Source organism: Fringilla coelebs (assembly GCF_963513975.1).
Source record: "Fringilla coelebs genome assembly, chromosome: 3".
Lineage (NCBI taxonomy): Eukaryota > Metazoa > Chordata > Aves > Passeriformes > Fringillidae > Fringilla > Fringilla coelebs.
Genome location: NC_140030.1, coordinates 76,771,711 through 77,760,809, shown reverse-complemented (window position 1 = coordinate 77,760,809; position 989,099 = coordinate 76,771,711). Strand labels below are relative to the sequence as shown.

At 36.8% G+C, this 989,099-nt stretch overlaps 3 protein-coding genes across 4 annotated transcripts in view; 1 reads left to right on the top strand and 2 right to left on the bottom strand.

The window, feature by feature from the left end:
* The window catches only part of AGPAT4 (1-acylglycerol-3-phosphate O-acyltransferase 4), a 69,304-nt gene extending 37,908 nt beyond the window's left edge, over window positions 1-31,396 (bottom strand). For both annotated transcript variants that reach the window (XM_084202326.1, XM_084202327.1), the window contains exons 1-3: window positions 31,290-31,396; window positions 21,572-21,690; window positions 17,173-17,402 (exon numbers count right to left, since the gene is read on the bottom strand). In XM_084202326.1, the coding sequence (XP_084058452.1) occupies window positions 17,173-17,350 (178 nt within the window). In that variant the 5' untranslated portion in view covers window positions 17,351-17,402; window positions 21,572-21,690; window positions 31,290-31,396. The remainder of the gene's footprint in view (window positions 1-17,172; window positions 17,403-21,571; window positions 21,691-31,289) is intronic.
* A 23,630-nt stretch (window positions 31,397-55,026) lies between these two features.
* Window positions 55,027-734,676, bottom strand: PRKN (parkin RBR E3 ubiquitin protein ligase). The gene is made up of 12 exons (XM_084202932.1): window positions 734,542-734,676; window positions 611,373-611,536; window positions 520,603-520,843; window positions 500,286-500,404; window positions 432,078-432,161; window positions 402,931-403,046; window positions 324,661-324,797; window positions 176,762-176,823; window positions 165,252-165,401; window positions 71,087-71,173; window positions 59,246-59,363; window positions 55,027-56,251 (listed from the first exon to the last, which is right to left on the bottom strand). The coding sequence occupies exons 1-12, from the start codon at window positions 734,546-734,548 to the stop codon at window positions 56,142-56,144; spliced, it is 1,395 nt and encodes a 464-aa protein (XP_084059058.1). The 5' UTR covers window positions 734,549-734,676; the 3' UTR covers window positions 55,027-56,141.
* A 137-nt stretch (window positions 734,677-734,813) lies between these two features.
* PACRG (parkin coregulated) lies at window positions 734,814-948,711 on the top strand (the record flags this gene model as incomplete). The annotated part of the gene is given in 7 exon segments (XM_084203053.1): window positions 734,814-734,843; window positions 734,845-734,865; window positions 735,324-735,509; window positions 782,915-783,049; window positions 843,371-843,542; window positions 855,881-856,030; window positions 948,336-948,711. Coding segments are annotated over 7 exon segments (849 nt in total). The 3' UTR covers window positions 948,491-948,711.
* Window positions 948,712-989,099: the final 40,388 nt, after the last annotated feature.

Below are 989,099 nucleotides of genomic sequence, written 5' to 3'. Positions count from 1 at the left end.
TTAAAATAAGGTGTTAATAAGTGTTCTGCAGTCATCAGTAATGCAGCATTTGACAGACCTTATCTGATTAGTTTGGGCTTGCACAGCAACCACTTTCTAAAGAGATAAACAACTTTCTTATTGTGGCACACAGACTCACCTGGGACAAAGCAAAACATCACCTGATCCATCACACATGCCTCTCCTGTCATGCCCTCATTAAATATGACCCCCACATCATGCCTTACCCCAGGGGTAACTTCTGTGTCCCACTGACAGAGATGCTGAAGTAATGAAGCTTAAATGAACATTACAAAACTATGTTACTCCAGTTCTCATTTGTATGGTTAGGGTGGCATATTGCTGTCTAAATCCCAAAACAGAAGCTTAAATGAAAGCAGGATGACCTACATTAAGCTTAAGTAAGGGTCATCTTAAAATGATTGAATCAAAAAATCAAATCTAGTAAGTACAGAGTGGTTACAAATCTGGTCTCATAAAATACCAAATAAAGTACTTGCCATCAGGTATTCAAGTTTCTACAGTTTCTTTTCAAGCATTTTGTTGATGCCAGAAAGGCCAGCAAAAAAAAAAAGGACTTCAAATCTACCACTTCTAGGCAATGTTAAGCCATTCACGTAGTACAATAAAAGAAATTTCTATTAATAAACTTTGTGGATGATAAAAAGTCAGAACAGAGTTTAAGAATCAGATGACCTTGAGAGGTAAGGTAATATAAATGGAATTAATTTTGATAGGATGCATCATTGCATCATATCTTGCAGAACTAATAAAAATAGAGCCTCATGATTTGGAAATGACAGAGAATTATCTGCGGACATTATTTTGCCACTGAACATTTCTGCTCCATTCATATTATGCAGTCAAAGACTGAAAAAGATGGCATAAGGATGTTTGCTCCTGGAGAGAAGGGAATCGTGCATTGCACCACTGAGAGAATTTCTGGGCCAGCACACCAGTACCAGACATCCATGCCCAGGAAGGAAACACTGAAACAAAGCAGATGCAGACCAGGTCTATCAGGATTCCTGAAAGCAGAAAAGTCTGGCCCACTGGAGCTTTAGAACAAATGCTAGAAGAGGACTGTGTGGGCTCCCCACAAATATGGTTTATGGATAAGGAAATTAACAGTACAGAAAAAGTGGTATTAAGCTAAATACCACTAGCACAAGAACATCCATTTGTAAAGTGACTGAAATTACAGGCATCCAATATTCTGAAGACTGTTCTGATTACTTTGTCAGATAAAAATGTATAGCAGCTTTGTAAATTGAGTAAGAATCATCTGAAAAACACTACATTGTACCACTGCTAGAAATTCAATGGCTCACTAACTCCTTTCTAGTCCTATTCTCTGTAACTAGGAAAGAAAGTGAGGTTTTTCCAAACAGACTGCCTTACAGACCTCGCTCCTCTCTTCCATCACTGCTTGAGAAACACACTGCATACTGAGAAACACTGCTACCCCAGGCTGCAATGAGTATTCACTGGACCAAGGGGAAGACAGGTCCTTGCAGCAATCAGCAAAGGCTTCTGTTTAAGCAGGGTAGCACCAGACAGAAACCTTTCCCAAGGGAGTTCTCTGCTGAAAATCACCTGCCAGGAGGCCAGGACCTCAAAATCTGGGCATCCCAATAAGCAAACATGAACCAAGTTAATAGATGTCAGTCTTAACTTGCATTCATTCAATCGCAATTGACTTCTTTGACATGAATCATTAGCAGGTCCTTAATTATAGGGCGATCAGCATTGTCCACACTCAGGTCTCATGCTTTCATTCAGAACAAAAGCACAAACACTCATGTGACTGGGTTTATCTTGCCATATGCATTATTTGACTGGAGTGAATCATGTTTAACTCATGTATTTAGAAAAAAGACTTTTCTCACACAATCTTTCGCTTTCTTGCATGCATTCTTTATACAGCCTTTATGTCTATATATACAAATTTATCCTCCTTAGTTTCAAATGAAAAATGAAAAATTTGGGCTTTAGAAGGAAAGCATTTCAGAACAAGAGAAAAAATCCCATTATTTTGATGCTCTAAATCCCTGCCATCATCACATTTAACCTGCATTTTCAGCTACTGATAAGAACTGACGTGACTTTATCTCTGAGAAAAATGACTGATGACTGACAAAAAAAACCTATGAGCTGCCAAAGCAAGCAATCTTCAGCACAAATAGGAAAAGTGAATTAGGAAACTCAACAAAAGGTAAATTAAATCCTAAGAAAATCTGCAGTGTTTTTAAATAAAGCCTCTAGTTATCAAGAATTACATTTCATAGAGGTGTAAACACATAAAAAGAAGGAACTACAGTGTCTGTAGAATGGCAGAACAAGAAAACCAGGGCTAATGGCTTCCATGGTTTCTACACTTTTCCAGTAACATTTAAATCTGGATTTTGATTTTAGATAACTGGTGCACTCAGGAGAACATAGACACACTTCCAGATATAATATGCTATTAATTATATTAAAACCAAATTATAATTATATTAGTTATATTAATAGCATTAATATTAAAACTAATTTTTAGACTCAAGTCAAGGCATATAACTTCTACTTAGCCTTCTTCTGTGCAAGATTTTCTACCTGAATTTCAATAATGGAAGAAAAAATTGACAAAGCACCTGTGCTACATAATCAGATTTAACGGTGAATAACCACAGAACCTCTATCACGGAGAACACTGTTCAGAACAAAACCATTATTCATTTTTCACTTGCATTCTATGAATTTCCTCTCTCTGCCTGTAATCTTACAGCATCTCATCACGTGAGGTCTTGAGAGACAAGAACTATGTCCCAGTGCTTATTTTAGCTTCTTAATCCCTATCAGTGACTTTCACAAAATGTTCTTTAAAGGGACAATAAGGTCAGAAACTACAAATCAAACAAATGGCTTTCATGAATTAAAAATAAAGTACTACAGATCAAATACACCTATCAAGTATCAAGCAGTGATTTTTGTCCTGGGTGCAGCCTGTAACCCTTCAAGATGATTGAAAAATATCCAAATATATACATATACGAAAATCCCCATTTTTTCTCACTGAAGAATATAATGCACATGAGAAAGTGCACATTCTGTTAAGACAAACATATACCCAAAGTAACAACAATATTACACCACACTTAAGGACACTAGTGCCTCTCAATTCACATTTAGCTTGATTGTGCTTGCATTTCTCTTTCCTCAAAGGTTTTACAAAACTAATCCACTGCTGGAACATCACAACCTGCTCAGACAGCCTGGAGATCATCCAGCAGATGAGGATGCAAATGAGCCATTTGCTTGTTTAACCTCTCACTGCTTACATGGTCCACTGAAATCCTGCATAATCAACAAGCTCCAAGTTTACCCTTGTCTATTCATTTTCCAGAAAGAGAACCTCTGGAAGTTACAAAAGTCAGGCCACTTTCCTATTCAGTGCTTTGCAAAAGATGAACAGTACCAGCCAGACCCACCATTTCAGGTCGGTACAGGAGAAGCAGTTTAAAAGGCCCAATCTGACACGTAGCAGTGGTAAAATAAAGACCTGTCATACAAACAAGTCATGCACATGTCAGGAGTAGAGAAGTATCATAAAATCATATGCATATGTACTACTGATATTTCTGTCAACTTTATCATGAGTATTTCTGGCACCACAGAAAAAAGAAAGAAGGAGATTTTTCAAGATTTAACAAGGGCATACAACATTACATAAAGTACACCAGGTACCAAAATATTATCCCATGACAGACCGACCAAAACTGTAGAGGAGTCCCAGGAAAAAAACCTGTAGCCTATTGCAAGTCTGTTATTTCCTTGAACTTAGCTTTATTCCTTTCTGAGTTACCTTTACCACCTTTGTTGCCTCAGCTTTCTCAAAATGAAAGACACACAGGATCCATGTGACTCACCCACTTGGATGCAGCATTTGCCAGCTTGTAAAACAACAGGGGCTTCCCACCTTTCAGGCTGTACACACTCCTGATTTACCGTGGATCAGAACACTCAGCTTTAACTCATGCAGGCTCACACTTCCTCTTTGATAAGGAAGACCTAGAGATTTTTAGAAACAACTCTTCTTGAAGGCCATCCAGACTTCTCACAAGATTTCAGACATGCAAAATTAAGAGAAGCACAGTAACAGCATCAGCTCTATCAGACCTATCAAGAGCAGACTGCACCTTTTAGGCTGCCAGGCACTGTGCCAGAAGTCTTTGTGGTTGCGTGCAGGCCATTTGGATCTCCTCTAGAGTCTCGCCTAAAAATCTGAAAAGCAAAAAGCCAATGCAAATAAACACTATTTAGCATTTGAGTTTATTGAGCTGTATTTAAAGGCGTAGACAAGAACCTCCTCTGGTATCAATACTGCTGATTAATGTCTTTGCAACATCTTGCACCACAGTAGAACTAAGAAAAAGGAACAGGAAGAGCCTTGAGGTCCTGTTAATTAGGGGCTTGTTACTTGAAAATGGTGTAATTTCTACCAGTTCAAATCTTTCTCCAAGTGGAATTGCCAAGTAATGCAATTGTAGTGAAAGAAACATCAGCTTGTTCAGCCGAAGGACAGAAATCACTCATGTTCTAGGCTGCTGTAAGCATCATTCTTTTCAGCTTTTTTTCTGACTGCCAAGGGTGTGACTGAGAAGCTTGTAAGACAAGCTTCCAGCTTCAGCTAGATGTCATGCACAGGTTTTTCCAACAGCTTGCCTCTGTGGGACAGAGCTTGCATGGAGGGGTCCACAAGGAAAAACTCAACCCACAGTCTTCCAAATCTAAATGTTGCAGCATTATCATACCACTTCTTGACATAGTAAAGCAGTGAGCAAGTGAGCAGATTTCAAGGTTCAACATGGAAGACTTTGATTTATGAATTTTATGCAAGAGCTACATACTTTTGAAGAGAAAGTACAGCTTCTTCTACTGAGGGTCCAGCATCAAATCTAAAGAGCAAGTCTCTCTCCACTCTTACTGAAGAAAAAAAATAGCTGAGCAGCAAAGAAAAAATAAATCTAAAAGAAGATTCAAAATGCTGTTTTAAAATAGACTTTGTTTTTGCAAATCAGAGTTGGCCATTTATCAAAAAGCCGACACAACAAGGCATGCGGACAGGAAGGAGCGTTTCACCCGCCACCTGCCATTCCTGGGAGGGGGGACAGAGGGAGCCCCAGGCTGGCCAGAGCCCACTGCTCACCCCTCAGATGTAGAGAGCTAAGGCAGGGTATGCAGTGCACAGAACCAGTCTTCAGGTAAGCATGCAAGGCAGTGCTCTTTTATAGAAGGTTGCTGAAAGCGGAGCTCACAGGTAATTGCTCAAAGGTATGCACTACTCAGAGGCAGCCTGTGACTAGAATGATATGCTAAAGGAACATTTCATAAAGTGTGTCATTTTGAGTATTAAAGTACAAACAAAGCTTTCACTTTAAAGTGGTAACAAATCACGTCAACCCAACACTTATTAATTTGACAACATAACTTCAAGATAAAAATCAGAGATAGGGAGAGAGACCAAATATATTGCACTGTTAAAAACCAACCAAAATCAAATCAAACCAAACCAAAGACTGATGATACACAGATTTTTTCACCTCCACTTTTCCTTATTTCCCTCAAACACACATGACATTTACTTAAGATGGCCAGATTCTCAACTGGCATAAAAATAATCTTTATTTATGCTCTAGTTAGTGTTAATACCATGCTGAGTTACACAAAATAAGGATTAGACTTATCAACACCTACTACCAAGCTAAAGCTTTATCTGTGCTTTGATCTTCCTAGCAATTTCACCTCAGTGCTTGTTAGTTGTAGAATTAAAACCTGCATATACATGTGCATAAAGTAGCTAATGTATTAAGTGAAAAATACGTTGCTTTATTAAAACATTATGACTGTATTACACAATGATAGTTCTGGTGCTTGCTGTGTCTCAGCTTCATGACCAAGATCCATTTGATTTTCTTATAAAATTAAGACAATAAAACACTATTGATAAAAAGAGGATTCACCTTTTTGATGGGCTGTCATCGGTGGTTTGTTAGATGAAACGTACAAAACAAAATAAACTACAAACAGTTTAATATGGCCAAGCCAGCATTCCTGTAACGCAGCCAAGCTGAAATTGCTTTGGGAAGATCAGAATCAGATTTAATGCAAGATGTTAAACGCACAAGTCTTCATGGTATACAGAAAGCCAGAGTGGGCTTTCCTCCCAGGGTCTATGAAAGGAACCAAAAACTTGTGCTTAAGACCTGTAAAATAAGGCATGTCTCCAGTATATGAACCAGCATTTGATCTGGGCACAAGCCTTGCACAGGACCCTTCCAGTTACTGCATGTGTTCTGGCACACCACCTCACTTCCTAGCTTCACTCCAGTTCCCATTCCCATATTGTCTTCCCTCTCAAAACACATACACATCATTCAAGTTTAATCTAATAGATTCTCTCCTTCTAACCTAACATCCATGAAATGTAAAATCCAGTATTTCTTCAGGTAAGGAAGAAATTAAGCTGGCATATGTACTCTTGAAAAAACTTTCAAGTGATCCTTCCTTCTCTAGTGCAGTTCTGAGCTAGAGGAGTGGAGAAATATGGAAACAAGTTTTGTTCATTTCTTTAGTCACTGTTCCTTTTAAACTATCTCTGTGCTGCAAGTTATAAAGCAACCATCCCTTCAGAAAAAAACAAAAAATAGCTGCATACTTCAAACATTTAACTTCACAGCTTTTTTCTGTCTTTTATCCTGACACAATCTGCCTACAAAACAGCTTCTTCTCTCCAAGTTACACAGGGTGTGGAACAAAGCCAGCCTCACAAGTACAATGGGTTTAACACACACACAGATCTGCAATAGTCACTGTTTTGAAATGCTCTTTTCAAACCCTTTGGGAAAATTAATTATTTAACAGCCACGTGTCAGAGATATTTGTCTCACATCTGAAGGCTCCTCTTATCCTTCTTCCCCAAGGAATTCAGCAGTACTCCCACTTTTCAACAAACCAGCAGCTCCTGGCTTGGCAACAGGCCCAGTAAGTGCAGATAACAATCAACCAGGCATTTCCTCCTGCTGCTCTGTCCACCAGGACAGCGCACTAAAGTCAGCACAAAGCCCGTTTTTGAAGGCCTAAGGAAGCAGTGAAGGGAGCAGCAGGAATGACCCTCCAAACATAATACCAGTCATGTAATGCTGCCCTTCCAGACACACAAGTTGGTCTCAGAGGTTTCTTCTCAAGGAAAGACATCCTACAGAAGTACTTACCTGCAACAGGCACTGCTCATATATGGAAGCAGAAAACCTGCCTCTTCCTTTTTTAAGACTTCCTTGCTTAAAAATGCAATCATGATTACAGGAATTTTACCCAGCAAGAAATCAATGACACAAGTTGGAAATAAAGGAGAGACTCCAGCATCCTGACTCTATATGGAGGTCAAAGACAGCATTATCATTCCCACACTATTTAGGGTAAACTACTCCACATTATTTTCCACTTTCTAATACTGTTCACAGGAACCACCTTTGAAAAACAGTCCTGAAGATTCCTATGGCACTCCAATATCATATGCAACACAGGAAGAACCACTGCTCTTAAAAGAGGTCCAATTCCCATCCCCGCCCTTCCAACACAGAAGAAGACCTTTTCAATGACTTATTTACACTGAGCACATACACTATGCAACAACAGCATAGGACCGCTCTTCCCCAAAAATATTAAGTCACTAAATCCAACAGTGTAACCCATACATCTTGGGCTGCTTCTGGGACATTGTTTGCTGTTCTGCTCACCTGCACTTGCATAATTATCTGTTTCTCAACCATAATTTGATTTCCATGTGAAGAAATCTATCACATCTCAAAGATTCATGGATATGCCATTCAAGTTTTTTTAATTCTCACCTAACAACTGCATGTACCAAAAAGAAGCTACAAGCTATCACTGTGCAACCCCAAATTTTAAGCACAAATTAATGAAGAGCCTGTGAACACATAGGTGAGACAAGCTTCATGGTATGTTTTAATCCAAGGAGAAATTTTGTGAACTCTTTATATTAAAAAAAACCACCATTAAAAATATACTGTACTACTAAAAGGAAAATGCACTATGGTCTCAATTTCAAACTAGATAAATTAAGTACATAAAGAGGTATGTCAGCTATTTTGCCTGTATCTCCCTCCTTCATGAGCACTAAAGGCAATACATGCTCAAATAATAAAGTTTTAATTGATATATTTTGGTGGGTAAAAATATAACCAAATCCATACAATGCAAGTATTTTTCTGAATACTGTAAGCTTAACGTATCTCTCCCTATTTTTTGTCTTTGTACAAAGAATAGCAAAAGTCTGTCATATAGGCTTTAGAAATAAATAGCAGAAGTCTGTCATATAGGCCTTAGAAACAAATGATATGAGTTTGAAGGAAGTAACAGTGTTTAGTTTTCTACAGTTAGATTTCCAGTACAGGGTCCTCAGCAAACTGCAGAGGATTAGCACATTGCACATCTTTAGAAGAGATACTCTATTGGCAAAGGGAAATACCTGCAAAATGTCAGAGAATGGTATGAGACTCCTAGGAAAAAAAAGAAAATTCAGAAGGACAGGAGAGTAGCTCCTTTACAGCAGCAAAGCTGTACTAATGAGAGCTCCTGACAAAAGCCTCCCAGCTGCAGTTTTCCAAAAAACAAGTGTAAGCTTCTTTAGAAGTGCTATCAAGAAATTGAGTTGGTACAATCACTATTTCTATTTCCTTACCTAACACAGGCAAACACATTCATTCATCAAAATCTTTCATTAGCAGTACATATTGATCTGGGGATCATTTAAACAGGGACATGTAAGTACATCATAAGAGCAGTACAAAATTTATGCACAATGAAAAATATCTCATGTTTTAGGAAACCCACGTGCTTTTAACTCTCAAAGAAAGCCCACGCCTGGAGATGCAATATACAGGAGATTCAATTTAGAAACATAGCTAAGTGAACTTAGAATCATGAAAGAATGTTAGTTATTGACACTAGTGCAATTTGCTTGAGTACAGAAAAAGCACACATAAATAACATACTAATAAAAGTGTGCTAACTGAAGAGCAAAACCATCTGTACACATACAATTGCATTGTAATCTCTTTCTGGTTCCTTGTTTTGTTTCAAATGATATTTTGGGAAGGAAGAAAGTGGAAACAGATAACTGCCTTTCTGAAACCAAGCAGATGAAAAAATTGTTCAGCACACATTTTTATTTGGCTTCTTGTTCACAGCTAAAGGATTCCTCCTTCTGAATGTTGTGTTGGATGAAACATGTTTAAGCATGTACTACTCCAAGACGGATGTAAAGGAAATTCAGTTTCAGAAATGAGAAAACAATACAATTCTCAAGTAAGAAGCCTTAATCTGAAGATTGCAAGCAAGTCACAGGAAACAAACACCTAGCCACAGAGAATGCCAAGCATGTGCACTCAGAAGCTGTTTCATCTCAAGTGTCACACTGAAAAACCTCAAGTATCTGCTGAAAGGACATACTGGCTCCTCCTGGCTTGGAAATCCTCCTGCAAAAAAGTAGTCAGATATCAGATACTTTCACTGGCCCAGCTGCTGCAATTCTTGTTACAGAATTCTTGCAATTCTTTAGGATGAGCCTAAAAACCTACTCCATGAAAACTTGCTGGTATGTGACTATGATCTGGATGAGGAAGAATCACTTGGACATACACCTTCAGGGGCACACATTGCCCAAAGTTGAGTGGGAGGGGGTAGAGGACATAGCAAACCAACAGCAAATGAGACAAGACAATGCACCTCACTTGGACATTAGAGCAGCAGATCTCTTCCCTGACTGAACACAGGAGAATTCAGAGTTCCCACAGCAGCCCTTCCTGTGGAGGTACAGTGCTTCCCTGGAGAGGGCTGGATTACTGCTAGTTTATACTTGCTTGTAACTGCTGATGACTGAGCTACTCTCTGCTTCTTTGCATGAAGTTTCCACATCATCAAGGGACTATCCTTCAGTTTCAGTATCATTTCAGCAATAAAATACAGCCTATAGCTTACATGGGGTTTCTACAAATATGAAATGATCTTTTGATTGTGATATTCACTCTTAATGAATAAACAACTGTAGCACCAGAATGTCTTCAGTGCTACGTCATAGATCATTAGATATCATGTTCCTGAGTTATGCTGTGTCAGACAGAAAAACTTTTGTGTAAACACTCCAAAATTTACCCCAGTTCAGGAATCTAGGAAGCTTGCTGACCAGGTCTAATGTTTAACAAAATGTGCTATAACTTTTGTTATGTGTGATGCCAGACAGCGAACAGAATGCAGTTCACCTATTGCTTCCCTGCCACCTCTCTTTCCAGTCTGCAGACTATCAGCATCACACTTCTTCAAGAATCTGATGCAAAAATAAAAAAAAAAAAAAAAGAAAAGAAAAAGAAAGAAAATGAAAACTAGTGACCTCTACAAAGGCTCCAGCAATAACAAAATAGCAAAATAGTATCAGTAACAGTGAAGATGCCCTTTTCATCAAAGATCAGACTAAATGCCTCTCTGGCTCTTCATGAGTTTTGTATAGAAAGGATCAGTAACAAAAGTTTTTTTCACATTAATTTTCACAGAAAGTAGTCCCTTTCTCATGAACAGAGAGCTGAGCAAAACATATCACATCCCTTGTAGGCTGAACTAGGAAAGGAACTCTGGTAAAGGTCATGCACAGATGTCATTCCAGTGCTCACACAGCATGCCTGCAACCAGCATACAGTCTTGTGTGATCCATTCAAGCTCACTGACAATACTTGAACACCTAAGAAAACTGAGTAACAACACCTGCAAGGGGCACAAAATGAGAAGGACTGAAATGTTATTAGTTGATACAGCAAGTTAATGACAGTAGGGAAAATATGGAGACATATGTTAGGCACTATAGAGGACTTATTCATAACAATTAATGCAATTCCACAAACACAATCTGGAAAAAAAGTCCAGGCTGTGATGGATGTGGCAAACATACACACACACATTTCATCTTACTCTACCAGTAAAAGAATCTGGAGAATCTGGTGCAGTAATTGCTCCTTATGTCTTTCCAAATTGAAGTAGAGAAAATCAAGGTTTGGTCTCAATGGAGAATTGTTCAGAAAACTAGAAGCACGGTCGTAAGTCCAAAACAGGTATAAAACGGTATTAGAAAATAGGCTGAAGGAAGACATTAATGAATTAGAGTAGATGACACTTCAGGGTAGATGATTTCCACTAAAGTTTATTTTTTCTAGAGTTTATCTACATTAAAATTAACATGGGCATTTTCTTAGTACACTCTATTTCCACAGTTATTGCCATGGCTTGACTTGAGAGAAGAGAGAAGGCTAAGGTGATGGTCTAGTTTTCTAACAGTTCAAATCAACACCTTCCCTTTGTAAGACTATAAAATCTGGCCTCCAAATTTCCCTCAGTAGTTGTTGTAAACCTTCCATAGTCTTCACCAGTGGCTTTGTACGGACATGGTGTGTGGAACTAAGATAACAAAGGCTTGTGTAGACAAGTAGCTCTTGAGAAAAATACATTTTGCACAGATTACTCAAAACAACATTTTAGAGAGGCTAAGAAAGCAGTCCTAAGTGTCCTATGAAAACTCTCTGCTATACCAACATAGGCAAGCATAACTCAGGCTGCTTTATAAATAAAATACAATAGGACTGGGTTAAGGACACTGTGCCATACTTTGAAAACAGCAGTCTGCTTTCTCTGCAGCATAAGATGGTGGTAAAGGAAGAAGAAAGTCCTACTTCTCTGGGTACCTCTTGCTTCCCAGCTCTTCCCAACTACATAACTGCACCAGAGACAAGAATTCACCTCCCTGCCTCAGCACCACCTTCATACAAAGAAATAAAATAGCTGAGGGCTCCTCTAAACTCCAAGAAACAAAGGACTGAGGATTAGCATGGCCCTGATAGTACCACAAAGCCTTGTTCAGATATTCAGTCCTCACACTGCAAATCCTATAGTTGTACATGGAAGGAATTAGCTTTACTGTGTTGTAACAGACAAGATGATGAAACTTGAAGCAGCTCCCAATTTCCTCTGGTTTTGTTTCTAGGAAGCTCAGTCATAAGAAGAATCAATTTCCATCTTGCTTTTGCTGCAGTTAATGAACAGGCATCAGGGTGACTCTTTCTATGCAAACAAGGGCCTTCTCCTCAGCAGGATCTACAAACTGCAGCCTACATAGCGTAACTTTACCCAGAGGTGTAATAACACCCCTTTCATGGCATAACAATAGGTATTAGAACTACTATAATTTATTTATGAAGGCAGATTAGAAGCCAAGCTGGTTGCTTTTAAGGCCCTTGTGCACATGTCCACACGACCGTGTCATTACTGCCAGGTGTTCTGTTTATGCAACGTTCACCTGGTGCAGAGTCTGCAGGAGGCCAGTTTGCCACTCACCCTGGGAGCACAGGAAGCTCATTTCCTCCCAGTACAGTGGCAGCAAGTGGACAAGATAACAACACTGCTCTACTCACAGGCAAATACCTCCACTCAGCACCTCTAAGGAAGCCACGTACCCAGTACGTGTATGTCCCATTCTCACAGTCTAGGCACGTGTCCTGAACAGTCCACAGGATTCCAGCACACTCTTGTGCTTGACCTGGGGTTGCACTTCAACTGCCAAGCAAGCACAAACTGATTTGTGAAGTATAAACCACTTTCCCACTGCCCAGCAAGCTGTGCAGCCATGTGCATATATGGCATGAATCCCAAGACAACCTGTTCCCTCTATGTGTTTGGCCAATGGTACAAGCTACTGCAGAAAAGCTGCGTGCACCCCCTGTGGTGGTTTGGTATGACATAAGAGGGAGGAGTAAGGTGTATTCCCAGCTCGTCCAATTCAGGCACAAACAGCATCTATGAGAACTGTGATGTATTCCACACTAAGTGCTTCCTACCTTGGTTCGCTGTCTTTTAGAAGAAGAGACTGAGGACAAAATGTTCCTAAATTATTTAAAAATAAAACCCAAGATTGATTGCTTGCCCAACCTTTGCTTCCAAGCACACTTATGCTTGAAATTTTTATTGTTATTACCCTACTGAGGTTTGCAGTGCTCAATTTCCTTAATAGGGTGCACTCTGTTGATTTCAGTATGAGGGAGTCTATCCAGGTTGTCATTTTAGCAAAGGGGGAGTGGAATAACAGGCAGCTGAACCCATCCATGAATATATATCTGAAGCCAGAAAATATTTTCTGCAATTTAGAAGCCCTAAGATTTTGGTGTCCTATTTTTATTTTGGGAGGGTTATTAGGTTCTTGTGTGTGTGGTTTCTTTTGCTCTTTGTTTGTTTTGGGGTTTTTTTTCTTTGTTTGTTTAAACATGAAAGAGGGTGCATAACCCTTACCAGTCTTTTGGCTCATTTCAAGACCAACACAGACAAAAGTTTGTTCTTTTGAAGCTGGATGTCCACTCTTTGCAACAACACTTCTCAGTAAAGATGAAGACATACAGAGGACATAGCACTGGAACTAACCATTGCTCTGTACGTATTTGTCAAACAGGATAACAGGATCAAACAGGACAAGTTTACTCATAGTAAAGTATGAGAAGTATCTTGGAAATATAAAAGCAACCCAAACTGCAATGTGGGGAATGGATAACACATCCTTTGGAGAGCATCCCAATGCTCTCACATATTGGGGCAGGTCAGTAGAGAAGCTAAGCTCACCCTGTTGACTCACAACTGGTTTCAAGAATGGCAATAACTTCTCATCACCAGTTGATGAAGGCAACTTGGTTTATGCCATTACACCTGTTCTGCTTCATTAAAAGCAAATTGTTGCTCTAGTTAATCCTTCTGTCAATTCAAACTGGAAACCAGATTTTTAGCTCTTTAACTTACATTGCTGAGAGGTTTGATGTCTGTGGATTTAGCCTTCTGGGCTGTCAGCAGTTATGGGGAGAAGCTGTAGTGCAGGTGCCAAACTCACGAGAGAGAAGCAGCAGCCTGCACAGCTACCTGTGCTCAACTACCACACCACAGCTACTCCATGCAGCCAGTTCATGGCATGAAGCTGCTGAAGGGTCTGGGGCACAAGTCTTATGAGGAGCAACTAAGGGAGAAAAGGAGGATCGGGGAGACCTCATCATTCGCTACAGCTACCTGAAAGGAGGCTGTAAAGTGGGGGTCGCCCTCTTTTCCCAAGTAAAAAGTGACAGGACAAGAGGAAACAGATTCAAATTGCACCCAGAAAGGTTTAGAATGGGTATTTGGGAAATATTCTTCATGGAAAGGGTTGTCAAGCACTGGAACAGGCTGCCCAGGATTTGAGTCATCTTTGGAGATATTTATGTGTCGATGTGGCTCTTAGGGACATGGTTTAGTGGCGGATTTGGCAGTCAGACTCAATCATAAGGGTCTTTTCCAACCTTAATGATTCCATGATTCTGTGTATACTTTAGCTCAAGCTAGTCTGGTTTGATCCATGTGAACCGGGAAGCACCCCAACTCATGCTGTACTACTCAAGTGAGGACAAGTCATTAATGACAAGAAAACTTTAGCTTCCATATGCATTATGACAGCACACAGTGTATGAGCGGAAGTGAGAATATTACATTCTTATATTAGGAAGAAGATAGGAAGAAAAGGGGTGCAAGAAAATACCACTACTTGAAATACAAAAACCCCCAACTTGCCCAAAGAGCACAGCAACAAAGACAAAATAATGCCCCAATTTAATGGAGCCATTTATCTCTACCTATGACATCAAATGGAAAACAACTGAACTTGCAGGATCTAAAGACAACTGCTGCTTTCATTTAATTTTTCAATTAAACCATGCCTGCTCTATTTCACTCTTTGGTTGACTTGGTGACTCAGGCTGTATCAGGCTCTCAAAGCAACATGATTCTTGTCACCACCACAAAAGCACACACCTCTTTATATTCTCCAATGCTGAACCTCATTGTCTCCAACTGTAGGCTGTTTCCATGACTTTCATCAGACCCATACAGACCTAACTTATTAGTCACCACATCAGTGGGCCCCAAAAACACATCTATTTTGATTAATTGGTCTTTAGTTCTTTGAAATAGTTTTTCAAATTAACAATCATTTACCACTTTCCAAATATCACTCAGATAACGGTGACTCATCAAATGCTAGCTTGCTCTGTTGTAAAGCTAAAATAAATGGCTTTAACCTAGACATACTTGCAAAAACTTCACAACACAATCTATTCCAGTGGCATCAACACTGAAGACTAGATCACCAACACTGAGTACAAAGCCGTCTGCCCCACCAAGGACAAGCATTCAGGATTACTCCCTCTTCCATTCTGTCCATCCCCTAGATCAGACTAGACAGAGCTAAACTGAAGGATTCAGCCTGAAGACTGTAGAATAGCTAACATCTCTGCACTAGGTAGCCAAAAGCAAGAATGGGCCAGAAGGCATTGATGAAAAATAATAATATATACCTATATACAGCTGTACAGTATCTTCTACATGCCATGGCTTCAAACATACACTATGCTGCCAGGCAAAGGGTAAAAACCTGGCCAGATTCAATACTGCTCTTTGTACATGCAAATGAATAGCACTTGCAAACTCAATACTTCAGGGATATACACACAGACAGCAAAAAAGAAAATTTTCAGAAAGAACATCTTCTCTCCATTACAGAAATAATAAAACAGCATCCCCAATTTATTTGGGACAATGCGCACTTGAAATTTAAGTCAAAAGTATATTTTTAAAATATGCTTTGAATTGTTACTCATCAGAGTCACTGATGAAAGAGAAATAATCCCTAGTGGCCGCCAAATTGAGGCATATGACAGATTTCTACCTCACAGCTGATTTTGAATACTAAAAACGTTTTTCTGTTTTAGACTCCTAGTAGCAAAAAAGGTTACTTGAAAGAAACCATTTTGCTGCATTTCTACAGCACAATTGTTAAATGCTGTACTGGAAGGTTGTTTTCCCCAGTACAAAAACATCCCTAAGTCACTCAGCATTGACAGTGACATCACACTTGGATAATCTTTAGGGAGCAACAAAAAGCATGCATTTTTCAACAGTTTTCTTCTAAGAAAGTACTTTTAAGGTTCAGAAAGGCCCAGGGAAATCTCTCTGGAAGGTGGACACATTTAACAGCACATTCCTAAATACTGAATGTGGGTACATTAGCATTTCTATAACAGTTTCTATGAAGAATTCTCTCTGCTGTACGTTAATGCAGTTATGTGGAAGTCAGAAGCAGCAGTACAATAAAATTACTGAAACTGCAGCTGCAGCTCTTTAAAAGCAAATATATAAGCAAACTGATTATAACAAGAAAACTGCAAATGCTCTGATATATCACGGTTGTCAGGTGAAGCTTCCACTAAACTCCCTCTAATAGAACAAACAAATGGGTACAGCTGTCACTCATTCCACTGGAATCACCTTTTTCGTCAAGTGCTAGTAAACTGTCACATCTCAGGAGTCAAAGGTCTGCTCTTTCTACAACATCCTTAGCTCATGCTCCCATCTCTTCCAGAAAAATCAATATCATTTCAATCCCTGATTCTTTCAAATGATTACAGGCTACCTGTTGTACTCTGCATTATAACTACATGCATATGCTGAATACATACAGATGCAGCTGAACATCTGAAATCCCATTCAAAGAAAAAAACAAGTTTATAACTGGCCTAAGAAAAAAGCACATTAAATCAAACTTTTTTCCTTTTTTTTACTGTTATTTCCCAGTCCTGAACAGGATTTGCATGTGGAACATTTAAACCAAGATCATAAACAAAATCATGGGTGATAAAAAGATCGGAAGCATTATTGGAAGTGACTTGCTAACACTGTAAGCCTACAGATAATAGCTGAACTAGCTGAGATGCATTATTTGGTCAATATTTCTCATTTGGTTTAATGAAAAATGATGGACAGCCAAATGAGAGGCAATCTTACTTCAACATACGGAGTCAAGCAAGTATCCCACTATAAAAGAGCAAAACATTTCAGCACAAGAAGACATTTCAACAAGGCATACATCTCTTCATACAAGTGCAGGTGCTGTAGGAAGCAGACATGACCTTTATATAGGCTTTGAAATCCAGAACTTTTCTACCAATTCCCTCAAGACAAAATATGAAAATACTTAAACCAAAAAAAAAAAAAGAAAAGAAATCTTACGGCTTGAAATGCAGTAAGCCAGCCTGCAGTTGATCTTCCTGAACAGTTGCTTGTTGATTGGCCAAAGTATAAGTGTAAAGAGTTGAATGAAGTTAATGATCAGTCCTGACACTATAAATATGTAGCAGATCAGAAGGTGGCAAATGAATTGCGACTTCAGAAAGCCAACGATGTCCATGATTTCTGAGAAAGCAAGAGGATACCTTCAGACACAAAATTCAGAAGACAACCTGCAAAACCAAATAGTATCAGCAGTTACAGAGTGCATTTATTTCTACAGACAGACTTTAAAAAAACTTAATGCTTACACTTAAAGTTAAGTCTATTGTAGGTAAAGACCTGATGTCAGTATTTGCAAAATAACAGCAAAACCAGAATACTGTATTTGTGAGCCAATTTACATTTGGCTTTGGAAACAAATTCTTAAATTTCAATCTTAACTCTGCAAAACCTGTGAGCATATGACTCCATTCCACATGGCTCCATAATCTTCTATAAGGTTTTCATTGATAAAATATGAGCAAATATTTTGGTTTGAACTATATGACAGTTTTGATATGAACTTGTATTTTTATTTGAATTGTCCATACTTCATGAGACATATACTGTCACCTCTGTAATCTTCAAGAGCAGCTCCAAAGTAAATGCAAGCTTTAGAGCTTGGTTAGGAGATCTTCTTTTCTCTACAAGCTGTGGTCCCAAACAAGAAGCAGCAGCCCCTTAATTCTAGCTTTGTCTTCTTCCCCTCTCATACTCAAATAACAGTCGATTTTGGCAAGAGAATAAAAGCTTGGCTATGCACAATACACACAATTTGTTCAATTATTCCTTGACACTGATTCTGTCAGTTATAATCCATAAACCCAGAAATGAAACGTCAATAACAGTACTAACCCATGACCCAGAAATGTTTCCAGAAAGTAATCAATTCTAAGGTTACTTATGAAATGTTTGTATAATTTTGGAAAGGTCCAGTCCAACCTTAGCAATTGAGCAGAGGAAATGTCCTCTGCAAAGTGTTCTGACCTATCAAATATTGCGCTGACCTCCCCCCACCATCACTACCACTACCGCTAGAATGAACACACATCTCAGTAAACACAACCCCCAGCAGTCTGAATACAGTTAGACAGGGGGTGCTTCTGCTATCCTGTTCTACTCCTCCACTGCTCCCTGCTCTGAGGCATGAAAGAGTTTTCCCAGGGAGGAGGCCCTGAGACAGTATTTCTGAATGTGCCAGTCACATGCAATAACAAAACAGCAGCTGTCAGCAGCCTAGGGAATTAACTGATAAAAAAAATCTTTATGCCTATCCTTTTAGTTTATATGAGACCCTATTATGTGAGGCACTGAGTCTAGATCAGTGACCTGAAACATTTCTGTTACTGCCCTTTGCTGACTCTGCTCGCCACAGCAAAGAGCACACACAAGAACTGCTGCAGAGCCTTCGGAAGTTATTTAGCCAGTTTTTCAACCGCAAGGAAGATGAGGAAAAATTTAAGAAAGAGAATCTGTATTGTTGCATAATTTATATAAAGAGTTTATGGCAGTCCCAAGCCTATTATTAGCAGAGAAAATGTGCCCTTCTGTTCTCTTTATCTTGCTGTACTATTCAGTACCACAGCTGACACCAGCTGTAGCCCAGAATGACAGAACAGGCCTCTATTCATTGAAGTAAACCACTGTCACGATACTCGCAAAAAGCTTTTCCAACTTTAACAAACCTTCCTATTAAAGATATGATTCTTAGGGTGGCAGACAATTTAGTAGTTTGGGCTTTGACCAAAGGCTTTGTTTTTGAAGGCTAAGCAGAATGAGAAATGTTGTCTAGTAGGAACCACGCACCACTGTTGTGTTTCTTCTCCAATCCGTCTAATGAACACTCAGAGGACAAAGCCAAACAATTAAAAAGAAAAAGGCAGCAACTTTCTTTAAAACAGTCACAACAGAAGCAACCAGCTACCTGCAAGTGGATGGTTTCAAAGACTCTACAATGTCCAAAACCCTGATGACTGGGTTTATCCTACTGTCCTTGGCTAAAAGTGATCAGAAAGTTTTTTTGTGCTAGTCTGCCTGTTTAATTCTATCCCACAGAATCACACTAAGGAAATTCCCAGAGATCAGTAAGCCAGGGGATAAAACATAAAAACAGCAGCCACAAATAAAGACCAGAGCACTGCTTCTTAGTGAAGACCTGAAAACTCACTATTTGATATAATCAACACAAATCTACCATAGAAAGCAGATGACAGAGAGACTTACTAACAAAAAATAATTAGTCTTTTTGTCCACCAATTAATCCAGTAATTTTTTGTTACCTATTTGTTAAAACAGATGCCAAACTTTATTAAAATGTTACATTTATGTGAATCATTTACTTCCTGCTGTGTCTTTAAAATAAAACTTCACAGAAATAAAATAAACAAATATGAGATAACCATGATAAAACATAATTATTGTCTTATAATTTTGTTAAGCCACAATGGAATGCTTGAAAGTAATTAATTCCTCACTTTCCTACTTCAGCCATCACATTTCAATTTAGTGATGCTTCAGAGAGCTGTTTTAAGGCAAACTAAATCTACTTAAGCAGTACCATCCAAAGGCATCTAACCTAACTTCCTTGCAAAAGAAAGTTGATGAAATTCTTTTTTTTCCAAAAACTGGGAACTACACCGAGAAATTCTCTCTTTTGACTACCTATAAAATATGCAACCTAAACATTGTATATGGAATGGTAGCTAAGTTTCTGTTTCTCAGACACAAACTCATAAGATTTTTTTTTACTGTTTTCTTTACCCACACTCCACGAACGCAATTTATTCTTGGTAAAAGTAACGAAAAGAATCAGTTCTGATCTTATGAATGAAGACTAGAAACATGCGTTTAAGAGTCCACTGGAACACCTTACACTTAGTCTAATAGTCCTCCTGGGTAACATCAACATTGCACCAGTTTAAGTGATAAAAGAGTCAGGTCTTTAATTCTTAATCCATGATGCTGGTTTAATAAATTAGTGATTTCCTTACAGATAATGACTGAAAATTACAGCAATCTTTTAAAAACAAAAGGGCCAATCAATGCATTTTCTCAGAAGCTATTAAGATCAGAATGCTGCCAAGAAGCTCTCTTCTATCAAACACCCCTTAAAATTAATTAGGAGAAAATGGCTAGCTAGAGAATCTAACCCAGATAGGGATATTCTTTATAACAGTTTTTCTTTGGATACAGAACAGAATACTCAAACCTCAAATGTCTGTTTAGGGACCAAGTCAGCAAGCATCTATTCATGTGACTAAGAGGTCACATGTTCAGGTTTAAAAGCAAATTACATGACTATTCATTCTAACTCTTTTCTCTCCAACTACCATTGTTCAGAAAGATCCACTGTGTTTTCCACTTCAGCTACTCTCAGCATTTCCTTCTGCTTAGACTAACTGACCAGAAGGCCATAGAAGTGATATGCCTAGCAAAGAACTCTACGCCAGCAGAGGCTGCTGCCAATGAACAGCTCTATTTCATACTTCCAAGTCAGCAAGTGTTTTGAGACTACAACTAGAGATTTCACAACAAACACAACTGTTTCCACTTTTAGAAAAAGCACACAAATGAAGCAAAGAAGTGCCATGCACTGTTTCCAAAGTTCATGTAGTATAAAGGGTTACTGGAGTGTGGAAAGCAACATGGTATGTATCTGACAGCATCTAGATTGAGATGAAGAGAGGCAAGTCAGTACTATACCTCTCTTTTTTTCAGTACATACTTGAAGCTTACATGAAAGGTTTCACTTTTATCTAGTCTTTGATTCAGTCTTCAAACGCTTTGTTGCAAGTTAAAAACAACCAACCAGATAATGACACCTATTCTTGCATTTTATCATCTAAACCAGATTCTTGGACGGACGAGTTAAAAAGACTATTATGAAAACATGCTCAGATTCAGATTAAGCAGTTTCAGTAGTGCCTTTTAAGTCAGCATCAGTTGCCACCAAAACGCCTGTATTTGGCACTGGTGAGGCCACAATTGAGTACTGCATCCACTTCTGAGCCCCTCACTGCAAGAAGGACATTGAGGCGCCGGAGCACATCCAGAGAGGGGCAATAGAGCTGGTGAAGGGTCAGGAGCCCAAGTCCTGTAAGGAGTGGCTGAGGGAGCTGGGGGTTTTTAGCCTGGAGAAAAGGAGACTTAGGAGTGACCTCATTGCTCTCTACAACTCCCTAAAGGAGGGTGCAGCCAGGTGGGGCCAGCCTCCTCCCCCAGGCAACCAGAGACAGGACGGAGGACACAGTCTGCAGCTGTGAGAGGGGAGGTTCAGGTTGGACATCACGAGGGATTTCTTCACAGAAAGGGTGATTAGACATTAGAATGGGCTGCCCAGAGAGGTGGTGGAGTCACTCACCTTGGAGGTGTTTAAAGGAAAGTCTCGACCTGTCACTCAGTGCCACGGTCTGGTTGACATGGTGGTGTTCTGTCACAGGTTGGACTCGATCTCTGAGGTCTTTTCCAACCTCACTGATTCTGTGAAAAGAGCACAGACAGCAGCACTGCATATACATCAGTGTATTTTAACAGTGCTGCTGTACATGAAATACATAGGCAAGCAAGTCACAGGAAGCACCTGTGCTCTTCTCTGTCTGATAGTAAGCACCAAGCTAGCAAAAGTGAGTTGCATCCATGTGTGTATTCATCTGCAAGGAGACTATATCTGTACATGTCACACCAAAAAAAATCCAAATCTGGAGAAGAATTATTTATTTGTCTCATGCTTAATTAGGGTTTGAATCACTTTCCACCTCCCCCAAAGGCACCTACTAGAGCATTTTTTCACTGCCCATCTTTGTTATCAGCTGATGATAAGTTGCATTAAACTTCCCCAAGTAAAGTCTGTTTTGACCATGATGGTAACTGGTGAATGACCCCTCTGTCCTTACCTCAACACCCAAACCTTTTAGTCCTATTTTCTTTCCTTGTCCTGCTGAGGAAGGGGAGTGAGAGAACAGTTTGATGCAAACCAAGTCAGCCAAGGTCAACCTACCACAATTTCTCCAAAAATTCCCAAAGTGGGGAAAAATTTGAGCATATCTTAAGACTTTTCCTTGAAGTTAAGAGAATTTAGGAATGCATTTAGATTTTTATAAGGAGTCCTGCATTCCTGAGCTGCACATCGTTAAAATGGAGACATCAGTCAGTCTGGCTGTTTCAAAAGCTGAAGAATGCATACCATCTACCAGCAAGATTGAGAATTTCAAATTTTTATACTTGCTATAAAACTGACTTACTGTTTATCTTCTAGTCAGCAGAGAGGTAATTTGCATAACAGTGTCAACTGAAGAAATAGAAATATTAATCTGGGAGTTTTCAAATGGTTATTGCAGCATAATGCTTTTCCCTTCTCCCTTTTAAATTTTCTTCCTGCTGTGATCTAATGTAGGGAAAACAGCTACACAAACTCTGCATGCCTACCAGGACACAAGTCCTCTGTGTACACATACCTTACTAGCAAAATGCATAGCAGAGCTCCTGCTAGACTCAATGTTTATACAGCAAGGTGAGGAGGATGACAGCAGTTTGAGAGAGGCATGCATAGTCTGGGAAGGAGTGGGAAAGATGGGGAGCAACTGCCCAAGTTCTGGTGAGAAGCAGTTCAGTCTTGCTCCCTTTTCCAGAAGCATGAAATATTCAGGGAGGAGGGAGATGAACTTAAACACATATCAATACAAAACTCCTTGGAGATGCAACATTTAGAGACTGCAGCACTTGATGCTGAGAGGAGGTATTTATTTGGAAAGAATAAACCCCTTGAAGTTAAGCACTTCTGCTCCAAGCTCCTAAAGAGATCCTCAAGAAATACGTGAAGGTGAAGTATATCAGTTATCTCGGGTGCAGAACATGAAGTTCACAAAAATAGCACTGGAAGGCAAGTTGCTTCTTTCCAAAATGCCGAGTGTTGCTGTTCAACTGTTTCCCACACAGATTTCTGTACTTTAATACATTCATATATATACATATAAATATATATAAAGCACAATTATCTGCAATTTGCTTGGGAAAAAATAAACTAAAGAGCTGCATTAAGATACTCAAGATGTAGACGAGTTTCTCAGAGTTCAGTCCAAGAGTTCAGTCCTGGGGACCACTGAATCCCTCTGTTTCCTTTTTTACTTCATTACTTTAACTGGGTCCATTAACCTAAAAAGTCACTTGCACTGACAACAAGGGCAGCACCACACAAAAATAAAATTTAGAGACTAAGCAAGACAGCAGGACTGAACAATAAAAAAAGACAAAAAAGTATACTAAGAATATAAGCAGGATGTGGGCTATGCTGTCACATTAACAAAAGCAACCTGGATGGTTCCTCAAAAATGATTGAGGTGAATAACCACAAAGTGTAGGACATTCAACTACATCACATGCTCACAGACAATTTAATATTTGTTTTCATGGACAACATTAAGTGCTTAATCAAAGGCAACCAGACCCACGTGTTACTGTCATCTGGCACCCTATAAAAAACAACCCCCCTACAAACATGCTTGCACAAAGTCATTTCAGTGACTTATGGCATTCTGCAAAAGTGCAGGTGGCTTGTTAAATTACCAATTCTGAATGTTTGCAACAAACAAAGCCTTAGCAAATATAAACACACCTATGTATGTCAGTAAGCAGACATACATTTTGAAATTTTGTACAGAACCGTCACGGACCAATTGGGGCAACTGTTCATTTGAAGAACAGAGATCAGAGTCAGTCTAGTTAGGATACTGATCCTCAATGCACAGCCCAAGAAAAATCTCTCAAGGGTGAGATGCACACCATCACTCCTCACACAGGAAATTAACACATTAAAAACTGCAGAGGCAGCAGGAGCAGTACAGCAGGATGCTGCCACCTGCATTGTAATACTTATCCAGCAACAAGGGCACACTGATCACCTCTACACTTTAGGAACAGATTTTAGGAACAGATCCAACACAAGAGTAGCTACTGAGTTCTTCAGTGGTTATTATAGAAACATTTATTTTAAAAGAGCCCAAATAAATGGCGGTAGGGAAGAAGGCTGACAAAGGATTATTCAGGAGCTAGTACAGAAACAGGGCTGCTTTTTAAAATTGGGCTGGGAGTCCAAATATTCTCTTGATAAGAGATAAGCTTTAGAAAAAAGGCCGCTCCTATGAAGGCTCATAGCTCATGCCACTGATTACCCTCACCTTGTTTTAAGAACTATAAATTACATTCACAGCAACACAAAGAGCACAAGGTACAGGAACTGCTTATACAGTCTCAACAGACAAAATACTTCCCCTGCATCCAAACCACGTTTACATGTGAGGCAACACAGAAACATGGATCACATTTACTTCAAAGCTTCAAATATTTAATCCTCCATTCTTACCCACAATGAGCTGCAAAGTTAGACTATAAAAGTATCACCTCCCAACTCCAGTTCTGCAACAGACAAACACACCTCTAACACATAAGCAGTTGTATCCAGGCAGAGGAGTTTTATATCCTCTCAGCAGACTTAGTAACATGAGCACATTCATTTCTCTGCAAGATCAAATCCTTCATATATATAAGATTAGAAAGCAGTTATGGATTTTGTTCATTTTTTGCCTGTACTTATCCATCTCATTTGATAGGAAAAGCTGGAAAGATCCCTGTTGCTACTCCCCTCTTACCTCCCCTAAAGAGCTTGCGAAAGTTACACAGTAAATCCATGGAACAGCCAACAGCAGAACCACAACCTGCCGCTTCCCTAGACTCCAGCTTTCAAGACAAAATGGTTCTTTATATACTCCTTTATCTGCCTTCTTGCCCACCCTCACATTTGCCTTGCAACACCTTTTTAAAGGCCACACATTGAGAGCAGAGATGGAATGGACACATCCCACAAGGACCTACAGCAGAAGCAGATGATGCAATAGGCATAAATGCTCCTCTACAACCCAGGATGTATGTGCTGATCTAACACACTCTGCTTTCCCTTCCTTTCTCCATTCCTCAAGAAATGCAAGTCAAGTATTCAGCAACTTGGATGGTTCTGTGCCATAAAGTACAACTTTAGCAGCAAGTGGGCAGTACTATGTGCGTGTGCACACAAATATACATCTTTCCTATTATTCTTACCCTCAGAAGGAATTAAAAACATTAATAGATGCTACAAAGACATCAATTGGAAGACAAAAATCATCAGCACTGGGAAAAGGGTAACTTTCTTTCCTCACTTCCATATAAAGACCTCTTTATATTTTCTGATATTGTGATTTATATTTTAGTAGTTTTGGGTAAGGTCTTTAAGCCTATTTCTAGGAGTCTAATTCCTAACTCCTGTGGCTTTGTTGTTTTGTTTATTTAAAAAAAATAGACAGTGCAACTACAGTATAACATAGAATTTGTGGCAGCAAAAATCTTAAAAAATTGTGGCACAGATTGGGCTTTAAGTTACTGAGCTGAGAAATACACCACGGTGACGGTGCTGCTGGTTTCAAGTGCGACTTCCACCACTGAGCTATGGGCTGGTCACAAATTTTCTGTTGTCCCCAAAACCCCAGTAGGACAACTTCAAACGTGGTGCCTCTCTCTGAGCAGCTGTATGGCCCCTGCTGGAGACAACCATGTTCTCCTGCCTGGCAGGTCTGCTGCCCACACTGCCACAGATGCAACAGGTACATGGCACAGACCACATTCTTTGTGCTTCCAAGTCACACAGTATGAGCCAACAGCACTGACCTTCTCCATGAGGGAATCCAAAAGCTTCCAGTACAAATCACAAGACATTGTTAACTGTGCTAGAAACAAGAAGTGCCATTACCTGATTACAGCTCCAAGTGAGCTGTTAGGTTTTTGTATCTTCTGTGACAGGAGACAGTCTCCTTCAGCTAAGCCATTTGCATATTTTTAATTAATATGAAGCAACATTAGTATGCTCTTTGAATACTAAGGAAACAAACAGAAAAATACTCACAAGACCTTTTTTTAACCTTTAAGTATTGATTTAATTTGTCTGGATTCTATCATATGATGCTGAAGAGTATAAAGTAGCTGAATCTCTCCTTTATGAAAATCACATCCCAAAACTGGAAATGACAATGCAAACAAAAGATGCAGCCACACTAAGACAGAGATACACAGGATATTAGCACTTATTCATCAAATACTGTTTAATGATTCTTGTTGTAAAAAGTAGTTTAATTGAAGAATGAAGCTTCCAGATCTATTATTCAAATAAAACCAACTCTGGCCCCAAAGAGCTAACATCCAATACTTAAAACATCTTACAGCTGAGATGTGGGTGGCATGGTTCCAAAAAATAAGATGCCAGCTTCAGTGAAAGGCTCAGATGCACCTACACAGGAAACATCCAAACACCAGACATCCAAATGCCAGGTAAAAACCCAAATAAACATGGTAACAGCTTTACCCACATATCAGCAGTCACATTCTATATCAGTTTTTGCTCACCTCTGCCTCATGAGTGTTCAGAACTATTTTGCCACAGCATGAACTAGGAATACTTTCAGCCTCCTCATTCTGCCTGACCATCAGTCCCTTAACAGCCTGATTTAATTTGAGAACTTCAGAGAATAAAAGCCTTTATCACAGGCACCAGTAATAAAGGAAGGTTTCATTTTGGACCGGATTCAAACTCTGTTGAAGCCAGAAGAAATCTCTCAACAAGTTTAAATTGTCCTTGTTTAGCAAACATTATGACTCCAAAACAGCTAAATGTGATGTAACCAATTAATGATCCTGTATTCTCAGCACCTACAACCAGAGCTAATCGAAATCACCTTAAGCATCCAGCAAGATCATTCAGAGAGTGTTTGATCTGACTGCATTTACTTTACTGGATGGCAAGTGTGCAGATGTTAACAGCTTCTAAACATGCAGCTAGAAATCCAGGAACATTTTTATAAATTTTGCACTCAACTAAGCATTAGATACATCAACACCTACGTGGATTTTCTGCAACATCACTGAACAACTGCAGGTCCTTTTAAAAGCCTGGCTTTGAGCATTTCTCCTGCTTACTTTAAGTATTTTTGAGATACTTTTACAGGGCTTAACTACTAAATGAAGCTTTTTTCTGTCTCCTTGGGTGAAATGCAGTATTTATGCATACATTCAGAGGCACAGGCATGTAAAAAACATACAGTGAGACAGAATCACAGAATTAGCCCCTGACAAATCACCTGTGACTTGAAGGGGGGACCCCATAAATGATTCAAAGGCAATTGTAGTCTGCTGCAGGCAGAATGCTTCAAGATCTTCCAAAAGTGCAAAGCAGTATCTGCAGTAATACTATTTTCCAAAATGCTCAAAAACATGGTTAGAAGAAGCAACCTACAATGTGTGAAGACACAGATAAAGTGGAGACAGTGAGAGAAGCTATTTAACTTTCACAAAGTAGCTGTTACCTGAAATCATGTGCCATTTTCACATATAGACTCCCCACAAATATGTTTCTTTCCCTGTTTTTAACAGCAGGTATTGAGTCTTATCCTTTTTCCAACAGGTGAAAAAACCTGCATTATCTGCCAACTGAACCAGCATGGACAAATCTTTACATCCACCTGGATCCTGCTGGGAAACCATGACTGAAATTTAAGTTTGTTGGTCCAATTAAAAGGAAATCTAGTGCACATCAGAGATTTTTCAGATTTAACAGTCCCACATGCAACTGAAAGCAGTGTGCTTGTCTTTGCCTGCAACTCCTAACCTTCTGGCAAGTAAGCCCTCTCTCAGTGATCTCTATCTCTGACTCCTTTCCAGCCTAGGACTGGTTAATTACCTATCCCTGCTTCTGTTAGTTATGCTACAGTAGAAACCTCAAGCTGGGTCAGCCCTTTTGCAAGAAGCAGAAAATTATTTGAGTGTAAAGCTCTTTGTGGCAGAATATAACACGACAGACAGAAGAGTAGAAAGTCAAGAGTGGCCTAAGAAGTAAAAAGGCTTTAAGTTCAAGTTAAAGAACAGACCATTAGCAGGACCATAACCCAGCATCTCCTGGTGGGCTCACTACAGTTGCTACACTGCTCTGCTCACTTCCTAACACATAGCTTATGTGCCTTTTCAGCAAACCCATTGCAGCTATCATATTTTTCTCACATTATCAAGGAGGGGTCTTCGCAGCATTTTCATCCTTGCCACAATACAGTTACTCATTCATTTTCATTTCATCCTTCTCTGACCTTACCTTGGACCCTATCTCCTTTCTAGTTCGAGTCACTGGAGGAAGACAGGGGGAAAGCATAAAAACGAAGTGAGTCAGCAGTTTCTGAGCAGCACACAAGCATTAGTCAGAGCTGATCAGGGTACTCACCACAGTCAGATGTTAATTAGCCCAAGACCACCAAACAACAGACTGGTGAGCAAACCTTCCCAAACACCTCAAAATGAATCACTGGGCAAGGCCACCCCTCAAATAAAGCACTTCAGGGAAAAAACACACTCTCAGTTGCCACGTACCAGTGCTGAAAGGTAACAAAGCACACAGAGTACTGTTCTGTCACATTTCTACTTCCCTTACAAAATGCTCACTGCATTCAGTACAGCTGAATCAAACACACCTGATGAGACAGTTGCCTTGAGTGGTATAATGTTCTTCTTAATAGCAAGGCCCACAGCTGCAAAAGCTTTTCCTGAGTAAAGTACATGCACAGTGCCTTACTATGTACTGCTGCCCTCCTGCTCCCTTACCAGGACACACTGACAGCAGTAGTAGTGATATTAGTTAGGGAAGTGGTGCTCCACATCATGCAGTGGCAATTTGAATTCTGAAAATTTAAGACCAAATTAATAATACAGGGTCTAAGGGCCACAAGTGCTCATTTGAAACACAAGAATAGTACCTTGCTACTCTCAGCACAGCTGTGACAGTGTCTTCCTGCAAAAAGAGATTTGAAGGGGTATTGTTCCCAGTCTTCACCTTCCAGCAACAAAATCAAGGGTACACAACAGAAAAAACAATCCACCCCTTTTAGCAGGGCAGAGTATAGCTGTAGGATTCTCATCCATCATCTGCAAGAGACCCTTTCTCCTACAAAACTCCTGTCTGTTACAGTACAGTAAGTCCATTAAAATGTGAGGGATGCACAACCATCACTCCAGGAGAGCACACCTCAGTCAAGAGAGATGAACACTGCTTCAGCACCTCTGCATTTGTGCTGGACAGAGCAAGACTTACTGTAAAAACAACCTCCCACCAAAATGACAGCTAGTGAGTTTCAAGAAACAGAGTTAATTACTGTACTCTGGGCACAGCATTCTCTGTTCTGTGACTCCGAGCAAGTGCTAACCTCTCTGTACAATTTCTCCACTCCTAAAATATGTTACTTCCACCTTGTTGTGAGGCACTTACTAAAATCTGTTAAAGTCTTTGCCAACAATACAACTAAACTTTACTCAAGAGCAACCTTTATCCATAAGCAGCTTGCAATATGTTCTCTCTTCTCTGCAGGCTTCCCAATACATTTTTCCACATGAAACCTGGCCCTGTCATCCATAAAACACAGTTAAAGTTTCATTTTTTGATACAGCTGATTCAGGCATTGTTAATGCAAAACATTTACAGGGAAGAGGAAAGCTACACACAATATTTACACAAATTTCTAAAGTGAATAAATATGTGTTTCAATCCACAGTGTTTGGAAAACCACTGCATTGTATCAGATACAAGCAGCTAGAAAAAGAAAATGACAGCAAACATTTAGAGCACATCAACTTTTCTACTGATCCATGCAGTCAGTCTTTAAACAGAAGCAGTCCTGGCATATATTAACAGACCTCTGTAGCTCTACACCAATCTTATCCTTCACATGAGAAGTTAGAGGAAAGAAAAACCTGCAAATTTCAGCTTAAGTTGTTTCACAACAGTTTCTCTACTCCAGCCGTTTTTAATTCTTTTGCTACTCACTCTAGTGTGAAGTCATTATCAGTACAAGCTGAGGCTACAGTCGCCTGGTACCACAACTTCCTGGGCTGGAGACATCATTGTTTTTAAATATATGCTTGGGTTTTTTTTGGTTTTTTTTTTTTTTTTGAGAGTTTCTGGCATCTTTCTACCTTATTGTACAGCATTTTCAGTTTTCACGTAGCAGCAAGCTTGCCCTCTCCCACACAAGCACCTGCATAAGGTACATCATTCTTAGATGACTGCGCAGGGACTTAAACCACGACTTCTAGAAATGTGTAACAAAGATAAGGACCAGAAGTCTTCGTGTGACATTGCTGAAAAAGACTCTTTCGTGGGTTGTCTTTTCAGCCATTCGAGTGATTGCTCACTTGTTGAAATAAATGCTATGAAGCACTACTTGTTTAAATAATGTTCACCACACGGTATCAGCCGACACACCTTAACTCAGTTCGCGGCCATTATTTAATTCGGCTTAAACATCTTTATGAACAGACGCCGACAGGTGAAAGGCAGAGCTCCTACAACACGTGAGCACGTCACCAGGGAGGCACACTGCCCCTCTCCCCGCCTCAGCTCACGGACTCCCGGCTACGGCGGACGGAGCAGCCGCCACGACCGACCCGAGCCCGAGCCCGGCCCGCTCCGGACCCCGCCGCGCCCGCTCGCTGTGGGGCGGCGCCTTCGGGGAGGCGGCGGCGAGCGAGCGATGGCACCCGCCCGTTCCCGGGGCAACCGCACCGCCCGCCCCATCCCCGGCCACCGCCAGCCGCGCCGAGCGGCCAGCACCGAAGGGAAAGTGGAAGGGGCGGCACGCCCGCCCGGCGCGGCAGAGTGGGGCTCGGCGGGGCTGGGCCGCCGTAGCTCCGCCGTTTCCACGGAAACCCCGGCGCGGGCAGAGCTCGCCACACAAAGGGGGCCCGCAGGCGGCAGGAAAATTCTCGGCGGCCGCGGGAGAAACGGCGCGGGTCCGGGCGGCGGGGGAGACCCAGCCCGGCGGGGCATAAATCAGGGAACTTGTACGCGCAGCCCACCGCCCGCCTCTCCCGCCCGCCACGCCGGCGGCTACCGGGGGGCGGCAGCGCCAGGGAGGGGCTGTCTCGGGGCTGGTTTGTCCGCCCGGGGCAGCGAAGCCGGGCGGAGAAGAGGGGGCGGCCCCGCACCTGCGGAGCGCGGAGGGCGCCAGGGGGAGAGCACGTACCTGGCGCCGGCGGGCCTGGGCACGCGTGCCGCGCTGGGGCGCCGGGAGCGGGCGGCGGCCGAGCCGCACCGGCTGCCACCACTTTGCACGCGGCGGGCGGCTCGGGCGGGGCCGCCAGGCTCCACCCGCCGGGCGGCTCCACTCCGGGAACGGGGCCCCCCTCGCCTTCCCTTCCCGCCGTCATCATGTCACTTCCTCCGGGGGCGGTGGGAAGGGGCGACCCCTCCCCGCACCGGCCTCGCCCGACCTTCGGGGCGCCGCCGGAGCGGAGAAGGAGAGCTCCCGGTGCCGCGCCGCGGCTGAGGAAGGGCCGCGGGCTCCGAGGAGGGACGGGGAGCCGGGGAAGCGGCGGCCCAAGGGAAGGGGCGCGGCGTAGCGCCCGTCCCCTGAGCGTCCCCGGCGCTGATCGGAGCTGAGTGCTCGTCATTCCTTGTCGGGGCAAACGCGGGGTGATGCGCACCTGTGACTGTCTGACCCTTAAAGTAGAAACCAGGCAACAAAAAGGAGCTCCACGGCCTGGATGCTGTGGAAGAAGAGAAATGCCGTGGCAGCCATCCAAGCGCCGAGTACCCTGACACACAGTATTCACTCTAGGTGACAACGCAAACATTTGCTGCCAGACTCTGATTGTGGGGTGAAAGGCAGCTTCCATGAATAGAGAACGGCAGGAACCGAGTCTATTATAAGCACCCAAAGCATTGGAAGGTGATGGTGACAGGGATGACACATCTCTGGGACAGCACTGTCAGCTGCTGGATATCTGGTTATAGCGGGGCTGGAGGGCTCCCGAGGCTGGGGGCTGGCAGGCCATGAGCTGGACAAAGCAAAGCCCTGTTACAGTCCCGGTCCATACCAGCCACGTAGAATCCCTGTTTACCTTCAACGTAAGATGAACACAAATGAAACACTTGTCGTGGTTTAACTCCAGTCGGCAACTACTGGCTAGGCATCAGTCACTGTCTGCTGAGCACTCTACTGTGCACCACTTGTTTTTCCGGGGTTTTATTCCTCTCTTTCCTTTTCATTACATTTAGCGATATTGTTGCGATTATCGTTAGCACTATTGCTCTTAGGGAGCAGCAATGGCAAGGCTGCTGCTCGGGGGAGGAAAAGCCTGGAGCTGAGGGTAGCCATGCCACAGGCAGTGTACTCGCTGGCCAGAGCCCTTAGCCACGATGCCTGAGCAGAGCAGAGTGCAGCTGCACTGACAGTCTAGACAAGATGAAGCAACAAAACAGGTCTAAAGATTGTACAGAGAGCAGCAGAAAATAAGGCCACAGCTAGAAACAGAGCTACAATAGGGTTGGGAAACAAGGCAGGAGGCCAAACCAAACGTATATGTATCTACTAGAAAGCTCCAACAGGGACTAAAGGCCCAGACCTGGGCTTAAGTGGAGCTCTGGCCCATGGGCCATATGTATGTGGGTCCCAGGTGAGGCTGGTCAGGGCTATCAAGATGTAGCTGTGCTATCAGTGCCCTGACAAGTTCCTGCTGATGGGGTGTGTTGAGTGTACTGTTCAGGAGGTCAAGATATAGTCACCTTCTTCCCATTTGGTTATGGAGGAGTTGAATCTAGGTCACTAGATGCTGAATTGCTATGTGGTGAGAGATTGGTAAAGGGAGTTTCTCCAGCCATGTTTTAAAAGTCTGACCCAGTGGCTGCATTTTGAAAAAGGGCTAATTTCAGGCAGAGGGAAAAAAATTAAAATCCATGAATGAGGCACTTAATTATGGAGAATGGCTGGGTTTGTAGCACAGCCATGTCCAAAGCATCCCCAACCACCTGCCTGAAGCAGCTTTGTCTACTACACGTACAGATTCTTGGGATGTTACTCCAAGGTATCTAACTCAGCATCTAGGTAATATCCTGAGAGCCAAGACTCCAAAAATCAGGCACTCTGATGCTGAGTGTGATAGTTTCTCAACATGTTTTACCTAGTTTTTCTTGAAACCAAACTCTCTGCAGCTGGTTATTTGTATGTTCTGATTTTCTGTGAAGCCATAATAAAAATCTGTCTTCTTGCTTTCATTAGTGTTAAGCTGCAGCTGAATGTAATAGGCTTTATGGACACTTTACACCTGAGAAAACCTTCCAAATTCTAGTTTTGATACAGTACATCTATTTTTCAAAAGACTAACCAGAAATATATGAATAATAAACCCCTCATTTAAATTGGGGATTAAAAGCTAAGTCTTATGAAGCTATTAGATACCATGGTAATGACTGAGACTGAAAAGCACATAATAAAAACTGCTGTACTAAGAGCAGGCCTTGTCATGTTCTCACTGAGTATTTTCTAAGTGGTGGAGCAAGGAGGACAAAAAGAAATCAGATTCTCTTTCTGTAAGCTCTGCCCTCCAGAGCACTGAATGGAATATGTCTCAGTTTTGGCATTCTTTGTACTGAGTGCTTGGTTTGCACCCTCAGTGCAGTTTTTTTCCTTTTTGTTGGTGGGTATGCAAATACTTTATTTGCATTGAGCAAGATTCAAGAGTTGAATCAGGAACTTACACCAGGCAATGATGCCCTCCTAGCTATCCACCACTGTGTGAAACAGATGATTGTCAGTGAGTTTCTGTGTAAGAAATAAACATAACAAAAATGTGATAACAACAACAATAACAAACCAAAACCACAAAAAAACCCCACCCTCATCTTCCCCAGTCCCGCTGGGCAAAGTGTGCACTCCAAATGGTGCGGAAGACAGGTGTCTGTCATGGCTGAAGCAAAATTACCTGCTTGCTGGTTCTCACAGCTGCACCCCAACACTGCTTACCACATGCACTTTTAATTCACTTGTGAATTTGACTTCAGAAATTTCATTGCAGACAAAAGCTTGTCTGTCCTGGAAAGTTCTGCAGTGCTACTTATGCCATCTGCTTTGGATGCTGCCAAACTGATAGGGTGGATACTAACATAGGGATATACTGGGATACACTGCCATGAGCAGCTGGACTCAAGAGGTCCAGTTTGCTCTTGCTGCATGACCTGTGGTTAGAATCTCCAATATCTAATAAGATGTGGGTTATAAAAGGCTCGTTTCTTTCATTTAAAAGCATTCATAATGGTCCTCTTCTGAGTGTAATAAAGGCTGAACTGCAGGCTGTCTGTCCCTCATGCCAGCAATAACAGGAAGTCTTTCCTGTACTTGGCTTATCTGTCTTTATGAAAACTGTGGGAAAGTAATTGTGTCTGAGATCTCTGCTGCTTTTTGGGGATTGATTAAAATCAGCTAACAAGGTCAGGCAGGAATTACAGTAAGGATTGATGTGTATAGTATGACTGCATAATCCTTTCCCACTAGGAAACCACATGAAAATATTTATACATAGGTTAATATAAGCTGACAGTTTATTTAAGTATGGAAACCAAAACTGATGCTATGCATTGTAGTAATGATAGAAGTCGTAATGCGGCTGCAGGTGGACCAGTTTAAATAGGCCAGTGGGGGAGTGGTATTGAAAATCACACCCACTCCCTGTGTAATTAATTTTTCTGGGCAAGCTTTTCTAGTGTGGACTAACCCCAACTGTGACACCTGCCATCTTCTCCTCTACCTCAGCTGTACAGTGGATCCACTGGTTTCATACAGAAACTCCTATTTCCCTTCAAAGAAGCCACACAGTACTCACAAATGGAAACATCCTGTTAAAACTAGACCCTGTGGCCACAGTTAATTTTAGAATAGACTCATTCTTTAATTGAACAGGCATTAGCAAAAGACCTGTGTGAGATGAGTTACAGGAATTTAAGCTCCAGACTGTCCAATTTGACCCTTTGCAAAGTCTAGTCCATACAGAAAGAGTACTGACTGAGATTCCAAAATCTGTCGCTTTGAACATGTTTATTTTTTCAGCATGCTTTATTTTCTGCAACAAGTCTACGATTACTAATCAGTTATGTAAATTCTTTACAATTTTTAAAGAATACAATTCCTTTAGTAAATACCAAGGATCTTACCATACAAAATGTTTTCCAAATTACTCTTTTCAGAATTACACCAAATATTTTCATATCTGCTGACATCCACAAAATAAATACTTCTTACTCACGCATAAATATTATTTCTGTAGCTGTTTTAAGTATTTAACTTGAGTCTTCCTATGAGGAGGAGAGGATCCTTTGTTTCTCTTTACATATGGGTCTACTACAAATGTCACAGATTTGTTTTCCTTGTTTTCTTAAAACTTGATTAAAGTGAAGATTTCTGCATGGACCACTTTGGGCTGAAACTTTGTGACTTAGGTGACTGGCTTTAGATATACCTGCATGTACAGGTGACAGAGCAGATGTTCTAGACACACACAGACATACGTGCACACACAGTCACACACATACAAACACCTACCCTATGACAGGAGGAAACCTTGCAGCTCTTATTAAATGTGGTTCAGAGTGTGACAAAACAGTGAGGGCTTCAACAGCACCTTGGAAATGCAGAGATAAAACATCTGTTACTGGCACGGTCATGAGTGCACCTGGGTGGAATTCCTCTCAGATCCTAGAGGGAAGGTCTCTTTGGAGCTGCAAAGGTAAGGGTTGTTTAGAGGGTACTCAGGAAACTGCAGAAAAGCTCAGATAAGGAATTGCAGAAGAAAAATCTTGGTCTGAACACTTGGAAGCTGGAGTAGCACAGACCCTGTAAAAAGAAATGCTGTTTATGCATAACTGTTTACATCAAGGAAGCACGGCACATTGGCCGCTCTCCAGTTCTTCAAGGGCAATACCTAGTTTGCATATGTAGTTACAGAGACATTTACAGTCAGAAACAAATCCCACTATTATTCTTGTTGCTTGCATATGTACATTTCCTCACCTAGAAGAGGAAATAACTACTTCAGTATGATGAGAGCAAGGCTGCTTTATGCCACATTAGTGTGTAGAAATGTGAGCTATGTGAGCCTGCCATTTTGAGCTTTGTACAAATTTACATAAAATGGCAGTCCCTGCAATAAGTGGGGTCTTCTTGATCTAGCTTGTAATTAATTCTGTAGCAGTGTCCTCACCCTGCAAATGGCTGTATCCTCACCTCACCCATAAAAGACAGCAGCTTTAAGCCACACTTAGAGCATTCATCTTCATTCTGCCAGGTAACAAATCTAGTTCCATTGTCAAATTTACATTGAAGTTAGTGTTTGATTATCTGTTCAATCACACGGAATTGGAAAGGTCATTTTAAAAAACCTTGAAGAAGAGCCAGGAAAAAGACTCATCCTCATACAGTGCTCACTGAAGAACACATTACCTGCTGCATATCCTCTCACCAACCCCACACCATGCTGTCCATACTGGAAATAAAGATAGGACTCAACTCTTGTCTTACCAGCTGTAGCTGTTTCCACCCTGTGTTCTCCTACACGCTGCTTTTGTAAAGACAGCTTTATCTGACGAGATAAAAAGAGCTATTTCCCAAGAAGAGTCTACTTCCCAAGAAAATTATGGGATAAACCATGGTTTGAGTGGTAGGAAATAATCGCTAAGCAACCGTCTTTGTACAGGGTCTTCATATGGATAGTAGATACAGCTTTTTCAGTTTCTGTGTAGTCTTATGTATTTGAAGAGCAGATTTGGGTCAATTTTTAATCTCTCTACTTTAGTAGAGCCCACTAATGATTCATAAAGGTCCTACACTTTAGAGACATTGTGTGAAGTATGGTTATTGATTGCTCAAGGGTTAAATTTAGTAGTACACCTTATAGACTAATTCTCTGTGTCAGCAAATTCAACAAAAATTGAGCTAAGTGACATACTGTACTGTTGCTTTCTTTCTCTTAATGAGCCACAGGTTGATGAAATAGATTTTTAAATAAAAAAGGCATTAGCTAAAAGCTAATTGGATAAAAGCTGGATATTTACAGTTTTTATAAATGTCTGTTACACACATTAAGGAATGAAAAAATTTGAAACATCATTTTTGGTACTGAATTACAGAAAGAGATTGCATGATGCTTGATAACAGGAAATACAAACAGCATTAGCAGCTCAGGACTTAGAAAAAATGAGTAAAAGAGCCAGGTAAGATCTTTTACTGGTCTTGTCTCGGGCTGTCAAATATTTGTGATGTGAAAAATACAAGTGAAAAAATATAGTACACTACAGACTGCTTTATCCCACTAAATGGAGCAAATCTGTGTTCTGTGAGAAGAGTACAGGACACTGTATTTCCTCTAATTTCTTCCTGTTGACCTTTCTTCTCCACTGAAGTGATGGAACCTATGTATTTCCAGAGTCCCAAAAGGTCTTAGCTCTTCATTTTCTATATAATTTGGCCTGATCTTGCTCCCAGTGGCATTTCCTTATTTCAGATGCAGACACAGGTTCAGAAGTAGCTATTGAATAAGGATACTGTATTGAAAAAATTACTAACTTCCAGAGAAAAGGAAAATAGTTCCTGAATCTAAAACTCTTAAGTGAGTATGGAAACCTTAGAACAGAAATGTTTTTGCATAAAATAGTTGAAAATCTCTGGCTATTACTAATCATTTACCTGTGAATACTAATAATAGTGTTTTATGCATGCTTGGTTCCAGTTCTGTATCATGTCATGCTATCCCTCAGCCTGTTCATGGGGCAAAATTTAAATGGATTTGCCAGGGATCTAAGAAAGGCATGTAGTCCAGGGATACATTTTGGTAGAAGCAAACTAGGTGATATTGCCACATCACTTCAGAGGTTCTCTGTAAGCATTATAAGACACACAAGACCAGGCCATTACTGTAAGAGCTTGCTTTTGCCTCTAGCTGCTCCCGTGTGATGTTTGTGTTCTTGACTGCCTCAGTCCTAAGTGTGGGTGGCTTCCAGTACAAATGACAGCACCCCCTAGGAGTGTTTCAGTGTAAGGGCCCTGGTTCTCTGGGTATGCTAGAAATCAGCCCTTCCATCATTTTGGTTTGAGTTGGAAAGGACCTTAAAGATCATTAATTCCAACACCCCTGCCATGGACAGGGGCACCTTCCACTAGACAGGGTTGCTCAAAGCCCCATCCAGTCTGGCCTTGAACACCTCCAGGGGTAAGGCATCCACAGATTCTCTGGTCATCCTCTGGCAGTGCCTCACCACCCTCTGAGAAAGAACTTCTTCCTGGTATCTAATCTAACCCTACCCTCTTTCAGCTTAAGGCCATTCCCTCTTGTTTTATCACTACGTGCCTTGTAAAAGTCTCTCCCCAGTTTTTTGTATGCCATTTCTGATACTGAAAGACCACAATGAGGTCCCCCTGGAGCCTTCCCTTTTCCAGGCTGAACAACCACAACTTTCTTGGCCTGACTCCATAGGAGAGGTGCTGCAGCCCCCTGATCATTTTTTTTGCCCTCTTCTGGACTGGCTCCAGCAAGTTCACATCATTTCTTTGCTGGGGGTTCCAGAACTGGATGCTGTACTCCATGTGAGGTCTCCTCAGAGTGGAGTAGAGGAGGAGAATCACTTCCTTTGGCCTGCTGGCCATGCTGCTTTGGATAGAGCCCAGGGTCCAGCTTCATGGCACAAGCTTCCCCATGGTATCTTTTTCTCTTCTGTTCTTTGATTCTATGAAAACCAAGCTGAAGCTAAGGGTATGAATGACAACAGGCCATGGAAGTAGTCAGCAGTCTGAATCCAGCAAAAGAAGGTGGCAAATTAGAGTCTGTTTATTCAGGCAACTCCTTTGTAGTCAATGTGAAACTGCATTGTGAATTTGAAACTACAATCCACTTCCTTTGGGAAAAAAACCACTGCAATAGATAGTAGATAGCAAGCTCTTACAAACCATTGGTGGGCTCTTTTGAAAGCAATCCTCAGGTTCCTTGAGCATCACACTGCTTGAAACTGCTGGGTCCCTTGTCACCAATTTAATACATTCATCAAACCTGAGGCAAAGGCCTTGCTCCAAATACCTCTCCTACAGGAAACTGTGCTAAGTGACCTTTTGGTTAATGCCCAAATAGCTCAGCCAGCAATTGGGCAGTACTCCCACTTGGCCCTGGAGGAGTGAACCCCCATGAGATGGCCATCTAAACCTGGTAGTAAGATACTAAGGTGGTACCTTAGAACAGTTAACTGAGTGTGGCCTTATCAGAGGGCAGCCTGCTTCACAAATCCTTCCTGGAAAATTGTTGGATACAGTACACAAATGGAATGGACTGTTTTCTGAGGAAGATTTACTTTACAGCTCAACATCAGAATTACTTAACAGGGCATGTGTTTGTATCAGATGGTACAGTGAAGTTTTACAGACAATGCAGTAGGAAACGCAGAAGTACCAAAGCTGGGTGCAGTACATGTCAGATCATTTATGTGTGATGTATTAAAAACTCATAGGGACAAAGGATCTGTGTTGCTGTTAGGGGCAATTCTTGCTCTATGGAGAATCCTTGTATCATCTTACACGTATCACAGGAGTTCAGGTGCCCCAACCTCAAGCCATCAATGTTATTAAAAAAACCAGCTTGTTGTGCACATCCTGGTGAGCACATCAGCTCCTGAGCTCAGCCCCAGCTGTTTGGTGGAGGTTTAGCACAACCATGCTCAGAGTGATTTGATACTGTTTGATTTGCATGCTCACTTCTATGCTAGCAGTATGTTATTAATCCTACAAACCACACTGATTTATAGTTTTTTTCCCAACATGAATAACATAGCCAATATAATTTCCTACTCATCAACTGCCAGATGACTAAGAATCACTGGTCCAGGAATCTGAGCAATGGGATCTGTCAGTCAGTCAGTCACCTGGCAATTCAACCATAAAACAGTCTACAGAAGCACTCTATATCTACTGCTTTTTACAAATTTATTTAATCACAGGTGCCTCAAGTATTAACAATAAAACCAACAAAGCCTGCTGACTCCTAGGCTTGGTATCCATAATGGTAGCATGAATCAGAATTGGCTACACTAACTCCAGTAAATCAACAGCACTGAGCAATCCCATTTCATTTATAAGAGCATCTCATCACCAGCTGCTCCTTGAAGACAAATGGCTGCATCTGGCTTCCTAAACATTGCTTTCTCTTGCCACCCCCAGGGACTAGTAGCATTTGAGACAACAGTGACCTCATAGTCTGAGTTTTTTGAACACTGGAGATGTCTCTTCTATCTTGACGTCTGATTTTCCTGTTATTTTTCTTCACAAGGGGAATCACAAACAGTAAAATAAAATAAAATAAAATAAAATAAAATAAAAAATAAATAAAATGGATGTTTTTCCCAACACAGATAGAATGCCAAAACCCATGGCTGAAAAATCTCCACCTCATACTAGCACTTTTCCAGGACCTACATCAGGCAGTGTGATATCATCCTGACAAGTATTTTAAAAGTCTGGTGCCAGAGGGACAACTTACTACTTGGCAGGTATGAAATGCTTTTTCCTCTCTCATTTCAAATACCTTATTTAGGCAAAGAATTTAACCCTGAAACCAAATCCCATGCACTAGCACTTGTCAAATGATTGCAATCCTAAGTGGACCTTCCCTCCTGCATTGATTTGTGCCTCAGAGTCTTTCCCCAAATCCACTTGAAATTATTAAAGGCAAGGAGTTTTGCCAGTTCTCAATTTAGGATCAGTTGGTGTTACATTCACTTACCAAGACAAGTGGACTTTCAAACAGCAATTCCCTGCATGTGCAGGAGCCTCCATCATGTGACAAAACAAGTGATGTCTGCACAACCTTATGGTGAGAACTTCTGCATGGAGCAGGCTTCATCCAGCTGCCAAAAGAGATTCCTGGGCTCCTGTGCTGAATCCCTGTGTATCACAGATGAAGGGGTCCAGCTGCTCTCATAACACTTTGTGGATCTTGCCACTGAGTTTCAGGTCTTCTGTAAAGGGAACAGGACCTTGTGAGAATATGATGTCTCTGAGAGTAACTTGCCCTCTGACTGTGTCTGTTACTACAACACAGCTCACAAAAGTGAGGTGGGAGGGAAGAAACAGCAGCCACCTGGCACAGGACACCTTAAAAGTATGAACAGTCTTCTCCTAAACACTGGACAATATGAAGTACAATAAGGCTTTGTAAGAACTGTTAAAATATTGCTAATAATAATATTTCACAGCAAAATGGAGGCAACCAGTTACAGGTTTCGGCAGCAGCAGTTGTTTCATTCTGTGGGTGAACTGTTTTATTCTGGATATCTCTGGGAACCTAAAAGCCATTTCTGAACCAGGAAATGGAGGCAAACAAATAGATAACATGCATCTTCCCACAAGAAAGTAGTTCTTGAAAGCCTTCGCCAAGTTTTTTTATTTAAAAGCAATTCAAGTTTGTTTCACTTTAGTTTTCTGTACCCTAAAATTATGCCTAGGAGCTGGTTATGAAGAGTGCATTTTTGGAAGCAGAATCATCAGTACTTTAAAGTAATTTAAAGAAAATTACCTTATATTGGTTGCAAATGGAAGCCAGCTCAGAAGTGGCAGGGGGAGTGGGTTACCAGAGAGCAAATTCTTAGGAGGGTAAACACAGTAAGGTAAAACTTTCCTGAATTCAGGTATCAGCCCTGATGATTACCTTGCACGACTGTGTGTGGCACTCAAGCTGATAAAAATAGAGTTATTAAGAAGATCCCTAAGTGTTTGTGGAACAGTTGATTGCATCATCCTAATTAGACAAGAGCAGAATTCCTTAATGTTGTGCTCTTCTCACTCCCTAGGTGACTGCAAATCACTTTGGGGAAGGTGGTGGCTGCTCTCTTTGGGGTGATTTGGGGCAGGTGGGAATGGGATGAACCTGCAGCTCTGGAGGGAGGAAGCTATGGACTGGCCTGCCCTGTATTTAGTCAATGTATAATGTAGGAGTTTTGCCTTCTGATGGCTAAATATTTATCAGGCTGGGAACTATAAATGGGTATAGCTGTTTAAATTATGTCAGCCTGGTGTAGCACCATGAATTTCTGTGACACTTGGTGCTGGCTTACACTAGAGGAGACTGTGGCCCCTGATCTGTGCTTTGCCAACACAGCTGAGGGGCTTTTGAGCAGACAGACTCTGGGAAATTTCACAGGGGCACTTTCAGATGTTATTGGTCTCCTGTCTGTCTTTCTTACCCTCTTGGGTTATTGATCCTGTGGAAGAAAAAGGAGCAACATGTGCCTGTGTCTTACCTGTCCCAAGGCATAGGCCAAATTTTCAAGAAAATCACCCCTGAAGGTGAAGTGCTCACTGCTCACCATTCATTGGAAAAAGGCAAGTAACAGAAGAAGGGCAGGGCACTCAGACAGGCCCAGGAGTGTCTTCAGCCGCTTCAGCAAAATTCTTCAGAGGACATTTGCCAAGGTCCTTGCTGACATTGGATCTATGCAGAGAAGTATAGAAGGTACAGTGACTGGCTTCCCACAGTTAGCTCTCCCAAGGAGACAGGAGAAGGCACAGATGTGCACCAGATCTTGAAATGATTCTGAGAAGTAAAACATGGCTACAGCATGAGATTTCAAGCTCTGTAGAACTAAAAGTGTTTTAATGCAGTGTTTCTATTTTGATTTATATGTGTGCTACACACACACACACATAAACAGCTCAATGGATGCTGCAAAGTCAGCCACTCAAAGATGGAAATGCCAGAATTCAAGTGACCTTTGCAAATTTACTGCCTCCTCTGTGGGTCATCACAGGTTACATAGGTTTCAGTTCACATGGCTGCCCAATCCTTTTTCTACAGACTCTGTCACAAATTCAGAGCAAAGACCAAACCAAAGATTAATTTAATGAGGAGTTGTTTAAGACTGTTTTATCATCCCTGTTCAATGTTTGTGGCAGCAACACTAGCTAATATTTATGGTGTGCTGTTTGAACCCTCATGGGCATTTTTAATAATACTCTTATAGTGTTCAAGTCTATATTCACAAACTGTCTGTGAATTGAAGCCAGGGGCATGAGTCTGATCCTGCCATTGTTACCCCAAGTGGTGAGTAACTTCCTTCATGTACTGGTGCTGCTCTTCAGGAAAAGGAAAGAGAATTCAGGTCTGACTCACAGCTGGTGTTTTGTGCTGCTTCTAAATGCCCCCCACTTCTTGCACCAAAAGGGTATGTGGGAACGTGACAGTCATCATCTGGGATGAGTTAGTTCTCACCAGAGATATTGAATGAACTTAAAATCAAGTGCAAAGAGGAGGAATCAGGATTGTCAGTGAGAGAGGGGTGTGTCACCAAGTCCAGATATTGTTCTGCAAGTTCAGTTTTTCCATTACCTTTTTTACAGTGTCCAGTCACATAAGTGCTCATGTGCAGTTCCTTTTTGTCGAAATGCTTGGCCATCCTGGCTGGCAGAGGCAGCCTGAACAGCAGCAGAGGAAAGAGATGACAAAAGTGTTTTATCATTCTACTTAACAGCTTCCTCTGTACTATACAGCAATTTGATAACCCAGCCATTTGTGTGTTCAGGGTCAAAACATTGTCCCTTAGCTACAATAGCTACCAGCGCAATTAATGAAAATTACAGTCAGGATCTAAGAGATTGTAATGGCAAAAGGAAAAAGCATGCCTAATACTTTCCTTTATAGCAAAGCTCTTCCAAATGTGTATAATCCTAGAAAATTTTCAGCTTCCAAACTGAAATTTCCTACTGCTGCTCACTCTTCAAGCAATTCTTGGTGAAACAAAGAGATTCTTTCTTTGTTTATTTGAGGTGATAAGAAGCTAAAACTGAAGGAAAAGCAGCTCCTGAGGTTGGTTTGTTTGCTGTTGGTTTTGGTTTTTTTTGTGTTTTTTTTGCTATTAAATGACAAATTTTGAATAATATTTGGAGCAATTGTTGCTCCTCAGCAATTTACTACAGCAGGAGCTATTTTGTCACAGAATAATTCTGCCAGAGGTTTCTACAAGTACACATTCATGCATTTTGCTCAAGGCCAGACAAGTCATCAGATGTGGGTAGAATGCAGATTCCAGTGTTCTTAATTTTTTGTGTTGGTTGACGTGTCTGTAACATTCATTGTTGATGCAAAGACATCAACATTTTTGATTCAAAGAATGAAACCTGACTGAAGTTGCTCCTGTATTTGTGTTAGTTCAGCGGGTTTTTGGTACCACCACTTAGGAAGTTTGCAATTCAAGATTTGCAACAAAAGGAAAAAGTTGTTCATAAAAAGCTTATTTTTTCCTTTCTCACAAAAGTAGGACATGATCAAACTGCACAGAATTTATAGATACATAAGAAGATTTTAATATTATTATATTTGCTGTCAGACTATGGAAGTCTTAGAGTCTCCAGGAACAGTAAACCGTATTTTGGAGAAATGGTTTCTGACAAGCCATTGCTGTCTGCAGAGCAGCGGCTTCAGGTGCACTGAACCCACTAACCTGGTGGTACTGGCATTTGTTAAAATGTTATATGTGTTTTTGAATAATTTCCTGATCAGTGAAGTAGTTTTGTTGTCTTTCTGGAAAAAAAATCTGTAAAAAAGCTTTGGAGGTTTTTTAAAATTCCTTTCTTTCCTTTACCCATGCTATAGAGTAGTGTATATTCCAAGAATCATATAGAGGGGATAAAATCATACCTGCTATACCTCCTTAATATTCTCCTCAATGGCTATAGAATGCACTTTATTTTGGCCCTATTCAGTGGTGTAAGACAGAATACTTAAAAGTGCATAAATGACAGAAAAGTCAAAACACTATTTTAACTTAAGGTTTCTTAGGTATTGCAATAAAGACTGGCAAAAAGTTCTTTCAAAATGCTTCTCATTTAAATTTTTTTAAAAAGTTATTATCTAGCAATATACTTTATATTCTACCAATCACCATACTACAATGATTTCAATAAAAATGAAGCAAAACACACTTTTAAAAATCCCCTATGAGATGTTAAACTAAATAGGACAATACAAGGCTGTGATTATGTGGCAGTATTTCAAACACTGGCACTTACTGATAAAAAGCCATTATAATCCCCTCTGGAAACTCTTCCTATTCCCTCCTTGCTGATAAATGGGCCCAGCCTGCAATCTGGCAGACTGAAGAACAAAATCACTGAAAGCCACCTTTATGTCTTTCCTTCTCTCATCTTTCCCCTGGGTGTTACATTCTTTGAAACTGCACAAAGTGATAAAGTGGTTCTATAACCCCTGTTTCACTGGGCTACTGGCACTGCAGAAAACAGTTTGACTGTAGTCAGCTGTGACTCAGATGTCTTCCCTGGTGAGCTGGGAGGTGCACTGCCTTTGTCCTGATGATCTTTAAATAGTAGCCAAAAGCAGGCAGGCTGCTGCTGGTGTCATCCCACCAACTCGAGATATTTAATGGAGATGCCAGAGTTAAGGACTGTGGTTGCTCCAAACTTCATCAGTAGTCAAGAGAGAGGCAGGCAGACACTTGGTGAAAATGAATCAGATAATTTATATAATTTTCATCACTGATGTGTTTTAATTAATGCCAACCTTACTCTTCCCATGAGTCAGTTGAAACATAACTCAATAACACCACAGAAAAGGCCCAGCTTTTGGGTTGAATCCAACAAACTTCTTCATGCTTCCTATACAGCCCCAAAAGAGGGGGTTTAGTGGGTGTGTCTTAATCCATTTACCAGAACCACCTATCCAAATTTTTGCAACAATTTTCCCCTTAAATTAATGGGGAACGTCTGATCTCAATTTGAAGCATAAATTAGGACTGGACTGGGAATGCTCTAATGCTTTGTGTTGCCATCATTTAATGATAAAATGAGGTTCTTTAGCCTCCTCAGCTTCTTCTCTCTGATTCTATGCCAGACGCTCCAGTAGCTCAGTGAGAATTTCATGTATCTGGGGTTTGGCCTACCTTCCTTGCCGTCTCCATCTGTCTGTCTGTACAACGGTCTGTCAGTCAGCCCACAGAGGCTTTTCAAAGTTCGCCAATTTTTGCTAAGTAATTTATAAAGTAGCCTGCCAGTCAAGTGCAGAAAACCTGTTAATGCTTGCACTGAGAAGAACAGCCCTTCATCCTTAGTTCAAGCCATGTTTGGCTGAGAGCATTAGGGACCCAAGGCAGGAGGGATGTGTGGTGCTGTGAGCCCAGGTGTAGCAGCACCCTGCACTGGCTGGTAAAGCAAGCTCCTTGCACTGGGTCTGGCTGGTACAGATCTGATTCTCCTCCTGGCAGTTGGTGTGGTGCTGGGTTTTGGATTTGTGACTAAAACTGTTGATAACATGCAAGTGTTTTATCTGATGCTGAGCAGTGCTTGCACAGCATCAAGGCTCTCTGTTTTTCCCACTCGGGTACCTCACTGACTAGGTTGGGGCTGAGAAAGAGGCTGGAAGGAGACACAGCTGAGCTGAATTGAGCAAGGCAATATTCCAAACCATATGACATCATGCCCATCACTAAAACCTGGAATGCTGTCTTTCTAAAGCAGCCATTGCTCAGGGACTGCCTGGGCATCCATCTGCTTGTGGGAGGTGGTTAGTGATTGCTTTTGTATTATTATTTTTTTCATACCTTTAGTTATTAAACTGTCTGTATCTTGACCCATGAGGTTTTCTTGCTTTTGCTCTGCCTGCCTGCTCTCTCCCCCATCCTGCTGGATGTGGGAGTGAGTGAGCATTTGAGTGGGTACTTAGTTGCTGGACAGCGTCAACCCACTACAGTAATCTACATCTACACGAGTTCTACCAATAGCAGCAGAGATGAACCTTCAGGATAAAAAGCTGAAACACATTTGGCAAAAAATTAAATAACTTGCCACACTGGAGGTATTCAAGCCCAGAAACATTGAACATAGCAGATTTACACAGATTTACAGTACTTTAAAGTAGTAAAAAAAAATGCTCATGTAGCACATGAAAAAAACATTTAGAATACAAACACACATCGGGTGATTATCAAAGGATAGTTCTGTGCTTGCTCACTTTGCATTAACTTGCCTATATCCTGAGATGCACAGCAGCAGCCATCTAGAGCTGCATAAATGCAGAAACTGAGAAAAGGAAAGCCATAAAGAAAGTGTAGACACCTCATAAACCAGAAGGACATCACTTGGAAACAAGGTGAAGAAGGCTTTGGGTGAGGTAGACTATTGTAGGATGATTATGAACTGCCAGCATGATGTCTCAATGAACAGCTCAGTGTTATGATCTGGCACATGTCAGGAGTGGTTCCACTAGAGACACAGAGGCATGAATGCCACAGAAGGTGGTGTTGCAACCACACCTGCTTTTTTTGCCAAAGTCCATCACTCATACTTGATTCTAGGATGTTTACAAAAATGTTTATTCAAGCTTTTAAGCTTGGCATATTAAGCCTAATAAAATGAGTGAGGTGGAAGTATGATTGCTGTCTACTCCACCCAATCAGGGAACAAAGGGAATAGGAAACATTACCAGGAAAACAAAAACATTAAACTTACCATTGATATTGATATACATAATTATAAGGTGATTATTAATACCTTGGCATGAAAAGGTTGCTCATCACTGGCAGCTGGGATCACGTTGCAGAATTGCTTTGCTGTGAAAGCAAATGGGACTTAAAAATGCTTGCCATGGCACTCTGAAATTCATGGAAAGACTTGCATAATAGTAGGTACTTGCCCATGATTATAGGACACAACAAACCAGTAAGACCTTTATACTGCTGAAATCTTAATAGCTTGAAAGGGAAAGAAATTAGGAGATGTTAAATATCAGGAAAACCTCCTCGTATGGAGATGTCTCTGGCAGTGACTAGTAAAGGAAGCTGCTGGACCTGAGACAATAGCTGCAGTAATAGGAAATGTTTCTGGATCTCTCTTTTTCTTTCAAGCAATTAAATAATTCATTGAATACTTCTCAAAGATGGACTTTTCATTTGGGAATAGGTGAACACAGTGCTGTAGGAACATACATGAAGGGACCTCACATCTTATCTGTGAAGGCTTAACTGCTTGTAAAAAAAGTTCTCTCTTCTATAATGGAGTGAAGGCAGCAAAAACCATTATTTCTTTGGGCCAAGCAGTGCTACATAATAATAAGTATTCGTCATTTATCTGAGACTTGCTAAAGTTTTGCTAAGGCCTTTTACAACCTAATACAAATGTCTAAATAAACACAACTAGCAAAATACTCTGACATTTATACTGTTTGCTAGAAACATAACAGGAAAGTGACACTGGGTTCAGTCATTACAAAGGGGTCTGGATCATGGACATCTTTGTTATTTGAAGAAGCAAATATATTGATGTAAAGTTTCTCAGGGCCAGATTTTTCCATCCTGCACAGTATTCAGAATCAGAGAAAAAGTTCAACTGTTCTCTTTTTTGTATGTGCACTACCTTTGCTTAGACACTCAAAGAAGGTATTTTTTTTAAAAGTACATGTGATTGTAACCTTTGACTACCTGGCCTTTTTTGGAAGCCCAAGTGGGAGCTGAGCATTTCCAAATATCAAGCATGGCAGCAATCTGTGCGCCAGCTCACCTAGATGATGGCACAGTTGATGTGTAAGCAGTTGGACTGCCCCAGCCATCACTTATTGCAGAGATCTTTTAGAAGGAGTCCTTCATGAGGAGGGAAGGGGCTTATGAGTTTTCTAGACTGGCAAAAGCCTTAAAAAATACTCCAATATAATGGCATGAGTAAATATGTACATTTGCTGATGTACAGCTGATTTTCTATAATGCACTTATCCACCAAGCCTAGTGTCAGGTAGGTCTGTGGCACAGCTGCACTGGAACAGCTGAAAAAGAAGGCTTTCTGTTGTGTCAACTTCACTTTGTATTTTTATTTGTTCAGTTCTACCCCAGAGCTCGCACAATAAAGAGGACTAAAAATGAAATGCCACTGATCGTTTTTAATTTGTGCACAGTAAATGTCACTGAGAAGAGATCACTACTTCAGGAGAAGATATTCTACCATGCAGGAGCTTATTGCTCACACTGGTTTGAAGCCCATGTTTGCTTTCTGTAAAATCCAACAGAATGAGGCAACAGAAAGAGCCTTTATCATTGTACTTTTGAAAGAAAGTAAGGACCTGAGTGACTGCCACTCAGTTAATTAGCACCTTGGTATTTGCTAAGCAAATACTGATTAATATTTTGGTAAAACGTTAGATTCAGTTACATCGCCGCTTAAACTTAGAAGCTTGATTCAAAACTGATTTCAGCTTCATTAAGTGACTGAATTTAGCGTAAATATCACAGTCTTATCTGTGGCCTTTGAGAAACAGATTTAAAAAAAAAAAGCAAACCTGGCATTTGTTGTTTCACTGAGTACTTGAAAAATGTCAGTGTAGCTGAGTGTGGTAGTTTGTTTTTTCTAACTCCATCAGCTGTGGAACACATGGACTTCAGCTTTTCATTAAAAAAAATTCAAACCCTTTGATCATATTGTGATCTCTGTACTTTGGAAAAGCACAGTGCAGAGCTTTCCAGGTTTTGCTTCCAGGCATAAACAAACTCAGTTGGCTGAACCTATTCAGGAGTACTTAGCATCCATTCCAAGTAAAACATTATCTTGGCCCCAGCAGTAATGTCTGAATACTATTTCATTGTACTGACTGCTCCTTTCCATTTTAGCATTATCTTTTGGGCATTACTTAAGGCCATCATTCAACCAGCTTTTGGCCTGGTAACCAGCAGCTGAAGTTGGCAGGCTGTCAGGATTACTGCTTATGAGGCAGACAATACAATCACGTACCAAGTAAGAATGCGTGTACAGTGCGTTGCTTCAGATGTACCTAACTAAAGGTTTTTAAAAGCAGTGTGACATCACTGCTTGATGGATTTTAGTTTGGACCAAAATGAGGTGGAGAGAATATGAAGTGGGCATGAGAATGTCTTTTAGATTAAAAATTTAACTAACAAACAGACAAAATGAAACTGGGACATCAAGTTCTCCCACAGATCTACACACTGCTAAAATGCCAAAGTAAGTAGTGTTTTCAAAGTCTAATTTAGTCTTCCCCCAGTGAAGCCAGCAGTAAAATTCCCAGTGGTTGCAAAGGATGTCAGGTTAGATCATCATTCTTTAGGCCACAGAAAATCCTATCTTTAAAAAAATTATTTTTTTGTGTCCCTAATATCACACTGGTGTTCTCTGGACCTTGAGCTTCAAACTTGCTTCCTGCATCCCTAAGCCTGTGTCAGCACTATCCCAGCACACAGGTGGCCTCTACTTTGGTGCAGCCAGATTTTCCCAGTTGTGAGGAAAGGGATGATGTGCATTTGAGCTGTTGTTTTGCCTCCATGTAGTCTGGCTGTCCTTTCTGGACTGAATTCCCCAACTGTACAATACATAATGGCACTTCCCTGCCTACATAGATTATGTGAATTCCTCAAGCTTTCTAAGGATGAAAGCCAGAAAGTAATGTAACAGGTGATGTCTTGCTGCATATTTTATCTACTGGCATAGAACCATGACTCCATTATTCAGAAAAATGGGGACAGAGACAAGAAAAACAAATTAAAAGCAAAGAAAAAAGCACTATTAATAATAATGAAGAAAAATGAAATAGCATATGGCCTGATTTCTAAAAAAAGATATTCCTGCAGATGCACAAAACACTACATGAAATATGATTCTCCATATGATTAAATGAGCTTCTCTCATCTTACCTACCTTTCTGCTTCCTTAAAGCCACTGACATTTTTTCTGGCAGCACATACTTACCCAGAATATGAGAAGACACAATTGACAGCACGTACTTCAGTAGTTCCAAGACAATCAAGCCAACTTCTAGAGTATTAAACTGTCTGCAGATGTGACACACAAGGGGAGCCACATGGGCAAACACATAAAACACATATACAAATAAACATAATAGGAATCAGTAGACAAACATGTTTGAAAAGAAGGGAGAGATGCTTTTCTAAATTTGCTAATTTGAGATAGAAATGTTCTTTAAAATCTGTAAGTAAATCAGATAAAATGTAAAGCAGTATATTTGTCTCTTTTTGTTGAATCATTGTTAATTCTGTGCTGTCAGATACATCTGGGTGAAGCTACTGAAAGACCATCAGGAACCATTGGACATGGAGTTTCCTTCTCCTGGAAACTTTCATTCAGTGTTGTCTTCTTCAGGCTTTTCGGCTGCTTAAGGAGGAACTGAAGGAAGAATGAGAATTTTGCAGCCTGGAAACAAAACCTACCTGTTAAGAGCTACTGCAGCTCTCTATCACTGTGTAGGGTTTCTCTCCATCAGCCTTCACCATATGTCCTGTTTTCAGCTGGGATATTGGGATAAGTTTTTTCCTAGCAGCTGGTACAGTGCTTGTGTTTGGATTTAGTATAAGAATAATGTTGACAACACACTGATGTTTCAGTTGTTGCTAAATAATGCTTAAGTCAGGGACTTCTCAGTTTTCCATGCTCTGCTAGTGAGGAAGTGCACAAAAAGCTGGGAGGGAGCCTGGCCAGGGCAGCTGACCTGGCCTGGCCAAAGGGATATCCCAGAGCACAGAAGAACATGCTCAGTATATAAGCTAGGGGAGTCAGCTGAGAGGGGCTGATCCCTACTCAGGGCAGGGCTGGGCATCAGTCAGTGGTAGTGACCAATAATGCTGTGCAGCACTCATTCATCTTGGGTTTTATTCCTTTTTCTCTTTTGGTCATCTCCATTTTCCTTACTATGATTCCATGATGATGGTGATGATAAAGATGATGATGATGTTTTACTTTACTTCAATTATTACACTTTTCTTATCTCAACCCACAGGTTTTACCTTTTCCAGGTTCTCCTCCCCATCCCCGAGCAGGGTTGGGGAGGTACAGTGCACGAGTGGCTGCGTGGTACACAGTTTGCTGGCTGGTTAAAGCACCACACTCCCGTACTCATCAAACACTGTATCGGACAAAGTAGGTCAGCATGGGGCCAACCAATCTTCAGAGTTGATTTTATGCTTTATCCTTCCAGTCTTGCTGCAAGTGTTGCTTCCTGAGCTTCCCACACATGATGATTTACTTGTGTAAAGGTTTCAGCAGCACATGAGGAACATAACAGTGGTTGTTACTCAAAGTGTGAGAAAGTTCGTCACAAAGGGCTGAATTTTCCCAGTCTTCCAGGCCAGCAGAATCTGTTGGAATCTGGCCTCTCACCTCCAAGTGCCTCATGTTACCCTCCACAAATTCATATTTCACTCCAGCTTACCTGATCAACAGCATCTGCAGGCAAAAATACACTGGTTTACAATAGAGATGGTACCTCACTATTGATATGCACATAGCATTTCGCACTGCTCGCTGTTCTTTCAGAGCTTGACTGTTACTTCCCATCAGCAATATAATGTTTCTTCTGGAGTGCCATTTACTGAGTTTTTTCTTTAAAGTGTACCCTTTAAAATGAAATAATTTGGCTTGTGTTTTGTGACCAGATAAGACAGACATTAAAATGATATTTTAGTCAAAGTCACAGCTTCCAAAGTATTATTTACTTTAAACTTTGAGATAAGTTTTTTCCTGAGGAACCCAAACTGTTACGTATTTTCTTCCTAATATACTTGGTATTTGTATTTCATTTCTAGCTGGAATTAAATATTAGAGATTTTCATTGTAGATATAGAGCTGAATTATTATAATGATAATTATTGACTATTTAAGCATACATCCTGTACTTAATCCACTTAGCATGCACTAAAGGATCCCAGATTGCAGTACCAAGAACAAGTCTATAATTGTTTTGATCTGAAAGATGAAGAAGGTTCAAGGTAAAGAGAATTCAATTAACAAAGCCAAACCTTGATGTGAAAAGGTACAGCCTTCTCTTTTTTGCTTTATAGCTCCACAATAAATCACCTTCTTAGAACATACAGTTAAATGTAATTGTTTTCAGAGTGTATTGCTAGGAGAGAACATAAACCCACAAGCTCTTTAAAACTTTTCATCTGCTTAAGCCCTCAGGTTTGTTATCTTCTTTCATGCTTGAGTGCTGTTAGTCTTCATTAACCCTCCATGGCTGCCCAGGATCACTTCCAGAGATGTGCATGCCAACCCTGACGAAGTGTTTGCCAAGGTTGGCTTCATGAATGCCAGCAAATAATGCCGGTGTTCTGTTTTAAAAAAAGAAGATTCCCCTCCTCATGAAGCGACTGAGCCAAGAGTGTGCAGGAGCAGCAGAACAGGTCCTGTGCATCCTGTCTGGAGCTGTGCCTTGTCTCTGGCAGGGGCGTTGCCATCACACCTCTGGCCATGAGCAATTGTACTAAAAACTCAGCAGGCTCCACCGTGCACATGCACAACAAGCTTCAGAAGCTACTGGACCAACCAGAGAGCTAAAGTTGGAGTGAGGTGTATTTCACTCTGATATTTCAAAGCTGAAATAAGAGGAGCAGTCTGAATAGACATTGAAAATTTGTTTTGTTCTGTCCTGTTCTGTTTTGCATCAAATTGCAAAATAAATGGTATTTTTTCAAAACATTTTAAATTTATTTTTTAAATGGCACTTTCCATGCAAAAAAAAGTTTACCAGTATAGGAGATTTTAGGTTCAATTCACACATCTTTATAGGAATTCCAGAATTCTTATAGAGTCAGCAGAGCCTTAATCCTGAATTTTCATGCCCTTTAAATTGTGAAAACTATGAGAACCTTAAAGAGAAATGAGATTAACACCCTGTACCATCTCAAAGTTTGTGCATGTATGCATGGAGACATATAGTGTTACCACAGAGAAGATCAGGACACGTCCTGTTAAATTCCTCCGAATACACATTTGTTCTGGCAGAGTGCAAAATCTGGACTGTGTAACACAACCTTGAGTCAATGCTGGAACTCCTTTCTTTATTCTCCTTTCCTGCCCTTGCTTATGTCTCAGATGAATGCTCATAACCCTGTTCTCTGACAAGTTCTTCCAAGAAGGAGGTGTTTCTATTCTAGCCTTATGACTCATGCCTGGCATGTCCTTCCCAGGCCAGAAGGAAATACAGGAGCTGGCCTGCAGTCCATTGAATTCAATGGATCCTGATCCAGGGACATAAATCACGTGTTTCTATGAAATCTGCCTTATAGTGAATAACTTCGTCCGATGTGAGAAAGACACCAAAAAAAAAAAAATTTGATTCTGAATGTTTTTGAATAGGATGATGAATCAGTGATGAACTCCCATGTAACACATGATAAAAGTAAAATTAAGCATTGTTACTTTTCCCTTAGCCTGTTGGAAACTAGCCATATTAATTAGAAAATAGACCCAGGTATAGGAAAATTCAAATAATGAGATAATCAGAACTCATAGTAAAATACGCCTGTTAAGGCAAAATACTTAAATGAGCTACATTGCCACATTCAAATGCATTCCTACCCTTCATTGTAGTTACTCCTGCATAAATTTTAGTTCAGCAGTGCCAAACAGGAAAATTACCTTAAGGAAATGTCCATTGTCTTCTCATTGCCACTTCTTTTCTTTCTTACTTTTTTAATTCTACCAGTTTACGCTCTCATTTTTGGTACTTCATGCCTTCATTCTTTTGTTTCCACACATTTTTAGTGTCACTTCCAGTTTAGACAGATGAATATTCCACTGGTTGTAGCAACTGGACATTTTTTCTAGTGAGCCTGGGATTTTTTTCATGCCTCAAGCTTCATGCTCTGCACTGATTTGAGGCGCACCCATATTTTCAGGACTCTGCAGTCATGCCATACAAAATATTAGTTCAAACTTGATCAAAGAAGACCATGGTTGTGGAACTTATTTTGTGCTAACATTATGTCTTGATCAAAGGGCTTGCCTCTCAGCTGGGAGTTTGAATCAGTCAAGGCAACACATGACCCACCCAATATTTTTGTACTCACTTTGTATTAAAAAAAAAAGGAAATAAAGTTTAAAATTTTGACCACTTTATTTATTGTGCGTTCTTTTTCTCCAGAACTAAATTGTGCAAATCCTTACATGGTGTGTTGGATGTGGACATTACCCATTTCATTTCAGAGTAAAACATCACTGTAAAGATCACAAACGGTAAAATTGTTCAGACTTGGAAATGCTATTAAACTTTACATACTGTGCTAACATTGTAAAATGAAGCTGTCCCTCTGCCCCCACCATTAGAGCAGTAAATATATTTTCAGAATCATACCCATATTCTAATTCAATTTAGAAGAATCATGGTTGAGAAAAGCCCTGAGAAGTCTCCTCTTGCTTCACTTTGCCACGTCCAAAGCATTCCAAGAGTACAAGGAAAATGAAGCCTGTGAGTGTAGCTTGCACAACACATAATTGGATCCAGTCACCACTGCACCAACAGCCATGGACAGGGCTGAAACTGCATCCTTAGCTAATCTTCCCATGGTAACAAAGTCTGTAATGATTAGGGAGGCTGGCTTTGTGTTGTATATCACAAATACACAAGCACAAGTATGGCATAAAGCTGGGTGTTTCCATGAAAATTTCATTTAAAAGCAAAAGCCCTGCAGAAAGCCTGTTAGGAAGAAACCCTGAGAAAACACTAAGGAGGCATAGCCTTCCCTCTGCCAAAAATGCTGTTAAGAAATACTGCCTTGAAATCAAAAATTGTGCTGAATGAGCGAAGAAGTGGTCAAAGAAAAAAAGCAGATGATGCAGGAAACATCTTCCACCCCCCTTGGTCCTCGCACACTCAGACACACACACATATGCAGAATGCTCCCTCTTGCAAGAGTTATGGATTCCTGACTGTAAATGTCAAGTAAGGCTCCTCATGGTAACCCTGCCAGCTGTGCATGTTGATAGACTGCACAAGTTCAAAAAGTTGTAATTTACCCCTCTTTGTACCACGATGAGCAAGTCTGTCCATTAAAACAATTATTCTTTTAACTTAGTGGATTTAAAAGCCTTGGCATAACTTCAATGTGATTTTGGTATGATTGCATATGCAATAAAGCAAAAAGCCTACAAACTAGGCCAGCTTCTGAACTCTGTGTCCCTAAAACCACTGGGATTTTTGTTTAAGCAAGTGGTTCAGAATTTGACCCTGATAAAAACAAGCTTTAGCAGCAACATGGCCTGGCCTCAGCCCTGCTACTCAAACCAGTGATCTCCCATGCAGGTCCTGTTCCACTCCAGGCCACAGTTCCAGCACCACTCAAACCTGCACTGAGGGCGAGGACATTTCATGTGCATGCAGCCACCTGCAAAATAGCAACAAGAATGGCTTTGGTACTTGGAAAACACTTAGAGATGTTAATCAACAATTAAGAGCATTAAAATCAACTTTCTTAGACACTAATTTACCAACTAAATAAATTATTTAATAAAAGAAAAGTACAAACCCAAAGAATATCTCCCTAGGCTCTCTAAAACCTGCTACTCCTCTCTTATTGGACTTTAATGTGCATTTCTCACTTGAGGGACTGCAGGGGTAGGAGGAAATTAAAAAAGACTATGCTAGGGATAGGGAAAAGAGATGATAGTCTGTGGCCTTCCCAAACAGTCCTGGAGGTACCTCCTCAAGGTTACTCTACACTAGTCCAGCTGTGAGCCAGAAGATGAACAACATTAAATCCTTTTTTGAATTTGGATTCAAAGATTTGCAAGACTTGCAAAGCTGGTAAATCAGGAGATACAGACTTTGGTTGCTGACTGCTGATCACACAAAAAAGACATTAGGAATTTAAGTGGATTTGACCTTTGTAGTATCTGAAGCAGCCTTTTGATCATATAAACGTTTTTTGCATGTTGGGTTTCTTACTTCTCCATACCACGAGAGCAGCTTTAATTTCTCTGCTCATAACCTTGATCAAAAGTTTATTTTGTAATATATAAACATTAACATTGTCAAAGGTCATTACAGAAATACACTTCAAATGGAAATTATGTTGCTTACCACACAAAGAGATCTTTTGTGTAATTCAAACTGAGAGAAAAGCATGAAGAAATGCTGAAATGTCATCTTCGTTTGACTCCAAATGGTGATGGGAGGTACAGGGAGTGTGTGTTCCCTACTGTACGAGCTGCTGCCCTTACACCATGCTTTTAAAAATGCCACTCCAGAATGTTTCTCAGAAGGCAAAAAATAAACAAGAGTTGGTTTGTTAAAATAGGCCTGTCTGCTTCACCTGACAAAGAGAGAAAACCGCTTGTGATAGCAAGCTCTGTTTGTCAGTTTATATCTTTGTGTAAGAAATGCAATGTGCCAGAAAGATTTTTATCTTATTTAAATGTAAACATACAAATGGCCAGCCTCCATGTTCCAGTTTATTTAAAGTTTAGATCCAGTCCTCTCTTACAGTTTGTATTAAGCCATCACTGGGCAAAACTCATCTCAGTCCTGATGCAGGACCCAAACCCATTGGATGTCCCCTGTAAAATGTGTGCTCCCCCCTGCTAAGCTGCATAAATCTTGTTATTCTCTGCTGCATGGCAGCTGAGATCAGCAGTCGAGAGTGGAGAGTGCCTCAAGCAATGGGTCCTACAGCTCTGTGAGTGCAGCAGCTCTCTGAGAGACATGGATGTGTGTCTAAACTCACTCAGACTGGGGCCTTCCCTGTGGGAAAGTGTTTCTCTCTCTCACTTCAGCTGTTACAGGAAAGTTACTGGCGCCCAGAAATATTCTACAATGCCTGTGGTTTATGTGGGCTATTGGCATTGTCACTGTCCCTTGTAAAAGACACTGGGGAAGGAAAGCAGAATTATTCTCCTGTGTGGAGTCAGTGCACTCCTCCCAAATGAGGACTGCTGGCAGACATCAGGATACAGTTGTCAGTCTCTTGACAGCAGCTGTACTTTGGCAGCTCTGAAGTGCTTCTTTAAGTTTACAAATGGCAGCCTAGAAGCTGGCATGTGCAGTACCCATGACCAAAGAAGAAGGCAAACACTGCACTTTTTAAGCTTCATGATTTTATTAGCAAAATGACAGAGTCACTGAGGTGGGAAGGTCCCTTAAGAGAACATCCATTCCAAAACTCTGCTCAAAGCAGGGCAACTAAAGTAGGGTGCTCAGAGTCTAAGAGAAAAGGTCTTACCCCTCATTCAAGCCTAACCAGAAGGGGTTTTTTTTTGGCTGTGCACAAACTCCTGAATATAAATAGTCACCATTATAATTTGTCTATTTCTAATCAGATGAAAACTTCTGTTTTTCAGTCTGTTCTACAAATCCATAAATAATTTTTGACCTGGGCCTCTGTTATCTCTCTGCTGCCCACCTTGCTCTCCATGCTTTGCCAAATCTTGTCTCACCTTCCCACTCTTCAATTCAAGCTTTCTTTCCTTCTGCTTCTTGTGCTTGAAGGTGTCTCCCACTTTCCATCTGCCAACTCCCTTTTCTTTCATCAAACCCCAGATTTCAGGATTTTGTCCTATTTCTTCCCCAGTAATATTTCTGCAGTGTCACTGCTCAAAGTGTTCTCCCCTTGCAGTTCATAGTGCCTTATTTGGTGTTTTCAGTGTCCCATGTGAATGCCACGAGACTGGGAAGCACCCTCTAAGTATTTGTATAATATTTAGGCAATCATGTTAACATATTTTTATTAATTAACATAAATACAATTAAGTCTTGGAACAGTATTAACATATAAAGTACAGCCTATTTACCATTCCTGTTCTTCATTTTAACCATCCCAGTGCCAGCAGATTACTTTTCTTCCTACATGGTAAGCCCTGATTAATGCAAACTGTTTGTCAGGACTCATGTTCCTTCCTCTAACTTGCTTTTCTCCTGTGGGCATGTGGCTGGGTTGGGAATAATCTCACCCAAATTCAGCCTTATACTGTGTAGACATCTACAGCAGGACTAATTCTTCACACCCCACTTTTAGGTGTGATTTTCTGGCCTACATGCTTCATCAGGGGATGAGTTTTACCCTACAAATGTCTATTTTTCCCAGTGACAATGGAAAGTCTGGATAACTAGCTAGATATCCAGTCATATGAATGCTTCATCCAATGCCCCATTTCCCCTGTCTAAAAAATAGCTGGACTTTTTGTGAGGCTTAGTTAGTGGTTTTAGAACTGAGTGATTTAGTTAGTGTTTTTAAGATAAATGTGAGACAGGGAATTATTCAAAATTTTTGTGCTTTCCTCCTTTTGGAATAATATCATGCATATGTACACCTGCCCATTCATATGTTTATACTGTAAAATGAATTTTAAGAGACAGGTAAGTACAAGACATCTAATAAACTTACCATTTTTTTCTACTGGAATATTGCAGTTGGGGCATGGCTTGGTTGTCTTCTTGATTGTTTCTCTAGATGCTTCTTCCCATCGAGCTTGCATGGCTGCATGTTCATCAACTACATACCCCTGCAAGGAGAGAGAGAGAGAGAGAGAGAGCACTTGTTGGGGCAAAGGAGGAGTCAGGTGAACCTGGCTGACAACATCACCTGTTAAACACCACAGGCTTGATTCTGCTTCAGAGATTAAAGCCCTTCTTGCAAGAAAGGCAAAAACACCAGGGAAGTGCAACACTTGGTAATGCAGGATGGTGGGGTGCCTGGAAGGAAATTGTTTCTCTTAATAAAGTGTATTCTTTTGTGTTGGAGGTCTGAGTTTCATTCCAATGTAACCCTACACAAATAGAACATGCACAAAGAATAAACAAAAATTTTAGAAAAAAGTAAAAAAAAACACTTCTGAGTGATGAAATGCTCAGAATGACACAGAAGGAAAAAGTCATCATGAGGAGTATAAAAGGGACTCCTGTGTTTGTCCTATTTATGACTGGGACAAAATTACATAATCTACACAAGTGGCCTATTTGGCTGTTTCCTACCTAAAATGATAGTGCAAGGACAAAAGAGATGGCAGTGCCTTGAGTCATTTCCATCACACAAGGTTGGCAACCATGAATAGTGAATAGTGAATAGTGCCTATAAACAATGCATGTAGGTTCCAACCTTGAAGCTCTGCTCTCTCCATTCATAATATGGTTTTATTCAAGCATGTGGCAAAATGATGAACTTAAACAAAGCTATTTAATTTATAACAATTCCTGCATCTTAGTGTATACCTACTAAATACTTGTAGGCTTTTATGTTGATAGACTTTTATATTTATTTATATGGATAATTTTTAATATATATATTTCTAATAAGACAGAAAAAGGAAATTGGCCCAACTTTAAGCAATGCAACAAAGCCATACTCCACTTGAATTCTGGTCATCTAGTATTGATAAAATATATAAGTTCTGTCAGCAAATAGTGCCCCAATTTTCATTCTTGGCTGAAATGACCTCTGTTAAAATGGAATAACACAGACCAACATCTGCAGAAATTTACTTCCGGCTCATCTAGTGGCCATCGCAATATGCATTTAAGAAAAACCAACCAAAACACAAAACAACAAAAAAACCCTGCACTGTCTTCTTTTAATCAGGAAACATCAAAAATATGTTTGCCAGTATTTGTTTTACAACTTACATCAGCCTCCTCAGTCTGTGAATTTCTTTTGTTTCTCCTTAAGATTCTCCAATCTGCTTTTTGATGTAGAGGTGACAAAAGACAATGAAGTCTTCTTATCTGTATCCTAGAAATGACTTTTACTTTTGTCTCTCTGCTTGTGGAGAGGGAACTCGGCCCTGCACCCTGCTGGATTATTCAGCAATTCGCCAGAAAGACGACCTCTATACAACAGCACATTAGTAAGTTCTGGGAAATAGAAAAAGCTGCTCAGGCTAATAGCAAAGAACATAATCTAGTATTGATTTTTCAACACCTACATCCTTAAGGAAGGATGACTTTTGCAAGCAATCTCAGCTAGCTCAGAGAGGCAGAGTGGGAGAGCGGGGAACACTTGGCCTGGGACTCAGTTTCCCCTGTGACAGAAATAAGATGATATCTCATTTTAATGGGAACTCATTGCTTAACATGCATACAGTTGAAAATCACTACAGCAGTGACAAAACATTGCTATTCTTCTCAGAAGCACTAAATGAGAAGACCAGAAGTATTTTAAGTTTTTGTAATCATTCCAGATGAGCTTCACACTGGCTCTGTTTTCTCAAATAGTCCAAATCCAATGTTTTCGTACTTGCAAACATACATTTTCTTCATCTTTGTGTCTTTGGACACAAGGATGTGGACAAAGGACACTGAGATAAAATTTCACATACCAAATTGCTAACTTTATTTGTATAAACATTTTTGGTCCTAGTTCTGCAAACAAAATTGGGAGAACTTAGGAATAACTAAAAGAAACAACTTCTAGCCACGCACATGCAGTTCACCAGGAACAAACTGTTGAAAACAGCAGTGAATTATTATTTTTAGTATTTTCCATTGCAAAACTTCTAGCATGACTAGATGCAGCAGCATGATATTTCAGCCCATTACAGCTGAAACAGCCCTCCTATGCCCAGTCTTGCTGAATGCTGTGTTAAAAACTTCCTGCTGCATGAACCAAATGCAGAGAAATGGCACAGTGATGGAGTCCCTCTGATTCAGGGAAGAAATGATACCATCCAGATCATAAGCCTTCAGTGCTCATGTGCTTTTAGTGCTCCACACACAGTGATGGCAAGCACACATATATTTGTCTGCATTTTTTCTTCCAACAATAAAGAAAAGGTATATGGCAATTCTTCATTACCAGTGTCTATTTAAATAATGATCTTACATCCTAAACTAGCAAACCTGATCTCCTTGAAAGTGGCCTAGGTCTGTCAAGCAGAGGGGTCTCTAACTTTGCTTGTTCTGCCTGGTCTTGGATAGGAAATTCAGAGATGCTCCAGGTGTGCATCACATGTCAGTTTGCTGAGGACAGGAGACTTGGATCTCTTCTGATGTTCACTCAACACAATCTGCTCTAGTTCCTCAGTTAGTATGGAACATTTGTCCCAGCACTATGGAAAAGCTACTAGATTTCATCCATGCCACTTTATGTATATTTTTTTTTTGATTCTCAACTGTGCTGCATATTATGACCAGGAATGAATACCCATAAATAACAGCAAGCTACAGAAAGAGCTGTTGTAAGCACTATTCAATATCCCTCCTTCAGTATTTCCTTGGGAGCAAAAGGATGTCTTATTATCTCTGGGTCATCCTGAAGGACATAGATTTACTTCTGTTCCTATGCTGAGTCTTTTGGAAAAACTGACAGGGATAAAGAGACCACAGAGACTGCCGAGGACCACACAACAATACAAAAAACACGTACATGGGATGCTTTCTTTGCAGTTAATCAATATCATGCAGTACTGGAAAGAGATCTACGGGGACAGAAAGTATCTTGAAATAGAAATAAAGTGTCCTTCTTAGAGCAGCATCTCATTCAGGTGACAGAGTACACATCGACCTGTCAGTACAACTACACTGAAGCAAATGAAGAAGGTGCTCACAGACCTGAACAGTACCATCTAAATTAAAAACATTCATGGCAAAGCTCCTTGTTCAAAATACGGGAGGTCTTAGATACATCATGTTAAATTTTGACATCCACCAAATTATATACTGCCTTATGTTAGCACACTTCTTTAATGATCGTGCCTTTTTTGCTGGGTACCTCAAAACTGAAGACCCTTAATTCAGAATAGAATATGCAACTGTTAACCTTCTTTGTGCTTTGCTTTAAGTGGATGCAATTTCTGTATTCCTGTTTGTTTGCCCTTGGTGCTGTGCTTCGTCTCTCCCCAATAAACAAAAGAGCTGGTCATGCATAACTTCAAAAAAATGTTTCTTAGTGAAGCTTTCTTTAAATCCAAAATGCATTTACTTTTGATCAGAAATGCTTGGTTTTAAGCGAATTTTACTTGCAAAAATAAGCTTTTTATTTAGGGTAATAGAAATAAGTAAAATTATTTCACTTCATGTGAAATACAGAATTTTAAAAAGGTTTAGATGTCTCAAAACAGGAAGTATTACTCATTTTCTAACAAGAATGTGAGAAAACCTATGTATACTTGAAAGCATTTGAAAGGAAGACAAAGAATAATTCATTGTGCATGAGCAATGTTCATCCCACCATAATATTTAGGTTAACACAGCCCACTCGAGCTAGAGCTCTGAGCAAAAGCAGCCTCAGCTGTTGAAGCCTAATCCACAATGGATGGTGACAGTCCAACTAAAATTTATTGTGTCTTCTTGGCTACAACAGGGCTGTTTTATGAACATGATCACATGAATTAACATACTGCCATGTTTATTGGTGCCTTTTACTGCAGGGGGTAAAAATAGCAGGTGTCTAGGGCATTAGATAGGCTAGAGGGTTTTGGAAGAAAATGGATTATTTGAGCCATTTAAGAGTAAAAATCTCACTAAGAGAGGTGTGCATAGCTATGGGACTATTGCTCTACTTTAGAGACAGATTTAGGCTAATTCAAAACACTAAAATGTGGCTATAGATAAGGAATAGAAAAGATATTCATTCAATGAGATTATGTTTCACACACAGGAAAAATAGAGGTGCCAGCACTACAATGATCCCGTTAAATCCACATGAAGCAGCTTTGTGTGAGCCAATTTGTCTAGTGTGCCTAGGGAATTCTGACACGAAATGAAAGAGCTGCTTTGTGATGAGAGCAACTAGTTAAAATCAAATTGATATACATAGGGTATTATATTGGATACAAGATGAAAGAGTGCTCTAGTTTGGTGACACTGCACATCAATGTTGAAACTCTGCGTGTTGCAGCCATTCATATAATGAATTAAATTCAGGGAGATGGTGAATATTGAATTTGCACTGATCTAAAGCAGAAAATCTAATCTAATACAGGTCATTCTTATATAACTGTTTTCCATGAGTAGAATAAAGAACATGCCTTCTCTCATAAGTGGCAACACTGCTGAAAATGACAGCTTAACCTCATAAACGAAAGCAGTCTGTCACATCTTTTTTACTTTATTGCTGTCCAAAATAGGAAAGCTAAAATTCTCTCTATATAGTTATCATCTCTTTCTCATTAGGCAGAAAGTTAACACCTATTCTCAGATTTCCTCTGGTGCATCTTTATTTATAACACAGAAATTAATTTTACAGGACATTTCCCGGTTATAGTTATTTTTCTTGCTTCTTTAATTAGGCACCTATGGGTTGAAATGTCCTGAGCTTGACATTGTGAGTATACCAAATACTAAAACCCTGAGCCTCAGTTTGTTTTTCAGTTGTTTAAGATATTTTAGAAATTAGGCTAAGTGTGCCATTCCTTGTACAGTCATATTTTATTTAACTTTTAAGAATTACCTGATTGGAAAAAAACCCCAACCTACAATGGCCTAATAATAGATGTTCTGCATTTCAAACTGTGACTCAGGACTCATTGAAAGATACTATGTACGATGAACCTTTTCAGTGGCTTTTCCTTTCACTAAAATGTAGGGAAATAATTAATGATTTTTGTGGTCAGCATTTACTATTTATCATCGTCATTAGCTGCTTAGAGACCAGGCTTCACAACCCTACATGCTTGCTGGAAATCTTCAGCATGGGAGGTTAGCATCTGTCATTCCAGGATGGAGAAGGAAGCGTGGCAGGCAATACCTGTGCATTTCCTACCCCCTGCTGTCAACTCCGAGCCCTGCACACAGGAGGCAATGGGAGGAAAAAGATGGGCTGGAGGCTCACCTGCAGGTGAGCTGGGAGCTTTTCCAGGAGCTGCATTCCAACAGCCTTCAGCAGCAGCAGGTGCTGTGACAGGCTTTCCTGGATGTGTGTGCACAAGCACATGAATGTGCCTTTATGTTTGCACCTGTGCAGCAAAAAACACGGCGGGGAAGTGACCCTATGGGTCTGCTTGGAGCCAATCGTTTGCCTGAGACATCATGTCTGAGTCAGGTTTGAGTCCTGAAACTCTGGTTAGAGGGCAGCCAGGGCCCTGGAAGTGTGTGCTGATGAAGAGGGTCAGGTTTGCCCTGACTCAGCTGAGGCACTGACTGCTCTGCTTTTGGTTAGGTCTGATGGGCTTCTGGGCTGACAGAGGTGCTGGATAAATATTATACTGCCAGTTGCAGAACAATAAAGCTATTACCTGGATCCTACCTACATTAGCTACTTGAGGACTGTGAGGGATGAGTTCCAAACAAGGAACAGCTGAGGTTTGATTTAAAGGTGATGGGTCTGATTTAAAGGGAAGGGCTTTGGGATTTGGTGACAAAGGCCTCCAGCTTAGTGCTACGGGCAGTGTCCCACAGGCTTAGTACAGGCAGTGTCCCACAGGTTAAAGTGGAGTTGAAGTCAAGTTTTACAGCACTAGCTCTAAATTTACACTGGAAGAGTTGAAAGTTTAGAACATGCCTCAGTAAAAATGGTGTTGCTGTTTATTGTAGGAGACCACAGCCTTTGTGCCAAGCCAGCACCATGAGCCTCAGGACCCATCAGGCTTTATCTGAACTTGTTTTGGCATGCCCAGAGATTTGGTTCAGCCTGTGACAGCAGTTATTGAATGATCTGGTGACTATTCCCCTGTTCTGCTTTTGTACAATTTGTATTATTGCATGGTTCAACAGTTAATGTACTTTTGTAACTAACAGGCAGGAATGACCTTTATAGGTACTATCGGTCAGAACAAACTGTCTCTGATCCTACAATAAAATGCTGTGCAGAGGACTAATGGCATGGGACGACAGAAGAAGCCTTCAAAGCAGAGGCACAGGATGATATGGGAGGCCCCACGATTATAAACCACACTCAAGTGGTCATTTACCCAAATACAGCCTTGAAGGATGGGTAAAAACAGTCTTGAGGACAACAAAGAGGAGAAAGGCATAACTAACTTGGCTAAAACACATCAACACTGGCTTGTGCGTCAGAGAAGTCTGCTAACAAAGAAATAAGACTGATTCCAAGCAGATTATAGAATAAGAAGGAAAAAAAAAATCCTTTAATATCCACATCATGCTCCTTCTGGTAAAGGATTCACTATACCAGCCCATTCCAGACTGCAGCTATTGAGCCTAGAACCCAGAGAAGCAGTGGAAGGTTAAAATAACACCAGGGAAATGGGTGCTACCAGAAAGTTTGTATATCCTTTATTTTAACTGTAATTTGAACTGTAAGTCCTAGTGTTATTGTAAATGGCCTAAAAATACGTCACTGATGAGCTAAGACTTTGATCAAACCAGCAATACATTTTTTACTTTGCATATACAGTGAACATGGTCTGAAATGAACACCTTTAGCAGGTAATGAGATTTTCAATGTAACAAAATGGCAGAAATTTACACCACTTAGTCTCTCTAACCTGTGTGCAAAAAATGGGTAAGAATTCTTAGCTGCATCAGCTAAAAGAGAAGGATTTTACTGGATTGCATGGATTGCAGGGCCTTGCTAGAACAGACTCCTTCTCTGACTAGCTGGAATAAAGGCATGGACTAAGACTGGGTGTGTTTAGACAGGATTTTTAAGGAGTTTGGTAGGACAAGATAATCAGCAGCTTCTTGGAGAAAGTTTGTCCACAGAACCAACTCTAAAACATACTTTTAAATAACACATTTCATCCAGGTTGTGTTACCTTTTTTCCCCCCAAACACTTATGACTCAGTGGCCCATATTCTGCTCACCTATTTACATAGGCACCACTTTTACATCAGAATCATTGCTATTACAGTTTACCTTGCCAGTGTCTCATCAACATGCCCAGCACCAAAACCATCCTGGGAGCTGCTCTGAAAAAGTTCAAATCCAATATGTGGCCATATTTTATTGTCCAGTTGCTAGTGAGCAAGAAGGTGCATTGCTTATCCTTGTAACAGGAAAACCATCTAGGAAGGTTTTGTGCTAGGAAAGCTAGGCTAGCTTTAAGGTGGGGACTTACAGAGGAAGCTGGTTTATGGCTAGATTCCCCACCAGCACAGACTGTCTATGTGTGAGGTTAGAAGAGGCCAGGAAGCTTGGTTTTGTGGTGTACATTGCAGGGACTCTGTGGTTATTTCTAAACCTAAATCTGGCTGGAGTCACCTTTACCATGTCATTGATTCCATCATGCACGCTGTGCCTTTTAATTCATCAAATATGATTTTTTCTGTCATCCCAAAGTTCAAATGGCTCCAGGAGGCTGCAACGGTTTTAAAACAAAGCTTCTCAACTGATATTGCCACAGATAAATATTATTTTTCCTGAAATAACGTAATTTACACACAAAGATGGGAAATAATGAGTCCTGCACCAGTAAGTAAATGTTTAAGACAAGCTTCCAATGGCCTATCTGGGCTAAAAGCAGACATTTCAGCGGAAAGAGAACAGCTTATCCTTCCCAATGGGCCATGCAAAATCTGTGCACAGATCGGAAAGGTCACGATATGCCAGTAGTTAAAGCTGGGCTGCTCTCTGCATGCTTGCTGCAGTTTGCCTTTTACCCCAAGCAGCAAGTAATGCCATTTAGCTTCCCTAAAGCTTCCAACTCCTTCATTTGGAATAGGCTTTCAGAGATGCACATGTGGCACCTGTTTTATCCCTCCTATGTCCTCTGTCATGGTTGCTCTCTTCCTTCCTCCTGCCAACTTACCCCATTGCCCCTTCCATCCTTCTCTGCCCTCCTTCCCAGTCCCACCAGCTACACTCCCCTCACTCCCCTCTCTTTACCTCAGGCCTCCTCCTCCCTCCTTTTGACATCTGCCCAAGCACAGGCCCATTTCACCCCCACCATTTATGTCTCTTGCACCCTCAGAGCTGTGCCATGTCATTTCACATCTCTCTTCCTCTTTCTGGAGCTTCCGCTCCATCTGACAGGTTACAGTCCCTCAGTCAGCCAAGGCTTTCATGGACTCTCAAATTCTTCTGTTTCAGGCTCTCTCTCTGCTTCTGAGGGATCTCTTTCTTCAAGTCTTCCCAAACTGGTGTCAGGCTCCGAGGGTACCATCAGACCTTGCTGTCCCCGTCCCCTGCCAATCCCAGCATCCTGCTCACAGCCCAGGAACCCGTGCCACTGCCTGGTGCGCTGCAGCAGAGCCTGTCTCCAGCTCCCCACATCCCTGCCCAGCCCAGTCATGGGCCACCTCTGGACCCACCTTCCACCATTTTGGCTCATCCCTGTCCTCTGGCCCTGCCCTGACACATGGAAAGTCCCTAGGAAGCAGACAGCTCTTGCAGTGCCCTGACACACCTTAGGAGAGCAGCTCTTCCTGCTCTCCATGCTGCCATCCACACGGGTCACCCAACTCCTCTGCAACAACCCTCCTTCTTGGCTTTCCTTTCACCTCTGCCACGCTCCTTGACTCCACCATGTTCATCTCTGCCACGCCGACTTAGGCCTGAGCCTGTCCAGAGTGTTTCAGACTGTTGAACATCAGAGACCTGCAGGCGTTTGCAGAAACGTGAAGGCAAGAGAAGGTCCTTTCACTACTACTAGAGGCTAAGGCAAACCCTACATTCTTCTTATTGGAAGTATTCCCCCGAATACTCCCTGAAACTGGCTGTGTATCCTGCACCTCTTCTGGAGAGGAACAGTTTAGTGGCAGTGTGTTTGTTTGATCCTTAAATTTGACTGGCAGAAGTCGTGGCAATAAGGCGTCCTGATAAAATAATGCCATGGAAAGGATCCAGACAGGAGTCAAATTGCATGGACTGGAGAGGAATTATTCCTGGAAGTGTATTATTCCTACCTTCAAACAGACCACGGACAAAATTAAAACAAACCTTCTTGCTGCCTCACCAAGCCCTACAATCACATCAAGTTCGGTCTGACACACGGCCCGGCGCACCTGGCAGGTGATGCCAAGTGGAACCGACGGCCTGAAAGCACAGGTGGATAAATGTTTACACGGATTTCAGGGAGAGAGATGGGAACAGTCCCACGGGCCCTCTCTGCATGCCTGCCCCCCGACTGGTCTGTGTGCCCGGCCCGGAGCCCTGGGCTCAGGGCGGGGATAGCGGCATCTCTGCCGCCCCTGCGCTCGCCCTGCTCCTGCCGCCGCCGGGTTTGCTCGCCCGGCTGGGGAAAATGAGGGAAAACATTTCTTCGGTGGCACAGCACCGCCTCGTGGGGATGTTTCATCAGTGCCGCTCTCATTTCTTAGGGGAAGAGGAGGCGGACAAAAGTCAATTAACTTCAGCTTAGACTGGAGTCTCAATGAATCCTGCCCAGTCTGTGCAGAGGACCTGATTTGTACAGGTGCAAGAATTTTTCTGGTACCATCATTTAGCTATTCTGGAACAGTTCCTTGAGAGTACAGAACGTTTTTCAGGAACAGCAAGAACATCCGCATGACACTAGAACTGCAACATTGCTAAATTGACAGGTCTAATTGGGTGCAATTCATGTGCTGTGAGATTGAATCAGATGGGTGAAGTGCTCCCATTGTTATAAGGAAAAGCAACGAAAATATTCAAATATTTAAAATAAATCACTTCTTCCTATGGTATTCTGATTCTTCCTGGCATACCTTAATCTCTCCCTTAGAAAATAAAAATTACATAAACTCTAGCTTTCACAGAGCCAACATTGTTGAGTCCACTTTTTACATGCCATGACAACTTTCAGTACTCAAGGCAAAATTCTAAGCCTAAGTAACTTAATGAATATAGAGCTCTCTGTTCATGTTGAGATGTATTCAAGTTATAGCTCAGTTCAGTTCAGGTAAGACATTGAGCCTTGGTCTCCTGCTTTACTAAGCTGCTGAATGCTTTAAGCATCTCAATGTCTCTGTTGAAGTTGCTTTGTTTTTTACATAAATGGGAATGGGAACCAGAAGACTTCTGTAAGGCTATTGCAAATAAAATTAAACTGTTCTTCATATAGGGCCACTAAGCTGCAAATCTCCTTATTATATATGCATATGGGTTCAAAAATGGGTTGCACAAATTCATGGAAAAAAATTGCTGATAGCTACTAAACATAAAATACCACATGTACATCACAAATCACTAGAGGCTGGGAAAGCAGATGGATTTTGGGTCTGATACAACACACTGGTAGAGACACACTACAACACAGCAGAACAGGTAGAGACCCTGACTGACTAGGAGGATACAGGCTGTTTCATTCTCTCTCAACTAGTGCTAATTCTTTTTATAAATTAGAAGACCTTCACTAAGAAAGGTTAAAGAGAAGAATCTCTACACATGACCTAGTGCAAGATCTGCAAAGTATGGCATATGAACCATCTCCAAGTAGCACATGGCAAAGACTCCGAGTAGAATTTCAGCTCCTTGTCAGTCTGTGAGTCCCAAAAAGCCAGCCTCAGGCAGAGCCTGCCTGCAGGCATTAACAGGAGCTTGGCACACCTCCCTGAGAGCTGGCTGGATGCAAGCCCTCATCAGTACCTGCCTACAAACCTTTATCTGCCACACTGGACTGTGTGGAGGCTTAGGGTTTGAGTTTCTTCTTATCATCAAATCTGCCAGATATCTGAATACCAGTTTTCTGCTTCCTAGGAGTGCAGCTTGGGCATCAAGCTGGGAGATATTTAGGGAATATGTTTTCTGTTCTTTCACCCTCTCTCTCCACCTCTTTTTTTCTTCCTTTCTTTTTTATTTTTTTTTTAAGTTGGAAAGACTGTGGTTTACATGGTGTATTTATTTCAAGGAAAACTTGAATCTCAAACAAAGAGAAATGCCAGGAGAGAAAAACTATTTCCTCTCCAGGTCTATAGCTACAATAGCTACAAAATGATAGAGCAACATAGAATAATTATCATCTAACAGCTTCCAGCCTAGACAATCTATTTTTTTATTTCTGTAAGCTAAAACATAAATTACCAATAGGCTGCATAGGCTGTATAAAAGCCCTGTTATTCGGCCCAAACCCACATGATTTCCTGACTGGTGCACTGAAAATAAGCTGAAAGGCAGAAAGACTATACAAAGCCTTTCAAAAGTGTTCACATTGAATAGAGACAACCCTAGAAGCCCACTGGGAAGGCCTTTTCTTTATCAACTGGTGGCAGAGCCCTGTGTGTTCCTGACAGAACTCGGCTACTCTATCAATCAAAGAGACTGAAATCCACCGCAACGCCAATTCGGCAACTCCGACAGCTGGAGTAATTCAGCATGAACATAATTGCTTTTACTTAGGATTACAATTAAGACCCATTTGACAAATGTCACTCTGGCTGGGCCAGGGATAACGATCAGGAGTTGTGAGATCCATACCTTCTGGGCCATGGCTCCTGGTGGGCTGAGGAGAGAGCTGCATTCCCCTTCATGGAATTCTTCTTTACAGTCACGGCAGAACACGAACTGGGAAACAAACCAAAGCATGCCAGTCATAAAAACACATTAGAGACATAGACAGCAGGTTACAATCATGAAGAGTCATACAATAGATGATCCCTTGCCCTTCTCTTCCCATTAAATTCCTATAATCCTCCTAATTGTGCATCTTATTATACACTCTGATCCGTAACACAACAATTTTGCTGTAATTATTATACATTTCATCAGTGAAGTAACGTAAATGCCATTATTAAAAAATGAGATTTTGCAATATGGTTCCTTTAGGGACATAAAGTCATACTAGATAGTTTATGGGTGTGCTTTTCCTCCTGTGAAATCTATTTATAGAAGAAGGGTGATAGCTGAAAAAAGCTGTTCTGCTGTATAGTGTTTGCTAATGGAAATAGTCTATTCATAGTTCTGAATCAAATGCTTTCTCTATAGAAAACTATTGCTGACTTTGCTAGGGGATGACCACTTTATAAAAGGCCATATGAAATACCATTTTCTAGGAAATTATATCCTTGCCATAGACCTTTATAGGATGGTTTAAAAAATCATAGAAAGAACACAATGATAGGATACTTAATGCAGGGTTTAGGGATCTACCTCTAGACCTTTATTGCATTTTTAGCAGTTGTTCTGGTTTTATCTTCCTTAAATAACATTTTTCTTTACATAAGGCTTCATTGAAAGTAATGTATTTTGCAGATAAGTGAAACAATTCTCCCTAGCTCAGCCTGACTGCCTCTGCCACCTAAAGTGGTTCATATGTATCAGGTTTGATGCCTTTTCTAAACTCTAAAATGAAGATATCTGACTTGACATGTGTCAAATCTTTGACCCATCAATGCTGCATTAAATTCTGTGTCCTTGCAGGTAAGGGGAAAAGTCAATAATGTAGAATGGGTCTCTCTTATGCTGTTTTAAAGCTATGCTGTCTTGATACAACTTCAGACTCTGAAAGATCTCTCGGTGGTAAGCCACTCTGGCTGGCATTATAAGCAAGACTTATAAAACAGCCTTGATTTTTAGATATAGAGCTGCATTCACATATAATGAAAGAAGGATATCAGGAGGACATGACACTAGAACGTTTGTCTGCCAGTAATTCCAGCTTTTGTATTTTCATTTTGAACTCTTTCAAGCTGTATTTCCAAGAAGCACTGGAAATCATATTTTATTGTCATGCTAAAGAAACTGCCCTTTTTGAAAAGAAGCATGGTCATAGTGCAAGTCCAAAAGGATTGATCCTGTTATTTAAAAAGGCAGGGAAATTTTGAGCAGTGGAGTGGAGTGAGTGTTCCAATTTTCAGAGATATCAAACCTAATCACTTGTTTGCTTTTGCGTCACTTCTCCCTCTATTTTGTCAATGATCTAAAATGTTTTGTTTTGCTTCAACCAACACTGATTTGTTAATTCACTCATGGTTGTTAGCGAGCAGCTTCACAATGGAGGCACTTTTTTGTGGGGAATGTTGTATGGGAGGCTGCATTGTTGTAATAGAGCATCATTTAAATACAACAACGATTTGCAGGGCATTAGTGGTCAAAAGTTTCAGGTGTGTTAGCTCTGCTCAAACATGTACAGAGTTTCCATCTGGATACCTAAGGTCTTAAAGAGTTGTTATTCCTTAACATTTAAGGTTATGTCTGGGTTTAATTGAATTTCCTACTGTGTATCCTACTCTCTTTTTCCTTTGTGACTTTATTTCCTTATAAGCACATCTTACTGACATTTGTGTGGTAGTGTTTTGTATACACTTGCTTTATCACTGCCTTATCACACAATGCCTCAGCTTGCTTTCCTTTCTCCAATCTCTTTTCTCATGCAAGCACAATTTTAAACCTTTCATAAACATTGTAAAGGGAGAAATAATGAAGAAAGAGAAGAAAAATAACCAGGGCATATATTTTGCAGAGACATTCTGGCTGGCTAGTTTATATGGCATTGGTGTTTATTACAATAATAAAATTCATAAGCTCCTGCAGTACTATTTAAGACGTGAAATGCATTTTCTCATTATAGAGGCCATATTTTATCCTTGCCTTTGAAATAAATGATCCTCAGTGCCAATGTTAGCAATGTTTTCCCCACAGGCCTATTGGAAACATTCATGAGTGTATAACTGGGCCTTTCACTAACAATTGTATATCCTGCAAGTAAGTCTGTGAGTGGGCCTGCCACATCCTTGTAAGGAAACAAAGCCTGATTTTTTTTTGTGAGACAGGATACTGCTTTCACATCCTATTAGATAATGGATGAGATGTAGAATCAGTTCTGTGGCAAAGAAACACCCTGGAGGCTGATCGGTTTGTCAGAATAAATAGGCATCTCCCAACAGAAATGCATTAAGCACTCCCTTTTTATGGCAAAGCATGCATCATAAAGAAAAGGCATGTCACTTACAACAAAGAGCAGTTTGTGATAGTTTTTTTCATTTTTTACTTTCAAACATGAAAAATATGACAAATTTTCAGTAACAAAATACAGTTGCAGTAAGCAACTGCAAAAATGCTGTCAGTTAACTTGTATTTTATGGCTTCATTAATATTAAAACAGTTCCTTTGCCCTTGGAAAGGAAAGGATTTGATGTTCAGTCAGGATTTAATACTTTTGCATAAATTTAATATTAGTAAGTGTTTAAAATTACTATAAGTACTGTAATTACTAATTATAGTTACACTTTCTTTTCCTTCTTGTGCCAAAAAAAGACTGGCAGATTACTGTGTTAATATAAACAGCAGATAAACTTTCTATTTCTTTACACATTTAGCACTTGCTGTTGTTACCCTTGAAAGTTTTTTTGGTTGGAAAACAACCAACTCAAAGCATAAATCCCAAAGGTTCAAACCTACCCCTGCATTAAAAAGAGGATTAGCAGGGAAATCCCCAAAGCACTTAAGGGATTTAGGCACTGGAAATTAATATAACCTGTGTGTGGGCTATTACAGGCTTTTGAATATCTGTAAAAACGTATGAGATAGACCCAAACAGAAATCCTAAATCCAGTGACCTCAGAATAGGGGGTATTAAAAACCTCAACAGGGATTCAGATCCTGTTCTTAAAATCCTCCTATCGTTATGATTATTCAAACAAAAGGTAAAATCAGACCAATCTCCAGTCAGTTCTAGAGAATTCAAACACCACAGATGATGTCTGCAGTGATGCTGAATAAAACCTAGGGTGATAAAAATGAAGCTTCAGTCTCATTTACTCCTGACTGGGTCATTTATAGTGTTTTAAGTTTGGAAGTGGGAGCAGAATGTAGCTCTTTTTTTTTTTTTTTTTTTTTTTTTGTATGAAAGGAAAATGAGTTTGTCACTTGCACTATGCTACTTGGTTTTTCAGATGTAGCGATTTTACCCTTTCCTTTTTTGCAACATTTCAAAGAATTGCTTTCCCTTGGATTAAGCACCACATCTCTCATTCTCTCCCTTGCCTACTGCAAATGCCTTTTCTTTAGTCTCTGATAATATCTCCCTATAGAGCTTATAAGTAATACCATTAAAATCATCTTGCTTCCAACTTCAATAAAATACTCCCATTCCCTGCACAAAGCTTCAAGTTCGAGCTCCCTTCTTTTATTTTAAAGTTACTCCTCAACTCAGATATTCCTTTTTCACCCTTACCTCCCTCCATGTGTCTACACAGAAGAATGCAGGGAAGTTTGCAGTGAGGCAGTCATAGACAAGGCTCAATCTGCAGCACTGTAGGTGCACTGCTAGGTACTTCTTGCAAAATTCAAGCACACACCCACATTTCTTACCAGCCTTCTACAATCCATGTTGAAATCTGAACTATCATTTCTTCCCTCCTATAGTTATCACTCTTGGCTCTGTACTGAAGACAGACCGTGTTTTGGTCTAAGTGTGCCTTCCCAAGCCAACATTTACATCCAGATTAAAGACATCAGGTGAGGAAAGATGCACTCATACTTCTAGTACAGTGTTTCATTGGGTCTTCAAAATCACTTTTAAAATTTGTATCTAATGTCTACTTTGACTCTTCCTAGCTTCAGCTAGGTTTGCATCTCTCTGCTAAAATAGAGAGTCTTTCAGTATTCCATACGTTCTTCCTGCGAAGGTGCTTAGGTACTCTAATTAAGATACCTCTGAAGATTGTTTAACCTAAACACAGAAACTCCTAAGCTTCTCACTGGTTAAACCATTCATCCTCCCTCTTTCCTCCAGCTCCAAATCATATTCATTGCACTTTTCTGAGGATTGTCTTGTTTTTGTCACTAGTTGTCTTTGACTAATCTGTGTCATTGCTGTGCTGCATCAGCAAAGTTTCTTTTATATACTTCTGAATCACTGTTGAGTATTGAATCATGACAGGTTTGATGACAGTCCCTGTCAAATGCTGCTACCAATACCCTGCTTTGCACAGATTCTACACAGAAAACACTGCTTTCTGTGATCTGCCAGTTCTTAAATCCTCATGACCAAAGCACGATGAGGCATCCATACTGCATCACCTGGCAGTGGTGAGACAATGCTGCTGGCTGCTCAGACCCCAACCACATCAATTGGAACCCAGCCCACTGAAAGCTCTTATTGATATAATATGGTGATGAATTCCTTATCAGAATATTCTCTAGCCTGAAGTCTTACAAAAAGACTTGAAGAAATTGATTTTGTTCAATCACTTTTTCTTATCAAACCTGTAATTTCATCATAGAATGAATCAGTTTCTTCTGTTAGGACCTGTTGTCACTGAGAATATATTGACTTGTAAAATCTCAAAAAGATCAATTCTTCTACCTTTTCTCTTTTCATCATCCCTCATTCAGTGGTGGCTGTCTGGACCCTCCACTGCTGATAAGAATTGTGAAAATTAAAAGCTACTGAATGCAGGCAGGATCAACATCATCAACATCATGGAGTAAAACTAGTATGCAAGCAGTGCAAAGATTCTTAAAAACCATAGCTATATGAACAAATAAAACCACCACAGATCTCCTTTCATTTTTTCCACTTTTCATTTAAAATACAACAAAAGTGCTTACAACTTTTACCATCTTTTTCAGGAAAAAGCAAGTACATCAAGAAAACAACCTTCAACGCATCTACCTCACTGTTTCTTCTAAAATCAAGCTTGAAACCAAACCAAAAGAGTGCTATATTATAACTCATGCTAAGGCTGAAATAAACCACAGCTGACAAGTGTTAATTCTATTATTTATTGGGCTGCCAGAAAATGCACTTTAAGTGCTCCTGTAATGTGAGAAGTCTATAGTATAGTCTAAAGAGAATCCCAGAGAAGCCATGCATAATCTAAGATACACATGGAACTAAACAGATGTTTTTATGTCTTCAAAACCAGTTTGGTTATGTATTACACATCAAAGCAAAATAAGCATTCTAAAAGACTTGCACAGCTTTGATCATTGCAGCATCAGAACATCTTGGAACTGTAAGAAAAACTCCTTCATTGCATGCCACTGAAGCAACAGAGGACTGCTATTACTGTTTAGTGACTGAAGCCTGATTTGTAGAAAACCTGGGCCACAGATCTCTAAAATCTGAGGATATTAATTCAGTTGTTATGTGTACCTAAATGCCACTGAGGATCCACACTAAAGGTACTTGTCCAAGATCACATAGCAGCATGGAAAGAAGAAGATTTCCAGTTTTTAGACATTGGACTTTCCCAATAGCCATCTCAGATTATTCCTCTAAAGAACCACATTCTGGTTTTAGGATTTAAAAAAATCCTGTTATTCTGATAAAGAGCAAACAACTATACATTTTTTCTATACCATATATTTATTTGATGGTTGGAACTCAGGATATTCTGTGTGATTGGTGACTACATAGTTACACTCCAGTCAAAACTTTGCCTAACACGCCTAACAGAGGTAATCAGTGAAGTATTTCCCTGCTTCCCCCTCCCCCTGCCCTTTGTAAATGAAAATATAATGGAGGAGTGTAACTGTGTAGTCACCAATCACACAGAATATCCTGAGTTCCAACCATCAAATAATCATATGGTACAGAAAAAATGTATAGTTGTTTGCTCTTTATCAGAATAACAGGATTTTTTTTAAACCAGACTTTTTTAACCTGAAGAATGTTTTATTAAATAGTAGTACAAACAAAACACTGGATAGGTAAAAATTAATTATCTTCACTGGACAACATCAACATCTGGTTAAAAAACTTGAAAATGTAAAATATTATAGGGCACCAAGTTTCAATTCTAAATGAGCTTTTGTAGTCAAATTATAGGCTGCTGACTGGAGCAAACATTTATATTGAAAATATGAGCATGCCTTATGGGAAATCAAAGCAATCAGAAAGTGACAAATGGAATGACCCAAGTTGTCTCTCTGTAGGTTTCCATTTATAAAAATATGGTTTCCAAATGCACTTTCCAAAGTACAAATGATGTTATAAGGATTGAGAAGTACACACAGATTATTTTTTTCTTCTGAAAAGCCTGCAAACCCCAGATTTCACAGAATATGATTTTACCAGGGCACATGACTTTCAAGTAAGAGAGGACTTAGATCTTGGTGAGAGTTCAGACCTCCATAAACACACTGAGTATTTTTCACTCTGAAACTATGAACTTTGTTATTTATTTCCACCCAAAGTCAATTAAAACCACCCCCTGCCCTCTGTGAAGGTCACAGTCCTTGTCTGCTGCTGTGAACCAGACATCTCAGGTATTGGATTGACTTTGCCTCCGGCACTTTGTTATGTCCAGAACCAAGTGTGAGACCATCATCCACACACCCTGTCTTTTGATATTTCTTGTCCTTACAGCAGGAAACTTTAAAAGCAGAGTATTTACCATCTGGAGAAGCTATGTTTACTCAGAATTTGTGGCTTTGCCAATTGCCAGTTACAGAAAAACCTGCAAATACTACAAAGAAGATAAATGCCACAGTACAAAAAGCATTCATTTCTAATGACACCAGTTTTATCAGGTATGAGGCAATTGCAAAGCATAGTAGTACTTGCAGAGCAATTTTGGTCTTTTTCCTTATAATAAAGTACACACATTTACTATGCATATTTCAGCTAAAATCAAACTTTTGTGAGAAGTGTGACAATCTGTCAAAACATGGTTTCAAAAATACAGCTGCATTCTCTGAGCAGCTTTTGCAATCTAAGGGCAATTTGCCATCAATACTGTAAGAGGCAATTTTCTATAAACATAAAAAGCTTTAAGCATAGGACTGCATCAAGATTTCAATGTTTCCCTTTTGAATCTGGAAGTAAAAGTCTCCTTTCTGACTCCTGCAAAACAGCCCATGGGCTCATTTCCTAAGATCTAGCTGATGGCATTTACATCTGAAGTCTCTTCAGGGAGTGCTGGTGAGTTCATGCAAACAGCCAAACACACTGTCCTGGAGCTTGCCTTACATCAGGCAGCATTAACCTAAAAGGTGTGCTGGTTAAACTGACAGCATAAGCTCAAAAAACCTGTCCTAGACCACCTCAAGCCTGATTTGCTGATTTGTGTAGAATGGCAATCTAATTTCTGCTTCCCAGCCCCCTTCTTTGTTGCCTTGTAGTCTAAGCACTGCAAGGGATAGAAGAGAAGACAAAAGCAGGGTCAGACCCAGGTACTTCTCTCAGAAGTGACTTCAGGCCTCTGTGGGAGAAGACAGAATGCTCTTTCCAGATTTCTCTACCCATACCTACACACAATCTCGTTCTTAGCATGTTGGCTAGGATGTGAGACTTATTAGCCCATCCCAGAAAATAAGAAGGAACGCCTATAGGGCAGAGTAAGTAACAAGATTATGTGGTATACTGAAAGTGTGAAAAACTGTTGGTTGTGCTATTATGTGCACATTAGAGAGTCACATCTTGTTATCACTGAACAAACTACCTGATAGCTGACTACCCAAGCAGATGTGAGTTCAAACACTGCACAATTTTGAAAGCAGACCACGGCTTTGGTTGTTGAAACAGGCATAGATGGCCCTGGCAGAGGTGCACAGCTTTAACAGAACAATATTGTGCCCTGAAGCACTAGGAAGGGAAGCCCAGTTAGGTGCCAACCAAACTACTGCTGTTAAAGGAAGCCAAACAAGCTTAAACCAAGTAAGCAGCTGCCTAGAGCAGCAGGCTGCTAAACCCTGCAAGGCATTCGTGTCTCTGTTACTTACCTGTGCCAGAGCTGTGGACAGAAAGCAGAGAGAGCAAGGCTTCTAGCTTGTCAGGCTACAGGGACTCTGACAAGATCTCAGATGTTAAACATTACTACTTTGAGGAGTTCTTCCTAGCCCCAGAAACAGCTGCTGCCATGGAGCCTGACCCCTCCTTCAGGACCAGCTGTCACAGCTACTCATCCTCCTCTGCTCTTAATTCCTTTGTACCCGCTTCTCCTCTCTGCCTTCTCATTTCTGTGCAGCAGTAGCCTAGATCTTTTCCAAAGTAGATCTTTTCCACTCTTCTTCAGGTGGAAAAATGGAGTTTTACTTGCAGGTTGCACTGCTGAGAAGCTTGGGGGTATCCCTGCTGGAAGTCTCACAGCCATCCCCACAATCTGTAGCTAATGCAGCTGTAGCATATTTGGGACCTGGATTACTCTCTCTACGTGGTGCTGTGTTATGCTGGGTGGAGGTTTCAGCATTGCTTGGGGATGCAGAACTGCAGAGATCTCTTACTTCCCTCTGCAGTACAGACATGACAAAGGAATTTAATTAAGTATTAGGTTCTTTCTGGCCCCACTGGAGAGAGAAAACAATTGTGTATTGACTTAAATCTGTTCCATTTAAGTAACTTTAGTAAGTAGTAGAGACACCTAATCACGTCTATCTAGTGTATAATGTTTAGCAATTTCATGCCTGAATGACTAATAAAATGCAAAGTGGATGCAGGTTAATGTAAGATTTCTACAAATGATTTCCATAATAAATTACAAAGTATTTATATGAGGAAACATTGAAAAAAACCCAGTATCATTGCCACCTTATAATTTAATGGAATGTCTTAGAGAGTAGATACAAGGGATAAGGAGGTGAGTAATTTCTGAATAAGAGGAAGACTTTTAAAATAGTTGGAGATGTAAAATGAAAAATGTAAAGTGGAGATTTTTAAAAGACTTTTTGTAATCTAGTGCCTATCTTTCCCTATTTTATATCATAAAAGAATGCAGCATTCCACTTAAAACTGATAAAAAGGAAAAATAAAAGTAAAATAAAACCCTAGCTGTGTAATATATATATATAGGAACATATTAAAACACAAACTATGTGCCTCTTCCACTTATGGTAGTAGAAATCCTCTGTCACTTAGTGGAATGATATAGTAAATATAGTATTTACTCCAGATCAGATAAAGTCAGAGCATGAGTCACATTGGAAAGAAAATAAAGCTCGAGTGTGTGTTGTCATCACTCAGAAACAAAGAAGTAGTGAAATTTTACATGGAAGAAAGCATTATTTTTAGGAACTGGGATGCAAAGAGGGAAAATGACAGTTTTCTTGAGATGCCTTCAGAAAGGGTGAGACAATGCATTTGATAACAAGTATAAGCGAGTGACTATTTTTTCCTGCAGAACATGCAGCACTACAACTGTGATGTAAAAACTTGATTTTTTTTTTCAACAAAGTGGTTGAATGCTACATTAAAATATCACTTCTCCCAGGTTTGAAAAAGATGTTTTGTTGCTGAATGCATATATCAGTTCATAAGGAATGTCATGAGGAATGAATTTTACTGCCTGTGGCTTTAGCTTCTGCTTTAGCAGCTTTAGAGTTCTATTAATATGTCCTTAAAAAGTACAACAAACCTATTTCCATATGATAATACTGCTGCTCTGCATGCATGCCCTGGGCATTTGAGCATCTAGCTGCACATTTATATGTGCAAACAGACCTGGAAATCTGACAGGTTCATTAATGTGGTTCTTGGCATGAACTACTGAACGTGCAGGCTGGGAAGCTGATGAGAGCTAGGCAATTACCCAGTGCTTAATTCACACCAAATTGCAATAGAAATCAAGACACTCCTTTCCTTGAAGGCTTTTTAAAATATCCCTAACAGAATGAAGGCATCCCACATAGAACCTTTTATTCTGTGCCATTCAGACTGTGTTCTTGTAACAATGTGTGAGATGTACGTTTTGTTCATCTCCCGGTTGCCGGAATTCATCTCCATTAAAAAAAGCCCACCCGGCAATATTGAAAACTTCCCTAAGATGGCAGCAGTGACACAGGAATCGACACAAGCTGGCTTGGCTAAGTTTTGCAGTTGAAAAAGATTCTTAAAAAAAATCATAGTCAACAGCTATGATCCAGTCCAGGGTTACTAACAGCTGATACACGCGAAACCAGTCCTGACAAGACAGTCTCATAAAGAAGAAATGGTGTTCAGATGCACTGAAACACACAAAAAGGAGCAAGGGCATTGCATCTTCTCTTGAATCTGGTAACACATGAAGCCCTGTAAAAAAAACACCCTTCTGAATATGACCATTGAGCAAATTAAATAGCATAAATAATGTATCTGGGATAACTGTGGTGCTGTTTTAAGTGTTTTATTGGGTTCATGCTATCTCCTATTTGTAGCACTTGCTTTTTAGAACTGTAAACACACATCTAATTTACGTACTAGGGTGAGCATAAAATAATGAACAGATTTGTGTGTCTCTGTGTTCTCAGGAAATGCCTAGCTTCTGCACAAGGATCCTTCCCTCTTAGTGACCAGATTAAGGGCTTTAAGATTTCTCTGAGAGAAATTCTGTTTATTTGTTTGGTTTTTTTTTTTTTTTGGAGGAGGGGTGGGGAAAGAATGACCTCAAGTCTTTATTCTACTTCTAATTTATGTTTGTCTTATGAAGAAGTGAATCTTTTAAAATTAGGGCATAATCTACAATCATCAAACCCAATCCATGTGCTTGCCAAAGACCAGCGCCACTCAGTTCAATAGCTGCTTCTTTCAAATTCTGAGTGTGAATAGTACTTTATTGGAAATACTGCAAAAAACCACAAAAGCAAACCAACCAACCAACAACAACAAAAAAACCAAACCAAAACCCCAAACCAAAAGCAACAACAACAATCCAACCAAAAAAACCCTTGCATGAAAGGATTCTAATTGGAGGTATCTCTAAGTCTGAATATTGACACTGAAAAACACAGAGAAACTTTGGATAAATTTCAAAGACAGAAGAAGACTTGGTGTTACTCAGTCTAAAATTAGATGTAGACAGACCTTGGAACTCCACCAACTCCAAGTTCTGAAGGATGGATTTAGACCAAGGATCTACAATTTCAATTACTCTGAAAGGGGAATAAACTAAAATAAATATTGTTTAGAAGTGAGAAAGAAGTTGCAAGTATTTTTTAAAACCATGATATTTTGTTTTTCTGAATGGAGGATCATCTTTGCAAAATGTTCTATAAGCACTGCTGGAGAAAGCATTGGAATAATGATGAAAATACCATGCTTCACCTTTCAAGGAACACAAGCAGATGCTTCCTGAAGAAAAAATAGCCTAATCAAAAAACAATGATAGCTGGATTGGTTTATGCCAGGAATACCCTGTCACAATGCAGAACTCCCATTAAGGATACCTCAATTTCTGTACCTTCTTTATAATGCAAAGCTCAGCTGTGTGGTTTCAAGTTCTTTTCTTTTGAAGCAAGTTCTTTTCTTTTCTTTTTCAAACTTACAGAATCTGTGCTAATTGTATTCACAATGTATATACCAAGTCAATAATGTGACTTCTTGTCTGACCTTTCAAACTAATCCTTTTCTGGTTTCTTGATCCTAGACATTACTGTAAAGCAATTATACAAACTACCAAAAAATGATCCCTGAAATGTGAGCTCTGAACATTGTCTGGTTTACAGGAACTACAATTTGGCATTTGTCTCAGCACTGTTTTTAAGAACCACACAATAAACATTTTATTGTAAGAGAACCTCCATTCAGATTCTGAATACATATACATGTGTATAAAACCCACAGATATTGTCATGGATCTTGCTCCCTATACTGACAGGTAGTAAGATCCATACAAAAAATACGCTCCACAAATATTTTATGTTTATCAAGATAATTTTACCACTCAGCAATTTTCTTACTTTTCTTTAGATTTCTGACATCTACAAATCACCCAAGAAGCACTACCTATCTCTGGTTGTCTGGGAGGCAGCAGAGCAAGGCAGCAATCTAGAAGGTTTCTGGAGTGCCTTGATGACAACTCCTTGACACAAAGGATGGAAGGGCCAACAAGGGGCCATGGTCTGCTGCGCTTCCATCACAGAAGAACTAGGGGCTTATGTGAAGACTGGAGCAGCCTAGGCTGCAGCAACCCTGAACTGATGGAGTTTGGAATCTTGAGAGGAGGGAACAAGGCAAAAAGCAGGACCATAAATCTGGACTCAGGAGAACCTACTTTGGCCCATTTAGTGCCAAGGAGTGCCACGGTAGCTGGCCCTGGAGAAAATCAGGGTCGTGGACAGCAGCTGATGTTCAAGGATCACCTCCTCCAGCTCAACAGTGGTCCATCCTCACCATCAGAAAGTCAACTAAAAATAGTAAGAGATCCACTTGATGAAAAAGAAGCACCTGACAAAATTCTGACATAAAAATGAAGCATGCAAGAGGTTGGAGCAAGGATCTAGAAGAACTATAAATACTCAATTGTGGGCTTAGAAAAGCCAAAACCCACCTGGACTTAAATCTGGTAAGGGACACAAAAGGCATCAAGGATTTCTGCAAGTACATCAGCAACAAAAGGAAGACCAAGGAAAGTGTGGGCCTGATGATGAATTGGGCATGGAATTTGGTAAGGAAGTACATGGAAAAAGCCAGTGCAGTCCTAGGACCCACAAGTAGTATATTTCACTGCTACTAAACATATGATATGCATTTACACTCTGGATGGCACAACAAATAATACTAAACCAAAGTGCAGATCTTCACCCTTTCCTCAGCGCAGTCTGAAAAGCAGATGCAATCCTTAAATCCCAAGGAAATGTGTATCTGCACGTGTGTGAGTACAGAAGGATGACTCCCACCTGGAACTTCTGAATAACATGGGAGTGTATCAGTGTATATCAGTATAGAGTATATCTGTATAAAAACAGTTTATTATTGACTGAAAAAACATGCATTAAAACAGTCTTGGTTCAAAAGATCCACTGCAAGAAGGCAAATCTAACAGAATGCATTCGAATAGCAGCTGGAATGGAACAATTTGCCTGAAATCTAGGAAAGCATGAACCAGGCCCGCCAAGTACCTCTAGGACATCCCTGTGCCTACCAACAGGTCTTGATCTCAGAACTTTGAACTGGTATTTTTTTTAGCTTCTGGAATTAGTGACTGCAATGCAAATTATCTACGCCTTTAGAATAAGTGCTCATGGCTGAAGAATTCCTCATTCATGTAGGGCTTCTAAGAAACCAGTATGATGGGGCTTATAGTTTGTTTTTAATAAGAAAGGGAGTTCAAGAATTCATCTTATGTGATAATTAGATTGTGGTCTGGTGATCTGATTATACGTGAAATTTCTTTCTTTCATGGACAGTTCTTGGGCTTATGCAAATGGCCATAACTCCATTTTCTCCAGTGGAGCTACATTAATTTACAGCTGCTCAGGATCAGAGCCTACCTGCCTGTTTCTGACACCTAGGACATGAATTCATATGGCTGTATGGCATCAAGATTCACTAGTCAAGCACAGCACATACCTAAATATTTCTCATTTGAGATATTCTGCTGCAGTAAAGTACCTCCTCCTGGGCTCTCCCCCTCTCACTACTCTTCTTGTTCACTCCATCTAAAGTCACTTTTTCCTTCCATTTCTCTAGCTACATTTACATCTTGGCTCTCTTGATTTCATTTCTGAAACAAAATTCAAGCTAATCACTCTCTTTTTTATTTTTTCCCCAAGCCTTTAAAAACCTTTTGTCTTAAAGCTATTGAAATTGCTCTCTCTCTTTTTTTTTTTTTTTCCCCTCCCTCTCTCCCAGTACTTTAATTTTCCTTTTGTTAATACCTGGAAGCATTACTCTTCTCACATTGCTTCTGAAGATAGAAAGAACCTCATACTTGCTGTTAGAACTCCATAAAAGCAATTACAACTCTAACAATGCTAACAATACCAGTATACCAACAACAAAGAACAATACCAGTGTCAAACACAAGGTGTATCATCCTTCCCTCTCATCCCCTTCCCTGCTCTCAAAAGACATGGAAGTAGCCACACCTGGAAGCCTTCCAGCCACGGAGGCACATGACTCTGGTGGATTCATGTGATAGGAACAAAAAGGAATATGTTTGGAGACACTCACCCTTTCTACCTCCCCAGGTACATCCTTCAGGCATTCTATGCAAATGAGCCAATGGTAATTGGGTAGCATGAGCCAAATTCTGTATTCAGGACCCGCATAGAAAGCAGATAATTAATCAAGAGGGAAAAAAGGAAGAATATTTTAAAAATATATTATTCAGATATAACTGATCCTGAGGAAATTATTAATGTGTGTCTAATCCCCACTACTTAAGCATACATGTGGTTCTATTCTGTTGCTAATCATGGTATTTTAGGTCTTTTTGGGGGGGTTATTTTTGCACAAATCAAAGGAAAAAGTAACCTACCCCTGGGTCTCTCATAAACAGAAATGTATCATTATCCTTGAAATAATTATAATCTGAGGGGAAAATGTTGTAATTTTTTACCTTTTCCCCTCAAAATTCAAATTACGTTGCTATTGGGAGTTTAATGCAAAGACAGGAGAAAATAGCCACAATTAGTGTATGACTCCACTGTATTTTTTCCTTTGGCTTCAAAGATAACCTACCAGCTCGCACAGAAAACAAAATAAAAGTTACTTTTGCAAACTGTCTTAAAAGCACTCAACAATAATGACCCCAAACCACTACAGCTCTGTCGTCTTACTGCTGTATTTGGAGGCTATTACTGTAGCTTGTTGATAAATAAAGATCAATAAGAAAACTTTGCTTGGAGTCTTCTGATGTCTTACCTTTGTGTAATAGATTTACTTCTACTGTGTGCCACGATCTCTTTTTGATTTCAATCTCATTTTTGGATACATAGGAGGTTGGAATTTTTCTATAAGCAGCAAATCAAAAAGAGGCAGAGCATGCCTGCTTGTACTGAAGTGGCAAAATCACATTTGTCAAATAGAGATGGACTTTAATTTGCTCCTGTAAATTGTGATATCTGTTATTTTCCCACTGAAGAACCAAGTGTGCAGCATTTTTCTCAGTTGCTTTATGAGAAAATTGTAGTTCATGAAAACCTGGGAGGCATTAACAGAAAAAGGATGCAATTTGACTTACAGTTCAAGTTATCTCTATTTTCCATTAACAGAGAGTGCTATGGTTTAAATAAAAAAATGGTCCAAAGCTACAAAATTCAAGGTTTGTATCAACATTTTGTTCAGTCTCATGTTTGAGGAACAAGTTGGAAGTTAATCCTACATTTAGGTTCAGCTCATGTTGTACAGCCTCTGCTTGTGGACTCTTGCTCTTGAAGACCCAGTGTCCACTTTCAGGAGTTTGTTAAATGCTCATCACTTGTAAAGATAAGATTCAAAACTCAGAATTAACAACTATTTGCTCCAGCCTCGTGGATAAGCTTGAACTATCTACCTGTCTGCTCAGTACACACATACACACACACCCCCCCAGCAGAATTACATGACAGCACTTGCTCTTGATGAGACACATACAAGCTTCCAAGGGGAAACAACTTTATGAGATGCAAACCCACGTTTTTCTGTATTTATAGTATGCATATAGCACCAAAACTATTAATATGGGAATAGATTAAAAAAGAGGAATATTAAGTCAAGGAATAATGCACACATTTGCTATTTTTCTTAAAGCCTTCCTCCAAAGAAAAGGAATTTGGCTGATTTTTGACAGATGCCACTGCTGCTGTGGGATCCAATAAGACGTTTTGTCTTGCATAATGAGTGCTAAAGATATATGCACATGGCATTACACAAGGAATTAAGATGTATAATTGCATAATGGCTGCTAGGGATGCATACACGTGGCATTACACAAGGAATTAAGATGCATAATTCTTAATGAGAGCGATGTCTGATGCCTGAGAGCAGCAGGCTAGACATTAGGTCCCCATTAAGAATAGGCCTAATTTAAAGCATTTGAATAGTCTCACTCAAATTGATCTCAAGTGTAAGCGGATGTTTAAGCAAATTTTTTCATTAGGACTTTACTCCTAATGCACAGAACATTTATTTCATTCAGATTTTCTAAGAGCTTGTATTAGAAGTATATAAAGCCAAGCAACTAAAACACATGATTACCTATATGAAGCCTTCCCAATACATCATTTTGTACGCCTGAAAACTGATGAGTCAACCTACAGCAAATCGTTGCAAATCTTGTTTTATTCATGCCTTCTCTACTGAATTTCTTTCTTAAACAAGAAAATACTTCAACATATTGGCAGTGCTCTTTGTGTTCCTGTTGGGCCATCTCAGCCCACTTGCACCTCTGCACTCAAAATGTGCCCACACACAGGGCACAGGGTTTTTCAAATGAAACTGCTGCTTTGCTTATGCCTCTCTTGACTTTGTGTGAGCGCCTTCCCACTGTCCACAGCCGAGGTAGGATGGATGCACATCTCAGCGCTGAACTGTAGGCAGTGGGAGAGCCATAAACAGGGCAGCAGGACTTCTGTTAAGACCCTGTAAGGACAGCATCCTTGTCCATCAGTCACACAAACTGTAAGGCTTAACAGGACGTGTGCTGCTCTGAGATAACACCTGCCTTGCGGGTGCTGGGAGTGTGAGGCAGAGGCAAAATGCTTTTAGTGACCTGCCAGTGTTATCTTGCAGCAACATACAGACCTTAGGATATCCTACAAAATTACAAAATAGCCCCAAACTCACAGAAAATTATTATTTTCTTTAAATTTAACAACCAAACAAAAGAAGTAAGGTGTGTAATAATTAAATGGACAGTAAAGAGCAAATAGCTCATGAAAAGTTTCATTTCTGGACTGCTGAGGAGAACAATAGGGACACAGATGAATGAAATAAAATGTCACGTACATTCTACATGCTATTCAAGCATAGCAATTTCCCCAAAAAGGTCCTTCATTAAAACAAGAATAAAATAGTGGAAGAGATAGTTTGGAAAGATTTTTTTCTTTTTTTCATGCACCCTAATATTTCTCAAGACACAGTTCTATTTATAATTCTGATTGGCATTTGAAATGCTGTAGTTACTCTACTGGATCATACCACAGCCCTGTATAGACATAAATTTTGCAGCCTGCAATTTAATAAATATATCCATATCTATCTATACATATCTGTAACTAGAATAATTCAGTGTTTTGAATGAAACAAAATTCAAGCTTTTTAGAAATATGGAATCTTTTTCTAAAGGATTCTTACAAACCAATAATCATCAATATTCATTTATCAAAGAACAGAAAGTAATGTATCAATTTCCTTAGAAATACTGAAACTGTACATGATGTTTTAGCAAGAATCAGGTCATATTCTGAATTTACAGTGTTTTGTCCTTTCCACTTAAGGAAAAAAAAAGCCAGTTCAGCTATATGGGATTAAATATTAAGAGATAGTAAACCAGCAAATTCCACTTCCCTCTTGAAGAAACCTTTCAATAATGACATTAGCAAAGTTTCTGAATTTTACTCTTTGAAAACAGAAAAAGCTTTCTAATTTTGTTGGACATTCAATTACAGATAAGATAGATGGGAAACTCGTGCAGACCATCGCAAAGAACAACCAGCACTTGTCCTCTCTGTCCTGTGAGTACATATTGGTCTTGTCTGGCATAACAGTCCAAATATTGATTGAAATCAACTTTTAAAAATATCTCAGCAGAGAATTGTCTTAGTGTCTCGAAGCAGTGGGTCCACAGTAGTGAAGTGCTTCACATTCAAGAGTGAGTGTCTCTTGTGGTTTGTTTTTTTTCCCTGTGAATAATTGTCATTTAAAACCCATATGTGGGACTAAAATACAGCTTTGATACAAAAGCGGATGAATGAACAAATACCTCAAAATTCCAGCAGCATAACATCAAGACTGTACATTGTAAGAATTTCCAAATATGTTATTTTAGCTGTGAAGATACATTATAAATCCACATCTGATATTTTCTCCAGTTATTTCACATGCTATTACTTATAAATATGATATAAATAAATATGACATATGCTGAGATGTAGTATCCTGTTCAAGAGCAAGATCTTTGGAGACAGTTAATATCTTTTGCTGGACCAGTTGGTGCAGGTAGAATATTGAGCAAGGCTGTTGGATATATACTGGCTTATTCAGTTTGATCCAAACCCAAAAACTTCTCCATTTTAAGAGTTCCCTGGAATAAAAGAAATTAAGGAAGCTTTTCTATGAGCATTTGTAATCAAGAAGAAAGTTTTGCAGACATTAGTATAATGAGTTTCAGAGATGATATGGATTTTCTGATGTTTAATCAGGCTTGAGGTTATAATGCAACTCAGGACACTTTAAAATTCTCTTTTCCTCTTCTATCCCACTACCTAGTCATGAAATTTGTGGAAATTTATCTGATAACATACAGGTAAAATTGGCCCCACAGGTTACCATGTTCCTGAGGAGGTGTGAAAGATCAGCAAAGACACAGAAAGAGGGCAGTTCCATGAGACTAATTTCCATACAAAAACAGGATAAAAAAAGTGAGCTCATCTCACACTGACAGGCAAAGTCTGCTGATAAAGAGGGAATAGGAACATGGAACAGATACACAGTTATGAAAACAGGGTAAGCTCTCACAGAGAACAGAGTGACATGTCCCATTGTTATATCTGCTCCTCTTTGTGCTCTACATATCATTTTCCTTCGTGCTCCTGTAAGTCTCCATCCCTTTTTCTGCTGTGTATTCTGAAAGGAAGAGAGATATCTTTTAAAGGCCTTCAATAGGTTTTTGGTAACCTATTTTATGTGATCATTACCCTTCATTATGTTTCCATCATCTGATTTTCACATTACTGAGCTTCATTTTTGGCTCTCTCTGACTGTGAAAAAAGAAATGCACCTATTCCCAGGTTAGCTTTTTGTATGCTAAACCCAAACACTTTCAACAGATTACTCTAAAGGTGTTCTTTTCTTTTTTTTTTTTTTCCACTGAAAGAAAACTTCATATTTTCCAACATTTCAGCACTTAACTGTTTGAAACTTGTCATCATTTTGGTTCTGCTTTGTTCCTTTGTTTCAAGAGCAATTACACCCAGAGGAGCAGGACACAATAGGAGTTACAGCATTTTTGATGCAATGTAAGTGGTGTCTTATGTAACAAGACCATCCCCTCCTAGGCTTTGCTTCACTTTGTTTACCCCAGTAATACAATCCAGCATCTGATTTGCTTGCAGCACTGCAGCTGTGTTTAGTCCAAAGGCTTTAGGGACTTTTCTATAAACAACTCCCAAATCTCTCTCATATCAAATAATCCCCATTCTGTTCTGGGAAGGATTTTTTTTTTCTGTAACTGCTGATTAACAAGGTAGCTGAGTAGAAGTTGTTTCCTTTCAACCTTCCTACCAATTCATTCATGATAAGACCCCAACACAGTGCTTGCAACACTACTGCTATTTCCAAGAGAGAGAATTTTGATGTCATAAGCAAATATGAGCTCATGGGCAAAACCTATCAAGGAAAAGCCAGAAGAAAGCGTAATACAGGCTCATTCTCATGCCATTATCAGCTAGTGGTAATTCATGAATCATCTATGTCTATTTAATACTATGAGAGCTCATAACTTACATTGATCCTCCCCCAGAGATGACAAAACAATAACATTTTAAAGGTATTTGTTTTATGGTTTCTTGATTAATGAGGCTTTGAGCTGATTCACTGCTACACTCACTGCAGCAGAGGGCATTGGCAAGTGTACATGATGCAAGGGCAAACAGATTGAGACATCAAACATAACCCATTTACCACACACATGAAATGCACAGCAAATAAATATCTTAGGACAGAACTATAGAATGATTTCCATATTACGTGCACAACAGAGGGCACAAACATGTGCATTATTTGTAGTTGTCTCTGCAGTCACAGCAGGGTCATGCTTTTGTTAAGAAAGTTCAGAATGGAGAAGAGGAAAGCTACATTCTGCCTTGTCATGGTTGCTGCCCTCTGGGTCCTGTGCTGCACTCCCAGGGGAGCAGGAACTTGCTTGCTCCCCTGAGCACATGGATGCAGGGCAAACTCTGGGAGCAGGGAGTGGGACAGGGAATGAGACCTGGCAGCTAAGACATGAATATAGGGTGGGAATCTCCCTGGAGGCACTGGAGACTTATATGAAGAAGGGAGCAAATCCACAGCTAAGCCCTCACAGAGAGCTGATGAGTTCTTAAAGATCTGGAGGGCTCTCCACGAGGTTGTTGCAGCCTAAAAAGCCACTAACACTTGATGGGCTGGAAAGCAAAATGGAAGTAATGGCACACATGTTGAAAGATTTATCTTATCCCAGATATATTTATTTAATGTCTTGGCCACTGACTTTTGTATGTTTAAAATTATTGCATCATTCTAGTTCAGTATATGAGACATAAATAGGCATATATAGTTCCGAGTGTATGTGTGTGTATACATAAATATAAAAAGAGTATATCTATTTGGTTTGATATGTTTTAAATAAAATCCCTCCAAGAGTGGGAAATTCTTTCCTGATTTATTTTTAAGCATGCTTTTCCTTTTAAGAAAAAGTGGGCCAGTTCAGCTTTATAGCTTCTGGATAGTTCTGGATAGTTGGAGGTCCTGCTGTAATTGACAGTAAGAATTCATTACCGTCCAGTTAGGGCAAATACCTGTAGGGTTCAGAAGATAAGTCAATTAGGACTCTTTCCTGTAATTACTATTTTATAATGATTAATCTTCACTGTGTTTGTCTTTCAGTCTCTTTATGTGAATCATCTTTAAGTAAATAAATGAGTTATATTGAAACAAAGTCTAGTCATGGGGGAGAGGTTTTCATATCAACTGAACAACATGAAGCCATTTATTAAACTGACTTAACCCCTAGGATTATGCAATCCATTTTGATTTATATTTGGAAAGGGGTTTGTGAAAGGAATCCTGTGGCTTAAAGCACAGCAGACACAGCTGAGATCCCCCTGCAAAAACCTGAGAGTGAGATGCCCTGCAGCAAGTCTCACCCAGGGTCCAAAGCCTGTCTAATTCTGTCTCCCACGTAAGCTTCCCCATTCAGTGATACATGTCTTCAGAGACCCAAAGAGTTACTGATGAGAGAGAAATATGAGAGGAACTCCAGGCAAAAGAAAGGCTTCAGCCTCCTGACTGTGCAGACATCCTCAGCCCAACATTTATCAGTCTTTCAGAAGTGTAGCTGGGTTCCCAGTAAAGGACTGTAAAAAGGTAGTATCTTCAAATGCTTTTCTAGTCTGCTTTTTCTGTACAAAGGAACAGTGTTGGTGTGTACTTCAGGCTAGATCCAATAAAGGATGTAGGTGCACAGAAGTTAAATAATGCAGTATTTAATGTCCTAGAATGAAATACAGACCCTTGTAGAGCACAGGTACAGCAATCTGATATAGGTGTTTAAGAGCAGCACAGAGAAGCCTACAGAGAAACAAAAAGGTGTTATTTTGCAGGCAGACACAACACAGAAAAAACCCAAAACCAATAGACAGCCAGTTTTTGCACTGCAAGTGTGGTGTGAGTGGAGCTCCCTGGCAATGCTTGCCAGGAGCTGCTGTTTGTCACACCCTGCCAGGAGTCTGCAGCAAGGTGAAAGTTTGCAAATGACAGTGCATTGTTTAGAGGCAGAGATGAAAGCTGATTGTAAAGACCTGGAGAAGAACCTTACAAGATGAGATGATAAAGCAGTGAGTTAAATTCATTGTATGTTTTTGTGGCTATGTATACTCTGATTCAGTACCAGACTTAGGAGGTATCAAACAGAAATAGTAGGAGTGAAATTCAAGGCAGCTGCCTGGAAGGAAGCGGTTCCTCATGCCATGCACAATATGCTCATGGACCTAAGTGCCAAAGGATGCTACACAAGCTGAAAATCTACACCTTTCCTAGAGAACCTGGTAAAATGCACAGCAGACAAATCCAAATGAAATAATTACAAACACATCTGTAATTATTAGCATCCCAGAGACATCTGGGAAGTAGCCTTAGCTAATTAGAGCCTGAGAAATGTGAAAGTATCCCACTTGCTTCTTACCCTACTCTGTTCTAGGGACCTGTGTGCAGCCTCTCCTGGTGACACCAGAGCTGGCACAGCGTGGCCATTGTGCCTCTGCCCAGGTGCAGAGCCCAGGTGTGTGCCAGAGCTTGGCCTGGGACAGGGGTGGGTGCTGCAGGGCCAGCTGGGACTCAGTGAGGATGAACTGCCCAGGGTGGCACAGGCAGGAGCACAGTAACACTGGCTGCCAGTCACTGTCACACTGATTTAGAGTTGGGAATTATTGTGGTACTGGTACCAGGGCAGTGGTGCTGGCACTGGTACCACCCACAGCTGCTGCCAACAAGTTCTGGCAGTAGGAACTTGTTGGGCAGCAGAGCCAAAAAGAAGGTCCTGTGACAGCTATGCCAGGTGACTGCAGGAGCTACAGCGAGCTGATCCGCCCTTCATGTGTTGAGGGTTGTGTCAATGGCAGAAGTAACTCAAAATGAGAAAGCCTCACTCCTTTACACTTTGCACTAAACTGCATTTTCTGTGATGCCCCTACTGGAGGAGCAACTCAGAAGCTCATTCCTTGTAGGTGAGATGCTGACTCCATAAAAATAGATCTGGCACTACATTAAGCAATGAAAAACTATATATGGAATGAGAATTTAAAATCAAATTTAAAATACAGGGCTTCAAAACCAATTCTTCTCCCCAGTCTGTTATAAATTATACAGCCTTCAATGTAAGCTTAAAGAAACAGCAATTCTTGACAGCAGGTAACCTCTTTTTTTCATTACTGGTACTCTTCCAGTTCCTTCAGATCAATAACATTCCTATGTATCTTTATAAATTTCAGTAGCAGAAGTTGAGCCCATCTTGCTTTTCTGCTGAAAAGTAGAAGCAAAAAATATTTCAATGGATATTTGAAACAGGGAGATTAAATTCTCTCTTATTTATACCATGAACAAAAGGCAAGAGAGAATGCTACATAACTTGGGACATTTTTTACCCTTGAACTTTTTCAGATCACAGTTATTTTTGTAAATTCTTTTTACATTGCTTTTTGCAATCCTGAGAGTTTTATAATGTGAACTGACTAGGTTAAAAGGTCTATATTTCATAACCTGTTAAAAAAACCACCCTTCTCTACTTTATAAAACTGACATTGCTTTTGCATTTTGCCATTTACTTTTAGAAACAGCTGGGGTAATTAGATGAGGCAATCCGCATCTACTCTCCTATCCACTATGTTTCAAACCAAAATTTAATTCAAGATCTTTTATACCAACACTGAACCTTTTCTTCAGTGCTATAAGGACTAATGTGGAAGTTAAAGCAAAAAGATTGTTCACTGATCAATGGATATTTTAAAAGAACAAAAGCACAAGGGAAAATGTATATTGATTTTAAGATACTTCACATATTGACTTTACATTTATAATCTGAGCAAATTTAATCTGAAAATTTTCTTTTAAAATTAAGTTATACTTTATATTAGTATTTTCTATGTAGATACTTCTCAAATGGAGGAAACCAGGCTAGTTATGTATGTATGCCCTCATCTTTTTAAGGGTTTTGTAGAAACTTTGTCACAGTGGATAGAATTATAAAAAGCCTATTTCCCAAGCTAGCTAACACTTGTATACATCATTAACTATAAATATAGGTAAATACACACCAGCTGAATTTTTTGACTACTCAGCCAAGTAAAAATGCAAGTTGCTACTGAATAATTTACCACTTGATTACTTTTTAGATGATGACAAGAAAACAAATGCAATGCTTTGGTCTCCTTTTACTAGGAACATCAGAAAAACCCAGCATATCTTTCCAAAGACAACAGAGGAGTTTTTGACAAAATGCTGAAACAGTCAGACCGCATACACAGATTTGCAAGTAAATTTGGTTTACTAGCAGGGATTCTTTTATGTGTGGAAGCCATTCTGACTCCTACATCTGTTTTTGGAGCTCGGTGTTTCCTCCTGCAAGTAACATATCCCTGGAATTATTGTTGTTATTGCTTATTATTATTACTATTATTAATTCTGTTGAAATTATAGTGCTCTAACATCAGTTGTTGAGCTAATACCTTCATCACAATTTCCAGGGTAGCTAACAGTAGCCTGAAACACTCATACCATTGCTGCCTGAGAAGTGGAAACTGAAGGAACATTGACTTCTGGTTCTGGTTTTTGCTATCTCTGGCAAGTCACAACTCCTGAATCTTATCCCTTGCACTTTTGAACAACTCTGGGAAGTACTTCAGAAACTTCTGAAATGTGCAAACTGGTATCCCTCATGTGGTGTGTCAGAGGATAGATCCCTTTAACTTCTACCCATGGCAGTGGTTTTCAGTTTTCCTTTTCCAGGAATTCCTACCACTCTGCCTGTAAGAATTTGTAAATTCCAGTGAAGGACTCATGCATTGAAGCACTTCCTAAAGCCTGAGAGATGGAGCTGAGCACTGCAGATTTTGGGAAGCCCGTGTGAGCATCTGCACCCTGCTGAGAGCAGAACCTCCCTCTGCTCGGTGCAGCTCGGTCACTCTGGGGCTGCCTGAGGCACCTCCCGCTTGAGGTGACACGGAGGGGGGGATCACTTGGCAGCTTTTATAAGGAACTTGTCACTAGCACCAAAATGGAGCCAAATGTAACCAAGGAAACTGCTGTGAAATAACCACAGAGCAGCTGAACACACCTGCTGCACATCAGCACAGACATCAACATCTGGAAACTGCCCTTTAAGCCACCAAAAACCCCAGGGTTTCCCATCAATGAGCTTTAAAAGGGGCCATCTAAGAGCCAGGAGCTTGGCCCATGGCTGCTCAGCGAGAGCAGGAGCTGTTCTCTGTGTGGCAGAAATCAGAGCCTTCGCTGTCTTTCAAAAGTGGGGCTCCAAAGCAAACATGACAGCAGCTCTAATTCAGGGCCTTGGACATATTTTCATCTACCTGTGAGGTTTACAAGCAGGTTTTCAAAATTCTTATTAAAAGGTATGCATTCCATAAAACCTTAGAAAAAGCCCTTGACCCAGAAAGAACATGTAAAACAAAAGAGCTGTAAGAGAAAGAATGGGATATGCAGGCTGCATGCAAAGGAAATGCCTGTGTTACAGTTTGTACACCTTTAAGCAAATTTGCCCCTGTTCAGACAGCTGGGGTGTGGTTTTCTTTGTTGTTTTGTTTGTTTGGATTATTTTTTTTGGCTGTTTGCTTTGTTTTCCCAAATGCAATTAGTTCTGAATTTCAAAGCTCTAGGATGTTCCCTAGGAGCACACTATCCACGCCCCCAGTTTCAGACTCCCCCACCTGCTACTCATCTCAGTGGTCCTGTTAAACTTAACAGAATCTTAAAAAAAAAATCAGAAGTGCTTCCCAGCACTAAGGATGACTGAGTCCCTTTTGGATAGAAATATCCCAATGCCCAAGATCAGAAAGCCTGTAAATTCTTCAATGTCATCAAGCAATTATGAACCCATTTCGAGCCACCTTTGCCACATGCAACCTCTATTCCACAGTTAATCTTAATTTGACTTCTGTGTTTCCTAACCAGCAAAGGCCTTTTGTAAGCATATAAAGTTCTGGCAACTTATGAATGTGATTATTTTTTTCTATTCAATCATGAGGAGCATATCCTATGATTGCCATCACACAATGATAGAGCAGAAAACTAAATCTGTATTTTCATTTGAAGGGTTACTCCTTTTACATCTTTCTCAGTCTACCTTCTTCCCAAAGTGAAAAGTACCAGTGTTCTGTGTACATATTTATTTGAAATATATAAAACACAGAAATTCTGAGTTACAATGACTGCAACCAGAAAATCAGACATTGAAGATATCTCACAACCCAGTGAAGCACAGGCTTTTATAAGACTCTCAGTAACAGCAAGAGAAATTGAGCAAAGTTTGGATCTGGTTTTAAACTCCTGCCCACTGATTTTATAATACTTAGTAATACAATAAACTGTGGAATTTCACTTCAAAGACCCATATTTATACTGAATGTTGTTAGAAAAACAAAGTACATATGAACTTGGCACATTACCATTATCAGGAATAAAAGGCTCAGGGATACATAGGGCGTTATTTACTGTCCTTCCTGAACTTTTTGAACTGTGGTAGGAAAACAGATCAAAAAACAGGCAGAAGACATTGGGTTTTTAAGAATATTTTCTTAAACTACTTTTACACTGCAATACAAGAGAACAGGGACTTGTTTGAATAAGGATTTTATTTACATATATAGTATCCTCTATTTTTTTTCAGATGAAGCTCAGGGCTGATTATGTATGAAAGGCAAATTATTCTCTCAAGCAACAGAGGATGGTCTCTGTAGATCAGAATATCAACAGAGAACTGTGGTAAAATTCTTTAGTTGTCACAGACTACATTATACATGGGCTGTAAATGAATGGATTTCAGTTCTAAATTCAGCCACTCTTCCATTCACAGAAAATTAAACTTATTCTAAAAAGAAGAAATGTTGAGTATTCACTCTCTTTCTAAAATTATCTGACAGCTTCACTGGTTAATGACATACAGCCTATCATTCCTCCAAAAACCTGTGAAAACCACAGGTGCTAGCAGTGAATGGAGTCACTAATGCACCCTTCTCATAATTAATAAAACCACAGGGATGGACCAGGCTTTATCAGAAACAACATCAGCGTACTGAAGGCCTTGTATCCTGCTCACTCATGATACACTGCCAGTGACCATGGCTAAGAAGATAAGTGCATGTATTAATGAGGCCAGTGCAGCTGAGTCAAGGCTGTATATGCTAATACGACATTTTCTTAACTTTTGACTTCCAAGCTCATCATCCATAATATTTTTGTAACAGATTTTGAAAAGGAACTTATTTATCTTTGGAAAAGCTAATGTCCTTTCCAGGTCTTGGTTATGATTACTTACTCTTCTGAGGCTATACAGTGTCAAGAGAGCTTAGCTGTGAGTGTTGATGATCCCAGATAAAATAATATGTAAAAATAATCCCTAAAATGAATTTTCTTCTGCGTACAAAGAAAATGATTGTCTTGCTTAGTTTATCAAGGTGTATTTTTGACTAGAAGTACCTCATGGATTCAACACTCTATTGCCTCTATTCAGTGCCATGTACCAGCTACATTTGTCATGAGCATCTTTCAAATATAGTTTGATCAAAGGCTTTTAAGAAATTCAGTACAAACGTGGTTCCTCTCAAAATGCCCATGTCTTTCCACTGCTGTAGCCAGATACAAAACAAATCCCGCCCATTGGTCCAAATGAAGCAAAGAAGAAAGCACATAGAAACTTCCTGCTTTGCTTTGTGAAATTCATACATCTATTACAATGGATACTTCAGACTGCTTACAATTTAGATGCAAAATCTGACGTGCCAGCCACAAGCCATGCAAGGAACATCCTCATCTTCCAATGCTCTAAATGTGGGTCAGCTTTCATAGGAAAATTCTATTCTATTGAACGTCAGATTATGCAAAATGCAGATTGAAGAATAAATAATAGCAGCTTATCTGAATGAAAAGGAAGAGATTCTCTTTCATGACACTCATTTCTATTTCTGCTTATCAGTTTATGTCTCTGTTCTGAGCGATGCATTTGTCCACATGCTGGACTGATTCTGAAGCACTTCCTAAGCCTGGCAGGGACATACCAAGGTGACCCTGTCTAGACAGGGCTGTTGGGCAGCACGGAGCTGCTGTCTTCCCACAAGATTTGGTCAAACTGCCTTACAAGACATTTAATAAGGGTGAAAGCAGATGACAAGAACTTTTCCTTTAGCCTCTGGCTTTTCTTGGCCTAGGGCAGCCCTTGAATTTACAAGGGCACCAGCTGCTAGAAAGGCTTAAAGAGAGGCAGAGCTGCATAAAGAATGTCCCCAGAAGGTGAATGCAGCCCTGGGCACGCTGGGGAACAGACATGTTGCTGAGCATATGTCTAGGTCGCAAATTTGAAATACCAGGATTTCAGTTTCCCTTGGGGAAGCTATAGACCCAGAGGGAAAAATCTCCAGCTGAACTACCAGGCCCTTCTCTCTCCCTTCCACCCCAAAAAACAAAAAACCCCAATACTTCCCCTGCCAAGGGCAAGAGGAAAAAAAAGAAAAATGAAGGCGATGACGTTTGTCCCTAGCTGCTTAACAGACAGTATATTCCTGCCCCCCCACCCGACTAAAGACAAAGTCCAGGTATCTTTGAATGGCAAAACTTACTTTAAGAATGGCCTAATTCAAAGTCCTTCCCTTTTGTGGCACATTTAGACCGACACAGACAGGAAAACCCAACTCCAAGTATGACTAAAGTAAAGAATTTTGTTCTGAAAAGGTTGTGTTGGCTCACAGGATGTCTGCTGAGGGAGCGTGCAATCTGTGTGTCTCTTTTTATACTCTTGACACCAGAGGAGAATGGAATGAGGGAAATTACATCTGAAATAGCAAATGTAGGGGTTTTGAGTCACCACCCAGAAGCGTCTTTTTATAGATGAAAACTGCAATTGTTTTGACAAGCAAAGTGTAGTTGGGTGTTCTTTGTATAATTTGACTTATCTGGGTATTCTTTTTATAGATCCCTTTCCTGCCCACAATGGCAATTTCCTGTTTACTGCCTTTTCCAAGTACCACATTCATTTGTTTTCATTTGTAATTAAGACATTAAAAATTACAGCAGTGTTCAGTCATAAAAGCTGAATACTGTTACATGCTTTACTAGTAGAATTGTTTTGTCCTTACAGACAATGGAGGAGAAGAGAGAGAGAAGGTAAAAATACGTATTTTTTGCATCACAGCAAGTATGTTCTCCAGAATGAAAATAACCATGAATTTCTCAGTTCTGACTTTTCTATTAGAGGTCAATTCTATTTACAAGGGAATGGGAATTGTAATTTGTGACTCTTTATTGCTAACAAGTTTAATGTGTTCTGCAAATATTACTGTGAAGTATGACATGCAATTTATTTTTGTGAACATTAGCACAAATAAAACTTGATGGAATTGTATGTTTGCAATGGGAAGTGAGCAAGTCCAACCATACTTAAGAATAAACCCTATTTATTTTTAAATTGAGTTACTACTCTAGAGAAAAAGCATTGTATAACATTACAGCTCCAAAAAGAAACATCCAACCAAAAGAAAAAAAAATTGTCTTCCAAATTCAGCAATAATTAACTAACTGTAATATGGAATATTTTCAATATTTAAATGCTCTTATATGTCTCAGCATTCATTCAGAGAAAATAAGATCGTAGGGAGAGCAATGAGACTGTACCTGCAGTGATTTGCTAAGCTCAGTATATTGTGTCTAATACTACTGGTTATGTAAATGCAATGTTTGTATCATCATTTGTAAAAACATTTGATTCACTAATTGTGCAAATTTAATAACTGGGTTTTTGAAAAGCTATAGTGTGCACAAGGTCTTCCAGTCTTAGTACAATTCAGTTTTGTTTGGCTTCAGTTTTTATACACTGGTTCTTGTTAAACACATTATTAGTTTTAAAATTCTCTGATGGATTATAAAATCCATTAGTACAGTCCCCAGGAAGAGGATCAGTCATCCCTCAGTATCTTCTGCTTACTTAAAAGAATTGAGCAGCCTCAATTTTTAAGGCATTTTTTCCAGATTTAAAATAAATGCTACCAGATCCTCCTCAAATTTTCAGCTGTTCCCTTAGGTATTCTCACATCCAAGATTCACCTGTTTCTGTTGCATCATTCTGGGAGTGCATGGGTGGTTGAATGTCCCTTACAACCCAGAGATCCATGTCAAGGTCACCTCTTACTTAAATGTAATATATTTGGGAGGTAATTGTACAGCTGTGTAGGTGTATTAAAGTACATTTGGTTTGTGATCTCAGTGGCTGAGAATGAGTGCATCTGTGTCTACAGTTCCTATCAATCTTTGTGCCATCCACCAGTTCCCTGATGGGTCATTTCCAGTTATCTCCAGATCACTGATTAAAACATGGCTTTGTACCAATGTCTAGGAAAGTCCAATGAAATCACTCCCATCCAGGATAATTTCTCATTGGCAACAGATTTTTGACATCTGTTCAGTACATTAGAATGTCATAAGTCACAAAGTCAGACCCCTTGCAATAAATCATAATGTAGCGTTTCTATCCAATTACATTCATCAACCAAATCTGCCATGACGTCTGAGATTTAAATCAAGTTTGTTGACAAGAGTTTCTCTTTAGAAAGTCATGCTGTCTGAAAGTGATTACTTTCTTGTCCTTTGAGTCTTTATTAATTTAATTTCATTGGCACTTTCTTGTTTTTGTCAGGAATAGGTGTCAGCCTAACCAGCACTTGGGACATCCTTCTTGACATTTTTAATAGGGAAAAGACACTATATACTGCAACAACAGCTGGCACTTCATCACTGCTGCTATTTCATTTTACCAGTCCACAATTAACCAGAAAGAGCACCAACAGACTTTAGATCTCCTTATCTAGGACTTTTGAGCATGTATTATAGAAATGACCTGTTAATGCCCAGCACAAACTTATGCTGTCCTTCCAAGTTAGTAAAAGACTGGAAAGTCTGTGTGTGAAATGAAATGCCTTTTGTCCAAATACAGAGCTAAAATATTTATGGTGCACTACTGATAATTTTGCTGACTAGATCTAAAGATCAGACTGCTAAACTGAGGTTTCTCTAACATTGGCTGTACTCATCTCAGTTATTCTTATCTTTCAAATTTTTCATATCTCTAGAGACCATACATATTTGTTTAGCTCAATCTCTAATGTCTTTTATTGATTTTCCACTCTTGACAAATTCTAATTGATATTAACAATAACCTATTTTTTTTCATCCCATTGTCCCATACTGCTCTCTAGCTCTGTTTAATGTCTGCTTCAGATAAACTGTAAGCCAAAGCTGCCTTTACCCTACTATGGTCAATAAAGAATTATGTTTCTTGAATAATGGATCATTACTATATATTAATCCATTTTTAATAGTTCATTCTACATTTCAAGAACAGTTTATGTAATATTTATATTTATATTTGAAAACATGTAACACCTCTACTCCAAATTTAGCAATCATATTTTGTGAAAATATTCCTTCTTCATTGTGCTCCAGTGAACACATGATACATTCTGTACCATTTAATATTTATGTAAGCAGTCATGCTTGCAAAACCTACAGAATAAAGTGCTTTAGAAGGCAAGAACAAGCCTGATGGGTTTGGCCTGTGCATTTCAATATTATAATCACTTTATGACTGCCTGCTGACATTTTGAAGACATTCATAAACTGGTTTCCTTACTAAAATCTCTAACAATTCAATAACAGGTTTTCTTCTGTATCTTCCTCATTCAGCCTTTTTGTAACTTCCATTAAGAATTTATGACCAGCTCTTGTCTGGACAACAGGCTGAGAAATTTAGTTAATTCATTTTTCCCAGTTAAGGAAAATATGTGGAATTTATTAAGAATGCTGGGAAGTTGCTTATTATAATTGGTGAGATACAATTTAATCTATATCTCTATATATTAATCTATCTCACTATATATATTTTATAAAGAATTTATCTGTATCTTCTGGACATTGTCAGGGTTTGAGATAGACCTAGATCTGGATTTTCAACTGAGAGTAGTGTAACATTGAGTTTGGGCTTCCTGAGATTAGACAGAGCACACACATAAATTGCTACCTCCAGAAATGAGTTTAAAGCTAATGCTTAGTGTAGGGAAATGTGGCTGCCATTACTCCTCTGTGCTAAACCCTATCCTTTGATGGAGAGAAAAAGTGCAGCTGCATATTTCCTACTCGATACACTATTTCTTACATGGCAAGAAAATATGAATTCTGGTAAAAGGCTTCTCTTAATTCTATGGTTGACCATAGGGCCAGATACTGAAGCTTTTCCCTATTTCTACAGATGGCTGATGGTCTTCAGTAGAATTTTTTCCTCATTGATCCTCTTTCCAGCTGTCTGTGACCGCAGAGAAATCAATGAGACAGGATTGCAACTGCTCAGCAAATCCTTGCAGGTCCTTGGTGACTAAGTGCCACTTTTCAAAACTTTCCTTGAATGGACTACAAAGAACCACACAATAATGTAAGTGTAGCTCCTGAAGCTTTTTGAACTCAGTCTGGATGAAGTACAGGGATCAGTAAGGAGCAGTCTGCACTGGCAGAAGGGTGAAGTGGATGGCATTTCCCAACTCTGTCATTTCAGAGCCTCAGAAACTTATAAAATCAATCAGTGTTCAAAAAAAAAAAAAATCAGTCATTGAGAGTTGGATCTCACAAGTGCTTACGCATACCTAACAGGACTCATCTACCAAGAAATGAGAAAATTTTTCTTGATTTTATAAGGCATTTGGATATGCAGGGTTTCTAGTCATGCTCATCCATGACCAAAAGCCATCTACCTCAGAATCAATGCAGCTTCAGAACAGCTTTGCTTACATTTTGCTGTTTGAGGTATCATGTACAGCGAGAGATACTTCATGACAGCATATTTCAATAGAGTGTCATAAATGTTGGTCTGCTTTGGGACAGCACACTATGAAATTAACTGCTAATTATTAAAAGAAGAAATGCTTGCCATGGTTCTACTACAGTGCCATGCATGAGGGAAGGTACTGAGAATGGCATTGTGTTGCTGAACTTCATTAACCTATCCCATTTCTTAATCCAGACTGAAATAAACAAGTGGCTATTGCTTTCTACCAACCAGGCTAATTTGTGCAGTGAGCAATTGGTGCAGCTCTCCAGCACTGCTGCTTTAGAGATGGAATGTGATCCAGTAACTCAGATTTCCTACTCCCATTGTTATGCAAGGCCCACACAGCAAGCACAGAGAATCAAGCAGGGCAGGTTATTTCTCTTTTAATCAATTAGAATGGCACATAGGACAGAAAATAATCTTCCTGCACACTGCGTTTAAAGGAAATTAAAACTTTCTGAAGGATGAAAAACATATACACTTGCCATCTGAACTTCAGGGATTATAATTATTCACAGTTATATGCAAGTGAGATAAAAAAGAATCTTCCTTTAGTTTTAACAAGATTTAAAGGTGAAAACAAACTGATCTGCCTGGAACTGTAAAATATAACTGAGATCAATAACAATCTGACTGATAGCAAACAGGTGAAAACGAAAGAAGAAAGATAAAAGAAAATTTGGTCGTTTCAGTTTTGAACCAATTCAAACTACATGGAAGGTCCCCAAAATAAGTTTCACAAGCTAACTACTTTCACATGTGGAATCTGAGTTTAAAAATTCTCAAGTTTGAGCTCTGTTTGGATGAGATCCTATCTCAAATTAAACTAAAACCACAGACTTTTGTCACTTTTTGAGAGAAAACAACAAAAGCCCTTAAAGGTACTGACTTGTGCACCTTGGGATAAAACAATTTTACAGAGCCACTGTCCCCACATTAATGCAACTAGACTTTTGTGAGCTATCCATTTGTTCTCTAGAAAGAAACAAACTTTTGAAAGCATAGGACAGATTAATGCTTGAACTTGCAGGTACTTGAACTATTGGATTTTGCCTATGATGCTATTTAAATTTAGCATCTTATTAATTCTCTGAGAGATGATGTGACAACTAGAAAGTCAGTGATGCATCAGAAGCAGTGGCACAGCATGAAAAGAGTCGACAGCACTGATGTCCTTGGCAGTAGGAGAGCCCTTCATCTACAGACACCTTTCAAAGTTGGGTTCAGTTTGATGCCCTCAACCAAGAAAAGATGTCCCCAAAAATGCAATCTCATTTTATTAAATTCACAGTTTTCAGAGTTCACTGCCATGCTAGAATTTTCTTAAGACATTTGAAGACTTGTCAGATGTATTATCTTAGCCTTGCTGTACTGTCCTATACACCAAGATGACCATCCTAAAGCTGGTACTATAAGAAAACTTCTGCTTACATATGTAATCACAAAGAATGTGCAAATTTTTACTTCAAAAGGTCCCTTAAAGGTGATCAGTATTGCTGCAGAGATGTGAGGTCTTGGAAATAACTTTGGGAGGAGATACTGTACTACAAAAAATTACATATATTTTTTAGGTATTGCTAAAGTAATTAAAATAAAGCTGAAGCCAAGGACGTCTTTCATTTATTCTCAAAACTGTTTTTTCCCAAGTTTTCTCTTCAGTCTCATTTTTGTTTTCCTTCTTAATAAAAGATACAGATATTGGTTTTGCAGTTTTCTCAGTTTTCAGAGCCACTTAAGAATATTCTTTTGCACAATAACAGAGTTTCATGTCCCTCCCTCTATTTTGGCTTTCATTAGTTGTAAGGTAAAATTATCCTTTTCCTTTAGCATAGTCCAGAATTGTGTGTGGGTAGGTAAGAATGAATGAAACACTGGTTTAATATTGTCTTAGCTGTAACAGGGTTTAATAAAGACCTCTTTGTGGTTTAAAGTGATTTATTTGTATGCCTTACGGAGAGGACCTTTCTTTGCGAGTTGCTCCTAATGAGGACGAAGAGAAGGAGAAAAAGTTGAAATGGGCTCAGTGAAGCCCCTTAACACACTAGGAATTAGAAGTCATCCAACATTTATAAGAACAATTTATCCATTCAAATGTTTTCTTATTTTTGGGCTCTATTATGTACATGCTACCACATGGTCAATGCTACCACATTTTTTCTTAATTGTAGTAAAAATGAGCACTAAAGAATTCTAGAATAAACACTAACCTGAGCTATTTGTTTACTTTTTCTAGCAAAATGAATCTACATCTGCAAGCTGTTTGTTTATGTTTTCCTAGCAAAATGGATCCACATCTGCCACTTCTTCCACAGCAATGTCAGTTTGCAGGCTGACAGGTTTGCTAATGACACTATTCTGCTATACAGGAGAAGAAAACAAAAGATGTCCTGCCCAAACATGTAAAAGTTTATCACCACTATGTGTCATTTTGCAGGTTTGTATACATTGGACTTCAGTGATTTTCATTTAGCAGACATACAGTTATCTTTGAATTTTATATGGATATAAAAATAGCTGCAATATTCATATAAAATTTACCTACCCAAGCAAGTGACTAACTGAAGTCTCAAAAGTTCTTGAAGACTTTTTGAGATGTTTTCTCTGTACAGCACTTTTAAGTGAATGTGACAAACAAATTACCTCTCAGTTGAGTTTGGGATTTTTGATAGTAGATTTCCAGTTTCATAGAGGCCTTGCAGGTCCCAACAAGTAGCAAAGCTCATCCATCATTCTAAAGGGTTACTGCTGGAAGCTCCTAATTCCTCTCTTTCAAATTCAGTGTCTTGACATGGGCTAAATCCATGAGTAATGCCTTGCAATCATTCCAGTCTTGCATGGTTGAATCAGGTAGCATTTCCTAAGTGTCCTGAACTTTGGTCCCAGCACAATAGAGAATGGACTTCTCTCTCCTTTTAAATCAAATATATTATAAACAACTAAGACTTTCTCAAAGCAATCTCTTGTTTTCTTCCCAAATAGTGCACTAAGTTCTCAGCATCTGACAAGTCAAGAATGCCAAAAACATAAAAGCCTGACACTTTTCCCAGCATATCTAAGAAAAGCAGACAGAAAATATAGCTGGAGGGTTTGAGTGGAGGAGACATACCCTGTGTGATTCTGTCTGACTTTAATATTGAACAGATGGGGCTCTATATCAGTAGCTGTTTCTATTGTTCAGCATTGATTCTGAAAGTATATGCTTCTTACTGTAGGCTTGAAGGTTTAATTTGCTGTAGTTTTTTGAGTGTGTTGAACTATAACTCCATTAGATTGTTTACAGGTACTTTTCCACAGGTGTGAAGGGCTGTCTTTTAATTTCCAATAGTTAATTTTCTAGCCACAGGCTCAGTATACACTATAATAATTGTTTTTATTAGTAAACAACAACAACAACAACAACAACAATAATAATAATAAAATAATAAATCTCTGAAGATGCACTGTAACACTCACCTCTGTTTCTAAGCCAAAAGAACACCATGAAATTACTGCTCATGCTATTCAGTCATCAAAGCCTCCCACCACAAATAGTCCTTAAAAGGTGACAAACAGAAAAGAAGCCATTCTGTGGGTCTGGCATTTCCCCTACATAGTTTAAAAGAGATCTCTTCTGAAATTTAAGGCTCTTGCTTCCTCAAAACCTGGTTTAAGACAGACAGCCTTGCAGAGCTAAAGGAGGCATCAGGTTTTCCATAGAAGTGTTTTCCATGTCCCTAAAGATTAGGGATGGAGTAGTGCTCTTCATGCCTGACACTGCACGTTATGACATGCAAAAGGCTACTCCTGCTAATATTGACCTGTAATCTGATAGCAAACATGGAAAAAAGTGATCTATCTCTGATCCACGTGGCCACATGTCTGTGGACATCTGGGGTCTCAGATTATTGCAACAGTTATATATTTTGCCTTGAAAAAATGTCAGAATATTTACATTCAGAAGTATTTGTTGTATCTGCACTGACATATATCTAATTATTGCATAGTGGAAATATAAAAACAGTGTTTCACTCCAAACTGTGTGAAAGCAACAATAAAGTTGGTCTATTCCAAAAGGTTAAAAAAAAAAAAATTATACAATGATTCTTCCAAGGCACAAAGCTGAAAAAATATCCTCCTTCAACTAGTCATATTGCTCCAAACATTCTTTTAAACATACAGATCACTTTTTAATGTTTAATGCCTTATCCCAGAGATAATTATTTAGCTACTCAGGTTGGTTTTCTGATGGACTTAAAGCAGCACCCAACTATAAGAAAAATAAATACAAGAATGATTTTTCTTTGGGTGTTTTATCAGGCTCTTTTTCACGCTAGTGAGACCCTTAAAAAATCCCAGACTAGTCCATTAGTGCTAAAATGATTTCTTCCTTGATCTTCACCAATTGTATGCAGAAAAACTTAGAAGTCATTGTTCAGTCCCCAGCTGGGTAATGAACTGAGCTCCTCATTTCTTCCCACCAGAATCAACCTTCCTGACTCTACTCTTTTTCTGAGGTACACTGGGTGACAAAAGGATATTAGCATTTTTGTAGTCTTCTTTCTCAAAGGTATAATATGTGTTCTCATCCACCAAAGAACTTTTCTCCTAATAAGCAGATGGGAAGAGTTTCAGTAGAACTCTTTTATGTTAAAAGACCAACTCACGAAGTCACTCTCTGTGTTTTCTTACTAAAAATTGAATGGGTATGTGAACACTGCAAGTGCTACTAGCAGGAGTTGCAGCTTACCCTAAAGATACCACCTTGTTAATTTAAAAACTGGGTGACTTATAGTTTCAAAACCATATCTATAAATTCATACATATGCTGAGCTGAAATCTGAAAAGAGGAGCAAGAATTTCCTAAGCTACAAAGCATCTTCTGCACCTCTCTTTTTAGAGTTTCCTTAGTGGGAAAGTCTGCATTCCTATAGTCATGGAAACAGGCTTGTGAGGTCAGTGACCGTCATTGTTGACAGATTAACTGAGAAATAATGAATTTCTACCATATCAGAAGATGCTTAAAAAGGCCTTTCAAGCTTAAATTGACCCAATTAAATAGACCTACTTTACATATATATACACATAACTTATTTAAAAGCATCATATTTGAGTAACATATCTATTTAATTCAGATTTTGTTCTTTAATGCAACCTCTTTGGGGCACTGCAAGATCAACCTAAAACACCCTGAGCATTTTCTGAATTCTTGAAAATACCCAAGTCGAAAACTGTTTTCTTTGTCTCTTTATCACAATAACATCTTAAAATAATTATGACATCTCTATATATCTTAGCAAAAGAAGTACTTGGCAGGGGTAGCAGGGACTCATTTGTTATTTCCAGCTAAAGCTTCCTCCTGATACAATTCCACCATTTCGATAGGAACAATAGTATTCTATCTAGAATAACTTATTTCTCCCATTGCATTACAGCCAAGAAATTAAACTTTCTCTCTGCTATATCTAAACAGATGTGATATAGCTTGTCTGGGTATTACACACAGAAATAAACACTTAGTATTGTTCAACAGCCTATTACAGAGATAAAATGGTGCAATCCTGATAAAGATATAGAAAAGGAAAAGAAACATTACTTCATTGTGAGAGTTTTGTGGATAACAAGCAATAAAGCAACATTTATTTTATGTGCTATAATTACTGGACAGTGCAGGCTGCAGCTTTATATTTTTTAAGTCTGTGCCATCTCTAACTGTCCTTTGTGGGATTTTTGTTCTTGTTTTTGTTTTCTTTTCTCTGCAAGCTCCTTTCTTGAAATTCCATTTTATAACCAAGTTTGGTTTCAGATTTTTGGCCTCTACTTTTCTTTGGAAACCTCTACTGTGCTCAGTGCAAGTAGCATTTTTACAGAGGTAACTCCTAAAATGGTTACATAGTGCAATCATGCATCTAAGCCACGCTTCAAACTATCCACACATATTTAAAAATACCATGACTTGGAAAGGCACTCCTTGAGAAACTATAAAAAAAGGAGGAGCAAAGAGGGCTGAGTAGAGGAACAAAGTTCTGGGAGATCAGTAAACATGAAGACATGGAAAAAGACAGAGCTCAAGGCTAACTTTCCACTGTATGAGTGGCACTGGTGGTGAATGACAGGGTTTTCTTTTTTTATTGCTTGTTTTTAGAGGACAGCACAGAGTGAATATCTAGGAAATAGTAATGTTTGATGAATTTTTCATAACTGCAATACTTTAGGCTCATTTAAAGATGCTGTTTAGAAATGCCTTTAAAAATTTGTATTTTGAAGAATTATTTCAAAGATTTAGTAAACAGGTAGAAATATGTACACTTTCCTCTTTTGCTTCTCTTGACCAGCTTGTGAGATAGATTGAATGAGACAGGTTTATATGTTCCAGTCTCAAAATAAATTTGCTACTGCAGGAAAAACCCAAATGTCTGGGATACCTTAGGAGTTTAGGCTTCAGGTGAACACAAACTAGATAATCAGTTGAAAATTAATCACATACATAGAGCTATGAATATTTAACCTAGGGAGAATGTGCCCCAGGATTGGAAGGAAAATATTTCAGAGTGTGGGGTTCAGATAGAAAGAGTGCCCTATTTCACACTGTGGCAACACTGGCCACTGCTGAGGATCTGCATAATCCTGAGCTCACAGCTGAAAACTCCACACTTATGGACAATGATGACAACCTCTGGCATTCTTATCTGAATTAATAACAGCAGCAACAGCTTTTTCTCCTAGATGCTCTTCTAACAGACAAAAGTGGAGATGACAGCTTAGGTACAAAACCTGTTAAACTCACTGTATTGGACACATTAAAAAAATAGCTGATACATCAATATTTTCATCAGAATATCCTGCTAATATGGCAAAGCATGAAAACACATATATCTTTTCTAACTTAGCACTGACTACTTCTTCTTCTTATTCCTACTTGCTGCTCATTTCAAATGTGTGGTGCTAGGTGATTGCAATATATGTGTAGCATGCAATCTGAATCTCATCACATCACATTTCTTCACTTTTAGTCATCCTGCATGTAATCCACTAAACCAGCTTTCTCTACTCTTACCACAACTGAAATTTGAAGCCCCATTTTTTATCTATTAATACAATCAATACAATCAGGTGTGTTTTTAAACAACTTTTTCATATATTTAAGGCAATAAGAATACTGCTGATAGGGAGACTGAATTTTTTTTTCCAGGCCTGACTATACCCTGAACTCATCTTACTGATACTTGGAGAGCAAGGTTTATAACCAGACTCTACTATTTGCATTAATGACTCACCACTGCAATGAATGCTCTGTAAACATTTAGAAGTTATCTAAGACCTTTGGTATTAATTTCTTGATATCTCTTTTTCACAGATCCAGAGTTGATTTCCAGTAAGGTTGTAATATCAGGTATTCCTTTCATAATTCATGGCATAAATAGGTAGCATTTAAAATAGGTAAGATTAAGGCATTTGAAAATAATTTTGCTGATACCTCATACATGTATTTAAAGAATGTAATGTGTAAAGATAATAAGAAAAAAACCCTCTTAACAAAATTCATGGCCCTTACAAGCATTTTAAGCTCTGATTTGACAGATAAAATGAGGTATAGGTTATCTAAGGCTAAATATTTAAACATGGGCTCCTGATACTGAATACCTGTTTCCACATTTAAATTTCAGGGCTATGTGAATTCATATTTCCCAAAAAAAGATGTTTTTGAAATTAAATAACTCTGGGGATCCTAAATATCTTATTTTTGTTTCCATTTCTCTTGGAGAATTTTTTTTTTTTTGCTAATTTTTTTGCTATTCCACAGTTCCCAGTGGTGCTGTTTTACCACACAGGTCGGGGAGAAGCCATCTAATGTGAAAAATGCATCGTAAGCCAAAGTGACAGCCACCACCAAGAAGCTATTGACAAATACCTACTTATTACAATAGTGAATAACACACTGTCATTTTATTGTGCCACCATTTGGTTTTTGGTAACTATTTTAGACAGGAAAGTGAAAATATGTCCCTTAGCTACTTGTCAGTTATATTTGTTAACTGTAGTAGTAGCAGATGCCATAAACCTTAAATCAGTGCCTTCGTCTTGAAAACTAAACCCTATTTATTCGTAACAATTTTCCTCTTGTGGTGAAAAAATTCAACATTTAAAAGTATTAAAGAAGCACAGAAGAAAAGAACTACTATGAACTCTTGATTCTAAACTAATTAATGATTCAGTTAACTACACTAATAATCTGAAACTATCAATGGCTTAGATAATGAAATGGTATTCATGCATTCTGAAGGAATACAATGGGTATGCAGTTTTCTTATTTTTCTGGTGTCACTATCAAAATGGACAAAAAATGTATAGCTATATTTATTCTACCCCCAGGCAGCTTTAACGTGGTATGAAAAAGAAATCACGTATGGTAATAAGTATCAAACAAATGGTACCATAAAAGCCTATCCATTTATATTAAAATCCTTTCTGTGATCTGAAAGAAAGTAATGAAAACCCCAGCAAATACCGTTTACAAGCCTACGTGAGGCTGGAGACTATTTGTCACAGAAGCTCAGACTCATCTATCATTAGAGGTCAGCAGTGAAAAAGAAAACAGATTCCCAGAAGCCCCAGAGAAAAATGTTCTTGAAACAGCAAGGTCATGCAGCAGTGTGCACTTGAGAAACACTAAGGTCTACCATATCCAACAATGGCAATGTGCCACTGAAACCTGAACGATGGTGGTGGATAGCCGCAGTGAGGAGTGCTGAACTTCCTCTGGCTACATATTGACAGCTTTTCCTTTGGTCACTCATGCTGAAGGCAAATCTAATTCCTTTCCTAGTTTGGCTGGTTCAGTTTTATCCTCACAGGAGGCAGCACAATTCCAGTGGCTGAACAATTTGCTCAGCAACACAAAAAAAGCATGCATTACGAACTCCCCCCGCAAAAATCATGAAATGACAACATCTGCTAATTATGAAGAGTCCAGCTAAAAGTCTTTGTACCACTTAAATTCCCCTAAATCTTCATGCTAGACATCCTTTTCAGAAGTGAGTTACATGGAACGCCTTAGCAAAAGCACGAGAAAACAACGGTGTAATTCACAGAAATTCTGAAATATATTTATTTATTATTAGTAATAGTTCAGCATGACTAAGGTTAATGGTGGGTTTATCTCTGTGTATTAATCAAAGGCCTGATTCAGGTTCCTTCACTGAGAACTGCTGAGCTGCTGTACAGGCATGGCCATGGCCTTGGCTGCTGCCTTGGTTAGGGTTCCATTCTTTACGCCTAGGTGATTGCCTCTGCAATGTGAAATCACTGAAGGACTGAGGCTCCTGGTTTACTGTTTAGCTCTGTAAAAATGTGCAGAGAATTTGTGGAAGGTACTAACTCAGTTACTTTTTACTAAATACTTGACATGCAAAAAAAGCCTACAGATAATTGAGAAGAAGAAAATTCTTTTAGCAATGGTATTTGCTCTTGCAGCCCCCTTCCTTTAAAGCTGAATGATTCGCTTGTGATGAAATTGCAAGGACTTCCTCTGCCTCAATAGGGTCCTAAAACACATTCTCTCTATTTCCACTGAAGAAAATGATCAGAGGCATAGAACTGTCTGTGCTTTTATAGCCTTTCACTTTTCTGTGACATAGACTCCTGATCCACTTTGACAGGTTAATACACATCACTTATAGGCAACGTCACCCCTGCAAAGCTAACTGTCTTGCACAGAAGCCAACCTATTGCCCTGAATCAATTCTTTTCAGGGACAGAAGACCTGAAATTGAAGACTCATTCTTGTCAATTCTGTGCCCATGCTTCCTGAGGCTCTTATCCCACACAATTAAAACAGGGAAAAAAAAAAACAAAACAAGAAAGTAAAAATGCTCTCAGGTTCACATGAGAGAAATAATCCTCAACATAATTCAGAACTCGGAAACTGATTGTAAAGAGATTATACGAGTCATCACACTTTCCATGAGCCATGAATTTCTTTTGGGTTTTCTGTTCTTGTTTTTTAGATGTGTAAATTCCAAAATAAGGGTCTCATAAATCTTTTTTTGGCGAGATTTCAGCCACGATCAGCCTCTTAATGATAATTTGCTATTCCATATTGCGATCAAATATTCCTTTTCACTTTTCTTCTGTGTTACATACTTCTACTGATACTTGATTTACAGCTATTTATTACTATCACTTGTCCATGTCAAACTGCCTTATTTTGGTGATTCCTAACTAAGCAGGGTCAGGCAGTTGGAGTCTCTTAGATAACAATCAATAATGCAAAATAAAGTATGTGATAGAAATAAGTGAAACTAGATCTAAATATATTGACATATGCATTAAGTGCTCGGCATCAGCATTAGCATGGCAGCACACAAAGCAGCGCACAGTTATATTACCATAAGTAGCAAAGGGGATTAATGTGTTTTATCTCTTTATGTCATCATGCAGAAAATCACATCTTAATCCTGCTTTCTACATGGGCAAGAATATACTGTCAATTACTAGTGCTTCTATTCCATTTCTTGCACATTTGCTGGATTGCTATCAACAGTAATACTGCAATGCTTATTTAAGATTTTCTCCCATAGAAAAGCTGTTCATTCAACCTTCTCTCATTACAATAAATGCACTGTGCTTTCCCCTCACTTTCACCATCATACCACTCCTTTCTCTTCCCCTGTTAATCCTAGGTTTAATCAGATGTTGTCCTCTTCCGAGCCTTCATTAAATCTTTTCCCTAGCCTTCCTGACTGCCGCCATACTCATTCTCCTCCCTCTTTCCATTTTCATTCCCTTTGATGTGTTTGGGCTTTAGTTTTTGCTCACTCTTCTCTAATCTGCTGTCATTTCTTTTTTTCCATAACTCTGTCCTCTCCATGCTCTCTAGAAAAGCACAAGTTGCTCCTTCAGCTTAAGTGACTTCTTGACCCTGTTTTACTATTTTTGGGTGTAACAGTTCTAAGGATTCTGTTCCTTATTTCCTTCTCTTTGTATAATATATTTTCGGGTATTCAATCTGTAGATGCATATTTAACTTGACAATAGGCCTCCTTCTCTACTAAATACTTCCCTTTTCCATCCACGCTAAATTTTCTGTGTATCTCCAGTCTTCTAATTCGTAGCCAGGTTATAAAGATAAATATGTTTAAATTGGAAGTCTTTATTTTTCTCCCTACTGTATCTTTTGACTTCCATGGGAAAGAGAACTGTATTTACATGTGTAACTTGGTAGTCACTGTTCATTTTTACCTCTTTCTTTTCTTTCTGATGCTTTGAGGTGTTTTTCCTATTCATACATGCATCTGGAAACATTTGATGAGAGCTGTGCTGGCTTGTGTTCTGGTTAATAAAATATCCCCTTTTCTTGCTTGCATTCTGATTGCTATTGCAGAGATCATCTACCTAACCAGTACCTTTAGTTATGTCCCTCTCCCTCTGCATCCTCCTTCATCTTTTTTTTCTTTATATATTTAAGCAAAAGTTATCCAGTGTATTTGCAAGACCATTCACAGACTATTGTTTCTTTACATACCATTTGTCATTCGCCAACAAAAAATATTGATTCCCATCCTTATCAGTCCACTGTGATAATGTCATCCTCAAAGATCTAACTGCTTTCTACCTCAGCACACTTCCAGCTCAGAAAAGCTCCCCAGAAATAGCTGCAAAGAATTTCTTCCTCCAGTTTCACATCCTCCACAGAGAAGCATCTGCTTGCTTTAATGTCTACCTACAAAAATACTTGAGAACAATTAGGACACTCATCTACTGAAATTCCTGTTTGCAGACCTGTCATATAATTCCCCAAATACCTTCACTTCTGTCTCTGTTGTCTTGTGTCTTGTCTTTTTATTGTTGTTACCTTTGTTTAATTTATTATTTTTATTTGTTTCATAGTGGGATTGGTTCCTTGGCAATTCCAAATAAATTACACAGCAAAAAACTGCCCTGCATGCCTGAATAGGTATGAGCAGGTAGCAAGACCATATTTAAGGCCTAAGGGAGAACAGAATTAGATTAATGAAGTTAAGAGTTTCAAACTCAATATTACACTTAGTTTTTTCTTAATTCTACTTAATGTTTAAAGCTCCTTTCAAAACAGTTTAAAACTGCAACCACTCCAAAAAGATTTATTATAAAATGCACAGAAATAAAATTTTACATTAAGATATAGACTACATTCAACAAATTCAGTTTTAAGAGAGACAGACAGGTTATGGGGTAAAAAAACAACCTAAAAATTCTCTGTTCCTTTTCCCATCCATTCTTGCAAAATCCTACAGAAGATACAAAGTAGTTATGAGTAACTTCCAAAAAAAAGACGATTCCAATACTAGCATCACGTCAATTGCCTATCACTATCCTTAGAAACCCTAGAAGAGACATTGTTTAAAATCTATAGCTGTATTCTTAGAGAAATCAAAAACTTTCAAAACCATCTTGACACACATTGGTTCTTTGCCCTGAATGACCACGTTGAGATGCCCAAGATACACTCCAACCAGACAACAGAACAAAAAGCACACAGATCTATAATTAGGTATAAATCCTTTGGCTGAATGAAAGGCTATTATTGAGCCTGAAAATGGAGTTTGGAAATCTGGAGGGCTGTATGTGCAATGCTACACATTATAACCAAGAACATTAGGGAGTCTATTATACAGAGGCAACCACACGCCCACACAATAAAAGCAGTGTGCTCGTGTTGTCTTCCCTTTGTAAAGCTTTTTGGAAAAAATGATAATAACAAAAACATATAGAGCAATTTTGAGTCAGGAATTCAAAGGCTGAAAAATCATTATCTGACAGAGGGAGAACTATCATATGGAAAATTACTACCTTTAGTATTACCTTGAATGCTTGAAATGCTTTATAGAAAAATGAGAAACATTTTTTTCTTATTACTAAGCTTTCAAAAAAAATTTTGTACGTGCGGTACCATCCTACTAGAAAGAGGTGCACTTAGCTCTATGGTGTGCCAAGCACTCAGATGCTCAGATACATCCCAGTATTAGCCATTCACAAAAGTCCTGGGAGTCTGGGCTTACTCTTGGCAACTTCTGATATAGAATTTAGAATTTCTCCAGAATTTAGAAATGGCCTTTTGTTTTTATCATCTTTGTGAAAAAGGAAGACTGAAATTTTATTTAGTAGAGTAAAAAGAAATGTAAAACAACCTTTCCACTTTGCTGACTAACCCACCAGTCAGCAAGACAATATCTAGCTGTACTTCCTACAGTCTTTGTGATCCTGTCATGTTACCAGGGTGATACAACAAGTACCACAAAACAGCAGCCTGCCTATTCACACCCACAGCATCTTCTTAAACATATGTCAGTTGCCCTAGGACTTCACGAAGTCTAAATCAGAAGAAATTATCATTTTATTCTCCTCTATTTGACTTAAATCACACTGGCTAGACTTAGTGACAGGAAACAGGACTGTCATGGCCCCACAGTGTCACTGGGCATGTTGCCCCCTTTTAAATTTAAGTCACAGTTTTTCACTAGCAAAACAAAATTTTCTCTCCGAAACATTGTGACAAGGCCATGCTGTCATTTCAGTAGTGGGCCACATGTTTTGAAGTTTTTAGAGGCACTCTCTTCTCTACAAGTCACTTTTGAGCCATGAAGACTGAACAAGCATCAGAAAAGGAATAGGGGAAAAAAACAGACCTATTTCAGTTCAAAAATTTGTTTTAGTGACAGAGAAAGGTCTATGTGAGATTTTACTTTCTTTGTTTCTGGCTTATAACCTTAAGAAAATTATTTCTAATTCAGCTTTTCCTTTTAGCTCTAAGGCAGCAACTACAGGACAGGTAGAATAAGAATCTCTCTCCATTAAGAGATCAGATTACACTTTAACTGACAATTCACAGATGAAATTATAAAATGAGGATCTTTGACTATTTACTCAGGTATTATCTTTCAGCTATAGTAACAAGTTAGCAAAAAAAAAAAAAAGGATAAAAGAGTATGAGATCACTATCCATACTGGAGCTGGATGTTTGGATTCACAAACTATCACTAGCTTTAAGTTAAGCAAATTCATGTATCATGTTTTCCTTGTAGTGGCGGTGTGCCACTTCTGAGTGAGTGAAAGGAAGCTGGTGGGGGCAACAGAATGTTTGGGACACTGCAGCAGGAAATACCATCTTTACTGTAACACACTCCTCCATCCCTTTACGATACCTTGAGGGCTCCTCCTTTGGTTGGGGTTGAGTTCTCACAGGCACAAGGCTGTGAGATTTTACCGCAGAAACCAAGGCCCTTCCTGTGTTGTTGTTTTTTTTTTTGTTTACTTGTTTTGTTCAGGCTTTCATTTGTTTCTGTTTATTTGTTTGCTTGGTTTTAGTTTTAAATATTAAATACTTAGAATGTTTTAATATGGGGAGCGGCATGTTGCTCAGCAGGTCTGAAATCTCAGTGCTGTCCTGCATTTCTGGAGCCAGATCTTCAGCTGTTAAAAACTGATATAGATGTTCTGTTTTCAGTGAAGCAAAGCCAATTTACATCAACTGGGAATTGAAACTGCATCTGGTAAAGCATTCTTGGATCTTGGATACGTAATAAAAATTAACATTCATTCAACAGATAGTTACTGTAGATAATTAATAACTGAAACACTTACTAAATTTTCATCTGTCAAGTGGGGAAGAATCTATTTCAGTCCTAGATCAAATAAGCAACCAGTTTCAAACAAAAAGTATTTCTCCTTGAATAAATTCTTCATTCATTTTTGCTAAGACTCTTGAAAAAAATGTTTGAGAATGCTCTACCAAACAAGATGTGGGAGGGTAAATTAAAGTACTAAGTGGTGGATAATTTTTAACATGGTTTTCCTTCCTTTTGCTCATGCATACTCCTCTGTGATTATACAGTTGACATTTTTCATGAAACATGCTGAGGCCAGAGGGAGTGAGGCTTTATGAAATTAAACAGAAAGGCTGTGTGCTATCACTTTCTCATTCAGTCCACAGGAAACCTCAAGTTGGATAGCAAGCAATGGTAAAAGACAGCACTAAATCTGATCAGATTCACAGGCAGCTTCAGAATGGAAAGATTGGTTTGAACTCATGAGGAAGATGCAAATATAGACATTTTTTAATTCACAGAAAAGTAAAAGGAAGGACAGTCTCTGTGACTTGGCAATGTGTAAGGTACTGTGAAAAGTGCATTCTTGCTGAATGTATCAAATCATCAGCAAGACTGGACATCTCCCACCATGAATTTTATTTTTTATATATATATATATGAATGAGCCAAACGAAGAGACGCACAGTTTTGCTTTATGGATGCTGCAGCCTCACATTCACAGGATACAGTGTTCCTTTAGGACTAATTATTTATTAATTTTGCATTTCCAAAGGTAGAGTAGAATTTCTTATCTGATTTTGCATGCACTGCATGGATACTATGGCATATGCTTTCCTATTAGGGAATGGTTAATGGCTTTCTGAATCATTCTGAAGGCCTAAGGCAGGGAGTGGATGGGTAGCACATTTGACCAGTCATTAAAGTGGCTTCTGCTGCAAAGAAAACCCTCTAAGCCAAAATGTTTCTTGGGTTTCACATTAGCAGGCTTATGTGACCCCTATACCAAAGTTTTTATGCAATAAGTAGCTTTTGATTAGTTTGGTTAAAATTGGAGAAGGAGGTGGAAAATCCTCTCTTCACCTTGTTGCAAGCAGGTGACATACCCTAAAATTCAGATTGTATGCTAAGGACTGCTGCAAGGATGTTTCCAGTAAAAAAAGGGGGTAGCCCTATTTTCTGTAGATAGAGGTAAACTTTATATTTATCAAAATAAATGTTTATAATGGCCATTTAATTCAACAGGATAAGCTCAAAATCTTGAGTTTTTTCTTATAACCTTTTACTTTTTTTCTGTTCATTCAGAGTGGACTTCTTCAGTGGTGCAATCTAACAGATTTGAAAAATTCAGCAGTTGGTATGGGAGACACAATGTCCACACTATTAATGTTTCAGGAGCTTTATTTCAGACCAGCTTTAGTCTGTCTTGTGGACTGAGTGCTCATTAGCATCAGGAATGCATGATATAAGCTCCTGGACCTCATCCTTCAGTTTAATTTCTTCAGGACAAAAGGCCAGTTGATGTACCCTGAGACCACATGATGACGTGAATCAAAGTGCAGTGAGTGGGAAAAGAAATTTACTTAAAATTGACTCTTCTGAGATGAGAATGCTAAGGCCAACACACATTACGATATTTGGAGATATTATTACTTTTAAACAATATTATTTCTACTCTGAAGTTTGTAACTCTTTAAAAGAAGAATGTTCCCCCTGCTGCTCCTTTCCACCATTATTCATCCTAACACTTTGTGCACAGCTTTAAATTGAACAAATATTTAACTAAATGAAAGAAATAAAGAAAACATATTTTGGTATTACCATGATAGTCAAAAGAGTACCTTTTAAAATCTTTCTGATACAAAAAAATTAGATGAGGACAAAGAAAATGATGAAAATTGTTTGTATGAAGCACCTGAAAATCTGAAAGGAAAACAGTCTAGTTCTTATCTTTTGATAATGGATTAAATTTGTTTGTTCAAATAGTTTGTCATCTACATGAGCCAGGGGACCTACATTATTATTACTAAGTGCTGCCCAGAACACTGGAGAGCTGGGAAGGATTAGCTGGCACTACATAAAACACCTGCAAATAAGAATTTGAACACTTGGATACATAATTTTCTCACTACTTACTACTCCATAATCAATGATAAAATAGGAAATGATGCATATATTCTATGAGATCAAACTCCATTTAGTTTCATAACTCAGTTGCCTAAACTGTACCTAACTTCAGTGTTTAGAGCTTCCATTTAGCTAGTTTCAGGTCCATTGATTTAGGCTGGCTTTAGATAGAGATCCCAGCAGATTTAGCTAATGACTAATCTTCACTTAATCCTTATCAGTTGTGTTCAAGTTATTGTCTACTTTGTTTCAGAGTTATACGAGGCAAGGGTATGTCCATTGTTCTACCAAAATGAGAAAACTGCAAAGGAACCCATACTGCTGTGCGGATATTTTGCAAAATGGCTCGCCCAGGAGCTGTGCAAGGAGGTGTCCAGTTACGGCCAATATCAGCTGCTTCGTAAGAGACAAGACTTCCCATGACACATTTTCCTTTGGCTCTGACTTATCCTGGCAATTTCTCTTTTGGCTTCTGATCCCATCTTTTAATCTCAGATATTTTTTCAAAGCAATCATCGATCAAACTTCCCTGATGCTAGCAGTCTTCTTCAAAGACAAAGTGAAATCTTTCTGGCAGACAAGTTCTATCTTCTTGTATATCTGTGTATATCTGCTCACCACTCCTGTTTTTAACAGCTAGTTTAATTTATTTCCTCTCCCACTGCTTGTTAAAGCATCAGGGTGCTGCCTGGTCTATGCTGGAAGTTTCATTGAAGTCCATGCAGTTCTGCTAACTTTCACCTTCTCAGAATCAGGCACACAACAAGTCCTTAAATTCAGGACAAAGAGCTGGAGCTCTGGCTTGCACAGGAAAGGCAACTCCCCCATGTGTGTTAAAAGCTTTTCTTTCACAAGGATGTGTGAATGTCACAAACATAAATTTTACTGCTGAAATGTTGATCTTGATTGTATACTAGAGATGTCTAAAACAGCTTTGGACTTTGCTTTGCTATTCAAACCCCTAAAACAACCTCATGTATTTCATATTCTCACTAACTGCTTTGACAGATAACAATGGGGATCTTTTCAGCAGAATTACTCATGTAATTTGTTCTAGAACAGAAGGACTGGGATGATTTCGCTTCCTCAGCTATCTGAAAAAGGAAAAGTGTCAGAAACTGATTCTTTCTCTTGACTTGCCACAGCACCAGGTCTGTGCTGCAGGGTCAAGTTGTCTACATCTACAGAGGGGCTATACTATGAAAAGCAATTTAACCAAAAAATAGATTATCAATCACATAGCATTTTAGGTCTCAGTATATGATACAGGAGCAGACAGCTGTTTGGAAGCTCCTTTTTGGCTTGAAACCCTATTATCTACAGCACCACTTGATGCTCCTAGATGGATGATCTCTTGGCTGACTCTGGGTGGAGCTGTGCCATCTGAACACATGTGCCATCTAAATTACTTGGACTGTATCACCAGAGATTCAGTGCCAAGTGACTGTAAGTTTAGACAGGCAGCATATCTAATATTGGAAGTGCTGGCTCCTTCATAAAAAATCCTGTTCTCTCTGACAATGCTGAAAAACTGGCTTTACTTTCCATCCAATATGTGATTGCACCTGTTGGTGCTAACAGAGATTCTCTCCCTCCAGCCAAATCCTTGTAGCAATACATGACCATTCAAATGGTTTAAGCAAGGAGGCTCCTCATTGACCTAGGAAATTAAAATCCCCTTTATTTAGATATTAGAAAAATAAGCAGTTGTGTTCAAAACTGAAAGTTCTCTAGGGACTCCCCAATACAATCACAAATTCTCTTTTGGTGTGCCTGACCTCATTGTGGCAAGTCCAATTAAATTAAACATCTTTTAAAAAACACTGCGGAGTATGGTATCAGGATGCCATTTAAGGAGCCACAGCTAACATGCTGCCTACCTGTGTTTATATCCATACTCACCCATAAAATCTGGACAGCTACCCAAATTATGTTTCATTAGAAAAGCTGCCCAGAAGAGCTGAAAAATTGCCAACAATTCTGAAAATGTTTGACTGCAGAGAGTGCTGATGGAAAGAAATACTGGCCAAATTGCTTATGAAGGCACAGTTCTGGGAATTTTCTGCTCTACAAAATAATTAGCTTATTAAATCACTTACTGGAAGGCAATCAAATACCAAACCCTAGCTTCCAGGGAAGACACAACAAAGCTAACTGGAGTGGCTACTATCACTTTGTTACCAAGGTTGTATATGTTGTAGATGAATTTAGATGCAGATTTGCAGGAAGAAAATCTTACAATATAAAAAAGAACTGCACTGCTAGGAAATCTTTACCTCTCCATCAAAGTTACAGATGTATCCAGCCTTGGATGATTTACAAACTCAGTCAACTACTGGAGTCTTTGAGTAGTTCTGCTTGGATGTGGAATAAAAGACCCTAACTAATGATCAATCAGATTAATATCTGAGGGACTTATTCAGGAAGAGAACAACCCTGTATTGATGAATATGGTACAAACCCAACCTCTTCAGACAACAGATTTTTTCTGTTTCTTAGGAAAGTTGCTGAAGAATAAGACAACAGAGAAGATCTATGATTTTAAATCCCTGTGACTATTAGTAAAAGTGAAATTGCTAAAGACGAATCCCTTCTACTTTTCACTAGTGAAGGATGTGTTTAAAATCAGTGCAAAAAGAGACAAAACCATTCCCACGTATGAAGGTGCTGCAGTCCCTCGCAGGACACTGAGTGGTGCCACTGCCATGGCACAGGGATCACTGGTGAGACACGAGTGCCAGAGATAAACCGCAGCCACCGTGACCTCACCGCATGAGTCCTGGCTGCCGGTGGGACGCACCATCCCACGAAAACAGCACCATCCCATGAGAACTGCACCATTCCACGAAAACAGCACCATCCCATGAGAACAGTGCCATCCCACAAGAATGGCACCATCCCATGAGAATGGCGCCATCCCATTAGAACGGTGCCATCCCATGAGAACGGCGCCATCCCACAGAACAACGGCATCCCACGAGAACAGCACCATCCCATGAGAACAGTGCCATCCCACAAGAATAGCACCATCCCATGAGAACAGTGCCATCCCACAAGAATGGCACCATCCCATGAGAACGGCGCCATCCCAGAAGAACGGCGCCATCCCACGAGAACGGCGCCATCCCACAAAAACAGCACCATCCCATGAGAACAGTGCCATCCCACAAGAACGGCGCCATCCCACGAAAACAGCACCATCCCATGAGACCAGTGCCATCCCTCAAGAACTGCACTGTTCCACAAGAACAGTGCCATCCCACAAGAGCAGTGCCCTTCCAGGAGAACGGTGCCGTCCCACGAGAACAGCAGAACGAACTCCTGCCCCACGGTTGTGCACCACCACCCGGCGCACGCAGGACAGACAAAAAGACAAAAACCAGATGTCAGCTGACATGTTATTAACTGAAAAACTACTGGGTGAGCTGAGGTGAACTTCAATTCAATACAAACTGACATACATTACCCTAATTAAACAGTAGGACTCTCAAGGAAGCAAGGAGGTTCTTTAATTAACTTAGATGATGCTTTTCCTGAGGAAAAGCCAGAAGCACTTAATATTGCAATGCAGTTAATTTTCAGAAAGATGTATTCTTTTTATTTTCAAAACTATAAAGTATGATTTTTAACCACATACAGAAAAATAGCAGTTCTGGGTTTTTTTTTTTTTTTTGGGAGGATTTTAAGTCACACTTGTTGATTTAAACAACATTGTTTACATCCAGACACTCGAAGGCAGTTAAAGGACTGATCATCAGATATTCCATTATGCACTAAAAATTCATTAGAAGTTTATTTTCTGTGTGTTGGTGGAATTTAAATATTACTACAATTAAATATAATTTCTTCAGTGCACAACAATACAATTTCAAGCAATTCTGTTCCACTTTGCTACGTTTTTATTCAGTGTTCAACAACAGTGCCTTTTCATACATTTCAGGAATTCAAGGCCCAATGCAGTTAATCTTTTGTACCTATTTGTTTTCCTGGGGTATCTCCACAGGGAACTGGGTACATGGCATTGTTCCAGTAGGAATTTTTGTTTTGCTGTTTAGATTAACAGAAATTTATATATGGACCAGGGGAAACAAGGTCAGAAAACTGTCCCTCTGGAGGAATGGTAAGTAGTATGGTAGTTGCTTATTCCTTCTAAAATGAGCATCACAAAGGAATATTTTTAGAAGTGATGAATAAAAAACATTTTAATCTGTTTACACACACAAACAGACATCCAGACTCACATTTTATGTATGAAAAACTGCCATCTTTGAAACAGCCACAGTGGAATCATTTCCCAAGATGAGGATACTTCAAACATCTTCAGCTTAACATCTAAATACTGTCAATTTCTATAATGTTCTACAGAAAGGAACCTTGATACACAAGTAAAGAATCTGCTTTGCTTCTTCCTTAACTCTCTGTGTTTTGCCCATAACCAAACAATAATCACCAGAAAGACAAACTGACCACCTAGAAAGAGGCAATGTGTCATGGGAGAGCAACTTCTGCAGCACCAAAGTAATTAAGGGACACAAGGCACATTTAGGTTCAGAAGGATACGTGCTTTTAAAACTCTTTGATGCTTTTAAAAATTCCCTGCTGTTTTGGTTTTATTGTCTCAGAGCTACCCAGGCAATTCCTCTCACTGTAATGGAATTGTTTGTGATTCACAGTGGAGTACATAAGAGGAATATGATACCCTTCATCTCTGCATGACAAAAGAACTTCATCTTTTTCCAAGGGAGAGTTTTTTAATTTAAATGGTTAGACTCGGAAACGGGAGTATGGAACCCCTGAGGCTTTGAACAAGTTTCTTAATCTTGCAATTCCAGGCCTTCCATCTATATCATCTGGAGTAATACTTTCCCTCACAGTAACAAATAGCCATTAATGAGAATGCCTGCTGCCTCCTGCCATGGGAGGGGTGTCTTATTGACAGGGCCAAGAAAAGAAAAGGGATTTCTTACCAAAGCATTTGCTCATAATGCCTACAACAAATGCTGTAATTCAAATATGTAATGTATTCACAAAATGTGGGCTGAATAGAAATACTGTTTTGGGGTGTAAAACCACTGCACTACCTGTCATTCTGTTTTAATATAATTTTCCAGTTATTAATGTTTTAGGACATATGTATATTTTCATATTTTTCCATTAAGAATTATATTCTTACTAAAACATTCCTGGCCTGCACCAGTGGGAAATGTATTTAGTAGCTCCTAACCCAAAGCAGATTCTTGTGTTACTTCAAGTTTGTGATGCTGAAGTAATGTGATAAGTCTCACAGATCATCTCCTACACCATGTTCAGCAAAAACTACCTTGGCACTGTGCCCTGGTGAGCACATTGAGTTGGCTTTTGACCTGCTGGCCTTCCAGCTTGTATCCCTCCCTAGCATTGTCTCATTGATGCATCCCTGAGAGGGATTTCTACTTAGACATCATAGCCATCATGTATACCCTGGAGATGCAAAGCATCACCGATGTGAAAAGAGCCCCATTAACTCAGCAGTTACTATCAAGCAACTGGTACTGTCAAGCTCTCTTCACAGTTCTCTTTTTCTTCCAGAGTGGTGTGGTAAACCCAACTCATTGCCTCCGACAAGGAAGATACTTTCCTGCATGTCTGGCAACACCACGGGAGCAGAAGCTTGAAGTACTCTCTGCTGTCTCTCCCTCCCAGAGCCAGAAGAAACTGTAGGGTAAATACAGCAGCCTGCCAGCATAAAAGGAGTACAGCATTGCACTACAATATTGAATTGAGTTCTTTAGCAAAGCAAACTGATAACAATTGAAACTTTATATCTTGAGTATTCAAAAACTTTTTAACTTTATATTCAAAAACTTTTTCAGACTTCCTATCAAGATTCAAGATGACCAAATGGAAGTTATTTTGAAACACAGATGTTTAAAAAAATCTTATACTCCTGAATTAAAATTTTTTAAACTGGGGAAAAAAGTTTCATGTTTGGATGTAAATGAAGCCATGAAGTAGGAGCAGAAATAGCAGCAGAAAATCAGTCTACCAGCAGAAGCTGGATCCTTTCTTTGGGAACTCTTCTAGTTAATCTTATAATTCAATAACTTTCACCTACATCAGTGAACCATCATTCTGCTATTTATTAAATTCCTCTGCAGTCACAAAATCCTATCAAGGTTCTCCTTTCATTTTAAATCTGTCAGGCTTCATTCCTAGTTCCCACAGACCATTTTTATGATGATAATGCTGAGAAGTCTACATTAAGCGAGATAGAAAGAAAATGGAGAAATCCTTGAAATCAAGCAGAGTTCATCTTTCCTAAACTACTGCAATAACCTACTGTACATTTCAGCTGAATATTGTTTGTAATATCTTCCCTTGAGTACTGCAGTAGTATTGGAAACTTGTACTTTAGCAAATTGAGCAGAAAATGTAGCATTTCTTTTGGCTCTACTTTCTACTGATAAATGAAGTCTTATTTGTCTTTTTAATTTAGCTTTTTAAAAGGAAACACCACACAAGGCATATTTTCTACATTGCCAGATCCAGTATATATCCACAGATTGTGACACAGAAATTGCACCTAGCTGCTCTGGAACCATCTTAAAAAAGCAGCTCCTCTCCTAGAATATAATGGTGGTGTAGTAATGGTGGTCTCTCCCAGAGATCTAGGGCAAGGAACAAGAGCTCTTACAAAAATTGTTTTGTTGGAGGGATGAAGACATGTCAAAACACACTTTATGCCCTATTAAGAAAAAAATATCTTCCAGTCTTCTCAGATAATGGAGTGAAACTGATGTTAAAAAGTACCTTCCTACTGTCCAACCTAGGTTCTCAAAATTCCTAAACATTGCATCTGACCACTCTTCTTTCTTGACTTTTCCCTTCCTTTCCAACAATCCAACCCTGGGGCCAGTACTGTGCTCTGCTGTTCATGTGAAAGGGAAGTTGGGCCATGGTCATACTTGTCACCATTTTCCCAGCTGATCTTGATACCTCTAGCAGGTCTTTCATGTCTAGCCTTGTGCATGTTCCTATCATTAACATTAATTTGAAAATAAAGGCAATATTGAAAAAATAGATAAAATATAAATATGTGCAGGGACAGCTTTTTTATTTCCTCAGTAATATGGCTTTCAATACTTTTTTGAAAGCAAAATTTTGAACTATACCTTGTTTAACAAAGAAACTGTAAAATTGAATCGAACTGATTCTTGACCAAACAAATTCTTCCAAGAAAATATGTAGAAATCCCTGAATGAACTCTTTATGGTTCAACTAACAAAACTATATTTTCCCAAGGGTTTTTGTGTACTTCAAAGACACTGTAGAAGAGACTAATGCCTGTTGTCATCCTTGCACCACAATGTGGTAAATAATGGTCAAAAACATTTTTTCTGTAGGCTGAGGTACAGGCAAGGGAGAAAATGTCATACTTCATTAATCCTCTGGGGAGCTGTAGTAGGTTCTTATGGGAATTTAAATACAAAAACAATGAGATGAACCTTGAAAAAATATGCATGACTGTTAAATAATGTACACAAAATGGGATGTCTTGAATGTGTAATGCTGAAAGAAGTGTGTTTACTTGATAGAGCCAAGAAATGTTTCAATATAATTTCATCCTTGTGTAATTTTTCACTGTTTATGACTACTAAAAATTACTGCTTTGACTAGAACAGACAACTTTTCAGGGAAAAAGCTAAACACTTTGCATTCATGGATTGGAAGATTTCACTCTTTCAAGTTGTCCCATCATTGTAATCACCTGCTTTACAGTGTGCAAATTACCAGACTTGATGAATCCTTGTTGGCTTCCCTTTGCATATGACAATTTGGTGTAAATATTTCAAATAACTTATATAAAAACCACTAAGTCATTCAAAACCATTGCCCTATATGTTTGCAGTGAATTTATAGATCAATGACTCCATGAGCAAGAGCTCTTTGCTGAGAAGAAAGCTCAGCTTTGGTATATGCCACAGTTTGACAATGAATAAACAGACATGCAAATGAATTCCTGACACTGAAGTCTTGAAGCTTTTGTACAAATTAATCCACCAACAAAGCTGAATCTACAAAAGAATATAAACACATCAAACGGAGGGAAAAAAATCAAGGATCCATCAACATGAGCATGATAATTAGGAGCAAAAATGCTCTTTCAAAGCAGAACTCCTAGCCACCTTGACCTACCACACATTGGTTCACATTTTGATTTTCCTACTACACTGAACTGAAAGAAGCCCTCCAAGAGGTCACTTCATGCCATAATATGCTGCTTGTGGACATTATGTCTATAGGATGGATTAGACCTAACCTGAGGCAGAAGTCCTACAATGTGAGTAGTACGGTATTTCATTTTGCAGATCCATTAGGGTGACTCCCTTTGCTAACACAGAGAGAATCTGTGCTAGCAGCACTGTGAACTATTGAATACTCCAGTAAGAAATGATCCTCTGCAGGTTCTGAGCAGATTCAGACCTCAAATTTGTATGTGTTGCAGTCTGCAGATTAAACTTCAGTTTTGTGTACTTACAGCTGCAAATAGAAATTACTTCAGGTTGAGTCATAATGCTGCCACCTGAAGAACTTTAAATGTGAGCTGGAATCACATTTTTGTCTTGGAGTCTCCTCTGCTCTTTCACTATCCTGTCCTGCATGAAATGAGAGATAAAATCTTGACCCTACTCAACTTAATGACAATTTTGCCACTGACATCAGTGGAGCAGGGGTGTCATTATTAAAATGCATTTCAATGCAATCCCTATAGACCATTTTACAAAGCTCCTACTGAACTAGAGTTGAGCTAAGTGAAAGCACAACACACAGTCATCTAAGAACACACCAAACAGCAATTTTAGGAAATTCCCCCTTAAGATTGTTAAGGTTCTAAGTGTCCTTTGCACCATGAACATTTGAATGCCTAGTACACTGAAACACCTCCCCTTGCAGACCTCAAATTAGGATATCACGTATATTAAATTAGTAATTTCAGGCGCAGTCATATTAGTTCCAAAAAGGAAAATTTGAAAGCTTCTCATCAGCTACTGATGGCAAAATACATTCAGACTTCAGGTTCTCTCCCACCAAAATACGAGACTCTGAAAGAATTTCTTAGGCTGCAAACTCTCATTTCTTGCATTTATACACATTACTATTTTCACAAGCAAGAAAGTTGAAATAATGTTTTAGAAGAACCTTCTCTTAAGCACTGAGATAACATGGTATAATATATAACGCCTGGCTGCTAAATCCAATATCATTGATGGATTAACCACCAAACATTAATAACTATAAGTAAAAATGGAATAAGAAAACCACTTTCATTTAGAAGGGGCTATTAATAATCCAGCAAAAAAGCAAAGATGTTTTCTATATGCTGCATAAATATGGAAAAATGACATTTTACAGGCTACAAACATAAATTTATAGGAAAAGCCAACCCAAACCCACTTTTTTTGTCCTATATTTTGTCATAAAACATATTTTTGAATTACAGAAATCTGTAATTCACAGAAATTCTATTCACAGAATTCTATTTACAGAAATCTATGGCCTAGAGGTGTTGGATCTAGATGGTTCATAGAACTGTCCTATCATCATTAGATCATTAACGCAGCCCTAGCCAAAACTCTCAAATCTGATTTTTGCTCAGTAGGTTGCATGGACTGCTACCCTGATTAGTTTCCAGAGGACAAGGGTTCATGTTATGAGCCAAGCACACAGCAGATAGACCAAGAAATAAGAAAAGAGATTTGTGACTCAGCTAATTTGCTCATTCTAGAGACAGTCTTCAGGTGGAAGCACTAGCAGGCAGACATGGCACAGCCTACTATTTTGTGCTTGACTCTTGCTTTCCAGAGCTCTCTACTGACAGTGATTGCAATGGCTGCAACTAATTTATTAGGAAGAAACAAATTTAGAGAGACAATAATTCATTACCTTTAAACCAGATATTTAAAAAGGGACTGGGATTAATTTGTAATTTATATAGAAAGGAATACAAGTTCCAGTGATGTGACAGCATTTCTCTACTACAAAACACAATTACAAAACCCACTACTAAATAATTTTCATTTGATTGAAATTCTGCTTTTTACTGACCGTTATTTATGACAAGATTGCTTCAAGAGAAGCACAAAATTAACCAGCTGGCATCAAAGATGCAAGTATCCACTTTTGTTCATCAACATCAACATCTAAACCATCATGAAAAGCAAAGCATACTCTTTACTAATTAAAACCTTGCCACTATACAATGTATCATGATTTGTTAGAAATCACCAACTCAGTTTACTTTGTGACTTTTATTCTTCCCTTCTTTTTTTTCTTTCCCTGAAAGCAGAGAATCCATGAAAAGATCACTGTCAGCAGAACATTTCATAAGGAAGCCTGGGTTTATGTAGAAGACTAATATAAATAGCATAAATATACAACAGTATATTTATTTTAGGATCAAAGGACAGTTTCTTTAAAGGGTTTATTTCAAATAGGTATGCTCTGAATTTGTCCCTATAACATTTAATTTAGTATTTCACTTTAGTGACAGGGTAATGAAAAATATTAGGTACTCTTCTCTCCTTCCACTATTTTTTCCAATGCCAAAACTGCCTTATAAAAAGAATGCTCATTTCACAACTTAACTAGCTTTTTTCTTTCATGATAATTAGAATTAAGTCTTAGGTGTTTTTTGATTTTTTTCCATTTATATATGGTTTATTATATCTCAGTATATTTAGAGGCCACTGAAAAACCACTCTTATTGCTCTAACATGATTTTCTCATCTTTAATACATTATTATCCATAAGAATAATATATTTATTTTTAACTTCAGTTTAACAGAAGAGCATTTTGATTTCTTATTCTTTAGCAACTAAAAGAAGCAGCCTTTTTTTTAAGGGATCAAAGACCAATGATCAGATTCTGAGTTTTTGTATAAAAAGATCCATTTAATGACATTCCTTTCTCTACTGTTCACCTAACTTCCCTTCCATATGCTCCCAATGATGGCAGCATTAATCTTCACATTACATTGAAATTTAGCCTAAGCACATCTGAAGAATCTTTTTCTACAGCATTTTTGTGAAGCAAAGTTTCCAGCAAATTAATACATATGCATGCTTCTTCGTGTCTTTGTCCCTAGCTGGTTGGGGGTTGACAGAATTTATTTTTAGCCTGTACTTCTGCTTATCCAACATCTCTGTCCATTTTCTTGGAAAAAAGTATGGATAAGTATACCTTCACCCACAGACAGACACGAGCTGTAAGCAACTCACAGAATTACTGTAATTATGCTACCAAATAAAGATCCGTTTTCTGGGCTACAAATACGTCAGAGAAACTTAGAGAGAAGAAAGTGGTTTGACAAAGCCTTTTTTTTTTTCCAAGTGATAATGCCAGTAAATCAACATTCATTTAATACAGAGATACTTTTAATGCAACTCTTTATACTAATAGAAGGAACATATAACTAATCTTTGCTTTTTAAAAAATGTGTGATCTAAAAGTCCATTAAAGCACATTAAAAATGTGAGGAGTACCAAAAACATGTTCAGTTAAGACTCCAAAATATAAGTCAAGTTTGGATGTTAATGTAAGTGGGAACAAGCTCCTTTTTATTATTTGTTAAGATTTAAGAAAACTGACTGAAAGTTTTAATATTTTAATACATTCTAAAACATCCAAAATAATTTTTCTCCTGTCAGCTTATTGATGTATGTCCATGGCACTCCATGCTAGTTGCCAGCAGTGTTTTTTATACAAACTTCCTTTATTTTTGATGTTTTGTCTACTACTCTGTTTTCTGCTGGTATGCTGGATGAGTAAATACTTTAATACTCTGCCTGAGAACTGAACCACTCTCTGAGGATGCTCAGTCATATCAACAGCCTTCAGTGGAAAAAAGTAACAACTGTTGCTTCCTGCTGTTCGAGTTTTAGGGGGCAACACAGCTACTGGTAATAATACTTATATACTAGATAATAGCTGTGGTGGTCCTGGTTCTAATTCTCCTGGTGCATAAATGAAATTGTTCAATGACTTCCTACTGATAAATGACATTTGAGGGAAAGGCTTGCACGATAGGGCTGCCTGGTCTTTCCAAGACAAACTTCATCACAAGGCATGGCCTGTGGTAGCACATTCATGGGGATATTTTGAGTCCAGGAGGAGTTAGCAACACACACAGACTCCTCAGTTCAGGTGTTTGCTTCTTGGATGAGTATCAGTGGTAGGGCAGTGGATGAACAGGAGCACTGGGAGGTCAGGCTTGCATTCTAAGAGGTGCCTTACAGACAGGAAATAGAAAGGCAGTTCCTTGCTTCAGTAAGCTTAATGCAGTACCAAGCATGGACTCCCACAGTGCCATTTTTGCAAACTGCTCAGAGTTTATCTACGGTGTAAGGAGCTTTATTGTTAATTCACCTTTTAAGAGTGCTGGGCATTAGGCATACATTTTACACACACACCTGAAAATCGGGGCAGACAAGAAAACAGGTCATTCAATTAATTAAATTTAAGTGCCTATAGTGACAACAGGACAGGCAACCAGGCTTGAATAAAGCTGATTGCCAAAGAGTTTTGGCTGCTTTGCAAATGCATTTCTTTAATAGATAGTAGAATGAATTGATGAGTAGAATTACTAGTGTGAGTGTAACAAGTGGAAAGTTTTCTACTTGGGTATTACTTTTGAATTTCCAAAGGGTTTTGAATAATTTCTGTGATTTCATTCAGGGCTGCTAAATCTGTTACTAACTAGGAATCTAATAACAGCAAAGTTTACCTAGATGTTTTAGCACCAGGAGCCAGCTGATTAGTTTTGAGTTAAAACAAATATGTCTTTGAAAAGCTTGGGGACATGATTTATCTGTAGTCTAAGGAATCAAAACTCATCTTGTCAATAGAAGTACCTGATCACTCATTACCAAAATACCATGATCAAAGCAGAAAATATTCTTTTAAACTATTCAGCAGTATAATAGTAGCTTCCTAATTAAAAGTAAATTAACTGCTGAAGACGGTACTAAGTCACATCCAGAATAACAAACCGTTTTTTCAACAGGAAAGATTTTTTTTCAATTATCTTCAGAAGCTCCTTACAGAATTTGTGCATGATGAGTAGACAATTATCACTAAATGTTGAGAAACAGACTTGCATAATTTCCCCTGGACTCCTGACACTTCTTGTTGATTGAAGTTAATTGCTTGTATGACCTCCTGCAAGCCAAAAACCAATTTTAGTTTTATAAAGGGCACTCTTAATAAACCTGTTCTTTTCCTGACCACATAAAATGGGAAACTGGTTACGTTCATAAAACACAAAAAACCAGAGCCCAGAAAGCTTTATAAAATAGTTTCTCACATATAAATAGTTAAAGTCCAAGTTCTCATCACTGAAATTTCTTTTCATTAATTCTTTTAGAAGCAGAGAATATTTCCACTACAGAAAGTAGAACTGGGTTGTGAAAACTTTCTGAAGGCACAGAATGTATGTCTGTTTATTTCCCTCTGCTCTATGGGAGCTGCACTACTCTGTGCCAGTGCTGACAACTGGAATGCTTTCCCCAGTCTCATAGAGGGTGACAATTGCAAGAACTAAATATTCAGAGAAATCCAAGCAAGTTTACAGCAACTTAGTGATATAATTAACTTGATTTTACAATTACTGTGTCATGATGCAGTGTGTTCCAGCTGAAGAAGGGATGCAGTTCTAAAAGATGAAGTAAAAATCAGTTCAGTGGGTGTCTGACATGGAAATATGTGACTCTCCCAATGATAAGGGAGTAAGTTTTTGCATGATCTATAACCCTGTCCAGAATACCATTGGTACTGCAGGTGGCGACTGTTTAACGTGCCCCTATGTGGTATTCACATGCCCTCTGAACAGAGAGAAGCAGTGAGACAAGCAGAGAAGAAGGAAAACACAATTCTTATCTTGCTTGCTGTGCCTGTGTAGTGCTAAAGTAGAATGCAATTTGGAGATTGCTTACCCACAGTGAGGATGTTTTGTTCCCTTGGCCTATCACGTTCAAGAAGTGTGTGTGTGTGGGACTGTCACGGGACAGTCACGAGAGAATCAGGGATGAGTGCAGCTCTGTGCAGTTGTGAGCAAGAGTGGGTGTCTGGCAGATTCAATTTAGATGAAATGCACACTGTATAGTATAATAAAGTAATTAATTAGCCTTCTGATGATGGAGTCAGGTGCATCATTCTCTCTCCCCCGCCAACGTCAGAGTCATAATTGATTTACAATACCCCTACTTTCTTGTTATGAGATTTACTAGGGGCTTCTTTTAGACAGCCTTACAGACATTCTCTGTATACCTGTACCAGGCTGCCAAGCTGAAAGAGGAATGCTTTATTAGTACACAGAGACAGGACATCTAACAATGGAAAAATAGCCTAAGGATACTCTGCAGGACTCTGATTGACTCAGATTGCACTGAGGTTGAATACCTACTCTTAACCATTAGCAGTTGGAGTTTCATTAATCTTCTTACCTTAGAAACCGCAGGCAACTCCCCTGGAATACAGTAACATTAGCAATTTACTATTCTTTTATCATGGTTTAAAGTATTCCGACTTTGACAGCTATTCCTGTGGCTGATTTTTTTTCTGAACGATGTTACATTAAAGGCTAAAATTTATGACTCCTCATTTTTGCCTCTCCAGAGGAGTGAACCAGTATGGAGTATTTTTTTCCTGATCCTTGATTATTACATAATTTCTGCATATTCTTTTCTATTCAGACACTCTTGCTATTCTGTAAACTTTAATTTATCTGATAAACTAATAGCTGTGACTTTCCAACCTGTAAAGTTCTATACATAGAATTTCTGAAGCATGGATTAATAAGCAGCAGAAAATTCAGCAAAGTAGTTAAAATAGCAAAATCTCTAAAATTCCCAGTTAAGGATGCAATAGCATTGTTAGCTCAGCCAGCTCGTCAAGTCTGTATATTTTACAATGTATACTGCAGATTCAATTATGATCTCTAAATTAAATGTTGAAAGAAAGACCATAATAGATAATACTTTCTATAGATAGTATCAGTTATTATCTTGGGAATGGATAGAATCTATCTTTATGGATAGATACATTCATCTACTTTCTTCCTCTTTTGAGTTCTTCTCTGCTACCACCCTTCAACTATTCATTATGCAGCTTTTGTGAATCATTTATTGGTCTTTGAATCTAATTTCTTATGTTGGAATGAAGAAAACATTTGCAAACCACTCTCTAATTTTCTTGGTATCTTCAGGAGCTACAGGGTTGACCCAGCTCAAAATGAACCTTAATAATCTAGGAGGGACCATTATATAAGCAAGAATCAGCCAAAATGCAGAAGCACGTCAAAAGTCCTCCTCAGGGCATTTCCCAGTTGTTTTACACTGCACAAATACTGCAAAGCAGCAAAAAGTTGAGGATCTGGTTCTTAGCTATTAAAAACCTGATCTCCTAAAAACTGGTATGACAGTTAAAACATTTACCAGAGTAAATCCCCTAGGAAACCTGTCCTGCACAGTGCAAGTCTTGAAAGAAAAGGAAATAACTAAGCAGAAAGGAAAATAACTTAGATAATTAGAATAACATTCTGCTGTAACCCTCTTGTTTCCTTCCCCTCTCTATTCCTCCTTTGGCCAACACAGATTCTAACTTTTCCATGGTATTAGTAATAGAGACAGTCTGTAAAAAGGGGACTATTGCAATGCAGAGTATAGAACTGCACATTGGAATTATGAAGATGCTACTCCAACACCTGCAGAGTGACAGAGGCCCAGTGATGTTCAGGTATCTCCTAAACCACTCTGCCTAAACTCAGTTCAGATCCAATTGTGCAATGAAATTGAAGCTCCACCAGTGAGACATGTATTTGTACCTATGTAAATGTTGGCCAGATTAGATAATGAACTATCTAACAAAAAATTATCACTCCATCCTTTGTGCTTTTTATCTGACTGGTTTAGGTTTTTTTTTTTTGACTGATAAGTGCTTTATAACCTTTTTTTTTAATGAAAGCAGCCAGTCTGATGCTATTTGTGATAGGAGATGTCTTGTTAGATTATGTTCATTCATTGAACAACAAATTAGGCCCACAGTTTGCTTTATCATACTGTTTTATCTGAATTAGGAAGAGAATTATCAATCTTCCATGTGAAAGAGCATGTGTTCAGCTCTTTCTGGTAAGCAAGGCTGGGTACAAGTTGATGTGAACAAACGCGACAACAACTTAAAATACGAGACCCTGCTGAAGTGTAACCTTGGGAAAAGCTGATGCAGGTACTATATAATTCAGGGACTGTATAATTCTGGTAGCTGTGCTCCCAGCTCCTCCCTGTTTCTGGTTTTGATGCAATTATTGTTTTAAAATGTGCCCAGGGTAGGCAGAAAATTGGAGGACCAAGAACATGAACAGTTAGCACTCTATGGCACAAACTGTGCCAACCAGGCTGCACTCTTCAAATAACAAGTAAAAATTACCAGGTGCATTAGACAGACATACTCAGCAGTTTGGAAGATTTAACAATTTTTAGCATTAGTTTAGTATAACTTTTCTCCTTGTGGTGTAAGACAGATTTCAGTAAAAAACCCAAAACTATTTAGCTTTCCTGATAGGTTTTATTCCCTTGACTACTAGATTTAAAGATTAATATGCTGATATATTAACTCACCAACTCAACAAATTGAGAGATCTTTATTCCAACACTATTAGCACCTCAGGATATTACTAAATGTATTCTCTAATAATAGTGATTCTTGTTCAAATGCGCAGGGTTCAATTTGTTGCCCCGCATGAGATTTAAAAAAGAGCAACCTAATGACTTTGTTTCTGTTTCTGTCTCTAGATTGCTGAACAGTGATTATGCAGAGCAGTCATGTTAATTTTCTCTGCTCATGAAACATAGAAATGGCAATATTCGATTATGTTCACCATTTGGAAGTACCAATGAAGAAAAATGTACCAAAACCTTCAAGTATGCGTCAATTTTATCACAAAAGCAAATTCCTAATGAAATAAATAGGAATAACTACTAATTTAAAAAATAAGCAGTGATTTTTTTTTTGTCTTTGAAGAGCTCACATTTTTTGGGTTAGGAAGGTTTCTAATCTTAGTCAGATATGTCAGTACAATAGCATCAAAGATAATTTAAAATTAGAAAAATCTTAGCAATTCTAGTGAAGAGAGTTTTGACCACCTTCACATACTAAATCACATTCTGTAATAGTTCTACTGGAGTGAATACAGTTCCTGCTATTGTATATTAGTGAAAACATAAAATAATTTATGGTAGTGAAGTCAAGGAACCCCATTCATGAGCAGGTTCATGATGTAGCAGCAACTGAACTAACAAAAGACTTGCCACACATTTGACACTCGTAAGTAAAAGGATGACTCAAGATATCATCACTGTAAATAATGCCACCATAGCATCATGGTGGGAATATATTCCCTAACTCTTGGGAATATAATTATGCCCTTGAGAACACTCAGCCCAACCTGTTTATGTCACTTTATCCCCATATAAACTCCAAAATTATTAGATGTAAAAACATGGGGGTCTCAATCCCTTGAGGTCAGACCACCAGCAGCCCCCAAAGCGTCCAAGCACTGGACTCTGCTCCAGCTGTTCCAGCAACACTGACAGTCCACAACTGACTGCCCACAGCTTAAGCTATGCACCTCCTTATTGAAACACAGCAGCTTCTAAAAATTCCTTCTTAGTGAAGGAGTGACATGGAAGCCTGTTGCATGACTTTTTGGGATCCTGGAAACTAAATCATTGTCTTCATAAGGCTTCCTCCACAGTCCTCAAGATACATTGAAAAATTGCTAGATTTCTTTGTTCTTAATGTCTCAGGGACAATTTGTCTTTACCAAGGGTGTGTGATTCTAAAGGTCTTTTACTCTATTATTAGCCTCATAATATTCTTAGTTTAGTTTTTGACAGCTTTTAGTGAATTCAGGAGGAAAAAAAGGCTGACGTTATTATTTCTTTGACCCAACAAATTTAAAAATTGGTTAGATAAACCCATTATACCGCACCATATGCTTCACAAAAGTGGGTGTTTAACACTTGTGCCAAAGTTCTCAAAAAATATTTAGAATAATCCCCAGTCAGTTGACTAACAGGAAATAAAACCAAACAGGTTTTATTTCCTGATAGATTTTATCCCATCCTGTGATGAATATCTTTTCCAAATAAAAGGCAGAGGCTGCAGCTCCCAGCATGTGGAGGGCCTTCAAATAATACCAAGATAATTCTTGTTTATAACTCTGTGCCAGACTGGCTTTGTTGATATGCTGCTAGTTATCTGAAGATCCTATTATCTCTTCTCATGCTTATCCTTTCAACAGAGACCCTTGCTGAGAACATTACAGTTGAGGGAGAGAATATGCTATCTTTTTGTTCAAGCCATCTGTCTGTTTAAACAAATTTAGCATGGCCTCTTTCAAGTTTTGTAGACACCTTTGGGATATTTACTGGATAGACAGAACTGCCTGAAAGGCTTTTTGTTGGTGTGTTTTTTGATTTTTGTTTAGGTTTTTATTTGGAGGGGTGGGGATGGAACTATTGTATAGTTCTGAAACGATAGAATAAACAGTTTTGCCATTCAGGGTTACTTGATGATATCAGAGAAGGCAAAATCCTTTCCCACATGCTCAATAAGGAAAGCAAATTTAGCAGGTGTGAGTTATATTCACTTACAGTTGATTCAACCCCACCAACACTATTTGTGAATTTGGCATGGGTTTAGGCAGATAGATTCTCCTTTTCTGGCTATATTCACCAAAATCAAACAAGCATGGCAGCAGCTGACCAGGAGACAGCAGTTCTCTCTTCTGTCTGAGGAGCCCTGAACCCTCATCTCTCAGAGGAAATTCCTGAGCACCACTGTATGTTAGGATAAATTTCCTTGAAAGTACTTCAAAGATCATCAGATGAACAGCGTTGGAAAAGTGTTTCCTACCTCCTGGAGAGAGGGGGAGCCAAGTTCCTTTTCCTTCTTTGTTGATTTAACTTAAATCTAGCCCATAATTTCTGCTGCTTTGTTTATAACAGAAATGCTCTACAGAAGTGAAACAGAGTAGTTTGGGCCAAGAAAGCCTTTTTATATGATATGATGCTGTTTTCCTTTGGTGAATTGAAGTCTTTTTCATTAGATGGCCGAACCAGAAGATCAGTCATTGATGTGTTTCCTTTACTGATCAAAGTATGAAAGTAAGAAATTCAGACTCAGAACACACTTTACAAAGATGATCTACCCCTCTCCTCTGTGATTCTCTGAGCAAACTGAGCTCCTTGACTGAAAAGAGAAAGCAAGGAAGCAAAGGGCTACAAAGGATAGAGTTGACTCTACTGTTTTTCAAATTCAGTAGTATTTCAAGGAAAGCTGTCAATTTGTGCTTTTGTTCTTTATGCAAAGAGAACTACATTTACCAGCCAGAACTGCGAGACTGAAAAATGCCCATTGCTTTATAAGTTATGCTAAGAAATATTATCACAAGAAAAGAACATAATCTATCTCAAATAGAAAATAATCTCAATAAAATCAAAAGCAATCTCAGTAATCTCATTATTTTCGGTTTCAGTGCTCCAACTCTAACGATAAAATAATGAACATTTTGGATAACTATTCCTTTAAAACTGTCACAGAAGTGCTGTAGGAATTGCTGTTAGAAAGAACAAAGAATAAATTGCGTTAAGAGGGAATAGTTTTGGGGGGAACACTAATTTCTAGGAGACCCTGAAACCTTTGATGTCTACAAGTATCATCAGTTGCCACATACCATGCTCTGAAAAGAAATATATGCAATTATTTTCTGTATTGTGTTTCCTTCAAGTCCTCTGACTTTATTGCTTAGCTGCAATATCACTGAAGCACAAGTACCTTTGATCATAGGTCAAGATGAGAAAAACAGTACAAGCAGTGAGTTGCAAAGTTACTGTGTGGTTCAAGGAGCAGATGGCTTGCTTTCTGAAAAAAAAATCTGCCAAAAAAAAAAATCTGCCATTTCTGCCAGAGAAATGTTAGACTGAGAAAACAATATCTCAGTTTTGCAGAGACAGCTTCTATAGTGGCAGTAATTTTTATCATGAGATAGACTTTGTCTCACTGTGAGCTTTCAGCTGCAGTACAGGTGAGAATTTTTAAAATTCACTCTCGTTTTCACACACACCATGAATGCCACTATAAAAATTCTCTAACATTAAATCTTCTATTAATATGAGTTTGTTTACAGCCTCTAAGTTTAATAAATCTGCACCAAAGCTTTAAGTTACAGGTTCTCAAATAAGTTTTAACAAAGAGGTACATTTTAGTGATCCAGAGACCTGCAGTGTCCTAAGTGTGGTTAGTGATGAGATTCACTGTTCAAAAGTCAACTATTGGGAGAGCATTCTGCTGTCATTTTAATAGGAATTTACAAGGAAGAAGAATGAAAGAAGAGAAAATGTACATGCATTACTACATTTATTGTAGGAACTATTATTGTCTTTCAATGATAAAGATTTACATAAGGAAATGTCCCATCTCAGAGACTGACATATCTTGCTCTGCACATCTGCTTATCTCTGGTCTACTGTTTAAACATAGCCCATACCCCTTGTTGCTGTATAGGAGACTAGAAATAAAAGAACAATAAGAAAGGTGTAGGAAAGCGAGAAGATTCATCTGAGAATACTGAGAATATTATTAATGCCATACAACATGTTCATAATGAGCCCATTTAAAAAGAGCAGCAGTTAAACTCTGAAAAATCAAATGTCTAAATATGAAAACCTTAACAAATTAAAAAAAAAAAAGTCTGTCACTTGCATAATATGTGTGAATCAGCAGAATTATCACCATCAGTAGGTCTACAGAAAATGAGATTTCCAGAAAAATGGGAATTCTGTGAAAGGGTACCTTTTGCGTACAAGGTATGCAAGAGGATTTATGAAAAACCTGAAAAATTCCTAAATTTTTCCCTTTTTTTCACTTTCAGACTCTAAACTTCCAATTGTTTGACAAATATCTCTATGCTACTTCTCCTCACATACATTCTCACATCACTTCAGTTTGGAAACTCAGTTGTCCCCAGATTAAAAATTAAGAAACTAAACTAAGATTTCCTACTTCCATTATTCTCTATTTCATCCCTTCAAAAGCAAAACACCTTAAAGTTGACTTAAAGTTTTTTCTGTTTACATGAATAACAAGCCTATGCTCAGCTCTATACTGCCTTCTCCTTAAGCATTTCTAAAGACAAGAGCAAGAAGCTCCACCAGAGAAGCAATTAAGCAGAGAACTTTCTTAATTCTTATCCAGCTTCTGAGCAGGGTTGATATAGCTGTGGACGAGGTGAAAAGGTGATTTTATGTTTTACCAAACCATGACCCAGTCACTTCTGGGCCAATCTCAGACATACTAAACTTTCAGTGAGGCTATTTTATCTTAAATTGACTTTCCTTAATGCTAATCTGATTAATCCAGTTTTACTGCTGTGAACGGATGGATTAGTATAAAGAGATCAGCAGGGGAGTTAAGAAGATAGCCTGGACTATTTCAGATTCTCTTCTATTCCATTCATTTGTAAAGGCAAACATAAAATCAAGTCAGGAGTAATTTCCATTAAAAGCTACAGAGTACTCAAAGTCAAAGTAGTCATATGCAGTTGCTGAGTTCTTTGTATTGTGATCATTTTTTAGGTATATGTGGTATGTAAAGTTTGATCTAAACACAGCAAGTAAATAAGAGCATGCACATTGGAAATATCTACAGACTAACCCATATGCATCCCACCCCCTCAAGTCGTTATCTCCAAGAATTTCTCCTTTATGTTACTGTCACCTCGACACCTTTAAATTAATCCCATTCTGTTCCCTCTCAATAGAGTTTCATTGCCAATACATTAATGAAAAATGCATGAAACAACATAATTATCACAGGACAAAATACATAGAAAGTGTATTTCAAATAATGGTATGCATCTTTCATGTTCATATGGATTCAGTGTGTTTCCAATATGGAATTGTTTGTCAGATATTCCAATAAGATGTAAGATATAAATAATGGTCTGGATGGTATAAAGTCCTCTATCTAGAACTTGAATAATATTTATAATAAAATACAAAAATGATGAAAAATATGCAACATGTTGTGGTGCAGGAACATCAGTTAGGGAGTAAATGTAATTCAGGGTGGAACTCTAAACTGGCAACCCGCTGGAGACTTAGAGTTCTTGTTTATTTTTCCTTGTGACTAAAATATGCACATATGTCTGCAATTCAATATTCACCTCAGTTCATGGAGAAAAAAACCTCCCTCACAATATTTACATTAAACTATTTACATTAAACTATTTCTGGTGTGTTTTATTTTTCTGATTGGCTTATGAGTAAAATCATTTATGTCCTAGTAGGTAAAGGCCCAAAACTCCCTGATATTTTTGTCACATTAAAAAACTTAAATTATTGTTTGATTTTTTCTCTTTCTGTAAAGTTTGCTGCTTTATTAGTGCATCTACTGGAAAATCTTACATGTAAGAGGGAAATATAAACTTACATATATTCAGATACATATTCACATATCCTATAATACTTAATTCATTAAGCAAAACTTTTAGGTTAGGAGCCATAGTGTTCTGAGCATTATACAAATAATGACACGAAGATGATGTCTGGTCAAGTAATACAGATGAAAATCGGAAATTGTAGGAAAAATTATATAGTCAACAGTACTACATCACAGCTTCTATAGGCAGAGAGAAGAAAAAAACCCATCTGCCAGTATTTGAGAAACAACTCCAAAAAGATACCTGTAAAAAATTATTTTGAGATAGCTGTGAGTCAGCTAAACCTGAAATCAAGCCCTGTCAAAATATTAATCCTAGATCCAGACCATGGAGATGACAGGATTCCCTCAAGGGACAGCAGGTAAACGCTGGCAAAAACTCAGTCTTATAATGTCCATATCAACATCCAAAATAAAGTGCTTAAAAATATAACAACCTATAGATTAAATGATATATTAGGTAATGTTTGGCTTCTTCTATTTTTATAATAACCCTACTATGGAAAATACGTGGCAAATTAAGAAAAAAGACACTGCTGTGAAAAAATGCCTGTTAAAATGAACCAAAAAAATCTCAAAATTATCTCAAAAAAAAGTTAAAACACAAAAAAACCCCACATTAAAATCCATTTTTCTGTGGTTCAAAAATTAACTATCACAGCCTTTCACATGCAAAAATTGCATTTTATGGATTAAATAATGATGAATTGGTGCTAGGGGACTTTGGGGAGATGACATGGCGCTTTTCCAGAGTTTCTTAATCTGATTAGAATAAATAGTAAAATTAACTTTTCATTCTTCTTTGCCAAAATAAAGGTCCTTCCTATCTTGCACAACATTATCCATTTTGCTGAGCTATAGGCTGAAGGTCTGTGATAGTTTCACATGATGATATCAGTGATAAACTAAGTAAAATCAAGCAAACCTTTCTCACTGATATCAGGAAAAAGGGTATTTAGGTCAATATGAGCATTCACAATTTCAATGAACATGTCAACCCTGGAAGTTAAAATTTAATCATTTTTTTGAACTTCCAATTTCAAAACCTTCAGAAGGACACTGAGAAGGGAAACAGGTAGCAGGGAAGTATTTAGAAGTCTCACTGGTGCATTTAAAAATCCATATATTGCAAGTGGCTGTTTAAAGTAAAAAAAAATTGTCATATCCTGGGCAAATCCTAGTGGGTTTAATTCCTACTAAAACTGCCAACCCATTTAATGTTTATAAACTATTTCTCAGCAGCTTCCTTCTGAAAAATGATGCAGCTTTTGCAGTTCTCAGAGACGTCTGGAAGCACCGAGGCACAATTAAGTAAGTTAAGGTTAAGGCTGTTTTCTTTACTGAATCTCATTACGTTGAGAGTTCAAACTACTTTGTTGCATCTTATAAAGGAAATGATTTTAGCTCTCACTGACCATTTACATGCTCCTTATTCCAAAATTTGTTGACAGAACTTCTGATGTTTTTTCTGTGGCATAACAATCATGGTCTCTAAGGGAGGTTTGCTACAGTTCGGTGTAGCCCTTGGGACCTTTTAAAGAAGACCTAATTAATAAGTATGCTTTACCATGCAGACCCCTTATTTATTAGCAAATTGTATCACACACCTCAAGTTGTACTTACCTATATCGTGGTGCAACTACAGACATAAAGATATGGGCTGTCACACCCTACTGGCACTCTGCTTCCTCTTAAGATCGCCAGAAAATTATTTCTGCCATAACCGTAGTCTAACTTCATAAATGTAGTCAGCACCATAATAATTCTCTCAAACAAAAGCTAACATACATTAATAAGCCACTGAATGAGAAAACTCACATTTCTCTTTCATTAGTTGCCTTAAAATCTAATTTAGAATATAAATGAAAAAAAAGGCAAACTGATAAAAGCTGTTCAAGAGGTTAAACGTATTTTATGGTATGTGTGCAAAAAGAGAAGAGGGACAAAAATAAACCTCAGTTTGTGAGAGTCTCTCTCTCCAAGTGGAGGTTTAAAAACTGGTACTTAGCAAGAATTTTCTGAAATTGTGGCTCTGTAGGGCATTAAAAAAAAATCCATTAATAACATGTCTTCTGTTGTCGAAGTGTCTATTATGAGGCTCAGGCTGTGTGAAAGCCTGTCTCTCCACAAGAGAGTTATGACAGGCTTGTAGGGAGGGAAAGGAGATGGCTGAAGATGGATATGTGCTGCCCTGTTGACAAGTTGTGGGGACAGGCAAGGAGATGGATCAGTAAAAATTTCCATTAAATCAAGAAAAAACACAACTTGCCCCTAAGATCACCTCTGATAGTTTCTTAGACCAGCTGCTTTCCTGACACCCTACTGAGGAACAAATTGCTTTCCTAGCAGGACATTTGGACACTCCTGCATTAATAGATATGGATCCCAGCATGCCAAGCCAAGCAAGAAGGCAATTTAATATGAGCAACACTGTCATCTCAATTTAGGACAACAGTTAGGATGCCCTACAGGGCATTGGAACAGCTTCTAGAAGTACACAGTGTAAGACATTCTTTCTGTCTTAAGGCTATAGAAAGCTGGTATTTCTAGTAAATAGCCAAGCCAAGGAGAATGGAAAATGTAAATGCATAGATGACAACAGCATTGCACTGTCTAGGAGCATCAGTTTCAATTCAAAGGCCTTTCAATTCTCTAGAGAACTGCAGCAAAATTTGCAGGGAAAGAAGAGAGGTAAAACCTTGAGGAGACAGGAATAACAATAGGCAGGCCTTTCATTTTCAGGTGGAGGCAAATTTCAGATCAAAAATTTAGCCAGTTTAGACAGCTGTCTAGCATAAAAGGATAACAGTGTTAATAAACAGGGAGAGCACAGAAACTTTTAGTATGTACTTTCTAATCATGAATGCTTTTAAAATCTGTAAATCATGCTTTTATTTTGCAGAATCCAGTCTTCATTGCAATCTGTAGCAAATTTTTAGGAGAGAATAATGTGAACCTGTCATACTTAGAAAACAGCATGTGCTATAGTGGGGCAAGGTCTCCACAACTATCTGGAAACAAGGATTGGGAATTCCCTGGGTACCAGCACCTGCTTTCCTGAAAGTCTTAATTAGCTTTGTGAAGCAATGATTGTTTGAATGGATTTGGGAAGAGAAGGATGAATAGTGGAATCATCTGATGAAGAGGAAAACAAGACTTTTTCTGAATCTATTTCTTTAGGAAGAAAACATCCTCAAAGTCTGAAGATGATGTTTCAGGATGAAGTGGCATTACAGTCAGACTGCCTTAAAAGGCAGTTTCAGAAGGAAGTCAAAAACGTAGAGTGGTTGGAACTTAAGGGTGACTTTAAGAGAAAGGGAGTGAACAAATGTGTGTCTTGAATGGAAAACCTAAGTGTTTCCTCTATGATAAAGCAAAGTTATGACCCCTTATCTAGATATCTTGATCAAGGATGCTTTAGAAAAAGTGTTCCCTGATCAACTATCTATCACAAGTACTCTGATATTCAAAACACTTCCATCAGCAGTGCAGGCCCAATGTTCTGAAAATGTTCCCCTGTGCACAGCAGTGCATGTGGAGTTACATCATATGTCCAGACATCTGACCAGGATCAGGAGGACATGACAGGGAGATTTGCTCCCTGAGAAAGACTTAATCAACACTAGATATACCACTTCAAATTTTCTCAGTGGGCGTGGGGTTTGACAGAAGTGGTAAGGGTAAATTTTGTCCTCTGTCTTCAGGGGACCTGCTCCAGGGTAGCTCCTCTGACTGGTGCCTCTGTGCTCCATATGCAGGTGGTACGGACAGAAACAGCATCATTATTTGATTTACAACTCGCCAGTTCCAGAATCAACTCTAGGATATCTTGATAACCCCTACTCTGACATAACCAGCAGCTGTAGGGGAGGGTCAAACACTTCTGTCAGGAGTATAATTGGACAGGGGACCCTTTTGACTACAATTCTCTAGAGTTCTTACAATTTTCTTATTTAAAACAACAAGAAAATAGAAGGCTGGATGTTCTGGTGGCTTTGTACATTGCAAGCCCATTGCACAGCCAAGACATCATGCAAGAGACCTGTGCTGTCTCTTGAGAAGAAGGAGGATGTAGATAATTATTGACTGCAATGCTAAAAATGTGATTCCCTGGCTTGGCTGGCTGCAGGAAGCTGTTTCTGGTCTCCCATGTGTCACGTGTGTTAGTCGGATGGTGCCATTCAGGGCTCTATAACTTTAAATTGATGCTGGGTAGAGTGAGAATACAGGTTTGTGGAAGCAGTGACTGGAAGAAACCCCCTTCTCCCAAGGCCCCAAAGCATTATGAAGAATATGAGAGCAATAATAATTAAAAAAACTCCATCCAAATATTAGAAGCTACACAGTTAACCACCTGTGAAATTATGTCATAAAACCTAACAACTTCCTTCTTGGTAGGGAAATGTCTAGACATTTGCTTTATATTCTCTGAGCTCTGCTCAGTTCTTCTTCAAATTGTCTTTTTGTATAACAAACCCAAGCAGTTGCTTGTTAAAACATTCTAGAATAAGCAGCAACAACCATTTTCCTGAATCTTGATTAATCTTCACATTCAAAATGACACTATATATGACAGACAACTCCACACAGCTGATACTGCCAGGTTTTTTTCACCCTTGCTTCAAAGCACATGGAATGAAACAGCTCTCTGAGTAAACAAATCAAAGTGGTACTCACTTACTCCAAATGTGTGATGGAGCAAGTCACGACATCAGAAAAAAAATCTTGCACTTTCCTTTGCTGACAGGCCCACATTGAAAAGTGAAATAATTCAGAAAATTTTTAAGAAACACAGAATTTTTCTAATAATGTAAATCAGGAATTTTAAATTTAATGAATAGTATTTTAGTGGAATGATCTTGTGCCATTCTTATCTCTGTAGCTGTTTACAGAGCTTGCTTGTATGCATAAAACCAGAATGTTAACTTGGGAAGTTATTCCAGTCCTGTCCTTTAATCTCATTGACTACACACTTAACTGGTCACTGATTTCAATTCCTTGATCCACAATCCAATGCTAAGCAGTTCAGTACAAGTTCTGAAGACACAACAGCTGCAGCTAAACTGTGCTACATGCTGGTGTAATTGAACTAGATAACCTACTTGCTTCATCTGACTCTGCCTGTTATGGTCAGAAAGGGTAGGCTTTGCTACTGTGAAAAAATTATTAGCTTTAAATCAAAATGCAAGCTAGAAATTTGAATTGCTGGCTTTTTAATGTCCATTTTCACCTTTCTTCACCGTATGATATTTTCAGGTTTAAAAAGAGTACAAAGGGATGACGTTTTCCAAGACTTGCTCTGAGATATCAGATCTAAAGAAGGCCATCTATGAACAGTTAATCAGTCCCTAGAAAAGATGCTGCTCAGCTGAGTCAAAAAATACCTGCCAGGAGGTGCTGTCATTATTAAGAAGTTGGAACTACCATGAACTGCTTAGAATATCAAACAAAACAGACAGCCAGAAGAATAAAAGTAGCCAATGCTAAAAGTGATCTTAGGGGAAAAGATAACTCCCAGCAAAGATTCCCATTAGCTTTTGCCATCTGCCTGATGATTCAGGTTTAAATACCAATCACAACTACTACACAAGAAATAATCATAACGTGACATAGCAATGCCATTAAATATTGATAACATTTATTTTCAGAAGCTAAGTTTATATTCTAGGCACATTACTTGCAAGCCACACAACTATCCTTTCAATACCAAATGAAAATATTTGCAGATTTTTGAGAAAATTACATGCTTTAATATGCTTTTCAAGGCATAGCCAAATGTATGAGTCAATACAAAACCTAAGAATTTTACTCAACTCCTAAATACATTTATAATGAGATCAGTTGTTCTGGTATCAGTAAGATAAAGGGGTTTTTCTGCTCTCAATATTTCTGTACAATTTATATCGACTGTTTACAAGTATCATGTATGCATATGTGCAAAACCACCTTCTTAAATTCTTGAAGAAACTTTGAAAAATTACATTTCCTATTCTGAATGCTGTCATTCAAATATTTCTTCAACTTCCATTTATGATAAATTCCCTTTTGGCTATGGCATAAACTCCTATACTTAATAGAAAACAGATTAAATAAATGGTATGACTGAACTTGTTTGTCAAATTTGTTTTATCTGGTTTAAGTGACTATTTTGAATAAGCCTCACATGAGAAGGAATCTCAGATATGAACACCGTTCTAAAAGCCTAATACTTTTTCTTACTCATCTTTCCCACATATTCAAATAGAAAGGTTTAGCTACAGAAGTCTGAAAAGCAGCAATACATAAAAAAATAAAAAGGAAAAAATGTCATTGCAACTGTTCATTGAATTCCAAAATAAAAGGAGGTTCTATGAAAAAGATTATGTGATTCACAAAATAAAAATATCACTGGTAAAATGCCATTGAGAAAACAGTTATACTACAGGAGTTCCCTTAAATGAAAAAGACTTCTCTGCTGCTTGCAATTATTCCAAAATGCAACTTCTGCTGAATTGTGTGTGTGCAGGTATTGTTCTCCATGTATATTCATGGGTAAATCTTAACAAAGAGATAAAATGGGGAAAATGTGGAAAAAAAGTCTTCTAGAAATTAATGCAGCAGGAACAGAGTTATTTAAAAACAGGAATAAGACTTGAGGTAAGTGCTGCATTTGAGAGGATTGTACCAGGTGAGAAAATAAACCGTACACAAAGAAAGTTAAAGAACGCATACACACAAGAAATAGAAATGCTACTTGAATAGCTAAGTGCTGAAGAACCAATATACTACAAATAAAATACTGAGGGAATTAAATGAATCTAACTGTTCTCAAAAGAGTTAAGATAAATACGAAATTTTTCTAAAAAATGGAGAGTATTTTTCTGTTTAAAAATAGAATTAGTTGAAAATACCTGAAAAAGACAAACTGAAATACTTGCTTGATATCAGCTCTGAAGGCTTTACCTCAAATGTGTTTTTTATAGAATTTGGTAAGGAAGGAGGGAAGGGGTGAAACCACAAGAAAAATGATAGAATTCAAGGCATAGAAAACCCACATGCACCTACACACACACCAGAGCACAGCTATGCATCTTTACATCTGAGAAAGACGCCTACAAGTAACAAGTTGGTCCAAAGGACAGAGGAGAAATTAGCAGTGAAGAACTATCATGCATAAAAAAGTTTGTGGAGCTCAGTGATGATGACTTGCTTCCATACTTTAATATGCAGTCAAGGGGAAATACAATAAAATAATTGCGAGATTTATGTGGCACAAAATGGGAATGACCTTTGTTATGAGAAAAAAGAACAGGCAGATGGACAATTTCCTGCCTTTTACACAATGCTATGCCTCAAATCCCACAATTTCCATGAACATTTTCAACCAAATCAGTTCCTGAATGGGACCAGTTAGAGTGCAGACTTTCCTGTGTCATTTTCAGACTGTTCAAAGAACTGGGATATGGATCAAACATTTCAGAGCTCTGAAACTGTGGGCTGTATGAGCTAGATAGATTTCTTTTATAAAGGTTAAATTCAATGTTTCTTTCCTCATAAAATGTCTACAGTGATTTTATACACGGCGGCTAGTTTATTCTGTGTTATCATAAAGCATCAGCAGTGCCATTTCATGAGCAGCTAGCTATTGGAAGGAAAAAAGATTATCTAATCAAATGGTGGCAGTGAGAACTCACAGGAGAGGTGAAAGAACTGATGTGACTCTGAGCTAGGACTGGCTTTCTGTAAAGCAGTATTTAGAAAGACTCCGTGGGTATGAACTCTCCTTAGGTTTATGTGTGTTAGCGGCTGACAGCATGCAGGCATTCCGCAATATTGCGCTTATTAGATTTTATCTGTTTCAGCTGGCTTTTATTTGGGACTCAGTACTTCTAGAGCAAAGCCTGCTACAGACTGGAATGAGCAGAAAGCCAAGCAGCCATAGAGAAGTTGTTGATGGCACATCTCAGCAATTTATCTTCCAAACCAAGTGGAATGGGAAGAGGCCAGAAAAAAAGGCCCTTTTTTGGGTAAGAAGCGTGGACATCTTCCTTCCTCCACTGAACAATAACGTCAGAAAAGACAACAGGGCTGTTGTTCTTGTTCCCTTGCTGTGTTATTTTGGATTAGGAGAAAAAATTACTCTGATTTATGTATTTCAGGCCAGCATTTTTCTTTTCTACACTACCACACTGCTGATGTGAGATCAGGTTGTGCTCCCAGATCATCTCTTGCCCTGTTGCTGTTTCTCTATGCATTTTTTTCTCTTAACATACAGTTGTTAGTACCTTTCTACATAAGAAACTTTACATTTATTCTTACTGAGTTGCTATTGAATTCCAAACTGTTTTCTGTCCCCCTGCTACATATCCTATGCAAATTTAATAACCTTACTCTATAATCACTCTTCAAGGCATCAGAGAAAATATTAAAATCTATCAACCTCAGGACAGATTTGAAGCAAGTCTCTGCTTTAATTGTGAAATGCTGATAAATCACCTATACACAGCTTTCCAAGCAATTATATGTACACCTAATGAAGTGATCATTTAGTCTTGCATTCCTAGTTCCCCTTTCTGAATTTTATATGAAAAAATGTGAGAAGCTTCAATGAATTCAATACAGAAAACATCACCTACCTCTCTCCTACCCACAAGTCCTGTTAGTCTGGCAAAGTAAATTAGATTGATGTGATAAACTCTTGCAAAGCCCATGCTTCCTGACACTTCATCTTCCTGTCCTCTTTCTTATTACTAGTAGTTAAATTATTTGCCACATTTTCTCCCCAGGAATTCAAGTTAAAACCACTTGTCTGTAAATCTCAGATTATGGGTTTTTATTTTTCTTTTTATACATAGATTTCATGCTTTTGCCTTTTGCAAAATCTTTCCTACCCTATTCTTAGAGGTGATGATTAATATTCTGTATTTTCTTCAGACATTCCCAGCAGAAAAAAAATCACCAAGTGAAGTGCATTTGAAAACTTATCTGTATGCTGTCCTTTCTCTGCTATAGTTGGTATTTTTAATTCTGTTTTACTGATTTTAGCTCTGCTAACCATCTAAGCAGGCATGACCTTTTAAATTTAGATTTAAACATATAAGTAAACACTTTTGCCTTCTTGAAGCATTTTAATGATACAGATTCCTCTCAACTAGAAGCCAACTAAAAGCTTCCTTATCTTTCATGTTACTGTTTCTCTTACTTCTTTATGGAGAGCCTTCTGAGCACTATTTGGTAGACTTTCTATTAAAAATATTTTATTTCATACCTTGCACTTTCTGACTGCCCCTGTGTTTCTTCTGTTTTTCTGGCTGTTCAAAATGATACAACCTGCTTACATTTTACATTCATTTCTTTCTTGCTTTTCAGGTTGTAAAAAGATTAATTGTTCAAGCAAGTTGGTCTATCCTTACCCTTCCTAATCCTCCTTTACATTGAGATAATTTACCATTGTGACTTTATGATTTCTGTACTGACTTATCAGCTCCCTTTTTCTTAGAACTGATTTCTTATTAGTTAGACAAGAATGCTTGCTCCTGCCTTTCAGGAGTCACCGTTTTCCTCTTGTCTATCTTCCAGAAGTATGCTTCGTTTGACTGATTTTTTGTTTGCTTTTGTCTAGGGAACTTATTCTAAAAAAAAAATCTATCTCTAAAAGATTCAACCTTTTTGTATTTCAGGAGTTGACCACTGGTCATTCATATGAAAGAATTTAAATACAGTTTTTTTCCTAAAGTGTAATGAAGGGGAATATGTTTGAATTGCACTGATAACATTTTTGCAATCCCAAAACTTTTGCAAATGTTATTAGAGCAATTTATTTCTGCCATGTGTCGCCTCTTCAGCAGGAATACTCTGCATGGGTTAAATGGTTTTTAATGCAGTTTTGAATTGTTATATGTCACACTTTGAAAATAAAGACTCAACTGCTCATTCTGTGTGGACTGAAATCATGCAAGAGATCTTTTGCTAATAATTAATGTCACACCCCACTGGGACAAACACTATTTGCATGGCTTATAATAAAAACAATTCAAAAACACTAATGTGTTTCCCTGAACGCTGAGAGCTTGTGATGCATTTTATGAAAACATCACTGGTGAGAACCACAGCAGCATATAAAAGCTATTATTGCATTGTACATTTATTGTACAGTTTATTTCCTCTTTGATTTATCTAACTCACCAATTACCAGTTGTTGTCACTCCTCTCCTAGCAGGATATGGTGGGTTTCTAGCTCAGACCAATGCCGGTGTTTGGCAGCCACATTTCTTTCTATCTCCAAATCCAAAACATTTTCCCAAATAAATTTAGGTAAATACTTCAAGCCCAGAAAAAGCTTCCTGTGAGCATAAAAGGATTTTAAAATATGATACCTGTAGATACTGGCAAACACAAAATTTGGTATCCAATCAATATACATTAAAAAAAAAAATCTGCAATGACCAGGAACTCATGTAAAATATCATGGTCATGTGGCTAGGCCACTCTTTATACAATTGATGTTCACACATCTTTGTAGTTTTCACCCACTTAGCAGACCCCTCCCTCTGTACACAGCTGCAGTCACCCCCTGCTCCTTTCACACCTGTGTACCACAACTTCCACACACAGCTCATGGTATCAGAGGATGGGGAGGCTTGGGGGGATACTGAAGATCACCTAGTTGCAATCCCCCTGCCATGGGCAGGGCTGTCACCCACTAGCTCAGGTTACTGTAACCATCCCAATTCCCTGTTCCTTTCTACAAAGGTGTGGCAGGTAGTTTCCCATAATTCTGAATACACACAGCCAAGGCACACATACTCATCTAAGCTTTTATTCCTTTATGCCAGAGCCACCCAGCCAAGGATGTAATAAATTCTAGGTTTTCCTCATAGAATATGCATTTTTCAGACCCTGCTTGGGATCTCTGGAGAACCCATCCCCCTTACTATCTGGTATTCTCCATCTCAACCTGCTAGGGAACAAAACCAACCAGAGGTGTGGTACCACCTCACATAAAGTCACAGCTCTCAGCAGAGGAGGCAATGTTCCTGTTAATATTCCTCTTTTCTTCCAGGCTCTTCCCACAAACAAGTAAAAGAAGTGAATATATTGGGGTGTTGGTGAGAGTTTTGAGTAATCAGTGAGTTCCCACCTTGTCTTCTCAGACCTCACCTAAAGGCTGCCCTCACTTTCCCGTTTACTCCTCCTCTATCTCCAGAGGGAAGTTGGCATTTCAGTTTTGATCTTCTGGTAGTTTTTAAGTTTTCAGCTTTCTGATTTCGGTCAAATCTCACAGAAAATCTATGCCAACAATGGGTATATCCAACTATTCACCTATTTTGTTTTTTTCAGAATGATGTTGCTCAATTAGATTTTAACAAAAGTATCCTTGCATAAAAATGAAGGAATTTCAAAAAGCGTGTTTAAGAGACCTACAAGAAGCTCCCTAGGTAAAACAAAGGAATAAAATTTACATTACCTTTCATTTGAAGATAAAAGTAAGTAGAAAACAAAGCTTTCTTTATATATGAGAATGTTGTAGAACATGCCTCATACCTTTTTTTTTGTTTGCAGACTACATTGACTATATTTAATAACAAACACTGGCTTTAGACTGGTGGTCTGAAATTCAATATTTTTGAGTACAACAATTTCAGGTGTGCATAAGAGACTTATCAATGTCATTATTTGATTTGATTATTTGACAGTGAGCATTTTCACTGTCATAAAAATGACAGAGCTATATACAAAACTTATTACTGCTATTTGATATTTCTTAAGGAAAACAAGGCCCAGTTTCACCAGCCTATTTTACTGCTCATTTAATTTAGTCTCAATAAGTGAGCCATCAGTACCTTTAAGCCTTTCTCTTTATCCCTTCACTTATTCCTTATAATTGTCAGTAGAATAGATTTGCTATCATGGTAGTGATTGTCAGCCAATATAATGGGAGAGCTTTTGGAGAAAAAAAAAATCAGTGGCATGAATTATGTAATTTTTGTGAAATATAAGGATAAAATGGAGTTAACTGAGTCTTGGCTATCCACCTGTGATTTTCTGCCCTTAGTCAAGGCCTCCAATCAAAGACATATTTTATTATCCTTATCAGAATTTTTACTTCTCTCTCATGAGGATTTTATGGGCACATACTGCATTCTGGTTTTCTATTATTTCTCACTGTATAAGAAATCATCACTGTTCTCCAAATCTGTGTCCTTGCTTTTCATTCAGAATGTTATTACTGTGTAAGGGATATATTTTATTTAATTTGGTCATTATATTTTCATTTTATTTTATTTTCATACTTTGCCCTTGACTTTGCAACATTCTCTTTACTCCCTTTTTTATACCTTAGTGACCTTAATACAATTGTTAAAGTTGAGATGCCACTTCTATTCTAAACTCACTTTCAGAAGCTTATAACTTTACCCAGATATTCTCTTTCAGGCTGAGTGTTTTTTATGCTTTGTTAGAAGGGGGTTTTTGTTTGAAACTTCATAAGCATTATCTATTTGTTTTGAGTTATCCAACTTAAAAAGACAGCAGCTTTGCAGCAATCAGGACAGTTTTTTAGATGCTTTTTTTTTTACTCTGATAATTGAAAATCAGCTTTGTTTCAGCACTTCAAAATCAGCTTTGATTGTGGATTGGTGACTTTGCTTTCTCTTTGAAATGGTTTTGAAATAATTAAGTTTTGCATGTGACATCATTATTAAATACCTTACTGAAATGCTAATGGTGAGGGAATTGATCTCAGAATAACTCTGTTCTACTTAATTTTATTTTAAAAAGGTATTAATTTTTTGTATGAGAACTACATTTAGCTATATTTTAAATATTTTTAATGCCAGTTTCATCCCACTCTTCATGGACCATAGCCCAAAGAGATGCATTACAGTATCCAGTCAATCTGGATTCTCTATAGTACAAGAAGTAATGCAACATGGGCAATGAAAAATAAACATTTCTCTTGTACTGGTGAAATGACAAGGAGTGGCTTTGCTTCATTCCACCAACATACTATTGTGACTGCAATGTGTTTGAAAAAGCTTTTCCTTAAAGATCCAGTGAGAAACCCTGTTTAACTGTAAACCCAAGAGGAACACTGGGAAGCTTTGCACAGTATCTTGTTTGTCATCACAAAAGAAATTTTCTTCGGGAAAATGTCAGCGCACAATACCATCCCTATGGCATTGCTTGTACTCTGCATTTTCTGCAGCTCCTTTTTTTATCACAAAGACTTTCATAGTACTGGTAAGCTACCATTTTATGCCCTCCCCATGAAAAATGGTGCCGTAGTTTTACAAAAATGAACCAAGAGCATGACTGACCAGCAGAGATTTTATGTATTTGAAGAGTCAAAGTAAAGTTGAGAAAGACACTCTTTGGGCATTTCTTCAATCAGCTAATAAAGAAATAGAAAAAATTGCAAACATTTTTAATTGGGGGTACTCCTTTTAGTAAAAAACCAATGTCATTATTTGCAAGCTCTAAACTGACACAAACTACCGTTTTTCACGTTTGTACTTACACCAAATGGATTTAAACCCCAAATCTCTATTACACTTTTTACTCTGACATCCAACAGCATGAAGACTATAAGTGCCACAAAAGCAGTAGAAATACCTGGTTTTTCAGCATCTGTGTGAGCTGCTTACTTTATGAATTTTGTGATTTACTTCTGAGTTGGGCTAGAGGCTAGAATTATACCAGCCACATAATGAGGAGAATTCTTCTTTAGCATTCAGAACTTTGAATTTTTATCCTGGTTAAGTTAAAAATGCCAGTCAATAGATTCGTTTTAATCTAAGTCTTATTGTTCCGGTCCTAGCTTTTTACTCCATCATTTTGCATTGATTAAGCATCTCCTGCTTTTTTACAATAATATAATAATACAATCCTAAAGTGCCTCAGGAGGCCTTCATATGAAGCTTCACATAAAAGGCAATAAATAGGCTTCTTTGATTCATATTTATTTTCCTTTTCATTTATAAGTGATTTCCTGCATTCAGCCCATGTTTCTCTTTCCTGTTCAAATACAGAAATCTTTGAGAAGATTGCTGAAATAAGCCTCTTGCACAATTAGAATCCTGCCCTTGGTGGCTGCCATTCTCAAGCAGCATATCCTGTCCTGATTGCATTATTGTTCCCTCTCCAGTGATAGATCTGTTTATTCATACCAAATCTTCCAGTAACAGCTAGTTTTGATAATTTACAAATTCATTTGCACTTGTCTTACTGATTATGAAACTGCAGTCAGTATTTATCAGCAAGAAAGATCAGGCACCTCTTGTGGTCTGGGACAGTCTACTATAACCAGGACTTGTTCATCTACTAGCTGAAGCAAATCCAGGTTGATTTAAAATGGCTACACTTTTCTATCATGTGCAAAGTGTTTCTTTCTATCAAATGAGGGACAATAATCTTATCCTGTATGTCACTGAAATATGAAGACAGAATACAGAGCTCTGTTTTTTGTACATGCAGAATTAATTGGCAAATCCCATTAACAGTTTATTTTTCCTCCTTTCTGATTTTTGCACTCCATGTCTTTTCTGATGGGCCTCATGATAATACATTGTCCCCTGACTGTCACACATATTTCTAGGCACTTCCCTAAAGAGGAGAGGAGTAGTAACAAAAAAGTAGTTGCAAGTTCTCTCCAGTCATAAACTTCCATTATACTTAAGACTAGATAGAATTATGAGTTCATCTAATATAATCTCCTGAGCATCATAAGCCATTAAACATCACCCAGATACTGCTACATGGAGCCCAATTACCTTAATTAGACAAGAGCACTTCAGTCATCAAGAGATTAAACTGTGCTTGTGCCACAGGCATAGTCCAAAATAGACAAAGATGTCATCAAAGCCCATGCCCTTCAAATAACAAAGAATTTCTAGATGAGAAACGCCCCCTAAATTCCTAAAGATGGTATTTATCTTGTCCACCAACTCTGGCACAGACTATCAAGTCTCTGACAATAAGCCCTGAGAGAAAATTTTGATTTTCCTTCAAATTCAGTGATCAATTTATCATGACCTGAACATGACAGCATGACACACTCAATGGGCTCCTAAAAGCAGGAATCTCTCCAGAGAAGGTACTTTTTTGGAAGGTCTTTTTCCACATCTATGTGCTAAAATCAGTTTAGGGTAAGCTGTGGATATTAAATTATGCACATTTCTGCATTGGATCTATTGTAAAGTGCTGTTCTCTTTCCACACGTGAAGAAAATGGAAGCCCAGGCATCTTTGGTGCTGGAATCTAAGTACTGAACAAGTGACAAAGTTGAGTATCTCTAATTTGTATCCCAAATCCCACTTTGGTATCCCTAATATGAAATTCCCTAGCACCCTTCTAGGGGATTGTTTGATCTAACAGTTTACAAGGACTAAGAGTTAGCTGATAAATCCTAAAATCAACTACTGATGTGACTTTTAAACCCACCTGCTATTTTATGTCACCTTCCAATTTAAAATGGGTCTCAAATACTTACAACTCTAGCTCATTCCTATTTCAGACAAATTGGTTAAATTGGGAGCATTTATCTTCTGGAAAACAATTGTTACAATTCCCAGTCCGAGCTGATTTGCATTCACCAACATCAGTTTCATCCTCTCTAGTTCCTAGGTCTGTGTGTCCAGTTTTGACTTATCTTTACAAGCAAGAACTTGATTTTATCCTAGTTTTCTCTAATACAATTTCCCTGACTCAAATACAGTGTTATTCTTACTGTGATATCTCTAGATTACAAAGAACATAATCTTCCAGCCTCCTTTGGGTAACTACCGCTTTTCTCTGCTTCCTTGATCCTGTCTTAGAATACACATGATAGATTTTAAATTATTTTAAATTTTACCAGGTAGGCCACAAAATAATAAGTCAAGCAAAAACAACTGAAGGCACTGCACTTTCAATTTGCAATGTGTAAGTACAAAGCCATCTTCCAGATGTCTGCATGATTCAGAAGTCAGGTAAAAGCTATACCCTATATAAATCAAGGGATACAAAATTTTATCACATGATATGAGTCGCCCTGTAATATTCTGGACATCTAGCAGATGAAACTAATGAAATTTCAGTTTTAGCTCACATAGAATGGAAGTGACTTGCATATTTTCTAACTGTATTTTTCTAGCTATTATTTCATGATTTGGGATATAAAGGAAAAAGCAGTTATTCTACTAGTAAACCAAGTGCAAGCAATTGATTGGTTTTCTGCATAAAAAGTATTTATTTTCTTTTGCTAGTCCTGTGAACTAATGTGATTTATAATATTAAAAATGGAAACATTCTCTGGATTGCTTTAGCCACTCAGTGCTAACAGCTGAGTTTCATATTAGATCAATGAATTGCCATGTGCTGTAAGACATGGGAAATAATGCACCTTGGCAGCAATACATAGTTGGTTAATTGCACAGTGCAATTCTGGGGTAAACACTTTATTAAAACATTAACATTCTACATCTTAAAAAGCACCATGCTTTTACAGTTAATTTTAACCAATGTAAAATAGTACCAAAAAAAAGCCTCCACAAATCCAAAAAGAATTCTGGTCAGCCTGTCATATTTTAGCAATTGAACTACTTGCTCAGCTACTGAAGCATAATGTGTCAACAAGATGGAATTCCACTTTCTAAAGGCTAGAGTGCCCACTCAATAGAAGAAAGCAATACATGATTGCTGCTAAGAGCTCGTGGCACAGTGCTAGCAACTCAACATTTCGCAATAATGGAAAATGTCTGTCTCATTTTCATTCCCATTGAAAACACTCCCTATACAATATTATGAAACACTCCTGCTGTGAGTTGGTTTCTTAATCGCAGCAATATCTTCAGCTGTTACCTTTTCCATGGTCACACCTTTCTGGTGAATTCTCTTAAAAGCAAAAATTTAATGACATACGGAACAAGGACAGATACCTGAAATGTAATAACAAGGAGTAACCCTTCAATTTTGCGACGGATACTAGATAGCAGCAATCTCCTATTTCCATTTTAGTGTTTTGCAAATGACATAGGGGTCTCAAGGTCTTTTGTTTTCTGAATTATTCCTCTGTTTTTAAAAATTGTGGAGTCTCTATTTTCTGCTTCTGCTTCAACTTCCATTTCCATCTTAAAACTAAGGGGAAAATCCATATCATTGTACAAACAGCCCCTTTTCACCCATGACCTTTTATTCATCTGATTATAAAATGGAAAAGATTTTTTTCAGTGCAAGTACCTTCAAAGGTTGTCTTGAATTACCACTACTCATCTTGACTATCTTTATATCTCAAATTATTTTAAAAGTTGCCTATTTTGTCTTTAGATACATTGAACATTCTCCTGGTACTACTAACAGAGAAACAAAGTACAAGTCCTGAACTACACACTTATACCTACATCTTTGCTTGAAAATAAAGTCTTTGAGGTGAGTCAGATTTTTAAACATTCTGATCAGATACTATATATGGAGTAACATGATAAAATCAGACTCAAGAGGAAGAGGTCCATGTTGATCATGACAATGCATTGCATCAAAACTGAACTTTTCATTAAAAGATTTATAATTTCCAGATGCTTTTTACTTCAAAAACTCTTGTGCACTTTCACATATATGAAACAGTATTTGCAAGCTGGTTCAGATCCCAGAGGAAGTATAGGTGTGTTCACATAGCACTTAAACTGGCATATAAAAGCCTAAATTAACTCTACTCCAGGAGTTTAGAAGGGCATGCACAACTAACAAAATCATCATTTGAATTATCAGAAGTGGGTAAGAACTCGTTGCTTGGAATATTTATGATTCAGATTTGTCTCCTCAAAACAAAAGATTTTCCCCAGTTTGGGGTTTGCCTACCTGTGAGTCACTGGGTTTTACAAAGGCGTAACTGACGATGAAACGCGTCTGCTAGGACATGCATGAGTGCACGATGATGAATCACAAAAAACCCCAACTTTGCAAACAACAGGAATATGTATTGCACTCCTCATGTAACTATTTTAGTGTCCTCTATTCTATTAAGCTTACTGAAAAGGCAGACAATTATTAATCCTACAAATATGGTGCAATTGCTTTTGACATGTGCTTCCTTAGCCATGGAAGAAGAATGCAAGAAGAAATCAATGAGAAAAAATTGCTGGGGAGAGTGAAATTGCCTTAGGGATTTTGTTTTATGTAATACAACAGCCTAGGAATTCTATTTATAAGGAAGACATGGTATTTATATCTATTGATTTTTTTCAGGGACCTCTTGTAGTCTGCAGCCATAAAATTTCACCTGTCCTAGATGGGAACACATCTCTTGATGTTCTTCAATGCACTCTGTTTATGGAACCGTAAATACTGTGTAAAAGAGATAAAAAACCCCCAAATTTTGTGCTCCCTTTGCAAAAATAGAAAATTTACTTTATCATCGCATATTTAATACACTCCATTTGAGTACCCACTTCCAGACTGAAGTTTCACATTAAGGGATCTCAAAAAAGAGCAATAAAAAACATGAATTAGGATGGCCTATTAAAATTGTCACCCAGAATTTAGCATAGCTTAGAGTGGTCTCAGGATCTCAATGGACCTTCAAGAGTCTGGTGTCTTAGCCAGGGATCATCAAACAACAGCCAATCTGTGGAAATACATTCTTCTTCATGCTTATATATGCTATGCTAGGAATGAATAAACTCAATGGGAAAAGACCAACAGAGGCTCTGTCTCCACTATCCTGTATCTCCCTTCTCACCCCATTTCAGGGTCAACTGATATTGGATACTGCAAAACATTTACCACTGTTGCTGCACAACATACCATTGTGGAGCAAAATCTGGGATGCAGTTACACATCAATCAGTTATCGTCCCACTGAAAGATATTGACGAGGAATGTTTTGCAGGGCAACTGAGCTGTATGTGTAGAAACCAAGGCACACTTCTTAACAAACAACTTGTATAGTCCTTTCGAAGATCCATTCTAACCTGTTTTTAACTCCAAGTTTCTTTAATGTGTAGTAAATAATATGCCAGTATAATATAAAACAAGACAAAAATGTTTTATTCATAAAGCTTTTCTATGTCTTGTTTACCATAGATTTCCCTCTGCCTAGGCCAGCTGGTACAATATGTACTATCTGCTAGGTTTTGTTGCTGTTTTCTAGTATTAAATATGTCAGAATTTTATAGCTGAGCAATAGAAGTTAGTAACATAAGTCTGATGCATAGTAATGAAGGTAGAATAGTGTATAATGGTAATATTTTCGTAAATCAATTAATAAGTTTATGGTGAATAATAAAAAATATGAAATATTAGACATCAGTAGAGTCAGTCAGTGGTACCACAATATGGCTTTAGGTGGTGAGGACTATCCATAATCATTAAAAGTATATCTGCATGCTTCTATTCAGTCAAAATAAACCTTTTGTCTTGTGTTTTTTGTTTTTGGTTTTTTTTTCCCTGAAAGCCTGAATAGACAGCAGTGCCTGACTGCAGAGGGTACATATGGGGATGCTTACATTTAAACCTCTTTCCTTGTCTTTTTGGTACAGTTCTGTGTAGGCATTTACCAGACTGTTTCTAGGCCCTGCGTGTTGCTGTTTCCAAAATTCCTCACACAAAGCAAAATCCATCTTTTAACTTTACCAAAGGCCCTTTTAGCAAATTATAAGCACTCTCCTGGAGATTCACATTTACCTTTGCAAACAAAGGTAGCAGTTCTTCTGCAAAAGAGATTCTAGTTTCTCATTCCATGTAACAGACTAAGAATCCAAAATGTCTGCATCCTAGCCTGGCTCGGTCACCTGTTCATTTCTCATTATTCCTTCAGTTTTGGTCATAGTCCTTATATGTCTGGGACTGCCTCAGAAGGTTATCTCTCTGAATATTGGAATATTTATTTTGCTTCATTCCCTGGTGGCTACCTTATTCTCTTTTTGGTTCCTTTACTTTTCTAAAATGGCTGATGAAACCCATTCTCACTCACTGTCTTGACTTTCTCTTGACCACCTGCCCTTCCTCTCTCCCCTGAGTAATTTCATCAGCAAATCAAAATCCTCAGATACCTGACAGTTGTTAGCTACCCTAACAGGCCAACACAGACCTGAACAACCAATTTGTTCTGTTCAATAGGCACCTATTTCTCTGCAAGGGCTTTTGGGTGAATAACAGACCAGTGATGTTGGAAATAACTTCTGCTGTTATCAATACGAAATTTAACCAAAAACAGAGGTTCAAACACCCCAAAAGAGACTCTACATAACTGAAGTACAGCTTAAAGAATGATGTAGATATTCAAAAAGAATCTCCAGATTCACAGTACTTTCATTACTTCTTTGCTTACCAGCTTCAGCAAGGAATGTATTTCTAATCTAAGCTGTACAGGTTAAGTAGTGCAAGACATCTTTTGCAGTCTTTTTTTGGATGGGTAATAGGGACATTCTCATCTCAGGCCTTTCTTTGAGCTTGTAAATCATGTGCATGCTCATGAGGCAATACTGAGCTCTAAAATGGATCTTCCTGGATTCCATAAAAATTAGTGGAAGGCCTTCACACTGAAAAAGGTCAGGTTTTGACTGGGAAAAACCACATCACAGTTCAAGAATAGAAAACACTGAACATGACTTCATAAAACAGACTAAAAACAAATAGATTTTCAAACTGTCTTGGTGTCCTTGCAGATGGATCTTTACCTTCAGCCAAATATATTACCAGCATTTAACTTCAGTGCTAGGACCCTCACCACAGGAAGTCTGTGACAAAGCCTCCTTGAGGTTACCATTTTTTAGGGTGCAAAGAAAGATTCAAAGGCATATACTTTTACTCTGTTCCATTATGGATTCTGAGGAAGGACCTTAATATTGCCAAAATTTGGCTTCCAGACCAGCCTCCTGCTTCTCATTTCAGCCTAAGTGAATTGTACTCTGTAATGCTGAAGACGTCACATAATTCAAAACAAAGGGTGAGCTTACACTCAAGGCTGCAGATCTGATCACTACCAAACACATCATGGAGTCCTCAGAAGGAAACAGAGCAGTTTGCTAAACCAGGCAATATATCAATCCTTTATGCTACGTACCCTTTATTTACACAGCGTTTGCAGATTCAGAATGATGATGAATGAAGCTGAAAAATACAGTGTGATTTTCAGCACTTCCAGGCAGAGACCAGAATAAAAATTATATGTGATTTTATCTTTTTTAACCAATCCCTAATAGTTAATCCAGAGGCATTCCCTGTTGTTTATGGAGTCATGTTTCTTATTACTTTCCCAGATTCTGCTTTATTTTATAGCCCCATGTCTGCTCAGTAAATTCGGGCAGTTCTCTGTTTTACATGCACCACTGCACGGACAGATAGGAAGTCTTACCAAGGTCGACAGATGCTAACCTACTCAAAGAAGACAAGTTACTGCGACTTCCTAGTTCACCAAACTATTATTCTTCCACGGTATCAGTTTGGGCAGTATCAAAACTGCAATAAAAAGTGCATTTTCCACAAGAAAGACAGCAGAAAGAGCACCCTAGTATTTTACAAATATAGATATTTTATCTTCTCTTGTAGCGTTTGTGGAATTCTGCTGTAATGCCAGCTACGGAAAGACTAACACAGTGCAAACACCAGTTAGTCACTCTGAACATTTAATATGTTATTTTATATATAGATTTACCTCTATGTAGATCTATTTCCTCCAAAGCTTGATTTTCATCAAGTACTTGCTTTTTCTACTGCCAGAAGTGTTGATGGCCCATATGATGTGATTTCTTAGCAAAAGTTATTTTCAAGTTTCATCTGATTTTGATTTCCATAAATCCACCATTAATTGTTCATTCCCCTTGCTTAAAACAAACTTTAATGAGTAAACACATATATTTCTATACTTCTTTTCATCATGTATTTTAATGTGCACAAGCAATATCACTACAGTGTCACAAACAGGCTATTCCATCGCTCCTTTTTCTGTAAAAAAAATTAATATGATAATGAATGGTTTGCTTAAGATCCTGTTCATTTCTGCTGAGTTCTAGAAGAAGAAAGTCAGAGTGCATTTGGATTTTCATTTGCATGTTTCAATTTCTTACCATAATTATTCAGCAACTTAAACCAAATAAAGCAAAGAATTATGGAACGGACACATTCTACATGATGAAGTCATCATTCCTAAGCCATTGCACTATTTTTAAATTGTTCAGCGAGCTGCATTATTCCACTCTGGTGGGAAGGGCAATTCAGAGTCACTGAAAAGGGTAAAAAAGCCAACCACATTTTCCTGTTTTGTCTTAGCGTTCATTGTACGGCATCAATTATTTCCCACACCACCAGGAGGAAAATGTAGGTTCTTACCCCACAGCCTATTCTGTTGCCTGGCTCACACAGGATTCTCCTCTGCCCTGGCTCAGGAAGCAGACCGGCCCCACAGCCGGGGGTTGGACACAGCACTCCTCCCATCTGCAGCACGCACTCCTCGGCCCCGTAGCGCTGGTAGCGGTTGTACTGCAACACAACACAACACACTGGTCTTAAACTCCTGGCAGCATGCAAAGAAAACACCCAGATCTTTGAGTTTGTCTCAATCCCACATAATCCAGTCAATTGTCTGAATGTCTCACATGCTAAGTTCAGGTTACTTATCAAAAGTCTAAAATTTTGCGGCGTTATTAAATGGGGTGTCACTCTGCTCCAGCTCACGTCATGTGCTCATTTTCTGGCTCACAGCCGTTTGCACCACCAGAAGACCATGTGGGATATTAAAATCAAGAAACCAGCAGACTGCTTCTGTAAGTAACATCAAATACACTGATATTACTATTAAAAAATTATTGTAAACATAATAAAAATAGTCCAACAGAGAAATGAGAAATATTTGAAGAGATTGAAGAGAACACACAAAAAAAAACCCTTTAGGGATCTATAGATAGAAGTAGTGTAATGTTTTAGACCTTAAGGGCTGTAAAAATTTGCCTAGGCAACTTTATTTTAAAAGCAAGCTGATCATTAAATTGATCAGCAGAATAAGTCTCTTATATGCATTCCTTTCAATGCTAGGTGTATTTTTTCCTGTGTCTCCCATGAAATTTTCTTTAGTTTTTTCACTTTTTATTTAATTCCATCCTGATAGCCTAAAAGGCCGTGGAAATGCCTTAATTTTAATGATAGGGACACTGACACACAGCAATATTAAGTAACATGCCCAGTGTATGCTCACTGACAAAAATGCCTGCTCTAAAGTCACTGATGTCACTGCAATAACTTTCCCATGTCTAATTTACCCTGCTTTCAGCCAGAGATAAGCTGAGCTAGTACAAATCATGCTGGGTACATGTAAATCACATCCACTCCAGGGTTCTGTGTTGGTGCAGTTCCACACCAGTGGCTGTATAACCACTGTAAACCAGGCTTCAGATTCACCTATAAATCTGCTCTAGGGTGGAGGGAAATAAATGAAGGCATTTGGTCCTAACAACCCCAAAGAAAACAGGCAAATCCAAAAGGCCAAAGAGGAAGGGAGTAGGTATGAATTTTCTCTGTGAGTAGACTTTATGGTGTGCTAAAAAAACAAAACAGAACTTTATGTTACAGCACTCACAACAATATTTAGTGCTTCATAAGATTTTATCCCATAATGGCTCATGAAAATCCTGTTCCCTTTTTTGGGAGGATAGCAAACAAACAATTCTTTCTCCAATCTGCATCCCTCTCCAAATAAATCTTTTGAGGAAAATGGAAACTTTAGGCCCAACACCTCATATACCCAGCACAAAAATAAGAATTTTAAATTACAGAGGAGGCTCTAGGACTTTTGGGTACATTTCAGAAGATTCTTCTGCAAATACTGTCACAACATGTCTTGTTAAACTGGCTTCTTAAAATAATATTAGAGCTCTTAAAAGACTATAATATATAGACACAACAGTTTGCATCACAGAAAAAAAATCAACCCAAACTTAAAGTATCCAAATTTGTTAATGAACGAATTAACAATAATAATAAACAACCTCTGAAAAGAAAAGCAAAATCTAAAAGGACAATAAGACTTCAAAATATCTTTCAGTGTATGAACAGCAGCCAGAAATTCTGACTTAAGAATCTCGTATTTGGAAAATAGTATTTTGAGAAATGTGCAAGACATTTCCTTGCACATTCAAGTCTCCTTGAATGCAGGGGCTCAAAAAGCCAAGTGGTGTTTTCCTATGTTATTATTATGCTTGATCCCAGACTAATGCCATAAATATTTAATGTTGGATGATCTCAATTTTCAGAAAAGTTTGTGATCCTTCCCCTATATACATGTTGAGTGCTCTGAGTCATTTGGCTGGCCTTTATAGAAATATAGGTAACCATAGCTCCAAAACACTCTAGCAGCCTAATTTTTCTTCAGGGCACAGGCTGGACCTGAAGGTGAGGATGGTGATTGTCTTACCCTATGAAAAGGGAACTTTGTGCTGCATGTGGGATCGTTAACAGCTTCTCATTAAGAAGGCAAACACCAGCGACACTGTAGGCGAGGTTCTGTCAGCATTTACATAAAAAATTCTCAGCTGGAAAAAAAAGAATATACTTTCCAGCCATTAACTTAGCCTAAAAGGGCATGAAGAGATTCCTCTCATTTCCCTTTTTTTTTTTTTTCTTTAAAAAATTTATCTTGTTAGGGAAAGATACAGAATATAAATGTCCAGTTTACCTACTGGCAAGATGGACAGCAACATTGTTATCTTTCCAACAAATTGAACATTTTTATACTGGTTCAGCACAGGACTCATTCCAAATCAGTATGGCACCCTCCCCAGTGATTTTCATACTCTAACAGCCAAAAAAATGATCCAGAAAAGATCCTGCTAAATTCATTTGCATTCTTGATATCTAGTTACCAGCCTGTTTTCTACCTTCCAAGTCCAGCTATATTTATGTCATTTTCCAATTTATTTTTCCTTGTGTCCTGCTCAGTTAAAACCCAGCAACCAATTGAAACACAAAGCAGCAGAACATATACATGTTTGCTGCCATAGCAAAATCTACACAACATATGTGGATTTATATTCTTTATTCAGTGACGTGAAACAAAATGACTCACTTTACATTAAGGGTGCATTTATAAAAAACTTGTACAGGAACAAAACTATTATAATGAATTATTTATTGACTATTTGCATATAGTGACAGACCATATCTATTAAAGACATTTTTTCCTATACACCACAGCCATACATATTGTACTGGACTCATGTAACCAACCAATGTAATCCATTAATCAAGTCAGTTTTCAGGAGCCCTTAAATGTCTTTGGAGCCTATGATGTGTTTTGATCATACATCTGGATGAGATACTTTAGAATATTACAGCATACAACATCCACTGGTTTACTTCACCTCTTAACTGGAGACCTAATGTAGAATTCATTTAATTTAGTTTGAATTTCAACAGTGATGACGCCTGTAGCTGGAGAGGTTGTGAAGACTTCTTTTATAATTAACAGGAGAGATGAGAAGAAATTCATCTTTACTCCTTATATTTGTACATCTGCATAAGAACTGAGACCTCAAGTGCCCTGTTTTTTTTAAGAATAATGAGAGATCAGACAACTTCTGAGATAATGGCACCTGAAATTAGGTGACTCTTACAATAGCTGATTTATTTCCAATAATTCTGATCCTAACTCACCTGTCCTAAGCTATTTCTAAAACCAAGGATTAGGTATCTAAATAGCTTAGACTGTGAACCACCTCACAGAATTTTAGCTCATCTAAAATTAAACATCTAGCCCAAACAAGGCTTCAGGTGAATGAGCAGAAATAAGATTTCAAGGAGGGCATTTATCGCGACTTAGACATGATATCTAAGATAGGTAAGATCAATCACCCTATGGAAGCACTATGGTTGAAGTTGAGAAAACTAACGTAGGCTAGATATCTAACACATGAAGAGCTGTCAATGAAAGATTAATCTAGCTCTTCTGTCCATTCAAAGTATTTCACAGAATCTATTACTCAATTTTTATCAGTGTGCCTCCTATTTAGAGATGCACTCATCATGTGCAAAGCTGCTCTGCATGCTACAAGGAGGAAAGTATCTCCAATTATTTTTAGGAAAAACCTCTCACAAATTATAATATATGGGAAACTTGATGGAACTGGCATTCATGGCACCTGATTTCATTCCTGGCAGCAGCACAGCCATCCTGTGGCTTTCACATAAGTCATTTAATCTATGCTTCTCATCATTTGTAAAGAGGAAGACTGATACTTGCTGATTTCAATGGACTGTTAAGAGGCAAAATCCATTAATAGTCATGAGGACGTCAAATGCTATGGTAATGAGTGGCATAAAATTACACAGAAATCACCAGCCATCTACTGCTGCTAGAAAGCAGCTTCCAGACAAAGCATGTCAGGCATTTATGTGCTACTGTAATAAGGCCTTCAGAAATACAGGCTGTTAAATAGTTGCTGGATTCCCCCAGAACTCCATATTTCAATGCCTATTTGGAAAAACCCCCAAAGCTTCATAAATAGAATTTACTCTAGAAAACTGATGCTAAGGCAGCTAAAGGTATATGAATAACAGTTGTAAAGCATTCTGTTTGTTCTCTGAAAACTACATCCCTTTGTGAACCTTCCCCTCAAATTGTGAATTGTCCCAGTCTGCCCAAATCCATACTTTCCAAGGAATAAAATTTGGAATGGAAAAAGCTCTACTTATAAGCTCTACTTACGGTATTTCAACCATAGAATGAAGTTCTTTTGTGCAACCTTTGTTAGTAAACACTTGTCAGGGCCCTTGGGTTATAAATCACAGTAAGACTTAGACACCGAGGCTGGATAATTGTAACCATTTAGTCCTTGCTCGGCGCTTTCCAGGTTGGGATGGTTTCCCTTGAGTCTTAGAATGATACTGGGTTTTCAAGCAGTGGAAATTCAATCATTTGATGTTGTAAATCAAGGGTAATATAAATGAAGTCTTTGGGTTGACACAGGAATAACAGGTTAATTACAGATTGCAGACTTTTCAGTTATATTGAGATTCAGATACTAAAACAAAACTGAAGTGCACCTGAATGCACAAAACTCCTGCAAAACACACGTCATGAACACAGTGATTCCTGGCTGTGTCAATTTACAAATTATGATTTAATATCACAGAATCATGGAATGGTTTGAGTTGGACGGAATCTTAAAGGTCATTAATTCCAATCCTCCTGCCACACCACAAATGACCTGAGCTGTTTTAATTTTGCTTTTACACTTTGGGTATTGTTTTCTTTATTTTCCTTCCCCCCCCCACCCCATCTAAAAGCATCTCCTCAGTAGCAGCCTTTCAGAAAACTTTGGACAAAAGTATAACAGTAGATGTAAAGCCCAAATCTCTGAAATGTAATTCAATTACTTGTTTCTTTAACTGCATGTAAGAGTCTCAGAGGAAAGCAAATCTACTTTCTGGAGTCAGATTGTTTTTACTGCTCCTATAAATCAAATAACCATCTGTGTGTTTCAAAATTAGATTGTGGAGGCTATTAGTCCATAGTGTAGACTAAGCACTTTATTTATATGTATTATGCACGTACAAAAACTCCAAGAATTAGTTCCATAATGTAATTAGGCAACTTACACTACAAAACCAGTAGTACTCCTTAGACTAGTAAAAATACTTACAAATATGTCATATAAAATACAGATTAAAAAGTGATGGACTGACATGGCTCTCCTTGGAGCACCCATAATTTACTTTTCCTGAGTTTTTGGGCTTCTCTGCTGGCCCCTGATCAAATTGAAAGAGCAGGTTCAGAGGATCAGCTCCTTGTTACCACAGGAGCACCCAAGGAGACAAGAAAGACAACCACCTCTAGAGGATTGGAGTTTGCCTCACTTGAGAGTCATGGAAAACTGGGTACAAACAGTAGTTTGAAGAAAATATTTAGCTAAGAAACCTCTTATTGGATCAGTGCACCACAATTCACAGACAAAATTAAACTGGAGTAGAGATGGGGAGAAAAAAAAGAAAGATTGCAGTTAGTGGAATGATATGAAAGCAAGCACAATATGATACAACAAAGAAAGGTGAACGAGCACAGTGTAGGGCTTAGCACTGTATTTACAAACTACTGAAAGTCTGTGATCTTCCAGCAGGCATTTGGGGATCAGTGTGGATAGACTGGATGCCAGAGATAAACATTCGGTTTCTTCTGACCCTTGTGGAGCACAAATGCACACTCCTCCTCTTGCTAAAGGAACAGCCATCAAGGCTGTAAGTGATGCAAGGAAATCTGTTCAGCTGATGCTGTTCCAAACTGTGGAACTGCATTTCAGTGCAGTAGATACTGGCTCCCAGTTCTCAGGTCACCAGAGCGAGCACATGCATCTCTCCTGAAAGCAGATCAAAGCTATCCGAGGGAAGGAAGAAGTCCTAACTTCCACATGTACCTGAGATCCTGAACACTGGGCTTCAAATCTTTCCTCTGAATTAAATAAAAGCTGGGTGGAAGAGAAATTTAAATTCTATGTAAAATGACACTTTTTTTTTTTTGTTATGACAGAAAAAAAATCCTTTAAATTTGTTTTGACCAAGTACCTTCTATTTTCTTTCTCTTCATTCTTTATTTCAGCTGTTGGCCAAAAAGAAATGACTTTCACTTGCCTACTGTACAGTAAATTCAAAAACTGTAAGAATGTAGAGATATTCTGCTTATGAAAGCACTTAAAGGCTAAAGTTATTATAATCCAGAAGAGACAAAACCGAGGAATTTTCATCAATCCAAATTACCTCTGAGTTAGGGAAGAAAGTGGTTAGGAGACAGTCCAGGCAGGTATAGCATAGGAAGGAAAGAGAGGCATATCACTCTACATATGAAGTTGCAAGATAATAAAGTTTGTTTTGAAGTTTCAGCTATTAAAAAAAAAGGTGGTATAAAGAGGATCAAGAGTTAAATGCAGTAGCTCAGTCTTAGAGCAAGTGATGAGACTGGGGTGACAAATCCAAAAGGTGAGCCAAATGAGATGGAGAGAAAAGAGATATTAGATGGAAAAATAGCAGAAACTGAGAGATGCGTGTAGGTATCACTAACATGGAATAGTAGCTGAAGCCAGGGGACTGGGTGGGAAACAGCAGGGGTGTAAGAACTACTCCTGTAAAGATAAAGGTTTTGGAATGCTAACAAAATAGCTTTGGCCTAATTATGAATGGGAGAAATAATCCAGTAAAAATTTATTTTGTTTAACTGATTAGAATTACTGAGATGTAGCTTATATTTCTTCCAAGTGTAGTTATCAAAAATCTTAACCCAGAAATACTTCAGAAGCACTTTGTTGATCATATTTGACAGTTTCCTGTACTAAACTCAGCTGGATAATTAGAATTGTCATATGGCATTACTTTTGCCTGAATGGGTAAATATATATCAATTACTTTAAGATTGACTTTTCATGAATATTCAGTAGCATGCATTTGAATAAAAATATTCCTCTGGCAAGTATTGCAATTGAAAAAAAAAATCAACCTTGTCATACCCACACATTGTATATAAAATCCTTCCAGACCTCAACTAATGTTAAATGATCTCTAACCATGCTGTGCTCATTTCATACTTGATTTCTGTATCTCCTAAAGTTACAGCTCACTGTGAAAACTAGCACAAGCCCACATTATCTTTGAGGAGCATGGGGACATGCATCTGCAGATTTTCAAAACAGGGTATTCTAAGGTATCCCTTCTCATAAGTTTTCCCTAATTGACAAGGAAAAAAAACCCCAATGTGGGAAAAAAAACCCCAACCCCACAAAAACCAAACCAAAATCCCACAAAAATCTCCAAACAAACAAACAAACCCCTCCCCCCAAAATGGTCCCTGTTCAGGCTTGCTCAGATTCCAGGGATATAAACACTCACAACAGTTTAAAAAAAAGTGAGCAATGATATGAGTTTCAGTAGCAGCTGATAGGAGAGATCTGTTAAAATTGATCGTTCCCCTGTCAAAATATCAAGGAACTGGCCAATACATTCTGCGAAGTTGTCACAGCAGATGATGTAACAGAGAAGCACAGCTATACATTACTGAGCAGCTTCCTTTCCTGCCACTAGAAGTCATCTGCTTCATCTGTGCTGTGACCTGTTGGGGGCACTCAGGTATAGCAGCAGATTGCTTGCTCTCGGGTTATTTGTTTTCCCTTCCAGCCTTCAGATGTAGCTGTTATTTTATTCATGAATCACAATATTCCATTTAAACAATTAAACAAGATTTTTTTTATCACTTTGGGGACAAGAGGGAAGTTTCTCATAGAGTCATTAGGGAGACTCCATAACAGTTCACTGCAAGTCATCTTGCTATGCTGGGTTACTGTGGTGTTTATGCTTGGAGTGTTTTCTCTGCTGTTTCTGGCATTGACTTGTAGAATTACCTGCCTTCCACTGTATTTGAACAGAGCCCATATTTGGTGCATTTTTAGCATATATTTGTAAGCAGCTTGTACTACCACTACTTGTAAAAACATTTACTTGCAGAGACAGCCAGCCTGACAGGGCAAATGGCTACTGCAGGAGACTTTCTTACATTTTGATATTTTTCAACAGCTCCCCACTTGCTAAATCATTCAATCTGATCCTGGCTATATCTCAAATACTTAAGAAAGGGAGGAGTTAGCCAGGAGATTTGGCTGCACCCACTAAACTAGGGGAAATAGATGGATTATGAAAAGCCAGAGCAAATTGCAACAGAAAGCTCAGCAGAGCAATGGGCAATTAAAAAGCTTCACCCTTCACCTGGGACTCCATGAGCAGGAGACTCTTTTTTGTCTTGTACAGACCTTAGAGGACTGTGAGAGTCTGTGACAAGGGTCTCCAAAAGTAACCAGACAAAGCTGATTCTGGAGACTCTTCCTGGGCCAGACTCTCTGGCACCACCTCAAAGAGTCAAGCATCAAGTGGGACAGCAATCTGTGGCTGTGTTTGTGTGCCAATCACTCTGGAAGCTGGTTTTATGTGGTAGGTGAGGTACCCACCATGCATATCATGCACCAGGGAAGCTTGCACTCTTCTATTTCAGCATGCAGACTGCAATTGCATCTTTCCATAAAGTCCAAAACTGATTTCCTCTTTAAAAAATATCTTATTGCCAGTGGCTAAGCCTTGAAAGATAAACTTTCCACCTAGAATAAATTTCCCATAATGTATGTTCCTAACAGAATAGAAGACACAGAAATTTTACATGTCCAGGAGACTACCAAGTTTGATTTTTGGAACAAGAGCCTTATTATTATACAACTCCTTCAAGAAAATATTAATCATCAGCTCTTCACACTTCTATTTCTCAGCATTAGTTTTTCATTAATGCTTACATTTATATAAAGATATTTCAGATATACACATGTTTTCAAGAAGTTTGATCCTGAAAGCCACTCAAAACCTTTCTTTCCTAATGACATCAAAAAATGTTACATATGGTAAGTATTTCCATTTATAGGAGCATTTATATGGTCAGTTTATTTTTATTTTTATTTACAGGAAACAAATGCTCAGTGAAGAAAAGAGGGACCCAAGGGTTTTTTTGCTTAAACTCTGAGGAATGGGAGTTTCATGCAACATAGGAAACATGCTGGTGCTGGTGGAGTGCTGCAATGGAAAGAGGCTGGGAATATTTTGTCTTTCACTACTGAGAAGTATAATAGGATCTAAAGTCTGCAAGTGATTTGTAAACAAAGAATAGATACTTTTCTAGGCAATATACTGCAGTTTAAACAAGAATTAATCCAAAAAAGTCATGTAATGTGTATTCTAAAGTAGATCAGAACAGATTATCACAATAGTCCATTCTGCTTTTATAATCTGGCCTTAAATACATAAGCACTTTAAAAATAAATCAAGACTGGATATGAAGCAGGAACATGTCCCTATTTTTATTTGGCTATTGATTGGAATGGAAGAAAATATATGATGGTTTATAATACTGAAATTGCAAGGAGTCTGAATAAAAGAGTCTTATAATTCATTATGAATTTTTTCTATCTAGTAGGCATAACAGAAAAATAAACATCCTAGATATTTTTAGAAAGCAAATATCTAACTAAATAAATATAAGAAATAAATAGATAGTCACATGAATAAGGACTTTGCCTCTAATTCCTTCCTTTCTTCACTTAGATCTATTTTACTATCTTTTTTCTCTTGGTTTTGCCCCAGTTTATTTCCTGACTATCAATGTGTGTTCTGACTTTGAACAAAAGCTACTGTGGTCTTCAGTAGACTCAAGATAACAATGCTTTTGTATGACAGAAAATACTTGCAACAATCCTTATAAATGTATGGGCTAATGGAATAATTCAAGCCTCATGACAATGATCACTATTTGCAAAGGAAGTCCATCAGTTAAATACTGCTCTGTCAGTGGTCATTAGCCAGGCTAAGGTCCACAACTCCATTTTAGGGCTTTTCCAGGGGAGCTGTCAGGTCTGTCTGATTCAGTCCTCTCTCTCACACTTGCAGCCTTTTGGTTTAGCTGTTCTTTACTTTGCCTTTAAATTTCTCCTTATGTCCAGCTCTTCCTAGACTGCTTAGCTTCACCTATTCACACAGCTTAAGTGCAGATCTTCCTTTATTTACCAGCCACTTCAGCAAGCTTCTGCATTTGGTCATTCCCTCCAGCCCTTGGTCCAGGCTCCTTGTCCGACCCTTATCCTTATCATTCTGGTTTCTACTCCCAACCCCTTCAATAAAACAACCCCATCTCTTCATTCTACCCAAGCTTCATCTCACTCTGCCCTCCTTTTGTCAGGTAGCTCTAATCAGTCTCTTGAGCCCATCAATCCTGGTCATAACGTCTTTTATTTCCTCTTCCTAAGTCCTCAATCTCACCAGATTCCTGCTTCTATATCTCTTGCTAAGGAAAAGCTGAATTCCTGAGAAACATGACTTGTGACTCTCTATAAAAGCTGAAGTGGGGGGCTGGTGGAAGAAAATTGGAAGACCAGAAATTGTAACAGCAGCCACAATTGTAAAAAAAAAAAAAGAGAGTGACAGGGAAAGGAGAAGCAACAGGGTGTTCTTGACAATACAATCTAATTTAAAAATGATGAAACAAGACTTTGAATTAACACCTCAGGAGTCGCTCCTACCTTTGTCACAGCCCTCATACACCTTGGTGCCAGGTTCATTAAAAGATGTGGATAGTGTCATGTACAACACACTAATGCTGGGCTTCCAGCCCCTGGGTCCCTAGCACCTGCAGCTCTGTGTCATGCACTCAGGCTTTGTAACCACTACCTTAGGAGGGATACTTCAGAGGAAAAGACAACTTGAATTTCAGAAGAATTGAGTGTATGAAAATTCAACTTGTCTTGCCTCTCAAAATTTAAGGCCATTTCTCGATACCTCTGTATGTTAATTTCATTATTGACAAAATAATATCTGACCTTCTTGTGAGTGTTGTAAAGCATACTTCATTTATGCTTTCCTAAGGTTCCTCTACAGAAATAATTTTCTGCAAAGCACAGCTATAATTAAAAAAACCCTCTTTTAAAAGAGAAAAAAGGACACACAAAGGGATGAATAATACCATGAGTAGCTGGAAGTACCAGTCCTGTAGTCAGATTGTTTGTCTGTCTGCTGCTTTAGAGAGTCTGTTTATTGCTGAAGTCAAAAGCTGAAAAACTGTGGCAGGTAGCAGATGTACCAATTAATAACCTGTCAAGGCTGATGGATAGAATGAAAAAAACCCCCAACTCTCACATATAACTCCTGTGTGGTTTTCCCCCCACATTTCAGGTCTTTGGGGGTCATGAGATACACTCTGTTTCCCTGGAGAGAGATGAAACTGTCTCATTAGCGTCTATCTTTCATGACATTAAGATGCTGCCTTTGAGATGCTAACTCACCTGTTCTTCTCCCAGAATCCTGAAGTGATGAAGCTCTTTAATCAAGGAATCTGGACAGCCAGCTGTTGGAAAGAAACAAAAGTAGGCGTTTTAGAGTTTCCTGTCAGTGCAGTTTCAGCATTAGACACATAGATGCAGAGATGATAGAATATACAGATTAACTTAGATAAAGAAGATTAGAAAGATTAGCCACGGCTCTGCAGGCACCAGAATACTGAAAACCATCTATCAAATAATCCCTCCACATTTCTGAGCATGCTACCAAGAACACTTAGAAAGGTTATATTCCAAATATTTTAGCCCTTTCCCCAAAGGACTACAAACAAAACAAGATGAAAAGGGCAGCACTGTCTGCCAGATACCGCCAACCCTTTGTATAAGCCAAAAAGCCTGTTAAAAGAGGATCTCACATCAAAACGTGGGAGCTGCCCAAAGCTGAATTCTGATTCACACAACAGGTTTGGACTAATTTCTAAGAATAATACACAATTTCCCTGATTCCCTGAAGGATTTAATAGGCCCCACAGATAGCTTAATTTTGGCTGTCACAAGGATAACCCATTTCACAGATATGTGGCTGTAACCCCCCAGTGTTAACACACAAACCCAGAACACAGGCAGTGATTTACCAGAATTTTGCAATGAGGCTAATTTTCAATCTCTACAAACTTTCCCATCTGTACCAGCCAGTAAGAAAGAATATGTCTTGCTAGCTGCCATGCACTTTAGTCACCCGTTCAGACTGTGGTTCCCTTCCTGGCAATGAAGTCCAAGGGTGCTGTAATTTCTTTTGTAAATGACTTTTGTACACTACCAGACTAATTCCTGACAAGGGATTAAAGAGCAGACTGTGAGAACTATCTGGGCTTTACTCTTTTTACTATAAATTGGAGCATCTCTTTGTGAACAGAGAAAATTCCTTAATAGGAATTAAGAGCATAGTTCCTCTCAGAAAATGGGAGGAACCATGGTCTTTATCAACCTGATTTTCTGCTGATGCTACTACAAATAGTTACCTTTCACTCTTAATGACTGCCATGAAAAGAATACAAATGAATTTGGGCCTAACTATCAGGAAGTCTCCACCAGCACCATGGTTTTACTCAAGGCCAATGAGACATGGCCTACACTCACACTTTCTGTTGGCATAGCTGTCTTAGGGATGCAGAAGGAAAAGACTACGTTTGAAAGGAACGTAACTAAAAAGGCGAAAAATGAACAATAGACATGTTCTAACAAGAACAATAGACATTGTCATGCTCAAAAAATGAGCAATTACACCATTAAAAGTCTTGTGTTCACATAATTTTTCCACTTCGGGAACTGGTTTAAATGTTACTCAAGTCAACCTTTTACTGGTAAATGTTTTATCTTCATTCCAAAGAGGAGAAGGTGAAAAATGCACCATCTACACAACTTCATCAGCAAACCCTTAGAAAAGCAAGACAAGGTTTGAAGTTGGCCCAGGTTTAAGCATATAGTAAGAATTGTCTATTAGTGAATTGTCTCTTCCTAAATATTAGTATTTATTCCCATTTAATGAAACCTATGATATTCTTACAAGCTTCTTTTCATCCACCTCTTCCTCATGCACAAGGGTATTCACATATTTGAACATGTGTTTTAGCTCTAAGCGATTATTTCTTAATCAGATTTTATTCTCCTCAACTTCTAGAACCACAACCTGTGTATCACTTTTAAATTTCTTTTCTCATTTTCTCAATGCTGTTTATTCTTTCACTTTCTCAATGCACTTAATTGTTCTTGCTACTCCTACCAGATAATCTCTGCCATGCAGCACTTTCTTGTATTCTCACTGGGATTTACATCTCCATCCAACTCTGTCTCAATAACTCCTTGACCTGAGCCCTGAGTTGTAGTCCAGAGCTGTTGTCTTTGTGTTTCAAATCAAAACTTATTGTATAAAAAATGGTTCCTCTCTCTTAGCCTCAAGTTCTTACATAATTAGCAATATCTTTTCTTGCACATGATTTTCCCTGAAAATATCTGCATTGATTGCATGCTGCCATAGGAATTTCTAAATGTGGATGATAATTACGATTTCATGTAATACTGCCTGTTAATCTTTGACAGATGTTAGCTTTAGAACACCAACTAAACTGCATTCTTCCTTTTGGAGTCCTTACAGCTTCTACTTCAATCAAGTATTTCTTTCTTCCCTCTTATCCTTTCATATTTACTATTCACTAATCTCCTTAAAATTGGAAGGTTTCCTTTTTCTTCCCTAGCAAGAACTTTTTCCTCTCCATTTTCCTTGAAATCATATTTCCTAAGTACCCTTTTCTTCCCCAGAAATCCATCCCATTCTGCCCCCCACACATAAATTATATAATCTCCCCTTTATGAATAACTTTCATGCATCCTCTCTTTCTTCCATACAAGCTGGGGATGAACGGATTAAGAGCAGCCCTGCCAAGAAGAACTTGGAGGTGAGAGGCTGGACATGAGCTGGCAAGGAGAACTTGCAGCCCAGAAACCAAACGTGTCCTGAACTGCATCCAAAGCAGCGTGGGCATCAGGGCCAGGTGTGCCCAGACTGTGCCCCTCTGCTCTGGTGAGATCCCACCTGCAGTGCTGGATCAGCTCTGGGGTCCCCAGAACATCAGAAGGATGTGGATATGTTGGAGTGGGTCCAGAGCAAGGTCCCCAAAATCAGAGGGCTGGAGCACCTGCTCTATTAGGAAATGGGATTGTTCAGCCTGGAAAACAGAAGGCTCAGGGGAGACATTATAGCAGGTTTCCAGAACTTGGTGGGGGCTTATAAGAAAGATGGGGACAAACTATTTAGCAGGGTCTATGTTGAAAGGACAAGGGGCTATGGTTTTAAGTTGCAGAAGGGTTGATTTAGATTAGATATAAGAAATAAGTGGTTTTGTGGTGAGGGCGGTGAAACACTGGAATGGGTTGCCCCCTTCAAGGTAAGGCTGGCCAGGTCTCTGAAAAACCTGACCTAGATGAAGGTGTTGCTGCTTATTGTAGGGGGGCTGGACTAGGTAACATTTAAAAGTCCCTTCCGACTCAAACCGTTCTACGATTCTGTGACAAACATGCATGTTTAAGTGTTACTAGTCATCCACTGCTGCATCCTCTCCCAAATGCAATATTTTGTATTATCTGTTTTTCAGAGACTTGCCCAACCTAGTTTTAAATCTTTTCATAGTTCAGATTTTCACTGGATCTTGCTTAGCTGATTATACAACAGATCCTGACGTTACTAGTAAAGAGAGAGAGCTTAAAACCTATGTCACTGTTGGCATGATTCTTCCCAGCAATGAGTTCAGAAATGTCAAACACATACAATATTGAATTATACTGACACATCTTAACAGTCTGCTGTCTGTAAGAAGTCATCTCAGATTGTCACATTTCAGAAGCAATAATTTCATGAAAAAAAAGAAATCTCCCTTTTCCTTTTTTCTTTTTAGATATTTCTGGGCATATTTCTGATGCTTCCTATTTCTATTTTTAATTTCTTCTTTTCCGTAAGTGGACCTTTGTAAAACATGTCCTAACACTGTAACCTATTTTTACCAGATATCTGTGAGTTTTGGAAAAAGTCTTGGATTATGTTAAATTCCTGCACTGTGACTAGAGACAATCGTTATGGCAAATAACTATCCCATAAATAAAACATAAAGAGACTTTAAAAAGTCCCTCCCTGCTCAAAATGATTAAGAACTATCTTTTATCTCACCCAAAAATTCCTCCATATATCCACCAACATATTAATGTGCATGAAAACACACATGGGACCTTGTTAATTATTAGCAGTTAAGCACAGCACCTGATGGGTTCACTGGCCAAGTGTACACACCAAACATTTATAGAAAAGTGCATTTTCTAAGTCTTTGATGTGAAACTAGCACATGTCAAATGACATAAATAAACTGTGCTTTAGAGATTTCTGCTATTTTCTAGAGAATATGTTGAGGATTAGTTTTTATGCCCTCTGTCCTACAGAACCAATTAATGGTCTCAACAATTACCAAAAATTTTCACTTCCCTTTTCCCAATTATTACTTGAAAAGCACAAGCCTTCATGAAATTTCCACAGACATAAACCAAACAATGGGAATATAAAAAAAAAAAATCAATAATAATTACACCTAGGAGTGTTGAAAGGATAAAGTGCAAAAGCATGGACAACTGGCTTCAGTCAGGAGACAAAACTCAGGACTGAGGACGCTGCAGACTGATAAAATGGCAGCTTAATGGCTTTTCTGTTGCCTCTTTCAGCTCACATTCAAACCTATGTGTTTCATATGTTCTCAGCTGCAGTGACTGTTACAGGTTCTTGCTAACTATGAAGGTAGAGCAAGATATCAGAGATATAAAACTGATGCAAATATTTAATACTTTTAACTCTGTCATAGTTCCACTGACCTTAGAGCAATCAGATAATTTGATGCTTTAGGAATGAGCCCAAGTCTAAGCAGGAAAATAATGAAAGGATGATGCTCAGTTCAAAGGACCAGAAGTTTTATAAAGTCACAAGTAAATTCTTTGCCTCTATTTAAAGTTTTATTACTGAAATTAAATTTAGGAATTCATTTGCTTCAACACATTCCATCATACACCAGTTTACTCAGTTTACTTGTTTGAATAATTTTGTTGTTACTTGATTCCCGTATTGCTTTATAATTTAACTCCAAATGTTGTACTTATGAATGAAAGGTGCATTTAAAGCTGCAGATATGTGTAACTGTAAACTTGCAATTTACATTGTGGTATTCTCTTCATAAACATATTTTAATCTGTTCACAGAAGTATCTCCAAGAGAAGAATAAAGAAGCAAGATTTAGGAAGGATGGTTTGATGTCTCCTAACATCATAAATTCCCTGATTTCAATTGGTCTGAACACACACTTTCAGCTACACTTGTAATTAAACTATGATTCTAACTACTACCAATTTAATTACCCAAATCTTCACATATTTTTTCTCAGACAGAATTAGCTTTTGCTTTTTTTCTTTAAATTATCCCTCTGTATGACTTATGTTCTTCAGAGAGAAGGCAAAGGAAAAATTAAACCAAGCCTTTAACGTTGCATAAAATAGCAAAATGGAAGCCAAATACGACAGCTGCTCCAAACAGAGCCATCTGAGAAGCAACGTGAGCGTCAGCGCCCTGATGGCACCTCCAGCCCTGCCTGTCCCAGCCAGACCCCATGTCAGCCCTGCCTCACCCGCCTGTGGCCGGGCTGCTGTCCAGCTGGCATCCCCAGAGCCCTGCCCTGCCCAGCCAAGGGCAATCCTGCAGCTCAGAGGTGCCCAGGTCCATCCATCCCCAGGGAGGTGCCCCGTGCCCGCAGCGGGGCTGTCCCAGCGCTCCGGTCTGCCAGCACTTGGATGGAGGCACTCAGCCTGAATCACTCTGAGGGCCAAAGAAAATCCCAAAACGCCCTCACAGGTACAACCAAATGTATCTCTGCTGCAGGGTTGTGTGCTGCACCTTCTACCATAAGTTTGCAGCATTATTTCATGCTTTGCATTTTGAATTTCATCTTTCCTCAAATGGTATAGTTGTGTGAGATTCATTTCAATGCATTTAAGCATCAAAATGTTGGCTCTATAAATCTAATATATTCCTTGCATGCTTCCACAGGGTAATTCCCACCACCCAAGACAGGCACACAAAAAAAAAATCCCCTTATTTCCATTCAGTGAGGCGCTTAAGGCGACTTGGCAAGATTTACACAAGTAAATTTTAGACTTTTTAAGTTAAAATATTTGAATTTCACTCAAAAGCTGCAATTCCAATAATTTCTACACATGCTTAACATTGGAGCATATACATTGTAAATTTCCCCCTCACATTTAGCTCCATGCAAGCTAAGCATTTACATTATGAGCACAGTGCAACTTCCATTTCTCTCACTTAGAATTTATGTCTGCATCAACACTTGTTAATTCTGAAAAGTACATCCCTTTTGTGGGCTCTGAACATAACCATGCATGAATATCTATCAGTGTCCTTCAAAGGATATCTTTTCATAGCGCTAATTCCTTAACCAAGTTTGCTACTGGAAAACGTTTTAGATACTCGAGAATAACCACTTCATGCTTAGAAAATTAATGGATATGTTGGCTTCTTTTTTCCCCTGACTTTAGTATAGGCATAAAAAATGTTCAGTATTCAAAAACACAATCCTAAAAATCTGGCAGTGCAGCGCTGTAACAGCAGGACTCGCAATACAGCAAGAGTTATAGAAATACAGGGAAGTGCAAGCTGGCCTGTGGTGAATGTACAGGAAGGAAAGGTGGCTGGGGAGCCCTGCAGCTCAGAGATCCTTGTTACAGCAGCGTGCATCCAGAGCACAGCCAGCCTTAGCTGCAGTGGGACAGTGACTGGGACTCCTGGAGTGAGTGCAACCTGCTCAGCACAGCACAGACATCACTGTCGGGTGAGCAGCAATGGCAGGAAGAGCAGAGCCCTGCACTGAGGATAACAGCAATGGGAGTGCAAACAGGGCAGTAGGGAAGCTGGGCTCAGACTAGACTTTCACACAGAACTCAACAGGTTTGGAGTCCCACAACTTGTGCCCAATAATTCATTACACCACTTTCCCAGTCTCCCCCAAACTGTCCAACTAACAGGAATTTTGCTGTGAACCCCACACCTTTCTGCTGCCTGCATCTCCTCCAGGGATAAGCACCCCTGTGCTGGTGACAGTGCAGCCTTGCCATGGGAACTGACCGGGATTTCAAAGTATGGAGTGACTTCACTGTGCTTGTGTTAATTAAATGTTTAGATGTTACAGGTGACCTTTGCTTCTTTTTGATGTTATGTGAATGTGAACAAAGACAAAACTGAGAGTGTCTGGAATGCATAAATATTTTACTGAAAAGAGAAAAAGATATTATGAAAAATATGAAGTAGGTAATTTATAGAATATAAGCCTATAAGGATATATTTGGAATACTGCTTGTGCATTGTGAAAAGATGTTGAACTATTTTCTCACAGATCCTACAGAAGTGATATACTTACTATATCATATTATAGCCATTTTCACTATTTTTCTTACAACACTCATGAGCAATACTTTGGTAAACAGTAAGTTATTGAATTTTTTCCTTGATGCCCACACAATTTCTTAAGGTAGACAAACTTAGAACTTTGTTCATTTGTATATGTACACTTACATTTACATACCTCTTCCTTGGTATAAAAAGATTTAATTTTTAAAAAAAGAAAGGTCATAAAATAGATCTGTGAACAACTTGTCATCTCAAGTCCCATGCAGACGTCTGCAAGTCTGAAAATGCAGAGGATTCACAGGGGCACACAGCTTCATCTGGAGCATCAGTTATTACTAACCACCATTAATCATAAAATCACATGTCAGATTCAAAACCCTCTCATGAAATCTGTCAGCCATATGTCTGAAAACTGGGGGCCAACCCTTTAGTACCCAAATTTCCTGTATTGGCCACCTTACAATTGGTGTAAAAAACTACCTATCCAGCAAAAACAAATAAAGTAAGCCACATGGGATTCTTTACTTGTACTCATGCCATTTTAATAATCATCAGTGTGCAGATGTTATTTTTCTGTACCATAATCTAGATGAGAAGATACACAAATATATGCCCAAAACAAGACACATTAGAGTGCTTCAATATTATAGATTGGTTTGGGGAAAAAAGAAAATTAAAAAAGCTTATTTCAAAAGCAAAAAATATTGAATTCTGTCCTTTTAAAGTCAGCAGGCCTTTATCTAGACTGCAGAGCTCAGCTCTGCACTTGGGCAATGTTGAACCAGAGAAGATGACAAGCAACACTTGTGTGTGGTTTCTGTACCCAGAGGTTTCTGACCCTACTAAGGTCATGGTGAAAATCTTCCCATGGAAAAGAGCTTTCCTCTAAGTCTTGAAAAATCTCTCTAAAACTACAAATGGTGGAGCAGTTTTTCAGCTCAAGCAAGCTATCACAGCAGCAATTAAGGGAATGGTGCTTAGAGGTATCTGTACCAACAAAAAAATTGACTGTGTACAGAAAATGTAATATTTTGTTTAAAAGACCATGTGCCAGTAAAGGACATATTTAATTTCTACTTTTGCTAAGGTCAATATGCAAGAAAAAACCTATTATCTTAGGAAAAATCAGAATTGAAATGTCATTTTCTATTCATTAATGACATCATCAAACAGTGTCATGTTAATTTGCTTTTTTTTAATTGACTTCTCACAGCTGAAGCCAGTAAAAAGACATTGTTCTGCTATCAAAAAAGCTGCTGAAGACATTCATCAAGAAAATTTCATGAAAGCTGGATTGTCAGGACACAACACCTGTGCTGTTCTAACCAATCACTAGAGATGTTAGATGTTAGTTACCCAGCTGAATAAGTTACATCTTTGTCTGCTTTAAATTCAAACCCCTCCAAAGACACAGAGCATATTTTCTACCCTCATGAAGTGCTTGTGAAAGAATTGTTCAAATGGACTGCATCAGAGTTGGGAAAGGATCACATAAAGTGATTGTAGCAAATTCTGCTGGTCTGGCTTTCTCACATTGCACACAGCTCTGGCTTTCACTGTGCTGTTACTCACTGCTATTTTAATGATGCTTTAAAACCAAATGACTAGAAGTAATGAACCACATGAACCATTTTCTGCTAAGGTCTTCCTTTTAATCCTTGCTACAAAAAATATCAGCAGGAATATTGACCCGTCATTTCAGTTTAGAACCTACTTCCTTGCTTCCTTTTTGCACATTTAAAACAACATTTAAAACACACTTGAACAAGTAATGTTTAGTTGCATCAGCATTCAAACCCGGAATTGCATTGAATCCTGCAATGCCAGCAAGCCACTGCTTGTTATTTTTGGGAGTTTTTTGTGTATTCTGCATTGCTATGTGACAAAGTGTGGAAAGAGCCTTTCAGAGGGGGGAAATTTTCTAAGAAATAATATTCAGTATTGCCCAAGAGACTGAGACTTCAGGGCAACCATGCAATAGTGCAAACATATTTGATGAATAGTCTGTACCATCTGCTTGCTCAATATTCCAGTTTAAATTATAGGTGTAAATTCACCCACACAATTCTCAGTAAAGTCAGTGAATACCAAACTCATGTAACACAATAAATTCCATGCTATCTGTAATGAGAAATTGAGCTATGACCTTTACTGCTCACATACAGAAGCTCCAGAAGCAAAAAACAAAAAAGGAAACTCCCTTCTTCCCACGCAAGTGGGAAGATTTGATTATTGCCAAATTAAATTTTGCAGAAAACCCATATTCTTTATGCTTCCTAATTAACAGAAGAATTCTACAGTTTCTTTACATCAAAGAGGACAAGTCTAGGGCTCCTACCATAACCAGGTGATTTTATTTTATTTTTAGTTGAGATACAAGAGCACTCTTTTAAACTTCTTTTGGAAGACTCACACCTTCTAGCATAAAAACCGTGGAAGTGAAAATCTCATTGCAGGGATCTGGCCTGAAAGGAGCTCTTCACTCTCAGTTTGCTAGGTTTTTAGCTCTATCAGCTCAATTCATGAAAGGTTTTCTCATCTTTTATTCAAAAAGTAGTTGAAATCTCTAAAGAAAACTCTGTTCTCTCAAATTCCCACCTTCATGCTGGCACTGGCCTTTGATGAGGATCAGTACCGTTGAGAAGGGAAGTGAGAGGTCAGGAGCTTTCAGCATGTGGTGGAGACTTTATGAGAGAGGAGATTGTCTTCTCAGGGAAATTCCAACTATCCCTGAATAAAAGTCAACACAAGGCAAAAACAACTGTAGAAGAATTTCATTTGCTAGTTACTGAAGGGCAAATCCTTAAAAGATTCCAATTTCTGAATACAGAACTAAGCAAGTGTAATACAGAACTGCTAAAAGGTTTCTAAGCTGAAATTGAGCTTAAGTTCACACAGATATTTTCCAGCTGATGGCTCAATAACAGAAATATATTTGTCACAGTAAACAATATTGTAAAGAACAAACCCTAAGAATCATATTTTGAAAGTAGATATTTATCCATTTTCCTTTTAAAAGTTGAATTAAGGAAAACGTTCTCCTATAATTTTGGGGTTATAGACAGAATCCCAGTCTCTTGTTGCAATAAATTTCCATCTCATTTGTATTTATCACATGAGGTTATTACACTGACTATGTAATATAGAATAAGCCACTGCAACATCAAGAAAGATGTGGCCAGGTGCCAGAGAACAAACACAGCTTTCCATCTTTTTAATTCCAAAACTACTGTTTAAGGATATTAAAATACAATTTATAAAGGTTATTTTCTGTCCACAGTACAGAAAAATCAATATGCCAAACTGAAAAAATCAGCAGGAAACCAAGATGCACACATGCAGGTCTCATTCTCTTACTCACACACGCGTAAGCACGCACAAAATTAGTGTTGGAGAAAGGAAAATGGCAAACAATATCCAGTGACCCAGAAACAGCAATGTTTTTCTTTCGAATTTTGCATTTCTTTTGTTTTTTTCATGGGATATGACATCATTCTGTATAAACAGTATATAAAAAATGTTATTTCTTTAATCTATGAAGCTTTTATAAATCTTCAACATGAGCCTTTCACTGAGAACTTAGACAAATATTTAAATTGCTACATAAATGACTCAGACTACAAGGCAAGCCCAGGCTACTCTAAAAATAAATGTTCATGGACAATAAGCCCATCCAACCAAAAGAGAATTTTAAAAAGCCACAGAATATATAATGTCTCTCAGAATAGTACAGACATATCTGGATGAATGGCTATGATTTTCTCTTTTTCATGGAGATTTTAAGACAGAAAATAATTTTCACAACTCTAAAGAATTGTCTAAAAGTGACCTGTACTCTGGTAAAGGGGTTCAAATCTTAATTGATACCTAACTGTAATATTTTTCTTTCTCCTTTGCAGCAGCAATACATGTGTGCATATCTTGCTGTTCTCTGCGAGGGAACATGGAAAAGTTCCACTTATGAAATGAGAACAGTTTTGCATTTCACCATAATCAGATCAAATTAGGGCAGGTGGCAACTCTGCAGGCAACATGATTATGAAAAATGCCTGTGTTCAATACAAACTGTCCTTCCAGTCTTGAGGTCTAATAGGACATCAGAGTGCAATCGTTTTACATTTTACTGTCAGCTCAGAATACAGAAGACCACTGAGGGGGGACTACATACTGCTCTCATTTTTTGTCTGTGCAAATCCAGACAAATAATACATATGTTCTTCAATATTTGCTCCAACATAAGAAGAGTGTTCCTGGGAGTGCAAAAGCTGGTGTGGGGTGAAAACTAAAGTTAAATACAGAAGAAAAAGTAATTAAGTGACTAGGCAGGTCTAATTCTAATAACATTGTGTGAGACAGGCTAATCCTGCATTGCAAACAGTGATTCGTGTTTCTACTGTAAAAAACCTGACAGGCAGGCATAAATACAAGAGATCATACTGTCTGTTCATCTAACAGAAAAGAATTGAAACGACCTGAGAGATTCCCCAAAGAGAAAGCGTTAAGGATTTTTCTGATTTTATATTGATATACTGGCCCTATACTTGAACAGATCGCTCCTGATGAATAGCTGGCAAAACACATTTGAAATAAGCTGAAAATTTAATGCAAAATTCTACTCTACATTAAAGGGATGATACAGCCAGGTTCATTTAGAATATTACTCCTCTGAAGACACCCCAAGCACTACAATAACAAATGTTATATCAAAGAGGTACTCGGCAACAAATGCAATATGAGTCTCTGTGAGGCAATTTTTCAGTATGTCAGAATTATAATATCACTCCAAGGAAACAAATTAAGCAGCACAAACTTGGCTGTTGGGATCACTTTATTAGCAATACAGTGTTTTCTCATAAAGAATGCTTTTCTTTGGATCTGTCACTGAAATAGTTTGTTTTATTGGTGCACAACTTCATATTTGCCTATGAAATATAAGAAGCGCTCTTTCTGCCACATTAAAAAAAAATTGAGGAAACAAAAAAAAATCCTGATAATTTTTACTTTACAACTGATGTCCAGCTCAGTGTGGGTTTTCTTAATCAGCAGGGATAAACACTTTAATCACAAGGCATAAAACTAGTACCAACGAAGAAATACTGAATGATTTCTACCTGGTGGAGGAATATCTATTTTTAAAAACCCATAGGTTTCTAAAAATATTGGCAAAAAATTGAAAAAAATTCTGCTCTGGTTATTCATCATGTTGATGTAAGAATTGAATAAATTTTTTCCCTCGTGCATAAAAGAGAAAACAGCCCTTGCCAGGTGGACAGGCCACATGCCCTTTCAATGAGTCAGAGGAGGCTGTACTTGTGCTGCAGTGATAAAATTCCAAGGCTGTCACAATTTACCTAAAGCTCAGTGGCTGCAGTGGACCAGGAGCACAGTGGGAGATGGATATGCTTCACTATGGGCAGGGCAGGAGAGAACCCCCACAGCTCAGCATTATGCCATCAGACTCATCGCTACGCTGAAGTGAATTAGTGCAAGCAATTTCATGAGATTACAGCAGCAATTTTGTACACAACAGCTGCCACACCACGCTACAGGATTCTCCCTCTGGTTTTTACTTACATGACCACAAATAACTTCTGAGTTAATCCAGAGCAACAGAATCCATCCTTGACCTTTACCACCTTACACAGATATATGCTATGCTTTATAATTAATTGGACTTGAAAATTTTTTTAAACTAAAAATAATTCCATTATCACAAATCCAATATATCTTCATTAAATCAGCCACTCTATACAGTGCTATTTGTTCTGATATTTGAATTACTTTCCCTGTCTAGACCATGCCCATGATTTCCCTCACCTACACTTTATTGTCTGTATTCTTTTAACAGCGTAGGGTTTTGAAGCTGTGAGCCTGAAGACAGAACAGACAGATAGGTGTAGGACCAAATCTCCAACCTTAGTTACTGCATATATGAAACCCCATAGGGTACACAGTCCAAATACAGAGGGCTGTAGGGGTGTGCACGTGTTTTTTCCCCCCTCCCCTTGCTAATAAGTATTGTTGCAGCAATCATTTCCAATCACCAAAAAAAAAAATTGAAAATTTATACTAGTGGGATTCTAAACTGACAGAGTTTGTCACTGTGAATGCTGATGCAGACACTAGAAATCAAGACTGCAATGTCTCTGAACTGAGTGCTAACATTTAATCAGGTTGATAAGCCAAGTAAGCAAGGACTGGTGTCCCCCAGGAATGCCCTCTGCCTCCCACATGTAGGACTCCTCTGTTCCCAGCAATAGAGAAACAGAGCTCAGACATGAGTGTCTACTGTTCCTTCTTTTCTTTTACAAAATGGAAAGTCAAATTATTGAAAGTAATGATAAGGTTAAGCTTTTTTTTTTTTTTTCCTTTTTTCTCATGCCATTAAAATGCTCCCTTGACTTTGCTTCGTTTCAGGAGATCACTGAGCTGCAGTTGTAAAAAATAACAACACTAGGTCTCATTGCTTGTACATTTACCTTTTGACACCACATTAACTATTTTTTCCAGTTAAGTACTTCTAAGCAGTCATTTATATGTTAAGTATTGAACTTTGTATCCCTTCTGCCTCTCAATATTAGACTGCTTGCTATGTATTTTCCACTTGTTCCTGTTGTGTCATGGATCAGAAATTCATTCCTTGTACTTATGTGTGGCTCCAGAATACCATCAGGCATGACATTCCAGAGACACTTTCTTCCTGACTGAGAATTATTGGATATACAGCTATAAAAGCACACATAAAAGCTAAAAGCCCTTAGAAATACTTGGAGGGGAAACAAAACATCCCTTAAGCATCAAATGAGTTGGAAATTCTTCATATTGCTCTTCTATACCAATTCCTGCAGGATTTGCTTTGTATTGTAGTTTAGGTCTGGTCTGCTTCAGGAAAAAGATTGTCAATTATGATAAATGATTCTGTATGGCAGGATTTAGACTCACACCACAGAAAACTGTATCTATTAAGATTATCTGATTCTTTCTTAAGGATCAATAATTTATTTATAGGCAGGGGCCTCAAAGGTTAATTTTTAGTGCTTTACTCACCAAGCTATCCAGCACTCAAATGACTTGTAAGAGACATACAATCAGGACTGGCTAATCCACATCAGCTTGTTTAAAAAAATTGTCAGATTAACAAATCAATGATACTTACACACTAGGAAATTGGTTTCCACTTAAAAGCTGACCGGATTTACACAGTTTACATGCGGCACAAATCCTGTTTTCATGTAATTTAGCAAGGATTCTGGGCAAAGTGATTCTCCCCTCTCTTGTCAATTTCCAAGACACAAACTGGCCAGCAGAAATCCTATTGCAGTTTGATGGATGTGTATTGAGGGAAACTGGAGGAGGGGAAAAAAGAGAAATGTAGGATTTTTGATCTTTGGCTATAGGTTGCTGCCACTGATCAATTTCCTATCTCTGCTTCCACAGATACCTGTGACTTTCCATTTTGAGAGTTTTCCCCTGTTTTACAGGTTTTACCAAGTATGCCATGCCTAACTTGTGACACATTGATGCTACATCCATTCAACAGCCCATTGCAGGCGTTGCATGAATGTAATAGCAATGAGCACTACATTCATGGTTATTTTACCCATTTCAGCATTTAATTCTGAAATTTAACCCATTTTAATTCTGCTCACACTTCTTGCACTCATTATAACAGAGTCAAACACATGGCTGCCATCAAGCATTCTCTGGCCTTGAATGCGAAGTAAACTTTGCTGCCACAAATTCTTTGCACATGCTCTTTCTCTTTTTCCCTTTTTAGCTATGTATTTATAGTTCTCCTTTGAAGGTTGTGGAGCATTATCTAGTTTTATTTGTTACTTTTGGATTTTGATGGAAAGTGGTTTTTGGGAGTACTTCAGATCATTAGGACTATATCCACCTTCACTGGGACAATAACAAATCAAGGTGGCAAACATCTGCAAGCTACAATGATATTTTTTGTGCAATGGTCACTGAATGAGAGCAGTTGTGATATAAAACTGATTCAGATGACAGGTGCTTAATCAACTGAAACTCCAGCAACTCTAGTAATAGTTTCCTAACTCCTTTCTATACCTGGAAAATATAATCAGAAGACAAATGTGAATATTTGCTATGAAAAAATATAACACAGTGTCAGTTTGCATTTTTTTCAGTCTTGTATCTATAGATCCCACTGAACTGAAGGTTAATGCTAACATTCAAAGACAGACTGTGCATAATCTAAGAGGACATGCGACATTTTTATGTTTCAGGCTAATGCTTTGTGTTTTCATTCTTCAGGAGAGTCTCATATAGGAAAGTAAGCTAATGTCATTGACTATCTCAGTACTAAATAGACAAACAAATACATAGAGACAAAGCAAAACACAACGGAAGTGGCTGAAATAAGTGGCATGTACACAGTACAGTAAGCAATTTTGCTGAGCAGCCTACTAATTTGTCCCAATCTACCACAACCAATTACTCCTGCCTCAGAGACTCCTTATCTCAGATTTTCCAAGCCAGCTACCCACTATTTCTTGATAAAAGACATAGCAGTATTTCAGAAAAATTGCAGATTAGATAAAGAAGAAACCCAGTGTTAGAAGTAATTGCCTGCATTTTTCCCCTCAGCTATCCAATCCTCAATCCAAATAGTTGAAAAGCTACCTTCCAAGTTAGGTCTTGGTAATCCAACTGTATTGGCTACAAAATAATAGGCTTGACAATATTATAGAATTGTTGTGCTTAGCATTACTGTCTGCTAGCAGAGGATGGGAAAATAATCTTTGAAAGGTCAGCAAGAGCAAAAAAGGACTGTGTTGAATTGGACCCTCACAATACTGGCTGGACATAACACACACACTCATGATGGAGTTGCAAAGCTAGGCTCCACAATGCACAAAAAGTAGAAACCATTCAACCCTGCTTCTTCTTCCTTCCTCCTCCTTCTCATCCCTCTCCTGGGAAAGAAAAGGTATCTTTGGTTTGGGAGAAGCTGGAGCCGGCTGTAAGTACTACAGATTAACAAATGAACTGAACCTAACATAAAATCCATCTCTTGGTACCGTGTCTCTGGCACAAGTCAGTAACAGATGCCACGAGAAATGCATAACAAGAAAAGGGTTAAATATGTCTGTATTTCATCCTTATCTGCACACTGCCATTTAGGGACATTCTGTGATAGAGGATACAGTCAGATCCCCTTCCTCCCTCTTGGGAATTCTCCATTAATGCATCTAGTCACTTTGAGAACCCTGGATACTTTTGGTGTCTACAATATACTTAAGCATTAAGTTCCATAATTTTAATTTGCAGCATGTGAGCTGCCTCCTTTTGCCTTACACGTGCTACCTGATAGTATGGCTATCTCCAGTTCTCACATAATAAGGATGGGCAAATTCCTACTACATTTTTCCATTCCCCTTATGATTTTAGAAAACTTCATCACATCTTTATCCAAATGACTCTTGTCAGAACAGAAAATATAAGCATTTCATCACACACAAACTATTCCTCACCTCCAGCCATCCTTGCTGCTCTATGTTTAAATGATAGCTAGCACTTTATTTTCAGAGACAATAATCAAAACTACTCTTGGAATGTGTAGAGTAGGCTGCACTCTTGATTTTGTCATTCCTAAAGTTCCTAAGATCTGAATTGCCCTTTTGAAATCTGATCTGCCCTTTTGATTTTTGTGTAGCACTCAGATGATATTTTCACTGAGCCACCAAAACAAAAGGCCAAACAAATGAGGAAGAAGATGAGAGACCAGTGTCTCTCTGTCTGCTTTTGACTTGGACACTCCAAATGATGCCACATCTGCTTCCTAAGATGGCTTACTGGAAAGCCTGTTCAAAACACCAGTGGTGTCATGCTGACAATCAGCTCTGCAAACTGAATTGCTTTGTTACTCCATCCTTGCACCTGGGCAGTGCAGCAGCACCCTTGCAGCCAGCTCAGGACGTGGCCATGAACTCCATCAGCCTACATCACCTTCATGGCTTCACTTAGCTTGCCCCAGCACTGGGACTTGCCCAGTGATCACAGGGCTGTGGCCAGCCCTGCCTGGCACACCCCATTGGCATGGCATGGCACAGCTGGCCTCCCTACTGCCCCAGAACTGCTGTGCTACAACATGTGCTGCCAGCAAGCAGTCTCTAGACAAGGCTGCAGAACACCTTACCTAGTCTCTAAGGAGTTAAGAACTTGGGAGCTAAGCTGTGGTGTGAGGTATGAGGGCAGGAAACAAAATGGGCATAAGTCTGATAATGCAAAACTAACACACGAAAATGAAAAACTAAATGCTTTTATCTGAAAGTTGAAACCAAGGGACAAAAGAGCAAACAAATAGAAAGAACAAAGAAAATTATCATCAGCCTCCTTCTTTTCATCATTTAGAGAACAAAGATTTCACTAAGAGTACTATATTTAGCCTGTATTAAGTAGCCTTGTAATTTTCCTTATACAGATCAGGTAATAACAAGAAAATTGCAAGGATCGTTTCATTTTCTGACAGATGAAATGGCACAGGGTTGGAAATTCAACACTAGGAAATAACTAATGTTCATTGGAATTTCTCCACTGTCCCCAAAGCATGTTATTAAGCTATATAAGAAAAGACTTAGGGTAATAACCCTTAACCACACAACACTCACAAAGGCACTGTATGCTGTATAGGATCTGTCAGCTTCTTGTCTTTCCATCAATGCAAAGAGAAATGGAGACAGAAAGCGCTTTTGCATATGTGCCTTATAGATTTGAATTTCTAAACTCTAAAGAATGATCTCTCTAAACCCCAGATGTGAAATCCTGGAGCTTCACAAAGAGACAAAGTTCCTTGCAAGCCAACCTGTGCATGCACCATGCTGGAGAATTTGCTCTTTAGTAGAGCCTGTATTGAGCTCATGCAGCAAATTCCTGAGAATGACACAAAAAATTTACATGGTGCCCTCAGTTTTCTTCTCTGTGCTAAGAGAAACAAGGACTTCAAACCTAGACAGCATTTGACCTATAATAATTGGAAAATGAAATCTCTATTTGTAGCTTAGTCTTTCATCTGCAGATCCCTCTGCAGGTTTAGTTTGTGGGGTTTTTTTCACCTGTTGTCTTCTGAGGACAAGCTCTTTTTCGATTACAAATCCTGGTTATGTAAAGTATGCTGCATCTAGCTGTGCAAAGGTGATACATTAATTTTTATTTATATTACAGCTGATCTAAAAGCCTGCTTCCTGTTAATAACCCCACTGTGCTAAATAGTGGGTGAACATGTCACATTAAACAGATGATACAGTTGTTTGTGCATTTACAAGAGGATGCCATGTGTGACAGAAAGTGAGATGCAGAATGCATGGCAGATTTTCCAAGGGAGGGGCCCAAAGCAGAACAAGAAACTGCCCATTCTTTTGTGCTGTGAATATAATCATCAATGCAAAACTGGGATTTTAACTTTGTCTCTCAGCATTTTTAGCTGTGAGTTTGGCCTCACTTGCTGATCTTACATAAAAAAATATTACCCTGCCAAAGATCATTCTCCAACTACTCTTTAGAGAAAACCATAAATCCTATGTCTTGAACTTATGGAATATATATACCAACAACCTTTAGCTGACTCAAAGCTGTGTCTGACAATGATAAGTCAGTGCTGCCACGTGATTACCTTGGGAACCTCAACTGAAGGCAATGACAATTCAAAGTTAAAACATCTGGCTCTGAATCCTCACTTGTGACTTTGTGGAAAAAGAACAGCCACACCACAGCTGCACAACAAAACATCAGTTCCACGTTTTCTGACTTTTCTCTTGAAGTCTCTGCGGCATTTAAATATGGCTCACTCCACATTAATGTATGGATTATATAGGATTAAAAAACCACAAGATCTGCCTCCCACAAAGTCTTTTATGGAATATATTAATGTACATGCTACTCAAGAGATTGAAGTGCTATCCTCAAGAACAGTTTAAATTAGAAATTTAAATAAACAGTTTAAAACAGTTTAAATTAGTAATTTCCATTTGCTAGATACAGCCTGTTTCTTTTTCCTTTTCTTTAATTAACCTGGCTTATTTACCTGGCTTGCTGGAAAAGGAGTTATTAGAGTCCACCCATTAATAGCCCTGAAGGTTGCACAAAAAGCCAGAGGATGCCATTTAGGTACCAGCTCTCACATAATTATTCTGCTTTAACAATACAACTAGTTTTAAAGCAAACTTTAGGACCTGGAGCTCTATTTTAGACATAATTGTGTTAAAAATTGCTTCATTGTTAGCATGCAATCTGCAGTTTATTTGGTCTGTAATATTCTCCTGTTATCATAAAGATAAATCTGAGTTCAGTGCTCAGAAATGAACTCTCTCAATTTTGAAGGAAATAGGGCTTTGCTAGTCAGGAGGGCAGATCATAACCCCGGCAGCCAAAATAATCATTTGTAGCTAGTGTACAGAGAAGACCAAATGGGGATAGCTTCAGCAGGAAATTTGATGGTAGTTGCACAGGATGAGGAGACAGGGATTGAAGCTTATAAAAAAAAACAGAGAACACTGAAGACACACATTTGCAACATAGCTATTTTTCATGTCAGGTTTTCCTTAACCTGCAGCCTCTCAGGCCAGACCTATTAGCACACTGATCCTGACACCTTGAACCAGGCACTGGATTACATTTGTGGGACTGTGGCCAATATTTTCCTGAGAAACAAGGCCAGAAAGCAGATGGGTTGCACTGAGGCAGCTGCAGCTACCAGCATCCCACTGCCACAAGGAATGATGCAGAAAAGGGAGAGACAGAGCTGTGATCAGAGAGACCCCACTGAGACCCCACATTCATACTGTGGGTGGGGAGGCATCCAAAGACAGGAGAGATGAGTGCACATCTCCCAGGTGTAAATGGCCCCTCCACAGGGAATAAACATGGTCACTTTGCTGGTAGAGGGCTGTACTCCTTAGTAGGAACAGATATGTGAAAAAAAACTAGTAACAGACAAAAATTTAACCAAGAATTGGTGGCAAGCATGAAAGTGACAAAAGCAGCCCTTGCCACACATGCTAGACACACAGCTCATGTGCTGCTTCTCAGAAGCAGGAGACCACTGAGACATTGCTAGAGCGCATACAGATGAGCTCTGTCCTTGCTATGTTGGCCTGCAAGGACATGAGCTGTCCAATATGTGCAGTCTTGGGAATATCAACAGGGTTGGAGGGTCTGTAAGCACACATGAAGAGATGGCAGTTCTGGGGCTATTCCCATTAATCCTTTTGGAGAAGTGTCAAAGATCAGATAAAGACAGATATGATCCAGAGGTAAGTATAGGTGGTTTTGACAGGAATATTAGCCCTCTCAACCATGGAGTGGTGTTCCATGAGCACAGCTTCCCAAACATCATCTCAGGATAGTTAAAGAAGCAGATAAAGCAAACTCCCAACTTGCTGCAGTGTCCTTTGAGGACTCAGGGAGAACAGGTTTGCCTAAGTAAAACCAATGAAAAACATCTTCAAGTTCTTGACTTATGAGAAAGAATAATAAACTTAAATAGCTGGACTGACAGTACACTTGATGTCGACAGGATCCTTGCCTCTAAGAAGAATTTTGGCTGACCTATCACTCAAGATCTTCTGTGGAATCCAACTGACAGCGATAGCTGCAGGGTCTGCGTTCAGTGTTTTTTATTTCTCCATATTTCACATGCAATTTTTCTAACAGTGACATACATTAACATTTGTGCATCACACAACGTACAGTTCCACTCAGGAGGACTGGAAATGAAGAGAGGTATTAAGAAGTAGGGGCCTTGCCCCTTCCACCCCTAACCTCTACAGCCAAACAGAGGCTAATTTATCTTATGGTGTGATTCACAGCAGCCCATGGAGCATTTTCATTTCTGCCAAGTGCAGTGTTTTAAATATGTTTTGGCATTGAGAGACTGCTCAGCGTGCCTTTAACAGACACCCCTTTTCTACTCATCACTCCCTAGAGTCTCTGACGGCGGTTCCACAGCTCTGTGCCATCGGCCAGCAAGGGAAATCTTGGCTGACTACATGATGTCACCTCAATTTGGCACCCTGATGAGGGGCCTGGATGTGCTCCATGACAGCATGACAACATTTAAAAAGATAAAGAAGCTGCAGTTGTAGAAAAAGGTAAATGGAGATCACCAAATACAAATGTGAGCCGCATAGTATTTCTGAATCTCTTATCTGTACAAAACACACAGGTTTACCTATCACTGAGGAAAGCACTTCAGTCTCTGCAGAAAAGGCTGTGCAAACATTTCTTTGTATGTCTACATTCCCTTTCATGAGTATCATATATGATTTTTTAAATGAAATCACATTTGTCTCACCACAAGGTAATACACTAATAAATATTTAAAAGGAAATTTTTTTGGAAGATCACATCACTGACCTAAAGCCAATCAGTAATGATAAACTCATAATGGATTTAAAATAAACGCGTGGAATGAAAACACAGCAAAAGGAAAATTGAATATTCATCCCCCCAAAAAAGAAATAAAAAAACCCCTATCAATATACAGCAAGGTGAGTACCCCAAGACTTCAACTAAGCAAATCCTAGCCCTTATATTCAGAAGTATGATTCTAATCAATAATCCACAGCATTTATGTGTAAAGAAGTCCAGGGGGCTGTGGCTGCCTCGCAAGAGCTCTGGACAGAAATAAATCAGGACTTTGCCTTATGTGAACTGGGATTTGATGTGACCTTCATGCTGCAGACCTGTCAAGCTGCAGCAATGATGAATGCAATCAGACAGCTATTAGACACTGTTCTAATTTAGACATAGCAAAACCTATTGAGTAATGTCAAATGAAACAAAAAAGCAAGACTGGAGTGTGAAAGGGCTTTAGTTCCCTTTAGGTAAAATTCAAAGGACTTTGTAACATCAAGGCCTTGCTGAGCTGGGCATGAAGGCCTTGGAAGTGATGAGGCAAACTATTGACTGAATATGACATAATACTGTCACAATCCTCAGAGAAAGCTTGAAATTTCTACAGGGATGCTGTGTTTTTGCAAAGTTTTGAGCTAGGCAGTTAAAATAGTTTTGAAAGTTTGCCTTTCTTTTGTTCCCTTGTCAACAATACCTTAAAGATTCCTTCTTAAGCAAGAAACATGTGAAACAAGGCAGAATTTATTTCAATAGTGTTTAATCATCTCAGTCAAGACCATTCCTACGAAGAATACTAGAATAATTTTATGTGCATCAATATCTAAATAAAGCAAAAAGAAATGGGACTGAAACCTTCTCCCCAGATCTAAACTATTTTCAATATTTTAACACATGGCTGAATATGGTCTCCAAGCCCCTTCAAATTCTTATGTGGAAAGTTCAGGATATAGTCAAGAGTGAAAGATCTGAAATATTTTAAGAAACTATGAAACTGTTACTATAATTGTCTTTTCACCTACACACTGGCTCAGTGTAGTAGAAATTCAATTTCACTCCTTCAGAATTTTTAGGGAAATAGAGGTTGTTTTAGGCTTGGAAACAAACTTCTGCTGATCAGATGTGATCAGTTTTTCAGCCTGTGCCAGACTGGAGAAAGTCTATAGAAGAGTTCAGGTCTAATAGAGGGATTAAATGGAGGTTGGAAATAATTTTAAGGACAAATTCTGTCTGGGACTTAGAAGTGACTTATTGGTTTTAAAATCAAATGCCTGTTGGACTCACCACGACACTTAAATTGTCCTTGTCCTAAGTCATAATAGCATAGCTCTTAGGATGGAGTAAATAACACCATGCCAAATGCACAAAATAAGATCCAACAAACGATGAGATCCCAATAGGTCAGAAGGGGAGGAAACAGGAGTTGTAATCCTAGGAGGATTACCTCCTGCTGGTTATGACAATTCACTGGAGTGCAGAGCAGGTCTGCACACAGCTGATCCAGCTGCACACCTGATATCGAGGGGGACTCATTCAGCCTGTTACAGACATCAGGTAACCTAAACCAGTTGAGTCAGTCTCTGTAGAAAGGAGACAGCATTGTGAGCAATTTGGGCTTAAAATTGCTTGAATGGTCTTTGTAATGTTTGATAAATGCTGCCAAACTAGTCAGAACCTCAGGTTTACTAAAAGAAAGTGCAAATCTGGACACAAACGTTTCCTTGCCTTTGTCAGAAGTTATTCCTCAGCAAAGGCCTAATCTACCTGAGGACAAGCCTACCAAAGGGAGCTTCAGCAGGTCTAACAATCTCTTGGTGCTACATCAATATTATAAGGACTACCAATATAGACAATTTTGCTGGGCCAAAAAAAGTGAGACAAAACCCCTGGAAATTTAAGACAAATTCTAGAAGATCAAGAAATAGAAACTGCTTTTTGTCTGCGAAACAGGTTGAAGTCCTCCTATAGAAGGATAGGTGACACACTGGCTACTTTTCCACCCTTAAAAAAAATACAGTGGTAATTTATATAAATTATCAGAATGGGTCCTGGTGTATTTATGACCCTAAGACTGTACTAAAATAGTACTTGAGAATAATTTCAGAGAAATGACATGTCAGGAACCATTTCCCAGGCTTTCTGCATTCAGATGCCCAGATTAGAGGTTTGAAACTCCCCAGCATAGTGATAGGCAGCCTTCATGTGCCTGGCTCCCTCACTTTTCACTTTTAATTCACTGCTCTAGATACCAAGGCCAAATCTGTGGAAAAAACTTCTTACTTCTGCCCAACACCACTCATACAAAGTTCCCTTAGTTCAGGAAAAAGTTCCTAGTTAGGAACCAAAAGTTCCTAAATGTTCCCTTATGGATCTCAAGTGTTATAACCCAAGAACAAACCTGGACTAGAAAGTGATCAATTGCTCCCCTGGAGTTAGTACTAACTCACTATTTAACTCAGTGAAAGCAAAGTTTAAGCTCTCATTGTCCTGAAACAGAAGAAGAGTTAGGTCTTTTTAAAAGACAATATAGATGTGGTGCTTATGGCAAAAGGTAAATGCTTTTCAAAGAAAATTTCAGTCCAAGCAAAGAATGGAAACATAATTTGCTACCTGCCAAGTCCTATTAGTGAAATTTTGTACAACCTTACTTGCTGGGGCGAAAATTTCAGAAATCTAGGTTTTGATTTATGTTATGTCCTGAGGATTAAAACACTGAAGATTTACAATAATTGTGAGAGCTGGAGGAAAGAGAATCATTTGATATGCTAAATCTTCTTGTGTATGAACGGCTCTATTAGCTTACCATTCAATTGTTTTAATGACTAAACTCAAAGGCTTCTATCAAAGAAATTACCAGTCTTAATAACAGTATGAATTACTAGTAGTTTGTGAATTATTCATTTCAGTGGCCATAAGTTCCCTTTCCTTTGAGACCTTATGAACTTCAACTGCAGTAGATTTATGGCTCTACTTTGGAAATCATTACTTAAATTTAGTTAGGACTTATTATCTTCTCTTACAAATTGTTACCATTAAGTTGCCTATAGTGAAAGGTTTTAATATAGAGAAAAAGTTTGTAAGTTTAGATTTAATAACGGCTTCATTTCCCCTGGACAGATATGCAGCAGTATCAAGTCTTAGAAGCAGTTGAAATGCCTGCTAATTTCCTAAAAGAGAAAAAAGTTAAACTTAGACTTTTTATTTTAGAGCTTTCTGTTCTGTTCCAGAATGTTTAAATGTATAAACCTCACATAATTACCAGTGTAAAAGCAGGGTAAATTTGTATGCTTCACTGAGTATTTCAGTACCTGTGGAGGACTATGGCAGCTCCAGCACAGAGCTCCTTAACTCTGCCCTGAGGGCGTGGAAGATTATCATTAGACACACTCAAGGGGTTCAGCTCTCATTCCCTTTCTAAAAAGAAGAAAATATTCAAAAAGGTAAATAATAACACAAGGAGTTAGAGTGAAGGAAATGCACACAGCACACATAGCTGGAAAGCAGTGATGTACTGCTAGCCAAGGGTACTGCAGAAATGTTTAATGCTCAGTAATCGTGTGAATGCTCGTGCTGATGTACTTGTGAGTAAAACAGCAGATCTGGCCACTTTCCAAACAGAATAAGCAACATCATATTAGAAATACTCATTTTCCCAGCAGGTGAACTCATATACCTTTTCTGAAAAGCAGGAAGTCAAGGGGCAGCATATGAACCTGTTTAAAATTGTATATTTAAAAATGATGTTAACTTCTGTTCTACATGCATGCTTTCACAATGACACAACCTTTACATGACCTATGCTGCCTATAAAAACCTGCTCTCTTACTCAAGCCTGTTGCTTTGTTTTCAGATTTGTTTTTGTGGTGGGGAGGGGAATTGGGCAATGTAATTATTTATGACACTGCCAGAACTGTATGTTTTCCAGGATTATTTGAAAATTTTAAATGGAATGGCCACTGCACTATGAAACCAAGTGACTGCATAAAGGTTACTTTTAGATGCCTTAGCTTTGTTTCTCATGCTTTGGTTTAAACATATATTTACTGCTGAATTTTTCTAGTTTGCAATGCTTGATTTTGGAAGAAAAGAGATCATCTCCATAATTCAGGAGAGTGTACTTACTAGTAAAGGACCTTGAAAAGCCAGACCTTTTAAAATAAATATTTTAGATATACAATGAAAAATATATTAAATTGTTAGTGTCAGCAATTGAATTCAAAGTTCCATTGTAAAATTTTTGCTATACAATTGGACAAAAATATATATCATGTAAACCATCAAAACTCTTCAAACTTTAAATAAAAAATACTACCACAATACTACTTATAAAGCCTACAAAGAATAAAGTTGGCAAAAGCAGTTGTCTAAAAATTCAAAAAACAAAGGGTCTTAGTAGTTTTTAGACAATTCACAATCATGGAAGGGAGAAAATTTAAAAAAGGAAATAAAATTATACATATATATATATTTTTTTTTTTCAATGATTGAGCTTAGACCACAACAGAAAAGCAACAGATTTAACTCTGAGGAGAAAGTTTCCTAAATTCATACCTCACCTGGTTCTATTATACCTATAGTGTTAGGATAGCTTAGAAATGTCATTGGGTGCATAACTGTATAATTAGAATTGAATGTTAAATACATTACCATTATTATAACACTAAAATTTTAAAAATCTGAAAACTGAGCATATTCAAAATAGAAATATTATCCTTAGAATCTACAGAGCAAGCTATGCTTACCAATGAGCAAAAAATCTGCATTACCTTACTCTTTTTATTTCAATACTAATCACAATGCCCGCATGTGAAAACCCCTTCACTTCAGTAAAACTATCCACATATTCATCTGATGTTTTTATAGAACATTCATTTGTCATTCCAAAGCTCCCTAATCAAATGTTGGAATGCTACCAAAACAGTTCCAAATGTCAGTGTATTTTCCAAATTCTGATGATTATTTCAAAATGATACTTGACTGATCTTTAAGCTATTTTTAGAGGGAAAGTTCTCATTATGTATCGCGACCTTGAGTTCTCTTTTAGCTACTCATGGAAAAACAATAATTCTCTGCTTTAACCCCCACAGGTCAGACCATGAAACAGGTCTTTGCAGATGTTGCCTCTTTCCCCAGTAGTTCCTCTCCCTTTTCCCCTACTCCACCCTGTAGATAGGTTATGAAATCATGATACTATATATATTGAATTTCCTTTTTGTACAATGCTGGATAATGCAGTAATCCAGCACAGAAACTTCACAAAGACCTCAGATTGGCAAGTTAAAGCAGTTTTGCTAATATTTCCCAAATATAATTACCTGTTCTTAAAGGGAATACAGTGTACAGCTGCTTGCTCGCCATAGCACACTACACCTGCATTGTTTTCACTCCCAACGATGCTATCAACACAAAATGGTGAGTATTCCAATGGCCATTTCAAATAATCCATGTTTTCTTTTATAATTTTAAATGTTAATAGCACTCCAAAACCTGTATTCCTCAAATTGGCCACTGGAAAATTTCAGTTTAATGGAGATAATAATTAAGAATGAATTTATAATGCAATTAGGGTTTGGAGGACCTAATTAAAATTGGGTGCCATTAAGTTCATCATTATCTTGTCAAAATACACAATAAAAAGAAATTAAATTCCTTTCCTTCTGGCCATTTTTCTAAAAGACAGGTTTTTAAAGATCATCCAAAATTTGAAGGACAATTGAGTTTCATCATATCCTTAATGGCCTAAAAAGATATGAGAAAAATTTTCTCTCCCTTTGTCCCCTTAATGTTATCCTCACAATAAAGTTAATAGATTGTGAAAATATCCACTTTTTAGAGGGGTGTAAGAAAAAATTTGTTCATTTCTGAAGGAGCTACTGACACAGTACTGGTCTCCCACCCAAACAAAGCAGAGAGGACTGTGCGAAGCAGAAGCAACTCCACAGCAGGTGTCAGTGGAGGAGCTTTCCTGTTTACTGTTCTCTGAAGGGTTGGGTATGGAACAGACAACTGGGAAAAGTGAAAAACACCATCCCACACAACATCTTTTCCCTGCTGTGAGCAGACATCATGAATTACATAAGACAACTGTCCATATTAAAAAGAACATTGCAAATCTGTCATCACAACCCTGTTGGAGTCAAGCCAGCAAATTCCTCTGATTTACAGTTCAATGCAGCCCCAAAAATGCTGTGTTGCTCCACTTCTGGAGGTGGCTTGGAGTTGGGACCTGGGATCCAGAGGCAAATACTTCAGGCATACCCAAAACTGGCTCTGCATTCAAAAAATGGTGCATATAAATGCAATGTGAGAGAGGGGCAGCAAGGTAAGTCTATGGAATACAGTTTTGGCAATAGGAAAATTCATAGAATTACAGCCTTGAGTGAAGGAATATTCTTAGAAAGGAATATTTTGGGATGAATGCTCCCCAAAAGGTACTAAGCACAATGAAAAGCAAACAAGCCAAAACACATCCTCTTCTTCTGTGTCTGAATAAAGAGAGATTTTTTTCCATAAATTGATGAACTCTCCCAAGATAACACCTCAAGCTTTAAGCATTCTTCTATCCAGAAAACTCACAGGAGCAGTCAAGGCAGGGGCTCTCCAACTGGCTTTTCAGTGAAGTGCTATAAAATATTTCCAATGATAATACTGATTAAATCTCCTTGTACATATGTATCCCAAAAGAGAAATTCATTCAATAGTTGGTTCTGATTGGTACCAATACAATTGGTGTGTATGATTTTGTAGTCTAGACTTCTCTAAGGACTGACTGCCTAAAGCAATGGCAGTAGCAAGGCTAAAAGAATGGGTTTCTCCAGTCCATTATCCTTCTCAGCCATGCCAGTCCAACCACTTGTAAACCTGATTATGGAAACATTCAGATCCCATATGCTTTCTTGCTTTGCTTAAGTAAAATAGTGATTTGCTTTCCTTCCTGAACTCAGAAAGAATTGTACCAACGCAGCTGAAGAGGTAGTAAAAAAATGTGCAAGGGTAAGAGGGGCTGATGTGAAAGAAGAGGGTGCATATGAATGACTTGGGATGGTTTTACTACTGAACACATCACTCCCATCTAAACATTCCCTTAAACTTTGGTGTCACAGGAGAAGTAAAATAAAGCACTTAACAAAGAGTTGCTGTAAAAGTCATCATGGATAAAGGAAGGCAGAGAAACAGAGGTCAGATTTAATTTAAGGAATGCAATAAACCAAATCTAGAATGAAAATATGACTCTCCCCTGCTGGGAGAATCAACTTCTTGTCCCAAACCATGCTTTTCAATCATGCATTTCAAAAGGAACTTTCATATGCATTTAAATTCTAATCTCAGAGTATTCTTCACTCCAGATTTAGTGTATTTGAAAATAAAAAAAAACACCAATGAAAGAATGTTTGAGGAAAGTGTGATCAGCAAGAAGCAGTGAAAAGACTTACTGTCTCAAGAAATAAGGGGAATCAGAAGTAGAGGTGTGCCATATGAAGACCGTAATACCAGAACAATAACAACACTAATTGAAATGGTAGTATTTAAAAACCATAAAAGGTGGAAGACTAGGAATGTTCAGGCAACTTCTGTCTGCATGTAGTTCTTTGGCTCATGACTGGAAACCTCCAGTGATGTGGAGGTTTCTAGGTCTCATGTCAGGAGGGCAGCTGGCAAAGAGAAAGCTTGTTGGAGTCATGAGGATAACTTTAAAAAATTGAATCATGAAACTTAAGAGATAGATTAGCATTGACTCTGCCCCACTCCTACATAGAATGAAAGACTTATTTGAGAGACTGTGTCTTGTAAATTCTTTGGCTGCTGTAAGGATATCCGCTGTAAGGATACCTTCTTAGAAGGTATTTGTTCTACTTAAAAGTCATTAGAATGAAGAAAGAAACTGACTATTTGCCCCTAAATCTGAATACTGTGTAAAATATTGCATCACACTTGATTGGGTCATTTTATTGCCATGTCAGCTTGTGAAGGAATATTTCAAAATATTTTGAGACATCACTGCAGCAAAGAGAGCCTTCCATTTTCTACATTCCACTCGTAAATACCTCAGCTTCACCTCTTTTCTCAAATACTGTAGTGTGTAAAGGCAAACGGTAGGGGAGAAGCTCAAATTTAAGAGGTGTCATTAAAGCAGTTAGATGATTTGTCAATACTCATGTTGAGCTTCTTGAGCATGAAATACTGCACTGGAGAAGCACTGCCCAGCACAAATTTCCCTCCCTCCACCAACTTGATTTTTTTTTAATGCTTCCTTCCCTTCCCCCAAAGGAAAAGCTGCATTATAGGCTTACACTCTGTTTATAACTTAACCCTACCTACAAACTATACATCAATACAGAACTAATTGTGCATAAAATTTAAATTCTATTGCACTGCAACATAAAAATACAAAATGCTCCAGCAGTATAATGACTGGTGCTGAGTTCAATCCAATAAGGATTGCCCAAGGCAAGTCATACAATGCAATTACCTCTCACATACTCAAACTACTTTCTTTCACAACATTACTTTTATTATGCAAATGTATAAATCTAATTTTAATCCGCAAGACCATCTAGAATATTAAAACAGCACTCATGTCTTACCTTCACTAAGTGTAATTAAAGATATTTAAAAATTTAGTTTGGAGGAATGAGTCTAGTGCAAGAAAGACCTAAATATTGCCCTCAACCTAGAATATAAAATAGATATCAGAGGGAAGGAAAAAAAAAGACTTTGATTCAATATGCTCACTTGTTCTCTCTTTTTTTCCTTCCCCTTTCCTCCTGGAGCAAGAGGTGTTTATTTTCCAGATGAAGGTAATGTGGAAATGGGCCTGTGGACAAGGAGATGTCCCTGTTTCAATATGGGAGGCAGAAGTGCTGAATATTCATTGCTCTGCACCCTGTGCATTCATTTGGATGACTCTAGTGTTGCATTCTGCCTAGCAGTGTTTATACTCACCCTGCACAGCTGTGACTGATGATGGAAAGTGCTGAAACAATGAGTGAGCCAGACTGGCTGTGTCAGCAAGAAACCAGAGCTGAGTAAAAATCTCTGCAGGAAAGTGCTGGGATAAAAGACAAAAAGGAAAGTGCCACTCACAATGAAGTGGGATGTGGAACTGAAGAGACTTCTGCTTTGATCTGGCACGCCTCTGTATGATGCCATGATTTTTTATGACCTGCCTGGAGAGAGGGTTTATTCCAGTGCCAAATGGACCTGCTCCTTCAGCAGTAGCAAGGGATTTTAGAGCCTCTTCTATCAAGCACTGACTCTTGACTGGTGACAAGACATCATGGATAACAACTGCTATCCTAATAATTGATACTGAATATTAACAGTTTTTAATGAACCCATACAAAATGCACTCTGATCTTCTGGCTGTTGTTTTAGGTTCTCTGGTGCATAACTGTTATATATGTGCAAGGCAATAACTGGTACAATTCAAGTTTCAGGAACACAGAAAAATGAAATAACAGAAATTTCATTCCTGCTGTTTCAGCTGAAATACTGAAGAATCAATTTTTCAATAATAAATAGGAAAAAAATCTCCAGGAAAGGCTGTGATAATTCCAGGAAGGACCCAGAATAAAAAGTGCTGTGGCCCTCTTCCAAGAAATCACCTATTTTCTTTCCTGCAAAGATTTTTTTTCTGAGTATTTTCTGAATTTTAAAGAGGTGTCTAAATGCTTCTGAATTGACGTAGCTACATTTTGTCTGGGTTAGGTTGGCAGATTTATAAAGGCTTCTCCCAGTTTTCTTTATTCTCCAACCTTGTTTATTAAAGTAATGCTAATACCTGAAATTCTCCCTTTGTTAATCTACCAAGTGATAACTTGATGCAAATAAACAGGGCTCTCGCCTCAAATCTCCTCTCATCTCCCATGTAAAAGACAGTTTAAAGTTCAAAAACTTAAACATAAATAGTTACACAAAATATACTGTCATTTACTAGTTCAAATGTGGATATATTTCAGATTAAATGCTTCTTGAACAAGCAACTACACAAAGACCAAATAATGAAATATATATGTGACTAATATATCATTATGTTTTCTGACAATTTTTCTATTACAATTGTGAAAATAAGGATTACACAGAATTTTTTAATTCCATTTTTTTCCCTATAGTTTCCACTGTAAATTAATAAAACTTTAATATATTTTCTGGTCTATAATATTTTTTTGCTTCCATCAAATATAGCTATTTAGGCTTGTATCTTTCTACCCTAATTTAAAGAAAATGGAATAAATTATAATAAAATATCAGTCAAATTACAGTGACAATCAGAAAGGGACCAAACTGTTTTGCAATATATCCTGTATAACATATATTTCTTGATCCCTAACTCTAATGGAAGAGCTAGCAAATGCAAGCTGGTACTCCATTCCATTAGTATGCATTAGGTAGTTAAGTTCCTTACTCCTTGTCCCAAACCTCACAACCTCATGCAGGAAAGAATCTTTCCCAACATGCTCACAGAGCATGAAATTCATTAGAACTAGGATTTTTATCCTTTTGTCTACTTCCCTGCAAACTTCTGTAGTCATCTCACTCCCTTCTTCTTCACATGGTTTGGAAAATCTTCCCCACAGCAAGGACTGCTGTGCTTTTCAACTTCCCCCCATTTTTTGGTGTCACTTTATATCATCTTTATTATTTTATAGTTTTTAGTTGTTAAACTTCCTCAGTCAAAGAGGGAGTAGGGTAACTGCAAAATACAGAAAACTCATAAAGGGCTGTAAATCCTTGTAAACTGAGACAATGTAATTTACCTTGTGCTATGTTATGGCATATCTGATCTCTGGCCTAATCCTATAAACATTTAATCGGGTTAGATCTAGATACATCATCCCAGTGGCTTAACTATAAGATTTCTGGTGAAGAAATGACACTTCTAAGAGGCATTTTATGGAAATACATCTTAGATACAACTTTAGACATGAAAAGATACCATGAAGTGAAAAAACCAGAGACTTAGGAATTTTAAGGTCACCTTGAAGCATTAGGGGCAGTACATTAGCTGAAATAATTTGAGTAAGAAAATGTGAAAATTTGTTTCCCTTGCCATCCAATAGAAAATAATTACATTTTGAGAAGATGGTCCCAGTGGTTCCTAAATATTAATAGTGGCCTAATACTGGTGGGTTTACTGGTCAATAGAACACAGAGCGTGATGGCTGGCTTGGATCTAGAGCTATAAGCATCCCTTCTTTTCCAATACAAAATCATTCAGATCTACCCTGATATTCTCTTGGCACTATCATTAAATCCTTGAAGATCCTGCCCTTTCTAGGCAAGAGTTTATCATTCTGTTACACCTTTGGTCTGAAAATGGGTAGAAAAAAACAGATGGTAAAAACTACAGCTGTATGGGTCCTCTGTGAGGTTCTTGTTTCAGTCAGGGTCCTCAGGGAATCATAATAAACAATGTGGGTCACCTAATAAAAAAGATCTCAGAAGGTTGGTTTTTTTTCAAGCAATGAAAGAACATCTGGGCCCAAAGCCATATGTTATACAAGAGGTAAACATGAACTCTTAGCTGCAAAAAAATGCACTATTATGGGTATTTAAATTTGCAGAAATGAACGTAGTGATCCTGGAAAAACACAGCTATTTCATCTTTGTATACAACAGCTCCAAAACTGACACTGAAAATCCACATCTGTGTAGTGTCCTTAGTCATAAAGGCATGTTAAGAAACTGGATGGGGGGAGAAAAGATCTACAAGAGAGATTGAGGCCTGAAGAAAATCTTACAGTGATGAATCAAAGAGCTTAATCTGTTACTCTTATTGAAAAAGAAGATTGAGAACTGACTTGATTTCAAAGGATAAGCATTGTCATCAGAAAAAAACGCAAACAAATGCATGGATAGTACATGATACTATAATCTAGTGGAGAAACACTTAATGAGAACTATTGCTGGAAGCTGAGGCCAGTCAAATCCAAATAAGGATGAAACAACTAAGCACCATTTCTTTTCTAAGAAGATGGCTGATTAACCTCCCAGAACTAGCTAGAAAGAAAAATGGCAGCTCCTTCATGACTTCCCAACACAAATCCAGTGTCTTTCTTAAAGTTTTGATTTTGCCAAATAGGTATGCTTTACCAGATTATGGGATTTCAGGAGCAATACACACGCAAATGTGCAAAATACAATGGTCTTTGACACATATGATATCAGACTAAATTACTGAACTATGCATCCTAAACTTAAAATTAACAAATCTATTAAATCAGAATACTGATTTGTGTGGCTACAGTCCAAACAATGTGATTCAGAGGCTGATGGGCAGAGGAACCATTGTGACTCAGCTATGTAAAAAGGGCTGAAAGATACGAGAAGCCCTTGAAAGATGCCTCTGAGGAGCATTCACCTGGCACTGACAAAAGTACTGCATGACCTATCATTAGAGGCATGATCCTATATGCTTAAAGGTCCCATTCATGCTTAGGGTGATTCAAAACTGCCAAGTAAACCAACAGTGAACGCTTCCCTCCTTTGTCCATCTTCTATTCCTAAAATTTACTTGGATACTCATATTTTAAACAATTTGAACAGACATTGAACAGGCCAGGGGAGCAAAAAGGGAGCCTAAACAAAAATCATATAATATATAATCTGATGGACTTGTGAAATCAAAACAAAGCAAATAAAATATAAAATAATTTGCTGAAATAGTTAGCTAAAGAAATAAATTTATCAGGATAAACCTGACGGTCTGTGTTTATTCTTAGAGATGAAAACATACTTCACCACATGGAAGAACGTAGTGCTATAAAGTTAATATAAAATGTAACATAAATGTTCAATCTCCGCCTTGTATGTTTTAATGATTTAAAAATCACTTCTTTCCAAGCTTCCTGGATTATAGACAACTCTATCTTCCAAATTAAAACTTTAACATTAACGTGTTAGTCGCAAGTAGGTAGCAAAGGTTCAGTGGACCACCTGAGCGGCTGCTGTCCAGCGGGGTCACTGCTTGCCTGTTTACAGAATAAGAAACACCATCCAAGAACAAAGTTACCTCCAGGCCTACAGCCTCAGAAAGGCAGATACCCCCTACACTAAAAATTGGGGCGTTTGAAACTATTGGTGCAATGAAGCAATTTTCACTCTTCATGACACAGAGGAATAAAATAGAACAATTAGTCATCCTTCTCATTGTCAATATTTTAGCCTTCAGACTGGGTTTTACACACAGATTTCTCTGATAAACACTGATAAAATTATGCAGTTGATTATATAAAGGATTTTTGTTTTACAGTAGTATGAGACAGAGAAAAATAGGACTTGCCATACTCTGCTGATTGGAAATCTAGTTGGTTGGTATGACAGAAATATGCATGGTTTGTAGTTCAAACAATAGAAATAATTTTTAATTGGCTAAAAGATGACAAAACACACTGCCATGTTATGTGCTAATCTGTCAGACTGAAAAGTCTTAGAACTGCTGTGGAATTGTAATAATGATATTCTAACAAGGTATTTGGAGGCTAGGATGTTGTTACACTGAAGATTTTGATAAGATATGAGTCGATGTATCCACAGAGGATTTCAATAAAATATTGAATTAAATAGGCCACTGTGTACTAAATGAAGCTAAACATGCAGAAAGAAAGAATATGTAAACATGTTCCTTTTAACTGATAAAATAAAGCACACAGTGTATTTTGAAACATCTCTCATTTAGATACAACTGTATGTGAAAGGATGTGATTAAAAACAGCTTTAAAAAAAAAGTAATTTTAGTAGTTAAAAATTGCTATCAGTAATAGTTAAAAAATACTATTTTTTAGCCCTTTCATACAGCTTTCTTGCCCAGGCACCTTGTTGTGCCAGGGCAAGAAAACTGTCTGAAAGGGCTAAAAAATGAGTAGTGAGATCTGACTTTATAGAAATGCTTCTTGGGCTTTATAAATAGAGAACATTAATTCCTCATTTCGTGTTGAGTTTGCTGGTGGCTCTCTGCATTAATTTTAGTGTGCCTAACACGAGTTGAGTCTCAAAAAATTAGCAAGTGGGAGCTACATTTTACCATTCTCAGGATAATATGATGGTAAGCAGTCTATTTTACTAACATCCAAACTGGACAAAAATCATCTTTATGCCAATGATGCTCCTGACTCTGCCAGACAATCTATATGGGATAATTTGTCATTACTGCTAATACATCATCTGTAAAATATAACATACAAAGAAAACACATGCACATACACAAGCATCTCTAAAGACTTGCTTACAAAAGAAATAACTGAAAAATAGTGATATTTTGCTTAAGTTCAAAATTAGAGTTTAAGTAACAAAATACGGTGCAAAACTATTTACATTAATTATTCTGAAAAACACAGAGAAAAGGCACAACTTTAGACATTAAGATGTGGGGTTTTTTTCCTTTAATGAATTCAATTCAAACTTTAAACTATACTTTTTTTTCCCTCTTTCCTGTTTTCAGTTAAGTTTAGTAATTGCTTTCTTTAATGTGTTTCCATGAAGAAGTGGGCCCAGTAAGGATCCACTGCCTCCAAACATACTTGCCATGATTTGGAAGTCCTGAAAGTAGAGGAAAGGTTGACAAAAATGCAAGACAGATAAAATACCAAGCAATTGTGTCTTATACATAAGTATTTGAGTAAGTTTGCTCAAAGTATTCACAGTAGCCTTCACGCATAAGCAATATCACCCTCCACTATTCATGGACTGCGTTTACTTTTTACCCCCCTCAAATCTGCAGCAATTTCTGCCTTGTTTGCATGTCACAGAAACCTTCTGGCTTTCTCCTGTGTTGCAGTCTGTACTGCAGTGGTATGTAAGAATGCATTTCTAAAAGCATTTCTTAAAAATTAATGGGAAGCAATGTCATATATTGTAGAGCCTAAAACAATACAACCTCTTTCAGGGATTTAGATTATAAGCTCATTATTGATGACTTTGGGTTAATTTTTCTCAGTGCTATTGCCCAGCATAATCAGAGCTAAAAAATACACTTACTGGACAAAAAAAATTGGCATGGAACATATTGATTTGGTTGATTTGGTTGGAGAAAATAGAATTTTAATCGAACATTTGCTGTGTTTACTCTAATTTCTGCAATGGTCTTGTGTACAATCACATTTTTCACCGCTGCATGAGCTGGAAAGCCATTTTCTTTCTTCATCAATTACTGTAACACCTGCATATTCACTCAAAGCTGATGGAACAACCATTCATTATTTTCCTAATACTTCAGTAAGTCTATTTATGTGGAAAGCCAAAGAGCTTCATGAATGAAAAATACACGAGACCGCTTGTTAAACATGAAGGAATTGCATAATTTCCATAACCACGTAGACAGTCCTAAAGTTTTCTGGGCACAACCTAGACTATTTAGCTACTAAACTTCTTGACTTGCTGGAACAGTAACACATGCCCCAAATGGGGCTCTTTCCTGTTGTGCTTTATCCCAGTTCTGCTGCTTAGTATGGGTATTATGACAGTGAAGACAATTTCCACAGAGGGAAATTGTGTCAAATCTCGATCTGCTACAGTACATTAAATTTCATAGGTTTAATGCTGAGTCCTGTAGACACCAGCACAATTTTCTTTGGGTTGTTATTTAATAGGACATAAAAGTGTTAATATTTTGACTTGATGAACTTGCTTTTTCCTTTCAGGAACAGACAGTTATGAAAAGTTACGGTGGTACATTAGTTACAGTAATTTGGTCTTGGGACACAAGCAGTAACAAATAAAATTCATTAACAGAGCCAATAGCTATAGCCAAAGCTAATAAAAAGGGCTAAAGGCAATTTATAAAAAGGAGTCTTAAATGACTGCGAAAGATAGAAAATTTAAAGTGATCTTAGGAGTAACTGAAACAATATTGTTTTTCCAATACATTGGCTAATGCTTTTAATTTGAAAACACTTAGCAATATATAAAAATAGGGGGTAATGCAGAAATGCCATTTGTTTTCCTTAGTTCCCTACATTTATTTACTTAAAATGTTTTTAAGACATTTCTTAACAGGCGTCCAACATGACAAATAAACCCGTCCAGAAAAACTGACACCCCCCACCATAATTCTGGGTCTGTATCCAGTTCTGAATTCTGTTTTCTTGTTAATGGTGGAATAACCAGTGATGGATTATTTTTAAAAAGCAATGCTATGTTATTATGGATGATTTTCTGTACCATTTTCTTTTTTTTTTTTCCCAATCATCTCCAGATAGAGCTGAATCATGAATCTAACCTCAATAATATATTTAAATTTTTCTGAAATGAGGTCCTTTGAGTGATACTTCTAGCTAACAGATCCCAAGGAACAATGCTGAGGACACTATGGTAAAAAAAGAAAAAGAGGGATTCTGGAAAAGGCAGAGAGGACTAATAATAGTAGCAGTAATCAGTATTATTTTAAGGCAGAATGAGATAACCTTATTAATAAATCAGTATGCTACATGCCAGATTTTTTTTCTTGAATCAGGAAAGCAAAATACTATACTGTTTTCACTAGACCTCATGCAAAAAAAGCATGACAGGTGACCTGGAAATGGACTCAGGGACATCATTTGGTACCTATCATTAGTGATAAGACATACAGCTTTGTGTTCCTTGCATTATCTGGAAAAGATTCAAGACACTAGGTTACAGAAAGCATTCCAATGACATGATGTGTGTAGTCAGTGGAACCAAGCCCATTAGGAAAACCAGCCACCACACAAATTTATGTGCCACTTACACAGCTTCTTGGCGGTGGGTGGGATACTTTATTTCCTAAGGGAAATAAGAGTAACATTTTATTGCTCAAGGGACTGAAACCTGCAGCATAAAAATCAAAAACAGTTATAACTAGAAGCAGGCTCTAGCACAGGGACTTTTCTCCATTAAACAACAGATAAATTTAGTTCTCTCCTCTTAATTGTCAGAATGCTAAAAATGCCTGTGCAGGCTTATCTAGACAAAGATGATAAATCCCACTAAGACACACCACAAAGGTGCAGCAGAACTATAAACACTCTTATTTCACCTTGGCCACTTAGCATGTTCTCCTTTTGGAAACTGCTGTAATGTGCCTCATGCAGATGTAATTTTAGGGTATGGGACAAATTTCCACAGGAAAAGCTGGCAAGGAACACACAGGTTGCTAGCTGTCAGGCAGGTAACTGCCTACTCCCTCTGCTCTTACATGAGATTAAAGGCAGCTAAACCATACAACCATAGTCCATGAATATTCCTAATATTTCATCATTACAAGCCAGGAATGTTTCCCATGCCATTCAGTAAATGGAGCAGATTCATAATGTCCAACAGGGTTCAGGAAACTGGCAGCCCATCACCTTTCTAGTGAGTGGGTTACTGAGAGCACACTTGAGGAAGACCCCAATAACAAGCTTTTCAACTTTTAACGGCCCAAGGAGAGAAACACAGTATGTCACAGTTCCTACCCATTTTCACAGTACAAAATGGACTCTTTGAGTCAGTCTGTTGCTCTAAAAGGAGCAGAAATTTCTGAGAGCAGAAACTGAACATGACAGCAGCACTTAAGACAATAACAGTACTCCTTTACACATATTACCATGAGTGAAGGCTGTCATCTTCAGACTCTATCTTATCATTTACAACTCTGCTCCTTATCAAGAGGTATTTGTCCTTTACCATAGCAAGACACAGGCAAAAAGCAAGGGGCAAAACACTCACTTTTAAAGTAACATATTTAAATTTGATGCTGCATTAAAAAAAGCCTTCATTTGATGATCCAAGCAATTAAATCAGAAAAATCTGCCATGGGAATACTAAAATGTCTACAATTTTCATCTATTACTACATGATGATACTGTGTTTTTGGTTCAGAGATCCAACACTTAAAGAAGACCCCTATATCTATGCTCACACAGATTTTCAATTACTAGCTTCTAGATGAGCTAACACTTCTGGAGTACCTTCCTTCAGAAAGGTGAGAAGGCTACAAAAAACCAGCAACTAAAGCTCAGCTTCCAAATTCAGTGCAATTCTATTTTCATTTTCACAACAATGGCAGATTCAAAGGGAAGTGAAGGTAGATTCCCTAGTCAGGGTGCCCTAAGATGCAGGTGGCTGGAGAACCATCTTCCAGCCACAGATTGGAAGCTGTAGAGGAGGAGGCACTCCTATAGGCTTGCTCTCACACCCTGATATGATTTTGTCATAGTCTTTCTCTTACTGTTCCTTGAGGGAAGAATGTGCCCAGTTGCCTAGGAGAACATGATAAGAGACAAGAACTTTGGTTTGGCTCAGTCAAAAAAAGAATAAAAGGTGAAAATAAAAAGAAAAGAGAGAGAGAAAGACCCCAGTAACTTGATAGTTCCCACTGTACAGTTTGGGAGAACACAGAACATTTCCCTTTTGCTTTCTGTCACTAGCAAGAGAGTTATATGAAGTGAACCTAGAAATCATGCATAGTTTTGTAGAATTGAACCTGAAAGGTACTGCAAAGAATTAGTGACTCTTCTCCAGTTAAGGGATTTGCTAATCTAATCTAAAAAGATGCTCTTCAAGTTGGAATTACACTGAAAATCCTAACCCATACCATTACATTTTCTGCCTCTCAGGGTGTAAATGGTCAAGTTAGCTTTAAGATTTGTCTTCTCTGAGTCAGAGAGATCAAGGATTACACAGATTTTGCTTTGGTACTATTCAGGAGGCTATCAATAAATAAATACAGGTAAGGTAAAAGATTTCACACTAAATAATAGGCACACTTTGCAGTACTGTAGGGTCAAAAGAACTCAAAGAGAGGAGAACACTGAGATGAATTGAGCAATTCACAGCTGCTGGAGCTTTGTTTCAAACCATATTTATCTCCACTAGGTGTTTTCAGCTAGAAACATCAAGGTATGATTAAGAGACTGCTTCGTGTCTTCTGGCACCTTCTATGCTGCAGAGACTGGGTCTCATTTTGAATCAGAACAGTGGATATCTCATGTCCTAATCCTTGTCCAACGCTGGCGTGCGCACTTACCACCATTCTGTGTGCTTTGTAAGTTTACTGCAGGTGTGGGATAACAAGAAACTGGCTGGCCATTTTCTGCCTTAAAACAGCTTGAAAACCCAGAGAGAAGAGGTGTGAATGGAGTCCTTCTCTGAGTTCCTGCCAGCATACAGCTGGTACAACCATCCTTCCCTTTACTCCATTAAAACCTTTTCCTCTTTATTCTGTTTGAAGACACTTGGACAGAGGGGCTTTGACTTACACTTGCCCCTTTAGTGAGTAAACAAAAAGGTCATGCAAGTAATAATGAATTAACCTAATTAGCTCCTCCACTGCTCAGTTCAAAAGAGCTCTTGGAGGAAATGGGGAAAACTAGGATCTGGTAAAGGTGAAAAAGCCAGGCAATTAAAAATGAGAATGAGAATGTTAGAGGGAAGTGCACCTGGTAAAATCTGCAGCCTTTTAAAAGGAAATGTGTCCAGAAATTCAGATGTGGAATTATAGACAAATATCTGCAATACATCCTTTCAGATCTGTTTGTTCAGAGCAATGACAAAGGAAAATATTCATTTAGAAGAAACCAAGTTGCAACCTGTCAGCAGACTGTCAGAAAAAGAACAGAGAGAAAGGATCCCATCCCAACATTTTTCTGCTGGTATTAAAAATAAAGGTCTCACTCACTAGCCTTTCACAAGACCCAAATAGATCATAGATAATCAGGGAATCAGACAAATGGCTAACAAATTTGGAAGAAGACAGTGTCATAAGGGCAAAGTAAAAGTAGAGGAGCTAAAAATCAAGAAAAAGACTAGAGAAGATCTCAAAAGCTGTTTCTGCTTGCCTGTCTCACATGTTTCCCACAACAGGGTTGAAAACCCCCCATTTTTTTTTGTCTTCCCATGTATCTTGTACCTCTGTTACTACAAAATTCCACTGCTTACTCATGTATTAATGAAACTGTTGTGCTATTACACAAAAGGTGAAGTTAAATTCATTTGTTCATATATCGTTACTGCAAAGTAATTTACAAAACAGCAACAAGCCTAAGGAAAGGACATGATTTACACACAATATTTGATGCAGTCACCAATTTATAGATAATTTGGACTTCATTTGCTTGACTTTGTTATGTTAATCATATTAACACAATATTATTTAATATATTAGGTAACTTTTTATGTTTTATGTAAAATTATGTACTATATATGAACTTATCTATCATTATGTCACTCTGCTGAACTTCTCATGAGAGCAAAATCTCATTGTTGCTTAAATGGACTGAATTTCTTGAAAAGGAAGAGAATTGATGAGTAAACAGGCTGCAATATTCTAATAAAATAGGTGCTGAGGGAGCACCTGCAAGAAATCAAAGCAGTAACCTGGCATTCTTTTGCTAAACAGAATATTAGTACTAGGAGAAAAGGAAGAGCCAAGGAACTCCTGGGATCTACAGTAGCATTTGGGTTATTGCAAATGGAAAAATGATCTATTTTTCTGCATTAGGAAGGGTTATCTTTATTTTCAATAAATAAGTGTTTCAATGTGCAGTGAATGTGATTAATGTTTCCTTTCTCTATGTGGTGGAAAAGAAAATATGTCTCCTAACAAGGGGAAAGGAGAAAGTAATTTTAACAACTATCACTTGACTTTGCCCTTAGAATTAATTTGGCCACATAACCTTCAGTCACCCCTCACAAGAGTCCATAAACAATAGTCATGTTGCCATCAGACTGTTGATAAATCCCATCTGCGCACCGGCCCTGAAATACTATCTAGAATTCAGGACTAAAATTAGATATATTTTGTCCTTCAAGAGGTACACACACTGTTTATTGTCTCAGAACAAAAACTTTGCCCCAGTCTGCTCCAGAGCATCTCCTTCCATCATTGAGAAACAAGGAGATACAGAGTCAGAACTAGGATGACACAGAGAAGAAGGCACACACCACGTTTCCTGATTTTCAGTTTCAGTTTGCATCATTTAACTCCAATTTATTTTATTTTCTCTATGTGTTATAAGCTCTTCATTTCTGTTCTACAGAGTTTTGAATACAGGTCCCACTTTTGGCAGAACTCAAGGTAGCAGTGGTGACTTCAGCTTTCAGCAGCTTATCTCAGCCAAACCCAGATCTCAGGTGAGATTCTGGCAATTGTAAGCAACAGCTAATCTGGTAACTAACATATTTTCCTTCAGAAACAGAGAATGTTCTCATCAGGCTGGCGGCACAAACCTTTGACTACTATTAAATGAAAGCAGCCTGTGTGTTTATAGGAGCATGGGAGCTGTATTACCAATTCAGAGTAATAGATGCACCTTCACAATACCATGACTTTCAAGCTGACAGTGAGAAGACCATTGGAAAAAAAACCCCACAAACACTGCAGGTTCAGTTTAACAATGCTTCTCCATCTTTACACCATCCTGTCATTAATATAGATGAGGCCTAAAGTCATGAAAGCAGAGGAAGAAGTAAAACTTGATTGTGCCTGGGCAATATGAGTTGGAAAACACAGTATAAAAAGAAATACAATCAGCTCATTAACTTTCAGATGCACACTAGGTGCCCAAATTCTGTAAGGTTTTGTCATGAAGAATCTTTATGCTTCTAACTATTGGATCAAATTGTTGGTTAGTCCAAAAGCTATTCTGGACTTCATTTTTTTTCTGGCGCCCACAGAAGTACATCCGACAAGGAAAGCCCTCTACAATTTTCTCCAAGGACATCCTGATTTTCTTCCTCAATCTCTTCTGCGGCCAAATGCTAGAACTTAAGATGGCCAAACAGATTATTGTTTTAAAAGAGTAAGGCAAGCCTCTTACAGGAGACTAAAGCCAGCAGTTTTCAAGTTAGAGGCCTATAGACCAGCAACATTATCCATTAACAGGCCTGAGTTTCTAATCCTTTATGAAGGGGTCTAAGGGCTCGACAAAGCAGTGAAAATAAAGTATTTGAAATTAAATTAATTTTACATACAAGTATTTTGATGCAAGATATAATGTATATTTTTTTTCTCTTTTATTAACTGTAATAGCTTTATGAACAGTCACACAAAACCAGAATATGCTTTTAAAGGGCTCATGTGCTCCTGCCTATCATTAAATACTTGGAATTACAATAATGTTCTTATGGCATAATCTTGCCACAGCAGCCAATTATTTGTATCAATTGCATTTTGCCAAATAATAAGATGAACACTTAAAATTCCAACTCATGTAAGAAATATTATAATTTAAAGCAGGAGGTACAAAACTACAGAAAACATTTGTTTGTACAATCAGAAGAGTCAGTAAATACACAGACTGTTTTCCTGCCATGAAATGCTAGTATGTTAAGAAGTGAATTGACTTTCTGTATTATAAATGGCTGCATAGACTGGGAGGAAAACTCCTTCCATCTCAACTCCACTCTTCAATATTCAATTGCTGCACTGTAACTTTTCAGCTTAATGGGAACAAAACTTAAAACTCTGCACTACTTTAATGTTTCAAACAGAAAAATGAAGGAGGAGTAAAAGAATAGAAAATAACTGGACAAGATTCCTTTCCCTCTTTTTTTACTCCTTACATAATGAAAAGTAGCTTGTGCACATGCATTTTACCAAAATGTACTTTCCAGTACCTCTGTATTTGATCACCCTAAACAGTGTGCTGTAAATTACTTTCTTTACTTTTACCATCTTCCAACTCTCTCAAATCCTTATCTCTCTTTTAAAGAGCAACACTCTAATCCTGTATGGATACAAAATCTGGGTGGATTTAAACCCTACATCCCAATCAGAAAGTATTGTGATGTTACTGCTGCTGAATTGATCTGCTGTTTTTGATGCCATTCCCACATTTTCCCTCCAGGATGTATCAACAATTATCCTCGTGGCAGCCCTTGAAATATTTTCATTTGGAGCCTTTTAAGAGATGTCCTCAGCCATTATCAGAGTGACATTTGCAGCAAGTGATCTAGGTGTCTCAGACTTTTCCTTTGAAAGTGCTGAGAGACTTAAATAGCTGACACTACAAAACAAATGAGACCCTCTAGATATTAGTTAAAAACAAACTATTATCATTTTAGCTAAATCCACAGTTCATAGCCCTTTATGAGAGTACCTATAGAATGAAGCTTTAAAATTGCTTAGCCCATTGTAACTAAAATTCAGCTTCTAAAAGACTATTGCAATTCTTGCACTATTCCCCTAAGTAGCATTTGCTATTTTAAACATCTGTTAAAAATCAGTAGCATTAACTTAATGGGATAATCTGTCTGGGCTCTTTCAAAATTAATCAAACAAATTAGCATTATGGACTTTTAACAGAGACTGAAAAGAGCTGATTAGAATGCCACACATTAAAGTAACAAGCACATCTGTACTGGGGCAAAGAATTCTCAGCAAGGAAGTTTCCTTGGTGCAAAGCACATTTAGGATGTTATGGCTGATGTGTGTTCATGAAGTGATAAAGGAAGATCCTACGACATCAGCTGAAATATACTTCAAATAAATAATCGGTAAAATAAAAGCATTTCCGTCCTTCCTGCACCTTCCCCTGTCAATGAGGAAGTCAAATAATTGCATAATGATAAATGACTGAGATTCTCTGTTCCCAGACATTCATAATGGCTCATATAACACTGAGATGTGCTGCTATAAGATTCACCCAGTGGAAAAAAACCAGCAGGGCAATCTTAGTTGAATCCAACTGTAGAGAATATCTACCTTACACATTTGTCCTCGACTGAAAATAAAAAATAATATATATATATGGCAGTTATACTCAAAGAGTGTCAAAGTGTGCTTAGTTATGCAAATTCACAAACCACAAAGCTTCAGACGTGGTGTGTAATATTGATTAGACAAACAGTGACAAGAAATTTTAAAATGTCATCAGATTCAATATGGATCAGCAATCAAAATTCCAGTCTGCCTGCAAATATCTCCCAAATGGGAAATGCAGAAGCATAATCTCTTCTGAAATTTCCAGTTCTTCCAAGTTAGTAATATGTAGAGGTACCATGAGTTAAAGGCTCTCTCTACATGACATGTGAAATTCCCTTAATTCTGGGACCTTCTTATAAGTAGAAAAAATAAAGGAAAATAAATATAAAACCCGGGGGGGGGGGGGGGGGGGGAGGGAGTAGAGTTAATGAATTTATTTTAAAATTGGTTTTAATGTAACAAAAAATAAAAAATTTATAATTAAGAGCAGAAAAAAAGATGAATGAAAATTCATAATTATGCATTCACTGCTCTCCTCTAGTTTTTTTCTATTTGCCTTGCTATTTCTCTTTCTCTTTTGAGGATGGCATTACGGAAGGAGATTTAATATGGCCTGTGTTATGTAGGAGATGAGATATTTATGATGGTATATTTCTGATCCTCAAGTTTATTCCCCTACCAGGATACTGAGGTTTGCACTGTTTCCCATGTACTGGCAGGCATATGCTGCTTCTTCCCTAATTGCCTCGAAGGCTTTTGTACCTGTTGGTCTTACAGCGTTACAGTCCTCTTTTGCCATCATCCACTTTTCTTTCAGACTTCTCACTTAGCTTTGTCTTTCCCTTTTAATCCATCCAGATTCAAATCCAATCTTCTGGATTTGACTGCACTGTTTGTGCTGATTATGTGTCCTTTCCTTTTTTGCCTCAATTCGGATCTGTTTGCTACTCTCCTCAGCAGGGGCCAGCACGGCAGGTCCCAGCTTTCACTGGCTATGGCACAGGACAGAAATAAACAAGACTAATGACAGCATTGGAACAAAGTGGAGTTTGCTTTGCATCAAAACATGTTAGAGGCCACAATGCACCACACAACTGAATGCTAATCCCGTCACCGAGTGTGCTGGAAAGCCATGGCCAAGCGCTGCATGAGCAGTTGAGCCCAGATAAGGAAGTTGAACAAGAGAGGATGCTACTTTGCTGAAGGACTGTTGAAGGAGTTTCATAAAGGTTAGAGCCATCACTGCTTTTGGCAGGTGCTTTATGAACAGGTTTTGTCCAAAGTGTCCCTAGTTACCTAGCAAGGAAGAATATAAAGCAGAAGAGCTGAACATATCAGGTCAGAAGGACAAAGTTCAGAACAGAGCAGAACTGTGAAACTGTGCAAGTATTTACACATTTGAATGTCAGACACCAATCCTGATGCTGGCCTGTCAGGCTGTTAATAGTAATGCTACAACTCACAGTGGTATCTGACAGCTGGAGCAAATTCTGAAAACCTGGGACACACCTCAGTATTTTTGACTGTGCAGATTTGTATCAGAAAAGTTCCAGTAACGTTCAATATAGACAAGTAATATTAAACAAACAAAGTTGCAAAGCATAGGGATATTTAATCACTTCACTGAACTCTTTAAGCATTTGTGTTTATTTATGATCTTTCTCCATTATTTTAGATTAGATTGCACGCAGAATTAACAGCCTTTACTGAATATGCTGCGTCATCTCACACAAGCATCTTATCTGAAAGAAATAGCAACTGGTGGAGTATGAGACCTCTCATCAGAGTTAATAGAGCATAACCAAGAACAGGATTGGAAATGGGATTCTAGAATAAATGAGACTTATTGAATTATAGCATGAATGAGTTTTACAAACTTGCAACTTTGTGGCATGTTTTGCTGCTTGATCATTTCTGTTTTGTAGGTATACTTCTGCAAGCTAGGTCCATGACATTCTTTTTATCTTGCTAATATTACTTCCCCCAGTTGTCCACTTAAATTTACTACATATAAAAGCCGAAAGCACATTACCTCCAAGAGCTTTGGGAAGTTACATAATCTGAATCAATTTCATTACCATAAATAAATGTCAAATGGCTGAAATACATTTTCTCTGATTAAACTGTCAAGGGCAAGAACATACAGGAAAAATGCGCCATTGTTTCATTCCTCTTACAGTAAAAAAGAGAAAAAAGTGTGAAAAAAAGGAGTATCTAATGAGTGATCTTTGCATAACAAAAAAAGTGAAGCAATACTTTCCAAAGACAAAGAAATGACCTAGTAATCCACTTCATTAGTAACTAATGAGTTCTGATCATGGAAAAAGAAATCTGAATGCTTGAATCATACTGCTCTACCTTCAAAAACCTTGTTTTAAATTTTTATGTGCTCAGTTTATGAAGAAAACACACAGATGTTTCAATTTTCTACTCATCTAAAATAAAACATAGAGAAGTCCAACATGCTTGCTCAAATAATCCCCCCTCTAAAAGTGGATAAAATATTTTTGAGAACTGTTTCCTAATGCTTTATACCTTGAAGACCTCTAAAACATCTATTTTTCACCTTTGAGGGTAAGGAAATTTGAAATGACAGGTCCAGTTGTCAATGACCGCTTTTCTTGACTGAGGTTTCAACTGAAAGGCAATCCTTCCTCTGGTAGCAGGTGCACAGATTCACAGGTTCAGTAAAAAACAGCACCTTTCAAAAACCCTTGGATTTCAAAACAGTCACTTTCAACTAACCTTTACATATAGTACAATGAATAAAGAATAGTAGAATGTGATTAAGTTGTAATGTTGATTTTGAAATTTGTTATATAATTTCAAAGACTTGATTTCTAGTAGCAATAGAGCCCTTGTGACTCAGACATTTATATCCTGTACATGTACCTCTTCCCAAAACCATTATTCCTTCCTGCAGCTTTAGCTGCTACAAAATACATATACTATTGAGCACTGTTCATTAGTGTCAAAACACAAGCATACTTTAAATATTCTTCTCATGCATTATGTATAGGAAAGGGCAGGCTGAAAGAATGTCAAAAATAAATGGATTGAAAATAACAGTTAAATGTTACCTAAAGAAGATGCAATTCCTCAAACTGGAAGTATCACTAATTTATATGTTCTCTTAATCAAAACTGCCTAAGGAAAAGCACGGCTACATTAGCCAACAAATGTAGTAATTTGGGTTATTTCCAATATACCATCTCTGAGCTAAAGCTTAATAAATTTGCTTTGAAAAAAAACCTTTTTGGAACAAATTCAACCTTGTTTTTATGGAGTTAAAATCAGGAAAAGGGTGAAAATATGCAGTTTGGAAGACCAGCGATCAGGAATTGACTACTGCTCCTTTGTATTATATTTCATTAACAAAGCAAGAATCAGCAACCACCTCAGAAGAAGCAGCACAGGATGGTTTAATGCCCCACTAGGGGTGTGAGATGTGGATTTTGAATAGCAGGAGTGGCAGCTCTCACTTGTGATCTTGACCCCAGGTCAGCCCTCTAATGACCCAGAGGAAATTATCAAGGAAGAGCACTACAAAAAGCAGCTTCCAGAGTTGTGCTACCTGCGACCAGGCACCTTTTCTGTCCCAGATACACAAATCCCTGATTTTTCTAACTTTCAAGAGGTTAGAGATAGCTGCACACCATTCTTGCATTAACTTTGCTTTGGGCTCAGTTTAAAGAATGTTCAATGTAAACAAATGTGGATTTTGTTTAGTTAGACTAATGTAGACACTGAACTACTTTTGAGATAGCAACAATTGATATAGCTGTATTGATTTTACAGATTTGTCTTCTAGGCGATTTCCTTTGGGTTTGCAATCTTTATTTTGCTTCCTGTTTTATTATTCATCTTGTGCTGGGTCCCTGCTGTTCACTTCTTTCTCTGTTAACAACTGTGTATAATATAAGGCACAATGAGTTTTTAACTGCAGCATGAAAAATTGGCCCCATGGAAACTGAGGAATTACCTCACCGATGCACTACCTGCCTCCAGCAGTGCTCCACATAGAACACAGCAAACAATAGTGAAGAGAAAACTAAAATCCTCTCTGTACTAGGCCTGTCCTATAACACTGAATGGGAGAGGCAAGAGCAAGCTTCCCTTTGTACTTAAGATTGCTGCAATCTCTATCATCAATACAGCACAGTTACCGCACCTATTAAAAAAAATTAAAAGCACTAGAAAAAATAGATTTCCTTGAACTGACTGAGGCATTTGAAAAGAAGTAGATGTGAAAAAGAAAATGTTAAAAAAAAAAAAAAAAAAGGAAGAAAAAAGGGTCTCCTCTCCTTCAGAGAGAACTTCAGCTTGTTCATTTGCTCAGCATCTCTTAGCTGACCTCACTGGGTGAGAATCTGGCTGTTAGTTAGCTCACAGCCTGGTCAGGTGTGGCATCAAATCTGAACTTGTAAGTCCTACTGGATATTCAGTGAGTCAGGGGAGAGAAATGCAGATCTCTCCACTGCAGTCCACAGCTTATTCTGCCATACATCCAGTACTTGAACTCTGATTGTCCAGTGCCTCAGTCACCAGGAGGCCAACTGTGCAATGAAGGCAAAAAGCCCCAAATCCCAGAAACCTACATGGAATCCCTCAAACTACCCTAGTAGTATATTCTGAAAAGAAAATAGTTTATGAATTTTACATGTTTTATGTTTTCAAGATTACGACAGAATGAAGTGTAATATTAGAAATATTGTTGTGCTCATTTTGTAAGCCTGCAACAAAGTGTTAACTTTTCTATAGCTCTAAGGAATTTAATGAAGAAATAACTAGAAACTAAGCCTTTTCCAAAATCCTGATAAGAGAAATAAAAAGTGATCTTCCTTCCCCTTAAACAACCAACTAGTATTGCAGTCACTATTGCCACTGGCCATTGTTAACACCATATTTTGCTAAAAAACTTCCATCAAGGCAAAATTCAGCATAATCCTGGCATAAAAAGAAGAATTGTATCAGTGTATAAAACTTAAAGTGCATTAGAAAATTGAGTTGCAATTTTTAAGACAGAAAAAAATATGTGCTAACTCCAAAGGCTGAGATGAACTTTACATGCCATCAGTAAGTGCTGAGAACACATTTGTCTCATGAAGATTAGTTTAAATATCCTTAGGGCAAGTTATTACACATTCTGTATAGGTGAAATTTATGACAAGTAAAAAATAAGTGTCTAGAATAGATGCTGCATACATAAGACTGCATCACTTCTTTGTTATTGTGAAGAAATTATCATAGAAGTTTGCTAATACAACTGAAAATGGTGCCACCTATTTAGTTTCTGAAAGGTTAGTTCATACTGCCTTAGATATCTGCATAAGCCATACATCAGAGAATGTGGGGAAGAAATAACAGTAGGCTAAAAAACTACAAGTGATTACTAAATGCAACATATTCTGAAAATATTGATTAGAAAAATGAAAAAAACCCTAGAAAATAAGACTTAAAGGCAGTTCTCTAGGCAAGCTTTCTGTTTACAAAATCAGTGCACTACTAATTCAGCTTCTTAAGTTTTTGGCAATGGAAGGTTAACAAAGAAAGTAAGATAAGCCATTGTACTTTGAACAACTTGGATTTTAGCAGCATTACCTCTTTTTCTGCTTCTCAAAAACATTCAAGAAAAAACAACTTACAAAATTTGATACTAAAGTCTGAAAGCCCGTATGGGCCATTCTAATTGCATATGATTATGAAGGAATATATTGGAATGGCCATAGAGACATGTGCAGATGATGCAGAAAGTAATTTTATACTCAGCAACGCTGAAAAACCAGATGTGATTATTAGTGCCAATTTGACAATATCAGTTCTAAAGGAGTTGGCCTCTCTAATGATATCACTTTTCAGCTGTGGAATAAAAAAAATGCAGATTCCAACAATTACATGGATTAATACTGAATGTGCACCACACTTTTAAGGATCTTAATTTTAAATGTTTTAAAACCCCCTGAGCTTTTAGCAATAGAACAGTCTTTTTGTGATTAAGCAGTTATCACAATCATTGAGATTTCTCATCCCTGAGCTCAAAAAGAGAAGACAAATGTTCAGTATTAGGTGACAGTGGTACTTAATGATTAATAGTTCATATTTTAGTAAAGCCCTCCTATTGGAATATTATATTTGTGTGTGTGGCAAAGTAAGATTGCACAAGACCTATTATCTGCGTCTAAGGCAATAATTTCTTGTGTAAGTACATAGCTGTATGTTTTTATTTTAATGTATATTTGTATTTTTATACAGAGAATAATATATACCCTCTTATGCAAAATTATTAGAGTCTGTTTAAATATCAAGAATATTTAAAGGAGCTCAAGGAAAATTATTTTAGTAGAATGCATCTATAAAAAAATTTCATCTACTAAGAGAGGCATATAGTCATGAAGTTCTTATAAACTATACCAGGGTCTGTTTTTGACAAAAATCTTCCAACCATGAAGAACTGACACTCAGTTCAGTGAAATTTAGGCTAAAACATCTGAATGGTGAGAAACTTTCTATGTAGCTAAGGCACAGGGCATAGAGGTTGATTACCTGGTACCATTTCGTGGAAGATCTTTCTATCTGGAGGCATTTTGTGTGATGCTGTTGCCCAGCGCAAAAATGCTATGCTGTCATGCAGAACCTGAAAATTAAGCCCAATTAGGATGCAATGCCAGATGACAAAAGCCATAATCCATGTTCAGTGTAATGTGGCACTTACATCACTGCTGCTGTAAGAGCTTTTTAATTGTGTGGCAGAACTCAGACTTAGCAGTGTTTTTCTACTAATTGAGATGGGAATGGCAAGGTTCAGTCCAGCAGCAAAGAGCAAGAACCTGTGGGCAGTCTGTGAATGTAAACACAATTATTGGACTTGAGGGAAAAGCCTGCATGCTGAATAGTTACTACGATTAGCCAAACCCTATGTCTGCAAGAGATCTCACTGCTCACCCAACACTCTTAATGGGCTCCCCTGGCAATGCTCCTTGTTAGTACTCTCTAGAATACAGATAGACATGAGGAGAGAGGTCATGGAAACATGTACTGTACCAGACCAGAAGTTGAAGAGAAAAAGATATCAAGAAAGTCTTCATCTCCAAGGATAAATGGAAGAAATTAATAGCAATTTCTGTAGATAATTTTGTCAGACTTCAAGCTGCCTCTTTAGACAACCATTTATCTGCAAGTCTCTGTGGCAAAATACGTAAGCCAACAGACACGAGAAAATTGACAGTTCACAATCAATAATATTTGACCACAGATACCTTTGTCAAAGAAACTTACATGGAAAGATGAGGAGCCCTCTAGTAGATAGAAAAAGATAAGACATGTCTAACAACCACAGTAAACAAGACTGTCTCAGTAGACATATGGGGGATATATGCCTGCTCTTAGGGAAATTTTCTGACAGTCAGTGTATTTGTGAAACAAGACTCTTCCACCCTAAACAGAACATGCTGTTATTAAATTAACTGGATTTTGAATTATAGAAATCAGTACAAGATCAAGACCTCATTGAATAACACAACTCCTGACAGGTAAAATAAGTCTAATAAAAGACCTCAAAAACTACCAGCAGAAAAATTAATAAAATGGGTAAAAGATTTATTTCAGGATGCAGAAGACACCTCAAGAAAACTTGAGGAAACCAATAAAGATAAAAATTCTTTAGCTCCAGTGAACAATCAAGAATTTTTAGAAAATAATTTCTAGGGATTTTGTGAATGGTACAAGGGCCACAAATTGTCTTGAAAATTTTGCTTCATTGGCTTGTAGTTGGGGTTATCTATAGTTGGCTACTCAGTTCTGTATTGCCAAATGCACTAATTCAGGAAGGAAGGTAAGTGAAGGAAACATGTACATCACCTCTTGCAACAACAAAATCAAGAATCCATCCTGGATGCCCAAGAGAAAGTTGGATTTCAGAGCAGGAATTGGTTGTGTCTTTATTGATTCTTGAATCAAAGAGAGAGTAGTTTTATAGTAGACCCAGATGAAAAAGCTTATTGTTGAAATGATTTAATCCATCTTTTTAACATTTTACTCATAATCTAGCATCAGCAAATAACTGAAATTTGCTTTTGCAATTTTCATCCTTGAGTGGTGATGGCCAAGGAGTTGAATCTGATGGCCTGTGCACCAAGTCCAGAGACAAAATGCATAACAAAAGTATAGTTAAAGGAATCTAACAGTAGCATCTTTTGAAGCAGGAAAATGATAGTAATATTCCCTATCACCTTACAGATTTTCTGTTCTGCAAAATGTAGTATAAAGCTGGACTTCAATATCTTCAGGGACATTGAACTTGCTCCCAGCATATAATGTTTGAGCTCTTGGTCCAGTCAAATGGGTTCTTAGGTATCAAATAAAATTGTTATCATCCTATACAAAGTAAGAAAACAAAATTATATTTTCCTGCAGATGTGATTTAGTATCTTTGAGGAGCATGTGAAACTGTGAATATTACAGTAATTACTGTGGTTTGTATCAAGCAAGTTATGGACTGATAGATCCAGCTTTTTTCATTAAGAGATGCCTGACAAAAAGATATGGTGCTTACAAAAACCGTATTGAAAGTCTGGTATTCATGAGCTTCACCAGTACAATCATATGGCCCATCCAAGGGAGGCAAGACTTTAATGCTAGCTAGAGTTAAAAGATTCAACACAGACTGCAAACACAGGAAAAAAGCTCCTTCTACTGATGAGTTACTAAAGAGAGGCTACAATCAAGTCCAGTTTTGCTACTGTAAATGTCAAGCAGTGATAATGAACCGACTGGTAGTTCACACTTCAGCTCAGCAAACTTGAGACATTAAGAACGAGCTTGGCAGATTTCATCATTTCATGAAAAAAATTATTCTGCATCAGTCAGATAGGATGATCACAGCTTTCTTTGAACAGTCAGAGATAAAGTCCTTGTGAAGATACTAGTTGCTAAGACCTCAAGGAAGACTCTAATTTGTTAGCAATCCAATTCTCCTTCCAGGATTAGGTATAATCCAATGTAACGACTCGATAGCTTCTTGCTGGTCAAAAGGTGCAATCCCCACCCCCCCTTCTGGAGCAATAGAATAAGTCATTGGCATCATCTTCAGCATGTTAATTTTCTAATAAAATGAGCTAAGTTTTCAGCACCTGGGCATGCTCTCCAGCCTCTCCTCTTTTCTGCAAAAGGAAATATTTACTGTGGAGCCATTTGCCCTGCGAAATGAACTCTCACCATTTTTTATTTTAGAGATGCAAGCAGGTCTGACACTTCTCAGAGTGTCCACTGGAGAAGGTAAGAAGGTTCAGACAGTGGCAATGCCAAAAATCACAGAAATTTTCATCTGTTTCATATGATAGATAACATAATTTGGTTAAAAAATATGTCAGTCTGCTAACCAGGGGTTACTAGCTTGAGATACACAAGGGTTTTATAAAAGGGAACAATACTCTGTGCCACTCTGATGTGACTTCAGGTGTGTCTCATTACTCCTGAATCCATCCCTAGTGAGCAGCAACAATTGAAACATTTAGTGAATTTTTGCAGACTGTTGGTGCATTAATTGTCAGAAAAATGATACACCAGAATATTGACATCTGACTCAATTGTAATATTGTCAGTTAAATCTCCTCTTTCTGTGTGGTTTTAAATAGCTAAGGTCCCTGGAGGGATCAAAAATATCCATGTGAATGAAGTGTCTCAACATGCAAGTAATAGGAAAGTCTTTGCTCTTCTACTAAACACTGGAAACCCCTTGCATTCATTGCTAGAAATGTCTTCTAAGAATCACTTCTATTTATGGATTTTGGAAAACAGCTGCAATTACAGCTGTTAAAAAAAATCAACTCAGTACTTTTCTAAATTCCTGCACTAGAAACCCCACAAAAGGCAGTAAGGGCAGGAATTTTTTGGAATAACAGTCAGCTCACTACATGCAGCTTAAAATTGCAGCACAGCCACAGATACCTGTCTGCCCTATGTCCCCCAAACCCAAGAAACAATATGTGAAGTCTTTGTTTCCTTGCTCTTCCCAGTGGAAGCAGCCACTGACAGAGAGGAAGGGCGACAAGAAATTTACCATCTTATCCTAGAATGCAGAACCCTCCTCCTTCTCACCTAGACATTTTTCTCCTGCTCATCTTTCCCTAAGACTGTATTGTGTCAAATTACACATGCTGGAACTCAAGCCCTGCAGTAACAGAGAAAAAAAACAGAAACTGAATAATGGTGGAGGTTCAAGACCACGCGTTATGCAGGAGCTTATTCAAGGGGAATAGTCAAAGAGGAAGCTAATCAATTTAAAAGCTACAGGAATGACTAATCGTATCATATGCCACTATAAGAAAAACTGCAGCTCCTACTGGCAATTGAAGGGGGCTTTCCTAGAAAAAAAGAATCTGAGGGCTTTGAGGCTAGTGAGCAGATAGTCCAGAACTCCCTTTGTAGTGCTGCTACAATGAGAGGAGGTGCCATGAAGCACAGGAGCATAGTGTGATTTTTCATCAAGATAAAAACTCAGAGGACAATCTGAATAAAATAGGGTCATGATACATGGTAAAAAGGCAGAATTAGAGCTTCACCTGTAGTACTGCCAGAGACAGACCATTTTAATGGTTGTACTGGTCTATGAGGAACAAAAATACATCCTCAAGGAAGCAATAAGTGGGTTTCAACAATAATGGAACTACTGAGGGCACTCTGCCTTAGGCAAGAACAGAAGGATTATTTCCACTCGGCAGAATTTTGGAAGAAATAGAGAGGAAACAGTATTCCTCACTCTTTTAAAAACTACAGAGGAATACACAAAGACAAGAGGCTTAGCTCACAGCCCTAGTAACACTTGCAGATGCAGTGTGGGTATGCACACAGATAAACACCCAGAGAAACTCTATTATATTTTCTTTCTCTGCCTTAAACTAGCTTTGCTTGATGTGTTTCTAAAGCCAGTGAGTGAACTTAAGTCTGTCTGAAACAGCTTTTTGAGACACATCATCTGAAAAGCACAGCATTTGTTAATGTTTTACTCACAGTACACAAGTAACCTGTCCCTGCCACACACACACATCCCAAAGTAAAAAGAGATGATGGGTTAAAAAAAAATAATTATAAGAAATGTTAAATTAAACACCCAGGATTATACTGATGTTTGGCAGACAGACCACAAAGCACAGCATAAAATATCAGGAGACATGCAGAACAAAGGCAGAACATCATAGTATTCCTGGTGTCCTGGTGCAAAAAGAAAAATGCTTATTAAAAAAAAACCCAACAAAACCAAACAAGCCTTCCTGTATATTCTGGATGAAGCATTCAAAAGAAAAATATCTTAATCATAAGCTAACTAACCATGCACTCCTTTCACATATGATGTAGAACATAAGAATTCAAACAGAAGCTGCAACATGATTCAGACTTTATCTTAAGAAGTCCAATAAATGAATAAAATCACATCTTTGAAATTAAAAGTTATCCACACATTTCAAAGTGGGCTGGAGAGGTCATTAGTAATTATGTTACTTTGTTGGAGTGTTTTTATAAAAAAATTTACTGTGGTTTAATACTTTTAACTGGTGCTTGTTAAAACTTGGAAATCTTTTACAAGCGCTAAGGCCTATAGAATTAAGGTTTGTTTTCTTTTCTTGTTGTTGTTGTTTTTTTAAATATCAATGTGAATATTGCAGGGTATCTAAGGTGAGGTAACTAATAGCTGCTGCTGTTTTCTACTTGCTATTGCAAGCACCATTTTATCAATTAGTTTTGGACAGTTATATCCGTCATCTGTTAGCAGCAAACAAAAATCAATGAATACTTGGCAAAAAAAAAAAAGTGAATACAGATGACAATGAGAGCCAAAAAGACAATCCAGGAAATTAAATCTACCCCTCCCTTGAAAATTAATCACTTCAGTTTATAATGGGTGTGGGAGTAGTAAGGGAGTAGAATGAAAAAATAAGTGCCAGAAGTAAATAGATTTTTCCTTAAATCAGTATAAAACCTGAAGGTTTTAAAATATTTGAAATGCTGATGCAAGCATCTCTTTTATCATTTCCAGGAATAGATATTAATCTACTATTGATGAGTGACTTGCTTAATGCTTTTAATATCTCAACTACAGCAAAAAAACTGTTTACTTACTTGAGTGTTAAGCATATTTTAAAGCAAAAACATATCTTGGAAATTTTGTGTATTTTGAGCCTATTTTCAGTCTTGTGTTTTTAGCCTTTTGGTACTCTTTATTTTTAAAGCAGAGTTAGCACGAAAAAAGCATAATTTAATTGAGCAATAAAGATCATAATATTTTCATGCATCTAAGAAATTTAATATGCTCTGTAGTTCACTGAAATAACAAATTCAATAAGGCTTTGCTATTCCCCAATGATTGTTTAGTTATGCTTTCATTACCAGTGTGGTTCTCATGATGGTTAAGGAAATGACAACACAGAAGCCTGAGTCCTCTACATATGCAGCAGCTAGGAATAGTTCAAGTGGAAGCAACAAAAAGTTGTTCCACCAGAGCAGATCCACATCTGTCTTAGAATGCCATCTCTTCTAAAGCAAATTCGCCAGTCAGATTTCATATTCACCCAATTTTTTTACCCTCATGTGGACTTCCAACTGTGCCAAACTGTGTATGATGGTTCTATAATGTTCTTTCCGACATACCAACAACCAACACTTCAGAAGGATTTAAATAAAAGTTTCCAAATCTGCATATCAGGTATTTTCCTCAGGGAAAACAGTAGAGATGAAGAGATAATAAAGGTCTAGACAAATAAACACTAGTCTGACATTTAAATATCTATCTGGCAACGTGTAATTTAAATTTCAGACTTTGATTCAGATATCTACATTACTTACAAGGCATAATCCTTTATATTTAATTTAAAATCCCAGCAATGGACTCTTGCAGCATAGTTTGTAGTGCAATATTATGTCCCAAAGCAAAAATCAAATCTACCATGCAATGTATGGCTCTTTGCAAATTATCCATGACCAGTGGATAACAATTATTTATGGTATTATTGCTATTGATATTATTACTACTACCATCAGCATAACATCTAGGTACAGATCAAGGGATTCATGCTGAACAAACACTGAAGAAAAAATAGTCTATGTACTATGGGTCTTGCAATCTAATTCACAGAAGAAATCCCTACCAAACAAACCCCAAAACACAACAACAGAGCAACAACAAGGGAATAAACAGCAGGAAAGACAAATTGACTAGCATGATAGCCAGTAATATTGAAGAGGAGTTGTATAAACTAGCTAAACAGTTCTACAAGCTGTATTGACTTCAAGGACCTGTGCCAATGCCATGTTCAATGCCATTTCTTTTGGCATCGAAGCTACAGCTGCTTCCTCCTCCATTTCCATTTCTGACTGCTCAGAAAATTAAATTACCCACTTGCCATAGCCTATTCTTAAGGATTTACCATGTCAAAAACTACTGAAATGAAAACACGAGTAATGCAAATCATATTGATTTTTCTGCATGTAAAAAGGAATATATATTAATGAGACATCTCTATCAGCTATGTTGAGAAATCTGATACATTCATATGTTACAGATGAAAGTTCATAAAGGAAGTGCACTAAGACTAATTACCACAAAGAATTGAGCTCTAAAATCTACCAAACCCAGCTCAGTGAAGGAATCTGACCAGAATGTTTGGCTCTTGCTAACAAGGAAATCAGCCCAGGGGCAAAAATTTGGTGACAACACAAAGAAAAAAACCTCATTAGTTCTATAAGGAAATGAACATCAATAAGAATAACCCACTCCTGCTTTCAAGTACCCCAAGTGAGGCCCCTGCTGGAGAGATTTTCTGTATCTTGCCTTTCCACGGAGTTTCTGAAATATAACACTTTTGCTGGATGTGAGTCAAAGACTATGGGAGTCTTATTCTGTCTGAAGTCCTCTGCAGGTATCCATGGCATAACTCAATTATGAAATGTAAAGGAAAACCCTCAAAAAAGGTGATGTATGATGAGCCCCTCCATGCCAAAAATGGTGTTTTCATTGCTATAGTAAATCAGGGCAACCTGGACTTCCAGGAGAAATGATGCATCTGACTCCATCTTTTTAAACACTTTATTATACTATATTATGATTAAAATAGTATAATATTTATTATACTATTAATTACTGATTAATTAATTAATTTTTATACTATATTATTCTTTTCTGTATTACACTATATTACATTACATCTAAACAAGCACTGAACTGCACAGAATCTCGTGCCTGTCAGCCTACAGTCCTGACACATACATGCATTCAACTGGTCAACGAACCAAAACACTCACACCAGTATCCAATCAAGCAAATTCCTTCAGGTAAATAATCTTCCTCAATGCATTCCACTTGTTCCAAAACACAGGAGCAGTAAATGAGATAAGAATTGTTTTTTCTTTCTCTGAGGTTCAGGGAATGTGAATCCCAGAAATATCCTTGGGAAGTTGTAGTGGTGCCTTGCTTTTCTCTGTGAAGACAGGTGTGGCCACACATTGCACTCTGATTGTTGACTCCTCTTCAGAAAGCACTTGAAACTTCTGTCTACTCACTAATGCATGACAATGGAATTGACATTGGAATTTTGACATTAAGGTGCACAGAAGAAAGATGGCTCTTGCCATGTAACAGCCATGTAGCACAAGTGAACCTATAACTCTACATAATCTCCTCCCATGTCATATTTTGATTCACCAGGTTACAAAAAAAACCCAGAAGGAATGATTGAAATAAAATTTTCATTTTTTAAATGTATTCAAGCTCCTTGTTTCTGTGCAATCAATTTACAAATACAGTGGGCAATACTTTAACTACCAAAATAAGAAAGTCACACTGAAAAAAAGACTTGGGGAAAAAAAAGAGAAAGTGTTAAAAGGAAAAAAAACCATCATCATCTTCTCCTAAAATATGCTTAGGAAGAAAATGCTCACAACTCAAAACCAGAGAAATAACCAGTTAAAAATAGATTCTGTCTGCATGCATCCATCATCCTTTCCCCTGTTTGTCAAGACTCTATGGCCTTGAGCTGTGCTTTAATTCATAATGGTAAATTAAGTTCATCCTTATTTAATCTCAGTTTAATAGATTACTGCTAAACGGTCCTTCTGGTAATTTATTACCATAAAATAATGGCTTTACAGGAGGTCACTCAAAGCTATTCTGAGCTAGCTGGAGAAGAGCTAGTCCACACCATTATAAGGTTTTCAATCAGTAAATATGGATCTACCTCTCCATGAATTTTGGGGGTTTGGTTAACACTTCTATAAGATGATATTTTCTAGGAACAAAATTTCTGCTAATTTCATGAGAAAATTAAAATTCAGCACTAGATATTTTGTTTTATTACAGGTCATGTTTATACTCTTATTCAACTGTTGTTCTGTAGAAATGTAGTATTAGATAAGAGAACTTCCCCTTTGGTCTCTTGGTGTCCTTAAAAAAATCAAAACAAAAGTAGCATCCAACAGGTCTGTTAAAGAAGTCTAGATCTTACTAAAATACCAACCTGTAGCTTAATATAAATCAGTCTCAAAAGGCAGGTTGGAAAACTATATTTTAATGCTCTGGAAAAAAGCTTTCTGTTAGTCCATTCAGCTGGTGTGAGATCAGAGCTATTCAGGTTAGTAATGTGCAATACTATCTAAAAATTCTTCTGTTTTAGACTTTGATTTGGATGCAGTTGTGAAATATTTGGAGCAAGCAAGAGTCAAACTGTCTTGATGTGCCTGTTTTCTCAAAATCATGGCAAATGAAAAATGAATAATGCTGATGAATAAAAGCCTCTATACAGATAGCAGAGATAGAATCAAAGTGTACATTTTTTTCAAGAGCATTTGATTTTTTTGATTTTTTTTTTTTGAAAGAACCTTAATTCCCAATACCAGTACTTTGGTAATAGCGATGTGTTTAACCATGGACAAGTAAGCACCCTGTCTCTAATGTCATTAGTTAAGCCTACACTAAATTCCCATGCAAAAAGTTTAATAAGATGTAAACTAAGAGTTAAATGTAAAGACAGCTGTAATGTCCCAGACTTCAGCTAACCATATTAGATTTTTTTTGCTTCATCTTGAATATCTTGTTAAAGATAAAAATCTTAGCAGCTATTGGAACAAAAGAGTTTAAAGAGCTATACCCTCCAGCATCCCAAGATAAGATGAGAAGTTTAGACCACGAGAAATACCTACAAGTGAAAGATATCTCAGAACTCCTCCTGCCCAAATTTGAAGTTCTGTTTGGTCTGTCTGATATTAGGATGCAGAAAAAGTATTTTCTCTTCCCTTCACCTTGATTCAGTTTGTCCACCACCAAAACAACGGATGCAAGACCTTAGACATATCAGATGGTAAAAATCACAGTCCTTAAAAATCTTCCTCCCTGCTCTGATGGGAAATGAAATAAAGGCATCAGAATGAATGATAGGCATTAACTGGAAATTTGGCCAGTTACTGCACATTATAACTTCATATCTCAATCAAAGGTACACCATATGCTTTCTGGGTTTGGTTTTTAAATTTTTGCTTCAGCAAAAACTTGTACTAATCCCAAATATTTGGTTTATAGTTTTATAAAAAAGTTGTCTTCTAAAACATTTGAAAAGGAAATTGGGAGACATATTCTTAAAAACAATAACAACTCAAAATTTCCTCTTTAGAGGAAATTCTAGGTGTGCGACTTTATCTAAAGGTCATATTTTAAATTATAATAGTTATGCATTTTTAAAATCACAGATTCTCTTTGTCATTAGAATTAACATAGAAAATGAACTAAGGCAGGGGGTTTTGTGTTGTTGAGACCTCTAACATTATTAAATTTATAGAATTTATTAGTAGAGTAAATTTTGATTGATTGACCCTGTCAGTGTTAAATACATAGCAATGATCACTTCTAAGGCTTATAATCTTTGCCAGATTGGTCAAATCGGAGAATGAAACTTCAAGCTTTGACATCTTCTGTCAAATGGTCAGAACTCAGAAAGAAGCAGTTTGTGGGCAGTCTGTGCTTTATAGCCCTCAATTACCCCTGACAGTCAATGTTACAATATGCACCAGACAGGCTGTGGTGAAAATAAAAAGATTAAGTAGCTAAAAGGCAGACCGCAGAAAAAAAGAAAAAAGTAAAAAAAGAGAATGTTATGCTTTTTAAAGTGGAAAAGGAAACGAAATTCTGTGATAATGAACAAACAAGAAATATCAGAAAAGTTTCTCCTAAGTTATATGAGATGTCATTCTAGCACCTATTAATCAGCTTTTCTGACAGAGAGAAGTATTTGACCTGGACATTCACAAAGTCAAATCTCCTTTTTGGGTGTCCTGCAATTATGCACTTCTAACTCCCATAGTGTTCATAGGAGAGAATATTTTTCTCCTGTCAATATAGTATCTTCTCTGCTCTCTGTTTCAATCACCCCACCCTCCTCAACACAACAACAAAATATTTGAAATGGAGTAAATTGAAAAGCAGTGGCACATGGTACTTTCTTCTTAATACAAATGAAGTTTATCGTGTTTGAACTGTAACAAGCCAGGAACTAATGCAGAGGGCAGAATCCAAGAGAGAACCATTTTCCATGGTTTGAATACATCACAGTAAGATCAAAAGGAGACAACTTCTAACATTTAAAAATATGTCTGAAAACCATACCCAACAACTACAACCTTATTTATTATTGCTTAAGTTCTGTGAGCTTTCTTCCAATTACCGTTCACTCAGCTTCCTTTCTAGCTCACTCCAGGTCATTCACTCAGTGCGTGTGCTTCCAAGAGCAATCCAGTAGACAAATAAAAACCACTTCTACTTTACATCAAATATTATTGGATTCTTCCTGATGTCCACACAAGGTTTTTCAGTTGCAGGTCTACACAAGATATAGGCAAATATTAAAATACTCTATAAATGTCTGCTATACCTTAAATATTTTCTTGCAAGTCTTCTGGAAGACACATGAAGTTCAAATCAATATTGAATGACTTTTATTAGCTGGGATAGTCCCTGTATTCACTTCACTCAATAAAATCTATTTACATTGAAAGGAAAGGAATTGTATAGGATTGAGCTAGTGCTTCTGTTTTGGTAGGTATCATATTCTGGTGGAAGTTTTTTTCTCTTCTAGTGAAGCCGGCAGTCCAATGCTCATCCTTTGTGACTTAGTTATGAAGACCAGCAACAACAACTGCCTGGGCACATTGCACAACCACTTTTTGAATGCAAAGAGGTGGTTACTACAGCTGATGGCAGCTGTGTTCTCACAGTACTGTGCATTTGAAGATCACATAACCACAAAGTGAGTTAGTAGAACAACCTATGCTGTAAGGGACACTGACAGTCAGAGATCACACCCTTGCAAAACTGAAATGTGTATTTCCAGCCCAGCCATTTGCTGAAGGAAAAGAAAGAAAAATCAAGTTACTGGATGAAGGTAAATGGTAAAATAGCTTAGTGTCATGGGGTGTGGTGAGAAAATTCCCAGCCAAACCCTGTACACCTAGCTAGTATTGAATAAACAAACGAAAGGAATTTTCTATATAGTTGAAGGAATTCCACTGAAATTGCTTTTGCTACAAGAACAGCTTGAGAAAAAAACCTGCTCAGAAACAGAGGAGATGCATTATGTTCCATGTGTTCAAATGAATGAGACTTTATTAAAAAAATAAAAGCCAGGAAATAACAAATACAGCTGCAGGATCAAAGAGTGTATTTAGCAAAATGGGCAACAAAGCTCACAAAAACTTCTGGGTTCTAGTTGTAGCCATAAGAAAACCTTCAACAGCCCAGGGCCAGGTCAGGACTGTTCTTCAAGCCACAAAAACAGATAAGGACTAACAAGAAAACTCTCTCTTGGCATTATGGCTCTTAGTGCTGCTGCTGATCTCAGTCATGAACAAATTTCTTGATTCGTCTACACATCAGTTTCCCTCACAGGTAAAATGTGAAGAAAAGCACTAGTTTTCTTTGCCACAAATTTTTGGATTTACAAAGCACTCTACAATAACGTGAAATACCATGCAGTTCACTTTTAAGGACTTCAAAGACTGAACTGATCTGGGTGAAAGAAAATAACATCCTTATCATGTCTTGTTCCAAAAGCTTCTTTGTCATACACTGAGATAACAAATTAGGTTTCAATTGCAAGTCTTCCAAAATGTATAATTTCGTCAAAAGTAATAAGAATGAAATGATGAATGAAAGTACCAAATATTGCAACTCAGGATAATCAGGACAACATCATGGACGAAACTGAAGCTGAGATTTTTGTAACTGTGTTTGTTGTCATTCTCAGGATGTCTTATATTAATATGGACCTATCTGGTAAGCAAACCAGTCAAATAAAATTTTTCAGTCATTGATTCTCTTCTAGTTTAGAAAATCAGGTATATTGAATACATTCATCCATACAGAACAAGCAGAATGTCTTAGCATGAGAAAATCCATGCTATTAGCTATTATAGTTGGCAGGCAGGCAGTTTTTGCAACTTAGCTTGCACATACATTGTAGCTGACATCAGCACAATATAAAAGGGATTTTCTATTACCACTCCCAATCATTTATATAGATCACAACACTAGGATTAGTCCTTATTTTGATTTTCCAGGTTTAAATCCTTTTCTAAATCTTGTTGTTTCTGTAAGATAACACTTGTCTCTTAACTGATCTGACTTATAGATCTACATTTTAAATTGGAAGAATAAAGTAATGAGGATATTTTCAAGAAATATTTTAAAAACTTGCTTCAACCCTCACAGTTACATCTCAATTACTGTTCATCTTCCTGAGAAAACAACCTGTAACAAATATGCTAACATTTCTCACAGGCAAAAAAACGATGGGTGTGTCTCTCCAGGATGAAATTTGCAGCAGGGCTAGAGCACATCCTTGGCCAGAGCAAGGAAAAGACACAAAACGGAGCTGCCTCAACAGTTGATACTGTGACTTTGTCCAATTCATGGTCACAAAATCTAAATTTCTTTTTTACCTGGAATTCTTAAATGGGAATAATCAGAGTAGAGCCATTGATGTATACGCAGAAGTATTACACAGATCAGTGCAGCCTAAGATGCCTGCCTCCTATTTAGACTCCTAAATAATGAGTGGATTCAACACACTGGTAGGATCCCCAGTATTTCTTTGATTCACTCCTAAGAACTGAAAAATGCCAGCCAAAATTCCAGTCAGTAACAACACTCTTCTCTCTTGTTCTGAGATAGTAAACAAATTTGAGAAAGCTGTAATCACATCTGATTTTTAACTTAAAAAGAAATTTACTGCATCAACATACAGTGAACTTTACTGGATTATGCACAGGCACATTAAAGTAGCTCCTAAATCACTTCAATATCAAGGCTGTTAATGCTGTGACAATTGGTGCAATGAAGATGTTGTGACACAAAAATTAACTGTATATATACACCAGTATTCCAGTTTAAAAACTGCCATATATTTTTGTTTCAGGAGCCTTAAATTATGCACGGAAAAATGAGATTTTTTGTGTAACATTTGACATCAGTTTGCTTTGCTGTCATAGCTGTCAATTTATAAAATGTTGCTGTCTCTGGTGCTTAAACAATACGTGATCTGGTAAAATGGAACCTAGGCCATTTTGTGGAAGGCAGAGGAAGAGAAATGGAAGGGATAATTCCTAGGCACAGTGTCAAGCCTGTATACTGACAAAAAAACTACAGGAGTTTTCAAGGAAGGTTAGGGTTAGTTTCAAGCCATCATCTTCTCTCGGCTCTCCACCTTCTTCCTCAATGGAGTAACTTGTCCAGCCTTTAGTCACAGAAGAGCTTCTTGCTATTTTTAACTCTTTAGTTTTACAAAGTACAGTTCATAGTGCTTGTCTCTCTGTTCATAGTTCTGACTGTCCTCATGGCAGGCGACACTGGCCATTTATATGAGGTTACTCAAATTGAAACTCTCAAGTATTAATTTTTGAACCAATCTCTGTCTCTTGATTCATTTGAAATACAAAGAAACCTCCAAATGTATTTCTCTTGGACTGATATCTCTCTTCAATGCTATTATTTAAACTTAGGTCACTTTATGAAATAGTTTTTACTGATGAAATTTCTTTGGCTTTTATTAAATTTCTCCTCTTATTGGGGCCAAGTAAAATGTTGATGCTTACTCTTTGCAGCCACTGATTTACCAATATGAGTATAGTAATAATGAACAAATATCAAACAAAAAATAAAAACTTACCTCTATATACATATTGAAAAAATCCTCATAAATCTGTAAAAATGCAATATCTTTGACAATGGTTCATTGGCTGAAGGGGTAAACAGTGAGACAGAGTCATCTTCACCTCCATGGAGACTCTCTAAATACACTCTTTACTGGGAACAAACCAATCTCATGACAAGCCATAAGACACAAACCAAGCCTCAGACCATATAAAATGAGACCATGCCTAGTCCAACTGCTGTCCTCAAAGTGCTCCATGCTTCTGTCTGTCAGTGTTGGGGAAGGCCATGGATTACAAGACAGTGGGTGACAGCCAGACCCTTTTTTCAGATCTGAACAGAGGTGTCCTGGCCAACATGGAAAATGTTACAATATGTAGTACCCAATTGGTACACCTAAAATTAGCAACAGAGAACTCCAGTTTACAGTATTTTCAATTTGTCATGTAGGAAACACTCCCTAACAGGTAAAGCAACACCCTGGATTTTAATGCCAACATTACTTGATTCTTTCTACTGGAAATTTTGATAGTCAGTGTTTTATCTGATGATTTATCTATGATGCTTTTGGCATCATAAAAAATGAAACCAGCTATTATGCTCTCTACAGTAACATGCAGCAAACAGATTACATAAATAATTCTGATAATTTTACAGAAAAAAATACCTCATTACATTTACATAACAAAGCAAGTGACACATGCTGAGTGTAGCATAAATCTGCTGAGAGTAAATGCCCAACTTTGACAAAATCCACTGAACCCATCAGCCCCAAAGCCAACACTATGGAGTTCTAATGACATTTTCTGCTACAAACAGCAACACTGAGCCATGTTGGTAAACAGCACATTTCATGTTAGCATTAAAAACTTCTCTGTGTCTGTACAGAGAGGTCCTGGAACAGAACCTTCCTTGTGGGTGGATTAAGGATATTATTGCTCCCCAGATACAAATTGCCTCCCAGACAGATCTATCTTGTTAAGAATTATATTAGTTTTCTGTTTCAAATAATTACATAAATATAATTTGGTACATCATCTTAGTTTACCAGTTTGGAAATTACTTGTGTTTTCTGAATACCATGAGTTCTCCCTCTCTTGGTTAGTTTATACACACATCCTACACTACTTTTTTCCTGCCTTTTCCCCTCTGACACACACAGTACATTAAATCTGTATATTTTTCCACTATTAAAAACCTGTTGCCTTCTGCTGTTCTAGTTTCAGTGTAGCTAGCTCATCCACCCAACATATTCAGTCATCCATCTACTCTAAAATTTGTTCTTTCAGTTGAGAATAATACTTAAGTACAGCAAACTGGCATTTTTCATACCTTTATATTATTATGAAGGAAAGGTGTTAAATTACGTTCTTGTCTGTAATTTCTAAAAGACTGCTGAGAATATTTCTAAATTTAAAATTGGAGTTAAAAAACCCACACTCACTTGATGATCTAAAAGAAACAGAGAGGAAGAAAATAATAAAGCTAGAAGAACGATCAAATAGCAAGCAGGTTTATCTACATTTTTTCCCCCAACACAGCTATATCTAAATTTTAAAATGTCTATATTTGCTGCCCATTAAAATTAAACATAAACATACTGTTCAGAGCCCTGCTGCTTGTCAAACTGCTACCCACAAAGTACTTCATACTTCACCCCTCTCTGCCAGTGTTGGGGAAGGCCAAAAATTAGAAGATAGTGGGAGACAGCCAGACCCTTTTTTCAGATGAGAACAGAGGTGTCCTGGCCAACATGGGAAGTGTTACAATCTTCAGCCTACTTCCAGTATGTACAATCTCATATTTGGCATGTTGAATTTAATTCACTTTCATGCTGCCTAATCCTCTATCTGCATTAGAAGTCCGCAGAGTTCTTTGAGATTTTCTCTGGCCTGAACTTTTAAATTTCATTTGAAAATTTAAATAACCAATATTCAGAGTATTTGAATATCTACAGTGCCTCATAATTTTAGTCATGGAATAGATGTTCTGTATTTGTGAAGACCAATTCTACAGTATCTGATATCATGCTGTAGCCAAAAAGTATTATGAAATAAGTTAAGGCAAAGAGAAATGTCATGCATGGAGAATGCAAAGTAATTCTTCCAGTCTACTTAGCCAGAATAAGATTGACTCTGATGGACTATGTTATGTTTTGCATAATTCAGTCCAGGATGGCAGACTGGGGAAGCAACAAATGTTTATTTGTTCATAGATTTTTTTTTTGGTTTTTTTTTTTTTTTATTTTAGCCTAAAAAACAATACTGAAGAAAAGGAAGATAAAACTACAAATGTGGATAAAGGAACTTCAGGGAGGTGAGAAATACTGCTCTCCATGAGCACGGCCAGAAGAGGACAATGCAAATGAATCATAGCCAAAGAGATACAGTTCATCTGTTCCAGGAAGCCTGTAAAGGACAGGTGAACACTGGAGAAAAGGTGACGCTTGTGTCACTGGAATTTTTTGAGAACAAACCTTTGAGGCATGGCATGACATGACTGACTTGCCTTTGGGAAGGTAGGTGGACAGGTGAGCCTCTAGAAGTTCTTCCAGAATATAGATTCCAACTCTGCATGTAAGGCTGTGAATTCTTTGGAGTTTTCATGCTCATCACCCTTTTAACAGTTTTACCACTCAGATGCCTGACAAGGCAAGCCAGTCTGCTAGAGGCACATCAACAATGCAGTGGCAACAATTGTCATGTTAATTCTCCAAGAGGGAAAGAAGGCAGCAAATGGACAAGGATGGATTGCTATTATTAAAATTCCTTTAGAAATGCAATGCTAAAAGAGGATTACCAAACTGGAAGCACATGAGGGCATGTTTGAACAGTCACTAGGAGGCATTAGGTTTTCACAAACTCCTATATGGGGAGAAAATTCTGCTGCTGTACCAAAGTTTTATTCTCAAAGTACCAATATTTATTTTAAGAAGGAATAGGAAGTTATGTTCATTGCTAAAAATACTTATATTCCTATTTATTTATGTATTTAAGAGATATCAGTTATCAGTTTAACTGGGCAGACACTAGGCACAGCTTCCTTTATATTCCTAGTTGAAGATAGTGCTACTGCATATTTTCAACAAAAAATCAGGGTATCACAAATACAGGATCTCATAGATGTTCTTCCCCTACCCATAGTCCTACTGGGTATATAAACTCTAACAAACAGAAAATTTTGTTTCTAACATTTGCATAACTCACAGATTTAGCCACCCAACATAAACATTACCTCTTGACACAAATGGAAGAGATGCAAATACCGTGGAAAATTTGTCTGTACCCTAATTAACAAGACGTGAACCAGGACATGGCAGTTGCTTCTTATCAATCATTAAATACTTCACTAAGAAATACTACAGCATAAAAATATATTCAGATATAGCATTATTCTGCTTAGCCCAGAAGCATTTGCACTATAATAAAAGAAATCACTATATAGATTGTGAAACATCAGCTTTGGCTATTTTGCAAACAGTAAATATCATTACAAGGGAGATGAACTGGTAGAAAAGGCTACCTGGTATGGCTGGAAATCCCTTTAACTCTTCTACTTTTCCTCATCTCTTACACTTTCCATCCCTCCTTACTTTTCCCACCTGTCTTGACCTGTCTAAAAAAAATGTGGAAGTAAAATCCAAGTTGTGATAATAAGTGGGAAGCCAATTACTATCTTCCCTGCTGGGTACAATGGCAATTGAATTTGCAAATTTCTAAAAGTTTAAAAAGTAGTTTTAAATTACTAAAACATGCTTGGAAGAGTTTAACTATGTATCCTGATGTTTCCATTGCAGCTCAGGCCCACACAGGGACATTAGGGAGTCATACAATTCACACTTACAAAGGAACTAGAAGGAAAAAAGTAATGTAGGTTGATTTTAAAAACAACTAGGTGGTTTTCAAATAAGAAAACAGTTTCCTTCTCTCTGCTAAGATGAGAACAATGGAATTAGAATTTTAAATTTAATTTTTAAATAAAGACTTTCGACCCCTTATTATTTCCCCTGCCAATACTCTGGAAAATAATATCTGAATTGAAAAAGCTAATATGTGCAGGTTTTGGACAAATTTTATCTTCCCCTGGAACACCAGTTTTTCCTAAAGTTACTATGCTAAATGACCAGATCAGACATTTTGACTGCTTTTCATTTCTATAGTGATGATCACATCTCTGTGTTCATTACGTTATGCAAAGCATTATAAATGAGAGACAGCAATTCTGCTTTTGTCCTGTCCCTTTGTTTTTACAATCAGTCTCTGATTATAAATGAAGTTACAGTTTAAACTTGTATAAGACCTCAGTTTGAATAAACTTACAAATAAATACATTTCTAGCTCTACATGCAAAACACTTTTCAAAAAGCCTTTATATTAAAATTCAAAAGGCTGTCAGAACGACAGTAAGCTGTGGGTGCACCATTTTCCATTTCCATTATAATTACCATCATAGGTACAGATTCAACCTACTGCATTATTCTCTCCTGTTGCAACCCATGGCAGAAGAACAAGCTATTAGATTTTTAATGCTTCATATATCCTATAAGTTAAGTACAGTCCTGTATGGCTTTGACCTTTTCAATATTCTATAATTTGACTGACTGGCTACTCTAATTTTCCCCCTGTTTACAGTCTCAGAAACCTGTGGGGAAGGAGCAAAATGTTCAGCCAATCAAAATACTGAACACTGAAAAGATCAAAGTAGTAAAACATACTACAGTCTCTCACAGAATATATTAGACATTAAAATTTTCATATCGCACTATAAAAAGATAACATTTTCCCCTGAAACTCTAGATGCTATTAAAGTGGATCACTAGTGCAGCAAAGGTGGTATCACTAAACCAAATAACACAATTTATACTACTCATACATTCTTGGTTTAGGTTGTTATACATTTCCTTAAGTAATGAGCTCTTCTTAGCATTGAATTTAAATCACATTTAACTGTAGTTTCATAACTTTGATACAAACTCATGACTTTCCAGAATGTCTTCCAGTTTTGGACACTGCAGGGTTAGATGCTTCTAAACAACAATCAACATTTCTGACCTAGCACTGCATGAAAGTTTTTCATTTTCTTTGCAACACCGGGTAGGTCCAGTAAACATAAAGGTAATTTTATATTAATTTTGTTTACATGACTCATTTGCACGCCTCCAGTAGTGAGCAAATAGCAGTAGGAACAGGTGACACACACAAAAAAATCCATTGCTTTGCCAATACAACTGGAAACAAACCAAACCAAGGCATCTTAGTATGTCAAAGATGCTAATGGTCTACAATGAACACAAGAGATTAAAAATCAAATGTAAACATTGAGATGATATAATCTGAATCCTTTATGGATTCATTTTCATGTAATCAGGGCAGTTTAATTGGGTTATGGAACTATAATGCATTACTCTGTTATCACAATGCCTATTTCTTTATGCACTTGCTAATAAAACAGATGCAAACAAGATGAAGAACACTAATAAGATTTGATTTGTAATTCTTTCTTTGAAAATGCCCAAAGAACAGACACTCTCATTTTTTATATTCTTATCAAAAAAGGTTGTCCTATTTGATACCTTCTGAATGCAAATTGCTAATGTGTGTCCTTAACAAGTTTTGAAAACAATTCACAGTTAATTAAAAAAGCTGTCCCTATAATCGAGATTTATCAGAATCTTGGCCCCCTCTTTAGCAGCAGGCCACTATTGTTAACAAATATTACACATAAGTTGCTCATCCTGCTTGCAAGTCTGCATTTGGTGGTATGATCAGACAGCAGCTGCAGTCACCAAGGAAACAAAAAGAAGTTATTTCAATATCAATCTTCACACTGAAACAGTAAATAAGTCGTATAGGACAATAAGAAGTTATAATATTTGCAAGTAGGATAATATTTAGTGCTATAAAATTTATAACTGAATAATTCTAGTTGGAAAAAAGCAGAAAAGGATGTCATCTAATTTACTGTACTGTGCTGGTGTGCGATGTTTACAGGCAATGGTGCAGAGCAGCAAGAGTGAATCTTCCTCACCTACTCATCACTTGGTTATATCATCTCATGCCGTGTGCTCTGCTGCTCTTTCTCCCTTCCTTTTGCATTACAGATCCCATGTATCCCATTCTGATATTTTTTGTATCTCTCATGATTGCTTCATTCATTGTCTCATTGAAATGGTTTGAGAGAACTACAAGTGTTACATCCCTAAGAAAAACCCTATCCTGAAAATTGTCCTAATGTGAACTGGAAAGAAGTACCTATAACAAGATGTACACTAGGACTCCACTGAGCAAGGCTAGTAATTTGAGTGGGATCAGGAAGAAATAACCCAAGTGCTTCTACATCAGCACCTCTACAATGACCTCAAGGGAGGTTGAAATCAGGTGGGCGTTGGTCTCTTCTGCCAGGAAACAAGCGATGACAAGAGGAAATGACCTCCTGTTGCACCAGAGGATGTCTAGATGGGATATCAAAAAAAATTTCTTCACCAAAAGGGTTGTCAGGCATTGGAACAGGTTGCCCAGGGAAGTGGTTAACTCACCATGCCTGGAGGTACTGACAAGTAGCATTTGTAAGTAGTAGATGTGGCATTTAAGGACATGGTTTGGTGGTGGCCTCAGCATTGTTGGGTTAACAGTTGGACTCAATGATCTTAGAGGTCTTTTCCAAGCTAAAATACTCTATGATTCTATGATTATCAACACACAGTCCAGGCAAGCAGATAGAAAGTTTGGCAATTTGTGCAGGATGTGGTAAGACATGATAGAGGTAAATGCCTGGCAGGAAAAGGAAAAATTAAATCAACGTATCTTTTGTAAGCTGGCTATGAATAAACTTAGATTGGGAGTTGAATGATAGTTTTTGACAATCAGAGGAATATGTTTCTGCAGAAAGATCCAAAAAGTAGCAAATGAAAAAAAAAAATCTCTCTACCTTGAAAAACAAAGGGAAAGGAGAATGTCAAGTGTTTTTATTGCAAATAATTTTTCTGCATCACTTTTTACAGCTTTGGTGAATAGAAGAATTATTTTTATTCCTGACATCACAAAAGGAGGATAATTGCTCCTATTTTCCAGGTATATTTGGTAAAATTTAAGAAGGCATAGATATAGAGAGATTTCTCATTGACTTACACAACGCAAAATTAAGCCTGATATTGTGTGAGACAATCCCTTTCCAAAGCAATTGCAGTTGTTAAGAGAAATATGGACTGGAAAAGAGACTATTTCCCATTTGAAAGCATTCATAGTTGCTCAACAGATAATAAAGGACATATAATTTCTTCTGTCTCAGATGCTGATCAGAAGAAAGTCTACACCTACCACTGACAGCCTGCTTGGAAACATATGTCTAAAAACCCTGGGAACATCCTCCAAAATACCACCAGAACATTTAGGCTACCATTTATAAAAATGCTAACAGGAAATTTAGAGTTCCTAAATTATAAGCACAGCTCATGGAACAGCTGAAAAATGAAGATGCCAAATCTCAAGCATTACTATCTGGCAGGTAGCCTAACAGAAATCAATCCAGTCATAAAGGCAAAGCTCCTCCACACTAAGTGGAGATATAAAGAGAGATGGCAAGTAGAAATGGGGTTCAGTTCCAAGTCAAGTTGTTACTGCAATCAAAAAATATCTGTTTGTCACTATGCCATAAAATTAGTTGCTTGCTGACTTGTTGATAATGTACAAGACACTGGTAAGAGGGACCCTTTAATCACTTCTACAACTGAAAGTGTCCCTTGCAGCTGGGAGGATGGAAACACGGTGAGTTCTCCAGCTGCGTCTTTCATCCAGTACCCCAAGCTGTCCTCACAACCACAAGCTTACAATTTGCTTGTCTTACTGTTTAACTGAATGTGAAGGAGGCTGTCCTCAAACATGTTTTGATTTAATATGTTAATAACTTTACATGTGGAAGATTAGTCTATTGAGTTTTTTGAGTTTTTCTCTGTGGCTGATGCTGAAAGATTCATTTCTCTAGGGTCCAGTTCAAAACATAGGCCTAATTTTGGTGCTCAGGGGCATATTTAGGAGAGCTTGCTGTCCTTAGTTATACTGGAAAATAAAGGCACCTGGATCCACAAAGCCAGGACTATCCTCTGTAGGTACCCACTATATTTTTGTGGAAGAATATTCTCATAAATGAAGACTAGGAAAAAAAAACCAACTAAAGATGGAGGAAGAAAATTACTTCTAAAAATTATTACTATTACTATACATATCCAATAAATAATAAAAAATAATTTAATAATAATTAAATTATTATTTATTATTAAATTATTATTATGCAATGAAAACCATGAATATTAATTTCTCAAAATAGTCTGATTTGTGAGACAACATGTAAAAAACCTCCAAAAAAACCCCAAAATACACACCTTTTTCCCTGAATCACTCTTAGGTCATATAAATATCAGGTCATTAAAAAAAATATTTGAATGCAGAAAAAACTATAACAGGAAGAGAGGTGGGGTGGGTGGAATTCATAACAACCTTCTCTTGTATCATCTGCTTTTACAAAAGGCTTTTACTAAATTTTATGATCCCTCCCTTTTCCATTTTGGACCTGCAGGCTTAGTGAGATATTCTGAAACATTTTTCTTGTGAGAAAGGCTATTTTCATGGTGCTTTGCTTGTACAAGATGGAGAATTAATGGCTTTCTCTCAAAAGCCTCTTGTAGAGAGATTTCCAATGCCATTTAGTAAACTCAAGAGGTCTGAATAAACACCTAGATCTTTGTTTTCAAACTAGCTAAGCAGCTTTTAAAGCTTACTGAATTGATGCCACAGGGACAAGGTAGCATTAAATAACCTTAGTGGATTAGCTGACCTGGGAATTACTGTGAAATGCGAGTGAGAAAAATGTTCACAAGGATAAGTTTAGGCAAAGGCAGTTTTCTGGTGCTCCTTGTCCAGTCAGTGAATGCAGACACAGAGCCCTTCCAACCTAAGCAGGAGCCTGGCTACACAATTCCACATCTCCCTGAATGTCCAGGATAACACCTGCTCTGCTGCTGGTTGTCTGCTCTGTTCTTGCCATCCTTTCAGCAATATGCAGGTGGAAGAAAAATACAAGGCAAGAGTTAAGAAATAAAATAGCTTATTTCAGAGTATAATTATCAGAATGAATTACATGTGTATAACTAATAATAAATTCCAAACATTTATCTACAGTGTGTGTTTTCCACATAATTCCAGTGAGGATTCAATGATATCTATGAGCTTTTCAGATGGTTCATAAAATGGCATATCAAAATGAAGCTGTATTTGAAAACAAGACCGCAACTGAGCACAAATGAGCAAAGAATTTAAGGACACAACAAGTGGGTGGATACACGCAAAGGAATAGCATATGTCAGCACTACCAATTAACAAGTATCAAGTGTGTAGCTGGCAGTTTAATTACTTGCTGAAATAACTCTATTTTTGTTCCTCTTTTTGCCTGTTTTCCATGAATATTTCCTTTTCTGTGACACACTAATATTTTTCTCAAAACTTTTCCTCTTACCCCTCGTACCCTGGGATGATGATTTCCCCCACTTACTGGGAAGGGGAAGAAAGGAAAAAGTGGAACTTGAAAAGAATACTGGAAATACAGATTTTTAATATCATAATAGTGTGAGGGGTATTACAAATTCTGATATATTGAGACATTCACTAATGTTCTGATGCAGATTTGGCATAGATATTTTTGTCCCTTTACAGAGACACCTCACAGCTAAATTGCTTCACTGGCTTCTACATTCTGCCTCTCCAGATTTCCTTTGCCATTTCTAGTGAATTCCCATGTATTTCCTGTTCTATTTGCTTTATAAAAGTCCTGTTTAAAACATGGTTAATTTGTCTCCTGATAATGAGCATACAGTCATATGATACCAAGCTGTTCAAAATCTCTCTGTAGGAAGTAAGCACACAGCATGAAGTTGATCTCAGATCTCCTCTGCTCTTTCGCTTTTGTCTCATATAGCAGATGCAGAAAAAGAACACAGGTTCAAGAAAACAAATTAAATTTCAACTGCTGGGCATTATCTTTGACAGCATTACCAGTCAGAACCCTGGAATATAAACCATGCTTTCTTGATAATGATGCTATTGCTAGTCGCTGAAAGAGACCAGAGAAGATATTGTCGCACAAGAGGGAATGACTGTGGTGAAATCAACTGAAACAGGCATAAGAAAAAGCATTACACAACTGTTCCTGAAAAGCTATACCTACCAACTCTTCTCATTAATCAATTCATCATTGTTCATAAAATATTTGAGTATTCTATGAGTAAGTCTGAGTATTATTATAAGGATTTACTTATATCTCAATATAACAATAAACATTCATTATGTCCTCAAATTAAATCTGCATAAACACAGTTCCATTTTTAACTGTTACTCTCAAACAAACAAACAGAGAAAAGTCACGCTGATCTTATACATGATGAATGCAAATTGAAAGATTTATATAGTAGCTTTGCTTTGGTTTTTATGCTGTTAAAGACAGACTTAAATTCAGACTGAATGAAGAACAAAATTCAGCGTAGGCGGGCCTATGCAAGAAAATGTCATAGTCACATTAACTGTATCACCAAGGAATAGTTATAGGTACAAGTAAGATGTTATTACTGAACTCATGGTAAAACATTTGGTAACTTCCAAGATGAAAATAATTAATCATAGGATGAATTATTTTAACTGGTTTTACACTTATCACCCAAGCTGCCTAGGCTGGTAGGTATCACAATCCTTCCTAAATTTCCTCTCCCTCATTTTGTCCCCTTTTCATTCTCTTCCCTTTTGTCTTACAAGACACAGGCTATCTCTTTGAGGCATGAAAGATGGGGAAATGGGATCACAGGGACATACAAATACTCCCATGTTGATATGCTGGGAAGATAACACCAACCATTTCGCATCTGTTGACTGGACCTTCCAGGGAACCAACAGCACTGCTGTCCAAGGGAAGTGGAACACAGCCTTCTGCTTTCTGTTTAATTCTAATTACTAAAACTTGTACTATTTTAGAGAAGGCCAGGAAAGAACATATTATCTTCCCCTTTCCATTTTCAAATTGTAGAAAATGTCAATGTGTGTTACAATAGGGGTAGAACCCTATGAACTGACCATGAAACTCGAAGGGCTGGGTAAATTGCACGGCTGTAGCAGTCTGTCAATACCTAGCTGTTCCAATACAGCTGTTCCTATACCTGCCAAATAAAGAGATGCCCCTCTGATCAAAGATAAGGTAATACTGTGATTAGCACTGTGAACATGCTTCAGAATGCACCCATATTACACAATTTCAAAATCTTGGATGCCATCAGACTTGAATGAAGACGTGAGCTATTTTGTCCCTCTGAGTTAACTGCATCTTGGAGAAACAAAAAGATGTCATAGCCTAATAAAGATGTTTAAGTTTACCATAAACTGGAATACTATGACTTGCAGAACTAGAAGGGACAAGTATTACAAGGTATATTTAAAAGACAATACTTCCTTTCCTGCTGAAAAAACCCAAACAAACAACTACAAAAATATTTTTTTATCACCATATGTTAACTGTATATGGGAAATCTTAGCAGCTTTGGAAAACAAAGAAATATCAAAATAAGTCAGGGAAAAATCTTGATGCCCCATGAAACTCAAAAATAAAACTGGAAGTAAATAAAGAAGATTAAAGAGCAAAAGTGTAGCATTTCACTTATGAATCACTTTTTTCTATCCCCCTTTTTTTTTCCCCTTATAAAAGGCAATGAATAGTACGATTAATCTTCTATACTCCATGGAAGTCAGTCAAAATATTTCTACTGATTTTAGTGGAGTTCAGAACAGTTCAGTTCCTGTGCCATGCAGGTTTATGTGCAGCAAGTCAGGGTAAATGTACTGCAAAATCACTGCACAATTTACGCAGCTAAAAAGGGGATGGGAAAGGCGATGACCTCACTGCTGAGAAGACCATAGGAGTAAAGAGCCATATCTGACTTGTTATCTGCTGCAAAGGCAAAAGGATTGGTACACAATGGGTGGTGCTATGCTGTAAACATTGTATGTACAACACAGTAACCTTTCCATATGAAAAGTTGTGCACCAAACCTGCAGGAACAATTTCTCTTTCCTTTATTGATTAGGAAATGGTATAATTATCTATATGCATCTACTGCTCTGTCTGAGGAAATGATCAAAGCCAAAATTAATTTGTGCTTGCTTATTTATCAAAGAATTCCATAAACAGGAATTAAATGTAGGACTACCCCAAATAATGAAGAGCCATTAGAGAGGAGCTGACTACATGTCAGTAAGAGATTTCTGACATTCAGGAAAAAAAAACAAACAAGTCATTCACTAGAAGTCCAGAGAAACACGTGCTACAACTATAACTCATGCTGAAATAAGATGCATGGGAGGAAAATGGACTAAAAGCCAGGACCCCCTAAGCAACTCACAGTTCACAGTAAACCTGGAGAATCAATGCACAATTCAGAAATTAGCATATGGGAATCAATTTAAAAATGAATATTCACTAATTCAAAGATTGAAGCACAGAAACATTTGAGTTCTTTGCTGTGATTTATTGGATTTCTTTGGCTTCCTCAACTACAAATTAAATCAATGCATCATCTGAAAACATAAAGAACTAAAACTAACCTAAATATCTGATTTCTAATACTTAGGCTTTCCAATTTTGCAGACAGCCAGTAAATTTTCAGCTGGGTTAAATGATAGGAATGTTAGGCTTCAAATATGAACAACACTCAGACTTTAGCAATTCACAATTAATGCTTTTCTTTGTAATTCAGATCACTAAACACTGTGTTATTTTTTAAATTTGTTGTATTTTCTTATTGAAAAATACCACAATTGCCTAATGTTCTAAATAGGTGTACCACCATTTTTAACAATAACTCAACCTGCTGTCACCACATGTTGAAGCAGTCATTATGCCGCATTCTGGCCATGTACATTACAAAATTTATATTCCTACTCTGTCACATAGCACTTACTGAAAACATCATAACACTCTGTTAATGATTTAACAAGAAAATTGACAAATATAGATTCTGAATATGAACAGCTTGAGCCTGTCTCCACAGACATGGCTTTATATGTCACACGGCTTTTTATTCACCTATGATTCCTCCTCTTTTTCATCCAAAGATTTTGAATACAATTGGATTATTTTTGTTATTGCTTTGTGTGCTACTAAAAGAAACCTGTATACCTTGTTTCATTCCTTTTTATCAATTGTCTATCATGCATATGTATTTGGGTGCTGGTTAGCAATGAAACAGAGTGGAGATAGTACCTATAGACTCAGTGACACAGCTCGTAGGCGGAGAAAATACGATGGAAATTTACATTGCAGTAGTGGATGACATCAGCTATAGATGTTCTTTCTAGTGGTTTTACTATTTGAAGCTTTTGACTGTTTAATTTAAGGCTTTGCAGGCTGCTTGGATGAACCTTAACATTCCAGAAATACACTGCAAACAGGATCAAGCCTAAAGCTGAAAGACCTGCAGCTCATTTTCAAGAAACAACTCAAGCAAAGATACCCTTAGGGTCAGTATTAGAAGTCAACCACAGGTCAACCAGGTATTAGAAATACACCTGCAGGAAAACGGAAGACAAATCTCAGTTATTCAGCAAATTTCCCATGCTGAAAACACAACAAATATGTTTCATTCTGCTTTAGCCTGCATTGGGAAATAGCTCCTTCTGCTTATAGAAAGTATTTTTTTAAACTAATTTTGCTCCAGTTTATGAACCAGTTTCATAAACATGCAAAACTTAATGCAATACACTCAAGCCAATGTGTGATTCTGCAGAGAAAGGAATAGGTGACCAAGCTGAATTCCAAGTTGCAATGACCCAGGAAGTATGTGACAGGGAAAAACAGGAACAAAAAAGCAGAGATGAACCAACCATCTTTGGACATTCGATACATTTGGAAGGCTTCTATAGTATGAATCCAAAGCTACTACTTGTATGCAAATAATCTCATTTCTTTTCTTTGCCATGTGCTATTTCAGGGACTCCCATAAATGTTTTGTAGTACAGCAACAATATTTCATAGTTTCCAATAATTTACAGCCACAGTGTTCCAGAAAGCACCATCATTGGAAACCTACAATGAGATCAGGCAACAAAATTTTCCTATGTTTTTTCCCCCTTGCCATTTAATTTCTCTAAGCTACTTACTGAATTAAATGAAAACCTGAAAAACATTATGTAAAGCTGGTTTTTTGGCCACATAACCACTTTTCTTAGCGATCTAAACTGCAACTGTATGGAATTAAACAGACTTCATAGCCCCTCAAAACTCCAGTCTTTTACACCGAATAGTGACAAACATATCCTGCTCCTGAGCAGGAGGCCATACATGGCAGTACAGGATCTTCATTCAGATGGTTCACAAGTGAGTTAGAAGCAACCATACAACTTAAAGATCTTCACTAGACTTCAAAGTGCCCTGGAAATGAGAATCACTCACTGTTCCCTAAATTTAGAGTAACACAGATTCTGAGATAAATGAACGGCTGGGTTGTTCTGTCTTCAAAACCATTCATCAAGGTAAACTTTTGTACAAAGGCAATTTTAAGCTTTTTGTCTTGTATTTGTCACCCTTCATTCAGAGGCCAATTTTTTTTTTGGAATTGCTCCAGATGCAGTCCCTAATGAATATTCCTATCTTTGTCATAATGGGACTTGCAAAATCCAGAGAAAAATTGCCTTTATACTGCAGGAGAAGAAAAACCTACTACTTTCCAAGTGTAGGACGAACAACTAGACTAAGTGGAAGAGACCCAAAGAAATAAGAATATTTCAGTGGGAATGCATGAAAGGACCTTTATACTGCCCATAGTAGATGTCTCAAGGGAGTCACAGGGCACGTGACAGAAAAACAGCAACAGAACAAAGGTGTTTCCACTGCCTTTAGTAATGGGGAAACAAAAGCCTAGGCCTCACTGCCTGAAAGGTAGTTTTAAAGATATCCCAAGATGAATTCCTCTTTTCTCTACAAAGTATTTTCTGCTTGGAAATAGTAGCTTACTCTGGTCCTGGTGGCTACTTTTCAAGGACAGCAGTTTTCTTCTCTGCTTGTGCCTCACAGGGGAAGGAGAGAGAGCACATCTAGGGGTGGGGTGGAAAGGAAGGTGGCATTTTCACAAAAATTGTGATGGATAAGGAAACAGCCTTTCATAAAGCAGGGTGTTTTCTTTAGTTATCCCATTTGCTGCAGGTGTACAGTAATGTCAGGTTATAATCAGGACAGCGTGCAGTGTAAAGGGTTCATAGGACATACCACAGCTTCAGCTCAGCCTGAGACAAAAGCCAAAATAGTAAAAATAGCCATGCATTTTCATATAGATCGGTGGACTCAGCTCCCTGCTTCGTTTTCACTGAATCACTGGCTGTAGAGTTATGACTAATGAACCCATAATACTGCAGAGGGGTGATTAAACTTCAGCATGACAAATGTTTATGTGTTTCTGTATGTTCTATAACATCTGCAAGTACTGGCTTCACTCATTAAAAGAAAAACAGACCCTAATTTCTAGAAAATAAAAGTTGCAAAATCAAAATCATCACTCATAGCATTAATAAATTGAGAGAGGTATTTCAAAATAAAGGTAATTTTTGCAGGAATTTCCGAGTCACCCTCCGATGGCATTCATCTATTTGAAAAGTAACATTATTTGTGACACCAGCTACACAATTGCAAGACATAAGCTACTTTAAGAAGTGTCTATCCTGATTTAATACTGGTTGATGAATCCCAGAAAAATAAAATATTCTACTCTTTAAATATTTATCATATTGTTTAAATATTAAAGATTAAACTTTTCGTCTTGACTGCCAAATCAGTATTATACAGGCTGGAAGTTTGTTTACAGTCTCTTCCAGCAGGAGCACTACCTGTCAGTGTCAGAAGACAGCGTTTTCAAGCCTCTGGCTGAAAGTGACAGCTTTCTTCCTGTAACATGACAAGTGTAATTAAAACTGTTTTCAGATACATTTGAATTTTGTTCCTGCTGAAAAGTGTTTTATGAATCTTCAGACTGACCCGCAAAAATACTAATTTTCCCCATGACTTTGGATTAGGATTTGCAGGCTGAAGTGAACAATAAGTGTTGAAAGACCTTCAGAATAACAAGGTTACTATTTTGTCAAAGACCAAAGCAGAAAAAGTAATGAACTTATGCCAGAGTAAAATGAAGATGAGAAGAACCTATTTTCCTCTGACTATGGTCAGTACTTTCCACAAATATTGGGAAACTCAGAAGAAATACTTCAAAATAACATTTGCTAAATAATAGTAAACATGAAGATGTGTGGAAAAGAAAAAGGTAAAATCAATCTATTAGTTAAGCTAATGAACAAAGCAAACTCCACCTTACCAGCAGATTGAAATAAATTGCATACTTCTGAAGATACCAGAATTAACCTAAACCACACCTTTAGTGCTAAATAAACAAATTACTATGAAATTTCACATCTGCATCAAAGCTCCAAAGCCAAAAGCTACAGACCCAGACATTTGCAAAAGATGCAGGTATTCCATTGTAAATCAGAGACACAAAGCTCAGCCTGTTGTAGTGCAGGATGTTTTAGGAGACTTAACACTAGAGTAACTTTTAGCAGGCAAGTAGGGCAGAAGTTATGTTGCTGAGGAATGAGGATACATTAGTTATCACTGAGAAAGGCACATTTGAAGCTGTCATGACTGCAGGTAGAAAAAGGAAGGTATTTTCAGTTGATAGTTCAGTGGAATTAACATATGAAAGAGCTGAAGAAAAGTGGGCCTCTATCTAAACTTCCCAAGTAATTCTAATCAAAACCTTTCACAGAGCTTTTCATTAGCAAATTATTTCAGCCAAACATCAACCCACAGATTATATTTCTAGAGAAAAATGACAGATCCTCCACTCTTCTCTAAAACACAAATATGCAGAAGCATATTTCCAGTATTTCTGCAAGAGAAACAGGTACTGTTCAATCAACATAAATGATTAGTCATGTTTTCATATTCAGCAACGACTGCATTCTTGTGCTCAGGAGTTCTCAGTATTAGGGGATTTTATGTGATATTTATAATTTAAACACTGACCAGTTTTGATTCTAAATATGTATATTTATCATAAACATATAAATCATCCTCTGAAAAAGCATTATTTTCTACATGAAATTGCTCAATGATTCTAACCACATATTTTTATAATTATTTTTCTTAATTTCTATTTTATTGAGTTATAAAATTTATTTAGGCAGTTTTGATTTTAGGACACTGATACCTTGTTTTGCAAATCCCTAATTTACCTGTAATTAAGACAGCTCATGGCTGAAAGTCTTTAACTGCATATGAATCTCTGAGAATCAGTACTTAGGACTACCACTACCCTTTTTACTCACAATACAAGCAACCTGCGATTTATTGGAGGAAGATAGGGTGAACCATGCCAGGTGAGACAACTTGTCCAGAGGAGTTTGGAGTTAATGAAGGCTCAACACTTTATCTGTTCAGAAGTGCAAATAGTTATACACTTCTTGACTCTTTCCTGAACCATTGATGGTGGCTCTTGGAGAGCCTGGCATTCACAGCAGGTGGACTTTATGTCCACACCACTCTAATGGCTCTGTGTTCTATGATGTAGACATGGAGTTTTCAGGATTTATAGATTATTTCTAAACCTAACAATTACTTCAGGGGAAAATAATAATGTATACTGCGAGTGTATCATATTGCTTCAAGATTCTCTTATATTCAGTCAGCATCTTCTGTTGCATTTTTAATCCAAGAGATAAAACAGGACATCTGCACATTCATTTCCCTTGACTTCACAAATTTTATTAGTAAATTAAGAAGAAGCAACAGGTGAGAAGTCTCATATACTGAGCAAGGTTATTTTACAGCTTCCTTATCCAAGGAGACGTAGTTTTTCTTACATTCCTTGTTTTACCATGGGGAAATGAGAATGTGAAGGTATTCAAGAGAGAAGGTCAGACAAAACTGAAGGAAAGTTTTATAAAATCTTTGTTACCCGGAAGGTACAGCTGAATTATTTTAGATAATAATTTGTAGCATTAATGAAAAATACCGAGGTTAACATATGAAAAGAATCAATTTTGATTTACATTTTAAATTATGGTAACCTATAAATTACAGAACTTTCCAGACTTTCCACAACATTATCTTCCCTGTGTTTCCTTCCCAGTCCCCTCACATCAGGGTTGCAGATGACTACTTGGTATGAAACTTAGTTGGTCTTGGAGCCCATTGTCCCTACAGAACCCCCTTTTTGCAGGAATGGGAGCCCTTTCCAACACTGCAGCATGTCCAGCTGGGATAAGGGACCAGCGAGAGGTGAGACTGATCCCTGTCTGATGGGAGCTCTGCCAGTGACAGCAAATCACCCCTCACACCCAGGGCTTAGCACCCCTGCCTCTAAGACAGTGATGGTGGCAGAAGAAGGTGGCACATGCTTTATCAAGTTTAGGGGAGGCACAGGTGTAAGGCAGCTGACAACAACTCATTTTTCAGCATAAAAGACTCTTTCAGTTAAAAAAAAAGAAAAAAAAAAAGCCCTGATCATAATGTGACCCACATTTTATAGGCATACTCTGTATTCTATAGTTATGGCCACAAAATCATACTAATAACATTTTCAGAATTATTTTGGAAAGCAGACCTGCACTTTAAACAATAATATGAAGAGTGTCTAGACTCTAAAAAGTATTAAAATCAATTGTGGGACTATAGATCATTCTATCATGCACTAGCCAAAGATGGTAATTGTAAGTTAGCATTCTATCTACATCTAAGGATAACGAGATAAAATTGCAAAAAAGTTAAGTTATTGTCTGACATCTCTGTAGGTAATAAATAACATATATCCTCCATTTCATAAGGGAATTGAAAGGGTATACATTTATTGTACATGTACCAACCTCTGATGCAGTTCCATGGAATTAGACAGAGTGTCACTTGGCCAAATAGCACACGCAAAGGAAGCAGGTCAGATTTTAAGGCTAGTGTCTAAGCAGATTGAAAAGCTAATGGGATCAGCCTATGCCTTCATTTCCTGAATATCATTTATAGTCTTTATAGTGGTGCCAGTGAAATCACACTAACTTCATGCAACTGCAAAAACTTAATATTTCAGCAAAAAAAAATACTGTATGGCTTTGCTTTGTTCTTTCACAACAATGTCATGGCAGGAACTAAAGCTAATTTGAAAATTAAAAAGGTCTTTTTAATACTTGACACCAAACTTGAAGGCACTGCCTGTCATTCATGACTGAAGCAAACTCATAATATAAACTCCAAATTTTCATTCCATAGAGACCATCAGAATTTGATCCTCTGATCTTAAAAAAAATACAGACTGTGTCATAAATGCATGCCCATTTGAAAAACTGCTCATCTAAATAAATGCCCATCAGAAAAAACCTAGCCCCAAAGATCCCAAGGAAGTCTGCATTTCTCCTTTCTTTAGTGTTTTTGTTTGCTTGTTTTTGGCTTTTTGTTTTGTTTTCATTATTTTTGTTTGTTTGTTTGTGTTGGTTTTGGGGGTTTTTAGTGAGATGAAATTGGAATGGTAGAGCTCTCCAACTAATCCTGTACTAGGTCCTTGGCTTGAAGAGCAAGAGAAAACAATGTGTGGCAACACTGAAGACAAAAGGTAGTGGTAATTGTTTAGAAGGAAGAGAGTAAGGAAATGTTCATTAGGAAGAAGTTGAGGTCTTGAGAACTCAGAGATCACACTGGCTGAGGAACCCCTTCAAGCACAAACAAAAGGGATAAACATTACTAAGAACTGACTCCATAATGATAAAGATTTGGAACAATGTGAACTTTGCACAGAGAGAAGCCTCTGGAACAAACAAATGCACCCTGCTGCAGCAAGAAGCCTGAAGGCCACATTCCTGAGGCTCGAAAATGCCATTAAATCCATAAATATTAGTGCTCCTATTTATATGTAGTGCTCAGAGAGCCGTGCACCTTCTGAAATTAATAAGCAGTGTTTCAAACTACTCTAGCTTCCCCAGATTTAATCACCATTAAAATATCTATGATGGTTCCTCCACAAGGGACTTAATATTCCTTGATATTCTTACGTATAATTACTTCTTATAATCAGTACATAGCTATTAAGTGATGTACTGCTAAACCTCCAGGTTTCAAATGGATAAATATTAGCCTAATGTGCTCAATCAATGCATAGAAATAACTTTAAGCACTTTTCCTGCAAGGGAAAATATTTACCATATATCATAGTTAGATTAGCTTGAGGCACTAAGCAGCTGATAGAGGAGGATTGAAAGCCTGGAAATCACTTTGAAAGTCCTTGCATTTCTGTGAAGGACACCTTCAACAGAGAGGGAGAAAAGAAGCACTGAGATCTGTTACCTGGAGCTTCCTATAAAATAGAGTACTTAGGATCAGAACCATGTCAGAATATTTGCTTCATGAGACAGAAAATTATCCTTTCCATAGGAAAAAAATCACTAAAGGATACAAAGGGCTTCTCATCTTATCAGTTTACTGAATTTTTCAACCTAAATGACTCCAGCAGCTCTTGGGTAGGACTTTACACTGTAACTAAGGTCATGCCCAGCGAGATACACAATTAATATTAGAGTTAGCACAATTAGTTGTACAATTCTTAAAAAATATTATTGTTACTTCTAATACTATTAATAATACTTGAAAGAGAACCTTCTGTACTTCTCAGAAGATGAGGGGCAGTTGGAATAATTTCTATATAACTTAGAGTGCAAATAAAAAAGTGCAATACTGTATTCAAACTGAGCTGTTCTATTTTTTCTTTATCCCCATGTGATGAAATGCAAATAATGTTTTTCAGGTTCTTTCCATCCCAATAAAAATTCAAAGGTAGTGTTGTAATCCAGATAATGCTAAGTTTTGCTAAAGCTGCAGGTGCATTTGGATACAAAACTAGAAAATGATACACTTTCTTTTCTGCTGCATAGATGTAAAGCTTCCTTTATCAAATATATCACATGTAAATAATAGTCTTAACATTTTTTGTTACTTTTTGCTTAATTATCAAATTAAGTCTTATTTCTACAAATATAGCAAAAGCGAGATGATTGGTAATAGGATATGTTAAGTAGACTAAAGATATAATTTTCCAAATTACACACTGTTCAACATCTGGTTACTTTTCTTCCCTTTGTCATTTATTATTCAAGTTGAATATTTTCTTACATATGGGAACAAAAATAACAGGATCTACAAATCTTATCAAAATGGTCAGTAGCTCTGTTACAATTCTTTTGCCATTGCTGTTCTTACTCCAAACACTCAAAGCTGCTTCTGCCACAGATGATTTAGCATTCTGAACCCTGCTCATTTTGTTCCTCTGCTTTTTACCTCATGATATAGCACCTAAGTGATCATCTTCAGGTAAAACACTAAAATATGAACTAATTTAAAATAAAATACCCATTTGTTTGCCCTCCTTTTGAATTAGTTCATGGCTAAGTTGTGAGCAATTATACTTTACAAATTACCCATATTATAGATTATTGAAAAGAAATTATATTTTTGAAAGAAGTATATTGTCCTTTCATGAAAGGAGTGTCCTTCATGAAAGAAAAGTATACTTTCTTGGGAGCTTGATTTAACTCAAATTCAACACTATTCTTCTAAGAAAAAACAGTTGGTATTGAATAACATTAATAAAACTGAGCAATTCATTAAAAGCAGAGTGCAAAAGGGTAAAACAAAAGTTTTGAAAAGAAAGTTTTCTCAGCTTTTGAAAGGTAGCTACACAATGTGAAGACAGTATTACGTTTCTTTTACCTCAGACTCTTTCTTTATACATTATTTCTCATTTCACATACAGTGGAATTGCTGTGACTCCTAGTCAATCAGGGTATTTATTCCTTTTCTTTAACTCTTTTTCAGTGCTTTCTTAATGAATTTGATGAGAAGCTCAAATCAGCAAGTACAGAAATTGCATGTTCCTGTCATCTTAGCAAAGATAAAGGACAAAAAAAGCTGCAAGAAAAGCTCCTAACATTTCTATGGATCAGGCTCAGAAATCAATGGAAGGAGTAGGACAAAATCAGAGTTTTGGTGCCTTAGTTGAAAGCAAGATCAACAAATGCCAATTTTCCAGCACAGTTTTTGCCAAATTTGAATGTGACTGAGTACTCTCTTCATTTTTCAGAATAAAACAGAAGGGTCATTTTAAGCCAGAATTGCAAATACAGATAACAAAATTTCACATCACTGGATCATGAAAGCTGGGATCACTATTTCCTGAAGGCATTCTTCATCTTTCAGTAGCCAAGAAAATTTCTCCAACCCTGATATCTGCCAGCTCACTGAAGAAACCAGCCAGTGACTGTAAATAGACTAATTTCTTTTATTGCAGTAGACAGTTCTTGTTCAGAGTTGAAACACATTGGCTCACTAATGTAGGAAATTACTGGGATTCATGGTCATCTCTTTTCTCTTAATGGATACAAATCTTTATCCTCCAGGTTTTCTGACTGTATTTTCTAATGCAAGATTTACATGATAAATACCTAATTTCCCCAACCAGCAGAATTGCTGCAAGGTTTTGAAAAGTGTATGTACATGCACTGAGCTAAATTATGCACATCTGCAAAAAAAAAAAAAAAGGGAATAAAAACTATTGTAGAACTTGTACAACTTCATCTAAAGAGCAGATCCAGCATACATATGCAAAAGCAGAACAGGAGAACAGGACAGGAAAGAGCTTCTGGTGAAATAATCAGTTTTCTTCCATTTTCTGTGCTAGGTATACAACAGTTATTTCACCTCCTCCTGCCCCATCCGCTACACTAGTTAGTTACTTCTTCAAATAGAAAAGAATCAGGTTCACAGCTGTAACACTTGAAATAATGCATCTCTTGGAAGAAGTGGTTTTGCACAGAAGACAACATAGACTTTTCTTTGAAAATAGAGTTTAAATTCAATTGATATGAGCAAGAGGCTGGAGTGTCAAAAATGCTTACTACTCATCAGCTCTCACTGTTCACAGTGGGAACTGCTCGGTGCTGAGTGCTTTTGAAAATAATTTTCTCTCTACTTAATGTCTGAGAGGGAGCTGCAGCATTAGGAAGCAATTTTTAAAGCCTGACCCAATGTTTTATTATAAGGCACAATAGAAAGGATAAGATCCTTTGTTTAGGACTACATACTCTACTGTTGTACAGTACTATCAAGAATTAGAGGAACAAGTAGCACAGATAAAATGTGCATTCATGAATGTGGTTAACATAACCAATTAACATTATGCAAGTAAATGAGCTATTTGTTATTGCATTTCAAAAGAAATAATATTTGCATGCTCAATTTACCTCATACAAAAGGATCTAATCTGCTGATTCCCAAATACATTATGAAAAGAAATGTGCATGTGAAATCAGTGGCTAATTGCACACGTAAACCCTATACTGGCTTAATTGTAATAGTTCCTTCTTCCCATAAAAGTGCAAAAATTCAGTTTATGCATTCAAATAACCTAATTTTGCCAGGTGTCTATTAAACTGAATTTGCCATTGCAAGATGCAGTTAAGGACATTAAAAAAACTTGCAAACTGCAGCTCCATAATACAGAAGAGACTCCATGTGAATTTTATACTGTTCTATAACCAAGTTATTCGGATTCTACTATTTTTATTAGAGTTTAGTTCTTAACTCATTATTGAAGCACAGTTCAAGGGTGAGTGAAATACCTTATGTTCATTATTTGTACTCAGAATTACTTGATAAAACCTTGCTACACGTCTACCATTGCATTAGTCACTGATCAAACAAAGAATTTTGCAGTGAGTATCATCACTCAATAGTAAGATTATTTACCTATGTGTCCTAGAAATTAAAACTTTGCAAGATCAGCCTTGTGTACTGGGGAATTGGGGGGGTACTATTGAATATAAACATCTCTTTCCCAGTCTCATTATTTCAATAGTCTCACTGCAGGTATTTTCCTGATTATTCTTCAAATAACACAGAATAAAAAAGAATTCTGTAAGAATGTTAATTTAATTTTTCTTGTAATAAATTGTATAACTCATGACTGTGAATCTTTATAGGAAGAAACACGACGATCAGAAACATCTATTAAAAGAATCTCGTGGAAGGGACAAGAGGAAAACGGTTGGAGCAAGTTTGTGACAGCAGCAATAATAACAAAAAAGGCATCCAACAAACATCTATTTTCGTATTGTGGGCTAACTCTTGAAGTTTCAATGTTCTAAAGAAAATGTTTGGTTTAGTTGCAGACACAGTATATTTAGTAGTACTCAAAACCACAATAAAGACTGCAAATCAGTGCCATTGCTTCATTCATTATTCAGAGAGCCAATATAATATATAGGGTGCTACACAAATGCCACATTCATGGTAGCTGTTTCATGATCACAAACTCCTTAGTGACTCCATGTGAAGGAATCATAGAACAGCATTTGGAATGAGGCAACTGTATGACAAATTCTGCACCTGGCATGACACATGACCTGTCTATCGAGGGAACTGGCAGCTTTGTGATTTGCAAGCATGACCTCATTATGCAGTGATGAGCTAATGATGGTGTCAGCTGCCACTGCCAGCTCCCTGGACAGATAAGAGCCAGCAGCACCATAGAATGCACACATTAAAATCCTTGTTCCTGCTGAATGCAGAGGTGTAAACTGCAATTTGTTTTTCTGAGGCCTATGCCAAGGATGGAGCACATGAAAAAGCTTTGCAGTACCCTGTTGTTACCTTACTGTGAAACCTTCACACCTCCTCTGTGAGTTCTCACGGGCAGCTCCTCGCAAAGCAGGCTCCTTCCTGCCCCTTGCCTAACCCCTGCTGTCCCTCACACAACTGCCTGACCCTTCCTCCTTGCAGCACAGCCTCCAGCTCCTCTCAACCAGCTATCCCACTCTTTTCTAGCACCCATCCTTACTGGACACAGCTGTGGCCTGCTCCTAATCCTTGGTAATTAGTACAGCTGCAACTCCTCAGGGGCGAGATTGCCTTCAGCACCATCTCCATTCTCCTGCATTCCATCCTCCCACAGTACACCATTACATCTCCATCTGCTAAGAACCCAAAAACTTAAGAAATATTAGCCCTGTTTTAAAGCTTTCTCCTACATCCCTGAAATCAATGCTCTTCTTCCTCACTTGATGAAAGCAAAAATGATCCAAAGCGCATTCAGATCATCACTGGCACTCTGGGCAACAATAAACCTCCAGGATTTAGCAATAATCTTTTCCAACCTGTCTAATCAGGACGAAACTTCTACTCTTCTTCTAGTCTACTCAAGAAAATTTACTTCTGCAATGAAAACCTGAGATTCTAGAGGAAAACTCAAAAATCCTTAATTCCCTGTAAACATGGGAGAATTTACCATGCTGAACCATTGAGGAAATGTTTCCAAGGAAACCTCAGCGGAAAGAGAGCTTCATCTGATTTCCTTTTTTATATCAGATATCAATTAAAATAAGGGGTGTCCTAATGTGACAGCAATCATGAGGGTCCCAGGATGAGGGAAGAGATGAGAAAGTTTAGTCTATGTTTCAGAAGGCTTGACTTCTTATTTTATGATATATATTATGTTAAAACTATACTAAAAGAATAGAAGAAAGGATTTCATCAGCAGGCTTAGCTAAAAATAGAAAAGGAATGAATAACAAAGGCTCGGACTGACTGAACATTCCGAGACAGGTGGACTGTGACTGGCCATTAATTAGAAACAACCACTTGAGACCATTCACAGATCCACCTGTTGCATTCCACAGCAGCAGATAATAATTGCTTACATTTTGTTCCTGAGGCTTCTCAGCTTCTCAGGAGGAAAAATCCTAAGGAAAGGATTTTTCATAAAACATGTCTGTGACATCCTAGGGCTTGCAAACCTCTTCTACTAAACTTTGGCCAATTCATGACTTCACATGACTTTCACAGAAACTGCAGCTACAACTGGAAACTGTGTCAGACTCTTGTTTGATTGAGTTTGTGCACATGCTACAATTTTTAGAGCTAGGTTTACAAGTAAACCTAACAAGAGTACTTGGGAGTTTGGTAATCCTAAATGCATGTAAATTGATATTAAAGTTAAGCCCAGATCTACCCTTTTGTGCGCATGTAATTGAAGATGTTACTTAGTGATTCTGGTTTCAGTGAATTACTTTTGGAAGGTATCACATATGGATCCAACTTCAAATGAACTGCTACGAACCAGGTTCTGCAAAGCCTTATTACAAGGATTTTCTAATACATCATACATAACTTTATTAACCAAATTCCATAATGCTCCCTCTTCACTGGCCTGGAGTCTTTATGAGCAATAGCATCTGGGAAACCAGCCACTGGGTTTTCACTTGCTCTGATAATTTTAAGCAGCTAGCTGTAAGGTTCATTTTAATTTCTTTCCCATGTCTATCTTTCTTCATTACCAGCTAGATATTTCAGAATTAAATATGCATTGGAATAATGTCTAGAATTTCTAAGTCCGCCCTCCTGGTCAGACTTAAATAGCTTTTCTAGAGCAAACACCTTTCATCTTCTCAGGAGAAATGCGAGTCTCTTCTGAATAAGTTTATGAGGTCCCTTAAGGTGCCAGAAAACACAGTTCCAACAGTAAGGTGTAGTGTCCATACAAACTGCACACATAGATAGCTTTGAAAATCCCATCATGACAAGGAAATAAGGAAACAAGCTAGGATCTCCCAGAAACCAGAGAATACAGAATTAATAGACTACAGCATTTCATAATTAGTAGCAATTCCACTGATAATGTTTCACATGATATTTAGCCTATTAAAGCATGATCTGGATTTCCTGTGAGGAATGTAAAAGACTAGGAACTAATAAGAGTGGGGAGGGAGCGCTGTTCTACTCCGTACAAAACTCTCCCCATAGAGGCCAGGTCTGGTTTCTTTGATAAAGACTAAGTTGACTAGGATTTGTGGTTTCAGTAAAAGAATTGCTTTTGTGAAAAGTAAGCCATAGAGATACTAAGGACTTTATAGGAGGCCATAAGTAACACTGGAAAGCAAAGATTTTATGCTGGACACCCTACAGACATTTAACTTGCTTTAACAGTTCACTTGGAATTCACATAGAAGTTGGAGACAGGAAGCTGCCTATGTACCAAGGACTTCTGCTACAGAAAATGACCTTTTGTGATATGGGGCACTATTTGGTCCATATTTCTTGGTACACTTACACCCCTCTGAAACTCAGAAAGAGTCCAAGCATATATATGAATACACACACATATATATATATATAAGAATAAATGATTCAGTATGCATCGTTCTTTTCTTCCCTAGTCATTCACACCAGTAACAATCACTTTAAAATACATTTCACATGTCCATTATCTGCAGAAAACCTCAATTTGACATGACCTTCAAATTGCCTAGGCATTTAATTCAAATTGCCCATATGCTTTAATTAAATATCAGCTAGGGACAGCAATTAAGGGAATGTCCGTAATTTTAAAAGTGAAATATAGTTTTCCATTGTAGGGTCTACATGCTTGTAAACTTTGCTCTATCTCCCCCTTTTTTTTTGCTGTTCAGACAATATTGCTATCAACAATGATAACAATAACTACATAAACTGCAACAAAATCCTCTAAAACAGCTTGGTTACAGACATGGTTCCATATTTAGCACCTTGATTACAATTCCTTGTCTGAAACAGGAATCTAAGCAGATAGACGTCCTAGAACCTGGCCAATTGGAATGCATAGGTGGTTTCTTTGAGACTCACAGAGATTAATAGAAGCAAATAAGAAGCATATTTAAAAATATATAATGAAATTATATTCTGTAAAGTGTATGTGCATGCAGGCTGGAAAAAGCCTTGTCAGCAATCTATTATATAAATGTTTTTGTCTTCTTTACCAGCTAAGTATCTTTCCAGGAACTCTTGGGTGCAAAGCAGAACAGAATGCCTTTTTTGACATTCCTCACAAGAAAAAAAATGGAGAAATAAGGAGACTGGAAAAAAAAAACCCAAAACAAAACCCCAGGCCTTATCTGAAAGATATTTAGTTGAGGAGAAATGCTGTTGTGTGCCAATAATAATTATGAAAAAGAGAAATGGTGAGGAAAACCACAAGCAAATAGAAACTTCTGTGACAACACTAGCATGACCCAAGCTTTGAGAAGATAGCAAAATTTACTGTGGAAAATTTCTAAGCATCTTCTAAAACATTATTTAACATAATCAAAGTTGGGCACAACTAAATCCCACTTTAAAATAAGTAACCAGATAATTTAGAAATTTATCTCTGAATAGACTAAACTTCTATTTATTTGAAACCAGAGATGTTCAGAAAAAAATTGATAAACTTATGCCTGTCAGGTGAGAAATATGAAGCGCAAAATGGTTAACAGGCAGTGGTTTTGCTTTTGTGCAAGGAGTACTTGGGGGTCTTAAAGACCAAGGAAGTGCTTTAGGAGTGCTGTTTCAGTCTGCATGATTACCACTAGTGCCAAAGGTAGCAATCACTGAGTGGGATCAATAAAGAGTCCTTGGCAGGTAAATACTGCTTCTGCAAATTGTGCAGTTTACTTTGTGAAAGGATAACAGCACAGTTAAAGATTGCCAGTGTCTTCTAACAGTATTCCATGGAAAGCCAGTGGATTACATGAGCAGTACTACACAAAGACAGATTCTTGGCAATGACATGAAGAGATTAAAAAGGCCAGTAAAGGACAGGCACAGAACTCAACAAATGAGGAATAAGTGTGATTATGCCTATCAGCATTGCTAAAATAAGATAGAGTTATCACACAATTTTCCTTTTACACAGAAGATTTACTCCCATGAGCTAAATTACTGCACTATTCAATAGTATGCAGGAAAAAATGCTTGACTACTTTAGAAAGACATCAATTGCACTGAATCCTTGAAATGGTCCATGTATTTTACCTCCTTATGTTTTTGGGTTTTTTTTATTTCAATGGTGAAGAAAAGGACAGCAGGACAAGATTTTCACTTGTTAATCTTGTCTGTGATTTTCTGCCACTCAATGCATGCAATAGCATGTCTTTAATCAACTTACATCTCAAATAAGTATACAATGTCCATTCAAATAATTTCTCTTCAATCAAAGGTATTTGCCAAAAAACCATAAATGCCTGATTCCTCTGAGGAATATGACTTCCTACAGAAATGATATGACTTGTGATACTTTGGAAACAGGGTGCTGTAGGAAACTGTCCTGGGAATAAAGAGAGCTGTATTTTATCAGCCAAGTGATTTCACCTCTCCATACCTAAATGGAAAGTGAGACTAGAAAACACTATCTACTTCAAAAAGAGGGAAAAATGAAGAAAGCATTTTAGAAAAATGTACATAAACTTTTAAAATAGGGCTATAAATATGCCTTTTTAGAGAGCCCATGAAGTAATCAGAAATAGTTATGTTTAACTGACGGACATATTGGAAAATAGAAAGAACCTCTATGCACATGTCACTTGCTACACCTTCCAAAAAACTAACTCTGCTTCAAATCAAACACAATTTTGTCCCCAAAGAAAACATTCTGCTTTTTTTTTAAAAGATGCTTGTGATAAAGAATCCATCACAAGCCTTGATAAGGTGAAATAACATTTAACTTCCCGCACTCTTAAAAATGCTGTATTTTCTTGTCTTCAGTGCCACTGCAAAACCCGCTGCAGTCAAAATTCTGTGTCTCAAACATGTAGTTTGACTCATTAAGTCATGTATTGAGATTTTCACAGTTACACTAAGAAGACTTGGCCACTTACTTCTTTGTACTCCATGAAACTATTTCTCCTTATATCTTGTCATCCATTATCCCATTATCCCTTCTGATGAAATTTATGGGACTCTTTACTGAATCCTCCACAGGATTCAGTAAATTCAGATATTCAACTTCTTCAAGCACTGAATTCAGAACTGCAGAAATTCTGCAGAACTGCTGAAACTCTTAGCATGCTGCCAAAAATGGGAGTAAAGGTCCTTTTTTACTTTATGTGATATCTACCTGATTATGTAGGATCACTTCAGCTCTACATAACATAGAATTGCACTGGGATCAGTGTCAGATTGATTGTTCAGTATGACCCATTGAATCTTTACCAGACTAAGCACTTTTGAGGAATGGATTCCTTGTTTTTATGAATACAATTAATGTTAATTTCCAGATGTATTTCCCTAATGAAATGCCTGCTTTTTCTTTTCCTAATTTGTCAACTTAGCAAGGTTGTTCTGCATCACTGATATTTTCTCTCTTTATTTAGTTACTCAATCTATAATTTTCCTTCAATTGCTTGTTTCATAAAATTTAAGAACAACTGAGAACATTTTCTTAAACATCATATTTCTGTTATAATCAAGCAGTTTAATCCCTCATTTGACATTTGAGACCTTCCACATAACCAAAAAACTATGCCATTTACTTTGTGCTCTTCAAGAACATTAAGATCTCTCACCTTATTAAACTATGTTGCAAATCTGTTTTTTCCAAAATTTTAAATTTTCTAACAAACTCTTTAATGTCATGAAAATGATAAACATAATGCTTAAAATAGATTTTCCACAAATAATTTTCAGTTTATAATAATGTTTTTAACATTATTTCTCTCTAGGTCTCCATTACTTGAGTCTGAAAGCAAAATTAGAGACCTTCAGCTACCTGAGTTTTCTGGTTTCTCCTTAGTTACCTGAGTTTTCTGGTTTCTCCTTTCTGAAACATTAATTAGCTTCCTTCTCCTTCTAAAATTGTTGCCCAAACATTCTTTCGTATGAACATTAAGAGTCTGCAAGGCTTCTCAGCTAGTTCCTTTTAAGTAAAGCTGAGACATAAGGGGCTCCACCTGTACCACCTGACACCATTCCAAAAGAAAAATATCAAAATATAATAAAAATGCTTTTGTTGTTTTAATAAGTGGAAGATGTTAGTAAACTTAAAAGCCAACTCTGCATTAGAAAATGAACTAGAAAACAGCAGAAATACATTTTAACACTTGTCTAGCAGAATCTGGTTCATCTCATTGGGAAACTCCAGAAAAACAAATTCAAAATGCTTGTACAGGGAGTCTTGACCAAAGACCTGCATGTGCCAGGAAGCCTATTTATTTACAGCCTTGTCACTCCACTTCAGGAGTGTCAGAAGATAGAAAACACCACCCCCTCCCCCAGTCTCCTTGAATGTGGAAATTGTAGTGGTTTACAGAAGAAGGACAGCCTGTTTTTGAAGCCAGTAGCCATCCCCTCAAAACATGCTTCCTGCACAAAATGCAGCTCTCCCCTGAGTGGGAGGCTCTCAGGGAAGTGCTCAGCAGCAGGGAGATTTTGGGGGCCATGCCAGCACGGGCTGGGGGTGGCTGCAGTTCCCAGGCACTGCTGCATGGGGCCACCTGCCTGTCCCCAGCGCTCTGCGGGCTGGGGCAGCGGCAGCCTCCGAGACACCTTTGAGAAGCCACTGCTAAAACATTTCCCACCACTGCAGGTACACTGCATGCTGGGTGTTATGGGTGATCAAACAGCCTCCACACAGTTTATAAAACAGCATTTTGTAGGGCTGAGTCAGATTTAACACTGATGAAGCACGTTTGGGATAAACCACGACACTATGTTCAACCTGTCCAACAAACCTTATGGTTCTGGCCCTCTTTTAAAGACCCTTCTATCTACACTTTCTAAGCTTCAATGCAATTGCACTCCTCAGCCAAGGCCTCTCTTTTTGTTTTAGTTATCGTTACTCGAGGTTTCTTGTGTGGAAATTATCTCTATGAATCAGTAGCATCTGTTTTTTATTATTTGCAGCAAATATATTACAACTGTGGTAGTTAACAGGTTTCCTTCCCTAAGATTTGACACCTTTTACTGGTACAGATCTGTTTTGTTAACACGTTCTGAACTGTAAGTATTAATTATACCTTATAAAGATTGCAGAAGAGGATATATTTTAGCACACTGTCCATTTCTCAAAAGTGTGTTTAACTAGGAAACTAAAAAGAAATACTTCCTAATAGATTAGCAATCAGTGATGTATTACTAATATAGCCAAAGATGACTAAACAGCTTACAAACAATATTTTTGGTTCATGTTTTTCTACATATTCAAAAGTACTTAAGTAAAAAAAAAAGTTCTCAGATAAGAATGGCAGACAAGTTAAATCAACAGAAAATATTAGCTTAGGTAATAAAAAGCTAACAAATCCCTGATATAACAGAGAAGATTTCTAGATCAATGCAAGACATATTGGCAACAATTATTTTCTAGAAGAAAAGCCTGAGACTAATTTCTTAAAGAATTAATATTTAAGAACTTTGCATTTGCACCGGGTTAGCCTGCTACTTCCAAATTAAATTGGCTTATAAGTTTTTATAAGAATCGCTGGTCTGACAGACACTTAAAGGTACATTTTCAGCACAGTGCCTAGGAATTAACATTAATGGGATTTATGCAGCACAGTCCTTCAGCAACACTTTAAATATTAATCTGCTGAGTTACTAATTCAGCATGGTTGCATAAGTGTAAACGAAAGGAGAATTTTGATCTAATAGTCGTATACTATGAGCTTAATATGTGTAAGTTTGATTCTCCCCAATATAAAAAAACATAGTTGCATTAAAGCAGTGACTTGAAAAAATTCAATTCCCATTTGAAGATTTATGTTGGAAAACAAATTTCTTTGTACAGCTAATTAAAATGGCCAAATTCACCAAACAATATACCTACCAGTACAAAAAATTGGTCTTTTGGAGCTTAGTAGTTCTTAAGAGCTGCTATGTAAAAATTATCTGGACACACAAAGTTCAAGTCTTGGACCAAACTTCTTCCTATCTTTTGAACACTTTGAACATTTTTTATTTATCCCATCTCACTTGCATTTTTAACAGAGAAAATAGCATTAACTTCATCAAATACAGGGTATAAAAATGACTGAATATTGTATTAATTTGGTACTGGCCTTTTAATAATCGAATTATATCTTATATTTTATTTACTTTTATTTTGATATAGTGTTGATATCTTGATTTATTTAAGATGGAACACCATTTATCAACAAAGCAAAAAGTTTTAAAAAATAACCTCCAGTAAATCCCAAGCATACAGGAAAATCTAATTCTGTGCCTCTTCTAAAACAGAATTAATAAATCTCAGGATTGCTTTCCATACATTTTTTATCTCTTTACTCTGTTTGCTTTGACTACTGGGAAGAAAACCCAGAAACTAGAAAAAATAATTATTAAAAAAAATAAATAACAACAACAAAAAACCACTAAAGTTAAATCACATCATATAAATGTACTTCCTAAGTCACCAAATATGGGTATTTGCATCTATAGGCAGCTACTTTTAAAATCCTTATCTGAAATTTATCATGCTCTATCATAAAAGTGTTAAGGCTGTTAACACCCACAAAACTTGTTCTAGAAAAGCTGCTTTCAATTGTTTGAAGAGTTACATTTTGAAGTCTTAACTGATCTTTGGACAGTTTATACCCATTTGTTTTTATGTCAACATAGTTTAGATTTTCTCATGTTCTAAGATTAATCATATCTGCAACATTTGTAAGCAGGAATTATATTCCCTCTTAGATCTTCATTTTTCTAGGTTAAAGGAAGCAAATTCTTTTGGCTTCACTCCCACTCTCCTTTCAACCTCACAATATGTTGTTTTCATCAGATTTCCTGAGCCAGAAACCAGAACATGTGGTATGGTGTGAGCACCTGCACAGACAATAATGAAATAAAAGTTCACCCATGAATTTGCACAACTTCTTACATTTATTTTTAATTGCTTTAGCATTTGACAGTGTAATTGTCAGTTACTGTACTAGGCTTCATATATATCACAAAGTTAGTACACGTAGGTGTGAAATTGTCAGCTGATACTCAGCTGATCAGTGAGAGCAGTGCTGAGATAACTGGTGGCCCATACAGCATTTGCAAAATGGTGCTGCACACCTCAAAACGGTTAAACAAAGTGTCTTCACTGCTCTGGGCAAAGAGCACACACAGGGCACTGATCATAGCTCAGGTGATGCGCTGCAATTCATAGAAAAAAGTGCAAACCTGAAATTCTTCAAATTTTACCATGTTTTATCCCTTACTGCTAACTTCCACAGAATTATTAAGCCAGACAGTAAAAAAGTTTGATGGAATGGCCAGCCACCAGCAGCAGCTTTATTGCCAACTGCTCAGCCAAAGGCACTAAGAGTTCACTGAGTCAGCTGAGTCATCAGGCACAGTGGTGATTGGTTTTGAATAGTTTGCTGCTGTTACAATTTCTGGTAAATAATAGCACACTGAGACAAAGCCAGCACCTCTAGTCCTGTTCTAAAGTGGGACATGAGAGTAAGCATTCCCCTAGGAGCTAATGAAATTGTTTTTTCTGCAGTTTGGAACACAGGTATACACATCCTTGAATTTGTAATTTCACTCAGGCATAGGAACACACAGGTACCTAACCAGTGCTCTACAGAAGAATCGTGATTTTCAAATATTGTTTGTGACAAATACATCAAAATGATTCTGAATGTCATGATTTGACCAATAATAATTTCACTGACATAACAAATTCACTGCCCAACATAATGTTCCTGAAACCTTAGTAGTAAAGGCAAGAAAGACCTCTGACATGCCTTGGATATTCCTTTCTGAGGAGTTCTTCATCCTCTTGTCTTGAAAATATCCTTTGAATTTCATATATGCAAACCCACGGCTTTTCTCTTAACCACTCTTAGCTATGGCATTAATTTCCAATTCTGAAATTTTTATATTTGTACTGCAGAGTCATGAATTCACTCTCTTTTCATTCTTTCCATGCTCTGTATTGTGCTGATGTGCAAGACCTCGTCTGGAACACAGAGGTTCTTTACATCACACCACATGCACATAAATATCCATGTAGCAGTTTTTCACTTGTATTTGCTTTAGGAGACTGAGAAACAGAGAACAATGAACATGGTGTTACACATATTAAAAAGTTTTGCTGTCCCTTAAATATTTCCTAAAATCAAATCTAATGAACTGTAAATTGGAAAATAAAGCGTGATTAATTATATAATTTAACTTGAACGTTTACTTGTATAAGAAAAATAAATCAGCAGATAAAAACCACTTGAACATGTATATTTTCACACTCTTTGTTACTTGACATATCAGAGAAATATTTACCAGTAACTTGTGTAGTAGAATCATTGTGCACTCAATATGAGAACATTTTATCTATTGCTACCAACACAGCAAAGATTTTCAACTTTACTGTCAGAGAGGAAAAAGTAATTTCCCTTGGAAAAGTGCTTGTTTGGGCTGCTGCTGCTGAAATACTATAATTTCCCAGCCTAGATACCTTTAATAAGTTTGGTTATGCTTTATCTCTCTTTGAGGCGATATAAGTATTCATTATTTTTTTTCTGTGTATGTACTTCATATGCAATACATGGAAACAACAAAGGGCAATCCATAATATATATAATAATGCAACACATGAAATAAGTCTCAAAGAAAGTCTTACACAGGCCTCATAGAAACCATACTATGACATGCTTGAGTTCCACCTGGTAGCAGCCTTGGAAACGCCTAAGTTGTCTGTGGTAATTATTTCCAATGGGAAATTAATAATTCAGAGGCCATGAAATGGTGATTCCAGATTTGGGAATTACAAAAATATTCCTCAGGGGATCTGCTCAGCTGATAACTTCCTATGTGACTTTGGGCTAGGCAAAGACTTGATGCTTCAATTTCCTATCAGTAAAGTACGAATATTGATATTGCCCTCTTTTTTATGAGTGCAATTTAAGAGCAGTAATGGAAGCTGTACAAAAACACAAAATAGTAAATATGTCTGGAAAAAAATACCATTCCTATTATCAATTATTATCAATTAATAGGTAGAAGCAACCCTAAACCTGTGGCTTACGTGTCTCTCTCTGTTGGGTCATGTCTATTAAGTAAGATTTTAGACCTTGTACTTGCTATTCAAGTATTTGTCTGAGATAAAGGAACACAAATCTCTTTTGCTGTGAAGTTTGAGGCAAAAAAGTAAGTATTCCTCCACTGCAACTTCAAATGTATGAAATATTGATGAAAGAAAGCAGGAATTTATGATCAGCCACAAGGCAGGTATGAAATGCACCAAACCTGACATTTTGGGCAGAATCCTTACTAATAGTTATGAGGAGAGACAGAATTAGGAAAAAAATACTTTAAAATTACATGTTTTAAAATCATTACAGCAATGTAACTGGAGTCTAATTTTTTACTTAGCTTACCTGAAAACTGAGCTTGTGTAACATATTAAAATAATAACTATACGACGTGTGAAGTGTCCGAGATATTGACAGCCTCATGAGCATATGAATGAAGAAGTTAAGAAGGACATCAGGCTTCCAACTGCTTCTCAACATGTTCTTGTTTACTAACAAAGAGTGATACAAGGATCAAACAAATAAAAAAGATAGAATTGCTGTACTGATCTGTGTAACCCTTCCATTTTTAAATGACGGATATTTCTATCCTAAACTTATTCTTCTTCAGCAAACATGATGGTATCCACTGATTGATTTTAGATAAAGCTATATTAACACATAGTGTATTTCTACTTATGTCATACCCTATAGATGGGACTGATTTAATAAAAAGTAACGAATGCAGAATGAATAATTTGAATTTTTCTCCACATAAAAGAATCATTCTTCACAGGCAAAAATTTTCATTTTATAAAATTTTTCCCTCTTTTTGCCCTTCTCCAACAAATGGAATTACAGGAAACATGTTCAAAAATGCAATTCTGCATACATTATGGTAGAGAGTTAATGGAATATGCTAAGAATCCCTGGAAGAAAACTAAAAGGATCCAAACTTTATGGGACAAAAAAGAAACCTGACATCCTTACAGTAGGCGTGGATCTACCTTAGGTCTGAATGTCTGCAGATGACTGTGAAGAACATGGAAGTGCTCACACTTGAAGTAAATCCCTGTCCTACACACCCTGTCCCAAGAATAATGAATATAAGCCAACATGTGTAAGGACTGATAGCAGCATATTCTATCACAACACAGTAGAGCCAATAGTGCTGCCAAGTCTCCCCTGATGAAATGAGGAATACAAGTACAGAAGTACATAGAATATACACACATAACATATATACAACCTGCACTAATATCTCATAAAGTGAAGCAGAACAACTATGGGCATGAAAGAATAGTGAAGAAAACCAAAAAACCTCTTCTACATGGAATCAATAGCTGACAGAAACAATACTGTAGCCAAGTGAGCAATAAGGGAAAGCTACAGAGGATCTCAGTGTGTAATGTCTCCTCCTGTTCAAGAACAGGGCAGTTTTCACTTTTATCTAAAAAATAATAATTTTAATCATCCAAGCATTTTTTACTGAAACTAAGTAGCATCAACTAGATGGCTCCATAGGACCCCCCCTCAAAACACACCTTACAACAGCACAAATTTGCCAATTAACATTTTAACTATTTATTCCAGAATACCTTGAACAGAACAGTAATAGACACAAAACCAGAATGGCAGCTGCTTAGTGCTGGCTGAAAATTTCAGCAAGAACGTAAGCATTGTTTCAACTGTGTGATGGTTTTGGCTGGGGTAGAGCTAGTGTTCCTCACAGTAGCTGGTAAGAGGCTGTCATTTGGATTTTGTTGGAATCAGTGCTGCTAACACAGGTTTTTGTTATTGTTGAGCACTGCTTACACAGCATTAAGGGCCTTTCCCGTTTGTCGCTCCACCAGTGAGTGGGCTGGGGGTGCACAAGTAGATGTGAGGGGTCATGGCCAGGAGGACTGGTCCCTACTGATCAAAGGGATATCCCAGACTATGTGGGGTCCTGCTCAGCATATGCAGCTGGGGGGAAGCTTGGTGGAGGGAGCTGCTTCTTAGGGATGGCCCAGGCATTGGTCATTTTGTGGTGAACAATCATTTTCATTTGCATGACTTGTTGTTCTTGGGTTTTATTTCTCTCTGTTTGTTATTTGCCTTTCATTAAAATTTCTTATTATCATAACTATTATTGTATTTTATTTAAATTATGAAACTGTTCTTATCTGAACCCATGAGTTTACTCACTTTTATCCTGCTAATTCTCTCCCCAGCCCCACTGCTGGGAGACAGTGAATGAGCAGCTGTGTGGTACTTATTTGCCGTCTGGGGTTAAACCACGACAAATAGCTTTTAATTTCTGGATACAATACAATAGAACGTGTGCTCATATGATATCAATCTCAGCCGAGGGCTTCAGAGACATGCCAGCTGAATGCACCTGGCAACACTCCTTGAGCTTTTCTGTTATTCCAGATATTAAATTTACAGGATTTGCCTTCCCACAGAGCTGAGTCTCTGAATGCCAAGACTGAAGCATTTACTTTTTAAAAATAGTAACCTCTGTCTCTCAGAGCAATTTCTACTTTTTCATGAAGCCACCTAATAACTGAGTCTAGGCAGAAACTAGTATTGGTCCCATAAGCAGTTTTACATCTGCTCACTTTAATGTCAAAGTCCATCAATCACAAACACAAACAAAATTTAGACACTTTATGGGCTTTAATTTAAGCCTGCATGATTTCTCATGAATAATGTTAGGCTTTGTGCTATACCTAGATTCTATACCTGATCTCAGCAGCAGGAACCACAACTGTTTTAACAATATTTGTAATGAGATGATTTCATGAAACACTAGTCTTCGTTTTCACAAAAGAACTGACACAAAGCATCACTTTGTTGTTTTGATACTACTGGTCCAGATATTTGATAGATAGCAGAAGTGCAGCCAAGGTATCAGTACTTAGCAGCACAGACATCAGGTGCCAGGACAACAGAGTGCCAAAGATACTGGCAAGCTCAGTTTTGAAATATTGGCCTGATTTGGGGAAAGTGACAGCAGCAAGCCAAAATACATTGGTAATACATTCTTTCAAACATACACTTCATCCAATACTAAAATTGCAAACATTAAGCATCAGGAATTAGTCTGTTCTGCAAATGAGGGAATGCTGTTAATTTTATGAACTTTTTGAAAAATAACTTAAAGTTCCTGGACACAGAAAGCAAACCACTGAGAAAGAATTTGCTCAACAGCAGGTTTAACTAAACTCAGAGTCACATATGATGGTATCTTGATGTGCTTGGCAATAAGTAAAACCTTTGTTCCATCAAACAAACAAATATAAAAATAACTGAAAGGCATTTGAAGGTATGCTACAATGAAACTAAATTAAACCCCATATCAATGACTGAAATGACAGATTTACCCAAAGATAGAATGCTGTTCTTAAAAATAATGTCCTTAAGAATGATGTCCATAAAAAAAATTCAGAAGTGAATGGTGATTAAGTCTCAAGGTAAGTTGGCTTCTTTTCTCCTGAATTTAAAGTTTTGAGATCCACTCTTGAAAGTGAATACATGGTTATGCTCCCTGAGCATTATCTTTCTTGGTGTCCCTGATGAAGGTGACAACATGCATGCCAAATAAGATGGTTGATTAACAATCAGCAGCATTTTTCAGAATATTTATATCAGAGAAGCATAGAAAAAGAAAATGAGTACCAAGTACAAATTGCTGATATTCATGCTGGAATGCAATTTCATGCTAGTAACATGGTAACTATTAACTGTGGAGAACTTCTTCTCCAGAACAAATCTGGAGTGTTAAGCCCACCACAGCCAAGAGGACAGTAAGTATGCTATGTTCCCGGACAGATTCTAGTGCACCAGACTACTAAAAACTATTTCTGAAGTAGTACATTTTTCACACCATTTTCATGGCTTTTGAAAAGGCTTCTTTTCCTAAAGGGCTTATATTCTTGTCCTGGTTTTGGAATGGTATTCCCCAATTTAATACTCCCAATAAAAAATCCACGAGCAACAATATTAATAACAAAAGTATACGAGAGAGACAGTGATCCACATACAAAAATGCTCAACACGGAGGACCTTGAGCCAATGAACAATGTCTGAAAATGCCCCACATTTTTAGGACCAGAAATCATGCCCTTCTTCGTGGAAGCCAGAGTCCCTTTCTCCTCACTCCTGGCAATGATGTGAGGTGGTACAGAGTAACCTCAGGGTCCTGGACAAATCTAGGAAACATTCCCATTGTAATATGTCAACATGGAAATAAAGGAAATGCAAAGCTAAAGCAAGGATCGTGCTAAAATGAAGGAAAATAAGCAGTTTATATCACAAGCAAACAGTAAAGATATAAACATTAATAAGGCATCAGATTTAGTGTGGAAACATAAAAAGGCAGTGGATGCACAGGGAAAAGAGAGGAGGTAAGAATAAACAGGAAGATCTGTTTGGGAGGGTGCAGAAGTTCACATGAAGTAGAGTTCAACAGTACAGATGTAGGAGGCTGGAACTTGTGAAGTCTGACAGCAAGATCTGATGCCTCAGAACAGTATGCTGACACCAGACTGATATTGTTTGACTCCAGCTGCACACATGTGGTAAAGTCTAAATGGCACTACCTTGTGCTACATGGCCTTAAAAAATATCTAGGGCACTGTCTGGAAGCACATCTTAGTAGCATTCTAATGTATTGGCTGATTCAAATATCCTGCCCCATGGCCTCAGAAGCATTGTATGCTGTAAGAGTTGTCAAAAGTTATGGTTTTACATAAGAAAATATTTTGACTTTGTTTATGGAAAGGCTTGTTTCCCCTAGTGCTGCATTTTTCATTATTACATGGCATCTAGGACAGGCATGCTCCTGAGGATGGATAAATCAGTGAGTAAATACGCTGTGCCAAGCTGTAAGTTTTGTCACTAAACCTCAGGCCAGTGAAATCACAGAATAGGGCCTGCTTGTGACAGTCAGTTCAGACCCCTTGGTTGCAAATGCAGGGCACTGTGGTCAGGATTCTTCCATGACCCAGTTTCTTTAAGAAAAACTGACAATTTCCACCTGGGTGCACAGAAGGTAGGATTCACAGAAATGCCAGTAGCCTTTCAGAAGAGAAGGCAGATGTTGTTCAGATTAAAAGGCTGATACAGAAAAGTCTGATGACATAAATATGGTCTTCATGAGGAGATAACTTTCAGAACTCTGAGTACAGGCTAAAAGATGAGAGGTGCTCTTTCACTCACTCTTTGAGAGGACTGGTTTTTATTACAGCTTCTCTGATAAGGTGAACTCTCTACCTTTAAGAAAATTGGGATCTGGAAAGACTGTATTCAGATGAAGATGCACCATGTTCACTTTGGCATACTTTGCTCAGTACTTTTAAAATTATGTCTTTATTTTCAGGAGAGCATAAATTTTCTCTAATTCAAATTAATTAGAAGTTTGTGTAATGGACTCCTCCTTTCCATAATTTTAGAAACAGTTATTCCCTCCCTTTCAAGAGCAAATAATACATATCTCTTTTCAGCCTTCTCATTCAAACTAGAAAATCCAAATTTTTGCAATAACTCCCACACAATGTTTATGGATCCCAAACACTTCCACAGGTGTTGAAAAGGCACAGGAAAAAGCTTCTGTTCCTTCCTTAGATAAGCATGTTCTATCTGGCAGTTGAGAAAAATTACCTAATCTTTTGTCATCAGAGAATCCTTCAGAAAAGATTAATGTTGCAATAGCAGGACATTTTCTCTTCTGTTGTTTTGGCTGATACTAAATTTGCAGCAAGAGGAAGGAGCTGTGGGCACATAAGGACGTGTGGACAGGGAGAAATGTCCATCTGCTATTGACATAGTCAATTAACAAGCTGAACACACTTTGAGAACCTTTGTTAATTTATCCTTGATGTACTTGTGCTCCTACCATAAATTCATCAGAACATTCACAAAATAATTTTAATGAAGACAGAAACAATTTTATCCAAAATAAAAAAAAAAAAATCAAAAAACTCAGAAAGAATTTCCCTTAAGGAAAGCAAAAAATTCTTTACATAGCTGCAAGAAATGATCATATTCAACTCTCTACAAAGTTCAAATGCTAATTTTGCAGCCATATGCCACCTGTGCAATTTCTCTCTAATATCTCAGAAACAATCATACTACTAAAAATTGCTGTTGTGGCTACAGTCTAAATCCACTCCAACCCCAAAGGGCTGGAATGGATACCAAGTTTAGTAGACCACAGTTTAAGCTCGGCAAACATAAAAATAGTGTTACTCAATCTGTAGCTGCTGCTTGAGGGTCTCTGGAGCCTGTTCCTAGTGCCTTGTGTACCTGGGAGATTGCCTCCTTACACATGCCAGGGCTCGTGCTTATGATAGTGCTTCAAGTCAGTAGAGATTAATGGCATCAAAATTTTGGCAGAAAACAGAAATGAAATTCTGTTCCAAATCAATTTACAGCAGCACTAAAAGTCATTTCAAACCTGATTCAAGAAGGGCTGGCAATGTCTATTCCAAAGAGGTTCATTCTGTTCTGCAGCAAGAATAAACAAAATGCTATAGGAGCTTATGGAGGCTCCATACCAAACTGGCTGGCAACAACTATTTTGGGATCCAACAGAAATTTTCTCTATCTCAAGGTAAGCTGCTCATAGAAGTATTTGAATCACCTGCAAAACAAAGCCATGCCTTACTGTACAATGAAAAATTAGACTGCAAAAGCAGCTAAAGCAGATTAATACTACACTGTTCAGAGAAGCCCACTTTAAGCTTTCATTTCATTTTAAAGCCATATTCATTTGATCCCCAAAGGCACACATTGGAAGGCAACTAAAATCTCTTGTGATATTTTTCATTCTTAGAGAAATTTAGGAACTACTTGAGAAAGCAGTGACCATGACAGTAACAATCACGGTCTGTGACATCTTTCCATAAGCTGGTTATCTCACATCTGGGGACATGGTTTAGGTATCCCCAGTGGCAGCAGTGTGCATCATCTATAAGCAAAAAAAAAAAAAAAAAGTGAGAGCAACACACATGACAAAAAGAAGGAAAAGCAGGAAAAAAATATTTTCAGTTCTGGTTTGGGATTTACGCATGCCGAGCACTGGTTTGTACTCTGGATTCAATCTGTGCTGGACAGAACTTAGTGCTCCAAGTCAGCAAAAGATGTTCAGCATCAGAGGACTTCATAAAAGGACAGGTCCCTATATATATAAGCTTCCAAATTTTGCTGTAAAACCAAGGGGGTTACCCCTTGCTCTACAGGGAAAGGCCTACTTAACAGAGATGGGGTGGGAGATTAAATGTGCTGGGTTTCATCATAAATCTGTCAGTTTTAATAACTAAAGATCATACAGCATCATAGACCACAAAGCTAGGGAGAGGCCAGAATTTGATCTTTAGAATTTGCTCAAATCTCAGTTGAAGGGTAGGATCATTGGCTTTATAATAAAATTTCCAGGTTCCTCCTCTCTTTCCTCTTTAGCCTTGAACAGACACATAGATGCACATACACTTCCTGAACAGGTCTATTCCAAAAACTATTCATTATATAGCAGCACTGATATTATGTAGCATATCTGAACAAAGATAAAAAACACTAGAGACCAAGAAAAGCCCGCATTTTGATGCTTAGTTTACTGTGGTCTAGATCAGTGTGTTAGTAACACCATATCATAAAAATATAGAGTGAGGGACGATTAAAGCAGAATACTACAGTTGTCTGTAATGTTTCATGCACAATTTTCAATATTATTTTACTTAATATGAACCCATACTTAGTAGCAATAAAGAAAGAGAATAAAGGAGAGTGCACCAGCACATGTACTTCTAACAGAGGGGCTGAAACAAACAGTGAGGTGACCAAACCTAGAGAGAAATAGTCCCATACATACCATACTATAATGTTACTAAATGGGACTCTGAAACACCGTCATAAATAAACCACATTTCTTTCCAGTTTGAAAAAATAGACTGGTATTCTTTCCTAAATGGAGCATTTCAATGCCTGTTCTTTGTTCAGTCCTTCATGGAACAGTGTGGTGTGTAAAATCTGTCTAAAAAAGCAGTCCCTCTCTCTCCTTTTGTCTTTCTGCTACCATGGATATGACATCATTTTTGCCAACCGTTGCTAAGTCATGAACAGAAGGAGCATTTCCTTTTCCCACATAGAGGGTAGGGTATGAGCCAGAGCTTCCAAGAGACACAATGTTCTCTTTATGCAGCCAGGGAAAACAGTAAGAGAGAGCTGCTGATGGTCTGGGAAATGGCGGGCAGCCATGGAGCACACAAAGCTCACAGCACTGCCTGGCCAGACTCAGTTCCCACTAAATTGGTGGCCTATTTTCTCATTTCAAAGAAGGGAAAGGGAGGGAGAGAGGGCAGCAAAGAAAAAAGCCCTATATCTTTGCTACTCAAGCTTTGCTGAGGCAACCACTGGACCATTGCCCTTGCCAATGAGAGCTGCATCCACTGCTGGAGAACAGGAGAGGGAGCGCTCGGGGTGGATCCAGGAGCTGCTTCTCCCAACCCCACTCCTAACCTGCTGCAACTGTGAAGTGCTCCTGCTATGGCTGGGGAAAATAGAAGATTCCAAAATAAAAATATATTTGATCTAAAAAGGATCCAGAACTCAATTATGGTCAAATAAGGAACCGCTGTAAGAAATATATTTTCTGGATGCTTGCAGACTTAAATGAAGGTCCTGAAGTCCTAAGTTTTTTTCCTAGCAAGTAAAACTACTGTTACCATTCATACAAATATCCTGAAAGGATTTTCAGGATACAAGCTCTGGTTATTTCACACACTTGCATAGTGATAGTAATGAAGATTACAGTGCTGCAATTTACAAAGTTCAACACATTAAGCATTTTGGTAATTGAAAAAATTCTAGATATTTATTTTTCCGAAAATCAATCAATGAAGCCTATTCTCTGCAACACTTAGGAAAATCTTACAATGGAAAACATAGCTAACTTTCTTCCAGGTCTGAAAATTTTCATAGGTCACATTGTGTGACTTAGAGTGAGGAAAGGCAAATCTTCACATTTTCTTTAACAGAAGAGATGATTTTTTTTCCTTATTGAAGCCATTCATCACTTCCTAATTTAACTTACAAAAGACAGACTACAGTTACTTTTGCTTAGCTGTGTCCTAGAGAAAAAATAGAATTTCCTGCATCTCAGATAATGACACCAACCAGAGAAATCAATTGTCTTTTGCCTTTTGAAGAATCTGAGTGCAATGGAAAAGGGATGACATTTCTAAAAGAAAGTGGGGAGGGTGGGGGAGAAGAAGAAAAAAGATGCTGCTTCCATAAGACAGAGGATGTATTTAGATTCAATCTAAAGTACTACTTTTCCAGTCTACTCTATGTAAGGTTTTCATAGGCTGCCATCTTCCCTTGGGATAAAAAGTTACTTGAGCTAAGTTACCTCAGGAATAGGTAAAGATTTTAAATACCTGCTCCTATTTTATCATAATTCCTAATTTGTGCAAGAAAAGAAGAAACACAAATACACATCGATTTGAACACTGCTTTGAACTGGCTGCTCCTGTGAAAAAACACCAGAAGGGGACACTGAATGAAAGATTTTTATACTTATTTATAGACATGAAAGTTTGCTCTTAACATGGTTAATAGTAGCAAGTTCATACATTAAGAAGCAAAATCTCTCCAATGTGAAGCTCCCCTTCAATACTTCCAATATTTTTGGCCTTCCTACAGAAATAATTTTAAATAAATGAATTTCATCAACATTGGCAGCCCTGTGACACAGGCATGTTTTGCTGACTCATGAAAGAGTTGATATGTGGTGCCATACTGTGTAAGTTTGAAGACACTCAGTGTGTGTTTGCATTTCTGATGCTTGTGTAAGTTCTGAGAAGTTGTTTTACGTGTGAACTTTTCCAAAGAACTGTCATCAATTCATTAAAAATTGAGTCAAGTAGTTTGACTGCATGGGATTAGTATATAGGACTACCCTGTGGCATGAGACTAAACTTCTAGCTCTGTTCACACTTAGACACAGCACCATGAATAAGAAGAGCGCTTCTGCCCTCAGTCACCAAGGCAGGGCTTGATCCTGCCCTCAAATATTACAGCAGGTGCCTTGTAAAATCTGCTACTCTGCTAGGACTGCATCTGATATTACAAGACACCGAGTGATGTGTGCTTGCTTTCAGAGTGCATAAAATAACCCTTCTACAATAACACTTTCTTCAAAAACAACAAAAAAAGAGATGAGAGGTGAATGTAGGCATACAGTGCCCCCATCCTCAGTGAAAGGAGGAAAAAAAATGGCAGCAGAATACACATATAAATTCCCAGAGTTCAAGTGAATCACAGCATCAGAAGCAAGGAATTTATGTTAAGCCTTTTAGAACACTTTGGAATCAACTGATGGCATTTGTTATGAGTTCACTCGCGCCTGAATGCCCAGGAAGGAAATGAAGTGAATGTGCAATGTTGAGCTTGCAGGATATGTTGCTTGATAGGGTGCTGGCATCAGCAGGGTTCATTTTCTTCTCAGACCCCAGAGCTGCACAAGTGTATTATTGTGTGCTTTTGTGCAGCACCAGGGAAGCTGGAACAATTCCACAAACTATATGGATGAAAAGATGGAATGCATCATCCCACAAAAATGCACTCTTTTTTCCTCCTTCCCTCCCAAGAGATTGCTTAAAAAGGGGAAAACGTGATCTCCTTTGTAAATGTCTCTCAGTTCTCTATTTTTTGTTTGCACTGAGTTTCCTTTAAGCAAACATAAAGTTGGAACTCAAATATTACAGTAATGTAAGGAAACTGCTCTTGCTGTGAGAGTTCCCAGCACTGTACATTCATGTTCTATTCCACATGCAAACACAATGCCTTAGAGTTTTGCAGAAGAGTTTTAACTCAGTCTAGCTTTCTGTTGCATTGGTATTCATTTGTTAATAAACTTAAACTTTGTGTTCCCCTCCTCCTCAACAGACTAAGGCAAAATCAGATTTACATGAATCAACACAAAAACCAGTGGATTAGCAGGGAAAATATCTAAATCAAATAATTAATCTTTGAGAGTAACTTCTCATCAAAATTCACAACCCTGGAAGTCTATTTGCATTAATTATTTAGGACAGTTTACTAAGGAGAATATTAATAACATGTCTGCTTCTTTTTTACCAGATGAACAACTTTTTGTTAATTAGCTACAGAATAACTAGCATCATCAGGACAGAAACGTACCACCAGGGGAAAGAATGCTACTACTGCAATGAAACATTAAAAGAGATAATGAACCTAGTTAATAAATAATCAGGGGGGTTTTTGTAAACGAAAAGTATGATTTTTCATATTTGATGAGGCTGAAGCTTATGGACTCTCTGAAAAATTGCCATAAACCATCAAAAAAAAGTTCCATAATGGACATAGACTGAACTGGTTTATAAATGGATTTAAAAGAATGGAAACAGGAATTGGGCTGCTTCCTCTCTATTTCAGCTGACATATATGGTGGCAATGTAAAAAATGAGCAGAAAGGGTTTGATGTATTTGCAGCATGATTATATCACATTCATGGAATAGAAAAAGTTAAAGCTAATGAATCTTTTCAAGTGAATTAAATGGGCTCTATTAAATACTCAATCATTTTCTAAAATGAGTACAGTGCAGTATCTGGAACACCTCAAAAGTATTAGCGACTTTAAAAAAGAAAGGGAGAAAACTGACTAGCTCTGTGCAGAAGTCTATACTCACTGAGAGTACTAATAACTTCAATAGTTCTATCAACAAGCAAAAAATAATTAATAATTTTATAATAAATGTAGAAAATTTGATCTTTAGACTATTCAGGATGACAAAAATGTATCCTTATATCCATGTTAGAAACTTACAGTCTGTCATTTTAAAGAATCATTAATCCCTAGTGTTAAGTGCTGGATAATTCAAAGATGAAAAATCATAAAAAATAAATGAATTATGAAGGATTGTTTGAGGCTTTTAAATACAGTGGTAACTTTTTTAATACAGCAGTAATTTCAAGAAGCTTTGTATGTAGAAAGTGTTTCAGTATTCATCTAGACATTTAAAAAGCAATTTGAATATAAAAGCAGTGAATTGTATCTCCCTTTCCAGACCTTTCTGGGACAGTGACCAATCTCCCCAAATTAAACAAGATGCAACAAGATTTGTTATATATATGGCCTAGGAGATTTTTTTTTTTCCCCCACAGATTTACTTCTCTTTTATTAAGCCATGTTGAAGTGGCTGTGACTGGCTCCATTTCTTATGCCAAATAAACTGAGTTTCAGACATCCATTCATGTCCTTTCCAAACAGCAGGGGCTGCTGTGTAGTCAGCTACTTTGCCTAAAGGGTAAATAAAAGGAAATGGAAATCACCTAGACAATAAATAAATTAAATCTTGTAGTATGGCCCATGTATTAGAAAGGGCTGAGAATAATGAGACATCTCATCAGTGTAAGAGTAAAAGGAAAAGTCATATTAATATCAAATCCTCTTGGAAATGATCCATCATAGATAGCCTGCTACAGAATTTTTAGAAGAAGCTCCTCCACTATTACTTCTTGGACATTTTTCATTACTGCATACTGCAAGGAATACCTGAATGACAGATTTTATGAGTTATGATGGCACAGATTTAGAACAGCGGATGATACCACACATGCCCATCTTATCCCCTAGTAAAGTCAGACTTATCACAAGATGAAAAAACCCATGTTAGTATTTTTTGAACCTATAACTGCATCTCCATTCAAAAAGCAAAGTTTTGCTTCCAAAGAAACCCTCAAACATATATCAATAGGGAGGAATTTACCCCATAAAACAACCAAAATTTTAGGCCTAGAGAACAAAGGGTGTTTTCCAGGAAAAAGAATTGTGCAACAAATAAAAAATTACATAGCTTCTCATACAGGTGAAACAGAATATGGACCACAAATCAACATTACTTACGCATTTTTCCATTCAAACACCTTTCTCTTTCCTAGCCTTAAACAAAAGTGGAGAAGAAAGTGTTTATTAAATAAACATGACCATACCTCAACTGAGAGACGGAAAAAAGTTTTGAAATCCCATTTCCAAAACAATCCAGTTTAGTTATATATTTTTCCTGAACAGCTCTCCCCATGAGTGTTTAATTTTCCAATTATTGTGGCTTTTGTTTCCAAAAATTTTTAATGATGAGGAACTTTTTCATTTTCTTTCCTCATTATTCAAAGTTCTGGTGGACTGCTTATCCTTTCTTTAAACATTTATATCCATATAAAACCATACACTCATGCTGCTGGATTATGAGTGCAAAAACAGTTATCTTAAACTCAGTTAAGTAAGGAAATACTTATTCATACATATAACTCAATGTTATACTTATTCATACATATAACTCAATGTTATATGGCTGCTGCTGGTGATGCTGAGAAGTCATGTGGTATCTGGGCTATCTTTAATATATTTATAAGAAGGACTGGATTGGATTCCAAAAAAATAGACATTCACAATACTTTTAAACCATAACTTTAGATAGAACTTTTTGGCGTTAGTTTCTCTTTACAAAATCTCTGTTGACAAGTCTGTATAATGTGACATGTGAAAAACAAAATAGAGCTCCAGGTTACAACCTGGACAAAGAAAAATTAATCCAAGGAGAAATATTATTTCTGGTAGAAAGTTATTATTATTTGGTTTAACTTAAGGATCAATTCAATAGAATTTCTCTCTACTGTTAAAGAACACGTCACAGAAGAAATGCAAACTGGAACATGTAAGCAAATCAGCCTTCTTTCTCTGGCTTATACTAGCATCATGTACCATTGCGATTAAATTATCAATGGCCTTCTGAAATGGAAGAAGATACATTAGCCAATTCATTGTTGATAAAAAAGAAATATCACTGGAACTAATCTGGTCTAACTAGAGATAACTTGCACTTGTTTTCTTTAAGTTATAGTAGTAGTAACCTCATATAAACTTAATCACCATAAAACTAAGTTAAGTGCCTTCATCCCTGAACCACAAGTTACATTTCTGTAGAATTATTGATTGGATCACACTACTATTGTAAAAACAGAACAAGTTGCTGTTTGAAATCCATGGATGGTGCAGTTTTATTTTGCACAGAAATGAAAGGGAAGCTCTTCTGTAACTAATGGACCCAAACATATAGGTGAGGGATGTAAGGTCAAAAGGGGCACCTCAATAGACTGCAACAGTATCAAGAGCTCATCTGGAGAACTCTACTTATCAGTGAACACATGACCCACGTAGTAGTGTCCAAAATGGCAGAAAGTAGTCATTTTTGTAATTTATTCATGTCAGCTACATGCAAATTCATATAGATACAACATACATGGTTGCAAAAAGGTATGAAAATGTGTGTATAAATGAGTACAGATACTGTATGTGCAGTCCTAGAAAAAGAAAACAAACTTTTTCTGGTCTGCTGATACTGGTCACCTCCTGATGGCCTCTGGTTTATTTAGGGATTATGTTTGTACAGAACTGGAAATTTCCATCCATTTTTCTCTAAGTTAAATATCCACCACTAACCTAAAAGCTGCCCCCTGATCACAGCTGCGACCTCCAGGCTGTGAGGAGATATTTTATCTTTAAGGAGTGACCTTAGTCCTCTGACTGCAGTGAACCCAATGGGTGACCTAATAGTTGCAACAGATTCTAGTGCTCAAGTGGAAATATCTGCACATCGGTGAAAAAAAAGTCTGAATCAAAACAAAACCAGAAACAATGAAACCCCACAAGCCAACAAAACCCACGGAAATCCACAAGTAGAATGCTATTTGTAACTACATTAAAAAACCAGTTTTCCCTTGGGATCCCACATGACTGTTTTATGTGCTAATTTTACTGAAAACATGGTCTGGCTTGTTTTCATAGATAAGGGACTGATTTGTAGCAAGTAAGTTGTGGTTTTAGCTTACTGCAGTGCACACTCTTCAATATCTAATCATGACACAGAGTTTAAAATGAAGTTCCATGCCTTGCTTCTCAAAGGTTGTGCCCACTCTTTACTGCAACCTGAATCCTCTTCTTGATTTAGTATGTGATATAACATACAGACCCGCAGGCACAATATTATGCCCTTGTACTCTGAGAATTGTGAGTCTCAGAAAGCAGAAGGACTCTTATCAGAAGACCTAATAGGGAATCTAATTCTGGAGATAAGAATATTATGGAGTGGGGACATGGAGAAGGGAAGAGGTAGTGCTGAATCCCTTTAAACTCCTGAATGATGCTGTAAGCTCTTCAATTTATTACATTTATCTACTTTTCACATCCGGTTTACATGACTAGATAAACATCTTGCTTTGGCATTTTGATGGAATCATACAAAGGGAGGACCTTTTAAAAAAGATAAAATCCTAAAGACCTCCATAGTGTTGTACTGAGATTTCCAATGTCTTTTCTGTTTTAATTAAAACCCATAAATAAGGAACCATAGTGTGGCATGGATTTATATGCAGGACTCCCAATTGATTTCAGTGGGGTTTGCTTTGAAAAATCAATGGTGTGACACATCAAAAAGATAGAGATTAATTTTTTCCTACTTTAAAAAAACAAAATACATTAATTATAACAAACTGCAAAATAGTTTTTAACATTCATTTTCTTGGATTATGGCACGTTCTACTTAGAAGTCAAATAAAAATACACCCAGAGATAATGGATCATATTTCCTACTTTGCAAAAGCAAAATGGTATTTAGAAGGCAAGCAGTAGAAGAACAAGGTAAAAACAAAGGTAGTGAAGGCATCAAAACATTAAGTAGATTAAAACATCACTAATGCCTTAAAGAAGTGAAATGGGAGTTCATATAGAAAATCATACATATCAAAGAAAAATATTAAAAAATATAAAGCCAAAACCAGAGTGAATTTTGCAAAGTTCATTTGCTTATTATTAGCTATGACAAAACCTAAAGTAATATATTCATGACAACAAACTGCCAAACTTTCCACTCGGACAGTTATCAGAAGTTCAAAGATCAGCCTCTGGTGTATTTTCTGCTATAGCACAGGCGCAGAATTATTATGAACTTGGAAACAAATCCTGTACTACAAATATTGAAAGCTATGACAATTGAATTCATCTGATGGAGGCTGATATAGTATACTAGAATGTTTAGCTTCAAAAAACGAGAGCAACAACAACAATAAATATTTAAAAAATAATAATTATACAAAACTACAACAGATACTTCACCCTTTCCTTTTTTTGGTCTCTTTTTAATCACATAAGGAAACGCTGAATTATTCTAGGATATAAAAAATAGGATACGCAGTAGACGCAGTAGATAGCCTTCAAAAGAGCACTTCATTTTTTTTGTTTTCAAATCTAAATGAAAAGCATTGCACCAAATTCAGCTACAAGTCGTATTTCAATGTTTGAATGCCTGAATTCCTTGAATACTTTAAGGGGTTCTCAATACCTGTTTCACTTAGAGATTTTCTGCTGAGCCACACAAACAGGTGGCTCGTTAGTGCTAGATGCGTATGTTTGGTGATAATCCAACCTAATCATTTGGCAGTAATAGAGAGGAATGACGTAACTTCTTTATTCACTATTTTTGATCCAACAAATCAATGTTATTTGGGGAAAAATTAATTGATTTTCTTTTTTTAAACACTTCTATTACTTCAGCTTATTGAAGGAAACAAAATTCAGGATTCCCTTGTCAAGAAAAGCGAAAGACATTAAGGGCTATCTATATAAATTTTTTTTAATATTTATATAAAAATTTTTTTTTGGTTTAAAGCCACCAAATTTTAAATACTTCTAAAAATAGCATTCTATATAAGTTACATGAAATTTGCCTGAAGTTGTTATGGCAACTCTATTTTTTAACAAAAGGAAATAACAGAAGAATCTACCTAGGCAGAACTGATGGAACACCATCCTGTTGAGGATCTTAATAAAATATAGAACCATTTATGCAAAATTTTCTTGTAATTATTATATGTTAGTGCTATCAGCATACTCTTTTGGGAAAAGATACAATGTCCCCAGAAAATACATCTTTATGATCACCTGTTAAGTGATCTCTCTCCTTTTCCTAGTTTTTATAAGCCATAAATTGAACTTTCCAAAAGTATTGGATATGGTTGGTTGCCACATTTTAATTTCACAATATCAGGAGCAAAAATGAATCAACTCAACTTATCTCTAATGGCTAATGGCTTTGCTGACATAGGATCATGGGTGTAGATTATAATGGTGCCTTAGAAATACCTACTTAATAGCATAAAATTTGTTTTAAAATGACAGATTTAATTCCAGTATCAATGGTACAATACAAATGATAGCATTATAAACTTGGTATTTCTGTACAAAAAGGTTTCCATAACTTTAATGAAGACCACAGTCAATGGATACCCATGTTCTTTATTCATTCTAGCACAGAAAATGCATACATTCATACTTCAGGCACTGGGTTGGGGGAATGGTTAATAGAAAAGGAAGGCTGTGTTGCATATTGCTGAAGATCTCCATTTTAGCACACATTCAAAACCAGCAAAATCCTATCTACATTTTTTCCCTTTCCTTTGTTCTCTTACATCATCATCATGGTTTTCACAAAGTCCACTTAATCTTCAGGAGAACAAATGTCACCTGTGAGTCCCTTTGCTTCGCTTCATTAATTATGCTTTGTATAGCTTTTTACATAATACAGCCAAGAAGCAGGTCTTTCTGGTAGCCACATACAATTGTAATAGAAATGGTATGTTACAAGCAGAACTGATGTATAGCAATAACAGAACTAAAAAATAAAAAAAGAGCAGGGAAAATAAAAAAAAGAAAAGTGGCATTTTCCTCCTGAAGTTTAAAAGAATAAGCTCCAAAAAAAAAAAAAGATGGAGCAAAGAAAAACTGTGAGCCAACTCTGTTTTAATGTAGACAAAAAAAAAAAAAAAAAAAGAGGAAGAATAAATCAGTCAGAGCCTGCATTCCATTGATATTTCTAAGCTGTACTGAGGACTACTTTGCTCAAGATTGTGCCCAGCAGACAAAGACCCAAGTTAAGGGCAGAGCAAAGACAAACTGGCCAAAGGGAACTCCAGGAGGTACTGTGCCTCACTGCTTCTGTTTTACAGACTCAGGGGCAACCCTTTATTCAAGCTATTCAAAAAGCATTAACTCAGAGTCTCACCACTTCGTTTGAAAACTGTGACATCTTCTTAGAAGTGCAAATTCACAAAAAAAAAATCTTCCTTTTGGTGTAAGCTGAACAGTGATTTCATTGAGTAACTGCCAATTTTTCTACAACACATTGTTAAAAGTAACAAAGAAGTATGAGGAGGAAAGGAGAAAAGAAAAGAGTTCATTGAGCTCAGCAAATTGTACAAAGCTGGGTCTAGAGAGTAGTTCATTTAGCCCTTGCAAAAACATTGGATTGCCTCCAAAGCGGAGACTCTACAGACTTTCTTCATAGCAGAGTGTCAATACATCCAGGGAGGTTTGCCTTCCCTGGGAAGAAATGGGCATTTGTCTACCCATTTTGCAGCCTATGAAGAACTACTGTTCAGGCTTGTGACTGAGCTGGCATGGGTTATATGCATGGGCTGCCCGGGACCACCAAAACTAGAATGGATCCATGAAAGGGATCAACAGTGTGCGTCTATTCACCAGCACCCTCCCACCCCACCCCCAGCGTTAAGGAATGGCAGGTATGTAATCTCTGTTTGCTGTTAAACAGAACTATGAGAAAATGAGGAAATTTCAAAGTTCTGTCCTGGAGAAATAAGAATTCACACGGAAGGCAAATCCCTTCTGTGTGCATAATGCATACACTCACTTTTGCTATGCCAAAAAGCCCTGCTTTGTTATTAGTTGTGGCAATTTTAAGTCTATGTCATAGGAGAACAAGCTGTACACATATAAAAAAAGCATGTATCTTCAGCTAAGATTTTTTGGAGGTTCAGAGAATATTATATCTTTCACACCTAGAATTGAATTTATCTTCCAGATTTGTTTGGAGAAAAACAGAATAGTTAGCATTTAATGGGAATGGTTTATCTGCAAAGACTACAAATAAAAAAATTAAAAATTAAGAAAGAAGCAAAGGGAAAAAAAAATCTGATCCAAAAGAACTAATTCAGCAATACAGCAGCAGGTGACTGTGTCCTTGTTTTGAGTTGTACAAATATACAGAATCCTATCCTGTGAAAGCATGTAAATTCTGCTTCCTTTGCTGCTGGCATCACTAAATCTGAGTTTTACCCACACTGTGTGGCAGACAGTAAATTTTCTTTTGTTCAAGAAGAAACAGAAGCCACAGCCCATTCACTAAGAATAGTGATTTGTATGGACATTATTCAAGCATTCGGCACCATAAAGGGATTCTTTTGGTGATGTATTTTCTCTCTGACAGCATTTTGTACTACCTCTCTGAGAATGTACTGAGAATTTTTACATGGTGATTGTCTATTTTCATGGCAAAACTACGTGTGGTTCTCCATGTGCACACACCTACTCGCTTATGCACTTGCTTTTCTCTTAGACGTACCATCAGGAAAACATAGTCCCTTCTCAAAGCGGTACAAACAAGAAATCACATAAATATAGATCTATTATTCTTACAGTTTTATGCTTGTTATAATGCATTCTATTTGGAAACTTTGCCACATAAATTAAACTAAATTCTTAACTTGGTAATAGATAGAAGACCATTAAGGAAAGACTGTATTTACTAGGGTTCATAGGTCACATTCAAAGAAACAGCTAGTTTTATTTTAATCAAATCTAACTTATAATTTTGGCTGCAGAACAACAGAATTAACTGGCAGAATAGGGGCAATTTATGATATTTTAGGGAAGCATCATGCTCTGATTTAAAAATGCACAGAGGTTCAGTGGACACAATTTCACATTTAATTAAGGTGACTTCCAGATTGGACTTTTAAATTTAATAATCATCTAAACAAATGACTTTTTATTTTGTGCTAAAGTTCTTAATTTCAGTAATCTACTCTGAAGCCTAAAGCGACTCACACTGATATAGCAAAAAATTGTTTAATCAAAGGTTACGTATGATGATAAATTGGAATGGCATTTGTTCTTCTGCCCTTTTAATGCAAGAAAAATAAGTGACCTTCTAATCAACCTGTCCAATGACTTCTTCCAGACCTCTCCTTATTTCACAGGATATTACAGTTAAATAAAAATTACAATTACACAGAAAGCAGAAAACAGCCAAGAACAAAACCCTGAGATTTTAAGACTAAAAGGGTACGGCAAACAGCGATAAAATGTAGTCATTATCTTACCAACAGTAAAGTAATAAATTGTAGTCATTACCCTACTGGGAACTAACTAATGAGACAGGTTGGAACCTATGATGAGACATGCAGATTTGGAGAGCATTAGGTCTTTCTGTCCCACACAGAGATACACTTAACAATGTGGAAAGGGCAGCATGGAAAGGAAACCAATTTTGGGCACAAAGGGAAGAAATGCACCTACCCTCATCATGCCCACTCTCTCTTGTTGGTCTTTCTTGGGCTGCTGCTTCTACCCTGGTGTCAGAATAACTGGGTGTGTCTGAGGCCACTCCAAAGAGGTGGAGATCCCCTAGGAAGCATCAAAGTGAGGGTGCAGGAGGATTGCTCAAAGGCTGAGGGGACAGGAAGCAGGGAGGAGTAACATGTGCCTTTGGGATCCAAGCTGTTTCCCACATCGCAGTGTACTTCATGAATGATGAAGTAATTTTCTTGCACAGATGACACTGTCATAAATCTATAGAAATACCATTGGCCGAACACCAACTGAAAAGGGGTGAAGAATCAGAATAATTAGTAAGGACAGTAAATAGTATTTAGAGCCTACAGTGCCAGTGTGAGCAGCATGTGCAGTGTACACAGGGCCTTAACAGCTGCATAAGATGTGGTATCTTTAACTGAAAGGTAAAACAAAGGGAAGGTGAGACTGAAGTGAAATAAAGACACCCAGAATCAAGGAAACATCTCAACAGCTCTCTCTACTAGTCTCTATCATCAAAGACATGTCTGTAGAAGAGTACCAAAGTGTACTCACCACGCTTTTTAACTCACACAGTACTTTTCATCTACAACGACTTGGTAAAAATTCCAAGGAAAGAAAAAAGAATTTACCCAAACACTACAGTCTTAAAGGAATGCAGCAAGTTAAGGCATCTCTTCTAGTAGTAATATGAAAATCTGCTGTTGCAATATGTTGATGTGCCAGGAATTTAATTTTTTCTAAAATGCCCTGCTTCTTTAAGTGACCACAGCTACAAATCATTTGCCTTAAAAGTTTCCTGAGAATTGTCTGTTTATGAACCTCTATGAATTTCTTCATTGCTGCCAAATATTAATTGAAACAATTAACTGTGAAGAACGCGTGGGTGCAAAAATATTAGTACCACATAATTCTTTCTACTTAAGAGGTCCTTACTGGATTATTGCAGAAATGCTCTGGAGTTCTAATTACCTATGGAAGTCCCACAAGGTTACTGCAGAACATGGTAATTAGACAGTTGTAATATAAGGTGTTAGCGGGGGATTGAGGATTTGTGCTAAGAAGCACGGTGCTTTCATGGCTATTTACTTTGCAGAGTACCAGAATTTAATGGAATTTGGTGGAAATCTACAATGACAAATGTAGTTAAAAGGTGGGAGAAACATCTTAACAGGGATTCAGCCGATGGTGAGCATAGACTAGCTCTACTACACCATGATCTTTATATGAATAAAATTTATTCAAGTGTTAAGATTTTTATAGAATTTTCAAAAACTCTGATGAAATATTCAATGGAAAATACTTTCAGTTTTGTGCACAAAACGTTTCATACAAACAAGAGGTCGTTTGACCATTTCTCTGTCACTGGTAAAAAAAAAAAAAAAAATAGGCCACTTTCTGTCGCTGATAGTATACAAAAAAATGATGTGGTTGATGTTGTGTGCAGAAGCCTTTGATTTCCTAGCTCAAAGGACATGGTCCCCAGTGACAGAGTAGTGTTAAAGCAAAAGCTCAAGACGAGGTTCAAGCTTGGCACCACAGCAAGGCACTTGAACTATTCTGCTGTGGCATCCCATTCAGTAGAAGCACTTCAGTGTTACTAGCTTTTAACTACATCTGAATGTATGGATAAAACAGAAGTAGAAGGCTGATCAAAAAAAATATAGAGGAGAATGTAATTTAATTATATTAAGATAAAGGGTAAATTTGGAATACATTAAATTGAATTAATTAGTAGTATGACAAATTAAGACTGACAAGCAGGAGAGAAAAATTAGTTCCCAGGTGTTTCTGTTCTATAGGGCTCAGGCATTGTAAACCCAACTTTGTAGGTCTGCAGCCATTCACATACCCTGCTACTGAGGGAGAAGGGGAGTGAGAAAACTTGACAAAGCTTCAGCCTGTTTCCATCTTTACAGCTCTGTGAAGTGCATATACAACTGTACAGATGGAAATTACTGGACAAAGTAGAAGGTAGTGGAGAATCCAGCTATAAATATCTTCTCAACATTTTACATGACCGTTATTTTAACTCATTTGCTCATAATGGCTAAAATTCAATCAAAAAACCCAGTCTCCCACAATGCTATAGGAACAGTCTTCCACAAGACTGTAAAAAGGTGAAATTCACCTTTCTTAGCTAAGCATACACCAAGGTTAGATCACCTTCATTATAAGAATGATAATATTGCCATTTAATCTTCTTTATCCTCTCCTGTCAGTAAAATAGATATCTCAGCTTTGTATGTCAGGCTGAATAATAGAAAGTTTACATAATTCTGAAGAACATCTAATACTTAATTTTTTAATTTAAACCCTCCCACATTCCTATCTAGGTATGAGTATTTAAAAACCATATATTCTATAGCTATTATTTCACTTAAGCAAAAACCACAGAGATGCACAAACATCACAAGCTTCTTCCATCACACATACAAATTCATGTAAAAGCAAAAATATATAAGAACACTCTGGATAAAACTTTCCTTAGTATTTTTCACCTGCTTTTTTAAATTACTGAAATAATTCTTGTTACTCTGATTCTGAGTACATGACCTGTTTCGATTTGTGATAACAGAATAACAATGGCTACTTGAATTTTTTCATGATGGTGAGTCATATCTGTGGAAGCTAAATCCTGGCTCCTAAGATCCTGGCCCAATTAAAGCAAATAAGCAAATTTATTCTGCCATTTTTAATTCAATGTTAATCAAGAGCTTTCTACTGTCTGCAGGTTTTTCCAATGGGATTGCTGTGGAGCTGCTGAAATATGAAAATTCATGTGTGTCTATTTTTCTATGGATTGAGAAGAGATTATTCTCCTTAACAGAACTTAACAAAAAAAAAAAAAAAAAAAAAAAAAAAAAAAAAAAAGGAAAAAAAAAAAGAAAAAGGGAGATGAGGGGAGAGAGAAATTCACCCTCAACAGCTGTTTCCATTCAGAAAAGCCAAGGTCTTTGCAAACATTAAGGAGTTAAAAGCAAAGACAGAAGAAAATGCTCTGTTGACATTTTTTACCAGAGGACTTATTCTGAAAAGCTGATCTTTTAATTTGATATAAAAGAATGGCGAAAGGACCAAAGGAATAAGAAGCCAGAAGGAATGATGAAACTGCATGAAAGCAGGAACCAGGTTGAAAGCACATGTGTCCTCTAATACAACAGAAGAATGAGATGGTTAGAAGTTTTGTGCTAACTTCCCTGGTGCAGTTAGCAATCTCAGTAAAGTAGGGGTTTTCTCCTCTCCAGGGACTAAATATCTCACTTTATGAAGGTTAGAAAATACTAACACATTAATTGAAAGTCACTCCTTCCATCCACTCAATATAGGTGTGTAAAAGTTTCACAAGTTTTATAGTATCCACCTCTTAATAGAAGAGAGGTTGTAATGGGAGAGAGAGCACAGTGTATCCCTGTATCTTTTTTTTTACAGCTTTCCAATGGATGCTGGGAAGTTTTGCTTATTGACTTATTGCAGCATGTGAAGTGTAAACTGATTTTCTCATTATTTAGATGCATCTGAAGCTTTCACATTCTGGGTACTGACAAGATGTAACTGGCTAGCAGTCTTACTAAGTAACACATTTACACCTTGGGGAAATATCTTTTCATGGTATATACTGGAAGTGCTAATTGACTTTTATTTCCTAATAACTGTTGAAACTAATAAGTTTGGAAAAGCTGGTGATTTCAAAGAATTAGACATCAAGACATCTGTAAATTAGACATTAAGACATGTTTCAGAGTGTCAAGCCTATATGTGAAAATCTTGAAGAAGTAATTTTTAAGCTCTTGTCCTCTGAAATGAATTAATGAAGTCATCAATAAGTCAATCATAACTGTCCTAATGCTGGATGTGGAGAATCTAGTAACATCATATGTGTAATTACTACTACTTTAAGTCATCAGGAAAGTAATGCAATTGCCTTTTCCTGCATCAGCAGAATGGCAGTATGGAAAAAAAAAAATCAGAGCTGCAGCTAAGACATTTAGGACATTTGACATTATGCCTCAGGAGATGCATTTTAAAAATGATCTGATAGTCTCTTTCCTCACCTTCCCATACCACACACTCACACAGTTTTTTTAACACAATGACTGATTATGCACAGAAGTACAAATTAAAATAATCACACATCCTAAAAAAATAAGCAGATGGACAGAAAAAAGGTGCCTGGTAAGTATCAAAGAGAAAAATGAATATAAGAATTCATAATATATTAGACAGCAGAGGGTCCACCAAGACGACCAACCGTAAAATGATTCTTTGTTTTAGTGAGTTCTTGTGTGTTTGCCAGATATCACAACCAATTGACCAGGTATCACACAAATCCCTGGGAAAGCACTCTATGATTTCCAGCAATTGAGAGAAATCACTGCAACACCAAGCCTGCCTTGCAGAGTCAAAACAGATTCCTTCTTCAAAAGTTCACAGAAAAACAGATTATGCCGAGTTGGGAGGGACCCACAGGGGTCATCAAGTCAAACTCCTTACCCTGCACAGAACCATCCCCAAGAGTCACACCATTTGCCCCAGAGCATTGTGCAAATGCTTCCTGATCTCTGTCAGGCTGGTGCTGTGACCACTTCCCTGGGGAGCTGCTCCAGGGCCCAACCATCTGGGTGAAGAACCTTTTCCTAACATCCAACCTAAACCTCCCCTGACACAACTTCAGGCTGTTCCCTAGGGTGCTGTCACTGGCACCACAGAGAAGAGATCAGTGCCTGCCCCTCCTCTTCCTCTCATGAGGAAACTGTAACTGCAGTGAGGTCTCCCCTCAGTCTCATGTTCAAATTGCCATCAACCAGGATCCCCAGGTCCCTTTCTGTGGCACTGCTCTCCAGCATCTCATTCCCCAGCCTGTCTGTACATCCAGGGTTGTCCCATCCCAGGTGCAGAATCCAGCACTTTCCCTCGTTGAACTTCATACTGTTGGTGATTGCCCAGCTCTCTGATTTGTGAGGTCTCTCTGCAGGTTCTCTCTGCCCTCAAGGGACTCAACAGCTCCTCCCAGTTTTGTATCCTCTGTGAATTTGCTCTGTATCCCTTCCAGTCCTGTGTCCAAGTCAGTTATGAACATTTTGAGGAGCACAGGGCGGAGAAAGGAGCCCTGTGGAACCCCGCTAGTGACAGGTCCCCAGTCTGATGTCACCCCATTCACTGTAACCCTTTGTGCCTGGCCCATGAGCCAGTTGCTCCCCCATCCCATGATGTGTTTATCCAGCTGTGGGCTGGACATTTTGTCCAGAAAGATCCTGTGAGAGACAATATCAAAAGCTTTCCTGAGATAAAAAAGATTACATCAGTTGGCTTCCCTTGATAGCTAGGTGGGATACTTTGTCAGAAAAGGAAATCAAGTTTGATAAGCAGGACTTCCCTGTTCTTGCCTCAGAGGTCATAAAAGTTTTTTTAAAAAAAGGCATTAGAAAGAGAATAAAGAAATTTAGGAATGGGAATTAAAAGAATAGAGAAAAAACAAAGAGAAGGTAAGACTCCCTTACTGCACCCCACTCTTCCAAAGAAAACCCAACCCAAACCCTGAAATGTAAAGATGACACTATCTCTGCCAAGTAACAGTGTTGGAAACTTTCATGTCCCACAAGGCCACTGCAAATGGTGACATCAGGAAATATGATTGGGACCCATGCACTTGTAGAAAGGACAGCTTGACCATATGTAATGGGGCTGCATTTCATTCACTCCAGAGGTCTGACTCATTCAAACGACTTCAGCCCTGACAAAGCCGACTGCCGACTGTTTCCTTATTCAGAGATTCTAATAAGAGTGGAGGTGGTAGACGATAAAAGCAGGGAAGAAGCATAACAAGACCAAAGAACAGAGTAAAATGTAAAGCTGGCCAATGGAATTAAAGAAAGTGGATGGAAAGCAAATTAGGCACTTCATACTGCCAAAGCAATAAAACAGTAAGAGTCTGGAAAAGAAGAGAGAAAAGAAAATTGGTGAAGTTCAATCAGGAACGGAAAGGAAATGACCCAGTAAGAATAAAATGAGGCACAGAGCACAGATAAAGAGAGGTATATAGGAGGGAATTAAAGAGTGTCCCTGCACGGAGGACATCAGGAGATCTCAGCTGACTTAAAGTTAACAGTAAAAACACAAAGGAGTGGAAGAGAGAAATGAGGAGAACAATTAGATGTTAAAATTGAAGAACTGAAAGAACACCTGCCATTTAAATATTCCAGTAAACTTGAGAGGAAATACTGAAACAGAGAAAGCTGAATTGGCAAGATCTGAATGTGCACAGAAAGGATGCCAAGTAGTGAGACCAAGGGACTCCAGGATGTGTGTACATTGGCGTGATGGCACGACTTGTAAGATGATCTACTCAGTGCTGGATATAGCAGCACACACGCCTTTGGGTTTTCCACTAAGTAACACTGACTATAAAGTATATTAAAAAAGCCAAGCAAGGTACAATTTGTCAAAGTGCACCAAAATCCTGTAGAGTGATCAGATGCCAGCAAGCAGTAAAGTAACAGAATTAAATCAATTTTCAGTTTATGCTCTTAAGTCTACAGGTCCGATATTACATCTAATGTGTAAATGCAAGTTTCAAAGTATTTTCAGGAGAAAGCAGAAGTACATTTAACTAATATTTCATTAATGGTCTATGCTGTTGACCTGAAGCAAATGGGCATACAGAACCAAAATATGCCAGAATCACTTTTGACCGCATTTTTTGAAACAGTATTTCTTTCCCAATGTGCAACTCTTTCAGGACTACATCTCTCATCGATGCTTCCATCTATCACTAATGTTCTTTCTCCCAGCAAGACCCCTATTTAGAGGTGTCCTACTTCACAACTAAGCCAGACATCCAAACTTCTAGCTTATAAAACTATGTTTAAGAGTCAACTATGTTTAATATGTGTTGTAAGCCTTAGATCCATTCTGGGCACTGTAGCACCATATACATCAGGATCTGTTACATATGTATGCTATTTTCCCCTAGAACAGACATCCAAGGTAACAAAAGCCCTTTCCCAGCCACCAAGGATTTTATAAGCATTATCAGTAATGTAGTTGATTGCACTATTTGCAGAGAATATTCACCCATTTACAGAGAAGAAATAGACAGATGCCATGCTGACCGCTTCAGAGAGCAGGAAAGGACTATTAGAAATGGGGGCTCTAATAGAGCTATCGTGTCCCATTTCACTTCTAATAACTGTGATGTCTTCGTGTCCTTCAGCAGGGTTTCCAAGATGCTAACCACTCACAGCTTAATAGGCATATAGATTCTCACTAGCCAGCAAAATTAGATGACAGAATAATTTTCTCCCAACTTTTTCTTGCGCTTATATTTATCTCAATGTAATTCCCACAATATCTAATGGCATTGCAGTTTTGCTTCTGTTTTTCACAGATGTTTAGTGACTCATCCAGTCATCTTTAAGTCTTGCAACCCTATGCATTGTTTGATTCATCTCCCTTTGCATATTTTAATATTGTTCTCACCAAATCTTCGTCTTTTAAAATGTTTTCTACAGTCTTATAAATTGCATCTTTTTTTTCCCCCTTAGGATTTCCTTTAATTGCCTTTTCAATTTCTTGTGGAGATTCAAGAATACAATAGTAAGGACCAATAAACCTCCCCTTGAGCTAGACTGAAAAAGAAATCCTTGCTCTATGTTAACTGCATAGCTTCTAAGTAAAGCAGACACACATGTGAAGAAGCTATGAACACTAGTGTCAAAAAAAAGAGAACAGAATATTTTAGGAGGGGAAGGAATGTAAGAATAAGACGTAAAAATCTTCTGAAAAATAGAGGCAGAAACTCTTACCACAACTGACCCCTTGCAAAGTAGGAGTGCTTAACATTATGATGTTAATTGTTTATAGTTTCTTAATAGTCAGTGGTTCAGGTCTTTGAACATAACATAAAGAATCATACCCAAATTACTTCACTGGAAGTTGTGAAGAAACACTTTAAAGGAAAATATTACTTCATTAAATGAAACAGTAAAAACAGTATGACAATTTCTGAGATTTTTTGACTTCTAACCCAAAAGCTATACTTTTCTATCTATAATTGTGTGCATGTGTATGTACACATATGTATTGTGTTTGAATATATATGCATACTAGTCCCTCACATATACAAATATTTATGTTTATATAAAATGCATAACATGAGTTTGTAATGGATAAAATAAACAGTGGCAAAACCATGAGGGAGATATGCAAGCCATCTTGAGTAATATTAAGCCATAAAATGGCATCATTCATCCTGTATTCTATATATATTTTACAAATATATTCCTATAAAAATGTTAAAAAGAGTTTTACAAATTTTATTAGCATTATTTTTCATATCCATCTGCCTGTAGAAACAGGCTCCTTTAGTACTAAGATTCCAACTGTAGAGGGCCCTAAGGGAGAGGAGTAGTATAATATTTTTTTAAAACATTTCAAATTATGCAAAGAAGATTTCCAACATATAAAAAGTGTCATAAGCTTAAAGTCTGCTGTGAGCTAAAAGCGTGTGCCAATGGAAATCAAGGATTCTTCCTTTAGAGCATAAAGTTTCTATTTTCATTCCTTAGATTTGCAAGATATCTCTAATCGGCACCAGCGCTGAACTGTGCCCAGACCTGCCCTCAACAAATCTAACTTTTAACAGTGCTTGTGCTCATTCTGAGAAGACAAAATGAGAAAAACTAAAAAAAAAAAGTTTCTCTTCCAAGTTGTACTAAAAAATGGCACAACTTGATATTCTTTAGAGATCTAGGGTGTAAATTCACTCCAGTCCCTCTGGGACAAGAGCAGGGGAGTTGATTAAAGTGGCTGCAGATGAACACAACTTGTAAATGATCACATGCACACATAATACTTTCCACAATGTGACACACAAATACACTAAGTGACTATTCCAGGAGCCAGGCTGGCAGAGCAGGCACACAAGGGAAACTGCATACAGTGGTATTTGGGAGAAGCCCCACAGGAAGCATATAGCACAAGCTGAGTTTAAACTTGCCCTCCCGCATATAGGCTATCAATACCTCTTATAAATAACATAAACAAATCCAGAGTTTTATTTTGTACACATGGAAATGGAAACAAGTGTTTTGGCAATACATTTTGCAACTCAGGCTTTGAAAAAATTAGTTAAGTCTGTTACAGAAGGGCAGTTTCTGAGTGATGATTGTCTCAAATAACCTGGAAAATCTCATTTCCCCATGGGTAGGGAAAAAATAATTCTAAGCCTAATACCCAAAGTTACTTTTCTCGAGCTGCTTAGAAGAAATAGAGGACTTCTAAAACAAGGGGAAAGCCTCATGTGGCAGAATTTAAGAATATACAACATGCACTTAAGAGAATTGTCTTTCAATAATATGTGTTTAAACATGAATGACTGTGGTAATAATTCACCCTTAAAAAGCAATCAGTTTGATTATAATAATACTTTACTTTCAGCTGTAATAATTTTATTTCATAAGATATTCTCTATCCATAGGGTGGCAAGATTTGAACTGCCATGTAAAGCCATTCACTAGCAGATTGAAAAATTCAGAAAAGTTCGCTGATTTATATTTTAAACAAGGTCAGAAAAATATTTAGTAAATGCAGTCAAATTTACCTGATGAAGCTAAATTATGTATGTCCCTAATGAAAAATATATTAAAAAAATTAATGCAAAGCTAAATAAAGATGTACTTGTGCATTTGAATTGCACTATCCTCCCAATATAACATTTTTTCCACAATGAAGTTATGATGACATTAAGTGAAAGCAAAGTACAGATATTTGCACACATATCAAACTTTATAAACAAGGATCAGAAATGTATATCTAGAGTAATTTTAGTTACTTTTATAAGTACTCAAAGCAAGTTAAGTCAGTGTCATGGGTTGACCCTGGCACAGTGCCAGCGCCCCCATGAAAGGTGGATTTTCCAAAATGGTTACCGTGAGATGTGACCCAGGAACAGAACAAAACAGGCTCCAACTTGGGAATGGAGGGAAAAAAAGACAACATTTTATTAATCTACATAGACACAAAAGGGAAAAGGAAAAAACTACACACAACAATCCACAATGGAACATCTTCAAAAACACTTCTCCTCCCCCCACCTCTCCAACAAACAAATCCCCTCTAACACATCAATTCTCAGTCCAATACCCTCCTTCACACACGCTCTCCCCAGTTCATCAGGAGAGAGGAGTCTTCCTCTCACACCATGGGCCTCCCCAGGGAAACACTGCAAAGTCCCCAGTGCTTCCATGTCACACGCTGCAGCCGCCCGAAGAAAATCTGTAGCGGTGACCATCTTCCTTCCATGTTCAGCGCTCTCACCACTGTCCATGGATCCAAACTGCTCCTTAGGTCCTTTTAAGAATGCTTTGCCCAGTTCCAAGAAGTGGCCGCCTCTCACCATTTGGGACGCCTGTCCCCCCCATATTATTTCCCCTGGGGCCTGGGGCTCTCAGGAACAGAGATCCTTCGCTGGAGGCAGAGGGCTCCACCACACCCTCCCCCTCAGTCTCTGTTCTCTCCGCTTCTCCTCACGGCCTTGTCACTCCTGGCTTCTAGCCAACCGCCTCCCCCAAGGAGCAGTCTCTGTATTATCAGAAGAACTTGGTTTCGCCCGTGGCTGTGTAAGAGAAAAGTCCAGCCAAAGCCACTCCACTCATCTCCTCCACCTAGGGCACTCTCATCTGCAAGCATTCCTTCACCTAGTCAAACTTCTTCTTCTTTCCCATCCTCTTTCCCCTCTCACTCCTCAGCTGGGGAGGATCAGTGTTTTTACAGCTTCCAAAAATTCACAAAAAGGTTAAAAGCTCGGCCCGGTCTGCTGGCAGCTGGGCACCTGCCGCCCCCCCCACTTTCTCCTCCTGGCTGTGCTCCCAGCACAAGATAACAAATTTCCAGCCTGCACAGTCTCTATCATCCTCTCTCCCAGGGGGGGCTGCCCAAACCATCCCAGGACTCCTCCACCCCTGCACCTTGCCGGGGCTCCGGCCTTCCTTCCCAGGCCGCATGGCCTCCCCTCCCCCGCCCAGACGCCGCTGGGCAGGGGAGAGGTCAGAGCAACTCACCGGCCGGACTCCAAAGAGGAAGGTCTTCTCTAAATCCTCTGCTTTTTAACCCACTGAGTGTGTTCTCGGAGGCGTACCCAAATCCTCAGTGGCCACACCAAATGCCAATTTCACATCTGGCCACTGATTGGTTTGACCATAACTTTCCAAAAAAAAAACTCTCTTCCGGGTCAAACCATGACAGTCAGCTACTTTTTGCAGCTACAAATCATTGCTTTACATTTTGCTTAGATTTGGCAAATTTCTGGGTGTAAGTCTATGTCTACATGCTGCCAGATCAGCAGTTGTAAGTGGGAGGCTGAAGCAAGCCAAGATTTCAGTGTTATCTCTTCCAAATTTTTCTGGTGGGTTAGCAACCATTTTCTGGCTGCAAACAATACCATACTGTATGTGTCATACTGTTAATACTATGCCTTAATTTCAGATGGAAAACTGCCTCTCAAAATAGAGCAGAGAGTGAATTAAAAAAGAACGTCATCATACCAGAACTGTGAGAAACTAGAAAAGACAGAGGACTATATTTTCAGGTTCCTTGGATATATCACAGCATATGGTCAAGAGAACATTTTATATTTAAAATCTCTCCAAAATACTGAATTGTCATTCATAAGAAGACTCTTCTGTGCTTCTGAATTCTGAGAACTAGAATTTAATCTCATTTTGTCTTTATTGTTGGCATAAATCCACATTTTCCAGTAGTAGCTAGGGTAAGAAATTTATCTAAGAAGTATCCTTTGTTTTCTGATCTCTCTTGAAATGGCCAGGAAGCTTCCTACATACAAGTCCCAACATTTTGAACTTGGGGGAAATTGTGTTACTGGGAAGAATTGATTGTACAGAATTTCCATGTTTCAATTAAAACCAAACAGTTTTCCTCATCCAGGATACTTTTCAATTTCAAGATTCAAATGACTACCTTTTTAACCCTGGGGAAGAAGGATTTTAAACCATGAGTACTTTGGTTTTTTATTTTCAAATACCAAAATCTACCCCAAACTCACATTAGTTACACTGGGAGCCATTCATCATAACCCTGCCATTTTAAAAATATGCAACTCAGGTAATTGTAGGATAAGAAGTTATACTTTAGAGCGCTGTTCTAAAAGGACTATATGGATTTCTAGTACAAACAAGCTCTCTCAGCTGCAACTTAATGTTACTTTAAAATATTTAACTATCAGATAACATGAATTACATGGTACTTTTAATTACCATGCAAAGCAGTAATAATCTTTGAGAAAAATCTTGGTCGCGCACCAGTCCTGATTTCTGGAATACCAAAACTGAAATATAAATCTCTTTCTATTCCACGTAATATCACTCCAATTATCCTACTTTCGTATCAATCTGTACAAACTGATTATCAACTCCCTTTTTCTGCTTTGTGAGAGACACAGAAAGTGGCCTTAACCCACCCATAGCAGCCACATAAGGATCATGCTAAAGTAAGGAAACTGTCCCAGCGCAACAGGAGCAAAGCCTACCCTGAATTTCATTGCCAGAGTCTGTCTGCTGAATGACGTCACTTACACAACTTGTTTGGCACCTAGAGAACTAACCCAGCACAGAGGTATCCCATTCTAAAGGAATACCTTTCCCTTACCAACTTTTAGTTTATGTCCAGGTTCCAGTAAGGCTGAAACAAATGCTCGAGTTAAACCATCTTACATTTGCTCTAAGGTTGGACCTTGCTATCTGCACTAAATCCCAATGCTGCACTGCTTCAGTCTGTAATCAATCCACTGCGTTATACATTTTTTAGTTCTACAAATGCTGTAAATGCCTACTATTTTGTAAACAAAATTAGAATAATACATGAACTGGAGGTTGTTTTCTTGAAAGGGTTTTAAATGTCAAATCTATTATAGAGTGCTGCTTAACTGGGACTTATTATAAAAGCAGTGTAACGATAGAGGGAAAACACTTTCATGAGCTCCATCCAGTACATAAAATTCACTATTATGCTTTCTGCACATTTGGATAGTCATACAATGCATGAGGGGTTGAAATTACTTTTGAATACAATGTGTTTTGAAATAAAGTGTTTTTCAGGTGAGGATGTATTTCCATATATGCTATAAAAATAAAAGGAAAATTGGTTGACTTAGAAATAATAAACCAGTTCACTGAATCAGTCCATCTTGATGACATTGATGCTATCCAGCAATGAGGTTGATATATGAAAATTTCTTTATCCAGAAAAGTATTCAGGTCCATGCATAAACATAAGCATTTCGATATGAACCAACCAGGTTAAGCATGGACTAATTACGCATGTTCCTGTGCAGCAGAGCAATATTCCTTTCACTGGTGAAGGACCTAATCTAATAAACAGAAATGCCAGAACTTTATGAAAGGAGAGAAACAGAGGAGTGAGCTGCAGGTTACCTGCAATAAGAGAAATTAGTAAAAGATGTGTGAGTTGGAAGTTACCCTGGAATGAAACACATAAATGGGTACAGAATGATGTTAAGAACTCTCTTTTAGAATTTCTTGCTCTTATTGTGGAAGACATCCAACTCAGTAGAAGAGCTTTGGCCCTTTAGAGGAGGTGTTCAATTATAGGCATAATGTGACTGTTCTGTCCTGAGCTTTGATATTTCTGTGATGGGAAAAGGGTTTAATGTAACATCCCCATAAATCCTGATGAAGTCAGGAGCAGATACAGAGGTCATGAGCAAACAATAAACTAAGTTTTTTTATTGAACAATATTTTTCATTTGTTCTGATAAAGAAAATATTCTAAATGCTGATAGGATTTTGCTTATTTAGCAGGACACCATATTTACTTTGTAAGAAAACACAATGTCAAGAAATTGATTCTTCAGATAATTCCTCTTGGCTATATTTTTTACAATGAAAATTGAATTTATCATTAAGTAGGGTAAATATATGACTTGTAAATACTTCTGCCTTGATGCATTCTCTGCCAAAAATGATTTCTAAAATTTTAGAAAAATAAAAACTTATTTCTCAAGTGGACTTCCAGAGCACTTAAAAATGCACAGTAAATACAGAGTCACACCAAGTAAATTCAGGACATTGTTAATGATAGTCTATGGAAACTAGTCTATAAATTCTTGATTAATGAAAAACCCAGAGTAAAAGGCACAACTGAGAGTGGGAAGAATGTATTCTAGTGGAATAATAACTCCCTGTGGACTGGCATGCACACTGAACAAAATTACTTATTTTAATTCTGACATATATTAGACATTCAGTTCTCTTGCAAGTAACTAGTTATGGCCAAAGTATGCAATTCATTATTCATACCATCATAAGAAAAAACCATCACGTCCACTGCAAGGATGCTGTGGAATTTCAGACCTGAAATGTGCTCTAGCTTTTAATAACTGCTGACTAGACTTAGCTTGATTCATTAGTGGCCTCAAAACTCCCTGTTCAGACAGTATGCCACATAGAAATATGGCTGCTTGCACTGCTCATCTTTCTATTGAGAATACTGAGAAGACGGCTGTTTTAAAGCAGAATAAAGTTTGAAGCCTTTGTAGAAATACCAGAGGACCGGATGCAAAAGCTAAAATAACCCCACCCCACTGCATTAATAACATTTTTGCATTGTCTTGGTTTGGTATTTTGAGAGGGCGGGGTGTCTTTTTTTTAAAAATACATTCTCCAGCATATCAGATCTGCACAAAAAAATCAAAAAATTCACACTCCATACCCCAGAGGCTAGAATTACTTCCTTCTCAAATAAATAATTAGGCAGATTTACAAAATGCACATTATTTTCCCAAGTGAGTGGAAGGGCTCCAAGCGATTAAATACGTAATTAGGTTGTTTTTCTAAAATGCTTATTATTTACCTGAGAGTCTCATCACAGACTCCTGGTAAATACTGTCTCCCTGCTAGCAGTTTTTACCAGAACGCCTCCATAATTCCCAGCCTGCCTCCAGCAGTGATATTAACAGCAGATATTACTTGAGGACAGGGATCATGAAAAGCAAAATCTGGCTTTGCCAGGTAGCCCATTTAACCGACAAGCTGAGCTTCCTTCATACCTGGCATTGTACTCTTTCATTTTCCAAACACAGTAGAAGACAAACAAAATAACTTTTAGTAGTTTAGTTCATGTTTTAGCTGGCCAGAATTTCTGCTGAAGGCTGTGCCTATGTGTGCTTATTTGCTTGCAAAGCTACAGAGAAAAAAAGAGGAAAAAAAAGTCCCAGATTCTTACTAGCTGTTTTCTACCTGGTATGGATAATGAAGGGAACATGGTTTTAATAACCAACCCTTTGAGCCCCACCCTCTTTTTGACACAAGGCTCTCTTTCCCAAGCAGCTGTCTTGAGCCAGGTTATCAGAGCACTCCAGTCTTCACTTCTAACTACTGCCATTGCCTCTCTCCAGGGGACACACAAGCCACAGTGCCAGGCATTCAACACGTGAATGCGAATATTCCTGGGAAAGAAAAGGTCAGGGAATTAGACCTAGCTGGTTCTCCTATGCAGCTGAGGGACAATACCAAACGGCCTTTTTCTAGTGATCACAGACAAAAAATTGACCCTCAGAAGCGACCCCTTTTCATTACTCCACCTTCAGAGTCAGTTTTCCTCATGCTTTCATCTGCCCAGAGGCCTCACTGCTTTGTGGTCCTTACAGAAGAGATCAAGAGTGACTGGAATCTCAATCAGAACAAAAGAGGGCAGGAGATGGAAAGCATGACAAGGTGACGGAGAGAAAAGAAAGACAAAATGAGAAATGAAGAGCAAGAGAAAAATGGGGAAAAGAATCCGGGGGTGTGCTAGCAATATTTAGGGTTTAGCAAATAAAGCAACAGAGATGGCCAGACAACAAAGGGAATGGCAGTGAAGGACAGAATAGAAAATATATTTTACTTCCCAGAAACCAAGAAATAAATAAATCATGAAAAGAAATAATGCAGACTCAAGAGAGGCATATTCTTAGGGAAAAATAAAGAAAGGGAACAAATAGAGGAAGAAATCAGAACAACTAAGCAGGAGAATTTTAAGGGGCAGACCTTTGTCACTGTCCTTCCCAGTTGTGTCATTTGTCTGGTTTTTAACACCTTCAGCTAAGCTATTTACATTTTACATATAGCTATGTTTTATATGTTTTATACAGAATTCACAGTCACAACCAAATATCTTAAATGGGGATGAGAACTTCAGATTTCCAGTTTGGTATTAATACAGTAAAACTCTGCCATGGATATTTTGGTTGTTTCTGTAAAAGCCTAACAGTAAAAGCATTCCTGAAGCACTGGTATCTCCTGCAGTGTTAGCCACAAAGCTGAAGGTGGAGTAGCTGAGGTGTGCACCAAGTGGCAAGAACTGCACACTTTGCCAGGTCATTGCTTTTATAGCAGTACCTCATTTTTTATGGTGTTTAAAAAGAGACATCTAGGGCAAAGGGTAACACAGAAGAGAAGAAAACAGGTACTGACTGACAGGCAGGTAGTGTGCTTGCAGTCACCCACTAGGATGCTGAGAGATGGTCTCAGTTTCAAATAGGACTGTTTCCTAACATTCTGATCTCTGGTACAAACAAATAGATTATAGGATGCATCTTCAGTCTAGGCCCGCTCAAGGCACTAAAGGCTTAACATTCCACACATTATGTAATCTTATGAATATGGTTGTATTACAGCTTATTATTTACTGTTAAAATTTATCCATGAGCATTTCTGTGAACAAGGTATGCAAAGGTATTAACAGGAAAAGTGTGAATATTCAAACTTAAATTGTTAGCGAAGGACATGACTAACAAGGGTCAGTCAAGTTTCACTTCCATAGGTGTTTCAGAAATGGGCAAGTCTTGTAAGAACTTCACTCACCCTTATTTAAACAATGTATAAGTAAAATACACATTTCATTGTCATTCTCAACTGACTGTTATTTCATGTCCCTTTATTCCTGCCTCGGCTATGAATCAGATTGAACGGTGTACTAGGAAAGTCCTTTCTTAGAAGGTGTCCCTGATTCTGCCCAGCTGTGCTCAACAGAATCACCATACTCTGCAAACTCCAGTGTTAGTTTCCTTACAGATATTTATATGTTTATATTTTTTAAAAATGCAGTAAATATAGGAATACTAACTTGTTCTGGCAAATCCTATTGTCCTATTAGTTTCACTGAAATAATGAGGCTACATTGGTTTTGAAAAGAGAAAATGAAACATAAAAATTTCTAACTAGCCCAAATTTATCAGGCATCAAAGGAAAAAAAGCTAACTGCAAGCATCTTAGTAATTCATTTGTAAGAGCACATTAAAACTCATCATATGATTAAGCACAAATATTTTCTATCTTAAAGAATCCCGAATTATTTCCAAATAAGACTACTCTGTTATCATATGGTGGCAAGTTTCTATAAGCAACAGATAATCATAGTTAATAATTTCCATGCTTATAAGAAGGGAAGGAAACAAAGCTACCAAATGACACTAGGCGACATGATGGCTTTTTTAATGTGAAAAAGGATTCCCCATGGGCCAGAATGAGAATATTGTTATTGCATGCAGACCTTTCATCCATCAACAGTTTCATTCACCATTATATTGGACTGTATATGACTCAGATATACAATCAAAACCTCTTTCCTAAATTACACACCTTATCTCCTTTCCCCCGTTTATTTGTTGTCTGGAAATACATTTCTGGGGAGATAGAATTTATTGAGAAGCAGTTTGAACAATGTTACTTTTTATAACCTACTTGCATCTACATTGTGCAATCATTTCACACATCTGCTATATGAAGAACAAATCTGATTTAAGAGTTTTAATAAGACCTTGCATCAATAAATTATAATAGATTGGTGATTAGTAGTATTATTTATATGCAATATTTTTGTATCTCTTATAATGCTGATGTCTGCTTCACAGGGATTAATTATTTTCATAATTTTGTCTAAGTAGTAATATAGAAAATGTCAAAAAGAAAATTAGATTTTCACTTCCCAGACACAGAAATTTAATTAAAGCCAACTTCTTGTTGAAGGGGAATGTCTTTAGCTGGTTCTGTGATATGGCAGCAGCTCTATGTGCTGCCATGTGGGAGACCAAGGCTCAGAAAGTGACTCAGGGAATATTAATCACTAGGCTTTGGAGACTAAACACATGCTGCATGTGCCACAGTTGGTCCCAGCAGGTTATTTATGGAGTATATAGGTTAGCAGACAGCAATGATTTCTTATAAAGCCTGCTGCTTGCACAGCCCACCTCAGGGATGGCATTATACTGAAAGAAACTCTTTGCTTGCATAAAAACTGATCCATTAGGAAATCTCTAATTATCCAAACATGAAAGGTCAGCTTCCCCTCACGCTGCATGAGTGTAAGATAAAGACCTCAAACAAATTCTGGCTGTAAAAATCAACATCATCTTCAGTCTCTTGGACATTTTTAGGACAAATGTATTTCCAGTCTGTTGAAGAACAGTCTACATATAAACTAATGAACTACTGTCATGGAAAGGTAAATTCCTAGCTTTATGAGAGAAACTGGAGGCATTATTTAATCACTTTACCTACCCTCACCCTTTAGATCTTTCCTGTTTCATGCCTTGAATAGTCACCAACACTTCTCCTTTATTCCCAGCCATTTGGTCTCTCAGTTCCTTCCCTTCATGACTCTTCTTTCCACTATTCCCTATATTATTATTCCTTCCTTCTATTCATCTCAACTGTTCCCATATTTCACCCAGACGTCCTCATGAACATTAACTGCCTATGAGCTAGAACGGGAGCACCGAGCAAAGCCATTCAGGACTTGGAACACCATCCATGGACAACTCAATGTAGTCCTGCTTGAAAATGCATCTGCAGCCATGAATGAACACAAAAGTTCCTTTTGCAGAAGCTGACCCTTCTTTCTTAAAAATATATATTTTCCTGGAGAAAATTGGCATTAAAGAGGTACAGTCCAAGTCGTTGTACTTGCTATAACAGCAGCTACATAAGATGAATTAGGAAATAGCTTGAGTTAAAAACCCATCCAAGAAGTTCAGTGTAAAGCTGGTGACTAATAAAACTGTATGACTTGATTTTACTGTCCATGTATGTGATGATTTTTCTCAATCAGATGGCAACTTAAAAGTTACTTATCAACCAAATACCTACATCAACTAATCATTGTAAGGTAAACAATTATGGGCTGAAGTACTTTCAGTCAGAACAAACACCATGAGTTTCCAAAGGCAAAGTCACAGGTTTCACTGACTCCAGCTGAGACAAAAATTCTGCTCTGTTTCAGCTGGACACAGAAATAGTGAAAGACAGATAGACCCCTCTGCACACACTTCTGCCTCTGCTCCAGTATGTTTGTTTTGTGTTGACACAACTACCTCATTTCACAGGACAAGAAGTGTGCTTTCAAAGTTCATTTCTAGTTTCTTTTAAAGTTAATTAATTTCCATGCAAGATTTTTTCATTATCTCTTGTCCTTCATTATTGCTAACCAGATTAAGCCTATGTGCAATGTCATCTCTATGCAATTTGCAAATGAAATATATTGCAATAGAAGGACTAGTGAGAGATAAGGGCGAAAAACACCTATGGATAAGACGACTCATGCAGAATTTAATTATGGCCACTCAGATTTCTGTAAGTATCCCATTGTATGATTTCACTGTAGTTGTTCCCAGAAAATAATCCAATGCCTGCTTCAAATATACCATGGGATCAAGCTCTGCTTGTTTTGTAGATTTGAAGGCTGTTTAGATAAGAAGCTGGCAATCTGTAGCCACAGAAACAGCACAAAGACTTGAGGGAACAAACCTCAGATGTCACTGCTTGAACTTCAGTCAACAGTGAAAATGGAAATGAAAGAGCTGCTGTGACTTCTAACTATGTCCTTTGAGCTAGTCTCATGAGCTTGTGCTAGTAAAGGAACACAAAAAAGCACTTGATACACTGTTAGTTCATGTTTATTTTATGACCACAGTGAGAGGAGAATGCAGAAGACCATAAAAAGATTTTTCAGGAAGCTACTTCAGGAAACTTCTGCAAATTCAACTAATCCTTGAGAATAAAAATCCGGTTTATTTATAGGTTTTTGGCTCCCTTCTCTGTCAAAGTCTGCTTCTGTATGCTCAGATATTTCATACCAACAAGAAATTACAAAAAGTTGACTGCTGCCAAGAATTTACCAGCTCCTAAATATTAAACTTGAAGAGTACTTTTCATTAATTCCTAAATCCGCAAATGTGTGTGTTTTAATCCCTTTTATTTTATTCCTCTAATAATCACTCCCATTTTCCAAATTTTGCAATTTCCTAATGTATCTCAAATATGTTTAAGCAGTGTTATTGGAGAACACAGACTTCAGAGACTGTTGACATATTGAGGCTTCACACCAGGAAACTCTTATTTCTTGTACCTGTTCTTGTAACTGGCTCACTTTAGGCCCCACCAAACTATGCATGCTGTTCCTAGAACATTGACCTTCACTTTAAACCCCCTTGCATACTTGCACCTTCTGAAATTGGTTGGAGCTTTTGTCCAGAACAGAAAAGACTCAAACACACTATTGGGTGTGGTCAAATCACAGTTTTCCTCCTCCCTTCTACTTGCAAACTTTGCTTAAGCTGTTCATTCTCCCCTTTTCTACAAGGGTACTTGGATTTTGAAAGATTCAGAGATTCATGACTGCATTGCCATACTGTTATTATACAAATAGCATGTAATGTGAATAAAAAATTTAATCTAACCCCTAGAAGCTTTCCTTCAGTGGAACGTGGTTCTTGAGGCAATTTATTATACTTTAAAGCTTTAGTCCTTTTTATTAGCAGTTCCATGCACAAACTGGGGCAATTCTCCTTATTTATTTATATATCTGAGGTAAAATCAGATTACTTCCAGATAAAATAGTGTTTTACAGTCATCAGGAGAACTGCATCTTTTATCTGGTTTCTTTTAAAATATATCATGCATATGATTACTCATAAGAAATAAAGTGATGCAAAGATGTTTTTGCAAAGTGCCTACAGCAGCATAAAACCTTGCCTTTCCTTGGTATCACCAACTTTTCTACTACCAAAGAACTGTGGAAGTCTATTTTACGTTGGAGACCAAGATTCATAAAGCGCTAATGCTATTTTAAAAGGACAACAGTGTTCATAGGAAAAGAAAGTGCTTAAAAGAGGTAATACATTGTATATTTGTATATAATTCCTTCTTTGAGGTAATGCTATAAGATTCTTTGCCCTGCACAGTAACTAAATAACCATAAATGATCTTTCATGCATATGCAAATCCATCCCTCTAAGCACCTTATTAATTATTTCAAAGATACTTGGAGGTCACCACTCATGGAAATTTCTATGCATGAAGCCTCATTAATACAAGACGCCACACAGAGAGATGGGATAGATTTTTGTTGCTATTTAACAAGGGCAGAGAGTATAATCTGTAACATTTACTTTTTTTTTTTATTTTTAATGACCAATGGAATTTGTCCAGCTCCTATCTGCAGGCGCTTGCTCTGAGTGGATGCAGTGGGTTGGAGTGGTGGGGCTGCTGCCGCACTCCTGTGAGCAGCTAATCCCATCAATGCACTGCTACTGTGCTCGGAGCTCTGGTCCTCAAGGCTGGCTCTTCTCAGCTGGAGTTCTGCTGCCTGCCACTCGATTAGCAGCTGAACACTAAGGAATTAATGTTGTTCTTCCAAAAATTACAGCAATGACACATTTTGTTTTGGAACAAAGTGAAGCTATGGCACTATTGAGGTGATATATCATAGCTCATCAGCTCAGATGATAGCTTTCTTTTGAAACCTTCTTATCTCCTGCTTAATTAGGCCCCATAACAGAAATCAAAGCAAAGCAAGGAGATAACCACACAAAATACCTGAATGAAATGAAAAAATGCATCCTCTGGCACATGTGTGCCAGGAAGCAAGAAATTAAATCTACTTGAGAAGCCCTGTTTATCTGAAATCCCTAGATCCTTTCCAGCTCAAGTTATCATACACTTGTGATGATAACACTGATCTCGTCTGTCACAGTGACCCTTTGCTGTAGCAGCTGCTGTTTATTTTTATTCTGTTGTGTGTATGGTGCTTTCACCTCTAGGTTGATCCAATAAAAGATATAAAAAACTTGCTATGTTGGTACATTCCCTTGATAAAAATCAGGAACAGTGAGTCAAATGTTAATGGAAACTCCAGGCTATGTTCATTATGTTATCTCTATTTTTGAAAAACACCAGAATGAACACAACTAATTGGAAGTGCCAGCTATTTAACTATGCTTAATTACAAAATCAAGCCCTCCCGTAGAATTTGAGGGCAATGTGTGCACGAATACCTTGAAGAAATGTGCCAGTTTTTAAGTAAATCTACTCTTACATGAAAATGATCAAATTACTTTTAAAAATACAAACCTCAAACTTCAAGACATCACAAACACTATTTCAGCATTAGTCTGTGGTGTTTAAAAATACATGTTTAAATGCAGACTCTTTTGAGCTGTCTGTGCAGCCTGGTCAGCTACCATAACATAAATCTCATCAGAGTGAATATGATTCTGTTTTGTATTCCTTTTAGAAGAAGGCTCAAACAAACCTCTATCTTTTCAGTAAAGCTCAGACATAATGGTTGTTTTTTTTTTTTTTACTTTGAGTCATTCTCTATTAGATACAACATGTATTAAACCCACATTGCCAGAATAAGAAAGGTCTTTTCTTGGTATGTCCCATGGTGTTCATTCCTGTCAAGGAGAATTCATTTGAGGCTTCATTGAAGTAATTAGAAAAAGCTGTGTCAAATAGTGCTTTATCATACCTACCTGTAAATACAAACTGAAAATTGCATTGCAAAATTAAGATTGTGAACTGTAGACTGTAAAAATGCCATCTTATGCTATTCAGTAGAAGTATCATGGTAAGTGGAAAAGAAAATCACGTGACACTGTTGTGTAAGTTTCTTAAATGAATTCATTGATGAGAGCTGCTGCATCCATAGCTATGAAGGAGGATAAAACCCCTTGGGTCTGAACAGTAGGAAGAGGTTGGCAATGAAGGCATGCCTCCTTCCCACAGGTATGATGAAACAGTCTCATGACTTTCTCAAAGAATAAAAAAATATCATTAGTTCCTAACTCAAGTATAACTTAATACTAGAGACAATCAAATGACCTGTCTATCAGAAAGTCAGGTTCAGACAGCTGCAGAAATGAACCATGAAGTTACAACAGCTCTGCTTACAGAATACTCCCAAGAGCTTCTTTTTTTTTATGCAAAACTGCTAACATAACAGAGATAACTGACAGAGGTAGCAATCAATGGGAGAGAAAAAATATTGCAATTGCATTACTATTACTTCTGCTATTAGAACTGTTTTAAGGTTTAGTATTTTAAAAACAACTTTCCAATTTGGGGAGTTCTGAAACTTTGAGATTAGCAATATTTTAGTCTTGCCATATATAGCTGTTACAACACTTGGAGTACAACACAGCTGAGGCTAGACTGGCAGCAATAGCTTCTTTCCCATTTCCTCAGCTGAACTCTACCTCACTTGAACAGCAGAAGTACACCATACTTTCTGCATCCTCTACAGCATGCCTTTCTTAAGCCAAACCTATGCCTTCCTCACCACTCCAAGACTGAAATTGCAACCCTGAGCATCCCAGCACCATCTTTTTGTGTATTCGTCTCATCTCTACTCTGCTTCCACTGTTCAATTCCCATAATGTTCAACTTCAGCAAACAGAAAAGAGAAAAAGACTGCCTGACAACTGCCAGTCAGGGGTAAAAACTTCTGAAAACTTCTTAGTCTCCTCTCAGAGAAAAAAGAACTTCTGAACTGAGCAACTGGAGTTGAAAATATATGGAAAAATCCTAATACAAGTTTAGTGCAGCATGACTAGCAATGGGTTTACAGACAGAAGAGGCAGACGGGTCATTAGTTTGACATATCAGCCTGAACTGGAGGAAGCTCTCTGACACCAGCCACAGCAGCCAGAAGGCCCACAAGTGAGGAGAAAGATGAGCTGCCTGCTGCACCACTGGCATAACTGATTAACCTAAGGAGCTAACAGAAGAAAATGGAAGAAATCAATAAAACAGGGGGAAAAAGGAAGGATTCTACTCAAGCAGCTTATTAATTTGTGTGGGAGCAGCAAATGGATTAACTTCTGGAATAGCAAGGAAGGAGGCTGAGAGTACAGACTGACCACACTGTACTGTGCTAATGTAAAGCTCAAGGAAAGAACACTGGGTAAAAAGTTCCTGTTCAGTTTCTCATGACAAGTTTTCATACAAAACATTAAATATTATTTTGTGTAGGATGACATCAGTGTGTAAATGCAGTAGCTGTTTAGGGGGAAGTAAAATAAGACCTGGCAACACAGCACATCAACAGCAATTCTAGTGAAATGTGAAGAAACATTGCTTGCTTGTTCTTGAAGCAATTAAAAAGAAATAATTTTAATTATTTCTTACTACTGTATTTTCAATATCATCAAGGCATGTTATCAGATTAAATAGATGCCACTCTACTAAGAACTTTGGTTAATTTTTCTCCCATCTAATGGGGTTTGAAACTTATTTATCAGCCATCCAGGTACCCAGACAAACCTATCTTCTATGCAACTTCTAATATGCTGTAAAATTATTCTCATACCATGATACAACACTTAAGACAAACATATATGCTCCCATTTTAATTTAACACCAAGAGAAAAAAATGCTCTGTATAGGATATACTTCTTCATAGCAAAATTTTTGACAGTTTTGCAGTCCACATGCCAGTGCAATTGAATCAATTCTCAAAACAAGTCTTCTATATTCTATTTAACTCTTTGTTTAGTTAAGTCAAACCTTGTTTCCTACTCAAGTAAAACACGTAACTACATTTCATTCAAAGAGGTTATAATTAGCAATAATAACTTCACGAAAAGGAAGAGTAATTAAAATTCCTGTTGCAGTCCATTTTCATTAGTGCTTGAAGACAGACCAAGAAAGTCAATAATTTGCTTAATTTGAAATTGAAAATTTGTAAGGTCAAGGTGTTTTGTTTGTTTGTTTTTAAATGGAGTGTAATGCTACCATCTCCTTGTACTTCATGATTATAAAATACTAATGTGAAGAAAGTAAACATTTGATTTTAAAAGAAATGCTCTTTAAAATCCAGTTAATTCTCCAGTTCACATGCTTAGCAAAAGCCACTTCAATATTCAAATATTTTCTCCAACAAATTAAACAACTTCTATGAATGCAGTATAATTCCACTGATTTACACAAAACGAATGTGTTTAAAAAAAAATCTTACCCTGAAATCAAAATTACATTAAAAAAATATATATATAAAAACATCACCAGAAACATACCTACACAGGGGAGGGAATAGCCAAGCTCTGGGTGATGGATGAACTGGCGGTCATTCAGCATGGTCACACAGTACAGATGGAAGCAGTCCAGGCAGATGACATGGCGATGCACACATTGGAACACAAGCACAGGACTCCTGTTAAAGACAAAGCAGTGAGGGTGATGAACAAGGACTCTACTGAACTCCACAGAAAGCTTCATTTCAAACTTCTCATTCAATAATAATTTTTAATTCACAGTACACAGGATTATTATATATGTAAAAATAGAATTTATCCTGGCATATTGCAGCACTTTTTAAAAGAGATGGTTTCTAAAATGAATCAGATATGAAGAAATGGAAGTAAAGTTTTACTGAAAGTTGAAACTTTACTGAAAACTGAAACCTAAACCAAGAAAAGTCATTTAGTAACAGATATCCTTTATACGAGGTGAAGAAAGATCATATATGGTAAAAGATCAAATGGTGATAGGTAGAATAAAATAGGTATGTGACTATCTAGGAAAGTAAAGATTTTGTGAAAATCACCATGTGCCTTCAGCCTCTCAAGGCAGTCATTTGAACTCTGCAACAAAGGCATTCTCTTAGTACTAAGGAGTAAAGTATTTCAGCTTCTGGTCAGAGGTGTGGGATTCAATTTGGGAGTGGGACACCTAAATTTAAGTGCTGGGCTAAATTTAAGTGAGAAATTCCATATGTAAGTGAGATATTCCTGCTATGGTCAATACACTTAGCGGAGGCTGGAGCTGATCATCCTCCAGGTGCCTGCAGAAGGGTGGGCTGAGTGATCAATTAGGCTCCACTGCCTGTGTGGGCTAAGCCTCCATGGACCACGACAGGAGTGCAGACACCCCTCATACATGCAGAGACTAAACATGGCTATCCCAAGCCTGACAGAACACTGCTTGTGGAGATGCAGAGAGGAAACACTTGAAATAAGTGAGGGCAAAGAGTTTTACTCCTGAGATGGTCTGCACTCAGACTCTCCAGTGATAGTAAAAGCAAGGAATGCCAGAGAGCCAGTGGTTTCCAAAAGCCTGTCCAGGAGCAGCACACTGAAGGGGAAAGAAAAATTGAGTAACACAGAAAATGTTACACACACATGAAATGTGCCTTCACTGCAGGAACATGCTGATCAAACTTAATGGTTTTGCTCAACTCTAGGGTAAATTCTGCTAACTTCTGATGGACATAACACAACTGTCTGTTCCAAAGTAAAGTATTCTATACAGCATTTTGTATCTTTCAGAGCTATTACCAAACTCAAGTCTCAAAATGGCAAAAAAAAAAAAGAGATTAAATGTGTTAAATTAAATACAACAGTGAGATTCCCATTCAAATGCTGAATTACTTTATTCCTTTAATTTGCTTGTGAGTGAACACAGGCAGAAATTCACCCCAAATTTAAATTTTTTTAGTAACTAGGAAGAAGTATAATTTATTTTTAAAAATAAAATTATGAATTCTCACACATTTATGGTACTCCAGGAGACAAGTATTGAAATACTAAATGAAATACAGCAAGACTTCTGAAAAAATCATTAGGGTTAGAAATACTGCTACATTTTCTCTAAAACTTGGGAGGATGCTTTGAAAATCCCCTGAAACAGTAAAACACAAAGACTTCAAGTGTGGGAATACAGCTTCAAAATGCAATCAGTCATTTCACATACTGTACACAAGCATTTAATCTTCCATGAAAATATGTTTTAGTATTGTACATACTATAGAATTCATGGCAGTGTGTTAGCATCTCCAAAAATATAATCTCTGTGTTTTAAGGATTTTCTTGAATAAAGCAGCTTAAAACTGAATTAAATAAAACCTCCCCGTTACTAATCCTTATTAGGTGCCCACTTGCTGTTCTGAATGTACCAAATAATAATTTAAAAAAACCAAAAAACAGCTGTAAGGCAAAATGAGAAGCTGATCTCTATGAATTTAGCTCTGGACAGTCCCCAAATCATTATGGAGAAGTAGAGGAGTAGTCACCTTGTCCCTATGGTCACCAGTCAAATGCAACCTTCAGAAAAACTAGAAACACTTTAGAAAAACCCCTAATATTTCTTCTTAAATTGCAGATATAATAAAATTTGCCTATAGTTTTAATGCCTATCTCACTTTAAGGGTTAATTGCTCTTTTTTATTACTACACTGAGTATCTTTTCTAGTTTCATAGGAAGCTCCCTGTTTCTAAATTCACACTTCTCTGACCTCACTTCAAAGACAAAATACATGTGTGTGGTGAGATGCAGAAGAGAAGGCCAACAAAAGTGGAGCTTCTTAAAGCCAGGCTAGAAATGAAAATAGTGTTAACATTTCCACATAAACTTGTATGAAATCAGTAGTAACAGCACTTCATTATGCAAATTAACTACTATGCTCAGTTTCTGCCATAAATTATTTTGTGATAATTGATTTTGCCTCTTAATGTATCACTGTTTAAAATCAAAACTAAAGCCTCCAGAAGGGGCAGAGCAATACATGTACATATTTAAACTTGCATCTTTATCTACCTTAAATTTTTCTTAAATAAATAAACTGCATCTTTATTTTATCTTTAAAAATGCTATCTTTTAACGCCATCAGACTCCAAGCAATGTGTACAAGAGAGATATAAATCTGGGTTCTGACTGTGTCAGAAAAAACAAGCTTAGCTCTCACAGCTCTTACACTGCCCGTTAATTTTTCAGCCCAGGCTATCTGTGTCATAAGGCTTTGAGAAACTCAATCTCTGTGCAAGGCAGATTGGTCCAAATTCATTTGGCATTGGAACAATTGCTGCAGTCCAACATTTGCAGATTTTGTATCAAAAGAATGCAATTCTAGTTTAAAAGGGGCATAAAAGCTTGTTCTTAAGATCAGTAAAGATGAAGATGTAGAGACTATGATCACAATGCCCAGGTGAAGTTAGTGAATACTCATTTACAACACACCCAAGAGTTACTGATAGAAGCCTCACTTGTACCAAATGCAATTTATTTTAGAAAGGAGTATTATGAATGTTAAAAAAATTGCCACAGTGTAACAAGGTCCCTTCCTCAATCTAACACAACAGGCTAGTAATGTAAATCTGACATATATTTTAGAAAGTGTTTCATAGGTTCCATTTACATAATGTGTTTGGCTGAATTAGAGGCTTCATGAGAATAATATATAAGAAAAATGTTTCTCACAGCAAGGGATAAATTGGTCCTTTTTGTTCACCAATTAGGAATGTAACCACTTTTTAAAAATTGAAAATCTAACATTACAATGCATCACTGGAAATTTCCATAATAAGTAACTCACTCCTGTGCTTGGATTCCTTTTCAATAGAATTTTATCATTGTGCATTGACTTAAATGAAAAAGAAAGGGGACCTTAAATCTTTCTGCTTCGTGTTAATACTGTTGGATAACTGTGGCCCAACAGCAGGGGTGGAAGTGATTTCTGGTCCATAAGCCCTTTCCTCCTTCCCTTAAGAGCAGCAAGGTGCAGGTAATTCCCAGACAGACTACCACAGGATACTGGCTAAGGAAAGATACAAAGACTTGATCTTGTTTAGATAAGAAGCATTCTGAGAAATTGATTGTTCTAGTACACCCTAAAAATCTCATGCTGGTTATTATTGTACAGAGATTGAGTCCAATGGCTGTGAGGGGCTATTTAGCATGAGGAATTATTTGTTGACGTAACAGTGGATCAGTTGATATATCTTGCAATGCCTACTGGAAAATATACGGGGCAATTTCTCTCTTGCTTGGTCCTTACTCTAAATGTTGTGAAAAAAGCTAGACTGAATAAAGGTTAAACAGCACACCACATATATGAGACCATTATTTTTTAGAAAATGTGAGTAGCCAGAGTCTGAAGTACTTTAGGGCAAGGAATACATCTAAGCCTGTAGATGTATGTGAAAATCATGTTGGACAAATCTGTGAAACCTCCTTGAGGTCATTTCTAGGTGACAGTTGGATTTTTCTCACCTCAATCTCAAAATCTTAACCAAATAATAACAAAAACCTTAGCAGATGTCTATAAGGCTGCCTTGATGGGATCACAGTCAGCAAAGCAAAAATAGCCATGTGGAGTTCCTTTCTCTGAAGTAAATAAATATGAATGCACACAGCTATATCAGAGCCTTTAACCCCATCTATGAGTACTATATTTATCATAAAACACTTCTGCATTAATAGCACATTTTTCCATTTTGTCAATCTTCCTGTACTTCAAAAAGCTTGCTATATGAGCACTGTGAAATAATTTAATTTCTGAATGGATCTCCATGTCATTCCAAAGCAGATCTATTTTAGGTTTTTTAAGTTTCAGGTCAGCACCATCAAGAAAAGGTGAATCACTGATAAAAATGTGTAAAGGGGAAAAAAAAAAAAAGAAAAATATAAACTTTGGTGACCCGGACACTACAGGCACTTGCCTGCTTCATAAACAATCAAATGAAAAACAGAAATAATATCTTTGAGCAGCAGTCAATTCTTTTTGGCTCTATCCTCATAGCAGAACAAAATTACAATGCCTAAATAAGCCAAATTCTTCATCCATTGTGTGGCTTCCTCATATGAGTGTATGTAGGAGAATATAGTCTTCTAATTCCTACAAAACTGGTGACACTTTAGGCTTTCCTGTCTATCACACACACTCCACACTCTTATTCAAAACTATTGAAAGAATTGCCTATTTATGACCCCTAAAGTGCATGGTTTTCTTACCATGAAAATATTTCCAGGTACTTTCTGATTGAATATGTTATTACAATATATTAGGATGACAATATTTCTATAAAATGTAAATATAGAAAGTATAGAAAAATTGCCACAATCATTTGTGGTTTAGAATTTATACAGTTTGGAGGAAAGTAGAGCAGCTAATCCTGCTTTCTAATGAGGAATATGCCATTATGGATTAGTAAAAACAGTGACCTATCAATTACAGGCAACTTATGAGTAACAATGCAGGCCCCAAATATTCAGACAGGGTAGGCATTTGAAATGGGTATAAAGACCTTACCTGAGAAAAGAAAAAGTACTCAGAAAAGTACTAAGAAAGTAATATCAGATGTATATACCTTTGCAGACATGAATCCATCCTTCATGGACTTTTATGAACCAAAAAAATACATCCCTACATTTCCTTTCCTAAGAGATGAAAATATATCTTTACATAGGGTGTTCTAATTAAAAAACCCAGTACAGATAAATATAGTATTACCAGAAAACTAAAATATTAAATCCCTTAAAACAGTAACAAAAACACAACCCTGGTTTTTTGTCTTTGATCACTTGCCACACAATGCATCAAAGGTCATGAAATGAAGGTTATGAACACCATGAGACATCAGTGCACAAGCTTAAATTTTCTGGCTGTGCTTCTGTATAAAAATGTATTCTGACCCACAGCTGTTAACTTAAAGAAGCACTGGCAAGTGAAATCTGACCTATTTTCTCCTCTGTTACATGTTTTCCTCTAAAATGTGCTTTCATGTTTCTTATTTCTACTGGAAAGCAGCGCCAAGAGGCTAGAACCCAGAAACAGCCTGACTGTGCTAAACCAGAATATAGAGGAGAAAACAGGCATGCTTAAAATTAGTGTGCATGATGGCAAGTACTCCTTTCAGCACTGTTCCTGTTAGCTGTGCTGTTAAGGGTTTTCTCAGGGCATGGAAATGACACACATTATTGCCTGTAAAATCTCTGCTCTCTCTGACAGGCAACAGCATCTGCTGCCTGAGGACATGGGCAAGGGGACTCTTTGTTACATGCACTGGTACATTCAAATTAGTACCTGAGACTGTGTGTTTGCTCTGGCTGCTTGCTCAGACCTGCCTTGGATGAGCTCTGTGTTCAGACACAATAACCGCCCTTGCCACTAGCGGCGGAATCCTACGATATCAAGGGGGAGAAGGTGATCAGGCTGGAGGAGAAACATCCTGTGATCCATCAGATTCAGTTCACAGTGCTCCTCTGCACAGCAAATAACGAACAAATCAGATGTGATTTGAAAAGAGATGGGTAGAACCTGTTCCTTTTCCTCCATCTATGCTTGTAAAACCTCACTAACACTCCACTGGAGAGAAAAGGAAAATACCTTGGTAACAGAAGGAAAAGACAACAGAAGTGAACAAAGGCAGCAGCCCATAAACCACCCCAACCCAAACCCTGGTTTGCTTGCTGGTTACCCTTTGTAGCTTGCTGAGCTCCAGCTTGCTGTGAGCTGATTCCTCTATACTGACTCTTTGGCATGCATGACCTCCCAAACCTGTACTCTCAGCTTTTGCCAGCAAAGGGTGGCAAATGCTTCTTTTACCCCTCCCCAGATTTAAGCAAGCTCACAGCAGACTTTCCTCTCCTCTGAGGCAGCACCTAGCCCTTAGCAGCACAAGCAAAACTGCTCATCTCTGACAGTCCACAGCAGTCACACACTCCTGATAGCCCAAGAAGCCTTCCTTTCACAGACTCATAGCTTTCTGACCAGAGACACACAGGAAGAAATCAGTATGGTTTGTTTTTCAGGGAAAAAAACCCCATCAAGGTAACCAGTGAAGTTGGGGAAAATGATGGGATATCACAATAAGAGGAAGAACCAATTTCATCTGTACCATATTCAGCACCAAACAGTCCTTCAGTAATTAAGGAAGAAAAAATAAAAAAAGTCAAAATGCCTTCATACCCTAATGGCAGTTTGTTCTCTTGATTGGTCTCCCTGGGCCTACTGAGGTCCTGTTGATTCCTTTCAAGAATTTAAACCTTATATAGTAATCTTATTTTAGTTTTACTCATGACATTTATGCTAGTAAAATTAATATTGTCAGAAAATGTTCTTATGCCACTGGAATGCAACTGTCTGTGGTGTTAAATTGTTAGAATGGGACCTGACATGGTTTTTAGGCTTGCCAAATAGCAAAGTCCCTAACAGTTCTTGGGCATAGTCCAGGGGTTACTGTGTGCTGTCTTCAACAGGCAACAGCAGTGTGCATGTGGACACTCAGGTTTAAAAACTAAGAGTCCTGTAATACAGATTTATGACAACAGAGCTTTAGTTTGGGACTCTTTTCTTATTACATCTTACCATTTTTTTTTTCTTATTTTCTGTTCCCAGAATCAAGCCTTTTGAGATAGCCTGTAAAAATCAATGTTTCTGTAAACACATTATACGGAAGAATGTTTCTAACACAAAAGAGAAGACACAATCAGGAGCTCTTTTTGCCTTCTTGGGGATGCTTAAATCCCTGGAAAAGGCACAGGAGGAAAAGAATATTGGACATTATCTTAAGGGGTGCTATCATATTATACTTTTCATTTCCCTGGGACTCCAGGAGGGAATAGAACTTTTGGATAAAGCACGTCTCCACTGTGTAAATTTCAGTTATTCCCTTCCAGTTAGCTTTGAAAATACACCTGGTGCATGAACTTTAGGACTGTATTTCTTAACATATAGAAGAAAAAAAAAAGACTGGAAAACAAAGAAAGGTAGAGAAGCAGGGAAGAGGAAAGAAAGATGGAAGAAGGAACAGAAGGTAGAAGGGATACATTAAGTGCATTTACTCTTAGAGAATTATCTTTCACCACCTTAATATTATGTTTTATGCTTTTTCTCATCTTTCTTTTCAAATAAGGATATTCAATTTATATGTTGATCCAAACAATAACTTGAGGGTGCTTGCCATTAAATGAGTCTTCTGTCTGAGCCAAAGACATGATTATCTTACCAAAAAACTACCCTAAAGCTATTGTTATAACAAGACATTTCTTTATAGAAATCCTGTTTTTTTAGCTCCTCACTGTCTTTAAAATATACAGATAATATTTTATCCTTTTCTCCTCAAGGCAAATACCTTAGCACAAATGTCTAGATGCAGTTATCTGAGAACACCTTCTACATCAGCACCTCCACTCAAAGGGAAGAACAAGCCTTGGGCTAGCAAGTCTCACAGAAGGCATTCTGACTTGGCAGATTTTAAGTGTTCAAAGCAGTCAATTATCTTCAGTAATCTGAAGAAAATAGTTTGCAACATCCAGCAGAAAATTGTACTAGCAGTGAAAGTGGCTTCTTTATGTCTTATTCATATTGTGAATTTCTGTTTCTGATTTTATTACAGCCCTGTGTCACAGCTGTAGAATTTAAATGCCCAACATGCACTCAACTCTATGCTTAAATATAATTTTCCTCTTCCTCCTTCTACCTTATATGCCAACTTCTAGCACTTAAGAGAGTAAATGGAATCAACTTTCCAACTGGGAAAAAACCAACAAACACCACTACCACAACACCCTCCCCACCCAAAGGAACTTGTAAACTCAAATTATTTTCGTCTGGAAAGTGTAATTTCTGAATTTGTAACTGGGACAATAAAAACACGCAGAAAATTCTAAGGATGTATAGTTATTGAACCCAATTCCATAGAAGATTCTGGAAGCTCAAACAATTTTAGGTGTCTGTTTCCTATTTAATCTCCACATCCATTTTCATTAGTTTTATACTGCCCAATTGGAGGCTGCCTGGCTGGTCATCTTTCAAGGAATGTATCTACGTATGAGGCCTCAGGTAACGTACTGCTCTTTGTACAGGAGTACAAATCCTGTACTAAGGATCTTTGCCCACCTGACCTAATCATCTGTGTATCTCTAAGGAAGACTGACATCAATCTGAATAGAACTTTGCATTCCCATAAGAATACCAGATCTTGATACCCAAACAATATGCAGAGTACAGTGAAAGTAAATAGCAAATAGACCCATGAGATTTATCCGTCTCCTACACTTACTGAATATTGCAGGAATGGAAGAAAGGGAATTCACAATACTGCTTTATAATATTATCTCTGAAAATCATGTGGAAGCTGTTTGTGATGCTAACAAGAACTGACTTATGACAGAAGACACACTGTAGGAAAAAAAAATTGTGGTGGCCATTCCCTCTGTTCTTCAAGCAGAACAGATTTTCAGGTAATGAAATAATGATATACTGTTCATATAAATGTCACAGAACTTATATGAAGACTCTTACTGGAAAATGATAGTGCCTGAAAGGGCACGTATCTCAGGGATCTCACTAAAACTTCACTGCTGTCCAGCTTTCCCTTGTTTTGCTAAAGCAGCTTACCTCCCACCTCACACACAGCTGGTTATGGGGGCTGACACAGAGTGGGAGAAGGCATATGGCTTTTTGATCTCACCCCCTCCTTGTCCTCCCTGACCATTTGCTTAAAGGAAAGGATGTAGCAAGCAAACTCTGAACTTTCTCATAGGGGACATAATAGCTACAATTATCAGCACTAATGAATAGTTTTGACTCCTCTGGTCTATCTACAGCTTTCCCAGAACACGTGGATCATTCCCACATTTCATACTGACTCTTCTGTTACACACCCTCTCTGCTGGAAGAAGTAACCTGGCCTTGGGAGAGAACCTTGGGAGGTTATAGGTAGGAATTTGACATATATCCCAGTAATTTCTAAGGGGAAAGAAAAAAGGGGAAAAAAAAAAAGGAAGATAAATTCAAAACATAATAAAAGCCATTCACTAAGGTAAGGTATCTTCTGACTTCAACTTCCTTTTGGCAACTCCCTGAACACACCATACTTAACTACATATGGGCTGGGGTCTGAATTATAGTCTAGCTATCAGGAAAAAAAAAGGAGGGATAAAAAACAAGGGAATAGAATGGAAAACAAGGAAACCCACAATTTGACATAACAATAAATAAAAATTGTTTGATATGTGAAAAAATAACCTGGAGATGCCCTGCAACCAGTATGGATAGTAGCACTACTTAACTTCATAATCTACCTATATTTATTCATAGGCTGATCAAACCATATACAATATACAGAAATCTTTCACTACAAATTGTGGATTTCTTCCATACCCATGGCAAAGACTGTATATTTCCACATGGATTCTAAGAGCTGGCTCAGCCCTAGGAATCTGTACACCACTAAAATGTGTCCAAGGAATACATTTGGACTCTGTGACAAAACACTTTCTGCTCCTTTTCTTGTTCAGTGAGCAGAGATACTCTATTATGCAAAACATACTGACAAAACAAACAAATAGAGCATCATTTAATTCAAAATGCAGCCCAAAACAACAAAGATTTCCCAATACAAAAAATTATGGAACTCTTGTATTTTCTCTTTTCCAAATTATAGGACAACAACTGAAAAAAATGACAACTCCACCTTGGTATTTACCAGTGATCATTGGAAATTAGATCATTCATCGATCCCTATCCTCTACTTTTAACAGAAGCATTCAGACTGTTGTACTTTCTCTAATCAGTTGAAACCTTAGATATGAAAGCTGTACTCCAAGATATAGTTTTTACCTTTAAAGTTTTTAAATTCATAAGTTCCTAAAAATATCAGTGCAGCTTTTACCTACTTTGTTTCAGAAAAAAATGTCAAACCAATCAGAATATATAGACATGACTTGACTAGATTTTGTTTTTACTTTAGATGCCATGCAAAAATAACCTCTGAGATTAAGACTGTATGTGTGTTAGCAATCAAGCAAAAGTACTTTTGGTAAACTGTAGCCTGTAGATTGCTCCAGATAAAATAAGGAAAAAAACTAAACTGAAAATTTACAGATTTTCTGCCTTGAAACCCTAAAAGATGCTTAGAAAAAAGCTATTCTTAATCTAGGGGAGTCTTGCTTCTTTATTATGTTTCAAAATAATCAAAAATGCCACATGGTATATGGCTCCATTCACAGAATAGACTGCAGAAGTTCCATGGGATATTAAATTCCATATCCTAAGTTACAACTCATGTACCTGACACATGTAAAACATTATTCAGTTACACTATTGTCAAGTTTACATGTAACAATACTGAGAAATAAAATGCCAACAGATGCTTGATATTTAATTTTAAAATAATTCTAATTCATGTATTTTCTACCACATATATCATACGCTATCAAACTCTAATCTCTCAATGACAGAACCTTTTCTGGTAATAATGAAGAGAACCTTGAAATTCACTGATGAGAATTGGAGGGCACATGGAAAATGCAGCTGTGTGAATTATGTTAACAAGTAAAGACAGGCAGAGAACAAACTTGTCTGAAATCATACATCCTCCTCTCAGCACCATTTAATGTCTAAGAAAGCAGTTCATACACAGGATTTATGCTTTCTTCAAGAGAAAGGGTACTGTCTTGGGCCCAACCATCACACTAATTTCTACACAGATGGACACAGCCTAGACTTTGATTAGCACAAAAACAATGAGTGAATCTGGTAGGAATTTGTTGTTGCTTCTCTGCAGTTAAAACAGAAATGCACTGCATTTCTGCAAAAGAACAATTACATCACAGCAACGAAAAATTACACAGAACACTGGCATTTAAGTTTCCAAAAGGACTAACAGAAAAGTTAAGACATGTCGCTTCTTTCCTCCATCTGATTCTGTTTGAATTATAACCAATTGCTAAATTGTTATTTGCTTTATCTGACCACAATTTGGCTTTACACTTCTTTGAATAACTACAAGGATATAATTCAATGTGAAAAATAACATCTTATATTGACAAGGGCAGACCAGGTGTTTTAATCACATCTAAAAAATTTAATTGCACAGCAGCTGCATACAGAAAACATGTTTGCACCTGTACATCTGCTTAATTTTAGCTGAAAACATTCTGCTTTAGCATTCATTGGACATCTTTGCATTTTTAAGTGGAGGGTGACAGAAAGTTCATTTCTGAAATAAAACTGACTAAGAAAAGTTTTACCAAAACTTCTTTGTCTGTCAAAAAGGTATCTTTCTCCCTCCACCCCAAATACTATAATCAACCTGTTTTTCATATCACTTATTCAGGAGTTTGGAGCACTGGTTAAGGCCCTAAATCTCACTGCTGCACTTTGCCTGACCCGATTTAGAGCTCAGAATGAGTTCAGAAAAAAAATGTGTCGACCAAGTTAGATCGCTAAGAGCAATAAGGCATCATTTTTTAGGATGTTCACAGTACTACTATTTGCACCAGGCTTCCTAGCAGTTACATCTTTGGCTATATAGGTACTGGGGCAGACTCTGCCTCACTCCTCCTCTGTGGCAGCTTCTCAAACTGGAAGCAATGTGCAGTCTGAGAAGGAAAAAGAAAAAAGAAGTGACCAAAACAAATATAACCCTTGAAATGACAACTACTAAGAACAGTCAGCAATCCAATTGTACGGATTCAAGAAAAAGTTCTTACAGAAACTGCCAAACCCTGTGAGCATGGTTGATCCCCCAAAGAAGGCTCAGGCCAATTTTTATGAAAACTGACTCACACATTCCCCATTATATAAGGTACAAATTACGTTTCCCACTCTGTGGAACATCAGCTACCCTGACAGTGATCTGTTCAGCCATGTGTGATTCATTAGGTTTCCCTTCTGTTTCTGAACATGAGCTGTAGAAGAGAGCAGCCCTTGAACCCCAGCCTGCTTTGGCAAAGTGTGAGGACTCGGTGACATTTCCCTGTCTCGCGGCACCAGGAAGGCGCAGCCCCCGGCGCTCTGAATCACCAGCCCACCGTGCCCGGCTGTGTGCCGGGCTAGCACAGCCTTTATAAATAGTGCCTGCACAGAGTTCAGTGCACTTGGGCAAAGGACATTTTTATTGGAGGACTGGCCGCACTACAGACAGCCTTGTTACAAGGGGTGAGGTTTATCGGATTAGAAGCAACGCTGTTAGTATTCAGGACACATTTCCAAGCGCATATGACATGTCAGCTGCTTACATATCTTCCAATTCTGCTTCACATATTCCTTTTAAAGTTAAACATGAAGTGACAGAAGTGTAGAAATATCTGTGTCCTGCACTCTGTGAACATAACAGCTAAAAAAATCACCTTGACACGTCAGCTGACAACAGAAAAAATATCCCTGATCTCTGTTGAGACATTGTGATTCCTAATATCAACTACTTGTAACAGAGAGAAGAATTGAAAGTACAGAATCATGAACTGCACAATTAAATACATATATAAAAAAGCACAAAGAAATTTCTTTCCTTCCCCCCAGTCAGAGTTTCAACCTTTGCTTCTCTTTGTGTCTGTACATCCACCGATTATACCTTATAGAGACATTCCAGAGATCTAAACATATGACTAGCTACTTGTTTATTTCAGGCCTTTGTAGCTATTTTCTTTTTAAAGATATTTTCCCGCATTTTCCATTGACAGATACAACAGTTTCAGCAGCTAGTTCTTTAATCATTTGAATAATGAAGCACTCCCTGCAGCAACTCACATTCCTTCAACATTAATTCCTTAATACTTTGCGTTTTTTCTCTCTTTTCTCCAGGTTCCTCCTTCAACATCTCTCTAATTCTATCTTCAGCTATAATTTTCAAATCAAGGCCAGTTTATTGTACAAATTCCAACTTCTAGGAACACAGGGGCAACAGGTATGGCTTCATTTACGATAAACACGGCACATTGTACATTGCCAAAGGATTTCTTAGTGTTATTCGTATTTAATTTTACATTCAAGTAACAACTAAGAAAACTTTGACCTTTTAGTATTCATTTTTGAGTAGCCATATGATGAAATAAGACCTTTTCCTTTACCTAATAGTTGGATGGTAGGGTTGGTTAGGTTGGCAAGGAGTAGGAGTGGGGGTGGAATGGAACTGCACCTCTTTAAAAGCCACACATGCCCACATGACCTTCAACATCCTGCACATGCTGTACATTCCATGGGAGACGTTTCTTATGTACTTTGAAAGGTGAAGAGCTTCAGTAACCTTGTCAAGATTCTTATCTGTACTCAGAGGATGGGGCCTAAATTTAATCTTGCTTAGTTCTGCATTAATCAGAACTGACTACACACTGAGGACAGTGAAACAGTCAGCTGTAAAACCAGTGGGAGATGAAAATTTTCTGGTAAACAAAGTACTCACAGCTCTCTCTCATGGTGTTTCTCAGATAATGGGTCACAAATGGAACAATTGGGAAATTGCAGCAAAAATGTCACATAATGTCACATAATGTAACAACCTTAAAGAGGTCAAAATCTTCAGTCAGGTCTCATAGGTAACAACAGTGCATATTTTAAAGATGAGATGAAAGGAGGCCTGTTACAAAAATACTTGTCTTCAAAGTGGGAAAAGTGGCCACCTGAGAAGTTTAAGGAAATCTTAGCCATTTTATCCAATTTACTTGTTTTTTTATTTATTATTCACTATAGTTATTTGTATAAGCATCTTATATTCTAAACTGTCACTATTCTTATCTATCACGGGTATTGCAAAAAAGTCTAGCTGAGGTAAAACTAATGCACCTGTTTCTGGGAAGCAAGTACCTTCCAATGTTTTCTGATGGCAATATTAATGCTCCACAGTAGAGGCGATACTTAATCGCCCTAGAAACCGTGTTAGTGCAACATGTAGTTGCTAAGTGAAGTGTATAAATGTGTGACTTGCTGATGCAAGTGACAGAGGAGCGACAAGAAAAGGTGCTCTGCTAGCTTTCATGCTTTTAAAAATGAGGGGCTTCTTGGATATGTGAGGGCTGAAGACAGCAGGATTCTGAAAGGAAGAGGCAGAACAAAATGCAAGACTACAACCCTGGGCTTTAGGAGAGCAGACTTCGGCTTCTTCAAGGACACCGAGTTGAATGTGAGTCAGCAATAAGCTCTTGCCACAGAAAGAGCTAATGGTGTCACAGGCTGAGTTAGGAGGGGGTTGATCCTCCTGCTCTGCTCAGCACTGATAAAGCACACCTGGTGTGCGGGGTCCAGGTCTGTGCTCCCCAGTACAAAAGGAGCAGGGAGCTACAGGAGAGATTCCAGCACAGAGCCATTAAAATGATTAATGGACAGAAGCACCTCCCACATAAGGAAAGGCTGAGGGAGCTGGGGCTGTTCAGCCTGGGGAAGAAAAGCCTCAGTGGAACCTCACCAAAATAAAGACTTCTGAAGGGAAGGTGTAAAGAGAACAGTCTTTTTTCTGTGGTATTTGGTGACAGAACCAGAGACAAAGGGCATAAACTGAAATGCAGGAGCTTTTACATAAAGACATACGGAGAAACATTTATGCTGTGAATTTGACCAAGAGTTGACACAAGTTTGCCACAGGTTGTGGGGTCTCCATCTTTGGAGATACTCCAAAGCATCTGGAAATGGTGTGAGCTCTAGGTGATCCTGCTTCAGCAGGGGCCTGGAACAGAGGACCTCCAGATGTTCCACAACTGATTTTTGAGTCTGTGATTTTGTGAATGAATTATTACCATACAGTAGAACAAACAAAGCTAAAAATTACTGTGTTTCATAAAAGCTATGCAGAGTTGCACTCTTGTTCATAAATAAAAGGTGACTAACTTCAACTGACTATTGCAACCCCAAACTGAAGAGTGTACAACAAAAGGGGTTCTGGGCAATATAATTTTTAAAAGGAAGAGAGTTATGAGAGCAGATGATTTTATTTTGGTCGTGGTGGGATCACACGTACTAACTTTAGCAAGCACAGTACCCTTTCACTCCCGTGAGAAACAAAACTGCTTGCAGGGCTCCTCTGTACCCTTGTTTAATCTGTGACACTGCAATTGGAATTTGTCACTCTAGGAGCTACATCTGATGTTACAGCCTGAAGCAGAGCTCAACCAAAATAAACAATCTGCTCTATTCTGCTTAGACTAATACGACAGTGATGTAAGCCCCAGCACAGTGGAAAATGCATAAATGGGCTGCCACACAGAACATGCATGCATAAAAACAGCAACAGAGCTCACAAGTTTTATTACTAACGCACATCATGTGTAAGAAACCTTGCTTGGACTTTGGCTTTGCTACCCAATGGTAATTTTTGTGTGCGTTAATGTGGAAAAGATGCTTATTATTTCAAAAGAGCCAAGGAACTTTGTGCTGCACAGAGAAAACATCTTTTTCTTAAAAAAAAAATAAAAATAGTTGAGTCAAGAATTTGTTTCATCACAACTTGTGCACAATCATTAGGGTAGGAGAGCTGAATAGGATTATTTTACCATAAACATCCCACAGTGACTCAGCTGTGCAATATTTGTCTCAATATCTTGTGTTTGAATACAGTATATTCCCTTCCCTCTCTGTATTTCTCTCTCTCTCTGGTATTTGATTTAGGGTCTCTGGAGCTTTGCCAGCACTAGGCTGTTCGTTCCAGTTGCACATACTGGCTCATTTATGCAAATAGTCACGTCAAAACCCTAATCTGGTTATTCCTTCTACTCAGGATCACTCCATCAGAAGGAGGGTAGGGAGGAAAATGCTGTACATAATTCTGTTAAATTCATCAGCCAGAATGGCTGACCTTAAATCTAAAGCCTTACATGCAGTCATTTTTCCTTTTCTCTGTCCCCAAGCTAAGAGAGCCCTGCAAGAGCAACTGACTGAGCAGGTCACATTTTTCAATAAAGTTACAAGAGGTTATCCTGTTCAAATAATTTTATTTCAGGGAAAAAAAAAAAAAAAAGAAGAGGATGCAGTGAAAAAGAAAGCAACAAGGTCACTTCAATAACATCACAGAATATTTTGTAACTGCCTTGCTATTTATATATTTTTATCTTCAAAGATGAATTTTCACACAGAGCATTTTTATATGAAAAGGCAAGAAAAACCAGCAGCAACAACAAGGATAATTACGTAAATAAAGTAACTCATGAAAGTTAAGGGCTAAAGAGCAAAATCCTTCTCTCTCGACATCAGACACAATTTATATGGCCCCAGTGCAAGCTTTCCCATGTTGTCCTGCCAGTGACCTCGGCCCTCATCTGTAATATCATTTTCTCAAAGGACACGAGGTTATCTGTCCTGGGAGAGACCTCAGCTCCTGTGTTCCATCTCATCACAGGCCTCTACATGAGCCCAGCTAGAGCGTAGCCACTGAAATGTAAAATGAATGCTGTGCAGGACGCTTCAAAAGCAGCGGCCATCCACTGGCATGCTGCAGAGGCAGAGGCGGCCTTGTCCGAGCACCCTGCCCTGCTCCCTGTATCCCTGCATTCCTGTATCCCTGCATTCCTGTATCCCTGCATCCCTGTATTCCTGCCCCGCGGGCAGCCCAGCCCGGGCGCTGCTGGTCCCGCCCGGGCTCACCCAGCGCCTCCGCAGCTCTGCAGCACCAGCAACCTTCGAAACCCTCGTGGTTTTTCCGATTCTTACTCTAAGCAGCTTCTTCCACTACATCCTGCTGCTAAAGGCACCGTGCTGTGCGTGCGCTGGTTTGTATTCCCGAGCCGTGTCTCGGCCGGGATGTGGGTATTTCCCAAAGCTTCCCTTCCCCCTCCAGCTGGCTCCCAGCGACAGCCGAGACAGATTCTCACAGCCGCCCCTAGATGGGGATACTGTCCGCGAATCGCCGCGCTGGGATTACAAATTCCATGCTCCCAGCGCAAGAAAATAAAATTAAGTACTGACTATTTATTAATCTCTGGCCCATTTATGAACCCCCTCATCCTTCTTACATACTTCTCTGGCCAGGGCGGGTACACGCCAGGGATCACATTAAAGCCTTTAACTCTCTCTCATCCCTTTTCTACACTGCAATAAGAGAAATTTTCCAATCACGTAAGACTAGACAGAGAAAGGAAGAGCTAACGGCTGGTCTGAGAAAACTCTGGATGCTCTCTAGATGAGCAGCAGCCAGTAAGTGATGTAGGGACAATTCTGTCATAAGAACTGACATATTTCAACAAGATATAATACACCTTGGTGTTGAAAACACCAAGGGGATGTATGTGTTAATTTTTTGGTTTAATTCATATGGCACATAGTATCCATCACACTTATTGCCAAGCGAGTTATCTTCTTCATATTAATTTCTATTTTCAGCTTGACACTTTCCTCAGCTAGTTGCAACTAACTAGCACTATATTGAAAAATCAAAGCAGATCCCTAGAAAACATGTTTGTTACCCAAATAAAATAATTCCATTATTTTCCCCCATGTTTTTTGCAAGATATCAAGAGTGATTTCACATAGCAGAATGAACAGTGAGGATATAAACAGATCAAATAATTTAGCTGGCATACTCACGTGTCCCTTTCCACTTCATTGCATCACAAACCTGTTCTAGGCTGGCCTGCCCCTCTTAAAGTCATTTCCACTTACACTTAGAGTGCAACTCACTGTCATATAAATTGGAGATATTTTATATGCACTATGTGCTAGAATTAATGGACAAAGGCATGAAGCAAAGAATTCATTCCTCTGTGATTACTACTCTCTGCCAAACTGATTATTATGGTACTTTTTCCTACTCTTACTTGAGAGATTCTGCGTTTGTTTCCTAGAATTTTTTCTAGAAAGTCTGTATTTTCCACTTTATGTAAAATAAATTTATAGAAGAGATGATTTGTTGGTACTTCTGTATGAAAAAATGAAGTGATTCCATGATAAGTAAAGAAAAAAAAAAGGAAAGAAAAAATTGAAAAGAAATAAAGAGCATGCATAGTGAAACAAAGCAGACAATCAAATAGAAGTAGACAGAATAATTATAGATGTCTGAATAACACTCCAGATGGCATTTTGGGCATCACAGTTAATAAGCAGCCTGTTTCAGGGGACCAGCATGTTAGCACATTATTGCAACAACTGGAAACCAGCAGCTGAAGCATGTCTGCCTGATTATCCAGGGAGCAGGCTACATGCAGAAGCTAAACCCAAAAAAATACTGTGCCTGAATGCTTATTGGTATGACAGGTTCAGGAGCCCATTTTTCTTAACAGTAATGTGCTTAAAAGAAGTTACCAGAGACATAACTACCACTCACTTAATGAAGAAGAGGTCTCCACCCAGTTAATTTGGTCTAAGTTTGAGCATTTAGAAAAGATTTCTTTCTGGCATTAATTACCCAACTCTATATATTTAAATTAAAATTTTTGTACTTCTGCTCAGATGAAAATCAAGCTGGTCCCTATGCTCCTCTCTCTCTGTGCAAATTAACTTTAGTAAAAGCCACAATTACAGCTGAAAGGGAGTTTACGGTATGATTTCATTTCATTCCTTTTTTCACCATTGGAATCCAAAAACCACTTCTGCAGTTGCAACTGTTGGGGTTGAATGTTAAATTGCATGCCAAAATAAGCTTGATATCTTGTCAGTTATCTTCTCAAATGAAATACATCATCTTCAGTACAGCAAAGAGTCCCATTGCTGATATGAACCCTCAGGAAATGTATTTCAGGGATGGAAGGTCTGATATTTCCATCAAGTAGAAAGACTCTCAGCAACACCCATACCACAGTAAGTCCTGAATCTATTCTAAAATGGCAATTCTGTGAAAATATAATATATTATATTCTCCCAAATGTCAGAAATAATGTCCCTTTTTATTTTCAATTTCAAATCAAGGTCACACCATAGAGCTCTTACTGATCCAAAATCAGAGAACAACTCCACGGTTTTAGCTCTGGAATCAGAAGCTTCAGCACTGAGTATCTTCATTTTTTTTCTTTGATTTCTGTGCTTAGGTTTCCCCATTAATGACTCCTCAAGTCTCTTGAACAGATCTACACATAAAAATCCTAACCAAAAAGCCCAAAGCAAACAAACTAACCAAACCCCTAACATGAATCCTGGAGATATTAAAAAAATTATTACAGGTTATTTTTCATAATTTCTATAGCTCATGGTATGTTCTTAACTGTTTACACTAAAAATACAGATCTTGACTGGTACTGGGTTTGCAAAAAATCCCCTTCTAAGCGCTGTACATTTGTCAATTGAGGCATTTGCAGAGCTCTCCTACCTCCCCAAGGGCACCGGACACTTGATCTGAAAAGATAAAATAACATGGGGTGGCTTTTTTTTTGGTGTTTTTCTTTTTTTTATTGTTGGTGGAGGTGTTATTGCTGCTGCTGATTTGGTTTGGTTTTTTTTTTTTTTGCCTGGGATCATTATTATGTCACCATTTCAGAATGCACATACTTATGTATATCCTGGGTGCAAAATCTGGCATTGTCTTTGTTAAACTTCATACAATTGGCAATTGATCAGCCCTGTCAATGTCCAGGTCTCTATGCAGGGCCTCTCTCCTTTCAAGGGAGTCAACAGCTCCTGCCAATTTATTATCATTGCAGACTTAGTACACTTTTGAGTAGCTTGTCTACATTTCTGCTAAAAGAAAGTAACTACAAAAAATGTAGAAAGACTGTCATGAAAAAAGCACAGATAGGGGCTTTGCTTGGTAATTTATACTGGATAAAATGTGCATCCTGATTTGACAGGGTTCTGGGGATGGCAAGATCTTGTCATTTTTCTTCACACTCCATAATTTATATTGGCAGAGAAAAACAAACAAAAAATTCAAATTAAAGCAAAATGTAACCTGAAAAGCTAAGAAATTCAACAGAAAGTCAGAAAGTAGAAAAAGGTATTTGTTCTCAAAATGTAAGTTTACATTACACACACTTTGAGCATAATTAATTAAGAAGTAAATTCAACAAGGAAAATCAGAGTACTGAGTATTATTTATGCCCAGCTTGATTAAGTAAACTTTGTGGTAGAGGTTTTAGCATTTCTTGGACTAACTCTGAAACACTGCATGCCAGATAAGCCACAAGGGAAAGAAAAGGCATAAAAAAAGCTCGAATATTCAAAGGCTGCCAAGTTCTCTATTGTCAGTTCCAGAGTTCCCATCCACCCTGCACACAGAAATCTCCTTGAGCAGCATCTAGACTGTGGAAGTAAATGACGGAAACGTTAAAAAAACAGAAAAGAAGCGTAACAGAAGTTTCATTTGCCAGCATCAGAGCAATGTCTCACACACTTGCTCTGGAGGAGAAGTAAATAAGAAATGGCCCACCTCTGCCAGACAGGATTTTAATGGAATTTGGATCCTAATATGCTTTGGCATTTTTCCGACCTCCTTTATATTATGAGCACCTTGTTCCTCTTCTCTCTTTATCTTATCTCCCTTTACATGCTGTTAAAACATTTGATGAAGCTTCCAGAGACTTCTGCCATTCTATTGTTAATCTCACTATCAATAAATTAGTGAGTTAAATTGATATCCCTTAAAAAATTGCAAGAGATACACAAGGCTTTTCCCAAAGATGAAGAACTCAAAAAAATGCTCTCAAAATTATGATTCAAATCTTGTCCCAATTATTCTGCTTTTCCTTTCATTTGTTATTTGTCCTAAATGTCTTCCCCCCCCCCCTCCCCCCCCAAAGTCCACAACATAATTTCTAGAACAGTTAAAAACATATAACAAAGAGAAGAAAGCAGGGGAAAGGTTATCCTCATAAAGGGTATTTTCACACAGACTGTATCACCAAAAAATCAGCACAATCCAGAAAGCCATATCATGGATTCTGCTTAGGCACAGCAATAGGCTGCCTGTAGGCCATCTTCAGTGGAAATTTAAGATTTAATTCAGAAACATTTCTTTGAATGGATTCAGTAATCCTCAACATTAAGACCACTTAGGAACCACTAGCAAAGATGGCTTCTGAGTTCCAGAGTTTTTCAGGATTTTTCAGTGTGAATCCCTTGCAGTAAAATAAATCAAAATGTTTACAACAGAAGGAAGATACTCACGGAGCTTCTATGAATTATCAGTTCATGGAGATGCTACTGTTTTACTAGATGTAGTTAGATAAAGGTGACTACTATTCCTTATTTGAATTATAGACATACCCAAACACACAGGGAAGAATGATGCCTCATCATGCTGGGCACAATATAAAATAGAGAACTAAAGACAATTCCTAACATGAGATAGATAAGAATCTGAATAAACAAAAGAGGTAAGAAGTCATTGGGAAATAAAACGACTTGTCTGGAGTAATAGGCACCTTTCTTACCAGATGAACAACAGAGAGAGCACATAGGGGGCCAGAATCAGGAGGAGTGTCTGATACCTGTGGTTCACAGCATCACAGTGGGAGCAGGATGAGTGTCTTTCACAAACAATCTAAATCAAGACATTTATCTCAAACAGAGAAAAATAACCAGAGCCTACAATTACTATGATTGCCATGGTCACAGGCCCAGGGAATGGAATGTCCTTCTTACATTCTCAGGAAAATTCAAACTGTGAAAAATTGACTCATTTCTTGGAAAGACGGGCAAAAGAAAAAGCAATTAGGCAGCCCCCGTTCTCTTTGGAGAGATCTGCATCATTACCATACAGTGATGGTGGATGAAGAAAGATCCTACAGAAGCTTCCACTGAATGGTTGCTGGGACCAACAATAGGAGAACAGAATATCAAAAACTCAAGGGAAACTGAAACTTTGAATAAGATTGTTTTGCTGAGGAAAGTAGCATTTACAAACAGACAACAAGATTAATCATCTGTTAGAGTAAAAAACAGAAAGGAAATAAGATGGTAGCTTAGGTTACTAATGAAAACAGTTTATTAATGGTTAATCTTTTCCCTTGTGAGGCACAGTAAAACCCCACAATTTACTATGATTAGAGGCCTTTTTTGTTTGTGTTTCACATTGAGAACCTTGATTTTGAATAGGGGAAGTTGCTCAGGATAAAAGAGCCTGTCAGAGTGCAGGTGAAAACCTTTCAAGTTCACAATTGCTCTACATGTCTCTTTGGGCTCCATGTCCCTCATTTTCAACATATTCAAATCATTGTGGCATCAGGATTTTTGTTAGCATAATGCTTTAGAAAAGTGAGCCTGTAAAATGAAACTGCTAAATCCCAGCTTTATTCTCTAATGACTGCCCATCAAAAATGTTCAGATTACCTGTCAAAGAAAAGATGCTTTTAGATTTCTAGTTCTTCATGCCATGTGGGAACCCAAAAATCCCAGCACTGCTGCCTTTGATAATCACACCACTAAGAAAAAATAAGCAATCAGAAGGTAGCTGACAATCACAATAATTATGCAAGCAAAGGCATAATAACTTGCACTTTTATAGCAATTCTGTGTTTCCCAGATAGGAAAAAACCCCTACATTTCTCAATAAACTAAGTAAATTGAAATATGTTACATAGTTAATAGTTATATAAAATGGTCTTTTTGTCAAAGCATTATAAGAACTCAAGAATTTGTAACATATATTTTCATAAATGGTTTCATGTTTCCTGCAAATTATACAGAAGTGTCAGGTTTGGAAGAAGTATATTGAGGTTCTTTTGTCAGAGATATGCTGGGCACACACAGAGAGATCTTTTCTATAAGTCAGCTGACTAAAACAGATATTGAGGAAAAATTGCCTCACAATAAAAATCCTTATATAGTTACCAGGTTTGTAGTCACTGTATTATGCAGATATTCTTCTCCAGAATAATAAACTCTAATTTAGAAATATAGCAAGACATACAGACTGCAACACTTCTTATGAGAATAGTTTTTCCATTTAAATCCCTTCTTGAAAATAAGCCTGTAACATCATTTATCCATGTTTTACTGATAAACAGCTGAATAAATATATTTTTCTACCTCAAAAGGAGGGTAATTAAAGAAAGAAAAAACCCATTTGTGAGTATTTTTTAAACTCCCTTAGTAATGAACCCAATATAAAGGATTTTGAGTAATAAAGTCAATAGTGACGTAAAGGATATTAGATGCATAACTTATGCTGCTTACTTAGAATCAGTGGAAATGTAAAGAATAAAACCCTCAGCTTTTTGCTCCTAAAAAATAAATTGCTGTGTTGAACTGCACAGGATACATTATACTTCATTATATCACTGCACTATTTCAGAAGCTAGGGACTGAAAGCTTCTAGGAGGACAAATATAAAAATATTTGCCAATGGAATTTGCTGTAGTGCAGGGGTGATCCTTATGAAACCCAAAAGAATGTGATCATGACTTGTTTTGTTAAAACCATAGTTGTACCTTCTTTTTATGACAAAGATTCCTTTTTATTTATATAAGCATCCTTTCTCAGAGGCCATTTTACTGAATATGACTTTCTGCTCAGAGATAGAAGCTTCCAGGGCTCTGATATCCATAAAGGTAACAAACAGCCTGGTAGCACTGTCAGCTGCATCAGAAATCTGACAGGAAGAGGGAAGGGAATAGGAAGGATCAATTCTAACCAGTTCAGACTTTGAAATTTTCTAATGTAGATTAGTTTTTAATATTATATTTCTACTGAAGTCATACAAAATACACCAAATACTTTTGCCAACATTTGTCATCTTTCCTCTTTTATGCCTCAACTCTGCTTCACTGGTTCCTCTGAATTTGACTCTTTATACAAGGCATTAAATTACAATATTACAGGTATTTCTGGCTGCAGTTCAGGTAACCAAAAATACTGCTGATTTTCAAAAGCAAATGAACCTGCATTTTTAAAATTTTTCTTCTTCTTTTTAGAGGGGATAATTTTAATTTGTTTGGTTTTGGAGTAAAAGCTTCCAAATTACTTCCTCTGGATTATTAATATTCTGGATGGCAATACAGATAATTTTCTAACACTTGTGCATTTCCAGATGAAATTAGAGAAAATTAATAGGAAAGATGATAACTGGATTACTGATATTCCTCAGGTAGTTACATAGGATGCCTTCATTTTTTTCCCCAGAAGAGAGAAAACAGAGCAGAGTCCTGTGCACGGAGGGGAATTTCTCTGACCTCCACTGCATATCTGCTATAGAACTAAAGCAGTCAGAATGCTTTCAGGGACAGTCCTTAAGTGTGTCTTAATTTAAAAAACACTGTAGGGTATTGATGCCTTAGAGGGGCTACCAAGAACAGAGGGTAGCCAAGATTGAGAGAACAAAAGTGAGTATTTATTGAAGGATTCAATGGGTGCCCCTTGGGCAGCCAGAAGCCTCCGAGGGGCTGCACCCAAGCCGGGCGATGGTCACGAGTTTTTCACAGTTATAGGTTTGGTTCTTTTGTATATCAGGGCTTAATCCTCCAATGACAGCTTCAGGTAATGAAGTCATTTACTCAAGTTTGCACCCCGATTCACTTTTTACCTCTCTCAGGGCCTGAGACAATAAAGTGTCTTTGAGTTTCAGGCCTAGAGAGGAATTGTTTTGTCTGAATAAAATGGGAGAACAGCAGCTGCCAGGCTATGGGGTTTTACAGTTATACATTAAACCAGTACAGGATCTGAAAAATATAAAAGCTAAATCCTAAGGCATCAGTATAGAAAGTCCCTTAAGAACATGCAATAAACTGCCCTCCATCATGACAGACAGGCCTTAGACAAGTATCTTTCTAAAAATTCAGAGAGCACTGTATTTGTATACATGATAAAGACATCCACTACAGTGCTGAAAATACACAGGAGCCAAACACTACCCTAATGTTCAAGTTAAGTACATTATATGTTTAACTGGACAGAATTTGGGAGCAATACTGCAAAAGTAGCTGAGGCTTTGTCTCTGTACAACGCAATACAGAATTTTCTCATAGAAGGAACTCAGCTAGCTTCAACCCTCATAGATACATGCTGGAAAACTAATGACCTGGGATAAGACCACAGTCACCATGCAAAAAATTAAATTGTACTTATTACTGTTGCTTTTTTTCAATTTCTCAGCTTTCAAAAAGTAAAGTACTTTGAACATGGTCCAACAATTCCATTGAAATTTTTAACCAAACAAGCCTGTACTTTTTTTTTCCCTTAATCAATATTTCCAATCTGTAGGTGCAAAATATAATTAAATAAGAAATTAAGTAATGCATACAGAATAGTACCTGTTGAGGAACAGTGCTCTCCCTTAAGTACTCCTCTTCACTACATTGTGTTCTGTATAATGATTTTGTCACGGTAGTTTTCTAAAAGATGCTATATATGTCATATCAAGAATGTGAAGATAATACTTGAGTCTTTTTAAATGAAACAAGAACTGGCATAAGGTTAACTTTACTGTTGTTACAGGATAAAGTTGTAAAGACAAGCCAGTGACTTTAAACCATTCACAGTATTTATTATCTGAATGCTGCTGCAAAATGCATTTTTATAGCCTCAGCACTTGGTAGGCATTAAATAGCTGTCAGAAGAGATTCAAGAGTAACCTTGTTAAGTTTTAACACAGATTTTGCAGCACAGCCAGCCTCACCAAAATTGCCTAGCTCAGGTATAAGCAACTAAACACAGTCCTACATAAGTTTAGTGCGTCCTTCCCTGTCTTTACAGGGCTGCAGAACTGTCTGCCAAGCTGGGTCTCCAGAGGAGACACATCACCCAATCCTTTGTGCTTCAGCACACTGAACTGCCCTCTCCATGCACATGGAGAAGTGAAGGAGGTCACTGGGGAACTACCAGACCTTGGGTGGTTTAATTACCATCCTGGATATAAATTGTCCAGGTCCTCACTCCAAGTGAATGAGAAATTATCCATCTGGCTGTTTAGCACCCCAGGTCATACCAGCTAAAAGCATTTGGAACATGGACACACTACACCTGGGAAAAAGCCCAGTCCAATTCTTCATTTGAGGAATAACCTGACACTTAAAAAAAAAGAAAAAAAACCCCAGATATATACTATATTTATAGTCCAGTACTTTCAGAACATAAATAGCAGATATGTGCAAACCAGGGGTAAAAAAAAAACAAAACCACACAACAAAAGGGAGATAAATAAAGAGAGAGTGTGAACATGTGCATTTCCCTCCCTCTACCAATACTGTTATATGTAACAGGCATGGAGGAAAAAAAAAATTTGTCTGAATTATGAAAATTCCTTGTCTAGAGTTAATTGGTTTGCAGTTCATGGGAACTCACTATGTATGCTTTTCATTGGTTGTAAATCACCAGGCTGAAGAACTTGATCACCATGATCAATTACACTTTAAGTGACAAAAGGAAAATTCAGAATAAGTATAATCAGAATTACAGGGAAAATAAGCAGACATTCATACAACTTGGCCTTCATCATGCTTTGAGTTTGTAAATGTATTGCTAAGGAATCCTGCAGCATCTGCAATCGGTTCTCATAACTACATTGATGTATGGAGAACTTAAAGGAAAACCATTTCCTCTAATACCAATATGTTACTGTAAAACAGTTGATCAAGCTTCTTTGACAACTATATATAGCTTAGGTTTAATTTTGAGACCCTAAACACACTGCCCAACAGAATGCTAGGAGAGGAGGGCTACTTATGAGCAATACTTTAGAAATATTTGCTGTTAAGGAAAGAATAAGAAAATTGGAGAGAAGGAGATTGCAGTTGCTAGCACTGGTGATTTAGAAACTAAAACAGAAAGGTGCTGACAGATGTTTTCTCTAATGAGGAAGAATGAGAGAAAGGACTAAGTCTTAAGTAGTGTGAAATAGTCCCTTAAATAGAGCAAAATATTCAGAATTTAGAAAACTACATAATTTTCAATTTTTGTACGTAATAGAATACAGAAAAACAAAAATCGGCAAAACTGAAGCTCTGTCTTGTGAGAAAAGCAGGTCTGAGTGTGTAGAAATTTGGAGGCACCAGCTGCAGCTCTCAAGACCTGGGACCCAAGCAGACAGTGCTCAATGAGATTAGTTATTTTTTAAAATTAATTGAAAAAACAAAGCTATGTGTTATGCTTCCTTTTTCAGAGTACTGAATTTCCCTACTACAGTGTCCTGAGTGAAACTTTTGACATTTTTTTATTTTAACTCCAGTTTTGGGCAAGTCTCTCTATTGGGCAAGGCTGACTGATTCAGGCACAGGGTGTTGGAGTGGAAACTCAGTTGGTAAGGCTAGTGAGGGGATACCAGGTGGACAATTTGGAAAGCAAAAATCTGCATTACTTTTGATCCATGTTACATATGAGAAAAAGAAAATTTCTGGGTAAGTTAGGGAGGGCACTGTGGACTTCTCCCATGGGAGACAGAATGAAGAAGCAGGTATAGAAATAATCAGCAACGAAATAATTAAAGAGGCAAAAGTAGAACATGAGGCGACAAAAGTGGTCAAGGGCAAAATCTTAAAGCATGCTAAAATAGAGGACTTACGCAAGAGAATTTTCAAGAACAGGCGCTAAAGAGAGAGGGGAGCGGGAGCAGAGCTGAGTGAGTGCTCTCATGAGAGCTTAGAGGATAAAGGTGCTGAGGAAGGGAAAAAGGGAGTAACCCAGAACAAGAAAGCCAGGACAAAGTTTTTATGGAGTTAGGGTAGACTTAAAATACCGACAACTGAGCCAGATGCATTGCTCTGTGGCTGCATTGCAAGCAGATTCTCTGGAGTGGAGAGTGTGGCATCTGTTGAAAACACACAGGGCAGCATGGTCTAATCTGCTCTGTACAGGTACTTACACCATGCTCACCACCAAAATGCAAATGCCCTCCAGCAGTGCATTAAGCTACATGATTAACATCTGCTAGTAGTTGTGCTAATTTCCATCATTCTAAACCAGTGAGAGTTAAGCAAGCTCTTAAAAACAGGCCTTTTCAAGGCAGGAAGGCACTTAATGGATAGTCAGGTTAATATACATCCCACTGAGATCTGTCAAGACTGTAAATCATCATCCTAGGATAGATTTCTATTTATCCAGAGACTACAGTGTTCCTTGCAGGTAGCATCATGACATAGTCCTTGAAAGGCTAAGAGTTACAGGAAATCATTTTCCAAGTAGGCTGCCTACAGTTTACAGAAGAATTTTACAATGAACACATTTAAGGGAAGGGTCCCAGTTAAATCCCTGAGGCCTGACTTTTTTCATTTACAACAATTTGATCCCTATGTGATGCTCAGTATTTTCAGTACTTTTCCCTTAACCTTGCATAAGGGAGAAGAAAAACAGGTTTTCAAAATCATGGCTAACTTCTTCCGAATTGATCAAATTCACAAACCAACGATAGTGATCCATGTATTTTGAACTATATAAAGGAATATTTCCATGATATCTAGGACCTGAATAATGCCAACTCAGGTTTTTCTTATTAATGCCATGCAGATTGGACTATTCTAATGTGAAATAAGCCTATATTCTGGGCTGACCCTAAAAAGAGTCAATATATGCATTGAGAATTCTAAATATGACAAGAGGAACAGTAATGTCATGAAGGCTATACTTGTTTTTCTCACTAAATTTCTCAAGGAAATATACCTAGATCACACTCTTATGTTGTTTCTGTAGAACTGCCACAGAAAGATTTATAAAGGTAGATGTGGAGATTGACTGTCTACCACCCACGAGGCATATTCCAGTGTTTCAAAAACTGATTATATCCTTTACATTGGGTTAGAGACCTATACTCCTCCTAAGCTGTCAAAATTGAAGATATATTCTGCTTTGAAAAGTTCTATTAATCAATGTTACAGTCTAAATAAAAATATTTTCAACAGGTAAGTACTTTGTAAATCCTTCTACTGTATGTCTTTACAGGTGGAAAGATGCCTAATTCTAAGTTACAGCACTGACTTCTAAGCCTTTTGATATCTTCATTATCTGATTCAATAACCATGACTGCATTTCTCCTTTTAAAGCACTGGATAACAAGACCTCCCCCTAATATTTCGTTTCAACTTACTGAACACAAGTCAAACCCTGGATCATTGGATCCCAGACTGTGATAAATATGCCACTGCTGGTTTGTTTACCCACCACTTTACTTTGCAGTATCTTTTTGAATAGTACCTGAATCAACCAGAAATCCAGCTTAGACATTTTTCTGCTACCATTTACTCCTAAAGTCATCTGAAATCCTTGTATCATCTCCAGCAAGTTAGCACAGAAAAGGATTAAGAGAGGGACCATCCAGTCTAAAAAACAGCTACATAATTTACTGAACAGTCACTTAATCACTGTGGCCATTCACTTTCTGTCTATTAAGTTATTGTTTCAAGTATTGCAAAGAATTGAAAGTAAGCCTGTCAGTTTTCCTACAAGGTGCCTGCCTACAACAGAACAAATAATTGTTCCTGTCCATCACAATCCAGATGATGTTTTTATGATTCAAGGATGTCGACATAAGGGTTCTTTGAGCAGCATATTATTTTTCTGATGAGGTGGCTCCACAAAGCTATACTTCTAAAAGGCTTCTCTTTACTCCTTTCAAAAGGAGATAGAACAGCATCATTATTGTCCTCGGGATGAGTAGAATGTGTGGGTGGCAGCATGGAAACAGTATTATCCAGTGTGGGTAATTGCTTAGTCCTGCCTCTCAGTTAACTAAGCTTAGGCTTGTTTATTTGTCTTGATTAGCCACGCAAGTCAGCTTGAATGTTTCACTTCTGCAAGAAATTTCCCAAGCACCTCAGTCTTCATTTTGTTGTCTGAACAGAAAATTGATATTGATAAAGAACCCTTTTTGACAGTATATAACTTTACTACAAAACCTTATTATATGAATTTTACATCTCTAAGAGAAGGAAAACCCCATAACATTATTGTACATCGTGTGTACACTAGTCTTTATAATAAATTTATTTTTGCAAACTAACTGGAGGCAAAACTCTTCAAGAAAGAAAAAAAATCAAATAAAGCTTATATACATAAAGAAAAATCAAAAGGTTTTCTCTTCCATGGGATGACACTAACATTTTTGGCACAGAATATCCTAATACACTAGGAAAAACAAAAAGAAAATAAAACAAATTGTTTTCCAAAATAAAAACCGTTTCCAGCATTAAAAACTAGCTCTATTTCCCCCAGCTGTCACCTGTGCTAAGGAAAAGAAAGACTGAAGTTCTTTTTCTTTTCTCCTGACGGCTTCTATGCCACAACAGGCTTGCTATCCTGCTGTGGGCTGACACCTCTTTGTCAAGCAGGTTGTTTCCTAATGCTGCAAAGACTGAAGGACTAGCTGAACTGGCAACACAGCCGTGATGATGACTGAGGTTAAGATTTTCAAAATGTCCAAGTCATTTATGATCACCAATCCCACTGACAGCTAATGAAGTTTGGTATATGCTTTTAAGAAGAATCAAATAAACAAATGCTTTTAAAACAAAGACACAAATCTGCCTTCAAAAATTCACTATAAGATTTTCTCTAGCTTAAGTGAATAGAGTTTAAAGAAGAGCACAGATAGAAGATGGGGTAGTGTTTTGTAACTATAACATTAAGTTCCTTGTTTCTATACCTTGCATCCTTTTCTTCTGTAAAGAAAAGTGTGTTAGGTGACTTCTTGTTGTAGTTAAAAATATATTGAAAATTTTACTTAACTGTATTTGATACTATTTTTTTCATCCTTCCTCTGTAGTTGAATTTGAGCATGTAAGCTGCTTGTCCAAATAGAGGACAGTAAGGATAAAGGAGAACTGTCCCACTAAAACATCTGTAAGTCTTTTTATTAGTAGGGAATGCAAAATGATGGGCTTGTCTCTAAAAACTCTTATAAAAGACATTTCACTCTATAGAGCACATATGAAGATTTAGAAGTATTTTAAAAATTCTGGAAGTTTGGATTATGGGTAATGATAGACATCTTTAGAACATCCTACATTTGATTCCCAAGCTCAAACCATAGGAAATACAAGAAGTAAAACTATGGAGAGAGGACTTGCTTTCATGGCATGCAGACTGCTTCAGTCCTGTTCTTACAGCCACAGATTCAAGAAGCTTTAAAACTTTTTGGAAAAATGCCAAAAGACTGAGCACCACAGGCAGCTGGGAACTTCTGCATCCTGGCCATGTCTCCTCTGATGGTAGCTTGATAAGGTGAGGCTAAAAAGGACCACTAGCTGTAGGTTGCCCTTACATGAAAGAAGAAAGTGAAAAGTCTAGTTAGACTTGGACATGCAGTTAATGCTACTGGGACAGCAAATGCAAATGGCAGAACATAACGTCCACTGGGATTCAGGGTAACTTGTACAACTTCCCTTCAGAAAACTGTGAAAGTGCTTGCTGTGCTGGTTTGTGCCTTCCTCTGGAATGTCAAATGCACTAGAGAGCACAGGAAAAGGTCAGAAAGAGTTTGGGGCAAAAGCACTGAAGATTTAATCCTGCTATGCTAAAAGATATAGTATGCACTGTGGAGTTCAATATGCCAGTCTGTATTTCTTGCCCCTGGTTAGCGAACAGCACAACTTAACCATATCTCAATTTATGACTGTGTGATAGCCAGCTTCAGTTGCTGTCAGTCATGCATTCCCCTAAGGAAATTAATCATAATCACAATTTTGCACTGTGACTCTGCAAAGACTTTGTCATTAGAAAGCTTGATTATCCTTGTTAGTAAGGTTTTTAAACTTTTACGTATAACAGCTTGCTCTCAAAGCCTGGTATTGGGAAACACTTGTTAAGGATAACTAAGCAACACACTAACTCACACTATTTTTCCTCTGCTAGAATAGCTTCTTTATTCTAATTAATGTGAGAAGCCATTGCAGCTGCCACAAAGATATTATCTATCATAGATTTTTTAATAAAGGGGAAAACTCTGAGTCATCTTGCCATGAAAAAGGAGTTTTTCTATTTAGATATCAGCGCTATGCAACAAGTTTTGAGACCTCCTTTTCTACTGTTTGGCATTTTGGATGAAGTGATGTGGAAAGGGTAAACTGATTTATACCCTAAGGTGGCATTACTAGTATATAGCTCAGACCAAGCCACTGTCAGAAAAGTAAGGTTAAAAGAAAAAAAAGTCAGCGAGTTAATGCACTATCTCAAATGCAATGGAAGAGTCAGCTGGACATGCCAGCTCCTGTCTCAGGCAAAGCAGTGTGAGGATGCTGCATACCCAGTGTGCAGACAGACCATAGCAAAGTGGCACAGGGAGAAGCAGTCTCCAAAATCAGAGCAGCACAAAAACATCCCTGGGCCCTGCAGCCCACAAGTAAAGTACAAAAGCAATTGTTTGTTTTTCCTTGTTTCCAACAAGTACAGAGGTTATCTTTTCAGACCTCAGAGTCAACAAAAAGTAACTAAAATCAGCCTCAGATTTTTCTGGTGATATAATGCTAACTGGGCTGGAGGGGCTGGAACACAGGTACACTGATCCAAACAAGAAGGACAGCAAGGCAGTCCAGTCAAGCCCCATGCTGGAGAGAAATTAAACTTAAATATCCTTTCCTTGATGGTGCATACAAGTTGCTATTCCTTAATCTGTGGAGAAAGATGCAAAAATGCCAGAATGATGAAACAGGGAGTAATTTGGAAGGTGTGAAGGAAGTATCTGTATGCCTGCTTTAAACCTGTGATCTTGTCAGGGCCATTTTACACTTAAGTGAAATTGTCCCTGATCAGAATTTCCTGCAATTCCTTAGGGGGGAACAATACATGCAAAACCACTTCAACAAATGTTTCTGAAGACAAAGGTCAGAGAAGAACCAAACTGCTTTCAAGATTATATTATCAGGAAAGATTCCCAGAGTGAGTGGAGCATCAATAAAAATAAGAGACCTGAGAACACAAGCTGAAAATTGTTTGCTTGCAATTATTCCATTTATTTTTGTGATGTGCCTTTCTCTTGACCCATTCATCCCAAAAAGATACTCAATTTTCATGGTAGAAATATCATACAAAGAATATGGAATTCTCTTCTAATGAAAACTACAGAAACACATGCTAAAAATACCAAAAATAAATTTTCAATGCTCAAACCACTGAATCTTTACTTCCCTGGTTATCTCTGCTATTCAATGATTGAACATCAGACAAAGATACACTATTTTGAAAAAATAGTGCCATGAGTAACCTAACCAATGGAAAGGGGGAAATCTATTAAAAATTCACTAATGTACTTATTCACTAATACACAGGTGTTTTATTTTGCAGCCTGTACAATTGTCTTAAGGAATGATTTCAAACTATTCAAATATATATTCATGCCTTTGTCTTGAAGACCTATTTGTACATATTTCATGTGAACATGGGCAAGAATTTAGGTTACTATTCAAATAATCTTGTCCAAATGTGCACTCATTTAGAATGTCTATCTACATATGCAGATCAGGTAACTCCGTGACCTTTTTCCATATTTAACTACCCAATTTTCTCAGCAAAATATTAATTTTTAGATTTCTGGTAGAAACAGGCCATAGACAATACTTCAGCCTAAACCTAACAGAGCAACCCCAGCACCCACAAATTATTTCAGGCACAAGAGAAGAGCTTTTAACAAAAAAAGTTACTGACACTGTGATGCTTTGCCAGGCAAGTTGTTACACCAAGAAAGTATAACCTAGAAAGTGTCTAATCTTAAAAGGTGTTGGTCTCAACTTTTTTCTCACAGTCACACCCAGAATTTTAAGGAAATAAACTGCCAAGCATTTTATTAATACTGCATATTAAGATGAATATTTTATCACTTCTGCAGATTTTTAAACAAAAATAAGACATTACAGATGAAGACAGATGCCTGGACTAATAAACAATACATTAACTATTTTTCACTGTTTTCAACTATGAAAAGTAATCTTTATTTTTTTTCAGAAATTAGGTGGTGATTTTGAATGATTTTAAATGTGCTGCTCTTGGTAGCACTCAAATAGTCCCTTTTCAAGGATTCTGAGGGCTGAAATCAAGGCTTTCCTTGCACAACAAGAGTTTCTAGTATTTTCTGAGGATGCTCATGTCAGTCTCTTTACCAGCCCAACACTTTCAAACATAAACTGTATACAGGGAACAAATAGGGCTGCTCTGTAAGAAACTCTGATCCTTCTCTACTTAGTACCACCAAAGAGAACTGTTAGTGGTTTCTAATATTTTTACATGAAACACTAAAAGGTCTCTTTCCTCACTATTCACAAGTATCAATGACTGCTGAAAAACAAAGTGAGGATGCAGAGCTATTTGTGATCTGCACACCACTGAAAAGCAGCTGCCTAGTGCCTTCTTCCATCTAACATGGAAAGTGCTGCCAAATATGTTACAGAGCATCTGGTCAAGACTGAAGCATACTGCTGAAGACTAGCTGGTAAAACTGGATCTCAGGGAAATGGATGCGATACCAGCAGAGTGACAGAAGCTGTAAGAATTAATGTCAAGTTTATACATGGCCCTCTTTTTGAGACTTTGCCTACTTTTTACTCAATTTTGCAATTTGGGAGTACTCTGTCTCTTGTTGCTAACACAGAATCAAACTGTTAGGTGTTGTAGCAGAGATTTTAGTAGCTGCATGACCAGAAGAATGAAATCACCCTATTGCTTCCATCTGTTTGCATTGAATTTCCATTCCTTTCCAGTGAGGTATCCAAGCCACAGGTTTACACATTCCTTTAGTTATAACGCCACACCTGCTTTAGGTGCCTTTAGGTACCTAAATATCAGGTAAATCCTGAATGATAAATGACTTCCATTAATGAGTGCTTTGTGGCAAATATGACTTACTATTTGCATTACAGTTGTGCCTAAGAATTTTCCCTAACACCAAGGCTCAGTTTTTCTAGGTAGCAGATAAAACATTATTCCTCCAAAACCTCTATAATGTTAAAGATGACTAAAAAAAATAGATTAACTTAGGGACATGACATTGTTTACATGATAACATGCAGAAGAGCAATAGCAAGAAGCATTTTGCGCCAGTCTTGTCCTCTTGTCTTGTAACCAGTACTTCATCCAGTGGATTAAGCTGCATTGCTGAGCAATTCTCCTGATGCAGTTTGCAAGGTATGATTAATTTTGCATAAGCCATTTACAAATACCACCCTAAATCTTATAAAGCAGGGACTGCAAGGTAATTAGTGCAATTTAGTTCTTCTTTGAAGGCATACAGAGTCTATATTTAAGAACAGATCCTGAATTTCATCAATGATTTGTGGGACATGATTATCATATCTAGAATTTGAAAACACTTAAAGACAGAAAATGAAAGTAGAATATAAATTATCTATCATCAGAGCTGCACTATAAGAACATATATTTAGAAAGGAACTGATGATGCATGAGATTCACACTGATTTAGCCTTTAACAGGCTAGCAGGCTTTATTTTATGGTATAATAGAATCACAGTAGCACTTTTTTATTGTTCAACTGTTTTGTATCTTGTAAATGGCATTAGGTAAGTCTATAAATAATAATGTGGTAGCTAATTGGGCCATAAACCTTTTTTTTTTTTTTTTGCTTCCTTAATGCATTCGATGCTTTAAAACCAGAGTGAGGCTGGTAACACTAGGAAAAATAAGCATGATTAGACTTCCCAGTGTGTAATTGCACATTTGAATAGCTGGTTAAGGGGGTGTGTGTTATACTTAACTGCCACAAGTTCAGGAAATACAGATCAGTTGCATAAACCAAAAATGAACAGTAGAAAAATTTTCATATAATACTATAGCAATTTGCATTCCATACTTATAAAGAGACTTCCAGTCTTTATAAGATGTTTTAGTGGCACAGTTTTCCTTTATCCTTACTGTCCTCTATTTGGACAAGCAGCTTACACACTCAAATTCAACTACAGAGGAAGGATTAAAAATATCAAATACAGTTGAAAATACTGTATCCAATACAGTTAAGCAAAACTTGCAAATATATTTTTAAAGCATAACAGCGTAAAAATACCTATGATAAATCTCTCAGAGTCTTCTAGGACAGAAGGTAAGTGCTAATGACAGACTGTATTAGCTGGCATTCCTCTTTCCTATCCCCATGTCAAGAAGAAAGGCATTTTTTTCAGAAGGCCTAAGATAGGTGCTGTGGCAGTAAGACCAAGTGACGTGTCCTACTTTTAAGAAAAATACTACCAGTTTGAACATATATGGACTGCTGCAGTGCCTCAAGAAGGATTCTCAAACTAATCACTCAGAATATTACTTAACCAACATTTCCCCTGTGCTCTAGCCCTGATTTTCTGAATGAGAAGACAGAAAACTCAGCTGATTCATAGGTACAGCCCTGTAGGCTTATATGGGCAGAGGTGAGGAAACTGTATGGTGACCATGACATCACTCTGGTGATCTTTATTCTTGCTTCAGGTGGTTTGTTTTCCACACCATTTTTTTTCTAACTACCTCTGATGGGTAAGTAATCCTTTGGTGATTGTAATTTACAGGCTGTCATTATAAAACCTCCTGTTTCCTTTATATCTTCTTATATATAATTCTATATCTATAAAGTTTTTCTTGCAGTCAGGCAAAGAAAGAAGCTGACCAACCTCTATGAGCTTGTCAATGACATGAATCTCCAAGGATACAACAGTAAACACAGAATACTCGGACATAGCCAGAACCAGAGGAAGGCAGCAAGCTATCTAAACAACCCAGAACAGTGTTTCCTTGGTCTCATTTAGGATGGAATCTCAATATTCATTCTTTCAACTGTTACTCATATGGTTTATCATCTTCATTCCTTAAAAATAAATTAATGATAATTTTTTTTCTGTGTTTTGTTTCTTACTTAGCCCTGAAGTCACATCCTGCTTAGCTACGGTACCTGTCTAGTATGTCACACACTTTAAGAATTGACCAAAGTATAAACTGACTGCAAGAAAATATTGCCTGTTCAATTCAAATTTAATCTGGGTACCTTAGCAATTAGGTCTTTTTTTTTGACAGGGTCCTCAACAACAGTTGCACAAGCAACATGGGGAAACAGAGTTCACACAACATTTCTATGATGATACACACACATCATTTAATGCTTCTCAGAGTAATTATCTCTATCAGGCCTTGAGTCTTCATCAATCCAAAGTTTACAACATCCTGTAGGACTCACCAGAGAAAACACCTTTCACCTCTAGCACTAGTCTTGGAAAGATAATAGAGGAAAAGACTTGAAGAGATAGCCTCCAGATGAACCAGACAAAGGAAAAAGAGCAACTTGAAAGAAACAAGTGCGAAAAAAATGCAGAATAAGTTACTAGGCTGCACTAAGGCATAAATTAAAAAAAAAATTTGAGTACCTTCTTAAGTAAGTACAAATTATGTAGAACAAGAGAGCACGTTCAGACGTACTTCAACACGGCATGTACATGACATATGTAATACACCAAGGGCAATTATTGTCCTCTATCCACTGCTGAAGAATACTCTGCCTGGTTTTGAGCACCCCAATTTAAGGAAAATATGGCTAAATGAGCTTTTTCAAAAGAAAACAACAGACCATTAAGTCTTTTGGTAAACATAGAGAGACTGAAGGGATTAACTTTGTGCAAATTAGCAAAGAGATAAAGGGGATAGAATGGAGGGTTTCCAATAAGCAAACAGACAGAAGAACACAGTGACCATCTGCTCTGAATGTCCACAGACAGGAAGACTTATAAACATCAGCTTGCCTACCAGAGCAGAAGACACAAGACACACTTTCTTGTGGTAAAGAACAGGCATTCCATGGAACAGACTGCTTGGAAGAGACAGCATCTCCATCCTCAGAGGTTTTTAGGAACAAGCTAGACAAGTATCAGTCTGGATTAATTTCAGCATATTTGATCCTGCTATGGATGACAGGTTTGATTAAGTGGCCTCCTGAGGTCTATCTACGTCTACATTTCCATGACAGTCTTCATTCTGACTTTTCTTAATCAAATGAAGTCTTAAGCGTTTGAGTTCTCACCTCCCTGTGGACTCAAACAGGTTTTACTCTATTTTCCCCTTTCTAATGATAATATGCTAAAAATCCCCTGTGCTAACCTCAAGTTAAACAACTTCTTTGGAATCCTCAAGTAATCTGAGCATCGAACGAGTTCTCCCTATTCTAGTTCTCTCTGTAATAGTGGAAGTAAATAAACCGGTTGTTGGGAGACAGAAAATGAACTAATGCATCTAGCATTAAGGACAAACAGTTAATTCAGCAAAACAGAAAGATTATTAACAAAAAAAATAAATTCTACACCAGCAGGGTGCAAAAATTTTTGTATATTAATTGACCTTGAAATTATGTTCCAGAAACCTGAAATTTTGACTCCTAAAAAGTTGCCTTTAAAAAAAAAGACAAAAAATGATACGAAGCTGCCTATGAAAAGATCCCCCTTATAGCTACTTATTAATTTTTAATATTATTTCAATCACTTTATGAAATATGCCTCTTTTTCACATGAACTTGCCAAACTGTATAGTGATGCAATTTGGAGGCAAATAGTAGATAACTACTTGTATAGAAATTGAGGTAGAAGATGTTTTCATTAGGCTAGAAGATTCTATTCTATCATCCATCTTTTGTTCTTTTGTCATCCAGAGGTCTTCATTATATGGACAGAATATTTTGCATACCATAAACAGTTTAGAACATTAACTGGAAGTGAAAACTTCAGCAACTAAAGAAGCACTGAAATTATTTTTTCAAAATTTATCTCAACAATTTTCTCCAATCTAACTAAGAACACTAAATAAATTTTACTAACACATGGTATTTTGCAGCTACATTTCAAAAAGGACTGAATATATGGCAGGAACCAGAGCTGGTCTGATACAATGAACACACAAACCCTGTAACTCCTACTAAATTTGACCATGAAATTTTTGCAAGGATAAATAGAACCAAACCAAATACATGAGGAATAATAATAGGAAGAAGTGACAATAGCAGAAGTTTACCTAATTCTTTCAGCTATAAATTTTGTTTGGATTAAGTTTGAAACCAGCATATTTTGATTCAGTGTTTGCTCAGGCTTTGGCAACTTCTCAAGAGTTTTTTCAAACACAGAGAAATCTGTGTCTGTATGTGTTTGATACTAAAATATAAATGGAGAAGAGACAATATTTTTTTAATGATATTAAACTATGATGTTTTGAGGGCATTATCAAAGAAGATGTGTATACCATTGAATAGGTAATAAAAATGATGTAATTTTCTCTTTATTTGTAAAGTTTAATAAAAATATTGACATGATTGAATGATTGACTCAAAGCTCCACTTTCTGAAATGCAAATACTTTCAACTTTGCTAAAAGGAGTTACTTATTTGAGCTAATAGAAAGATGCAATCTGTGTTATGAGTGAACAGAGAAGTACATGACTGAAGTTCATTCTTGCATGCATGACTTCTCCGTATGATTCCTTAAACAACTTTTTCTCCAGGGTAATTATAGTGGGCAGCAAAAATCAGGAGTCAGCACAATTCACATATTACATATTTAAAAGTCATCCTTGCTATAAAAGTACTCTTTATTTCACTAACCTAAATACAACTACTTTTCACCTTCTCTTCATATAAACTTGCAATCCAGGTGTATGTTAGCACCCTGCAAAAAGAAATTGAAGGTATTCTTTGGGCTTTCTCAAAGAGTGGAAATGGACAAATTCTGTCTCAGCACAGACACTGTTTATTAACACAGTCCCTTCCCAGCAGGGCCCATCAATTCTGTGTGACTGCTCCTGGAGCCCTAAGTTCATGGATTTACCAATACCCTCGTGTTGCTCAGAAGACCACATAGCAAACCATAAAAAGGATCTTTATCAACACAGAGTTAACAAATACAATCTCACAATCTCTCACAATCTCTCCCTGTACAGCACCTAGTTTATTCATCTAGGCTTTTAGACAGTTGACTTTAGAAGGCAGTCAAAATCCATCTTTTATTGTATAAAACACATATTATCCCACTAGTAATAAATCGGATATTTACGATTAGTTAAGGGTGGGGTGGGGGGTTCCCCAGCACCATTCTTACTTAGAAGCTCTCCTCTCATGACTGGAAGCTTCTCAGTTCTTCATTTGAACTTATTCATGGCCAAGCTCCAGGAATTTCCTTATTTCTGCCCATTACTAAATTTTTATGGGTTTTATTTGTTGTTTTTTGTGTTGTTGTTTTTTTTTTTTTTTTAATTTCAGAGTTATCAAAGAAAAAATTTCTCTTATTTCCTGGAATTCATTTCAATAAAATATACCATAAATATTATTCCAGTGCGATCTTGATCTTCTAGGAAATCTTGAAGATCAGTTCTAAATTAAATAAATTAGAAAGAATTCATAGAGAATCAAGGAGAAGGTCCACAGACCACAGTAGTAGGTCTTTCATGAATGGTCCTAGGCTAAGTGAGGAAGTTCCTGCTCAACTTTGAATCCAACAGAAACTAAAGGAATTATTAGCAAATAAAATCTGCTGTTTCTGCTTGTATCAAGGGTTAAGGAAAACACTGAGGACATCTTTCCGTACTCCTGGGGCTTCTTCGAGTGTTAATTTTTGGTTTTCCTTTCCCTATGATTCAGAATCTGCCACAAGTGTAGTAAAAAAGGGTAGCACAAATGATACAGATATCCATGCATTATTATGACTGGTGGGAGGACTAATGTAGAGAAGCAAGATGGATATTAATTAGGTATTACTGCATACTATCAGGAAACAACACAAAATAGATGTACATATCATATGTGACTGAGCAGGAAAAAATGGTAGAATTTTTTAAAATAGGACACCTGCTGAAAGTTTGTTATGATGGTCATACCTCTGGCTTATACTACTGTAGAGGTAATTTCAATACTACAGAAGTGGTGATAAAGTAGCAAAGGTAAACAATTCAAAGCTGGGGTTTGAAAGCAGTGCAAGTAATAGGGACTTCAGGTGTCCTGTTCCAGATTTACATCTGAGTGAAAGATCACTGGGTGCATGGATATCAACAGGAAACATATAACCAGGTCCAAAAGAACAGGAAATGAGAATATTCAAAGTTCTTATCAAGTACTCTCAGCTGCTTGACTGAACACGGTTCAGTAGAAGTAATTTCTGAGTAATACTGTGACGAATGGAGGGAGGAGTGCAGGAGTGATAGGACAGCTTCTTTGCTCTTATCAACACTTTCATGTATTTACTGACAAGGTTTCCTGGAAGTATTTGGCTAAAAAAAAACCCACGGAGAACTGGGAAAGGAAGAAGAATCACTGGAATCAGGAAAGATGAAATAAAATTATTAAACTAAATGATTCCCCTAATTTTAAGTTTAATTCTCTTGTTGACTCCTATGAATTGATAGGACACAAGAAAATGGGCAGGTATGGTAGTGAATGCAGATATATCCACAGAGGCAAACAGCTGTGCACAGCTGGCACAGATGTTTTAGTTTTATTTTTGTTAGCTCTCAGTCAGATTTTAGGCGGAGATTACTCACAGCTGTTGCACACAGAAAAATAATGTACTGGCACTAATCCTCCTCTGCAGTGGCACTCACAGCACCCATCCTAGAGGTAGGGCTACTTGCTGCTCTAGGCAAAGAGATAAATGCCTATTTCCCCTCCTCTTTCAGACAACAGTCATTAACTGTTGAAGCCCTAGGTGAATGTTTTCACAGTGCTGTACTTATCCCTAGGAGGTACTGCAATGACACTTTAGATGAGTAAGAGCAGTATCTGCAGTTGCATTCAGGAGGATGATAATTATAGGTCAGAAAGAAATTTCTACCTGTGGTCCAATATTACAGAATGTAGTGTTTCATGGGTTTTTGCAGCTTTCTTTCAAACATCCTTCACTACTCATTTCTGGAAAATAACATTACATGAAATGCAGGTACTGTCATATACAATGAAACCTACATTCTTCTGATGTTCTGTTATCCCTATCATCTTTTAGCTCAAATTAATATCAGGTAGTCAAACTTCTCAAAAACTAGACAAAAAGAAGGTGTACTGGATTCAGTTGAATTAGCATACATGATATCTAGATATGTTTTTCCCTTGGTGTTCAGGATATGCCACAACACTTCCCTGTCCATATTGTCTGCTGAATAAAAAAAAAGAAAATAATACATTATTACATTCCCACAGTCAAAACTACAATTTTATTTTTGAATTTAAAATGCAACCTAGCAAAAATGTTCTGCTCTAAAAATAACTGGCCTTGCTTACTGCCTAAGAAATTATCATAAAATATCTGCTATTTTACATGTTTGGGCAGAGTTCTTCATAGGTACCATAACAGCGCTACTAGAAAGTGCTACTAGACTCAATTAATGTGATTTAATTGTACAGGAATTGATATGGTTTAATGTTAATTGATGTAGCACATCACTACAGAGCTCAAGTCTATGATAACTGCTGAACGGGTGAATTCTGGTGTGTAAACCCATCCCATCTACTCATCTCCTTATGCCCCCTATATGGAAAAAAAAAATCATGTCTATTCTCCAACAGGTACCAATAGTCAAGTAATAGTCAAGCTGCAGTGGTCCAGATTCCAACAATTTCCCAATTCTTCAAAAGTTAACAGTTATGCATAGTATGAGATCTCCAAATGCATAGTATGAGATCACCAACTTCCACGTATGTGTACATATGTGCTCTGAAGTCAGGCATGCAATTCTCCACCTGCCCCTTCTACCATTCCACTACTTTTGCATTCTTTTAATTGATAACACTTTTGGGATGGCACCTCTGTCTTCTTAAAAGCCATTCCAAACCAAAATCAAAAACTCTTCTCCCAGATGAACTGCTTCCATCATGAATGAACTGTCGTCTGTTCTTCCACTAACAGCACATAAGGGCCAATTAACTTTTGAGCATTTGCAGATCTGCCTTCTCTTTGCCTTGGTCTGGTTCTTAAGCTCTTTGTGACTGAATTTTTGGGTGAGCAATAAGAACAACTGCTAATACCTGCTCCTGTGTTCTACAGTGAGTTTCAAAGTAGGAAAGTGCCCCAGTACAACAGGTGCTACAGCCAACCAACAAACAAACCCCTGTTCCTGCAGTGTCCTTTCAGGGATTGCGGGTTTAATGGTTGCTGCTGGCCACAAACCATCAGAACACATTGGTTCTGCTGTGTCCTTTATGCAGGATGGTGCTCATAAGAGAGAAGAGCTTTATAAAATCCAGTGTGAAACATGAGAGAGCGCCACCAGTACACAGGATTCCTACAGAGATCATTTAGGGAAAAACATAAAAGCAAATCTAGAGGGAAAATGAAGTGAAGCTGAAGGCTGACACAGGCATGTTTGGCCACATACCAGAACTACAGGTTTTTCCAGCAGAACAGTAGTCCTCCTACAAACTTGTAAGAAAGTAAAGCTCATAACTGTGTTATTAAAAAAAACCAAAAAAACAACCCAACCTGTTTCAAAGAAACTTGTTTTCCACAATGTCATTTCCAGAAATTGCTAAGCTATGCTTGTGAGATTGCTGCGAAAAAGACTGAAAAGAAAAATGGGAACTTTTATATGGATGTCATCTACCTTGACTTCAGAAAGGCCTTTGACACTTTCTCCCATAACAGCCTTGTAGGTAATCGCAGGAAATGTGGGTTGGATGAATGGACAATGAGGTGGATCAAGAACTGGCTGAATGGCTGAGCTCAGAGGATTGTGATGAGGGGAGCAGAATTCATTTGGAGGCCTGTAGTCAGTGGGGTTGCCCAGGGGTCAATACTGGGTCCAGTCTTACTGAACTTAAATTTATCAGCCTGAAGGATGAAGGGATAGGAAGCACCCTAAGCAAGTTGGCTGTTGACACAAATCTGGGGGTGTGAATGGCTGATCCACCTGAAGGCTGTGCTGCCATTCAGTGGGACCTTGATAGGCTGGAGCTGGACAGAGAACAGCCTGATGTGGTTCAACAAGGACAATGCAGGGTCCTGCACCTGGGCAGGAACAGCACCAAGCACCAGCACAGGCTGGGCACTGAGCTCCAGGGAGCAGCTCTGCTGAGGAGCACCTGGGGCAGTGTTGGATGGCAAGCTGACCGTGAGCCAGCAGCGCTCTCATGGCCAGGAGGGTAAATGGGATCCTGGGGTGCATCAGGAAGAGTGTGGCCAGCAGGTCAAGGGAGCTGATAGTTGGAGGGAGCCCTTCTAGTTGGCCTTGATGTGGCCACATCAGTAATATATTGTGTACAGTTCTGGGCTCCTTAGTACAAGCAAGAGAAGGAGCTACCAGAGGGGGTCTGCTGGAAGTCCACAAATATGATGATGGGGAGTCGGGAGCAGCTCTGTCCTTAGGACAGACTGCAGGAGCTGGGCCTGTTCAGTTTAGAGAAGACTGAGAGATCCCAGACCTCATCAATACATACAAGTATCTTAAAGGTGGGTGCCCAGAACATGGTGCCAGGCTCTCCTGCATGGTGCCACCTGTTCTAAGTGAGCCTGCCTTGGCAGTGGAGTTGAACTGGATGATTTTCAGAGGTCCCTTCTAACCCAGACTATCCTGTGATTCTGTGAAATGGACAAAACCTTATAGTTCTGTATTACCTGAATGCAGTGTTTGTAAAGCAAGTTGCACAAAGCAGCCAGAGTGAAGGTTTATGAAAAGGACAGCAGGAATCAAGAACTCTGTTCCTATAAGATAGTCATGATAGATTTTAGAAAGAAGTAATGTACATGTAGAAGTAATTAGTACACTGAAAATGTTATTTTAGTCTTCCGCATAAAAGACCAACATCCAAAATTTTAAATAGCATTTACTGCATACATTTAAAGTCAAAAATCTTTCAATCAAAACTATGTTAGAAGTAATAATTTTCTAAGTCATCAAGGCTACGATCCAACTCTTGCATATATATATATATATATATATATATATTTAAATTAATTTGTTAGATTTTTTCCCAGCAGAATTCCAAAAGAGATTAAACTTCAGTATTATAGTTTGCTTCTTTCATTTAGACATTACTGAAAGCCTTCCTAATGATGATGAGCTTCTGTGGCAAGGTAAATTTTATGGAGAACTGATGTGTCCTTTTTCTTTCACAGAATAGTCTACAAAGCAGCAAGGTTTAGGGAAAAACTTAAATAACTGTATTTCCTTCAGCATGTTAGTAGAAAATAAACTCTACAGGAGTTTGTGTCTAAAGGAGACAAAATGTGCAGCTACTGAACTCACAGATCCAAAGCAAAAGACAACCCACTAAGGTTCTGTCTTTATTTTGTTATTTTCTCAGTATTCTAACATTTCACTTAAAAGGAGTTTGACAACAGTTTCTTGTCACCTCAATGGCTAGACTTAATTACTTGATAGTGAGATGCTGTGGCCGTCTATATAGGAAGGCATGTATGATGAAAATAAGGCCTAAAGATTGAAGTCCTCAAAGCAATCTCAAGGAAACTTTGCTTTTATGAGATATTCTTTTCAGAAAGGAAATTGGTCATTGTAAAATTCCCTTTCATTTGCCAAAACACGCTATCTCACCACACAATTCAATGATACATTTTTATTCCCTATTATTTTTATTATGTTATTTTACTCCCTGCTTTATCATGAAGACTTCATCTTTTCCGTATTAAATCAGTGGAAGAATACCTATTGAACTGAATGGTAAAGACAGTGAGCAGCCCTACCACCAAAGTAAGTATTAATTCTGATTTAACATTCGCAGGGAAGCCCCTTACAACTTACTGTATGATCACAGAGAGAGAAATCATTGCCTTAGTGAAGGCAGCAAAGGCAAAAGTTTTCTGTGATGTGCCATTCAAAAAGCTGCATATTAAGTGAACACAACAAATTCTAAGAACAGCATGCATAGTTTCTGGTGATTCAATTCCTTTTTGAACATTTACCTAAGAGGAAATCCTGGTGGCACTGTTTTACAATTTCTGAATGGACTATATCCCCTGTAATACAGACTTTTTAGGGAGTTCAGAGAGGAAAATGTTATTGGATTTCTTTCCCTGCATTCTCACACTGACCTTCAGCCTCTATCTAGACTCATACATGTAACCCCATGGTGTGATTACACACCACTGTACCACAGAAGGAATATTCCATTGCATGTATGAAAGCTGTCCTGTAGATACCGTTTGAGTCATACAGATTAGGATCCAAAAAGAAGTTACAAGGCAGCTGTGAGGTCTTTTCTCTTGCAGTAAGAAGTACAGATGTTTCTCCCAGAGAGCACGATCAAAATTTAAGTTTCAGATGCGGTAATATTTATTTCTATTCAGTCCCAATCACATTTGCTGACTAGAGACACAAAAATCACTGTCACTACAACAAAATCACCACAAGTGTTATGAGAATGCAACTGTTTCTAGGTGTTTGTTATCTGTCAACTGTTCTGGAGTACCTACTTCCCTAGAAAAATCAGCTCATCCAATCAAGCAAAGGAAGCAAAATGTAAGCAGGCCAAATGGAATAGACAAAGACAGTGGATCTGCAAGCATACTGAAGGGCTCGGGTCTGTTTGGATCAGACAACTGCATCAGTCCATGTTCAAACTGAATACTTTTAATGGAATTTAGAAACACATATACATTTCAGACACAGACAGGAGCCCTAAAGACACAATAGGAAATACAACCCACCAGGTATTTCACATCCTGCACTGAGATAGTACTTCAGTGACAAAGCTGGATTAAAAATACATATTTGAAAGGCTGCTTTTATTGTATATGTTTCATAAATGTTGACATGTGAAACACAGTTTAACATGTAACATGGCTCTAACTGTCACATGAGTAACGTAACAGTAAGTTACATGTTACTTCTGAGAGACAGTGTTACTCTAGAAATTTTAAAGGAAGTTATTTTTCAGGGAGGATTCACAATTCAAAATGTTTATTTGTCTAAAGATTGTGAATCAAATCTCTGACAGCATTGAAATGCTTTTCATTTATGTGTTGAACAGGTTACCATAAAGAGCTTCAGAATATAAGTTGTCCTTCCTTTATCTTTACTGACATCTAGTTCATGTATTTTCTAACAATAAAATTGGTGTTGGTAGGTGTTAAGACAAATTTATGAGATACAAGTCATTCAGGGATGACTAGGATTTTAAACACAGGGCTATTGTGACAAGGCAGATTTTGGGTGTAATGCAGTTAAAATAGTGAAATGCTGCCTATTGTAGGTAGTAATCACAATGGAAAAGCTTTATCCAAGATGTCTAATATTGAAGACTCTATCAGATGAAAGATTTAGTGATGTGAGACACTGAACAGGTAAAACCTGTATGGGGGTATGAAACCATTAAAAAGAATGAGTGATGGCCTTGGGTGAAGTATTTTGCAATCTTTGTTGAGAAAACTACTGACTTAATCTGTACAGAATAATCACACTAAGAGAGTAGATATGCATAGCTGCTCTAATTGAGGTGGAATAGCCTGCATACTTGTCCCAGATGACTTGCTACGAGTGAACTACATTTAGATTCAGAAAAATCTGAATATATTTTAAAGCATTTGAAACTAAATACATACAAACTAGATAAAGGTCTCTAGAATTTCTTGCAATGTATTGTGATATTGTGTTCATATGCAAGTTCAAGGTGTAGTGTTATCTTAAAAATTGGGGGTTTTTAGTTACAATTTATTCTCAATTTCCATTTTTGGCAGTTTGGAATGCACTGTGAGTTCACTGAGGCAAGCATTAAGTGCCCAGCTTGCATTAGTAACTCCATGACTCTTAAAATGCATGTAAAAAAAGAAAGTGTAAAGCACTATCATTATGTTGTGCAGCTAAACAGCTGTTCGCTTTTTTCTCCTACACTGACTTTTCTATTTCTAGATGAGCGCCAAATGCCATTGCAAGAGTTCATGCAATATAAAGGTTTATTTATTCTTTCCTAGAGACAGCATTTTCCCCCTTCTTTTCTTTTTTTTTTTCCCAGTAATTTTCCGTATTTTTCTAAGATAAATGCCGCTAAAACTACTAACACGCCTTTGCTTTTAATTTTTAAAAAAACCCAGGAGATATCAATATTAAGGCTGGTACCAGGTCTTCTGCTTAACAAATTAACCCAATGGAACTTCACTAATGCCTTCCATTTAAGAAGTTAAATAACAAAAGTAGCCAAAAAACCCTACTTCAAATAGAACCCAAAGTCCAGATGTCAACTAAGCAACAGTGAAGTCTAATACTTTCATCCAGATCAAATGTGCCAATATACTGGCATGATTTTCACTGTAAACAACTGTTTTGCTACCACAACACACTCAACTGTTATTTTCCAGAAGGGCATTCACCATCACACTGATTCTTCCACGATGGACCACAGCCCCTTGCTAAAACAATAGAGAACAGCAAGGATATTAGACAAATAGACTTCCTGCTGCCACAAGGCTTTGCATCAGCATTCCTTAATAAAATATTTTGGATCCTTCATTTTTAATGAAAAGAAAAATAGTCACTTTAAACCTTTTGAAAACTGAAACTATTTTGAAAGGATTTTGAGGGAAAAAAACCATGGTCAACCTCCTTTAAGATTTCTTATTTTCCAGTTTTGGAGTGCTTGAATTTTCTAATCTCATAGTCATATGATGAAAACAAGAAGACATAATCTATATAGTACCTCAGAAATTGTGAGGCATCTCAGGATATTCTTTTTAAGATAGTATGTAAATTATTGTAATTGCACCCTATCTCAAATATTTGATCTATCTCCTTAATTATTTGAAATTATATACATATACACACGTGTATTATAATTGAGTTCTAAAATTCTAGAGGGCAATGACTTCATTGTACAACAGCTGTAGTCCTGTGGCAGCTATAGAACAGCTGTAGCCAAGCACTGAAAGACAGAGAAAGAGCCACTCAGTGAAGCTGCTGATCATTACTGAGCATTCAGAAATCTGCAGCTGTTGAAGCAGTATTTGTGTTAAGTCTGCTTCCAACAGGGATGACAGGTGAGAAAGATCTGGAAGATGACAATAATTGCCAAGGTCAGCCCCCAGATACCAACATGAAGGGATGCAACAAGACTCAGAACTACCTCTGCTTGTGAAAGCAGTCACTGAGGATGGCCACTGTAGTTTCTGCTTGGGAAATGAATGGAGCTGGAGCAGCCAGTGCTAATACTGGCATAATCCTGGGAATGCAACAGCCTCCCAGAAGAAAGGGCAGACTTGGAAAGCATTAAAATAGTTTGCTTTTTAAAGTGTTGTCTGCCATACCAAAGCACTTCTCCCCATCATTGCTTTAAATAGCTTCAGCCCATTCATCCTGCCTTTCAAACACATATCTGCATTTGTTTTTAATTCTCCACATGAATCCAACCACTGTTTCTGAAAGTGTGCCCTTCTCTTTCCAGCCAGATCTCAGGAGTAAGCTAAACATGTGACAATGAGAAAAATGTTTGTCTGCAGCAACAGGCAAATACTCTTTATCTGAAGAGCAGCAAGCATTATGAAGAGGAATTGTGACAGATTCTTGCCTTTGTTAATTAAATATTTATTTTAATTGGCAACAAACTAGGTTAATTTTCTCCAAATTGAAGCTCATTTTCCCCATGACAGTAACTGGCAAAGGATCCTTCTGTCTTTATCTTGACCCATGAGTTTTCTTCCTCTGGTTCTTCCTTCACAGCAGAGAGGGAGTAAGCAAGCAGCTGGGTGGGACTGTGGCTTTTAGCCAAGTCTAACCCACCACAGAGGGATATCTACAGGGATGACTTTTAGTATGTTCTGGTTGTGTGATAGGGGCCACAGCAAAACACCAAGATTTTCTCATGCCCAAGGAGAGTTACAGTTGGTGTAATTACACAGGTATGTTTTACACTAGGCCACACAAAGGGAGTAATTCATTCTTTACAGACTTGGGATAACTAGCATCCCTTAAGCTTAATATGTCTTATTATTTGTTCTCCCTCTTATTGCAACCATCTTAGTGTTTTTCTGAAGCTCACAATATATAAAATCCAAGTATCGGTATCTTTTTTGTTCCACAACTTAAACCTTTCTCCTCATTTTGTGTTGCCACAACTTTCTGCCTTAAGTCCATTCCTTAGCTTGTGACCATAAGTTTGGACAAGAATTCAAACAGCAGATTAGCTTGACCACATGTCAGGAAATAAAACAAAAATATTTTCTGGAACAGAAATCTCATTATGCTCCCAGCCCAGACTCACTTGGACACTATGGTGCTTACAATTTAGTGTCAATAATTAATAAAGCTACATTTTTTTTTAAAATTCATGCTGTTTTTAAAAGGGATGATTGTCATGGCTACCCTACACTCAGACATAGAACTCATTGCTGAGAAAAGTCAGCAGCTGCCACTCCAGTGCTGCATCAGTCCACATACAGATGAACAACAGCAGTGCATTCACTTGCTATGCTTTCTTTCCTTTGTTGACAACATCACAACTGTGTTTCTGAAAGCCCCAAGGGAATACTAGGAGCTGCTTCAGCTGCTGAAAAGAATAATATAAGTCACTTTCCCCCCTTTCCTTTATTTATTGAAAGACAGTTCGCTTGTGTTAAAAGAGCCGGGCGCAAAGGGACCAGGATGTATTGCCACTTGCTCTTTACTCCCACCTATCTCCAGTCATTCAGTGTGTACAGGCTGAAAAAACCAGCATAAAAACAATCCTAGAAGAGGCAAAGATGAGATCAGACATCGTGATGCCAGAAAAGAGATCTTCCCACGCAGACTAAAAGAGATGCTGAAGACCTCTGGTAAAGGCAAAGTCTGAAATGTCTCAAGTGGCCTTTCTTTTTTCTACCCTACCCTTATCTTCCTCTAGCATTGCAAGGGTTCAGTGCAGCGCCCTGCATTCCAGGACCAGATCCAGGATACCACACTGCCACTTGTGCCACACTGTCACGGTTGTGACACATATTTAGCCATAAGAACTACAATTATAAAAGGTATGTACACTTTGCAATACAGACCAATATAAAATCAATTTTTTATAGGGCTTAATCAATAATAATACACTAATATCCTTGAAGAAAAAAACCCTATAATACAGACCTTTATGTTTTAATCTAGGTTGCAATATCAGCCTTTCATATTAACACCACTTTACTTACCCTAGTAAATTGCTACTTTAGTAAATGGCTAAAATTTCATTGATGACTGTTATAATTTCTCTGCATTTTTAAAGAGTTTACAGGGAGGCACTAAGAACATTATATGATAAGTCTGTAGGCTAAGTAGATAGTACCAGTAATCTAATTAGTGATCTGTTAAAGGATAGTTTAATATTTACTACTGTGATTTTAAAAATGTTATGTTTAATTTCAAAGTGTTTGCAAAGTTTAACTTTCAAGATTTTTTTAGTCTCTGACAGATACATTGGAAGTGAAGGAATACATTAAAATTACATTAACATGCAATCTCTTTTTTTTCAAAGAGCAGAAGATAAACTATTCTTTCTTCTGCAGTATTAATTATTTTTTAAAGTATTTATTTAAGTTTTATTTTTATATATCTCCTGAGTCTTGCTTGATATGAGGGGTAAACAATGAAACTTCATCTGCTCTTTGCACATTGCTGTTGAAGAAGCTGAACAGATACTCTGTAAAACACACAAAATATACCAGATACCAAGATGCTTTTTGGGAAAATTACTTTAAAACTGTTGTGCCAGAAAGTAGATAAAGATGGCTGCTCTCAGGAAAGTTTGATCTAATCACATGAAGAGCTGAAAGCCAATTTACAACAAAACACAAAAATAAAAAGCAGAAAGAATTGTTTTAAAGTACAGTTTTACAAATTATGCTCACTGATATCTTGCACTGAAAGTAACACATTCCCCCTGAGAACAGACATGCTAAGTGTTCACCTGGGAATACACAGCCTTTTTGCAGTGGAAGAATTCACTTTCCTCATATGAATACCTGCTATTTTGGCATGGTGAAAAAATTAGCTAATTTGATTTCAAATTAACTTTTTTTAGTTCCATTCAATGGATATGGAAAAAAAAAGAAAGGAAAAATCCTATTTTGAGAATGACCTCTTGCTGCATATGTGGCCACACTGGCCAACATTTCACAATTATGAAGGAGACTTTTACATGCCATTTCCAATTGACAGTTGTTTTGGTTTTTTTTTAAACTATTCCGTCTACTTATATGCTATTACAGAAATACCACAGAACATATAACACACTTTTGTGTAGCCCTAACTTTAACCAGAAATGTCTTTTCACAATCTGTAGGGCACCCACGACAGACTGTCATTGCTCTTCTAATGATGGGCACCTCCAGCTCAGCCGAGACAGTGAAAGTTTTTGAAGACCACAGAGGAAGTCAGAGAGAGAACATGAATGCAAGCCTACCCAGATCTAGACTGGACACTTGGCATCATCTTTTCTTTAACTCTTGCTGACATTGTTTATAACCCTGTGGCAGTAGGCCACAGATGGGCTTTAGTTTACACAGACATTTGTGATAAAGAGAGGGGTTAAAGGAGCAGATCTGCACTTCCAAGCTAAGAGAACCACCCTTTCTCAGTAAATGCCAAAAGATCCCTGCTCATGTTGTGTAGGTTTATTCTGATAGCATCCATATAAAATAAATAATTTAGAAAAAAGAAAAGGAGATGCATCATTCCTACTTTGCAATTGATAAGGGATAACAGTGCCTCCAAAGTCTGTTTGGATTTATCCATTTCCTCTCTCTTGATTTTTGCGCTTTGTCCCTATCCTTAACCTATGCCCAAGAGAAAGAGTAAACAGCTGCTCACAGTGCCAATAACATTCAGCAGTTCATGTTCCTTTACTCTTTACCCAGGCTGAAGTAACCACATTTGGTATGCATTCCACTCTGCAGCATCCTGGAAACCTGCAGCTTGAACCCGTTTTTCAATTTAGCAGTAATGCACTCTGAACAGTAATATGTTACTGAGCCAGCTGGTCTTCCTTAGCCTTTTACCCTGCTTTAATCTTTTAGTGTTCCATGGACACCTCATCTACTCTGGGCTGCTGCTACCTTCAATCACTTATCATATTGGTTGCATTCTTTTGCATAGCCTTGACCTTCCTATTTTGAAAGGCAAAGGCACTGCTAATAGCATTAAAAACCAAAGAAATCTGTCAATTAGTTCAGATTTGAAATAAATATACCAGCAAAAGAATGTGAATCATCATTGGTATGTCTTTAAAAACAAAACAAAATCAAAGAAAAACAGATCTAACCAGTTTATATTTTTAGCTCCTTATAAAAGAATTTCATTCATAAGTACATGAATTAATATGCATATATAAATGCAAGTATTTATACCTCTACTTGCTTTTACTGTACATCCACACACCTGCACAAATGGGCAAATGCACATGCACTTGTTCACAAAAACACATGTACTCTGTATATGCAGTCACAGAAGAGGAAAACTCATTTTTTACAGAATAGTTTGGCCATTAGCACAGCAAGAAATTAACAATAATAATAGAGAGGAAAGCAAACACTATTTAGAAATTTAGACAAATTGGCCTCAAAGTGTAGAAACAAAACCAACTACTTTTGCAGCTACTCAACATAACTCAGAAAAATGTGGTAAAGTACATAGGTTGATATGCATTAAAGATCTCAAACTTCTCAGGTCTTGGGACACAGGAAATAGTCAGGCTTCATTCTATAAAGTGTCTTTGCTGTTCTTTTGGTCTAGCAAAGATGGAGAATCATACAGATTTCTCTACACACATTAAAACTTTTAGGAACAGTAGAAATGATATTAGCACTGGTCAAATATCTGGTTTTACTTAGCAGCATACTTTAAATGCAGCTCTCCTAACCAACTCTTCAGCAATGTATCTGAAGGAAAGGATTTCAAAAGAAAGCAGAATTTGTACTGTTGTACTGAGCTAGCAATAATAATTCCACTGCAAGGGAGTATGGTTACACTGCAGCAAAGAAGGCACAAAATTTGATTTTGTGTAAGCATGTTTGTGATTTGCTGGAGAAAAAAACAACTTTTAAATAAACACAAATGTTTGTGGGGTTTTTTTAATATTTAGCAAATATTTACATTTTTAAAATTCAGAGAGTGGTCCTTTTTCTCCTAAGAATTAAAATGATAAAACGTTATTTGCAGGTTTCCCATTATTACGGTTTGAAGCAACTTGTGAGGATTCAAGAAGCACAATGGGAACTGAAGGGAAAGTATGTCTCTTCAGCATCTACTTAATTGGCAAAAAGTGACCAGAACATTGCCCATTAATGAAGAATCAGGTGATGCTGTTTAAGTCCCAGCATTGTTAGTTTATACTCTTAGACAAAGTTCTCAACCCTTCAGACTTAGAGCACAAATGTGATCATAAGTACACGTACGATAGAACAGTTTTGAGCCTGACTATTATATATAAAATTTAATATTCTAATAAACACTAGTCTCAGAGACAAGCTATATAGTATATTTTTGAATTAAATTCTAGCAGTAAAACCCATGCAATTTGTGTCCCAATAACGTCTCTTTCTATTTCTTATTTTAGCCTAACATCTGGTATCACAGCAGACTTCTGCCACCTGCAAGGTCAGGAAAATGCAGACATCTCAATGTTTACTGACTATAGCATTATTGGAAAATTTCTATATGAATAGGATGGCTTCTATTTCTTTACCAGTGTCTTCCATATACAAAATAATAACTGAGAAAAAGGCAATCCTAAAAAGGTACAAAACTGGAAGCAAGCATTAAAATGGTGCTCTTGGTTAATGAAAGAAACAATTACGGCACACAATCCTCAATATGTAACTAAGTCAGAAAGCCCCATAAACCCAGATATAATGATTCCCCAAGTTAGTCATTCTGCCATGGTATACACTGGCCTATACCTGCAGAGGAAGCTGTGTGCCAAGTGCAGCTGTAGCAGCCTGGCAGCATTTTTCACCCAACCTCTGTGTCAAGCACAGATCCCATCAGCCTAAAGCCTCACATGCAGCTTCAACTCCCCAACTTGTAAGAAAACACAACATCACTCTGCTACCAGCTATCTCAAAAAAACCCAACAAACTCACACACTTCTGAGCAAAGAGGCTTCTGGGTTCATTAAGCTTAAAAAGGCAATTGTTTCCTTTGCCATCTGCTAACCTATCCTGAGAACTTGTTTCAGTCTCATCCACCACGGTTATCAGAATAGCATCTGTCCGCCTGCAATCCTGACAGGTTGGAATATTTTTAGATACTAATTAGTAAAAAGTCATGTCCAAGAGAACTTCCCTGACCTTGTGCTGCCATTTAAAACACTTCAGCACTGAGCCACCAGAGAAGCCAGCTCCACTGAAGCAGCAGACACAGGAACAAGCATGATGATGGGGTAGGCAGCCACGCCTGACCTGGCACGCCCACTGATGAACAGCCGATATGCTACGGTCACTTGAGACTTCTTCTCAGAATACTGTTTTCCTTCCTGGTAGGGCAGCAAATTCCCTGACCTCCATTTCAACATGATATGTAGCTCTTTGAAAGAGTATAAACAACAGAAATAATTTCTCTTGTTTCTCTTTTAAAAATGTGTTTTTCTTCCCAATGAAATTCAATAATCATGTATTTTTAAAGTGTACTAAAATCCCCTTTCCAACACCAAAGTAATTTTTCAACCAGTATAGTCACTTTTTTTGTTTTCTCATGCAAAACTGAATTTTAGTTCATATAGTCTCCACAGGCCAAACTAATCCTTGCCTTTTCACTGGAGCTTGGCAAAATTATAAGAATCAGTAACCAAACGTTACTGTCTAAGATACAGCAGTTGGAAGATATCCAAACACTGTAATTTATCCCATATATTATTCTAGAATTGAAATCTTAAAAAACCTGTTTCTACACAACCAGTTTGACTCTAAATATGTATTTAAGCCTCTAACAATTATCAAAACCTTTTGAAAAGCAAGTAGTTGATGATACTACTGGAATAAAAGGCACTGATGAGTAAGTCTTGTGATCATCCTGGCCAAAGCCTAAGGTAATTCAGCTACAGAAAATATATCTGAAGTAAACTTAGTTTCATTTGATGAGTTATTTTGGGTTACATTTTTTCCATTCTCTGTTCCTGCTGTTTGATATTTAGCTGTAGCAAAACTTCTACGCATCCAGATGGACTAAACACCCTTAGATTTTTAGTATTTTTTGGTTTTAAATTCATGTTAGTCCTTGCTTGGCCACAAGAGGCATATAAGAAAACAACAGCACAACTCCTATGTTAATAACATTTGTTATTTGTTTTGAAATAACCAGATGCCTCAGTCAGGGAGTTACACTGCCGCTGTAGATAAAATCAAAGGCAGAGGCACAGATGATATTTCTCTTGAGGAGCTAAGTACTAAACTAAAGCAGGATGACAAAATTGAGCATTCCGAAGTTCGCCCAGAGCTTGGGGTGGATCTCTTTGCCATCTGCTGCCTGCAGGAGCTGCCCTGCAGCTGCCTGCCAGCACACCACTGCGGGAGCCCCGCACTGCACCATGGCAGGAGGAGTTCCTGAGTCTGCTTGCCAGCAGAAGCAGCGGCGCAGAGAAGACTTTTGTCCCTGCTCTTCAATTCCCTGTGTTACCTGGAGAAATTCTCTACACTAGTAGAAATGCCTGAGGATTAGCATTTTGTTAACTCAGCAAATAATCTCACTGATAAAGGTTGTGAAGATATCTAAGTCCCTGGAGAGTAAACAAGATCCCCAAGGGCTCAGCAGTTATCAAACACAAGTTGCTTATTTCAGCATCCCCTTGCAAGCTTTGATGTGTTGGTTCTGGCTCCTGCTACACAATTTTTTAGCCTACAAAATGGATTTAGCCTACTAAATGCTGGACTAGTTGGTTTGTGTCAACTACCACAAAGTGTTTGAGAAAACCAAATGCAGTATAACACAATACAGCATACTCTTACCTACTAAATCTTGCCATTGCTTACTTTGCAAAAGTAAAAGCAAGCACAAAAGCCTTCCACATTTAGAACAGAAACCTGGGACCTGTGATTCAGGATGGTTACAATTAATCTTTTAAAAGGCAATGAGCAAACTGACTTGGCTCACTTGCCCATGGAAAGCCCTGCCATGGAATGGTATGAGTATTTTCATTGAAAAAAGCCAATAATTCAGCAGAGACTGCATCTGGAAAAGTATCTACAGAGGGCATGACTGTGCATCCTCCTATAGCAGAGATAAGCAGTTAGCCAGTTAAAGCCACTGGAGACTACTTGCAGTATTGTTGCTAACATATGCTTGTGGAATCAGGATCTAATTTCTCACAATTTCAATGTTCCAGTATCTCAGACTTCTACTCTGTGGGAACATGATTGTTTAGGGCAGAATTTCCCCTTGGGGCATGTGTCCTTAATTTATTGCTGCAGGGTTGAGTAATGTACCGATCACAGAATCATTCATGTTTTATTAAAATTAATTTCAAGGGATTGTTGGTTTTAGGAAGCATGTATAGGACTGTTCAGATGCTTTGGCAAAACAATACCAGGAACAAAGAATAGTGAAAATGTTTTCTTTTTTCATTCCTTTCACTGTAAGATAAATGAATTCTAGCCTCACAGCATACCAAGGAAGGGGAAAAAACAGAAGAAAACTCCTGCTATTTTGTCCCAGTTCCACTGATTTCTCATGTCTGTCTTGTATTGCTTCTTCTGGAAGGAGTTCCCCTTGGCTAACATGTATCTTTAAGCTCTATCTGCACATCTGGGTCAGCACAATAAAAAGCTGTTTGTGAGACCTGGCTCTCCCTACCAAATGTAGATGGGTTTTCTTTATTCTCATCTCTGATCTTCATAGGAATGTTTCTTTTCAAGTGCCTGTTTTCAGATATTTTCTAGGCATGTGAAGACAGTAGAACACAATTGCTTTGTCTGGTAGATAATTTATTGTCTGAGACTATTTTAAGGTGAAGAGACACCACATGCTATAAAGAGGCCTCGTTTGCTAAGTGATAATTACAGGCTGAACCTAAAAAGAAAGAAATGTTGATGGCTTCTTGGAATATTTCAGCCACTGTAAAGTGAAGCTAAACCAGAAATTCCTATTTTACAAGGAAAAGGCTAAAAGAGGTGGGAGAGGAGAGCAGTCCTACCGCAAGAACTAGAAGAGAGCAGGGGTTTTCTGTTGCACAGCCAGCACTGTGCAGATGTACACAAGACAGAGCTCACACCTCACCATGTACAAGTGCATACCAATACTGTGGGCACCACACATGCACCAGATGTGGCATCAAGGTGGTCTGTACAGAAGCCTCACTTGTCAGTGCTGCATTTTCTGAAACCAACTTTTAGTGTGATCAACAGCTTTGCCTATAAGGAGAGCAAAACCATTAATTTTGCTACTGTGTCACAAATCAGAGAAAAAGGAATAAAATTAAAGTCCAAAATGACTAATCAAATTTGCTTGACAAGTGCTAATTCACTTTGATCTATCCCTCACCATAATTTCATTGGCAGGTAAACGATACATATTTATAAAAGTGGCAGCAGGCTGCTGCTGTTCTGCTTGTAATTTACAGTAACAAAGAATTCATTTAGATTACCATACTTGAAGTCCCAAGGTGACTCTGCCGTGGTTACAGGCCCCCTGCTATGCAGGATACCTAACACAATAAAGAACAAAGGAAAACAATGCTACACTGAGACCAGGGCTCCTGGGTAATCAATTCAGGTATTTACAGCTGAAACAATAGCTCTGTGCAAATCAGCATCATTACTACAGTTTGCTGATAGAAACCCCAGGGAACTCAGGAAGTGTCTGCCTGCAAAGCAGCTGATTACTCTGAGTTACTTATGGTTTTTTTTAAGCATTATTGTTTCCCATCATAATAAACAGTAAATGTTTGTTTAAAAAGAGGGCATGAGAGGTGCAACCAAATGTGCAAGGTGCGCCTCTCTTCCAGAATTGTGGCTTGCCATATGGGTCAGCAAACGCACCTGTCAAGAAAAGGACTCCAGTCTCAGCCTTGCCCTTGTGAAGCACCATTACCAGAGTCACTTGTTTGGGTTTTTTAAAAATGCTTGTTTCTAATCTTACAGACTTTAAAAAAAAATGCAAGCACGGACTCAGGGTGAGCCCATTTAATCAATCTACTGATGCTTACAGTTTTTGCACCTAGATAGGGTTGCTTGTCTCCCTATTTTGCTCTTGCTGTTGGAAGACCAAAGCAAAGAAAAAGCAACCTCATTGGCACTGTCTCCTCCAGTGCTTTGCCTCATGAAGGCAAGGTGTCCCACAAGACCACATCTTTCACAGTGAAAGAGACCCTAATTCTTCATATCCTCACATTTACTAATACATTTCCTTAATATTTTACTAATACAAAGAAAATTACATTTCGGCGCATTTTAGAATGTTTCTTTGAACTAGAAATTAATCTTTTAGAAAGGATGAATTAGGCTGACTTACCTTGTCCGTCCATGAAAATCCCTGCCATAAAATGGAGAGCTATGATTTTTCACATTGAGTGTGAAATGTGCCTTGCACTGATTTGTGAGTTGTTCAGAAAAAAAACTGAAGCAGAAATTACTTCTTCAGTGAGGGATGTTTTCAACACTTCCCAAAATAAAATGATACACTAGTTAATTAAAAATATGTTCCTACCTATAGAAAAATTAGACTGTCTAGTTGATACATCATTGGCTGTGGCATCATCAAAGTAATGGTTGTTTAAACCTGCTTTTGTCTCCAACTGTTCCCCAATGCCTTCTGCAGGCTGCTGCTGAAACATGCAACAGTGACCAAAAATCTCTGAATTTCATCTCAGCTACAAGAACATTGCCTTTTACAGTGACACACATCCTATATCTCAGTGACTACCTTGTTTACATGAAGAATATCTGAGCCGCTTCTGCTGTATTTTTTCACAAACGCGTCTTCTGCGTTAGTTGGCTGACTGATCAAAATTATGAGACCAAAACAATAGGAAAGACAGGATTGTCACCCTAAACCGAAATTTCTGTAATACAGCATTTGCAGTATGGATACATTCCAAGAAACAGGACTCTAAGGAAGTCAAGGAGACAGTCTGGAAACGTCATTGCAAATTGGTAATTCTTTAGTTTTCAAAAAAGAATGCCCAGGATCAGCTCATATGGACTTGGCATCTGAGAAACCTTTCTATATCCTGGATGGAACTGCAAAATAGTGCAAAATGCAGGGGGAGTCACTTCACATCTGAGTAGTCAGATTCCTTGGTGAGAAGCACAAACATTTTTCCTTATGCTGAGACTCTTAGTGCTTCTTTATGAGATACCTGTACACATGCCCAACAACTTGGACACTGCAAGAGTGATACAAAAATGATCTTTCTTCAGACACTGCCAGCAACAGCAAAGTTCTTTAGTCAGTGACATTCTCCCCACACACAACACATCACTGACTGATTATGGACTGATTATGAACTGAAGTGTGATTGCTAAGTTTCTGGAAGAACACTTATCTGAAAAGTATTATGGAAAAGAACAATAAGAATAGTACATCCCTAACAATAATCTAAGATAAGAAAGAAAATGAGATTTTGATTATTTTTAAGCCTAACAATAGTTTAGCTTGAAATCAATTACTGGAGAAAGTAAGGCACTTAACTTCTAAAATACAGGTGACAGTGGTAACATTTTAGAAGACTACTGCTATTGTTTGAGCCCAAACTTTGAATGGAGTACTGCTGTGGGATGTGCAGTAAGAAAAAATGAAAATAGAAAAGATATACATGGTAGTTTTGTCTCTAAAAAATATACATGGTTGTTTTTCCTGCTGTCTACTAAACTAAAAGTGCATATATTCAGCTCAATCACCCACAAAATTACAATGGTTATGAAGTCCCTTGTATTTTAATTTTGAAACACTAAGTTAAAAGTTGAAAAAGAAGTATGCTATTTCATTTAGTCATACTCCAAATATGAAATTGTCATGGAACTGGGTTTTCAGAATTGCTATCCAACACCTAGAAGTGCCAACTATTTAGAGAAACAGATTCTTGTAGAAATTTGGAAGCAGTGAAGAACAGAACTCAGTTCAGTTCAGAGAGGACATATGGTAATTTTAAGTTAATTTTTCAAATGAACGGTCAGTCACTGCAATGAATTTGAAATGAAGACAGGGCAGAAGAAATCTGTCATGGATGGAAAAAAAAAAAGAAGACATAATGAAGTATCAAAAGTGAAAAGCCAAATGTGCACAACCTCCAAGAAGATATTTACTGGAGAAAAGTAAATTATTTTTGTGGCTCAAAAATGAAATATGAATAATTTTTTTTTGTCAAAAGTAGTTACCTAGTAGTTAGCCCCAAATCCAAATGCTACATGCAAAAGAAGATTCACATAGAAATAATTTTCATGTGCTCAGGGTAAATAGAGTTCTAGACAGTAAATAAACCTCAAATGAGATGCAATTCTTGATTCAAAGCATTTCACTTAGTTCAAATCAAACAATGTAAGCTCATCTAAAATTCAGAGAATGAAGGGCAGAAAATAGAGAAAAAAAGTCTAGTATGACAATAAATAAAAAAACATCAATCCAGTCCAGAGAAGCAGAGCAAATGAGAGATTTAAAGAAAAAAAAAAAAAAGCTACAGTTTTTAAAGAAAGCATGCCTATTGTTTTGGGATTCAGAATCAACAACTGCAAAATATATCCTTCTATAGCCAACTGATAGTGGGAAACAACTAAATTACATATTGTTTACTGAGAAACACTTAAGTAAAATGGAGTATCAGAAACTTTAGGGTAAAAAATGAAAAGAATTCTTCAAGGTAAAACTTACAAAGATGCAGAATACAAACTTCAGAAAGATATTCTACAGGTCCTTTTCTAATGGGTCTTTCAATCTAGACAAAACTTCAGGGACTTTCTAACAGAATAATCCTACACTGGAAAGGTAATCTTGATAAGGTTTTGTTGTTTGGGTTTTTTTGTTGTTGTTGTTTTTGTTTCTTCATTTTTCTGTTTTTTTTTTCTTTTTTCTGAGCACATGTATCTAAACCTGGTATATGTGGCATTATGAAAAGCTAAATTTTGGGATATAAAGAAGCACAAAGCAAGTGGTGCAATTCGGTATTTAGCACCAAGCTGGATGTGATTCTGGTCACTAGAATGGTCTGTCCAGATAAAATGCAAAGAAGTACACAAATGCAGGAGATCAACCTGCTTTTGTGGTGTACCTTGGCAAGTTATCTTCACTGCTGCAGCATCCCACAGCTATGAGAATTGCAGCTTTATATTTGACTCAATTATTAGGCATTTAATTTAATGAGCCTTTACATTCCAAGGTAAATATATCTCTGTTTTGGTATTTGGTTAAAATATGCTTTGTGAATTATTTATTTTACTCTTTTGAAGGGCAAAAGTATTTCAACAACCTTGATTGTCAAAATATACATGTAGGTCACAAAGCAAAGCTTCAGCCACAAAGCTCTGTTTTCAGAAGTTCCCATGAAATTATCTCTTTACCTAGAAGGCATCATTAAAAGAGATTTAGAAAAGCAGAATAAAATAAAATTTAAAAAAAAAAAGATCATTCTGAAGGCAGGAGTTCAGAAGTTGTTAATAACTCACCCAGCAGAGAAAATTCATGTCATTGCCATTTAAGATTATGACAATAAAGCTCTACTCATAAAATCAGCACATAAAATATTTCACTCCATAAAACTTTCTAATTGCCTTGGTTTTTTTTTTAATCAGACAAACAAAACTGGAAGTTGCCAATCAAATACAAATACACTAGAACTCTGGGGTGGTTTATAAAAAGGAAAAACTTACAAATGTAAGAAGAAATTAAGTCAGGGCTTTCATGGTAGAATGAGTTGGAGAGGTAGGTACTTGGCAGAGACAGGGAGAACATACTCAAGCATAAGCACACAAGCCACAAAGCATCAAGAATCTGATAGCAGCGAAGCAGGCTAAGGAAATAATGTCACTTGAATTAAAACTTATGAAGGTCCAAAATTTATTTTTCTTTAGATCGCTCAATGTTGAATCCATGAACTGTCAATTGTGTATAAAAACATAGTTGAATACAACTTTCCACTATCTTTAAAATTCTTTGTCTTGGAATGAATAAGGATGGTGGTGTTGACTGGTTTGTTTTTGGTTTTTATCTCCTTTTCTGTCATTGTAAGCAATTTTGTCCAAGAAGCCAGTTTTTCTGACAAATATTTTCTGAATCCTTCCTGGAAAAAACATAATACAGAAAAAAAAAACAAAACAAAGCAACCAATACTCCCTACAGGACTCTCTGCACTGGGCTTCCAACCCAGAACCAAAATCCCACCCGTGGCAGCAGTTAACATTCTCACCAGGATTTGATACTTAACCCCTAGTCTCACACCGGTGAGAAATTCTTTAAATCTTTTAAAGCAAGGGATAAAATCATTTACTTGCAATTTGCTCCGTGCATACTTTGATTGGTTTAACAACTTTTGACCAAATATTAATTTTCACCATGAAACAATTTGCCAAGAATGAACAGTGACAAATCTTATTTTAAAATCTAAAAATTTTTCTGGAACCTGAATGCATACCATATTCTTGGCTGTGCAACAGCCCTTGCTGGCTGCTTGCCTCTTCCAACAATTTGCAAGCAGCCAGCCACCTATGTTAGCTGATTCAGTCAAGTCATGCCAATTTTATGCTAACCCCACTTAGCTGAGCAAAACAGCAAAGTTGCATAAACGAAAAAGAGCACATAATGACTGCAACCATACAGACAAACTTCTCACATCTGCAAAATGTTGAAAAAAAAAAGGCTGTTCTGCATGGGAAAATTATAATTTATCATGGTCCCACAGTTAGAAAATGTAGGCTACCTCACTTTGCTGTGCTGTAAGTCAAACCTTGAAGAAGGCAAGCAAGCAAGCCTTCCAATATTTCTTTCAGCACATGAGGGAAGCAGCTGGCATAATCAGACCAAACCTGATAGCACATCCTTCTGCAAGAAAAAGTTTGGAATGTTTAGAGCATCAGTCAAGCTACAGTATATGATAACCTTTAATGTGCTAAAGGTACTCATTCCACCTCACAGTATTCAACGCACCATTGCTGAATGATTGCTCAATTTTCACAAGCAATAACAGAGTATCTGAAGAAACCTCATACAGGTGTAGTGGTTCCACGCATTTGTGCTCTTCAGCACTGGCCAAATTTTGTAAAAATTGTTGTTGTTGTGGCCCCAATATTTTTTTTCTCTGATAGGCAATGAACACTCAAAAAATGTTAGTATAGGTCTGAGTTTGGAAAGTCTTCACTCATTTATTTTCCTTTCCACATGCAGCCATTGCGATGCCAGTTACACAAGCAGCATTTCAGAAATCCAAGGCAGAAAGTGGACTGTGTGTCAATACATACAGAATATTTCACCTACAGGCAACTGAGTGTAGATCAAGTTGTTACTTCTCTGATTTCTGCTGATAGTTAACTAAGCTTTTTTTTCCTACAAAACATTGACTTCATGCTTATTGTACTAACTGGAACTGTAACCCCACTCTAAGTAATTTTAAGAAAAGTATAGTCCCATTAAAGTAGAAAAGAAGTTTAAATATCAGAGAAACATGATAGTATATGGAGACCAAGAGTTATTTTTTAAAAAAGAATCCACAAGAGAACCTCCAATACCCAAACAAGGGAGGAATGTTCCAATTTTTAGTTCCCAAATCAGTTTTGTATTTTAAGCTTATTACCACTAAAAATGTAAATTTTTATATGCCTCAGGTCTTGAAACTCATCTACCTTGAGACAGACTGTTATTCCCACTGAGATTTTGCAAATATCTCCTCTTATGGTATCCGTGTACCTTTGCTCTAAAAATTTTCATTTTGTGATGTAACCTTGACAAGACAAGCTATTAGAGAAGAAAAAACTTGTAAGAGGTAACTGGGAAAAAAAAAGCTTATGAAAATAATAATTCTTCTCTTGGAATATTTAGCCACGACTCACACGTTCAAAGTCAAGCATATGTTTAAATAACATCCTGTTCTAGAACTTGAGTACTCACAGCTTTGCAGAATCAATCTTTCATTGGCATATGATTATATGCACAGTAGGAAAAGCCATACTAAAATACAATAAATAAAACTGCAATGCAATGTTAAAAATGCTACTGAATGTTAAAAAAAAAAATAAAATTCAGAAAATAAACCTTTTTACCTGTAGGATGTTTTTCAATCTGGCATATGGTAAACAATAAGACAGATATCAATAAATGCTAAATGGAAAAAACTTTTTACAGATAGCCATTTTAATGGAATACTCTACCCAAGTGTCAAAAACTATTACTCAACATTAGCACTTAAAATCAAGGTCAATGCAATACTGCCCAATCAGCTTCATACTGCATTTTAAAAAAATCTTAAAAATTCAACTACATGACTGTGTACTGCTTGTATAAAACAATTAGAAAACAAATTTCTTTTAAAATAAAAAAAGAATTAAAGATGCTTGCTGGTATCAAAAATGATCTCTTGAACATTCTTGGCAGATATAATGTAAAGCCTTCATTCCCTTTTCCTCCCCCTTTCCTTTTTTCCTTCAACTAAAAAAAAAAAAAATTTTTTTTTTCCTTGCAGAATCTATTAAACACAGCAGGGAGAAGGAAAGAGACAAGGGAAGAAAAGAATTCAAAGGATATTCTCCTGACTTCCTTAGGAGCTTAATACAATTTTATGAATCTTGTAGAAAAAGAAGAAATAACATTTTCAAACATTTGGAAAAGAAAAAACAAACTCAAAGAAAACAAACACAAACACAGAGTAATAGCATCCTATTTCTTGATCAGCAACTAGAACCCAAAGGAATGCTCACTTTTCTGTAACACATTTTGAAAGGCCAAGAATATTGTTCAACATGCTAAGAAAAATAATCATTTTCTAAGAAACACTTCTAACATGCTTTAGCATTAATGCTTTAACCCTGAGATAAATACGATATGAGCTACAAATACAGATAACGTATATTCTAGAAAGAAGGAAGATCTGAGACAGTATGATCAAAACCATAAATATCTCTCTGAAAACAGAGGGTCATTACAAGGCATCAGGACACCCAGAAAAGTGGAAGATAAATCATACAAACCACATTTTTCATATGCATACAGATTAGATCGGATAATCAGAAAAGACAGCAAAGGCTTGAGACAAGAGCTCTTTCCAGTGAAATTCATTCTCATGACAGCAGACATTTCCAGAACTGTCCTATTCTAAAAAGAAAAAAAACCAATCCCCACCCTTGAATATTCACTCTGCTTCCTGTGACGAAAAGCATTATAAAGCCTACCTCACACTGAGAGGCTCATTAAAGACATTCCATGACTACTTCTTGGAGGATATCACTCAAAAAGTGCAGGATGATTACATTGGATGAGTCTGGGCCCTGACCAAGAGAAGCACATACACCTGCATTTATATCCTTTTGGTATTGATGGGATTAATCAGATGCAGCAAGCACAGGTTTAACTACTTACTGATGTGAGGTCACAGTTTGGTTCTAAGTCTTCGGCAGAACTGAAACCACCATTGAGACCCTAACGCCACAGTAGGACACCTTTATAGAAATATTTTATTCCTTGCTATTATAAACACCACATTATATTAAATGAAAGAAATTAGAGAAGAAAAACAAAAATTCTCAGGAGATTCAATTTCTTTGCCCCAGATAGGGAAGCGCACTACAACCAGAGCAGAAGTTGTCAAGTGGCCAGCTAATATCTGTATGTTATCCCGATTCTTTCTAGCTTCAGAAACTGGAATTCCTTAACTTTGGGAGACTATAAACCAAACAAAACTCTACTTTGGTACCAGATTTTTTAACAAGGAACACGAAAAGCAGAGGTGCAGGGAATGCTACATTTTATACTTCCGTACCTTGGCACATTACAGATGTTTAAGACTAGCTACTATTCAGTCTTGCCTTCTGGTTCTTTTTTTTCACTAGCAACAATTCTTTCAATACTTTCTACTAGTTTAGTGACTTAATAAACAATACCTTATATCCCTGTTCATGTAATATAAATTTGATTTTAAACACACAAAAATTGGCAGCAAGATTGAGAGGGATGTGTAGGATGCTTTAAATTGTATTTTATTTCTCAATTCTGACTTCCAGAAGGTCATGTTTCATTAATGAAAACATAATTCAAGTACAAACATAGAGTGAGAAAGTCAAAAGTACAATAATCTACAAGTCTCTAATTAATTAATAAATTATGTTTTGAAATCAGGTTTTCAAAGCTTGCCAATGTTACTAAATAACAATAAATGTACTACATTTTGGAATGTAGAAAACGGCATATTTTCAAATAGTCCTTCTTCCTGTTGAAGGAAATGAGGTCTTAAATGCAGGGCACTCTACATGCTTTGCACAAGCACCACTTTGTTTTCAGGCATAGACAATCATAACACAACTTTTCATCTTCTTACTGTGCCAAAGTTTATGCCATGTAAAATCAATAAAACAACCCAAAATATCTGAGTGACTGGAGAAGACACTTAGACATATAGACACCAGACATACATATAGACACCAGACACATACACATAGATCCCAGACATACAGACAAAGACATACTTTGTCTTTAAAACATCAAACAGGGGTTGTAATAAGATAATTCATAAAATCTGTAGCACAAAAATTAAATAAAGAGAAAAGTACTATGGATTGCCTCAAGTCAGAATCACCTAATAGCTTTAAAAGAGAAAGGAATTACCATTAGAGTCTATGAGATACTCTAAGCACCCCTCAAGGGCCTGTACATGCTTCACTTGCTTTATGTGAAGCCCTGCATCCCTCAGAGTACTATTTTGTTAATCAGTTTTCAAGGTCACAGCTGAATGCAAGAGGGACAAGCTGTGCATCTGTAGAAGATACTTATTTCTGGAAAAGTCATAGTTCTATTTATGTGAAAATGATCTGCAGTTATGCAGCACACAAGTCTTAACCTGTAAACACTTATATATTAAAAAAATACTCAAAACACAAAATTGTTTGCATAATCAAAGTCTAGAGGGTCAAGGTGAAAGAAAGGTCTTTTTAATTAAAATGAATTTAGCAGATACATGCATAATTATGTCCTCACAAAACAATAATGACTATTTTGCCTGAAATTATGGATATATTTGAAGGACAAGAGAGAAAAAGAGCTATTTCTCAAATTTCAATGATAAAGGTCTTTAAAATGCTCTCTTTTGTTTTAGTATTTTACTTTAAAAACAAGATTAAATTACAAATGCATTGAACTGAATAATCAATTTGTGAAGCTGTTTTCTATTTTATATAACCAGACTGAACCATACTGCAGCATCACTGTCACCACCTGCTTTCTGATCAGGACATGCTCTGACACCTTTTGAGGCACATATAGCAGAAGTGAATAAATATAACTTTTGTCAAGAAATCCAATAAACTCCAGCAAGGTTAGAGAATCCATAGGGAGCAAAGGCATAGTCTTGCTCCTAAGTGCAGTTCAAGATTGACATCAGCATTGTCAGCCTGTTTCCAAAGAGGTTGGACAGATTCATAGAGGTGACATCTGAGTGCAGTCATCTTTCCTGCACTGTGCACATCAGTAGGCTGGTCCTGTTTTCTTGGCAGCTGTTAGGTTGACACTGCCTTTAGTGGTTACACAGAACATACCTTTTGGGAAGTGGCATGAATGTTCTATTTGTTGCTTCAAACAAAAGAAAAAGAAAGAGTAATTTGTAAAATACAGATGGAATTTGCATGCCAAAAGAGTACTGTCTGGTTCCTACTTGCACCAGAAATATGGGCAGATTTGTCTCCTTTGTAAAGTGAAATAAGAATAGTGAGGGGGGAAGACATTCATAACTGTAATGCACTTCAAATAACTGAAGATTGCTTGCAGAGAAGAAAGACAAAGAAATAAGTCCATAAGAATGTATATATGTATACACACACGTATGTATTATTTATAAATATGCATGAAATAGTAATCACAACTCCATTTTACTTAGTAAACAGGTAGGTGCACATACCCTTTAATGAAAGCAAAACTGAAAGTGAGTCAGAGGAGGGCTTTGTCAAAGCTTGCTGTGGTAGAAAACCTCTGAAATCTCTGCACAGAAAAGCAACACTTATGCTATCTCCCTCAGCAGAGTAGTCTTCAGTAGAGTAGATATCATTGCTTCCTTATCTTGCTATCCAGCAACACATTTTCTCTTCTATTTTACTCACTTTTCACTACCACTGAACTCTTTCAGGACCAGGTCCAACCACAGTAAGAGTTGATCTTTAGAGATCAGCTGTAAGACATTCTCTCGGCAAGAAAGTTATGTCAGTGTAACTGAAAAAATATAAAGAAATAATTCAAACACTTTTGATGGGCAATGTACTTATTTTCATCCTGCTTGTTGCATTTCAATGTACAGTGATATAGAATTACTTGAACATAAACTAAAACAAACATGTCAAATGAAAGTTCAAGTCTTAGGAGTTTGTAACAATATAAAAATGTGTTCTTATAAAAATATAACTTTCTAGTAGTATTCTTACATTCACATGGTATTGCAGTATCACTATAATTTACAAACTTGTACAGGGAAAATTATTGATACTTGTACACAATTATTAATTGTGTACATTTTCAACCATTTTCAAATGTCTGCACACAGCTCCCTTACTATGTCATAGATATTAACAGAACTTAACAGATTTTGATTGACTTTGATTATGATGCATTTCCTATAAATTTCAAACCACACTGCAAATTAGTAATTTTGCCGGGATCAAAAGAGTTATGTATTAAGAATTTAACTTGACTTTTGTCTATTTTCCACAATGGAACTGAAATTACTTTCTATGCCCCTGCCTAAAACATTCCCTGGATTTTCCCTTTATAAGCAAACTTTAATTGTGCTGGCAACTTAGTTGATAAAGAACTTAGTGCATCACAGCACAATTTACACTAAAATTTCTACTATAATTTATCAGTATACAACAACTATTGCAATAATTTACTATTCCAAAAATGCTATATTTTAAAGTAAACATATAATTAAGTTTACTAAATGAAGTTTTATACAAATACATTCATCAGGAGGAAGAAGGAATTTCTCTGAAGATCTAAAAAATCTAGATCCTTACTGGTTTCTCTTACAGAACAAAATAAGTAACAGACTCTTTCTAAGACTGCCTTCAGAAAGAGTTTTGTTTCCTGAAGCAACTTTTAACAACATCCAAATAATTAACAAGTGGGAAGAGAGCTATCAAGGATCATGAGTTGATAAGTAAAAAGCAAAAAAAGTAATTCTAATTAATAAATTCTCTTACAGTTCCATCAAGGCTGCAATGTACTAAGAGCTTTGCATGCTCAGTGCAGACTGTCAGTAGAAAATGTGTGAATTATTTTCCTTATGCTGTTGTCAGTCAGTACACTGCTATGACAATTCATTCTACACAATGGTTTGTAGAGAAATATAGCAGGCGTCCCTATTTATTATATGTACACAAATGAACATATTTCTCCAACATATTCCTCAATCCGTCCCTTGCATTCCCAAAATTTTGTACCCATAAGCCCCCGAATGTGTTACACATCAAAAATATAGTTATATTATTTGAGAGTAATACCTTTCCCCAGACATCAATTGGAACCAGTGAGTAAACACGTGCCATCCAATTCCATCATGTTTACCTGAATTATGCATTTTTGAAATCTCATAACAATTCCTATAGAGCTATTTGACTGAGAAACTGAATAGCTCTCCAAAACACTACCCAGGACAGCAGACAGTGTTCCATACAGGATCATTAGGTGACTCTATGAAGGATCAAGTAAGATTTCATAAAGTTCTCTACATATTATGATAGGTTCTCTGTCTTATGAATAGTCCTTCACATATTTGATTTCAGAAATTATGTCCTGGCATATTTGCTCAATACTGCTATTTTCAATTTTTCCTAAGTTTCTGCAAATGAAATTATTCTGTTGGGTGCATATTTGGGTTTTTGCGGCTGGGCAGCTTCATTCTTTCTTGGATATTTTCACTCTTGTTTTCTTATTTTGTTGTAAAAGCCAACCACATCCTTCACAAACGCTTTCCATTCCTTCCCCTTACTCAAGCGCATGATGCCAAACCATTGGCTGCTCAGCAGAGAGCAACAGCTGAATTCCTCCCAAAACCATTCCCTCAATGCCTCAGTTGAGGCCTGAAAGGAACATCTCTGCAATCTGTTCACCTTGTTCCTTTAGACCTCAGGTCTCTGCTGAAAGGCTGAGGCTTGCTAATTAGAATTACTTATGATGGTGCCTTTGCAATATAGATATCTCTCCAAAGACAGCTAGATTGTGACCTCAAATAACAATTCTCATAGGTCACTACACCACTATCAGATGGTGAAAATATTCAGCTATTACTAACCTTGCCTGAAGCAAAACTAACCAGAGATGAAAATGTTTTGTCTTTCATGTTAAGGAATTCATTTTAAAAAGGAGGAAAAGAAAGTCCCAGACATCTGAACCTGCAAATATCTATGGGAGAAAAGGCACACTGTGGGCATGCAAAAGAGTCTCTTTGAAAAAGGTTTTAAAAACATTTGCTACTCTGCTTTTCTTGGACATTGCAAATAAATTCTGACTTTCCCATTTAAATTTACGCTACTTGAACAGAATAACATTCATTAGCTATCATTTTTCATTGATTATATGCAAGTATTCATGCTCAGGTTTCTTCAGAATATTTTGGAAGTGAGGTCCATGAAATCTTGGATGTGGTTACACTTGGATGCCTGACACAATAAAGCTACTGACTAGTCCCAAATAATTTAAACTTCCAAGTCGTTGTGTCTCATGACATGAATGAAATACATAAGTGAAGAAATCCACAAAAACACTTCACTGTAGTAATCACCACAAATTAGAACAGCAGAGAACATACAACATATAATATAGACCCTTTTGGTAATATTCTGGAATCTGCAGGCTTCAGGTGAAATGTCAAATGCAAAATTAAATTCATGACATTTATTTTATCCCAGGTGTATCAGGAAATGCACTTTATTGAAATAAATTCAAATCAGAAATTAATTTCATTTGTGACATAAAAATCCTCACTCATGGCTGTTTCAAACACTCGGACATACCACACACCATTATACTTATGTTCACAAACATGTGGGCAAATTTAAAAAAAAAAAAAAAATCAGCAAGCAGTCAAAGCATTCTTTTCCATTTATCCTCTCTGTCAACTGTACACTAAGATATATGCCAAGCAAAGGAATGACATAGAAAAAAACCTCAGTCTCATAAAGAAGGAAAAGGTAGGTAGGCTTTATTCTCCCAGATGAAGAGAAATTTGTGCTTTATGTCCAGCATAGGACACAAGTGAGGTTGTATAAAATCCTCCTCACTTGTCCCCTGCTGGCAAAGGGTATGTGCAATGTGACAGTGCAACAGCTGTGCCAATGCACTCTTCTGTTCCCAGATGTGCTGATGCTGGAAGCTGTCTCGCTGAGATGCAGCTGCAGTGCAGAACGTAAGAGATTCAGAGGCAGAGCAGTAAGAACTGCACTGTTGTCCTGTCATTGCCATAGGGGGCTGCTCTATTCTAGTGATTATAACTCAAGAGAAAGACTAAGGCAACTGAATTTCATGCACAAGGCACATCTTCCAGTAGCTCATGGTACAAGTCTTTGAGTCTCAAATCTGCAGTGTGCACCTCAGAGGAAATGAAGGCCACTTACTGGCATTATCAGACTTGATTCACATTTCAAAAAATCACCTGAATTCTCAACAAAAGGTTTTCTCTGCATGGTTTTGCTTGTATCAGAACTTAAATATTACAGCTGTAACAAGAGTATTCTATAAGTTGCCTTATTGGGTAAAAGAAAAAAAAAAGCTCTCAATCAATTAGTAACAGTTCTTAGTTTTATATCTAATTTCCTGCTTTAAATAAGTGATTCTTAAGAAATCTCATTAATTTCGAGAACATTAGGGAATAAAGCAGTAGACATTGTCCCTGATGGTCATAGTGCTTAGACAAAGTAGATTTAATTCTTAGCACAATCTTTTTCCACTGCTCTTTGAACTACTCAAGGTATATAAAGACAACAGAATTTAACAGAGATTTGGAGCAGAGACCACATTATCAAGACGAGTCACAAAGAGGGGAAAAGTACTTCAAAAAAGAAGAGCCAAATATAGATTTAATAACTTGCTTGGATTATAATAGCTCAAAAGGGTAAATTTAGAATCTTATGTCCCAGAAGCAAAGAGAAATAGTAGTTATAAGTGTAGATTATGTTGCTATTTACTCTTCTGAAAACATCCTATGGGTAATGTCTTTTAATGGGCATGGTCTGCATCTTCATCTCAGAAAACAACAGAAGGTCAAACTCTCAAACAACTGAAGATAAAACTCACTCCAAATAACAGCAAAATTGACCTGAATCAAACTTGCACAGCTTCCTCACTAAGAAAATGTTAACAGTTCTCAAACAAATCTCAGAATATTCTGAGTCAAAAGAGACTTACAAGAATCATTAAGTCCAACTTTTATGTGAATGCCTGTACAGGGATCAAACTCACAACATTGGCATTAGCACCACACTCTAACCAACTGAGCTAATTGGTGGATCTCTATCAAAAGCTGAATTTTGCAAATTGTCTCTTCAGTTGTAGCATTGGATTAAAATAATCAACTAAAGATTCTGGAATTGTTCATAGTGTAAAGGTTTTGAATACCATGGCTGACCTGCTGCCTCATCTACTTCTTGTCATAGTCACTACTATATTCCTCCTCTGACACTCTTTCCACTTTTTTTTTTTTTAAACCTGCATTAATACCATATATCTTTTACAAGAAGAAAGAAAGACAAAGCAAATTATTTCAGGTGTCTTTAACAAATATTTAAACTGCAATTTAACAAATATTTTACTTCAAAGCAAAGTACAACATTTATGCACAAAACAGTACAAAATGTAGGTCAATAAGGACCACAGCACACCTGTATCAACAATAACATCATAAAGATGAAAATCCAAAATAGGAAATTAGAAAAACCCTAATCCCCATAATATACCTGGGGAGATGGTCTTCTTTTGGTATACAAAACCTATAGGTAAAAGCCACTACAGGAAATCATTTACATATGTATTTATTGAGAAGCAAACAATTTTATCCCTTACCAATTTAGGAACACTATCTAATGTAAAAAAACCCAACAACAACAACACACAAAAAAACACACAAACAAAAAAACAAAACAAAACAAACCCCTCCATCTGTCTCAATTCTGACTCTACAAGTGAGGAAATGAGCAAGCAGGAGTGAGAGGAAAATGTCACAAACTGCTGCTGGAAGGAAAACATTTCTAACTTGTATTTTGACTTCGGGGAAAAAAAAAAAAGACAGAAAAAGATGGCTGACTAAGAGCTAGTGAGAAGCTTAGGAGGCCCAAAGTAACCCCATGCAAACCAGATTAACACACTGTTATTCCCAACAACATGCAGCCATTCATTCTTTATTGTCGGAAGAAGAAGAGAGCTGCCCATTGAATTTCCAACATGACTTCCTATAGTACACTCACTTTTTTCCCCTCTTAGTACTGACCTTCTCCATTACTCTCCTGCCCATGGAATTTAATGTGATCACAGTCCAAATTGATTTGCCTGAAAAGAACTATGACAAAGACATGACACCACAGTTACCCTTGAAGGGTAACCAGCATATGAGCTACCATCACCGCTAGCAGAAGTTCTCACTCCCAGCTCCAGTATTAGAAAGTCCAAGGAGCAGAAAAGCATATAAATATAAAAGATTCCAATGTTTAAACAAAGCAAAGCATTTCTTTGTTCAAGACTATGTAGCAGGGTTTTATTAGATTAGAAAAAAAAAAAATATCTGATAACACAACACCAAATTCTGCTCCTTCTGGAGAATTCTTTCTACCTATTAAGTGACAGTATGTCCTATATATCTTTTACACTTATCTGTATCTGCTGAAAGCTAAAAATAATGGTGCCTTTAGGAATTGTACCCTACCGAGTTCGTGAAAGATGACGTGAGGCATTTCTGTTCTACACATTTTATTTTTACACTGCTTAAAACTGCTGTTATTCCTGAGCCTGATTTATGGGTACCCTGGGGTACTCCTAACCCCTTTTGATGTTATTTCTACTGGAAACAGTTGACAAAAGCAGACCTTCCCTTGAGGACTGCACAGTTTTAGTATTTGTTTCAACTTCCAGCCATTTGCTCAACCTATTAAAGCTTCTTCAAAGACATAGAATACCAACCCATCACCTTGAATGCTACAGAAAAAAAATGCATAAAGGCTGCCAATTCACTCTAACTCTGCTGTAGATAAGCAGAATACATTGGAAGGCATTACACTACATGGAATACTGCCTATGGATTTAGCTCAGCCCTAACAAGGGTGTTTGGCTTTCAACTATTTCACTCCAGGGGTCAGACTTGCATGAAAATATTTATATAAAATAAAAACCTAAGGCAAACTAAGTGTATCTAATGTAAACTTAAGAATAAAAACTGGCAATAGATTATCATTGCTTCCACTTTGTATTTTTTCTATATAGCAGAGTAGACTACTGCATTATATAAGATTTTTATAAGCTTTGCTAACCTTGCTAAAACTATGCAAATGCTGTGCCAAGAATCTTGGAACTTAATCTCTCTGCCTGTGGTGGACTAACTGTCAATGATAAATTGATGGAAACACCTAGAGATACGGTGTATGTTGCTGAAAACAAAAATACTTAAAAATGCAAACAGTACCTCGTTGTCATCTTTTCCTGTTTGGTGTCTTGTTGTTGGTTTGGGGTTTTATCCAGAAAAAAAGAAGAAAAATCTACTCTGAAGAACAGACACAAATTTCTTATTTTACTTTAGTGAAGCTAATACAAAGTACTAGCTAATGTACCAAATACAGTTAATCCTCTTTTTCCCATGAATACTACAGAAGGATGAAGGTAGGTTTCACAAAATACTCTAAGCTGCAGAGTGCCCTAAATGCTACTTTTCAACTTCATAAGCGTATTATCAAGTAATTTCCAGTACAATCACTTAAATATTTAACTGAAGTAAAAAGATTACGGCTGTTTATGTAATTTCTTGGAATTACATACAAATATTACATGAATTTTAAGTTGGAGAAAGGAATTGGATAGTTAAAAAAACCCCCAAAAATTAAATTGAGTGGAGATTTTTTAAGTAGCTCAAGATTTTACAATGACCTTTTCATAACTGATAAAAGTTTTTATTGTACGATCTTGCTCTTTCCGATGGTCAAAACTTACATTTGGCCCTTCTTAAAACTGGTAAAAGACAAAATCAGAAACTAAACCAATTTCTTGTACAGCTTTAATTGGAAAATTAATTCATCCACCCAAAGATACATGTGAAATTCTATTTTAACAACTTGCAGAATTTGCCATAAAAAAAAATAAAATAGGGTTTTGGTATCACTTACAAATGTCTAGTATTACACAGAAGTGCATGGGAGGCTTTTATAGCTCTAAAAAAAAAATCTAAATTCTGAAAGATAATCAGAATTTCATGTATGAATACATTCTCAAAAATTTAGAGTTATCATAGAAATGTGTATCAATATTTTGACATGATGAGACAGAACAAATTTCTTATATTTTGCTTTTTTTAATGTTACGCAGAAAGGGGATTTTATACAAGTTTTTTCCCTTCTGTTTTCTTAGGTTTTTCTTGATTTTTTCTTTGTTTTTTTTTTTCGTTTGGGTTTTTTTTTTTTTTTTTGATGCTTTTTGTGGTTTTTTTTTTTCTGTTAAATAAGTACTTAACAAAAACACAGTAAATTCTCAGGAACAGACAACTTTTCCTGCAGTCTAGAAATACTTTGAGTCCTTGGGAACCCTGTGGACACAGGTCCAGAGATAGGTACTGTTTATCCCAAAAAGCTCAGCTATTCAGCAAATTTTACCCCTTTGCTGCCCTTCAGTGAGCTCTTCTGAAAACTTCCTGGGCCCCACACAGGTGGAAATATGGGGGCAAGAATAACCCTTTTCCATTCCATCTCACTGCTAGGATAAAAGGTGGATTTTCACTGCAGATCTACAATGGTTGGGTTGCAGCTCCACAACCAACCCAAGGCATTTCCATCTGGCTTGGGATTGGGGATTGGCCTTTGGCCCTCTTGCATTTAGCAGCACAAACATGCACTAGGGGTCTGCACTACAGTAAGCCAAACCATTCTCTTGCCCAGGGAATTTTTAGAAGGGACAGGAGAACCAGCCACTTTTGAGTACCTGAGTCTGCACCCTTGCTGCAAAATGCTGACGTACCAATTCCACAGAGACTGATATTTGGTCTTTGTTTAATCTGTACCTAAGAGCCAGTTCTGTAAATACACCACAAAGGATGCTTCTGAAACCAGCTCTTTCAAGAAGACACACACCATATGAATCAGTACAGAGTCAGAGTTCAAGTGTCCTTTCCCATTTCTCCCTTCTGACCAAAACCTACCATTTCACAATTCTCTTCACATTTTCATATAAAATATCTCCTAATCAGTAGATAAATGTGCTTCAGGTAATTCTTCACTACAATGGTGGCTGTCTTTTTCGGGCAATTGGTTTTTAATCCATGCATTTTCAGGTAATGGATATTCTTGAATGTATGTGCTCAAATACCACATGCAAAGATGGATTACAGTATTTCAAACTACAATAAACACAAACATGGGAACAGATGAATTTCACTTTGATTTATAGAACAAACACCAAGAAGTTAATTTCTTCAGGAGCAGCCTGTCCCCCTCAAAAATCCAGCTCTTTCCCTGGCTCTTGAATACATATTAGTAGAAAATATCTACACACTTATGCCACTATCTTGAGCTCTTGAGGTTTTAGTTAGAACTAAAGCAGTCGGATTTCCACCTGCAACATGACTAAGGTACAAAAATATGAACTGCAATTTTACCAACTAAACAAATAACACACTTGAAAACATGACCCATTTTTCACCATGCTACCAGGGGAAAAAAACTCCAGCCTTTAAAAAGGAAAATGAGCAAAGAAAAAGAGGCTCTTTAGAAGTGATAAGTACTCTGAAGCACTGAGACTGTACATCTCTGACAATTTTTGTTGTACTTACCTAATATCTGTGCATGTTATACATGTGATACGGCGGCTGTTTGTTGTAACGAGGTTCAAAGCCACAGATGTTTCACTGTCAGCGGTTGGGTGTGCTCCACATTTAAAGTAAAACTCCTGAAATATTGAAGGAGAGATAAAGAGAAGATTACATACCTGCTGCTCAGGTCCTTCCTTTATCTTTGGTTAACTGACATTTGAGAGAACAGACAAATCACCACTGCCAACAGCAAAGGAGGACAGTCATTAGGAAAGGTGTACAAGGCATCCCTTGCGAAAATACCAGTCTAGATGTGTATTTTGTTTAGCACCTTTCCTAGCAAAGAAGATATCAGTGTGACACATTCTGTGATCTTCTGGATTTATAAGAAAAACAAAACCATTTCATCTAGACTTTCTCTAATCAAAGGCAAAATACCAACCAATTTCAATATGTATTAATATTGTCGCTAACATTTCTTGTTACAGACGTTACCATTTTCTGAACTCTATAACATAGAATTTTGGCTCTAAAATAGTAAAGTCTGGCCTTGCTGGGACAGGATGTAGGAAAAAACAATTACAGCTACTGTCAACTTTTTCAGAGTGAAAAAGTCACATCCAGGCCTCAGCATCAGGAACAATCCAAAAGCCACAAAAAAGACGTGCTAAGTGTTTGTTAGTTTCACTCCCAGCTCCTGCCTAAACAATGGGGACAAAAATTGCAGCACCCACTAATACATGAATAAAAGAGAACGTGTGGGTGAATGAGAATGAAAAAAAAAATCATTTTTTTAAAACATAAAATCCCCTTTGTGATTTTGGAAATCTTTAAGATACAATTTTAACATCTTAATAAAGGAAAGCTCTACCTCTCTTGTTGCCCATATTATGTTTGTAATTGTACAGTGTTTCAATCAAGTTGCTTTAGCCTCTTAGCCTGCCTTCATTAGCATAATATTTTTCACAAAAATGTGTGTTTTCTTCTCTTTTCTACTGCACCCCAGGAAAGGCCATATGAAGTACGCAATTCTTTGATAAGATTTCGTTACAAGAAATTGTTCTAAGCGTCCAAATCACTCTAAGCACCCGTAAATAAAAGCAGTCTGAAGACATGTGCTTTGCAATTGGAGCCGCAGATTAAAGTTTGTAATTTCTTTGTTGCTCTGAGACCTTCTTTCCAGTAACAAATTGTGGAGGTTTGTAATGAAAACAAGGTATAAATAAATGTGAATTGGAACTTAAGGGTATAAAATATTGGAAGAAAGGATAAGAAAGCATAAAAGAATGACAATTGTTGGTGACATCAAGATACTGACATCACAGTTTATTCTCAAGAAACCTGGCCTTGGTAAAAAAATACGTAGAAAACAAGGAAAAAATCCCAAACAAACTGCAGCAAGGGAAGAAAAAAAAAGGCAGGGAAAAAATCAGCAGCAGTTGCTAATGACTTTCAAAAGTGGGAGAGGATGAAGGAAAAAAAAAATACAGCTACTGTCAACTTCTTTAGAGTGAAAAAGTCACATCCAGGCCTCAGCATCAGGAACAATCCAAAAGCCATGAAAAAGTTGTGCTAGGTGTTTGCTAGTGTCACTCCCAGCTCCTACCTAGACAATGTGGGCACAAATTGCAGCACCCACTAATACATGAGTAAAAGAGAACGTGTGGGTGAACGTGAATGAAAAAAATCAGGTTTTAAAATACATAATCCCCTTTCCCTCTCTACAACTCTGCACGATTTCCTGCAATACTGTACTAAAAGCAATCCAGACAGACTCTTCCTTTCTCAATGCCTACAGCCTTGTAGTATGGAGTTCTTTGATTGCAAAACAGCTGTCATTTACCAGTTTGTTTTTTTTTTTCTCAGTGGTGATGATCATTTAGCCATGTTGTGTATTTCTACATAAGAAAAATATAGTACTGCAACACCATGCCACTCTAAGGTGGACTCTGGTAACTGGGATATGAGAAGTATTAATGTAACCTTCCTTCTAGGTTAGTCACTCCTGTTTGTCACAGAAGTGCTGATATATGCAACAGATTCACCAACATATTCATACCCCACAATAGGTGAAGGGCACAATATCTGATGCATGCCTTAGTAGCAGTTTAAGAGAGCCATGTGGCAAGAGTACAGTTTAAAAGCAACGCTATTCTTTAAAGTAATTGTTCACAAGTCTTTTGAAATAAGTCACCAGTACGCATTTCTACACAGCTAAACTTTGTGTCCTGTTTCATAAGGAAGGAAGTAGTCCCAGTCAAGAAAACATGCCTAAAGTCATCCTTAGACAAGGCTTCATACTTCCCAAGATTTTGCCCTTGTTCAAGACACAGATATACACACAACTTTTAAATATCAGCTTAACTTGAAGCATTTCAGTTTCAAATGAGTCAATGGAAGTACACATTCATCCCGAATAGATGATAACCTTAACCAATCTGTAACTTCAATTTATTTTCAACCTTTATAAATGTATCCATTGATCTTTGCATTATTTGCTAATAGGTTTTGGAGCTTAAGTTTCTTTGCCCTTTAATTTGAATTTATTTTGTTTGAATTAAATGTTAAGAAGGATTTATTTCAGTGCAGAAGATATATATTTCTTTGCTTCAGTACATCTTCTGCATACAACTAAAAGAGTATTGACAAATCACAATTCCAGAACAGGTAAACTATGGGCAAGGAAACACACAAAAAAATTTGATAAAAACACTTACCCAAGATTATCAAAACTTATTTGAATCACAAACAAAAAGAGGAATAAAGTTATTAAACTCTGAACCAATTGAAATAGATTTAGATGTCTTTTTGTCCCTAATGAGCATCTGTTTAGTGATTCTAATTTCTTTTGATAATACCTCATGATGGTTCTTGCCATGAAAGGTACTTAATTAAGAAGGTAAATAAAATTACGTAATTCTTATTCCAGGGAAAGACAGACAGAAAGTGAAAAATAGTCAAGATTCTTGTGCTTGTCTTGTCCCAAAATACTTCTGCTATATCATTAGGAAAATTACTTCTCAATATTTCTATTTATCAGCCCAAACACTGCTTTAAGAAAACCCCTCTAATTAAATTTATTATGTGCTTCAGTGTTGCTGAATTGAGAACATTATGGAATGTGAAAACACTGTTTAATATAACAAAAGAAAATTTTGCCAATTTACAAAGCTATCCATTAAAAGACTTCCTGCTTGACTAAACCGCAATTAAAGAAATAGTAAATCTTAACATTAAATACAAACAGAACAGAGGGCTCATTAAAAACATGGGAAAAAAATCCCACAAGACTATGTGTCAAGTATTTTTTCAGAAGTAATCCTGAAGATTAAAGAATAAAAGAGTTATTCACAACAGATATGTTGAGACTAGCAGTATGCTCTTGGAAAATCAAGCACTATCAACCCACACAAAACACAGTTCTACACAATCAATGCAATAGTCTGTCTCTGTTGATCTGAAGCCTCAGTGCTGTGCTGGGAGTTCACAAGTACAGGGAAAGTTTGGAAGCAAATATGTATTATGCTTTGAGTGCCTGCAGTAGTGTGGACTTTATTTCCAGATTTTTTTAATATTTCTTTTTCTCTGCAGTAATACACATTCCATCTGTTTAAAAGCTTTTAAAAGTCACGAAACCAATTAAGTTTCCAGCTGCTTATGAAAGTTTATGTTGCCTGGTTTTGCACATTGCATAAATACACAATCCACAAGTATTTATTTGTTCAATCTACCAGATTTTTGAGAGACTTAACACATTTTTTTTTTTATGCCAGGGCATATACCTATGAAGTTAACGCTACAGATAACCCATCAGCACAAGTTGCTTTTTAATTGCTTCCAGCAATGAAATTGCCAAAAGCAAAACACAAGATGGAAGAGTGCAGCCACTTCTCACTCTTTAGCTTTGCATTTCACCAGGCATGTAAATGTAGCTATTCTTTTATTTAGTCTTTCACACAGTGTATGGAAGCCTAAGGAGGGAAATTTCCCAGATTTTTTAATCCAAATAATTTCTGGTCCAATGTTATTCTCTGAACAGGCATAGCGACCAAGGAACCAGCCAATTTAAGACTAACATTCTAAATTAGCCTCAAACTGTAAAATTCATACAAGCAGTAGTTACTTCTTAAAGGTTGATATCAAAATGTCTCTAAGCTTATGCTATATGAGCCAGTATTTTCACAATGTTGACTCTATAATAAAAAAAACTACAAACCTTACAAAAAACGCAGAAGGAACTAGCAAAAATTCATGCAGTCTACACTAGTATCTGACTAGTTCTAAAATATTTTAAAATAGAAGAAATCACATTATTCCTCCTTTCGGCACATATGGTTTCAGGTACAAAAAACTTTCTGACAATTTTAAGTATTGCTGTCCAGCAATGAGTAAGGATGTCAAGGAATTACTACAAAAGCAGAGACAAAATTTAGTGTTTTTCTTAGTTGTAAAAGTGAGCAGTTTTATGGTCACCTTCTACTGCAGTGAATACCTTTAGATCATTTTCTTGCCTAAAGGCATAGGTCCCATGAAATTGTGAACACTCTATTTAACACTATAAATGTCTTCCTTTTGGCAGTGTATCTGATAGATTGTTATTCAGAGAAGGGAGCAGGCATCACTCTTACATACTCTGTCATATTCTTCACTCCTGTTATCGCTTTTGTGTCACACAACATCATAAAAAGTGCACGAGGGAAGAAAAGGTTCAAAGATACATGGTCAATGTTAGCTCCTTTTTATGAAACTCAAGAACAAATTGCTCAAATTTTTCAAACCCCTCCAAATCTTCTTTGATAGTTTACTAAAAGTGTTTCTCTGTAAACTCTGTCTTTTCAAACAAACCAGGTGTTTACATACATCTAACTGCTGATGATAACTGAACTGTCTTCTATACAGTCAAGTAATCAACATAGGTAAGATCAAAGTCATACACAGACCATCGGGGGAAGGCAGTCTGAAAAAGGCCCAGAAGAAACTTTACCCTTTTGGTCTATGTTCTCAAGTCCAGTTTACTCCACTGTCAGAAAAAAACCCCTCTAGTCTTGGCTAAGTACCACCAAGACAGCCTGCACCTTGGCTGATGTACAACATATACACATAAAAATACATGTTCCTCCTCTTGCTTCTCATTCTGTGCTGTGTAAGTTGGCTAAACTAAGGAAACTCGGGTAGATTTCTTATTTACAGTTCTTAATAAGCTACAAAAGAACATGAGAGCCTTATGGTACTTTTTCCCTCAATTGTCCACGCAGGTTTATTTAGGATTGATAGGCAAAGCCATTTATGGATCTGTTTTATTGAAGGTGTGGTTTTCATTTTTTAAAATTATTGGTAAACTCAAATCTCATTTCAACTATATCATCATAATTATCCCCAGGAAAGAGAGAAAACTTCAATGCTATTGTGGCTCACCCCTGTGATAATTGTTCATTTGCTTTTGAAACTGAAAAATTTAGTAGATATTCAGTAGATCTAGGCACAGATTGAAGGAGACTCACTTCAGAACAGATGTGAAATTAAATATTTCTTCCGGGATGTTCTGGGAAAGACTGAGCTTAACTCTGCTTAGAGATATTTTCAGGTTCCCACATCTCAGAATAACTACAGGCAGTAGTTTTCCAAGCCATAGAAGTATCTCTGTGACAATAAACAGATCTAAAACATCACTGTTCACAAATGGAACAGGCCCTGCTTTTAATGTTATATAAGTAAAAAACATCAGAACTACACTGGCTAACTACTGTGAGGAAGGTTGCAGAGCCAAAGAGCAATTCTTCAAGACTCAAGTCCTAAATGACTTTGTGATAGACTCATGAATGCATTACATACACAAGACTGCTCCACTTTCTCCTGTGAGCAAACAGCATTCTGACTGTCTCTGCCTACTGGAAGGTATCTTGCTCAAAAAGTGGCAGTTCCCCCATGCACCTCACCAAATACTACCAAGAACCTCAAATCAGGTACTGAGCATGGTAAGCATCACCTAGTACCATTTAATTGGTGACTGCTACTCTGTATGGCTTAGCTTTGCTACGCAAACACTGCGACCTAAAGGGTTGTTAAGATCAAAGGGAGAAACTTATTACCCAAATATCAAATATTTGCAATAGAGTTGGGTTTATGGTAAAAAGCTACATAAATAAAACAAAAGCATTCCTATAGCTACCTGCATTTTAAACAAGCAAATTCTTCTGTCTCCTCTATGGTTGGAATTCACCTGGAACTGTTTATAATGCTTGTAGATGAGAAGTTAACCTTAGGCTCTGCTCCTGTCATCAGCGCTATTTCATTTTAAGATACTCTCCTTTCAAGAATATTTTTCTCCTACTTGAGATTCCAATCAAAATCAAACCTTTTCTCTGTGGATATCCTGTGACTCTTAAACTTGATGATTGATCATGATACCATTGATGTAAACGTTATTCCCAAGGGCAGCTGTCTTCCCTAAACTGAAAAATGCAGCTTCCCCTGGGCAGCTAAGTGGATCCCCTCCTAGGCAAACAAGGGATAAATACAGCTCTCATGGCTCAGTGGTTAAGGACAAATAAACAGTTAACTCATTTTAAAGTGAAAAGATTTATGCAAATTATCAAATCAGCATTTAAATTGAATCAGGTAGATCCTTAAGTCTGTTTCAATATTAAAAGAAATACATGAATTGATCACTATAAGCAGTATAATAATGTATGTGATTAGTTGCTAATGTTCTATTAAGATTTAGCAGAAAAGTATTCAAGGTTATTAAGTGACAGTGGATTTGAAGTTCCTTAGCATAGATTTTAGGAATAGTTCAATGTAATTATTAAATATGTTGATCACTTTAATAATTTATATACAAAAATAATACCAATCTCTAAAAAGCATAATCATTACACTCAGACAGCATTTCCTCACCATAAAAAAAATCCCAACAAACTTAAAGTAATTTTTCCTGCTAGAAAGAGAAGACCCTGTGAAAAACTCAATACCTGATCTCAGACCTAAACATTCAGAATGGAATCAGAAAAATCAGCAAGAATGAAAAAAGAAGCATGCCACCAATAACAGCATACTTTATATACATTTCTACAGAAATTTCCCCAACCCAACCACTTTCAAATTCACAGAACCCCTGTTGTTGAACATGCCAGAGATGTCAATTCATAGTCAAAAGTGTGGACTTCAAAAGAAATGCCTTTATGGCAAGTAAGGAGAAAAAATGATATTCCAAGAGAGATCAAATGTTATATAATAAGCCTTGCTAAAATCCTGCCAGTAACTAAATGACCTCAAAGATAAGTTGAAGGGTATTCTGATGCAAAGAAAGACAATAAAGTGCTAATATATTAAATTTAAATGCCTGTAAGTGCTATGTACTTATTTAATTTGGCAAGAAACAAAAGCAGCATAAAAATGTAGAAGAATTATGAGCATTTCTCTAATATCTGCTTTCTGACTGAACCCCTTTGCCCTTCTCAAAATGCCTCTGGCTAAGAAGATCTGTTATTCATAATAAAAGTTCTTTAGGATGAGTACCTTTTGTCAACTCTTTGCTCAGGCTTGGTCTTGGTGAAAACATCAACTTTGACTTGTGTGAAGGATGGAGGAAGTGAACTTTCAAAATTATTATTACATTTTTGAGACGAGTGGCATTCAGGAGCAGAAATGCTATCCCTCCTGCATTTTTAAAGACATTCTCTTCCTTTCAATTATAACACTTGCAATCCAAATGTGTCCAAGTGCCTAAAAGACACATATTTTAGAGAAAGAAGTGTCAGTATCTTTTACAATATCTCCTTTTAATTCTTGGTTGACTTTAATTGAGCTCTTATAAGAAAAACACTAAAAATACACAGTTCCACTTTGTTTCAGAACTTAACATATTCACCATGCCTTTCATTCAGTTGAGTATATTAAAAACAATTTGTTGCATAATAATTATTTGAACAGAAAGCCTTTGATATGGAAAGTATTTGAGTGTAGCAGGATTATGGAACAGGAAATATACATACCACTCATGAATCTTTACAAGACCTAGCATTTCAGTTCTGACCAAGTCACTTAAAACCAAGGTTTAGAAAAATAAAAATGCATCTAAAACTCATCATAAATAGTTTTCATGAGACATTTTTAGGGATAGAAAATAGTAATAAACTATTGTCATCCTACCCAAATCCCGCTTTTATCCACATTCTTAAAAAAAAGGAGCAAAAATCAAGATAAAACCAAATCTGTTTATGCATTTATTACCCTTGCCAAGGAAAAAGATTTCCATCTTTTGTTTTCCACAATTTATTGGAAGAGCAGGGGTATTGTTCAAAAATTTTTAACAGGACAGTTATAGTACCCTTCAGTTGTATTCAGACATTTGAAGTGATAGAAACAAGATTATTGAGGATTGAAAAAATGCTTGCTTTTCTATTTTCCACACGAAAACCCTGTCAACTAATTGATTTGTTTTAAAATCTAAAGAGAGGAGACAGATATATTTAAGATTAAAATCACCGGCTTGATAGGTTGTTAACTGTAAAAGTTTATAATGTCACCTGGTCCCTGAATAGACCATGAAACTATAGTTTTCTAGGAACTTTCTGTATAAGGAAAGCAATAAGAAATGTAGCACCTATCATGCAATTTTCTTTTCTTGTCTACTAGAGACAACTCAGTAGAAAAATAGAACACAAGTGCCTTGGGAATCCCTTAGCTGCCCACACAATACTACTTCAAGCACATAGGAAAATACTCTGTGGGAAAGTGACTTTTCACATTTTTATCAGCAACAATTCTTATTTGCTTTGCTCATCTAAAGGCAAGCTCATAACATATGCTTTATTTCTCTGCAAGTGGTGACTCAAGCTCAAACAATTCTGTCCATAATTCTGCTGTCTTTCCTTCAAGCAGCAGTATTTCCATGACACAAATGCAGAACAACCCAGTTCTTTTATCACCCATTTTCTCAAAGTATAGACAAAGAAATGAAGGCTGTAGGGCATTGTGTGTCCTTATAATTCCTTTGCCTGGAATGTTACCTTGTAGTGGAATCAAAGGTCCTACAGACAGCCAATCCAAAAAAAAATGCCTAACTAATAGGTCACAGCTACTGCAGTGCCTGAGGCATGTAAAAATACAGTAAGATATTTTAAGTAAATAACTTTTCAATTAGAACAGCTATGCTTTCATATAGAATCATATGAAAGCTTTACACATTCCTTTCTCTGAAAGAATGCAAACTCTTCCCCTTCCCTTCTCCTAACTTTTTTCATCCATACATCTATCCAATGCAATCTCTGATCAACACTAACTTTTGGGGTGAACCAAGACTGCAGGTGCCAGGATGATGAAATTACCTTGACCAGACTCCAGAGCCCAACCCAAATGGTTCTACTGAATTTGTTCACCAGCATGTATGAAACAGAATATTTTGGAAAAATTCCTTTGAATTACTTGAGCCATAGAAAAAGTCTCAGTTTCAGAGTAGCCTTCTTACAGCATGTTATAACCATCACAGCCTAAACACTAGTGCTGATTCCTAGGACTAAAACTTTCCCATCAGCCTCTTTTAAAGTAGAATCCAACTGTCTAAATACGTTATCAAGTGTTTCCTGTAGAGAATAAACCCTTTACTTTGAGCTTAATTTCCTCTGGCAATCTGATTTGAATTTTTATGTGAACAAAAACCATGAAAAGGGCTCAAGGAGAGAAGAAACTAAGAATACCACATGATAGCGGATCCTCAGGCTCTGCTTCTTATAGCACAAAAAGTTGCTTTCAATTACAGGTTTGAGTGATTTGTTTATTTTCCAACCGTGTTAGCAAGCACTTAGGGTAAAGACAGTGATCAAAGCTTAAAAATAACTACAGAAAAAAATCTAACAAGTTACAAGAAACAGGACTCCTATACTATAAATATTGCACAGGGGACATTTGATTGTAAGATCTCTCAAAGAAGCTTCAGAACCCACAGAGTTAGTAAATCATAACACCTCAGTAATCCACATAATTTCTTTAATTGACTATTACTTTTTCTTAAGTATTCTATACAACAGGAGTAATTCCATAGTCTAGTCTGTTAATACTGATGATTTTTCTGCAACATATACAGTAGATTCCCGCCCATCCGATCATGTCTCAACTGAAAAAATTGTTATCCATGCCTTGATATCAAAGGAACTGGAGAGGTTTGAAGCTTCAAAAAAAGGTATTTTTAACCCAATTGGCATTTAAAAAATGACTGTTATTTTTGGGTTTAGGTTTCCAGCCTTTAACTAATATCACCTATGTCCTAGAGCCTCACATCCATCCATTAAACACACAGATGATCTACAAGTCTCTAACACAGCTGAAAGACAGTACTAAGACACCTTTCATTTAGCACTATGGCTGCCTCAGGGGGAGCATCAGTATTTATGTGATGACACTGGGCAGACAGAATTAGGCTGTAATACTACAGGAGTGGCTCTTTACCTCATCTCTGTGTCTTCAGCTTTGAAAAATTGGACAGTTTGTTCTGTCATCTTCCCAAAGCCTGCCATAGATCAGGATATGAATGAGAACAAACCAGCCAAGACTGCCCAGTTACAATGGAAACAATGAGAGGAGGAGAGGGAGGAAATTGCAGAAATATTAGTCTCTCCCTCTGTACATGGTATATTTTCCTTCTCAGAATATCCAAAAATGCTTGGCATCTCCCGCATGTTCTTTGAATAGACAGTGGGGGATTTTTTAGTTCTATTTGCCACCCAGAATTTTGTGGCTTTTCTTCTGATGCATGTTTTTCATCATGACATTACATAGCTAGCACAACTACAGCTATGCTGTCTTTAAGTCTTAACTGAGTTCTACTAAACTATTTGGGTTAATATTCTCCTTTCTACAAAAATGCTAAGGAGCAGGTCTTGTTTTCTACCAACAGAGGTAATGTCTAACCCACATAGAACAAGACACATTAAACTCTAATATTTCAGAAAATTTTATGAAGTTTTTCCTATAGTTATTTTTTTCAGGTTTGTTCAATTGCCAAAGTTGATGGGGTTGCAATTAATTTTAGTAAATTTAGAATTTTTTCCTTTCCCCTGGTTTCCTAGTTTAAATATTTTCTTCTGCATGGATTGAGAAGACAGATGGAATATTTGTGCAGTACCACACAAACTGAGACTTTCTTAAAACAAAAAGCAACCAAAATACTCTGTACAATAGCCAAAATATATGATATACAGAAAAAGGGGCAATGATGCCAAAGATAATCACATGAACACACTTACGCTAATAGCTGACTCATATTGCCATCTTCCAAGGAGGGGAGAGGACTATGCATATATTAAGCTAATTTTATTCATTTCAGCTAAGTAAAACCTGCATATAACCCTACACAAGGAACAACTATTTCTTCCACTTCTGTGCAAAGAGAAAAAGATGTTTTATTGGCAAGATAAGTATTTTAGTCAGTATTTTAAATAGCAAAATTTGAACTATAATATCTAGCATAAACACTCAAAAACTTAAGAAATACAAATATATGTCCAGTGTTTTACATGACTCGCACACTAAAAAATTCAAATGTACACAGTGTTGCTCTGGAGATGAATAAATCCCTATCTAAGAAAATGGCACTATAGCCTAAATGCTTGAAAAAGCTTTCCCCAGAGGTTCTTACAGGCTACTAGAAGCTCTTGAAAGTTACAGAGGGCTGCTGGAAATGTAGTGGGTAGAAGGGACAAACAAACAACAAGTTCACAAAAAAATCCCACCAAAATCCACCCTTCTCTTTGGCTAATCTTGTACTGCAAAATCTCTAAAGTCTCTGCAGCAAACTGACAGTTTTCTGGCATTTAGTTTTATGCTGTCATCATCCTTTTTTCAAATATATTTCCTATATGCAATATATACATATAAGCTAGATGCTATATATATGCAAGATGAACTAGAAAACATAAGTCACAGTGGGAAATTAAATAGCTCCTGTATAATCTTGTTGGGAAAAAAAAAATGTTTGCATACTGTTACCTATAGTTTCTAGCATAAGAAATCTGAAAAAATGCAGTAAGTTAAACAAGCATTTAACAGAAAAGCCATATTTCATGTACATACCAGTACAGAAGAAGGCAACATTTCTCAGTAGATGACAGCACAGTGCCATATTTGAAAAGGCATTTTGCACTATTAAGGCCAGAAAGATGTGGACATTCTTCCTTTAGGATAATTTAATGCATAGATAACATGATCTAGTGTAGATGGCTGTTTGCATAACTTTAGTATAATGCTGATGAAGTCTTGATAGACGATTTTTACTAATGAGACTTAATTTGCTTTTTCTAACAAACTATTGTCTATTTACATTGCCTTCACTGTAAAAACAAGCACAAAAAAAACCCTTTTTTTTTTCTAAATTAAAAAATCCAGCAGATAATAAAGCTACATCTACACTAGCAAACAGCTTGTCAAAGACTATCCAAGGGCATTTTAGAGTGACTGAACAGAGTCATCCATACAGTCACAGGACCAGCAAGGTCCCTCACACATTTTAGATGGTGCCAACCAGCACATCACCCAGGCAGAGCTAAGGAGCAGGCACACCCAGGAAGGTCAGTGGCTTCCATCCCTGTTTTAGGGACTGAGAAAACTTACTAACTATAGATAAGCTATGGCCTTCAGGCTTGAGGAATTCTCCCAGCAGTATCTGACCTTGTAGACCACCGAGGAGCACTAAATGGAGCGTGGTTTTGCATATCTCTCTACTTCTGGAAACATATTATCTTCCTAACTGCTGCTAATTCCCAGTCCAATTTCCTCTAGTCTTCTGACCAGCCAGGCAACTGATGGCAAGAGCCTTTTACCCTTCTCCATTGCAAAACAGTTTCTGCTCCACAATTCTTTTAAATAGATTTCTACCCACAGAAATAGCATGTAAATACATTCTTAGTCAAAAGAATTTATTTTAATAGAAATTAATGCCCTCACTCCAAAAGAACAGTGATTTGGTTTGAAAATGTGACTAAAAATCAGTTTACACAACATCAGAATCTTTAAAAGAGCATAAACAGCTATTGAATGATTTTCCCAAACAACATACATTGAGTTCTGCATTTGACATTTCAAAAATTATTTTTATTGTAAAATCTGTCTTACAAACTAAAACAGTAAAAGTTCCCAGTTGAAAATTACCTTAAAAATCTATTTAAGACAAACAAAAGAAAAGAGTTCCCACAACTTTTAAATGTGTTTATTACTAAACATTTTTACTTCAATCTTATGTAAGGAGAAGGGAAAATTTGAAAGATACAGATGCATGACTAAAATCATTGTCTTGTAATGGGATACCAGAAAAATAAAAAAGGACACATTACTAAAGACATTAAACAAAAACAATTGTCTACATGCATTGTCTTAGTCACAGAATTTCAAAGACACCATGTTGAGTCCCCAAGGTTGTGAGTACATGGATTGCAAGCTGACCCTGACTTAAAGGTGTGTGGTGGCAGAGCCAGACACAGAAATACTGATCTGTTTCACTCCACTTTCAAGGTAGAGCTTGCAGAGGTAGCTGAGCCAACTGCACAAATTTGGTCTCACAATGTTGTGTTCGTGCAAACATAATACGTCTATTATAACATTTATGACACATCTTTATTCAGGCTCCAAAATTCTCCCATAGATGGCATAAGAAATTAATCAGCAGTGTCCACCAAACACTGCCCTCTGCTTACCTCTCCCTTCAGTTTCCTCACTGCTGTTCTTTCTGCACAGACATTATCTCATTTAATAGCAGCAAGCTCACAACTTGGAAACAAACTTTCCATCACACTGCCTACATATTCATGAATATGTAGTAGAGAGGTAGGAAGACCTTGGACAAGTACATCACATAAAATAATCCCTCTGGGGCAATTAGTAGTCAAAATGAGAATTACAATTGTCTGTAAAACACACACTTCATTCTAATGTTCAGGCCTGCAAATTATAAAAAAATGTGTCCTTTAAATTTCAGAGAGAAGTTATAGCGGGATATCAGGTGTGGTTTTGCCTTGTCTTCTCTACACGTTCACAGTTTTAACTTCTTATTTAGCCACTATCACACTATGATCCAGTCTGAGGAAATTACCCTCACCACTTAAAGAGGCCCTACCATAGAAAAGATGGTCCAGCCCATACAATGATAAGTAGTCTGCCCAGTCACTTGTTTTCCATTCCATAATAGGATCTGCCTCAGCAACACCTTGGAAAACACACACATTTATACAGAAAGTAGAAAACCTGTATTTAGCTCTTTTCATGAGCACACAGAAGTCTTCACTCAGCTCCAAGCAGGATAGGTATGCAACTGCATTCCTACAGACAAAAATACCTAGCTTATGTGGCCAATATTTTATCCAGCCTGACACACCAAATGCTTCATTAGTGCTGAACTCAAGAGACTGGAACACAGGACAGTACAGCCCTGTAGCCATATTTCTCTTCACAGAGAAAAGCAAGGCACAACTTCCCAAGGATATTTTATGGGATTCACATTCTCTGAACCTCAGAGAAAGAAAAAAACAATTTTTATCTCATTTACTGCTCTTTTGAAGAACAGAAAGATGAAATAGAAAAACACTACCTGCAGATTGTTTATACTAACAAGTTATCACATCCTTCCAACTCCCTGAAAGCTCTCACAAGCTGCTGTGAGAAAGGCTTGCCGTTTCTCTCTGTCCCACGACATCCACACAGCCCAGGCACAATCCACTCAAGATTGCCACCTGCAAAAGAGGCTAAGTCCTAAAGAAGATCCCCTGTGCTGCTCCCATTGGTGATTCTGATCTATTTCAGACAAAAGGCACAGAAGTCACAACTGCTCTCAGTCACAAGCCAGTAGTGATGGTGGTAACAGTGATTTTGCAGTAACTTAGCGGTTAAAGCACCTTTTTCTCCGTGGACCACATGAAACAAGCAGCAAACTTATCTCAAAAGACCACCCTCAACAGAAATTAATTCCAAAGAAGCAGACACTCCCTCCAAACTAAATTGGTTCAGATCCCTGCATGGACTGTTATCAAGAACAAGATGTGGGCTGTGGCTTTACCTTGTTGAGAGCTGGGAGACCAGAAACACTGAGTGCAATTTTTCCAATGGATATTTCTCTTGCTCTTGAAGAACATAAGCAAAGAGAAAAGAAATTCATGGACAATAGGATACCACAGATATAACACATCAATATTTTCATGAAACTGAAAGTTCCATCTGTGCAGTTCTCACTGAACCAGGCTGTAACTGAGATTCCCGACAGGCACCCTAAATTATCATGGTCCAAAACTGGGCAGGCAGCAAGTCCATCTTAATGCTAAGAAAAACAATCTAACCTTCTCTAGATGCATGAAAAATAAGAAAAAAACCTAATACAGAACAATAAATGTTGTTGCTACAGTATGCCCTCTCCTAGGTAACCCACACTGTTCATTCTGATCTTCTGCCAGTCACAGGAGCTTTCTCAAAACCAAATTGAGAAACAGGCCTTCAAGGTAGCTCTGCTCATGGCAGGAAGTTGGAACTAGAAAATCTTTAAGGTCCCTTCCAACCCAAACCATTCTACAAGTCATTCAAGCATGTTCCAAGATGCTAGCTAAAATATTCAAAATTCACTCAATATCTGATATATGTGACATTTTATAATCTCTAAAATTTGAAAAAAAAACCTGAGGAAATAATGTTACTTTAAATACAGTTGCAAACATTATGTTAATGTATATGGTTTATTTGATTTTAAGAGATTTCAACCTTGCAATTTTGACCACTTTAACTTGTGGATGCTTTTTTGGGGTGGTTAGGGTTTTTTTTGAGGGGGGGGTGAGAGGAGAGGATAATATGGGTCAAATGTTTTCCATCATGGCTCTTCTTTTGTTGACATACTTTGCATATATATTCCTATATATCTTCAAGGAGTGCTTATGACTCTTACAGTTACTTACAAAAACACATACTTTAAACCAAAGTTTAAATAAACTGTACAAATTTATTAGGTCAGGTTTCTCTGAGCTAAAAAAAAGGTTAAAAGACTCTCACAGAATAAAAATGTTCCAGCAAAATCTGTAAATTACAAGAATTAAGTTATCACAACAAATCCTTATTGACAGGTTAGTGATCCTGCAAGCAATGCACTACTGCCTACCAGTATTTAAGAATAAGATTCCAGAAATCAATTTGTTTGTGTTGCCACCTCTAATACACATAAAAGTCACAGCACCTTTAATAGGTATCTCCACAGCAAATTTCATTACTTTTCCCCATTTAAAAGCTCAAATTCATGTGGGGTTAATATTTTTGTTTGTAAAGAATGAGATATACACAATTACAGCTCCTCCTAATGGGACTGTAACAGCAGTATTTGGTGAAAAGTTACTTAGTAATTAGTCCATAAGCACTAGAAATATCCTTTTATTCTGTGCAGCAGATGACTATAAAACACACTGATGTAACTTGAAGAATTCTGTGCCATTTCTGATGTTGCAATGGTGGGGTAGCAGGAGAGTGAAGCAGGTTTATGCATCAAATGGAAAGAACATACTTTTCACTAGAACATTCTTTCCCTCATTTCCTGGCAGCAGTTTAACCGTCTGTAGCTTCTAAGAATAATTAATAAACACATTTTGTTTGTCCACATACATTTTAGTGCCACAGTGGAAAAACTCAGAGATTTCATTTTGGAATGCCTCAAACATTTACCAAAGTCCCAAAGAGCTGCTGTGATGTACAGTACAACTGAACAGGAGATGTAAGTACCACGAAACACAGTATTTCACAACTATTTGAAAGCAAACTGTTGCAATCCTTACTGTCAAAAATTGTGGATAACGTGCTCTTAAAAATTCTTGAGTTTTTTTAACCACATGTTTCTAACCATTCATTGTGCTAAAGCAAGGAAAACACTTCACTTCTGAGCATCCTCCCAAAAAACAGGCCAAAATACCGAGTATTTCTAATGACAATTGCAAGACCTTCACTGAAGGATTTTTAAGTGTTTATCCAATCAATTATTTACATATTCAAATTGATGTCTCAAATTGGGCAGGTGCTTAAAACATAGAGCGTTGTTAACCTCAGCAGAGTATTTGTATATTTAAAGCTGGGTATATATTCTAAGTCTCTCAGCTAGGCCATAAGGCAGAAGATAGGATCCAGAAAACATTTTTTATTACAACATAAGCCTTCTATACTCAAAATAACATAAATTTTCCTTATACTTGACTTCTCTGAGCTAGAGATACATATTGTAAATTGAATACAACCCCTTAGGCCTTGCCCTAGGTAGCTATACTATGAGAATTCAGGCACTTCTGACAGCAGCTATTTGATAATTACCCATCACATTAGCATGAACCATGCGAGACAGAGCCCATAATGTGTTGCAGCAGTTCAGATATGAATTACCTTGCAGCCCCTGGTGAGAGAAGCTCACAAATAATGCCATTGGCTGCATTATCTCACACCAGCACATCCTATAAATAGTGCATGCCTATTTTAAACTCAGTTCTGATTTGTAAAAAAATCAGCTAATTTCATAAGGTGCACGCACAGAAGCGGACAACATAAATTCAAGTTTACAAACTGGTCCTAAATTAGTTACAGGCACAATTTCTTACAGATAGCTAGACCAAAAATATAGTAGACAATTGTTAATCAAAATCTAATGCCTTCACATTTTAGAATCCCAGACCAGAACATTAAGCATGAAAACTATAGGTGGGAAACAGATTTAATGCCAAGGTAAATTTTACGGTAGCTTTTAGATCTAACAGAATGTCTCACACAGTGTGTCAGCCTGCAAATTGACACAGTTATTAAACAATCAGTAACAGCACTTGCCACATGTGAATGAAGAAATTGTGTTCTTGCATTGTAAATGCTGCCTGACATTTGAGGAGAGACTCCTCTGTAACCATACTGTACCCTAACAAAATCACCTTCATCTGATTAGATTGCTGAGAGATGATTGCAGGAACATGCTGCATGCTTGAATGGAAATCCAAGGCTTCAATCATCAGCACTGAATTTGCAACAGCTGCAGACAGTAACATACTGTTTAAATGTCATGTGCAGTGAGCAACAAAAAATTCCAAGTGTTACTGAAATCCATTGAATTACAAAAAACTGTCCCTGAACACGTTAGACACATTGACAGAGTACATGCAAAAATATGTATCAAACAAGCTTCATTTGAAAGAAAATGTGGGTCTGATTTGTGAAACAAGCGACAGAGCAAATATGATGTTAGGGTTTGGATCTGACTCTACTGGGTCTTCTTCAGTTCCTTTCTTTGGTTTTCATGTAGTTCTGTTTGGTCCATAGTTTTCAATTACTGCTTCCCAATTTGTTCAGGTCCCCAAATACCCACATGTTTCCTAAAACTTGAATAGACAAAATACATGAATGGCGTAATGGCCTCCAAATAATAGGTGAAAACGACTTGGTCAACATCCAACAAAAATAGAATAACTGCAATGCTGCTCTCACTACCAGGCTCAAGAGCATCTAATGGCAACAACACATGCCAGCAACAGTGTCTCACACCTCCTTGCCATGGCAGCAGAATACAACACATTGAATTTGAATTCTAATTGCCTATTGTGTTCATGCTAGGTGTAGCTAAGACTTGGGATGGATGGATGAACGTAAATTGAAAAAATTACATGGATTATAAGAAATATATTGGTCTTATTTATCCTATCTCAATCTGATGATAACCATCTTCCATAAGAGAACTGTTGGTTACACACGTTTCACCACATGAAATCACAGAGCAGTACATTCAACCTCAGATCTTGTCTCTAGTAGGAAATTAACATTAGATGTCTAGAATGCGTGGTAAAAACAATAAAAAATTGAAAATAGCATTTACCAAAAACCTGTTCCTAATCTCCACTAATTTGTTGTTCAGAGACTTCATAAACCAGAAGGATTTTTTTTTCACATTTAATAGTTCTCAATGGCTTCTTCTTCCATTAGTTTGTCACTTTTTGAACACATAGCAACTTCCACACTATATCATGGCAGAGTGTGCTGAAGTTTAATTATGTAATGGGAAAAGAGGAATCTCCCTGTTGTTGATTTGAACATTACAATAACAGGAAAAGGACACTGCATCAGGCTGAAATAGGACGTTATAATCATACCACATTAAGTTTTTATGACAGCCAACACAGCATCACTACAGAATAAGTTCCTTGCTGCAGTGCATCATCAGCATGTTTTTCAGACATTTCTAGAAGTAAAATACCTTTAAAACATTAAAGGTGAATTTACATTCAGTTTTGGTTTGCAAATACAAAATCTACCTTTCAGCACAGTCAAAGGAATTATTACAAGAATGATCCAGGATTTGGTCAGATGAACACAAGCTGTGCTCTGCTCACTGTCTCTAACACCAGGCTCTTGATACTACCAGTCTCAAGGAGGATAGAGAAATGTTAATTTATAAAAACTTTTTCAGTGAAACCAGGGGCATTGAACAAATTGAAGAAAAGCTGTTGGCTTGTTAGTACACAGTTATCAGCCTTTCCAATGGTCTTGCTGATTCCTACTACAGGACAAATTTTCAACTCACCTGAAACCGCCTCTCATCAAATGATGAAGCCTCTACACTATCTGAAGAATTTTTCAAGAGCTCTATCATTGATGAAAATGCCAAGTTCTGTTCAAAACAACTGCTTATTTTTTAAAGGCAGTGGTGAAGGGCAATGAGAACTGAGCAGCTGAGCACAATCACATAAATTGCTCATGTAAGACAGAATAAAACACTGAAAGCATGCTTAATGCTCATGTTTTCAAGCTAAGGTTTTCTGGAATGGAACTACAGATGCAAAAACAAAACAAGCAACAAAGATAGAGGTGGTGATGGTGTTGTTCTCTGTTTGACAGTGTTAACAACTGAAGAATGACATCCAAAAGAGCAGAGGATTTGTTTGAAAAAAAGCATTATAACAGTCAACGTTTTTTGTTCCATCTCTTACAAAATTATGGCATTTCCACACATGCAAATAAAAATGATGGTATAAATACAGGAAAGATGAGCTAAATTTCCTGAGACCATTCAGCACAGAACAAAAATAACTGAGTTCCTTTGGGTTTGCCAGAACATGCATGAAAATTTCAGCTCAGAAAAACTATTAGCAATTTTTAATTATTAGTGAGATGTGAAAACAGCTGCAAAGAGCTGGCTTGTCTCAGTTTTAAGACTTTTATGGTGAAAAAAAAGAAAAAATATAATTAATAAATATAATTAACAGATCTAATTCATACCTGTTATGAGCACCAGTAATGGGTTTTGATACAGACACAGTCTGTGGCCCACAAAAAAGCCAGTCAATATACTGTAGAAATATTGTGTTTACACTGATGAGGAGTGAATAAGTATTCACGTTTTTTTTAAAAAAAAAAGGACAGATCTTAATTATTAAAGCTTTAACTTATATTTCAAGATAAATTATTTAGCTTTCTGTCCCTGTATAGAATTAATTCTATTTTATAATTCAGTATTTCACCTATCATTGATTTTTCTAAACTGAGAAGTAGAATAATAGAATTTCTTTATAAAGGAAAAATTGATCTACTCCAGAATGAGGTTACTTTGAGAATAACTGTAAAAAATCTAGTTATAGTTTCCTAAAGAAGAATCTGAAAAGAAAAATAGAGTCTACATAATTTGGAGGAAGAATGGAAAGAACCTCAAAACATATTAAAAACCAATGTTTTGTTTAAAACGTTTAAATACCACAGTAATACCATGTGTAAATACCATGGTAAATCACCTGCTGTGTGTCTTTCTTTGTAATCAAGCATTTGAAGTAAATATTTTTATTCTCTATTTGCTATTAGGTATATCAATTTAAAGGCCTAACCGAAATCAGCAAAATACAATCACAGCACTTTCACAGGTTATTCCAAAGTCCCAAGGTGTTGTTTTCAGTACTATTCATCTCTTTTTTACTCCTCAGAAAATGCACCGATGGCTAAAAAAAACCCACCCACATTCAGAGAGGGTATAAAATACAGAGCTTTACAGGAACACAACCACATCATGGCATCATTTAGGGTAACTTTGTATGAGGTAATCTAGGCAATTATCAGCATGGTAACCTGACACCAGCCCTACATACAATACATAGTTAATATGGTGCTTGATTAATAAAAGAGAGATCTGTAATTAATGCCAATCAATGTGGATTATAGTAACCCAACTCTATCAAACTAACCTGACACTTTTATGAGATTATAAACTTAGCAGAACATCATCATAGCAATGTGGGAATTTACCCAGATTTATGTGTAGCATTTGATATGGCACTGACATTTTGATTAAGATGCTAGAACACTATGAGACCAATGTTAGAGACATTTAACTGATACATTTCAAAATATCATTTCCCACAGCGAATCATCCAGTATCTGTTTTTCAAGGTGACTTGCAGTGATCATCTCCTAGTCCTATGCTATTCAAAACATTTCTTAATGATCTGGATGAAGGCATAAAGTAATTACTCATAAATATTACAGATGGCCCAAAATCTAAAGGAGTGGGAGCAATGAAACCTAAAAATCACTGACAAAGCCACATAAACAGCTCATCTGAGATCAAAAGCGTGATATGGCCTTTTAAAACAGCCAGAAATCAAGTAGTAACGGTCATTCTGTGCAGTGAGGCAGCAACTTGGAAAGACTGAGATTTTTGGTAGGTGATCAGCCAAACTGGAAACCTCAGGATGACATCATAGTTAAATTAGTCTAATTAAACAGCTGAATATCAACACATGCAAGCAGAGTATCACTCTTGTGGTTTGCACCGGTGGCATCGCTACTACTGCGCCATGTTTTTATTTCATCTGGTGAATGGATAGGTTTGTGAAGAGAAACAGCTTTAAAAATAAATAAAAAATCTCTGAAATTTTTGCTTGCCCTCCTTGTATCACAAAATATAAAAGAAAAACTACATGAATGGGTCTGGTCTGCTTGTTTATTTAACATGCATTTATGCTTTAATTCTTTCACTTGCCACAGTACTGAGCATAAAATAATAAAACAGTTCTTAAATAGAAAAAGCAATGGCCAGAGAATCTGGTAAATAGAAAAGATTCTCAAATTTGTCTTGTATGGTATTTGAATAAATCTCCTCTTAAGACAGTATCTCTCATATATGAAAAACTATGAGGAGTTAAGGAATATTTTTGTCTTCACTGGTAATTCTCCAGCCACCCCACCCAAATCACAGAAGGCAAAGGAAAGGACTGGGAGAATGAAGAACTACCCACTGAGGGATATCAGATTTGAGACCATTTAAGGAACCAGAAGTTGCACAAGTCCATGGGACCTAAGGTGAATAAAGATCCTAAGCCATTATTCATCTTATTTGAGAAGTCATGGTAGTCCAGTGAAGCTCCCACTGACTGGACAAGGGCAAATACAACCCCCATTTTTAAAAAGAAAAAAAATGAACTGCAGGCCAGTCAGTCACACCACTGCCCCCAGCAGGGTTAGGGAGTTGATCCTCCTGGAAACTATGCTAAGGCACATGGAAAATAAGGTGATTGATGACAGTCAACACTAATAGATGCCTTCACTAATAGAAAATTGTGCCTGACAAACTTGGTGGCCTTCTGTGAAGAGGCCACGGTGCTGGTAGGTGAGGGAAGAGTAACTGATGAGCTACTACATAGACCTGTGCAGAACACTCGATGCTGTCACACACAACATCCTTGTCTCTTAACTAGAGAGGCATGGATCTGATGGATGGACCACTCAGCAGATAAGGAGCTGGCTGGATGGTTGCACTCAAAGAGCTGTTTTTGAGGTCTCAATGCCCAAGTGGAGACCAGCAATGAGTGGCTTTCCTCACAGATTTGCACTAGCACTGGCACTATTTATTATCTTTATTGGCAACACAGGCAGTGGGATTGAGCACACCTTTAGCAAGCTTGCTGGTGACACCAAATTACGTGATGCTGTTGACAGGCTGGAGGAAAGGGATGCCATCCAGAGGGGACAGGTCAGGCTTGAGAAAGGGGGTCCATACACACCTCATTAAGCTCAACAAGGCCAGGTGCAAGATCCTACACTTTGCAACCCCAAGTACAAGCGCAGGCTGGGAGGAGAATGGATTGAGAAGAGCCCTGGTGAGGAGGACTTTGCAGTGAAAAGATAACCTGGCAGTGTGTGCTCACAGTCCAGAAAGCCACCTCTATCCTGGGCTGCATCCAAAGCAGCATAAAAAAGAAGATTCTCCCCCTCTACTCTGCCTTTGTGATACCCCACTTGGAGCACTGCACAGGACCCCAGAACAGGAAGGTCATGGACCTGTTGGAGCAGATCCAGGGCAGAGTCAGTAAGATGATCAGCACCTCTCCTATGAAGACAAGCTAAGAAATTTGTTCAGCCTGGAGAAGAGAAGGCACTGGGGTGACATTAGAGCAGCCTTCCAGCTTGTGAAGGCAGCCTACAAGAAGGCTGAAAAGAGACTTTGCCCAAGGGAATGTAGTGACAGAACACTTAAACTCAGAGAACATAGGTTTAGATTAGAAATTAGGAACAAATTCTCCACTCTGAGGGTGGTGAGGAACTGGCACAGGTTGAAGAATCTGTGGATATCCCATCTCTAGAAGCGTTCAAGGCCAGACTGGATGAGGCTTTGAGCAACCTGGTCTGGTGGAAGGTGTCCCTGCTCACAGTGAGGGGGTTGGAACGAGATGAACAGCGCTTTCCAACCAAGGCCACACAGAATTCTATGGAGACTGAATAAAGAAGGTGCCACAATGGCTGAGGGAACTGAGATTGTTCAGCCTGAAAAAAAGGCTTGAGGTAACTGCAATCTCTCTACAATTCCCTGAAAGGATGTTGAAGCCACGTGGAGGGTCAGCCTCTTCTCCCAGGCAACTGGTTACAGGACAAGGGAAGCTGTGCCAGAGGCAGCTCAAGTCAGACATTGGGAAGAATTCCTTCATGGAAAAGGTTGTTAAGCATTGGAACAGGCTGTTGTGGCACTTAATGCTATGGCCTAGTTGACAAGGCAGTGATTGGTCAAAGTTAGACTGAATGATTTGGAAGTCTTTTCCAACTTAAATCATTCTGTGAAAAGAACCCTTTTATTGATTTAATATTTCTGAAGTAAGATTATCTGGTATTTTAGTTAGCACTCCTACTCCATCATACTCATTGGGATCTTTTTTAATAGCATATATTATCTGGACCACTCTCTTCAGCATAAGGCCAACTAACATAGCACTGAAAAAAATTAAAAATGCTAAGTCAAGAGGCTTTTTGGTATTAAGAAACATTCCAGAATTTTAAAAATTAGTCATAGTAATATTATGACATTGAAAATATTATAATGGCTCCAGGGATGGACAGACATAGTACCTCTAACAATAATATAGCAATGTAGCAGATCCTATAATGATATGATAGTACTTAGCTATATTCATATTTTGATAACATAATTAAATTTACTACTTTGCTCATGAGACTAACTGCTACAGGATTTTTTTCTGTTAGCTGAAACGGAGGTCTGAGCTAATCAAAGCAAAATGAGATGAAAAATGAAACATATTTCATCTGAACAGTGATGTTTGAAAAGAATAGCTTTAGACACTTGAAAGAAAAAAAATCATTTGGTAAGCTGTGTATTTAAAGCATACAAGCTGAACACTGTTCCCTTGATTTATTAGTCCAAACTATTTCAGATGAGCACAGGTTCCCTGTGGAACAGACTATGAAAGGAACACATAATATTGCTGTTCTCAGTGCCAAACCTAATGACAATGAACAAACAGGGAAGGAAAAAGATGAGAAGTGTTTAAAAATTTCAATACAGTAAAAATAAAATTGCAAGATTCAAAAATCACACAATAAGAATGGTAATAACAATAAGAAAATCTACATAATTTTAAAAAACAAACATGCTTCCTAGGGCAATCTCTTTGCTCTCAAACATACCCTATAACAGTGAGACTATTGTATAGTGGAATTGAATTGTTCAAAATCACATATAATGGCCAATACTAAACATTAAAAAAAAAAAAAGTGACCAAACTTGGAATATAAATCTTTGCCTTGGGCAAGGGAGATGACTATAGAGTTTGATAAGAAGGGTGTACTGATTTTTAAGAAAATCCAGTACTTAGAAATAGTTCCAAAAGTTCACAGAAGTCCTGGTGCTTCTTTTAGAAATGCTTTGTTGAATCCTAGCATGTTTCAGTAACTGGAGCAGAGATAAATATGCTATTCAGTTATGATGACAGCTGATGCAGTCTTCATCAAAAACAAAGAATTCAAGGTAACAGTAGTGATATATATCAGACGGGAAGAGAAGTACATTTATATTTCTATTACAGTGATTTTCATTTTTCCTATTCCCAATAGTTTAAGCCATATCTGACCTATAATCCTCTTTAACCCTTTCATTATTTCTGAGATTTTCAAGTCTACAGCAACCCTTTTTTGCACATCAAATGAGAAACCCAAGAACACATGCAGAACATTAATACTTTTTCCACAGGTTTCTAAAGTTCAAAAAGGTTTCCCTTACATTTTGCCCTGGGGACATGGAAATGTCTTTCAGAAACTGATGCATATTCACTGGAATGAGGAACTAACGTGGAGCTGATTCCTATGAAATCACCACTTCAGTGGTTTATGGTGGTATTAAGCTCTGTCTCACCATGAAAAGACACATTATTTCTGTGGTTCTTGATGACTTTTAAAAAGCATGAGCCTACATGAGAAAGCAAATATAGTAGCATTTTTACATACAGAAGTAGAAAAAGTCCTTAATCAAAAATTCACTTCAATGGATGATAAACAGAAAATATTCTGTCTGAAAGACAGAGAGCTCTAAAAGTCTAACAAGAACACTCCTTCAGTAATATTTCATTTGAATAAGGAAAGGCTAAATAAAAAGTTTAGTATTACATGTATTCTGGTCACTTGTAAAGATGAGCATGAATCCTCAAAAATTATATCAGAAATACCCTTGGGACCTGTTTTAGTGGTGGGCTTGGCAATGCTAGACTAACAGCTGGACTTGATTATCTTAAAGGATTTTTCCAACCTAAATAATTCTGTTCTAGGCAGTAACAAAAATGCTCATATAAGAAGAGCATCTGTAAGTTCATAGAACCACACCTGTTTCCAAGCACACCTGCACAGCTACATACAGTATTTCCGGCTGAAAGTGTTTTGAGACAGACACCAAAAGTACAAGGTTCTCTTTCATTTAATGAATGGTCCTAACCTGTGAAACAGTTTGAAAGACTGATTTAAATCTGCATTTAAAACAGCTAAAGTTGACTCATCCATTTTCAAATTATTATAATTAAAGTTTGTTATAAAAGTGGCTTTTCTACAATTGCAGCAACATAAGTGTTCACAGGAGCTTTATTTCTTTGAGGTTGTAGAAGTTCAGACTGATTTTGATAGACTGTAATTAATGTGAAAAACCCCACAGTGACCTCTGCCTGGGAGCACATTGTAGCACATATTGAATCACAGTGCACTTAACATTAGGATAATCATTATATCTTCCACAAATCATTAGAAATTTTATTTAACTGAAATGAAATTTGATTTCATTATTTTCTCATATAGTCAATTATTTTATTTACGTTTTTGCAACCAAAAGAATTAAAGTCTGTCAATCTCTCAAGAGACTAATTTCATACCAAAATAAATGCAAACTAGTATTTTGGGGGAAAACACATTACCTTGTGGTTTTTTATGTTGCAAATTGGTGCTTACAAAAACTGAAAATTGACAAAAAATCAATTTTTAACTGAACCACGCCTTGGGGGAGAAATAATGGAGGAATTTTTTTTCCCCTTAAACAGAAGTATTTGCAGTTTGTTGGTAACTTACAAGCAACAGCCTTGAAGCTTTGCTGCACATCATGGTAAAGAAGCACATACACTGTGGAGCTATTTAAGAAACATAACTCCACAAACTTTGTCATAACAATGCAAAAATGAATAGTTAATGATAAAACGTGACTTAATCTTCCAAAAATTGTAACAGGCAAGAAAAGCCTAGAGGTTTTAACCCATGATTTAGTTAAGGTTATTTTCATTCTGTTCCAAACAGTTAGTCTGTTTTACCAGAGCAGAAAAGAACAGCAAATCCTTGGAAACACATCTGTAGGATCTCCATTATTTCACACTTGGAGCAAGACACAGAACAAAAATCTTAGTGATTTAAGCCTTTGAAATGGAAGATTTCCCAGAAAGTAAAGATGTGTTTTCACAGGGATTGAGGCCAAAGAAAAACAAACCAACCCAAAACACAAGAAAGATGCCTTTCAGCAACCAGAGGATCTCAACAAGCCATCAATTCAAATATTTGATCAGGGTTACTTATCTACTGGATAGTTAGGTAAAAAAAGAATTAAATGCACTCAAGTGCTTACTTTTTCTTGACTAGATTGATATTGCTGGAAATTCTGGTTGAAAAATCATAAAAATCAGGAGTGTTCTTGCACCTCAGTCTGGTTCAGTTCTAACACTATTGGATAGAGTGGTTTGTCGCTGATAAAGGGAAAACCTGTCAGTTTGGAAATAACAGACTCATGCCTGTAGTCCAGGTTGTCTCAAGCTGCATTAGCAACATGTCTGTCTAATATAGGGTGTCTTCTGAAATTTGTTCAGTGCTGCCTTACTGGAAGATAACACTGATCCTTGGCTCTGCTAAGTATGCAGCTTGCCAGAGGAGTTGACAGTAACTGGAGTCATGGGGCTTAGTTGACTGTGTATTGGTTGTTTGCCACTGCCTTAGATTTAATATTATGGTCAGTGATTTTTTTTTTTTCTTCTCTCTCCACAAATATGGCATTCTGTTTCATTTTCTACTTTTAAAAAATAAGAACTGATTCAATGAGGGAATGGGTTGTAGTTCAGGAGGCAGGGTTGCCAAAAGTGTCATTATTTCACTACCTTTTCCACAAATGCAGTGAGTAACAAAAGCTGTTAGTTGGCAGGTGCAAGTCAGTCAGGTATATTCTGCCAATTGGTGACAAAACTGGGAATTGTGCTGCCCAGAGAATAGCATTTGAATGTCTAACACCTGCCACTTTCAAGGTCTTTGTGGAGCCCTTCCAGCCCAGGACAGGAGTGATTCCTGGGTGGCTCAAGCACTGCTACAAGGTGCACATGAAGAAGCAGAAGACCAAAGGCTGTCAGGCCTCAGTTTCTGTTGGCTGCACATGGACTCAGCCATACATCCCATGCTATTAAAGCAACCATTTGGTATCTAAAGTAAAATAAAAATATTTTCTGGCACCAATTGCGGCCAAGCAGGAGACACCTATGGAACTGTAAGGACACACCACTTCACAACTGTCTTGCTAGAGAAGACAAAGTTACACCAGAGCAGGTGAGCAGCTCTGGAAAAAGCAGTTTGTGTAGCTCCAATCTGCAAATCATTGATGAATAGAATCTTTTCATATGTAGGAAATTCAAGTTTACCTTTAAAACCTCTGTCCTGAAGGAAGACTTAAACTAAGCTTTTTCCTGAGAAGGAATTACATCTAAGACTTTAATATTAGATGCTATAAATATCTAATACATATGAAGATACAAGTATACATAAACAATGTTTTGAAAAATCTTTATTAATAATTTGATAAACCTATGTTCCTTCATACTCGGTCTTTTAGTTAATGTCACTTTAAGAAACAGAGGAAACAACAAGATGTGGGAGAGAAACTGGAAATGATCAGTATGAAAAATGTACTCCTGTGGACAAAGCCCAATATGCAAGTTCTGATGTGCAATATGACATGGAAATTTGAAGCTTTTAAGGCAAAGGTATACATAACAATTATAAAACAAATATATAACAAAAACAAAACATAAACAAAAACATAGCAATCATAAAATAAAATGACAGAAACATTTAATTATTACATCCCAAATTTAACCTTTGCATAATTGAAAATCAAAGAGTTATACTTCAGTGCAAAAAATGAAATAATTTTATTTCCTCCTTCATTCCAAATAGCATCTGACCAAAGTTCCTCCCTTTTGCAAGACATCAGAGGTTAATTATCTAATGCTGAACAGCTCTATTGAAATGTACCATAGCTGTCTCTTCAGTCATTACTGAAATTCTAACATGGTTAGCATAGTTACAAAGGACTATTTTATGAGTGCCACAGTACTTGGAGAAACATGACAAAATCTTACCGCTACATTTCCATCGCACCCTTGGGACTGGCAAACACCTCCTATTCTGTTGGGAATTAGCACATCATCCCAGCAAGATGGGCCCTTCAAAATAAAACCAAAGCATACAAAGATTATCATTTACTTCATAAATAAATATATCAAACTTGGTTTTGTTGCTGCTTTTCCCACTCTTGTTTCTTTTAGATTGTAGCTAGACAGTCTTATCATGATTACACTGAGAGATCATTTAGATTATATAACAATATTCACCAGTAAAGTCCAGTCACAAACAGGACATGTGGTCCCTCCACCCTAAGGACAGTGCTGTGAACAGGCATCATTAGTAGGTTACATTTTCTCAGCTAAAGACAGGTACTGAGTTAATCACAATTAAAAAGCTACAAAGCCTCATTGTCTGGTTTAACACTGTTTACACATGAGCCTGCAGCTGACTAAGGGGAAAAGGGAAAAAAGATAAGAGTTGGAAGTAGAATAGACAATTAGAAAAACTGTAAATAAAATTTATTGGCGGTAGAAAAAGCCTTTACTTAACTGTAATACAACATAATGAAAATATTAAGTGAGAATTGTTATTAGATTTCTGGATATTTACATTAACGTCAATATTTATCAGTCATTATTAAAGAAAGTTAAAAATCCCCCACAACAAAACAATATAAAACCCAGAAACAGACAAAAAAATCCTTATCAAACTTTACAGTGACTTTTTGAATATACACAGTTCATTTATGATTATATTACCAATCAGAAAAAAATAAGGATTGCAAATCATCAATATTTCAGAACTGCAAAATAATATGATTAACAGGATGATCTATCAAAGAAGAAAATTTATATATATATACACCACATATCAGAACACTTATAAAAATATTTTGCATCACAAACTATTGACACTTGTATGCTTTCTCTTTTTATATTAATTTTACGCTAATTAATATTTAATTAACAGACAACAAAATGGATCTGAGCAATGGATTTGAAGTTTACAGGTATCCACATACATAGTAGAAACAAACAACTAAGGTATAAAAAATGAAAACATTTGGTAGTTGGATTACTCAGTGTTTGGGATAGAAACAGTGCCCAGGAAATAGCAGAAAATCTTCATCCAGAGGATAAATTATGGCAGTCAAGACACTGACCACATTAGCGAAATTAGTGCGTACTTAAAACATAGTTCAATTACAAAGTAATCCAGTGTCACATCTAGATCCAATTCCTTTTAATTCTGTATCAGGCACTTCAGCATTGTGTGGGCACAGCTGAAATGATTTTAGAATTCTCTTAGTTGTGTGAACTTAGTTATAAAATGTTGATCCAGGCTATCTAGAAAGCTGAGTAAAACAACTCGCTCTTCTCTGAGCTCCACTCTCATGTGTCATCCCGCTGAAGTGCTGGCATTTGGTACAGGTAAAAAAAAGAGCTTTAACACATGTAAATTGAATTGCAGGCAGACCCAGGGGTGACAAATCATAGTTTTGAGTCCTTGGGTGAATACAACTGGAGTGGAGTTAGTATAAAGTAATAATACTTGATATTGGGAGGGGAGGGGGCACTACCTTGATTTAATGATTTAAAATACTTCAAAAATAAAGTTTGCCACCAATTGTTCCAGTGAATTTTGACCTCTCATTAAGTTTTAGCATTCCAGAAAATTTGCAGGAAGAACAGTAAGACCACCTTGAGATGCTGCACAAAGAACTACCTTCTTTTAATTGCTTTCAGCTCAGTTGATAAAAACTTTTATTTGATGCCCCCCATTTATTTATTTTTCACCATTCCACCAAAGATTGAACAGGTCTCTAACATTCCTTCCACAGCAGTTTACTTTTCAGGGAAGAAAGTAATCTACCTTCCCATCCCTCATATAGATACTGTTCCTTATATTTTACTTTTTATCTTTTAGTAGCTCTTTCAACTCTATCATTTAGGAATATAATGAACATCACACAGTACACAACTTATGTGTTGGATCAGTGAATAGGAAGATGATGTCTACAAATTTGTTCAAGTCCTCCTAAATACTTATTAAAATGGAATTTACTTTGCTGATGGTTACTAAGCACCAAGGCAGTATTTTGGTGGAGTTATTTATCAGAGCTCCTAGATCTCATTGCTACTTATAAAATATGTCAAAATCCATTTAACATATATTATAAATCTGGAGGGTTTTTTCCCCCAGTGCAAATGCCTTAATAGTGATATATATTAAATTTCAACTGCCATTTCAACAGCAGTTGTAATGTGCATCCCAAGTTCCACAGAGAGGCTTCTAGCAGGTACTTGCTAAGTTCTCCCATACCAAACCTATCTGCTTGCTTCCAAGGATGTACCAGCTATATACCTCGCTCCAAGTCTATGGCAATCACCTAATGGACCTTCTGCTCCTGTTATAGCTTAAATGGACTCAGCAACAGTTTTTTCTGCTGTTTGCAGGTTAGATACTTCAGCAGTTTTGCCCACCAAATTGTATTATTTGAAGCGCAGGAATAATTTTTTTTTTTGCTTTCTAGTAGTTTAGTTATCACTGTTAAAGACCTGATCTTCATTAGTAACATTATAAACCAAGTCCTCCTTCTCTTGGCAGTTCTTTGATCAACTTTTCCATAACATAAGCTGATAGCATCCAGAAGTTTACTCTTGGGATAGTGATTTGACATAATACTTACACAATTTACATTAAAGTAATTTAAATATCCCATTATGACAGTTTTTCTTCCACGTTCAAACTTTTGCTTGCTGTCATTATCGGGTCACACAGTTGTTATAGGGAGTCATATTTTTTCGCCTTGTGAGGGCTGGAACTTTAATTCATAAGGATGACATCTAACTCACTGACTTGATAGAGACAACTAAGACTAACACATTAATGTTTGATTAACACCTATACCTCTTCGATCATACTCATATTTATTACACACTTTTATTAAAATACTTTTTTTCCAAACTTGAGGAATTCAATAGGTTTTTTTTAGCTTTGGTTAATCCTTAACATGATTTCCATTTGGGAAGAGGATACTAAAAAAAAAAAAAAAGGATAAGAAATCAGAAACGAGTAAACGAGTGTGCTTTATAAAACTTGGATCTAAGAAGGGATGGGGATAGGGGAGAACACTCATTTAATAAAAAAACCCAGAAAAATATTCACTAAAATCCCATGAAAAGCCTTTTAAATTTTTTATAATTTTTTTTTAATCTGGTACTGGTAACATGGGGCAATGATTTTTCCTGTTTCCTCATCCCTGTGTGATTAATAGGAGAATCTCAAAGTTAATGATGCTACACCAGCATATACACAAAAAATAGTCACACCAAGATGCACACCAAGTTAATTTAAGCCAGTGTCTAGAAGCAGTTCCACAGGTATGCTATCAACTCTGGTACTAATTATCTTTATTTTTTAAGAACAAAATATTTAAAACTAAACTTCTTAGACAAATTGATGTTTTACTTCACTAAAGTTATTTCAGGTGAAAACTTCCCAAATATATATTAGTTTTCAGATCTGGGTATATAGTCACAAAAAGGTAAGAAGGTATATTAATTCTCAAGCCAGGAAAAAACCCCAAAATATCCACAGGATCATTTATAAGGTTGAGGTTCCAGAAAAATGCCTTTTTAAAAGAAACCAAAAAGGGATGAATTGATGCAATGTTGACTACCATTAGAATTAACCACTACAAGAAGCACTATATCAAGTCCAAATATGCTTAGTATGAAAATGCATTTTATTAATTAACAGTAACAATAATAATAGGAAGTTTGCAGTCACCTTTAAGTTCTTATTTCCAATAGAAAGCTAATGTACTACATGGCTTGATATGAACTTGCAATGCTCTCTGTCTCTGCAATCATTTCCTCATGACGTTTCTCAAGCACACAAGACTACTTTGCACACAAAGCACCTCACTACTTGAAATAAAAATGTTGTCATTTACTAAAAGCATGTTAGATCATATACACAGGGAACTAGGAGCACAGTTCCACATTAGCAGCAACTATCAACTGTTCACTCACACTGTAGCTAAGAACTTCCTATTTTTCCCTTCATGAAAACCCCCACAATATTCATCACCTCTTTAACTCTTATGGTGGACATAAGACCTGTAAAAAAGTCAGATGCATTTAACTCTTTTGGCAACGTTAACCAAACCCAGCTTTAAGTCAACAGTGGTTTCTTTTCCTTCTGTTTTAGCAAAAATTACATCAAGTTCTTAAGGCACAAGATGGCATTGATCCAGCAGGAATTGTAGACTGACAGAATATAATGGGTTTCAGCCTGTTTAGCATTGATGAGTGGAGAGAAAAAAAGTAATAAAACAATAAACCCCAATCAACCAGAGAGCCCCTATTCCACACCTCATTTTCCAAATTAGTAAGAGGAAAAATCTCCTTTTCCACATCTGTTCTTGGCATTCTTCATGGCCATATTTCATTATTAATGCTAGTCTAACGCACTTTCAAAAGATTTAGCGTGCTTGAAAGTTTTAGTTTTCCACCTTCAAAACAAAAATAGAAGAAAAGACATTTGTCCTTGAAAAACACTGCACATTCAAAATGTTAATGTTTCTGTAGCGACAGTACTACTAAATGTCATTGCTACAATTGCGTCAAAACACAATTAGGAATTCTGGCAAGATAAACACTTTGAAATGCAATTTTTGTATCGTTCTTTCTTGAGTCTAAGAAAAGCTTGTCAACCTGCAGGCTAGCCAATCACTTGTGGTGTTATAACACTGCAGGCTCTAGTGTTTGTAATTATTAGTTCGCATTAATCAAGAACATACTGTGAGAGGAACAAAGCCTTCTGATTGCAAGATTAAAGCAACTGCCCCTCTTGTACCCAGCCAAATGGCTCACAGAGGAAGCTGTGCATTAAAATAAACACATCAGAGAAGGCTTTTCCGGTGTATAAGTGGGAAAATGACAGAATAAAGAAAGAAATAGAAAGAACATCACTGAATAGAAAAAGTCATACCAAATGTACTTGAGTATTTCCCAAATAAGCAGGTATGGAAATTTCTCTGCCTTTAGCATACGGCAGTTGTTCCTTTCCTTTTTGAGGGGCAAGGCAGGAAAAAAAGTTGCTGAATGGTATATTAAGCTTGAAGTGAAACTCCTATGCAACATATGAAGAGCAGGGGCTGAGATGCTTTTTCAATGTACTGGAAGTCTATGTATATTCCAGTAGTATATCATACTGATGCCCAGTACAGGGGGCAGTACAGTACACTCTACTCTCAGCATCCCTTTATGCTGTAGTCCAGTTTTTTATTGCAGAACCAAAACTAAATTTTCATCAGAAACCTCTCAAAAAAAAAAAAAAAAAAAAAAAAAAAACTTTAAAAAAATCCCCCAAACCAGAAATACCATCTAGAGATCTTGGATGACAAATTATTCAAAACATGGTTGCTGACAGAACTGTTGACCTGTGAAGTCAGGGAAAGGTCAGAAGCAGAGGTCAGCAATAGAAACCAGTGATTCATCAAAGACTCTGAATCACTTAAAAGGCTGGAAACTATCCATGTATTCAATACTTTGTATTTTCCCCACTTTATATTCCCCTCTAGTGAACAATATGCAGCAGAATATCATTAAAACACAGAAGCTTTGTACCTTCTACTATCTACATAAGAAACATAAATCATTAAAATGTTGAGCAAATGACCCAACCAAGGAAAAACTATTAATGCAGAAGGATTTTTAAAGCTATGTAAGAAATAATTTCAGGTCTTGAGGGAATTTAAAAATCAGCATTCGGGACGCAGGAGAAGTGCTAAATCTGATGCAAATCATGCAAACATTCAGGCTTCTCTGCAAAGTTATGGCTACTGACTTGTCTGCGTGAGAGTATTTGAAGAGCTAGACATTGTATATGGAACCTCAGCATGATTTCAGGATCTTGAGACAGTAAGACAGAAAAAAAATCTCCTAAAATACAAGGCTTACTAATAAAATTTATTTCATTTTTGTCACTGTAACAGCAATGTCCACACCAAGTTACCACAATTCACTGCTTCCAGTGCCAGAACAGGTGGACAACTCTGCTTCCCAGACATAGCAGGAACCATGACATATCGTAATAGTAAGCATGCATCTCTCCTATGAGAAAAAACTTAAAGAATTAGAGTTTTTTCAGGCTGGAGAAGTGAAGACTTATGGGTGATCTAAATACAGCCTTTTGCCACCTTAAGGGAACTTACAGAAAAGATGGATGGGGACTTTTTACAAGAGCATGTAGTGACAGGACAAGGGGGAATGGCTTCAAGCTAAAAGAGTGTAGGTTTAGATTCAGTATGAGAAAATAGTTCTTTACTAGGAGGGTAGTGAGGCACTGAAATAGGTTGTCTATAGAGATTGTGGATGTCCCTTTCCTGGAAATGTTCAAGGCCAGGTTGGAAGGGACACTGAGGGGCACTGGTTTAGTGCCCCTCAGTGTCCCTTGATGATCTTTAAGGTCCCTTCCAACTGAACTTATTATACAATTTCTACTAAATGCTTAAATATATACAGATATCAGTTTTTCCCTAGGTAAAACTATGAACTATGGATGCTAAACACAGCATCCAATCTAGCACAAAATACATTTCTCCAAATTCCCAAAGCCCAGCCTATCAGCATCCCTCATAAGAAAGAGAAGATAAAAATAGCTTATAAACGAGGTTACTATTGAACAAGCCAGGAAGTTCTTGCTGGCCTTCTACAGATGTTCTACTTAAAACCCTTGAAAATTTATTATGGTAGATAATCTATTGAATGGAAAAACTGTCAGATTGGCAACTTTGAGGACCAAAATCATCTGTTTAACAAAAAGGCAGAGGTAATTAAAGTTTACCTACAATTTACGCAGATCTACAAGGACCATTACCAGCAGGGAGAGATTAATTTTGGTTCCAAAGCTATGTATTTTTTTAATATAAACTGACTAGCACAGGGGAACACATTTTTGCAGATAAAGCTAACCAGCTTACTGTGGACTGACTTTGACAAGCAATCACCCATACAGCAGGGAGCAAAGTATAGAAAAAGACTACTAAATGAATCTTTGGGTTGGTTTTAAAGAAGTTTGTGATATAGGACTGGGAGGACTGGAGTTAACTGCTCAGTCTAAAAGCATATTAAAGAATCCATCAGAAGGAATGTTCTTATTATTATTGACTTTGGTTATTAGACCAAATCAATAAGGCACATGGATAGCTTTGTTTAGATGAGTAACTACTGAAGTCAATCACATGCTTTAAGTCTTTGTGGGGACTGAACCTACTGGTTTGATTTATAGTAGGATATTAGAGATGAAATTTTCCTTTAAGAGTGACCAGCCTAATTATTAAATTGACAGTTCTATGTCAATAGTTATAACTCTTCCAAAATTAAGTAGCAGACAATTAGCTGAACTGCTCACAGGCATGTAATTATGAACATTTCCTGCATGATAGTTATTTCAAATGAAACATGAGAGGATCACATCTGTAAATGAAAATGTAGGTAAGTATAGTAAAAATAATCATGTTGTTTTAATGATCATTGCTTCTTCTTAGCACAGGTTTCTTTGTTAAAAATAAAAAAAATTAAAAAAAGCACATGAATGAGATGCTTTTAATAAGTTCTGGTCTTTTCTTTCATACTATTTATAGTACAATAATTGACACGAGTCATCCTGCTGGACCTCAAGGAAATAACGAAGGCTCAAAAAAGACACCCAAGATAAAGGGCTGCAGATTCATCTCTTCATTGATAATATTTTATAGCATGCATTGTGTTGCTAGCACGAACACTTTCTTATATAAGCAAAATAAAATTATTCAAAGTGTGCCTTTGGTTGGTCCTTCCCAGCAAAAAGGGGCAAAAAAAAAAAGAATAAAGATAGTACAAATACAACTGCAGCTGAAAAACTGAACAACATAGTCCCACTGCTGCTCTAAAATTTAGTCATGAATGACAGAAATAGAGCCATAAGAAAGAATGGATATAAAGCCTCCTAAACAAAAAAACAAACTTAATTCAAATAATCTGTCAGACTAATGATTTCTAATCTAGAAATGCTTTCTATCTAGATGGTATTAAATACTTTTTCAAGGCTGAAAGAAGAAAAGAGAACCAGAGAAAACACCTCTACTTCTCCAAACATGCCATGTACTTACTGTGTCCATTGAAATGATAACATTACAAAAATAAACTAAAATCCACAGTTACAGGTGTTAACACCAGCAGATCTCTCTGAGGTCAGTGTAACCAGGAACAGACTAAAGCCCTCTGGCTTCAGTTGCTGTTTCTGCTGTGGTGACTTTTCAGGGATTCTTCCACAGGGGAGCAGGCAGAGCTCATGGACAGGAGAAATCAAAACTTCTAAGACCCACCCCTGTTTTTCCTCCAGCTGGGATGTGCTCACAGTTATTTGAACCACAACTGTCAACATACAAAAATAGCACATTTTGTCTGGGATCAGAAAGTGCAAAGGCTGTTTTGTTTCTCTACCTAAAACACTCCTCTCCTGTTCTCATGCTTTCCCCTTCCAAGTCACAGTTACAAGCTGTAAAAGCTGACAGAACTTGGATTAAACTTACTGTGTACCTCAGCTTTTCCTCAAGTGGCAGCTGCCTGCAGCAGATGGATTTTGTCCTGCAGGACTCTCTGGGCAGAGAAGAGCAGCCCAGCACCACTGGGTGCTCCATGCAGGGTGAGAGGGGGGTGCTGGGGCCTGATCAGAGCCCTTGGGGTGCTGACAGACTTGGCGCAATTTTGAAAGAGAAGTGGTTAGTGTAAGGATAGATTATCAGTTACCTTCAAGTCAGAGAGCTCTAGAGGAACTGCAGAGGAGTGTCAGCTCAGCCATTCAGAGGTGAAGCACTTTCAGGATCAGGCAGGAAACCCTCATATCATTCAGTTCTCCAGAAATGGGTGGTAGTGTTAACATTTAGTAAAAATATTTTAAATTCAGTATGAAACCATGCTGCTGATTCTGGAGTTCATAATAAACCAGGATTGCACTGAACTTTCTATTTCTTAAGGCAAATCGCTCAGAGTAGGTGAAGGAACATTTTCTGTGTGAAGGTATTTTTTTTACCATTCACAGCTCTAATCACATGTCAGATATGAAGCCATTAAATCTAAAAGCTTTGGACTACAGAAACATTTAAGCAACTCCATACATTTTAGGCAGAAAAGATTATGCCAGTCCTGCAATTTGGATACTTCATAAGCTACATGTGCATGGGAAATATATGGACTAAATGAAGTAGTACACAAAAATAAAATCTAAGCTAAGCCAATATACAAGTCAAGGTCTGCAGTTAACATATTGCTAATAATGCCAACTAGACGCCCTGCAATTCAACTAATATGAGTTGAAGTTAAACAAAGGCAATAAACCAAAGATGTAAAATAAAAATCCAAGACTCATGAATATTCCACAGTAATAATTTAATGCAGATGTAATAATTGCATGCCAGATTGTTACATTTTAAATATATTTTTTGACTAGGATGAAAAAGCTAAAAATCTTTTGGCAGAGAGACAAAGAGCATTTCCACTGTAGGCAATACTCAGAGCAGCCCTCAGCCCATTGATTCACATCTGCAAGGCACCATCAGACAACAAGTGCAGAGACAGCCATTCAACTACCTGGGCTATGGTAAATCCACATGGAATGAATGCTGCCCTTAGCTACAGGTTCCTGCCATTCCCTTTCCTTGTCTGAGCTATCATCTACTGCTTCCTTATTTCTGATTTTTTTACTTTGTCCAAAGGGTCTCTCTCCCATTCCTGGGGTAAGACACACACCCACCCCAAGGATACCACATACATCTTAAAAATACCCCAACAAATCAACCACAAAACCAAAAAAAGCCCAAAATGCCAAACAAAAAAAACCAGCCCCATACCCCAGAATTCATTCCACATTTTTACTAAGAACAAATTTCTCAACTAATCACTAAAGCTAAAGGGCCCCTAGGAAGAAACTCACTTCATAGGGTGTTCAGATATTTTTTCCACTTACTGTGGTTATATAAAACTGTAAAATCAAGATTACACACTACAGTATGTGAGGAAAATAGATTGCTATATCATCAATTTTTGATTTTACACATAATCAGAAACCCTGAAAGACAAAACCACATCCATTTCAGCACAAATATTTCAATCTTCCAAAAGGAAAGGTTATAGGATACCAAAGACTCTTTTGTTTCTAAAAAGAAGAACTAAACAATATTGTCTTCGATTTTTTTTTCTGAATTCTACAATTACTGTAAACTTTACATATGCATCAATGTATTCACAAACAAAAATATCTTTATTTTAGCTATTAAGAAATACAGTCAATCCTGTATCAAGAACATTGTTCAGATTCATTTGAGAACCACTTAAGATTACTTTGCATGCATGGTGGTTTTAGAGTTTGTTTTTTTCCCCTAAAACATGATCCTGCTACCACACCTAAAAGAAAATATGATTCTTTAAGCATTTTACATGAGAACATAACTAAAGTTAAAGAATTAAGATTGTTCCAGGCAGTTCAGGATCCTGCCCTTGCCATCAAGATACTGCACATATCTTGTTGAAGGAGTTGATCCAAGCCCCTCACTGAATCATGGCATTGTTTTAATGCCCTTTTAATGCCTAATGCCCTTTTAATGCCTAATGGCATTGTTTTAATCATGGCCCTTTTAAGCCCATCTCCTCCAACCTCCCTGCAATAAACAGTGACAACTGCAACTGGATCAGGTTGCTCAGAGCCCCATCCCATCTGACCTTGAATGTTTCCAGGGATGGGGCATCCATCACCTCTCTGGCAGCCTGTTCCAGCATCTCACCACCTTCCTTATTTCCAATCTAAGTGTGCTCTCTCTTCTAGGTAAAACCATTACCCTTGCCCTGTCACAACAGGCTCTTCTAGAAGGTCTGTCCACATGCTACTTATGAGCCCCCTTTAAGCATTGAAAGGCCACAACCCTGTCTCCCTGGAGCCTTCTCATCTTCAGGCTGAAAAACCTCAACTCTCAGCCTGTCTTTCAAGAAGAGATGCTCTAGCCCTCACACCATTTTTGTGGCATAACCTGTCTAATTAACACAGAGATATGTTCCTATAATCTAGTATCAATTTTCTCAACTTTTTCTTCTCCTAAAGCAGTGCTTTAAAAACACTTCAGTCATTTTATCTCTCTCTCCGTGCATGAATCTTGAATTATTTTGAGTTATTCCTGACTTATTTTCTACATGTTGGCACAACCAGAAAATAAATTAAGCCCATCTTTATGGTTTTCACAAAATTCAGTGAAAAGGTGAATGAACTCAGGCTAAAGGACATTTGAAATGAACTCTCCCATTTTCTAACAGAAGCTCTTGAGACCCCTGCATAACAGTAGAGGGTGTCCCAACACCTGCATTTGGTAAGAGCTTTGTCTAGTTTGTGCATATAAGGTGATCTCTGAAGATGTCTTGCCCAATAAGCCTTTGAAGGATATCAAGCTGGAGAAATGCCTCATTTCTTTTTACCTGCTCTGAATAATTTATATAATTCTAGGAGCTGATTTTCTTAACTAAGAGGGATTTGGGGCATAAGCATTGACTTTCCCTGTGCTCCAGTGTTCTGAAGAGACGCCCACAAGGCTCAAAGGGCAACACAGCAGGACATCACTGGGTTTACTCCACCCCACATTCCCCCTGTTCCAGGCTCAGCTGGGTGTTTCTAGGTCTAGCTTTTGATTTCCTTCCACACAAGAGTCAGATACACTCTGCTACAAAATGACTAACTCTCTAGACACAGATGGTACAGTGGAATCCACTTCAGAAGCATTAGAAAGTACAGATATAAGTTATTTTAAAAGGTGACTGCTATCAGGATATTTTGAAATGCACAATTCAGGACAGATCAGCTAGAAGCTACATAAGACATCATTTAATTTCACAGTGAAGTTCAGATTTCCACTGAATTCTGAACAGCCTGAGTAGAAGATTTTAGTTTTGTAGACAAGATATCTGTATTTAATTTACAAAGGTTATGACTTGCATTCAAATTACTGAATCCATTTCAGGCTAAGACCACCTGTAAAACCAAGTATGCTAATCATTTCAGAAAAGAGTAGGCTCTCAGACATGAAATCAGGGTACTTCTACAGTGGAATGACAGTAATTTCAAACTTATTTGCATTTCCAAAGACTTTAATACATTTCATTCTGAAGACAGAGTTCCCTTTTATTGCAATCTCACTCAGTATCTCTTTTGTCACATGGAAGGAAAACAGATATATTATTTAAATGTTTGGCATTTTATAATAACATTTTAACTATCAAAGTGATGTTTTCCTTGCTTATGGCTCAGTGTAAACCGTGACAACAGATAAAATTGATTAACTGGAATTAATATTATGATTAATTCACAGTTCAGTGCCTATGGCAGTGGCCTAATCAGTACTTTTTATTTATTTGTCATCATCAGGCTTAGCTATAACAAATTCAGTTATGATAATGAAATGGATCTAGAACTGGCACTTGAATCAGAACATGGATGTGGAGTACAATATATATTAGTAAACCAGGCAGAACTTCCTCAGATACACACACACCAGCACAACTATTCTTCATAGCTCTGTTCCACTATTCCAGGTCTCACATATTTCTCTGAGACTCAGTCTCTATATGAGGCACAAGCTGTTCATCTTTATTTAAAGTTTTGATCTGGTCTGAACAGACACTACATCTCCAGGGCAACTAATAGAATTGCAACTCTGTAAACAAGATAATTATAATTTAAGGCAGTGCCTTTTCTTCACAAACATAAACCATTTGTAAGCCCATCACCTTTACAGAGTGCAGTCTGTACACAAGAAATCTTAGGGGATTATCTCCTTGTTGCAAAAGTTGATACCAGATACTGCAGAGTGAACAACTCTGATGAAAGCCAAAAGGGTCAAATGCATCGAATCTGTTATGGATAAGAGGGAAATTAAGTAATTCATCATCTTGGTACAACTTTTTTACTTTCATCCCCTAAGTTAGGAGGTCTTTTACTTGCCTATACCTAGAATTTATAAAAAAAGCTACCAAAAAGGATGCCACTCAATGTTTGAGTCTGTTAGGGGGAGGGAGGGATAAGGGGAGCAGCAAATTAAAAAAGGATCTAATGTCTCTTTTCAAAGCTTCATGGATGAGAATGCCAGTAAGAGTCAAAAATCAGGAAAGTAGTACATAATAAATACAAAAACTCTAATATACACAAATAAGAGTGCTATTTTACACATCACTGTTATGCTACCCTCCTTTTAATTCATGCCAATATTCTTCCATCAATTCCATTTGACCAATCTGCAAATTATCAATAGAAGAGCACAAGGCTTCCCTCATAAAATTTCTACAATTTTCCACAGTGATGAAAACAAAAAAAAAGGTTTCAAGTTACTGTGTATTTAGGCAATACACTTAGATTTGAAAAAGGAAAAAAAAAAAAACCAGAACAAATCCAAAACAATTCACACCTTAAAATTTTAAGCAAAATAAAAAACACAAACTAATGCTCTCCATTTTCTGAGCTCTTTCCTGCTAAACTCTTTCGAGCTTCCTTAGGCAAAAGAAAAAAAAAATTAGATAAGCTTTATTCTCTAGAGCATTGGTGCTCCCACCACATGGACTATAGATGGACATTTATGCATGCTATCTATTCACAGGCATTTAATTACACTCTGCAAATATCCATGTGCTGCACTGGACAAACTCCCATCGGGTATAACTCCTTTGAGGTAAAGGGTTGCAAAAGCAGAGAAGAAAATTCTATTACAAACAGGAAAGAGAAGACTGCAATTTTGTAGTAATCAAATAATTGTATTGGAGAAAGTGTTTGTAGTGGAATATCTGACAGGAATAGTTGGGATTTGAAAAAAGAGGTTTCTATTCAGAGTTCTCACTTGCCCACTGAGTGGCTGTAGGAATGAGACTTTCTCTCATGGCCCACCATCTTCTAAATCCATAATATACTAATCTTTGTCATATTGACTCAGAGTTATTGAGAAATCTTTACTTTTAAATTTAGCATAACTTATAATTTAGCATTAAGCTAAAAAAATTATTACTAAGAGCATTGATTTAGAAATAAAAGTTATTACAGCAACGAAACTTTGAAGTAGTCCTACTGGCTCCGGTTACAAAATTGTATTTTCCAATGAAATTGGAAGAAGAACTTGTTCTCCACTCAGATCTTAAAAAAAATTCCTCAATCAGTGCTGTCTGGTAATTTAATTTTTAATTTTAGTTCTCTTCAGCAGACCTAGAGATTGTTTTTCTGAGCTTAAAAGGAAGCGGTTTCTCCTTGTGTAATAGGAAATATAATCTCCTCTTTTACAATCATGGTTTGCAATTAACTTCTCATCTTTAATGTAAGAATAGAATTTATCAACTCATGCATTGTCACTTTTGTCTAAACGTGCTGTATGATCACAGAAAATACACTGCATTACAAAAATATGCACATGTTGGTAAGTGCCCACGCCTCCACCTTTTAAAGTATTTCCTTGGAAAGCCTTTTCAAGGTGGGAGGGGAAACAACAGCAGCAACAACAAAAAACACACCAAAATCCCCAGCCCTTAATAGCTTATTTATAGATGTTTTATGTTTTTCCATTATAGCAATCTCCATTATCTCATATTGATATGCATATGTCAGCTATATTCAGCCTTGTCTCATTTGTCATAAAAGCAATGACCTTTCAAACACTTTCCTAGCATTCCTTTAAAAAAAATAACCACAAACATGCATGTGAGTGTCAGTGAAGTGGAAAATTAGCCTTTTGAAACAAGTAAACCATCCTCCCCACCGTATTAAGGATACTGTAAGTCTGAACAACAACAACAAGGATGCTGAGCTACATAAGGCTGATTTCACTGTGCACGCTCCTAAAAAAAAGTCCTTGACATTGCGAACGTTTGTCTTGCCTACAGGTCCCAGAGCCAAACCACCATCTGGAAGAGATTTGAACTACCATCCAGAGGCATTTCAGGATCTGAACCAAAAGGTTTACAGCACTACAATCCAGCTAATTCTATTGCTTCTAATTCCAGCTGGACTTAAAGTCTTATCTCTGCACTCCAGGCCTTCAGATACGGCCTATCACAGTAACACCAATTCCCAGAGAATTCAACTCCATGACCCAAGTGAGATTAAATCCCTGCAGATAGCCCAAGTAAATGGCTCATAACTCGTTTCTGTCACTTTCACTAATGCCTTTGTACCGTGAAAGAAACCAGCAAAGGTGTAAATATCTACAAATTATTAACTGCACTTTTTCTCTTGACTCCTATCAGCGATTCCAGCCCTCTGGTTCCTGCTGAGAACATCACAGATATTTACTGGCTGAACTTTCCCTTTAAATACTGCACTAATCAGCTACTGAATATTTGTACTCTATACCTGAGTGTTGCTATTTTTGTTTAAACACACACACACAGACATGGAAATATAAATAAATAGAGAAGCATCAAGAAGAAGAACTACATCTTTGATGTAAGCTGGATTTAAACACCCTCAAGTCAGGTAATCCTGCAGCACATCTTGTGTTAAGTAGTTTTACCCAAAAGAAAGCAGATGTAAGCTGAAAGGAAGCATTTCAAGACGTGACGTATTTAGTTTCTATTTATGAGGACACATTTATTTTAATGAACTGAAGACACAATTCCCAAATACTCCTTTAGGATAAATAAAATAAAAAGGCAATTATCTTCTTAAAATACTGTAGATTAATAAAGAGATATTCCTGGGCAAAGCAAAGACTGTATAAAATCCTGCAGCACAAACCTGGATGCTACTCAGAGATAGCTGTTGTTGAATAAAGGTACCAGTTCTGTTTATTTTTATTTCATGTTTTCCTTTTGTTTTTTTTTGTTTTGGCTTTTTTTTTCAGAGAAGTATTTTGGAGGTACACAAGAAGGAGGAAATAAGGAAGGGATAAAAAAGAGAATTGCTTCCCAAAGCAACTTTCAGAATTAGAAAGAAATATGTTCTAATAGGACATTTCTAAAGATTCCAGTAGGAAAAAAAAACCAGAAACATTCAAGCATCTGGATTTTGCAATTCCAGGCTTATGAAGTTCTATCTGTCCGGAACACTGAAGAGAAATATGTAAGACAGAGGGAAGGGGGAAAAAAAAAATTTAAAAAAATCACCTACCAGAAGCATTGCCATTTTCTTTCCAGGATAAGAAAGGGACCCTAAAAAGCCTTTGGACGCAGTAGATGTCCACCACCACACTTCATCACTGCACAAGACTAAGAAAGCTCTCCCTCAGTACTTCCTCCAGCACTTTCCCTTCAGTACTGAGGCAGAACAAGGCCCAAGAGCACGCCGTAGCAGGTGAGCAGCATTATCACTGACAGTCCTATATCAGACACAGCCGAGCCCCAAATCAGAAGGGTGGCTGCCAGCTGGGGGCACTGGGCAGGGCTGCTGGTGAACCCTTGCTGAGTGCTAAAGCTACGGGACAAAGGCTTGGCCCTAAGTGCTGAGACAGCACCTGGATCCACTTGCAGACTAGGCAGAAGTCATCTTCAGGTTAATGCAGGGAACAGCTGAGGCAACCAAGAGCTGGGGACAGAAGCTCTGGACTCTGTAAATGTGAATGGCTACACGTAGGTGACATCCTTACTGGTGACTGGGAACGTGGGCAACAGACACACTGGTTAGTCACATCTGCATTTTAAATCAGATACTGCGGGGTGCCAGCATTATTGCTGGGAAGATGCACACAAAAACTCTTTTCTGGTAGTAAATCCAGACAACACTATGTCCTCAGCTGTTCTCAGGGTGCTCTCTCCTAAATTGGTAAAAGTAGTTACATGAAAATTACTCAGAATTAAAAAAAAAAACAAAAAGGAAGCACTTTCTGTTTAACAGTTAAAGCAGCCAAGGAAGACAAAACTGTTAATGGCTCATTTGAGTACCTTTAAGTAGAAAAGGACATTGTGCCTATGCAATCCCAAGGAAGTTAGATCTGCAGCTTTGCTCAGCAAAAGGGAAACTACTTGGTGTCAGCGAGGCAGGTTATTTGGTTAAAACAAAATAAAACAAATTCATATTTGGTTTTAATATGAAAATGAGGAGAAATCCTAGCCAGCACAGCTCAATAAGTTTACCAATTGTAAGACTGTGACCATATGCTAAAAGACAGAAAGCCTTGATAATCTTCTTTGTGGCACATAATAAATTACCATAATAAAGGTACAAAACTGGCCCCCATTTTTAATAATCTCCATATTATAACTCACAATACACACCTCCTAAGAAAACCCTGAACATCCATCAGCATTCTACATATTTTGCTACCTGAAGCAAGCTTTGTAATTTGGAACAAGGTAAATGACATGAAGGATTCACCCAGCTGAGACTGTCTTTTTTTAACTTCAATAATATTTATGCAAACTGGCAACTTTTTTATTGGTATTTATCCAAAATACTGAAGCTGCTAAGCATGTTAAGGATATTCCTACTCCTTGTTTACCCTTTTTAAGTGACACCAATGAATGACACATTTTTTTTTCCTACATTAACACAGATTGTCTATATTGAGACAAGAGGTTCAGGCTCTAAATATTTTAGACATTCCACCAGTTAGTCTGGGATGGGTTATGCAACTATGATGGCAAAGACCCACTATGGAAATTGTGATGCACCAGTAAATCACAGCTCCACTGACATTCTGACTCCTATTCTATCTTTGAAAGCCTGGTCCAGAGACACTTTCAGTGGCATTTATTTAACTAAATATAGACATTCATGTGTGAGCAAGATTGGCTATGTTCTCTTTATAAAGGAGAAAAATACATAGTTTCAGAGTTGGATCACCTTATCCTCAAGTAAATGTCTAGTACAGGTCAGATGATTTGTGTCCTGAAATTGTCTATTCCTTTTTACCACAACATAGAGTGAATCCAACATGACAGTATCTGCGTGATAAATGTTTAAGTTTAGGTGAGGGAAACCTATTTCTTACTGATACTCAGATGGAAGAAAACTAGTTTTGCTTTGCTGGTTTTGATGTAATAATTATTGAAGAGGTTTTTTTTTTTTCATTAAAATGACTGCTGATATTAAGTGTTTGCACCTCTTCAGGAGATATGAAGTCAGGGAAAATGGGATTCATAATAAAAGGGGCAGTGATAAGTCTTTAGCACATGATCAAACAGCAAATAAAGAAATAATTGTTTGAATTGTAATAGAGGCTTATTAAATGAGGCATAATAATGGGAATGAAAAGTGACATTACCAACACAGAGGACAACATCTGATGTGTCTAGACTTGCCCAAATCCCCTTGGCCACAATGTGAAGTACAGAGATTAGGTGACCAATATGTATCTGAAGACAGAAGTAAGCAGGGGTAGGCAAGAATCTCAAATCAGATATGTTTTCAAACCTGAATAAAAAGTATGTTTGTGTGGGTCAGAATTACATGCTTACATGTCTGCTAATGTTCAACTTGAAAAATAACCAGTAATTACCATTTTTTCTGCCTCAAGGATGAATAAGTGAAATTGACAGCTAAAAGAGAATATTGCTTCCTGGTTTTTTGCTTCATGAAAATGCTGGAAATATTGATCTGAAATCAGACTGATCAAATCATTACAACTACATTATTGAACATCTAGTTAAGGCTGAAATAACCTTTATTTTTTAACATTTCAGTTAGATGTGGTATCTTAAAGAGAAGCCTGAAATTTTATTACCTGTAGATGGTTTCCATTCTTACTTTGCTACCTAGCTTACATTTTCATTTGATGATGCTTTTTTTTTTTTTTTTTTTAATTTAAGATGACAAAACTCTTGCCTTCTAATTCATGACAAGAGCTTGAACAAAATTAAAAAGGGATATAATGTTTGGGCTTTCTTGCATGTGATTACATGCCAGAATACTATAAGCCAAATTGATGAATACATCAAATGCCAGGGTAGCATGACCATCAATCAATCTCTAGATTACTAACACACTTAGATTCATTGATAATGTGCATTATAAATGCACATGAATCAGCATTGAAATAAGCAACAAGCAGATCCTAGTACATCTTGGACAACAGTAATTGTCTCAAGCAAAGCTGAGTTTTCCTCTTTTACCTAGATTTATATGCTTCTCACAGCTGAAGGTGGGGAGCCACAGTGAATTTTTGTTGTTGATAAGTACTACGTACAAAACAAGTATACATCCTGTTTTTCTTGAGCCTTAATTACACCTCTGTAATGACATGAGAATCTCCCTTTATTTGAGCAGGTGTATGTATTTAATTCCTGGAAGAGGTCACACTAGCTCAGCAACCCGCTGTCACAGCAGTGCAGCTGCTTAGCCAAGGCAGAATGTATTGCTGTGGCAAGGCAGAGAAGGATTTAAGCTTTCAGAGGAGAAGAGGAAAGCTGAGTCCAGCCTCATTAGACTTTATCTCAAATAGGAAGCAAAGAAATAAAGGGCCTTCATAAAAGGACACTTTAGGTATCCTAGGGAAAAAACTTCTCATGAGAAAAATTAAATTTGGAGATTTGTACTTTTTATCTTTTGCTTTTAGCAAAGCTGGCAGTGATTCTAACAATACCAAAGGCTTAAGATTATGCTCTACACAAAAGAAGGACACGAGTTTAATTTTACTCTTTTTTAGTCTGTAATAAAAAGTACCAGGATCTTTGGTGTTTTTGACAACAAAGATAGGAGTGTCACCTTGCACTTTCAAAACAGCTTGCCATTTTCAACAGCAGAACATATTTTATCCCAAAGTACATTTTTCTAGAAATGAATCTGGTATATTGCTTAAGTATCATACCGAACAGCTCATCTATGATTGATATACTTTTTTATTATTTTTAATATTATTAAACTATTTTTTTTTAGAGAAACATTTTGTGTTTTTATCCCTGTAATTTTTGGCTCTAGTCTTCACTCCTTAATCACTAGTATAAACCATTATGATTTGACACAAACGAAATGAAAACCAGAGTTATACACAAAGCTCAGAATAAATGTTAAAATGTACTGCCAGTTCACAGACTGGATATGAATTGTGTCTTTGCAGAGCTTTGTATTTCAAAGCCTTGTAAAAAAAGCAATTCTGAGACCTTGCTGAGTGCAGATCACATTTTTAGATACCTAACCTAAAAGAGGACTTAAAGGTCATCAAGCCTGATTACATTCTGTTCAATACAATAAAGTGCAGCCATGTGTAAATTCTTATTGAGCAAATTATGAGTGATTCATGGCAGACTTTTCATTAGAATGTAATGTCTCCTTTGCTGTAAAGTCAACATTATGATCTACAGTTACTTCTTAGAGATATTTCTATTAAAGTAAACAGGAGGAGAGATGTTTTTATCTGCACCATTTTTATCTGCATGCAGTAAATCTGATAGCAAAGTTACATCCAAAACAGCCTATCCCTCTGCCATTTCAAAGCTTTCAGTCACAAATTTTACAGGAAGGCTTGTTTTTTACAGTACCTAAAAACTTTGCTATTATCCCTAGCATTTGTTTTGTCAAGGTAGGATTCTCATAAACAAATACAACTTCTTATAACTTACTTAAGCACTACTTTCTGTCAATCTGCATCCATGTTTTTCACTCTGTGATCATCACAGCCTTCTATTTGCTTCTTAAAGGTTACAGAAAAATATCCTTGCCTGCTTTTTAGAAGATAGCCACTTCAAAGACTCTTTTGAAAATGAACAGCCTTTAACAATGTTTGATACTAAGCCAGAAAAGGGCATGGACTAAGTAACAGAGAGGGAATGCTTTAGTTAGCACTGTGGGAAATAAATGCCAAAAATTCAGTTTATCACACAAGTGAAATTCTCTTTTCCCCAAATAACTCTCTGCTCCACACATGCATACAGCCAAAACTGATAGCCACAAAAATTCATGTTTGAAACCCTGTTCTCAACATATCAACTACTTCTTGCTTCAGTACTCAGACATTGTACTGCTCAGGGTCAGATGGGGACTGGAGCTTATGATGAGCTGCTGGATCTGGGTTTTGGCATTGAAACTGCCTGGGTGTTTGGTTCACAGATCTGAATGAGCAAGCTAAGCTTCTCTTCAGAAGAAAGAGAGCAGATGCTGCACCCAGTCATCCTCTGTTGGTTGAGCAGCAGGCAAGAACATAGCACTATGTTTCTATATTTGAGTGTGACTTGGATTAGAAGAAAATTGAAAGCTTAAATTACAAGAGGAAAAATTTAAAAAAGTTAATTCCTTTTTTTGTTTTCAAAAGACTGCCATTAACAGAAGAGGGAAAATTACTTAAGATCATTCTAGTATAACTACCATGAAAACAAGCTTTTTAAGAAAATAAGGCAATATAAGAGAATTAAATGGGATAGCTTGATGTTCCCATTGGGTTTTGGGATAACTATATTCTGTAAATTAAATAGATTGTAAATATTTACCTCAAGAGCAACATAAATTCAAATTATTTATTTGAAAAAAAAGCGCAATTAAGAAATTTCATACATTACATACAAAGAATCTCATACAAGACAGTTATCAAGAGGCTATAATTATAAATTTCAAAATTAAATATTTCAAGGGTTTCAAGAGACAATTTTGGCTTTGTTTGCATGCTGGAGGAAGTATGACAGTAACAAACTGTGTCTGAAAACATTTATGTCACACATTATCATACTAGATGAGAATGTGAGATGACTAAAGTGAGAATCCCAAGTGGAATAGTTCCAGATCTTTCTGGTTCTGCCATAGAGCAATGGACAGGATTGTAAGAACTGTAAAAACTTCCAATTTGTACACCCAACTTTGTAGCTAATGTCCTCCCTGGTACTTCGGAAATTTTTAAATCTAAAACAAAATTTTGTAAAGCTTTATACTACAAAACAAGGTAATTATAAGTAGTTATTCATCAATAATTGTGATCACCTGACTATAGAAAATATACTTTGCATACTGAACACTAAGAGTTTACAAAATATTTACTTCAAAAAAAGGATCTTATTTTGCAGATGGTAAATCAGTGGGTGAGTGGATAACCTGCAAAAGTTTATTTTGGACTGTTTGTTTACCTAACTAGAAACTTTGTTGTAATCTGCTCCCCTCTCCCATACTGAAATTCCTAAAGACTCTAAGTAATATTACTTACCACCAAGAAATTGGAGGAACTTTATCAGCTCATGTTTCCTCTATCTTTTAAGTTACTTGAGTGGAAGAAAAATAGTCCATCTGTGAAGAATTATTATTAGAACTATCCTGTGAGTAATGTGGAAGAAAGCCATTTCACAGTAATGTATGCCCTGAAAATGGCCCTGATTCAGCAAGGTATTCAACTGAAGGCTTGAAATTTACATATAGTGCCACTGACCTGGACAGCTGTATGGTAAAAATTGAATAATATTTAAAATGGATATATGTAAAGGAAAAGACTGAAACCTCTATAAGTGGCTTTATTTCCCCAGTCTGATTCTAATTCAACCTCTGACTAACTCTAAGCTCAATAAAAAATAATGCACAATCCAGAATCTTGGTTTCTGGAAATAAGCAAACAGTATTTCATAAACTTCTGTTTCACGAAATTGAAATGTCAATTATTCAATGAGCCTTTTTGTAATGTATTCCAAAATTAATCTTCTAAAAATCCACCTATCTAGTTTTTCTAATGAAAAACTAATCAGATAAATAAAAAAGTAAACAGATCTAAATTATGAAGTTAATATAGCCTTGAGAATAAGGTTTGTGATCATAATATCATATCTCAGCTTTCTCTCTCCAGCACTGCCAGCCTCCTTGTTACTTAATAAAAGTTTCTGTTTCAGTTTTCCAGGGGCATTTGTAACATCTAAAATTGATCTCTAGCTCCATAGTTTTAAAAATAATATACACAAAATCGTTGACAATAACTTGCTCTGTCAGCTCCTAATATATTAATGTTAATGTAAGTTACTCTTTATGTAACCAGTGTATCCTTAAAAGCCCTAACCCAGCAACTCAGGCACAGGGTTAACTTTCAAACATGAAAACACTCCCCATTGAAATACTGAGCTTGGCTGCCCCTGAACTTGAGACAATCATGTTTCATAGTCTTATTCAGCTCCCTGAACTTACATAGTTGCTGTACATTTCAAGCTATGACTGAAGTAAGAAACAGGCACAGCAAACTTTGTTATGGATCCTAACACCCCCAGCATTGTGCTTTCAGGAATTTCTGTGAACCTGCAAAGTATGTTAGCTCCCTCAAGGTCATGAGAAGTCCGTGTAGCTTAAATGTGAGATGCATTTCTGAGGTATTTAACAAAGTTAAGAGAATTTGCAGAAAAACAATGGGTTATGATGCATTAAAAAGCAGTGACAACAGTGAACAGTATCTGATCTGCAATGAGCTGGATATCTTGTCAGAAGATCAAACTCTGACTCAACAAATTTATTGAAATTTGCATGATCTACTTTGTTGTTTATGGTTTTCTCCCCCATTAAACTCTTTTGCTATTGTTTATAATAATTTGTCTCAGGAAGCTTTCATTAATTTTTCAATATTTATATTTTCTATGGATAACAACTGAGAGTCATAGCAGAGGCTAGTCAAAAATAGAATCTATTTTTAGGTTTGTTTTATCTGTAATTGCATTGCAATAACTTTCTACTTGGCCATGAGAGTAATTAAAATAAAGCTGAAGTATTCTATAACATAGAAACTTCCACCTAAACAGTATTTTAATGGAAAAACTTGTGTAGCTTCTCAGATATTGTAGAAAGGAATGTCATGAATAAAAAAAAAGAGGTATTTAAACTCAGTAACCCTCTAAAGCAAACATCTTGACAATTAATACTGCTGATATCTTGGGTAATGTTTAATGGAGACAGCTTGAAATTTGTGGAAGAAATTTATCACCACAATCAGTGTTATTTTCTTACTACACAGATGAAACGTGTTTCCAAAAATGGTTCTATGTGTCCATACATTTGTATTTTTCCCTTACAAATCACAAGGATTACTTCCTATTGACTTCCATCTTCCTGAAATAAAAGCATAGGGTGGCAGAGGAACCAAATGAATTACAGTTTTATGCAACTGCACATCTCCATAAAAAGTTGTCACGTTCAAAGTTGCCTATAAAATATCTACACACTATCACACCATGACCACAACATTTCTTTGGTGTCCTAAAAACAAACTGAAGATGTGCAGTTAAAAAAAAAAAATAAAAAGGAAAAAGCCACAGCCATATTGTTTCACAGGGGCTGGAAATTAGTTTAACTCCGAACTCATTTGTGGATTTTATGACAGGCAAAATGAGAGAGTTTTATTGTAATAGAAAGCAACTGCATACATTTTTTATCTACCTGTGGCTTTTCCCATTACTTCTGAATAGGAGGAAAACCTCAAACCCAACAATTCAAGCCAAATTACGTGTCTAGGTATTGAAGTATCCTTCCAGGCCCTTACAAATTATTAGCAGAAACCCTGAAATCATTGCATAAGAAAACTCAACATGTGGAAGGAAAACTATAATTCCATCCTCATAACCCCTTGAAAATGCCCACACAATTACAGACATGATAAAGAAAGAAGTAACCTTTAGAGATCATCTAGACCAAGCACCCTGCTCTAAGTAGGATCAGCTGGAGCCTGTTGCCCAGACCTGTTTCCAGGTGGGTTTTGAATATCTCTAAGGGTGGAGACTCCACAACCTCTTTGGACAACCTGTTTCACAGTATACCCATGCCTCTTCTGCTATCACTGAGCACCATTGGGAAGACAAAGTCTCCTTCATCTCCTCCCACCAGGTGTTTACACAATTATTTGGACGTTAAACACTAAAATTTAAGTCAGTTTTATTATGGTGTTTTCATATTCATCTCTGAGTTCGTAATGCTCTTCTATTTTACTTTTATTTCACTTCCTCCTTATAATTTTTTTTACAGTGTTGTCCTTTTCCCACAGTTTCCTATTTACTTCTCTACCTCACTGCCTACCCTTCTTCTCCATTTCCTTGCCCAATGGCCTTTTTTCAGTAGCCTGTTAGTTTCCCACATACCCCCTTATTTCTATTCATTACCTTCTGTCTTGGATGGCCCTGTACCAACTTTCCTTGCCTCTGTTTCCTTCTCACTTTCTTACTCTCCTCTCCACTCCCAAATTTCACTTACTGCTTTCCTTTTTTCTCCCTAAAACAAGACCATTACTTTCCACAGTTCCACCAGCTCCTGTCAATCCCTTTTTGGGACAGAAGAGAGAAACTGCATGCCAGAAACCTTTCTGTGTAATGAGCTCTGTCATGATTGAGACTCACTTGCTGCATAAAGCAAAGTAAACCTATAAAATAACCACATACTCATCTCCTGCAGAAATACAGGGTTTCTCCTCAAAAGAGGATATGTGAGGGTTTACTGGCAGGTGAGCAGCGTGCGGTGCAGGGGCTGCTTGGTGGTGGCAGCAAAGAAGCATGAGTGTGGCAGCTGGCTAATTATGCTGCAAAGAACTTGGCTGGTTTTCAGTTTCCTTTCTGCATTTTATCAGAAGATGTATTGGAATGTGTGGAATAGGGTGTAGATGATCCTCGGTGATATTTTTTTGCTGTTCCTTCAAGTGAAGAGTTTGTTACAAGAGCTAGCTCTTGCTGCTTGCTCTGGAAGCTGCCTTCATCACTGAAGGTCTAGCCAAGGAATTCTGAAAGGAAAGGCTTAAGGACAGCCAGAAGACACGGGTTAAATCTCAGATAACCTTTTAGGAAACTATTATAATCAATAGCTAAAGAATTAGAGAGTAAATTACATGCAGAGAGAATGACCCTATAAAAAATTTCCTAACTAATATGATGATGTGCTATGACATCCAAATAATTCCTTTGCATGTGGTACAACAAATATAATAAAACCATTTATTACATGGAAAAATTCTGGAAATGTATGTCACTTGGAAACATTTTACATCAACTTTTCCTCAACTCACATTCACATTTAACATGTGAAATTTCATCAGGAAAGTCTCAGCCCATTATACTTCTAAGGTAAAATGTGTTCCATGCAATTTGCTACAGGAAGCACCTTTCAGATAAAATATTAAAAGCTAGTAATGATCAGGAGCACTGAGGACCAGAAATTCTAATAGACCTAAAAAGAATTGTACTTGCTCAGCACCTTTGAAATAGATGAGTTGGTCCAGCTTTGCATTAGTGTGCACACCAAGACAACACTGCACAATTTGAGTGTACATATTTATTATCTTAGGCCTTTATAAAGTCATTCATGTGAGTGACTTTAGAAGTCAAAGTGATGTGGAGTCAGAGGTATTTGGAGCATCTTAAATTTTATGATTAACACTTTAAAAAGCCCCCCAAAACAATGAAGTGCAGTTGCACCAGTTTCTCTGTGCAACTCCTCCTCTGTCCCCAGTGTAGAGTTTCATGCACCATTTCTCTGTCTGCTTGCAGCTCTCTGACCTACGAATCAGACACTTCTCTAAGATGAGAAAACTCAGACCTGAAAGTCCTCCAGTCAAGGCTCTTTATTTCTCTGCACCTTAGTTTGACTATCTGTCAAACACACAGAATAAAAATTTCTCTTTCATGGCATGACCACAATTTGAATTAACTACTGAGCAATGATTTAAAAAAAATCAAAATATCTTGGAAGATATTTGAGATATCTGAAATTAAGATGCAAAGGTCAATGCAACAAGTAAAGAAATACAAGAAAATAATGTGTATATCAAAAAATCAGCTTTAATTTTTGCACTTCCTTCTTGTCAAGAAAGAAGGAGATAGAAAAAAATTATGAACAAAAAAAGAAAGCAAATCCAGTATTTCACTTCAAATTTCAATATATACATGCAAAAGATATTTTTGTGGTGTCTTTGGATGGCAAAAATTGTCCTTTAACCCAGCAAATCTTAAAAGATTTTCCTAGGAGCTGGTAAGTTCATTTTAAAGAAAGCTTCTCTCCATGCTGGCATTTCCTAAATACAGTATTTTTTTAAATGTTTGTAAGAACAAGTGAGTTCAGACAGTGTGTTAGTTTAAAATCTCAAAAGAGCCGGAATAGTTTAAATTTTCTTTAATTAAAAAAACAAATCAGTATATAAGTTTTTTAATTTTGAGAAAAGTTACTCTGTAACTTTACTTAGCCTATTTCTGATCCTGCTTTTCATCTGTGGGGAATGGGAGAAATGTCTCAGTTTAGACGTGATCCACAGAAATAAAACATTCTCAAACTGTGATATTTTTGAACAAATAGGAAATAGAAACTTCTCAATAAAATATTCTGGTTCATTTCACAATGCAATTTGTACTCTATTTTTTACCAAATAATGGTGTTTTAAATGAGACCTGTTCTTCAATTTTGCATCTATTTTTTGAGTTAAAGCTCTTTCAAGGGAGTCTGAAATGTATGAACTACATGCACCTTCCCATATTCATTAATAAATAATTCAGTAAAGTATGATGATGCATAATTCCAACCCACTTTCTGTAAAAACCTCCGTGGATTTGAGCATGATTAAGATCATGTTGTCATATTACTGACAGGGGCATGTAACCTGCAATGCTCTGAATGGAAGCTGCTCCTCACAGATAATCCCTGAACTGCTCCCACAGAAGTACAGCATGCACACTGAATATCCAAACAGTACAGAACCTACGCCTCAAGGTGTGTGACATCAGCTGTGGATCAAGCACCCTTCCCATGCTGCTCCCTAGTGATTGACACAAACATTCCCACTGACTTGAAAAGACTTTGGATCAGATCCTAAATATTCACCTATCTCTTTTTTTTTTCCAAGCTGCTACAGCAGTGAGGATATTGATGGAGCAATTTTCTTTCTCCTGGTCTGAAGCCCCAGGACTGCAGGCACAGTTCTCTGTTCTTTGCCATGCACCCGGGGTCCACAAATCCTCCCTCAGTTTTGGTATGGGAGGGGGCAGAGGCTGGGGCAGGGAGAGAAGAAAATCTGCATTTGATCCTCAGCCTTTAAGGAGCACCTGCCAGGATTTTGTTCCCTGTAGAAATGCAGCACAAAGACTTCTCAGGGCTGGAGCTGAAAGTGAATAATTGTTACAGTTTTGACTAGTTGCTCAAGGCATGTTTATGCAAGAATCACTTCTCCTAAAAGTGCCACATGCCCATTGTTATGAGAGAAATATCATAGAGGGTACTTAAGGAGACTTGAGAGACATATCATAGAGGATTCTTTTGTTACTTAAAAAAACAATAAGGAAAAATCAACACAAGTGACAGTAGGAAAAATTATCTGCCTCTCTTGATAGAAATTTAGGTGTTTAAAAAAGGACAGTGAATGAGATAAGTAGGGAATGACATGAGATGGAGTAAAATAGAGGTTTATTATTTCTCCCACTTATCTGTGACATAGCTAAGTCAGCCCCTTGTTGACTCTGGCAGATTTATACAGATGGTGCTTTTTAAGCATATGAACTGCCCTTGAGTGGTGCCTCCAGTTCATAAGACATTTATTTTACTATAACATCGAGCATCAGTTTCTTGTTTTCCCACCTTTCCCTCTCCCACACATCCTTGTGGAGCAAAGGGCATGTTTTACTGACCTTTTATATCAGTAGCTTTCTCTTTGGGGGATTGAAATTGATGTTTCAGAGGATTGTCCTTGCTTTGTTATTTAAGAGTATGAAGTGCTGTGACTATACAAGATGCTGAGGTTACAATTTACTACATATGGCACTGTGTAGCAATGTCATGACAATGTGAACAAAGTCAATGTGAACAAAGCCTTGCAAGGTGTTTCTTCCATCATTGATTTGCCATCTTATTTTTCAAAACTGTAACCTTATCAATCAGCCACTTGCGTCTGTACTATGTTGTTATTTTGCAGTGAGAGTTAACAGAAATGCAGGTAAATTTGTACATCTGAGATAAGGTATTTACTGGCAGCTAAGACTAAGAGGAAGTACCAGGAGTACTTCATACTGAAGAATAAATATGTTAAAAAGATGTTACAGTTATCCCAAACTATATCTTATGGACAGGCGATTTTTAGAATTACATAGCTGTGCCTAAATTTCATTTAGGTTTTCCCAATATAAAATTACACATCCTATTATTGCAGTCTTATATTGCCACAAAATCACACCAATAATGTTACAGTATGCTCATCTCCATGGACTCAGTTTAATGAAGCAAAGTTTAGATCTCAGAGTTATGCTTGGGTGTATTATTTCAAAATATTTCATCAGGAAGATAAAGTCATTTGTAGTTTTCACCCAAATCCAAAAATCAAGGGATTGCTAGGATTACCCATTGCTGCTACCTTAACTGTCTGAAAAATATGGAAACAAATTAGTTTATCTTCCTTAAATTCTGTTTCATGCTAATTAACTAAGAAATTAGGATGTCTTTTTTTCTGTCCATGTTGAAGTTTAACTTTTACCTGCAATTTAATATTGCTGAGTCAGATATGAAGCATGGTGGTAGAGCAGATGAGATGTCTCACCACAGCTCCCAGGCTTTCTTCAAAATTCTGCTGAAATTCACTGTGTGTAATTATGATGCTGTTAATTTCAATTGAGAAGTCCTGTGTTTGTGGACACACCATTAAATGAATTCAATTTCTTTTATCAGTTACAAAAACTAGTTCACTCTCAGAACATCCTTCAGGATGATCAGGCCTTAGAGATCTTTGCCTTTCTTTTTGCCTTTTCATTTTTATTATCATCACCCATCACCATAACTAATAACTAAGCTTTCAATAGTTTAATGAAACGCTGCCCCTTTGTTCTAACTTAATATATTCAGCAAGACAACTCTGAAATATCTGGAACTTGCCTATAATAGTTTAAAAATGTTGTAAAATACATTAATTTCTTTGATCATTATGATGATATTTGCTATGCAACTGAAAGGTGATCATTCCAACAAGAGATAATTGCTGGCAGTCAGGAGAGCAGATTAATACTTTCTAAAGCCCCATTCTCTCACCTTCAGTAAATTGTGCAGGTGTTATTTGCTCAGGCCATGTTGAGATCAATACTGCAATTGTGCAAGACAGAGAGAAGGCAGGTAGGAAATTATGGGTGAAAAAAACCCATGAAGAATCCAGAGATCCTGAGAATGGCATGGAAAAAGGGTCTCAAAACAAGAGAAAGAGGGAGAAAGTCAGAAGCTGTCTGGAAGCTGACTGAAGCCCATTTAAAAGAAATGGAGTGTTCGGATTAGAACTGACAAGTATGGATACTTGCTTGCATTAAAATAGCCTTGTCTGGATATACATTGTTCCCACTATTACATTAAACAGCAGTTTGTTTCAAATAAGCTGGTTTGGGTCACAAAATTCATCTCTTCCAAAAGATACTTCAGGAATAACTGTAACACAAACAGACACTTTGAACAATTACAACTGGCAGAAAAGCTGCAGTAAATTGGTGAGGGAGTCATACAGACTGGGGCAGGGACTATTAGATTGAAGGCTGACATGAAACGTCTTTAAAAAGTACCTGTAATGACACAAACAAATAAATAAAACTGCCTTTGTGCAGTGGAGACCTGAAGTTTCAGGTTTGATCTGAAAAACATACCCATGTTCTCTAAAACTCAAAATGAGCCAACATTACATTTCTACATTTTATGTTGAGAAGATAGCACAATTAAAGAGAAGGAAATCCAGTGTGGAGCTTCTTGGCCAACCCTATCTTTGGAAAATGTTGTTTTCCACAAGAATATCGACTAAACAGTGAAAAAGCAAAAATAACTCCTTCCTAAAAGTCTTTCATCTTTCAGACTTTCAAAGTATAAACAAGAACATTAAGAAAAGCCATTACCTGACCTGAGACATTTACCAGAAAAAAAAAAAAAAAAAAGGAAAAACAAAAAACCCAAAAAGGCCAAATACGAACAAAGCAAAGAAAAACAAAAATACCAAACAAGATTATGGACTTGGAAGTTCTGCTGGCAAATAATTATCTGCAGAGACTCAAACCACAGATATTTAAGAGGCAAAAGCTCTAGTTCCCTAAGCTAGCTACACTCACAGGAAGATTGAGAGCTCTTTGCAGAAGGCCTACTAAACATCCTGAGCTAAATGGAAACATTTAGGACAGCGAGTCCTAACACATAAATGCTGCCTGGCCTGTCCATCCATCCTGCCTCCCAGATTCACAACCAGCTGAGCTAAATGGCTGTCACTCATATGCATGGACTTTGCCAGAAGCTCTAAGGACAGCAACTGAGGAACTTAGGGTTTCAACAGGCTTGGGATTGCATTGTGGTGGACATAAGGATCAAACCCAGGTTTAAAAAGGGGTTTTTTATTTCCCCTATTTCCCCTATCCAGCCTTTTCTTCTGGCAGCACAGACTCCTCGGTGCAGCACATCATTCTCACAGCTCAAATGTTTGACTTCGCAAAGCTTCATTACATGTCTCCTACCTCCCACTCCACATAGCACTCCATATAGGAACAATTAATTTTATTATATAATTTTTAAAGCTGTTAAGTATAGCAAATACAAGAGGAGATTCTCAAAATAATTAATAAGCTATGTGATACAAATCTATTTCTAAAATATCTATTCTTTCACATTGATGGTGGTACAAAGTAGGAATTATGCAGATTATTTTAACTAATAAGCTTGGAATTGAAAGGAAATGGGGTGATAAAAACCCTGTGCAGTGAGCTTCACAGCCAGGCAAGGACATTTGGGTTTTCAAGCAGGTATTTTGGTCACAAAGACCAGAAAGGTGTCAGTTCTGCAATGCCTATACTACTACTAACTTCCTCAAATCTATCTTTGTGCAGTGTGCTCTAAGCATGCAACAAAAATAATGCACACAGGTCTTATCTGCCAGATGTAACACTGAAATTACTTATATATTCTTTTTTGTGTGTGTGCATGTACACTCTGCTCCCTGGCTTGTTTTTCCTTAACCTCAGTTGCTCCTCTACCCATATCTATTCTTTGTTGTACAGATACAATTTATAGCACTGTTCTCTCTGCTGAAAAGTACTTTCTTTCAAGTCAGTTATACTTTGATATCTATGTTGTAAGAGACACTCTGCATTCACATCATTCATCTTCCCCCGAGAAGAATCACAATATATGTGAATGTAAGCAAGCTCTAGAAAGCAGCCAGCTACGAACTGACACCAGTCATGCATCCACATGGCACAGACAACACAAGGCCAGCTGGACCTAGCACCATCTGGGATGACTGAGTGCATCACTTTTCCTGGAGATAAAATTTGTCACCCCAGGGAATCCCACAAAATAAAATCTTTTCCAAAATTATTTTTCTAACTTTTTTCCCTAGCTATTTAAAATACAGTTGCTTAATGCTTTGCTTATAGTAAGTTCCCCCTGGGAAAACTACCAAAAGAGGAAAGACACAGTATTGGTATTTTTGCATTTCTTCTTTTGCAATGTTAAATTGCTCATCAAATTTTTCATTGAAGCCATTTCATAGACAATAGAACAATATTCCTGGTTGAACTTAATATGAGGTAGCTAGCATTAATAAAATTGATTTTCCAGTTTCTCTCCCCCATAACAGTTGGCAAAGTCAGATGCAAATTGCATCCACCTGTATCAAGGAGATATTGACTTCCAGGAGAGCACAGAAAAAGTTACTGACAGGAGAAATGCCTTACTGTCAAGGAGACTCTGGAGGCTGCATGGATTTTACAGAAAGCCAGCCTCCTCAAGTCTTCCTATTCTCTTAGGAAAATCATCTGTTTCTGAGGATGATGCAAATGTGGAGTTTTGGTTTTAGTTCCCAGATTGTAACATTTCTCTGAACAGACTTTCCACCATCAAGAGAATATCAGACACTGTAAAGTACAGGTTCCTGAGTATTCATTGCTCATGGTATTTCAAAAGAAAACACCCAACTGAATTGCAAAACAGATCACTGAACAATTTAAATCAAATCCTTTTTCTGAAAAATATTTTCAATGAACCTTTAAATGTCTCAAACTAAAATAAAAATTCAGACTAATGTCATCTCCCACTTGTTTAGACTTTGAAATTGAAAACAGTTGCCGTGACAAAAATTCTTCTGTCTTTTTATTCTGTGAAACTTTCAGAAACAGGTTTCTGTTTCAGCAAAATTAAAAATTAAAGAGCTTTTTCTAATAAGTTACTGTTTTAGCTTATGCAATAGAAGGGTCTATAATGATAATTTCAGATTGCCACCTTGATTTTGTCTATCAAACCTTCAGAGTCACTTTCATTTACTCTAAGGAATCAAAGAAGATTTTTATTCAAAGTTGTGAAATATTTTTCATTGTGTTTGTTGTCAACATGTTATTCAGAATTAAGTTATGATGCCAGCTATTTCTTCTAGTCTGAGGGAGAGCAGCTAAACTCTTCCTCTTCCTTGGCATCAAATCAAGTTCTGAAAGACCAGGCCACCTTGTTTTCTTTTCTAGTCCAGAGTTTCAGAAAAAAAAAAAGAATCAGAAAAACATATCATGACAGCTAATCATTTGCAAACATACAACTCTTTCAACATCTGCTATGTTCAGCTTCATTTTATAGGATCTGTCTTGGCAATATAAATTGTGCTTGGCTTCAGAGGTGCTTTGTGCCACACAGTGAAGAAAAACAATCATGACAACTGAAAAATAAAGCACAGGATGGGGGCAGGGAGAGAGCTAAGAATGTAGAAACTGTTCACTTTTCTAGATTTATTTTTAAAGAGTTTTATATTAGCTTCCCTAACTTAAAGTTAGTATTCTTTAAGCAGCACAGTTTTGCCAATGGAAGAAAAGTGACAACTATTGCATTCATGAAAGGTGCCAAACAACCTCAAGCATTTCCAAAAGAATCCCCTGAAACAGCTGCACAAAAATAAAGCAATTTATTCCAGCACACACAGATGAATTATGTCACTAGAAATTTATTGCTACAAGAAGTTTTTGGGGTTTTTAGACACAGAGGCTATATTGTAAACATTCCAAGAAATACAGCGATTGGGAAATATGAATTTCACGTGAACTATGAAGGAGAGAATTAATACATTAAAAATAAGCTTGGCATCTTACCACATACCATATAATATACACACAAAAAAATTTTAATCACTCTATTTCATTCAACCATATTTTCCATAAATGAATAGACACATAAAAATGTTAACAATGTTAACACATATGGTCCATGAGAGGCTAGGTGCTTTTCTGATTTTGAAAATAGGTTAATCAAGGAATAAAATAATGTATTTATAATAAATTCTTACATAATAGATTATAATAATGTATTTATTATAAATTTTTATTTATAATAAATTCTTGCAATTCAAAAATTCAAAAACTGTGCAATTCAAAATACTAGAAAAATTGTCTAAAAGCAGCAGTGGCACTTTTCTTGATTGTAATGGTCTACATATGTACAATATTCTACAGAGCAATTCCTCCATGAGTCCCAACAAGCTCTTGATGCAAAGCACTGGGGTTCCTCAGTGGTGAATTGGTAAATATTGAAAATACAATGTAAGAACAAACATTTCTTTGCAATTTGAAAAGACAAAAGACTTTACCTAAAGCTAAAAAATAAAAAACAACCCTTCATAGCAATGAAAATAAAGGGAAAAAAGACATTGTTTCAAAAGTCTAGTAGTAAAACAATGTTAAAGCACATAAAAAATGTTTGGTTTGTGCTTGAACATAGTCTATTCAACAATATCTTTGAATGTGTGCTTATGTCGTAGATGATTTAATGAGATGTCCATAAGCAAAGACAATAATTTGCAAATGTTCAACCAAACATCTTTAAGATATCTAAATATTGTCATACAATACTCCATTTAATCATGTTGAGCAAGACATTGGTGTCTATTCTGTCACGATAAACAATCTTATGAAAATTACTAAATAATTCTCTTTTTTTCTCCACGTATATTTCTTTCATTAAAGCATTTTAATATTTAATGTAATTGAAGAAACATGGAAAAGAAGGTGTTCCAGAGGATAGGATGCAATCCTATCCTCTGGAACCACTAATCCTTGCACCTTTTCAGCTCTGTTATGAGTTCCAGGCTGAAAGGTCCATAGGGATCTGTAAGGATCCAGATACATTTCCAACAACAGTGGTGTTAAAATAAAGCAGTTTCTTCCTTGTTTCATTCAGCTGACTTCCTCTAATTTACTAAGGAGCCCCCAGACTTTTCTCTGAAACACTAGGATGCCTCCTGAAGCTCCCTGGAATTGCTGTTTAAACAAAAGTCTCAGAAAGTCTGTTTCTGGTTATGTGGCAGCTCATGAGCGCCGGCTCTAACAGATGCAGAAAGCAGAGCATGGTGTTTCTTTCCAAGTGAGCTCCTGGAGCCACCACCGAGGTAAAGCCCCTAATACAGCCTTACACACACTTGGGATCTGGCCAAACACTGGCTTGCAGGTGTTGGGGAAGGCATAAGCAGTCCAGAAAAAGTGCAAACAGCCTATTTTTGAGCCTAAGAGCTAAATTTGTGCTAGCAAATAAAGTATACATTACTGAACTCAGAAACAGATGGATATTAAGAAAATAACCGAAGTATGCTGGAAATTAAAATACCCATCCAAGTTAGAACTGAAGTGTATAATCTCCAATATACACATTTATCTTAGAAGGATCCTGTCAAGCTGTTCCTCACAACTTTTTCAGCATTTGTTACCAAGCTGTAAGATTGTGGAAACTTTTGCTTTGATAGAGAACTGAGTTATTGATGAGCTAGAAGAAGTTCTTCCAGCCTCTGGGGAAGCTTTTCCCCCTGTCCTGGGTTCAGCTGGGATAGAGCTAATTTCTTCTCAGCAGCTGGTGCAGTGCAGTGTTTTGGATTCTATATAAGAATAATGTTGGTAAGACACTGATGTGTCTTAGGAACAACTTAGGTTGTTCCTAAGTCATGTTCATCCTAAATTAAGGACTTTTCTGTGTCTCATGCTCTACCAGTGAGGAGGTACACAAAAAAGCTGGGAGGTAGCATAGCCATGACAGGTGATCCAAACTGGCCAGGGGGATATCCCACACCACAGAAAATCCTGCCCAGAATATGAACTAGACAAGCTACCCAGGTGGGATCTGGCATCAGTCAGCAGGTGGTGAGCAATCGTATTGTGCATTACTTGTTTTTTTCTTTTTATTATCTTTATTTACTACTGTTTCCATATTTTACAGCTTTTCAATTATTCAACTGTTCCTATCTTATCATAAAAGTTTTACTTTTGCTCCTCCTCCCCTTTCCACCAGGATGGGGGGAGGTCAGTGAGCAGCTGTGTGGTTGCCAGCTGGGGTTAAATCAGGACTCATGGGGACAGTGCTGCAGCTCACACCTGTGACACAGGGACCCCTCTGCTCTGAAACGCAGGGTACATTTTTTTCATCTTGCTTTCCCTTTTTGTAGCTTCAAAGAGCTACAATCACAGAACAAAATGAATCAAAGGGATACAGCTCTTCATCATTCTACTTGTGCTTTGCCAATCCTTGAAGTAAAATCTGTTTCCCGAACAGGAAAAATAACCCTAAACAAGGTTTGGTTTTTCTTTTTCTTTTTGTCAGCATAAGACCATCAGGAAGATATTCAGAAATTTGGGAAAAAAAAAGATAAAAAACACAGACCCTGTTAATTTTCTTCCAAGTTGCAAAACAAATAACTAAAAGCTTTTGAAAATGTAAAACTAGTGACTGAAGTACATCTTACTATGATGACATCTGGCCAAAGCAAGTCCTTGTAACTCTACTGATACAATCATGTTTTTGTAGCACACCTAACCGAGCTCTAATTAATGTGGTACAAGTATGCTTATCAAACTGCTTTCTCCCAAGCAAATTAAGCCATTGCTGTACTTCCAAAATTTCTCATTAATTGTGTTTATGGGGGAATTTAGAATACCTTATGGCTCAACATGAGACTGAGTCCAGGGAAAATGCATGCGGGATGGCAGCAGATTAATAAAGTACCAACCTATTCTGGTTGGCTTTTTAATTACTGAGTAAATAGGAAAGCAAATAACGTGCACAAGCAAGAAAAAATAAATGCATAAATTCAAGTGACAGATTATGTTTCTAATAACAACAAAACATGGTTCCTTGCCAAGGCTATTAATATAGTTTAATTATGTCACAGGTAAGATTTGCGTATAAATAATATCTAAAGTATCGCACACCAAAAGTAAAATAATTTGCTGAAATGCATTTGGACAGACACTTTATCTTCTTTTGCAGAGCAATTATTTTTGGAAATCCAAAGAAACATGCCTATGCCTCCAAAGGCACTTACCTTACAAATTTATACATAACTTTAAATCTTTTATCCTCGTGTAAATACAGAAATTACTTCCTTTCTAGGACCAGGAGGGCTGAAAAATTAATGCTTGGATATTTTATACAACTAAAAGGTATTCACAGTTGCTATAAGCAAGATGGATGAGTCAGGAGGGGAGAAGGATGGGATGCATAAGCCAGAGTTGAAAAGTGGATTATTGATTTTAACCATCAGGCAGACATCAAACTGTGGCAGTCACACATAATAAGCAACATATGATTCAAATTTCCCTTTAATTTCATGGATGCTCTGCCTAAGAGGGCTCATTGCTTTTGATTGTTTTTGTATTCAGGATGATTTGACAAAATTATCTTTTGCTGTTCTTTCCTTTATTGCTGATGTTTTATTTTCCACAGCATTTTAAGAGAGAAAATGGACTAGTAAATACTACTGATAAAAAAAGAAAAAACAAATTGCTAAGAAAACAAAAATTACATCCTAAGCTAGGATTTCCACTGTTTGTCCAAGCAGTCTGAATCAAAGGGATGAAATTAAACCAATGCTTTCTGTTAAATGCCACTTGTACTACACATATGTGTGTGTATATATGTTTGCCTTGTTTTAAATAATAATTGTAATTTTTTAAATTGCCACATAACTTAATCAAATGCTGACTTAGTCTTTTACAATGAATTTTATGTGAGGAATGAGAAAGTATTTATGTTGGGATTCCTTTTACATCCCATCAACACATTATATCACTACATCATGCAGAGGAAAAAAGATCTTTGGGACTGCTGTGCTGCAGAAAGTACACTTCAAACATCCAAGCTATATAAATGTGAACTGATCTGATTCTTCTGCACAATATTATTGTTGAGAATTTTGTCCTTCACTATATATGATAATACTGAACTGTAGCCTATGAATCTCTCCATATGATTTTAGCATGCAATGCAGAGAAGAATTTGCTTCAGTTTTAAAATAATAACATACATTTTGAGCAACTTTTAATTCACCTCTTATAATAATTTGCATTTTATGATCCCCTTAAAGTATCTCAGACTATTTGTCAGAAGGAATATTTGGTTAATGCCTAAAACCATCTAGAATAAAAATGGATACAATAGTGTAGCCATAAACTCCAAGTCTCACCAAAGTTTGTACTTAAGTGCATACTATTAAGAAATAGTAGGTGCTAAGCATCTCAAAGGATTAAAACAATTCCATATTCAGGGAAGCAGCTTTTATCTGAGTCTTGAGGAGCAATTATAAGAACATAGCAAAACGTACAAGCAGAGCACAAAAACAAGACAGAACAAGGACTCAACAAATCCTTAAGAAAAATAAAATAGAAGAGAATATATATGTGAATGCAAGAAAAACAAAACCCTAAAACCATAAACAAAATATGATCAAAACTGCTTAGGAAAAGATCTGGAAAGAAATCCACAAACAAGAAAAATCAGATAAACCTACAAAACTATAGATAGTAATTTTGGCTAGGTCTGACACTACCAGGCAGTATTTCAGGAATAAACATGCAACAAAAGAAACTTCCCTTTACTTCCCTAAGAAGTATGATTTTCTTTCCTAGACTAGTAGTACAGTTACTATTAAAAATACAGTACATGCATTTAACAACTAAAAAGCATTGAATTCTTTACTCTGAATACTACTAGGACAGAAGAATAAGAAGTATAACAAATTTCTTAACCTTCCTGCCTAAACAGATTTAATTTTTAAATGGATCTACTTATAGACTTGCATGAAATTTATTCTCTGCTCAAGAAAAGATGCAATTTTTTGAGGACAGAATATGTTTAGAACAGAATTATGAATGGAACAATGAATATGGCTTAACTGCAAAAGTATTGTGAAACCTTGATAAGAATGAGAAAAAAAAAATTGAAAAAATTTTGGTGGACTGCCCTGTGGTGGGCACAACTGAGGAACTGCTTCCAATTTCCAGCAGACCATAGAGGATGATTCACTTTATTACAATCATGAGCCATTTTAAGACCTGCTCCAAACCAGATGACTCCATGGCAGTATCACTGTCTGCTTATAGATTGATAGGTTAAAACAATGACACCACCTTGAAGAATGTTGCCTCAGAATGATAAGTAGGTCCAGAAACCATGTCTTAGTGTAAGAAAGAAGTAATGTGATTCTTAAGTGAGCATAGCAAGGGAAGTGACTAAAATTTGCGGTTGATTCACTGATTCAATATTAGAGTTTTAATGAAACAGCATCTACCTTCCCACATCATTTAGAAAAAGATTTGAAGGCAGATCCCACCATGACAGAAACTAAATATTTTTGATCTCTCAGAACTTGAGAAATAATAGGGAGAATTACTATTATTGCAATGATTAAATGAAGGGAAAAATATAAACATACAATGAACAATTTAAGTGTCTGGCATTTGGTAAATGAATAAGATCTTGATTCCCCCTAACCTACAAGTACAGTAGGACAATGTCGACATACTGCTATATGTACCAACTGTAGTATAGGTATAAAATAGCATAAATATTTAGTTAATTCAGGTGAAACAAAACCATTCCTGAGGAGGCCTTTTTTTTTTTTTTCCAATTTTTATATATAATACAACTCATTTATCTTACCAGCTTTTGTAAGGCATGAAGGATCATCTTTGGATGTCACAGTGGACACAGTTTCAGAAGCTGTTATATGTGACTCCCTGAAATTACCCTCAGGTGAAATTACACTCAGCTGGCCTAATTTTAGCCAACGGCTTTTCTTTGCATTAGGCTTTTTGGTTTTTTTTTTGTCTGGAATTGTTGCTTGAAAGTTACAAGCTATTATTTCAATGCTCCATCAGCCGCCTGCCTTGGAACTTGTTGTAATTGCTTGATTAGTTGTAATAAACTTACTTTCCTATCTGCAACACACTGCAGCACAGAGAGGTGCAACTTAGATGACTAACACAATGCATTATTGAAGAGCCCAAATTAAAAGGGAATACAATTAGGGCTGCTATCTGTCTGGATGATGGATGCTCTTTGTTTTCCTCTTTTTAAATCATGAATCTAGTTTTCTGTCTCACCAGTTCAGCTTGCAAATCTTCCACAGATTTTTAACATACTGTGTTTCAAGGGAAGTGGCAACTCTCTCCATCCCAATGACCTCTGATATTTGACATCCTCTCCCCCACTCCGTTTTCCCATATCTGATTACATAGAGGGAAAGGTCAGAATTTTTACTTCAGATACCAGTGTGCTCACAGGACCTGACAATCAAAGAAAAAACTTGGTATGGAGGAAAATACACAAAAGCAATCCCTTATCCTCAGTCCCACAAGCTCTTTGGGATGTCCGACTCTTTCTTGTACTAAAACCCCTCAAAATAAGCAATGTAAATTAATAAGCTACGAATAATTTGACCCTCCCAAAAGCTGACAGTCATGGCAGGAAAAACAGGAGGTAGCTCAAGAAGGAATAATTTAAAAACAGATAAAGCAGCAATGAAGTTTTCTAACATAACTGGAAAACCTGCAGATTTTCCTGAGAATTAGCTGCAGATTCTATGATCTATCTTGTCATTGTGCCAAAAAAACTGCCCACGAAGAAATCCTAAATACTATAATTGTTCAAAATCAAGGGGTATCAAATACAGCAGTAGCTTTCAATACTTTTAATGTTTTCCCTTATTGCATAAATAACACACTTTTGCTATACCAATTCTCAAGAAAAGATGGTAATGTTCAGAGGCTTGATAACTCCATACAGCTTTTCTAAATAAACAGATCCCATCACATTAAACAATAAAGTTCTGACACAATGTCTCAGAAAATCTCCATGTAAATCCAGATATGCTTGGCCTTCTTACTGGCATGTCTGGAAACCAGCTGTAAGACTGGTTACACAAGTTATAAGTGATGTGTGTACTGAAAGGTATGTAGAGAAGGTGCCAGTATGCTAAGGAGATGTGACTTCAGGCTGGCCTTATTTCAATGTATTATAAACTATTGCCATAGTCAGGTTGAGAATTTCTCTTTAAAGATCTCTACTTTAAATGTCCCAAAATTGGAATTCTTGTGCATAGCAAACTGAATGGAATAGCTAATATATAAATCAAGTGGGAAATTCACAAGGAAGTCTGGTCATAAAACAAAAAAATGTCATGGAACTTGAAACGTATCTAAAGGTAAAGAAATAATTCTGGGGAATATATTCTGAGACCTCCCCTTTTCAGAGACAAAGATAATTCTGAAAGACATGATGTGGTGTGATGTCACAGCTGTTGGTGATATAGAGATGAGCACATAATGGAAAGGAACAGGGCCAATATACATTTCCTCTATGCGCATCAAAGATACTCCATCCCTGGAAAGAATGATCAAATGCATTTCCTACCTATATCTTGCATTAAGGCACATTTGTTTAATCCTCCTTCCAGAAAATTCACATATACGCATACAACAACTAGGGGAACAAATTCCTACACATTTTACCTTGTTAAAGAAAGAATAAATGATTAAGTATATAAAAAGGAAGCACATAAGAATAAACTGTCAGGCAAGAGAAATGCAAAATATGAAAAAAAATTCCCTGAAAAATTATTTAAAAGTTTTATTCTTGTTATTATAAAATATGTGCATTTAACAACTATTAATGTATTATTCCTAAAATACCCTAGTGAAATAAGAATGCATTATTTATCTTTTTTTTTTCTTTTAGACAGTAGATATCAGTTTGCAGTTCATTGAAGTATTTACTGGAGTATTACATTTAAGCACTTGACTAATTTCACCTTTCTAACCGAACTGAAAGTATCTTACTTATTCAGGACCCATTATTATAGAGTCCTTAAATATCCAAACTTATGAATAAAATGCCAGAAAAGCCAAAATTTGAACTTCTTTGAGGTTCTAACCCAAAAAAACAGCAGAAGCCAAAGGCACTCATAAACGTAACCAGGAGAATAGCAACAGTGGTAAACACTGAATATTGAGCTATATCAAGCATTATCATAGAGATAAAGCAGCAGACTGTTATGCTTTTTTCTTGCCAATATTTCTTTGATGTAACAGTAAACACTCTTGTGTTGTTCAGTAAATTCACAATGGCATCTATAGTATTAAACATAGATCAGAAAACATAAAGCTTAACCTGTGTGCATGGATCTGAATTTATAATGCATGCTGAACTGTCTTCCTTTTGCTCTTGTCTATTATTTACTCAATAATTCAAAAAAACAAGCCCAGTAAAAAACAGGACCAAATACCAAGTTTCTCATATTATTATTTGTTAGGAAAAAACTTATTGAGAAAAACTGAACAGTTGTATATTTAAAATACTGAAATTTAACCACCATCTGTTAGCCTCTAAGGCAGCTTTCATTAAGGCCATCACCTCTTCATGAGTCACTACAGGGAGCTATCATTAACATTAGCCATGATTAATGAGGATGTTGCCAATTAAAATTATTCCACTCTAAAGCTTAGCAACATTCTGACAGTGTCACATAGCCTAACTACCACCTCCATCCTCTGTTGCCTCATTAAAAAAATCCCTGTTGCAGTTTACTTTAGATTATAATGCAAATTCTGAGAGGTTCTCCTTGGTTACTGGGACAGGTTGGTCCTTTCAGGCTGCCTCTGGAAAGTAACAAGATGCAATCACTGAAAGAAGAGTCTGCACCCTCTGTAACATAGGAGATTAAAAAAATGTCAGGTAAATGGTAAAAAACCCCTTTATCTTATCACTGTAAATCTACAGGAACTTCTCAACAGTATGTTTCAATATGCTGCTGTTGATAATACTACCATTAAATGTCATTATAAAGAAAAGAGACTTTGAGAGCCTATTTTCCCCTTTCCTCTGAACACCCCATGCCTTATTTCTTTTCCATTTGTTTATTGAAGCTAAGTAGCAGGGTGATTTATGTTTGGGTCTTAGAGTGGATTCAAATGAAAAAAACCTGTCTTTTCTGTTTGGTTCTTCCAAAAACTCTCTCTTCTGTCAAGTGGGAACAGTTCAACCAGAAATAAGCATGACAAACTACAAACTCATTTTTTTCAGGAAGAAAAGCAGTTTCCTGCTTTGGTCTTACCATACTACACTGGCCATATTTCCACTCTTACAGCCTGTTCAACATTTGAGCTCTGTCAGATTTGTGCAGCATGGAACTGCAGTAAAACAATGGACTATTTTAATCACACAAAATGCATGTTAGGTAAAGGAAATAAGTTTTAGTTTGATGCATGGCTAACATAAAACCAGAACACATTAAAGGATGTGGAAGTAACCATGAAGGAACCGAAGCCCTCATGAAAAAACTGATGAAAATGATGTGACCTGGTCCTAAAGCATTTCTGTTGTTTAAATTATATTTTAACCTTATTAAATAATGGTTCAGAATGTTGACATAAATAAGTAGTGCAGGAAAGCCAAATGACTAGGTGAAGGAGTCTTATTAAATACATTACAATAGCCTATTTTGTAGTAGATAAATATCATGGCCAAAATAGCAAAAGAACTCCAAGATAATTTTTTTTTAAGGTCTATTTGTTTAGGCATTTCTGCTCTGAGGCTTTCCAAAAATAAAATTATAGCAGTTATGCTAAAAGCAATCTTTTATTTCCTGCTACTATAAATACAAAAGGAAGAAAAAAAGTTAAAACATCATTAAAGCTTAGCATCACAAAGGAAACTTATATCACTAAATCCACGGTATCCATCACGGAAGGACTTCCTAACAGCATTGGTCTGTCCTTGTGCTTGTTCCTTTCTCTCACAGCTGCCCTTTCTGGAAAGCACAGTGCCCCTAGAACATACTGCTTCTGCAGGGTTTGGTGCTTCTCCTCCACAGAGAGACAGTCCCTCCCTGCCGAGGAACGAGACACTGTAAATACAGCCAGCAGACCGACCCTTAGTCCAGCTCCACAGGCTCCTGCTTACTTTGGGCTTTTGGTCAGCTCAAGCACTCCCAGCAAAAAACTAATCTTTCTGAATTTATTCCATCATTTCAAAAGGGAATTGTGAAATCCTGGGTATCTATCAAGATTGTATCCCAAATTTAATTTACCATTTTTGTTCCTTATTTATAAACTTTACTTTGTTTACCTAAAACAATTAGGCTTGGCTGGCTGGTTGTGTAAACTAATATTAACCAGACATTTGATAAATCCTTTTTTATTAAGATAGGGAAAAAATAACATTCCTAATGCCAGTGATGTTACATATAAATTTTATTTAAGAACTATTTAGAAGGTAGGAAATATTACCAAGAAATAATTCTTCATTTTCTAAGTTTCATATAGACTCCTGTGTGAGTAAAAACCCCAAAGGAAACATCTCACCGTTTTTATTTACCAACAAACATCAATGTATTCTCTAGTACTGTTGAAAATACTTCAAGCAGGTGTCCTCCTCCTTTATAGTCTATGCTGTGCTTGAGATTGAAATTCTAAAAAACTTTGTTTTGCTTTGCCAGCAGCTGAATGTACTGTCAAAAATCAATCATAACGTCTCTGCTGAAAGTTTTGATTGGAAGACAAATCGACTCAGACCTAACTATTCATCTTTAACAGGGCCCATTTCTGTTGTACTGAACACTGCACACACTGAGAAATAGACACAGAAATGGCTACCACTCTTTTGCTTCCTTCTATGCTTAGGAGAAAATGTTGCACTTTGTTTCTAGACTCATTTAAATTAGTATGAGAAAGACAGATAGAAGGGAAATTGCCAGAAGAGTTGCTTTAAGAAATTTGTATTGTATTTAATTCTGAATTGTTCCCATATGATAGTTTCCTCTACAACTCTGTTTAATCAGCTATCTCCTATTCAGACAGCTTAAACCAGTTCCAGTTTTCCATAAAGGGTCCTTTGTATCCTTACAAAGGAATCCTTAGCTCCCTTGAAACTTGGATTTCAGAGCCAATCTGAACCTTGGGGAGCATGTATCCTCATGAAACACATGGCGTGGGCACACAAGGAACGGCCAAATGGACAAAATTTGTAAAGAGCAAAGCTGGAGGAATGTCTGTGGTTTCATATATCCTAAAATCTTCCATCAAAGCTATTGTGTTCAAACCAATAGAAAGATTACCCCTTAATGATTTTTTATCTGCCTGTTACTAATTTTATGCTTATCAGTACCCATTTTCTACCTATTTAGCTGATCAAAGTGGAGCCCAAGAACATAAGTATCATTTGCTTCCAGAATCTTGTTAAGTAGAAGCACACAGAATCACAGAATCCTTCCGAATTAAACAACTGGAATTTTCTAACTCATTGGACATTGTTAAAACTGCTGTGGGGCAACTAAGCAAAATAAGATTAATAAGAACTACTCAGCATCTACTGGAAAGACAGTGCAATATCTGCATGACACTAATGTTCCCTTAAAATCCAGTACAAAAATAATCAAATGTAGCAAGAAAGGAATATAAAGGATATCACTTAAAGTTTAAAAAGTCATCCAAATAACTTGTTTTCAGTGTCTAGGAAATTTAGGGGGTACAACAGACCACTTGCTTCTTGACAGAGAAAAAGGTGGTCAGCCAGCTGGGCTTTGCAGAGGACTGTGTGTAAGTGCAGTAGATGCAGATCTGTTTCTACAACTGGAAAATGTTCATCTGTGTCCCAGCTGGCTTGTAGCAAGATAAACTATACCTTGAGTCTGCGTATTTCACACATTCTTAATAAGTGAAGTGAAGGTCTGCAGGGTATGTTCACACACGTGAGACCTCAGTGTTATGAAAGGTGGAATCCCAACAGTTTGTTAGGTAAACACTAATTAGTGACTGTCTATTAGAGAATCCAAACATTCTCTATGGTAAAAGAAAAGTCAATGAGAAAAAGCAGAGTTCCAACTCTTTCTGTTCAAAGGTATTTGTATTTCCAGAGCTGAGCGCTTTGCACCTGTCATTTCCCGTCTCCAGGGTGCACAAATGTTAAACTGGGGTTTTTTTTGTGGGCAATGAAAGTGAAAAAAACTTGTACTTATTGCATGCTAGTAGTAGGGGAAGGAAAAGGCAAAGATCCAAACACATACTAAGCATCTCAGAATTGGCACAGGCAATGAGGAAATGCATGGACTGACATGAAAGCAAAGAAGCTTGTGCTAAGGTATATTTAGTGATGAAAGTTAGTAGAGTATTTTCCAGTTTTAAAAAGCCTCCTTTTATCTTTATGTGAAGAAAGAATTTGCTAAAACTTTTCTGTGGTAAATGTTGCTCACTTGATTTCATTACTCAAATTCAATATTTAAAACTGCCACAAGTCCCTACAACATTTTCCTAATACTGTCACTTTTTGACTATACATCCCACTGTATTTCTGTAGCCTAAGTAACCGCCTTAAAATTCATCCCCTGTAGCAGATACAGAAACAACTTAAATGACAGATCTCCAGGCTGAGAGAAGTGAGGTGGAAGGAAAACAGCAAAGTTGGTATCTTCTGCGGTTTTGAAGACTGATAAAATCCTGAAATCATGATTCAGTTGACTACACAAATAGGGTATGAAAAATTCTAGTGGTTTTAAGCCAGACAGTAACCCAGAAAATGAACACAGCGCATTTTGAAATCTAAGCAGCTCTGTAAAACAGTGTGACACTTCCAAAAAACACATTTAGTCCAACAGGCTGTCACCACACAACCCTCTTTGAATGAGAGTACTACTAAACAACATCACTTCTGGTTATTGCTGTCACCCACAGTGAGCTGCACATCTTACTAATCTTACTAACCAGAAAATGCATCTTTCTAACTATTAACACAGACACACACTTAAATATTTCCAAAGCAAATTGTGTAGAAAATGAGCAGACAAGATGCACAAGTGAATGGGAATGTGCACACACAAAGGAATGCATCAGTCAAAGGATCTCTGTGAGCATGCAGTCACATGTTGCTCTAGAAGAGTCATGCTGACACATTTCTAACTTCACATCTGTAGGACTTCCACAAATGGTTTTCCAAGCATATTTTTGAGGGTGTATGCATTCATATTCTGATTTTACACTGAACAACCTATGGGGAGAGTAAGGTTCATTCCACAGTCCTATTTAGATCCCAAAGTGCATGTACCTGGGACAAATACGAAAGACTTTTGTGTCCCTCAGCCATAGTTTCTTCAGTTGATTTCTTGCTTATATTACTTACTTATTACTAGTGACATTCAGCCCTCTGGTTAGACACCTGGTAGTCAAGATATGCTAGATGCTTGTGGGGAGTTGGCAGAAAATGGGAGGTTTGCCATCAGAGATGAGTTTATGCAACCTTTCTGAAGTTGCTAAGAGAGGATGCCTCCAACCACATCTTCTAAAGACAAGTTTTCCACAAGGAAGTTTAAACTGAGTTACATTCTGCCTAGAACAGCCATAAGAAAAGCTCTCATACATTGGAAGATGAAGACAGCACTTTCAGATGGCAATAATTTACTTAATTCATGTGTATTTAATTCTAAATAATAAAATAAGAATCTGTTCAGCAAGTCCTGTAGTGGTGCTGCAGGAGTGGCTTCTCCAGTTGGAAATGCCTCCACGATGAATCTTTTGACAGGGAACTTTTTGCTGCCTCTGTTTCCAAACTGGAAGAATGCTCTAGTCAGCTTAAGCTGAGAAGGAATATATTTATTTGCCATGCTGCCTGCTGGAGCAGCTATATCCTATCCTCAGAAAACTGTACATGTTCTTGAATGCTGATGATTGCAGAGAGATTTTTTTTTTCTCTCATATCTTTGAAAAGCAATGCCAGATGTTAAGCAGTGAATTACCCAGTTTTTGTGACACCTAGTAGGTATCACTGGAAAAAGAATTCTAATGGGTGACTTAGAGTTTTATGGTATACATTGCCAGGGAGGAACTGGAGAACCGCATTTGCTGCAGCACTATATTGCAAATGATTCCAAGTATCAGTGGTATAAAAAAGAAATTACTCAGTTTAGCATTAAAAATTTTGCCCAGTCTCTCTGGTGACCCTGAATATCTACTAAAAAACCAAAAATTAAAACATTTTAAACTTAAATTTTTTAAGAAAACATTAAAGTGATAGCAAGCATCTAGTCTAAATCAGGTGTATTTCTGCAGTTTTCAGGCAACATTAGCAATATTACATATGCTCTGCTATATCTTGAAGGCTCTGTATATATCTTTGTGACAATTCTTAGCTAAGTTCTACACTTTCATGCATCGTCTACCAGGTATTAATGTCCAAATTTCTCAACATCCTTCCACTGCACCCTGTGGGGTGACCAGCTTAAAAGGCCCTTTGCAAAAAAGGTAGTCCTGATGGACAATGAACAAGATACATGCCCTCGTGGCAATGAAGAGATTGTGGACAATCCTTGGAGATACAGACCAATCAGACATGGCCCTAGACAAGTGCAATTTGTTTGAGGCTAAATTTGCTTTCCTCTGAGCTTTTGCAGAAAGTCTTTACAGAAGGATGAACCTGGATCCCTGAGAGAGACAGTTCCAATATTACCATTTTCACTGGAGTAATTATTTAGGACAGGCTGCTTGTTTCTTTGTTTATTTTAAAGACATCACTGGAAACAGGAACACTCAACAACTTGAATATGAGTCAGAGCGTGGTTTCCATATTACACAACGGATTTCATTGCACAACAGAGAATGTCAGGATTGTAAATTAAGGGATGAGAGTCTCTGGAAGCTGTCCTGAGCTGGAAATCAGAAAGATTGATATCTATAGATTCTACAGCTCACCAGGGCATTGCACAGGGATCCATCAGGATAGTACCTTAGGTACAGCAAAAGATCAAAGAACAAAATACATTTAAAGTGCAATAGTTAGAATTCAAACACCACAGTGTTACAGGGAGCTGCATATTGTTAGGCACTTTCCGAAGTGCTCAGAAAGAAGCAAAAATGTACAACTGGAAAACACAACATACCCCTTCTCTAATAAATGCTATGTACTCCACAACATTGCCTACATTTTCTGAAGATCCTTCCCCCAGGTTAAGCAGATCTATATTAATAAACACAGTTATTAATAAAAAAGTAACCTTTGTGTGCTGTGTGACAAATTCTGCCATGGTTTAAAAACCTTTAGGACTTGATGACATTCGTCAAAATATATTGTTGAGAACTCATTTATTTCTCTCAAGCAGTTTTCATAAAAGATGAAAGCAGCTTTTACAGAACTTACAGAGTCACACAAAAGCAGCAGAAGGATATAAGTAATTAATAGTTCTGGCAACACAGAACTAATATGAACACATCACTTTACCTTTTTCAATACCAGGCCCTAACTATTAATGATGCCATAGTTAGTGATCCATGAGAATTTCATTCCCAAAACAGCATTTTCAGAGGTAATATACAAAACAAGCTCTCTTCCTGAGCCTTTGTACCTCAGCTCAAATGCCAAGATTTTATTAACCCTCTGCCTGCAGACGTAAAACCTAAATATTTCTCTGCAATTAAAGAAGCCTTGTCAGTCATGAACACTTTTTTTTAATTTTCCACTTTTAAGAAATATGTTATTCAGAATAAAAAGAAAGGGGGATTAAAAATCATCTTTTTCAAATGTATGGCATAAGACTTTAAAATGTAAGACTATTTCCCTGAAGTACTTGATTAATGTACCTTACCCTTGGCTTGGAGATTTAAAAGATTCCTTACATTCCTTTAGTATCACTCTGTTATAATAATGCAGGGGTTAAAATGTGTACCTTGGAAAAGCCTTAAGTATTGCGCATTTAAAAAAATTTACAATCTTCACTTGAGGAGATTAAACTAACTCAAAAGGCTAATAGAGTGATGGTTGGTCAAAACCTATACTGTAGAGAATACTTCCATTAGAAAGGACATATAAAATATACCAGCATCAGTCCACAGAGATTTTAAATATATGAACAGACCTCTCCTGGCATATATTTAGACAAATGATCAGAGTAGGGCTTTGTGGCTAAATAAAATTTAATTACAAACACTCTGAGAGGACCATACTGTTTCATACATTCTGCACTCTACACTGAAGAGATGGAGAAAACATACTTGTCAGAAAAACCATGGTGGTGGTCAGCATTTTCTCCCCCGTGCATTTGGGTCCATGTAGTGCCTTCACTTGAAAATCTTCATTAAAGAAATGAGATCAATGCTGTGTCATGACAATGACAAAGGAGCATGAGTTATTTTGGATTCCTGGTTTTCAAGAACTGAATTTAATTGCCGTGGTTAGGAATAAAAAGACATTGCTAGAATCTATCATATGTTACAATGCAGCAAGGTAGAAACAATATTTTCAAAGAACGTGACTGCAGTTTAAGCTAAAAGACATAAATCAAGACTACACACTTGACTTGACAGGCTACAGCTACTTTACACGCCTAAGATACAAGGCAGGGTTTTTTCACATTTTGCAAGTTGTCTTATTTCAGCAACAAGAAACTGAAAAATACTTTGGTAAGCAAACAGCTGACTTATTTTGAAGTGAAATCAGTGTTATACTGATGACTTTTGTCCAAACTCACCAACATAAAACATTAAACTCTTTTTTTACTAGTAACTTCATTCTCTATTAGAAAACCCTCCATGTTTACTTCTACACAAAACCTTAAAGAATTTATCAATTTATTTATCTATATTTTTTATTTGTATAAGACAAATTCAGAGAGAATATCCTACTTTCTCAATAGTTTAATCTGCTTTTCATACAAGATTTAAGATTATCTTTGGAAATTCAGTTGGGTGAACAGGCAAACTAAGTTAGCAGTAGCCAAGCACAAACCTAGTAAGACTTTCCAAAATAGCTCCTGAGCAAACAGCTGTCAACCTGCAACTGCTTCTGTTTTCTTGCACCAAGAAGTTTGAAGTGACTTCAACCAACTGTAAGATATTGACTTCTTTATTTTAGGTCAATGTCTTTACCAGCAGCTGCTCCGCCGTAAAACTTCTCATTTACCAGGAAGTACAAGGGGGAAAATTATAATACCAACGAAGGTGAGAATGACACTCTGGTACCTGAGAGTAGTTAAATGCAAAAGCAAAGAACCCAGCAGTGTCCCAGAGAAAGCAAATGATTTAACCGCATGGCTGCCTACCTCATTACGCAGAGAAATATAGTCTTGCAAGTTTTGCCTTCATCCTGTGCTGTGTGGAGTAGCAAATCCCAGCATTTCATAGAACAGCTGTTACAGTGAATTTATGAAGTACATACTCTTCATCTTCCTCTGTACCTTCCCTCTTTTTTTCCCCCCTGATCAGGCATCAGCAAAACAGGCATGACTGATTCCTACCTTTTCCATTACTTATTTATGTATGTCTGCTCTGGGGCTATACGAGATGGTGGGAGAAGTGGGAAACATTTTGCACATCACTGTTGCAAGATAGTACTAGTATAAATGGCACTGATACAGCAAAGTATCTTCCCACAGGCACTAATTAAAAAGCAGTAAGCTCACTTGAGAAGCATTTGCTTCCGTTTTTTCCTTCAGTACTCAATGCACTGAAGTTTTTCTCCTTTCTTTCCTGATTACAACTACACATTAAAACCTGAGACAAATGAAAGTAGGAGATAGAATATTTTTTTTAACAAAAAAAACATAACCCAAATCTCCCTTGCTGCTCTCCTGTGCATGCTTTTGTATAATGTGCTGCAGCTGAAATTTTCTGACTAGACTAGAGAGTCTTATTTTAAGAATTCTGGCTTTGAAAGAGCTGCTTATTAACAAAAGCCCGGGTTCTAAAAACAAGCTTCTGTCTTGACTACTAGTTTGTTGTGAAATAACAATATTTGCATATTTTCTCAAAAATTTTACCTTCTTTAATAGTATCTGTCACTGTTTAGGACAAGAATTACAACATGTGCATAAATTGTATATTCCTGTGTGAACATATAAGGTTAGCCAGGTTATACTATGACACCAGAGCAAAAGTAAAATCAGTGCAAGTAAATGAAGATGGTTTACTTTGCCTGTAAATAATATGCAGACAGCTGAGAGAGCAAAAATTGGGAACAAACAAAATGAGACCTCAGAAGTCACCAATGGGTAAAGAAGGGAATGGGGGAGAGGAAAGGAGAAATGAAGGCATTTCAATTTATCTAGGCCTATCAGCAGCTATCCTATTACTTCCTACAATTCCATATTCTCTGTTGTCCCTTTGCTTTTACACCTGGTCATTATATAAAGACATCAAATAAACAAGCATCAGTAAAAAAATTTGGTGCCTAAATAGGGAGCAAAACAGATTTTAATACTGAGCAACCAAGGACTCAATCCAAATTTTCTGCTGAAGGAGGTAGATGAAGAGTCTAAGCTGAAGGACCGAGTCATAAACTGTAATTCTACTCCCTATAAGTCTGTAAGCCTCCTTGGTCTCCATCTCTCTGAGACAATGCAACTGAATTCAATAAAGTGAGTTTAATTAATTGATCAATCTCTAATTGAGACTTTAAACAGGAAAGAACTGTCTGCTCATCCTGTGTAATGGGATGCTGAAATTCCTACTCTGTTTCTCATAAAAAATAGGCTTTATTTCTGCAATAGAACTGTAGCAGTAAGAGCTAAAGGTAGGTTAGGTACTGGTAGAAGTCCAGACAGGGAAAATTGGAGTTCACCAGGGCTTGCAAACATACCAGAGAAGTGGGGTCAGCTGGCCAGTACTGAGCTCCTGATCTGTCTATGGGGTCCAAGTTAGCAAGTTTAAAGCCCACTTCAGTTTATTTGCAGGTCTACAGTCAAACTACTGCAGTCTGCAATGAAGAAGTTTATGGAATGTGGTTAAGATTTCTCTCCCTCATCCCACAATGCATTTCAATATTTGAATTTATGTCATTCCCTCCCCATGAATACACCCAGAGTGTAAAATGTTTTACTTTAGAAAGAAAAATACGGTGCAAATAAAAGACTATGTAAAATGCCTATAAAGAATTATCCTTTTATCTCACCAAGAGCGAAGAAGAATCTTCTTGGAGAAATACATATTTTTTCCCCTTAGGTCTTTAAATCATGAACAGGGGAAACAAAAGTTCCTGGTGTGTTGAAGAGCAGAAGTAGTAATACAGAAAGAACAGGAGTAACTTTGGCATTATGGTATTTTATCTGTTGAAGGAAACCACATGTTCTGAAAGTGATATGCTTAGGCCTGGGGCCAGGGGAGAAGAATGAAAATAATTGCAATACCATTGACAGATGTACTTTACACTGGGATTTACAGCCTCTTAAGGAAGTGTTGAACAGCTGACCCTTCAGCTCCAAGGTTGGTGCGTCACAGGGGTTGGGAAGCTCCACTGGTAACCACCAACATGGGTTGAAGTTCTGCTCTGTTCTAAAATTCAGGAGGACCATCTCACTGGCAAACAACAGGCTAGAAAATTAAAATGAATCCCCAAATTCAAGTGCAAACAGGTGGTGACAGGAATCTAAATCTGGGAAACTAAATTACCATCTTTGTAAATCTCTTAGCATAGTTAATGACAAGTTAATTACTTTTCTCACAAGAGGAATTTTCAATTCCACCCTTCCTACTGGCATCTGAACTGAAAACACTTGTGTATGAAACAGGTCAATTGAACAAATGGGATTTTCTCTTTAGCCAGTCCACATAAGATTTTATCTTACAGCAGCCCCAAAATAGTAATCTGTAGTTTTTGTCTTTGATATGATGCTGAGCAACTGCTGCAGCAAATACTATTATTTTCTAAACCCTATTACAAAGATAGAAAATCATGATGGAAAGTTTCTAGCACAACACAAAGGCAGGAAAGGTTTACTTCAGCCATAAAAATTTCCAAAGGTGATGAAAGGGAGTGTAAAACTTTTGAAGATTAATTTTTCACAGAGACTTAATTTTGGTTTGACTTTTAGGAGTGACAGTTAAGCATAACTTCACTCAAGTCAGATATGGTAGGTCTTAAAGTTTTGCTTCAATATAGAACAGTTGTAAGTGACAGAATACACCACCTGCTTTTTATGAACTTTCAAAGTCTGTACATAACTGTGCTTGGTTACTGAACACTAGAACAAATGTATTACTCTAATATTTTTACAGGATAAATTAATAAATCATGAAGAAATTATTATATTGATGAATGAATACATAAAAAGACCCTGTCTACAATGGCACTGTGATTTTCACACCATGAGTAGGCTTAATATAATGTTAAAATAAAGAGAGAACTGTATTCTTGTTTCTTATACAACACCCCTGTAAGAAGTTGTGAGTCTCTGCATATCAGTGTCAGTCAGGCATCCACACACAGAGATTGGTGCCTGAGGAGAGCCTCAGCCAGGGACTTCCTGCAAAGTTACACTGCATGGATCTTGTTGTTTACTTGATTTTACACTATACTGAAACTAGACAAAAATTGTAAAACAACATAGTTGGAGCCAAGAAAATGCTGGTTAAAATTCAATTTACCTATCAGTTGCTATTTCTCTAAAAGAGACCAATGACTCTCTTCACTTATACCCAAACTGAAATGATATTCTGATGTAGATGAGCTGCATCTGGTGGTGACAAACAGAGAAGCCTCTTCCCTTGTGATTCCCATTTGAAAGGTATTTTACACACACACAAAACTATGTTCCTGTGTCCTTCCTCATCTGTGTCTGCATTATCCCTCCTCTCCTGAGTCTTGTTTGCCAACTGAGAGCAGGAGGACAGCCAAGGAGTTGCTACAGACAGCCATGCCCTTCTACATTTCAAATGGAGACCTCCTGCCAGTAAATTCATCAAAATTTTAGCTGTATAGTTGAGGTGATATCAGGTTGTGATGGACCACAAAATGACTTCTTATTTCACCTGTGGTCTCCCAATTTTTGTATAAATATGAGATTCCTTGTTAATAGGTTTGTTACATTCTGTTTTAGCCATGTATGAAGTAAGTAGAAAAAAACTTGTCATTTCATCTTAAATGTAAAGGCATTTAGAGATTTCACCTCATATATTTCAAGAATAAAGATAATAACTGAGTCAAATATCAAGTAACAGATATAGATTCCACAACATATCAGAGCTATTGACAATAAATCATATTAAATATTGCATAACAGCAAGAATTAATAAAATAAATCCTTTCCTTTTCCCACTTTATTCTACTATATTTTGTTGTCAGGAGGCTAACTAGGGTTTTCATATCATCCCACTAGATTTTGCAACCATATGGTCAAATGGAGAACACAGTGACTAAGTGGTAGACTTCCAGCCTCAACAATCTGCATTTGAAAAGGAGCAGATCCATATGTTTTAATTCTTCTCTATCTCTCTCTTTTCTTTTTCTCTTCTTTTTTGTTGAATTTTTTTTTTGGTGCATCCTGTGCCAGTTGCTACAAAACTTGTCCTTTTTTTGCCTAAGGCACAGGATTTGTACACTGAGACAGTTTAAATTCTTAAATTCCTAACAATACAATAAGCTTAGAGTTTGCTCATTAAAAAGAGCCTTTCCCAGAAGTTAATCTACTGCTTTGGGTTTCACCAGCAGCTTTTGGATTTATGTATAATTGGAGAACATTTATGTATAATTAAAGCACATACAGACAGGTATGTCTACTGCAAATTGTTTTCTAAGTGGGATGCATCTATTTACTGTAAACTAGTGCCAAGATTGTTGCTGCCTAGCTCCTTACGGGTCTACTTTTCAAAATCACTAGCTACACATTGTTCAGACTCATTAAAAGTCAGTATTAATGGCATGAAGGTTTTTGATCTTTATCATTAACCTCAATGCCACTTAAAATACTGGCATAGATCAGATTCTGGACCAGCTGTTTTCAGGTGAAATCTGTTTTCTTCAGTTAAAATAATAAAAAATACAGGATCCACCATTTTAGGCATTTAGTTATTTTATACATACTCCATACACAGAAAATCCTCGCTGCAAGACAAAAAATTCCAGATGAGAGGTGAGGCTGCTCACAGAATATGCTCTAATAAATAAAGTGCATCACTCCTAATATTCTTGATCATATTCAGTTTTAATCAGACTATTTAGAGATGAATCTTTAAAGAGGAGGGAAAGTATTCAGCTACATTTATTCTCACTTGTGTATTGTTTATGGGTCTCACATAACCCTATTACTGAAAAGGGAGTAAAATCAGGCACTGATTTGGCTCACTAGCCACAGTAGCCCTTTTTTGAGAGAAGCCCCCGATTCAATTTCTCGCTGGAATGGATTTTTCACAAATAAGGATAATCCTTCATTTAGTGTTCACACACTTGGTTGCCTCTTAGCATTCCTGCCTGTCATATCAAGTTTTAAAATTTTATTGAAAGTTGCCAGAATTCATTTATGCATTAGTTGGTTTTATTATAGTTATGGACGAGCTGGCATTCAACAAATTTTGCATGAGGAAGTAATAATCATGATTTTATCAGACTATAACAGGAGCCATACCAAATTTTGCTTAATTTTCTTGCTACATGCTACTGTCCATGCACGCCCAACATATGCAGCCAGCACAAAATGAGTATCTGTACTGGCAAAAAGTAAACTATTTTTCACTCTCCTGCCTTCTTTCTCCCCTTGTCACCTAAGATAGACAAAAAACACTAAGGCCTCCTAATTTATTTTATCAGAGAATACAGGGCAAAATGGATCGTATCTACCCATGTCACCTCCCTGAAGTATACAGGAAGACTTTGCTCATCACACAAAGTTAAAGCTCAAATAAGAAAGCTACAAAGTGCCAATTCTTTTTATAATCAACAGAATATATAAATTGAAATATGCTAGAAAAACTAAAAGCAGAAGAGAAACATCAAGAGTCAAACTGAAGAAAACTTTTTCCAGTAGAGTACTAACATTTTAAATAAAACTACAAAATTTGTAGAGTTACATGAACCTTAATCTAGCAACTTCATTCTAGTTGAAGTAAAAAAAGCTTATGAATTCTATTTTCCTTTTTAAATTATTGTTTTGTCAAAATGCCAAAGTCAGCAATCTTAGCCCTCATTGCTGGGCCTGAATTTCAGGAGATAGCTTCTTAATAAAGCAACACTGAGACAGAAGGGGACAGAGAACCAAAGAGGGAACCTGCTGGCTCTTGTTTCTGATCCCAGTTCAGCCTGGAATCCGAACTGCCCCATCCTGCATTCCCCTCAATTAGGTTGGCCACGGGCATAGGAGGAGATCAGGTTTAACATATGACAACATCAACTGAATGATTATAAATACACTTTAGTTATAAATACACATTATCTTCATGATATCAAGACCTGTTGGGAAATTAAGAGAAAAAAAAAAAAAGTCTTGGACACTGTTCCAAGCCAGAGAGGGAGGAAAGATTTGTTTATTTTTAAAGTCCATCCTCAATAAATAAATCTATACATCACCATCAAGAACTGATGCTATATTATGACATGGTCTTATACCAAAAAGCCCACCATGAATAACACCGCATAAACACACTACCTAAAATGCAAGCAAAAAAAAAAAAGTGAAAGAAAAAATAAATAAAACTGTTGCATAGTGAAAGCACCCTTGGTTCCATAAATTGGTATTGTGGCTTTTGTTTGTTTTTCCTTTTAAGAATATTTAAAGAATTTTTAGTACTGTACAAAACCACAGAGTGTCCTTTTCTAGTACTCCAGAATAAAAACAACTCTCAATTTGTCACCTTACAAATGACGGAATCAATTTATCTCCTACAAGACAGGAGATGTAGATAGAAGCTGTTTATTCTGATGGCACCTGACTGCACTATTTAAAATCCATTTTGCTTCTCACCAAAATACTGTCAACACTTCCTTCAGGCAGAGACTCAAGCTGGTGATTTGACCTCAACAGAAAGGTCCATGAGGCTCAAGATTTATGCAAACAACCAGAAAGCCTTTCATTTCAGTGATTGTTTTTTGAAAAAATTGTACAAAATTATTTCTAACCACATCTAGAAGAAGCTTGGAAGTTTTGGACCTGAACTAAAGCACATATAACTACAGACTGAGAAGAGATTGCATATTAAAAGAAAATTATTCTCCCATTCTTAAGCATCACCTAAAACACCAGGAAAACCTTAGGTTAAACACGTTCCTGCCTATTTGCCCAAGTTTGTTAGTTCAAAACAAAAAATGCAATTAGACCTGACTGAAATGGAAAATCTAACTTCAAGGGAATTAATTTTATCCATCTGCAACTTAATTTTTCAAATTAAGCAAGTCCAAATATGCGCAGATAGTAAGATTATCCAGAAAGCACATGTTGCTCAGATGAGGACAGTGCAAAATAGTACATTCTCCTAGACACACAGGATGGAGGGTATGAGAAGACAGGCAATCTGTGATGTGAGTGAGAACAAACACACTGCAGGGAAATATGGGTTTAATGTTTTGAGAATAGGCCCTACCATCTACATTGTTAACAGACAAATAATACCATCTCTGGTCATTTTTTCAAAGCTACAGATGTTCCTCTGCAACACTCCTGAGTCAGAGTGAGGCAGCAGTGTTTTCATCTGGCAAGATATGTGTGGAGCTAAGCAGAAGAAAGCCAGCAAAAACATCTCTTGGTGCTCTTCACAGGAACCTGAGACATCAGCTAAAATGCATTGCCTTACTCTGAAAAAGGTAACTTCTGCCAGCTGAACTGACTTTTTTGACTGCACTTATGGAAATAAGGACATGTAGAACATAATAATTTTTATTATTAAAAACTGAATCCATTTTTTTTTTAAATCAATAAAATCTAGAACTATGTACATAAATATCTGAAACAAATGTGAAGTGCTTCCACCACCATGAGATCATAAAAAGCTGATCTGCACATGCAGGTCAAACCTAAGTAAATATACCACTGATTCTCTCTTCACTCATCTTTTATGTGTGCAAACAAAGCCTAGAAAATGTTCAGGGTTCAATGTTATATGTCTATTTATTAAAAAATAAAAACTACCTGGACTCCTAGGATAATCAAGTTCTTAGCACCGAATCATTTATGATATTTGAAAACTACCCCAAAACAAACATAACCCCTTCTACATTCAAGATATACCACTAAACCCTTTCCTCTCCATGATGTAGCAAGTTTTAAACTGCAATTACTACAGGGGACCAAGGATGTTTGCTCTATCCAGTTGCTTGCAGCAGACAAACTTAAACAAAAACTAAGAATTTATTTGTGGATTGTCATCACCCCCAAGAAGAAGGGGAAAACCCCCATTAGAAGACCACATACCTCTGCCAAGAAAGTGAAATCAATATAACTACCCTGGTTTGGCTCCATCATATTAATAGATATTTTATAGTAATGAAGCTCTTAAGAAAGGTCTAAGGAATTTGACCTTAATACCTTTAGATCACAAACCTATCCAAACAAGTCTAATCAATGTAACTTTAAATTAGCTGATTTTTTTTTAGTTAGAGATGTCTAAGTTTTACTTATATAATGTTTAAGTACCCCAAGCCCTTCTTATTGAATAATTCAGTCCAAAACTAGGAAACACAGCACAAGCTGAGACATTCCAAATGTAAAGATTTGGAATGATTTCCTCCACACTGACTTAGAAAAAATACCTGTTTATAGTTCTTTTTGAGGTAAACAGTCCCTTTACTGTGCTTTAAATTAACCACTAAAAGTTATCAATAATTTTAATAATAATCATCATAATTATTATTATAACAATAATTATTGTTATTAAGAAAATACACCAGCTTATTAATGGAGATGAAGGTACACTTGCAAGAAAGAAGTTTGACTTTTGCTACTTCTGCTACTACAATACCTTAAGAAAATATACTTATTTTTTTCCTCCTGAGCCAGCTGGTGCCTTAGATATTCCAGTATTTTAAAAACTAGGATGAAAGTTACCGACCCTTTAGATTTGTTTAATATTCATCATTATCAAAAATGTTAAAGTAATGTAGTGTGAGCATGATCTCTTTGCACCCACAGCTACCCAAGGAATAATACTGGGTAGACAGAAGTCTGGCTGTTCTTTAATAAAGAAAGCAAATTAGGAGAGTTATGCACAGGGACATCTGAATTGCAGTGGCAGCTGCCACATCAAAAAAAAAAAAAAAGAAAAAAAGGCCCACTATCACATCCCATGATTTGCTTGTATTGTAATACATTCCAGCAGCACATCCACAGCATAATTTGGTCTTATTGAGCAGAAAAGGGGATCCAGGAGGGATCAAGAAGGATTTACCAACATATGCAACTATGGCTCTAATATCTAGAATGCTGATGAATATTCATTGTATCTCCTTTCTACATAAAAGGCCAAGAAACTTTAGAAAGAGGGCCCTTCTCACTTCCCTGGGGAACAATACATGTTTGTGGGTACAATATGCAAGCAGAGGGAAACAGCATTGCCTTTCTCCTTAAATTTCTGCCCCCAAGAAGAGGGGCCCCCAAACTGCCCCCCAAACTAAAGCTGAATAAGGCTTACTTATCACATTTGTTGGTACTCGTTTTTTTGGTTTTTTTTTCCCAAAAGGTATACATCTAAACAAAAAGATATAACAACATTAATACAAATAGCACAAGACCTGTAAGAGTGAAAGAGTTTAAAGTCCACATCTGATCTACATTTATACATTCAGAGAATGTGCAATATTGCATGGAAAAAATTCAAAAGCAACTAATATTTTTGACAAAACAAGTGTTCCTCTGAGCATGGTATTTCTTACTAGTCCCACACCTCCCTTGATATACTGAAACAGATATTAGTGATGATCTCCCCTCCTTGTATAAATAACTGGAGGGAGAATACAAAGAAGACAGAGGCAGTCTCTCTTCAGAGGTGTCTAGCTACAGGACCAGATGCAAGGGGACCAGACTGAAACACAGGAGGTGCTGCCTGAGCCTAAGGAGCAACTGTGGTACTGCGAGGGGTACTGAGGGCTGGCACAGGTTGACAGAGAGCCTGTGGAGTCTCTGTCTTTGGAGATATTCAAAAGGAAATGGTCTTGGGCAAATGGCTCCAAGTGGCCCTGCTGGAGCAGGGAGGGTTGGACCAGATGACTTTCAGAGCTCCCTTCCGACCTCAACCATTCTGTGAGTCTGTGCTTCCTGATATCACAGCAACTGCAAGGACAAGATACACTGAACACCATCTGTATTACTAAGCATAAATCTATCCTCTCTGGCAAAAGAGTTTATTAGACATTTGAACCAGAAACTCATGTAAAAGTCTTATCTGAAAGTAAATTTGGTAACTGTTTTCCTTTTCATTTATGACTGTTGTCACCCAGGCTGGAGAAACTCACTCTAGGCTTCACATTAAAAGGCAGTTTTATTTCACAGCATGACTTGAAGCAGTACATAATACTGAAGTCATTTTCCTTCTTTCCAATGGTATTTTTTTCTAGCTTTTAAGACACTTTATAACGTGTAGCCTCACTGAAAACACATACTGCAATAAATATTATAAATCATGCATAGATATCTTAGAGCTTCTAATAGAATTGAGTTAAAATATACTTTCTTATCCTATTAAAAGAAAAGAACTTTCATCATTTTTTCAATATAGAGGCCAAACTGTTTCCCTAGCCAAGTTTATTTTGCATGAATGAATTGCCATTCCTGTCTTTTGAAATGGATGAGGTTTTTTTTTTTCATAAATCAAGTATGTGTTTTCATTTACTGTATATTACAATTTTGTCCAATGTAATGAAATTTTTCTTAAGGGATATTTAAAAATAAATGAAAGAGGTAGCTAAAAGCCTGAATAAAACCACGTCAAGTCTTCTGAATCCTCCCAACTGTTCTCTTCAGATGGAGCTGAGCATTTTGGAAGCTGTCCCTAATGGCATTGTGACTATGTGAGACAGGTGCAAAAGTGAGGCTGTTTTTTAAGAGGTTCAGAATGAAGAAAGATTTAGAGCCAAAGAGAAAAGTGCAGAAGAAAGAATAAAAATTGTTGTAAAATAATAATTTTCAGCCACCCAGTGCTGAGCTTTCTTATTTCTGTTAGTGCCATGGTATCTTAAACAGGGCCCAAGAATATCTGTTGGAGCAGCCTCCCCAGGGTGTATCTGGATTTGGGAAAATCTAATGTATCATCAAAGAAAAGAGACTTTTAAAGATAGAATGCAAGCATTATCCTGTTTGTAGGGTTTGTTTGGTTGGTTTTTTTTTCCTGATATCCATGTTATTAAAAGCAATGAAGACACTTGATGAGCAATGGCAGAATCAGACCTGCAGATGCCCTGCCATCATCCTTAGGGAAGTTCCATCAGTAATTCCAAATTTGGAGTCAGCTCAGTACTAAATTTATCTAATGCTGCTGCTGTGCTCCAAATCACTGCAAGCAATGTGAGAACAGTAAGGAAGAGTGGATGACACAAACTCCTTGTGTGAATGGCAGTCCCAGCAGCTCTCATTCAGCATCCCTGTTACCATCAGATCACTTCATAAGAGAAATGATTGCATGAAAGAGTACATTTCCCTTTGCAGCAGATAGGGAGAAGATCAAAATATGCCTGATTACTCTCTGGAATCCTGGCATGGCTGGGCTTGGCCTAAACAACAGAATAACTCATTGGTATTTAAGAAGTTCCCTCTCTCTCAAAAAACACTGGTTCATTAGAAAAAAACATTAGGCTTACAATTTAGAGTGCTGTCTTAATATAACTAATGCAGAAGGATTTCCTGATTCTGTGGAAACCCTGGGAAAAATTGTTCCAAGAGCTTATTTTCTCTGGCCTAGTCTTCTCAAGGCAGCATTAATATCAGTGCCTAGTGGTGGCAATTTAGATGTCAGAATTGAGGCATTTTCCATTATTTATGCAGAAAGAAGCACATATACTGAATATGTGTAATTTCCTGTAAATGCTACTTCTGTCAGCCAAATGGAGGGAAATTAGGCTATTTTTGTACTTACACATTCATTAGCAGGAACCCAACAATAAGTGGTTGCTTCAGGTTTGTTAGTTTGACCAAGGAGTCACACATTAGAGTGGTAACTTTTTTCTGCACAGTATTCAATAGAAGCATTTTAACACATATTGTTTGTCATGTGTAAGCTAGAATATATATCAAAAACATTTGTATCCTCCCAGAACACATGTAATTTTGGAGAGACAAACACCTAAGTTACCCATTCTCAAGAATCCAATCACATTTTTAATATCTTCCCAGCCTGTAAATGAGATCACACTTTTTCACATAGGCTTCTGTGGCTGTTTATTTTGCAGTTTACCTTTAAAGGACAAATTGATTTTTTGTAATCTGTTTGTCATATTACTCCAGTAGTGAAACCATCAGAGGGGAGAAGCTGACTCAGCAGCAGTGAGGACTACATTATTTCAGAGGTGCTACTTGTCCCTTTTTTTTTCAGTCAGCCTTGCTCAGGTGCAGTGAGCAGTACTCTTTCCTTTCTCTGTTACTGAGGGAGGACACAAGTAATTAATTCCAGGAAAAAAGAGGTGACTTCAAATGAGCAGTGGTGAAAGGTTATGCACTGTGAAATGGAGTTTTACTATGATATATTAAAAAAAAAAAAAATCAGATATAAAAGGTAAACTGCCTTTTTATTTTATATTATTGTAAAATAAGTTTACATTAATCAAAAAGAAAATACCTTATTAAAATAGCTTAAATGGAGATAGGAAATAAGAACTCAAAGAAAATTACTGTTACGGATCTTTCTCTTCCTAGGAAATATGAAAGTATCAAATTCCAAACACTGTACTATAATCTGTTAGGAAGACCACTAACACCATTTATGACCTGGTATTTATCAGTCACTGAAAGGCCCTCAGAAGACACTTGTCCCAAACTGTGATGTACCACGCAGCCTATGCTGACAAACCACCCAAATCACAAGCCTTTCATGGTTCCAAAGAAACAAAATTAAGTAAATGTCCATTTCTTTGTTAGGTTTAAGATGAAAAGAAATAGATGTAATCACCATCCTTAATTTGATAAACAAAGAGGAGCAGTTCTGGGGCAGAGACAGTTTAACAAAACCTGTGATGCCAGGAGGCTCCTCTGGAGCACAGGGGGCAGGAACTGCAATGGGGAAGTACACACCAGATGTGCTCAAAGTGACAGAAACGAAATCTCATCTCAGCTGTAGGGAGTTACATCTGAATATAACTCCTCATGTCTGAAAAGATCTGACATAATGATGTGAACGCTTGCAAAGTATAGAGGGGCTGTGGCAAACTCCTTTGGTGCTTGTGCTGGATGATACACTGAAAACTCAGTACTAACTAGCAAGGACACAAGAAGAAGATGAAGATGAAGATGAAGATGAAGATGAAGATGAAGATGAAGATGAAGATGAAGATGAAGATGAAGATGAAGAAGAAGAAGAAGAAGAGGAAGAAGAGGAAGAAGAAGAAGAAGAAGAAGAAGAAGAAGAAGAAGAAGAGGAAGAAGAAGGAGGAGAAGAAGGAGGAGAAGAAGAAGGAGAAGGAGAAGAAGGAGGAGAAGGAGGAGAAGGACCAAGTAGTAATGAGTGCCCACACTAAAAGTGGCCTCACCATAACACCTGTGCCTGAATAGGGAGCCCCAAAGTCTGTGTCATACTTCAATCCAGACTCTTACTCTGGTTGAATTCTGAATTATGACAGATACCAAATCACATGTTCCTGTCTTTTTTTACCAGGAGTACACACACAGAGTCAGATACATTGGAAAAGTGTGGGTTTGCATCAGGTTTTCTTAGCCTGATGCATATCAGTTCTCAGAATCTAGCCTTCCATTCACAGATACACATTTTTCTTTTCACTAGAGAACTAACACTGTGAATGTTAACACTGATACAGCTCCAAAAGAAGAACTGCAAATGTGACTGCTCCAATCAGACCTTTTTGTGCGGGTTTTTGTTTGTTTGTTCAATCTGAGTTTTCTGTTCCTTTGTTGTTTGGTTCGTTGTTGGGTTTTTTTGTTTTGTTATTGTGGAGTTTTTTTGTTTTGGCGTTGTTGTTGTTTGCTTGTTTTTGTTTTCTGGAAAGAGGAATGTACTAATTTTCTGAATCATGGCTACTAAAGTTTTCAAGATATATGAAAAAACTTCCTGGTGGGCCTGTATGTGGCTGTTTAATTTCATAGAAATATTGTATCATAAATCTAATCTGAGCATCATATATTAAAAAAATGCTATGCAAATAGCCATGACTGCTAAATATGGTTTAAGAATAAGATTACTTATTGGAATAAGTAATATTTTAAATGTCAGCCCACACACCATGAAAAAAGAAAGCTCAATTTAATTAGGCTGGTCATTTGTATCTTAGGTAGTCAAAGGATTAGCATGTAGAGTAAGTGAAGGCTGCACAAAGCTTTGTGCAGGTTTTACACAGGTATTCACTTTCATCTCAATAAAAGATTTAGTGTAACAAATGTTGGCTTACAGAGTGCTTTGGTGCTTATGGCACAAAAGAGCTTCTGTGCTTCTGAGCACAAAAGAAACTTCCTGTGTTGCCATGTAAAGGTCAGGCACAGTTTTCCAAGACTGGGGGGAAAAAAGAGACCTAAAAAAAGGAGTGGCTTTGGTGACAGATCTGAAGTATAGTGGTACAGACAAGTTTTTTAAATAGTTTGTTTATGTCAAATTTATTTTGACTAATTTCTCTATAAAATGAGAATAACTGTAGCACCAGTAGAGAGATTGTCTAGTGGTAATCACTGGTAAAGCCCTGTGGGATTGAAGGGGAAAGACAGAGGGCTTGGAATAATATACTAATTTGAACTTCTTTTAACCTTTTCAGCAGACTTTGCCCAATGTAGACTGCAATGCACCGAGGAAAGCAGGGCTAATACAGCTCACTTGCTGTGAGAGACACACTTTTGCCTGGCCTTAACACAGAGTGGTCTCTCTACAGTAGGAAATAAGTCTTAGTACATATTAGAAGCCACTCCAACTGGAATTGTTTTCTGTCTCCTTGGAAAGTGGAGCAGAAAAGAAGGTGGGGCAGGCACATGCAAAATCTGTACCTACTCTTTATTACTACAGGACTGAGATAGATGCTGTGTGTTTATAAAACAAACTGATTTGCATAGCACATTCATGACTTTAGGAGTGCCCATATTGCAAACACTGTGCTTTGGAAACCCATAGGACTGCCAGCCCAAACTGCAGGAACAGCGTGCTCACTGTTCCTAACTACTGTGCTGTTGCTGTGCTCTGCTTCAATTCAAGAGGAAAAGAATGATTTTCTCTGTTTTGGGAAGAAAGTAACAAGAATCTCAAGTGCAAATTATTTTCACAGCCAAGCATTATTTGAAAACTAAAACAGAATAAAATTATCATTTTAAACTTTCCAGAAGATATCTCCCTTTCCTGTTCTGTACTTTTATGCTGAAGTATCTTTTCAAATCTTCTAAAAGCTGGGATTTTTGAATCAACCTTGAAAATTGGAACAGCTTCCACTACAAGTTTCCAGCCACTTTCTTTTCATATGTACTGTAAAATATGCTAATAGAAAGAAGCAGCAGCTGTAATCTGCTCATTCAATTGAATTTATCAGCCTGCATATATTCATTGTGTCATTGAACCTGTATTTGCCAAAAGAATGTAGGCCCACATACATTCCAGGCAATCAGAAGTTATTTATAGGTGAACACTACTGAAACTTCTTTTAATAGCATTTCCATGATGGTGTTATAGTGAATTCCTGGGAGACAATACATACTTGATGGTTTTTGTTTTTTTTTTTTAACTCCCCAAAACCAACAGTGTAGATTCTATAAAAGCTGAAAAGTTTGGAAATGTATTTAGGTTTATTTAATACAAGGAATGCAACGATCCCAAATCAAACAGCACAAGTGTGAAAGTCATCATTTCCAAAAGCGGACCTGCTGAAGAAAGCCTCTGAGTCTAGCAAAGGACTCATGTTGTGTGATGTCAATGGAATCTATAAGATTCAGACTCATCTAGTGATATAAGCAATGCCTTTCAGCAGCACTGACTTCATGTATACAAGCTGAATACAATATTGTCTGTGTTTTCATCCATTGGAAATTTACATTAATAGTGTCTTCTCTTCTGTCTTGATTTATATATGATTCAAGCCTATGCTAACCAGCATTATTTAAATACAAATTTTGAGAGAAAAAGGATCCCCTTAGATGTGTTCATCTGGAACACCACAAAATGCAGCCCTTTGAAGCCTCTGAAATAAATCAGAGATAGTTGGTTAATTCAGGAATAGCACACAAAGCTTGAAGGGCATTGTAATTGTGGCTTTTGAATTAGTTGCATATAAGTATAGTCTGGTTTATTCTTTTCAAGGAGAATATAAAACCTGGGCTTTTAATTGCTATTTTTTTACAGTTCTATGACATGTAAAGATATTGACGTACCATGCTACATTGAGAACACAAAACTGAAACTTTAAATCACAGCAAAAGACAAATTTAAACACTAGAACATGGGCTGAATATGGAAGTTCCTTATAACCAAGCTATAGCATGGTATGGCTCAGTCTTCTTCAAGACCTAAGCCTCTCCCATAACAAACCTGCTTGACTAACACTGATTTAGGAGAGAGGAAGAACTCTCATTCAACAGTAACACAACCAGTGCCATTTAGCAGCACTCAGATAGAAGAAAAAACCCTTCAAAACTTTACACAACTGCACATTCAACTCACTCCCCAACACTCTCTCATTTTAGGGTGAAAACCAAGCTTGAGAGATCTCTTACTAGTTTTCTGTCCAAGAACAATAATTTTCCTTGACTTTACAAGCTGCAGTAGGGCTGGAAGGATTAATATTCTCAACTACACATCTGTCTTCTGGCCTCAGCCCATAATGAGCACAATCTAGATCTGGATTCAGGTGTTTCTGAGGCCTTAACAACAGCTCCAAGCTTTGAATAAACATCTGTCATCCTATCCTTTTAGCACATATGTAGTTGCACAGCTTGTGCATACAATCAGGTTAATCATTAGTCCTTTAAAAAAAGATCTAAGTATGTCTTTCAAGGACCGGAGCTCTAGTCTGCACCGTGTTCCTTATATATGCTCCAAATAATAGAAACAAGCGAGTGAAATTTTCAACATCCTTTGAACTACTCTTCTCAGCTATAAACAGCAAAAAAAAAAAAGTAAGACTACATATATACATAGCCATATGTATGCAAATAGAAAAGACTAAATATGTCATTTCCATATACCCCAAAACCTTGAAACAAATCCAAAAAATCTTACCCTTGCCAACGTCAGGGTTCCTTGTTTACATACACTGCAGCGGACCCTCAGTTTTCCAGGCTTCACAGCTTGGCAGAAATTTTTGCAAAAAACATAAAAACTGTTGTAACTTGCTGCACCTGTCAAGAGGAAAAACAAACAAACATGAAAAAAACACATTTGATGTAGACTGAAAATCAGCAGCAAACTGTCATGAAGGTTTTCTGTTTTACTCTATAAGTGATAAAATAATTTTAATTTCTGAAGACAGCTTTGCAATCATCTTTTCTTGCCAGGTCTAGTTCCTAACACCTTCCAGTAACTCCTGCTTCTTGATCAATATATACAGGTGAACTACACTATAACTCCTTGAAAATGCATCCAGAGCTTACCACTGATCAGCACCAACTGAAATCTTTGGCAAGTGATGTACGAGATTAATTACCCCAACAGTCCATAATTTGCATCTCCCTTCTACTCTAAAATTGTCTAGCTGCAATTTTTATGAGGTCAAATTGCATGAAAATTTCTTTAGATGAAGTTTAAAAGATGAGTTTGACTGATATCACAACAAGAAAACAATTTAGCAAATTTACTCCTATTCATGGAAGGCTGGAAGCCAGTTCTTTATTCTTGCTGGCAGCCTTATAACTTAGCAAAGTTTGCAAACTGCTGCCAAGATATTGGGCCAAGTAAATTTTCAAGGAAAATGAAATGAAACGCATTCTGTTCTGTGAAACTAGGGAACAGAATGTGATATGCAGAGAATTGTGAAAGCCCAGAGCAATGCTAATGAATTTGATTTTACAGGCAATGCTGATCACTGAGTGAAGCACTTTTTAGAATAGCTGTGGATATTCCTTACAAAATGTTGGAATATCTCTGGCATGGTTTTAATATGGACTGGACATCTCCAAGGTCAGAGACTCAAGGTTACTATCAGAAGTTGAAATGAGACGAGAATAAAGTTTCAAACAAAAATTTCTCTATATCAAGAGGAGATTTGACCCATTAAGAGTGGTGAACTTCAGAATGAATAGCAATCACAATCACTTAGAGATGAAAAGATTTTTCATTGTCTTTCTTCCTATTCTCTTATTTCTACCTAAATTCATCAGAAATATATGTTTGATGTACATGTGAACCCTAGCACATCACCACAGTAAACATGACCTGGAATAATATTTTTAAACATGGCTGACTTCCTTTATTTTTACATGTCCTTCACACAGTTAAGGGTCAGACCCTGTGTTCTGCCAATGCAAAATGTCAATCAATTACATTTTATACCTATTCATGGCTGTCTGGGTTTAAATGTTCTCAAATATAATATAAATGTAACTCAAATATAATTTCAGTTACCAAAACTCAACCTCAGAGTACTCTGTCATACAAAAAATCTTTTTTTTTCTAAGAAAAAGAATGCAGATGTCTACAAAGAAGATGTGCACTGCTGAAAAAAAAAAATTAACTCTTCAATTTTTTAGAAACATTAGTTACACAAGAGTATTTCAGTGATGTATCCAAAACTAATTTTACTCAACTGATCTATCAAGTGTTTTCCCTATGCTTCCTTGGAAAGTATTAACCACCATGGCAGGACATAAAGTATTACAGAATTTAAATGGAATTCAGTTTTTGTGGAAAACAACACCCCCACCCCCCCCCCCCCCATATATTCACACACCTACACACTTTTCATATGAATAACTCAAAAGGCTGAGAGCACATTTCTCAAATAAGTCTAAAACACAGTTCTGGGATTAAAATAGTTAAATTAAAGGAAAAAAAGGCTTATTCAATGTTGTGAAACTTAACAAGACAAAGTTTTGGACATCTATCCATTCATTGGTACTTTGCTGGAGGCTCTGATTACTGGTACGGATACCACGTCTGGATTTGACTTGATTTGATCTAAAATCCACATCAAAAATCTAAACTATGGCATTGCATATGAGAAGAAGCACATTTGCAAGTGATTTAATTTACTTTTGGCAGTTCCTCTATGCAGGATCAGCAGATCAATCAGTAAGAGTAAAGGCCAGTGCCTTTAGCACAATTCAAAGGGGATGCTCCATGACTTAAGAAAGCAGGAATGTGATTGCTAGTAGAGGTCCACAATAAACAAGATGATTTCAGCCACTTATTCCTGACTTGGTTTCAACAGCAGGAAGTGAGACCAGAGCCTGTTATCTATTCTGTTATCACCAGTCCTCTCCCAGTGTTCCATTTTCCTATGTGGGCTGTCTAATGGGACTACTGAAACTGCTGCTTCTATTCACACTCATCTTGAATAATTCTGTGGTGCCAGTGCTCACAGTCCTAGTTCAGTTCTACACTCCAAACTGATTCCTGGTGTGACTCTAATGAAATCCTTCCAGTTAAACAGAACCATCTTATTGAGTACATGAGCCCTTACAGAATAAAGTAATTTGTTAATTGGCTGATGCCTTTCCTGATCCAGTCCTCCACTCCCTGCTGTCTTGAGTCCCTGTCTCACATTTTTTGCCAAGGATTAAAATTTATTTCAAGGATTAAAACACTTGAGGCAGGAAGCATGCTCTCTGTCTGCTTTGTGTTCTAAGCTCATTCCATCTGGACCGAAAGATAAAATTATTTTATTGATAATAGTCTGCAAAATATTCACAGGATAGTATGGCATAAATCAGCATGACTGAATACTGCAGTAAAAAATAGTAGTCATAGGAGAGGCCTAAAATGAGACATATTGCTGATTTACTATAGAGGATAAATCTTATGCATTAGCTTGATATTTGCTCTGTGCAAAAATAGACTACATTAGCTCAATATTCATTTTTCTTAGCACTTTCAATTTTGTTTTCAGTTTTCATGAATATAAAAAGTCCCCCCAAACACATTCCCTGTGCACAAATTTGAAACAGAAGAAACAAATTTATAATATAATGGGTTGGAGCAGTTAAGCAGCACAGATCTATTCAGAGACACAGAATAACTTTAGAAATATCTGCTATAGCAAGGAAGCTGGAAAGGCCCAACGTGACAAGAGGAATGCACTGATTTTAGAAGGAATGTGTGGAGATTTTCAGCAACATATTCACCATTTTATGCAGATGGGCTGATCATATTCTCACAAAGTGCAGTTACCTCATTAGGGGCAGGTGCTGAGTAGCATCAGCAGGCAAAACAAAGACTTAATTAAAAATGCAAATGCTGCAAGTCTGCTTACAGTACAACACTGATGGCCAGCATTAAGCTCTTTACTGACTATATTACCATGGCCCTTGGCTGAGACTGCATCCCCTTGGACCCCTTTATAAAGAGAAACTGAAAGACACAGGAACAAGGAAATCTGTCATGCACCAGCTCTGATGCATCAATATTAATAAAGAATGTAATTATGGCACAGTGCCAGGAATCACTAAAATTGCTGCAGAACCTACCACATAAGTGAATGTATCAGGCACGCAACTTTTGGGTGTACAACTTTAATGAGAATTGAGGAAACAATCTCTATTTTGCAGTTTTCACTTACAAATATCATATAAAGCCACTTATTACATGCTAGTTTAGGAAATGCTTCATGGTTTTCTCTGTGGAGTTTATTTAAGTTGCCTTTAAGGGCCAAAAAAAAGAAAAAAAAGTTAGGATGACATGAATACAAGAGGCCTCTCATTCACGATCTGTGTCAGGGCCTGTCCTGTCACCCCAATGAGACGCACTCTCTCTTTTCTACCTCTTCAAAGCTAATGTCCTCACAAATATAACATCACCAAAAAAAAAAAAAAAAAGTCTTAAAACTGTTTTCCTCTTTAGTATTTTATATAAAAAGAAGAAGTAGGTTTCTCTGATGTGTATCCCAGTGCTTTTATAGTGTCTCCCCATTTAGGTTTTTAAGCTCCTTAGGACCTGAATTACTTCCTCATTTCTGTGTTGTTAATGGTGACCATGCGGTGGGAGCTTTGTACAGGTTAGTGATAGCACAGACCAATTATTTTGATATGCATGGCTAGTTAATGAGAAAACATTAGTCATTATGACTATAGACTGGATCCTGAAATCTCTAATCAGTCAAAACACCCATTATCATCTCTATGACTGTTTAAGTGAATAAAATCTAAATAGGGACATTAGTAGCAAACCTACTGTTTTCATTTGAACTGCATTTTCATATAGATTATACTGAGTCTTTCCTATAATCACCCGTTTAAAACAAGACACATCTACAGGAAATCTTTCAACAGATTGAAAACTACATAAAGTTAGCATTGTTTCAGACTCCATTGTATTTACATTTAGACTAGCTGTAATTTTTAAAATGTAGACTGACTGTCAGTGACCTCAGATTCTTTTAGCAATTTGCACCTACATAATGAAAAATACAGTTAGAAGAGAAAGAAAAGAAGTATTCCTCCAGCTGTGTTCACCTTAAGGACTTTGTTTGATTCAACACAGTAGGAGGAAAAATGCCTGAAATACAACCCAGAAGGCTCAAACTAGTGAAAATTTCCACATAAAGCTAAGTTTAAAAATTTAGCAAAAAACCTCAAAAAAGTGTAGGTTCCATTTCTGGACCCAAAGTAAGAGAAATTACTTACAAGACCTCATTCATTTTGCAAAAATACAACTGGTATTTAAAATTTTGTTCTTTAACCACTTTTATTTGTCTGCAAATACTTCACAGAGTACATAGTTTTCCTCCCCAGACCCATGTAATGTGGATGCAGACATTTATAAACTTTTCTAGCTGTTCTAGATGATAACTATTCTTTATAAGGCCTATCAAATTTAGAACATGAAAATGGTATTTATTTAACAGCTAAATTCATCTAAACTGGTTGTGATATATTCTAGTGAGAAAAATTGACTTTCATGGTTTGATTCAATTCATCCTAAAGTAGATATAAAAACATACAAACATGTCAGATAAATTGTGCCTAAAAGGTTCTGTTTCTCTCTTTTGTGGGGATTTAGAACCACTAGGTGTGGTAGAAATATCTACTTTGCAAACCTCTAAAATTAGGGAAGATGAACCCTATATGGTGATGCCATGCAAAAGAACTTATGACTAAGAGCTAAAGAATTCTGCAGTATGGATAAGAATATGAAACAGAATAAATCAGGAAAAAACCCCAATAAATCAATCACTACTCCTTGATTCTCAAACAGGACTTGCAGAATGTCTATGGATCTCAGGTAATTAAAGTATATGGAATACACAGCTATTTAGAAAAAAAAATGGACTTATCATTGTTAGAAGGACTAACAGTTTAAGAGTTGAAATTTGGCTGAAGAGTGTATAATGCCTAAGAGGTGGAGTATCAGAAGCTACTTGACAAAGACAATGAGGCACACTTATCTTTTTAATGCCTTTTCAGTGAAAAATTTTGTGTGCGAAAAAGCAACCAGGAGACATCTACGAATTTAAAAAACACAAAAAGCACAGCATTTGATCTATCTTAAATTACTGGAATTCAGGACATTAGTAGATTAGGCTTTCTCTTCCAATCATTATCATGAAAGAATCATCTGCTTCACTTTTCTGAGCCCCAGTATCATTTACCTCCACTTTCTTTTATATTTCACCGAAATCCCTCATTATCTTTTTACCCATCTAACTTCTATAATTACCTTTTCCCTGTCTTATTCCCTTTCTTGACCTCTATATAAGGTCACCTTTCTCTTACCTCTCACAATATATCTTCCTCGCCTTCAGCTTGTTCTCTGATTTTCAGACAAAGGAGCAAAATTCAAGATTATTGCTCATATTAACAATAAGGAGTGAAGGATTCAAAAAGAGGAAAAAATAATACCCACCAAAAACCAATTGTGATGAATCTGCCAGACAGCAAAACACGGAATTAAAAAAAAAAAACAAAACAAAACAAAGCAAAACAACAAACCAGAAATTTCATGAAACTGCTGAAAGCTTGGCAAATAATACATGGGAGAAAAACAGTGCTACGACAACAAAGTGTTCAAGACTTAAGAGTGTCAAAAGGTCTCCCATAAAATGAATTTCTTGTGCATGAGGAAACCACTATGTAGCAATCATAATATTCCCCACAAAGCTCCACTTGAGCTGCTTTTTACATCAGTGAGGGGACTGAATGTGACCTGTGGTGATGACAGCTGGCTGGGCCTGGCTTATTTGCAGCTGAAGGCAGCGACTTCTGAGTTTAAGCCTGAGCACGTGAAGGGAAGTGAAGATGCTCCAGAAGTCTGCCTTGGTTGCACAGATCATGTAGGGCAGGCTTCAGTAGGAGCAGCAGACCCAGTTGGTTACAGATTCAGCAAATAAACTAAGAAATGCTTAAAAATTAAACCAGTGGTCATCAAGAAATTCCATAAGGACAAGGCTGGTCCCACGTCAGGCCAGGAAAACAAGAATATACAAGATATACATCCAGACACAGCACATTTGAAAACATAGCCCAGTGATGCAACAAAGGAAAGGACCCGAGCTTAAATGTAACTCCTGGGCCAGTGGGCTCACTGAGGATGTGCGAGGTGAAACCTCTGACAAGGCTTCCAGCAGCTCTTTCTCACACAGCTCCTTTAGTAAAAGTCTGACCCAATTTACACAACTGCGCATTTCTCAATTTTGACACAACTAGCTAAACACCCATGCAGGCACAAGGTTGAAAAAGTCAAAACAATGTCTATTCCTACTGCCCTCTTCTCTGTATTAGCTCCCTAATTACTTCCTGTGTCCCAAAAACCCCAGCTCTACTCAACTGCAATTACAACTCAATCAATTCCAACTATGAAAGGCTGGAAACCAGCAGCAACATTCTTGCTGTTAGCTGTCACCCCAATATATGACATTCTGGAAAAGTTTGTTTTTCAGAGCACCCAAGTAACACATAAAGACGTATCAAGGCTTATATGGAAGGTAATTGATTTATTCAAGGTACTAAAACTTTATCCTTGGAAGTGGTCAAGGCCTTCTTGGCTGGAGCTTTGACCAGACTGGCCTGAGGGAAGCACCACTGCTCATGGAAGGGGATTGGAACTAGATTATTTCTATGGACCTTTCCAACCCAAGTAATTCTATGATTCTGTGATTAAAAAAACCCTTTATCAGCAGTTTTTAAATAAAATTATATTGTTACTAAATGAAATGCAAAATTCTCTTGTGTTCAAATACATAGTTAAAATACAGGAAAGAAAGTTCAGGATAAATGATCAGTTTTCACAGTACAGTCCCCAAAAAAATGGTTCCAGGACTTGAGTATTCACCATCAGTAAAACGGAAATGAACAGTGAACTGACAATGTTTGCTAGTGATACGATTTTTTCAGGGTAGTAAAAATTAAGGTCAACCAGAAAAAACACATTGAAGACTGCAGGATGCTGAGTGACAGTAAAATGAAAAATTAAATTCCTTGTCGATAAATGTGAGGTGATATACATAGGAAAAATAATTTTACCCAAACAGTGATCGTTTTGACTAGTTATTATCACACAAAAACAGGAACTTGGGGGCTATAATAGCTAGTTGTATGAAAATGTCAGCTCGATGCTCAGTAGCAATCAAAAAAGTAAATTGAGTGCTAGGAATTATTGAGAGGAATCGAGAAGGAAATCCAACCAAACAAAAAAACCCCATCCCAGAAAACAAGGCTGTACAAAATCTGTAAAAATCTATTACGTGCTCCACTTTCATGTAGCATGTACAATTCTATCTTTGCTTTGCATTCATAAGTTCTACAGATACAACTTTCACAGGACTGTTCATTAATATACTAAATAACTTGTTAGTGGTTTTATTCTGACATTTCAGTGTGTCACAAAACATTCCACAATAAAAGTGTATACCACAGAAACGGTCTTTTCAAATTACCTGTGATACTTTTTTTCATCTTCAATGCCCTGCATGTCAGGCTCCACACTCTGAAGATCCCACAGAAGTAGAAATTTATTGACAATTTACTTCTCTTAGGAGTGAAAGAGAGATGGAAAATGGCTCAGGAAAGATGTATCTAAAACTTAGTTGATACAACGTTTTTCAATGAAGGCAGAAATACCACTACTGGCCCTTTTAAAATTGAACTATTTAGTTTCTGAAATGTGCTATTTAATGACATAAGTAACTTCTTATTTCAATAAAAGTAATATTTTGAGGAAGTTCCTTAGCTGGTTTTACAAGTGAAAAGACATATATTGGCAACCATTCTCTTAAAGGCTTGTGCAGAAAAATGGAAAAGATTGAGTGAAAATGGCACTTTACCATGCTCTCTTATCTCAACATAATTGCATGATCATTGCATCACTTTTATATAATGCAATTCCAGAACTATACTGCAAAGAATAGGAATGATTTTAAGAAAAAGGTCAGCTTAGAATTTCACACACTCTCTTCACACATACTCTAAACTGGAATGTTGGATATGCAGCAACACCCTTTTGCATTTAGAAGACAGTTTTTGAAAATACAAACCTACGTCAAGAAGTTTCTTTATCTCTTTAAGGGTTTGGGAAGAAGGGATACAGTTTTTCCAGGCTATTAAAACCAGCCTAGATATTTAAGCAATGAGCAGTAAACAACAGCTTTTTAAAGCAATTCTGTTGTGACGCATGCTAAGAGCTAACTTCCTTCTGTAGAGGAAGAAAAACATGGAACTAAGTATTTCAGAAAAAGAAGGAAAGACAGGCAAAGGGAAAGACAAAGAGAAAGACAATACGCACTCAAAGCTCAGAGCTTAAACCTCAAAGAACCTCTAGCTCTGCATTAACTAACAGAATTCCCCATCCACAGATTAGCTGAAAGGCAGCAAGATTCATCACATTAAAGTTAAATGTGCAGAAAATGGAATCATAGTAATCCTCACTGACATGTTTACACGTACAGTCTGCTGAGCATCTACGTCTGTTATTTGATAAGAAGCATGGAAATAATAGTCTCAGACTTTGAAACAGCGATACCAACTAATCTTCTCCTTGCAACTCTTACAGATGCCTCAATACATCTAAAAATTTCTCACAGAGGGGTGATGGTACCTATGGTCTAGTGACCCCGCCATGCTATGCCAAGATGCATAATTCTACACAGGAAAGCTTTGAGCTTCAGCTCATGACCTTTCCCCACTTACACTTTGAAGAGACCCTTTGGGGGGGCTGCAGCCCGATAAACCTGTTGGCTTGATTACCTTCATACAAAACACACTTTATTATCGAAAAGGAATCAAATGGCTTCTCTATCAGAATGAATTAGGCTAATGTTGAAGTTTCTAAGTTGATATGCGTCACTTTAACTCTTAATTACTCTTTTTCCTTTAATGCAAACACATGATGAAGTGAGAATGCAGTAATTTGTAGGCCCTGAGAACCTTCTCAGTAAGAGATATTATCAATATACATATGGTTCATTCACCAACATGTTCTTTGTTTCATCAGTTATATATGTGTTATATATGTTTTATACATATTATATGTATATATAAATACATACATGCATATATAATATATATACGTACATATATATGTTTTATTCTATATGTACATTGTCTTCAAATGGATATCAGTATGAAATTTTCATTGCAGTTTAGAGACTAGATTGCATAGCAATTTTCTGCTGGATTAATTTAAATCAAGTCCTGCTATCATTCTTCAACCTGTCAGTTTGTGAAACCACCCTCTGCCCCGTGTTAGCTTTCCTGCCTCATGACCTGTAGAGCCTCCACTCCTCACCACCTTATCTATGAACAGCAGAGAGCTTTAGCAGCTGCTCGTTACCCAACTCCCAATTAGTGTGACAGCAAACCAGAGGCTGCCAGCTGAACTCCCAGTTACTCCCTGGGGTGCCACGCCAATCAATTAAACAAATTGATTTTGTAGAATGGTTTTGTTGAAGTTAAACAGAAATGCTTAAAGACGATTTTGTACATTCAACTTGAGATGTACTTCATACCTCTTAATCTCTACAAAAGCCCCTTCCCCTCCTGCCATCTCACATAAACCTAAGAAAGATTGTTGTTTTTCTTTCCATACAATGCTTTTCACAGTTTGACAAAGTTATGTGCTGGAGGGGTTCTCCTTTCTAGTGTTGATTCCCAATTCACACTATAAAGTAGAAGACATTCCTGCAGATTCTAAAGAGAAAAGATTTCATCCCAATGCCTCCCTACCTCCTTCATCAGTAAGCATTTGATCTCTAGCTGATTCTCTTGAAGAATTATGATAATCTAGAAGACAATAAAGGTATTATAGCTACATCTCCAGTACCTAATGCGGATTCCTGTTCTACTACATATTTGTGCTAGAGGTAATCAACATTGCAGTTCTGCCCTATTTATAGTATATTTATAAGCCATTTAGCCAGGGAAAGAGACTCCAGAGGGGGCTACAGGAGAATAAGGATAGCAAAGTGAAATATGAAAGAGATTGTGCAGAAAAGAGAATGTTAGATGTTTTTAGATATGGCAATGTTTCATGAGGATGTTTTATTTATCTACATATTACTGGTCAAACACAAATCTTTCTGCCTGGCTAGCAGATACAAAATGTGTTTGTTCACATTACACTGCTAGATTTAGTGTACCTGAAAAATTTCTATTACAGATTAGGGGGAAAATGTTGAGGACTAGTAACATTTCTGTTTGAAACAGATTTTTTGCATTTCTATCCTAAATACTTCACAATGGTTAGAGTTATAAAGAAGATATAGCTCAAGATGAGTCAAATACTAGCTCAGCTACAGCCCTTGTAACGTTCCCTCACTATGTTTTTAACAAGTTAAAAATTACTGTGAACAATGCTGTGGGGTTTAGAAACCAGGATATATAGCTATTCATCACACTTTGGGTATCAAGAGGGATTAAAGAGCAATATCCATAATCACTAATCTGCATCAAATCAGGAATTTAGATCTTAACCTTTCACAGCTGAAGATAGTGGAGATTTTGCTATTTACTTAATTTTTATTAGAATAAACACAAGATTCTTTTGAAGAGAACTAAAATTTGCTTGGGAGAAGTCCCTGATAATGTTAATCATGATCTTCACCTGGCCATATTTCCAGCACAGACTTTATTTAAAACATTACTGATATTTGATTCAGCTACCCCAAAAATAATTAGTGGAAGCTAATTATTTGGGAAGAGTTGAAGTAGAAAAAATTCTGTTGCCAAGTGATATACCTTTAAATCAGAAACCTTTAAATCAGGAACCAATTGCTGCCAGTTAGAATTTCCTTCCAGTAATATATGCTGAGTATTTATTCTGTGACAAAGCTAAAGAGCAAACTGTGGTGAACAAAGGAGGAGCTGTGTTTCCTGCTACTTTAGTTGCTCAAGTGAACTTTTGATCTTTTTCACATTTTTGGTTAAACCACCTTCAGAGCAAAAATGCAGTAAGATAATGTCAGCCAGGACTGAAAACCAGAAGCTTGTAATAAAACCAGGGGCTTATAATGAAATCACTGACAAGTTCTACAGCATTGCAGAAAGCTGTTCATCAGTGTATGATGGACAGGCTCAGCTTGGAGCATGATGTCCTTCTGTTCCCTCACCCTGCACCCAAAGACCCATCTCCTTACCCATATGCTTCTTTTTCTCTATTCCTGTCTTTTGACAAGTAAATGTCAAGACCCACAGAACTGACTGTTGCACCAACAGGGCATCATGAAAGCTTGTAAGCAACTGATGGTGCTTAGCAAACATGGTGGCTTTCAAGGACACCCCCACACAAGAAAAACCCCAAAACACCAAACCAAAACCAGACAATGTGTCTTCCCCTGCCAAATAGAATGATCTTTTTCTTTCACACAAGTTCAAATTTAGTCCCATTGAAATTATTTGTATTTATAAGGAGAAAGCAGGGTGTGTTTTGTGAAGCTATTTTCACCTTCTACTATCAACAGAATTTTTTAATCTCTTCCATGTAATCACTTTCTGTAGATCAAGCCTTTTTAATAGGTCCTGATGTCCTTGCTGTGTGCACAGAGCTCCAATGACATTAATGAATGTTGAGCACATGACTTGAGCACAGACTGATTCCTGCCATTTCGAGTGCTAAGAGCTCGTACAGAAACCATGCAGTGCATGGTGAGGCGCTGGAACAAGTTGCCCAGAAAAGCTGTGGATGCCCCAACCCTGGTAGGTTGGATGGGGCTTTGAGAAACCTGGTGTAGTGACAGGTGCCCATGGCAGAGGGGTTGGAACTAGATGACCTTTAAGATCTCTCCTAACTCAAACCATTCTATGATTTTATGACTTTTACTTGTGCCTCATAATTGGACTCTTCCTGTCAAAAAAGAATCACCCTAAAATGCTTCCTAAGTATTACTTTCCTATTTTTCCTAGTAGCATCAGTAATAAATTATTGTCAACAATCATTCTGGAAAGCATACAATGCATAGTTTTATCAGTACAGAACATTTTCCATCTACAAATGTCACCTCCAGCTGGAGGTGTAAAGGCATAAGCGATGCACTTGCAAAAGCAAGTCCATCCATGTTGTCCCTCATAATCAATCAAAATAAGAACATTATTACATTCTAAGAACACAACTCTGTTCCACCTCACCACTTGACACAGGGGAGTCAGCAAATGCCACTGTTCAATTAACATGGAAGGGCCTTTAAAAACCATAAAGTAATTAGACACGTTCATGAGAGACAATTATGTCATGTAAAGATAAGCATTCCCGGAAGAGCTTTAGCCTCTATTAGAAAAGAGCATTTTTTACATTTTTCCTCTCAAATTAATTTCACAGACATGCAAGGTGTGATGGGAAAACGGCACCATTCCCATCAGCGTTAAAAGCATATCATATGAATGAGGTCTCCAGCATGGCACTGGCTGCAATAAATTATCAAGTGTGCGTTCTGTTTTCTGAAATGGCCTCAATTTATCATTTTATTGAAAAGGTTCCATTATGCTAATGTCTTATAAAATCACTTTCTGCTGTTGCTAGAAGGTGAAGAGAGGATATCAATTTTTATATATAGAATTTGGAAGTATTGCTGCAGTGAATTGTCAAGGGTTAATAACCCTAAAAGAAGATAAAATATACATAAGAGCAAACTTCCAAGGACTTTGTAATGACAAATTTTCATAACCCTTCTGAAAGTAAAATAGTTTTCTTAAGCTTAACTCTCTTAAAAGAAATGTTGAAAGAATTAGAAATAGTTAATTTTTGGGCTGAAAACTCTCCTTCTCTTCTCCAATCAAGCCCTGAATTGACACTGGAGACTGGTTTTTTCCAATGAAGATCAGAATAGAAATACCATTACCAATCTTGTCAACTTGCCCAGATGACAAATATAAAGGATAATCAGATAGGGGTACATAGGTGATTATTTGAAAAGGGGAATACTCCTTCTCTAAATAAAACTTTCTGTAATAAGAACATATTTTTATTTGAATTATTGTATACAAAATAGGAAACTATTAAAAGAAGAGAACTAGATTTAGACTGGCAATATATTTGAGCTCACATAATAGTAATTCAGTGGTTTCTTTTTTGCTGTGCATCAAAAAAAGAGTACTGTTTCAGAAACATTAACCTATTTTTAACAGGAAGCATTTTCCTAGGGGAAAATGAGCACATTCCTCTGAACATAATCACAGAGCATAATCCAAGAAAGTACAGAATCAGGAGGGATAATTTAATATATACTGACACTAACAAGCTGCCCAGGGAAGGAGTTGAGTCACCATTCCTGGTGGCATTTAAAGTTCAGATGTGGCACTTAGGAACGTAGTTCAGTGGTGGACTTGGTAGAGTGATGTGTTAACCTTTGGACTCAATGACCTTAAGGTCTCTTCCAACTGAAACAATTCCTTGACTCTAGCACTGCAATATATTTTAGCAGTCAAAAACAAGTGGAACTAGAGCACTCTAACCATCATTTCAATGGATAATCAATAAAAATCCTTCTGGACCTCACAGCTTCAAACATGGATCGCAGTTCAACAACTTCTGTCATACAACATTTACCAAACAGCTTGAGAACTTAAAATTTTTTTTAAAATTCTCATTCAATATGTAGGAAATAATTCGTGCAATTGAGCTAAAATGAAATCCAATGTCTCTTTACACTATGAAAAGGATATTGCCATACTCTTCTATTAATACACATGGATTTTTAGACCTGAGATGCACATACTTAAAAGATGGTTACTGCTGAAAAACATGTTCTAACACTGTGACAATCTAGTCAGGGACAATGTGTAAACACTTTGCATCAAGTATGTGAGCAATGTGACTACCAAATCAACAAAGAGGTGTGTAGTTGCACACATTTTTGTCTTAGGAGGCATCCACATCACAAAAGTTTGTAAAACAAAACAAAACAGAGCAAAACAAAACAAAACATGCATGAGGGACTGCAAATGGGTAGAACATCTCCTAGTTATGGAACACCTATGAAAGGTAGCTGGCAAAACAAAAACAATGGAAGCAGTGAAGAGCACAAAGGAGATTCAGGACTGGGAGAAGAAATATAAAACTATCAAATAAGAAAGGAAAAACCGAGAGGAAAGAAGACAAGTGCTTTAGTTCCAGTTTCTCTTTTAAAAGAGCTCTCAGGCCCAATGAACTCAACTTTTGTGACTACAACACATCACTGCAATGAACATGGCATCATGTTATGGCATGTACATTGACAGCAAATTTAAGACAAAAAGCCTAACAGTGAAAGTCTAACAGTTTAATGTATGCAATGAAGGCACAGTGATAGCAATTAACAACGTGCCAGACTTAACCACTGGCACACAGAGAGCTGTCCAGGAATTCACTGCAGGAATTTTGTAAAAATTTGTTTTGAACTTTAAAATAGAATTGTACATACAGTAAATTTACAGTGTGTAATGAAGACAAATGCAGCCTTAATTCCCAGAAACTATTTGTTAAAATCAGGACTAGTGTATTATTTCTGAGTTGGTATTTTGTTCTGCATTTCTTAAAAAGGTAAATTAATACCTTCCCTTTTCTGGGTGTAGATTGATCCTCAAATTAGTATTGTATTTAATAGTTAGAAGTTTTGAAAATAATATATTGTAAAAATCTGAATCAAATATAGGCTAAATCACAATGAGCTGCTTGATGCATTTTCATTTAAATTAAAAGTAGTTTAATCCTAATACAAAAGTAAACTGTCAGGGCACCAAATCCAAAAATAAATAGTAACCTAACTAGTTACTTGAATATGTCTACTGAAAGAATACATTGGTTGCATATTAAGTAATTTATTACTTTTTCTTGTCCAGCAATATGAATCTTATTCAAATGGATGCCTGTAAAAGAGGACTATCATAAGAATCATGTAATCACCAGGAAGGACTGTATTAATATTTCAAGAAATTTAAGAAAGGTCAGTATAAGCACTCTGGTAATTTGTTTTCAAAACAAAATGTTGACAACTCTAGAAAAAAAAGGCCTAACTACTAAATGTAAATTGCATAGAATACTGATTTTCCTTGTTCAAATGACTGATTTACAATACCATGGACCTAAGGTATATTTAATTAATTAATTAATGTTATAATTAAGCCACAAATTATTTGTACACATGCCAAAGGAAAAAAAATCTTTATACTGATTAGTTTCCTTTTTAAAGAAATGCAGTTAAATGACACGAGAAATTTTAGGAATCCTTCTTTATCTCTTTTAAGGGGATAGTAAATTCTTAGCTATTTTGAGTTGTAACAGAGAAAAGCAATATTAGGTCAGAGCCTCACGTTTCTGAATGTCAATGAAAATGTTCTTTCCACGCTGGAAGCCATCCTGAAAGGATGAGTGCTCACAATTTGCTGAAATCCTTGAAAAGGCATAAGAAATAGCTGCAGTTGTTCTCAGCTCGGCACTGGGCAGTGGTACTCAGCCTAGCACCACATGCAAATGGGGAGGTAGATGTACACCATAACCCTGCCCAACCTGGATCTAATTTGGGATTATAAGGTCTATAAAACTGTGAAGTAATTTTACAGTACTTCAGGAGTTCAGACTACTCATTTACTTCAAACAGATTTGACACAAAAATTCTTATCCTTTTAGGCTTTTTGAGCGAAATAATTATAATAAAGTGTAAGATCAATTACAGGGCACAGGAATTTTTAACACATAGCCATCAGAATACTATTCAAAAACTATTTTTAAATGTCAGCAATTTAAATTGTTAAATTGATATGGGCTTTTTTCCTCACCAGGGCTTACCTCAGAAGCATGAACAGATCTGACTAGCCACACCTGAAATGGTGGCTTTTCCTACTAAGTGTTTTTTACTGTCTCTTTCATGGAATCAGACTCTTACATGGAATGGGCACCAGTTCATCACTTCATGCATCACTAAAAATACTGAGGTTTTGGTAACGACAGTTTCATCTGCCTTAACTGATACTTGTATTATTGGGAAAGCCAAGAAGTTCAAACATATATAAAGTTTTGGTAAAGCATTTCCCAGCTAGACAATCAATCCCTCTTTCTGCTAGAATTTACAAGTTGGCACATATAAGTCAGTATATACCAGTACTTTATTAACTCTTCTGAGAACAGAAGAACATGAAAAGATAGGGAATTAGAGGTGCCTTGAAATCAAGCATTTGTAAAAGTTTACCTACAGAACACCAGGATTTTTATTTGGAACTGATTAGATGAACATTTATTTAGAAGTTGAAAGTAAAAAAAAACCCTAAGTAATGATGATCACATCCACTTGATTCAGACAAAATAATAAACCATAATGAATAATGGATTAAACTGGAAATTACATAAGTAACAACATTCATGTCAGCTTACAGAAAACATTCTATTGAACTAACTCTTTTTTTTCATATTACAAATTTGCTTGACATCATTTAAAAAGGGGAGAGAATGGGATTCTGCAGTCTGACTTCCTGTCTAGAACCATCCATAATACTTCTAGGTTGAAGTCCTATCTTCATGTTTCAGAAAAAAATGTTCTACATTTTTTAAAAATGGACAAATGTGGAGAATTCTTGTAAGCTAGGATAGCTTGCATTGGTGGTTGATTTCCTGGCAAGTTAAAATCCATGTGTGGTATTTGTATTTGCTGGCTTGCACTTTCTAGACAATGAGAGCTAAAATCCTAAAACAGCTGGTAAAACCTAATATTCCCAGAATACCAAACTTTCACTCCACAGATGCCAAAACAAATATAAACCAATCATGATGTGCACTTTTGTAGGATTCTCATGACTCTTCTCCTGAACCTTCTATGAGTTAGTCATCAAAACAGTGAGTTATACTGGTTTTAGTTATGCAAGCGTCAAAAGCAGAGAAAACATTTTCTGCAATCCACTCTGTTTTCTGTTTATACTTCCAAATATTCCATTGGCTTTCTTGAATTTGAAGTCATGATGCATTCTCATATTCAGCAGATGAGTCACACAAACCCTTATGTTTTACAGATTCATTGTTTTTCAGGTGGAAATCGGAGAATCATGGAATTGTTAAGGTTAGAAAAGACCTCTAAGGTCATCGAGTCCAACCATTATCTCTTCATCTTACACATGTACCTGCTGATATGCAACCATTATGGAACATAGTTTCATTTACTTATATTGTGTTTATTAAAGCACTTTGTTCCAGACATTGGACAGATGCAAATTAGAAGGGGGTGAAGTAGAATGAAAATCCTATGCTGAGATTTTTTACATGTCCTCTAGGAATCACACAAAGTTTTCAGAGCAAAGAAACAACAACAAAACAAACAAACAAACAACCCCCAAAACAACAACAACAACAACAAAAACTGAGAAGAAAAGGCATTTCTATTACTTTTGTCTGCAAAGACAGGAAACCTGGAATTCTTTGATGAGAGAATTCTCTTTGAAGAGATTATTTGGATCCATTTTCATATTTTTTTCCACTTATTAGTGACTTTCAAACTTCTGAATTTCTCATAGAGAAACACACTGTAGTCTAAAAAACACAGTGGCACAGTGGAAGTAAGATACACATCCAGACCAGTCAGGAGCTGGTTTCATTACTCACACAAGAGTGGAGGTGAGCTGGGAGGAGGATGTCCTGTTACATGCTTCTGCAAGGAGCAAACAATATCCTTGGGGACACACTGCCAGGCCATAAGGGTTTTTTGTCTCATCAAGTGCAGCAGTTCATACTACCTAAATATATTGCCTATATATTAGCAGTACAGCGTAACAAGAGTTACCTCTCTCCTGGTTTGTCTGGTGAAATTTTGTTTTCTAAGCATTCACGTAAATACTTCAAAAATACTATTTTAGCAGTCAAACACTGCAAAAGATTCTGGGAGACGCTCTTGTGAAAAGTACCACAAACCTTTTTCTCAGAATTCAAAGGAGGGCAAATAAAATCAGGGCAGGAACATGGGGCCAGCATAACAAATAAAAATAACTTAGGCTTCATAAAAACTTAAGTCTCAGTGTTTACTGCTGCAATTATGAAATAGCTGTGTAGCACATTAGACTAAACAATATTAATTTAATCAATTAATGAAACGTTTGCCTCTAAATTTTATGTTTAAATTTATCATGTACACGTGGAACAATAAAGATTACCCTTCATTCTCCTGTCGAGGTTGCTGCTGTAGACTGATCACTGCAACCATTCATCTCCAAGGACAATAGCTTGGTAAATATAATTTCAGCTATCAATGATAGCACCTACTTTCTTAAGCCACTCATTCCCACTGCTATTAGTCATTTCATTTATTACTCATTTCATTTATGCCAAAGGAAATCCTTGCTACACAGTAAAGTTTACTGCAAAACTGATAAACTCATCTTTGGAATAATATTTTTTTTAAGTGACTACAAATTAACTCACCCGAAATCCATAAGGAAAAATATAGTTCCCCATATTGAACAAAGGGATGGAGCTGAACAGACAAAAAGAAGTTAACAGGCCTTTAAAAAGACATTATTATTAACATCCTTTCACAAAGAACTATCAGTCATTAGAGTGGGTCTTCTTTTTCTTTTTTCTCTTTTATGATAAAAAGCCTTTATAATTTAATCACAGATAAAACTAGCCCACATATTTTATCAATACATTTTTCCCTCATGCATTCTGCCATGAAAATATTTGCTGCAATAGAAGACCTATCAGTTAATGCTTAGCTTCCCAGAGTTTGTAGTCTGTGGACAAATATGTCACATTACACATTTTCGAAGTCCTTGCACATGCATAAGCTATTCTGTAAAGTCAAGCACAGCTATTAAATCCCCCTACATATGTACAGTAATGAAAAAATATGTGGTAATGTTTAAAAGCTCACACTTTTGCCTTTCATCTGACAGTAAGCCCAGGCTGAAGCCCTGTCCCTAGTTTACCAGATTTAAATCAGCATGCACCCCTCTTATCTCATTACTCATTCAGATTGGGAGATGTGGATCATTAAGCTGGGTACTAATTTGCTCCTAAACCACACTCATTCATCATTAGCTGGCAGTGAGAGGTTGACCAAGTCAGTTGTGGAATACTTCTGTGACCCTCCCATGGATTGTATATTTTCTGCATGAGCTACTTAATAAATTCTTTAGAAGTTATTTTAACAGTTATAGTAGCCATGTTTTTAAGCAAGATGAGTTCTGTGTCCAGGTTAGTCACAGAGGTATCTCTGTCATATTCATAATTTATCTTCTGTACTCTGGATATATATGTTTGCTGTTACCTTCTGTACTGTGCAAAAAGGGTATCTGTGCACTGTTCTTTATAAAAAGACATCTCTGATGGACTATTATGACAAATCACAACAGTATCTGTTATTGCACAGAATGATGTATCTTCACGGGGGCAAGAGTGTCCGTAAGATCATTTTGCAGCAACCTGTGCCTCAGATTATTTTTCACAATGAAGATATTCTTAGTAACCATTTGGTGGATGAAGAACTTCAAATGTCCATAGTAACAATCACCACCATCATGTGTTGGCCAGGAAAGCTATAATAAATCTTAAAGAGATTGTAAATATTTTCTTATAAAATGTATGGGTATGAAAACATCCCAACAGATTGGGAATTAAGCACATTTGCAAAGCATAAACTGCCCAACATTCTAGTTAAGGAAACTTCCATAATGGAAATTTTGCAGAGACTATATTTTGCCTTCTCATAGGCCTTTGGGGGTTTTGCTGTCTTATAATAATTTATAAAAATATGAGCTTAATACAACTTAGATACAGGAGCAACACAAGAAATCACTAATTTTATCCACAAAGCAAAATTATTTTTCTAGAAGACACATTAGATGCTTATCATCTTAATATTGTTGTATTTTTTTGTTAAATAAATAAAATAAACCATATATTTTGGGGGCTTTTTCCCCATGGTATGGAACTAGAACTGTTCACCTAAGAAAGAAAAAGACACATTTAGAAATGTATATTGAAATGTACTAAGTCACTGAATTACCTGATTTTTCAACAGGAGGTGAAACACTGTTTTTTCCAGGATCCAGAATAACTGCCAACCCTGCAGAGACTGATGGGAGGATGCTTGTACTGAGATCTATGCGAGTTAAACTCTCAGGTTCTCTGTTCAAGGCTTTTAGAACACCTCCAACACAGCTATCTTCTGTCTTCTCCTTGTTCTGACTGTTGTTCTGTGGACTCTGAACAATATGAACAATGCTCTGCTGGGCCAGATCACAATTCTGTAACACAAAACCAAAATCATGATAAAGAATTAATTGTGACATAATGGACAAAATCCCTCTATCTCCAATTTATTTGTTAAATGGTCTCCAAACCATTTTGTGGAGAATTTCAGTGTGCAGTAATGGAGTTTAAAGCAAAGTGACAAGTGTAAATTGCTGGAATTAGGATTACTTGCATTGCCAAAAGGGTCACAACACTTACAAGCGCTAGACATTTAACAAAGAAACAGTGGATCAGAGCCAACAGCTCTAAATAAGTCAGGTTTATTGGCACAAAGTAAAAAATCTCCGGAGGGAGCATTACTAAATCAAGCACTAAGAATATTCAACACTTAAAGGCACTTGCACAGATAATGCTGAAACACACTCTTCATGTAGCAATTTAGGGTCAAAGTTGATGATCACAGAGAGTTCATGAACAAGCTTCTCTAAAATATATTTATAATCAGGGACAGGAAAGATGATGCTGCTGATGAAGAGTGATACTATTTCTTCTCTGTAGTGTAATTTTTAGTTTAAATCTGGTTTTAGATGTAGACTCAGTATGAGTTTTCCATTCTTTCCAAAAAAGACATTTAACTGTTGACTTTAGATAGACTTGAGAGAAAGCCTGTGGAAGATCTCATGACTGCTGTGGTCTTTCATGATAAAACAAAAGAACTGCTAGCCATTTTAGCCCAAAATGAGACCATTTTATGATCTCACATATTTAGAAGCTTCTCCTCCTATTCCCTCCTCACCAGAGGTGATTCTTAGACAGTCTTTCTAGACTGTGCATCTTAGAAAATAGCAGGATAAATAAGGATCTCATGAAAGGTTTATACATGATAAATCAGAATGTCTTTCACAACTTGTTCAGCATTTTAACAATAAAGAACAGAAAAGCAAAATATTATGCCAGAAATAGAAATTACAAAGATTTTGGAAGACCTATCATTAACAAAGTTCTTTCAAGAAAAACTTGTATTGATCTTTCCACAACACACCTTGAAAGAAAAATTATTTTTTATTCGGTGATACCTTCTGGAGACCCACACCTAATTCTTCAGTGTCACGAATGAACATAAGCATCAGCCTACACAGAAAATGTGGAGTCTGTCTAAAATTAATTTCCTAACTCTCTGCAGCATCATTAGGTTGGCCATCTCTGCTGTGAAGTGTCAAGACAGACTGTTGAATCCATTTGGGAGAAACAGAAAGAGTTCTGATGCATTTGTTTCTACATTTGTGTCTACATTCATACCTTCTGATCTCTGTAGCTACACAATATTTAAATATTGTCATGTTTCTGTGCAACAACTATGCACACTTTAATTGGAAAAGATTCCTTTACAGATATTTTAGTGCTCTTTATACCCTCATTTTCTCATGCTCTCTTCTACCACTTCTGTTCTGGTCTCTTTTACGTTGAGTGGTTTTCCTTCATTCTCTTACATTATTTCTCAGTACTTCTCCCTCCACACTTTCTTTTTATGCAATGTAATTTAAAGGACAAAAATCTGGCTTTTGTTTTGTTTTAATTGAATTTTCAGCAATACACTCTCTCCTTAGTGAAAGAGTAATCAGGCAGCAGATATTTGTTAGAGCAAGGACACTGCAGTCTTAATATTCAATCAAAGCAATTATTAGATTACAACCTTAAAAGATCATGTTGACATTAAAGGTCTCTCCTTTTTGGTTTTTTTTTTACATCTTGTTGCCCCTAGCATTTTAACAAGATCCATTTAAATAGCTCAATCATTTCATTCATTAACACAATATTCAAAACCTGTCTGTCACTCTTAAACTTCTTCTGCTAAGAATACCACGCAGCACTAAAAAAATTAATAATCTAAGAGAAATTAATAATGAAATTAATAACTAGGCAAATGAGGAGCTCAAAAGTGATTTGCTCAGTTACAGTGAGAGCTTAAAAGAGAAATAAGCATTTATGTAAAAACTCACAACCTTAGAAACCCCTAATAAATTGTCAATTAGTCATATTCTATTTTAATGATCACCTCTTCTGGCAGTTTTGCTTGCTTAAGCAGCCAATGTTCTGCCTTTCATTTTTTTCTCAATATTTACTGTCCTTTTCAGTAGGTTGTTTTTTATTTTTTAAAGCTTGCATCAGTTCCTGGTTCAGCTCACTGCCTGATGCTGTGCCATAATCACACTGAGGGGATAGTGCATACGAGAGAATAAAAGGGATCGAAAGAGCATACACAAAACAAAATTACTCCCCAACTCCACCACAATCATTTCCAACCATTCTTGCATGATCTTGGCTGCTGTACATGTTTATTTGCCTAGGTATGTCAACTGGTCTTTTAAAAGTATAGGTCCTTTTCAGGTTCCTTTTGCAACCTGGAGGCTTTGTGGTTAGCTCAGAAACAATGGAAGGGCTGACAAAATAGAACTCTATCTGACCTACTGTTCTCTCTTCAGCAATATCAGGAACTTCATACTTCAGAAAAAGCTGCAAAATTTGCAGTTTAGGCAGTTTTACAGGCTGCCTCATCTGGTTAGAGCGCAGAGCTAATAACGCCAAGGTTGTGGATTTGATCTCTGCATGGGCCATTCACTTCAGAGTTGGACTCAATGATCCTTGTGGGTCTCCTCCAACTCAGAATATTCTGTGATTCTGTATATGACCATAGCAATAGTGGTTTTTGGTTTTTCCCTTAATAAAATTTTAAGAGGACAGATGAACATGTTGTATCTGAGCTTTCTTCCATCTCTTTATCTAAAACAAAAACAAGCTTTGACAGATTGAACATCACTACTGATGATGACAGTGTAGATAAGGTCTCAGGAAAGCTTAATTAGTGGATCTCAGGATAACTTTCAAAGAGCAGGTAGGAGAAAGACACAACATCCTTTGATATTTACCCTGTGTAGATTTCACATAGAAGCCACTGAACAATAACAAACACAGAATCCTAAAGCATCAGTTTTGTAATGTTTTTCTGAGTATATTTGAACTGAATTTGGCTTGTGTTTAAAGGAGGAAAATAATCCTTGACCTTTGTAAGAAAAGTGATAAAACAGTACAAGAAGAAAATAAAAAGAGTTGTCATCATACATTAATTGTGGAGAGATCTGGATGGGAACATAATCAAGCATTTTCCAGAATATGGGTGATTAATGCTTTATAGCAGATTACGTTTCATGGACAATAGATGGGCTAAGTCTGCAGCTTCTTCTTTGAGAAAAGAGGTGGACTTCTAGTTGTTTCTGTGAGAGTTTAGGTTGTGCCTTAGGTTACTATTGTAAGATACAATTATTTATGTCAATGTCACTTTTGTTTCCTTCATGTATTTGTTTCGCCGCAGGAAACATGCTTTTAAGTACATCTATTATTAATGATTCTAGAGATATTGTCTTGTCTTATCTGTTGATTCAAATTAATGCCTGTGTGCCCTATTCCAATGGGAAAAACTACAAGTGTATAAAAAGTAAAGTAGATTGTGAAGTATCTTCTTTCACTAGAGCAAAGGGAACTGAGATGATCAAAAAATTATGAAACTCAGTAATAAGGACTGTTTTTTTAGAGAAAATAGGTTTTGGCCAGCTTGGGAAAATTAATTCATAGCAGAGAAAATAAAATTAAAACTTTTTTTTCATTCAAGTCTTTTGCCTGTTTTTTTCTTAATTCTCAAGTTGAATTTCACAAGGCTGAATCAGCACATCCTGAATGAACAACATAATATCCTTTGTTGCTGAGAGCAATGGGCTAACTAGAAGGTCGGCTGGGAAGACTGAAATAAATTATGAAAAGGGAAAAGATGACTGTGTTTAAGTTACTCTGAAGTCCTCTTGTTAGGCTCTGGGGAGACCTCACTGCAGCCTTTCAGTACTTGAAGCAGACTTAGGAAAAAAAAAAAAGAGGGACTTTTTACATGGGCGGATAGTTACAGGCCAATGGGGAACATTTTTAAACAAAAATATTAGATCCCAGGAAGAAATTTTTCACTGAAAGGGTGGTGGGGCATTGGGACAGGTTGCCCAGAGAAGCTGTAGATGTTCCATACCTGGAAGTGTTCAAGGCCAGGAGGGCTGGGCCCACCTGATCTAGTGGGTGGCATCCCTGTCCACAGTGAGGGGGTGGGAACTACGTAATCTTTATTGTCCTTTCCAACCCAAACCATTCTGTGGTTCTGCAGATTTCTGTTTGATATCTTCTTCACAGCATATTTGGATAGGAACACCAATACCGAAAAGAATTTTCTCAGTCTAACAAGTATAAAGCCCACTAGAGAAGTCATATTTTCTGAAGTGCAATACACTTCATTTTGTAACTTTTTATTTAAAGAAACATTAGCACAGAAAATAGCTTGAATCTGAAGTTTTGTATCTGAATATAAAAAAGCTTGTGGTGTTTTGTCTGAAAATGAATATGATAAATTTCCATTTCCTGATAACCATGAGTTGGGAGTTTCAAGGTGTTGAGGTATTTTCTTATTGCGTATCAATCACACAGAAAAATTCTTCCCACTCCACTATCTATGATTCAGTTAGAAAATCGAACTTATATACTACCTGGAGATTCACACCTTTACCCAGGAATTCCTGGGGCCTATTTTGGATACAATAACAGTGGAATTGTCTAATTCCTGCCTATTTAGATCAAGCAGATCTAAATAGACTGCCTGATGACATTCCCTAAGAGATTCACATAAGGCCAATGCTCAAGAGAAGGTATTTTCTATGAATGATCAACAAAACCCAAGAAGCTGGCTTTCCAGCTGTTTTTTTGTTGTTGTTGGTTTTGGTTTTGTTCCTTAAAACTAGCACAACACATGTCTTCAAACCGATGGGACCCCATGTAAAAGTGTAGATGACACACTAATTTTATCGGGAAAATATTTTTTCAAGGATAATGTACAGAGACACTAAAGATGACCTTCAAAACAGACAAATAAGCATATGAAGTTCCCAGAAGAGAGAGAAAAAAAAGCTCAGCAAGCCTTACTCAACTGTTGCTGTAACCCTTTCACAAGGACAGAGTTCAGGTCTCAAAGGCAGCAGAAACAGAAAGGAAATCAATTGGAAGAGGAACACTGTTTCATCCCCTGATCACAATGAATGCAAAAGAGCAAGAAGAAGAAAGCAACACCATGATAATACACTTAATTATATAGGAAGCTAAAGCTGGTATATTAGTGAATGGTATATTAGCAGGTATATAATGAATTTGAGAGTGGAGACTACCTGAAGTAGAAACCACAGATATGGCAATAATATTCTGTTAAGCCATGTCGGTTTAAGAAACTGGAAGCAAGATTTGCAAGAAGACTTAACATCCTTTATTTGATCAGCTAATATAGAAAGAAAAATCAGCTTCTGGGCTCAGAGAATCTTATGCAGGTCATGGCAAGGGGAAACCTGAAGGGAAAATTAAGCACTGTTAAAATAATGAAGCAAATCAGCACTCTGATCTGATATCACCATCCATTTGTGTGAATACTGACTGCTCAGTGGCAGTGAACTAAAGATTGCTCCACATGGGGCAAGGGAAAAAAGCCAGTGCACCACCAGGCCTAAATTACATGGACCACTTAGCAGTTAAATTCCAGCAATCAGGAACTACTTGCTCTTTTATGATGCTTTGGAATACATCTATATTTGATTTCAGTTCACCTTTTCAACATTACTAGAGTTATACACTACTGTTCTAGTTTAACATTCAGAATATTGTGGGTGCTAAGCAACACCTAAAAGTAGAAAGAAAAATAGATATATTACTGAAAGCACCACACATTCAAATAAATGTGATGAAAAGGCAGAAAACCCTTCACTTAGCAGAAGAGTTAACTCAGACACATTCAAATTTAGATTTTATTATTTTTAAGCAAAGAGAACAGTTGATGCTGAACAAGAAGAAATAAGTGGGAATAGTGTGGGATTTACAACAGTCCTTTCAGCCAGTGGTCCCTGTGTGTAGCAACAAGCCCTGACTAGCATTTACAAAAATAAAATCCCCTGTTTTACAGTCAAAGACAATAGTTCATATATTACAATGGTTCTGCTCTGAATGATACTCTTTAAAGAGAAGTAAAAGACTTAGGATTTTATACTGTCTAGTCCCTTAATGAGTTAATAATTTGCTGGAAATGGAAATGTATTCAACTAAGTCAGAATTCCCCCTCTTCCTTCACTTACAAATCACTTCATGCTTCATTTCCATCTTTTTCACATTATAACACAAAAATTTAATGCTAATTTCTAGCTCAGTGGAGGGAATGCAGAGTTAATGCTCAGTTAGGAATGTTGCAGGGTTATTACTTTTTGTACACAATCTAAGACCTTAGCAATGCTATATACATATTTCTAAATGGCATTACTAATAAAATGACACCATTAATATGATAACTTTTCTTGAATGTAGATCTTTTAGCACGAATTCCCAAAAGATATATGAACCCTTCTAACAAATAAAAATGTTTTATTGGCAGCACGAGACAGTTTGCAACATTAAAATACCTGCTTAGATTATTGTTATTCCCTTCAAAACTCTGCATAATGATCTACAAAAGACACAGAAGGCAGCCAGATTTTTTGATATTATGTTTACAAAGCTATTAGTATCTCCACAGTGACATTAAGAACATATCATGCAATATAAAATGGAAGAGAAATAGCCAAATGAACACTAAATTCATATAAAACTTTTCTTAGTAAATGAAAAACTTTTCCCTTCTTGTAATTTCATATATTGTGCACAAAGAAAAACCTATAAACCCGCCATTTATTATAATACCTGTATAGAAAGCAATAAGACAATGAGAAGCTTATAATGCTATATTAAAAATGAATACAATTAAGTTCTCATGACCATTTGCTTTCCTCCTAAACACATTTGAGTGCATCTCATTATTATTCCATCTTCCACACTGAACTACCTGAAAGAATTTATATTCTCTGAACATGTTATCTCCAGCTGTAAACATAAAACCAGAAAGCTTATTATTTATAAGGTATGGGTTGCATTTGCCATTGCTCTAATTTCTTCTCAAGCCACACTGAAACAGAACAAGTGTATTCTGTAAAATGCTTGAATGAATTACATTTAGGCACATTTTGGTCTGGGTTAAATGCTAATAAAAGGTACTGTGCACTGAAAAGGTCTCATAAGGAAGTCCTGTTCACAGTGAGCAAGAGCAGCATGGCCTCAGGACTGTGGGCTATGTGTTATTTGACTACCATAAGATCTAATTTGTATTTCCTTTTTCCCCTTAATTTTTTCTTTGAGAAGATTTATCTCAGCAAGGCAGACACTGCCAATCTACTTACACTTCTGTGTCTTCACTGAAGGCATACATTAAGTATCAGTGAGGATGTGAGGAACAGGCATAAAAGTGGCCTCACACTGACACTTAATAAGTGTCAGGACATTACTGAGACATAAATTCTACTTGAAAAACTGGAGAGTCACTTATTACCAGAACTCTGAAAATATTTAAAGACTTCAGTAGTCTCTCATGCTGATGGGGCACTTCTCTGGCAGCTAGAGAGCTGCAGAAATGAATTTGGAAAATTCCCTTCTCCAAAGATCTCTGAAAGAATTCCTATGTGTTGTAAATACTCCACTGTAGAAAGCAAATTTTTCCTGTGAATTTATTGTCTAGAGCATCAAAAGTTTAATAGCTATAAATATTTATTTCAATTACTTCAACGAGTCATTCACAGATGCCTTTTTCATGCTTTATGGCCAGCACCTGGTATACATCCCAACCAAGGAACATTTTGGTCTTCTACTTGTCCCACTTCATGCATCTATAAATCAGTTTGAGCAGCTGCTGTGAGAACAGCTGTAAATAAAGCCTAGTGAGCACCCTATGTGGCCCTTCTTGGTAACTTTAACTTCCTAGTATAAATACAGACAAGACATCAAATATTTTCCAGAGCTTTCCCTGATTTTACTTGAAGACTTGCTTTTAAAGTAGCTGTTTCTGTGCCAGGTGAAAATGGTCTTAGATTTGATTTTTGAGCTATGCCTACCAAAATATCCCAGCAGGATAATGCTAGAAAATCTATGCAGTACAATATTGTGCAGCACAGCTACATATCCAACCGGACTTTACTTTAGGACTGGTTTACCAGACATAGAGTTAGGTTTGTTACAAAAGACACAGTTTATAGATTCATCCCAATCCCTAACGGGGGACCCGTGCCATATCAGAAAACACAACAAGTTAATCCCTGTGCCCAGCACATATGGGCATAGTTTGTCACCTCATTTTTTCCCACACCTTATGAAATCGTGCCTAATTTTAAAAGGGAGAACGCTCATATTGTGGTTTGACCTGGTAGGCAGCTAAATATCCCACAGCCACTCCCTCAATTCTCTGCACTCACCCTACTCCTCAGTGGGATGGAGGGAGGGAGATTGGAGAAGAAAAGTAAAAAGTAAAAGATTGGGGAAGAAAAATAAAACTTGTGAGTTGAGATAAAGATAGTCTACAAGAACAGAAAAGAAAGGGGAAAACCCCCAATAATAGCAAATCAAGTGATACACAACACAATTGCTCACCACCCACCAATGGATGCAGCTCAGTTCCTGAGCAGCAGCCCTGGGCCAGCTTTCCCCCTTGTTTATTTACTGGTGGAGGCAAGAGGCCACATCGTGTGTGGAATATCCCTTTCATCAGCTGGGGACAGCTTTTGTGGCTGTGTCTCCTCACAACTACTTCTGCCCCTGCAGCCTGCTCACTGCTGGGGTGGGGTGAGGAGCTGAAAAGCCCTTTACACTGTATAAACATTGATTAGCAAGAACTAAAATGTCAACGTGTTAACAACATTATTCTCATCCTAAATCCAAAACACATCACTGTACCAGCTACTAGGAAGAAAATTAACACCATCCCAGCCAAAATCATAATTATACACTAATACAAACAAGGTGAATGCTATGAAGATAGAATAGAAATAATTAAAATTTGATATTCAAATGAAAAGATCGTTTCTATACTTCTATGTAACCTGTGTGATTTTTTTCAAAAAACATCTAGCATAAATGGAAGACATGACAACAAATGAATTCAGACTGATTCTGCTAAATAACCAACATATATATTAAACACAGCATTATAAAAGGGAGATGAAAACACATTGTTGAGTCAAAGATGAATGATGTCTTTGAACATCACAACCAGAGAATATGACCCATTAAAAAGATTAAAATAAAAAAACCTGCTTTAAGAGTGTATTTTTACTTATCCCTGAGGAAAAAAACGTTCAGTTTTCCCTGAGGCAATTCAATTCTAATATAGAAATCTCCAATGATATAGCATCAAGTGCTGATAGAGAGGTTCAGCATTCTGATTTAGTTAGAAAAACATAGCTTATTAAGACTAAAAGGTTCCTGAAAATTATTTTGAAGATTTTTGTATCATGGCATTCTCCTGCATACATTCAGTTTACAACATGTCATATGCTTTTCATAGGCATGTTGCCTGTAAGTCCAAACTCTTTGCTAAAAATCTAGAATATTAAGACCTTTCCATTTGGATGAGAAATTATGTCATTTCAATTCAGATCAAGATATGGATGCTGAAAACACATGCAGGAGGAATGTCTATGAGAATTCATGGAGAAGGAAAAAATGCTGTAGAACTGAGAAGCGACAAGGTTTCAAAAATTTTAAGTTTTACTGAGATGGAATTTCTCCAAGCCTGTTAGTCTTGTCTCAGTAAACAAACAAGCAACTTAATTTGTACTACCAACTACTGCAGACCAAAAGAAGTAGCTCTCCACAGCAAAATGGTTTGTGTCAAGAACCTGACATACACACTATAAAGTTTGGAGATGCTTGGGGATGTTTTGAGTTTAGTCTACCTCTAGTCTTGGCTCTCTTTCTTTCTGAAGAACTCTCTAAAATTCTTCAGAACTTTAATAAGTAAAGTACTGAAATTCATCTCCCTGTTTAGTTTCAATCAAAAGGCATCTACTATATTTGCTCTGAGGATACTCCACAATGCAATCAAAACATGGTAAATGGGGATGATATGGAGATCTATTCCAAAAGTTGACCACTATTCCAAACTAAGAAACTGGTCCAGACACATGTTCATTTTCTGACTCTGAGCTCTCATCAAAGGCACCAGCAGACACATTTCAGATTATCTGACAGGGTTGTATTACTGCTGATTAAAGATAATAGCTTTATTAAAACAGCCACAACTGCAGTCTAGTTGCATACCTTTGGGCAGTGATTTGCTGGAAGTTACATTTATCTACATTTACAGAGAGAAAGGAAATATATAAAGTACCATAAAATGACTAAACGAAGATCAGCAATTGCATGCTGTCCTCTCTTCAAAACGAAACCACTTCTATTTAAAAGGTCAATAGACCATTTTTTCAACAGGTTTACAACTGTTAACTTTCTGCTGGTGTATCAGGTAAAACCACCAGAGGGATTTCCCCAGAGAATCAGACCTGGTTTGCTTGGCTAGCTCCCCTAAAAATCAATTTTAAAAATCTATTATTTAAAAAACAAATGTCTTGTTAACAGTTGTGCCAAGAAAGCATATAAACTCCTGTGAACTTTCCTTAGCAATGGGAATTAAGCTTTGTAAGTCCAGACTTTTAAATCATCTCTGTCTTAAAGATGCACAAGCTGTACAGTACAGACATATTTTAAAGCCACAAAATGGGTTTTCAGCCTTGCAATAAAGGGCAGAAAAAAAATCCAAGACAAAGCCAATGACTGCCACATTTCAATAAGAGAAAGTAGAGAGAGGACCAGCACAGATTCTAGTTCTGTGTGTCATGAGACACAGGCAGCATCGTCCCTCGTAGCACACTTTTTATCAGACTGGATGCGTGCTCCAATGGGCAAGATGCAACCCTTACCTTCAGAGCACCTCTTAGCATTAATTATGGTTTCATGGTCTGAGAACATTTTCTGAATTCAGCCAGGGACCAGCTTTAACAGTCCTGGAATTCTCACTTTACTGAGAAGTAAAAAGGAACTATCCTCTTATTCCTGCAAGGATCAACATTCAATTTGTAGTACGGATGCTACAAATTCATCTTCCTAAAACTCTTTGATCTTGTCCAGTCTCAACTTAGGTCCCTCTTAAAAAGGGACTAAAAACATCCATGCCAATTATAAAACACAGTCACATTTCTTTTTTTTTTAAATTTTCTTTGTTTTCATCCTTATTGCCTTGAGTGACAAAAGCCCTGAAATTCAATGTCAGCATGTGTGTCTTTACAAGCACACATATAAGAGTGATCTGGAGCTTATATTTGCATGCTTTTATCAGTCTCCACTTGAATGATGCTAAACTTGGCTGGCTGCAATTAACAGGATAGAAAGCTGAAACCCCCTATAGGTATAGCAAAAAATTATCCTTTCTTCAAAAAAGCTGCCATTGGAATTGAAAGGACAAACTATGCAGGGGTAACAGTGATGGGCTGGTTTCAGTGGATATGGAGGGCAACAGATCTGGGAGCTTCCTTGTTTTTCTACAAAATGAAGGAATTTTCCTTATTCAAGGCTGGTATATTTCTGTAAGTTAAACACAAAGGAGAGCAGCTAAAAATGTGCACATTTAAATACATTATTTCTTTTTCTATCTCTAAAATGTTTAGAAATATTTTTTAATTTAAGTAGGGGACTCAAACTGATTTTACTTGGGTTCTACTCACAGTTCTTCAGAGCACCCAGGGCTTTCATGCCTCTAGGTAAATTTTAACCAGAAAGAATTCTTTTATTTTGCTCTTTTTTTTTTTGCTTCTTTCACTTGTCTTGTAATTGAGAAGGGGAGGGAGAAACAAGTTGGGTCAAAGTTTGTAATATTATCTGCAAATAAGTAGAATCCATGTTCAGGCTTTGGATGCTGGTTGTCACAAGGCACTGCCAGTTCAATATTGTTTTCTAGGTATGGAGGGATGGGGCTTTCACACAAAACAAGCAGGATGGGAGATTCCTCTGCTGGGCTAGAGCGTCATCTCTTCAGATTTTATACTATTTCAGCTGCTTCTGGAGATGCAGCACCCAAGCTATGTATTCAAGTTCCAGCAAGCTGCACACTCACACCCAGAATGCAAGCTGCCTCAGGGCACTTGTTGCTATTTATCACCTTCTAAGATACAGGCATAAGGCACTCATAAAAATTGTGGAATGTTGCACCATAAAGCTTCATGTAAAAAACCCAAAAGTCCTGAAAAATCATACAGGTTCTACTGCAGGAGTTTAGTGCTCTCAAAGACGATAGTGCAACACTTGTAAATCTGTGCTGTCATTTTCTGACAGCAATGACAAATGACAACTCCCCACTTAGCCAGGGCGCAAAAAGAAACAAAGAAGAAATTTTAAAAAAGTATATTTCCAAATCACATACTTAATCCTTAAACACCCGCCATTCGGTGTTTGTATAAATCATAATTTATCACTATTTGAGGAGCTGTGGTACCACAGACACCTTGTGGGATGAGCAATCCTCTGCCCACCTCTGACACCCAGGACATGTGCAGAACATAAAGGCACAGAGAGCAGACTCAGCTTGGCTTAGGACAAACACCAATGCACCACTTATGCAGGCAGTACTGCATACAAAGTATGCACACAAAAACAAAATGATGCAAAGCACCCACAAAGACAAAATGATGCAATTCACAACTAAAAGCTGCCTTGTCATTATTAAAATAAAGAGCTAATTTTATTCTGCGCTCCACAAGCTGCACAAATCAGTGAGTGATAAAGATGAAAACATCGTTATACATATTTAAGTTACACTTGAAGGTTTTTCTAAATGAACATATGCAAATGTTTGAAGCCCAGGGGCAGCTTTTTCTTTTACTCAGGACATTCACTTAGTTTTCTGAGATAATATTTAATCTAGTATTCAGTAAAACATCATTAATTACTTTCATAAATTCCTAACATCCTGTGAGATGCCTTTTCCCTCTGAGCTGCAAAACAGAATCTTCAAATCCCTTCCTCAATGAAGTGCAACAATTTTCACTCTGCAGTCCTTTTAACTGTAAGAAAAGATAATTTTTAGTTTTCAGCTTACTGCGTAATGGCGATATTTGTAGTTTTAAAGAACACTAAAATATATTTTGGTAGGAAGAATTTTGGGGCAGCAAGAAATAGGAGGATTACAATACAAAGCTCAGTTAAAGAACTGGTGTGGTCTAGAAGAGTAATTTGATAACAAGGAAGAGTAAAAGGCACAGTGAATGACTCAAAAGGGTCTCCATCTCACCCACCAGCAGTAACTTTAAAGGAATTTATAAGAGACTGCAGGAGGCGGTTACAGCCAAATCTTATACCTAAATTTAGTGTTAGCACCCATTAATTTCCTAGCCTTTCTATATATTTTTATTATTTGTACATAGATACACGGTTTTAGAACACAAATGGAAAAATTTGAGGAAATCCACTGCATTAATCTCAATGGGGCTGTCACCACAGTAGCTGTATTGACATTTGTGCTGAAACTACAGCACTCCAACTCCCACTACATCACACACATAAAACAGATGAATGAAAATTTCTTATATCTAGTCTCTTTATAGCCAATATTTTAGATATGCTTATCATTTTATTCACTGATTTGCTCTCTCACATCAGCAGTTCAAGTATTTTCAAGTATTTCTAGTATCCTCTTCTAGAAAAGTTTTCTCTGGTACTAGCAATTGTATATGACTCACAATCCTTTCTACAGATGCTCTTCTGATCTGACCTCAAGCATTTGATTATTGTAGCAGCCCTGCAATGTTCCAGGAGAAATAGTGAAAAAAAACCCTGCTAAGAAGTGTGGCAGCATCTGCACAGCTAGTGTCTAGACTGAACTGTAACAGTGTGGTGCAGTTTTAATGGATGATGCTCCTCTGCTTCATGGAATCCTTTACTTCCCCTGCTCTTGAATTCTGCATTTATTTTCCTATTTTGTATTTAAATTAGGGATAAAATCTAGTCCCACAAGAAACAAGAATTCTACAAGAATATTGCAGAATACCTGCAAAATAATTTCTTTTATTGATTTAAACCCTCAAGGTCTATTTAATGGATTTAGAAAACAAACAAACAAACAACAATAAAAAAATCACCAAACAAAAAAAATAAATAGGGCAGACTGCTCTGGCAGCAGTCAATGTTATTTAACCCAAATCCATACAAGAAGATTGATCTTACTGAGCTTATCTCTAATATGGTTTACAAATACTGACTCTTAGTGTGTTAACTTAGGCACTCTTTGCTCTGAAAAATATTTTTATACCTACTTTCATACCAGATGGGCACCCAAGTATTTTATAAAAGATGACAGAAAAAATACATTATATAAAGCTGTGAAGAGGCAAACTAATATCAAAACCAGAAAAAATAGTAATGAATTTGCCTGAACCAATCTCTTATTTCATGACCTCATCATGCTGAAGCTGCCTATCTATTTCAGAACAAGTGATAAATATTAAAATGAAATTTTTTTTTGCGTGTCTTATCAAAAGCCTCCAGTATCAATTGTTTTCACAAATGTTTTCTCCTGCAAGCAGTGAATGCCTCTTCATCAATCTTTTATCAAAAGCAATCTTGTTCTGATTTCAGTCTTATCAGACAAAGTTTTCTCTCTCTCTGTTGTTTTTTTTTTCCCTTTCTTGGCAGAAGGTACATGAATATCATTTTACACATGACTGTGGCTGCATCTCCATCAATCAGGAAATAACAAGTAACTGTGAAGGATATATCATGGCCCTGCAGAGTTCCAAACAGCAAAAATATTTGTGCCTGATAGTGACAAAGTAGGAAAACAAGCGTGCACATCTTTTTGCACATGCGCAACTTTTGCACATGAATGTGGAAATTTTTCTTCCTACAGGGTATTCTTGCATTTCCAAATATTTCTAAACAAGAAGATGGTCTGCAGTGGGGAGCTTTGCGGGGAGAGGCCACAACCTGCCACATGCCAGTCACAGCTGACTGGGTGACAAAACACACAGAATGCCAGCCCTGCAGCCAGGCAGGTGAGCTGGCAGCACCCCAGCTCCAGCCCAGTCAAGAAATACCTGCAGCTATCAGGGTGAGGAAGATGCACACGGAGACCATGGCTGAAGGCACGTGACTGAGGGGACAGATGGAGATGTGGTGCTGCTCCAAGTGCTGTGGAGGTAACACAGCCATTCTTGTCCCCATGCCAAAAGGGGTTATTTGTACAGAACTTCAGCCCACAGGGGCAAGCTGTCCCAGGATGGGGAGACCTCTGAAGGACTGAAATTCACAGTGAACCTTGTCAGGCAGGGACATAAAGAACAAAGGAAAACCAGAAAGGAGTGTCAGACAGAAACCATTATGTACTTTACTCCAATAATGTGCATCACCTGTGCTGCCCATTACATCACCAATGAGACTGTGAGGCACAGACCACAACAGCAGTGAAAACAAGGGGACTTCAGATTAGGAAGGGGAACACAAGGTTTTTATTTAGGTTTTCTTCTTTTGACTCAATACCCAACTCAGTGTTCTGAAGTTTTTGTTAATTGTCAATAAATTAAACCTAGTAACATTCCAAGTCCATAATATTTGCCCCACAAGACTTGCTTGGTCTCCTCAAGCCCAAAATGCAATGAGAACTATTCAGTCTGAAGGCTCATTTTAAAGGCCACCTAGGACTGCAGGAGAAGAAAACATTCTGAGGAAATACAACGTTTTCTGCTGCTAAAGCTGGACAGCAACCAAGGTTTCAATATATTTGAACAAGATCCTCATTTTGTACAAATAAATGTCATTCCAAAATTCTCACAGCACACTGGGGCCAACGCACAGTGACAGAGCTCCAGAACACAGCAAGCTGCTGCAGCAACAAGAGATTGAATATATAAGGATTTCCTTAGGAGAGACAGAGACTGCAAAATTCCCATTTTTGACTCAGGGGAAAAAAACCACAATAAACATAAATAAAACCACCTTAAGAGAAAAGGGAAAAAAGTTAAAAATTAAATTAAATTTATGTGCAAATAACTGGAGCCTTATGCTCCCCACACAAAGGGCTATGCCTGTGTTTGCTTCAAAAGTATGCATCAGGTTGTTCCTGCCACTCAGAGCAAGAATCTTGCCTTGAATATCCCAGGCAGAGGAGAACTAAAGAGACAAAGAGCTTCATTTAGATAAATCTATAAATGAAATTTTTAGCTCTATGGGCAGAATCCACCTAAGCTGCTTGACCAGGTTCTCAGCTCCTGGGCTGCTAAGGAGAGAAGTTTCATGGCAGGAACGTGTTCAGGTGAATCCCAGGAGAACTAAGTGCCAGGATCATCTCAGATCCCCACCTTGCCATGATGCCTTCTCACATGGGCAATATATGTGAGCACAGATGAAGACAGGCAGGAAGACTCAATTGTTAGGGACTCAGAGTGCTGGGTTTTAGGAGGAGGTTTTGACTTGATCCTACTCAGTACAAAAGTGGCAGAGTTTAGTGTGTTAGGAGAATGCTGGAGACAAGCTGCTGATTAGTCAGTGCTGACTTGGGGGGTAAAGGATTCCAGGGTGGGGGGAGCTATATAGTCATGAATGGTATACAGAAGATGATGAAAGAATGATTATTCACCTTTAAATACTAAGGAAGCATCTGATAAAAATGCCAGGTATAACATAGGATAAAAGCCTTTATTTTTCATACAAAATTTTCTTTTTTATTTCTATGCTGCTTCCTTGTCTTAAGGTGCAGGTAGGTTGAGGGGGATGTGTTTGAGGATTAGAAAATCACCATCAGACAGGGAAGCAGAAAATTTATCTCTTAAAGCCAGCACTGTGTAAGAACTCTTTCCCATTATGCTCTTTATTTTTATCCCTAGTGTTGTTTTTGGTTTTTTTCACTACTTTTATATCTGACACGATGTCTACAGGACAGATTGGCAGATTTGGTAAAGACTTTCCTTCCTACATGAGGTGTTAGTAAGACAAAGAACCGGAAAATTCTCTTTTTAGAGAACACTTAAGTATGATAAATGCAAACATTTAACATTTTCATCAAGTTCCTGATGAAAAGAGGCAAAATTTTGCTAACTGGAGGCTGGAGAGAAAGTATATATGATGCTTTCTCATCTGGAAGTTACCAGTAGCTATCAGGTAAAGGCTCAGGCTAAAGTTTTGCACCATTTCCTCCTAAGGCAAATCTCTCAAAATGTCTTTCTTTTTGATTTTTCTCCTCTAACATGGCCTCAATAGCAGATTTTGCAACTAATAATAAAGGTCTTGAAGATGTGAGCCATGAAAGTAAATATGCTAATCTTTTAAGAAACCAATAACTTTGTGTCATTATGAAGAGAAGATTAGTCACTAAAACACTATTCCATTTTTCTGCTGACAGTAAGTAAAAGAAAACTAATTTCATATTATGTTTCACTTCAAATCACATTAAGAATTTAGAAGTTGCATATTTATAATGATCCTTAAATTACTGCGAGATACAAAATTGCAAAGCCTTGTTCCTAAGAAGATTTTAGTGTTTTAAACTAGTACTAGAAAGATAGTGCCTGATTTTATACAAAACTGACAGAATGGTAGAGCCTACTGTTATTATCTTGAGGTTTGTATATGAGAATTGTCATGGTAAATATGCTTTGCCATATTGAAAGGCACGATGACATCTTTTACTAAGGAAGAAAATTTGCTAAATCCCTGGAATTCTGGAATGTTGATGTATGGATATGCAGAGGAGGACAGTAATTGTACTCTGGTGAAGAACTTCAGCAAATTTTTGTCATGCTTTGTTTCAGCTCAATTATTTCAAACAATCTTGAGATACCAGCTTACAAATACATATAAAGGTCTTAGAATATATACACAAATGTGCTTCATAAGTATGTGGAATTAATATAATTTTCAGTAATAATTACTGAACCTGGGGAGAAACTAAAAATGAAAATTCCTATTACCTGCTGTGAAAACTTAATAAACAAATTCCTATTAGACATTAATTTACATTTGTTTTGAGGGGTTTTGTTTGGGGTTTTTCTTCACAGGGATGAGGTACAAAACATACAAAAGCATTTGCATTTAATGAAAATGTCCTGTAGGCTGAGGGTTTAATTGTGGCAGTTCCTCAACATCAGTCATTACTTTGCTCTGGTTTACATTTTCCATAATAGAATGCTACATTTTAAGTATCTGCAATCCTTTTTTTTTTTTCTTTTTTCCAGCAGAATTCTGTGTAAGGGTCAATGTTCAGGGGAAAAATCTCAGCTTAAAGATTTCAGATCCTTGTAAGAATGAGACTAAAGAAAAATGCAATGTTTTTACCTTATTAAAAATACTTTTGATGATAATGAACTTGGTGGTGATGGAACAAAAGGTCAGTAACTGGAACAGGATATTGGACTACAAATGTGAGAAATGGGCTCAGAGCTTAATGATACATGAAGTTCAATAAACAAGTTGTCAGACAAGGACAACGGGGTTTAAAGAAAAAGCCTGGGCAAATGGCCACAGGGAGAAGAAATTCCACAAGTAGACAGGGACTAGACACCAAATAAGAGAAAAGGGAGAATGATGCCAAAGTCAGACTGAAAAAGAAATATGAGAAATAGTCATGATCAAAGAAAATAAAAAAGTCAAAGGCCACAAGAGCACATTTCTTTCTCTAAACCACAATAGAACCTGGAAGCTACAATCTCTGTTAGAAAATATAAATGAAACTAGATGGCAAAGTGCTTCCCAAGTACTTCACTTCCTCCCTGAGTTTGACAAGGGATGATTGTAACATAGTGCAACATTGGTTACCCTGTTATTTGATGTGGCAAAGGTCTGTGAGATGTATTGGGATATATAAGTGATTTCAAATCTGTTACTGATTTCCAAAATTTTTTCAGTTTTCGGCCCATTAAGGGCTTTAATTATTGATTTAATAAATTACCTAATTAATTTTTCCTCTATAGGATCGCTGCTTCATTCAGTAACAGAACCATCTGCAAGACTGTGATGGAAGCTCTTTTTCAAAAGATGAAAGAAATATCTTTTGTTTCCACAAATACAAGGGGATTGAGCAAACAAGTGTATGAACTCCCAAAGTGCTCTTTAAAAAGATTAAAGAATGCATCCTTAAAAAGTTGTGTTTTAGTAAGCAAGTTAACTTATGTTTTAGATTTGTGTTATTTACTTGATTGTATCAATTTTCTGTATATTTTTCTTAAAACATAAACACTGTGCAATAAAAAATCTTGGAAGTAAATCTTTTGTGAAACAAGTTAGAAAAAATTGAGACCCCCACCTTTATAAGATCCTGACTATTCTGATAAAAACAGGAGTCTGGCTGTGTCATTAAAGGTTATAGCATAAACCATGTGGAACACCTGTAAGAAGATGTAAAAATCTATTTTTCCTCTAAACCATACCAGGTTATAGTATATTTTTCTGTTCTTTTTTTTTTTTTTTTTTTTTTTTTTTATTCCAAGACAAATGCATCTTGGCAGAAATGATGTCTTCTTTTCTTTTTTGCATTACTTGGCTGTCCCTTAACGAGAACAGACAAGCTAGGGTGTTTTTAAAACTTGTATGAAGGAGAGCAAAAGCCAGCTCATATAGGGGAATGGCTATGATGAACACATTCCTACTTGTGCTTAAAAGTGATTCCTGTTTGTGTTTAGAAGTGATTAAGACAGTGGCAATTTCATCTATTTTACTCAGAGGTCTGAAAAAATTGATAACTTGAACTATTTTACCAGACATAAGAGAAAGTTAGAATTTGCTGTGTCATAATCATCTGAGATTTATTATTGATGCTATTCTATTTGCTAGATGGTCATATTTAGAAGGATGTTCCTTTTACAGGGTCTCAGCTGTTACCAGACTGGTATGGAATTGGACACAGATGAACGGACAAATTGTCATTACCACAGACCTCATTAGCAGATAAGATGGTCATATGTCCATATATCCAGAGTAAACAAAAGAGACAAGATGCAGTTGGCTCAATCCATCATGGGAAAATGCAGAATGTTACAAAATTAAAATCTGGTTCTGAACTATCTGAAGTCATCTCAGAACTAAGTCTAAATAGTCAAATGACAGCACTTTGTGTTATAATGGCTGGGTGTCTTAATATTTTATGTCAAGTGTCTGTTAGTTTTCTAATTGGTACACCATGCTCCACAATGTGAGACTCATATATTTTTATGATATTCCCCAAACTTAAAACATCTTATAGGGTAATCTATAATCAGTTAATAAATAGTAAATAAATAAAACTAATTTTGAAGATTAAAGGGTGCGAGGCCTCCGGCTTTGGGCTTTCTTTTTTTTAATAACAATCTAGCTCTTGTGCTGAAGCCTAATATATGATAATATAGTCCAGAAAATACAAAATCAAGTCTGGTAAATCCCAGAGCTAGTGGACACTGCTTAGAATGTTAATATGAGAACTTGGGGAATATATGAGAGCTTGGGGAATTTATGCAAACACTCTCTGGGATGGAGAAGAGAACTGAAAGAAAAATACAGGGGAGAACACGGCAGAATTTCAGAATATTCTGTGAGAATGTCAGCTTTATTGTGTCTGCCCTTGGAAGCCATAAGGGGCACTTTGAACGTCATAGCTGGCCACAAGTCCTCCCTCTAGCCCAAATGCTACCACGTCCAGAGCATGGGAATGCATCCTTGTGTTGAGGACGCAGGAGCTGCCCAGGGATGAGCTGACGTGCTGGGGATCCTGTCTGCACACACCTCGTATGGCAAAGCTCATGGGGAGCTGTGGTCATGCAGCAGTCATGTAGCACCCCAGATGACATTTGCTTTTATGGTAACATCAGATGGCCTCGCCATTGTTCCTATGGACACACCTCTGCAGAGTCTGTGCTCATCTCAGAACAAAGTCTGAGTACCTCTTGGAGATGAACACTGTGTTCTGTAAGCAGCAGACCAGATTTAGTCACCATACGTCCACCCCTCTACCAACACACATTTCTTAATACCTCCTGGTCATTTTCTAGGTATTATGATCCAATCTGGGGACAGAAGAGTTGGGTTTGCTGCCAGATGTTTGTAGGCACTAATTCCTGCTGTTCCAGCCCTCTACACAGGGTTTGTTCCTGTCACTTGTCTAAAGCAAGTATTAGTTCAGATTGGAAACAAGACACTTCAACATAAGGGATCATATCTGTTTTTTCATATCTTGATTTATGAAATTGCACATAGTAACATTTGTTCTTTTTTCTTCTCCCTGACCCAAGTTATTGTTTCTCTATTTGAAAGGCATACTTAGCAAAACTATGTTATTTTCACATTTTTACTGTAATACTCTTTATAGAGAGATCTAATAAAAAGAGAGTTCTTAGCTCAAGATGTGATTTCTTTCAACTAAAGTAAAAAAAAGAAATTAATCCCAAAGTTGCAGTAGCAATTTTCAGCAATAACAAAGTAGCACATGGCTGACATGATATACAGAGGGAGGGAGAAGGACAAAACATGCCTGAAAAACACTTAAGAGCTTTTCATTATAATCTAAGCTGGTAAAAAATGTGGAAGGTTACTAGAGGCATTTGCATGGGCTAACTTATCTTTTAGATATTTTCATGAAGAGCTGTTGAAGTCTTTAGTTATTTCACTGAGCAATTATCTGAACTTTACACACAAGGACAGCAGATTTTTGTCCCAGCAAAGAAAGATACAACTGGATAAACATGTATTTCTGTATGCTTAAGATTTTTTTTAAATAGCTTTGCTGCCTTCCTGTTCACACAATTCTGTTTACTGAAGTAAAAGTATTACACGGAGAATACAAAACCTAAGCCGGGAAAAGTAATTCTGGATCACTTTTTTACTAGGAAGGAAAGTGATAGCATTGAAGAAATTATTCAGTTCAATAGTCAGTTTTGCTGCCCATTTTTGGCAGTACTTGAATCTAAGGAACAGATTTGTTGAGAGAACAATGCATTTTTTTAAATGAGTAAGGATTAAAGAGTCATGAATGCTAGTGCATAAAGGAAAAGAAAATGGAATATTAAGAAATAGTAATGAACATTCAAGAAATCATAAACAGATGTTACAAATAATTGATACAGATGTTAAAAACCAGGAAAACTCACAAAGATCAATGAGCGGAAAATGCAGTAAGAGATAAGGAATAAAAGATTCATAGGAATGTAATGTAAATAGGAAATGAAGGGGTAAGTAGAAAGAAGTGTGACTAAATGGAAATCCAGAAAGTCCATAGGTGCTGTGCTAAAAATCACTACTTTGTAAGGGCATGACATAGCCTTTTATTATTTGAGGGCCTCTGATGTACCAAGCTGCCAAAAGATTTCAATTATTCCACAGAGACAGAGGGCAGAAGCCAAGTGCCAGCAGATGTTCAGGCTGAGCCGTGTTCAGGGTGGCTGCACCCAGGTTCCTGCCCTGACACATCAGCATCCTGGCTCTGTGTGAATTTGCACAACTGACTCCGGGCCCAGCACCAACTCCTGTATAAAGAGCACAGATCTACCCAGTCCCACACTTAAGTAAACATAAAAATTCTCCTCTTTGGAAATGGCATTCCCATTCTTCTTTAATTCCCAGAAGAATGGCTCACCTACTTCCCATATCTTCTTTTCACTGATGAAGATCTGAATTTTGCCTTCTTTATTCATTCCCGTAGTTATAATATATAGCATCACATAAAATTTAAACAGCTTTCTGACCTTTGTAGAGTTTTTTTTGGTGTGGATCTGTATTTTAGGCACCATGAATTTTGCTGATATGCATACCTAGAAGTTTGTGCAAGTGTAGCACTAGTCAAGTTGTCATCTCCATCTGAATTTATCCCTCTTATTTTTTTTTGAGCAAGCAAAACACTTCCTTCTTAGTTAGTGTTCTTGAGTTTTCCTTGTGCTTCAAGCCTGTTTGCCTTCTGCTCTACATGTTCCAGTACAGGATCCTCAAAGAGGAATGTAATTTAATTGGAATATTTGTTGATAAACAGGATACACATACTTCTACCTACCAAATGTTCCTGCAACACAAACAATATAACCTAGTACTGGTAGTAGTTGAAATAACCTCTTTGTGCATTTCTATGTAGAAATAGAGGCACTTAAGAGATTTAGGAACTTTTCCAGTTTCCAGTGTAAATTAAGCACCTAAATGTTTAATCAACTGCTCAAGGAAAATCAAGCAAATTTATAGCAGCAACAGAGGAATTTTTGATGCCTGGACCAATTAATAGGCTTTTCTCAGCTATATCCAGGGCTGTATAAGTGACATATATTCTTTTTTATTTTAATACATTATTTCTTTCATTTATAATCAGACTAAATATAACTGAATACAACGTGAAGACACTAGATCAAAATGTACTTCCCCTTCATAAATTCTTATTCCAAATTGCGCTGACAAAAATATCAGACAAGGAAATCCTGAAATAGAGTATTGAAAATGATTGGCCAAAGTATCCGGTTTCTCAGTCAAATCTGCTGTGAAAATAATATAATCATGAAGAGGATATAGGGAGATAATTTCTATTTCAAAATCTGCATTCTAGTCCAGAATCAGTTAATTTATAGATTTTGATGTAATGATTTACGTTTGTTTTTTTAAAAAAAGAATTAAAGTTTGGAATCCATTGCATATATTAATGACATGGTTTGACACTGGCCAAATGTCCACAAAAGCCACTCATTCATCCTTCCCTACTACAGCTGGACAGAGGAGAGAAAAATTTAAACCAAGGGTTCATGAATTGAGATAAGCACCAGGAGAAAACACTCCAAGGGCAAAACAGGCTCAACGTAGAGGTACAAAGTGAATTTATTACTAACAAAATCAGAGCAGGATAATGAGAAGTAAAAAAAAGTCCTTAAAACACCCTTTCTTCTTCCAACCCCTCCCTCCTCCCCACTGACAGCACAGGGAGACAGGGCGCGTGAGTTTTGGCAGTTTGTCACCTGAAATTCCCTTCCACTGCTCAGGAAGAGGATTCCTTCCCCTGTGAGGCTGTGGGGTCCCTCCCACAGGACACAGCTCTCTGGGAACTTCTCCAGCACGGCTCCAATCTCACGAGCAGCAGTCCTCCCAAAACTGCTGCAACATGGGGATGCTCCAGCCTGGAAGCAGGGCCCTCTCTCTCTCCCGAGTCTCCCTCTGGATCACAGCCTCTTCCAGGCATCCACCCTCTCCAGCATGGGCACGTCCCCATGGGCTGTGGGTGGATCTCTGCATCCCCCAGGGACCCCCATGGGTTGCAGGGGCACAGCTGTTTCACCATGGTCTGCGCCATGGCCTGAAAAGGAATCTGGGCTCTGGTGCCTGGAGCATCTCCTCCCCTTCTTCTGTTCTGACCTTGGCAGTGCCATGTTGTTTCCCTCAAATGTTCTCACTCCTACTCTGGCTGAAAGATTAAAATTGCACCTTCTCCTTTGCTTTGATTTCTTCTTAAATATGTCATCACATGTACCAGCCTCTCTCACTGGTCCATCCTTGGCCAGCAGCATGTCCATGTCCAGAGCCAGCAGGGATGGGCTCTGCCAGACATGCGGGAAGCTTTCAGCAGCGTCTCACAGAAGTCACTTCTGTGCCTCCCTGCTACCCAAGACAAGGCCAGGCAAACCCAACACAGTTATTCCTAATCATTTTGTACCTTCTTTACATAGAAGCATACTTTAGAGGTGTATAATGCTATTCCAGCAACATAGTGAGGCTTTAGTATTCAATTACAATTTCCTTGATGCCTCTTCTGACTTCTGATCTAATATATTTGAAAACCTGTGTCCAAAAATAAGTGAGAGGAGATTTTCAACTGTACATACTGAAACGATAATCAGTAAATATTATCAAATGAATACATCTGTCATGCAGTGGCAAACAAGCACAGATTTCAGATGTTGTGACTGTTTATCATAGGCTTTCATAGTCAAGAGAAATGATCACTTTGTTTAAAATATACTCTCTTGCTCAATGATGAAATGACAACAGAACATGAAAAGAAATGGGTGACAAACTTAAAGTAATATCACTTTATAATGATGCAAAAATTATTGAGAAAATTATGAAAAAGACATAAAATTAAATTTATTTTATTGGTAAATAAGCAGGCTTTAAAAAGCATTCTGGAATAAAAAAGGGATTTGAAGAGTGGCATAGCCAACTGATAAAGGTAGAAAAAAAATATTGATAATGCAAAAGAATTGCACAAAATATTTTTACTCTCCATTTGTAGAGAGGAGTGAAAGAGTAACTATATCCTATAAGGGTGAAGAAAAAGTTTCCATCCTAATAGCATCCAGTGAGGATGCTGAAACATATATAAGCAGTTTTAAATCAAAAGACTGGGTAGGCTAAGGGAAGATCTCTGACCTGTTATTTTAATTTCTACTAAAGTGTGAGACACTATTTTTAATATCAAAAATGAGCAAGATAACCTGCTTGTTTCAGAATAAGACAAGTAGCTGGATGAAAATATGAAGAAAATCAAAACTTTACAAATAATGCACCTTAATTTAAAGCTTTAAAAATATATGTGTTATCCTTTTGTGTCAACAAGACTGTATGGAAAGGTAGATAATGCAAAAAAAAAAGTTTCATTTTTTAATATGGAAATGAGCAGCTTGGCTGAGAAAGATAACTTCCTTTGCCAATAAGGCTAACTTAAGTAGTTGCCTCTCCTTCCCCCTCAGCCTGTTGCAGAGCTGTTCCAGCATTTCAGCTGCTGTTGCAGCAAGTCTGTGGAACTGCCCTGCAAAAGAATGAGACTTAAACTACATTTGAAACAATACCTTTCCTCACATTTTTAAACTTTTCCACACTTCCTTAGCCAGTTCAGTCATGGTTACATAAATCTTAATGAAAGGCATGAAGCTGCATGGCATAGGTAGGAATAAGAGATTGAATGTGAAAAGGTTCATTCCTAGGAGCTAAAATTGCTACCAAGTGTCCCATTTCATAGAACTATCATCTGCTGTTGAAAGGATTCATTCGCAAATGGGGCTCTTCTAAGGAGATTTCCACAGTCATTGCTGCAACACTTTCTTATCAATAATATAGATGAATAAATAAACAATTGCAGCTGATGTGTACAGCATTAATCTTAATTATTCCTATGATCTTGAAATATAGGAAGGATGCAGGGAAGAGAGAAAAAAGCTTCAACTGGTGGGAAAAAATTCATAACTTAAGACAAGAAACTCAATGTGTTGAACATTTCAAAATAAAAATGATATCTGACTTGGTTGCATAAGCTAGAAATAGCATATGCAGATTACATTGAGAAGTCATTCAAAGCATAGAGCTTAACAACAGAAAGAGAAAACCAATGGTTCTTACAATAACTGGTTTCATATCTTAAAAGACACTTTGTAAGGGAATTAACATTCAGACTATAAAAATGAAAGACTCCTTCAAATGTTATTCACATTAGATTTACACTAGTGTTTGCTTCAGTGTCTTCTATGGATTTTTCAACACTAGAAAATGCCAGATAATCCAAATGTTCAAAAACAGGTCTATAGGAATTCCTGCTAAGATGTCAAGCAGAAAAGATACAAATGCCATCACAGCGTGATGAACTGTTTTTCTTTTAAAGGAAAGATTGCTCCTAAACGTGCAAGGGAATTGCACAGGTTATTTACAGGGGCAACCAAAGCTTGTGTAATCTTTTTCACTATTACAGATCATAATAAAGCCAGAAACATGTCAATATTTTCTAATTTCCAATATGCTGGTAATTACCACTGAACATTAAATAGGTAGATGCCTCTCTATAAGTGTCAGAGTTTGGTGTTTTCAGTTAGTGCTGCACAGCTCTGACTTTCTTACTTCCCGATTTGCAGCAATTATCATTCTGTTGATCCCTCAATATGACCAAACTCTTGTAATTTGACAATCAAAATCTCATTAATCATAGCCATAATTTACTGAATGATCAGACCAACATAGTACTAGGGGGAATCCTTATCCACAGATGCCTGTTGGGCCCTCTGAACCCACCCTTCCTGACACAGCAGCGGTCCTGTATGGACTCCATGTTGAGGATATGCAAAAAATGAACCTGATGATAAAAGCAGTACTTTTTGCCGGATTAGGGAGTTACACAACACCAGAAAAGAGCTCCACTTGCCTGAGAGGTGAGCAGTGGGAGCTAGTGGCTTCAAGCAGGGACAACAGGGGGAAAACAGGGTGAAGGGAAGGGTCCCAGGAAGTCACAACGAGCTCGACTGGCTCAGCCAAGCATTGAAGTGCTTTTCTTACACAATGTTATCCAGCTTTCTCTTTCTCACACTCTCTCACCTGCCAAGCTACCTCTCTTGGGTCTGTAAACAGGCAACTCCTTGATGTGTCTGGCTCAGCTTCTGCTCAGGTCAGCCACGCATACGTGGTCACTGCACTGGAGAGGAATGTTTCACCAATCTCGCCAAAGAAAACAGACTTTTGTAGCTTCTTCTGTTAAACTACATACTGGTGCTTAATAAATACATATCCTTTAACTAAATTTACAATTGTGTAAAGATCAGAGAACAATCTGATGAGAGCAATTAAATAATTGCTTGTCTGAGCTCTTTAAACCAGCATCTGTTGACCACTACTGACAGAAGAAGCAGGATAGAAATAGAAAGTCTCCTATTTGAGAAACTTCTGAGATTTTTTTATTAGCTGTATTTCAATCAGAAAAATTAAAAAAGCTAATACAGAAATAAAATCAGATGATTTTCCAGTATCAGATGATAGACAATTATTTTAAATTGGGGGTATAAACTAGGGGCTGGTTACAAAGTATAAGAGTAATTCAAAGTATTAAAGTAAGTTACAGATGACCTCAAAACAAATAAACAAGAAAAATATAATTCTGGAATTTAATTTTCTTATAATTTAAGACTCCCTCTGTATGAGAAACCAATATTTTTGTCCCTATTAACACTGGACTGATTAGACAGGACACATATCTTTATTTTCTTCTTCCTAACTCATTCAGCGTCACCTACCTCTCTATCCTAATACTTTCAATTCTTTTCTTTAAATTAAATTATCTGTATATTTTATGTAAGTGAAACATATAAATAGGTCTTTGTACATTCAAAACACTTCCACACTTCTGGAATAATCCCCTGATATTTGCACTCAGCATGATTCAGCAACAGGAGACCACACCTACCCTCAATTTGCTCCCCATATACATAATTATACTAGCACATGGTGATTTAACACTGTGAGACAAAATGATCCCAGGAGTTTTCTCAAGCTGGAAGTCTCCAAGCCTGTAAAAGAGCAGAAGGCTCTCACTGTGCTTTTATTTACAGTGTATGCTCTTACTGATGGCCTTATAAGCAAGGTAGTCCCCATACTAAGCTCCATCCACGCGGACAGATCTGTACTATTTCTCCCACCCAAAAAAGTTTAAAGCATGTACCTTCCTGACTAAACTGCAATGGTTCCCTAATATTTTTGGACACAATTTAATTAGGATATCAAAGGCTGTTCTACCTCTTTAACATGGTAGGATCTTTTTCTTGACCGGCACTGTTAGTTTAAAGCAGAGACAACTCAGCTGCTCCGGAACAAAGCATAGAAAATAGATGAGAGAGTAAAATGTCAAAGAAAAAAAAAAAAAAAAAGCAAAACAAGAAACCAGACCAAAACAGCAGAAAGACAGAAAGAAAGCTAGGGGTTTACCTCCTGATTTTTAATTTAATTTAACACTTTCTTCTTCCTTTCAACAATGCCATGGTAGGAAATATTATACATATTTTTCTCTTAGGCTACAGTGCTCTTACCACAATGGGATCCTGAATAGTGCTTACTAAAAACCCACATACATCTACAGACATCTATATACATAACTCTTCAGCTACTGTAAACATAGAACTATTCATCCTTTTGAATTCAGGAGACATCTGACAGAAAAGCCAAAGAGCAGTCTGAGAGGGGCTTAGAGTCTGTCCTGTCCTTGGGTATCAAGAGGACAATTTTGAGTCATGTCATGATAAGAGACATCCAACTCTGTGTGGTCTCACTGGGGCCCTTGCTGGGGTATCTAAATTCAGAATATACAAACACTATAGGTACAAATCACTTCTTTTCACCATTGAAACACTGTGAAACCTGAGCTATGATCTCACAACTGCTGTGATAGACTCAGCATGTCAGGGGGAAAAAAAAAGGATAAACCCTAATCCAGGTAGAAATACAGAAAACTAAAGTCAACACAGAGCACAATTACTCTGTCTAGAACTCAGGCAGGGTGTGGAAACAGGTTCTCAAAGATGTAAAAAAACCCTTAATCATCATACCTTTCAGGTTTCTTCTTTTCTGTCTGCTTGAATTAAAAGGTAACATTGAAGGCTGAACAACAACATAAATAAGGATTATGGCATACATTGCAAAAAAAGAAAACTCTCCCTCCAATATGTCAGAGGTTCAGTTCAACCTTTCAACAACACCTGCAAGAACAGTGAAGATGATTTGGATTTCATTCTCAGGACCTACTAAAGTGAACCTTTAATTATTTATTTTGGCGTCCATAATAGTGTGTTTCCTCAGCATCAGCATGAAACAGGGTTTATGACTCTAAGATGCCAAATTTCATAGCCTATTCAATGTTAGCATATTTCACAGCACATCTATGGAAGGCAGAAATGCTTCAGAAATGGCAGCATTTAATTTTGCAGTAATCATCCTTTATCATTTCAACCATGCTTCCAAGGAAAATTCCAGTCTACGCAAAAAATTGACTTGCATGACTTACATCATACCAATTGATATAAACAAAATGGTATTTCATTCAACTCTCATCTCCTTTGTTGTCCCTCCACTTCACACTTGGCCTCCACAGAAAGAAACCCAAATTCCTTCACAGCCCCACTTGCCTGGGGAAATGAATGGGCAAGTTTACAAGTTTTTTTTAATGTTGTGGCCATGAACCCATTCATTTAAGAAAAGGACTCTGAAATTTCTTTTTGTTCATTTATTAAACAAAAGTCTAATAAAAACTTGTGAATTTGGTCTGTGAGACAAATCACCACCTGGAGGGCACTGAGATAAAAAGAGAGAAAGCTTCCTTTCATCAAGGGCCATACTGAGAGTCACAGTGAAGAGCTAGCAATAATCTGCTGCTTCAGAGACTGCCTTAAAATCTTACACCCTTTGCAAAAGAAAAATCAAGACATATATTATCTTCCTGGTGATACTGAAGATTAGAAGAAATACTTATGATAAGTCTTTTTTTGGAAGCATTAGCAGAATTTAGATGGTTTCCTAATTCCTTTGAGGAAACAACACCGCTAAACTGGGAAATAAAAATCAAATACAATTAAACAAAGAATATTTTGATAGGCTGTTATGTTAAGGGATACTACCCAAAGGCAAATTCTAAAGTTGTCCTTTTATTAATTGCCTAAGGACTAAAAAATATTAATGATACTTACAATGACGTACACCTTTTACATTATGCAAATCTTATACCTCAGCTTTAATCTCCTACTTAAGAGTGAGAATTGTTCTTGCCTGAGGTCCCTACTACTCAAATTTCAAGAGATTAAAAATAGCTCTCCAAACCATATAACTTTTCTTTGATTTAAAACAACCTAAGCCTTTATGAAATGGAAAAATGGCAGTAAGGAACTTAAAAAGTAACTATGTTCCTCTGCTAAAATACGCCCTCATTTGATATATCAGCCATTTTCTGTATGGCATTAGATTAAGAAACTGACTGTGGAGCTCTGCTGAAGCCCAGCAGTCTGTCAGCTGAGCAGAGACTCCTGTGTACAAAAGCACATTTGTATGGATAGCAGAATAAGTACCCTAATACACAGAATGGAGAGTTTTTGTTTAAGCAAGAGATGTGCCCGCCTATTTCTGCTTTGTCCAAGACCCTCATTAAACCAATAATGTATGGGATAACACAGGGTAGACCAGCACCTTCTTTGTACTTTGGCAGGCTACACTAACATTGGAAGATGCCATCTTCAGCTACTGTTTAAGTCTAAAAGTCTTGCTCAGAATTGAAGGTTGAGCCAGGTTGTTGTCTAAGAAATACTATTTCCTTTGAAGTTGAAGGAGGAAAGCCAAAAGTTATTCCATAAATTAAGCCCAAAGAAAACAGTATGATTTTTTTCAGTACCTTTACCAAAAGTGAACTTTTATCCACAAGTTCTATTTTACAAGATATGTTGTGAATCAGCACAATGTACACTGAAAAATAAATGTTGGTCATAACTGGTTTGAAACTTGATCAAAAATGCTGAGGAACTGATTAAAACCAGACAGAAATAATTTATAGTTTAATTAATTTTGGAATGTGCCTGAATACTGATTTTTTTTGCAAACTATGCGTGTTGTCGGGTCAGAAGATGCAAAGAGTCAAGATGTGATTGGAAAATGAGGTAATACAGGCAGAGTAGTTCTGGAAATTATTATCACTTGTGGGATTTCACACCACAGAAATAACACCTCAAGAGATTAAAACACCCAATAAAGAAACAATTCTGACCTTGTTGAGAGAGAGAACAAGTTCAGCAGACAGAGAATTTCACTGAATTAAGCACATTACTGAAAGAAAAGTAGCTTGAATTTCCCTATACATAAGAACTGTAGGCATTTATTACAAGGTGGTCTGTAGTCAAGAGCAAGCAGCTCCCACCCATGGGTATAACTGGTGCTTGACTGGTCCCAAAATCACAGCTATAGGTACCTCTCTGTTTAGGCTCTCACTGGAGACTTAACTCTCAAAGGTTTGTAGTCCCTTCTTTCAACAGATGAGTATCTTCCAGGTCCCGTCCTCTGAACAGTGCAAACACCTTGTATTTCAGTCATAAGACTGCAATGGTCCAAACTAAATCACTCTTGTAAAGAACTCTCCTCATCTTACCAATTCACTTTTCAGAATGGTTTCAGAAGTAATTGCACAGCTACAACTGAGCAGGAGGTTAGTGAGAGTAGGACTTCCTGGACATGTCATACAGACTGTGTTTGTGCCACAACTCAAGATGCCAGCCCCTAAACCACTCAGGTACCTGCCTTCCTTAAACCACCACATGACCTCCATCAGATAGATGAGTAAGAAGAATGCTCCAGCTTTGAGGGAAACTTGGTTTGCTCCAGAAGGAAAGCTCCAAGCAACTAGACTATAGAGTGTGTCAGGGACAGGAAAGATTGAGAGAAAAAAAAGAACTCAGTAGTGGAAGAGACGCTTAAGAGAAGGAAGCTGAAAAGGTGAGCTTTAGAGCTAATGGAGAAAAGCCCAGTGTTTTATCACTCAGAGGTGGCTGACAATAATTGAACCCATCCTGAATGACACATCCAGAAGAGCAAAGATGCTAATAAATTGCTTTCATTTCTATTACTTTCTATGAAATCACTTTTGAGTTTTCCTAATTTAAAACACTATAAGCTGAGGAAAACCTGTAGTGAGGAGAAGTTGTTGAGTAAGGGTTACTGAGTGAGTTTAAAAGGCATTCCCATTCACACACTTCACTGTAGAAATAGAGCTAGGTAAATCCTAGAACAACCTTTTCAACCAAGCTGGGTGTCATCACATATTTCAGGAATAAGCACAGTAACATTTGCAAAGAAAAACCTATGATTTCCTGGTGGACTCTGAGTATTAGGAGTAATTCCCATTTTTACAGATTCCAGCATGAGAGTAGACTTTAAATCTTCAGTGAAGTAGTGCTAGGATTCTCTAGGGCACATTTGCTGTGATTCAATGCAGTAAATATAACTACAATAAAACTAACTTGTCATAAGAAAAAAAATTATATAAGGTCTTTGATTTTGTTAATATTAAAAAACTGCATATTCCACGGCGAGTTTCCAATTCATAATTAACTAGTCATTTTTATTGAGCTTACTTTTACAAATATTTTGTTTTAAACAAAACCCCAAGAGGGGGTAGGTTTCATTTGCATTTTGTTCCATTTTTTCCACTGTCATGAAAGGCAACTCACTCCTTGGCTCTGATAACTATTCAAAGAATGTCATCAAAGTTGTGAATTATATTTGGAGCCTATTTATGATAATTGGGAAACCATTTAGCCTTACATATTGGATCAATAAACATGCAAAAAATGCCATGCAGGTAGGCTTCACTAAAGAATGAGTGAAAGACTTTTTGAAATTAAGTATTCAGCAAAATCTGACTATTCTGCAAAATCTTTTTTTAAAAATTATTGCCATGGCTAGCCTGGTTTTCCACATTTATTTCCTATATGTTGTGAAGGCTATTATTTCATTTTGACATATTTATTTTTTCCTATGCCAGATCTGTATTCAACAGACAGATTCAATGAGTATGCACGTGTTTGACTTAGAAATATTTTAAACATTTCTTCACTGAACATGGATATATATATGTATTCTCCACAAAGAAGTAAAAGAATCAGTCAGGTCACAGTAAAGCCCCAAACTGCTTGATCTTTAAATAATAAAGGAACAAAAAAGTTCGCACTGCCACTGTTTATGCTTTACAGGTTATGAGAAGAGACAAATATTTCACATCACCACAATACACTTACATTCAATTTTGCTGAAAATATTTTTTAAAAAATGATAGATATAAAAACTAAAGATGACAAAAAAGAATCACAAGAGTTTCCCTGATAGATTTAGACTTATCATTTTCATAATCCTAAGGGAATTTAAACTGCAGATTTGCTGCTAAGTTATCAGTAGACAGAAAAAGATGGTGAGAATATTTCCAGTGGAGAACCAACACATTTTATGAGAATCAAAGATGACAAGCTCACAAGTTGCAAAGAAGCATAACTTGTACTGTGAATATTATTCATCAGGTTGAAGCCTTTTTCAAAATATGCCAGGGGAGAGTATAAGGTTGGCAGCTACTCTCTGGGAAGTTTTATTTTGTCAAGAATTTCACAGATGTGATTATGCTGTGTAATTTTAATATATTTTACCAGAGTCCTTCAGGCATGGTTAACACTCTCCTGAAAAATATATCAACAAAATTGGTGAAGTACTTCAACATACTCAGTGTCACTTACATTAGGCTGGCTGAATTAATTGCAGGAAAATTAAAACTTCCTACTGAGTTATTTGGCTCTATTTGCTTATTTGTTATTTGGTGCTACCTGATTATTAAATGCAAGTCCTCACTATAACAGATGACCATATATTTATCTAGAAGGGTACACAAGAAAAAGTGTTCTTTGCCCTTCACAGTTGACAAGTGAGAATTCTACTTCAATGTGTTATAGCACAAACAAATTTAAAACATAAGTACCAAAGTTTATATACTAAAAAAAAAAAATTGAGTGCCAGGAAAGAATGGAAAATATATGTGTTCTATGTTTGCAGTGGAAGGGAATTTAGGAATTGATCAGGCACAGCAAGTTCAGTAATTCAAAGAAAAAAAACTAAACCGTGCTACGAACAAACACCACAAAATCTCTTCAGTTTATTCTAAGTTAACGTGAAGGAAAATCCATCTCAGTCATCTCTTTAAGGGCTGTACTGGGCTGGTATGGCAAGGTTTGGTAGCAGGGGAGCTACAGAAGTGGTTTCTGTGTGAAGCTGCCAGAAGCTTCTGGCACCTTCCCCTGTGTCTGGCAGACCCAATGCCAGCCGGCTCCAGGATGGACCTGATGCCAGCCAAGGCCAAAACCATCAGTGACAGCATTTGGGATAATGTTTAAGAAAGAGGTGAGAATATGTGAGAGGAACATCCCTGCAGACACTCAGATCAGTAAAGAAGGAATGGGAGAAGGTGCTGGAGACGATTCCTCTGCAGCCCGTGGTTCAGATCATAGTGATGGAGCTGTGTCCCTGATGGCCAAGAAGGTCCACGGTGGTGCAGAGGTCCACCTGCAGCCCATGGAGGAGCCCCATCTCAGTGCAGGTGGATGCCCAAAGGAGGCTGGGACACTGTGGAAAACCTGTGCTGGAACAGGCTCTTGGCAGGACTCATGGATTTGTGAAGACAGAAGCCCATGCAGAAGCAGGCTTGCTGGCAGGATTTGTGATTCCACGGGGGAAACATGCTGTTTCAAAAGCATTACACCCCATGGAAGAGACCTTCCCTGGAGCTGTCCTGAAGAACTGCAGCTCATGGGAAGGATTCGTGATGTGTGGAGGACTGCCTCCCATGAGGTGAATCTCAGGCTGGAGCCTGGAAGGACTGTGGGGAATAGAGTGGCAATGGTGAGACAAGTCAATAACTCGTCCAGAGAAGCTGTCACCAGTGGAAGATTACAAAGACAGCTTGGAGGGAGCTCTGAGAAACCTGACCTAATGAAAGATATCCCTGCCCATGGCATTGGGCTGAATGGTCTTTGAAGGTCCCTTCCAAAACAAACCATTTTGTGATTCAATAATTCTAAGCCCTTCTCCTGAGGAGAAAGTAACAACAGAGACAAGGTTTATGAACTGATTGCAACTTCCCTGTCCCCTTACAGTACTGCAGGGAGAAGGTAATAGGAATCAGGGGAAAAGTTAAATACAGGAAGAAGGGAGGGCTAGAGAGAAGGTGGTTTTAAGATTTCTCATTATCCTACTCTACTTTAATTCATAATACTTTTTCTTTCCCCAAGTTGAGTCTGTTCTGCCTGTGATAGTTATTGATGAGTGATGTTTCCCTGCCTCTATTTCAACCCATGAGCCTTTTGTTCTATTTTCTATTCCCTGCCCAGCTGAGGAGGGAAGTGATGGAGCAGCTTTGGTGGGTCAGCCTATCACAAATACCTAATAAGACACACCAAACAAGCACTTTTCCTGAGATATTTTAGAGAGCAACTGAAGCTTTCTTGAGCAGTATCCCATCTCTGTCTGTGGCCAAAAGAAAATGAAAAATGCTCAGAATCTGTAGCACATGTAAAAATAAAATGCATTTTTCCTATTGTCTGCAGCAGACCAGCAAAAACATCGAACCATGAAATTATTTAAATGAAATACAAATATGTTACACAGGCACAATGATTGATATTTTCTTTAGCTATGTCTAAGGAATATTTATAAATTCATCAGATGCAGCTGCACATCTAATGCTCATATGTCTAATTTCAGGACTGCACCTATCCTGTCATAAAGACATTTTGATTCATCCTTTTTGTTCCATCATGAGATAATTTTCCTTCTTTTCCTCCACAACTCTTCAAAAAACAATTTCCACAACCTCATTATGTTTTTAAAAATGCTTCTATAATTACACAAGAAATAATATTGCACGTCTCTTTTCTTGATTTTCATTACTTGAGTGATCACAGAAAGAAAAAAATTGTTCACAGACAAATTCTTGCAACTGTGTGGAAAGAGGAATTTATAATTATAATTCTATTAGGTTTTACATTTGCAATAATTATACATTTCTTAAAGTGTGAAAACCAGCTCAGAGAAATTTGAATTACAATAATACATAAAAACAAAGGAGCTCTACATAAATTTCTTCAAGACAAATTGCTGTGCTCTTGAATCAGGTTTTTTAAAATATTACATCCTAGGCCCTGTCTCTTGGAGTATTCATTATATTCCAAAAGCTCAATGTAGGTGAAACCACTATCTCATCAAAGTCAAAAGATATTTTGACATTTGCTTCAATATGGCCTCGACCCATTGTAAGATACAAACATTCAGAGAAAAAAAGCAGAAACATACATAAAGCCAGTGTTCTTTCTGAATTTTCTTTAAAAAGCAATTTATGGTCCCTCCTTTTATAAACAACTTTACAATTAGACCAATTTCTCATTGCAGTAGGGATAGTTGGCTGAAAAATAATGCATCACCAAACCCCAAACACTCAGATGAGGTTTACAGATTTGTGGGTGTGTTTCAATGCATTCTTTTTCTTGACCCATGTATGTACTTCAATTCTTGAACAGCTCAAGTCCTCTGATGTTTCAGTTGTGTGTTTACATAATGCAGGACAGTTTATCCAAATAGCCATTCCTGTTCTAAAAGTTAAAACCACCCATCTGGCACATAACTTGATGCCAACTGTTAAGCACTGAACTGACAGAGGATCATGAAAAAATGCTAATTCTCTTCATGTTTTGCATGAGAACAGTAGAATGAATATGGAGGCTATTATATGAAAATGATTGAGGCATGCCTCATTAACAGCATCTCCTACTCTTACCTCCAGTCAATGATTCAAATAATGTCAAGCCAACATTTTCAGTAAATGTGTAAGGAATTTGGCAGGTAGTTCAGCTTTCTGGCTCATTTTATGAGTACTTCCACAAAACCCAAGTCAAATTATCATCTTCTTCAAAGACTGTTCTCTAAAATGATATTGGACTGGTGTTAAAGAGGAGATATGGAAACTTGCTTCTGCTTTAGCAGTGGTAAGCTAGACTAAGTGCAAAGGGAGCAATAGGGATTTGAATCTCTACCTTATGATATTAATTTTAAAGAGATATTTCAGAGGCCTTCCTGATGTCTCATGGATTAAATCTATAAATATGTCAGTGCCCTGGTGGCACCACCAGCTCTGACTGCCCTTTCCCCACCCCACTGTGTTCTCCTATGGCCCAGGACCCCACATCAGCTCCTGCTCCAGTGATTCTGCAGCAGGGCTGGTCTCCAGCTCCCCACAGACCTGCCTGGACTTTTCCCAGGGAGGTGCCCAATGCCTGGCACCAGGGCTGCCCATGCCTGGACAGGGTGGGGACTGACCCTGGTCCCTGATACCCCCATTCTCCAGGAAAAACTGACACTTGAGTAGCGTATTCTTTAATCAGTTATTTATTCTACCTAATGGATTAAGATAATGAAGCATTATATTCAAACCATTAACTTGTTATAATAACTGCCCTTATTAACCATACATTCAATGGAGTACTTTCTCTAGTCAGCCCTGAAAAAGGATGGTTTAGTGGTGATAAAGTGCTTGAGATGGCCAAGTTAAAACAACCCTTCAAGAAGGTACCATAAGACTAAATACTTAACAACCTTTAATAACACAGCAGATCCTGTAGGCATAGAGTCCCTGTTAGAAAAAGAACAGAGGTCTAGGGCCAAAAGACATGAAGCATGCTGGTAGGCCCTGAGGAAGATGGTTACAGGTGCAGAACAGTCATTGCTGCTCTTGCTCCCTCCTCTTGTCCACTAAAATACCACCAATTTTCATTATTTGGTGTCAGTTATGATCCAATGTGCTTTTTCATTTCAGTCTTAATGTGACAAAAAGCATTGGTAGATAATTTTCAAAGCCACAGTAATTCATGTCAAAAGCAATGAGAATTTTTGCAAATGCAAATTAGCAAATAGGCTGCCTGCTGTGTTTCTATCTTCCAAGTATGCTGGAGTAGTCCTTAATGCAAACATTAAGACTCAGTCTCAAAATTTTGTACTCTGGTATGTAGTGGCCTAGTATTTCTTTGAAAAAAAAATAAATAAACAAACTCAGCTGGCCAAAGAGACATCTATCCTAGCAATCCTATTTTCAATTGTGGCTATGAACAGCAGATGGGAGAAACACAATAGGTCAAGCATATATGACACTTCCCTTTCACTCTTCAAATCTCCATTTATTTTCAGCTCAAAGATTTCCAAAGACGTATAAGGACTGTGTGAATTATCTCCTGGTACAGCAACACTCTGTCTGGATCATGGCACTACTTTTCAGCTTTGGTGCTGCAAAAGATAGTCATTATAACTGATAATAAAACCTGAAATAAAACTAAAAACAAAGCTTAAAGAAAGGGGCTAGCTGTTTTTAAAAGATACTCCAGCTCATTAAAATTTGAAAATCATTTTTAAAATCCCTCTCAGAATAAAACCTAATAATTTCAAAGGGCACCAAGGAATTCCATTGCAGAGAATGAGACTAAAAAAGTCCAATGTATCAAGAATTGGGTGAGACACAGCAGTCTTTGCATAGGAACCCAGGAAAGAATATACTGCTACAAAAGCCTCCTTGCTCAGGTCTTCTCAGTGCAGTCAAAGCTCAGCTCTATGGAGATGTATTCACATGTACTTTTTTCAAAGATTCACATCTCTTTCTAACACCCCAATTTCTTCTTCAGTTTCAATAACTAGTTTGTGGCCCTGCTATCATAAAACCATGGGTGAGAAAACAGCATCATTTTCAAAAATAATAACTTTCTTCCAGATCAAAATCTATGTTTCTCTCTCCACTCAATTTTAGGATGGCACAAGGTCAATACTTCAAAGCAAAAGATTCCATTAAGTTTCAATACTTTTTCTTAACGTAATTCAAGAGATGACATACTATATTTAATAAATATGTATTTTCAAAATTCCCAAGGGGAGACCAGAAATGTTACTGAAACTGTCTGAAGCAGGGCTCTGTTTCTCTGCCCATGTCAGTTGCTAAAAATCCCAATTTCTGCTCCGGGTTTATGAAAGCCATTGAAATTCCACAATGCCACAGACTCCTGCCAGCACAAATTGAGTCTTAACATCGTTCCACAATTTATGTGACTAAATGAATAACTTTTATTTTTTTTAATCAAATATAGATGACAGCAAAAGAACTAGAGTTTTTAGGTTTTCAAATATCTGCTGAGAAAACTAAAGCTTTAAAAAAATCACAAAACATTATAAAAATTTTTCTAAGGGTTAATTTTTGATGGTATACTATATGAAAACTTCTCTTCATTATGGATTTTTTAGAGAAATAATTTATATAATTTATTTCAATGTATGGAATTTTTATACATAAATTAAATATGGGTAAGATTATTTTATTTTATTTTTTTCATAACCAAAGCTGGGAAAAGCTGCCACGATAATATTCATATTCCAATGCCGTCTTAAACAAATAAATTGCTACTCTGCCTCCATAATATCTCTCTCATTGTCAGTGGCAGCTGGAAGACCAGCAGGTTTTCATCTATTATCATTACTTACTGGGCTTGATGATGATTACTGTGCCAGTTGAATCTGGGATCAAGTAATTAGTACTTGTAACTGAGAATGTGAGCCTTATCACAGCTTCTTCCACTCTCATGGTAAATATAAAAACAAAATCATGTTCTGTATGACTGTATTTAGTGTGAAGTTTATATTCTAATGGAGAACCGTGGCATGATCCCTGAAATATTAGTGAATTGTTACTAAAAGTGACCAGTTTTTAAAATTAGTCTTCTGAGTAGAATTAATACTTTCATAACCTGTAAAAAACACCTTATGCTGAATGCTCCAAAACCTGCATAGAAGAAAGGGTTTTCTAGGATTGTGTTTTTCCTATGGGATTTAGACACATTAGTCCTTTACACTGACATAGCATACTATGATCTCCACAAGATCAGCATCATCCTCACCTTACAGTCCCCTGCAGAAGGGCACATGGAGTGTTTTTTTCATTTCAGACTTAATGAGACAAAAAGCATTGGTAGATAATTTTCAAAACCACAGTAATTCATGTCAAAAGCAATGAGAATTTTTCCAAATGCAAATCACCAAATAGGCTGCCTGCTGGGTTTCTATCTTCCAAGTCTGCTGGGGTAGTCCTTAATGCAAGCATTAAGACCCACCAGGGCTACTTTGGCCATGCTTCACTGGATGGGTGCCCTCCATGCCCTGCTGAGTGTCCATCCTGGAAATGCCCAGGGAGAGAAGACCCAGAGGGAGAACGACACTAAATGCACCACACTGAGTTTGCCAAGTGCCCTTGCTCCTTATGTTGCCTCTCATACTCTTTCTAGGAATGCTCATGAATGTCTATGAATGATGCTAGAAGTAACCCAAATTTCAACTGCTCCATGCTATTGTAATAAAGTTATGTTATTATTCACACAAGAAGATTGCAGTGCTATAAAACATGAGAAAAATACTATGAACAACTTTGAAATAAAGGCAAGCTGTAGCTAAAAAGATCCTGTATACAAGAGATGTATAAGATGATGATACTTCCCTGAAAAACTAAAAATACTAAGGGACAAGAGAGGAAGTATATTTCTTCTGGGAAAATAACATACTATGTAATGAAGAAACACAGAAACAAATATGGATAGTGTAAATACCTTGAATCAAAAGCTGGTAAAAAAACCCTACAATAATTCTTTAGAAGAAGAAAACAGATTTAAAACTGAAAGAAAATAAAATTATGCAAAATTTACAATGAAAAAACTTTTCCAGTATAGTTAAAATGTGAGAATTTTATTCCATGTTATAAAGATTAAAGCAAGTTTATATTATAATATGTTACTATTTTTAGAATACTTTCACCCAACTTGTAGCTCTCTATCAGTAAGCAGAGATTTCTTTAAATTAAGTACGGTAAATTTCAGCTAACTTTAAAATATTGATAATTTCAACTTTTATTCTGGTCACAGGCTTAAGGAACATTTTAATAACTAGCATAAAACAATTATTCTTTGGTTTATACAGCAATACTAAGCAATATTTATCACATCTACATTGAACAACTTTTTCCAATACAGAAAAATTACTGAACTGTGGCCACTTCAGTTTTATAAATTGGAACACAGCCAGTGTGCCACAGTTCTGAGAGTTACATTGTGGAAGGTAATAATCACTGAATAGGAAAGCTTCTGGTAAAAAAAATCTATTAAAAATACTTAATCCACTGGACTATGAAATTTTGATATGGTTGTCACTTTTATGGCTCCAAATTTTCAGGAAAGAGGAGGGAAGGAATAAAAATAAAAAAGATTTTATATAAAAATTTAAAATATCTTCATTTTGAAATTACAACTTTTTCTTTGAGTCAGATAAGATAAAAGTTTTTCTTGTGACAGAACCATATTATTAAAATATCTATAAATAAAATAAGTAAAGTCCTGCCTTGGATTATAAAGTGTAAAATTAAAAAAAGACAAAACTTTTTTTTTTTTTTCCAAATTATGAAAATGAGGATATGTATAATGACGGGAAGCCGGAGCCTGAAGTTTAAGACCATTCCTGCAGTTGCTAAAGGATAAAAAAAACATTGAGTCTTGGACTGGACAATGGCTTATCAAAGAGGCGATGCATCAGGGAAAGGATAATAATAATTTTTGTGACCCTCACAGCGTGACTACTAATCTACCTTTTTTCTTTTAAGATGGAAGTTTATACAGCATTAGAAAACATAAGAATGCTGCGCAAGCAAAAGTTTATTCCTCAAAAAACTTAAAAAGAGATGGAAGAGGACTGAGCCTGACCCTCTCCAAGTAAGCCTTTAGCTGCTATTAGGGCTCTCCTGAAAAATATGGAAGACTGACTCTGGCACCACATCAAACCTTACAGAGATGTAATTCTGTCTCTCAAATACTGTGCTGTTTTTTTCATGAAGACACTTGAATGTCATCAGATCTGAAATAGATTTCCAAACACCCAAATGTTTTGCAAAATGGCATTCCTCTTTTTTTGGCTATTACTATTGATTGCATGACTTCCACTGACATTTTTGACAGAACTGACAGTTTTGAGAAACATTTTTATTGTGTGAATTGAACATTTCCAAGGGAAAATTACTTCACCAGATATAATTAATTTGTTTTAACATATTCCCATACATTTTGCTTTTTACAAGAAAGCACAAGATACTCAATTCTGTTGTTAGAACAAGCAGCAACTTCATTTAGAAACAAAGAATGATGTATTTGAATTTCTACACAGTCCCTTCTAAACTAAGAATACTTGCCTTGACAAAACTGCCTTATAAAGAAAGGCACATTGTAATTTAAGTGCCTTGGATCAAATGAAGCTAGTGACAGTGCCATCCTTATTACATTGCTCCCATTCTATCCTAATCTGATTCTAAATAGTGATGAATTTATTAATCTCATCCAAATAGTTCTCACTTCCAAGATATGACCATGTCTTAGTGTCAAATACCAATAAAGCCAAATTTCCATGCTAAGACCAAAGCTGTTAAAGTACCACACAATAGCGTATGTGCAGGTGGAGATTTGATGCAGAATCTCATTTGCCACAGTTTTCTCAGAAATAATCCTTCGTATTCAAGGGCTGCCAAAGTTGGATCATTCTCTAGTACATTTTTTAAAATTCCTTGGCACAGCAGTACTACCAAATATTTGGAATTTAAACACATTTGTATAGATACATTCAGGTCATGTCAGTTTTAATCACCACAGTTTCTAGGTACCATTAAAATCTCTACTATATCAGTGTTTTGCTATTATTAGTCTTTCAAGTTAAAAGCAATTTACACTTCATTATTCTTAGATTCCTTAGGGCATACTTGGCAAATGTAGCATTCTGTATAAATATTTTATATGCATTATATAAAAATTAAAGGGAAATATCTGATTTCATAACATGTTGTTGAATACAGGATACAAGTGCTTGACAGCAGGGTGTTTACTTCCAGTTTATGAGCTCAAATTCAAAGTGAGGCTGAAAACACAAAGGCAGGTACCAAACCATCTATGACTTTATTAAATGAAAGTCACAGATTTTAGAGTCGGTGGCAACTATTACGATTTTCAGGTCTGGGTCCAGATTCAGTTTTTGTCACAAAAGTGCAGAGTAATTTTTTCATAAAAACCTATGAATTGTATGATGTAAAAAAATTCTTTTCTAAATACATCCTTCTTGGCTTATACTTCACTTGATGAAGAATCTACTCTACTGTAATATCCACTTCACTATCAAGAATGTGCCAGTGTCCACTTAGGTAACAGACTGTTACAAAACAGATTAAAAAAATAGAAGACAAAAGCCTTTCAGTATAGGTGGCTATGTAAAGGAAGGTCCTTTTCCAGCACAGATGGAATAGCATCCAAAGGGAAGAAAAACAAAAATAAAACCAAAAAAAACCCCAAACCAGTACTATTTTTGAGTAAAATAAATAAAACGAAAAATACATAAGAAAAGGGGTGTGCAACCAAGTAAATTGCACAGGACCAGATTAATGGGCTTTATTCAATTTGTTTAGACCTACCTCTTCCCATCAGATCTTTTTAAAAAGAATATATTTATTTTGATTTAGTGTTCTTTGGTTTTGACTGTTTTTCTTTTTAAAGACACAGCATTGAATTTTTTATTTAAAAAAATACATTTCAACTTGTATAGCTGAATCCCAGCATATTAATCAACCATGTAGAATGCTTCCCTTTAACTGCAAAATAGAGCACAAACTGCTTGAAGTGTTTTACTTTAATGCTTTATAAATAGTGGCTAATACTTCAGCTATATAAAATGAGTTATTGATATTTCAGTGCATTCCCGTTTGGAGTGCAGAAAGCTTCAATTTTTTTCATTTGTATATAATTAAGCTCTAAATTTCAATTATTTTCTCTACAAAGAAGGTAGAAAGTAGAGATACAAACATAAACTTTCTTCCATAGCTACGTCATTTAATCACCACCATTTCACAGTCTAAAGTACAAAGCCTTTCTCAGTCACCTAATGAATGAAGTTCTTGTGTTATTGAATATAGGAACATGATTGAAGAGCACTAACTTTTGCATCATTTAAAAATATCAGTGGAAAACAAAGTATGCAAGCTTTAAAGACTAGGTAAGACTAGTGAGTGGAATATTTAAAACTTCTTTCAGGATAAAAAAACAAATTTAAAAAAAATCTTTTTACTCAGTAAATTTGATGTATGCCTACCCACAAAACTTGTTTGTCTTCCAGAATAAAATTGTAAAGGTCCTCCCCTAAATTTTTAAAGTTTTGGAAGTACTTAATTCCAGCACAGGAAGAAAAGAATAAAAAAATTTTCACTGTCCTTTGTACCTTATGGTTTTGATTGATCACTTGCTCATAAATTAACACTATACAAGCCAGTGGGTAGCAAAGGGGTTGCATATGTGACATTGAAGGTAGACTTTAAAAGTGGTGTCTTTTGTCTCCCCAGCATTCTGAATACAAATATATAGAAAACAAAATCTTGGTTTAAAGCTCCAGCCTTAGGCTGTGCCTTCAGAAACAACAATTAGAGTCTCCCTGTTAATTGAAAAAATTCAAATACAATTTAGAAGGAAAACAGAGAAAATGCAGAAGCACAGTTCAAAGCTTAAAAAATATCTTGTTCAGATAAGATACTTTAAACATATTTATTACTTTGGGGAGGAACTAATCTATTTGTTTTAAAATTTTCAAGCATGATGTCCTAGTTTCCTACATGATTTCCTTTTTTTTCTGCCAGGGAACCAAAAGAAATCCATGTGTTTTTTTACATTTTAGGCTTCATTGTACTGCAAACAAATGCTACCAGTTATCCTCTCTATTCAGATGGTCTATTATCCTGTTCTATATTCCTATTATGGAGTCTTACAGACAATAGACCAACATCCCTACTCACCCTGCCCTTACTCTTACTTTACAGTGCTAGTGCATCTGAATGAAAATATTTCAAAAAACCATATTTTTGACATGCCAAGTAATTCTTAGAAAAAAATATAAATTCTCAGAACAGCCATTGATCCCAAAATTTGTATTTTAAAAAAATTAAAAAGGAGTCATCTGATAAGTTACTAGAACTCATATAACAAAATGAGTTCCCATGCATTTGGAAATTAAAAAAACACACCTCTTTGCTAAAAATAGGCATGCTGAAAGAATTTTTCGGAAGTCATGTGTGCCTGTAAAGTGGTGCTTATAATAAAAGTGCCTCTCAGCTACAGTGGTATTGTGTACTTAAGCACATCTTCTACTTTGTTTGATCTGCAGCCAATACTCTGATATAAAACCAATCATCCTTCTATGTTTTTCTTCTACTGAGCTGTTTGTTTGTTTTGCTGACTGCAGAGTAGTGCACATGACAGGGCTGATAAGGAATCCAAATTTATGCCAGCCCGTGCCTGTGCCTACATCTTGTCTAGTTCCATGGAAGCTGACACAGCTGCAAGAAAGATACTACATAGTTCATTATGTCCTAAAAGAGCTGGTCTGACTAGATCAGTTCATCCTGGCAGTGCTTCTGAAAAACACCTTTATGGATAAGGACTTCACAGTCAAGTCCTCGTGAACGTTCTCATTTCAGGAACCTTAATGAGGCATCACAATTACAGCAGTTTGGATGTTTCTGTTCCACCATTTCATTTTTCCACACTTGATGACTGGCTACTTGAGAAACCACGGTGCATTTAAAATTCATAAATGGATGTTAACATAATACTAGCAATGAAGGGTTTTTTGCATGACATTGAGGACAGAAGACAGAAGAGGAAAAAGGCTTTTCAGGTACAAGATGTGTTATTAAATCCTGAAGTACATTTTTTAGTGACTTTTCCTTGCTGTCACTTCAGAAATACTCTCTAAGTTTAAACCACACATGGTTTTGCATTCCCACCTTGCTTTACTGTATCAGAAACTGAACAAACTTGACATTAACACTAATGGAAGGAATATATCATTGTAGTCTGTCTATAATTTGCTTCTGTTGAACTTCAGTTAGGTGTTGACTTTGCTTTGATATTTTTATTTCTGTTTGTTTTCATTAACAATTATTTTAATTTTGAATTCCCCCAAAAGCTTGATCAGCAACTTGCACTTTAATGGGAAAAATGACAACCTTTTTGCCTTGCAAGATTTAGAAATGGGAGTTATAGAAAGTTCCTGTTACAGCTTTTGCTCTGAAGCCAAATCTTTGAAACAAAACTAATACTGCCTAACTTCAGCAATATTGTTTTGTGAGCTCTCTAGCAAGCCATCTTTTATAAAATTCACAGTAAGGCTGACATTTTTTGCTTTGTATCCATAGAGAGACACTAATTTCTTTTCAAAATCTCCACATCTTCAGAGATTTTAGACTAATTTCAGGCCGCCTGACTGCCACAGTCTGTGTGCTGCCTGATCTCTTGCATCTGCTGCCAAATCCATTGTTCATCTACACTTACACTTCTCAGCAGTGTTCTTCATTAGGACACATTGCAGAGGATGAGAAACCTTATACTCAGCATTACCACTATCAGGCATATCCATCCTTAGATTCTTTATAATCACACAGTACCTGCAGACATGCCAATAATCCTATATATTTTTTCCTTTTTATAGCATCATTTTATCAGATGAAGAACATTTTCTTCCAATTATGACATTTTTAGCACTCCTTAATGTGTGTGTTGCTTTCTGCTCTCTTCTAAACATCTTCATGCTTTTTATTTGCATCTCCTGATATTTTACATTTTCTTGAGCTTGTTTTCAGTCATAGTTTGAAAGTAAGGTTTTAAAAAACATCGTATCTTGTAATATCTTTCTTGAACAGGAACTTGATCTCAGGGAGGAGAAATGGATCGACTCTCCAGGAAGATGCAGAAGGTGCATCTCCTGCAATAGGTTAAGTCCAGTTGGACCCAAAGGGATATTGTAAGGATAGGGATTCTAATATGGTATGCTCAGTCTTGAAACCTCCATATGACCTAAATGGATCTAGATTTCAAATAAATTCCTATTACATAGAAATGTTAATATGAGAATACTCTCAGTGAGGCATCTCTGGTCAGTGAACACAGTTAAGGTAAAGAACACCACTTGGCCTTAAGAACAACCTGTAAGGGATACCAAGCCACCAGAGATGGCTAGTCTCAAAAAACTAAATGGACAAAGGTTATGTCCTGCATATACCACACAGATACCAGATGGAAAAAACCCTGCAGTCACACTGTGTAGCTTCCAAAAAATCCCTGATACTTTTGAGTTTGACACTGCTCTAGAGAAGGAAAACATTAAATAAAATGTGCTAAAGACTAATCTCTGCTTTTCAGGCTGGCAACACAGCAGTTTTTATTCACTTGCCAGAATTACTCAAAATGGAACAGAAGCATCTAAAGTGCCTGTTGGGAACAGATCCCAGCATATGCTGTTGACTCAAGCTACTCCTGAGAGCTGTCTGGGAAATTGCTAGGTTGGAGCGCATCAAAGCTACAACAGAGAGTATCCTGGTAATAAAAATGCATGGATGGCTGCTCAGCAGTGCTTGAGCCCTTGCCACTGCCTAGTTCCATTCTCTCATAAACACACAAGCCAGGTGACCAGTGCTGATGCCCTGAAGTCGTTATACTGCAAACAGCAGTACCAGAACTGACCCTGCTTTTCTAACATACTGCACAGTCCTTGTACACCTGCAGTGATGCATGGCCTTACACAACACTCTGAAGGACTCAGCTGCAGTAGCAAAGTCAGACTGAGAAGTCTTTAGAAAAGTATTTCTTGGCATAAATTTCACCCTTTTAATAGAAGCAGTAGCTCAGGACCTACTTTTCACATATCAAGACAAGTGTGACTTTTTACATGAGGATTTAAGTCATACAGATCTGGCATAGAAACTATAACTATAAAGACCCGAGAACTGATGAAACTGAGGTTATCATGGAACATCCTAGATAGAACATTATCCACAGGATTGCTGAAGTTGTATTTGAAGCTGATCCTAGTCTATAATTTAAAAAAAATAAGACAACCCACCCAGGAGAGCAGACAGGGTACAAGCTTTTATAGTGCTATCATTTACCTTCAAGAGTTTACTATTAAAAAATTAACCAAGGACAAGGAGTTTCCTTAGAAAAAAAGATTTGTAGCATATCATGTAAGGACATCAGCTATTCTACCTTAAAGATCTCACTGAACTTCATTTAAGAGTGAAGTTGTAGCAAGGTTTCTCCCACAGCAGAAGCTTCCATGAATACATGCACAGGATCACGACATTTACCTGGGAAGTGCGAGCACAGGAGGTATCAGAGGCCTGAAAGATTATAGCACCAATTGCAAATGGAAAATTACAGCCTCTTAGGATTTAAAGCCAATGGAAAAGACCAAGAAATATTATATCCAACACAGAAGAACTATACAATACACAATCTGAATACAAAGGACCTAACAAGGAAAATCATCAACACAGTTTCCTAAGGTGGACAAGTCTTCTTTTGGAAGCACCAAATATTCCCTATTGAATAGAAACAGAACTTAGGCAATTTTATCAGGCTAGACACCCAGTTTTTAAATGGCTACAATGTGGAAAAATGTAGCATGGTCTTTATATGGCCTTAATTTACAGATACAGCAGCTTTCCAAGCCAGAAATTACTTCCACCCAAAAGGACATACAAGGAGAGAAAAATTTGATAAAGGAGTTCAAACTTAGAGGAAAATTCCCAAATAAATGCAGTAAAAACTATACTGATGAACAAAATCCAATGATATTGAGGAGATACCTACTACTAAACAAAAATACTATAAAAATATCAAGAACATCTCCTGTGCCTTGAAAAGAATGTGACTGCTCTGGTGTTTTTTAGTCCTTCATTCTTTCAGGAGGGAAGGATAAAGGCATGAATGATTGTGACCTAATATTCCCTGAGAATTATTAGGTCACAGACAGATTGTTTCAGATGTGAAACTGAGTGTCCCATGACTCCAGGAACTGGAAAAAAAAAAACACCTACTCTCTACCCAGTTCCTTCTCTGAGTGCTGTCTGAAAGCTAGTTTGGCCTTGGTTTCACTTTCCCCAAAATTATGTCACTCATTTTCTTAGAACCTCACCTTACTATTTTAGGTCAGATCTAACATGGCAAGAGTAGTCAGGCAAGTAGTGGAGGTTTTGGACCCTAAAACAATAGAAGAAAATATCTGTGGCAGCTGAGACCATCATTTGAGTGAATTCAGTGTTTTGCTACAGATGGGTGGAACTGCTGCTCTACATATTTTCCAGGCTTCCTAATTTATACTGTGTATATTATTACCAGTGGCAAAATTGTAGCAGCAGAGCTTTCCCCATACAAAACAGTGTCACAGTATCAAAACACAGCCACATCTTTTCATTTTTAAAAGTATTTTGACTCTGCTCATCTCAGCTGCATCATTTATATAACAGATCTGTTAAAATTTATGACCCTTCTAGCAATAAATAATGGAGGTAGTATGAAATTATTTCAGTCAGAAACTGAAGGGAAATTCAATACTGTAAACTCAGTCAACTGGAAACCTGAATTTCAAATCATATGGCAAAATTTATTACAATGAGATCTGCAGCAGTTCTACTATTCATTTTTACCACTTCTATGCAAGTACCCTCTTCAATCAATGCAAGAATTTGACTTCGCCATTTTCAGGAACAGAACATTTTTTGTTCTTAGGAAACTTCCTTGCCATACTCAGTATTTTTATTCTAATTTCCACCACACGTGCCCTTTGGAAATTTCTGGAGTGTCTCTAATTTTATTGGCTTCCCTGTAAATAAGGTATTGGTTGTATTTCTCCAACTTTTATAACCAGATAGTGAGAATTAAGAACTGTTGCTGGGAAAGATAACGTGTGTTAGCTTTAACACGTGTTTGCCATGGAATGAAAATATGTATCTGGGAAAATTGGGAAAATTTTTAGACCTACTGAGTGCACAGTTTGCATCATTTTGGGACATGTTTTCCACACATAGATCCTCATTTCTTGTCTGTTACCTTTGCTTATTTTTTCTCATATAGTCACACAGCTACAATAATATTGAGTGTTTAATATAGTACTCAGTAACTTTTCAGCAGTTATTGGAAACGTTTTAGGGAAAAGCTCGCAGCTGTTAACCTAAACAGAAGTCACTCCTTATCTTGTTAAGACTTGTGAGTAACAAATCCCTAAAATAAAACAATAATTAAATGATCTTTTTTGAGGGTTTGGGTCTTGAATTTTGTGTGCAACTATAAGCTGGTGCAGACTCAACATGAAACACGGATTTTGTGACATTTCTTCTGCCCATACTTCACATCTGAATCTATTTTTAAAGCACTGACTTTTGAGCTTACATTTTTAGTAATGTCTTCGGGCTATTTATTCCCACAGTGTTAGAGAATACATTTAAGAAAATTGTTATCCAGCCACAGGTACTATTCTATGGTCTAGGCATGCACACTGAATGAAAACAGGGCTGAAAGCGTGCCAGGATATTTTTCCTGTGCTTGTAGTCATTTCTGATGCTGCATAATTTTCTTTACCAACTTTTTTTTTTTAATCCCAGATTAGTGATATAATATTGCTAAATATGTTACCTGGGAAAGACAGAAATATGTTTTTCCAGGAACTATGTCATTTAGGAGCCTGACTTTTCATCATAATATCAAAAGTAAATTATTAGTTGCATTACTAATGCAGATTTTTCTTCATTTAAAAGCCAGGAGAGTTCTTCTCCAAGCATGCATGGATTCAATAAAAAAGAGAAGCTATTTTCAATCTGCCTTTGATGAGGAGTTATGCTAATTTGGAAGAGGACACTAACCATAGGCTGGCATTATTATACAGTTTTGAGTTTATTCTTTCTTAGTTAAATATAATAGCCAAAAAATAACTCTAAGTTGTTAGGTACTTAAACTAAACAATTTTGTGTCTCTTTTTCCTCTTACTAAATAAATATATTTAGCTTACACATGGAATTCTTAGAAAGTTATAATTTAGTTAAACATTGTTCTTGCCAGTTTTTACTTTGAAAGTTAATGAAAGCAAACAGGAAAGGTTGAATACTTTTGAAAATTTTGCCTTAGTTGTGCACATACATCCCAGCATTTTGTGGTAGAGGAAAGAATAGAAATAAAAGCCTGTTTTCATATCACTTGCTTTTTAAAACCCTTACTGTATTAGTTGGAGGTAACTTAATCTTCCTGCATGTATGGAAAAATACCAGGCTGGAAAAGCAGCAGGAAAAAAAAGAACTACACAACAAAATGCTTGACCTAGTGCACCAGGTATCACAGGTGTGTTAGCAATTTTAACCAGTACACAACATGAGAGCTTTGGGGAGCACAGAGGGTACTTTTATGTACAAAAAGAGTGAGAAATAGGTCAGTGAAAGTTGGATGAGAACTCTGCCTTGATTAGGAGCATTAATATCACAGAATTAGCATGAAAAGGAGGAGTACAGTTAAGTGCAAATCCTACCATAGAAAGGGTTTCTAAATCATGAGAAACCCTGTCCCCCCAGCTTTGCCATTTAACAATCCCTACAATCTCAATGCAAAGCAGCTTCTTCTTACTTTTATGATTCCTATTGCAGAGCATAAAATGGCTAAAAAAACTGTTTTGGAATCAAAATATACCTGCTTAACAAGTTACTGAATGCAAAACAAAACTCAGAAAATTGAAATAAATTATAAAATCTGGATGCTGTGGCATCAACCATGAGACACATATTTCAACACTGTGAGGCCAACCACTATGTAAGCAAGAATGAAAGTAGAATTTTAAGAATACAGCACAGAAAACAAAGACTAATTTGTACCAATTATATTGGTTTTATTTCTCAGGATGTCTCTCCCTTCCTCCCATTTTTCAACTCTATCTGAGAAATAAATGGAAAGCCAATTATTGTGATCAATATAATGCCTTCTTCAGAATTCATGAAGTAAAAATGAAACTATATTTTATAATTATCAGAGTTGCTAGGAAGAGCTGTGATAGTGAAAGCCATCAAGAATCATTTTATGTTTCACTCCTTTCCCTTGGCTTAGAATAAATATTTTGGAATCCTACTACAGCAAACCAGATTTTTGTGTTGGACCTTCATCCTTAATTTCATGGAAGCAGGGTACCCTTTTCTTTGATGTCATTACCCTAAAAGATTGCTGCTTGTATTAGATTCTATTCCTTTTTTTTTTATTTAAAAAGTTACATTTTATCAAATGACAGTAAATCTAATTCAGAAGACACTGAGCCGACATCAAAATGCTCTGATTAGAAATTGCCTATTATAGAACTAAGAAAACATCAAGGATTAACAGTTATTTGGTTACATACTCTGAAAGTAGTTTTAATCCTCTATTCAACACTGAATTTACTCTTTACAAATGAAGATGAGAAGCTTCCTATTCAAGGAAGTTTTAAAATTCAATAGGATTTTCATGCCCAATTATAGAAAGAGTTCTGCATTTGTATTTTATCTGGCTATAGGATGGATCTTCAATCACTCTAGTATATTTGGGAGCCGTGTTCTCAAGGTTATCATCTATCCTAACAGTAAGTACACAAGCACTATCAAATGAACAAAGAATAAAACTGGATTTACAGAGTTCCATAAGAGGAAGGAAAGAGAAACACAAGCAACAAATCTCAGAAATACAGAAGAAATTTTTAGTTTAACTAGAACAAAAATAATATTTTATTAGTATGAAAACACTTTTGGTTGGTTTTGTGGTTGGATTGTGCTTTTGGCATAAAGCTGAATACCAACATTCCTAGATCAAATTTTCTGTATGAAGACTAAAATACTATAAAATAACCCTTGCTACTATCATTTTGAATAATTTTACAGTTTCTCTTCTATTTAATATTTAGTTTGTATCATAGTGCATCTTTCTACTCTCCTAGATTTTCATTATTTAGATTTTCTATAAAGTGGTAAAGCATTGAAATATTTTCTGTTCGTATCATGCATGAGCATTCACCTTACAGAGCTCAACTAATTTTTTTCAAAGTGATGAAAAATACAAGGGATTAGTAAGCAATAGGCTGAACATAAAAGAATACAAATATAGAAAAAAACCCCCAACAATCATCTGCACATATATTGAAGAACTAACCTGTTTTAAATGCTGAAGAAATCACCATCACAGTAACTGTCAAAGACATTTATCAACTGGAACCTTAAATCAAGGTCTTAAGTATTACTTATAAACAACTGTATATCAGATTAGCCTCTATCCTCCCTTAATTCAATCACAAAACTAATAACTTTCCTTAGTTCTCTGTGTTCACTGAAAACCTAAAAGTGTATTTAAAAGTTTTTCTTACAGTTTATGTTTTATTTTCTTTTATGTTCCTTTATTTTTGTGCAGACTTACAGAAAATGCAGTTTGGCTATCATTTTTTAAGTATCTATAGTTTAGAAATTTATAAAAAGAGGGGAAAAAAGTATTGCTTTCACAGCCTAGTATTATATATAAATGGAAAAGAAGTGTCAAGTCAACATTTTTATCACTTATGTATTTTCTCAAGCTATGAAGAAGGAGCTCTTTAAATAAAATTACTAAAAGAACAAAATCATACTGTGGGCAATAGCAAAGCTTTCCAGAAGTGCTCAGCCCCTAATTCTATCACTTGACCATCTGGTAATGCCACCTCATGCTCTGTAAAATCATTCAGCAGTGAAGTACCTGGACATTGTCTCATCTAATTCCCCAGAATGAGATGAATGACAAAATTCTGGTTTTGCTTGATCCTGCAGTACAGCATATAAATCTAGTTGGTGGAAAGTCACTTCATTGCTATGTCACCATATGCTTCCCAGCAGGAGAGGTTGGAGAAATTAATCCATGTAAGAACAGATTCAAGCCTTCTCTTTTACCTAAGGGTTCACTCTCTGAAAAAGGGTAGGGTTTCTTTGAAAATGATTCTCTGAGGGCAGCCAAAGAAAGATATAAACAAAACTGTACATCTTTTCTGATGCAAAGTTAATGAAATAGAAAACAAAGCAAAACAAAACCAAGAAAAAGCAAAACTTTTACTTTTTGAAAGTATCTTTAACTAACTTTGCTGTTTGCTGTCAGCATATAACAGCTGAAATTATGATACCTGCCACTCATCAGCATCTCAGGATATGGGTGATATACAGTCCATTTGTGTGTGTAAAATTATAAAACACTGTTGCACACGGAATGAAAGATGCTTCCAGCCATCCCATCTTCAAATATACTAGTACAAAGAAAAAAGTATTAAGAAAAAAAGTCTCAGGAAATTTATGTGAAATGAAAAATTCAAGCACTTAAGAATCCTTCTTTTATTCATTTAGATGGGTAAGTAATTGAATTTCACGCTGCCACAAATTTTCAAAAGGTCATAGATTTAAAAAACCAAACCAGTGAATAACTATAGAAGTTGTCAGGTTAGAAGCTGGAAATTTTGGCAGCCAGGATGGGTGCAGTTGTAGCTCTGGCTACCTAACAAGTTGTGATAAATAACTTAGACACTTGGGAGACTAAGGCTTTCAAGAGAAAATGGGTCTTTTTCTTTCCAATATGAAGTCTGGAAAGGGAGCTCTGAATGGGAGCCAGCTTTTCTACTGTATCCTTCTGAAAAGCCTAACCATAATTTTGCCTAACCTACTCAGTTTAATTTAAATTATTATTCTTCATAGCTCAGCATGATTGGAGCTCTCAGCTGAAATTTGGGCTACTTTTTACTAGGCTCCTCAAAGAAAAAAAAAATGAGCAAAGAGGCCGGAATAGATAGGACTCTTGTGAAAACACAAGGCCCAAGATAAGTCCCCAAAAGGCAAATGGAAGCACAAGTTTCTAGGCATCCTAGATAACATTACTATTCTTATGCATATGCTACTTCTCCCATTTCAAAACGAATTACGTTGACATTTCAAAGCTAACAGTTTGGATTCAAACTTCCTATGACTACATATAAATGAGGAATTTCTCATCCCACCATCTCAAATAATATTTCAAGCTGCCTGAATGATCAGAAGTTCAGCAATATTCAACCCCAGCTCCTGCTTACATTCTTCCCCACAGTTGGGAAAGTTATCTTTGGAACAGTAGGAAATTTTGAAATGAATCCTTAAAGCTGACTGCACCCTGCCACGATGGGTGATCAGTATGGCAGATCTGCAGCTTTGCTGTCACAGACTGTGTGGACAGAGAGATGCATATATCTTTTTAAAATAAAGAATGAAATCAATGCTGTTAGGGAATAAGGCTGAAAACAATTCTACAGAATGTCAAATACACAGAGTAGTCTGCCAAGAAAAACACAATGGAAAATAAAAGGAACAAGAATGATTGAATTAGTTATTGAGTCCACAGACTCACATTTAGCAAAGGGCTTGAGTGGCCAGAACAATATTATTAATAAAAAAATGATTGGAAGGGAAGTCACTCATAGTAATAATGTTTTTAGCATGTGGTGAACTAAAAGAGGAAGATAAAAGTACTCTTTGCTTTTGCATTTTGCATTAATTTTCCCCCATTTTTGACAATTTCTCTTAGAATGACTATCATTGCCTTTTACAAAATTAGACATTTTGCAGTGTTAAGAGAAAATTGCCCCCCCTCAAAAATTATCAGCACCTGTACTTATTTATCAAAAGCAAAAGGAAAAGCATTATATAGAACTGTAGCTTCCCTTTTAAGACCAGAGAAAGACTCATAAGATCATTATAAAATAGTGGTTTATAACATGGCAGTTATAACTATCTTTTTCATAATCCCAGGCCAGTACATAATACTAACATTCATTTGGAGAAAGGAGGATAGAATTCATTTTCTCTCTGTAATTATCTGACATTTTGTAAATCAACAAACTTCAAACGTCAACATCCATTTAGATCAGTGTGAAAGGAGCGATGCCATGAAAATCACAAGGAATCTCAGGAGGCACTACAGTAAAACACACTGCAGGAAAAAAAATCAAACCATGAAAAATTCAATTTTTTTTTGCTTTTTCAACTTTACTTTCTTCAACCTTTGCTTATGAATATCATCAAAGCTAACTCTCAAAGCATAAAATAAGCCTGGTAGGACAGATATTCTGATTCTAATCATTACCAGCACTTTCATCCTTCCTCTTTCCACTCCTAAGCGATTCCACTGATACTTTAAAACACTTTTCGTCATGAATGGAAGTTGGTCTTCGCGACAAAGTTGATAAATGCTGACTTATAGAGTGAAATACTGTGACATCTTTAAGCTCTAGTGAAAATTAGAAGGGGAAAGAAACTCCAACATATTAAAAGAGCCTTTCATCTCAACTGAAATATTTTTGTAAGAAACTTTGGCATCCCACTCAGTACCTTTGAAGCTGGCTGCAAAGCAAGACCATCCATTGTATTAGGTATGTGGAAATGCCTTTCAAAGAGTGGTGAAACCATGGCTTGTAAACATCAGTCAGCTTGGAAATGGCTGCACTTTCACTATGTGAAATTTCACTAGCCAATTTTCACATCCGCTTTGTACTTATTATTTCTAAGGTTTTAGAAGCATACAGAAGTTGTCTAAAGACATTAAAAAACATTCTTTCCTTAATTCCACCTTTTTAGCCAGCTGTCATGAATTGATGACACACATTGAGAATTTGTAGAGGAATCAGTCAAAAAGTATTCTACCAAATTTTAGACCAAATGTATACAACAGATTAAGACTACTATATGAAAATTTACTATTTTCTTCTGCTGTTCATGTCTATGTTAGTAATTATGGTTAAATATCAAAGTCACACTTTCAAGGCAAACAGAACATAAACACGTAAAAAGAAATTTAAATGCAAACTAATATAAAAATAGGGTTCAAGTTTCACTTTTATATAGAAAAGGTATTACTGAATCAATTTAAGAAATCACATCCAAAGCTTATGTTACAGTTTTCTGTGAAAACACTAAAGACTTGGAAAAAGAATCAAAATATGCCAAGAAATTTTTCAGAAAATACTATTAAAAATTACATTTTTTCTTAAAATTTAGTTTTATTGAAAATTTATTATTTATTAAATACATACCTGCCATTTTAGGTCTTAAAAAGGAATATGTAATTCTATGGGACTGTGTCCAATGATAATATCACTACTAGTCAATGCCATTCAATTCTTACATGCTATCTCTTTTAAATATGTTCCAAAATATTTTATAGGATTTGAATTTCTGTACCTGCACTGTTAAACTACATTAAAATTTTGTTCTTTTGCAGTATTTTTACAAGCAGATTGTGATGTCACCTCTGAATAAATTTTAATTCAGTGCCTATGAAAACCATTTGTTCAGTTTATTGATGAGAAAATCAAACACTATTGAAGGTACCACGATTCAAGACAAATGGGGCCTTTTTCTAATTGGGATTCAGTTGGAAAGACACTTAAACATTAATGGGAGCTCCAAGCATTTCCATTGCTTTTCTATTTTGCTTTTTTCTGGAGCACTGACTAAGAAAGGAAAAAAAAAAAGAAGGCTGCAGAAAAAAGTTTACTCAGATCAACTAAACATGCTGGATGGAAATTTTCATTTACAACCAAATTAACTTCTCACAGTATTTCAGCAGAGTCAGTAGTAGAGGCAATGAAGAGTCTTATCTTGCACCTGAAAGTCCAATTAGCATGAATATTTACAGTGCCAGGTGCTCTGAAAGAGAGGAAAGGATTTTTGCATACATCATCTGAAAACAATACTGAATTTAACGTGTATTTTGTGATTATAGGCTGCAACAGAAGTTTGTAAAAAAAGACCACCTTGTTCACCTTCAAAATTCATGCAGAGTTGTGGAGTTGTCGACAACAGTTTTTCCTGTTAATTTGGTAGGTGATTTACTGTCTCTTTTTCTTCACTTTCTTTTTTCCCCACAAACCTCAGACACACAGCATCTTCTATTACAGATTTGAGAACAGATTCCAGACTGGTTTTTTGACCAGGGAATTGATGTCAAAATCAATTTGATAAGCAAAGTTTTTCTTTCTTCCACTGCTAAGTAATAGCTAATGAATAGATAGGTGGGGACCACATGCAGAATACTTGGCCAATGTGCCAAAAAGTTAAGAGAAAAGAAGCCTCAAAGATCAATAGATACAGTGTCAATTGCCTGTAAATTAAAATAGGAAGTGAGAAAGACACAGAGAAATACATTTAAAGAATCCTTTCCTTCTAAATCTCCAGGGTACAGAAAATAAACACAGAGCAAGAAAAATGCCAGCTGTTCAAATAAATTACAGATCAACACAAAGGAATCAAGTAAGCCCTGCCAGAGCACACTGCGGCTATCTGCAGACACCAGGTAAGGAGAACAAACTGCTTCCCAGCAGCCAAGAGTCTCTGGAGCAATTTCTGTAAAAGGCACCAACAGGAAACTGATGTACGAGCTCGCTTTTCACTTAAGAAATGAGAAACCAACATAATTCATGCTCTTTATCCCTATTCAGTTCAGAAAGTCGTGTAACAAAGCCAAATCCACACCTTTATTGGCTTACAATCTTAAGTGCTGTAAGGAGAACGTAAATCCCAGCAAAGCCTGGTAACTCCACTGGCCTCTTAGAAAACATAAAGAGCAGCCATTCACTTGTCAGATAAACAGCCACATCTGAAATATTCAAAGCAATCAACCTTCCTCTCAGATTTTAGACTAATGTCTGACCAAGAGACAACTAGCTTATGCAGCTCATTCCAGTACTTCTGTAATTAAAACAAGCTTCCAAGTTACCAGCCATACGCTATTAGGTCAGCTCTGGCAAGCTGGAAACCAGCTGGCAAAGGAATTGCAAACTTCAAAGAAAGCTCTCAAATATCCAATCACAGAATACAAAAATACCCGCTCTTAGTACCTTATCTTGGAAGCTCACACTGGTTAGACGGTGACCTTTACAGGATTACCCTAACATGGAAGGAAATCAGCCCCTCTCTGAAGTGTTCTCAAATCTGTAATAGAAGATGGCTGTGTGTCTGATGTTTGCGGGGAAAAATGAAAGTGAAGAAAAAGGCTTAAATGTCTCCCAACATAAGCTGAAGCTCTGATTTACTTTCAAAGGAATAATGGTAGCCGACTGCCAATTTACTGTATGCAAACAACACCCTCAGTCCATCAACTAGGCCAGGGCAGAATGCATCTTCCAGCTTCCTAATATTTTTTTCCCCTCATGAATTTGCTCATTTTAACAATATGAACGGGCTGATTCTTTCAAATATTTCCTTTGTTCCCCCCTTTCTCCAAACATCCTGTTCAGTCTGGCAACAAAAAGAAGTTTAGAGAAAATGACAGGTTTTTGACAGAGATTCAAAAGACATGTTTAAAAGCATAACTGTCATTATCCTCTATTTATCAAGCACAGGTAGAGAGTAGAGAGAGATCTGCCAGACAGTTTTTCTGTCTTTTTATAGAACTAAAATATTTTTTACACTGAAAACATCTAGCTATCAGCCATTTATGTATTATTATACTTCCTAGTCCTCAACAGGTGTGGAAAATTTTGAGCTGTTCTACAGAATTAAGGAAAAAAAAAAAAAAAAACGCTTCTATCTAAGGATATTCAACATATACTATTCTGCTTCCTAATGTCAGCTTCTGTTCCTGTGATTCAAAAGCCCAATTTCTCCTCTTACTGCTGATATATTTCTTTTTGCTGTTTCATCACCACAGCCTGGAATATCAAATTCAGTTTAGAAAGCCACAGAGTCCATATACAGACCAGCTAGTATGATACTCTAAAATCAAAATAACTTACCTGGGGGAGGGTGGGGGGAAGCATGAATAATGTGTCACCAGTTAATTAATTTTTTTTTCTGAAGACTTTTAATTAAACCAAGTAGCCCCGCCAGTTGTTTTCGATTCCCCCTGGATACTGAGTATAGAACAACAAGAAAAAAAAAAGCCACTGCATTAAAACGTGAATCAGTTACATCCTGAAAAATAAAATTTGTCTTGGGCTTGGATAATATGTTATTTGAAAGCAGTCTCACAGTTTCTACCATTACTGCAGTGCAACCATTAAACACAGGTCTTATTGTGTAATAGAAGATGATCCATTTCAGTTTTCAAACATTTAGCTATACAGACTACATAAGCTGTATTTACATTGGCATTCTTGCTCAGAGTACTAAAGTTAGTTTTGAGACTCCCTGAACTACATATACTAAAGATGTTGATGTTTCAATGCAAAATTCTTGATCTACTGATCCCTTCCTATCCCAGTCAATTATTTGTTAATGCAGACAACAGCTGTGGAAGACTACAGAAAACATGCCAGCATGTTGCAGAACATAGACTGAAATCAAACCTCACCCAAACAATCCTGAACTAAGAATGTTCTGAATGTCGTTAGTCAAGCCACGATGGCACTCTTAACAACATCGTAACATTCCCATTTGCCTTCTAGGAATTGTTTCACTCACATATTTAGCTTAAAAATCCCTATGTGGTACTTTGCATTTTCAGCAATCTTAAATTTAGGTAGCATTTTAGAATATACAGCAGATGCCTGTAAAATATTCTTGTATTACTCCTACTAGCATCAAGGGTGACATTTATTTACTGCATTTCACCACTGTTCAAAATAACTAGATGTATCAGGCCTATTTATTTTTGACCGATGAGATATAAACAAAGCTCCTGGGATGTTGTGGCACTTCAGGGCCAATTTGCAGCAAGGATCAGAGAATTTTGCAGCTCATCTATGACAGCGAGAGCTTGAAGATGCGGAGACAGCCCAGGCTGCACACATGGGGAAGCTGTGCAAAAACATCATGCCCTCTTCAATCATTATTGCCGGTACAGTGAAAATTTTATATCCCCTTCTGCTAAGAAAGCTTTTCCTTTGAGACTGCAATCACAGCTCCTTGCAGATGAAAAATCACCAGACAGTAATGAGGACTCTGGAGGGCCAGAATGAGTGACAAACATCTGGCTCTGTGCACACGGCTGGCCCCGCTGCGGGGCAGTGTGGCAGGACCAGGCTGCTGCGATGGGGCTGTGAGTGGTGGGGCCAGGCCCCTGGAATGAGAGCTGCCTTGCACCCATGCCTGAGGGGCTGCAGCTATTGGGAGATGCCTGGCCATGCATCTCCTCACCCTGACTCAGTCCCAGGTGTGCTCCAACCTGCCGCACGCTGTGCCTTGCCCGGAGCGTCGCGCTCGGACTCCCTGCGCATGGAGCTCGGCACAGCGCGGCACGGCGTGGGACAGCTGCCTCACCACACCCCGACACGGATCACTGACACAGCAGCTATTACATGTCACCTGCCTGGGCTAAACAGCAGGCAAAGAGGGATGGACAGACTTCTGGAGTGAATTAAACAATCCTCACGTAATAAAGGCCAAGCTGTTCCTGTCGGGGGTATAAATCTCATCCTGTGACATCTCAGGCTAAAATCTCCTGAGATTAACAATCCTGAAATTTGTAAACTGATGAAGATTTATGGTGTTTACAAATAACCAATAAGGCTGTTTGAGCAGAGCTTAGGTGTCAGATACAGCTGTGGGTGGCAGGCAGAGAGTGGATGGATCTGGATTCCCAGCACAGGTGAAGCTCAGGAGGATTGCCTTCAGAGAGTACCAGGGACTCTGCCCTCCATCCCTCCAGACCTCTGGTCTCACAGCTGGGTGCAAGCTGAGATGCACTGAGATGGAAAATAGTATGGATTGGTTTGACCTTCATCTTGTAGGTAGGGCAAGTTGAGGAGTACCATAATATTTTTGAATTATCCATAACAAGAAAACTATATAGAAAAAAGAAATTATTCCCTTTGCTAAATTAAGGACATAGATGGAATAAAAACACAAAGAAGCTGTTTCTGGTGAAAAAGGCAGCAAGACAGAATTGTTTGCCAAAGAAACATTTAAAACAGTCTCTCTCACCACTGCCTGGAAGATGTGGCTCTCAGGTAGAAACCAGAGAGTTCCCTTTCTAAACTTGTTTACTACTACTCCTCTTGTATTATATTTTCTCTTTGAAAAAGTATTTTCAATTCACCTGGAGCAATTGTCAGGAGAATTCTTTCATTCCTTATCTTTTACTCTTCCTATCTTTATTCTGTAAACTGTTGATACTTGAATGTACTGTGATTTGTTCCTTGCTTCTCATTTTCATTACCATTTTCCTTCTAGCACTTAATGCGTTTCAACTACCATTTCTGTGAGTAATACAAAGGGCAAAAGGCATCTTTTATTTTGCTTTGCCACTGTCACTACACAAACCAGCTTATTACCTTCTTTTCAATTACAAACACTGTTTTAATGCCCACTACGCTTTATAGTGCATTCCTAGAGCCTTGCTTTCCACACTTACACCCTTCTTAAAGACTTCAACCAAAGAGGACATTGATACACTGACTTTATTTTTTTAAAAAAGATTATTTTTTGGTTCTATTTCTCCAGACATTTTATAGTTTTCAGCCCTTCCCCACGTCAGCGCCTCTGAGAATTTCAAATTTATATCCAGAAAAGGGTAACAGATGTAGGCGTGCCTCCAACATAACTTAATTGCACCTACCTCAGGTAAGTCACAACAGAAATGTAGGATGCATATGATTTTACACAGCCTGTTTGCTCAGAGAAGCTCCTTCAGTCCACACTCAGCCCATGTAGAGCTGACACTGCAACCATCACCTGGGCTAGCCAGACACATGGGCTGCTTGCCCCAGATGCTGCCTGCACAGCACCCCAAATAATATGCAAACATACGCCTAATTTCTTTACAGTGGAGCTTTAGTAAAACTACCAAAATGAAGCTGTTAGTTGATGACTCCATTTCCAAATAGTCTGCCAGGAGAAGAAGCTGACTTCTCTGATTTGAAATGCCAGGTCAATTAAACATTTCATAAAAGGATCAATACATTCATAAAGTTTGGAGGGGTTTTTTGGGTATATTTTCAGTTCAGTAGCTGTGGTCTAATTTTGACTGAATTACCAGCTAGGTAGTAAAAAACTGGAGAGCTAAAAATGAAATGAATGAAAGATGAGCAAAGTAAAAGCACAACACTAAAACCAAACCATGCTAGTTGAAATTATTATTTCAGACATTAAATCAACCAATACACAAAACACATTGGCTATTATGATTTAATGCCTTATCAACTGAAATCCATCTCTGCAACTATATGTGATTGGCAAACATTATGCAGTCAAAAAATTATACAAAAGCAGAAAAAAACCCAACCATGATTCTGAAATGTACTGAAAAGATAGTGCAAAGAAAGCCTGGTGCCAACAGTTATTCATCTACTAATCAATACAAACAGTGCTAGAAAACACTATGAAAAGTGAAAAACAAGATGTTAACACCTTGAGTAAAGATACAAAGACTAGCCAAAATCTATAGACGTAGCCTAGTACACTGATTAAACTAATTTTGGTAGCATTTGCTCCCTATAAGGATCTAAAATAAAGAAGTAAATCTCAGAACATGCACACAATGACTTAAATACAAAATGAGTTTCAGAGAAAAAATATACTTTTTACCTTTTCTATTTACATTTTAAAGAGTTTAAGTTTATATATTTCATTGAACAGACAACCAACTTAAAAATCCATTACAATCTAATGTGAAATTTCATGAAAACATCTCAGTTCAGTCTAACAACACTTCAAAGAGAGATTTAGTTAAATCCGATAAGCAGGATTACATGCAGATGTCAATCAATAGGTGCTCCATATCTATCTGCATTTATAAAAAATTTGAAATGTCATGCTTAATAATTACTTTCTAAATGTCCTTCTTATCTAACACAGCTTGAAAAAAATTGTGCAGGAACATGTTACAGTATGCCTGTGTTCTGCAGATTCACACTGACATTAAGATATCACCTTTGGTTTCGCAGTGCACTTGTGTTTGGTAAGGAAACCAAATTTTTGCCTTGAAATTTTGGATATCTTGTATAAGAAAAAATGCAAAAAGATTAAAAAAAAAAAATTGCCCAGGCAGATCTAGGAGTAAAAAAAAGAAAGAAAAGAAAAACTATAGAACTACTATAAATTTATCTTAAAAAATTTCCTTGAATTGGAAAGTTAAAGAAATCTAGACACCCTTTCCTTTCAGAGATGTCTACTTGAATAGACTTTTCTTCAAGGTAAATAAGAAAAGATCCAAATGAAAGGCTAAAAACACTTCAAAGTTTACAGTTAAAAGTGTTTTTGGGAGTTGGTGTATGAAATGGTTATCTGGTATTTAAAGTCAATGCAGTATAATTGAGTCTTTTCTTGTAAAAATATTGGCAAAATAACAAAGAAAATAAATCCTATGCAATCCACCGAGCTTAGGTTTTTCAGGAGCCTACAGTGAATTGCAGCACTACAGTTGTAAATAAGCAAGCAAGAAAGCAACTGCTCACTTCTGCCTCCTTTGTGCAAACCAATTAAACTGATTGATCAGTAAATCCTTTCAATGCAAGTAGTATTTCTCTCAACCAGTCAAAGGGTCACACTAGTAGGCTTCTGGCCAATATGTTTCACGCTGGTGACACAGCCAAATTTCCATGGCTGTATGTTTGTCATTGACAAATGCCAGAGGCACCTTGCTCCTGTGATTTGACTGTAAAGGTACCATTGTGCATCAGGAACTCATCCTCAAGGTGTAATGGGAAAGCCAGCAAAGTGGCTAATTTGCAGCTTTGCCCTTCTGTTTTTCTCCAGGATGTAATTCAGTTAAATACATTCTCCAGCAAAATTCAGCAAGGACTTGTTGTGGGCTGTGTATGCTTGATCAATGTGCAGCATGAATGGAAAGTTAAAAAATAAAATCCTAAAAGACAATATCAATGGAAAACGAGACTCATGTGTTACTTATAAACCCAGGATGCTATGGGATATTTAGCTGTCCCAATGAAAAGAAGGGAAATGAGTACAAAAGGCTTTTCTTTTCCTTTGTAGTGGCCAGGTATAGTCACGTCTCAGGTATCTCCCTGCTCAGTATCTGAGGGAAGCAGCACTAGAGAAACCAAATGGCAAAGGAGCTGACAGTGCCCAGATCCGTGGGTGCCCCAGAGATGATCACAATGCCCAGGCTCCCTTGAGCACCACAGCCACAGGCGGATTCCTTTATGCCCATGGAATATCTCCCTCCAACAGACCTGCTGAACAAACAGATGCTTTTATAACACTACAAACAGCAAGGTGAAAAAAGATTGTGGATTCAGCCAAACAAGCAGCATTTCTTGGAGCCCCCTCATACCTTCCTTATCTGCCCTTCCCAGGAAGCTCATTGCCTGATGAGCCCCTGCTCTATCAATCCCATATTGAGGGACAGTGAAACAAGCATTCCCTTAAAATTTGTTCAAATTAAGAAAACACAGAAAGCTAACTAAAGTCTATCAAACACGGATAGAAAGACTGTGTCCACTGCCCAGATAACAGCTGACAGCAAAACGTCCCAGCTCTGCATCATCCATACATGTACCTTTTAGGGAATAGTTCTATAAGAGTGATTTACTCTAGGAGAATTATCAAAAGTTTCCACCAGTGCTGGTATAGCTTCAGCAGAACCTTATAACTTACTCTGGAGCCCAAAGTGTCTTTTTATATGTCTCACTTTCAACTCAGGTTACTGAAGTGAGGCTCAGGAGCCTTTAGGATTCTGTTGCTTTGAAGAAGTATAACTGCTGTGTACTACTATGAGAATTTGAACTTAGTCTTTGCCTGAGTTGTAACTACTGTATTTTTTAATAGAATTGATATTTTTTCCCCTATTTAAATTTTACATCCCCATGTCCCAAAATTACAGGGGTATAACATTGTGCAAGGCACATTTTTTCATTCATTCATGTCACATTTTCAAACTTCCAGTGACCTATGACTTCCTCTGCTAGCTGCTGGTAAATGACTGAAAGGGACTCAAGAAACACTTCTGTTAGGTCTCCCAGATGCTTGGGTGCATCCGGTCTGGCTCCATAACCTTGGGGGTGTTGAGGGGTGCAGTCAGCCACTGACCATCTCTCCTCATATTACAGGGGCTGCATTTTGTGGCACCTTTGCCCTCTCACAGCTCAGGGGGCTTAAGCCCTGAGAACAAGTGATTTTACTGCCCAAGACTGAGGCAAAGGCCTTCAGTATCTCAGCCTCTTCCTCATTTTTTGTCATGAAGACTCTTCTTCAGCCTCCTTTTGTTGCTGACCATATTTATAAAAGCATTTTCATTGTCTTTCATGCAGAAGCCAGATTAAGTCCTCCTTGGGTTTTGGCCCTTCTAATTTTCTTCCTGCATAACCTAAGACAGCACCAGAGGTATTTAATTAACATCTATTTTATTCTATTATATCTTACTTGAAGCTGAAAACCATGCATGAAGAATTTTTTTTTGAATCCTCTTAGTTTTAAGCTAATCAAGTGTTTAATGCTTGATAGCTGAAAAAAATTAAATTGCAAATGTGTTCTGAAACAGAAAAAACTAATTAATTTATAATGAAAATCACTGGAAGAAAATAACAACAGAAAAACACAGTTATAGTACACGTATTTTTAATCTCAGTTTTACATTTCAGGATCTAAATTCACAGTGGCTTCTGATGCTGCTGCAAATTAATTACTGTTTTTTGAAGGACAGAATGAAAGGCAAGATCTTTTCCTTTTATTAGATACATATATATATATAAGCCTCAAGTAAATAATATCATCCAGATTCATTAAATGCTTAGGCTGGTTAAAGAACACATGTAGGACAATGAAAGCTGCAAAACTGGAAGATAAAAACCAAGAAAACAGGGTCTACACAGGGCTGCCCAGGCATTTTTCAGCTACACATTTCATCATCAGATGTTAATTTGTTAAATTAACCGTAGAACCATGCTATTTCTGATGATTTGTTTGTAGGGAAAGGTTTCTTCAGCCATGAATGACATTTCTGGTGTGAGATCCATCCACAGTCCATCCTGGAAGCCCAGGTTCTCACATAACCCCTGAATCAGAGCCTGTGCTTGGGTGCAGGTTCCAGCCAGCTGCCTCTGTGCTGTGCTGGGGCAATTCACAATCAATACCTGAATTTTAACATACCTGTTTCATGATCCTTTCCACAGCTCAGTCAAGTATAAAGGAAGATTCAGATTCAGGCCCTGCTTTGAATCCCCTTACACTTAATATTTCTACCCCACTTTGAATTACCGAGAAAAAAAGGAAACATGAAAATATTGTAGCACATTTTAAACAAAACTAACTTTTTAGTGGAGAAGCCACACTGGAAACAGTGAATCCCAGTTGGAGGAAAGAGTGGTAGTTTGCATGCATATGGAAACTGCTTTGTGGAATTTGTACAGTAAAAAGAGGAGAGTTTTCTCACATATACTTCTGAATGTTTCAAGTTTCTTTCAAAAGTCTGTTGTTCGGACCTCAAGTAAATGGAAGAGACAATTCTGTCTTTGTCAACATTGATAAATAATTCTTCACAGCATTTTAGTAAATACCCAGGAGTGTATTATGCTGGTGAAAATACTCCTAATGATACAGCATTGAAACAATTCTCTGAATGAAACATCAATAAAAGAAAGATTTTCTCTTCTACCCCAAGACCCATGTCTGCATCAAGATTTTATCAGCACTACTGAATCACTTGTGCTTTTATTCACTTCTTAAGCTACACAGCTATCCATGCAACTTCCTAAAAGCAGAGCAAGCCTCAGTGCATGCCTATTAACCCATTATTTTGTGGGTTAGTTATGGGCTGAAAAACCCCTACAAAATGACAACAGAATTAAAAAAGACAATTCAGAAGAAAACGTAAGGCCAAGTCAAGGCAGTATGAGGATTTGTAAGGGAAAATTACAACAGAGATATTTATTCAATAATATTTTTAACCATTACTGATCAGCCTCCTTAGATATCTGGATCATGCAACAACTCCAGTAGGCTTCCCTGGTGTTTATGAAGCAAACAGCTCTCTGTTTTCCTCTAAGAAAGAAATAAATATCTCAATTTTTCATGTGAATGTAAATGTATGGACTGTTATTTCTGATACAGAAGTCATACTTTTCCTCAGTGACACAATTTCTGATGCTTCCAGCTTAATGTATTATTTTAGACTTCAGAAAAAAGTAACCACAATAATACCAAATGACCAAGCAACAGCAACTTATTATGCTTATTATGCAGACAGAAATGTTGTCCTTTGTTAGTTTCCCTAACTTATAAACCAGCAATTGACCCTTCTCGATATTATGAAGCTTATGAAAAAAAAATATATAGTATGCAAGTAGAGAATGAGTTTTTCAGATTAGGCGTCAAATTCAAAAGGAACATGAAACTCAAATGAATACTGGCAAAAAACTAACATACGCATCCAAAACCCAGTGTCACTATGCTCTCTTTACATATCTCTTTTTTCCCCTCAGCTGTCTTCAGTGTGTTTCTTCATTTTGTGCCTAAAACTATCTTTAAGCTCCCTTTATACAGAAGGAAAGAATTTGATTTCTCTGTGTTTTGCATTTATTGGTTTCTGCATTAAAAATATTCCTGACACGTATTATGTAAGTGGAGATACAACCTAATTAAGCCTGCCAGTTAGATGATCCCATTTTCAGCTGATGATAACTCAGCACTTACTCCAACCCTCCAACACACAGAAATCCATACCTCTGGAAACTAGACTAGAGTCTCATTAGTCAATAAGAAATCTGTATCAATAGACTCTCTCCCCCTTTGGCATTAGCAGCAAACTAACACATGGAGAGTCTGGTAGCTTGGGGGGAACAACTGTTTAAGAACTCAAGTCTCCAAAATTTTGAGTTACACTGTCAGGCAAGAGGTTTTCAGTAGTCCAGTCAGGAAATTAGGTATTGTCCACAATAGCACACTTCACAAGCACACTGGGGTTGCAAAGCCAAGCACTTGAGAGCTGGGAAATGCCAGACTTACAGTTGACAGTGTAAATTTAATTCTCTCCTTGCTGCACACATGTCTACACATTGTGGTATAATTTTAATTACCCCATTGGGTGCTATTTTTTCCACAGGACATCACTCAGGCCCCCAGCTTAATGCAGAAAGGAGCTGAATTAATATTGTACCGACTGCCACAAAAATGGTGTTTTCCACTTGCAGGTGCTTGAAATGCAACAAAGTTACATTCTTTTGACACAAATCTGAATAAAATTTAAATTATATAAAAACACACAGATTTGAAGGAACAATGCAGCAAGAAGGGGATGAATTATTTATATATGACCAACATCAATGTGATTAATAAAAATAGCAGGAAGTGTTAATATCTACATGGTTGAACATGCTTTACAAACACAAAGTCATCATTGTAATTCAGATATTTGAAAACATTTCACAAACCTACAACATTATTATTTGTGACCTTAACCCTTCCAAGATAATCTGCAGAAGCTGCTGTATGAGATAATGAAGACCAAAACAGAAAGCTGGTACACACTAAAATGTGCTGATTATTCTTCAAGTGTAGAAAAATCTGAAAAGGGAAAATATCTGTCCTTTTGTAAAAAGTGAGTGGATGTCTTTCTAAGATGCACTGGGGTTTTTCTGTCATTAGTTTTACAAAAATATATGTACATAAAAGATGCAACTGAAAAAGAACCAGAAACTGACCCAGGAGACACACTAATGTCAAAAGCTCCAGCCCTATGGCATAGTCAGTCATCTGGAAAATTGAGGCTATATTTAGTTCACATTTTCATGCTTTTATTAGCAAAAATCAGCTATGGCTAAAACAATCCAGGGTAAATTTGTTATTTCAGATTAAATGAGTTTTTAACACAATATTTGCTTGTTTATGCACAGAAGTGAGTCCAATGTTTTCCCCAATTTACAAATCTCCTCTGAATTCAAAGCCACATACTTGATGTCACATCACAGAGGTAGTTCCTTTTGTCTCATTACTTTGCTATAATGCATCACGTTGTTATTAACTGCACTACCGTATTATAAAAGCATGAAAATGTAAATAAAAAGGCTCTCATTTGGAAAACAAATCCTCACTGTTCTGTTGTAATACAGAGTGCTGAATTAAAACATTTCCCTTCAGACAGAGAATAGAACTCAGTAACCAAGATATATTTTTTCTTTTTTCTCTTGCAGTGGATACTTTTAATCTCACAGGTTCTGCTACAAACAAAAAACAATTAAGAATAAATATGCATCAAGTAGCTAAAGATATAATCACGTGATTATATCAGTTCTTTGTTTCTCATAACACAAAACTCTGGGGTTTTTTTCTGTCTAGCTGCTCTGAAGGAAGTTTTCCAACAGTCTCTACAAAGACAGCAGGAATTTCTAAAGAAATAGCTGGCTTTTTTACTAGAAATAGAACCAAATTATTTGGGAAGTCTTATGTCACATTCTACTTATTTTTTAAAATTAATTGTCCCATCTTCTAAGCCTCATTTAAAAAAAAAATCAATCTGAAGTACTGGAGACTGAATTCAGTCTTCATTAATGTTTCTACACACTGTTGCTCCCTGGATTCACAAATTTGTCCTGTCACCACCAAATCTGGAATATTTCTTCTCAGCCAGCCCTGTTGCTTCTCCTTCCATTTCCCACCAGCAATAAGCCACATAGTTACAAGGCTGGATCTTTCTCTGTTTCTGAAAACACAAGTAGCAAATTCACACTCCTTTTGAAAAAGGATAACTCTATGGGAAGCAAATTTAATGCAGGACATTAAGTAAACTGATGCTGTCATTAGTGCAAATGTCAAGTTCATTATAGCAGATGTTTCAGCTGAAGATTGCTACACATTAAAAGCTCAAAACAAATGTGCAGAGCATTCACCATTTGATTTAGTGTGTTTGTTTCCAAGCCTACATGACTGGGCCAGAAGTGGCTACAGGCAGCATTGCCTTGTCTGTAGCAGGAGCGGGGTTCTGGCTGGGCGTTCCTGAAACACATCCTGCACCCAGACTGACAAGGATCATTGTTATCAGCACTTGGACATGTAAGTCCGTGGTGAAGTACAGAAGGCAAAAGCCACAGCTAGTACAGATAGAGGCTGAAAAGGGATCTAGCGAGACAAGAGCGAGGAGCCCCTTGCAACTGCACTGCACATGTTGTGACAGAAACATCTTTTGGAGGGATCAGGTGGTGTGATTCTTGTAAATTGTATTGCTTTCCACAAGCTTTACAGTTCTGGAATGGACTTACCTTTTTTGTCTTCACACAGGGAACAGCAGGTGAAGCCAATTATCAGGAACAGTGATTTCTGAGGCTTTTCTAATTCTCTACCCCTAGATAGAGGACAAAATACTTTCCTGCCTTTCAGGTCCAAAGTAATTGACTAGAATAATAAATGCCAACCGTGATTTAAAAAATACAAAGGACAAAATGTGTTCTAAAAAAATAAAAATAAAAAATTCACACGTGTTTTGAAAAACTTCTAAACCTTTTTCCTAACACTATATTTCAGTTTTTCAATGGCAGTCTTAGTCGGATTTATAGGAACTTACAAACTGCAGCTGAGTCTTCTAAAAGCACTAACAGTCTGAAAGAGATTAATAAAATTTTTAAAACACAACCTCTAGATGAATGTAAGGAAGCCACTCTTCATGATCTTCCTCAATCAAGCATAGGGCATGGTATAAGGGAGTCCAACAAATACTGCTTTTGAGAGACAAAGATTTCATCATTGCTGTATTCCCATGATTTAGATGTAAGGTTGTTTTTTGTTCTTAAAAAGCCCTTCCTCTCCCTTTCCCAGCCAGAAACCACTTCAGACAGTGATCAAACAAAGAAAATGTTTTCTTTCAAAGTTCCATGTATGAATAAGGGATTTAGGACAAAGTAACAAACACTTATACAGAAAATGTAACTCAGCATCAAATACGTGTTCAGTGAAAAAGGCTAAAGTAAAAAGCATGAGAGGTGCAAGGAAAGGTAAGGGAAAGAAGCTGTAACACAAACTTGGAGAACAGAGTTAAAGCAACAGTTCAAAAGCAATCTGCACCTAAAAAACCAAACCAAACCAAAAAATCCCTTTAGCAATTTCATTTAACATATAATTTCAGCTGACTGAAAAGATCTGTGAAGTCTAGTAATTATTCTTGCGCAAGTCTGAACATGTACTTGGCTCTGGTGAGACCAGCCTCACATGAAACCGTAAAATATAGCTCCATGTTCTTGCAGACCCACTTGCAGCACCAAAGCAGTTAACAAGTGACAGGTGAATACACTTGCTACAGGAATTTCTTGCTATCTAAAGCTTCACTGTTGTCAGATGTATACTTAATTGTTTCTGTTCTGCTAAGTCCATTACATTGTTCACAACACAGCATCACTTAACAATTTACTCCAACTGATGATTTTTTTCATGCACCAGTCCAATAAAAATAAGTACTTTACATTTATCAGTATAAGAATGTCTCAAAATTAATCCATCCAGAATGGAGTCAAGGATTTGATGTGCAAAATTCAGTTCTGGGAGAGTAAGAAAGTATGGCTGGATTTTTGTTTTACAATGTGTATGCATTTATAGCATTGTAAAAAAAGAAGCAATCTAATTTTATTTTCATAACTGAAAACAAGTTCTCAATTGAGCAGCTTCATCGAGCCAGCACATATAAGATCTTATTGATGAAAATACGAATACCCCATAAGCAAACCTTTTCTTTTTCTCCTGAATTCTAAGATTTCATACTTTATAGCTGTATGAATAGACATTTATCATGAAGAAAAAAAAAAAAATCCAAAATCCCACTTCCTTTGCTTCTGCTACAGAGATGACCTGCAAAGAATAAACACTTAGGATTCTATTGAAATTTTTAATTTTAGATAGAGATGGGTTCCCTTGGAAGCTGCTCAAGATCCATTGATACCTTTTTGTTTCCAACAGTATTGACCTGTTCATTCTTTCCCTGGAAATCACAATTGATTTACTTTGGATGCTGAAATTATTCAAATCATATTAACAGTAAAATATAATTTAGAATATTGAATACTTCAATGCTTCTCATTTGAATGAAAAACCACTCCATGAGAATAACAGACTCCATAATTTCAAGCTCTCCTCTCTTAAAGAAATCCACCACAGACAACAAAACCCTACTTAGTTAAATGTGAAATTCAAACATGAAAAGAATTGGGTTACCTTTAAGGTGAAGTGGTTTAGGGTCATACTTTTTTCTGAACTGAGAAAAAGAATAAATGAAGGTTGGTTTATCACTTATAGTGTGTGTGTGTATTTTTTTATTGCATTTTTATTTACTCTGTTCATACTTTCCTTCAACCTTGCAGGTTAAAACTTTCTCTTAACCTTGCTGGGTCTGCCCTCTGTGTTCAGTTCTCACTGAAATAAAAAGGGCAGGGTATGCTACAACCTTTCTCTGCTTTAGACTTCCCTGAGTGTAAAGATCCCAGTACTAGCTCTGCAGCTCTAGGGAAAGTGCTTCTCCGAATAAAATAATCCCCCTTCTGCTAGAAGGCCACAGAAAGAGGTATGGTAGCCACAAACAGAACAATCTTGATAGCTTTACAACTATTTTTTAGAACACTTAGACAGGAAACTATCACCTATGGGTAAAATGCTTCTTGAATTAAGGATGAGAACAGAAGTCTTCCAGAAGGGATTCTTCTGTCAATGAATGAAAAGAGAGCTTTTCTTGTACCTTAATTAACACCTTAGGAAAACAATAGCCTGGCAGTTAATTTTCAAACTTAAATGAATATCAGGTAACACTCTGGGGGTCCATAGGAGACTGTATTAGAGACCCTGTGCTGAAAAACAAAACAGGAAAGGCAGAAGGGTGGGAAGTATTTGAAAGATCACCTAGGAGCAAAGGCTTTCTCCTCCTATCGTGCTGGAGGCCATGACCATAGATTCAAACAGCTGGTACATTAAGAATGTAAGGACTAGATTAATGTGCTACAGCAGAACTAGGTCTTTTATTACCAGGGCAGGGAAGAAATGCACAGAAGAGGAGCCTCCAAATAAATCCTTAATGGAGCTTAGTCTTAAAAAATAATAAATTCTCCATGTATACAAGTTATCTAGATACAGCTGGAAAATTGCCAGCCTACTTTCCAGACTATTCCAATTTGAGTTGTCCTGTATTTGGATTTGTGCAAAACACAGGGTTAATAATAAAGAGATGTTTTCGTTATTGCTGAGCAGGGCTTACACAGCACCTATCAGCTATCCCATTCCCTGCTTCTTTCCAAGAGTTTTCTCATGAGAGCCTGCTTCACTGGAATGGCTACTTGGAAGTAGCCATCACTTCAAATGTCCCTCACCTTCTCCTTCTTCTCTCCCGTTGCTTTGCTGAGCATGATGCCACATGGTCAGGAATATCCCTTTGGCTGGTTTGGGTCACCCATCCTGTCTGTGTGTCCTCCCAACCTCCCATGCACCCCCAACCTCATCACCAGTGTAGCAGAAAAGCAGAGAAGGCTTTGGCTCTGTGTAAGTCCTGCTCAGCAACAACAAAAACACCTCTATATTATTAATCCTGTGTTCAGCACAAATCCAAAACATGGGATAATTAAAACTGGAATAGTCTGGAAAGTAGGCTGGCAATTTTCCAGTGGCTGTTTCTTCATCTGCTGTTTCTGAAGCTGAAGATTATCCATTGGCAGCTCATAACTGCAGTACCTCGGGTACAGGGCACAGCTGCCTTTAGCCTCTCACCTAACATGGATACTCAGCTGCTAGCTGAAGACATCCTTAAGCTGTTTGCTCACTGAGAGAGCCCTAACTGCTCTGGCAAAAGCAGGATGCTGCTCTATGCTCTCATCACGTGAAGATGCCGAGTGACATCCACTGCATATTGGAGTCACACTGTAAACAAGGAGTGCTAGTCCTTGAAATCAGCAAGACACCCAAGGGTGTGCCAGCCTGAGTGATAATGCATGTCTTCCATGTGTAACACCAGACTCTAGCATGGGATGGAAACTCATAATGAAAATAACCAGATATATCATCAAAAGATGTTTAGCTTAAAATATATTCGGAAATTGTAAATTCTTTGTATAAGAGTGTTTTTGCATGCATTAGAACGTGTTTTACTGGGAAACACTAAGGAATATGTTTCTATTTCCTGACATTTGCTAATAATGAAGAAATAATTGATACTAATCAGAGTTAAAGCTTGCTATTAGAAATCTAAATAACCACTTAATGCCATACAAACAATAGCCAACACTGGTACAGAAGGACATTTAGCACTTAAACTAAAAAAATTATGTGTACTTTCTAATGATTGTCTAATGAGGGATAGTTTACACTGAATCAAAAAAAGTAAGCAATTTCATAATTACAGAGTATAAACACATTCATTGTAACATGATAAAACTGATATAATATTTGGCAGACATCTACAAACTGCAGGGACCAGAACAGTGAAGGCATAAGAACAGCAAGTGTTGATTGACCAGGTTGAAGTTGGAAGAGACAGCAGAGAATGAAACCATCTACCAAAGCAAGCCTGGAGAATGAGGGTCCACAGAAAAGAGGCAACACGAGCTCTAGAGACCAGAGCTCAGTGCGGGAATTTGGAAGAGCAAACTCTGTAGACGTGGGTCAAAGTGTCTCCGGTATAGTTACAATAAATCATTTTAATCTATATTTAACTCTTGCATTTACTTGACCTACTTAAAAGAACAAGAGCACATGTTAGTTTACTAAAATTTTAGCTTGTATTTTATCTTGCTGGGCCTGGGGATTGAAGTCTGAGAATTTTTTTTTTTATTGCTGTCATTCTTCTATCGATTGAAAAGAGAAGAAGCTCTGAAGAGAAGTTACTTAAGAAATTAGACTTTAATGCTGGATAAAGAAAATGCTTTCCAATAATGAATATCAACATTAAATACTTCTTTATTAATTTTTAATTAGCAGAGGGCAAATTTTAAGAGTGATCACTATATGCCCCAGAAGTGGACAAAGTAAGCAGATAACTACCACGATCCTCTCAAAAAACACTGCAGCATTTGATTCTTTTTTTTTCCTCTGGATTTAACAAAGGCACTGAATAGGATCACAGGAAGGAGTATGAATTCCAGTTTTCTTCCATCCTCCACATCACTTTAAATTCAAGTCTGAGTTTGGTCTTTCCCCCAGATCCTGAGCTTTGGTAGCTTGCTCTAAGATTCATATTTTGATAATACTGCCTGAGAGTCTCTCTCTACTCAGAAAAAAAAAAATCTACCAAATATGCTAATAGCAAGTCAAGTTCCCACATTATTTTTTTAAAATTAAGATGTTATAGTTATGCTTCAACCACCTCAAAAGTGAGACAAGCAAACAAAACAACACTTCCTTATAATGGAAGATGACTATCCATGTAGCATGTGGCAGCAGTAGGTGTGCAGCCTATTGAATTCCATTGACTTTCATTCATATCCAAATATAAATTAATATCTAAGTATATAATTTTTTCCTGAAATACTTAACAGCTCAAATATGGTAGCAGAATTTAAAAAATTTGACATTTTTTCTTTCTGCAGAGAAATACCCAATGGAGAAAATGCCAGATGTGTTCAGTGACTGTGAGATATTTATAAAAAAACCCTGAATATTTTCATAAAGAATAAGACTTTTCAGCTGTTTTCAAAAAGTCACTTGAATATTTTGACATGAAGGTCCCTGCTATCTAACCTGAAGAGAAATAGCAAAGTTTTCACAAGGAATGACACACCTTTATCTGAAAAGATAACATCCAGATAAAACCTATTGTATATGTATTTTGCAACAGGACATCATATTACTATAGCTGTTGCAGTTATCCTGATGGTTTAATATGCCCTTCAAAGGCTTCCTGAAGTCTGCATGTTCTTCATATTTCCTCTTGTCTATATGAATTGAGAAAAAAGTCACCCAACACTTCCAACACAGGCAGCAGTAAAATAAATAGTGTGAATTATGTAGGTTTTCTGCCAAGATGAAGGTGAGACAATATTTGTTTGAAATCAATAAGTTCAATGAACTAGTAGCTAAGTGAACAGAAACACATCACATGCTGAAAATGAAGACAAAGTAGTATGAGTACTGAAGAGTGCCTTTGCGTGGAGGGTGGTTGGATTATGAAACAAACTACTGAGGCCAGCAATTTAGCTGATGTTCATTAGTTTAGGAAAGAATTAGCAACAAACATTCAGCAACAAATTATATACTTGTTTGCTTATAACAGAGGCATATAAATCTCATTTATAGTTCATAAATTTCAGTATTTTCTGAACTAGTCTTTTCTCAGCATTTACCAAGTCTTGGTTCTTATGCATTAGAGATTTGCAGCAAAATATGCTAAAATAGTATTAGCCTGCAATACCCTGAAATTGGCTAAAAATACACATTTACATCCAGAAACTGTCAATTAATTGAGTCTTATTTGGGAAAAAAAAAAAGGATGTTTCAAGCTAAATTAGCATACATTTTTGTCAGCTCAATTCTATTTAAAGCTATTGAAAGTTCATTAAATTAAAATTTATTTTGGATTTTATGGTTGTAGTTAGGAAGGAAAATCTACTACTGTCAGCTATTACCTCTCATTGCAAGACAACCACGCTATCAAAAAAAACCCAAAAACCAGAAGGGGTAAATTGGCTATGCTTTGAGGTTTCCTCCTCCTGCACATCTAGCAACAATTATCTCCATAAGATGTATCTCTTAGAGGTTCCAAGGGTTTCCAGAGCATGGAAGGGAGATGCCACTGTGACATGATGACTTTCTGCTGCTATTTTGGTATGACAGAAGCATGAACTGCCTCATGTCTCAGGTGTTAAGCACTTTCAATTCCAGATATTCCTAAATAATTCTCTGTCTGAATACACTTATTGTGAACAATTGCTCTTTTCTGTTAAAATCATATTTCAAAGAAACAGTTGAGCAAATATAGCTGCTTCCAGATTAATTCCACATTACTTTTGCCTGTAAAATACAGAGATTGTGTTCATTTGGTGCTCAGTTACGTGACAAACCCTAGAAAAAGCCAGGGTATTATATTCTACAGCTTGATTCCATGTCTTCTCTTGAAAACTGTTAGCAATTGAAAACCAGCGTAAAATGAAAGGATGGGGAAATGATTGCTTCCAATCTAAAGCAATGCAACTCCTACCTAATGGCTTCAGGTTGTTTCTGTTCATCTAGAATTTGAACACCATTAGTTTCTGAAGCATGAAAAGAAATTGAAACAGCTAGGCTTTCTATTATCAGAACCTGTAATATATAAAAAGCTTTTAGAACCAGAATATTTTAAACAAATATCAAGCAATCACAGAATTGTTGGAAAGAACCTTTGGGGACCTAGTCCAACTCCACTGCCAAGGCAGAGTAACCTTATGGGCATCCTAATGTACGTGTTCATCATTAACATATGCCTTTGCTTTCCAGTTCTGTTGTTTCCAAACCAGCTGCTGAAAATTAACTGGGAGCAAGCTTTATGCATTAACCAGCCACATATTGCATAACAAAATGCACATCTTCCCAGTGAACTGAAAGGAAGACTGCTCTAGGCAGGAGGGGAGAATGTAGCAGCACAGCTCTTCTGCACTCCGTGCAAAATGGGAACATTCCTTTACGTGCAGCATTTGACCTTTCTTACGTAAAAGTGAATAAATTGAGGAAGATGCAAAGCATAGAAGTAACAAAAACATCAAAGCCCAGAAGTTTAAATGGAAGTTTGATAAAAAGGATTGCAAGTTTGACTCATACATTTTCAGCCCCGGGATAGAAAGTCTGCAAAAAGCTGGTCTGTGAGACCTCAGATCATCAACCTGAACTCTGCATTGGAGAAAATCTTGACTACAGCAAACTCAATTGAAAACAACAACAAACAAACAAACAAACAAGAAGTTTGAATAAGAAGTGAATGAAGTAGAGTGTGTAGGAAGAGCACTTCTAACAGAGTCAGTGTACCTTGACTACATAGGAAGAACTGAAAAGGACCTCTCACATAGTCTGCATAAGGGTAGACTTAAATTCGAAAGCAGCAATATTGGCAGGCCACACTGTAGCACACTTGGAGTCAAAGCAGCAGGTTGTAGCACCTCGTTCAGCTCAAAATAAGCAGTCCACATTCCAGAATGAGGGGCGGCAAATTAATTAATGCATTCCAATAAAATCAAATCACATGGATATAAATTACTAATACAACGAAAAATGGTCAAAAAATAATTAGTATGAAAACATTTCTATGAGAAATATGAGTGAATGTCACAAGTTTTTTCTGACTCTTGCAGGAAGCTTCCAGCCTAACATAGCCAAATAAGTCATGTTGTCTTTAAATAACATTTTCCTCAATAAAATGGAAAGAAAAAACAACAAAAAGTTACAGAACTATGAGAATTACTGAGGCATAAGGGCATTAAAAAGCATATTTCAGCTTCCTTCCTGTAATGTAATGAAGTCAGGACATGACATACAATTTTTCAGCAACAGGACCTCTCATGCTGTCCCCAGTATGTGTCTTTTAAAAAGGCATTGGCATGCTGACAATTTCAAAAGGGACCAAACAAACCTACCTCAAAGAGATTTCAAAGTGGGCAATGGCAAAACAAGCCTCCAAAGCAAACCTCATCCTTCTTTCACTTTAGGAAGGTGATTTCCTTCTCAAATATTCTTTTTTTTTTGACTCTAACGCAACTTCTCTTATGCTAGCAGCACTAAAAACTCTGGTGTTGACTAATAGTTTCCAGTACAGCGCAACTTTACAACAGCAGATAGTGGCCAAATCAGGGAGCTGTTGTATATCCTGCAGGGTTGTTACAGTTCTTTGTGGCTAGAAAAATTTGATTTTTAGTTTTAAGTATAAATACACAATACATCACACTAAATTACATTACAATGGAAGCAGCATGTCTCTAATGCAGTGAAAAAACAGAACATATGCAAGTTTCCATAAATGTGAACAAAATGAACTCTCTCTCTGGTTTTATATTTCATTTATTTATTGATAGAAATTTTTTCAATATTTACTATAGGCCACTGGGGCCTTGCAAAGCCAATCCTTCTTTTTAATAGGAAAATAACATTTCTGAGAGATTTGAATTATGTCAGGAGATAAGTAATTCAAAAACTGCTTTTTGACTGACACATAGACACCCAGAGATGCGAGGAGATTAAATCCTGTGGCTACTTGAGGCATGAATCCGTTCTGTGTCAATCTTCCTCCATTTGTTTCTGGAGAATGACACTGAGCATTGCTCACGAGTCAGAAATGCATCAATCCTTCAGAGAAACAGGAGAGAGAGCTTTCATTTGCATTCACTTAAATAGATGAGATCAGCAATGAATTCCATCGGAAATGAACACTTCTGGGGATGCTGTTTTTATTACCTCTGCAGTGATAAAGGATGGCATTTACAGAATGGTCCTCTGAAGAGCAAGTGCACAAATCATTGCAAGACTACAGTGTAGGTACTAACACTGTTATGTGCTACTGCACCCAGTTTCTCCACTCTTCTGAAATCAGAATTCATAGCTCTAATTCATAATTAGGCTAAATGCTTACTTGGCTGAACAGTGCTTATATGGCCAACATTTGTGGTTGAAAATACCAAAAAAATCAACAGCTACTGGTTCAACCTCCTCTAAGCTTGTTTGCTCTAACGCACTTAGAATTGCAGGCACTTCAGCCCTACATAATTCCTCAGCTGTCTTGATGGATTATAGGATAAAAATTTCCAGTATCTGCCTTCAATAAAAATGGTAATAAACATTAAGTATGCTGAGCAAGTTTAATATTTTTTTTTAACTTATTGTTGTAAGCAATGCATTCACTACATAGCTCAAGTCAGGTAAATGAGCTGGAGTAGTTCCTAAATTGGTTTCCTGGACAATAGACCTGCATGGATTACTGCTCTTCAATGTGGATTTTTATTTTAATCTCTTTAAAAACATACTGAATAAATTTCTAGTCTTTTTAATTTTTAAAAAATTATGATTTTGCAAGGTAAAAGTGTTCAATCTTATCTGATGATAGGCTTAAAGAATCACATGATTCTGATGACCACTAAGTGGGTCTACCACGTAATGTAGGCACACCTCTTTTAAAAGTGATAACATTTTCATCTCTGCTATTTTAGGTGTCAGACCTCAAATGCACTTTTTTATCCTTTACAAATAGCCTTACACTGAAAATTATATTAACACATTGAAAGTTTACCATTTGGTTTTGTTTGTTTGCTTTAGATATGGCCTTACCAGTGGTAGCTGTCAATTAATATATTTTTGCAATTCAATTCTTTGAGTTTCCATATTTTTGCAGTCATCTGTAGTCTATCTCACCCTTTATCTTATCTCTTGCTTTCCTCCCTGGTAGGACAAAGTACTCAGGTACTTCATGAGCCCTGCCAAATAATATTATTTTCTGTGGCTGCTCTTCTAATCACCACCACATTTAGTAAATACCATATAAAGAAGCATAATCTTCTTTGTCAAACTGTTTAGGTCTACCTGAAACATTTTTATCTGAAATTCCCACAATTCTTCTAGACTTCTGATAAGCAGCAGGGTATACATTTGTTCATGTATCCTTTCTTCCCTTTGTTACCACCACTGTGCTTTGTTGTTGCATAACTTACTCGCTTCCTTTACTTTTCATAACACAAAAAAATGATAAAATTATTTTTAGAAAACTAACAGATGTTTCCACTACTACTTGGTGACCAGAAACAAAAATTACATTAGTATTATAAAGCTAAACACTGTACATTCAGAAGAAAGGCACTGCAATTTTCACTGTTTAGGGGAAGAAGAAGAGATGGAGGATAGACGATGGAGATAGGAGAGGAAGAATAATTTTTTGAATGATATATATTTGATTGGTCACTTTAACTTATTTATTGCCATTTATGGTCTTTGAGACATTTTTACTACAAAATTCCGACAGTAGAAACATTAAGACACTTTAAAATTGGATTTTTCTTCCTTTCCTAAAGCTCTGACACTTTAAATTAGATGTGCTTAAACTGTATCACTAAACACACTCTTGCAAGATAAATAGTAAACAAAGAGCTAAAATTACCACCTAGGGTAATGAAAATAAGGCAGGAATAAAGGTTATATGATATTGGTTAAAGAGGTGAGCAGCTACTGTTTTCTTTCTTTAAACACACTTGCATACATTTTTTTGTTTTGTGCACACAATTTGCTGCATACCATGAAAGATACAAATGAATAGATTGCTATGTTAAAGATGGCAAGGTAGCACAGTAAAAATATTTTATAGGATAATTTGGGATGAGCTGCATAAGAAACAAATCATGAAGTCAGAGCTCTGGTATATCACGCATACCAAATACATGACAATAAAACTTTTATATGCTTCCATCGTACTATTTTATGTCAAATAGTTAATAGGGAAAAACTGTATTAGAAATGTTTTTACAGTTTAAAGATGTTTCATTGTTGGTATCTCTTTTTTGGTATTAATTCTACCATAAAACTAAAATATTTGGGTTGTTTTTATGTCTTTTCATGAGACGTGTAACCTCATCACCCAAAATCTGCTAACATTTACACAACTTTTTCAAAATTACCTAAAATAAGGTGGTGACCTTTGATACATTAGCACACAGATATCTTGGTATCATACAAAGAGATCAGGAAACAAGGAGGTCACCAGATGATACAAAAGCATATCACCCAACAAAAGACAGAAACCATGGGTAGAAGGAAATTTCCCCTCACTGGCAGATAGAGTAGATCCAAAAGGCAACTTTGTTTTGTCATTCTCTCCCCATTATTTCTTAGGCTGTGTAAGAAAGGACAAATTTCCCTAAGCTGGTTTAATGGGCAACAAATTTTGGGTGGAAATGGGATTTGAAAGTCCTGGAATTGATTGGTAAAAGCAGAAATGGAAGCAGGAAAAGTGGCCTGAATTGTGGGAAACTAATAGTAAGAAAAGCAATACAAGTGAAGAAAACACTGATCAATTCATTCAGGAACAACACTGAAAACTGGACTCCACAGGAATGGGAATCACTCCCATAAACTCTGTGGATGGATGGTATATCATGTCACGCTAGCTGAGAAGCTTCCCCAGGACAGTATGGATTTTATGTGCTTGTAAGAGAAAAATGGAGAGAGAAGAAAGGGGAAAGAATAAGTGAGAGGGAAAATGAAAGGGAGAGAAAATGAGAGGGAGAATAGTGGCTCATGGAAAATCAGTGGTATAATTTTGACTAAATCAAAGGAGCCAATGTTTTACCTGAGAAAAATGAAATAACAACCTGGTCTGTGTATGAGGAAAATTATTCATTTGAGGAACAGGTACTTTTGCTTCTTTATTTAGTCTAAATAAGGAGGCAAAATTGCATTGCTCTACTGCATTCCTTATTACAGACTTTTTTTTTTTTAAACACTTTACTTTTATTTCTTCAACAGGCTATTAGAGTGCATAAGAAAGCTTCTAGGAATTGTAAACGCATTGAGTGTTGCTCCAAGGACAGATAAGGAATTACATATGTACTTTGGCTTCAATAACTCCTAAAATTGTCTTCTTTCTCTTTGAGCCTGTACTGGTATAATTTTCCTTAGGATGACCAATTTTATTTATTTTAATTGGGCCTTTACTGTCATAATGCACCTCTGTTTTTTTTTTTTAATCCCATCACCCATAAAAGCCATGCCTCACAGGAATAATTCTGCGTCACCTAGAGTGCGGAGGTTCATCTGTGATAAAAACTGTAACCAGATATGAAACATTCAAGTTTCCCTCCAACATTTTCAACTATGATTAAAAGCTTGAAAAAGAAAATAGGGAAACACAAAATGGTTTATTAAATAGCTCACTGACCTTGATAAATACAAATATAAATGTACTGCAGATGACATTTCAGTGAATTACAGCTGTAAAGATTAAGATAAGTAAAACTATAACAAAAATTGCTGAGTATCAAAGAAATAATGGCAAGGAACTACATCCCACCTTTCCACTGTGGAGGTACATTTGTTATGCTACCTGCTACTTAAAAAAAATTTTCAACACCTTCCATTCTTCCTTTACAATTTTGTTTTCCTGAGACAACATTTTCATTGTTAAAGAAGAATTCACAGATAATCTGCCACAATTTCCCATTTCTTAATCCAGTAATTTCACTATGTAAAGCATTAATCCAATCGTAATTTTTGCTTCTTTTTTGAGACAATACAAATATTTGCAAATTCTTGTTCTATTTCAGTTCTGAATTATTAAGTACAGAGTCTCTAGCTATATTTCCTTACAAATGTAGTCTAGTAGAGCAATGAATACCATGTTTTTCCTTTGAGGGAAAGGAAGGAATAAGGCAGAAAATATCCCTACCATCCTTCACCCTCTGCTTATTCAACTACAGTTTTTGGTAATGATGTTCTGTATGCTAAACATTTTTTCACCAAAGCAATTTAGAAAGGTGATGAATGAAAGATGTGGGCTGACCTTTCTTTTACTGTCATGATTTAGAGACTCATAAAGGTTATTACTCACTGCCATCACTTTAACAACTTCTGCTTTTTAAAGTTTTTGCTTACACATTTTCGATCCTGCAACCTAAAGATGGATCCCAATGATAAAATGGACAGCATTATAACATATGAATTGAGTTATACTCATGAAAAGGGGAAAAGACTCAACAAATGTCTGCCTAATGCAAGTATGTAGGTGGAAAACAAAAGGCACATCTAATACTGGGGCAATTTTCAAGATAATTTTGTTCTGAAATGCTATATATGTCCTTAAAAGAACTAGAGTTTTTTGTCAGAGGAGTTTCTTATCAGCATAATATATTTCATGCAATCAGTATTGCAGTTTCTCTATAAGACCTACACAAAGCAACAGCTCATTCAAAAATATATTTCACAAAATTCACTTAATGGCCTCAATACAGTGAATTTCAACAGCCTAAGAGAAATTAATTTTAAGTAAAACTCATCTGGTTGCCTGAACCTGTTTGCACATAAAGAAAATAACAACAACCATCCATGGAATAAAAATTAATTCAATAGAATGACAACTTAAACTGTCAGCAAAGGGGAAAACAAAATAAAATCATATTTAGAAATTTGGAAATCAATCTAAAAGAGCAGCATAAGTCATACAGAAATATTATGAGTCAGTAAGACTCCTATATGAACACTGCCACCAGCCCCCCCTATTCCAGGCACCCTCAAACCAGACTCACCAGACAACAGAGAATTCCTCTAGGTACCAAAACCTAGATACATCTAGAAATTAAGATCACATTTTTACTGAGTGCACACTGAAGAAAGTTTGCAAAGAAAGCCCTGTCCCAGTTTAATCAATCATCAGCAGGCCAACAAAAACACATTAAGAAATGTCAGAAGAATCAAGAAGGACCCAGAAAATTTCAAGGCCATATTAGACGCTGTAGCCCTCAACACAAATGGCTCATTCACTTTTTGAAATTTTTAAACTACTTTAAAAGAATTTACCCCTCATTTAGATATAATTTAATATTTTTCACAGTCTTCTAAATCCAGGAAAAACTTAGCATAAAAATAATAGAACATAAGTGCATTTAAAAGCAGAACAGAACTACATTTCTGGGAATTAAGGTGTCGTCGATAAATGCAATTAGGTCTTGATCTGGCAGAACAATTAACGAGCAATGTATCCTCTCTTTTAATTTTACACAATTTTACAGGATGATCTTTTCATTATTCCATACCCACAACAACCTTCTGAAAGAATTCCTATTTTTGGGTCTATATTAATTAATTACTGCTACTCATTCAAAGTGAACTGTAATCAGCAGGGAGCTCTCAACATTCTTCAGAACATTGAAATATGTAAAATACTTTGGAAAGCAACAATATAGAAAATCTGGAGAGTCGAGTTAGCCCTTACTTAGTATCACGGTAAATATGGCTCTGTGGTACTTTCCACATGCATTGTGAGTGTGTAATACCATCAGGCCCAACACAAGTCTTGGAAACATTTAGTCAACACATCTCTTGTCTCAGTGAGCCTGCAGCTGTCAAAAGAACCACAGATGAACAGTCCTGCCACCCTCTCTTTTAGCCAAATCCACATTACCTGGCAACACAGACGTAGCATCTCTAGATATAACATACCTGAGTATAACTCAGCTTGCTTTTCCTGTTTTTAAGAAGTACAACATAAATCTCTTCCAGCTTTACAAGAAAAAAGAAGACCCACGGATCAATCAAATATTGACCAAAAATACTGATTTAAACACGCACATACATAAAATTATTTTTTCTCTTTGAATTTCACATATGATGATTGATTTAGTCAGTTTGTCTATGGGCAATTCTCTACAAACAGCATTTAAGTATGTAAATGTTGGCTCAACAGTATTCTGTAACTCACAAAATTGCTGAGTATCAAAGTTGGTTCTGAGAGGGATTTGGTATCCTATATATAAAACTGTAGCACAAAGCAGTAACTATGTAAAAAGACCCAAAATAATCTTAGTATTCAGTACTTTATAATTACATGTGGGGCTTTTTCCTGGTTAGGGACACATTTCACATTGTGTCACCTGGTTTCTTCTTTGAACCCTCATTAAAATGAAACAAGGCAATATAAGAACTGCTGGAAGCTCTATTTTACTGGGCTGTGCTTAGAGAGCAAGAAGGTTGCCATGCATTTATGTACACAAGGTCCTTCTTTGATGAAATGCAATATTCCATTGTAACAAGTACCTGTTCCTGTTAAAACACAGCACCATTTCTCTCCATCACTTCTCTTTTCCCTCTGCTGCAAAGATGATCACCTATGTTGCTACTGCAGTTGTGCCATTCCTTTTTACTCATTTTCAGTTGTGTTTATGAGCTCATAGTATTTAACAATAACTTCTAGTCATTCTTTGTTGTTTTTTTGAATTATTGCAAAAATTATTTTAGGCAAGCACCCGTATGGATGGATGCAAAGCCAAATTAATGTGAAATCTATGCTCCAAGCCTCAAGCCTATGCTGCAGTCAAATGCAAGCGAACACTGACTCAGAAGCTGTCTCAGGGGAGCACAGCTGTTAGCACAAAGCTAACAAGTCCTGCTACTTAACACATGCTTAGTCTTTTTCTGTTTCAAAAACCAGTATTTTCTAGCTTTACCTTATAGAGGAAACACTGTCAATAAGAAATGGCACAGAACTGGGAAACAAAACTTAATTCTATCTCTGTTTTGCTACTGACTGAGGACAAGCTAAGCTACTGATTCTCATCACATCATTTGTCTGCTTTATTCATTTACACTATAAGGTCTGCAAGGAAGGGAATCTCTCCTGCAAACTGTTTGCAAAGAACTCCATCACACAAGGGGACTCTGAGTTCTCCAAGAAAGAGGAAGTCTGTACTAATACAATACTACTGCTATTATCAGTAGTAACTTTTAAATTGCTTGCATTGAGCAAAATTGTTTATCAATACATACTACAGACTTTACTACCAGAAGCTCTGTTAACTAATTTTGCCATTCTCTGAGGCAATGACAAAACTATAAGAAGTCACCTCCTGTTAGAACACTGATATGCAGCTACCTCCTCTTTATTCTGTTGGTGACCCTGTTATAGTTCTATTCTTTTCATCCTAGGATTGCTACAGGAAGATCTTTCTACTATTCTTCCATACACATGACAATCTTTTGAAAGAGTTCCTATTTTTGGGTCTATATTAATTAATTATTCTACTCATTCCAAAGTGAACTGTCATCAGCAGGGAGCTCTTCATCATTCTTTGGAATTCTTAGCACACTTAAGTGACGCTGTTTGCTAGGCTTTTAGGAATCAGCTTATTGCTCTAATTCCTTCTTATGAGATTCAAATTTACAGGTCTCATTCTTCATCCAGTCATTACCAATCTTTGCTTACCATGGCTCTAATTTCACTACTTGTCCCTTAGTCACTAGCTCAGATACTGATCTCCCCTGTGTACAGTGGAATCAGTGTCTAATCTTCTTTTCTTTTTTCAGGGAAAAAACACATATCTGTGGTACCAAATTAAATGCCTCCACACATATTTCTATCCCTCCTACAATTTTTTTTTACTGCTGTTGTTGATATTAAATTACTTATTTAAGATCTTGACTTGGCACTTTCTTTCTAATAATAATTTCTCTTAAACATCTGTCTATTTCAGCTTCATTTATTTTTTACAAGTCTCAGCTACCAAGAACGACTTTTTTTCTTCTCTCCAAACAGGAAAACAAACACAGCTTTCACATTCTCAGTTATGTTTTGTATCAGCTGCCTGAGATTCTAAGGTAGCTGTCAAGCCAAATCTAGTTGTTCTGTGAGCTGTGAAACCAGTAAAATTCACTGTCCTGGAGTATTTCCTATATCTCTGCCCCATACTCCTGCAATTACTGCAGCTTTTCTCATGTCCTCTATAATCTCATTATCTGTAATACCATCAGTTCTTTTTCCTGACCTCTAGATTCTTCCACAATAGTTCAAAAGTAATTTACAAAAAACAAAAGGACAAAATTATTTTACTGGAAATTCTATGCTATTGTAAAATGAAATAATTTAAAGCATCAGCTGAATAGAATTTTTTTAATTTTGCATCCAAATCCACAGATCTAGAAAACAAGAGTTAGTTAATTTGCTCATATTTGATGTCAATTCTGAAACTACAGATGCAACATAAATGCCAGCAGTTAGTATTTCGCTAGCACATAAGTTTTCATTAGCTTCTGCAAAAAACCCAGACCACAGGAACCCAAACACCTCAAATACTCAACTCTTCTTCTTGTGTTGACAAATTTCCAAGATAAATAAATATACACAATTAAAAGAAAAAAAAAAAAGGAAACTCAGATGCATTCAAACATCTAGAATAAAAGTGAAGTTGATACTTGGTGATGATATTAATCAATGCAATATTTAAGAGACCTAAACACAGAAGTATGAATTGTACCATCTCAAACAGCTTTTGAATTTCCTGATTTAGCACCAAGAGTGTAAGCAATGAATCTAGATCCAGTTTACTAAATAATCGGAAGTCTTGACTAGACATGATAATTATGACAAAACAAGGAAATTACATCATCAGGAGGCTGGAACACCATTTTTAATTTACCCTAGCAACAGACTGTATGCTGTAGCCAACAACAAACTTGGTTTCAAGTGTCAAACTGGGCTGAAAATCTGTGTTTCATGCTGTCACAAAATGGCAGTAATACCAACATCTGCAGCTTGCCAGGAAAAGTGAAGTGGTTCAGAAGCTTCTGACAGAACAACTAATCTAGCAACTGGCAACTGACAGCCTCTACAATTCACATGACTTTCTTTTACTCTTACACTTTTATATATATGTTTTCACATGTATGTGGAGCACACTGCAGGTATGCATCAACACTATTCACAGCTGATGTGCTGGAGACTGGCAGCAATTCACATTTCTACACCTTCCTTTGTGTGCTGGAATTCCCTAAAGCCCTTTGCAAAGCAATAAATACCATACCCAAGGAGAAACAGTGATAGGTCATCAATACTGTAGTGACTTTCTGTACTCAGACTTTGCAGCCATTCTGAGTACAATAATATGTCTGAAATATGAGTACAATTTAATCTGAATAGTTGTACATGTGAGGGATCTTTTATGCAATCACCTGCACTACTGCAGGGTGTATCTGCAGCTGTTTGATTCCACTGTAGAAGGATGGAAATTTCATTAAATCAGTATTTGCACTATGGTGAAAGGCCAGCTAGGTTTCCCCAAGTTTCCCAATTGTCTTAAATGTGTGATTTTATGCTAAATCCTGGCTTTTAGAGTGAACTGCCAAATGCACACCCAGGGAATACAAAACTATTTATAAAAGCAGCTGCACTGGTAGCAGTAGCATAGAGCAACTTGCAGTGCTTCTTACTGCTCACTACAGATGAACACTCTCTGCATTCATTGAAGAGAACGGCTCGCTAACCTTCAGGAGCTGCAATTTAGATACCTACTCATAGCTGCTCTTCTGTGCTCCCTGCTCCTCTTTTAGCTTCACACATCTACGAGTTCAGTGGTTTGAAGAACACTTTTGTGGGCTTTCTGATCTGGAACCACCCCTCCAGCATCACACACCTGTGCAGGCACAACAGCACACGGTGCAGCAGCAGCCGTGTAGCTATCCTCCAGGGGTCACAATTGGGTTACAAATCCTATAAAATGTGATGACTGTGCAGCCTGATTTAGAGCAATTTATTCACATCCTTCTTCATTAAGATTCAAATGGAATAAGTAAGATAGAAATTGAACAGATACAGAAATTGTGCATGGCTTGCTTCTGTAGTCAGTAAACATTTATTCACTAGGCACAGCTCTCTCTCGTATTCTCTCTCCCTACCCTTCCTGCTTGCTGTTTTAATGCATAATTAAGAAGGTCAGAATTAATGAAGCAGTGTGGAGTAAAGTTCAAGGAATCCCCAGGCACTATTTATTTTATTAGATCTCAGGCATGAACATCAGATTGGCAGCATTAGAGGCAGAGGCAGTGTAGCTGGCAGCAGTCCAGGCAAGAAGCTACCAAGGAATTCTTACCTGCAGTGTCAAGTCATTGCTGAGCTCCCTCCCTGCAAAAATCACCCGCAGCTGGTCAGCTGGAACTCCCTGTCGCTGGGCAACTGCCTCCTTCAGCTGGAGGATGCTGGAATCTGAACCAACCTCCACGGGGAAGCCATGGCTGGAGTTGAACCTGACAAACACTGAACAAGAGCAAAATATGTTTTTAAGCAAGGATTTATCATGACATGTTTATTCTAGAATGACAGCAAGAGGCTTACTCTTCAATTACAGGAAGCATTTGCTATTTTCAGAGAAAAGCTATTAATACTCCTGTGGGGTATTTTAACCCCCCCCCCCCCCCAGAATAGTTAGTGACCAATACATTAAACCCATGTGCTTCCCTTGGCAGTATTAGAAATGACATAGAGCATTCAGAATCAAAAGAAACCCAGATACAGCTGTCCAAGTAGCTGCTGCCTGGCACAACAGATTTTAAGTGCAGTCCTAACCTTCACAGGCACAGGGCACATGCATTTTCTGTGTCCCTTCTGCACTTCCCCAACACATAAATAAATGCAGGAAACTGAGGTATCCTCTGGAGCCAAAATATATTAAGCAAGGGAAAACTATTCCTTGTTACAAGGCAAAGCACAGTCATACAGATTGGTTTCCCACAAATATAATGCTACAGAAGATAAAGATAAAGAGGAAAGCACACGCTAGAAGAAATCAGAACGACAGAATTCTGTATCTGGGAGTGTTGTATTACAGCACAGTCTTTTCAGAGTTCACTAAAATATCTGCAGTACATAACTCCTGTCAGCATCCACCTTCAGTGCAGAAAATCACTACTGCACCAGTCATCTCATTTTTAGAGCTGCAGCAACTGGTTTATACACCCAGAGAAGCCTGGCAAACCAACTCATAAGCTTCCTGCCATTCAGCTGGAAGAGCTGTTTTTCATAAGCCTGAATGTGCTTGTTGAGCCCTTGGTCGGGACTGCAAGACCTATGAAACAAGGAAAAAACCTCATTACATCATAACAGTCATAACCTCATAACAGTCACAGAGGTTCTATGTAGAGTAGACATGTTCTCAGTGGACTGCTTCGACCAATACCTTCACAGGCAGGAAGCAAAGGAATTAGCAAAACTCAATATAAAACAAAAAATCATTTATATCAATTATACCTGCCACCTAAACTACCTGGGTATTGATTGCAAGAACCAGTCTTTTTAAAGATTTATTTCCTATTCCCTCTACAATGCTTTAGCTGAAGATGTTACTCTTTTGCATTTTTCTTGACTGACAGCATGAGTTCAAAAGTACTTAGAGCGTTTAAAGAAATAACTATTTTTAAAACTAAAAATAGGAGTTTTATTAATTTTCCAATGTACAGTCTACCAGACAACTCCAAAGGTGTCAGATCCTTTAAGAACACGTTGTAAGTTGTGCAATTTCACATCTTCAATTCAGATCTAGCTTTAAGGGATAAGGCCATATTCCAATAAAATTATATGCAACATTTTAAGTTTTGTACTTGAAGATACCCTCATAAGGTACTAAAATTCAGTACTAAGATTTCACAATACAGTGTTAGGCAAGTGCCCTGCAGTGTGTTATGCAGCTTCCTGCAGTACATCTCGTTATGGGGTTTGATTTCTATTAAAGGGTGTTCTGGAGATAACTGTGCAAGTTGTATATTCAGACTGTTCAGAAGAATCAGGGGAATTTGAATTTTATTTTGATTCTGGCTTAGAGACCAAAAGAGGATGTAAATGACAAAAAGTAGTTACAGCCAATAGCAATTGAACATTTCCCATCTTTCCAGGAACGCACAATGCTCAACTGTCAATAAAATTATCCATGCCAATAGGAAATATATAGTTAAATCAATGGGGATTATACTTTCTTAGTATGCTACACTGTGACTATATATACATCTATATATATTTTAAGATATAGATATGCTTACATACGCACATAAAATGCATATATGTGTATCTCCAAAGAGCTCTTCCTGACAAATACATAACCCTCTTTCTCTTTAGTCTTGCAAATGCCAATGTTATTTGTTTTGGAAATTTAAAAAAAAAAAAAAGTCAGCTGATACAATGATCACAATTCAAATGTGGTGGTAAAAGGAAAATACTTGATAAAAGAAGTATAAAAACAGCACCATTTAAAATAATTGCACAGTGGTATTTACGTATTTATTTTTAAAGGCAGTATAAACCAAACACACTTACTGGAAGTGTAAGTCAAGTTTGACATCATGAATTGCAAATCCTTCTCTCAAATAAATTTATTTTTATTTAATTACAACAGGTAAGTCCTCCTCCCAATGTGTATGAGGTATCAGAAATATAGTCTCACAATTCTTATCACAAGCAAACATGGGAAATGAGTGTGAGTGCATTATTTTGCACATCGCAGCACAGAAGTCTGAAGGGTTAACTTGAAAAAAAATGTTAAAATGCCAAATTTGCTTGCTGGAAAAATCTAAGCCACAAATATTTTGCCCTTAAGCACTTTTATTCTATTATATAGTCTGTTATCCAACAACTCTTTTTAATGCAAAAGAAGAAAAGAGACCTTTGCTCACTTGCACAGAGCAAAAAAAGATTGAATACAAACCTTCAGTCTGTGGAATAAAAACAGACTTTCATTAATATAATATTTCAAGCTGTCTTTTTAGGAAAAATAAACTTTTTTTTGTTTTTGACATTTCACCTCCATAAACAAATAACAATACCAAGTTGATAGTCTTAACAACACACATTATTCAAGAGACTGCAGGTGAAATTGTGCAGATACTCCAGACCTCTTCTAAACAATACATGTGTCGAAAAGACTTAGAATATAAAGTTTGTCCACTGGAATTTAAATAAATGTTGACTTAACAGGAGATAAGAGAATTTACCTGAGGCCTAAACTGCTGGCAGAAATCCAAAAGAAATAAACAGAGTTACTCAGACACAAGCACATGGGGCAGGCGTGTAGGGGAGTTGCAGAATTTCAGTGAAGGTTAGAAGAAACCTTGGCGGCAGGGACCTCTGCTGGAATCTCAACAGGGCACATTCCAGAGTCCTGGGATTCAGCAGCCTGTCTTCCTTGGCAAGTCATATCAAAAGTTCCAAAGCTGTAATCCCCATTGTTATTAATCCAACAGGTTTTCCAGTTGTTAATGGAGAAGACAAATGTAAAATATTGGAGAAGCTTAGGCACTGCCTGTGAACAAACTGTGAAGGCACAGCCTTGATACAGAGAAGCAAAGCAACAGAAGGAACTGTGGCAAGAATGAAGTTGTAGACAGCTTTACATTGCTGTGCGTACAACACAAATTTCCTTCTTAATTTTGACATAAAATAACAAATTCCTTTTCTTCCTAAAGTAGTGAATCACACAATCCTGCTTTGCAGCACACCAAAAAAAAAAGCTATAATATAAATGCATCATTCATGGCAAAAGAGTGCACATATTTAAAATTTAAGATCTTAAGTTCTAATTCCTATTCTTCCCATGGACAAAAAAAAAAAAAAAAGAATGTCACAAAAGTTTAACCTAAAGACAGTGTAAAGTATGGGAAACTTTTTTTTTATTTTTAAAAGCCCTTTCTCTACTGAGGTCAGGCAAGAAGACCTTTGACATGTTATTTTCCTAAGACTAGGGGAAAAAAACATCTTGTGACCATATCTGTCTGTGGTGATCAGATCCTCTTTGCCTCAGCACATGACTTGAGAACACAACTCTTCTAAACCTACATCTAGACTACTTCACACTTGAAAGTATTATCCCTTCCTTTTCAGTATTAAATTTCTCTCATAAACTGTGATTAATAAAGTATCCAGTATAGCTAACCAGCTATACAGAATAAAGCCAGGAAAATTCACAGAAAGGATAAGTAAAACAAGAGAAGGTAGGAACTGAGACAACATAAAATCCTTGCCTCCTGATAAAGTAGCACAGAAATTTTCTGGAAGTCCCTCAGGAAGACCACACAACTGTGTATCACCTCTCAAGGCACAGGATGAAGACAGTTGTTCCAAGTATCTCTTTTATTACAGTGAATAAAATAAAAACATATATAACATATTTTTCCTATCCCTGGGGCTTCTGCATCTTCAATCATACAAGATATTGTTCTAGTCTTTTAATCTTTATACTCAATTAGATTAGATACATTTGTGGACACTCTATAAATCCCAGTCAATATCAGTTGCTGCCTGGAATTTCTACAACCTAAATTGTAGAAATGCAACTGTAAGATTTATGGAGTTTCAGAAATTAGCAGCAGAGCACAAGATAATGGGATGGCACTAAATCTTATTCTACAACTTTTTATTGTTACTTCCTGGTGCTACGGGAACTGAAAAAGGAGAAAGAAGTAAAGCAAAAGACTGAAGAGAAACAAAAAAGGGAAAAATGTGGGTTGAAGATACTCTGCAAGATGAGGTCAGGACTGGAAAGGAATAACTCAGATTTGTGTTGGGCTTGTATTACACAATCAGTTCGTACATGCTAATGAAAGTCCAATCAAATGGTTAAACAACTTAGTGCAAAGTTCTTTGAACTGTGATTTTCCACAGCAACTTAAGCAGCTTGGAAGTGATGTGGTATCTTTTCTTCACATATCTGTGCATTTAGGTTCTGCACTGGAATAGGAGACTTTCCTAACCTTTAGTTCCCAAGAGCACTCGAGAGCAGGGTGGTTCAGTCACCTCCGCTTTAGTTTCTGCCCTACTTCCACTACATCAAGTCTCACTTTGGAGGCTGTCACTGTCACAAATCTCTGGCCAGCTGGCTTGCCTTTTTCCTTGACATAAATACATGATAAAATCTCATAGTCATTGGAATAACCAGTCCCATAGTAATTCATGTATCCCTTTCATCAATTAGCAAAAATATCCTTAGCACTCTCCAAAAAAACTCTCAAAAGATGTCTTGATGTTTTTTTCATCAAAAAGTTGCCAAATTCTGACAATTTGGAGCCAAGTTAAGATAGTAGGATCCCGAGTCTTGATGCCCTTGCACTGAACATTCTGCCAAAAATTTCCCTTCTTTAGAGAAGGAAATCCAACTACAGAACCTCTGCTGTCTACACAAGGAGGGAGATAGTGTCTCAGAAATAAATGATTTCACACATTTCAGTCTGTATGGCTAAAAAGCAACAGCTTGAACACTACCTCAAGATGAGTGGGTTGCCATTGCAGCTATTGATGCATTGGTATGACATTTTCCTGGAAAAATGCCTTGGTGTGTGTTTTGCACCAGGTCCAGAGTGACAGGTCTATGCAATGAAGTTAACCCTGACTTAATGCATTCCCACTCACTGCTGAGCCACGATAACTGGAAGGATTAGGTCTCCTCCATCACTGCATTTGTGAAATAAAATTAATGCACATTAATGTAAGCCAACTTCACAGCCACAGCAGAAAAAGAGCCTACACAGGCAATAAGTGGCAACTCATTAAGCTGGAGTAATTTGGTTGCTTCTGATCATTTGTAAATTACCTTCACTTAACGAATGATTTTATGATGTAGTCACACAGAGCGATGTAGTAATCTAAAATAAACAACGTCTATAAAACCTTGCCCTTGGTGAAAGGAATAGACTCTCAGGAAAACATCTTTAGTGCTGGCTAACACCAAATGAATATCATTAAAAAACATTCCTTGATCTTTAACTCATAAGATTGAGATTTCTGATGGTTTTATTTACTTTTAAAATAAAAATAACAAGTGGGTTTTATTCAAACTACTGTTTAGGGAAAGCAAGACATTATTATTCATAAATTCTAAATATATACTGCATGACAGTTTTCTACAAAGTCATGAGCAGCACAGAAAGGGTGAGTAGGGACAGGAGTTTCACCTCCCTGACAAGATTTAGGGCGCATCATAATCAATTTAGATGAACCATGTTCAAAAGAGGCAAAAGCACTATGTTTGCCCACACTACAAGCAGCAGCCCTTCTGGAAAACTCTGCCAGAAAAGTGGTAGATGCATGATGTATGAATTTGGCTCAAAGGGAGAAAAGAAATGGGCAGCTCAGTAATCTCTATACTGGAAACAGAAGAATAATATTCACAAGTATGTAATAAAAAGTTCATATGTAGGTTTTGAGCTCAGAAAAGCAACACCTTTCAGTCAGATGCTGAGTCAAAGAGGAACTTATAACTACAAGGAAAGTAAAAAATAACAGATACCATCAGACAATTTGCCCCCATCCCCCCTTCATTTTTACGAAAATACATTTTAAAGCTCCTATCATTTGAGTTAAAAATAGTTGAAGGACATCAGGGAGGAATGTCCTCTATCCCTGCCCTATGATCTTTCTTCAGAAGGGTCTCTACTTACAGTTGCTGCTGGGGACAATACATTTACAACTGCTTTTTTTGGTTTTTTTTAATAGGGGTTTAACAGTCTCTTCTGAAGAAGAGCGCTCTTCTGTAGATGTCCCGGGTTTGTATTTCCATACACATACTCCAATAGAATGCAATACTGAGTAATAACAAGCAGGCAGGCTAACAGTTTCCTCCTGACTCTTCATGCTAGCTAGTAATCCAAACCAAGAACAGAGGCAAATAAAAAAGACAAGAGCTCAGCACTAGTCTCTTTTTTTCCTCCAGAGCTATGTGTGCACATGCACTTGCTTTCTTCTATTGCAGCAAGGCAATGTTTAAACTCAGCAATTCTCACAGTAACCTAATTTTGTTCTAGGAAGCATGCCTTTTAATCCAAGACATGCTAAATTTGCCCAGTAAATTATTTCCTGTGATTAATTCACTCAGTTTTACTATTCTCTTTAAGCTGGAGGAATTCACAGCTAGCTAACTCAACTCTACAATTATGTTGGCATTTCCTTTATAAGTCTCTTTAAAAATGCTATTTTCCTAGCTATTTTCACCCTGATTTACTGGCTGCTTATGTCAGCACCAAGCTGCCATGAACTTCCTTGATACAGAATCAACCTAAATTCATGTTTCATTTTAAATAGATGCATACTGTTCTTTAATGTGCTTGGATATGGATAAGAGTCTTTCAATTCCACATATTTCAAGCCATATGCTACAGCTTTCTATATTAATAGGAAGTATTACACTTAAAAATAAAATGTATACTCTTGCAGCTTTTAAATTACTCCTGTCCTGTGAAAGAATGGGTCAATATTTTTGCAAAGACAGCATGAGTTCAATGAAATTCATAGGAGGGTCAGAAAATCTGAAGTAGGACATACTGCAATAGCTTTAAGGCTGTAAAAGGAACTATCAAGGTGAAGACTTCAATAGGGAGATTCCATCATTTTAACAGTTACACTTATTTGCAGTTCCGTGTGAAATTTAATATAATTTTTTTGTAGCACCTACATGCATCTAAATGCCAGAAACATCGTTGGACAGCTGAAGTTCCAGTCAAACAAATGTATGATAAATATGGCAGCTATCACACTTGACTAAGGAAGGAGATTTCTCACCTTGTGAAGTACCCTAGATGTTCAGTATAGAACAAAGCAAGTATTAAAATTTATAAAATCCATATTATAATGTGGATTAAAATGGCATGCATATCATCAAAATGGCTATGTAGAAAAAGATTAGTCCCACACATTAAAAAAAAGTCCCAGAGAAAACATATCTACGTACCTATCTATTAACACAGAAACCTTTTGTTTCACTTCATTTAATTTTTACAAGAACTAGGACAAGTGACACCAAGCCCAATCTCCAGGGAATAAAAAATGGTTACAGCTCTGTTAAGCCCAGGACAGTGGGCTGTGCAACCACTACATGGCTGGATGCTGTACAGCCAAATGCATTGCTTGAAGGGAGAGGAAGAGGCTGGCTGCTCTGGAGAACAGAAAACTAACAGAGCTTCTTGCCTTGGTGTTTGCAGATCCAATGTCAGCTTTTGAATGTCAACATTTCTAAGTTTTTACTCATCCCATTAGAGGGGACCCAGTATCATTACAATCATGTCCTGATTAGTTTTAAAAAGCACAATAGGCAAATGAAATTGATTTTCTTTATTGAAAACTCAATTTAAGGCTACGTTTTGCCAACTCTTTTTTTCTTAAGTATCTCCATTTTACCAATTTACTGATAAATAGTTCTTGACTAGCAGGAAAATCAGCTTTGATATTCTGGGACAGTCCAATCCCTGCCCTTCACCTTTAAATGCTAACCTCACCCTACTCCTTTTAAACTGTGACCACCATTTTTGCTCTCCCAAGACCTATTTCTCACAAGTAGAACTAGGGCAGTGGCAGAGCAGACTGAAGAGACACTACCAGGGAGGCCACTGGGGACACCACCAGCCCTGACTGTCCCTGCCTGGCTTCCCCAGGGGCTCCACGCTGCACCCAGGGCCTCTGGGGTTACAGTCTTTAACTCAGCCACACCATTTCTGCAGCTACTTGGAGTATGCCCTGATGGGTTCAAGTTAAATTCTTAAGGCAAAATTGCATCTGCTAAGGATGTAATGTAAAGATGAGTTAAAGATCATAAGTAATTACGCTAGCTTTAGTAAAACTAACTTAGCTGGCAGTTTAACCCCTTAAATCAAGAGAGAACTGCAAAATGATTGGTAGCCAAAGAAGTTTACAATTGTGTCATAGGAATGCATACCCAGCTTTTCTTCTGAGCTTGCAAAAATAGAAGTTCTTGTATCTAAGCTTAAAGATTTACCATATAGAGAAGACAATTTTCTCCCTCTTGAGCTTTTCAAAGCTCTCCCCACCCTTGTTTGGTTTTGTTGTTTTGTTTTAACATCTACTTTTCCTATCTATCTCACAGCCAAATAATAAGAACCTCTAAGTCCTTGACACAACAAAATACCCAGCAGCTACTTTTGAGAGAAAAAAACATATGGCCCAAACTGACTGCCAAAAATAGTCTGGCATTCCTACTATAAAACTGCTAGTTAGAGGAAAAAAGAAACACCATTTCAAACATCTCAGTGCCACACAAGAATCCTAAAAACTCACTATGCTGTCTGAATGCACACATGCAGAAATGTATTGGGCCTGTTTAAAATTTACACAGTATAGTCATTTACACTCACCCCTTAAATATATTAAATGTATTAATAGATATATATATATTTATGTTTCAACCCCTCAACTCAGATGCTATCATTTCAGTACAGAGCCAAATTCCATTCACTGAAAAGAAGTAGACATCAGCTTACTAAGTAAGAGTATGGGGCTCCAATACACAAAAATGCTCACTGGGAACATGACTCAAATACTGCTACAAAAATGAAAAGTTAAAAATCCCAAATAATGAATGCCAAAACACAGCAGGAGGTCTCTCAAGAGACTGAAAAATTGTGATTTACACAGTATACCAATTTAATATGATGGGATGAAAACTGTGAGACTTTTCACAGACAAGCAATTTTGCTTCTGTTTTGTTGCTTAGGTTTTTTTCAAACCAACTCTAAGCAGACTGAAAGCATGTGTAAATTACAGATAAGCACAGCAAATACTGAAGACCATGTGCACCTATGATGTGCCATAAATGTATTGAATAAGTTTGTTGCCGATATACCAATTCTCTGCTAATCTGTTTTTCTGGATTTACCTTTACTGTCCAACACATCAGCAACTTTGAGGAAGATAAAATAACGATTTCTCTCTTGGTTACATCTAAGTACATAGATGATGTGAACTTAGATATTTCAAGGCTTTCAGGTTTATAATTTTGAGGTATATTTCACAAAAAAAGCTAAGAAACTATAAGTTTTTTTAAATTAAAGACTAAGATATCCATATAAAGTAATTCCATAAATTTTAAAATGGAGGCTTCATAATCTGAAGTTTTAGCTTATTGTCATGCTAGATTAATATGTCTTAAATATCAGAATATGAAAACTGTTTATCTAGCTAGGTCATAATTCCCTGGAAGAACAGTTTCCTTTGCCACATGTACTGAAGCCAAAGATTTTCTGGGCATCTATAATTTTGAGAATGCCAAATAAAAAAAATTATTCAAAAGATTTACTATGTCAAAAGCAAGATACACATAAATCAAAATGTGAAATAACAGCTGAATTGATGATGACAGGATGAATCTGTTCCTTCTTACTTGTTTTAAAACAGTTTTTTAAGTTAAAATATTCATTTAATTAAATCAAAATTAACACTTTTCCCCCCCAAAAAAATTTCCCAGGAGCTCAGAATGAAAGTTCAAAGAATTCTGGCCAAGGAATGAAGTTAAAATTTTCTGAACATGGAGAAAAATAAACCTGTTTTTAATGTAATGTAATTCTCTATACATGGGCTATTTTTCATTGGAAAAGCTGAAGTGTTGTGAGAGGCCGCTAGTACAGATGGCACCTAACATCCAACCTTTGTGAATGGGTCACTGCTGACAAAACAGATCTCCATTGCACTGTTCCACAAATTCTCACGCAAAAATGCTGGTTGGCACACCTTATAACGGTGGGTGGAAAACAAAAATGCACCATCATTTCTGTGAGGCATGTGAGGTACAATACATTTTGAAAGAGAAGAGTTCTTAACTTTGGTTTTAAAGGCTGACTGTGCTGATCAATTTCAGCTTGCTGAAGAAAATGTGGTAGACCAGTGTTAGATTATTATTTTGGGCTGTGTGCTGTGTTCCCAGTCTCTTGGTAGAAGGAATGATGCTAGAAGCATGAGTTAGTTTTCCATGTGATTTTCTCTTTTTCAAAACATATTTAAAAGCCTGAAAGAATGGACAGCCCTTTTTGCTAAAAAAACGACAAGTTCTTCATTCTGACTATGAATATTTCCAGAAGAAGATGCATCTCAATGTCACGAACACCTCAGTACTTCTCAAGATTTCCTTTCCTTCTGTCATTCTGACAAACCACAGGCAGCTGCAGCCCATCTCTCCCTGTGCCAGTGCATTTGTCAATTAGTTTGAAGGAAATCACCCAGCACAAAAAGCAGAGCTTATGATCAGACAGGAAATTATAGTCTATTATACAATTTTATTCTTGTCTGTGATTGACTGCACATCAAAGGGCCACTCAGTGGCAGCCACTGATACTTGTTAAGGTAAAAATAGTTCTGCAAAAGCAGATGGTGGAAGCAGACACCAGTAGATCAGAAATGCTGAGTCTGAGTATAGTATACTTTAGATGAGCCTTTTAGAAATGTACCAAAAGGATTTTAACACATCATGTTCCTTTACAGTATACTGGCATTACAAACTGTATGGTGTTTTCAGATACAGTGGAAGTCTGCCAAATTCTGATCACAGTTTTCCCTCACACCCTATGGATATCAGCACCTGTAAATAGGTAAATTTTTTTCACAGCACATGCCCCATACACAGACTTTATCAGTATATGAATTTAAGAGTATTAATAAGTCTACATGCAAATAACCTCACTGAACTCAATATGACTTTATAAATTTTTTACACTTATTAGGAATAAAATGATTGTGATGTATAATGCCAACACGTCCATCCAGTAAGACACTTTTAACACCTAATGAGCCCAATTGTGTCAGCTTAGGCAAATGATAAATGTGAGACAAGAACAAAATCAGAACAAGATTTATTTAAACAAAGCTGTTAAATATTTTAAGCCAATCATCCAACTGAAACCACACCTTTTTAATGGCATGTGGTAGCTCTGAATAGTGACTGAAACTAAAAATTAAATACCATGGAAAGCTAAAGGGTCAAAAAATTACAGAAATAGCTAATTTGATCAGATCTTTAGAAAAGTATTTGGAGGAAATTAGCATCAAAATTAAATTAGTATAAGAAGAATATGAATTATGAACAAAAATTGCTGGTTTAAACTGTGTACATCAGGTATTAGATATAAATGTGTGACAATGTTTTTGTAATCCTCATTGTAGACAAGAGGAGTAAAATTTGGGCACATTTACTCTTATAAATTATTGACTGCTACAAAAAAACTCCCACTGCTTTTCTTTAGGTTCTCTTCCCTCCAGTGAATTGAACATAAATTATACAGCTGGATCACAACTGAACAGCTAATATATCTCAGATAAGAAAAAATGATGCTCATTATGGAAGAAGAAAGATATATTAGTAACAAAAATATATTCAAAGACTTTGAGCTATTATGTATTTATGATATTGTATGCTGGTAATTGCAAAATGGCAAATATTTATCATCACATAGATGAAATCCTTATTTTCTTTCTTGAAAAAACCCAGAAGACCTAGTACATGTCTCATGATTTCCATGAGAATTAACACAGGTCATTTTTATGGGGAGGTTTCGTTAAATTTGCCAAAGACACTGTTATTAACAGTGTATCCCAAGCAAGATTTTTTTGTGTGATTAATGTGGCTGAAACAGCAACAGCAATTAACTGTTACACTGTGTTAGTGAAATTGTTTCCCTTCCCTGATAAACAACTTCTATAAGGATATTATTTACAATAAGCAGAGAAACCAAGAATTGTATTAAATCAGATTTAAAAGGGAGTGTTAACCTTCCCCAGCAGCCAGTTTTTCTGAAGCCAACTTTTTAATGTGCTTTTCATTCCCAAGCCTTACTGGGCTAGTAAGAGGCAAGAAGAACTAGAATCCTAGAAGTTTCTGCCTTTCACAAGGAAAACAGAACAATGGAAAAGAAACAGAATAATGAAGTTAAGAGAGAAAAAATTGGAAGCATAAAAGAAATAGATCAGATAGTGAAGAAAAGGCTTTTCCAGAATTGGAATCAGAATCAAAAATTATTTGATTTGGAAAGGACCTTAAAGATCATTTAGTTATAACCCTCCTGCCATGGCCAGGGACACCTTCCACTAGACCAGGTTGCTCAGAGCCCCATCCAGCCTGGCCCTGAACACTTTCATGGATGGGGCATCCACAGCTTCTCTGGACAACCTATTCCAGTGTCTCACCACCTTTGCAGTAAAAAATTTCTTTTTAACATCTAATCCAAACCTACTCTCGTTGTAAGACCATTTTCCCCTGTTCTGTCCCTAAATGTCCTTGTAAAAAATCCCTCTCCATGAGTGCTGTAGGCTCCCTTCAGGTACCTGAAGATTGCAATTAGGGCACCATAAAGCTTTCCCTTCTCTAGGCTGGACAAATCAAATTATATCAGACTCTCCTCACAGGAAAGGATTCCTCTAATCACCTTGGTGTCCCTCCTTCTGTTCTCACTCATCAATAGACTGATGTCCTGGCGACCCCTGAGCTGGATGCAGCACTGCAGGTGGGACCTCACTAGGGCAGAGGGGCAGGATCCCCTCTTTCACCCTGCTGGCCACACTGCTCTGGATGCAGACCAGGGTACAAGTGAGTTTCAGGGCTGCAAGTGCCCATTGCTGGGTGCCTCTCATGAACCAGCACCCCCCAGTCCTTCTCCCCAGGGCTGCTCTCCATCTGTTCATGCCCCAGCCTGTGTTGATACCAGGTGTTGACCCAACCCAAGTATAGCACCTTGCACTGGATTAAACAGCAAGAGGTCCCCAAGAGCCCACTTCTCCAGCTTGTCCAGGTCCCTCTGTACAGCATCCCCATGCTTCAGGCCTGTCAATAGCACCACTCAGCTTGGGGTAATCTGAAAACTTGCTGAGGGTTCTAGAAAGAATCTACAGTCAGTGCATTATTTGGGGAATAAAACTGAGTGGTCTCCATTTTCTTGTGTAATATAGGTAACTCCTGAAGCAGCATGAAGTTTGTCTTTACACCAGGCTGCATCAAAACAGAAGCTTGAAAATAACCCCTAACTCACACTGCAACTAAGGATATAGGATAAATATCTATAGAAAAGGATACATTCCAACATTTTTCCTTTTAATGCTTTTCTTAGCTATTCGATGAATAGTTTATATTGGTTTTTTTTAAGAACACAGAATAGAAGGAAAATAAAAAATAACACAGGTGGGAGATTGCAATCACTTCAGTGGAAGACAATGTGCAAAACTGAGCCCATTTTTCACTGTCTATCTGCTAAAACCTTTCCATTCCCTGCCTCAAGCCATATATTTTAAAAGGTTAAATATTGATATTAATTGCTCATACAAAAGTTCCACAGGAAATAGTTAGTACTAAATTTACGAGATGCAGATATCAATTTGATTTAAAAACTTTCACAAAATTATTCAATCAAAGTTGTATAAAGTAATAAAAAGCTTTAAAATGTAGTTCTACAAAAGACGCCTGTATCACTGGCGAAAGCACTGAACAAAAAATTAGTCCTTCAAAACTTGCAGGAATCCTAAAATTAAGAGCTGGACAAAAGGACATTGATACAAATATTAGTTCGAAACACTCTGGCAACATCAACATGGCTTCAACAGCCCTCCTGAAAATTCATGAGCTTAGGTAGAAACACACTAGAAATGGCTAAATACTGAGAAAAGACTATCTGGTAGCTCCTTTAGGAGTCATTTACCCTATGCAAACACTGCCCTTATATACATGCACTGTAGACAGATATACACATATAACATGCACATTGTGCATGCATATATATGTTCTTAAGAAATGGGAAAGTTTCAAGGGTGTGATTATATGAGAAAGGCTGAAAGCAAAAACAATCATTACAAAAAGAGCTGACAAAAACTTGTTTTCTGGATTTCGAAAACTTCCCATCCATAATTCAGCTACAAAGCATATCACACCATATATGTAGACTGGCTTCCTTATTCTACACTGACAGAAACTGAAGGAGACCTGGGCACTCAGTCTGACTGTATCAAATCTAGACCTAACTGTTAAGGGATTGTTGAACCACTCCTCACTGTTGGGAGCAACAGCAGTGGCTGCGCAGAGCAAGATGGAACACCCGAGGCTAAACTCCAAATGACAAATTTTCCTGACTTTTGGGTGATATGGAGAGGGACCAGATTAGTCTAGCCCCATATGCTGTTCACACCAGTACTAAATGTTTATATGACACTAAGTAACATAAAGAGGAAAATGTTTGGATCATTTTGACATACCCATTAAATCGCTATTTCATCACACAGTTTAAGAACCAATATATGATAGAAAAACTACGTGAGAAATCTTTTTATTTTAAAACTGGAGCTAAAAGCAATAGAGCTGATGAATCACCCTCCAAGAATAGCTGGGGATCAAGAGCCACAAGATTCATTTTACATGCTAGAAACAGACATGGAGGCTGCACAAGGTGTGCTGTAGTCCAACAGCAGGATTTCCTTGCATATAGTATTAATCTCAAAAAATCACCATCTCTTTTTTTATCTGATCTGTCTTAGACTTACAGATCCACAGTGATTGCTGTAATCCTAAGAATTGAGACCAGTTAGCCTGGAGAGGTTTTAATCCAGTGAAGTGTCACTGTAGTTCACTAGATGAGAGACCTGTGTAGTGTTTATATGTGCTGAGAACTCTAGCTGCACTAGGGATACAGCTTGACTTACTTGTAGAAAAAAGGATGTCTTGCAAAGATCCCAGTAAGACTTGTCTAAGGTTGTGGACAGATATTAAATTATCATTGTGCATTGTTTTGAGAAACTGTGATCAACCACTGAAGCCCTACAACGGAGGAAGACTGAGAGAAGATGGCCAAGGGCAGTGCGCTCCCAAGGCTCACGGTAGGATGCAGGGAGTCAGTGGTGACAGCTGCTACAAAAACAGCTGAGCTTGGCTCCAGACAAACAGGCCCACAGGGGGACTTTGATCTAGATAAATATATCAGCTTAGTGGATCAGCAGCTGGTTGTTGTTATTAAATAAACCAACCAATGCTCATCCCCAAGTTAATCCAAGAGACCAAATGTCTTCCTGTGTGTGCCGGACTGGCATGGGGGTGTAGTCACACTTCCACCTAACAGAGTATTAAATAACACAACTGTGAACAAAAAGACCTTTGGATACCAATGGACTTGGGCTGACTTTACACTCCTTGTATTCCATCCTGGCGACACCCAGTGTCACAACAACAAGAATATTATACAGACTGGCAATAGGAATCACATTTACACTGTGATTCAACTATGTACAGAAACTGAAAAGTATAATTTCTCCAGGCATTGTGAATTACATGTATTGTTGTACTGCTCTACTAATTCAGAATCCTATGCAACATCATACAACTGGGCTCCAAAAGGAATATTCCCCTATGCTTGACATAAAAATACCAATTTATTTACTCATACTGAACCAACTTTGAAGATCTAGAAGACTACGATCCAGCAGGGAGAAACAGACAATAACAAAGTGTGTATAAAGGACGATTCTTAATACAGCAAATAAGACACAAGGGGTGCCTGTGTTTTCTCAGCATTTTGAACTAACAGAACCTTTCCTAATCAATATACCAAACATACTAAATAACAAAGTCAGAAGTTCATAAGCTAGAGATAACACAAGTAAAAACAAGCTCAGTATTGAAATGTGACCCTATGACCTTCATTTGGTTCTGCAGCTGTGTTATGAGGGGAATTTACTCTCCCCTGCCTCCTCACTGAATGGGTGATACTTCAGCAGGTCATTTTCAGTAAATTATTTTCAGTGTTAGAATTCATCAAGTTAACGGTGGTGATAACTGCAACAGGGCTTGTTCCCTAAATAGTGTTACTTTGTTCAACATGTCATATCAGAGTAAGTTAAAGCCCTTTAAGCAGGCTTTTATGCTGAGGCAAAGCATACAGTAAAGTGATGAATCGGTGGGAATCCTGATCTGAGAGAGGTAAATTTGTATTTCTTGCTTGAATAAATTTTACTGTCTTACATTTGGTTTGTAGATTAGAGGAGCACACATTTGTTGACAACACAGGCCTACTCAAGGAGGTGGATGCTCAACCAGCTCTCAATCATACTGTCACAACTCAGGGAGTAACTATGGTTTTTTCTATTGTTTGCAGAAATAAATCATAGCAATACAAAAATAACATAGGGGAAATGACATGCTATATTTCTGTTAATTTTATCTGCATATATAATGCATTTGACATCTTAAAAATTAATTTTTGCAATAGCCCCTTCTAGCTGAGGAATAAGTCATCTCATTATCTACTGGCCTCTGGCACCAATATCCAGCTTCTTTTACAAAACCCTAAAACCCGTACTGGGGGGAGGCTAAATACAATAAATAATAAGCACAGTTCTTCAATAATAGATTTGGTTTGTGCTAGGAATTTCTGAATATGATTACATTCAGAAATATTGAATTAACTTTAAAAATACTAAACTTATGTTGTCAAAAGGGATTACAGATGTTTTCTTCAGCTGTCATACCAAATCATTCCCAGGCTTCTGATTATTTTAGGACTAATGTATATCCTTGGGAAGGGGAATTGAAGCTTGATCACAAAAAAACCCAATCAACTACATACTAAAAAATCCCATTCTACAATTTTCCCTAATTAAAAATACATATTAAATTACATATAAAAAATAATATATAATAGATATTCTATTATATATATAATATTACATACAATATTATACATATAATATACAGTGATATGTAAACTAAATATTATATTTATATCATATATAAAAATGGATAATATATTCTGATAATACACACAGTGATGGTAACATTTCAACACCAGATCCCTCTTGAAGGGGATCTTGAATACTTATTTTATGTGACCTTTCTCTGAAAATATATCTGCACACTGGCCTCTGAGTAAGGTCAATCCGAATACAGCACCCAGCAATAACCTTCGTCTACAATTTTAATTCTTGCATTTTGAAATATTTCTATTAATGCTGAACCTGAAAGAAGAGAAGCAAGTATGTACAAGAGAAACAAAAGCTTCAGGAGCTTCACTGAGACCTGAAAATAATGCCTAAAGGTAGAATCAATCTTCATGTTAACAGAAATGTTGGGGCAGCAATTGTCTCTGTCAGAACGATCATTCTCTCAGATAACAACAGGGTGACAGCAATCACTGGGAGTTTTTCCTTAGGCAATCTGCATAAATATGAAGACAACTTGTTCAGGCCTCACTTCTCACTATCTACTGACTCCTCTTTGGGAGTACACGCAACTACCTTGGGGAAAGAAAGGCAAAACCAGAACTTTTGAAGCAACTTACCCTTTCTCAAAGCAGATACAAATACTGGGCACAAACTAATCACACCTGATTTTTTTTTTTTCTTTTTTTTTTTCTTTCTTTTTTGAGACACTAAAACTTATCCAATCCTAAGAAAATAAATTTCATATTCACAACATTAAATAAATACAGCAGCTGGATTTTCCAGTTTTCAGCATTGACTTTCATCAATATGGTGCGAGGCAGAACAAGGACTGCATGACAAAGAAGAATACCCCCAAAAGCTTACATGAATACTATCAAAATTATCATGTCAAAGAATCTGACTTTAGTCACAGATTTCATGGCTTTATTAATCAGAAGCTGAAGCACATAAATCTGCATTTTGGGAGATATAACTCTTTTTCAGAAACTTAAGATTTAACATCCACATTTTCACAGAAAAAACTTGAAGAAAAATAAGGAGAATGGGGAGCACTGCTTTCATTTTCACAACATATGTAAATTCAAATTTCTTTGATCTTGAAGCTTATGTGATACTGATCTTTACAGTGCAGGAAACATGATTTATCATCCTAAAACACAACATGCAAGGACTGTAAGTACTCAAATTGCATGGACTTTTAGCACTACACCTAGACTGACAAAAGAGATACTCCCAAAAATCTCTTGAGCCCCAATCTGTAAACAAAGAAAGTGCAACTGAGGCGACCATAATCACTTTTAGGGTCCATTAGAAGATAAATTGTCTTTCTAATTAAGACTATTCACAAACATATCTTGGAAATACTGTGCATACTTCTGTGAAAAGGATTATGGAAATAACACATATTTGTAAAATTGTTGACTTTGCCAAGACTTCTATTTATTCAGTGGAGCAGTCTAGCAGGTCTATGCAGTAATTAACACAGGTTTGAAAAATCATCATCCATGTGACAATATAAATTTAGCCAAAAGCCGAGTTTAAAGTTTTTTTGTATGAATAATGTGTACAAGAAAAAAGGAAAATGCATAATTAACATCTGACCAGAGATATAATCTGTATTTTCAGGTGAGTAGTGTGTACATACAGAATGCAGCTGATGTAAATTTTTATATGCAATTACTATTGCAGGTAAACACTGCATATTTTATGAGTTTGAATTAGTGGAGGGACACCATAGTTAAACTGAGATGAGCTTTTAACTTAACAGATATTTTTTGAGTGCTCTAAAAATCAACCCACATGCTCATATTGTCTGGAAAATTGCTGTCCTTAAATGGTGTAGAAACTAAGTTTACTACTAAAATATATCGTATTTTGTAACTGGATTTTTATCTCTTCACCTATTTAAAAGTGAAACATGTAACCAAAATGAGTTTTCTCGGGATTCTCTTTTGGAACAGCAAAGCATCTGTCCTCCTAATTGTAGAAGGAACCCAGATGAACTGGTTGGCCCCATAACAGCAGTTGTGTTTTGCTTAGCCAAATATGTGATTGTGATATAGTTTTAAGGAGAAGAGATGCCTAAAGGGTGCTATAAAGAGATAAAAAGGAGACAGGCTTGAAGACTCTTCCTAATATCTGAAATAAAAACTACAGATTTCAAAGTGACATGGAAGTTAACAATGATGAATCTGTTTTGATGACCTTGGGCCACCTAAAAGGGATAGGTACACACTACAGTAAATTGTATGAGCAGTAGAAAGGTTTTTGGCAAAAGCGACAGCTGATGAGGTGCTAAGTAGTTGATTAGTTTTAGCCATGCAAAACCCTACTTTTTTATCCAGGAGAGTATTTGAGACTATATATAAACTATCACAGACACAGAAGTCACACATGCTATAGTCAATGGAGATAAACTGGTAGGATAAATGGCTCTGTCAAAAATAACTCATTTTTTTCAATTTGAAAAACTGATCTTATATCAATCCTACCCTTAGTAAGCATTTCCTGAAACACTGCATGCTATTCCCTCACCTGATTCATGCCTATTTATCCATTAAGTCTAGCCACAGGTATATGTTGTACATCCTCCAATCTGGGAAGCAATGCTTGAAGAAAACATTAAAGATCATTTATACAAAGCATCTTCAGATTGTGTGACACATTACAGCAATTACTTGTGAACTCTGAAACAAGGTCTCACTCATCTTAAACCCCTAATGTATAAACCACGATGTTTGGGTTAATGGCACCTCCCTAAATGTATCCATTTAAATATGATAACCCTTGTGGCCATGAATCTGCTGCATATGTTTGTTATCAGTCTCCATCCCCAAGCTACTAAGCAAGATATTGTCCACAGCCTAAAAAACAACTAAATGAATCTGATGCTTCATTTAGTTGTTCAATAAAAAGTATAAGGCATTTACAAACCATGTAGTTCAGTAGAAAGATAATCCTCTAGTAAGCTTCAATAAAAGAAGTTGATGACACTTGCTGATCTTTCTACAGCCTTTCCCAGGAAAAGAGCTCCAACGTTAATGTAAGCATTTTACCATTAGATGGATGTACTAGACAGTATTCCAACAACAAATTAAATGTGCAGAGTTATATTTTCTATAGTAATATCCTTTCTTCTTTCATTCCAGCATAGTCTGCTATTTATGTATAGCCCTCAGCTATCAGCAGTCCTTACTCCCACAAAACGACAATGATTTCTTTACAGCATAAATGCCAACTTCATGTAGCAGAGAAAGAAGAGAAACATTGAACAAATTATACGATTATAAATGATCCTTTAGGAAGTCTATTTGCAGTCAGTGTGAAAATAAAACTTCTGCGCCCCAGATCACAGCTTCACTCAAGTGGACCATAATTTTCATTGAAAAAATAAAATTTTAAAAAAAGGTGGGGGAATGTTACAAAATGAGCTGACTTATCCAATTGAAGTTTGTGACATGCTCACTTTATGGATAACTAAAATTCAGTGCTGGCTCATACTTTTTTTTTTCTGAAACTAGCTACAATTAGTTCTATCTCTTGGTAAATTTATTAAATCTTTTGGGAATTATTTAGCTGAAGTGTGTTAAATAAATATAAATCAATCATTACTAAACCAGTGGTGATGTTTACCGAAAACAAATTAGCAAGGTTCTAACTGGAAAGAAGTACTCTGCCTCTAAGCAAAATTAAAATAAATTCCTCCTCTGCATTCCTCTGCCCTTCCCTCCAAAATATTCCTTCTTCCTCTGAAGTTCCTAAACAAATGCTTATAAGAAGACCTTTACTTAAAGATAGAAATTATTTTATGTGTATAAAGGCCTGACTTTGATGTAAAGGTTTCAAATTAATAGATATAAAACACATCTATTGACTATCTTCCAGGATTGAACCAAGTCAAAGAGATGTTAAATGGCCAAATTTAAAGCAAGAGTCTAAATATTCTTTGTGTTTCTAGTGGTTATGAGCCTGCACTTTCTTATATGGGCAAGGTTATTTGAGTATTTCAGTACCTTTGTTGTAACCTATCTTTTTTCTTTGCTAGAAATACTATGTTTCTGATGAATGTAGTGTCTCTTTTTCCTATAACTTTCTTGCTAAAAATATCATTATATGCTCTTGAAATCATATAACAAGTTCTCTCATAAAATGAAAGCTATTAGGGAAAGTAACTGTCTTGGAGAAAGAATGAGCTCTCTGTCAGTCTGTCAAAAAGCTCCCAAAATCACACTGCAGCTCCCTCACAGACTCCATGCTGATGACACAAGAGAGCACCTTAAAGGAGAAGTGCAATTAGCTGAAAAGGGGGAGCAAAACAACAAGTGGGACCTTCCCCTTCAATGATTGCTTCATATCATCCTGCAGCTAGTACCCCCCTGGGAAGCTGGAATCTCAAACAATAGGAAAAGGCCACTCAATGTATAAGTGGGTATATAATGCCTGTGGTCTGACTGCTAGAGATGAAAGCAATCAAACAGCAGAAACAGGACAGGGGGAAAAGTTAAGTTGTTCTTGAAGAGATGGTAGTATTTTCTGAAATGAATTGGAGGACTTCTAGAAACTCATATAGAAAGGATGGACTTGAGGTGAACCAAACAGGAAGCCAAGCCATTGGCAAGTATACCACAGGAGAGATAAGTAATATAAACAAAGGGAAACAAAAACTGGTACTGAAGAGACAAGCTTGGAATAACAGGTCTTCCAGGGCACAGAGCAATAAAGCATCTTCAAGAAAAGAGAAGGCAGAATGGCTAACAATATTCAGGCCTTAAATAGCAATCCTACCAACAAAAGTTCAGTTGAAATACCAATCAAAACATCTGAGAAGACCAAGGGCAAAAAACAGTGTATTTCTACTTAGACACCAAATAGATATGTAAATAAAATGGAACACTCATCTCTAATTGACAACATTAACTGAACAGGCATGTCTGGCACAACTCAAAGGTGGTCAGCAGGAGATTTATGAACATGGGAATAACTTAGATTAAAACAGACTGCAAGAAGAGCCTATGAAAAATTGTTAATGAATGCTCAAGAAAATCTTGAGACTAATAAAGCTAATTGAATGAACATGCACCACAGAATTTCTACAGGTTTAAAGCTATGGCTAAAAAAGAGAAATATAGATTGGCAATATAGATACCGATACTGTATCTGTCTTTTGAACTAACATAGCAACAGTGACTGAATATATAAAATAAAGTCATTGAGAGGTAAGAAGAATTTCTAAATTCTTCTTATTGAAGTGAATTCTTAAGAATTCACTAAATTTTCAGATACCTTTAGTGACCTTCTCTATTCCTCAGTGTAAAGGATACCTCCTTGTTGAAATAAAAACTGTGATCTTAGCATTCTAAAATTAAACAAGAAACCGCTTTACTGCTAAATAATAAACATAATAAGTCCAAAGAAATACAGGAAAGGAAAATTAAAGGAAATTAAAAGGAGGAGCTAAATGGGTGAAGCACTCATATCAGTGAAATAAGTGTTCAAAGACTCAAGCTCAGAGTAAATGTAAACCAGTTCTCATGAAAACTTAAATCATACATTACAGAGTCAGGAAATTTACATGGCAAAATAAAAGGCTGTTTAAATTAAATAAAAGATGAAGGGTTGTTCACATGATGGAAACATTAAAAGATGTGCCCTCTTAAGTTATATATATTTGGGCTACAACAGGATTTTGAGAAATAACTTGCAAAAGATTAAAAAAAAATCAGTAAATTTTTTTTCAGATACATTTTAGGCAAGAAAACTGCTATAAGGTCTGTACAGTTATTCAATGATAAAAGCATAACAGAATCTCTCAGGAATGACTCAGCTATTACAGAGAAAAACTCAGATCTCAGGGTAATTTGCAGCCCATGTTCAGGAGCTTAAGTAGATCTATCCTTGCTAAAAAAGAAACACAGGAACCTTATTAAATGGAAAAGATGAGTGATACTAAGACATAACCATAACCACCAGCCAAAGTCTTCTGAAAAAACTTAAATATATAATTATAAGCCTACCAACTATTAGATGCAAGACACAATTTAAGTCAGGCTCAAGCCAAAAGTGTCCCCACATTTGTACCAGTGGCAGAATATGAGGGAAGAGAAGAACACAAAGAAATTACAGGTCCCCTGGTAAAATGAATAAGCATCTATAGAGTATTGGTGGAAGGAATTATAACAAAGATATCCTTCACTGATGAAAAAAATGCAATCTGATGAGAAAAAAATGCAATCTGGACAAAAATGTGCATTTGGCTAAAAAAATTCACTATGTCCCTTAAAAGATACTTAAAGAAACTAAGCCTATAATAAAGAAACATACTCCTGCATGGATTATTGACGGATTTAAAAACAAGAGGGAAAGGACACAAATAAGAACTAGGTTTTTGTAACACAGGAGATTACTAGTGGAATTCTGCAGTAGTTCATGTTGAACCCTCTGCCGTTCATGGCAGTAATGAATGAGCAGGGAAAGAGTTGAAAGGTAAAGAGACAAAATAATATATAACAAAAAATTTCTGATATAAAACTAAACAATTTACCAAAATCACAATACTGAGAGATTTTTTGATACTATGATACTAAAGCCTGTAACAGACTGACAAATATAGGAATAAATGTGAACAATGGGCTCTAAATCCCCTCTGTGCCTGAGGATAAAGATTATATGTAGTTCACTGGAATCATCAAATTAATTGCAGTTTAAAAGGCAAATTAATATTACTGCTGGGGTCACTAATTATCACCGACAGGGTATTGAGACAGACAAAGGTGATAGAGAGACTCCATCACCAGAAGGCATGAAAAGGCACTTTATTATTAGAAATACACAGTTCTTATAGAAACAATGGTGGACCTAAGACCTGACTGGCCTTTAGGAATCTTCTCTCACCTATTGGTCAAGAAGGGACAAACAACTCCTTCTTGTAAACATCTTTGACAAACAGAGATTTCCTGCTAGGTGCAGAGATTGAGATAATAATTGTTTTAATTCCTTCTCTGAGCTTTCTCACAGCTTCCCAGGAAAATCCTGGGAGAGAGAGCTATGTCTCTCTCTGTTCAGAGGATATGTGATTACCACAAATTACAAGAAAGATTTAAAAAAAAAGGGAGGTATAAAGACTAGAACCAAAACAAAAAACTTCAATTTGCTACTGTATCATTATAGCATTCTTTCATAATTTGAGCAGCTGAACAAAAGTTTTACCCCTCCATTTCATAAAGTAAAACAAGAAAAGTCACTGAAAATTGAGATAGGAATACTCAGAGTTTTATTATCTATTGAGGGAGAAATTAAACTGACTGTAACTTTTCACAAGAGAAAAATTCAAAGATCCAGGGCTACCTCGTATCTTTTGGAAGTAAATATGGGATTGCTGTATTTATGGAGAGGAAATTGGCAAAAGGATCATTTGGCACTCTACTTGCTATCGTCTTTTCCTTGTTATCTACTACAAGCCACCATTGGAGATAAAGTTCTGGTACAGATTGACCGTGGTGGGAATCAGAATAATCACCTCTGATTTTTATATTACTGCCTTTGTAACTTATGACTTTAAGAAGCTTAAATTTTAGTCCCATTGAAAGTGGGGAAAAAAGAAAAAAAAAATGTTCAGAAGTTGCCTAAAACCAGTACAATTTGAGAATATACAAAAGCAAAGAAAAATAGCTGACTTATTGACAAGTTGAAAGTGGGAATTTGAAATTAGATGTGGATATGATAATCAAAAACACAATTGGAAGAAAGAGGCTCTGAGGGACTATTGGATGACCAAAAGTGGAAGCAAGAGATGGCAAGAGAAATAGAAGGATGTGAGTGCCTTAAAGCTAATTTGGGTTAATATGATCAACAAAATCAAAACCAGATGGAAGGCAAGAAAAATTACTTGGAGGTTGTGAGAAATTTTGAAGACCATATTGAGATTCTAGCCTTATATTTAGATCAGGAAGATGGAAAGCATAAATGTTGGTCTGAACTGGATGTAGCTGGAGTGGGAAAGCAGAAAATCAGACAGGTGCTCAAGGAGATAACTGACCAAATGGGGAAGAGATGGAGAACTAATTCATAGATTCTGAAAAAAAAGGATGTATATAGTAAATGGAAACAAGAAAAAGACAGGAAAAATTTTGTGAAGGAGAAAAGAAGAAATACAAAGTGGACTGTAAAGAATGACAGGTGAGTTATGGTTGGTCACACTGACAAGTAATCACTTATCTAGAAAGCAATTGCCTTAGAATTGCTCAATATTGCAATGTATCAAGCTGTGAAGTGATTTTATGATTACTCATCTACTGCATTAGGTAAATATGAAGAGAAATAAAGTATTGTGAATCAATAACAGATAATCAGCAATGGAGAGAACAAATTAGTCAATAAGTACATATGCAATTAATCAATTATAGGATTAAATAATTATTTGGAAAACAAATATATCAATAATTAATTAGTATGTCTAATATTCAAAGAATATAGCCACTAAGAAAAAAAGCATGCTGAAAATATTAGTCTGGTCTTCCCTTTCACACATTCCTTATCCAGAGATAAGGAAGTACATTCAACTGTGAACTTCCCTTCATTGTACTCTTCAGACAACTTCTTATCTTGTGTCTATGGTAGAATTTGTTCAATTCTCAACCATATCTAGGGCTTAAGAAGAAACCTAACCATTGCCATCAGAGGTCGTAGTTACTGCCAAGCACATACATTACATTTGGAGACTTTTAAAGAACAGAGATGAAAAAGCCATACAGTCTGTGCACTGCAGACTAGAGGCAGACATCTCCTAATATTATGGCATATAGCCCAAACCATAGTAATGTTACTGAAATTTCCTTCCTTTCCTTCAGACTATGTGTCCTGTGTCATCTGAGGTGCACCCATGGGGGAGCTTCCATGTGGGGCTGGCAAATAGGGCACAGAACACAAGGGAGAGCATTCACATCAGCAGGTGATGACATCTGGAGGCCAGGTAGGTAGGAAATAGGATTAGGTCACAGGTGTGTGTTTTTAGGGTAGAGGTCACCATCGCTTTGCTGCTCTCTCAGCTCACAACACTGCAGTGTCTGTAAAGACCGCGTGTCTATTGATCCAAATGGGAGTACAAATAGTCAACAGCAAACATGCCTAAATTAATCCAGCTTCCCTTAGTCCTTAAGTGACCTTAAAAAACTCATTCAGGACAACTTCAGTATTTGAATCTTCCCAAAGTTGTGAGACACCTGAACTGGATCTGCCTCAGTCTTACTTAGCAATCCAGAAATGTCCCAAAAGCTTTTCTTTCTTGTTTCATTTTCCATTAGTCTTTCTTGAATGAGGATGATCTCAATGATGCCTACATGGATGGTATTTGTCAACATTCTTTATAAGGAATACTCTACCTTGGTCTCTCGATTATATTATGTGATATGTTGATAAAAATAATAATCAAAACCATATAAGGAAACACAGAAGGCTAATGGGAATAACAGTACAGAACAGATCATGTCAGCATGAAGCACCATTCAAAGAGTTTTATATCCCAATATGACTGGATCACCTCCAGTCTCTAGAAAACAAGAATGTGACAGCATAATTCCAAGAACAAGTATTGCTAATAAATCTAACAAACCCAGGAAAACAGTATGTAACTGGAGCATAGCAAGTGCCATGTGCATATTTAACTGATAAAAGTGATTTTGGTAATTACAGAGTCATTAATCTTACCTTAAGGACTGAAAGGCTATAGAAGAAATATTGAAGGAAAATATAATTAAACTCATAAAGGTAAAGGAAAAATGAAATAAAAGGTAATTTAAGTTTACAAAGTTGTAAAGCTGTGTGCCAAGCTAAATATGTTTTTTTTTTTCTTTTAAGGCTAGAAAATGAAGATTTAATTGGTCCAGAGTTCAATAGAGCTAACAAATGGCAGTGAAAGTGTAATACCCTCTCTCTATGGTAATATCTTAAAATTAAAAAGGAAAAAAACCAATGTGTATTGCCAGAATAATTTTGTTATTACAATTCCATAAGTATTGGCTTTGGGATTAGTAATTCTTTTTATTCTTTGACTTTATGGATACTTAATTAAGTTGTACTTTGCAATGTCGGAAGGTATCATCAGCACAGCATATAATTAAAGAGATGGATGATATAGAAATTTGAAACAAGAGGAGAGGGAAATTTACAGTATTTAAGGGATAGTAGATCATTCTGGCTATAAACTGGTGGCTTATTATGCAGGCACAACCAGAATTCATGCAGTAATTAACCACAGAAAGGCAACGAGGCTTTCCAAAGGACAGGTTTCCCTAATTACTTATACTTCTTTACTAATTATCAATATTCTTCTGAACATATGGACATCAGAAAAGGCTATCGTGTCCAGTGACACTTCTGTTAATATCATATATAGGTGCAATTCCAACTGATAGTCCTCAGCTTGTTTACAGGAATTACATTTATTCTGTCAGCCACCACATCATGCTGAAACTCATCTTCAATTAAACAGCATCTTTGATGACCCTTACATTACTTACTTGTCATTCCCAATGACCATTCTGTAAAGGTGGCACAAACTTTGCATTATTTTTTCTTTAAACCAATGCTGGTCAGATTTACCAGTGTGAATGTATCACCCAAATCACCTTGTAGAACTGAGGTACTACAGCTGTGTTACAAGTATACCTTCTCCCCCCACCAATGTCAATGTTTAAAGGTTTTACACACTGTGATTTTATCTCTCATCCTCACTTAACAATACTCTAGTGTATAGCTTTATGTTGGAACTTTAACTCTTGCTATTCAAAGATATGTGTATCAATAATTAACTCCTTAACATGTGAGTCATTGGCCTAGAAAGTCACACAACGGAAGAACAATTCCCACCCCTGTAGCAGTACTCTAGCCCCAGGAGTAGGCAACACTACTAATGAGTGGATTGTGGTTTTGGCTGTGAGTTAACATGCTGCAGACCCCTAAAGACTATTTCTCCTGGAATCGTCTTTCCTTGAAATGAAGATTCTTAGCTTCAGGCTAAATTCCTTGCACATACGTGAGCATGCAGACTAGTCAGCTCAAGGCTATACATTGTCTTCAAAATCATATCCTTAGACCTTGCAAACTCTGAATGTCTGTACTATCTTTGGAACCATTAGCTTAGAATTCAGTTATTCCTTTATCTGCAGTGTTTGCTGACATAACTTTTTAAAAAGCCCTATTTCTAGAAAATTACTTCCTTCTACCTTTTACCACTCAGATTTTTAAATAAAAAACCCCTAATGCTCTTAAAGAGAGATTAAGGATGTCAAAATCACCCTGATCCAATGGTTTGAAGCCAAGAAATCTTTTCATACTGCTAAAATACCAGAGGCATTGCACAAATGAGCATGAAAATGTTTAATCTAGGTTGCTCTTAAATTCTGACTACTTAGCAAACTATTTTCAGCTTATAATGTAAATATTTAGTGATACACCAGTGGAAAAATATAGGTCAGATTTTTCTTTTAACTGATTTTGTGAATTTTATTTCTATTTTTAAAAAATGAAATAAATGATGCTGTAAAACTATGAAAAACTTTGGTACTACCATCTTCCTGACCACCTGCCCAGTTAGATTCCACCTGCCCAGTTAGATTTTTGTTTCTCTTCACTTTGACTGTTTCTCTTTCATTAGACATGTTTCTGTTTAGAGAAAAAAATTAACATTTATAATAGAATCTTTCTTAAACAACAGTGGCTTGTACTTATAATTGAGGATTTGTTCTTGTCATCACTACTACCTGCAGGAAAATGACCATTTGCTTTAATGGACACAAGGTTTAGAGAAAATTTTAGTTGAAGTCCTTTAATTTTGTTGCATGAATTAGGACTTGTTGTGTTTGACATTAAAAAACCCACAAATATAAAGAACTGCTGTTATCCAGAAGAACACACAATCTAATTATTAATTCACAACCTATTACAAGTCCTTACCTGCATGGTAACAGAATTGTTTCCTTCCTAGATTTAAATTGCTACTTGCACTGAATTGCTGGATGGGGAATTAAACTATTGATATCCACACACTAATGAATTCCTATATCTGAATTCTGTATATTGAGATGAGCCATATACCCGCAACATGGAACACACTCGAACACAATAGCCACAGCTACATGACTTCAAGTCAGAAAAGTCACATTAAAAAGTAGAGGCAACAGCCTAAGTGCAACTTCACAAAAAAAACCAATCAAATCACAGAATAAAAAATACCACAGATTAGAAGTGGAAGAAAATTTCCTAGATTGCAGAACTTTGCTTTGATTTGAAATTGAATCATACCATGATTTTTTACCTTTTAAGTGGTTTGCAGGATTTTCCCATGGTACCCTGTTTATTTGTTCACAGACAATGTCAGGTTAAACAAGCAAAAGGGGCAAAAAAGTCCTGATATTTGCTCTATGCCTAAGTTTATTGAAAATGTTTATCTAGTTTTCTGTTGTCATATATAAATTTATACTGTTTTACACAAGAGGGAAATTCTTCTTACAGGTAGCTACGTATTTTCTATGTGGTGTTTTACAATATAGATTCTGAAGCAAGGTTCAAGCATTATTTTTTTAAATTAAGCATGCCATGTGTTTAGAGTACAAAACTGGGAAAGTGATATTTGGAAAACCAATTATACATATTTAGATTACTGTATTCACTGACCTGCCAAATTATTTCTATATGACACTAGGAAAGAAAGGAATATTTAGCTTTATTCAGTACTGCTAATTGCAGTAGAATCCTTGGTAATGAAATCAGCTGCTGCTATTTTGCATATTTATATATGCAAGACACACAAAACAATCGCCCTCTTCATAATAAGCATTTATATGTTTACCTGAAGACCAACAAAAGTACCTAGCATTAGTGAAGATTTGGCATACAGAGAACCCAAAGAGTCTATCAGTTTGGAGCTGAGCTTCCTTGTTCTGGAACATGGTTAATTGAGAACAGGGGTTAAGTGAATTTGAGAGACAGTATTGATGAAAATTCTTTATTGCCCAAAATATTCAAAGACAGGATTTAACCATACTGAAATAATTTTAGAAAATGTGCTTTTGTCAAAAGAAAAGGACAAGTACTTTTTCATATCTTACTGTCTACAGGTCAAAAGACAATGTAGAAATATTTTTCAGCATGTTTAAATGATAAGGCTATATATTTTTCTGATTAGCTTACATTAATGAGATATACATTTAGGGTAAAATATTTTCAACTAGCTAAACTCCACAAAAAAGATTAAATGTCAAAACGTATTGTCTTTAACACAAACTGAATCTTTCCAATTAAAAGTGCTGCTATCCTTCTTTGATTTTAATTTCATTACATACTTTCTGAGTAATGACTTCCATTACACTATGGGACACTTTCAATTCAAACCCAGCTATAAATTTAGGTATTTGAAGATTCAGATTTCATGAAATCACAGATTAATTAAAATGTTTCAGTAATAATTTGGAAGTTGAAAATATTCTTTTTATGATTTTACTCTGTAATTGATAGAGTTTTTGCTATTTTGTAAAAAGTAATTTCTGTTTTCTCTTTCAGTGAGCAGGTAGCAAAACCAATCACATTTACTGTAACAGAAAAATATGGGCCAACAAACAGAGGATCTCTCCTCTTTCTATGTCATATAGGACTTATTGGACTGTCATTGTGTAGGACTTGAAGCATCAGGAGACAGAGATTACTTTTCTTCAACAAATAGACTCTTACTCTGCATATTATTCCCTTTGTCTCTCTGCAATACAGGATATAAATAAAAGCAGTGAACTGGCTCTGCTTTCATACACAAAAATGAAAAATGAATATATATACCAGATATTTACTTTTAAATGTGTGTGTGTGTATTAGTGTCCTAAATTGTAAATTACAAGGCCTATTGCAAATGCAGTAAAGACCATTGTATTTACCAATGGAGAATTTCAGATGTAAATCTGCTATGGGGCTAAGCCTTTTTCTTTTTTGGCTTCTTTTCAGCTGCACTTGGATGCATGAGTGCAATGTACAAATCAAACAAAAAAAACCAAAAAAAAAGAGCAAGCAAATCACAGGTGTTGTTCTTGAGCTAAAACGGCATGATTAGACTTTTGAGAAAGCAGAAATAAGGATATTGGTATTTTATATACATTTTATTCTGGCTTTTTCAAGCATTTTCTCAATCCAATGAAGATCTGAAGTAATTGATTCTTAAAGTATAAGTCAATAAGGGAAGACTTTTGTGAGATTACTTATAAAGATTTCTAGCCCACATTCTTGTAATCCAAGGTTATTGCTTGTATCATCATACTGACAGGTTTATCTTAATAAGAAGTGTTTTGTGCTAGGAGAACTTATGGTTTTATGCTCAATTACAGTTTTATGTTGGAGGTATTAAGCAGGCAATAAAAACAGCCTACCTTACATCTATTATTCATTTTTCACATCCATGGTCATGAAGGTATGATACCCTTGGAAATGTATTTCTCTTGTCCTTATTAAGCAAACAATTTGTATTAATTTTGCTTATCTCAAGCCTTACCATTTTCAGATGGGAAAATAGTAGGTCATAAATTACATAACCTTGATGCCTTCAGTTAGAACTGGATTCTCATGACATGACACACTGCATAAATTGAAAAGGAAATAGTCTCTGCCACAGAGTTCTAGAGTCAACAAAACATAAAAACAGGAAAACTGATAATCCAAGAATCTGCATGTGAGAGGGTCTCATATGGAAAAAAAGCAACATTTCTTTCTATGCAAAATGAAGAGTATAGCATCCAAGCATAATATCCTAACTGTAAACTTAAGAATTCATACAAAAACAATCACAAACATTTGAAAGGTACCAGGATCTAAATTTTCTTTCCTCTTTTCCCTTCCAGTGTAGTACTGTACATGCTGCCAATGCAGAATAATAATCTGAAACAAAGCTCTATAACCATAGTTCGCTGCAGGTTAAAAAACCAGCCTCAATAATTATGTTAATTAACATGACAGGTTAGTTAGAGACCAGTAAAAGCTCTAAATGTCCTCTGTGATCTCAATTAAGTTGTTACTAAGAAGAATGCCTAAGGAGAAATTCCAATGTTAACTTTTACTTCTGTATAACACACTGAAATGCTCTAATGCAAAAACTCCATAGGTCCCTATCCTTTACTTCAAGCGACAGACTGAATGAACTACACCCTAACATTTTAACTTATTGGGCTAACATACAGGAGTCACAGGAGAGAGCCTACTACTGATCATTAGCTAGGCTTGAATTTTCCCATCTTTTAGGTTTTTTGTCCAAAGTGTTCATTAATAGGAAACATGGAATCTTTCAGCAGTGTGGTGATACGTGTGGTCACTAAGCCCTGATGAGACAGCACAGTGAGACCTGAAGCCTGAGATAGGAGCATTTAGAGAAATAGAGTAATTAATCCATTTCTAACTCACCAGCAAACTATACCGCTTGGATTCCTTAAAGATGTAGCCAGTAACTAGGCTGGATTAAGGTAAGAGCAAAGAAAATATACTTAGAAAAATCTGGTTTTTGAATGCTCATAATGTTACAGCCTCATTATTTTTCTAGATTCTCATTGATCACAGGACATTCTCTCACAATGAACTAACTATTGAGTATATTCTCATGGCTACAATGACATCCAGGGAGGGAGGAACTCCACCTTCAGCATTCAGAAAGACAAAAATCCAAAAGCTCATCACACACTAATCGTCTATGAGACTGAAGATGTATTCAGTTGTAAATGTACTTAAAAGCCACAAGTAGGTATTAACTAACAAACCTGGAAGGTTATATTCTGTAGCCAGGAAGCCCATCTTAAAATCTGGGAATGATATTATGTCTTTAAATCCATATTTTCCAGTCCTATATTTATATAGTCATTATTTGGCCACTGTATGATTTTTTTTCCAGATTTATTTCTGTAAAATAATGCAAAATACTGCACCAATATATTTAGGAAACGGCATGGAGGAATCTGAGTAGTATGCTCCTGTTAACATGACCTGATAACAGCAAGGGATGTGAGAACAATTTGTGTGTACATGGGGTGTGTGAACAGATTTTCCAAAACGGCCTCTACTGATAGGGTATTTGCCCCAAACATGAAAATGAAGAAATTAAGAGTCGTGGTCTGCTTAATGTGACCACCAGCTAGATTAAATAGTAGCAAGGCTTACAAGAGAATAAAAGTGAGTTTGAAAGGAAGTATTTTAAAAAGAGGAAAAATCTCTGCCTGGGTGGAGCCCAGCAGCTGCCACACAGGGTTTGATACTGCCAAAAGTTGCCACACTGGCACTGCCACCCCACCTGCCAAAGGCTGTCCCTCCCTGCCCTACAGCGAGGGAGGGGACAGCTCAGGTGCAACATGCAGGTCCCCCAGCAGGATGTTGGTCAGTGCATCATGTGGAGCAGCGCAGGCGGGGGGGAGGTGTGTGGGAAAGGTGTAAATAAGGGAATTGCCCACACAGGAAAGTGGGTACTTGTAACCCACCCTGCGTGTCCCCGTGGGCAGGATGCATCCAGCTGTGTGAGGCATTTGCAAGTGGTGAGATGAGAACTCCCTGGAAAAGAGTACAAAATGGCGTTCAGCAAATTCTAAGAATGTGTTTACAGTCTATAGGTGTCTCATGTTGTAGTTTATCTGTTGTGTAGCTGACTTTGATTCTGTAAGTGTAGTTCACTGATTGCCAGTTAATTACATCTTGTTAATAAATCAATAAATCTCTTCGATCCCTATCCGATTTGTAAAAAAAAAAAATACAGCTGTTCCTTGCCGTGAGGCTATTCCATTTTGCTCTTATTCCTATGAAAGCAAACATGATCTGTTTTAAGAAAGCCAAGTGCCTGCCTTTCTTACTAAATCATAACTCACTTCTGAAATGGACGTAAGCATCAGGGCCAGACGGTGTAATGCATCACTATCTACATGGTGGTAGATCACAGAGAAATGGGGAGAGGTATTGTGGGAAGTTTTCTGAAGGTGAAAAAACAATCCTCTCTAGCCTGTATGCCTGAAGTTAGAAATAAATCATTTTCTGTGCCCAGCAACAATGCGTTCTGCAGAAAATACTGCCTGGGGAACAGCCAGGGTCACTGCTAGCTTTGCTTAGCTACACAGGTGGTGTTCAGGAAAATTTCATCTGGGCCATACTGATCATTTTACTTAAATCAGCCTTCAAAGTTGCTACTCATAGAGGAAACATTGCAAAGAACTTTATGTAATTTTGAATGCATCTTCCTGATCTCAAACACTGTTTTTCTCTATATTACTGTTCTTCTGAATACACATTGTTTAGGACAGGTACTGATTACAGACACTGTGTGCAACATGTGAATTCATTGTATGTGAACTATATAGAACTGAAAATAAATAACCAGAATTTTCAATCTGTAATTATCTATTTTTTTAGCATATTTGTGTGCCACTAATATAATTAGAATTCCGACAAACTGCATTGAGAATAATGTACCTAATGGGACAACTTGTATGCCTGGATTTGATCTCTTAAATTTGGAAAGGGGAAGAAAAAAAATTGAATTTTCAATACCTTGTTATAATAATTAGAGCTTAAAAAATACAGGGGGAAAAACCCACATATGATATTAAAAAATCCACAATGCCTCACTCCACCCCCTGCACAAAGCTAAAGGGGCTATAAAAAAAAACCCTTTGTGCCCCCCCAAAATTACAAGGGCTATGTTTCCCATGCAGTTTCTTTTCTTTAATCTTTCAACATTTTCTATGAAGTTGGGGGAAAAGTATTTAAATCAAAATAGCCCTTTCAAGAGGCTAAAAACCAGTAAATGCCTGTAATGCACTACCATATTGCTAAGTGTTCCCTCATGAGGTTCACATAACCATCCTCAGGACAGATTCATTTCCTAAAGTACTACTTTGTGAGTTCACACATCAACCCATAAAACCCCCCATGTTTCAGGCTTTGAGAAACACATTAATATTATCGACATTAAACTGTTTTGCATCATGCAGGACCACTACCAAAGCTCAGTCTCTGGTGTAGCTGCATGAGTACTTATGCTCTCAGATTCAACAGCTGCCAGAGTTCAGTAAGGTGTGGATAGTCAAACAACAGAGTTCCCTATAATCTTTTCTGACCCTGTCCTACACTTTCTATAAAAGAAGTTTCTACAGATGTAAATATGGCCAAATTTTGGTCTCAGATTTGTACAGATGTTCTTTGTCCAGGAGTCTTAATTGTTAAGTCTTTCAATTTTGGAAGCAGGAAGAAATTAGGATTCTAAAAGCCAAACTCCGTCCTTACTAATACCATTCCTAAAGACCCAGAGAGGGAAATGCCACTCTGCAAAAGACAGTCCTTGAAGTTCCACAATGCAATTTAGACATGATGATTTCCATCACATACTAGGCATAGAAACTAGGTGTTCACACAGTATCCATGGCTGCAAGTTCTTATCCCTTCTTCCTCTCATAGAGTTCAGGCAGAAACGAGTAGATTTTAAAACTGCAGGTATTTAGAGATGGAAGAAATTCTAGATATGTCATTCAGTCTGGAAGTGAACTCTCTCTGATAAAAGACACAAACCATAAAAAAAACAATTACTATAAACCATATCCATTATGATCTCTTTAGGCTTGCCCCCCTATTTGAATGCAAAGTGCTGCATTATGTGCTGAACACCAAACTGTGACAGTATGACAGATGTGGCAAGGCCAGGGTGTCCTCATACATCCTGCAGTGGGACCCTCTGTTCTCAGGGCCAGACCTCTGGTAAGAGAGCAGGGATTCACAAGGCTCTGCTGCCTTGGACAACCTCACAAAAATTCTAGAAGTTGCTTCAGGAGCAAAGACTCCTCTGAGCAGCTAGGTTAAGGAGCCTCAGTAGAGGCTCCACACTTCTGAAGATTCTTTTAAGCCAAGCCTCACAGCCCCAGTCCCTGCCTAAGCTGTGCTTCTGCACCTCACCTCTGACCCAGTCACAGATATTCCTGGCTTGACCTGAACTCTCCTCATTGCTGCGGACTTCTCTGGTGATGTGGTCTGCTGGTTCAGCCCTGGCTGCTGTCACCCTTCCCTTGGCAGTGAGGCCACAGCTTCTGCTCCTGCTGCTCCCTGACAAGATGTACACAGAGCATGTTAATTAGATTGGGATTTTCAGGGAACACAGGTAGGGAACATATACCAGTTCATGACTTCCAAAACTGATTGGGAAGAAAAACAGTTACAAAAGCACTTTCTGCAGCTCCTAACGAGCAGCCCATCTCAAAGATGAGAAGAAAAGAACAGAAGTCAATCTGCACCACCCAGAAATTCAGTCAGCATCTTAATTTTTCAACCAACAACTTTAGCTATATATTTTTTGGGGGGTGAGAGCAACTGTAGGTAAACGGAGGCAGTGAACTCTTTACCAGGAAAACTAGAAAAGTTAAATGATAGCAGATTGTTCTTTTTTTCAGCAGGAAAAAGATTAGGTCTCTGTACCAGCAAACAAGACTGTGAAACCCTGTTTCTGAGAAATCCTTTTCCTTGCTTCTCAGAGAAGACATGCTTCACAGCTGACAGTGCAAGAGAGCATGGCCCTTGAGCCTCACTCCTGGAAAGCCCAGCAGAGAGTTTGGCAGTTTGTGAAAGGCTGTTGCAAAGCAATAGGACTAATCAGTTGTCCATATCCATGGGGTATAAAACAAGGTGTAAAGGAGTTTAATTGCAACAAGAAAGACAGGTTAGACATCAGGGAAAGCAAATGGAAATGGCAAGGGCAGAGGAGCTCTGCTGGAACAGATAATCTTAGGTGATTGTGGAATCTCAATTGAGAGATCAAAGAAACATCAGTGAAGAAACATTTGTACAGTTAACTGAAAAGAGAGCAGGGGAAAGGAAATTAGATGACACGATGAAGTCTCTTTCAGTCTGTTTTTTATGATTCATGATCTCTTGATTCTTACTTTGGAGCTGATAATACTTATGTGATGAGCAATCATCCTGTCTGAATTACCTTTGGGGGAAAAAAAAGAGTCCTGGTAATCGAAACCTGCTGATAGTGCATCCAGCTGATGAGTTTTTTATTCGAATATTCATAAAAATATTCATATTCATGTGCAATAGAAATACATATAGTGCTCTCTGCACATAAATACATTCAAAGGAGAACCAAAGAGGAAAATAACATACTCCCTTCCTACAACTCAGAGAAACTGGTCAGTAATTAAAACAAAATAGGTGACAGAAGGGGAGAAAACCCCTCCAAGAGACACACCTTCAGAAAACAATGATGTAGCAATTAAGAGACTACTAGATCATCCATTACTGATAAACTAAAATCTCTGGTCCAACCTTCCAAGCACGATGAAGGATTGGCTGTTGGCTACAAAGCAGTGTGACATAGTGAAATGAAAGCACTTATCATCTGTTTTGAAAGACTCGAGTTTAACAATTATTTTTAACATCAGAATTACTAAAAACAGTTTTAACTCTCCAAAGTACATAATACGTGATTTTCCTAGTTCACCTGCTAAAAACAAGGGCATGCATAGGGTACATAAAACAAATGCAGATGTTAGAAATGGAAGAATTGAGTTCTACATCAAGATTATTTACATGAGGGTGAGAAACGCTATCATAAGATGAGAGAAAAGGGACAAGATCAAAGAAAGCACATCTGAAGATTTCCTTCATCCTATATCTAGCCTGCTATCAAAACTGCCAGTTGTGGCTCTCTGTCAGACACTGAGTACCATCACAAGGCATGAGCTGCACCCTCAGCCACACTACTGTTTCCTTGGTTTAGATGAAGACCTAGTGAATGATTGTACACAGTTATCTATATTTAACTGCTATTTTAAATATTGCAGGAGAACTGAATGAAGTTCATTTGTTCTTTGAGACAAAAAGAAATGAGCCTTGCAGTCAAAAAAGGTGTTACAATTATTGACGCAGTACAATGTTGAAGCTGGCAAATATTCTGATTTAAATATACCTGCCAATACCAGGCATGCAAGGATACATAAAACTAGGTCCTAGCTGGCACTTGCCTTTCACAGCCAGCTACAACCTGGCTCTCTGATATTTGCTATCGTCAGCCTTCTTGTTTTGGCAGTTCTGGCTTTAAATTTTGAATTCCACAACCAGCTCCTTAGGATGCAGTAGCTTGTCTAAAGACTTGCTCACTTGACACATCCTGCTGAATTTAGGACATGTTGGTCTTTTATTTGATAACTGTAACAAGCCACCAAACATTATGTCCTCAAATAGAGTAAAGGACATAGTCAAGAAATTAAATACAGTTTTTAAAAAATCAAAGCTAAACATAAATATGCACAACTTGATCTATCTAAAAATAAAGGAAGGAATATCCTGCTCAGAATTTTGAAGGTGCAATTGCTCTATCTCTGGAATTTTATTTTGCCTCAAACCAACCGTAAATTCCTGACCTTCAGACATATTCTGAATTTTTCCATACAAAGTTACTGAATTGTTACCATCTCAAACAGATGCAATATTCCAAGAGACATCTGTTTATTAAAATAGCTGATGGATCAAGTCAGTATTTCACAGTAAACAGATCCAGAAATATTCTTGATGTTTTCTAAAGCGACATATTGGCCATATCCTAAATCCTGGAGATACATTCCCTATCAGTATTACCAGTGGATTAACACTACAGCACTGCAGTAGCACAGTGAAGATGTACTATTCTAAAATAAGTACAGGTAGCTCCAAATCTGTCAGAAAAGAAGGAAATATGCATCCTAGGAATACCATATATCTTCCTGTCTTAAAAAGTCTTTGCTCCTGTTACAGTGCCCTCGGCCATGGAAGAGTGTTTCCAGCAGCAAGTAACACAAAGGACCAGACTGAGCTTTGTGGGAGAGCTGCAGGAGCTCCACCACTGTCCACATGCCTTCAGAGGCGTGCTGGCCTTGCCTGAGCTCTGCTGTAGCTGTATGGGGCATCTCCCTTACTCCCTCCTCACTTGCCCTTTCAACTCCACCTCAACCCTTTTTTCCCCCTCTATTTTTATTTCAGTAGCAGTGTTGGGCAGGAGAGGGGGGCACGTGTATGATGAGCTGTCTAGCCCTTGGAAAACAGAAGGGTTTAGTTAATGGCGCAGGGGACACATTCAGCACAACTGGTCACTCCCACCTCCCCTCACTCTGTCCAGATGGCACAGAGCACCAGGATTATGGACCCAACTTTTACAACAGAAGTCTCCCCATCTGCTTCTCTGGTTGTTTAAAAAGGCTTCACAGATGAACTACATTAAACTAAGAAACTACCAGCTCAGCTGCTTGAATGTAGAGGCAAGCTTGAGTGAAAACAGGGAAAATGCCTAATCTTCACTATAGAACACATATGGCACCCTCTTCTTAGAAGTGGTTTTTGTCATGTGAGAAGTCATGCATTTCAGGCACTTGTAGACACCCATTAAAATTTTTTTCCCCCATATATTTAATCCATCTGTAGAGCTGTTCAGAAATCAGGACAAGTGATATAGCCACTTTTTTAAATAGAGTTTTGACAGCTACAACTTCAAAACCTACTGGATCATTAGAAAAATCAAGGTGGAGCTTATTTAAAATAAAAAGTTGCCAAATACATATTTCTGTATATTTTCAGAAGTGTACAGTTTCTATAAAAGCACAAATTCTGCTTCCTTAGTAAGGGCTTAGTAAGAATGATTTCTTTTTTTAACATCCCTAACAGATTTTAGGGAAAAAAAATTGAAAGTAAAATTAAAATCATATTATTTTTACATGCCATTATTAGCTATTTTAAGAATTAGAATGTAAATAATATATTTGCTTTGCAGTATTACATTAGCTTCCTGATAAAGGACATTTTCTTTTGGTTTGAGGGAGATGGAAATACTGTATTCTAGACAGATTCTTTTTAGCCTCACTTCAAAGAAAGAAGACTGTATGGTCAACAGCAATTCCCAGACTTTCAAGCTAAGTAACATTTTCCTGCCAAAAGAATGCATCAAATGTATTGACATGCTTCTGCCCTCCATTATGAGGGATATTTTGGAAGATCCTCTGGTATTGAGAATATGCTGCTCATTCAGCGATACTGCATATAAAACCACCATTTCAATACAGTTAAGTCAATGTGCTTCAGATTTCATATCCTAAATAACTCTGTGATCAATACCAAAGGACATTTTTGTGTCCACTGTCAATTACTTTTAATTGTAATTTTCAATTACACTGTCAATTTTTCCTCAGTATAAGAAACTAAAACACTTGATTTAACCTGCTAAACCAAGTATATTTCCTTTATTCAGGTTTTACATTGAAAGCCGGTTTTGATTAAAGGATTTCAAGTCTTTGTGCAAAGCACTTTAAAATGGGCACATTGTTTTCCTGTATATTTCTAGGTTTTGGTTCATTTCTATATTTTCATTTGTTTGTTTTTGTTTTGTTTGTGGTACTTTCTTGGTGGGGTGTTCTTTCTTTGCTGGTTTTGTTGCTTGTTGTTTTGGGTTTTTTTAACAGATGCATAGATGATTTTTATAGCTTGTTTTCTTTTACAGGTTATGACATCAGACAAATTCAAAGAATAAATATTACCTGCTATAATAATTCACAATGGAAAACATACTTGATGTGACCCAAGAGGAACAGCTCTTGCTATAAAGCTTCTTAGATAATTTATAGTAAAAATTAAAAAAATATGGGCTTCTTCTAGGCAAAGAAGGACATACAATAGTCTGTAACAATATTTTTTCCATTGTACAGTAAATACAATCATTTACACAGAAGGCACTCAAGAAAAATCTCACATCAGGATGCTCTCAGCTCTCATCTGAGCTGAATGCCTGAAAGCAACCTTGCAACTTTTGAAATGCTATTTTCTTAGAGGAATACAGTTTTTCAGATTACATATTAAGGATTTGATAAATGATGGCAAACCTTGAACTGATTAACAAATCAATTTCTCTTACTCACTGTTTTTCCTTAAAAGAAAAAAAAATAACCCAAACCTGAGAACTAGACACTAATACTTTCCTTCAAAACTCCACAGAAATTTCTGAGAAAATCTGAAAATATCAGCTTTATGATTGCAGATCAAGAGGGTAATTAGTGAATAGTGTTTCTTTTTGAGAAAGATCAAGTTTTTATCCATGGCTGCCAATTACAGACAATACTACAAAAAACTACTATGGAGATGCTTACCACCAATACTCTTAAGTAGAGCACCTTGTCATCTTTACATAAGAAATAAACACATTAAGAGTAATTTTTTATTGCTGGTTCTTTCACTGTATTTCTTTTTTGTGATATAAAACAACCATACAAACTCATTGAAGAAGAGTTGGAAGCAGAGGTTCCACAGAGGACCTAGGAACTTCCAGCTGCACTCACTGCTGCTATGGAAGCAATGTCTGCCTTTATGATAATATGGCCGTTCAGCTCTGACATTTGCTTGACCAAATATATCATGCTATCTATCCTGTGTAATAACCCAAAACTTAAAAAAGGTAATATTTTTCAAAATCAGTACTATTTTCATGATCATTCAGTTTCTGTATACAAAGAAGCTGCATTTCCTAGAAAGATGCAACAAGTGGGATATGCACCATCCCAATTTCTTAGCAATACTGTCACTGTGAATGTGTCTCATGTCACTCCATCTACCCTTTCACATAGTCCAGCTTTTTATAGCAATCCTTTGTTCCATGAAGGAACATCATATTACCTGCTCAGGTATTCAAAGTTTCCATGTCAATCTGCCATGGGTACCTCTGAGATGGGTCATGCCCCACAGCAGATGCATCCAACAGAACCCCTTTACCAGCAGGCCAGTGAGTACTGAAGGGACAATTGTTAGAGAGTGATCAGTCTGCAGCATAAACAAACTTATTGTAAAAAATTATTGGGCCCAGTCTTCTTTAATAAATATGATGTACATTTAAAGCTAAATTTAAATGTGGCATATAAGTTGAAAACAATAGCTCTGATGGAAAACTACCTTTAAGGCACTATGACAAAAATCCAGTAAAGTCAGTAGCTCTCTCTGACTCCTGTAAGTTGAGAAGGCTTCTTTAAAAATTCCTTGAATGATGGGATTTGTTTCCTATCTTACTCTGAGCAAGCCCAAATCTTTCACATCCAGAAAAAAAAAAAAAAAAAAAAAAAGTATGCATTTTAGTGATGCACTGTTTTCTGGAACATAACTTCTGCTACTGAAATTATTTATTTATGTTGGTTTTAAACAAAATGGATAGTAAAAAGATGGTTTCAGATGCAATCCTGTAACAACTGTTTTGTCTTTGATTTTTTGCAGTACTAATTCCCAAACTATGCTGACAAGGTCCACTGTGAGCTTCTAGAAGATGTTTGTGCATTAAGTGACTCTATTTAGCATAATGTTGCTGGCAGTGGGACTTTGCTGTTTATTGACAGCAGATTATTCATTACCAAAATAATTATTTCTTAGAACAGAATTGAAAACAGTACACAAGCCATCCAAATAGTTTGTCCTCTCCCAGGCAAATCACAAATGGGTAGGTGCAACTTGAACCGAACACAGTGTTTACTTTACCGCTACTAATAATACACGGGCTGTAAAGCCCATTTCCCTCAGTTTGTTAGATGGTATAACACACACAGCTTCCTCTAAATGCAAACTTAACAGATGTTTTCCAGCTTTAGGGTTTTTTTCCTAAGAATCACTTTCAAGGTTTGCACTCTTTTCAGCAGAACTGATGAAAATATGATTGCTTTTCATGACTCCTCCTCTGCTGCTGGGTAGGCACATTAAAAAGACATAGCTGTCTATCTCAATGTACCCATGCCATAGTAAAATGTGTGTTATTTACTGATAAAAACCACATGACAGCAGTTTAAAAACAGGATTTATTCTGTCAGTCAAATTAGGGAGGCAGAATATCCTCTATGCCAAGTGATTACTGTCTGGGTCTAAGTGTGGCAAACTGCCAGATCAATTATAATGGTAGAGAAGAGGAAATATGAAGACAGATTGGCTCAATTCTAAGCAGAAGCATCACTAAAAAAGAAACCCAGGGACACTTTAATGCAACATCCAATTACTTAAAAGTGCATCTTTGGCCTACAGTGCAGTTTTTGTTTATATGGTTTCTTTCTACATAAAGTATTAAAAGGAATATCAGCATAGAGCTGGACAAATCAGGTGTAAATAAAAACCACACTGACACAACCTGCACCTCGATGCTTCTGAGATGTAAATTTCTGAATGTCATTTTATACAACAAAAGCCTAGAAATACCATGGGAAGACAGAAGAAGATGTCCAATAACATTTCAGATGTAATCCTGTCAAAATAGTGTTGCTTAACCTTTCGATCCACAATTGATTTCAAAGGGAAAGAAAATGGCAAGATTACTTTTCATACCAAATTTTCTCCTCTACTATTCATTATTTTATGGATAATTTACCTTTCCCAATTCTGCAGGAAAAAGGATGGTAGTAGAGCTGTTCAGATTAAAGCAACCTAAAATTGATCTATGATGCTAGCTCCCTTATCATAAGAGGAAATTAGAAAAATGCAGATTAACGTGTTTTGTCTTTTCTTACTATTATTATTATTATTATTATTATTATTATTATTATTATTATTATTATTATTAACTGTGGAATTCATCTTCTCAGTTGCACACCTTTTTTTCAGGTTCTTACAGTTGATGAGGGAACATGCATGGGGAATGTGAATTTCCAAGAAAAGACCAAAAATTTAGTATTCTGGAGGACAAATTAATCACATTTCTTTGGTATGGTATGATCAGTCTTTAGATGAAGCCTGAAAGAAATTGATTCTTATAAAAGTTGCTAAGGTTAATGTTCCACAAGTGGTGCAACTTAGCGTCTGATCATTATTTCATAGCAAAATGACATTGTTTTGAATGACATACATCTAAAAACCTGTGGCCCTGAGCATCATAAATATTATAGGGCAAAATAAAAAATTAGTACCTAGAAATAAAAAAAATACAGTAATATGAAATAATGAAGAAACATTCAGGATTTCATCAGGGGATAATGACATGATGTTGTTTATACATGAAACTACTAGATCTCTATGTTACAAAACTTTGGAATGCATTAAAATTCAGAGATGTGCAGAAATGGGAAACTGTCAAGTTCAGGATATTTGCACCAAAGCAAGAGGAAAACTAGACCTATTATTTGAAGCTAGCTGCATGAGGACTATTAAAAAGATGCACAATATATTAGGGCTTAAAGCTATTTTTGCTAGACTGAAGAAGGTTTATGAAAAAACAAGGAATGAAACAAGTGTTTTACTGAGACTCAGAAACTGTAAAAAGGCAAAAAAATATAATAGTATAAGAGCCTTAATGTTTTTTGAATCATTAGGAAGAATTCTTCATCTTTAACAGAAGAGAGATTTAAAATGAGAATTATTGCTAGAAGAATTTGAAAATAAGCACAGGAGAAACTAATGCTAAGCACTGTCAGTTTGTACTCCATTTGCCATTTTTTAACACACTAATATGAAAAAGTATTTATAGTCCATAAATCTATTTTATGAATACAAAGTATTTAAGAGAAAACTACAATTTTATGCAATATATAAAACGGTTTAACTGATGGCTTTAACTCAGGAATCATCATGCCCCAAAGTACTCATTGTTTGGGGTCCATTTAATATAACATAAGAAACTGGAGGCAAAATACCATTCAGTTAACTGCAGCTCTGAGTAACTGTTCAGTTTCAATCCAGCCTGTCAATGTGCAGAAATTGTATTTCCATCTTGAATGTGTAAGCAGGTGAATAGCACTCCCTCTCTTTCCACTTTATAAATGTAGTACACGAAACAAGAAAGATCAGTGCTGGAATGGTGTCATTTTTTCTGGTGTCATTCCTTTCAAAAGGATACTGAAAAAAGATGAGGAGAATGAGCTGTGTGAATGTTGTCATCTTATTGCAGGGGTTCCATACTGTTGTCTCCTTATCACAAAACTTTCATACCTTCTTGGTGTTTCTCATGGGCAGCTCCTCAGAGCTCTGACTCCTTCTTCACCAAGTAGCCAACTGACTCCCATCTCAACCAGCCAACCCACTCTTTTATAGCACTCTTCTTCTCATTGGTTACAGATGTGGCCTGGTAAAGTCAGGCCTGTTCCTAATCTCTGCTAATTGGCCCAGCTGCACCTCCTTAGGGCTAAGAATACTTTCTACACTATCTTTATTTTCTTATATTCTATCCCCATACATATGAATGACTAAAAATTACAAGTCCATTATAATTAGACAACAAAACTGTAATCTGTGGCGTTTTGTTTTTTTTAACCACAAAGAGGTTAAAATTGATGTAACTGCCAATAAATGGAGACTAGAATATAATTATATATGTATAAGTATTTTTCTGCAGACGACAATTAATTATGGAAATAGTTTACCCAGGTACAGAAGGGAGACTTCATGATTTGAAGCTCTTTAAGGGTAACCAGACCTCTTTCTTGAAGAGATTTTATAGTCCAGACAGAAGTTTTGATCATAAACCAGAAACAAGTAAGCAACATTTTTTGACCTCTGCTCAACAGATCAAACCTGGTGATTGCTAGTGGTCCTATGCTGCTATAACACTGTATGCATTTTAAATGGTTCTCCACATTACCACTTACTCTTTCTAATGTATCTCAGGACCCAGAGTGATGACTTTCCTTCATGACTGCCTTATCATTATCACTTATCACTAAGTCATTTCATTTCCCTTTGTCAAGAAAATTCAAGATACATTTCTCAGAGAATACAACTTAGCTGATCCAGTAATTAAGTTGAGTCAGGCAGAGCAACTTCTGAAACTCTAATGCTTAAGAAAGTTGTCTCACACTTTAGGCCAATAGCAGAATACACATGTGCAGAAGCTGAGGATGGCCATCTGCTTTCTAAGGCAAGTGGGAATAGACAACAGTCCAAAGCACCTGACAAGGTCCACAGCTCCCGCTCCTGTGAGCCAGGAGTACTCTCTCATTGATGTTTTTTGTCACAGGGGAAACCTTAAATGGCTCTAAACCTAACCATGGAATCTGTCTGCACCTTGTTCACAGATTGAAAAAAAAATCTGTATTTTCTATGTTACTTGTCTGACTCCCTTGGTTCTGCCTCTACCTAAACCACTTGGAAAGTCCAGTCAGGCATACTGCTGGTATATATATATCCCAGTGGATAACTAGGCCAGCAGAGCCCTTCCTGAACGTACAGATGAGGCATGCTTGAAACATTAAGGATATGTAGTTAAATATTCACACAGGGATGCTGTAATTAAGGTCACATGTATTTTTTTTCTATGCCAAATTTATAGGCTAGATAAGCTATTTAATGATAAGATCACATCAGAGTTCAAATAGCAGTCAAATTACTCATCACTAATGTTGCATCCCTACTTTCCTGAAATTTACTTTATGTAGCACTACGATTTATATGACAGTTTTATGAAGTCTTGTACATTATGGTCAACAGTTCAGTCTTCCATGTTAACAAACACAAAAAGAAATTATCTGAGGAACAGCAGTGGCTTTTCATGCAAGAACTCAAACTGTACTTAATACAATAATTCAAATATCTAGACATCTGCTCTAATTCTACTTTGGATTTCTTTTACAGCACTAAGTTGCTCACTAACTTACTACAGTCAATCAGTTGTCCTTCAAGTGCTGCAGTGCAAACCATACCAATAGCTGAAATTAAATGTACTGCTGTGGACAGTAAGCATATTTCTGTCTAATCGAAACAAGTAATGTCATTGTCAAGTAGTAATAAGTAAAATACTGAGGAGGGGATGTTTGGAGTGATGATGTTTCTCTTCCTAAGTCACTGTTATGTGTGATAGCAGGGGCCCTTCTATCCAGGAGGTGGCTAAACACCTGCCTGCCAATGGAAAGCAGGGAATTAATTCCTGGTTTTGCTTTGCTCGCATACACAGCCTTGGCTTTATCTGTTAACTGTCTTTAGCTCAACACACAACTTCTCTCACTTATACTCTTCTGATTCTTTCCCCCATCCCACTATGGAAGGGGAGTGAATGAGCGAGCAACTGTGTGGGGATAGTTGCCAGCTGGGATTAAACCACAACAGTAATATAAAGATTTAACAGTGAATGTTTAACTATGTCACCTGGAAGATCTACAGAAACATGTCACCAGGCTAATTCCTTAGCAGATGAACAAATAAATCAACATTGTTTATAATTACATCCATTCACTCTGAGCTATGATTTATTCCAGCTCCAGGAACAGCTGCTCTTCCTTGTGTACTACCTTGTAATTTGGACATTTACATTCTAGTGACCCTTCTTGAGGCAAAATGGACCTTCTACTTTACCAGCTGTTTACCAAAAGGATAGTCTACTTTTCAAGCTGTGCAGTGATCCAAAAAGGATTTCACTAAAGGTCCAGTTGTTATAAGGGAAACATGAACTTACTAGTACTGAAAAATGAATACTTGCATGACTGCCAGCATTTGAATGAAGTGACATCTGGTCAAGCTGTCCTCAATATACATAGATTCACAGACCTGTCAGTCACGGTGCTAAGCAAGTTATTTGGAAGACTTCCAGGAAATCTTAAGGACACAAACTACACTATAGAAGGCATGTAATTCCAAAGATTACATACTAGGGCACAAAACAACTTAATTTAAAAAATATGTGAGCAATTGCCAGGTAATACATGTTGAATGGATTCGAGTTCTTCTGAAGTAATATTACTACAAAGCCAAATCTCTGGGGATTCATTTAGGAAAACTTATCATAGGTATAATGAGTGCATGCTAAGTGCATTATTCTAGCTAATATATCCAACTCTCTTCCTTTAGTACCAAAATTAGTCTTCTTGCTATCATTCAGAAAAAAAAAATATGATACTTACTTCCTTTGAAAAAAAAAAATATTTCTAAGTAAACTGTCAATGGTATCAGCTCCTCTTGTCTTCTCCATAAAGGTGTGTTTGGGTACTTTCATAAAGAGAACCATTGAGCGCAGTACAAATATAGCCGATAATTAAGCACAGGAAGAGAACTTCTACTAAAACCAATGTACTTGCATGACTTCATATCAAGTAAGATCATGTTTCAGCAGCATGGAATCCTTGTGTACTAGGAAAGCAGAACTTGATTTTCTGCATTATTTTGAAGTCTGAAGGTAGAAGTATGAAAGACTGTATAAGGGACGTCAATACCTTGGTGTCTTTTTCAAATTACATCGTTCAGCATTCAAAACTACTCTTGGTTCAGTTACTTTACTCTTCCATTTACCAACCTAGATGCAGTAAAAGGACATCCTTTTTTTAAATTCCATCTGCAGTAATTGAACTAATTCATCAGTCTTAACGCAAATAGCTTTGTCCTCCAATCTGTTTCCACTCAAACCCATCAACCATGCCATAAATGAACATAGCTCAGTGATCATGGAACTCTGAACATATTTTTCTTACTGTATAATTGAAGTTACATGTTTTGTTTTCTACTGCTTTGTGTGTGTGTGTTTTGTTTTACTTTATATCCTCTCTATCATTTGCAGTTATAAATGACTAAGAAGGAAGTCTGGACTTCACAAAGCACAAACTTCCTTGCCAGCTTCAACAATTATTTTGAAGATTGATACGCAGGTTCAGTAATGCCTTGTCATTCAAAATAACTCTATTTATTGTCTCCCTCTCTACAGGGAAGCCATTCTTCAGTATTATGCCTCACTGCATATGTCAAGGTCTATGGGCACTGTGAAAAAAATTCCATTTTTTAACCCAAAACATATATTCATTATATAAACAATCTTCTTAAAATAGGAAAGGAAAACAAAATAACCCCAAAACATTACAGTTTGCTACTTCACTCCTGACTGAATAGGGAGTAACTCTGTTCATAGATCTCAAGGAGAATGGCTTCCACCTTCCTCTATTTTTCACACTGATCATCTCTTCATTCTGGAGCTTTAGGTGACCAGATTTCTCCTCTTTGTGTGAATTGGGTAATGTTCTTCTAGATTTGCCTTTTTCCTTAACTTGCTAAAAGAAAGTGTTTCTTTCCTCACATGGAGTTCTGTTTTCCAATTGCATCCACGAGTGGTTGAAAAGTAACAATGAAAAAAAGAAGCCTACGTCAGTTGTATGAAAGAAACCTCCATAATTCCAGTAGAACAGAGCTGTTGATTATTGTATACAGACAAATCTATTTAACTTCTTTAACTTTTTCTGAACTTCAGAAGTTCACACAAAGTTTTTACATACTAAATGTAGATTTTTTCATCTGAGGAGATGACACAAAAATGTTCTACTACAGCTCTATGATTAGCTGATTTAGGTATTTTGTGCAATGTTCAAGAACAGAGCTAGGCTGGAGTTACAGATTTAAGATATTCACTATTATTTATAATAAAAAATAGCTGCTTTTTTTTTTTCCAAATTGTATACATGTTAAAAATAACAAAACCAGTATTTGCCAATGCTACCATGGGTACCTTTCCTTTGGTGATATTAACTAGAAAATCCAAATTGTGAATACAAATAAGGCACTGAGAATGATATCAAGTATCTGTAAAAATGCAGGTTTAGTTTGGTTTCTGAGATAATCTGACTAAAACAATTTCTGCCCTTTCTTTCCTCTAGCAACTTTTGAGTTAATTGATTTTCAAACTAATTCCAAAAGAGGAGTAGAAGTACCAAAACTTATAATTCCTAAAGTTTAGAGAAACCTCAGAGTTGTATAGATCAGAAGACATGAAATCATTACTTTCTGATCACAAAAATCAAACAGAAGATGGATATTATGCATTCCACTGAGTAGAATGCCTACTTGTACAAGTAGTCTGTGGAAACTACCAGGGCAAAATATGACAAGAGGTACCATAAACATGGTAGAATTAAGGAATATGTTCTGAATCTCAAAACAGTTGCCATAGATCTGTTATATCACAGAAAAAACTCCCTAAAATCCACAGTACATAAAAGAACTAGGAAAGAGAAGACCTTAACTAAGTAATCTGAGAGCAAATTCCATGGTGGTGGGCTGTGGTTGCATCTGAATTTCAACTACCAACTAACATTGCCGCAGCTCCTTTCCTTGTCCTTATTCCCATTCATTCCTGGAAGACCTTTTCTAGAAGGCATACACAACTATCAACCACACAAGACTAGATCAAAAACTGCTAAAATTATCACTTAGTTATGACTGAGAACGCAAATGTACTTCAGTGTAAGTTGGGCAGGTTAACTGCAGTGTCTTTGAAAGTGGGTTAAGGGCTACACTGCAACTTCAGTTGACATATGGTAAATAACATCCATTGTCTCAGGCCCCAGACAATTTTTATGTAGCTCCACTCATCAAAGCACTGTCTACTCTATAACATTTTGTGGGCGGAGGGGGGAAGTAGTCTAGGAGCTTTTCCATTGGCAATTCTGATCCAAAAACTTTTTACATGAATGGCACATTTGAGTGTCATTCATTACAATATTAATTAATTTGTCCCGAGTGATTCCTTGCATGGTGTGTAAAGGAAACAGCCATGGCAGATGAGCAGCTTGCCGAACTGAAGTCATAATAAAAACATCAGGCTGTTAGGGGATGACACTGAGCATATAACCCTCTTATCATTTCTATGCTGGCTTTTCTTTTTGATCCTAGGCCATCATATCTCCAAATGCCAACACTTGTTGCTCTGCAGGGTGTTGGGAGGCAAGTGATTTCATTACATGAGGCAGAGAACAAAATTAAATGAGTTGATAATGGTACATCAGCAATTAATGTAGTAGGGTGATTTTAGTGTGATTCAAATTTCACCATGACTTTATATATCCATTTACAAATGTCTTGTCATGCAAGTTATAGTTTCTGACTATCATTAAAAGGAACACTTTTTAAAATTAGAAAAAAGAATCCCTGAAAAATACAAATACCTAAAGATGTGCTGAATGCTAAATGTTTGTAAACATCTAACATATGAGAGAATGAGCTGATAACAGATAGAGAGATGAAATTTTAAAGTGGACAAAATTGAGATCCAATTTAGGTAAGCATTTATGCTGGTATTTAATTGGGATGCATTTGACTTGCATAAGGCTCAGGCCTATGTTGACCTGTTTAGCCATATTTGCCTGGAGTCCTATTTTATATCTGAATTACAGAAGATCAAATAAACAAAATCTTAAGAATCCCATACCTGCATTATTTAATCATAGTGAAAAGAAGTACTTTAGGTGCTCCGATGCTCTGCACATTTAATCCAGCTTCTGAGAAGATGATGACTGCAATAAGCACTGGGTCAGGTCATGGATCAGCAATACATGACAAATACTATTTCCTCCTAACTTGTTCTTAAGCACCTACAGTTATGGAGTAGAATCATGCTTTTCAGTAAGCTATTCTACTCCTCAGCTATTAAGCATCTACTCTTAATAACTCACCTAAACTTTCATTTCTTAGCTTCAGGCTACTGCTTGACTTCAGAAAAAGCTTAATTAACTTTTGAGATTTTTATGTGCTCAACTCTCTCCTAGACAATTTTAGCTTAGCTACTTTGGTCACACATGCATCTTTTTTGAAAAAGCTTGTATAAATTTTGTATGCTTCCTTTGGTGTTTTCTTCAGCTTTACTTTATTCTCTCAAAGCTGCGGATACCATGGAATCAATATAATGCAATTAATATGCAGTATGTTATCTGTTTTATATCTTCATCTGACTCCTTGTGCTCTTTATTGTCTTTTACCTCTAGTTCTGTAATTATGGAATTTTTCTGAGGTGTAAGAATTGCACTCTTTTAATCAGAATGGAAACCCCTTGATAATTCATTCTGAAATGTAACATCTTAACATCTTTCTCTTTAAAGAATAAAGACAGTTTTTAAATAGCATAAAAGAACAGTACTACATAGCAGATCACATCAAGTAGACATTACCCTATCCAACTTCAAGAAAATCTGTTCAAATTACTTTGCACTGTGGAAGCCCATATGGCAAAAGCCAGTACATTCTTATTAAGATGTCTGTCACAATGATGCAAAGTATCTCTTAGAAGGGAGCTCACTGTTACTCAAACTGCTAAAAATATTAAAAGGACATATTTTAAATACTGGCAACAACAAATGCTACTTCATTTAAGAAGGTGCTACAAGATTTCTGAATATCAAAAATACTAAGAAATGTGGCCTATTATATAAAATATTAGTTTTCTTAACCCAGTTATTTTAAACCTTCTGTAAGACAATCCGCACAAGAAAGTAAGTTATTCTATTCAATTTTTCAAAGGTTAGTGGCATCTCATGCAAAATGTTCTCCTTTATGAGGGGAGACTGCAGGAGCTGGGCCTGCTTGGTCTACAGCATAGATGACTGAAAGAGGATCTCATCAATACAAATATCTCAAAGGTGGATACCAAGAGAATGGTGCCAGGCTATTTTTAGTGGTGCACAGTGAAAGGATGAGGATCAATGTCCATTCTGTTTACTAGGAAAATACCGTATGGAAAGTTTAAAGACCATGCTTACAAAATCAATTTTCAAAGCATTTGCTGGTCTTGATGACAGCCTTTTCACTCTTATTTTCTATCTACACTTATTTTGTCCAAATCAAGATAAAAATAATTTTCTTTGCTTTAGGTGCTTGTTCCAGATTGCAAGGCAAAGATGTATTCTATTATCATCAGTATGGCAGTTGTATTTTGTCAAGTGGGCAATTCTCCTTATCTCTCTCTCTCTGAGTGATCACAATCACTCCTCCCTCAGCAGGGGACATCTGCTGATAACAGGCTATTGAATGTCACTGCACTGCTGATAAGAACTATAACATCCCATTGTGAGATGCTCCGCCCAGAGGGAGGAGCCAAGCATCGCTACCCAGATATAATCTGGAGGTTCTGAAACACCAGCACGACTTGCCACTGGATTCCCCAGAGGAACAGCAGCTGCTTCTTCCTCCACGGATCTGCGGAGAAAGAATACATCTTTTTCTACAGGATCCTCTGCTCCAACAGAACCACATCTGACACTTCAGGAGCACTGCAGCCACATTTCTAACTGCACTGCTACCAACAGGGTGTCAGGTTGAGTTCTGACTCTGTCAGTGTTATTCTAGTGTATTGCAGTGTTCTATTTTATCCTTTTTTTTTTCTCCCCTATTAACTGTTATTTTCTACTCCCATATTTTTACCTGAGAGCCCCTTAATTTAAAATTCATAGCAATTTGTAGAGGTGAGGAGGGTTTACATTCTCCATTTCAGGGGAGGTTCCTGCCTTCCTTAGCAGGCACCTGTCTTTTGAAACCAAGACAGTGCTTTTAAAAGAAAATAGGTATTATATTAAAAGATACAATATCTATTATTTTAAAAGAAAATATTTACCTTTTCCAAAAAAAAACCTGTCAGGTTTGATCCTGAAAGTCTTCTATTTAAAAAACAAATAGGGACTGTAAGGAAAAATGCAGGATTATGCTGAAAGCATACACTGAAATGGAAAGACAAGCCACTGGAAGTGCTCTATGACATCTCAAAACTAAAAGAAACACTTATTAAGTTGAAAAGGTACAATTTTTAATGCAAAATCAAATCAGGTTAATGCCAATCAATTAAAATCCCTCAGGTTCAAGAATTGTAATAAGAAATACTAAAGCATTTTTCCAAGATAAACACATTATCAAGCAACAAGGATAAGGGAAATCAAATACAATAAAATACAACAAATTGCCAAAGGTGTTGTGAAGTGTATGCAATAGTGAAGAAATTATAATTTCAATGCAACAGGATACCTAAATTCCTCATGTCCAGATCACCACCTACTACTGTAGGAAGTAAATTTTTTTAACAGTTTTCAATTCCATGTGCACTCGGCACTGAGTTTTTTTTTACATGAAGGGATAACAGTTTGGTACTTACATATATTTGGCCTTAAAACAGAAATTTTCAGTGCTATGAGAAGTTTTACTCACAAAAAAAATTGACATATTTCCTACTGCTTGTAAGGAAGAGGTTTTATATGAAACAATTTTCTACTGTGGGATGAAAGAGATTAACATGTATTCATTAAGATATAGTTACATGCTTCAAATGCTGCTCGTCAAAATGTGCAGTTTTCCCTGCCAAGACTTATTTATATATTTAGCATCTCATATTACTTCTGTGTATGAAGCATATATCAAATAGACATTTAAGTAGAGATTTTAAAAGCTTTTTGAGTTCAAAAGTCAAGTTTGATGTTCAAAACCATACGTCACCTAGGTATATAATTGAAAGGGCCAGACTTCCAAAAATATTGAATATATCTTCAGTAGACTTTCCAACACAGTTCTCTGCTGAGATCACAAATTATGCCAAAGCATTTTGCACTAATTAAATGTAGGTTTGCCTGTTCTACTGATGCAGTAGCACAGAGGAATTAGATAAACTACAAAACAGAAGTCAGAATCCCAGCCAAGAAAAGGTCCCAAAACACCTGACTTCCACTAAAATATTTTTCTCCACACCATGCTCAAACACAAAGGAGAACAGTCTGTTTTTCAATATTGCTGCAAATGTAAGCATCTAAAAATGACTTTGTCTACTTCATTTTTGCATTTCCTAAATTATATAAAAAACATTATTGGGTTCCATATAATGTAATCTAGGTTTCTTTCTAGTAATAAAATGAAACACTTTTAAATATTTTAAATGTAAACTGTGCTTTTAGCTTTCAGGCACTAGAACCTGTTAGAAGCACAAATTAAACTTTAATTAAATTACTTTTAACAGGAATTTTGAGTGTTCTGCATGCATAGTTTAGGATTGTACAATTTTATAACAAGGCTGATGTGTTCAGATGGCTTGACTTTAATAGTTACCATCACATTAAGTAGATTTCTAATTACAATATGAGTTCCAGAGAGAAAACCACAATTAATGAACATATGACCCAAAGTCTTTCAAATTTAGTGAACTGTGCAAAGTCTGACACATAACATGCCAAAAGCAAGTGGGACAGAGAATGAGGAGGGTGAAGTGGAGCATGCTGTGAATTCATGTAAAATTTTATTTAGGCTGTTAATTCAGTGCCAGTATGGGTCAATCATGAGGAAAACTGCTGCAATTGAAATCGAGAGAAGCTGCTCTTTGAATACCTGTGGCATGATACATACTAGACCACTCCAGTGCCTCACCTCATTATCTAGGATGGTGAAGTACATGTGAAACCAAGAAACCCCTGACAATATTGAAAGCCCACAGGGCAGAAGAACACAATATAATAGAATAATTATACAATTTCCTCAAATTCACTAACATGAGCTCAGATATTGTGAAAGCAGATGGGTTTCTAACTTTCCGCAGCTAACGAGAAATTTCATAATGGCTGACACTTTTCCTTCTTGAAAAAATTCTAATCAGCTTTCTAGTTTTTTTTTAATGCTTGGATCTTAATCTTACAATTACACAAGTGCTTGTCTTATATGAATACTTTCAGCCAAGAGTGTGTCAGAAGAAAAAGTCCTTAATTTTTTACAAAAACCAATATTCTCCTTTCTACTTGCTTTAATTGCTTCTTTTCATCTAGGTAATTTCAGTTTTCAAATGTTCCTGTGCTGGCTTTCCCAAGTAACCATTACAAGGGCCTTTCAACTGTGTGTGCAGAACACTAGAACACACTAGAAAAAAAAAATGCTGAGTTTGTTTTGGTGTGGTTTTTTTGTTGTTGTTTTTGCTGCTTGGTGGGTTGGTTTTTCTGTTTTGGCTTTTTTGTTGTTGTTGTTTTGGTTTTGTTTTGCTTGTGCTTTGTTTGGTGGTTTTTTTAAAGAACCAGGCATTGTACTACAAATAAAACCAGGAAAGTGGATATAAAATAAGTTAATTATACAGCTTTCACCATAAAGTTAAGAGATAACAAAACAAAAAGTTTCTAAGATGTACATTACTAGACCCAACCCTAAAGAAATAGATTTTGAAAAAGTGAAACTGATGCAATATTTCCTTTGCTAACCTGTAGCTACATTTCCTTAAGTTTATACTTTCCACTTGAGAAGATCCAGGAGAATAATTTCTTTCCTCTTGGGGAGATCAGAACATTTTATCTTCAGTGTCATGAAATTACAAAACACATGCAACATCAAAAGTAAAACTTTGTGTCTTTGATCTCAGAATCAGAACAGACATACTGCCTGTAATACTAATATACACTGCCTTTTCACTTTCTTTAATGCTCAGAGTAGAGTTGTGTGGCCAGAGAAATGCATTTATGGTTTTGTGAGCTTCTGATTTTAATGGAGAGACCCAATGCAGATGTACAGTTTTAAAGGAACCCTGCAGTGTACAAGAAACTGGAATGCTACAGAGTTCTCTCTTGCTGTGCAGTCTATTCAGAAGAAGGTAGGAAGGGATAAGTATTGGGTGAACGGAAGAAGCTCACAAAATTCTGCAACATGATAGCTTAGGTCTTCTGGGGAAAAAAATGGACTTCTCTCCTTGGAAATAAATACTTATGCAGTGGAACTCATATAGGTCAATTCTATTATTTTTTTTTCCTGGAACATTAATGGTAGGACTGTTAAGGATTTATTAAACTTTATTTAAAAATCACATATATGTTAGAGGAAAATTATTTTTTTCACCTACTGTGTCCTACTTTGAATAAACTGCTCTTCTAAAAATTATTTTCAGTTAATAGAAAGTATTATATATAACAGAAAGAACCAGAGCAGCATCAAATGCACTCCTTTGCACTAGATTTGGTTCTATGGAACAGGAGTCAAACAATATATTATTAGGTCATTTTTAATTTATTAGTCTAAATGAAAAACCTACTAGCACCTGTTGAGAGCTGCAGTCCTAAGACCTGAATAGTTTTATCAGTTACATGGAACTTTTTATTTTTTACAGAAAGATCCAAGGTTACTGGCTCTCTTGTAATAAAATAGTAAGCTATATGAACTGCAAAATCAATTGTGGTATATTCATAAGCTGTGAATTTTTTTCAGGGGGCCAGCTGCCAATATAGGAAAAATCAATGATATTTCCAAGTAGCATCAAGTGCATGTTGTTAGTTAATGAACCTGTGAAAATGGAATTTTCACTCAACATATGTAAATCCAAAACAATCTACAACCTAATATCTACTCTGTATAGTGGACACACATTAAAAATATTTTGTGCTTATCAAATTAATTTCTTTTAATTATTGCCAAATGTTATGCTGCTGTCCTGGTAACCTGTAAATTGGTTTAATTTCACAGTCAGGTGGGCTGAATCCTGGTGTTGCAATTCCTCAGCAGGTCCCTGTAGTGGCAGCAGCAGTACTTGCTTTTTCCAATACAGCAGCAGGTGCAAACTCTGATCTAGAAATATGCAAAAGGAACTGGATAGCTATTCCTGAACTTCTCCAACAAGTTTTTTGTATTTCTTCCAGACCACAGGTAGCAGACCATAGGTAAGGACTTTGTGAGATTATTCAACAAGCCATCAGCTGGCTGGTGACTCTGCTGACTTAAGAAAATTAATAAACATAGCAAATAAAACAGTTTTTTAAGACTTGGTTATAGACTATATCTCTCTTTCTTCTCCGTCTCAACATTTTATCATTTGGAATCATCCTTTTTATCCAGGTGAGTCGTAAGTTACAGAAGTAAGACTGTAATAGCCACCCTACTGCCAAATAAGATGACAGAATACTGATCCAAGTTGGAAGGGACCCACAAGGATTGTCAAGTCCAACTCTTAAGTGAATGGCCCATGTGGGGATCAACTGCAAAACCTTGGCATTGTGAGCACCATGCACTGGTGATAGTTTGGGCTGCAACACATCCGTGAAAAGAGCCCAAATCAACTGTCACAAAAGCGCAATTAATTTAACCATATAATAAATCAGAGTGGAAGAGACCCCGGAAGTCATCCATTCTGACCTCATGCACACCTACATGGCCTTTTCAGGAGATATCTCTGCCCCTTGGGTGGCTTGTTAGACATGGAGAGAGAGAATACAAATCTTCCTCCCAGGAAAGCAGAAAGACCCATTGGGCTTGTAAGGGATATTGAGAAAACAGCTGACGACACAGCGTTACATGGCAGGGGAACGGTCACAACGATACCGTGGTCTTGACTAGCCAGTCTATTCAACATTAACTCCCCTTAAAATCTTCTAGAGGTATTGTGAATCAGGCACAAAGGTGTCCAGTAATTTCCACTTAGGTGAGCAAGTGGAAATTACTGGACACCTTTGTGTCCACTCATACATTGCTGTGCTTCAAATCACTATTCCAGCCCTATGTAATTCTGTCTTCATTAAATATTCATGTCTAAATTGGACTTTAATTTCATCTCCATTGCTCACCAAGATCTTCATCACGCAACTCGCAAAGATTCAAATAGATCAACAATGCAACATTAATGTCCATGAAAATACACTAACAAGTACTTTTCATTGTACTTCCAAGCTGATGACCTTGCAAGGCACTTTTCAATCTTATTTTCAATAGTTCTTATTTCCTTAATTACGTTTTCATTCCACTGTACTGCCTCTTTTAACCTCTCCTCTAAACATGATTTAAATGGAGACACAAACTTCATTAGGTGACACCCCCACAAAAAAAATTGAATCTTTTTTTTTCAAAAGTAGCAGGGTGAGGATATTACACTCAGAAACAGTGTAGAAAGGACTAAATGGAATAATAAAATTATTTCCTTTAAAGGAGGAAATAAAAGTTTCTAAAAATCTGAAAAAGTACAAGCATTTCCTACACATAAGTTCTAAAGTTCAAGTGTTAGAAAAAGGCCTACCAGAACTGATATTCATGCTTTGAAGCACTAATATAATTTATATTGATCCAGTCAATAAAATCTATTAATGAAATGGAAGGTTCACATGACTAATTAAATTAAGAGAAGCAGTAATATTAATCCAGATTTTCATCAGTATCTTGAAGCCAGTATCATCATCCAAGCCCAGACAGAAGTAGCCAATAAAATGGGTTTTTTGCCAGCACTACACCTTGATGATTTAAACTACAATTATCTTTGCTTCCCCTTTGTGTGATTTTTCACTATTATAGTTAAGTGAACTGAAAATCAAAAGCACAATAGCTTCCCATCAATTAATATTGGTAACAATAAACTTGTTTTCAGTATACCTCACCTTGAAAGTAACTACTGAAGTGAGAGCAATTTATTTGTAGCAATGTGAATTCTGTATTTGTGATGTTTGCACAGAGGCTGGTGTGGGACTAGTAAAAACTGGCACTTATGTACTACTTCAATCACTAACAAAACTCAGGGCTTTCCAACAGGAATCAAAAGTATGAATTAATAAACAGTAAATGTACTCACATATGCTCACAGAAAACAACTGCCTGCTTCAGACACCACTATCAAACAGCAGCTTATTATCAAATTTCACATGTAAGATATGTAAATGAAAAACAGTTCTTGTTTACAAACAAATGTAATGACCCTACATTTGCAGATGTACATTCTATATCAAATAAACCTCCATTAGGTTTTGAGATTAGGTAGGAGAAAAATTATTTGGATATTTAAAAATTATAATATTACCAAAGTGGAAAGAGCAAAGACTGCCATTGGAGGTTATGAAACTTAGGCGCTAGCAGCTATGAAAAAAATTCATAGCAACCTGTGAGAATAAAATTTCCAGGATTAGTGTTCTGGCAAAATTCCAAGGATGTAATTGTTTGCTTGCTACTTGAAAATCCTTCAGTGTTCATCTTGGATTATTTATTCTCCTAATTCTGCACAATTCAAATGTTTAATGTATTCCGATATCTCTTCAAAAAAACCAGAGTTCATTGTCAGTAGTGTTCTTACAAACTTTACTTTCTGTTCTGATTTTGCAAAGTGTCCTGCAATTAATGAAAATATTGAGTAGAAATCCTTGTTATGCTACAAACAATACATGTAATTACCTAGTTTGTATCTACCATACTTAGCTTTATTGAAACATATCTCAGGAACTACATCAGCTTCCAGCTTCTTCAACTACTACAAGATTGTTTCTCTGAAATTGAAATAAATCACTGAAACCTACATCAGAAAAACCCACCTACTTCTGTCCTGTCTCTCTGCCTTAGTGAATCCTCATTAAAGGCAGGAAAGGTAGTGAAATCATAGCCATTACTCTGTGGCAAAACTCCCACTCATTTCATAGAGACTGGGTTTTTGCTTACAGGTAAGATGTTTTCCAGGACTAAAAAAAAAGATGAATCATGTGGAAAAATTATCTTAGAAAGTAGAATACCTGAAAAGTTCCTGAAAACCTGATATAATGAAATATCATAGCAAAAACCTCAACCCAGTCTGGAAGCTATTTGCAGGAAAGAAGGAGAGCCTGAAGTGTGAAGGTCAGTACAACCAGTACAATACTGGCTACTCATGCTGGCAGAATGCTGATATAGTATCAGATACAAGACCCCATTCATTTTGGGTGATGGACAGACTCAGATGTTTGCACGGCATTCTAAACATCACCATTTCCATTTTTTAAATGCTTTGAATGATGCTAGCAAGAAGATGTCATAATATGTAGCTAAGATATATAGATTGTAAAGAACTTTCCTGACCAGATATATTTCTATTGTATTTGCTGAGTCTGAAAGAAATTAATTTGTTTGTATGCAGAGACACAGTATTTCAAAAACTTGGGAAACTTTGGATAAGGAAGTGAAATTAGAACTATGAGTCCCTGAATTCTCTTGTCAGCTAACTTATTCATGATGTGAGATGAAGCTGAGGCAGCATCTGAAGGCTGCAGTACGGACACACTCTGTACCACTGGGAAACAGTTGCTCAGCTTGTTAGAAGTGTAATTCACTCGCGTCTTGCTCAAAAATGCCCTTGTGTTTCAACCAAGTGGTATGATGTGACAAAGTAATGAAAATGGTGATGGCTGAGGTAGAATGTGTGTGCCTTCAGTCCATTTAGCTGTGGCCTATGGAATAGGATGAGCTTTTATGTTTTGACAAGGGAGAAAAAAAAAATTTATTTCTTCTAGTATATTTTAACTGCAAAGTTAAAACTCTTCATTTCTGATCCTCAGAAATTCTTAGACACTGTGTTAAATACATTCCAACTCAAAACACTAACATGTATTCTCTCAGGTACTCCTTGTAATCCATATTTGTTGAATAAAAGCCTTCCAAGTTGAACAGCTGAGTCTACATTCACAGCTTTTTCTTCCTCTCCTGGTGCCCTACATGACCAAGCTAGCATGAAGTACAGAATATCGATTAGAAGTGTACTATGGATTCCTTGCACTGCAAGTTAAATTACCATATACTGTATATTTTTAATTTCTCACATATAACAATAAACATGATTGATTCCTCAATTTCAGAGCATCGTTTTGGCAATTAAGAAAATAAATACTCTTTCCATGTACAGATCGCTTTTTTCCTAAATAAATGTCTGCAGTGTATTAGCTCATGTGTGACAGAAAAATAACTACCTACCCTCTCCCTGTAGGCCTCATTCCATCTCTATTTCTTTTTTTTTTAAATTTATTTAGGACCTGCCATTCATTTTCACACCTAACAGTAAAAACCTCTGGACGTGGTTGTTGTGAAGAGGATTATCTTTCAGATCAATGCTGAAATTGATTCCAAACCATGCTATTTATCAGCCTGAAGCTAAAGCACTAGAAGTCAGGAAATATTTCCTCTCTTTCAAATCCGTTCTTATTCTGCTGCTGGAAAATCACAATACTATAGTCTTCATTAATACACAGTACTTCTGTTCCTTGTGCACGCGGAATATTAATGTCAAATAGACTTTGAGGTTAGTTGCATTATCTAATCTGGTTCAGAAAGAAACAGAATAAGGAAACAACAACATGATTAAGTTTTGCACCACTGCCGAACAGTTGCTGATGCTAACTAGGAATACAGCCTTACTAGGACATCTGACATTAATGACTCTCCTCTCTATTTCACATAAAATACACTGTAGACTTTTATTAGCATCATATAATGATACAAGAGATACACATTAAATGTCTTTTTACAAAGCCACACTTACATACTTGCTTTTTGCCTCTGAAAAAGAAAAAAGGCCGGCCACATTTCATGCTACACAAACTACAGAAAAGTAAAACTAAAAGATTCACCAAACTATCTAGGCATAATAGAGCAGCCATGCAGATAGGCAAGGTCAAATCTGTTAAATCTTATCCCGCTTCTCTGATTAACAATCTTTGTGATGAACAGTTAGGGACAATCTGATGAATGGTGAAAGTTAATGAGAGTCTTTTAATTTATTTCAGGAACTATATTAGGCCTTTATTTGTTTGAGACTGTGGCGACACTGTTAGTTCATTATGACATTCCTTTTATTGTCATTTAATATTGTCTGAAAGGATGGGACAAAGCCTGTGGTGAAGCTTAAACTAATATAGTACATAAACTTATAATATAATATAGTACATATAAAATAATATATATATAAATAATATATATATATAAATAAAATAATATATGTAAAATAATATAGTACATAAAGTAAATAAAAATCATAGTGTGATTTACAATATGCAAAGGCACAAAAAGAGTACAGGAATTTAAAGTAATGCCAAATAACATTAATGTATGGTGAATATAAGGATGATAATAAGTAGTTAGACCAAGCAACACTGGTTTCTTCTCACATGGTTCTATTTATAGGAGAAAGCCTGCAGTTCGTGACTAAGAATTTAGAGTTTCAATGGCCCTGCCAAATGCCTCAATGACAGAATGGGGATGTTTCGGATTCCACTAGAGATGCAATCTGAAAAAATTTAATTAATGAAAGCTTAATATTTAAAAAATTGGCTAAGTTTAAAGTGGGTAATAAATTCATATTTTTCAAATTCAGACAGTAAATTTAATAGCCATTGCCAAAGACCTCAGACATATATATAGGAGTCCTTCTGAGAGCAGAGACCTTACTCAAAGTTTGTTGAAATAATGAAAGCAAACAATAGCTAATTTTGATCATTCAAGATATAATATTTAACATTTTTCTGGCAGATTTAAACTTTGAGTTTATCTCCGAATTAGTTTTTAGGATTTTCACCAATTGCAGGGTGATTATAGATGTGGTTTGATAACAAAAGATACCCATACACCATTCTTGGAAAGGGTAACTGGTAAAATGAATCCCTTACCTTCTTGCTTGAACTTTGACACTAATTAAAAGATGTAACTTTAAAGATGTGCCCCTAATGAAGCAAGATGACCACTGCTGCTCTCCTCTGATGCTAGAGGTGAACCTTGTGGCTTATATCACTGCTGTGCTCTCTTCCTAATTTTACAGGAACCAATGCACCTCTTTTACATAAAAACCCAAGTTCACCCAAATAAATTACTGACATGTCTAGAAAAAAAAATAACAACCTGCAAGGACACAAATATAGCTAGTGCATGTACTTTTTACAATCTATTATCAAGATTCATATTGAGCTTGTAAAAGCAGCAAAGACTACTTAATTAAGAAATTTGAACTATTTAGTAATCAAATCACTTCATGGGTACACCAAGGGAATATGAAACCTCTTACTATTAGCCAACCCAGTAAATTTCTCAGGATGATCACATTTTTCTTTATATTATAATTATTTTTCTTTATCTTTTTAATTTAAATTGCTCTAAGCTTCCAAACAAAATGTGCAGAAAAGTAAATCTATAAAAACAAGCCCTTCGGCTTTGGCCTTTCCACCTTCATATCAGCTTTTTGTATGTAGTATTGATCCCAAAACAGAAAGAAAAAGGAAGCCATACTTTTCAAAAATTTTATTCTTCCAGAACTATATGCAGCAAATGCAGCCTGGTGCATTTACTCATATTTAGAACAGCAAAGCACTCAAAATGGTGGAAGTTTGTAAATTTTTTATGATCAGTGTTGAATGCACAGGGTACTTATTTTAAGCATGATCAGTACAACACAAAATTCCTAACAACGCTGTTATTTATGAATTATTTTGACTTCTTCATAGAGAAAGGAAAAAACCAATGTTTTCAGAGTTCACAGAAATTCATTTATATCAATGAGAAGAAAATCATATTTAAAGGGCTTTTGTTTCTAGTCAAAGTGAAAAATTATACACCATGTCTCCTAATAGGAAGTAAACCCAACTAAAATAAGTCTTATCACACATATACAGAGAGTGATTGGAAATTCATATTGAGAATTGTAGCATTTCATTTCTAAAACAATACTCTTAAAAGCACCTCACAACATTTCACCAAACCCCTAAAAATAAACATATTTATGTTAAAAATACAAAATGAGTGTTTTGCACAGATGAGTTTGCTTTGGAAACCGCATTTTAAGTAACTTGATTATGTCCTGAGCATATAAGTAAAGAGCTAGCACTAAACCATACTTGTTAGTGGGTATATGTTGGACAAAATGGCATTATTATTATTATACAGTAGATTCTTAGCAACAAAATCACTTAGAAAATTATTCTACTGACTTAGACACCTGTGACTAGAAAGTGAGACTTTTACTTTTGGAATAATATACTACTATTGGTTACTTTTTATCCAATTAAGCAATTACTTCCCACTGTAATTCATGACTTATTGGTCTGCCTACTTATTTCTAATGCAGATATAAAGAAACATTACCCAGATAAATGTGATCTTACAGCTACATATCACATTTAATAAAATCCCATTAGCAAGGAAAATGCATCAGTTAAGAAATTTTCAGAGACCCACAATATCTCAGTAACTTTACAGCTTAATTTGAGTTTGTCGAATCCTTTACTCCAGCTTTCAGGGAACAGCTGAAGGGTGAAACTGACTCTTAATGAAATTTTATGCAAAAAATCGTCCTTGGCATTCACAGATATTTTCTGTATCTGTATCTACAGCCAGACATACTTCTGAATTATGATGCAAATCACTGCTCAAGACCCTAGACTTTGGGTATTTGGGTTCTACACTTTACAACAGTCCTGCTTTGTGATCTCTGAGCAATGTTTAACCATTGATACTGAAAGCCCTGATCCCACTAGATGTGGTAACATAGAGGAGTATCACCATATCTAACTTTAAGGCACCTGATCCCACCATGGAATTTATAACCTAGGTAAATATGCAAATGATCTATATAAGGGAAGCTTATAGGGTCTGAAAACACGATTCACAACCAGGCTGCAAAGCAGAAATTCATCTGCAAGACACTGCGAGATATTGTTCTTGCGTAATCCTGTGCAGATGCAAGAGCTACTAGTGAATAAAAGGTTTCCAGCCTTGAAACCAAACAAAACTGTGTCAGCGTATCAATCCACCAGAACAGAGTAGTTCTGCAAAGTGCATGTTTAATCGGCCTAAGCATTGAGATGAGCTACTGAAGACATGCAATTTTCACAATATGAGCTAGAATACCTGTGCTCAGTGCTGCCCTTGAGCAAGTGGAGTAGCTTTGCACAGCGCTGCACTACATGACATAGGCAGGTTTAGCAAAAGGGGGAGAGGGTATACTTCAGTGTTTAGGTTTCTACAACCTGCAGACAAATGATTAAAAGATATTTGGCTTGTTGCCTTATTTTTATTCAAAAAACTGAAAAATATCCTTCTAGATATAGACAACCGCTTAGTCTGCTTTGCAGATGAATATGAAAAATGTAGCCAATTAATACCTTGAAATACTGATGAAAGTTCTAGGATACTGTGATTAAATCTCCATTCACCTAAATTAATTTTAATTTATGTTTCTCATATCCCACGGTTCCTTAATCACTTTAGGCTTGGTTCCTCAACCACCAAGTAAAAAATTCACGCCATTCTTAGTCTGTTTACCTCAGATGTACCCTTGTGAGTGAAGAGATAAAAGTCTGCAGAGATACGGAAAAAAGACATTGTCATTAGTTATCTCAGTGAATGAGGTCATGCACCTGAGAAAACAGGCAAATGGAGGCCAGCATTATTGTACACCTTTGGTTTTAACATTTATCAAATGTTAAAATACACAAATGGCACTTAGAACAGGAAACAGAAGTCAGGGTTATCACTTTAAGGAAAATACGAAAGCTGGGTGTCTCACAAAGGCAAATCTGATCACACTGCTTCCAGCCCCACAAATCTGCTATTTCTGGTTGTGCTGTGTCCTTTCTTCTTCAAGAGAAGGGAGGCAAGATGAGTCTCTGCCACGACAACCTCATCTCTACTTCAGTGGACGAGAAGCGGCCAATCGGCTAAAAGGTTAGAGATTCCATTACCACAGGCTAAGCATGTTTACAACCTTGGTTATTGATTAAATGCTGTAACCTCCATGTTACAATATAAATGGTGGACAGAACAATTACTGAGACTGACATACTGGAATCTGATATGTTACTACATGCATTAGGCATGGTCTAAGGATTTCTGCTGCTCTAGAATGGACTATCTGGTTTATGAACTACAAAACAGGTTTAGGTATGACATAGAGGCATATACAAAATGACCCTACAGCATCCCTAGACAGAGAGTACTTTGAGTAGGTTGAATTGCAGGTGTGTAAGCATGTAAAAAAATGTAACTGTCAGAATACAAGATACTAGTCCACATTTGATGGATCACATACCTAGATTTGACATCAAGTTTGTCCTTTGTCCCAGAACAGATCTAATACCATGGCTGCTCATGGGTGGTATTGTTTGAATTTTTTAAGACAGTGATTAGATAGATACAGAGAGCTAGAGATGTTGACAACACAGTGCTGTTAAGAGCAGTTGATGCTCACCCTGCTCCTCTCACTTCTCCTGTGCCAAACTCTTCACTGCAAAAACTCGTCTTCTGCCTGTGTTTAAGGCAGCTGATTCTGCTCCAGTTATCTGGAAACACAACCCCTTCATTAAGTGCTGCTCTCTCTCTTATCCTGCTGTATTCCTAAAATATCTTACATCTTTTTAAGAACACAAATAGACAGTGTCCTTTATAAATCAGAAAAAGAAGTAACCTATAAATATATTCTTGTTTAACCAATGAAAGTACAAATCTATCCTCACTATGATGAAAAAGGGCTTGCCTTTTGACACTGAACAATTTGTACCATCTGTTTTAAAATGGCTATCCACACATACATTCATTCAGCTTATGATAGGCAACTCAATAGTAAAAGTCAAACTTACAATTAATGCTGAAAGAAGTTACATTAAACGTGTTTCTTTCTTAAATTGACTGTCTCAGCATAGTGGTGATCACACCAAAAATTATTCAAGTATAATTTACTGCACTAAACCACTTTCCTTAGTGCAGATGCTGCTTCTCTTCTCAATGACCAAAACAAAGTAAAAAGATTAATTTCCCTAGTGCATTACTATACCTATTTAGTTGTATCTTTCAGTTGTTTTCAGTGGGGTTACACTAGAGTGAAACTGAAGCAATGCAGTGCTTAATCAACCCTAATACATGGCCCTGATAGCTTTATGTTTTATTCTAGCCCATTAACAGGCTATCTGCTATGACAGTGCAAGAAGATCATTATGTCTTAATGAGGTGATTAAAACCAAAAAATATTCAGTTGTTGCAAAATATTAGAATGGACTCCAAGAAACCCCACCAATAGCTAATGTACTAATTTAATACTTTATCTGTTACTACATATAAAGTCTTCAAATCTCAATTATGTAGTTGTAAATAATCTATGATATAAATATTCTTCATGTAAAAGCACTCACTGATCCTTCCTAAGGTAGGAACTAATTTTAGAATTAATTACAGATGTTGTTCTGACAGTATTTTTATGGTGTAATGCTACATATTTATGTATTAATCTGTGTTTCCCAATGTATAACATTACAGGAAGCTCTATAAATAAGGTTATGCTCAAATTTAACCTCGGTACAATTTTATACTGGGTAGCAGATATACTAGAGGTCTCAAAAACATTTCAAAACCTATGCTTAAAATGACACAGATTTTGAAAGTATTAACCTGAAAGACCACATATCCAAAATCACTCAGGTACCTACCTGAGTTGTGGAGCTATCATTAGTCATCTGCTCAACAACCTGTCTCCCTGCCCCCTAAAATTTGATAGACTGCATTAATTAATTATTCTGTAAGCATATGAAAAACTTGAAACTAAAGTATGTAGTACTTTTTAAATTTAGACACCACACTCAGCAATATGTAAAAAAGAAAAGACAAAAATAAGTTTGTGGCAGAATGAAACCAATTGAAGGTACTTTCTAACTATTTGTAAAGTAACCAACATAATTTTGTATATTGAAAACTGTGTACATGTAGGTGTATATATATAACTCTATGCACATATGCCTCATCAATCAGTCTGCTTACTTTCAGGTGTAGACTGACCTTGAATAATACTCCAAAGAGATACTGTATGACCTATTTTCTCAATATCTTTGGATTGAGCTCTCTGCAGAGATAGGAGGGACCACTTTTTTGCCTGAAGAATAATGTCCTTACAGACCTGACACTGCTTACTTCATTTACCCTTCAGAGCTGCTTCCCACAGGACCCAAACTACAGTTTCCTGAATAAAGATCTTCACTCTGCTGTTCTCTTTCTTCACTCCTCCCAGGACTTTGAACTCCATTTCATTGTCACAGTATCCAAGGCTGTTACCCATTACCAAATTTTTCCGCAGCTGTTTTTTATTGTTTACTAAAGAATAGTGGATCCAGCTATGCCTCACTCCAGCTTGACCCATTCAATAACATGCCAAGTTATCGCCAAAACTTATCAGAAGCCTTTATGGCCACAATGTTATAAATCTATAAGGAGAGGTGAGGAGGAAAGAGTGAGGACTCACAAATGAACTGAAAGGGATTTTGAACAAGCCTCACTTCCACAGAAAATGGGTTTAAATATCCATACAGAGAAATTTTACCTATTGCTACCAATGGAAGAGTAAAGCATAGGAACTTTCAGCTCTACCAAGTACCACAAGGTTCAAATACTAAACAGATAATATACTGTATGCTTTACACAATTGCAACATTAAATGGAAACTTATAAGCACTAAACCACAAATGAAAGGGGCATAAATATAAACTCAGTATTTCAAAATGAAGTTCAACAGGCAAGCTATTAAGCTGTCACTTTGGTTTATGTCCATATATAGACCATAACCCAATGTTTTACTGTACAAGCACACAATTCATGACACTCTTTCAGGAATGACCTCAGAAACTATTCTGCAGATATACTGGGTAACCATATGACCCAAAATAAAAGGGAAGGAAAAAGAATGTCTAATTAACCAGGATCTAGTGGCCCAGACAAAACTTTCCCATCCTGCTCCTAGTGTTACGTATATAGAACTTACTGCTCTTTCTTCTTTACCCCTGTAGCATTTACATTTGAAAAATCCCGTGTTCACAAACTGAAAACTGTCTACACAATAATTAAAAGATGGTATGCAAACATGAAATATATTTTAAATAATACAGAAGAAATTAAATTTTCTTTTTCTATGGTTAAATAAATGTTCCCCTAGAGTTGGAAATCTAAGCAAAAACAAGTCATTCTGGAGGGAAATTTTACTGCAGATGTATATATCCCCAATTTCATTACAAAATCTTTGGCATCATGAACACAAGGCTGTATTGTTTATATATTTCCAAAAATCTTGATAGATATTTTTATTTCTCTTTACCTTCCTCTCCCCTCAAAGAAAAACTAATAACTTGTCTAGCACTAAGATATGTATCTTTTTTATTTTTTGTGACTACTATATTCTAATATGTTAAGAACTACAGAATGTTGAACAGCCAATGTTTGCCTGAAAAAAACAGTATAATAATTTTTCAACAACTCTTCAAATTTATATGAATCAACATGGTAGAACTTTCAGTGGGATAAAAGCAGACTGACATTAGAAAATGTTTAACTTTTTTTTTTTTTTTGTCTTGAATGTAATATACCACAATAGGGAAGGACCTAGAAAGTGTATGTATTTATTGCCAGCTAAGCTTAACAGTATACATACCAACACAGCTGATGTGAGCATTTTTTTTGATGTGAATACAAATAAAAAAAGAAGTAGTTCTTCAGGAAAAACTGCTTGCAGCTGGACTATACACACCCTGAGACTATCAGTGGGGAGGATCCCCACTGATTTCAGCTAGAGATAAAATTCTGACAGATGATGGAATATCATCAGTCTGAAAAGTCCCAGATCACTCCATGTTATAACAAAACCATGAACTCTATTCAGAAAGCTCAATCACCAAATACTAAGAACATAGGTTAGCTATACTGACTTTGTCAAATTGTTATTTTCAGTATTGTGTATAGCTCAGGGCAAGCACTCAGTACAATTTCAAAGAAATGTGCAGTCTGTATTAAAATGCCATGACTGCAATATACTGACTTAATACCTCTTCCTTACTGCTACTACCTGGTTACTGTTTGAGCCAACTATTAAACCAGTTATGTGGCAATTCAAGTCAGGAAGAAAAAGAGCAATTGAAAGTTGGCAGGTGCAAGATAGTATTTATGCTTTTGAAAAGTTCCCTCAGTGTTAGAGACATATCATTATAGACAGAATCAATTTGCACATTGCTGGTTTGCCTAATTGAAATTTGAGGAGTCAGCTGAAGAGTCATGTTTTCATCTGTGCCCAGTGATGCCCTGACACTGAAAAAGGTACATCTCTGAATTTCAGCCAACAAAACAGAAAAAATACTATAATTTCATTTTTATTTTCCCCATGACTTAAGAAAATACACATAGATTTGGGAACTAGTTAAAATCTCTAACACCTATTTGCTGTTGCCAGATGGCACAGTTATGAAGCAAACAAACTGCTGGATTTACAGAAGCTGAGAGCAATCTGTTTCTGCTAGAAGGTATCTCTTTCATTGATAAAGGGTTATCAATTTTCTCAGCTCTCTATACCCAATATAATCATAACCAAGCACACTTAAAAACTAACATGTTAGAAGAAGTAAATAAACCCCCAAAACCAGCAAAACAAACAACTCCAATTCCTTCCCTTCCTTGTTTATGTAGAGATTTGTTTATTTTTTCCAGAAAACACTGCTGATACCTGAATGGCTCTAATGATGTATGCTGGCATTAAAATGCTGTTGCTAGTAACAGCTATCACAGCAACAGACCTTAGAACATTTAAACTCTGAAACTTTTTGACCACAAACAAGATTTCAATGTAAGCTTAATGAATGTACACTTAATGAATGTTAAGGCACATTTAATAGAAATATAATGAATGAAAATGAAACAAGGACTGGTTTATTATTTTTTAAAAGGCTACAGTAATTTATTAACTGTAATATGTTCATCAGAGCCAGGATTTGACAGATCTATAGATATTTTCACCCCTAATAGCTCAAATTGATCATAAACACATTCTATTGTCTGCCCAGCTCCCTTCTGTTAATCTATTTGTCAGTCAAATCCTAAATATCAATGCTAATTCTAAGCATGTAGGACCCATAAAAATTATTAACCTGATCTGACATCTTTGCTTACTTACTTTTTCTATTTAGCTAAACACAAAGATTATATTTATGAAAAAAGGTTCCAAGGCAGTGACAATTTCAGATAAATTGCTGAAAACGATGAGTGATTTAATACTTAACTACATTATAGATCTAAATGGAATAACTCTCAAGAGCAAACAACAGTTGCTGAATTTAACTGATTCAGGACACAAATACTGGTAAACTAGGCAGTCTGACTGCATTACCTTTAAATAAGAGAACATAATTGCAGTGCAAGTGTGGATGAAAAGAAATAATGCAATGTGGGAGCATTGATAAACTCCCATTTCAGCCCACTTACTTTAAAGGGAAAGTGACTTCACCAAAACTGAAGTCTAGACTTCAATTTTCCTACAGGTTTTGCAGGCAGCATTTCTTCATAGTTTTCTAAGACTAGGTTTTAGTGGCATCTATGATCATATCTGATTCATAATAAAGTAACATGGATACTATCACAGACAGGTGACGAGGACAGGAAACAGGTGGTACAAAGTACCCAGTCATCATTTTCACTGGCATCATGAACTTAGATCAAGTTAGATCGACTATAGCTTTTTGCATGAGAGCTTTGGCTCCAAAGGAAAGAGGAAAGCTGAAGAGATCCAAGATGTGCCTGCTATTGGATTGTGTTAGCATATGTAGTTCATTTGAATCAATAAATTTTGTTTTCTATCTGTTTACTTTTCCTGTTAATTTGTTAGCACTCAGTATGTTTAGTTAAATCATTATTGCACTGCATTGCATGAAAAATCTGGATGTGTGATCATTTACCAGTCTCTATTCTCAAAGAAAACACAGAGCAAGAGGAGACCACTTAAGTTTGCTTTCATTAAAGCATAGCTCTTGGTATTTTTTACTTAATCTATAGCAAAATCACAGCCTGGTCATACTCATAGAATGAGACCACTTGATCCAAAGTAAGAATTAGGCACACTAATCTATACACAAATTAAATAGGTAGGTACTCTGTTGTCTCACCTACAGAAAAAAAATCTTTTGGAAATATGAGCAGAAGTACCTTTACAAACAGAAATACAGGATATAAATGCTATCTCTAAGAAAAGGGATGCCAGTCTTCCATAGAATTTACAGCAATAATAATGGTAGCAAACTTTTCTTCTTTTAAAAAAAGGGTAAGCAGCACAGAGTTGAGATTTGGGCTGTACTGTACATCAAACCAGCTAGCCTCATAAAATTAAGAATTCTTACATTTGATCTTGGGTGGAACAAAAATTCACATTTTTACTAAGTGCTCAGTAATGAGCTAAGTGCTCATGAATGTAAAAGAATGTGACTTCAAATAACTAGTAAGAAATTAATGCTAGCATTTTTCATGAAAAAGAGAGTAGTTTTTCCTTTATTGGAAGAAGCCTTCTGTCAAAAGAAGAAGATTTGGAATTTTAACAATGAAATGATAGATCTAAAAAATCAACTGACCACAATGATTTATGAGGAGCATTATTTACCATTTAGACATCTACAATTTACATAACATTCTGTTTTGAACACTAAGAATATTAAAAAGCATACTTCCAAAAAAACCAGACTTTCTGAGTGAAATATTTCATGTTTGGTTTTATGATTCTTTAATGTCAAGCAACCTTTGAAACTGCAAACAGCATTTTATTGGTAATTATATCTGCCTAGCATTAAACCTTTGAGAAAAACATGTTGGGAAAAACTGGTAAATTCTGAATTCCAAATAGCAACTTGAAAAAATAACCTATGAAAATAAGCACTGGCTGCTAGCATATTTATAAACTGAGTAGATTTATGCTGTGTTTTAATTTTGTTGTTGCTTTTCTTGCTCTCTTTGTTCCTCAAGCCATTCAGACATATTTTACCCTCTTATGGGGCAGAACACAGTGCCCAATAGTAATATATTGCTCCCTGACCTGCCTGCTATTCAAAATATCATTTTGTCTGTGGTCTACTAAACAAAAAGTAAATATTATCAACAGGTAAAATAAGTTTCTATTAGGTTTTTTTCTTATTTGTATTGTTGGCTATGAAAGATATATATATTTTTTTTTTTTAATCTGCAGACTTGCCTACAGGATGACAGCTAAGTTTTTTCACCTTTATTTTGTTTTAGTAAAGGAAGCTATTAAATAACTGCATCTGTTAAACTATGGATGCCTTGCTTTTAGTGTCACTGAACAGAATGAAAACTTTGCATCAGAGATTAAGTAGTGGATTGCAACTTTGGCCGCTTCTAATCCAAGCCAAACTAGAAGTAATGGACTGAAAACAAAAATTTCAGTAAACTGACTATACTACATCAAGTTTTAGTATTAAGAAGAATATTGTTATGAAGTAGGAGCACCAATGGAGCAACAGCATTTCCACTGTAACACTTATTTCATTTACCTGCTCCTCTGATTAAAAGACAGGTCTCTGGCCATAATTCAGTAAATAATTTAATTTAATAACCTCTACATGCCTTTTTTGCCTAAGAGTGATATAAGTTTTCAAAGACAGCTTTTCAAAACCCAGACAAAGGCAAGCCAGAACGCGCTTTTCCATTTTCAATGTTTTTTGTATTCTGAGAATACTCATCTACCTTTACTGTTCTCAAAGCAATTCAAACAATTGATTAGATTTGAAGAAGAAATGGGTATTATAAAAACCATGCTTTCAAAATAATGAAGTACATCACTTCAGAGATATTTCAATACTTATAAAACATAAAGAGCATCGATGCACTGTTTTGGCAGCTCCAATACATTGGCTGTCATATTCAGATCAATGTGCTTTGTATTTGACAATGCTATACAGAAGATTTGTTTTAGCCTTTCTTACTAAGAATTGCAAATACCAAAACCAGGAAGAGACTCTGAAGAAAAGAGAAAGCAGTATTTACATATAATGTAGGGAACTTTTATTTCACAGATTTTTTTTTCAATAAGTTATTAAATTACTAGGCTACTTGCATCCAGAGTTCCATAAATCTTATGATGAAGACTGTAAGTAAGAAGTTAAGAATTTCAGACATGGCATATTGGTCAACATCGTACTGTGATGCTGTTATGTTTGACTGATTCCTCTGTGATGCCTATTTGTGGAAAATATTTCTGCTGTAGCATCATCCATAATAACTACTGTCCAAAAGATATTCAATTAAATTTGGCAATCAAATCTATCTGACTTAGATTCTTAAACTGTTATGGTTGCCTTCTGTACCCCAAACTTGTAAGAAGAAAGGCACATCTACGCTAAAGAGTGAAATGAAATCCGAAGCATTTTTTTCAGGCAAGGACCTCATGCTGCATCTCAAATAAAGGATTCCACAGTATATTTTAGAAGAAAGATATCTAATTATAAATAGTATATTTTCATAAGATAAAATACTATGCAAACTCAATTGTCAAAGTAACATCACAGTCAGATAATTGTATTATCTTAAATACATTAGTCATAGACACAACAACAAAACTATATTTTAATTTATGTACTTTTGAGAAACTGAAGACCTGTACTTTATAGAAAGACATGCCTCAATTTAAACATCATTCACCATATTCACCTACAATTTTGATCAGTGCAGCACTGCAAACACATCTGCTGTGTGTACAGTAACTAATCATCATCTCTTATTTGTAGGTGTAAACACCCAAAGACATTGTTAATAGTTTTCTCATGATGTACCTATTGCACTGTGATATCAAAGTATTTGAAACTATGGAATAAAGAAAAGCAAACACTATAATGAAGTATTACCCTTTCTTGTGATCTCTGATAATTAGGAGGAACAGATAGTGCCTCCAGAGACCCAGAAATAGTTTCTGCAATTGTGTCATAACTTGCTCTAGATAAAGTTTGGTTACAGTTTTTCAACAACTGTCTTCTTCTATATCCTTATGGATTATATTTTTTATGAGGAATCTTCAGTATTTCCTTAAAATCAATTTGTCACTTCTAGTAAAAGTATTAGGTTTATCTCTTGTCCTGGTTTCAGCCAGGGCAGCAATGATTTTTTCCTCAGTAGGCATGAGGGGGCCAAGCCTGGAGTCTTGTGTGGATGTGGCTAGCTTGTTATTCTATACCACCCACCTCATGTCATTGTGGGGGTGCAAGGAAGGGACTCTTCATTCCAAGAAGAAGGGCATGGCTCTTTGTACACTTTGTTATTAATATTGTTGCTGTTACTGTTCATTTTCTTATCTCATTGCTATTTCCAGTAAATTGTTCTTAGCTCAATCCTGGATCTCTGCTTTTTGTCTCCCACTGGAGGCAGGGAGGGGAATGGCTCACGGTTTTCTTTTTAGTAGTAGTACTAATTTCGGGAGAGCCCTTCATAAGACATGACACTTCCTTTTATTATACCTAGTATATAGTGTACACTTCTTAAATATTGTAGCATTTTCACCTGGTTTTGAGGTGCTAAAACCAGTTAAAGACAGAGCTAAATTACCAGTTGGACTCAATGATATCAGAGGGTCTTTTCCAATCTAGACAATTCTATTATTCTATGTAAACAGCAAAAGTTCACAGCTGATAGTGAAGGAAGTAAATATTTTGAATTAAAGCTCTCCCATTAGTGAGGTTGCTATTCTACTACTAGCACAAAAGTCATAGAAATGGAATAATTACACAAACACAAAATACCATTCTTGTTTTTTCTTCCAAGAGGCTTAACTGAAAATGTTCAATGAAACATAGGATTCCAGACTGTATCAAGTGTCCCTGTATTATTTTGTTAGAAATTTTATTGAATTGTAGGTAGTACTATGACAGCGTAATTTAAGTTCAGTGTGCCACTCCACATATTTTGGGGACTTTTTCTTGCACAGAAAACAGAGGGCTCATTGTACTTGTTTGTAACTAAACAGTAATTCTCTTTAAACAAAGTTCAAACTTTTCCTAATGTCTAAGGAATGCTACTTTATGCAAGTTTGGGTTTTTCCTATACAACAATCTTATTGCCCATAAAAAAAATTCCATTGTTTCAAAGATTTTATTGCCTGAGACCTGATAAATTACTTATCTCCTCTCAATAAATATGGAAAAAGATGTATTTTGATACAATGGTAGTGTTCAGAGGGGCCATAAAAAGAAAACATTCCTTAAAATAAATTACTATGGGGTCTCTAATTTAGAGCATACTGCTTTTAAACAGAACTGTTTAGAAAATTAAATTTAAAACATGAAACACTTCATTTGACATCTAAAGGTTTCTATTTTATTACATTTTTCATTCACAGCAAGTTGCAAATCCTTCAGACATCCACCAGAATCTAATGACCATCTGGAAATGCTGCATAACTGAAACTTCAAAAAAAATCACTCAGAGCCTGTCCTTCCTTGGCAAAGTACAAAGGCTTTTTTCAACAAGTATTTCTATCATGACAAATGCTTTAAATTCTTTTTCAGTCAGTTATGTCAGTGTTTCTCCAGGTATAAGATTAACAAAGCAAAAGGGTAGCTGCCATCAAGCATTAAAGTAGCTTTTTAAAGATACTGGTAGGTGAACCCCATCAGCACAAAATGGTCTCATACACTTGAAATACTTATATTTACACAAGGAAAATATAACTCTTGGAAGTTTAATCAGACGGAGATCCCAACTGGGCATCTGCTGACAGTAGAGAACTAGAGACCTTTCTGTTTGGGCCTAGCTAAATGAAAGAGGAAACAGGGTGGAAGCTCATGCGTTGAAAATAAGTTGGAGCCGATGCCTTAAAATAGGGATTAAAAAACAGAATAACATTTCAAAAAGTATATTCTGAAAACTGGTAATCCAAAAAGTCTCTATTACATGAGTAGCATAAAATAAGCAAGTTTGTTTTATCTGAAAAATTCTTTATTTTCTGTGAAGTTTGAATTTAAATTCCTATTTTTTCTTTGATTTCTTCTGTTTGTTATTTAGCTGTTCCTTATTCTCCAATCCATACTTCATATTTTATTACATCTTTTGCTGACAGTCTCACTTTTTAACCTCTCTTACATTAGCTTCCATGCTTTTTGTTCCTCATGCTATTCATTACATTAATTGATCTTTCCTCTTATGCCTGCAAAGAGCTTCAGGACAGTGCTTGCACAGCATTTGAATCCAGCTAAATCTAATAATAGATAATAAATGTTATTGCAACAGTAACTAGACCTAGTGATGCCCACCTCCACAAAGATGAGCACTGCCCCACGTCTTCAACTCCTCTAGTGAATTATCCTTCTGTGTGATTACTAGAAATCCTGCCCAACAAGTGCTGCTGCCCTAGGAGAGCAAGATAAGCAAAACCTGAGCTACACTTTTACTTGCTGCTTCAGAGAACGTTACCAGCTAGCAGGTCAAGTGCTCCTGGACTCTGTAAGGTGTCAACAACACATGGGAAGAGCAAACCAGCTCCAAGACATGAAAGAGTACAGTCTTATTAACAGGATGTTGGCACCCAAGGTGTTTACTCCTAGTGAGAACACTGTGCAATGCAGCTCAGCAGCTCACTGGGGCTCTTCGGGCCTCACAACCACTCCATGATGGAGATAAGCCTAGAAGTGTTTCCCCAACTGGCTATGTGATAGGATGTCTTGAAATCTCATGTAAAGCAGGGAAGTGGGGTTTTTTTATGTATGGCAACATCTGATGATGTGAAAGAGACCTGGTCCTGCAGTTATACATGCATAGTTCATCTACAGCTCCCATTCCAGCTCAGCTAAACTATGGCTTCCAATATAACAATCCTGCAGATTTTGCAACAGCAAGGCTGAGAAACACTCAAATGCCCCCAGAGACTGCATAAATCAAAGGCCATATGAAATGCACATAACAAGTACATTTTTGAGACACACTTCTTTCTTCCTGCCATTATGGCAACACATTATCTGGCAGGGATCTCTTCCCGTACTTTCATTATCTCAATTCAAAGCATATATATTTTCTTGAAATTACACTTCTGCATTCCTCTTTAGCCACAAACTGTAATATTGCAATTGCCTAAAACTCTAAAATACAATTGTAAAATTTTGAATAATTGTATAATTAAAATTTTGAAATTCTCATAGTATATGCAGATTTATGTGTCTGGTCAGTGCCAATATACAAGAAACAAATGTAAAATTATACTTCTACAGCAATCAGAAGCAACAATTAAATAACACGAGTTTTTCCCCTTCAGATTAAAACAACAAAAATAACCAAAGCATATTTATGTACTTATATTAATTTATAGTTATATAAATTACATGCTATTTTAGTATCAAATATCCTGCATAAACAAAATAGTAATAATAATAGGAATAATAAGTGATAAGTAAAAGGCCTATTCTGTAACAACTTTTTGCAGAAAAGTAAGTAATGCATAATGCCTGGCCATATCTCTTTTCCGTCCTGTTGGCTAATTACCTACAAATTGCTGTACCACTTTTACTGCTGATGGTTATTATTAACTGAAGTATGTTTTCTCCTGAGTATTGTTACTCTTTTTCACATCTTTTCAACCTCACCAGAGAAAATGCATTTAAGATTCATGACACTGAGATGGATTGAATTGCAAAGGACACCTACAACTGAATTCTGTAGAGAAGAGACACCTCCCAAACAAAAAGCTGACTGAACAAAAGCTGCAGCCATACACATTGTGCTGCTTTAAAACTGGAAGATGAAAGGACTGAAAACAGTTATATTTGCATCAGAATCTTCTTTGGCTATGTAACAACAATGTAGCCCTGGGCATTTACTCTGACATGCATTAAAGCGATGCAAAAATGATTTTTTTATACAGAAAGTAAATTAGTATTTTTTAAATGATTCATGCTGTAGAAGCCATGTCTAATTTGGGGCATTTGCTTCCAACAATAATTCCCCACCCATGTACTAGAGTTTAAATCTTAATTATTGCTTTTGCAATATAAGAACTTTAACATAACTATAGATTATGGAAACTATGATCATTCGTAGGACATGATTCAGGCATCCTTGCCAACTAGATAAAACGAAAAGAACATGTAAAATTCTTTTTTAAGCAACCTGCAGCCCAGAAAAGCCTTGAAGTTCCACCCTTTAATTAACAGCCAATTAGACAAATTCAGATCTAAAATTTCAACAGCTAAGAATAAATAACTGCCTGGCTTATTTATATTCTGCATTCACTTAATTTTTCTCCTTAATACGTTTATACTATTTAAGAAAAAAAAAATCACATTTCCAAGATCAATAATTAGTATATTCTTCCAGTAGAAATCTTGAGAAAATCAACACAGCTTAGGGAAAAAAAAAAACAACCAAACAAACCGTCTTGAATGCACTGTTCAACAAATGCTTATCAGTTGAACTTCCAAGTTTAGCTTGCCAAAACTGCTAACCAGAAGATAATGATTGAAAGTTTGCGTTAAATGATTCCCTTAAAGAAGCATCTCCATACTTTGTAACAGACTTTGCATTTCTACAGAGATAAATGCATTAGTCTTTTCCTGCAGATATGTGAATGCATCAAAATGATTCTCTACTGTTACACACATCACCCTTAACTGTATAACTAATGAATATTTATTACACAAATTCTTGATGCACAGAAAAATATAAGTAGCAATTTAAACTAACTTTTCGTCGTTTCCACAATTTGTGCTAATTGAAAAGTTTCAAATAAATTTAAAAGCCAGCAATATCTTATTTTTACACTATTTCTTTTGTTTAGTTGTTTCAAGCTATTGGTTGTCTGATATGAAATTCTGTATCTGGAAATATTTCTTGAGTTTTATTTCTAGTAAGGAACTTATAAATACCAGGGTTAAATAAGGAATTCAAACGATTGTTATACTTTACAGCCATCAAGGTAAAAGTCTTCCTTCATCTTTACTATTCTTTTTTATTTCCTATATGTCTGCAATATCTGCTATGTGATAGAGACTACCAAAAGACAGATTTTGCATCTCAGATTTCACAAATGCTCTGCTTGAAATTTTCAGACAACACAAAGAGGGAAGGAGGAAAGAAAGACAAATACTAATCTGAGAGTTAACACATGCATTTCATATGGGAAATTCTAACAGTATGTTTGCAAGTCTGCAAGAGGTAAAGGGAACATTATGCTCATGTTTTTTTTCTCTGACAGGGTTATTTTTTACCTTTATATTTTGACAAAAAAATTCCAACAAAGTCAAGGAAAAGTCTATGACAAAATTGTTATTCATATTCAACTAGCAAATTATTTCTGATAAAAAGACATCTGCTCAGAATATTCCCAACCAGCTGTTCTCTAATCTTTTCTTCACCAATATTACAGTCTTTAAGTCAGTGTTCTGTTTCCTGTTTCTAAACAGATTTCTTTTTCCCTAGCAATGCTTAATGTTGGTGATTGGTATATTTTGTTCCTATTGTTTTTTCACAGCAATTGATAAAATGTATTTATAAACCTGGAACCTCTTCCTGATGCCTATCCCATTTCTTATTTACATGTCTCCCACTCCCAAAATATGGAGCACCAAAGTATTAAGTAGCTTTTCCCCACTACTTCTGGTATCAGTTGTTAAGGTGGCAGGAAACTGCTTTGAAATAAGAACCTATTTCCAGTGAGAGAAAAAAATTCTAAGAAATCCAAAAAACCTCAAATCTGTGGTTGAATAGTACAAAGAACCAAATGAGACATTTCTATTGGTAGCCCCCTAGCCCAAGGGTGGTTACTGCCTTCTTTCTTTGACTCACTTTTTTGCCTGTTCCTTCAGAGTCTTTGAAGGGGTCAGCAGTGCCAGTCTCAAACGGTCAAATCCACTGCAACAAGCCCTTCTGTGGCATGAGCCAATTAATGAAGAAGCACTATCTTTTTTCTATCTGCTTTACTTCTTTCCCACAACATGACCAAAATTAGGTTAATTAGCAATGTGCTGGGGGAAATAAAATCACTTTATTTAGATTAAGAGTTTTGAGCTGGCCTCATTATGAAGTGTGGGACAATTAATAAAAAGTAAAAATGGAATCATGATTCTGACTTATGTTTTCAAATAAATTTCCTCTCAAAGAGTTAGCAAACAACTTAGAAAGATTTTTTTCTATTAAAAAATATAAATTATAAGATGACAATAAAGATAAAATACTTTTTTTTTTGTTCAGAGACATGTTCATACAAAATATAGCTATATTTTCTTAAGATTAACATGCACAATACAAGATGCTTTAAAAGTGGAAGAAAATGAGGACCTACCAGCCACCTGGAAGCTAAAAAAACACTGTATGAGCAGAATAAAAAGACTATGTATGTAGTTTCACTACAACTACCTGAAATAATTTCCATGAGAGTTATCCCTTCTTGAGTTAACCTAGCTCAGAAGAGAGCAGGCGCAGTGAAAAAACACAGTACAGATTGATTGTATTAGCAGCACTAAGTAGCTATTGTATTCCTAATTCAATCCACACTACTCAAACTCAAATTTAAAGCATCACTAATCCCAAGCTTTTGGAATTAAACCAGATGTATATAATTGGTAAATTACACCTTAAATTAGCAATGTGCTGAATAGCAGCCTTAGAAATTAAACCATAATTTTATTAAGTGCTTTAAAACAGCAGAAGTCCCTTCCTACCAGCACTGCTATGTCGTTTTACAGTATTTTAAGATCTGCCTTAAGGTATAAAGAGAACAAACACACTTACACTTATTGACCTTATGAGAAGGGATTTAAACTAGGTAAACTGGAGAAAGTTTATTATCACCTAAAGCACCAATGCAAGGGCTGTGAGAAATAGACCAGGGTGTAATAGGATGAGAGAAGCTCTCACACTGCTTCCTCTTTTGAAAGCCAGGTGATAGTGGGTTCATCTCAAGCACCACTACAATGGATATACATAGCATGGGATAAAACCAGGAAGAATGAGAAACGGGCGCACAGTTGTAGAGCTATGATCTCATTGAAATTAGAGGGATATGGAAGCACAGCTTGTATGCCTGGAGTACAGAAGCAGACAGGAACAAGCTCTCCAGGAAACAGAGGCCAGAAAGCTGAGGATAGGCATTGTAATCTGTGCAAGGGGGTTTCTCACAAGCACAGAGCTTTGTCTTTGGAAAAGCTCCGATCCTGCTGCAGAGAGCTGCCAATGTGCTGCAGGGTCAGCCTTGAGAAGCAGGTGGAGAACTGGTCTGACAAGAACCTCCTAAGGTCCAACAAAGGTAAACTAGCCCTGTATCTGGGATGGAATAACCCAATTACAGCACAGTCTGTGAGCTGGCCAGGAAGGACCTGCAGTTCCTGATGCACAGTAAATTGAATATGAGTCAGCTGTGTGCTCTTGCAGCCGAAAAACCCAGTGACCTAGTGGACTGCATTTGCAACACAAACCAGAATGTGGAAAAGAGATTATTCCCCTCTCCTGAGCAAGTGTGAAAGTGTATCTGAAGTCCTGAGACCAGATTTAGGGTTTTCAGCCTTGGATAAGACTTGATGTACAGGACCAAGCCCAGCAGAAGTCACTTTGTAAAGGTAAAGTTGAAAGCACTAACTCTCTTCAGCTTTAGAGGCTCAGGAGAGATCTTCCTGCTGTTTTCAGCTTCTTGATGGGAGGGCACAGAGACAATGCAACCAGACTCTTCACATTGGCACCCAGAGATGGAACAAAAGGCAACAAATTGAGAGACAGAAAGCTCTAATTAGATAAAGAGAGGGGAAAACTACACCACAAGGGTGCTGAAACAATGGAATAAGTTTAGCAAGAGGGGTTGTGCAGTGTCTATCCTCTGAGCATTTCAAAACTCTGAGCAACCTGGCTGACTCTAGTTTAAGCAGGGTGTTGGACTATCTCCAAATGCCTTAACTTAAAACATGAGCTAATATTTGTTTCACTGAGTAACCTACAAATTTACAATGTGATAAAGTTTTTGTTAACTAGCTGTTTTGTTGTTTTTTCCCTTCCTCCTGTCCTTCTTTTGTGCTTATTCCGTGAGGAGGAAAATAAACTTTTATAAGAGTGAAATTGAGTGTAGCTATATCAGCCCTCTAGGGACCAACCTGTCAATACAATTACCAATGCATTTCTTGAAAGCATAAACATGGCTACCAAAATAAACTTGTGAGTTTACAGACCACTGTTGTCCAGCAGCAATGTCATTTTCATGCTATATCTCAAATGCATTCTGACACAACCACTTTCTATCATTCTTTTTTATTATTATTTTACTTAAAATATTCTCCATTACTTTATGGTGGAGATGTTTCGATCCTATTTGGCTGGCATTCAGTGCATTCTGCTGTCTTTGTGATTTATGAGTTGCTGATTTTCACTTGTTTAAAAAAAAAAAAAAAATCCTCCACAAGAAGAAATAATTTGGAATTGCTTAATATGCCCTGACAAATGTGCTAATTATTTCGGAGAAGCAGATTTGCTGTCACCTTTCATTGTTGAAAGCAACACACTCATGGCAGGCTCTAGTGCTAGAGAAATAAATACTGCAACCGCTTAATGTATGAAAATGTTATTGGCCATGCACAATGAGTGATTTAATTTGTTCACCATCCAATGAATTTGAACAAGACTTTTCCATGATTTATAGCAGAGACTGTTATGGCTTGCAATGTCATACTCTAAAGGGTCTTAGGACACAATTTTATGCAAAGTAATACATTAGTCTTTATTGTAAAATGCTAGAAAACACATCCTCATTGTGTCATATCATGACCCTGGAGCCCTATAATCAGATTTCATGGGAGGAAATGAAAAACAGAAAGCAAAAAAGAAAAAAAAATAGGGAAACTCAAAGTCTAAGACAAAAAATAGTAAAAACTGATTTTATTTTCATATACTGCACAAACTAGCTTGAGAACGAACATAAAAAATATTCAATTTTTATTTATTCAAATCTTGGGGCATGTTACCTTTGCATTATGTTTCTAAATAGGTTATTTCAGAGGCCTGGAGATAGAGCACAGTATTTTAGCCGTTGATAACATTTGAGTCCATATCTTAGAAAGCATAATATATTCCAGACAGAAGCTTTGTCTGTCAGCTAGACCTCTGATGCCAGTAAGTCTGGTTTCTGAATGTTTTCAAAGTAAAGCTTAATTGACCAATAATCAGTATTGAAAGGCAAATACCTGAAATATGATTTCCATCACTTGTTTCCTTGATTTCTTTTAGACAATGAAAAAACCCTATCCTTTTATTTGCTAAAATACAATCACTTGTCAGAAGTGGCATCTCAGCTGTCTTAATTTATACCTGCAGACTTAGATATAATGTTTGCAGCTCTAGCACTGCTTAACACATCCCCACTTAAAACCAAAGGGGTTTCTAGTGAAAAAAGAGACATATTCTACGACACTAGGTGATTGCTATAAAATCTGTAAAGTACATCATTATGGGGATGCTAGCTTTTAAGTTTTGGACTGTATTTGCTTTCTGTATTCATTTGCAGAATTTTTAGGAGAATTAACATTATTTTTCATGTTTAGATAGAAGTTAAAAATGTAGTGTACCTCTGTACTGGAAACCAAATCAATTAATTCAGAACCTCTGGTGACCCAAGTGCTAGATATTAATTTCAGCTCAATTTTTAATATACCGGATACTAAATATATTTGAAATACAGCACTTCTATCTCTGACCAAGTTCTTTACAAACATCTAGCCTGTATGGCATTGTTTCTACATATTGTTTAGTAAGACATGTCTACTTAGGACATGCTATAAACATACACATAAAAACTCTCCTGTTATTATGCAGTTTTTGTGAATTAAGAAGTCATCCCAGTAACTCAGAGAAAAAGAAGAAAGGCACGGAAGTCTGAAACACCCATGATTTGCAATAAAAGTGTCCTGCAGAAACATTAGACAAAGTTTTAGGGTGCTGCATTATTCGTCTGAAGTTTCAAAATGACTTTTCAAGAGTTCCTTGCAGCTATACTGCCAAAAAACGGAAACTCATATTCACTGTGAATGTTGTAAGACTTCTGGTACTTGAAGGCACCTTCAAATACAGCTCCTGTTCATCTCACTAGGAAAGCACAAGTTTGGTCAGTGTTCCCAATTTCCTAATCTACTGAAGTGTCTCTGCGAACAAGCTGACAACAACCCCTACCCCCTTTCCTGTTTTTTCTTTGTAGTACAATAATTTGCTCTCGGTCTTGAGCAGCAACTGAGGAATGTGGGGAGAAAACATGCAACAAATGAAGTAATTATGGGGTGTTCTTACTGTCTTTAGTCTTTATTGCCTCAAATGCAGACAATCATTTGAAACAAGCAAACACGCAAAAATTTAAAGAATTGAGAACTGCAGGTATGGAGGGGGGAAAAAAAAAATCAAAATCTGTGCCAAAGCAGTAAATGGGATAATTTAGCAACAATCTGCAAACCAGTTTATTGTATGGGAAATAACACTGTGACAGTAAATTTCAATGCCTGCTCCTAGCTCTTGCTAGCTGTAGTATGAATTACTTTATATTTCAGTGTGGCCATAAGCAAAGGGCTTGCTAACATTAAGATTAGCCTCTGCCTCTGTAAATGTTAACTACAGCTCTTTACTCAGTTTCACTATTTAATGTTTTACATGTGGTACAAGAATAATCTAAGAAATTTTCAGTAATTCCATTCCAAATATTTCAAATTTTGAATTCCCTGAGTAATACAGAAGGATTCCTTTCACCCTCAAACAGTTTCCAGGCCAGAATGACAACAGGGATATTGCAACATTGAAAACTGGTATTCAAATGCATTATCTGCAACCTACTTTTGAATTACAAGTTACAGTTTGATCACTTTTCTTATTACCTAGTTTAAAGAAAAAAAAAAATAAACTATGCAAATTATATGGAAAAAGATTTGACAAAGCATTTTTAGAAAACAAAGAAGTCAGAAATGAACCCAGGTCCTTCATTACGTCTTCAGACACCAAATTTGGATACAAAGTAAAAACGTTGCCATATGAAAATCTTGTACAAATACTTAAATATATTAGCTCTAGAAAACGAAGACGAAAGAAGTGAGATTGAGAAAAGAAATGTGTTTTCTTCAGAACCGTTTTCATTGTTTTAAAGTGTGTAAATGTAGGGTGCTATTCACAAAATACTTTCTGACAGAGATCCAGTAGACTCCTGAGTTATTTTCCAAGTAAGCAGCTGAAAACCTTTAGCAGTAGACAAAAAACTTGAAATATTTTCTTAGAATATAGTATGGAAGCAACATCTATGTAGAATTCTTTTTGCAGCACTGTTTTCTAATAATCTTAATAGCAGTAGCCATGTAACAATGTAATGTCAAGAGGCATTTCCCCCTTGTATACACTTCTTCATTTCTCAATTCTTTAATTGTTTAATTATTTGTCACCAGATTACTTTCTAGCCACTGCTTCTACAAAAGATGATAAAAAATTTATGTTTGCCCTCATTTCATACCATAAATGTTTCACAGTTTCATGAATATTCATTTTGTTTGTTTCAAAAGTTATTTAAAGACAGAGGTGTTTTCAGGGCGGCCTTTCTGAACCTTGTTACTCTATATAGTTTGATTTGTTTTGCTTGAATGATTTTGCATTATTGTAGTTGATTGGTTCTCATGTACACATCTCTGACATCTACATTGAAACGGCAGACTTTTTTTTTGTTCGTGGCAACATTTCACCAAGTGCAAAGTATCTCACAGCACAGTAACTGACCCTGTAGCCTCTAAGCCAGCTTTCTTAGTAAGATTTGCAGTAGTCAGCTTTGCTAACATGCCAGTCTCAACACAGAAGTTATTTCATTTTGTAAAAGACAAATGGAAAGTCTGGATGAAGTAACCAAACAAGAAAACATTTGTTTGCCAATTCCTCCCTGACAACATTACAGTCATCAGTTAGAAAAAGAAATGGTACATCATTTTATTACTTACCAGCAGTCATTATTTTTAGCACATAAGATTATCTACTGACTTAACTATTTATATTTGTGAGACAAATTCTCTACAGAGATGGAAGCCGAGAAACAATATTTGAACAGCTGCTGCCAGGAGGTTATAATCAGATTGTGTTCTGATTTTGTTCCTCACACTGCACAAACATTCCATGGCTACTGTTCAAAGTCATCACCCTTCTGGGACAATACTTTCATACTTCAATTAGGAAACCTGCAGTTATAAAGACTATTTATAAACCCCCAATCTTGCAAATATTTTCTAAAGAGTATGGTGCTTGAGAGCATCAATAGCCTTCTGACTTCAAAGAAATTCATGTGGCAAAGCACTCCAAGCCAAATGTTCACTGTTACAGATAAGTGTTTGAAAACTACATTTATAAGCACTAAGTCCCAATGGCTTTTGAGAATGTGAATGATTCTGTGGTGCAAGACTTTTTTTTTGTCTTATTCTCCCATATTCCAGCCTTTCCATTCACAAAAGATGTACTTTTCCAGGTTAATCAATTTAGAAACCAGCAGAAGGTAGTTTCTCTGAATGAAAAATTTTCTAAAATTATTTCCTTATATTGATGCCACTTTCACCTGTAGACATTGCCATAAGTCTTGTTACCAACAGCATTTGTCTGACTATCGGGTGATTTTAGTTTTCACAAAGGCAAACATTAAAACAGAAGGGTCCCAGAGTGTGTTATGTTTGCCTTCAGAATGTTTGGGCTTTGACACAGGGCTCCCCTCTCCCAGTTGAGCTTGTGCAGCCTCTTACAGAGCTTACATGTGCTGTACACACCAGCCAGCCACACACCTGGCTCAGCCCCTGGGCCAGCACAAGCACCATGTGTGGGGGTGGATGCACGCTGGCAGATCCAGCTCCCACATGCCATTCAGCTTCCTCAGCTGAGCATGCAGAACCAGGCAATTTGCATTCATGTTGCCAATGAGCTTCCATCCTAAAGAATGCTGCCTGAATGGACACCTTGACAAAGACAGCTGTCCCTTAAATATACAAGGTGGAGCCACATATAAGGCCTTAATTTTGCTTTTTTCTACAGCAGCCTCACTGCACCTGCTTCTTCAAAAAACAGTTATTGCAGCCAGGCATCTGGCTGACAAAGCCGCGGTCCAGAATAAATTATTCTTTCCAAGATATGGACACAAGTGTTATCAACAGCTAAAATAGCACACTGGATGCCTGGTCCTCTGAAACAGATTTGTCCATCAATAAGATTGAACTACCACACAGTCTTGCTTCCATTAAATTTCCAGTTCCTTTCCATTTGAATTTTAGGTATGAACTAATGGATTAGTCCTGCCACTTCCTGCACTATTCTCTCAGCTGTCTTTCTGAAATGCAGGGGAGGCCAATACCAGAGACAGATGAGGAGAAAAAGGAGTCTGACAGCATGACAGACACTTAGTACCAGGATGACTGATGGGAAGACTGGGCTGAACCACAGAGCTATTAAGGCTGGAAGAGACCTTTCTATGTAGGTCATCTAGTCCACACTGTTGCCTTAAGCACACACAATTATATCAGAGTGCTTAGGGCTGTGTCCAGTCAAGATACAAGTACCAAGGAAGGAGATTCCACAGCCTCCCTACACAGCCTGCTCCAATGTTTTAGTACTCTCGTGATTACTTTTTCCCTAATATATTACTTTCTATTTTAGAACTTGTGCCTGTTGCCTCCTGTCCTATCACAGTGCACCTGTGAAAAGAGCATCTCTTCACTGTGCATCATCCAATTAGACAGTGCTAGACAGCAACAACACCTCTTCTCAGTGTTTTCTTCCTAAGACCAAATACAGCGTGTTCTGTCCTCTACAGAACTGTGGCCTCTACAGAGCCATGCCTCACACTGACACCTGACTGGATTCACCCGTGTGTCTGGAAGGTGGCTGTGCTACCACTCTTGCACATTATAATATCTTGTCCCCAGACTGAAGACCCCTGTGCATGGTATGATTATGAAGCACACCCATGGACTACCAGCCAGCCGTGCCCTTCTTATGCATCAGCTCCTACAGAAGGATGGCAGTGGTGACAATCAGCCAGCGCAAAAGCCATCAGGATGATAACAGAGGAATAAGAGGTGAAAAGGCACAAAGTTGGTTTTTACAGTATTAAAGTTTACAAAAATCCTTGATCTTTTCTTTTCAAAGGAAGATATTCCAAAGCAACTCAAAAGGCAGCTTTGCAACTTTGAGGCTCTTAGTCTTCATGGGACAAACTGGAAGAAATCTGAATAATCAAACTCCAACTTTGAAAATGCTCCTATAAGCTGAACATGACTATGAAAGATGCCCAATAATTATTATTCTCTCTGATTACTCCCTTCGGATGTATACACATCATTTGACTGCGCATATTCTTGCACCTGCCACATTTCATTACAGGACTGAATTTTAAAAGAACCAGTTAACTTGAACTGTTGAGTATCATGTTGCCAAGTTAATGCCCAGTTCAATACCTGGCATGGCTTACTTCGTCCAACAGATGATTAAAATCTCAAATCTCATCCTTGAACTGAAAGGTCAGAAGGGGAGCATACATACATACATATATATGACATGACAATAACACAGTAGTCAGTAGTCTGAATCAACCTTAGTATCCCAGTTACCATATCCTGGAACTGACATCCAACATCTACTTTTAATGTAAGAATAATTATGCAAAACAAGAAGCTAGTGTGGCTTCTACATTAACTTGGGGAGAATCAGGAGTTCATCATATAGTTGAGGAATAATGTTGATGTAGTACGCTTTTGAAATACAATTTCAGAAGCCCATTAAAAAAATAAATCTAAAATTCAAAATATATGAAGGAAAATTTGTGAAGTTGAAAAGAAAGTGCATTAATTAGTATACCTCAGTTGTTCAAAGTACAACTTTATTATAATAGTTGTTCTAAAATTGAAAAAGTACTACAAAAATGAACTCGTGTATAATGTCATCATTGAAACTTTTTTCAGGATTATTTATATAATCCAGCTGAAGAAAGGTCTCAATGGTCTTGTGCCACTTGTTCTGTCATAATTCTGTCAATAAACTGATTTCTATCAAATAAGGGCTTTGTATAAATCAGCTATCAAGGTTTTAATAGCCTGTTCAATTCTGTCTTTTGCCCATCAAGAACTCAGTTTAAGACAGCAAAGCTGTTTCTCCTTTCTTCCAAATACTCCTTCCTTGTTTTCTAACACCAATAGACAAGATTTGCAGATCTTATTTCCAACTGGTTTCTGTCCAATGAACCCATACCATGACTTGTGGTGAGCAGTGCTGCAGTTGCACAAGGCATTTGAGCTGGGAGAACTCACGAAGAAAGTCATGCAACGTTGTCTCCTATCCTGCTTCTGACAGAGCGAATTAGACACCGGTTTTAAAATTTGAAGAATATGATTCAGAAAACACATTACAGTTCAGAACGGAGTTGCCTCTGAGGTTAAAAAAAATATTAAAAATCCTACTAGCCTTGAAGAGCAGATCAATTGGATAGCTCTATAAAACCTTCAGGACCTTTAAACGAGATGTCACTTCAAGAAATGCAAGTATACAGAGTACTCCTGTTGATGCTCCCAGTAATTTGAACTGTAATGCTTTTATCTTGTTGTGGATTTGTTTGGTTTTTTAATAGCAGGCCCACAAATGTATTTCCTTGCCTATAATTTTATAAAAGCTGTTTTTTATCAGAATAGATTAGTAAAGAGAATGTAAATCTCCTTTCTTCCCAGTTAGAAGACTTTCATATTTAATTTTTATCTACAGAAATTTTACTAACACAGAAGCCTTGGGATAAAAAATTTAATTTTATGTCTATAAAAGACAACAGGGGAATTGAAAAACCCCTTTGGAGTTCAGTCACAAAAAGGAAAGATTCAATTACTTTGAAAATCTTTAGAACCACAAGACAGAAATATTACAAGTGATGAGCCAGACTGGGGGTCATCATCAGCTGTAATCCCAAATGGCATTTATTCCACAGCTTGTGTTATTCTTCATTTAGAAACATAATGAATGGCAAACCACTAAAAACATAAGGAGATAACTGCACTTAAGGAAAGTAAGCTCTCCCATAATTATTCATTAATTGAATAAAAGTAAATGTTAACCACAGTAATATTCTCATTGTCTGTTTAGTTTTCAGTGCCAAAACTGAAATTGATGGAAAATTACAGTTTCTGAATATGTCTATTTATGTAAGATTCCTAATGGCAGCATATTATTATAGGGCAAATACAAAAAATAACATAAGTATGTGCTTAAAACACATTTTAATTCCATAAAGGTTAATAAATATATAGCAAAATACTCTGATGATATTTAAAGTTAACTAGACTTTGACAGAGAGGATCTAACTCACACTGTTTTACTCTATTAATTTTAGTCATCTGCTCCTAAGATACACTATACAAATATGTCACATTAAGCTGTTTATGTGCACACTCCTTCAAAATGCATATCTGGTTTCAGCATTGAAAGAAAACTGAATTAACAGGCAGACACTTTCAAATATTTATCTGAATTATTGCTATCACATACACTAAAGAAAGTGTGACAAAATGAATTAGAAACATTTTAAATCAATCTTGTACAATCGACTGATTCCTTTGAAGTGATATGTAGTTGGACCCACAACCGACATTGAAGTCTAAATCAATTTATCTTTTGCGTAGATTTCATCTCCCCAAAAGATAAAAATGATCATCTAACATTGCCTTGAATAAAGCTCCTACAGAAATTATTGATATCAAAGTACCGATCATTCCTTGATAAAACACTACCTTCTGTAACTGAATTCTCTGTTTATCAATGAAATACATTTAGCATATATAAAAATCTCTTTCTTTATGTTTTAGGTTGGATTACTTTTTCATTTAAAGTCTTCACTATCTTAAATGACCTATTATTTCTTTTTATGATCCTACTTGTTATATCCAAACAAACAGTAATTCTTTGTTACTTTTCCAGATGCTTAAGTATGCCTGTGTGTGCAAACTTTAAAACTTAGCCCCAGACATCTGAGGCTGTAATTATGTCTGACTGCCATCAGACTGCAAAAAGGCAGTAGTAACATGCAATATATATTAACACAATAAAATAAAAGACTTTTAACTATGTGTGCAAGGATGACTGATTTGATGTCATATCATGACTCAAAACTGAAAACTTAGCAAATAAGAACAATGCTGGTATTTAATTTCTGTACCTATTGTTCAATGCTTGTAATCACCATATCTTGTACTTCACTGACCAATAAACCATCAATAAAATTGAACTCTCCTTATGTATGGAGCAATATTCTATTTCAAATAGATGGAGAAAAAGTAACAATAACTCAAAGAACATCACAGTGCTGTCATTTAATGCACTGTATTCTAGGAATCATTTAAAGGATTACCCTAGGCTATTTAATTAGTCCATTAATAAGTAGTGATTTATCTGTTAGAAATTGATTTCTCCCCTCTGCACTTAACTGATCTCGCCATTGATCTGTCATTCTGCCCTCAAATGATTTCAAATTAAGTTTTCAATGCTTAGGAGTCTTAGTACAGAATTTCAAGACCCTTAACATAACAAGAGTCCTAGAATTCACTAGACCTAAGTCTCTGAATGAAGGCTTACTAGTAACTAGGAAAATACTATGCAAAGCAAATATGAGATCTGTATCATAGCACATGAACTCTCTTTCTTTTACACTATTTTGAATTGTGTAATAAAACAGCAGGCTTTGTTAACAAAGGATAGTCTTTAGATCCTCCGAGCTGCTTTGCCTGAATTGATGTAATTGCTCTATTTTCAAGAACTCAGTAGTAATAACATTTTGGGTGGTAAATACTGACTTATGCTCTGCAGCAGTCAGTGAGCAGACAAAACTATCCACCTCCACTGAATGCCATGGTTTTTTTTTTGTTTTTTTTTTAAAGTCTAATACGACTTAAACATCAGGAAAACTGACCAGGATTTCAGTTCCGTAATGTGCTGTACTACTGCCCTGAGCTGCTGGGCACTCCCAAAAGCCATGTATTGAAAAGGAATTGATGACATTGCTCATTTTATATGGCTTATTCTGACTGGGGTTTAAGAACAGATTAATTTTCATATTAAACATATCTTCCTGAAATAGCTAAAGGGGTAAGAAATCTTAATTTTTGCAAGTTGAGTTTACTTTAAATTGGAAAAACAACCAAAAACAACTGAAGTGACACAGTGTTGTTTTCACACACTGATCAAATAAATGCTCCCAATGATAATTACTATCAGACACTCATAAGACATTACTTCACTTCTACCTTTGTTCAATAAGCTAAAGAGGATTATTTTAACAGATTTTAATATTTTACTAAGTTTCATCTGTCTCTATTATTTCCCCTATTTAATTCACAAAATAGCTCTTACCTCTCTCTTCCGAATTACATAGGTACTTTAAAACTACCTATATTACCTTCATTGTTAGGTAGTATACCAGTCATTCACTCCTTTTCAATATTACACACTTTCCTGCTTTGCAGAAAAATAGTTAAGGACATCCATGCCCAAATTTCAGAAAAGGGATTTTAACTTGCTGGATTTGCTGCTGATCACAAATCAAGCTAATGAAAACCTGAATGTTATAATAATTATACACTAACCTTGATTCATACATAAAACGTTGCTTAATTTCCCAAGGTTTCATTACAGAGTTCAGACGCACAAACTGTGGGATGCTACATGCCTCTTCTTAACTGTTTATACCCAACATTCATTTTCATGGGACTAAACTGTTACATTGGTAAACACTAATAGTTTGTGACATTTGAAGACTCTACACTTCTACAAATTTCTCCTGAATTTCATTGCCTGCCTTTTTTTTCTCTTTGACATCATTCTTTCCTCAAGTGTCCTGCTGCCACTTACGCGGAACAGGTTCCCCCAGTCAATGCTTTCTTTATCTATAGATGGGTTCAAAAGGTAATGGATAAGTACAAATAAAAATTGTTACCAACACCTAGTAAATAAGTGCAACTTCACACTTTGGTTCAGAAAAAGCCTAAACCACAGAGAATGACTGAGGAATAATTTATCCCTAAACATATGTCTTGTTCATAAGTCTGTCCAAAATTATGTGCAGCTGTAGTCTGTCCTGAAATAAGCAAACTTTATTGCAAAGGGGCAAGGGAGTGGACTAATAAGATAACCATAGTGGATTAAGACCTGAAAATGGTGACTAGAACGGGACATTGGGAAGAATGCCCTCAAAGTGTTCACTGACTTCTGAAAACTCTATCAAACTTAACTAGATACAGGACATTGGAAAATATGGCTGCTGTTATACTCACAAAATATTTTCTCCTCTCATACCAAAATTCCAGACTAAGCACACAAAACCCTTTCTGAAATTCTGCACATCAGAGGACATGTCTCTAAACCCCTCTTAAAGGATTTAAAGTTGTTATAAATCTAATAAGTTAGCTTTATTAATTTATCAAAGAAAATGACTACCATAATACAGATATTATATATTATACTGTAATGATTCTACATGGAAGCGTAGCATAGCTTTCCATCAGCGCCATCATTTTCTGCATTTTTATAATGAGTTATTTCTGTTTGTAAATATAAAGGCAAAATGAGCAATAGACAGTATGTTTGCAGTACATAGCAACACTGGAATCATTAAAAAAGAAAAAAAAAACAGATGGAAGTGGCTTTAAAAGTATTAATATCACATTTTAAAGGACAACCACAACAATGTTCAAATATCAGTTTGCCAAAAACTGTGGTGGCAGAACGAAACTTAGTCAGCCCTATCTTCTTAGCGCACATTTCAGCCACATTTAACAATCTGCCTTGAACTGCAGGGAGTTAAACAATCTACAAAGATCAGCAGCAGAATGTTCTGTCTCCTAAGTCATTGCATCAAGAAAAAATGCTTCAGTGGAAAGATTTCCCAAAGCTCTTTCAAAAGCTTTATCAACTCCCACAAGTAGCCCATAAAGTTGTCTTCTACTGCCCATATTGAAACTCATGACCTGAATTTCCAGGTCATCTTTATCAGAGAGCAACAGCGAAACCAATTTCACTGACAGTGTTGTCCAAGATCTATAGACCAAGACAATTACTCAGAATAAAACTTCTATTGAAAGTCCTCATTTAAAAGCATTTTCAACATTTTCTTTCAGTTTTAACAAGTTATGATTCATTCTCAGTTACTTTTTTTCCATATGCAATTAAACTACTTCCAAGAGAATAATGTGATCATGGAGGAATTTATATTAAAACTGGGAGTTAAAATAATCCATCAGTGCACAGTGAATACACTCCAAAAAGATATATTGGTATTTACAATACCCTAATAAATTGTAAATATAATTCTAACTTTTCAGGATAGTTCAGAGCTCTAAAAATTGCTTTTTTTCCTCCACTTTATTTATACTCTTAAATCTATGCTACATTACTTTCTATACATTATACTGAGACTGTCAGAAATCATATCCCAGCATTAAATTATGCAGGATATATTCTTGTCCTTAAGTTAGGAAAAATAGGCAACTGTGCTATAAATTGAAGTACTTGATATCCAAAACAATCTGCATGTCACAATTCCATGCCTGTTAGATGAAGCATCCACACTTTATATGCAACTACAGACATGGGTTAAATTACAGCCCTAACGTACACTTAGTGCTGTAGGTTTCTGAAGACAGCTCTACAGGTGCAATTCACATGCACAAAGGAGGTGAAATGAGCACTGGCTGACAGCAACTGCTGGAGCAAAGAAGTAAATCCCCACAGAAATAGCAAGAGAACATGAGAACTACAAGACAGAAGATTAGAGAAAGGGGATCCACAGAGAACAGCATTACAGGGTCATCAAATATGGTAGAAATTAGTAAGGAAAGAAAACATATGTAAGAGGAAGACCTGGCAATGGAAAATACTGCAAGGAGGAAGGGTGAAAGAGATACTAGAAAATATTCAAGAATTACACGGTTTGGGGAGAAAGGAGAAAGTAAGCAAGCAAGCATCCATGCAAACCACAAGAAAGCAAAATAAACAACACAAAAATACAAAGAATTTAAGAAAGATCAGAGGGCATGCACTGGCACAAAAAGTAAAGAAAGAAGGATTCTATCTGCTGACATATAAAGTCATTAAGAGCTTCAGTTACATAGCTTTAAATGTATCTCTGCTTACTGTGAATAGGGGTGGATGGAAATCCCAGAAGTTCTTGTCTGCTGCAACAGAAATGTTTCTGTCCTACAGCACAATCAATAAAAATCAATTGCCTGATAATTGCTTTGCATCAAATTAAATTATGGAGGGCTACATAGCTCAGAGGGTTGGAAATGAGATGTGGAGCCTTTCACCTCTGGGTCACTGCTACAAACACAATGCAAGTCAATAATGACTAAGAGTTGTTACTTTTGTGTTAGTGAAACACCTGATTTTAAGCTCTACTAAACCACACCTTTGCTACTTTATAACCTTAGAATTTTATTTTGCCAATCCCTGAACAAAGCTGGATGAAGCTCCCATGTCACCTTTGTGCTGCCTGTGATTTTAATCGACATAATTCGTTATCCCTTCAATAGATTACAACCCAAATCCAAAGAGTCTGGTTACTTTCAAAACAAGTTTGAAAAATGAAGAAGATTACAAGTTAGATTTAAAATATTTATCAAGACCTCAAAATCATGTATAATATTTCTTCTTTTAGCCAGGATCATAAATACTCAAAAATACTTTTTGAACATTTTGATTCTCACCAAAAAAAAAAAAATAAATCCCAAACCCAAGGAAGAAACCAAACCAAACCCCCACACACACACACAAAAAAAAAACAAACCAGAAGACAATCCAAAACATTACTAAGTTTTGCATCCCTCTATCCCTCTCGAGGGAAGCAAGAAGAAGATAATACAACTTTCTGAAAACACTAGGTGGTGTTGCATAAAAGGTAGCTGGTTTTATTGTGAAAGTGACATCTGGACAGTACCTGTGATACTGCTGACAGCTAAACTGCAAACAGGCATCTTTGAAGCCAATTATCTGGTAGTGGCATTCTGACTTTTACTAAAATACATCCTGTTTTCCATAATCTATGGGGTTTTTTTTCAATTATATACAGGAAATTATTATTATTACTATTATTTACTTATGCATTTTAGACTCTAGATTCAACTTCAGTTCTAATTTAAGCTTCAGCAGTCAAATACTTTAAGTCTGTTCTTATCAGCTCTGTGATATTCATGACTATCTCTAGCATAATTAGCAGATTGACACAGACAGCCACATGCAGATGAATTTGCTGCAGGAATTGAAAGACTATAACTGAATCTGCATGTTCAGGAGTTCCACAAAAAATATGAATTCTTTTTCCCTGCAATCCTATTTTTACAATTTATTGTTCTAAGAATTGGACAGCAATTAAATACCTTTACCAGGACCACGGTAACTGGGGGGAGGGGGAGGGGAGGGGCATTTGCAAAAAAAAAAAAAAAATTAGTGAACAAAATTATTTGTTTCTATTTCCCTTTTTCTTCACATATCCTGGCAGTAAAAAATGCACACCACATGATGTGCTCTGGACAGTCAGGCACTTCATTAAACAATAAACCAAAGATCCACATCAGTATTTGTAGTATCCTTCAGCTAGTATTTACTCAAGTATACCAAATATCTGTTTTCTAGAAAGAAAAACAGCATGCTTAGTAGAGAAGCAGACAAGTTAGAAATAATGAACCTCATTGTAAAAAACTCCCTGTAACTTCATGATACAAACATTCTGGCTTATATACCATATATATTTATGAAATTGCTCCTCTCCCCACACTGCAGCAGAAGATTGTCTTTTGGGTAGGACATGAGGAACTGAGCAAATTTAAAAAAAAAAAAAAAGAAAAGAAAAGAAAAAATTGCCAACTTGGTCTCAAAACCACGATCAGAGTCTCAGTGCAGCTTATGTAGCACACTTGTAAACCCTTTAAAACAGTGTGCAGACCACCACAGGGGTAAGAAGCAAGAAGCAGCAAGATCGCAAGCAAGTACCTCCCATCACAAATCATGCCGTAAGGACCATCACCCTTTCTTCAAGAAGGTACAGCCCTCACAGCTCAGCTTAAAAAGGACTGCAAAACTGTGCTAGCAGCACACTGATACTTATTTTACTTCAGTTAGAGGAAACATAAGAGTACTCCTCTTATACAATGGTGTAGTCATCAGAGCACTCACCTGACTGCTGATTTCCAGACCATGGTCACCCTGAAGCCACAATTTCTTTCCAGTAAAAAACTCTAAGCTGTAAAGAGGACCAGGGAGAGGATTCTTCCACTCTCACCACAGTGGCTGAGTCTCTGTGTGCACAGAGGAATCAGAGCCTACAATTTACACCAGCCTAGGCATTTAGCTATATCTAACACCTCACAAATCTGGTATATCTACAAAACATCCCAGCTTCAGCTGTAGGATGACCAACTTCCCTGTCCTAGCTCAGGATACATCTATGCAAGCAGAGAACTCTAGTTGCAAATGGTATCCAGGGCGCTCAGTTTGTGCTCTCTCACCACCCACACAGCCTGTGTGAAAGAGTCCTGTCCCACATGTGTTTTGAATCAAAACTGATGCTAACTATGTGAATCACCTGTGTTCAGGCCCTGAACAAGAAGGCCTGATTAATTATTCCAGGAACTCTTCAAAAATTTAGCTAATTTATTATCTACCTACTCCATGTAGAATTTCCTATGGATAGTAAGGGGCTATACATCTTGGAAAATACAGTTACTGCTGAGTATTTACCGTTCTTAAGAATTTATCATTGCCACAAAAACCAAGGCTATTAGTATATAATGTAGATTCATCATAGACAATCTTCAAATTAATGCAGGTAAAAAATATGCTTTATGAATCTTGATCTGAAAACTTGAATGAAAGATGTTGCAACTTATTCCACTATAAAACTTATTCCGCTATTGTTCTAATTTCTCACAATACTTGAAAGCTTAATTGTTTACACTTGTTTCCTACACAGTTTTTCCTCTAGCAGAGTAACTACTAAATAATTTTTCAGCAATCTTTGAAACAATTTGTCATAATTTTTAAGCATACTTTTTATTGGCATAAACCAGTTTGATTTCAGCTTGATTTATAATGAACATTTAATTGTGTGTTATTTTCCTAGTGGAACTCTTAAAAAGCTGTTTCCATTCACAAGTGCACTGAAAAGAACAAAAAACTTATACATAAAAAGTAATGTGCCACTATAATTTGAAAATATTCACCTCATTCACATTCACCTACCTCCACTAAAAGATTTATAATGCGTCTAAACCAGAAACTGATGAATTCATCAGCGTCTGTGACATTTTGATCATAATCAATAATATAATTTTACCCCTTAAATGGGTTTTCAATTAAAGTACGTTTTTTTCAAAGCAATTTTATTTTTGTCATAAAAAGTTTCTCTGCAGACTTACAGCATTAACTAATTTCACACCAGGTGCTCTGTTGTGCAGGACAATAACCTGCACAGCCAAAGATAATACTGTACTTAATGAAAGACATATAAAATTCATTGTGCTGTTTCACAGGTTAAATATTACAAAGTAAAACATTTCTTAGATAAATAAGTAAAAGTGTAAAGATCAAGCACCATTACACAAGTTTAGAAGTTCATTATCCAACAATGAAGAATCTAAGGACAGCAAGAGAACATCAGTGTTAGAATTCAGGCTGACCTGGCTCCCACAAAATCACTTTTAAACTTTCTCTTAGCTCTCAAGAAAACCCAGGATGAGACAGCCCAGAAGCTTCCACAGAAAGTTAGCTGTAAAAGGTTTCTTGGATGGAAGAGTATGCCAGGAGCAGCAGAAATGGAGCAGACCATCACCAGCCTCTCATAAGATGATATTAAATGACACTATCAGGGCTTCCTTTAAGTTTTATTTCTCTGGAAAGCTGGTGCTTACTAGGCTAGGACTTGCTGTAGGAAGCTAAAGTAGAGAATGTTTTAAAGGAAAACTTATTTGTACAACTATACAGCAAGACCTTTTGGATATAAGAAACAGAAACAAAATTTAATAGTGTGGAGTAAGACGAATGAGCAAATATATATGAAATCATGCTAAACCAGAGGGGTTTGTGGTCCATTGAACAAATACTCCTGCTGTAGAAAGTGAATTACATCAAGTGGTGTGATCTGATTATCTTCAAGGATTATTTGTCATGGGCAAACTACTGGTTTAGGTAGGAACAGACTGTTACCCTTCAACTAAGTGGCAGCTATTGATCTTTGCTGGCACAGCCTCATTGTTACATGGCTTCACTGTTATGGAGAGGCTGCTGGCTTAATGTCTGTCAGTCTGGGAAATACAAGTAGCCCTTTCTTAGGAAAGATAAAGGGAGGTAATTTCAGGGTCTTTCATCTTTCACAGAGCTCTGCTGCTCAGAAGCCAGTAAGTGTATTTTCTTTGTCTATGGCAATTAACTAAATCTTGAACTTCACACAATTTTTATGGGTGGATAATATGCATACCTAGAAATAGGAGAAAATTTCTAGCACTGCTGTTAGCAATGGAAATACAACTTCACCCAGACCCACCATCCTCTACCTGAGAGTTAAGAAAGGAGAGGGTGCTTAGGGGAGATTATGGAGAACTCTTTGAAACTCTTTGAGTTTTGGTGCCACTTCTGAGAACTTTCTTAATTGAATGGAAAAACAATTGCATACAATTTGAAAAGAAACAAAAAACGGTTCTGTAGCTTTACAAACAGAAAAAAGCCTTGCACTTTTGTTCAGGGGACTGCTTTACATAAATCTTCAGGAAGTCTCTGACAGGCAGTATCCTGGACAGAAATCAGATAGCTATTTCTCAGGCTCTAGTATCCCACTTGTTTTGAGGCAAATCTCAAGACAAATACGCCAAGAGCTATAAATCAGAGAACTATACCAGATGCAAGCAAAAATGAGGCTACAGAAGCTGAGAAACAAGTATACAATCCCACTCCTCTTTCTACTGCTTTTGTCAAAAAATGTTTGCTAGTTTCACAGTTCTACACATGATTTGAAAACTGAAAGTTACAATTGGTAGACGTCTTAGAAATTTCACTCCATTCGGCTTTCATGTGGGAGGGAGCTGCAGCTTAGAATCAATAAGCTTCTCTTTATTTATATTTGGAAGCTGGTCCTGAAAAGCTCCTTCACACAAGAAATTTCTCTTCCCACGGTAAACAGCCAAATAGGTATGAATGCAGTCATAAATTACCATTGCAGAAAAGCAAACACACAAATGTTGATCAATTAATGTAGAGTGAAATCTTGTTTTATGTCCCCCTTAGTGGAGCAGGTTAATTCCTGGGATTCACCATTCTGAATACCCTCCATCACTACTTTACACATCCACCTAGGCTCATTGGTGCTGTGCATTTAAGGCCCAGCTGGGAGATCCAAACGTACAAGGACATGCGAGTGAGTTTGTGAGACTCAGCAGATGTGGCAGAGGAGTCAGGCTCCTCGGAGAGGAGTGACAGCAGATGCCCTCCAGGGGAGCTACAAACCGCGCGTCGTCCCGGACTGCCACGCCGGGAACATGCTCTGGACTCAAGGAAAAGAGCTGACAGGCAGCAGCCATAGTTTCAGCTGTTTCCTTCAGATCTCTCCCAGCAGGTGTCACTGCGATGTAGCACTGCTATAAAATCTTCAAGTAACAAACTTTAAGTAGCGGGTTCCTTTTTCCCCCAACTGGCAAAGTACTTCTGTAGACTAATTATGTAAAACGTGAATAGCCGGCAACAACGAGCTTTGTGATGAGAGAGTGGGGAAAACTGTTAGCTGTGTATAATTTCCACTTCCATACAGCTGATTTTCTTCTTATAAATTGTTACATCTCTGAAAGAAATATCTTTAATGAAGTGGTTAATTTAATGCAACGCTCAGCATTCTCTTCTTTACAGTAATGTACACAGATGGCCGTATTCCAAACTCCATTCATCTACTTCAAATTGTTATAAAATGGCTGTTGAATTCTATTCTTTGGAGAGATAAAATATATTTGTAATAAACAACAAATTTTTCTAGCAGCTGGTTCTGAAAATTAAGAAAGAACCAAACCAACACAATGGGGGGAAAAGATTTCCAAAGCAGTCTCCATGCAGACTCTGACTGTCCTACCACCCAGCGATTCTGCAGGCATTCAGACACCTCACTGTAATGTCTCAAAAATCAATAGCAATTTATTCTCTCTTTGGACCCCAAGCAACAAAAGTAAATAATACTGTCACCTGCGGTCTCCCTTCAGAACATGGTCACAAAACAGTCTTGCTACTATACCACAACCCTCCAGGGCTCTTTATCTATGCTGGCTTTGCAGATTGTATTGGCTTCCACAAGGGAGAAACACACAAGACAGCAACAAAAAGGGGTCAAGTTCCTGTACTCTGACCACCCAGGCTGCTGAAGTGGAATTAAGAAAAAGGTTTGGCACCTGTCTTACTTCAGTTTCAACTACATTAATTTTATTAAAAGGGAAAAAGAAAAAAATAAAAGAATCTGCAAACAGAAAAAGGAATATTAGAATGATGTTTTCTCATGCAATAAAAGGGAAATCCTAGAGGAAAAAGTTGAAACGTTTGCATCATTCCTAAATTAATTTCTTAATAATTGAAGGCTTTGAAATTCACATTCCTTACAATGCTACTGAACATATGTCAGAATATTCAAAGTGATCCAGAATACTGAGAGGGTTTTCAAAATCATCATAATTTGTAACCAATATTAAGGAATCAACTCCCATCTCACTATAAGACAACCAGTTTCTTTTGACTGCTCACAGCATGAGGTATATCATCATCACAGGGACCTTACAAAATTTCAAACACATGAGATGAAGATATGCTCACTTAACTTCTAGTGAGCCTGTGTATGTATGTACAATGGACTCTTGCCTTTCCAAGGAACATTCTTTAAATATGCTTGTATTTTTTGCATATTAAATTGTCTTTGTTGCTGCATGTGTGTAAAGCCTATAGGACATAGAAATTCTCTCCATCACTACCAATTCTGTTACTTCTTAGAAATACTGATTGTTGTGGGTTCGTATATAATAAGTTCAGGATACATCGCTGGCTCATACAGGCATCACATCCTGATTTAAAGCAGTCCATCCTGTCTTTTGTGGCCGTTTATATCAATGAGCACAAAGACAGGGCATGGGCTGAATGCAAAGAAGGAAGTGGAACTTAAGAGAAAAAAATTGACCTTCTATTCCAGTTTTCAACATGGACAGTAATTCCATGAAGTAATTTCCCACTATAAAATGCCAAAACTTAAAAGCACAATACAAATACATCTATTTAATGGGTCTCATAATAACTCCCATTACAAGCCAGGGCAGAATTATAATTTCTATCAATAGGGGAAAATTAGTCAAGAAAATGGAAAATTCCAAAATATTTTAGGTTAATATCCTTGGGGAAAAAAAATCTGCATGGATTTTTACATGAACATGTGAGAAGAAATGAGGAGATGCTAAGACTGTTTATTTACACAAGATATAAACACTTGTCTAATGACAGGCATTCTGAAAAATGTTACAAGAAACTCTGTTAAAACATAAGAAGATTAATGTATTAATTATTTTAGAAATCAGGTTCAAAGTGAAGAAAACCCAATAGCCACTAATGTCAAAGAAAAGCAACAAAATAAACTGAATTTTATATGGAGTTGTAAACTGAATGAAAAGGGAAAAAGGCTACAAAGATTTAATTAATTACTTCTACTATAAGCCACAGCCACAATGAATGGAAAGTCTACCATTTTAAGAACCAAATTTAGGGTAGAGCAAAGACTGCCTCAACAGCAGATTAATATTCAATCATTTCATTAAAAACTGTAGAACTTTTAAATGAATATTTAACAATGACATCAGTATCTGAAGTCAGACTGCTGCATGGCTGGATACTCATTCAATCCTATGCCGACTCTTACTAGACCCTTATTTTAAAAAAAAATACTTACAGGTTAAAAAGATATTTTTAATTTTACAAGAGCTAAACAGCATATGACTCAATAAGGCAACAGCAAAAACCAGGAGTGCTTCTCTGCTGTTGCATTTGTATCTCCCAAGAAGAGCATTTAATTTAATCTACTATTTACTCATTTTTTAATTGCAATTCTTTGCAGGCATTTGTAAATCCAGTGTAAACTGCAGCTAGTACTGGGAACACAAAATAGAAATTTCTGAAACAGGCTCGAATAATTTCAGAAATTCTTCTGTGGCTTTGAAGCATCTCCCAGAAAAGCTCTGACAAGTGATACAGGATTCTATTGTGTTTAAAGGAACAACTCCAAGCTTGCCACAGAGGTGATTCTCCCCATCTACTCCACTCTGAAGAGATCCCTCCTGGAGTACTGCATTCAGTTTCTGGGTTTTCCAACATTGGAAGAACGTGACCTGCCAGAGCAAAAGAGAGCCATGAAGATGATTAAGAGGCTGGAGCACCTCTCCCAGGAGGACAGGCTGAGAGTTGGAAATGCTCAGACTGGAACACAGAAGGCTCCAAGGAGATTTTACAGCACCTTCCGTTATCTAAAGGGAGCCTACAAGAGAGATAGAGGGTCACTTTTTACAAGGCAGTATAGTGACAGGACAAGGGGGAATAGCTTTAAACTGAAAAACAGAAGAGTTAGACCAGGCCTTAGGGAGAAATCCTTCACTAGGTGAGCAGTGAGGCACTGGAACACATTGCCCAGTTCATGGAGCTAAAACTCACCACAACTAGGACAAAAGGGAAAATATAAACACCTGAATCAGCTTAGCACTGAATGAGACAAGTGAGAGTACTGGTATGTGCAAGGTGCTGGAAGAGATGACTTAGATTTTTTTTTTTTGTTTTCCTACCCATTTGAACAGGTTAGTTATATTGTGAAACTGCAAATTGAGTTGCAGACCAAATCAACTAACATGAATGCTCAGTCACCCTAATATATCAACTTCTGACACTGCTAAATGAAATTAGATATTTTGTTGATTTTATAAAAAAATTTTAACGGACAAACCAACTTTGAGTTAAAAACTGGGGAGATGTTTAAAAATTTTGCTAATATCATGGTGAAAGCAATACACTAGCCATCATGTGTTATAAACTGTTAACTACAGGTCTGTCAGTCTCACTTCAGTGCCTGGTAAAGTTATAGATACTGAAGGTATTGAAAAACATATGGAGGACAATACAGTCATTGGTCATAGCCAGCACAGCTTCATGAAATGGAAGTCCTGCTTATCAAACCCGATTTCCTTTTATCATCATGCTTAGCTGATATGAGGAATCCAGCCGATGTAGTATTTGTTATCTCAGTAAAGCTTTTGACATTGTCTCTCACAGGATCTTTCTGGACAAAATGTCCAGCACACAGCTGGATAAACACATCATGGGACGGGTGAGCAACTGGCTCACAGGCCAGGCACAAAGGGTTACAGTGAATGGGGTGACATCAGACTGGGGACCTGTCACTAGGGGGGTTCCACAGGGCTCCAGTCTCGGTTCTGTGCTCTTCCAACATCTTCATAAATGACTTGGACACAGGACCGGAAGGGATACAGAGCAAGTTCGCAGAGGATACAAAACTGGGAGGAGCTGTTGAGTCCCTTGAAGACAGGGAGGCCCTGCAAAGAGACCTCACAAATCAGAGAGCTGGGCAATCACCAACGGTATGAAGTTCAACAAGGGAAGGTGCTGGATTCTGCACCTGGGATGGGACAACCCTGGATATACGGACAGGCTGGGAAATGAGATGCTGGAGAGCAGTGCCACAGAAAGGGACCCGAGGATCCTGGTCACTGGCAAGTTTAACAAGAGTCAGCAATGCCCTGGCAGCCAGGAGGGCCAGCCCTGTCCTGGGGGGCATCAGGCACAGCATCGCCAGCCGGGCAAGGGAGGGCACTGTTCCCTCTGCTCTGCCCTGGGGCAGCCTCACCTTGAGTGCTGGGGGCGGTTTTGGGTGACACAATGTAAAAAAGACATTAAGCTCTAAGAGTGTCCAGAGCACAGCAACAAGGATGAAGAAGAGCCTTGAGGAGCAGCTGTAGAGGAGCAGCTGAGGTCATTTGGTCTGTTCAGCCTGGAGGAGACTGAGGGGAGACCTCATTGCACCTACAACTTCCTCATGAGGAGAAGAGGAGGGGCAGACACTGATCTCTGCTCTGTGGTGACCAGTGAGAGGACCCAAGGGAATGGCCTGAAGTTGTGTCAGGGGAGGTTTACATTGCATATTAGGAAAAGGTTCTTCACCCAGAAGGTGGCTGGGCACTGGATCAGGCTCCCCAGTGAAGTGGTCACAGCACCAAACCTGACAGTTCAAGAAGCATTTGGACAACGATCTTGGGCAAATGGTGTGACTCTTTAGGGATGGTGCTGTGGAGTTAAGACTTGATGATCCCATCCAACTCAGCATGTTTTGTGATAAACAGATAGATACAGTCACACACGTGTGTGCATGTGTGTGTATTTCTAATAATTAACTATCATTCTCTCTCTGAAATGCTTGGGAAAAAAGTTAACTCAGGACCTTTGCTGACATAAAGTGCTCTCATTTCACTTGTATTCAGGCAGGAATTTCTGTCACCATAATGCAGGTGAGCCGTAGCCTAACATTTACCACCTTCCGTTTATAAGGAACTAGAGTTAACAAGAATATTTACTTAGTTACAATGGGTTGAGCTCTCCCCTTCTAAAGAAATCTCTACAATTTGCTTCAACTACTAAGAGCTACCCACACAAAGAATTAAGAAAGCAAACCATTTTAATCACTACTTTTCTAATAGTACTAATAAGGTTACTGCTAATGTAATTTTTCTTTAGGATGTAAGTAGAAATTGTTAAGTAGATCATATCTCTTAGATAACGTGTTTTGACTGCTTATCAGTTTACACCAAAAAAATATTTGCAATCTAAACACAAAAATTTTTAGAAGACATTACTTTGCACTTTCATTAAAAAGTGAAATTGACTGGATAGGACAGCATGCTTGCTTCCAGGCTTCCCATCCCTTTTCTTAAAATCTTGGTATATGAATTTTTCTCCAAATGAGAGCAAATCACATAATTGGGAAGCCTGAAAATACAGGATAAAATTATTGAGAGAAGGCAGCATTTCATCACAAATTTGAGCGCTCAATGAGAATTTTTAAAAATGCAATACACTCTAAAAGCTCTATATTTTTATAATCCGGGAGCATGTTAACCAGCATAACTTATAAATTTAGGGAAACATTAGTTTGAAGGCTAATACTCCAAACTCAAGACTCACCAACTGAGGTCCCCTCAGCAAGGTGCAACGCATACAGAGAAACCAAAATTCTCTGCTTGTACTTTTGGCACTGTTGGTGTATATCCTTCTGAACGGCACTTCAGACTTCATTATACACTTCTGATAGTTTAAAACTACTTTTGTCCTGAAGTTTGACACACAGCTCCATAACCATTCCTGTGACAAAAAAAGAGCTCACAGACAGAATTCTTAGAGTAGGGGAAATTTTTTTATTTTTCAAGTTTAAAAAAAGAAAAAATGTTTTAAATCCAGCTACTTATGACTCTCTTTGCATGACACTAAAATGATGCTTACAGGACAGATGTAGTTTTGCGGCTTATGGCTGAGTATAAGCAAGCTGTGTAGGACAGTTCATTATTTAGATTGCCTGTTGTTTTCTATTGAACCTTGATTCAATTCCTTTTCTCTCTTTTGGGTTTTAAATATAAAGAAAGAAATATTCCAATAATTATATATTAAAAGGAAATAAAGTCAGTTTCAAGGAGTGATGGAATGATTAGGGAGACATTCCAGTACCATGGTGTTTATCATCAAAGACAAGATCATATACACCGATTTCAAATCAAATTTCAACAGGACACAACAAGGCAGGCACAGTCAGACAAAAAGGAGAAATTACAGTGGCACGTTGAATGCAAACTGAATGAGACAGAAGCTCTGCAGAAATTTATTCTAAGTCTATCCTGGAATTATAGTAGAATACACAAAAATTAATATATTCATGTTCTTAAAAATAGCTTTTTCTTCCCTTATTTGCCATCATACATACTTACCCATTCAAAAGCAGGTAACTGTTTTTAAGTGATCCAGATGTCATCAAAGAGGCTAGTAATGAACTCATTTACACTTACATTCTTACAACTTAACACAATTAAGGAAATTTAAATAAAGATGTCTACCTACATGCACCATGCTTAAGAAAAAGTGTCATTGGTTGTAACATGTTCTGCAACTTATATTCACTTATATATTTCACACTGCACATTCAATTCAATTTTCTAGATTTACCCTCACCAGTGTGTGAAGATGTTCCAATCAATTCCAAATTAATAGATTCTGTTTCAAATAAGCAGGGTATATTTAACCAATATATTATGAAAGGTAACCCAGACTGATTTTATTTGCTGAAGTACATTAATTTCTTTGACCTCACTGTGTTGATTTCTCTCAGACCTTACTCTGAGGCTGTAACAGATTTGTTTCAGCAAAAAGACAAAGGTACAATTTAATTCACTTTCCAGATTGTGAACATGACTGTCCAAAGCACACATGTAATTAAATTCTTTCCTTGCAACAACACATTTTAGAAACACTTTTTCTAGTAGAAACCTATGATTTGATATGAAGAGTGCTTTTTTCTTAAAAAGAAAGTGAAATTAATATATGCCCTTAAACACTGCTATTTTACAAACTTATTCAATTAAAACAACATTTGCCTATAAAAACAATGCCCCATTTTAATGTGCTCTTTGTTTTTAATACACTTACACCAAATGTTACGGCAACTAAGATGTTTCAGCATTTTTCACCTCTTTGAAAATCTGAAAACTGTTTATATTTGTATCATTCCAGCGTTTCCCCTCACTGAAATCAACACAACTACTCAAGAAAAGCATGAAGATACATCAACATGTTAGCTGGATTAGAAAGAATGCAATTTTATAATCATAAATTATTCTTCAGTGCTTTGGCATACAGAAACAAACATACCTAATTTTGTAGTTCTTCTCAAATCTATTGACTATGAAACCCATGACACAAAAGAGATCTGCCATCCTGAACCCAAAGGAAACCATATAATAAAAAGAGCCATGACAAAATAAATACCTAGTCTTAATAGTTATCGAAGAAGGAAACAAAATTTACAAACCAAAAGACTCTCCAGCTGGACAATTCCATCTCTCCTGCCATCATGGCAAACAAACACTTTTAAGATTAGTCCCTTAACAAAGGTGAGGGTGTTGAGCTATTCCAGCCCATCTCTGAGCTCGTCTTTGGCCAGAAGCTCCCTGCCTACTTAGGGCCTGGGCAACAGAGATGAGCATGTGCCAGCTTTACAACTACTGTATTTCAGTGTAACAGATCACCTACAAACCAATTTTTAATGTTCTAACTGAAATGTTAGACTCTGAACTTCAAAAGAATCTAAACAGTTGGAGCTTAAGTAACACAGTTTTCTGCTGTAACTGAGAAATATACACAACCTCAGAAACAACTCAAACTAAACCAAACAGCAACTTGTGAAAAAAGCAAATGTACATGTTAAGAATACAAAAGCAGAGTTGTATAGAAATAGTTAATGTACTTGAAAGTTCATGTATCTTTATTGAAAGAAAATTTTAGTACAATGAAAAGAAAATCCTAAAAAGTGTCCAAAAGGGAAACACTAAAGTTTTCCTTAGCACTAACATAGGGCAACTTTTTTTCTTAAATGAGAGTTTTTTCTGTTTGAAGTATTGTCAGTTTATGTGTTAGAAGCTCCAGAATATTTGTAAATGGAGGAGTAATGTGAAAAAATTAAAACCTCGAAGCTGTCATATACTGTAAAAACAGACAGAACAGAGATCCCAGCAAGGCTAAATATATTATAAAATAACTGCTCACTCTGTAAGAAATATACCTGGTTTTAATATATGTATAAACTACACCATATTATCAAAATTTAAGTAGCTTAAGTAGAAATGTAAGTTTTTGCTGCAGTAAAACCAAAATTTGATTCACAACATTTATGTAAGAACAATAGCTTACAGTCAAGAGCCATTAAAAATGATATTAACTAATGCACACAATGTGAAACATTCAGCATCTTATGAGAAAACTAAACAGATTTTGTACAAACTTGCACTGCTAAGATGGTTACTGCCCAGTACCAACTCTACTGCAAGTGAGGCAGCATCCACTAAGAGGTAGATCGTGCGGAACACACAAACTCTTTAATTATACTTTTTAGTGACCAGCCAAATTGAAGTTGGATATTAAAGATCATTATGCTTTTAAGTTAAACAGTAAAGTGACAAATCATTAAAAAGAAATTGAAAAATATAGAAATATTGCCAAATATTAATAAAGGTGAAAAAGCTAATTTTATTAAACAGCCATTTCAAAAGTAATATTCTAGAGATAAAAATTCATTATTAGGTCTTTAAAATGGCAACAAATTTTGTGCATTTCACCAATTCTACAATTCTTCATGCATTTACTGTTTTTGGTTAGAGTTAAGACATTAGTGGTTTTTAAAAATTATTGAGGGCTAAACAGTGACGCACAAAATGACACATTCCCAAGTCACCTTTTTCCCCCTTTAGTGTAAACAGGTAGGAATATGTTTTTGATGCTTCCAGTGTCAAGATCAGGTGAACTGAATGGTTTTACAGAGTACATTACTCCAATTCCTTAAGGGGCTATAAAATCACATTCAACTCGGCATGTTATTAATAATTCATGGCAACTTCCTTAGTTCACTAAAGGGGCATCACTCTTAGGGCATCATTCTTATTGAAATAACTTAACAGGGAAAGTCAGATAAACAGTGCTACCATCAAAATGAGAAGCCACCTACCATGAACCCAGGGACTCTAAAAGCCCTAAAGAATTTAAATCCTTATAATTTTCAGGCTAAATCCAGAATTCCACATTCCTTCCTGAAAGTTGATGTTAATTTAATAGATAAGTAAAACCAGCAAAATTTTGTCTATCTAATGCAATTTGGTTTATCTGCAGATTTGAAGTGTCACATTTCCATTCATTTAGCTATACAGCAAAAGAGCTATTTATGCTTTCATTACTCTGAAATAGACCCTTTTAACAAGAATATTTTACTTCAATTAAGGATTAAACTAAGTATATCCCATTAAACATATCTATGATGCAAAAATATTATGATTTGGAAGTGGAACACTTTTAACTATAGTAAAAAATACCTACTAATAAAGCAGTTACTGAAACCAATTATGATACATAAAGACCACAAGACTTCATTCTTCATAGTCACATAATAAATGGTTCTTACAGAATTATGTCATGTATTAGCAACATTTTGATTTCAATGCACATGGCTAAGTAGATGGACAGATTCAGGAAAAAATGGCCTTCAATATAAACACATTAGGATAGGGACTAGACACTCATTTTGTAATTTACTCAATGGAACAAAATTAGCTTTGATGCATCAGTAAACCACCATGGAAAAATCAGCTTTAACCTTACACACTTAATTAATTCTGGCGTCAAAAGAAAGCAAGTCCCCTTCAAAAGCTTAGTCTGCTCTCTGAGTAAAATAATGCCCAATGCAGAAAAAATGCTAGTTGTATGAAAATTCAAAATTCATCTTTAAGTTTTTAAAGTAACAAGAGAACACAGTTAGTGTTTTAACTGCTTTTTCCACCCCCCCAACCACATTTTGGAATCAAGAATAAAATATTAGTGAGTGGCTTGTTGTAATTTGCAGTTTCCAACACAGAGAAAAAACTTGAAAAGGCAAAGTCTCAGAGGTGCATGGGCCTAAGTGATTCACTGCTGTACTTTCAAAATAGAAGGAAGGAAGGAGGCTGTCTTTGTGGCTGTATCATCATTCCATAGATACATTATCTACATATTTTTAAGACAAATTTTAGATTAATTGGTCCTGATAATGGTGGGGAAAACAAAAGAAAGTCAGGCTTTGGGTACCGATTCTGTATCATCTACATGGTAACTAATCCCTGCTCTCTCTCTCTGTTTCCTGACATAAACACCAAGGACAAACAGAATATTGTTAGTAACTTATGGAAAAAACAGTTGAGAAGCCTTGTCAAAAAGTCACTTGTTTCTTCTAAGATAGCTGATTTTTAAATCCAGCTGGAAACCAATAGAAGTGATCCAAACTTTCCTTCTGAACAAATCAGCATTGTCTTATTTGACTTATTTAACATCAGTGTTAACTGAATCTGATTCTTTAGCAACAAAACACAGCAAACAGATATGCACAACAGTCTCATGTAGATGAAACGAACAAGAAACCCAAACATTTTGACTTTTTATCCTAATGCCCACTTTGCACAATTGGAAAAGAATTAAAAGCGTCCCTGTGCACAGTCCTTTGTCCTCAAAGGGCTGCCTATTTTAATTAATGTCTAGAACTGAACTAAATTTCTAAACATGTATTCACATGAACTCAACTATCTCATTTCTTTGTGTTGCAATTGTATCCTAAATTGGTGTATAGCCCACTCTCTGCTTTCCTAGTTCAGGAAACTGATTATATGAACAGTTCTAAAATAACACATGTGAAATGACACAACGCAGTGTCGGGAATTGACACTGAATGCTCATTGCACACAGTGTTACACATGGATATCTTAGGTTCGTACCAGAATTACCAGCAAGAGTTCTACTATTACCCATTGAGAGTGCTTAATTTCTTTTATTTTATTTACATTAAAAAGAACTACTAAGTTCTTAATATTGAAAAATCAGGAATGGACAACATATGTTGCAACTGTTGTCACTGACAGATCAAAGTAGGGAAATGCCAGGCTTTCAGAAATGAAGTACAACATGAGAAACATTTTAAGTCTGTCACCAAATAGAATTTATACCACAAACAAGGATTATCCGTAGTATTTGAGTATTACTTGGCATTTTTAATGCAAAACTCTACACAACTGAGAAGAAAAAAAAAAATCACAGCTATATTCATGACACAATTTCAAGAAGCCAATGTCCCAAAGGAGCGTGCTCACTTCAATGCAAGTTACATGACTTTCCATCAGGATATTACCCAAGAATTCAAAACCTCTGCAAAAGAGACCGTATGTTAATACAGCAAATGTTCATTTATTGACGTAATATTACAATAACTGTGTAGTTTTAAATACAATTTTAAAGTATCTGATGCTTATTTTTAAATGTGGAATTATTTTTGTCGGCATATCTATAACAAAAACCAGCAAATTTAATCCTGAGCCTAATTCAGAGATACAACTTCAACACTCTTAAGCAGAGTCGCATACACCCACACTAAAATCAGCTGATGTTAAGTATAGGTGACTCAATAATTCCTAGGTACAAATGGGCACATAAAGATATGGGCTGAAGTAGGTGAATTTGGACAGCACAGGTAAACTTTAGGAGCAGTGCTAGGATCAACTGTAGGACTCTAACTGATTTTAGTATATGTTATTTAAGTCTTGTATTTATTTGAGGAACAAGACAACAGAAAAAGCTCCAGAAGCACTTCTCCTGAGCTTCAGGTGTTTTATGTGATTGATGTGGCCATAGCACCATGCCATACTTGAAAATTTTGAGTTTTAATGTTATTTCAGCACTTTTATAAGGCTGTAATGCTTTTTCATTTTACCTTTACTGAAAAGAAAAAAAAAAAGGATAACAGCAGGAAAGCAGCTATTCTAAGAAAGGGAGGCATAAAATGTAAACATAATGCAACAAAGAAGCAAATGAAAAAATTCTCCTTTTACTTTATTAGAAATTAGGGAAACAGATTGTGCTCATCTTGCTTAGGGCCAAGAGTCTCGCTGTATGGAATTCAGCCAGGCTCCAGCACACAGCTCACTATGGAGTTTTGCTGTGTTAAAAAGTAAACCAGATGGGATATTTGCTTCCAACATGATAATTCTAACGTAAATTGTTAGAAGCACTGTAAAAGAAACTTTTCAGCTTCATCTGCTATTTCATTGTCTATAATAAGGGCAGGTAGAATAAAAAGTAGACAATGAAAACAAACCCACAAAAATTTAAAAATTCAAAACATTAATCATTAACCAAGTTTTGAATTTATGTGCCTCAGAACACCAACTGCTTACATAAAGTACATACCAGGCTAAAGCCAAATCTCAAACAGTAGCAGAGTTAGTGTGAATAAAATATTCTAAAATTATGTAAAGTGAGTAAAAAAGAATCAACTTAAAGGTTAGCCTATAGCTTCATACAGCTTGAAGAAAAAATATGAAGCAAGTCAACAGACCAATACACCAGGGCCTTGTGAGACCTGAGACTCAGTGGTTTTGTTCAGGATCATTAAGATAACATCTCCTGTTCTTAAAAGACCCCATATTTTCCAGATGAGCTACCAAAAAAAAAAAAAAAAAAAAAAAAAAGGTTGATGAGGTATAGTTCTACAGTTACAGTTCTTGTACATCTGACTAAATATTTTTAAAGTACTGTGCCCAAACTATGCTAGAGCAAAATGAAAGAACTAGGTATTTTTGTTGTTGGGTTGTTGTTTTTTTTTTGTTGCTGTTGTTGCATCAATATCTTAGACTGTAGCCCTGAACTGTTCCTGGCCGTAAACAGCTTTTTTCAACACAAGCTACACCCATTTCATCACAACAAAAAATTCACTCTTAAAGAAAGATAACAGGCAATCAGGGCAATATTTTGTAAACAAAGTAGCTTAGACACAAACTGGACCCATTACTTCTGAGAAATAGGGTCAGTTATCATAGAGAGACAAGCTCATGCCTGAATTATCCCAATCCAGTTTGCCAAGTAGAGGTACCTACCACTAAAATTTTACTGTTAAAATGGCAATATATGTTTTCTTTTTTTTTAATCTTGCTCTCAGATGAAACACTGCTCTAAGCTCCCTTTTCTTCTTCAGGAACTGGTCTAAGCCAGACTTAAGAAATTCTACTCAGGCTTTGACTTTGTCCTACCATGTTGCTTCAATCAGCCAGAAAGCAGATTGGAATGAAATTGATATGACTGGATAAAAGAAAATCAAATTTTTTCAACATTTAGTTTCAGTAATCTAATTATGAAGCTCTTAGTAATAGCGTAATTACTTTGAAGTTCTGAACATATGTTTCCATTGAGAGTATTCCACAGAGGACACTGTATCAGAAAAGGGAAAAAATGTAAACATAAATGTATCAAAATATTTCAGCTCATCAAAAAAAATTAAAATTGAAAGGAGAACCATATGCCAGAGATGCAATATGATGTCCAATATAAACCACTTTTATTTCCATCATGAACAGTTCTTTAGTTCAATACCAATGAAGAAAATGAAAAATAATTTTTCCATGGCATCAAAGTACATTACCAAAATGTTACTGGATTGGCACACTTTAAAAAAATTAAAATACACATGTAAAATTATTATGACAAAAAGCAGCTGAACATTACTCCTTGAACTTTGAGGGTCTAAATGTTTCTTCTGACAGAAAGGATGTCTTAGAGAAATAGCTCAAACAATGGGCCTAAAAAAGCCCAAGCATCTCAGTTTTTTGTGATTCTTATTCCTGTGAAGTTAGCTAAATATCCTCAGCTCCATACACTGAAAGTTATTAAATCTGAAATATTAGATCTGACACAAGACAGTTCTATTGGATAAATTTAATTTAAAAAAAAAAGGAATCAATGAACTAAGAGGGGAAATTCACCACTGAGCAAGACATTTAGAAATGCTAAACAAAATATATAGAAAACAGTAGCACAGACAGGAAGACACTGAAAAAAACAAAACAAAACAAAACAAAAAACCTCACAAAACAAATAAAAGGAAGTAGGGAAACTACATCATAATATAGAAAAGTTTTACTTTTAATAAAACAATACTCACACTGTCCATCACAACGGTGGTGAACAAAGCAAGAACATTTTTGTTACTGGAAAGACCACTTTGCTTTTTTTGTTTGTGCTTTTTACATATCGCAAACAATTTACAAATGCAAATGAATTTGCATCAGTGCCCTTCAATGTCACCAACAGCAAGGTTAGTGCACAAGCCTACTTTGACATAATACACAAAACCCCACTCTCAGCAGGTAAACTAAAGCAAAGGAAGATGTCCAACTTTTGTGGCAACAAACACATTGTTCTTAACACCTTCACAAAAAACAGCACAACCAACAGCTTTTGATTGCAACTGCTCTCTAAAAAGCTGTACTTTCACTTTCTGCACATTAATACATTATAACCTTGCTGTCCTTTAAACTGCCATGTAATGACAAGCTCTTTCCTCAATTAGGATCTTCATTCATCTTTATCAGCTTCAGAAATCCTTAAACAGTAAATCAACTTCTTAATGCTTTTCTGTTTTCTTTTCTTGGCTGAGGGGTCTAGGCTTAGAGCTTCGAGGTAAAAACAAACTGTGCCTGCAAATCATAAGGGAATGTCAAAAGAAGAATAAAGCCCATGGAATAAAACAAGGCACAAACAATATTTTTCTTGTTTTCTTACCAACAGATTTATGCTATAGGGACAAATAATGCATAACGAAAGAACTTTTGACATATTCAGAAAAAAAACACACAATCCCATAGGTCAGATTTCCAAAATCAGGGTTAAAAAGGGAAGACACTAATAGCAAGGCACTTGTTGAAAGAAAAGGTTCATTTGGTAACCACCTTCCTTTCATAATTTCAACTTAGCTCAAACCAGCCAAGGATAGAAAATCAAGTCTTTGTCAATAATCAGAACAGGAATACAGCCAAGAGGTAAAAACTGCAGGACCCAGACAATTTATTTTGGACATGTTTAATGGGCAATGACCCATCACACTTTTTAGATATGTGTATATAATTTTCATTGTTTTCCCTCTTCCAAAAGTAAATGGAGAAGAAAATACTGACATATAATAATATAAATTCAGAGATTATCAGAGGTCATGAAAGGTTTTGAACATCTTTAGAGTCATAGTTTTAAAATGTCTATCATGGAAATTGCTAGCATGAATAGAGGTGTTATATTCTGCAAACAGCCTCAAACAGCTCTTAAGTCCAAGAGCAAACTTTTGCCATTAAAAAAAAAAAAACTACTGAGAAATAAAAACCAAGGAAAACAGTTAGCAGAGTAAATTTCTCTGAAGCATATAATTTATGATGCCACTGTTTTGGAAGGCGTTGTGATATATGGAGAAGAAATTGCTGATGACTTTATGGCTTATCCATTATAGGCATGTAGCCACTGTAAAAAAGACACCACATAAAGCTACCATGTGTACTTAATGCATCATAATTGTGACAAGTTATTTATGCAATCTTTTGTCTGAATTAATGAAAAATCATTAATAAAACTGCCTTGTTTAAGAAAATATGTATGTTTGCCAGCACAAATATCAGCTACCACTGTACAAATTGCTCAAGGGCATGAAATAAAAGGCAATTTCGTGATTAATTCTTCATTTATTTCTACCCTTAAGATTGCTATCATCAAATTTAATTTTTGAGTGATAGCTGGAGAACTTAAATTATTCTTTGTCTCTTGTCATCTTAAGAGAATTTGTAATATCATGGCAAATATTTCAGTTATTTCCATATGCCTCAAAAAACAACTTTGATGCCACAATTTCTCCTGGGTCAAGCTATAACAATATTAATGTAGACATGAACAAGCTGATTAAGAAAAGTGATGCAACATAAGAGCTACTGCTTAAAAGCCAGTTTAGTACAATCAGGCAGGTTTCAGTCTGCTTAAAAAAAGTGCACAATAATTCTTTCTCCATCTTGTCCAGCCTCAAGAATAAAACAGGCAAAAGGGTAGTGATACATTTTTATACATAAGATAAACCTGATGGATTTTTATCCCTATTTTGTAAGGTCATCTATTGTTCCACTCCTTTAGCACTGATCAAAATACAAAAGGACTGGGAGAGGCCTGAACTACAACATGTGGAAACTGAAGTATAATTACAGGGCAAAACACGGGTTTTAAGATTTTGGTACAGGGGGGTTATGGAGACAAGATGGAGGAAGTTGGGCCTGCCTTGTGGTTCTTCTTCCTTCTTCATGTCTTCCATTTTCTGTGTGACGCAGATATTTCTTGATAGGTTCTTGGTGAAAGTACACTTGCTAATAAGAATGACAAGTACTGGGGACAAAAGGTAAATAAGATTTACGTAGTTTTTGTTACAAAAAGACACGACTGCCCTGTGGGCGGTCAGAGTGCCTTTGGCTGCCTTGCTGGTCAGATCCCGGCTGGGAAGAGGGAAAACTCTGTAGATAAGAAATAACAAACAACCTTGAAGACCAAACCTGAGAGTCCAGCCTCGTTCTTTGAAGCCCGATTGGAGCGAACCCATCTCACGTGTGTCTGGGGAGAGACAGACAACAGCCAACCCAGAGACGCCAGAATTCTTCACTTTGGCAGGGACTCTTAAGCAGTAGTGTTTGCTGTTATGCTTTCCAAAATATTTTTTCTTTCAATTTCCACATTTTGTTAGCAAAGGCCTTTTCCTAGCTGTTTCTCAAAATGAGTGTAATTTTTACTCTTAACTCTTTTTGCACAGATAGGCTGGACCAAAGCATTGGGCAATGGATACTCTATTTACACATAACATGCAAGTAAGCATGGGCAATAATCCAAAGAAACTGCCAGATCAATTTTCTATATGGCCCTATCTGAAAAATTCAAAACACTGCATGAGAATATCCTCAGCCCCTACTTAGTCTCCAGCATCTTGGTATTAGAATACTGTTATTTTGCTGTCATTAAAAGAAAAAAACAACCAAAAATATCAAACAAACAAAAAAACACACTCCAATTTTTCTCCCCCTTGTCTTTCAAAAAGAAACCCAAGCAAAAATTCTTCCAATCTCCTTTAATGGAAACAACAAAATCCAGAATGCTTATGTATATCTAGCAAAACTTGGCTGTCATTTGAAGATATCCTACTTCAAATGATACTAACTTTATAACACCTTGCTCACAGAATAATAACAAAGCATTTTGTAGGAAAATAATCATTAAAATATAGTTCCAGTAAAACACAAAGTGTTTCATGATGCAATTCTCTACATGCAGTCCGATAAAGTGACCCTAGGAGAAAGGAAATAGGCTCAAAACAATCTGAACAAAAAAGATCATGTATATGAAATACAAGTAGCCTTTGCTATTCTGAGGTTTAGGTTTCATTTAATCAACCTATCAGCCAGATTATTCCACATGCTCGTGAACTACAACTTGAGCTGTAAGTCCAGTACTGTAGTCCAACTATCCATAGCATTAGAACACGAAAATGCCAACGGAAGAAAAAAAAACCCCAAATTGCAGCATGGGATCAAAATATCTAAGTAGAAAACTTCTAAACTATTTTTCCTTTGGTTGCTAAATTAGTACCATTATTATAATAGCACCATGTATATAAATATATTCTGGGAGATTCTGAAAGGGTTTATTCTTATTTTGCTTCCTCAAGGTTATTTTCATACCAATGAGAAATATTTATGTAGAAAGTAGACTACCAACACACTGAAAAAGGGTGCAACACAGAGGAATGATCGGTCATCCAGATAGCTAAAACCTTCACCCAGGCTCCCATCCTCCCTTAACTTGATTACTGCTGGATGAATCATATTTCACTGTCAAAGCCCTTCGCAACCTGTCGCTACTACCACCTTCATCTCTCATTCACCACAGAAATGCTGAACTGCCACTGTTAACTATATAGAGCCCATCTTCTAGATTTTTAAAACATCTTAGGGCCTTCTCCTGGGTTTTTTGCTTTTTGAGAGATATTTTCTGAAAAATTCCACAAAGCTTTCCCAGGCTCTTCCTTCAAAATCAGTTTTATTTTTTTTATTTTTTCCCCCAGAACAGGTATTCAAGAATGTGATGTTATTGCCAGGGCTGCTGACTAAGAAATAGATCAGCCAACCCAACTGCAGGTTGTCACTTCCATTCCAGTAACACCAGTTTTCAGCTGATCCAATGTAAGCAAATAATTTAAATAAATAAACTTTAAAAACCCACCTCAAACAACTCCCCAAACCTACCATGCCCCTAAGTAAGTAGAGCTATGACAAGCTATGTCAAATAAGTAGCTCAGTTCAGATTCAAATTACCATTTAAAGAACCTGAATGCTTACAAGTCTATCGACCTGGTCTGTGAGAAATGAAGAGAAAAAAGAAAGGAGATAGAAAATAAAAAAATCAATTAAAGGAATTGTCATGTATACAAGTATATTATGGCATTTACTTATGAGGATGTAAGACATTTCCAGAGATATGAAACTGTGAAGCGTTTTGGAAAATATACCATGTGTTTCATAGGAAAATTCTTTTGAATACTCAGGTTAAAAAAAATGGGCAGATGATTATCTCACCCTTGCCTTCCTGCCCCCAATTTTTGCTACGGCATTCCCAACGCACAAATGTTTAGAGGAGAGTTTTCAGAAATTCTCAAAGTGGGATATTAGACTAGGTCTCCACATCATATACTCTGAAGAAAATTCTTTTATTGTTGGGGGGTGGGGGAGGGTGTCATGATTTTGGCTGGGATAGAGTCAATTTGACTTAGAAGCTAGTACAACGCTGCATCTTGAATTTAGTATGAGAATAATGTTGGTAACACACTGATGTTTCAGTTGTTGCTAAACAGTGCTTAGCCCAAATCAAGGACTTTGCAGTTTTCCATGCCCTATCAGTAAGGAAGTGCATAAGAAACTGGGAGAGTGTGGCCAGGAGAAAGCTGACTCACAACTGGCTGCAGGGATATTCCACAGCACAGATCATGCCCAGTAGATAAACTGGTGGGAGTTGGTCTGAGGATGGGCTGGGCATTGGTCAGTGGCCAGTGAGCAATTTTATTCTGCATCCTTTGTTTCTCTTGGGTTTTATTCCTCTTTCTCCTTTTCATTACTATTATCATCATCATTAGCATTATCAATATTTTTATTACTCTGTTTCAATTATTAAACTGTTCTTATTTTGGCTGCAATTCTCCTCCCCACCCTGCTGCTAGGCAGGGGAGGAGGGGGTGAGCCAGTGGCTGTCTGATACTCGGTTGCTTGCTGGGGTTAAACCAGGGCAGGTTGCAACTCGTGTAAAGCTGTGTTTTTAAATTTGCAACTAATTGGTCTGTACATTTCATAATCAATATTCACAAACGTTTCCGTCTGCCACAGTGAAAATAAAATTATCATTCCTCAGTCGTATAACATTTATATTCATGAGCAGTAAGTAAATATTTAGATTTCAGCGTGAAGCTAGAGGCATCAGCTCTGTAACCACATGGGCAGTCCCTTAGGTACACTCAACTTACTTTTCTGAAGCATTCAAAAACAAACACACACTGCAGTTCTACAAACACATGTATTTTATATACTACAGCAATACATCAGATCAGCAGATAACATTGCAAAATAAAAACACTGAAATACCTGACCCTCTGCACTTTTCTTAAGCCAAGCCTTCAATATAAAATGTTCTCTACTACATAAGAAAAAAGTAGCTGAAATGACAAAATCCTGTAAGAAAAAATCGACAACTAGGAAGAGATCATTTGCATTAATATGTGTAGAGAGTGAAAATACTGGACAACTGTCTATAATCTTCTTTTAAGCTTTAGCAAAGGTGATAGAGCATTAGCTATACACCTACAATCATATACTGCTAAGAAAAAAATGAATGCCTGAAAGACCCATAGCATTCTTGGAAACTTTTGAGATGTTCAATTTAAAAACAATATATAATATTTTCACAACAAAATGCATGGTTTTCAACTTGATCAGATCTTAAGTAGACAGCAACTATGACATGAAGAGTGATGATGAAACAGTAAGCCTGAGGACAGCAGAGTTGCTAAAAGACATGTGCATCCACTATATTTTATAGGTTCCACTTTAGATAATTCTCAAAACTGAGAGTCAAAGCAAGATGACATGTGTAATAAACAGGAAGGCTAAAAAACGGGTCCTGTAATTTTGAACTCTGCAGGTATGGACTAATCTTTAACAGAAGAGCAGGAAACCCACTGATGAAACAACCGAGTCACGCTTTGCACCAGCACTGGATGGGTACAGAAAGCAGCTCAAGGACCAAAGGGTCACACTCCCAACACCATGAGGTGCCAAAAGTTTCTTCTTTTACAGGTCGCCAGCAGGTACCGCGCCAGACTAATAACACGTATATATACTAGCAAGGACAAAATAAGTTCGCAGATCCCCCAAACCTTGCCGAGAAGCATTTTACAATCGATATACTGAGAAAGAATAAAAGGCGATTTAAAAATGACCTCAGTCACAAGGCCTGGCCAGACTTTTTACCCCTCTCCCACGGGGGTAAAACAGGAGGCCAGTGACACCTCCCAGCACTCCGGCCCCCGCGGGTCCTGCACAGCCCCGACGCGGTTTAACCAGCGGGCGCACACCGAGGGCGGCCCCAGCTCGGCCCCGCCGCGGGGTCCGAGCCGTCCCCGCCCTGCCGAGGCACCGGGGGAGACGGGCGGGGACCGAGGGGAAGCGAAGGGAGCCGGGGCAGCCCCCGCTACCGCTAGGGCCGCAGACGCGACAGGAGAAGCGACGACAGCAGCGGCGGCAGCGCAGAGGCCGGAAGGGAAGGGGCGGGGAGGAAAGGGCGGATCCGCATCCGGGCTCGCCCCGCTCCCTGACGCGCTCACTCACCGATCATGGCGGCGGCCACGCGGGAGGAGAGCGGCGACGCGTGCACGCGCGCGCACGTGCCGGCCGCCCCTGCCGCTCGAGCACTTCCCCCGTAGCCGCCCTGGGGGGTCGCGCGACTGCGAGTGCGGTGGGCCGGCCCCGAACGCGCATGCGCCTCAGTGAGCGAGGTGGAGGCGCACGCTGGGCTCTCTGGGTAGCGTAGTTCTTGACCAGTTCACACCCGCACATGCTCTTCTCGCGTCATCGCTTCACATTTCCACCACACACCGCTAATGACTTTCTCGTTAATTGCTGTCCGCCGCCCCGGTGTACGGTGCACCGGGGGTAGGTACAGCTGTGCGGGACCGGGCGGTGCCGACGGGGTTATCTGCGATTCCCGTCCCGCTTCCCCGGCGGGTTGTTGACGCGTTGCCTGGCGACGGTCGCGTGGCCGGGGGACCGCGCGTGGCGGCAGGTGCCCAACGGAGCCCGAGAGGGACCGGCAGGGCCGGCGCCGCAGGGGAGACAGCGGCGGGCGGGCGGGGGCGAGGACTCCCCGGGGGACAAGGACATCAGGTGGTGATGAAGGGCTGGACACGGCGGAGTTGGGGGGACGAGCTGGGCTGATGCAGAAGGGGACTGGGGGCGGGGGCGAGGGGCAGGCAGAGGGGGCCCGTGAGGGGCAGGGAAGGCGCGGGACGGCTGTGTGAGGCTGTCGCTGGATGTGGAGGGAGCCAAGCTGCACCTGCTGCCTACTCTAACTCGCTGGGCACGGGACGCTGATGTTCGCTTTTTTTTTCCAGTCCGTTATTTGCATCTGCTCCGTCGTGGGCGCCGGTGGGGAAATGGTCATGGAGGAGGGGCGTCCGGGCCCTTCAAAACCCGCCGGTGACAGGCGGCCCCAGCAACGGGAGAAGAAGGACAAGCAGCAGGACAAGCAACAGCCCTGCGAGGGTTTCAGTATTAAAGCCATGATGAAAAACAGCGTGGTATGTTCGCTGCTAGCATAGAGGTGATAGTAATTAACTCAACTTGTCCAAGAGGCATAGCAAGTTAGAGCTGTGGATAAAACATGTCCGGAAGGTGTGCAAGTTGCTAATACCTTATCTGGAGTTTGCTGGTTGCTGAAATTATCTTCAGGCTTTGCAGAAGTATTACTGCAAGGTAGCTCTCTGTGCCTGTGGGAGCTGTGATGCTTTCACCGAGTGCTTTAATTTGGTGGTGCCACAAGTTTTTTTGGTTTTGGTTTTGTTTTTTTTTGTACAGTTTTGTATTGGCAGTGCACATCCTGTTAAACTGACAGCCTATGGAATTGTGTGTGAGGCTTACTGCCTCCCACTTAACAGAATGCTGTCAAGTGGTAGTGCAGTAAATCTCAAAAGTTTTAATACACTGGCATAGTGTATGAAATTGATGTGAATGTTACATACGATGCTGGAGATCTGGAAATTAGATTAATAGATTTTTTTAAACCAGCTTGGAAAATAACGAATAGCTTCCACATTTTCTAGGAGAATACTAAACAAACATTAGTTCTCCAACTTGTAGTTCAAAGACAGAGAAATTGATCCAACAAGTAACAGTCACAATTTCTAATGAACTTGGAGGCTTGGGAGTTAAAATAGTATTATAAAGGCCCTTCAAATCACTTTATACTGTTTTATTTGTATAGCTTTATCAGAATTTAGGAGTTAAAAAGCTTCAACTAGTACAGAGTGCAGATGTTCAACATGTGAGTGGATGAGGTAGTATTACTATACGTCTCTGCCTAAACTCCTGAATTGTATTCATCATTTGGACACAGTTCAGGGTGTTAGCAAAGGCTTGAGTCCTCAAGGGTTTTTTTAAATCTATAGAGTATTCTGACAGCTGTTATGAAATACATTATTTCCCTTTGTATTGCTGAAGTGGTCTTCCTGGTGCAGTCTCTCTGATCATGTTGACTGCAAAAACATCCTCTTAAAAACCGAAACAAGAATGTCTTTAAAGGAATTTTAAAAGAGTAAAAGTTGTCTACCTGAAAAGCTTTCTCCTAATTTGTAAAGCTACAACATATTTTGCCTTACTTGGAAAAACACAAGGTGAACACAACCAAATAATCCCTTTGTTTTAAAGACTGTTTGATTTGTTCGTTTTTATTCTAGAGATGCGTGGAATGAACTATAATACATCAGCAACCTTTAGGAATAATTTTTAAAATATGTTTCCTGTTCTCTGGAAAAAATTCAAGTAATGGATATTTGCACATGGTTGTTTACACCTAGATATGTAAAAGACAATTTTGTCTGGAAGAATCAGCCCTTTCAGTGGAGTTTGAGAAATACATATTTAATTTTAAAAAAGAAGCTGTGACTTTTGAAAATAACTATGAGTTTAATTAGAATTCAGGTTTGCTTTTAAATATTTAGAAACTATTAATTTTTATGGCTGCATTTCTAACTTCCTAAACATGAACAGACCATCAAATCATGTGATACTGTCATTAAGCAACTGCATACATAAATCTGCTGCCTTTGCAGCTACTCAGAGAATAACAGAATTTTCTTTGGCATGGACTTCTAGAAATCATCTAATTCTACTTCCCACTTGAAGTGGGCCTGTCACCAGCACCCAGATCAGGTCAGTGATGGGTTTTCCTAGCTTAACTGTGAAACCTCCTAACATCAGGGATTGTCTGACCTCTCTGAGCAACCTGTTTCATTTCTGCCCTGCTTGTCTGCCCCCTTGCCCTCTCAGCCTGTCAGAGCTCAGATTTACAGTGTTCTGACCTGCTGCACACATTCTACTCATAACTGGGTTGGAAGCTCTGAAACTCTTAGTGGTCTTGGGAGATTCATAGTGCCAGGGCTATGTTTTGCAAAAGCCCCATGTGCAGTCAGGCAGCCACCGGAACGTTTTCCAGTCGATATGCAAAAAAAGGAATATCTTACTACTTTGCTGTCTTTGCAGAAGTGGGACTTCCTTTTTACTTTTCCAACTACTTTTTAAATGGAGCTTTAGATTTATTAAGTACTCACTTGTCAGAGGTTGACATCTTTGATGAAGTTCTCATAGAAGGCTTGGGAGTTGACTAGAGGGTTGAAAGCACAGCAGGAATATCTAGTTACAGCATGGTAATTCTTTTTGTTAACAGCATGATAAGGCATAGGGTTTAACGTGTTTGGCATCTCCAGGTCAAACAATGAGGTATTGATTAATAGCCTTTGGTGCAAGCATGTAGTTAGTCTTAAACTCTTAGTGCAGAGTCTTAACAGATTACCATTATGCATATATGACTGTAAATATTGTAGAAAGTGTTCCAGAATTCTTTTATGTTGCTTGGGCAAAGAGTGTTGTACTAAGCTGTTTTTCATGAATATTTCTGAATAAAGTCTACTTTCATAGTCAGTAGTAAGTGCAGAAATTAGGTAGATACAGTATTTAAGGCTTTTCTCAGCTCTCACTAAATCCAAAACTCGCGTAGTGAAGTACAAGGCTTAAATATTCACCTAAAAATGTTCCTGAACTGAATAAAGGGTTTAAGTTATTCCAAAACTGTAAATTTATATCGCTGTTTACTTTAAAAGCAAGGTTCAATAAAGGTCTTCTATAATAACAAGCTACCTTTACATTTTAATTGTTTTGTTCTCCAGTGGAATCAAGAATGTTATGTGCTCTTACTTCAGAGGTACTGCATGTAGAATTAGGAACCCAATTAAACATTAATGGACAGACTAGCCACTATAGAAGTGTCTGAATGGGGATGTGGACCGCAGGAAGATAGCTTGGTTCACTTCTGATCCTCTCTAGATGATATTTTCCTATTTTCTGCAATGAAAGAGAAGAGAATAAATTGTTAGTGTCCCACTTTTCTGTCATGCGCCAGTGGTAAAAGCACTTTTTCAAGGACAGAATTAATTTTAGTACTTAAAGGAAACAGTAGAAAGATAATTCCTATCTATCTCCCAGCTTTTACCAGATTGCTATTACATTCTTGTGTTCCATGACATCAGTCAGAAATTGCCTTCAGGAACAGGCCATAGGGATAGAATTAGAACATTTACTTGATGGCCTTAGAAAGGAAGGGATGCTAAAAATTTTTTCTGGATTTCTAAAACCAAAGCAGCTATTCAGCCTTAGAAAGTCTTAGCTATGTATAGGGCACAGCTTTCATCTCCTAAAAAAGGAGATGCTCTTGCTCTTTAGCAGAAAAATGGTTATTGGTATTGCAGCTCTGGATTTTCATTCTTCTGTTCTGCCTTTAGGAGTCTGCAGTCTGTATGTATGAGGATGAGTTCTCAATCTTTGTACTTTAAACGCTTCTCTCAAGCCATTTTCAATAATGTGTGTTGTAAAGGGCTTTCTTACCCTTTACCCTTTGATTATAACTCATAGCAAAAGTTTAATTTTAACCATGATGTGATTTGTTTATGTTCTGAAATTTGTGATTTTTCATTATATTTATATTCATCCACACTGTGTAACCAAGACTACTTTTGTTATTTACCTTGTAGCAGTCAAAGTTTCTGATTTGATTTTGAGGCTATAGGAGAGAATAGGAGAAAGAAGTGGTATCTTTTGATTATAACAGCTAATTTATTGGAAAAAGCAGAGTGTTTTGGGGCATATAGATGTCAAGTTAAAGGAGTGTTTTGATAAATATATATTGAGAAGTAGCACATCTGTCTTGGAGGAACTTCTCCATTTTAACAATAGCAATTGTGTACAATCTACGAGTACACTTCAGTGAACACTGTGAGACAATTTAAACTGTCAGTGCTCTGGAAGGCAATCCTATCTTCTTCCTCTCTGAGGCTGTTTAGTGCTTCTGCCCGTTGTTGTGTCCTCATTTGTACAATGTTTGCTGCTCAGAGAACTGATCCTGCTGAAAATACTCCAGCCTGTTAAAGCTCACAGTGTTGAACTACTGTCTGTGGGATTGAGGCAAGCAAGGCTTCTACTTTAACAAGGTTCATCTGTTTTGCCCTTGTCCCTGTCCTGACTGCATGCTTCCATCTCTCCTTTTGCACTGATACTGTTTTTTCTTGTAAGTATCTTGGATCAGCTGTAACGGCTCTTAAAGAGTTAATATATGCAATGAGAAGGGAAGCAGGAGAATGTCAGCACAAGCTGTGTGTGGGGGAATGTACCCTCTTGGCAACATTGCAATCTGAATTCATTTAAAACCAGTATGACACCAGGTTCTAGCAGAGTAATTCCACAAGCATTTACAGCAGCATAAACTTGCACCACAATTGAAAGGTGTTGTTTTCATCCCTGAACATTTATTCTTTGTGCAATATGAACTTTTGTATGGCTTTGCAGTGAACTGAACAGGGGCCCTGGTTAAACCTAGATAAAAAGCAGCTCAAAATTTTTTTTAAACATTTAATAGCATTTTAATAGACTTGACATACACTTTGATAACAGTATAAGCTCACAAAAGTTGTCACTGTTACAGCCCTGCTGGTGTCTGCTGCCTGTTTGTACCTTCTCCTTTGTGCCAGTACACAATCATCCCGCTGGATTGATGAGGCACTTCAGTTGCATTAGGTTCAAACATGAAAAGCTTCAACACAAGGAGGTTTTTATTTCCTCTCATAAGGTTAGATCCTTTCCAATTCCATGCTCATATTTACTGTAATGACCTCTTTGATAGTATAACGTAAAAGCAGAATATACAGAAAAAATACGAATGCTTAAGACTGTAATTTCCTCAGAAAGCTTCCATTTCATATTATGTTTTCAGCTATAACCTAGATGGCTTAATCATACTGCTCTTATTTTAAAATACTTCAAAGTCAGCACTTTATTTTTGTGAATGTGGCGTAAGGTATTGTTCATAGTTGCAGTGAGGATGAAAAGATCAGTTTCTTACCATAATCATTAAGAAATCATGTTGCTTCATTTATGAAAATTTGTTAGACATTTGAATCTCTAGTAAATCGTCTCTTCTAATTCAGTCATATGAGTTAAAATAGTTAATAAGTAAATTATCAGTTAGACTCTGTTTTGTGGTCTGATTGACAATTCTTGTCTTAAATCACTTCATGTGATTCATGATATTTTACATGGAATAAGACCTTGGGAAGTTTTAAGCTTCATGTTTAGAGAAGGTAAAAGTAAATTGATTTTAAAACATTATGGCAGTGCTTTTTCAAAACTCCTCTACTAAGTACTTTTTTATGAATTAATTAGTAAAATATTTTAACTGGAAATGATTACAGAGATAGTCGTCAAATTCTGTTAATTCTTCCATAGGAATTAAACTATTTTAAACTTTGCAAACTGTTTACAGAATTCATACAAGTTAAAATCCTGTAGTGCTCTGAGTGTATGGGTATTTTCATCTGTTGTTTCTCTGAATGAAGACAGCATTTTTCAGTTCCAAATTTTTTTTACTGCAAATGTAGCAATTTGGAACAAATTTTTAAACTATAGTTAATTAGAATTTTCTCCAAACATGATTTTAAGCTGTCAATTCGCTGTGTAGGGAATTATCTAAAGTCAGCACTTACTACATGTAGCTGAGTATTCCTCTGGAGCCAACCAATTGAAAATGTGAAAGAGATGAGTTAGAATGCACTACCATACGCCCTTCTCAGCACTCTGTCTCCAGAACAGTTTCCAAAGAAATGGACACGTATGTGCATATTCTTTCTTTTAACTTGGTATCTTCAATTTCATTCAAGAAAGATCCTGTACTCTGTGTAGGTTTCAGCCTTTGTCTTAGTCTTCTCCCTCTTAGTTGACTGGGAGAATGCTCTAGAATGCTACTTGAAGTGAATTGAGTGAAGAGCCATCAAGGCAGGGTTCTGGAGTTCATGTTGCAGAAGGAGAGGCTGAAGGGAAAAGTATTTCAGCCTGGAAAAGAGAAAGCTACCAGTATATCTCATAGTATTAGGTCTTAACAGACCTAGTGACCAAAGAGCTGTAAGAAAGCTGTCAGGAAGAAAAAGCCAATCTGTTCTCTCCAGTGATGGGAGGACAAGACGCATGTGTTGAAATAAGGTGTTCCTGGTGGTGAAAAGGTTTTTCACAATGAGGATAGTCAAGCAGTACATCCGGTTTCCCAGAGCTGTGCAGTCTTCTTGGAGATTTTCAAGACTCAAATGGAAAAAAGCCCTAAGCAACCTGTTCTAAGATAACCATGCTTGGAGAAAGAGATTAAATTGGAAACTTCTTGGGGTAATTTTCCACCTGAATTTTCCCATGATTCTACATCTTATATATTATGGTTGATTGTGGTCACTCCATGGCTTTGCTGCTGCTAAGGTCAGACAAATTAGTGATGACTGATTTACTTTCTATTTGGACAAGAAAAAAGGCCTTTGAAGGTTTTTGCTTTAATAAATCTGCTGCTTTTCTGACTATATGGAGGAGGTAATAAACACATCTCCCTTCTGACCCTCAGAAAAACTATATAACACCATATTGTTCCAGTTATAATAGTGAACTGCATCATAAACCTGAGGCTGGCTTCCCAAATACACTTGAGCAAGCCTGCATCATCAGTGTTTGGGTAGCAGCAACACATGCTTATTAGATTATTTCAGCTGCAGCTAATTCTTCTTGTGTAGTCTGCTGCAAGTGTGCAGGGAAGGCTGCTGCCAAGTATGCAATGAATGCTTCAAGGAGTTGGAGCAGCTGGCCATGTCTGTAGCTGTCAGCTTCTGGATGCTGTCCCTTGTCTCACAGTCTCCTCTTGTCACTGCTAAAACTTAAATTACACTGGAAGCTTTAAGTGGGTGAAGGAGACAGGAGATGTAGCTCAATGGCAAGTGCATTAGGAAAAGGAGTGGGGAAACAGAAAAAGATCTGAATGTGACTCCCTAAAGCAGGGACATAGGTGATCACTAACACAGTATGACTTTTCCTGTGGCTGTGTTCCCAGACTTTACAGGCAGAGTGTGCTGGAGTCTGCACCATGGAAAGGAAATTTTTCCTTCTTTTTGTAACTGATACTTCAGGTAATATATATGCATAGGCTGTGTTTAACTGAAATTGCCTGATAAGACGTTTAAGGGCTCAGAAAGGTTTTGGTTTTTTCACAAAGTTTTCCTAACCATTTTGAAATGAAAATTATCGTGAAGTCAAAAAACATTGTAGCAAACAATACTACTGGTACATAGATAAAATTTCTAGACAGTGTTATAGACAAACTACTATGAAAGACCAACTGGTTCCTCTAGCAGTAGCTGATTCTTCTATATACTTTACATTCATATAAGAAGTTTGGCATAGATTTTCATTTTTGTAAGATAGTTAAATAATTTTTGCTGGAAAATTTAATGGTCTCTGATGACTTCTTTTCATAGATAAAATACATGTCAGATAAGCTAAAATTATAAATTCCTTCATAGGGTCACAATGTACTGAAGGCTAAATTATGGAATCTTGTGTTTAATAGTTACACTCGGATTCTGTACATACATTACAAATATAATGTTTCTTATAGTTGCAATTTTTGGACATTTATGAGTTTGAGTTGAGGGGATGCCAGCAAATAGAAGAATTGCTCCTGAGAGCAATTTAATTCTAGTCAGACTTTCCATGAAATTTCTGTTGGGCCTCTTGCCTGAAAAAACAGGATTCTGATGTGATAATAAAACCTACCTTAATTATGATAGGATGATTTCACACATCTTTCTGTAAGGGATGATGCCAAGACATTGATATCAAGAGTAAATACTGATTTGTTTTCATTTTCATAATAGAAGTATGTCATTAACTTGACTAGGATCCAGACTAGCTTTGTTTGGTGGGGTTTGGTTGTTGGTTGATTGAATTTTTTGTGTAATGACAGACTTTTTAAGCAAATGTATACTGCAGTAAGTGCAAAAATTTTGCACAACATGACAAAGCTAAAACATAAAATAGATCATAGAAATATCTGTGCAATGAAAACTCTTGAAGCAAGCAAGGCATAGTGCTAACATTCTGTGTAACAACCAGCTGAAGGCAGAACACATCTTGAAAGTTATGTTCAAGGCCTGTTTTATTGGTCAGAAGCATATTAATGTTTTGTGTGGTTAGTAGGCAATACATAGTATTCTACACCAAAAACTGACCTAAATCCAGATCAGAGGGTACAGTGTTTTCTTGCCTGTCTTATGCACGCAGGACATCCATTGGTTTGCCATCATCACATGAGAGTTTTTGATAATTTTTGTCTTGCTCTGCATCTCATTATAATATGAAAGAACTACTTCTGCATAAGTTGTTTGGACTTACTAGGTATTCTTGAAAATATATGTAGGTATTAAGTCTTCTAGGTTTAGCAGATTTTTCATTGTTTCAGTAATTGTTAGATAGAAATTCTTTTCTGTTATTTCTATGCAAGATTTTTCTTAATGACAGCTATATTATTAAGCCCATGATTTATGGAATGAAATGTTCTCTCCTGAATTTTTATTTTGCATTTTTCACTTAAGGAAGTGAGGAAAGCCCCATGGAAGGAGAATTTCTGCAAGGGAGTGAGTGTGCAAGGGCTTGTGGGCAAGGAATGTCCTGGCTAAGGAGTTAGGGTGCAAGGATCTCTGCAAGACTAGGATTGTGCAAAATCATCTATTTGAGCCTGGTGTGTGCCTCTGTGCATTCTCCCACTCCTGGATGCTCCACTGAATGTGGCCATCACAGACCCCTTTTTAAAACAGTATTTAAGAGGTCTTCTGAAAAATCTGAAAGCTTTGGATTTAGTTTTCTTTTTCATAAGTCTTGGTGCCTAGAATTAGGGGACAAACCCAATGATCGAAGTTTTTTGTTTCAAGGGTAGTAATTATATACTTACTAGATAAGACTGGTGGTCTACATTTAAATCTTTGGAAAAAATAAATTATTCCCTAGATTTTTTTACTGTCCTATTGATGATGTTTTAATGTCACATTATTGTTTTGTATTGGATATCTTCTCAGATAAAACTGTTTAGGAAAAGGTGCATGCATACTTCTACTGACATTGTAGCCAGAATTTGATAAACTTTTTATTTTTTTTTCCACAGAAGTTGAAAACTTACATTCTTACTTCCCAAAGTAGGTCTATTGATCTCTCTGTTCCTGCACTCATCTGCTATTTGTGCAGACCTTTTCTCTGGCTTTATTTACTTCTCCTCCATTTGATGTCTTTTTTATATCACAGGATTTCCCTTGTGGTAATGCTCATCAGCTGGGTGTTTGGGGGGAGGGCATTTCCACATGGGAAGAAACTTCTGGAGAACATAAAGCTTATACCCAGACCTTATTTGAACACCCCATATGATAATTTGTACTGGACAAAAAAAAAAAAAAATCTCAAAGGAATGAGCTTATTATGATTTTAAATTGAAGTTTTGTAAGGCATGACTGGGAAATATCTTTCATGGAAAGTATATGTGTATTAGCTGATTTTTTAATATTTTTATACAGTGTTTTACTAACTCTCATGCCCCTCTAATTTGCGTGTCTTCATTTAATTCATCAGGTTTTGTTTTAATAGTTAAAGGTCAGGGAAACAATTACTAGAACTTGATTTCATCTCCTGTGTAATGCAGTCTGTCAAACTCAGAAAGTGATTTCTGTATATAATGTGTAACCTCTGGTTGAGCTAGGAGATACGTTGGGTTTTTTTAGAAACTAAAGCAACCTAAAGGCAATAGTGGTGTCAGAGTCTGTTTTACCTTCAAATTATGCCAATGCTTAACGTATCCAATGCAATGCTATTAGGAATTTGCAGTTCATACCTATATGAATTTGTCACACATTAGTCAAATTTCACTGTGCAAGTACTGTAGAGTGAAACAACTACTTAGAGAGATATACTACCCTGAAAAATCCACAAAACTAACATTTTAGCATGCTTCTGCCTTCTACTTAAAATCTGTTCAAGTCATGATTATTTTATGAGCGTCTAGTGTGCCTTTGGACATACTCAAGATGTCTAACAATATTATGATTCAGGACAACAATCAAGTTTTAAGATTTTATTTGATAGCTTCTGAAGACTTTCTAGTCATCCAGTTGTTCATCTTGTATGAAGAATTCATAGGCAGTGCACTGAAATTGTTTAACATCCGTCACTTTAATTTAAAAAAGTAAAGTTCAACTGTATCAATAAGAAATCAATGAGTTGTGCATTTAAGATTGCAGGTGATTTCACAAACTCCTCTGTCTGCTGTTATCTGACAAAAGAACCTTTATAATAGAAATGTTAACAGAGTGCCAACCATTGACAATGCTGTGCCTGTCAATAGTATACAGTGTTCAGATCTTTGGGTGTAAATTTAATTGAAGAAATTACTGAGTTTTAACACATTTGGTTTCGTTTGGATTGTCATTTTTCCTTTTTCCTGACACCAGATAGAATTGAAATATTTTTCAGCTTAAGTGAGAAAACAAACGACCCTTTACTAGCAATAGAACAATTCTGCCTCTATTGTACAGTGTTCCATTAGACAGTAATAACAAAATGTATATTGGTTGGAAATGATAAAATATATTTGCAGAGCTAATTACAAAATTGCCATTAACAAATAAGTTAACTCTAGATTTCTTCCCTCCATTTGATATTTGTTTAATTGTTCTTTATCAGGTCACTGTTTGGTAGTATCTAGCTGATTATTCTCCTTATTTTATCATATTTATTCTTTTGCTTCTGACAAGTGGAACACTTTGAGCTCTTGTTCCTTTATAGCATTAAATATTCTTCAGTTTTATTAGTTTTTAGTTAATCTCTTCAAAGATCGATAAAAAAAATCTTGCCTAAGGGTGTTTGGCACAAATGTTTAATCAACGACAAGTCTAAGCATTTCTGAGCAAAATGTTTGTTCTGATTTCTGAAACAGTTCCTCTGAGAGCTCCTGTAGCCGAGATATTCATATGACCTTTTTCTTCTTGAAGTCACAGTTTAGAGTTCATACTTAGACTGAATGCAGATCAGCTGACTCCTAACTGAATGCTCTTCCCAGTGGGCTGGAGGTAGACTCCCTTGTGTCAGTAGCTCTTTTGAAGCCTTCACTGTGTTCTTAACACAGAAATTAACAACATCATCGCCTCTTGAGCTTGTATTCTAACTCCTAAATAAATGTGCAAAAGAAGGCAATATTGTTTAAGGCAAGCTTGCTGAAAGCAGGTTTCATCTTCAGAAAATAATTTCACGGTCTGCATTTTCAGTAGTCTGATACATCACTTTTTGAGTCTTGATTCAAGTGTCTGGACTCCAAAGAAGAAAGGAAATTCACATACATCCCTATATTCAGGGTTGTGTAGGTATTCAGCATGTCTTCCAGCACCTAAACATGCTGAAGTGTCTCATTCTCTTTACCAACAATGGAGGAGCCTGACCTTAAAGCCTAATTTAGGCTCTTTGAATTTAGCCCCACTGACAGTGGAGGCTAGTGTTCAAACCAGTTGTGGGTTTGTTCTGGGCCAAAAACTTTTCATTAAGCATCTAGACAATGCTATAATGTAAATATTGGTTATTACCTGTTGGGCATTTAAAAAACATTCCACTTAATGTAATATGCTCATTATATGAAGGGATTCTGTAATCCTCTATAGTATACTGTTTCCTTAGCCTGTATTTTTAAGTTTCTTTATGCTTTGTTTTTCCAGTCTGTTTTCCTGTTTTCTTGATCCCTGTCTAACTGACAACTTTATATGTATATTAACTTTACTTCAGGGTCCCATAGACCCACTGTAAGAGACAGAGTAGTTCACAAGGTATCCATTAAGGAGCTATTACTGTGTCTTGTTTTCTTGCAAGTTACAAACTGTCTGATCAAAATTATCATTTTGGATCATGTTTTTCCAAAGAAAGGAAATAAGGTGTGTTTTTAAGGGAGATCTTCATAAATATTGTCTTGGTTCTTGTGTTTTCAAACGGACTCTCTAGAGCCATATAAAATCTGCCGCCTAACCACAGAAGATTATGCTACTATATGAAAAAAAACCCACAAAGTGAAAATAAGCTATTGCACTTGGTGCCAATTATTCAAACTAACAAATCTTGCAAGGCTTTGTTTTTGGTTTTTTTAGGGTTTTTTCCTGGTCGATTAGTATAAAAATTAAACTTCTTTTGCTTTTTAATGCAATATTTGGTGTCTAGTAACATGCAAAATAAGTCCCTTGTTTGGATCACCCTTGTCTGTTCACCATTATTTCCAAAAAACATGAAGTCAGCTGTTCATATGTGAAACTGCCATTTCCTCCTATGTGGTTTAAAATGACCAACAGATGCACATATTTAGGAGTGCAGGCAGGCAAATGCACACACAGCATGGATGTGTAAGCCTTGTTTCCTCATGAAGGTGTTTTAGAAATGGTATGAATAAGCATTCACCATGAAAAGAGATGGAATTACAAAGAAACTAAATAAAATGGCAATATCACAAATGAATCAAGCAATCAAGAAAAATATTGAGTTGTTTTCAGTCAGAAGTAATTTCTTGAAGATGAAAACCTAATAACTGAGTTACATAATTTCATTGTGAAAATGAACAGTCTCTCTCAGAGCCTGGACTTCCGTATTTGAACTACAAGAACGTTAGCGACTTTGGTGCTTTTCCAATGAAGTGACTGATACCAGCAAAGTTGATGACAGGGGGCTCAGCAGCACATAAGACAACTTCTTGTAGAATCAGAATATCTGAAGCAGATCCTTTTTGAACTTCACTAGTAAGCAGAAGATATTTTCACATAGTGGCAGAGGAGAAACCTCTCACTTCCTCATTGGTTCCCATGTTTAGCCTATAGGGGTAATTTCATATGACTAAGGGTTCAAGAATCTGTCACAAAGTTTTGCAGTTAACCAGGAAATATATTGTTGTTTATTAGGTCCCATTGTTGAACCTCCTGATTTTATTGTTATAGAAACATGAATTTAGTGAACGGTATAGCATTTAAGAAACAATTCTCAAATTTTACTAAATGTTTTCTGATACACAGTTAAAACACAGAAAGGGTAATCATAGTTACCCTTCTAGTTTTCAAAGATTCCAGCTGCGAAGTTACCAGTAAGTCTAAGCATTGTAATGTACCTCAAAGATTTTATTAGATAAAAAATTTGTGTAGTATGAATGAAAAATGGCCTTGAGGTAATAATTTTTTAAAATAGAATTAAGTTCTAGATAAAAGGCAGATAGAGGGAATAATTGCTTTGTATAAGGCAAATATCTGTGTTCCCATGTGAGAAAAAGACCAAAATAATTTTAGCAATGCTCAGTAATATAAAATAGGTTTTGTAATTTATGTTTATTATGAGTAAACATGTGTGATTAATGTGGGTTTGCTCCTTATGTAAGTGGAGGACAATTAATAAAATGAAAATAGCACTTCATTTCCCAGATCTTATTCATTATTATTTTGGGAAGGGTAATAAAATGAATTCTTCCAAGGATAGGCATTTTATGGAAAATTGTCATTAGTTAATTTTGTTTTAGAAATAAAATGGCATGAATTACAGAGGTAGGATGCTATCATGGGATTATAAATTCTTAACATATTCATAAAGATCTATTTTACATTTTTATAAAAAACCATCTATTTAGTGATTGTGTGTTCAGTTAATAGACTGGGACTTAAGTACTGGATATACTTAATTTACTGCTCAGAATATATAATTATTTTACTGTTCTAAGTAGATTCACAACCTACATTAAAATGTTACTTTTTAATGACTAGTTATGCTTTCAGTAACTACCAAAAATTGAAAGGAAACTGATAGCTGAGAACATTCTATGTTAAGGGTATAGAAGGTGGAACAAGTATCAGTAATTTTTTTTTTTTGCTATAAGCCCTCTATGTATACTGGGGTTTTTTCTCAAAAGAGTATGATTTACTGTACATGTGCTGCAACAAAAATTCAGCTATCAAAATTTAACTTTTTAACCTGAAAAAAATAATGCTTTTGCTTAAGACATGAGAAAAAGAAGTTATGATATTTTCAGAATTGGTATGCATAAATCTTAATGGAATGCAAAAAAGACAAAAATTTCCTATTTTCACTTCACAAGTAAGGATTTGGTTTTTTTGATATTTAAATAATCCTGCTAAGAAGAACTTCTGTTTAGTTGTTCTCTAATATATATGCTTATCCTTTAAACTCCAAATTTCTGAAGTGTAATATAAAAATTTTGAGAAGGATTTTTTTGAGTCCATTATTGTTAGCTGCAGTTGTCTGCATAACAGATTGAAAATGAAGATGTAGATAATAACATCAATGTACAACTGGAAGATAGGAAAACAAACATGGTAAAGACAGTGGCAGTGTGTGTGTATGGATGGCTGGTGGCACTGTTTGTGCAGCGATGCTGCCTGAAGAAGCAGGAGGGCCTGAGTGACTTAGTTTTGGCCATCTCCTCCGTCTTTCATTGAGAGTGTACTCATGTTCCTGATAAAGTGTTCCTTTCTAGCACAGCCACAACTAAGACATACATGAACCTCATCAAGCCTCACAGCAGTTTTTGGTCCTCAGCATCTTTTGTACTTTTCACACCATACCTCACCTTTCTTCATTCATTCCAGGTTTTTTTTGTTTTTTTTTTTAATTTTTAAATGCATCCCTTTTTTTTTTCCCCCGTCAAGTCCATCTGTGTTGGCAGGAATGAAATAAAATACGGAATCTGATAGTTTCTGTTGCCACTGAAGAAATCTGCTGTCTCAAAGCTTCTCATGAAGTTTTGTGTTAAATGAAACGAGGTAGAACCAATCCTTGTAGCATCACACAAATGAAAGTTTTCAGGGCTGGAAAGAAACCACCCATCAGGATTGTCTTGAAATCTGACTGATAGGAGTTGACCTATGCAGTTCAGGGTGACTGACTCATTTTTGCCAGTCTCCCAGGCAAGTCAGCAGCACATGGTGATCTTCAGTGTCAAACACTGCTGATAGATTTAATGAAGTAAGCATGGATATCTTCCTCTGAGCTTTGCCAGAGAGGAAATTGCTTGCAAGCAACACTAATGCACTCTGAAAGCTGTTACCAAGTTTGAAAGCCTGACTGCGCTGATTTAGGTTCTTGGCATAGAAGTCAAGTTCTGTAGGAGAGTATGTTGTTTAGTTGTGGATTTTTAATTATTTATTTAATCATCTTTCCCAAAAATAAAAAGCTGGGCAGAACATTCAGACTAAGAGGAGTTTTGAAGCCTGGGCATTTACACTTCATTTTTCGTGTAGTTTAAAAACTGTGATTTACATTCAGATTACATTGAGATTACATTGGGTTGCTCAGAACTTCGTCCAGCTGGGTTTTGGTTGTCTTAAGGATGGAGATTCTATATCATCTTTGGATAACCTTCCAATGACCTTTCATTCTGAAAAAAAGATTTTCTACAGTCAAGTCAGAATTTCCTTTATTGCAGTTTATGACCATTGCCTCTTTTTTTTTTTGTTGTTGTTGTGTAACACTGCAAAGAGCTTGACTCATATCTACTGTGCTCTCATGCTTGTAACTGAAAGCAGCAATGAGATTGCTGTTCATATTTCTCTTTTTAAGGCAGAAAAGTTTCTCTCACCCTCTCCTCATGTGTCATGTACTCCAGTCCTCTCTTCATACTGGTGGCCTTCAGCAGTCTTGTTTCCAGATATCAATGTCTTTCTTGTACTGGGTAGTCTGAATCGTGACCTTATTCTTGAATACAGTCTCACAAACACCATATAAAGGAGAATGTTGAATTCCCTCAGCACTCTAATGTACCCCAGAACAGTTACCTCATCTTTGCCACACGGGTTCCACTTGCTGTTCATAGAGATCTCCCAAGATCTTTCCCACAAATCTGTGTTCTAGCTGGTCAGTGCCTGGTCTGAACTGTTCCAGTAAAGAACTTTGCTTTCACTGTTGCTGAACTTTATGAAATTCCTGTCAAGTCCTTTTGCCAACCTGTCAAGATGTTTCTGAATACCTTCCTTGAAATTTGATGTAGACTGCTGAGTGGCATTAGATGCTGAATATCACATTTGTGAATATCTCCACCTCATCAAGATCATGGGTCAGTTGGTGAACTCATTTCTACTTCAATTCACTGCTCCTTGAGAGTGACAATCAAGCGACGTAGTTCTTTTAAACTCCATAATTTTAAAATTTAATTCTCTACCATTTCTTGAAGGAATTATTTGTTTAACTTGTACCTTATGTGATGAATATAAGACTATAAATCTGATTTTTTAAATCACACCTATTATAGCTCTGTAAACAGTGGATCTTATATCCATCATTTTCTCTGATAGCCTGCAGACTATATTTACTATATAAAATTTCTATATTTACAATATAAAATTTTAGTTAAAAATATATGCAATTACATTTTCATGATGCAAGAAGGAGCAGCAATATGATTTGTCTTGACAGGGCCACATGATCTTACTATTCATTTCTGGATTATGTAGATTTCTGGTTATGTAATGCAAGTAAAATTTTAGCATCTTCATGGCACTACTAAGTATTACAATGCAGTGTTTTAAGTGCTTTCTGAATTTTGTACCATTTGAATACTGGTTATTTTTCAGTTACACTTCTAGGACTAAATTGGCAGAAGTTTGTTAATGACTAGGTTTTCTATGTGGAGAAATACATATGGCTAGCTTCTACTTAGCTATATTGTTGTAATTGTATTTGATGGAGATTGGAATAAATGTGGGCTGAATACACAGTTGTATTTGGTAGGTTAGAGCAAAGCTAGATGTATAAATCAACCAACATAATTGGGAAATGCAGTTTTTAAATACTGAGTTAACCAGACCTACTTTATTAAATTCTGTGGAAGGAAAATAGCACTAGAAGTTTAATTTTTCTTAATGAAAGCATGCTTATAGTTTTATATGTAACCTTTGAAGCTTCATGTAGTATTATGTATCTTGGGTTTTGTTTATTTTCCTTTGGAAGTCAGTATTTTGAATTTTTGTAATGTTTTTGAACATGATTTCATTAGTATGTTATAAAATCTGTTAGGAACATAAGTAGATAAAACATGCTGAAAAGGTTGGTAACCAATATTTATTCTGTATCTAGCCTTAGTGGAGATTTATTTACTCTTTCTTTACTTTCTTCTAACACTCTTTGTTATAGCCTTGTTCTAATCATCTCTTTTGCTGAGGTCTAAAGGGTAATCTAAAGTATCCAGTCTTCTGCATGGCACTTAGCCACAGTGTAATCATATTAGCACTCTTTCATTGCTATTTCAGTGGTTATGGTAGGGTGGTGATGGTGTAAAAACAAACATCTGTATATTCCATAGCGCAGTCAGCTGACAGTCTGCACTGCAAGTAAAAATTTTGCTTGCTTTTGACCAAAAGGATTGCAGTCACAAGTGATCAGAGGTATAATTGAGCAACAAATTACAGTGAATGTGAATTAAACAAAGCATCCTTAGGGCTGCATGGCAGAAGGTGTGTTACTAATTCTTCAAGTTATTACCTCGTAATGACTGGCATCCTGAAGATGGTTTGTTCTGTTACAAAATTCTTGCAGAGTGAGGTAGTTCTATGAAATACTGAACAACATTTTTCATAGTGTGTGATTCGTACTGAGACATTTATCTCTGGTCATCAGATCACATTGCACAACATAAATGTGTATGCGGTTGAATCAGGAAGAATTTAGAGGAAAATGTTTTAATATTTTAGTTTAATTTGAACTAATATTTAGAAAAAAAATAATTCATTAAGTAATTTTCCTGCGTGTGGTTAATGTATCACATCTTACAGACTTCTGGATTTGTGTGGTTGTCTTAAATCATTCAGTAAAGGGAGAGGCCAATGGTGGATAATTTTCAGTTTTATTGTTTCTCCAAAACACTAGTTTTTATTAAAAAATGTATTTTTATGTTCAAATTTCTAATGGAATTTGAAAATTATCTCTCAGGCAGTAAAACATTAATGATTAAAAACTATAGTTTTCAGTTTCTATGATAAAATACCATTGCATTTAAGCAGATATATAGCTAGGGATCCATTGCACTGTTCTCTTGGTTAATTTATCAGAATTATGTCTAAAAACCTGATAAAACATTTAAGGAAAATCAAAGGTTTTCAAGTATTGTAGATTGACTGAAGTTAAGTATTTTGCTTGGTCTTGAAATTCATTATACTTAACCAATGTATTTATCTAGGCAGCTGGAAAGAGTCCCATTTGATGTAAAAATGAAAACTAGTTTTGCTGGCTTGTTCAGTTCTTAGCATGTCTGCTAATAGTAATTCCATACTGTCAGTTCTAATGATGGTTTGTGTGGTAGCTCAAAACTAAATAGAGCCACCAACCTAACTCAGCCAACAGTAATCATATATAAGCAACTTTCTCTCACTGTTGTGGTTAAGGTAAAATGTAAATAAAGGTGAAAAAGCTTAATATTCCATGACAAAATGTTAGGATGTCAGCTTCTCTCTCTGTTTTCTCCAAATGTTGTGAAGGTCTTTTCTGCCAATCATAAAAATTATTTGCTTTTTTGTTTGTTTTTTTTTTTAATCAGCATGTCAAATAAAAATGTCTCCTTTTCATCAGAATGTATTATTTAATTATACCCAGTGTAGCCTATGAATAAGTACTATATTTACTATAATGCTCTTACAGTAACATTTGCTTGATTACTGACTGTGCTTTTCCAGGATTAAAGTGATGAGTGTAGATTACCATCAAAGTTTACTTTTGTTAGGCTTTTCCTAACAAGTATTTTATGAAAAAAGAAAGTAAGAAAGTACATAGAACCTGATATTTTCTTGTACTTTATTAATTCATTATTGAAATAATGAATTAAGTTCATTATTTAATTAAACTAAATTCTTTAATTTAGTTATTATTTTATGCAAAGCTATTTATGTTTCTTAGAATGCTTTTATTGTTATTTTCTAAGATCACTTTCTTTGTATTGAGCTAGCAAAATCATAGAATCATAAAGGTTGGAAAAGACCTCCAAGATTATTGAGTCCAACCTTTGACCAATCACCACCATGTCACCTCAACCATAGCACTAAGTGCCTTATCCAGTTGTTTCTTGAACACTTCCAGAAATGGTGACTTCACCACCTCCTGTGAAGCCATTCCAATGTCTGATCATCCTTTCAGTGAAGAAATTTTTCTTGATGTCCAAACTGACTCTCCCTTTGCAAAGATTGAGGCTGTGTCCTCTCATCCTGTCACTGGCTGGCTGGAGAAGAGGCCAATTCCCACCTAGTTCCACCCTTCTTTCAGGCAGCTGTAGAATGATAAGGTTACCCTGAGCCTCTTTTTCTCCAGGCCAAATAGCTCTAGTTCCCTCAGCCACTCCTCTTAGGACTTAACTTACACTCTACACCTTTCAGCAGCTTCGTTGCCCTTCTCTGGACTTGCTCCAGCACCTCAATGTCTTTCTTGAAGTAGGAGTCCAGAACTCAGCAAAAGACTTTTTAGTGCAGCCTCACCAGTGTCAAGTACAGATTACAGTACCAAATATGATCACTTCCCTCATCCTGCCATCCACACTATTGCTGATACAGGCCAGGATGCCTTTGGACTTCTTGGCCCTCTTGGCACACACTGGCTCATATCTAGTCATCTGTCAATCAACACTTTCACATCCTTTTCTGCCAGGCAGTTTTCCAGCCACTCTGCCCCCAGCCTGTAGCACTGCATGGGGCTGTTGTGACACAACACCAGGACCAACCACTTCTTATTGAACCTCATATGGCCCATTGATCCAGCCTGTCCAGATCCCTCTGCAGAGCCTTCCCACATTCTAGCAGACCAACACTCCTACCCAACTTTGTGTCATCTTCTGACTTACTGAGAGTGCACTCAATCAGCATGTCCAGATCATCAGCTACGGTGTTAAACAGAACTGGCCCCATTACTGAGCCCTGGAGACCACCACTTAGTGACCAGCTGCCAGCTGGACTTTATTCCATTGACCTCCACTCTCAGGACCTGGCCATCCAGCCAGTTTTAAATACAGTGAACCATGCACCTGTCCAAGCCATGGGCTGCCAGTTTTCCCAGGAGAATGCCATGGGAGACTGTAAAGGCTTTATTAAAGTCCAGGTAGACAACATCCACCTCAACCACTAGTCAGGATGTCTGATCATAAAGGATCAGGTAGGTCAGGCAGGAGCTGCCTTTTCTAAACCTGTCGCGCCGGCTGGGTGTGATCCCTTGTTTGTTGTGTATGTGCCATGTGAATGCACCCAAGATGTTCCCTAATCATCCCTGGTACCAGGTCAGGCTGACAGGCTTATAGTTTCCTGATCCTCCTTCCAATCCTTCTTGTAGGTGGGCATCACACTGGCCAACCTCCAGTCATGAGGTAACCAGAACTGATGATAAATGATGGAGAGTGGTTTGGTGAACTCTTCTGCCAGATTCCTCAGTACTCTGGGGTGAATCCACCCAGCCCCACAGACTTGTAGATATGTAAACTTCTAAGCCCATGAACATCTTCATTTTCCTTGCAGAAGTGTGTACAATCATAGGTGTCCCTTTGAACCCGGATCAAAGATCTTGATATAAATTAAAAATTGTTTGGGATATTAAGGATTTGACTGTAAACATGGTATATGTCTGGTTTCAGCATGAGCAGCTGTGTGCTGCTGTGGCATTAAGTTCAGTACAGGGAAGCTGCTGTGGTTAGTAATGGGGAATGTGGATGAACACTTTTGTGCCCGAAACTGCAGAATTACTGGTAGTTCCATCTCAGTGGCAGCTCAGGGAAAGCTGGTAGAAGGGTGTGCTAATATGTGCTGTGATAATCCTTCTGCTCACAGTGAAGGATGTTCATAGCATAGGTCTATCAAATTTTTAACATGTTTAGTTGTGTTTAATATTATGTATGTATATATATTACTGAATTGTATATACATGTAGTTACACAGTTACTTGATACAGACATCTGTACAGACATAAATGTGTTCTTGTATTTTCACAAAGAGATAGGTGATTCACAGTTAAGTTACTGTAATGCATTTCTCAAATTCTGTTTTTATACCATTTGGATATGTCATAATTAAAAAAAAAACTCTCTAAGACATTTTCATAAACATGAGAAAATGTATATGCAATATTAAAGCAAATTTATCATTGTTTTTTACCATGCAGACATAACTCATTATTTTATATGGATCTGCAGGGATCACTTGTAAGTATTTTTATAGAGCTTAACCTTTTAGCATAGAATTAGTATAAAAAATAGTATTCCAAAGATTGCTTTTACCAGCTAGCAATATTTGAAAGTGAGAGTTAATAATGGCAGTATTTCTTACATTCTCTCTCCTTCCAGCCTTCATAGCATAGCTTGGTAGCTAATAGGGGTGTTGCTAGCAGCCCTAGTACTTAGAAGGCATAGCTTTTACCATTTTAATAGATTTTTGCATTCTTTTTTTTTTGATAAGTTGTCACATATACGGTGTTTGCAGCACTTCTTTAATTTGGTGTAAACTCCATAGGCTATAGTGTGGGTTTTGTAACATGAAATTCTCTTCAGCTTTGGCTGATATATAAACTTGAATTTTGGAATTTCCTTTCTTAGTTCCAGAGTAACTGTGGCGAACTACCAGAATAACACTGCATCAAAATTTTGAGTCAGACAGACCCTTCAGCCAAAGTGAATGCTTGAGAGCTCTTTCATCTCCCTATATCGGGAGGGGTGGGGCGGGATCCAAAAAAAACCCCAAGCTGTCCTGTTTTCAGAACTTGGCTTTATCCTACCCCTGACAAAGCAGCAGAATGTCTGCAGAAGGCATAAAGTTTGATTCTTACTCCTGGTAAATGTTGCCCAATGTCCAGACATTTATTTCTGGCATGCAGTTTCCCTTCTTTTCTTCCTCCTTCTCTCCCTCTAACACAAGCACCACATGGACATTTTGAAGGTATCTTAATATTTCAACACAGATAATGAGTGGTAGAGGAGAAGAAGAGACTGGAGTGAGTTGTTCCGTTTGCCAGAGGTCAGGAGTCAGGAGCTATCTGTTTGCTTGTTCCTTTAAAAGAGCACATAGGAACAAATACTGTGTTAGTTGTAAAGCATACCAAAATTAGGAAATTTCAGATTCTACATTGCCTCTGGTATCCTAATTACTGCTTCTTTGTGTGTTCATAGTGTGCTATAATTTTTAATAATGTTAGAGTAGCTTTTATTATTTAGTCTTAAGGATAAACTCAGAAGAGATAGAAATGAGATTGCATGCACACTATTAAATCTGCTGGGTTTACATTACTGTTTCATTTTGCAACATTAAAATCTTTTGCTCTATCACTGTGTTGACAAATGTGATGAAATCTAAACAGCAAATATCTGGGAAAATAATATTTTTAAAATTTTATATATTATGTTAGACGCATTTTATTTCAATTATTTCAATTAGGAATGCTAAAATTTATTTGATCAGAAAATACTGTTGGTTGCAGGAAATAACCAATAATGTTTAATATAGTGTATATCTATCTTTATCATTGTTGTGTCCATGCAAAGTGCTATGAACAAAAGAAAATTTAGATAATATAATAGAATTCCTTCTATCTAAAACCAGTGTAACTCCCAACTCATTATGGTGATGCCTACCCTTATATTTGCATCCTTTACTGTGTGCAAATTGGACTTACAATTATCACATGATAATAGTTGTCAAATTTGCATGTTCACTGCATCAAAGATTGCAGATTTCTTTGTAGCGTAAAGAATTTTTCCATTTTTTCTAATTCTCTTCGTGATTCATACTATTTTCGCTATAAATTCTCCTGGCTAATCCTGTTCACAGATCATGTTCTGTTTCTGTTTAGTAGGTCTAAAGAGGCAAACTGAGGAGAGAAAAGCTTCTGTGAGTTACTTGTCCTTTCTTATGACTTAAGCCCTTCTGACAGTTTTTAATATTGTCGCATTTTCCTTCAGCCTCTTCAATTTGCAGGATGTTTGACTTCCATCTTACTCTGTATGCAAAAGGGACTCCTTTAGCACATACTTAAAGAATATGACATGCATCCTTGCTTATGCTCTCTTAAATGCTTCCAAATTACTTCTTTGTTGTTCCAGCTTTCTTTCTGCAAAAATATTTTGTGTTTTTAAACCTAGTTTCTAAAGCGGGAGAGAGAAAGCCAAAGAAACTGTGAGCAAGGCAAGGTCATAAGAAATGTTAAAGGAGCTGAGATTATTGTGGTGTTGGGTACTATGGAGGAGAATACAAAACAGTAGGAAACTCCAACTGGGAATTCTCCATGTTATTAGAGCAATTTGTTTTGCTATATTGCCACTGTAAAAGTGTTTAAACTTGCCCTTAAAGGACTCTGTAACATACCAAAGGGCTAACTAATCAGGAAAACTAGGGTGCTGAAGCTCTATCTGTGGTTAAAATACAGAGTTGTAAGATTTCTAGCTAAATTTGTTAAGGCTGGAGTATATTTAATTGTTTTAAATGCATTTGTTTTTTGAAGCTCTATCCAGAAGTAATGCACATAGGATGCATTTATACTTTGCTCTTTACTGTACTCTTTTTATAGCTATCAAAAAGCAATAAGTAATTACTGTTAAAATCAACAGGTTTTTTCCTTCTGTTGCTTCTCTGTAAATTGAAAACTATGTGATGTATATTTATATTACAGCTTGAATGAGAAAAAGCAGTTGTTGAAATCCTCACTTACAAAATTAAATTATGTGGGTTTTACAAATGTTGATTTTTGAAAATCTCATATGCAGTCTATATGGTGAGAGTTCATAGGGTCTTAAATATAGCTATGATGAATTCTTATGTAAACTTTTGATTGACTGAATTGCTAACTAAATGATAAAATAAATTTTCTCTAAAAATACTACTTCTAAAAAGAGGCTACTGAAATGAAAAATAAGCAATAACATTTCTTTTTAGAAAAGCTATGTTATATTTTGAAAAAACTGAGCCTTGACTAAACTTTCATTAGTTATATCTTTATCCTCCAAATGTAGATAATTTCAGTCTTTGATCCACTTATTTTGAGAATTCTGACTTCAACTTCTATTTTTTACCTCATCAGACACATTGGAATGTTTTAATAAAAAAAAAATTGTTGATGTCTTGAGCTATTGTTCCAAGATTAGTTAATAGCCCTGAATAACTTTTAAAATATAAGTGTGAGCTTGTATTTAGGGCGGATTCCCCCAGGGTCTCCACAAATCCTCACAAGAACCCCAATGTTGGATTGTTTTTCACTGTTCAGAGCTGAAGAGAATTGGAGGCTTTCAGAACTGGCTATCATGAGTAAGAGCAATAAACTTGTTCATATATATCTGTAGATAAGCTGGATTTTTTTTTTGAGCTATATCCTTTCAATTTTCATCCTCATTTCTTTAAATTAAGATGTTAACCACATAAATTACTGTCAAAAAGGAATATAATTGAGCCAAATATGTATTTATATTTGTGTAGTTCTTAATTCTATGTGATATTTTTATTGTAAGACTACAAGTTAAGTATATATGTATATATCTGATTTTCCAAGAAGGCAAACATGTACATCTCTGTGTTTGAATATATGGTATTGCCTTAATTTATAAAGGTTACAAAAGTTAACAAAACGCACAATGACAACTACACAACTCAAGGCTTGAGACATATGATTGTATCTGGTTTTGAATCACTGGTTTGGTTATATTATTGCTTTGTTATGAATAATGATTTTTTTAAAAATGAAATGTTCTTCTCATATTTCACCGTCTCTAAAAAATTCAAAATAAGTCTTGCAAGCATCCTTAAATTAATATTTTTCACTTTCATAAATACTTGTTATCTTGAGGGTGCTAAACAATTGACTGTTGAATAGCTTTTTCTTTTGATGTAACATTCTTAGGTGAAAAAATAAGGATTATTTAATTAATTCTGAATTTTGCTACTTCTAATATCTTAGTGTAACTATTCTCTTAGCTCTCCATGAGAAAGAATAAACTTCAGTAACTCTGTAAATGTTATTTCAACTTGCTGTTTTATAGCAATTCTTCAGATAGTCATCCAGACAAATCTGTTCTTGAAAGTGTCTTGAAGGCTAATTATATCCTATATTGAGATGCATGATATGTCAATGAAAAAATTGTAAATCAGGACATAATTATGAAGTTTAGTAGATCTAGAAAAGTACAAAGAAGAAAATTGAGCATTTTTTCCCTAATGCAGTTACTGTTCTTCTTCAAGTTCTGAGGTTAGTTTAACTGGGGTAACCCTGGTAGATTCATACAAACCTATGAAAGATTAATGCTGATTTCTATAGAATATTTTATTTGGTAAGCTGCCAAAAATATACAATTCACTAAAACATTTCCTGTTAATTTGGTGTGGCATGACATGACTTATTCTCACATATAAAATGTCATTGTAATCATATGTTACTGGGATTTATTCTTCCCAATCCAGTCACAGGAGAAATATAACTGATTGGCACTTTTCCAACAATGAAGCCCTGGCCTTGAGTCAGGTTTACCCTGTGATGATGATTGTACAGCATTTCTCTTTCAAAACCCCTGTGGTTTTGCATTGCCTCTTGAGCCTGGTGCCAGCTGTTTGATTAGGCATTTAATCATCAAGAGGCTTTGCAAATCTCAATAATGGGTGTGGAATGCAGCCCTGAATTTTAGGCTCTTGTTCCCCAAGGAGGAACATAGAATCCACAGCTTAGTCACTAAGCTCCCTGTATAGCATCTTGAGGATAGCTGCCATAAAAGGATGAAACTTCTGTTCTGACTAGGTGCCTCCTGCAATAGGAAATGTGAAACATATGGTGTCATACACTATCACATCAACTTATTTTTGTCATCTTTGGCTTACAAGTGCAGGAAGGTACCCTCATTCACTTGGAGTTGAAAGATTGAAGGGTCTTCTTCAGAGAATAATCAGTTATCAGTATTCTTTGAACAAATGAAGTTGGGACTTGCTCATGTGCCAGTGCTAAGCTGACATCCTATAACTAGTTAAGCTAGTGTTTAGAGGCTTTTGGCTTAGACGTGTTAAGTCTAGGTTGGATTCTCCAGAAGAGATTCAGGTTTACTTCTCACAAGAGCCTCCATATGTACATATATATCCTTAACCTTTTATACTGCATTCATGTCAAATGGGAAAGTGACAAGAATGGAAAGATTTCACCTTTTACATTTGTGAGGAGCTGTTTTAGCATGACAAATCACCAAAAATGTAATCCTTCTTTTGGGGGAATGAATATGATCCCTCTTTTGTGAACACTAATATAATTTTTTGATTACATAGTACATGAAAACAGTTTAGCATATCTAGATCGAAGGCAAGGGAGGAAAAGGAAACATTGCAGCAGGAATAAGGCTGTTGTGGCCATGCAGCTTTGAACATGCTAAAATACATTTTTGTTAGAAGAGTGGTGACATTCTGAAATGGGTGCAAACAAATTTACTCGCTTTATTACTTGAGTGTATTTCAAAGTAGGTTTCTTTTATCTCATCTCAAAGCCATGTTAATATTTATTTGCCACTCAGTAAAATTCGAACTTATAACTTGTAGTTGAAAAAACAGGCCAAATTTTTGCAGCAGGTTTACTATGGTATTTTCAGCCCCAAAATGTATTCTATCATTCTCAATTTGTTAGATACTTAATACTGCAAGAAAAAATGTCAAAATATAATTTAAGTACAGTGTATGTTTTTATTGTTCTTTAATTTGAAAATATACTAATAAATAATTCTCACAGCAAAATTACTTGTGAACACTTACATTATCAGTTATTAAAATAAATTACGGTAGTGTTTTCTATTGATTGCAAACAGAAATGTCATTGAGAATATATACCATTTTAGAGCTTGGTTGGATGTCATGTCAGGAGAGTCAGCAGTGACTACTGCATTTCCCATGTAATTAATTTTTATGAATTTCAAGTACATATTTGAAGGTAGTTTAGTAAACTTTTTGCAGTAGGAAGATGCAATGTGATGCTAAAAGAATTGTAATTATTTTTTAAAAAACCAACCCAAACAGCATGCTCTGTATAAGGTAGATTTTAAATATTATTGCAGCTATGTAAGCCAAGTAAGGAAGTCTACAAAACAGAGTAGAAAGAAGATTCTGTAATGATGAGCTCTCAGTTTTCTGAGCACTTTTTTTCCTTTCATCCATGTTGTATTATAGAGCAGTATCATCAGCAAACTGATGCCAGTAGCCTTCAAGAGATCATGATCAATCAAGTTTAATAATACCTACAAAACAGTCTTTCTCCAGCATGAGTGGACTTATGAAACATTATCATTTTATTTAAAAAACATTATCATTAGGCTTGGAGTAATCAGCATAGCAAAGAAATTAATGAGGTGTTTGTTTTTGTTTTGCAGTTATCAGTAACACTGAGAAATCAACCATTCCTCCTGAATTTTGATGTTTGCCCTAGAGGCTATAGAAAAATCAATTGTATTTTAATTTATATTATTTTCCCAAACCTTAAATGCCCTTGATTAATAACAATATATGCAACAACAAAGAATACCTCTGCTTTCAATCTGTTTCAAAGATCATAGAAGCAGTACATGTTAGGACTCTAGGATGTTTCCTAGGGATCAAGAAATCTGTACATTTCAAAGACTGACCCATCACCTTGAAAAGCAGCCATGAAGGAGAGCTGCAAATGCAAGACCACTGTCAGGTAGACCTGTTGTGGTGCTGACAGGTCTCTGATATAAAACCCAATTTACAGTTTAAGAAGCACATCCGTTGTCCTTCTGATTTTAAAATATAACGTACATCAGCAAAATTATAAAAGACAGTGGTTAAGAATTATGAAAGTCAAGGGCTATTTCATATAAGAAAGTCACAACCTTTTTTGCATATTACTGATTAAAATTACAGTGAATTTTAATATTCATTTGCATCTTTATTTCTTCCAGAAAGTTGAGAGTTCGCATAAATTGAACTTTAATCATTGTATTTCGACTTGTATTACATTGTTTGGATTAGTCAGACATTCTGTTACGTTACTATGTTACGTTACTCCTTCGTTTAAAGGAGTTGAAGAGGTTTTTGAAAGTGTGGATAATTTTACACAAAGTGGTGTGTCAGATAACACTACCAGCCCCCCCCCCCCCAGAAAACTAAGCCAAAACCAACCAACCAAAACTACAAAAAAAAAAAACAACAAAAAAAAAAACCAAAAAACAAACAAAAAAAACCCAAGCCATATTTTTCCTAGCATTAGGTTTAAGCTTCATCTCTATTTGTAATTTGGAATAGAAGAAAAATTTTAAGTTTTCTGTGTGAAGAGGATCTACTGTAGGGCCTTCTACTTAAGAAAGTTTCAGTTCTTGAAAAATGATAGTTTAAGGCATTACTGAATAGTCAATAAAAAGGAAAAGCTTTTTTTTTTTTACTTGATTATTGTAATGGACTTTAATGTTACGTTAGATAACCTAAACAAAACACTGATTATTTTACTGTCATATCCACCAAGGCTGATGGAGAAATAATATTATGGATTTCTAGTGTGAAGGCAGCTTTTACTCTTTAGAACAGTTTCCAATGTTGTCTTACTTACAAAATTTTAAAATAGATGTTTTAACTTTGCCTGTATTTGATCATACTTTTTTCTTTATTGCTAGGTAGAGTTGCTTACTATATAACTCTCATTCTGCAGAAATACTGGGCATAAGATTGCCTGAGTACCTTTTTAAAACTTAGAAGTTCCTTAGGAATAAATATACTGTTAGTTTCATATTTTTCATGTGCTTTTGGTATTTCAAGCATTTGCTCAGTCTGTTTGTAAAGTATTTGCATTTCTTTAAACCATTAGGCCTGTAAATTCCAGAAGGGCTCTAAAATCTTGTCTGCAGTTTGGTTTAGTTTACCTTCTACCGGTAAGCATTTTAAAATCATTAATCTGTGCTCTGATCAGTGAACTTAAATTGTTTTTGTTTTGAGATTCCATATAAGATAAGAGACAGCAATCCAATTTTTAAAGTTGAGATACATTTCATTGGTATTTCTAAATTCTCAGAAGAGCTTCATATGAAATAATTTATGAAGACACAAAATAATTGTGATTTCAACCGATTGGCTCAAAATCAGTATGTTCACTTAATATGTGTTTGCTATTATGGTTTGTATTTTCACTTAACATTTTCTTGTTCCTTGAAGACAGGGAGATATTATCTCATCTAGTTGATGTATAAACAAAATTAAGTATGTTTAAAAGAACCGAGAAAAACACTTCTTAGCTATGTAATCTAAATCACATTTCAAGTATGTAGTCTCTGGTGAGATTCTTCTTTAACTCATGATACATATAACTGTATCAGTTTTAATAAGAACACTATAAAAATTTTTATATAGGCTTATGTACAACGTACTTATCTTTAGGTTAATTGCTCTCTAAGAACTGCTCTAAAAAAGTAAAAGGAGCCTTGTACCTGCGTCTGAATTTAGCTATCAGTAGGCAGGCCCATGTAGTTAGCCATTTTTGGAAGTAATTATTGTGATGGTGAAAGAAGGTCATCAAGCCCAGATAGCCCTTAATTTGAATTTTACTAAGAATTACAATAAAACAGATATTCTTTTGAGGTAGGTTTTCTTTGTTGTTGTTGTTGTTTTTGCTTGTTTAGTGTGTTTTGTATTTTTATTTCTGTGAAGGTTAAATATAATAGAGCGATTTCAGAATTAATGTACAAGATTTCTATTAAAAAAAGTTTAATTTGGAACATTTTTAATTTCATGGAAATTTTTAAAAATCTTTTTTTTCTAATAATTTTTTGCAAGGAAAAACACTTTGAGTGAGTAAAAAATTCTTATAGCTTTTAGATTCAAAGGATTTTAATGCTAAAAAATAACATTTTCTTTGAAATTTCCCAAACAAACTGTTCCTATAAAGCAAAGTTTGTAATTTTCAGTTAGTTATAGGCTGTTTCCTGGTGATAAAGTTACTTAGTTTTGTGATTTCCCAAGGCTTCCATACATGGCTTGTTTGAACTATTGCAAATGTTCCAGAAAATGTATTTTCTTATAGCTCAATGTAAGGTTATAAAGTCTGCAAGCATAAAATGCAGGCCAAATGTGCCAAGTAGGGTCTATATGATGTAAAGCAGGGATGGAAAAAAATTATCTATCATGAAAGTGGTAACAGCAGTGGTAAGCAGTAGTGAGCTCTGGTCTTGTATATAATGGACTAAACAAGGCCTGTAGAGATTGTATGTAAAGTCTTTTGTTTATATGTAATGTCAACAGTTGGGAAAAGGTCATGAAGATAAACTCTTGCATTACATGTAAATCCATTATACTGCAAGGCATATTTAAAGGGAATATTTACCTGGTTTTGTTTTCATTTGGATTTTTCCAAAGTATAATTATTCTAGAGTAATTATCTTTATGTGAATGCTCCCCTCCTAGGTGTGTTTCCATATGGACCTAAGGTGAAAAAACTTAAAAGAAAAAATTGTTCTAGACTAATTAGTGCATAATGAAATATTTTGGAAAATTTCCAACTCTAGATGGGTGTTAATGATGTACCCTGCAGACTTGGTCCAGAGCCCATTGGATTTAATTCCCCTTGCTTCAATGAAATTTCTTTCAAAACTACTGAGCCAGCTTTTAATATTTACTGGAGTAGATAGAGTTCAGGCAATTAGCAATTTTGAATAGGATTTAATGGGGCATTCAGATGATTTATCGAGCTTTCCAAAGTGTTACATAGATTGAGTTCCTTTGTAGTTGTCTTGTTCCAGAGAGGAGGGAGACATCCCTGTCATTAATGTGTGTGTGCCCTGCAGGAAGCATTTCCACCAGCTTCCAAAAGCAGCAGTAAATCCTCCTTTCTGCAGATAGGGTTCTATGAGCAGGTGAACTTTGCTGCTGCCTAGAAATCTTTACTGTTTATCTTTTTTTTTTCTCCACTGGTCTTCATTTTGCAGCCTCTCTGCTTGTGCCATGTCTCCTGTTCATGTGACACTAGAGTAAGGTGATTTGGCTTTCTAAGCCAGCAAAAAAATATTAACGTTTTTCCCCTAGGTTAGTTTTCTATTAAGTTATTCAGATGTATTAGTTCAGGGAGCACTCACAGGCACATCACCCTGTAAAAGTCAGATGTTGGGGATGTATGTCAGGCACTGGGGAGTGGAGGAGAAGGAAACTACCTTTAAGCAGTGGTGAGATCTTAGATCAACTTGTTGCTTAGGAATGTTGTGATAGCAAAGCCACTATTGAAGCTTGCACTTGATAGAAATCCCTCAGAAATATACTGGGAGTCATGATTTCCTACTTCAGGCAATAGAGCTAAGGCTCCAAAGTGTAGGCTTTTCTATAATCACATCTAAGAATTTAAAAAAAAGGCCTGTTAGGATTAGTTCTTTATTAAACCCATTATATTTAGAATGAATTTTTTATCCTCCAGAGGGTTCTTGATTATTTTTTCCTTCTTTGTGATAAATTCAGTTTTTACTTGGTGAACTATTCAGGTGTATTGGGCAAAAATGTTCAGGTTGTGTGTGCATGCACTCTCTCCCTTTTTCTTTCTCACTAAGTTTTACATTCATCATAGTTCCTTTGTGATGTAGTTTAGAATATGATTTATACTGCACATAATATCTCTCTTTTATTCTCTGTTTTCATTATCTAGTTAAATACTTACTTTTTTATTTTTCCATTCCTAAAGCACTAGGATACGTAGACCAGTGTGTTCAACATCGTATAGTATTTTCAATGTCATTAACTAAAAGTAGGAAAACTATTACACTGATAAGCATTTAATTTATTTTGTATCTCTTCCCTATATTTACTGTTTCATGGATAATCAATTTTTTTTTTCACTTTTGTCTCTATTTCTCAGAAGGTTAACATTCTCAGTATTTTCTCTTTTATTACTATCAGATTATTTAAGGTTCTCATATTTTCTTTAGAAATAGCTTTTTCAGAAGAATGTTAATCTAGTTATTGTGTTAGTTTTTACTGTTATCTCCCAGTCATGATTGGATTTTTGGGAATAACCCCAGGTTAGATATTCTTCCTTTCTAGCATAATAGTACCGTTCTTTTTCTGAGCTGTTTTCAAAAAATCACTGTGAACATTTCCAGTTCTTGTATTTTTCCTGTGAAAATGTAATTTATTGTTCATTAATTAAAATGTCTTTAAGCTGTTCTACTAAACAGGTGTATATTGCAGTACTATTTCAGTACTCCATATTTCCTTCCTGCTTTGACTACAGCAAGCCCCATGGAACTAATGAATCAATGAAGATGTAGGTGGAGAAGACAAGGCATGGATCAATCATACCACAGTTCTCCAGTCTTGAGTGTTTTTCAGAACACCACATTTCAGGAAGTTTCAGTCATATGGCATCAATAATAATTACTGCAATATTTCTGATTCTAAAAAAATCATTGCTTTTGCAGTGTTAGGGGAAGATATTCTTCCAATTTGAGCACTGGAATTTTCTTCAAGGAAGTGGTCACAGCACCAAGCCTGACAGAGTTCAAGAAGTGTTTGGACAATGCTCTTAGGCACATGGTGTGATTCTTGGGAATTGTTCTGGCTGGACTTGATGATCCTTACAGGTCCCTTCCAACTCAGCATAATCTGTCATTCTCTAAATTTAGTTGCAACTTTATACTGCATTTGCATTGGAGCAAAGATTTGTAATAACATATTTGATTTTCGCAATAATTTGTTTCTCAGCATCAAATATTCTGTGCAGTCATGTTCCTGAGTTTATTCCTTAGCATGCAGAAATGCTAAGGTGTTAAATGCCATAAAATTTTACTAATACTTGCCTTCTGGATCAGTTTCTTCCTCTAAGTGAAAAGAAAGCAAGCCAGAGAAGGGGAAACTTCTTTGTTTTCTGAGATTGCCTTATCTATATGGCTTTAGAATCTTTGAAAATTGTGCATTACTGTACTATTCTTAATGGTGTAACTTTAAATTCATAGCACATTATCACTAGACGCCATAGTAAAAGTACAGGATCTGCTGATGACATTGTACAACACCCTTTCTAAATGAGAAGCTCAAGGTTATTGTATGTCTACCTTTAAAAATCTTAAATCTTAAAAATCTTATCTTTTGCACATGATAGAAATATTTGAATATAATTATTTCACTGAAAAAGAAGACTACAGAGCTTGGTGGAATATTCTGGCAGAATATTCTGAGAAAGCTATAGAAATGGTATGGAAATATCCATCATATAGTGATAATTGCTAAAATGTGACAGTGATCACAAGGGTCCCAGGATGAGGGAAGAGACGAGGAAGTTGACTCCATGTTTCAGAAGGCTTGATTTATTATTTTATGATATATAATATATTAAAAACTATACTAAAAGAATAGAAGAAAAGATTTCATCAGAAGGCTTACTAAGAATAGAAAAAGAATGAATAACGAGGCTCAGACTGACTGAAACACTCCGAGACACTAACATTTTATTTTCTTGTTGTCTTTGTCCCTATGTGAGAATATTTTACTCTGATTCAATTTTTCTACAGTTTCATTATGTTTAATCCAGTTCATAGGTTGACATGATACATAATGACCCTCCTGGGGCTGAAAGAGAAAACACATGAGAAAAAAGAATGCAAATGTATCATTAGAGTTACTGAGGGGTAATTTCTCTTTGCATAACTTTTAAGCAAACTGAAATAACTTTTGGTCTTTATTTGACCAAAAGTTGTTATGTCTGTATGAGGTGTAGTTAAGATTTTAGATGTCAACACTTTCAGTAGTTTTGAAAATAAGTTTTACCTGTCATCTACTTCTGTCATTGCTCTAATTTTGCTTTCCTGAATTCGCTATGCAGTTACTCAGTATGGTTTTGATCTTCACAGGACCTTTAGCTTTATGAGTGCATTCTCTCTTTTTCTTCTTATCTGTTGAAACTGGCAAATTCACTAAAAAAGTGTCCAAAGAACCATATTTTTTGGCATTGGCTTTTTACAATTCGTTTGGCTAATTGCACCTTTTTTGCCTTTTTAATTTTTTTTTTTAATATACGTAAACTTTGAAGTTTCTTCCATATTCTTTCAGTGGTAGATTATGTTCCTCGAGTGTTTAAAGAAAACTGGTTTGGAGTTTTTATGTAAGTGCTCTTGATTTTGCTTATCTGGTTGCCTGCTAATGATCCTTGGGATGGTACTTGTTCTGCAACCCATCTGGGGATGCCGGGAGAGCATTTATGGTTTTTTTCTGCATCTCAGTAAGAAAGGCCTGACAACAAAAGATATGCTAAAATAGCTATTTTATTAGGACAGAATAAAATGATGAATACAGATAGAAAATAAATTTTATGTCCTTTCAGATGCTTGGAACCCTCCTTTTATTCAGCATTGAACTGTCCTCAAAGTGGATTTTCTAATAGCAGTTTACTAGGTTTTCAAAATGCTGATTTTTATTATGTACATGCATTTTTCTGTTTATTTTTTTGAGCAATTAGGACTTCATGTTTCTAATGAAGACATATCTAAAGATTTTAATATATGGCATCTGATATCTGATTTGTGCCGATATCAGCTGTGATTAGTTTGATAATCTCTTATAGCTTCTTTAATCCTTTCAAAGACCCTTTATTGCAAACTCCAGCATCTGATATCAATGTTTTTACTAAGCCAGTTACAATCTGGCTTAATTTTGCAAATTAGTTTTTTTCTGATAGCATGCTCCGCCTGTGCATCTTTGCAGTTTCTTTTTATGGCAACACTGTATAATCCTAAGCATCTTTTGTTGAGATTTTTTGAAGCTGTGATTTTTACCAATAACCATATGATTAATTTCTTTCTTCTTTTATTACTCACTGAAAGTATTTTGATTGATAAATATAAAGCAAAAAGTGACTGATTGCATAAACGTGAAATTTTAGAGCCTTGTTTTTTTCAGGAATAAAGGAAATAATTCATAGCAAGGAATTTGCTCAATGAGTTTAAATGAGTTTACCTTCTTGTTGTTTCAAAATTGTTTATGAGACTATCTGAATTCCCTCACTTTTTTCTATTGTACTGATTTGTTGTGTAAATATTTGCAGCAATTCGGCAGTGTATTTTTAAAGTGGGCATTTGGTTTATAATAAAAGACAGTTTCAATTAGATAAACCTTCTAAGTAGTCTCTTCAATCCATCTAAGTTAACCATCTATTGGAAGACCATCTTTTGTTTTGAAAAAGAAAGTATAATTGGGAGCAGAATCACTACATTCAGGACTTTGAAGAGTAAGTTACAACTATGACTATTTTGAAATGGAAAATAAAACGGGAGATTGCAAGTACTTGGGCACATAAAATGCAAAATGAAATATTGCTGGAGATTTTAATTGTTGCATAATTTTCATCTACAACAGTCTCTTTGTTGATCCTCAGGTCTGCAAAGAACTCACTCCTGTGCTTATCTTGTTGTAAGCTGAGTGAGTTCAAGAAGAAAAGATGGATGAAGCCTAATGTCTTACTACTAATTTCCAATTGTCACTCTTCTGGGGTTTCAACTTCCTTTTTACTCTTTACTGGAAAGAGCATTTTTTCTAACCAGAAAAAAGGAGAAAACTATGAAAATTAAAATAAATTTTGCCATGTAGAAAATGATGTTCAAATTTCCAGTTGTCTTTCACTATCCATGTTGGCTTACTGGAAACTGGATTCTCTGACAGAAAAAAAATGGCATATGTAGCCTTGTGACAGCAAACTATGCAGTGTTGTTCAGAATAGCCAGATGCCTTGCAGTCTTTATTCTAGTGTCCATATTTATATCTAGCAGCAAGATGGACATTGAATGATGATTTGTTCAAATGACCACCAGGAAAATTTCTGAGTATGTTGAAAAAGTAAAAAGATTCTAAACTGAGGGGGAACGTCACATCTATTGGAAATCTGTTTTCAATGCTTCTTCAAACAGTTCTTCATTTTTCTATATTGGAAAAGCTTTTTTCATAATCATGAAGGCTTTTTTCTTTTTCTTTTTTCCTTTTTTTTTCTTTTGTTTTTTTCAGTTGTAGGTGGAAAAATGATATGGTGAGATCGAAGGAAAATAATTTTAAAAACTTCCATGTCTCAGAGCCATAGTTCTTGTTCACTTATGTTCATGGAAGAACTGCTTTCTGACACGCTTTTATGGTTTTTTTGATTGATTCGCTTAAAACTTATGTGGAGTAAAATTATTCATATTTCTGTTCTGCCACTTAAAAAGCTACCTCCTTTTCCCTTAACTCCATCTTACAACTAGATTATGTTAACTGTGGTTTTTTCTATCTTTTCTATCTTACCTCAAGAGTCTACTAGGTTCCAATGGAATTATGCTTCGTGATACTGAAAATTGAAACTTTTTCTGGAATTTTGTTTTTCCTAACTATTGGTTGATTACTTTAAAAATATTTTCCTTTATGATGAAAACAACAGAAATGTTTTTCCTTTGGTTGGCATAGTCTTTAAAGAATGATTTCTATGTCTTGAATTTCAAACTGGGAGTTTAATTATCTAAGAGATGCTGTTCTGAGAGGGTGCGAAGATATACAGAATTTGAGTAGACATAAGTAGCCATGTTAGGAAATCAAGCCCCAAACAAATAATTGAAGCAATTGATAGTCCAAGTGTGTCTCAGGAAAAGAGAGTCTGAACTTTCTGGCAAAATGTAAATTTGAATAAAAAAGTACTTAAATCTCTTAAAGAAAAAAGCTTTATAACCAAGGATTGCATCTAGTAGCACAATAAATAAATGCTGTTTAATCTGAATTACAGCCTAGGTCACTTGCATTCTCCATCACTTGCTGCACTGAGATTTAATAGCAAAGCCTCTAGGGCAAAGTTACTAGATTAAGCAGCCTGTGAAATTTCTTTGAGCCATAGAAAAATACTGTGTGTGAAACCAAGAATTTGTGCTATGTTTAATTAAAGTCCTAGCAGTCTGATAAAAAAAAAATCGGTCTAGATAAGAAGATATTTGCACATAAGCAAATTACCCAATTATTGATGCTTATGCCCAATAGGAAAACTATTGAAATTCATACACACAAGCTTTGTAGTATCCGTGCCTTAAAGTGATGTTGTGCTCACCCTTCTAATGCATTTCTGGGTTCTGAAGTCAATGGGGCTGTTCCTCCTTGGAAGAAACAGATCTTCATCCCAGCTTTTTTGATGGGAGGAATGTGATGTTTTGCTGATGACCTTTTCCCCATAACCAGAAGGTTCCCCCTGGGTATGTTTGGCATCACATTCATATGTTAGCTAACACAGTTGACTGTTTCTTCATTGTTGCATTATATCCAAATTTACTATAAATTACACGGTTTGCAAATTTTATGTACTTGTTCTTGTCTGATTGGGAGGTGTTTAAATCTATCAATATATAATCTTTTCTATTCTTTATTGTCCTTACAAAGTGGGGATAGTGATTCTGTAATTATAATGTAATTATAATGCTAATGATATTAAGCATACAAAGAGTATGATTACTTGAGACTCTGCCTACTTTCTAAGAAGTTTAGTGAAAATAAAAAAAGATTTTTTTTTTTTTCTGGATTGCATTGTTCCGTGTAATTGTAGCAGTTTGTTGCTCACGGGACTAGATTTTCTGATGCACTCTCGTCCTCCTTAAGGAGCTGGTAGTCAATAAACAAAAAATGTCCAGTGAAAGTTTCATATTGCTAATTACCAACATTAGTAAGTAACTTGTTTATCACTCTAGTCTAGAATGTATACTTTTCAACTCTTAATGTGCATAGTTGTGAGTTGTGACGTTTTTAGAACAATTACTTTTGAATAATGTATGAAGACAGTAATATTTTACTTCGAGGTACCTGTACAGTATTGATACAAATTTGCATTTGGGAGTTTTATTAATATTTTTATTATTAATGCCCTTTCCTAGATGCTATATTGAGCAGTTTTATCATTAATTTATTTTGATTTTTAAATTTTTAAAAATTTTTTTTATAAATTTCAGAAATACATTTCCCAATAACTTGTGTCCTGTTTGGTACCCTGGGTGTCAAGACACTCATCTTTACTATAAAAATCTTAGATTTTTTCAGTTATAGGACTGAAATATATGCATTTGGGATATGGTTTTAACTAAAACAATGTTTTCAAGGGTTCTAGAACCACATATGAGAAATAAGATTTAAATAAATTGATTAGAGCAGTCCCATTGGAACTAGATACCTTCATTCTAATCCCTGCTCAGAATACCATATCTACCAAGTAAAACTGCATCAGAATATGCTAGGAAATAGCATCCCAATATATTGAAGTCCCATATATAAGGAATTCTCTTTTTTCTGCCACACCACTTCTGTAAGGAGTCTGTACATAGTAAATTAGGGGTGTCAGTTTAAACTGAATTGAGTATAAATGTGTAGGTTACAACACAAGAAAATTGGATAAATTAGACATAATTTGACTGAGAAATGCCATAATGTCTAAAAGAATAATTTTTATTCTGCGCATTATGGATACTTTTCAGTTTCTTCTTAGTAAAAATGATCCTTGTTAATTTTTTAGAATCTTCAAATTATGAAGAAATTGAAATTTTCATTAAGTTTTATGATCACTATCTAGGTAGTTAAGATGAAGTCTACTTTGCTAATAATATATGCTGAAGATGCCCTGTTTCTGTCCTTCGAGTTTTACCCAGGAGTATCTTCATGCTTCCTGCTAAGCTCTAAACTGGGGAAGGAGGGGATTCTGCTCCTGTTAGCACCCTAGCAGTCAGCTGTGGAGATTGAGGAGTATAAGAAGAGGAAATAATCATGATGAGGAAAAGAAAATATGTAGTTGGTCATATTTTCTGGCAGAGGAAGAAAAAAACTCTGCATCTGCTGTGGAGATGCTTTGAGTGTAAAGAATCGAATGAGCTCTCAAACTTTTAAAAACCATGTTTTGACTAGCTAGATAGAATATGCCTTCCTGTGCAAAAAAATATTCCTGTGAACCATAGAAAAACTTAGGTCAATCTTCTGTATTATTTCAAGTCTAAGTGGAATAAAAGATGTATGCAATAATGAAAGATGATGCCTAGCTGAATCTCTAATCACATAAATATATAGGACAAGAAGGCTAGCAGGAAAGCTGCTGAAGTGACATTTTAAGATATAATTATCTTATGTCGAAAGAAACTGAGGAAATTACAGCTGAAGCAGTTGGACAGCCTATGGCCGTGAATGATCACAATGCTAAAAGGAATCTGTGTCTCAGATTCCTTTCCAAAATGGAAAAAAAAAAAAGCCCCCAAACCCCTGTCAGTACTCTCCAGTCTAATCAGCTTACTGAAAAGAGAGAGATTTGTAATATTTTAAGACATTTTTTGGTAGCATGACAGAAAAAATGGAGCACAAAAAACAATAGTAAGATTTTAAAAAAAGGGGCAGGCTTTGACATTTAACAAGAGTTAATCTAGCTGTACTTCACTATACACCTGAGACATCATGATGTCCAAAGAGTTATTATCAACTCCTTCCCAAACAGTCTATTAAAGAATCGTGGTAAAATTCACAGTACATTACTTTCTGATACTTCTGAAGAAAGCAGTTTCAGGAAAAACAAAGAGGGGGCAGGGCTTCAGGACGGTCTTAAGGAAAAAAGCTATTAAATAGAGTTTATGCCATTTCTTAAGTCACAGCACACATAAATGGAACAATTCTAAAAGAAAAGCTTAGGACATGACACTGGATAGTTTATTTAAAACTTTTCACTGATGATTAACAAATGTCAGTGTATGATTGCCAAGCTAAAGAATATGAAGATGATAACTTTATGTAAGGATTTTTTTTAACTTAACAAAATGGTCCCCTGTATCTTCCAGACCTCAAAGAGACCACAGAATCCTCACTGCCCTGAATATGCAGCAGATTGTTTTAGCCTACAGTAACAATGCTGTATGGATTAAAGATGCTGCATAAGAGCTTCAGTATGAGGAACAGATATAGTCAATAAATAGAAATGGCAATAGGATCATACAGAGTAATTTTTTTTTTAATATTTCATATATTCTGGTCCAGATTAATATATTTCCATGCAAATTTAGTAGACTTCAATAACAGTATAACTTCCAACTGTTCTGAAATTATTAACATCAATAATATCAATTAACATCAATTAACATCAATTAATAACATCAATAAAACTTTATCATTACTTTTAGGCATGAATAATTATATTTCAGGTAAAAGGGTTGCAAACAAACAGTCTTAGGTAGTTTTGGAGATTGACACAAAATATTTGGGGAATATATGTTACTACAGAAAGTGATTAATCCTGCGTTTGCCAATATGAAAAGCATTTAAAATAACAAAATTATGAAAGTAAGAGCATTGTGACTTTTAAAAGATACATTTGTGCCTTCACAGTCACAACCCAGCTACTGTCAGCATCTGTGAAGAAATAGTCTATGAGAGCTCCTTTTCACTTGCATCCTACAAATCTGACTTCTTATATGAGACAAAATTGACTCTTTCACCAAGGAAAATTTAACTCTTCTTGGGAGATTTTTTTGTGCCTATATGCCAAGCAGACAAGCAGAGATTGTTAAAACGTTTTCAACTGCATACAATATGAATTAAAAACTATTTGTTTCCTACTAGTGTTCTTCTTGTGACGGAATGATTTGAACTTAACATCAAAGAAATCAATTGATCAGTTGTCCCTGCAAAAAGGACAGATATCTTTGCAGGTTAATAAATACTTTTGTGAGCAACGGTAGCACTGAAAGTAAAGGAACCTGCCCTACATTTAAAAAGCTATCAGTGAAAGTTTAGAAGGCTTCCAGATCTGGTGCAATTGATACACTAGAAAGCTTTGTGAAACTAACAGAGCAAGACAATATTCATCTGGACTGGAAGGAAAGAAATATATTAGTAGAGAAATATAGTAGCAGTTGTCACTCTTCTCCCTTCGCATCAAAGGAATTGTTTGGCAAAGATCAGGAGAGAAATTTGAATTATATTAAATAATTACATTTTATTCCAGTAGAGAATAAGAGATGAAGGACCTTCCAAGTACAAAGTGTTGTAGAGCAGTTTATAACATAGGCACATCTGTCTTATTGAAACAGCTTATCTCTTCCCCCGTCAAAAATAACATTTCTTGAGGTGGTGAAAGTAATTGTGCATGCAGCTTATGTCTTACTTTCCATAGTGTCTCAAGGCAATAACAAGATATAGTATCTTTGTACAAAATCACGTGTTTAATTTTTCTTTCAAGTGGTAGTGCTTTGGAAGCATTTGTAATGTTTGCTGACCTATCAGTAGTTTCATTTGGGGGTCGTAAAATTGATTTTTCTCAATTTGACTTTTGAAGTTATGAGATGGGCTTTGATCTGCTGTCCAGATTTGTGGAATAGCCCCAGAAGCAGCTTCTAAGCATTAGATGTGGCACCATTTAAAGCATATCAAGAGTGGCACATTTGAAGAATAATCTCCCTGTTTTTGGATATAAAAAGCTTTTATCTGATACATGTTAAGGGATCGTGTTCTTTTGATATTGAATGCTTGTGATATTGATGTTAAATAAAAAGAATTAATGTGGAACTCAGCAGTACCTACTGGGACATCTCACTATGCCTCTCCTGTCATTTGAAGTTTCTCATTCAGTTTTTGGTATGACTGCATAACAAAATCAAAACATGATTGCAGAATGTATTAACCACCTAAGTCAGTTTAATCAAATTAGGATCAGTAAATTAAGAAGAGCAGGACAGGCTTTGCTGTTTATTACCAGTCAGAGCAGATTCTCTTGGGGTTGCCTTGATGAGGTTCTGATTGTTAACACTTGCTAAAATTCGTGTTTCCAAATCTTTAGTACTGCTACTGTTTATTTGAAACTCTGTGGATATTTCCAAAGACTATTACCATCCTCTTGTTCTGTTGGTAGGTAACTGCCAAAATCTTGATGTTTTCTCATGGGTTATTTATGAGATTGTTTTGATGATGGGATTGCCTGTGTTACCAATGTAGAAACAAGTAAGGTACTTTTGTGTGGGCTGACACCAAAAGCAGAAACTGTGGTTCATAGCTTTTGCACCTCCACCTGTTTATTGGGCATGAGTTGTACCTAGGCAGTGTTTTCTCAGTGCCTGTCCAGCCAAGATAAGAGCTTTATCACACTATGAGGATGAGGACGCTACGGTTGACAGTTCAAGAAAAGTTTTCGGTGTCAACATGGCCCTGAATAGTGCTAGGTATATTATTTGGTCTTTATTTTTGAAAACTCCTTCTAGCTTGAGTATTCTTAAACTATTGCATAGTTTGACTTATTTCATATATTGCATTTTGCTTGACATTGACATTAGGATTTGGCCACAGCTTCTGGCACCAGTACACAAGGAAATGAATGCTGATCTTTCCCATGGCAAAGAAAGTGGATTGCCAGATGAACCATGCTGCATTAGCCAAGTTTAACACCAGTACAAGAGGAGGATGAGACAAAGAGTTTGTCAGTGGTTATACAAACATTTCCTTAATGCTATGACCTTTACATCCCCCTGAAACAGAAGAAATTAGTAAATTCTATTCTGTGGATACAGTGCAATTTTGTACACATAATTTTTTCTTTTAGTTTGAATACAAATGGGAATTTATGGTTTTATTTTGAAAATTTCATTCTTCAAGGTGATAATATGGCATTATATTTTCAAGGAAGCCTTTTTTAGGTAAGATAGTTGAATGGTCATATAACTTTTGATTCCTGTAGCTTCAAAAATAAATTTAATGAAATATTTTTTGTGACGAGAAAATATAAAAGGCTAGGGTTGAATTCTAATTTTCCTGTAAGAATCTTGGCAGACAAAAAGTGGAAATAATTTCTTTCTTCTAAATGCATTAGTCTGGGTTAATAAGAATAATCTTACTAAATTTTATTGCATCACTTGTCTTTTTTTAAAATACAATACATAAATTGTTATATAAGAACAGTAGGATCTTAGTCCAGTTTTTGTTTGGTGCAAATTGCTCATGAAACTAGTGTTAGCTTTCACAAAAATTGCCAGTTGTCCTATGTGGTATTCACATGCCCTCTGAACAGAGAGAAGCTGTGAGAGAAGAAGAAAAGAAGGGAAAACAGTTCTTATCTCTGCTTGCTGCTCCTGTTGTTGTGCTCATGTGGAATGTGTCCTGGAGATTGTTTACCCAAGGTGATTGCTTGATTGGATTCTGGTGATGGTGTTTTGACTCATTGACCAATTGGATCCATGTGTGTGTGTGGGGGGACTGTCGGCAGACAGTCACAAGTTTTCAGTGGTTAGTTAGAAGTAAGTATGATGTAGTAAAGTTACAGTATAATATAGTATAATAAAGTCATTAATTTGCCCTCTGATATCATGGAGTCAGATGCGCATCGTTCTTCCCAGACGTTGGGTTGCCCTGTAAATCCGATAGCCCTACACAGACATGTTTATGTCCCTGAGTGTGCATGGAGTTTGACGCTCAGAAAATGAACAAAATTCAATCTTCAAATATTAATCACTATTTAAATCTGGCTTAAAAAATTTTTCTTAGTCATTTTACTAATGTGCCAACACTGAAAAGTTTAAGAATGCAACCTGGTAAATGGCTTTCAATGCCCATGAATCAATGAAAGAAATATGGTCTTTCTCTCTTTTTTGCTTAATGTCTTGCATCTTTTATCTTGTCAGATAGTTCAATGGCATAGAATTACAATAAATTAGTTTTGCAATTATCAAACTCTTCAACTTCTCTTTGGCATTTAACGAACCTTAGAATCTGTTTATTGCTTCATATACTTCGCCATCATGAATATTAGCCTTTAATTAACTGGAACTCTAATCTTAATCTTTCTCACTATATTGCAATGAAACATTTTTATTAACTTGAAGAAGATGGTATTTGTTACTATTTTTCCAATAAATGGAATACTTTCAGAATGACCTTTTTATCAGTAATTATAACAATATAAAATGTAAGAAGGCAAAACTCATTATACCAAAGAAAAGCATTATCTGATTAGTTTTTGTGTATTTCACTTAGCTACATAAAATCACTGAGAAGCTTCAGCTGAGAGAGGCCTATAGAGATCATGTGGTCCAGGCTTAGATCAGGAATTGCAAAAAAGGGAAAGAGGAAATAATGCACATGAACTTTTCCTCAAGCAGATTGTGCACAGCTAGAATGATCCAAAGCAGTGTTTGCATTAGAGAATAGTGAGTGCTCCATGGTGGTCTCCCTAGTAATGAAGGCTGGAAGGAAAAGAAACTGTTTGCAAAAGGTAAGCAGTAGTGGCTCAGTGCAGCCACTCTAGCAAAGGTCTCATAAGCTAGGTTTGTCAGATACAAATGAAACAAGTTGTCTTCATTAAACAAAGGAGAGCACAAAAGTACTCTTCAATCATGCATTACTGTAAGGACAGTTCCATTGTCTTCCTCATTGCTGATACTTCTTTGTTCTAGACAGATGTTAGGCTCATTTCTGTCATTATCATTTCATTGCTTTGAAGTCAGTTGCTCTTACAGGTATTTAGAGGTTTCAGTATCTATTGTAGACCAATCTGACAAGAAAAGCATCTCTAAGACAAAGGGAAAAACAACAGCTCTCTCTGTTGACACTATTTTCAAGTATTCGGTACAGTGCTTCTTCTCCAGCTGTACACAGTACTTTGGTAGTTATACAGTGCAAGAGGTAGAGAGGGTAAAATAGTTCATATGCAAGTGGAGACAATAATGGCATGTAATACTGAAATGAGAGATATGATAATAGATGAAATTTATTAATGGAACCTCTTAATATTTGGGTTTAGGAATAATTATTTTTTTATTTTTTCATTGAAAAAATCACTATTGCATAATGAAATTTATAGTTGACATAATGTTTGGAGTTGTTATTAAAATAGATTTTAATCATGGTGTGACAGATACAAGTAGAAGCCTTTGAGAACTGATGTAATAGAAATGTAATTAAATATTATAGTAAAAAGTACAATATAATGTAACTAAAAGTAATGACAGAAATTATATTAATAACATTGAGCTAATAATCTGAAAAAAATACTTGCTGTGGCAGTTAATAACTATAAGATGCCAATGTGATGTCACCATGAGACTAAATGTAAGGCTGAGAGATCTACCAAACGGAATGTATCACATGAAAAATAATACTCACTGTATTTATGATTCCTGATAATAACGATTTAGTCAAGTTGAATGGATTCCTTTTTCATCAGCTTTTCCAGTCACAGCTTGAATGTACAGAAACTTTTAGTATTTTCAACATTGACTTTGGGCCAGGAGTTCCATAAATCCACTATTTTCTGCATGAATACATAAATACTTTTGTTTGTTCCAAACTTCTTACTGACTAGATGCTTTCTTTATGTCCCATGCTTTTACTGGAGGAGATAGTGGAAAATCTGCCCATATCACTCTCTCCATAATGTCATGATTTTATAGTTCTTTATTTTCTTCTTCCATTGTAATAATTTCTCACTTTAGTCTGTTATTTACCTTCAGTCATTGTCCTCTTCTGGACCTTTTCTAATTCTACCAGTACCTTTTTTGAGATGGCAGATCAGAGAAGGTTAAGATGGAGCTTCTAAGCCTTCATGTAAGGACAATGCACAACAAAGGGGTTTGATACCAACATACCTATAGTTCTTCTAGTATCTTTGTTCCTGGATAAAGAATAGGAAGAAACTTAATTAACATAAACATATTTTCTAGAAAATTTGTAAAGTGTGCTAGGAAAAGGCTTATAGCAAATTTACTAACATGAGTTGGGAAGAAGACAATGTCTGGTATCAAAGATGTAATTTGAGAGTGCATTAGCTACCTCTAATTATGGTAGTGTGGTAGAAAGAATTCAGATTGTATCTTATGTAATCAAGACAACATATTCTTTATCAATAATTTAAGTTAAAATCTAACAGTGACCTCTGATACTATACAGAAAATAATGCTTTAGAGGATGTATGTAAAACCTATTTGTAAATAATATACAAAAGAACAGAGGTGCTTTTCCAGTGGCCTCAAAGTTCAGTGACTGAGACTTGCTTAAATAAGAAAAGAAAAAGAAAAACACAAAAAAAACAAGTGAAAGTACTTACATTGGAGGCATAGGACAAACTGTTCCTCTGCAGAACAGCAAGTGGAGGTTTATTTACATTGGTTAGAAATGCTTTTCTTTGAGTATTACTCTCAACTGCTGCAGATGTGTTTACTAAACAGAGTTACAGCTGTGACTATCAAATTTATTTTCACTGGACATGGTCTATCAGGAACAGCCATATGCAACAATAGGTCACAGTTTAGTAGCCCTAGTTGAAGGAATTAATAGGAAAGTACAGTGTAGGCATATCAATAGTGGACTCCTCTACCTAGGCCAGTGGCAAATTATGTGAAAAGACTTTGGGGGTAAAAAGTGCCAAGTCAAATTTAGAGCTGAAGTTAGCAGAGTTAAATTACAGAATAGCCCAAATGAAAAAGAGGATGTTACAAATTTACATTCTGTTCACTGGAAAGCTGGATGTCTGCTAGAAACCAATGTAGGGGTCACTGAAGACAAAGAGAACAATACCAAATACTGGGTATGGTTTACAATCATTGAAGCTCTCAACTTTTTTTTTTTTTTGAAAATGACACATTCTAGCATTTTTAACAAAAGAAACATGCAGAGAATTGTAGGAAGTTCTTATCCCAGATGTACAGCTATGGAGTTTCACAGCAAAGAATCAGTTGTCAAGGGCATTTGAGATTAGTTTAGCTCTCTTAGACTCTCTTAGCATTTGAGATTAGCTTTGTTAATTAGCTTAAACAATAGATTTCTTTTAAGTACTTGAAATTCTATTATCATAGTGCCAATTGTTAGCTGCTGTTACTACCATGTCTGAGAAAAAGGTTCCAGCGTGAGCATTTTGGAATTGGACTGTCATTCAGACTATGCCATATGCTAAACCAGCAATAGCTCACATAGGGAACTAAGTGGAGGTAAATCAAATTTCCTCACAGGCAGATGAGAGAGGTCTGAGCAAAAGACCTTCATTCTTTCCAGTGCTTCAGCCATCAATACTGAAGGACTGGAAGTCTTATGAAAGCCAAATCCATAGCATTTAGGGAAGGGATATGCTAAAAGAGATTACCTAATCTTGTTACCTAATGACTAGCAAAAGATAGTGGAAGGTGCAAACAGTAATATTAGTTGGAAAGCAAGTCAAATTACTTCTAGAAAGAAACAGAAAAGGAGAAATAGTTTCCCAACAACTTCTACTATGTAATGTCACTACCTTCTTGGTGTTTTGGTTTTGCTTAAAAATGCTGTGATACTAGAAAGGTCTACTTTAAAATTTTGCCAATTTTTATGGGATAATCTGAAAGTGGCAAAAAAAAAAAAAAGAAAAAAGCAGTTAACAAAACCTGTAGATCATTACCAATGTGTACTTTCAAAGAAGTGAAGTTGAGTATGTAAAGAAGAAAGCAAACTATAATTTGGGAGATCACTATTATTCTTCTTTTATATCTATTTAAAAGCCTATTAAAGCTAGGCTTTAGGCTTTTTCTAAAAATATATTACCACTAAACTGTGTTTTGTTGGTTTTTTTTTTTTTTTGGTTGGTTTTTTTTCTTTTTAAGGTAAGAGGGCCCCCACCTGCAGGATCAGTAAAACGAAGACCAGCAAAACACACAGCTTTTCGCAAGTTTTATGACAGAGGAGACTTTCCAATTGCTGTTCAGCATGAGTGTGTAGGAAACAAAATCGCCTGGAAGGTAAGTCCTGGCACAGCTGTGACAACCAGCTGAGCTTATTGAAATGACATCTCTCATTGTCCAACAAAGTTAGCTTGCAAGTAAATACACTGAAATAATTTCTTAGCAAATGGAAGATGGTGGGAAAGTCATTAGAGAAAGGCCCCTGAGTCAGCTGTCTGCCTTGGCTAACAATTAAATTATATGCTGCAAAAAGGAAGATGACAGAGTTGCTTTGCCTTAGAGAATTGTCTCCTGCCCAATTCATCTCTATTTTTATGAGGACTTGGCAATGCAGCCTGTTTCAGGCAGTCCATCAAATGATGGAAGTGGCTGGATACAGTGAGCAGCAGCCATTTATCTCCCCCAGATTTCACCTTCCTGCAGGACACTTCCAAATAGAAGCTTTAATTACCTAAATGGATAGGTCAAGATTGTCTGCTCCCTGAAAATGCAGAGCAGAATACAAACGAAGGCAGATTCTCATTCCACGGCTGTACTCTCAGTCTCCAGCATATGTCAGACAGCGTAATCGCTGTCATACGTGCCTCTGTTACAGGCTGACCTCCACTGCTGAAACCATTACAGCTCCGACATTTCTCTGACAAAAGGTTAATTGGCTTCAAAATAAATGTATTGCCTAATGACTCTATTCTAATGCTGCTGTGTTTCTCTCTAAAATGCTTGGTGACGTTATTTGTAAAACTTGCCAATCTTCTAAGTAACTACTGCAGACTTCTAAATTTAATTTCAAAAATGAATGCTGATCTTTAACCTGCTCCTACTATTTAATTATTTTGGTTATTGCAAATTGCTTTATTTTTTGTCTCATTGGACTAGAAAAAGATTTTGCTGGAAGCCATGTTAGTTACAGAAAATGAACACGATATGCATGAACAAAATGTGTCAGATTTGTAGAATGTCTTAAATTTTTCATGTCAAAAACATGATACTAAATTTAAATGTAAAGCTATGTTAAGTCAACACTAAAAGGAAGAATTTTGCAATCCTATAATTGATTCTGCTTGTAATGAAGCAAACAGGATTGGCTCTGCAGTGTGGTAAGTAGTACAATATTTGATAATAACTAAATTTTTTGAGTAGCTATTTTATTTATTGAAATACAGAAGAAAGATTTTGCTACTATTTTGTGCCTTTAGAGGTTTCGAATCAGCACAAAGAATAATTAATAGTTCTTGCAGCAAAGGGAATCTCTGTCCCAAAATACTTTACCCACAATTGAGGTGAGATTCCAGTGCAATTGGGCTTCAGGCAACACTACAAATTCCCTTGTTGGACTAGAACTCACAGGCTTACAACTTAAGCCTGCAGTCTGATCTTTCATCACCAGGTAAGACCCAAAGGTGATTTTCAAATAACTGCAAAAAAAATCTGCACCATTTATTTTTCATCTTGATGTTTTTTTTAATTTCTAATTTCTCAAAATCAAACTGAGAGGTACAGAAATACTGCTGGACTGGTATTCCACTAGATGATGCTAGTGACTGCTTAGTTGACTTAGGAATCGGGAAATTAAATGGAGCTGCATAAGCAGTTCAGATGGGACATTAGCAAAAGGTTTTTCATTGAGAGGGTGGTTGATCACTGGAACAAATTCCCCAGGGAAGTGCTTGTTAGTTTCTGGACAAAGCTCTTCGTCATATGATTTAGGTTTAGGTAGTCCTGTGAGGAGAAAGGAGTTGTATTTGATGATCCTTATGGGTCACTTTACCTTGCTAACTTATCTGCAAGCCTTCCAACCACAGATGCATGCTAAAGTGTTTGATTTCTATATCTGGCAGTTTTAATTGTTTGAAATCATACTGCTTTAAACAGTCACAACAGCAGAGTCTCTAGTCAAAGATTCAGCATGTATTTTTCCTCAACACACTTTGCAGTCTTCTAGACCTAATGTCCACCTACTGCAGTAAAACACTGGCTTTTAGATAGTGCAATGTAGGACTGAGATGTCATCCAAGACTTATTTTTGCTATTCTGCTAATCCTTTCTTTTGGGAAAAAATATCATAACTTAAGCATGAATGCAAGTAAGTAGCACAGTACTGGACTGTTCCATTCCTGTATTAGTGCATGTTCAGATTTAACCTTATTTCCATTATTTCATGCCACTCAGTTTAGTCACAAATCAATCCTGAGGCAGGCACTCAACAACACTGAGGTAGTAGAGTTACTTGAGGCTATTGTTTAGTTTGACATGCAACTGTCATTGATTACTGTGCAGTTTAAGTACATGAAACAGGCAAACTGGCATTTTCCAGTTCAAACTTTGCATTAGATACCTTCTGAAGTCTTAGAAGCTATCCAGAGCTGCAAAAGGGTGAGAATGTTGTTCATCATTAGCTGATACTTAAAGGTACAGATAAAGTAAGGTCTCTATTTTTCACTTGTTTTAAGGACATAGTTGCACTACCCAAAAGACATCTAATGGCTAATTTTACTCAGTTCATTAGTTGTATATCTAATTAAAGTTAATTTTAGTAATATATTTTACTCAATACTGCTAAATTTTACTAAATAGTGCTAAATTCATGACAAGTGAAAAGATATTTTACTTATGAAATGTGTCGAGGCAAATATTCTATAAAAGCTTGGCTAAAGTACACTTTTTTGCATGAATCATGATCAAGTGGAAGGATAAAAAGAAGGAAACAATGATATTTTAATCCTGCTGTAATTACCCAATATCAGTGTTTTATGTTGAGAGCGGTTTTTTGCTCTGTTTAGTTATAATGTATATTGTAGAGTTCATTTCACTCTTGTTAGTTTGTCTATCAAATGGTGCCTGAGAGAAAATGCAGGAGGTTCTCAAAACCCTGATTTTTTTACTGGGAAAGGAAAATGCTACAGGATTTTGTTCTTTCCTGCAAAATACACAGCTGTATTTTATTTGCTTTTTTGTTTGTTTTTACAATTACTGAATCAAAACTGTAATTGTCAGACATTAGTTATTTTTTTTCAACACTTCAAACACTTGTTCATTATGCTGTAATTCTGTGGACAGAATACAGTAATTTTTAGCCAGAACAGGGAAATCTGAAATGCTTTAATATACATTCATTGTGTTGGGTAATATGTACCAAAAAATTTACACAAATGACTCTTGATATTGTGACAGTTCTGCATATCTACTCTTTTAAGCCCATGATTAATTACCTGTAAGGGCTGGCTATGCATAACTGTGGTCATAGACCTAGATGAAATATAAATTTAAACCTCAGGAAATGTATAGAACTGTTTCTGAGTAACTTCATGTGTTGAATATTTAATTATGAAATAATAGTGCTTTTCTGTTGTTACATAGGTTAATGGTTTCCAAAATGTGCTAAATTTAGAAAGAGGCATTCTTGCTCCAAATTAATCCTAAGCATAGACTAGATTAAACTGTGCAGATAAATCCTGGTGTTTGCCGTGGTGTCTTTTCTTAAAAAAAGGGACCAAAGCAAATTAGATCTCACTAGATCATTTTAGGAAGATGTGTGCTCATGGTGAATTTTCAGACTAAGTCTTTATGTGTAGACAGGCATCTCTTTGAATACTACTGTAATGCTGTCATTCTTGCTGGTAAGTTTTACTAGTGTTGCAAGTTTAAAAAAACCTGTTTCAACCTAATGGAAGAAAAAAATGTAAAAAGATAATACACACTTACGAGAACAGGACATTGAAACTGGTTGTATTATAGACAAGAACAGGAAATTGAAGCTGGTTTTAAAGAATACCATTTTTTCCCAGAAGGAAAAAAATAAGGATCAAAAAACCTCTGATAATGCCAAAGCAAAATTATGTGGTTCTAGAGGATATAATCACATTTATTTCTGAAAGAAGAACACATTGATTGTCTTGGGGTTCCTAATGTTTGTTTTCAAATCTGGAGAGAAGTTGTCCTTTTGTCATTTTGAAAAAGTGAATACAGAGAATGATAATAATTTGCTAATTATGTCTGTGAAAACAAGACATAACTCGCTACACAAATTTCTGGCTTTGATTGCAATTAAATTAACAAAACAATTTCAAAATTAATTCCAGACTTTTCATCCCCTTTCAGGGGATGTACTAGCAGTCAGTGAATTCTTTGCTAAATAGCATATGCTCAATGTAACATTTTAATATCTAATTTGAAGCCTTTGTTTTTATCCTTCCTTGGTAATCAAAAAGAGAACTGTATATATACCAGTGTCTTAAAATTTATGCAAATATTTAATGTCTATGTTTCTTTTGTAAAGTAGTTTTTAAGATCTGGAAATAAACCACTTCTTTGGTTGAGTTACTGAACAAATGTTCTAGGATCTTTCCAAAGAGGAAGCATTTGAATTTTTCCACTAAGAGAGAATGAATAATAATGGCATGGTTTGAAAAAGTATTTCTAATGTGTATTAAATATAAAACTTGGGAACATAAATTATTGTTAATTTAGAATTAGATAATATTAGAAAGTGATCTTTATATCGAAAGAATGTACTAAAGTATTTATAAGTCTTTTGACTACTTTTGTGGGATCCCACAGTTCTTTTTCAGCTTATGTATATTGCAATTTTATTTCAAAATGTATTAATACATTCTTTTGCACAATCTCATACCAAGCTATGAATAATAAAAGCTCATAGTTCAGGTCTGAAAAGGACTTCCATTTTTAAATATACGATACTGAATTAAAAAAGGTCAGAATGCAATTAAACCTTTGACTAAGAAAGTTGATAAAATCAAGGAAGTATTTCTGAATTATAAAGTATATGTTTGAAATTCAGTCTCTCTGTATTAAATGGAAAGTCATCAGAATGTTTGAAATTTTTTTTTTTTAGGGAGTGGAGTTAATTATGCAAGTTATTATGCAGGAGTAAAAAAAGCTTCTATTCTTCAAAAGAATTGTAGCAATTTCAGGGAAATGAAAGCCAAATTCAGAAACTCAAACTTTTTAAGCAAAATGTCAACATGAACATGATTTCCATTTTTGGGGCTTTTTTCCCAGAGTATCTGTATTCACTAAGGGTATGACTTCTACCATTTTAGTTTCTCTTCATCTCCTCTTTCCTACACAGTTTTGTTTGTTTGTTTGTTTTTTTTTCAGGATCTAGTATAAGCTATGGTAGCAAATTTATTTCTTTGCGATATAAACTAAATGCCGGGCTGAAAGAAAGCGATCTGCCTTCAACATAATGAATTTCAAATGCACATATACTTTCTCTTTTCACCTATTACTGAAAGTTGTACTCCCTACTACTGAAAGTAGTAGGTAGTACAAATAATTTGAACTTTCCATAGTACAGTTTTTATTAGTATGCTGTATACTAGTTTACATAGAACTCTGAACTATGATTAAGCTGGTACCTATATCCAGCACTAAAAGTTTTTGTTTATTTGTTGTGGTAGTGGCTGTGGTTTTGTTTTGGTTGGTTGGTTTGGGTGTTGGACCTTGTTTTGGGATTTTCTCTATAAAATAACATGGTTTTAAATTTTGTTCTATTTCTTGGAAATGCAGTCTTTTTTGCTTGCTTGAGGGATAAGTTTTAAAAGAGAGAAAATACTTTTTTTATATCAACCAATATAGTCAGAGGGGAGACAAGCTTTCATTTGCAGACCTTTCAATTAATGTCTTTGTATTTTTCATTTTTGTAGCATTGTTTTGTCATTAAACCAGATAAATAAATACTGTAGGTTATTCACTATCTAGTATCAAGTAAACTTAGGTAATACTTTCCAAAGTTCAAATCTCCAAATAAATTAAAAGTAATTGAACGGAGCTCATTTACCCTAAAGAATGACCCCATTATTATACTGTCATCTTCCGATTTATGTAATTCAAGATGTAATTCAAGAAGTTGAGGGGTTTTAAGCTTGTTGCTATCTAAGGGGGAGGTTCAACTTTGCTTCACCTCTTCTACTTTCTATTTCTGAAGCATACTTGACACTGGCACTGACATTTATCAGAGCCCACTTTGGGTAATTTTATCTCACTAACCAGGAAAAGGAGGTGGGTGTGTTTTTTCTTGATAAGCAACATGTTCATAGTCCTGGAAACTTTGATTATATGGCAATCCATGAGTGCTAATGCTGAGTGTTTGTGAAGAAGAGAGAAACAGTAGCAAAGTGCGATGAAAGTGAGAGAGTTGAGGACTTTCAAAACTGTTGTTTTCAGGAGGCATGATCTGCTAGATTACTTAAGCTGTTTGTAGAATTTCAAATACCTGAAAGCAAAGAGAGCAAACTGCTGTGAAAGTTAATACTTCTTTAAAAATTATTTTCAGATAGAGACAGATTTTTTTCTGCTTCCACTTTTTGTTAAACTGTATTTAAGATCTTGTTAGTAAAAGATGTTGAGAGCACACTGTAAAAAAAAAAAAACAGCAATTGTCCACAAGTGTTGTCCTGAAGAATGAAATCTTTTTGCAAGGTTATGTAGAAAGAGGAATGGTCATGTATCATGTGGAGACACAGCTGGTGCAGCACAGAATGGTGTTAGTTCATATTTTATTTAATGTCTTCATTCGTGTTTTAAGCAATAGTTCAGTTTTCTGCTGCAATTGACCTCTGTTTATCTTTCCCAGAGGGCTCCTTTTTTAAAATCATTTCAGTGATCATTAATAAGCCTGTCTCCAATACAAGTGTGTTGGTATAACAGAAAATTGCAGTGTGGATCCAAAAAAAGGCAACGGAAAGCAAGAATTTATTAAACCAGAAATAATACATAGTAATTTAGAGAAATTAGAAGTATGAATTGATTTAAAGAAGTAAAGACTTGAAAAAGAAAATTTCAAGTGCTGTTTGTGGGAAAAAACTCCACTATTATATTAACAGATATTGTGTAAACTAATATTTTGGATACTATTTTTTTTTTAAAGGATAGTAAAATCCTCAGTTTTCTATGAAGACAGTAATGCAGCAAACTGTGTGGCATGGTAGCAAGAAAGAAGTATTCAGCTTTAAACTAAAAATAGCAATGCTCAGTTGCATCATCTTAATTTGGTAGTTACTAATAATCTGTATACTATGGCTTACTGAAGCAAGCATAAGCCAGCACTTTGCATAAACAGTCATGTTTAGACAAATGTCATTCATCATTCTTTATGACTGTTGTACAAATCACTACCAGAAGTGTTGTCTTGGCTGATATGCATGTGACTTTTTCTTACAGACTGCTAAAAATTTCCATCACAAGACTGTTCTTGTTTTGTTTTTTAAATGCAGAATACAAAGAAATAGCCACATCTTAATGACTATGACCTGGTTTTCGTTTAATGAAAACTCCTTTAAATTTCTTGAACAATGTTATATAGTGCTATACATATATCCTCTCTATCACCCTAGGTCATAAAAAGAGAGAATGCAAAGTATTTTCTAGCAAATAAAACAACAAAATTTCCATTGACTGCAAAAGAATGGCATAATTATTGCCAGATGTAAATATTATTCATCATCCTGTCCCTTCTTCTCCCTATGATATTACAAATTATCCTGTGATCTATTCAGTTTTTACTTGATAATGGTCGCAGGATTCTATTTTTGATGAACTGCCATAGATTGATAGATTCATGGAATCATACAGTTCTAGGTTTGAAGGGGACCTCAATGATGATCTGATCCAACCTTTCTTGGCAAAAGCATCGTCTAGCCAAGATGGCCCAGCCACCTTTCCATCTATAAATTACAAAGGCTAAGACAGTTAGGATTTTTCAGCCTGGAAAAGAGGTTTCAGGATGACATAATTGTAGCCTTTCAGTACCTAAAGGGAGCCTACAAGAGAGATGGAGAGAGATTTTGCAAGGTCACGTAGTGACAGGGCAAGGGAGAATGGCTTTAAACGGACAGAGAGAAAGTGTAAATTAGATAATGGGAAGAAATTCTTTACTGTGAGGCTGGTGAGGCACTGCAACAGGTTGTCCAGAGAATTTGTGGTTGCCATATCCCTGAAAGTGTTCTTGGCCAGACTGAGCTACCTGTGGCTTGAACTGGTGGAAGGTGTCCCTGCTTGCAGTGAAGGGGTTGGAACCAGCTGATCTTTAAGGTCCTTTCTCACATAGATCATTCTGTGATTCTATGATAGTGTCCCAAGTTATGAAAGTTCCAGAACTTAAAATCATCCTTTTTAACAACTGCCAATTCAAATTTCTGTCTTAAATCTTAAGACAGGCGGCATTTGTTTTGATCTAATTACATTTATATTTAACAATGTGTTAATTTTATATTTATATGCAATACATTTGTGGTTGGATTTTTTCAAAAGTCACTATTTATATTGACTGTAGCATTTTATGTGACATGGCTAAGTTTAATAATCTTTCAGTTTAATCATTTACAGACTAAAATAGGGTACCAAGCTGATGTCCTTTAATTAAGGCAACATTTTTTAAGTTGTTGAGTAATTCTGTGTACTTCCAGTTTCCATTCCATGGGACATATGGTCACAGAAAGTATTGCAATAGTAGGTTTCTTAAATTTGAAATTTCTTTGTTGATTTGATTTGACATTTCTTTGTTGATTTGATCCCACCACTAATAACGCTAATTCCAAATAACTTTATCATATTCAATTCTTACTTTTCAAAAGCACTATCTAGATTTAATTTTCTGTCAAAAAAAATCATAATAATAGTGCAGGTCTTAGAAGAAATGTGAGATGTTAGAAATTAAAAAAGAATCTTATAAAAATGTTACTGCAAAACTCTGTTGCAAAATGCTATGTTTTTATGAAATCCCATAAAAATCATTGTGACTATTTCAGTACGTACCACCATTCTCATTGGTTGATTTTATTTTGTACATTTAAACTAGTATTTTTAGCGAAACTCCAAGTTAATGTCACATTATATATTAGAGGTTACTCAATGCAATCCCTCTTTTTTGCCACTTGTGGGTCACAAGTAATGTCATTGTAAAGTGTAATTCTTTCTGGAGTTAGATTTTTACAGTCCTCTAGTCCTTTCCATTTCTTTCATAATTATAATTTATTAATTTAATGAAATGTCTCTTTTCTCTGTGATCAGAAAATGTGCCATATTTTTTTAAAAATATGGCATGCCCGTTTACTTACTGGCTGAATAATGTTTTTCTTAAGAAGTAAAGGTTTTCCTATAAATGTGTAAGATCTCCTTTCTTTTAACAACATCAGTGCTGAATCTGGGGACTAGTGTTGAGAAGGAGTTTAAAAAAGCCCTGCAAAGAATAGTGACAGGTTACCTGATTCCTATAGTACACAGAAGACATATTTCATCAGTGACTCCTCTGTGGCTAATTAATAGTTGCAACTCATCCCAGGATTCTAGAAAACAGTCGTGTTGTGGCAGTTAATTTACTGTTCCTTTCCCCCGATTATACAATTTAAGCCATTCCTTTATTTGATATAATTTGCCATCTCTTGAAAGTGTATGGAGTGAAAACTCAGCCATGTATCAGAAATAACTTTAATTTAAATTTGCTAAATGACCTCTGAAAGCTATATGAAAGATTTTCTTCTGAATGGCCTGGTGCTCCCTGCCTGTATAATGTACGTGAGAAATTAGTGTGAATGGTTCACTTTTATGGAGTAGTGCTGCTTATAGTAAGCCTGCAGAAACAATTTTCCCCCAAGCCTCCATCTGTTCTTCAAACCAGGGCATATGCCATCTCATGGAGCTTGAAAGTCAACTGATTTATAACTCCTGAAAAGTGCATAGATTGAAAAGAAAGGTCGACTGCTGCTATTTGACAATGATTTGCTAGGTACTTGGATAAAGACAATTCACGTTACTATGGTCTCCAGAGGACACAAGAGGTGGTGTAAGCTTTGGAAATTGGTAAATTGACATTTAGGACAAAAACAAATTGCTCCTCCTCCTACAGGTAAGCAGATACCTTTCTTCTTAAAGATGGAAGCATTTAGAAAGTAAGTAGGTAATACAGCCAAGACTTCTTGTTATACTTGTTATATTCAGACAGAGTAAGCTTTTCCTAGCTACAAAGGTTGCCATCTAGAAGTGCCATGCCTTGTTCCACTTTAATCTTTAAGGTACAAGCAGAAACATCTGTCTTTGAAAGTGCATCTTGTTTTGTCAGAAAGTTTTGTTCAGTGCCACAAACATAGCGCTGATGAATTTTCTCTATCTACCCTGAAGGTGATTTCTGAGCCATATCCAATTAATGGATGACTTGTTCTCTGGCCATTAGTTATCAGCCTTCCTACTTCTACCTAAATATTGCAGAGTTCTCTGGCAAGTGACAAAACAAATGGAATTGACAACATAAAAATCAATGTGTATTTGATGTTTTCATTTCTAGTAGTCATTTACTGTGACCATTCTGCTCTGTCTCATATTGAATAATTTCTTCAACTACTATTTCTTACCAATTCTGATTTTTTAAATAACATCTCAGGTAAAACATGGCATGGAGTTAAGTGTATTTTTTATTTAAGAAAGAAATGTAGAAATTATACCATCTTTCAATATGAAAATATGGAGCAGTTTTTGCCTTGACAAGCACAAAGGTGACGTATAAAAAGTTCGCGTGAACAGCTGGAAGAGTCATCCTCTACAATTATGAACTTTTTGCTTCTTAAGGTGTCTGTAGCATATGTTAGGAAAAAAATGCTGCTGTAGCTTTCCACAATCATCTGATTTTGTGTAGCCATGGATATCCCGACCTAGCTCACACAGACAAGTATACTTTCTGAACATAAAATTCAGTAAAGAAAAGCAGAGCACTGCAGATTAACTAGATAGTTGTTATCAATTATTTATTTTGTATAAATATAAGTCACTACCCAACATAGGTACTGGTTATTCATATACTGTATATACTATTGACTGATTAAAGATGATGAAAATGTTGAGCTAAGAAACCATGACAATTACATTCAAATGTAAGTACCTTATTTTGCTGTGAGAGTGTTGAAGAGATATGTAAATACTTATAATGCAGCTTATAAAATCATAAGATTTTATAAGGACAATGTGAGGTATTTAAAAAAACTTCATACTGTATGTCTATAAATTTACAGAGAAAAGTTCACTATCACTCGAAGCATATATTCTAAAACCATATTCAAGGAATGTGTCTACTTTGGAAATGTTCTTTTTTTGTGGATAGCTTGTCTCAGTTTTGTGAAAAACACTCTATATTTTGTTAATTTTTCATTGTTTAATTTTTGTTGCCCACTATGTATTAGGCATGTGTGTGACAAATTTATCTGCCTCAGTTCTATTTAATTTCTTATACTACTTTCAAAGCATGAATTAATTCATCAGCATTTCAGTATAATCTTCTCATCACTAGCCTTGATGAACATTTCACATCCAATTCATGTTCACATCTGCTATGCTACTGAGTTCTGATCTGGCCTAAGCACTGGTCTTATTTCTCACATTGTTATTCTGCAAAAGAATAGGATCTCTTTGCTTATAATACCTATTGTATTGCCCTTTTTCTTCCTTCCATCTTGGTTTTTTCATCTGTATTTCCTCTTGCTTAACTATGGTTTGTTTACATGGGAAGTTATTCACCAGGATAACTCAGCAGGATCTGCTTTAAGTAAAGAATGCCTTTTACATATTTTTTAATGAAGTAAGTGTGTCCTTGTTCAGAAATCATTTAGATTAAGATTGATGAAAACTTCCTAAAACAGCAAGACCTAAATTTTAGACCTCTTTTTTTCTTTCCCTAAATTCCCTCATCCTTTGAAAGTTGTTGACAACTTGTTTTGATGAAATATAAATTTGGCATGAAGGAGATCTGTTCCTGAAAATATTTAAGCATGCACTTAATGTCTTGTGATTAAACACACCAAAGTCAAATTTTTGCTTGCAGTATGTAGAATTGGTGTGAGATGTATCTACCTCTACAATGAGAAAAAGATATTTCCATTTGTTTTTTTTCAATCATAAAAATTTAACTTCCTTAAGAGGTGCTAGTTTCAAATTAATATTATTGCATCTTTAAAACATTAAAGATCTTAAAACTTCAGCTCATTTAAAAGTGTCTGATAAAATCTCTATTAAGGTGATTGAATTATGTGTTTTATGAAAAAAAAGACTGAGTCTATATTAACATTTCAAATAGCACTGTGAATTTTTGACAGGAGCAATAGCATGTGGTAGTTTATCAGAGCAAAAATAACATATCTTAAATATTTTAATGAGGTAGTTCCTCTTGGCTTTCAGCTTTGCACATTAACACTCAGGAAACAGACAATTGTGGGGAATTGTAAGAACTGCAGTTACACTAAGTGACAGAATCTGTGAGTTGCTAGTATACTGTACTGTGGCTTCCTTCAATACCATGAAAAAAAAAGTCTTAATTAGGTTTTAAAGCTACATAGTTTCCCTATACTGAAAAAATCTAAATAACTGTAGGACCTGGTAGAATTCTATATTTAGAATATCAGCGTTAAAACCCTCAATAACCTAACTGGCACATTAGACTTAAAAATAATTAATTTAAATCTCATTGCATCTCATTTTCAAATTAATGTTATATTCATAAATGCAGGTAAATCCGTGCCTTATTTAAAGAACTATTACCGAAAGATAGGCAAATGAAAATTACAAATGACAGTCTTTAAAGAGATACAGATATTCAGATTAATATCTTCTCAGGCTATAGTGTGCCTAAAAAAGGATGCTGCTTCCAGTGTAATCAAAACTTCAGTCGGAATGCAGATCTCCTTAGAAATAAGAGTTCTATTATAATGTACTGGATCTTGTCTTACAGTGAAGACCATGTGCACTGAAGTACAGTTCTGCTTTCAAGAAATAACACAGTCAATATTGATCTGTTCTCTTCATATCCAAACAAATTCTGCTAGGGTCAGAAGCCCATGGTGGTACACTTCAGAATCATAAATACCTATATGAGCCTGTACCATAAGTGATGTTCCCATTCTGTGCTTATCTTGTCCTTTCAGGCTCTTAAAAAGGCCAGTTCAGATGGGAAACCCCTACTTTGCTTTGCCATTTAATAACAGCATTGGAACATTGCTACACTTATTATTCCTAGAGTGGTAGACAGGGGCTCTGGATAAAGCCCATATCTGAGGCAGAAACATTCATTTTAACAAAGCTTGGGATAGAATGTCAATTTTGCACTTGAACTCAGGTGAATTTAAGTTTCCTTTGAGCTGTTGCTTACCTTGTGCTTCTACAGAGTGAAAGACAAAATGAATTGCCTTACCTTAATATTATTTTTTGCTTAATATGTTCACAGATCAGTTCAAATGCTTGCTAAAAAAATCCCCCAAAAACAGCAAAAGCCAAAACACATATTAATCAGGTGAAAATTGCATTCCTTTTTATATCTGTTCCAAAATCTAACCTGTTCCTATGCAGCACTTTGGGTGAAACCACAAATCACTGTAAATGGATACAAAAGGGCATAGTGTTTATTTGTTGGGAAATTTCTAGTCCATCATTATTAAGACTACTTTACTCCTTTGAGAGTTAAAACAAACTTTCCTGTTTAAAACTGTTGCTGTCATACAGCTCTCAGGGGTTGTTTCATTTTGAGCTCAAATAATAGTTGCCAATTTTCTAATTTAGGTGAAAATTTCTAGCTTAAGCTGGAGATGAGGAAAGCTGCATTTTTGTTTTCTAGGATTAGGTCTGTATTTTATGTCTGCTTTCTGCTTTACTGTTTTTCATTCCTTATATGATTTGATGCTTTTCTGAAGAGGTTGGGAAAATAAGCTATCTAAAACTCTTCAGTAATATCACTGAATTTTGTCCTATTCTTTTTTGATGAACTATAAGAAGCATATAGCCAGAGTCATGATACTACAAACCTTTTCCAGAATGGGGAAAAAATATTTTTTTTTTTAGATAAATAAGGAAAAAACCTTGATCTTTTTTTTAATTTATACTTGGATTTTTATTAATCTTTTACCTTGAACTTATTAAAAACAATTCCTTCACAAATTAGATTGGAAATGCATAGCATATTATTTGCAATGTATTTATCATCAACTGTGATTAATTTGATCTATTATTTCTGTGAGATAATAAAAGAAGGTCATAAAATTCAGTTCACCTTCAATAGAAGTTCTTAGGCTACGTGTAACAAGTGTGGAAAGACAAATTGAATACAACTTCCTGTTCACATAGCTCCTGACATCAGTCCATCAATGATTTCTTGTCTCCAGACATTCATGACAGCAGAAAACAAGGTTATGTGATGTGTTCTTAGGTAGAGAGTTGCAGCTAATTAGGACAATAGTTTGTTTTCAAGGGTATGGAAAGTCAGACTTATATGGATTGAACACCTCAGAGTTGATTTAAACCATCTGACTGACATTGCATGAAGTTGATTTCAAATGCTGAATAGAATAGAATAGAATAGAATAGAATAGAATAGAATAGAATAGAATAGAATAGAATAGAATAGAATAGAATAGAATATTTCAGTTGAAAGTTGACATGCCGTGATAATCTAGTCCACTGCCTGATCCCTTTCTGATGCACTGGTTTGATAAAATCAGAAACCATCAGTAATAACAATCACAGAGATCAGCAGCTTCAGCCTTTTCTCCAGGTATATGTTTTTTTATGCATCAGGAATCCTAGACTATTCATCTAGGTTTTTTAAACATAACCTAATGTAGTGATATCATCTAATATGTTGACTATCAGGTTAGAATAATGTTTCAAAAATATCTTTCAAGAAGTGACTTAATTTTTAGCTTTGCACTAGCTGTAATTCAAAATTCTAGTTACTGGTTAGCATTGGGTTATTCTATGAAAATTTAAAGGTAGCAAATACTCATTGGAACTGCTAGAATTATGCTCTTTCTCTTAATCTTTTATTTTATCAAAGAGGTTTGCTGATAAGCCTTAGAATGTAAAACTGAGTTCTCTCTAAGAGTGAAGCATGTTTTCTCTGCTTTAATAATTAATTCTATGCCCATGTATATTTCATTATAGAGTGGCAGCCTTTTATACTGCTGTTATTTTTGTAAGGAAGTCAAAACTATTCCATCCTTGTACAGAGTAACAGATAATGTGCACAAACACATTAGAATGGTTCTTCTAAGTTTTTATGTTTAAAACAATATTTTCATAACAGCTAAGAAATGTCTTTGCTTATACCCATGTTCTCACCTGCAGGTTATGAAACTGGTGGTATAACAGGTTAAGCCTCTAAGATATTATCTAGCTAAAAATTACTGCCTTTTATTTTCAAAAGCGTTTTTTAAAGTAGTTGCATCTGATCTGATCTAATGTTATATGAAAATAATTTGATTCAGGTCTTCCATTTCATAGCATGCATATAACATTTCACTAAACCAGTAGAAACTTCCATGGCCTCCCTAGGAGCTACCAAGAAGTACTGCGTACCTGCGTGGAAATATTTACAGTTGCTCAGCAGTAAATAGTACCTGAGTCACATTTGGTGAGTATTTGTTTCAGAATATTTTTAAATAGTTGCTGAAGTTTTTAAATAGCGAAGCTTTTTGTTTGAAAATTCCTATTTAAGTTAATCTATCTAAGTCACAGATGGGCCAAATGGTGGGCCAAACATTTTGTTCTATTATTTTATATCTAATATCTAATATTTTAAATGTGTGTGAGGTTTTTTCTCATAGAAATCTTTAACCTGTTTTCCAATAAATGCTACTTTTTTTGAAGAACCACAAAAAAGTCATTTTCCAGAGCTCCTAAAGAAATACCTTCCAGAAATACCTATCACATACTTCCCCGGCTGCCACACCTTTATTGTTATATCAAGAATTTAAATAATTTCAAACTGTTCATTCCTTTGTAGCAAAAAGTGTTATATCTATATCCTGTCCAATGCTCATCTTGGCTTTTTGGTTTGGTATGAGGTTTTTTTTAAGTTTCAATGTTGTTGCCAACTAGGGATGTAATAACTATTGTTCTATAATTTCTGGAATGTTATTCCTTTTCCTAGTCATCAGATCTTTGGGCCAGTGGTTACTATTAATCACTGCATGAGTGGTTTCTGTACCATTAACCACTCTGCAGTCCTTTTAAACTCCCACCATCTCATTTAGTTTGTGAGTTTATTCCAGAATCTCCTGTTTATTTTATTGGTTGGGTTAGTCTAGGAAGGAGAAAGCTAATTGAGATCTAACTGCAGTCTTCCAGTGCCTAAAGCGGTGTTGTAGAGGAGAAAGAGCCAAACACTTTTCAGTGGCATGCAACAGAAAGCAAAAAGGGAGCAGTCACAATTTGCAATAAAGAAAATTTCAGCTGGATAGTAGAAAAATAGTCATCCATGTTTGGGGCAGGGAATTCAATGAGATGATCTCCAGGGGTCTCTTGCAAATTAAATTATTCTGTGATAGATGAGCCTATTATTTTGTATTTCTGCATTATCTTTCTTTTGAAAAAATCGTAACATACTGCTGCTTAATGAATAAGACTTCCCTGTGCTTCTGAAACATAGGTTTTTTACTGGCAAAGCAAGTGAGGCACAAATATAATGGTACAACTTCAAATGTGTTAACAGGCTTAATTCTATTATAGTTTTAACATTCCTTTAACTTAAAACCACATCTTTACCTTGTACAGTATTTATACATACGTGTGTATTTTTCAGTACATACTTGTTATTGCTCTCTGGCTGTAGCAGGTAAATTTACAGCTGTATTCATAAGATGTCTGAGATTTATGTTCATGTTTGGTTTACCATAACTAATTGATAAATGTAAAAACACCTCCAGCTTTAGATCCTATAGTCAACACACTAAAACCTCTCTAAACTTGGGTCAGTTTAATTCTTCTTGAAGGCTTTGATACTGATGTTGCTTACTGAGGAATATCCCTTTTTCATACAGGAAAGCCAGAAATGTTCAAAATTAGTATGATTAGTATGATTAGAATAATTATAATTAGTATGATTAGTCTACTGACAATGTACAAAGTAGTTTGGGCCACTAGATTTCATGTGATTCAAATGAGTAGAAGACTTTTAACAGTACTTGTCATGTAGAATCAGGTTCTAAAAGTGACTGAAGAGGACAGGCTTATCTGTTTACTCTTTAGCTTGAAGAAACTAATGAGGAGAAAAAGTATCTAATATCTAACAAATCTCCTGCCAAGCTACTGAATGCCAGAACCTAGAGGCAATATATGGAATAGTAATTAATTTATCTGACAACTATTTTGGTAACCATCAAATGGAACATCTTTCCAGCTTCTCAATGTATTTCTTAAGGTGTGGTGAGGAAACAGGACCTTGTATTTTACATTAGCCTCACCATTTCTTATTAAAGGACAATATTTTTCCTTTAATTGCTGGCCACATTCTTTTTAACACAGCCCAGGATGCAATTCTGCTTTCCTTGTGACAGGAGCCCTGCTGGCTGTACTACAACTTGGCACTCACCATAAACCTCAGGGGAGCAGGACTGTTACTCAGCCGGTCACTTCCCAGCCTCAACTGGTACAGGGGGGTGTTCTATCCCAGCTGCAGGGCTTTGCACTTCTTGCTAAATGCCACAATGTTTCTTCACTTTTCTAAAGGTTCCTTGAAATTTAAGCTCTAGTATACATTTACTCATCATTCTTAATGTTGGGCTTTGCCTTTCACATTTTGGGGGGGTGTAAAATTGAAATATAAAATCCACGTGTTCTAGGAAAGTCCATAGTGACTTAAGTCTTGCAACAAAAAAGTCTTTTCCAAGGTCTGGTGTGGGAGTGCACACATGTTCTTGCACCAATAATACCAGAAAGGTAATATGTCATTTTGTAGTTAAAGAAACAAAAGACTGATTCTTTGAACTCCCAATTTCTTAATTTCTTTGTGTTTGCCGTTTTACTGTCTCTGAGTGCTTAAATATATCTATGTTATTTCCTCCTATTAACATTTGGTTTATTTTGGTAATTTAAAATGGTCAACGTGAAGAGGAGTTTCAAGCATTGTAGAAATTACACAACCATAGAAATCTCGAGAAAGCCATAAAGATGTAATATTGGAAAAACAGATAAAGATGTAATATTGGACAAACAGATAACATCTAACATTAGCGATTCAAAAACCTTTCTAAGCCCTTGGATCTGCCTGCACTCCTTTGACTGCTGTTTCTTTCTCTTCTAAGGCAAGACCAGGGTAACAAATATAAATCCAAGTGCCCTTTAAGAAGGATACCTGAGCATAATTATTAAAGCTGGTAACATTTTGGCTCTTTTTAATTGTGCGTAGTGTTATTTGCAAGAATAACTTGTGTTTTTAAAAACAGACTTCTCAAATGGAGTTACTGGGCCAAAAATACTAGGATAAAGTAATGGTGGTATTCAGGATTTTTGAGTCTGTATGTCCTGATGATACCACTGGATTTGTGGGAAAATTTCTGTGTTTGGATACTGTTCTGTTCTTCCATTCCCAAGAATGGTGACCAACAGCATATCCTTATTAATGATGAAATTTTCATAGCTTTGGATTATCTGTTCTGTCTCTGCCAATAAATGTTCTTCATGCTAGTATGATGACATACAAATCTTAAATTTTCATTTGCTTTTTAACAGAATAGGAAATGGCATACATCCCAATCAACAAAAACTAAACTTTGATTCATGATTATGATCTTTTACTACAGAATTATATATTTTTCCTCAGGATCTGATTTGATCAAATATGCAGGATGGACATATTCAAATAGAACTACATGAACATTTGGTGTTGCATCAAAACCAAATTAAAGAAGTTCCATCTGTTTGTTCATGTCCTATGCCACAGTTCAATGTTGCCTCAGTTGCACTTTGGTTTCATTTCATTAATCAGATCACTATAATGGTAGATATTAAAACCAATAAAAAATGCATTTGAGGTGGCTTTGGTTTTGGTTTGGTTTGATGGGTTTTTTTCCTCTTAGTTTTATTTGTATTTAGGTCATCACAATAAGCTCAGCAGCCACAGAGACATTTGTACTTGTACAACTGAAAGGAGTGTAAGACCTGGCAGTAGATGAGGAATCAGAGGGAAGGAGGAGGGGAAGATATCTTAAATCCATTTTATACATGTCTACAATTTTAAAAGGTAAAATATCTAATCAGTGGTCTCTAGGGACATTTAATGAAGAGTATTTTGGTTTATATCTTTATAATCTGTGCTTTTTTATAGAGGCCTCATGTTATATCAGGTCATGTCATAAATGTCCATCAGTTTATTTTACACAGTTTATGCTATTAAACCTGTCTTACAGATAAAGAGAAAGGTCACAGAGGGAGATTTTGTATTAGATTTCTAACTGTAACCTAATCCTGATAATTATTTTAATAATTTAGTGATTAATTAGAAGCTGGTAATTTTATTTTAAGGCCTGACCGTTCAGATTACCTAATTTTATTTATTTTTTTCTGTTCAGCTCCTGCTGACTTAGACAATTTTTATGAGGGGTCTAATTTAAAGACTTTAGAAACTGTTCTTCAAATCTTTAAATTAGATGCTTTAAAATTGCCTAGAATCAAAGTACACTCTTTCAGTAAAATAAAACAAATATTTCAGTTAAAAATACAGAAAACGTAGTTTCCAGACAGAAATCAAACCAAACCAAACTCTCTTTATTCTTCTGCTTGTCAATTCTACAAATCAAATCCAGGTCTCTGAAGTATGGTTCTTGGAAAACAAGGAGTAGACATACAAAAATTTTAAAGTAAAATACTCTATGGCTGTAGATTTTTCAAGAGGCAGAAAGAGGGCATCCAGATCCCTCCAATGCATCTTTCAATTATTCTTTATTTTCCTGAAGTTCTTCTTTCTTAGCAAGAACATGTCTTTCAGCCTCTTTAATCAAAGAATCAAAGGTTTGGTAGACACCAAACTGCTAAACTATTTGCACTATATATCTTCTCTGATAGAACCTTTCTATAGAATGTGTAAATGATCCCTGTTGAGAGGAGGAAGGTTGATTCTATAGCTAAAACTATATGACATCTTTGCAGAAAACAAAAATATCACATTTTAGATTGTATAGCAAATGTAACAAGTACTCAGTGATGCAACTTCAGAACTGTCCTGTAGTTTTTGATTACAGTATTTATATCCCTGCCTGTATTTTTGCAATCCTAAAGATAAATACATATTTTCCATCCCACTCTGTGCAGCAACAAACTGAAAGTCCTCTAGAATGAAAGTGGAACAAGTTTCTTTTGTAATGCCATATTTAACTCTTTGTAACTTCATTCTAGCATCCTGAAATGTATGGGTAAGTTTTGAAGGAAAAATAATATTTCTGCAGAGTTATCTTATTTAAAGAAAAGAAAAAAAAATAAAACCTCCTATCTCTTAATAATTAAAAAATCAAACCCCAAAATTGAATGTTTCCATCTTTATTAAAAGACTGTTTGTTATATCTTAAACTTTTCATAGAGCTGTGAAACCTTATGCATCAACATGTATTGAATAACATACCTTTCAGTATGCAGCTGTTATTCATACTTTTTACTATTTTGAAGTCTAATCTTATTCTGATGATAACAGTAGGAATATTTTGCTTTTTTAATTCAATGAGTCAAGAACCAGTACATCTGTTTATGACTAGTTATTCTTTGCATAGCTAAATGCAACTGCTTGCATTTTAGTAAAAAATGGAAATATGTTATGTACATGATTTCTGCTTTGAATCATACTAGATGTGGCCAACTTAAAATCAAGTATTCTGCGCTAGCAAGAACTCTGTGTGACACCAATCTAAGATTAATCACTATTCCTTGTATACACAGGTCAGTGGAGTGCATTGCTGTGTGGAGACCCCAAGGAAAATGAGCTATTAAAATTTTGATATTAGTATATGACAAAAAATAACATTGGTACAAAATCTTCTTTCTATGGAACACAGAGTACAAAGTAAACAGTTTAGTATTGTGTATATGCAACCAGAGGGCTACTCAAAGTATGGGTCATAAATATAATCCCATTACATCTGGGGTTTGAGGGAACAGTTTGTCTGGAATGCTTGCAGCTGAGAAGAAACTCAAATAATTAATCATACATATCAATACTTAGGTAAATGTATGTATTTATATTAAAATACATTTTTATATATTTATTAAAATATAGATAATTATCTAAAAATACATGTTTTATAGCTAGCTCAGAATATCATCTCTACCTTCTGTTTTTCAGACAAGGCTGCATGCTTTCAGTTGGCTGGACGTATATAAGAAATATTACAGAATAATGAAGTGAATTTATCTAAATTTTATTTTACTTTTGTCTTTGTTAACAAACTTTATAGAAAAGCTTTTAATAACAACTGAAACATTAAATTGCACAAATGTTCAGTTGCCACACAGGGGTGGGGAAAAAAAGCAGTAGAGTAAAAGTGAATGTAAAGACACATTAAAAAAAAATATTGAGACAGTAGAAACTTTCTTAACAAGCTGACATCCATTGCAGCAGAATTTCAAAATTTGGTGAGAAAGGATGTATAACTTATAACAAGTATCTTGTCTTTCTGAGCAAAGTTAAGCATAGGACATATGCAGGAAGAATCCTTTCACTTCACATAATTTTAAGGCATAAATTTAAGATGCTCTTTTTCAAAGTGTTCACAAACAGTGCCAAGATTTTTTGTTTAATGGTCACTGTTTGAATGGAATATGCAAACCCCACCCCACACTTTGTGCGTAGATTACATGGGAGAGGTGCAATTATTCATTCTTCATAATTTGATGGCTTTTGATGCAGAAAATGGTTAAAATATTTTGGTGGCATCTTGTAAATATTTTGGTGAAATATTATTTGGTGGAAAAATCTATATGGAACCGTTTATAATAAAATGATTATTCATCAGTACTTTATATCTTATTCCATACTGCTATAATTGAACAAGTTATGTATTATGCAATGAGCTAAAAGATTTTCTTCCACTTACCACGTTTTTAGTGGAATATGTTCTTACATGCACTGATATAAAGAATTTAAAGAGTTTTTTCTCTAGTGATTTGACAAAACATCAGTCAAATATGGAGGATAAAGTCCTAAAATCTAAATTAAATATTAATGAGTGATAAGTCTCAGTGAACTGAGAATGATCTCCTTCCTCTATTTCCTTTACAAAAAAGTTACTGAAGAGCCATGCTGTAGAAGTATCAGAAACTTGTTTCCTTCCACTGATCAGCAAAAATGAACCCAAAGAAAGTAGCAACATTCCTCTGTACTGCCTGTCTCAATTGTTAAATGTTTTGCATATTAACATAAGGGGTTTATTCAGCATGGTTCTTTGCTGAAGGCAAGAGATAATCCTGCAATCTCCTTAAGTTTCCAGTGATGATGACAGAATACAAATACCCATACAGAGTGCTTGTGGCATCACACCAAGATGTACCCAAAGGGATGAAAAAGGGATGAAATGGGAGTGCACCAGCTGCCAGCACAAAACTTTACATTTGTCCTGTTTGTTTCCCTGATTGCCATTTGTTCTAAAGTAATGGGGAATCCTGAGAGGACAAAAACTTCCATCTTACTAGATGCCTTTATGTTGCAGCCTGCTGAATATTGTTATTTTAAAAGTATTTGCTATTCTGATTGCAACAATACTGTTTTTTCAGCATCTGGGAAAGCTTCTTCAGCATGGACTGTAAGGGTTGACACGGAAATGGTTGCTATGGAACTATTTTCTGAGTTGGCAGGGCAGAGCAACATTTGGCAGGATTTAATTTGCATCTCTTCCATGCTGCAATTTCTTCAGTAGGATCTGAAGTAGACTTCACCACTCACCCAGAAAACAGAGCTCCACACTGAGAATATTTGTTTCCCCAGAAATAGTACAAGTGTCAACCCTCCCACCCCCCCCATTTAGCAAGGTTTCTAAATCAGTGAAGATCGATCTACAAAATTATTTGTGATCTAGTAATTATCCCATTTATTAGTTACAGCAAATCCTGAGCTAATTTTTTTTTTCATGAAGGTGTTAGAGTGATTAAGAAGAAAAGCTGTTATGTTAATTGCAAGAATTAACAATTGCTGACTCAAGACTGTAAGTGTGAAGCACTTGGACTTGCCACTTCTCCTACATCTGTAGAGACCTATATATAATAAATATTTTGTCTTTATGTTCCATTGAAATTAAGTTTAATATTGTGGAATTAGTTCTATGATCATTTGAAGGGACTTTCCTCTTAATTTTTAGCTAATCTATAGTTTATTATTATGATTAATATTTTTTACTAATAGTGCTAGTTGAATAAAATATTTGCATGAATAAAATACCATTGCATAGCTTCCCTATTAAACTGAAGGCTCTGGAAACAAGAAATTGCAGCCAGAAAAACTATTGACTATTGTAACATATTGCATAAAAGGATTATAATTTCAAAATTAAATATTAACAAAATATTTTTGTTATAATATTTATAATTTCTATTTATGAAAATATATTTATATAAATATATTTATATGAATATATTTATAATTAAATATTAACAAAATGTAAATATTAACGAACCTGCAGTCTTGTATGCTATGCCATGCTCTATATACATGTTATTAGTTCCTCAATAAGCAAAACAAACAAAAAAGAAAACAAGAAAACAAACCAACCAAACAAACAAACAAACAAAAAACCCAAAAAAAACCAAACAATAAGCCCAAAAAACCAATTCATAATCATTTAACAAGAAGGGCTGGTTTGGGGATCGCACAAGTCAGAATTTCATTCGAGGCCAGAAGTATGTGGCAACTTAAGTAATAAGTCTTGTTATTCGACACTTAGAGTGCCTCTGAGACTTCTTTCTCACCGAAATATTGCTAAATATGTTAAAAACTTAACTAGATCATCGTGCCAGAGCTGCGCTCGTCACAGTGTCTGTTTTCCCCCCAAGCGTGTCTGTGCTTTGGCGGCCCCGGCTGCGCCCCGCGGCTGCCCGGGCTGCGCGTCGCGGGCTCGGGCGGCCGGAGCGGCGGCCGCGCCGCCACCATCAGGGGGCTCGCTGGGAATGCGGGGCTGGGCGAGCCGTTTACGGGAATGCCGGCAAAAAGAGCCCGTCTTTGAGTTCCAGAATAGGCGAGACCTGGGTCTGCTCTGGGGAAAGTGCTCCCGAAGTGCAGCGTGAGGAGAGGTCTATTTGCCTGGCGTTACTGCCTGCCCCTTTGTTCCCTGTGTCCTTGGCAAGGGCTGAAAGAGCTGGGCCTGTAATACTTGGGCCCTGCTGTGCCACTTAAAGAAATAATAAGCCATTGTCTTCATTAAGCAAGCCTTGTTTTAGCAAACAGAATTCAACTACCAAAAAGGGAACATTTTTAAGGGGGGAAAATCAGAGACAGGGATGCTTTACAAAATTCCCTAGAGAAGCTGCTTTGTTTCCACTATTTTATTGCTACTCGCTGAGAAGATTCATATTCAAATAGGTTGGGGTTGTGAATCGGTCGTTTGCACATTCTCATGCACCCAGGAAGGCTATGATTATGGCTAATTACAATGACGAATGGAATCCTAACAGGAGTGCTCAATCAGATTGCTGTTCATGCATGAAGCAGAGCAGACCAGCCAATGGAGGTGTTATTTTGGTAATTACAAACAATGGGGGCTAAGTTGAAAAAACCTCAGTAAATCTGCTTGAGACAAAATAAGGTCTAATTAATCACTTTAAGTTTTGAATTCTCCAGATGATCTGCATGCTCAGTTTTCTGTAGCATTCTTTTAATAGACTTAGTCTAAAGAGTAAGAATGCATCCCCATTCGCTCATATTTTCACTGGATAAAATGCAACTGTTTCAAAATATTCTGACTTTCCTTTTGTGTTGATCGTGTTGCAACCTGTTTTTCAGACAAGTAGATGGAATGTTAGAAAAATAAACATACTGTTGTTTGCCTTGCTAGCAATGCTATTATGTATGTTGAGAAAAGCAATGAAGTTTCTTTGAGGTTTCTTGCTATTATTATTGACCTCATTCCCAAACTTAATTTTATAAAAGTAAATGAGAATTTTCACATTACCTCCAAAGACTGCAGATTTTAAATCTGACTTTATAAAGTTGTACTTGGGCTAATGTAAATAAGTGACTAAAAATTCATACATTTTTATTATCTTATTTTTTTAATGAATAAATATTAGCAACATATACATAAAGTCAAATGAAGGCTAATCTTTTGACAATGAAACTTTGAGGACAGGTCAGTTTTTCTTTGTGTAAAAACATTCATTCCAGATTTTATTTTGGACATTTTATTACACGAGCCAATATTTTCATAGTATAAAATCCTTAGGTTAATTTATCCACAAATGAGTGCTATACTGAATGTAATAGCCTGGTTTCAGTACTCTAGGGAATATTTGAGGAACTATTTTTTTCTTGTTGTTTCAGTTGGTGTGAAGGGATCACATGTCCATGTGACTCAGTGAAACCTTGCATTGGCGTAGACATATTTTAAGTATAAAGGTATTACATATAGCAAACCTATTGTATAAATCCCTTTTATTGAGCTGACATGTGTGAAAACACAAACCATAAAGTAAACAGCAATGGTTTTGGACCACTGATGTTTGTATGCATGTTTTCTCTAGTTTTATTGGGTCTTCTTCTGTCATTTAAACAAGTCAGCACTTTGTCCAAAGGCCCTTTTCTTATTAGAAGGATATTTCAATATACAAAATATATCATTGTTGCCAAAAATTTTGTTGAAGTTGATGGACAAAGGCATTTATTTACTGGATATATCAGGTTTTGGCTGTTCACTTTTAAGCACTGGCATTTTATGAGATCTCAGTGTTAGACTAAGGGTTGTGTTGGTGCTTATTTGGCATGATCTTATAGTTTGTCACTAATAGTAAACTTTGATTCTTCAGTCATCTTTATACCATAAAATGATGCATTGCCCAAGTTGCTGTACATCTTCCATTATCAGTTGGGTAAAATACGTGATTATATTTGTGTGTGTTTTGGCTGTTTGGAGGCCTTGGTGGCAATTAATAGGAACTTTTTGGTGTGCCCTTTAACTAGTCCGGTAGGGATTCTTTCATGCTATGGCTTATGTAGGATCCAGCTCTGCACAAGCCTCTCATTAAGGTTCATGGAACAACTACTTTGAACCATGTCCAGATTTGTGGGCTTCTCTGGAGAAAGCATGATCCATAGTATTTCATTAAATGATTGAGCCAAGAAAATAGCTTGCTGCCAAAATGATAATTTGTCCCTGCTGGCTCCTGCAGTTTCCCTTATGTAAGTCCAGCTAGACCTGAGGTGTGTGTTGCTCCCCTCACTATATTGGTGGATGGTGTTCTGTTGGTTTGGTGAGCTGAATTGTTCAGTGAGGGATGAGAGAAGACCAGAGCAAACAGAGAGAAAGATCATTCAAATTCAAGCACGGAGATGGAGAGAGAAAGGAAGTGAGACCTCATTGAATGTGTCACACAGCCAGATTGTTTTAGTCGTCCTTTGAAATTATTTTCTTGCAGGCCTTGATTATATTCAGTCCTTTTGCTTCAGTTCCCTCCATTAACAAAATTGTTCAGGGAGTGTCTCAAAAGCATTTTACCTTCTTTGATTGCATCTAATGTGTCTTAAATACTTGTGCTTTTGTGTGGAAAGCCTTTGTCTAACCTTTTGCTTTGATTTTACAGTACTCCATCAAAGCCATCTAGGTCATATGCAAAACACCTGGATATTTTAAACTTCATTAGATAACCCAATTGATAGCTCAGTCTGTGCACTGTATTTCTCTGACAAAAAGTGAAAGTAATCACTTTGTCTAGCTGAAGTTTCTCATTTGATATAATGTAAATGAGGAACTTCCTTAAATATGGCCATGATTTTAACTTGAAAATCTTGTGAAAAGCTCTGCATGTGATGCCCATGCAGTAACCTCATCTGTGAATTTACCCACTGGTGAGACCAGTTACTTTTGTCCCTGCTTCTGTGCATCTTTAAATCATTACTTCTCATTTTGAGAAAAATACAGGACTAGGAGTAAAAGGAGTATTAAAAACTTTTCTCTCTGTGAAAGATATCTCTGTCCTTCGCTGACAGGATGTCTTCACCAAGACAGGAAGAAAGAATTTCTACATCAAAAAGCCCAACAATTAAGGCAGGTAGGAATAAGGGGTTTCTGCTGTTAGATAGACATAGCTATATTCCAATGGATTAATATATTTTCTAGCCTTAATAGATTGTGACATTTATAATAAAAACATATACAAAAAATATTTTAAATGCATGTGACTTAGTTTATGGAAGATCATTACTTTTTTTGAAGACATCAGTAGTCATAAAGGATATTACAATTGGAGAGATGATAAAAGTAAGACTAGTGTGTTTGCATTACTAGTCTGTTAATTAGAATTTATTTAATGTAAGAAACATTTATAAAGTACATAGTGGTATGGTGGAATATAGATCTTTATTTGTCATTAATTTCTGGTGATTTATGTATCACCTATAAGACCTTATTTTCTTAGTGTAATCTTTTTTCACTGAGCTGTAGTAGGGCAAGCTCAATAGTTCTTTATATTAGCAATAAATGAATTTAGCAAAAAAACTTGAAGTAAGCATAAAGAAAATTGATTTTATTTGTTTTAACAGTCTATTGCTACAACACGAAAGAGAGACATATTCTGCTATATGAAGTTTCTTCAGATATGAACTAGACTACAGGAAAGATAAAAATCTACAGATTGCTTTAACCAGGCACTCTTAGTTTATTCTCCATGTCAGAAACTTTTGAGATATATGAAACTCAGCTGGTTTTATGGCATCTCTGACAACTTATTCCCACAAGAATCAGCTGGCATATTTCCTTTTGTAACAGGAGGCACTTAATTGTCAGAGTATCATGAAAAACATACTGAGATTAGAACAGTATCCCGTGTCTTCAATGGCAGAATTACTTATGCATCAGGGAGCAGGATCAGTTTGCTATCTGCCTGTCTCTATGAGCTTTAGGGTACAAGGAATAAGGGACCCTGATATCTCTGTAGGTTAGTGAGTATTGTTCATATATTATGTAAAGCAGCTTATGAAAGATATTCTACAGGCAATGAAAGAGTCATTACATGTTTGATGTTGCCAATCATTTACTTAATAATTTTCTCACTGTTACAGTAACATTGTTTTTGCTATTCATTTCAGTCTAATATGAATGCCACCTTTTTTGGTTTTGCTGAGACCTATTATGCTTTTGTTTCCTTATTTTTGAGGTATTTGCAAGTCTTAGTGAGAGTAAAAGTATTATAAAGTTGGAAGGTATTGCTAATGCAAAAAAACCTTAGATAAGAAAAGTTAGACAAGTTTCTCAGCTGGAATATAAGAAATTGATTAAATCAAATTTAACACCAGAAAGTTATGGAGAGTAATAGTAAAAGGCACTCATGGTGATATTAACTTGATCCTTGAGGATTTCTTTTTCTGTGATGTTGGTGGGAATTTGTACTTATCTTACATAAAACTTTTTTTAAAATGTCTGACAATGTCAGTTGAGTGGAAGATGGTTATGGGATACTGGTATGATGGAAATATAATGCAGTTTTGCTATGCATTGGTGAATTTAGTGGAGACAGGAAATGTAGCTTTGTGCAAGGCATTGAAAAGATGTAATTTTATTATTCTGTAGTTCTAGTCACCTGTGTTCAAGAAAGATTAATTTAAACAAGCGTAGAGAATCCCGAGGATGACTAGAAGGATAAAGTATCAGTTATAGAGAGGACAGTGGTGTATTTAGTTGAGGCAAGCAAAACTTGAGAAGGAAATATGGCTACTCAGAATAAATGCATGGTTATAAATTATGACCAGAAACTGTGCCAGTAGTGAAAGTCTGGAATAATTTTCAAAACCATGTGGCAGCAGTCACTTGAAAGGTTTGTAGAACAATTATATGTCAAAATTGTAATTCCTGGAGATAACAAATTCTGGTATATAATAAATTATTTTGTATATGTTTCCATAAGTATTATTTTCTCAAAGGGGTACTAAAATTAAAAAGAAACCAAAACCTTTACTTCTTATTTGCACTGTATTTATTCAGTTCTTCAGAGTTTGTTTTTCTTGACAGTAGGAATGCAAAACGAAAAGCTTTTGGACTAGAAATATTTTTTTCTCATTTTCTTTTTTTTTTTTTTTTTTTTTTTTTTTTTTTTTTTTTTTTTTTTTTGTTGTTTATTCATGTGAAGTACTCAGAATTCCTATAATTAAAAATAAGTTATTAGGAAAATTCTTCTCCCAAAGTCCAACCTTTGTTTGTAACATTGAAAGAACTTGTAGCCATGAGTGTGTTTTGCCTTCATGAAGCAAGCTAAAAGTACTTGCAAGATACAAAGCAAGGCAGATATTTGGAATTATTGTCAGTAGTCTTATTCTGTAGATTTTTTGTAAAGGGGGATTCTTTTAATAATTTCCAGCTTTACTCAGTGGTCTGTATGGTATGGCAAAAATCATTCTACTCCAACTATATTTTCACATTTACAGGCTCTTTAGAAATATTTTTGAAACAAATGTAATAATAAAATATTAATATGGTGGTTGCAGAGTAAGGTGATATCACGATTCCTCATTTTACTCATGTAAATTATTCAAAGCTGCACAACAATCACAATGTATTCAGACTTTTAAATCACAAACCTGCTTTTATAGTTAATATTATATTGTGCTTGGGGTTTTTTTCTTCATCCTATTCAATATCTCTTGCTGAAACTTCTGAGAAAATCTTGCATGAGAATTAGCTTTTTAACTAGAGTCAGGTTTTACTGACTGGTGAGTGAGAAGAAGAAAGCAGGTCTCTACTAGGAAAATATCTTTGTACTTCACTTTTAAAGTAGGAATTTTCCAGAAGTAGCTACCAAACACTTTACATGCAACTTGGATGAAGTTTGTAGTACAAGTCTGATAGTGTATTCAGGCGTTAAGCCAATAGATTAAGGTAATTGGCATTATAATAATGATCATAACATAGAGAATTATACTATTCTGAAAGAAGGCTTAAATAGAGACACTTTGAAACAAAGTGCACAATTAATTTTATAATGTCTATATAATTATTTCTAAAATGTTTGTTATTTAGTGGAAACTGAGGAGGCTAGAGTGCTTTTAATCAAATATAAAATAGTGAAGGGGTTAATATCTGACAGGAGAACAGATTTTGAAAAGTAATGGCATACAGAAACAGAAGAATCCTTCACTACCTACTCTTCATGATACCACCTTTAGAAAGTTAGCAATACAAAAAAAACCTCTCTTGAACTGAGACTGAGCATTGTAGGGATGCTTCTAATGCCTTTCTCTGATAAATATAGCTGTGTAGAACAAGACTTGCTTCCTATTGCAGTGCATGAGGAAGTAATAGTTCATTATGAAGTGAGAGATTTTTTGTTGCATACCTGAATATTTCCCTTAAGCGATATTGCTTTTTTTTTTTGAAAAGTCTTACTGTTCTTACAAAATAAGTTTTATTTATCTTAAAGTAGGGGTATTCTTAATGGCTAAAACAGTTTCCAATCATACTTCTACCTTGAGATAATGTTATTTATAATAATAAAAGCTATCTTCTAGAAATTAATAAAACCATCTATTAAGTACTGCTGTTAATGAATTTTGCAGTAAGTTCAGTGCTCCAACATCATTAATTTCTCCATTATTTTTTCCATAATTTCTTTTCTAGTATTTTTCTTTCATTTTATGATTAGTTTCAGAGTGTATGGTAATGAAGAGATGCTTGTGTTTTCTATTAGGGAGAGGGATAAGTAAGTTTCCTTAGAAGTCTGATTCTACAGTCACTATTTGGTATACTGTATCGTAAAGATATTTTGACATGTAAATAGATGTAATTTGCCTAGTTGCAGGGGTAGTACCTAATTTATTTCTGCTACTAAATTATATGGAGGAAGAATTGACCTTCTCTTTTTAATTTTTGACATTCAATTAATATATTTGACTGACAATTATATGTCACTTCAAACTGAATTTCAGAACTTTTACTGAAATTGATAAAAAGCTGTCTATTAATTTTTAATAAGCACAATCCCAGTCCTGAATGAGAACAAAAAGATTACACTTGAATTCAGTGAATCTTAAAAATATAGATTCAGGGTTGTTACCCAAAATAGTTTTTAAATTCCAGTGATCATATTCTCCTTTCAAATCAGAGTCCAAGAAAACTTAAAATACCTTATTATTTATAAAAACAAGACCCTATTATGCTTAGTCAAAGGTCTATTTGTCTCATTTCTAAAGGGGATTGGCATGCAACAGTTGGAGAAAGTATAATCAACAAGGTAAATATTTCATCTGTATTCTCCAGTGTACCCTCCCAGTTTCCAACTCTCAGTAGCTTAACAGATTCCCAATTGGGACATTGAATAAAAAATTTTGCATTTAGGAAGACTGGACCTTTCCTAATCCTCTTAAATGTATTTATTAATTGATCTCCACAATAGAATTTGTCAATTAACTCTGCTGTTTCCTTATTCATTTTATGAAAAAAAAAATCTTACTTTGATCTTAAATTTATTACTGATTGGGGTTTTTTTGCTTTTATTATGAAAAAGAAAGCTGAAGAGTGTTATCAATTCACACCTCTACTGTTCATGGTTCTGATGTATGCTGTTCAGTCATCACTTTATCTGAACAGAACAGTTCTAGCCTACTTTGTTTTTTTCCACTATGGATAAAATGTTCTGTACATTGGGTGATCCATGCTGCCCTTTTCTTTATCTTCTCAGCTGGTTTTATACCCTCTCTAGAGTCATGTGAGTACAAAATTTTGCAGCAGCCAAGCATGGTGAATTTGTTGTCTGACGTAATGAAGCTTTATGACCATTACTTAATGTTTACTAATAATTGCAACCAGTTGATTTGCCTTTATTGCTGTTTCCAAATTCTGTTCCTACATTTTCAGTTAACTATCTGCAGGGGCTTTGACATCTCTTTCCTGAGTAGTACTCTCAGAATTGTATAATTAGGATTTTTTATTGTTTTCTCTCATGTGTATTACTCTGCCTTTACCAATAATGAACTTAATCTATCATGCCCTTTTCTTGTTATTTTTAAAATAGAGTTAACAGTACAGGCTAGCACATAACCCTGTAGAATCATGCTAGTAACTTCTCCATATTACAGGAACTGAATACTCAGTTTCATCCCTTGTTACTGTACTTCAGCAAGTTACTACTATATTAGAGGACTTTCCTTTTCATCCTGTTGCTCTTTAGTCTCAATAAGAATCTTCTGATGGATTTGGTGCTCTGTGTCTGCAATTTCAGATACCTAACTCCGCTAAATATCCTTTGGAAGCATCTTCTGTAGACAATGGAGTAAGAGGAAACTTTCCCTGGAACAAACTCAAGCTATCATCACTTTAGCAAACAGTAAGGTGCAATAGAAGCAGGTCTGTAAAACAGTCAGTCATGATAACTTTGCATCCATACCATATGGGTTATGGGAGATTTGTGTCTGGGTTTCTCTGCTTTGATTTTGTGCATTGAATACCCACTGGCAGTTGGAATAGGCTAAGTTAGCCCTTGGAGCACATTTTTTGATTGAGCTTTATCCAAATGGAATCCAATTCAAGCACTCCAAGATCACTTTTTGATATTAGTGAGGATGGTAGGGAGATTTGTTTCAAAAGAATACTTCCCCTAACTAATGCACTAACACAGACCTTTCTCACATGGAATAAGCTCGACTGCCATTCAGAATCACCCTCAGAATCACACCCCTGTCTCTTCTGTAGCTGTTCACTCCAGAGATATTAAAGTAGGAATATTTCAGAGGTATTTCATAGGTAGGAATGTACCATTTTATTGAAGGTTTCTAAAAGTGCCAATACAAGCACAGAACCATCCTTGTCCTTGCAGTAAATGCCTGCTATATGGCTTTTAAGGTTTTTTGAATCCTTCCAAGTAAATCATATTTGTGCATGCATTAATTTTGTGATCCATTTTACCCATTTGAGTGTTATCATATCTGCTGTGGTCTGTTCTGTTGCTCTCAGTATTTGCTTGCAGGATAGGATACACCCTACAGGAGCAGATGCAGAAATTTCATAGCTATATTTACTTTACAATAAATTGTTGTCAGTAGCTTTGATACAAAAAAATTATTATTAAATGTAACATTTAAACCTTTTGAACTTCTGGTGTATCTTTATACAGTTACCATCTACTTCAAGTATTTTTTCCTTTAATATTTAACAGAAGCCCTCAAACTGTGGGGCTCAGCTATAGTTTGTACTTTGATAATACCTCTCACTGATTTTCTTCCTTCCACCACATTTCCATGGAATCTACTTTTCAATCTCCCACTCATCCCAATAGTTTGGAAGAATGTAAGTTTCAAGCAGAGACAAAAACTTTCAAGTTCAGTACTTAAAATCTCTAGTGCTTCTGAAGAGCTTCCCCTAGCAAAAGCAACAAACAAGCCAAAGAAAACACTGGTTTATGTTTCTATGCTGCTTTATTTCTTTGAATAAGCATGGTTACTAAACATACAGGAGCTTCATGAGCCTGTGAAATGCTTTCACCCCTCCTACATCTGCATCCTCTACATTCCACCATTCTGCAGTAATTTTATCTCTCTATTTGTATTATTTTGAACATGACTTTAACCTAAGAGGAATATATGATCTTCAGCTTAAATATTAAAACTTGTATTATAATGGTGAAACACATACTGTATTTAAGTAGCATGTCTTCAACACTTATGAAAATATTTAAGTAAATAGAATATCTTTGTCTGGCATTTTTGTGCAGAATATAATGTTCCAAAATACCCATACAGTAGGTGACTGCTAGTCACGACTACAAGGAGATTTAGCAATTTGAAACTACTGAAACAAGATGTTTTCTTAAACATACATGGTAGTTAAGTTTAGAAAAAAAAATTTTAAATGTCCTAAATTCTTGGTAATCTTCTGGAAGAAATTGTTGAAAGTTTGAGTTGGAATTTGCTACGTTACCCATAATGATGACTAAGATGACTAAGGAAGAAGTGATATTGAGTATACTGGCAGATTGGCAGCAAACTAGGAGGCAGCTCTGTATTCCATAGCAAGATAAGCACTAAAGAGGGTTCTTTTACTCTGAGAATGTGGAAGTACAGGCTGAGATAAGATACTCATACTGGGCTGTTATAAATGTAAATTATACTTTACGATTGGAAGTGACCTCTAAAGTTTATTTGGCCCAAACCCCCATGCAGGAACAACTTATATCAGGTAGTTCAGAGCTGTGCACCAGTGAGTTTTTTAAAAATTTCCCTGTATCAAGATTCTGTAACCTCTATGGAAAACATGCATTTTAGCTGTCCTTCTGCCATGCTTGCTTGACTTTGAAGAAGTTGACATGTTTTAAAAGGCCTCTCTAGCCCTTTTTGCCCTCTTTGTCCTGCATGGGAATTTTTTTCATTCTGCTTTATTCTTATTAAAACTTTGCCAAACAGTTCTAATGGCAACAACCTAAAGTTGGTATTACTCTTGAGAAGGTTAGATTTATAAATGAAAAGCAAAGCCTTTTTATTATTTTCCCTGAAGCATTATTTCTTTGTCCAGTTTCTCATCTGTATGGTAGCACTACTTCTGCACCACAACTACTAAATACTGAAACTGTTATACTAAAAAAAAGGAGAACCAGCCTGGACCTGTTATATTTTGAGTTCTGGTTCAGCCAGAATGAGTGGGAAGAAAAGGGAAACCCCTCTGCAGAAATACAGAATTATCTGAAAATTTTTTTTGTAGTTGTAAATGGACCAAAAACAGTGAAGCACAAGGTATCCCACCTTCGTAACTCTCCTACATATTTTGGAAGGGATTGATATTTGTCTTTTGTTGTATTATTAAATTAACGATTGAATAAGTTTTCAATAAGAGATGAAATAATGATTATTCAGTTATTTGAATCTCTTTACTATTTTTGGAAGATTATTTGATGAGTTCCATGCATTCATTAGGCATTTATGACTAAATATTTATTATTTTAATTTTTTTTCCTAATTTCACTGCCTTCCTTGCTGATTTTTTGTAACAGGAAGAACAGAAGTTCCCAAACAATTTTCTCCTATACCATTCATTATTTTGTGTCCTTCCAATATAATAATCTTTACTTATCATTATTTTGAAATGATTGGTTGCAGTTTTTTAGTTCCTCAGGCTTTTTTTCTAAATACTTTACCTATCTTGCTGCTTCACTATCTCTGAACTTTTTAACCCTGATGTTTTATTTGAAAGGAAGTAATCATTACTTCCTACAGTATTCTGGATGATTTGCACTCTATTTTTTTCTCTGCTTTTCATTCTATTCCATGTTTTCTGAATTCTAACCTTGTATTTACTGCTTAGATACAGCTCCCTAGTGAGCATCGTCTTTTATATTTATTTGTGAATGATTGATGAGTTGGCCTTTTTTTTGAGGTCATCTTCCCAATTTGCTTTAGGGTTTTTTTCACTTGTATGGCTTGTTTTGCATTTAGTAACACTCGTTGCATTTCAGGTCATGTGTTCATTCAGTTACTTTGATAATAAGCAGGACACATACTGCTGTTAACATTATTGCTATTTTATCCTGTCCATTTTGTAGAATTTTTGGAGAATTCAGTTTGAGAATGATGTCCCTTTTTCTGAAAACTGTGTGAAAGTCCACTGTGAGTTGAGCAGATTAGACTGCTGGAGCACCTGCATCTAAAAGTGTGCTTATATGCAAACTGGAGTAGTGCTTTGCCCTACAGGTGAAACCAGTTTGTGTTGGAAGCTGTGTCATTCCACAATTCATACCATAATTTTCAGTTTGATACCACTTTTTAAAATATTTCTAAAGTAATGGTCTCCTTTAGCACCTATTATTGTTATGTCTTTGTTATTATCCATAGAATCATGAATCAAAACATGATTAGAATTATTGTTCTTTTAGGAAAAAAAATGCATACATGTTAGGATATTTGGAGTTTGTATTTCTGAGAAAGACCTGAAACATCCAAATAGCAAAACTGCATGTCTGTAACCTCATAGTACTCTCAGCTGCTGCATAAAGCAATAAAAAAGTGATTTATTGGATTTTTTACTTAGAGCTTACAGATATCTTTCCTGCAATAATGAATGCAGACCATTGTATACTATCTAAATCAACCTTGTCATTGAAAAACTCTCTCCAATAATATATTTAGTCAAAATAAATAGATTAATTCTTTTGTGATCTGTGATGAAACAATCATGGATGGCTGTTTTCTTTCTTATATTTGCATGTTGAATTTGAATAAGACACAAAGAGATCTAGATTGAAGTACCTTTTTTATTAAAAAAATATATTTGACTTGCAGTCACTGTTTTAATCAGTAGCTACCTAATAAACTGATAGGACTTTCATATTCTGATTAATTTTTATTTGAAAGTTTCTTTTAAGGTGTTTGTAGTTTGTGTTTATGTTTATTATGTTTGTATTTATGTTTATTATTAAATTTTAACTCATCTGTAAAGTAGTGGAAAGAACCAGCAATGTCAATTTTCTTTGTGAGATCAAACTACAGCAATAAACAACAGTGACAGGGTACTTTTTGCCCCCTGTAAAAATGAAACAAAACAAATTTGTTTCCAGGTGACCTGATAATTGCTAGACATTTAGCAAAGAAATTACTAGGCACTATTGCTCAGATATCCAACTAAATTAGAAGACTTAAATGTATTTTACTGTGGAAGAAAAAATGTCATAAACTCTCAATATGAAAATTCAGTAGAGAACAGCTGATTTTAATTTCTTAAACCTAGATGTCTAGTCTTTCTTAATTATGTGTCCAAATCTTATATACTGAACTTAACAATTGTCTTTCTCTTTAGTAACACATGTACTCTCTGATTTGATTTTTTTTGCCACAAAATACTAAGTGAAATAGGATTTACTTTCAGTAAATCACTTTTGGAAACAAAGATAAGTGAAGAGCTGCGTGACTCAAACTCAGGAGAGGTTACTGATCCCTGCCATTTAGATGATGCCCTTGACAATATGCTTTACTTTTTGGCCATCCCTGAACTGATCAAGCAGTTGGACTAGATGGTCATTATAGGTCCTTTCCACAGCAAGTGGGAAGGACATTTCCCTTCCCTTCCCTTCCCTTCCCTTCCCTTCCCTTCCCTTCCCTTCCCTTCCCTTCCCTTCCCTTCCCTTCCCTTCCCTTCCCTTCCCTTCCCTTCCCTTCCCTTCCCTTCCCTTCCCTTCCCTTCCCTTCCCTTCCCTTCCCTTCCCTTCCCTTCCCTTCCCTTCCCTTCCCTTCCCTTCCCTTCCCTTCCCTTCCCTTCCCTTCCCTTCCCTTCCCTTCCCTTCCCTTCCCTTCCCTTCCCTTCCCTTCCCTTCCCTTCCCTTCCCTCTAAATAGGACAAAAATCTACCTCACAGTCTTCAGTACTGTCACTGCAGTTCCATGGTTAAGGCTCTCTACCAGATCTCATAGATACGTTTCTTCGCAATTTTTAGCCCAAGACAAAATCACATTATACCCTGTACCATGTACATTTGAAAGTGCTAATGTAAAAAAATAATTGACCATGATTCAAAATCACCTCTATATTTTATGACCCTTATTACAGTGGTACCTTGTGATCTTTGTTTAGAATCATATTAGGTTCTTTTTAGTGAAATGTCCACTTTACAAAATGTAGATAATAAAAAAAATTTAATGATTTCCTACAATATGGAATAATGGAGAATAAAAAATCTGGTGCTAAAAATATAATCTCACAGGACTATATATGACAGCTGGGCTAGAAGGGCATTATTTAAGACGAAGCTTTTTTAAACTTAAAAGTTAGGAATTACCAGACTTACAGCTGCCTAAATAACTCAAATTCCAATCATTTGCACTTTCTTTCTTTGCATGGAATGTAAGATTTAAAGTTTGAAAAGGTGTGGAATTCAATGGCATAGATATACAAAGAGGGGATTTAACATTGTGCAGACAATTAATCCAGTGGTTTTTTAGATGCTGACTTTTCTTTCTGATGATTTTCTGAAATAGTTTTAGTATGTTAAAAACTAAATTTGTAGAGAAATGGGTTTATTTTCTTTCTTTAAGAAAAGAGGTAAAACTTCTTTTCTAACAAAGTATAACTTTCTATGACCTCAGCATTTATTGCACCTCTAAGTCTTCAGCAACATGTTACAAAGAGTGGCAGGAGGAAAGGCTAGTACAGATTTGCTTTTTCCACAACACCTTCTTTGATATCTCCTAAGTCTGTCTTTTGTGACAGATTTTTCCCAGACTTAGAAAGTACATATTCAGCTGGATTGGCAATCCACTAAAATTTGCATGTGCATTGCAAATAAGAAAATGAGTTTATCATACTTTGTAATTTTTATACCTTGGCTAAAGCTTGAGTTTTTCATCACAAAGGAAAAGCACTTTTCCAACCTGAGTGAATTCCCTTGCTAAATAATACAATCATAGAATAGTTTGGATTGAAAGGGACCTTTTAAGGTCACATAGTCCAACCCAGGGACAACTTCAACTAGATCAGGTTGCTCAGAGCCCTGTCAAGCCTCGCCTTAAATGTTTCCAGGCACTGGGCATCACTATCTCTCTCGGCAACCTGTTCCAGTGTCTCACCACCCTCATCATAAAGAACTTCTTCCTTACACCTAATCTCACTCTACTTTAGTTTAAAACCATTAACCTTTCTTCTGTCTTTGCAAGCCCTTCAAAAAAAGTTCATCCCATCTTGCTTCTAAGTCACTCTTAAGTACTGAAAGGCCACAATGAGTTCTACCCAGAGCCTTCTCTTCTCCAGGATGAACAACCCCAGCTCTCTCAGTCTGTCATCATGGGAGGGGTGTTCCATCCCTCTGATAATTTTTCTGGCCTTCCTCAAAAGCTGCTCCAACAGGCCCATGTCTTTCCTATGCTGACAACCCCAGAACTGGATGCAGCACTCTAGGTAGGGTCTCACCAGCACAGAGTAGAGGGGCAGAATCCCCTCCCTCATTCTGCTGGCCATAGAAATTCATATTTGACACAATGTTCCTGCCTTTATTGTCTTTCATACAACATTCTGTGTTAAGTGTTATGAAGCAGGAAAAAAGTTAGTTAATTATTATTCATCGGTGATTATATTCATTAGAGGTCAGAGAATATTTCCCAAACAAATTAGCCTTGAAAAATTATATTAATGGAAAACTTCCATAGATCTTCCAGAATGATACTTGCAGAAGTATGCAAACAAGACAGTTGATATCCTCTTCATATGTCAGCTTCAAGAAGGCCACTGTTAATGCAGAGTGATTTTAGAACCTGTTATCAGTCAAGATGGATAAATACAGATTATACCTTCTCCCTATATAGTTATATGTATATATCTAAAATTGCCATTAATATTTGTTTACTGATTAAATAATTATAAGCTACCTATTAAATAATTATAAGCTACTGATTAAATAATTATAGGTCTAGATGTAGGAACAATTTTGAAGTGTTAAAGCTGTGTACATTTTCAGACATCCATATCCATTATATTCATTTTATAAAAAGGAGATTTACAATTTAGTCCATGGAAAATAAAAGGAAGTCTGGAGTGACGGAGGCAAAGGGACGTCTTCTATAGGGGTGAACACTACAACAGACTCCCTATTTTCTAATATTAGTGAATATGCACTTCTATTCTGTTATTCATATATGTTCTTTGATCTATCCCATTCAGAGTTGTTGCAGGCCTAAACTAAGAACAAATGAGTAGCTACATTATAAAGTTAAAATCACACTAGGAAGCCCAAATAACATCTTCAAAAGTGACATATTCAGTTCAGTGGGGGATTTTTATAGGACTTAGGCAGTAACCCTAAAGTAAATCAGTTTGACAATATCATAGAAGAAAACAGTGAAGGACAAAAAGCATGACTTTCTATAAAATAGATCATATTAGACTGCTTGTTTTTCTGATTTAAAAACATCTGGTTTAAGTGTAATGCAATGAAACTAATCCATCTTGATTTAAGTAGTTTTTTTATAGAGTCTCATGTAAAAAAGTCTAAACCAAAAACATTTTTCCATTTGGTTATTTTGTATATATCTATTTAATTTAACAATAACAATTAATATATTAGTCTCAACCTTTTAAACAAGATCAGTAGAGTGTCTGACTGAGAGCCCTTCCTATTTCTTATTCTGTCTCTTCTGTTGTCCCACCAATTAATGCCAATTATTAAGTTCAATTAGGAAGAGATGACGCCTTCTGTACTAAGAGGTCATTGCATAGGCAGCTTTGATTCTGTAATGCATAATTTTTACTTTCAGAAGCAACCCAAACAAACTCCATTTAAAAATTATATTTCTTCCGTTTTCTTTAGGAAAATGTAGAAACTATTTCATAAGCCAGCGGGAAATTAAAGTAAATTTGATTTTTAGTTTTTATAGGGAAAGCTTGAAGAAATCCAAGTAGTATTAAAGCAAAATTCAAAAATATTTATTTGCTCAAATGCCAAATATATTTGTATTTTTAAGCACACTATTTCATTAAATACTGGTCTATTTTTGGCCCAAAGTGTTAGTAAATGACCAAAAATAAACGTGGATTTAATGCATTGTTTTCTGCAGGAGTCAAATAAAGAAGAGATGAAATAAGTTTATCTTTACTTCTATGGTAGACATTTCTCCATATGAGAATGGTTTTGGAAATTATGTTTCAATGTGTCTGGTGGAAAAAAAAATTATATTTCTAGTGTTGTCTTTTCTTGTCTATGTAATAAATCATAGTATATATTCAGTAGTTAGATTTCCACAGTAAATTTATTTTGTCTGAAAAAAAATATATATTACTTTTCTAAATGTTCAGATAAACCATAATGGTGTCTCATTTCCCATCAAACTTCTTAGAGAGTACTTTACGTAAAGAGTAATAAACATTTGTGTCTTCTTTTAGTAGCTGCTCCTTTTTTCACAAGGAATTGTTTCTATTCTATACCAGGTTCTACAGCCCTCGTGACCTCCCTGCTCAAGTTAGTTCTCTGTCAGTGAACCAGTTTAGTGCCTGGATAGGCTGACAATTTTTGATGATATCTGGTTATATCCAGGGGTCAGACTTCCATTGGACCTGTTCTAGTCAAGATCTTTTCTTTCTTTGCCTTTCTAGATTTCAAGTGTATCCTGGTTCACTCCAATTGCAATCTGCCTTTCTGTGGAATGACTGAAGCTGACCTCTCAAACTGGCTGTATGAAACTTCCTATTTCTGTCCATCTTTTCCAGTAATTTATTCTGTGATATCACAGTGTTCCAAGTCAACATGTGTTGTTGTTTTCAGGGTTAGCAAGTAGAGTTTTTCAGAATACAAGTCTGGGAAATGTGAATTTAAAAATATAAAAGGGGAAGGCTTCACTGCTTCACTGGGTCAATTAGACAGGAAAAACATTTTCTCTTTAGAGAAAAGCTGACTTTAAATGGAGATGGTGTGTAATATAAACGAACATTCGTATCCTCTTACTTCAAGATTTATTTTATATATTCAGCTTGAATTTATATGAATTCTTTGATAAGTACTGCATGGCAGTACAGTGTTATATGACTGTGAAAATAACCTTGGGCTATTTAATTTGACTGTCCTTACTGTGTTCCTCTCTGAGTATATTTACATGCCATGAAGAAATAATTCTGTTCCAGTTACATGCATTATTTTTTTGTTATGGGTTTGACCAAAGCAATCAACTGTACTTAAATCACATCTTTCTAGCTTGGAGGAAAAAGTGTAAATGAAGTTCATGTTTTAAAGCAAATTTGTTTATTTACAAGAAAGTGTGAAGTCCTGCTTTCCTAAATACTAGAGGAATTCAGGGATGGGAAAGAGCTTCAACTTGACACCTGCTTTTTTAGTCTTCCCTCTGACTAAAAGCCCAATTTCAAGATTCCTCTTTAAAAGAAGCTTTCTGCATAGAACATATACCCCAGAGATTTTATCTCGTTTCTAGAAGCTGATTAGCTCCTCCAAAAACTGGCCTCCCTCATTCACACACAAATGTAAAGCATACTCTGCCCAACACTCACAAAAGCTGTCAGTTCCAAGGAGATCATACAGTTTGTCAGTAAGAAATACCATACAAATAAGAATTTCTCGAGAGCTTGATGCAACCTATTACCTCATCTTTAATTTCACTCTAGTTAAAAACATTATTAAAACTACTGAACATAATAGCAAGTAATGAAAAGAGCATGTGGCTATGTATATATATATATATGCAGATTTTTCTCTTGATTTTTTAAAGCCTTTTAGGATTTGTCATTGTAACTGTGGGTATAGAATATTTTGACTGCAAAAAGTTGTTCATTTGGTATGGGAATCACATTGTGCAATAAAGCTGTTGAGATTTTCAGAATAATTTCAGACATTCAAGTTTCAGATGTTTGAATGTCTTAATGTCATAATCTGACTTTTGGCTTGTCACATTCACTGTTTGCATGCTAATAGTTTCAGAAGAATTTTATTGAGGCATTAAACCCACAATTTTCAGGAGGTTATAGGGCTGTGGATGTGAAACTTTCTTCTACAACAAATAAGGGGTTTTCCCACTTTGCTCATGTCAGTAGTTTTCTACTCTCTCTGCCATCTGGAGAGTATTTTATACTATGGTAGGAAATCTTGGTGAAACTATTTTCCTTGCCTTTGGCTTTTGTTCACTCTTGGAAAAAAATAAGGAAGATATAAACACACATGTACTTACACACATAAGCTTTTAGGGACTCGGCAATGTGAGAGCCTTCTTTTGTATAATCTGGAAAGTACCATAATTACTACTCAAGTATCACCTTAGTCTTATCCTGACAGAGAGATTTTGTCCAACGTCCTATGACTTATAAGAAGGGAAAAAAAAATCTGAAACAGGAAAAAAACCCCTATTTTCCATGTTCAGGTAAATTAAAATGCTACAAAAAGAGACAAAATTAAACTTTCATATACTACCAACAACTTTTCTAAAAATCAGACTATTTGAAAACAAGTTTATAATTTTTACATTGAGTTCTGAAGTGTTCTGAAACATTCACAGCCAGAGCTTGTATTGAGTGTGTTCCTGAACAGTGTGTTCAGGAAGCTGTCAGTAAAATTATGTTTACAAAATGGATGTGAATGCAGATAATCGATTACTATATGTCACATCAAAAAAGTGGAAAATGAAAGTTTTAGTAGAAGATAGTGTCTCAATTCTACTTCCAAAATATAATGCTTAAATGTGGAAACACAAAATCACTATTCAGTTAGAAGTGTTTGACATTTTGAATTGTATATTTAAATCCTCATTAATATATTTCTATGGTATTATAGTAAAGAACCCCAACCAACCAAAACAAACAAACTAGAGAAACCCCACAGGTGCAGGTGACAGAAGTAGATTTCCGTCTATTTTTTATTATATAAACTTAACCTTTCTTGATGATCTGAAAAGGGGTTGTTAACAGATGAGATACATGTGATTCCTTTGATACACGCTGTTAGAAAGAAGTTTTTCTGACAAACTGGTTTGATTCAGCTCTCACAACAGCTTGTAAGAGATAAGGAGGTTGTCAGAAAGCTATTACTGGATGCTCAGGGACTGCTTTTGAAGTTACTCTTAACTGACAACTAATGAGAAGCTTTTTTTGATAACTTACCCTCCAGTGTAGTTAGATGTTATAGTTATTTTTAGCTTTGAAAACTTTGAAAAAAGGATTAAGTATGGCATTGTTTGTTTGTCTTTAATATTTATCCTACCACCAAAGACAGTTTGCTAATTTCCCATTTCTGTTTTTTGGGGTTCTTTTGTTTTGGTGTTTTAATGGCGCATATATTCCTTACTTTGTGCCATGGCTAAACACCAATGTTTTTGCGTATTGAAGATGGCAGGAAGTTTGAATTCAAAACTGAAGTGTTAGGTGCTTACAGTGAATATCCTTGGCATGATGACAAGAAATACTTTTTTTTCCCCCAAAATGATAAATACATTTTGTAAGATAAGCATATGCTTGTATCTGAGGAACTCATAAGGTTACGAAGAGGTCAGTTATAAGCATTTTTCTTGATAGAAGTTATTTGGATGTATTTGGCTGAAGTTACATGAAGTGGCAACTGGTTTTGCCTCCAGATGTACTTTTTAATAATCTTTGACCTTTTTTTTTTAACCTGAACGTGGCAGTTAGTAATTCTGTGGGGAGCTGAAGGCACTGTGACATGAAAAGAGCTATTTTTAAAGACTTAAAATTGTCATTCTAAAAATCTATAGGAAATAAAATATTTAAAGAAAACATAAGCAATGAAAACATGGAACAATGCAATAATAATAATAACAATAATGCAAATATCTTCGCTTTCAATGTTCTTACCTGTTACCTTCCAAAGGATAATTTGTTCAAAATTTTCTCATACAAATGAGGAAGTGTATTTATTATTTTGGTATCAACAGTGAGGAGTTAAATACTAGGCCTTAAATTTTGTATGTGGAATCATAAACCTGACTAAATAATTCCAAAAGACTAGTTCAGATATAGACAGGCCTACTCAGTTTTGCCACAGAGGAAGATCAAATGTGAATTCTTAATTGTTCTGGTCTCAGAAAGAGTGTGAAAGCTCTCAAAATGAAAGTTATTAGATACCTATTCTGTTTTCAGTAAAGTATCCTGTATTGAACCATGAGAGAGTTAGTGCTCATATAAAATTGTTTCCTTTATATCATGAAATTGGTACTCCAGGATATTTCATCAGTTTGGTAATAGATGAAAATAACCCATTACTTAAAAATTAGTGTAACTAACAAGCCTTTGGAATAAACTGAGGATTTGGCTTCTGACCAAACAAATGGTATTTCCACAGACTTCACTGGTCACCAAGCCAAACTTCCATGAGTATCATGGTACAATCTGACTTTATTTCTGAACTGGGAAATAGATGCTTGCTACAATAAATCCTGGACACTGAGGGGCCTGGCTTTACAGGGAACTCTTTCCAGCCTCCCTTAGAGATTGAATTTAGATGCCTTTTCCTCAGAAAGAGGACAGAGGTTGAGAGTGGAAATAGTTACATGCTCTCATACTTTCTCCCTTGCATGGAATATGGATGTAGGTAGGAATTATCCTAGCGCTGAGGAGCTGGAAGCTATTCTTGTTCAGATGCAGTTTAAACCACATCTTGGTCACTGGATGGGGCCTTAGAACTTATATTTGGCAGGTGATAAGAAATTGAAGGATTGGGTATTACTGTCACAGGCCTGAAGTTTCACTCTTGAAGTTTTATTTGAAAGCATATTCCACTGGCAGACAAAATACAAAATATAGTGATGAGGAAAATTACAATGCTTGCAAGTATGAAATTAAGAAAAGATCAAATGGTAATAATACAATGCATAAGAAATCCTCATGCAGTGAAAAGTATCCTTACAGGAAACCACTGAGGCTAAGAAATGATTCCTCTCAAGAATCAGAACTTTAGTCATGGGTTAAATAAAATCTTCACGATTTGAATAATACACTCATCCTTATAAGCTTATAAGCTTCATTCATGTGTGTGAGAGAGAAACGGGTTTTTAACAAGCATTTTTTGGCCCTCTACTGAAGTATCAGTTGAGATAGTTTGGTTGTCTGACTTACAATGGCAGATTTTTATTTATTTATTTTTTAAACTTGCTAGCCATTATCACTTTATCTTTTTCCATTTTTCCACTGTCTTCTTCCTCCCTGCAGAGCTTGTGCACAAAGACCAGTCTTTGGGGGTTACAATGTGTGCCAAACTCCATAACCATTCCACAGCAATATGAAATGGAGACATGGCTTTTGGTTTTATGATGTAAATTCAATCTCTAAAATGAGAGGTTAATACTTTGACTGCAAAGACAAGCTCACTCTACTTAAGATGATGAATTAGGACCATCAGCTGAATTTGCCAATGACCTGGGGCTTAAACTAGTGGCTCAGTTATATAAAAACAACACAAATCACAACTTTGCTCTCTGTTTCCTGTACAGAATTGGCCCAACATTATATCCTTAATTGTCCATTGAAATTCCAATCCTTATATATGAGATAATTTTAGTTAATAAAATGGAATAGAATGTTTTTACACTGGAAACAGTTGGTATGTAAATATTAAAGATCTTATTTTGGTCTCTTTGGGTATTGTCAAGAAGACATCTTTTGTTATAATGATAATACTAGAGCAGATAAAAAGAAAAAAAATCAATCTTAACAGGGTGTTGTCTGAAAGTTGATTATGATCACTTGAATCTCAATATGTTAAATTATTTTTAGTGTTCTTTATTCTATGAGAATATTCATCTTGAATGCTTGTCTGGTGTGATTAGATGAGGTTTTTATAAAGTTTAATTGATCTTACTGAATTTTGTAGTGTAGGAAGAAAGCTATAAGTACAGTAGTAGCCACAGAATGGTGTATCAAATATAATTTGGATTATTCAAATAATGAAAATGTTTGTTGCTCTTTTTAAAAATTGATTAAGCCCACTTAAAATCTTCTTGGATTCCTGCAGAAGTTTGATTGCCAGCTTCTTAAGGTATTGTTAGGCATAACTAATACTTAATGTTGGTATTAAGTATTTTGTTTGTCTTTAATATCTATCCTACCACCAAAGACAGTTTGCTAATTTCCCATTTCTGTTTTTTTGGATTCTTTTGTTTTGGTGTTTTAATGGTGCATAATAAAAAAGAATATTGTAATAGATTTTCCATGGTGTTCCAGCAATGTGTGTGCACCGTGTTTTCAAATTTACATTCCACAGCCCATTTGACAGCTATTAATACAAATCTTTATCAGATTCAAATTTCCTTCTTTTTTATTATTTCACTTTTCAGGTTTATCTTACATTTCATAAAAGTATATATTTATATTAATCTTTATAGTACATCTCAGTCCTAACTGAGCTAAAAAATACCTGGAAGCTTATTGAAGTAGGGTGACAAGTCAGCCTTCACTGACAAATAAAGCATACTTTGAAAAAAGAAAATTTGTGGAAAAACCATAGTGACGAGCATTTGGTTTTAGCTTGTTACACAGAAGGTTAATGTCCAACCCCAATGCTGAGACAATATAAACAGAGCCAATGTACTGATTTGGGAAAATGCCTCAGCTCAGTCCAGAGAGAGTTTCATGTAGAAAAATCACTGACCCACCCATTTATTTCACTGCATTTTCCAGACAGCAAATGAAATTACTGAAGCATCACTACAACAATGTAAGAATTGGACAGCTATGCAAAAATTTAATTACTTTTTAATAAAATACATACTGCAAATACTTGCATAATGAGTGAAAAAGTAGATCAAAATTTGCTTTTTTTTTTTTTTCATTACATAGCACTGTTTTGGTAGCTAAGGAGACAGTGGAATAACTGGAGTGAATAAAACTGAAATGCTACTGATTTGGAACTCAGTCCATGGTAGCCTCTCTATATTCTTTCTCTTTTTTCTTTTTTTTTTAGTGCAGAATTCCTAGTAAGATTGCTAAGACTACACCATACTGCATAGCAAACACATCATGTTATAGTGATTGCTAAAGAAATAGGTCTATGGAAGAAAATGCACAAGGAATTTATTAATTGGATGACTGTTGTTTACGGTGGTTTGTAAAAATTGAGATCCCTATTGCATTAGTAAAGTCTTTTTATAGTTGTAATATATTTATATTATGTAATGCCTTTGAATTATTTCTCTAAGTAAGATTTTTAACACATTTCTTTCCAGTCTGACTATAGTGTATTTCAATCAGAATGTAGTTTGAGATTCATAAAACTAATATGTTATGCTCCCACATTTGATGGTGCTAGCAGTGCCCACATTTAGAGCAAGTCTTCATCCATAAGTAATCTTACATTCTAATCTAAGAAGTTCAAATTTCACATTCAATTCTTATCTAGGATATCCCAGTATTCAAAAATTGTTTAATTTCTTTCCTAACTTTGGCTGTTTACTTCTGAGACCTTATCGGTTCATTCGAATCTGTAATGTAGCAGTGAGATTTTCTGCTGGTTTCAGTTATCCTGCCTTGGTAGTCAGAGGCTTTTACTATAATCACTAATGTTATTTTGAAGATTACTTAAATTAAAAGGGCCACTTCCATTTACTTTGCATGGATATGCAGAATTTATGTTGTTAGGATTTAGTGATTTCTGGATATTTCTATTAGAGAAAAATTAATTAGATTTCCGGGAAAGGGTAATGAACAGATCTTTGTTGGTCTCTTCTTTTCAAAATTACTTTTACCTTTAAAGAATGTGTAGGAATGGTTGCAATTATAGGGTCACCCCAAACTCTGCAGCCTTATTAACCAACAAAAAATACATAGGAATTTAGACCGGAGAACCTGACTATTAATTTGGCATAAAACCATATCAACCATAAATCAACTATGAGTACTGACATGGCAAAGTAGTCCAGTATAGGACCTAGGCACAAAACAATGCAAAGCAAACCAAATACACTGGCTTATTTTACCCGCATTTAGCTTCCCTTCTGCCCCTATTGTGCTGTTACATTTCATATGACCTGGAAGCCAATTATTTTTTAAACTTGTAATCTTTCCTTTATATTTGACAATGGTTTTAGTCCATTTAAGTTCAACTTACTGACATTACTTATTTATATACGCTATTTAACTGTCGATGAATACAGCTATGACCATCAGAGCATTGGGGGAAAAAATCCCCACACATATAGGCATAATTTCTCAAGTTTTTTGTCCATAATTTATTCTTTTGGCCAATTTCAAAACAGAACAGCATTCCTTCTGAATTTAGAAACTCTCTTAAACGTAAAAATCTTACATATAGCAATCAAAAATGATCTCATGAAGTAAACCTGTGAAGATACATACCTAGGGCACATATCAATACCGTAACTGAGAGACACATACAACATGATGTGTTGACCTCATCAGTGTGTTTTTTTTAAGGGCAATTTGCAAATCCAATGACCTGATCGTGTTTCATCTAGTGAAAACTATTATAAAAATCTGTTCATTTAAAATGCAGGCTGCAACACACAGAAAGGCACAGTTCATCTTTCCCTGATAAATTGTATAAAAAAGACAAAAAACTGGGCAATGATCCTGTGAAATGTGCTCTGACTTACTGTGCTGTGTGATACTGTATTTTGTATAATGTAATTCATGAGCCTTGCAGAGATATTAAAGCATTGTGCTAGCGACCATTTTGCCGTTATTTATTTTACTTTATTTAACTGATAGTTATTTTATAAAAGTTCAGTTTACTTTCCACAAATTTGTCTTCAGTTTACACTTTTTATTACCTTTGAAGAAAATAAAAAATCAGCCAGAACTATCATTGCCATATTCTACAGTTTTTATTTATCTGAGCTTCTGTGGTAGTTTGTCCTTGCCCATAATTTTCAGAAGAGTTTCATCTAGCCTGAATAAAAGTTCTTTAGTCAGTATTCTGGATGGTAAAATTTATAGCATTGCTGTGGCAATTGAGTACCGTACTAAATAATCTTAGTAAATGGGATACTCGTTTTTTTTAATGGCAAGAATCTAATTTTGAGCTAAATCCACAAAATTTAGCTGATTTCTTAATGACTTCTGTTTTTAAAAGCAATTGATTGGAACATTTTTTTTAAGTTTGCTATTCAAATTCCAAATATTTTTATTATTTATATATATTCAGAATTTTATTGTCTTAAATTCATGTGTATTAGTGGTAAGATTTTATATTGGCAAACACTGTCACAATATATGTAGTATGTTCACATATTAAATACATGTATTTTAAAAGGAGTATTTTGCAAGTTTCTTTGAAGACTGTAGATATGCCTGCAAAGTAGATCCACAAAATGTAAAAGAGATTCTGGGATCTTGGGAAAATAATTTTAAATTGTTTCTTGGTTGCTTCCAGAATTAAAGACTACTTTTAAAATAGAAAAATGCACTAATACAATGCTTTAATTTTTCCTTCTTAAATTTATCTAGATTCCCAGTAATATGCACTCTGTAACAATTTAAAAACCTCTAAGACTACATATTTTCAACATTACAGGACACAAGAATTTTCAAGATAAATGTAGCATTGAAACAAAAGAAATACATAAAATATGTTATGCCAAAGAGAAAAATAACCATGCTCTGATATTACAAGCAGGGTTGCTAGTTATGGTTCTAATTAAAAAATAATCCTTTACCAACTTGTTCTGTTGCTAAGTCAGAAAATATATTTTACTAGAAGAAATTTCACTTGAACTTAGGCAAATGATCATTTGGTTTACCGACACTAGAGAAGCTTTTTAAATTTTTTAACTTAAAGAAAAATTTTATCTGGTACTTTTCTAATCCAACAAAATAAAGCCTTTGAGTATTGTAGTCCATTTTAATGTTTTCCATTTTACCAAAACTACTCCATTCTTCCAGGGACTTACTCTGTCTTGATGAAATGAAAACAGTTAGGAAAAAAGTTTCATTGAGAGAGCAGATAAATACCTAATAAAGAAATCAGAACTACATCTGGAAGGAGTTCTAAATTCAATGCCTAAAGTAATTTAGGCCACTTGTATTTGTATACATAAGTAGATTTTTTAGTGGATATTGAGAATTTGAGAAAGATCTTTTGAATTACCTGATCACTATGAGTGTACTCAGTTATCATAACACTAACATTCTACCCAATTTATGAAGAAAATATGGGCTGGCATGGCAGTGTGCACAGAAATCCAAATTTCTATTGATAAATTATAAACTTGATAAATTATCACAGGTAAATGAATATGCTGCAAAGAAGCAAATGAGTAATTGCAATATTTGAGTTTCTGTTGAATTTGTTCACAGCATATTATTTTTTAAAAAATCTGCAAAGATCATATGGATGTATTGACTGAAAGTCATCTGAAGACTTCTCTCCAACTGTTAAATGCCATTTTCAATTACACTGTCAATGTAACAGCTATGTTCAGGTGTCTTGTTTCATAGACACACGTCAGATGCCACAAACCACTCTAAGCTCCTCCCAAACTGGGGGTTTTCTTTAGCTTTCTGAAAGTAATACCGTCTAATCAACTCAACTTCCTTAATAGTCTTGATTGATGCCTCCGCACCTAAAATTTTCCCCATATACACTTTGATATATTTAATGCAATATTAAAAAGTTATGCTGTAGGTACCACAGTTTGTAGTTATTGGGAATGGGGCTGTGGTGAAGCCTCATCCCCAATGGGCTACAGCTGTGAAAAGCAGGCGAGCAGCATTGAAGGTAACGAGACGCAGAGTGCTGAGGGGCACTACCAATCACCAAAGGGAACAGAGGACACACAGGTGCAATGCATGAACATGAGGGTATAAAAGGTTGGGCTAAAGAACAAGAAGGGCAGATGTTTGCAGCCTTCTGGAGTGCAGTGGTGTTTCTGCGTATGGGCAGATACCTGACGCCTTCTGTTGTGGTATGGTATTACTCTGTATAGCTTAAAGCTTTCTGAAATTGTATGATGCTAGTGTATTGCGGCTGTCTCAACTGCGGTATGTGTTATGGTGTATGCTGTGATGTTATGCAAGGCCACTTCTGTTGAATTATTTTTTCAAATGTATTTCTGCTCTTCATGCCATCTTAGTTTGTGTAGGTCATGCCAACATCCCCATGTACCCTAGAAAACTAAGAGGGCTGTTTATATTGCAGTAGGGCCTTGAGCATTGACACAGCATTATTTAAGTATGCAGATAGCACAGCCCCTGCTATGATTCTGTCTAGTGGGGTTTTTTTTGCCTAGATAATGTTCATTCGTGATTCAGGATAAGCAGCTACTGAGACTATTTACAGTATATAATTTAAAGTCAACTACCCTGTTTTGTACAAAGAATTTAGCTCTCCAGAAATTATCTCTTCCATACTACTAAGCATCAAGCCAGATAATGACTCACACCCTGTTTTGGTTTTAAGCATAGATACAGTTCATGCAAACATCTGTTAGTCCTGCTGTTGCTTATGAGTTTTGAAAATTATGTGCTCCTATTGAATTTTGACTTCCTTCAAATAATGTGGATTTTTACAGGGGGAGGATTTTAACTTTTCTATGATAACTCAGATAGTTAGTTCCAAAATCTGACCTTGACATTTTCAGTAATACCCTACCTATTTTATTTCATTGTTTGCTCTTGAAATAAAACACCTTCACAGTGTTTGATGCCAGCCAGCAGATGGTGCAGTATTCCCTTCTGTTTCTGGGTTCTGTCAATGTCTGGAATTCTTTCACTTAGGATTTGATTCACCTGTCTGTAATTTACCTTTGGGAACCTTTCAGTGTGGCTAGTACGTTGTCTTGAGTATTTCTTTCCAGTAGGTTATAACTGAAAAATATGAACTAACTTCAGAGCCATCTCCCAGGTCTCTTGGAAGCCATGGGATGAAGGATTTCTGGTGGTTGGCCTCATCCCCTCAAGACACTTATCTGCTCCAAAACTACTCTTGGTCCATGCTCTTTCTCAAGCACCCTTGGAGGTAGTGAAAACATTTCGGTTTTCCTCTGTACTAGTCCTGAAGTTAATGAAGGACATAGTGTAGTCCTGCTTTCTTGACCTTGTTTCAGGATGATTTGACTGCATAACTTCTTTGTTGGTAAGATGCAAGAGTTCCTGGCTTAGATATACAGCATTCATGGCATTTCTCCCACTGTATTATAGTATCTTTCTGAATTCTGGATGGCTATGGGGAATTGTTCAGGCCCTGCTCTTTTGTGGGGAGAAGTGTCATTTTCATACATGAGATAAATGTAGAGTCAGAAGCTAATAGGAACTGTATCATAAAATGCTCTTAGTATGGAAAAATCACTATTCTAATTGGGTTTTGTCATTTGTTATTTTTTAATTGTTTGAGAAAACAAATGATAATATTTAATATGTTTTATAAGTCTCCACAGTTTCCAACACCATAAAACTGCCAGGTGTTCATTACATTTATATGTTAAACATGACAAAAAATGGCTGGATGGGCAGGTCTAGTTGTACATTACATTGTAGGTGGTTTTGTGTTATTTTATGTTACAGTTTAATTATTAAAATAAATCTTCAAAGAGTTGTATTTAACTTTTCCCACAGACACTTTTTTATGTATGTCTTTGTCCCGATCCTCTTCTTTATCGCTAACTTTTGTGCTTTGTGTTTTTTATTTGGTTATTTTTATTAAAACCAAATAATTTCAAGTTAATTTGACAATATTTTTAGCTATGCATGAAAAAATTGGTGAATAGAAAGGAAAAGAATTTCAGAAAATTAAAAAAACAGTAGTTTGGCCACTAGTTTCCCTAGTGGGATACAATCAGTTGGCAGTCTCCCAATTTACTTTCACATTTCTTTAAAAATAACATGATGTGTTAGGCTTCATCCTATTAAAATGGGACAAATCTTCTTTAAACAAAAGAATATTTATTTCCAAAAAACCAATTTAAAATTAGTTCTTCATGGTGTACTGCATTGTGTGTTTTTGTAGGGATGAACAAACTGGTTCATTCTTCTGATAAAGATGTTTAAAATCAACTTCCTACTGCCTGAAGTAAATAAATGAAGATCAAAATATCTTCCTCAGAAGGTAGTGGGAGAGTCTTGCAGCCAACTCCATGAGGTCCTTCTGCCTTCAAATTCTACAGACCCAAATAAAGTCACTAATTCCATTTCAACTCTCAGTTGTAGGTGTGTATAATATATGTAATGTCATGTGCCTTTAAAATATGCAATTGCTCTTTATTTATCATGTAATGCTCATATTGGGCAATTGTAAACATGAGAGATTAAAAAAATGCAGAGAAATTCTTCTGTGTTTTCCTAATCTAAAGTTTTATATTACTGTGCTTGTGAAACTCCGAAAGCATAATAATAAATCACATAAAGAAAAAAGGAGAACACCTCAGTTTCTGAAAATGGGTGCAAGCCTTTGAAGAGCAAGAAGGATATAAGTAGATAAGCATACATTTTGAAGTAGCAGAAATACTTGTGTCTCCTACTGAGGTTATCTTGTGGTCCATTGTTTGCTTCACACGAACAATTCTCAGGTACATTCCACATTTGTCAGAGTCATATTTACAGAGCCCTTTTCTCTGAGTGCTTACTCTTCTATTTATAATGTTTCCCATCAATTAAAAGAAAGGAGTCCTTGAAGTGTAGTCTACACCTATTTGCTGTATGGAAAGAGTAGTATATCTAACATGTATTTTTAGAAGTCAGTTGACTCAGAAAATCCAATGTGTTCAGAATCCAAATAAATAAGAACAAGTTAGGACTTAATTTCCTTTTCAGTTTGGTGTATTCCTATATGTATCAGTTTTCCCCTGTAATTTCCAATGATCAATCAATGAGAATAACTTCTATATATTTCATATTAAGGCAAATTGATGATAATGACAAGAGAGGTCTTGTGACTGCCTTGTGTAGTAGCTTTAATGCTTTCCTATTGCTACTAGAAATAGCTAATATATTTTAAATAATATTTAGCCTTTTCATAGCTGCAACATATTGGTAGCTCATAATGATTAATTAGTTGGCTCAACTCTATTTCCTATCACACTGAACTCCTATACTGTAACAGAAGTCCTTGCTGTTAATCTGTCACTTCAATATTGCATATCATACACTAAGGCCTATGTCCCCTAATCCAAGGGTTTATTGTCATCCAGTTTTTTCCAGGCGATACACTGATCCTCCTGTGTATTTCACAAGACTTTCCTGTTCTGTAGTATGAGTGAGATGTATATTTTAAAAATTTACATCCCAGCAGTATAATTAAAAAGATTTATGAAAATGCAGGGTTCAAATCCCCTCCTCACAGAAATGTGCTAGATTATCTTCTGGATGGCATGGTTTACAGACTTAGAGATTCACATTTCTTTAACAAAAATAATTTCTGAAGTTACTTTTATAACAAGAGATTTCAGGCTGGTGGTTTTTGGTTGGGTTTTTTTTTTTTTCTCTCTCTCTTGTAGCTGGAGAAGGTTTTACACAAATTCTTATCCTTCTACTTGCTTCCATTTCTGAGCCAGCCATTGATCCTCTAGTTATTAGGGAATAATATGACCTTCATGTTGACTATTAATTTTCCTTGCCTCAATAACCCCAGTAAGATTAGATTGTCACCTTCAGCTGTGGCAACTGAAAAGAAAATATTTTGGTTATCATATCATGCTAGTTTCATCTGGAGTAGAGTTAATTAACTTCACAGTGGCTGGTATGGAGCTGTGTTTTGGATTTGTGCTAAATGGAGGGTTGATAACATCAATATGTTTTTGTTATTGCTGAGTAGGGCTTACACAGAGCCAAAGCCTTTTCTGCTATGCTGGTGAGGAAGTTGGGTGGGGGCAGAGACAAGACAGATGAGCCCAACAAACTGAAGGGATATTCCAGGCTCTATGGCATCATGCTTGGTGTATAAAGTAGGGAGAAGAAGGAGGACGGGGAGGACATTTGGAGTTATGGTGTTTGTCTTCACAAGTAACTGTTCTTTTTGTAGTTAACATAAAGGTAGTAGAAAATACAGTAAGTTCAAAATTATTATGTGTTAACATTTGTGTATTTTTAGGGGTTTAGATTTTGGGCTTTATTTTTACATGAAGTATTATTTCAAAGCTAAATTCAAATATCCAGTATAATAACACTCCAGTGACATTTCTTATTACTTCTCTTAATTTATCCTTAGGAGGCAAATATTTTCTTTTGTTATTGAACTTCTTATGGGAAGTTAAATGTCTACAGAATATGTTAAAGAGGCTCTAAATACAGTTTGATGGAGCTAAATGGTTTCTGTTAGGTCCCTTGCCATTATCTGTATCTCTTCAACTCTGATAATCTTCCACTTGTTTTAAGATAAGTATTTTAGCATTTCATTGCCAAATGGGAAATACAGGCACAACTGTCTTTTTTCTTTTTTTTGTTTTGATAAGATACAGGTAATTACTTAGACTAAGCCTCTTTCAATAGAAAATAATTATAGTGTGACCCTATTAGAAGGTAAAATTCAGCAGACTAAAAAGAGAATTTTTTCTCGCTAGAAAATTTCTAGGACTAGATGCAACAGTGGAATTGTGTTTTGAACCATAAGCAAAATTACCATATTGAAAAATCTATCTAGGCAAGTATGGGAAATACTAGTGAGCATTACTTGCTCTGTAGTAAAGATTTAAAACTAAGTGCTGTTATGCATCAAATATATTAAAAGCAAGAAACCAAAAACTTTGAAATGCACAGGCTTCATCTTGACTATTTGTACAGGATATTGGAAGAAAAAAAAAAGTTGAAAGAAGTCTTGAAAGAAAAAGTTAAAAGAAAGTTAAAAACTGAGACTGCTCAAAGATGTTGCTGTTTTTCTTTTTTAATCAACCTAAAAAACAGACATTAAAGTGAATCTTAAGAGAAGCAATTATTTTACCAAAAAATCCTTATAAAATCTTTACAAGCCTTATAAAAACTGCTGTTTGTCCTTATCAACCCAACAATTCCAGAGTTTCTTTACTTAATTTTAATGCCTCAGACCAAGACGTTAAATGAGTACGTACATAGTTAGATATAATGTTTCTGGGAGATCAAATCTAGTTTTTGGAAAATCAGATCAAAGACATGGTATTTTGTAATCAGTTGTGTGAAAGGAGATGGAAAATAAAATTATGTGGTTTAAACACTACTTTCCAAAACTTGGGTTTGTCTTATAGTTTACTAGATTATTTTAAATAAAATTCTTTAAGACTGATGATACCAGTATTGTCAAAGTTCTTCTATACCTTAAGTTCTCTCAGTTTGTTTTCTTCATCTATCAGACAGATTAGCCACAAATCTTGTTTTTTTTGTTGTCAATCTAGAATCTTTTTCTGATTTTCCTTTGCTTCAGCAGACTTGCCACTCTCTATGGGCTTCTTCATAAAAATAGATTTCCTCCTGTACAAATTGACTGTGATTCTGTGATTACTTTCCTCCTATCTTCTCCACTTAGTTTTATGTAACAGTAAAGCGGCTATTATTTGCTGTGTATTGTTTTTCACCTAGGAAGCTTTTAGAACATATAAGGATCCTGAAAGCTTCATGAAACAAAAGATTTTACTCATTCTATAGTTGCTTTTGGTATTTAATCATATATTCTACATTAATTTTTATTAGTGCCTCTTTACTGAAAATTCAGAGGCTATGTCTGCAAAATGTACAAACCACTAGGACAGAAGTTCATAAGAGTTATTGTGAGATTTCTTGTTAAAATCCATAACTGCAGCATTATTTCAGATGTGGACAAGTTTGCCAAGAATTTGAGCATTAATCAGCGTTTTTTGTGGGTGGATATAAAATACAAAAGGATGTTGTAGGCAAAACCAGAAAAATCACATTTTTCTCTGAACAGCTGTATAATAGCCACTTTCAAAAGCTAAATAGTAAACACAGAAGGAAAGAGTTTCACACCATAGAATATAAGACAAAATATTTCTGGCTTCCATATTGTGGGAGTTATTATAGAGCAAAAAAAGCTAAGTAAAAACTGCCTGTGTGCTTGGACAGCTGACACTTCAAGAAATAAGTTAGAAATCAAAATCATTTTCAGAGGCATGCTAGTTGCCAACCATTTAGGCATTTGGAGCTAATTGAGGAGTACACATGAATCACTAGCTTGTCATATGTCTATTTTGTAAAAGATTTCTTGAACTAAATCTTTTGTGCTGTGTGTAAAAATTTGAGTTGTTTTTAAATCCTGAAATCATATTTACCTTAAAATTGATATATCATTCCTATGTATGTGTAGTGTGCAACCATAATACAGAGTTGATAGGTGAGGATAATATCTTTTATTGACCAGTTATTGCTGAGAAACACTGACAAGCTTCTGAGTAGAGAAGCTTTCTTCATATCTGAAACAGAAAAAGTCTATTTCAAGCATAAAAAAAAAACAGAAAAAAAATTGCATAGTTTATCAGAAATGCCAAATCTTTGAGAAGAGAGATAACTGGCAGTTACAGTTAGGGGAGGTATTAATGAAGACTGGGAGAAAAAACATTAAGCATATGTGTCTTTGGAGCAAAATAGATGCAAATTCTTATTCAGTAACCTAACATGGATGTATATTGAGGACATTTTTCACTGTGGAAATACTTTTTAGTTTTATAAGAGTTGTCAAATACCCATATTTGGAATACCTTCTAAACTCCATCTTAATGAGACAGTGTGGTAAGGTGTTTTGCTTTGGGAAACACTACCCATCCAAAAAAAAAAAGCTGACATTACTAATTGCATCTTTCTTTAACATCTGAGGTTTTTGCCAGATGCAAGTTGCTGTTACAAGTTTTGGTTTTGATTTTCTGAAACTAAAACATTCAATACCAAAAAATTATAGATTACAAATTAAGCATTAAAATGAATTATTAAAGTTTTATTGTCCTATTGACAAAGAACATGCAAATTTTGCTTCTTCTTGATCCTGCTTTTATTTCAATGATTTTTTGACCTCCTGGTCCATTATTACCTGAAACAACTTTCTTGTGACTTTTGGGGAAGACTTCTTTTATTATCTACTGAGTATTGCTAATAGTATGCTGAATGTCCTCAAGAAATTCAAACTCCATCAATTTAGGAATTTCAATGTATTTTAATTCTTATTTTATTTATTAATAATCATAATAGTTAATTTCTTTTTGTTACTTAATTGTTTTGTTATTTTTGAAATTTCTCACAAATTGACCACGGAATATCCACAGAATTATATAGTCATAGAATCATTAAGGTTGGAAAAGACCGTGATGTCCAGCTGTTAATTCAGCACCACGACCATGTTCACCCCTAAACCATGTCCTCAAGTGCCATAGCCACACATTTTGAACAGTCCCATGGTTGGCAACTCCACCACTTCCTTGGAAAGCCTGTTCCAGTGCTTTACAACCCTTTCTGTGGATAGATTTTTCCTAATATCTAATCTAAACCTTCCCTGGAGCAACTTGAGGCTGCTTCCTTGGGTTCATATTGTCATCTGATTTTTTTTTTTCTTGTGAAGCAAAAAGCCAATGAGAAAAAAATTACAGTGGAGCAAGCAATATATGATGTTGATGAAACAGGAAATGTGAGGTTTTTTTGTTTGTTATCCTGCATGATCCGCTATTGGGACTTGACTTCATTCACATCAGTGAATAGGTATTATGCAATTGCCCTTTTAATCTCCTGTAAGAGATTAACAATTAGTGCAAGTGAGGCTATGTTAGTATGTCATTGGCACTATGACTGCCAGTACTGAGACACTCACAGCAAATGCATAATACTTTCTTTCAAGTATCAGTTCCACTTAATTTTGATTTACATGGATTGATCTGTTTCAACATGAAAGATTGAAGTCAGTAGCTAAGGTGTGCCAGACCAGGATTCAGATCTACTCAGTCAAGCAAGGAGAAAAATGAACCATGGCCTCAAACAGAGAATTTCTATGTTCTACTTCCTGACTGTGTGATTTACCCAAGAATTGTTAAGTTCAGATCTTGGCTGCTTTAGTTCAGACTTCCACAGTTCAAATGAGACTGCAATTTCTGTTCTGAAATCAGTGAGTTTTTGTTTTGCTTAACCTGAAAAATTTTATCTAGGATATTTGGAGCTTCATTTTGGCCTATGTGACAAAGCATGTTAAATGTGAAGAATCTTACATGGATACTACCAAATCTCACTGGAAAAATTGGGTAGCAGCTAAGCAGTGTTTTAAAGATGGAAGTGCATTCTTAAAGAGATGGATTGGTCTCCAAGTGATTTGGAGGATCATATTCTTTTCAGAGAAAATTCATTGCTGTTGAGTTACTTCTCAGCTGTATTCAGAGCTTTGACAGGCCATAAACAAACTTCTGATTCTCCCTGGCTAGCCTGAGTGTCTGTGGTAGAGTCCTAATGGGTAAAAGAAGGAAAAGGGAAGAAAACTAGAGTGCAAAATCCTTCCATATCTTGTTAAGATCAGCATGCTTTGTAATTAAGGATTGGAAGGAAATTCCTATTAAAAATAGGGACATAATTTCTGTACCTTTTCTTCACAGTAGAGAACCATGGAATTTCTTTATAATTCTGCCCTTGAAATTAATAGGAAATGAACTATATCAGTATTCAACAAATTAGGGAATTTTTGTACAAATATTGATGTTTGTACTGTGCTAGATATTTGTTGCTCACAGGATTGTTTCTCTTGTTTTTTTGAATGTCCAAGTGAAGATACAACATCAAATTTTTCTGAAAGAGGCAGAGTATTGTTCTTAAAATGACTGGTTTGATTCCTGTGAGTAACTTGCAAAGTAAAGCGTGTGAGCAGGAATATAAGAATCTGGTACTGACTTACCAAAAAGTGAAAAAATATGGAAGTATATTAATTTTTGTTCTCTTCTTTAGTTCTAATATTTCTGTATTTTAAAATCTTGTCATAAACCATACCTGCAATTCAATATATACTGCAGTGATAAAAAATGAATTGTTATTTACTAAACATGCCTGTGTAAGTAGCATGATTTATCTGTTGGCCTGATCACATTGTATTAGTACTGAAAAATTGCATTTATTTGTTTATTTTGTATTTTCAGGTAGAGATTGAAGAACTGGACTATCATTACTTTCTGCCTTTGTTCTTTGATGGGCTGTGTGAAACAGAATTTCCATATGAGTTTTTTGCTCGTCAAGGAGTCCATGACCTGTTGGAGCACGGTGGAAACAAGATTCTCCCTGTTGTTCCTCAGCTCATTATCCCAATAAAAAGTAAGTGAACACATAGGAGAAAAATAAGTTGTATTTATATGAAGTAAATTTTTGCAAAGTTGCTAATTAAGCTGTAAAACATGACAGCCTGAACATCACATGAAAATTATTGCGCATGTCAGTAAATTTTCAGATATAAGGCCAGAAAGCTTATGCCTTCACTCACCTGATATGTGCAGTATTTCAGAATAGACTCTCTGGTTAGTGTTTTTCTTATTACAGAGTTGCTCTTTGTCTTTGAAAATGTGAAGTGGCATTTCCTTAGCTGATTTTCTATATCCTCTACTGTACAGACCAGTTCATCTAGAATGACAGGAGAAATCAAGAGATGGCATTTTAACAATACTACTTTTGAAGGTTTTATATAGTCAAACATAGGTTTTTTATAGAAAAAAAATTGTGAAAAGCAATAAATTATTTTAACACAAATGTAATACTGCTAAACTTCAAGTGTATTACCACTAAAATTTATTTTCTTGAACCGCCTAGTCTTTCAGATGTATAGTTTTGTCCTTTCCTTTCTTTAGGTCAGTACCTTGAAGAGATTCTGAACCATCATCTTTCTCTAGTTAGTTATGGTGATTCTTAAATCTGCATGCTACACTTATACGAATAGCTGCTCATGTTTGTTAAACTTGGCTTCTTTTTTATAATTAATCATTAATGGTATCATTGCTGTTCCTTTTCCTGTCCATGACACAGTTCAGTTTTAAATACAATTTTGTGAAACAGGAGGTGAATGTAGTTTGGGGCCTGATAATACTGAAATAATAGTGTGGGAAGGGTCAGAATTGTGGTTTTTAATTCAATTTTTTTCTCAATTTAAAAAGATTGATTATAGATGTCACTATCTTACCGTAGTTTTGAAAATGTCAAAAGGAATATATAATATTCAGAATGTTTACTGTGGGACACTTGAGAAAGGTTATGAAACCAGTGTTACCCTTTTTTTCAGGCTAAAGGGGAAACACCTAAAGAGAGGAATGATATCATTTCTTTAGAACTGTATTTCCAACATCACCCAAATATATTTACAGTAGTATCATGGTTTTTGAAAGGTGAAGTAATTTCTTCAGAAAAGATTGCAAGTTTATGACAGCATCTCCTCAGCTGGGATTTAAAAGTCTTTCTGAAACCAGAATCTAGCTTAGATTTAATTACCTGGAAGCTTTAGCTGTTACACAGCATTTAGAATTAGAAAAAGATTTCTAGGTAAGGATATCTTTATGGGTTTGATATGCAGTCTTAAGTCAATTTATTATGTTAGAACACATTCAAGAATCTGCTAGGTAAATTTAGTTGTTGTTTCTGCTTTATTTTATTCTTAAGTGCTTATTTTTTATTTTAAAAATGCTTCTCTATCAGCTTTAATATGTAAGAGTCTAAATGTTATCAATGATAAAGGCTTCTTCATAATTGAAGCCATACTAACAGTAAAAGAACACACCACCATCTCCAGGAGTCTGAAAATGTACTTTTAAAGGTTTTTAATTTGCTGTGACTGTGTAATACAGCAGTATAGTCGTAGCTATACATTTCTGTGACTCAGCAGCATCCACAATAAACTCAGCTATGTTTTACACAGATTACTGTCTCTAAAGTGTCCCACTGGGTGAGTTATTTCTGATTAACCAGTCTTCTTCTAGACCACTACCATATTTCTACTGTGAAAGAGTGAATCAATTGATTGTTAGGCAAGTTAATATATATGGTTGAGGGGAAAAGGCTAAAAGAAGGACAGAAAAACAAGTTTACAGATAGAATGCTTTTAAAAGCAGTTTTCTCTCCTGCATGGTCATCAAAGGAATATGCTAGTAAAGACCTAAATGTTCTCTAAAAGCATTTAAATTAAATATTAGAATTTTATATCATATTTTAATGATTTAAGGAGGAATTTGTCTTCCAGCCATCCTTGCTTAAAGATCACACATTTGAATACTATATCATTAAAAATGAAAATAATATTATTTAATCCATCTGTGGGTTATTCTAAGCCCAAATCCTTTCAAATATTTTTCTTGTAAAACAAGCAGTGACTAAAAAAAAACAATTGAAATTAACAGGCCTAGGTTCTCTTCTAAAATATCTGAAAGATTATTAAAATAATAAAGAAGAATGCTTTTAGTTGAAAAATAATTCCTTTTTTTTGTTTGTCACATTGGAAAGGACTTTTTTACTAGAGAAGGAACATTTTTACTGGAAATTCAGAGGAAGAAAAAATCCCTCATGTTGGAGGCATTAATTTCTCAGAGAGAAAAATGTTAAAAATATATTTTGATTTCTCAGAATATAAATTCAGAATATATTGTATCATGCACTGGAAAAACATTATAAAATAGTTTATAAATGCTGTCATTGCATGACATAAAACTCTGAAGAAACAAATTACCTGTTTATGTCAAACCTGTAAGGAATCCAACTAAAAATAAATATAGCACAAACACAGAAAATGGGATTACTTAAGATATAGGACTTTTTGCTCCCTTTCACAAAAGATATAGACAAACCCATTGTCTGAGTTATTTCAACTTCAGCAAAGATATATAAATTGAGATATATGGCAAATAGCAAAGTACTTTGCAGCAGTATCATGAAAGTTCTGATGCACAATACACAGCCAGATATCTTCTTTGCCAGGAAGATCCATGTTGCTATTTTCATATTACAGACCGGTAAAAAAGCAGAAGAAGGAGGCTAATTTTGCCCCACATTGCGGATTGCATTGGTGGCAGAGAGCTGAACATAACCCAGGCACAGCCCCCTGGGGTAGCAGACAAAGATGTCTGTAGGTTACATGAGAGTTCTTTTAATTTTAAGAAACAGAGGAGTCTGTCTAGCCCTTCTATGTTTTTTCTCTGTGGTCATTATGGGAGTGTACAATTCTTTTGATGTTCATTTTGGGAAAAAATTATTACTTTTAATGTTACATTTCCCATAGTGAATGGATCAGAAAAGCCTTAAGTCCGTTTTCTTGCTTTTGTTAGGCTTCTGCAACTCTCAGATTCCTGACTTCAGGGTTCCCCAGTGTTCTCTGTGTGAGACACACGTGCAGATATAAACACTGAGTGAGCCAGAAGTTTCTGCACCTTTGTCTATATACATGGACATGCAACACCGTGTATGGAAGCACCTCCTTTCCTTTCAGAGGCAGCAAGCAAACTGCCATGCATATGTGCTTTGCTGGCAATGTAGTTGTAGGAGTTTTCAACCCCTGCATGCATAATGGCATCAATTGTTTCAGCTCCCACACTCTGACTCTTTGCTAATGCAATTGTTTGTGGAGCAACTTGGTGATACTTTCATCTAGATGTGTAAAGACAAAAAAAACCAAAAAAAAACATAGCCAAAGAACCCAACTCTGAAATCAAAGACATTTTTAAAGCAGCATTACTTTTAAAGTCGGATCACTTCAATAATCTAATTTATAAATGCACTCCCACATATGAAGGAACAGTACACCATAGCACAGACAATGGAGTGAATAGCTAGAAATGATCACTAGGAAGATCTTCATATAATTTTGCTAATGAAGATAATAATGTGAAATTAAATGCTTAAGTATCTTGGATCACCCACTTGCCAGAATCGTCTCTGTTCTGTGCTGTGAATCCTAAAACAGATATTTAGACAATCTGAACTTAGGCCTAAAAGATAGAAAAGCTCTCATCTTTGCACTTGTAATTTGGAAGAAAGTATTGTTTCTACACAGTTCCGGTCAGCAGACCAGCTCTTCTGATTGAGTCCAAAAAGAATAATCTCAATCATAAGGAACACTGAAGTTTTCCTTCTTGAGACTTTTACTATGCTGTTAAACATAACTTCTGTGATACAGTAAATCAAGGATATCTTAAACTTTGGTAAAAATGTTTAATTAAGGTAATGGATATTTTTTTGAGTCAGATTTAGAGAAATGAATAGAACATTCCTCTCTGTGTCACCTATTGAGTCCTTTTTAGTGTTTAATAAATTTCCAAATTAAACTGATTTGTTTTCTTATTGTTCACATTCTGTTTGCACTTGATTTCCATTTTCTTATTGTTCATTCTATTTGCATGAAAAATCTTGTCTTGGACTACAGTGTAGTTAATTCCCATTTAATGTCAAATCAGTGTCACTTTTGCATTTAGATATGTAAAGTTGAATGTGTTGCTAGCAGTTGTTCTAAGCATAGTCATAGTTCTCACATATTCACAGTATTTAGGAGTACGTAATGGCTGTTAAATACTTCCTTTCACAAAGTTCTGCAATATTTTTATGGAATAAATATGGCTTTCTGGTCTGATGTCATTTTCTTTCTGCAAATCATATAAGTTGATTTCTCTCACCTACAGAAAGTAAGTTAAAACACTAATGTAATTGTAATTTTCCTCCTGGCTGGCTGTTGTTCTTGAGAGCCAGTCCTGGTTATTAAGGTCACAGACTGAAAGATAAAAGTAAACAAGCCTGCTTTTATAAACTTAAAATGCTTTTAAAGAAATCAAAGGTCTCTGATTTTTTTAAATTGTTCTGATATTCAAATACTAAAGCATTTCCCCTGCAGGTTTCATCAACCAGCACAAGTAGTTGCAATTAGGTTTGTGTTAGATTCTTCTCCTCAAAACTGGTCATTTCAGGTATTTTCAACTGCTTTAGGAAGTAGCTCCTCTTTACTCTTTTCTGTGAGGAGAAACTGTGCTCCTTATTCAATAAAGATAAATCTCATCCATGTTTAGAAACTGAAATCTGTAAGTAGCAGCTCTGATTTTTAAAGTTGGAGTTAGAGCTATTTATTCCTGAATTCATAAATGTATTATATTTAGCATTTATTAGTAATAAATTTCATCTGCAATTTTATCACTCAGTTGTTCTGTACAGTTCTTCAGAGTCAGTCCTTGTCTTTGGCATCTGGAATAACTTGATATCATCAGAAATCTTTGTTATTATCAGTGAAGATTCTTCCAAATCACATTTGGATCTACCGAAAATCATGAAATTCAGCACAGATTCCTGCAAGGCCTTTCAAGTGATATTCTTTCTCTGTGATCATTTATTGTTGCCCACAGTTTCTATCTCTAAGTCATTATTTATTTCTATGGAAACCATGGAGGTTCAGCAAGGGGCCTTATTAAATTCCTTTTGAAAGTCTAAGAAAACTGTTTTATCAGGTATTTCTTGTCCATATTCTTTTTCTTCAAGGATCCAGAGAACATTTAGAATGCTAGATTAAGTTTTGCAGTACAGATGCCTGTACTACTTTGATTCTGCAGACCTTTTTTGTAAATGGTATCACATTTCAGTGATAGCAGACCCATTTTCATCAGGAGGGTGGATACTCAGTGCAGTTTTAGTATCTTAGCACAGAGGAAGGAATGTACACCTAGGAATGGATAGAAACTCTAGACTGGCATAGTCAATGAGCAGGTTTTTGGGACTGTCTTCTAAGTGTTCTTTATACTATATAATTAAACTGGGTCCACAAATGTTAATAGAATTCAAGCTTTATAGGAGCTGATCTAGTAAAATGCTACAATTAGGAGCACAACTAAAGTTGAAAGAAGCCACAGACTGACTTTCTCTTCCATATTCTGCTATATCGTGTTTCCTGAAAGCATCAGTATTTCACTTATGGATCGTAGCATTTTCTGTGCCGGAGACTTTGGCTTTGCGAAAAAAGGTCTTTGATGACAAAATGATGGCGTAAGGTTTTCATGCCTTACCCACTATTTATCCTTCCCATTGTTTCACTGTACCATGTCACTCTTTCAGTTGTACAGAAAGAAATTTTTGTACATCTCTAGTGTTACTTGGATCAGGTTCTTACTGGACTTCTCAAAAGTACAGAACACAAGGTTCTTATTCTGTTTTTATTCACTCTTGATTGAAATGCTGTGTTTTGTAACAGTCTTCATTACTTCATTACTGTTCTGTGAGTTTAGCATAATGCTGTTATATAAGTACAGGTAGTTAAGTGTTATGCACTTTGAAGATTTTGGACAAAATTTTGTAAGAGGAGTATGTATCACTTTAATCAATTGCATTTTGAGAACACTTCATGTTAGGACTTCTTTAGACCTGACTCTGTGAATTTAAAATAAGACCTTGATCAAAAAGATTAAGTAGATCACAACAGTCAAGCATTTTTATCCTGAGTGCTTTTTACCTCACTGGATACTCTATGTATCTTGTTCTGCTTCAGGCAAAGAATTTTCTAAAACTGTTGCCTCATTTACCAATTGAGTGAGAGATATGAATGCAAAATAAATTGGGTTTAGAGTTTGGTTGTGAGACCTAAATAGAAGATGAAAAATGTCAGTGCACTTCTGAGCATAGAGTCACAAGTGTATTTGAAAAAAGAAGTTGAAAAAAATTTCATTATCAACATAACTTTTAATATAATGACCAAAATCTATAGGTAGTAGTTAGAGGGGAGACAGAAGTTTAGGCACACTGATTTGATTCTGTAAGGCTCAGGATATCAATGTGCTATCTGGGAGAGAATGTTCTGATGTGATCTCTTCTGTGGAACTATATTGTGTCATGAAAAAGATCCACTGTGTATTGGGAGAAATGCTGTCTTGTTTCCTGGCTTATAGAATCTATCAATCTCATCTATCAGATGAGAACTGTGGCTTCTATTATAGACAATATCTGGGACTGAGATAGAATTTTCCAAACTGCCACATAAAAATAAAAGATATCAACTTACATAACTTCTAGGTCTTTGAGAGGTAAGGAGTGTTACTAAAGAAAATTATTTTAATGTTTTGAAATAATTATTTCTATTCTTTATATGTAAACATCTTGCTAAATGGATAAGCAAACAAGTGGCATATATCTTAAGGAAGATTTATATCCAGTCTACTCTTAATGGAAACTAACAAAGGAAACACTAAATTTTTATCAGTTTACATGAATTGCCAATAGAATTTATCTGAAATTAAAAATACAATGAATTATCATTGATGCCTTGTCAAGGCTGATCTAGAACAGAGGCTAGGTGGGGTTAAAGTCTTCACTGAAGTCAATAAATTGGTATCTTATATTGTCTCATTGCTAACAAGCTTTAATAAACAGCACTGTGGTGTTTTAAATATGCTTTCTAATTTCATAACTATGTCTTACTTTGCCTTTGAATGGTAGAAATAGAACAAACTCAGATACTGAGCTTTTAAATCAGCTATTAAGCTGCTATCATTGTACAATTTTCTTATATTTAAGAAAGTTATTATGAACTTCAGAAAATATTTGTTTGGAAAAGCTATAGCAGTACAAAATAACGTATGTTTGAATGAAAAATACTTCACTATAGACTTCAGTTGAGCTATTATTTAAGCTGGAGGATTTCTTGGAAAAGTGTATTCTAAATCAGAAGCAAAATCTTCCAGTTCATGCCATTAAAGTAGAAAACATCAAAACTACCAAGCAACAGAGTCAATTTATTGGGTTGGAGTTATTTGCTGCTTAAGAGAACCTTACAGTAGTCTAAAGGACCAAAGAAATATATGTACCGATGAGGCAGGAAAGTCCTCTCAAAATCCTTTAGGGAGCAGAAAGGTATCTTTAACTGAAAAGCAAACCACTTGTGCACTTTGCAGTTATTGTGAAGATCCATGTCTTCGCAATAACAGATCCAGCAGACTTCTAAGCCAAGAGGCGGCAGCCTAGAATGTTTTCTAAATTGGAATACTTTGAATTTTATGCATCTTTCCTTCATTTGGGCTATGTAGCTGTAGTGTACCAAGATTCCTAAATGGTCTTCTTTATTCCTGTGTAAGGGTACTAGTACTTCAATTTCTGTTAACCTCTGGATGCCACTGATATTTGATATTTTCCAATGTATTGGAATGTACTTTTTTCATATCCTGCATTAATATTTTCTTCCTTTTATTCATGTGGGAGAATGATTTGTAGTGATGGTAGTACACAGAAAATATTCACCAGAAATTTAAAAGATAAACAGGTATTTGAAAGTGGTGTATCTTTGGGGCAGGGACTGTCTCTAATTGAATGTTTATAAAGTGCCTAATATAATCAAGCCAGGAGCTGGTTGACTGCTATGCATGGCCCAGTCCAGCTATTTAAGAAGAATAACAACAGTTCTGTAGTCATAATGATCTTTCTTTTGATATTTACAAGTGTTTTCCTAACACACACTGCCGATTTCTGCAGTTTTAAGGGATTCAGGCTCAAATTCTCAGTCTGTTTGATTCTACCATAACCATCTGCAGCCATGCCTCTGCAGGCTGCAGTGTGTGCCCTATTCTCATACCTGTACCAGGTAGCAGTGAGCACAGCTGTGGGAGGTGCACCCAGGCAGAGGAACTCCTTAGCTTAGTGACAGAGCTCCAGGAGGAGCTGGGTAGGCTGAGGTGTATTGAGACGAGAGAGAGAGAGACTGCTGAAATTGTACCCTGTCTTCTCTGAGAAGATGCAGGTAGACACAGGCTCCCTGTCCTTTCTCCCCCTGGAAAAACAGAATGACACAAAGGATAGGGGGCAATGGTGACAAGGTCTTTTGCTAGCACAACAAGTCCATCTCCTCTGGGACTGCCCCAGCTTCCCAGGTGCCCTAATACAATAAGTACAAGACTCTGCAAGTGGTACCAAACAGCAACAAGCATAATGGTTCATCTAGCATGAAAATGTCACAAAGGTTAAGTTGACCTGTGCTCTGCATCAAAACTGCTTCCATAAAAAAAGAATCAACTGTGCTCATTTTAATAGGAGGGTCCTACCAGCAGCTAACCAGAAGGTGGATAATGCAGACTGGGTCTACTTCTTGGAAAAGTCTCATGCCTCCCTGGGGCCCTCAGGGGTTAAAGATGTGAAGAGAAAACTTCCTCCTCTCAGATGGCCCTCTGATTATTATCCATTATTTATTTTTTAGGCATGCAGTGATAAAGTCCGAACAAGATGTCTAGGGACAGCTGGTTAAGGGATCAGTAGTGGAAGTAGTTCTCTCCTGTACCCTTCCAGTTGCAGAGAATGATGAGAAAGAAAAGAAATAGGAAAAGCCAGCAGATCAGTATCTGGCTCTGAAGCTGGTGTCACTGGCAGGATTTGGAGTTTTTGGTCATGGATCAGTTTAAATGACATGAGACCTATTGGTAACTGTGCCAGAAGGGGAAAAGAATCTTTGCACAGGACTTGGCAGGATTCATTGAAAGAGATTTAAATTATATTTGAAGGGGAAAAGGGATCAAACAAGGCTTGCTAGAGATAAGCCTAGGTGCAGCATGCCACTCTTCAAGGAACAGTGCCAGTGAAGTCCTTCAGTCATGTTTTGGTAGAGGCAGGGGATGGAGAACCACGTGGTGGCTGAAGGCCTTTTGGGCACAGTGTTCATGTAATGATTGACCTTTCAATTATCAGAGAAGTAAGGAGACAGGTCAGCAGAACTGCAGCCTTGGACTTAGAGAAGGCAGACTTTGGCCTGTTCAGGAGCATCTTTGACAGAGATCCTTGGGAGGCAGTCCTGAAGGGCATTGGGGTCCAGGAAGGCTGGATGTTCTTCAAGGCAAAAATCTTAAATGTTCTGGAGCAAATTGTCCCCATATGCTGAAAGATGAGCCAACAAATGGGCCTGACTGAACAGAGACACTTGTCTGGAATTCAGGGGATAAAAGAGAGTTTATGGCCATTGGAAGAAAGGGCAGGCAATTCAGGAAGACTAGAAGGTTGTCATAAGGTTATGCAGGGAGAAAATTAGAAGTTCCAAAGCCCAAGTAAAACTTAATCCAGCTACTGCCATAAAATATTATAAAAAATATTTCTATTAACTATATCAGAAGCAAAAGGAGGGCTAAGAAGAATCTATCTCCAATCTTATACTGGTTATAGGGGGAAGTATAAGGACAAAGGATGAGGAAAAGGCTGAGGTACTTACAGCATCCTTTACCTCCATCTTTAGTTGTAAAACCAGTTATTCTCAGAATACCCTGTATTCCCCTGAGCTGGAGATAGGGATGGGGAGCAGTTTGAAGCCACCATAATCCAAGGAGAAATGGTCAGATACTGCTGCTCCATTTGGACAGAGGCAAGTCTATAGCATCAGATGGGATCCATCCAAAAGTTCTTCCTAGGAGTATTTGGACTGCCATTTCCACTTACATGACATGTTCTGCATGCCTAGAAAGGTGTATATATATAAGGCTTCTTGCAGTCCGGGACAGCTCCTACAGCCCAGAAGAACAATTCCTGGGAGTGGGTACAATTTTTTAAAAATTAAGAAGCAGTGATTACTGTCAATGATTAATTTTGATATCCCTTAGTTAATTTTGCATATATTAATAATTTTACTAATTTGTAATAATTCATAAAATTGTATATATATATTCATTCATGCTTGTATGCATGGCATAACTATTGCACGGAAAGTTGCCAGTGTTAGTGATAATTTCCCTATTGGTTCAGTTAGCTATTATGTATGTGTATGACAAGTTAGGATTAAATAAATCTGTATGATGGAACCCCAAACTTGCTCTTCCAACCACTCTTCCATGAAAATGAATAATGCCTGTTACTCTCTAACAGAGTATTTTCCTACCTGAGACTTGGACCCAATCTTTAAAATTGTATCTGGGTGTCTCTCTTTGCTAAAGAAGCCTTAGAACATCCATCCACAAAAGCATAATTTGGAATAGCTAGCCTCTTTACTGGAACTTAACGTGAGCATGCTCCATTGTTGGGCTTCCTGTCCACACATTATTATGCTCAGAGACAATGTGAACTGAAGAGCAGCCTGGTGACTACAGCAGGGACTATTGTAGAAAATAAGCAATATGGAAGTCAGTCTGTATATTCATTTAGCAGTACTCCTTTAGCTTGGATGAGATTGATGAATAGTAACCTTGGGCTTTGTGTTTTCTAAAAGTAGGGTCAGTATGTTGTTCACAAGCATGCCAAGAGGCATGAAGGGAGATTATTTACTAGTTGATTTTTGAGAATTATCTCTGTCCATTCACACAACCAATCTGCCCTGCCTTTGGTTTGGAGATCTAGCTCTGATTTTTAACACTCAGCAGGCATGTGATAAGCAGCAGAAAGAACTGGGGTACAGTGCATTTGTAGAGGTGGAAAAACTGATGTTGCTCCTTTGTGAAAGTACTTCTTCATTCCCTATGAAATGGCATTCCTGTGCACTGATCAAACTCAGCCCAGGAAATACCAAATTGTAGAATCACAGAATCATGGTTTGGGTTGCAAGGAGCCTTTAAAGATCATCTAGCTCCAACACCTCTGCAAAAGTAGAGATATCTCTAATCCTAATATTTCCATTTGAAGAGGCAGTTCTTGAAGAAGTTGCTAATAGCTTCTCTTCAAATTTTGTCGTGTTCTTTGCTACATTTTTTTTTCTAAATGCTTATACTTTGTTATGGTGTCTCAAATCACATATATGTCTGTATATGTCTGTGTTTATAAAACATAGTAATGAATATGAGCTTATCTTTTTCAGTTCTGTCCCAATGCAATGATGTAGAAATCTATGTAACTGGGCAGAACACTGGAGTATTAGACCATACCAAATCTGACAACTGCTGACAAATTTATTCAGCTGCATAATTTCAGAAATGCTTTTATAAATTGATGGATTTTGCAAGGAAAAAAAATACACGTATTTCAAGCATGACTCATTTTTAATTACAAGAGAGAATGCAAAGTACTTGCTTTTAGTAAAATTAAGAGAGAAGAAACAAGAGGTTTTTATGAAATGTCTTAGTGTCATAAGATTAGAAGCATGACACTGAAAGCTAAGAGAAACATCTAAGCAGGCTAGACAAAACCTTTTTTTTCCCCTAGAATGTTTTTCTTTTGAAAAAGCCTACAAGGTTTGTTTGTTGGGGTTTTTTTTCTATAAACATTTGCTTCATTGTACCAATTCTCAGAATAGTAGGAATTGTCAGTGGAATGAATAAAATTATCACAAAATAAATGAGTACAAACATACAAACACCAATTGTTGCACTAGAATGCATCTGTTGTCAACCTTTGCAGGTTGTCTTGCAGTTGCATAGTTCCATTGGCCCCAAGTGGTACTTACTGAACATTTATTTTTCATTTGTTTGGACCACGCCAGTATTATACAGGCAGCGTGAGGGAATAATGAGCTGCATTCTTTGGGTTACTGAAGAGTCAGCACAAATTGTGGGAACAAATAACAATCAGACAAGGCAGTGTTTTATAACATCAGGACTGCAATCCATCTTTGGGATCTTTCTAAGCTGGGCTAATAAAGGCCCACTTACAATTCCCAACAGAGTATAGTTTAATTAAATTTGTCCATTAGAGGACTCCTCCCCCTCCCTTTACATTTTAGAAATTAATTCTGTTTTCTGCCTGTTGTTCTTTTTGCATCACAGATGCACTGAACCTTCGTAACCGACAGGTGCTCTGCACCACACTGAAAGTCATCCAGCACCTGGTGGTGTCGGCCGAAATGGTGGGGGAGGCCTTGGTGCCCTATTATCGGCAAATTCTCCCAGTCCTAAGCATCTTTAAGCACATGGATGGTGAGTTATCCTAACAGACACTGTGTCTTTCAACTCCTAAGGCAAAAAGGGGCTTGAGGCAGGGTTAATTAACAATGTAGTTAAGATTTATTACTGTATATAAACTCAAATCCATTTGGAGCTCTAAATAATGTAAACTCCCCCTCTTACTATTCCCTAAGGATGCACTGAAATTAACAATTTCATTTATTACTCCTTGCACGTACAGTTTATTTAACACAGTACAGAAGCAGTGAAGCAGTTCTATAATCTTCCAATAATTAAATTGTAAACTTTGTAACAGTCTTTTGAATACATTAATAAATTGCAAAGCTTTTTTCCTACCTCCAACACATTAGTTTAGTCCAGCTGTTTTATTCAATTCTGTGCTCTCCACAAGCAATTTGCTGCTACCAGAAGGTTTAGGAAAGATTAAAAATAAAAGTAGAGATCAAACTAATTAATTTGAGGGTCGAGAAAACTCCATGTCATAGAAGAATTTCAAGTTAGATGATATCGAGCAAAACAGTGAAGTTTGAAGTTATTGCTGCACACTTAGCAGGTTTCATTATAGAGATATTTAGAACTAATTTATATCTACAGTTAAGTATGTGTTTTCTTTGTAGTGCAGATTCCACCAGTTTCAGTCTTTAATAACTGGTACTGTGAGTTCTATATACTGTGAGTACATTTACACCACAGTCATCAAATGAAATCAACGTGATGTATATTGCTTTTGCCAAATTAACTTTTAAAATATTTTTTGGTAGTAAATCTATCTGTACTTATTTTCAATTATCTACAAAGTTACTGACTTAAAGATTCCTATTATTGACTTGTGGCCACATAGATGAAAAGAAATTAATTCCTCACAAGCTTTCAAAGGAGGGTTTTCATTAAATTCATGGCATTTTAATAGTTCTCTGCAGGACTCCTTCCTATTATACTTTCTGTTTGCATTACTACAGAATATAATACCTTATACTCACTTTTTAGCAAGTATAAGATTCAAATCAGATTGAAAAATGCATGTTCAAAGACTGACTTGAAGGCACAAATGAAATTTACATTTTAGATCTCTTTAAATACATGTACGTCTCTGACTTTACTTAGTGAGAAACATCCAGTAACATGGAATTTCACAAATGCAAGTTATTTCTGATGACAGTTGTGGCTTTCCAGAAGTTGTGGGATGAAAGGTTATGAGTGAAATCTGTTGGCTGAACTTAAGCAATTTCAGTAGGGCTCCTTATGAATTGGAAGATTTCCCCAAAACAGATCTAATTTCAGTATCTGGCACAAAACAAGACCGTGAAAATGACTCTCATTGATTAATGAATATACCACACATGCTTTTTTTTTTCCAAATTTCTGCCTGAAGTAGCCCATAAATTCTCTTGACTGGGCTTTTCAACAGTGATTTCAGATGAATAATAGGGAAAGCTCATGTGTAGCCAGGTACATAGCTTGGCAAGGCATTAAACACAATCTAAATATATCTCCAGTTCTGATTGTATTGTGAGCAAAATAAAACATATTTTCAACATATTTGCATGAGATCTCTGCTCTGTGAATTTGCACTTATATAAAACTACACTAAGTCATGATATTTGACATTAAAGAACTAAAGCCACAAAAATAAATGAAAAGTAATAGTTCAAAATTAGCTGATTTTATTAAGTCATTACTTTTTTGGAAATAAAAATTTTGAAACTTTAGTATTACCAGGAATTAAATAGATGCTATTTGCAAGGCCAACCATGTGAAACTGTTCAGCTTCTTCAGTACTCATATGAGGATGATAGGGAATACCTCTGTCTCCTCCTTCCACAAAAAGATTATGTTTCATTCCTCCTTCCTTGGTGGTTGGCAGAAAATACAGGGCTCTTTCCTCCTCTTTCACATAAGCTAATAGGCAGCTGAGGTGCAGGTGTTTGCTCCCAGTTATAAGGAAGTTGCAGAATATATCTGGACCATTTTCTTCACTGTTTATTTTTACAGGTGAAAGATGCGGTAAGTGTACTTCTTTCTTTTCTGTATAGTTTGTGAAAGTAAGAGCTGCCATGCATCTTCCTGCACTTGTTTGATTTGCAGTCTATTGATTCAGACACTGTGGAAGTTTGTCCAGAATTAGGTTAACTGGAAGAAGCCATGTTTTAGTCATTGCCACCTTACTAGATCAGTATCTATCTGATGAAAGGAACTCTTTCTCAAGTTCCACATCTGTGAATACCACTCTCAGTGTGTGTGATGTGATGTGAAGCTCTGGAACTCCCAAACCAAAATTCTTTAGATACAAAACGTTTCCATACGTTAGGTGGAGGCTCAGAAATGTCATAAAAAGAGTATATTGCTTGTCCAATAAAACATGCATGTCCACGCTATCAGTAATTTTGTAAATTATAAAAAAGGAGAGCATTGATGAAAAACAAATTAGGCGTTTTAATCATTGAAAGCATATAAAATGTGTTCACCCATCTGAGTCACAAGATAGAGATTTAAAATACATCAGTGCAATATAAGTTATAAATGCCAGAGGGAAGATCCAAGCCTCCTGAGACAGTCTGTGTGAAAGCCAGAGGTGAGGGTTCCATTAACTTCTGAAAAGTCTTGTTAGTGAGCAAGGGACTTTTTGGTGCACAAAGCGTATTTGGTGTGTCTAAATTTGTGCCCTCTCTGGAACTTAGGCCCTGACTTTCAGGAGATGTTTCTTTTTCCTTGGGTTCCTGAGTGCCCTGTTGCAGAGCATTAAGACACGAAAGAGCAAAGTTCTGCTGGTGATGCTACCACTCGTGCCTTTATTGGTGGGTGGAGACAGGGACAGCACCCTCACCATCTGGCCGGAGTGTGCTCTGAAACAGGGTTGAAGCTTTCTGCTGGAACTCTTAGCCAGAGCCATAGGGCTGACAGGAGAACAAAAGGGAACATGAGTATCTTCCAGCGATTGAGGAAGAGAAATACTGCTGTGACACAGAGCGGTTTGTCTCTTTTCCAGAGACCAGGAGGAGGCTAACAGTCTCCAAGCAAGCTTCCCAACATAGGGACTATTATATAAATTTGCTGCTATATAAGATAAGAAACTAAAACAGTCATGATAGTGCTTATTAAGTCTGATTATATACTCTGTAATGCCACTGTAGTTAAATGTGTAAGGAAAATGTACTCTTAAAAAACGCATTTAAATCTTGTGAAGAGGGAAAGAAAATTCTGTACAGACTCAATTGGAAGTATTCTTTTGCATCACAAAACCCTATCTTTTGTGTGTCTTATTTTCTAAGCTGTATTCTATAAATATGTGAATTATCTGGAGTAAATACAATTTAAAAACAAATACAGTAAGGTGCTATTTTATGAAAGCAGACAGAAGAAAAAAATAAAAGAGAAAAAAGGAGAGAAAAAGGAGCCTTCAGAGACTGGAATATGCTATTAGGGTGCATTTATGTCAGAATGATGTCTGAAACAAAAAACAATTCATTAAAAGGATTAGACTTTTAGGAACAGCAAAATTCTCCTGTTTGATTTACCTGACTGGTAAATGAAAATTTCATATATTTAGTTTAACAGCTATTTTCATGTTATCAATTTATATTATATGGAGCAAGAACAGTTCTGCATATAAAATAAAGTTAGATGAAGCAAAATATTATTAGGGTTTACAGGCCACAAAGAGAGAAGGGTGGGTTGCCACTGCACTGTGGAAGGTACCTCTCCAGCATGGTAATTTCATCTGTGACTTGTTAAAGTCACTGTGAGGTAAACAGTGGAAGTAGGGCAGCCTGAAGTTTCTCTGGGCTGCAATAAAATTGCCTTTACGCTATCAATAACTTAAAGCTCATGTAAACTTTGGACAGTCTCTACCTATGTAGCCAGTCCTTGAAAATAAAATTTTAGAGGTATGACTGAGAATACCTGATGCAGTTGTATTGTAGCATTCCAGCAAGTGTGAAGCCACAAAGCGGAATTATGCTGCATGCTTTACGGCACCTGAACTTGGGAAAAAACATTCTCTTGTCTGAAAGGTACTTCACATACTTTGGAGAACTCTATTTTGCAAAATGCAGTAATATTGCACAGACTCTAAAGGAAGAAGCAGGACCTAAGTGTTAAATGGCAAAAGCAAAAGACTGTACCTAGAGGTACAAATCCTCCCTGTGCTGGAGTTCAAGTATTTTCAGAACTGCCTGTGTATTCCAGAGGTAGTGATGCTTCTCCAAGTGGTTCATAGTTATTAGTGAGAAGCAGCAATTATCCTTTTATGTGATTGAATGTGCTCTAAAGAAAAATGTCTTGCCCAGAAGATTTCAATTGTTTGCTTCTTCCTCTGGGAAATACAAAAGTCTTTTCAAAAGTCAGTCTTCTTCTAAAAGACTTTGCATCTTGCCAACTCTGTGTTCAGAAATCTTTCTCTTTCAGAATAAGAAAAGTCCACAAACAAAAAATACCCAGACATCTTTAACATCAATATTTACAAAGTAATGTATATTTGCGGTTCTCTTAATTTCTCCTGTGAACTCTGAGATTTCAGACTATTCTCAGACAACTTTTCTCAGAGTTCCAGTGCTATTAGCTTTAGCTTTTTTTTTTCTTTTAAACTGAAAAGGGAGATTCCCAGAGAATTAGCTGATTTATGGTTGAAATTTGCGTAAAAAAACATTCAATGCTGAAAGATTATTGATAAAATAAACTGGTCTAATATTCTAGTAACATAAACTGTATTTTACAGTTTTCACATTGTTCTTATGCTTCATTTTGACACTTATTCTTCCTATTACTTTGCATATCTTGCAAGATTTTAATTTCTTTGAAATCCATCAGTCATAATTCCTGAAATTTAAGAACAAAGATTCTGATGTGGCTTTAAGGATACCCACTTCAAAGGAATAGGTCCACCATGGCAACATGGATCTAAGTGATGAAACTAGTTTTGATACATTTTCTGGGGATTTTTTAATATATACCTTCATTACAAGAGGATGCAGGATGTTCTGATTCATCAACATTTAATGAAAAATATTGTGATTTTCCCAAAATGGCATCTGCCAGTAAATCACCTTTTTAAGCAGATGAAGACAGATTGATTGCACTCCAAAAATGTTATTACCATACTGCTGAGAAGCAAAATATATTTTTGTCATTCCCAACCGTGATTCATGATATTATTTCAACAAGCTTTCTGTGAATTACAGTTCTAAGGATATTTAACAAATATTCTTCAATGTTTTTAAGAACATCAAAACATTTCTCATCTATGACATCCAATGATGGTCTTTTAATGGTATTTTTCAAAAATGTCTAAAATTTTTTTGTCAAGACTCTCATCTTGAAAGTATAAGTCTCACAAAATAGTGGTTTATGTTGTAATCAAGTAAGCAGGAAAGTGATCCTCAACCATAATCCTCAGCAAAGATCCTCAACAAAGGTTGTCTAACCTTTTTTTGCACTGATCGATCTCATTTTTTTCCAATGACCACTATTGCATATAAAGCTACAAAAAGTTCACTGGAACTCTGAAGCACAGAAATTGGGAGTTACTAAGATACACCTGTATTAGAGCATTTGTTGCTTTAGTATCTTCAATACAATTGAAGATACTCAATGTGATTTTAAGCTGATTATATAGTAAACTTCTAATGTGTAATCAATACTCTGTCAGGTACTTTCTAACACATTGAGAGAATCATTGCACTTAGATCATAATTGCTGGGTAATTTCTAATTACTATCTCATTTCTTAGCTGAAAATACTGCACAAGTCTGCAAAATAGAACTAATTCAGCTGTGATTAAATTGAAGCTATTCACACTTAGCACTTACTTTTAATGTGTTAATAGTCTATGTAATTCAGCATCTTGAATTTTTGATAAAAGAAAAATTAAAATCTTCCCATGTCAGAGCATGATACATTACATCCAATGTTTTCTTTTTCCCTTTTCAGTTTTTAATTTTTTGCGTATTATGACTCAAGAAAATGAGTTTTCTATTGAATGAAAAACGGGGTGCATATGAGTTAGGACTTCTGAATTCACAGAAAATTCATGGACAAGTAAAATATGGAAACATCAAATTCTTCCTGTGCATCGGTAGAAACACCTGTAAAATGGATATAACCTAAAAAGGCTTGTAGGCCTCAATCAGCATTTTGTTTGGCAATTAATCAGAGCTTTCACAAAGTACCAGAAGTGTGGTATGTCAGTGAAACATTGTTTTCATAGAATTAAGGATTCATATCATGCTTTGCTTCAATACATTTGTTCGATTTGTGCTCCTTTGGGAAATAATTACCATGGAAATACCATGTTGAAGGAAGACGTTCAGGATTAGACTTGTGCAGAATTACAGTAGCATCTCTATGTCTACTTATACTGGATGCTAATACCTGTCTTAATAAAAGCAGGTGTGTATGTGGCCTCCAAATGGGACAAGGAAGCGTTTAAGTTCCCTGAGAAATCCATAGAGGAAGCATGCTTTGAGCAAATCTAATGCATAGCTGTAGTACTAACATCAAAACACAACATGCATGGTTATTTTAGTTTGTTTTGTTTGCAGCTTTATTTGTGGCTTGTTTGGCATTGGGTTGGCTAGGAAGGCCAATGGCATCCTGGCCTGTATCAGCAATAGTGTGGCCAGCAGGATGAGGGAAGTGATTGTCCCTCTGTATTCACCACTGGTGAGGCCACACTTCCAATCCTGTGGTCCAGTTGTGGGCCTCCCATTGTAAGAGGGATATTGAGGTGCTGCAGTGTGTCCAGAGAAGGGCAATGAAACTGGGGAAGGTCTGGAGCACAAGTCTTGTTGCAGCTGAGGGAGCTGGGAGTGTTTAGCCTGGAGAAAAAAAGACTTGAAGGGAATCTCATTTGCTCTCTAGAACTGCCTGAACAGAGGCTGTAGCAAAGTGGGGGCTGGTCACTTCTCCCAGGTAACAAGAAATAAAAAAAGAGGAAATGTCCTCAGGTTGTGTCAGGGAAGGTTTAGATGGTGCATTATGAAAAGTGGACAGGGTTGTCAAACATAGAAATAGACTGGCAGTGGTGGGGTCACCAGCCCTGAAGGTGTTTAAAAAACTTGTAGATGTGGCACTTTGGGATGTAATTTAGTGGTGAACTTGACAGGGTTAAGTTCATGGTTTGACTTCATGATCTTAGAGGTCTTTTCCAACCTAAGAAGTTCTATAGATCCACGCTATTTTTAAAAAAATAAAATGCATGTACAATTTTGCAAGCTGAAACTAGAACCCACAGTTCTCAACTGCTGTTTGACTTGCGTAACTGATTCATCTGTAGCTTCTTCTTTGGGTAGGAGTTCTGAACTCTTTGCTGAACCTGAGTGAACCACACCATAAAGGATGGTGCAGGCTGGCACAGATTCAAATAGAAAATACTACCCACAGAGTTGGCTAGTTTAGCATACGTCCCAGTTTGGTGGAATTACACATCCATAGGTATACAGTTCCCCAGCTGTCCTCGAGGGATCAGAACTTCGCCTGCCATTCTGCAGTTCTGGATAAAGGCCTTTAGGTTTTGGATGAGTAGAGTTCATACATGTTCTTGAACTCATTTTAAATTGAGTTGCTATAAGGAGCTCCTTATGGACTTTGTCAATCTTTTCAGGCTCTTGATTCAGTTTGCAAAGAGTTGAGACACCTACATGTGTTCTCTAGATACAAAGACTTTGTTTGGATCTGCCTCTTACAATGTAAATTGTTTTTACATTTGTTCCCCTTAAAATTGTAAAATTTAACTACTGCCCCTCCAGCTAGGAGTTATTCCTTACTTCTGGGTAATTAATTTCTATATTTTCACACAATTGGTTTGCAGTTGGTTGTTGGGATTAAGAAGTGATTTCTTCAGTTGGACTTTTGCTATTGACTTCATGCAGAAGTACTGTCAGAGGTACACACTAAGTAATTCTGAGAAAATATTTGTTTTCTGCACAATTCCCTTTTTATATATGTTTGCAAACAAATTAGCCTTAAGTTCGAGGAGACATATGATTTCAGCTTGTCACATTTATTAAGGTGGCATTTTTTTAATTATAAATATCTGAAATCTGGGTTCACATAATAATTTTAAGTTGATTATGTTTGTTTATTGCAGATGTTTTTATTTGTGCACTCAATTAGTTCTGAAAACTAATTAAAACTGATGGAATTCAATTTTCTGTTCTGAGAAAAATATTTCTGTGAAAGTCAGTGTGAGGATGCCAAAATCAAAGAAATGTGTTCTGCACCTGGCTTTCTGTTCTTATATTAATAAAATAAACCCTAAAATCAACAGGTAGTGGGGAGAGAGATGCTTGAAAGAGAGGGAAGTCCTTGTATGGGTAACAATTTTCTCATGGCATTTCTCTCTCTCCCTAAAGGAAAACAGATTAAAGCCCCATATAATGGAATGATACCGGCGGGAACATAAATATTGCAGTGTGATTAAACCACCAAAATACTCAGGTGATTAAAGTGCTTCAGGTCTTTCAGTTATTATTCTGTTATATCATTTCATCTCATTTCAAGATGTTGTTTTTTTCATAGTTTTTGAAGAACACTCTAGGCAACAAAATTGATTTTGTGAGGCCCATAGCGTTGGACTATTGATTTATTTTTTTATATTGCACATCCATCATCTTTGTTTTCAGACACTCCAGCAAAAATATGTATTCTTGTTATAACATCATCTGGCTGACCCAATACTGATGCAATTAGTGCATGGAAATCTTTGTGTCTTTGACAGGACTATACTAGCTGAGAGGTACCCTTTTGACTTTTCTTATTTGAGAATTAGGTGAAGTAGATCAGACATTTATGATCAGAGAATTTGCTAATGTACTAATTTACTAATGTAATTCAAAACTTAGAAGTTTCAGCCAGGAATTATATTTTTTGGGAGAAAAAAAAAGTCAAACCAATCAATAAACCAAACCAATCCAAACAAAATCCAAAAGCAAATTAAAAATCCCCAGAAGACCTGATTTTATGTTGACTTTCCACCCTGTTAGGTTCCCTGTTATTTTTTGAAAAGGTAATCCAAAATTCAGCAAATATAAGAAATCCCAAAGCTATTGTTCAACTCTGTCTCTTCTCACTTTGTTCTGGGTATTATGATACAGTTTCTAAGAAAAAGAAAGTGTCACAGTACATAAGAAGAAATCAAATCAAATCAAATCAATATATAATTAAAGTTGTTAATAATTTTTCAGATTTAGCAGTTGTCGAGCTACCCTTGAGCTCAGTTGACACAAGACAGTGATGGGGTGACTTGTGCCTACTTTCTGCCTTTGATTCTCCAGGCCAGTGTTCAGAAACCCATTTAGGGATGAATGAAATGGAAATTTCTTTGGCCAATATACAATGCAGAGGTTGTCAAATGGTACTGTACTTCTTGTCTCCATGCAAAATGCCTTTTCTACTTCTATAATGCTGGGTATTGGTTAAGACATTGATATTTTGAAGTGATTTTCTATAGTGTTAATAGTAATTGTATACATTCTTTTGCACTCCCAACAATCCCTGTATATTCATATGTTGTTTCTTGTTTTTTACTTAAAGTTCAATTCTTAAAGACAGAAGGAGATGTATTTCTGATGTATTTGTATGGGGTTTTTTTATGATGAGTTAATAATCCATGGTCCCTGACTAGGAGTCTGAAGCTTTACAATAGTTCAACTACATAACAATGATGTGACATTGAACTGAGCTAGGGATTGTGATTTAAAATAAAATTTAGGTATAGTTCCTCATATTAAGTATGTTCCTAAACATTATTCCTTATATTCCTTTTATTTCTCTTTAGGAGTATGTTAAAGTATAAGGTAGTAAAAACAGTGTTGATTAATTTATTCTTTTATATACTTTAAGAGAGCAGAAATTCTAATTAGACATAAAAATTCTGAATATTTCTGTAGCTAGCAGAGTGTAAGGAAAAGCATACAAATTTTAGCAAATAACTAAGGAATGAAACTGGATGCATAAAATGGAAATTTTTGTTCAAAGTATGTTCTCCTGCAAACCTTACCTTTGTGTCTGTCAGCCCTCCTTTTTCCCACATTTTTCGTTCCATTCCTAATCTCATTGTATTTTGTGTTAGCCCTACTTTTGAAGACTTTACTTTTAATTTTTAATCCAATTTTGAGAATAAAAAATTCTTTATGTTTTGCTGGTTTACTATTATTGTCAGTGTCTTTGTGTAAGAAGGAAGAGTCCTTCACCAAATGCCACCAAAACAAGTGAAATAAATTTTAATAATTACCTTTAAGCATTAACTCCTGCTCAGCCAAAGCAAATAGGAGAGAGCATTACAGAGAAAAGAAAGTTTTTTATTACATCTATCCAGTAAATTGCATGTTTAATAAATCCCATCTCACTGAGGGAAGTATAATGCAAGAAAACAGTGTAGATATGTTTTGAAAATGAGAAAGAAAATTACCTAACCTTTTCATTGTAGAGGAAGTTTCTGAAATTAGCTAAAGTATGGCTGTAGCTAAAGTATATTTCTGTGATGTATATAAAGGTACTTCTGAGGATATTTTTTTCTTGAGATGGTTTTCCTTCTTGTTACCAGTTTAATACTTAGGAATTTCCATCTCTTCCTTGCCTTGTCTCAGAAGTTGTCCATCTGTGTGTTGTGATTTGATAAACAAAGTGAGTATAATTTTCAGCCATGCTGGCTGGACTGAGTGTGCATGAGAGAAATGAAAGGAACCAAGACATATGGCAAGATACCTGAATCTCTTTAGGTGGCCATATTTTGGTTTGAGGAGAACCGAAAACTTAGAAAAAAAGCTTTACTGTTAATTATAAGGGTGTGATGTTAAATGCTGGTCTATACTTTAAACAATACATTATATATTGTATTCCTGACTAGCAATGGAAAGAGACAAAATGTATTCAGAAAGGTTGGATATGTGAAAGTTTCATCTTTGGAGCGACCTATCCACTGATTTCAGGTAGAGCCTGGAGAGGTTAGCCTTTTTAGGGGCAAAATCAGCATCGCTGAGTTCACTGTCCATGGGTTAGATTTTAGAGAGAAGCAGACTGTCCCAGTACATTAATCTATCACAAAAATGACAATTGCAAATCAAGACTAAACAGTGGAGTGGTCATAGCAGGAAAATCCTCAGAGATGTTCATGATTACAACTTAGAAAAATAAATGTAAGGCATATGGATAATTTGAGTTGTAATTGCAGTCTCTGTAATAAAAACATGATGTGGTACGCTATTTGAGCAGCACCACAAATAGTTTTCACAGGCATTATGAAAAGGCAGTTTCCCTGTGGCACCAGAGACATGCTTGTTAGGCCCCAGAATCTCTTCTTGAAAGGTTGTTTGTATTTTCTTTCTGTTAAATGAACTCACACATACCTTATTTAACCACCTGCAAATAACACAAACAGTTTGATGAAATTAGACGTGAATGATTTTGTTGCCTTGGAATATCTTTTCTTTGATGTAAACAAACACTGTAATAGGGAAACTACTGTGTCATAAGCCCCCACCAGGAAGAGATCCAGCAAACTTAAAAGATTAGTAGTGGTTGGCATTTACATATTTCTGTGTGAAAGGGAAAATCATGAACCTTCCATCTGAAATAATGCATGTGTAGGGATGGAAACAGAAAACATGAGAAGTGTGTATGTGTGTGTGTATGTGTGTGTGTGCATGCAAATTTTATTTTTCTAATGAAGGCAGATCTGTAATGAAGATTCTGTTAAATTATTCCTGCAAGTTTAGCAATTGAAGGTTCTTTTGAGGAGGTGCAAAGATTATTTCCTGTATTCTTGAAAACTAAACAGAGGACCTCTTCTACATATTTTTATCGAACTTACAGAAAGTATTCTTGTTCCTGTGGCTGAAACTGGTAGGTAGTGAAGTGTCATTATTTCTTGTATGTAATCCCACAAAAATCCCATGTAACTCAAATTAGGACCAGAGACTTATTTGCGGAGGCCAACTGCAAATCAAGAATTGTGTGTGGCCTTAAAACAAAAAAACAACTCCTTTTTAGTTAGGTTTCAAAATATTGTATAACTTGAATGGGATATAGAGTATCAGTGTATTGTACATTTAAATCTAAATAGTAGAGCAGACGATCATGCAAGAAGAGTATTCCAAGCCTTTTGCTTTTTTTCCCCCGAAGGCTTTTCTTTTTGGAAAATAATAAAATGAAATAAGTCTTTATATTTACATTATAATATTCTTAATCTAAGAAATACAAAATGCAGGTTGCTATTTGTTTTGTATTCTGTCCTGATTTGATAGATAAGGGTGAACCTAAATAATAATTCAAAGAGTCTGGAATAATAATTATAATTAATATAAGTCTAGAATTCAGAGACTCTGGAACTGTATTTTGTGGGATTCTGATTTTCAAATTTGAAATGCTGGTAATTGAGAGCAACTTGCTAGTAAAAGAAATCTAGGCACCTGGGCAATCTGAGTAGTTAAATAAACAATGGTCCTCAAATATCATTTTACCTTTAAATTGTCTGTATACTCTTTGGCAATTAGAAAATATTTGTTAAATGGCTGGAATATATGCAGATTCTTCATTGATTTGTTCTGTTTATGGGTTTGCACTAATTAGATACAGAAATTCAGACAGCAAATATATAAAAGTTACACGTTAAAACACTTGATGGGGTATTTTGAAGAGTAACGACAGCTGTATTTCACTTGACAATCTGGATAATGAATTAAAAATATATCAGACCTTTTTTGTAATATTTAATCTTTAAAAAATATAAACATTGCTTTTCCTTTTTTATATTTTTGGGTTTTTTACTTTTGATCTAACAGAAGTACTTCTTATAACTGCAGAAGAAATATATTTGTTCTGCTTTGATGAGCCCCATTAGATATACAAAGTATGTTGTTCCATGGCAGGATTCTGCACACATTTACTCTTCTATAATTGACATTTACCATGTTTTGTCCAGTGCAATTGTATGTCAACATTGGAAGAGAAAGGCCCCCCCTTGTTGCATTTTTTAGAATGACAAGCAATGTGCTGTTTATGTAGAGGAGCCATATAGAGGCAATGGCTCCACTTCCCATATCCTCGTTCACACTGAGGCAACTTTTTACAGTTATTGATACCAGTGAAACAATTGCCAGGAGGAAACAGAGGATTTCATAAAGCGAAGGCCTCTTCAAAATCTTTATGAGAACAGAATCTGCTGCTAACGAAAAGCAGAAGTGCTTAAATGCAGAAGCCCACATTATCAGATGCAGTGACAATCACCATGCCACAAGTAATTTATCTGAACATTAATTATGTTAGATATGCATATATTAATTATGTATTGTGTTTCCTTTTACATAAAATTATCTTCACATTGGAAGTAATTGTGAGCATACATGTTGTTTTAATTCCTGTTACTTTGATTTTTGTGCAACATCTATCTCTGGCCAGGACAGGAACAAACTGTACCTTTTCTACTATATGTTGCTAGCCAGAAATCCCACTTAGCTACTGCTATGTCATCACTATAGCATTAAACTATGATTGCTTATCTTCCATAGTAGGACTGCCTGTGTTTTCAATATGAAAAAAAGTGTAATTTTATGAATTCATGAAAAATGACAGGCAAGCTCTTCAGCGATTTCAGCTCTGTACCTGGGTAACTTTCTGGTCTCAGAAATTTTTATAGAATTTACCACTGGGTAACTTCACTGCTTTTCTTTCAAGAAGAGGCTTCCTTTGAAATTTAGCTCAACCACAAATTTGTGATTTCCTACTGTGGTTTGGGGTAGACTGAAATACAAATAGGAAGTGGGAATGCTCTTAAAAATCCATCAGCAACTGGGGTCTGAGATGCAAAGCTTAGCATCTGGGTGAGTGCATGTAAGATGAACTGACATTGTGAAAATCAAGTCTTTCACAGAACTTATATGAAGTGTAAAAATTCCAAACATTAAAGCTTATAAATTACAAAAAAATCTATAGTGATACATCTAGATCCACACAATAGTTATTGTCAGATGTCTTTAGAGAGGTGTTAATTTTATTCCAAGACCTTATTCAGTATGGAATTTATTATAGTTCAAAAAATTACGTAAATGGTAGCATTATTGTAGGGAAAATACTTTTAAGGAACTGCTAAGTTAGACAAGGAATGACCTTTGTGTTTTGGTGCAGGAAATAAAAAATAAATGTTAATAATAGAATCTTTTATTTCAAAAGTAAAAGCCTGATTTATGTCCACATCTTTTCAGATTTTTTAAAACTTATTTTCTAATAAATTACTCTGCTCTGAAGAATTAAAATGGAGATCAATTGGAATTAAGAAAAAAAATTCATTTTTTCTGTTATAGATCTAATGTAGATCTAACCTATGTCTAGAAGTGCAACTAGAAGTGTATTGATCTGGAAGGGTAAAAATTTAACTTAGATGTTTTCTATACTTCCAGTTTGTTCTCGTCAGTTTTTATGTTCTTTCACTCCTGAGGACTTGCAGGTATATCTCAAATTTTTTCTCCTTTCTTCTATGAGGAAAACATTGTAAACTCCAGATTTCCTGCTTTAGATATGAGAATATATTAAAAACAGGAACATTTTATAATACTTAATTAAAAATCAAATAATTTTAACTTATGATGCTGTTTCTATAAAAACTGCTATTTTGTAAACTTTATGGAATTTTACTATTTGAAAAATAGTAAAAAACTATATAAAAATAGAAAAAAACTATTTGAAGGGCCTCTTTGGTTCAGTTTAAATAGCAGCTTTGTTACAGAGTAGAATAATACATTAGGTCTACGGTATTTTTTTTTATTTTAAATTGATGACTGTTTGAGTCATTGTTTAAAATCTAGTGCTGCTTGCAATGTCATCCAGAAAAGAATTCCCTACTGTTGTGTGATAAACTTATTTTTTTTATTTATATGTCCTTAGTACTTGTTGATTTTGCTTTATATATTTTCCATTTTATTTGCAAATGCATTTGTAGAAAATAAAATAAATAGTTACTGATGTTGAGCAAAAGCGTATGATTAATAATCTTTATAATTTATGTGCTGGCATGTATGAACATATTTATTTATTTATTATTTACAGAAAAATCTAAATACATGTAAGCAAAACCTAAAAGATTATTCTTTTTTTTTATTCTTATGCTGCTGTTAATTTTCCTTTTTCCAGCACTTTTAATTGTGGTATGAAATCTCCTAATCTGCTGCAGCAACACTGGAAGGTGAATTATAATGGTACTTTAGCCTTCCATAAAGAATTTTCGTTTGTGCACAGATTTTTTTAACTTTTATTTTAGATTTTAAATGTTTACTGAGGTGGAAAACTGTTTCCACCATGATACATATCTGTACTTTATTCTTTAGAAGATGAACAGCAGGGATTAAAATAAAACTGGCGATAAGATTTTACATGATTAATTGCAGAAGAAGATTAGAGCCCTGATAAACTAATTACCAGAGAAGCTCCTGAGTGTGCTATTTTGTTATGCAGGCTCTGATAAATAAGAAGTGATCGGAGAGGAATGGTGATGTCAGATTTCACAGTAACTGAGTTTACATTTTTGCCCTAATTTTCAATGTGTTCTTTATTAGCTTTTATTGCTCCTTGCCTTACATTCCTGTTAGTTGCTCCTGTCCCAAGCGATTAAGCACTGTCTAATAATTTGGATTGGTTGACACTAGGAAAATATCCAAGACTGATTCTGTGGACATTAATTGCATGTATGCATATGCCTGTGTATGTTCACTTACACATATACAGGTCGATGCACAGACACTTATGTTAATGGGTATGCACAGATGTTGCCCTACGCTTCTGGAAAAAATGTCTTAATTTTAGCTTGTGAAAGTATTGAAGAGTCTATGCCATATCTCCTTTGAAGAGGGCTTGTTGATGCCAGTTGTGAAGTAGAAAAGATAGTACTGCAGTGCTGTTTCTGGGCTATCAACAGTTCAATTTTCCACATATTTTGGGGGCTGGTGGTGTCAAAAACAGAGTGACAAAAACGTTACAACAAAACCAAGTATCTTCATAATTCCTTGTGTTAATATAGCCATCTCCTGCAGGATACAGATCACAAAAGTTAGAATGAATTTCTATATGATAACATAGATATTACATGAGGATCTCTTTATCATATGGATCTTTGGCAACTGTGTAGCAGATGCTGTAAATCTAAGTCACCAGATTCTTTAGTCTTCAAGGTGCCCATTTTTCCAAGTGCTGGTTTGTTATGATATGCTGTATTTTGGAAGGGAAGAATGATACCTCTCAAGTACTGAGTCTTCCAAAGCTGCCTAGACTAAAATCCACCTGACTGTTACACCATATTTATATCTATGTGTCAGCCCTTCTTAAGTGTCTGCAATGTTTTCATACTTTTATATCTTTGTAAACTCGGATCTACTTCTAGGTTCAGATTTTAGCAGTGAGTTCTAGGACTACCTGCTGCAGAGAATATTAAAACCTTTATACACAAAGAGAAATTGCTCTAGAATCCAGTTGCTCAGTCATACGTGTCTTTCAGGCATCTGAAGCCATTATTAATTGACCTCGGTAGCTTCATTAAAAAGAGATAGAACAACTTTCATTTGTGTGTCAGTACAGATGGTGATAGCCCCAGAACTGTTGCTTCGAGCCAGAGATCACAAGCTGTTTAAAACAGAGCATATCCCTCGATATACTTCCTACTGATCATGGGCCATTAGCAGTACTAAGTTCCGGTGGGAAAGTGGGCTAGTGGAGAACTCTGCTTGGCTGCTTTAGGGCAGAGCCTGTGTTATGCAGTTTACTGCACTAATTATATACTCTTGATGAGCTCATTAGAGCACAATAAAGGAAAATGAAAACAGTTTGCAATATGTGTGGTCAAATTAGCCACACAGAGAAATTACAGTCAGTACTTAAATGCTGTATAGCAAGTGTCCATTAAAAAAATGTAGACACTCGTGTATGTACACTGTAATGATGCCTAAACTAATTTTCTTTAATGTGTTTATTTTTCAAATTGGGAATTGGATCCTGTTTCTGTCTGATTAGAATGCAAAGGAAAGATTTAAATGAGGCAGACAACAGGATATTTATAGCCATGTTCTTCATGGAAGTTTTTAATTATGCAGATCTGAGCTGGTGGTCATCTTGGAATGTTTTAGGGTTCAAATCTTATCTTCAGTTAAGAAAGAGACTATTTTTAAATTGATAGACCACTTAAGACTATCAATTTAAGACTATCCACTTAAGACTATTTGTTTAAGTCTCCATTTAAGACTGTCCTATATGCAGTTGAGTGAAAATAAATTGCTTTTAAGTGCAGTTCATGGTAATTTGAAGAAAAAACATTTTAAAGATTTATTTCATAAACACTTTCTGTGTACTCATATGTACGCTAATTCATATACAAAATATCAGCATGGATAGAAGCTGACTGTGGTACTTAACTGCAAAGGATCTTCTCTGTGGGTGTAAAAAAGTATATATGTGCAAGTTATAAACAGGGAAAGTACAGTAGAGGTAGACTTGTTTTATAGCTGCAGCCAAATCTGATCAAGATGGTTCTACAGAAGACAAATGAGGGACCTTTGCCCAAACTGCTCAAAAGTTGGTATACTTGCATGTGTCATTGTTCCTTGCCCCAAGCCTGGGAAATAGCTCAGAATTTTAATCTCTCTGTTTGACCCAGTTCATTCTAACAGAAGTTAGTTAGGAAAGGATTGTAGGTGCAACCATAGTGGGGGACTTGATGCTGGAACTACTTTCAGTGAGGATTGGTTACTTAATGGAGATAATGGACATCTGTGAGCCTGCAGTTTATCTGTCAGGGTCAGCTTACCCAAAATGGAGTGTGCCATTAATGCATAAATTGCTCAGCATTACATTGTTGGGGGCAAACCAGATTCCTGGTGCTTTGACCAATTGAAATTATTTCGTACGTTTTCAGCAAAACCTGTATGAAATTTCAGCTCCTTTCCAAGTCTAAATTTGTAAATGAGCCTTCATTCATTCATGTGCTTAGACCAGAGATATTATAAATTGTTGCTATCCTGAAATTTCTTTTCTATTTTGGTTTATTTGTAGCTTTTCCACTGTAATTATTTTCTCTGAATTTTGATTGATCTGCTATAATGAAGTTCTCTCAGCATAAGCTGGAAATATCACATACCTGTGGAGTCCAGATGAAGCTGCAAATTTGGTGTCTTTATTGATACAGGCCTGTTTCATTAAGGAAATAACCTGACAGTCTCCCAAAATGCTTTTTGGCCTGCTATTCTTTCTGAACTAATCCAGTGATGTGAAAATTTGGGATGAATCTGTATCAAGAATTCTCATCTATTTGTAGATTTTTTCATTGCCCAGCCATTCACTGTGTAGCTGTAACATTGGTAGTAAAATAATGCTTAATCACTTTGTGTTTTTCAAGTAAGCTCTCTCACTTCATTTCTTCTTAGAAAAGAAATTTGACTGACTTTCATGTTAGAAGAGCTAATTCTTGCAAATAAATGTAAAGAATATATAAAGAATATATATCATTTTTATGATGCCTAACTGTAAAATAAAAATCTCAGTAGATGCTTGCAGGATAATTTATTTTCCGAACTTAAATATATCTTGAGATATAACTGTTGAACAAAGTAAGCAGTTATATTTTTTTATTGCCATAAACACAAAATTATGTCAGTGAGAGAACACAGAATTGCATGCTGGGTGGAAACTGACTGGATGCTTTAACCCTTGTTATCACCAGAGGCTTGATCTGGTTTTGGAGGGTTGTTGTCGTTGGGGCTTTTTTGTCACCTAAATTAAGATTGATTTGAAATAATTTTCTTTGCTTATTATTACTTCTAATATCAAAAATTTCTCCAAAGCAAAAATAATCTGATGGAAAAGCATAGAAAAATAGTCAGAAGTAAAACTACTGGGCACGTAGTCACAGTTGGATGAGTGGAATGGGAACTAATACTCTCATTTGCACAAACAGGTGCGGAAGTCCATTAGTCTTAAGGTTCAGAAAAGTACATGAATGAACTTTTTCCATTGTATAGTGTGCAAAGCATCTCATTGTGGTCAAGGCTATGTAACGATAGCTCTGTTTATGCAAAAAAACCCCCAGAAATCAACCTAAGAAGATTGTGTGTTGTCAGAACAATCACCATTATTTAACTAATATATAAATTTTACATACAATATATAGATCTAAATCAGAATTTCTCTGTTTTCCCTGTTTTTTTTATATTACCAATCTAAGAATTTCTAAAGCAAAAATAGTATCAAACTATTTTTAAAATGGCTTGAGGACAAAAATGATATTATAAATTTTTGTTAAGTTGCACATTTTTAAGGTAATGTATGTCTAGGTTGTTATATGCTTTTCAACAAAATATATTTTATTATATTAATTTATCATAATATTTATTATGTTTTTATCATAATTTGATCCACTATTAATTTAAAAACTATAGATTTTCCAGTTTATGCACTATTGTAATTTTTCAGGGTGCATTGTGACAACTTGTGGAATAGGTTATCAGAAAGTACATTCTAAAAAATAAAAGTAAGTCAAATTATTTTGTATTGCTCATATTCAAATAACTGAATTCCATTCTAAGCTGGAAACAATAACTAAGCAAAGCTTCAAATTGTGAAATCATCACTATTTTTTACCAGAATGGTATTTTACTAAATCATTTGCAGTTATGCATTATCAAAGAACATTGGCTCAGTTTTTCTTTGGGATAACTGGACCATTTCTTATTTTTCACTAATTAACCAAAGTTCTTTGAAAGGAAAATGAGCCCTACTGGTTTCCACAAACCAGAAAATTAACTGCACAAAAAACTTGAGATCGTACATCTCTGTGAAGAATGCAATGTATTTTTTAAGACAGCCCATTGTGTTACCAGTAGACTAATTTATTGCCCCTTTTCTTTCCCCTGCACTTGATGCCTGCTCTGGGTGGCACTGCAGTCCAGAGAATTCTTTTCTGTTGTGGCTGGTTGTAACTGCAAAGTTTGTGGATTTTGTGGGCTTCCTTTACAAGGGCAAGTAGAGGGATCGCCAGAGCGAGAAGGAATAGGGCTACTTCAGACAGGACCTACCAGGAAAGATGGCTAATTTAGCCTGCATAACTCTTTAGCACTCAATGTTACTAAATTTCTTCTGTCAAAGCTATTGTTCCTATAGCTTTGTTGCCCATTTCTTACAGTGTTAATATTTTTTGAAACTTATTTCATAATATCCTTCCAAACTTAGTAACTGGAGAACAGTTAGACCCAGGAAGGATTCCCATTGATTTTAGCTTTTAATGAGAATTGGATCAGCCCATAAATGAACAATTTGTATAGCCTTTTAATTAACTGAAGTGGCCAAGTTAGTCATCACAACAGAATCACAGGACTATGTGTACAATTGGTGATTCAGTTCGCCTAACTGAAAGTCTACATGTGCTATTAGAGGATATAATTCATGTTATCAAAGTGTAATCTGCACTATTATCTGAATCAATAATCATTTAAAAAGAAAGACCCTTTTTGCTAGAGTACAGAGAACCACAGGTTCAATAATGAAATGATTGACTATGCACTTCCAAGAAAAGGCAGTTAAACTGCACAGTGTGCTTTGTACTTGGACAAAACAGTAGAGACTGAAATTATATTTACTCAAATTGAAAATTGAAAATAAACTTGAATAAGGAATGAATCTTGGTTTGGTACTGTACCAAAATCTTTCCCCATATGTTGGAAAATAGGTGCATGAAGCCATTGTCTATCTGGCTGCTACATTTTACTGCTATTGTATTCTACATTTTACAGCTTTTGTATTCTAAGGACTACACTCTATATCCAAAGCTTAGAAATTCTATGGCACTTCAAGACTGAGTCCACCTGTTCAAAGTTCACTAGAGTTATAAATTGCATTAGGTAGGAAAAGATAGTGGTTGTCAGTCTTAGCTATTGAATTCAAGATCTTTATAATGATTTTTGTAACTAGAAGAGCATTAGTAATAATCATTCAATTATTATTAAAGTATTTAAAATAAATTATAAAATACAAATATTGTAATTATTTTTTAGTTTCCACTTCCATGAAGAAACTACAAATTAGAACACTGAGCATATAACAACTCTGAGAGACTACCTCCTGAGCTGCAGTCAGAGTTTTAAATTCCAACAAATCTCAGCAAATACCTGAAGTAAAATCATCAGCTTTTCCTCATCAGGAATTAAAGACACTTCAAAAATCTTTTGTTTTGTAATGGTTTCATATTCACCATTCAAATGAATGGTGAATTAATTTTTGATTTACCAAACACCTGAGGTATTTAGCCATGAACAAGTAAGGTGTATAAATAACACTAACCGGCCTATGAGTTTGATTCAGATTCTAAATTCTGCCTGAAGTGCTGTAATGTAATCAGATGATTGTGTACTTATTGCTGTAATTTTTGATACATGCAGAAGTCAATATTTTAGATCTACTGATATCAGTGACTTTTTTTGGCTCCAGGGTGAATGGAGTTAAGCCTAGAGCATAGAAGATGGTGTGAACAAATATTTATATGATAGTAGATATTGTTAATCTTGTGGAACAAAGTAGTTCAAGTACTGAGAATTTTATGAAATTCAGTGCTTTTTTTTGCATGTAAACTATTTGCAAACTTTATTTTGCTAACTATTTTTTGGAGAAAAATAGAAAATAATTCATAAATAAGGGACTAAATTATAACATTAGCAAGGAATTGATTCCCCATATTTATTTGTTAAACTACCTACCAAAACCTAGCAAGTATGGATTTGAATTTCTCCTTGAAAATAGAAAGCAGATCTGAAGTGCAATATCTTTTGACAATGTTTTTTCAGGGTTTTTTCCAGGTGTTATTCCACTAAGTACAACAATATTATTATATTATACCATATAAAAATACTTCTTAGTGCAAGAACTTGAGTTTCAGTGTTTTATGTTTTTTGTTGAGAGCTGAAAATTCTGCATCTTATCTGTGTCAGCAAGCATTTAAATAACTGATGCAAACCAGAGCAGAGTGGGAAATACAAACTAATGAATAAAACCCAGGCTAATACATAATATAATGATCAGAGCAGTTTCAGTGTGAAGTAGGAAAAGCAGATATAAATCCTGTCACTCTGAGAAGAAACCCTGAGTGTTTCAGTGTGCTGGGTGATTCTCTGCCCTTTTTATAGGTACAGAAGAAGCTGCCACCATCTCTTTCTAATTTCTGAAGCTGAATGTCTAGTCCTTAGTTCAATTTGTTTCATATAGTTTAAAATGTATAAGATGGAGATAATCTTTCCAATGTTCATAGAAATGCCATCTTTTCAAGAAGATCCAGATCTGGTTTTTAGGAGATAAAAAGTGAAAGTGATCTTTATTTTTTTTTTTGTCCTGCAGGAGAATGCAGTTTTAAGATGATTTCAAGACCTAACATCATATAATTTTTTTTCATTGCAAGATCATCTTACCTGACTATGAACATAAAAAATATTTTTTTTTTTGGCTGTTAAATTAAAAAACAATAGGCTCAAACCTATGTTGCTCATACTAGTCATCCCTGGTTGAGATTTAGAGCTGTGTATCACTAGGCTTGAAGCCAAATTTGCACTCAGCCTACTTCAGGAGGCACATAAACATCATTGTGCATGGTCACAGTAGGTTGTCTGAGATACTGTATGAAATTCAGTGTTTTATATTAAAATGCTCTTTCTCCCATATATAGCTGGTTTGCCTCCAAGCCCTGTGTTGCCTGAAGAGGACCTCAGAAAATAAACCATGGGCCTCATTTCTTGAGGAGTTGCTTCCATTCTTTGACAATCAAGTTCCATTTTCTGTTAGCGAAACATAGGATTAGACACCTGATTTTACATCCCCAAAGTCTACAACCTTTGGCCAGAAAATAGAAGCACTTTTATGAAATTCTGTGAACCAAATGTAACTTCATGACATCTACAAGTTCTCTTTTGCTCCAAAACTAGAAAGGGAATAAATATTTTAAATGAGAAATATTTTTTTTTCTTTTTGCATGTTTTAAGACTATCTGTCACTTAAATCAGCTGAAGTAGGAATTAATAAATTCAAAAATACATTGTCATTCTAGACGAGTCAGATTTGTCAGGAAGCTTTCTCAAAGGTATTTCTCCATTACAATTTTATAATATATGGTAAAGGATATACAGTAACAGGAAATTAAAATTCATTCAAGGCTGACCTGTGTTCCAGAAAGACTCCATCCTATGCCCTTTTGATATCTTCAGCCATTTTTTCAGGTGTACTCTAAAATAAAGATAATGTTGAAGAACAGAAGCTAGTACCTATTGTGTGGTTGGATGCTTTCTCATGAAGAAGCACATATGCTATAGGTAACCAAAGTAGTCTAAATCTTTGCCTGTATATGAGTCTTTATTTTATTTTGTCATATGTGGTATGGATTTTAAAAGCACACTATTGATTTCATTTGCTTGTTCAATGGAATGGTCATTCTTCGTACCCACACAAAGTCCAAATAATGAACTAATTTATTTCACATCAAACTGACCATGGTGTGTAATTGCAATTAGTTTTTTATTAGTCATCTAATATTAGGTAGTGTTAGTCATCATACTGATACATGTTGTTATGATAGCATGCATTCCAAACAAAATGACCTAAAGGCAATCATAAAATTCAGGTGAAGTATGCTAGATCTCCTAACTCATTCCCAGCTGGTGAAGTACCTTGTACAGTATGTTAGAGGCATAATTGAGAGTAGTAATAAAATATTAATAGCTTTCTTTTTCACTTCTGAATTATCTATTTCTAAATAGGCTATGCATTGATATTACATATTAAATTTCCCCATGTGTTTTGTCTCTTTAAGTAAATAATGAATTTAAAGGTAGGTAGGATTTGTAAGAGGGAAACATAACTGGAGAGGGCTAGCTTAAAATGCAAATACTTCTATGACTATAAGGTAATTATAATTTAAGGAATAAAAATGCTACTGCTATTTTTTTATTGGACCAAATTAAAATTGAGAAGTTCTGTATCTATTACTTGAGATCAGACAAGCAGATTTTTTTTTCACTACTTCTCCTGCATATTAGCTAATACAAAGCCAGAAAGCTTTGAAAAGGAAGTTAAAAGTATGACCACTTTTAAAAGTGGTCATCCTTAATATCATTTAATTGAAAATATTTAAGCAGAAAGGACATTACAGAATCTAAGTTCTGTAGTATGCAGAAAATGCATGCTTGAACAATCCAACAGGCTGAAAGGGCTTAAAGAATTCCTACATTAATTAGAAATCCTAAATTAAATTGGCATATATATTATTTATAACAAGACTGCTACTGTATCATCTTTAGTTACTAAAATGCAGCTGAGCATTTTGTTATTTGTGTAAACATGAACAATGAAAAGATTGTTTATTCCCAGAATGGGAGGGAAAAGTATTCTAATTACAGTTTGCATTGTTTTGCCTGTGGGTTCCCCAAGAGCCAGTCCCTGATGGGAAGCTGCTGTCTCATATTCAGTGATGCATGAACTCAGACTCTTTGTTCTGCAATAGGAAAGAAAAAAGTATCTGTGCCCTGCTATTTCTTGACTACTGCATGTAAAAGGTTATTGTACTTGATTCCTCTGCATCTGCACAAAGCTGACACAGAATCTGTCCTTTTTCTTTCCACTTCTGCATGTAACTATTGTTAGTTTCTTTCTTCTGTTGTCAAAAGACATAATGAAAATAGGGTAGAATCAATCTTTACTTTCCCTGGCAATGAAAGAAAAAGCTTCTGATTTTATACATTGGTATCTGAATAATTGCTTATTATGTAGACTGTTCAGAATATGTAGATGAAGGAGAAAGTAAGCTTATAATCACCTGATCCTCTGGGAAAAATACAAAAGCTAAACCAAGTGCCACCTAATGTTATCATATTTACAGGTCATACAAATATATTTTCATTTTTGACAAAGTATTGAAGTCACTTGTGAGCATATAGTAAACCCCCCTCATACTGAAGTTCTCTTGTAAACTATTCTCCAAATAATTATATAATATGGAAAAATGTCAGAAGACAAAATAAAATGTATTTATTCCAGCCATATCTTCCCACAGCGTGACATGTCGTGTGAAAACAACATTAAACATTTTATGCCATCTGTGCTGGTTGGGGATACATTTACAAGCATCTCAATGTGGAATATTCCTTTTCAAGTTAGACACAGTCATCTTATAGCAATAAGCACCTAAATAGAGTGATCTACAAAAGCAGACAGCCATTGATATTTGGTTCACTTACATTCACTCCTTGAGCTTTGTTCCATCTTTGAGAGATGGGGCTTGTTCATCATGATGCCATTCACAGCTTTATACAAATACATTGATACTAAAAACTGTTGTTTCTTTAGTGAATAGATTTTAACAAGATGAATTCTGAATACTAAATATTAACAACATTTAAGTAAAATATTAGTGTATTTTAAAAGAGACTCCTAATAATATTTATAATATTTTTCAATATTATGCTATAATATATGCTGTAATTTTTTTTTTTTTGCATTTTGCATTTTTGCATTTTTTAATGCATTATTATTGATACTATATAGCATATGTACTATTTATTTTTGTAACATTTTAAAATACAAATAAAATGCAGGAAAACATTCATAAAAATGCAGTTATTTCCCAAGGAATGTACAAACCTTTAGGAGATATAAGTCTTAGCTTCTAGTTGAACATTACTGACTGCCATTGTATACCCGATCTCCATAAGTGTTCTGTAGAATCAAAAGCTATATTGTTTCAATGCACATGTTGCAAATTGCATCTGTCAAGTCACTTTCTCAAACAAGCTAGTGTGTATTTGAGACTTGTTACGTGCAATTATTACCAATGAAATCACAATAATTTGATGTCTGCATTTTTTCCTGAATTTTTTACTAGTTAAGAAATAGTTTGAAAGAAAAAAATTGCAGATCAAAATGTCTTGATTCTCTACTTTGTCCAAGCAGAGATTTCATGCCTTTGGCAAAAGACCTGCTTAAAAGTGATTTGAAGCTCCCTCACTGAGGAGGTCCATCTTCAGCATAAGGTCTATCCACAGAGAACAGAGGATGAGTCTGCTTGAGAGAATTTATTTTTGTCGTCCTACCCACAGAGTCCCAGCATGAGCTGGTGGGACTATCCCCTTTCATGGTGGAGATTCTTTTCTCACCTACCCTGTTTATTGTGCAAGAAATCTCCTTTATCAATTAGTTAGGTATAATAAGTTAAATGTTATTTTTCACTTAATCTTCATTAAGCATTTGGCTTTTAATCTCAACACTTTGCTTGTGTAAACTGCTGAATAATTTCACAGTAAAGATGCAAGTTTCCATAGAAAAATAGAAAAGAGTCAGAAAGCTGCTGTGTATCACAGGAAGAATGTATGCATGTTGATCGTTAAGAATACTCTTTGCTTTTCATGGCGTTAATCAATTATTTCCTGTTTCAGCCTTCCTATTACCAATGCTTATTTTTCATGCAATATCTTCTTAAAGAACATTCAACTTTGAAACATTTAGGAAGCAAAATCTTGGACACTAAGGAGTAGTCAGTCTTCTGAGGAGAAAAAAATAAACAGTTAACCAAACAGGACACATTGATTATTCTACTCTAAATGAATTTATCACTAAAATTTTGTCTTCCCTCTTTTCTTAAGTTAGAAAAAGTTTAGGGTGGTTAGTAGCTCTGTTATTTTTATCTTGGTGTGGACTCTCAGCATATATATACTATGCATGCTGTCTGTAATATATGTGCTAATGCCTGAATAAGAACATTTACAAATGAATTATGAACAGTTCCATCTGGTGGAATGAGCTGTCAAAGTGACTTTTTTTTTAATTAGTCTTGAGAGAAAATGCAAGAAATTATGATAGGCAAAGTTTGCAGAGAAAGACCTATTTTATTGAAGTGCCTGATAAAATTGAAGGAAATTATATTTTCAGATATTCAAAATCTAGGTTTGCTTCAGAAATTTATGAAAATGTATTTGTTGTTCTACACTGATTGAAGGTTCAGATATTTCCCATTCACTGTATTTCATAAAGATTGTTAATTAGTATGACCATGAAATATTTCTTCTTCCCAAGAAACACTCTACTAGTATATGCAGTTTTTCACACTGTTTGTATAAACAGTCCTTGCATGTGGCCAATCTGCCCTTCAGCAATAACCTTAAAATCTACCTTTCAGATCTTTATACTGGCTTATTTCAAGAAAATGTCATGTTTCTTCTGCATCCCTGTGAGCCTTCTATGAGGAAAATTATCAGCCTACACATTCCAATTGGTGACAGTACCATGCCGCTGTTCACTGTTGTTTGCAGATTGTTCAATAGAATAAAGCATATTCCAGACAGATTTAATCTCAAAATATGCAGTACTAATTGTGAAAAAGGCAGGAGGAAGATAAAATCAGTGGCAACAAGATAAACTCCTGGTAGATCTCAGTCAGCAGTTTTCTTTGAACACAGACACAAATAGACACTAAGCTTCATAAATGTGGTAAAAATTGGAAATGTGCATCATATGTCAAAGGAAGAGACATATTGGCCAAAGTGTATTTTGATCTGAAATAGCATTACACAATTACCTTGTGCTCCTTTATTTAGCAGTTGTAATAATGGCCCCTGGAGAGCGAACATGCTTTGTTCATGTTGGAGAAAATAAATCTGAGTGATGAAAAACTAAAGATAAGTATCAGATTAGACAATTTAAAGCAATGTAGGCAAGGTACAAAAAAAATGCATGTTTAGTTAAGCTGCCTTCTAGTTGTAAAAGAACTTCATTGCTTCAGTCTCTAGCTAAATACTATGGAAAATGGGTTGGTTCAGCTTTTAGCTCTTTAAAAGCATGGAGAGGATAGTTTACAGCAATAGAAGTCACCTACAATAGGAGGAGTAACAAACACAGACATTTACTTAATCAGAAGCAATTATGCCTTTTCTTTTTTTTTTTTTTTCCCCTATACTGCTGATTACATGCAGGAATAGAAAATAATTTTCATCCTCGTAGACTAAGTCCTGTATTCCTTAGTAACATCTGTCTTTCTCCCACATTAATGTTTTTTAGATTGAAGGAAGCATTTGCACTTCTGAGTCACCAGTCAGTGGTGACAGTATGCTCATGCCTCAGGATATTGAGCCCGATGGTTTCATGTATATTAGTCATCTCATTTGCAAGATTCTGAACATGTCCTCTTCAGGCTTACCTTAACACACAGAGTTTTTGCAGATACCGGTTTCACAGGCTTTCAGAAACCATATAGTGAAAGAATAAATGCAATGCTGTGAGAACCTGTACTTGACAGTATATGAAAAGAAATTAAAAAAAAAACTTTTCTTTTTCAGTTTTGGAGAGCAGTTCCTTTAATTTCCTTGAAAAATCAGCTTGTCTAGTTTCAGCTTTAATTATACATACCTATTTACTTTTAAACTCTCAATTTGAACTCTTGAGTATTGATATTAACAAAGGTTTTGCTATTTACTTCAGTGACACCTCATCACACTTCTCTGTGCCAAATCTTGTTTGTGATGCAATCAGGTGACATTTGCTATTGTTAGGATATTATTGCAATTATTGTCTTTATTTATTTATTTATTTTCTTTGTTATTGAAACAACAGGAATGTCTGGATGCTGCACAGATTTTTTCATGTGGTTTCCTTCATGTGAAGGAAATGCGAGTAGAGAATGTACTTACGATGTTCTGCTATATGGCGTTTTCTAGCACGTTAACATGACCTGCAATTGAAGAGCACGTGTATGTGAAAATGATGTATTAGAGGCTGGGAAATATATTTTGAAGCTTCCTTAAGTAGCTTGCTTTCTGCAGAGTTTTTTCACTGGCAAAAGAAGTTACAAACACAAGAACTAAGCCATAAATTCTACTACTAAAAAAAAAAAAATAGTAGAGAAACTGAGTTGTTTTGATTCAGTTCTGAGAGCTGATAAACAAGTTCTACGTGTGGAATTACAAGTTTAGATATTTAGTTTTAGCTGATACACCTTCAGAGCTGCATGGCCACTCAAGAATTTCACCAAAACCTTGCACTGAAAAGAATGCTGTAATATCAAATAAAAACTTCATTCCATTCAAAGAACATGGTATATGACAACACATCCTCTTAATTTTCTTTCTATGTGGTTTACAAATGAATCACTAAGAATAGTAGTGCAGGGAATCACATGTTCTTTGTTATTGATTTATGTATCAAATGTTTTGAGTGTGTATTCTTAAATCAGCATCAAATAAATGATATAATTTTGATTGAAATTAAAATATAGCTAATCCAATGTATTCTGATAATTCTTCAATATTATGGGAACTTAGTTCTCCAGCATTACTTTGCTGCTATGTTAGAACATTAATTAAAGAAGTGAAATTTTACTAGAAATTTCATTGTGAAAATTTTACTTTGGCAGAGTTTTATTATATTCCTATTGAACTTTGGCCTTTGTAAAATAAAGTCTTCTCTCCATCCTTTGAATTTAACCACAAATATTAAGCAAAAGACATAACCAATGACCAAATTTTAGTTCTAGTTTTGCTGTGGTTGCTACAACTACATAAGACATGCTGATATGTGTTAAAGTTGCTGCTACCGAGCTCTAAATACAAACATTAAAAACCCAGAGCATCATGACTATGATTCATTCACCAGTTGTAATATATTTGCACGCATTAGTTCACGTAAACAATCCAAATTTATAGAAAAGTCTATCTTGTGATGGCAAGTATATTCATGCATGGGTGTGTTTTAGGATGCCTGTGTGTATATGTATCTCCCTGTATACACACATCTACTATCATACAGCACTTCAGAGCATCAGGGACCAAACTGAGGGCAAGTGAAACATCTGACAAGTAGCAAAGGGGGCTGGAATATGTGACACTGGTGGGAGTAAGGGAAGAGCATATATTTGGCCATAAATGCAAGATAATTCTGTAAATTTTTTTGTTTTCTCACAAGTTTTAAGATAGGTAGGGAGAAATATGGATAAAGGGTCTAGAAATACTTCATGTTGCTAATTAATCATAGCTTTTCTGGAATATTTTCATCGATATTCACATATATTGTAAATAACATATTTATGACGTTTTAAGTACTTGAAGCTAGAGAAACCCAAGGTAGCATAGTAGGCCACAGTTTTGCTCTGTGGTATTTTAATCAGTCCTATAGAAAACCTTCTAGCTTTGAATATTTTCATTGAATCACAGAAAACATTCACAAATATTCAATAATTAATTTGAGTTAGAGAAGAATATGTGTATATTTTTTTAACCTATTGAACATCAACAGAATTAATCTTAACCACATTTTTAATGCACATGTTGCTACGGATCTGCAACTAGCATATCCAAAATAATACAAATTATTTTATTCTATTATTCCATGGAAAGATGGTTTTGACAAATGAAAACTAGAATAAACAGAAGAGGTGGACTCTACCAATTAATATAAGACTGTTATAGCAGGCCCTTTAATGATGTGTGTTGACATGGTTTACATGGATATTTCAATTGATTTGTTTTGACAGTGTATGACACTGAAGTGTAATACATGGAATTAATCAGTATACTAGGTGTATTAGGGAGAGCCTCAGAAGCAGATATCAAAATGCACTCATTTCTGGGAAGATACCAGTGGCCCCAAGAGAAGGGATCTCTCAAAGGGAATTTTATTCTGGATTTGTGTTCATGTATGGTTACACAAATAATGTTACAAAACCTTTGCAGGTAATGTTGAGTATGAAAAAATTAAAACAAACCAAAAGTTCCCTTAATCCCCATATAGTAGAGAAATCGATTTGTGTCACTATAGGTAGGTGCAGTGTAGTAAACTTGGAAACAAAGGTCATTGAAGATCACTGCCTCAACAGGAATTCTCAGTGCTGTGTATGGTCAAATGGGATAATACAATGTTTATAGGAGAAGGACTATCAAGTAGAAATAGAATGTGTCTGTGCACATCTCATTAAAATTATTGTCATAGTGCTGTGTTTGAAGCTGATATTCACACTTCAAGGAGAAGATGAAATATTGGAGAGATTTCAAAGAATTAGAAAAAAGATGTCCTGAAACATGAAATTTGCAGTTTTCAGTTTAGTCCTTTATTCACTACAGAAGCTACTGAGGAAGAACTTAGTCATTTGACACAGACAGCTACTCATGACAAAAAAATTATAGAAGTTCATGGTAGCTCTTAATTTTGCCAACAGAGGGTATTACAGTTGCCAAAGACTAGAAGTTGCTAGCTTCCAACTCAACTCAAAGTTCCAATTGCCAGTGTAGTTTTTATGCCCTGGAACAATTTATGTATTATATTCAGGATTGTACAATGGCCTTTAAGATAGAACTGGATAGATTTATTAAAGAGATATTTTAACCCAGTTCTTAGGGGAGGAAATTGTCATGTATTTATAGCCTTAGATTCTATGGCTATGTCTCTATTAGCAAATAAAATATCATGAGCCTGTTCTCTAGTGGCTCAGCAATTGTGCTTGGAAGCCTACTAATAATTAAACAGTATGGGAAGTACTGGAGCAGTGCTTGGCCATGCTGTAGGTCTGTTTGTTTCATTAATGCAGTCGCAATCTGCATTTTTTTTCCTGTGGGAGGGATGCACCAAATGTCCTGAAATAACCTAGACTTGTATTTCTAAGTTGTCTTGAATTGCATCACAAAATTTGTAGTTATTATATTCAGTGAGATGAAAGGAGCCTATTTTTGATAGTGATCCGGTCCCCAAAACCTTAGCAAGCAACAAACTTCCTAAATCATCAATGCTTAGTTAGTTCTATAGTAACAAAGCAAAAGAGGTAAGTAATCTTTCTGCTTTGCAGATTTGAACGGAGGTTTTGAGTCTTCAGAAGAGTTAATAATATTTTTACCTAGTACTAAAAAAGAATCTGTAATAAAGAGCCAGCCATTGCACAATAACTTTGGAATCAGGAGAGCACGCAGGCAAGATTGGTAGAACTGAGGCCATGGAGTGGCTGAACATAGGAGACACACAGATTTCAAAGAGATAAGCAGACCATCAATGCTGATGTTGATGCCTGATAATGTGAGTTTGAATAAAATGTGCCTCTGATTGAAAAAAAGGAGAGTTCAAAGATTGACTGACTTTTGACTTCCACAAAAGCAACCACACCTTATTTGAAGCCGTTTGGTTTGCATTTCTTCTAATAGCCAGATGTTCTTATTGTTGAAATTGCCTGCCTAATCTCAATTGAGCTTTCAATTTGCATTCGAATTTGACTTTGGTGCTCAGCATTTTGTTTTAGTGATATCCCTCTTCATAAGATCAAAGAAAATTTTAGTAGATAGTATTTTATTCCCATGATGATATTTTTCTACTGTTACTTTTGTGCAAGTTCCTTTTCAGTCTTCTTTCTAAGTAGCTGAAACACTTTGGAAGTGTTGCACTTTGGAGCACTCACAACTGTGTGGTGTTTTCTCAGACCTTGTGATTCTTTGCTATACCTTTCTCTGTTTTTCACCCTTTTTTTTTTTAGCAAGACACAGGATCAATACATATATTCAAACACTAGCCTCACCAAGACTATAAAAATTACTTCTGCTTCTGTCACTGCACTTTTTTAGCGCCCCATAAATAAGTATTTGCTTCTTTGCAGTGGAGATCTGCATTGCCCATAAAGTCAAAGATACAAGGTTTTACAAAGAACTTAAATATTTTTAGGGAATATTTCATTAAATAAATGAAAAATCCATATAGAAGAATGAGTGAAAGGAGAAGGTAGAGCAGGAAATAGGAAAAAACTATGCATGTAACTGAGATATAGTATGAGATAAAACAGAAAAATGCTGGAATGAACAGAACCAGAACAAAGACGGGTTGATTAATAGTAACAAATGATCTGATGTCATCAGTGGCTAGAGGTCCTTCTTCATGCTGATTGACACTTTCCTGCAGAATGTTTCAATCATAGGGAAAGAAGAAAGTGCCGTATTCAGGCCTTATGTCCCATGAGGGCAAGTGGTCTCCTCTGTAGAGTTTTGTAGATCGCTGGACTCCTTGATCCTCACAGTACAAACATGCTACAGAGCAACAGTCCTTACTCAAAACAGCTCACAATCTAGAGGGCGACTCTGCCATTAACAGGGGAAGAAAACACCTGGACAGGGGAAGCACAAGAGATCATCAAACCAGTATGAAACCAGTATGTTTTCATCAGTATGAAAACAGCACTCAGGAAAACAGCCACTTAGTAGTTGTGTATATGAGGTTTCCATGGGTTTTTATCATAATGGAAAAGGATTTTAAATACTGATTTGAAGGTGGACAGTGAATGTGGCTCTGTGGACATTTAGAGTGCTCCTAGTATGGGTAAAGGCAAAGTGTAGCACATATTTGTAGGTGTTCTGACAATTTATTTTTGGAGACAAAAATTATTTAAGTCTGGACCTATGTATTCTTTCTTAAGTTCACTGGCATCATTAAAACAAGACATGAATTGTTGTTTTGCATTTGAATATTTGTATTAAAATCTACAGTTTTTTAAAGGAATTAGTTTTCAATAATGTATAGTTCTTAGAAATACTTTCCATTTTATATTCAGCAGAATATACAAAATCTTTGAAGGCTAACATAGGAAGGCTTAGCTTCTTTGTATGTGGTTGGTGCTCCACAGTAGCCCAAGCTAATCTACGTCCTTTCTCTCCCACCAGCAGTTATACATTCCTTCCCATTCTCTTGGGCCAGGTCCAATATTTGCTTCATCCTGCTGTTTTTCCTACTAATGAATATGATCTGACTAGTGAATCTGAACCTGAATATGATTTGCTATGAAGCTAGCCTGGTGAAATGGCCTGATACAGTATGAGATGATCAAGTCAGAGTAGATAGAATGAAGATGGTGGGAGTAAAGAGTGAGTTGGGAAGAACAGATAAAGCCAGAGATAACAAGATATCAAGAGACGTTATTAAAATGTGAAAGTCTCTGTCATGAGCTACAAACCACAGTCTAAATGACCAACAAGAAGGCAAAGAAACTGGAGAATTTTATTGGCTAAGGGATAAAATTCTTTCACTGAATCAGAAGCAACCAATGCCCCCTATGGTATTGAGGGCACCCTGTGCTTTCAAGTATGTTTAGTTTCCCATGAAGCTGTAGAGCAGCTGTGCTCACCTCTAGGAGTTCATAGCAGAAATTGTCCAACTTAAAAGCTTAGCCAAATTTTCATTCTGGAGATGCTAATGATAATAATTGCTACTCACGGCCTTTATAGTATTTTTCAGTAATAGGTATCAGAGCTGTTTTATCACACTTTACTGTGATGCTGTGGTGATTGTAGTATAATCCTCTGACAATATTGTGGTATTTGACTGTGTAATCTGTAACTGTTTTGAAAAGGTAATATTGACCTACTTAAATACGAGAAATTGAGTCTCTGATATAAATTTACCTGCCTATTGACTGTGTCAAAAATCCATCTCTTGTTGTGTACTCCAATCACTAACGTAGTTTGTTGTTATTATACCTGCCACCCTTAATTTCTTCTAAAGTACAACAGGTACAATATAGAGTAATTTTGTTTCATAATACTCTAAAATAGTACATCCTTTGCTTGTGGGTGGTTTCTACAGTTTACTGCAGAAATATCTATTCTACAGTTCCAAGAGTCTGAAAATCCTTTAATTATTTAGACTGGCATTGTTTAGTAAGTTAAGTAGTATGATAATGTTTATGATAGATCAGCAACTTTTTTCTTTCATCATTTAAAACTGAATTTAGCTAAATATTTTTCTACAAAAGCTGAATGACACTTGATTTTGGTTTTCCTTATTTACAGGATCTATATTTCCGTATCTCATAAATAGAAGCCACATAGTTTAGAAAGGTGGAATTTTTGGGGTTTTTTAAAATGAAAATCTATAGATTTAATTACAACATGTTTGCCTCTGTTTAGTCAAAATATATATTAGCAATTCTATTGATTTCCTATTTTTCTGCTGTGTTGTATATCTAGACCAAACCAAATGTACTGTCAGACTGATTTTGATGGGGCATGTACCACAGTAGATAATTACTTCACTTTGCTTAATGTATTAGAAATCTATAAGTAGACATTTGTTTTATGTGAAAAGCAGGCAGCCTATTAGAGGTCAGGAACAAATAACAAAGAGGAATACTCAGTGACAAGTATAGACTAAAGGACAAAAGCTAATTAATTCAGAAATTTTATGAGCTGATTATTCATTACACTGTATGTACTGTACCAGAATTTCTTTTCGGCTCTGTTTGGTTGTAAATCAGAGTTTCATAATATTTTTTTCTTCTACATTTATTTTTCACATACATTGTATGTTAATATTTTTTTTACAAGAAAGTGTTATTTGTCCTGTATGTTATTTCTGTAGCATAAAACCACCAACAAAACTGAGTTTGAGTGTAATTCATATTTTAGTGTGCATATCATCAGCATCTGGCATTATAGTAAAGATGTTTCTGGGCTAAGCTGTAGAAACCACCCAAAATAAGTATTCCTTCCAGTGCTACATGCAAGTAGTAAATTTACAAAAAGTAGCACACATTGTCATTCTAAGATGTTAAGCACAGCTAGGTTGGCAGGTCAGTAATTGTATCTTGCAATGTCAAGAGCCAAAACTTGCCAGCAGTAGAACATCTGAAAATCTGAAGCAATACTATTTTTGTGCTGCTAAGTTGTTACCTGCATATCAGGAAATTCCGTTAATCTCCTGAAGATGGATAGAATGAAATCTGGTTTTCTAGGGCCGTCCAACTCACAGAGCCCCCAGTGACACCAGTGTGTATCTGACTTTGTAAAATTGCTTGGGTAAGGCAAAAGAAGGAAGAAGCATAGCACAGCCAGTAGTTCAACACACTAAATATCTGAAAAAATGGCCACTGTATTTTTTTCTGAGAAATCAATATCCCAAGTGGCTTGGTGACAGAAGAATATAGTAGTTACCTTGCAAAAAACACACTCCTCTGCAGAATTATCAGTCAGATGTGCAGTGTTATATAAGTTAGAGACCTACCTAAAAATCTTGATCAAGATATTTGGCAATGTCACTCTGGAGTCTTCCAGTTTTAGCAGACTGAGGGAACCATCTAGAAGGGTCTTTCCTCTGTTCTTTCCAGTTTTTGTATATTACATCAACATGCTTTAAGTGCTACATCATGCTTCAGTAATAGAAGGGCATCCATAGGCCGTTACCAATCAAGTAATTTGCCATCAAACATTCTCCCCAGCTTCTTTCTCTCCATTACCTTCCCTCAGTGCATCAGTCCACTTTTACAGCTGGAAAGGATATGATATAGAAACCATAACTTGATACATTGTTTAAACTTTGTATTTAATAATGAATAAATTGTTTAATTAAGTATAATAACAGTCTATTCAGGCAGAGAAGGAACAAATGTAGGCTCTATAGACTTGATTCTGTCCGAATGCCAGCATGTTCTCAAGACCTGAATTTCTGAAGCTTTGCTTTTGAAACAGGGGCTGTAATCATCCCATATTTCTTTTAAGGATAATTTGATTTAAAATTTGAACTTCTCTCAATAAAAAAAAAAAGGGGAATTTGTAAGATTTTCTAAAATTCTTGGGCATCATGAGCTATTTTCATTAATTGTTAGAATCATCCTTTTGTGAAAAGTGTATTTCACTAATGGATCAAGCGGAATATTTAGTCCCAGAAAGCAGCAGCAACTTTTAACTTTTTTTTTTAATCATAATTTCTGAAATTCAGGCTCTGAAAAAATTACCCCTAAATTTAAGACCCTACATCACTCTTCTCACATTAAAGATTTCCTCTCTTTACTTAATCAATCAGATGTGGGTTAACCTGGATGTTTGATGAAGCTCCTCTCCTCCATTCATTGATTACTACTTCTAGTAAGTTACCTTATCTGTGGAATGTTCCCTTTATGCTGATCCAAAGTAGCTTTATTCTCAACATGTTACAAAATGATGCAAAGATGCCTTCTGTGATAAATCTAGGATTACTTTATGGCACAAATATGTGGTGACAGTAAAGTCTTAGTAACACTTTACTTCTTGAAAGTAACTGGAGTAATTGTGGGAGTTTGAGGTCCAAACAGCCTTCTTGTTTCCTTATATAGTTTAATTTCTGAAGGATACTAAGGAACTGACAATTTAAACATATATCAGTTCCAACTTGGTATTTTGGGAAGATGTGTCCTTTGTTTAGAAGTTTTGTCATCTGCAACAAATATACATTAAAAATAAAAGAACATTAATAAAAGTATATTCTTTCCAAAAATGCATCCAAGAAAACCCATAAAGTATTTGCAACCTTCTTAAGATCTCTAGCATTTAAGGGCTATAATTACTATCTAGAAATGCAAGAATACTGCTCTCACTTTGTGTCAGCAGATGATCCCCTTTCCTGTATTTGCTGAAGAGAAGGAAATAGCATAATGTATGTTTTGTGACTTACTGCTCCTCAGATTCTGTTTCCTATGAAAATACATTTCCAAATAATTTACATTTAATTTATGAACAAGTATTCATTTCCTTCACACTGGATTTAAATTGTCTTATACTTGCATTTACATAATAACAATTAAAGTCTAAAACACACTATCAAAGAAACATTACTTTATGATATGTTTGCTTTCAACAAAACCTCCTATATTTTCATATGAGTTTCTGAAGTTTCCAAGTTCCATTGCAGATTGTTTGTTAAAAGTTTACATTGCCTTTCAATACTTTGTAAATCTGAATCACCAAAACTAACAGAGTAGCTGTGAAAAAACAGCTTTGAAAAGAATTCCACAAAGAAGTAAAACCACTAAAATGAGAATTTTTATGTGGTAGGAAATGTTAAATGCAAAAAAATGGTGTATTCAGTTAAAATCAAGCTTTGGACAACATGCCCTTCTGATCATGTATTAATTTGGAAATTTCTTTTTTTTCTACCTTTTCTATTCTGAGCAATTGTTTTCTTGCTGAACCTGTCTGTAAGATGAATAGAAGTTGTCACAGTGCACAGAGACATTCAGGCCCAAAACGCAAAAATGTTTATCCCATGTTTTTCTTCTTTGACGGTGTACATGCTCTGTAGAACATGAAAAGTATTTGTCATAATGAAACTTATTCTAAGGATATCTTTCCTGTTGCCAAACTAATGTTTGTTCATCTTCAGAAGCCATCTAGTATTTAACACACTTTGGCTGAACTTCATTTATTTCTTCCACTAACAGTTTCAGGTTTTCTGAAAGAAAGAGAGAAAGAAAGGAAATATAATACATTTTGGCAAACTAATTCAGTAGCTACTTCATACTTATTATGAAGTCATGAGTTTATAGGGGAATTTCAGGACTAGATTGCTGGGCTAGGATTGCTGTGCAGTTTTTCATCATGGACATTAGAAGAAATTGTTACTTGGAGTGTCATGTGCTGTCTGATTGCCTGTGTTCATTAGTGGGAGGTCAGAGACTTGCCTTCTTGGTCAGAGAGCACAGCACTTGCAGCTGTCTGAAGAAAAGTGCTGTGCATTAGAACATGTTCAAATAGTGGGGGTACTGTTTGTCAGACCAGGTGCAAGAACAGAAAAAAAATCCATGCTATGCCAGAAAGAAGAGGAGGATAGACAGAAGAGAAAAAGCACAAGGAAAGAACAAAAACATTCCTTCTGCTCAATACTAAACTATAGTCCTTGGAAAGAATACAAGAGGTTATTCCAGCTCGCTTGTTGAATAAATTGTATGTTCTTCCTACAGATAGTTCCTAAAAAAGAACCATTCTTTGTTTTCCTATGTACAGACACAGTATCTGTTGTTTATTACTATAATAATAGCATGCATAGTTTAAAATGTGGGACTATCAGGATAGGCTGTGTTTCTCTTTCTGGTTTGCCAGACACTAAAAACCATATTCTTATTTATTACAGCTTGTTTGTGATTATTAACAAATTTTAAACTAATTTCTTATACATTGCTTCTACTGGCCTGATCTATTTCAAAAACAATGGGCTATATCCTTTTATGCCTTGTATTTAGGCCATATGTTTTTTGTCCACCATCTTTTATTTTTTTACAGATGAAAAAGTTCTCCCAAAATTCATGGAAACAGAATATCTCTAAGTTCTCGGTGTCTGCTTTTTTGAAACACTTTGTCAAGCTTTGGACAGGTGCAAACATCTGTAGCATTATAAAGCTCATGGTTGTCACAGGATTAGCTGTTGCAGAGAGCATCTCAAACTCTCTTAGCTCCTGGAGTCTCAATTTAACTGATTCTGCCAGACTACCCACTACCCTCTAGTTCAAGCCTGTGTACAGAAATCCAAGATATGAATGCATCATTTGGAATTGAAGGCAGTTGAAGGTTTGCCTATGAAGGAATCGTTGTGACTCTTTTGGCAAAGATCAGATAGGTGATACATAGTGCAGTGTTCAGGTTTTCCTTTTCTGGTATTTTGCTGATACATCTGTGGCTCTGTGCATCAATGTACACCAGTGTTTTAATGCAGAAGCACATTGAAATAATACACACAGTGATTATCAGTGAAAACTCTGCTTAGGTTTAAGAACACGCATGATCCTGAAAGCATTTTATTGTAGGGTTGAAGACTACATTCTGACTTTATTAATGCCTTGGGAAAAAAATTCTTTCTATTGTTCTCTGTCAGCAATCCTCATGTTCGCTGACTCCATTAGTAGGATTATGGTCAGGTTACTATTCAGTACAGCACTGGAATGTGTTGCTTTCTTTTGTACTGAAGTACAAAAGCTCTTGTCAATTTTTTTTAAATTGTGGGCTAAGCAATTTTGCTTTGCAGTTGTCAGAAAAGTGAATGTGCGGCAGAGCTCTTCTTGACAACTGATTATCTAGATATTTGCCAGTAGCCACGGCAGTAGGTCTTTATGGTTTTGTGTTCATTTGAATGAAGGAGAAAAGAGCCATAGATGTGGTTATTTTTAGTTTGTTTTGGAGTGTTTTGGTTTTTTTTAAATACACCTATCTTCAACATTGCCCTTTAGAACATCAGATGACTTTTGCAATTCAAGAATTTTGACAAAATTACATCAAAAGAGCATGTAACTAATGCTGTGCCACTGCAGCTAGGAATAAAGTGTTATACTTGCTTTATGTAAACCAAGAGAGAGATTTCAGTCAAAATAGTTCAAAACAGGTGAGAGTTCAGTTCATCCTTTCAAGTAGCTTCTCTTAGATACACTGGAGAAGGAAATCTTTAAAGAGTTTATCTGATCTCTCGGCTTCAATCAATTGGTCCAGCCCACAGACACAGTTTTGTAGCCTACTCTCTATTAAGAAAGGGTATTGTGTGGTTAAAATGGTCTCTTTTCAGGAATTTCTTATATTTAGGAACTATAGGTTTTCAGCTCACTAAAACTTCTGTTATTTTAATAGAGCTGTTAACTCTTTTATAACTAGAAAGGCTAAAAACATTGTCACCCAGAAAGTGTCCTGAGCTTCAGGTGCAGTGTTAATATTCATTTACAAGGAAGCAAAAGCAAGGTCAAATCAGCTGTGTGGCAGACAAAGATGCCTGGATACAGGAGAGTACCATGGATGAAGGGGGGGAAAAAAAGAGCAGAGCTCAAAAGGAGGCAGGAAGAGAATGCAAGAAGGCTTGTTATAACTTTCTGTGAGGTCTGGTTTCTGAGCTTCAGACTGGAGAGATTTGAAGACAGTCTGTACCTGAGGAAAGCAGCACAGCTTTCAATCATTCCTAGTATGAAGCTCATATGTGTCATATCATGGAGACAAAATGATGCTCAGTTCCATCATACATTATAAGCTTCAAAATAAAAGGGTATTAACTTTGAACTACAGATGGCAAGATCACAAGCCAAACTGTGTTTATATGTCAAACACCTGTGTGCTTGTGCATGTTTGCAGCAGCAGGACTCCATGGCTGGTACCAAGGAAATGCAATCCATGTATGCAGTTCAAGATCCGCTGATAAGAGCAGTGCTCAGCAGCAAGTTCCAATCACCAGGGTAGATTTCTCAAATAAAAAAAAAGGAATCTAGAATTACTTTTGATATGAATTTTTAAGCATAACAGACTATGTTTTTCCAATATGAATAAATTAAATATAAATGTATGTCCATATTTTTATTTAAAATTCATCCTTTAATTTTTTCCCCTTTTCTTTGTTTTTTTGAAATCTGTCTTGGCCTTGGGTTTGTGCTTTTTTTGTGCCCTCAGTGATTATCTCCATATCTTAAATAATAACTTACTGGATCCATAGCTCATACTGAACAGGAAATCTTCACTGTAAGCCAAATCATTTTACAATACACAGAATAAACAGATGAAAAAGAGTCTTGAAAAATTAAGTAGTGTTAAACATGCAGGCATGGGCAGAGCTTTTAAAGACATAAGTACCTTATTACACTAAAGCAAGCTTTGACCACATGAAACTAGCTGGTTTACAAAACATACACAACCAAATACAGAAATGGCCAATAGGGTTTAGAGAAAACAAATAGACCATGGGTAGCTCAGGACTTTGGGGTTTCTCTGAGTATGTCCTCTTTGAACTTCCAGCCATCTTAGTACTTAGTTTGGAACAATTATTACACCTTTTTTAGGCTTAACATTTGAAAAATATACTCTCAGCCTTATCTCAGCCTGAGTGAAGGGTTATTTTCAGCTGTTATGAGGGAATATTTATTTACTCTTATAGTTACACAGATCTCTCTTTCAGCTAGTTCCTGTTATCCAACAGGAGCAACAGTGTTTTCCAAACTTTTTGTGATTGCTGAGAGATGTTTCAACATTTAAACTGAGACTTCATTGAGCAAGTGAAGATACAAATGTGTGTAGCTAAAGAACTGCACTTGTAGCCAGACACCTATCTCAGTCTGATTCTCAGAAGTTGATGCATTCAGGGAAATAAATCAGGATTTAAGTGCCATTTAAAAAACTGAGCAGTCAGTTTTATAGGTGCTTTTATATCATGATTTAATGCTCAATGTGTATTGTTTTCTTTACTGTATGAAACACAGTTGAATGACTTCTAAAATGCAGTCATCGGGGAACCCATTCAGTACCCTGAATTTAATCTGTTCAGTGGTGTAATTCGCACCATACTGAAAAGGAGGAAATAAACTGGTATAAAATTAAAAACCTCAAGTTGTTTTTATCATGTGTAAAAATAAATTAATGATAAATTATATTTTCATTTAGAAAGAATTTGATTTTTAAGTGTATATTAAAACACTTGGCAAGCATCTTGCTTTCCAGTAGCTGACAGACAGTTTGCTGTCTGTCAGTAGGAATATTTGCTACACAAAGCAGCTGAGAGCTCTCTCTGAGCAACCTGGTTCAGGTACTGGGACCACTAAAGCCAAGTAAGCTGGCTCCAGGAAGCTAACCCTGCAGAAAAGGGAGACAAAACCTTAGGCAAAATGCCGTGATAGCTTGCAGAGTTCAGATGCCTGCATGGCATTTTTGTGCCATGTAGTTCTTGACAGATATGCTAAGGACTAAAAAGAGGCAGGCGTTACCAACAAAACAGCAAGATGGAGCATCAATGCAAAAAAATTTCTATTTACATGCCTGTGCTTTAGCAATAGTAGTTTCACCATTTTATCAGTAGATACTCTGAAATGAAAGACAAAATTAATTTTGTCTGCTATTCCTTGATTCTCCAATTAAAAAGCAACTGTTGCTTTAATTTGCAAGCCTTTTCAGTAACATTTAAATGATCATCTGTATCCTGAAGCAGCCTCAAAAGCCTGCCTACTCTCTGAATTCTTGCCATATTTATAGTCCTTTAAACATTCTCTGATCTCACAGGGTGCTGCTCCAGCAATGCCAGCGATGAAGGGAATGTTGCATAGGCTGGCTCTCCATGGCGTCTCCCCAAAGCCAGCCGAGATGTGTGACAAAACATCTTATGACCTCTCTGCACTGAACTTCCCACTGCTATGTGACACTGAAAGAGCAACAGTGGCAGATCTTATGAAAGAGCTATGTAGTCAAGGTTTGACTGTTCTGTTATCAGGGAATTCAAACCTTGTAGGTGTTTAAGTCAAGCTGGGTGGAGCTGAGGAATGACAAACATCCATCATCCAGCTGTTTTGTAAATGGATATCTTCTAGCTTTTTGCAGTGGGTTCTTTTAGGTTTTGGTACCACCAAATACTGCTTTTACTGACCAAAAGCCTCAGCATTACAAGTTCCATTTAACAAAAACATGAGTTCTTAGAAGATACTTGGAAGAACCTTTTATTTGAGTAGTCTGTGAAACCAAATTATTTGTTTTTAAAAATCATATTATTAGAGTTGCTTAGGATGAGAGGTAAAAAACTCACTCAGGGTAGCAGGGGCACTTCTCCACCCTGCCCTCCTGTGACCTGGAAGGACATCAGTCCTCCTGGTAGTATGTGCTCATTTTGGACCTGCACTTTTGGGAGGGAGAAATGAGAGCAGCACAGCTCCATGGGCAGGGACAACACAGGAGCCGAAGGATCACCATCACAGGCTGGTGATCCTTCCTAGTTGTCACAGTCCCATAGAGGATAGCTGGTAATGGGGGCTACCAGCAGCCACAGCCAGCAGTGTCCTGAGGTCTGTGCAGCAGCCTCTGCCAGCACTGAGACTCCTCAGAGGTAACCCTGCCCATAGGTGCATCTAGACCCTGACAAGCTCTGTGGTTAAGGTGAATTATGTGTATCATGTAAAAGTGTGAAGTATGAGCTACATTTTAAAACCCTGTTTCTGCTGCTGTTTGTACATTCATGTCACAGAATCACAGAATAAACTAGGTTGGAAAAGACCTTTGAGATCATGGAGTCCAGCCTATGAATGTCACCTTGTCAGACCATGGCACTGAGTCACATCCAGTCTTCTTCTAAACACCTCCAGGGCTGGTGGCAACACCACCTCCCCAGGCAGCCCATTCCAGTGCCTAATCAATCTATCTGTTAGGAATTTTTTCCTGATGTCCAGACTACTACCATGTGGGAGTACACTCTTACAGTTATCTTGATTAGCTTAATTTAATTTAAAGTGGAGATTCTAGTAGTCTTACTTTTGTAGTCTCGAGTGGAACAGGTAAGGAAATATGATAGACCACCTAACAGGTACAGCCTGTTGCGGTCTCTTTGCTATTGTTTATTACTCATTTGTTCCCCATACTATTTCATATCAAATAAGCTCCTCACCTTAAATTTAAAGGGTGTTTATTCACCTTTTTTTCATAAAAAGTAGCTAATAAAGATAGGCACACATAAGACAATTTCAGGGAAATATTGTATGTGCGATTACTTGTTCTCTATTTGATTCTGTTTTGATACATGTTATATCCCATATTCAAACCCTGTATCAAACTGTAGCTTTTCCTTAGTCCTCTCTGACTTTCTCAGTTCTTTGGTTTTTTCTCTTGAATTTTCAATATTTAATATGCACTCAGAAAAAGCATCTCTGGCTTTTCAACTTATTGTTTGTACTGGGTATATGATATAATGATCTACAGCTTAATTAAGTCAGAAACAATTATTGTGGCCGTCTAGTAAGACTTGCAGATGATTTTATTTATACAACTTGATTATAAGAATTGACTATATCATAATGTCTGTGTTATCTTCATGGCCAGCCAGCAAGGGCATTTCCTCACTCACATTGTGGGAAAAGGATATGCTGTTCCTGTCTGTCAGGAATACTGAAGCTGGGATACTGAGTTCTGAAAACTTGCGTGGTTTTGATTCAGGGAAATTCCCTGTGCAGGGGGTACCTTCATAATTTCAAATTTCTAGTCTTTTGATGCAAAAGAGACATTTCCAGACTAAGAGAATCACTAAGTGGAGTTCTTTAAAGGATTAAGAAATCATGAGGTCTAGGAGAAGTATAAAGGATGCAGAACTCTTTTTTCAAAGTACACCTAAAGCTGTTGTGACTTTGCACTCAAAAAACAAAGCCCCAAGGAGAGTACAACAGCAGTAAAAGAACATTCCTTGTAGTTAATTAGTAGAAAATTCAAGCCAGTTTGTGAAAACATGAGAAAGTTAATTTCTGATGTAAACTTCTGTATGAAGCCATCCTTGGGGCGGGCAAGCATGGGAGCAGATTGTCTGCAGGTGCAACGGAGTCTCCATTCTAGGAGGTTTTTAAGATCTAACTGAACAAATATCTGAGCAGCCTGATCTGATCTCATAGCTGATCCTGCTTTGAGCAGGAGGGAAGATGAGAAACCTGCTCTTGTCCTTTCCAGCTTGAATGTCTTGTGATTTTCGTGACTCAGACAATTTTCTTTACATCAGGAACAAGCCCACCACAACATATTTCACACCAAATGTAACTCTGAATTTCTTGTGGATATATGCTCCACAGCATTTTTATTTTGGAATAAAATATCAAATAGAATTGACAACTGCCTAATGCAAAAAAATCAGACCGCAGCTTTTACTGAAGGGTAATGTCAAAGCTCTGCATTCCATATGGATGTCACCAAAAGGAATTGTGATTTCATCAACACAGCTGCTGGCTTTATAATGACATATGGGAGTAAATTTTTTTTGATGACTGTTCTTACAGCAATGTTTCCTCCACCTTCTGCATTTTTCCTGACATCATGGCTTTAAATATGAGCCCCATTTAAAAGGCAGTTGTAATTTCTTGCAAACCATTTGTATTTGTGTTAGCAATCTAATTTATCTCTAGAATAAACATAGTGTCAAATCTATTATTTCTTGAAGAACCAGGTATAACTTTAATTTATTCTGTAGCTGTGAGACAGATATTTTATTTTAGGATCTATTTTGTCTTGTACAGTTCAATGGGGACCTATACTTTTTTACACACCCAGATGGGTGAAAGTCTATGTGGAATTTACTTCAACAGGATGGATTAGGGAAGAAAAGTAATTATAAAATAATAATAGCAAGGATAACAAGGATCTTTTGTATTGATCCTATTTCAAATATAATAGTATATCAAATCAATAAATATGATGACAAATTCATAATAACAGCGTAATAACTTTCCATATGCTATGCTATATTTAATGTCATCTTGGGCTATGTAGGAGTTCCTGAACTAAGAAAAATCTGTACAGAGACAATTTGTTACAAACAGAAAAGGCCTCTCTACAGGAGGTGATCTGTGGATCTTTGCTTTATGAGAAACAAATCAAGTATTCCAAGCTTGGGGGGGGTTTAAAGTAGAAAATATAGTTTGATATTTTATTTTGTTGACAGACTTAATGTCAAAACACTTGAATTATCATCTTTCAGTATGTATTTTTTACTGCAAGAAGATGAAAAAGAGAGGTGTTACCTTTCCAATTTAAAGCACTACATTTTTTTCATTAAGGGTTTTTTAGTGTGTATTAAGAACCTTTATATGTGGACATAAGACTTTTTTTTTTTATTAAGAAGAAGCAGATGGGAAAAGCAGGCTTGGTTTACAGGTAATAAGAGCAGGAGTCTGTCTTAATTCACACACAATCACTTTGCAGGTTCAGTTACTGGGTAAGGCTCTGGGATAAATATTGCAGACTTCTGATATCCTTTCCTTATGACAATAGTCTAGATGAATTTAATGGAAGTAGTAAATAATGAAGTGTGAAGTATTTGATGGAGTAATTGATAAATACCTAAGTATTAGCCTTGATTTAGGTAAGAGTTTCCTATTGTATTCTAGTAAGTAAAATTCAGTGACTGTAAATACTAACATTACATTTAAATTAGTAGCAGAAAAACAGCTTTCAATGGAAAAGATAATTGATGGAAGACTGATACACACCTTTTAGAATACAAAATTTTTTTTTAACAATTGCACTTACAGTTTTATGGTATGCATTTTATTTGTATGAAGTTTTTGCTTTGATAAAAAAATGGTGTGCATGGACATATTTGTATTATGCTGAGATCTGCTATAAATCTTGATAAGTTATGAAAGCTGCATCCATTAATATATCTTCTATAACTGAAGGTGAGCAAGGAAATATCTAATCACTGCCCTAATAGGACATCATATACCTAGCATTTTTAATTTTTTTTTCTGTATTCTGTATAGCAGTCATTAAATAAACCCATCTCCAATGCCTTGTTGGTATTTCATGGTCACAGGGCAAAACCACCGAATGTTATCAGTCAGAGGGAAAATAGTGAGGGAATGCTTTTCAAAAGCCACACATGAGAAGGCCTTGTGAACATAGGAATACTAACGTGCAGCACAGATATGAAAATGTAAACTGACATAATAAATTAATAAAATATATGCTATATTAATGTAAGTTTAAACATTTCAATTTAGCTATGAAAGTTCTAACTTTTTAGAGGGTATGGGGCAAAGTAGTGGTGTATTAAATATAAACATCACAATGGATGTCAAACAAGTTTCAATTCAGCCAAAATACATATTAAAAGAGTGGAAATTTTTTTTCAGAAAATAAATCAAATGTCAATAAAAATTCAGCCTCTATCAGGGAAGATGTTAATTTCATTCCTTCCCTGGGACATTCCTTCTGAAATCCTGGCAACCCTAACACTTTCAGCTCTTGCATCAGTCACTAAGACAGTAAAAAGTCAGATTTTTTTCTTTGTTCCTCAGACTCCTTTATGCTACAGAGAGGAAGAGAAGTTTATCCATGTAAAATGGCTCTTTTCTAATATTTTCTTTTTCTAACTGGGCCATAAGAAGTCTTCAGAAGAGTCCAGTAACACTAACAAATGCATTTCAAGCAGTCAGAAAATGTTGCATTACAGGCAAAATGAATTAATTTTTAGCACTATTTTTGCTGAGCAGTAGCCTTCACTGACTGGTTTAACAGCTATGTAGCTTGCCCTTGCTATCTTGAGTCTCTGTTAAACCTCCTGCAGCACATTTATTTAAATTGGCTGTTCTAAATGACACTGCCCCAAGTTCCCTTCACCAATGTCAAGAGAGACTTGTAAGCTCACCTTTCTCTGCAGTAGTTTCTTTGTCAGTTTCTTTGTGGAAGAATCTTTATCCCCAGTTGACACCTGTGAGAGCATGATTTGATAAGGAGTCAAAGACGGCCTCTGGGGAGCTGGAATTGAGGTTGAAGGTCTCACATTAAAAAAGTCATTTACTTCTGGTTTCGTTTGCTCTTAGGCATTATTCACAGCTTTGCTCTGTCTTCAAACAACAGGAGCCTTGGCCCCACTAAAAGAAAAGAAATCTGAAGCTATTGAATGTGCTTGGAGTTAGTAAATATTAACTTGGGCTTTTAGGAGTCAATCCACAGCATGTCTTTAAAGAAAGAGAGTCTCCCTTTTCATTGCCATCACCTTATTGTTGCTGTACCTTTTTTTTTTTTTCTTACCAGACAAGGTATTTCTAATAATAATTTTACACAGCATATGTTTTTGTATGCTGCTGGAGTAAAATTCTTCTTCCTTAGCTGATTATTGTTGTGCTAAGTTGTTTTATTGGAACAAAAACACAATTAATATTTACAAGAAAATACAGAAGAATATTTATTTGAATGCTTTGTAGTACTGGGACAGACAAGTGAAGCTTCGGTGTGCATTTTAACATATCTGGTGCTGAGTGAAGAAAGTTCCAGGATAGGTTTGCAAAAATCACATACTCAAGCTTTTATTGAACTCACAGAAAAGTCTTACCTTATGCTTTTGATTATGGAAATATCAGTGTATTGGCATTATCATCTTCACACTGGAGTATATTGTTCACCATATATTTCCTTGTATTATTTTCAGTGTTTTTACTTCTCAAGTAATATAAAACTGAATTTATGTAAATAAGGTTTATGTAGCAAATAAGTAGGACAGGGTATAGTCACCTCTGACAAAAGTGTTTTGATAAGAAGGGTAAATGCATGTCTAAAGAAGAAGTTCAAAATAGTTACTGATTTCAAAAGGATTTTTTTGTCTCATTGTAAATTAAATTCAACACAAATAATTTAGGCTGTCAAGACAGGGCAGAGTTAAAGTCAACATAACTTATACACTGTGACATTTTTGTTATTGTTTTTAATTTTCAATTAAACAAAGGGCTGTTAAATAATTTTGAAGGGCAAATTTAGCACTTCAGTAACACTGAGTCAGAATAAAAGTCTTCTCAAATTAATTCCAGTAGGAATTTCTATTTATTCTATTCTATTCTAGTCTAGTCTAGTCTAGTCTAGTCTAGTCTATTCTCAAGATATTGTTATCAGTTTCTTTCTTTATAATGTGTGCATAAATGTGTGTAGATATGAATAAGGAAATAGCCCAGCCACTATAGATTATTGTGTGCTAGTCATGGTCTCTACAGTCATTATCACTAATACAGGTACTGGTCTGAAAGCTCCTATTGTCTGCTGGCTAATATTTGGGAAATGTCTGCACTGTTGCAGCACACTGAGTTGTCATCATGAAGGCCAAGCCTGCTGGAAGCACAAAACAGTCTAGGGACAAGCAGATGAGTATAGCTGAATCATTGGGTGCTGACCTGGGGGTCTCTGCCCTGTGTTCCTATAGGGTTCCACTGCCCTGTGTGGACATAACCAAGTGATCTTATTTGCCACTGTAGGTATTGCTAATGGATTCCCCTGAAATGCCTCCCTTACATGGCTGCATTTGTAACTAACATATTTCACTAAGGACAGTCACAGTATTTGCTATGCAAGCCTAAGTGTTTGTGTGCTTCCAGAGGCAGTGTTTAAATGTCTGTGGAATTTAAGAAAAAAAAAAGATCTTATCAAATTCGTTCTGCCATATTGAAAGCTTCATCTTTACAATATCTTTGTGCCTGCATTTGAGTTTCTCAGGTGAAATCTTGCTGTAAAAAAAAAGAGCGTCTTGTTTCTGAGATAGGAGAAGGGCAAGGGAAGGAAAAAAGAGGAAGAGAAAGGAGAGGAGAGGAGAGGAGAGGAGAGGAGAGGAGAGGAGAGGAGAGGAGAGGAGAGGAGAGGAGAGGAGAGGAGAGGAGAGGAGAGGAGAGGAGAGGAGAGGAGAGGAGAGGAGAGGAGAGGAGAGGAGAGGAGAGGAGAGGAGAGGAGAGGAGAGGAGAGGAGAGGAGAGGAGAGGAGAGGAGAGGAGAGGAGAGGAGAGGAGAGGAGAGGAGAGGAGAGGAGAGGAGAGGAGAGGAGAGGAGAGGAGAGGAGAGGTCATATTCTTTTTCATATTTTCTTAAGGATTCTTTTTTTTTTCATATTTCACAAAGGGGTCAGCCTAGACCTTGTTTATTCAGAGGGTTGCCCAAAGCAATGCAGACATCCTTCTTTTGTGCTTGTCAGCAAAGGATATTTTAAAGAAAGAAATGAAAAATTGAGAGATCTTCACAAATATTTTTCCTTTTTATTCCTTTAGTAAAGTAAAGAACTCTCCAATTACAGTTTCTACTATTATTTTCAGAAGTTTAAATATTAGGTGATAACCTGGTATTACAGTGTCTTTTGTCAGAGCACCAGAAAAAGCATTAGCCACAGTTAGAATTCCTTGTCATTGTCACTTGCAGTTTTAATATCACTATAAAGTACTACAACTTTTTTTCCTGTAAATGGCATCAAACTTTTATTCTGCTTCTTCCCCCAGTTATCCTGTAGGGGCACGTGTTTTTAGTGAACACAGGCAAAGAATCTGTGCTGTACACAGGAGTGATCAGGTCAGCTCCAAAAGGATTTGATGGGCTAGCTGTGTCCATTCTATAAATAGGCTCGTTGTTACCCAGTAGTCAATGTCTAGCATAAATATGGGCTGCTTCCAAGAAGAGAAGTCCTTTCCTACCCCCTGCCCTCTGTCCCAGACACCAGCGATTGATTCCAGCCACATCCTCAGCACTGGCTCATGGGGTCCTGAAGGGAGTCAGATGAAAGCAATGGAGGGGATTATAACTAACAGTGCTCTTGGATTAAGTTTCATGTACTGATGGAAGTATGAGGTTTTGTTCCTCGTGTGTATGCTCTTTTCCTCCTGTTATATTTCTATGCAGATCCTTCAACAGAAAGTCTCTGAGTTCTTTAGCTCAGTGCAGGAAGGGATTGGTATCAGTGAACACAGGGAAAGAATCTGTGCTGTACACAAGAGTGAAGCTGTTCCCCTTAGCTGTACTCACAAGAGGTACATTTGCAGGCACTTTCTATACTAGATTAGGGACTTCTTATGAAGAGGGAAGTAGTCCTCTGCTTCCACAGGGAAAAAATCAAATTCTGTGATTTAGAATGAAGTTGTTTAAAAAGATAAGCAATCCTAGTAAGATTTTACTATATAAGTCATAAATACAATGGCTAATGAAAATGAGTTCTTAAAGAGTGTTTTCCAAACATTTGTATACCAGCTTGAATTGGAGGCTTAGTGTCTGTTCAATTGAATAAAACCTGGGCTCTCCAGATTGGGATTCTTCTTTTCTTTTCTTTTCTTTTCTTTTCTTTTCTTTTCTTTTCTTTTCTTTTCTTTTCTTTTCTTTTCTTTTCTTTTCTTTTCTTTTCTTTTCTTTTCTTTTCTTTTCTTTTCTTTTCTTAACAAGGATCTCTGGTTTCTGACTTTTAAAAAGGAAATGTTATTGTTTTTGAGAACAATTCAGTACATTTAAAGTGCTGCTTTCAAAGATGCGCTAAAAATTTGATGAGATCAGTTACTTTTATTACAAATTTTTTGTACTAATTGCCAAATAAATTATGTTAGGCTGGATCTGACTCAGCTGCAGTAGTCATTACTTAAGAAGGAAAAAAAATTGCCTCAATAGAGAAATGGCAAAAGTTGAAGAAATAGTATTTGAGAATGAATTAGATACTGGTTTAATCAGATCAACACGTTTAATTTCAATGTACAATAGTATGAACCAATGTGAAGTAATGGAAGGTATAGACTTTTCCTCTGCATAATTGCCAGACTGGAGGCACAAGGAATAGATATTATTACCTATTTTCTAACAGCTCCTCTTCATTATAGCACAGAAACTTGGGCTCAGTTATCTCCATTATTCTGAGCCAGCACATTACAAGGAAAAGTAAGATGATCTGAGTTTAAATGTTACTCTGAAGAGTGCATTTCTCTTGTACTGTTCTACAATCTCTTTATTGATGTGTTATTGTCAAAGCCAGACAAATTAAATACTGGATTGAGAACTACTCCTTCTCAAAAATAACTCCTGTGAACAGGTGATCAGAGCTCACAAACAGTTCAGAGACAGTTCATCAAGATCTAAAAGTGGTGTTCCATGTCCCAGGGAAGGGTACCCTCTTGACTGAGCATGTTTGAAGAAAGGGGATGTCCCTTTCACTGACCAGTTATGAAGTAGCAAAATAACAGAATCTGTTCTGCAAACTCATTATAGATCTATAACTTGTTTCTGGGTGACCAAAACTCAGGTTTTAAGTCCAATATATTGTCAAAACCAGTCTACCTTTGTCACTACTCCATTAATGAAGTTTTTTACAATGTTGGTAAATGAAAGTTGTGGTTAACCAACTCTAATTGCTGGGTTTTAAATAGGTTTGTTCTATTATTCAGTAACTGCAGTTTTCCTAAGTTCAATAGCTATGAGCTATTTTGAAAATATTTTTATCATTTCCTTTATCTGCTATAATTTCCCTTCCTGTGTTTGATTTGTGCTTCTCATAGTTTCTTGGCATTGTCTCATGTTGATGAGGCTACACCCTTTCACTGTGTACCACTAATCATTTTATGTTGCTTTTTTTAAAAGACACCTCAACCTAAAATTAACACCTTTTACTGGAAGCAAGGCCATGCCTCAGTGTTTATCTTGAGAGCAAGATAAAGCAGACTATCCAATTTGATTTCTGTTTATAGCTAAATACCATATTCTATGTTGCCTTGTCAAGCCATAGATACTTTAATACAGAGCAGTCCAATCTCCATTTCTGCCTGCATGTTTTTTGATGACTAATTCTGACACAAGTACAATAGATCCAAACCAATAATGTTGGTTTGTTTTTTTTTACATTGGTGATCCTTAGTCATAAATATAGTCTCTTGCAAGCAGACATATAAGATTGAAGAGAAACATCAATTATTCAATGCAGGGTGGCATAAAAAGTGAAATTCAGGATGAGAGATACTTATTTTCAATTACAGTTTGCAGTGCAAATCAGGCCGAGTCACCCCAAGCAGCACAGAGTGCAAATTTTGTTTTTCTGTGCTGCCAGCAATCACTGTACCATGGCAGTAGTAGAAAGGTGACATTTCAGAGGAAGAGCAGTTGGCATATCTGCTGTTATGTGCCCGCACACATCTTGGGAGAGGCAGCAATAATTTGTTAGGGCTTATTCAGACACTGGTCGATGGAAACAGCTATGGAAATGCACTCAAGTAATGCATCTCCTGGTACTCCACTCGCACACAGTCCCAGAGTGGTATTATTAATTTTTTCAGCTCTGGTAGCACACTTCAGGCTCGATAACAGAAGGAAAGTTGTAGCTGTTTTACATGTTTTCATTTCTGTCCAGCTGCCTTTCTGCAATTAGTGACTGTGGGGGATACTCTAAAACCTGGCAATGACAAAGCAAGCAGGGGTGATGGTGGACAATAAATTTTCAATGTACTGTAGAGGAAAAAAATAGCTGATCCAACTTGTGTAGACAAAGTCTTTAAAGAGCTAAGAAAGACATACTCATGCATGCATCTGGTGTCACTATTTTTTGAATATTTCTTGATTCAGATTACTGCAATAAAACACAAACTTTTTTGAATGCAATCTACATAAAGCAAGCAATAAAAAATCTTGGAAGCTGTAGGAACTGATACCTGAAGGATTATATGAATACTTTTGAAAAGGCAGGACTTCAGCTTGCAAATACTTGAATTTCATTCACATCAAGGAGAGATGGATACCGTGGGGCTATAACAATGAGTGAAGTAATGAAATTTGAAAAAATATACATGAAACTGAAATTAGGAAAATACTGCCTGCTGTTCTGATATTTCAGTTTTAGAAAATTCTCTTGAAGGAATCACCTAGAACTTCCAAAACTATAGGAGATAAACTTTGGAAAACTTAGTAGAAAACAAGGTACTGAGATCTGAACAAGTGAATAGCCCCTTCTTTATCTTTACTTCTATAAAAATATTTCTATATAAAGTTTTTTTATTTAGATGCGAAAAGGAGAAGTTTTCACCTCTAACAAGCCAATATGATCTCTATAAAACCTATTAGTATAAAATAAACTGCTCAACAGGGGATATAGCAATAAGTATTCTTTGAAGGAAAGTTCTAATGTTTGTCTGAGGACTGTTTATGTAACCAGAAAACCATCAAGAATGGAGCATATTGGAAGCCTATGCCTGTGAAAGAAGCAGAACATATTTTTAGAAGGGCTTACAATATGATGTCTAGTCAAAACTCAAGAACATTAGGCATTATTACGCAGCATCCCTGATACCATGTTCCAAATATTTGGTCACAGGCATCCCCATCAAAAATTGGCTCCAGAGAGTAATACCTGCAATCTCAGGTTTGAAGTGGTGGTTTTATTAGTCATTATAACTTTATTTTTTTCACTAAGAACAGGAAAATTAAAAAAAAATAATAAATGATAAAATTAAAACTCTGCACAAGAGTAAAATCAAAACATTTCAGTTGCATAGCAAACAAGAGAGAATACTTTATGTTATTGTCAGTTACTGCATTTATTCCTCAAAATGACACTATTATTTTGATGAATAAATGAAACACAAGATTAGGTTTGGCTTTTGTCTTTAATTAAATTTCATTTTGGCTCCAAGAGATCTGCAAGATGAAAAAAATATCCCAGGTCTTTTAGAGAACAATTGTAGAAGGTAATATTTACACATATTTTATGTTATATTTGGAGAAAAATTCTCTGAAGATTGATGATATGAAGATAATTTCTGTTAACATTTTGGGCTGGTGGCAGCTTGTTTTCATACTACCAAGGGGTTTATTTGAGCTCCATACAGCTTATAACAAAAGCATAATTTAAATTTTGTTCTTCAGAGAAGTGAGCTCTGTTAGGTACTAAAGACTGACATTGCTGTAATATTTGACACTGCAAAGATTTGCAAAGGTTTCCTCCTACCACAGGCTTTGGCTATATTTGACAACCCCACGAAGAAAGTAGGGTGAAACCTGAGGAGTGCTGATCCCATGTATCTCCTGCTGACATCAGTAGGAGCTTAGCACCTATCAGCATTGAAGGGGGTCTGTTACTGCAGCTGACTCTCAATAATGCAAAACAATTAAAAATAATAGCAAATGGAACAAAACCCAAATGATGCAACAGATACTGGGAAAAGTTTTAAGGATGCCCAAAAAAGTCAGAATCATCTTAGTTTTACAATTTAGCATCTCAGTTGTGACCAGGCTGTATCAGCAAAACATGATACAGAGTTAAATTCAGAATCAAAGCCCAAGTTAGTTGTATAATGATGAGAGCTTGAAGACTGGCTGTGATCTATGTAAAAATTAACATAAAGTCAATCTAAAGTAACACTGTGATAGGAATCATCACTGTCTCTTGAGTCTCTACTTTTGCATTTAAATGACACATTCATCCATAACAAAGATTTTGGCTTTTGCTTTCTGTCCACCACCCAATCTATTTGGTCTTTGACACAGGAATGATTTGTAGGGGTTTACACAATGAAGATTCTGAACCATAAGGGAAGCTCCAATAATAAAGAATAATAAATAGCATATTTAACATTATATTTAAATAGCATTATTAACATTATTGAGACCATAGTCCTCACATATGCTTTTCTAAGGATTCAAAGTTTATGTGTCTGTGTCAAATCTTGGTTCTTTCTGCCATACTGCTGCTCAGCCTTAGCAAGATGTTTGTTGCTGTGGTCCAATGTGTTTATTAGCTTAATCTGAGTGGTCTGGATTTACTTTGGGGGAAGCTGATTGAATGGCACCCACCTATTTTAAAGTTGGCAGCAAGGCTTGGCATATTTGCACTTGCTGGTGCCTGGAGTCAGTATAATTAGGACTTTGTTTTACTCCTATACTATGGTTTGATATCTTTTCATATGGACCTATGCAGAAATACTAAATTTATTTGTCCCCAGGAAAGTCATGAGTCTAGAAGCCCTGAAGATAAGAAATCACAACAGAGACATTTTCTAGTCATAATAAAGACATAGCTGAGCCTGATTGTAACTGGAATTGCAGTTGCAATACCACATTAAAACTAAAGTATGAAAATTAATCACAGGAAGTCCAAGAACAAAGATCAGACCTCTAAATTATGATGGAATAAGTCTGGTTTTGCCACAGGGCATAAGTATCAACCTGCAGTTTCCTTTGAAAGCTGCTGCAGATGCCAGGGGCTAACAATAACTCAGTAGCAGAAACAGCTTTTCAACTGTACAGTATCCAGTGTATAAAATCAGCCAAGATCTCTCTGAAGTGGACTGTGTCTCATCTTTACTGCCAGCTAGCCTTTCAGCCTTTCAAATGTTCAGAATGCATCACTATGGAGAAAATCACTGAAGCATGAACTGCCATGTGAGCTTTTAAAGTTCTGTTCATTACTTTCCAGTCCTGGCTGCTGTTTTTCCTTTTCAGGACGGCAACTTATCTTCTCTATCACTGTCTTGTAATAGCCACCCTTCCATGCCCTCTTCTTCCTTATTTCCCTCTTTCCTCCCACTTTGTTTCCTGTCTGCCGAGACATCTTCAAACACAGGATTATGTGTTCTTGTAACAGCTGTGCCAGAAGTTATGAAGAAGTCCACTGGCTTACAGACGTGCAGCTCCACAGTGAAATATCAAGTGTTACTGCAATGTCCACCTAACTGGACATCCATGATTGCCAACTTATTAGGATAGACAGCTGTATTGTTCATGTACCTTACAAACACAAAAAGTTGATTTGGGATATAATTAATCAGTCAGGAGGTTTGGGTTTTGGGGAGGTTCTGCTGTTTTGTTTGTTTTCTCTTTTATCGAACCATATCGTGGAATTGAAATGACACCCAGCTAATTTTCATAACACTTCCATCTTACACTGCAAGTTCCCTCCCAGAGGGACCAGTGATACAACAGGACTTGAGCTATAGCCCAGCTTACAGTAAACATACATTCTTGAGAAAGTTTCTCTATGCCTGCAAGAAATTACTCATCATGAAATAAAATGAGCTATTCATTTGCAGCAGCTACTCTGTACCATCAGCTGTCTAGCAATGCATGGCTGAGTAAAGCCTGCCCATGAAGATAAGTCATTGATAGCATTACTTTTCTGGGAAGAGTCAGGCTTGTTCATGTAGGTATCTGTGATATTATTAGCCTGGGTGAAAATTATTCCTTTAAGCCATTAAGTGATGGCAAGGATTTAGGTAGTTTTAATTAGGGTTTTTTTTCAGTCTTCATGTTAATTTTTAGTGTATAAGTACTTTCTTCATAGTTTCAGCATAGTGGTGTAACACCCTGAAACTCTTCTTGTGCCACTTGTCTCTGTTTACATGTTTGTAACCAAGAGATATACCAAAGATGTATGGCTCCTAACTGGATATATTACTGCAAGCATCGATTTAGCTCTGCTTAATTAGTAAGAATGACTAATCATTCATGTTCTGGTCCATTAATCAAATCTATTTCTTTGTTGAAAGCCTCTTCTTACAATCACTACTTGTTTTAAAAGGATCTATAGTTACAATCCTAAAATTTCCCCAATCTAAGAGAATTTGCACATTTTAGGGAAACTTTTCAAGTCAGTGGGATTCCAACAAGGGTCAGACGGTAAATAAAACTCATCCCAAAGTAATATTAGTGTAAATATTTAAGTGTCTGTGACACTCTCAAGATGGACAGTGAGATTATTTGCCAAAGGACTTACTCATCAAATCTGCAGGGTGAAGAGGTGATTTGAAATTAATATATGCAATATGCAGTGCAATTTGTTGCATTGTTTGTTTCACTGCTTATGAAACAACATTTTTCATCGTGCCTTCAATCTTTATATTCTCTCTAAATTTTGTTATCTCTGAGATGGATACAAAAGGAAGGATAATGCTGAACCAAAAGAACTGTATCATTTAAAATGAAATCCATGATTTATCAGCAAAAAATAAGCACAACAATCAGCTGGATTGTGTAAATGTGTTGTTCTGATAACAATTTTTATCAGCTCTGAGTTGAACCTAAAAGTGGGAGGTAACTTGGAGGAATTGCAGGAATGCAGTTCAGTTAGTCAGATCAGAAAGATCCTAAGCACATCGTGAATTGGCTCAAATGGTATTTACCATCATTTCACAGCAGTTGCACAGATTAGACCTGGATATTCTTTGAATGTTTCATTCACACAAAAGAGAAATTTCAAAGTCCTTAACCAAAATTTGTGAGATCATTGTTCATATAAAGTAGCTGGGCATACACAAGAGAATTTAGTATTCCAGACTGTTCTGTTCTACAGATGACATGAGCCAAGGTCTCCTTTGCCTGATTTTGATGGGCTGCTCAGGTAAATGATAAAGATCTAATGAATTAGAGTAAAGACTAATAGCTAACAGATGTACAGACGCTATCCACTCTATTAATTAATGCTGCTGTATATTATGTGGAACTAATGCAAATTACTGTGTGCAGAATGTTTACAGATTGGAATTGTGCTTAGCAATTTGGTGAAAACCTCAGTGGAAGTTTTTCCAATACATTCAAAAAATTCTGTAAAGGAACTAGTAAGGTACAGTCACTGTGAAATTTGCTCATGACCTTTAAGTTGTAATTAGTTCTCCTTGTTTAAGAATTTTTTTTTTCAATTTGAGTCAGTTAAGGCTGCATTTTATCATTACTTTTAAACAGGTAAGACAATACTGATTTTTTTCTGCGGTTCAATATTATAACCCCAGAAAATTAGTATTGCTGATGAAATGGTCTTCAGTCTCAAAAGACTTATTAAATTAAGTATTTCTAAAATTAGAGATCTCAACTGTAACACTTTTAAAAAGTCTTACTCTGGTGCCAATATGCCCTTCAGAGTTTGTCAAGTTTTTCAGACAGCTACAATTTCTTTTTTCATTCACTTCTCAAATAAAGAGTATTTGTCCAAATATTACAGTCAGTAGTTTACTTTGATATTCAAATGGGTTTGGACTCGAAGTAACATTTACAGGAAACTCAGTGATGAGTTGCAAATTGCAACTGAAATAAGTCTTGTGTAGCTGATAGTTTAGTAATCAGCCAGTTGTTTCTCTCACATAATTACTATGCATGCTGGAATAGAAACCGTCTCAATTTTTTTTTTTCATCATACAAAAATACATTAAAATAAATCAGTTGTTGAGTTTGGCCAGCATCTAACAATCTGCTGTATTCAGCTCCAGCTCTTAAGCTGATTCTTAAGATGAAGAAAAGAGAAATAGTAGTAGTTAAAAGAGGAACAGTGAGGAAGGAACTCAGGTGAAGCTCAGAGGAACTTCTGAGCTTCACCTGAAGTTCAGAAGTTAAGTGTGGTATGTACAAGATAGTAAGCTAAATATAGAATCACTTACAAATTTGGTGTAAATCTGTGTTTGTTCCACACACGTGGTATCATATGTGATGCCATCGTATTTAGATGCTGTGTTTAAGCAGTGCCATTTTTAATGCCTTTGCTAAAAAATATTTTCACATCCAATAACCAAAGCCAAGCTTACTTGCTGTAGAAGGGAGTCAAACTCTTCTTTAACAGGCTCTCAAGTGTGAAAATAAATTTTTTCATTCTCAGCATAAAAATAGATACATCTGCTCAGTAGTATTCATGAGCAAGTTGTAAGCAGCAAAAAAAAAAAAAAAAGAAGTATTTTTATTTTGCAATGAGGTCTTCACTCTATGTTGTGTATCAGTTATGGAATTAAGTTTGATCATTAAAACAACCTCCCAGACATTTGATTAAATACAGTACTTTAATATTTATTATTTTGGTTCTTTAAGCAGCTATTTTATTGGAGACTTCCACTCTGAATTCAGGGTTTGACAGTTATTATTGGGCTATTGTGAACTGAAATAAAAGCAAACAAAAGCTGTGGTAATAATCTGCTGTAACGTCAAACCTGCTGCAGTGTTTATAACTCCACTCGATCTCTGGAAAGCAGTGTGTTAAATTTTTATTCAACGTAGCCAGGAACTCCCGAAGCCTTTGCCAGGATTGTAGAAGGGAACAACCACTTGAGGTTTGGGCTGCCTGCAATCATGTAATTAGCTTAACTGAATACCAGAAGTTCTGAGATGAGGTTATTTATGAACTAATTGACAGCCTGCACTGGTTAACCATAGGAAAGAGAAAAAGATATCCTAACAGGAGAAAAAGCTACCCTTACAATGGAACGATTAGAGCAATGAAATTATCTGGTTTGCATATTTCCAGTATTCTTGAATTGATGCTTCCCTTGCTGGGAGAATTTAACCACTGTCTGCTGAGGAAATGTTTGGGGGTTTTTTTAGCTCTCTTGTGTCAGCATCCAAGCTTCCTTCATAGTACATTGCTTAACATCTCTACATTCTGGTCTTAAATATGATAAACAACTTTTAACACCTAATTGAACAATTGTCCTGATCAAACACTTTTTCCTCCTCAAATGTCTGAAGAGATTTCGAAATGTTTGTAATCAGGGTCAGTTCAGGATCCTAAACAGATTTTAACTTTGCTCTTCCAAAGCTTCTTGTGTTCTGATTTGTTGTCCATATAAGGGTAGTGACACATTATTTCCTGTCAGGGCAGTTCTGAAAATAAGAAAAGCAAGATCTGTGAACATTCAAAAGAAAAGGATCTTTGTATTAAGTGGGTAAACCTATGGTATTTATTAGCATTTATATAATTTGTAATAATAATTCTTTAAATGCTTCTAGAGTCTTGGGTGAAAACTTTATTATTACTAGGTCTCATTTGCAGTTTTCAAACAAAAAAAACAACAAAGCTTTTGTTTTCATATAGCTGTTTTCAGTAACTTGGATATGGTATACATCCTTGCATACCCAACACCTGTTGTCTTCCAATTTCTTTGGTTGTAGAGGTCATCATCAGCATAAATTGAACCATAAGTAATTAGATTTAATGCTGAGTAAGTAGAATCAGTTGACAGTTAAAGAGCTTAAAATAGCCTGCTATACCTTCTAGTAGCTGTGTTATATGCAATACAGAGGATTTCCTCTGTGCTGCTCCTCAGCTGAACCCCTTTTTGATGCAATCACTTGGTCAAAAATGAACAGCTAAAATGAAAGTAATTTTTCAAAAGAGGACATGATTTCTGTGTGAGAAGCTTTGGTTAACTAATCTGAAATATTTCAGTTGGACACATTCCCAACACTCCTAGAGTTATCAAATTATAAAAATAACTTTTCTGGATATTTCTCTTAGTGTCCATTTACTAAGAAGATTAATGTTTACCTGTGTTAGGAAAGAAATTGCTTTCCTGTCAGTTCCACATTCCCCTTCATACTCTTTACTGCTGTCCTAAGGAGAGTAGAGTAGCAGAGTTGTTTGTTGGGTTTTTTTTGTTTGTTTTTTTTTTTTAATTCAAGCCCATGACTTTCACATATTAAAGCAATTGTTTGTGCATTGTAGGACTCTCCCAGAACCTGCATGTAGTTATTCCACAGCTTTTTGAGTAGTGACTACACATAGGGGAGTAAGAGCATCCCTCTTTTATAGAGAAGACTTGTGTTCCATTCTCTGAGGGTTTGAGGTCTTCTGTGCTGCTCCCATTTTCTCCAGCATTTCTCCAGTCTGTTCAGTAATGGTGGTGAGATAGATATGTCTGTAGAAGGATATAGATGTTGGCAGGACAGAAGGGAATTATAAAAATGAGAGCTATTTAATTTTCAGTTATCACAGAACCTTCTGAAGAAACCAGTGATCTCCTCTGTGACTGCAGCTGTAGCTTCTCATAAGCTCTACCCCAGCTTTAATGGAAGTGAGGGAATTCCCTTTCCTGTCTCTCAGATAGATATAATGGCAACATCTCTTAGGAGCCTTCTGACTCATATGAACAAAACTAAGAGGGATGAAGATGGATTTATATGCATTGTCTCTTTAATTTTGAAAAATTTTAGCTGCTGCTCCTTGCTGAAACACCTTACTGCACTGAAATTGAATTATCTATTTAGTCAAAAATATTTGGCCAAGATATTGACAGATTTTTGAGGAGAGCTGACACACATCAGTGCTCGCTACAGTTGGTAAGTTTAGCAGCTGCTCTAGGGAAACTGAACAGCTAGAATTGGAACTGGGGATGGTATAGAATTTTTTCAGCTCATACTGCAGAGGATTTTGAGCGCTTTTTCTCTGTCACCTCTCAGTTTGCTCTCTCTAATAAAAAAGCTTTGGTAAGTTTCCTTTGATACAAAGCTGTTTGTAAGGAGCAATCAATAAAACATGTCCAAAGCTGGTCGACAGGGTGAGTAGCACAGAGTAGGTTGATACACTGTGAAGGCAGTGGGTAGAAGAAGGAATGATAGTTACGGAACCAGAACTCTGAGTCTGGTATAGCGGAAAATGGCAAGCCAGAAAGGTGTGCAAAACTGGTGTGATTATTTACATCAGAGCTCCAGGCTAGGAACATGACAGCAGCTGTGTTTTGAGTTGACTTGGAACCATTTCTGTCAAGGAGACCAGAACTGAAAGGATTGGTGTCAAGAGAGGAGATTATAATGGGGTTTATATATTGCAACTGTGTTAGTCATCAAGATGAAAACAACACCATGCTAAGAAGCTTGGGGACAATTAGATTGATTTTGTTTTCTCCCTTTTAAAATTGTATTTTCTACAATGTATCCACTCTTTTCTTTACTGACTGTGCGACCTTTAGAGGTTTTTACTCTTAATTATTTCCTTTCCTGTGGTTGCTTTTAATATGTAGTAGAATATTCAGTCGATGTAGTAAATCTATTTCCTTATGTGTTTGGAAACAATGCACATTATTTATTTTCGAAACTACATAATAGTTTATGAGAATGAGGGCCTACTACTGTGATTGCTGCTTTTCCTGCTCCATTAACCCACAAAAAGCTCAATTTCTAATGAAATCTAAATCCATTCCAAAGCCAATGAATATCTAATATTAATTCATTTTGTAACGTTCTTAAATAAGATATGATATATAATCTTTGGCTCAGTATATGCATGATTTCTACAGAAGAAGACTGCAAAATCTTTCTGGGAAATTATTGGGAAGGATTGTTTGTGGAATTTTTTTATTAACTAGCCAAATCAGTTCCATTAATCTTTATCTGTAGATGGACACTGTCATAAAATGACTGGCTTATTTTTACTGTTCAAATTATTTATGTTTTATTTCACTCTAGCCTTCTGTCAAATATTGTTTGGGTTTTTAAAATTTATTTTAGTTCAAAATTCAGATATTAACTTATGAATTAATATTTTTGAGGAAGGTGCATTCTCCTCTTGACAGTACTGCAGAGAAATAGGAACTCCCAGGCTAATGCTAACATGTGTCCTGAAATTGTTATTTGTTTAGTGAGTGTAGGGACTCACTAAACAAACTTACTCTTTTATATGTTTTGAGTAAATCCTGGCTCAACCAATTTTCTGTTCTTCCATGTGTAGAATTCCAATGTCAAGTTCATGAGACATTGTAGGTATTGTGTGTAGAAATTGCAAATAAGAACTTCTACACTATTATTTTTATTATCATTGTTGTCTGTGGGCAATCCCACATACACATTATTAATAGCTATCCTTTGCTCTCTTGGAAATATGATAAAAGTTTGAGTGGCATCAGCTTCAAAGTGTGCATGTTAAGTGGCATACATAGAAAAGTCCAAGCACAGGTTTTTTTTTTCAAATGCAAATTAAAATGGAAAGAGAAGTAATCTTATAAGGACTTCTTTCTGATCTTATATCCACATTCTTTTACAGTAAATTCAGGAGTGAATTTACCTTAAAGGATACAAAATCCAGGTTGCTTCCTTCTTAAAATTAATAAGATGCGCTTTGGCCAAATCAACGCTGGTTTTTTTCTCTCTCAAAAGAGGAGCTAAGCCAGTTGGTTAATATAACACAGGTTAGGCTTACAAATGCCAGTCATATGATGCTTTTTTTGCTTCCTCATATGAAATTTCTACCACAGGGAATAAATGACTGACACATCACCCCCTGCCATCATAACAACTGTCATGCAACACCATTATTTTTCAAACATTAGTGGCATCCCTCCAACTGGCCATAAGGTTGCAGACACACATTTTAATCATTACTTTGCCCATTGCAGGAAGATAACGTCACACCATTTAATGTGTTCTCATGATAAATTTCACTTTCGTTTATAATAAAATGGAAGTTAATGAAGCACAGCACAATTGTGGTGAATTAGACAGCAGTAGAACAAGGCAGGAGAATACTCACTTATTGACATTATCAAAGCCATCTTAAATGCATCGACTTTTAAACCAACTCATATTCAATTATTAAAAAGGGACCATGGGAGTATACTGTTGGCTTAGTACAAAAGGAGATTATAACAGTTCATTAGTTATTAATTAATTGGCAATCTCACTGCTTAATGTCTTTACACTTAACAAATACTTCTGTACCCAGTGCCTTACTTCTATCCATTCCAGTTTTCATCAACTTGTAAAATATGACATTTTATTTCTTCTGTCCACACATAAAAGGAAGGGTCAGCTGCTCATGTTCTATCAATTTTTATTGAGATATTTTACAACATACATTATTTATGTAATTAGTAAATAATTTTTCTATATTAAGTTAGCCATAAGAGTAGCATACATCTCTGGTTTTTTTACTATAGATTAAATTTAGGTGTTAATCCTGTCTTAAGCAAACCACAAGCTTCCTGAATAGCAACTTGCGGGGAGCGTCTTGGGGAAATGGACCCCACAAGAAAAACAAGTGGCTGTGATGAAAGTGCCCATAATAGAATTTGTTTGACAAGAATGATTCAGAGGCAAACCTGCTTATTCTTCCATAAATCATTGCTTTACTGTAATTTTTACTCACTGCAATTAGAAGTACATATTTTTGCTGCTGTTCCTATTCACAAGCAACACATTATCGCTCATATATTATCTTTAGAAAAGGAAGCGTGAATAGCATGCATATTCAGGAATGTAATGTCTTGCTTTCATGCATCCATTGCATTACCAGAGCACCTACTGATTTTTTTTTTAAGGCAGATTTTTTTGCCAGGTAGGGAGGATGCACAACTACAGTCACTCCTACATGTGTGACCGTATAAACATCCTCAGGACAATGCAATACTGCAGGAACCAGGACTTTAGAGATACTTGTTTTTTACTAGTAGATGTTTTTAAGATTGGCTAATACCAGGGAGAGCTGTGAGCAGAAGTAGAATTGTGCTGCACCAGGGTCTATATCTGTTAGTTTTCATAGGTGGAGATCCATCCTGGTGCCAGTATGTAAATGATTGATAAGAGGAGGGAGAAGGAGCAGTTTGAACCTGGGGCTACCAGTGATTCAATGCATACTATAAAATGGTACTTTGCTTTTAAAAACCAAGCAAACACAAAACTCATTATGTTGATGACTGTAGGGGCCTCTCACAAAGTTATTGTAATGTGCTGTCTGAATACAACCTTTCAGTACCTAACTGGAATTTGCTCTATGTATGAAAAAATAAGCATGTTTCATATCAAAAGCTTCTCTGAAAAAAGGTTTTCCTCATTACATTTTACTCCTGCTTATCCTACCAAAGTCATATAAGGGGGGTTCAAGAAAATATAGAGTACTTGAGAGGCTAGGTGAACCAATGATGAGTCTCCAAGGTTGGCAGCTTTACATGGTAACTTCTTAAAGTTATAGGGTCTGTTCTAGCAGCTGGAATAGATTGTCTGACCATTGTCACAGAATGAGTGTTGTATTTCCCACTGCAGAAAAAGGCAGTCACTTTCTCACCTTCCCTCCCGGCCAAAGCGCCCTGTTGCTTCCTTTACCTCACCCCTAAGAGACATGATTCAATTAAGTATTTTGTCTGAAAATTAATCTAGCAACAAAAAAAGCACGGTTGGGATTTCTGCTAGGTTTGTGAGCTGAATTCACTTCCAAACGTGTGAGATGCATAGAGAGAATGACAGGAAGAAATGCTTCCAGGCCAGAGAGTAAAAAAATCCTACATGTTCCTTCAGCTCTAGAGTCCCAACATATAAAACTAAAAAGTACTAAAAATATTGGATTTTTAGCATTGTGCACACACACACACGCACAAATCCTGCCTAACATGAAATTAAAATGCATCCAGGATAAGAGATAATTTAACAGGGAAAGGAGGAGAAAGAAGAATCAGAGAGTGTCAAAAGGTTAGCAATTATGCTAAAGAGGGTTATTTCTATAGAGTTTCTCTCTACTCATTTGTGAGTATAAAGTTGCTGTAGAAGTCGGTTCCAGACAAGAATCTAATTTTAGGCATTTTGATTCACCTCTGGAGGAATCTGACTTCTTCCTGTACTATAAATGTTGAAGAGACTAAGAGACAACCTTAGGCTAATGTTTGCCTTTGTGTTTGCCTTCCAGTGGCTTCAACAAAGTACAAATCAAATTCTAATGAGAAATGCTAAGAATTAAACTAATTTGGTTCAAAATTCAGCTTTTGTAATTTTAAGTGGATTCTAGATTTCAGAAAATTATTCAGAAAAATAATAATGTGGTAAATACTTCTACATGATAGAAGAGACTTATATCCATTGGCATTGATTTCCTTTCCTCCCAGTATACACAGTTTTCCCTGGAGGACAGTTCAGGAGTGTTTATAAGAAGGAAAAAAGTTACCAGCAACTAGAAAACAGAAAGAATAATTCCAGCCACTAAACACAAAAATGTCTGAAATTACATGTGTTCTAGGGCTGGATTTGACCTGAAACATCTTAAATTCTAGGAGGACTTTTTTTTCCGTTTTATATTCCAATTTCCTGAAATTTTACTGTTATTCTCACATGAGATTATGTGAATCACTAATATAACTCCTGTTCATTGATATAACTCCTGTGTCTCTTTTTCCTTTACTGCCATTTTGCCTACATTTTGAATACCTCAGGCCTTTGTGCTGTGATTCCTCTGCTGATAGTCCATTGAATATGTTTGTATAACAATACAGCATGATACAGTTTTATCAAAAATGAAGCAGCTTGTGTACAAACTGTATCAAAAATAAATTCTGCATTGACATATCAGCTCTCTCTGAACATTTTGTAAATCTGAAAGATTTCATGATAGATTTCATATCTGTGTGAGTTTTCAACCTTGTTCCTCAAAAACTGAGGATGCAGCTCTTTCTAGCTTAAAAAATAACTTTCATTCTTTGTGATTTGTAACCTGTATCCATCTCAGAGTTTCTAGCATCAGTATTGGTTAGATTACTAAATCTGATTTTAGGTTTTTTTAATTTAGGAATTTCTACTATACAATTGTATTCGGTAACTATGATGAAACAAGAAACTTCAACACGTGCTTAAAATAAGTAAATTAATATGTATTTCTAAAGCTAGAACTCCAGAATGAAACATTCAAAAATACATTTTCCAGTCAAGTTTCAGGATTAGTTTATATGCTGGTATATTACAGATGTTTTCTAGGGGACTTTGGCGGACAGGAGAAAGAAATTCATTACTATATCTGACAATACAGAAATGAGACTAAGACAAAACAGAAAAAAAATGTTGCATTTATATTTGAAGACAAGGCTAACATTTTTTTTCCTCTTCCATTATTATGCTTTCTACAGAAATAAAAATGACAGTAATGTATTTTTCCATGGTTGAGAAACCTTTAGCTTATACTGAGTGAACTCAGATTCAGTTTTCCCTATTTTTTTGTAATGGTCTATTCATGAGGGAGAAATAATACATTTTTTGCATTCTCAAAAGTAGGAAAACTTTTGGTTAGCTGGGATTTGTCACTTTTACAGGCTTTATAACACATGCTCTACATTAAAATTTTAAGGATGATTTTTAATACCTGCATTGCTTTATCGCTGCATGACCAAGTTCTAAAGTAACTCCTTGCTTGTGTAAACACATAAACATATAAACATAAGTTTGCACTTGTGAGTAGTTCCCTGCCTCTTGACTGCACTCAACTGTGTGAGTAGTTTTATGTATATACAGAATTTTTGCAAATCAGAGCTGTAGAAATGTACCTAGAGTTATATTTAAACAAAAGAAATTAACTTTTTTGCCTAAATAGCTTTTTCCTTGCACATAGGACAAGAGGGAATGGCTGTAAACTGCAAGAGAGTGGGTTTAGATTGGATATTAGAAAGAAATTCTTTACTGTGAGGGTGGTGAGGTGCTGGAACAGGTTGCCCAGAAAAGCTGGAAGTGTTCAAGGCCAGGCTGGAAAGGGTTTTGAGCAACTTGGCCCAGTGGAAGGTGTTCCTGCCTATGGCAGGGAGGTTGGAACCCGAAAGTCTTTGTGCACCCTTCCAGCCCAAATAATTCTGTGATTCTGACAAAAGGTATTTTGTAGCCATTGAAAATTTTTACATTTTTTCTAATTTGGCATTTTTGGTTTGAAGAAAGTAATCAAGGCTTTATTCTGTAACAGAAAACTCCTGTATTTATATTTACATTTAAAATTATGTCCTGAACAATCAATATTTTTGAACTTATGATTCCATTTTAATTTAAATCCTCAAAATATATAACTTTTTCTAAAAAAATCCATCTAGTTCTTTTTTAAGCATAAGCTTTTTAAGACATAAGTAACTTTGCAGCCAAAATATTTTTCATTGTGTCTGAATATGTGATTCTTTCTTAATGACAGCCAAAGTTTCTAATGGAAGCTGGCATTGTTCTATTAATTGGCATTATTCCACTATATCAGGTAAAGATCAAAAAATCTTATATGGTCGTGGCAAAAATGTCATTCCCCCCATGGTATGATTAAAAAAAATGCAAAACAACTGAAGAAGGAAAAAAAAAATTACTTAGATCACCTTTTAATTTTTCAGAAATCTTAAGATTTTTTAAGAAATCATAAAGTAAGAGAATAGGACAGTGGAGATTGTTACTGGACTCTTATAGAACAAGCCTCTCCTTGCAATAATTCTTATGGAGAACTTCTTACTATAATTTGTAGACCACAATTTTAAGTGCTTTTTATTTAGTATCTTTAGTTTTCCTTGCATTTCCTTTCTTTACAAAGAGTCCTCTATAAATAGAAACCAACCCGTTTCCTTGGCTCAGTGTCAGGAAAGTGATGAATCATTTCATATAGTGATGTGCAGAAGATGGCATGAATATTTAAAATGTAGATATACAGTCTAACTCTAAATAGAATATCTATGCCTGGAATTCCAAAAGTGGCTAGAGATTTTTGAGCTTTTACAAAAGTTTAAGTGAAAATACCTAAGTTGTGAAAGAACAGAGCTAAATTCTTCCTACCTCTTCCTGAACCTTCTTGTTTTAACACAACCTTTTGTCAAAACTTTGTTGCAAATTTTCAATCATAATTTATTTTTACTTCTCAGAAACATATTAAAATATAATGGTATAGGAAAATGTACTCACACATCATTGTGTGAGCAAACCTCATTATCAAAATGTGCCACTTTCACAATTTATATTCCCTTTTGTTTAAATTAATTTCTGTGATTTCATTTTGTTTGCCTTAGGTTCGAGCATAGTCTTGTACAAAATTAACATATCTAATTGCCTAAATATTTATTCCTGGATGAGGTTCCATATAATGAAATAGAATGGAATCACTTATTTGGTAAAGTGTTGTGGAGTCAGTCTTGGGTCTCTTCATAATAGAAAAAATATACATCTGATTAAAATAAAATCTTACAAGAAGCAAAATACTTTGTAGCCAGACAGAAGCACTAAAGTGACTGTTTTGTTATTTTGTTTTATATCTTTAGTATTGTTTCTCAGTTCAAGAAACCATTTTGAGTGAAACTGCCAATGCAGAAATGCCTTTCTAATTTCCCTGTGCACCTCTGAGCATGAGCAGTAGATGGAATCTGATTTAATCCCATTTCTGTTTACAGCCAAGAATTGTAGAGGCTGTTCGGATTTTAATTTTCTTTGTTGAAATCAGGGATTAATCCAGAATTTGGAGATACAGTATATTCCAAGGTTTTGATCAAGTTAACATGGATCTTCTAGGTAATACAAAAAGGTTTGTATTACCATGGAAAAGAGAAGAACGTGGGCTGTGTAGCATTTAGCACTTCATTTTATATTTAGCAGGATCATAGTTCATCCCAAAAATTCTTGACTAATCAATTAGCCTTAGCAGTATCACCCAGAAGATGCTTTAATAGGAAGGATGGTGAAACTTTGCTGTTGCACTCTCTGTCAAGGCTGTGAGTCTGTGAGATTCCATCCAGCGCAGGGAGGAATGTGACAGTGTGGCACGAGAAGAATGTGGCACATTACCCACATGTGATAACCCAGCCCAGCATAGCCCCTGCCTGATGAACACGTCTGACCTGCTTACAAGATGAACCTAAATAAGCTGCAGCATCTTTGTTTACTTGGCTATTATTCACACCATTTCACTGCATTTCATACCATTCACCATTTCAGACCACTGGGAATGAACATATTTATTTGTATATAACATAAAAGAAGTGTTCAAAAGTTAACAAATGATCCTGAATGCAAAGGAATATTTAAGTCCTGTACATCTAGTTTTTGTCTGGTAAGGTAGTTCTGAGGTTTGAATAGAGACTCTTCCAGCAGTGACTCAAAGAACTGTTTCTTGTGGTAATGAATTTAGGCAAACATCATGTAAAGAACATAAGCATTGGGTTATAGTTAAGAACATAATCAACTATATCTCTTAAGCTAGGATGGATTTAAGTATATCAACTGTTTTCCTGAAGTTGTAGACTAAGGTCTAAAAATTCGGTTTGCTTTCTGTTTTGACTCCTGGCCCTTAATTTGAATACAAATATTAAAGTGAGAATGACTATGTTATCTCTTATTTAGCACAAAATCCCTCTCTTATCATTCCAATTGACTTTGCGCTGGAAAATTACAATGATGCATCTTAGTGACACGGTGTTTCAGATTTACTTGATTTAACTGTTGTCTGATGAAAAGCTTGTTAGCAAACTCAGTGCTTAGCTGCATTTCATAGACTGTGGAATTTTGTAAGCGGGAATGACCGGTACTTGCCCGGGTAGTCTGTGAACATTCAGAAGTTCAAAGTTTTGTGTGACTTTGGATATTTACCCAGTACTGAGAGTTAGTGAGTCATTTTAGAATGAGAAATGGAACTGTAATTTTGCAAAGTAGAAAGATGTTCCAATTACCTTCAGATAGATTAGCAGCTTGGGAATGGATGGGAGAGTCCAGAGAGGAACTTTCCTTATGCCTGGCTGATTGTTCTGCAATGACTAAAGCCTATCAGTTCCTATCTTTTCTTCTGAATGACGTGGCAGAGATGAAGACATGAAAAATGGAAAGATAAACTACTTGCAAGTCTATTCTAGCAAGAAGATCTGCAATTTTTGTTGTCCCTGATAATTATTGGCTTACCTTAGTTACCTGCTTCTACATTTCTTCAGCCTTAATGTGGGAAGGTTCAGACAGTATTTTTTTATAACTGTAAATGTATCTTGTACAATTCTTCCACTGGACAGGATTCATTCTGGAAACTGAGTCAGTGTTGTCAGAAAGTAACGCACTAGAAATCCACAACATCAGCTGTCAGAAAGGTAGTTCATATCAGCCCATATCAAGTTTATTTGCATAAATGAGCCCTTTTGTTTCCTGAAAGAAGTAAACTGAGAGAGAAGTTAGTAGTGGCAGAAGGCCACTGCAAGAAACAAAAGAGATTTATCGACTGACATCATAATAATCATCTTAATTACTGAAATGTATATCAGTTGTGTTTAAATGAAATCTGATTTTTTATCCTCCTAAATGTACATAATCTTCATGCTTCCTGAAAACTTCCAGAAGACTGGTCACCCCGCATTTCCTTCCAATCCTCTTTCTACTCTTTCATTTTGCTGTTATTTGTAGGGAATGAAAGGCTATTTCTCCTTGTTACTTGCATGTCTTGTTTCATGTGTGATTTCGGTTCTTGGAAAGGTTAAATGCTGCTTACCATGGAAAGGAGCTAAATGTAGAAGTATCATGCACCTTTACCTTTCTACATGGATGTTGGAGCATTCTCATTTTACAGCTTTCAGTACAGTTCTAGACATTTGAGTAAATCACAATTAATTGGAGAAAATTCCGTGGTGTGGTTGTACTGTGGACAAATGGACAAGACACCAGAAAACAATTATACGCTTTGACTTCCAACTCTTATGTGTTGGGGTGAATATCTTGTTAATGTGTGTCAACTCAGCCTGCTATCTACGTTTCTCCTCTTATCTTTATCTTCATACCAATTTAAGTCTAAAAGTTCCCTGGTAATATTGTTGAAATATACTCTTTCTTCATCCAGAAGCTGATTTAGCTTTTAGTACAGGCCAATGATTTCATCATGTGGGTGACTGTAGTTGTGAAATAAGCTTAGATGATCTTTGTCTTATATCTTTTGGAAAACTTCAGGGTTAGTTGAGCAGTCATGCTACTGACTCTATTTTATGTGTTTTATTAACCTCCAGAGCTTATGTGGAAAGAGAAAAATACTTAAAGATTATTTTTTGTCTGACTGAGTTTAGAGCAGATCCTCTGCCTTATTAGGCTTCTTGTTTGATAAGTTTTTTGTTTTTATGCTATTGCCAATAGTCCTAGAGGCTTTATATATATGTAAAATCCTGATATTCATATCATCAAGAACTGTAAAAGTTAATATGTGTGTCAAGATCTATAGCTCAACACATTAATTTCTAAATAGCAAAGCCAAAATTTTTTTATGAATGACTGACACCATGTACTGTAGCCATGCCTTAACCTTATATGTTAATCAGTAGTTTGCAGTTTGAAAGAATATTTCAAATTATATTTCTGTGTTAGTGTGGCTCACTGAAAAACTTACGTAGATGCTGGTTCGGACGTAAATAGGAACATAGTACTAGAGCTAGCAAGCCATAAAGTAAATGCCCACTGACATAAATATCCAAGTATACCAGCTACACACCTGAAAGGCAGGAGAAAAGAGAGGTCATTGTGGGCTCTTATTTATAAATGAAGCCTGCCAGTGATAGTCAGGATATTCATCAGAAAAAGTCCCTGGTGGATTCAGGGCTCTACTGAAGCCCATGAGAGCCCATGGTAAATGGGAAATCAGAAATCAGGTAAGCAGCCAAGGTTCAGTGATGCCCAGGGCTTTTCATACCTGGGTTTATGTTTTGATTTTCATCCTTTGTATTTGATCAGTTGTTTTCAGCCAACAAAATATGTTTATTTTATTTGTTCAAATCCCTATTCTAATCAATCATAGGGTTCAGAAATATGGAAATTATGAAATAATATGTTAAAAATAAAACATTCATCAGAAAAAAAAAAGCAAAACATTTTCCACATCTTAGAGGATATGGTATAATGATGAAATTAGAAGTTACTGAAATGTAATGGTACAAAATCCAAACACTGTGTGGGAGTTACTCTCTACTTAATGTAACCTGTGATCTACAAATTTAGGAGAAAAAATGAGATTTCATTCTTAGCATACATGCTAAATTCAATGACACATAACAAAGATGCTGAACAATATTTTGTTCATTCATCATTCACAGAGAAACATGTATTTGACCAGTTTAATTGTTCAATGTGGAGCAATGGTGGGTACCAAACTAAAAAAACCCCAAATTTCCAATTCTTCAGGAGTATTTAAAATACACTCTGAAGCGTATACATTTTGTATTAAATAGAATAATTTTTAAAGCTCTTTTCTGGTTTGTTATTTGTAAGAAAATATTTCTCTGAAAAATGAAACATAGACTATTTGTTTCTTTTAATAAATAAAGTGTAACAAACAAATGGTGTTAAAATTATGCAAAAGGATGATCACAATGTATAGCTGGAGTATAAATGGTGATTCAAATACCTGCATTTTATATTTAGATCCGAATTTGTACACTCCACTAAGGTCAATTTGCTAAGTATTTAATATTATGTACATATACTACTGTTATTTCTGCTTAAAATGGTAGATGCCTTATCTTAGTTTCTGTTTGCAGATCTACTTGTACCTCAATTAAAATAGCATCTATATTCATGAAGTGAGCTTTACCTTACATAGTAGCAGTAGGAAATACCTCTTCCTTACTCATTTACTTCACCTCCATGGACAAAAGTGAATTAATTTTTTTATTATTAATAGACATCCCTAAAGACCATGCTCGTGCCATTTCCATGTTTACATGGGCTGCGATGAAGTAGGTCTAATGGCAATATTGTAAATAAAACAACTCCGAGGAATGACCTCCAGCACTGAAAGCTCATAATATCAAATGGTGGGCTCTGTCACATGCTACTCATTGACATCATGATCTAGAGGTCCAAAAAACTCATCTTTCCCTCACTCCTGTTCTTCTTCCTGAAACCAAACTCTATTCTGTGCATTAGCAATTTTAAGACTTAAAGAACACTTACGTCCTGCTGGGTCAATAAACCTGGAGTGAATATTGGACTTAAATGCCGATTTACAAATGATTCTTTAGGGTCTATGTTATATTTCCAAACATTCCAAGTATGTTTTGCTAGGTGCTTTTAAGATGGTAAAATGATTTTTGTGGTTGTTTCAGAAACTTATGAACTCACTTGTCTTTGGGAAAACACTTTGTCTTTTGTAAATAAATGGAATTGGCCTGGTCTTCAGCTCATATAAGTGTTTTTCACTCCAAAAAAGTTATCTAAGGGTAGCTGTATTTAAATTTTATGGAAAAGTAATCTAATATTTTGTCCTGATGTTTTCTCTTTGGTTCAGAAGATGGAAACAGCATGTGCATATCTTGAGATAATACCTGGTAGGGACAGATCAGTGTGTTGATTACAGACGCTGCCCTTCAACACACAGCCCCACTCCCTCGGTGATACTGTTCAAGAGCAATCTCTTGATTTGCCACCAGAAGTGCACTAAAATGCAACAGTTCAATACACACCCATCTTTACTCAATTTAAAGCTTTTTAATGGAATGTCAGTCAAGTACGCAGTTATAATCCATACCTTATTACAAAGTACCATACACATGCATTTTAAATAGCGCATTTTCTTAACTTCAACCATTTTCTTTTCAAAAACCATTACAACTAAGGAATCAATTGTGATTATGGTAAAAACCACAAATTATTTATTACTTAATGTGATTTTCTTATTGCTAATTAAAAAAAAAAAAGTCACCCTCCTATCTGATTTTCTATTTAACCAACATTTTCTATTTTCCCAACATTAAATACTTTTCCAGGGTAAAGTATTTCTCCCCTATCTTAATGTTACCTGTCATAGGATTTGAGTATTTTCCAAAATTTAATTAGACTCACAACAGCTGAGCAATCTCATTTACTCTTAGCCTCACCCCTTCCACCATGATCCATGTCCTATTTTCTTCTTTGTAGCTGTTTTTTATACTGACTATGAGGATACTAATTTGAAGTGAGTTTTCAGCTTTGTTCTGAAAGCAGAGAAAATTGTGGTCAATCTAATGTCCTCTGACAGGGAATCTGAAATCTTTTGTTCTGTTTATTGAATTAGCCTATCTTCTGCTCCCATGAGCTTCATTTTTCAGATTGATAGATTCGTGATTAATACAAAAGAGAACAACTGAGGATGACAGTCTGTTCATGTATAAATATATTCTGCAATACATGGAGAAAATAATTTCTTACAGGACTTTCACAGATAGAGACCACATCTTCGGCCTGACCATTTTAAAGGATAACAGCAGTCAGTGTTTGTGGTATTTCTGTTGAAGTAATATAAATTTCAGTAATTAATTCAGGCAGTTTTCAATGAAAAAGCCAGGACCTAATCATAAGACAACAGGCTCAGGTACACCTTTGTAGTCAACCTTAGGTGGGAAAAGGCATTTTTCAAAATTTTTAACTGTTCAGTCATTCTATGATTGAATGCCAAGCTATCCAAGTGAACTGCTTTGGTGCTCTAGCTAACCTGAGAATCCATCAGGATAAGGTGATAGGTTGGAAGATGATAGCTTTAGCAAAATTTAACTCAATAGTCTCTTCTTGTCATTTTCTATCTTGATAGAATGTGAATTTGTACAACTTCTGTATTTTAAGAGCTGATTCATGTGAGACACTGGGACAAGGGGAAGCTGAGAACATTTTTGAGATAAATAAACAATATGGTGGAAATATTGACACATCAAAGATTTTGGACTATCAAAGTTATTCCCCAATGAAAATAACCCTGCTAATAGGAGTATTTATGTTAATGTTTCTCAAAATAGTTTTTGAGAAAATCCTCAGAACAAAACATTTAAAAAGAAAGAAAGAAATATAGCATGCATTCCTTAGATTTTCGTTTTATTCATGTAAGAAGTGGGGTGTTGTGGTTCTCTTAGAAAATCAAATGCAAAATTATATTGATTTCTTTTACTATTGAATAGACATTATGAAGCATTAGGGAATTGATGTCCATATCACATTTTTAATGTGCTGTATAGAATACTTGAGATGTGTGCACAACATCCCAGGATTTGTTTGTAGTAGCAAATTTAAACTATTTCAGGGAATATATGCATTATATATGAAATACTTAAAGTTCCAGCTGAATAAACACTCACATTTGCCATCAGTTTCAAAGGTCTACAAGTAGACTTTGTGCACAATTTAAAATGAAAAATGTGTAGTACATGCATCTGACCTTTTTCATTTAAAATGCTATTCTGCCTTATCTAAATTATATATGGTTTGGATCTTTCTGTATTAAATAATTTTACGTGGAAGGATGAAGCTTCATGTGTAATATTTCTCTACAATATATATTTATTGGCATTCAAGCAGGTTTTATTATCAATACTTATTGTACCATGTGCGACATCATGTGACAGGAGCCCTGAAGTATTTCAGCATATATGGATAGTAATATATGTGGTTAATGCCCATTGACACTTTTAAAGGAAAAGTGAAATATTATGATACATGCATGTTCTTGGGAAGAAATACAGAGTTCAGTATCAGGGTATTGGTTGGGGGAGAGGGTTTGGCTTGCAGTTTTCTGGGGTTTGGGGGTTATTTTGCAGAGGTATTAATATTTTGAGATAAAATCCAATTATATTAATTTAAAAAGAATTTTATTAGCATGCTATTATCAACTATGGCTCAAATGCGATCCTTAGTTGTTTAAATGGAAAACTTAAGTTGCTAAATGAAAGAACATTCGCTTGCTGTAAGTACTCATTTAGAAACAAAGCAGCGTGAGTTAAAACCATATAAGTAAGAAATGGTTTTCTGACATAGGAAGTTCTTAGAATGTATTTCTGGAAGACATTGCTGATGATGCTGAAGTTAATAGAATGATTTTTTTTTTCTTTGTTAAAGCAATGTGATTTCCTTCAAAATAAGCTGCATGGCACTAGTCCTTCTGAAAGTAAAGTGGCAGATTTTAGAACTATACTTGCAAAGGGAAGAATGATTGCATTCTGATTTGCATTAATGTAAAAAAAATCACTCCATGAGGAAGAAGTTAATCCCACTCCTATTAACACATCACCCATGAAAATGAAATCATGGCATTTGATCTTCCTCTCAGTGAATTCAGTGTATTGAGTTTAATAGAAAGTCAACCTCATCACAGCTAAGTCCAGCACTGGCCCTGCTACTCTAATTAGACTTCAACAATATGTTTCTTTTTTACCTCATCTTTTTACTTCATTTCCCTTGACTGGAGTGCAATTTCACCAAAATGTAGTAGACTAATCATTAACTGGCAGCAGCACAGAGACTGAAACTTTAAATTGACAATCACAGCGGTAGAATACCAGAAATTTATAGAAGCATAACCATTTCTTCTGCTGGGTATGTGATAATTGTTTTTCTGCTCATTTACATCCTAAAGTAATTAAGCTCTACAACAAAACTATGTACTGTAGTATTGGTGCAAAGTCTGCTGTTTGGAGGTTATGCAGAAATTCCATGAAAACATCACAGTGAGAACTGTTGTTCATTTGCATTGTCACTTCCTAAAAATTTGCAGAAACATACCCTTGAAAGAATTAGGTCACACACAATGTGGCCTAAGGGCTTCTCCTTTCTGTTTTCCCCAGTGGAGTTCTGCAGCTGATGTGATAAAAACCATTCTACATCAATAATTTCTTGAGTTTATGTTTCCTGAAAAATTTATTTGGCTTATGGAAATAAACCAACTTTATCATTCAGTGGGAAAATTTCCTTGTCTTTCCTTCCAAACCTGACTTCTTGATACAAATGCAGCGGTGTTGCAGTGCATGTAAAGTTGTATAATAAAAGTTGGCAACTCTAATATCTTCTGAACCTTTGATAGACAATTCTAGCTAAAATCATGTATTAAAAATGCATGTCATAGTAATGTAAGAAAATGATTACAGGAAGCTTTGCTTTCCCTGGATATTAAGACTTGCATATAAACAAATACAACTTCAAAGTGGAGGAATTTTCTTTCTCATGACATTTTTTACTGAAGTCTCAGAGTGTTTCATGGTCACATGTGTCTTTTGCTTTTAGAGGTGTAAGGGATAGCTGTTGTTTTCTGGTTCTATTGATAATGGGAAAAAAAGCTATGAGATAACAACATAGCTAGTACTTTTCTTATTGAAAATAAGCTAATTAATCACTGTAGTGGGCAGAGAAAAGCTAACTCCCTCTCTCATTTACTTTTCTGAAACTCATTGATTTACATGGTGAGACATGACTTTCGCTGGCAGCAGTATTATACCCTTCATTTCTTAATACATTGTATATGCTTGTTTCTTTAGTTAGAAAATGCTTTGATATAAATAAACACTCTTTAGTCCTGATTTTGCAATCACTTACACATTTTCATGACAGTTTCTTGAGTCAGGCCTATATCTGCTTACAATACCAAACCCAGCATTTTATATACCATGAGCTTTATCTTATTTGGAAAATTTGCATTAATTTTGTTGAATTCCACTTTCCAAAGTTTCTCAAATACATACTTGAATATTTTATTTATCTTCCTGTATTTTCTCCTCTTCTTTTTTATTTAATCTATTTTGGAGTATGTTTATTTTATGGCAACATCTCACTTAAGCTTACGATAATATAGATGATTCTAACATCTCATTTATGCTTGTTCACTTTGTCTTATGGTCATAGAAGTTTTTCCTTGAACATTCAGAGGGATCTCATGTAAGTACAATGCAGAAAGACCATCTTCATATAATTTCCATAAATTGTGCAGTACTACAATATCTTTAACTGTTATTAAAATATAAATAAATAGACAAGGAATAAGCTTTGGATCATTTATTATATCTGTAAAAACATAAACAGCCATAAATAAATGAAGATAGATTCAGAATAACCATCTGTTAGGAAGTTAGTTCAAGTCAAAACACTTAAAAATTGGCACTGCAGACTGTATTCATGTAAATATGTATTTAGACATTTAAATATCTAGCCTCACGTACAGATGTTCTGATTCACTGCAGCCTTCATTTGGGAGCTGCTAAGGGCTCAGGATCGACCCACTCAGGTAGCTGCTGAAAATTGGATTCAGGTGCTAAACTTTGTGTTTTTCTGAAATATTGGCACAAGTTCATAGTCTAACAATAGGTCTGTCTCCACAGCTGGTTCCTTGCCAAATCATAAGGTAGAGGTCACAAGAGCCTTTCTCTGTGAGTAAATAATTTGATAATTAGGTGAAATCTCCCTGATCATGAAAGATGCAGATTTGAAACCACATAGGCTGGGCTTGTTTCTGCTTCCTGGGAGTGTGCTTCATTATTAAGTTTTCAAACTAAGGCAGTCATTTCTGCCCTTGCTTTTTTTTTTTTTTTTTTTTTGGTTTGGTTTTTGTTGGGTTTTTTTTTTTTTGTGTATGTGTGTGTGTGTGGTTTTTTGGTTTGTTTTTTTTTTTTTGTTTTTTTTTGCCTGCTTTAAAAACACCAGGCTTAATGGGCCATAAGGTTATTCTTTACTGTAAACCTTCCCAGCCTCCCCCTCAACTCACATGACTTTTAAACTCATTGTCCAAATTTAGTCAAACTGAAAAAGGGGCAAAGCTTCTGGAAAAATAAGCCTCTGGGTAGGAGGGAGGGATCCAAATTCATGTCCTGGTGAGAGAACTGTCCTAGGGTATGCAAGAGACACAAGGTGTCAAAACATGCCTTAGCTCATACCCTCTCTTAGCTGGTAGAACTCGTGGGAAACAAGTTGTCATTGTAAAGAGGTGTAGTGCAAAATCAGCACACATGCATGGGAAACAGGCATCCCTAGAGTTTCGTGACACAACTTGCTTTTAAAGAAATCATTCAGTCTCACCCAGAAGGAATGGCAATAGCTATCTACCATCAGGAAAGCTTCTGGGCTGTAGCTCCAGGCCAAATGCAAATATTTAAGTCTCAGAGAAAAAGTCTTCTGCTCCCTGTTCCCCTGTTCCCCACTGGTTACCTCTGTGGGACTCACAGACCAGCCCTTCACTCACTTGAACACTGCTCCTGGGAATCCAACTGCTACTATATGCTGAGAGGTAAAATTAGGTGTTGCAATTCCTGACATGGTCTCAATTTCTGTTCTGGCTGTATAAGATTTATACCGCAGTGTTGTCTCCTGCCCTGTGTCTCTAATTCTGACTGTTTTCACAGTTGTCTTCTGTGGATGTGTGAAGTTAAGTCAGTCTGTTAGCTGAAAATTGTGAGTGCTATTATTGTTTCTCTACTATAAAATCAAGTTCTTATCTTCTCATGCCATTTCCCCTACAGAGCTAGAACCATAACCCCAGTTTAAGCCATTCTGACCTGCTAGATAGAGATAGATTACAAGGTCAAAATATGTAAATAAATTAATATTAGCTTGACTTCTTCAGTGTCTTCTCAGGACTCAGTGACAGTGGTTATAATCTCTGCCAGACAACTATCAGCAGTTTCAGGAACTGTTGAGGCAGATGGCTGAGGCGCTAGATCTGATAACAAGCATGCCTGAACTTACTGACTTTTCTGCATTTTTTGATATTAGGTAGAAAGGAAAGCTTATGCCTCTGTAAAATGAGGATATTAAAAAACCAGCAAGAGATTTTTGGTTTACACTTTTGGGGTTTTTCTTTTTTTTCTTTTTTTTCTTTTCTTTCTTTTTTTTTTTTTTTTTAATCTATACAATTGTAGAAAAGAATACAGTAGAAGAGAAGAGGTCTCAAGCACTGGGAGGCTGTTGGTACCTCTCTTCTCACAGACTGGTAACAGCTTCAGTTCACCTCCTCTATCTTATGAAGTCAATTCTTTAGCTGATACCCACCTTCCTGTAAGAGCCCTACGCTTGTGTTAGTGCAATTGACATTCTCTTCTAATCATTTCCCAAGCAGACTTAGGAGTAAGTAAGTAGGTAAGATTCTTACTTATAACTATAAAGCAAAGATACTGGGTTCTAGCAGCAGATGTGCAGATAAACCTATCTGACCTTTAACCATGTTTTGCTACAGAATTACAGCAGAAAGTCAACAGGCTCAGATCTAACATGTTAATTGGCATCCAGTGGGATATTTTTAGTCACACTGTGGAATTATTGTGCTAAACCATAAGGCATATATTCTTATAGTTAGAACCTTTATGAAGCATACTTCAGAAAATTAACTAGCCAAAGGAATGTCCTTGGCTTCCCTTCCTCCACTTTCAGCCTTTGTTTGTCTTATACTTCTCACATGTCCACATTCTTCTCCCTGGGACAAGAAATGTCAATTTTACTTATCAGTCAAGCACCCAATAAACTTTGGCTGTGTTAGGACAAGTAATTCAGAAGGACCTTTCCAGATACCACCATCCAGTGATGACATTTCTTGGTGACTCATGAATTTTCCTCACATTATTTTATTGAGACTAATGTATGTTATTCTTTTCCCTTAAAATAACATCATTGTTTCCTTCAAAAATCACCATTCTGCTCTAGCCGCTGTTTTCCAACAATGCTCAGTGATATTTTTCTGATGCAGAATTTTCTCTTAATCTTGAGGTACTGCTTCCATGGGTACCAATTCAGCAGCAGTGCAGCTGCAGAGTTGGGTCAGAGACCTGTAAACTCACTGTAGCCATTAGCATTAAACAACATAGAAGATGAAACAGCCATCTGTGGTCTGCTGGAGAAAAGCGATAAAGGAATTTTGTGAGATGTTACTTCCTTTCTGCTGGAGGCTGACCCTGTCCCCTGAGCAATAAGCATTTCAGGAAAACTTCGAGAGAATATTACTCTTGAAATATTTCCCACTTAGTGGGAACGCTGACTTCCAGGTTATCTTTGCAAGGTTTACCAAATCTATCTAAAAACCCCCTTCATGACTTTCCTTCATAGGAATGGACATTTCATTGTTATTAATGTAAAGCTGATTACAATGTGTGCATGTACTCTCAGATCACCCAAGTGTGAGAAAGCATATTTAAGTTGCCATGGAAGAATTTTCTTGACAGCTTTTTACTTTTGCGCTTCATTATAATACATGAAAATGCAAAAACTTCAAATTCTCGAACACATTGTGCTCTGCTGTGCTGTAAAACTGTTTTCTTGGCTGTCTGAAAGCTCTAGGCCAGCCTGAGCTGACCAAGAGCATTCAGCCATATCACTTGCCTCTTCTCTTGTCTCTTCCTCGCTGACCTGACGTGCCTGTGTGTGTGTGGGGGAGATGTTTTCCTTCGGAGACCGAGCAGCTGGAGGCTTGTCAGGCACCAGGGCTGGAAGGACTGTAAGATGAATGAATGATGAATAGGGAATTAAGATGGTGGTTACAAGACGTAGCATGCTTTAGCAATGTCAGAGGACAAAAACGGTCATATTTTCCAGGATTGGCTGGAGAATGATAAATGACAAAAACTTCTCGTGCTTTGAAGTGGTGGCATGGCAGCAAATCAGGATAGCAAACACTCAAATGACCACTGCAGAGGAGATGAGATTACTGTAACTACTTCACTGCCTATAGATACATGATATGTGCAGCAGTTTTGGACAAGCAACTACAAATTCACCTGAGAAGCAAAGGTATTTTCTTTTTTTAAGCATGACTGTTGAGGTTCACTGCTTTTGTAATGAAGTGGAAGGATATTAAGAGAAGCATTACAAAGTGAACAGAAGTGCTGCATTGTTAGCAGTTGGAGGTTGTCTCTGCTATGACACCTGTATGATCAGTGTTAACCAGGTTCCAATTCACAGTGCTCAGCATGTCATGTATCCTCTTTGCACACAGAAAAGCCACTTTTGCTCCCATGTGTAGTTCCAGAACAGATGTTTAAAGGTCTTTTTTTCAACAACCTTAAGGCATTATATGCTTCTGGGTGATTGCAATTCTTCAGGAGTAAGCAATGCAAGAAAGAGCAGTAGTTTTTTCCTTTATATAGTTATTATATATTAAAATATACAAGCATATATTAATAAATATTAAATAAATTTAATATATTAATATATATTTCTACATTTAAATGTATAATATATATTTTTATATATTCATACATGCCAACAATAAAATTGTGCATGAACACTGGAAATCAGAAAAATGTATTCTTCATTCTTACTCCTATTTCAAGAACCTTTGTTTGTTTTTTATTTTTATCAGAAAGAATAACCTTTAATTAATAATTTTTACTGGAATATCTCCATTTTCTTAAAACAATGAAGAAAAGTAATAAAGTGTAAAAAAATAAACATATAAGATATATTAAAAATATTTTTCTTTTAAAATATTTTCATATATGTCAATACTAATTTTACCTTAAAAAACTGCTAATCATTTCCCATGCTATTGTTTTTATACACACTTATTGTAAGCAATTACTTCATTGTTACAAACAGATGTATTTATGCCTCACTAAAATGCTTGTGTTTTAATAACACTGTGATCCCTTTGTGAAAACATTAGGAGTACATTTTAATAAACACAGCCTAGAGTCTGTGATATCTTTAGTGGCACAGTAAATAATGATTTTATATGAGATAGTAAAGAAAATAATCTTATAAACATTATATAAGTGGCAAAACAATAGGTTTTGCTGTGTATTGCAGGAGTGTGTCAGTCTACAAAATCTGAATAAGTGGTCTAAGTCAGGTTACTGACGTGTAAATGTCCTCTATCACCTGGTAGTGGTGTAATTTAGACAAGAAGAAGATTGAGTGTTTTCCAGTTAAGAATCACTGATGAAATAGTTCTTATTCACTTTTCTTTTTTCACACTTAATTCAGATCCCTAAAGCTAAAAAAAAAAAAAAAAAAATCAGTCTGAATGTGGTGTATGTGCGGTTTCTACATTTTTTCTCAAAAAGCTTCAACTTACCCAATTCAAAAGCCATGAATCTGCAGAAATACCACACCTAGGGGACACAATTTCCTTTCTCTTTTTATCTGTTTTGCATTCCTGTAAGACTACGCATTATAAAACATTTTAGTTGTCTAAAAATTGGCTTTTTTCTGTTTGCTTGAAAAGCTGTTATGAATTCAAATTTATGCTTTTCTTTATGTAAAATGTATAGCTGTTAACTAGCTTTTGATAAGTATTTATTTTCATGTCCTTCATAAAAAGAAAACAAATTTACATCATAGGAAGGCTATTTTTTTAATCTATAATATTAATTAATTCAACTGGAAAAGCAAAGGAAGAGTAATCAGAGTATCCAATTCATTTACATACATACATATATAGATATACATATATACACATATATATATATACACATATATATATAGCAGAAATTTAAAGACACACCAGAAGGAGATAACCTGATCCTTATAGTACTGATACCTGTGGAGCAGAGTGTTCCTTTATGTCTGGCTTGAGGATAAAATAGCACATTCCAGTTTCAGTGCTAGTTGTCCTTTAAACTGCTTAAATTCTGTCCTTGTCCTACAGCAATGAAAGAAATCTTGGCAAATCCACACAGTCATTCATAGCTTTCATCTCCTTGTCCCTTCTCAAATCACTGTTAAAACACCCTCTGTTGACTTCAGGCTCTTGCTTATTTAGCTTAATTAGGGAAGAGTGAAACTAGAAAACCGGCAGCTTTAGGCATATCAGCAACCTAATGGCATGCTCCCATTATTTTGATGAGAAGTTTTTAATGCATTGACCTATTTTTATATGGTCATCTGCATTCCACAGAATCGCAGAATAGTTAGGGTTGGAAAGGAGATGGCATAGTCCAAGCCCTCCTGCCAAGGCAGGGTCACCCAGAGCAGGTGACCCAGGAATGTGTCCAGGTGCGTTTGGAATGTCTCCAGACAGGGAAACTCCGTGGCCTCCTTTGGCAGCCTGTTCCAGTGCTCTCCTCAACGTAAAGAAGTTTTTCCTCATGTTGAGGTGAAACTTCCCCTGACAAAAAAGGGCTCACCCTTCTGTCATGAAGTTAGGAAAGCAGTCGTTAAAGTAATTTAGTTCTCTGTGTAATTTTTGATGGGCAAATAGACTGAATACACTTTTTAAATGGTAATGATTTGGAATGGCAAAATTAGACACAACCAATTCCATTAGTGTGTGGCAGATGTACAAACATAGCAGCAGTTATTAACAAAAAATGGTGGATTATTGAGCTTTTTGCTTGTGAAGAAAAACATAGGGTTCCCCCTTAAAAGCATTTTGGTTGCATTAATAAAAAACTTCCAATTGGTGGAAAGAGGATGGATTGCTAAGCATCTTTGGTTTAAGTATGTGTGTAACTCGACGTCACAAATTAGCTGGTTTAGGGTTGTGTTTCATACTGAACTCAGTGATCTTTGAAGCACTTGAGGACTTTCAGGTTTGTCACTTTGAATTACATTAAAAAATAAATTGTGTTTATTCCACACACATGCAAAGATTTGTTTTTTCATGGTTTTAATTCCCTTTGCATTAATGATGCTATATTTGGATGAGAAATTAATGGGATGAACAAACATATTTCACATCAGACCAGCAAAACTATGCAAATTTTGCACACACAAACATGATTTCCAACCAAAAAAATATTATTTACTTTGTACTAGCTTATATGCATCTAAAACAACTGGCAGAACATCAGATTCCCATAACTGGTGCAACTCTTGTTGCATGTTAAGCATGATTTGTGACTAAAATATTGTTTTGCAATAGTAAACGTTGTCCCAAGGCCAATGAGATGTCAGCCTCCAAATTCCATTCCCCTGTTGAGCATACTATTTATCTAAGCTTATTTAACTCTGCTTTGTTTGATATTGATCTGTAGCACTAACATAGGCAAACTTCAAAGTCTGAATTAATTGGAGAAGTTTAAGTACTTATAAAGGAAAAAATATTTGCTTATTTTTTACTGCATTGATATGTTTACTGATAAATTTTGTTACAAAACCTGTGATTTCATTTTCATTCTTTTACTTCTATTAAAAAAAAAAAAAGAGAAAAAAAAATCCCAAAACCTGGGCTTAGAAAGGATTACATGTGAAATTGATAACATTTCCTGGAAATGGAAAACCTGCGATAACAGCTGCTGTGTTGGCTCATTTTCAGCTGGGTTTTTTGGTTTGTTTGGTTTAGGGTTTTTTGGGTTGTTGGCTCTTTTTTTTTTTTTTACTCCAGCACTTTGCAAGTAGTTGCAGCTATCTCTAGTAAGCTTACATAATTAGTAAAACATCATTTCCATGTTTCCTGTCCAATCAGAGCACTTCCTCTACTTGCTGACTTGTTGACTTTCTGAATAGCATTTATAGTAACAGCACTTTCATTTCACTATAAATGCTTATTTGTGAAATAACTAAAAGCTGGCTGCATATGGAAGATAACTATAGGAAGAATCTATATTTTATGCTAAAGCAAAATGCCTTCAATGAGAATTAAGAAAATCTTTTCTAGGACATGATGAGCTGAAATGTCTCTATATTAGTATTCTTTTTAAATTCCAAGCATACATGCCTTCTTGGATTGAAATATTCTTCTGCAATCTCTGCAGTACTGTAGCACTGTAAAGTGATAAACACTCAGCACTAGTGATGAAAAATAGAAGGAAGAGCCAAGGAAAGCAAGAGACAAGGAACTCAAGTGTTGATAGTGTCAAAAAATATGTCTGTGCTTATTCAAAAATTTGGCCTTTTCAGGCTGTATTAATACATTCAGCCTTAATGTTTCAAAGTTCTTTGAAACATATGTGTTAATTTCAGTTTTTAAAATTATGTTTCATTATTTCAAATCAGAGTCTTAATTAAATTTTAATTTTTGAGCAAAATTTGTGCCTCTTTCCCTGGAATAAGATTAAGCTTCCAAAGGCAGTGTTATATGTGTGGTAATCTGTTACTACACCAAAAGTTTAGATTTATTTTTTATCAAAACATATAACAATTCTCCCTATGACATTTGTAACTCCACCAAGTACTCCTTCATGAAACACATGTTCTTTTTTAAGGAGTAGCACTCTCCTCCATCACATTCGAAATGGCTGGTGAAAATCTCTACCGGCCCAAGGGGGTTTCTGCACCCTTTCCCATTCTGGGATTACTCTGTGCTGAGCAACTGGAGGTGTTCCACCCTGAGCAACCTGGTCTAACTTTGGAAATGAGGTTGACTTGGAGCAGAGCATTTGGACCAGATGATTCCAGAGGTTCCTTCCAACATAAATTACTCTACAAGCTCTTTTTTCCAACACTCTAGCTTTGGGACGAGCCTACTTGAGGCCAGTTTGCACTTTGGGTGTACATAATCTAGACTTATCCTAAAGAAAATTTAAAACTGAGCCTTCACAGAAGGAACATGGGGTTCTCTGTCTGGGTTAGTAACAACCACAAGTCATAACTTCCTGGTGTCTCCTCCTTGCCCTGAGCGAAATGAACTGGAAATGTCCCACTGTTTCTTAGCAGACAGGAGGGGTTTAGACTCTTACCCTGTGACTTTTCACAGACTTTGAATTAAATGAACAGGGAGACTGAACTACCTCATCCTTCCTGGAGCTGACAATTTCAAAGCAGAGTTCTGAGTCACAGTGATAGGAGTGGTGCAAATGAGCCTTCCTCTCTCCCCACACTGACTCATCAGGGCTTTCATTTCCCACTCCAGTCAGGAAGCCAACACATTCTGTGACAATTAAATTTATCCTAACAAGAAGACTTTGAAAGCTTAATTAAGCTCTGAACTGTGCCTGAGCAGTGAACTTACATGATGTGAACCCTGACATGGATGCATGTCAGCCTGTAGCTGAAATCAGCTTCCATTTATTTCTTGGTATTGGTGATGACTCCTGGAAGGAAAGAAAGCCCTGAAATTTTTCTCAAAATTTTTAATGCTAGTTTGTACTGCTTCACTACATTTTGTTATGTGACAGGCTCAATCTCATTACAGCTGGGATTTTTTGTTTTGAAGTAACAGTCAGGTTAGCATGATGCATTCCTGTAGTCATTCTAACTGCTGAAAATATGTGTTGGTTTGACTAGGGTGAACTGAGCCACTTAAAATGGATTTTGCCAAAATTATATTTTACCATAAATAGTACTTTCATTGTCAACAATAAGAGTTGAGAATCATGGTTTGTGACTCATACCTTCCTTGGAAGTTACTTTACTTACCTTTCAGTATCTTTGTTTTTCAAGACTCAAAAGGAAGGAATGATGCCTGTCTTTCCAAGTAGTTTTATTGTTTTGTGTAAAAAAAAAAAAAAAAAAAAAAAAAAGCCCACTCCAAACTGTTATATCAGAGCTCTTTGTTAACTAGTAGCACTTCAAAAATTTCTGCTAAGAATCATTTGTTCCAAGACAAGCTGAAATACACAAGTATGACTATATACACTTAAAATCAGTAAAGAAACACTTTCTTCAGTAAAGGAATTACATTTGAGTTACAATTAGATTAGAAATGTCCTCTAAATGGGGAACATGGGGTTGACTACACAGTCACTTCAGAAATTTCTTTTAAATGTTATTCCAATACTAAGCATTCCTCACATATTTAACATTTGTGGAAAATCTGATATCCCAAGATCTATGACATCCCTGCAATAACAGGTGTATGAAAACCCTGCCTTTAATTTGTGTAAAGCAGAACCTTTGGAACAATCAACACCAGGAGCAAGCTCTGCTATCTGTGAAATACTTGCAAGCAACATATTTAGGAGATTAAAAACTCTTTTTCAGATTTGGCCAGCCTTGAAGTGAAATCTAATAAACTAAAGGAATGTCTTGGACACTTTCAGGTGCTAACAAATGTCTACAATTAAGAAAAAATCTGAGTGAGCTCTAAGGGTTGGTTTACCTTTCTTGTCCAGTTCAGGATGGCAAAACTGCCATATCAGGCTTTTAGTGCATAGAGAGAAAGTTGCTCATCCTTCTTTATAGCAGTAATATTTTATATTTGTAGCATTACGCTAGTGAAATTTTAAAATGAAATTACACGGAATACAAATAACACCAGAATTATCCCAAATCATGAATAGAAGCATGTCTAGACTCAAATACAAACCACCTTTTATAGCAAAATTCAAATCCTCCTCTGTTCCCTGCCAAAGGCTGAGTTCAGTCCCTGAGGGCCTGAGCAGGGTTTCCTTGGCTACAGCAGCTGGCATTGGCAGGGCAGGGAGTGCCGCTCCTGGCCTTGGTGTGCCGGCTGATTGCATCAGCTAACACAGGTCTTGACAGGTGCAAAGACTTCCACTTCACTTTAAGCACCATAAAACCTTTGGTGCATGATTTGGGAGATTGGGAACTAACTTTTTGATCCAGGAAGGGCTGGGATCAGGGATCCTGATTGTAATCCTCTAGATCTGTCAGCAATCCTTCAATGCATTTCTTCTAAACATAGAAATAACATTTGTTCTGAAATGAGTTCTTGGTGCATACTGAATTTGCCAGACATTTCACTTTGAGTCAAAGATATGACAAATGTGCTTCCTAGCATTTTCATGTTGATTTATTCTTCCTCACAAAGGACAACTTCATGAAGAGTTTGAACCGGATCCATGTTCACACTTTACATATGCAACATTTTTGTGGCTGACAAAGCTGGCTTCTCAGGCAAACTATCTTGGAAATAAAGTCAAACCAAAGAAGGGCTTGCTAGACCCTTATACTTCAATGGCTATTTTTTTCTGGCTAATCATTATTATTAAAAGTATTTACCCCTAGGTTCATTGGGCAGATCATTCTGACTCATGCATTTAATGGATGTTGTCCTCTTGGGCTAATGCATTTCATTTTTGCATGAAAGCTTTGCTAATTCCTATAACTACATAGGATAGCCATTTTAGTACTTACCAGGTGACATCAATGCTGACATAACCTTTCCAGTACTGTTGGCTGTAGCTTGTGTCATGACACTGGTGTGAATTATGGCTGTCTTGAGGATACAAACCTTCATAAAACACAGATGGTCTGCAGGAAAAAAAAATTGTTATGATGGTCTGCACATCACACATTCAGTCTTCCCTTGCAGACTCCTTCCTTTATCATTGCCTCATACTCTTAGGTACCTTTTAATCAAGCATCTAAGACATAATTTTTTGTACAGACTATGTTCTATAATAAAGATTGTAACATGCAATTCTGGAAAATACCTCTGCCACCAGCATTATCACGGCTTCTCATTGGCCTCCCCCAGACTTCCTTAGAAATGTATCACCATTACTTCCAGACAGCTGATTTTTTTTGCTACTTCTTTGAAAGAACGATGAAAGCTGTGTAAGCTCATTAGCAGAGCATGTGTGTAGGCTTAAAATTACAGATAATAGACATATGGTTGGAAAGTCAGTAATTCCTTTACGGATTTGCCAAGACTTAGGTCAAGGTTCAGGGTTTCCTTTGCTCAAACTGGTGAGATCAGAAATACCTCCAGGTGTTCTGGGGAGGGCTTGCACTGCACATGCAAGACAGGTGATGAGGCACAGTTATCTCAGTTGCCTTCTGCAAGAGCAAGCCATGTTTATTCTAAATTGCACCCAATTGTGATGTGCTTTTCTTTTTTCACTCTTTTTGTATAAGTCAATCCTTTTTCTAATAGTTCTTGGTGTTTTCTATGCACTCTCATAATCAGTATTTGTAACATAACAGTAAATTCATTGTAATAAATTTTGATGTCACAACCCTGGCTTTTCATGTCAGTGAGATTAACAGTTAATGTATTGGAAACTATTTGTGTGCTTAAAAGTAATTATCATAAAAAATTAATTACCTCCTTCCCACTCAAGAATCACAGTCCTCGTATCACAGCAGTATTTGCAAAACCATTTCATAAAAAGTAAAGTTACATAAATGTGTGTAAGAAGTCAGATATTTTACAGAAAAATTCATCAAAAGGACGATTTTTGCCCAGGTTCACCGGCTGTTTCTTCATGATCATGGTTCTTCAGTTTTTGCTGGTAACAAAGCCACAAGTTTTAAATCCAGATCTTTGGGCTTAGATCTAGGAGAAGATGTGAGGATTGGTGCAGTTGTACATCTACAAGGCATCAGCCTGGGGATCTAGAAGAAACAGTGAGGGCAAAATCTACCCTTGCCTTTGTGTTTGCCCTGTTTCAAATGTGAAAGGCCAGCCCTGCTGGAGGAGTTGCAATGTCTTGACAAATGGGTCTTTCTCTGACTGAGTGAGAGTGCCATTGATTGTTTGAGATGTTAACATGGGCACATTGTCACCCCTGCCCAGAGCGAGACCACTGGCTGCTGCATGTGGGCTGCCCTACAGCAGTGTGACAGCTCCCCACTACACCAAACCTGGTCTGAGTACATTTTGCTCCTTCCAAATTATTTTTTATACATGTCTTGGAATATATATTCAGATACTTTTTCAGATACTTTTCAGAATATTGTTTTAAAACCAAATGAAAAATATTTTCCTTCTTTAAGTCTCTCAGCAACTTTGTAGGTGAAATTATTTCTTATTGTTCTTATTTTGTTGTCACAGTTGCTCTTACTGATTTTTAAAGAATTATGGTCTGTGTGCATGAGTGTATGTCACCCTTACTAGTCCATGTTAGAGAAAGCAGCAGTAAATGTTACTGTGTCTGGGAACTGAAATAATTTGTCCTTTTGCATTGACTCAATTTTACACATTTTTCAGGGAGCTGAAATTGAATGATGTTATACTCCATATTATATTCCAAAAAATCTCTTTTAGCCAGGTTCCCTCTATCAGGAACAACATAAGTGTGTGAATATGATGACTAACGTGGAGCAATCCCAAACGAATATCTATTTAAGATTTCAAACCCTAACAAGGCTAGATTAAGTTATTTTTTTAGAAAAGTGCTTATGGAGTAGAATTTTGTCTTAAATAAGCAGTGTTAAAGATAAAGAAGTAATGGTTTTAGAGGTGGACTGTGAAAGAGAGAATCCATATTCATCTTATATGAGAATGTGTTTATTTTCATTATTTTCATTTTCATTTATTTTCATTGCAATTGACCAGCAACTGCAATTTTCTATGTCATTATTTTGAAGTGTAAGACAAAATTCAATATAACTCTTCCCTTTTTCTTTTTCTTTTTTTTTTTTTCTTTTATTAACCAGTTAATTTAGGTGATGGGATAGAATACAGCCAGCAGAAGCGTGAAAATATTGGAGTTCTCATCCGAGAGACATTGGAACTCTTTGAACGCTACGGTGGAGAAAATGCTTATATAAACATTAAATACATGATTCCCACTTACTGGTCGTGCATGTAAACTGAATTATATTAAATGGGATGATTCCATCTGCCCTCTGAAAAAACTATCTGACTCTGTATGGCATCTTGTTAGTCATGCTTTATCTTCTCTACAGCTGCTAAAATAGTGGCTTCTGGGGCATTGGAGTGCTAGCACTATTGTGAACAAGGCTTTCCAATACATAAATAGTGTCTGTTCCTTTGATTACAATGGTGTACTGTGCTTGTTTGTTCCCTGAAAGAATCACTCCTTTATAACAGAGCTGACTCGAACAGGAATCTGAGTTAAACCTTCACTTGTGTAGACAATAAAACTATAATTTTCATACGCGATTCAGCAATCGCTGTTCTGTGTCCGCTTGCCCTGAGGGTGATGTCAGAGGCTGTAACAAGAAGAGTTTATGCTGACTGCTTAATAGGTGTTTGTCATGGAAGAGAAACACCAGTTCAGCAATGCCTCTCTGGCAGCTGTGCCGAATAATGTGCACTGACATACAATAAAACTGTTGAATGTATATACCAATTGCAGCAGGAAAATTTATATTTTCCATTATAAGGCACTGTCGTTAAATTAATCCAGGTTTCTTACACACTCCTGTTCTCAGCTTCCAGGTGTTTACTCATGGAATTTTGGTTCCTCTTGGTGAACATAAGGGACAAACAAGCACAGTTTTAAAGAAAAGAAGCCCAGAAAAAAAAACTTGAATAAATCAGATGGAAGATACAGCATACATAAAGTATCAGCCCCTAGCGACACTGTTAATCTGGGTAAACACAGAATATACAGGTACATTTTTAAAGGGCACTTGGTATTTTTGTAACTGCAAGGTTGCTATTGCTTTTCTGTTGTTATTATTATGGTGTGTATGTGTGCAAACAATGTAACTATTGTTATAGGAATCCCTTAAAATTCCTACTCAGTTAGTTTCTCCCTGTGTACCCATAAGACAGAACTGATATAATCATGGATTTAAGCAAAACTATTGAGATTGGCTTTATTGCTTTTTAAATATTTCTATGGAATAAACCTACCAAAAAAAAAAAAAAAACCAACAAACCAGTCTTACAATTCTCAAAGACAATAATTTAAAATTATTGAGTCAGCTCAAAACAAACCAGAGATATTAACTTTGCCTAAAATCATGTGACTTTTTTAAAGTACTTTGAAAGACTTTGGGTTCATCTGGCTTTTATTATGTTTCCTGGAGCTCTTCAAATGTATGCAAGTTGCACTTTCAAATGTTTCAGTGTAACTGTAAAGAGCCTGAAATGCACTCCTGGGTGTTAGACACATCAGACTTTTTTCAAGTGCTTATCCATATCCATATTCACACCTTACAAGGCTTGCCCAAGTGAGAGACACAGCCCTTACTCTGCCCTGCTCTCTTGGACGCTTGCTGGAAGCGTGGGGAGCTCCTTCCCACCTGCTGGAACTTGGAGCCATATCTTCATTAGATCGACAGTAGAACTTGCCTTTTTCTGTTCTGTGGCATCTTCAGCCTGAGGATTTTCTTTTACTTTCTTCTCTTTCCTGTGAATGAAAAAAAAATTAAGATTTTTACTCTTCCCACCTCTTTGAGGAGCTGCACCTTCAAGTGATGCCTCCAGCCACAAGCACTCACCAGCCCCTGGTTTAGGCATGGCTGCTGGAGGTGTGCCTTTTTTGCCTTTTTCCCAGGCCCCAGAGGCATTTCTTTTCTGGTTTGGGTTTTTTGTTTTGTTTTTGTTGTTCCTCCTGAGTTTTGCTTTACACAATTTTTCCAGGGCTACCCTCAAGTCCCTAGAGCTGTGACAAGGTCTGTGCTGTGTCAAACATACACCTGTGGTGGGTAAGTACATCCAAAACTCCGCCTCATGTCTAGGGTGTCGACAAATCTTTCACCTTCTGGGAGAAAGGGAGGTGAAGCCTGGCTGTCGGCCCGTGCCTCTGGAAACTCCAGAGCTTTGTCTTCAAACCTTGCAGCACAGAAGCTAGCTGGATAGTGCAGGGGGGCACCGGCCATGTCTCCTCTTCCAAAAATGCCTTTCTACACAGCCACCCTGGCAGTACCCGCTCAGCCTTCGCTTACAGCTTCTCCCCATTTGCCTTGCATTGTCCCTGGCACCTCTGAGCCATACTTTTCGTTGACTGACATCTATGGATTTGGTAACTGTGGCATTGCAGGTTTCTCATGAGTACAGACTGTGCTGGAAAACTGCGGCTCAGAGGGAGCTGAGTTATTCAGCTCGGAAATAAACCAAGCCCTTCATAAAAGGAGAATTCCCAGGCCACCTTTCACTCCTCAGCTATTTGTATTCTTTCCTTAAGAGAAAGTCCAGTACTGCTCTTTGCCTGAGATCAAAAAGCTCCTCAATAGCTGGCTTCAGTTCCCCTGACGCTGGGCTCCAGCCACAGAGCCCCTCGCAGGAGGGACTGTGCAGGAAAGGGCTCTCAGCCTCTCAGCCCCATCCCATCATCCCTCTGCATTCCCAACAGCTCTGCTGGGGATGAGAAGTTTCAGGCTCCTCACCAGCCTTTGTAATTCTTTTCCCCAGCCCCCTCTTTCTGCATCCCCTCCCCTTCAGCTCAACTAGGACAAGACTGCTGGCTGACAAAGAGACACCATGGAAAATGGGTACTTTGTGAAGCTGCAGACTTGCCCGGGCCTGATGCCCTCAGCCTTGTGCTCTTTCTTGAAGATTTCTTTCACAAGACATAGGTTCAACAAGGGGTGACCTTATGGCAAACCATAAGGGCAATAGAGGTCATGCATATTCACATCAGGAAAAATAAGCTTTATAGAAAAGTGCTTTTATTTGCATGGTCAGGATGAGAGCATTAGCCTCCATCAATACAATTCCTATGTCTGGTCCATTGATTTAAAAGTGAATATTCTCCCATAACCTTATTATTTCTAGGACCCGGACTGATAAAAAGAAGCATGATAAAACCCACAGGTTGGTAATTTAGAAACACTAAGAATAAAACTATTTTAAGATGTAATTTTACTAAGTCAAACTGTAGGCCTTCCAACCTTGACAATGTCCCTTTAAGCATGATCAGCAGCATATTTATAGGCAATTACTGCACAGCTCAGAGCACTTTATAAAGCACAAGATCAAGGACTCAGGTGCTTAAGCATACAAGTAATAGTATGTCATTCAATACACTGCTTAGCTATCTTACTATGCTGAAAAAAATATGGTTAACAAATAGTAACTGCCTCTTGACTAGATCATGTAATTGTGGTCACTGATGCTAGGGGCAAGCCAATCAACAATTTTTAATTGTAATCAATTAATAGGTACTCTGGGCCAGGTGTTTCAAGGAGTATAAATTAAGTGTCAAGGCATTAAGCCTGATTTGGCTTAACAGAAGAGGTGTGTTTTGTGCCTTACTCTGGGGTCTTTGCTGCTTTCTAGCTCTCCAGTCCTGGTAAGGTAAGGAGCACCAGTGAATGAATGTGTGGGAAGCTGAGTTGTAAGTGCTGGTATTCTGAAACTACCTGTCTGAAATATTTCCAGTTTAACTTAATAATTGTGTTAGGTTGGCTGGCAACTCTTTAGCTTGAAGAAGAAAAAAGCATGCGGTAACATTAGGGGGAAAGAAAGTACCTTTGGCTACATTTGTCATGCATGATCATGAAAACAAGCATTAAATAAAATGTTTTTTGATGATTCCTCCTCAAAGCTGTGTAAGGGAGCTGTGTAACAGGTGTCAGAGTTTGGGGATCTCTGGCACTTTGTGAATGCTGGCAGGTGCTGCAGAGTTAGATCCACTGACACTCTGAGCTGCCCATGTGAAGGCGAGCAGGAGCAGGGGTGGCTGGGGCTCCTGCCCAGCCTGGGCTGGGGCTGCCCCTGGGCTCCTGCAGAGGGGCAGAGCCTGGCAGAGGATGGAGCAAGCTGCTGCCAGCATTGGTGGCAGGGAGCCAGAGCCAGGCTTCTCACTGGTAGCTTTCCAGTGTTTCAAAGAGATGGAGCTGCCAAAAAAGTTTGAAAAGAGCCTCCCAGGAGTCAAATACAAAAGGGCTGTGGGAAGTTGTAAGTGGGAGGGAAGGTATGGGACCCTAGCTGGGAGGGTGTTTGCGCGTGGGGTGCAGGGAGGTGTAGCTGCAGCCAAGCAGGGCAAAAATAAAATGTCAGAGCAGACACTATGTGCTTTCCTAATCCTGTCTGGAGACCCCCTGACTTCCAGAAGAGCATTCTCCAGTCTGAGGGGCTCTGCAGGCAGTGGGGCACATCACATTTTTCCACTCATCTGTAACATCCTGTGTTTTCTGCCTTAAATAAAAGCAGTGATGTTTGTGGGAACTCCATATAAAGCCTGCCTGCTTGCAACCTCTCAGAGCCGCTTTGTGCCTCCTGGAGACCGGGAGAGGAAGGTTTATGCCCTGGCAGGACAAGAAGTTCCCTGCACTGGCCCCATAATCCTTCCGGCATGTGAGGGGAGGGAAGGGGACTGTGTGTGGTGGGGCATATCTTAGCTGCTCTTGTTCTTGCCTAGCAAATCCAGCCTGGCTGTGGCTGTGGGGCTCCTTGCTGAGAGCTCTCCCCTCCTTGGACAGTGCATGGTGGCTTCTGGTGAGGTGGGTGGAAGCCTGTGTGAGCAGAGACAGCAAACTGCAGCCTCAGGGAGGAAAAAGTATGTTTCTTGCAGAGCAGGGAGTCAGCTTTGTGCTTCATGCCCCATTCGTGATGCCACAAATCAACAAGTACTTTATTTTTTCACTAATGCCACTCAGGAGCGAGTTGAGCAGCTCTTGCGAACCCCAGCTCACAGCCCCCTGTGCTCTTGGTGTGTGTGCAGCAGGACAGGGTCACCATGCCCAGGAGTGGGTGACACTGCTCCCCTCTCTGGGCTTCCCCATTAGCAGCAGAAGCACCTAACCTTGGCCACCCTGCTGTGGCACTTTCCAACCAGAAATGTGCCCTGAGTCCCCTTCCTTAAGGGGGAAAGGAGAGGCTGCTCAGATTTTCTTTCTTTTTCTTTTTTTTTTTTTTTTTTTTTTTTTTTGCCAACAGAGCCCCTCACATAGAGCAAAAGCCTTAAGCTACAGAAGAATGGGTGATGGGTGGCTGAGGAAACAGCTGTGTTGGTAAGGCTGTCAGATGGGACATTTTTGGGACCATGCCCTCTCTGCTGCTGTGGGTACCCATGCACCAGAGCCTCCTGCATTTTCTATGGTCTGATGACTCTGGCTGCTGGGGGTGTGGGGTGTGAGGGGATGAAATGGGAACTAATCCTAGTGATTTCCAAATACTGAAAGAAGTTAAATCCTTGCCTCCTTACTCTGCCCTGGTCAAGGTGGATTAATGTATAGAGGTAGTAGAAAGAAAGGGAGCGCCTAAACAGAGCGCCATAGTGTTGGGTCTTGTATGACATACCCTTGGTTTATTAAATGGTCTCAGCAATCCAGACTTCCTCTGTTCATCTGCATCAGCACAATGCCTTTGGAAAAATAAATAAAATCAGAGGTTAAAGTTGTTGGAGGGCAGAATGGGATCAGCTATATACCTTCCTGCTGTTGTAGCTTGCTCTGCAGCAGTGGGAACATGTTGCTTGTGTTATGCTCTGCTTCTATAGCCATGTGATGCACAACCTGGTAGAAATTAATTTAGCCTGCCATACTTCATGTGACTGCAGGTAAGTAGATGGATGCTTTTGGTGACATACCTCTCTGCAATAAGTGTTGCAGACGCTGCAGCTCTGTGGCTGCCACAGGGTTGTTCTGATCTTGCATTAAATCACATTGCTCTCTGATATGGGCATAGTGATCAAAGAAACCCGGTGCACAAGCTCCTCAAAACACAAAAGATTAAAAGACATCTCAAGGAAGTCTCCACATCACAAACACAGCGTGTCAACAACATGTATAGCAGTGTTGGATGATGAAGCCCACTGGGTATAGGCAGGAAAAATGAACACCTGACATAAACCATCTACCTTGTGTTGCACGTTATTGTGTTAATCAGGGGGCCTGGCTTTGAATGTGTGGTCCATCCAGTTTTGTATCAAATTTCAGTTTCTGTTTTCTGGGTGTAATTCCTAAGGCCTTCCCTAAGGAGCAATTACCGAAAAGCAGCTTGGCTTACCTAACTCTCACCCTAGAAGCAGGGAATGATATCCCAGCATCTGGCCATCTCCATCTTGTGCATTAGTCTCATTACTTCATTTTCATGTGTTTCTGCTTCCCGCTTCTCCTGGGTCCCTGTGGTGCTGTGCCGAGCTGGAAGAGATGCTGAGGGATCTGTGTGGGTAGGGGGGAAGCTGATGAGAAGAGACCAGGAGTGAGCAGCTATTCCGGCAAAGGCTTTTCCTTGACAGTTTATGATTTGGAAAATGTGAGTTTTGGGGAACTTGCGTCTCTTTCTCCCAATACATTGCAGCATTATGGAGGAAGGGAATGGAGGAGGCCCTATTGCAGAGAGGATTTGCCTCAGCTACTGCCCAGGGAGCAGCTCTGTGGTGGGAAACATTAACGCTGCTGCAGGTGGGGGACAGGAATGAGAGCAAATGGCGGGAAGCTCTTGGCTTGGCTTCCCACCATTTGCTCTCATTGTGAGCACTTAAGGGCTGCATTTGTTGAACTTTGGGGCCTCTGCAGCTGCACATCACCACCCCCTGCTTCCCTGGGCCACCATTTGCTCCCCAGATACAACTTGGGCTGCTTTTGTGACTGGATTTTCTTTGGCAGAGCCTTCCTAGGCTCTGTTCCTACAGGTGCCACACACAGGTGCTGTGATACGAGGCAGCCTGGGACTTCTCCCCTCACTTCCTATGTGACTTCCAATGCCTGCTTGGAGCTGCTGATGCTGCTGGAAGGGCAGCACACAACAGCCATCTTCTCCTCCAGGCACTGCCATCTCTGCCCCAGTGTACTCGTGACAACATCCTGCCTTGCTGGATGGGATGTTGTCACCATCAAAGCCAGGGTATCACCAGGCATCAAGGAGCTGAGCCTTGCTCCTCCTAGCCAGTGGCACAACCTGCTGAGCCTCTTTTCCCTTTTCCTGCACGGGCTGTGGGTAGTGTTTTCCCAGGCTGGAGCAAGCCTGTTCCCCAGCACGTGCTGAGCAAGAGACTCTGAGGTGGGTGGTCTTCAATTCCCCACCTCTTTGGAAAGCAACTAAATTCTAACAGGGGTAAGGGGTAGGGGGAAGAAGACTCTGGAAGAAATAGTACTTTAAACCATACTGTAAGCCCAAAGATAAACTCCAGGTCTCCTTCAAAATGCTCTTAGTACAGGGAGGGGAAATACCTGGAAGCTCTCATTCTGCCCCACATTTCACAGTGTGAATGATTCCTCAGCTATTAACTGGAAGAACTTCATGCCTAACACTTTTTTTACTAACACTGAATCATCTATGTCTCTTACAAAGGAAGAAATTGCTACTGCACTGCCTCAAGAATCAAAGTAAAGGGAACATCTGCTCTAAGCTTCTTGCATCTGATTATTGCTTGCTATGCATTATTACTTACAGTAGTAATGTGACTAAATTAAAGCTTTCTTTTCTTGTGCGTGCTTTTATGCATTGCTCTGGTATAAAATGTGTGGCTTGCTTCAAATCAACCTACAGCTAGAACTATGTCCACATAGAGCTGAGCCCACATGTACTTAGATGCAATTAAGGGCACAATTGGAGCATTCTGAAAGATTGCCTTTAAAAGGCCTTTTGTTCACTCCCCCATAGGGGCTGGGTGTTATAAGCACGTTAAAATGCAACAGTAAGGGGAAAAAAAAAACCCTCTGTGAAGAATTCTGTAGAGGCACAGCTATGTTTTCTGTAGCTTGGCAGCTGTCTGTATCCAAAGGCTGGGGAATGACTCGTGTTGTGAGGGTGATGATAGTTTTGATAGGAATCCCCCGCATCACAAGAATGTTCCTAATGAAGGAGGAAAAGCCCACCAGAAACATTCCAGGGCTGTGAACCTGCAGGCAGCCAAAGCCAGCATCCGAGCTGCTCTGCACAGACAACAGCAGCAAATCCAGCTGCTTCTGCAGAAGAAAGAGTTAGTGGTTATTTTTCTTTTCCTGCCTTTCTGAAGTGCATGCAGTCTTACCAGTGAGCTTAATTGATTGAAAAAAATATCTGTAAAATAAAGCTCTTGAACTTGCATGCCATGAAACCTACCAGCGTCACGTGCGTAGCAAAGGCCACGTATCTGACAAAATACCACAACATTTCACAAAGGAGGTTTAAGAGCTCCAGTTGAATAAAGCTTTCTCTGTGAAATATTGTTATGGATCTACAAAGCAGTTAAACCCTCCTTGGGAAAAAAAAACGTGTACATCTCTCACAGTGTAGTGGCAGCAGTGTAACTACCACTGAGGCCTCATTAATAAGGTTTTTCTTTATCAGTAGTAGGAAAAAAAATCCTCATCACAGAAAAGAATTTAAGTTAGTAAATTCTAACCATTTGCTTTTAAATTTTACATACATGTGCATGTATATGTATATATATATATACACACACACACACATAAGCACATAGAAAAATCTGTGTAACAGTGTTCCGGCTTTCTTTAAGGGATGGATCCTCCTACTCAAATCCAGTAATGAAAATAACAGGGCCTAAATTAACTTGACAAGACTGTTCTCTGTCAAGAATTTTACTACTGCCATAGCGCAGGATTGATTTTTGTGGTCTGTGTTATAGCAGCTTTTAATTATAAGACAGCCTTGGTACCGCATGAAGTAGGAAAAATGGGCAGTTGCAAACTCTGGAGTGTTTTTTCATACATATTATAATGGCATGGTTTTTTTCTTTTCAAAGAAAGAAAAATATTTCTTTGTTTTCAGTGGGGTTTTTAAAACCTTTTACACATTGAGCATTTTTTAGCTCCTTGAGAAGATGGTTGCATTGCCTCTGCTCAACAGCTTCCCTTCAAAACCATGAATATTTTCAGCTCTTTATTACTATTGTGTAGGATTGCACTGTATTTTCATGTCTACCATATTGCTACAATTATATTTGGGGAATGGAGATGGATAGTCTGCTGAGTGTGTGATTGGTTTCTCCACAGCCCTCACTCAGGGCTGTTTTCTATAATTTAATCAATAGAAGGCAGTTGTACAAACAGTAGTTTTTAATTTCCAATTTCAGTTTCGAGTTTCTCATGAAAATTTAAATGTTGGGTTTTTTAAAAAAAATATATAAAGCAATTTCATTTGCTTTGCCTGAGACATTTTGTGGCAATTGCTTCCCACTCACTCCTGTGAAACCGTGGTACTGACTCCTGGGCTGCATGTCCATGCAAACACATGCACCTGCCATCTTGAAGGCTTGGGGAAGCTACTCTTCCCTCATAAACATTCCAAAATAAACCTTGAAGGGCAGATGCTGCCCCTGAGGTGCAGAAATGTCTGCAAACTTGGCTGAGAGTAGGGTGGAATGAGCTGTGTGCTGGTCCCAACTTGGAGCTGGGCTTATGAACCACGGATGGGAGGTGACCTCAAAGCTGTGGCCTCCAAGGAGGTCAGTGCAAGGACCTTTCCCAGTGCCATAGGGTGCATTCACGGCCACCTTGGCCAGCTGCATGTGGCCCTGGTGGTGGTGGTCAGGATCCTGCAGCACCCACCAGCCTGCCCTTGGCAAAACCAGATGCTTGCTGTGCCCAGTGTGCGCTGAGCAGCCAAGGTCTCTGCACATCTGCTTCCCTCCTGCCACAGCAGATGCTTGCTGCAGCCGGGAAAAGCAGCTGGTAATGGGCATCAGCCAGGCTTGGTGGCTGGGAGGAGGAGGATGAAGCAGCAGCAGGGCAAGGGGTTGAACACAGTGATATTTTTTTACAAGGGAGATGCCTGGGCTGCTTCCTTGCATTAGCTTTGCTCCAGGCAAGAACAGGAATAATGTGTATGCTGCAAATACAGGGAGACCAGGAAAGAGCGGTGACTGCTCTCTTCTAATGCTCAGCAAAGGGCCACTTTCTCTTACTCCTCAGTGGATGTGGCAGAGCATTTTGGTGGGCAGGGCAGGCCACCACAAGCCCTCTTCCTGGGGGGTTGGTGGCTCCCCAGGGTCAGCCAGCTGAAACCCAAAGTGCTGCTATTTCTGCTTTTAGCTGAGCAAACTGCAGTCACACAGAAAATGTGTGCTGGAGCAGAGGGTGAAACCCAGTCACTTGCTCTAACAACTGCTGGTGCCATTCTGGTGCCAGACCTCCTCCTGGCCTCGGTGTCAGTGAGAGGGAAATGCGGAAGCAGGGCCGTGTGACTGCTCTGGTTTCAGTTCAGCACGGACAGAACTGGCTCTAGCTGCACAGAGCCACACCACTGCTAAATATGGCCCATCCTAGCCTTCAGGTCTGCCTTCGAGAAGTCAAAGGGGCTATTCACAGGAAAAAGAGTGAGGAGCTGGCTCTTGAGCTTACCTTAGACTTAATGTTGTTGCTGTACAGTGGGTTGCAGGGGAGTTTTTTCCAGTACATTTTTTTGTCTTCCCCAAGCAGACCGTGTTTGCATGTAACCATATTTCCGTGTAATAGCTCTGGGGTCTTTTCAATTGTATTCTCTGTGTCGCTTTGGTTCATGCAATTTTAATCTGTTTTACTCATTAGCTCTTAACCTGCAATTTTCTATTTAAATTACTTTCTATAGAAAATGTCAGGAAGCTGGGGAGCTCTGTCTCTTACGTGATGTTGTGATTTGATAAAAAAGTAGCGTGCGCCTTTCTTTAAACACCGGCTAAGGTTAAAATCTGTGATTCCTATCTATTTGTTTAAGAACTTACACAAAACTGCTGCTATCAGACAATAATAAGAATCATGAAAATTCTATGAAAGGAATTTCTTTTTATTGTGAACTTTACACCTCTTCACTTATTTCAGTAAATGCCCAATAAAAGTGCAATAAATCCAATACTGTAAATGCTCATGGAGAGGGTTTGTACTTCAGGCTTTGTAGCTTCCTGGCTTCCCTGCTGCATGCAGTACCCAGCCTCCTGTGGTGCCAAGGGCTGCCTTTGGGACCTTCCCAACACAGGCTTGGAAAACCCCAGTTTGCCTGCAGGATGTGCTGTCCACTTGATGCCATGCTTGAGAGAGGGAGGAAAATACCATAATCACAAAATCCAGCAGTGGCTGATGCCCAAAGGCATATGGGAAAGGAGTAGGGCAGGGACTGCACCCCTGGGAGGGAGAGGGGAGGAAGGGAGTGAGGGCCGTGCTGCCTTGCCCATGGGAATTGGCTGAGCGCTTTGGTGCGTGGTGCTCTGGGGAGTACCACAGGTAAACTCACAGATAAATGTAGAATTTGTGAAAGAAATTAAGCTGGAGGGGAAACGGGACCAAACTTTGTGTCAACAGATGCTTGTACTGAAATAGGTAATCGCCTTTAAACTTGAATTTAACAGGGAGAAATGAAATTTGTTTTTGTCTTGCTCATTTCCCCCTACAAAACCCAATACAAATAGTAAAAATGGGAAGGGAAAAACTCCAAACAAGCCAACAGGTAAATTAAGGTTGAACCAAGCTGAAAATAACCCTCCTGTAAGACTGACTGTATCCTTGCATCTGTGATATCCCCTTGAGTGAGGGGAAAGATGGGATTGCACAGGCAGGGAGATGGTAGGAACCACCTCAGCAACCCTTGTGTCTGCAGGAGCAAATGTGTGCCAGTACCTTCCCCACTGGCACAACTGCTTCTGCCAAAATTTCCTGGGTACAGAGACAGTTTTCCCTCCAGTCCCAGCTGGAAGCGTAGACTCTCCTGAACAAGATTAATAGGTCAACCCCCAAATTTTAAATCTCATACAGACACCCAAATGTGACTGCTTGCAGGCTTTGCTAGCTGAGCTGACAGTGAGTGTGAGGCAGGGTGGGATGTACTGGAAATATATCCCATTTGGATATGGACATCCTCGGGCAAGCTAATGAGAGCTCAACCTACAGTGTGATAAGATTTGTCCTTATAGCCAGGGGCTGAGTCCAAGGCTATTTTCTGAGATTTTTGTCTCTGGCTTCTCTTCTGAAAAAATGAAACTTACCCCTTAAGGTCAAAAGGCAGAGTCCTCTTTTCTTTCCCATCCTCTCTTGTGTTCTCCACTGCCTAACCCTGATTTCTAGCTGTGTACTGGAGAGCGAAAGCAGCCTTCCTAGTTGGTAACATTATTTTTTAATTTTTTTCTTAACTCACTCCTTGTTTGAATTTTGATCATATTCTCCTGATCCCAATGATGACCTACTGCTGCTGGCTGAGTCAATAACTACAGCAGCATTTTGGACACCAGAGGAGCAGCAGTACGTGCTGCTGAAAAGTGGCTGGTACATATACCCTCTATGTTGGGCTTTGTCTCCCCATCTAATGGCCTACCTGGGCTCCAGGTGGAAAGTTCTCCTGTGGACAACTTCATGGTGCCCAAAGAGAAATATACAGCTGTTGTTTCAAGGGGTGGATCCAAGCTGACCTGCAGCTGGGCAAAAATGTCTCAAGAAATTGTGCCTCAATGAATGGTCTCCCTGCCAGGCCCTGAGAGGCAGTAGAAATAAGCTGTTCTCCCAGCAAGTGCTTCCTTAGATCTGGCACCTGGTCCCAGCCTGTCTCCTCCTCTTCTCTCTGTGATTTTTAGCTCAGCACAGCAGGGCATGCTCAGAAATCCCTCTGGGCAGGGACAGAGTGCTCTACAAGCAAGAGAAATGGAGATGAGATCCTCAGAAGTTAAGGTTTGCAGGCAACATGGGCATAGGAAGAAGTGCTCAGCATCAAAGGGTGATGGAGTGAGAGGAGGAAGGTGACAAACATTAATGAGAAAAGGAGCAAATTTTCTAGAAGACCTGTAGTGTATGGGAGGCAAAAGGCAGCAGAGGAAGAAGGTCAAGGCAGGGAAGAAGCAGTAAAAGGAGTAAGATGAAAATTAACTAAAGAGCAAAGAAAAATACATATCCCTGTAGCAGGTGGACAAGGGTGACTGAGGAGGAGAAAGAACTCCTGTGCTTTCATTGCTGTAACAGGAGGATGCGGCTGCAAGATCTGCTCAAACAATACCTGGGAGCTGCCCACACGCTTCTCCAGGAGGCACTGATCCTGAATATGTACTGTGGGACACCACAGGGCTGAAAAGACACTAAGTGCTTGCAGTTGTGATACAAGACAAATAGATACTTATTCCTGTGTAGTAAAGAGAATACTGCTTTAATATTTAATTGTGATTCGGTTTACAGTAGTTTACGGGTGTTGAAGCATCCAAAATATGCTCACAAAATATCAGCATTTTAAAGCTATAAATTATTCTGGTTGATTTTCTTTTTTCTTCCCTCTAGACAAAAGCAATCCTTTGACAACAGGCTCCCTCAAACAATGCAGCCCGTGATAGTCTCATTACAAACTAACACCTTCTCTCACAAGATATTCTCTCACATGTTGAACCGAACTACTGAGAACGTAGTAATTGACCATTCATAGATGCAGACTGGTAGCTAATGGCATCCTCACTTGCCTTCTCAACACTGAGCACATTTTAAAATAAATTCAGGATGTATGCATGCAGAAAACTCAATTGCAGCCGCATCGGAGATGAACCAAAAATGGAAGCATTCAGAAGTGCTAGTGAAAAATCCAAATAATGACCCATAGTGGATCTCAGCCTGAGAGGATAACACGTGCCCTGCAATTGCCTTAAAGGGACTCTGTCTGTGTGGTCCATAAATACATGTAATTCTGAACAAGGAGATGTACCATATAACTGGGTGCTGAAGCCAGGCAGGAAAGCTTCTCCCAGTGTGGCCTCATGATCTGTGTGATGCTTCCTTTTCTAGACACATCTGGACTTCAGTCTCCATTGTATTACTGGTAAAATGAGCCGCTGCAGCTACTGGATTGGATGAGTATGGTGGAAAGAGAGATGAAGGTGGATGGGCCACTGTTTATCTACTGAGGCTGTCAAAGCTTCCAGGGTCCACTTCAACAGGGAAATATTTTAAAGGGCCATGTTTTAAAAGTATTTTTAAAAAATCAAGCAGGTAAAAAAAGTCTATTTACACCTTGTGGATACCTTAGGGTGTGCTGGATGCTTCAAGTCACGAACATTTTGGAACCAGCCCTTTGAATTTGTCATGCAGGACCTGTGATTGCTGCTTGGTGTGGGACAGTAGCATGGTGCTGGTGTGTCACATGTGCACAGCCCCAGGTGGTCAGGCAAAACAGGAGAGCTATTGCAGGCCCTGCAGTGCATGGAAATGGCAATTTTATGGATAGTACTACGAGGTGATTTATTAAAAGCTGTGATTCTCCAGCAGCTTTTATTGTATCATCATAAACCAACACTCCTGTACAGTGCATTAAGCTGGGTAATTCTGTTGGTTCTTCACCAGGGCTGAAAAAACTATATGTAAGATTGCATAGGGTGGGCTGGTGAGCTCAATGTGCCATCACTGTAAATGGATCATCAAGAGAGGAGAAAAAGCCACGTGGTCAGCACAGGGTGGGTGGGTGCTCTCCAGGGCAAGGGAACCCGCCAAGGAAGGGTAAATCCCACTGTGTGCTACATTAGTCAGTGCTGGTGGCTTGCAAGCCTGCAGGGACTTCTACTTTGACACCAGTGACAATAATGGCAGAACTTGTCACTCGGGTTTGACCATCAGGGCAGGTAATTGGCCTCGTTGGTTCCTGCCCATGCTCCCCTGCTAATTTGCTGCAGGGCATTTGGGTTGTAGCTTGACCTCTTTTTGCTCTAATTTTCCCTTCAATAGCATGTGAATATTAGATGTTTTGCTGTGATGCTCTGTTAAATGAGTGAACATGCATTAGACCCAGTGGGAATGGGGTGTGCAGCATTATTAGGATGTATACAGCTCTGTGTTTTCAGAAACGTTTAAATTCCACCTCTTAAATATCTTTTGCAAATGGAACTTGCGAAAAAGCAGGGCAAGTACTGCTAACACAGCTTTGCCACACACTGTCAAATGCTTATAAACTCTATTTATAGCTACAGTTAAAGATTCAGACATGCAAGCGCTCCATTAAAAGACCACATTAATGAGCCCTTAGAGAAAATATCTCACAAAGCCTTTTGAGCTTGTAACTGCTCAGTTGTTCAGGGCCTCTTGCTTGTTAACATTCATAAAATATAAATACTGTATACTGAGCACCAGCACTTTGTGGATCACAATGACTTATCTCCCCAGCAGCCCTGCAAGGTGCGAGGGCAGAGGCGGCAGCGCTGGGGTGGCCGAGCTCAGCCGCAGGCGGCCAGGTTGCACGGGTCACTCACCCAACCTTATCTGGGGCTTGTCCCTGCTCTGCAGAGCTGACTGGCACCTTGGCTCACAGGTCAGTGTCTGGAGTATCATTTCAGAGGGAACAATCAAACCTATTAGCTGAGAGTGGCAGAGCTGGGCCTCCTCGCAGCCGCAGCTCCGGAGCGTAGCGAGTATTTGGAGCAAAATCTAATAGGTAAAAATCACTGGAGAGTTTTTCCTTTTTCCTTCGACATAAGCTAGCTGATGAGAAATGTCATTTGAAAGAGAAAAAAGTTGCTATATTTGATTTGTCATTATTTCCCCATTGTCCCTTCCTGCCCATGATTATACAGTTCCCATTTTCTCTCCTTCGCCTCTCACAGAATTCCATATTTTAGGTTGTGACAGATGCTCTTGCTTAAATGTTTTTGATATATGTTTTATCTGAAACTGTTTTATCAAGTCTGCATTGTGTAAACAAAAATCCCTGGAGCCCATTTAAGAATAATTGTCTGTAACCTTTAATATTGCATTTCCATCCATCCACAAGTCACAAAGCACTTGAGCAGCAGAGAAGGCCATTTCTGTGTTTATATCTGGCTCTCAGCAAGCTGCAGAGGCTGAGGTAGGGCAAGATCAAGTAACTTCCTGGATGCTATTTTCTGGCGCGTGTTAGCAACCAGTCCGTGTCCTTGTCTTTGTGTTTTCGGTCCCGTAGCCTTTCAAACAGAAGGAGCTCTCCTGGAAGGAATAGTTCTGCTCACAAAATGAAAAATAAGGACAGCAGGCTTTAAAAAGCTTCAGGGCAGTTCTTACTGTTCAAATGTGTCATTGATTTCAATAGTGCATTAGCAGGCTTGTTAAACAGGACCTTAAGTGCTCAGCTTTATTTTATGGTGGCGACTACCTGATTGTTCAAAATATTAGCATCTTATTGTAACAGCACACTGGCTCGTGCCATAAACTGCCCAGTGCTGAGACTGCTGTGCCATTACTGAGTGCCTGATAAAACAGGGTCATTTGTAATCAATTGGTGATGGGGGAGGGCAGGGCTGTGATACTTTGTGCTGCTCTCCTCATTAATCACCCTCTATCTGCCTTGGTCTGTCTGTTAACAGAGCATTGCTGTCTGTCCCATGTCCTGTGCACCGGCTCCGGCTCAGTTCCTCCCCCTGAGCCCCACTGCATTTCTGTCCATCTGTGGGTGAGACTCACGTTGGCTGTGTCAATAACCTGGGAGACAGGAAAAAAATCCTGTGGCCCAAGGGGTGATATGCTACTCTGGGACATCTGAGTGGGACAACAGAGTCAGGACATCAGCCGCTCAGATGGACATCTCCGCGTCAGGCAAATCTTCTCTGGACTCCACTGACCATTCTGACTGACCTCCACTGTCTAAAAGGGCAGTGTGAACAGATCCCCAGTTCTCATGGTCCTGTTCAAACATGCAACAAATCCTTGTGGTGTGCAACAACTTTAACAGCAGAGTTTGAAATTCAGTCCAGGGCACCTGTCTCATGTGTTGTCCCATGTGTTGTTAGCTAAATCCTTTGTGGAGCTGAGGGTGAGAAAGCCACCCCACAAGGACCAGGCTGTGCCCTGGCTTCAGGGTTTGGGTCAGAGCCTGCAGCCCTGACCCTTTTCTGCTGCAGGCATGGCCAGGGTCAGCTTCTCCTTCAGGCCACTTTGGCAGAGCTAAGGTGTGTCTTCAGAGAGCAAGCAGGGAGCAAAGGCTGGGGAAAGGGTGCAGGGTTTTGGGGGACAGTGGTTTTGTAACCCACCCTCATTTTACATCTGGACCTGCAGAAGTGGCCCTGTGGGGTTTCAGCAGGGGAAGTGTGAGGGTCTGCAGTTCTTACAGACTTCCAGGAGCAGCTGGCAACGGAGCAGGGGACTTGGGGCTTACAACAGTGACTGCCTCCCGAATCCTCCGGGGACTGAGCGTTCAAGAGGTTCATCCTTCACTTTTTGTATTTGTGTAGGAAGCAAATTCCCACCTCTGAGTAATTAAATACTTTAAACCACTGCAAAGCAGATGGGACATACCCATGTTCTCCATGCTCTCAGTGGGAAAACAAAGCAGGATGAATAAGCCTGCCCAGAGGCTGCCTTGCTGGCAGTGATGCTGGCTGCAGGCTGGCCTGGGCTTCAGCTGTGTTAAGTTCATGTATGTTAAACTTCTGTGTGAAAGCAAGAAGGAGAATAAGAGTGAATTATGTGGGCAAGTGGAATGAACAAATTGGTGTTGGTGGAAGCAGGGCTTGTGTGTGGGACAAAGGGGCTGGAAAGTGTTAAAAAAATTAAAGCTTCTCAGAGGAAAGCAGCTGGGCTTCTGAGAATAGAAAAAAAGTAATTACTTACAGAATTAAGAAAATGGTTTTTATTTTCAACTGAATTAGAGTAAAGCACTGAAGTGTATTCACAAATGCAAATCTTAACTTCTGTATCCTGGTTTTGGTCTCCATAAAATATAAATAATAGCACTTTCGTTACTCACAGGGTGGTGTGAAAACAAGTTCATTCACTTCTGGGAAGCATTTGTGCTATATGGGAAGTATAGCAAAGACTATGAATATACAGCTCAAGCTGTGGGCTGGCATTGAGGCACTTGGCATCTCCCCAGATATGCCATGTATCGTGCAAAAGAGCCAAGAGAGGAGGGTACGAAAACACAGGCCAGACTTAATGAGTTCTGAAATCGGGAACATGTGACTCCCCAAAATTAGAAGTGCAAAAGCTTTGAACTCTCAGAAAACATTGAGAGTTCTCCACACTTCCCAGAACACTGAGAGGGGCATATGTTTTCTAAAAAAAAACCAGCAAAAGGCAATGAAGAGGTAGGATGCAGTGGGGAAATACTCAAAGATATAGTCCATGGAAATCAAGAAATCTGTATGCCATTGAGAAATAGTTCTACTTGAAGAAGGGATGACCACTGTGATTGACTGGGGGACCAAAATGTGCAATAAAGAGAGAAGAATATGAGACTAATAAATCAGCAGGGTCAGTGCTTCAGGAACAGGTAGAAGAGCTGATTGTGAAAGAATGCACGAAAATGATCCAAAAAGCTGAGACAGAAAAATAAGAAAGGAAAATATGTGACCATGATAAATTTTTTTATAAATTTGGTATGTAAGAAGCTGCAGGTAAGCGGAGGATACAGCCATCATCTTCCTGAGCAGCAGGGTGGCTACCTTGACTAAAAGGGGGATACTGCCTGGAAAGTGAATTACTACTTGTACCTCAGTCTTCAGTAGGGAGAGATGTGAAGTCTGCCACAGTTTCTAGACATTTTCCAAGGATAGGAGAAAAAGAAATTTAAAAAATCATTAATTCTAAAGGCTAGCAGGGAATCAAACTGACTAAACCCACCTAGATAAAGAGCTATTTAAAAAGTGGGTTTATCCTAAAAAATAAATGTTACAGGAATGAAATCATTTAAGATACTTAAGCTGGCTATGGCAGAGGTACCAGACGAGTTAGGAGGAGACACTGCTGAATCTCAGATTTTAAAGGGAAATAATAGAGGGAAAAGTGTCTATCAGCTCCAGGGAGCACTTAAGACAGCTCATTATCATTACTAGACAGATAAAAAGGGACAGCATTTCTTCATTAAATAAAAGAAGAAAAATTGGGTTAAGAGGAATAAAAGATTTATTTTAACATCCTCAGATTTTAAGAGTACAAGGTTTCAGTGCTCTGTGGGACACCATTGAGTAGATGGGAGATATAGGATGGAGTTTCTTGATGTTGGGTTTGATCACCCAATCCAAGTGGTAAATATGTAGCAATTATTTAGGGTAGGGGTGGATAATTGAGTGACATGCTTATGTATTGAACTCTGTTAGCACTGTACATCTGTGACTTGAAGAAAGAGCACAAGGAAGCAAAGACAACAAAGAGAGAGGCATAAGGGAGAGCAAAGAGGATGAAGGCTTTTGGAAGCAAAGAATGTTTGTGCTGGTAGATGGAATTTAACCTGAAAAAATGTCAGACTGGGAAAAAGAAAGTCAAGGTAAAGGTGCCTTAAGGAGAGAGCTGGGGCAAGTCAGCATAGCTAAAATATCTGAGGATGGCAGCCAAGTTTCTGTTTGTGTTCCTTTTTAAGGTTCAGAGAATGAAAGAACTAGGCATGAATGTTGCAACATCTAATTTTTATGTACTTTGATGGAGTTCATAACCTTAATGCTTGCCTTTGCAGCGCTTGAGGAGACAGAGCTGCCCAGCAATGGGACCCAAAGCTCGTCTCATACTAAGCTGGTGACTGCCCTCCAAGAAGGGCTGCAGACCCCCAGTGACACAAGGTGGTTCAGTGCTCTTTCCAGGCAGGGTTTGCTGTGGAACAGCAGCACAGCTGGAGCTGCAGGCACACCTCACAGCTGGCTTGCTGCAACCTCCTGTCTTGGAGGTGATCAGAGCATTGGCTGGGACACGGGGACATTGAGTTCAAAGCTTGCCCTCCCCCCCTGGAGGTGTCTCAGCCCACAGATCTCCTCGGTAACACCTCCTTCAATTAGATCTTTTGGATTCCTCCTAAGGAAAGCTTTTCTAATTTTTGTGTTGCAATTGGTCCACAGAGAGAACAAGAGCTGGGCCCAGCAAGAGCATCCTACATGGCCCAGGTGCCCTCCTGCTGATGTTCATGTTTCAGCATGACGTGGAAAGTGGGGAAGATTGAACGTGTTCATACTGAAGGTTTGGGTTCCAGCATTCATCTGCAGAAGGAGAGAGGCAGAAGAGGAGTAAGTAAGGGAAAATGGGCAGCCTTAAGAGCATGTAGACCTCTAGAAGAATTTTTGAAGGGAAGAATATTCAGATACATGGAGGTAGGAGAAATTGAAAGAAAATGCTAGATTTCAGCTTACTGCAGTAGATTCTGCCAGACTGACTGATCTCTTTCTTTGATTAAATTGTATTTTATGTCCTAGGTAAAGGAAATGCTTAGTTCTCCTGCTTAGGAAATGTACATGTCTGGTGAAACTGGGTGACCCGAGAATTAAAAAGGGAACTTTGAGACAGAAAATGATTTGGCTGGTGAGGAAATGACAGTGGGTAAGTTTCAAAGGGGAGGTAATGGAGTGCAGTTAACAAAGGAGTTTCTGAAGGATCATCTTCAGGACCTTGGTACTAAAAAGGAGATAATGAAATTCTCTGCACCCCCTGTCTGAGCAGAGAGGAAAGGCTGATACCCCTGGGCTGATCACGAATGCTTCTGTGTCGATGGAGGCAGTCGGGCAATCCCAGTCAGACACTGCAGGCAGATGTTACAGTGAGCTGCTGTGAGTAGCTTGTTACTGTAAATGAGATGGAGACCAAGGTACAAGGGAGATCACAGGATGCCAGATGGATTCTTGTGCCTGTTTTCATAAATCTAGCCCCTAAAAATTGGCAAAATCCTTACTAACTCTAGGCTGGGACAAAACAAATAAGGGATCCTAACTTCTCACCTAACTGCTGTTGGCTTTTACCTGCCTTCAAAGAAAAATGTTTTGTATTTCTATGTGTAGCTAGCAAGAGATGAAGGAATGCAAGAGCTGCTTTTCTATGGCTGCAAAGCCTCCTTGAGCATTAAATTCTTCCACGCTGCTTAGACCTCTAGACCTTTGCAGTAACAGCCTTACACTTTCATCAGACCTGGACTGGTCTTGTAGGAGATCTTTACCCCTAGTGAACCCAGGCAATAACATGTCATGTAAACATGAGGCCAGTCCCACACTTAAGTATTACACAAACTTTATTTTGAAATATGGTTTAGTCCTGATGGACTTACATGGTGAAAACCAGCCCAAATTTCTTAGTACTGAGGCAATTTTTATCTCTGAGGGGCTGGGCTTTGTTAAGACAGTCAGGCATGCTCAACTTACAGATTTAAATGCATTATAAAACACTGCTCCATACCATCTTCCTTTTCCCCCTTCCTTTTTTCCTGTCCTCTCATTAATTTCAATCATGTAATAAGAAAAGCCCAGTTATGCTAATTGGTATGACTCCTCCTCAAGGGCATTGTGAAGCATGAAATAATTCCATTCATTACTGACAATGCAGGGACATGAGTTTTCCCTGGAGGATCTGTTTCATCTTGTGATTTGGTGACCGTACAGAACGGTGATCGGATTAGGGACATATTGTTTTAAAATTAATTGTTTGTCAGGGAGAAGCTGGAAGATGGTGAGGAAAGAGGAAGCTTAAAATGCCAGAGATTGTTTGACTTCGAGGTTCTTGGTGGCTGATGCATCTAATGGGTATTTATCAGGCAAACCCAGCTGCTAAGCCATCATTTGTCCCAGCTCTAATTTTCTTTTTAAAAGGCAGCTGAGCTGGTGTTTGAAACATGCCACAGACCGGCAGAGAGCTAAATTGATGTAAAGCTGGTCAGATTCGTTTCTCCTTTTTTATTTTTGGGAGTCAGAATTTCATTTCCCTAAAATGCAGTAAGTGCTCGGGCATGAGCTCCCAAGCTGTCCAAAGATCATTTTGGAAACAGACACACCTTGCTGGGGTATGTCCTCCCCTCTAACAGGTAGCCCATAGCCTGCCAAGCAAACACTGCAGTCCTAGAACACAAACATTGGTGATTCTAGCTGAGAGGAAAAACCAATTTTTTTTTTTCTTTTCTTCTTTTTTTTTTTTTTTCTTCCTTTTTGCTGAGCTAGCAAAAAAGCATCTATTTGTTCTTTTGCTGCATTTGCAACATTTTCATTAGCAAAGGGCTGGGGTTTTTTTGGAAATCAGGCTGCTTTTGTGTGAGGAAGTGAACCTCCTGACACTATGTCATTTCCCTTGTTTCTTGTCTGAGCACACAGCCTCCACTCAACATCTGGCTGTAAAAGAGCCGGGAACTTTCTGCCAGCCGTTCCTCTGCTCTTTCCCTCGCTGTTCTCAGATGATGTTATCAAATCTTTAGTGCAGCTTTAATTTTGTTGGATTAACGTGCATGCCTTTGGTTATTGTTCCCTCCATGTCCTGAATAGATTTACTGGTTTGGTGACAGCCCTCCTTAGCCCTGAGGAGGAGGAGGAGGAGGTCCAAGCCAGCAGTGCCGCGCGTTGCATGGGTGTGTTCATTAGCTAAGTGCAAAATACCAACGAGGCAGACACATACATTGTTCCATCTCTTAGGCAGCCTCTGCTGAGGATTACTCATGAAAATTAATCAGTGAAATGCGTTGCAGATGAAGCCTGTGACAGGAGAGATAACCCTGCCATTAAAGGTCCCACAGTGCAAGCTCGTCTCCCTCCCTCCCTCCCAGAAATGGAAACATGGATGAGGTCTTTTAACTGAGTCAATAGAGATCAATGCAAAGGCAATAACTCAAGAAATGGATGCATTAACTAGAGAGCAAGAACCAATGTACTCCAAAGTTGAACCATGGCTCTGGACTTAGATGTACTGAGGGGATATGCGCCAGGTTACTAAAAGCAATTGAAATCATAAACAAAAGACTGAAACAAAAATAATTACAGGTTTTTATTTTAATCATGTTATATGCTAGAAACTGAGATTTATGAGAGGCATGGCAGTAAATTAGCTTTGTGATCAGGAGTGAGCAACATATTTGCTCTTTGGGTTATCTACAAGCCAGCCATCTGTAACTGAGGATGTGACTGACTTGATGGAAAAGGAGCAACAACAGCCAGGGATCATGAAGTCACCTTCTCCAGGCTCCCCTGTGCTGAGAAGAGCACAGGCTTTCCTATTGCCCATGAGTAAAGGCTGGGAATACATGTTTTGTACTTCTACCCACATGTTTTCAGAAAGAACAACCCCAAACCAAAAAATGACAAAACACTGAAACACTTGCAGGTTTGACAAGCATTTTGGAAAGGTTTGTGCTGTTGGAAGAATGACACAATGCCAAGCTAATATGCATGTGAGTGAGCCAAAATCCCCACTGGAAGAACTGTGGAAAAAAGCACAAAGGCAGGGGGAAATACCCAGTAAATGTGGCATCTGACAAGTGCAGCTGCTGCCACTGTAGGTATCCTGTGCCTACAACAGAACTGCTAAAAATAGTGTTTGATAGGAGTCTAGCCCAGGATTTGGAGTCAGACGCTGGCTTTATGCAGCTCCCACAGTAATTGCTGGGAATGTCAGTGTTTAGCAATGCTGGAAAACCCCAGCAGGCTATAATAGTGTCTAAATACATTCAGTGCGTGAACTTCTCTGGATTTCACCTTGTCGAAGAATAGACTGAAATCCAGAGTTACCTGGAGCATGTGCTTGCATTCCTCAGCCTTGTTATCACCCCCAGGATGGCTCTTTCCAGGCCCTGCCCGTTGCACTGCAGGCTCCCATTGTTTGGGAAGGTGGTGCTGAGCAGGGCAGTGGTGCCAGGGTGGACACTGCCCGCCTGCTCCAGGGACCCTGGGGCGCTGCAGGAAGGAGGAGGATCCAAGACATTTCCTTAACTCTGGAGCTGCCTTCTGCTGTGACTGAAAGCAAAGGATGTGGAGTGCCTTTGATCCACCTGTCTCCTGGCAGGGATTGCAGTTCCCAGGGACTGATAGTGATCCCAGCCAGGCCCCTGGTGCAGGCAAGCCCTAAGATGTACTTCCATCCCTGTTATTTTTCAGCCCGCTGTTGGGGATATCTGGGAGTGTATGTTTTATCACTGGGATACCACACAAGAAAACAAAAGGGGTAGAAGCCAAAACACTGAAACCAGATTCTAGAGATGCAGCTACACCTTTGAATACTCATTTCACTGCCATAGAGCAAGGAGGAAAATCTTAGTAAGAGACACTTGAACTTCTTAAGAATCATCTCTTGGCAATAATGACCTCTCATGCATATTTATGTACAGCACTTAGCTTTATAATGGACACTTGAAAGACATTTAATTCATTTTTTTGCCTAGGAATGAAGCTATGTGGAGTATGGCAAAGGTGTTCTTCCAAAGTCCAAATATTAAAATACAGAAGTGGTCCTGCTATTTCCTGCATGCCAGCCCAAAACTACCTCCTGGGAGTATGCTGCTTAAGAATTCATGTACTGGATGAAATGAGTATGTGTTTGCAAGCATATATACATACCCTAAGAGTCAGTAAAAGCAGGTAGTTGCTACAGAACTTCAATCAGGCTTTCCTGGAAGAATTTCAGACAGGTCCTAGGGCTCGGTTAGGTCTGTAAAACCTTTTTGTTGCACAGAACTTAATGTTATTCATTATGCACTGAAAGCAAAATCATATGACTACCATTTCCTAAGTAACATAATTATCTTATTGATTCTTATGGGGCAAAACACTACTTTTATTGTTAATTAATACTGCCAAATCTGGTTATGCAATTCTGGATATAGGAAGTTCAGTTTAATGTGTGTTTATGGGGAAAAGTCTAAAAATAAATGCTTTAACCTTTTTTTTTTTTTTGCTTTCAGAATGTGAGTATAGATATTCCTTTGTGTGATCCCTGTTCTTAGCACTACAGGAAATACAACCTATTATCACTTTTCATCAGGGAAAAAGAAGCGGAGATAATGAAACAGAAAAATGCCCTGTGAAAAACATATTTAATAAGTTTTAAGTAGCTGAACCAAAATGCACAGGGCAAAGAAACGTGATGCTGCTGTTACAGCACCAAAGCTATTTTATGGGAAATGAAAATAATACTTGCATTATTTCAAGGGCTTACACTTTGATTCTTATTTTATGGGAAAATGTATCAGGAAATTCTTATGCAGGGGGCACACAAATAGTATCTTTTCTGTCCCATGGAAAAGACAGTAAGAAAGATTCATTTCACTCTAGGACATATAACGACTTCATGATTCTTTCAGTTCTCAGCCAGTGCTCTAATGAAATTCTAGCCTGCTACATCTGCCATACTACACTGTTAATTAGTTTTCTATTTATTTAGCAGATCTAGAAGTGGAAAGCAATCTATTGCCAGTGAATTGTTTGACTTCTATGCTAAGTAGGCTGCATTCCAATCCTCTGATGTTGAAACTAGCATGAATCCAACTTTCATCTCATTGCCATGTCAAATTAGCACCCAGCAGATTCTACATACAAAGACTTTTTTTTTTTTTCCCCTCATTCATTTGTAAAGGACCTTGGAAGATCTTGGAAGTCAAGAAACAGAAGCTGAGCAAATTTTCTCCAACCTCTCTCCATCCCCCTTACATGTTACAATGGATTAAATGTAGAAGGTAGAGAGGCTGTGCTTTGTTTATATTGAAATAGGAACGTTATTTTAAGCAGACCATGTTCACTATTTGAAACAAAAATTACTGATGCATATTCTGCAACTGTTTGAGTAAAATACTGTCCAGCCTAGGAGAGACCCAGAGTGCCTTGGCAATGTTCTGACATGACTTTTGCACATGCTTTGCCATTTTCTATTTCTGTCTGAATTCTGTAATATATTGCAGCATCCAAACACAACACTGTGTATGTGACTTACTCCTGTCTTGCAGTGTCAATAAAGCCACTGGATTGTGAAAGTATAAAACCAAGCCAGATGGAATTAGAAAATAAATTGGCTAGAAATGAAGCCATTAATCCTGTCGTAGTGCATTGTAGGAGCTACAGTGTGTTAGGGGGAGTGTGAAAATACAAATGTACACCCTGGCTTTGGAGTTTGCCATGAACTTTAGGGTTTTCTGAAATCTAGATACAAACTCTGAATGTGCTTTTTTGGGTCAGGCTGGTCCTAAAGAAACCGGTATTGTACAATTGATAAGCAAAATGCTGGGCCACATTTTAGCAAGGTATTGACAAACCTGATCTCCTGCACCACTGTTATTTGTGGAGCATCGTTGAGAAAGTTCCTGTAATAGTCAAGGTGTTGGTTTTGAGTAATATACAATGTAAATTAGAGAAATACAATATATAGCACAGGACAGCAACGTGGAAAATCTGAGTCCAAAAGCACACTGGTGGTAGTGTTCACAAAAGAATAGCTCCTTTCAAGAGAGAGGAAATAAATCTCTTTTACTAGACCAAGTGATATTTTTGGAAAAAATGTTTTTGAATTTCAGGTCTGAAACAGAAATAGTAAACTTTAAGTGCCAGTTGAAAGCTAGTCTATGTGAGCTGAACTTCATTGTGTTAATTGATTAGATAGTTTTAAATTCATATAAGAAAGGCTTTCTAAAAATTAAAATGTGATACTTAAAAAGTTTAAAGCCAGGACTAGGCTCAGACAAGAGTAGAAATTAGAAGATATTTGAAGGAGGCAGCATAGACGAGAAAGGGAAAAATGTGCCAAGTTTTGAACTGCAGGAATGCGCTCTCAACTCAGGACAGAAAAAAAAAGAGTGAAAACAAGTGAACCCAGCTATTTTACTGATTTAAATTAATGGCTGCCTTTCTTTCTGCTCTTTGGAGTAGTGGGATTTAATTTTATTTTTTTTTTCAGTGATAGATATTTCCTTGACTTTGTTATTATTTCTTTAGCATGTTCCTCCCCTCTACCTTTAGGGAGAGCAACTTAAAAGACTGGTAATTGTAACCCTGGGGGGGAAAAATAGCCCAACATAGTGGTATATTTAATGGTGACAAGAAGTGCCTCCTGGAGCCATCCATTCCTACAACTCAGTGTTTCATCATGGTAGAAAAAAAAGGAAACAAACTGAATGAGTCAGAGTAATTTTCCTGAATTTTTTTTGTTGTTTTCCTATGTTTTTGGCATATTCAAAAGGACTGAACAGTGCTCCCTAACAAAGCATGCCATTAAGTAAATGTTGCATGTTTAATGGTTGGGTTTGAACTTTTGATAGTCAGGAAAAGGAAAGAATATGAGCCAGGATTTATTCATCTTTTCCAGTGTTCATGGAGCTGAATGGACTGAAACAAGTAGCTGAAGCTGGAGGCAGAAATCTGAAAGCTAAAATTCTGCTAATGAAGATCTTTGATGTATAAGCATGTCTTCCAATGATTAGGAATAAATCCATGAGTTTCAGGAGCCTTGAGTATACCTGGTCTGCAGGTTTTCCAAATGGATAGATTATCTGCATAAAGATACTAAAGAGTTACCAGAAAAACTCGTGCTTATTATGAACTGCTCATAATCTTCCTGTAAGTTGCCAGAGCTGAATCTCAGCCAAAACTCCCCTTGTTTCTGCCCAGATGGGAAAATTTGGTTTTATCATATCTGTCCCTGAGTTCTTGGTGTGTGTGATATGGTACATCCTCTCTTACTGGCTGCTTTTGCCTCAGTTCAGAGGGGGGACAGAGAGCTCATCCTGCAAACAGCTGCTGCAGCACTTCTCTTTTGATCAAGCTGTGTCTTATTTTCCACAGCAGTATAAGAAAAGGAGCTTGTCTAAACTCCCATATGCAACCAACAGATGCTCGTGAGCATGGATGTTGTATAATCAATGAATGATAACTTACAAAATCTTTAAACTTGCAGAAAGACTTCAGAATTTCAGCAAATTTCTGTCTTGTCTGGCTGCTCGTTTCGATTCGTTATAGGGGGAAAAAAAAGCCAGTTGTGCATAAACTCCATCTGTTCTTATGGAGTAATGTATGTGATTGGGAGGGATATTGGAGCAATGCTGTTGGAAAATCAGAGAAACTGAATACGAGATTGGGATTCCATTTGATGCACATTTGATGCTGCAATAATAAGCAATTCAACTTTTTGCAAAAATATTGGGAGAAAAAATTAAGTGTTAATGTATGCCTTGAAAGAAATGTTCTAAGTTATTTAAATTATGCCTTCATTTTGCAATGCTGTGTAACATGTTTATACAAACTACAGCTCTAATCCTTGCTTATGTAGATGCTGCACTGAATTCCTTCTCTCAGTATTCAGTAGAGCAAGATACAGAGTTTACTGAATAGTGGAATGAAAGACTGAGAGTAAAGGTGCCATTTCATAACATGGCTGACAATTCAGTTTAATTGTTCTTCTGGTCTGTGATACAAAGACAGAGAATTTTGCAACATTTTGTAAGATTTAGTTGAGAAACACCCAACATATAAGTCAAGACAGTAAAATGTAATTTTAATTGTAGGAAAGATAAAAAAGCATTCATGGAAGGATAACACAAGGGATCTATTTCTCCTAATTTGTACTCCTTGCTTTTCCACTAACTATGCTCTGTAATAGAGGTAGCTGGGGTAAGATACAGACTTAAATTTTTGGTGTGCTACAACACAGCAGCCAGCAGGATGTATTACTGTAACAGGCAGAAGGAGTCACCCCAGAAACCTCTACATTTCTTTGGGTCTGATGCAATTTTACAGAGCTGCAAAACAACTCTGGTGAAATTGTGTTTATGCCTGGAGACTCAAAAGGATCGGAGGGACAGCAGAGAGAAGATGGGGGAGGAGAGGAAGCAATGAGCTCTACTTTCCACAAAATAAGGCCTCTGGAAATAAGGTGGTGCCAAAATCTCTCTGCATTTGTGCTTAAAAGGTCCTTTCTAGTTTAGGCAAGAAAGATCCTTGCCCTGACAAGCTTACAGGCTAATTGAAACCTTTGTGTGTCTGCACAACACAACAAAATAGAAACTGGAAATACTATAAGATTGTTTGTGTCAAAATAAACACTTTGGTTGTACCAGCCACGAGAAAAGGGTGGATATTAATGCAGGATAAGGCACCATGTGGCACATGGAAGCCAACTGAACAGCTCAGGGAGAGCAGCTCTACAGGACAAGCTTGGGTAATTAGGCAGGAAAGAAATGATGCAGAAAGCTTAGAAAGTCAGGACTAGTGAGACATATGGAAAGAACAGCAAACTGAGTAGATTTAATTGTCTGCATTAGGTGTCTGAAGTTGGAGCAGCAGGTGAAAGGAGTAAGGAAGATACAGCCACCTGAGAGGCTCTGAAGGTATCATCTGGAACTGGGAGGCAGAAAGAAGGTGAACTGTGAAGAAGCAGTAAATTCAATTTAAGAAAAGCTAAGGATATCTATTTTGGAGGTAAGCATGGCAGTGGAAGATTAAGGTAAGGGGGGAAAAGGAACTTGAGGATGAGAAGAGTTTTACATGGACAGAAGGAGGAACAGAACATTGGAAAAGGGAGGAAATATGCCCTTTGAAGGTGGGATAACACTAGGTCTAGTAATCTATGCAATATAATAAGCAAAGTAGTAGCAGGGGATAGAGTATGACCATTTTTCTTAGTGACCTATATGAATGCAGTATCCAGTCTCAAGAACATTATTTACAGATTTGCTAGTAATGGAAGCACAGGTAAAAAAAATCATATGGGAAGTTATAGAATTTTACTAGTCAGCCCGACAGTAGCAAAACGGTGAAAGTTTCGGTGATGTGTATCTGAGTATGGTCCAACACAAAAATATAAAGTAACTTTTAAAGAAAAAGTGGGTTAACTTTTGAGGGAGGAACAGTTCTCTGGCTCTCAAGACATTGTGTGCTTTGCACTGTATTCAGTGAATGAATGCATTCTTAAAATGTCTGCAGTTATAAACTTTATTTTCCACAGCACATGCCGTCATGCCTCTGGCACTCTGTTTATCACCTCCTTACTGTGGCTGCTCTGTCCCATCCACGACAAGTGCCCTTCGCCTCCACCCTCTGAATTCCTCTCGGGTTCATTTTGTTCTTTGCTACAGTTCTTTGCATTTTTCTACTTTCATGTTACATTTTTGCTGCTGCTGATGTTGAGAGGCACCAAAGCCGTCTGCTAGGTCATTTCTTTCTCTCTATAGCTCCTGATTCCCAAAGGCACTGCCGAATGTTTCACTCCTTGCTTCAGGAAAGGCTTTCTTCTGCAGGTGATCTGGCACCCACAGCATTAGTTTGCTCTTTCTTTCACTCTTTATTTCTTTAAGTGAATCACAGATACCAATGAGTACTTAGGTTTTTCTGGTAGCAAATAAAAAAATATATAACTCCCACCTGCTGAGACTGAGGTTTTATCTGAGAAGTGGTAAAGTCATCTCAGTGGTTTTTAAATTTTGGAAGACTTGACCTGTTCAGGGTGGTGGCAAGGGAAGATGCAGAAGAAAGCTTTGTACATTCTGATCCTGGGGAATGTCTTCTCTTTTTTTTCCATTTGCCTTTGAGAAAACAAGCTTTCCATCAACAGAGCCCTTTCCCTCCAATATTTATGAGGGATAGAGATCAGGAGTGAGAAGTACCTGAGTTAGAGCATCTTTCTTCCACTAGCTTCATCATCATCATCATTGGCCCTATTATGCATTGGCCACTTCAGCATTCTAGTGGATTGGAGGGAATTATGCACTGTTATAGTCCAGCACCACATAGAAATTATTTAAAAGATGCTACCCTGCTAGGACATCATGTAGTATCCAGCCTTTTTCACTGAGCACACTGTGACAGCCTGGTGGACACATCCACTGCCTTAATGCAGCAAAACCATTGCTAAAATGGAGGGGGGTTTTGGCGTGGTATAATCAGTAATATAGCATTATATATATTAAAAAATCAATTCTCTTCTTCGATAATACATTTGAATGTCTCAGTTCATAGCTGCATGTTTGTAAACTTTTTAAAAACTGTTTTATGTTTTTATGTCTTTTTAAAAAAGGTAGTCGTCATGAAAAAATACAAAATGCTGACTTTGAGTTTATTTGCAGTTAATGATATTGTGAAGTTTTCTGGTGTTTTAAGATCTATTATTTCTGCTGCTGCTTATTCTGGGGTCTTTTATTTCAGCACGCTCGAATAGCTGATGTAACAGAAACAGTAATACAGATGAAATCTTTCCTTTTGATGGTACATATCAGACACTGTTTATGAGACACAATTTTAAAACCTTCCAAATACAGTCTTTGGAATTAAAAATACCCTTTACTTTTTTACTTTATTTTTTTAAAGGAAAGCCTTTTTCAAGGGAATATTGTAATTTCAATCATTGTTCTGGAAAATTAGGGATGAAATCTTGGCATCACTGAATCAAGTTATTCATTGATGTCAGGTGGGCTGGAATAATATCTCCAGTTGTGGGCTGGAATATTCTCTCTAGTTTAAAGAACAATGTTACCTGGTTTCATGAACTCACTGCATTAAAAATCCACTTCTGCATTTATGCTCAAATATTCTTACCTCTGAATTACAAGAACCTGAACAAAGGTAATTATTTACTTCACATCCCATGGCAGCAGAATAACCGAGGTCATTTATTTTCACACAGGAAAGCTGAGCCCACTGATACTCAGGAAACCATTCTGAGAAAATCAATATCAGTACAGATGCAGGTGAGTGTTCTCACAGGTTTCACTCATGTAGGAATGCTCATTCCCCTCTTCCTTGCTGGCAAGAAAGTAATTTTAGAGTAAAGAGATCTCGTTTTGCAGCCCTGGGCTTCTTCACAGAGCAGTCATGGTATGATGTGAGATTTAAGGTCACTACTTTATTTCACACCTATTTCTGGCTCCAGACACAAACCTTCCCCCCCCACCCCAGTCCAGTCTTGTGCTTAGAGACACAGTGGGTCCTCATTTCTTCCTGCAGGTCTGTCTTTGTGACAGCTTTTCTTTCTGTCATCACCTCTGAAATACAACCAGCAAGCACCGCTCAACACAAATCAAACACTCTGTGTCTGAATTGGAGCAGAAACCTTTATGAGAAGGGATATTGGAGTACTGTTCTTGGAGCTTTAGCAATCTGCACCACTTTTCCATGGTGTAGATGGCCAAAAGGGAGTGCAAGTGCTTCTGTGAATTTGCTTTGTTTGAAAATGCTAAATGTATGTACTGTGCATTTCTTGCTTCAAGGTTCCTTAAGGTGCCAGACCCAGGTGGGAACTCACATGGCCAAGCTGAACATGGTGCTGTCACCAGGCAGCTGCACAAGGCAAGATCCCATTTCTGACCTCTCAGTTTCTGCTTCTTGCCAATGCAAGAACAAACAGACACAAAACCTCTTAAGATGGGGAGATCTGTCTTTAAACTTATTTTCTAATTCACTGCTAAAACTTAAAGCATCTAGTGCATTTTGCTGCTAATGTAGCCTTCTGCAAATGAAGACACCAACACCCAGAAGCTGTTTCTCAAGTCTCAAAACCAATTATGCTAAAAACAAAGCCTTTAGTGTGTTTTGTTTGACTAAAGCTAAATGAAATTCAGATTTCTTTTGAAAAGAATGGTCTGCTAATTGGTGTTGACTTTTAAATGTTTGAGCTTGTTTATTTCTCTCACTCCCTTGAATGATGTTTCTGAAACATTCCCCTTCATTATTACAGTCTATTAAATCAGACTTATCAAAAAGGAAACATTTATTGATATCTTGAGAGACGTGAGTGTCTAATTAAGGTTGTGTTGCTGTGCATATTTTATATTAAATGTTTCCTGCAATTTGACTTTAATCAGGTCTGAAGGGCCTTAATAAGTGTTTGGCTCAATCACTTATATTTTGCTCCTTTCCCTGGACCAAGGCAGGAGGTTCTGTATCAGTTTGCAAAGGCACATAATTTACCATCAGGTAAGGAAATTCTGCCACACACTGTAATATCTATTTCATACGTTTGTTCCTGGAAATGTTGGCAGCTGGTACTAAATGCACATCCTTGATGGAGCTGGTAAATCCAAAAGAAACCTGGAGTATTTGTAGATTGCTATTTTGAAGTGTGATTAGACAGCTGCTTTGCATATTTTGTGGCTATTTCATCCCATTTGACGTGGAACTATGATTAATAGAAGAAAGGAAAAATATTTTTAGGTTTCTGAATTCCTGGTTTCCAATTTACAGGGTCGGTTTTCTTTGTCTTACACCGTTGTGCAAGGTCCCTATTTGTGGATGTACTGCTATCCTCTGCTGTGTCCTTAACTACCTTTCTTGTTTCATGTGCAGCTACCAGTGTCAGAGGGAAATTCACTGCCAAGTTGTAGCCATAAAAACACCTGTCTTAGGCATAGGTTCTCTTTTTCTTGTGCTATCCCTCATCTTTATTCTTAACTTCATCCTTCATTAAGTAGGGTTTTCTGGTGTTATCATTTAAATTATGTGGTATGTAACCTGATCTTAAAAAGATAATTAAAAATATTGCCAGAGAACAGCTTTCTTTGTTTTCCCTGTGAAATACTGTCAATTTTGAGTGAAACATCATATATTATGCCTTTGTCCAGGTTTTTTTTGGAGGAGCCATTCATAATGCAAGAATAAGCTTATCTGTCTGTCAAATATATATATATAAATAACATATCTATAACATATCTGTCATAAAGCTATGTAATAGATTGTTATCTTAATTCTGCTGGCAGAGGGATGCAGTAATGCAGAGCTCTTTTACAAAATATATTTAAAAATATATATTCATGCATCTTCTGTATATTAATATACTGACAGACTCACACTTACAGAAATAGTTATATATTTGTGTGGGGAGACACAGATTTTCTTTTATCAGACTTTTCTAAATTTCAGCAATCTCTTGTTGCCACTCTAATTAATATACTATGTAATAACTTCCAATTAAAGTTGTGATCTGCCTGTAATAGATGGTTTACACATAATAGGGAGAGATTACTTTGCCAGTGATATCGTGGCCCAAATAGATGTAGCAGATAAGGAGAGGAAGAAAGGAAAAATAGTTATTCCCCACTAAAGCAGCACTTACTGGTAGAACTATCCCATGGTCTGATCTAACTCCTGGGAATCACAGGTGCACAGGAATCCAGCAGTGCCTGGGAGTGCATCCCAGTGGCAGAGCTGTTCAGAAGAGCCTTGGGACAGTTTTCCCCCAAGGCTAACTAGCATTTCCCAAAGACTTGCCAGGCACTGTTTGATAAGCTGCCATGCTGTGTTGGGTGAAATATCAACAGTGTAAACATGGCCAGCCCAGGGTGAGCAGCACTATGGTCACAGCTTCTGTTTGTTAAACTTTTTAGATGAGAGGCAGAAAAAAAACTGTATCGAAAGCTGACATTAAATCCAAATTTCTTTTGTCTCATTTCAGTGTCTTTCTAGATCATTACCCTTATTCAGATGACATTATTCTTAAAAATCACTCTAAAGTGACTAAGGCAGTGTTTAAAGAACAAAACAAGTCCTTTTATCTTCCTCAGACAAATATCACAAAATGTTAATTGATTAGTTTCCAGCTTTGGCTTTTCTTTTTTTTTTTTTTTTTTTTTTTTTGTCAAATGAAAAAAACCTAAAGATAGCTGATTCAATAATAAACTTTTAGAATGTGTCCAAATTAGATCATGTTATTAACATTCAACTTATGAGCATTTATATTTGCAAACTTGATAACAAATTCAGTCCACTCAGTTAAGGAACACTAAATGATCTTTAGGAAGAAATTATGCTTGTGGTTTCTGTAAACTTCTTTCATTTATTTAATTCCTGACATTCAATAGCTTTTAAAAGAAAAATTCTCACACTTTGATAAAGAAATCCTTGACAAACAAATTAGCAATGGTTCTTGCTTTAAAAATATCAGAAATGGAATGTAGGCAAATTATTATGTTCTGAAATGGAATATTTTCGAAATAACAGCATAGACTCCTGAGTTTACTCTGTTCTGCTTCAAATAATTCTGAAAATTTTGCCTTTCAAATAATCCCTCTATATCTCTAAAGTGTGAAGATTCTGCTGGCAAAAATAACAGGTAAGAAAGCAGTTGTCAAACAGAACCCTCTTCTTCTGCCCTTCTCCCTTTGCACGGAGAAAATCAAACAGGAGAAAGCAGGATAAGAACAATACTGTGCTTGAAGAATAAAACTCTCCCAAATCCACTTTCCCCCTTCCTAGGTCAGCACTTGCTGATGTTGGAAGCCATTTGCCTGAAGAACAACCACGAGCCTCTTGATGATTTGTGAAGAAATCTGGAGTTGATTTGTGTAAGAGGAAGGAATGATGCTCTGTTTTATTCTACCAGCATCTCACAGCCTTTCTGCTATGACACTTAAACCCTACAGGAGTTCTGTGCCCAAGGCAGTAAATCTTCATGTCTGGAGGTGGGCTCAGGTTCCCTCATCAATTAATTAATGAAGGTTAAGTGTCTGAAGGGTATTTCTGGAAACTAGATTGGCTGGGGAGCCCTAACAGAACTCTGCTTATGAATCTGAACTATGAATTTCAACATTGCTTCTGTATACGAGAAGACAAAAGCATGCATCACCCATAACTTGAGAAAATTTGCAGACCTGTTTTGTTGGGGTTTTTGGCAGACCTGTCACTTGAGAAACTTCTCTAAGGATATATGTTAGACCTCTAAGCACTTTGGTAATTGTGGCTTCAGCACTTGTACCTTTCTGTCTGCTACGACCTCTAGATCTACCTCTCAGAAGAATTTGAGGCATCTGTGAGTTCAGAGAGAGAATTTTTGTGTTCTACACCTAAAGACAAAGACAAAGACTGTAATCCTGTTCATCAAATTCACAAAAAAAATTGTTTTTCAGATTTGCTCTCAGTTCAGTGCCACCCGTGGGGATACACCTCCCATCTGTGAGATGACTCTGTCACACTAGCATGGAGACAGACATCTCATAGCTTAGGCGGGTGGCAGACTCCATTTAGAATGCTGTGATTCAGCTGTAGGAAATTTCTTTTTGGGAAGGAAAAAAAAAAAAGAAGGGAAATTTATGCAGGATGCCATTTGGAAATATCTCAGTCTCAAGATTAGGTGGACTCATGAAAGTACTTTCTTAAAAACACATGGCTACACCCCACTGCCTTTAGATATAATGTGACAATGCTTCAGAATCAGCCTCAAGAAAAAGGAATATTGCACGTTTTTGGTGTTCACCGCAAAAGTTGACTATTGGAAGAATTTACCTGCTATTTACAGAGGTGTGTATTGTGGGTTTTTAATTTTTATTTTTATCCTTACATATCTTGTGATTTCTGAACCTAAACAAATTCAGAGGCAAAATACTAAAACATGTAGAGAAAGTACAAACAAATATAAGGGACTTTTATTGTTGGAAATCTTAACCTGTCTGGTAATCCTGATAGTGCTATAATTTGCATCCTTATAATCAGTTCCATTACTTTTATTTTTTCTCTTTTTTCTTTTTTTCCACTTTCTCCAGGAGTTAGGATTTTGCACTGGGACCCAAAGTTTGGATTTGTTGTAGGACTGTGATCAAGAAAGTGAGGAATGGCTGAAGCAAAACCTCCAAAGGCAGAAGATCACTAGGTAGGCCCATGGTCTTGCCTTTTAGAGTGCACTGGTGTTGTATTTTCACAGGTGAATTTGTGTGTTTCCATCTTCTGGAAGCAGAGATTGTTCTAACAGGTTAGAAATCTGTGGATGCAGATTGGCTTCGGTGGAAGAAGCAAAGCAGCCAGCGTAGGTAACTGGTTGATCTCCTACATTCTGTTAAAGGAATGTCAGCTAGCTAGTGCACAGCCACAGGTCTCCTAGGTCTGGGCTTTCTGCTTCCTCACACAGAAAGAACCCTTTCCACATGAACCTCTGGGCCTGGAGAAGGCAGCTTGTCCTCACCACCAGCATGCTGGCCGGAGGTGCAGCTGACAGGCACATGATGCCCAGCTCAGGCTTATGATCTTTGTCCATTCTTGAATTTTCCTGTGCCACTTCCTTTTGGGAAAAGTAGAGATAATTGCTTTCCTCATGATTAACATGCCACTCCTGGGCACTACAACCTCTTTGGCTTTGGGGATTCTTTTTTTATGTGTGTGTATGTGTGGGTACTCACTTGGTATTACAAATGAAAGCCTTTTACAGGACTCTGATGTGCCTGCTCCCTGACTTAGGTCCAAAGCTTGTCCACCTTTCTCATCCCAAAAGAATGACCTTAGCTGGTGTGCTGTATTTTATCTCCTCTCTTTGAGAATGTTAGCAGCTTAAAGGCATCCCCAAAAGTCCTTGCTCAAGCCAAGGACTCTCTGAACTTTGTTTTTTCCTTACAGTCCTCCATATAAAGACTTTTGCTAGGCCTGCCTCTACCCCTTCTCCTTGTTCAAAGTTTATTCAAGTATGTCATATCCCTGATGCTCTTTTCTTCCAACATTTACCAGCTTGGAGCATTTTTTCCACTCACCTATTAGTCCACTGTGTGCTGTACATGTATACATAGAAGGAAGTCCCGCTTCCTTTTCCTGCAAATGCACCCCCAGAGGAACAGGCACATCATTATACAGGTGGGCAAATATGTTTGGCTAAGGTAACACATAAGTGCATCAATTTGCCCAGGATGGAGAAATCCAGGTAAATTTGAAATCTCACCAGCTGACAGACAAAACTGAGATTTTTTTTTGGATGCAATTTCACGGAGTTTAAGTACTCCAGCAATATCTAATATGGCACCTGTGGTCATAATTGACTATGTAGACTTATAGAAAAAAAAGGCAAGAGGGAGAAGATTTGTGCTAAAGGATAACAGCTTAAACAAAAATGCCATTTCAATTATTAAATACTAATTTTTATTAGGTCATATACAGCTTTACTGTTTTGGGATCTGCTAAACAAAGTTGTTTCACTTAACCCTTGAGTAATACAGGCAAAGTAACTGAAAATAGCAAAAGCAGTGTTTTAAGCTCAAAACCAAGAAGTTTAGAACAAATGAAATATAGATGGCTTTATTGGATTTAATTACATAGGAAACTGAATACCTAGAAAATGAAGTACCATAAAAAGATAAACATATTTATTAGGACAATGTTTTATGAACTTCAGATATGCATACTGTTAATATGAAAAACTGAGTCTAGGCAGAGAAATGCTATTCCACTTGAAGAGCTACTATTTTGCAATTGCTTGAGTAAGTTTTTTAATGATAGCACAAAAGCACATTTTAAAATCTCTTGTTCTGCTCTCTGAATGCAAAAGAATTTACTGTATCACTTGTGTGAGCTACAGCCCTGTCTGGCACAGCTATATGTGTATTGGAGAATAAAAAGGGGTGGAAGGAAGGCAGAGATAATCATAAGCTGAAGAGGCAACTCTTTTTGACAATGTTAATGTAAAAATAATTAATATACCCATATTTCAGTAATAGTATTTTAATGGCATTTACTTTTCCATCTGTAGAAAAAATGTTCCTTAAGTACAGTTTTGAACTAACCATTCTGAAAATAAATTAATATTCTAGTATATCTGGCTATAATCGCAATATATTCTATTTAATAAAAAAAAGTTGAGTTTTCATAAAAATCCTGTCTCATAAAAACTAAGTCTCCTGAATAAGTGTACTGAACTCAGCAAGAACATGGCAAAACCAGTGTCATTTAATTATCTGACTTGGAAGTCTAATTAAAGTATATTTAACTGCATCTTGTATCACACTAAAAAATATCATGTTTATTACGACTGGTGTTAAAGGAAACTTGTACAGGACTGAAGCTTGGTCTTTTATTACTGAAAACACAAATCCAGTTAAGACTTCAGACAAGCTCTCATTAACATGTTTTATTTCAATTTTATTCAGAGCTGAAACAAGAGCTTCATTTACAGCTGAGGAAAGCAAAGATGAAACTTTGTTCTTTCTTTTGTGCTCAGCCATACAATTTATTTTTCTCCTGGCAATGGATTTTAAATCTCTTTCCTTTTTTTTTTTTTTTTAATGGGAACTGTTTTAGTAAGCACTGACATTAGAGCTGACAATGCTTTGTGCGGTTTTCTTTCCTTTTGCCTGGTTTCTGTGTCTGTGTGTGCAGGCATGCATTCATTAACGTAATTCCTCAACATTCAACAAGAGTGCATCATAAACCAGAGGAAAAAAGCCTCATAAATATTTAGATCCTCCACCTACCTTCCAAAACTAAAGTGAAAAAGAGTATTTAGTGCGGACTTGCTTTGAGTTAATCTGCATATGAACTGAAAGGGGGTACAAAAGGATGAAAAGGTGGTGGAAACGAGCATACAAACCCCATAGTCTCCAGGGGGCCATTCATCTTGTTCTTGTCAATACAATCTCAGTCTCACTGCTTGGCTGTGCTCTGCGCATGACCCAGACTGCCTTTGCAAAGGATGTGCCAGCTTTAGCCTCCCTTGCTTCTAGCGGGGAATTTTGCCAGACGAGAAGAAAAATACTTCACATTTAGAAAGCTGGAGAAATTTCTCTACCTGCTTGTGGTCCACACACTGACATACAAACTTAAATCATTTATGTAAAAGGACAAGTAGATTATATGAAAAGCAACTTTACGTAATTTGACAATTAATGAGAGGGAATGACATCATGATGTACCTTAAAGCATGCTAGAAACATATACAACTTGAACCAATATATTTACATATAAAACTCCACTATTTGTAACAAACAACACTGTCAAAAATTACAGATGAAAAGCCAGACCACCAATAAAGTTCAGGACTTAATGAACTCTCACAATTGAACAGTCACACAATAGCTTAGGATTATGTAAATTGTTTTAATATATTTTAATTTTTAAAAATGCGTGAATGCGTAATACATTACTTTTTATGATCTGAAATAAATAAATTTTGAGTGATTACATCATACTACCTACAGACGAGGATTTCTGATCTACAACTGCTGATTGTAGGTATTCTTTTCAGCAAAAAGGGCAAAAGACCACTAAAGTCTATTATCAGACAGAATTACTGATTTCACAAAAAACAATATTCTTTATCACAAACAGCCAAAACAGTAATTTTTAATTTTTTTTGTGAGGACAAACTTACAATGAAATAGGTGTAACTTACTGAATTAATCAAACTCCACATCAGTCAGATGAACTGAATTACAGCAAAGTTATATAAATACTACATATAAATACTGCATGCAAAGTCGTTGTTTCAGTCACACAACCACTTATCTAACTACACTGCTAATCTTCTATTATGGACTTATGAGAACAGAAAAGTCCAAGCACACTGTTTTCAAATTAATCTCTGTTTCAGTCTCCTCTTTAAACAAACTCAGCCGAAGTGGGGTTTTTTGGTTGGTTGGTTTTTGGTTTTTGCTACCAGGCGTCCTCAAAAGCCTGTCAGTGACCACACCAATGTGACATCAGGTACAAGCAGGAGCATGCAAGCTGCTCTGACTCCCCAGCTCATCACCTGCTGCCACTCTGACATGCAGGACTCCGCCCACACAGACAAATTGCTAATGAAGCACCAGGATGTATCTGTAGCCAGAGGGATAATTGATTTTGCTATGAACCTGTAAGACAGGTGCATACAAGCTTCAAAATGGGACAAAAGATCAATTATGCCTCTAGTAATGAAAATCAGATGGATAGCTATAAATGGACTACCTGGAAGGAAAACCAAGGTAGGGATGTATATTTTAATTGACTTGCTAAAGGGAAGACAACCTTCTGGCCTGAAAATTGGCCATCTAATTGGCTAGGTCATGACTTCTTAAAACTAAGTAGAAAAATTCTAGAGATGGGGAAATGCTTTAGGTCAAGCAGTGCCTTCCTTCCACCTCTAGCAGAGAAATGGTTTGCCAGCGTCCCAGATAACAGGAACTTTACAGACCTTTCTATAGGGGGAAGAAGGAAGGCTGTCTAAGTTGGATTACTTAATACCTGTTTTCATGTTGACCCTCTTTAATCAAAACATTACAATAAAAATAAACATCACCTTTTTTTCTTGTATAGTTCCTGACACAACCTGTTGTTTTCTGAGCATGCTGTCAGACAAAGT

Excerpts from the sequence above, each read along its gene's own strand:
- PRKN (XM_084202932.1), bottom strand. Across the intron at positions 500,405-520,602 it reads ACCTCCTGTTGAAAAATCAG|GTGCAGCAAGTTACAACAGT; the intron begins GTAATTCAGTGA and ends TCCTCTTGACAG. Across the intron at positions 176,824-324,660 it reads CTATTCCCTCCCCTGTGTAG|CTGGCTGTCCAGATTCCTTG; the intron begins GTATGTTTCTGG and ends TCTTTCCAACAG.